The following is a 1,153,433-nucleotide window of genomic DNA, read 5'->3' as shown; positions in this document are numbered from 1 at the left end:
ACCTCCCGGGTTCAAGCGATTCTGGTGCCTCAGTCTCCCAAGTGGCTGGGATTACAGGCACCCGCCATCACCATGTCCAGCTAATTTTTGTAATTTTAGTAGAGACGGGATTTTACCATGTTGGCCAGGCTGGTCTCGAACTCCTGACCTCAAGTGATCCGCCCGCCTCGGCCTCCCAAAGTGTTGGGATTACAGGCGTGAGCCACGGCACCTGGCCAGAATGTAGAAGTTATTTTATTAAGCTTTTCTAGAAGTTGTGAAATTTTAATGCTAGGTCTTTAAAAAGTTCTTTTTCTTCTCTTTTTTTAAGGTGGAAGATTTGGTTATTTTTTATTTTTTTTTATTTTTTTTTGAGACGGAGTCTCACTCTGTTGCCCATGCTGGAGTGCAGTGGCGTGATCTCGGCTCACTGCAACCTCTGCCTCCCGGGTTCAAGCAATTCTCTGCCTCAGCTTCCCGAGTAGCTAGGATTATAGGCACCCACCACCATGCCCAACTAATTTTTTTGTATTTTTAGTAGAGACAGGGTTTCACCATCTTGGCCAGGCTGGTCTTGAACTCCCAACCTCGTGATCCACCCACCTCAGCCTCCTAAAGTGTTGGGATTATAGGCGTGAGCCACCACGCCTGGCTGCCGATTTGGTTATTAATTTGAGATCTTTCTTCCTTTTAAATATAGGCATTTATAGCCATACATTGCCCTCTGAGCATTGTTTTAGCTGCATCTTACAAGTTTTGGTGTACTGCATTTTTCCATCTTAAAGCATTTTCTAATTTTCCTTGTTATTTCTTCTCTGATCCACTGATTATTTAGGAGTTATTTTTGTTTTGTTTTGTTTTTTGTTTGTTTGTATTTTGTTGAGACAGAGTCTTGCTCTGTCACCCAGGTTGGAGTGCAGTGGCACAATCTTGGCTCACTGGAACCTCCACCTCCCGAGTTCAAGGTATTCTCCTGCCTCAGCCTCCCGAGTAGCTGGAATTATGGGTGCTCGCTACCACCCAGCTAATTTTTGTATTTTTAGTAGAGATGGGGTTTCACCATATTGGCCAGGCTGGTCTCGAACTCCTGAACTCAAGTGATCTGCCTGCCTCAGCCTCCAAAAGTGCTGGGATTATAGGCGTGAGCCACTGCACCTAGCCTAGGAGTAAGTTTTACATATTTGTGAATTTCTCAAATTTTCTTCTGTTATTGATTTCTAATTTAATTCCATTATAGTTAGAAAGCATACTCTATGATTTTGATTCCTTTATCTTGAGTCTTATTTTATAGCTTAGCGTATGGTCTATCCTGAAGAATGTTCCATTTGTGCTTGAGATGAATATGTACTTGGCTGCTGTTGGGATATTTTAAAATCAATTTTAGGCCAGGCGTGGTGGCTTACACCTGTAATTGTAGCACTTTGGGAGGTTGAGGTGGGTGGATCACCTTAGGTCAGGAGTTTGAGACTAGCCTGACCAACATGGCGAAACCCCATTTCTACTAAAAATACAAAAAATACAAAAATACAAAATTAGCCTGGCACGGTGGTGTGTACCTGTAATCCCAGCTATTCGAGAGGCTGAGGCAGGAGAATCGCTTGAATCTGGGAGGCAGAGGTTGCAGTGAGCTGAGATCGTGCCATTGCACTCCAGCTTGGGCAACAAGAAAAAACTCTGCCTCAAAAATAAACAAACAAACAAATAAACAAATTTTAAAGTACAGAGGTGCCTGGAATCAAACACATTCTCATCTCCCTCACCTTATCCATTGTTGAATTGGAAGAAGAACCGTTGCCATCATCTCTTTCTTTCCCTCAGTGTGTGTGTATATATATATGAGTATATATTATGTGTGTGTATGTGTATATATATGTGTGTATGTATACATACCATGTGTATATATATATACATACACACAGAAATAGATAAACAAATAGAAATAGATAAACACGGAAATTTTATATATATATACAGTGTGTGTATATATATATACACACACACCTCTTTGTATGTGTGTGTATATATATACACACACACATCTAATATACCCTATATATATATGATTTCTGTGTGTGCATGTGTATGTGCATGTATGTATAATTTCTGCAGCATGGAGATATTTTACGTGAGTTTGAGAATAAAGCAGCATGAAGTAACAGAAACAGCAGAGATTTAAAATTTCCAGTTCTAACTCTTTAACACAAGTATCATGGCAAATCCTAGAAAATCAGAAGAGTGGTTTTGGATTCCAAAGTTCCCTTCTAATGTTAAAATGGTAGGTAATTACTTACCTTCTCCACCTCTCACTTAGTCTCTATTAACCAAGGTCATGATATTACCAGCTTCTTAAGCGTCTTGTAAATTATGAATTTTTTGATCAAATAAGAAATAACATGAAAATTATTTAGCACAATGTTTGGTACATAATGATCATTTAGTGAATGTCAGTTGTTTTTAATATAGAACTACAGGTCGGGCGTGGTGGCTCATGCCTGTAATCTTAGCACCTTGGGAGGCCGAGGTGGGAGGATTTCTTGAGCCCACGAGTTCAGCCTGAGCAACATGGCAACATAGCAAGACCCCATCTCTACAAAAAATGCAAAAAAAAAAAAAAAAAAAACCAAACACCCAGGTGGGGTGGTGTGTTTCTGTAGTCCCAGCTACTTGGGGGAGGGAGGTGAAAAGAATGCTTCAGCCCGGGAGATTGAGGGTGTAGCGAGCCATGATCACAACACTGCACTCCAGCCTGGGCCACAGAGCAAGATCCTGTCCCCCACAAAAGAAAAAAGAAAAGAAAAGAAAAGAAAAGAAAAGAAAAGAAAAGAAAAAACCCCAGGTTGGGCACAGGGGCTCACGCCTGTAATCCCAGCACTTTGGGAGGCCAAGGCAGGTGAATCACCTGAGGTCAGGAGTTCGAGACCAGCCAGGCCAACATAGCGAAACCCTGTCTCTACCAAAAATACAAAAATTAGCCAGACATGGTGGTGGGTATCTGTAATCCCAGCTACTCGGGAAGCTGAGGCAGGAGAATTGCTTGAACCCAGGAGGTGGAGTTTTTTTTTTTTTTTGAGATGGAGTTTCACTCTTGTTGCCCAGACTGGAGTGCAATGGCATGATCTCGGCTCACTGCAACCTCCGCCTCCCAGGTTCAAGTGATTCTCCTGCCTCTGCCTCCTGAGTAGCTTGGATTACAGGCATGCACTACCACGCCCAGGTAATTTTGTATTTTTAGTAGAGACGGGGTTTCTCCATGTTGGTCAGACTGGTCTGGAACTCCCGACTGCAGGTGATCCACTGGCCTTGGCCTCCCAAAGTGCTAGGATTACAGGCATGAGCCACCGCGCCCGGCCGAGGCGGAGGTTTCAGTGAGCTGAGATCGTGCCACTGCACTCCAGCCTGGATGACAGAGCAAGACTCTGTCACAACAACAACAACAACAACAAACCCAAAAAACAAACAAAAACAAAGATATAGAACGGCAATTACCAGTCCTTTTCTTCTCTACGGTAAAAGAAATAGGGAATTCTTTTTCACAGTGCTGTAGGGTTTTTGAAACTGTGCCTTCATGTTGCTTCCTTGATCTAAATGAAAGGAACAGAGTGTCTTAATTCTGGCTGGGTGCAGTGGCTCACATTTGCAATCCCAGCATTTTGGGAGGCCAAGGCGGGGGGTATCACCTGAGGTCAGGAGTTCGAGACTAGCCCTGCCAATGTGGCAGATCACCTGAGGTCAGGAGTTTGAGACCAGCCTAGCCAACGTGGTGAAACCCCATCTCTACTAAAAATACAAAAAATTAGCCCGTAAAAATATAAATATAAAATTATAAAAAGTTAGCCAGGATTACTCGTTCCTGTAATCCCAACTACTGGGGAGGCTGAGGTGAGAGAATCATTGGAACCCGGGAGGCAGAGGCTGCAGTGAGCTCGCTACCACACTCCCGCCTGGGTGACACAGCAAGACCCCATCTCAAAAAAAAAACAAAAAACAAAAAAAAACCCATATCTTATTTCTGAGAGGTAAAGTTGTTGTTTGTTTGTTTGACCAGGCCCCTAAAGCTTATTCTAGTGCACCTAAAAAGATTGGACCACCTGGTGAGGATATTATGGAGGGGAAAGAGCATCTGATGGGCACAGGAAGGTCAGAGTCGATAACCTTTAACATCCTTCCAACCCTGAGATTACCAAGGCGGACAATAGAGGCTATGAAAATTAGTATTAGCATAAAATCATCTTGTGACTCTGATCATACTAATGAAAGGACACATTAATCAATTTATTTCTTGGTACTATACTCAGGTTTTTAGCCTGCCATATTCCGTTTACTAAATCACTTCTGACAGCATGTTATGGTAATGTAGTCATAGAAAAGAGTTAATTCATTTCTACCCAAAAGCAATTTACTGCCTCTCAAGTGTAGAATAGGAGCTGCAGTGTGTTGCTAAACTGATACCCAGGCATCAGTGGAAACAGGCCCTAGGCATTGAAGGTTTCTTTCCTCCCTAACATCTTGACAACATTATCTGCTCCTAAAAATCTCCACCAAATTATTTGTTGGTGGGGCAGGATGGGGGTGGCTAGTGCTCACAGGCACCCTGTAAATTTATTCTGATTTAAAAGTTGAGACCTTTTGACCCAAGATAGCATCCTGAATTAATGTTTGCTTCTCAGGCCCTCCTAATACAGGTTGACCTGATACTCAAAGGCTTCTTACGTTTGTATCATTTTCAGCCATAAAACCCCAGAGAACCCGGAAAGGCCTTTTTTTTTTTTTTTTTTGAGAAGGAGTCTCGCTCCTATCTTGCAGGCTGGATTGCAGTGGTGTGATCTTGGCTCACCGCAACCACCACCTCCCAGTTCAAGAGATTTTCCTTCCTCAGCCTCCCAAGTAGCTGGGATTACAGGCATACGCCACCATGCCCGGCTAATTTTTATATTTTTTAGTAGAGATGGGGTTTCACCATGTTGGCCAGGCTGGTCTCAAACTCCTGACCACAAGTGATCCACCCACCTCAACCTCCCAAAGTGCTGGGACTACAGGTGTGACCACCACACCGATGAAAGGCTTTTAATGATATCAGGATATCTACTTCTTGTAGCACCAATAAATGCTAAAAAAAAAAAAAAAAAAAAAAAAAAAAAATTCTCTAAAATAATTACAAAAAAAAATCTTTGTAATGTTAGAGTGTCCCCTCCCCTATTTTATTACATCTCCTGCAACTGGTTATAGTTTAAACTTCACCTTTCTCTATATTATAAGGTCTAACAGGACAGAGAAGTTCATTTTGTTCCCGCTGTTTCCCAAACACCTTTAACAGTGCTGGGCATAGAGTGAGTGCTCAGTAGGTATTTATTGAATGAATTCCCTCCTTTAACTCAGAAACATTTATACGAAGTTTAAAGTATTTTTAAATGCTTGCAAAACTGTCTGCATGCTTTTATTTGTGAATTACTTAATGATATTTTAACTCAAGAGAAAACATAACCTAATGGCTCTCTGCTAACAAACTTACAGACTCATTTAAAATGAGTATTTCTGTCCTTTCCCTTCCTTCCTTTCTTCCTTCCTTCCTTCCCTTCCCTTAACCCCCTCCTTCTCTCTCTTCTTTCTTTTCTTTCTTCTCTTCTCTTTCTTCTCTTCTCTCCTTCCTTCCTTCCTTCCTTCCTTCCTTCCTTCCTTCCTTCCTTCCTTCCTTCCTTCCTTCCTTCCTTCCTTCCTTCCTTCCTTCCTTCCTCGTTCTTTCTCTCCCTCTCCCCTCCCCTCCTCTCCCCTCCTCTCCTCTTTCATCCCTCTGGCTCTGTTCAGGCTGGAATGCAGTGGCATGATCATAGCTCACTGTAGCCTCTACCTCCCAGGCTCAAGTGATCCTCCCACCTTAGACTCCTGGGTAGCTGGGACCACAGATGCATGCTACCATGTCAGGCCACACTAATTTTTTTTTTTTTTTTTTGAGACGGAGTCTCACGCTGTTGCCCAGGCTGGAGTGCAGTGGCGCGATCTCGGCTCACTGCAAGCTCCGCCTCCCGGGTTCCCGCCATTCTCCTGCCTCAGCCTCCTGAGTAGCTGGGACTACAGGCGCCCGCCACCGCGCCCGGCTAATTTTTTGTATTTTTTTTTAGTAGAGACGGGGTTTCACTGTGGTCTCGATTTCCTGACCTTGTGATCCGCCCGCCTCGGCCTCCCAAAGTGCTGGGATTACAGGCTTGAGCCACCGCGCCCGGCCAGGCCACACTAATTTTTAAAAAACATTTTTTTTGTAGAGATAGGGTCTCGCCATGTTGCTCAGGCTGGTCTCCAACTCCTAGGCTCAAGCAATCCTCCTGCCTCAGCCTCCCAAAGTGCTGGTATTACGGGTGTGAGCTACTGTACCAAATTAAAGTGAGAAATTGCCATGCGATAAATTATAATAAGGCCAGGCACAGTAGCTCATGCCTATAATCCCAGAACTTTGGGAGACTGTGGTGGGCAGATCACCCAAGGTCAGGAGTTCAAGACCAGCCTGGCCACCATGGTGACACCCCATCTCCACTGAGAAAAAAAATACAAAAATTAGCTGGGCATAATGGTGGGTGCCTGTAATTCCAGCTACTAGGGAGGCTGAGGCAGGAGAATTGCTTGAACCCAGGAGGTAGAGGTTGCAGTGAGCCAAGATCACACCACTGGACTCCAGCCTGGGTAATAGAGCTAGACTCCATCTCAAAAAAAAAAAAATTATAATAAAATTAGTTGCAAATCAATAATTCATTCTATTCTATTTTAATGAATGCTATTTCCCTTAAAACTTGCAAATTATAGCCATGTACTAATTTTTACCAAGAGTGGTGGTATTTTGTTAACATCAATGCTTCGATAGGGTCCACCAGATAAAATATTAATATTTTTTTTTTTTTTTTAAGAGATGGAGTCTCGCTCTGTCACCCAGGCTGCAGTGCAGTGGCACGATCTCGGCTCACTGCAACCTCTGCCTCCCAGGTTCAAGCAATTCTCCTGCCTCAGCCTCCTGAGTAGCTGGGACCACAGGCGCACGCTGTTACACCGGGCTAATTTCTTTTGTATTTTAGTGGAGAGGGTGTTTCATCGTGTTGCCAGGCTGGTCTCGAACTCCTGAGCTCAGGCAATCCACCCGCCTTGGCTTCCCAAAGTGCTACAGGCGTGAGCCACCGCACCCTGCCAATAATTTTTTAGCATACATATATATCCCAAATATTGCATAGGATGTATGTATGTTAAAAATATTCATTATTTACATAAAACCAAATTTAACTAGATGTCCTATGTATTTTTCTTACAATCCTACCTAGCTTCAAAGTTAGTATCATTGTTCTCATCTTAAAGTGTTGCCACAGTCAAATAAAGGTTGCTTAATACATAAACCTGTCAATGTCTTTATATACAATGTCTTTAGTCTAAGCTATTTTACCATCCTCTTCCTTCAGGAAAATAAACAAACGAAAGAGGAAAATGACTTCCCCAGTGATGGCCCCGGTGTGAGCCTCTCCACAGGCCTCTGCTTTGTAGCTCTGGAAGGTCGGCTGCTCCCCGCGACAGCGTGCACCATGCCCAGAGTCCTGCTCTCTGCGCTGAATGAACCATAGTTCACATGACAGACTCTCTTCAGGGTGCTCTTCCAGAAGTTTTCTTCCCACTCCTGGAAGAGCAGCAGCCCTGTCCATATGGAAATACTAGAAATTTTAAGAATGCAACAGTAAAGAGATTCTCTTCCCCGAAGCCCTTTCTTTCCTTAGGTTAACCCCATGCCGAGGTAAAGCATCCACAGCTGCAGCCCTTTGTTCTTGGCCTTTGCTTTCACAAGCATGAAAATGTGTGCTTTCGATATTTTGCTAAATTCCCCAAATCCTTTAAACAAGGAGCAACAGTCAGGGCAGAGTAGTAAACTACATCGGACTTGTGTATCCTCCATGCCAGCTCCTTCTCGTTAAATGCTCTAGGAGGAGAAACCCTTGTCCTTGACCCCTTTCTCCAAACTGCCACACCAAAGGGATTTTGAACATGTGCCCACATATGTGTAACACTCTAGATAAACAAGTTTAGGGAGACTGCAGGTCCCAGCATGCTGCCTTTTGAGTCTGACACAGCAGCATTTAGAGCCAAGTGTTCTTGGGTCAATCACTCAATCCTATTGAGCCTCAGTCTTCTCATCTATAAAATGGAGCTATGAATACAATGAATCCCATAAAGTTACATGAGATATTGTTGTAATTATCTCCAGGAACATAGTAACTGCTAAGTGCTACTACTTTAAACATAAAAAATAAAATATATACTTAATAATAATACACAAGGGCCTGGTGCGGTGGCTCATGCCTGTAATCCCAGCACTTTGGGAGGTTGAGGCAGGTGAATCACTTGAGGTCAGGAGTTTGAGACCAGCCTGGCCAACACTGTGAAACCCCATCTCTACTAAAAATACAAAAATTAGCTGGGTGTGGTGGCATGCTCCTGTAATCCCAGCTGCTTGGGAGGCTGAGGCAAGAGAATCGCTTGAACCTGGGAGGGGGAGGTTGCAGTGAGCTGAGATAGCGCCATTGCACTGCAACCTGGGTGACAGAGTTAAACTCTGTCTCAAAACAATAACAACAAAAACAACAAAAACCAAAAACCACAAATATCCCATAGAAATTTACTTTTTAACAAGTATTCCCTCCTTTAAAATAACAATGATTTCCAACAGGTTTTGATGGTAACTAACAAAAGGCGTAATAAAAGTCAATACATATAAGAAGTGGTATTAGAATAATATGTAACTTTGCTTCATTGTTTGGAAAATGCTAACTCTCTATTGGACTAGTGCAAAGGATAGAATACAGACTATCAGAATATTGAAAATTAACAATTTCACTAAGGCGCAAGGTGTGGGCAATACAGCGGTTGTCCCCACCCACCAGGTGAAGTGCTGGATCCTGTCAACACACAGCCCTTCTTTGTGCTGGGGTCTGAAGGAGAGAGGCATGGCAGGAACAATTTTGCACTGTTCTTCAGCCCAACTGCACTTCCTCAGACAGGGGACAGTGCTTTTCTGCTGGAGCTGTGCTGCCATACGCCGCCGTCAGTTTAAACTGAATGTAACTCTGCCCTGTCGGATTGTCACCCGGTTGATCAGTAATCAAAAGAGAGCTGGAAGAGTTCTTATTAGTAATATCACTTGTTTCTGTTTTTCTCCATTACTCCCTCTCTCCAAGGGAGAAGAAGCTGAGTTAAGAACAGAAATCAGAATCTGGATTCTGCTCACCCAAAGAATAATGCATCCATTCTGTTCAGAAAATGCCTTGATTGTTGATTTGTTTACTTCAGCTCCTTCTCTGAAGGAGAGTATCAGAATTTTGGGGACAAAGCAAAAATTGGAAGAGAGAGAGATAAAGTATGCACGTGTGTGTGCAAACAGAGAACCCCTTTCTCTAAGTGTTGAAAATGCCTCTGTAATGAGCCTGCCCACCCAACTGTGGCATCAAGACTAGGGTTATTTTTCCCCCAAAGCTACATTTAAACCACCTAAAAGTGGGTAGCCAGGAATGCCGGTACTCATTTACTTCATTATCAGGGCCTCAGTTTACTCATCTATAAAATGAGGACATTGTATTAGACAGGTGTGTGTATGGGTGTGTGTGTGTGTGTGTGAGTGAGAGAGAAAGAGAGAGAGAGACAGAGAGAGAGAAAGAAAATAAGTCTTTTTTTTTTTTTTTCTGAGATGGAGTCTTGCTCTGTTGCCCAGGCTGGAGTGCAGTGGCGTGATCTCGGCTCACTGCATGCTCTGCCTCCCGGGTTCACGCCATTCTCTTGCCTCAGCCTCCCAAGTAGGCAGGACTACAGGCGCCCGCTACCACGCCTGACTAATTTTTTGTATTTTTAGTAGAGACAGGGTTTCACCATGTTAGCCAGGATGGTCTCGATCTCCTGACCTCGTGATCCACCCGCCTCGGCCTCCCAAAGTGCTGGGATTACAGGCATGAGCCACCGTGCCCAGCTGAATAAGTCTTACTAGTACAAAAGACTTACTAGGCATCCATTAATTTTTCTTTGCCTATTTCAAAAGTGGGAACTAGATTCGATTCTGTGCATTTTCACGAAATGGCTGTGCCAGTGGTTTTTAACTCCCATTCTTTGGAAAAGGCAGATGTCAATATAGAGCACAGGGAGTGCAGACTCGAATACCCTACTGAGCCGTTGAACCCCTTTAGAAAGAAACTCAGCACTTTTTCCAAGTTCTTTTTTCCATCCAATAAGATATAAGGGCAACTCAAAATTTTAAGACATTTTTGCTCCCCTCTCCTTTCTCCTTATGATTAAGACCTTGGGATCTGATCCACAGGTTGAGGGTCACAACCTCACACTGCCATTTATCAGGTGTTATTTAAAATGTGGGGCATTAGCAATTCCAGGCCTCACACAGGCTTTTCTGTGTAGGAAAAATAATAAATAGAACAGTAGCAACTATGTATCATGTACTTAGTTATGTTCTAGGCAGGGTGCTAAGCAAGTGTTTCACCAGTTGCTCCTTAATCTTCCTACCTCCTGGTGAGAAAGGGCCTATTACTATCATTGCTATTTGGACTTCATTCTGGTGAGAAAGGATCTATATCATCCATCCCTACTGAGAGGTTCAGTCGTTTGTTCAGAGTCTCAAAGCTAGTAAGGAAAGGGTCCAGGATTTGTACCACTCTGACCCTGAAGGCTGTGTTCTCAACCGTTCCTGGATTCTGCCACTGGTCTCCATTTCAACCGCTGATCCTGTGACAGTTTCTTGGCTGTGTAGCCTCATTTGAATTCTTGTCTGCCTTCTTTTGTGGCCAGTAACACATCTGCAAAGCCACTTGTGGCCATGGAATCGATTTTTTTTTTTGTGCAAAATCCAAGCATACTACTTTAGAGATGTGAAAATGACCAGTGCTACTTGAGCATCTGTGGGTGGCGGGGCCAGCCCAGGTGTGGCAGACACAGTCACATGGTGCTTTTTAGAGAATAGGTTCCCTTTGCCTCCCCAGATCCACGCCAAGGTCTCAATTGCAATTCACAGGCTTTTTCACAAAACAATTCAGCCATCCAAATTGGGCCAATGACTATTTCTCAGATTTCTCTTGCTCCCTTGAGAAATGTTAATGCTCAAAGAGTGTATTTGAAAAAGAAATATTTCCTAAGTTCCAGTGAGAGACTAGAACCTTTGCTTTTCCTCCTCCCGGTACAGCTGGCATAGTTATTCTAAGGTAAGGACTATAACAGCATCCTAGACAGAATCTGGAATACTGTTGTCCCTTGGGGAAAGCTCTAGCTAATGGCTTCTCCTAGGATTCCAACTCACAGCACCTCTTGAGCAGGCTTAAAGGGCGCTGGCGTGTGGGTTGTAGAAAATTTAGATCCTGGCATCAGTGGCATAAACAAGATTTCTCCAATTCCCCTCCCCCTCCCACTGCAGACTAGCTGAGTCTCTGGCTCCGGCTCTGCCCATGCTGCCTGGGAAAGTACAGCTGTCCAGAAGGCAGGTGGAAAGCCTCCACACACAGTGTTGCCCAGTGTCCAGGGCCAAGCAAGTGGCACCAATCCAGTGCCATCTCCGAAACCTGTGGGATGCAATCACTCCACTTCCATTCAGGAGGGAAGAATAAGCAAACAGTTCAAGGACACCTCCTCGCATTAGGCATGTATCTGACAGAACTGCAAACCAATTGGAGATGTTTCACTGGCTGCTGATTCCTGGCTGCATGCAAGGAGCTAGGCCTGAGGAGAAAAAGGGCAACATCTTTGCTCAGCGCTAGTCTGGAGTGTTCTGGTCCTGAGGACATCTAGAGGAGCATTCCCAGCACCACTGAGCACCTACATGGTTTGGATCATTTAGGGCGTGCAGGTTGCTCTGTGGCCACTATATCCAGGTGAAATGAGGCCTTTAAGATTATTACAGATCATGGTAGATCTTATACACCTTTCTGGGCTGCTGTTGATTCACATAGACCTTTTTTTTTTTTGAGATGGAGTATCACTCTGATGCCCAGGCTGGAGTGCAGTGGTGTGATCTCGGCTCATTGCAACCTTCAATTGCTGGGTTCAAGTGATTCTCCTGCCTCAGCCTCCTGAGTAGCTGGGATTACAGGGACATGCCACCACGCCTGGCTAATTTTGTAGAGACAGGGTTTCGTCATGTTGGCCAGGTTGGTCTCAAACTCCTGACCTCAGGTGATCTGCCCACCTCAGCCTCTCAAAGTACTGGGATTATAGGCGTGAGCCACCGTGCCTGGCCCTGATTCACATAGACCTTTTAAAGTCTGGCATTGAACCTATGATCAATGGAATTCACATGCCACTTCCCTTGCTCTGCCCTGATGCTAGTTTGCTGGAGTGGGGAACTGAGTTGCCAAGGTATAGCTCTGGCTCTAGCCACGTGTGGAGCATCTGAGTCCCCATGAAAGTCCGTGTTTGAGTAACATGCCCTTTACACCCCTCTTCCTAGGGCAGAGCCTTCTCAAGGCTATTTTTTGAGGTGTAGAGCCCCACAGGCCAGTGCATTTCTATAAGCGTGTAGAAGAGACTGAAGGCAGAGTGTTGCTAATATCTGTAATAATAGCCATATCCCAAAAACAACCCCATTTCTGTGGAAGGCTCCATTAGTCCATATCCCAGGATAAAGCAGGGAGGGCCTGGGATTGTCGGGAGCCCCTAGGCAAATGTGTCACCTTCTGCCCACGTGGATCGCCGGCAAGCTCAGAGCTCAGGGCAGATGGTGGTTTAAATGCTTAAAAAAATGAATTGGATGACCGTCAAAATGGGATGGTTTAGTTATATAGCTTCCTAAGGCGGGAAATAACACTAAACTATTTCTCCCAGCTGCATCATTCTATGAAAAGATCATCACAGAAGACAACGCTGTCTACTTTCTAATCTCAAGTAACCCTGAAAAACACTTCCTTAAGTACATTTGACAAAGTTAGTTCCTTTCTGTTCCATATTCAGGCGTTTTTTTCCTGAATTCCTTTGCCTGATTTTGCTACCAGTGTTAAAGATGCTAGCCACTCTTTCCCAGGAGGACCTTAAAATAACCAAATGCTTTTAAGTACTAGTATCTATTTTTCTTGGCTCTAAGCTCTTCCTTCTTCTTTTCCAAGTCTGGATTTCTGGGTTCTTTTTCTTTAACCTTATCCCCAGTACCCCCTGGGAAACCAGCAACAAAAAGAAAAACAATGACAATAAATACCTTATACCCCAAGCTATGGCTTTCTTATTCTTATTTTTTATTTTTGGTTTTCATTTGACTTAAAAGAGCATTTCTTGTTTTAAAAAAGTCCCTGAGTCATAAATACACTGTTTTTGTTTTGTTGTTGCTGTTGTTTGTTTATTTGTTTTTTGATACTCTGTCACCCAGGCTAGAGTGCAGTAGTGTGATCACAACTCAATGCAGCATTGACCTCCCAGGCTCAAATGATCCACCCACCTCAGTCTCCCAAGCTGCTGGGACTACAGGCGTTATGTCACCAGGTCCAGCTAATTTTTAAAATATTTTTTGTAGAGACAGAGTTTCGCCATGTTGGTCAGGCTGGTCTTGAACTCCTGACCTCAAGTGATCTGCTGACCTTGGCATCTCAAAGTGCTGGGATTACAGGCATGAGCCACTGTGCCTGGCCATCCCACACTTTTTAAAAGCTATTCTTTTAAAAATTTTAAATTGACACATAATAATTGAATATACTTATGGGGTACATGTGATATTTCAATATCTGCTTACTATGTGTAATGATCAAATCAGGGCAATTAGCATATCTGTCACCTCAAACCTTTATCATTTCAAAGTTTGATATTCCTTTTTAATGGATTTTGTCTGAAGCAAGAATGAGCAAATAATCAACTGCCTCATTTTTGCCATGTCCTAATTGCCCAATATGGCCGGGTGCAGTGGCTCACGCCTCTAATCCCAGCACTTTGGGAGGCTGGGGCGGGTGGATAACGAGGTCAGGAGTTCAAGACCAGCCTGGCCAATATGGTGAAACCCCATCTCTACTAAAAATACAAAAATTAGCTGGGCATGGTGGCATGCACCTGTAGTCCCAGCTACTCAGGAGGATGAGGAAGAAGAATCGCTTGAACCTAGGAGGCGGAGGTTGCAGTGAGCTGAGATCGTGCCACTGCACACCAGCCTGGGCGACAGAGCGAGACTCTACTTTGTCTCAAAAAAATTGCCTAAGATATGATGGTAATGCCTCCCTGTGGATAAAACAAACTGTAGGAACAATGCCCCTTATGTATCAGTCTGTGGCCCCTCATTTCCCTAAGTACAAGCGCTTTGACATTATAAACTTTTTAAAAAGTTGTAGGTAAATGGCCAATTCATATGTATTATGAATGAAGTGGGAAGCCAGGGCACACATGTGTTGTGTTTACAGATGCCATTAAATAAAATCTAAGAAATTAAATTCATCTGACATACACTTAACAAAGTACATAATCATTATCATGTTGCACGGTAATTAGGCATAAATGGGAAGCAGTCATCATAAACATAATTGGTATGACTTTACACAGTCAAATCGTGAGGTTTCCTCTGATCATGTTTAGTTTCTAAGATCTACAGTGGGTACCAATGTGGACGGTGTCTTCTGACTACATATGTCATCATCATTGTACATGCTGACTGGCACAAGGCTCCTCCACCCATTCCCTCAACAGTTAGAATTTCCTTATCCCCTCTTTCTCCCAGTCCCCAGTCTAGCATAGCCGCGTCTTGTATTCTGTCCATTGTATTTGCACCTTCCAACCCCAAACTGACACCCTAAAGTGGTCCTTGAGCAGCTGCTGAAGCTGTGCTTTTCCCTCTCCTTAGATGTCCTGGATGCTGAAGGCCTGAAGGGATTGATTTCTGGGCTCTGACATTCTGGATGGGAACTGTGCTGAGGTTCCATTAAAAAGGATGAAATGCACCTGTGGGATGGAGAAGGCAAGGCTTGGGCCTATGTTGCGCTGGTGAGTGTGGGATCTCTTTTAGCAAGTGACCCTAGTCATATTGGGAATCACTCCCTCCCTCCCTCCCTCCTTTCCTTCCTTCTTTCCTTCCTTCCTTCCTTCCTTCCTTCCTTCCTTCCTTCCTTCCTTCCTTCCTTCCTTCCTTCCTTCCTTCCTTCCTTCCTTCCCTCCCTCCCTCCCTCCCTCCCTCCCTCCCTTCTTTCCTCTCTCTCTCTCTCTTTCTCTCTCTCTTTCTTCCTCTCTTTCACCCTTTCTGAGTTTCGCTCTTGTTGCCCAGGCTGGAGTGCAATGGCGTGATCTGGGCTCACTGCAACCTCCAACCCCCAGGTTCAAGTGATTCTGCTGCCTCAGCCTCCTGAGTAGCTGAGATTATAGGCACCTGCCACCATACCCGGCTAATTTTTCTTATTTTTAGTAGAGATGGGGTTTTACCATGTTGGCCAGGTTGGCCTATAACTCCTGACCTCAGGTGATCCACCCGCCTCAGACTCCCACAGTGCTGGGATTACAGGTGTGAGCCATTGCACCCAGTCCTTGTGGGGAATTGATTGGTTCCCATCACTGAAGTATCAGGAGTGGGGCCAGGTGCTTGGACGGTCACTGGGGATCTGTGTCTCTCTTTACCTAAGCCCTGGTTTTCTCTGTGCTGATTTTATCTTAGGCAGCATTTTTTGTATGGCGGGGAGATGGCCATCAGCAGCTCTGGGCTTAAATCAATCATCTTAGAAATTATACAGTGAAGCACCTCTTTTCCAATAGTTTCAGCAGAAGTTTTTTTTTTTTTTTTTTTTTTTTCGCCTAATTGAAGTGAGCAAGAAGAATTCAAGATAAAATATACCATAGGAGAAATCTATTGGCTCTCAGCCATATCAAGAGCCTTGGCATTTCTTAATAAAGTTAAACATTTTTCTCTTGTGATGTAATCTGTGTTTTGCTAAATAGGAATTAAACTATCTTGAACTTTATTCCAAAAAAGTGACAGAAACCATCCAAGCAATGATATTACTTCATGGCTCTTAAGTTGCAGAAATTCGGGTTTATCCAATATCGAGGACACACCGAGACATGTCACATTGTGCTCGCCTCAGTGTGACAGCACCTGAGCTGCCTGTCAGGGAATGCAAGTGTGCTGGGGAGGCTGATACTCATGGCCTCCTGGCTCCCAGACCTGACCACATGGGTTGGACCACTAATTTCAAGGTACTCTGAAGATTTTCCAATGGGGGCCGGTAATGTGAGCATCAAAAAGCAACCGGTAGTCACAATGTACTCTTTATGAGATTCACCCTTCAATATGAAAAATATTCAAAAGGACATGGACATGGATCAACCAATATTCTAAAAACACCAATAAAGAGAATCAGCACCACAAAAATTCCTAATCACATTGCACCTTATTAAAATAGTGATATTGTGGTTATTTCTGGTTCATTTGGCTTGGATATCACAGGTAGAAAGGAAAACGTTGGAAACAGTGTGAGATGAAATAATGCGAAGAATAAAGTAAGTTAGGTAAGGTGGCTCACGCCTGTAATTCCAGTGCTTTGAGAGGCTGAGGAGGGAGGATTGGTGGATCCCAGGAATTCAGGACCAGCCAGGCAAATGGTGAAACCCTGTCTCTAAAAAACAAAACAAGTAGCCAGGCACGGGGGCACGTGTCTATAGTCCCAGCTACTCTGGAGGCTGAGGCAGGAGGATCACTTGAGCAGGGGCAGTTGAGGCTGCAGTGAGCCATGATTTGCACTACTGCACTCCAGCCTGGGCAACAGAGCAATATCTTCTCAAAAAAAAAAAAAAAAAAAAAAAAAAAAAAGATGACGTGGAAGAAGGCATAAAGAAAAGATGCCTTTTATCTCTTTCATAAAACATAATGAAATTTCTAAGGACCTTTTCATTTTTCTTTTTGAGACAGGATCTTTCTCTGTTGCCCAGGCTGGAGTACAGTGGCGCGATCTTGGCTCACTGCAAACTCTGCCTCCTGGGTTCACGCCCTTCTCCTGCCTCAGCCTCCCGAGTAGCTGGGACTACAGTTGATCGCCACCATGCCCGGCTAATTTTTTGTATTTTTAATAGAGACGGGGTTTCACCGTGTTAGTCAGGACGGTCTCGATCTCCTGACCTTGTGATCCTCCCACCTCAGCCTCCCATAGTACTGGGATTACAGGCGTGAGCCACCGTGCCCAGCCAAGAACCTTTTTATTAATTCCTAGTTCTCAACCAGGAGAGAAAAGAGAATTTTTCCTCATATATTTGGGAATCAAACATGTAAGGCTAAAGGGTGTTGGTTGTAATCACTGATAAGAACTAAATATGTAATTAACACTGAGATTTCCCTCACGGAAGGCCAGGCACAGTGGCTCACACCTGTAATCCCAGCACTTTATGAGGCCGAGGTGGGCAGATCAACTGAGGTCAGGAGTTTGAGACCAGCTTGGCCAACATCGTGAAACCCGGTCTCTACCAGAAATAAAAAAATTAACCGGGCGTGATGGCGCATGCCTGTAATCCCAGCTACTTAGGAGGCTGAGGCAGGAGTATCGCTTGAACCTGGGAGGCAGAGGTTGCAGTGAGCTGAGATTGTGCCACGGCACTCTAGCCTGGGCAACAGAGTGAGACTCTGTCTCAAAACAAAAACAAAAACAAAAACAAAAAAACAAAAAAACATTTTCCTCACAGAACTCATGGCTATCATTTGTGTTCACAGTGGCTATACAACATGTGTATGTTGTCAGGGTATAAATGCAATCACTCTCTGGTTATTTATCAAAGGGGACCGTGTCCCCTTCCCCTGTTCCACAACACACAAAGCTCACTGCACTTCTTTTTAGATTCCTGTGTTTCAGATATTCTCTAAGTCCAACAGCCTTATCAGTAACAATTGTCTATGTCTCTAAGGTTAATCAGGCTTAAAAAGAAACTTTTGCCTAAAAGCCAGCTCCAACTTACTTTTCCGTGGCAGAGGCATTGGTTACCGTGAAGATCTCTGTTGTTCCCTGACCAGACAAATCCACCAGAGATGCCTGAGGGGCAGACCCTTCCTCTGACCACTTCACCGCCTTTTACCCCAAAGTCAACAGGAAAGGAAAGTAGTGACAAAAATGAGGTTAGAGGCTGTAGGCTGGAGATCGTGAGGCATTTGAAGTTAGGTAGGCTCACACCTTTCCACAGGAAGGGACCAGTGGGGTGTTGGCAGCAAGTGTGCCATTCTCCCTGCCCTGAGTCAACACTGGCCATCCCTCCCTTCTCTTTTCTTGCCTTCCATCAACTCAAAGTATAAAATGCTTCTCAGTTATGGATTGTGAGGTGACCTGGGCTGGGAATGAAAACAAACAATCCCTTGAAACTGATGTTGTGTTTTAGCGCTTTGTTTTGTTTTGTTTTGCACAGTAAAAAAGAAAAAGGGATCCCAGCTACTCAGGAGGCTGAGGCAGGAGAATTGCTTGAACCTGGGAGGCAGAGGTTGTGGTGAGCCAAGATCATGCCATTGCACTCCAGCCCGGGCAACAAGAGCGAAACTCCGTAACAAAAAAAAAAAAAAAAAAAAGAAAGGAAAAAGGGCACAGGCATGCCCTAAATTGTGCACCGTGTGGGATTCAGCTGTCTCCACTTTACTGCCTCTCTAGTAACCTAAAGGGTAGGAGGTGAAATCTCTCTGGCTAGTCTTGTCTGGTAACGAGGGTTTGATGTCAATAATTTGGGTGACATGCGGTGTTCACATTTAGAAACACAGACACTGGGGCTAGCTGCTGAGAACCAGGTTGAAAGTGTCAATCTAATTACTATCAGGACATTTTTCTGATCTTAAAGTGGCCTCAGGCTGGAAAGTGTGTGTGTGTGTGTTTGTGTACACACACACGTGTGTATTCCGTGCGTGTCTGTGATGGCTCTAGTGATGGCGTGGTGTTGCTGACGTGTAGGAAATGATAGAAGTCACATATACTTGAAGTCAGGAATAGCTAGCAAGGACCATACATGTGGTAGATAAGAAGTAAAGCAGTGGCAGGATTGTTTATGTTGAGAGATGGCTTCCTGGTTCATGTACAGATGCATAGATAGTTCAACCCCTTCCTTTGGTTTATTTCTGCATTTTAAATTATATTGAATTTTAGATAATTGATTTTTGCAGACATCTGGGGGCTGTTTCTTTTCAAATCTACATCTTTGGAGACAGCCTGTGTTTCTGCCACTGTCACAGGGTTGGGCTGATTCCCGTGATGCCTCTACTGTAGGAGACGGTAATGAGGGCTCATCGCACGGGCGAATCCCAGGGCTGCTCTGTCATTTACTCTGATTTCTCTAAGTGATTGAAAAGCACACTTGACATACACTCCCTCTTCAGAGATCAAGTTATAATTAAATCCAAGGAAACTCTCTGACAGCTGGGGCCTGCGGGTTTTGAGCTTGGTGCTTGTTCTTGCAAAAGCCGACAGCTATAGCTTATGTCCCACTGCCACATGCACGGCCAGTTAGGGCGATAATGAAACGTCTTTTATGTCTGCAGTTTATTTTGTTTGGTGAGAACGAAAGCCCACCAGAAAAGTGGACTTGCTTTGAATACAGATGTAAGCATTTCTTACAAAACTCAAGCCCTACTTTTTCCAGAGAGGACTAAAGGTTAGTTCCATACTGTGCCAACAAACTAGAAACCATCACTAAGCAGCTAAGAAGAGGGAAGCACAAATGGCTTGGGAGACGGGAGATGTCTGGGAGGATGCCAGTGTGCACTCAGATTTAACAGCTTCATCAAAGGGAATGTGTTAAATGCTCATTAACTAAATTTACAAACGATCCCCAACTGGGAGGTGTTGCAAACAACAGAGGAATACCACACACACACACACACACACACACACACACACACACACAGATTACAGGCATGTACACACACATACACAGAGCAGAAAGTGAAGTGTGAAGTAACAATCTGCTCAGACCCAAAATAAAATAATCTTAAATACAGACGTTCAAAGGAGCCTTAGAATAGATTTAATGCAGAATTGAGGCAGCAGCTCAACAGCAGCAAGTTGTTATCTCTGATGGATGTTACCGGGGAGACAGACTGTGGCCATGGTGGCAGGGGGTGTGGCCATCCTCAAAGGATCCTGGAAAAGATGTGACACACACCTCGAAGGAGAGAGAGCAGGGGCCACTGGACACCAAGACTGAAGAACACTGAATGTTAACATGCTGACAGATTCTAAATATTTGTTACTAAAATCCTTAATTTTCCAAGGCGTAGGGACTATTGGCCCAGAGGACACTGAATCCTGATAGTAGAGGAAAGAGCACATTGCACATTGGCTCACATCAGCACCCAATAATTGTCCCACTGATCCTCAAGAAGCCATCATTAGGAACTGACTTCTTGGGGTATTGTCCTGGGTATTGCCCAAGCATCTGGAGGAAGGAGAGCATTCTGGAGCTGAAGTCTCCTCCTGAGGCCATCAGAGACCTGGGGCAAGAACAGCACCTCCACTCACATCTCATCCCTCAAATCTGACCCTTCGGACTCCACCCATAGGCTCCTGGAGCAGTACACTGTGGTCTGACAAAGTGCATGGAGAGGGTGCAGGGTGGTATGGAAGCCTGGGTGATGGGACCTCCAGGCTGTGGTTCTGCCTCTGCTGCTAAACATTCATGTGAGTGCATGGTTGAGTCTCTGGACCGCTCTGGGTTGCAGTTCCCTAAGTAGCTTAGGGATTTGTTATGGGCTGATTTGTGTCCCATCCCCCCAAATTTATATGCTGCAACCCTACTCCCCAGGACCTCAGAATATGACTGTAATTGGAGACAGAGTTTTAAAAGAGGTAATTAAGTTAAAATGAGTTACTAGGGTGGGCTCTAATCCAGTATGATTGGTGTCCTTCTAGAAGAGGGGGTTAGGACACAGACACACACAGAGACGGCTATGGGAAGACACTGGAAGCAGACAGCAAGCCTCAAGCCAAGGAGAGAGGCCTCCGGAGACACCAATCCTGTGGACACCTTCATCTCTGACACTTGGATCTCCAACTTCAAGCCTCTGGGACAGTGAAAAAACTAATTTCTGTTGTTTAAGCTCCCCACTCCGTCACCCCAGTTTGTGATTCTCTGTTATGGCAGCCCTAGGCAAACTAATGCAGAATTTTTTTTTTTTTTTTTTTTTTTAAGATGGAGTCAAGCTCTGTCACCCAGGCTGGAATGCAGTGGCACCATCTTGGCTCACTGCAACCTCCGCCTCCCAGGTTCAAGTGATTCTCCTGCCTCCACTGCCCGAGTAGCTGGGACTACAGGAATATGCCACCATGCCCAGCTAATGGAATTCTTTTAAAAATTATTTGATTTTATTTTTTTTGAGACAAAGTCTTCTGTGTTGCCCAGGTTGGAGTGCAGTGGCATGATCTAATACAGGACTCTTAATGGAGCATCCATGAATCAACTTCAGGGAAGTCTCAAATCGCTTGATGTTTGTAAAAATTTTATGTGGATGTGCATGTGGGCACTTTTTAGAGAAAGGTACATTCTTTAGAGGAGAATCATAATTTTAGAGACGCTCCTAATAAAAGAAAGTTAACATCCATTGACTATTACTAAATTATCGCTAAAGTTCCTTATAGAACTAAACTTCAATCTTTAATGTTTATAATTCCTTTAATTTCCAACCCATGCAAGCAACCAGAGACTTCAGTAATACAGAAAGAATCTGAGGCACCTGCTCATTGTAGATCACCAAATCTATAATTCAGACATCTTACTACCTTAATTATGTGTTTGCATTGAAAACTGTTGGCACTTCCCTTCTTATTTGGTGAGAACATAGTGAAATGAATCCAGGGTTGCAGGACTGATATATGCTCAGAGCATTACACTTTTCACTTGAAAAGTAAAGAAAGGGGAGAAACATCTTCTACAGGAATTACCTGTAAGAAACCCTACTCAAAGATCTGATCAATGTCTGTTTTAGAACCTAAGGAAAATTGTGGAAAAGAGAGAGAGGAGAAAAAACGAAACAGCCTGTCACTGCTTTGGGAAAAATAGCAAGGGCAGCATCAATACTGGATAAAACCTGTAAAGTGTTCTCTAGCTACTATCCTAGAAAGTGGCATTCCCTGGGCGCCCAATAGCCAGAGGCCACTCTGTAAAGTAATGTTCTATCCTTGGAGGATGCTAGATGCTTATCTTGGTTAACCCACACCGCAACCATAGCAAGGAGATAGGACCTCTTTTCCAGGGATACAAACAGGACCTCTTTTCCAGAGAAACAAGCAAGTATTGGAGGTTGGACTCCAGGGCAGGCAGCCCTACCTCAAAGCAGATTCTTTCTATGGGGCTCAACATTTCTATCGGAAGCCTCTCTCCCTTTCTGTTGTTCTCTCTTATTCTCTAACACGAAGACTATATATCCTTGAACTTCTGCTCCTTTAAATAATCCAAAGAACACAAATGCAGAATAATGGCTACCTTTGGAGTTGAGAGAGGGGGCGTGGATGTGGGAGAGGTCCAGAGTGGTGGTAGCTGTGGAGGTAAGATGTTATCTTAAGCCAGATAATGGGTAATGGGCACGTACTTGTTGGTTTGTTCATTTTGTTTGAAAAAGTATTAAATATTAAACAAAATTTTCAAAATCTGCCTTTAAAAAGATTTATTTGGCCTTAAAAATGTTCATACCCTTTGGCCGAGGAGTGCCATTTCTACTGGGTCTCTATTGGGAGAAAATTATCTGAAATGAGGACAAAGATTTATTTGCCATAAGTTCATTATAGCATTTAAATTTGAAAATGTTGAAATAACATTAAAAGTCCAAGAAGAAAAGAGAGAAGAATCAAATAGATGCAATAAAAATGAGAAAGGGGATATCACCACCGACTCCACAGAAATACAAACTACCATCAGAGAATACTATAAACACCTCTATGCAAATAAACTAGAAAACCTAGAAGAAATGGATAATTTCCTGGACACTTACACTCTCCCAACACTAAACCAGGAAGAAGTTGAATCCCTGAATAGACCAATAGCAGACTCTGAATTTGAGGCAATAATTAATAGCTTACCAACCAAAAAAAGTCCAGGACCAGATGGATTCACAGCCAAATTCTACCAGAGGTACAAGGAGGAGTTGGTACCATTCCTTCTGAAACTACTCCAATCAATAGGAAAAGAGGGAATCCTCCCTAACTCATTTTACAAGGCCAACATCATCCTGATACCAAGCCTGACAAAGATACAACAAAAAAAGAGATCAATATCCCTGATGAACATCGAGGCAAAAATCCTCAATAAAATACTGGCAAACCGAATCCAGGAGCACATCAAAAAGCTTATCCACCATGATCAAGTGGGCTTCATCCCTGGGATGCAAGGCTGGTTCAACATATGCAAATCAATAAATGTAATCCAGCATATAAACAGAACCAAAGACAAAAACCACATGATTATCTCAATAGATGCAGAAAAGGCCTTTGACAAAATTCAACAGCCCTTCATGCTAAAAACTCTCAATAAATTCGGTATTGGTGGAACGTATCTCAAAATAATAAGAGCTATTTATGACAAACCCACAGCCAGTATCATAATGAATGGGCAAAAACTGAAAGCATTCCCTTTGAAAACTGGCACAAGACAGGGATGCCCTCTCTCACCACTCCTATTCAACATAGTGTTGAAAGTTCTGGCTAGGGCAATCAGGCAAGAGAAAGAAATAAAGGGTATTCAGTTAGGAAAAGAAGAAGTCAAATTGTCCCTGTTTGCAGATGACATGATTGTATATTTAGAAAACCCCATTGTCTCAGCCCAAAATCTCCTTAAGCTGATAAGCAACTTCAGCAAAGTCTCAGGATACAAAATCAATGTGCAAAAATCACAAGCATTCTTATACACCAGTAACAGACAAAAAGAGAGCCAAATCATGAATGAAGTCCCATTCACAATAGCTTCAGAGAGAATAAAATACGTAGGAATCCAACTTACAGGGGATGTAAAGGACCTCTTCAAGGAGAACTACAAACCACTGCTCAGTGAAATAAAAGAAGACACAACAAATGGAAGAACATACCATGCTCATGGATAGGAAGAATCAATATTGTGCAAATGGCCATACTACCCAAGGTAATTTTTAGATTCAATGGCATCCCCATTAAGCTACCAATGACTTTCTTCACAGAACTGGAAAAAACTGCTTTAAAGTTCATATGGAACCAAAAAAGACTCCGCATTGCCAAGACAATCCTAAGCCAAAAGAACAAAGCTGGAGGCATCACGCTACCTGACTTCAAACTATACTACAAGGCTACAGTAACCAAAACAGCATGGTACTGGTACCAAAACAGAGATACAGATCAATGGAACAGAACAGAGCCCTCAGAAATAATACCACACATCTACAGCCATCTGATCTTTGACAAACCTGAGAGAAACAAGAAATGGGGAAAGGATTCCCTATTTAATAAATGGTGCTTGGAAAATTGGCTAGCCATAAGTAGAAAGCTGAAACTGGATCCTTTCCTTACTCCTTATATGAAAATTAATTCAAGATGGATTAGAGACTTAAATGTTAGATCTAAAACCATAAAAACCCTAGAAGAAAACCTAGGCAATACCATTCAGGACATAGGCATGGGTAAGGACTTCATGTCTAAAACACCAAAAGCAACAGCAACAAAAGCCACAATTGACAAATGGGATCTAATTAAACTAAAGAGCTTCTGCACAGCAAAAGAAACTACCATCAGAGTGAACAGGCAACCTACAGAATGGGAGAAAATTTTTGCAATCTACTCATCTGACAAAGGGCTAATATCCAGAACCTATAAAGAACTCAATCAAATTTACAAGAAAAAAACAAACAATCCCATCAAAAAGTAGGCAGAGGATATGAACAGACACTTCTCAAAAGAAGACATTCATACAGCCAACAGACACATGAAAAAATGTTCATCATCACTCGCTATCAGAGAAATGCAAATCAAAACCACAATGAGATACCATCTCACACCAGTTAGAATGGCAATCATTAAAAAATCAGGAAACAACAGGTGCTGGAGAGGATGTGGAGAAATAGGAACACTTTTACACTGTTGGTGGGACTGTAAACTAGTTCAACTATTGTGGAAAACAGTGTGGCAATTCCTCAAGGATCTAGAACTAGAAATACCATTTGACCCAGCCATTCCATTATTGGGGATATACCCAAAGGATTATAAGTCATGCTACCATAAAGACACATGCACATGTATGTTTATAGCAGCACTATTCACAATAGCAAAGACTTGGAATCAACCCAAATGTCCATCGGTGACAGACTGGATTAAGAAAATGTGGCACATATACACCATGGAATACTATGCAGCCATAAAAAAGGATGAGTTCATGTCCTTTGTAGGGACACGGATGCAGCTGGAAACCATCATTCTCAGCTAACAGAAAACCAAATACCGCATGTTCTCACTCACAGATGGGAATTGAACAATGAGATCACTTGGACACAGGAGGGGGATCATCACACTCTGGGTCCTATTGTGGGAGGGGGGAGGGATAGCATTAGGAGATATAGCTAATGTAAATGACTAGTTAATGGGTGCAGCACACCAACATGGCACATGTATACATATGTAACAAACCTGCACGTTGTGCACATGTACCTAGAACTTAAAGTATAAAAGAAAAAAAAAAAAAACCACCACCAACAAAAAAAACATTAAAAGTCCAACAAAGAAGAATGATTGGGCAAATTAAGCTACTTCTATGAGTTGGAATATTATACAGACTTCAAAACAAGATGCTCTCAAAGAGTTTGTAATGGTTCGAGGAAATTCATTTGATAAAATTTTAAGTGGAAAATTAGGATATGAAATTATGTATAAAATAAGACTTCAAAGCTCTGGAAAATACTCTGAAACAAGACTAACAGGAAACAAAGCAACGGGTGCCCCTGGATTAGATTATGCAATTATGGTTATTTTGTTTATAAATTTTAATTTTCATACAGTAGAGAATGTATTACTTTATTGTTTTGAGATGGAGTCTTACTCTGTCACCCACGCTGGAGTGCAATAGCACGATCTCCGCTCACTCCAACCTCTGCCTCCCGGGTTCAAGCGATTCTCATACCTGAGCCTCCTGAGTAGCTGGGACTACAGGCATGTGCCACCATGCCTGGCTAATTTTTGTATTTTCAGTAGAGACGGGGTTTCACTATGTTGGCCAGGCTGGTCTCGAACTCCTGACCTCAGATAGTCTGCCTGCCTCGGCATCCCAAATTGCTGGGATTACAGGTGTGAGCCACCATGCCTGGCCATGTATTACTTTCATATAATAAAAAAATTATAAAATTTACTCTGCCTATTAGTTCTTGTCATCGAAAATCTTCAGGTAGGTTCCTATAGTGGTCCTTGGAATGATTTTATCCTTAGCCTGAAGTGGATAATGTGCTATTCCTGCTAACGAACTATAGCTAACTCACAGGGTTAAGGGAAGGCATTTTGGAATTTCTGGTTCCTCCTGGTTATTGCACTTTAAAAAAATTACATAGACATGATATTTCCCCGTAAACAATTCAGTGTGTTCCTGTGTTGCTCCATGTACTGCAAGACCAGATGTAGATCAGGAAAGCTCTTCACTGGCTTAGTATGAGAGCCAGGTAGACAATACACACAAGTGGGGAATACTCATTTTTTTTTTTTTTTTTTTTTTTTTAGGTGGAGTCTCGCTCTTCACCCAGGCTGGAGTGCAGTGGTGCGATCTCAGGTCCCTGCAACTTCTGCCTCTCAGGTTCAAATGATTCTCCTGCCTCAGCCTCCCAAATAGCTAAGATTACAGGCGCATGCCACTGCGCCCGGTTAATTTTTTGTATTTTTAGTAGAGATGGGGGTTTCACCGTGTTAGCCAGGGTGGTCTCAATCTCTGACCTCAGGTGATCCGCCCGCCTCGGCCTCCCAAAGTGCTGGGATTACAGGCATGAGCCACCACGCCCAGCCAGAATACTCTTGTTCTTCCTATGACCATGTGCTGTGATGCTGTGTGGTTTCTGTCACGTATACACACACAAGCACACTCATGCACACACCCCCTACCTCCCTGCCTACATTCTACCCAGCCTGACTGCTCTGGAAGGAAAGTATGTAGCAGGGGTCTGGGGGCCTCTGGGGCAGCTGTCTCAAGACCGAAGTGGCTGCCGAGCAGTGGTCGTAGCTGCAGGGGAGGTGGGGGAGAGGAGGAGGAAGGAGCTGACTTGCAATCATCTCTTTCTGCTTTGTCCCTGTCCTCTTCATTCGGTGCACTCAGCTCTACGGGAGGACAGTGTGTAACTAGTTTGACCAGCTGCTGACATCTCCGAAGAAGGAAGAGGTCTAATACCCTCCGAAGAAGGAATCTTCTAATATTACTTCACTGCAAGCACATTCTAAGCTTTCCGGCAGGGAGTCCCCAGATGAAACTGGGAAGCAGTTAGCTTGGGATCGCTTCAGGTCTTCTCCTTGGGATATGTTGATGTATTCCTGACTCCAGGCGCTCTCTGGATACACCTTTAGGTGTGTCTTCTCTGGCAGACAAAGGAGTTGTGCTTAGAACCAGTGGCTGCAGCTCAGTTCTGACGACAGGGAGAAATGAGTCTGGGGAGAGGGACTAGGGTTGGGCTGTAGATTGGGGAAAGGATACCGCATCTAAAATAAAAGAACCTAACACTGTATGTATTCTGCCTCTAACCCCCAATTTTCCTTCTTCTCTCCTCCTAATATAGTGATTGTGTTAGTTAGGTTCCTCTGACAGTTTGATTCCCCAAGACAGAATTAGAAATGCATAAGATCTGAGGCTGGGCGTGGTGGCTCACATCTGTAACCCCAGCACTTTGGGAGGCCAAGGCGGGGGGATCACAAGGTCAGGAGTTCAAGACCAGCCTGGGCAACACAGTGAAATCCCGTCTCTACTAAAAATACAAAAATTAGCTGGGCGTGGTGGCAGGCGCCTGTAATCCCAGCTACTTGGGAGGCTGAGGCAGGAGAATTGCTTGAACCCGGGAGGCGGAGGTTGCAGTGAGCCAAGATCAGGCCACTGCACTGCAGCCTGGGCGACAGAGTGAGACTCCGTCTCAAAAAAAAAAAAAAAAAAAAAAAATCCGGGCGGGATGCCTGTGAAGGATGGAGCCTGAGAAGGAGAGCAGCAAGGGAGGAGGTTGAATGGAAAGAGCTTTAGACTTCAGTGTAGTCCCGAGAAATTCACTGCCAGGCCCATGGGAGACCCATAGTAAAGACTGCCTAATGGAGAAGTCCTGCACTTTGCAGGAATGGCCACGCCAGTTTCCTGCCCCGCTCAGCCATTGGCTGACAGTAGCCCAGGGGCGGGGACCTTTCTGTGAAGATAGCTTGGGTCCTGAAGTGGGGATACTTCCCTCAAGATGGTCCTTCGAGAGGAGGTCTTTGTGGTCCACCTCCACGGCCACCACAGTTATATTCTAATTTATGGTTTCATTTATACCAGTGCTGACGTGATTGTGTACTATAGTCACATTTCTTTTCTCATTATTTTTTCTTTCTTGGAGTTTTCTTTTTTCTTTCTTTTTAAAAAAGTTTTTTTGAGACAGAGTCTCGCTCTGTCGCCCAGGCTGGAGTACAGTGGCGCATCTCGGCTCACTGCAAGCTCTGCCTCCCGGGTTCACGGCATTCTCCTGCCTCAGCCTCCCGAGTAGCTGGGACTACAGGCGCCCGCCACCACGCCCGGCTAATTTTTTTTTGTATTTTTAGTAGAGACCGGGTTTCACCGTGTTAGCCAGGATGGTCTCGATCTCCTGACTTCATGACCCGCCTGCCTCGGCCTCCCAAAGTGCTGGGATTACAGGTGTGAGCCGCCATGCCTGGCCTGGAGTTTTCTTTTTAAAATTTGGTCACTTCTCTATGTCCCTATCTATTACTGTGCTCCAAGCGTTGACAGAACCATGACACACCTCATGGGACACTGAAGTCGTCGGGCTCATGAATCGGTTCCATTTCTGCCTTCTTTGAGACATGCCGCCTGGAGCCCCGTTTGACTTGGTTGTGCTTTGCACATCCCCTTGTTTTAGTAGAGCATGTCCTCCAGGAGCTTGCAGGTAAGGGGTGTAGGTGATATAAATGCTTTGACTCCTTCTATGTTTCCAGTCCATCTGACCCTTAATGGAGGGTTCTAGGTCGGAAATCGTTTGCCCTCAGAATCTCCAGTCTGTTGTTTCTTGGATGCTAGTGTTCCTGTTGAAAAGTCAATGCCAGCCAGGTGCGGTGGCTCACGCCTGTAATCCCAGCACTTTGGGAGGCCAAGGCAGGAGGATCACTTGAGGTCAGGAGATCCAGACCAGCCTGGCCAACATGGTGAAACCCTGTCTCTACTAAAAATGCAAAACAAAAACAAAAATAAAAACAAAAAATAGCCAGGCATGGTGGTACATGCCTGTAATTCCAGCTACTTGGGAGGCTGAGGCAGAAGAATTGCTTGAACCCGGGATGCGGAGGTGCAGTGAGCTGAGATCACGACACTGCATTCCAGCCTGGGTGACAGAGCAAGACTCTGTCTCAAAACAAAACAACAAAACAAAACAAAACAACACTCTCCTATTTAACCCTACTCTTCTGAAATTTCACAATGATGTGCCTTATTCTCTGTGCTAGTACTAGGTCTTTTTCTCTCTTTCTCTCTCTCTGCCTCTTTTGTTGTTGTTGTGAGACAAAGTCTTACCCTGTCACTCAGGCTGGAGTGCAGTGGTGCCATCATGGCTCACCATGGCCTCGACCACCCAGGCTCAAGCGAATCTCCTGCCGCAGCCTCCTGAGTAGCCAGGACTATAGGCATGTGCAACCACACTCAGCTAATTTTTTCTTTTTATAGACACGAGGTCTCTCTATTTCCCAGGCTGATCTCGAACTCCTGGGCTCAAACAATCCTAGGGATGGGTACAGTGGCTCACCCCTGTGAGGGTCCTTAGATCCTCTTTTGATCTATTTGTTCATCAAGGTAATAAAAGACTACCATGGATTGAACACCTAGTATGTGCCACATAAGGTACTTTCTACTCAGTATGTCTCATTTCACCTTCACAGAATCCCTGCAAGGTGAGTGTTATTATATCCATTTGTGGACCAGGACTGCGGCTCAGAAGCTTTTCCCAAGACCCTGAACTCTGACAGGTGAATAACTGCCAAGTGGTGGAGGTTGGCCTGCAGTGGGCATCAGTCTGAGTTCCAAGCTGACTGCTCTTTCCAGGGCAACCACCCAGAGGCGGGTCCTAGTGCTAGGTGATGGCAGGACTTGCATGTCAAGTGCTTCATGGGAGAATGTAAGTTCCATGGGGCTGAGATCTTGGCTGGTCTGTTCACCACCATCAACCAAGTACAAGAACAATCCTTGCCATGTTGAAAATACACAATCCTTTTTTTTTTTAATATCGGGGGGAATATTGAGGGGGAATGTTGGGGGGAGTGTTGCAGGGGGAGGATTTTTTTTTTAAATTTGAGACAGGGTCTCACTGTCACCCAGGCTGGAGTGCAGTGGCGTGATCTTGGCTCACTGCAGCCTCTGCCTCCCAGGTTCAAGCAATTCTCCTGTCTCAGCCTCCTGAGTAACTGGGACTACAGGCGTGAGCCACTATGCCCAGCTAATTTTTGTCTTTTTAGTAGAGATGGGGTTTCATCATGTTGGCCAAGCTGGCCTCAAACTCCTGGCCTCAAGTGATCTGCTTACCTCAGCCTCCCAAAGTGCTAGGATTACAGGTGTGAGCCACCACTCCTGACAATCAGTACTTTTTAAAAGGATGAATGGATGGATAGATGAACATAATTTCATTTAATTCCCAGAGCAACTCAGTCATAACTCTAATTTACCCTTTTGTAAAAGGTTAGAAAGCAAATCCCAGCATTCTGGGATTTTTGTTTCCCAGCGAATTGCTCTTTCTAGTAAGTGTTTTTGTATAATCTTAGAATTACCCTTGATGATAACCCATGCTACCCCATGGCAACCAGAACCTAATGGGATAGCTGAGTTGGCTTGGTCAAGTGATTGAACACTTATTCAACAAAATATTATTGAGTGAGTGTCCACTGCATGCTAGGCACTAGGCTGGGAGATTTACATTCATTAAATCTCATATTATCCTCACAATAGCCCTGCCAAGTAGCCAGGTGGCCTAAAACCAGTTTCTTAAAGATTCATTTGCTCGGTTGGGTGCAGTGCCTCACACCTGTAATCCTAGCACTTTGGGAGGCCAACGCGGGTGGATTGCCTGAGCTCAGGAGTTCAAGACCAGCCTGGGCAACGTGGTGAAACCCGTTTCTACTAAAATACAAAAAATTACACTGCACTCCAGCCTGGGCGACAGAGCGAGACTCCGTCTCAAAAAAAAAAAAAAAAAAAAAAAAAAAAAAAAAAAAAAAATTAGCCGGGCATGGCAGCGTGCTCCTGTAGCCCCAGCTACTTGGGAGGCTGAGGTAGGAGACTTGCTTGAACTCAGGAGACGGAGGTTGCAGTGAGCTGAGATTGCACCACTGCACTCCAGCCTGGGCAACAGAGTGAGACTCTGACTCCATTAAAAAAAAAAAAAAGTTCATTTGCTCAATGAAGACTTTGCTTAAAATTCAACCTCTAGACCTTTGAGAGTCTAGGTTTCATTTTAGTGTTCTATATTTTCTTGGCATTTGGGAGCAGTTTAACGATGAAAATAATTAGTTCCTCCAAGGGCATATCTAACTTAATTTAGTGTTTATATTATGTATTTATTGCACTTGCAGATTTTTTTTTAACTATTTAAAAAATATATGGAACATTTCACAAATTTGCACATCATCCTTGCACAGGGGCCATGCTAGTGTTTAGTATATGTGCTGCTGAAGTGGGCCCAGAATTTTCTTTTTTCTAATGATGGGATTGTTTTGTCTACTTGAACGTGCCTTGTTCTATTTAACCTACTTTTGCATGGTTAAGCTCTTTTTAGTCAGTTTATGTAAGGCCTTTTATTCAGAATTTAAATTAAATTTAAAAGTAAATTAAATTAAAATTAAAATTTAATTTAATTCAGTATTTATTTCGAGGACATGTGAAAAGACCTAAAAATGCTTCAAAGGAAATAGAGTTTTGCATGAATGAGTTTTTAGGTAAGATGTTCCGCAGCCAGGCTGTAATGAGAAAAAAATAATGGAGACCAAGATGTGGGCAGACATTTAATAAGCCTCTCCCGGCCGGGTGCGGTGGCTCACGGCTGTAATCCCAGCACTTTGGGAAGCCGAGGTTGGTGGATCACCTGAAGTCAGGAGTTTGAGACCAGCCTGGTCAACATGGTGAAACCCTGTCTCTATTAAAAATACAAAAAATTAGCCGGGCATGGTGGTGGGTGCCTATAATGCTACTCAAGAGGCTGAGGCAGGAGAATCGCTTGAACCCAGGAGGCAGAGGTTGCAGTGAGCCGAGATTATGCACTGCATTCCACCTGGGTGACAGAGCGAGACTCTGTCTCAAAAAACAAAACAAAAAAACAAACAAAAACAAAAACAAAACATGGCCAGGCGTGGTGGCTCATGCCTGTAATCCCAGCACTTCGGGAGGGTGAGGCAGGCGAATCACGAGGTCAGGAGTTTGAGACCACCCTGGCCACTATGGTGAAACCCCATCTCTACTAAAAATACAAAAATTAACTGCGTGTGGTGGTGCATGCCTATAGTCCCAGCTACTCAGAAGGCTGAGGCAGAAGAGTCGCTTGAACCTGGGAGGCGGAGCTTGCAGTGAGCTGAGATCACGCCACTGTACTACAGCCTGGGTGATAGAGTGAAACTCTGTCTCAAAAAACAAAACAAAACAAAACAAATCCCTGCATATTTTGTCTCTTTTAAAAGAAGGTCAAAATAGACGGTTCTTAAAAATAAAGCACAATTGTCTTTATTTTCATATTTGGAAAACTATTGGGATGTCAACATAATAATGTCTGCAAACTTTCAGAAAGAATTTTTGTAGAATTTCCTGGACATTACCTGGAAAAAGGATTATATGGGAGGCTGAGGTCAACTCACTTCTGCCCTATGTCTGTCCCCAGAGAGTCTGACCGGTGACCCTGGGTCCAGTTTTTCCTGGTGCACTCAGCAGAAGCAGCTGGCTGGTCTGAGCACAGTGAACCCAGTGTCTCTCCAGGCCATACAATTCTACCATTCTAACTTCTCAGGTGGTAGCGTGGTATTTTGGAACGTATATCTGTGGGAATGTCCACCAGGCTGGACTTTACTGTGCTGTTGACTGTAGTGGCCACATTGACCACCTGACCCATGCCAGGAGCCACCTCCATTGCAGGTGCATTTCTGCATGATGGTTGTCATTTTGATTAAGAGTGCAAGGCTCCGGAGGCAGACTCTATGGTTTCAAATATTGGCTCCCATATATCCTAGTTATAGGACTATTCGTGTGTCTCCTTTCTTTATCAGTAAAATAGGGATTTTTATGCGTCTACCACACAGTGTTGTTGTGAGGATTAAATGAGTTAATATTTCTACAGAGCTTAGAACAGTGCCTGGCACATAGTAAATGGTATGTAAGTTTTAGTAATGTATAATTATCATCATTATTATTTTTTTTTAGAGATGAGGGTCTTGCTATGTTGCCCAGGCTTATCTCTAACTCCTGGCTTCAAGTGATCCTCCTGCCTCAGCCTCCCAAGTAACTTGGATTACAGGTGCAAGACACCGTGTCAGGCTACCAAGATTTTTTGTGTGAAGTACTTGGCACAAGGCACTTCTTGGGTAAAAAATGCACAGGAGTGCACTCGCAGGTGTATATATTTAAATGAACAAGTGCTTCTTCTATGATCCTGGAAGTGTAATTTACCAGCAGTGCAGTTTCTCCTCTCCGTCTCCCTTTGCTACTACCTGCCCTCAGCTTTCTCATCGTCCTCTCCCTTTTTCCTTTGCATGTACTTTGTTCTCTCTTCCTCCATCCTAGCTTACTTTTTCTTTCTCATACTTACAAATCAACTGGGCGCTGTTTCTCTTTTCTCTTACTCTCCTAAGTTTTATTTTATTTTAATCACTGAAGTGATCTGAGAAGTGGCTGTAAAAAGGTAACACCAGCCTATTGACATGCTGCCTCAAACTGAAGGGGGTGAGTCACAAAAGGAGAGAGTCCAAGGTTGGACAGAAGAGACGCAAGTTCCTTCTGGCTTCGGAGTTCTATGTCCACCATTTCAAATTTAGATTCATATTTTATTAACATTTATCTTTCCCTTTGTATGGCTTAAGCACTAGGCTAGGGTTTTAGATGGATTATTATTTAATCCTTACAACTCCTTAAAGGCAGGTATTACTCCCATCTTACAAATGAAGAAGAAAAGCAAAAATGGAGAGATAATCAACTTATCCAAGGCCACACAACTGGAAATCAGAGAGCCAACGCTGGTGTGTATACACGCTAACTCTAAGCTCCAGTCTCTTCCCACTACTCATAATTCCTCCCACACAAAAAAGTAGAAGTAGGCTAGGCACAGTGGCTCATGCCTGAAATCCTAACACTTTGAGAGGCTGAGGCAGGAGGATTGCTTACGATCAGGAGTTTGAGATAAGCCTGGGCAACATGGTGAAACCCTGTCTCTACAAATAATAAAAAATCAGCTGGTTTGTGATCGTGCATGCCTGTAGTCCCTGCAACATGGGAGGCTATGGCAGGAAGATTGTTTTAGCCTAGGAGTTCAAGGCTACCGTGGGCCATGATCATGCCACCGCACTCCAGCTTGGGTGACAGAGTGAGACCACATGCCCCAAAATAATTGCAATATAATGTGATTAATGTAAATACGTAGCGGTACTTATAAGATCTTATGGAAATACAAGTGAGGTAGGGAGGGGAATTTCTAATATTTCCTAGGCAGATTTTTGAACTGGGGTCCTTGAAATTTTGGAAGGTCAGTGGAGGAATCACTTGAAGTTGTCTGCAAAATTTTCTTAGAGGGGTTTGTGGCCAAGGGAGTAGAGAGGTGGAAGTTTGACCGGGGGCATCAGAGAGTATTAACTGTGTGAATGTTTGAGCTGATCAAGAGTTTGCAAGGAATTAGAAGAGGAATAAGACAGTCTAGGCAAAAGAAACCACAAGTGGAAAAGTACATGCAAATAATTTTCTTGGACTTCAGCCTAGGGTACCATTCAAGGAAGCAGCAGGAGACAAAGCACCTAGAATAGGTGGTTAGGGTCCAGACCAAGAAACAAATGATGTTCAGGGCCAAGAATGAATTCTCAAGGATATTAAAAATGCTCTCGACAACATTATTACAGGTCATTGTAAAATGTATTCTCCAATGCCATTAAACAGTATGATGGAAGTTCCTTCTTCCCTTTTCCAGATGCTTGTAGCAAAGTCTCTGTATTTTAGGATGAATTTGCATTCAGGAGTAGAGCTGGGAGCCTAACCTTGTTTCTGGGTGATAATGTGTTCTGAATTCTAAACAATGGCTTACAAAACTTCTGAAGAGCCATGAATTCTGTGAATTGGCATGGTGGCACCACCCATTGGTGCCTTGGCGGTAGGTTATTGAATCCCTGGTGTCCAAATATGGGGCTGTAAATTAGAGGAGGGGCAGGGCAAGAGGATATTGCCCTAAATGAAGATATGCTGAGTTTGTTACTGGAAAAGAGGCAGAGAGATTTCGGATCTGGATTTTCGAGGTAACAGTAAATTTATAATGCAGGTATCACTGTGGAAGTCTCTGCCACGCTGATTTTATTTTCTCCCCAAACTTCTGAGGTTCATAACTTAATCAGGTAGATTAACTAGGTTAGTTAAAATAAGATATATATGCAATCATCTCCCACAAAGGAAGCTTGTCTGAACTGGAACTGTTTCTATAGATTTCAAGGCTCATTCGCTTGTCTCCTTAGGACAGGAACGATATTCCTAAGGCTGATAATTCTCCTTTCTATCTCAGTTGATCAATACATCATTTTGCATCCTCAGCACAAAAACCCAAATGTGCTTGCTTCCTTTTCTAAAAGAAAGCCTCTGTCTTGCTGGGATTAAGAGGGCATAGTCCCATGACACAGTTTGCAGTCAAATTTTGGCACCTGAAAAAACCTTCCCTCTTTAAAGAACTGCGGGCAACCAGTCAAAAGGGACCAGAGTTTTGGCATTTGGACTGAAAACATTACCTGCCAACTGGGCTGCTCTGAACGTATTGTTTCTGAAACCAGGGGAAGCACATGTAACAAGAGGAGGCTTTGTTCTGTTGGAACATTTTTGATGAGCCCATCTGCCCCAAGTTGAAGGGAGAAACTGCCAGCCATGTCTGTTCACTTTCACCCATTTACCAGCCTCCCTTGGACTCCTGAATACCCTCTAGGGCACGACTGTTACCTCTCACAACTCATATTTCAGATATTTTTTGCTTTGTTCATCCCATGACCGTGGAATTCTATGTTTCATACACAGTTGCTTTGACTGGCAGTCAAACACTTTTCTCTCAATGACCCAGTCTCTCCTTCTGGTTGCTATCCTACCAAGACCGCGAGGAGAAATTTGCCCAAGCAAAGGCTAAATGCCCGAACTGACGTTTCTTCTAGAGTTCCCTTCCCTAATTCTACTTTCATTCAACAAGTATTGATTGGGCACCGACAGTACCAGGCACTGTTCTCAGCTCCTCAGAGACAGTAGTGAGCAAAGCAGCCTTCCAGAAGCCCATCTGAGAAGCCTCAACTCACCAAAGCCCAGGCCAGAAGCAGAGAAGGGGCAGGAGGGGCCCTCAGGCCAGGCTGGGGCTCAGCACCCATGCATCAAGTGGTTGGGCTCTCAGACTCTACCTCGTGATCTCTGTACTCTTTAATTATTTGTCATGAACAAATCTATCTATCTATCCATCTATCTATATCTATCTATCTATCTATCCATCTATCTATATCTATCTATCTATCTCTATCTATCCATCTATCTATCTAGCTATTCGTCTATTTTTTTTCTTAAGAGACAGGGTCAGGCTGGGCACAGTGGCTCATGCCTGTAATCCCAGCAGTTTGGGAGGCCAAGGCAGGCGGATCACCTGGGGTCAGGAGTTCAAGACCAGCCTGGCCAACATGGTGAAACCCTGTCTCCATGAAAAATACAAAAATTAGCCGGGCATGGGGGGGGGGTGCCTGTAATCCCAGCTACTCAGGAGGCCAAGGCAGGAGAATCGCTTGAACCCGGGAGGCAGAGGTTGCAGTGAGCTGAGATCGCACCACAGCACTCCAGCCTGGACAACAGAGGGAGACTCCGTCTCAAAAAAAAAAAAAAAATTTTTAAAAAGGAAGAAGAAAGGAAGAGACAAGAGAGGCAAGATCTCACTCTGTCATCATGTCACCAAGGCTAGGATGCGGTGGTGTGATCATAGTTTACTGCAGCCCAGAACTCCTGGGCTCAAGAGATCCTCCTGCCTCAGCCTCCCAAGTAACTGAGACTACAGTTGCATGCCCAGCTAATTGTTGTAATTTTTGTAGAGACAGTGTTTTGCCATGTTGCCCAGGCTGGTCTCCAATTCCTGGGCTCAAAGAACCTTCCTATCCTGGCCTCCCAAAGTTCTGGGATTATAGGCATGAGCCCCCACATTCAGCCCAAATCTAAACCCCTTTTTTAATTAAAAAGGAAAATAACTTCACAATCTATAGAATACGATTTCTACAGAGAAGACGAAGACGGAAACAAAGTTGTTCAGCAACCCGAGAAGAAAACTCCTTCAGTAGAATATTAGATGCTAAATGGTTAATCGGATGGTCCCGATCCCCTGGGGGTTGCAATATGAAGTACATCATTACATCTTTCATTCTTAGCATGTGTGCAAATCTTTAAAAAAGTTTTCACAGATAAGCAGAGGCTGGAAAAGCTCTGGTCTTTAACAGGAAAAACTTTTCTTGGCTTAAAAAACCTTTTTTAGAGTCTTGGGGGAAAATAAATATTTACATAATTATATAAATATATCTTATATAATGAATGGTAAGTCACAAAAATGGCAAAGCCCGGTGAAGGAATTCTGAAGCAGTCGCTGCCTAGCCCCCTCGGAATTTTGATGGATTCATCAGTAGCACTGAAAATCCCTAGATACTGACAGTTACTTTATACCTGTTTCCCACAATAGTCCTTTCCTGAATATACCAGTCTAAATGTCAGAAGGACACCTAAAAACAGTCTTAAAATTTGAAAACAGACAGCCTACATACCCTGCAATCTTGTTCCTCCATGAAGTGAGCTGCTGGCCATACGTTCAAATGGTCTCTGACTTCCTCTCTGACTCAGATCGCATGAATCCGCAGCACTGATATAAGGCTCTAAATGGGAATCTGTTTTCAATTCAGGGCAGATGTGGGACACTCTCACAGCCCTAGGGATTATCAACTTTAAAACAAATCGCCTTCAGGACGATAAGAGAGGCAGTAACTGCTTCCTGAGGCCTCACTGGGGTCCCTTCCAAATGCTTAACATATAACACAATAACTATGACACAAAAGCAAGTTTCGTTCTTTGAGTTCTCAGACTTTAAAATGAAGCTTGCAAATGCCCCTCAGAAACAAAGCTTGAAAATATATCTCAGAACATTTAAATAGAAATCCAGATATTTTAGTAACTAACATACAACGGTGATCCAAATGCCCCTTTCTCCCCGCCCCTACAAAACTCTCAGCCAGGGTTTGTTTGGCTCATTGAGTATAGTTTTTCCACAAATTGAATTCGAATTGTTCTGGTTCAGAGTTTTCTTGGCTCAAGAAAAGGAAGGGAGGACTATTCCAAGACTTCCACAGAGAAACATCCAGAAATCCATTTAACACGGTAAGTTTAACGTTCTAGGATTAGCGTTCATGCATGGACTCTACGTCTCAGAATGTCCTCTGTTCTGAGAACACTTTGTAGAGTTGGCTGATCTGCTAGGCTTCTAACTCTGAAACACCTTCGCTGGGGCTTAATCTAGTTTAACCTGATTTGATAACCCTGAAAAAAAGTTACAAAAACATGAATTTTGAAGACGTCTAAAGGAAACATAAAAACATTTCCCTTTTAATAAAGTAAAACAAAAGTTGTATAGAGTCTTAAAAAATATTAAAAGTTAATGTGCATGGCATTTCCCTACACAAATAAGTTTAGGTGTTGGTAACATCAGTGCATAGTCAGAGGATAGTCACATTAAGTACATATTCTTGGAAAACACAGTCTATTCTTTAAAATTAATATTGTGAGTGTGACATAACAGAGTTACATGGTAAAGCATCAGGTCACTAAGGAACATTAGGGCTAGTATTTCTCCCATCTTCATGGGGAAAAATAAATTAAACTTCCTGTAGCTTAGGAATGTGCTAACATAACCATTAGGCAGCGGTAGAAGTGGTATTAGGAGTTGTGGATGAGCCGAGCATGGTGGCTCACACCTGTAATCCCAGCACTTTGGGAGGCCGAGGCAGGTGGATCACTTGAGGCCAGGAGTTCGAGACCAGCCTGACCAACACGTGAAACCCTGTCTCTACTAAAAATACAAAAATTAGACGGGCGTGGTGGCGGGTGCCTGTAATCCTGGCTACTTGGGAGGCTGAGACAGGAGAATCACTTGAACCCAGGAGCGGGAGGTTGCAGTGAGCCAAGGTCGTGCCACTGCACTCCAGCGCGGGCAACAAGAGTGACACTCTGTCTCAAAAAAAAAAAAAAAAAAAAAAAAAAGTTGTGAATGAGATGTCCAGAGTCCCAGAGACAGAGACCTGTCCCTAGATTTCTCTTTAACTGAGTGGCCTCGGACACGCCGTTGCCCAGGCTACCATTTCCTTATTTGTAAAGTGGCTGAATTAGGGAGAAGATATCTAAAATTCAAACCTCTAATATCAGTGATGGTGTATTAACCAAGAACTTGGTAAAACAGAAGGTAAGAGTCTTTTTGTTTCATTTTGTTTTCAAAAATAATCACTAACTGCCACTAGTTTGACATCTCAGACAATTTTTTTTTTCCACTTTGGAGCATATATCTACAATTCTGGCTGATAAGGCAAGTTTTAGCCAAGAAATGGGATCTGAAGGATCAAGAAACCCACTACCTTATGTAAATTAGATGCCTAGATTTTTAAGGAGGTTGACAGGTTTTTAGGGAAACAATTACCAAAGGCATAACTGCCCAATTTTAATTCGGCTCATGGGTGTCAGTAATGCACTTACTTAGCAATTAGGATCAGTTCAGTACAGAAAAACTTTAAAAATATTAAAGTGAGTAAGGAAAAGCATACATTGCTAGCGAGCAGTGGGTGGTTTTGATAGCTGGCAGGTAAGGTGAGGGATACCCGGGGTGGAGGATAGCGTGGTTTGGTAAACGAGCACCGGCTTATGAGTCAGGAGACCCAAGATCTAGTTCCAGGGCTGCCACTAACTAGCCCTGTGACCTTGGCCACCCTCTTCCCTGTTTCTAGTATGTTTCCTTCTCTATACCAGAAAGGTCTTGGTCTGTCCATCCTCTTTCTGTCCCAGCAACCAAAAGAGAAATTCTGCACCATTGAATACAGCTTTTGCTATAGAATACAGCTCCTACAGCTGTGCTATAGGAGCACAGAAGCCAAATCTATAACATCAGTGTATATCAGTCTATGGTGTGCAACAGAAAATAGTTGTACACTGGGAGATAGCTAACTGGGAGATGATCATTTTCACAGTTGTGGGAGGTAGCCACTCACCTGCCAAATGCCAGTAAAGTCCTGTTCCAAAGCACACCGTCACAATTAAGGTTTTCTTTCCACAAACCTATTTTCATTTATCAGCTATGATTTGAGGATATAGAAACAATGTTTAAAATAATCATATATAATACTACTGTTGAGGGTTGAATTGTGCTCCACCACACCCCTCAGATTCATATACTGAATATCTCAGAATGTGACCTTATTTGAAGATAGGATCTTTACAGAGGTAATTAAATTAAAATGAGGCCATCAGAGTGGGCCCTCATCCAAACATACAATCTAACAATGAAATGACTCAACAAAGCACAGGAAAGTACGAAAAATTACAAACCTAAAGAAACTAGGTTGGGGGTGGTGGCTCACCCCTATAATCCCAGCACTTTGGGAGGCTGAGGTGGGAGAATTGTGTGAGCCTGGGTAACATGGTGAGACCTTGTCTCTGTAAAATATTTGAAAAATTCGCTGGGCATAATGGTGTGTACCTGTGGTCTTAGCTACTTGAGAAGTTGTGGTGGGAGGATTGCTTGAGCCTAGGAGGTTTGTGTCACTGCACTCCAGCCTGGGCAACAAAGCAAGATCGTATCCCACAAAAAAAAAAAAGAAAAAAAGACAAAAACCAATTGAGAGGGAGGGCACACAACTGGGAGTGCCCATAGCTCTGTTCTTGCTCAAGGTATCATGTGCACTAGTTCCTCCTCACAAGTCAGATTTCAGCTATTAGCTGCCACACCTCCACGGGATATGGGACTCCAAGCATTTATAGTATACCCTCTTATTAATGATAAGACTTTTTCCAAATGTAAACAAACCTGGCAATAATGTATTGTTATTTCATACTATTAAATGTAGGCTACATTGATATTCTCTATTAAAACACTTTATCAAAAATAAAAAGAGATACTAAGAAATGGACATGGTGAATACACATTAAAACAAGCACCTATTACATGTAGCAAATGGCTATAATTTCCAAAGACATAATTCCAACTGGATCCAGCATTGTTATTCCCCAATGCCTTATCTGACAAAGTTTAAAACTGAGTAACTCATACGAAACCATTATAAAGGAAATGCAAATATCTGAAACTCATCTGTTTGTTAAAATCAATCTCCATTATCTTTCTTCTTAAAAAGCTTAGAAATAAATATAGTCTCTTAATGTTGACAGTATTTACGGCTCAAACAAAGCTGAGATGAAGGCTGAACTCAAACAATGCAGGAAACAGAAAGGAGAAAATACTTTAAGGTTAATTACTTAGGCCATGCAGGTAGATGTGACCCCAGGGGGAATGGAATTCCACAGGGCTTAACTTTTCAATGCCAACATTAGAATGTTCAGCAGAAGCTGATAGACCAACCGTTCTGGCAGTCTGATGCTTTCAAAATGGTAGATGAGGGAAATCACACAGAGTTGAGCAGAGTTTTACAACTTGCATATCAGCAGTTGATTACATTTTTTCCTTCATATTTTCCACTTTTCTGTGACATAGTAGCTTGTTTCTATGTTATTTACATTAAATGTGATCTGCCTATCTTTCCCATGTGAGCTTCAAGTAATAGGGTAAACTTTATATAACTGTGCAATATTTCCTTTTGAAAGAAAAATAATAAAAATTTAGTTGTGTCTGTACCATCTGGAGGTCAGTTCTCTTTGTGCACATCAAAAAGCTCAACTTATTTTATTTCACAATATTTGAATATTTCTTTTTAAATGAAAGATTCTTTCTATGCATTTCCTGGCATCCCAAATTGTTTGATTCAGAAAAGTTTCATATAGTTACAAATCTCTTCTGTCAGTCAAAATTTCCTGAACTAGAAAGTTCAGGAACTGAACGGAACTGAAAGGCTGGTGATGATTCCGGGACAGAGAAATAGCTAACAGTCGTATTATTTATTGTTCATGTAGTGGGTTAACACACATTGGCCTTTCCTTCATGGGATTCATAAAGTTTCACATGGTTTTGAGATGATTCAAGGGTGAAGACTTTAAACAAGATCCCTTCCAACTCTCAGACTATGATTCAACACATTGTTTCTCATAATTGCCTGCTGTTAAGAGTCAGCTAAGGATGCCTGTTGAAAATACGCCCCCTTCCCTTCGAAGGCTGATTCTGTAGGTATGGTGGGACTCTGGGGCTCCTTATCATTGGGAAGGTTTAAGAAACATTTTTTTCCCTGACTCTTAATGTTGGTTGGATATTGGAATCACTTGGGGAGCTTTACAAAAGTAGTACTGGGGCTGGGCGCGGTGACTCTCGCCTGTAATCCCAGCAGTATGGAAAGCCTAGACAGGCTGATCACGAGGTCAGGAGATTGAGACCATCCTGGCTAACACGGTGAAACCCGGTCTCTACTAAAAATACAAAAAATTAGCTGGGCATGGTGGCATGCACCTGTAGTCCCAGCTACTCAGGAGGCTGAGGCAGGAGAACTGCTTGAATCCCAGAGGCAGAGGTTGTAGCGAGCCAAGATTTCACCAGTGCACTCCAGCCTGGGCAACAGAGTGAGACTCCATCACACACACACACACACACACACACACACACACACACACACACACAAAGTAGTACTGGGCCTGGGTCCCACGGAAGAGGTTTTGGCTTAATTTATGGTGTGGCCTGGGTGTTTGGATTTTTTTGAAGCTTCCGGGTGCTTCTAATTTGCAGCCAAAGTTTAGAACCACTGACTTGATTGAAACAACAGCCAGTTATCTGTAACATATGTGAAAGCAATATCTAACATTTCCATTAAGAGATGCAAAGTGCATTTACAGATGTGTGTCTTATTTGAATCCTTGACAACCTGGTGAAATAGGTTAGAGTTGGTATTATATTTCCTTTTCAGGTAAGCAAACTAGGCTTCAGAGAGGTGAAGTAGTTTGATGGAGGGCCACTCGGAGCAGAATTCTGGAATTGCTGAGGTGTACCTTAGGCATGCTACTACCTCACTCTCTACGTGCCTTGGCTCCTACTAGCTCTCCGGCTTTCCTGGCCTCCCTTTAAAAGAAAAGAAAAGAGGTCAGGCATGGTGGCTCACACCTGTAATCCCAGCACTTTGGAGGCTGAGGTGGGAGGATCGCTTGAGCCTAGGAGTTCAAGACTAGCTGGGGCAACATAGTGAGACATCATCTCTACAAAAAAAAAAAAAAAAAATAGCTGGGCATGGTGGTGCACACCTGTAGTCCCAGCTACTTGGGAAGCTGAGGTGGGAGGATCACTTGAGCCCAGGAAGTTGAGGCTGCAGTGAGTCATGGTTATGCCACTGAACTCTAGCCTGGGCAATAGAGCAAGACCCTGTCCAAAAAGAAAAGAAAAGCCCTCTTGTTTCTAGAGCTTCTCTTACTTTGGAATTGTTCATATTAATACAACAGCAGTAGGAGCTAACATTGGGCCCTTTGTATACATTGTGCTAAGTGCTCTACATGCATTATCTTCATTGTCTTAAGGACTCTGTGAGGTAGGTCATACAGGTTATATCCCCATTTTATAGCTTAGGAAACCGAGTCTTAGAGACTAAGCAACTTGCTAAAGGTCTTATTCCTATGCAAACATTCTTCTTATTTTATCTAAGCCTTTTCTTATTTTCCTTTCAGTCAACCAAATTTTAGCTAGTGGCAGAGAAGAAAAGAATCAGGTAAAGTATTTTGGAGCTGTGCATGGTAGCTAACACCTGTAATCCCAGCACTTTGGGAGACTGGGTGGGTCACCTGAGGTCAGGAGTTTGAGACCAGCCTGACCTACATGGTGAAACCCCGTCTCTACTAAAAATATAAAAAATTAGCTGGGCATGGTGGTGGGCACCTGCAATCCCAGCTACTCAGGAGGCTGAGGCAGGAGAATCGCTTGAATCTGGGAGGCGGAGGCTGCAGTGAGCTGAGATTATGCCATTGCACTCCAGCCTAGACAATCAGAGCAAAGCTCCGTCTCAAAAAAAAAAAAAAAAAAAAAAAAAGAGAGAGAGAATTGCTGGATATGCGATGATTGACAATGACAGCTTCCTTGAATTGTATTACCACTTCTAATATGGGGCCTGGATTTTTAAAGAAACTTCCGGAGCCAGTCATGCAAAAGTATGAGGATCTAGTGCTTGAAGAGTTCAATGGGAGAATCATGGGTTGTTAATTCTTAACGAACCCTGCCTTTCCAGAGACAGCAGTAGTTCCCTGAATTAAGGCATAGATCCGGCATCAGAAGGCTTGGGCATAGGTCTCAGATGGCTTTTTTTAGCTGTGGGGTCTTGAGCCAGTTCTATCCAGGACAAAGTTTTATGTTCTGAGTGAATCAGGCCAAGTCGGAACATTCATCAATGTTCTTATATCTACTTTACTAAGGTTTGCAAAATACTGAGCGTATTTTTTGTGGTCTCAGTATTCAGAGCTCGAAGTACATCTAGTGAAGAACCTGGGATCTACAAGTTCAAGAAGCATGGAGAGCACCTTGGTTAGGTACACAAACTCTTTGCAGAAGTTCAGCACAATTTTTTGATGCTAAAAAGAGAATGAAAGATGTAAAATAACAGAATTTCTTTATCCATCCAATGTATTTTCCTTCCTTCCTTCCTTCCTTCCTTCCTTCCTTCCTTCCTTCCTTCCTTCCTTCCCTCCCTCCCTCCCTCTGTCCCTCTTCCTTCCTTCTTCCCTTCCTCCCTCTTTTTTCTTTCTTGGCAGGGTCTTGTTTTGTCACCTAGGCTGGAATGCAGTGGAACCTGCTTAGCTCACTGTAACCTTGAACTCCTTGGCTCAAGCAGTCCTCCTCTTTTGGCCTCTGAAGCAACTGGGACTGCAGATGTGTGCCATCATGTCTGCCTTATCCATCCAATTTCTAAGACTGTCATTTGGTGTGGGAATTCTAGTTCCTCTTTGCAAAGTGGAGGTTATATAAAAATCAAGGAGAAATTATTCTATTATATATACTTCAAAGAGAATAATGACTACTAAAGCTTAAACTTAAAATGCATTATGTAATACATAAATCTCAATTTATTCAGCAAATAGTGAGCACGTGGTCTGTACTAGACACTGGGACTACAATAATGGCCAAGGCCCCTACTTTTATGAAGCATGCTTTCTAGATGGCCATAGATAAAGGACAAGTACGAAAACAGATTAGTAAAACAATAGCTGTGCTCAATTTTTAAAAAGAAGCCAACAGGGGGCTGAGATGGAGATTGTTAAGAGAGGTGATGGAGCAGGCAGGTAGAGGTGACATTTAAGCTCAAAGGATATGAAGAGGCCAGCCGTTCTGAGTGTGGGAAGAGAAACATAACTGGCAAAGAGATTCATAAATGAAAAGCCCCTGAGGTGGGAGAAAAAAGGTTGATGTAGCTGAGAAACTGGAAAAAGTCAAGTATGACTGGGTGTGGACAGCACGACAAGAGGCCACAAGGCTCTTGAGAGGCCAGGTTGTACAGCCCTCATGGGCAATGGAGATGAATGTGAATTCTATTTGAAACCCAACAGGAAACCATTGAAGAATTTTAAGCAGAGAAACAGCATGATCTGATTCCAGTCTTCATGTAATTTTTGTGGTGTTTAGAGAAAGGACTGGAAGATACTGAAGACAATAATGACCTTTTTCTTCCCAAGCAATACTTGTTAGAAAAAGCAGAAGTAATAATCTGCTTATATTTTCAAAGAAGTCTTCTATGAACCTGATCCTTCATATTTCTGGAGGGGTAAGAGTTGTTCTACATTCCCAGCTGGGGCAGAGATACAGATATATAGACCATTGAGCTTTAACCTGCCCAACCATGACAGGAATGCATTTCACAAGATCTTTTTTTTTGGTCAAAATAAAAAAGAGTCCTTTCAAATTACCTCAGTGAAATGCATGCCTTCAGGTCTCCCTTTCATCAGAGAAAGGTGTTGAAAGTTACATCCAGCCCTATGTAACCTCCTTAAGCCTCAGGTTGAGCCCTAGGGGTTCTTTGCTTGCTGGTTTTGCACAGGTAACAATAAACAGAACAACACCTAGGATAAATGATTGTCATACAAGTGTTACTTCCATTATGACAGAGCTCTTAGCATCCCCAATATGCATAAAAGTTAAGACATTCAGATTTCCTCTGGACCAGCTCAGAAATGAGTCCTCCACCCTCATGTGGTCTTCCATTTCCACCATCCAGACAGGGGCAGGAAAACAGTAACATTCCTTCTAACATGGAGCTGGACGTGTACAGATGGTAATGGACAACTGACACATTTTACAGCCCTAAAAGTCTAACTCTCTTTACCCTGTGACAGTTTTCTTTTCAGGTTTCAGTTCAGTGCAAAGCATATTTCCATGGTTGAGTTATGAACTCCAAAAATGGGGGCTTGTAATGGAAATGTGGACAGACGCTTCACTGTAGCTTCGCTTCTGGGCACCGCTAGAGTCATCAGTTTTAATGAGAGCTGTTAATATCACCTCCATCAGAATGGTTGCCCTGGGCTGACTTTCCGGGCCGTGCACAGGTGCTCTCGGCCAAGAATGTAATGTAGGTTATTACATTATCAATGAGGCACAGATGTGCTTTCTGACTGAACTCAAGGTGGTGTTCCGGCCAAGTGCATAACTCTTTCAGTGGGCCCAGGTCTGTTTGTATCAAAACGCTGTTCGAGCTCAGTGAACCTCAGAACTGCCTTCTGCTTCCCCAGGACACGAGTTCAGAAAACCCGCTTAAGAATGCAAGAAGGATGGGCTCTCCACAGGCAGGCACAGGCTTTCTCAAGAATGTGAAACTCATCCTGCCACCTTCTGCTTCTTCGGGGAAGGCTTCAGTCACCGCATATTCATTCATTGACTCATCAGGTTTTTCTTGGGCACCTGTCCTGTGCCAGGTACCCTGGAGGAATCAAGGGTGATCCTGCCAAGGAGTCTGCCTGCAGTCTCTCTGCAGTGCTGTCTGCTGTTTCTGTCCTCTTCCAACTTCTTCAGAATCCTCTCTCAAAACCTGCGTCTCCATCGCCTCTCCCAGAGGCTCCAGTGCTAACATTATGGTGTTTTTCTAGTGTTGAGTGTTTGCCTGAATTTACAACCTCAGCAGCTCCGTTCCTCTAAGCTTAAAACCCCCAGTAATTTGGCTTTGGCTTTTGCTCTTTCTCTCTCTTTTTCTTCCTTTCTTTCTTTCTTTTCTTTTCTTCTTTCTCTCTTTCCTCCTTTCTCTTTCTTTCTTTCTTTCCTCCTTTCTCTTTCTTTCTTTCTTTCCTCCTTTCTCTTTCTTTCTTTTCTTTCTTTTTCTTTCTCTTTCTTTCTTTTTCTTTCTTTCTTTCTTTTTCTTCTTTCTCTCTCTCTCTCTCTCTCCCTCCCTTCCTTCCTTTCTTCCTTCTTTACTTTCTTTCTTTCTTTCCTTTTTTTTTTTTGAGACAGTCCTACTCTTGTCACCCAGGCTGGAGTGCACTTGGCTCACTGCAACCCCCACCTCCCAGGTTCAAACGATTCTCCTGCCTCAGCCTCCCGAGTAACTGGGATTCCAGGTGCCTGCCACCTGGCTGATTTCTGTATTTTTGCTAGAGACGGGGTTTCCCATGTTGGCCAGTCTGGTCTCAAACTCCTGACCTCAGGCCATCTGCCCGCCTCGGCCTCCCAAAGTGCTGGGATTACAGGTGTGAGCCATCTTGCCCGGCCTTCACTGAACTTTTTCTTATTCAACTTGCTCCCTGGGATCTATCTGAGTCTGATGTGAAGCCAGATTTTTCATAAAACTAGCAGCTGCGGGTCCTGCAGTTAGCCTAGTGGCCTGGCTTGATACTGTCAAGCCAACAGGGAGCTTGGGTGCTGAAAACTGGCTTGGAAATGCCACATTGGATGCAACACCACACCTGTCTGTGTCCCCAGTGAGAGGTCCTGGAAGTTTGTTAGGGAGAGCGTGATGACTCAGGAGAAAAAATGAGTTCTCCTTAGCACGAGGGAGATGTTTAGAATTGATCTTGACTTTGAGAGTGATATTGACGTGCTGTCCAGGAAAACTGATATCTTATACAGGAACTAAATACTGGGAAACGAGATCACCACCCTGTCCACAGCACAGCCTCCCTACTGTCATTTCAGTTTTAAGCACAGAGGTGAACAGACGCAAATAAGACACTGGGAAAAGCGTGCGAGCATAAGCGTGTGTGTGTGTGTGTGTGTGTGCAGTTTGTGTGTGGGCCTGGAGAAGAGTGCAGTGTTTTCATGGGCATCTGAGTGCACGAAGCTGGGGGAAAACATGAGAAAGGCACGGTCAAGATAGAGTGTGATTCAATTCTTCCATCCTTTTGCTTGTTGCATGCCCCTTGATCGTTAACCAAAGATGACAGAAAGATCCTGAAGACAAATGGATGTCTTTTTCCATTTCCTTTCTGCCTACCCAAGCCCATCCCCTACCATGCCTGATTTCAGATCACTTCCTCCTTCCTCTTATTCCCTCCTTTTCTACCCATTGTTTGGCTGATGGTTTGGCAGGGGCAGCATGAAGGTGCTGATGGCACTAACCCCATTGTCTGTCCCCCATACCCTGCAGGGATGTGGCTGTTGTGGCAGAATGCAGGACTGTCATTCCTGCAGCCTGCCTCGGAGCCCCAAAGATCTGGGCCAGTGGCGGCAGTCCCCTGGTGGTGCTGGGGCTGTTCTACATGGCTGGTCTCATTATGGAGTGAATCTCTGGACAGGCAATTTGTGTCCGCCACCTGTATCTAGAAATCCTTTGCTAAGGCTGAGAGGCGCTTCCAATCTCTCCTCCCAGGTTTAGCTTTCATGACGTGTTCCACTTCCACTTACCACATAAATTGCCCTGTTTGCATTTCATTTCAGTACTTGAAATATTCTGATCACCTCTCCTTTCTCATAGGGAGAGAGGCACATGTTTTATAAATAGGAGAAAGGCAAGGACATGGAGACCCAGCAGATAATAGAAAGTAAGAGTCAAACCTACACACTTCCAACTCAGGAAGCTCGGGTGGTGCAGCCACTCCCTCCAATGAGGGGAGGCTGTTTGGATACAATGCAGAGGTGTGAAGGTTGACTATTCTATCTAGGGATTTGTCATGGACTTGCTTTTGTCAAATACCAGGTGGAAATCTTCATGGTGATTAACTCAATGGTAGAAAATTTGGACAATATATTAGTATTTAAAAAGCCTTTATGCTGGGTACGGTGGCTCATGCCTGTCATCCCAGCACTTTGGGAGGCCAAGGCTGGCAGATCACCTGAGGTCAGGAGTACGAGACCAGCCTGGCCAACACAGTGAAACCCTGTCCCTACTAAAAATACAAAAATTAGCCGGGTGTGGTGGCACGCGCTGGTAGTTCCAGGTACTCGGGAGGCTGAGGCAGGAGAATCGCTTGAACCCAGGAGGCAGAAGTTGCAGTGAGCCAAGATCGTACCACTGCGCTCCAGCCTGGGCCACAGAGCAAGACCCTGTCTCAAAAAAAAAAAAAAAAAAGCCGTTATAGGAGGTTTACCAAACATTAAACATGATGCAGATTCTAAACAAGACACATGAGAAACTGATTAATGTTATTATATTTATATAACACATGCACAAACTGTATCATGAGATTTTTTTGGAGGAGCAACTTTAAGACGATTAACGTGATAATTTAAGCAATATTTTAAAATAAGCTTTTTTTTTTTAAAGACAGGGTCTTGCTTTGTTGTCCAGGTTGGAGTGTAGTGTCGTGATCATAGCTCACTGCAGTCCCAAACTCCTGGGTTTAAGTGATCCTCCTGCCTCGGCCTCCCAAGAGCTGGGACTACAGGCTGTTCTACCATACCTGGCTAACTTTTTGATTTTTTGTAGAGACACGTTCTTGCTATGTTGCCTAGGCTGATCTCAAACTCCTGGGATCAAATGAGCTTCCGTCCTTGGCCTCCAAAGCATTGAGATTACAGGCATGAGCCATGGCACCCAGCCTTAAAAACAATCTTGATTTAAAAAAGAAACATTTTCCAACAAATATTTCATAATATAAATATTAAGCTTCTTCAACTTTCATGAAAATTGAAAAAAACATTATGAAAATGGTATCCTTTGATCTCTGTTCTTTTAGTATTTTCAAAAGATTATATATTTCAAATATATATGCATATTATATTCAAACTTGTATGAAAGAAAAATGTTGGTTTTTAAATATGCCATTTTGTTCTGAAATAAAAACTGGGAAAGAATCATTTAAAAAGCCAAACTTGGCCGGGCACGGTGGCTCAAGCCTGTAATCCCAGCACTTTGGGAGGCCGAGACGGGCGGATCACGAGGTCAGGAGATCGAGACCATCCTGATGAACACGGTGAAACCCCATCTCTACTAAAAAAATACAAAAAAACTAGCCGGGCGAGGTGGCAGGCGCCTGTAGTCCCAGCTACTCGGGAGGCTGAGGCAGGAGAATGGCGTAAACCCGGGAGGCGGAGCTTGCAGTGAGCTGAGATCCGGCCACTGCACTCCAGCCCGGGCGACAGAGCGAGACTCCGTCTCAAAAAAAAAAAAAAAAAAAAAAAAAAAAAAAAAAAAAAAAAAAGCCAAACTTCGTCAGGTGCGGTGGTACATGCCTTGTAGTCCTAGCTACTAAGGAGGCTGAGGCAGGAGAATCACTTGAATCTAGGAGTTCAAGGCTGCAGTGAGCTGTGTTTCCACCCCTGCACTCCAGCCTGAGTGACAGAATGAGATCCTGTCTCTTAAAAAGTAAATAAATAAATAAGTAAAAAGCCAGGCTTTACAGTGCTTTCAAATGGTATTAAAATGACAAAAATCACCTTAGTTTTAAAAAGAGGTTATGATCCCAACAGAAGTACTCCCTTCTTAGTATAAGGAGTACCCTCTGTGGCATCCAAAAGTCTTCTCTATGAAAGCAGAGTCAGTTCCCAGCCATATATTTCCCAGGCATTTCTTCTCCATTGACCTTATATTTCATTTATGCAATGAATGAAAGCATATTGAGTTAGGCATGTGCTGGGTTCTGGAGGTGCAATGATGAGCAGGACAGACCTAGCCTTGCCTTCCCGGAGCACCTAGCAATAGGTGGCAATACAAGCACAGCCATAAACCAGGACCAGGATGGGCGAAGGACTGAATGTTCTCCATGGGGCCTTCAACAGCAGTGGCTCACCTACTTTTGCATATTGGTGAGGATGGTAGGGGAGTGGGGGCATTTTGCCCTTGCTTTGAAAATATTCAAGAGTGATATCTGGACTTCCTGTCTCTTTGGCCAGGCAGTTCAGTAGAACAAACTGGGAACAGTTTGGGAACAGTTTACACCATGGGCATTGGCAACCCTGTTCTTTCACAGAATTTTGGCTTAGTTCTAGACACGCTGAACGACTTGAGTGTGAGGATTAACTCTGATGCTTCTCTTTTAACTTTCCGAATCTGTAGGCATTGGCCTTGAGTGATTCCAAGCTCTCCTGGAGCAGGAGGTGCCCCCACTCTGGGCATAAACATCTCTTCCTAACCCCTCGCAGACAACAATCTTTGAGTACCGTCCAGTTATAACATAGACATGGCCAAGGTAACAGAGGTGAATAGAAAACAGGAAAAATACCAGGCTGTTTGTATTGGAACATGGTAACCATGAAATGAGCAAACATTTAATTTTGTTCATTGAGGTCAACATGAAAGCTGCTGAATCTCTTATAACAACTTTCAGGACATTTGGTGCATGCCATTTTGAAACACCTTCAAGCTGAGCCTGTTGTTCTGAAATGTCAGAATGTTCCATTCTGGTAAGCTTTCAACTTGTATTGAGTTTTCCCTTTGTGCAGAACTCTGTGAAGTGCAGCTAAAATGTATAAGGGGAAAGAAAGGATAAAATGAAAACCGTGAAAGCTGTGAGTCAGTAGGCAGTGAAAACAATCTGAGAAGGCTTTCTGCTTTTGGTTGATTACAGACTGAATCTATGACCCAGGGAAAGAAGCCCACCCATTCTATGTGTGCCTTATTTCTGTGGTTCCCTTTTCAATATAAGGGGCAGTTTAGACAGTAATTTTTACGTATGGAGTAAGGTAGTCTCAGAACATTCATGTGTGAGTTTGAGGCAGCTTTGAACCTCGGTTCCACTACTATTACCTCTGCAGCTCTGGGCAGGTTACTTAATCTCTGTGATCCTGAGTTTCACATCTGTAAAACAGGGGTAATAAAAATATCTATTCAGGGGTTTATTGTAAGGACTACAAAGGAATTTTAAATCTAAATTGCTTAGTGCAGCCTGGTCCAAAAATGTTCAATGAATGTTAAGCTATTATTATGGAAAATTATGTCAACTCTGGAAAAATCAATGATTTAGGATTCTTTAGTTTGCTAGTTTTGAAAATGGCTCAATCTAGCACAAACAAGATGGTATGAGCATTCTAACACATAATAAATGGAAAGCTGAGTATGGTGGTGTGCCTGTAATTCCAGCTACTCAGGAGCCTGAGGTAGGAGGATCTCTTGAGCCCAGGAGTTCAAGGCTAGCTTGGGCAACATAGTGAGATCCCCATCTCTTAAAAACAAGGGAAAGACAAGTACTCATCTATTCATTTACTCATCACACAACATGGAACATTTTTATGTGCTTGCCAGTGGGCAAAGCACTGGGAGTGCAGGTATAAAAGTGACAGTTCCCATCTTCCAGAATCTTAGACACTAGTGGAGCAGATCAATAAGTAAACTGACAGCTGGGCATGGTTCATGCCTGTAATCCCAGCACTTTGGGAGGCCAAGGTGGGTGGATCACAGGGTCAAGAGATCGAGACCATCCTGGACAACATGTTGAAACCCTGTCTTTACTAAAAATACAAAAATTAGAGGGGCATGGGGGCACGCATCTGTAGTCCCAGCTACTCGGGAGGCTGCGGCAGGAGAATTGCTTGAACGCAGGAGGCGGAGTTTGCAGTGAGCAGAGGTTGGGCCACTGCACTCTAGCCTGGTGACAGTGAGACTCCGTCTCAAAAAAAAAAAAAAAAAAAAAGGTAAACTGACAATGACAATATAGCATGTGTGCTTAATAAATGCAGTTTGGCAGACCTATGCTTTGAAAACCCAGAGCCTGTGGGAGAATCATACTGAAAGGATTACACGCTCACTGAAGTCTAATATTCAAATTCCAAAGGAATTGGCGACGGAAGTCAGGAACACATGAGAGATTACTTGAGGCCTGGCCTTGGGAACTCTCTTCTTCCCAGGCAGATGTCAACTTTGGTCTCTAAGATGAATGCCAGCCTTGGATAGGAATTAAAAAATTCCTTTGAAAAGCCCTAGGCCAACCCTAAGTGACTCAGGTTCAAGCCACATTTGCCACCAGGGAAGCCCTAACCACATGCCAGAGATATGATGCCTGCCCTTCTACCTGGGATTCCTTAATCCATAAGGTTTAAGATCTGAATTGGGCTCTTCCTTATACGTGGGTAAAGACTCTAGTCCTGGCTCTGAACTCCATGCTTCTAGGTAGAATCCTGCTACCTCTTAGAGACTTCGCCGATGACTTCTTTTGCCCTTAAGCTTGTATTTTTTGTTAACAACCGTATTGATATTTCATTCACATAGTATATGATTCACTCATTTAAAGTGTAAAATTCAATGGCTTTAATATAGTCCAGAGATGTGCACCTATTATCCCAGTTAACCTCAGAATATTATGCCAAAAAAGCCTCCGCACCCCTTACCTGTCACCCCCAAAGCTCTCATCACCCCAGATCGAATCTACTTTTCATTTCTATAGATTTGCCTATTTATTTATTTATTTTGTAAGTTTTTAAGGTCATGTTTATTGAAATCTGAATTTACATTCAGTAAAATTCACCCTGTTAAGTATAAGATTTGATTTGACAAATGCGTGGTCATACCATGATCAAGATGCAGAACAATTATAGAATAACTCTAACTATTCCCTTCTGCCTCTTTGCAGTCAACTCCTCTTGGATCCCAAGGAACTCACTGACCTGTTTTTCTATCAAAAGGGTCAAATTTTATCACTAAAATGATAGATGGTACTATGGAAAAATTTGTAAGCCTACAAAACACACAAACCAATTTTTAAAATGAGACACTTCGAAAAATTTCTTTAGCATAGCAACAAAATGAAGGTAGCTTAACATTGTACTACAGATGTGCATTCATCAAACTCTACCGTTTAAGAACATTTAAGAATATACTGTAAGAATACACATATTTAAGAAGATACTGTAAAATAACAATCTTTAGAAGAGTCAAAAGAATGTAATTTTAACACAAACTTTATAAATTAAAGCATTTTATAAAGTTGTCTTAGATAGTTGTGAAATAGTTAGTCCAGTTAGAATTAATGTGTTCTAAAACTGATCTACTTGAAAAACTAAGATGAGTCATATCTTCGTTGAGTATGTGAACCATGGTTAAGGTCTTGCTATTTGGTGTTAACACTGTCAAGTTACAGACCATGGCTGGTTCACAGAAAAACTACTTTAAATAATGGAATTGAATTCCATAGAAATTTTCTATGGGACCAACTCAGTTATAGGGCAGAGGCACAAAATTGTCAAGTAAATATTCCTGTAGATAATTGAGGCCATGTCAAAATTCACCCTTACTACCACTACAAAAGGGACAAAAGAAGCAAAAATCTCTATTCTGTAGATATTAAAGATTACATGTTTAAATACATCTTATCTACTTGAAAAGCATGGTGGCTCATGCCTGTAATCCCAGCAATTTAGGAGGCTGAGGTGGGTGGATTGCTTGAGTCCAGGAGTTCAAGATTAGCCTGGGCAGCATGGTGAAACCTCATCTTTATAAAAATGCAAAAATTAGCTGGGCATGATGGCACACACCTGTAGTCCTAGCTACTCAGGAGGCTGAGGTGGGAGAATCACCTGAGCCTAGGATATGGAGATTGTAGTGAGCAGAGATGGTATCATGCCATTGCACTCCAGCCTGGGTAATGGGGCAAGACATTGTCTCAAAAGAAAAAAACAAATAAAAAAAGCTTCAGTGATTCTTTTTTTGTTGTTGTTGTTTTTGTTTTTGTTTTTTGAGACGGAGTCTCGCTCTGTCGCCCAGGCTGGAGTGCAGTGGCGCGATCTCGGCTCACTGCAAGCTCCGCCTCCTGGGTTTACGCCATTCTCCTGCCTCAGCCTCCTGAGTAGCTGGGACTACAGGCGCCCGCCACCCCGCCCGGCTAATTTTTTGTATTTTTAGTAGAGACGGGGTTTCACCGTGGTCTCGATCTCCTGACCTTGTGATCCGCCCGCCTCGGCCTCCCAAAGTGCTGGGATTACAGGCGTGAGCCACCGCGCCCGGCTTCAGTGATTCTTTCAAGCCCCAGACCTTAAGCTCATCAGCATCTCAAAACTCAACCAAGTCCAGTCATGTGCCACAACTGAAAAGGAGATTTGCCTGTTTATAAGCGGATGTTATAGACTGACTTGTATTTCCCCCAAATTCATATTTTGAAGGCTGAAACCTCAATATGACTATATTTGGAGATAGGGCCTTTAAGGAGGTAATTAAGGCGAAACAAGCTTCCTAAGGGTGGAGCCCTAATCCCATAGGATTGGTGTCCATTACAAAGAGGAAGGGACACAAGGAATGTGTGCATACAGAGAAAAGGCCACGTGAGGACACAAGGAGAAGAAGCTGTCTGCAAGCCAAGGAGAGAGGCCTCAGGAGAAACGAAAGCTACCAACACCTTGGTCTTGGACTTCCAGCTTTCAGAACAGTGAGAAAATAAACCTCTGTTGCTAAAGCCACCCAGCCTGTGGTATTTTGTTATGGTGGCCCTCGCATGCTAACACAGTGGACTCATGCAATATGTGGCCCTTTGTGTCTGGTGTCTTTCACTTACAACATGTTTTTTCAAAGTTTAATCCATGTTGTAACTTGGATTAGTACTTCATTTCTTTTTATTGATAAATAATATTCCATTGTATAAATACATCTCATTTGGTCTATCCATTCATCATTTGATGGACATTTGGTTTATTTCCACATTTTGGCTATTATGAATAATTTACTATGAACATTCATGTACAAGTTTTTGTGCGGACATACGTTTTCATTCGTCTTGAGTATGTATCTAGAAGTAGAATTTCTAGATCACATGAAAACTCTGGGTATAACTTTGAGGAACTGCCATACTCTTTTCTGAAATGGCTGCACCATTTTACATTCTCACCAGCAAGGAATGAGGTTGCAATTTCTCCACACTCTTGCTAACACGTGTTACTGTCTTTTTTAAGAATTATTATTATTACGGCCATCCTAGTAAGTGTGGCATGGCAAATCACTGTGGTTTTGATTTTCGCTTCCCCAGTAACTAGTGATGTTAAGCATCTTTTCATGTGCTTATTGGCCATTCATATATCTTCTTTGGAGAAATATCTATTCAGATCTTTGGCTTATTTTTTAATCGGCAATTATTATTATTATTATTATTTTTTAAATGATGGAGTCTTGCTACATTGCCCAAGCTGGAGTATGGTGGCTATCCACGGGTATGATCATAATGTAGTACATCCCAATCCTTCTGCCTCAGCCTCCTCAGCAGCTGGGACTACAGGTGAGTGCCATTGTACCTGGTGGCAATTAATTTTTACTGTGTCTTATTGCTGAGTCATTATCATTCTTTGTATATTCTAGTTCCAGTTTCTTTATCAGATATATGACTTGCGAAAACTTTGTTGCATTTAATGGGTTATATTTTATTTCTTTTCTTTTGAGACAGAGTTTCGCTCTTGTAGCCCAGGTTGGAGTACAGTGTCATGATCTTGGCTCACTGCAACCTCCACTTCCCAGGTTCAAGCGATTCTCATGCCTTAGTTTTCCAAGTAGCTGGGATTACAGGTGCACACCACCATGCCCGGCTAATTTTTGTATTTTTAGTAGAGATGGGGTTTCACTATGTTGCCCAGGCTGGTCTTGAACTCCTGACCTCAGGTGATCTGCCCACCTCAACCTGCCAAAGTGCTAGGATTACAGGTGTAAGCCACCACGCCTGGCCTATATTTTATTTCTTGATGGTGTCTTTTTTTTTTTTTTTTTTTTGAGACAGAGACTCACTCTGTCGCCAGGCTGGAGTGCAATGGCGCCGTCTCGGCTCCCTGCAAGCTCTACCTCCTGGGTTCAAGTGATTCTCCTCCCTCAGCCTCTCAAGTAGCTGGGACTACAGGCACGCGCCACTATGCCCAGCTAATTTTTTATATTTTTAGTAGAGACGGGGTTTCACCATGTTGGTCAGGATGGTCTCGATCTCCTGACCTCATGATCCGCCCACCTCGGCCTCCCAAAGTGTTGGGATTACAGGCATGAGACACTGCGCCCGGCCGATGGGTCTTTTAAAGTACAAAAGTTTTAGTTTTGATGAAGTCAAATCACATTCTTTTGTTTCTTCTGCTTTTTGTGTCATCTCTAAAAAATCATTGCCAAATCTAAGGTAAGATCTACTCATATATCTTCTTTTAATAGTTCTACAGTTTTCTTATATTTAGGTCTTTAATTTTGAGTTAACTTTTTGTATATAGTGTAAGGTAGGGGTCCAGCTTTATTCTTTTGCACTCAGTTACTTAGCATTATTTGTTGAAAAGACTGTTCATTTCCCAGTTGAATTGTTTTGGCCCTCTAGGTGAAAATCAAATGACCATAAACACGAGTGTTTATTTATGGACTCCCAATTTGATTCCACTGATCTATATATCTGTTGTTATGCCAGCACCACACTGTAGTGTTGTAGTAAGTTTTGAAATAAGAAAATGCAAGTCCTCTAGCTTTGCTCTTCTTTTTTAGGCACGTTTTGGTTATTCTAGGTCCCATGAAGCTTGCAAGGCTTTTGAAGGACCAGCAGTCTTTGGTGCCTGGTCCCAGATTCTATCTGCAGGCTGAGCATCTGAGGCTGGCTTGCACGTGTGCCGAGGCTGCCCCATGGGCTAGTCCCCGTGTGCCACTGAATTATTCAGTCTACCTGAATAGACTTTTTCTAGGGCCTAGAGGGGGATCTTGTGAATCCAAATTCCTGATGGGTACTTTGTGAGGGAGGAGATGAAATTCTAAGTCCAGCTCTCATAGGGTTGATGTGTTAGGTCTGATGGCTTACTCCGGAATCCTAAGAGTTATTAATAATTAGCTTTGATGGTGTCAGTATAGCCATGATGTAGCTGTTCTTTTTGAATTATAAAAGTAATATAATCACATCCTAAAAAAATGGCGAACAGGGAAGAAAATTCACCGTAATCAGAATTTACTTGTTATAGGCTGTAATGTTATTTTCAATTATCTAATGCATTACTGTAGATATACGCTTTTTCCTCTGTAGAAAGAAGTTTTCGCATTATTTTTGGAATTTAATTTGAACTGAGAATTCCACTAGGGATTTTTGGGTATCTATCACTTCCCTTGTGGTTTGAGAGGCCAGACACATTTTTGGAGACATAATCAAGCAAAGTCATACTTCAAGCCTAGAGTTTACTTCATATGAGTGCATTCATAGGAATGTGTTTCCTGGATTTAAGTTAGGCTAAGACTTAACGTGTAGCTTTTCTCTCTATTGCACTTTTTCCTCTCTAAGAAAATATGTGCATTTCCAAATGCCTCATCTCATCGTAATGATTCTTTATACTAGCTGCAGATGTTTTGGCCACATCAGTTTGGCTTCCTACCTGTCTGAATAGAACTTGCCACTCTATTTATTGAAACCTGGGTTCTTGGAGTCATTATCCTCCAATTTTCTTCAGGTTGACCAGCAAGGGGCACTAAAGTATAGCATCTATTTTCTCCTAGCCACAGCAGAGGTTTCGGTAAGCAAGTAATTGAGCAAGAATCTAGAAACTCTGCATTCTTATAGTCAGATCAAAAAGCTGTTGGTGGTATATTTGATATTTTTCAGGGATATTGATATTTTTTAAATGAAAAAAAATTCTGATTGGACAAAAAGAGAGCAAAACAATTCCAATATAGAATCACTCTTTGTTTGGAAGCCATAATTCTCCTGTCTCGTCAATACTATTAGGTAAACTGGCAGAATCCTGTCATTGCTTTTCTGTGAATTACTGCCTGTTTTTTTTCTATCCGGAGAACATAATGGGCTAGCCACATAACGAGTTCCTAAAAGGATGAACTACTTGATGTTACACTGACAAGCAATTATTATAGGGCCTGTTGGTTGGTTTTTTTCTCTTCCCTTTAAATTTTGCCTGCCTATTTATTTCCATCAGCTACTAAGGATGACTCTTTTATTGTTTCAAATAAAGGATGCAATCTATATGCTAGGCACATATTATGAATAATTCCTTGTCATAACAAGGCACAAATGTCCTTCAGAGACTGGCACAAAGTTATTGAAGCTGTTTAGGATTTGGTAATGAGCTTTTCTTTCTTTTTAAAATTTTAGCTTTTATCCATGCTTAATCACACCAAGTTACTGAAACACTAGGGATGATAGAATTTAACAATTAGTCCATCAAGCTAGAAGCAAATACCCATGATGGTTTCTAATTCTAAATCAAAGCAATAGTTTTTGGAAGCTCTGTCCACCTATCAATACTATAGAAATAATGCATGTCAAAGTAATTAATTAAATAGGAATGTTCAATTACAGCCACTGTATCATATTTTCAGTGATGTTTCATTCTTTTTTAAAAAATACAGTTTTTTTTTTTTTTTAAAGACTTAGGCTTTTTTAGGCCTGGTTATTTGCAGCCTGTGAGAATCATGTATTCAAATGGATTGCATACTTCTTTACCCATCACAGCGCTCTTCTCTCAAATATAATCCTAAGCCCCAAATGGCTGATTACTTAAGAACCCTTAAGAAGTCTTAGCTGAATGATGGATAGCTTAGAGTACAATTTCTCATATTTTTCTCTCTGTTAGCCAGAATTAGAAACCGGAGGTTGCAGAGCAAAGATTTTTAGGAGCCGAGGCAGATATCCAGGGTGAGATGAAAAAGACAGAACAAGAGAAAGGAAAAGACGAATGCTTCCGTGTTTTCTAAACAACCCTGCAGACGGTCTGTCTTGGTTTCTTGAAATGATTCTGATATGCCCAGGTGTTATGCCCCTCCCCCATCTGCACCTTTCTTCTCTCTGATGCCAGGGGGATGAGGGCAGAGATTGTAAATGACTGGCAATGCTAAGAGCACAGGCCCTGGAGTTCATCTGCAGGGTTCACATTCAGGCTGTGTGGCTCTGGGCAAGTATTTAACCCTCAGTTAATTCTGCTGTAAAGTGAAGATTCATTCACTCACTTAACAAACATTTATCAAACACCTGCCTTATGCCAGGCACCATTCTAAGCACATATGTTTTCTTTGAGGATCAGGTGAGAGAATGAAGGTAAAGCATTTAGGACTGTGACCATAAATAATGACCATTACTGTCTATTGAGAATCCGCCATGAACAGGCCCTAGGCTATATATTTTAGGCAATTACTTAACCCCTGTTTGTCTCAGTTTTCCTCATTCGCAAAGACAGCATCTTGTCTCACATGGCTTTTGTGAGGTTTAAACGGGGTAATGTACATGAAGTGCTTAGAACTGTGCCTGGTATGTAGTAGTGTTTGCCATCATTACCTCTGTTTCTCAGACACGACCTGGAGAGGTAAATGTTATTATCACTGCTTTAAGATGAGTTAACTGTGGGAGGAAAGTTAAATTGGTCAAGGTCAAACGGCAGGTAAGTTGCAGATTGGTACCCCTATCTGTCTAGACCCAAAGCCTATGTTTTTCCCAGTGTACCTTGGTACCTTGCCTCCTAGAAGCATTGAACACCTGGCTTGATCACACAGACTGTTTACACATGAGCCTTTTTGTAGCTCTGAAATGCCACTTCCCAATTCCTCCAAGTCTCCCCTATCAGCCCACGTGTGCATGTGCATGTGCACACACACAAACACACACACGTGCACATGCACTCACATCTACAGTCTCTGCAGGAGTATTCATTCTGACAAGCAGCTTCTCTCCTCAGGGAAATTATGCTGCCATTCACTTGTTTAGCAAAGTTGTCATCCACTGCTCTAGGACCTGTATATTCTTTGCTAGACAATAAGTAAAAAATGTAAATTTATTTTTTTAATCTGTGAGCCTTCTCAGGGAGAAAGCCATTTGCTGGCCTGCTTCTTTAGTCCGTCCTTCCTTCCTTCCTTCCTTCCTTCCTTCCTTCCTTCCTTCCTTCCTTCCTTCCTTCCTTCCTTCCTTCCTTCCTTCATCAGTTATTCATCAAACATTCACTGTGGGCCAGGTTCTATACTATGTAAACTGTCACATTTCTAGGAACCATACACTGTGTTTTCTTAGTATGTAAAATATTGAATCCTAATTGTAGATTTTGTACGAATTAGTTTAAAAAGGACAGAATGCAAAAAAAAAAAAAAATACAATGTTTGCTTGTTTGCATTTCACATCCCCAGTGGTCGTCACTGACTGTCAGAAGACAGTTCCATCAACACTTCACAGTTTAAATAAGGAGCAGATTTTCTCAGTGTCCTTTGTATATCTTCCCCTTGGGAAACACAGCTACAAATCATATGGAGATGCTTTAGTGCCAAAGGAAGCTCCTTCTGAGGCTTGGGGGAGGAAGTGACTGCTTTCATAAACTGTTCTTTTTGACTTGATGAAGTTGAAAACGTTGCAAATGTTCCAAAGAGCAACTTTACGCCAAACTGATGGGAAATTTGCGGAAAATTAAGTACCACAGTCAAATATGGTAATTGCTTCTTCATAAAGATACAAGAAAAATGTTCCACCCACCCCCTGACAAATGTACCTATATCAGGGAGAGGGTAGATTTTGAGGACTCGTACTCTTACGGCAGAATTCTGCATGTTATGCTGCAAAGAGTTAGAATTATTAAGGATGTGTTTGCTGTTTGTTGTTCACTAAACACCCATTCTTCTTTTAATAATATACCAAATTTCCCCTGGGGAAAGCTTTGTACCGGCTCCTGGATTAAAATAAACAAACAGGAAAATGCCCTTACTGCCTTCTCTCCTAGTCTTTCGGGACCCTGGGCTACACTGTCACGGATTACCACCCTCACCAAGCTTCTTTCTTAGGAGCTCTTGTTGGGAATGTCCTAGAAACCAGTACTGCTTAAGAGATAAAGCTTCCACTCAACTCCACTATTTGGCAGTTTGGAGGATTGTGAAATAAATGTTAAATATTGCGGACTTGTATTAATTGTTAGCATTCAGGGGTGATTGTGAGGTTTCCAAGAACTTGAAATAAGGGCTTAGCATTGAGAATTAAATGGTAAAATCAATACATCATGCGTTACATCATAAATATATACCTATGTCTAAAAAAGAGATACTCATTAAACATATTTACCAATTTCCATGCTCAGAACAGATGGTATATACTCTCAGCCACTAATCCTTTAATTGCTGGAATCTGAGGAGGTCTAGGGTTTCCCAGGGAGGGGCCAGAGTGGCCAGGGTGGCAGCGCTTTATCAACTACAGAGCATGAAGATATTTCCATAACTTAACAATTGGTTTGCAGAGGTGGATTTTCTGTGAAATAAATGAGTCCCCACTTGCATGGGAACTTTCCAAGTAAATATTTACTTTCATAATTAATTTTTACTCATAAAGGTTTATTGTTTCTTTAAGAGGCCTCACAAACTTGTATAAGGTTTAGGTCCCCACAAAACCAGATTTTAGACCCCTGATATGACCATAACTGCATTCCAGCTGAGTATCAACCCAGCCAATAAAGGTGGATGGCAACTATTAAAGGCATCTCCTAAGGGGTTCAGGATGGGCCAACTCCGGCTGTGGCCTGAAGGTGCTAACTGTCCACTAGAGAAGGTGCTCTTGTCTCCAGCTTTGACTTCTGCCATCACAGTGTCAGGTCTCCCCATTTTAGGAGATGGATGTACCAGGCTATCTTAGCTTGGTGTCATTATAATTTCTCAGGAGCTTTTATCAAACCTTAATTTCTTCTATTTCAAGCTTACCAAGAAGCCTTCTTACTGTAATTGAGCTGCACTGTGGTTGCCTATGGTGTGCTGGACCTTGAACTTAAGGATCTCGTCTCTTGGGCAGTTCCATTTCTCAGGGCAAATTAATAAATTAGCATTCTAGTTTATTATTAGTTATTCTAATTACTTGGCCAATGGGAATTCACTTCTGAGAGACGATCTTCATCTATGCTAAGGTTTCTGAGTCTGTGAAGCTAGTCCATGGACCATGGCAAATTCACTAAAATAAACATTGTGTCCTCAGGGATAGATGCTCCATTGCATCGCCCTTGGCCTTCTTCCCTTATTTTTAGCAGCACTTCATTGGAACTGTTTATTTGTCTCCCCACTAGATTGTAAACTCTTTGAGAGTAGGGACATCTGCGTTCCAAACAGTTAGTGCAAGTACATAGCATAGGTTAAGGACTCAATAAATATTGAATGAATCAGTAAATGGAAAAAAGGAGTGTGTGATATTCTTTGGATACCAGTAAACTAGTAGCGACACAAACTTTTAGTTAAATTTACAAATCATTTTGTTTTTGAATACATTTACTTTTTCACGGCAAAAGTATTCATAATACTTTGGAGGCTGAAGATCTTTTAGCTGTTTGTTTACAAGCATGTCAGATAAATTATGAACCCGATCATGGTTGATACAAAGTAATCCTTTCCTTAAAATATTTTATTTTTCACTATAGAATAGTCCTTTATTATTTTATGTCTATCTGATCTGCAAATATTTAAGAGGATTAGAACTCTTTTTGTACTTGCACCAAAAGCTAGTGATGAGAATCGAGTTGAATCAAGAATAAATGAGTCCTGAGATGAATCCCTTTATGGAAGAATGTGTGAAATGACACAAATGAATGGTATTGATGCTGTCACAAATCATTTTCAACACCCAAAAAAGTCTACTGTTTGTTTTAAAGCACACACACATAAACTTTACCCCACTACCTTAACATTTTCAGGCTGAAGTTGAGAGAAAGAAACAATTCTAATGGAAATATTCTGTTTAAAAAGAATTGCCAGAGGAAAATACATTAACTGAATGAGGGTAAGATAAATGATAATGGAAAGACTTCTAACTTATTCCTGTTAGCTCTTGTTTCTGAATCTACTGTTCTGTCAGCTCTCAAGGATATGGGTAATCTATGAGAGAGAGGAGAGAGAGAGAGAGAAAAAAAAAAAAGAGAAGAGAAGAGAAAAACATAAAGTCCGAGCATGCATGTATATGTACACGTGTGTGTTTGTGTATGTGTTAGGGATAAGCAGATGTTTCTCAGCTTAATTCCTGTTTTTTTTTTTTTGTTTTTTTTTAAGATAGAGTCTCACTCTGTCATCCAGGCTGGAGTGCAGTGGCGCGATCTTGGCTCACTGCAACCTCCGCCTCCTGGGTTCACACCATTCTCCTGCCTCAGCCTCCTGAGTAGCTGCGACTACAGGCACCCGCGACCACACCTGGCTAATTTTTTTGTATTTTTTAGTAGAGATGGGGTTTCACCGTGTTAGCCAGGATGGTCTCGATCTCCTGACCTTGTGATGTACCCGCCTCGGCCTCCCAAAGTGCTGGGATTACAGGCGTGAGCCGCCGCACCTGGTCCCCAGCTTAATTCTTGTTTTCTCAAACTTGACAACCACCTTAGCCAAACCAAACCAAACCAAACCAAACCAAAACACTATCCCCTTCTCACTAACATGTATTCTGAAAGAAAAAAGTCCCTTCAGTTATTAAGAGCTACATTGCCAGTTCTATAACTCACCTTACTAAAGAACCCCAGCAGAGACAACCAGCAATGCATTTACTACGGGATAATTAATTGTTCTAACGTAATGTTCCCAAATCAGTAATCACTTGTGTTAGATTGACTCTTTGTATCTCAAAGGCAAGAAACTGTCTAGCCTCAAGCAGAAGTTCTCTGGTCTCTATCTTTGTATCACTTTTCAATTGCAGCATAATGATGAACAGTATCCATGCTATAATACCAAGAACCGATTTTATTATTAGCATCTACAACTTAATTGCAGGCCACCTGGTGTCATCTGCTCTTCCTTCATAGAACTGTATTTGAGAGAGGAAAACAATCGTTTGGGAACCGTGTTTGTGTTGAGAAAGAGGAGTTAGTGCTGTTTGTTTTCATAAGCAGAGAGGAAGTTATCAACCCTGCAGATTCTAAAATTCTAAATCTCAAGAGCTTTTAACATTTCCTCTTTAAGGCATCAAGCAGCTGTTTCTCTTGGGAGGGCTCCTGGAAACCAACTGAGTTGAACATGGGGTAATGGAATGTGGATTTGAAAAAGTAATACCAAGATACAGCTTGTAATCTCACACACACACACACACACACACACGCGCGCCCCAGGGCTCAAGCCCCAGGTCCCAGAACCTGTGAACAGCTTAGGGCAACTGAAGTTCTTTCTTCCTTACAGTCAGGCAAAGCAAGAATCCACTCTGTCAGGTGGCCTTCCTCATGTCGTCTTTGGGGTCTCTGCTTAGAGAAGCCCTGTGGCCGGCAGCACAGCTGTGACCCAGTTGCCCTGAAATAGCAGCAGTCAGACACGTGGCCCCAGGAGAAACAACAGCAGCAACAACAACAGCATCATCCTCTTTAAGAGGGTCTTCCCTATTAAAGAAACTGGAGGCCTACAATGTGTACCTTCCTCTGCCTCCCACTAGAGCTGCAAACAACGCCTTAGCACCCAGGAATAGTGGCCCACTCTCTAAATGTCTGTGACATTTGTATTACCATAATAACCCTTTATAATAAAACAACGTCCTACCGCTGGGTGTGTTCATCCACCAATATGTGAATGTAGTATTCTGATGTGGTTGTCTTGTTGAGGCCATGGGAAAGACCATGGCCTGTTAAAGCCAGTCTCCTCTGCATGATAGGGATATATTGTCCAGTGTAAACATGCAGGGAAAATAAGTGTTTGAAGGCAGGATATACCAAAACTTAGTAGGCGGTAAGGTCTAGGCTTCCAGGAGTCTAAGCATGTTTTTGGGTCCTGCTGGGTAGAGGGGAATAATGGCCTTGCCACATGGATGCAGGCTTACAACTGGGAAAGGGGGAAGATGGTCAAGTGCTGTGTTGGGAGCACAGAACAAAATAGTGTGTTATTTTATTCTTTTTGTTATTCCTAGTCATTTAATAGGGTTTTCTTTATATGTTCCAGCCTAGTCTCAGAGTGCTTTCGGGAATTCAGAAACCAATCTCAAGTCAGCGGTTGCCAACAGAGTTGAGGCAGGCAGTGTCCCCTGAGGCTGGGGTAGTTGTCAGAGGAGACACTCCAAATCCTGGCCAGGTGGGCCAGGGGCTTCCCACATGGCAAGTCTCCCTGCATAGCCTAATGTGGAGGATCAGATCTGATTTAATGAAAGAGTGGTCTTCCTGGCATCATTTCTCTAAAACATAAAACTGGTCATTCCTCATTTCCATAGTCTCCCAATTACTAACATGTTTGTAAAGCTCAATAATGGTTGGCACGATTGCTTAGGGAGCTAAATGTGAAAGTCCAGCGCTTTAAAGCAGGATTTCAAGTTTCCTGATCACACTGAATTCTTTTTTTTTTTTTTTTTTTTTGCGACACAGTTTCACAGTTTTACCCTGTTGCCTAGACTGGAGCACAGTGGCGTGATCTTGGCTCTCTGCAACCTCCACCTCCTGGGTTCGAGCGATTCTCCTGCCTTAGCCTCTTGAGTAGCTGGGATTACAGGCACAAGCCACTACGACTGGCTAATTTTTGTTTTACTATTATTATTATCATTATTATTTTTGAGACAGAATTTTGCTATTGTTGCCCAGGCTGGGGTGCAATGGCACTATCTTGGCTCACCGCAACCTCCACTTCCCAGGTTCAAGCAATTCTTCTGCCTCAGCCTCCCGAGTAGCTGGGATTACAGGCATGAGCCACCATACCTGGTTAATTTTGTATTTTTAGTAGAGACAGAGTTTCTCCATGTTAGTCAGGCTGGTCTCGAACTCCCAACATCAGGAGATCTGTCCACCTTGGCCTCACAAAGTGCTGGGATTACAGGCGTGAGCCACCGTACTCAGCCAATTTTTGTATTATTAGTAGAGATGGGGTTTCTCCGTATTGGTGAGGCTGGTTTCAAACTCCTGACCTCAAGTGACCCACCCGCCTTGGCCTCCCAAAATGCTGGGATTACAGGTGTGAGCCACTGTACCTATCCAACATGGAATTCCAATTCTCCCATACAATCAGCCAGCCAAAACATACTGTTTTTAGAGGTAGCCAACCTATAGGATTTATACCATTAGTAAGAGTTTAAAAAAAAAAATCACATATTGAGTGCCAACAAACTGGAGAACACAGATTTACCCAGCATAGAGTCAGAGCCCATGGTCCTTAAGGAAGAAATGATTTTCCCTCTTTTGGCTTGGGCTAGTTCATACAGAAAACGAATCCTAGAAAAATTGTGTCTATCTGTAGATGAACCAATGGCATAAGGGATCCCGAGGCCCTCATAGTATATTCCACCAGAGAAGAGATCCAAATAAATTGCAGTATGTATTTGTTATAGTGGCAGCTACTCTTTTTGAAAGAAATACAATGGAATATTGAGGTTCTCTCTTAACTTGTAAATAACCTTGTGAATGACAAACGTGCTTTCTTTGAAAGTTATGATAAACATTGGGGTGTGAAAAGCAAGTGAAAGGGGACTTGAAATAGATGCAAATGGACACTTTACTTGGCCTTGAGAAAGACTGAACACTAGAAATTGGAGTCTCTGTTATTAAGGGAGAGATTCTGAAATCACTTGGGCATGAAAGTGTTCCCAGGCTAATTCCAAGCTACCAAAATACAGAGTCCAAAGACACTGAGACTCGTAAAGTGCCTTGCCAAGAAAAAATGGAACTTTGCCTTCTTGGCTTCCAAAAAGAGGGTTTCCATCCAGGTTCCCACTGGAATGGAGAAGTCGTTCACATATTTTCCCATCCTTTCTGTTTCTCTGAATCACAATGACTTTATTTTAGTTTGTTACTTACACAAGGAAAATAGTCCCTTAGCACTACTAGTCAAGTCCTCACCATTTGCTTGTTAGCTGCATGTAAATAGCAAGAGACTGGTTGACCACAGTTAATCCTGAATAGTCCTACATTATCTTACAATGTCTATGTGTGGAAACAACTAAGGCACCAAGAAACTAACAAAAATCAAAGATCATTCAGGACCATTTTGTTTAACTCTATCAGATATGAAATCATAAGAAGATGAAAGTAATAATTCATGGATGAGGGTTTCAGGTCTCAGGCTCTTCATTTTTGACCCAATTCTCAGGTTATAAAAATAACATTTAACATTTAGTGAATGCTTGCTGTTGTGCCAGTAATAGAGGTAATTGATACAAATGTATGATCTACTTGAATCCTTACAACAGTCATACGAATTACGGAATTAGCCCCATGTCCAGATAAGAAGGTTGAGGCATGAAGGAGTTAAGTCAGCTTCCCAAGGTCACAGAGCTAATAAATGTCAGAACAGAGATTTGAACCCCAATTGCATGGCTCCAGAACCTACCCTCTGAACCATGAAGTTTTACTGCTTTATGCAGCTATATGATATTGTAGCTCGCTTCGTTTCTGATGACTATCTGTGTTCAAATTCTCTGTTTAAATATTTATACAGAATATAAATGTGTACCCTGAGACTTTACAATGGGCATATCGCTATGAATTTCTTAGACACAATTCAAGGGGTCTATAAATCTCAAGTTTTAAAAGCAAGAGGAGATGCCATTTGCCTAGTAGTTCTCATCTCAAAGCATGTATTTTAAGAAAATTCTAGATGTGCAACTGCAAAATGTATGACTTCAGCACTTGAATGTGTCCACTTGCTTGGAGGCATTTGGGTTGTTAGAGCTCTTAATACGTGTGTAATCCAGCTGTTCAGGTAGGTTGAGTGACTTGCTCAGGGCCTGACAACTAGTTAACCACATAGCCCAGACGAGAAGGCAGGTCTCAGTTCCTATTTCCAGACTCTTCCAACTATTTCTTCATCTCAAACCCACAAACAAATAAAAACAAACTTTAATGGGGCAGCAGAATTTGAAATTGTACTTATTTCAATGAGTACCTAGAATCTGATGGTTCTAATTCCAGTGGATATTTTTTTTTCCCCTTGATGGTCTTTAAATATTTTACAGATTTTTCAGAGTTTGCCAAAAATAGGTCTGTGAAGACTTTGACATGTTTTGTTTGTAAGAGAGGAAAATAGATAAAAACATAACTTTAAAAAAATGGTGACTATGCAGGCAAAAATAATGATGTGGGAAATTAAATCCTGCCTAGAGGTCTGAAGCTGATAACTTTTCCTGACCCCAGCAAGAAGATATTTTTCTTTCACGGGGAGCACAAAATCATTGGCTATGCTTTTTCTCTTTCTTTAAAGAATAGCTCTTCCCTTTATTAGCCCAGGACAGATCAAATGACAATAATGCCAAACGGGAATTTAATTTAAAATATCTTCCTCTTTATCATGTTGAAAAGCCTTCAGCTCCAAGTTGGCGAATACTGTGAGCCGCCTTGGCCTGCAGAGCCCTGACGCATAGAGAAATGCATGTGGTATGAGGGACAGCCACCCACCAGCAGCCTCGGGTGTGGGAAAATATTCCTTCAACTAAGGGAAGGCAGCCCAAACTCTGAAAATTTGATCTCCTTCTTTTGCCAAAGAGCCAGCAACAAGATTCTGGGTTCCATCACTGTTATTATAACTGTAGGGGGAAAAATGACTTAATTGTAAACCAATGACCTCACCCTAATAACCATGTTCTAATCATTTCTAAAGAAAGCTGCCTTCATTCCTGCCAACTTTCAAATGAAACAGATGACATTGGAAGATGATTATATTCATTAGCAATTATTCCATGAAAACAGTGAGAATTTGAATTTACCCTACACTTAACCCAGACAACTAAAACTGCAGTGCAACCTTGGGCCAAGTGTTGATGAACACTGTGTTGGGACAATGTTTAGACCTAGTCTTTGAACACTTCAGTGTTTCCTTTCCCCAGTGAGGCACTGGTTCAGGTTAAAAAACAAACAAACAAACAAAACAACAGAAATGTTCATCCTCTTAGGCATAGGAATTGTTTTCGTTTAGAACCTTTGAATGATAGATCTCTGATATAACTGCATTTTTTTATGGGACAGAATGACACATGGTACAGGCTTTCTGTCTTACTGCCACACGTCAGCGTCCTGGGAGATGAACCAGATACAGGTGATGCCGAAGGGGTGACAAGGCCAGGGCTGGGGCATGAGCACCGGTCAACACTGACACTCATCAGCTCCCATCTGGCTTGTGTGTGAGCACTCGAGTGTAGCTCAAGGCAGGGACAATATTTGCTGGAAGTTTAGGCGTGCCCTGGGCATCCTAGCTAGGCAGAGGAGGGAACGAAGATAGGTTTTGCAAGTAGAAATAAAAAAAAGAAGCACTATTATAGAATGACTACATTTCCTAAAGTCATTTTTTATGAACCATTTTTAAGCCAATCTTTATGTCATGGCTGAGAGATTGATTAGCAAGGTGCTGCTTTTACAGATGAAAGAACTAAAAACAAGAGAGACAATGATTCCGGCACAGTGATTTGCTGGAGATTGATTGGCAAGCGTGAGCCGGACCTGGAGTAGAATTCAACATGTCTGGTGCCTGCTCCAGAGCTCTGACAATGAAAAGGAGTCCAGATTTTGAGAACAAAGAAGGTTTCAAAAGCTAAGCCAGATTCCCTTTCACAGGGGTTCAGCTAGTCAGGCTTCTTTCAAATCCACGCCCTGTTAGGGGAGAGCATGGTGCTAGGAACATGTGGGAGGGGCAGCCCTGAGCCAACACTCCCTCTAGAAAAACATCCTAAGGCCATATCATGGTGACAATGGGACAGGATTATTATATTCCTATTGGAAGGATCACACTGTTATGTTATCATTTCCTTTAGGAAATGCCCACATCCCCAAACTACTTAGTCATTATGAGTCCCTACAGAACAAACAACCCTCACCTTAGACCAAAGAAACATGTCTCTCAGTCAAACAAACCTACTTAGAATCAGTGAGCGCAAAGCCTACCACAAATAAGTTCAGAAGCCCCTCAAAAGGAGGTCCCGTGGTAGAGTTTCAGTAAGTCTAATGTCCCTAGCTGAGCTAACCATCTGGCATGGCAAATTCATGGGCCAGTGAATACTCGGTACTTTGCAGATTCACACAGTTTTTGTCTCTGCTTCTATCCGACCCTACCCCTGCCCAGCTCCCTGCAATCTGCCTGCTCTTTTGGTCACAGAAGGACAGCGTTATCCCAGAGTGACTTTTGGGAGCTATTTTTTTTTTTTTTTTTTGAGACGGAGTCTCCCTCTGTCGCCCAGGCTGGAGTGCAGTGGCGGATCTCAGCTCACTGCAAGCTCCGCCTCCCAGGTTCACGCCATTCTCCTGCCTCAGCCTCCCCAGTAGCTGGGACTACAGGTGCCCGCCACTTCGCCTGGCTAGTTTTTTGTATTTTTTAGTAGAGACGGGGTTTCACTGTGTTAGCCAGGATGGTCTGGATCTCCTGACCTCCTGATCCGCCCGTCTCGGCCCCCCAAAGTGCTGGGATTACAGGCTTGAGCCACCACTCCCGGCCTGGGAGCTATTTTTGAGCTTACTCATATTTGTAGTTCCCCAACTCACCTGGAATGGAGGTTGGGTAAGTAGCAGAGGAACGTGCCTAGATGTGACAAAAGAGTGATGTCTATGTATTAAATGAATATTCAATGAGAACCCATTGTACGCCAAGCACTTTTCTAGTCCAGGAAACTCAGCAATGAGCAAAGTCATAAAAATCCCTTCTCTCATAGAATTTACAATTTGGGGTGTGTGTGTGTGTGTGTGTGTGTGTATATGTATACTACACACATTAGGGACAGGGTGGGTAAGATATAATGACCAAAATATGTGGAAGACTTCATATGGTGTATTCAAAGAAAATAAAAGGCCGGGCACTGTGGCTCACACCTGTAATCCCAGCACTTTGGGAGGCTGAGGCAGGTGGATCACCTGAGGCCAGGAGTTGGAGACCAGCATGGTCAACATGATGAAACTCTGTCTCTACTAAAAATACAAAAATTAGTCAGGCATGGTGGCACATGCCTGTAATTCCAGCTACTCAGGAGACTGAGGCAGGAGTATCGCTTGAACCTGGGAGGCGGAGGTTGTGGTGAGCTGAGATTGCGCCACTGCACTCTAGCCTGAGCAATAGAGAGAGAGAGACTCCATCTCAAAAATAAATAAATAAACAAATAAAATAAAATTATACTATGGGGTGAAACTAGGAAAAGGGATAGGAGGCTTTGAGGTGGAAGGTGATAGCTGTAATTTAAGTAAAGTGATAAAACTCAGTGAGAAGGTTACATATGCACAAAAACTTGAAGAAAAAGTAACTAGCTGTAAGGTCATATGGGGAAGACAATTCCAGGCCCCAAAACAGCAAATGCAGAGACTCTGAGCTGGGGCCACCCTGATGCCCATTTTTAGGGTGTGCTATTCTCATGGTACCCTATGTAAGTGGTGTCCACTGGAGTTGTGTTATGAACAATGTGCACTGGAAAACGTGGCAGACCTATCATAAAGCAGGAACAGCAAGGAGGCCTGGAAGGGTAGGGGGAGGCCAGGGAGAAAATGGAGGGCCAGGTATTTTCAGGCTCTTTCAACTAGCTCTGCGGGAAAGCTAGTTGACTGTCCAAGGAATGTTTAGACAGTCCCTTTGCCCATGTCTGCTGATACCACATGCCCTAAAAGCAGGTAGGCTGTGTCTAGACTACTTGGGTTTGATAGTTAATAAGTGAGCTCTATGAGGGAGATGTATAAGTGACGTGTCTTTGGATGGCAGTTTTTTCAATTCTCCAGATCCCTGATGAATGTGGGAACAAAAAGTTCTATCAGAATCGACACTGGTTATAATGTGAATTTACAACATTACTTAAGAATATTCAATTTTGCTGTAGAGGACAAAAAAAAATGGAATAATGAAATCCACCATAAACCCTGGGCATAGGTGGTAAGTAAGCAGGTACCTTATGGGATATAGGAAAACTTATAAGATGTATTCAGTATAGAGAGTAATATAGCATATACTGAGGCATGTTAAAGATAAACATAATACCTGAAATATATGATGGAACAAAGAAGAATATTATAGATAGAAATGTCAAGTCATATGTCTTGATCATTCTATCTCTAGGCTGACAGCTCAGTCATCTCTAGATTAGCCATTCATTGGTAACTCAATATGGTCTCATTCTGAGTTTTACATGAACTGTGCTAAAAAAAAAAAAAATGCCGAAAAAACCTTTCACTGTTCAGTAAGCAAATTGGCCAGGGGGTCCTTGTTTCTCATCTTAGGTCATTTTCCGTCGCTATAACAGAATAACCTCAGACGGGATAATTGATAAAGAATAGAAATGTATTTCTCACAGTTCCACAGGTTGGGAAGTACAAGGTCAAGGGGTCCAGATCTGGTGAGGGTCTTGTTGCCGTCATCGCATGGTGGAAGGGCCAGAGAGCAAGTTGGAGAGAGAAAATGGAACTCACAGCCCCCAGCCCTTCTTTAAGCCACATTAATCCATTCATGAGGATGGGACCCTCATGATCTAAACACCTCCCATGAGGCCCCACCTCCTAACACTGTGGCATCAGGGATTGCATTTCCAGCACATGGTTTTTGGGGAGCACATTCAAACCATAGCATCCCTGCATCTCTCTGACATAGCAAATGTGTGTCATTGGCACAGCAGGCCTTGTGTCTGTGGGCCCCCTTGCTCAAACCTCAACTCCGGTCCCCTGACCACACTGTTAGTGCAGAGAAAGACAGGACGTTTGGAGCTTGCATAGGTCAGAAGTCAAGTAGGGTTTGCTGTGCATCCTTATGAACTGACCATATCTTCTTCCCCTTGCTTGTCCCTGTGTGTTTTAAATTCATAAACTGTATGAGGCTGGGTGCGGTGGCTCATGCCTATAATCCAAGCACTTTGGGAGGCCGAGGCAGGAGGATCACCTGAGATCAGGAATTCAAGACCAGCTTGGCCACCCTGTCTCTACAAAATTACAAAAATTAGCCAGGCATGATGTGGGTGCCTGTAATCCCATCTACTCAGGAGGCTGAGGCAGAAGAATCACTGGAACTCGGAGTCAGAGGATGCAGTGAGCCCAGATCGTGCCATTGCACTCTAGCCTGGGTGACAGAGCAAGACTCCGTCTCAAAAAAAAAAAAAAAAATTAATTTAATGAACTGTGTGATTTAAGCAGTCCAATTTAGTCTGTGTTCCTTCCTGTTCCCTGACCTCTGGAATAGCTTGGGATAGTTTCCTGCATGCCACCATTTTCTACCCACACCCCTCCTTGCCACGCAAATGCAACGCCTAAGGTGCTATGAAGTCTCCAAGAGTCCTTGTATTAGACCATTATTTTCTGAATCCTAATATTCATAATGAATGAACAGCGTCCTTCAGAGTCCTTGAACAGAAAGAAGGAATTTTAAAATATAAGAAGAAAACTAGCCTACAGTGTCTCTGCCTGTATCTTTTACAATTTCATTAATAATGAGAGACATCATAAGGTTTGATTGACTTTGTCCACCAGTAAACTTTAGAGGTTCTAGAAATAACATGTAACTAGTCAAGGGGAAAATTCGAGGCCATTTTGGAAAAGTAGGAGTTCTTGTGGGAGTCAAGTTCTTAACTCATAAGTCTTCTCTGACTCTTTGCGTCTACTATTATTTACTGAATAGCATTGCTACAAACATGTTTGTACTGGTCCCTGTGAATAAGTGGGCTGAAATACAAGGAGTTGTGGGTTTGACTCATCAAAATATATGTGTAAGAGTCAACCATAGGGCTCCTGGACATGTTATTATAGCCTGGAAACTGCTGAGTTCATGTATAATTTAGACATGTAAAACCATGCACAAATACATATTTTAAAAATTATACAGTTTCTAATCAGTTTAACATATACTGTGGAAAATAATCATGCTGAAAAAATAATAGTGTTAGCTATCCCTCCATGATTGAGTAGGTTAAAAAGGACAATAAGGAGTTATAGTAACAGAAAGTATCTTTTTGATTAGAGATATTTTATTTTTCTGATTTTGTCTTTTCTTTCAATGAGTTAAATACATTTGACCAGATTAATGCCAAATGATTAAGGTCACACGATAATATAAGGTTAGCAATCAGGGGCTGTTAATTTACCTACAACCCCCATCCACCTCCACCGTACACATACACCAATTATCTTTTAAAACTTACGTTCTTTGCAGAACTGGGTTTAGTTATGTGATTACCATTGACACGTTATGACGCAAGTGCCCCTGGGGTGTAGACCATTGTTTTCATCAAACTTCTGAGCCAAAATCACAGAACGGCAGTATTGAGCGAGGAGGAAGGAGAATCCATGTATTGTCTGTGCTTGTTATCAGATTATCCCCAAATGGATACTATTCTACTTCACCTGGGACCAAAGACAGCCCACAGACCCATTACGGGTACATTTTAGACAATATTTCTGATGTTAGAGAATAAGCATTTTCAGACCCCACCAGGTTCTCCAGCTTCTTGGCCTGAGCTTCAGTTCCTTCTTCTTGTTCTTTTTTTTTTTTTTTTTCCTGAAACGGAGTTTCGCTCTGTTGCCCAGGCTGGAGTGCAATGGCGCAATCTTGGCTCACTGCAACCTCCGCCTCCAGGGTTCAAGCGATTCTCCGGTCTCAGCCTCCTGAGTCACTGGGATTACAGGTGCCTGCCACCATGCCTGGTTACTTTTTGGTATTTTTAGTAGAGATGGGGTTTCATCGTGTTGGCCAGGCTGGTCTCGAACTCCTGACCTCAGGTGATCGGCCTGCCTCGGCCTCTCAAAGTGCTGGCATTACAGGTGTGAGCCACCGTGCCTGGCCAGTTCCTCCTTCTTTTTATACTCACCTCCCCACTCGAAGTTAACTCAGTCTAGCCCAGATACGCGCTGAGTGAGGGAAGGGATCCTGCCAAGCCTGAGATGCTTTGCAGAAACCTCAGTGATAGAAGCCAAATACAGATATTAAGTATAAACACACACATGCACACGCATACAATGAAATTCAAACTTACCCCTTGAACCAATTAAAAAAATAAGCTTTGCTAAGTTTGCTAGCTATTTAAAGAGATGGCTTAAAGGGACTGCAACTCAGAATGCACTTTTCAATAGAAACAGTAATTCTAAGGCAAGCTTAGGATACTGCAATTAACCTAAGTGGTAGGCCGGGCATGGTGGGGCGAGTGCCTGTGGCCCAGCTACACTGGAGGCTGAGGTGAGAGGATTCCTTGGGCCCAGGAGTTTGAAGCTTCAGTGATCTATGAGGGCACCACTGCACTCCAGCCTGGGCTACAGAGTGAGACCCTGTCTCAAATTGTACCCCTGCCCCCGCCCAAGAAAAGCCTAAGTGGTACTCATTTCACAGCAAATGCTAACTTTATCTTTTTTTCTAGTATTTTTTTTTTCTTTTTCTCTGTGGATTAAACAAAGGGAGGAACATTTAGATTTTTTTTTTTTTTTGAAACAGAGTCTCACTCTATCACCCAGTCTGGAGTGCGGTCGTGCCATCATCGCTCACTGCAGCCTCAAACTCCTGGGCTTAAGAGATTCTCTCATCTGTCTCCCATGTAGCTAAGAACGCAGGTGTGGGCCACCATGTCCAGCTAATTTTTTTTCGTATTTATTTTTTGTAGAGAGAAAACTGCCATGATAGCTCCCTGTGTTGCCCAAGCTGGTCTCAAACTCATGACCTCAAGCAATCCTCCCTCTTTGGCCTCCCAAAGTGCTGAGATTACAGGCGTGAGCCCCTATGCCTGGCTGATTTAGATAGTTTTAATTAATGTGTAATTCGTTGTTTAATGTCTTTAATTCTCTCTTGTCTGTAAGCACCACGAAAGCAGGAATTGATTCTTGTTCCTACCTGTATCACCAATGATTGGCACATGGTGCATGCACAATACACAGTTTTCAATGATATGAATGTATGAAAGAATAAAAAGAGAGAAAGAAGAAAGCAAAAATGGTGGGCACTGGGTGGGTGAAGGTTCCAGTCTGCTTGAAAGCTTCCCCCTCTTTCTCTGGCAGAGGAGAGGGCAAAGAAGCCGAGCGCTACAGCATGGTGCCTTGCAGTACTGAAAGGAGCATGGACTTTGGTGTCAGATGGACTGGGTCTCAATCTTTGCTCTACCCTTGGCTCTGCTTCACTATTTTTTGTTTGTTTGTTTGTTTTAAGACAGAGAGTTTTGCTCGTTGTTCAGGCTGGAGTGCAATGGCGTGATCTCGGCTCACTGCAACCTCTGCCTTCTGGGTTCAAGCAATTCTCTTGCCTCAGCCTCCCGAGTAGCTGGGACTGCAGGCATGTACCACCACGCCGGCTAATTGTGTATTTTTAGTAGAGACGGGGTTTCTCCATGTTGGTCAGGCTAGTCTTGAACTCCTGACTTCAGGTGATCTACCCTCCTCGGCCTCCTTCACTATTTAACTTCTCTGATTCAGTTTCCTCATCTGTTAACTGGAGAGAATACCAACTGCATCCAATCTTTGTTACATATACCAGATAATGTACTATACATGAAAGCTCTCTGCTAGGTGCCAGGCTCAGAGTTCTGAATAAAGAAACACTAAAAGCTAATTTCGCATGGGCACTGACTTTAGGAAATCTTTGACGTACAAGTTGCAAGTTTTAGGTGATGCACAGTGGGACTGTAGGATGAAAAGCTAAGTGCCAAGTCCTCTGATTTTCCTTCCTCACAATCTTTGGTTTAGAGATTTAATACGTTGTCTTCAGCCACCTCTTGAGGGCCAATCCCATCTGCTCATCTAAGGTTCTGTCCCACATCTTAGTTGTCTTCTGCATAGTTGCATGTTTTATTGTCAGCTCAAATTTATCATACCTGACAACACCAAGTATCAGTTTCTTCCCCAAAGAGTGCTTCCTTTCAGATTATCTTTCTGTTAATCTTACTTCTGTTCCCTAGAACTCCAGGTTCAGAGTCTCAGAATCAGTTATCCTGGACTCACCTAGAAGAAGGATCAAACCATGGCTTCTTGAGCCAGTAGGCGTGAGCCCAAGTCTGAATATCAACAGTTGCCTGTTGAATGGATGAGCTTGTTTTTCACATCCACCAAAACCTGTTTTTCCTATTGCCTTCATATTCCTATTAATAAATCCTCCCTTCTCTGCTGGTTGTTAAAGCTGGAAACCTCAAACTCATCTTTGGCAATGTACTCTTAGTCAATGACCACATTCAGCCAATTCAATGGCTCCTGTCCCTTTTCCTTGATGTGATCTTTCATATTAATTTCTTTTCCTATATCTGCCACTACAACTCTTGTCCAGATCATACCAGGTAAGAGCATGGACTTTGGTGTCAAACAGAACTGGGTTCAAGGACAAGCTTTGTCACTTTTTAACTGTGTGCTGCTAGACAATTTGCTAAATCTCCCTTAGCCTTTTTCCTTATCTAGCAAAATGGATAATAATAGTATCCATCTCATATGGTTGCATGATTAATTAGTTAATAGCCACTGACAGCATGCATTTCTCACTGGTATCCATGCTCACATATCAAAGAGTTACATCTTTTTCCTTCCAATGTTGACATTTCTTCTACAACATTCCTGATGAACAGGTCATCTTGCCTAGACTTGAATCTCTTCAAGGATGGGTGGGCCAGTGTGTAAGAAAATTAAGTTATTTATGAATGAGTTTAGTGTATTAAAGGTCATCCTTATACTGAGCTGATGTTCACTTTTCTATCATTTTAACTATCTGGGGCAATAAAGAATTCACTGAAATCATTTTCTATATTACAGCAACATTTTAAGCCTGTGAAGTCATCTCTTGCATTCCACTTTTATATTTCATCTTGCAGATTAAACACTACCAGTTGTTGTAATCTTTCTCCCAGTATCCTCTGGATCCACTCCACTTTATGAGTATTCTTTTAAAATATGTTGTCCTAAGCTGATCATGAAAATACAATGGACTAAGATTAGGAAAAACCATCTTGAAAATGAAGAACGAAGTTGGAGGAGTCACACTTCCCAATTTCAAAACTTTGTACACAGCTTCAATAATCAAGACAGCATGGAACTGACATAAGAAGAGACATAGATCAATGGAACAGAGTTGAGGGTCCAGAAATAAACCTTAACATGTATGGTCTACTGATTGCTAACAAGGGTGTCAGAACAATTAAGTGAGTAAAAAATAGACATTTCAACAAATAATGCTGGAATTAACTGAATATCCACATGCAAAAGAATAAAGTTGAGCCCTTTTCTCACACCACACAGAAAAGTTAACTCCGTGTAGATAATAGACACAAAAATATGAGCTAAAGCCATAAAGCTCCTAGAAGAAAACATAGAAGTAAACCTTCATGATCTTAGGTTAGGCAGCGGTTTCTTAGATATGGCACCAAAACACAAGCAACAAAAGAAAAAATAGGTAAGTTAGATCTTATACAATTAAAAACTTTTGTGTAGCAAACAGTACAAAATAGAATGCGAAAAGACAACTTACAGAATGGGAGAAAATATTTGCAAATCATATATTTGATAGAGGATATGTATTCAGAATACAGAACTCCTAAAAATCAATAATAATAAGATAAATAACTCAATTTAAAATGCGCAAAAGATCCAAACAGATATTTTTTTCAAAGAAGACAAATGGACAAAATGCATTCGGGAAATTCAAATCAAAACCACAATGAGATACCACTTGACACCCACTAGAGTGGCTATAATAAAAAAGATGAAATTGACAGGTGTTCACAAGAATGTGGAAAAATTCAAAACCTGTTTACATAGTACTGGTGAGGATGTAAAAGGGTGCTGCAAGGGTGCACTTTGGAAAACTGCCAGTTTTTGACAATGTCTAACAATGTTAAACATAGAGTTACTATATGGCCTAGGTGTATACCTAAGAGAAATAAAACCTATATTGGCATAAAAACTTATAGGTAGGAGCAGTGGCACCCACCTCTAGTCCCAGATACTTGGGAGACTGAAGCAGCAGGATCATCTGAGCCCAGGAGATAGAGACTAGCCTGGTCTATACTGTGAAACTCCATTTTCAAAAAAAGAAAAAGAAAAAGAAACAAAAATATCCTATATTGATCAATATTCAAATGTTCGTATTAAGTGTGGTATATCCATACAATGAGGTATTATTCAGCAATAAAAATGAATGAAACACTGATACACGATAGAAAATGGATGAGCCTCAAAGCATTGTGGTACGTGAAAGAATCCAGTCACAAAAGACCACATATAGTATAATTTCATTTATACAAAACATTCAGAATAGGCAAATCTATAGAGATGGAAAGTAGATTAGTGGTTGCTTAGGGGCTGGGTTAGGAGTGAACAGGAAATGACTACTGATGGTTACTGTGTCTTTTTTATAGATGATGAAAGTGCTGGCCAGGCGTGGTGGCTCATGCCTGTATTCACAGCACTTTGGGAGGCCGAGGCGGGTGGATGACCTGAGGTCAGGAGTTCAAGACCAGCCAGGCTAACATGGTGAAACCCCATCTCTGCTAAAAATACAAAAATTAGCTGGGCGTGGCGGCATGCACCTGTAATCCCAGCTACCCAGGAGACTGAGACAGGAGAATCACTTGAACCTGGAGGCAGTAAGCTGAGATCGCACCACTGTACTCTAGCCTAGGCTACAGAGCAACACTCTGTCTCCCCCTGCCAAAAAAACTTCTCAAAAGTTGTTTTATGGTGTTGGTTGCACAACTTCATGAATATATGAGAAATCATGAAATTGTATACTTTCAATGAATAAATTATAAGGCATACAAGTTATATCTCAATAAAGCTGTTTGCTAAATTTGGACATCACTTTTTTTTTTTTTTAAACAGCTTTATTGAGGTATAACTCTGGTGTTATCTGAACAGTATTTGTACTGGGAAATTATTTGTTATTTTGGGGGCCTATATTTTATTCATACATTTAGTATTTGTTTGTTCACCTCTATCATAAGCTATATAAGCTATGTGTCTCTAAGGACTGGGATCATTTTTATCAATTGTTAAACCTCCATTTCCTTGTATAGTAATTTTTGCCGATTGTTAATTTAAAAATGTTTGTTGAATGACGCATTTTAGGCTAAATGAATACAGTTTGCATCAGCTTTAGGGTAGACATGTCACATGTAGTCAACTAACCCTCCCCAGGTATTTTATGTGAGTTGTTGTTAAGCCAGGGCAATTCTATCCTGTACATGGGCAGAAAATTCTTGAAAAAAAAATCAAAGAGTTTACATTTATATCATGTTAGACCCAATCAGTCATTTTAGCCAGTTAAGTTTTTTTTTTTTTTTTTTTTTGAGACGGAGTCTTGCTGTTTTTATTTTATTTTATTTTTTTGAGACGGAGTCTTGCTGTTTTGCCCAGGCTGGAGTGCAGTAGTGTGATCTTGGCTCACTGTAACTTCCACCTCCCAGGTTCAAGTGATTCTCCTGCCTTAGCCTCTTCAGTAGCTGGGGCGACAGGTATGCACCATGATGCCCAACAAGTTTTTGCATTATTTAGTAGAGATGGGGTTTCACCACATTGCCCAGGCTGGTCTTGAACTCCTGACCTCAAGTGATCCGCTGCCTCAGTCTCCCAAGGTGCTGGGATTACAGGCATGAACCACTGCGCCCAGCCAAGATTTTCTTGGAGTTTTTCTGTCATTTAGTGTAGTCTCTATTTCTACCTGCTTTGTATTACATTTAATTTAATAAGCATGCTGTCTTTCTCCATAAAAACATTCAACTGTAGAACAATGTTTTTATGGAGAAAACACAGCTAAAGTCAAATGCTGGTGGAGCATAAAATGCTTGCTTGAAGAACGCCTTGGTAATGGCTCCAGCTAACTGTACCATGATCTAATCCTGTGGCTGGGACTTCTGGGGGAGTCTTTCTATCCACCTCCCCAAATCCATCTGACATACTCAGGCCCAATACCACTTCTTTTATGGGCCATTCTCTGATCTTCTCAGAATATCTATCTTCTATTGAATTTGCCACAATATTTTGTTTGTACTACTCTTGAGACATCCCATACAACCTTGAATTATAATTGCTCACCTGGATGTCTCAACATTTATTCTAGACCATAAGATACTTAAAAGGAGGAATTGTGATTTCTTTGATAGTTTTGCTTCTTAAAATTTAAGGGTGAGGGTACTTAATAAGTATTAGAAATAACAGATAAGTAAAATATTCAGTGCTGTTAAAATACTATTAAATCTCAACACTTTCAGGGGTTACATATCTGAAAAAATTGTATCCTATATATGTATATAAATTCTAAAATAAATTGAAATAGTCCATATCAAAAACCCTGCTAGAGTAGGTAACTCTTCCCAATCGACTTCAATCATTCATGACATAATTTTTGCAGGCAAATCAAAAATTACATGTTTAGAGATTAGCAGATGAATCCTCTTACAGTTTTCAAACCAGTCTGTACTAGCTTGAAATGTAATGTTTCTGGTGCTTGAATTTTCCCTGCTTTGTCTCTGTCAGTCTTGGCCCGATGCATGGGTAATTTTAAATATGTTATTGTGGTGCTTACAGGTGTTTTTCCAGCTGTGTTTTTCTATCCTGAGGTTGTATTGGAGTATGACACGATCAAATCTCTTCTCTGCACCATGTCACAGAACCACCTTAATGGAAGAGTGGACAATAACTATTGTGGTTTTCTCCCATTTCAGGTGATGGAATGGAACCACGTGTGTACAAAAAGATACAGGAATGTACACGTTCAGTTTGCAATATAAAAACATATACTGTGATTGGAGAGGGATTATAACATTCTAATGGCAATTTTTGTCATTTATTCAATAAACATTTCCTGGCTGGGCATGATGGCTCATGCCTGTCATCCCAGCACTTTGGGAGGCAGAGGCAGGCAAATCACCTGAGGTCAGGAGTTTGAGACCAGCATGGCCACCATGGTGAAACCCCATCTCTACTAAAAATACACACATTAGCTGGGTGTGGTGGTGCATGCTTCTAATCCCAATTACTCAGGAGGCTGAGGCAGGAGAATCGCTTGAACCCAGGAGGTTGCAGTGAGCTGAGATTGCGCCACTGCACTCTAGCCTGGGCAACAGAGTGAGATTCTGTCTCAAAAAAAAAAAAAAAAAAAAAAAAAAAAATCCTGAGTGCCTACCATGTGCTGATTAAACTGTTCTAGATGTTGGAGATGCAGCTATGGACAAGGCCAATACAGTCTCTTCTCTCCAGGAATTTACCTTCTAGTGGAGGAGAGAGACAAAAACAACTTTGTACATAAATCTTTTCCGATAGTCATTAAGAAAATAAAGCAACATGGTGTCCGAATTCTAGGTTGCTCATATTAAAGGCTAGGATGCCTAAAACCACAAGGAACATTTCAGAATTAATAACATTCATACTTCATAGAGCTATACTTATGCTAATAAATGTTTGGTATTGTTGCCTCCCCAACAGCCACCTCAGACCACCTCCCGACTCCAAGTGTCCCTGCTCATCAATCCAAAATTTTGTCGAATATACTACTTCCCCACCCCCAACGGAGCTTAAGGGTTAATCTGAACTCTCTAAACCAATCAGGGCATTCCTACTGTCTTTGATTGTGAGTGTTGTAGGCAGAGACATATAACCCAATTCTTGCTAATGAGACTTGAGGTAGGATTCGAGCTTCTGGAGAGGTTGCCCGGCTCCTAAAAAGAGAAAGACACTGGAAAAGAGATGGACTCCTCTACCACTGGAAATCAGATGGTGTCCTAAGTGACATAAGTGTACTTACAACAGCCATTTTGCAATCATAAAGAAGCCAGTGGGGCCCGGCGCGGTGGCTCAAGCCTGTAATCCCAGCACTTTGGGAGGCCGAGACGGGCGGATCACGAGGTCAGGAGATCGAGACCATCCTGGTTAACACGGTGAGACCCCGTCTCTACTAAAAAATACAAAAAACTAGCCGGGCGAGGTGGCGGGCGCCTGTAGTCCCAGCTACTCGGGAGGCTGAGGCAGGAGAATGGCGTGAACCCGGGAGGCGGAGCTTGCAGTGAGCTGAGATCCGGCCACTGCACTCCAGCCCGGGCGACAGAGCGAGACTCTGTCTCAAAAAAAAAACCAAAAACAAAAAAAGAAGCCAGTGGGAGTACACAGCCTACATGTCCACGAAGGCACAGAAGAAAGAAGAGAGAAAACTATATTCTTGATGACATAGTTGAGCCACAGAATTGCCCAACCCCGGGGGTGTCCCACTTCGAGTTGGGGGAGATAATGCATTTTCCTTGCTTTTTAAACCACTTTGAGCTGAGTCTTCTATTACCAGCAGCCTAAAGCATTTTGACAGATAAAAGTGGATACAAATGCACATATATAATGAGTATCCTGACTGATTGATTAAATGTGTTTGTAGGCATGAATTACCTCCCCACTCCATTTATGATTGTCACATTTATTTTTACTTCAGGGAAAAGCAACTATAGAATTTAAAACAATCAGGATTGAAAACAAATACCTGAATTTCCTACAATTAAAAAATCAATTCATTAAGTAGTGGTATTATGCTAAAATAAAATGAATGCTTACAAATTTGTTAAGGGTTTATGATGTAATAAGACATCAAATAAACCATTTTTATTTAAGTTCTTTAATTTAAAAAAATCTCATATTGAGTCCAGTCTTTCATTTTTATCACTGGAATAAATAGAGAATAGTCATTGCAATCAATTGCCTGTTTGTTTCCCCAGAGAGCTCTCCCACAAGCATACATTATGTATGGAGATGAGAGGGGGAAGTGGCTTCCTTTTCATACTGTCTTTTCTTCTAAACTACAGTTTCTCCATTGGGTCTACGTTCAAATAAAATGCGAGCAAAAATGCTAAACTATTGTTGTTAGAAAACAGCTTTCTCTAAGAATGAAATGCCAATTGTCTTGCAAATATTTTCTCTTTCTTATTTGCAAAGTTCTGTTAGTCACTTTGATGTAGTCAAAGCTTTTGAATATTTATAGATTTCTTATTTTTTGGAGAAAGACCAGAAAGGCAGTAACAACCTCACTGGGTTGTTATCTAGCAATTCAACCTTTATTTTTATTTTATTTTTAAAATTTCAATAGTTTTTGGGGTACAGGTAGTTTTTGGTTACATGGATAAGTTCTTTAGTGGTGATTTCTGGTATTCTGGAGCACCTGTCACCTGAGCAGTGTACGCTGTACCCAGTGTGTAGTCTTGTATCCCTCACTCCCCTCCCACCCTTTCCCCTTCAGTCTCCAAAGTCCATTATATCATTCTTATGCCTTTGCATCCTCATAGCTTAGCTCCCACTTATAAATAAGAACATATGATATTTGGGTTCGCATTCCTGAGTTACTTCACTTAGAATAATGACCTCCAGCTCCATCCAAGTTGCTGCAAAAAACATTATTTCATTTCTTTTTATGGTTGAGTAGTATTCCATGGTGTACATATACCACGTTTTTAAATCTTTATTTGTAAAGCACAGATGATAAAGAACTGGATTTATTAAAAAACTAAATATATATTCTTTATACATTACTTCTGTAAGTGTAACTCTATCCATAACCTTTGGTAAATTGCAATTAGGAACACAGTTATAACTGGTATCTGAAGTGTGCAGGGTGAAGGAAGTGATGGAGTCCTGTTAACAATAGCCATTCCAATGCTTAAGACAATCACAGGACTTCTTTCCACCCATAACCAGGGGCTCCTTTTGCTCTGTTTGCCTTCCAGTTTGTTCTATCTTCACCCGTAATAGGAAACCATAATAGTTCTTCCTACTCACTTCCGATAACCACCCCAGCGGTCCTTGGGAACCACTTCTCCCTCATCTGTCTGCAAGAAGGAAGCTGTGGAGCCACGATGGGTCACCTATACAAAGGCCCAGATTTTTTGGGAAGGAATCAGTTTCGATATTCTCAACTTCCATAAATGCTTTTCCCTAAGATGATCTACTTTCAGGAAAAGTTGTTCATAATTGCTTAGAAAACATTTAGGCAAAATTGTTTCTACCGATTTATAAAAAATAAAAACATATCCATCTCCCATCTCATTACTCACTCCCAATATTACTATGGTGCATTGCTTCGGGGTGTACAAACTGTTAGAGAGCTAAATAAAGGTATAAATAAAAACAATGGAGGCCGGGTGCAGTGGCTCACTCCTGCAATCTCAGCACTTTGGGAGGCCCAGGGGGGTGGATCGCTTGAGCCTAGGAGTTTAAGACCAGCTGGCCACCATGGTGAAACCCCGTTTCTACTAAAAATACAAAAATTAGCCAAGTGTGGTGGCAGGCACCTGTAATCCCAGCTATTTGGGATGCTGAGGCAGGAGAATTGCTTAAACCCCTGAGGCAGAGGTTGCAGTGAGCCAAGATCGCACCACTGCACTCCAGCCTGGGCAACAGAGCAAGAATCTGTCTCAGAAAAAAGGGTGGGGGGAAGCCTCTTTAATGATTCATCAAGGCATCAAGGCAACTTAAACACATAAGGCTTTCTTCTACTTTTTTTTTTTTGTGGTGGTTGTGAGGGGCAGGCTGTAGTGTAGTTGCATGATCATAGCTCACTGTAGCCTTGACCTCTTAGGCTCTAGTGATCCTCCCGCCTCAGCCTCCCAAAGTGTTGGGATTATAGGTGTGTGCCACCAAACCCAGCTAATTTTTAAAAATTTTTGATAGAAACAAGCTATCACCATGCTGCCCAGGCTAGGTTCAAACTCCTGGTCTCAAGCAATCCTTCTGCCTTGGCCTCCCAAAATGTTGGGATTACAGGCATAAACCACTGTGCCTGGCGCATGTAAGACTTTTTATTTTTCTCTGTTATATACAAAATTCTGTAAAATCTTGGTGCTGCTAAAGTGATATTTCAGATGATACATATATAGAGAGATGCATATTCTCAATTCCAAAGAGCCAAAGCAGTATAGATTATTGAGGCTGATCTTTTCAAATGCAACAAGAATGTTTTGTGGCTCTACCAAAGTTTTTGGTGATATAATTGATAAATTTACACATTCGCATTTTCTGTCATTTCTTTGAGTTTGGTCATGCTTTACTGAATAAAGTAGGTAAAGTCTATTTTTTTCAAATTGAGTCATGAGATATGTTCTGCAATTAGTCGCTCTTTGTTTTTTTGTTTTTTTCTCCATTGCACTTTTATTTGAATGTAATATTAGGGACAATTATTCAAAAGGGCCAACATTTCCCAATTTGATCTGAGTCACTCCTTGTCTTATCTCATTGCCTATATTCTACCTCCTAGTTAAAAAAATAAACTTACGTGAAGTTATAATAGAATCTGAGACATCATATTTAAAATGGGTGGGTCACATGAGCGAACATTGTTAGGAGGCAGAGAAGCAACATAGTTTAAAGATCAACAGTTAATGGATTGCTGTGTCCTCTGTCATGTGGTCACTTCTTACCCACATCAGCGGAAGCCTCTTAGTTAAACTCAGTCTTGCTTATGAGTGACAACAATCATGACTGCGTTTTTTCAGACAAAGTGGGGACTTGATTCCAGCATAATCTGAAATGTGTAAGTTTTATTTACACAGCACTTTGATATTCAAAGCACTGTTCTAAGAACTTTATAAATATTAACTCGTGTAATTCTAATTACAGGCCTCTGAGGGGGTCACAGATATACCTATATTTCACATTTGGGGAAACTGCGATTGGAGGCCCACCTAGTTAGTTAGAAGGAGGACTGGCATTCAAATCCAGACAGCTCGGTTCTCTGTGTAGGCTCTTATCCACCATGCTCTGCTGCCCAATTCTTGAGTCTTTTTTAAGGGAGTTCTCAGCATCATCCCTTGTTCACCTTGGCCATGCCCAGAATGTTTCAGGATGATGATCATATTTAATAACATTTAGTTACTGTTCATCTGAGACTCAGTTTGCATGCGAAGTACTACTATCCTTATTATACAAGTAAGGAGAGGAGGAACCAAGAGGCCCGGGAGGTGTAACCAAGACAAAGTCAGAAACAGAAGCCTCCAGCCCTGTGATGTAATGATAAGAGAAGTTTCCATTCCCTTGTTTACTAGGAGTTGCTTAGTAAACAGATTTGGAGGGATTGACAGAGAGAAAGCGAGAGAGAGAGAGAGAGAGAGAGAGAGAGAGAGAGAGAGAGAGATTGAAGGGGAAGTGTGGGGAAAAAACCTAAAACACAAAACCCTTTGTCTGCAATAATCAAATTTATAAGATAATGGTAGCAAAATGATTCCATGTAATTATTCAACATTTCCTTACGTGGGGAATTATTATGTAATTATTCAACATTTCCTTATGTGTATTATGTATGTAGTCATAACTGTAATGTTTTCAGTACTAACTTGACAAACAAGTTGTAAATCTTTCTGGAAGTCAGAGGCTTATGTAGTTCACTTCTTGGTGCAAAATCTCAGCAACTCTATGGGGCAGAAGCGGTTTGAAGTGCACAGGACATTGAGCGACCTTGGTGTCTCTTCCTGAGACTGCGGCCCCAATCTCCTTTCCAGCTTAGGAGCCTGCAGGCAGAGGAGTACCTCCAGCCTCTGTGCTAGCACCTTCCCCACCTCAGGTATCGCTTCATCCACTTGCCTAAGTAGTTTTAATTAAGGCAAGGAGGAAAATGTGTGAAATATTTTTATGTGGCTATGGTATTAAAGATACAGATATGGATTGTGTCTGGGAAAAATCCTAATTGTTGATTTATCTGCCCCCCAAAATTCACACTATTCCTCAGCTGCCTAAGGGATTCCATTGCATATGGGAATACATTTGATATTGTGACCCCGTAATGTGAAGGAGGAAAAGCAAACTCAATGAGCCCCACACGGAGACCAGGCAGACCATAGGTTAGAAGGGGAGAAGAAATTCACCTTGCTTTTGAATTTAAGAAGAGGGAAAATAAAACTTTATAAAGCAAGAGAGGAATGTTTTTCAGTTTTATTTTACGGGTAGTGAAAAAAGATGCAAAGGAAGAGGTTGAAGAAAGGAGATAAAGAGAAACACAAAGAAGGCTAGTACGAGGAAGAGTGAGAAGTAAAGAAGAGGCTAACAGACCCGCAGGGAAAGGAATCTTGCAGAATGGGAGAAAGACTCAGTCACTGCAAAGTGTTTTAATGGACTTGAACTTCTCCTGTCACTTCCTTCTGTTCACCACTGTTATCACTGCCCTTTGAAATTCTAATTAGCCAATTAATCACTGTTCACAACCACCGCAGCTCACCAAAGGGAAAATTATGCTCTGGGCTGTAGCCAAAGCAATATCACCCCTTGTCTAGATGAACTCAAATCAAATCAGCCTTGGAAGTTACAGGCGCCTTCCTCCTGCCTTAAAGTGGCCACTGTAAATTCTATGGGATCCAGGTCATTTTCAAAATGAAACGTTCCTGGGGAAATGTTGTGTAAAAATCAGAATATCGTATGTTTCCCAAACCCTTTAAATACAGAGGACTTCTGCCTATTGACTGTGTTTTTAGTCTCACTCCGTTCGGTTTCAGATCTATTCACTTCCTTGCATACAGCTATGCAAAAGATATTTGTGCAAATGGTGGACATAAATTCAGTACTAAGCAAGCTTTGTTGAGGCTTTGTCATGTTAATACCAGTCACAAATGAAAGTAAAATTTTATTTTGAGGTTTAACCTTGTAAATTGCCCAAAAGCAATTTTTTATTTCCAGCTGATTTATTTGAAGAAAATAGGCTCAGATTTATTGGGCCTGTTAATAAAATAAATAAATAAATAAATGACCTCCTGTAGTTTCTGCTACTATTTATTGATCTCTTTCAAATTTAGTGAGCAATTCAATCTGCAGTAAGACGTGTTGAATGGAGTGGATTGTGAATGTCAAAGTGGAATGAACACTTAGAAAGCATTTTCAAGTCCCAGCAAGTAGCTTTAATAAATGGGAATAAATTAAATTTACATAAGTGGAGGGCAAAAAGAGGGATTTTGTTTTAACTATGAACTATGCAGAAATCATTTGTTAGATATGGGGTTTATTGGCTACATTTTATTTTATTTTATTTTTTGAGACACAGTCTCGCTCTGTTGCCCAGATTGGAGTGCAGTGGCACGACCTAGGCTCACTGCAACCTCTGCCTCCTAGGTTCAAGTGATTCTCATGCCTCAGCCTACCGAGTAGCCGGGACTACAGGCATGTGCCACCATGCCTGGTAATTTTCGTATTTTTACTAGAGACGGGGTTTCGCCATGTTGGCCAGGCTGGTCTGAAACTCCTGGCCTCAAGCAATCTGCCTGCCTCAGCCTTCCAAAGCCCTGGGATTATAGGCATGAGCCACCATGTCCAGTCTGAGCATTTTTTCATGTATCTGTCGGTATTGGCCACTTTTAAAAAATCAGCTCATAGAGTGGATTGCTGTAGCTCTGATGAGTAAAGGGTCCATCAAAGTCTTTCATGCTAACTCTACCTTCAGAGACTTTCCTTAGAATAATCCCTTCTAACATCATTAGGGTAACTCACTCCTGTTTTCCCCATCCAATCATTGCTATTACCACAACTACTAGTACAACTAGTAGTGTTGTAGTTGTAATAATAAGAGTACTGCTATGGTTTGAATATGTCCCTCTAGAATTAATGTTGCAACTTACTTCTCATTGTGGTGATATTAAGAGGTAGGGTCTTGGCCCGGTACGGTGGCTCACGCCTGTAATCCCAGCACTCTGGGAGGCTGAGGCAGGTGGATCACGAGGTCAGGAGATCGAGACTATCCTGGCTAACACAGTGAAACCCTGTTTCTACTAAAAATACAAAAAGTTAGTCGGGCATGGTGGCAGGCGCCTGTAGTCCCAGCTACTCCAGAGGCTGAGGCAGGAGAATGGTGTGAACCCGGTAGGTGGAGCTTGCAGTGAGCTGAGATCCTGCTATTGCATTCCAGCCTGGGCGACAGAGTGAGACTCCATCTCAAAAAAAACAAAAAACAAAAAACAAAAAACAAAAAAAAGAGGTCGGGTCTTTTGGGAAGCGATTGTCATGGGTGATTAAGTCCACCCTCATGAATGGATTAGTGCCTTACAAGAGGGCTGGAGGGAACAAGTTCAGACCTCTTTGCTCTTCTGCACTTCCACCATGTGAGCACATAGCGTTCATCCCCCTTTTGCTGTTCTATCCCTTCTGCCATATGAGGATACAGAGTCGAAGGTGCCATTCTGGAAGCAGAGACGGGGCCCTCACCAGACACTCAACCTGTGTGTGCCTTGATCTTGCATTTTCCAGCCTCCAGAGCTGTGAGAAGTAAATTTCTATCCTCTATAAATTACTGATTCTGTGGTATTTTGTTATAGTGGTACATACAGACTAAGAAAAATAGATTTGACTTCAAAATGAGAAGAATTATTGGAGGTGCTTTCCCAGGCTTAGATGAAGAGACCTCCAAATTGCCAAACCCACATGTATGTTTCAGTGCATGTCCTATTTCACCTTTGCTATGGTTGCCACTGTCTACCATTCCATTCTTCTTGAAACTCCTTTGGCTTCCTCAATACCATGCACCATTTTGTACACCACACTCCCATCCTGAATCCTCCCCTCAGGCTCCACCTGTGCTGTAAAGAGCCTCCTATGCACACGGGGAAACACCCAGGCCTGCAAGTTTAAACTCAGTCTATTTCCTCATCATTTGCACAGGCCATGAAAGTTGCCGTTGAACCATTGTACCGGGGTCTCAGGCGTCCCAAGCATGGACCAGATAGCAGGATGTGGGCTCAGAGTGGGTACATTCCCTTAGCTCTGCCAATTTTTTGCCCTAGAAGGAGGAGTAAGGCCAGAGGAGGGTCCCCTTAAGTGTGGGGCCAGAGTGAGGGCCCATCTCACCTGTATCTGTGTTGTTTGGGAGGATAAAGGTGACAGGTAACAGGTGAGAATCATGAGGCGTGTTGAGGGACTAGGGAAAAACAAGTTTGGAGGAGATAATGCACGCTGCTGAGTGGGAATCATCATAGCATCAGAAGAATTTGAGGATAAAGACTTTGAACTTTGATCACAGGAGGAATGGGGAGGTCTGAATTCTTTTGCATAAGGGAAGGGATAATCAGACATTTCTGCAGGGTGGATGAGAAAATAGGAGAGAAAACAAGGAGATTGGCAAGGTTACTGCAAAGTTCAAGGTATGAAGTAAAAATAAGTGAAAGCAGAAAGGGGCTCACGGAATTTTTACAATGAAGAGGGAATCAATTAGATGTAGGAGGTGAGGGAGACGGAGAATTTAGGCCAAATAGTTTCACAAGATAAAATGTGGCCGGGCTGTTTGATTCCTGGGAAGGCTCTTCTCTTTCTGAGAAGTGAGGATGCTGTGTGGGCGTGTTTTGAACCCTGTTCCTAAAACCAAGGCCAATCCTGGCTCCCAGGAGCCTGTGGTCCTCCTTAAGGTCTTTCCAAGGAAGCCCTGTCCTTACCTGAGCACCCCCATCCACTTTCAGGCTGAGCATGAGCATGCAATTTCAGCTCTGAGTTCTAAGTTATGTTCGTTTTGGGTTGGAAGAGGGATATTTCAGAGTTTATAAAAATGCAAGATCCTTTTTGTTAAGGATAAACAAATTCTTTCTGAGGCAGGCACACTAGCCAAGGTCAGATAAGGTTAAATTATCATCACAGAGAAGCAGAAGGGTTCACAAGGTGGTGTGGACTCTGAACTGTCTGGATTTAAATCCCTCTGACTGCGTGACCTAGAAAGTCCAGAGCAGAACTTCTTCCAAAGTACTGCTAGCAGGAGTTAGTTTTCTGTCCTGATGTGGGAGCTGGGAGGGAGGAGGAGCTGGGAGGGAGGAGGAAGCTCTCCCTCCAAGGTCCCAGCACCAGCTCTCCTTCTGCCACCAGAGCAGTGAGGACAAAGGCCAGGGAGCTTTTTTCCTGCAAAAGTCAGATACCCACCAGCTTAGTTGCACTGGGGCAGCCGTGCTGTGTTAGAACCAACAAATGAGAGGAAGGTCCCACTAAAGAAAATGAGCCCTGTAGATTTGTGCCATTCAACAGAAAAAGAACAGTTTTCTATTCCCCTTACTGAAGTGTCAAATAACTTTTGGCAAAAACCTCTGCCATCTTTATATGTTAGGTTATGTTTTTGGGTTGGGTTCTTATTGTGTGACCATCTGTGGCTATGTGTTAACTAGCTGTTTGTCACTGGTTCTTTTCTCCTCTTCCTCTTTCCATGGTTGCTTGGCAGCTAAGGTTTTTTTTTTTTTTTTTTTCATTTCAATCAGTGGCTCCCAATTCCAAGCAGATGTTTTCAAAAGTGCTTGACTTTTAAGCAGAGTGTATGCAGTGCCCTCTTGGCAGTGTTGCTACACTCAGCCGTGAATCTGGTTTGCAAATGAGGGTGCTGGGGTGCCTGGGAACGGGAGCTTCTTGAACTACAAGTGCTCAAGATTCATTTTCTTTCTTTTATTTTTTTTTCTTGAGACAGAGTCTCATTCTTTCACCCTGGCTGGTGTGCAGTGGTGCCATCATAGCACACTGCAGCCTCAAACTCCAGAGCTCAAGTGATCCTCCTGCCTCAGCCTCTCCAGTAGCTGGGACTACAGACACACACCACCACATCTGGCTAATTTTTTTTTTTTTTTTTTTTTTTTTTTTAGAGATGGGAGCTCACCATGTCACCCAGGCTGGTCTCAAGCTCCTGGCCTCAAACGACCCTCCCACCTCCCACTTTAGCTTCCTAAAGTGCTGGGATTATAGGCAAGAGCCAGTGCATCTGGCCTGAGTGTTCTAGATCCTTGACATCCTTCCTCAAGATATTGGTGCCTGGGCCTGTGCTGGAAGCATCTCAGCAGTTTAGATTGCCCTGGCTGTTTCCTGAGGGATACAGGCCCAGCACAGACTGTAAGGCTGACAGGCTTTAGATGAGGAGGACCTGCATTTGAACCCTGCCTCCACCACATGCTGGCCGTGTGATCTGGATGATGATGCTCTCAGTTTTCCTGTCTGTAAAATGGGGATAAGGACAAAACAGTACCTCATAAGCAACTGTGAGGATGGAAAGTGATAACATGGTAAAGCACTTTGCTTCAATAACTGCCACTGGGTTATGGAGTGTCACTCAGCAGGCATGCAGCACGTGCCAAACAGTAAGCAATACTCCTATTAAGATTTTTAAAGTCCTTACAATAATCCTATGCTATGCATATTATTATCACTGTGTTAAGGACAAGGCTCAGAGAGGTTAAGTAACTTGCCCAAGGTGGCACAGCCAGTCTGGCTCCAGAGTCTGTCTAGGTTGCTGTTCAGGGACCATGTGGTCCATAATAAGCAGTGTGTACTCAGGGACTCAGCGTCAGGGACTGGAGGTAAGCGCTTTATAGCCCCCAGGATTTCATTTAACTCCCTAACCTAAGTCTCTAGTGGCGCTTGGAGGGATGCTGTTACTATCTTCCTGACAGAGATGAGAGACATTAGGCCAGGCACGGTGGTTCATGCCTATAATCCCAGCACTTTGGGAGGCCGATGCAGGACGATCATTTGAGGTCAGGAGTTCGAGACCAGCCTGGTCAACGTGGTGAAACCCATCTCTACTAAAAACACAAAAATTAGCCGGGCATGGTGAGCACCTGTAATTCCAGCTACTCAGGAGGCTGAGGCACGAGAATTGCTTGAACCCGGGAGGTAGAAGTTGCAGTGAGCCGAGATCGCACCATTGTAATTCAGCCTGGGAGAGACAGCGTGACTCTGTCTCAAAAAAAAAAAAAAAAAAGAAAGAAAAGAAAAGAAAAGAAAAGAAAAAAGAGATGAGGTCAGAGAGGAAATGTGCTGTTGAGAGAGGCTGGCTTCAGCACTGGCTCCTCAGCCTCTTTCCCTGCACTCTGGGACACTGTCCCCACCATTCAGGGCTGGACGGACCTAAGTGGTTGTCTCGCACACATTTCCCCAAATGCCAGCGGTCTTCCCGGAGGCACAGGAGTTAGAACCCACATGTCTTGACTCCAGCCCATTGTTTTTTGTTTTTATTCATGGTATTAGAATAACAATATCATTTGCCACTATAAGTAATTCAGTATGCTTCAGGTTTTTCTCCCTCCTGCCAGTCTTATCATAATAAAAAGTTACCGGAATAGATAAATATTAAGAACCCAATTTGCGCAAGCACAAGGAAGTACAGAAGGCCAAGTAAGCAAGAAATCTGAGCATTTGTCTTTAGACAGTCAAAGTAGTAGGAAAAAGAACTGAAGCTAAAAAGTGATACAAGCAGATGTGGAAAAGTAATACTGTAAATTTCTTCATGTTATCTATATTCTAGAAACTTAAGGTCTACTGTTACGTATTAGAAGGTATTGCTGGTATAGTTCTGCCAGGGAAAAGGTATAGTTCTGCCAGGGAAAAGGTTTTCTTTTATAAAAAGAAGTTAGGACACTTTGGGAGGCCGAGGCGGGCGGATCACTTGAGGTCAGGAGTTCAAGACAAGCCTGGCCAACATGGTGAAACCTCGTCTCTACTAAAAATACAAAAATTAGCTGGGTGTGATGGGTGCCTGTAATCCCGGCTACTCAGGAGGCTGAGGCAGGATAATCACTTGAACCCAGGAGGTGGAGGTTGCAGTGAGCCAAGATCGCACCACTGCACTCTAGCCTGGGCGACAGAGCAAGGCTCTGTCTCAGCAATAAATAAATAAATAAATAAAATAAAATAAATAAAAAAGTAGATATTTCTGCCAGCTCTGCCCACTATACACCATTGCAAAATTTTAGTGCCGTGGAAAAGTTCCAGCAAGCACAGCAAGTTGACTCTAACTGATTTTATAGTTGAACCTGAGGTCTGGGGATGCGATGAAACGACACCACAATTTATCATCAGAAATAAAATAGTCATTATGATGTTGCTTTCTATGATACCTCGTACAGGGCTGTTTATTACTGAGAATCTCATTTTTAAAGGTTTAAATATTCCAAGTTCCCTCATTAGCAGTCTGGCAAAATGTCTGCATCTGTCCTCATGAGGACAACCTTTTTCCCTCCAGAGCACCCAGCCCAAACAGAAGAAACCCAGAGCGTTAGCTTTTGCTGAGCCAAGCTGTGGAAGACTTATTTAGCAGGATTTAAACATATTAGGTCTCTTCAACCTTTCCTTTTCTAGAATGACTGCCTCAGTGGGACACAGATTTTGAAATTTTATAAGTTTCCCAAGAAACTAGGATATGCACACTTTGGCCAAACTAAGAAAGGTATTGACTGGGTTTCCTACTGGTTTCCTAATTGGGTTGTTTTTTTTCCAGATGCTTATTGAATTTCAACTAGAATAAGACAGGTGGTTTTAGGCCGAAAGCAATTTAAAGCTGACAAAAACATAAAGCAAGATGAGTGGCCCTTGTCACAGGGAGCCTGTCCAGGTGCTGGCAGAACCCCTCACAGTCTTCTGTCCAACTCTCTGCAGGGCCAAGTGACAGCATGGCAGAATTCCCATGATGATTCCAGAGGAACCAGGCATCTCCGGGCTCCTGGGCACTGGGGTGATAGGAACGAGCCCGCCAGACTCCTCAGAATGTTTTGTTCTGGAAGAGCTCTTCTACAACCATCTACCAGTGATGACTACAGGGCCAGGGCAGGGATAGCCCCAGAGTGCAAGCAGGTGCAAGGGGAACGGTCATTTTCTTTGTCTTCTGTTTCAGCTCAGTTCAGCAGAAACACATTGAGCCCCTACAGACTGCTATACAATATAAAAAAGCTATTTGTAATAAAGGCATGAAATCTCACGTCATGCAAAGCACTATGGCAACATGAGAATTGCCTCCCCGCTCCCTCATCCATGCACGAATTCTCTAATCTATCACAGCTGGGAGAAATACCAAATATACCGCTTGGCACATTTTGGGGCTCAGTTGTATTTAGGCCCAAACAATGCTGGAGAGGAATCTGGTGGGAGAATAGAGCTGGGAAATCATTATTATTCTGAGAGGTAATATTGATGATAGCAAACACATACTGAACTAGACACTGTCCTAAGTGCTTTATCTGTATTATCTCAATTAATCCTTAAAACTCCTCTATGGGGTAATACTAATTTTAATGACAGAGAATGAAGTATAGAGATATAGAGTAACTTACTTATAGTTATATAGCAGAAAAGTGGTTCAATATCCAAATCCAGGTTAAATTAACTACAGAGTTCAAGAACCTAACCATTTTCACTCAACTGCATTTATCATTTAATCTTATATTATTAACAGGTGCGAAATGAGGGGCATACAAGCATTCTGTACGAACATGCCTAGTTTTTTAACTTCACGTCAACATGCACGCACCATTGGTTTCTATCAATTACCAAATGCACAAATCAGAATTAGACCTCAGTCCAGTGTCATGAGCGATGGATACTCCTGTCAGAAGAAAGCCATCCTGAATATATTGCACTTGGTGTGGAGTGACAGAACTGTCATAAAGGTAATCATGTAAAAACCCCAATCTGCCATTATCAACTTTTTGAATTTCTGAGAATAAGCTGTTTTCTGTGTTGGCTAATGGTGAACACGCTTCTTCTATTCATCATTTCTAGTTTTATACTCTTGGGAGCAGGTTATCATAACTATCAAGCAGAGATATAAAAGACTAGGAAACATTTAGTTTTAGAAAATAATGGCTTAGAACCCTAGTAAATCAAAAGAGCAAGGGGAAAATAAACTAGACAGTTAAGATGCCAGCTGGAGATTTTTTACAGTGGGGCCCTGACAGTGGTTTGTAAGTTAGTATTGCAGATGATGAAAAGGAACCTGCCTAGGAGATCCGAAGTCTCCAAGCACATACAGACCAGAGGTAATGACAAGATCCTGAACTGAAAACGACCTCTAATCTAGTGCCTGCTTTCAGGACTGACCTGTTGGTTGTCTATAAGAGCAGAAAGGTCAAAAGAACTGTAAGGATTTAATAATACCGGTATGGGTAATTTTCTTGAGAAATGAGAATATTCACCTGAACCTCCCTGCCCCCTGCTTTTCTCAACACTTTAAACACACACACAGACACAGACACAGACACAGACACACACGCACACACACAGACACAGACACACGCTCACACACACACACACACACACATGCACACACACCCTTTGGCTAGGGAATATTCCAGGTTTCTACAGCAATTACATCTCCACAGAATCATTGACATATTAATTGAAATAATCTTGACTCTTTCCAGTTGAATTTTTTTTTTGCTATTAATTTTGTCATGGAAAACTTACTGATCCCATAAAAGCAGAGAACAGAGATTTTTAATCTGGGATTCGTGGGTGGAGGTGTCTGTGCAATATCCCATGGAGAGGGTTCTTCATGCTCATCAAGTTTGCAATGGAATTGGAGACTGCTTAACGTTTTAAAACTATGGTCTTAGGGGTCTTCTCATGTATCTGAAAGACACTAGATTTTAAAAAAATATTCGATTTCACTCTAACTCAGCATTGCTAGAACTCCATGCTGACAGGAGGCTCTAGTCCAGCAGTTGTTTCTTTTTAAATAAAACCCAAAACAACTGTGGGAGACGTCACAGGCAGGGGCAGGAGAATGTAAAAGGAGGATCACAAGCTATCCTGTTCTTATCAGGAGAAGCTTAGCGATGTCCCTGAGTCCCCTCCCCTGAAGCCATTATTTGCTGCTCTACCGTCCCCATCAGTGGAATGCACGGCTCAGGCACAGAAACTGTGTTCAAGCCTCGCTCTGTTACTTTCCACTGATTGTGGGACCTGGGTCAAATAAATGCCTCCCTATCTTACTTTTTTCATCTACAAAATGAGGGAAATAATACCTTCCTCTCAAGATTCTTGTGGGGATTAAATGAGATAATGAGGAAGTGAGTGCATGACACAGAGTCCCCTGCCAGAAACCCTTGAGAATAGATGTGTTTAGAAATTCAAGCTTTGGAGTTTCATACATGTAATTCTATTCTTATCTTCACTACTATATAATACCACCCGCATCATCCATAATCAGATATATGCATATTTCTGTAGCAAAACAGTATGAATAGTCACATTAAGAGAGAGGAATGAAGATTACAGACAGCCTTATGTCAATTCGGGACTGGTTTTGCCACTAAAAATGTTCAACTTTCACAGCATCTTGGACTTTGAGAAGAAGCAATTATAGATGTCTTTTCTCAACAATTGTTGGTTGAATCCTACTTTCTTCAGCCCCCAAGGTCCCAATTCTTAATCACTGTTGAGTCACCAACCTTGGCCTGTCCCCATATTGCCCATCTCTTGGCATCAGCGCTGCCCCATGGCTGTACCTGCTTCCTGGGTATATTTCTCCTACCTTCATGCTCATTTTGCACAGTGTCCTGCTTAATCTGGTGGCTCATCTTTCCTGTCGATGCTCTGGGTGAAGACGATTTCCCTCTTCTCCCAGCTGTCCTAAACTCCCAATTCCCTGGGCAACCCTTCTGGCGACAGCTCCACTATTCCAGGGCGGTCTGCTGCCCAGTATATCCTCGGGGAGCTATCGAAGTGTCTCCCAGTGACGCTGGTTGGTTCACTGGCTCGAAGAACACTCTTTTCCTGAAGCTGAGAGGGGACATTCCTCAGTCCCACCCATGTATGCCTGAGAGCGGCTTTCAGGTGGCTTGACAATGACGCAGCAGATCCTCTTGAGGCCAGCACTCCTGGCTTCTCTTCCCCAGTCTACAGTGTCCTGAAAGAAGGAACGTGGGGGTTCCAGCAGCCATATGACAGCTGCTTCCAGTGCATGGAGGCAGTCACGACAGGCAGCACCGTCACAGGCCACCCACATCATAGCACATGGCTGTGGGGATCATGCAGTGTATCACTGGTGTAGTGGAAAGAGCATGATGAGACACATGGGGGTATCATTTCTAGCTCTCTCATACTGTGTGAACTTGGGCACGTTACTTTAAATTTTCTGGGCCTCAGATATGAAATAGGGACTAACCTATATAAATGCCCCAATAAATATCTGGTACCTTCCTTTAGTGCTTTTTCCCCCCCTTTGAGATAGCATCTTGCTCTATAGCCCAGGCTGGAGTACAGTGATGCAATCTTGGCTCACTGCAACCTCCACCTCCCACGTTCCAGCAATTCTCCTGTCTCAGCCTCCTGAGTAGCTGGGGTTATAGGCACGTGCCACCACACCTGGCTATTTTTTGTATTATTAGTAGAGATGGGGTTTCATATGTTGGCCAGGCTGGTCTTGAACTCCTGACCTCAGGTGATCCACCCGCCTTGGCCTCCCAAAGTGCTGGGATTACAGCCGTGAGCCACCGTGCCCGACCTCCTTTAGTGCCCTTCAAAAGGCTTTTCTTTGCCAGTCTGGGAGACCCACAAACGGTAGGAACCTGTCTTCTCTTTGTATTTATTCCTAGCACAGGGTCTAGTCCACAGCAGACAGGTAATAAACTGCTGAATGAATCAGTGGATGAATGTAATTGTTTCTGAGGTAGGTAGCACATCTTTAGTTGCTCCTAAATCTGATATCCACAATTTGATAAGAGGCCACTAGGGTGAAGATGGCTGGGCCATAGTTTCATAATCCAAGTAACCATATTTCCCTTGGATATGGATAACAGAGTTAGACTGTTACAAGCTCTTCCACTCAACAATGTTTTCTTTTATAACAGAACTTTAAATTTTATACACTGAACAACATATCCCAATAACCAACATGAAAAGTGTTCCACTTCAGAAAAAATATGTCTATTTAGAGCAATATTTGAAGATCTACTACAATTCTATACCTTCGTCACAAATCTTCAACTACTAGTAATTAGAGCTCAATTAATCCTAACATTCCCTTGGGTTCAAACAGATTATAATGACCAAACTAACTCTGAAAGGTTTTGTAGACCTCAAGATTCATCCAGGGTGTCACATAGGTTTTGGGAATTAAGACATCTTGGATTTAAAAGCCATTCAAGCAGCTCTATATTTAATTATTCCCCAACTCTCTTGGAATAGAGAAAAAACCAAATGACTTTTAACTCATTAATGTAGACAGCAATGATATTCGTTTTGCAGCATTTATTTATTTATTTATTTATTTATTTGAGACTGAGTCTTGCTCTGTTGCCCAGCTGGAGTGCAATGGCGTGATCTCGGCTCTCTGCAACTTCTACCTCCTGGGTTCAAGCAATTCTCCTGCCTCAGCCTCCCAAGTAGCTGGGATTATAGCCATGTGCCACCATGTCCGGCTAGTTTTTGTAATTTTTTTTAGTAGAGACAGGGTTTCCCCAGGTTGTTAGTCAGGCTGGTCTTGAACTCCTGACCTCAGGTAATCTGCCTACCTCGGCCTCCCAAAGTGCTGGAATTACAGGTGTGGGCCACCGTGCCTGGCCTGATTTTGCAGCATTTTCAATTAGCCTCAGTTCCTTTAAAAGGCGCATCAACAGTCTTTACCACGCTTGTGTGAAACGTCCTGGTGACACAGTTGGCCTGGCTACTGCGAAAAGTCATAGCTCTTGGGTGGAACATTACCATAATATACTCTGCCAAAGGCCTTTTTCAGCGCTAATGTTTCATAATTTCAACATGTGGTCAAGGCATAAATGAAGATTATGTAGGGCTTTTGCTTACAATCTACATTTTCCTTTCTGTCTGATGTTTACTTTCATTATCTCTGGAAGACACGTTGGGGAAAAAATATGCTGTGTGTATGTGTTTCATTTTTCTTAGAGCACACTCTTTCTTTTTTGCCTATAGTAGAGTAAAACCAAAGATAGTCTCCAAGAGTGATCACTATGACTAGAATCCAAGTAAGAGAGGGGGAAAATCAGAGAGGAAAAGAGGCTGAAGTTAGATGCAACCGGAACAGCCGAGCTTGAAAGAGGGAGGTGTATAGGTTGAGGAGCCCTTCACCATTCTGAGAGGTGTTAAAATGCATTTCTCCCAGAGAGTACATGGATGCTGGATGCAAAATCTGCTATTCCAGAGGCTTGAGATATAGAGAGGTAAGATGCTTGGCACAGCTGACAATGGGTGAGGACAAAGAGGGGAATAAAACCACACTTGGCCTGTGTGGCCCAGCACCCCTTCCAGGATTCAAGAACACATGTACACTTGATTTAACCAAGCCCCGCATACTTCTTCCCAAAAAAAGAAAAACCCCTATGAATTTCTCTTCTCTGTTCATTCCCTCTTTATTTTATTCAATAGAACGTTAAATTTTGCCTGAGCAGAGGTATGCAGTCACATAGATGAGTCTACTTCATCTCTTCTGATGGCAAGAGGCAGTATGTGGGAGATGAGAGCCAGAAGAAACAGCTTTTGATTAATATTTCAGTCACAGGACAGGAATTCAGTTATGAGATGAAGGTGTATTATGGAATAGCTCCCAGACAAATATATTTTGTCAGTTCATCTTGAATCATCTGGCATCCGATTCACACTGAATCAAAATTCAGGTGATTTATAAAGGCACATTAAGTTCTATTAGTATTAATGGGAAATATGCATGTGTATCAATACATGCATTAGTGGAGACAGATTCCCTGAAGGGTTTTTGCTTTGGGGTGAAAGCTACTATTTGTGCCTTTTGCACAATGGAAGTAGAATTGTGCCTATTAAATCAGTGTTCAATATCTATGCCCAGTAGAAAAGGGCCTTCTTTTTAAAGATGCAAATAAAATGGTATTTTATATTTTATAATTACAAATATTTTATATTTGTAATTAAAAGCATTATAACAAACAGCCACATCTTATTACTGCTATTTAGAATTTGTCATTTCGGATTTGTTGTTATTAGTAACTGTATTCAGTCAGTTTCTATACAGTTGAAAGAGCAGTTGTTTAGTCCTTTATTCCCATGTCAAAGATGAAGAAATAGGCAAAGTTTGGTAGCGATTTATATAGAAAGGCATTCCAGAAGTAAAATAACAAACAGTGTCAGAAAAGACAATTTATCCAATTCACAAAGCAAGGAAAAGCTAAACCTATCCCCTGTTCATTTTCTGGGGCAGGCAGGGAAGCAAAAGTTTAAGTCAAATTAGAGGCAACAGAAATGCCATGATTTATTACACTTTTATCAATAATAATGATGTCGGCTGCTAAGGGAAGAAAAATCCAAAATGGCTTCACCTCCTACGAGGTTTATTATTTCACAATAACAGTTCTACTCTGCTGTTAAGGACCCTGTCCCCTCTTCCTGTTCACCATCCAGAGGTCATCCCTGTACTTCAAGTGTGACAAATGGCTGCTGTAGCTTCTGACTTCATTGTGAACCCAACAATGCCAATGGAGGGAGAATGATCATGTCCTATGCATCTCTTTTTATCAGTAGGACTGTTTTCCGAATAGTCCTTTAGTAGGCTTCCCTTAGCATCACACTGGCCAGCATTAGGTCATACTCCTCTTCCAAAATCATTAAGCAGCTAGAGAAGAGGAATTCCATGATTGGCTTAATCAGTTTTACCATCCCATCCTGTGAGCTACATATTGTGTTGCCGTCCTGAGCTATGGTCTCCCAGAAGAGGCTGGGCACCACACCAAACGGGGTCTCAGCTGTTGAGGAAGCAGGAAGAGGTGGGGCAGGAATGGATGGGTGGTCATCCACGTGTGTGCTCCACAAATATGTGCCATCACTGTGATCCTTAAAGGTCTACTTAAATGCAGTCATGGGTCTCTGGGGCCTCACTGGACTGATGAGAGAGCGCCAGGTTTTGTCATGAATCTAATTCAATACCATCAGGTTCACAGACTTGAACACTAAAGTCTGGAGACTCAAGCCAGGTCAAGCACCGTTTCTGAGCTCAGCAGGTGAATGACAAAGAACTGAGCAGACAGCTTACACTGAACCTGAATCTTGACTCTGACTCACAAATGTTTTAAAAGGGACAAAGAGGAGAATGTTCAGGAAATAAAATATTAATACAGCTTAGATGTTGGATATTCTTGCATAACTGAAAAGCAGGGGCAAATGAATCCATCTCTTCATTCTGTCTGTACCTCTGCCCCACCAACATCCCTAGATCTCGAGGCAGCACACGGGGCTCCCGTATTCTCTTTGTGTCCTTCTGTCATACCTCCTCCCAGAGCCTTCTTTCACACTAAGGTGTAAACAACTAATAACAGCTTAAGTATCATCATTTCACTAATAAGCTTGGCTGTGTGGCATAACAGACCTGAGGGAAAGGGAAATACTTTTAGAACTGATCAGGATGGAGATCTAGAACCTAAGAGGACAGTCATCAGTCTAACTCACAGCATCCAGAGCTGCCCTGTTCAATGTGGTAGCCAGTGGCCATATGAGTCTATAGAGTTTACATTTAAATGATTTAAAATGAAAGGAAGAATTGAGTTCCTAAGTCACACTGGCACATTACAAATGCTCAGTAGTTACTGCACCTATTGGGTATACTGTGCTGGCAAATGCAGAGACAGGATACTTCCATCAGCATGGGAGGGGCCAGGGGACAGTGCTGCTCTGGAGGGCGTGGAAAATCAGGGTGGGACAGATAGTGCTGTTACCAGGATCCCAATGGAATGGCGTGCTCTGCCAATGCTTAATTTGGTTGGGAAGGTCTGGTTGGCTCATCCATTTTGGAGCAGGAGCCTGGAGAGGGGCCGAGTGTCAGTGGGTGGACGGTGAGCAAACAAAAAACTCTGAACAGAGGGGTCACATTTGTGCTAGGGATTGACCGAATTATTAACTCCACAGGGAACACTAGAGGACAAGAGGTGCTGAGGACGGCAAAATGCCTGGAGTTGGATGGAACATGAACGAGCTGATTATTTCTTTTTTAAATGCATAATGTATTTATGTTAATTAGTTTTTTTTTTTTTTTTGAGATGAGTCTCACTCTGTTACATAGGCTGGAGTGCAGTGGCAAGGTCTTGGCTCACTGCAACCTCCATCTCCCGGGTTCAAGCGATTCTCCTGCCTCAGCCTCCCAAGTAGCTGGTATTACAGGCGTCTACCACCAGGCCTGGCTAATTTTTGTATTTTTAGTAGAGATGGGATTTCACCATGTTGGCCAGGTTGGTCTCAAACTCCTGACCTCAGGTGATCCGCCTGCCTTGGCCTCCCAAAGTGCTGGGATTATAGGCGTGAGCCACTGCACCTGGCCTGTTAATTTGTATTAATGTAAATTTTCTATTTGTGGCAAGTTATATTGGCTTTGTGCTAGTGACATTAAATTTCTTAAATATACAGCTATCAAAATTTCAAAGGAAGCAAATTTCAAGAAAAATATTAGATGAAAACTAGTACTGGTGAAATGCAATATGGGATAAAGTTTCATAAGGTTTGCAAAAGACTGAGCTTTGAGAAACCCTGATTTAAGGCAACAGGATCCGTTACGAAGGTATGTTTCTAGGTAGGGCTGACTTCTCCATCAGGTGCTCTAGGCATAGCACTGACAGCTGTCATGTTTCTGGGCTTAGCAGGTTAATGACAATACAGGAAGGGCCCATGAAAATGTATTAAAATAACTTTCTCTTAAAGAGATTAATTCAGGAAAAAAATAAATGTCAAAGAAGATGTTTTAATTATTTATCTTTATGCTGACATTTGTAAAATGCAACTTTCCATATATATTTTTTTACGGAGGAAGGGGTTCCTGAAGGCAAAAGTGCCTAGAGCCCATGAAAATCAGAATGAGGCCTGTTCCTAGGCAAACCGCGAAGGAACTTCCGAGGCAATGGAATACAGAAGGATAGAGCTTGCTCAGCTGCACCCACAGTGGGTAGGGGTGGAGACGCTGGATTTGAGCAGGAGGGCATCAGTATAATCAGAGAGCAATGCTCCAGCTGTGCTTACCTGCTAAGTATGGCACAGACTCAGGGCAGGTCAGCAGACAGGGTACCCAGGGCTCAGTCCAGGCCCACCAGACATCAGGCTTAGGATAGTTGGATTAGTCACTGCTTTTGTGATGATTACCTGCTGGTCAGAATTGGTTGGGTGAGTGGTGGTCAGAGCTGAGTCTTCAGGGTGAAGTTCTTCTGGGGACTAGGGAAAGGCAAGGATGGGAAAGGCAGGATTTAGGGCATCCTCTATTAGGAAGACCTATTAGGACTACTTAGCCCTGACATTATAGGGGCATAGAGACAAACACCTACTTGGCCTGAGTCAGGCCAATTATGATTATAAGAAACACAGAAGCGAGAACCAAAGACACACACATAATGCAAGCCTTAAACACAAAGAGGGACTTGGGAATGCTGGCAGATATTGCTTTTGGAAAAAAGAAGTTTATGAAACAATTATCTAACGCACCCTGAAGGCAAAGGCTGACGGGCAACTAAGTGCGAGGCCCAGCTAAGGCTGACCCGAGACCTCTTGACAAGTTCTGGGACGACAGAGGTATAAGAGCCATTTCAAGTGGCAGGAGAGTGGCTAAAGGCCAGGTATGTGGACCACTTCTATAACATCTCACAGTTGCTCTCTTGTTGCCGAGTGAGGTGAATGACATTGATAAATCGCCCTATTATAACTTGTGATAAAAGCAGCAGGTACTTAAAGCACTGACCAATAGACATCTGAAAAGACAAATGACTGCTTGAAGACAACGGATACAAGTTGGAAATTAGCGATACCCATTGTGAGGAGAACAGGACAAAGCACACTGGACAGAGATAATACCCCAATCTCCTGAATGCCCATTGATGTGGGTCACCTGACAGCCTGCTCGGAAAAAAGTCTTAATTGCTAATAACATATGTGAAAACACCCTGAGGACCATGATAGCTCATGCAAATTCAAGGTATTATTATGACTCAACCAACTGAAGTGTTGAAAATTAAAGCAATTTTATATACTTTCATTTGGGGCACAAGTTTTGGGGCATTTGGTTAGGATTTTTTTTTTCTTACTAAATGGTCTGGATACTTACTATAGTGATGTGCAGAATCAGCATAAACAGTTTTTGTTATAGTTGTTTGTTTTTTTTTTTCCGAGATGGAGTTTCACTCTTGTTGCCCAGGCTGGAGTGCAATGGCACCATCTCGGCTCACTGCAACCTCCATCTCCTGGGTTCAAGCAATTCTCCTGCCTCAGTCTCTTGAGTAGCTGGGATTACAGGTGCCTACAGGCGCCCGCCACCATGCCTGGTTAATTTTTGTATTTTTAGTAGAGATGGGGTTTCACCACATTGGCTAGGCTGGTCTTGAACTCCTGACCTCACGTGATCCGCCCTCCTTGGCCTCCCAAAGTGCTCATTACAGACATGAGCCACCACACCTGGCCCAGAGTTTTATTTTTCTAAAACCTCCAACTTTTAGTGGGGATTCAGAATGCCTACGTAATGGAAAAAACAAAAACAAAAACAAAAACAAAAAACAAGTCTTGCAGATAATTCTCGCCTGTGAAATTTGTCTCTTTTGTACTGTTGATTGTGGTGGTTTCTACAGTAGCATCCAGCACCTATTCTGCAAACCACTTCCTTCTTAAACCTCAAGGGTTTCTGCAAACCGCATTCAAATGATCTGTAGAAAGTGTTACCCTACACTTTCCATTACATCAGAGCCTTGCCAAGTGGCCCAAGAGGGATTCATTAACTGCTGCCGTGTCCCCATGTGTCTGATTAGCCACAAATATATAATGAAGGTGGTTCAGCAGTGTAGGCAGCCGCAGTGGAGAACTGCGGCAAAAATTCCCTGCAATTTTTCTGGCAGCTGTCATCAGTCAACAAAACCCAAACTGACACCTTCAGTTGCCAACAGTTTTGGGTAAAACACATGCATGTTCCCAAGGTACAAGGGCCACAGGTTGAGGGTAAGGTTAAATGATAGAGTTTCTCTACTGGATGGAATGGAAGAAGATAGCAAAGTGAGATTTTGTGATATTAATAAAGAACCTAATGGATTAATGGAAGGGACTGCTATGTAGGTTTCTGGTGAGTAACTGGTGATGCTGTGAAAGCTACGTGTGGCATCCAATAGCCCATTTTTACTTCAAGAAAACTCATTCTCGTGCTCTGCAGCAGCTGCTACTGTTTGGATTATGAATAGTTATAAGCCAGATGGTGTGGCAGAAAGGACTCACACATATTTTCACATGGACAAATATTATTATTCCAAAACATAAACACGTCAATATAAGTGTTTTTTCTCCTGGGAGAAATCCAGCCCCTGATCTCAGTTATAAGAAAATGACTCACTTTGTATGTGCAAAAATTACCTGCCAAGGTTATTATTGGAAGAAACCCACACCACAGCATTCCCCAAGTTTTCCTCTCCTGATTTGTAGTCAGCTGCATTTAATGTGATAAAGGAGAAACAGACAGGAAGGGAGGGAGAGAAGACGGGAGGGAGGGAGAGAAGACGGGAGGGAGGGAGAGAAGACGGGAGGGAGGGAGAGAAGACGGGAGGAAGGAAAAGAAGGAAAAGGAAGAGAGAGAATGAAGAGATGAGGTAAGGAAGGGGAAAATCACTTTCCCTCCACCCCAGAATTCTCATAATGGTGACAGCAGTGTGTTGGCCTGGGAATTCTAATGCCAAATACCTGGTGATCAAAACGGGAAGGCAAAGATGGAAAAGACAGAATCAGGCCATTTGGACACATCAGTGAAGGATTCTTTTGAAGCTCTTCTGGAAGAAAGAGATTTTTCCAGCTCTTTCTCTGATTTTATTTGGAATGTTTCAAGGACAAATAATCCATCACAGTCAATATAGTTCTCATAATCATGTATCCAGATTTCCCATTTCTTAATTTGGTCTGGTTACCTCTTGCTGTCATTTCCATTTTTCTATAGTCTTTCTTTCTTTTCTGTTTTTTTTTTTTTTTTTTTTTTTTTTTTTTTTAAGACAGAGCCTTGCTCTGTTGCACAGGCTGGAGTGCAATGGCACGATCTCTGCTCACTGCAACTTCTGCTTACCGGGTTCAAGCGATTCTTGTGCCTCAGCCTTCCTGAGTAGCTGGGATTACAGGCACATGCCACCATGCCTGCCTAGTTCTTATATTTTTAGTAAAGACAGAATTTCGCCATGTTGGTCAGGCTGGTCTGGAACTCCTGACCTCAGGTGATCTGCCTGCCTTGGCCTCTCAAAGTGCTGGGATTATAGGCATGAACCACTGTTCCTCGCTTTATATTCTTTCTTTCCCCAGAAATTCCTATAATAAGCTTTTCTTCACAAGAATCTTCCACTCTTGGTGCCAGGTATTTTGTAATCAATCCTAAACTCGCCTCCTTTGTCTCTCTTCCTGCTAAGGCTTGGTCATTGCCTTCCAAGACTTCCTGCCTAGTTTTCCAGCCTCCTGGGAGCCCACCTGTCTCCTAGCAGGGTGGACCAGCCCACCACGGCTCAGGGAGGGCAGACCTGGGGTGATGTGTGCAGGAAGAGATGGAAAGGGTGAGTCCAGCGGCAGTCCTTGGATGTCTTTTCGCTCTGTGGGCCCTGTGGGTCAGCTCTTCTAATGTGGAACCAGCGCTGTGCCCTACTGAGAAAGGCACACTAGGAAATTCTGTCCTGGCTGGCAATGTTAGAGTTGGCTTCCATTGTAGAGTAGTTTTTAGTGGGTCCTCTCTTTTGGTGTACAATGCAAGTTTACCACCTACAAGTGAACAATTCACCTAGTGCCCTGACTCTCATTCTTTGGAAATAACAGACAATTAAAAAAAATTTTGAATCCAGCATTTGCTTGTTGCTTGACCACCCTCCTGCATGTACACCCTTCAGCTCCAGGACCACATGTGGTCAGGCTGGTAAGTATAAGTGGGTGACTCCGTGGGAGCTAAGAGATAATATGGACTGGGTGAACTGCAGTATACACCTTCAATAGCATTCAAGCTAAAACGCCTCATAGCCTTGTGCATTCCCATTGGAGAACATCTGCAGGCTGTGTTCAGCCCCAAGGCCACCAGTGCACAATCCCTGCTCAGCAACCCGCCACGCTTTATGTTCAAGCACATCCCCATTTCTTTTATTTTTGTGGCCTCCCCTGGCAGCCCCCACTCCATCTGTTTTCCTTTATTCTCAGCCTGTTTGTCTCAATGTCACTTTCACTGGCCCTGGTTCAGATCCTTGGTATCACGAACACCCTCCAGGCCTTCGACGGAGCCTTCTAAGTACCCCAGAGCAGTCTCTTCTCTAAGGAAAGCATTCTGGATCACTGCACCTGTTCCATGGGTGATATGGTTTTGAGCTCTAGGACAGCAATTCTCAAAGTGTGCCCCTGAGATCAGCATTACTGGCATTGCCTGGCAACTTAGAAAAATGCAAATTGGGGGTCCCACCCTAGGCCACTCAATCAGAAACTCTAGGGGGAGATGCACAGTGGTGGGCCCAACAATCTGGGTTTTAATCGGCCTTCCAGGAGATTCCACTGCAGGGACAAGTTTGAGAATCACTGCTCTATCCAACTGGTCCCACCCCGGATGGCGATGTGCTTTGGTTTGCCTGTATCCCTCTTAAATTTCAGTTCCTAAAGCTAAACCTTAACCCCCTTATTCATTTTAGAGGAACATAGGGGCATTATGCAGATAAAATTAGATAATTCCTAGCACAGTTTCTAGCACATGCTAAATTTGTCATACATGTAAATTATTATGATTGTGTCATCATTAATATTATTACATCAGTGTGGTCCAAGGTCAAATGACCTTTTTATGTACAGTAACCTTCTACTATCAATCTAAGAGTCAAATATCTCTACTGTGTATTTATCTGTCATTCACAGCTCACATATTTACGTGGTAGATGGAAATGTAGAATCTATATTGAATGCAACAGCATAAGTGGTAGGGCTGAAACTTCTCACCAGTGAATCTTGTTACATCAGCCAAAAGTTCTAAGAGCTTGAGGAGGAGGAAGTAAGTTTCCCCAGAATAAAAGAAAGCAGTCACAGAAGTATAATTTCTTTGAGGAGGACACGGGTGGAGTAGTGAAAGGACAGATCAAACATTAATTTTAAAGCTTCCCTATATTTCAAAGAACACAGAGAATCTCTCTTCTATGCCTGTCCTCCAATTGTAAATGCCCTGTAAAATCTCCATTCTTCTTCCACTTTAGACAAAAGACTATTTTGAGTGTTACTATGTAAAAAGTAGAAATGCCAGCCTGTGCGAGGTCTGTTAAAATTCACTCAGTAAAGAATTCTGACTTTCATTAAAATAACTACTAAACGAGAGCCAAGAGGTTGACCTTCACATTGTTCAAGAGCCACACCAATCACCTCGCCTTGGCACGCAGTTGGATCTCTTGCCAGGATTTCAGCAGGTGTTTTCTGAATTGCATCCAGAATCACACTGGACAGAAACACAGCAGAGGTTGCTGAAGCCACATCAATAATGATAAGCAGATGATCACGGCGCCCTCCCGCTCACCCTGTGAGCTGCAGAGATCACAGCACCGCTGAGTCTGTGGGAGGCAGCGCAGCCTCGAGCTTCTAGCCAACAGCCAATGTCATTTTAACATATTCAAGACAGACTAGCTGAACCAATGTTTCAGGCTAGAGTTCTAAAGACACAAAATGAGGTTAGGAGAGGAACAGGAAAATATACACAAATATTTTTGATTAGTAACTTTCATTTAGAAATTGGGGACATCTTCAATACAAATGCTTAAAATGCTATAATCACAACTGCCATATTTGCAAGTCTACTTTTTAAAATTTTTTAACCTAACAAAGTATAATCCAAGGAAAAAGCTAATTCTGAAGTATGTTCCTTCTTGTCATTGTAAGTAGCAAGTGCAATCACTTAAAATACAATTCCATCAAGGGTCGCAGATGAGAAATACGATTCTGAGTTTTCTTAGATTCCGGCTTTCAGGGTGACTTATTCAATATCCCTCAGTTGATATTCAGAATATCAATTTTGACTGATGAGCATCTTCACACATCCTGGTCTTTGCCTTTCTCCACGTTGCCAGTCCTTCTTTCCTTCCCTCTCTCCCTCCCTCCCTTCCTCCCTCGCTCCTCCCTTCCCTTCTCTTCCTTCCTCTTTCTGTTCTTTCTTTTCTTTTTTCTTTCTCCTTTCCTTTCCTTTCCCTTTTTCTTTCTCCTTCTCTCTCTCTCCTCTCTCTCTCTCTTTCCCTTCCTTTCTTTCTCTTTTCTTTTTCCCAAGACAAAGTGTTGCTCTGTCACACAGGCTGAAGTACAGTGGTAGATGCTCAGAGCTCATCACAGCTTAAACTCCCAGGCTCAAGCAGTCCTCCTGCCTCCGCCTGCTGAATAGCTGGAACTACAGGTGTGCACCATCACATCTAGTTAATTTTTAAACTTTTTGTAGAGATGGGGTCTCACTATGTTGCTCAGGCTGGTTTCAAATTTCTGGCCCCAATTACCAACCTTTTGGATCCTGTATTCAAGAAACAACTACAGTTCTTGAAAGGAGAGAAAAGGCAGCAAGGCCTTACAGCAATGCTCAGTTCTTCTTTTCTTTTTTTTTTTGAGATGGAGTCTTGCACTGTTGCTCAGGTTGGAGTGCAATGGCGTGATCTCAACTCACCGCAACCTCTGCCTCTCAGGTTCAAGTGATTCCCCTGCTCAGCCTCCTGAGCAGCTGGGCACCCACCACCATCCCTAGCTAATTTTTGTATTTTCAGTAGAGACAGGGTTTTTCCATGTTGGCCAAGCTGGTTTCGCACTCCTGACCTCAGGTGATCTGCCTGCCGCGGCCTCCCAAAATGCTAGGATTACAGGTGTGAGCCACCATGACTGGCCTGCAGAGCTCAGCCCTGTACTGATACCAGCCTCTTGGGAAATACTGAAAAAGTTACTTAACTTCTCTGTGCCTCAGTCTCCCTTCTTTGTAAAATGAGGGATTGGTTAAATCAGTGGTCATAGCTGAAATATTCACAGGCCCCAATAAGTACTCAATATGTAGGTAAAGAGGAGAATGCTTGCCCTGTCTACAGGGGATAGCTATACTCAGCATCAGCTGATAACTGTCATCTTTTGCTTCTTTTTCAAAAAAACAAAACAAAACAAAACAAAAAAACTGTCCCTGGATTGTTATGTGAAAATGTCTTAATTTTAAATATTTGCTAAAAATGTAAATAAAACAACTACAATTATAAAAACCATATGTAGGTCAAACAGAACATGTTGATGATGCTTTAGAGTTCTTGCCTTCTATGATTCAAAATTTCTCCTGAAACCTAAGACCTGTCAGTCTAAACATACAACACCTTGATTTTCATCATTTGTGTATCTGATGTGGTGGCTTGCTTCTCCTTTCACAACATCGAGTGGACTGTGTACCTCTTTTTCCTGTAAGTAGCATACACTTTATTTATGTCAAATACAACTATGTACATGCCTAGAAAAGTTAATTATCTTGACCTGAAGTATGCTGCCAAGTAGCCAAATATCAGTGGGTGGATGCCTTAATGTCAATAAAGACAGAAGGGAGAGATGGGAGAAGCCCACAAACTAGAAATAAAACTAAGTCAGGGTATTAGATGGTTTTCATACTGCTAGAAAGAAATATCCAAGACTGGGTAATTTATAAAGGAAAGAAGTTTAATTGACAGTTCCACATGGCTGGGGAGACCTCAGGAAACTTACAGTCATGGTGGAAGGCAAAGGAGAGGCAAGGACCTTCTTCACATGGCAACAGGATAGAGGAGTGAGTGAAGGGTGAAGAACCCCTTATAAAACCATCAGACAGGCACAGCAGCTCATGCCTGTAATCGCAGCATTTTGAGAGGCTGAGGTGGGCCAATCGCTTGAGGTTAGGAGTACGAGACCAGTTTGGCTAACTTGGTGAAACCCTATTTCTACTAAAAATACAAAAATGAGCCAGGTGTGGTGTTGGGCAGCTGTAATTCCAGCTACTCTGGAGGTTGAGGTAGGAGAATCACTAGAACACGGGAGGCGGAGGTTGCAGTGAGCTGAGATCGCACCACTGCACTCCTGCCTGGGTGACAGAGCGAGACTCCATCTCAAAACAAAACAAAGACAAAACCCATCAGTTCTTGTGAGAACTCACTCATTATTAGGGGAACAGCATGGGAGAACCACCCTATGATGCAATCACCTACCTCCCTCGACACATGGGGATTACAATTAAGAGATGAGATTCAGGTGGGGACACATAACCACACCACATGGTGTGGAAGAAAGAGGAAAAATGTTTCCTGTTCATCAAACAGTAGCTGAGGAGCAGATCGCAGGAAAATGACCCTCAGGAGCATGAATCCAGCTGTGAGGAAGGAGGGGCTTTGAGGGAGCAGAATGCTCCAGGTGGCAGGACGGTTGCCTGCAAGAGAAATTTTGGCCTGAACTCTCAAGATGGGGACTGATGCCTGGAGAATTTTCCAGGAAGGGGTTGGTTAACTCAAGGTACAGGGAGGGAAGTATGAGACAGGTTTACTGGTCTTAGGAGTAAATCTATGGAAAATAATTCAACTTCTCTCTCATCCTGAGCATAAATAGACTGCTGTCTGCAGAAGATATCCATAAGGTGCTAACTTGATGTAGTTTGCATCCTACACAATCCCATCAGCTGACTAGTGTTTCAGTGTTTCATGTTTTTCCTTAAAGATATGTTTTTCTCCTTACTCCACTTGTACCACACTGGTCTCGGACAACTGTCATCTCATGTGTAGGTCCTGTAACAACAGCTTTCTTACTGGCCTCTAGAATCTTCAGAATCCAAGCTACCTTGCCAGACTCATTTTCCCTAAATGCTGCCTTTATCAAGCCACTCTACTGTTCTGACTCCTTCCATGGCTCTCATGTCCTACCCAGTCTAAGATCCTCTGCTTGGCCCTCAAGACTCTCCAGAATCTGCTCCATGCTCCATTCTCTATCTTTCCCCAGTCCCTCACACGCATTTCCTGTTCAATCACTCAGTAGTATCCTATCAGCAGAGGCATTTCTGCCTCCCAGCATTTACTCGACACCATCCCCTTCACCTGGGTGCCTATCCCTCTCCTTTTCAAATTCTATCCTCAATTCCATCATGAAACCTTCTTTAACTCTTCTGGGCCTCACAGACTTCCCTGACTTCAGACTTGCTATTCCACTTAATTTCTGAACCATGCCCTCTGCCACTCAATTATATATTATTCTGTTCTCTAATTGTTTCATGGTCTTATCTCACAATCATATTTTGACCTTCCTGAGTCAAGATCATGTCTTCTTCCTCTGTATTCTCCATAGAAACAGTGGATTTAGTCATAGAGGCTGGGTTCAATGAGCACTTGCCTGATGCTTCAATGAGGCAGGTATTCAGATAAGCTCACTGGGAGAAAGAGGATGATGGCAAAGAAAGATGGCTGGGGTCTCTTGGGAGGAGATGATCAGACAGGACTATGTAGAGAGCTACCATTGCCCACTTTCCCCAAATAATCATGCATGGCCATCATGCCCTCTGTTGCCTGCACTTTCATATATGGTTCATGCTTGTTGAAGTTGTGCTAGGTTGAATTGTTGCACTGGGTTGTATGCAACGGCAGACCTGATCCACCAACTGTCCTGGACCAGCACATAGCCTTGGAGACTTAAAGCTGCACTTGGTGGCAAGCTTCTGAATTTGAGCTCCTGGGGGTCACTATTATCCTCTTTGAGAGAAGCATGGTCCAGTTATGTCCAACATGGAAGTGAACTTCTAAGTGACTCCAGTATTCTGCAAGAGTGAAGACATTCAAGAACTCAGATGCACTAAGAGCAAAAAATGATGAGAGAACTCTGGATGGAAGAACCACTCCGATCATTCCGGTGGAGAGGGCTGAGAGACAATGTCCAAAATTCTGTAGGAAATCACTTTAGATTTCTCACTCCCAGCCCACTCCAGAGAGTGCCAAGCCTGTTACTAAATCTCTGTGTCTCACAATCTACACAGTTCAGATAACAACCTGCTGACCACAGGAGAGGTTGGTTGCATTAATTATGATAGAAAGACACTGTGGAAATATACCAGGCCCTCCAAAATCCATTTCTGTTGGTTCATACAGGCTGAGTAGCCATTGGCTCATAGTAAATTGCAGTCCCTCCTGCCCTGCGCCGTGCCTGTACTGGGTGTCTGTGCTGGCAGGTGTTCTGTCCATGACACAGCCTGGAAGGAGCCTAAGACAGGCGAATGAGCTGCCACCAGCTCCCTGAGGCAGTTTCTGGGGCTGCTGACTTAGCTCTCTCACGGGAAGCCACCACCCACCTGCCAGGGGAACTGGTGACAACATGTAGTGGCAGTGGTGGAGCCAGAGGTGAAAGAGAGGTTCAAAATGAGGGGAGAATTTTCAAAATGGCAGTTTGGACAACCATGATTTAACAAAACAACAGGCTATCTTGAATTTGCATGGTAGCTGCTTATAAATCCAATAGTTCTGTTATGTGACTATCTTATCTGGAAAACTCCTTGAGCAGTTCTGGGTGGACAGGACCAATGCCTACATCTCAGTCCTTTGTGTATTTCCTGAGCATCAGCCTCTACCCAGTCCCCACAGGTTTAGGACTCTGGAGCCAGTCAGAGCCTGCTGCTACATCAGCTCCCAGCTCCTTGGAGCATAGATGCTCCTCTCTGCCTAGAGGATATGCAGAAAAAAACTTTTTAAATTTTTCTATAGGTCATCAAAACAAACTCTTAATAAAAATAAAGACATTAAAAAACCCAAGTATTATAAGAGCATAGAAATAATTGAGTTTCCAGAATACAATGTATTAATATGTTTGCTAAGTAAATGAGTGAAAGAATTGGATAAACAAAAGTAAAGGTATTAAATGTTTGAATACTGACCTAAAAATTGTGCTTTTTAATTATGTTTAGGAATAATAATTTTTTTTAACCCTCCCTTCTCCAAAGACATCACACAGAATGGCTTACCAGCTCAGATACAGCATTATAATTTAAGACATCAGAGATACTGAACATTCTTTAATGAATACAAGTGACTACTCTAGAAACCAAGGTTTCAGTATGCTCACAGAATAAACTTAGTGTAATAAAAGATGGTAGTATAGGTTATACTGCCAGGGAAAAAAGAGATGAATCACATCGTTGCCACCAAAAGATAATTTGTTATACCATCCAACCTAAAAATCACCTGTTTGTAACAGAATTTTCTATTTCCAATGAAGCTGAAACTTACATTAGAAAGGAGAAAACAAAATGAAATTTTATGCTATGAGACAGTGAAATATAACTAAAAACAAAAAAACAAAAAAACAAAAACAACAACAACAACAAAAACCCACTGGAATGAGGAGTGGGGCTATGATCTTTTAGCCAGACTCTGGGTTGTTTGGATAGAGGGACTTCAGTTTACTCAACTATAAAATGACATGATCAGCTAGAACCACCGAAGTCAGGGAATCTCTGCATTCTTTGATGCATTCAAGACTGTCCCAAGTCATCTACAGTAAACTCAGCAGTTCTTGGTCACATAAAGAGAAAATGGCAGGTACGAATACGTTCAGTTCAGAAATCACAAAGGTTAATCTTAGACATTAGAGTCCTCTTTTATTATGCCCCTCTGATCAGGTGTGTATATATACACACCTTAGAGAAAATCTTAAAAGAGGTACAGTTAAAGAAAACCAAAAGCAAAAATCCAACACAGAGTTCCAAGAAATGCTTCATTTATATTAAAAATCTAGCTTAGAATTCCTTTCCCCCAGCGAACTATATTGCTGCCACAAAGTCATAAAGCCTTATATGCCACAGCTGTTAGTATTCTTCATCAATAGAATTAGAAAAAGTTCCTCCCAAACAATTCATTCAAAGCCTTTTATCAGTAACAAAATTTGGTATGTAGAAGGCATGTTTCACTTAAAGTAATGAGCAAGAATACAATCCTTTGATTATAAATTCCCCTTTCATCTTATTTTCCAAAAAGCCACAAGGAAAATGTCCAGCATGATGTCCTTGATATTTAAACACTTTATTCAACTTACCATTAGTTTACTCCAAAACTCAGCTTCCCTTGTAAAATGCTCCATAGTGAAGGGATAAAGTTCTTGTTCTGCCTTGTCAAATGTGTCACTTGTGCTGCTCAAGTGACTGAGCACAGGGAAGCAAACATTTCAGACGAGCCACTTTCATAATATTGACTGTTGCAGTCTCTCATAGCTGGGAGTCTTGGGAGAAATGGAATTTACATATGTGGAGGTGAGATGGGTGTGGGCATTTCTCACAGTTATGATTCAAAATCGAGATATGTCTCATTCGAGAAGGTAATAATATAAGTCAAAGAAGAAAAGTATCCCTTAGCATTACTGCCATTCATGACAAGGCAACTGACACTGCCATGTGCACAGGCGCCACACCTCAGTCATCATGCCAACAACAATCCTTCAGTGGGTGGTGAAGTTTCCTTCTGGCATTTTTTTTTTTTTGACTCTAGTAATTATAAATCTCTCAGCTCACTTTAAGGTGTGTTCGGTACACAAGAATGGACACCTGGAATGCAAGTAGAAGTGCAAGCTCAGGAAGAAAACTTTTGGCAATCCTGTGGGCAAAATTAACCAAAGTTGGCTACCAAATCATTCATCCTCCGTGCTACTTTGTTAGAACAGGTCAATTAGGATTTTAAACATCCATATAAAAATATAAGTGCTTACAATATTCTCACTTTTTCTGAAGAGTCAGAAGATAGAACTTCCTCAAAATATCCTTGAGAACTGGATCTATGGTTATTATCTTAGGCACAACTCATCTTCATCCGTGCTGATTAATGATACTCAAAAGAAACATTCTTATAAACAGAGAAGTCTCACACTCCTACCCACCATTCCTGAAAGTGGAACAAAAAAGCAAAGGTAGAACCCAGATGAAGCCTGATGGGAGAGACCTGGAAGAATTCTGGTCCTTTCTTTCTGTGGACTTTATATGTTCAATGAACATTTCTGGGACATTTGGATACAATGAAGTGAAAGGTTATGATGAAAACCAAAACTCAAATGCACAAACTGCTTTTACCCTTTAATAACCCTTCTCCTGAGTGTTCTAACCACATTTCCCTTCCTTTGCCAGTTCCTAATTCCACAGGACTTACTGTGTAGTGGCCCTTTACAGCACAACATAACTGTGGTCAAACTCTGAGCTTTACCTCCAAAGCCTGGAGTGGAAAATCAGAAGCCAACATCATGTTGTTCCAGTGTGGAATTCACCACTTGGACAGTTTTTCTCCTGCAGAGAGAGTCCATCCTCCCTCCCACATCTACACATGAGTAGGGCTTTCTAAAATGCTTAGTTTTATAAAATTTTACCCAGGAAAACAGTTATGTCTGGTACATTTTCTCTATTTCCTGGCTATGTCAAATTAGTATGAGCTTTGCCAGATTAACTGCTTAAATGCACGAAAACAATCATTTACAAACCAAGAGACCCAGGAGAATGGAAAGCTGGTCAAAAAATAGTAACTTTTCAAAAGGAAAAAATATGATTTTGCTGGGGAGATATCTAAAAGTCCTTGTTGACTTTCCTTCCCCAGGAGCCTGGGGAGGGCCACCCTTAGCTTAACCACTTCATTAACCACTGGGCCTTCAGAACCTGTTGTACGAGTCCTCCCTCATAACCGAGTCCACCTCTGTGCTGGTGTCTGTGAGTTGGTGAGTCACTTTTGCATACTCTGCAACTCTTCCAAATATGTGAAACAACTATTTAGGCCTGGCAGGGAGTTTTCTTCTTTCCTATTGGTGAAATCTCATGTTCTCTGTGGTTTAACATTCATTTCACTGAGTACAGGTACATGTACTTTTACAAAGGATACACTTTTGAAAAGCTACAGTAAACCCATGATTCTAAATTGAGTCATATTTTTTGAAAACTCAAGGATATCTTGATACTTAAAGGAATCCCTGGCATATCCACTTGTAAGGTTTTACAACTTTTGCAAAACCACTTGCCAAATGAATGTTTTACAAGTGTGGAATTTCAAAGACCATGTTTTACTAAATTGAAGGACACAAGCTCAGCCCATTTGGCCTATGACAAACTCAATTAAGGTTAATGGAGCACAAAAATGGCTCTACAGGTAAATACTGATTCTTTTCCAGAGAGAGTTATCGAAGTTTTTTTAGGCCAGGCACTGTGGCTCATGCTTGTAATCCCAGCACTTTGGGAGGCTGAGGCGGGTGGATCACTTGAGGTCAGGAGTTCGAAACCAGCCTGGCCAACATGGTGAAACCCCATCTCTACAAAAATACAAAAAAAAAAAAAAAAAAAAAAAAAAAAAAAGAGCCAGGCACGGTGGTGCATGCCTATAATCCCAGCTACTCGGGAGGTTGAGACAGGAGAATTGCTTGAACCCAGGAGACAGAGGTTGCCGTGAGCTGAGATTGTGCCATTGCACTCCAGCCTGGGCAACAGAGCGAGATTTCATCTCAAAAAAAAAAAAAAAAGTATTTTTGAGTATTAGTGACTTTTACTTATGTGCAGACAATTTACAGGAAAAAGAGTATGCAAAATCAATTTACATTTTCTAACAAATTAAAATGATTTTAAGAGCAATCTATAAAAGGTGAGTCAGTGGTGCCTTGAAAATAAACCTTTAACTTTCCTGCCCCTTTTTTACAAAACCGAGGCATTGAAAACCCAAAGTTTGGCTGGGTGTGGTGGCTCATGCCTGTAATCCCAGCACTTTGGGAGGCTGAGGCAGGTGGATCACAAGGTCAGGAGATTGAGACCATCCTGGCCAACGTGGTGAAACCCCGTCTCTACTAAAATACAAAAAAAATTAGCCGGGCATGGTGGCCCGTGCCTGTAGTCCCAGCTACTTGGGAGGCTGAGGCAGGGGAATTGCTTGAATCAGGAGGCAGAGGTGGCAGTGAGCCGAGATTGCGCCACTGCACTCCAGCCTGGCAACAGAGCGAGACTACATCTCAAAAAAAAGAAACCCAAAGTTACTTTTCTTTGCAAAATGTTGATTCAATTTCTTGAAGAGTAGGCTAGATGCTCCTGAGGAATGCAAAGTGCTATGTTTATCGCTACCATACATATTGGCAACAGGGTTCAGAGGTTTTAATTTAGAATTTTTCCCCCTTTTTCTCCTTCTGTGTATTTTTCTCCTTTTCCTATGTCTCTCCATGCCTCCGTGCCTTAGTATGGTACAAAACAGACTTAGCGTGCAAGGCTTCCCGGTTTGTGTTTTCTAAAAGCCTGATATCCAAAGGGGAGATGGAATTTGAGGAACGAATATCTCTGTGAAACAAGTCATGGTGGGGTGTGGTGGTGCTTTCATGTAGGAAAATGCTTCCCCTGGTCTAGGAGGAGGGCAAGGTCCAAAGGGTGAGAAGCATGGCTCCCCGGCTTTCCTCTGGGAGGCAGAAGACCCTAGGAAGGAAGACTTGAGGGACGTCGCAGGAAGACAAGGGATAGGACTGGGATTCACAGCCTCCACAAAGATTCTCCTACTTGCAGAGGGCATGGAGGAAGCAGAGAGCTGCTGGACATCAAAAGGGCCACTGTGGTCTGGGACAGTGGGGTGTGCTGGTGAGACCATAGTCAAGGCCATTTGCCTTACTGGGTATTGTATAAGCTTCCTGAAATCTGGTGCAGCTCTGGGAAGGAAAGAAGAGCTCAACAATGACAAAAATGAAGAACAGCTAGGGGCTCACAGTGGCTTTAAAACAAATATAAATGTTTGAGGACAAAGATTTATACCGAGTACTCATTCTGGTGCCAAACACTGGGGTGAGGCCAATTTTTTGCTCAGCTTTTGAGGAGTAAGCAGGCGAGTCATGTCCCTAGCATTGTAACTAGAGAACGAGACTGTCCTACCAGAGAGCGCTGTGTGTAACTTTACCCCCAGATTCAAGGTCATCCAGAAGTCTTTATGGAGCACCTTGACTCTACCACAGGGATCCAAGGTGTGGAGTTTACTGCTGTTGTTTCCTGACCCTGAAGAGTTAAGAGGCAGAGGATGAAACAACAGATTGTGAAATGTCTGAATTAGAAGAGTATCATGTTCATTTTGATTTTGGCTTTTGAACTGTAAATGACAGAGAGCACATCCTTACCAAATAAAATTCTATGGCAGACAAAAAAGATCCATTTAGTCCATATGTGGTGGCTCATGCCTGTAATCCCAGCACTTGGGGAGGCCGAGACGGGTGGATCGCCTGAGGTCAGGAGTTCGAGACCAGCCTGGCCAACATGGCGAAACCTCATCTCTACAAAAAATACAAAAATTAGCCAGTCATGGTGGTGGACGCCTGGGGGGCCGAGGCAGGAGAGTCACTAGAACCAGGGAGGCGAAGGTTGCAGTGAGCCAAGATCGTGCCACTGTACTCCAGCCTGGGTGACAGAGTGAGACTCCATCTCAAAAAATAAATAAATAATAAATAAAGAGATCCATTTAGGATCTCAATGACCAAGTACCCCACAGGACCATAAGCATGGAACTGTCACCCCAGAAGTCAACCTGGCCTTGTTCTTCCAGTGTTAAGCACAGTGGTTTCTGAAAATGTATTGCACATATTGCCTATGTCCATTGCCAAGTAGTTTCCAGGACCACTGACAGATGCAAATAGAAAATAAAACTAAACAGAAGCCCCGCCATGAGGGTTTGAGGTCTATCAAACAGAAAATGGATCTTCTTCAGCCTTCTGTCAATGATCCATAGAAGTGTAACAGATGAAACTTACAAAACCTTACATGAGTACCAAAAGCTAGAAGAAAATCTTAACTCCCTCCTGTAGGAAGCCACGCAAGCACAGACAAGGGGAGCCAGCCTTCTTCCTTCATGGAAGGAAGGTATTAATACACAGAGCACAAGAGCAAAAGAGGAGGGGAATGGATGGCCTATGTGTGGGTGCAAGATAAAGTATATGCCAAGGCTCTGTCTTCATTTTCATAGACTGTTTCCATAAAAAGTGTAAGAATCTGGCAATGGTCAAGTTGCTGTGGTCAGCTACATGTTGTCCTGCATTCGGTTGCTGTTGGTGGACACTACGGGATCCCGGTATGCATGCAAAGGTGGTCTATTTTCTTGCCTCTGTCAGTAGAAGGTGGTGAGTAAGGCCAGGAAACATCCAGAGGAGGACAGACTCTCTTACCACTGAGCAGAGGCAGGGGCCTGGGAAAAGGTGTAGATATACTCTCTGCCTATTCTCCAGGTATTGGACATTGGTTATGCAGAGTCCCTGAAGGAAAAGGAGAAAGATCTGCTCAGAGGAATATTCATATGCTATACACATTTCTTGCTTTCTCTGTAGCCTAAAGATTGATTCAGACCTAGTAAGCCTGGTAGTAGTGTGTGACTCTTTTCTGGACATGAATCAGGTCTAATTTAGAGTGCATTTAAGATGCCCCTCCAGGCTGTAATCTAATCTCAAGATCAGAATGAACTACCAGCCTGGGAATATCAACAGTATCTGAAGAGTCCTTGCTATTTTTAAGGAGAGGGGAAAGGAGGAAAATATTTTGAACTAAAATTTATTGAGTACATGCCATGTTCCTAGCACTTTTTAGGTGTCAGCATTTCATTGTCTTCATAACCCTGTGAAATAGATATTATCTTTCTTTTACTGAAGAGGAAACTGAGGTTCAGAGTTACCTGGATTTCTCATAGTCAGTCAGCTGGCAGTAGTTGTAATAGTGAACTTATTGGAGGTGGTTGAGCTGCTGGTAGTAAGGAAGACCATAACTTCTCTATGTGCTGGGAGCTTTACATACTTATTTCATTTAATTGTTCAATAAATTATTTCATTTAATTAGTTCAATAAATTTAATATCTAAATGTGGTCATTTAGATATTAAACCAGGATTCACACCCAGGCTGATTTGCTTCAAAGTTCATGCTCTTTCCATTATCTCATGATGCTACTTTCCCTCTAAGTTGTAAATAACGATATTGTTCTTTTAAAGAAAAGGTAAAAGTCTAAACAGAGGATGTCTAAGAAGGCCTTGGATAAAAAGTTAGTAAAAGTTGCTGTGTGCTAGAGTCACTGAAAAGATGCAGGAAAGACCTACCTCTAGGTTAAGAAAGTCTAATTGATTTATTTCATATAAGCACAGAAATTGTGCCAAGGTTAAATTAAATAGTGATTGACAATGGTTTAAGACCACAGGAGAACAGATATCCAATACTATCTGGCTGATATTGCTTTACTTATTCATAGTTCTTTATATTTTACTCTGAATTATATTTCACAGCTTAAAATATAAATATTAGAGATAGGTTTATTAAAAATTGGAAAGAGGAGAGGTGCCCAAGATGGCCAAATAGGAACAGCTCCAGCCTCCAGCTCCCAGCCTGAGTGACACAGAAGACGGGTGATTTCTGCATTTTCAACTGAGGTACCGGGTTCATCTCACTGAGGAGTGCCAGACAATTAGTGCTGGTCAGCTGATGCAGCCCGACCAGCAAGAGTTAAAGGAGGGTGAGGCATCACCTCACCTGGGAAGCACAAGGGGGAAGGGAATCCCTTCTCCTAGCCAAGGGAAACTGAGACCCACAACATCTGGAAAATAGGGTAACTCCCACCCTAATACTGCACTTTACCGCGGGTCTTAGCAAACGACACACCAGGAGATTATATCCCACACCTGGCCCGGAGGGTCCTGCACCCACGGAGCCTCCCTCATTGCTAGCACAGCAGTCTGAGATCTAACTGCAAGGTGGCAGCGAGGCTGGGGGAGGGGCGGCTGCCATTGCTGAGGCTTAAGTGGGTAAACAAAGCCACCGGGAAGCTCGAATTGGGTGGAGCCTACCGCAGCTCAAGGAGGCCAGCCTGCCTCTGTAGACTCCTCCCCTGGGGACAGGGCATAGCTAAACAAAAAGCAGAAGAAACCTCGGCAGAGGTAAATGCCCCTGTCTGATAGCTTTGAAGAGAGCAGTGGATCTCCCAGCATGGAGATTGAGATCTGAGAATGGACAGACTGTCTGCTCAAGTGGGTCCCTGACCCCTGAGTAGCCTAACTGGGAGACATCCCCCACTAGGTGCAGACCGACACCTCACACCTCACATGGCAGGGTACACCCCTGAGATGAAGCTTCCAGAGCAAGAATTAGACAGCAACACTCGCTGTTCAGCAATATTCTATCTTCTGCAGCCTCCGCTGCTGATACCCCGGCAAACAGGGTCTGGAGTGGACTTCAAGCAAACTCCAACAGACCTACAGCTGAGGGTCCTGACTGTTAGAAGGAAAACTAACACACAGAAAGGACACCCACACCAAAACCCCATCAGTACGTCACCATCATCAAAGACCAAAGGCAGATAAAACCACAAAGATGGGGAAAAAGCAGGACAGAAAAGCTGGAAATTCAAAAAATCAGAGCGCATCTCCCCCTCCAAAGGAACACAGCTCCTCGCCAGCTACAGATCAAAGCTGGACAGAGAATGACTTTGATGAGTTGAGAGAAGGCTTCAGTCGATCAAACTTCTCAGAGCTAAAGGAGGAACTACGTAACCAGCGCAAAGAAAGAAAAAACATTGAAAAAAGAATGGATGAATGGATAACTAGAATAATCAATGCAGAGAAGACCTTAAAAGAACTGATAGAGATGAAAACCATAACACAAGAAATACGTGACAAATGCACAAGCTTCAGTAACCGACTCGATCAACTGGAAGAAAGAGTATCAGCGATTGAAGATCAAATGAATGAAATGAAGCGAGAAGAGAAGTGTGGAGAAAAAACACTAAAAAGAAATGAATAAAACCTCCAAGAAGTATGGGATTATGTGAAAAGACCAAATCTACATCTGATTGGTGTGCCTGAAAGTGACAGGGGAAATGGAACCAAGTTGGAAAACACTCTGCAGGATATCATCCAGGAGAACTTCCCCAACCTAGTAAGGCAGGCCAACATCCAAATTCAGGAAATACAGAGAATACCACAAAGATACTCCTCGAGAAGAGCAATTCCAAGACACATAATTGTCAGATTCACCAAAGTTGAAATGAAGGAAAAAATCTTAAGGGCAGCCAGAGTGAAAGGTCGGGTTACACACAAAGAGAAGCCCATCAGACTAACAGCAGATCTCTTGGCAGAAACTCTCCAAGTCAGAAGAGAGTGGGGGCCAATATTCAACATTATTAAAGAAAAGAATTTTCAACCCAGAATTTCATATCCAGCCAAACTAAGTTTCATAAGTGAAGGAGAAATAAAATCCTTTACAGACAAGTAAATGCTTAGAGATTTTGTCACCAACAGGCCTGCCCTACAAGAGATCCTGAAGGAAGCACTAAACATGGAAAGGAAAAACAGGCACCAGCCATTGCAAAAACATGTCAAAATGTAAAGTCCATCGATGCTAGGAAGAAATTGCATCAACTAGCGAGCAAAATAACCAGCTAATATGTTCACACATAACAATATTAACCTTAAATGTAAATGGACTAAATGGTCCAATTAAAAGACATAGACTGGCAAATTGGATAAAGAGTCAAGATCCATCAGTTTGCTGTATTCAGAAGGCCCATCTCACATGCAGAGACACACATAGGCTCACAATAAAGGGATGGAGGAAGATCTACCAAGCAAATGGAAAACAAAAAAAAAAAAAAAAAAAGAAAGCAGGGATTGCAATCCTAGTCTCTGATAAAACAGACTTTAAACCATCAAAGATCAAAAGAGACAAAGAAGGCCATTACATAATGGTAAAGGGATCAATTCAACAGGAAGAGCTAACTATCCTAAATATATATGCACCCAATACAGGAGCACCCAGATTCATAAAGCAAGTCCTTAGAGACTTACAAAGAGACTTAGACTCCCATACAATATTAATGGGAGACTTTAACACCCCACTGTCAACATTAGACAGATCAATGAGTCAATGAGACATAAAGTTAACAAGGATATACAGGAATTTGAACTCAACTCTGCACCAAGCAGACCTAATAGACATCTACAGAACTCTCCACCCCAAATCACAGAATATACATTCTTCTCAGCACCACATCGCACTTATTCCAAAATTGACCACACAGTTGGAAGTAAAGCACTCCTCAGCAAATGTAAAAGAGCAGAAATTATAACAAACTGTCTCTCAGACCACAGTGCAATTAAACTAGAACTCAGGACTAAGAAACTCAATCAAAACTGCTCAACTACATGGAAACTGAACAACCTGCTACTGAATGACTACTGGGTACATAACGAAATGAAGGCAGAAATAAAGATGTTCTTTGAAACCAATGAGAACAAAGATACAACATACCAGAATCTCTGGGACACATTTAAAGCAGTGTGTAGAGGGAAATTTATAGTACTAAATGCCCACAAGAGAAAGCTGGAAAGATCTAAAATTGACACCCTAGCATCACAATTAAAAGAACTAGAGAAGCAAGAGCAAACACATTCGAAAGCTAGCAGAAGGCAAGAAATAACTAAGATCAGAGCAGAACTGAAGGAGATAGAGACACAAAAACCCTCCAAAAAAATCAATGAATCCAGGAGCTGGATTTTTGAAAAGATCAACAAAATTGATAGACTGCTAGCAAGACTAGTGAAGAAGAAAAGAGAGAAGAATGAAATAGACGCAATAAAAAATGATAAAGGGGATATCACCACCGACCCCACAGAAATACAAACTACCATCAGAGAATACTATAAACACCTCTATGCAAATAAACTAGAAAACCTAGAAGAAATGGATAATTTCCTGGACACTTACACTCTCCCAAGACTAAACCAGGAAGAAGTTGAATCCCTGAATAGACCAATAGCAGGCTCTGAAATTGAGGCAATAATTAATAGCCTACCAACCAAAAAAAGTCCAGGACCAGATGGATTCACAGCCAAATTCTACCAGAGGTACAAGGAGGAGTTGGTACCATTCCTTCTGAAACTATTCCAATCAATAGAAAAAGAGGGAATCCTCCCTAACTATTTTACAAGGCCAACCTCATCCTGATACCAAAGCCAGACAGAGATACAACAAAGAAAGAGAATTTTAGACCAATATCCCTGATGGAACATTGATGCAAAAATCCTCAATAAAATACTAGCAAACCAAATCCAGCAACACATCAAAAAGCTTATCCACCATGATCAAGTGGGCTTCATCCCTGGGATGCAAGGTTGGTTCAACATACGCAACACAAATGAATAAACATAATGCAGAATATAAACAGAACCAAAGACAAAAACCACATGATTATCTCAATAGATGCAGGAAAGGCCTTTGACAAAATTCAACAGCCCTTCATGCTAAAATCTCTCAATAAATTCAGTATTGATGGAACATATCTCAAAATAATAAGAGCTATTTATGACAAACCTACAGCCAATATCATGCTGAATGGGCAAAAACTGGAAGCATTCCCTTTGAAAACTGGCACAAGACAGGGATGCCCTCTCTTACCACTCATATTCAACATAGTGTTGGAAGTTCTGGCTAGGGCAATCAGGCAAGAGAAAGAAATAAAGGGTATTCAGTTAGGAAAAGAAGAAGTCAAACTGTCCCTGTTTGCAGAGGACATGATTGTATATTTAGAAAACCCCATCGTCTCAGCCCAAAATCTCCTTAAACTGATAAGCAACTTCAGCAAAGTCTCAGGATACAAAATTGATGTGCAAAAATCACATTCTTATACACCAGTAACAGACAAACAGAGAGCCAAATCATTAATGAACTCCCATTCACAATAGCTTCAAAGAGAATAAAATACCTAGGAATCCAACTTACAAGGAATGTAAAGGACCTCTTCAAGGAGAACTACAAACCACTGCTCAGTGAAATAAAAGAGGACACAAACAAATGGAAGAACATACCATGTTCATGGATAGGAAGAATCAATATTGTGAAAATGGCCATACTGCCCAAGGTAATTTATAGATTCAATGCCATCCCCATTAAGCTACCAATGACTTTCTTCACAGAATTGGAAAAAACTGCTTTAAAGTTGATATGGAACCAAAAAAGAGCCCGCATCTCCAAGACAATCCTAAGCCAAAAGAACAAAGCTGGAGGCATCACGATACCTGACTTCAAACTATACTACAAGTCTACAGTAACCAAAACAGGATGGTACTGGTACCAAAACAGAGATATAGACCAATGGAACAGAACAGAGTCCTCAGAAATAATACCACACATCTACAGCCATCTGATCTTTGACAAACCTGAGAGAAACAAGAAATGGGGAAAGGATTCCCTATTTAATAAATGGTGCTGGGAAAATTGGCTAGCCATAAGTAGAAAGCTGAAACTGGATCCTTTCCTTACTCCTTATATGAAAATTAATTCAAGATGGATTAGAGACTTAAATGTTAGACCTAAAACCATAAAAACCCTAGCAGAAAACCTAGGTAATATGATTCAGGACATAGGCATGGGCAAGGACTTCATGTCTAAAACACCAAAAGCAATGGCAACAAAAGCCAAAATTGACAAATGGTGTCTAATTAAACTAAAGAGCTTCTGCACAGCAAAAGAAACTACCATCAGAGTGAACGGGCAACCTACAGAATGGGAGAAAATTTTTGCAATCTACTCATCTGACAAAGGGCTAATATCCAGAACCTATAAAGAACTCAATCAAATTTACAAGAAAAAAACAAACAACCCCATCAAAAAGTGGGCAAAGGATATGAACAGACATTTCTCAAAAGAAGACATTCATACAGCCAACAGACACATGAAAAAATGCTCATCATCACTGGCCATCAGAGAAATGCAAATCAAAACCACAATGAGATACCATGAGGAATCAACAGGTGTTGTTCTGTGAGAAGTTTCTCACAGAAACAACAGGTGCTGGAGAGGATGTGGAGAAATAGGAACACTTTTACACTGTTGGTGGGACTGTAAACTAGTTCAACCATTGTGGAAAACAGTGTGGCGATTCCTCAAGGATCTAGAACTAGAAATACCATTTGATCCAGCCATCCCATTACTGGGGATATACCCAAAGGATTATAAATCATGCTGCTATAAAGATACATGCATACGTATGTTTATTGCAGCACTATTCACAATAGCAAAGACTTGGAATCAACCCAAATGTCCATCAGTGACAGACTGGATTAAGAAAATGTGACACATATACCCCATGGAATACTATGCAGCCATAAAAAAGGATGAGTTCATGTCCTTTGTAGGTGGATGCAGGTGGAAACCATCATTCTCGGCAAACTATTGCAACAGAAAACCAAATACTGTATGTTCTCACTCATAGGTGGGAATTGAACAATGAGATCACTTGGACACAGGAAGAGGAGCATCACACACTGGGTCCTATTGTGGGGAGGAGGTAGGGGGGAGGGATAGCATTAGGAGATATACCTAATGTAAATGATGAGTTAATGGGTGCAGCACACCAACATGGCACATGTATACATATGTAACAAACCTGCACGTTGTGCACATGTACCTTAGAACTTAAAGTATAATAAAAAAAAATTAGAAAGGGATAATTGAGTAGAAAATGTCTCAGTTATTCATGCCTCTCCAAGAATCACAGTGTCAGGATCTTGGAGCCTAACTACAGACATAGTGCTGGGTACAGAATAAGTCTCTGGAACATCACAACCTAGCTCTTGATGCCAAGGGTGCTCTCTGTCAGAAACAGAAGCCCTGAGCTGGCCTCCTGGGCCCCTCCTGCCAGGTGTGAATATGTCAGGGCACAATTGTTTGGCAATATCTCTTTGCTGTTTTATTCTCTCTGCTCATTCCTTTCCTTGAAGAAAGAGAAATTAATCATTAAAACAAGTCACCTATTATTTAAAAAGCTTCTTTGTTTCTGATGATCTTAAAATATATTTTTGGAATCAAATCTACCCACACAGAAAGTCAAGCAAAATGTAGTCTAAAATGTGCTGTAGGGACAGGGTCTAAATTTCTTGGCAATAGCTGATAAGTTGATTAAAACCAAATTTGTGACCCACTGTTAGCCATAATAGAGAATCCTAAAGGGTACAGTTTGGTCCCATTTTGTACTGAGGCAATCTTCTTGCTTTTGCATTATATTCTAGCAAGAATATAATGTTTCTGATGGACAAAGATGGGGGTGCCAGGATATGGAATCCTTAATTCTTATTGTAGCTCTTTGCAACGTATATATCATCTTTCATGGAAACTTCTCACAGGATATTTAAGGCAGAAGAACGTTCCATCAGTTTCGTCCCAATTCCTGGTGTATTTTCTTAGGCTATTACATGAAGTTTCAATGTTTTTGAGCCACAGTGACATCATTTATCCCTCTAGTTAGGTCTACAATAAAATCAGGATTCTGAGTTCCTTTTTTTTTTTTTTTTTTTTCTCTGTTGCCCAGGCTGGAGTGCAGCTGCAGGAACTCAGCTCACTGCAACCTCTGCCTCCTGGGTTCAAGCGATTCTCCTGCCTCAGTCTCCCGAGTGGCTGGGATTACAGGCATGTGCCACCACATCTGGCTGATTTTTGTGTTTTTAGTAGAGACGGATTTCTCCGTGTTGGTCAGGCTGATCTCAAACTCCTGGCCTCAAGTGATCCATCTGCTTCAGCCTCCCAAAGTGTTGAGCTTACAGGCATGAGCCACTGTGCCCAGTCAGGTTTCTACATTCTGACAAATGCATCCTTTCCTTTGAGCTCTACTCTGATTCCTGTTTGGCCTTCTACAGACTTGTTTGTGCTGAAGGACAATGTGCACAGAAGAACTTATTGCAGAAGCAATTAAAACAGGGAGTGGAGTTCAGCCTTCAAAAACAGAATCCCCTAACCTGGTTATCTGGCATCACCAAAGGGCATTCTCTAAGGGGAATACGCTGCTTTTCTTATAAGGCAATGTTCATTGTTGGGAAATTCTAGTTAGTATAAACTTCTTAAACATGTTGATAAAAAACATAAACCAACTGCCAGTAATATCCGAGGGGAAAAATGGCTTTTTGGCAGTTGAAATAAAAGTCTAGCAAGCCAGTCGGAGGACCGGCAGTCTTCAACCTTGTTAAGCCCAGTTTAGTAAACTCAGTTGTTGTCCATGGAAGCATGAGTTTGTGGGTATTAAAATAATGAGCTATCTTAAAAAAAAGATCCACATCTCTTTCCATAAAAGGTGCAAGAGGACCATTTAAAAAGGTGTGCTGAGTTCAGTGCTATTTGGACCAAGAGAAGAATGGGAATGGCTTACTGGAAGTAGGCATGTAAAGTCCTTGTAAGACCAGGAGGGAGTTCCATGATTCTGGGGTTAATGCTGCCTTTAGTTGCTGTCTCTGCTTCTCGTGTCAGGCTGGGAGTTAATTTGGAAATGTGACAGCAGCCCCTGCAGCCACCGACAGGGAGATGCCCGACATTCCTTAGCTTGGTATATCAACAGTGGAATACCAGGTCTGGCCCTGATCATTTAAACTCCCACGAAGAGAAATCACAGTCTTCTTTCAAACCTATATTAATCAATATCCACCAAGGCTTATCCTCTGTCACCTTAAGAGTAGTCCCTAGTTGGCCGGAATCGGTGGCTCATACCTCTAATCCTAGCAATTTGGGAGGCTGAGGCGGGCAGATCACGAGGTCAGGAGTTCAAGCCCAGCCTGGCCAATACAGTGAAACTCCATCTCTACTAAAAAACACAAAACTTAGCCGGGGGTGGTGGCGCATGCCTGTAGTCCCAGCTACTTGGGAGGCTGAGGCAGGAGAACCTGGGAGGCGGAGGTTGCAGTGAGCCAAGATGGCGCCACTGCACTCCAGCCTGGCAACAGAGTGAGACTTCGTCTCAAAAAAAAAGAAAAGAATAAAGAGTGGCCTCCAATTTTAGAGAACATCAAGACGTTCGAGTACATTGTTTTCTTGTACCCTAGAAAAGGCCCCAAAAGTAAGCAATTCCTATGTACTCGGTCTAAAGTACCTTTATATCTCCCAGAAAACCAGGGCTTTGAGCTGAGGTGTGGACCAATGCATGTTCTTTTAAGATTCAGGTTCTTAAGAACCTGATCAAATAGTTGATAGTCTTTTTAATTCTTAGTAACTTCGAAGGGCACATTTTGGTTGAAGAAGTACAAACATTCACTGACTATGTTATAAGTCAAAGGTTGACTGTGACCTTACTTTTGAGAACAATTGAAACACAAGGAAACCAAACTGAATTAGTTAGAAAGGAAAAAGAATCTGATGTGTAGCATATCAAGCCATTTCTACTAGGCACACAATATTTGTGAAGGGAAGCAAATAAAATAGGTTTTTCTGATGGAACACATACGTGGAGCCACGCATAAGAAGTTTTTAAAAGGCCAGGCACAGCCTTTTATAGGCTCATGCCTATAATCCCTGCACTTTGAGAAGTCGAGGTGGGCAGGTTGCCTGAGCTCTGGAGTTTGAGACCAGCTTGGGTAACATTGCGAAACCCCATCTCTACCAAAAATACAAAAAGTAGCGGGGTATGGTGGTCTGTGCCTGTAGTCTCAGCTATCAGGAGGCTGAGGTGGGAGGATCACTTGAGCCCTAGAGGTGGAGGCTGCAGTGAGCAGAGATTGTGCCACTACACTCCAGCCTGGGTGACAGAGCCAGACCCTGTCTGGAAAAAAAAAAAAAAAAAAAGAATCAAAAGAAAAAATACAGATTATCTTCATGTACTATATTTTCTCCTGTATCCTCTAACTATGCAGGTATAAATTCTAAAAATTAGTGTAATTTATTATATTTGAGTCCATTTTGTTGTAAGCATCCTGTGAACATTCTTAGATGGTCTTGTTAGATTTCAAAATAAAGATTTCTCCTACACACATCAACCCTTTGTGTCACCCAGCAAATGACTGACAGCAACACACAGACTTGATCCTTTCAGGTCTTTAAACTGTGTACAGTGATGGTTTTCCCAGCTGATGGACCAAGTATGAAGCTCCTTCAGCAGGGGACTGGCCTCCAGTGGACATCCATCAATGATGTCTGCCTTCTTGTGGCTTCCATAAGCAGCTCTCCTGCCAGGTATGCTGCAGAAGGTCCCTGACCCTTGCCACCAAACAGGTGTAGGAAGATTCTGCTGATTCTCTGGCAGAAGGGTACTGGCTTGATTTGTGCCTGTGGCCATCAGCTTCTCACAAACCAAGCAGCCTCTGCAGATCTACCACGTGGGATGTGGACATGCAGCTTTGTGACCTAGCACGTGGCTTCCGTCCTCCTCTTGCTGTATCCGACCACGCATGGGGCCAGCCTGGCTCCAGCTGCTCCAAGAAGGTGGCCGTCACTTGCTGGCTAAGGTGGACACAGATATCTGTGAAATTTGGATGTTTACTTCACAAGGCCCCGGCGCAGAGCAATTTATAAGAAATGCAATCTCACAGAGAGGAGGAGAAAAAAGGACATATTTGTAATTGATGATGTGGAGGTAAAACTCCATGTGCCTGTTCTTTGCAGTCAGTGTGAGGAGATGCCTACGGGATAAGTGGCACCAAAGGGGCATTAGTTGCAGATTAGTTTTCCTGACTTACAAAACCTCCCCAAATAATTTAGTAATGAAGACCTCTTCTGTGAACTGTCAGCTTTATTTATCTGCTCAACCTCCGTTCTGAATCAGAGCCATTTATATACGCTTTGTGGAAGGTGTCACATTCAGCCGACAGACTACAGCACGCTGTACGGATTTACAGAGAGAAGTGTCCTTTAAAGTCAACTGAAATGACGGTTTTTATCACATAGAATGTGACCCACAAAAATAGCTTTTTGAATTATTTCGGTGATAGACATGCTCTATTTTGGTCCAGCAATCAGAATCATTATTTCTAACAGAAAGTAATATGCCATTTCTCAAAACGGCTTTAAAGAGCAGCCTGGTCGCATTATTTTGTGCTGTAAACAAGGTCATTGGAGACATTGGTGGGCCCTGAACAAAATAAAATCCAGAGAGGGTGGAGCAGTTTGGTGTGAGTTTGACCCACAGGGCAGAAGACCTGGGTCTGGGCTGTCTACTGACTAGTCAGGTGGCCAGTGGGTGGGCCACACCCCTACTTTCAGTTTTCTATTGTCCCTGTTTCACAGGATTCAGAGCAATTGCAGTAAAAATAAAGATCCTCTGAAAATGCCCATAGCATCATGTACCTATGGTGATGCACCATCCTCACACTATGAGGCTCCTCTTAGCATGAATAAGTGTCCCCTCCATTCCAATTCCCTTAGAGTTTTTAGCTCAGGGGAATGTGTGGGTCACCCTACACACTTCCAACCCCTAGGGACTGAAGCTTCTCAGCTCACTCTCTCCCCTTCTTCCTGTCTCCAGACCATACTGAATTCCCCACAGAGGGGAATTTTGGTCTGTTATGGCCCTGACGGGCTCTGATGATGCTGAACTTTGTGCCTCTTGTAATTCTGTGTTCATTCCATATGTTGGGCACTTACTCATATTGAGTACTAATCCCCATGATAAAGTCTTTCTTATTGGTTCCCAAACATCTCCTCAGAACACCCTCCCTCCTTCCCTCCCTCCCCTCCTCCCTCCCTCCTTTCCTCCCTCCCTTTCTCTTTTTCTTTCTTTTAGTAGAGATGGGATCTTGCTATGTTGCCCAGACTCTTGAATTTCTGGTGTCAAGTGATCCTCTGCCTCAGCCTTCCAAAGTGTTGGGATTGCAGATGTGAGCCACCACATTCAGCCTCCAGAGTACTCCCTCTGTCATCTCACCTAGTCTTCTGGATGTGGGGAGATCCATATCGCAGAAAAGGTGTTTCCTAGCTCTAGCAATCTGAGTGCATTTTTTCATCCCCAATCCATCTTCTCTCTGTAACTCCCACCAAACAAATCTGCACACCATCTATCTATCTATCTATCTATCTATCTATCTATCTATCTATCTATCTAATCTATCATCTATCTATCTATCTATCTATCTATCTGTCTGTCTGTCTGTCTATCATCTATCTATCTATCTATCAATCAATCAATCAATCAATCAATCATCTATCTATCATCTATCTATCCATCTATATTGAGACAGGGTCTCACTCTGTTTCCCAGGCTAAAGTGCAGTGGTGTGATCACGGCTCACTGCAGCCTCTACCTCCCTAGGCTCAAGTGATCCTACCCGCTCAACCTCCTGAGTAGCTGGGACTACAGGCATGTTACACCACACCCAACTAATTTTTGTATTTTTTGTAGAGAGAGGGTTTGCCCATATTGCCCAGGCTGATCTTGACTTCCTGGGCTCAAGCAATCAGCCCTCTTAGCCTCCCAAAGTGCTGGGATTACAGGCGTGAGCCACCAAGCCTGGACACGTCATTATTTTGAACGTCTTTTTAATTGATATTTATAAGACTTAAACTTCTTTGGGATAGGGTTATATTCCAAAATAGCCTATAAATAATCAATTCTTAAGGAAATTTTTCATTGATTGTTGGTCATTAGACACTTTCTACTAGAGGACTAAAGTCATAGGAAACATTCATACATTGGCTCATTTTCTTAGTCATCCAACCAACATTTGTTCAACTCCACTATGTCCCTTCAAAATCTAATTGAACTTATCTGGAAGTTTTGAAACAATGACTAGAGAGGCAAAATGATGAAATACAGATAAATGCTTATAGTAAGACCGCCTCCCTCTCAGGTGTTTCTTTGGTTTTTTTTTTCTATTTGCTCTTTAAAATAGAAAATTGCCCTGTAGCTTTCTCTGATGATCTATCTATCTATGAAACACACACCCCAAAATTCAGTTGCTTAACATAACAGTTTATGCTCGTCTCTTGTAGCCCAGAGGATTGACTGGGCTCAGTGGGTAGTCTTTGTCCAAGATCTGTCATATGGCTGGAGCTTGAAGGGTCTAAAGGCCCAAGTGGGATACATGCCCAAGATGGCTCCCTTGTGTGGCCTGTGTTGACACTAGCTGCTGACTGGGAGCTCAGCTTGGTTGCCAACTGGAATATCTATACATGGCCTCTCCATGTGCTTTGGGCTTTTCACAGCCTGGTGGCTGGGTTGTGAAAGATTGTAACATTATAAGAGCAGGTGCATTCAAGAGACACAGGTGGAAGCTGTAAGACTTCTATGGGCCAGCCTTATAAGTCCCAGAATGTCACTGCCATCGGTTCTATCAGTCAAACTAGTCACTCAGGCCAGTCCATATACGGAAGAGGAGAATTAGCCTCTGTTTCTCTATATGTGTATATGGAGAAGAGGAATGATGCCTCCCTTAAGCCTTCCTGTCTTCCCTTAAGACAGGAAGTCGGCAATAGCCATCTTGCTGACTTCCTGTCTTAAGGGAAGTCCCCCAGCTACCATCATCCAGTGGTTGATAGGAACTCTTTGTTTTCTCAGTCAATTCTCACAAAAAGCCTGGTGAGATAGGTCTTATTATTTCTCCTACATTGGAGATGGCAAAAATAAGCTCAAAATACTTGTGTGGCCAGTTCAAGGTCAAACAAACTGTAAAGGGCAGAGTAGGGTGTTACACCCTGGATCCCTAGCTCAAAGCACAGGGTTTTTTTGTTTTTGTTTTTTTCCACTATGCAACTCTCCCTGGAATTATGACAGCATGTGAACAGCGCCCAAAGAAAAGGAAGATGGAAGGAAAAGAAAGAGGTGGATAGAGGTGCTTTCATTTAAGTTGCTGTAATTATCAGATGATGGCATTTTCTATACCACAACTCCTGTTACTCTTTAGGTAACATTTTTGGATGTTCAAGCCCTCAAACACTCTTGTGTGATGGGAAAATGGTCTCAATTTTAGACAAAGCATTTCAAGAGCACATACTTCAGCCAAATGGAAGCTCAATGTATAATCTGAATTGCAATTTACTGTAGGGTAATACGTTTTTATTAAATGAAACAAATGTTCTCTAGTAATTTTTAAATTGTCTTGAAAATAAGGCTAAGATTAATCCTGCTATCAAATCTGAGCTTTAAAAATTAATTAGAAGATGGAATTTAGTATTCTCCTATAATGCAAGTTGGATTTTTAAATAAGCACTTAATCCTGCAAAGAAAACACAATTCACAGAACAAGCAAGCTCAATTATTTCAGCCTCTTTCCTCGTTTCCTTTCAGCTGCAGGGGGCAGCACTGCTCAGCTAATGGCTTTTTTCTTTTTCTTTTTTCCTTTCCTAGCAAAAGGAAGAGTCATTTCCTTCCACACAATGGTTTCATCCCTGCTCTCCATTGTACAGTGTGTGGCTTTCTTGAGGCACTGCCTCTGGAGTCCCGACCTCAAACTCCACTTCAAATAGGAGACTTTATGTTGGGGAAAGAAGGACTGGTAAAGAATTCTTACTTAAAAAAAAAAAAAAATCCTATTTCTGTATAAAGCTATCCTTCCTCCGACTAGAAACAACTAGGAAATAAAGAGAAGACAAAGATAAAAAGAAAAGTCAACACTAAGTCACACCATCATTGAAGGTGTCCGTGGGGAATGTGATTGATGGTGCACCTATTGGGTATTTGTGCCTTGAAAACTCAAACCCTTTGGAGACAAGGGCAGTCCTTGGCTTTGGTCCATTATATGTTACAGGACTACTGAAGGCTGAGGGGTAGATCCCTATTTTCCATAGGTTTTTCCTAAATGAGGAAGGGCAAGAAATAGTAATTATCTGAGCCGTGCTGCCTCCTGCTGGTAGCAGTTATGCAACCCTGCAAACAGATGTTCCCTAAACCCGTTTCCAACATTTGTTCAGAACTCCAAAGCTCTCATCGATCATCCAGGTCATACTCTCCCTGCCCCACTTCATCCCTTCTGCAGAGTGGAAGCTGCAGCCAGCCCTTGGAGGGGAAATGACTTATATCACAGGTTTTAGTTCAGGTCTCTTTCTACACTACCCAACATCATGGAACACCCAATACATGAAATTCACAAAATAGTGTTTAACATGATAGTGCTATTTGGACATTCTTTTTAAAGACATATATTGAAGTCCAGAGCTCTATGGTGAATCTTATCCTTCAGATCTGACCTATTTAATCAGAACTGTCAGAATTTTCTTTAAACACTGAAACATGATTCCTAGGATAAGTGTGGTATTTATGATTTCTCATACCTCTTTCATGGAATAAAATAATAGAAAACTTTACTTACTATTCTGTAGTCTAGTTTCTGGAGAAAGTAATCTTTCATAACTGGAGCTAGTGATTTGAGGCTGCAATTAAGATAAAGGAATTTGATATTTACAGAGCCAGGATGTTCCAATAGTCTTTCTAAATTTTCATGTATTTAATTAAGTTTTATTTAGGCTTTATTCATACTTGAGCTTTATATATAAATCAAATGATCAGAGAAAATTTTGTCTAAAATTTTAATCGTCAATGCTTATTGGAAAGTTCAGAATTTCACAGTGACCCAGCAAGGTAATTAATGTGAATCAACTGGCTTGTCTATTCTTTTGGTACCTATCCACTCACTTTGGTTAACTAGTTTGATTACCAGTTCCAAGATAGTGTCTGTCTTAGTCAGTTTGAGCTGCTATAATAAAGTACCATAGACTGAGTGGTTTATGAACAACAGAAATTTATTTCTTCCAGTTCGGAAGGCTGGAAATCTAAGATCTCGGTGGTAGCATGGGTGGGTTCTGGTGAGGACCCTCTCCTGGGTTGCAGACGTCTGTCTTCTTATTGTTGCTTCACAGGGTAGAAGGAGACTGGAGAGCTCTCTGCAGTTCCTTTTATAAGGGCACTAATCCCATTTGTGGGAGTTTCACCCTCAAGACCTAATCACCTCCCAAAGGCCCCATCTCCCAATACCATTGCATTGAGAGTTAGGATTTCAACACATGGACTTTGCGGTGACACAAACTTTCAGTTCATTGCAGTATCCATGTCACATTCATGGACCTGGTAAATGACAGCTTTTAAACTTCCACATCTAATAAGGTGTTTTTCACAACTGTAATACAATGACAACTGGGAAGCTTCTGTGTCAGAGATTCTTAACTTTCTTTACCAACAACAAAAATCTCTTGCCTTGAGACGCTTTCATCCAGTCTCTAGTCAAAGTCCTGTCCCAAACATGGTACCTACAGACCACTTGACTTTGGTCCCTTCTCATTTTGCTAGTACTCTAGTATTTATGTTCTCAGTTCTCTCTTTTTAAAATCTTTTAACGTGGAGTCTTACTCTGTTGCCCAGGCCGCAGTGCAGTGGTACAATCAGAGCTCACTGCAGCCTCAACTCCTGCGTTCAAGTGATCCTCCTGCCTCTGCCTCCCTGGTAGCTGGGACTACAGGTGTGCATCACCAAGCCCAGCTAATCTAATTTTTTTTTAAACAGACAGTCTTACTACATTGGTCAGCCTGGTCTTGAACTCCTGGCCTCAAGTGATCCTCCCACCCCAGCATCCCCAAGTAGTTGGGATTATAGGCATGAGTCACCATGTCTGCCAGATTCTCAGTTCTTGACAATTTTTTATACAGTAAAAATGTCTTTCAATTTGTGTGTGTGTGTGTGCATGTGCGTGCACGTGCTTGGGCATGCCTGTAGAATGAACTAAGTTATAAGCTCCCAGAAGGCAGGTGTTGAGTCTTTCTCTCTCTCTCTCTCTCTCTCTCTCTCTCCCTCTTTCTTTCCTTGATATTGTTCTGCAGTGCCTGGTACAATCTTCTACTGCGGGAAGAACTCAGTTGGCTGATGCGTGTGGTGTTTCCTAGAAAACTGATTATAGGAAAAGTCTCACGAAGGGTACCAGACCTTGCCCTTCTTAACAAATGTGTCTGTTTCTCCCGAGACACTGTCTGCTTATCCTGCAGCCTGCGTGTTTTCTAGTCACTACCAATTAGCATAATTACTATCTCAAGGCCTTGCCCTTTATTGATCCTGGTAGTTAAAGCAGTTTACAGTCACAAGACATGCTGACAGAAGGTACAAATATATTCACCAGGATCTCCAATGGAGTTCTGTCCCTTTCCTTGCTTTTCAGAATTGCTTTTGTCTGCTTTTGTTTCAGAGTGTGCCTTCCTTTTTCTCATTTCCCCCAAGTTTGCTGTGGCAGAAGTTCAGTAGATCACTTAACACAGCGCCAGAGAGCCGTAGGAAGACATTTACAACAAGAGCTTGGTTTCAATACAGACTAACGTGCTCAACCTGTCAAAATAAATAATCGGCAAGGTATTTATCAAATGCCATGGCAGCACTATATGCAGGGTTATTCAGGGATTTTTAGTTAATAGAAGGGGTGGAGGCTGCAGTCCCTGGGTTCTGAAAAGACACTCACCAAGATGCTATTAAAGAAATGAACTAACAGTGAGAAGGCTGGCAGAATACCAGCCTAGATCCTGAACCGTTGTCAAGAAAAGGCATTCTTGAGCCTGTAGAAACTAGAAGTAGTTGACAGAAGTGATGACATTCACTGACATAAAGAATACTGTTTCTAATCTATGTAAGAGTGCACCAAGCCAAGGATTTATTACACCAAGGATTTATTACATACAATAAAACTACTATTTGGTGATACTGAATATATGTCTTGTGCATATGTGGATGCATATAAAATAAGCATCCAGGAATAAGATGGGCCTAAGAGAGATCAGGAGAGGTAGCACTCTTAGGGCAGAAATATCAGAAGGGATACTCCCACTTCAGCCTCCTGAGTCACTGCGAGTACAGGTGCATGCCACCATGCCTGGCTAATTAATTTTTTTTTTTTTTTAGGGATCTCACTATGTTGCGCAGGTTAGTCTTGAACTCCTGGGCTCAAGTGATCCTCTCGCCTTGGCCTCCTAAAGTGCTGGGATTACAGGCGTGAGCCACTGCGCCTGGCTGTGATCATGCCACTGCACGCCAGCCTGAGTAACAAAGCAAAACCTTGTCTCCCCACCCCGCTCCCTGCTCCAAATAAAAGAAATCTCAGAAGGCCCTGTGGAGGCTTTAAGGCCCAGAAGGCAAGTGGCTTAAATTTCTTGAGCCAATTCTGATTGGGTAGTAAAGATTACCTGGAGCCTGGCTTGAAGAAACTGGCACTTGGCTGCCAGGTGTGGGCATGAAGAGGTGCGCTGCATGACTCCTGGGTGTGCCAGACACTGAGACCACACACCTGCTTGGTTCTGAGCTCTACAGAGGCTCAGTGGAAACAAATACCTTGCTTGATGTGTAACACTGACTGTGACGTGAGAGGGATAGGAAGACCCCCTGCTGTAAATTCAACGTCCCTGCCTGACAGATGCTCCTTCCTGCTTTCATCCATGACCAGACAGACACCAGCCAAAGGTGATGCCATGCCAATCCCTCAGCTCCTCAACCATCGATGCTTTGTTCTCTGGTAACCGATGGAAGTAGGCTATCAATATTGTCTTCTTGTTCTTGTTAGATTTACTCTCCCCATTGTTGGCATCTAAGTAGCCCAATGCAATTTCACCTTGTTAAAATGATGCTCAAATGCAAGACTTCTCTTAATCAGTGGAGTAGTAGAGAGAAATGTGAATGCTACGATTCTATTTAAATATTACAGTTTATGCACTCAGTAATTTATTTGGCTACTCATACGTAGGTCATACGTAGGTATGTGCATAAGATTTAGGCCTTTATTTTGATGTAAATATTTACTGTAATTAATATTGCTTTTGCCTGCTCAGCATCTGGTCCTCCTTCTTTTGGTAGATTAGTCTGATGTTTCCTGGGAGAACCAATCCTTTTTCACTCTTACCCCTTATATTTAAGGAGGTGACACCACCGTCAGCTCTGGGGTTGCTCAAGTGATCTGGAACTGGCCAATAAGTGCTTTTTGTTCCTCTTGCATAGTGTTTGGTTTAGGGGTTGTTATGGGGACTTGTGTCTTCCTTAAAAAGGATGGGTTGGAGTCTTAACCCTTAGTACTTCACACTGTGGCCTTATTTGGATATACATTTTTTCCTCCTCCTCCTCCTCCTCCTCCTCCTCCCCCTCCTCCTCCTCCTCCTCAAAGGGGAAACTTGGACACACATAGAGGAGGATAATGTGAAGACAGAGAGAAAGCCAGCCACAGGCCAGGGCTACCAGAAGCTGGAAGAGAGGCAGGGGGCAGAGGCTCACAGCCTCCGAAGGAACCAACTCAGATCAACTTCAGATCTCTAGATCTGTGAGACAATATATCTCTGTTGTTTAAGCCACACAGTGTGGGGTACTTTGTTACGTGGCCCTAGCAAACTAATATGGGGATGATCAAGTTCAGCAAATCAGAATGAATCCCAGAACTTGTGTTGAAGCACTGGGAAAGAGAAGATGCCTCTTCTCTCATAACTGTAAGGAAGTAAGAATGGAGCTTCTGGGGCTGCCAAGGAGCCAGGATGTGTTTGAGGCTGAAGCCAGCACAGGCAGGCAGAGCTACAGGTTCTGAGAGAGGAAGATGGGATCCTGGTGACATTGTTTGAGCCATGAGATTAAAATATTTTGAAGTAGCTTCCAGGCCTTGAGTTTTCCATTACATTGGCCAATAAATTCCCCATTTTTTGCTTAATCTAGGTTGAGTTGGAGGTCCTATCACTCTTGTTCATGAGGTCCCAACCAAGGGCATGGGGCATGACTGAGCTGCCTCTGGGGGTGACAGCTGCCTCCGCTGGTTCCTATTATTGCATGAATATGACTCTAAACAGTAAAGGGAGGCATGGTGGGAAATCCTCATCACTGTGTGCTCCGTATTACATATCATGAGACAATGTTGTACCCACATGAATCATGGACTCCTTCAGAGCTGTCATCCTGTAGCACAGAGTGGTTTGAAAAGAATATGTGTTCAATAGCAAAGTGTGAGATTAAACTGAATCATTCAAATATTACTGACACAGGTCAAATCGATTTTTGCAATGACCTACAACACTTGTTTTTGGTGCTATTTCCAAGTGATACTCTTTGAGACAGATGCTTTTTAAAAAGGATAAGTTTTGAAGCATCACTTACTTACACTAAGTGTAATAACACTAAGAAATAAAAATACTGGATATTTCAGTTTCACTGATGGTGAAATCTTTCTACAATCTCTACCTTGGGACTCTTGTGTGGGCACATACAGGAAAGTATTTTTTCCTGTAAGGAGAGTATTCACAGACTGTCACAGTGGGATGGTGCTGAGTGGGTATGCAGACAATGGGGAGATACTGCTAGGCCAGATTGGGACTATAAGTCTGAATATAATTGGAAGTCACTAGTGAAAATGTGGCCCAGAATAGTCATGACCCTGAGTGATTGCCATCTGTTGATTATTGGTCTCAGTCCAATTTTTCAGTCTGGTATCCACATTGGAAAATATATACACATATATTAGCATCAAAATAATTATCCACAACAGCATCTGTGCCAAGGACAGAATGAATGGGCCATTTGAAATGCATTGTCCATTCACGCCTAAAGGTGACCTCTGTAGTAATTCTGGGGCATTCTCTTAGATGATTTTGCTGGCTTGAAGCAAGATTCTGACTTGCTGAGTTCTGAGATAAATAATGAATTACTCCAAACTAGAACCCAAAGGGAAAAATATGGCTATCCATTATTTATTTTTTATCAAGGTTATCCTTATCCAAAAAGCGATTTAGAGCAGCTTACATGGTTGCACATAATATAGCTATCTCATATAGATCTAAAATAAAAACAAAAAGTAAGGCAAGGAAAAAATGTGCACGAAAATCAGATAGTGCCAGAAGTGAGATTAGTATCAAAAAAGAGTTTTGCTTGTGGTTGGCTTTCTAGCATAAAATATGAAGAGGAAAACACGATCAGTGGCAAGAGTCACAGTATTTATACAGTAAAAACAAAGAAAGAAAGAAAGAAAGAAAGAAAGAAAGAAAGAAAGAAAGAAAGAAAGAAAGAAAGAAAGAAAAAGAAAGAAAAAAATTTCAATAGTCCACGTAAAAAAAGTGCCTGACACAAGACTTTTTACACACAGGAATTTTTCCTTGTTATAGTAGCCCGTAAGGGATCTAGTAGAACAAGACCTAGGCGCTTTCCTTTTGCAGGACCTGTATTCTACTTTCTCCTCCACTTTGTCTTCCCTCAGTAAAAGTCCGCAAGGATCTAGAACCAGAAATACCATTTGACCCAGCAATCCCATTACTGGGTATATACCCAAAGGATTATAAATCATTATATTATAAAGATACTCACACACATATGTTTATTGTAGCACTATTTACAATTGTAGCAAATACTTGGAACCAACCCAAATCCTCATCAATGATAGACTGGATGAAGAAAATGTGGCCCAAATACACCATGGAATACTACGTAGCCATAAGAAAGAATAAGATCATGTCCTTTGCAGGGACATGGATGAAGTTGGAAGCCATCATTCTTAGCAAACTAACACAGGAACAGAAAACCAAACACCGCATATTCTCACTCCTAAGTGGGAATTGAACATGAGAACACATGGACACAGGGAGGGGAACACCACACACCGGGGCCTGTTGTGGAGTGGGGGGCAAGGGAAGGAGGGCATTAGGACAAATACCTAATGCATGTGGAGCTTAAAACCTAGACGGCGGGTTGATGGGTGCAGCTAACCACCACCACGGCACATGTACACCTGTGTAACAAACCTGCACATTCGGCACATGTATCCCGGAACTTGAAGTAAAAAAAAAAAAAAGAGAAAAAAAGAAAAATGTCTATCCTCACTGTGAGGCAGGCACTGTGTTAGTTACTTTCCTTACAGGGTTTCAGTACATGATGATAACACAGTTGTGACAGGGTGGCAAATGCTATTGGCCTTCTGATAAATGAAGACAGGCTTAGGACAGGAGTGACATATCTGAGTGGGTCAGTAGGTCTGTCTGATTCCAAAGTTTCTGTGCTTATCAGTAGCAATATGCAGCTTTTAAAGAAGGGGCTGAAGGAACTAACGAAACACCTCTAGACAGTTCCAATTAGGGTTCTATGTTTCTAAAGCACTCCGCAAAGGAACAGATTGTGTTTGATGATTCTAGCAGGAAAATGAGGCGATGATCCTGTTAACAGATCGATGTGCGGGGTCATCAAAGTTTATTGTGGATCATGTTTTTTTCATGAAATGAAAGCCTAAAATAGACCTTGTCAAGAGTAAGTTTCAACACCTTGACGTGCAAAAAGCTTCACTTTGCTGTCATTTGAACTTCTCAATTTCAGATTTAACAGGACAGAAACAATCAGAGATGGTTCTGTGTGTGGAAATCTGGCCAATAAAGACAGTTTGTGAGGAGGCTAGGATGCTGTTTCTCCAAAGGTTCTAGAGCGGTTGGTTATGCCTATTAAACTGACTTCACGTGCATTGCATAGCTTGGCTGTACTGCTCAGAAAGGTGACAGTGACTGAGACAGCATTGTATCTGTCTCCTACATTTGTAGCAGAGGGAGCCAGAAAAATCTTCACAGTAGGGGATGTTAGCAGAACAATATAAAGGCAGCCTGAAGAATAACCACAGCGCTACTGGTTTCCAGGCAATACTAGCAGCCGACACATCAGAGTTCGGTGCCTTAAAAGGAGCTGTAATTGGTGTGTGTGAGCAAAACTGTCCTGGGATGAAAAGGCAGAGCCAATTACAGCACTGAGCTTTGCAAATGGAGGCAATGATTACCCCGCCCCTCCCCAAATTTACGTATAGACACACATATGCGCACGCACACGCGCGCGCGCGCACACACACACATACAGAATTGAGATAGTCATCAATGGCGCTGTCATATGTTTAATATTTAGCTCCACCATCTAGATCACTGCTCTCCGTCAAATCACCAACGTACAGAAGGCAGGATGCAGCCTCCATGGCTTCTCGCAAAACCTAACATGGACGCATTCTCATGAAAATGTGTACTGATGAAGGTGATGAAGAAGACAAAATAGTAATGGATGTAGAAAAAGAACACTTCCTCTCTTGGCACGATCCACTGTGAGTTGAAAATAGGTTAGCCCTGGGGTGGGGTGAGAATTAGGGAAGTAAAGGCAAAGCAGAAACCGGGAGGAATCTGAGCATCTATCTACCCATCCTTCCTGCAAGGAGTCTCCTGAGATGTTTTCGTAACAAGTTTGTTTATTCACAGTAGGAGGCATTTCAAACTGATCTGTTTGAGGATGCATTTAATTACTGTCATGTTGATAATGAAGAGTCTTCTCACCCTCCCACCCACAAACTTAATTGTATGTACACCCATCTTTTCTTGTAACCTCACTTCCAGAGATCTTTCCTTCCATTCAAAGCTAATTTCAAATACTCCCCTGTTCCTCCCACTTCCTCTTAGAGCTTTCACCATTAATTATTCCCTTTCCTGTCCTGTACTTGGGGGGAAATGCTGTCACACAGAGGTGCCCAGAAGAATCTGAACAAACAGGCCTTGCTCTGCTTCCCCCAGTTTATTATTATTAGATCATACCGGTGTGTCCTCCAATCAGACTTCTGCAGGACTGTCCATAAAAATACTCAGATATCCTCATTTCTTTGGGTCTTCATTTTTGAAGGCTCCTATGTCAGGTAAAAGTTAGGTTAAATAAATCTCTATGCTTTCCTCTTGTTAATTTGTGTTTTGTGATAGGTGTCTCAGCCATGAACTGTGATGGGTGAGAAAAAGATATTACTTTTTCTCCCTCCTAGCGCCACACTTCACATAGTCACCCAAGACAGAAACCAGAGCATCATTGTCAACACTTTGCAGTCGGATTCCATATTCAACCTGTCACTAAACCTTGCTGTTTCTACCTCTTTAAGAGCTGAGTATCCATCTTCTCCATTTCCACTGCCTGCCTTAGGGTATGACCAGTAGCCAGGATTAATGGAAGACTTTCATAACAACTCTCTTTATTTTCTTTTTCCTTCTTTCTTTTCTTTTCTTTTTTTTTTCTTCTTTTTTTGAGACAGAGTCTCACTCTGTCGCCCGACTGGAGTGCAGTGGCACAATCTCAGCTCCCTGCAATTTCTGCCTCCAGGGTTCAAGTGATTCTCCTGCCTCAGCCTCCCCAGTAGCTGGGATTACAGGTGCCCATCACCATGCCTGCCTACGTCACCATGCCTGCCTAATTTTTTAATTTTAGTAGAGATGTGGTTTCACCATGTTGGCCAGGCTGGTCTCAAACTCCTGACCTCAGGTGATCCACCTGCCTCGGCCTCCCAAAGTGCTGGGATTACAGGTGTGAGCCACTGCGCCCAGCCGACTCTTCTTGATTCCGGTCTTGATCTCTTTGTATGTATCCTCTCCCTTCTATTGCTCCCAAAGAAGTGAATTGAAACTCTGGCCATGTCACTTACCATCAACCACCACTCTCCGGGAGCATAACAGTCAAGCTCCCTAACATGGAGCAAAGGTACTTTAGCATGACGCTTTCCCTGACCTCTTCAGGACAGCCACCCATGATTTCCTCCCCATGCACCTTGCATCTAGTACAGCAAGCTGCCACCAACCCCGTGCACAGACCTCTGGCATTGCACCTACCAGGCCATTCTGTTCCTGTCTTCTATTTGATGCCCCTCAGTCTGAGCAGATGCAAATGAGTGATTCTGCACCTTTAGATCATTATGTCTACAGAGAAACTGGTACCTAGTAAGTGGTCAATACATGAATAAATAAGTGAATATTCGATTCTCTTCTGACTGCTGGGGATGGCCTTATCTGACAGCTAAGGTCCAAACAAGTTTCCTAGAATGATTAACAGAAGCAGGCAAGGATGAAAGAAAGAAATGCAAAACACAGTGATCCTGAGGCCCAGAGAGCCAAAGCAGGGAACAGCAGAGGGGTGGGGACACCGCAGGGAAAGTGCCTGCTACATGGATCAGCTTTGCTCTACACACCTTGGTTGGTTCTCTTTCAGGTCTAGTTTTATTCATATAGGAAATCATTTCTTTGAGATAAACTCAGTGCCACGTATGAGTTTCATTATAGGCCAACAGAAGGCAATAAAGTATCCTGGAGACAAAGTAATAGCATGAAAATGTGTGGAGCTATGGTCCAGTTTTGTATTTGAATAAGGACTATATGTAATACAGAAAGAAAACCTTCCAGGACGGATGTGGGGGCTCATGCCTATAATCCCAGCACTTTGGGAAGCCGAGGCGGGCGGATCACTTGAGGTCAGGAGTTCCAGACAAGCCTGACTAACATGGTAAAACCTGGTCTCTACTAAAAATACAAAAATTAGCCAGGTTCGGTGGCGCTTGCCTGCAGTCCCAGTTACTCAGGAGGCTGAGTAATATTTTATTTTGTTATCCCTATTTCATGCCCATTTCTTATGGATTAATTTAAATTCCAATATGCAAGTGGTAATAATATGGCCATTGGTAGTTCCTTCTGTGAAATATGGATTTTATAGTAACATGGAGAAACAGGCATTTCTTCATCTTCGATGTCTACTTGTTTGGGAGCAGTTCAGCAAGGAGACTGTTGAAACATCAAGAGTAAATTGTGTACTTTGGGGTGCAAACTGCTAATTGCTAATACATTAATTAAAAGATTTCTTGTGCTTTTTTGTTCCAGGAAGCAAAGCCTATACAAATCTACCCAGTCACCTTTTCCTGACCTACCCCCGCTCCCACCCCTTCTTGGATATTCGGAATGAGAACGCGAAGATAATTTGTATGCACATTTCTGACAGCCATTTTAGGGTTCTGTTATGATAAAGAACAATTAACAAAGGCTTCCCTGGCATTGACTAACCACTTTCTGGGCAAATGGTTTAATTAACGAAGAGGCTGCTTCCTTTGGTTTAATCATACAACATTTAAGCAGAGGCTGCTTAGGCAAATAAAAGGCTGTTATTTCATTTGGGTATTTTGCTAACATCTGTCTGTCCACAAGATGGCAGTAAACGTTTGATGAGTCTCTATGATAACTAGTCTTTTGTGTGTAAATGTGTGTGTTGGGGGGTGGGGGTGAGACTTCCTTTAGAAGAAAAATTTTATTTATTTGATGTTTTACATTGTTTTACACTTTATGTCAAATAAGTCTACTAGTATATAATTAATTTAAAATGCCTTCAAGTGTGTGACAGTTACAGTGTTTATCCTAACAGTTCAGCTGTGTATCCTAACAAAAATAATATAATTAGTCTCCATCTCAACTGCATATAACAAAAAGGATGAACAAAAAGTTAACATTTGATTATGAGAAACTAGAGAGTTCTAACTTTACTGATTAATAACTTGAAAATATATGAACAAACTGGTTCATTTCTGAATCCCAGGTGAGTGGGTGCTATCAGCAAGAGTTGTGGGTGCTATAAGCAAGAGTTGTGGGTGCTATATGCAAAAGTCAAACACGCTAGGATCCTCTCTGTAAGAAACTTTAGACCTACAGAGACTATCCAAGTGAGTGTGTTCACAAAATTGTTATACAAGCTAATGGGTGACATAAGGGAGATATGAATGAGAAACTGTGTCACAGTGGAGGAGAGATGATTTTTAATTGGCGGGAACCAGGAAGGCATTCTTGGAGAGTGGGGCACTCAACATTTGCTCTGACCTAGGAGTGGGACCCAGACTTGTGAGTTGCCTGCACATAGGTATGAGAGTAAAAGCTCACCTGGCCAGGTGAAGAATACCTGGGGATGAACAGGTCAGTTTACTTGGTTGCAAAGTGTATCTAAAGGGTAGGATTGCGAAGAGAGTGAGATTGATGGTTGAATGCGAGGTTTAGAAATTTGGCTTTTTTTCTGGAGGCAATGGAGGATCACTAAAGGTTTTGAGCCGAGAAGGAGCCTAGTGGCAGTGGCTCAGAAAGAACAGCCTGGAATCTGTGCAGGATGTATTGAGGTGGAGAGAGACTGGCTGTGTGATGGTGTGTATAGGTCTAGAGAGAGGTGGTGTTATGGTCATAGTCAAGCTACAGTCCTGAAGCAAGGACCATTAACTTCATTTCTGTAGGTTATTTTCCTCATTTGAAAGCAAAGGCTTGGACCAGGTGGTTCTTTTCAGCTCTAAAAATTACAGGCCTGGCTAGGATAATAGCAGGGGTATAGAGACTGGTGAATGGACACAGGAAAGATTAGCAAGGAAGGCAGAGAAGCAACGTTATGTTGCTGGTCCTGACTGGTCTCTGACTGGAAAGGGAATGGAGGGACATTGGAATGGAAGCTTGGCAGGAAGCGGAGAAGACAGATAAAGGCAGTAGAACATTTTATGCAGAAGAACATTTTATGCCTAGAATGACAGTGGGATTGTAAGTAGATAATGGCAATGCCAGCTATGTGAAGAATACATGTTCAGATTTGAACACTGGCATTATTTGTAACATTTAAATCATGGACAAAAGAATTGTTTAAACGTATCTGAAAGATGTGGATAAATTATCTGAAGAGGTAGCCTAATACCACCATGGAGGTTTCCACTCTTTTCCTCTTAGTAAATGTAGTATTCAGTACACATAACGTTGCCAGAGAAGGCAGAAAGGCTCTTAAATGCAGTATTGGAATGAACACAAAACAGGCAGATCTTTGTATACAAAGATGGCTCCTATGGGCCTCAGAGGAGCTGGGCTCCCAGCTGCCTTCCTGCTGGTGGTGACCTATGAGGCCCAGGCCACCACATGTACTCCCAGAGCCACAGCCACTGAGAGGAGAGTGTGGAGGTAGCACTGGCTTCATGAGTCATCATTGAAGACCCAGTTTTCAGTCCCAATGTTATCTCAGCAACGAAAGCAACCCAGTGATGGGGGTTTCTCTCCACTCACTTCTGACTAGATCGTTATGCATAAAGGAAAAATGTGAAGTGAACAAATCGTTACTGGGGAGTGGATTCAAAAGTGCAATTTCCAGAGCAGTCACAGGTAAGATCAGGCAGTTTTAGGTTAATCTCCAGGACCACAACACTGGACAATGACAGCTGATGCCCAGATGGGTGACTAGGGTTGGAGGGTGGACCTTGATGTGTCTTCAGATTGCCAGAGATTAAAGTCTTTGTGATACTGCTCAGTGTTCTGCATTGAACGTGGAAATTTTCATTTCATGTGTTGCATGTAGTGAATTCATTTCTAGAATGCTCAGTTTATCAGCATATCACATCCTCAACCTTTCTGCATCAACAGGCATTTGCCATATAATGAACATATACGTGTATTTGTTAAGACAGGAATTTATGGCCTTTAATACAGGAAGCTAAAATATTCCTAAGTAGGTTAATTTTACAGTAAAATCTCTGGCCATCTTCACTTCCATGGTTGCATTTGGAACTGTGTATGAATCTGCATTTGGTCTCCAAACTTTCTAACATCTAAAATCCTTTTCCTGAGAGTCTGAAGTGAGTCAAACATCAGGGATTGGGGAAAAGTAGGGAGTTTGAAGACAAATATAAAAGGTAAGATCACAGCTTTGGGAAACCACCAGTAACTTCAATTTTCTAATAATAAAAATATTAACTATTCTTTTACTACAAACTTTATAGAAGTACTATACAACTTTTTTTTCTTCTTCTTCTTCTTTTTTTTTTTTTTTTTGCCAAATCTAGTTTTCTTATTTTAAAAACATTAACATAATGGTTAAAAGCAATGTTTTCTACAATGTGCTGGGAAGTTAACAGAAGATATGGCTATGAGGTTACTGAAGGTACAGGACATAAGAAAAAGAAATTCCTCAAGGAAGCAAGGACTAAAAGTGATATGGTTTTGCTGTGTCCCCACCCAAATCTCATCTTGAATTGTAATTCCCATTGTCCCCATGTGTCATGGGAGGGACCCGGTGGGAGGTAATTGAATCATGGGGACAGTTACCTTGATAGTGAGTGTGTTCTAATGAGATCTGCTGGTTTTATAAGGGTCTTTCTCCCCTTTTGCTCACAATTATCCTTGCAGCCATGTAAAGAAAGACATGTTCGTTTTCCCTTCTGCCACAATTGTAAGTTTCCTGAGGCCTCCCCAGTCATGCTGAACTGTGAGTCAATTAAACCTTTTTCCTTTATAAATCACCCAGTCTTGGGTATGTCTTTATTAGCAGTGTGAGAACGAACCAATACAAAAAGGAATTTTTGGAAAAGTCAGAAGAGGAAAATGAATCTAGAATTACTGAATTTTATTTTCTGCTTTTAGATTAGCCATCGCACCTTTCTGAGCTCAGCCCTTTTCTTAATTCTCATCCACTTGCGGCCTCCCTCTTTAGAGAGCTGTCTGCGTGGACGCGTCTCAGACAGGCCTAAGCCTCAGTGTCTTGCTCTTTTTTGCATCCCCAGCACCTACTTTGCCAATGCCTGGCTCCAGAGGCATCTCTGCATATGTTGCATAAATCAATAAATCACCCCTTTGCTTCTCCCAATCATAATTTACATGTGCTCACAGATGCGTATTTATTATAAAAAGTAACACTGTATAAACTCAACAGATAGTAGGAAGGTGAGCTTGACGTTACATAATGAATACCAATGAAAACCAAATAATCATGACATCAATACTTTTTGGATGATTCACACTGTCCCTTCTTCCTTTCTTCTGTCCCTCCCCTTCTCTTCTTCTTTACTTTGTATATTGAGTATCTATTAAATGTAAGGTACTAAAATTACAGAATGTCAGAAGAAACCTTAAGGTAATCTAAGGTAACCCTTGTCTTATGGTCAAGTTCCTCTATCATATCCTTGACAAGAATCCTATGCCCCTTGCCTGAACAAGAGCAGTGAGGGAACCCATGATCCCTATAGGCGGTGCATTCTGTGTATGGACCTGTGATTGTCAGGATGATTTTCCTTATTCTTTGGTATAAATCTGAGCTCCTGTAACTTCTATCTATTGGTCCTGCTTCTAACTTATAAATACAGAAAAATTCAAAGTCTTCTACATAATGGTCCTTAAAATATCCAAAGTCACGCATCATGGTCTTAATCTTCTCCTTTCTTAGACTAAACTTCAGTTTTTCTCATATTCTTTACATATCCGGACCTCTCTCCCAGACAACTGGGAGCTTAGGGCCCTGACACTGGTGGTGATGGGGGTTACCATAGTCCAGAAACCTGAGCCAGGAAGGGGGTGGGAGGTACCAGCTGTTCTCAGGTTGCACTTTGGGGAATACCTGATGAGGTGAGAGGCAGTCAGAAGATTTACAGTGAGAAAACTGGACAGGCTGCTTTTTATTTTCTTTCTTTTTTTTTTTTTAGAGACGGGGTTTTGCTCTGTCGCCAGGTTGAATTGCAGTGGCTTTATCATAGCTCACTGTAACCTCAGATTCCTGGCCTCAAGGCATCCTTGGTTCTCAGCCTCCCGAAGCACTGGAATGACAGGCAGGAGCCACCATGCCAGGCCCCAATCGATTTCAACAATCAATACCCACCTCCCCACTCTCTAGACCCGTGGCTTTGAAACTCAAGCTTGCATCAAAATCACCCAGAGGGAAGTACAGATAGCTGGGCTCCACCCTCAGAATTTCTGATTCAGCAAGTCTGAGCTGAGACCTGAGAATCTGCATTTCTAACGAGTCCCCAGGCGATGCTGACCACTGCGCTAGATGACGCAATGAGGGTGAGACTGCATAAGATGATGATAGAGGGCTCAAAGTTAACATAGGATCAGGGCTGAGGCTAGCATGAGACAAGTGACGGGCCTGCCTGGGGTGCAAACTCTAAGGAGTCTCTCACCCACTGGGCCATGCATGTGAGAGCCAGTGGCAAGGACTCCTGTGCCCAGCAAGCTGCTAGATGGAATAGTTTTCCATGCAGCAAAAGCTGCAGTGTGGCCCGGTGGTAGGTAGAATGTCGATCCTCAAAGATTCAGCCCACTTATGGACATATAAGAGAGTCCCTAGTTCCCTCCCCATCCTGGTGACTGCTAGAAGTTGCTGCTACTGGTATGAAAGAGTTAAGTTGTCACAATAAGGCTCTTCCAGTAATAAATGTCACAAACCACCTGCCAAAAAATTCTGTGTAATTTTGGGCAGTGTTAAACAGCAGGGTTGCATTCTAACAAATATTTAAAATCTAAGAGTAGATTTTAAATATAATAAGAGTAGATTTTAAAATTTCATTCAAATCCTTCACATAGTAGAACTGAATTTCTGTTTTAAGAGGAAGTAAAATTACACAAAGCATGGCAGGCTATAATAAGTAACAGGTGCGATCGGTGAACTATTATCATATCATTTCTATCCTCAAAGGCTTTCCTGTCTCCTAGGAGACAAGCATGTAAATAAGCGATTCTACATCACAGAGTGAAATAAGCAGAGGTCCAGAAACAGGGCTACTCACTGACCGTGTGGTGACAGAGGAGAGAGGGTCCTAAGGACAGATGTGGATGTTCTTGATTTTGTACTCCAAGTAAATGTATTTAAGAATGCTTACCCCAACCTCTGAGAAATCTGAAAGTGGCAGCTGAAGTGCCAGGTAAACCGGGGAGGCAGGGAGACCCAGAGCTGGCATTGCGGTCCACTAGCCCCAGTGGCCTGACCTTTTGCCTTCTTTTCCAGCTGCAGAGGCCCTCAGGAAGTCACTGCACTCCTAATAATCTCTCTCTTTAACATAAAAGAAGTTTAGTCTTAAGTTTCTCAGGAACTTAATAGTGTCATCCATCTATTCCACTCTCCAACTCCAGGCAGAGCTTTAATAATCAAGACAAGTAAGTGTTAGTGATACTAGTTTTTTGTTTTGTTTTGTTCTGTTCTGTTTTGTTTTGGTGAGATGTAGTCTCGCTGTGTTGCCCAGGCTGGAGTGCAGTGGCACAATCTTGGCTCACTGCAGCCTCCACCTCCTGGCTTCAAGCCATTCTTCTGCCTCAGCCTGCCGAGTAGCTGGGATTACGGGTGTGCACCACCGCGCCTGGTTAATTTTTGTATTTTCAGTAAAGACGAGGTTTCGCCTTGTTGACCAGGTTGGTCTCGAACTCCTGGCCTCAGGTGATCCGCCCACCTCGGCCTCCCAAAGTGCTGGGATTACAGGCATAAGCCACTGTGCCTGGCCGTGATGGTGGCCTTTCTGAAGGCCCTTAGGGAAGAAGGATCACAGTGTCACCTGTAAGCTGCTCATCAGCAGAGTGTGTCCACTGCCTTGCCTGACTTAATCATTGGTCACCTTTCTTTCTGGCCATTTCAGCCCACCACATGTTATTACATGAGAGAAACAACCACCAGCTGTTTTCTGGGAGTCTAAAATGTGCCCCTTCACGATGTGTTAGGTGCTGGGGATGTCGTATAGCCCAGATGCTAGCAGATGAGGACAGAACCTGAAGTCCTTCTGTAAGGGAGGAAAGAACTTCCCAGCTCTTCAGTACTGGAAGTGCCCTGTTACAGAAGAGGAAAGGGAGAAACAAAGACAGGGCCCTGACCTGCTCTGTTAAGTCTGTGCCTCCTGTGGCAAGGAGGGCCTCTATCGCTGGGCAAGTAGACGGATAACTTGCTTACAAGGCAACATGAGAATCTAGACATGCTGTGCTTGGAATGAACTCTTTCATATACTGATAACCTGGATCAATTTCCTTAGTAAAGAAGGAGGAGAGTGGGGTTTTAGACCTGTGTGACCTTGTACATGGTAACTTCCCAGGGTTGACTTCAGTTTATTCATCTATAAAATAAGTATCATAGATAAGATATGCGTAAGGTCCCATCTAGCTCTTCAGTTGTCTAAGTTCTTCTGGTTTTGCAGTGCTAAATGTAAAAGCTATCCTAGCTGTATTTTATTTAATTCGTTAAGCAGCTCTGATTGCATTTTGTCTCTGTACAAGACAAATGGATGCTTTATATCCACAGCTCTGCTGTAGCCCCTTCTGCTCAAGGGTGTTCTGTCCACCCAATTGTGCATTCCAGGCTTGTCCCTCAACCTGAGCCTGTCCCTGCACATCACAGGCTAATTTGTTCTAATTCCATTGAGTTCACAGCCCCGTGGATGCATTTTCCCATTGGCAAGCCCAGGGCTGATTGATGGGCAGTTACAGCAGGGGACATAGGGGTAGAGAGGGTCGGCAGAAGGGGGTGGATGGATATTACCTAGAGTATTTCACTAGGTTCAAACGAGAAAGTATTAACCTCTTTTCAGGAAAACACATGGCAATGCTGAACTGACAGAGTTCAAACACCAAAGGGGCATTTGAGAACTGCAGCTGCCCGATGGCAAGAGGGCACTTGTATCAGAAGCTTCACTGCCCAGCCCTATAATAAGTGGTGCCTTGACATCAAATGAGTTGGTTGGCTAGTTCCTTCCCCATGAAATCGTTGTTTTAAACCCCAAACTACCTCGGCATAATTTCTAGTCTGCTGACTGGAAATCAGAATGGAGCATAACTATTTTCCTTGCAGAAAAGGGCTGCCCAGGGATGTACTGGAGATGATCAGGAGACACGTGCTTTTCTCCTTCAAACCTTTTGCCTACTTTGTATTTCCAGTTCTCACAACCCACCTTTTTCAGAGACCACACACAGAGACTACACTGATTGGAATCAAGTTTAAAGGCATGGCTTACATTTAGGCGAGCAAAAGAAAACCTGCCTTGAAGCTAAGGAGCCCCTGCTGTGCAGTCTCCATTCTCCAAAACTTTCTCTCTCCATCGCCTTTTCTTGAACAGGGTCTAGTTTATTTTAATTTGTCCTTCAGAATGAGAAGTTTTTTTGACTGAAGAGTCACTTGGATGAACTTTAACAGAGGCTGAATCAAAGCCAAATGTATGCTGTACTCTTGGGCTTCAGTTCACAATCTAGGTATATACTGTGGTTAAGAAAAGAAGGAAGAAAAGAAAAAGGGACATGTTAGGAGCAACTTCAGTGATTCTTCTAGGCTTCACCATGGTCATCCCCATTTAGATACCAGTACATGGATCTCCTAGTCCAGAATTGCCAAAGTAATTTGTGCCCGAATGCAGAACAATTGCATCCAACACTGAGACAAATATGAAAATTGTAGCTACCATTTATTGAATATTATTATTGAGTATATTACCAGGCATATGGCTGATCACTTGACCAATATTATCTCACTTAATCCTCAGATGAGTTCTGTGAGGGACCTACAATCCTCCCCATTTTCCAGGTAGTCAAACAGAATCTTAGAGGGTTAAATGACTTGATTAAGGTCACATAAGTAGGAGGTACTACAAGTGGAACAGAACCTAGCTCCATCTGACTCCAAAACTTGTGATCTTTCACTTCCCTCCCATGAATCTCGAGAATAAAAAAGAGTTATTTCATTGTCAATTTCACCTTCCAGTATTGTTGGTATTTCACATTCAATTCTGATTGTAGCTATGCAGGGGCAAAATATATGGGTTCCTCCTCTTTATGAATAGAAAACCGGTCTAAGATTATTTTTGAACATTTGCCTTTAGTACCTTTTAAACACATGCATCAGTTTAACGTCAAAGCAGAAGCTTTATGTATTGGGCCCTTGGCACCAATATGTTTAGATTATATGCAGGTCTAAGTCTGTTTTACTAGAACAGGGCCTCATTCTCTTAAATATATCCATCAACCATCCATCAGTGTAATGTACATCACTCATAGGAAAGAACATGTTTCCATCAGACCTTTTTCACTCCATTTCTATTACTACAAATGGCAATTACAATTTTAGCAATCAGAAGGCTATAAAGTGGATAATCTAAGAATGATTAATTTTGTTCTGTTAGAAAGCTGTCATTTCTGCTCTTATGAATGGATAATAATAACCTCACCCTTCCCCTCCTCCTTCTTTAGGATATAGGCTAAATGTTGGTTTGCTAGGGCTCCCCTAACAAAATACCATAAATTGGGTGGCTTAAATAATAGAAAGCTATTGTCTCAAGTCTGAAATGCAGGTGTTGGCAAGGCAGATTTGTGCTGAGAGATGTGAGAGATAATCTGTTCCATGCTTCTCTCCTAAGCTCCCTGTGGTTGGCTTGCAATCTTTGGCCTCTCTTGGCCGGTATATGCATTACCGCATCTCTGCCTGTGCTCACGGGCATTTTCCCTGCCTTCCTGGCTGTGTCCAAATTTCCCTTTTTATAATGACACCAGCTATATTGGATTAGATGTCCACCTTACTTCCTCATATGACCTCACCTTAAGTAGCTGCATCTGCAACAACCTATTTTCTATTTCCTAGTAAGATTACATGCTAAGTACTGAGGGCTACTTCAACTTGGGCATTTGGGGAGGGGGATGCAGTTCAATCCAGATCAGGCTAGGCCTTTGTAAAATTAAATGCACAAGGGCGATCAATAGAAATCTTTGTTAATAGCCCAGGATTTAGCTAAACAAACCCCTTTGCCTTCATGCACTCCATGTGCTTTTTCTCGTCCCAATATCACTCTCTCCATGATGAGTTCAGGGTCCCCAAAGGTCCTCTAAAGCATGCTGGTAAAGCATCTGTAGGAGACGAAGGGCTAGGTACACATGTAAATACCACCTCTCTTCTTATCACTGTGGAGGAGCCTCTAAGTGTTGAGGAATTGATACTCAACTCTTTCCACGGTAGCACCTCTTTCATTACTAAGTCCCTAGAACTTCATTGAGCTGGTCCCCCCTTTCTCCCCAACCTCCCCATAAAAAGCAGAGTAAGGTATTGTCCTATATATGTCTCAAAGCTGAAAATGCACAAAGCGTGAACACTCTAAAACCCAGAGTACATTCATCTGGAAAACCTGTCCTTAATAGTTGTGGGATATGGACAAAGAGTTTAGTATATTTGAGGATCCAGGTTATTCCAAATGGCCTAATGAGAGGGCACTGGAGATTTAGACTTGGATGGTAGATAACTCTTCCGCTCTAAACCTAGGCCTCCAACTGCCTACCTATCTCTCCATTCACATGCCTTGATCAAACTGGAAGTCATGGATTGTCCCTTGTCTCTGCCAAACACCTTGTGGTATTCCTTCTGCACAGTATCTGTTGCTTCCAAAGGTCAGTGAGTCCCCATCCATGTAGTTACCCAAGCTAGTAACTATTGTCATTTACTCTACCCATTCCCTTACATCTAACAACAACTGTCACCATGCCCTGTTCTATTTCCCTTCTAATGTCTTCTGACCTGTTGTTACGTCTCTCCATTCTCTTCACTCCTGCATGAGCTCAGACCTCAGCATCTCTCCCATGGAGAATGCAGCAGCCTCCAAACTGGGCTTCCCATACATAATGCCCTCCCCAGGCCCTGCTTATTTCTGCTTTTACATCATCAAATACAGGACAAGAGGGTCATTGCCTTTCGACTGCAAATCCTCTGTGCCTACTTCTGTCTTCAGTGTAAAGTTCAAACATCTCAGCGGAGCAGACAAGGCCCACCCCTGTCTGGCCATAACTTCCTTTCTAACCTGATCCCCTTTGCGTGATCCTTTGTTAGGAAACAGATCATGCACTTTCATACCTCCATGGAGCTTCCCCTGCCTGGAATTCCTTTCCCTTTCTCTCCTATAAAATGCCAGTTTATGTCTTCAGACCAAGTTGAAACTACTACTTATTGGAAAGTAAGTCAAGGCTTTCCTAATGATCCCTGGGCATAATTATTTCCGTTCTCTCTGTGCAGTTTCTTATGTATCCTTTATTCTTGCTCATAATAGAATTAAAGTGTAATTCTTTATCAGCCCGCCCTCCTAGGTTGTTTATTCCTTTGGGGCAGGGATTTTTTTCTTATTGATTTTTCAATTCTTAGACCTTGTCTGAAATATGGTAGGTACTTAATACATTCTTAATGAATGAATGAAGTTAAGCTCATCATTTCTTTCACATTAGGAGATTTTTCTCCCCTTTATTTTCAGAATTCTATTCTAGGTGAGGAATAAGGTGGGGGAATCTGTCCTTATTAAATATCAAGTCTTATACAACTATATAAAGGTGTTACAGAAATTGTCAATTAGAATGATGAAATAGAATAGATATCCCAGAAACAGACACAACTACAAACTTGAGTTGTGACATTTTTGCCACTGAAACCAGTAGAGGAAAGAATGGACTTTTCAGTAAACAGTGCAGGGGCAGCTGGTTATCCATACGAGAAAAGGATGAAATTGGATGCCTATCTCTTACCATATACAATATTTAATTCCAGGTGAATTAAAGAATCACAACTATTAGTATGAGACTTTTAAAAGACCATACAGGAAAACATCTTTGTGATCACAAGATCAAGAGAGATTTATTAAACAAGAAGTAAAAGGCAAAAAACCTAAAGGGAAAAAAATAAAATATGCTATATTAAAATTAAGAAAGTCTGTTCATGGAATGACAGAATAAAGAAAGCAAAAAGACAAACCATAAATTTGGGAAATATATTATTAAGACATTCAACTAGAATTCTAATTGTAATTCTATTTATCACACCACTTTCAAAGATGAGCAGGCAGAAAAAGATCTTTAGGCTTTGAGGAAAGCATTAGATGTGAAAGACAAAGATCAATGCCACACACACACACAAAAATGAAACAACTTAGAGCATGCAGAGAATATGCTAGAAAAAAACTTAAAAAATATAATTAATATCCTTAAATATATGTAGAGCTGCATCTGTTAAATAAAAACAGGATGCTATAACAAACAAATACTCCAAGAAAAGAAGGAACTCTTGGAAAAAGTAAAGGCTTTTATGGCACAAATGAAAAGCTCAACTGAAGGATAAGAAGATTAAGTTGAAAAAGTTTCCCAGAAAATAGAAAAAAAATGACAAAGGGACGGAAAATAGGAAAGAAAAAAACTAAGAAAATGCAGGAATTATACCAGGAGGCCCAACATAAGCAGATCAGAGAAACCAAACAGAAGAAAAATATTTATGTGAAATAGTTGAAGGAAAATTCTTCAGAACTGAACAACATGATTTTTCAGGTTGAACAGCTCGCCAAATACCCAGTGGAATGGGTGAAAACAGCCCCTTTTTGAAAGGCACATTGTCATAAATTTCAGATCATTTGCAACAAAGATCTACAGACTTACAGAGAAGAAAATATAGCTTTCATACAGAGAATCAAAACACAGAAATACGGACTTTTCAGTAGCAAGACTGTAAGTGGATGTTTTCTAAATTCCCAAGGGAAAGAATTTTCGACCTACAATTCTACAACCAGCCAATAAAGTCACATTTAGACATTCACATATCAAAAACTTAACCATCTATCATTCTTTCCTACAAAGTTACTGGCACATGCGTTTCACAAAGACAAGGTTGTAAAACAAGAGAAAGAAAAACCTGGAACCCAGGAAACAGGACATCCAATGCAGCAAAAACACAAAGGGAGTCCCTAGAGTGACTGTGAAGGGAGATCCCTAATGACAGCTGTTGACCGTTGATAGGGTTTGGCTGTGTCTCCATGCAAATCTCATCTTGAATTGTAGCTGCCATAATTCCCAGTGTTTTGAACAGGACCCCATGGGAGACAATTGAATCACGGGAGCAGTTTCCCCCATACTGTTCTCGTGGTAGTAAATGAGTCTCACAAGAGCTGATGGTTTTATACGGGGAAATCCCTTTCACTTGGCTCTCATTCTCTCTTGACTGTTGCCATGTAAGATGTACCTTTCACCTTCTGCCATGATTGTGAGGCCTCCCCAGCCACGTGGAAGTGTGAGCCCATTAAGCCTGTTTTCCTTTATAAATTACCCAGTTTTGGGTGTATCTTTATTAGCAGCGTGAAAACGGACTAATACAGCCATCCAGATTGGAACAGGTCAGAAGATTTCTTCAAGATGGTAAAGATAATAGACTACTTAATAGGCTTGAACATTGTGAAAGGAGATTTACACAATTGGGGACATTTGGGAATTAAATTCATGATGGTAATATAGAAAAATAAATGAATCAAACAAAATTAATTGTTAATTTTAGGGAAAGCCCAACATTGCACAGAACAAAAAGTAATTGTAGTATCATGGTGTACCACATTGTTAGGCTGTGAATAGTGTTCATACAGTCATAACTATGTAAACTCCAGCTAGTGATCTACCCAAAATATGATCTGACCCTACTGAGAGGAAGCGGGGGTGGGAAATGTATGAAAGAGTGAAATTCTCATACTCCAAAGAGAAAAGAAAATAGGTATTTTCTAAATCTGAAAAAAAAAACAATTAGTAACAAAATAAGCACACTATTTAGGTAAGTATTTTAAAAATCCATTGAGAAAGTTGAATGCAATTGCTTCCAGGGAGCAGGAAATTATAGTGAGTGTTGGGTAGAAACTGATGTTTTGTATATCAAGACTTGAGATGCTATTAGCTACTTTATGTGTTTGTGAAACTTGGATAAAATAACAATTAAGTTAAAAAATAAGTAACAAAAGAATATACACAGTATTACATATTTCATAAAGTATAAAGCCAAACAGTATTTTGTTTAGGGACACATACATATGTACATGGTAAACCATAAAGGTAACGATAAAATGAATGACAAAGTGGGTGGAAATTTTTTAAAAAACACACAAACCAACAACATCATAATAAGTGGGGCAGAGGGATAAGAATGGAGAGGGAACTCTCAGAAAATTGCAACAGTATTGGTAATATTCTGTTTCTTAAGTGGAGTAATGGGTTCATGGTTTTTTTTTTTAAATAACTCCGCTTTGTAACTTGAGCATATATAAATTTATATATATTATATATAAAATGTATATGCATTGAACATTTTATGTAAACAAAAGAAGTTGCCTTTATAAAATGCATTAATGAAAACCTATAGAATATTGATTGTCTTTTAATCCATAGCTTGATTTCAACTTTTAGCAGTAAATTTAGAAAGTTCACAGAGATGATCATTATGTGCAATGAGCATCAGGATGTAGACTTATTATCCTATGTCAATTGACATCAAGAACTTAACTATATGGGGATTTTCCATATTGCAGTTAAAAGTATTTAACAAAAAAAGAATTCTCAACTTTTCTTACTTTGAACTACTAGAGAATTATTGATGTTTATGGTCTTTGTCTTTATTTGGGTTCTACTTGAGATTAATTGTGGCCTGCCCCACACTTTACCTAACTGCTTTTTATGTTAACCTAAGCTACCCTAATACCCATTAGCACTGAGTGCCATTAGCAGTGATATTACCTCCTTGACTACTCATGCTGAACTCACGTGCAATAACAATGAGGTAGGCTATTAGGAAGAATTCATCTTACACAGCACGACTGAAAAACACTTCTAAGTCTTCCCCAAGTGATATAAAATGCACCAAAAGTTATAACAAGAGAACATCCAATCTCCACAAATGGCTCTATTTGTCAGTAGCTTTATTTTCAATACCAATTGTTGGAAAGTAATGTACTTCTATCCAAGTTTCAAACTGCACTTACTGGTAACTAATTTGCACAGCCTGAGAGATATTTATTTGGGATGACATTGAACTGAGTTTTCAATATTTCTGATCTCCATCTTTTCTTTGGATAGGCCATTCCTGACATAGCAAGAGTCAAAACATATGTATTTGAACTCTGCTGATTGTCATTTGGTTTCAGTGCTTTGTTTGGAAAAACTGCTTCCAGGAACTGTGTTGGGATGCCAAAGCTGACTAGACTGCACCTTTGCCTGTAACATCAGAGATTAAAGAAAAAGTTAAAAAAAACAAAACAAAACAAAAAAACCCTCATTTTTTTCAAGCAATATCCCATACACTTATAGTCCAGCTGATATTTATTGACTATCTCTGACATGAATAGCTCTAATAAGTTATTTTCCTATTCGATGACACAAAGGGACGAAACAACCAAAACAGCTGTCAGATTAAGAATGCTGTTGTCACCATCAATTATATCCCTTTGCTAGACAGCTCTGACCATGCACCTGTTTCCTTTCCTTTTCCTTTTTTTTTTTTTTTTTTTTTAAATGGAGAGCTACTCTCCTCCCTTTCCCCTTCTCCTTGTATTGAAAGAAAGGCAGGAGGGGAAAGGGATGATAATTTAGCTGAAGGTCAACTAGGGCATCTGCTAATGGCTCCCTCTCCTCCCATCACTGATTGCCTGAAAAAAGGAAATCAGCCCAAATCTATTGTTGTGATCAGGGAGCAAAAGCTGTAATGCTGGTGAGTGAGCACGTGCTTCTTCCTGCCTCTTTTTCCTTCGAAGAAAAATGATTACTACATTTAACTGACACACTGTAGAGCAAATCCCCTCTTTACTGCTCATCAGTCTGAAGGGTGGTGGGGATGCGGCCCAGCAGAACTGGTCTTCCCTGATGAAAACACCTGCTGCCATTGCCGCCCACCACCTCTTTCCTCTCGCTTCGTTCTCATTTCCGTGGTTCAAGGGGATCCTTAAAACTATGGATGAAGTGTGAGGCTTGCAGTGTGTCAGCACATAAAAGTGGGTATGCTAGGGTATCCTGGATTTTCCTGTGTTTGGGAGAATAATCAGCGATGACTCAGTTCTAAGAACAGGCCAGACCCATGATCGGGAGGGAAAAGCAACCATGAGAAGCTGATGGTGTCCCAGCCTGCATCCAGTCTGACTCTTGTCTGTCCTTCCAGACAGGATATGAGCAAAGTTACCCAGCAGCACCAGCAGGAACTGAGCCAATGAAAACCCCCTGCCCTGCTGCATTCTAATTTCACAGGTGCCCCCGCCTTCCGGGCACAACAGGAAATGAGTCAAGGCAATGATGATAATGAGAGGAAGAAAAAAAGTGCTTCCTCTGTACAAAATGCTTACACACAGGTAATCTCATCTTTTAATTGACCCCTTCCTCAATGCAAAGTAGATTATTGTCCTTACTTTAAGAATGAAGAAATAGATTTTCTGAGAGAGGTGAAGGTGATGTATGAGGTCACATGAAGGTCAGAGCCGGGAGCTGACTCAGCTCATGGCACCTCTTGGAAGATGGGGAAATTTCCAACTGAACTTTTTGTAGTTAATACTTGAAAACTTTTGCCTCTCATGAGACTAGTGTTTTTTTGAATACTATTTTAAAATATTTTATTTCCTGACAGTATACAATCTTTATGCTAGGTAATATATTCTTAGAGATGCCAAGAAAGAAATTATTATCACCATCTACAAACCACTGTGAATTTTTGTGCTTCCATGGGATACTAAGAGTCAAAGACTTTTTGTATTTTTAAATCTTTCATTTACCTTTTAGCAAGTATCTGGTTAGTAACTTAGCGTAATGTTTTACTCTCTTCACTTTTTTTTTTTTTTTTAAAGAGACAGTCTTGCTCTGCCACTCTGATTGGAGTTCAGTGGCACCATCATAGCTCACTGCAGCCTCGAACTCCTGGGCTCAAGCAATCCTCCTTCAGCCTCCTGAGTAGCTGGGACTACAGTAGTGCACCACCAGGCTAATTGTTTTATTTTTTGGAGATATATAATCTATGTTGCCCAGGCTGGTCTTGAACTCCTGGCCTCAAGCAATCTTCCTGCCTCAGCCTCTCAAAGTGTTGGGATTACAGGTGTGAGCCACTGTACCCAATCTCTTCTTCATTTATTACATGAAATTAATCAAATTTACCTGATTTGAAAATTTAAAAACAGTAAACTGCTAAGCATACCTGTACTTTGGCTTTTGTTTAAAAAGTGAAAGATGGCAAATGTTTCTTCACTTAAAAATGCAGGCACAATATAAGCATAAAAGAACTCATATAACATATTACAACTACCCAGGAAACAACGTATTCAATAAAACAAATAGTGACAAATATGGAAATACTGAATTTGTAAGGTCATTCAACTTTTTGTACTCCAGCAGCGACAGATTATGAAATGGTTTAATTAAACCCTGTAGCCCCAATAATTAATTTAAAGGTTGTAGCTAGCACAGTGTCTGGCTCAAATAAAGTATTCAATGTTCCCTGATTAGCTTGCTTCAACTACTTCACAATGTATACTTACATTAAAAAATCATGATGTACATAATAAATACATAGAATTTTTATTTGTCAACTATACCTTTAAAAATATTATACATATATAGTCTCTAAATAATAACTAAATGAGCTGGTGTTATAATGAATCTGTTTCATGATTATGAATTATTTTACAATAACGGTAACGGAATTCTTGAAGGCTTTAGCAAAATAAGTAATGTTCATTCTGTACTTATTTTTGGATCTATAGATTATGAAGTAAAAAGTATTCAGACAACTCAAATGACATATAATTGGACATAAAGCCTGTGGTAGCGTGATTTTAATTTTAGGAGAAATCAGTGTCTCTGCAGACTTTATTCTTATGAAACACTCTCCTATTTCGTTTTTCCTTTTCTTCTATTCCTCCCAGTCGCTGCTCTGCTCTTAGACATCATCAATGTGCTTGTGTGTATAAAAAGCAATGGCTCCATTGCGCCCCCTGGTGTGAAGTGTTTGTTCCACCAGAGAACTCCGAATGTCCAGAATTCTGTCTTCATTTGGCTTTGAAACATTGAGTTGACTATTAATATGACCTTATTAATGTGATCAAAATAAAAAAGCAACAAAACAAAATTGAGAGAGGACCTTAACCTCTGAGCTCCATCTTCCACCACCAAGTCAATCTCAGTCCATTCACAAGGCTTCAAAAGATTTTAAAAAATACACCATATAATGATTCAGGCTTCTACATAGGTGGTAAATGGCACAGTGCCCATCATCATTTTTTTCTGGACTCATAACTAAGTTATACTATCTCAGGCCCTAGCGCAGAATCAAACATAATCTCATTAGACCCACTCAGTACGATTTTATGAGACATTCTTTCTTGCAGACACCAAGCCAGCTCACAAATATCACAAACTGTGTAAAATATGTTCATTTTTATTCTGATGTGATATTCCATATTATGGACTATTTTGTTACTTTAGATTTGTTGCTCCCAGTGGTGATATTATCCAGTTGATGATTTGATTTTCTTTTTGTTCTCATAGCCCCAGATGGACTACAAATACAATATAATCAGTCCCCAACATATGAATGAGCCGTGTTCCTAAAGTGTGTATATAACTTAGTCATTTGGAACTCAAAATACATTTTCCCACAGAAAAAAATTTAAGATATGATAATTACTTTCCAAGGGTAACCCCTAAAATCAATTTAACTCAGATTGAATTGGAAATACTTTACTAACAGTACCATTTCTACTAAAATTGGCCGACCATTTATAAAATTATTTGTCCAGGAAAATGAATTCTGGGTTTACCTTAGGACTACCAGAAACACTCCTCTCTTTCAGAGAAGTAGAAAGACCATCTAGCTTCTGACTGGGGGGCTGCGAGGGGTCTGGCTGGAGTGACCAGGCAGATACTCTTTAAAGGCTGGCATGTGCATGGGGTGAGGAGACAAAGGCAGAATTCATATCTTTCCCCAAATCACTACCCTGCCCTTGTGCTACTGTATGGGAAGAATGCTCAGTATTAGATGATTTTGCTTTTAGGAGCACGTAAATACTTCAGCTGAAAGATGCCATGGCATCTACTATGCTTTCAGGGACTCTCCGCAGACACGCGGTGAGAAAGGGATTATGGAATGTAGGAGAAAGCTTGCACCCACTCACTCATCAGCAGACACTCAGTGATCCCTGTGATATTACAGCTACTCTGACAGGTGCTGGGGATACAGAGGATAGAGATGGATAAGGAACTGTCCCTGTCCAACGGGCTCACATTCTAAGCAGGAGTGACAGATATCTATGTAAAGGGTGTTCTGTCTATAATACAACAAGCATAATAGAAAACACAAGAAAGCATGGCATTGTAACTTCAGGGGTTTACATGATAGCTGGGGATATATAATCAACAACCCCAAATTAAATTGGAATAAAGAACATAATATTTCAGACGTCACAAGGAAACTAGAAGCAAGAAGTGAGGGAATAGCGTACCCTGTTCCTTGACCATAGAACCCCCCTTTTTCCCATGGAATATCTCACATAACTCAGAACACAACTGTGACATGCAAGAAAACGTGAGGGTATTTGAGTGTGAGAAATAAGTAGTATAAATCCAAGAGAGGGAGAAACTTTTAATTAAGCCGTGCTAGGTTAACCCCTGTGCTTATCTTTGCTTCTGTCCAAATTTCTCTAAAAAGGTAATAAAGATAACAAAAATAATACAAGCACACAAGGGATAAGAGAGAACGAGAGAGCAGACAAGATGATTAAATTCTGAAACATGGACAGCTGAACGCAGGAAGTAACAGACAGAGAAGACAGAAGAAACCCAAAACTCAAGGCTGGTAGTGGAGTGCCAACCAGAAACTATGTGTTTTGCACCACAGAATTCCAGAATGTCCCAGGAATTGGAAGCCACAGGTACCTGGAGCTGAAATGGAACTCGCTGAATTGATGCAGTTGGACCCTCCATCCTCCTCCCCGAGCCAGTCCCTTCAGCTCCCAGAGAAGCAGGTTTACTTGCTGGAGAGGAGGAATCCAGAGGCTGTGGAAATGGGAAGAAGACAGGTCATGCAAACACAGGAGCTGGAAGAAGGTATGTCCTCCCCACCTCTGTGTCCCATTTGCATCTCAGAACATTGTCTGATAACTAATGATCTGAGTTTATAACCTCTATTCGGGAGAGATTAGAGTATTTTACTCAGGGGCAATGGATCAGCAAAGAGATGGGAGGGGGGACCTTGATTAATACTTGGGTCTTCCAAAGCAATGTCTAGGTCCACTGGTAAGACATGAAGTTCATTTGTGCACAAAGAGCATCTCATCAGAATTTTAACACTTCTCTCTTAGACACTAACGGGCTATTAAGGATCATGGAACTTGTGAGAAAACCCCAAAACATTAGATGGAACTCAGAGGAAACAGATTAATTCAGACAGTAGAAAAAAACATCTTAAAGGATTATCATTAGTGTCCTTATGAAGTTATAAGAGGAAAGCATTCATTAACAAAAAGGAGAAAGAAACAAAAAGCACCCCAACAATAAGAAAGAGCTCTTAGGAATCTCAAAAGAAGGGAAGAAACTAGAAGAGTTGTAATGTTTCCAATACACAAAAAAAGACAAATATTTAAGGTATTGGATAACCTGGTTATCCTGATTTGATCATTATACATTGTACCCAGGTATCAAAATATCACAAACACCCACAAAATATGTACAATGGTAACATCAATTAAGTTTTTAAAAAAGAAATGAAAACACTAATAATAATAAAAAAAAATTAAAACTTTAATAGAAAAGTTGGATGACAAAGTTTAGTATATGTTCTATAAAGTAAAACAAAAAAGCCACACTGGGCGCTTTGGCTCACGCCTGTAATCCCAGCACTTAAGAAGGCCAAGGCGGGTGGATCACCTGAGGTCAGGAGTTCAAGACCAGCCTGGCCAACATGGTGAAACCCCATCTCTACTAAAAATACAGAAATTAGCCAGGCGTGGTGGCAGGCGCTTGTAATCCCAGCTACTCGGGAGGCTGAAGCAGGGGAATAGCTTGAACCTGGGAGGCGGAGGTTTGCAGTGAACCAAGATTGCACCATTGCACTCCAGCCTGAGTGACAGAGCAAGACTCAAAAAAAGAAAAAAAAAAAAAAAAAAAAAGCCAAAAAGAAGAGAAATAGGGGAGAATAGAAGAGATGAGAAACCTAGAATACCATAGATGAGATGTGATTGTATATCTAACTAACAGGAGTTTCAAAAAGCCAGATAAAGAAGAGAGAAGAAACTTACGAAGAACAGGAATTTATAGATTGAGTAAGCCCATGTATGCATAGCACAATAAATAAGAAAGATTCTATTCTTTAAAAAATAAGAAAGATTCTATTCTAGATGGCATCTAGAATATAATATTGATCTAACTAACTAATGTAGGACTCAAAACAAATCATATTCAGGCACAATAGTAACAGTAACACGAAAATTTGCCCCTGTTGTATTTATTCTCAGTACGTTGCTGGTGAGTGTGCACCACCAAAATGAAAGAGCAGGTCACATGACAGAAAGAGATGGAATCAGGGAAACAGGAAATCCCATGTGGGAGCAAAGGGAAGGGAGTTCCCTGAATGATGGTGATGGTAGCTTCCAGAACATACATTGTTTGTAGGGTGCAGCAAAAGAGCAAGGGATTTAGAAGGAATGCTTCCAACAACAAAAAGGGAAGTCATTTTATTATTTGATAGTTTGACAACATTAGGAAAAATTTTTATAGTTCTTTTAGAAAAGTTAGGGCTGAATTCCTAAAAGAAAAGGAAGCAAACAAATATGCAAAGAGACCAAGGAAATGATTAACTCCAGAGAAAACAAAACCTTGAGCAAGAAAAAAAAAAAAGAAAATGATAGTAAACTATATGACTTAGCTGTGAACAGTACTTACATAATTATAAGCAATATAGCATTGATATAAATAAAAACTGTAAGTTTCATTTGAAGTATGGTAGAAAGTAGTGTGTGTGTGAGGACGGGGCAAGAAGGGTGAGACTGGGTAAGAAGGAAGTCAATAATGCATATAATTTAAAAATAAATATACATTGGCCGGGCGTGGTGGCTCACGCCTGTAATCCCAGCATTTTGGGAGGCCAAGGTGGGTGAATCACTTGAGATCAGGAGTTCAAGACCAGCCTGGCCAACATGGTGAAATCCCATCTCGACTAAAAATACAAAAAAAAAATTAGCTGGGCATGGTGGCACATGCCTGTAATCCCAGCTACTTGGGAGGCTGAGGCAGGAGAATCACTGGAACCTGGAAGGTGGAGGTTGCAGTGAGCCAAGATCGCGACACTACACTTCAACCTGGGTGACAAGAGTGAGACTCCGTCCCAAAAAAAAAAAAAAAAAAAAAAAAAACAAAAAACCAAAAAAAAATTAAATAAATATACATCCAGTTAAGCATGTAATGTACTGATATGGGGGTAAATACTAAAGGACTTGAAAGTGATTGTCTCTGTAGAGTGGGAAATTAGGAGCAAGGAGATGGGAGAGAATATTTGTTTTTCTTTATCAAGCTTGCTGTACTATTAACCAGTTAAAACTATCTATATGCATTGCTTTGTTAAATACAAAAACTAAGTGAAAAACAATGTTAGCAATGTGGAAAAGGCATATGGTATAAAATTGTATCCATTTTATGAATATTCACTAAATAAAAAGGAACATTTAAATATAAAAATAGTTGGTTATAAACTATAGTGGCATTTAAAATGGGCATTTTGGTGCCTTTGGTAAGGATCTGCCACTTCGAACTACTGCAAATTAACAAGCCTTTTTTTTTTTTTTTTTTTTTTTTGAGATGCAGTCTCACTCTGTTGCCTAGGCTAGAGTGCAGTGGTGCAATCTTGGCTCACTGCAACCTCTGTCTCCTGGGTTCCAGTGATTCTCGAGCCTCAGCCTCCCAAGTAGCTGGGATTACAGGTGTGCCCCACCACACCTGGCTAATTTTTGTATTTTTAGTAGAAATGGGGTTTCACCATGTTGGCCAGGCTGGTCTCGAATGCCTGCCTCAGCCTCCCAAAGTGCTGGGATTACAGACATGAACCACTGCACTGGGCCAACAAGCCACTTTGAAGAATGGTTTACCACATCACAATTTGATTATTAAATGTCGGCAACAGAATCACATCGTGTTTGTATTTGATTTAATAGTTCATGAAATAAAAGCTGAATGTTATGAATTTTTAAAAGCAGGATAATATAATTTGTCTTTTTGTCAATTTTGAGTAAAGTAAAATCTGAAAAATTCTCCACTACACATGAATTAATTTAATAATAGAAGAAAATAAAATAATTAAAATAAAGTAAAATAGATATTTTTACTGCTTTTATTTCAAATGTTTTGATGCCATTGCTTTTCTTATTGTATTTTCAGAAGTGTGAGAAGCTCAATTTAGCACTTGGCTGATGCATACTATATATTTTATTTCAAAGACTAGAAAAAGGAGGCCTAGAGAAGTTGATGGTCAAAGGTCCCCCAGTGGCATGGATGAGACGTAGAGTAACATGGCTTACTGGACAAGAACAGAACATTTCTAAACTTTAAACTCAATGAGAAAAACATAGTTGTCTCTGTCCAAACATGGATTAACTGCACTTTCAGGCAAAAACTCAGTTGAGCCACTTCAATTGCACTTGACAAAAGGCTCAGTTTTCCAAAAATGAAATAGCAATATTTTTTTTTTTCCCGTTATGAAACTACAATTTTCATGACAGCAGAGAAGTTTATTTTGGATAAGAAAGAAAAAAGGAAAAAAACAGCCATGAAATTTCTAAGAAGGTGAGAAAACTTCAGAGGCCACAGTTTCAAATAATTACAGTGGAAACTACTTTAGTAGTTAAAGAAAATATTTATGTAGGAGACTAAAGCATTACACCATGGAAAACTCTCCTAACCCCTTCTATATGGACATTTTGTCTCATGTCCATGTACTAAACCTAAAAGACCCTTTTTGGAATGTTCTTCATCCCCAGCCAGGCCTGTCTAGTCTGCTTGCCCTTTAGAGCTCAGCTTCAGACCACCCTTCTCATCAAATCCTCCCTACTTTCTGTCTTTATCTGTTTCTCATCTTTCTAGTTCCTTTTTACTGGTGATACATGCAAAGGGTAGCACTTAATTTTTCAAGACTAGTTTCCTTTGTGCTAGTTTGGGCTCCACTGTCAGAAAATAAAACCTTCGAAGGCAGGAATTTTTTCTTATACCTCTTTGTATCTTCAGAGGACTGGCCCCACAGGAAGTTCTGAGAGCCCTGACTGCCTAGCTATCTTTATCACCAGCTCTTCTTGGAGACTTTAGAAGGCTTCCACATCTTCCTTTACTTATTTAAGCAAAGCACTCTGATGAGCTTTCCTTCTTAGGTGCTTAGTATAGAAAGAGGTATATTTTCCCCTCTCTTTCTCCCACAATAGCATAATGATGCAACATGGATTAAAACCACTTGGGTTCAAATACCAGACTCACCGAACTTCTTAGCTGAGTGATCACTGACAAATTATTTAATCTCTCCCAGTCTCAGTTTCACCATTTATAAATTGGAAATAGTAGTATCTATTTCAAAGTTTTATTGTGAGGAATAAGTGAGAAAATATCTTTAAATACTTCTTATGATGGCTGGCATGCAGTAAGAATTCATTACATCCTACTTGTTCAAATTCTGTGAAAAAAAGTCTGGGCCTGTTATATCTAAGATGCTTCTTTATGAGCATGGTGCGTAGTGCACTGTACCAGGCCAAGCAGTGGGGCAGCAATTCTGCTCTGTGATGGAGCCCCTGCTTGGTAACCCCACTCAACACCAGCAGAGATATCTTCAGTGAAACTGGCCCCTGTAGAATCTGCTCATAGCTGCTGGCAAGGGTGGAAATACACATGAATCCTGAATGGAAGTGACCTTCAGATGGGGAGATGAGCACATGGAGCTCAGTTTGATGGTAAGAGACTGTATATGCAAATGGACAATGTCTGACTGTGTGTAAAAATATAGCTCTGACCCACATTCTGCAGCAACCAGCCCAGGAAACCCATCTATTATTTAGAGCAGCCAGGCCAGAAAGCCAGCCTGCTATCTGCAGGTCAGACTCATGGGAAATCAGACCACTATCTCTAGTAACAATTCAGAAACCCAAACAATAACTCTTCTAACAATCTGCCCCAAATGGCCTGGATTTCATTAGTAACTGACAGCTTCCTTAAATTTGGTCTCTGCCTGCAACTTAGGAGTAACTAGAGAAAGCCTTGACCAGCCACATAGGATGTTCTGCTTCTAGGAATAGAATCTACCTCCAGATTCCCCATGCCAAAACTCTCCAATCACAGCATACTTGAAACCTTCTCTTTTGTTCCACTGTAAAGCTCTCCCACTCCTCTGCCTGCCTATGAGCCTTGCCAACTGCAAGTGACACAGTGCTTGACTCCCTTGCTATAGCAAGCTATGAATAAATAGCTTTTGTTTGTTCTCATTTGGTTGGTCTTCTTTTATTTCCACGATGGGCTTATTTAAAACAAAGGCTCAAATGTTGTCCTGTCACCAGGTCTCAATCTGAACCGATTTCCAGATTATAGACGAACATAGTCTTCACTGTGCTGCCTACTCTGAATATATCCATGCAGATTCATTCAATTTTTCTGGAGGAGACCCATCAGCAATTTTCATAAGATGAGTAACACTATCTGTCTCAGTTGTAAGACCTCAAAAGTGCTGTGTCTGTTGGATCATTCACCAACCACTTTACATTTCTGAATCAGAAAGTATGATACTGATAGTTCATTTTCCATGTAATTCTAATGCAGGCTTAAATACCAATTTCTTGACAAAAGCTGTCTGATTTTAGAATTGATGAAAAATTGTTTCTTCTTTTTAACATTTGCAAATAGTCATATTTCCATAATAAAAAGTCGTCTAGTTAGCTCGTGCCCCTTTCCTTGTATTTCTAACCTATTAGCAAAGGGACTCCAGCCTTCTGCAACATGTTTCTTTGTTATAAAGCCAGAAAGCCTTGCAAGTAAACAAAACAAATAATCCCTCAAATTTATAATTGGACAGGAAAATCACAGGGACAGAGTGACTAATCACCAAATCAAGAAAGACCTGACGGATGAGACTCTCAATAACCATTTGCCGAGGGAATGGTAAAATGAGCCAGCTGTGAACCGAGGGCTGTGCAGCTTGTGTGTGTGTGTGCTCATGGGACACAGCCAAGTCGAGGGACTCAGATGGACCGTTTACACCACTCGCCACCCTAGCCATTAAGCTCAGGGGAAAAGGTTTTGTTTTTGTTTTTTTGTGAAGCCACAGTTTGGGGACCCCACAGGTGAAGAGGGGTTGTGGCTGGACTGCAGGAGGGGCCCTTAGGGCAGTCAGAACTTGTCAGCAGCTCCCTTAAGCCACTTGGACATGTCCTCCTCTGAAATCTTTTTTAAAAAACTAAAATGTCTACTTTCTCTTAAAATCCGTTTTATTATAAGTTTCAATCAATTCATTTTTAAAACTTTTTGTATCATTTATGATGCAGGAGATATATTTTAGTGTGACCAACATATTCTGGAGCTAGATAGAGGTGGTGGTTACCCATTGCTGTGAATGCCACTGAATGGTTCATTTTAAAATGGCTTAACACGAGTTATATGAATTTACCTCAGTTTGAAAAAGTGAGAGGATGAGGAGAGAAAAAAAAAAACATTCTTTCTCAATAGCTGTCGTCAAATAGAGACCTCCAATCTCTTTAGTCATTCATTCACTTAATAAATGTTTATTGAGCATTTTATCTGAGCTCAGCAAATCGTCATTGCTGTATCTCTAACTGTCATCTCAGAAAACATGTGAATTCATCTCATAGTTGTCACTGTCCTTCCTCCCCTCCTCCTCTCTACCCCTGTTTGCTTTTGAGACAGGGTCTCACTCTGTCCCCAGGCTGGAGTGCAGTGGCTGGATCTCACTGCAGCCTCACCTCCAAGGCTCAAGCAATCCTCCCACCTCAGCCTCCCAAGTAGCTGGGACCATAGGTGTGCACCACTTTGCCCAGTTAACATTTTTATTATTATTTTTTTTTTGTAGAGATGGGGTTTCACCATGTTTCCTAGGCTGATCTCAAACTCCAGAGCTCAAGCAAACCACCTGCCTCCCAAAGTGCTGGGATTACAGACGTAAGCCACTGTGCTCGGCCTGTCCTTCCCCTTTGACAACCCAGTTCTCTCTGATCACTCCCTCAAATATATACACACAAATCCTTCTGACACAAAAACATTCTCTCCATTCCCATTCTTTTATAAAAGTATCAAGTGTTGAGACCTCCAGTTACAACTGTTTCACGAAGCTTCCCAACACCTGTCCTGTAACTCTAATGCAGCACCTCGAGGGCCCAGCCTGCCAGGATCTAGAGCTCTGGTCTTCACCCCCAAGACTCTGGAATCTGGGAATATGTCCTTCCCTAGAACATGTGTCTCACTGGCTTTAGGCAAATAAGAACCGCCTGGTACTTATTTTTTCAAACCTCCTTAAAAGCAAACTTCCAAAATGCCACATTCCATTATCCTGAAACTCACCTTTAAAGGTAATGGGACATTAATAGATACCAATTGTACGACAAAAAGACAGAAATGCATATGTAAAGAGTAGACTAGATAAGTGTAAGCCATTCATTGCTACGCCAAGTAAAAATTACGTTTGAGTGAAAAGGTATATTTTTATATCATTGCATTCGGTAATGAAGTGACAGGCACGTAAAAATCGTGCCTTTTCTTTATTTCTATTGTACTTACATGGAGATAAATGTCTGTGTGTTCTGTTTTATTTGTGGTTCCCATTCTAAGATCTCATAAATTATTTATTTTTATTTGGGTTGTGTTGTCTCCCAGGATTTTACTTCAATGTGTTCGCCAGTGATCTGCTAATTTTTATTTTAAAGGGGAAACATGAACAGAATCTCATTTACATCTAAAGCATGAGCTAACTCCAAATACTATTGCTTCTCCCTGGAACTGGTTTTTAAAATCGCAGACTGGGCTCTTACTTCAAGCCTGACTGTTTTTCCCATCTCAACTTTATGTCTGTGCGATTTGTGAATTGTAAACAACAATCATTTTTTAATGTTCTTAGGGAAATACTTTGGCTGCATTTCAAGCCTTTTATGTATTCTCCTCATGATGTTATCTGTAATTAAGCTTTAGATAATTAACATTTCCCTCAAAATCGGTATCTCTATATCTTTCCCCCTTGTTTGTTACAGAACATTAAATTAAATTCATGTCCTCATCCCGGATCCCGAAGGTCAGCCAAGTTTTAGTTTAGTTTTTTTTTTTTTTTTTTTTGCATGTAAATAATAAAAGAAGTATGGATCAAAAAGTAGCATTTGATGTAGTAGTAAAAACCGGGGTTGGAGACTAGGAAAGAAACTGTCTTTATGCAGCTATACTATTCCTTTTTCACTCAAACTACTCTCAAAAGCCTTCTCAGCCAATTAATGGACTAAGGCAGCAGGTGACGGGATGACTGGAGTCGAGAAGCTGATTCAGCCACACCTCTTAATGCATCCCAGCTACTTTTAGGAGCAACTTGGCTCATAGGTGGTTCTCTAGACTGAAGAGGAGGCATTTTACTGTTCAGGGGTAGTGATAATACACTGGGAAATAGCTCACACAAACCATTTCACCATTATTTTGTTATTTCAGCTATTAGGAAAATAGATGCTACATTTTACATCTAGATGGCACATATCTCTGTAGGAATTCCAACTCTTACAGAATCCATTTTCCTTTATATTCTTGTAGATGGGGGAGAGTAGTAGTGTGAATGAAGCTTGTCTAAAGCATGCGGAAGATGAGGAGAAACCCAAAGCCCTTGACATTGAAGCTATACGACAAACCTGCTGTATACTTTCCCTGGAGATAAAAGTAACCTGTAATGCCCCCAGAAACATGGCTCTTGTTTAACCTCTGCTTAAACATCGACTAAAGACACAATAGCCTCATCTAGCAATGTGATTCTGGAGACAGTGCTGTGGTCTGCAACTGGAGATGAATGGCCAAGCTAAGCATGCAAAGATGGGATGCTGTGTGTGGGGACAGATCTACAGAGTCTCACTCTGTTACTCAGGCTGGAGTGCAGTGGTGCAATCTTGGCTCACTGCAACCTCCCAGGGTCGAGCAATTCTCCTGCCTCAGCCTCCCGGGTAGCTGGGATTACGGGTGCCCACCACCACACCCAGCTAATTTTTGTATTTTTAGTAGAGACAGGGTTTCACCATGTTGGCCAGGCTGGTCTCCAACTCCTGACCTCAGGTGATCCACCTGTCTTGGCCTCCCAAAGTGCTGGGATTACAGGTGTGAGCCACCGTGCCCGGCCCAGATCATTTTTTAATGAAAGTGGAGTCTACCACAAAAATTCAACACATATCTTCAAAAGGGAAAAGGTTATCTTTCACAGAGGGTTTGAATGTAGTTATTAAAAGGTAACAAGCTTAGTATAACAGGAAATGAATTAGGGATGTTTTAGTCACACAAAATAAATAATGATTCATGTTTACTAAGGAAGAAGCTGAAAACCTTTAGTATTTAAGACTGCAGGTGGGGTACTAAGTGCCTCATTACAATTATCAGTGGTTGACGCTGGGAAACCATCCTTCTAAAGAGGGTCAAGACCACTTTCTGCCTCTCTGGACACAGATAACCATGAAGGTTGTAAAGACTGCTCTTTGCAGAGAAATAGCAAAGCCAGCAATCTATTCTTACCGATGTTCTTTAAGAGCTCAGGCCTCTCATACTCAATCATCTAGTACACATTTCCACTGCATATGGTGACAGAATAATGTGTATAATATATGTAGCAGGGAGCCATGGACTGAACGTGTGTGTACCCCAAAAACTCATGTTGAAACTTAATCCCCAGTGTGATGGTATTTGGAGATGAGGCCTTTGAAAGGTGACTGGGTCGCAAGGGCTCATGCATGGGATTAGTATCTTATAAAAGAGACAAGGAACCGCCCTCTCCCTTCCTATGTAAGGATACAACAAGAAGGCACCATCTCTGAACCAGGAAGCTGCACCAGACACTGATTCAGTTGGTGCCTGACCTTGGACTTCCCAGCCTCCAGAACTGTAAGAAATAAATTTCTGTTGTTTATATGCGGCCCAGTCTATAGTATTTCTGTTATAGTAGCCATAATGGACTAAGATACAGGATTTCCATTTGAACCATAGTTGTGTTCAAACTAGTATTCTGATGTGCCTGTGCAATGCTGGGAAAGGGTCCCCTTTTGAGAGTGACCAAGAGGCCCCCTGGACAAAAATACTGAAGGAAAAAGGAGATGCACAAGAAGAGGCCCTTGGGGAGGGACACTGCTTCCGTGGATAGCAAAGTGCCTGTCACACCAGGTAAGATCTGCCTATGGTCATAACTTTGTCTATGGTACTTACATGTTGTACAGCAAATTTGTCGATGGCAATCTACACAATGCTGTCACCTTCACATGCGATAGGAGGGCTATGCAAAAGCCTATATTTTGTTTTTCAAAAATTATCTTGCTTTAAAACTAGTGAAACCTACACTAGAAAAAATCCATGAAATTTATTTATTAGAGCCACAAACTCAGAGGTTATTAATGAAACAGAAATGTTTTCTACCCAGGCATTTCATACTGAAGTTGAAACAGCATGAAAATAAATGTAGGGCGTGGTGGCTCACACCTGTAATGCCAACACTTTGGGAGGCTGAGGTGGGTGGATCACCTGAGGTTGGGAGTTCAAGACCAGCCTGGCCAATATGGAGAAATCCTGTCTCTACTAAAAATACAAAATCAGCTGGGCATGGTGGCACATGCTTGTAATCCCAGCTACTTGGGAGGCTGAGGCAGGAGAATTCCTTGAATCTAGGAGGCAGAAGTTGCAGTGAGCCAAGATCGTGCCACTGCACTCCAGCCTGGGCAACAAGAGCAAAACTCCACCTCAAAAAAAAAAAAAAAAAAAAAAAAAAAGAATGTAACATATTTAGAGCAGTAGATTTTTTTTTTTCTTGAAATGTTGTCTTCTTAGGGATATGAACATGTCCAGGCCAGTTATTCTCTCACAAACAGGATTTAGAGGGAGCTGTGTTTTCCATGGTGAAAATATCCAGATTCATCAAAAGAAAAAAAAAACACTCACAACTAGCTAAACTCAAACCTTCAAGGGAATGACATGTGGAATCCCTCAAATGTTTACATTCAGAGTTCCAAAGATAGATATACTGTCTGCATACTTTGGTAAATACTTCTTTTGTAAAGTAAATATAATTTTTATTCGGAAAAACTTAATGACGGAGTTTTCCTCAAGGAAATTTTGGATTTAAAAATCCTGATTTAAGATAGCCAGTTTTATTTTTTCCTCTTTTTTTTTTTTTTCATAAAGTTGCAGGGCCAGGTGTGGTGAATCACGCCTGTAATCCCAGCACTTTGGGAGGCTGAGGCTGGTGGATCACCTGAGGTCAGGAGTTCAAGACAAGCCTGGCTAACATGGTGAAACCCCATCTCTACTACTAGTGGCACATGCCTGCAATCCCAGCTACTCGGGAGGCTGAGGCAGAAGAATTGCTTGAACCTGGGAGGCAGAGGTTGCAGTGAGCTGAGATTGCACCACTGCACTCCAGCCTGGGTGACAGAGGGAGATTTCATCTCAAAAAAAAAAAAAAAAAAAAGGTTGCAAAGTAGTCCTTAACTCAGATTACTACTGGGAGATTTGATAAACAGGTGAGCACAGCACTATGGTTAATACCATTTGAATTGTACATGTATGAAATAAAAATATTACTCATTCCTCACAATTACGGGTCAACTGGCTGGTATATGAAACTAGTGTGGATGTAGGGCTGGGCTGATCAGTTTCTTAGTTGGGCAGTGGTGGGCTACACAGAACTGTGTCCTCCATGACTTATAATGAGTCCCGCATTCTTGTGTTTGGGTGGCAACCATCCTAAGGACACTCATGCATACTGCATGAACTTCTGTTATAATAAGACAATGAAGATAAAGGATATGCTTCGCAGGCTGATGATACAGTTCTCAGACTGATATGTTCTCAATTTAAGTCTCAAACAAAGGAACTACTGTACTGTCCACTTCAAATCGGATGCCAAGAAACTACAGATTCAACTCCCCCAGGACTCATGCATGAATTTAAGGTAATGGAGCTTAAATAAAACAGCAAGTAAACATTAAATGGTTGTTTTTTAAAAACGTTGGCAAGACCAATGTTTTGGAGTTTTGTGGCTTCTCCATTATAGAAGGTAGTCTTGTTTGTTATGGGAAGAAGAGTATGTGGGAGATCAAATGTTTTCAGGTGATTGTTGCAATTGGTTTGCACACGCGGCAGACACAGCCTGTAGCTGAGCAGGCAGGAAGGATGAATGCCTCGACCAAGGTGTGGGCAGGCTCTTCGGCTGACACGAAGACGGTGCCCACGGCATAGCCGAGGAGGTGGCAGCCAGAGCTCCAGCAATGGCTGAGGTGGTTTTCCAGACCTGAGAGCATCTCATACACACCTTCAGGGCTATGAGGGTGCTCAGCAGCAGGCGGAGAGGAAGAAAGCAAAAGGAAATGAACTAATGTAGCAGAGAAGTCTGTGTGTACAGGTACATGTGCGTCCCACATGGGCACTCCAGATATGGAACACACACACAGACACACACACGCATAAACTAAGAAGACCTGTAGCTCTGGGGTTGCTTCTATTTCTGGTGGTGACAAAGAGAGAGGCCCAGCCCCTGTTACTCAAATTGTGACCTAGATTTTACTCCATTGCTGGAAACCAGAGAATGGCTGTGTGTGGCTGGTACCAGCTCTTGCTGAAATATTACTGGTCAGAAATTATTTTAATTAAACAGTTGAAATAACATATGCAAAAATACTCTCTAGAGCACTATACATTTATGTCATAGAAATATTTTAAAACTAAACATTCATATCATAGCTGGATATTTGCTAAACCTTTCTCAAATAGAATGAACATATATGAGATATATGTATATGTTTACAATATGTATGTGTATAATGAGTTTTATGACAAGTAAACCTTTAAATAAAGAGCATAGAGAATGTTTCTTTTTACAGATTTATTTTATTTTATTTTTTTGAGACAGAGTCTCACTCTGTTGCCCCAGCTGGAATGCAATAGCGTGATCTCGGCTCACTGCAACCTCTGCCTCCCGGGTTCAAGCAATTTTCCTACCTCAGCCTCTCAAGTAGCTGGGATTATGGGAGCCCACCACCATGCCCGGCTAATTTTTGTATTTTTTTTTAGTAGAGATGGGGTTTCACCATCGTTGGTCAGGCTGGTCTTGAACTCCTGACCTCCAGTGGTCTACCTGCCTGGGCCTCCCAAAGTACTGGGATTACAGCTGTGAGCTACCGCTCCCTGTCTACAGATTCCTATTATTAATGTTTCCATGGGAAAAATGTAACAATGAACTTTCCTGACACAGGGTTTCTTTGGGAAGTAGCAGTGTTAGACCTATCCTCAAAGTAGAGCATTGTTGGCACTATTTTCCTCTGGAATAACAGTTTGAAATCTGCTTGTAAAGTAAATTACAGGAAAGGAGAATATTTAATAAGTTAAAGGAAAGCCAAAAATATTTTACCTTAGCTAATAGTCTAAATATTCACGGGGCATTTATCACGATGAAATGCATGGCTGTAAGTCTCTAATTAAATTGCTATTTCCAGGCCTTGAGCTACAATGAAAATTCTATAAAGAAGGCTATAAACCAGTTATCAACCTATTTTAATCACTGTTTAAATTAATACAAGAAAATAGTATTCAAGGAGAGGGAGTAATTTTAAGTCACACTAGATAGGCTGAACATTCTAAACGAGATGGCAAGTACTCCACAGAAAAGGACTGCTTCTCTGATTTCTTTGCATGCACTCAGGGCATTGAACAGGACTCCGCAGAGTGAGTATTCCATAAATCCTGCAGACTGACTTGCAAGAGTCTCTTAAAAAATAATAAAAATGCCATTTAACTCAAGTTTCAGGTTAGAACATCCTATGAGGCTTTCCCTGGCCAGTAATAATAAACTCATCAAATAATGATGCCAACAATTGGACATGCTCACCAACCTAGTATAAAGGGATCAATGCTGCTAAATTTGCACAGAGGAAATCTTGCTTGCTGTTGAAAATCAAACACGAGGCCATTGTAATTCAGCGTCCATCCAAGAGCCAGAAAGGGAAAAGGTATGATGAAAAACAGATTAATTTGTGGTTAGATGCAAGGCATGCTTTAGTCCAAAGAGAACAGCTACCGTGGCACATTCCCTAGGAGTACCTGTATACCGGCACTACCCACATGGTTTCCAGAATTCCACGTACAGATGTTAATAAAGTCACTGGCTCAGACTCCTCTCAGGGAAAAATGACAAGAACTTTTAAGTAGGGACATTCAAAACATTTATTCTACAACTATTTTTAAATATAGCAGTCCCCACTTATCTGCAGTTTTGATTTCTGAGGTTTCAGTTAGTTACCAGTCAACCAAGGTCCAAAAATATCAAATGGAAAATTCCAGAAATAAGCAATGCGTAAGTTTTAAATTGCACCAAGTTTTGAGTAACGTGATGAAATCTTGGGCCATCCCACTATATCCTGCCCAGGATGTGAATCATCCGTTTGTTTAGCAGATCCACAGTTTACACGGATCACCTGCTTGTTGCTTACATGGTGATCAGACTGACTGTCACAGTATTGCAGTGTTCAAATAGCCCATATTATAATAAAGCCCCCAGAGCTCAAGAGTGGTGATGCTGGCATATTATTACAGTCCTATTTTATTATTAGTTATTGCTGTTAATCTCTTACTGTGCCTAAGTTATAAATTAAGCTTTATCATAGGTATGTATGCACAGGAAAAAACATAGTGTGTATATATAAATGTGTATATATACATATATATATGGCTCAGTACTTTCTGTGGTTTCAGACATTTACTGGGGGTCTTAGAATGTTTTCCCTCCAATAAGGGGGGACTACTGTATCTAGTATGTGCCAATTACTGATCTAATTATTGAGGCTCAAATCGTAAGCAAAATACAGTTTCTGACCTCTAGGAGATTAAAAAAGGCCCGAGGAAAAGAAGTATTGTATACTTTGAAGAGAACTAGATATAAATTACAGAGGAGTTACCCTGCTTACAAATATGCACCAAGCACTAGAAATTATATCCAGCCACAGCTTTAGCCTGGTTCTGCTTCAAGCTACCAGCTTGACCCCAGCACGATGCTGCATAACCCTAGTGAGAATCCTCTCATTTCTGTGTGGGCTCTGAACCTTGAACCTTTTTCCTCCTTTTTCTTACTTTGATCTGAGTCTTTCCTCTTAAGTCTCATTGTTTTGTTTTGTTTTTCTGGTCTTGACACCAGAGTTTTTACCTTTGGTATAGAGCTCTTACCTACCCATATTTCACCAAGCTTATATATTTTTAAATTCTTTATTTAGGAAGTTTTAAAATGTGCATAAAGGAAAATACTCATTACACAGTGAATGATTCATTAAACAATAAATTTCCATGAACCCATCACTGAGCTTCAACAATCATCAATTTCGCCAATCTTGTTTCATCTATCCATAACCCCTTTTTATTATAAAGTTAATATTATTTTCATTGCTTAAGTTATTTTGATTTCTAATTGTTACTGAGAAATAAAATAGTTTCCAGGCACAGGGCTAATACCTAGCAAAGAGCAGATCTTAAAAATATGTGTTCAACGATTGTATTCAATAAAACTGTCTGCTTTTAACGTGGGAGTTTTGAAACTGTCTGAAGAAAAAACGATATTCTGAATTCAGTGTTAGAAGGTGAGACTCAGGAGATTTCCTTTTTAGAACAGGCAAACCTTTTCCAGCTTTTCCTGTTCTGTTTCCCACCCACTACCCAGTAAAAGGTGGTACCCAAACAGGAAGAGGGGACAGAAAGCATCCCATAGTAGCAGAACTCAAAGTAAGGTTTATTTTTCTCTGCTCTCTGGAAACATTTAACTAAAGCAATCATTATTCTAAAATATGTAGTTACTTTGCAGGGTGATGGGGTCTTTTTTCTGGAAATACATTTACTCAAGCATATTTGGTTCATTGTATAGGTTTACATACATTAACCTGCATACAATATCAAACGTACCTGTTCCAGAACCAGGGACAAAGCAATACACGTCTCAGAGAATGCTGAACGAAACAAAACAGGCACAGGCTCTGCTGAACTTCAGCAAGAAGTGCCATCAGAGCAATTTCCCGGATCCGAGTTCAGCCCAAATCTACTTAAAAAATTGCCAGTGGAGAGGAAATAACACTTCACTTATGAGTAATTAATACAGAACTAGTAAAAGTGCTTAAAATCACATTAATTGAAAAAAAAAGATAGTGTCATCCAAGGATGACAAATGAGGAGACCACATCCTACCCTGGCTTTCCGTCCATATCCCAAAAGATCATAGTAAAGTTAAAATCTCAACCTTTACTTTTACCAGTCCAGCAAAATCACGGTAAAATCTCATTTGTATGGATAGCATAAGAATTAATCAAACAGGCTGGGTGCAGTGGCTCATGCCTGTAATCACAGCACTTTGGGAAGCCAAGGCAGGTGGCCAACATGGTGAAATCCCATCTCTATAAGAATACAAAAATTAGCCAGGCATGGTGGCTGGTGCCTTCTATTCCAGAGGCTGAGGCAGGAGAATCACTTGAACCTGGGAAGTGGAGGTCACAGTAAGCCTAGGTCACACCACTGCATTCCAGCCTGTCTCAAAAAAAAAAAAAAAAAAAAAAAAAAAAAAGAATCAAACAGTATTTAAGTAATCTGGTATAGTCAGGGGAAGACAGATTGATCTGAGATTCAAAGAACCCAATTGTGTAAGCCTGGGCAGATCATTTAGCTTGCCTGAGCCTCAGTTTCCTGGCTGTGCCATGCAAATACACTAAGTCAGAGGTTTTCTTTCATGTCTTAAAGCAGCAGAAACTGATTTCACAAGAAATGTTGCATGACTTTTCAATACATAATATACATAAGCGTGGAGCTACTCTGGTTGAAGTAAAGGCAAGAGCCCCAAGTGCTCAGCATCCCTCCCTCCCCCAGGCCTCTCAGGCCTTTTATGGAGGAAGAGGGTTTTAGGATCCCTTCTCTGGAATTCCTGAAGATTTGTCAACCCTAAAATCCTAAGACGGTATCATGGCTAAAGAAATCTAAGGTTAAACTGATTTATAAAACTACTGAGAAATGCAATTTTTCACGTATGAAACATTATTAATATTTCTTTTCTTTTCTTTTTTTTTTTTGAGACAGAGTCTCGCTCTGTTGCCCAGGCTGGAGTGCAGTGGCATGATCTCGGCTCACTGCAAGCTCCGCCTCTCAGGTTCAAGCGATTTTCCTGCCTCAGCCTCCCGAGTAGCTGGGACCACAGGCGCCTGCCACCACACTCGGCTAATTTGTTTGTATTTTTAGTAGAGACGGGGTTTCACCGTGTTAGCCAGGATGGTCTCAACTTCCTGACCTTGTGATCTGCCTGCCTTGGCCTCCCAAAGTGCTGGGATTATAGGTGTGAGCCACTGTGCCTGGCCGAAACATTATTAATGTTTCTATGTGATATTCTGGCTTCTAAAAAGGGTCTGCCACAAACGAAAAGCTATATAGTCGTCCCCTCTTATCCACGGGCAATAAGTTGCAGACCTCCAGTGGATATCTGAAATATTGACTAGTACCAGACTCTATATAAACTCTGTTTTTGCCTATACATACACACCTATGATGAAGTCTAAGATACAACAGAGAAATTAGCATGAAATTCTTTTTCCTTTGTCATAAGTTCAAGGACAGAAGACTGGTTCTTATGGTAGATCTTGGCACCCTCAGCATATGACTTTTTTTTCCTTTTAAAATTGAGAACTTTTACATTTTCATTTAAAGGAAGTACTTTATGGTGTCTCTCTGGCATATCCGAATTGCCAGTATCACTACTTTTGCACTTTAGAACCATTATGAAGTAAAGTAAGGGTGATTTGAGCACAGCACTGTGATAACCCTGCAGTCAATCTGACAACCAAAATGGCTAAATGACCCACAGGTGGGTAGTGTAGACAGTGTGGATTCACTGGACAAGGGGATGATTCACATTCCTGGCAGGATGGACTGGGATGGCGTGAGGTCTCATTATGCTACTCAGAACAGTGCGCAACTGAAAACTTTTAAATTGTTTATTTCTGGAACTTTCCATTTAATTTTTTTGGACTGAAGTTGACCTTGAATAACTGAAACTGTGAAAAGTGAAACCATGGATAATGGAGGAACTGCTGAAATACTATTCCAAAGCTAAATCAATATACTTATTAGAATTTCTTCTCATGTACTCCATCTGAAGTCAACATTTCCTTTGAAATCATATTTCTGCATTTTCCCCCATTTTCTAACTAACCATGTATGGATGCAAATTATTTTATAGTTATTTAAATAAGAAAGAATACAAAAGGCTTCCTGGAGTAATAGTTTTAAGTAAACTGTTTAGACTAAAGTTTTCTTTATGAACTATTGATCATCACTTAATTTTAGGAAGAAAATTTTTACACTGGCATCTCACTTGAGCAGTCTAAATGATGGCACACACGGAGGAAAAATATTAACAGTGGTGACAATACTTACGATTTTCCTTCCAATTATGCATTTCTATATATACTATGTGCTATGGGCTAAGTTGTTGTATCCCCCCAATTCCTAGGTTGAAGCCCCTGGTACCTCAGTGACTGTATTTGAGACAAGGCCTTTGAAGAGGTGCTTAATTTAAAACGAGACTCTTAGGGTGGGTCTTAATCCAGTCATACTGGTTATCCTTATAAGAAAAGAAACCTTGGATGGAAAATCGAGGCACCAGGGGTTGGTGCACAGAGGAAAGGCCATGTGAGGACACAGGAAGAAGAGAACTCAGAAGGGATCAAACAGGCCAACACCTTGATCTTGGACTTCCAAACTCCAGAATAAGTAGAAAATAAATTTCTGTTGTTTAAGCCACCCAGTCTGTGTATTTGGTTAATGTAGCCCTAGCAAACGGTATTTACACATACATATACACATACACAAACACTCTAGCAAAGGATGCTTTCATCTACACATCCACACGCACACTCCTCATGGATGATTACCTTCTTCAGTTGAAAGCTTCTTCATATGTTTAATAGCATTGCCAGACACCGAAAATAGCCCTTCACCAAACTATTTTGGAATTTGGTGCACTGTTATTATGTATGATAGATGTTTTCATCTCATAGTAAAATGTGTAGGTTAAGCCTGGAAAATACTACATTACAAAAAAAATTGAGCTGGGAGTTGTGGCTCATACCTGTAATCCCAGCACTTTGGGAGGCTGAGACAGAAGGATCACTTGAGCTCAGGAGTTCAAGACCAGCCAAGGCAACACAGTGAGACCTCATTACTACTAAAAAAAAAAAAAAAAAAAAAAATCAGGTGTGGTGGCATGCACCTGTAGCCTCAGCTACTCAGGAAGCTGAGACGGGAGGATCGCTTGAGGCTGACAGATCGAGATTGCAGTGAGCTGTGATCATACCACTGCATTCCAGCCTGGGTGACAGAGGAGACCCTGTCTCAAAAAAAAAAAACAACAAAAAAAAATGCATCGAAAGATACAAACTTCTTCATGTTTGTTCAGTTTGCTAAAAAAGTTCAGATAATATTTTATACTATGCAGGGTTATACAGAGATGATGAGATTGGCTAACAGAATTTGGGGAGCAAAAATGAATTCTATAATTAGTCAACTTTTCCTTTTAGGTGAGTATTGCTGGATTGTTCCTCTGTTAAAGGCAATCACTAACATAACATTGAGTTTTGTTTTTTTTTTTTTCCCCCAAGGATTTGGTAGCTCTGCTTTGTAATATGTGATGATAGTAATAAATAAATAATTTCTCTGGCATTAATGATATTAACATTTTATGTAACTGATTCATTAAGGTCTCAAGTGAATGTTCAAAGCTGTTACAATTCAGTACAAGTCACTTAGTATGAAACACACGCCTCCTACAGCACTATATTGGTTTTAAAATTGATAGCACCATCAGGTCTACAAGATCTTGAGAAGAATTTCATTTTCTCACTAGTCTAAAGTGATTGTGCTATGTTCCCTGACCTTCAAAAGCTTTTTGTCATTTTTCTGCCGTGTAGTGCAGAGGTTCTTTCCTCTATCCATTTCATTTAAATATGTGCTATGTGGGTAAATCCAATAAACTAAGTAGTCATTTAGTTAAAACCCTTGTGGGGGTCAGAGCTCTAGGGAACATTTCAAGGCACTGATGTTCCTTCTTCAACTCTGATTTCCTAGATCATTGATCATCTTCTACCAGCTCTTTGAAATGGATCCTCTTACCACATGCCCCTTAATCCCCTGTGTTGAGAGGAATGCTAGGTCTGGTACCCATTGGTATCCATTCCCTGGGGGAATGAATGAAAGGAGAGGGAACTCCTTTTCATGATTAATAGTCTAAAATTCTCCCAAGGAGACACAAGCCCTGGACATTGCCAGACAAAAGTCCTTGAAGGTGAGTGGGGAAGAATCTCTTTACTGGCCTCGGTCCCTAGAGCACCACCTTTGCTCATAAACAAATCTCCTGTCGCTTTCCCAAAGATAAGTCACACGGTCAAAGGTGCCTGTAAGGTTGTTACCACGTTTTTCTTCCAGGGAGTGCTCTTCCGACTGGAGCGCACGTCAAGGTTGAGATTGTGAAAGAAGGTCAAGTGCATCCCAGGGCCTTGTAAACAATAAGTGCTTAATACTGTGGAATACAAATGAAGGAATGAGGGGAATGTGCCATTTCAAAAATGTGTAATTCAAAATAATGGCTTTGCACTACGTACGCTTTTCGTGGTAGGTTTTAGGTACACTATAAGTTAAAAAATGGGTTTTAACTTGAAAACAGGATTCCATGGTGAAATAAATCTGCTAAGCAGTGGGTTAAACCAGGTGAGAGGTATTTTTGAACTGCAAGACCCCTCATAACTTGAATTTTTGAAAGATGGCTGGAGCATTCAGGGATTCTGAAACTTGTTTAGCCACAGGACTTGTTTCTTCTGCAAGATATTTGGAAAAGGTTGTGCTAAATAGTCTTTAACTTGCAGAAGGGATTAACTATTTATCACCTTAGCTGACCAGAGCAGAAATTTTAGATCTTCCACATATTTGTGGGACTGACCTGGCAACAGTGCCCCAGGAAGGAAAGCTTAGTTACCTTGTTGAAATAGGTGCACCATTTCTAATTTTCTTTTCTCATTCTGTGTTCTTTTTTTTGAGATGGAGTCTCGCCCTGTCACCCAGACTGGAGTGCAGTGGTGCGATCTTGGCTCACTGCAACTTCCACCTCCTGGGTTCAAGTCATTCTCCTGCCTCAGCCGCCTGAGAAGCTGGGACTACAGGTGCATGCCACCATGCCCAGCTAATTTTTTTTTGTAGTTTTAGTAGAGACGGGATTTCACCATGTTGACCAGGATGGTCTCCATCTGTGGTGGCTCACACCTGTCATCCCAGCACTTTGTGAGTCGGAGGTCGACAGATCACGAGGTCAGGAGATTGAGACCATCCCAATTTTCTGTAAGATGAATGCATGTGTGTGGCAGACGTATCACCGCCAAGTTTACCTTCAACTTTTTCCCCATTAAAAAGACAGGTTTTTGGATGAGAGGCATTTATTATACTGTTTCATAGTAGAGTAAGATGATAGGGCACTATAATAAAGTTTCAAAAAGGGAAGAGAAGCAAAAATAAAATTTGAAGATGTGTAGCTATAGAAGATGCTTCCCTCTTTACTCCTAGGCTGATAATGGAGTCTGATAGAAGAAAATGCAATTCAAATCAAACCAACAAGAATACTAGGTGCCCTGGGGAAGCAGAGCAAGATGCTTGCTTGTGGTGACCCACCTGGCCGGGGACCAGCCTTGTCTTGGTAACTCAGCTGCTGTATATTCATTTTGTTACTTAGTAAATACAATACATTTTCCAATGATGATCGAGTCTCATTTAAATATGTATATTAAGAGGTTTGGTCATATTTACCTATAAGTTCAACAACAAAGAAATGATTATTTCAATGTATTAATCCACCCAGGGTAGCCAGTAAACACACGGTTATGAACACTATACTGCAACACAGAAAAGCTTAAGTTTTAGTGTTAAGTTAAAAATATGTAACTAAGCATATTATTTAATTGTATCTATAAAAAATAAATATAGTAAAAATTAAACTATGAATAGCAATTATCTTTGAGAGATGTCATTATAGAGCTTCTTTCTTTTCCTTTCAAAAATTTCTTAATGTGGGATCTACAACTTACAGTGTTTAAAACTTTATATGTTTTTAATAACCTAGTTTCATTCTCAAGTGTGATTTTGTTATCGAGGGGCCATTGTTTTTGACTTGAGTTACTCATTTCAAGTTTTGTTATGAATACAAATTGGAAAAAAATAGAGATTGATATACACGATTTTTAAAAATTACAGTTAAATTTCCAGGAAATCTTGGTCCTGTTGATTAGTAGATGATTGAAAAGACAATAAAGTCTGCCTCACTCTGAGTTAGAGCAGATGGCTTTCATTATAACCAAGGTATTCATTTTAGATTAACTTCCAATAACAGTTTTCCTCCCTCTTCAAAGGGGATGTGCTACTTTCACTTTCTGAAATCGGTGCCCAGTTTTGCACAAGATTTGTTGTTGTATTTGTTGTTGTTGTTGTTTTCCAATGAAGGTGTCAATCAAATTTTCAACAACCATAGAAGAAATCTTAAATAATATTTTCCTTACATCTATATTCAACTGTAGATATAACAAAACAAACCTGCCACCAGACAATAAGGGATATTTTTCCTTTTGTTGTCAATAATAGAAATCACATGCAATGTTGAACTCAGAATATACGACAAAAGTTTACAGAATCTCCTAAAATGTAAACCTAACATTACCCTTACTATGATCCCACTCAAACTTACTATGATACCACTTGAAGAAGAGAGATGACAAATGGCCAGCAACCCCCAGCCCCGACCACCAAATAGAAGTTATCCAGGTTTAACTTCAAGAATTACCCCCAAGAAATCGATGACCTGCTTTTTCCAAAGAGCCCAGATTTAACACTTGGGTGGTCTATATTGTGCCTTCGACATATAACCTACTTTGCCAAACAATTAAAAGATAAACATGTGCTATAATATATACTGTAAGGAAATGATGATACAAAATAACCAGGTAGCAAATCTTCCAGCTTAATACCATGACCAGGTATCTCTGACTGACTCAGTGTTATCCTCAGTCTGACTAGCTCACCTGTGGCCCCATCGCATAGAGGTATAACCCTGAGCAACTTTATAAATTACGCTTTATGAATTACTTATGTGATACTGTACCTCAATTCATAACACAGACCACATCTCTTTTTCTTAGAAAAAAACGAAGGAGGAGATGTGGCTAAAAATCTACAACTAAAACTACTGATTTACTTGTTTATGCTACATGGAAGGAGAAATCTGTTAGCAAATCTGAGAAGGATCAAAATTCCATTCCCCACTTTCTTCAGTTACACTGTTACTGGAATGTGAATTTCATCTCCTGGCGTTCATTTCTCCTTCCAAAGCCTATGGACGATCCCATTGTTGAAGTATTGAAAGATCCTTTGCTGAAATCTTTGTAAACATGTCACATTTTCTTAATGCATATCAGATCACAAATTTCATGTAATTTCTCTAATATTTTCCCATTAATAGTATACTTTGGTGATCTTCACCCAGAGAAGCAAATATATTAGTGCCAGGTGCTCTGTGCTCACAAGCAAAGCTGAATGCATTTACATTTGTAAATATCCACTCCAGGAATATCATTGCTCTCTCTCTCTCTCTCTTTTTTTTTTTAACATCAATGTTTGCAGAGCCATCAACCATTCCAGAGCAATCTGTCTTGCTTGTCTGTGCTCAACTGTGAAAATGCATCTTGATCTCCTACTTATTCCCCAAAGCCATGACTCAAGCATAAAAGCAGATCTTTATTACTAATTGATCTGGTCTTTTCCTGTCCCCAAAGCACGTGCTGCTCTGACCACAATTCTGAAGAAAGAAAAATAGTAATTGAATATTTCAGTTAAATGCAAAATTGCACTTTCCATTCTTCTTCCAACTAAGGTTGGCCTAGGATTTATAGAAGTCTTCTAATAAATCAAAGCAGACAAAACATGGTGTTCTATTTTCTGTGCTCTAACTAAAGGAGGCATTCAAATATATATTTTCCATTTCCATTTTTATATTTTCCAGGTTTTCTTCTCCATGGGATACTGCTACTGCCTTGGACTTAGAATCTATTTTTTCTTGGAGTTCACAATTTGTAATTGATGAAATAATACCCTCTGGCCAGCTTATGTTATGAGCTAGATGTTTTAATTTTCGCTCTAAACTTTGTGAACTGTGTATAATTGCTCAGTAGTTTAAGATCACTTTTTCTTGTCCCATTAAAATGTTGGAAAACAAATAAATCTAACTGAATGGTTTTCCCTAAACTGTTTAAACTAACTTAATAATCTATTAATAATGTGCAATGGGATTTAACACTAAAATGGAAAAACACACATTATTTTGACAAATTACCCTTGGGGTCTGATAAGACTTAACTAATTATTTATGTACAGTGAAGAGCAATCTGGTAAACAAGCAAATCAAGCCCTGCTAAACCATGTGGAAATTTGGTTCCAATTCATCTCACACCTTCCAGGAATGACCAGCAAAACTACACAGTGGCTTATGAGAAAATCCACCATGTGCTGATTTACTTGAGGGTTGGAAAAGATGCTTACATTTAATTAAACAATCAGTAGGACAAAAAACCACCACCATAAAAGTAAAACTAAAAACATTGAAATGTCGTAGGTTTGCTGCATGATTTCTTTCAGTTCAGGATCATTTATTTTGAGACAAAAGCCAGTTTGTTTCAACTCTTAAAAAAAATCAAGGCATTGATTTAGGTAACTTAGAATAATCCCATCTAAATCTTTTATTATACCCATGAGGAAACTGAGGCCCCGAAAGTTCGGTTGCCTTGTACAAAGTGACAGAGGTATTAACATTGACTTTTGGCTCATAAGCCAGGCCTCTTTCCACCACAGTGTGTCGCCAGCGGAATCTCATTCACAGGAGTGGCCAGCTCTAATGGAAGGACAATGACCCAACTATTTCCCAGATTTCTTTTGATGGCTCAAAAAATCTTTACACTTTTTTTTTAAATGATTTTTAAAGACGTAGTGCTATAGTTTGGTTCGTCTTCTCCAAATCTTATGTTGAAATTTTATCCTAAGTGTTGGATGTGGGGTCTAATGGGAGGTATTTGGGCAGTGGGGGTGGATCCCTAATGAATAGCTTAATCTCCTTCCTCGGTGGGGGCAGGGGAAATGTTCTCACTCTATTAGAGAGAGCTGGTTGTTAACAAGAGCCTGGCGCCTCGCTGCCTCCTTGCTTCCTCTCTCACCATGTGATCTCTGCACATGCTGGCTCTCCTTCCCCTGTTGCTGTGAGTGGAAGCAGCTTGAGGCCTTCACCAGATGCACATGCTGGCGCCATACTCCTTGTACAGCCTTCAGAGCTGTGAGCCAAATAAACCTCTTTTTTATTATAAATTACCCAGCCTCAGATATTCCATTATAGCAACACAAACAGACTGAGACACTTAGTCTACTTCAAGTTGGATTTCGGGATCTGTAAGCACTTTATTGATAATATATATTGCTATCCTTGTTTTTTTCCTGTATTTCTGTAAAACATCAGTGTTTTCTCCAAAGAAAAATGAATACTTAAAAAATAAAAAGAACTATGTTGGCCACGTTTAGCCAGAAAACTTGGGGAATCATTTTATGCTATATACCTGTTTTAGAAATAAAAATTTTTCTTTAAAGAAAAGTTTTAGAAAATGCATTTGGCCACAGAAATTTTGTGTGTGTGTGCGGCGGTTGTTTTAATAACAACTATTCACATGCTCTAGAACACCTAGCATCCTGTCTTGCATTCACATGGTGCTTGTGATGGTTAATTTTCATCTGCAAACTTGACTGGGCCAAGGGATGCCCAAGTAGCATTATTTCCGCATGTTTCTGTGAGGGCAGTTCTGGAAGATTAGCATTTGAATTGATAGGCTGAGTAAAGAATAGAGCCCTCATCAGTGTGGGTGCGCCTCCTCCAATCCATTAAGGTCCCGATGGAACAAAATGTTGAAAGAGGGATGAATTCGCCCTTTCTTTTTGAGCTGGGACATCCATCTTCTCCTGCCCTGTGGCATCAGTGCTCCTGGTTCTCAGGCCTTCAGGCTTGGACTTAATCACACACCCCTGATTTTCCCAGTCCTCTAGCTTGCAGACAGCAGATTGTGGGACTTCTTGGCCCACATAACTGTGTGAGCCAATTCCCATAATAAATCTCCTCTTAAATGTATGTACCTCCTATTGATTCTGTTTCTCTGGAGAACCCTAATACAGTGCTCAATAGTTGCCTAAGAATTTGAATTGGTACACACTGGCTGTATGAATTCCTTTAAAATACTTCTGCACATGTACCTTACCCAGATTTTTCCATGGTCTCTCAATGATTTGCTCCCAAAGACTACTTCTAAAGGGATTAATTTTCAGTAAGTCTTTGAATGTTTGCCATTCAGGGAAGAATACGTTGTTTTTATTTTTAGTCAATCATGACCCTTTTATACAAGATGTCTAGGTCAGCAAAAACTTTTAGTGGGAGTATGATTTGAAAGAGCAGAGAAAGTCAATATTCCACTTGAGCTTCTAGAAAATATTTGTAGTTTGGACTCCGTTGGGACCTAAATTGGATGGAGGAGGTACACGCAGATTGGCATGATTCTGCTTCTTGAATAGGTGGCAGCCACACAAGTGTTTGCTTTAAAATTATTCTTAAAATTTGGCAGATATATTTTACACACTTTTTATGTGCACCTTTTTTGATTTTTAAAGAGAACAGAAAACATCACCTAACTATATGCCTAACGATAGCCCTGCCTACCCACCAAAAGGTGAGAGTGAGACCATCATCTGCGTGGCTCTTCTTGAAGTCAGCTCCACCATTCTGGCCTTCTCTAGCAGACACCGGAGCGAAAGGGCAGAATTGGGAAGCTGTGTTCTATTTCTAGCTGCTAAATTCATTCTTCAGAATATGGTATCTGAAGCGATGGTGAATTTCTGTCACATTCTGACTCACATGTAAGCATTAAAATATATTTCTGGCCAGGCACAGTGGCTCACGCATATATCCTATAATCCCAGCACTTTGGGAGGCAGAGGTGGCAGATTACTTGAGGCCAGGAGTTCAAGACCAGCCTAGCCAATATGGTGAAATCCCCATCTCTACAATACATACCAAAATTAGCTGGGTGTGGTGGCACATGCCTGTAGTCCCAGCTACCCTGGAGGCTGGGGCAGGAGAAGAGCTTGAACCTGGGAGGCAGAGCTTGCAGTAAACTGAGATGGTGCTACTGCACTCCAGCCCTAGCAACAGAGCAAGACTCTGTCTCAAAAACAAACAAATAAAATAAAATAAAATAAAATTCTAAAGTCACCTTACAGGAATTTGGAAATTCACTTACATTATCCAAACCTCTGTTCCCTGCTCTGGAAAAGGTTGACAATCAATGTATTCTCATATTTATTCCCTATGGGATTCTATATTTCAATTTGTATTTATTAGAGATCATAAGGTTATTAACCATTCTCTTTGTCAGGAAAGCCTTTATTAGTATTATTGTTCAAGTATTCCAAGGTACTCTATTGTCAAAACCTGATCTATATCAGTTTTGTTTTGTTTTTGTTGCCAGGCTGGAGTGCAGTGGCACCATCTCAGCTCACTGCAACCTCCGACTCCCGGGTTCAAGCAATTCTCCTGCCTCAGTTTCCTGAGTAGCTGGGACTACAGGCACGCGCCATCACGCCCAGCTAATTTTTGTATTTTTAGTAGAGACAGGGTTTCACCATGTTGACCAGGATGGTCTCGATCCCTTGACCTCATAGTCTGCCCTCCTCAGCCTCCTAAAGTGCTGGAATTACAAGTGTGAGCCACTGTGCCTGGCCTATATCAGTTTTAAGAAATAAAAGACATTATAGTCTTTGCATTTTAGCCTTCCTGAAGAGAATTATCCTTGTTCTTATCCACAGGTAGTTAAAACAATAACCTTCTTAAACATTTTAACAAGCTGATGGTAAAAAATGACTGAATATTTCCAAGTTCTTTTCTCAGCCCACAGGCTCTGGAATATGAATTAGGTGCACTGATAAAAATGTTGAATCTTTAATATTTCACACCAAAAGAAATGCCTCCAGGTAGCTTTTAGCATACTGCTGTAATCTTGGGTAATGAATTAATCATACCCATCCTTAACATAGAATGTTAAGGTGGAATCCACACAGAAGAGTATGGATCGGATAAGCAAGCACTTTTGCTCCTGAAAACTATTTCAACCACTGCATTAGAGTTCATAGAATTGACTAATCTCCACAGACTAGGATCTAAAATTAATATAGGCCCCAAAGCCCCAGTCTCAGAACAGTGCCAGATAAAAATCCCAAATCAGACTGCCAGAAGTGCTTCCAAGTAGAAGAAGGGCACCCAGGGAACCAGTCATATTAATTCAGTAAATAGGAATTTATGCCACTTACCTTTGTCCTGAGGCCTTTCTGATTAGCAACCCATTTACAGCTAAATCGGGAGAGATTACTTCATGGAAGCCTGGCCCCCTTAACTAGGGAGGGGCTGTTTGTATGTCTACCAACATTTCTGCCTATCTGGGTGGCACATAATTAATATTGAGGTTCATTAGACGTTTAAATGCCAATAGTGGTCATAACAAAAGAACACAGTCAGCCAGGCGCAGTGGCTCATGTCTATAATCCCAGCACTTTGGGAAGCTGAGGCAGGAGGATTGCTTGAGCCCAGTAGTTCAAGACCAGCCTAAGCAATGTAGTGAGACCTGGTCTCTATAAAATATTTAAAAATTTTTAGCTGGGCGTGGTGGTGTGTTCCTGTCGTCCTAGCTACATAGGAGGATCCATTGAGCCCAGGAGGTTGAGGTTGTAATGAACCATGATTGTGTCACCGTGCTCCAGCCTGGGTGACAGAGCAAGACCCTGTCTCAAAAAAAAAATAAAAAATAAAAAAAAGCACAGGCTGACTCACCAGTCACTCTGTCACTCTTTCACATTGTGGCAGAGGCTTTGGCTTACATGTAATTTTGATTATATGGAATTATTTTATTCATTGAATATGAAAGGTGATTTTATGTTTCCTTATCCACACCTCCAGTGAACTCCTCCACTCTCTGTTATCTATGGCTTTAGTCATTTCTTACAAGTAATATTTGGAGCCTAGGGTGAGTAGCATGAAACTCATGAATAAAGGTTGGTTACATATGTGTGGTTGGACCTGGGAAAAAAGGGGCCCTAAGCTGGCAGGCTCCTTGCTTATAACTCTGGGCTGCTGAGGGGCAAGGCAGAGGTGCCCATACCGACTCACTAGTAGTCAGTAGGGAGGAATCTTCAGAGGCGGGAGAACATTTACAAACATGTATTAATATGGTCCTGTATCAACACATCACATATTATTTGTAGATGACCATTGCTTCCCTCCCTTTCTCCCTCCCTCCCTCCTTCCTTCCTTCCTTCCTTCCTTCCTTCCTTCCTTCCTTCCTTCCTTCCTTCCTTCCTTCCTTCCGCCCGCAAATATGTGTTCAGGTTCTATTGCATCTAAGGTACCGTTCTGGTAATGCAGATTAGACAAAAGTGTATGATGTAGATTCTGTCCTTTAGTTTGAGCACGGAAAGCAGAGTCAGGGAGGAGAGGGAGCGATAGAGAGAATCCATGCCATGGTCAAAAGCCGATCATGAATTTCACCTGCATTATTAACAGTTTTATTAATTCTGTAAGATCAGTTTATCCCATACTCATTCTACAGGTTTCCTACTTCTAAATATCAGCTTTGTTTAGAAAGTATCATTCTTTTTAGAAATTTTACAAACAAGATACAGAATATAAATATAGAATGAGAAATTGGCACGTATAAATAACTGCCATACAAGGTCAAGTGAGATAAGTTCTGTCAGAAAAGTACAAAGTGTTATGAGAATTTAGATAAATAGAGATTGATTTGGGAGGAACAAAAAGGAAAGTGCTAGAAAGAAGCTACCTTTTAAATTGGCCACAAAGAACACGCGAGATTTCAAGGGACAAAAGAATTCAAGAGTTCAAATGCCATCTACAAGAATGGGGCAGGGGAGACAGGGACAGGTTGAAGTTTGGCAGCAAAAAGGCTGTATTAAAAGTGATCACTTTGGTGTATACATGCTAAGTTATAGGACTGCGGCAAAATCCTAGTGGAAAAGTCCAAGAAGTAGATTAAAACACAGCTTCCAGCCTTTTGAACCTTTTTCAGTCCCTACATATTGAAGATAGCTGACATAGAATGTGCATAAGTTTAAAGGAAAGAGGGCTGAGAAGAAAAAATGATTGAGACATATGGAATGTTCACATTTAGGAGCAGAAAGAAAGGAGAAAAAATAAAATCCTAGAAAATTGTAGCATGTGCATGCCAACGAAGCGAACGTATTAAAGGTTGTGAGGACACTGACTCATGTTTAAAAATTAAAACTGCTTTGACTTTTAATTTACAACATGTGCTCAAATACATCCCATATGGACCAAAGACTTTTAAAGAGAAACAGAAATTTTAAAAATGAAAAGAAGCTACAGATAAGTATTTATCTGATGTTAGAATGGAAAAAACTTCCTAAGAGTAAAAGCAAAGTGTACTAGTCAGGGTTCTCCAGAGAAACAGAGCAAATAACAGATATATGTGCACACAGATATACATGTATCCTGAGACTTTCATACCTGCATAATCTCATATCAATTTCTTATAAATCTCTCTATATTTATATATATACATATATAAACATATATATACACATTATACATACATATACACATATATAAAGATATTTATATATGTATACACACATAATGAAGTTTATTATAAATAAGTGACTTATGAGATTATGGAGGCATGCAAGTCTCAAGGTCTGTAGGGAGAGCTGGCAAGCTGGAGACCCAGGCGAGTTGATGGTGCAGTTCCAGTCTGAGTTCAAAGGCTTGAGAACTAGAATGGATGATGTAGTCCCTGTCTCAAGACTCATGAAGAGCTGATGCTTCAGTATGACTCAGAAGGTAGTCAGGCAGGAAGAATCCTCTTTTACTTGGAGAAGGGTCTTTTAGTTCTATTCAGGTCTTCAACTGATTGGGTGAGGCCCACCCACATTAGAGTAGGTGATCTGCTTTACTAAGTCTACTGGTTTAAATATTAATCTTATCTGGAAAAAATCCTCAAATGAAACACCCTGAATAATGTCTGACCAAATATCTGTGTACCCCATAGCTAAGTCAAGTTGACACATGAAATTAATCATCACACAATGTGAGATATGGCTACATAAAAGTTAAAAAATCTATATAACCAGGAAAATATTTTGCAAAGATTAAATAGGTACATCCTGATATCCCCCCCCCCCCACCTTATTTGTGTTCTATTTGTAGCCTCACCCCTTCGAGGCCAAGCTGCAAGAATGACTTCCCAGAGCAGGGGAGGATGTTCATTTGTTCTCTTGAGCAATGCTGGAAAGTCAGGAGGAAGAGGATTGCTAAATGCTGAAATCTGTTTCATCACAGTTGAACTTATCAGAGGATGGGCATGGGGCCCATCAGATCCTTTGCTTCTCCCAGGGTGTGAAGAAGATGTACTTCTGTCCATGGGGCCGGGAGGCCTATTGTTCTGTGCTAGAAAGATGATCCAGCAAAGGGGAAGTTAAACAGCCAGAAGGATCGTATGAGGAAAAGGGAAGCAAGGAGTAGGAGAAGAGAAATGGTTAGAAGTGGGTATCTTGCTTTGGACAATTCAGGAGGAGGAGGGATCTCTGTCTTGACTTCCAGTTAGTGCTTTAGAAAGAGATGGACCCTTGGCTGCTCCTTTACCTACTCAGGTGCAGCCACTTCAAGGTATGGCTTCGTGGTATGGCCTCATGATATGCTAAGTGGTAGGGCTGCTTAGGCACAGGGAGGCCTGGACATGTAGCTTCTCTGGGCACCTTTTGGTTCCCATATGATGTGTTGGTTCCCATATGATGTGTTGGGGACCTGCCCACTGGAGGGTCTTGGTCCTGAATTAAGAGCCCATGGGCCTGGCACAGGCTTACCATGGTGAGGTGAGGAGACCTCTCCACAGGGAATGGGGGTGGACAGCTTCATCCCCAGAAGAATGAGGCAGAGAGGCAGAGGGTGCTATAGCAGCCATTCAAGAAGAATCCAGTCAGCTGGGAAAGTAGGGGGAGGGAGAGAAAGGGAGGAAGATGGGGAGAGACAGAGAGGAAGGAAGGGAGGGAGAGATGTTAGGTGGAAAGGCTGGCAGCACGCCCAGCGATCATGTGAATCCAAGTTGCTCTTCACTGCACTCAGAGGTTACCTGAGTCCCTTCCACTTGAGATGCTTAACTCCACCTTGGAACAGAGCCAGGAAGAAGTTGGGAACAAGAGAGACAGCAATTACCTCAAAAAACCAAACGTTACTATAAAGGGCTGTTTAAAGGATAAGTTCAGACTAAATTAAAAAAATAAAAAAGGCCTAACATCCATTTCTGCCTCTCTACCAAGTGACTGTGAGCTTATAAGGAAGACCAGGATAATTACAGATAAAATAAACATACCACATATCTGCACGTTGAAAGATTATATTGCCTGAATTTGTAAACCTGGTATGTTTCCATTTATTTATTACAACATTAATAAAAAATGTCCAATAACAAATAAAGGAATAATGCCAGAGATAAAAGGTTAATTGCTTTTACTTACACAGAACTCTTTCAAATAAATAAGAAAAATGCTAAGACCTCTGAGGAGGAATGGGCAAAAACTAAAACAAAATATCCTGGTAATTTATAAACTAGGATATAAGAGTAGCTAATAAGCATATAAATACTTAACAAGTTAACCAAGAAATAAAAGATAAAATAATAATTAGTACCATTTTCACTTATCAGAAGAGAAAATACTGACAACTTATCAATATATATCAAGGACATTCAAAGTGTTTATATCTTTTGATATATTCTACTTCTAGGAAATTATCCTATAGAAACCATAAAAAATGTGGACACATTTAACAATGAAATTCAATGTTGTTCAAGATATATGGAAAGATTTGAAATTGTAAAATATAATACCTTTCCCAAGGTCACAAACAGATAAACATTTACCTAGTCTCATTTTAAAGAGAGACTAGAAGAGAATCTTACACCATAACTTTTCTTGCTAGTTTATTTCAGTCTTTTATCAACTTTGCAGTAAAGCCATCTTTCACATGTCTGATTGAAATACACCCAGCTTTAATTTAAGCCCATGTTTGGGCTCAAGTGGACACAATGAATAACTCCGTGGCATTGTTTCATTAAATTAAAAGACAACAATTCTCTCTTGGACCAAATTTTTCTTCCTTCTTTCAATGAACACACACTTCTGGCACTAAAGATATTTCTGACTGCCTAGGATCGATATCTTTCTTCTTATCTGGCCCTTGGCACCCCACCTGGCCAGGTCCTAGATGCCTGTTTGCTCCCTTAGCCTATGAATGGGAAATGGGCCACAGGGAGACAAGCACACGACCGCAACATGGTGTGGAAAGAGCTCAGGCTGAGGTCTACACATCTACACGGGGTCTACAGGTGCACAGAAGATGCACCCAAATCAGTCTGGTAGAGTCACGTATCAAAGAGGAGGAGAATGTCTTAGTTCATTTTGTGCTGCTATAACAGCATACCCAAGGCTGGGTAGTTTATAAAGAACAGAGTTTTATTTCTCATAGTTCTGGAGTCTGGAAGTCTAAGATCAAGGCATTGGCATTTGGTATCTGGTGCCCCCTCTGGAGGGGGCAATGCTGTGTCCTCATGCAGTGGAAGGCAGAAAGTCAAGAGAGGGGGAACTCCCCCTACACCTGATCCCATTCACGAGGGAGGAGCCCTTATAGTGTAATCACATCTTAAAGACCCACCTTGTAATACCGTCACATTGGCAACACCTGAATTTGGGAGGGGGATCCATTCAAACCATAGCAGAAACTGTAGAGCTGAATGGAATTTCCCCAAGTGGACAAGGGCAGTGGAGAGGTGGGAGGGTAAGTATAGTTATTTCTGGTGTGAAAACATATATGAAGGTATCTAGGTGAGAGAGAGTGTGTCTTCAGAAACTGAAAGACTATGCAGTGTGGTTATGCAGAGAGGGTGCCAAGCAGGATCATATGAGCATGAGTGGGAGCTTGGGGGCAGGTGACAAAGCCTTGCAATAACATGAAGGAGTTTGAGTTTCAACCTGTGAACACTGGAGTTAGTGAGTATTCTAAGCAGGTGAAACACGATCAGACTTCAGTGTTAACCAAAACCACACAGATACTGTGGATGTAGGTTGGAGGGATAATCTGGAGGCACATGTACCAGATGGAATGAATGATGGATCCAAAAAGAGCAAAACTGGGGATGGAACAGAGAATCAAGAAGGCTTCGAGACTTACTGGATGTGGGATTGGGTTGAGAAAAAATGAGGAGGTGGTGATGACAACCTAAAAATGTTACCTTATAAAAACATTTGGCCTCTCAGTAGATCTCATACTTGAGTATGCATGAGAATCATTGGAATCCTTGTGAAAAATCTTGATTCCTGGGACATGCCCCAGATTAATAAAGTTGGGGAGAAGGACCAGAAACACATTAATTAGCACTCCAGGTGATTCTGATGTAAGTCTACCTTGAAAACTATAGCACGGCTGGGCACGGTGTATTACATGCCTGTCATCCCAGCACTTTGGGAGGCCAAGGCGGGTGGATCACGAGGTCAGGAGATCAAGACCATCCTGGCTAACACGGTGAAACCTCGTCTCTACTAAAAATATAAAAAATTAGCACATGCCTGTAGTCCCAGCTACTCGGGAGGCTGAGGCAGGAGAACTGCTTGAACCCAGGAGGCGGAGGTGGCAGTGAGCTGAGATCATGCCACTGTACTCCAGCCTGGGTGACAGAGCAAGACTCTGTCTCAAAAAAAAAAAAAAAAAAAAAAAAAAAAAAAAAGGAAACTACAGCAAAGGTTTTTTTCTTTTAATTTTTCCTTGTAAATAATTTGCAAATTACTACTCCCAATGAATAACTGGTAGGTAACTATGCACAATGAAATGAACAAAAATATTTGACGGTAGACATGGTAGACTATCTCTATGGTCTACCATCTGCCAATCTAGAAAGTGAGTGGTGGAGGAGGCGGACCATGGGGTGATTTCTATGAAAGAGCAGCAGCATTTAGGGGGTCGACATGGGAAGAGAAATTAGTGAAGATGGGAAGGAGAGAGCAGCAAGAGAGGAAAGGCAAGGAAGGAGAGGTAGTAACCGTGGGGACTAACTCAGGAAGCTCTGCCCCAAAAAATACAGAACAGCCACCATGGCACTGATTATAAGTTCTCAGGGCCATCCTTTCAGACTGCAACATTCTCTCCATCTATTTAACTTTTTAAAAATTAAAAATACATAATTCCTGAATAATACAAAGAAACAAAATTCAAATTCCCTAATACCATGAAATTTTTTCACAGGTTTAGCCATGAAATCTAATTCGTACAAAGACTAAAGACATGAATTCTGGGGATGCTACTGATAAGCATATTTAAAGATTATTATTTCTAGTAGTTCAAACCATCAAAGCATTTTAAAAGGCCTCTAGAAATACTTTTATGAAAAGTATATGCACCTCTATTTACAAATAAACATTTTTTTAAAGATTAAAAACTTGCTCCCAGCTGCATCAATAAACCTGTCATAGTCACATAAGTCTAAGGCAGTAGGCAATTTGGAAATAGCTCACAAATTTCCTTCTTGAGCAATTTCTGATTAGCAAAAGTCTAAAGAGAGCTAGTGAATCAGCCTGCACAAAGCATTTGGAAGTGTGTAATCACATTTACTGACATCAAATGCATTATCCTGGAGGCAAGCTAGTGAAAATATCAGTGGGATTGAAGTGGGTAAAAAAAAAACTTTCAGAGATAAAAGCATCTTTAAAGTTTTCTGGAAAATTTAGTTACTGTCTATCGTACTTGAAACAAAATGAGAGTTAAAAATATTTCTGCCCCTAATCCCTATGGGACACCCATTACATTTTACTGCAAAGTTCTATTGAATGAACTCCCAAGTGAATGTGGGTGGACCCAGACAATGACATCTCTTCATAGGTCACAAGGAGGTGAGAAACAATTCTTGAATTTCAGAACTTCAGCAAAGTGTAGTCTAAATTGGAGTGGCCCAAGACAGCAGATTTGAGAGTAAGTCTAAACAGGTCACCTCCAACAGCAGTCTTTAGTTTAAAAATCCCACTGGGGCAGATGAAGTCAATTGCTTGAAACTTCTCATGTGGCTAGTGGTGTTTTGGGCTTTGCTGGAAGGTCTCTGAGTTTTACCTGCCTGATCTCTTTCAGCAGACCTAGAATCTTGCTTTCCCCTCAACTTCCTCCTCCTCCTCCATGTATCACATCTTGGTGTTGTGACCTGAGTCTACTCTGCTCTCCAGCCAAGGCCCAAACTCCAGGACCTTGACTCTGGGTTCTATTCCTGAGACTGATGTACTTGCCACTACCAAGAGATTGGATAGGAGTTTGGATAGAGTTTCATATGTATTTGCAATTAGATGTCACAATGACATGTATTAATAAAACATGCTCTATATAGAAATAAAATGAAGACATATACATTTTATTATTAGATATTACATAAGACAGTTAAAAATAATGAGATCCCACAGAAAACATGCTGGCTGAGGTGACTTACTCTTATAATCCCAGCACTTTGGGAGACAAAGGTGGGAGGATTGCTTGAGCCCAGGAGTTTGAGACCCACCTGGGTAACATAGTGAAATCCCATCTCTACAAAAAATAAAAAATTAGGCAGGTGTGGTGGTGCCTGCCTGTAGTCCCGGTTACTTGGGAGGCTGAGGTTGGAGGATCACTTGAGCCCAGGAGGTCGAGGCTGTAGTGAGCTGTGATTGTACCACTTCATTCCAGCCTGGGTGACAGAATGAGACCCTATCTCAAAAAATAAAAAATAAAATAAATAAATACATTTGGCCTATGAGTGGCTCTCATACTTGTTAAAAAAATAGATTCTTGTGCCTGTAATCTCAGCACTTTGGGAGGCTGAGGTGAGAGGATTGCTTGAAGCCAGGAGTTCGAGGCTGCAGTAAGTCACGATTGCAACATTGCACTCCAGCCTAGGCTATAGAGCAAGACCCTGTCTTCCTCTGAAAAACAAAAAATAGATTTCTGAACCCTGCCCCCAGATTTGCGACATCAGGCAGGAGAACCAAGAAAGTGTTTTTAAGGAGCAAAAAGTGTTTCTTTAATTTTTAATTTTAATTTTTTAATTTTTTTAATTTTTCCATTTCAATGTTATGTAAATTGCTATCCCCCTCTAGTCATCAGTAGATACCATGCACAAGTGAAGAGAACAAAAAAGTGATGCAGTATAGACGGGCTATGTATTTTGCCTTTGTGCCTTGTAAATAACCTCCTTTAGCTACTACATGAGCACAAGTAATGGACAAAGCTTTTTAGGTCATCTGAGGAAAATCAGGAGTTTTCAACAGATATATATTATTATAGCAAGGAACGAGAAAACACAGTATTTTTTTCTACCCTGGCATTTATGCTTGACCAGGTACTAGCTAAAATAAGCAGGTTTTTTTGGGAGGGTAGAATATAGCTTTTTGATTACCTAGAGTTTGTTCTTTTAGAGATAGACTGCTGGGGAGGTAAGATCTTATCTGTGGTGAAGAATGTATCTGAACAAACAGCAAAATGAAATTCTAAGTTGTCTCCTAGCTACTGATCTTAGCTGGCATCTGAGAAATTCTGTAAATGACACCGGCCCCCACGCGCTGACCCTGATATGCTAGCATGCCGAACATCAAAGGCGTGCGTGCACACAGACTAAAGGGGAAAAAACTCCTAAACCTTAAGGGGCTGAGTTCTATTTTTGAAAAACAGCTTTGATGAAAAGCCCATAAAATTACGTAAAACTGGGGTCATTTAAAAATTGGGAAGAACTCTCCCAGGTTGTTCTAATTTCAAATAATGACTTTTTTTTTTTTTTTTTTCATATTAAACATACAGCCTATGGGATTCTGGGTTTCTGTCCCCCTCCAAGTAAAGTAGAAAACAGATTCTCTTACCTTTTTTTTTTTACTTCTTGTTCTTGGCTTCTAAAGCTCTGCTTGTTAAGTGAACTTCTGAGCTTATGAGAAAGATAAAGGCCTTTTTCATGTGAGGTAGAGGGGGAAAGTGGTAGGGAGGGACCAGGAAAATGTTCTTACTAATAACCTGCCCAAATTAGGTAAGCACAGTGGGTGAACCAAACGATTTGATAATTATTTTTTTCTAAGTAAAAATTTAATGGCTGAAAAGGGAAAGGCCAATTAATTCAATGGGCAGTGAGTCTAGCTCCTAACTCGCATTTAAGACGTGTTTCATAATGATGGCGGTTGCCCACGTGAACGCCCGCCCACTGCAAGAATGAAAGTGAATGAAATCCCTTAGAAGACCTTTGATCAGGCGCTATCCCCTGACAGAAGTCAGCTTGCACCGAGAAAGAAGCAATCCATCCTGTTGAGGGTGGGGTGATGGCTACCACTACTCAATTAGACAAAAGGTGACACCAGGGGTTTATAATTCTCGAGGTGCCCCAATTAATTTATGTAGCTGCTAGTGTGTGTCAAGCTGAGTTGGGAGTTTAAAAATTTTTTTAATGTATTTCTTCTCAATAGTATTCATATTTATTAATGTTCATTTGGTAATGTTATTCCCCTGCAGAGAAAAGGAAACGTGTTCATCTCAGCATTTTTGCCTACTTCCTCTTTTTTCTCCTTGTTTTAATTAACAATTGCTCAGTGCCCTGAGGGCTGTCATTAATTAAAAGATTTTTTTTAAAAAAAATCCTTCAGGAATAAGAAGAACTGATATTTTTTTCTTTTTAAACATGAAAGTGGTTTTAAGATTTATTTTGTAGTGGGTTTCTCTCTTTTAACGTTCCTCTCCTTGTGATTACATGTATTTCCAAAAGATTCAGTTGTTTTTATGTAACTATAGGAGTTCTCAATATAGGAAATAAAATCTCTTGATGTTTTATTAATTCATGCTTTCCTTAGAGTTTGGTAAAAGAGCTTTTACACCATGAGAATGATGCTTTAATAGAAAAGAATATAAACATTAGTAACTCTTATAATAGGGAAAATGCACGGTTTGGTAGTTTCTTTTCTCTGTTGTTCAAGAAAAAGGTAAAGATGTGCTTGGGAGTAAAAGAATTCACTGATGAAGGCAGATGGAGGAGATAAGTAGTAAGTACATATGCCTTGAAGCCATTGAGCTGTGACTTACCCTATCTAATTACTATTTTGACCACTTATAGAATTTTTTCTCCCTTTAGTCTATGAAAAAACAGATTAAATAAGAGACTATAAAGGGACCAAAATGATTCCAAAGGTGGCTTAATGAAAAAAGAATAAAATGTTCTGCAGTTTTATGGAAGGTTATAAACCTTATGAAGTGAGCCGTTTTCTGATGATAAAATGCTGCTGGAAAGGCGGTCCAGAACCTTCTCCGACACAGGAGAACAGTCTCTTTCAGTACCAAGGTCATCAGGAGAGGCTTACAAATATTTTATCACTGCTCATATCCCTTTTGTTGCAGTTTCTGAACTCCACTCCTCATGTTAAAATATCAATGCAAACCCTAGGAATTAATTTAAAAAATAATTTGTGTTTGAGTTGAATTGTAAAAGCCAGTTTGTCTTTATTGAGGCCTCTTGTGGGAAATCCTTAGTGAATCAGTAGGTCCTTTCTTCAGTTCCTCTTCTCCCTATCCTTTTTCAGGATGTGATAAACCCACACTCCAACCTTTTTCAGCAACACCAGCAGACGCACACTTCTCAGTGCGGTCATTTCAGTTAATAATCCATCAACTCCGCTCAGCACATTCCTCTCCTTTTCCAAATTGGGTCACTGCATGGCTCCCTATTGGCCCACTCTGATCTCCTCTCTCTATAGTCTATTCTTCAAAGGCTTTGGCCACAAAGGATTATTTGGCCAACTCTGTGGCAAATAATCCTAAATACAAATCATTAATCCTGAGTTTGTGCACTTCTTGACCTTTTGATTTAAAATACCTTTAAAATCATGAAAGCAAGGCTGGGCGTGGTGGCTCACACCTGTAATCCCAGCACCTTGGGAGGTCGAGGTGGGCAGATCACTTGAGGTCAGGAGTTTGAGACCAGCCTGACCAACATGGTGAAACCCCATCTCTACTAAAAATACAAAAAAAAAAAAAAAAAAAAAAATTAGCCAGGCATGGTAATGTGCACCTGTGATCCCAGTTACTCAGGAGGCTGAGACAGGAGATTCACTTGAACTTGGGAGGTGGAGGCTGCAGTGAGCTGAGATCGTGCCACTGCACTCCAGCCTGGGTGACAGAGAGCCAGACTCTGTCTCAAAAAAAAAAAAAAGTTATGTTTACACTATACTGTAGTCTAAAAGTGTGCAATAGCATTATATCTAAAAATATATATATATACAGACCTTAATTAAAATGTATTATTGCTAAAAATGCTAATGATCATCTGTGCCTTCAGTGAGTCATAATCTTTTAGCTGGTGGAGATCTTGCCTCGATATTGATGGCTGCTGACTGATCGGGGTGATTGTTGCTGATTAGGGTGATTGTGGCAATTTTTTTTATTTTTGAGATGGGGTCTCTGTCACCCAGGCTAGAGTGCAGTGGTGTGATCTCGGCTCACTGCAACCTCCTTCTCCTGGGCTCAAGCGATTCTTCTGCCTCAATCTCCTGAATAGCTGGGACTACAGGCATGCGCCACCACGCCCAGCTAATTTTTCTGTTTTTGTAGAGATGAGGTTTCATCATGTTGGCCAGGCTGGTCTTGAACTCCTGACTTCAAGTGATCCACCGGCCTTGGCCTCCCAAAGTGCTGGGATTACAGGTGTGAGCCACCACGCCCGGCCGGCAATTTCTTAAAGTAAGACAGCAATGAAGTTTGCTGCTTCCTTTCACAGAAGATCTCTCTGTAGCATCTGATGCTGTTTGATAGCATTTTACCCACGATAGAACTTCTCTTAAAATTGGAGTCAATCTTCTGAAACCTTGCTCCTGCTTTTAAACTAAGTTTATGGAATGTTCTAAATCCTTTATTGTCATCTCAACAATGTTCACAGCATCTTCACCTTGGAGTAGATTCCATCTCAAGAAAACACTTTCTGGCCAGGCATGGTAGCTCACACCTGTTTTCCCAGCACTTTGGGAGGCTGAGGTGGGAGGATCACTTGAGCCCAGGAGTTCAAGTCCAGCCTGGGCAACAAGGTGAAACCCCCATCTCTACAAAAAATACAAAAATTAGCTGGGTGTGGTGGCACGTGCCTGCAGCCCCAGCTACTCAGGAGGTTGAGGTGGAAGGATCACCTGAACCTGGGGAAGCTGAGGCTGCAGTGAGCTGTGATCACACTATTGCACTCCAGCCTGGGCAACAGAGAGAGGCACTGTCTCAAAAAAACAAAACAAAACCAAAAACACTTTCTTTGCTCTTCCATAAGAAACAACTTATCCATTTAAGTTTGATTGTGAGATTGCAGCAATTCAGTCTCATCTTTAGACTCCACTTCTTTTTTTTTTTTTTTTTTTTTTGAGACAGAGTCTGGCTCCGTCGCCCAGGCTGGAGTGCAGTGGCCGGATCTCAGCTCACTGCAAGCCCCGCCTCCCGGGTTTGCGCCATTCTCCTGCCTCAGCCTCCCGAGTAGCTGGGACTACAGGTGCCCGCCACCTCGCCCAGCTATTTTTTTGTATTTTTTAGTAGAAACGGGGTTTCACTGTGTTAGCCAGGATGGTCTCGATCTCCTGACCTCGTGATCCGCCCGTCTCGGCCTCCCAAAGTGCTGGGATTACAGGCTTGAGCCACCGCGCCCGGCCTAGACTCCACTTCTAATTCTAGTTCTCTTGCTGTTTCCACATCTGCAGTTACTTCCTCCACTGAAGTCTTGACCCTCAAAGTCATCCAGGAGGGTTGGTATCAACTTCTTCCAAACTCCTATCAATTTTGATATTTTGACCTTCTTTCATAAATCACAAATGGTCTTAATAGCATCTGGAATGATAAATCCTTTCCAGAAGGTTTTCAATGTACTTTGCCCCGATCCATCAGAGGAATCACTATCTATGGTAGGTTAGCCTTACAAAATGTATTTCTTAAATAATAGGGCTTGAAAGTTAAAATTATTCCTCGATCCATGGGCTGTAGAATGGATGTTGTGTTAGCAGGCATGAAAACAACATTCATCTCCTTGTACATCTCCATCAGAGCTCTTGGGTGACCAGGTGCATTGTCAATAAGGAGTAACCTTTGAAAGGAATAATTTTTTTTTTCCCTCAGAAATGGTCTCAATGTTTAAGCTCAATGATGAGCTTAAAATATTCAGTAAGCCATGATGAAAACAGATGTGCTGTCATCCAGGCTTTGTTGCTCTTTTTGTGGAGCAGAGGCAGAGTAGATTTGGCATCATCCTGAAAGGTTCTAGGATTTTTGGAATGGTCAATGGGCATTGGCTTCAACTTCAAGTCACCAACTGCGTTAGCCCCTAACAAGACAGGCAGCCTGTCCTTCAGAGCTTTGAAGCCAGGCATTGCCTTCTTCTCTCTAGCTATGCAAGTCTTACATGATATCTTTTCCCAAGAGAAGCCTGTTGCATTACGGGCACTTATGGTCCCAGCTACTCGGGAGGCTGAGGCAGGAGAATGGCATGAACCCAGGAGGCGGAGCTTGCAGTGAGCTGAGATTGTGCCACTGCACTCCAGCCTGGGCAACAGAGTGAGACCCTGTCTCAAAAAAAAAAAAAAGAAAAGAAAAGAAAAGAAGAAGAAAGAAGAAGAAGAAGAAAAGAAGAAGAAGAAGAGGAAGGAGAAGGAGAAGGAGAAGGAGAAGAAGGAGAAGGAGAAGGAGGAGGAGGAGAAGAAGAAGAAGAAGAAGAAGAAGAAGAAGAAGAAGAAGAAGAAGAAGAAGAAGAAGAAGAAGAAGAAGAAGAAGAAGAATGTTTCATTATAGGGAAAATCTATTGTTTTGCATAGCCACCTTTATCAATGATCTTAGCTAGATTTTCTGGAGAATGTGCTGCAGCTTCTACATCAGCATTAGCTGGTTCACCTTGCACTTTTATGTTACGAAGATGGCTTCTTTCCTTAAACCTCATGAACCAACCTCTTCTAGCCTCAAACTATTCTTCTACAGCTTCCTTACCTCTCTCAGCTTTACAGAGCTAAAGAGAGTTAAGGTCTTGCTCTGGATTAGGCTTTGGCTTAAGGGAATGTTGTGGCTGGTTTGATCTTCTACCCAGACAACTAAAACTTCTTCTATATCCGCAAAAAGGCTGTTCCACTTTTTAATCATTTCTGTGTTCACTGGAGTAGTACTTTTAACTTTCTTCAAAAACTCTTCCTTTTGCATTCACAATTTGGTTGTTTGGTACAAGAGGCCTAGCTTTTTTTTTTTTTTTTTAATTATACTTTAAGTTCTAGGGTACATGTGCATAACGTGCAGGTTTGTTACATATGTATACTTGTGCCATGTTGGTGTGCTGCACCCATCAACTCGTCAGCATCCATCAACTCATCATTTACATCAGGTATAACTCCCAATGCAATCCCTCCCCCCTGCCCCCTCCCCGTGATAGGCCCCGGTGTATGATGTTCCCCTTCCCGAGTCCAAATGATCTCATTGTTCAGTTCCCACCTATGAGTGAGAACATGCGGTGTTTGGTTTTCTGTTCTTGTGATAGTTTGCTAAGAATGATGGTTTCCAGCTGCATCCATGTCCCTACAAAGGACACAAACTCATCCTTTTTTATGGCTGCATAGTATTCCATGGTGCATATGTGCCACATTTTCTTAATCCAGTCTGTCACTGATGGACATTGGGTTGATTCCAAGTCTTTGCTATTGTGAATAGTGCCGCAATAAACATACGTGCGCATGTGTCTTTATAGCAGCATGATTTATAATCCTTTGGGTATATACCCAGTAATGGGATGGCTGGGTCATATGGTACTTCTAGTTCTAGATCCTTGAGGAATCGCCATACTGTTTTCCATAATGGTTGAACTAGTTTACAATCTCACCAACAGTGTAACAGTGTTCCTATTTCTCCACATCCTCTCCAGCACCTGTTGTTTCCTGACTTTTTAATGATTGCCATTCTAACTGGTGTGAGATGGTATCTCATTGTGGTTTTGATTTGCATTTCTCTGATGGCCAGTGATGATGAGCATTTTTTCATGTGTCTGTTGGCTGTATGAATGTCTTCTTTTGAGAAATGTCTGTTCATATCCTTTGCCCACTTTTTGATGGGGTTGTTTGTTTTTTTCTTGTAAATTTGTTTGAGTTCTTTGTAGGTTCTGGATATTAGCCCTTTGTCTGATGAGTAGATTGCAAAAATTTTCTCCCATTCTGTAGGTTGCATGTTCACTCTGATGGTAGTTTCTTTTGCTGTGCAAAAGCTCTTTAGTTTAATTAGATCCCATTTGTCAATTTTGGCTTTTGTTGCCATTGCTTTTGGTGTTTTAGACATGAAGTCCTTGCCCATGCCTATGTCCTGAATGGTATTACCGAGGTTTTCTTCTAGGGTTTTTATGGTATTAGGTCTAACATTTAAGTCTCTAATCCATCTTGAATTAATTTTCGTATAGGGAGTAAGGAAAAGATCCAGTTTCAGCTTTCTACTTATGGCTAGCCAATTTTCCCAGCACCATTTATTAAATAGGGAATCCTTTCCCAGAACAGAAATTATAACAAACTGTCTCAGACCACAGTGCAATCAAACTAGAACTCAGGACTAACAAACTCAATCAAAACCGCTCAACTACATGGAAACTGAATAACCTGCTCCTGAATGACTACTGGGTACATAACGAAATGAAGGCAGAAATAAAGATATTCTTTGAAATCAATGAGAACAAAGATACAACATACCAGAATCTCTGGGACACATTTAAAGCAGTGTGTAGAGGGAAATTTATAGCGCTAAATGCCCGCAAGAGAAAGCTGGAAAGATCTAAAATTGACACCCTAGCATCACAATTAAAAGAACTAGAGAAGCAAGAGCAAACACATTCAAAAGCTAGCAGAAGGCAAGAAATAACTAAGATCAGAGCAGAACTGAAGGAGATAGAGACACAAAAACCCTCCAAAAAATCAATGAGACCAGGAGTTGGTTTTTTGAAAAGATCAACAAAATTGATAGACCGCTAGCAAGACTAATAAAGAAGAAAAGAGAGAAGAATCAAATAGACACAATAAAAAATGATAAAGGGGATATCACCACCGACCCCACAGAAATACAAACTACCATCAGAGAATACTATAAACACCTCTACACAAATAAACTAGAAAATCTAGAAGAAATGGATAATTTCCGGGACACTTACACTCTCCCAAGACTAAACCAAGAAGAAGCTGAATCCCTGAATAGACCAATAGCAGGCTCTGAAATTGAGGCAATAATTAATAGCCTACCAACCAAAAAAAGTCCAGGACCAGATGGATTCACAGCTGAGTTCTACCAGAGGTACAAGGAGGAGTTGGTACCATTCCTTCTGAAACTATTCCAATCAATAGAAAAAGAGGGAATCCTCCCTAACTCATTTTATTAGGCCAACATCATCCTGATACCAAAGCCTGGCAGAGACACAACAACAAAAAAGAGAATTTTAGACCAATATCCCTGATGAACATCGATGCAAAAATCCTCAATAAAATACTGGCAAACCAGATCCAGCAGCACATCAAAAAGCTTATCCACCATGATCAAGTGGGCTTCATCCCTGGGATGCAAGGCTGGTTCAACATATGCAAATCAATAAACGTAATCCAGCATATAAACAGAACCAAAGACAAAAATCACCTGATTATCTCAATAGATGCAGAAAAGGCCTTTGACAAAATTCAACAGCCCTTCATGCTAAAAACTCTCAATAAATTCGGTATTGGTGGAATGTATCTCAAAATAATAAGAACTATTTATGACAAACCCACAGCCAATATCATACGGAATGGGCAAAAACTGGAAAAATTCCCTTTGAAAACTGGCACGATACAGGGATGCCCTCTCTCACCACTCCTATTCAACATAGTGTTGGAAGTTCTGGCTAGGGTAATCAGGCAAGAGAAAGAAATCAAGGGTATTCAGTTAGGAAAAGAAGAAGCCAAATTGTCCCTGTTTGCAGATGACATGATTGTATATTTAGAAAACCCCATTGTCTCAGCCCAAAATCTCCTTAAGCTGATAAGCAACTTCAGCAAAGTCTCAGGATACAAAATCAATGTGCAAAAATCACAAGCATTCTTATACACCAGTAACAGACAAACGGAGAGCCAAATCATGAATGAACTCCCATTCACAATTGCTTCAAAGAGAATAAAATACCTAGGAATCCAACTTACAAAGGATGTAAAGGACCTCTTCAAGGAGAACTACAAACCACTGCTCAGAGAAATAAAAGAGAACACAAACAAATGGAAGAACATACCATGCTCATGGATAGGAAGAATCAATATCGTGAAAATGGCCATACTGCCCAAGGTAAGTTATAGATTCAATGCCATCCCCATCAAGCTACCAATGACTTTCTTCACAGAATTGGAAAAAACTGCTTTAAAGTTCATATGGAACCAAAAAAGAGCCCGCATTTCCAAGACAATCCTAAGTCAAAATACAAAGCTGGAGGCATCCCGATACCTGACTTCAAACTATACTACAAAGCTACAGTAACCAAAACAGCATGGTACTGGTACCAAAACAGAGATATAGACCAATGGAACAGAACAGAGTCCTCAGAAATAATACCACACATCTACAGCCATCTGATCTTTGATAAACCTGAGAAGAGGCCTAGCTTTTAGCCTATCTTGGCTTTTAAGATGCCTTCCTCACTAAACTTAATCATCTCTAGCTTTTAGATTTAAAGTGAGAGACATGCTACTCTTTCTTTCACTTGAACACTTAGAGGCCATTGTAGGGTTATTAACTGGCCTAATTTCAATGTTGTTGTGTCTCAGGGAATAAGAAGGCCTGGAGAAAGGGAGAGAGACAGGAGAATAGCTAGTTACTGGAGAAGTCAGAGATTCTGACTTCATGGATTAAGTTTGTTGTCTTATATGGGCATGGTTTGTGGTACTCCAAAAACAATTACAATAGTAATATCAAAGATTACTGATCATAGATCACAGATATAAACAAAAAGTTTTAAATATTGGAAGAATTCCCAAAATGTGACACAGAGACATGAAGTGAGCACATACTGTTGGAAAAACGGTACCAAAAGACGGTACCAAAAGACCGGTGCCCAATGCAGGATTGCCACAAACCATCAATTTGTAAACAAACAAACAAACAAACAAAAAAAACTCAATATCTGCTAAGCACGGCAAAGTGAAGCACAATAAAATGAAGTATGCCTATAAATTATTGGTTCTTCATGATAGCATCTCAAAGTAGAATTACTAGGTTAAAGTTTGTGAACACATACATCTAGATTAAGATACAGACATCTTGCATATCTAACATAGATCTTAAGATATATTGACAATGCCAACTTTTTGTTGCCAAAGTGATGACTTTTGTTTTTTCCTGCTTTTTATTTTAAAATGATTTCAAACTTACAGAAAAATTATAAGAATGTACAATGGATACTATTTAATCATATCTGATTAAAAAAACCTGGATACCCTTTGCTCAAAGATGAAATCAAGTTTTGCCAATTGGCTCAATCCCGTCCTTCATAGCAAAAGCACCATTCCCGGATCCTGGGTTGCACCCAATTCCAGGTCTCTCTAGTCTCCTTCAATCTAAATCAGTTCCTCAGTCTCTACTTTATTTTCATCCTGAAGAGGACATTATGAATATCAGTTTTAATGTCTCATCATCTTCTGAAGTGCAACAAATCTAAAACTGATTTCATCATCTTTCTCTGCAAATCAACTTTCCCACTAAATTCCTACTTTTTTTTTTTATCATCCTTCTTCCAACATCCTAGGCTTAAAACTTTCCTTCTCCCTTAATCCACACATAGTTCTCAAATTGTTAAACATTATTATTCAATTGTCCCATTTGATACATTTACCTGCACTTTCCCATGGACTCAACATGTCCGTCACTCAACTCATGAGCTTCTTTCTAAAACCTCCTCCTCAGCTTCCTGCATGAATAACCTCTGCATGGCACCAACATTGGCCAAGTGGGCCAAGGTAGCATGAGGAAAGACAGGCAGCTGGAAAGGACGTGGACCTGTGTGCTAGAAGAATAGGTAGGAACAGAAGAGGGAGGGCATAAAGTGTGAATAAGCCTTTAAATGCTGTGCTACATATTCCAATTTTAATTCATGTCTTCTTTCTGGACTATTCTGTGGGCATTTTAAGACTCTAGCCATTTAAAAAGCTGCTTTAGAATGTGATCGCTAGTAAGCTTTTTGTATACAGAGGGACTAAAGAAAGGTTTGTTGATAAATAAAGTTGATAAATTACATTGAGGCTTAAAGTCTTTGAGAGTTCATACTCCACTATGAATTGCTTTCTTCTCTAAATGTGGCATGAACATATTGAACCATCTGATTTTAAAAACATGGGAAATCATCTCACCTTCCCTCTAAACAACAGTAGAAAGACTGTGTATACTAATTTAGCAAACACTGATTTTGCAGAAAAGAAACATTCAGCAAATACTTATTGAGGGCCCAGTACACACACACACATGTATATATACACATACATATTTATAGACAAATATAATTGATGCATTACTAAGGAAGTGATAACCATTTGCAAATAAAAGTATGAAAACATCTATCCTCAATTAAATAGTGTACCTTTTAAAATGATAAACACATTGGCTTAAATTTTTTCACAGTCTTTTAGAAATTGGGTTTCTAGTTTTCATAAGCCAATAAGGAAAGCTAGTGCTTGTGCTCTTGGAGAGGAAAAGCGTGTTTTGGCTGGCAATGTGTGTGGTGGCAAATGCATAAATTCTGGATCTAATATCTGGCTTTCCATTCCTGTTCTGCCACTTGCTAACTGTGTGATGGGGTGAGATGGGTCCTCCAGACCCCAGCTTCTTCATTTGTAAAGTGGGGGAATGATGATAGTTCCCACCTCATAGTGTTATTGCATTAAATGAATTAATACACATGAAGAGTTCATAACAAATGGTGAAAATGGATGATGCCCTCCTAAGGATTCTTTCAGTTGCAATAATCTTATTTAAATCCAATCAATCCTCATTATTAATACATTTACTGATTCAATTAACATTCACTGTAGTTCAGTAAGCTAGGTGCAGTGATGGGTAAGACATAGTTCCCGTCATCAAAGGCTATCATATTATAAAAACTGAAGAAGCAAAATAATACTGTAGGGTAAGGACGAGACACTTCCCCTCTCTTCCCAGCTTTCTATCTTGGCTCATAAGAGAAAACATCCATCCTTGCATGGCTCAGTGGATTCTTGGATGAATCCCTCACAGCTAGCTCTTTACTTTAGTTCTGAACTAGTTCTCACGGGAGAGGAGCTGCTTATCTGAATAAATCTGTTATTTGTGGGGCCATGTTTCCCCTAGTGATCAGTAATGCTGCACAGAAATATAATGGGTATCTCTGGGCTCAGTTCAACCTGATATTGGACAAGTGAGCATGCCCACATACTCAGGATCCTTTTCTTTCTCTCTGCTGTCCTTGGCCTCTCCTTTTCCCTCTCCCTCCACCCACCAGGTCTCTGAATATGAGCGTGCATGTGCATATACACCTTCTCCCACACATGAGCATAGGATCCCAAGGTCTAGATTTTGGATGGGACATAAGAGACTCCATTCCTTCTTTTCCCCAAATTACACCTGCCATCCAGCTTTCCTTTGGATTTTCAGGAAGTGGTTCAGATATTGATAAAATTTACATTGGATTTCTTATTTGATTATTGATCCTTTTGTAGGTGTTCTTTGGCAGAGAACCCTATAGGTAAGAAGAACAAGTGCCAGGATTTGGATATCCTGAACACCTAAAAATGTGTTATTAAACTTTTTCCACAAGACATTTTATCTCCTAAGAACAAAACTCTCTTAAATTATAATCTTCCAATTGCTCTGTTTCTTTAGTCATCTTTATCTTGGATGATATCTACATAAATTGTCTCAATTTCTCTTCTCCTTCTCCTCTTCCTCTTTCTTTTCATTTTGTATTTTAGTTATGGAAGCGGTTCTTTGAGATAATCTTCTCAGCCTCTCTGTAGCTGAGGAAACAAACAGAGTGGTTAAGTATTTAATTAACCTGTAATCCCAGCAGTTTGGGAAGCTGAGGGCAGGTGGATCACCGGAGGTCAGGAGCTCAAAACCACCCCGGCCAACATGGTGAAACCCTGTACCTACCAAAAATACAAAAAAAAATTAGCTGGGCATGGTGTTATGTGTCTGTAGTCCCAGCTACTCGGGAGGCTGAGGCAGCAGAATCACTTGAACCTGGGAGGCAGAGGTTGTAGTGAGCCGAGATGGGGCCACTGCACTCCAGCCTGGGTGACAGAGTGAGACTCCATCTCAATAAAAATAAAAATAAAAATAAAAATAAAATAAAATAAAATAAATATTTAATTAACGACATGCAGCTAGTTAACAGCTAAGCTGGACTTCAGTCCAGATTTGCAGACTTCATGTACTGTTCTTCCCATCAAACTATGTTATCTTCTAATTTCTAACTCCATCTTTGACACACTTCAGTTTTCATCCCAGCTACCTCAACAATATTGTCTCAGGTTTACCCCTTCTTCTTTGAGCCCTGCTGCCATTGTCTTAACTCAGGCCTTCACCATCTCCTGTTTCCATCTCTTTCCTCCAATCTTTCCCACATGGGGCTGCTAGAGTCAGTTCCCTAAAACAAAATACGAATGTACTAGTCTTCTGGTGTATAGACCTTCAGTGCTCTTCATTGCCTCCTGGATTGGCTCCAAATTCCTTGGGATGGCATTCTAGCTGGAAGCTATCGTTTTAGACTAATTTCTTGCCACTCTTTCTCCACCCCTCCAACTTCCCTACCCCCATAGTGCCTGTGCCTTGGTAACAGACTGGTCCCCAATTACAGTATGCCAATGTCTATTTATCACATTCTTAAAAATTGAACTAAACTCTAATCAATGCCAACATTATCTCTTCTAACTATCTGAGTCAGACCAATCACTCTCTTACCAGTAATTTTATCGCACCTGGTCATACCATTGATGGCATTTCTTGCATGATATGGTTTTCATTTGGATCCATGCTTTCTACACTAGGCCATGAGCACCTAGAGAACAGGGACTAGTGTTCTCTTCCTCTTTATGTTTCCAGGGCTTAGCCCTGGTTTGTTAGCTCTAACAACATCTAACCCTGGACATCTTTAGGGTTTTCTATATGTAAGATCATGTCATCTGCAAACAGATAATTTTACCTCTTCATTTCCAATCTGAATGCCTTTTATTTCTTTCTTATCTAATTGCTCTGGCTAGGACTTTCAGTGCTCTGTTGAATATACATGATGAGAGTGGCCATCCTTGTTTTGTTCCTGGTGTTAGGAAAAAAGGTTTCAACTTTTCACCATTGAGGATGATGGTAGCTGTGGGTTTAACATACATGGCCTTTATTATGTTGAGGTCTATTCCTTTTATACCTAGTTTGTTGAGAGTTTTTATCATGAAAGAACATTAAATTTTGTCAAATGATTTTTCTGTGGCTATTGAGATGGACATATGATTTTTATTCTTCACGCTGTTAATGTTGTGTATCACATTTATTGACATGTCTATGTTGAATCATGCTTGCATCCCAGGGACAAATCTCAATTGATTATGGTGTATGATTCTTTAACATACTGTTGAATTTGGCTTGCTATTATTTTGTTGAGGATTTTTGCATCCATGTTCATCAGGGATACTGGCCTGCAGTTTTCTTTTTTGGTAGTGTTCTTGTCTGTCTTTGGTAATGCTGACCTTGTAAAATGCATTTGGAAGTATTCCCATTCCCTTCATTTTTTTTTAAGAGTTTGAGAAGACTTGGTATTAATTATTCTTTAAATGTTTGATAGAATTCAGTAGCAAAGTCATCTGGTCCTCACTTTTTCTTTCTTGAGAGATTTTTGATTAGTGATTTAACCTCCTTAATTATTAGTAGTAACTTCAGATTTTCTATTTCTTCATGATTCAGTCTTGTTAAGATATATGTGTCTAAGAATTCACTCATTTCTTCTAGGTTATCCAATTTGCTTACACATAGTTGTTCATAGTATTTGAACTTAGTATTTTTATTTCTGTGGTATCAGTTGTAATCTCTCCTCTTTTATTTCTTACTTTATGTATTTGAGACTTTTCTTATTTTTTTCTTAGTCTAGCTAAAGGCTTGTCAATTCTGTTTTTCAAAACACCAACTGTTAGTTTTGTTTACCTTTTCTATTGTTTTTCTAGTCTTTATTTCTGCTCCAATCTTTGTTATTTTCTTATTTCTGCTAAATTTGGGCTTAGTTTATTCTTCTTTTTCTGGTTTCTTAAAGTTTAAAGTTAGGTTGTTTATTTGAGATCTTTCTTTTTGTTTAATGTAGGTGTTTATTACAATAATCTTCCCTCATAGAACTGCTTTTGCCTCATCTCATAAGTTTGTTAAGTTTCTATTTTCATTTGGCTCAATTTTTTAAAAAAATTCTTTCCATTTCTTCTTTGACTCATTGGTTGTTCAGAAGTATGTTGTTTACTTTCCATATATTTGTGAATTTTCCAGTTTTCCTCTTGTTATTGATTTCTAGTTTGTTACTTTTGTGGTTGGAAGAGATAATTATTATGATTTCAATCTTTTTGAGTTTGTTAAGGCTTCTTTTGTAGACTAACATATTGCTATAATCTGAAAGTTTATGCTTCCCTACATTTCACATGTTAAAACATAATAATCAATGTCATGATACGATATTAGGAGCCAGGGCCTTTGGGAGGTGACCAGATCATGAGGGTGAAGCTCTTATGTAAGAAGCTCTTGCCCCTTTCATCAGTGAGGACAGCTGTCCATGAGCCAGTAAGTGGACCCTCACTAGACAGTAAATCTTCTGCCACCTTTATCTTGAAATTTCCAGCCTCCAGAAGTGTGAGAAATACATTTCTGTTGTTTAAAAGCCATTTAGTTTATGGCATTTTGTTATAGCAGCCCAAAAGGGCTAAGACACATATGAGGATCCTGGAGAATGTTCTAGGTGTGCTCGACGTGCATGTGTACTCTGTTGCTGTTAGATGAAATGTTCTGTATATATATGTTAGGTCCATTTGGTCTAAAGTATAGTTGAAGTCCAATGCTTCCTTATTAATTTTTTTGACTGCATGATCTTCCCATTGTTGAAAGTGGGGTATTGAAATCCCATACTATTATTGTATTGCTTTCTATTTCTCCCTTCAGATACACTAAAACTGCTTTATATATTAAGATGCTCTGATGTTAGATGTATAGAAATTTATAATTATTATATTCTCTTGGTGAAATTATCCCTTTATTATTATATATCGACCTTCTTGGTTTCTTGTTTCAATTTTTGACTTAAGCTCTTTTTTGTGTGATTTTAGTATAGTTACCCCTGTTCTCTTTTGGTTTCCATTTGCATGGAATATCTTTTCCTACCCCTTCACATAAACTTAGGTATAACTTGAAGTTAGAGTGAGTCTCTTCTAGGCAGCAGATTAAAAAAAAAATCCATTTAGCCATTCTTTGTCTTTCAAATGGAGAATTTAGCTCATTTACATTTAAAGTAATTATTGATATGAAAGGACTTACTATTGACATTTTAGTAATTCTTTTCTGACTGTTTTGTAGTTCTTACTTATATTCCTTTCTTCTCCTACTATTTTCCTTTGTGATTTTGTGATTTTTTAAAAAACAGTAGTATGTTTTGATTACTTTATCTTTATATTTTGTGGTCTACTATAGGTTTTTGTTTTGTGGTTACCATGAGGCTTGCATATAACATATTATAGTTATAACAGTATATTTAAGCTTATAACAACTTAACTTCAATTACTTACAACAACTCTCCACTTTTACTTTCTCATTTTATGTTTTTAATGTCAGAATTTACTTCTTTTTATATTGTGTATCCATTAACAAATTATTGTAGCTATAGTTATTTTTAATACTTTTGTATTTTAACTGTTATACTAGAGCTAAAAGTGATTTATACATAATCATTATAGTATTAGATTATTCTGAATTTGACTGTACTTACTTACTCTTACTTATCTTGACCAATGATATTACTAATTAGTGTCTTTTCATTTCAGATTGAAGAACTCCTTTATCATTTTTTGTAAGTCAAGTCTAGTGGAGATGAACTCGTTCAGCTTTTGTCTGTCTGGAAAAATGCTTATTTTCCTTCATTTCTGAAAGACAGTTTTGCCAGATAAAGTATTTCTGGTTGATCTTTTTTTTTCTTTTAGCACTTTGACTATATCATCCCACTCTTTCCTGGTCTGCTGGGGTTTCTGGTTAGAAATCTTCTGACAGTCGATTGAAGGTATCCTTGCATGTGACAGGCCTCTTTTCATACTACTTTCAAAATCCATCACCTTTGCTTTTTGACATTTGATTATAATGTGTCTTGGTGAAGTTGTCTTTGGCTTGAACCTGTGTGGGAACCTTTGGGCCTCATGTATCTGGATATCCATATTTCACTCAAGACTTGGAAAAATTTTAGCTATGATTTCTTTAAATAAATTTATTTTCCTTCCTCTTTTTATTCTCATTTGGAGACTCCTATAATTCATACAATCTTTTGTTTGGTGGTGACTTATAAATCCCATAGGCTTTCTTTGTTCAATTCTTTTTTCTTCTTTTCTCCTTTGACTGGATAATTTCAAATGACCTGTCTTTGAGTCCGCAAATTCTTTCTTCTGCTTGATCAAGTCTGTGGTTGAAATTCTCTGTTGCATTTTTTAGTTCATTCATTGTATCTAAGAGTTTGTTTTTTTAATTATTTCTGTTTCTTTGTTAAACTTCTTGGCTGGTTGTGGTGGCTCATGCCTGTAATCCCAGCACTTTGGGAGGCTGAGGCGGGTGTATCACTTGAGGTCAGGTGTTCGTGACCAGACTGACCAACATGGTGGTATTTCTCTACTAAAAATACAAAAATTAGCCGAGTGTGGTGGTGGGCACCTGTAATCCCAGCTACTCAGGAGGTTGAGGCCAAAGAATCATTTGAATGTGGGAGGAGGAGGTTGCAGTAAGCTGAGATCACACTACTGCACTCCAGTCTGGGTTACAGAGTGAAACTCTGTCTCCACAAAAACAAAACAAAACTTCTCATTTTGCTTATGAACTTTTTTCCTGATTTTTGTTTAGTTGTCTGTGCTTCTCTTATAGGTCACTGAGATTTCTTTAAACAATGGTTTTGAATACTATTGTCAAGCAATTCATAAATCTTCCTTTCTTTGGGGTTAGTTATGGGAAATTTATTGTGTTCCATTGGTGATGTCATGTTTCCTTAGTTTTTCATGTTCCTTGAAGTTTTGCACTGCTGTCTTTGCATTTAAATAAGCAGTCGCTTCCTCTAATTCTTACTGACTGGCTTAGGGAGAGAAATAACGTGGCCAGTCAGCCCAGTTAGGTATTCTCTGGATTTCTCCCCTCCTCCCTCCATCCCTCCCTCCCTTCCTTCCCTCTTTCTTCCTTCCTTTCTCTCTCTTTCTTCCTTTCTCTCTCCTTCTTCCTCTCTCTCTCTTTCTTGTGAAAAGGCCTTGCACTGTTGCCCAGGCTGGAGTGCAGTGGTATAATCATGGTTCACTGCAGCCTTGACCTCCTGGGCTCAAGCAGTCCTAATGCCTCAGCCTCTGGAGTAGCTGGAACTACAGGCACACACCACCACACACAGTTAATTTAAAAAAAAAAATTTTTTTTTTTTTGTAGATACAGGGTCTCAGTAGGTTGTCCAGGCTGGTCTCGAACTCTTGGGCTCAAGCGATCCTCCTGCCTTGGCTTTCCAAAGTACTGAGATTATAGGCATGAGCCACTGTACATAGTCTCACACCTTTGCTATGCATGCATCCATACCACTCTCTGCTTCTCTTTTGAAGGGGAATTCTTAAGATTGTATGGCTTCTCACAGTCTCACTGAGTCACAGTGCATGCTCAGTGCCTCTGCTTTGTTCCTAAGGGTGATACCCTAGGGAAAAAAATGCTCAAGTTTATGTGTCTTCTCCCAATCTTGCAGAGGCAAGCTGGCTGACTGTGCAGGCTCCCAAGCCATCTGCAAAGGCTCACACTCACTGTGCACTGGGAGGAAGACTGTAGGGGTGAGAGGGAAATGCACAGGGATCCAGTCACAGAGTGTTTGTGAAGGTGAGCCATGACAAACATTGTAAGTCCTCATGGGGCCATTTGGAGTGGGCATGCTGTTGAGGCATTCCAACTGACTTGTAAGTGGACTACCTGATGGAATCTGAGAAGATGGTTAGTAGGTTACATGCCCCTTTGTTGGGTTTCTTGGTTAGTTGCTGTGAATCCCTTCCTCTCTTCCCTGCTCCCAGGCTCCCCCAGCTACTCAGTTATGCTGATTTTTTTTTCAGTATTCTGGGTGGGGCAAGAAGGAGTTAGGCCTCTTGAGCAGCATTCTGCACAACTGGGAAGGCCAGGGCTCATTCACTATGCTTTTTACTTCCCTTAATGGGAGAAACTTGTGGACCACGTGGGTGTCTTTTGTCACTGACCTATGCCAAATTGGGGGAGGAGTAATGTGGGTAAAATGAAACTGTTCTTCTTACCCTCTTCAATGCATCAATTCTTAGATTTTTGCTTCAACAGCATGCTGAAGCTTCTCTGGACTCCCAGACTCCCACAAAGCTAATCTCTTCCATGGGTGGCTGTCTAAATTGGTGCACTATAGGGAGATGAGGACAGAAAGCTCCTATATTCCTCCATTTTGCTGATATTACTCTTCTGGAAGACTTAACATTACAAAGATGGCAATATGCTCTAAATTCCTCTACAGATTCAATGCAATCCTTATAAAAATACTGACTGCCTTTTTTTGCATAAAATAATAATCTGATCCTAAGATTTGTATAGAAATGCCAGGGACCCAAATAACCAAAATAATCTTGAAAAAGAAAAAAGATGAAGCACTCACACTTCCAAATTTTAAAACTTATTATAAAACTACAGTAATTAAGACTTGGTGATACTGACATAAGGATAGGCATATAAATCAATAAAATACAATTGAGAGTCCAGAAATAAGCCCACACATTTGTGGTTTATTGATTTCAACAAAGTGGTTATAATAACCAAAAATTGAAAAAATCAAAATATTCATCAACTGATTAAATAAAATACGACATAGCCACACAATGGAATTTTTTGACAACAAAAAGAAACGCAGTACTGATACATGCTGCAACATAGATGAAACTCAAAGACATTATGCCAAGAAAAGAAGCCAGTCACAAAAGATCACATATTATACGACCCCACTTATATGACAAATCTAGAATAGGCAAATGTACAGAGAAAAGTAGGTTAGTGGTTACCTAGAATTTGGGAGTAAGTGAGGGGAGAATGGGCAGTGATTATTTTAGGTGGAGGATGACGAAATTGTTCTAAAATTAGGTTACAGTGACAGGTGTGCAACTTTGCCAATATCTAAAAACCTTTGAACTGTACACTTTAAACAGGTGAACTTTATGGTATGTAGATTATAGTTCAATAAATCTGTTAAAAAGTTGAAAGACAGAAGCATTGCCTTATCTCCGATGTGCCCTAGGTACGCATGGTTACTTTACTGCCATTTATGGTTACTTTACTGCCATTTTAGGTTAATATGGGCAACTTGGATAGTTAACTGTTCCCTGTTCATACCTAACCCTCCATAACTATAAGGAAGTCATGACTACCTAGAGACGAAAACTCTACACCACACAGGATTCTCAACTTAGTCCACTAAAAAAAAGTTTAAGCTGCTCTTTGTGTTATCTTCATTTTCTGTAATGAAACACTTGTTTTAGTCCAGCCAAACAACTCCTAGGTACTCATGAACTCCATTCACTTTCTTCTTTTCTCACTCTTGCTGTCACTCTCTTCTCACCTTCAAAGTAATATCCATTTCCAAAGTATTAAAATCAGGTCTTTAAGAAAGGTTACTCTTATTTATTACTATGATGATATCATCTCTACCCTCCTTGAATCTACTCTCCTTAGAAATACACTGAACATAAACTACATGCCAGACTCTGATTACCACTGAGGATCCAAAGATGAATGACCCAAATTTCTGTCTGGAAGAAGCTTTCAATCTAAGTGAAGTGACAGATATTTGTACATGCACTCAACGAGTATATGACAACATAAAACAATGCAACAGGTGCAGAAGGGGAGTATAATTACTTTCAATCAGAAGAGATGGGAAGGCCTCCAAATTCAAACAGATCTTTGTAAATCTGTCATATTGTCAGTTGACTTCAAAGCTTTACAAGATATCATGAATCAAATTCCAAAGTTAAAGAACAAAGTATAGGACCTAACAGTTGGTCCCTTTTCACAAATGGAAACTACTAGTTAATTTCATATTCATGTGGACCCTATAAATATTAATAAGATTAGGTTATAAGATGGGATTCTAATAAAAGGAACCAAAAGAATGTGAGGACGCTAAAAATGAAACCAACATTTTAAAGAGTGAATATTTCTGAATCACAAAATGAAACTCTTTTATAGCCAAAACCTGCAAACCAAATAAAAACCAAATCCAACCAAAACAAACAATATTCTACCTCCAAATAGATAAATACCGTGTTTCCTAAGGCTTGATCTTCTCACTGTCTACAGGATTCCTGTACAATTCATGGTCACTGTGAGAGTGACCCTTCGAGTTACCCTTGAAGACACTGAGAACCAAGAGGGAAGCTTGGCTCTATGGTGCCACGCTCATAGGAACTTTGACTAGTTCATTAGTTGATGTTGTCACTCCCCACTCTCTCTTGCACATTTTGCTGTGTATTTTGGCATTGCATGAATGACTCTTGTCCAAAACCTGGAATCTTGAATCAGTTTTTGAGCTTTTTCATGTACAAGGATCATCCTAACACAATAGGCAAAACAAAGTGAGATGGAAAGCAAAGAGCTTCTTTTGTGGGATCTGAGGTCACAAATCCCCACTTCCTCATATGGTAACTGATGATACATCTCCCGGATTTTGTTCCCCACAGACCTTGACCTTAATTAGTCTCCTGGCCCTTGAGGATTTTCCTGAATTGCCCATCACTCTTTCCACTTGAATCTATATGACACAAGATGCCTATTCTATTGATCTTTGCATCCACACAGGGTGCCCATCATCATCTTCATTCTTAGTTAGATTCTTGGTCCCGTTTCTTCTTGCACAGCCTTGTTCAGCCCAGAATGACATCTCCCTCATAGGAATTTAACTTTCCAGTGTTCTGTTATGCGCTTGGTTCATGGTTGTTTAGTGAATGAATAAACCAATTCTATCATTTTTTAAAGAATTTATGTAAAGACAAACAGAATAGTTGTTCTCCAGTTCACTTACTAGTCAGTTGTCTGTAAGTCATATAACTATTCCTAGACCCAAATAGAATGCGTAAAATTCCAACTTTAAAAACCTGCAGGATGAGAGAAAATGAAATCTGCTACTATCTTTTAATGTCTTTAAGGTGATAGGCAATAAGAAAGCTGCCAAAATCAGAATCAATCTCAAATATATATTTTTTTCTCTGGGAGTGATTGAAAGGGAGCATAAAAAGATGTCAGGCTGACAGATGGATTACTACTATTTCAGATTTGCAACTAGAAAACAAGGCCAGGCTGTGGATCTCAGTGTGAAATTGCAAGTCCTCTATCTATTTCAGGAGATCATACGGGAACAACTGATTTTATTTCCCAGTCATCCCCACTTCTCTTACATACACAGCAGCTGTCATACTTGATGCGAGCTGCTCAAGGACAGTGCTAGAGTTGGATTCCTCCAGACTTTCCTTTACCCAACCGTTTTAAAAAAGTGTAACAATTTACAAAAGCTGAGAGGCTTGTAAATATATGTTTCTCTATGGTAAAGAGGTAATCCCTAAGATTGGATTATATCGTTGAAAGTTACAATATTGAATACTGTCTTTAGCACCATCCAGCATCTCCTAGGATCATCTTTCCTCTGGGTGACCTCACTTCCTACATTCCTTTCTTCTGGGATAAATTGCTGCCTGTACTTAGACTGCCTGCCCCAGGCATTCTTTCATTTTCTGACCATTTCCATATGAGCTTCCTCCCATCAAAATTTATCTTTTATATTTCCTGACACCAAAGAAAGAGATATGCCAAGCCCAAGCTCAGAGAGAGTTTAATATTTGAGAAACTGCTTTACGTATTTCTGCTCCAGAGTTATTTTCATTTAAACAGATGGCTACTGAAACATATTGCTTTAATGTAATATAATGCATGTAAGAGTAGAAATTTAGACTGTGCAGCAACATAATAATGCCCCATCTCATTTCACACTACAGAGGTGACTATTACCCCTATAAATAAAACTGAGGTTATGCTTTGATCTTCAAGAAAAAAAGCCTATATTCTACTTCAGTTAAGTCATTTGTTATTCAAATGCTATTGTTTGATATTACTTTTCCTGGACACTATATTTTCTCACTCACCTTCACACTCACATGATTTTAAATATTTTAAATAATCTTTTATTTATAGTCTGTTTTTTGGTATGGAACATTTCCAATGTTTCATCATGAAACAATGAACTTAATAGCAAATTCCTATAATCTACTAACAAAACAGATCTAAACTTTAAAAAGCAATATTATCTTGCTTCATTTTCTGAAGTCAACTTATTAAAAAGTCATCAAGAGTGATGTAGCATCTTATTATCAAAGGGCAGTCAAAAAGAGTACGGTTCCGGCTCCTTTCTGTTCATCAATTAGTGGTGTATCATTAGAAAATGACTCCACTGTGCTGGGTCTCTAAACACTGAGAACTGGATTTAATAATTCCTGAAATTTTTTAGGTCCACCTTTCTCTGGATCTAAAAAGTTGTGGTCCAGTTTTCTCTCACAGACATAAACACATAATTTTTATTATTTTATCTAGACTATTTGTTATAGTATCATGGTTATCAGTTCTGGCCTAAGTTTGGATTCTACCTTCACCACTTTCTACTTCTGCAAACTTGCGAAAATCACCAGGCTTCTCTAAGCTTCAGTCCCTAATTCATTAAAATGGTAAAATAGCACCCACTTCATGGGGCTATTACAATTTTAATATGTGTATAAGTACTTAGCTCAGTGTCTGGCGCATAGCAGACTTTCAATAAAGGAGAAGTCCAAGAAATTTATGATGCTAAGAAAACAACTGAATTTAATTATTTATAATTATTAGTGTTTAATTTTAAGTCCACATGTACTAAGCAAACATCCCAAAAGGTTGTTTTTCAAAATATTCTTCAGGGAAAAAAATCAGAGGGTGGGATGTTCCATTACGTTGGGGAAGCTAGGTCTCCCTTTTTGAGATTTATAATGTTCATGGCATGGTAAAAGGTCTGATGAGCCCTAAAATATAGAAAAAAATGCTAACCTGGCTTATCTCAGCATTTCTCAAACTTATTTCACTGAGTTACCCACTTCCCCCCAACTCAAATCTTATTAACTTCTCCAATAAGTAGTGTTCTCCGACACACTTCAGGAAATGCTCTTTTGGGTTGTGATTCTTTTCCCTTCTTTTAATCTCATCTTCCTTTAGGATTGCTTCCTTAATTGATCAGTGGAAATTAGTGTTGCTGGAATATTCAAGTACATATAAAAATAGCTAAGCAAGACGGATGAACTCGATGTTATGTTTCGTTCATGTTGACAAGGCCTAAAACACAGCCCAATCAATCAAAGTTCCTTGCACACTGAACACCAATTGCTAATTATGCTTGCAGTCAAATGTAGTGAGGAACTCCTTGACAGGATCACAGACTTAAGACTCACCTCCTACAAATATTGAATACGATAGTATTTCACATAGCTCTTCATCCACAGAGATGCCCAAGATGGCTGGCATCTATTTAGTTATTTCATTAAAGTATTCAACTGAGAACTATAGAAAGCAACTAGGAAACCACAGCCATGGAATTGATGCATGTGAGGTCATCATTCTGGCATTGGCTCTGGATGATTGGTGTGGAAATTTGGCTAATCACATCAGATTTGGGACACCCACTTGATACCAAAGAGCCAGTAACTGGACTCACCAAATACTCAGAAAATTTCAAATTCCTTGACTTTTAGGTATCCAGACCATCCAAGAATCTTGCTAGTTTATTTTTGTCCCTTTTTCTAGACATACATTGTATTTCTGTACTAGTGATCCTAATTGTCACCAGAAAGTTGGACTACAGAGACAAAAAATAATTTTTTTTAAAGTGAGAAAGAAACCTCATTTTTAAAAAACCATGAAAAATGAAAGTATAAAAACCAAAAACGACTCAGTGAGGGAAAGAAGATTAGTTCTGGGACTAAAAGCATTGAGTATTTCCTCCAAAAATAAATGTTTCAATGTTCATATGAATTATTATACATCTTTTATGGGGAAAAAACTTGACCTAAAGGAGAGAAGAAAGTCCAAAATTCTGTCATATATAAACAATATACCCTGGAAACAAATAACTGTAACCCACAACTTAGCAAAATAACGGTAAAAATTCTTCTTTTCCAAGAATTCCAAGTAACCCACAAGGATTATTGGTTTTGGCATATGCTTATATTTTACAGGGAATCTCAGGAGAGGACTTCCAATAAATGCTTTCCATGGGTAAAATTTTTACATTAAAAATGTACATTAAAGTAAAACCTTGTTTCTAATCACTCTTCAGCCTCGATATTCTACAGACACCAGTTTAAATTACTATTATGTTTTTACTAGTTGCTTAACAGAATTTTGTTCCATCAGAAAGGCACACAAATAAAAAAAATTGCGGTGACTCACACTACATCATAGCTGGAAACAACAAAACATTTTAAAGGTCTTTTGTATAACATATTGCAAGTCACCAGCTGTTTTTCTGATCCATAGAGCAAATCCTGCACTGAAAGACTGCTGCCCAGAAGGCATGAGCTGACATTGATTTGAATCCACCAGCTCTCCCAGTGGATCAGATGGCATCTCAGCACTGGAATCAGTATTGCTATCACATACTCATCTGTCGCCTCATGGGACAAGAGCTGCAAGAAATATGAAGGGAAATTGCTCCTCTTAAGGGATAGCTACATTTATTTCTGTTACAAAAAGGCCACCACCTATACTGTACATGTTAAAATGATGCCTAACTATGTAAAAGGAATCCATCCTTTCTGCCCAAATGTTAATAAACTCCACAAAATAATACATTATTTCTGCTTCCCAGCCCTATTCATAGCCTTTCTTGAGGTTGAGCTAACCAAGTGATTGTCAAGGCTGCATGAAAGTGATTTGTTCTCTTAGAAACTCACACTCAGTGATAATTCAGAGACACTGCCACTTTTTGTGCCTATTTCCATCCTTGTGAGCTTACTCACCAAAGCAAGGATCCTTGCATTTTTATTTATTCACCAGTTTCCAGGAGAGTTCTGTAATTTGAAAGTCTGCAACCATTTTGGAGAAAGCAATTTCAAATTTGAACTCATTTTCTAAGCCAAAAATAAACTGACTTTGCTTAATGGAAAGCAGTGCCATCCTCCTAAGAGTTCATTAGCCCTCTGCACTTTTGTTTCTTCACATGAACAGCAGGACACTGACTTCCAGTAAATGTTTGTGAAGCTCAGTGATGCAAAACAGCCTGACTTAAGCCTGGACTCACAGAAAAAGCACAGCCTTCAACCCCAAATCACACACATATCTACTTCCTCCATCCATTCATCTGTTAATCCATCTATCTATCCAACAAATATTTATTGAATACCTATTATGTACAGCGTCTTCTCTTATAGAGCTTACCAGGTAGAAGGGAGGTGGGATTATTCATATGAAGCACACAAGGACCATAGGCCATGTTACCCTAAAAACACTGTGATTTGGTGATAATCACTGTTGCTGTTTTGAAAAGGCATACTTTAATTCTAAGTTTTGTGCATACATTCTATGCCATGAAAATGCGCACAAACAACATCTTCAGTTTAAGACTATAAAACATATTTACAAAAGCAAAGATGACACTTGGCCTTTAAGATGCACACTGTCAAACATTCTTAAACAGAAAAGTAATATAACAGAAGAATTCATAAATACATTTAATAATACTAAATATAGTATTACTAAAAACAGTCATGGAAGCATAAAGAAAGATGATTGCATGATAAACTGTTGACCAAGTATTTTATTCAGAAAATAGTAAAATACATTCTTGTGGGTCTCAGACCATAAAAAAAGATGGCATTAAATGCAAAGCTTGTTTAGTACAAAATAAATTCAATCGTCACAGTAGCAAGCGCCCTTGGGGAATAACAGGTCATTAGAAGCTTTTAAGATTCTCATAACAGATGACATTCCCTTAGGTCCCTTTCAATCCCAACTCGGCCCTAATCATTTTCTTTCTTTGGCTACTTTTTTATAAAGTCAGTAGGCTGCAGTATAATATATCTTGACATCATAACCTAAAATATCAGATCAGCTCAATTGTTATGCAAGTAATGTTGCTCTGCAAATGACTGCTGGGAGACGAGATGCTACCAAGTGAAGAGGAAAATGCATGCCACGTCCACTCCCCGCTGTCTGTGGCTTAATCTGAAATAACATCTGTGAGGGAACATGTGACACTCTGATCCAACAATGCATTTGATGTGCAAAAGTATCTGTAATGAAATTTCTAGTACAAGGGAATGAGGACATAGAAGCTTCTACCTCCAGCATACTGTCACCACCCCACCTCTGCCCAGCTCCCTCAGAAAAGGGAGCCTGGGAAGTCAGCTCCTTGCTGAAAGCAGCATTTCACATGGTTCACCCACATTAGGATTCCAACATCAGGAAAATTTGTCTCCTATGGCGCAAAATTATTTAAACCTGCCATAGCCTCAAGAAGTCTGCTAACAAAATGTTCATCTCTGTGCAACCTTCATTGAAACAAGGATTTAATTCAAAAAAGTACATTTGGTAATTAGTATCCATGAATAGTGATATTCATTATCTTTTGTTTCGTCCTTCTTTATACATTACCCTGAGACACTGAAAACGGTAAAGAGGCTTGCAGATGATCACAGGAGTTGTTGGGCAACTGATTCATGCTGAGAGATGAAATGATGATGAAAGGATGTCAAAAAAACAGACTCTGGGAAATAATATCTCTCAATGCACATACCCAGAGCCTGCCTGTGTCAACTTATAAATTTCTTCTATGATAAAACTCATATGTGTATACAGATGCAAAGATATCAGGAGTATTCGTTGGAAGTTTCCTATTTCCCCCAATCCTCAGCATGCACTGTCAAGATGCCTTTGGGCTTGAAAATGTGCCTATTATCAGCAACCACTCCCTGTATATTAATAAGAAGATTGAAGCTGCCTAACTGCTGAGCGAGGCTCAAATTAATCACAGCATTATGTAAGCCCCCATTTTCATATTTAAAACACCATATTTCATAAGGTTTCAGAAGCACCTGGTGCAGGGTGGGCACTCAATGAAATGATCATTTTTGAAGGGAAAAAGGATAGAAGATGGAGACTAATGCAGTGTTTTATGCTCTGGCCATCACAGGATTCACACCCGAAGTACCACAAGAATGCTGGCCAACTCGGCTGTGTCTCAACAGGTTTTTGCAATGGTCAACCACATCTCCATTCGTATTAAGCCAGCATAATCAAAGGGCATGCGAGTCAGCTCCTAGAGAGGCTGTACCGTCGGCTCTTGTTTCAGGGAATGAATGAAAGAAATTAATGAATGAATAAGTAAATAATAGATGTTATTGTGACTCTTCATTAGAGCTGACAAGAGGTGGGAGTGAGTAAGGAAGGTTTAGGGGCTAGCATATCCCTTCTGCCCACATTCCATTGGCCAGAACTCAAGCACACGAGGACCATAGTCCATGTGCCCAGGAGGAAATAAAAATGGGTTCGATGAATAGCCGGTCAGTCTCTGCCACTAGAGGCAAGGATTCAAACACCCAGCCACTCTGCTTAGTTCATGCCTCTAGCTCTCCTTAGACTCTGTACCCTATTGAGCTCCTGCTGCCTTCCTTGCTCCACCAATTTGCAGCATCTGTGAATAGCCTTGTCCCCTGGAAGACCAGAAGAGCCCTTCTTGCGGAGTCCTGGCCCATCAGTCTCAAGTCAGATTTCTTCCCAGTCCCACCCCATTCTGGTCCCTCGTTCACTAGGGCATGCTTGGCCCTGTCTCCCTTGTTCTAGGTCATTGTAATTTCAATTCCATTTGCAGGGTCTGTGCCTTGCTCATGTGCCTTAATCCAGACATTAGATTCTGGTACCCTGGTCCTCTGGGGTCAGGTCTGATCAGCCAGGAGCCCATCAGGAAACAGAAAGCACACTCAAACTGGGTAATGTGAGGAGTCCAACAAGAAGACCATCAAGAAAGGTATGGAAAAGGTATAAGAGAAGATAAGTAATATAGTGCTGTACCTGGGGCTAGGTCAGAAGGGGCAAGAGGAAGAGTAGGAAAAGGACCCTGTGGGGAAGGCTGTCTTACAGGAGACTGGGGGGTGCAGGGTTCTCATGGCAACCTCAAGGCAACTTTCCTTTTGCCAGTGGAAGCAGTAGGTGGCAGTGGAAGCAGCAACAGAGGATCAGAGGTGGAAGGAGAGTGAAGAGGGATAAACTCTCCTTCCTCATTCCCCTTCTACCTCTGATCTGATCCTCTGTCACTGCTTCCATTGGCAAAAGGCAACCACAAGCCAGAGAGCAAGGGGGTCCTTTGATCCCGTCCCAAAGAGAGAGTAGGATGAAGGCTTGTAGAGAATAGATCTGGAGAAACAAACAGGAGCCACACAGACCTCTGCCCTGGGTCTGAGCACTGAGATCTCCTCCTGCAGCCCCTTTGCCATGGCTAAGTTACCACTGCCAGCTGCCAGATCTATGGACACAGCACCGCCAGCCTGCTGGGACTCCAAACAGGTGCTTCCAGACATCTCTCCCTAAGGTCACCTGCCTATTTACTTGAGACTCCTCTAGATCCCTAGTTCGAAGAAGAACAGTTCTGCAAGACAGGTCCATTTAATTTCTCAGGAAGCATGATGTAGGACAAAGATCACGGGCTCTGGGGTCAGGAAGACTTGGGTTCAAAATCCCCATTTGTCATTTTTAACTGCATGATGTTGTCTAATTGAGACTCTCTGAATCTCCTTAGTAATGTAGGGCTAATGAAACCCATATTCCCAATTGGATAGGGTCATTCTGAGAATCAGATGAAGAAGACTGAGTGAAAGCAATTTATAAACTTTACAACATTATACAACACTAGGGTGGTATCACGTCTTAAGGAAGTGACCCTTACAGTCAAATCATGCACTGATGCAACACATTTTTAAAAGTACATAGTAATTGATTTCCTTCATTTTATAAAGAGAATTTACTGATTTATTCTCATTACTATACCAGCATCCATACTGACAAACCTTGGCAGAATGTACAGTATATTTTCCAGCGTTCTTTGATTTGTCATTCCTAAAATTTCCTGTCTAAACCTATTCTGTTAATCCCAAACAGCTTAATCAGAGCATTATGGAAACAAGTCTTTCAAGGAAATATCCTGAACCATCAGGCAGCAACATACATCATAATTACCAGTTGGGACTCCAGGCTCAAAGATGCTATATGACTTTTCCTAAGTCCAAAGCTCTGTGTGACACCCCTGGGGTCAGAAGCTACTGATAGAGAATCCAGTGTTCTAGGATACTGTTTGTCCCCAGCAAGGAGAGTTTTCTTTCCTTAGTCTCCCTGAGATCCAGCTCACATATTTTCTTCTAAGGGAAGGGGAGTGTTCATAATGGCATGGCTTCCTCAAGTTAGGACATCAAATTGTAAAAGCTGAGTTGGTGTTCTTGAATGACAAGCAAAGGAAGAGGGAGATCAGAAATTCCTACCGCAGGGTGCTTTCCCCTGCATTCAGTATGTGTTCAGAGATGACAAGAACATTAAGGTTTTTGATTTAAATTCTTTCTGAAATGGAAAGCAGGATTATGAAGAGAGATTTTTTTTCAGAAAGTGGAGCCCCTTCAAACTCTCACCTTGCTGTGCTGCAAAGTGCTTCCACCAGCATCTCTGCATCCCAGGAACTGAGGTGGAGGAGGTCTGGCCAATTATTCTGCCCATCACTTGCCAACCCAGAATGGATAGATTCTTAAAATCTTACCCAGTCTTGCTTTGCTGAGATGGCTAATTTGTTTAGCAGTTCTTTTGCGAATACATGACTATAGTAGGGGCTCATGCACTTTTTCCCCGGGGTGTCAACTGTCTTAGTTTCTTTCTCTTTTGTTCTTTTCAAGTTTACACTATCATTGCTTATCTATAAGTAAAGTTCCTTTTTGTGAGCCTCTTGGGGATACTCAAATACTCCATCCCTGTTACTCTGGACTCTCCTCTTCGGACTGTAACACAAATGACTTTGCTTTCCTTTCTTCCCTTGGAGGCCAACACATTCTCTCTTCCTTTTGCTTCTACCTGGTTGCTCTTGAACAATGCTCTTACCTTTGCTCCCTCCTTTCCCTACATGGAATGAATCCGAAGAGCCTCAATTTTTGCCCATCTTCATTTTCCTTCCACATGTTCTGCCACAGCAATATCAACCTCCATCACCACCACCTTCTCCTCTTTTTCTGTCTCCAGTGGTCATGTATCACCTGCCCTCCAGCGGCATTTGCAGCCCCCGTTGGGGTCCTGTTCTTAGAACATTCCCTGAAGTGGAGGTGTGCTGGGACACCCACTGGGATGCCTCTATTGCTATTTCTTTATCTAGAAAAGGAAAGAATTGAAAACTCACAAATATTTAAAGTATGGTTTGATAGTACTACCTGTTAATGATTTGTAAGTACGTTTAACTCATTTATTGAACAAGACAGACCTAATATAGGTAAAATTAAACAAGAACTTCATGGCTTCATCATACCACTGCCTTCCAGCAAGTTCTTTAAATTATTCTCTGTACCCAGATGAAATCTCAGCCAGGTCCCATACTTTTTCCAGGCACCTTTCTGACATTGGTCAAAGGTCTTGTTTAACCTACTGGTCATCTAACACTTTCCCTCCCCTGGCTCAGGCTGTCAGAGGCTTAGCAGATTACAGTGGGGATGAGAGTGCAGTAGTAATGATGCTCGCTGTTTCCCTTCTGTGCTCTTCCATTCAACTCCTGGAGCTTCTTCTGCCTCTTCAGGCTTGGATGGGGGAGAAAGGGGAAAAAGTGTTCTCAAGACTCCCTTTCTTTATGAAAATGAGCATATATTCATGAAGCACATATTAGGTACTACTGAAAATAATGGCTTAATGATTTTGTTTAATTTTCTCAACAGTCCCAGGACATAAGTATTACTATTCTCATAGAGTATTCATTGTGCCTAAGTAACTTGCCCAAGGTCCTATGGCTGTCAGTGGTGGGATCCCACCGCAGTGGCATTTGCAGCCTCAATGCCACACTCATCCCGTATCATCGAGATGCTTTCAGACCTACTCTTACCCACACTCTCCATCTGCTCTTCCTCTGAACCACAGTTCCTGTCATGTGTTCTCTTGAGTACATTCGTCTTGTTGTTTAACTTTGTATGTATACATGTCTTGCAGAATTCATGAATATACTCCCTCGTGTTTCCATGGAACTAGCACAGCTCTATTCTTTCACATGTTTGACACAGGCAGAGGCCATACAGGAAACAGAAGGAGAGTGGGTAGTGAGCTGTAAGGAGAATGTGAAGCTTTGAACTCTGAAGAAATAGAGAGCTCTACAATGGAGGAAATAATTCAGAAGTTCAAACAATGTGGAGGAGAACAATAAGATAAGAACTCAAAACTGTCTACTGGATTTCCTAATTAGGAGCAGTACCATTTGTGATTTTAGCAGGAGAAGCTTTAGCAAATTGTTGGGAATAGAACCCAGATTCTTGTGGATTCAAGAGTGAATAGGAGGTGGGAAAATGAAAACAGCAGGAATAGAACACTCTGACCAGAAATTTATCCTTGAGAAGTGGAGATAACAAATTGCATAGTGCCTGAATGGAGACATTTTTAAGGACAGGGGGCATTAGAAGGAAGAGAAACTGAAGGGAAGAAGAAAGGAAGGAAGGAAGGAAGGAAGGAAGGAAGGAAGGAAGGAAAGAAGGAAGGAAGGGAGGGAGGGAAAGGAAAGAAAAATAAGGGAGGGAGGGAGAAATGCATAGTATGTGTTGATATTTATAACAGATTTTGACATTTATAACAGACTTTTTTGCTTATGTTTCTGAAATCTCATGAGATATTTGCCCTGGGGCTATGATGACTTAGAGTAGAATTGAACATAGGCTCTTTCTGCAGTTAATGTGTTCTCCCAACCCTCTTTGTCCCAATCTCTCTAATTAAAATGACTTGAATTATTTAAATTTTCCTAAAAACACTGTATACAAAAGCACTTTAGGGAGGCTGAGGCTGGTGGATCACGAGGTCAGGAGACTGAGACCATCCTGGCCAACATGGTGAAACCCCGTCTCTACTAGAAATACAAAAAAAAAAAAAAAAAAAAAAAAAATTAGCTGAGTATGGTGGCACACACCTGTAATTCCCAGCGACTCAGGAGGTTGAGGCAGGAGAATTGCTTGAAACCCGGAAGGTGGAGATTACAGTGACCCGAGACCGCGGCACTGCACTCCAGCCTGGCAACAGAGTGAGACTCCATTTAAAAAAAAAAAGGAGTTTCTTTTTCTCTTTCCCTTTCGTAAACCTTGAAAAGGGAAACTCTGACGCGGTGAAGCAGTTGAATGGCACTCAATACTTTCTGAGAACTCAGAACATACCTCCAGCCCACAGGCCATGTTGGGGAAGAAGGTCGATATCTCAGGCGGTGCTGAGCAGTGTCAGACGAGCATAGTGGCAGCTATCCTTCCTTTGAATGCCAAACACTGTCAGAGGAACCTGAAGAGATGCGGTGCAGAAGTGGATTGTCCATGATGTGGTGTAATTTACCAGTTGTCTTGTTTTAAAAGTAATAGAGGTACAGAAACCAGGAGAACTGTACATATTACAAGTCTGTGATCTATCACCTGGCCTCCACACAGTGCGTTTATGGGTCCTTGAGGGATGGAAGCTAAATTCTGATACCATTACCTCTTCAATATGGCAAAGGTTAAAGTGCTACACCTAATGTAACTTTGCAGTTTTATACGACAAGATGCTGGTGGCAGGGGGTGTGACTTAATGATCACACTTTGATTTAAAGGTACAAGAGTTTGCTTAGGGCCCTGACTTGGTCTCTAGCAGTACCGGCTGCATCCGTGAAACATGGGCAGTGACAGATGGTTATTAGCACAAGGAAGCCTCCTAAAGGTCTCAAGCAAGCTCAGAAGGTCCACAAATTGAACCAGAATTGGTGAATTCCCCAAGTTTAAAGGTTTTAATACCAGAGAGCAAAGGGATTAGTGGGAGACAATCAGGGAGCAAAGGTAAAAAGCTGCAGGCAGCACACAGTCCCAATTTATTAAACAGCCTCTAATTGGAGTGGTCTGGTGAAAATGCACAGAGGCATTGGTCAGTCACTATCTAACACTGGAATCCTATAACCAAAAAAGTTTACAAAAAATAAGAACGAAGAAAGGAACCCCTTCACACCAAACTCTACCCCCAGAGACCTGCAAGATCTTGGGTTTGGGAAATAGTTTATGGAGGGAGGATGTCTTTGTGGTCAGTTTAGGCCAGTGGTTTTACTGAAATTAAAATACTTCTCAGTCTTTCAGCTTTTTGGACATTTTCTAAACAAATAATATTGACAAGGTCTAATTTTTAAAGTTAACTCTAATTAAGACTTCCAAAAGGGTCATGAGGGAGTTGCCAGCACTTCCCTTAGTGGTTGTTATCCTAAAGCAAGATAGAGTAGAGCATCAGGGACCATATTCTTATCCCAAAATGCTTCCCAGTGCATTCGGTTTAATGTGTGTGAGTGTGCGTATTTATACATATGCATAAGCACAAACTATTTCCTCTAATCGCAGCTTAGGAAGAATAAGTTCTAAGCAGAAAACTACAGGAGAAATTAGAAATGGACATAAATCATTATTGAAATAAAACACTAACACAGGAATCAAATAAATACCCAGAAAAGCAAGCCTTTCCTCATTAATCTACTTTCTCACCACAGGAAGGCAGGTAGCGTCTTTTAATACCAAGCCAGGTGCCAGGTGATTAATTAGGAAAGACCTCAGAGAAATGTGTGGAAAAATGTCTAATGAAAATACTTTATATCTGCAAAGAACTAAAAGTGAGGGTAGCAATACGTTCATGCTATGATCCCTTGGGTGGGGCAGCTAGTGGAGAGAAGCCAGAGGTGTTATTAATGGAGGCATTCCAAGAAATAGGTAAGAAGAAACATGGGAAGTCTACTCTTGTTACTTCCTTTGCTTCTCAGGGGATGGGAAGAAGGCTGAGTTGAATCACAAAGGAAAACATTATAGCACAAAGTTCTATCTTCCAACTTTAAACAGGTAGAGTAGAAACACCAAAGGAATGGAGAGAAACATTAAGAATGTATAGCAAGAATTGCTGTTGAATAATTAAGGCCAAGGATAAATGGAATAAATAAACAAATGTTAATCATTTTCAAGGGAAATATAATGATATATTAAGTTAATACATGTGTGCAATGCTGTTTAGAAGGAACTGTTAAGAAATATAACTTTAAAACATTTAATTTATACTGGCTATACTGCCCAAAGTAATTTATAGATTCAATGCTATTCTCATTGAACTATCATTAACATTCTTCACAGAATTAGAAAAAACTACTTTAAACTTCATATGGAACCAAAAAAGACTAAATATAGCCAAGACAATCTTAACCAAAAAGAACAAAGCTGGAGGCATCACGCTACCTGACTTCAAACTATACTATAAGGCTATAGTAACCAAAACAGCATGGTATTGGTACCAAAACAGACATATAGACCAATGGAACAGAAAAGAGACCTCAGAAATTACACCACACATCTACAACCATCTCATCTTCAACAACCTGGCAAAAACAAGTAATGGGGAAAGGATGCCCTATTTAATAAATGGTGCTGGAAAAACTGGCTAGCCATATGCAGAAAACTGAAACTAGACCCCTTCCTTGTACCTTATACAAAAACTAACTCAAGATGGATTAAAGACTTAAATGTAAAACCCCAAACCATAAAAACCCTAGGAGAAAACCTAAACAATACCATTCAGGACATAGGCATGGACAAAGACTTCATGACTAAAACACCAAAAGAAATTGCAACAAAAGCAAAAATTGACAAATGGGATCTAATTACATTAAAGAGCTTCTGCACAGCAAAAGGGACTATCATCAGAGTGAACAGGCAACCTACGGAATGGGAGAAAATTTCTGCAATCTATTCATCTGACAAAAGGCTAATATGCAGAGTCTAGAAGGAACTTAAACAAATTTACAAGAAAAAAGCCAACAACCCCATCAAAAAGTGGGAAAAGGATATAAACAGACGCTTCTCAAAAGAAGACATTTATGTGGCCAAAAAACATGAAAAAAACTTCAACATCACTTATCATTACAGAAATGCAAATCAAAACCACCATGAGATACCATTTCACACCAGTCAGAATGGTGATTATTAAAAACTCAAGAAACAACATACGCTGGTGAGGCTATGGAGAAATAGGAACACTTTTACACTGTTCGTGGGAATGTAAATTAGTTCAACTAGTGTGGAGGACAGTGTGGTTATTCTTAAGGATCTGGAACCAGAAATACCACTTGACCTAGCAATCCTATTACTGGGTATATATCCAAAGGAATATAAATCATTCTGTTATAAAGACACATGCACACATATGTTTATTGCATCACTATTTACAACAGCAAAGACATGGAACCAACCAAAATGCCCATCAATGATAGCCTGGATAAAGAAAATGTGGTACATATACACCATGGAATACTATGCAGCCATAAAAAGGAATGAGATCATGTCCTTTGCAGGGACATGGATGCAGCTGGAACCCTTCATCCTCAGCAAACTAACACAGGAACAGAAAATCAAACACCACATGTTCTCACTCATAAGTGGGAGCTGAAAAACAAGAACACATGGACACAGGGAGGGGAACATCACACACCAGAGCCTGTTAGGGGATGTGGGGATGAGGGGAGGGAGAGCATCAGGACAAATAGCTAATGCATGTGGGGCTTAAAACCTAGATGATGGGTTGATAGGTACAACAAACCACCATGGCACACGTATACCTATGTAACAAACCTGCAAGTTCTGCACATGTATCCCAGAACTTAAAGTAAAATTAAAACAAAAAAGGAAAACAGAAAAAAATTAATTTCAACAATACTGTAAGAGGGAATGGAGGGAATTTAAAAAAATATATAATTCATAAGAGGCAACATTTTCAGAGGAAATCTCACAACCGAACACATTCCTGAATGGCCTGAATTCCAGTTAGCCAAGTTTGCCCAGTTATCAGCCAGAGCCCTGGAGACAAAGGTGTCTGTCTATTCAAGGAACTCAAACAGTTTAAAGTTCCAGAGATCTAGAGCTTTCTGGTCCCATTTCCAAGGCATGCTTGTGAGGGTAGATCTACCAACTGCTCTGATCACTGTACATTTGGGAACCGCACCTGGCTCAAGCTTCCCTGCTCCATGTGTTCTCGAGGTGCCAGAGAGGGGGTTATCATGATAGGCCCTGGGCTCCAGTGGCAACAGTAACAGCGACACAGCCCAACTTAGATCTAATAGACCTGCTTTCTGACCACCTTTTCCAGGGTATTTCAGAGCATGTCAAGGACAGTTGGCTGGTAAGTATTAAAAAGAAACTAAGTGGATAGTTGTATGGAGTTATAAAAACATCATGGCACTTCTGTTCTTTGCTATACTTTTCTTTAAAACCATCCCCCCAAAGAGGAATAAATATACATAGGCCAGAATTTGAGCACTCTGCAAACTCCCAGTAACGGTTGCTTGAACTAAAAAATGAATCTTACTTGATAAAGCAAAGATTAGTTCTTTGAAGTCTATGGGAAAGTCACTTTCATGCAATGGAATACACAGAGCCGGTCACAGCAGTACTGAATTCCAGTTGCAGAGTTAAATTACTAAAATATCACATTGGCAATTGGTTAAAAAAATCCATATGAAGGGTTTGAAGACCTGGGGACACGTAAACATAATTTTAGTTCTCCCTGATTTACAGGCCTTTTCTTTTTTTCTTTTACTTTTTTTTTTTTTTTTTTTTGAGATGGAGTCTCATTCTGCTGCCAGGCTGGAGTCCAGTGGCACGATCTCAGCTCACTGCAACCTCCATCTCCTGGGTTCAAGTGATTCTCCTGCCTCAGCCTCCCGAATAGCTGGGACTACAGGCATACGCCCCCACACCCAGTTGATTTTTGCATTTTTAGTTGAGATGGGGTTTCACCATGTTGGCCAGGATTGTCTAGATCTCTTGGCCTCGTGATCTACCCTCCTCGGCCTCCCAAAGTCCTGGGATTACAGGTGTGAGGCATGTGCCCGGCTACAGGCCTTTTTTAACAACATATCCCTCTGTGAGGGCTCTGGCCTGAGCAGTGGCCATTGCAGAATCTTGGGGTGGTGAGAGATTTGGAGACAGTAGTGACCAGCCTGTCCACTGAGAGGTTTGCCCTCTGATCTGACCACAGCATTGTTCAGCTCACAGTGCAGATATGCTAGTTCTTCCTGGCAGCCAAATAAGAGGGCTCCCTGGCTAAGAAGAATCATTAGGGGGAAATAATTGCCACTGGGAAAACTAGCAACTGAGATTATAATTATTCTCTTATCTTACCCTTCTTTTGGGGGCTGGTCAGGAAACATAATCCAAATATCACCTTTCTCTTCAACTTAACTGAATTATATACTTTATCACCCCAGCAGCTTAGGCAATAAATGTTACTGAAAGGACTAATTTAAGATCTAAATTTATTTTAATGAGTCTTTGTAATATTGCAGCAGATGTGAGTCTGCTTAAATGCAACCTGTACTTGCTAAGAATCTCAATGAAGTCCCAAACCTTTTAGATTGCTAGACAAGACAATTTTTAAATAATATGAAGGGGAAAATGAAGCCAAAAGAAGAGGGAAAGAAGGAAGCAGGCTTATTTTGTTTTGGATGTGTTCTCTGCACACACACAGCCATGGAAGGCAGGGTCACGGCACAGGATTAATAACTGACAGCTGTTGTTAACTCCTATGGAAGAGTAGATAACCTTATGTGGAATCCATACCCAGATACTGGGCAGCAGAGTAATGAGTCCCCTTGGAATGAAAGCTCTGGCCCTCTTTGTTGTAACTATCGATCTACTGTAGAGTCCTGATGTGATTTAGATGAGGGAGGAAGAGATAATGGCATTGATTATTCTATTTAGGAAGCAGACTAAGACAGAACTCAGGTACAATACATGAACAGAAAAAAATCCCATTCAATCATTCCTTGTCTTTTCTTTGCAGTCCAAAGCAACATGAGGTGGCCATGGTGACAGGGGAATACATCTTGATAAACATGTAGCTCTGTATTTCAGGGACACTCGTGTAACACAACCGTAATATTACATTTCCTGCTCTTACGTTTCAATGATCATCTATCCCAGTCCTAAGACAAGGCCTTAGATGGTTGTATTCCAGTGAGGGTGAGCTTAAGGGACAGAGGACTCACCCAGGGAGAAAAAGAGTCTTTCACAATTGACATATTACTTTCTAACTTCATTAGGTAAACATTTCTTTGATTCAAAACTGGATTCTGTAAAGTAATTGTCTTAGCTCAGGCTGCTATAACAAATTATCATAGACTGGATGGCTTAAACAACAGGCATTTATTTCTCATGGTTCTGGAGGCTGGAAGTCCAAGATCAAAGTGCCAACAGATCTGTGTTGGATGAGGGCTCACTTACGCTTCCTGGCTTGCACACAGCTGGTTGTATCCCCACATGGTGGAGAGCAAAGAGAGAGAGAGGGACCTTCTGGAAATAACTAGGTCATGAGGCTGATGCCTTTATGAAGAGGATTTGTGCTGTTCATAAGGGCACCACCCTCATGACCTAGTTGTTTCCAGAAGGTCCCTAATACCATCATTAGGGGGATTAGAATTTGAATATATAAATTTTGGGGGGCATGGGTGGGGCAAGGATGCAAACATTCAGTCCATAATAATAATGAAGTTCAGTCCACGTACTATTTAGTTTAGTTCAGTGATTTCCAAATGGGAATGGGGAAACTGGGAGGTGAGGGGACTTTTCCCCCAGGGGACATTTGGCAATATCTGGAGACATTTTGGATTGTCATGACTGAGAGCGTGATGCTACTTGTATCTAGTAGGCAGAGACCATGGATGCTGCTACACATCCTACAATGTGCAGGATGGCCTGCTGCCAGAAAGGACTATCCAAATCATCCAGTCTGAAATGTCAGTAATGACAAGGTAGTATTTGGGAGAGCTGGAAGGTGAGCAGAGAATGATAGGTTTCAATAAGATGTTACATATTCTGCCTTTTTAAAATGGAAATATTTATGTTGATACGACTTCACAGTTTACAAAGTATTTTCAAGTACTCCTATCATCACCACTACTACTACACCATGATGAAATTAACAATTACTGAGTACATTTTGTGTATCAGGAACTGTGCTAAGCATTTTACATGAGTCAATTCAGGTATTTTTAACAAAAAAATCTATGAGGAAGGTATTATAACTGTGTTAATAATTAGTATTTATTAATTATGAAGCAACTGAGGGTACAAGGGACGTAGGGACTTGCCTTAAGTTATATACTACTTAATGGCAGACCTAAACAGTGGCTAAAACAGGGTTCTTCTGACTTTGTGTCCAACGCTCTCTTAATGGTCATGTGTGCGTCTTACATCTTCCCTGTTCCTCCTTGCACCTACTTCCCTTTTTAGATTATAAATTCTCTCGGGGCAAGGTCTATCTGTCATTTGTGCCCACTGCAGCTTGGGTGGGGTTAGGGGGTGGAATGCAGATTTAAGTGCCTGGAGCACAATCAAGATTGAAGAAATGTTGGTGGAATTTAATAAAGACAGTTTTAACATTGGAACTTAGTTCAAACAAGTTCTCTTTTTTAAGAGGTATTGATAGAAATGGAATGATATTGAACATGAAAGAACTAGTTCAATTAGAAAAAGAATGATGGCTGTAGTCTCACTATTTGGGAGAATTAATGGAGAGTGCTGAATATTCCCTTCTCTGCCCAACTAGACTCTTTTCTTGGTTCAGGCTACAAGTGTAAGATTCCAAGGGGTTTTCATCAGCACATGTGCCCCAGGGAGGCTTCAAAATGAATGAAACCTTTTTGAAAGACTAAGCTTTGCTTGCTTGGAAGTGGGAGAAGTTATTTCAGTAATGATGCCAGCGGCTTAGTAAGAATTGAACCTGAAGACACTGGAGACTTCAAGCCTCCCCCAGCCTGGTGCCCATGGAGCTCTGTGGGACTGTAGATGTGTCTGAGTGTCTGGTAAATCACAGAACAGGTACCTGTAACAGTGGTTTTCTCTCTTATAACTGGTTCTTCTGGACTAGGCTTCAAATAAATAAAATTTTCATACTTGAAAATTATGAACACTTAAAGCACACATATTGACTGTGATATTGTGATCCACATTTCCACTTCAAGGACTTGCATCAGTATTTAAATGCAAGAGATTGGAGTGCTTTCTCTGATGCAGACTGAGTTCATCACGGGTGACTTGGGGAAGGTATAGAGAATACAACTGTATTAAGGAAGCTTCTATCCCGCCTGTCTTATCAAGTTAACTACATGGTAAGGTTTCACTGGATTTATCCACTGTGATGTGTCTTTCAAACCTTAAACCACAATAAGAAAAATAAATTTCTTCCATTTCATACATCTCTTTGTTAATTTTGATATTTGGGCATAACCTCTTCAGTCTAGACCTTGGTATTATAGATTGAGAACAGGAAAAATATGAATTTTATTTTGGATTCCACTGACAAACTGCAATATGATTATAGATAAACACCAGCTTCTCAGAGTGATTTGGTAATTTCAGCTCAAAGAATTATTATGGCCAGGTTTGTGGATACTAGCAGTTTGGCAGACTGGATTTTTCAAGATGGCTGCAACAAGATCACCCATCCTGCATGCTTTTCTCACAATGTTGAATTGCCACTTTTCTCAATAAGAAGTAACTTCTGTGTTCCTGCTCATTGATTCTGGGTGGGCTTGTGACTACAGGGGAAGAAATGTCAGGTGATTTCTAAGACAGATTTTAAAAGGCGATGCATCTTGCACCTGGTCTCTCTCTGGGGACACTTGCTGTTAGAACCCAGCTGTCATGTTGTGAGGAAGCCCAGGCCACGTGGAGACACCACATGTAGGTGTACTGGCCAACAGCTTCCTCTAAGGTTCCAGTAGACAATCAGCATTAAATGTCAGATACCTGAGGAAGAAGATTCAGGCAAAATATTAAAATTGCCATCTGACTTTTTCTTGTGGCCTGTGATTAAATGTGAAAGGAAAGAGATAAGCCAAAGAAAGAATTATTAAATTTAAAGGGGCAAAAATTTGGTGGGTTTGAAATAATACCCTTTCTCATGGCCTTTATAGAAGGCAAATGATTCTAACATTAAGAAATGTCTTTTAAGAGTTCTAATTGGTGGGGACTGACTGGGCAGTTGCACCACCCATAGAGAGCGAGCAAAGGCAGGGTGGGGTGATGGCCCACCCCTGAGTAGTGTGGAAACAGGGGGGGAGGCTGTGAGTGATTGTGGGACCCCACCCAGGAAACCACGCTTTTCCCATGGATCTCTGCAAACCATGGATCAGGAGATCCCCTCGTAAGCCCACACCACCAGCGCCTTGGGTCCAAAGCACAGAGCTTTGTGGACTCTTGGCAGCCACTCAGGCATGCCTAGAGACCCAGGAGTTTTTTGTGTACTCTGGCCCCAGGAATTCCGATGAGACAGGAGATCGTCTGTGCATTCCCGTAGGAAGGGGACTGAAGCCAGGGAGCCAAGTGGTGTTCTGCAGGCTGCACTCATGGCAGCTCACAAGATAACATCTACTGACTTGGAATTCCAGCCAGCCAGCGGCAGCTGACTGGAGACTGCCTGAGATGACTAAGTTCCTGGAGGGAGGGGCAGCCACCATCTCTGTGGCTGGAGTCTGCCATTTTGGCCTGCCAGCTCGTGGGAGTCAGGGTGGTCTGGACTGGGGAAAATTCCCCACAGCGCAGCATAGTTGCTATGGCAGATCATGGTCAGACTGCTTCTTTACATGGGACCCTGATCTATCCCTCCTCATCTGGCAGGGCCTCCCTATGGCAATTTCAGCAACTCCAGCCAGGGTTTTATGGAGAGAATTCTGATCTCTCCCTGGGATGGAGCCATTGTGGGAGGGGCAGCCACTGTATCTGCAGTTCAGCCTGCTGGCTCCAAAAAGTCTAGGCGGTCTGGATGAGGGGGGTTTCCCCCAGTGCGGCACAGCCACTCTGCCAAGGGGCAGTCAGATTGCTTCTTTAAGCGAGTCCCTGATCCTGTTCCTCCTGACTGGGTGAGACCACCCAAAAGAAGTCTCCAGACACTTCCTATAGGAGCATTTGGGTTGGAGCTCCCAGAGGAAGGAGCAGGCTGTTTTGTAGCCTTCACTGGTGATACCTCCAGGTGTGGGAGGATCTGAAGTGACTAGGGTCTGGAGTAAATCCCCAGCAAACTGTAGCATCTCTGGGGAAGGGAGGCCTGACTGTTAAAAGAAAAATAAACAAACAGAAAACAACAACAACAACATCAAAAAAGACCTCGCAAAAATCCCATTCAAAGGTCAGCAACCTCAAAGATCAAAGGTAGATAAGCCCACAGAGACGAGAAAGAATCAATGAAAAAATGGCTGAAAACTCAAAAAGCCAGAGACCCTCTTCTCCTCCAAATGATCGCAACATCTCTCCAGCAAAGGCAGAGAACTGGGCTAAGGCTGAGATGGATAAATTGACAGAAGTAGCTTCAGAAGGTGGGTAATAACAAAATTCACTGAGCTAAAGGAGTATGCTCTAGCCCAATGCAAGTAAGCTAAGAATCATGATAAAATATTACAGAAGTTAAATATTACAGGAGCTGATAACCAGAATAGCCATTTTATAGAGGAACATAAATGACCTGATGGATCTGAAAAACAGAACATGAGAACTTTACAATGCACTTACAAGTATCAATAGCCAAAAGACCAAACAGAGGAACAAGTCTCAGAGCTTGAAGGCTATATTTTTGAAATAATACAGGAAGACAAGAATAGATGAAAAAAATGAAAAGGAATGAAAAAAACCTCTGAGAAATATGAGATTTTATGAATAAACCAAACCTACGACTGATCAGGGTACCTGAAAGAGATGAGGAGAATGGAACCTGTTGGAAAACATACTTCAAGATATCATCCAGGAGAACTTTCCCAACCTAGTGAGACAAGAAAACATTCAAATTCAGGAAATGCAGATAACTCCATGAGAAGATCAACGCCAAGATATATAATCATCAGATTCTCCAAGGTTGAAATGAAAGAAAAACTATTAAGGCCAGAGAGAAGAGCCAGGTCATCTACAAAGGGAAGCCCATCAGACAAACAGCAGACCTCTCATTGGAAACCCTACAAGCCGGAAGACATTGGCAGCCAATATTCAACATTCTTAAAGAAAAGAATTTCCAACCAAGAATTTAATATCCTGCCAAACTACGCTTCATAAGCAAAGGAGAAATAAGATCCTTTTCAGACAAGCAAATGCTGAAGGAATTCTTTACAACCAGGCCTGCCTTGCAAGAGCTCCTGAAGGAAGCACCAAATATGGAAGAAAAAAAAAAAACCCAAAAACCCATTACCAGCCACTAAAAAATAACACTGAAGTACACATACCAGTGACACCTTGAAGCAAGTACATAAACAAGTCTGCAAAATAACAAGCTAAATCATGATGACAGGATCAAATTCACACATAACAATATTAATCTTAAATGTAAATGGGCTAAATGTCCCAATTAAAAGACACAGACTGGCAAGTGGATAAAGAGTCAAGTTCCACTGGTGTGCTGTCTTCAAGAGACACATCTCATGTGCAAAGACACACATGGCTTCAAAATAAAGGGATGGAGGAAAATGTACCAAGCCAATAAAAAACAGAAAAAAGCAGGGGTTGGAATCTTAGTTTCTGACAACACAGACCTTAAATCAACAAAGATAAAAGACAAAGAAGGGCATTACATAATGGTAAAGGGTTCAATTCACCCAGAGGAGCTAACTATCCTACATATACACGCATACCCAACACAGGAGAACCCAGATTCATAAAGCAAGTTCTTACAGACCTACAAAGAGACTTAGACTCCCACACAATAATAGTGGGGGACTTTAACACCCCACTGACAATATTAGATGGATCATTGAGACAGAACATTAACAAAGATATTCAGGACCTATATGCAGCTCTGGATCAAGTAGACCTGATAGATATCTACAGAACTCTCCACCCCTGAACAGCAGAATATACATTCTTCTCATCACTAAATGGCACTTACTCTAAAATTGATAACATAATTGGAAGTAAAACACTCCTCAGCAAATGCAAAAGAACTGAAAGAATAACAAACAGTCTCTCAGATCACAGTGCAATCAAATTAGAACTCAAGATTGAGAAACTTACTCAAAACCACACAACTACATGGAAATTGAGCAACCTGCTCCTGAATGACTCTTGGGTAAATAATGAAATTAAGGCAGAAATCAAGAAGTTCTTTGAAAATCATGAAAATAAAGAGACAACATACCAGAATCCCTGGAACACAGCTAAAGCAGTTTTAAGAGAGACACTTGGCCAGGTGCAGTGGCTCATGCCTGTAATTCCAGCACTTTGGGAGGCCAAGGTGGGCAGATCATGAGGTCAGGAGTTGGAGATCAGCCTGACCAACATGGTGAAACCCTGTCTCTACTAAAAAAATACAAAAATTAGCCAGGCATGGTGGCAGGCACCTGTAATCCCAGCTACTCAGGAAGCTGAGGCAGGAGAATCACTTGAAACCGGAAGGTGGAAGTTGCAGTGAGCCGAGATGGTGCAACCTGGGCAACAAGAGCAAAGCTCTGTCTCAAAAAAAAAAAAAGAACATTTATAGCACTAAATGTCCATATGAAAAAGATAGAAAGATCTCAAATTGACAACCTAACATCACAACTAAAAGAACTAGAGAAGCAAGAGCAAACAAACCCCAAAGCTATGAGAAGATATGAAATAACCAAGATCAGAGTAGAACTGAAGGAGATAGAGACACAAAACATCCTTCAAAAACTCATTAAATCCAGGAGCTGTTTTTTCGAAAAAATTAATAAAATAGATAGACTTCTAGCTAAACTAATAAAAAAGAAAAGAGAGAAGAATCAAGTAGGTATGATCAGAAATGATAAGGGGGATATAACCACTGATCCCACAGAAATACAAACAACCATCTGAGAATATTATAAACACTTCTATGCACATAAACTAGAAAATCTAGAAGAAATGGATAAATTCCTAGATGCATACATCCTCCCAAGAGTAAACCAGGAAGAAACTGAGTCCCTAAATAGACCAATAATGAGTTCTGAAACTGAGGCAGTAATAAATAGCCTACTGATATGGTTGGGCTGTGTCCCCACCCAAATCTCATCTTGACTTACAGTTCCCATAATCCCCACATGTAGTGGGAGGGACTCAGTGGGAGGTAATTGAATCATGGGAGCGGTTTCCCCCATGCTATTCTTGTGATAGTAAGTTCTCACAAGATCTGATGGTTTATAAGGGGCTTTCCCCTTCACTCGGCTCTCATTCTCTCTCTTGCTACCCTGTGAAGAGGTGCCTTCTGCCATGATTATAAGTTTCCTGAGATCTCCCCAGCCATGTGAAACTGTGAGTTAATTAAACATCTTTTCTTTATAAATTGCCCAGTCTCCAGTATTTCCTCATAGAAGCATGAGAACAATGAATACAGCAAATTGGTACTGCAGACAGTGGGGTGTTGCTATAAAGATACCCCAAAATGTGGCAGCAACTTTGGAACTGGGTAACAGGCAGAGGTTGGAACAGTGTGGAGGGCTCAGAAGAAGACAGAAACATGTAGGACTGTTTGGAACTCCCTAAAGACTTGGAGGGCTCAGAAGACAGGAAGATGTGGGGAAGTTTGGAATTTCCTAGAGACTTGTTGAATGGCTTTGACCAAAATGTTGATAGTGATATGGACAGTGAGTCCAGGCTGTGGTGGTCTCAAATGGAGGTGTGGAACTTGTTGGGAACTGAAGTAAAGGTTACTCTTGCTATGCAAAGAGACTGGTGGCATTTTACCCCTCCCCCAGAGATCTGTGGAACTTTAATCTTGAGAGAAATGATTTAGGGTATATGGCAGAAGACATTTCTAAGCAGTAAAGTGTCCAAGAAGAAGCAGAGCATAAAAATTTTGAAACTTTGCAGCCTGATGATACAACAGAAAAGAAAACTCCACTTTCTGGGGAGAAATTCAAGCTGGCTGCAGACATTTGCATAAGAAACAAGGAGCCAAATGTTAATCACCAAGACAATGGTGAAAATGTCTCTATGGCACGTCAGATACCTTCATGGCAGCCCCTCTCATCACAGGCCTGAAGGCCTAAGAGGGAAAAATGGTTTCTTGGACCAGGTCCAGGGCCACACCTGCTGTGTGCAGTCTTAGGACTTGGTGCCCTGCATTGCAGCCACTCCAGCCATGGCTAAAAGTGGCCAACATACAGCTCAGGCTGTTGTTTCAGAGTATGAATGCCCCAAGCCTTGGTAGCTCCCATGTGGTGTTGGGCCTGAAGGTGCACAGAAGTCAAGAATTGAGGTTTGGGAACCTCTGCTTAGATTTCAAAAGATGTATGGAAGCTCCTAGATGTCCAGGTGGAAGTTTGCTGTAGGGGTGTAGCCCTCATGGAGAACCTCTTTGAGGGCAGTGTGAAAGGGATATGTGGGGTTGGAGCCCCTACACAGAGTCCACACTGGGGCACTACCTAATGGAGCTATGAGAAGAAGGTCACAGTTCTCCAGACCCCAGAATGGTAGATCCACCAACAGCTCACACCATGCACCTGGAAAAGCCACAGACACTCAACACCAGCCTGTGAAAGCAGCCAGGAGGGGGGCTGCAAAGCCACAGGGGTAGATTGCCTAAGGCCATGGAAGCCCACCTCTTGCATCAACATGAGCTAGATATGAGACATGGAGTCAAAGGAGGTCATTTTGGAACTTTAAGGTTTAATGACTGCTCTATTGGATTTTGGACTTGCATGTGGCATGTAGCAGGCCACATGCAAGTTTTGGCCAATTTCTCTCACTTGGAACAGGTATATTTACTCAATGCCTGTACCCCCATTTTATTTAGGAAGTAACTAACTTGCTTTTGATTTTATGCGCTCATGGGCAGAAGGGACTTGCCTTGTCACAGATGTGACTTTGGACTTGGACTTTTGAGTTAATGCTGCAATGAGTTAAGACTTTAAGGGACTCTTGGAAGGGCATGATTGTGTTTTGCAATGTGAGGACATGAGATTTGGGAGGGGCTAGGGGCAGAATGATATGGTTCTGTGTGTGTCCCCACCCAAATCTCATCTTGAATTGTAGTTCCCATAATCCCCAGTGAGAGGTAATTGAATCCTTGAGGTGGTTTAGTCCATGCTATTCTTGTGATAGTAAGTAAGTTCTCATGAGATCTTATAGCTTTATAAGGGGCTTCCCCTTTCACTCAGCTCTCATTCTCTCCCCCGCCACCCTGTGAAGAGTTGCCTTTTGCCACAGTTATAAGTTTTCTGAGGCCTCCCCAGCCATGCACAACAGTGAGTCAATTAAACCTCTTTCCTTTATAAATTACCCAGTCTCAGGTATTTCTTCATAGTAGCATGAGAACGAACTAATACACCTATCCAAAAAACAAAACAAAACAAAAGCCCAGGATCTGATGGATTTACAGCGGAATTCTACCCAAGGTCAAAAAGAGGCTGGTACCATTTCTACTGAAACTATTTCAAACAATTGTAAAGGAGAGACTTCTCCCCAACTCGTTTTTTGAGGCCAGCATCATGCTGATACCAAAACCTGGCAGAGATACAATAAAAAACTTCATCCAGTATCCCTGATGAACATCAATGCAAAAAATCCTCAATAAAATACTGGCAAACCGAATCCACCAGCACATTAAAAAAGTTATCCACCATGATCAAGTTGGCTTCATACCTGGGATTCAAGGTTGGTTCAACATACATGAATCAATAAATGTAATTCATCACATAAACAGAACTAAAGACAAAAAACACATGATTATCACAATACATGCAGAAAAAGGCTTTGATAAAATTCAACATCACTTCATGCTAAATTCTCAATAAACTAAGTATTGAAGGAACATATTTCAAATTAATAAGAGCCATATATGACAAACTCATAGCCAATATCACACTGAATGGCAAAAGCTGGAAGGATTTCCCTTGAAAATCCACACAAGACAAGGATGTCCTCTCTCACCACTCCTGTTCAACATGGTATTGGAACCTCTGGCCAGTACAATCAGACAAGAGATAGAAATAAAGGGTATTCAAATAGGAAGAGAGAAAATCAAATTGTCTCTGTTTTCAGATGATATGGTCCTGTATCTAGAACCCCATCATCTCAGCCCAAAAGCTTAAGCTGATAAGCAACTTCAGCAAAGTCTCAGAATACAAAATAAATGTGCAAAAATTGTTAGTATTCCTACACACAAACAATAGGCATGCAGAGAGCCAAATCATGAATGAACTCCCATTCACAACTGCTACAAAGAGCATAAAATACCTAGGAATACAGTTAACAAAAGAAGTGAAGGATCTATTCAAAGAAAACTATAAACCACTGCTCAAGAAAATCAGAGAGGACACAAACAAATGAAAAAATATTCCATGCTCATGGATAGGCAGATTCAATATCGTGAAAATGGCCATACTGCCCAAAGTAATTTATGGATTCAGTGCTATTCTATACCAATGACATTCTTCGCAGAATGAGAAAAAACTATTATAAAATTCATATGGAATCAAAAAAGAGCCTGAATAGCAAAAACAATCCTAAGCAAAAAGCACAAAGCTGAAGGCATCATGCTACCTAACTTCAAACTATACTACAAGGCTATAATAACCAAACAGCATGGTACTGGTGCAAAAACAGACACACAGACCGATGAAACAGAACAGAGAACTCAGAAATAAGTCTACATACCTACAACCATGTGATCTTTGACAAACCTGACAAAAACAAGCAATAGGGAATGGATTCCCTATTTAATAAATGGTGCTGGAAGAAATGGAAGAAAATCGAAACTGGACCCCTTCCTTACACCTTATACAAAAACTAACTCAAGATGGATTAAAGACTTAAATGTAAAACCCAAAACAATAAAAATACTAAATAAAATCTAGGCAATATCATTCAGGACACAGGCACAGGCAAAGATTTCATGAGGAAAACACCAAAACCAATTGCAACAAAATAAAATATTGATAAATGGGATCTAATTAAACTAAAGAGCTTCTGCACAGCAAAAGAAACTATCATCAGAGTGAACAGACAACCTACAGAATGGGGAAAAATTTCTGCATTCTACCCATCTGACAAAGGTCTAATATCCAGAATCTACAAGGTACGTGTATGTGTATGTTCATTGTAGCAGTATTCACAATATGAAAGACATAAAATAAGCCCAAATGCCCATCCATGACAGACTTGATAAAGAAAATGTGGTACCTATACACCATGAAATATTATGCAGCCATAAAAAATAATGAGATCATGTCCTTTTCAGGGACATAGATGGAGTTGGAAGCCATTATCCTCAGCAAACTAACACAGGAACAGAAAACCAAACACTGCATGTTCTCACTTTTACGTTGGAATTGAACAATGAGAACACATGGACACATTGGGGGGAGCAACACACACTGGGGCCTGTTGCGGGGGTTGGGGAGGGAGAACATCAGGAAGAATAGCTAATGGATGCTGGGCTTAATACTTAGGTGATGGGTTGATCTGTGCAGCAAACCACCATAGCACACATTTACCTACGTAACAAACTTACACATCCTCCACCTGTACCCCGAAACTTAAACGTCAATGAAAAAAACCAATCAAATCCTGCTATCAGAAAACTTCACTAAATTAAAAAAAAAAAGGAACTACCTGAGACTAGGTAATTTGTAAGGAAAAGAGGTTTAATTGAATCACAGTTCCACATGACTGGAGGGTCCTCAGGAAACTTACAATCATGGTGGAAGGGGAAAGGATGCGTGTCTTACATGGTGGCAGGAGAGAGAGGGAATGAAGGGGAAAGTGCTGAAACACTTTCAAACAACCAGATCTGGCAAGAACTCACTCATGAGTCATCACTAGGGGGATGGTGTTAAGCCATGAGAAACCACCCCATGATCCAACCACCTCCCACCCTGCGCATCCTTCAACACGTGGGGATTACAGGGATTACAATTCAACATGAGATTTGGGTGGTGACACACACACACACATACACACACACACAGATCAAATCCAGGGTGAAAGTGATAAAAGTGTCAGGAAAATGCCGTCTAAAGATGAAGCCATAGGTGTGACTGTAGCACGCTTTGTTATGATCTTAAGGAAGATCTAAGGCTGTGCTTTTTGAACAGAAAAACCCCTCTCCCCTCCAGCATATTAAGGACATTGTCCTACAGGAGTCTCACCAGGATCTCTAGATGGAGAAGGATTTATCTCCAAGAGATTTGTAGATATGACCCTTTCTAATAGAGTGGATCATAAATGTATACACGAAATACAAAGTTTTGGGGGAAATTCTTTTGCCAGAAGCATCACCAACTTGCATTAAAAGGGACAGAGATTTTACAAAATGAAAAGAAGCTTTGGGGCCCAAATCTTTTATGGACAGAAAGCAGGATGAGAAAGCTACTCAATTACAAATTCAGTTTTCTTTCGGGAAAGAAAGTATGACTTAGAAAGCAGAACTAAGAGACAAGAGTCACAGTGAAGAACAAGACAGTAGGACTGAGCCTGACTCATGGAACTGGCAATATGTGCTCAGCAGGATTTCAGAATTGCTATGTGGCAGTGACTTGCTGTTTGCCTCCAGTTCTTCACTTTTTTGAACGAGAGTAAACAAGGAGGTGATCTTAGTTTGCCTCATTATTGTATGTTGGGTGAACTAGGAGGGAGGAGGGAAGACAGCTTGACTCTCTAGTTCACAGGTTTTCAGACAGGAAGGAATGGTACTTAAGGGGCCGTACACAAAGAGGCACACCCAAGGATCCTAATTAGCATGCAGATGTGATTTAGATGATGATTCCTACACCTGGTGCCATAATGGTTTGAGTCTTGGGAGCTTGAGGGAAGGGAATGAATATGCTTTATATGTGGAGGAAGTGAATTATCTTGGCCAGAGAGAGGGCTGTAGCAGATTCTGTCTTCCAAGATGACCACAAGAAGGTCTTTCATCCTGGCCATAAGAAGGTCTTTCAAAGGAGGAATGTAGCCACTACATTGTGAGAGGTGGCATTATGTTCCCTTTGAATTTGGGCAGGCATGTGACTGCAAAGGAAGTGATGCAACTTCCCAGGCATGGTCATACAAGAAGACAGAGCTTCAATCTGGTTTCTTTTGAGATGTTTGTTCTCAGAACCCAGGTGATATGTGATGAGGAAGCAGAGGCCATTTACAGGTGTTCTACAGAAAGCCCCAGCTAAGATTCCAGTTGATGTTAATTGTCAGACATGTGAGAGAGAAATCTTTTGAATGGACTCCAGACTTAGCCATTGTCTGACTGCAGCTGCATGACAGACCACAGGTGAAAACCACCCAGCTGAGCCCAATCAACCCCAGATCCTTAAGAGTTAATATTGCCTGTTTATAGTCACTTAGTTTTGGGATGATTTGCTATACAACAATAGAGAAGTGGAGCAATTAGTTCTCTCACATTCTGTACCCTATTCACTTTTATTGTTTTGATATGTTTTAAAGTTACATAAGTAACCTTATATACATATAGCACATATGATAAAAGGCCAGTGATGCATAAAGCCTTAAAAAGGTTGTTAAATTGTTTAGGTTTCTCCCTCTCTAATGAAAGTTTTATGTACAATATATATGTATAAAGAAAGAGAGAGAGAGAACATCTGAAAGTACACTTCAGACAGTCCCAAATCTTGCATAATAATTTCTCAAATTTAATTTAGAACTTTGCATTTCTGCTGACATTCTAGTTTCTGTTTTTTTGCTGAAGTTGGTTTTTAATGATAATCTTACTGCTTGTGGACACTGAAACTATGAATTTTGAGATTTACCCAAGTGAGCTAAGGATCTCATCAGATTCAGTAGCTGTATAGCCAAGCAAATCACTCTGTGAACTGTTGTCCTTGCCTCTGATAAATATCTTTAATCCCATTCAAATATATTCCACTTCCAAGGCTATTTATAATAAGGTTTTCCCTCCATCATCAATTCTATTCATCCAGGTTGCCAAAGCTCCCCAAGTTATTCTCCTTCCTTTCAATAAATTATAAGAATATAATTAGTAATACATCAAAGGTGTACTCGACCAAGGTATCCCTCGACCACCTTTCAGCAGAAGTAGGTTTTTAAAAAATGCCTCCAATTTATTGGGTATGAAGAAGCAGGCAGTCAGCTATGGGGTCAATACAAGTCCCGTGGATTGGATCCAAAGGAAAGATCTATGTTGGTGTAAATTGGGCTCAAACCTAAACAGTTGAGCAAATGAGAGAGAAATAGCAAGTAGGATGTTTTGATGTCAGCATAATGCTAAAGGCAGGTAGTTGAACTTTGGTCTATGGTACTGGGTCCAGCTTTTAAAGGCAGTGGCATAGCCATAATCCAATTCCTGAAAATAACTTTCAAGATTCCTCTGATCATTTAACACTGCAAACTAACTCCTTAAATGTTGCCACTGGTTCCTTCTTTAATGGCTTTACAATTAACAAGTAAAACTCAAATAAAAAAATATACCCACACAAGAGATAAATAGCAGTTAAATCTGAGTGAGAGTAAGGTGTGCATGGTGCTGTGAGGCCGTGGAAATGCAGATAAAATTTAGTTCCTCCTCTCAAGAAGAATTATTGTTTCTCTCATATAGAATCATATGTAATATTAATAACCTCCTAGGCCTGCTGTAACACTGTACCACAAAATGGATGGCTTAAACAACAGGAATTTATTGTCTCATTGTTCCAGAGGCTGGACATCCCAAATCAAGCTGTTGACAGTGTTGGTTTCCTCGGAGGCTGTGAGAGAAGGATCTGTTTCAGGCCTCTCTGCTTGGCTTGTAGGTGGCCAACTTGATGTCCACGCAGCATTCTCCCTGTATGTGTCTCTTTGTGTCCATAGTTTCTTTTCTTAAAGTAAGGATACCAGTTATGTTGGATTAGGGCCCACCCACATGACCTCACTTTAACTTGATTATCCTCTCTCCAAGTAAGGTGAAAACCCTATCTTCAAATAAGGTCACATTGTGAGGTACTGAGGATTAAGGCATGTGAGGTACTGAGGATTAAGGCATATGAATTTGGGGAGTGGAGACAGTTCAACCCATAACAAGTATGACAGTCACATAGAGCAAGAAAGTACAATGCAAAAAACACAATGATACAGCGATAGGATACCTCACAGTCTTTCTGGAAAATCAAGGCACACACAAGTAGGTAACAATTCAGCTGTGCATAATACAGATGCAGAGATTTCTAGCATGATACTGCATTATCAGGGGCCAAAGAAATCCTCAGAATTTTTGCCGACTTCTGGCAAGACCACTGTCTGATCTGCCTAACATTATTCAAAGAATTCTTACCATTTTCTGCCTAGAAGCACTCAGGACTAATGTCATTATGACTGTTACCCCTGAGAATGTCAGCCACCATATGAAACCCTGGGCTCCCTTCCTCTCCTGCACAGTAATTCCCATAAGGTTGTGGGAAACCTGCTGTGCCTTCTGGAAATCACAGTCATTGGCAAAAATCCCCACACCCTGACCTCTTTTCTGAATGTTTCCTTTGCATCTTGTCCTTGGCTCCCACTAAGAAAACTGTTTCCTCTGATGCCCTTTCAAGTAGTAACCATTTTTCTCCCATAATCCTCCCCTCATTGGGCTCAGAGGTGAGGTATGAGTTTTCCTTGTCCCTCATTCCTCCTTCCGGATCATTCTTCCTCCCTTCTTCCTTAACAATAAACACTGTTGAGTTTCAAGTCTTCAAGCTGTAACATCTTGTTGCAGTTATCTACCAAGCCCCAGGACATTCGCTCTACTTGAAGATTTTAGCTCCTGGCTCACTCTGCAAAATTACTCCTGTTAAAATTGTTAGTGATTTTTATATCCTTGTAAGAAATTAATCCAATTTCTTGGCCTCTCAGTTTCTTGACCCCCTCTCTTCAAAGTGTCTTGTCCTCCACCTACCTCAGCCACTTATTCCCATGGTCATCAGACCTAGACCTTCTCAGAACCAATAACCAGTACACAACTTTGACTTTCAGCATCTGGCTCTATGACCAACACCTCAAATTTCAGACAAATTCTAAGATCCCTCTTCCAATTCTCAGTCCCATCAGCTCTAAAGTTCATCAATCTTCTCATCCTCTCTCCCTCTTTCCTCAAGACCTCACTTGTCCCCATGTCCTTACTTCCTTCTCTATTCAGCTAAAATATCATAGGCAACCATTAGAATAACCCCCTTGCACATATCTTCAACATTCTCGTCTTTCATTTTGATTTACCAGCATGACAAAGCCTGAACCCTTTTACATTCTGCTGTCCTCCTATTCCTCAACTGTGTGTGGATGGAGAAAAACACTGGCTGGGTTCATTGGGGTCACTTCAAATTCACACCCCTGTACCTCTTTCCTGCCTATCCTCATCTGGCCATCTGGTGACCTCACTCAGCTTCCCAGCTCAGTATTTCTTGAAAGCTGAGCATTATTTTACATAATCCCTTTTTCCAATGATATAAAATTCATTTTATTCATGAAGAGTACAGTTTATCTTAAAGGGTAAAAGTTATTCTTCCTTTTAAGACTAAATTCTCCCTAAGAAGTTTTTTATTAGTTACTTTTATGATTGCAGTTTAAGAAGTAGTTCATCAAAATCTAGAAACCGCTGGGTGCATGGCACGTGCCTGTAGTCCCAGCTACTCAGGAGGGTGAGGTGGGGGAGTCCCTTGAGCCCAGGAATTCAAGGCCGCTGTGAGCTATGATGGTGCCACTGCACTCTAGCCTAGAAGACAGGAGAGACTTTGTCTCTTAAAATAAAGAAATAAAGAATAAAAATCCAGACTTAGGCAACTCAAGTTTCTCTCCAACTGACGAATCTGAAAGATCCTGTACTTGATAGATTAATTGGACATCCAGGACAGGAATCTTTATGATTTAAAGGAAAAGGGTTTTTTTCAAGAAAAGTCTCTCTCTCTCTCTCTCTCTCTCTCTCTCTCTCTTTCTTTCTTTCTTTCTTTCTTTTCTTGACACGGAGTCTCGCTCCATCGCCCAGGGTGGAGTGCAGTGGCCGGATCTCGGCTCACTGCAAGCTCCGCCTCCCAGGTTCAGGCCATTCTCCTGCCTCAGCCTCCCGAGTAACTGGGACTACGGGCGCCCACCACCACGCCCGGCTAGTTTTTTGTATGTTTTAGTGGACATGGGGTTTCACCAGGTTAGCCAGGATGGTCTCGATCTCCTGACCTCGTGATCCGCCCGTCTCGGGCTCCCAAAGTGCTGGGATTACAGGCTTGAACCACCGCACCCGGCCTCTATCTTTCTTTAAAAGAGGACATCATCACTTTCATCCCCGACCTTCTTTCAGGCAAACTGCTAGTCTGCTTCAGAAATACTTAATGGACCAGTCATAGTTACCACAAAGGTACAAACGCAAAACGAACTGATGATAATGCCATCCACTTAGCATTATCTTCTCTCTTTTCAATCACTGCATGTAAATTTGAGACTCGAGAGAAACACATTGTCATATACCTATGTTTTTGCTTTTTGAGAAAGTGATTTCCAGTTGTAGTTTGACTTGCATTACTTGCTTTCGGTAGGGAAATTTTAAAACCTGGCTCTACTTTAAACTCCCCATTTGTGTACAAAAAAAAAAAAAAAAAAATTGACTGAAATGAAACTGTGGGCATCTTTCTTAATCTCGAAACAGCTAACTGCCTACTCATAGGTACTATCCTCCCCTTTGTTGGTCTGTTTCATGGATTTCCCAATGTAGAATACTGTCTATTTAAATCAGATGCCTTCCTTAATGGTACTTGTATCATTGGTCAGGGTTCTCCGGGAGGACAGAACTAATAGGATATACGCATACATGAAAGGGAGTTTATTAGGGAGAATTGGTTCACATGATCACAAGGCAAAGTCCCATGATAGGCCATCTGCAAGCTGGGGAAGAGAGAAGCTGGTAGTAGCTCAGTCGGAGTCTGAACCTCAAAACCAGGGAGGCTGACAGTGCAGCCTTCAGTCTCTGGTGGAAGGCTCCAGAGACCCTGGGAAATCATTGGTGTAAGTCCAAAAGTTCAAAGGCTGAAGAACCTGGAGTCTGATGTCCAAGGGCCAGAGGAGTGGGAGGAAGCATCTAGCATGGGAAAAAGAAGGAAGCCAGAAGATTCATCAAGCAAAGTTATCCCACCTTCTTCCGCAGGCTTTGTTCTAGCCTGGCTGGCAACCCAAGGTATGGTGCCCACTCACACTGAGGGTGGGTCTTCCTCTCCCAGTCCACCAACTCAAATGTCAATCTCTTCCAGCAACACCCTCACAGACACACTTAGAAACAATACTTCACCAGCCATCAAAGCATCCTTCAATCCAATCAAATTGATACCTAATGTTAACCATCACAGTACTGAAAAATGTTTCCTCGGACCTGCCTGCCATTTTGTAAAGACACTGTTGATGAAGTGTGTGATCCTCTTGAATTTATTTATAAATGTAACACAGCACATTTTACCAGTCTTGCTAATTTTAAAATAATTGGCTTTTAAATATATTTTATAACTATTTCAAGCTAAATAAATATGGGGAGAAAAATATTTTTAATTCTAGAAAAGCATATTTTCATTTCCTTAAATTCTCAACTCCCTCTACAAACAAATGAAATCATAAGATTCTTAGCAGTCATCAAAAGTACCTGAGATTGGGTCTACCAGGTGTATGCAGAGCCTCTGAGTCCTAATGGTTCCACTGCATCTCTAAGTTTTTCATCTAAGATGCTTTATATCTCATTCTTAAGTAGGAAGGAGGTTTAAAAAGTTAAACAAGTATTAGTTTAAGTTAAACAGGTAATAGTGGGATTTACAATTTCGTCTTAAAGAAAATTTTATGTTTGACTTAGATTCCTAGAAACTGTACATGGCTTTTTCTACATCCATTGAACTGATCATATAATTTTTAATTGTATTATCATTTAAAATCATTAGTGTAGTGAATTGTATTAATAGATTTTCTAGTGTGAAACAAACCATGTTTGACTAGGACAAAACAGTCTTATCATTTTTTTTTATGCATTGCTGGATTAAGATTGTTAATATTTTGTTTGGGTTTTTGTGTCTATAATGTGAAAGAGATGAGTTTATAACTATTCCCTTCTCACAGCCACTTTTGTCAGGATTTTGATAGCAATGTTATCAAAGCTTCATAAAATGACTGGGGAATACATTTCTTTTTATATATTGTTTGTTTATGATTGAAATTATTTCTAGAATGGTAGAATTTCCTCTTGAAATCATTTGAGTTAGAATTTTCTTTCTTGGAGACTTTTAATTATTTCCATTCTTTACTAATTATAGAAATGATCAGTTTTTCTATCTCCTTGATTCAAATTTGGCTTACTTTTCTAATTTATTGATGCAAAAGTCTTAATATATTCATTATTATTTTTAAAATTTTACATAGTTTGATATAATTTCCTTTTCACTCTCAATTTTATGGTTCATTTGTCATTTTTCTTAATCAATATGTCATAAGTTTGCTAATAGTATTAATTCTAGAATATTCTATATAACTTATTAGATCAACGTATTGTTTCTAAATCTATAGCTTGATTTTTTTTTGTCTGTTGGATCTATCAGTTATAAATAGGGGTGTGTCAACTAAATCTTCCACCATACTCTAGTGAATATTTTAATCTCTAGAAATGTATTTTGTCTTAAAGATAGATTAATCTCATATTAATATAGCTACATTGATTTTATTTTGGTTAGTATATTTCTGCTTCATCTTTCCCATCTATTGACTTGTAACTATTTGATTCCTTATGCTTTAGTTATCTCTTCTAAACAGTACTGATATACAGTCTGACCACCCTTGTCTTATAACTGAAAATTTAATTGATTTGCAGTTTTTAAAATTAATCAATATATTTCTATTTATTTCTATCATCTTAGTTTTGTCTATTTTCCTTTCCTTTTCTATTTGTTTATTGCTTTCATTTCTTGCTCTTTTCTAAAGATTATTTTTCTCATTCTATTTTTTTTCCTTCAATTAGTTTGGCAGTTGTGCAAACTTGGACATGTGACTATTTTCTTTGCCACTGTTTATTCTAGGCATTTTTTACATGCACACTTAACTGATTATTCAAATATAATATATCTTCTATCCTTCAATTAATACAAGACCTTCCACTTTCTCTGGTGATACTGTTTTCAATTTATATGTCATGATTGTGTATTTTAGCCTATCTTTAGTCTACCCTTACCACATAAGAGATGATTGTTTCTTTTACATAGTCATTTTAAAAAGGTTTATCACCTTCCTTGTTCATTATTCCTTCTTGCATCCCAGGTCTTCCATTTGGAATCAACTTCCTCTGTCTGAAGTGCATCCTTCTAATTTCTTTAGTGATAGTACATAGGTAAAAAATCTCTCTCAGCTCTTGTTTGTCCAAAAATATCTTCATTTTCACTTCTAGCTGGAAGTATTTTCATGGAGTAGGCAACTGTTGATTGGCTTATTCTCTTTCAGCACATGGAAGATATTATTCTGCTGTGTCTGGATTCTCTTGTTTCTATCCAGAGATCAGCTATCAGTATAACTGCCATTCCTTTGTCATAATAGTTGTTTTTCTCCCTGTCTGTCAATCTCTTTGTCTTTGGTGTTTTTCAGCTTCACTGTGACCTTTCTTAGTGTGGATTCCTTTGTATTTATTTGAATGTGGATTTGCAGAATTTATTGATTCTGAGGATTAATATCTTCTCCATTCTTTACATTTTCTCTCCCTTGCACTCTGATTATATGAATGTTAGTCCTTCTTATACTATCCTACATGTCTCTCAACTTTTTCTTTGTATTTTCTATATTCTCACCTCTCTGTAATCTGAAAATTTTCATTTAATCTATTTTTCAGCTTTTCAGTTCCCTCTTCAGCTGTATCTAATTCTTGTTAATTTAGGTTTTATTTATTATATTTTTTGTATCTAGAAGTTCAGTTTTCTTGCTTTCAAAACTCCTTGATCATTTAAAAAAGTCTCTTTTTTCTGACATATTTTTAATTTCATATTTTTATTTCTCAAAACATAATAAACATACTCGTTTTACATTGTTTCTGATGATCCCGGTATCAAAATCTTGCATATAGAGCTTTGTTTGCTTATGTGTTCTGTGTTTTCCACTAGAAGCTCATTATTTCAGTGTATATCATTACACTGTATCCATGACATTTCTTTGAGGCCTGGACAGCAGGTGAGTTTCTGCAGAGGATTTGCATTTGCCTCTGTTAATTTACTGATAAAATCTTTAACCTGGGACTACAGAAAGGGCATTCTCAACTTGAAACTTTTGAGTGTGAATTTGGTTTGATGTCTGACATCATTACAGAATTTAAGGGGAAATATTTTTCTGTCAGTGCCAATTTTCCATCTGAACTTGATGGGTGATTTTCTTTGCTTACCTTAGGATAAAGATGAATGTTGAAGATTTGGGTTATTTCCAGTTTAACTTTATGCTAGTAGGTATTCCTATGAGGCTCACCATCCTGGGAGAGATCCCTTCATTTGTGACTCCTATTGAGGTCTCCTTGAGACCAGAAAGCTCAATATCAACTTGAGCAAATGCCCTCAGGTTAAATGTTAGTTTCAGTAGTCATCCCACACCTCTGGTTCCTACTTCCAGATATTTTTGGTCTCTGAATTTTTAACATTTTTACCATCTCATATAAGCATTTAAAGTTGTTAGGAAGTCCATAATTTTCAGTTCTTTTTAGAGGGAGGATCTATTCAAAGTGTATAGTCTATGATAATCTATCATATATTCAAAAACAAAACTTGGAGTCCTTTTGAAGACTGGAAAAATCATATTGAGATTAATGATTTTGTTCAGCTGAGTTGTCATATTAAAATATTACAACTTTCAGAAACAGTACAGTGAAGAATATATTTGCTCCTAACCTTGTTCTGTGCCTTGGATCCTAATTATATAAGAATGCCAAGTTTCACTGTATAAGAAGGAGAAATAATATTGTTTTACCCTTTTCATTTTTTGGATTTTTAATAAATGAGAATTTATTGTGTAACTTTGTCTTCAGAAGCCAAAACAAAGAAATGTTTTAAACACATTATTTACATTTTAATCTGGAACCTGTAGAAATTAAAAAAATAATTAGTAGACAAAATGCTACAAATTTAAAAAGTGGTTTATATATTTTAAAATAAAGTCTTTTTTCTTTCTTGGTACAAGGAAAATTAAGAGTTTCTATTCTTTAAATTTACTAATTCTCACAAACATTTCTTTTCTACATGTTAACATAGGAATAAAATAACCAAAGAACAACAATAATCTTCCCTAACGTATCACAACTCCAGCATGAAAATGGGAAGCAAAACTTTCAGTCTAATATCTAAAAGGCTCAGGTTCCATATAAATGACCTGAGTCTTTGGAGAGTTTTTCTCTGAGATGATGCATGTCTCAAGTGGGGGCTTTGGTGTGAAAGATCACAAGACATCATTTCTTCAGTTTAATAATCCATTTAATACCATCTTTCAATCCCATTTCATGCTCAGTAAAGCAAGAATAAGTGAACCTTTTGCTGACATTGGTTTTGTTGAAGAGCTTTTGTTTATAAAGCAGTGGCAACATGATCTTATCAGGGTCCATCATCGCTGGTTTGCTCTGTCCCCCATCTGGGTAATGTGTTCCTGTGATGTGTGCAGTCTTTTCATAGCGATGACTCCTGTTCTATGCTAAAGTGATTTGACAGCACTTGCTTGCTTCTAAAAGAGAGACATGTTTCGACTTTCTGCCTCAAAAATCTATTTAAGTCATCACTTTTATTCTACTGTCTCTGAGTTTTGCAGAGGAAGTGTAAATTCAATTGCTTGAATATTAACAAAAGTGAAGGAAGGCCTGGACACTTGAACTAACTTCTGGGGCTGCACAGTGGACAGCTGATAACTTGATGCTGAAATTACATTCTTGCATGAGCTGTGCTTACCGATGAAACATGAGCTCATAGTCAAGTTAGAGAGAAAAGGAATTGGGTAGAGATGAACAAAAAATACTCAACTCTCGGTATTATGTCTACCTAAGATCTGTGAATGTTAGGTATAGTGCCATGTTTCTCTATTTTCAGTGTTTGAGAATGAGAATAGTAATCAAAGGGAACGATGCAAGTCTGTGTTAAAATATGTTCTTATGGGGGTATTTTAAGAGACTGATTCAGCATTTGCAAAAGAAATACATTATTATGGTTTTTGTAAAATTGGTATACTTTGGCAATTTTATCTTAAATTTCTATAGTGTTTTGTGGGATGCTTTCACATAGAGTCATTAACTTGAATCCTTCTTTTTTAGCAGAAAGAATTGACATTTAGAGAGTGAATGAATGATCTCATTGAGGTCCCCTAGTATAGTATTAACAAAGCACATCTGGAACTAGTCTTCTGACTCATATACCATCGCTCTCTCTATAACAGCAACCATGCTTCTTGGAGTCGCAGGAGTTCCCTGGATGTCCCTCTGACCCTCTCCTGACTCTCTCTCTCTTGAAAGGGTACACAAAAGGAAATACAAATTGACAGTAGATTTAGGCTTACACCTCAAATCTAATCTCTGGTGTGGTGGATTCTTCTTACCCTACCACTAGGCAAACATTCATTTCCCAGTATAGTAATATCCTAGTATGAGTTTATTAAAACTGGGAGGGAGATAAACATACCACAACATGACTAAAGGGAAAGTTTAAAAAATGTCAACAAGACCTCCCACAAGGATTTTATATGATCACCATGAAGAAGTATTAAATGGCCACTGTGTGTGTTATGCTTGCAATAAAAATCGTCTCCCAGAAGGGCCTAAAAGTGGGTAGAAAGAGAGGATTTGTGTCTGAGAGAGTATTGGTTTCTAGCCACCATCATTCTAAAGGAAGACAGACGGGTGCAGAATGTCTTAATGGCTTTGGTGTATACAGAAATATTTGGAAACTAAATAGAGAACATCTTATACAGAAAAATAGTGAGCTGCATTCTAGGGACAAGATAACTGGAAACTTCAGTCAATGGGCCAGGGTCATCCCCTGGCACTGCCATGAGAAGTAGGACTCCTGGAGCAAGTTACTAGCCCTCTCTGAGCCTTGGTGACCTCTATAAAGTTGGGATGATGACTTACATTAAAAAGTGGCTGAGAGAAGTAAAATCACTAGAGTACAAAAGCATTTTGTCAATCATAAAGCAATGCACAAAGTAAAGAAGAGTCAAGGACAGATTGTCATATATGGCTGTAAACCTTGGCTGTGGATTTTGTCCTGATGATGCCAACCACTCTAGTAGTAAAGCCGTCCTCCTAAAATGCCTTGGACTCTTTACAGAACCATTCATGGCTGCCAGTCAACCCAATGCACCAGTTCATGAAGCCACGTGGCAAAGGGCAGATGCAGCATTTGAGGAACAGTGAAGTATGGTTGGTGCCTCTCTGTAGCATTAGAGATTGCGTTTGCTTTGGGAAATCAAACAGCAACCCACTGCTAAGGGCTGTGTTCCTGTGAGAGTCACCATCCATATTTGAGGGGCTATCCTTTGATTTCTAAACATCACAGAAAGAATATTTTTACTAAAAAATTTTTAAGGAAGCGTGTAGTTCATTTTTCTCTCTTGGTTTTTCTTTTCTTTTCTGAATTCCTAGAACTGGAGATTACACTTAATGAGATGATCATAACCAATACTATGTATATATAATTTGAAGCCAATCGTAGTTAGGTTATGATCATCTCATTAGGTGTAATCTCCAGTTCTAGGAATTCAGAAAAGAAAAGAAAAACCAAGAGAGAAAAATAAACTGCATGCTTCCTTAAAATTGTTTTTTTAGTAAAAATATTCTTTCTACGATGTTTAGAAATCAAAGCATAGCACCTCTGCTTAGATCATGGGCAAAAACATTATAAAAGACAGACGTCCACAACACGTAGCTCTTCCAATCTCCATATTTTATCCTGGCACCACAAACGTTGGTTAATTTTAAAGTTATCTGTCAGGTCAACCTGAGATAAAAGGCACTAACAACAATGTCAGTTTGAACTTGACTTGGGGACAATAGAAAAAAGACTAAAGATTTCCTGTATCTAAAAATTTAGAGTTGTATTCCTGATGTTAATCACACTACCATGTAATTAATATTGTGCTTGTGTTTTGACAGGCAGCTTGGTGCTCACTAGAAATCACCTTGAACCTATTCAAAATTCTTTTTTTTAATGTCAGCATTGCATTTTATAAAGCCTAAAATTAGAACATGTATATAAGACAGAGAGACAGGCTGGAAGCATCAGGTTTTAAACAGCTATGTAAAAAAGTATGGGTCTGGGGGTACCCTAAGACTCTCTGGCACATACTTTCCAACTTCTATCAGTACTTGGTATTGAGATAGAGAAGGCAGCTGATTAAATGACAAAGGAAACAAAGCAGTAATGAACAAGCAAGACAGAATCAAAACACAAAAGGATTTAGTGGCTTAAATGCCAGACCAAAATCAAGCTGAAACTCAACAGGAAAAAAATCTAGCACTGAGAGCAGATTTACAGTAGGTCATAAGCAAAGACCTACTACTTATCTTGGCCAAAGGTCATGTAATGAAGAGCTGTAGGTTTTCATCAAAGGTGATGTGGTTGCTTTAAACAAAAGTGACATAAAATTATTCTATGCTGATAGAAGGAAATTTTGAAATTTTTTTTTTTTTTTTTTTTTTGCTTCTAACAAAGGGGTAAGTCATTCCCTGAAGGCTGCAAATTAGAATCACTGAATAAGGTTTAAAATAATTCAAATTTCCTGGGTTTTATACAACTTTTCTGTCTTTCCTTTCTGAGACCTTGCTAAGCTACCTGTTCTAGCATATCGATATGGCTTGGGTCTGTGTCCCCACCCAAACCTCATGTTGAATTATAATCGCCAGTGTTGGAAGAGGGGTCTTGTGGGAGGTGATTGGATAATGGAGGCAGATGTTCTTATGAGATCTGGTGATTTATAAAAGTGTATAGCACCTCCTCCTTTGCTTTCTCTTCCTCCTTCTCTGGCCATGGAAGACGTGCCTGCTTCCCCCTTGCCCATGATTGTAAGTTTCCTGAGGCATCCCCAGTCATGCTTCCTGAATAACCTGTGGAACTGTGAGACAATTAAGCCTCTTTTCTTCATAAATTACCCTGTCTCAGGTAGTTCTTTATAGCAATACGAGAATGGACTAGGACACATATCATATGATATTGTTTCTAATTCTAAAAGTTTTTTATTCTCTTCTATGATGTTTTTGTATATCTGAGTTAGTATCTTTAAAAATTAATTTCTCCATTTTGCTTAGATTACCTCAATTCTGTCAGCAAAAGCTGGCGTTGGCACTGCTGCAAAACACGAACGTTCTTGGCATAATTCCTTACAACTGCCTCCCTAAGTAGTTTCTCTCATATTTCATGATTTGGCTGAAAACCCAATATGGTTAGGAAGAAGATGTGCATAAGTGAAGCATAATTATATTGATTCATGTTCAGCTGATAAAGATTTATTTGTCCTCAAGGCATAATAATGGCCAAGATTTGCCCATGATCAATAACTCTTGAACCAATAAATCTTGGTATTGGCAACAAAAGCCAATATCTACTTAAACTTTTTTTCAAAGTGTTGCTATTATATGCTGATGGCATAAAACATGGGAGCACATCAAACACAGTCTCTTGAGCTTTATGTTGACACTAAATTTGTATTCTCCAACAGTTAATATTCTAGATTTCAATGACATAGGAGAAACTGACTGATCAAGGAGAAAGTTAACACCAAGGATTGATAGTTAATAACATATTTTAGAAGAGCAAATACCATTAGTGTATGTGGAAGCACTTTGTTAATATCCAAACCATTAAAGTAATGTAAAGTAGAATAGAGTTTGTCTACAGATTTAAGCTCTGCATAACATACCTGAAAAACAAAAACAACTTTTTGTAAAAGAGCAGGAATAGAAGCAAGATAGGAGAAGAAATGAGGCAAAAATATACAGATAAGCAAGAAAGGGAAGGAACAGTGGCTTAACATTGTAGTGGAAACCAGCCTGTGCCAGCAGTTGTTGTCCAGGCTGCAGTGCTGTGTCGCGATCTCAGCTGACCACCACCCCAACTTTCAGTGCTCAGGCAATCCTCCCACCTCAGCCTCCCAAGTAGCTGGGAGTACAGGCATATGCCAGCATACCCAGCTAATTTTCGCATTTTTTTTTTGTAGAGATGGGGTGTCATCATGTTTCCCAGGCTGGTCTCATACTCCCGAGCTTAAGCAATCTGCCTACCTTGGCCTCCCAAAGTGTTGGGATTACAGGCTTGAGCCACCATACCTTGCCTTGATGTCCATTGTTACTTTAATTTTTACAACAATTCTGTTAGGTACGAGCCAAAACACAGGTTCCCACATAACTGAGGCTGGGGCTAAGGAACTATTCTAGAGTTTTAAGTAGCAGAGGTAGAATTTGAATCCAGGTCTATCTGACTCCAAAGACCATGATCTTTCTAGGATTCCAGAAACAAAAAGCCCAATAGTTAAATTTACGGGGTCATTTAGGATTTGTGAAAGGTATGGTAAGGCATTTTCTCAGATTGGCTAATAGACCTATGCTGTTCTTCCCTTTTCACTCCAGCATTATTTTTCCTGCTATACTAATATGCCTCAGACTACTAGACAACAAATGTTGGTGGTTGATAATCATAAAAAGGCAGATGGATACTCTAATGCAGTTTGTTCCTTGGTAGAGTAAAAATATTTTGGGGGATGAAAGGATGCTGGACTGTCTTTGAGCTTCAGGAAGACACGGGCCTTTCCATCAGTGAGGCACACTGGACCTGCAACCAAAGATCCCCTCATGGGTTCATGTTCAGTTCTATGACATATGAACTTGGGCAAATTCCTTCTAAACCTTCTTGAGCCTCAGTAGCATCACCTGACTGATAGCAAAGAAATCACTCTGCTTGTCCAGTAGACATCATGGGGGTGTGGGGAGGATCCAATTTTAGCATGTGCAGGTACAGTGTTTTTGTGCATGAAGCTTAGAAAATGTGGGCAAGACCAATGTCCCAAAGATGGACTGGAGTGTTACAAGGAGCTTCTATTTTCTGATCTATACAAATAATTCTAACATCTTTAATTAAACATCACTTTTTAGACGGAAACTTGGCCAACATAATAATATACAAACATATATACCCAAATAATATACAAACATATATTGCAAAACCACGGACAATACTGAAGTAAAAAGCAAAAGTCTCTCTACCATCTTTTTACAAATTCCACTTTCATTCCCAGAGGCAACCACTGTTATCAGTCTGGTATTTTCCATCCTATGCATTTAGAAGAATGCACATATATTTCTATACATGTATATATAAATATATACAAACATAAAATTTTGTGGAAGATTTTTTGTAATATGAAAATATGTTTCAATATTTGTTCTTTTCTTTCTTGTTAAATACATATTTGTCTTGCTCAAGTTCAATAATTCTGTTGTTGATCTAAAGATTTGCAACTTTCAGCACGTGTCAAGATTTCTTTCCTTATCTAGGTTTAAAAGACTACGCTTTTTGCAGTATCAAACCAATCATTTTCTCCAATTTTCTGCTAATTTTTAGAAAACAATGAAGCAAACCATGCAATTATTTCGATTTCTTGGTGCAAACAAATACTTCTCTGCAGACAAAGAGAAAAACACGACTGAAGCAGAACCATCAGCTACCAGGCAGCACTAATATGAAATTGTTTAAAATATTGTTCGTCAGCGACATCTAACTCTAGCAGATAAAGACTGTTTGAGGATATGTGAATAATGCACAGAAGTTCAAGTTGTTTTAAATTCAACCTTATAAAGCCTGAGTTTACACATGAAAGTAATTTAGTCTTGTTTGATAAAGGCACTTTTTCAAAAAGTACGAATTTTCCCACATTCACTGTGTGTGTGTGTGTGTGTGTGTGTGTGTGTGTGTGTGTGTGTGTGTGTGTGTGTGAGGTTTTGTCATCTGCCTGAAAATCTTTTGTCTTTCATGCATTTAACGAACAGGTCTTATTTTACAACGAGTTACAACTTCTCTCAGTCTCCATGCACTACATATTCTTCTTCTTAAAGCAACTTGTGCATTTACTCTTAGAAAAGACAATAGAGTTGAGAATGAATTTTATTTTTAAAAGTCACAAGACACTGAAGATCACCCAGCTAACAATTGAATTTGGTCCTACTAACCCTGAGCAATACCATCTAGTAAAAGGCACTGTCTTGATGGATCATTTATGGAAAACTAAAGTAATTACCATCATTCTAATATTTCTATTTAAATGCATGAAAAACTGATTAGCTGAAGGCAGCCCTATATATAGTAGAAATGGCATCTTCTTAATATTTATGCTAATGTAAAAGACATTTTACACAAAGGTTAGAGGTGACGTATGGGTAAGAAATGATCTTAACATTCACAGTTATTTACTTACAATAATGCATGACAGGAATATTACTCCTTGGGAGAAGTTTAACAGGCAAAGAAGAGTAGGTGTGGAGATACTAATCGATATTAAAATACATAGACACTTACGGACACAAATGTATCTATTTATAAGACATAGTCATATAGAATGACCAATGACCAACAGAGAAATGGAGCATCCACACCTCCAAGCTCTAGTTTTACAAGTACATTTCAGTTCACTTTCAGCCGAGGTAGTCACGTTTTTTTTCTTTTTTAGTGCAAAGAGAATTTGGATAGAAATTAGAAAAGGTTTAATGATTTAGTTGACTTTGAGCATTCTCTACCTCATATGTAAAGAAACTAAAAAATGTCAAAATGATGCCATTTGGAATTGCAGTTACTATCTTGAGCAAGAAATGAAGGACTTGGCTTATGAATTCAATTTGGTTTTTACACTGTCATTTCCACATGGCTAGCCCACAGACCGAATACTGTTTTCTGCCAGCTTTCTAAGCACGCTCCAAGGTGAGACTCCCCAGAAATGGTGCATAACAATGAGCACATCACGGAAGCAGTGCATGAAGAACAAATAAAACATGAAATTACACACGAACTCGAGAATCACATAAGCTGGCTAAGAGTGGGTTACTGCCAATAACAGATTTCAAATAAGCCTCTGATTTAATGACAACCGCAAGCCAGCGCCTGATTGAGGGCAATCAAATTCTTCTCTTTTTATCTGCTTCTAACTCACTTTTTATATGAAAAGAAAAACAGTGTTATTACAACAGCAGCAATAGAAGGCTACACAAAAATCTGAAAATAGAAAGGCCATTTCCACAAGCAATTATAACACAATGCACATCCACACTTAAAGTATGTTCAAGTGAACAAGTAACCAATAGCAACTTCTCACTCAGCGCATCAGTAGACACTCTCTGGAAAGAGTATTTTGCTTTTCACTTAAGCATTTTAATTGAGATTGTCCACAGTGCAACTGTGACTCAAAAAGGCATGAATTATTTCAGATTTAAAAACTGGATAACCAACCAGATGAGTCAACCAGGGGAAATGGGGCTGCGCTGAAAATGACCGGAAGGCCCTAAGACAGACATCTTTTTTCAGTTTACAAGAGAGAACCTGCAGCTCACTCTGATTGATCACTTCCTAATCATACCTCTGAATCCTAGCCCCCAGGACACACTGGCTGAACCTTGTTTTATTTAATTTTTTGCATCTGAGTGTATTCCATTTATCATTTCATTATCCGTTATTTAGTACTGTTTTCTTTGTTTTCATGAATAATAGTTTTGGGGGTGCTTTTAGTCTTTTTAGGGAGGTTCTGGTATGATAGATTCTTGTGGAATTAATATCGTATTAAAATGGGAAGAGAAGTTATTGTTGAGAGTTTCTCTAGTTTTTTGATGAAAGACTATTTGCTGAGAGGGAGTTGGGACAAAACTTTTTCTTTCACAGGGATTTGGATGTATGCGCTCTGTACCATACTGTAGAAACTGTAGGTATTTGTGTTTTTGAAAATCCTCAGAGTCAGATAAATATGAGCTGTGCATGGAGAAAATGAAACTATACTGTTGAAGTGTGTGTGTGTGCGTGTGTGTGTGTGTGCGTGTGCGTGCATGTGCACGTGTGCGTGTGTGTGCTGTGCATGTGCGCATGCGTGTGTATGCATTTTATGGGACTGGATGCCAGAGGTAGGCTTCAGAGGACTGATCCATGCTGATCGATTTCCAACTTGCTTGGAAAGAGCCAGCTCAGTCAAGTCTGCTTCATAACTGGGAGAGAAAATCAAAGTGGAGAAATGCACCCATCTTTTGTGTATTTCAGTTCTCACAAGGAAAGGGAACAAAACGGCCTTGTTCCTTTGGATCCATAAAATCTCCCTGAAGTCAGACCCAAGTTGCTGGACTAACTCCAGGGGCAGTGGTTTTTGTCATTTGACCATGCCCTTCTCCTGCCAGCCCTTGGAGTCTCCCCATAGTACCAACCCCTCCCCCAACGTAAGACTCCTGCTTCAAGGTAAAAATACTTATTTTCAAGTGAAACATCAAGAACTTGGTTTCCTTGGTAACTCGGGCAGGGAAAGAGAATTTAAAATGATCAGAAATATTCATTCTGACCAGCTAGATCCATTCTCCTCCTTACTCCTAAGGCTTTATCTGCGAGACAAGGCAGGGTCTCAAGCCTCTCCAAGTCGCTATACATTTAAAGTTAAATGAAAAGTGAAGTCTGCCACTAAGTTTAGCTCTCCTGCTGAAATCCTTGGGAGATTATTACTTCCTTCTGGCTATATCAGCCCCCCTTTTCCCATACCTATCAGACGGCTTTGAAGTTTTACTTCATTTGAAATATTGTACAGTAAGTGCACACAGTGTGCTAATGGGTTGCATGGATTAATGGAGCAAATAGTTGCTTAAATTTAATTTAAAAGTAGTTCAGATAAAGACCTAGAGAATTAGTACTGGGGTTAAGGATGGAACCTACTGAGCTATGCCTGGCTGGAGGGGAAAATACAGAGAGGAGGGGCTGATTCTCCCTTCCCACTCTGCCTCCAACAGGAAAGGGTTTTGTTTAGCACCTTTGTGCAGACAAAGGGGATCCTGGTTTAAGGATGAATATGTATGAGTTATTTTTAGATGAATCAGGTGTCACCCTAATATGCCCTGCTGCAACAGGTGTGTGGAGACAGACACGGTTACCCCCCTACTCTCTATTCTATGTTGTAAAGTAGTTATCAGCTGCTTACACAATGAATACACTTTTATTACACTTGATGAAAAGCACTTTGTCAAAGCTATACCATGAGTCTAGGGAAAAGTGTCAGATCCTTTGCTACACACAGATTTATCTATTGACTGTCCTTTACTTAGCCCTGTCAACGGGTTTCATGACTCAACTGCACCTCATTACCCTTTTTACAACACTCCGCAAATTCTTATTCATAATCAGACATCTCATCCAATTCTAGGTCGCAAAAATCACTTACGCAGTCTTAATGAATACAGCATCCCTGGGATTTACATTTAGTAAAACTAAAGTAAAATATTCACAAAAAGAAAAGACAGCCAACATAACATTCCAATCCACAACGCAAGTCTACAAAATCATAGCTGAGATGACGCAGCCCTGCTTAGACTTCTCAATGCTTTTCCTGTTGAGAAACTGGAATCTAAACTCTAAAAAAAGGATGGGATTTATGCATGAACAATGACACATGCTAAAGAGAAAGCAGAATTACAAGAAAATTTGATATTTGTCCCTTTATATGACATGGTTTGGCTGTGTTCCCACCCCAATCTCACCTTGAATTGTAGCTCCTATAATTCCCTCATGTTGTGGGAGGGACCTGGTGGGAGATAACAGAATCATGGGGGCAGTCTCCCCCATACTGTTCTTGTGGTAGTGAATAAGTCTCATGAGATTTGGTGGTTTTATAATGGGAAACTCCTTTCCCTTGGCTCTTTTCTCTCCTGTCTGGTGGCATGTAAGATGTGCCTTTCACCTTCTGCCATGATTATGAAGCCTCTCCAGCCATGTGGAATAGAGTCCATTAAACTCTTTTCCTTTATAAATTACCACGTCTTGGGTATGTCTTCATCCGCAGCATGAAGACAGACTAATACATCGTATATATGTATATAAAGGAAGGAGGAGGACATACTAGTAATTAATTTTCATAAGAAATGAGATGAAACTGTAGAATGATAAGCTCTTTCCTCTGTTCTTAGAGAACCCATTGTTGCTTTGCCACCACTCAAAGGGTGAAGCAACACAAGAGCTTGCAGAATAGTTAGAGAGGTAAGCCTGTGAACAGCCACGGGCTAGAGAAGGGAAGAACATACTCCCCCTGCACTCTCTTTTTATCTAGATGAACTGGAGGCTTTATTTGGTTTGCTTCTGGAAATCCCACATCTAGAGCAGTGCCTGTCACATAGTAGGTACTCCCTAAATGTTTGACTGGAGGCATGAGTGACAGAATAACAAATTTAATTGAATACATGTCATCAGCTTGTGTTCTATAAAACACATTCTATAAGACATCCATTTCAACCAGACAATTCTCTTATAGAGAACTGGATGATTCCCTATGGCAGCAAGAACCACAGGATAACCTATAACCTCTATTTTATTTGATTAAGGAAAACTACAACTATTAAAGAAAAAGAAAACAAATTGGGACCCTGTTCATTTTGATTTTCTGCTATTTCTGTGGCTTACTAATAAGCCAATCAATAATATGAAAGAAATCCCTGCAGTCATTAGCAAACCTCTTTGGCTAATTTACCATTTTATTTTTAAAGAAGGCAATTACAGATTTTAAAACATGTTCAGTCTTCCATACAATTCACCTTTATAGTACTGACAATCTAAATGGTGAATGCAAGTAGATGAGGCTGTATTTCAAGTGGAGTTAGTGGAATTTTTTAAATTAAAATTTTATTTTCAGGTAATTGTAGATTCACAGATATATGAAATAATACAGATAAATCTTGCATATCCTTTACCCGGTTCTTCCCAGTGGTAACGTCTTACAATACTACATGTACCACAGTATCACAACCCAGATGTTGCCATTGATAAAGTCAACATACAGAACTTTTTGTCACCACAAGGATCCCTCATGTGGCCCTTTTACAGCTACACCTACTTCCCTCCCACCCCCACCCCACCTTAACCTCTGGAAATCACTAATACATTCTCCATTTCTGTAATTTTGTCATTCTAATAATGTTACAGAAATAGAGTCGTAAGTAGGTAACCTTCTAGGATTGACATTTCTTTTTCACTTAGTATAATTCTTCGGAGATTCCTCTATGTCGTTTGTATCAATAGCTTGTTTATTTTTATTTCTAAGAAATACTTCATGGTATGGATGTACCACAATTTGTCTAACCATTCATCTGTTGATGGACATCTGGGTTGCTTTTAATTTTTGGTTATTATGAATGAAGTTGTCATAATCATTTATGTACAAATGTATGTGAATGAGTGTTTTCACTTCTCTAGAATAAATGCCCAGGAGGGCAATTACTGGATGGAATGGTAGTTGTAGGTATAAATTTAAGACACTGCCAAACTGTTTTCCAAAGTGACTGTGCCATTGTGTGCATTTCCACCTGCAGTTTATGAGAGATTCAGTTTCTCCGCATCCTTGCCAGCATTTGCTGTTTTCTCTGATGGGCATGTAGTGACATCTCGACGTGGGTTTAGTTTGCATTTCCCTAACGATGTTGAACCTTTTTATGTGCTTATTCATCTTTGGTGAAATATCTTTTCATGTCTTTGTCTATTTTCTAATTTAATTGTCAGTTTTTAAATATTTAGTTTTAAGAGTTCTTATATATTCTAAGTACTAATTATTTGTTGGATATGTGGTTTGTAAATATTTTATCTTTTCATCTTAACAAATTTTTGTTACAGAAAAAAGTTTTTGATTTTGATGAAGTCCAGTTTGTCAATTTTTCTTTTATTGGATTATATTACTGCTGTCAAAACTAAGGACTCTTTGCCTAGCTCTATATGCCAAAGATCTTCTGTTTTTAAAAATACAGTTTTTCATTTTACATTTAAGTTCATGATGCATTTTGAGTTAACTTTTTGTAAGGTGTGAGACCTAAGTCTGGGTTCATTTTGTTGCCTATGGATGTTGAATTGCTTCAGCACCATCTGTTGGAAAGAATATACTTCTACTGAATTGCTTTTGTACCTTTGTCAAAAGTCAACTGGGCATTTTTGTGTAAGTTTCTTTCTGGATTTTCTGTTCTGATCCATTGGTCAGTGTAAGCAGACATTGTTGCCTTTTTCCTGTTTTCGGAGGGAAAATATTGTCTTTCACCATGATGTATAATTTTAGCTGTAGGTTTTTTGTAGGCACTCTATCAAGTTGAGGAGATTCCTCTCTATTCATAGTTTTCCTGAGAGATTTTTTTAAAAATCAAGAATGGATATTGAATTTTGTCAAATGCCTTTTCTGTATCAATTGTAGTTTTTGTTTTCATGTAATTTTTCTTCTTTAGCCCATTATAATATGGCGGATTATACTGAACCAGCCTCATATCTCTGGAATAACCTCTACTTGTTCATAGAGTAGAATTACTTTTATATAGCTAAATTCTATTTGTTAATATTTTGTTAAGGATTTTTGCATCTATATTCATAAAAAATATTGATCTGTAGTTTTCTTTTTTGTAATATCTTAGTTTGGTTTTGGTACAAGGGTAATACTAGTAGCTTCATAGAATAAATGGACATTTTCTCATTTTTCTTTCTTTTACAATTTCTGAAAGATGTGTAGAATTTATGTGAATTCCTTAAATGTTGGATATAATTCTCCAGTAAAACCACCTATAACTGCAGAGTTGGTTTTTCTTTTCTCTTCTGGAGCTCTAAAATAATGGACTCAATTTTCTTAATAGTTATGGGGCTATTCAAATGATCTATTTCTTTTCCTTCCTACCTTCCTTCCTTCCTTCCCTCCCTCCCTCCCTCCTTCTTCCTTCCTTCCTTCCTTCTTTCCTTCCTTCCTTCTCTCTTTCTCTCTCTCTTTCTTTCTTGAGATGGAGTTTCACTCTGTTGCACAGGCTGGAGTGCAATGGCCAATCTTGGCTCACTGCAACCTCCACCTCCCAGGTTCAAGCAATTCTCCCTGCCTCAGCCTCCTAAGTAGCTGGGACTACAGGCGCCTGCCACCACACCCAGTTAATTTTTGTATTTTTAGTAGAGACGGGATTTTGTCATGTTGGCCAGGCTGGTCTCAAACTCCTGACCTCAGGTGATCCATCCGCCTCAGCCTCCCAAAGTACTGGGATTACAGGCATGACCCACTGCACCCAGCCCAAATAATCTATTTCATATTGAATAAATTGTGGGACATTGTGTTTTTAAGAAGTTGGACATATAAATCACAAAATTTATGTGTGCAGAGTTTTTCCTACAGCATTTCCTTTTTATCCTTTTGTTGTTCGCAAAGTGTTATGGGTTAAATTTTACTCCCCAAAATTCATCTTTAAGTCCTACTCCCAGCGCCTCAGAATGTGACCCTATTTGGAGACAGGGCCCTTACAAAGGCAATCAAGTCAAAGTGAGGTCATTAGGATAGGCCCTATTCCATTAGTATGACTAATGTCTTTATAAAAGAGGGAAATTTGAATACAGAGAGATGCATAGATGGAAGACAATATGAAGAGACATAGTAAGAAAATGACCATTTACAAGCCAAGGAGAAAGGCCTGGAACAGATTCTCCCCTCACAGCCCTCAGAAGGAACCAACCCTGCTGACACCTTGATTTTGGATTTCCAGCCTCCAGAACTGTGAGACAATACATTTCTGTGATTACTGACATAAAGTCTATAGTACTTTGTTATGGCAGCCCTAGGAAGTTAACATACAGGATCTGGTGATATCCACAGTTTCACTCCTGATATGGGTCATTTGTGTCTTTTCTCTTTGTCAGTCTTCATCAATTTTATCTTTTCAAAGAATTACATCTTTATTTTATTTCTCTACTAATTTTCTGCTTTCGGTGATCTTATTTCCTTCCTTCTGCTTGCTTTGAGTTTCTTTTGCTCTTCTTTTCCTAGGTTCTTGACGTGGGAGCTAAGAATATATACACATGAGGAGACTTCAAAAAGTTTATGGAAAAATGAAATGAAGAGATTTAATAAATATATTAATTTTAACAGATAAAAATAAAAACATTAACTTTCTTTCTCAACACAAGCTTCATAAGTTCAAGACAATTTTGTAAGCAATGACACCAACATTAAGCTCATCCCTAAATAACTGAGAGTCCTGGGAATTTAACCATGTCAGTGTAGTCTTTTGACATTATTAATTGAAGAAAAATGAGTGCCCTTTAAAGGTTTTTTTAAGATTAGGAAATGAAAAGGAGTAAGGAGGAGCCAAATCAGGACTGTAAAGTAGATGCCTAATGATTCCCATGGAAACTCCTGCAAAATTACCCTTGTTTGATGAAAAGAATGAAAAGAAGCACTGTTGTGGAGAAGGGCTCTCCGGCAAAGCTTTCCCAGGTGTTTTCCTGCTAAAGCTTTAGCTAACTTTCTCAAAATACTCTCATAATAATCAGATGTTATTGTTCTTTGGCCTTGCAGAAAGTTAACAAACAAAATGCCTCAAGCATCCCAAAAAACTGATGCCATGACCTTTGCTCTTGACCAGTCCATTTTGCTTTGACTTGCCCCCTTCCACCTCTTGGTAGCCATTGCTTTGATTGTGCTTTGTCTTAAGGATCATATTGGTAAAGTTATCTTTCATCTTTTGTTACAATTCTTCTAAGAAATACTCCGGGATCTTGATCCCATTTGTTTAAATTTTCCATTGAAAGCTCTCCTCTTGTCTGCAGCTGAGCTGGGTGCAACAGTCTTGGCACCTATACAGTGGAAAACTAGATCAACATTAATTTTTCAATCAAAATTGTGTAAGCTGAACCATTTGAGATGTCTATGGTGTTGATTATTGTTTCTGCTGTTAGTTGTCAGTCCTCTTCAGATAGGGCACAGACAAGATGAATTTTTTCCTTGCAAATTGATATGTATGGTCTGTTGCTGTGGACTTCATCTTCAACATGATCTCATACCTTCTTAAAATGAGTTATCCATTTGTAAACTGCCAGTTTCTTTGGGGCATTGTCCCCATAAACTTTTTGTAAATAATCAGCGATTTCACCCGTCTTCCACCCAAGCTTCACGACAAGTGTGATGTTTGTTATTGCTTCAATTTTAGCAGAATTCATGTTGCTCTGATAGGGCCTCTTTTCAAACTGATATCTTAGTATTATTATTATTATTATTATACTTTAAGTTCTAGGGCACATGTGCATAACGTGCAGGTTTGTTACATATGTATACTTGTGCCATGTTGGTGTGCTGCACCCATCAACTCGTCAGCACCCATCAACTCGTCATTTACATCAGGTATAACTCCCAATGCAATCCCTCCCCGCTACCCCTCCCCATCATAGGCCCCAGTGTGTGATGTCCCCCTTCCCGAGTCCAAGTGATCTCATTGTTCAGTTCCCACCTATGAGTGAGAACATGCGGTGTTTGGTTTTCTGTTCTTGTGATAGTTTGCTAAGAATGATGGTTTCCAGCTGCATCCATGTCCCTACAAAGGACACAAACTCATCCTTTTTGATGGCTGCATAGTATTCCATGGTGTATATGTGCCACATTTTCTTAATCCAGTCTGTCACTGATGGACATTTGGGTTGATTCCAAGTCTTTGCTATTGTGAATAGTGCTGCAATAAACATACGTGTGCATGTGTCTTTATAGCAGCATGATTTATAATCCTTTGGGTATATACCCAGTAATGGGATGGCTGGGTCATATGGTACATCTAGTTCTAGATCCTTGAGGAATCGCCATACTGTTTTCCATAATGGTTGAACTAGTTTACAATCCCACCAACAGTGTAAAAGTGTTCCTATTTCTCCACATCCTCTCCAGCACCTGTTGTTTCCTGACTTTTTAATGATTGCCATTCTAACTGGTGTGAGATGGTATCTCATTGTGGTTTTGATGTGCATTTCTCTGATGGCCAGTGATGATGAGCATTTTTTCATGTGTCTGTTGGCTGTATGAATGTCTTCTTTTGAGAAATGTCTGTTCATATCCTTTGCCCACTTTTTGATGGGGTTGTTTGTTTTTTTCTTGTAAATTTGTTTGAGTTCTTTGTAGGTTCTGGATATTAGCCCTTTGTCAGATGAGTAGATTGCAAAAATTTTTTCCCATTCTGTAGGTTGCCCGTTCACTCTGATGGTAGTTTCTTTTGCTGTGCAGAAGCTCTTTAGTTTAATGAGATCCCATTTGTCAATTTTGGCTTTTGTTGCCGTTGCTTTTGGTGTCAAATTGATATCTTATTATTCGTAGTGCTTTAAACTAGATCCTGTTCAGATATGACTTAACATGCTAGTATGAGTTTATTTTGGTGCCAAGAAACTCTGAAATCCATGCATAATTTTTCATAATACACATTTTCCATAAACTTTTTGAAGACCTCTTGCAGATTTGAAACTCTTCCTCCTTTGTAATATATCTATTTAGTGCTAGAAATTTGTCTTTCAGCCCTGCTTTGTGTTCCACAAATTTTGATATATTTTAATATTAATTCATTTCAGTGTATTTTTGTGATTTTCCTTGACATTTATTCTTTGACCTATAGATTATTTAGAAGTGTATTCTCTAGCTCCAAGTGTCTGAAAACTTTCCTGTTTCCTTTACATTATTGATTTCTAGTTTTAGTGTATTGCCATCAGAGAAAATATCATGTATAGTTTCAATTCTTTTAAGTTTGTTGAAGTTTGTTTTATGGCCCATGGTATAGTCTATTTTGGTATATGTTCTGAGGGCACGTGAAAAGAATGATTATTCTGCTGTTGGGTGGAGTGTCCTACAAATATTGATTCAATCCTGTTGGTTAATGGTGTTGTTGATTCCTTCTATATCCTTGCTGATTTTCTTTCTAGTTGTTCTAATGATTGTTGGGAGAGTAGTGTTGAAGTCTCCAACTATAACTGTAGATTTGTCCATATTTCCTTTCTGTTCTAACAGTTTTATTCTGATTTATTTTGTGTCTTGTAGATCATTTGGCTGAAATCCACTGTTATTATACTGAAGTCCTGTCGGGGTGGTGTTAACATATGGGAAAAGAGAAGCTTTTCATAATATTATTATTAAATCTCAGGCTTTTAGTGAGCTGTGACTTTGACACGTGTTTCTCAGCTTTCCTACCTCAGCCTCACCATCCAGGCTTAGGTGAGACATAAAGACTATCAAGGCAGGAATTCTCTGATGGGCCCCAGACTAAAGCAGAAGAGTTACCATCTAGAAGTCTCTGTTCATTTCTTGGTCCTTTGGTTAGAGAGACAAAGCTTTTGTTGGGGCTGTTTGTGTTTGCACACATTGGTATTTCCAGATTAATATTTTTGCACACATTGGTTTCTTCAGCAGTACATTTAGGATATATGTGAGGAAAAGACAAAGTGCCACTCACTGCTGTGTCATTCCTTGGGTCCCAAGGTCCCTAATTAGTTTCCCTTCTTCTGTCTACCTTTCAGAGTCTTCTTCTGTTTGTTTCATATATAATGTCCAGAGTTTTTAGTTACATTTAGCAGAAGAGATGTGAAAAAGTATGTCTACTCCATCTTTAGAGAAGTAAAAGTCCTCATAGCTATGAAGTTTGTGAAGATTCCAAATATGCATACCCTGGCTGAAAATAGATTTGATATCTCTTTGACATTGTAATAAAATAATGAAGAGTCTATTTAGAAAACTGAAAATTTTGAAACTTGTTTTATCACTTATTAATATCACTGTCCTCTTAATTGACCTGTTGTTTATCTAAATAACTTGTTCTTTTAAAGTTAGGTATACTTACATTGTATAGTGATTTTCCGTCCTTTAAAGTAACACTTAATTTAAACTTGAACATTTTCCCACCTGAAGTTGATAGTACTGCACAATTTATAACTCATTATAGTTTATAATGTATTAATAAACACAAAATTTGAAAAAGCATTTGTCTGATGAACGTCTAATCATCTAATTATACCAAACTTTGATTCTTTTTTTTTTTTCAAGATGGAATTTTGCTCTTGTTGCCCAGGTTGGAGTGCAATGGCACAACCTTTGCTCACTGCAACCTCCGCCCCCGAGGTTCAAGCAATTCTCCATGTCTCAGCCTCCCAAGTAGCTGGGATTACAGGTGCATGCCAAGATGTCCGGCTATTTTTTGTAGTTTTAGTAGAGACAGGGTTTTGCCACGTGGCCCAGGCTGGTCTTGAACTCCTGACCTCAGGTGATCCACCCGCCTTGGCCTCCCAAAGTGCTAGGATTACAGGTGTGAGCCACCATGCCCAGCCAAGAGTTTGATCTTAAGAAATAAGGAAATATACAAACTATAGAAAAGGTAGTTCTAGAACTCATTGTATAGGCTGCCAGTAAGGTACCTAACATGCAATATACATGAAGTAAATATTTGTAAATGAATGGATGAATAAATGAAGGTAGAATTAGGAATTTGATAAAGACATTCTTCCTTTTGAAACAATATAATTTTTGTAACTAAGACACATACATGAAATCTATAAGAATCTAAGGGCAATGTAGACTTATTTGTAAAGTTTACGCATCCATACATAGAAGTACTTTTGGCTGACAAGTCTCACATTTATTCCTGTCTATGGCACACATGCAGAGATTCCTGATTATTTTTTTAAATAATAGAAAATGTTCTTCTTTTAACATCATACAGAGCATGAGAAAATTAATCACAAAGTTAACTCTCCTCTACCCACAGTAAAAGTTAGTTAATGGTTAAATCTCTTGAGCACTTTTGAGAAGTGGTTTCTTCAAAAGTCCTTAAAGATATGGGCATTGTCAGAAAACTGCTTCCTTTTCAACGACACAAGTGACTTTTCTCCTGTTCTCTGCTTTCCAGGTCTCAGCGTAAAGTGGTTCCAAGTGGTAGAGACCTCTCGAGCTGTGATTCACCTGAGCCCTGCAGACTAAGTGTAATTGATGAGCAGAGAGTAAACCAAAAAGCAGGCCCAGGCCCAGCTGACGGAAACCCAGTTCTCCCTGCCCAGCAATCAAATGCCAGCTAAATCCACTTGCATTATTCATAGGCAGGATTACAGTTGCTATAATTAGTGATGTCTAGATATGAAACATAAAAGAAACCCTTCTGATCGCTGCAAATATTTTGGGTAAAAGAAAAAACTCTTCCCATCAGAATGTTCATTCAGTAGAGTTGATACTTGTAGAAGGTGAAGAAAAAAGTCTGAAAAAAATCTTGACTTTCTTCCCTGTGGAGGAAGCTAAGATCTCCCACGGTCATGAAGGAAATGGGTTGCATGGCTCTCTACCTTCTTAGGTCTTTCCTGAAATGTCACCTTTTCTGTGACATCTTTTCCGGCTTTTCTACTTAAAATTTTACTCATCCTTTCCCACCCTTCCTCTCCCACACAAAATATAAATGTATTCCCTATCTCCTTTCTCTGCCTTATTTTTCTTCAAAGCACTTATCACCATCTTGCACACTATACGTTTCCCTCATTTGTGCTGTTTGTCATCTGTTTCACTCCACTGCAACGCCACCTCCAGGAAGGCAGAGTTCTGTCTTCTTTGCTGCTATAACCTTAACAGTGCCTGGCACATGGTAGTTGCTCAATCAATAGTCATAGAATAATGGTCGAATAAATTCTCAAGGAAAAAGACAATTGCCACGAATAATGCAGCCTTGGAGATGATGACTACCTTCAATTACTCAGTTCCTTTAATCACAAAGAAAACTAAGGCAGAGGGGAGAATGCACGAATCTGGGAAAAAGGCAAGTTTGGGGCTGTTCCTGTCTGGAGGTGTCATCTGAGCAGGTTGCTTGGCCTCTCTGGATTTCAGTTTCTCATCTTTACCATGGGGACTAGAGTATAAGATCTCCCCAACTCCAGTATCTGGCAATGCATTTGTTTTTCACTTCATGATCTGTGAGGGACTCAAAGCCCAGAGTCTTGGTGCAGGTACAGATAGTTTTATTTATTATGGCACTTTGTTTCTATCATACATTTTATGGTATTGGTGACACAAGTTAGATTACAAAAGACAGACCAATAAAAAGTTTAAGATAGAGTAATAGTTTAAACAGAGTAAATAGTTTAAAATAGAGCAAAACACAAAATATAGAAAAATAATATAATGAAATAGAACAAGCAAAGAAAAAGAAATAAATGTGGGGTGTGGACTATTAGACTGTATAAAGAAACTGTATGGAAAGGACTATATAGTCAAGATAGATGAATTTCTAACACTGTGTGCCGATCACAATTGCATAATGAATCATGATTTACCACACAATTTTTCCAAATAGACTTGGTGCACTGAATTGTTCTAACAGGTCATGTTTTTAAATGACTTCTGAATCTTCAATAATAATAAAAAAAACTTAACATGTGGACCTTGAGATTACTGCCTAGCCATAAAACAAGGTGATTTCACTTACTAAAAATGAGTTATTTTTTTTGCGAGCCACTGCAAGGCACATGAAACACTATTCTCATTGCTTCTCTTTCTTTATACACTTTTTTGCTCTTCTCCAATCATAAGTCATTGCACCGATGGAATTTCCACTTGCATATAAAGTAACTGGGCCATAGACATATTTACTGTCACTTTTTATAAAAAAACTATATATTTCCAGCCATGACAAGAGACCAGCTGGCTAATTTAGAGTGTCTGCTGAACATTTGAGGAAAAGTAATCATTTTATTTTTCACTGGCATACTTAGAAGACACATACTGAATATGAATGATTATAAATATGAGAATTGTACAGATGTGTGTGGTGGGGGTATCCAAACATTTTCATAAGAAATGCACAGCAACTCTTTTCACAACTCTGTGGCGGTTTTGAGTAAAGCAGTGTATAAATGCTTATTTTTTTTTTTTTTTTTTTTTGAGACGGAGTCTCGCTCTGTCACCCAGGCTGGAGTGCAGTGGCCGGATCTCAGCTCACTGCAAGCTCCGCCTCCCGGGTTCATGCCATTCTCCTGCCTCAGCCTCCCGAGTAGCTGGGACTACAGGCGCCTGCCACCTCGCCCGGCTAAATTTTTGTATTTTTAGTAGAGACGGGGTTTCACTGTGTTAGCCAGGATGGTCTCGATCTCCTGACCTCGTGATCCGCCCGTCTCGGCCTCCCAAAGTGCTGGGATTACAGGCTTGAGCCACCGCGCCTGGCCTATAAATGCTTATTTTTTAAGCAACAAATAAAGTTTGGCCAAAATTGAGTACGTGATGTTTGAAATTTTTAAAGGACAGTTTCATTGTTAATCCATTGTATTGTTACAAAATAAATTTTTATTTATTATGACATATGGTTTCTAAATATAATAATTAATAAACACAGTTCCTCTATTATTCTGAAATCCAATGCATGAAATTTCATTATTGTAACACTCACACATGAGTGCTTAATTCCAGAATCCAATTTAAAATTTAAGAATCCTGGATTGTATCTCTGAGTAAGAAATCATAGAATGATTCATTAATTAAAAAAGGAAAATATTAAAAGTTTAATTTAGATTTATTTCATTATTTTCAATTTCTATTTTTAAAAATTATAAATAAATGCAATTTCAATGATATGTGTGTATAATATGCAAATAAAGACGTACATACACATTGGAGAATCTATGATCAAGAACATACAACAACAGGCCGGGTGTGGTGGCTCATGCCTGTAATCCTAGCACTTTGGGAGGTTGAGGTAGGTGGCCTCCTGAGTCACTTGAGGTCAGGAGTTCAAGACCAGCCTGATCACCCTGATGAAACTCCATCTCTACTAAAAGAAAAAAAAAAAAAATTAGCCAGGCATGGTGGCAGGTGCCTGTAATCCCAGCTGCTCAGGAGGCTCAGGCAGGGGAATCCCTGGAACCCAGGAGGTGGAGGTTGTAGTGAGCTGAGATTGTGCCACTGCACTCCAGCCTGGGCAGCAGAGCAAGACTTCTTCTAAAAAAAATTTGAACAAAAATTTATTTTCAAATAAAAGATATACACATAGCCAATAAGCACATGAAAATATGCTTAATATCATTAATCATCAAGGAAGTACAAATTAAAATCATAATGATATACTAATGTACATCCTTAAAATAGCTAGAATTTTTAAAAAGGCCAGTCATACTAAGTGTTGGTGTAAATACATATGTATGTCCACAAAAAGACATGTACACAAATATTCACAGCAATTTCATTCACAATAGCCCCAAAACTGAAAATAACCCAAATATCCAACAGGTAAATTGATAAATAAATTGTGATACACACATACAATTCTATTCAACAACAAAACATTACATTGATATTACTGACACACGCCACAGCATGGGTGAATCTCAAAAGCATGATGTGAGAGAAAGAAGCCAGGTACGAAAAGCATAAAAGAGATTCATTCTTTCTGTTCCTGCCTGTCTCTGTCTTTGTCCCCCTCTGTCTCTGTCTCTCTGTTTCTCTCTCTCTGTGTCTCTTTCTCTCCCTCAGTGGTTGCTAAAATCTTAGAGAGATGAGGAACGAACTGAGAAGGCACATGAAGAAACTTCTGGGGATGCTGGTAAGTTTGATATCTTGTCTGCATGGTGATATCATGAATGTATGCAACAGTCAAAATGATCAAACTGTACACTCTAAAGGGATACAATGGATGGTGTTAAATTGTAGCTCAAGAAGGATGAATAAAAACATAAAAGAGGAAACAACAAAACTTTAAAAAACATACACAAACTTTAATTAGGAAGTATGAGTGAATCCTAGGGCCTTTATAATGGTCATAAAATAGCTCATATGGTAATGGAAATGTGCTCAAGTTTGGCTGCCTGCAGTATGACTTTGGTTGGGCAATGTTCTCCTTTTCTCTGTATCTCAGTTGGTATCTTTAAAAAAGGAGTATGCTACCAGTACTTACTTCATAAAGGTGTTGTGAGAATTAATGAGAAAATGCATGTGAAGTATTTCTCAGTAATTAAATACTATTATCTTCAGTAACTGCTGAGAGAATCAAAACACATATTCAATGCTAAGGAAAACTTACAGTTATAAAGATATCAAATAAAATTCAGCTTACCGTGGTTAAGAAAATATGGTATAATCAAACATACTTGATTTAGATTTAAAATGGTTAAAATGTCCCTGTAAAAATCATTTCATCCCTGTCGTTCTTTTTTTTTTTTTTTTTTTTTTTTTTTAATACTTTAAGTTCTAGGGTACATGTGCATAACATGCAGCTTTGTTACATATGTATACTTGTGCCATGTGGGCGTGCTGCACCCTTTAACTCGTCATTTACATCAGGTATAACTCCCAATGCAATCCCTCCCCCCTACCCCCTCCCCATCATAGGCCCCGGTGTATGATGTTCCCCTTCCCGAGTCCAAGTGATCTCGTTGTTCAGTTCCCACCTATGAGTGAGAACATGTGGTGTTTGGTTTTCTGTTCTTCCGATAGTTTGCTGAGAATGATGGTTTCCAGCTGCATCCATGTCCCTACAAAGGACACAAACTCATCCTTTTTTATGGCTGCATAGTATTCCATGGTGTATATGTGCCACATTTTCTTAATCCAGTCTGTCACTGATGGACATTTGGGTTTCTCAAAAGAAGACATTCATACAGCCAACAGACACATGAAAAAATGCTCATCATCACTGGCCATCAGAGAAATGCAAATCAAAACCACAATGAGATACCATCTCACACCAGTTAGAATGGCAATCATTAAAAAGTCAGGAAACAACAGGTGCTGGAGAGGATGTGGAGAAATAGGAACAATTTTACACTGTTGGTGGGATTGTAAACTAGTTCAACCATTATGGCAAACAGTATGGCGATTCCTCAAGGATCTAGAACTAGAAGTACCATATGACCCAGCCATCCCATTACTGGGTATATACCCAAAGGATTATAAATCATGCTGCTATAAAGACACATGCACACGTATGTTTATTGCAGCACTATTCACAATAGCAAAGACTTGGAATCCCTGTCGTTCTTATAACATCCTTACTCTTTCATCAATTTCTAATTTGGTCTTTGCAAAACTTACTTAATTTCTTTCTCTCCAACTCAGAAGTTTCATGAAACAAAATATACCAGAAGTAGTAATTGGATCACACAGTACCAGACACCTAGAAGACACTCAGTAAATAGGCATTAATCAGATGAACGGAGGATGGTTAATTAATGGGGCACCTAGAAGATGCTTAGTAAATAGGCACTAATTGAATGGATGGGGGATGGTTAATTCATGGGCTGCGGTATGACTGAGCATGGAAGTGTGTGGTATATTGCAGTGACTTACATTTTTATTTTCATTTCTAAGCTGTGAACCCCATTCATCACTAGAAAGCTTACAAAAAATCCTGATAGGTAAAACAGGCAGACCAAGCTCTGCGCTGCATGCCACTGTTAGGGAAGCAGGAGCCTACGGGAACCAGAGTGCTGCCATTTTTAAAATCAACTCCATTTTCAAACTGGCAAACTACATTTCTTACCAGTCACAATCCATGGACCTAAGATGCTTATAGTTGAGGAAGCAGCCTAAAGATACTTACAAGTACACGCTCTTACATTAATGGAGAATCCAGATGTCCCAATACGCATAAAGATATAAGCTTTCAAGATAATAACAGTTGTGTTTTGATATACTACCACAGTAAAATGTCAAGGATAGACCAGTACCAGGCACGGTGGCTGACGCCTGTAATCCCAGCACTTTGGGAGGCCGAGGTGGGTGGATCACCTGACGTCAGGAGTTCAGGACCAGCCTGGTCAACATGGTGAAACCCCATCTCTACTGAAAATACAAAAAAATCAGCCAGGCATGGTGGTGTGCCTCTCTAGTCCCAGCTACTTGGGAGGCTGAGGCACGAGAATTACTTGAACCCAGGAGGCGGAGGTTCCAGTGAGCCCATATCGCACCACTGCACTCCAGCCTGGACAACAGAGCTAGACACTGTCTCAAATGAATGAATAAATAATAAATGAAATAAAATAAAATGTCAACGATAGTTTTCTTTAAATCAGTAGAATAATATATTTTGTCATGTCATCTTCTCACTCTTACATAGTCACAGCTTAGTTTAGTTTTTACATAGAGAAGACACCTATATAAGAAAAACTTAAAGATGGTGCATTCCTCTGCTTGTTTTCTCAGGACGCCCTACTCTGTAATGCAGTAGTTTTCAATAAACTGTCTCTTCCCACTACCAGGCATTCCTCCTCTTCCTTTCTGAGGGCATTCTACTCCATAGAGCAGTTTTTAATAAACTTGCCTCTTTCACTGCCCTTTGTGACTCACTTTGAATGCCCTCCTGCGTGAGATCCAAGAATACTCTCTGGGGGTCTGGATTGAGAGTTAACACTGCCTCCCTCCTCCACCCCAGTGGCAGCCATGAAAAATCTTCTCAATACTCGGTGGACAGGACCTGCAAGGAGTCATGAAGGACTGACGGGAATTTCACAAGGGAAAGTGGAAAGACTGATTGGAGTGGGAAATACACATACCGGATGCTGGGCAAAGCCTGGGGGGAAGTGGCGGAGCTTCGTTTAAAGTGCTTTTCAAACATATTCCTTGACTTCCTGTTTCTCTCTGCAGTCTGTTTTCTACCTTCCAAAGCCTAGAGCTTCCCAGAACCATTTCTCCTCTGGGTCCTTTCGTAACTATCCCAGGAAAAGGAAATTTCTCCTGACCTCGCACCTTCATGGTACCTACTGCACTTCATCAAAGCTAGAAATGCTATAAATTGTAAGACACACCATTATTTTATGCACCATTAAGAGAAAATGTTGCCAGTTAAAGTATGACAGTATTTTGTTTTTAATCACTTGGAATTCCTATTCTAACTTACTGAGTGAGCTGCTCTAGGATTATTTAGACATGGAAGATGTGTAACTGGTGATCATGAATTTGACTTCTTTAATACCTTTAGCATTGACAATGTATTTCAAGAGCACCAAGGTTTAATTAACATAACCTGGTAATTTCATTTGTTTTTCCCTGACTGAATCACACGTGGCTGGAAGTTAGATGGCTTTGTTCAGTCAGCAGGAAGTTCAGTGGAATTTCAGTGCTTTAATGTTATATCCTGCACAATCAATGAACTGGTAACACCAGCTTCCTGGCACTTTGATATTTCCTTTATCTAGTGGCAGATTGTATTTTACAAATACAGCTGCAACAACATCTCCTAGACCATATGTTCTAGAAACTTGCTACTTTCCAATCAAGAGGTGAAGTTAATTCCCCTCCTCCAGAATCTGGACGGCTTCTGAATCTCTTGGAAACCAACAGAATGTAGAAGTGACTATGCGACACTGGAAGCTGGGTGATAAAAGATTTGGCTTCCACGTTGCTCATGGGTCACCAGCTCTAGCTCTTGAAGTCTTTGGCTTCCATGTAAACAGTTCAGCTAATCTGGGTCTGCCAAGTTATTTCAAAGCCCAAAGTTGCCCATGCAGAGAGATCACAGGAAGAGGCTTTGTGGTTATGGAAAGATGCCTGACCTGCTTCCAGCTGCTTCAGCTCCCCACTGTCCCATCTCCAGACACATCAGACTGCAACTGGATGACAGACATGAAGCTGGAACTTTGCAGGCAAGCCCTTTCTTAGTTCCTGACCCATGGAGAATGTGAGAGATGATAAAATTATTAGGATTGTTTTCGAGTGATTTGTTGTGTAGCAAGAGATGACTGGAATACACCTATTTCCAGGAATTTGGCAATTTCTCCTCCCTTTAGGTGCACTGTTTGATCTGTGCTAGGCAATCCTTTCCAGTTGTCTCAGGAACAGACATAACTGGCTGCATCTACTTGTTGGCACAGGTTATGCAAAGCACTTGGGTTGCTGCTTCACAAACACATATGGACTTGTGATCACATTTACTTCATTGATATAAATATTTCCTCTATTAATAATGCCTCACAGCACTATTTCCATTCCTTTATGTATGTAATAACTTTTTTCAATGAGAAACTGTAGAGTACTTAGAAGATATTTTAAATGGCACTATAACTCACGGTATCCACAGTGAGCATAACTCATATGCAGAGAGGACGATTGAGTCAAGGCCAAATTCTAGAATATCCAGTCACAACTACATTATGATGACTACCTCGCCATCAGTGGAAAAAGATGCCACCCATTTAAAGACACATCCCAAATTTGAGGCATTAAAATATGAGACTTTAGAATTAGAGTGAAGGAAGTATGACCCTCTCTGTTCCTCTCTCATGGCAGGTATCATACAGGATTTTTGCCTCCTACTCTAGGTATTTGTGTATACCAATGTCAAAAGTGTGACTTGAAACACTCTGTTTATCTCCCAGTTTCAACTTCATGCTTTGAGCACTGCCTTCTATGGGGAATCCTTCCATCATCCAGAGAGGTTCCATGTTAATATCACACTTTGTGACCTCAAATCCTAAGATCTGGTGTTTAGACTTTTTGGAGGCAATTCTTCACTCACTTCTAACTGGCTGTGAGTTTCATTCCCTACAGTGACTGTTCCAAACCTTCCTTGCTCTTCTTTATTTCCCAAGATCATTCCTACCAACTAGAGAATTGAATAGTAAGATGCCAGAGGGGTAAGAACCAAGATTTGATGGAAAACAATGTTGAATTTGTAGACTTTTACTAAGCAACTTAATATCTTTCTGGAAGGGCTGTAGTAAGGAGTAGGTAAAAGTTATATGCAAAATGTTTGACATCAGAGTGCCTAAGGATAGTAACGTTAGTCTTAGTTTTAGTTATATTACCTCCTATTTTGCAGAAAGGATAAAGATAATTTCTTTCAATTGCTCCACATTTCATCTAAAAAGTTTATCTGTATCTAAATTTACCCCACCTATCTTCATTGCCTCTTGTCTTATAAAGAATATCCCTGTTCTCCTGAGAGTGTGACCTTAACACCATAGTGGCTTAGTTTCTTCATAGACAGATTAGAGATAATGGAACTACCCACTTCCAGCGTTGTTCATTAGAATTTAATGAGTAGATACATCTTAAAACTTTAGGTCATTTCCTGGCACAGGTTAAGTACTAAATGTTAACAAGTAGTCTTAGCATCTTGAATTTCGCATACTGTCCTATAGTGGTCAACAGGCCCTACTTAGATAAATATAAGTTGTTTGAGGTGGAGAGTGAGAGTGGATATGGTGTGTTCAGGTTTGAGTGTGTGCAGTACTAGAAAGAAGAACACGAAAGAGTTGGAAATGAAACCAAAAAGAATTCCGTCATTAAACTGGGACAGATCATTTCTTCAGGTTATTGGTTTCATCATTGTTTTTCCTTAGTCTTCATTTTTGGAAAACCTCATGGAAACTGTACCTTGAATAAACAAGGTAACAAACATTTATCAATTAACTGAATATAATTTGCTTTCACATGAGAGTCGACGGAAAAGTAGAGTTCATACATAGAATTTCACTTTAGTCAACTTTCAAAGGGATATTTTTTCAATTTGCAGAACAAATTCCATGAATAATAGGATTTGGTCCAGGCTCTTAACCATTTTTCATCCTTGGGTGTATCCATCAGCCTAGGAACACCTAACACCACGTAGTGGTTAATCCTACAGCAAACCATTGACACTTTCAGCTTGAATGTTCGTGTTATCACTTAGTTTTCAAGGTACCATGTTCACTTCTAAGGATAAAACAAAATCCAAATGTTAGATTTATTTTTTTCCAAATATTGATAAACTTTATAAAAAGGTTTAAAAGATCTTTATTAATTCATTAAGCTTACTTCATTCATTTTTCCTGTTCCTTTGGACTTGACTAATGTGGGTTTAAACCCATTGTTGCTCTCTTATGGAAGTTATTTTACCTTACTAGGTAAATGTTTTCTTCACATATCAGATACTGTTTAAGAGGCAGTTTTGAAGATTAAATGAGATAAGGTTGAAAGCAGGTAAAAGGATACCTGGAACATAACAAGTGATTTAATAAAGCTTAATTTAATGGCAAACTCCCCTGATTCCTCTTGACATTTTTTCTTTTCATATGGAGGCTGGCCTATAAGGAGAATTTAATTTTGTCAGCTGGGCATTTTATCTTCTTAGTATCCCAGCTTTAAGAGATTAAAAGGGTTTTTAAACATTGATGTTGCTGGAATTTTATTTACAGTTCATATCTGTTTAATCTTTAATACTCCAAGGATGTGTGGAAATATTTTTTTCCTCTCTTTCTTTTTAGAACAGAATTTCCCTCAAGTTATCCTCCATTAAAAGATACACTTTAGATAATCTTTTCTGGAGACAGGACAGAAACCATATCCATGCAGATATTAACTAGATTGACAAACTCATTGAGATTGCTGTAAAGTACATTCTAAATTTATATACTAAACTCCTGGAGTATCTAAGTCATTGTTAGTCATTGTTCATATTTATTTTAAATAAAAAATCGTTCTGGATTTGTGTATGAAAAATCAGTAACTGTATTAACAAAATACAATTGAAGGCCTCCGAGATGACAGTGGAGAGATCATCTCCACGTAGTGAAGACCAAGCGTGTTGTGGACCATGGTCCCAATTGTTATCTCCACAATTCACCAGTGCCCTGACCATCTCTCCTTAATCACACTTGACATCTTTCTGCTGACTTCCATGGCGTGAGGCTCTATAATCAAAATGCTAGCTCAGAATAGCTAGGTAGTCCTTTCCTTAATAACTTGTGACCTAGCTCAGACATTTACATAAGACCTTGTTAGAGGCCTTGTTAGGGTGATAGAAAAACATAAGGCGATAAAATCACACACACATACACACACACCCCCACACCCACCCCAGGGTAAGTGCTCAGCTCTTTCATCTCTTTCACACAAGGCCCATTTTCTCTGTTTCAGTTTAATTCATGTGCATCTACCTCTTCTCTACTGTTGACACCAGAAAACTGCCTTCCATATGCTCTTGTGGAACTCACTATATTTTGTTCAACAAACGTTCAGTGACTACCTACTATGGTGTCCAGAATAAATTAAGAATACAATTTATGCCCTTTATCTTCTTGAGTCACATTCTTCTCCTGTCTTACACTATTCTTTGTTTCAGAAATTCGCTAATCCCGTGGTTCATATGTTTCAGAACATTAATTTACATTTATTACATTCATATAGACAATATTTAGCATTAACAATTCAGCTATTAGTACATGCTTCTGTATACAACAAAGACAAATAACTTGTCTCTAAATAGAAAAAGTGTTATTTGACTAAGGTGTTTTGAATCCACAGTTGGGCACAGCACTAGATAGGTGGCCTAAGGCACACAAAAAGCACTGATTTCAAACCCTGGCCTTGCCATTAAGCAGCCAAGGAGATTGGAGTAAGTTATGTAGTTTCACTGGACTTCAGTTTCTTTACATGTAACATGACTGGTTTGCCAGATGATCTTTCTGGACTTTAGCTCTAAAAAATTAGATTCTACTATTCATCTTATGTTTTGGTATTGCGCTGAAAATATAAGATAAGAGACTGATATGGTTTGGCTCTGTCCCCACCAAAATCTCATCTTGAATTGTAGCTCCTGTAATTTCCATGTGTCATGGGAGGGACCTGGTGGGAGGTAATTGAATCATGGGGCCACGTCTTTCCCATGCTGTTCTCATGATAGCGAATAAGTCTTATGAGAGCTGATGGTTTTATAAAGGGGAGTTCCCTTACACAAGCTCTTTCTGCCTGCCACCATGTAAGATGTGATCTTGTTCTTCCTTTGCCTTCTGCCATGACTGTGAGGCCTCCCCAACCTTGCGGAACTGCGAGTCAATTAAACCTCTTTTCTCTATAAATTACCCAGTCTCGGGTATGTCTTTATTAGCAGCGTGAGAACAGGCTAATACAGAGACACTTCATGAGTCAAAGTTTTCAGAAAGGTGATTGGCTGCTGAGCTAGTCAGTTACATTCATTAGTCCCATCCCACGTGCTTTAAATAGGACTCAGCACCCAGTGGGGATTAGCATGTGTCTTAGTTTGAGGATTTGAACTCAAGGCATTTGTTAAGAAAGTGCTCTCAAGAGAAACTGGGAAGCAAGTCTGACATTGAATAAAGAATGGAAGACGCCAACCCAAGGTGCAGATCTCACAGGTGAGCTCTATGGTGTAAAATGTAGCTCAGGATTTGTCTTGCTTGCCAGGGAAGCAGAGCTTCATACTCATGTACCAGAAGGTGGTTAGCTAAGGCCTGCCCTGGGGAGAATGTAAATCCAAGGCACTTCTGGCTCTTTGAGCAAACAAGCAGGTCCCTGAGGAGTGTCATGGGTAGAGCCATTGGAAGCAAAATGGGTATAAGGAATGAGGAACAAAAATAGACAAATGAATCTAGGTATCTGAGCAGAGATTTGACCATGTCCACTGCAGGCCCTATGAGTTAGAATGCTTTCAGATACATATAACAGAAAACCTACTTCAAACTGTTCTAATCAAGAAAAGGAATCGGCTGTCTCCATTCAGAGATAGTGTACGTTTCAGACATGGTATATTCATGACTTTAGCATCCTTTTTCTGCTGCCCTCCAGGGTCTGGTCTCCTCTCAATATTGCGTCTAGTGACAATCAGCATTATATATCTTTTTTCGTATTTTCTTTCCCAACTGCTAAAAAAAATCAAAGTTTTACTTTAATTGGAATCTATTAGGTCAAATACCCTCTCCTGAATCAATACCTGTGGCAAGATATGTGTATTCCTATGACTGACAGAAGCTAGGATGGAGCCAATGAAGAGTGTACCCAAAGGGAAAGAGGTGAAATGATTTGAGGAACAAGAAAAAAGATGACTGCAATCTTTTGCTAATCACTTTCCATCCATATCCTCCTCCCTATATCAAGCTCTCCATATCCCAACCTCTAAATAAAAGCTGTGGTTCACCACTAGGCTGCATGCTGGGATCACCTGCTGCCTGAGCTCAGCTCCCAGGGATTCTTATTTAATTAACCTGGGATGCAGCCTGGCCATAGAAATTTTTTAAATTTCCCAGGTGGTTCAGTTGTGCAATCCAAGTTGAGAAACACTGTCTAACGGGAGACAACCAAATCATTTTCCAGTTATCTCAAGTGCAGGATTTCTGAGTGAAATTCTTTCTTAAAAACCAAATTCTGATATAACTCCTTATGGCCAATAACAAGTCAATAAATGGTACATTACCCATCATTTGCACTCTCCAACTTACATACAATGGTGGAGAGAGAATGACAAGCTACAATACAAATTTCCATTTTAAAAAACAATAAGAAACAACACAGAGTGGCCTTTGGGCCATAGCACATTTCATATCCTGCTGGACAGGAACATGGAGTGATCCTTGTTTTGCAGGAGGAGTGAATGACTTAGCTGGCTGGACTTGTAGACCTTAGTCCTACTCTCTGGGAGGATCTTCTTTATCCTTTGTAGTGTAGGGTTACATCAAAGATGGACATTGGGCAGAACTCTTTTTCTGGGTCTTCATCACCCTGGGGGTCAACATATGTGATTTTAAGAGCTTGGAGATTGCCCTAGGGATGAACAATAGCCGAACTTTGGCTTGGGGAGTCTTTAGGAATTTTAGTTGCTGGGAGAGAACGAAGGATTAGGTTCTTCTCAGATATCAGTTTTATCTCCTGTGATGGCTCCTACCTCCCTGCTTTGGCTCCAATTTACCTCACCTTGGGGCAGAGAATATGATTTTTTTTCAACCTGTCTGTTTACAGATAACCCAGCTTTTACCCATTTAGGAAGAAAAACCATTTGTTGAGAGTGTCTGTCTCAGAAAACTTATATTGTCTTTCTTCTTTTCTTTGTTTGGTTAGTTTCAGGCCAAATTTGTCTTTCTGTTGAAGGACTTCAGTGAAAGCTATATTTATTTTCTTATGAAATCACCAAATGCTACAATCTTGTCGGCACTTGAACTTCCTTCTAAGGTACAACAGGAAATCATAATTAGCCAGTTATTTTGTGACTTCATAAAAAAATTTACCAAATTCTGATCATAGAGAATTTTTCCCTATTGCTCTGCTGACCTAGATGCAGTTTATTTCAACATTTTAGGATCTGTTATGTGCAGAACACCATTCCTCTTAGTACCAAATTCTGTATCTGATAGGGTGCTTTTGTTTGTAAGTAATACAACACCACTGCTATCAGGCTAAGTCATGAAGGACCTTAAATGGCTCATGTAACTGAAACTAAAAAGTTAGGGAGGTGGGTGCACTTCAGCTAGAGGCCTGGTTCTTCCATGCCCCTACATTTCTCTCTTCTCCTTCATCCTTTATGGATCAGCCTCATCTTCAAGCTGGCCTTCTCTTGGAATCATCAAATTGCTGCAGCTAGAACCCGAAATACACACCTCTCTCCAGAACACACGTGGTGTGATTAGAGGGGTAGGGGTCGCATTTCTGTCTTTAACATTGAACAAGAATTCAGAGTTTCATTCTAATTAAATAAAATTACGTCACACAATCACCTCCGGGCAGTCACTATGGCAAGAAGTGGGAGACTACCTTGATCATTGACTCAGGCTTGCTACCCAATAGCCTAAGTTGGGTCACCCCAAGAAACACTTATCAATGCCTGGGATGGCCACCAAGGATATATTAGAGAAACAGAAAAAAAAGCCATTTGCTCATGTTTCAGGTGTGGATATAAAGACACGGAACATCAATGAAGAACTTTTCTATTTTCAAGTGAAAAGTGTATGAATGTGATGAGGTAATCATTTGATGAATTTAGTGAATTTTTTTATTTGTTTGCTTTAAGCAAGTATTGGTATTAAAATCTGTAAATCTCTTTTTTTTTTCTTTGAGTTCTTCTGATCCCAATAGGTAAACAAATAATACTTTAAACTTAAAAGCAATGAATGCACATAATTGCTGAGCTCCTAAGTGCTTAATCAGCTCATTGTTATTTCATTATTGCATTCACGTTAATGTTATAAAAATATCACATGGCAAAATTCTGGAAATGAAACGGTTAACTCTGGGGAACACAAGTGTGTTAGCAACTCTGGTTCACAGGAGCAATTCTGTGTTACTGTTTCCAGCATTCCTCCTCTTGGTGTTTTTTCTTATTACTTAATGCTAATAGCCTCAACATGATAATCTACATAAAGCACTCCTATAATCATATTAAAATTAAGGAAAACATGTATAAAACATCTTATTTCTGCTTAGTGACAGTGAGCAGGGGAAAATAGGCAGAAGAACTTTTGTGACAGTTTATATTCCAACAAATAATCACATTTTATCCTCTTAATAGGTTTAAAGTGTACTCCCAAAGCCGATTATACATTTTATGCATTTAATGATAATCACACTTTCCTCTTATCTGATGTGAATATCTTCAATTTAAATATAAGTTTAATTGATGCCTATCATTTAATAATCATACTATGATCCAGGCCAATTATAACAATTCTTTCATATAAAACTACAGTTGTTAGAGGAATGTCGAGTAGGAAAATGTTTAAATCCTGACATAAAAATGTCTGTGATAAAAAAGGGAGCATTGAATTTCATGGCCCTTTAATATTGCCTCTGAAGTAATGAAAAAGTCATTTTCCACCACTTGCTTCAAGGACTTCACTAATAACATCTCCCACAAAGGACTGATCTTTTTTTAAGCAGGATATTGTGACGTTATTCTAAACCATTTAAAATTATATAACAAACTTTTACTAGAATCTCTCAGTCTTCCTTTTTTATTCACTCTAATGAAATACTTGTTAAACAGGTTACTTCATCTTAACCTTATGGAAATGCCTATGACAGAGAATCTGTTATTTATGTCAGTTTCAGAATTAAAGGATAAGAATTTGGGGGTGGTGAGGAGGAAGGAGGTCATAAATAATCTAAAGAATTAGGAAAAAGGCTTTTCTTTTGGTCTTGATTCAACTCATCTAGGTTGCAAAAAATACTGTGCTTTGATAGCCTGATACTAATCCCTGGAGGACAGTGCTTCCCATGCAAACCTCCTCTTGGGTACAAGTGACTGTTCACTTAGAAAGAACCTGGCTGGTAAGGAAATCACTAGGTCTTGAATGGGTCAATGGAGTCAGCAGGGAATCTTTGCTGAAGTCTATGTGTCAAGCTCTGCAGTCCGCTCTGAGGGCCCTGAATAATGTCAGTCACACCAAAAAGGAGAATTTTGTAAACTCCTAGAATAAGGTTGTCTAATTTAAAAATGGCTCAAGGTGAAGTTCCCCTGGAGCACAGAAATCCAAGGAGAAAATGAGTTTCTACTTTCACTTCATATGGGACCTCTGGCTAGGAAACCGCAAAGGGTAATTATGCAAAATGCACATCAGAATGTCACAGACAATCTGCACAGAGGGAAAGGTGATGCAGTAAGAACCCCAGGCATTGGCTTTGTGCAGCTCAATTTTCCTGGGAGGACTAGTATGGGGGTGGCGAGTTAGGAAGTGACCAGTGAGGAATCAGAGGGCAGCTCCACCAGTTAGTGCTATAAATAAAACGAATGAATGAACTAAGTAAAAATTTGTCTCTAAAGAAAGATCTTCCTATCACAATGTCAGAGGGTGCAGATGCTTTTACCTGCATCACGCTTTTCCACTTTCCTTTCCTTTCCATGGGAATGACATGAGTACTGAGGTAAGAACCATTATCAGAATTTCAGAGTAGTGCCTGGCACATTTTTAAGTTAGCTATTTGTATTAGTCAATTTTCACACTGCTATGAAGAATGACTTGAGACTGGGTAATTTACAAAGGAAGAGGTTTACCTGACTCACAGTTCCACATGGCTAGGAAGGCCTCAGGAAACTTATAATCATGGTGGAAGGTGAATCGGAAGGCAAGGCATGTCTTACATGGTGGCAGGAGAGAGAGAGATAGTACAGGGGAAATTGCCACTTTTAAACCATCAGATCTCATGAGACTTCCCTCACTATCACAAGAACAGCAGTGGGGGCAACCGCCCCCATGATCCAATCACTTCCTACCAGGTGCCTCCCTCAACACATGGGGATTACAATTTCAGATGAGATTTGGTTGGGGACACAGAGCCATACCATGCCATTCCACCCCTGGCCCCTCTCAAATCTCATGTCTTTTTTATATTTAAAAACCAATCATTCCTTCCAAACAGTCCCCCGAAGTCTCAACTCATTCCAGCATTAACTCAAAAGTGCAAGTCCAAAGTCTCATCTAAGACAAGGCAAATCCCTTCTGCCTATGAGCCTGGTAAAATCAAAAACAAGTTAGTTACATCCAGGATACAATGGGGCTATAGGCATTGGGTAAATATTCCCATTCCAAATGTGAGAAATTGGCCAAAACAAAGGGGCCACAAGCCCTGTGCAAGTTCAAAACTTGGCAAGGCACTCATTAAATCTTAAAGCTTCTTTAAATCCCACTTCTGACTTAAAAGAAAAATTAATAAAAATTTTAAAAAAACCCTTAAAGCTCCAAAACAATCTCCTTTGACTCCATGTCTCACATCCAGGGCATGCTGATGCAAAGGGTGAGCTCCCAAGGCCTTGGGAAGCTCTGCCCCTGTGGCTCTGCAGGGTACAGACACTGCGGCTACTTTCATAGGGTGGTATTGAGTGCCTGCAGCTTTTCCAGGCACACAGTGCAAGCTGTTGGTGGATCTACCATTCTGGGTTCTGGAGGATGGTGGCTCTCCTGTCACAGCTCCACTAGACAGTGCCCCAGTGGGGACTCTGTGTGGGGGTTCCAACCCCACATTTCCCCTCTGCATTGTCCTAGTGGAGGTTCTTCACGAGGGCTCCACCCCTGCAGCAGACTTCTGCCTGGACAGTCAGGCATTTTCATACATCTTCTGACATCTAGGTGGAGGTTTCCAAACCTCAACTCTTATCTTCTGCACACCCACAGGCCCAACACCAAGTGGAAGCCACCAAGGCTTGAGGCTTGCACCCTCTGAAGCAATAGTCCAAGTTGTACCTTGGCCCCTTTTAGCCACAGCTGGAGCTACAGTGGCTTGGACACAGGGCACCAAGTACCAAAACTGCACAGAGGTTAGTTCCCAGTAAGTTCCTCATATCCATCTGAGACAACCTCAGCCTGGACTTCATTGTCCATATTACTATCAGCATTTTGATCAAAACCATTCAAAAAGGCTCTAGGAAGTTCCAAACTTTCCCACATCTTCTTGTCTTCTTCTGAGCCCACCAAACTGTTCCAACCTCTGCCCATTACCCAATTCCAAAGTTGCATCCACATTTTCAGGTTATCTTTATAGCAGTGCCCTCCTTCCAGTACCAATCTTTATATACTTGTCCATTTTCACACTGCTATAAAAAAACGACCTGAGGCTGGGAAATTTTAAAAGGAAAGCGGCTTAATTGACTCACAGTTTTTCATGGCTGGGGAGGTCTCAGGAAACTTATAATCATGACAAAGGGTGAAAGGGAAGCAAGGTACGTTATACATGGCAGCAGGAGAGAGAGAGAGCAGGGGAAACTGCCATGTTTAAATCATCAGATCTCATGAGAACTCCCTTAATATCATAAGAACAGCATGAGGGAAACCACCCCCATGATCCTATCACCTCCTGCCAGTTCCCTCCCTTGACATGTGGGGATTTCAATTTGAGATGAGATTTGGGTGGGGACACAGAGCCAAACTATATCACTATATCACTATATCTTCTATATCACTATATCTTCTATATCACTATATAAACTATATCTTCTATATCACCATAGAAGAAGAACTATGTATTCTATTTCTTATAACTTGATTCTGTCCCCTTAGAAATGCTCATGGTGTCTTAGAAAGAATGCCCAAATGGAGGAGAGGAGCATAATATTTATATCAATGAAAGTGTTAAAGAACAGCTGCCTTACATATTTCATGGCATCATTTCATTGGAATCATTATATTCCACATGACTGCTTGGGTCAGACCATGAGATATAATATAATATGGATACTTGTGTTCTAGAAATAACCATAACTACATCATTCTAGGAGCAAAATATCAGAGATGATTCAAATTTCTTCTAAGTTAGAAGTTTATTTTAAATGTTATTCTCTTCTGCTTAAATTTCAGTTGATTCCTTCTTATCTTCATTTCACTAGATTTAAAAAAAAACTATCCCATCTATAAAATAATTTGATGTTTTCTATTGGAAACGAGGGAAAGGACTACATATGAGTTACCAGGTGGGATCATACAAAAGACAAGATGGCTTATCTCACAGAACACAAGATCATAAAATTTTAGGGCTGAAATGGACATCAGAGAGCATCTAACCTAAGTACTTCATTTAAAAATGTGAAAAAAGAAGCCATATAGGTTATTTGCTTAGTGAATTAGAAATGTGGTACCAATATAACACAATTGCTAAAATGATGGACACTGTTTCAGAAACTATTATGCATAAAAGACATTAAATTGGTAATATTGGATGATGACTTCCTGTTAAATTATAACTAGAATTAGAATCATAATGTTTCTATAATTGTAGGTACTCTACTCACAAAAATATGAAGGATCTAATCTTAGTAGTAATTACCACATTTCATTTAAAAAGGGAGATTCTTAATATATTTTCCAAATTGGAGAATTTATTTGATGTAAGTTGTATTCAAGATATAGTTTTTTAAAATCAAGACTAGGTATAGCCCTAAGGCTAATATTGTTATCCCCAAACTTTTCACATATTGGAACTAAAAAAATACATTTAGCTGTCTTGCTTTATCTAAGACCAAGGAGAATATAAATGGTATAGGAAACCTAAATTTACTTCTGTAATATATGAGGCTCTGTAATTAAAAATGCTCTATATGTTGTTATTGGCTAAATTTTCATTACTGGGCTCTGAGGTGGTGGGTGGGGAACTTACAAAGGACTCTGTATATATTTTAATCAAGACACATGATGCACAATTTAAGAAGCACAGTTTCCTTTCTTTATACTATAATGGTACCTTCCATATTCTGAAAGAGAAAAAAAAAAGGACATTCTGCTTCCTTTCAAACTTGTTTGGACACAGAGTTTTGAATGAAGGAGATAACTGATTAAAGCCGTTTGGCAATCAATGTAGCTGAGGACAACAAGGAAATAAAAGACTAGACAAAATAACATCATAAAGTATGTAGAAAAAGAATCATAGCCTTGACTGGCATTCTATATAATAAATGTAGTATTTCACACTATCTAGCTCTGACTTCTCCACAGTGGTGAATTGGAAGTTATGTTTGTTAAAGCAAATAGGAATTGTCTGGCAAAAATCCTTAAACAACAATGAAATATTTAGAGGTAATGTTTTGATGTGACATCCTGGAAGCTGGCTCTGTATTTGTAGGTGATATATAACTCTTGCTTTCATAAATTTTCCACTTTCTTTTCTGGCACATTCTGCAGAATTTTTTTTTTTTTTTTTTTTTTTTGAGATGGAGTCTCACTCTGTTACCAGGCTGGCACGATCTTGGCTCACTGGGACTACAGGCATGCACCAGCACTCCTGGCTTATGTTTTGTATTTTAGTAGAGATGGAGTTTCACCATGTTGGCCATGTTGGCCAGGATGGTCTCAGTCTCCTGACCTTGTGATCCACCGGCCTCAGCCTCTCAAAGTGCTGGGATTACAGGCATGAGCCACTGTGCCTGTTCGAGAATATTCTAATAAATAGATTACTAGGGGAAAAATTTATACCTTGACTAAATAATAATACAGTCTTTTTAAGTGTGTGTATATAACCCCAAACCTAAAATCCTCATTGCATTGGAATAACCCTCTACAGGCCGAGCAGGAAGTGGCATATTGCTGAGATTGGCAGACATTCCCGTCCATGCAATCTTCAGCTCTCCTGCCGTCCCTGACAAGGGCTTCCACTGTGACAGGAAGAGCACATAAATTAGAAGCTACTTTTCTATATCCTGCAACAGGGAATTGCAATCTGGGTATCTTTTTAAATCCATGGGAACATCAAAGAGGTTTAAATCAAGATGCATTCTTCAAAGGCTACACCGAGAACTCCACACGCATAGCCTCCAATAAAGTCCCCAGGTTTCTCCACTGAGAGAGATGGAACAGTGATAAAGAAAAACATCTTACCAGACTACTAATGCAAGCAATTAAGGCTATGAAATTTGAATCTGTAAATGAAAATGAATGCTGAATAAAGGAACATCCAAAGAAACAGCCATCAAATATTTCAGGAGAAACTAGGAGAGTGAGTGAGGTCCCAAAACCATGAGGAGCCTGGGAAACTTGGATTCAATGCACCATATTTTATTAGCCCCTCAGGCAAAGAGTACACCTGGCACCACAAACAAGGTAAGTTTAATTTTTAACTGTGCATCTGGGGTATCTACTCCTTGCTGTTATTTCTGGCTATATTTTCCCTCCCTCCCTCCCTCATTCCCTCCCTCCCTTCCTTTCTTCCTTCCTTCCTTCCCTCCCTCCCTCCCTCCCTCCCTCCCTCCCTCTTTCTCTCTTTCTCTCTTTCGTTCCTTTTTCTTTTTTGAGATGGAGTCTCACTTTGTCACCAGGCTGGAGTGCAGTGGCACAGTCTCAGCTCACTGCAACCTCCGCCTCCCAGATTCAAACGATTCTCCTGCCTCAGCCTCCCAAGTACCTGGGACTACAGGCACGTGCCACCACGCCCAGCTAATTTTTTGTATTTTTATTAGAGATGGGGTTTCACCATATTAGCCAGGATGGTCTTGATCTCTTGACCTCGTGATCCATCTGCCTTGGCCTCCCAAAGTGTTGGAGTTACAGGCATGAGCCACCATGCCAGGCCTTCTTTCCTTCTTTGTATTCCTCCCCTCTCTATTTCTCATTCTATTCCTTCCCAACAGGTGTTACCAACCCCCCAGCTATGGACTGGTACCAGTCCATGGTCTGTTAGGAACCAGGCCACACAGCAGGAGGTGAGTGGTGGACAAGTGAATGAAACTTCATATGTATTTACAGCTGTTCCCCATCGCTTGCATTACTACCTGAGCTCTGCCTCCTGTCAGATCAGCTGTGGGATTAGATTCTCCTAGGAGTGTGAACCCTATTGTGAACTGCCCACATGAGGGATCTAGGGTGCATGCTCCTTATGATAATCTAATGCCTGATGATATGTCACTGTCTCGCATCACCCCCAGATGGGACTGTCTAGTTGCAGGAAAACAAGCTCAGGGTTCCTACATTATGGTTAGTTGTATAATTATTTCATTATATGTTACAATGTAATAATAACAGAAATAAAGTACACAATAAATGTAATATGCTTGAGTCATCCTGAAACCATCCCCCTCACTCTTGGTCCATGGAAAAACTGTTTTCCACAAAACCGGTCCCTCGTGCCAAAAAGGTTGGGGATCACTGCTTTCCATTCTACTCTCCCTCCCTCCCACTCTCCTTTGCTCTCTTCCTTCTTTCCACTCCTCCTCTTGCCTTTCCTTGACAAAAGTGCATCATCAGAAGAGAATATCTGATGTTAGAAAAAACAAAAAGGGAGAGGAACCAATGACGATTATTTTTTTTAAAAAAAGAGTCCTTCATTGCCACAGAATTACTCTGGGTTAAGCCCATCCGATTTCTACAGTAAATAATTTCAGGAGCATGTAAAGAACAAAATCAGCAGCATCTAGCTCAAGTCCCTTATTTGATGGACACTGAGGACCAGGGAGATGAAACTGGTCTGCCAGAGTTACACTGTAAAACTAATGAGGAAATTTCCTGACAAATTTTTAGTAGGCTTTATAAAGGTGTGCAAGAACATTTACTTGACAATCGAAGCAGAGTTTAGAGAAATATTTCACAAGTAACAGCCACTGTCACCATCAAATTACATCTTAATGCCTAGAATGAAAAAAGCAAGGAACAAAATACATACACATGGCATATTTCTTGAGGCCTTATGTGAGAAGGCCAGAGGAACTGGCTTTATATTTGGCATTAAAACAACAACAAGAACAAGAGAAAGTTTAACACTTTTCAGTCTATGCAAGGATAGTGTGAGTTGTGGTGAGCAGTTTTTGTCTTTCTCTCAAGCATAGGCTATAGAATGTGGCTTAGACAGCTTGGATTAGGAACGCTGAATTCTGCTGCACGATTTCAAGCCCTAAAGCACACAACTGCCAAGTGAAGCTGTGACATTTCTTTTTCTAACAGGCTTTAAGATGATATATTTCAGGGTTACTTTACATGTAACGTGACTGTGAGCTAGCATTACCCTTCAAGACTTCTAAGAGGCTACAATTATCTAGTTTAGGGTCTGACTTTAAAGCCTGCACACTTGTGATTATGGTGTATTAAATTTGACGATTTGGAGAGAACTAAGCATTCTCCGAGTGTTGAATCTAATGACACCAATTTAGATTTACAAAGCAACTTCATGATTGTTTTGCCTTATATTCAGTGTCTCTAGATGGTAGAAAGGTTTTGCTATTTTTGATTTTCCCATTTAGAGGGGAAGGCAAAGAGTTACAAGACAGGATGATGACAGTCAAGTGACCATTGAGTCCCAGGCAGGAGTGGTCTTTAAAGAAACTCTGGCCCTGGAACATATATACTTTTCACAGTGTTATCTGCTTTGCTGCTTAAGGAATCAGCACTCTGACAACGTCCCTTAATTATAAAAATAAATTATATAGTAAAACAAGACTCTTCATTTGTATATTCCACGAAATGGCTTCTCTTTTCCTTAATTTTAATCTTTGTAAGATTGTATTTTTATAGTGTTTTTCTGTTACAGGGACCACCCAACTCAGAATTTTGGGGGGTGCTTGCTGGAAAGGTAGATTCTTTGGCTCTACTCATGGTATATCAGATTAGAATTATGAGAGATGGCACCCCAAAATCTGCAATTTAAACAAATCTCACAGGTGATTCTTCTGCATCCTTCTAATTTTTGAGTATTACCTAAATCAATTCTATAAGCTTACTCTGAAAATTACAACTATTCCATTTCTTCCAAAGAACAACAAAAGTATAGACTTCAATTCTACAATAAAAACATATAATTGCACAAATACTATGGCAAGATAACAATCCTGCACACATACTCCTTGAATCTAAGCTAAAAGTTGAAAGTATTTAAAAAATGCAGAAGCACTTTATCTAAACTCTTGTTATCAGTGGGTAGACTCTCTCTTTGCTTCTTCTTTTAAAAAATTTCAATAGTTTCGGGGAACAGTTGGTGTTTGTTTGCATTGACAAGTTCTTTAGTGGTGAGTTCTGACATTTTGGTTCACCTGTCACCCAGTGTACACTGTACCCCATGTGTACTCTTTTATCCCTCACCCCCTTCCCACTCTTCCTCCCAAGCCCCCAAAGTTTATTATATCGTTCTTATGCCTTTGTGTCCTTATAGCTTGGCTCCACTTATAAGTGAGAACATGATTTTTAGGTTTCCATTCCTGAGTTACTTCGCTTAGAACAATGGTCTCTGGCCTGGTGCGGTGGCTCATGCCTGTAATCCCAGCACTTTGGGAGGCCGAGGCAGGTGGATCACGAGGTCAGGAGTTCGAGACCAGCCTGGCCAATATGGTGAAACCCTGTCTTTACTAAAAATACAAAAATTAGCCAGCTGTGGCGGTGCTTGCCTGTAGTCCCAGCTACTTGGGAGGCTGAGGCAGAAGAATCACTTGAATCCAGGAGGCAGAGGTTGCAATGAGCCAAGATCATGCCACTACACTCCAGCCTGGGCGACAAAGCGAGACTCCATCTCAGGGGAAAAAAAAAAAAAAAAAAAAAAGAACAATGGTCTCCAACTTCAGGTTGCTGCAAATGCCATTATTTTGTTCCTTTTTATGCTGCTTTTTTATAGGTCACACAGGTATTTATGAGTCTGGTTACAATTTCATACCAAATTAAGAGTAATCATTGCCCTCCTTTTTCGGACTCAGTTTTTATGAGATTGATCTCTAAATTTAATATTTTCGATATTGTTAGGCTGAAATCCACAAGGAAAGTCAACATAAAATCTTTTTGAAAGGTCCTCATTGTAACCAAATAAACAACATAAACCACTGGAAAAATCCGTACAATATTTAAGAAAAGATAAGCTTTGATAAGATCAGGAATGATTCAAGGGGCTGCACATCCAAGTTTCCCAACTTCTACTCAGAAAACTAGCTTTCATGCAATTGCCACCCCCATGCAATTTTCAACTATTAACTTCAAAATTTGAGGCTCTCTTCAGCATACTAGCCCTTTCTTCTTTTGCAGTAGAATATACAACCTCAATAGCCTCAAAGACAGAAGTTTGCAAACAGGAGTATTATGAATGGGTTTTAATTCCCAGCTGATGAAGTTGTACATGGTGCAACTGACAGATGTTAGCTTGTGAAGGAGTTACATATGCTTAAAATGTCTTTCCATTCATGGTGAGAAAGAAATAGCCATTTCAAATCTATACTAGCTGGTATGTTCCCCCCGGCCAAAAGCTCTTTATGTAGAAATGTCATTTTACACAGCATAATCACAACAGCAGGAAGAGCCAGGCAGTGAGGTCTAACCCTAGGACAGCAAGAGATCTAATGAACAAAAATCCTGTCTCCTATTAAGGGGAAACAAATTTAAAACCATGCTGTGTGGCCAGCCTCCAGTTTACTTTATAAGATCAATATTTCAATGTTATCTGCTAGAAATCATATCCCTGGATTCTCATGTGACCAGATCCAAGCAGAATTAGTGTCAGAAAAGCTATAGTCTTGCTACAGCACATTAGTGACAGAGGTCTCACTATGAATTACCACCAGTGGATCTGTGGACAAACGATCAGTCGAGGAGCTAACAATAGGAAAATAGTCTGTTTATTTACTGTGACACGGCTATTTAGTTCAAATTAATGATGAAACTACCAAAGACTGCTAGTCAGCGTGTGATGGTTAGGGTTTTGTCAAAGCAAAGATGTATCTGTAATTTGAGAAACTGCAGTAACTCTCAGATACTAAATTTTTATAAAGTGGAAGGAACAGGGAAGCCTGGATATTTTGTAAGATCTTTAAGCAGGCATAATACTGAGAGTGCTATAGCATACCTTTCATAAATTTAAACCAGGGAAAGAGCCAGACAAAAAAAAAATCTCATGAAAAATTTTTTATTAGAAATTAATCAAAGGATCAGCTCTGAGTATGTCACCTTTAAAAAGCCAGCCTCCGTCACTACATTTCTGTGGGCCACCGTCAAAGGTAAACTCACACAACTCCTCAGGGAGCCATGTGGGCAGGAACTATCAAGCCTCAAAAGCACGCATGCCCTATGAACTTACAATTTAAATTCTGAGAATTTATTCTGAGCAAATAATTAAATACATTAAGTAAAGATGAAGTATAGAGGCATTCACAGAGGCTCAGTTTGTGAGAGAAAAGAGTTGGAAGCAACATGAATGTACTAAAAACAAAATGCTGGTCAAACTCTGATACAACCATTCAATGGGTAATACATGTTTGTTAAAGACAATGGTGCACACAGACTCATCAGAAAATATTATTTAATTATGAATACATTGTCTCATGCTAGAGATATATATATTTAACAAAAAAGTGAGTCTAACCAAATATTATCATTGGTGGAGATCAAGTGTATGTCTGTATGTGAAACTGAGTTGTGGTGAATTTCCCAGACTGAGGGTTTGTCTTAAGAAAACACCTAGAATGAAAATTGGGTCTGAGAGTTTCAAGGCAGTAGAAGTTGCACAGGGACAGAAGGTATGCCACATGCCCAGGAGCATTATGTTCACAAACTCCACTTACAATGGCATTAAATCGCAGGCCCTGGATTAACACCTCCCTCCTAACCCCTTCTTATTGCCAACTTCTTGGTTGTAGAAGACACTAAAGCAGGGGTGGGGAGAAGTGAGACTTGGCCCTGGTATTGCTACTATTTTTTCAACGTGACATGAACATGTTAGGTAAGGTGGCATTTTAGCTGTACATTTTAAGTTCTTTTTAAATGAAATAATGTATAAACCATAAATATATAAGATTGACTAAAATATATATAGGCAACTTGTAAAAGTTTCTTTCCAACAGTATGGTGGGCCAGATATCTTGACTAACCCCCTGTTGAAAATAACTAAAAATTCAAAATAAAATGCTAAAAATAGTTTATGACTGAAAGGTCAAAACCAAGTTAAAGCAAGAATCTAGAAAGGTAAGCCAAGCACTGAAGATGACCTTGGTTTCAATGGCATTTACCATCAGAATGTAACTTAGCATCCATTTTCACAAACTAATGAAACGTACAGAGCAGAACACAAAGAAAGCCAGAGTTCATCCAAGATCTCTCATATGAGATCTTGCAATAGGAGGCATCTGAATTGTCTACCTGCATAGTGTAGGGTGAACCAGCAATTACACTCCCCTTGTGATACTGAATGAAAAAACAATCACAAAACAGCAGCAAGAGCACAAGTATTAGGAAAGAAAAGAGGGTAAAATAAGATCTGCAAGTTTTCAGATATTAGAATTGTCAAGAACAGAATATAAAATAATTATGTTTAATAGGTAAAAAAACTCCCAGCAAGTTTGACGACATGAATAAAAAGAACAAGAGACTTTTTTTTTTAAAAAAAGAGCAAATATTTGAAAAAGAAACAAACAAATAGAACTTTGAGACACTGTATAAAGTGTCTTTGGGATTAAAAATTCAGTTAATGAGAGTTTTTATACATAACTTGGAGATAATTAATGAATTTGAAACTAGAACTGTAGAAATTCTCCAGAATAAAATGGAGACAAAGAGATGAGAAATCTAAAAAACAAGTAACATAGATAACAGAGTGAGAAGGTAAAAAGCATATCATACTGGAAATCCAGAAAGAGAAGAAAAAATGGGGCAGAAGCAACATTTGAAGAATTAATGACTAATTTCCTTATTTTTATACTGAATATATATTTGTAATATTTATATACCATTTTGTGCCATTTATACTAGGTAGTATAAATAAACAAAGTTAAAAGTAAATACACGATAGAAAATTGCACAATACCAAAGACAAATATAACGTTCTAAAGACAATGGAGTCGGGGAGTGACGAATCAAATAACCTGCAAATAAAAACATGATTGAGAGTGGCTAAATAAGCAGGAGGCCATTGGCCCAAGACTGTCTCTGTACTTTACGTTTCTGTATAAGAAACTGCAACCTAAGGCAGTACTGAAACAAACTGAAATCTAACTTAGGAGTCTAACTTATGTAACAAAAAAGCAGATCTCAGCCAATCATAAGCAGCTGTGCTTCAGCCAATCACAGTCAGCCAACTCATCAGACCATGTCCAAGTAAGACAAACGTCTTGCTTAACCAGTCAGATGGCTTCTCTGCTTGGCTTCCATGTTCAGCCTATGGAAGCTCACTGCTTATGCTCCTGGGTGGAGCTCTTTGAACCTCTTCTGGTTCTGAGTGCTACCTGATTCATGAATCATTTTTTTGGTCAAATAAATTCTGTTAAGTTTAATTCATCAAAAGTTTTTCTTTTCCCAGAATTTATTTCTTAAAGTAATGTCGTGAGCCCTTGTTCAACAGAGCCATGGTTTCTTTTAGTGAGGCACGGCATTAGAATCTAAGATCAGAGTGCTAGGTGTGTTCATAGTTACTAGGATGTCTTTGTTTCTAGGCCTTTTTATTGAATAGAGCTAGAAAATATCTGCATATATATACACACACAGGCAAATATATACCTATGTGGACACATACATGTATGCATATGCTCATATTACATGCATTACCTACACAAGTATGCTTATTGTAGAAATTATGAATTTACACTGATTGCTACAATTCCAATCCATCCCACAGGGTTCTTTCTTTTTTTGAGACAGGGTCCCACTCTGTCATGCAGGCTGGAGTGCAGTGGTGTGATCTTAGCTCACTGCAGCCTTGACCTCCTGGGTTCAAGCAATCCTCCTGTCTCAGCCCCACAAATTACTGGCACTACAGGTGCACATCACTATGCCTGGCTAGTTTTTGTATTTTTAGTAGAGATGGGTTTTCACTGTGTTGCTGGGGCTAGTCTTGAACACCTGAGCTCAAGAAATCTGCCCTCTTTGGCCTCCCCAGATCCTAGGATTACAGGCATGAACCACCGTGTCTGGCCTCACAGGGTTCTTTGTTCACCCTCATTACATATTTGTATGTCCCTTCTTTCATAATGACAAACCTGGCTGCCCACAAAATTGGCACACTTACTTGCCGGTTGGATCCCATAATATAAATTGTTTCAGAATTGCTTTATCTATGCCATCATAGAAAATAAAATAAACTAAACAGAATGACAGATTTGTTTGAAGCTCTTGTGCCACAACTTTTCCTATGCGGAGAATATACAATCATATACTGTTTTAACGAGTTACTCAGTTCTTTTAAATTTTCTTTCAGTGTAGTTATGGTATTCATTTGAAATAAATTAGGTTCATTTTTTGTTTCTATTTTTTTTTTTTTTTTTGAGATGGAGTCTTGCTCTGTCACCCAGGCTGGAGTGCAGTGGTGCAATCTCAACTCACTGCAAACTCCACCTCCCAGGTTCATACCATTCTCCTGCCTCAGCCTCCCGAGTAGCTGGGACTACAGGCACCCACCACCATGCTGGCTAATGTTTTGTATTTTTTAAGTAGAGACGGAGTTTCACTGTGTTAGCCAGGATGGTCTTGATCTCCTGACCTCGTGATCCACCTGCCTCGGCCTCCCAAAGTGCTGGGATTACAGGCATGAGCTGCCACGCCCGGCCTCTATTTGCTTTTAACTTTATTTTTCCCTCTCTTCCCAACCTAGTTGATTTTATTCTTTTGAGTATATAAAGCATTACATGCCTCCAAAAGTAAAAACTGTACAAAAAAGGTATATTAAGAGAAATGTCCCTTCTCTCCAAATTTTTTCCACTCCAATTCTCACTACCACTTGTAGACAAACTTTTTTGAAATAAAACATTGATGATTTATCTTTCCTGTGTTGTTTTTGAAATTAAAAGCAGATATCTGTTTTTTTTTCTAATTTCCTCTTCTTATATAAGAGGTAGCATACGATAGATGGTATTTTGAATTTTGCATTTATGGAAATGTTCCTCTTCTAAAAAGAACCTCACAGGTTATAGAAGAAATTGTGATAAAATTTAGAGAAAGTTTAGAACAAAATTATAATGATGATGTTGAATATCAGAACATATCCAATATCCCCCAAAACTGACTTGAGAATAAATAGAAAGGCCACATCTAGTGAGCATTCAGGATCATTAAATAAAGAAAACACCAGGTAGTACTTATTACCCATAAGTCCTACCAAGTTTGTTTTAAAGTTACAAAGTCACCCACCTTATACTAAAGAGTAGGAAGAGATGGAATATTTATCAAACTAATTTTTTTCCTGGCAGGGGGTGGGGTGGAAGCTAACATGATCTTCATGTCAAAACCCAAATTGAGGATAGTACAACAAGCAAATTACAGTGCAGTCTTTCTCATGACCGTATGTGTTGGAAACTGTTAACTATCTCCCGCCTTTAAGTTGCCCTTTGTTTCTGTTAGTGATGGGCATTCACACAGAACTTCATACAACCTGGGTTCATGGACACCTGGCCACAGAAAATATTTTTCTGTTTGGCTTTCAGGTATCTGCAGCCATGAAGTTAGCTTTGGGTGAATGAGATATGAATGGGTGTGGGGAGGGCAATTTCCTGGTCGTCTTTTTATAAAGACTGTTCAGGACTCTCTGCCCTTCTCTGAACTGGCCGAGAAATAATGATGACTTGGAAGCCAAATACTGAATACACAAAGCAGCTCTGCCAGCCACAAACCACTCCCCTACTCCAGACTCTTACCTGTACCAGAGAGAAAAGTAAATGTCTGTCGTATGTGTGCTACATATGTTGGTTCTCTTTGTTATAGTAGCTTAGTTTCTAGCCTAATTAATACATAATAGATGTAAAAATCTTAAATATATTAGCAAACTGAATCCAGCAAAGAATATAAATGATGACCATGTTAGGTTTATCACAGACGTGCAAAGGTAGTTTAACATAGGACAATCTATTAATATATTTTATCATATTAGCAGATCACGACAGAAAAATAACATGATGATCCCAACAATTTCATTAAAAAGTGTTGGGTAACATTCAAATTTTAGCAAAATGAGGTTAGAGAAGATGGGAAAAAGTATGACTATCAGAATAAATTAAATATTATACTCAATGTGATATATTAGAAATAGTCCCTTTAAGATGAAGAACATCAAAAAGTACCCACATTAACTTCCATTTAGTGTGGAACTGGAAGTGGATACAACACAGTAAGATAAGAAAGAAGTAAAATAATTAGCAGGGAAGAAATAAAATTATCATTATTAGCTGATTATAAGATCATCTATATCAAAATATCCCAGAATTTACAGAAAAAGTATTACAATTATTAAGAAAGTGAATGGCCTGGATAATTTGGGTTCCTTAGAGTTGTTTGGATGTAAATATAAATTGCATTTCTTCTACACATTGTGAAATTTAGTTTTAAAAGATACTATTATAATAGTATCAAAATAAAAATTTCCTAAGAATAAATCCAGCTACTTTTGTACTTTATGGAAAAATCTTAAAACTTTATTTGAAAATGTTAAAGACTCCCCTCTCCCCCAAAATTGATATGTTCCGAAATAGTGTAATGCAAAATTATAATAAGGCTAATTTTTAACAAATGGATCTATCTATCAATTCCAATCCAAATCCTGGCAGATTTTGTCCATTTGATTGATTGTGGAACAAAATAAACTGATTCTAAAATGTATATGGAGAAACAAAAGGACAAGAAAAAACATATATCTTAAAAAGAGAAAACGAAGAGTGGGGAACTCAATTTACCAGAAATTGGGGATTATGATGAAACATATAGATTAAGATTGTGTGGTTTGGGAGCATAAACCGGGGAGACATGACTTATTGCTGCTGACCAATGGGCACAGCATGACTTTTTCTTTTTTCATTTTTAGAAAAATTTAATTTATAGTTTAGATTAAGGGGGTATATGTGCAGGTTGGTTACGTGCATATATTGCTTGTTGTTGAGGTTTGGGGTACAATTGATCTCGTCATCCAGGTACTAAGCATAGCACCCAATGGATACTTTTCAAACCTGGCCTTTCTCCCTCCTTCCTTGCTGTAGTAGTCCTGAGGGTCTACTGTCCCCATCTTTACGTCCAGGTGTACCCAATATTTAGCTCCCACTTATAAGTGAGAACATGCACTATTTGGTTTTCTGTTCCTGCATTAATTTGCTTAGGATTATGGCCTCCAGCTGCATCCATGTTGCTGGGAAGGACAAGATTTCACTCTTTTTATGGCTGCATAGTATTCCATGGTGCATGTGTACCACATTTTCTTTATCCAGTTCACTTTTGATGAGCACCTAGGCTGATTCCATGTCTTTGCTGTTGTGAATAGCACTGCAATGAACATATGAGCATATGTGTCTTTTTGGCAGAATGATTTATTTTCCTCTGGGTATACACTCAGTAATGGGATTGCTGTGTCAAATGGTAGCACTATTTTTAGTACTTCAAGAGATGTTCAAACTGCTTTCCACGCTGGCTGAACCAATTTACATTCCCACTAACAGTGTATGTGTTTCCTTTTCTTTATGGCCTCACCAACATCTGTTATTCTTTGACTTTTTAATAATAGCCATTCCTACTGGTGTGAGGTGGTATCCCATTGTGGTTTTGATTTGCATTTCACTCATTATTTGTGATGGTGAGCATTTGTTCATATGTTTGTTGGATGCTTGTGTGTCTTCTTTTGAGAAATATCTGTTCATGGCTTTGCCCACTTTTTAACGGGGTTATTTGGTTTTTGCTTGTTAATTTGTTTAAGTTCTTTGCAGATCCTAGATAGTAGACTATTGTTGGATGTATATTCTGCAAATATTTCTCCAATTCTGTAGATTATCTGTTTACTCTGTTGATAGTTTCTTTTTCTGTGCAGAAGCTCTTTAGTTTAATTAGGCCCCACTTGTCAATTTTCCCTTTTTTTTTTTTTTTTTTTTGAGGAGGAGTCTCACTCTGTCACCCATGCTGGAGTATAATGGTACCATCTCAGCTCACTGCAACCTCTGCCTCCCAGGTTCAAGTGATTGTCCCACCTCAGCCTCCCGAGTAGCTGGGATTACAGGCATGCACCACCACCCCCAGGTGATTTTTGTATTTTTAGTAGAGATAGGGTTTCACTATGTTGGCCAGGCTGGTCTTGAACTCCTGACCTCAGGTGATCTGCCCACCTTGGCCTCCCAAAATGCTGGGATTACAGGCGTGAGCCACCGGCCTCAGTGTTCATTTTTGTTGCAATTGCTTTTGGGTACTTAGTCATACATTCTTTGTTAAGGCCAAGGTCCTGAAGGGGCATTTCCTAGGTTTTATTCTAGGATTTTTATACTGTTAGGTCTTAAGTTTAAGTCTTTAATCCGTCTTGAGTTAATTTTTGTGTATGGTGATAGGTAGTCATCTAGTTTCATTCTTCAGCATATGGCTAGCCAGTAATCCCAGCACCCACTTACTGAATAGGGAGTCCTTTCTCATTGCTTATTTTTGTTAACTTCATCAAAGATCAGATACTGGTGGATGTGTGGCTTTATTTCTGGGTTTGCAACTTTTCAATAAATAATCTGGGACTAACTTTGAAATGGGTCATTTGAAAAATGGAATTAGATGTTTACTTTACATAATAAATAAGAATCAATTTCAGGTATATTAAAGACTTAGAGTAAAATGCAAAATTATAAAACTCTTAGGAGATGACATAAGAAATGATCCTTCTGATCTGGATTGAAAACTTTTTGTTCAATACATAAAAACCTCTGAAGAAACATTGGGAGACATTGAAAGTATAACAGTTTAGAATTCCGTTCCAGCAAGTAACCAAAAAAAAAGGAGATACTTCACATGGGGCAAAAAATATGTTCAAAATCTAATTTGGGTGAATTATAGTGCTTGGAGAAAGCATTAAAGATAAATCAGCTAACACGGGCTTCTCATGCAGAGGCCTCCTTCTCACACCCCAGTACAAATGGCTACCCTTTGTGACAAGAGCCAGATAGGAAGGCAAAGCAAGAAAAAGTACAATCCACACTCATCAACAGAAAATATGGGTCATTGAATTATCTTGCATAAGTAATAAAATAAATATTAAAGGTTAATATTGAGTCACAGAGGGCTTACCCTCCTATCAATATTAATGAATGTAGTACATTAGCACCTGAAAGCTACACTTAACATTTTCATCTGTAAGACAGATAAAAAGAAGTGATTCCTAGAGCATATAAAAATGATTTATAGCCAGGGACATCTGCCATGAACTACCCCCAAAATTATTTGGTTATAGGACAATGAATCATGGAAGCACCATTAAAAGCTGAGGCTAGAGAATGTAAGAATTTTCCCTCCAGGCCAGTGCTCACTAGCTGGTGACTCCACAGTCATTGCCATAAATATTTTAACCCCTGTGCTTCCTCATACGAACCACCTGCTCATAGGAGAACTATAAAATCCAGATAACTATAAATAATTTCTTCTCCTTTTTCTTTTCCCTTCTTTATCTCTTTCTCTCCTTGTATCTTTCCCTCCTCCCTTTCTTTACTCCCTCTCCCTTCTCTTTACTCCCCTCTTCTCCCTTTTTCTCCTTTTCCTCTTCCTTCACTTTCCCCTGTCTTTCTTTCTCCTTATTTTGTAGAAACAAAAATGACTCATAACTGAAGGTATAACTTTTTTTCTTAATGAGGGAAGTAGTAAAATCTTTCAATATGAGGCATATATGAAACTGATCTTGATAAATACAAAATATAACTCCGATGTGTTTCTAATATCAGATGTTTATAATATTCTCAGGAGTCTAGGACAATTTTTCTCTGCATGCTGGAAAGAGAAGAAAGTCTTATTTCCCCTATCTAAATAATTTCAGGTACATAGTAGATCAATAAAGCAGAGCTGGCATAAAACAATGATTATTTTATAAGGACAAGTCCGTGTGAAATAAACATAAAAGTCTAGACTTGTAGCTGTGACTTCTTTTATAATGACAGCAGATATGAAACATGAATTGCTTTCTTTCCTACAAAAACAGCTTTGCAATACTGGATGGGAGAAGACGGAGAATATAATTCTAATAACTGCCTGAGAGCACACTGACCTCTACTTTTAAGCTTCTAGTTTCTATACTCAATTCAAGTTAAAGAACGTGGATATTACTCCAAGATTTCTGTCTATCATCCCCTCTTCTCTTTCAGCTCCACTGTCTCCTACCACTTTGCCACAGCAACTTCATGGCATTATAGTGAGGACAACCTGTCTGACTAGGTGAGTGATTTCTGAAGATTCAGGCCAAGGTCACCAGCTGGTATTAAGGTTAAAGTGGCTTCTCAGTGCTAGAGAGTCACCAAGGTTAGTTGGGATGTCATATATGCTCATATTCACTCTCACTCTGTGCATTTAAATTTATACATCACCAAAAAAAAAAAAAAAAAAAAAAAAAAAAAAAGAAAGAAAGAAAACACATCGAAAACTCGGCAAACATCATTCCCAATCCGGCAGCACTTCTCTCCTATGTCTTGCTGGTTTCTGATTCATTCCTCTGCTCCATCTTCCCGTTCTCTTCCTAGGCTGATCCTTTAAGAATGAGGACTGTGTTTTTTGCTCCTGGCTGTTCTTTATAACATCTGTGACTGCCATGGGGCTGCAGTGGCCTCCCCTGAGAAGGGATTATGCGAACATTAGACAAGGGCCGTAGGGACGTGGCTGTACACCACCTGTTTTGTATGCAAAGTTACAACACTCTCCGCTGAACTCTTCAACCATCCTAATTTGATCCTCACCTTAGCATGTGCTTTGGGTGTTTTCCGTTTTATATTTCTTCACTTGTTTCTTCAGGGTTTCCCCTTTGGCTGGGGTTGAACAAGGAACTACAAGAAGGGTAGTGTAGCTGGCTACTCTTGAGATACTAAGTTTGCAGGTAATCAGAATCTTGGCTCCTGTGACCTACCCTCTGTTGATACACCTTGGTTATGCTATACGATATAGTGGAAGAGACTTTGCAGATGAAATTAAGACTTTGGGCTTTAAAATAGGGAGATTATTGGGAGGAACCCATCTAATCACATAAGGCCTTAAAAGCGAGAACTTTCTCCATTTGTAAGCGAAGAAAGATTCATCAGAAAAGGAAGTGAAAGAGATTCAACATGTGAGAGGGACACAGCCCATTGTTGCTGGCTTTGAAGATGAAGAGAGATTTATTATAAGAAATCAGCTCAAATAATTATGGAGGCTGACAAGTCCCAAGACTTGCAGAGTGAGTTGGCAAGCTAAAGACGCAGGAAGAGTCAGCATTTTAGTTTGAGTCTGCACGCAAAACAAAACAAAAAACAAAACAAAACAAAACAAAACAAAACAAAAAAATCCATGTCTCTTTTCTTTCTTTCTTTGAAGTTCTGGGATACATGTGGAGAACGTGTAGGTTTGTTACATAGGCATACATGTGCCATGGTGGTTTGCTGCACCTATCAACCCATCATCTAGGTTTTAAGCCCTGAATGCATTAGGTATTTATCCTAATGCTCTCCCTCCCCTTGCCTCCAACCTCCCGACAGGCCCCGGTGTGTGATGTTCCCCTCTCCGTATCCCTGTGTTCTCATTGTTCAACTCCCACTTATGAGTGAGAACATGCAGTGTTTGGTTTTCTGTTCCTGTGTTAGTTTACTGAGAATGATGGTTTCCAGCTTCATCCATGTCCCTGCAAAGGACATGAACCCATTCTTCTTTATGGCTCCATAGCATTCCATGGTGTATATGTGCCACATTTTCTTTATCCAGTCTATCATTGATGGACATTTGGGTTGGTTCCAAGTCTTTGCTATTGTAAATAGTGCTGCAATAAACATAGGATTTATAATCCTTTGGGTATATACCCAGTAATGGGATTGCTGGGTCAAGTGGTATGTCTGGTTCTAGATCCTGGAAGAATCACCACACTGTCTTCCACAATGGTTGAACTAATTTACACTCCCACCAACAGTGTAAAAGTGTTCCTATTTCTCCACAACCTCACCAGCATCTGTTGTTTCCTGACTTTTTAATAATCGCCATTCTCACTGGTGTGAGGTGGTATTTCATTGTGGTTTTGATTTGCATTTCCCTCATGACCAGTGATGGTGAGCTTTTTTTCATACGTTCGTTGGGGGCATAAATGCCTTATTTTGAGAAGTGTCTGTTCATATCCTTCACCCACTTTTTGATGGGGTTGTTTTTTCTTATAAATTTGTTTAAGTTCTTTGTAGATTCTAGATATTAGACCTTTGTCAGACGGATAGATTGCAAAAATTTTCTCCTATTCTTTAGGTTGCCTGTTCACTCTGATGATAGTTTCTTTTGCTGTGCAGACGCTCTTCAGTTTAACTAGATCCCATTTGTCAGTTTTGGCTTTTGTTGCAATTGCTTTTGGTGTTTTAGTCATGTAGTCTTTACCCATGTCCTATTTCTAAGGCAGTTAGGCAGGAGGAATTCTTTCTTACTTAGGAGAAGGTCAGTCTTCTGTTCTCTTTAGTCCTTCTACTGATTGGATGAGGCCCACCCTCATTAGGGAGGGCCATCTGTTTTACTAAGTCTGCTGATTCAAATGCTAAGCTCATCCATACCATTCTCATAGAAACACCTGGAACGATGTCTGGCCATATATTTGGGTGTCCTGTTGCTCGGTCAAGAAGATACATAAAATTAACTATTACAGGGGCTATGAGCTGGGGAACCAACAACCTTTAAAGGCAGATGATGACATCCAGCTGACAGCCAGGATGGAAAGGCGGACCTATGGCCACATTGAACTGATTTGTGCCAATAGCCTGAATGAACCTAGAAGCAGATCCTCCCCTGCCACACACACAAGCTTCCATGTAAGAGCCCAGGGTGGCCAACACCTTGATTCTGGACTCATGAGACCCAGAGCAGAGGACCCATCCGCACCCACCCAGACTTCTGACCTGCAAAACTGTAAAATAATAAATTTGTGTTGTTTTAAGTCACTTTGTTTCTGGTAATTTGTTATGGGAAATCAATGTACTATTTTTCTCCTTATAATTTTCCATCTCTCTTTCTTCCATTTAAAAAGGAAGTTGGCTCTGTGTTTTAGGGAGCTATGAGGGTAGGTGGAGAGTATGTCCAGAATTTGTCTGCACATTTTAAATAAATTTATATTTCAATATAAATATTAATAAAGTATAAGATATATTTAAATATATTTAAATATATAATACAATAAAAAGCATAAAATATTACGATTTGATATGTATATTTTGATGAAATATAAGGCCATAGGGAAAAGGAATTTTTGAGTTTAGACAGAGTGTCTAGATGAGAAGAAATCAGAGGCAGGAAAGGGAGACTGTTTTCTGTAACCCTGAGATCTCACTGGAGTTGTGGGCAGGAGACTGGGAGAGAGAAGCAAAGGGACCACCAGAAGGTCCTGAGGAACTGACCGACAGAAAGGACACGTTGCCTAGAATGAGCTTGGGGACTGGGCCTGATGAAAGATCTCCACTGGGAGCATCGCTGGAAAGTCCAAGAGTGCTGTGAAGCCTGTGCCGCTGTTCCTATGCTCTTCCTACACTGCACACACCTACACGTTCACCTGGGGGGCATGAACGGATGAGCTTGACAGTACTCTAGGCTGGGAAAGATGTGGTCAACAACCCCACCACTTTCCAATAGCAAAGCCATGGTTCTCTGCCTCCTCTCAGTTTCCCCTTACATTCGAGGGTTTGTGGGGTGTCTTATACATGTTCTCCCATGCACAGGCCTTTCGGTCATCCCTCGCATGGCCAATCTCCTGGGCTCCACTCTGTGGGTTGTGATGATGCTTCTGGTGCTACCAACCGACAGTTCTGCTCTGCATCCCCAGTTGTAACAATCCAAGTTCTCCACTCAGCACTCTGCATCTGTTTCGGGCACCTCAGCAGACAAGAGTTCCTCAGTTCTACCCTGGGAGCTACACGGTGACACATTCTACAAAGTGGCACCACCTCCTGGCTTTCTTCAACTCACAGAAATATCTCCAAAAAGCAGGTGGCCACATACTTTAACACCTAAATCCGAGCACTTTTGATAATGAAGGGAAGGAGCTATTGATAATGATGCCAGGACAATAGGCATCTAAGTCAAGGTTATCCCAGGCAAATCAGGTGATATGGTTTAGTCTGTGTCCCTACCCAAATCTCATCTCAAACTGTAATCCCCATGTCAGGGGAGGGATCTGATGTGAGGTGACTATATCATGGGGGCCATTTCCCATGCTGTTCTTGTGTTAGTGAGTAAGCTCTCACTAGATCTGATGATTTAAAAGTGTGTGGCAGTTCCCCGCTCGCTCACACTCTCTCCTGCAACCATGAGAAGAAGGCCCTGGCTTTCCCTTTGCCTTCTGCCATGATTGTAAGTTTCCTGATGTCTCCTAGTCATGCTTTCTGTTAAGTCTGCAGAACTGTGATTCAATTAAGCCTCTTTTCCTTATAAATTACCCAGTCTCAGGTAGCTCTTGATAGCAGTGTGAATACGGACTAATACCTCACGGGTGTTGTCACTCTAGGAAAAAGGCTCTTTTCTTGGTTTAACATTGTTGGCCACAGCCTCTGCTGTCTGGTGCACTATGGTAGGGGTCCTATGATGCCTTGGATGGGTGTCGGGAAGCGGGGAGGAAGATGCACTCACTGATTTGCTGGATTCAAGATCTCCCCTCCGCTTTCTGCTCACTCTTGCTGACAACCCATGCTGGGTTGCCTTGTTTTCCCTTGTTTCAGGTTGGGGCCTTCCCTGAAGGTTTCTTGTCCCTCAAGCAGATATGTTTATGCCAGACTCTCTTTATGTCCTCCAGGCAGACCAGGCAGGCATGGATTCAAAGGTACACAGAGCTCATATTGCCAAACCGTGCATTTGCACAATGCTGAGTTACGGTCACACAACTAGAAAGGAATTGAGCCAGAACTAGAATCCAAGTCTTTTGAATTCCATTCCTTTGCTTTTACTTCAATACCATGAAGTTTCAGGTAGCTACAGGATAGACTTCTGGGCATAATACCTACCACGCTTGGCTGAGCAGAACTAGGTTCTTCAAGTTTCCTCACCAGACACTTTACTACTCTCACATCCCATGGGATCTCATGACTGCGCCCATGTATCTTTCCAAAAGTCACGCTTCCTCTATTTAGAAGAACAAAATGCAGCCACTATAGAAATTACTGTGAAGAAGTAAAGGAGAAAACCCACCTGAGCTAAAATGTTTTTAATGAGAAACTAATTTAGTAGCCCTCTAGTTTGAATATTCATGCCTTTGGTCACAGGGGAGGCAGAATTTTCTCGATGGCAGGTGGAAGGCAAAGGTTTAGAACCTGGGCCTTAAGACCCTTTTGTGTCTGCCATTGTACCTCCATGGAGCCTTGCTTGATTCTCACTACACAGTCTGAAGACACTGTCTGTGCACTCTCCAGAAGTGTCATACATTTAGATTTTACTGTTATAAAATGATCAGGTGTAATTTTGTAAGGTGAGGTCAGAAAATATTGCAGCCTCTCCCACTCCTCCCACCCCCTTTTAAAGCTAGTTTATCAAGTTAAAAAAAGGAAGAAATGTGCCTTCAAACAAACAGACTAAATCAGACTTTTCACAACCCTTGTCATTTAAAAGATGGTTTGTTGAAACTTCAGAGAGGTTAAACGTATGCCACAATTTGAGGGGGAAAAAAAAAAAACCACCACAGGCTTTCCAGGGTTGCAATTACAACCCTACTTAGTTGCCATGGTGACCACACAGCATATGGATTTTGTCAGATAAAGACATCAGGGGTGGTGAGAAGGGACAGTGTATTTTTTGAATCACCGCATGCCAAGTGTCAACTCCTTGGCAGTTCTCTTTCAAAAAAATTTTTGAAAGAAAATTTTTTTTTTTTAAGAAAAATATGTATCTGGATTGGGAGAGTGGGCTGGGGAGAAGAGCCAGGGTTTGGAAGAATAAAAAGGGGACAATTCCTAGAAGTGTTTAAAGAAAATCTGAATTTAAAATAAATTGAACATTAATGCCAAACTGTGTCATAAAGAGTCCTTAGGGTTTTAGTGTTAGAAGTACCTACTATCTAACAAATATGTTCAGATAAAAGGTGGCTGATCTGTTCCAGTTTCTCCTCTCTTATTTTTATATACCGTGTCATTTTAATGCTCCTCCCCCTGTTTTAACTGTATGTTATTTTTATTAATGAATTGTCAATCTCCTGGGCCAGTGATAAAAACTATACTGTAGAATAAGAATGTCTCTGTGCTGAAGACACAGGCCACTAAGATGGAAAATGATCCTATATATTTCTACCTGTAACAAAAAGCAAAAGCAAAAAACAACAACAAAACCACTTAATATCGTATCGACTCTAATAAAACTTAGAATCCTCAATTTACAGTTATCATTCAGAATGTATCTAGTCATAATGATTCCATCTGCTCCGCCAGCGGGCAAATGAAATGAAAGGATTGTGCTCCATCTCTGTCCTCCACCTTGGAGGGTATGTGAGCCTTGGAGTTGCTTAGCCTGGGTCCATACTAGCTGTGTGAGACTGAGAGATGGCAGAAACTCATCACAGCAACCGCGAGCTTCTGAGATTATGGACGTTACACTTTAGTGCAGGAAGAGGAACAATCAACACTGAACAAATAATAGAGAAGATATTTTCAGAGTGTTTTAAGGACTTGGAAAGAAAGAAACACGATCTTGTAATGGAGGGTCACTTGTAGGGGAGGACGGAAGCGGAATGGCGGGTAAGGTACCTATACGGAGATGGAGCATCCGAGGAGACCACTCGAGGAGGCGATATGTAAGTTAGAATCTGAGAAATGGAACACAGACAGCCAAGCCATGATCTGGGGAAAGACCAAGGCAAAAACAACACGAATACCCTAAGCAGACAGGAGTTTGGCTGAAGCAGAATAAGGATCATCAGCAGAGGGTAGGAGAAGAGGTTGCAGAAAGGAGTAGGTCATGAAGGGCCTGGTGGTCCAGGACACTGAGTTTTGGTTTTACTCTATTTCCTCAGGAGAAATTACAGAATTATATCAAAATGCTCCAGAATTTGTGAAAATCTGAAGGATGAGATGCCCTGGGAGGACTGCCTGTGGAAAAGAACAGATGGGGTTGGATACACGCAGGATATTATGCAGCAGTCCCAGCCAGCGCCTGGGGCTGACTTCACTGGTGATCCCCATTCCTGGCCCTCCACATCCCTGCAGGTAAAGTGAGTGGGCAAAGATTCGGCAACGGTTTGCAAGCCTTGATGATCGTCATGATACCTTGGCGAGTTTATTAAAAATGCAGGTTCCCAAACTCCATCCAAGGCTTCCTGAATCAGTATCACAATTATGAGGGCCAGAGAACCTCTCTTTCTGTTATATCCTCCTGGATGAGTCAGATCATCGGTCATGTTGGGACTCCTGGTGCAGGCTCTAGGAGCAGGCAAAGTCGATTGATGCCACTGAGGCTTGGGACACAAGATTAACAATTGCTTTCTATCTTCACAAATAGGGAGTCAGGAGGGTCTACAGGTACTCCCGAACAATGCATTCAACAATGGAGGCAAGACTGGGGCTCTAAATTCCACTCTGTTCCTTCTCCTCCCTTTGTGTGTACAATAGCACCCCCCTGGTGAGGGCTTTATGAGGCTTGGTTCTCCTTAGAATCCCAAATTGCCAATCTTAACTTGCTTAGTGCTTCTTACTCCTAAAATGAAGATGATTTGTAGGAATTACAAAGTTGTCTGTGTATGAAAATAGTGTGTCTGTCTCTTTAAACAAAAGGCATTAGGGAATATTAGCCAAGGCTAATTATGCAGATCACTTATAGCTAATAATAAAAATTTGCCTTAGGCTTTGTGGGAGTGTCACTTTTCGGGACTAAGGGTTGGTTTTCCTTCCCTTGTTGTTTTACATATTTCCAAATTTGTTTAAATGTGATAATCTGCAACACCGATAATTATAAAATGCTTAACTAAATAGAAATGTGTCAATCTTGAGACAGGCTCCTTATAAGACAAGTACGACAAAACCACTGACCCAAGCAATCTCCTTACACTGTACCCACCCGTTAGCTGTGGAGCGCTTATTTACAGAAGTGAAAAAAACAAAAAATCCTCCCAATCTCATTCAGCCTTCTGCCTCTTTCTTGAAGCCAGTGTGGGCATCAGAAAATGTCCACTGTATAGACATCTATTTGAAGCTGGACCCCGATCAACATCCAATTTAATACAGGTCAGTGAACGAGCGTTAAAAAGCAAGGTCTCTCGTCTGCTTCCAATCTATACTGGATTAAAAACAATGATTTAAAGGTGAAAGGCTCTGTGCCCGGGCCACAAGCTCAGTGCCACGCAGCGCTTTGGCCATTCTTCAGAGCTGAAATCCTTGGCACCATGTTTTCCTGAGGTCATCTTCATCAGACAGGCCGTTGCTCGGTCTCATCCTGCCAGAGAATTTATTATATCGATTTGGGGAATAAGGTTAATTGAAATGAACTTTTGGTTTGAAAGGTAGCTTTCGTGCAAGCCTCAACAATTAAAATGGAATTCTTCTCCTTTAAATGACTTGGGCTCATTTGACTGCCTGGACAGCGGCTGTTTAGAACAGAGGCAGGCATAATTTTACAATATGAAATGCTCATTTACTTTTCTCCTGTTGCTATAACAACTCACTTTTGAACCAGACGTGGTGATAGAAAGCCTTGGCTTTGCAATGAATTTCACATTGGTTTTGTTTAGATTTTTCAATCCCTTCGCTTGGAACTGCAGCTGGAAGTGCAGGAATAGATTTTACTCTTTCCTTTTTTAGAAACCTTGCTTAGGACTGAAGCTTTGTGTTTCCAGCTTGTCTCAAGGGTTGAAAAAAAAAATTACAACCCATGTGCAGTTTATGATTTTTCTGACATAAATCATATTTCAAACTCAGATTGTGCTCTTCTTTCCCTTAAAGGTAACACCAGGGTTTTTGGCGCTTCTGGCGGAGAAATATGACTGTCAATTCATTCTGCTTTTGAATCTTCTTCTGTCCAAATGTTACCAGCAAGACCTGTGTCTCTGCAGGATTTGGGGATCTGTAAACCTCAAAATCCTGTTAAGCCTCACACTGCATAGCAACATGCTTTGTTTCTTAATGACTCCAAGGGAAAGGCAAGTAGATATGGCAAACATAAAACAGACAAATATTTTCAGAAAAACACAAAAGACTAATCACATCGAACAAGACTCCAATTCTGCTTCCTTCCCCTTCTTAAAATCCTCCACCAATAACAGGAGCTCATGCGGGCCTAACATGTACTCCCGTGCTTTTGGGAGCACCAGGTGATTTGAACACAGGCAGAATTAAGAACTGAACTGAAAAACAGGCTCAAATGAAACCAATGCTTTCCAGTCAATATCTATATTTTCCTTTTTGGGAAGATAAACCAAAGAATCATTTTCACGGCTTGATAAAATTGTTTAAAATCATGGAATTCTGGAGGCTAAGAAATAAGATGTGAAAAATAATGCCAAGAAATATAAGCCTCTCCTTCCCACACCCCATCTCTAGTAAGATAGGAAGTGGCCATCTGCCAGTTCTGGCCCTGTGGACCTGGTCACCTGCTTTTGTCCATAGGTCTTTTTTTTTTTTTTTTTTGAGACGGAGTCTCGCTCTGTCACCCAGGCTGGAGTGCAGTGGCCGGATCTCAGCTCACTGCAAGCTCCGCCTCCCGGGTTCACGGCATTCTCCTGCCTCAGCCTCCCGAGTAGCTGGGACTACAGGCGCCTGCCACCTCGCCCGGCTAAGTTTTTTTTTGTATTTTTAGTAGAGACGGGGTTTCACTGTGTTAGCCAGGATGGTCTCGATCTCCTGACCTCGTGATCCGCCCGTCTCGGCCTCCCAAAGTGCTGGGATTACAGGCTTGAGCCACCGCGCCCGGCCTTGTCCATAGGTCTTATGAGGAGGAAGAGCCAAATTGTTCATCAGTAGCTTCTGTTCTTTAAATATTAAGATGAAATTCACAGACATTGACAAGGTAAATACATTTAAGATCCTAAGGCGTCCTGTGAGTGTCAACGAGATGGTGCAACACGTATAAGCGTCAGCATTTTCATCCTCTTTGGATACGTTGTTTTTCTCTTGAATTACCCACACGATTCTGTGAGGCATACACACAAACATGGTTAGAAGGTATGCTCTGTGGCAGAAACATACACAACACATTTGTTTCTGGTGGCAATACAAAAAATATGACCTATTTTGGAACATAATTACGATGACCTTTAAGTAGAGATATTCATTTTCAATGCTGGTGAATCCATTAAAATTAATCTCCAAGCACAGAATCAAAAGAAAAAAAATGTAGTAATGAGCCTGATTCTTCTCCCTCTTTCTCTCTCTCTCTTTCTCAATAGAGAGAGAAGAATATCAAACATTATCCAAGAAGCTCAGGCAACTGTGAAAATTCACATTTCTGCTAGAGCAGAGGAGAGCCTGGTACAACTCAGCCTCTTCGCCAGGCAGCCTGTTTGGAGTCTTTGCTGGATAATCAGCCATTCATAAGTGTAAATTTGGAGTCCTCCAAACTCACAATTTCTATTAGGTTGGTGCAAAAGTAATTGCAGTCTTTGCCATTAAAAGTTAACTTTGTAAATGAAGTATGGAAGAAGGAGAATCAATACTCGAGGACCTCTAGGTGCTAGGTGCTGATTTCATTTAAAATAAAACACATCCTAAGCAGTTTTATAACCATAAGTGTGAAAAATAGATCAAATAAACTCAGGGAGGCCTACAAACTTGTTATTTGGCAAACTTTTGGAGCTCATATCAGTTCACATATTCACTAGTCCTAATTTTCATATCTGGCTTGATAAGCAATTTAAAAACTATTTTTATATTTTAGAGTTATGGAGGGGTAGATAAGATATACTTTTATGACATCAGCAAAAATTTTCACTTTTTTCTCAATAACTTCTTTGTAATTTATGACTTATATCTTAACTGCTTCCAAAAAGGGCTGAAGAAGCCATTTTTTCCCCTCTTCATGACACACATGTTGCTTTCTCATTAAAATCATCTGGACACATTCAAAGTTAAAGGGTGACACAGTTCGTGGGAGAATACTATTCAATAATCTTATTAATATTTCAATAGCAACCGAAGAGAACACAGTAGGAGCTGGCACTGAGCTCTCAAGGCCTTCTTTAATGACTGGGATGAATGAGGCGAGCATGGCCTCTTCTGCATGACTTGGGCAAACTTTCATATCCCACTGACAACTGGAGAAGTGGTCACAAGCAACTTGTCTGTATCACAGAGCCATGAGTGGTGGGCCTAGATCATGACCCTAGACACATGGATCTAACCACTAGGAAACACTGCCTCATAAATATCTTTGTTCAGAGAGAAGCCAGTAAAAACAGAACATTTTGAGAGGGAAAATAGCAAGAACAAATAACAGATGTAAAAGAAGTACACCTATCAAAGTGCAGAAATTCTGAAAATGACCTTGAGTTAATCACATAATGTTACAAATATTCCAAAAGATTATACACAGATAACAGCAAGAAAAGTGATAGACTGAAGTGAGACCATAACAGAACTTCATCCATTCACTCAATGATAAAGAAAAACAAGGCCGGGCGCGGTGGCTCAAGCCTGTAATCCCAGCACTTTGGGAGGCCGAGACAGGCGGATCACGAGGTCAGGAGATCGAGACCATCCTGGCTAACATGGTGAAACCCCGTCTCTACTAAAAAATACAAAAAACTAGCCGGGCGAGGTGGCGGCGCCTGTGGTCTCAGCTACTCGGGAGGCTGAGGCAGGAGAATGGCGTGAACCCGGGGGTGGAGCTTGCAGTGAGCTGAGATCTGGCCACTGCACTCCAGCCTGGGCAACAGAGCGAGACTCCATCACAAAAAAAAAAAAAAAAAAAAAGAAAAACAAAAATAAAAAAATATTTTGAGTGGTCATTACATGCCGGGAACCGTGCTATTTTGGGAACAAAGACTAGTAAACTGCAGTCTTTGCTCTCAGGTAGAAGTCTCATTAGCAGGGGTATATATTAATAGAAACAAAGCCATCCTGCTTTAGTAAGGGCTAAAATAAAGCACATTGGCAGAGGAGTTAGGGAGGGCACCTCAAGAGGTGATGTGTGAACCAGGTCTTGTATGAAAGAGAGGAGTGTTCCAGATATAGATATGAAGAGGGACTAGAGACAGAATAGAATCAGAGTTAGAAGTATGTCTATTACATGTGTTGTTATTTGGTAGTGAAATATTAATATCTCAATAGTGACCAAAGGGAACAGTAAGAGCTAGCACCGAGCTCTTTGAGGCCTTCTTTAATGACCTATAATGTCATGCTCAAGATATGAGGCTATGTTACCTCATTGCAGGATTTTTTTAGCAGGAGGGCAGTGACATGATGGGGTTTGTGTTTTAGCAAGTGTTCCTGTGCTAGTGTGGAAAATGGAGTAGGGATGGGGAGAGAAAGAGGCGCGTCAGGAGATAATGGCATCAACCCCAGGAGCAGCTTTTGAGGCCTCAGTTTAGGCAGGTGACCGTTCTGAAAGCCTATTCAAGCATACTAGTTTGCATTACAATTTGCCAACTGAGTAGACATCTATATGACTGTATGGCAGAAAGATAAAGTTGCCAAAGCAACTTTATTTAAGCTGCAATGCTTGTGAGTTTTCCGATCGTATGCACAGTTTAGGTGCAGAGAGGAGAACCATGCATTCTTTCCTTCCTTTCTACTGTATTCTCTGAGCCTGCTCCTTCATCTGTAAAATGATGGTAACCATAGCACCTCTCTCATGGTGTGGTTATGAGAAAAGAACAGGATAATTCCTGTGACATGCTTAGCCAGTGGAAGGCAAACCTTAGTCACTCAATAAATGCTAGCTCTGATTATGTTATCTGCACATTTATCTCACTTGGTTTGTGCGTGTGTTGGCTAGGAGGGGTCTGTGTGAATGTCTTGCGTGATGGGTGTGCATGTGTGTTCATCTGTCTGTGAGTGTGTTTAATGGGTATGTGTGTGTGTGCACACTGTGTGTGTGCTGGACCTCCACAATGCCCCTTTCTAAGCTCTGCTGCATTTTTTTGTTTTCAAAATTTCCCTAGAGGACCCTTTATTGGCTTATTTCAGAGAGTGAAAAGAGCATGAGATCTTTACTGTAAGACCAAGTTTATTTATTTATTGACGTGAAAATTATATTTCAGTGCTCATAAATGAAGTTTTATTAGAATGGAGCCAGAGACACTCATTTACATATGGCTACTTTAGAGCTTCAACAACACAGTTGAGTAGTTGTGACAGAGACCATATGGCTTGGATAGCCTAAAATATTTACTATTTGATATGAACTCTTGGCCACTTTCAGGAAAAGTTTGCCAATTCCTGATACAATTGGCGAGTGGTGACACAAATTTGCAAATTGATGCAAAACTGGTCAAAATCCACCTTGCCATAAAATGTAATGTTGAAATCATACCTTCCACAGAAGGAAAATCAATGGCATCTCCATCAGAAAAAATTCACGCAAGACTAAAGCTTTAAAAAATAAAATAAAGAACTAGAAAAAGTTAAGAATACCATATGTATTAGTCTGTTTTCATGCTGCTGATAAAGACATACCCAAGACTGGGAAGAAAAGGGGGTTTAATTGGACTTACAGTTCCACATGACTGGGGAGGCCTCAGAATCATGGGGAGAGGCAAAAGGCAATACTTACATGGTGGCAGCAAGAGAAAATGAGGAAGATGCAAAAGCGGAAACCCCTGATACAACCATCCGATCTCATGAGACTTACTCACTACCATGAGAACAGCATGGGGGAAACCACCCCCATGATTGAAATTATCTCCCATCAGGTCCCTCCCACAACACATGGGAATTATGGGAGTACAATTCAAGATGAGATTTGGGTGGGGACACAGAGCCAAACCATATCACCAGACCCTTGGGGTGCTGAAGAACCATTTTGTCTTTCACTTGGATCCTCTTTTGTTCTCCATAGTCCTGATTACAAAAGTTTGATGCACATTCTTGCCATCATCCTTGAAAACGACTACTACAGGCATACTTTCTATATTTAAGAAAAATAATCTCAGTCAACCACCCACAAAGAAAAAGAATGTAACACTCAAAGGATGCTGTGAAAGAAAATAAAACTTTAAGTCCTTTATAGGGAAGTTTCATGACAATGCTAAACTTCCTAGGACTTTTGAAAGGTATTTCTAGAAGTAGTAGTGAAATTACTCTGTTATTCAATTCATTTATCACAATATCTCTCCCTCCTGTTTGAAATGTAGGAGAGTGGACTCCCCTGAGCATCTTATTCCATTAAAAGGATTTATTTAGCTGTGATAAGTCAGTAGTTATATAGGTAGATTGAGTGTGCCATTACACAACCCCACACCAGAGTGGCATTTCTGCATACTTATGGTATGCCACTTTCTGTCTCTTGCTCAGTTTCCAAGAATGGCTGCATTGACTCATGGAGAGAGATGGAATGGTGTCAGAGATCCAAGTTCATGAGCAGCTTTGCCACTTACTAGGTGTTTGATCCTGGACAATGACTTTATCCTTATTCACTACCTAGCTTTGAAGCTACTTTAGAAGATTCAAATATGAATATGTAAAACATTTATCACATGATCTGGCATTTTAGAGGCTCAGTAATAGTAGTTATTATCAACCCACTACTATCCTGTTAACAAATCATGTTAGAAAGTATTGCCTATTCAGTTCACGTAGCTTATAGATTATACAAGTGGTGAGAGGAAGTTTATGAACAATTCTTTATTGTGAATGCAACTCACAAGATGCCATCCAACAACTTTGATTCACTGGGATTTAAAATTTCGTATCAAACAAGAAGTGAAAAATATTCCTTATCAAGGCATCACATAAGTAGGGCATACAATAGTAACCTCGGATGTACCTCTTGAATACTTCAGGGTGTTATGCAGAAATGAGAAATAGAGACACACACAGGAATGTATTCAGCAGAAGACTTAATAGAAGAATTGGAAAACAATAGCCATCTTCAAAGTTCTAACAAAATAAAAATAAGCAACAGGATTCAGTGCTACCAACACACAACTAAGGCAGCACCAGGGGGAAGCACTCTAGCGCATGCAGTTGGACATTTACGAAGAAGCCCAAAGCCCTTGATCAGAGTGCTGACATTTCTTTTGTGAAAGGCACTTGGCTTTGGAAATGATTCTCCCAGGCAGAAAGGACAATCCGTGTTTGATTGGAACCAGCATGCAGAAAGGCCAGTGTTTCACCACAAGCCGGTCTCTCTGTGTCGGTTTATGCTAGGATCTAACAGCTGCTGAAGTTCAGGGACGCCTTCTGAGCAGTACCTGGGGTGGTATTCGGTACAGTCAGCATGCCTCCTACAAATCACTGCTGAACAAAACTAGAAATCACAGACAAAAAAGAAATCCCAAAAAACAAAACACACAGAGACCAAAGAATAAACACAATCATCAGTCTAGTTCAAGGTAGAGTACAGGAGAGAGAAAAAGAGAAATTTTAATGAAGCCCGTTAGTTCAGGGCAAGGCATCAGGTTTCCCCTTTACCTGCCCAGTGGCTGGAGGAGGCTGAGGGCCCTGGATGTTCTGAATGCTTGCTCCAAACGCACAAGAGAGGTCTAATCTTCCCTTGGACCCAGAATGCTCAGCAAGTGACCAAAGCAAACTCAGATGAAGACATTCTGCCAGCTACCTCTCCGGCCATCATTTCCAAATCAAACACTTCTTTCTTGTGTGTGCTTCTCCAGAGAGCAGAGCAGCCAGCAGACAGAGACCAGGATTCCTTTCACAGCCACTGCTGGATACTGGGAGAAGTCGGCCTCACAGAGAATCTAAGTTATCCTGTGCTGACTGTGTCAATGTGCTTTTCTTAGTCTGTATCCCTTAAATAACCTCTACTGACATCAAGATGTCTAATTTGTAGTCAATCAGCCACTTCCCTGGTTGTAGATGAAATGGGTATACACATTCCCACTTGCTACAGGTTGGCATCACATAGAAATAAGCATCCTCCTCTCATCTATGGGTCAGGGACAGAGCAAAAAGTTCTCATCATTCAATCCATTGCCTAAAGACTCAAACACCATTCTTTGCTCTCAGCTTCTGCCATTTGAGCACGAAGGCCAGATCTACCCCAAGGCTCTTCTGTTGACTTCCAAGCAGTCACTTGAAAGAAGCCTCATCTTAATTAAGTCAAAACCCCTAGTTGTCGCTGACCATGCTATGCCTAAAGCATACTGTTAGGCTAGCTTGTCCTTTAGTGTAAATTGCCTTGAAAGGGGAAGCTGTTTAGAGGTCCAGAGAATACCCTTTATTGTCTCTAAGACTGACTCAAGATTGTTTTGGAATTGATCAGAATGAGAACATAAAGCTGTAGGAATCATACTATGTTCCATTTGGAGAGAGCTGGAAAGCTTTCAAAAGTGTTGATCTGAAGAAGAAAACAACTTTGGGCCCAAATATTTAAATATAACACTTTTTTTCTAAGTGATCTATAGTTCTTAGCCATTCCATGAATTATTATTTCCATTTTATAAATAAAGAACTTGAGGCCAACTAAACTTTTTTCTATATGGGCACTACTAGGTTGGGAATGTGTCTGTCACCACTGTGGGGAAGACTGGCAGCTGCCACTTCAATCTGGTGGCAGGCTCTGAAAGACCCAGCCTTTAGGCCTCCAGTTCCACTCTTGGTTGGCTAAAGAATTATTCAACGAATCTTCTTCTTTCTCTGTCCTGAACATTCCCTTCTAACAGCATAGGTTTTCAGGGAAATCTGATACTCAGTCCAAAAGAGCACCCTTTTGGGGGAGAATCAAGGCGTTAGACACCACGATTTGAGCCACCGGAACGGCAGCCAATTGACAATTTCTAGAGATTTTGTGAGCTGCTTGACATCAGATTGGTAGTTGAAAATTGGCTACCTTGAAAATATTTACACCACAGATATCAGCAAATGCTAAAAATTGGATCTTCTTTCCTATCCCAGGATCCAGCTGTTCAACAGTTAATAGCACACCACTGAACAGGGATAGAGCAAATGAGATAAGAAAGGCCAAAAATGGAGAGTCTCCATCTCTAGATACTCAGAAGCACGTCTATCTGAGGAAAAACCAGAAGATTCCTTTACAAACCAAGATTGGTCCATTTTTAATTCTTGGTATCATTGTGCATTTTAGGATTATTTTTTAAAAATTTATAAAAGTAGTAAATGAATATATTCTCATTGCAAAAATCATCGAAATAATATAGACGTATATGGAGGAAAAAAAATCCCTTTCCATTACCTTCCTATTTACACAGCACTTCCCAGAGAGTTCCTTATCAGTTGTGTGTACCCTTTCAGTTTTTATTCTATGCACCCTACACATGCATGCACATACACACATCCACATATTTATATGCACTTCTCTGCACTTTGTACTCTTATAAAATCTAGTCTGGTGAAGGTATTCCAAGATGCTGTTGCAATCTACAATCACCAAACCTCTTTCCATTAAATGAAGCTCATTCTCATTTGAGCAGAGATGATTTCTGCTCACTGTACATTTACTCTATTACCATTAATGCTTGAGGACATGCTTGAAAAATTCTGAAATATGTGACAAACGGATATATTTTTGGTTCCACCATAAAATGCCCACTTCAATGCTATCTATAGACCTCCCCATCATTCCAAACATAAATTAGCAACAAATAACTTGAAGAAAATATAATGATAGAGATAATAGGCTTCATATGTAAAAATCAATTATTCTGAAACATTTGGGGCCTACTTTATATAAATAGCTCATAAAATTGGTTTTGTTTATTGATGTTTCAGGAAAACAACTATGTATTTGAAATGCCAATGATATTGTTGAAAAATATTATTAATTACCTGGTATAAAATAGGATCATTATCTCACATGATATAATTCATGGAAAGTATTTTCAAAACTGTAAAGTGCTACACAAATAGTAGCTATTGATGGCCTGCATAAAAGAGATAGTTGTTCTCTCTTTTTTTGCATATGTTATTAAATGGGCTGTATATCAAGCCTGCATTCCTTATGCTTTGCCATGTTTCACACGATTTTATCCATGTAAGTGTTTATTTCTAACTCAGCGAGCAATTGTTATGCATTATGCATAAGCCTTCAACTTTCAATATTCAGATAACTTAGAATTTCTATATATAATTTAAATTCCCTTCATATAAATGACTCTCCATATATTTCAGTTAAATACGCTAATTCTCAGGTTATTCAGGATAGGAAGGGTGGGCTTGGCAAGAACAATCCAAAAGAGCTGATAATGCCCAGCACATCGACATTTTTCAGGATGTGCCACATCTGTCCGGTGTGGATCTGAATAATCAAGCATTATGTTAAGACTGACTATTTCCCCTGTGGCCATGTGAAGTCCCCTGGCAGACACACATCTTCCATTTCCTCCTCGGCATTCTGTGTTTGGCTTAGCAGAATCCACTAAACACTATTAAATGAATAACTGTGAAGGTAATAAAAACAATAACCAAACCATTAAATGCACCGAAGTCCATTCAAACATGTAGGGTCACTTGACATTTCTTTTATTCAAAGGCCATTTCCTAAATGTCCCAGTGACTGCTGAGCATTTGTTTCACATCCTCATGCTGCTAGTGGCATCTACATTTAATGTCAAAATAGCCACCTACTCTTGAAATAGAGTGACCACTGTAGCTCCAAATCTTACAGCCTTAGGAGATAGATGCAAGCATTGATTTGATAGACTGAAGTTTATGCTTTACCTCTTTTTAAATAAGCTCACTCTTTGGGAGCAAGCACTTAAAGGGATTCCCAAAATACTTGCACACATTTCTGTCAGATAGTATCACCGTCACTATATGATTTAAACAAGCATGTATTCATCACACTTAAACCAGATGTCATCTGAGTAGATGAGAAATGAATCATGTGCTCCTGACAGCTTGTTTATTTCTGGCAACACTTTCCAGCAGGGATTGTATAAATGTACAAAACAATTTTCTCATATCTAGATATGAGGATGAAAGTCCAAATACTACAGGAATAAGCTTTCCTCCAAGGAGGTGTTCCTTCAAAACAGACTTTCTTTCCCCTATGACAAAGGGATGTGTGACTTCCAGTCTTGGGGATGGAATCTCTTTGTGGCCACCTCCAACATAAAGAACCACTTCCATTAATTAAAGAGTAGCTTCCACCAACCAAAATGTGCTAAGAGTGGTGGGCTCAGCATTTTGTTAACTTATCTCATTTAATCCTCCTAACAACTTTAGAAGAGGTATCTCCTCTCCATTTTACAGCTGAGGACACAACGCTATAGAGAGAAGCTGAGTAAATTGCTGACGGATTTCCAAGGATTAAGTATGAGACAAATCAGTGGTTCACACCAGGCCTTTTGACTTCAAAGCCTGTGCTACACTGCTGGGAGCCTCAGATTCTGGGCTGATAACCTTTTGGAGCCTCCTGTTCCTTATTTGTCGGATTAGGGAGTTGGGCAATGGAATAACTAGAGTCTTTCCAGTTTTAGAATTCTAAAAAAATGTGAGCACTTCCCATCATATAAAACACTTTATATCACATTTTTGGTCAGTTTGCACACTTTCGTAACTTACATATTGCAAATATGCAGGAGGTTAGCCTGTCGATAAATAAAATATATCCTGGTGGTTTTCCAGTTTGATTACAATTCTTTTGTATTACAAGATTACCATTCGTTGATTACAAGAACATGGATGGTGAGAGCCTTTGTAGCACAAAGCCTTGGGAATCAAAAAAATTTGTAAATTTCATTTTCTAGGCAAGTTAGGCCAAATGATCAGGGGAACACTATGTGGTTCTAAGTGCCACAGAGAATTATCACTAGGATTACTTTACAGTTCCTGAGGCAACTCAATGGCTTAAAATAATGACCCTTCAAATAATGAGGATAAAACATGAAAAGAGAGATGGTGAACAAATGATTGGTGAGGACTGCCATTCTGCAATATTAAGGTCTTCTTGATAAATCCTATAGATTCAGGCTAGCTCCCAGGTCAGAAGGTCATGATTCAGTGGCCAGAGGAACTGCGGTGTCAACTTTAAATGATGTCCCTCCCTGCTACAGACCTGGGAAGAGGTGGCATTTAAAGAAAAATATAAAATATCACCAATGCCCTATATGCTTATATCATCACCTGCTTCTTTCCTTTGAGGGTGAGGATATAAAGATCAGAGCACCTAATCCATATAGAGTTGGCTTGCAAATGAAAGGCCTTCCAAGAGCCACACTAAAGATAAGGAAAATATGTGTCCCTTTCGGAAGCTGTTGCAATCGAATTTATTTCATCCCCATGATGTGCCATAGATTTTAGAGCGCTCTTCTTTTTTCTTATTCAACTAAGAATGCACTCCTCCTCAATTCTGAAGATATCGCCTTATGGGATAAGCTGCTGTTGATCAGAAAAAGTTTTCAAAAAGTTAATATAACGTTATAGGGTGCATATGAACAGAGGCTGTGAAAGTAGCATTTCTGTCAGGGTGGTAAGATTATAGGAGAATGTATTTCATGTTTTGTATTTCCATTGATATTGCAATAATATTGTTTTAATCATATATGCAGATACTGAGGCAGGAAAAGCTAATTTGATAAATATAAGTTGATTGTAACAACATAACTCCCACACATGGCTCGCCACAAGCAAAAACTAAGTCCCTATTCTGTGTGCTCTCTGGGATCACCCATGGGAAGGATCTGAATTTCTGACAGTCTTAAATGTGACAGCAGTCTTTTAGCATGTAGACGAGTACAGTAATTTGGCAGCAAACTCAAAACTCATGCTCACCAGACTGGTAGATCGGAAATAAATCACAGATGTCACACATGTTCTTCTAGAAGGGAGAGAATTGATAAGGTGCCAAATCCCATCACACCCACGCCGTTCTTGTTCCAATTGATAGAACCTCTCACCCTTGAAATTCTGACAAGTACTATTAGGGAAAGAGACTCTAACTCATATCTCTTCCTGACTCTTTATCCATCTTTCCAAAGAGTGTCTATCTGAGCTCAGTCTCAGACTCATTTAATTATGACATCTGAATCAATACTCCATGCTAGCCCCAGACTGCACTGGCTTGCTTGGCAGTTTCCAATATCTGTGACAGCCCGTCTAAAAATGTTCACCTTCTCATTTGAAAAGAAGGTACCTGACTTGCCATTGGGTTTCTTATTTTTAATTTTGAAATCAGTCATTACTTATAGGCCTTGCAAGATTTAACATATGTTTTCAAAAGCATATATGGCATTTTCTGAACTCAGATTCTCTTTCGGCCTCTGAAATGCTAAGCCAGAGACCACAGAAATGGAAATGAAACCAACAACAATTTAAATAAATTACAAGCTGACAACAATCTGCCTCAGAGATGTTTTAAATGAAATGTATTAACTGCAAAAATACCAGAATGCCTTAGACTATCTTAAGAGACTCCATTTTGATACTGTGGTAGATTTTTAGATATCTACATGTAAAGGAACATAACATGAGTGAGGTTTAGAAAAAAAAAGGGTTCCTCAAAAATGGTTTGTTCTTAGTCTGTTCTGTCTGCTATAAAAAATACCATAAACTATGTAGCTCATAAACAGTAGATTTATTTTTCATAGTTCTGGAGGCTGGGAAGTCCAAAATCAAGGCAGATTCAGTATCTGGTGAGCTCTCGCTTACTGGTTCATAAACAGTCATCGTTTTCACTATGTCTTTACATGGCAGAAGGGGCAAGGAGGTCTCCTTTATAAAAGCATTAATCCCATGAATAAGGGCTCTATCTTCATGATCTAAACACCTTCCAAAGATCCCATCTCCCAATACCATCACTTTGGGGGTTAGGATTTCAATATATGAATTTCAAATTATGAATAAGATCAATTTATCTACTCATATTTATTGCGACAATTAGGTTCCAAATCTAGCATATTATGCTGAGGTCAGAATGTCTGTACATTCTATGTTCAAAGAACAGCTATGGTTATGCACTTAGAGCATAGGGACTGGCCTAGAATCAGAACACTTAAGAGTTGTCCTTGATCATCAAATCTGCAAGCTTAATGCAAATCACCTGGAGTCTCAATTTCCTTGGCAATCAGATATTCAGAGGGAGAGACAGCCTAGGATGTTGAACCTTTAAGTTGGAAAAGTCTGTGAATATAAGAACATCTCAACTGTGCATGCTTAGCCCTTAAAATGTTCATCAAGGAATTTTGGTCCTTTCTATATGTCTAGGCCTCTATGTGGCTCCAAGTTACAGGCCTATATGTGCATATGAGGTAAAGTCCTATGTGTGTCTCTAAGGCATAGGCCCCTAGAAGTCTATGTACATGGTTATAGGTCTATACATATCTATCAAGGATCAGCTTCTAAGGGCCTAAAAGCTGCAAGTCAATATGTGCCCATAAAGTGTAGGCCTATGTATATCTATAATGTTTAGCTTTTTATAGCTTTTAGTAACTAGGTTCTAACAGTGCAGGGCGTGTCACTAAATAAACATTTATGAATGACCACAGAACAGAACTTCATCTCATTTACTATATGAGCACATAATAATCTTTTATGAATCCTAACAATATCTTTCAAAACACATCTTTCTACTATAAAGACACATGCACACGTATATTTATTGCAGTACTGTTCACAATAGCAAAGACTTGGAACCAACCCAAATATCCATCAGTGATAGACTAGGTGTGTCTATAAGTTATGAAGCAATGCTTGTCTATAAGGTTTAGGTTCATATAAGTCTCAAATGTCTAGATAATGTCCCAAAGGGAGTCAAGGAATTAGTTAAATTACGCTGATAAGATTTTATCTAGTTTTTGGACTAAAGATAAACTCTACAATTATACTATGGGGAATAAAAAAGACAGGAACAAACAATCATGTACATACTCACATATACATATATAAAATTATTTCTTGGAAATATAAGGAAGAAGTCTGTATAAAATACAGATTTCATCATACGTAAGTTCTTTTCATTGTTGGGAATTGAAAAGGAGAACATATAAAATCTTTTTAATGAAGCTTTGTAAGCTGTTAAAATGAATGGTTTGGTGACTGTTTTTAATGCTCCTACCAAAAAGAAAAAAAAGACTCTTTATATCTTTCCCCTGTTAGCACTTAGTCTTATGGCCACTGGCAGGACTTAAATTCTTTAAGCTTAGCCTTGTCCTAAAGGAGAAATAGCCATTATGATTTGTTGCCTTTGGGAATGATACGTGATTGATGAGGGCTCAAATGTTCCAATAAGGGAAATATGAGGCCAAATACAGTTTGACAGATGTCCCAAACAATAATATTAATAGTTTACATTTATTATTGTCACTATCTTTTCAAGTGCTTTGATTAGATTCCCAGTGTACATTATGTACAAAATATTGTTGCTTGTTCATATTACTATAGTCATCTCAATGAGGCAATCAAAACCCACATAAAAAATTCTTCACAAAACACACAAAATATCCCAAAAGCGTTTTTGTGGATTGCTGCTTTTTATAGCTTTTAGTAACTAGGTTCTAAAAGTGCAGGGCGTGTCACTAAATAAACATTTATGAATGACCACAGAATAGAACTTCATCTCATTTACTATATGAGCACATAATAATCTTTTATGAATCCTAACAATATCTTTCAAAACATATCTTGAAAAACCTACACTTTTTTTGGCTTACAGAAATTGCTGAGAAAAGATGAGAGAAGAACTCTATTTTTCTGCTTTTAAACTAATTTCCCATCATTTGCAGATCACCCAGCTTTCAAATTTTCACATAGGAAAGAACTACAGTTATCCAGCTCTGGCTTCTTAAACCCATGGTTTAGACTTTGCTTTATCCTAACTGCAGATATGTTCTAGGACCGTAAAATATATTGGTAGATCCTCTTTTCATAGCCTGATTGCTTAGAAATAGTTTGTCTACCACTTCTCAAAAGAAGACATTTATGTGGCTAACACATGAAAAAAAAGCTCATCATCACTGGTCATTAGAGAAATGCAAATCAAAACCACAATGAGATACCATCTCACGCCACTTAGAATGCAATCATTAAAAAGTCAGGAAACAACAGATGCTGAAGAGGATGTGGAGAAATAGGAACACTTTTATGCTGCTGGTGGGAGTGTAAATTAGTTCCACCATGGTGGAAAACAGTGTGGCGATTCCTCAAGGATCTAGAATCAGAAATACCATTTGACCCAGCAATTCCAATACTGGGTATATACGCAAGGGATTATAAATCTTTCTACTATAAAGACACATGCACACGTATATTTATTGCAGTACTGTTCACAATAGCAAAGACTTGGAACCAACCCAAATATCCATCAGTGATAGACTGGATAAAGAAAATGTGGCACATATACACCATGGAATACTATGCAGCCATAAAAAAGGATGAGTTCATGTCCTTTGCAGGGACATGGATGAAGCTGGAAACCATCATCAGCAAACTAACACAAGAACAGAAAACCAAACATTGCATGTTCTCACTCATAAGTGGGAGCTGAACAATGAGAACACATGGACACGGGGAGGGGAACATCACACACCAGGGCCGGTCGGGGGCTGGGGGGCGCTGAGGGGGATAGCATTAGGAGAAATACCTAATGTAGATGATGGGTTGATGGGTGTAGCAAACCACCATAGCATGTGTATATCTACGTAACAAGCCTGCACGTTCTGCCCATGTATCCCAGAACTTAAAGTATAATACAAAAATGAAATAAAATTTTTAAAAAAGAAATAGTTTGTCTACTCAAACCTCCATATGGAGGGATGTTTTTGATCAGACATGTCAGCAGTGGAAGTCATTTAAGACAAATTTCCCCTGGGTTGAGACCGTTTTCTGATGCCAAAGACTATGAAGAAAATGTAATCTGAGTTCTCTGAATGAACTTTTTACCACTAGCACGTGTGGATGCAAGACAGCGCAGAGCAGAGAGAAGAGGCGGTGCAGTTCGGCATAAGTCCTTACTTAAGAGCATCATTCTAATTATTGTCCAAATCGAGATAGCTAGTTTTTTCCAAAAAAAGTTCGCCGACCAGGTCAACCTGTATAAACTGGCACTGTTGGAGGCAAACTGGGATGTACAGTCACACTCTCATCCCTGGCTGGGCAACCTTGTATGCATTATGCACTGTCTCTGGGCCTCAGTTGTCTTACATGAAAAAGGAGATTAACTGTATCTGCCTGACCTATCTTGGAGGATTATGGGAAACTTAATGTAGTAATGTTTATCAAAGCACTTTGGTAACCTAGAAAAACTATATAATAAAAAGATAAGCATCATTACTATTGATACTAACATGTGATTAGAGAAGTCATAAGAGCCTGAAAAATCCAAAAGAATGGAAAAAAAGGGATTTGTACTATCCCATTAGGCTTTCTGGGATATGTTTATTTATATATGATGTGTTATTTATTAAGGATTTTATGTAAATATCCTTTATATAGTTGTTGTATGGAAAAAATCTGCCACTTCTCAATTTCTTTTATTCTCATAGGATGGCCAAACCATGGATAATCCTCAATAGTAAATAATTGGAAAAGACATTTACATTCTAAACACATTATGGTGTGTTTAGGTAATTATTTTCCAGATTGAATATTCTACAGATTCACTTCCAAACATAACCTTTTAGAGGTTTAAGTTAACTGGATAATCATCTGTTCAGGTGGAAAAGATCTGGCTTCTCTTGATTGCAAACTTAATTCATGCTAATAGTGAACCTAGGCTGCCAAAAAACATCCAGGCTTCAGGTTCTTTGGTGGAAGTCCAGGCAGGGAAGGCCAGACATGGTGGCTCACACCTGTAATCTCAGCACTTTGGGAGGCTGACGCGGGCAGATCACCTGAAGCTGGGAGTTTGAGACCAACCTGACCAACATGACAAACCCTGTATCTACTAAAAATACAAAAATTAGCATGGTGGCGCATGCCTGTAATCCCAGCTACTCGGAAGTCTGAGGCAGGAGAATTGCTTGAACCCAGGAGGCAGAGATTGCAGTGAGCCGAGATCACACCACCACACTCCAGCCTGGGTGACAAAGCAAGACTCTGTCTTAAAAAAAAAAAAAAAAAAAAAAAAATGCAGGGGAAAGAAGGTCCTCTGTATTCAACACTGGTCAGTTCACACTTGGAATAAATGGTCCAGGACATTTGGAGCCATTCCAGACAAGAGTGATGAAGGCAGCAAGAGTCTGGAAACTATGTCATGTCTGCAGAGGTGGAAATAATTGGGGATATGTCAACTACAAAAGGAGACAACACACCTGAAGTGCTGTCATGTGGAAAAGAGATTTAGAGTTCCAAAAGGTGAGATAAGAACTAACAGATTGAAGTTATAGGGACAAAGGTTTGCCTCAACGTATCCAACTTCTTTCTAACATTTGGACTTGTTCACAAATGGAATAGGATACATCCAAAGCTCCTTGTCACTTACATTGTTCAAGCAGCAGCTGGAATCTTCCATAGCAGACAGAGGGCAATTGACTAGATCAGAGCTTTCTAAATTGTGTTCTGCAGAATCTGAGAAGGAACGACAAATACCTCGGGGGTCACATAGATTAGGACGGTCGGATGCTGCTCAATACTATAAGGGCTCCAAGCCCCCACCCCTGACTAACCAGAGCAGTTCCACTTCTGTTTGTCGAGGTTTTTGTTGCTGTTTTGTTTCTGCTTCTTTGTCTAATGTATTGTCTTATGTCTGCATAGTATTTATTTTGGAAAAAAATAGTAGGAGAGAGGTTCTTCTGAAAGATCTGTTTTAAAATAGCTGACATCAAAGCTTCTTTACAGGCCCAGCATGGTGGCTCATGCCTGCAATCCCAGAACTTTGGGAAGACGAGGCAGGTAGATCACCTGAGGTCAGGAGTTTGAGACCAGCCTAGCCTACATGGCGAAACCCTGTCTCTACTAAAAATACAAAAAAAGTACCCGGGAGTGGTGGTGGGCACCTGTAATCCCAGCTACTCGGGAGGCTGAGGCAGGAGAATCGCTTCAGCCCGGGAGGTGGAGGTTGCAGTGAGCTGAGATCACGCCACTGCACTCCAGGCTGGGCGACAGAGCGAGACTGTCTAAAACAAAACAAAAACCAAAAAAAAGCCTAAAACTTCTTTACAAGTCCAAAGTTCTGTAAGTTTATAAAAGTAAGTCAAGGGAGGGGTCCACTGTGCACATCCTCACCTTCTTTTTCAGAGTTTCCTGTAGTCCAGCTCTCAGATTAGTAGCCTCTCAAACACCGACTCCAAAAAAGAATGCAACTGGAATGTCTGATCTTCAAATGTTACCTTCTACATGTGAAAAACAGAAGTAAGTCAAAGGGTGTAGGATACCTAAATATTTGATTAAGAAAATTAGCCAATAACAATAAAGTAAATTTTGCTGAGGATAAAATGTAATTCAGATAATCAACATGTGGTTGTGTTTGTTTTTTAATCTACTTCTAGAAATCTACTTTTCAGAGAAGTCTAAAAATATGAAGACTAAATTAAATAACTGAAATGAAATTTACCTGTAAGTTTTCATTTTTGCTGTGTACAATTTTGAAATTTCTTTAACATTTACTTTCAGGGAGCTTGACTAGCTGAGCATCCTTCTTTATTTGACTGATCACTATCTCCTGATGCTCCATCCTGAGAATATTTCATTTATAGACAATGTTATATGGTCTTAGTGATTCTTAGCAAAATTTTTTTTATTATTATTATTATACTTTAAGTTCTGTGACACATGTGCAGAACGTGCAGGTTTGTTACATAAGTATACACGTGCCATGGTGGTTAGCTGCACCCATCAACCCATCATCTACATTAGGTATTTCTCCTAATGCTATCCCCCTCAGCCCCTCAGCCCCCAGCAGGCCCTGGTGTGTGATGATCCCCTCCCTGTGTCTGTGTGTTCTCACTGTTCAACTACCACTTATGAGTGAGAACATGCAGTCTTTGGTTTTCTGTTCCTGTGTTAGTTTGCTGAGAATGATGGTTTCCAGCTTCATTCATGTCCCTGCAAAGGACATGAACTCATCCTTTGTGATGGCTGCATAGTATTCCATGGTGTATATGTGCCACATTTTCTTTATCCAGTCTATCATTGATGGATATTTGGGTTGGTTCCAAGTCTTTGCTATTGTGAACAGTGCTGCAATAAATATACATGTGCATGTGTCTTTATAGTAGAAAGATTTATAATCCCTTGGTTATATACCCAGTAATGGGATTGTTGGGTCAAATGGTATTTCTGGTTGTAGATCCTTAAGGAATCACCACACTTAGCAAATGTTTTCAAACAACCAGGTTCTGAGACTCTGGGACTCAAATTAAAAAGTGGAAATGGAATATGAATCAACCTGTAGGACTATTGAATATATTTAGAAAAATGAGGGTAATAATTTGAACATAAAATTTACCTCCATTTCAGTAGAGTGTCTACAATATTAATTTAAAAAAGAAAATAATAAGTATTGGATATGGAGAAATTGGAGCCCTCGTACATTGTTGGTGGGAATGTAAAATGGTACAGCTGCCGTGGAAAATAGTGTAGCAGTTCCTCAAAAAATTAAACATGGAATTACCATATGATCCAGAAATTCCACTCTTAGATCTATACCCCAAAGAACTGAAAACAGAGACTCAAACAAATTCATCATACATGTATGATCATATTAGCCAAATATGATCACATAGCCAAATAAGAGATATATCATATTCACATAGCCAAAATAAGGGAACAACCCAAGTGTCCGCTAGTGGATGAACTGATCAACACAGTCTACTGGTCTATCACAGTGGAATATTACTCAACCATAAAAGGAATGAAGTAATGATACATACTCTAACCTGGATGAGCCTTGAAAACATTATGCCAAGTGAAAGAAGTTAAACACCATAGGTCATATGTTGATTTCATTGATATAAAATATCCAGAATAAGTAATTCCATACAGATAGAAATCAGATTAATGGTTGCCAGGGACTCGGGGGAGGAAGAAATTGATAGTGATTGCTTAACAGGTATAGGGTTCCTTTTGGGGTTATGAAAATATTTTGGAACAAGATAGAGGGGGTTGTTGTATAACATTATGAATGTACTTAATGCTACCAAATTTTTCACTTTAAAATGATTAATTTTATGTTTTATGAATTTTACCTCAATTAAAAATATGTATAGAGGAAATTAATTTTGTGAATCCCCTTTTGGGATAAAACATCAAATGTACCTACTTCTCAAGAGCACACTAAAACGTAGCATTATAATTTTTTTTAAAGTTTTACCGCCGGGCACGGTGGCTCACGCCTGTAATCCCAGCACTTTGGGAGGCTGAGTTGGGTGGATCACGAGGTCAGGAATTTGAGACCAGACTGGCCAATATGGTGAAACCCTGTCTCTACTAAAAATACAAAAGTTAGCTGGGCATGGTGGTGGGCGCCTGTAATCTCAGCTACTCTGGAGGCTAAGGCAGAATTGCTTGAACCTGGGTATGTGGAGGTTGCAGTAAGCCGAGATTGTGCCTTTGCACTCCAAGAGGGAAACTGCATCTCAAAAAAAATAAAATAAAATAAAAAAATAAGAATTACCACAGCTTCCACGCTCAGTGATGACTTCTGCTGACTGGCTTTTAGATGACATCGTTCAGAAAGACTGCCATCCTCCATTGACATCCACCCATCAGTGGTTCAGCCATTCACTCAGTCAGAAAGTTATTGAGTGCCCACCCCATAAAGCCCATGGAAACAGGCAGACTACCCACTTTCAAGGAGGTTTCAGTCTAGATGGGAAGATCAGGCTGAACGGACTGCTCAAGTTGTTATATGTTCCTTCAGTATAGATCCAAAGTGTCTCATCACTTTAGAGGAGACTATTGAGAGACAGAGAAGTATGGGAAGGCTTCACTGAGATGGCAGAGTCAGAGGCCAATCTCTAAAAACAGATGGGACCACTGGAACACTTTATGCACTCTTGTCTGACAGCATTTATCACACTGGATGATAGCTGTTAACATGTCTGTCTACCCTTATAGAATGTGAGACACTTGAGGCCAATAATCATGTCCTTGTATTCCAAGTGCCTCACAAGAGAGATTTTTCTGAGAAAAATCTATCTTGCAAGCTTTCTTGCACATAGAATTTAGTGGGAAATTGCTATAAGAAGATGAACCAAGACTTAGGTCAAAATATTATGTGTTTAAATGAACCAGTGGGTTATCTCCCTGACTCCACAGTGGGTGTTTCTAAGGAAGTACCACTCTGAAGCTGGAGGCCAAGGCAGAATGAAGAGAAAAGGGCAGGGTTTACCATGAAACCAAAGCAGCTTAAGCTTTGGGACCCTGTGCTTGCACTGAGCTCTCTCCAAGGCCCTGCTGAGAATTGCATATGCCTGATTTTGTATTCTTTTTCTTAAAGAGGGTCTCTCAAATTGTATCAACTTGAGACCCCATAAAATCTAGAACCCGACAAAATCTAGTACCACCTTGGATGGTTTGAGATTTAGGCCCCGCAAAATCTAGAACCACCCTAGATAAAAAGAATCTAGTTGGTTTGATTCAGAGAAAATCAAGGTCTTTTGGGACTAGTAGAGTCTATCCTGCTTAAGAAGATGCATTCTGAAGTCACGTTGCTTGGGTGTGACTTTGGGTATGTTACTTCACCTCTTTAGTTCAAGGAACAATAGCACCCACTTCATCAACATGTATTCTTCTATTCAACTTTATTTACTGAGCACAAATTAGGTGTCTGACCCCGCACAGTAACCCAACAAATGACATCTCCACCACAGCTGGAGAAACTGTTGGTTGAGAAGCATCCTTTTTATTTACATTTTGAGATGATGGTGTGAAACATAAAAACTGGATTTTAATTAGCTAGACTTTTATATTATTAAGGAGAAGAAAATGCGGATCACAAGTCCGCATATGTTTGAGACATGGCAGTGCACAGCCTTGCACAGCTTGACTTCTCAGTAGGAGACCCCAAGCTGGAGCTTTAAAAGCCTCACATATTTCTCGTGGCCTTCATATTAGGAGCATATTTCAGGTGAAATTCCAGAAGGGGGTCTTGATACACGAGGCAGAAGTTTTTCAGTAGGTAATTCATAAGAAGACAACCTTTCCCTCCTTGGTTTCTTGTTATGGCCAAGAATGTCTATTGCTGGCAGCCAGGCATTTTTCACAGATGAGGCCCAGCACCTGCAGAATTCATTGCTTCTGGTGGCTCAGCAGAACCAGAGCTTAGCAAGTTGTAAGGCTTCGTACATGGTGCTTTTGTTTCCATAACCTTTTAATTAAGTTTTTATCTAGAGCTTCTAAATGAATTTTTATATTGCAGCGAGGCAACTTCTCGGGCACTAAACAGCCTCACTGCTGTGTGGAAGCAGCACAGGAACCTGCAGATGCCAATAATATTGGCCTTGAATGTACATATTTTCAGACCGTATGAGGAAGAAGTCAAGTTCAATGGCAAGAGGAATTCTGTAGCTCTGTACAATTAAGAGATGGGTTGCATTTGTGAACTGGTATGCCTACCTGTGTGAATGGAAATTATTTTCTCAGTTCTGTTCAAAATATTTGTTGAATATTTCCTGCTTTCCTTTATTCGTTTTTTTTTTAATCTGATATTTAATCCATAACACAGACTGCAACAGAAAATCAACTAATTCAGGCTAAAAATTCTACCAGTAGCACTGAATTCTTTATATTGGCAGCCTACATTACACAAATTAATGTGATGACATAATCAGTATTTCATTCCACTTGATGTGAATACCTTCCAAGTTTCTCTTCCATTTTTCTATTTTTGGTAATATAGCAAAAAGAGTCTTTTCTACTTTATTTCAAATTCAACAAACCACTCATCTAAAAAAAGGGAAAGTGAATCTTCTTTCTTTCTCAAAGCCTGGGTAACCTTGGCAGCACATAAGCCTCCATCAAAAGCAAATAAGGCTGTAAATAACAATCATTCCCCATTCATAAAAGCTGCCTTTGACAGTCCAAGAAATAACAAATTACAAGTCAATAGTCCCCAAGAGATTATAAAGCACTTTAATCATTCTGAATCTGTTTTGATGTGCGTGGTATTTTTTAGAGTGGAATTAGTTACTCCTTTGAGAAACTGCAACCAAGTTTGTGATTTCTGAGTGTTTCACTTAAGCAGAGTTAGAGGCACAAAAATCCACCATCAATGATTTTTTTGAAAAACAAAGACAACCAAGATACTTGAGTGCCTCCTATTTAGGACTATGCTCTACTTCTTTCCTTCATATTTGTACTATTAAAGGGTGTTTAAAAAATATAGTGCCTGTTCTTAGGAAGTTTACCTAATGGGGAGCTGCAATACATTCATTCTTTTGATTCATTTGCTCTTTATTTACTATATCTCATAAATTCTTATAGTGTTGATATAAGAATAGAAATATAGTGTTGGTGTAGGTATTCCTATAGAGTTGGTGACTGAAGAATGCAACTAAATTTACATGCAAAGTGTTCATTAAGACATTGAAACTCTTGGAGCTGAAGTTGTCTTCACTGTAAGAGACCCTGCCCAGTTATAAAATTCTCTGCTTATAGTCCTAGTAACACGATGTTATACAACTGGAATTGTTGCAGTCACTTCCAGGCAGGTGCTGTTCAGGATGCTAAAATAAGACTAGGTGATAAAGATGAATCAAAGATTAGTAAGATGAGCTGTTCACACTATGCACAATCAAAGAGTACCCAATTGTGAAGACTCTTGAACTATATAACTAGATTTTTATTCTATTTTGATATAATAACAGGGCCCCTAAATGGAATTATATTTAAGACTGAGAAGAGGCAGCTGGTGGTAATGTAGATATAATTCTATCAAGAAATTCAGCCGGAGCCGTAATACAAAAGTGAGATGCTCAGGTGATTCGATTTGTACACATTTCTACTATTTCCAGAAAATGATGTTTTCTTACAATTATTTAAAAACTAATCCTGACAGTTTCTTTCTATGAATATATTTATTTACTCCATATGGCTGTATGACCTCAATTTTATTTTCTTATGCAAACTTTATCACAGAAATGGAAAGTAAGCTACTTGGTATACTCCAAAACCACTTTTGCTTTCAAATGCTCCGGTTCTAATGACAGATTTAAAGCCAGTGAGTCTTCACTATAGCACTGCATTCTGACAATAAATCAGGAGTTTCACCTGCTCAAAAACCACAGCTGCTTCTGCCCCAGGCACTGAGGAGAAATTCAATGACTTCACAATTAGGGGGACTTCATCCTTATCCTTCAACATAGGCAACTATTTAAGTTTTAAATTTTGGGGTCACGTTTTTATGTTACATTATATTCAAAGAAATACCTCTATGTATACATTCTAGAGAATGTATTACATTCTCTAGAAGGGCTCAGCAGCAGATTTCAGGTGGCCAAAGAAATAATCAGCAAACTTGATGATAGGACCATTAAAATACCTAAACTTCAGAAGGCCTTTAGTTTTCTCTTAGATTTTTCCAAAATAGCCAACTAAAACTCTGGGATTTGGGAATATGGGGCTGAGGCATAATTAGAAGGAAGCCTAGCCATTGAAAGCCATGTTCTGATGCCATTTTTTTTCCCAAGAAGAAAATATAAAGGATATATTTAGTCACTATTAATCAAATCACAGCGTGGCAATCGTTACTCTTCAAGATTCAAACAGTAGTTACCACAGTAAATTAAAATTCAACTAGAAGAGTAGGGCTCAATATTACTACTGGTTATTAGGTTAAACTGTGTAAAATCTCCTTTTTTTTTTTAACAGATCAGAAACAGTTGAATATTGGCGTTTTTATATAATTCAACTAACTAATTGGATTTAGATAAACTTTTTCACATTTAATATAGATTTCATAACTTTGCAAGTTACAACTGCAGCCACTCTTATTTAATTTCTAATTGAATGGTTAACTTATCTGGTATGTTATGGACTTTTTCCCTAAAGAACATGGTTTAGCACCAAATTCTTCAATAGGAAAGTTGATGTGAATCATGGATAGTTTTTGCATGACTGAACATGAGTTTTTGTCCTGGGGTAGAGGAAAGCTCACAAATTTTAATGTCAATTAGCTGTTTTTGAAATGTCTTTTAAAACTGAGGCAGCCACCCATCAGGGTAAAGTCTCAGCTACAGAGAGTTTTATTTTTTGATGAACAAAACTCCCCAAACATAGTATATAATTTTAGGACTCTTGACATTTAATATATCTAAATACGAATAACAATTACTGAATACCCATAGCATACACATTTTATGTATTTCTGTCCTTAGCAGTAATACAATTCAAACACCAAGCTTAAGCAGTGGGAATATTTCTCAGGAAAAACATAAATGAACCACTGCAGTGGAATTCAATTAGATTAAATTTACCATTCCTTGGTTCAGTAGAAGACAGGCAGTGCCTGAAAGCACAATCACATAGTCCCTGAGTTGGAACAAGTCCACCAAGCTCTGCCCTTGGAAATGAAGAAAGGGTAGGGCATGCTTTGTGAATGAGTTGTATTGTAGCAGGAAGAAGAAAAGAAAAACTTGGACTTCTCCCCTCAACACTTTCACAAAGACACAAAATATGCTTTGAAGGTTGCGGACAGGAGAAATCTCTCCAGGTTAAGCTCCAGGGAAAGGCCTGTATTTTTTCTTCCTTGGAACCTTACAAAGAGATTGGTGTGGCATTCAAGGATCATCAAATCTCCCTTCAGTCCAGAACATGCCAAGTGGCCTAGCCTTCCCTAGACATTCATGGGTCATGGGAGAAGAAAAGCTGTGCTGGAGAGTCAATGCCAAGGACTTGGCCATTGTCCAATCCAGGAGTGCTCCTGATCAAGAGGCAGATGAAAGAAGAAGGGGGCCAGGGGAGGCTGAGCTACAAGTCGTCTAGCATTTGAGTCGGTTTCAGCTTTTCTCTAAAACTCTGAAAACGAATCTCACTTCTGAATTTTACATTGTAAAAAACCACCAAACTTATTAAAATCTTATTAAAAATCAAGCAAGCAAAAATGCAAATACAAAAAGACAATAACTTGTGGTTCTTTCAGTTTTATTTGAACTGTTTCTACAGGCATTTTTCACTAAAATTTTCTTTCTTTGTGATGGAGGAAAGCACATATTTCCTTTTTTATTAAAATACACATATTCAAACAATGTTATCTATGAACTCCTTGATGGCAGCACTCAATAATTGATTAAATGACAGAGTGATGATATGTTTAATTTGACTTGGTCATTAAAGTTCTCTGCACTTTGCATATCAAATGCAGTTGAATCCTCTTGTGCTGTGGGTTAAAAAGGAGGCAGCTCAGGAATAGGTGAAGATAAACTCCCTGGTCACCCACAGTGGACTTGGATAGGTGACAAAAACTGGATTATGGGAACTGAAGGAACTGATGCATTTGGTTACCAAATTAAATAAGTTTGACTGTAGAATTGAAACGGTGCTTTGACACTTGTGTGATCAGTGTAGCTGCAGGATATCTATGTCTAGAACCTTCTTTCTGATGCAGAGGCATCCAGAATAAAACCTTCAGAGATAATTGTGCAAATGTTGTAAAAATATATATAAAAATGACTTTTTAATATCTCCTAAGAGGGATATAGTAAGAAAAAGATATTTGCTTTTCAAGAACACACATCAAATAAGGTAAATGACTCAGTATATAAGAAAAAAATTTCCATTAATATTTTTCATAAAATAGTTTCATAAAAAACCTTACATAGGAAAATAATGTTTCACTTAAATAGATTTACTCTTTGGTGTTAATAGACTTAGCTGCTCAAATTAATTTTACATTTTATAAAAAACAATATAAAACATTGGCTTTATTATGATCTATGAAATTATTTTTTAATACTTTTTTATACCCTTGAGCAATTTAAAATCTGAGAAATAATACATTCTTTCATAGGAAACAATCACTATGGTGATTCTGAAGCCTTAATTTTTATATTAAACAAAAGCATTAGGCTTTAGAGCTTATCAAGACAACAAAATGAAATACACAATTGCCTTGGAATAGTATCAGCAAGAAATAAAATGTTTAAAAATTAACTATTTTTAAAATGTAGACTTTTAATCTATTATAGTTGGGGTATGTATTGTGTAAATTAATGCAGGTAAATACTTCAGCTAAGTGCTCTCGGGTGAATTGCATTCAAAATTAACACCTATAATTTAACAAGATAAAGTCACCTCTAACTCTTTGTTCACTTCAAACAAGGGGAATTAAATGTTGTTTCTAAAATAAGGCATTATGGAGTTACAACAGTCTGCAATATTTTTTCAGTCTCTATCAGTTTAGTTGGTGTTATACAAAGTTATAGAATTTACCACTAATAGTTCTATTAAATAATTGTAGAATTTCTTAAATTGTCTCCACAAGTGGAAAAACTCATAGCTAACCCTCCAAACTGTGAATATATTTGAAATGAAGAGGCGGAGGTTGCAGTGAGCAAAGATCGCATCATTGCACTCCAGCCTGGGCAACAAGAGCGAAACTCTGACTCAAAAAACAAAAGAAGATAGTATCAAATACAGTATCACATCACTTAATGATAGGGACATGTTCTAAGAAATGCATTGTTAGGCAATTTAGTCAAGCAAGCATCATACAGATTACTTACACAAACCTAGATGGTATGATCTAGTCATAACCCACCTAGCCTATTAAGCTGTATAGCATATTACCATACAGAATACTGTAGGCAACTGTAACACAATGGTAAGTATTTGTATATCTAAATATAGAAAAGGGACAGTAAAAATGTGGCATAAAAGGTTAAAAATGGTAAACATGTACAGGACACTCACCACAAATGGAACTAGCAGGACTGGAAGTCACTTTGGCTGAGTCAGTGAGTGATGAGTGAATGTGAAGACCTAGGACATTAGTGTACACTCCTGTAGGTTTTATAAACACCTTACACTTAGGCCACAATAAATTTATAAAAATAAAGTAATTATGCTATAATGTTACAATGGCTACTCTGTCACTAGGAGATAAGAATTTTTCAGCTCCATTATAATCTTATGGGACCACCGCTATCCTATATGTGGTCCATTGCTGACCAAAATATCACTGTGCACCCCATGACTGTATCTCAACATGAAGTTGCTGTTTTTCAGTCTGCTATTCTAAAAGGGATTTGAATCACTTTCAGACTTCTCTTTTTAAATATCATTGCAGGAGTATAGATTATTTTACTTATTGAATATGATTCAATATAATTCGAGCTTAAAACATGAAGGTGATAAAATAATGACTCTATTTACTGAATAAAAATACTCCAGTGAAAACAAAGGAAACATATTTGATCACATATACACTTTTAAATTACAGTGTAAGTTACATTGGTAAGAAGTTATGTTATGGCCCATTCTGCTGTGCCTTTTTGGTAGCTTAATTCTGTCAACAAGCTGGTGTTGTTTTACCTGTGAAATTTCCTAAATGGTTTATCTATAAAAATACACTTAGAATTTCTTTTAGTTTTTTCTATGATAAAAATTTAAATGACTTAATTTTTTTTCTAGGAAATGATGATTATTTTTTGCAATATGAAGTTCAAATTTCATCACAATTATAAGTCATTCCTTGGTACATCAACCAGCAAAATGTACTGCACTTAAAATTGGGTGCCCAAAGATGTATTAGTAGCATAGACAAATAAACCATTGGATATATTTGAAAACTTTTATACCTTACACATACAAATATTTATATTTCAAATAATAACAAGCTTACCCACAACATATGTTAACTGAAGGCATATTATGATGTTGGGCATAAGTATAACTCTATGTTCTATATTTTGGCTGATTTTAACATAATCAAAAATAGGCAGGATTGGAGATTAACATAATTGCCAAATAGTCTTTAAATGCATAGTTTCAAACTTCTTTAAAACTCAGTTTGATGCAATAGGAAGAGAATCGGATTGGGAGACAAACAGGGCTGGTGTGAATAGAACACTAGGCTGGTAGATAAACAGGGCTGGTGTGAATAGAACACTAGGCTGGATGCTCTCTAAGATATTTTTCAGCACTGACATTTCATGATCCTTTTATTCTTTCCCTACAAACCTTTATCTTCAAATTTCATATCCATTTGTTTTTCCTGAAAGAATTTCTGATAGTTGAATGGCTGAAATGGCCAAAGGAAGAAAGAGAAAAATAAAACCAAACTGAGAGAAGCTGTAGCTGAATAAACCACCTTTGGTAAAGCAAAGATATACAGTGGACTCTCCCGTTTTACACAGGTTTAAAAATATCTAATTATTTTCGAAAATATGCCACACTTTAAAAAGAGGACAAAGGATTATTCACAAAGTAAACTGGAATTAGATGAATTTGGAGATCTTGACACTTAGTATTACTGACATCAACTGTAAGAGGTTTTGAACATGTCAGGGTATTCAGTGAGGATAAAGGCACATTAAAAAAGAAGAATACTATATGAAGACAGGAGAAAAAATGAAAAATTAAAACATAAAATTGGTCATGCTGTATAAAACATAAAAAGTCCTCTGAGGCATTTTATCATGATTAACATAGAAAGTTGTAATATTTTCAATTAAAAAAGGAGATATTTCATTATAAAATGAAATGTAGGTCTCTCCAAGTTTTATTTTATATAGGTTCTCTCAAAGATCACCAAAAAAGGGCCGGGCACGGTGGCTCATGCTTGTAATCCCAGCACTTTGGGAGGCCAAGGCAGGCGGATCACTTGAGGTCAGGAGTTCAAGACTAGCCTGGCCAACATGGCAAAACCCCCTCTCTACAAAAAGTACAAAAAAATTAGCCAGGTGTGGTGGTGCATGCCTGTGATCCCAGCTACTAGAGAGGCTGAGGCAGGAAAATCGCTTGAACCTGGGAGGCAGTGTTTGTAGTGAGCTGAGGTCACGTCACTGCACTCCAGCCTGGGGCGACAGAGCGAGACTCTGTATCAAAAACAAAACAAAACAAAAAACAAAACAAACAAAAAAACCCCAAAAACAAAGATCACCAAAAAAGGCTTAGTTTCAGCAATATCACCATAAAAATATTTTGGAATACCTTGATGGTATATTTAAAGTGTTGATATTCATTCATTGTCATTGATACATAACTGATATCCATCACCATTAATATATCATGCCTACCCAGCAAAAGAAATAAAGTAACTGTTCACTAAAAACAATTATTCTGGGGGAAGGTTGGTAATTTCTTCAATAATCTTGATATATCAAATACAAGTAGAGTATTTTACTTGTACTATATAGCAAAGTGACTGTAAACAGCTGATATTTTATACTTCTTATACATAAAGATGGCAATTTTGGGAAATTCTGAGTCCTCAAGCATTGAATTGGCATTCATCTTTTTGGACTGATTAATCAGCGTGGCTTGGACAGAGTAAGTCCTCAATAAAAACTGAAAGAGCTTCCTAAAGCTCTACTTTTCTCCTGTTGGTTCTCACCAAAACCAATTTCTAGCTTCATGATTACACTAGCAGCAGTTCTCAAGGGAAAGATTGCTGGATTGTTAATAGGTGTTACATGAATATGGCCCCCCTGTGTTAAATGGTGTTCTATGTATTCCTATGTGGCAGGAATTATCTGAAACATTACTGTGCTAATACACATTAAGAGTCTTACGAGGGGCCATATGGTATGTAGCAATCCTAAATACATTTATTCTCTGTCTGTCAGAATATCTTAGGGAACGACTGCTTTGCCAAAATCACTTTCGGAGTGTGGCTCTATATGACTGAACCCTTTGGCCAATCAAGCAAATTCCCCTTAAGTCTAGCCCCAGCCTTTCTCTATGCCCCTGACATAAGCCATCAAATAAAATAAACATCATTTTTATTTTTTTTGCTGATCAAACACACAATCCTCCGGAACCCACACCAATCTCCTTGAAGGACACGCAGTGTGGTAGACACATTTCGATGTACTTCTCTTGATTGTATTTCTGTGTACTTGAGTTGCTCATTTGTGAGCCCAATGCACTGGCCTGTCTAGTATAGAAAAGGCATTAGGACTGTGAGGGTAGAAATGCACTGACCTCTCTGGTATAGAAAGGGCATTAGGACTGTGATGGTAGAAATGAAAGAAAAGAAACAAGGAAAGGAGAAAAGAAGGGGTCAATATTCAGTCTTTGATGACCAAATAGAATCCTGGAGTTGGGTTAACAGTCATAAAGGTCAGAATTGAGGGAGAAAACAATTTTTTAGGTCTTATTTGCTCTCACTTAGCACATGGAGAGCCAAATCTGGCTACCAGATCTTAGAATTTATTACTTGCCCTGAGTAGAGAGGTCTATGAGGTAAAGAAAGCAGAACTCTCTTCCAGAACGACGGTGGAAAGAGAAAGATGCGGAGGCGAGGGAAACAGAGAAAGATAACTTGACCTCCCCTCTCTATTTCAAAATCCTGGCAGGGAGGATCGTTAAATTTGGCTGAGACCTCTATTGAGGGTGAGGATTTTAGCCTGCTTCCTGTTTGGGTTTTCGGGAACAGACTGTTTCAAAGAGTGCCTGGAAGAACCTGGGAGGTCCAAACAGTTGCATTCAGTGAGGGAACTTAAGGTCCCTAACACCTGAGCTTACTGTGCTGCTTTTGGGGAGATAGCCCAGGTTTCCACTGTGCCCATTCGGAGGTAGGAGAAGGTTGTACTGGCTGTGAACTTCCCAGCATGAACTGTCCCTGATAGCGTGGGTATAGGGTGAGGGTGGTCATGCCAGGTCGGGGCCAAATGTGAGTTAGCTAGACCTCAGGAAGACATACCAATCCAGGAGAGGCAGCAGTTCACAGCAGCAGTCTGAATGCCACGCATAAACCCTGATGCAGCTGAGTGGGTCCCAGCTAGCGGAGACATGTGAACCAGCCCAGTACCAGGAGGCCATACTGAGGCTAGGGGCTGCAGATAGGCAGAGCAGATACTCTTCAGCCAGAACCTACAGGAAGTTAAGCTTTGCCTACTTTTTTAGGATGGCGGAAGATGGTTTAAATTAGAAGAGATTGAGATACATTAAAAAGCAAATCCCAATTTCTCCCACCTGGTATGGTAAGAATGCGAAAGATCATATTAGTCATAGAAAAATCAACTGTGTTTTCTCTGCATGGCTACCTGTATGCAAATTTCAATGCCTTCCCTTCTCTTAAAATGCTTGTTTTCTATTCCATGCTTCATATTCCATCTTGGTTTTCTCTCTGGTTTCTGAAGTGTCATGGCTTATACCTTCTACTCTAACATTGTATCTTCATGAGGTCCAGGATAGATCATATTTCTTATTATCAGCAAAGTACTAACACAAGTCACTAGAGCAAAGAAAGTAATTACAGCACATTTCATAATTCAGTCCAATTCTACAATATATTTTATATTTGAACAATGTAAGAAATGGAATATAACAAAATGAAACTAATAGAATTAAAAATTTAATGTTGAGGAAGTATAGTATCTTTTAGTTATCCATATCACTTAAGAATTCTCAAACAATATAGAAATGAGCATTGTACAACTGTCACTTATATAATCATATAGTTGCTTTTATCCAGCAGTGGAAATCCAGTGTGGTCACTGTATGTCAGATAGTAGATTGACGTTTTTTAATAAGAAAAATAATGATATTTTAGATAAGTTTGCTGGCAGAAACTCTAGTGCATCTGATTTTAGAGTGGTAGTAGTAGCATGTAGAAGCATTAGAAGTAGCATAATAGAAATCATGAAACCTAAGTTAAAAATAGACTTTATCTCAAAGAAAATGTTTTCAAGTTCTCTTTACAGTGAAAATAAAATTCAGCCCCCTCTCCAGCTTTGACTTTTCTGTGTGGCTTACCTGAATATAGTGAAAAGAATTTAAAAATAACAAAAGATTTCTTACCAAACTGGGGTTACGGATTGGAACATTTATATTACTGTGGTCTGAGTTAAGGGGATAGAGTTAAATATACTGTATTTGTTCACTCTCGGGTTTTTTCTCCCACCATAGGAGTGGTACAACTAAGTAGCCCCTGGCCTTTTCAAACCTGCACCACCATATTTCATTTACAGTATCCAATAAGGTCAAAGGCAAAGAATAAAAAACTCTCAGCAGGGGCTAACTTTGTCAGTTTAAAATGTGGTTCTCCATTCAGCCCGTTGTTAAGCAGGCTGTTCAAATAACGGCTTGGTTCACATGTCTGTGGGTCTCTGATAGGCTTCAAAGTCTGGGGAAAAGCCTATGCAAGTCTGAAATCTAACCTTCTTCACTCCTCCATCTTTCTGTCTCCTGTTTGCTGATCCTTTTAATCCAGAATCTTTAATAGAAAAATTCTGTTGCAGGACTGAAAACAGCATGGGGTCCAAATCCCATGTGGGTTATTTAAAGCAATGTCTGCAGTCTTTTGAATGTTTCAAGAGCAATTTAGTTGACCTCTGGGGACTCTTCTTCAAACATGTTTTATTAAACACACATAAACACAAGTAAAACATTTTAAGGTCAGATTATCAAAAGCAAAAAAAACCAAACCAAAACAAAACAAAAAAGAACCCTTCCTCCAAAAGCCAAACAGATCTAATGCATATTTAAAATAAAAGCCTCTTGAAGCAACTAACTATATATACATATCAGCTACATTTATTAATGCAATGGCAAAATTTTGGGGGATAGTGAATGTGAAGGAGAGGACAGCAGAATATAGCTAAACCAAATTCAATGCTTTTAAAGAACAATTACTTGTAATGGAACCAATAATCTGAGCCTATAATGTAAGATAACCAAGTTCTATAGATATTCCACACAGGGAAATAGAATTTGCTATATTTTGTTCAAAGGACAATGTGTTCTGGCATTTTCTGTGTCAGCTCAAAAAAGTGGGAGAGTCAACTATTATAAGAAATAAAATAAAATCATCTGATGTTGGGTATATTTGACTACGAAATTCACAGATCAAACGATTCGTGTTGTTTTTTTTTTTTTTTTCTCCTTGCAATTCATCTTCATCCTGGATAGCTCCTTGGTCATTCTTTTAAAGGAAAAATCTTGGTATCAACAACATATCTAGAAAAACAGCAACTCTCAGTCACTAATTTATAGAAGGAATCAGTAAAATAATGTCTGTGCCAGTATAGCTAGAAATTTAGGGACATATTTGTTTCAGTAGCTTAATAAAAATGTTATTAGGAAGTAGGACTTAATCGCCACATTGTGCTGAGTACCAATGGAACATTAATACTGTACAGATGGAACCACCATGACACAGGAGGGGAGAACAGGAAAGCAAAGGAGGTTCTGGGTAACAATTTAGTCAAAATACTGGAGTAACACAATATACGTAAGTAGCAAAAACTTCAGCAAAATGCCTCTATCTGGAGTTTTATGGTTTTATCAAATCTGAATGGAGAGCATTTTAAAAATTCCAATAAAGGCAGAAAGAAGTAAAAGAAAAAAAGAAAAGAAAATTCACATAAAAAGAATTTATGGAAGGCAAGTTTTCATCAACACTTAATCAGTCCCTGGGCTCCTTTCCAGACTGAAGAACAAAGTGTGTTGTAACTCCAAAGTAAGCTCTCAGAAAAAAAAAAAAAAATCTGAAAAAGATTTAACACACACCAGCCTTCTCAATATAAAGTATTTCCAAAGTTCGCTTATGCTTTCTGGTTTGCCTTTTGGTTCTCACAAGCAATTCACATGCATCTTTGAAGGAGTACCATGTACCACAGCAAAATGAACACTTACCAGACAAATCAACACTCCCTGAAGCAACGAAGATAAAACACCACTTACCTAGGGAAAGAAAAAGGTAATACAGAGATTAAGATGCTGTCATTTAAAAGCAATTGCAGCCGTTCTTAGATTATCCTAGCTCCTGTATTGCCAGTATTCTCTCAATGAACACCATTAGCTTTTTAGTAGAAAATCAAGTTTTAACTTATTTATGGCATAAAGGGAGTTTTGTGAGGAGCAAGCAAGTCTTTGACGAGACAGCACCATGTTGTTGCAAAAACTCCTGTGAGCTAATTCCAACCTAAATTACTGCAACATATAACCACAGGCAAGCAAAAGGGGGAAAGTATTAGCGGGAATCTCAAGGGAGTAAAAACACACTCTTGTTTTTTATTCTATGCAGAGCAAAAGATGGTCAGAGGATCAGGAATTAAGTGCTTTGCAAGGAATCTACATCGGGTTTCCAAAGGAAGGATCTGCCCCCTAAACCAGAGCCCAACCATTCCCAGTTTGCAAACTTAGATTTGGCCAGGTGCTTTGCGGAATAACACTCAATTTTCTAGAAAGAAGCAATAACAATAGCTTATTGGCCCTCAGATCTCAGATAAATAATCATGAAATTAGGTATTTATGATTTTAGGTTAACAGTGATCCAAAATATTCATAATTGTCAAGTTATTCAAAATGTTGAATGTTGATAATTGGTATAAACTTTCTAATTTCAGTCACTAATTAATTATAAAGTAAAACTTTCTAATTTCAGTTGCTAATTGGTTATAAAATATAACTGTGGCTCTGTTACCTCAGCTACAGATCATAAAACACAGAAGAAAAAATAGCACAGAAACTGTGCACTAGAAATTAAATTGTATTTAAAATTCATTGCAGTTACAGTCTCCAGTACATAAATAATTACTTCTAATTGCAGTATTCTTAAATTAAAAATGCAAACTAGTCTATTCTTTTACTTAAGTCTTGTGAAGATCAAGAAGGAATCCAAAAAGATATAGAACATGAAACACAGCTGGAAGTGACTAGGAAACAAAATGAGGAAAGGGTTTCCAGGCAAAAGTCACCTCTACTGCTCCATGAAAAAGTTCTTAGATGCTCCATTCATTAATTTATTCCAGAGATGTGTATTGAATGCCTACTATGTATAAAAGATTATCTCAGGCTTTGTATGAAAATCAGATACTTACAAAAACAACATTCATGTCCCTAAGTAGCTTACAGTCTAGAAGAAAAAGGATGCCTACCCACACATCAAGATGGTAGAGGGATACAGTGGTCAAAAGAGAAGTACAAACTAAATTGTGCTGACTAGTGTTAGGGTGGCCAGAGAGGATTCATGGAGAAAAGTTAGAACATACTCAAGGGCTGGGGGAGAGAAGGCTGTGACATATCAGGTTGTATATGATATAAGTATAGGCAAAGTGAGATCTGCTAAATAATCTACACACAGTCCAGTTGGTAGCCAAGTTTAATTTAGGAGTCTCTTATAAGAAAGTTGTGGGAAGAAAAGCTGAAAAGCAGCCTAGGGCCATGGTTTAGTAGTCCTTGAATGCTGGGCTGACCTCTTCCTGTTCTCACCTCCCAGTAACGAGCTGGTCATTAAGAGACCAAAATGCATTTCTTCACATACACAAGCTACAACAACAGCTGTGACCGTGTCTTGCTCTCTTTTTTGCATAATCCTAGTGCCTGGCACAAGGTAGGAACTCTAGAAACACAGTCACATTTATATGAGGCGACATGATAGATTGGCACATATTTGCTCACTTCCTCCAACACACAGCCAGGAGGAAGGTGGGGCTAACGTTCCTCCTGCTGTTTACTTCACCACCATTGTTCAGTCACCACCTCCCTTCACATCCACAACATCCACCGCATATAAATCCCTCTCCAATAGCGTCACTTTTATTCATCACCCTCTAGGAAGTTTCTCTACTTTTCCGAAGGATTTTCTACTATATCCCTGACATCACCTCCAATGAATTCACCATCCTTAAAAACCAGTATTTTATTTTCTATTACTTGGCCAAAATTTTAAATGAGCATCTGACATGTATTTATACATGGATAAATAATGTTTGGGGGTTAAAAATCTGAAAATATAGTTCTGTTCTTTAAGAAGTGTACAATTTGGAGGTAAAGCATACACAAATAACAAAATATAAGGCAGCATGTGGTAAAATGATAGTACCATAGAAATCCCAAGAAGATAAAGGTCAGTTCTGGCTGCGGGTATCTTGAGCAAGGCAGCACTTGGCATGTGGGGAAGATGGATTGGGGTCTGATGGATAGAGCCACAGGGAGAGAAGTGGGATCAGGAGGATGAAATAGTTGGGGGATAAGGTGGGAAAGTTCAGGGAACATTCTAGAAATGGAGAATAGGCAGGCAGGACTAGAGATTCGGAGCTGTGGGACATTTGGACAATAAGAGAGATTGGAACTCAGTCTCTAAAGGCTTCCAATGGACCACTATGAAGTTTAGATAGAATTGGCAGGCAACAATGGGGACTATATCTCAGTTGTTGAAAAAGTCTTAGGATGTATAAGACACATGCAGGGAGAAATCTATGTGAAGACAGAGGCAGAGGCTGGAACAATGGATCAACAAACCAAGGAATGCCAAGGCCTGCTGGCTGTCACCAGAAGCCAGTAAGAGGCATGAACACATTCTCCCTCAGAGTGCTTGGAAGGAGTCAACCCTGCTGACACCTTAATCGTGGACTTCCAGCCTGCAGAACTGTGAGACAAAAAATTTCTGTTGTTGAAGACAGCCATTTGGTGGTACTTTGTTACAGCAGCCCTAGGAAATGAATAGAGATTTGTGGACAGGAAAGGAGGAGTTATCTCTAAGAATCTTTGCTAGGATAGTCAATAGTTTTTCAGGATGGGAATTTGCAATCATCTGAGTCCTCTGAGAATCAGATGCCGATATGGTTTGGCTGTGTCCCCACCCAAATCTCATCTTGAATTCCCATGTGTTAGGGGAGGAAACCAGTGGGAGGTAACTGAATCACGGGGGTGGGTCTTTCCCATGCTGTTCTCATAATAGTGAGTAAGTCTCACGAGATCTGATCATTTTAAAAACAGGAGTTTCCCTGCACAAGCTCTCTCTCTTTGCCTGCTGCCATCCACGTAAGAGGTGACTTGCTCCTCCTTGCCTTCGCCACGATTGTAAGGCCTCCCCAGCCATGTGGATCTGTAAGTCCATTAAACCTCTTTCTTTTGCAAATTGCCCAGTCTCAGGTATGTATCAGCAGCATGAAAAAGGACTAATACAGATGCTAAGACAGGATTAAACATGCAAGGGTTTTCTTAGGGGAGATGTGTGTGTGAATGGGTGTAGCCAAGAGAGACGGAGTGAGAGACAGGGAGGGAAAATTGGACAGAAGCTGCCTTAATCACAGTCTATGGAAGATCTGGCAAAGCCTCTGGGGAGTCCTTTACCTTCTCCAGAAGTAGCTTCCTTGGTATCCCTACGTGGAGCTGGGCTTGGGTGATGATCCCAAAGGGCATCCCTGGTGCCCTTGGTCCATCAGCAGTCAGCACATTCGCACAGCCTCCCAGCAATGAGAGAACCAGGGAAAGGGGTCAGGAGGATAATGTGCATTGAGATGAGTTCAGTTTTTACATATGCAGAATTTTAGGCACCATCTGTAGATTCAGGGGACTGGAAAGGAGGTTTGGTTGGGGTGCAGGTGAGAGGGCAGGAGTGAGATTTCTGAGTCCTCTGAAAAAAGGCTGGTTGAGATTACGAAGGGTAAGAATATAGCAGAGAACAGGAGAGACCCTTATGAACATGATACTTTTGAGGAGAGGAGTTAGGGAGAGGAGCAGAAGGAGGACCCCAAACTATTGAAGTTTGCAGAGGTGAGTGATGGAGGCAGGGGACTAGCCAGGTGGGGCTGCAGCTTGCTGGGAGCCTAGGGAGGAGGTTCGCTAGGAGGAGGAGCCCTCAGAATGAAATATGCAGAGCAAACCAGAAGGAGGAGGATGGAAGGATGCATGGGTTTTGGAGATTAGGGGGACTTTCAAGAAGCAGATTGAAGTGGGAGTCTGGTTTCATGGGAGAAGAAATGAGTTGTGCAAGGTTGAAGCATAGAGCAGCAAAGGCAGACACTGTATTTTCTATTTTCCTTGTAATAAGATACAGTAGTTAAGGGGGAAAAAAAACCAACCAACTTTCCAAGGAACAATATTTGGCATTCAAAGATGACATCTAAAAACATAGATAAAATGATGTTTGTGCACATACAGTTTTTCTCAACTCCTGATCTGTCTATAAAACAGGGGCATCTGTTCTGGGATTCATACTCTCAAGCAAGATGAAGCAATAGAACGGGCCAGGAGTGGTGGCTCACGCCTGTAATCCCAACACTTTGGGAGGCCGAGGCGGGTGGATCACCTGAGGTCAGGAGTTCAAGACCAGCCTGGCCAATATAGTGAAACTCCATCAATACTAAAAATAAAATTAAAAAAAATTTAGCCAGGCATGGTGGCGTGCACCTGTAATCCCAGCTACTTGGGAGGCTGAGGCGGGAGAATCACTTGAACCTGGGAGGTGGCGGCTGCAGTGAGCCAAGATTGTGCCACTGCACTCGAGCCTGGGTGACAGAGCAAAACTCCATCTCAAAAAAAAAAAAAAAAAAAAAAAAGAAGCATTGAGAACAATATAAGCATTGTATACATGTTTTCGATGTTTTCAGTTGTGCTATTCCCAGTTACAGTATTTAGATTGTAAACAGAAAGAAAGAGAAATTCACCATCTCTTCATTCCTCTGTCTAATTGGGGATTCTCGTGGCAAGCCCCTCAGGGGTCTACAGCTGGAGCTGCAGCTTTTCCACAGGAGCCTCTTAGCCAACAACGAACAGATGAGTATCTGCATATTGTAGTAGACATGGTGCTCCCACCGCCACCGCTCTGACCTCTTCAGTAGTTCACAGCTTGAAGGGCTTCTCTGCTCTCACAATGCCCTTCTCTACTCTTTGCTGACTGTGAAAAGGTTACTGAGAAGTTAAGCAAAGCATTTAGACACACAGATGTTCTAATGTCTAAAGTTCAAGTTGAACAGAACATTTGATCGCATCTTACTTATATTTGCTTTTATTTTGCATCTTTTCAGGGAGTCCAATTGTTAGAGCTAAACTGAGACCCAGGAAATGCTAATTCTCCCCAAATCTGAAAGCTTGGAATGCCAGATCTGGAGGTGATTTCTTCCTGGTTCTCATTTCTGTGCCCTTCCCATTGCACTGCCTCAAATGGAATTCAATACCATCTATTAGTAAATGTGCCCATTTAAAAAACTTCACACGACCAGGCGCAGCAGCTCATGCCTGTAATCCCGGCACTTTGGGAGGCCGAGGTGGGTGGATCACGAGGTCAGGAGTTTGAGACCAGCCCTGATCAACATGGTAAAACCCCGTTTCTACTAAAAATACAAAAATTAGCCAGGTGTGGTGGTGGGTGCCTATAATCCCAGCTACTCAGGAAGCTGAGGCAGGAGAATGCTTGAATCAGAGAGGCGGAGGTTGCAGTGAGCTGAGATTGTGCCACTGCACTCAAGCCTGGGCAACAGAGCAAGACTCTATCTCAAAACAAACAAACAAACAAACAAAAAGACCAACTTCACACACACACACACACACACACACACAATTTTAGTTTGAAATATTCTAAATTAACTTCCCAAGTACTATCATTTTGTCACTATATTTTAGAAAAATAAAGTGTATTTTGTTTATGTAGGTTTCTGTTTTAAAACACCATTCTCATTGGGTTGCTCTGTAATACAAAGCAATATATCTGAAGAACAATTACTGAAAGGATCAAACCTCACACACAGGTTGTTTTGATACTATTACGTTGTGGTATTCACATTTTTTGTTTATAAATGTTAATTTTGCATGAAGTAAACAGATACAGTACCCCTAAAAAACCATATTCTATTTCAGTATGAGTTATTACGGTGCTTTGGCTATAGACTGAAATGTAAGCAGATAAAAGCCTCCATGATGTTCAACCACTCTTTATTGTTACAAACGCAGGCGCGTTTGGAATTCCATTGCCAGGGAGGGTTCCAGCTCCACACAGCCAAGTCCTCCAGAGGGGAAATCTGCCAAAGCCCCTTTAACCACATGCCTGTAGGAATTTGTGCACTTAATTAAATGCACATACCAAGTAGGTAATCAACAGAGTCACTGTTTATTCACACACGTGGCCCTGAATCACCAGATGGCATGCATTAGAGACCTACACTCCCTGATGGTGTGCTGCATCATAGAGAACACGCTAAACACAGACAGGTATTGCCTCCAATATTGTGTATTGAAAATAAACAATACAGATACAGTATAAAGAAGAGGATAATCCTATACATAATAGTAACTTGGAGAAAAAAGTCTTTAAGATGTTTCAATCAGTAAACATTCAAGAAAGATGTTGGAGAAGTTGACTGAGCATCTGTTTTCATGAACCCTGAAAACATGTTATGGCATAATTGAATTAACCATACACCTTTTTTCTTTTGGAGATGGAGTCTCACTCTGTTGCATAGGCTGAAGTGCAATGGCACGATCTCGGCTCACTGCAACCTCCACCTCCCCAGTTCAGGTGATTCTCCTGCCTCAGCCTCCCAAGTAACTGGGACTACAGGCATGCACCACCATGCCCAGCTAACTTTTGTATTTTTAGTAGAGATGGGGTTTCACCATATCGGCCAGGCTGGTCTTCAACTCCTGACCTCAAGTGATCCACCTGCCTTGGACTCTCAAAGTACTGGGATTACAGGTGTGAGCTACTGGGCCTGGCCTGGCATACACTTTTGAATCATAATGTTGCCTTCGATCACAAGATGTTTGGCCGATACAGTTTTTGTGGTAAAGCAGAATACATGATATTTGCTGACACTGCAGAAATATTTCCTAATAGACTTTTCAGATGGTAGAATTTTCCCAAGATTAAAGTTCCTTCATAATAGAATAGTGGATTATGCCAGAGAAGCTGCAATGCAGCCCACCTTTTCATTCACAAGTGGACTAAGTAAAAGCATATAGCAGGGTGCTGTGATGAACACGCTTTAAGGTTGCTTCAACTTCTGGTGCTCATGCCCTTTTAGAATGGTCTCCCCATGTGTGTGATTTGCTTCTAACTAATAGAATATGGAAAAGGTGATGCCACTCCCTTGATTGCATTATGTTATATAAAATCCCATCCTGCTGACTCTGTCTCTCTTTCCCTCTCAGCTGCTGGCTTTGAAGAAGCAAGCTGCCATAATCCCTACTGTTGCAAAAAAAAAAAAAAAAAGAAAAAAGAAAAAAAAAACAAATTCTGCCAATGACCTGGTAGAGTTATCTCTTGACACTGACATTCTCCTCCCACAAACATATGTGCTGCTCCTAGCTATATACTTGACCCACAGAGAATCTTTGTAGCTCCCAAAATGGGCCATACTATCTAACCTCTGGGCTTTGCAGGTGCTGTTCCCTTTGCCTAAGACACCTGCTGGCTGATTTCTATTCTCTAGAACACAGCTCCGATAGTACTTCGCTAGGAAATCCTTCCGTGTTGCTACAAGACTGAGCTAGTTTCCTCCTAAGTGATCCCATAACATCATATTCTTACCCCTACAGGAATATGTCTTGGTCCAGACACTTTTGGTAATAACAGAATTCTATTTTAAGCAAGTCAAGGCTAAAAAAATGTTTTCTTAGGCAGGGCACAGTGGCTCACGCCTGTAATCCCAGCACTTTGGGAGGCCAAGACGGGCGGATCACGAGGTCAGGAGATCGAGACCATCCTGGCTAACACGGTGAAACCCATCTTTACTAAAAATACAAAAAATTGGCTGGGTGCAGTGGCAGGTGCCTGTAGTCCCAGCTACTCAGGAGGCTGAGGCAGGAGAATGGTGTGAACGCGGGAGGTGGAGCTTGCAGTGAGCCAAGATCCGGCCACTGCACTCCAGTCTGGGCAACAGAGCAAGATTCCGTCTCAAAAAAAAAAAAAAAAAAAGTTTTTTAAAAATGCTGGGGTATCTCAGAACCTGAGGCAAAGTTGAACAACTGTGCCTCTAGAAAGGTGGGAACCACTTTTTCATCTGGGAAGCCATTGGAAAATGGAACTACCGATTGCTTGGTCTCTTTCTCTTGCTGTGTTGAGTCCTGCAGTCTCTTGCTACTATTTCTCTTCTACATCTCTTACAAGCCTTCTCTCTGTGAAGGCCAGATTGCACTGTTAGGCATCTCCATGGCTGGTGTGATAAATACATATTTTGTCTTTGTCCCTAGGTTTCTGGCATACAGCTTCCTAATCCCTTGGAATTTCGTGGGTGATAGGAATATCTTTTGTTTTAAGGAGGCAACTAACTCTTGGTTGGTCCCTACATAAAATGAGGATGGGTGCTGGCTGCCAGAAAGGCCAAGGCATGATTAAAGGTTTGGAAGTTTTACCCAACCTTCCCTTCCACACCCACCCTCAACCTCCAGGGAGGGGAGAGGGCTAGAGACTGAGTCAATCACCAGTGGCCAGTGATGTAATCAATCATGCCTACATAACAAAACCTCCACAAAATCCCTCAACAATGGGTTCAGAGAGCTTCAGGGCCGGTGAACACATGGAGGTGATGGGTAGGGGCTCAGAGAGCCCAGGGAAGCATCTTGGCCTTTGCCATGTGCCCTGGGCATCTCTTCCAATTGGCTGCTTCCGGGTTGTATCCTTTATGATAAACTGGCAATGGTAAGTAAAGCGTCTACCTGAGATCTGTGAGTGATTCAAATCTTAGGAGGGAGCTGTGGGAACCCCAGACTTTGCAACCAAGTCAGACAGAGTGTGGGTGCCTTAGTTTCTTGATCCTAGTGATTGGCAGCCACAGTGAGGGCAGTCTTGTAGAACTGAGCCCTTAACTTGTGGGGTTCATGTGAGAACTGAATTATAAAACAATCAGTTGGAGTCCAGAGAGTTGGAGAATTGGTTGGTGTGAAGAAAAACATCCATGTATTTGGTTTCCAAAGGCTGAGAGTAAAAACAGTACATACCATGTCAACCATCCTCTTCCACTGGCCCCATCTGCTATTCACCCAGTTCAAGCAACCCACTCTGATATGCTAGCACTTTCTTTCTCAATTCTAATCCTAAAAGAAAGAGATTCTGCCTCACCAGTTGGAATATAGTGCCATCCTTGGAATAATCACTACAGCTTGGAAACAGTCCTATATCTTAAAATGGCTGTCAAGGCCTACCCCTGTGGGTAGTGGGCTGTTCTCAGCCCAGGGAAGATAGCATGTCAGTTTATCACATCACATGACAATTGTCTATTAGTCCATCTCTCCTACTAGTCTATAAACTCCATGACTGTAGAGTTTGTACCATAATTTCCATTGAGCATCCCTTATCTGATAGATTAGTAGCACAAAAGAGGTACTCACTAAATATCAGTTGAATAAATGAGGAGTATTATCTTTTTCCTTTGATTAACACACTTTTAGTACTGTTGTCAGTAATAAAAGTTCTTTGATCTTTTAATGAAAGTATTAAACAAAAAAAATGTTTCCTTCCATTGTCATCAAAACAGCTGGCTAGGGAACTGAGAAACTGAAGCTCTGCTTAGCATAGATTAGTGATGAATATAACCGATTCACTTCTCCCCATTACATACTCTCTGACAGAGATTAATCTCCTACTTTAAGCCAGTATCTCCTAGAAGTTGAACACAAGGCATAGGTTCATTGAAGACTCAATCACCTTTTGAATTACAAAGAAGTTTTACTTCATTGGAAGGTCTACTATTATTCGTAAATGACTCAACTTAATCAACCATGAATTTTCTCACTGAAAAATTCCCAATTGTTAAAGTGTCTTAAAGAGCTTCAAGTACTAGACTCTAGAAAAGCTGTGTATGTTTGTATATACATATGTGATTTTTAAATCTTGATTTTTAAACCAAGCACCTGAGATAAGTCTTAGGCAATTTGAACTTAAAAAAACAGATATATGACATTATCAAACTTTCTTAAATCTATGGTGTGAATTAAAATTCTTATATAGGTATCTGACACTTGCAATCTTGCACTGAGGATAGTTTTAACCCTCTGGTTATTAAGAATATCCCTTGATACTTTCCCAGGGGAAATTCCAAAGGCTATGTTGTCTGCAGTCTGAACCATTCCCCTGAAGTGTAATTCTTTTTCCTAGCGAGTCCTGCCTCATTGTTGCAAAACAGCAATCAACAACTCTTGCTCCCAAGTCTAAGGAAATAACATCTCTGTAAACCTTTTCCTGACAGATGAAGCTGGACTGCTAGGCCATCCTCAGCCTAGGAGGATTCTAAAGAGAGTACCTATCTAAGTTAGTGACTTACTGGTCAACCAACTCCAATAAGCCTAGCCTAGGAAACCTGCAGAGAGCCCTACTTTAAGGAATGGTTAGGCTTGTGCTGCCACAGATGACGTAAGCATGCCTTGCTAGAGGATCCAAATTTCCTTAGCTTTGGATGATTCCTGGACTATATCTCTTAGAACAAGATTCCTCTTCTGGAATCTGGCCAATTAAATTTCAAAACAAAAAGAACCTAGAGACTTTTTAAAAGGCTTTAACTATTATAGCCTTCAATAACTCTTTACTATTCTTAGTCTAATAAAGTAAATGGCAGAGACAAAGGTGGGTTGGTGGTGAGGTTGTTGAGGATTAGCTGTTGATTTCCAGGATTGTATGACTAGTATTTCTATCATCCAGGCATTATTCAGGTCTGTGGCAAGCAGGATCCAATTTTTGTTAATACCATATATCTTTCTTTCTGCCCTCGTCCTGCCCGCAACACACACACACTTACACTTACACAGTCCCTGTTCATGCCCATGTCATCTGCTCTGAAGACCTGAATACCAAGATTGATGACATGTCACATAAAGGTACTTTCCTAAGGCCCCAGAAATGTATTTTCCTCAATGAAAAATTTCCTGCAAACTTATTTTGGCATGAAAGCTGGCAATGCTACATGGAAGATGAAGGGATAAATCAGAGGGCAATGAATTGCCTTTCTACCTTGGAGGCCATTGGCACTTTCTTCTCTTTGCTTGTGATTCTGTTAGAAAATCATCTCATTCTCTTAATTTTAACCTTATGATAGTTGATGTAGTTTGGATATTTGTCCCCATCCAAATCTCATGTTGAATTGTAATCCCCAGTATTGGAGGTAGGATCTGATGGGAGGCAATTGGATCACAGGGGTGAATTTCTCATGAATGGTTTAGCACTATCTTCTTGGTGCTGTCCTCATGATAGTGAGTTTTCATAAGATCTGGTCATTTAAAAGTATGTGATCCCTCCCCCTCCCCCACCACTGCCCCTCGCCACTCCTGCTCTCACTATGTGATGTGCCCGCTCCCCCTTCACCTTCTGCCATGATTGTAAGCTTCCTGAGGCCTCCCCAGAAGCAGATGCTAGTGCTATGCTTCCTATACAATCTGCAAAACCACCATGAGCCAATTAAACTCCTTTTCTTATAATATACCCAGTCTCAGGTATTTATTTATGGCAATGCAAGAATGACCTACTAATACAAGGGTAATGGTCAGACCAAGGAGATTAATGGGCTGAGAAGAGTACAACATCCTAAGGGCCATTAAAATGCTGTCTATCATACCTCTAGGAAAGTTTTCTCTTCTCCATCTGTATTGAGAAACTACTGGTGACTGTGTCTTTACTCTCTCTTGAACTCTCCCAGCATCAGTAGGGCTGACTTCCTGGTGCCTGATTTTACAAGAACTGCTGGTTAGCAAGTTTGTGCGGCAATATAGGAAAGAAATCTGGCTAAGGCTACCAAGGGATTTCTAAATTTAAACCTTATAAACTTATTGGCTGTCCCTCTCCACTCCTTCTAAATTCCTCAACTTTGTGGGAAAACTTGAATTTAGCCCCAGAATTAATAATGTGGTCAACTGTGAGACATAATTGCACAGGGTGTAACTCTGGCATAGAACCCAGTAGATAACTTAGCAGTTTGCTTTTCCCTGGCTTATACAGCATAGTAAGTGACACAGATCTAGGGAGACCTTGTCAAGCTCACGCAGTTGACGTCGCAGTTCATTCTAGAACCACATCTTTTTGGTTTCTCCCTTTTAAAATACAGTTTCACAAAAGGAGACTAGTTTTACATGCACTTTTTTTCCTTAAAAAACTTACCATGATATTGAAATACTTAAAAATTCTGCTTTAATAGACATAGTACTAAGAGGCCAAATCGTATGATGTTAAGTGTGAATTATATTCTGTAGGACATCACCTTAACTGTGAAATATGTTGGCTTATGTTATTCCTTCTCTACTTTTGTTTCGTATTACTTGTAATAGCTACAGTGTCAGAGGTAAAGTTGCCCATTAGTCATCTTTAAAACAGTTATCCATAAGGACTAGCCTATAATTTGGGTAGTGATGTAGCATCACATCTATTAAAGGGATAATTTGGCATATGTATTATGTTTATTTTATAGAAGAATGAAGCAGTGTAGACCCAAGAGCTCAGCATGTGGGTGTATATGGCTTATGTCCTAAAATCTGACTTTTGCAGAGAAGTGGATCTCAGGTTATTTCCTCTCATGGATGGAGAATAAAAATGAGAAGAGCCTCTCTTTGGCCCATATTCTTATTACACATAATTGGCAAATGTCTTGTTAGATACTAACCTCAACATAGTGACTTGAATAGTGTCTCCCAAAAAGACATGTCCAAGTCTTAACCACTGGTACTTGTGAATGTGACCTTATTTGGTAATGTAGATTTTACAGATATAGTTAAGGATCTTGGGATGACATCATCCTGGATTTAGGGTGGGCCTAAACTCCAATGACTGCTGTCCATATAAGAGAAAGAAAAAAGAGCTTTCAGACACACAGACACAGAAATACAGGAGGAAACCATGTGAAGATGCAGGTTGAGATTAGGGGGATGTGTCTATAAGCCAAGGAAAGCCGGAGACACCAGAAGCTAGGATAGAGGCATGAAATGGATTTTCCCTCAGACCTTCCAGAAGGATTTTGGACTTCTGCCATCCTAAACTGTGAGAGGATAAATTTATTTTGGTTTGAGACATCAAGTTTGTCGGAATTTACCCTAAGAAATTAGCCTTAGGAAACAAATACACTCAGATGTTATTTGTCATCTCTGTTTCTGTTGGTTTTCAGTTCTACTTTTCATTTCCTACCACCACTTTCTTGAAGAAAGCTCTTTCCTTCATCTTTTAAGAAGTATTTACTAAGGACATCTTTTATGTCTTCATAATGACCTGACCACCTCTGCTCCCCTCTCTCTATGGTCCAGGACTCCTACCCGGGGCCCTTCAGGAGCTCCAATCTAGCAGCTTGGCTTTAGCTAGGCCTAGCTGGGCACCTGGTTCTGTCTGTCCTCTTTTTTCCCAGTCTGCTGCTAGGCCGGCTGTGGACACCCCACACCCTAATGAGTGTTTCCAGTCACAGAGAGCTGGCCTATTTTATCAGGGAACCAGAACCCACTATGACTTGGCCTTTTCAAGACTATGTTGGACCAGAAAAGCTTGAAGTGGAGGTCTAAGCATAGCTGAGTTACTTTATAGTCGCTGAAAAAATATTTACAGAGGATGGAACAAGGTTTCCTTGCAACACCAGTAGAGGAGAGGCTCAGGGTGCCTGCACACTAAAGTCTGCGTTTGACTCCCCTAACCACCAGGAGACTGATTTTCAGCACCACCCAGCATATTGCTGTCTGAAAATCATCCAGGACCTTCCTACGCCTGCTGAGGTCCTATGAAGTATTCAGATCCTTAGACTCTCTCATCAATTTATCCTTGATGGGTCTAAGGTGGGTCTCATCACAGACCCACCTATGATGCAGAAACAGACCCTTGATCCCCAGCTCAAGTTGAAAAGGTTGGTGCTCACCCAAGGGCATTGGATGGGCCTTGACTAAAGCCATTTCCCAGAGGGGGGCAGGGCTCTTTCTACTTCAGCAACATTTTGGATTTATGAATCCCCAATCTCTGGTACAAAGAATCCCAGCACAAAACTTCCTTTGAGACCAAGACACAATCCCTGAACACTTATCAGAGCAAATACATTCAGTTCAAACTGAGGCCTGTCATAGCAGGTTTATCAAACAGTAAATGTTCAAAATTGCAATCTACCCCCTCCCCTAACTCAGCACACTCTATCTCTCTTTCTGTTTTACTTGGAACTATAGCATTATCATCATAGGACAGACTACATAGAGTGATTATTTGTTTATTGTCTGTGTTCTCTAGATCCACACATGAATTCCACGTAGGTGAAGAGTTTTGTTTGCTTTGTTAATTGCTGTTACACCAATACCCAGAAAAATCCCTGGCATGTAGACAGCAATGAAGAAATATCTATTAAATTAATCATATGGATGATGAGGTCATAATATCTATTCAAGGACAACCTTCTTCTGTAGGAGATGAAAAGCCCAGGAAATATAAAAGACCTGCAGAGGAACTGCAGGGAGGAGGGAGAGGAATGGAATGGTGGCTATTTGCAAGTAGTGGGCTCAAAAGGTGGACTAGACTGTGATGAAGGGGCACACAATCTCTCAGGACAACAAGCAAAAAGGCAGAGTTCTCTGGGGTGGGCTGAAGTCTCTTAACCCCTTTAAGCTTCATCTTCCTTCAAGGTCATGTGATATCACTATGGAGATGTGCCCACCAGTACTGCCGTTTGAGTGATCTTGAGAGGCAGGAAGAAGACATGCATACCTAGGATGTAGTAGCATTGAGCCAAGCTCAACTGCCAATACCTGGATGACAACACAAACCTACACAGAGCAAGGTGTGAGTCTATCTATTCCAACCTTTGCACAGGCCAGTCACACTGGAAACACTTGCTATATGTTTGCTAAATCACATTGCACATTACAAAGTTGCAATAGTAAGGAGCAATATCATAAATTTGTTTAATGTAGCTGCTGCCTTGGCATCCATGTTTAGGCCTACACAAGTTGTCTGAAACCTGAATGAGCTCTATGACCTTTGGCTCACAAGGAGGGAAGTTTAAACGTCCCCCATTGTATGGGTGTTTGCAATTTGGCCCACTTGTTCCTCACTGACTCAAAAGCTGACATATCCCACAGCTACTGACCACAATAAAACCTAATGGTCAACACCAGAATCATGTAAATATGTTCCCCCTTCATGCATATTTTCTTTAAACTAGCTAATCCACAATCCCCATAAGAGCCTAAGGGATAACGCCCATAGACCTTAGCATAGGCAGAGTCCCACAGGTCCATAAGTTCTGTTTTGCTCCCTCTCTCTCTCAATCCTCTCTCACTTTGCCACCCACTGGTTATGCTCCCTGCTGCCTCTGGACTTCCCATCAGTCCTCCCCTGCACCCACCCCCGCCACCTGTCATTACCCCTCACCTCTCTGGGACTTGTGAGTAACAAATTTCTTCCATTTCATGCATTTTCGTTTCACCTTCTCATTGTGTCTCTCCTGATACACACACCCAACTCGGTCAGGGGTCTCCTACAGAATGATGATTTTTTGCTTATGGCGACTCTCAAAAGAGACCTTGAAACCAAGTAAAATAAATGAAATTGACAACATACAGTCAAATGTTGCCGAGTGCTTTCTGCTGCCAGAGGCATACAGTTACCAGTTATACCACATTTGGCACTGTACATAAAGATTCTAATTTTTTTCAAAGTTGTAATGTTATGTCATATAAACAGTTAAACACTTCTAGCTCTCTGGAAATATTCTCCTATTATAGAATGACTTCTTCCCTAATCAGTGAAGGTAACAAAGGTTTGCAATGAAGTATCTTACCTTTTGTCCTCCCCCATCAATATCTTTAAATGTAAAATGCTTATAATACAAGGATAAAATGTTTCCCACCAGACTAGGAGTGCGTGGGGGAACCATGCCTCATTATAGGGTGTATTTTATGTGGGGGGGAAGTAAATTAGAGGCTTATATTAGGACGTGCCCCGGGGGCACACCCATGTCAATGAACTTTAAAGGGCAGTATTAAGTTACGTGACAGCATAACCAGCAAGTGAAGGATCTCACTATGAAAGGTCACCTGCAACTCGAACAATATTTCCTATTTTGGCACATAATCTGGTACCTTTTGACACATTTCTCTTCCTCAGGATATGATTTTTGTGAAATAGACCCAACGCATTTTCTCTGCTTTGGTTGTAATGAATGTGTCCAATTTGTGCTCATGGTAATACAGATGCCTGTAAGCAGCCCTTGCTATTTTTGTTGTTTTTAATGCTAGATATTAAAAAGTGGCATTTGCATTACTCTAGGTTATTTTGAGATGTCATAGAATTTTAGATTGTTTGGAATCGAAAGGAACCTCTAAAACAACACCTCAGTCTAATTCAGTCCTTTTACAAATGAAGACACCACGCTGGGTAGGAATGAAGATACTTTGCCTGAGGTTACATAGCAAAGAAAGAGTAGAATTCCAGCTCCCTATTCCCTAGCCTGCTCCAATTTCCATCCTAATACAAGCTTTACACGTTTGTCAGAAAACATTTAGAAGAGGGGATTAGCAGTACCCTATGCTGAAATTCCTGTGAAATTCTTTAATTGGGTGTCTCTCTTCCATAGTCCCACTATCTCATATCTTCTTCCTACACTGTCACATTCTCAATGAATTCCCAAGAACCTAACTTTGTTCCCCATGCAGATACCATGAGCCATGTCTGGCAGGTCACTACTTTTGTGTCTAATCTGATTGCATGACTTTATGCTCAGAGTCTTTACTCATTGTTCTTATGTGTTGGACCATGACCATAGCTTATCAAATCTCCTATCTCTGATGATCATTGATGCTTCTCAATATTCTGTTTTGTGATGGAATTTTATCCACACTATTGGAAAGGAGGAAGAAAATGTGCAAGCTGTCCAGTGGTTCTGTTCTTGGGCAAAGATCCTCAGTTAAACAGAAAGGCTATTATCAAGCTGGTTTAGGTCTTGCTTGTCATTTTCCTCATCGAATTTGCAAAAATTGATGAATCTTATGCCCCTTTAATGTGTAGTTTAAAATACTGTTTTTGCATAATCATCATGATTTTGCTACAGAAATCAATTTACCGAAGTTCAAGAAAAGCACATCAGTCACCGAACGGTTATTCAGATAATGTTCAAGAGCAAACCTATTCTCTTTCCATCAGTCAGCAGACTCTGCCTGAGTGTTTACCATGAACACCAAAGTAAAGGGAAAATACTCTCTGTGGCTACTCAGCCATTTGTAAGTTCAGCTGGTGCAGGTGTGGTGTGCCTCATTTCCCCTAAGATTGAGCAGCACCTTATTTTCATTCCTTTACCCCAACACACACATACACACACACACACACACACACACACACACACACATACAATTCTTTAAGACCTGATACAGCTCGATTTTCAGTTCAAGAAGAGAGGGGAAGGTTGGGAAGACAATAATTTTAGTATTTGCCTGAGTTAAAGTATTACCATTCACAGTGTTTGCTAGGAAAAGTACAATACCCTTTGAAGACGGTTAATGACATACCTGCACACCACTTTGTGGGGTATCTGAGTACATTTAAGTCAGCTGACACTCCTGGGTCCTCCAAGCCATACTTGAGCTTATTTGTGAGTCAGGTTCAAGGTGATCAGCTGGAATCCCCTGGCTTTCCCTCTCAGGATACCCTAGAAACCAGCTCTCTGAAAAGTCCCCTCTACCCTGACGTATTTTGTTGCCGGTCTTTGCTCTTGTCTATTTAATGCCTTTGTACTTCAGTTTGTTTACTCACAAAATAGGAATAATGCTTGTCTTATCTGGTTCCACAAATATGCTATATATAACGATAAAACGAGGAAACAGAAAAGTGCTTAGCATTCCAGAAGAAAGGGACTAATTTAATGTTATTATACAAGAAAATATGACATCATGACATTTCTCTACCTCTTTATTTAAAATAGAAATGAAAGATAGATGTGGAGGATTTCTGTGAAAAACATTTAGAACTCAGGCAAAGTACTGCTTGAAGTATTTCATTCAAAAGTGCCAAGAAAAATACTATGCTTATTGAACTGTATATTTCTATGCAATATATCACTACAGCATTGCATATTTTTGATATGCAAATTTCTATGGAACCAAAGATGCAAACATCCTCCTCTGATTGCCATAGGCTTTTGTATAATACAGATAAACACATAGTAAAATTGCAATTCAAAGAAGAATGTTCTTATCAGAAAGAACAGACTGGCAGCACGTTTCCTTGCTCTGCAGCACAACAAAAATTTTTATGACATTCTGTAAGTTAAGCATGAATTTATTGATTTTTGCCACTTCTTGTTCAGAAATACATGGCATCAAAGAGAGAAATGCATATGTCAATGTGACTTAAACAGCCCAATTATTAATTTCTAGAATGTCCATCTTGATACAGGAGGTAACCTTAGGGACAGGATTGTCAGGCAAAGCCTGAGTTTGGACCTGAGTCCTACTGGACTTAGGTTCTGCAAAAGAGAAGACAGAGATTATACTTCTAGTAAACAATTTTCAAAAATGAGGGCATTTTAATATAAATGCAAGATATATGTGCTGAAATATGTTTGAAGTTTAGAGCTGAATAAGGAGGGGATATTATTTTATTTGACAAATAAGATAATTATCACATCCTATTTTTATCATAACCAACCCAGATTTACATCCTCTGCATCATTTTCACCCCCACACATCATATTTTTAAAGGGTAGGAAAAAATAGATGATTTACGATTATTATACTTTATCTCACAAAGAAAACTCTTTTGCACTGGGAAAGTCAAAACTTTTCTCCAAAAGTCTCTATTTAGAATGTTCTTCTGTCATTCTTGTAGCAATGAGAGGCAATATGGCCTTAGTTCAGAGATTCTTTAAGAAAACTGATACCTCCTGTGATGGTTAATAATTAGCTGTCAACTTGACTGGATTGAGGATGCCTAGAGGGCTGGAATTGTTTCTGGGTGTGTCTGTGAGGGTGGAAGGACACTGATGTGTGAGTCAGTGGACTGAGAGAGGAAGACCTGCCCCCAGCATGGTGAGGACCATCCAATCAGCTGTAGGCACAGCTAGAACAAAGCAGGTGGAAGAAGGAGGACATTCAGCTTTCTTTTCTTTTGTTGCTCACATTCTCTTTCTCTCTTTTGTAGCAGTACACCCTTTCCTCTTCCTGCTTTTGCATATCAGACTCCAGGGTCTTTGGCCTTTGGACTCTGGGACTTGCACCAGTGGCTTTTCAGGGGCTGTCAGGTCTCTGGCCTGCATTGTCAGCTTCTCTAGTTTTGAGGCTTTCAGAACTGGACCAAGCCATGCTACTGCCTTCCCTAGGAGCCATACTACAAACTTCTCTAAAAGCCATGCTTCTGTCATTCTCCAGCTTATAAATGGACTATTGTAGAATTTTTAATCCTCTGAGCCAATTCTCCCTAACAAATTCCCTTTATTTATATATTATAGAAACATGTGTGTCAGGAAACCAATATGTTTCCTATTGGTTCTGTCTCTCTGGAGAGACTGACTGAAAATTGGTATGAGGAGTGGCTATAAACACACTTGAAAATGTGGAAGTGGCTTTGGAACCGGGTAACAGGCAAAGGTTGGAAGAGTTTCAAGACTCAGAAGGAGAGAGAAAGATGAAGGAAAGTTTGGAACTACCTAGAGACTAGTTAAGTGGTTGTAACCAAAATGCTGATAGAAATACAGATAAGAAAGGCCACACTGAGGAGGTATCAGATGGAAATGAGGAACTTATTGGGAACTGGAGCAAAGGTCGTTTTACTAGGCATAGCAAAGTACTTGGCTGCCTTGTGTCCATGCACTAGAGTTTTGTGGATGGCTGAACTTAAGAGGGGGCAATCTAGGGTATCTGATAGGAGAAACTTCTAAGCAGCAAAAGGTCTATGACATTTAGTGGGTAGATGCCAGGGATGCTGCACAATCTACAGTGTGTAGGAGAGTGCCATACAATAAAGGACTTTTCCTCACATACATTTTAAATGCTCTACTGGACATTTATGTAGGTGAAAACTGGTTTGTAATTACCTTAACCCAGAATCAAACTATTTCAAACATAAATCATTTCTGGTTAATTTTTCAGCTACACTAAATTTTCTAGGAATTCAAGTACTATGTATATCAAAGGAGAGTTATACTTTTTTCCCCCAATGTTTTACCAAGATTTGTTCGCCAGTTCAGAAAATCCCATCAACAGTGATAATCCAGTAGCAGAATATAAGTTGCCAACATAACCCAACTACATCAGTCTGCATTTGTAGATGTCACTTCTATAGTCATTCTACATACAAGTGTGACCATCTGACATAAGTATGCCCAACAGCGATGCAATGTCTGAGCATTACAGATTGCGATGCATATTATTGTATTATAATTTTTTCTTTTATTTCTTAATTTTGGTAAGTTTTAGGTTGTATTTTTAAAATATATGTATATTAGTTATATCATTTATGAATTACAGTTCAAGATGGGCAAGATAAAATTAGAAAATATTTACATTAAAAAGGAGTGTTAGATGTGATAGGGTTGAGACCCACTGGTGTAAATAAAATAATGCATCAGGAGATTTGGTTTCCTGCTGTCTTGGTCAACCATTATGTGGTCTTAGAGAAGTGATGTTATTTCCCTGTGTCCACTCAGTGGAAAATGATTGGCTAAACTATGTCTCTATAGCACCTTCTAATTTTAAACCTCGACTACCTGACTTTGACACTAGTTTAGGTTTGAGAATATTTAAATCCATTAAAAAAGCAAAGACAGCTGAACTTACTTATTGGGCAAAATAAGTATTTTGGAACTGGGACAGTGTGGTTCTTTGTGACACATATGTTGAATGCATTTGAGTGACTGCTGTAGTTAAACACTACCATGAAAAACAATCCTCAGCAAATGCAAAAGAACCAAAATCATCCCAAACGTACTCTTGGACCACGACACAATTTTATAAAAGTCAAGACTAAAAAACACTCAAAACCACGTAATTATATGGAAATTAAACAACATGCTCCTGAATGACTTTTGGGTAAATAATGAAATTAAGGCAAAAATCAAGTAGTTATTTGAAGCCAATGAGAACAAAGATACAACATACCAGAATTTCTGGGACACTGCTAAGGCAGTGTTAAGAGGGAAATTCATAGCACTAAATGCCCACATCAAAAAGTTAGAAAGATCTAAAATTAACAACCTAACATCACAACTGAAAGAATTAGAGAAGCTAGAGGAAACCAACCCTAATGCAGAAAACAAGAAATAACCAAAATCAGAGCTGAACTGAAGGAAAATAAGATATGAAAAACCATTCAACATATCAATGAATCCAGGAGTTGGTAGTTCAAAAAAATAATAAGATAGGCCACCAGCTAGACTAATAAAGAAGAAAAGAGGGAAGATCCAAATAAATATGAATAGAAATGATAAAGAAGATGTTACCACTGATGCCACAGAAATAAAAATAATCATCAGAAACTACTGCAAACAACTGCATGTGAAAAAACTAGAAAACTCAGAAAAGGTGGATAAATCCCTGCAGACATTCACCCTCCCAAGACTGAACCAGGAAGAAACTGATTCCCTGAACAGACCAATAATGAGTTCTGTAATTGAATCAGTAATAACTAGCCTACCAACCAAAAACCAAAAAAGCCCAAGATCAGATGGATTCACAGTGGAATTCTACCAGATGTACAAAGAAGTGCTGGTACCATTAATACTGAAACTATTTCCCAAAACTAGGGACTCCTCCCCAACTCATTCTATGCGGCCAGCATCATTCTGATACCAAAACCTGGTGGAGACACAACCAAAAAAAGAAAACATCCGGCCAATATCCTTGATGAACATTGATGCAATACTCCTCAACAAAATACTTGTAAATTGAATCCAGCAGCACATAAAAAGTTTCTCCACCATGATCAAGTAGGTTTCATCCCTGGGATGCAAGTTTGGTTTAACATGCACAAATTAATAAACGTGATTCATCACATAAAGAGAACTAAAGATAAAAACCACACAATTATGTCAATAGATACAGAAAAGGCTTTAGATAAAATCCAACATTTCTTCATGTTAAAAATTCTCAGTAAACTAGATATTGAAGGAACATACCTCAAAATAATAAGAGTCATCTATGACAGACCTACCACCAACATCATACTGAATGAGGAAAAGCTGTAAGCATTCCCCTTGCAAACTCGTACAAGACAAGAATACCCTCTCTCATCACTCCCATTCTACATCACATTGGAAATCCTAGCCAGAGCAATCAGGAAAGAGAAAGAAATGCATCCAAGTAGGAAGAAAGGAAGTCAAACTATCCCTGTTTGCAGATGTCTATATGATTTAATATCTAGAAAACCCCATAGTCTCAGCTCTAAAGTTCCTTCAGCTAATAAACAGTTTCAGCAGAGTTTCAGTATACAAACTCATTGTGCAAAAATCATGAACGTTTCTATACACCAACAACAGCCAAGCCAAGAGCCAAATCAGGAACACAATCTCATTTACAATTGCCTCAGAAAGAATAAAATATCTAGGAATACAGCTAACCAGGAAAGTGAAAGATCTCTACAATGAGAATTACTAAACGCTGCTCAAAGAAATCAGAGTTGATACAAACAAATGGAAAAACATTCCATGCCTATGGGTAGGAAGAATTAATATCATTAAAATGGCAATACTGCCCAAAGCAATTTACAGATTCAGTTGCTATTCCTATCAAACTACCAATGACATTCTTCACAGAACTAGAAAAAACTATTTTAAAATTCATATGGAACAACAACAACAAAAGCCTGAATAATCAAGGCAATATTAAACAAAAAGAACAAAGCTTGAAGCATTACTTTACCCAACTTCAAACTATACTACAGGGATGCAGTAACCAAAACAGCGTGGTATTGGTACAAAAACAAACACATAGAACAATCTAACAGAATAGAGGGCCCAGAAATAAGATCACCTACGACCATCTGATCTTCGACAAAGCTGACAAAAATAAGCAATGGCTAAAGCACTATTGAATAAATGGTGCTGAAACAACTGGCTAGCCATATGCAGCAGATTGAAACTGGACCCCTTCCTTACACCATATAAAAAAATCAACTCAAGATGGATTAAAGACTTAAATGTAAAATCCAAACTATAAAAACCTGGAAGACAACCTAGGCAATACTATCTTGGACATAGGAATGGGCAAAGATTTCATGAAGAAGACACCAAAAGCAATTGCAACAAAAGCAAAAATTGACAAATGGGATCTAATTAAACTTAAGTGCTTCTGCACAGCAAAAGAAACTATCAACAGAATAAATAGACAATCCAAAGAATGGAAGAAAATATTTTCAAACCATACATCTGACAAAAGTCTAATATCCAGCATCTATGAGGAACTTAAACATTTACAAGAAAAAAAAAAAACTTAAAAAGTGAGCCAAGGACATGAACAGATACTTTTCCAAAGAAGACATACATGTGCCCAACAAGCATATGAGAAAAAACTCAGTATTATAGATCATTAGAAAAATGCAAATCAAAACCACAAGGAGATACCAGTCAGAATGGCTATTAGCAAAAAATTAAAAAAAAAAAAACAAAAAAAAAAACCACACAGATGCTGGTGAGGTTGCAGAGAAAAGAGAATGCTTATACACCATCAATAAGAGTGTAAATTAGCTCAACCATGGTGGAAAGCAGTGTGACGATTCCTCAATGAACTAAAAACAGAGCTACCATTTGAACCAGTAATCCCATTACTGGGTATAAAGTCAGAGGCATATAAATAATTGTACTATAAAGATACATGCACATGAATGTTGACTGCAGCATTATTCACAATAGCAAAGACATGGAATCAACCTAAATGCCTATCGATGACACACTGGATGAAGACAATGTGGTACATATATACCATGGAATACTATGCAGCCATAAAAAAGAACAAGATCATGTTTTTTGCAGGAACATGGATGGGCTGGAGACCATTATCCTTAGCAAACTAATGCAGGAACAAAACCCAAATGCTGTATTTTCTTACTTTATAAGTGGGAGCTAAATGATGAGATGTTTCTAGTGGACACAAAGAAGGGAACAACAAACACTGGGGCTTGAGGGTGGAGGCTAGGAGGAGGAAGAGAGCAGAAAAAAACAACCATTGGGTACTAGGCTTAGTACTCAGGTGATGAAATAATCTGTAGAACAAATCCCGACAACACAAGTTTACATATATAACAAACCTGCATGTGTACTCATGAATCTTAAATAAAAGTAAAAAAAAAAAAAAGAATTCTCAGAATCCTATGGAGGAATAGTTAAACATATAAATTCTTTGAATATCTTTCAAACGTTGACTGTCCCTTAATATTATGTAACTATTAACATTTCAGAAGAAAATTTCAAAAACATAGGGAATACTAATAGGTTAGACAACAATCAGGATACTAGAACTCCCTTTGAAAAAAAATTCTATTCTTAATTTTCCATAGTTCCTATAACAAATACTTATTACTTATTTAGGAGAAGCCAACTTAGTTTGGGCTGCTATAACAGAATGCTATAGACTGGTGGCTTAAACAACAGAAATGTATTTCTCACAGTTCTGGAGGCTGGAAGTCCAAGATCAAAGTGCTGGCTGACTCAGTTCCTGGGAAGGACCCTCTTTTTAACTTGCAGTTGGATTTCTTTTTGGTGTATCCTCACATGGTGAAGACACAGAGAGACAGAGAGAGCGAGCAAGTTCTCTTATGTCTTTTTATAAGGGCGCTAATCCTATTCACAAGGGCTCCACCCTCATGACCTAATTACCTACCAAAGGCCCCATCTCCTAATACCATCACATTGGGGGTTAGAATTTCAAGGTATGAATTTTGCAGGAACATAAGCATTCAGTCCATAATACTAACTTTATTCCCTGCCAAGTGGTATTTAATTGTAAAGTTTTATTTCAAAAATTTTTTGTTTAGAAATGTTCCATGCCTGAGTAAATACAAGACATTAAACTTAGCCTCTCTTAGTGGTTAGTCAATCACAATGCCTCAAGGTCACAATTTTAAATTTTACATATCATCAAGAATTAAAGATCTGAAAGAAATAGGAGATGGGGTTGAAAGTATTTACTCCAGCTCTAGCTTCTGAAGTTGATTTTATTTATTTATTTATTTATTTATTTATTTATTTTTAACAAAATTAAAACATCTATCCTCACGAGATCTATTTTAGTTTTGCTTGGTTATCTATATATATAATTTATGAATTTGGTTTTATTTTATTTTAGTTTATTTATATATTAGTTTTGTGGATTTGTTTTGGTTTTGTTTGGTTTATTTGTATATTGAACTTTCCTACTTCCTATGAATAGTAAACGCTAGAAAAAAATAAGCTAGTTCAAGTTAATAAAGGATTTAGTTGACTGTCTTCATATGCCAACTTAGATTTAAAATGTAAAATTTTCAGATCAGGTTTATGTTCTGAAAAGCACACGGCACATACATTCACAGGCCATAAATGTCAAATAATAGTAACATGAAGACTCTTTATAACTTGGTTAAATTACATTAAATTAAAATTTTATCATCAGTGTACCCTATAAGCCTACTCATTACTGATGAATTGAAAATGTAGTTCAGTTACACTGTAGATTCTCTTACACTGTAGATTCGCTTAGGCGTAAACCAAAGAGGCTACAGTGTTCCCCCTGCTAAACTAGTGTTTGTTATGATCAGTTTTAGTGAGAATGAGCGCCCTAAGGTTCACCTCTCAGCCTAAGGCTGAGTGAGCAAACTCTTTTCTCCCCATCTGCAAGGTCCCACTTCCCCACACCATCCCCATATATACCAAAATTGCCATAAGGCAGGAAGTAACCAAATAACACAGGTATATGGGGAAGAGAAGCAGGCAGTCATTGAACCTTTGACTCACTCCACTGGCAAGGACCACAGATACCTCTTCTGCATCTCTGTTTTAGGTACCTAGCCGGTTCCTTAACCATTGAATAGAGAAGATTCGGTCAAACCTGACCATCTTCCAGGTTCCTGTAAGCTAAAAGAAAGACTTGTGCAAGATGGGGTGTCTAGGCCGATATATGCCCAGCAGCTTTGCTGGTGACAGCTGCCCCTTCCTGGGATGTGCATCCTTGAGGATTCTCCAGCCTCTCCTATCAGCTGGCCCAGGCACCATCTATACAGTATAAACCTAGAGCTTTACTTTGAGCTGTCAGAGTTCAAGTACAATTCTGCAGCCATATCGTGTACTGAAATAGAATACTACTATATAACTGGTTCTGAGAAAGCATCCTGACTAGTAATTAGCTCTAGATCCAGGGTAGGTTTCTGAACCTCCCTCAACCAGTTTTCTCACCTGTAGAACATAATTAACATCTGCCTTAATTTCCTGTTTTGAGACCAAAATCTACATGGAAAGCACTTTGTAAACTGTGAAGTGCTAAATTAATGTCAAATTATAGCATTAAAAAATTCATCTAAGTGCACAGGACAGCAGGACCTTGGCACATTCTCATTGATTAATTCAACGTAATGGTGATAATTATTGGTCTTTTTATTGACAAGTCCATCATTGCCTAAAATTGATTGGCAATGATGTGGCATATATACAGAGAAATAACTAAGCTCACGCTAAAATTCATGGACACACAAGTACAATACTAAAGATTATTCGTTCAGCATATCAAATATAGAATTAGAAATGCATGGGATTCAGATTTGCACTTGTTATAAACCTGCATTCTGGAGCTCCCTATTCGATCCAGTTTGTTTAACTTCACATGTTGTTTTCTTAGTTTCAACACCGGTGGGCCCCATAAAAAATGTTTGAGACAGACGGTAACCCCAGTTGCTTCTCTATTGGTTTGTTTGCATGCTGGAATTTTTTTTATCATCGTTACTCTGCGATTTAACAGTAGGTGGCTAATGGAAATGTTATTCGCGGCAGTGGCAGACTAAATCAGTGGGAAGTGAGGGGGCGGAGGGGGAGAGTTGGGGGAAGGAAAGGAATGTGTTTACACTTGAAGATGTCACATGAAACAGCTGGAGCCCTGAGCCCTTGCTACTGGAACTGGCATTTTCTTTAAAGAACTCATCTCCATTATTACACACTCCTTCACACTTAGAAATCTATTAATTTACAATTAGTTGTATTGATTTTTTAGTAGATTTGTAATTTCTGTAATAATTTACAGAGTAGTACTGAAGAAATTAACTATGCCCCTTGGAAAGATAAGCCTTACTGAAAAAATAGATCCCAGCACGAGTTATTGAACACATCATCGAACGTCTGGAATTTTAGCTTTAAATTCTAAATTAATTACAGCAGAACTGATTGGGGAATGCCACTTTGCTATCCAAGAAATATCCTTCCTCATCTTATCTGCACTCATAATATTTTAGTAAGGATTCTAACCAGCAGATACATATAAGAATACATTCTTTTTTATTTTTAGGGTAGAGGGGTAGATCCATCTTAAGATTTAAAACAAGAGAAATTTTTCCTAACAACCTACATATACCCATAACTGTATTTTTCCCACATTACAAGATGTTAACAATAATATTAGTTAGAAGAGCATGCAAATGCTTGTAACTGCTTTAAATTATTAAGTTCCCTTCAAAGTTCTAGTGAGTACTAGAATGTACCGGATACTGTCAGATCTGCTAATAAGCAGTGGAAATCAGTTTGCTCAGGGCATGGAGAAGGTTAAGTCTAGTGAGGGGAGCAGCAAGATGAAGAGACAATGTTGGCACAGTGTCCCAAGTGCCACGACAGAGACACACACGGGACCTGGGGACTCAGAGCAGGACCTCAATCAAGTCAGGAGAATGGGTATACTGGGGAAGTAATCTAGGAGAACATGATTCTGTATCTAAAGCAAAAAAGAACTGAGTTGTTATGATGCTTGTAAGATGAAATGCAACTGAGTTTTTAAATTGTGTTTTCCATCATGTGTTCCAGTATCATTTCAGGATAATTTCTGACCATTATATAAAATACTTCTATCCTTTGCTTGTGTTGTTTAACTTTGTATTGTTTTTCTCATAACGAAGTATTTTTCAAAATGATTCTCCCTTTAACAGTAAATGGTTATACGGAAACACTATTCTCTGTTCAGAGTTGAATACATCTGAGGTCTCAGCTCACTTTGGGTCAAAATATGACAGCACCATGGGCAACAGGCCAGGGGGTGCTGGGCTCTGGCTTAAGAAATGTCAGCTGGGTGGTTGCCCTCCAAAACAGAATCATCTTGATCCAACACTACCACCTCCCAATGCATGGAGGTTTGGGATAAAGCAGGACTAACATCTGCAGCTTAAACACAATTATTGCGTGGTCTTGGAAAAGTCCCCTGAGTCCATTCAATGGAAAATGATGGACTTAACTAGACAGACCTCTATTAGTACCTTCCAGTTTTAAACCTTAACTCTATGAGTTGACATTAATGTAGTCATGAGACTAAACCTTTTAAGAAGTGAGAACTGCTGCACTAGCTGTGAGGGCTGTGGTGGCAGCACTAACGTCTCATAGACTCCTACACAACAACTATCCTAATACGAACATGTTTCCTTGGCTCTTCTTTGGTAAAACTTACCTGTTTCTTCTTCTTCTGTTTTTGGTGTGTGTGTGTGTGTGTGTGTGTGCGTGTGTGTGTGTGTGTTAGACTCTTTCGTTTTAAGAAAGTGTTATCTGGTATGGTGATTGAATCATTGATTTTATAAAGAATCACAGTCAGTGTTTTTTCCATTTGATTGTAATTTCTTGCTAGCCTGACTTTTTTCAACTCTCAGTTCCGTAAGGACACTGGCTATTCAGCAGTATCTTATTCTAGACCAATGTCTGGTTCAGAATAGTTGCTTCAATAATAATGTGGCTAAGGAATGAATTAAAGAAATGTTGAAATGTCTAAAGGCCTGAATTCAGGCAAGTTAGGTTTGAGATTTTTAAGAATGTTTTGTGTTTTCCTCTATTTCTAAAATAATTGTAACAGATGAAAGCACGGTAGATATCATAGCTATGGATAATCAAAGGAGCATTTTAGTTCGAGAATTTTGTCCTATTTTATGTCATTATCTAACATGTTACTCACCACCTACAGTGTTTTCGTATTGTTCCTGAAAAATAATTCTATTCAGAAACTCAAACTGAACACCATTGCCTGAACAGTAATGCCATGAAGCTAACTAGCTTCTGAATCAAGTGTTCTTTGCTTATCGTCCTTATTATTACCTGCATCAGCTCTTTGGATAGATGGCTCCAAATCATTATTTTTTAAAAACTGAAGAAAAAAGATTGAGGTTTACAGTCTACAATTATTTGGTGTTAAATAGTGTATTAGTCAGTGTTCTGTAGAGGGGCAGAACTAATAGGATAGATGTATATATGAAGGGGAGTTTATTAAGGAATACTGACTTACACAATCACAAAATGAAGTCCTATAATAGGCCGTCTGCAAGCTGAGGAGCAAGGAAGCCAGTCCAAGTCCCAAAACTTCAAAAGTAGAGAAGCTGACAGTGCAGCCTTCTGTCTGTGGCCAAAGGTCCAAGAGTCCCTGGCAAACCACTGGTGTAAGTCTAAGGAGTTCAAACGCTGCAGAACTTGGAGTCTGATGTTCGAGAGCAGGAAGCATCCAGCAAGGGAAAAAGATGAAGGCCAGAAGACTCAGCAAGTCAAGTCCTTCCACGCTCTTCTGCCTACTTCATTCTAGCAGTGCTGGCAGCAGATGAGATGGTGCCCACCCAGACTGAGGGTGGGTCTGCCTTTTCCAGTCCACTGACTCAAATGTTAATCTCCTTTGGCAACACCCTCACAGACACAATACTTTTCATCCTTCAATCCAATCAAGTTGACGCTCAACAGTAACCATCACAAATAGTTTGGCTAAAATGATTTCTAAGTTCAGTCAAAGGGATGTTGAAAATCAAATTGAATGACAAGCACAGTGGTTGGTGTAAAAGGGATTTAGTAAAATCCATGTATAATATTAAAATAAGCACTGGACAGGAGGCACTGAATTCTCAGTGTCTTTATGACGTTCACTAACTCTGAGTCCTTATGAGGTCACGTTGCTTCCCTAGCCTCAAAGGAGGACAGATGTGATAATCTCTTAAATTTTCTCTAGCTGTAAAGTTTTACGATTTTACATCCCTTGAATGATACTCATGAAGACAAGGAAGAAGAGAAGAGAAACATGAACCAACTTTAAAAGTCAAGACAAAACTCAAGTTCAAAAACGGGAATTGGTATTCCACATGTATTCAGACAATCAGCCAATATGGTCAGGCCGTCCAAAGGGAAAGTATTGTGGTTTTTTTCCTCCCCAAAGAGCTTAAAGCAGGTATTTAACATGAAAGAGTGGCAACACATGAATATTCTGAATGCTAATGCCAATGAATATTTGCCATGTTTCAGGGTCATAAATCTCATTCTCCTTGCTCACCATAAATCAGTGGGGCCTGCTGATGCTTACTGTCTTCTGGTGTTTGTTTCTGCCAGGCCCTGAAGAATTTAACTGCTGGAGCATGGTTTCTCATTTCAAACATGATAGCCCACAAGTTATAACTCACTTTCTATGAGAACAAGTGAAACTCGCCATGACAAAAAGATTTCTGTGATGAACATGGTGGTAGCCTGGTTCTTCCATGTGAAGTCTCCAGATTTTTGATGGGGCAGAGGCTTGGCTCATGCATTACCAATCAGTAACACGTGGCTTCTTAAAGTGCTGTGCCTTTTTTCAACCATCTCCTTGACCAATGAGACAATATAGTGACAAGTGTGTAAACTATGCCATTTGCCAAGGGACAGATAAGGCACCCAAACTAAGTTACTCCCTATCCCTAGATTGGATTGTCCTCCTTATTTTAACTCAATTCTGGGCCCATGATATGTTAGTCATCTGGTGTTAGAAAGTGCAATTCTTGTGGCTCATGCCTGTAATTCCAGCACTTTGGGAGGCCAAGGCAGGCAGATCATGAGGTCAGGAGATTGAGACCATCCTGACTAAATTCATTTAGACGGTGAAACTCTGTCTCTACCAAAAATACAAAAAATTAGCTGGGTGTGGTGGCACGCACCTATAGTCCCAGCTACTCAGGACTTGGGAGGCTGAGGCAGGAGAATTGCTTGAACCTGGGAGGGGGAGGTTGCAGTGAGCCGAGATCATGCCACTGCACTTCAGCCTGGGCAACATAGCAAGACTCCATCTCAAAAAAAAAAAATAAAAAGAAGAAAAAAGGAAAATGCAGAAAATGCAAATCTTTCCTCTTGGAGCTTTCAGACTACTTTGAAAAAGAGAATCTTCACCAATAAAGCAGTTGAGGTAAAGATAAGCTAAGTATGTTAAGATGTGAATGGAAAAGCTGTCATTTATTGAATGCATACACTGTAGGGCCAGGCACTTTGCTAGTCACTTGATGTGCAATGTCTTATCCTCTACAGAAGACAAGAAAGGTGATATTCTTGTTTCTCTAATGAGGAAACCAAAGATCAGAAATATCAAGTAGAGTCCTCGGTTACACAACTAGTAGATGGTGGACCAGTATTCAAACTCATTTGTCTTTTTTAAAAAATGTTTTAAATGTTTTAATTGGACATAAGTTCAAATTTACAGAAAAATGGCAAAAACAAAGTCCACCTAACACTGACTTCATTTGCTTTATTATTGCAGACTGTTTTTCTATAAATACAGAAACTATATGTCATTATGTACTCAGAACTATTGGAGGGTGTAACATACATCTTAGCCATTTCTCCTAAGTACTTCAGCATGTACTTCATGAGAATAGAGATGTTTTATTACCTAACTACAGAAAAGCTATTAACTTCTGTATACTTAACATTGATACAATACTGTTATCTAATCTACTGTCTATATTCCAATTTCATCAATTACAGGACCTAGTCTAGGGTCAGATATTGAGATTAGTTCTCATGTCTCTTTAGTCTCCTTTGATCTGGAACAGATTCTCAGTATTTATTTTTTGCCTTTTATGATATGTAAATTTCTGAAAATGAAGACTTCCTGCTCCAATATATTATTTTAAAAAGTCCATGATTTTGCATTTGTCTGATGTTTCATCATGATTATCATTCTCTCCTGAATATTACAGGTGACATTATGCCTTTCTTACAATATTGCACCTGAAGGCACAGGTCTCATTGATGGCAATAATTCTGATCACCTAGTCAAGGTGTGAACTGATTACTCCACTATATAATTACTGTTTTTCCCCTTGCAACTAAAAAGCAGTCACTGGAGAGATATTGTAGGTCAATGCAAATATATTCCGCACCAAAATTTTTCCCTACATTTAGCAATGCTTGATGATTTTTGCCTTATTCAACCTTTACTTCGATGGCTGCAAAAGGCTGACTCTCCAATTCAGTACTTCTTCCAGTCAGAGTTCACCGCAAGCAATAACCCTCCCTTTTCTGCCATTAAATTATCAATTTATTATTGATACGGAGGCATGAATTACTACTTTTTTCCAATTCTGTGTGATTAGTTACTATAATTCTTTTGCTACTCAAATTGTCCTAGCTGTGGTCAAAACAAACTCCTTAGTAGCTGACTTCAATGCCTTGTGGCTATCTTTTTGTTGTTGTTGTTGTTGTTGTCTGTTTTCTTTTAGCACCTCCTTCCTTCCTAACATGACATAATGCTCTAGCACTAGGGGTGTGCAATCTTTTGGCTTCCCTGGGCCACATTAGAAGAGGAAGAACTGTCTCAGGCCATGCATAAAATATACTAACACTAACAATAACTGATGAGCCAAAAAAAAAAGTCGCAAAAACAATCTCATAATGTTTTAAGGAAGTTTATCAATTTGTGTTGGGCCTCATTCTAAGCCATCCTGGGCTGTCTGTGGCCTGTAGGTCGCAGGTTGGACAAGTTTGCTCTAGCTTCATCTTAACCAGGACCCCACTGCAATCACCCATTTCTCCAAGGAGCCCTGGTTCCTTTGAGCAAGGAATTGAATGAAAGACCAAGATCTGGATGCTGTGTGTGCTCACTGCTCATGGGTGTCTTTCAGTGGTGAGTGAATTAGGAAGCATGCACATGAACCCACACACTTGCTTACACATACATACGTGCACACACATATGTAGGTGAATGCATATATACACACGCATGTGTGTGCATGTTTTTAAAGAGATAGTTCACATAAATACATCTAATTCAAGTCCATCCCACACAACATTTCTTATTTTCCCCACTTCATCTTTTTTGTTGTTGTTTTTTTGAGACAGAGTCTCGCTCTGTCACCTAGGCTGGAGTGCAATGGCGGGATCTCAGCTCACTGCAACCTCCGCCTCCTGGGTTCAAGAAATTCTCCTGCCTCAGCCTCCGAAGTAGCTGGGATTACAGGCATGTGCCACCACACCCAGCTTATTTTTATACTTTTAGTAGAGAAGAGTTTCTTCATGTTGGCCAGGCTGGTCTCGAACTCCTGACCTCAGGTGATCCATCCACCTCAGCCTCCCACAGTGCTGGGACTACAGGTGTGAGCCACTGCCCCCAGCTCCCATTTCATATTTGTATGTATATTTCATCAATCCTATGATACATTTAAAATTGTTTCGAAACTGCTTCACTCATACCAATATTTACGTGAAATTTTGCCCCTACTCCTATCTGCCCGATACTGAGGACAGGTAGTCAGATACTGTGTTTCCAAATTACATGGATTAATTCTTCCTTTCTTTTTTTTCACATTTATTGTGGCTGGGATATTCATTTAAAATATAATTAGGTTGACTTGCTTCAATTTGCTTTCATTTTTAGGTTTTTAAAATCCTTCTCCTCTCTAAAGATTTAATTATATTTTTCCAATATGTACTTCCTTAGTTAACCTGAGGATTGAAAGGATAGAGAGTAATGCTTCCTAATGTGAAAACTGTACAAAAAGGTATACTTAGAAAAAAATTTCTCTTTACTGTATATTTTCCATCCTGTTCTCTCCCACTCCTTGAGGATAACCAACTTCATTGCGTTCTGGATTATTTTTCTTGTTTTTGTTTTTTTTAGTTTTGTTTAGTTTTGTTTTGTAAAATAAGCAAAGGTACATATATTTTAATAATTTTCCTTATTTCTTATATAAAATATAGCCTATGTTCTTTTGTATGTCACTGTTTTCCTTTAACACCTTATCCTGAAAATCACTCTATATCAGTTCCTGGAGATCATTCTCATACCATTTTTTCCAGCTGCATAGTAATCCTGTGTATATATGTACTATAGGCCATTCAATCACTCTCTATGCTTGGACATTTAGATAGTTTCCAAAATTGCAAAATTACGAATATTGCTGTAATGAATAACCTGTGCATATGTACTTTCGTATTGTTGGAGGTGTATGCTCGGGTGAACTCCTAAAAGTTGAATTGCTAGATTGAAGGATAATACCTAGATAGCTAGAAATGGACCTAAGATGATTTTTACCCTTTTATGCTCTATCTAATAGCTATTTAAGGTTAAGCAGCTTGTCCACTGGATTGGCCTTGGCTCAAAGCAGACAATCAGGAACTGTGTGTTGGAGAGGGCCTCAGTTTCCTCATTTATAAATTGAGGGGGCTGGACTGGATGATATTGAACATATCTTCCAATTTTAAATGATTCACATGTTAGGGCTCCAGGCCTAGGTTCGTATCTACATAAACTGACTGCAAGAAATAGCTCCAATTCTCCACTCCTTCCTCTACTCACACTTTGCAGTTTTTCTCACTAAGAAGTGGAATCTTTACCCCACCCTTTGTATTGAACTGGCTTTGACCAACAGAATCTAGGAGAAGTAATGGTGCATCAGGTTCGAGTCTGGGCCTCATGGGCCTTGCATGCTTCCACACACTCTTTTGAGATTCTGTCCTTGTTTTGTGAAAGAAAAAACCTGTCCTAGCATGATGAATGGCTAGAGACATATGGTCTAGTTACAGCCATCACTCTTAGCCAGGCAATCACCGGACAGGTGAGTGAGGCCCTTCTAGATCTGCCAGGCCCCAGTTGACCTAGCAGCTGAGAGCTGGTGCATGGCTAGTCTGTCTGCGATCAGCTGCATCTGGCCCAGACCAGCTACTCAGTTGACCCACAGATTCAAAAATAATAACACATGGTCGTAATATTAGGACACTAAGTTTTTGGGTAGTTTCTTAAACAGCAATAGATAACTGGTACAGCAAAGGCATGGCATTGTCGTGAAGGTAACTCTGTCCAGATCTCCTAGAATGTGCAAAAGGGTCATCTTGGTCAAAGGGAAAGGTATTTCTAAGAAAGACACTATTGGACTGAACAGGGAAAGGGCTGGTCAGAGATTGCTAACATATTTTGCCCCACAGATCTCAGCAGTGTGGAGCAGGGGCCCTAAATTTGGATCACAGTTTTGGCTTTGTAGCTCACAGTCCCTGAGCTATGACATCTTCATGTATAAAGGAGGAAGAGGAGCCGAATCTTCAGTTCCATTTCCCTCTAACTTGTCAGCTGATGTGTTAACGTCGTATGGTGGGGATCTAAAGTTTTGGTGAGTTAACCTAGGAATCCTGACTTTTGAAGGTAACGGAAGGCAGTAAGATAAGGAGGCAGGCAGGCAGTGTTTACCTCTGCTAAACAACCATGTTGCTGCAGCACTGATGTAGCCATCCAGCTAAGGTAGGGTCCAAAGGGAGCTTCCTTCTCATTCGCTATGGGCACTTTCAGGAAAATAGATCATAGAAAAACATTCCACAATTTTATCCCTTTGTAAGCATTTCTGTTCAGTTACATGCACGCTTTTAAAAAATAATTTTGCCCAGAGGTAACAGGCTAAGTCAGGGATGAATAATATTCACCCACCTCAAAGGATCTCATATAGTATTTGACAGAACATTCAATTCTTGAGAAAACACCACAAAGAGATGTATTCTATCTCTGAAAATGTGACTAGCATCAACAATTAGTCCTGTCTGTCAAGCGATCAAACAAATCCAGGTTTGATTTGGATGCACTAGGGTGCTGAGCATCCTGATCACTGAAAACATCATTACAAAATATATTTGTAAAACTGCTCTTTCTCCAAATAAAATATAACTAGTCATTAATTACACGTCATTTGTTGTATAGGTGGAAAAAAATCTTTCTTTTTTTCTCTATTTTTTGAAAATAACATATAGACTGGCCAGAACAAATTATCTGGCATGACACAGCTCCACTGTATTGTGTAAAAGTCTGAAATATCCCAGATAATGTGCTCTTCTCATTCGCAGCCTGGACACATATGGATCTGAGGTTTTTTGGGTCACTTTATAATAGTTCTCTTTAGATCAAACAACATGAGCCTTTCGACTTGTTGCAGGGAGCTTTCCATGAGCCCTGAGTCCTTTTGAGTGGCATTTTCTACCCAGCAAGAGCAGGGTCACTAAGGAAATGGCTGGGAAGTAAGGAGGGCACTGCTGCGCCCGGAGAGGGAGACAGGCAGCAGCAGAGATACAGTCTCACTTCTCTCTTGCTCATTCTCTCCCTTCTCACTTCTCTTGCCAACCCCTTTGCAAGTGAAAGCGGTGTGACCTCAGGAGGCACCTTCTCCCCCAGATACACCACTTGCCAGGAGCCCTAGCACCTGGGTGGCCTGGGGGTGGGCAGGCAATGAGAACTGAGGTCCACCAGGATACCATTCGCTTTGGTGAATAAGCGATCCCTTCTATTTGAGGGGAGTGTCTGTCACTAAAATGGGCCAAGTGTGGTCATTGAGAATATTAAAAACCCCTACCGATCACATTCTCTTAGCAGACTGGGAAATGGTTCTTGAGGGATTAGATGATAATTTCCAGAAGTTCTATGAATGAAAACTAAATTCTCTAAAACATCCTTTGCTTTCCCCCTCAAACTGTCACCACACATCAAGACACTGCAGTGCTGAATGAGTTCAGGTGGGGATAATGAAAGCCTCGTAACATCGTGCTCCGGGTCCACACGAATACCTGACAAATTCCTCGGGTGTAACATGAACAGGCCTCGTCACCGTAGACTGAATGGGCATTCCTGGGAGGCCTGTGATTCGGCTCAGTGGTTAGCAAACTTTTTCTCTAAAGAGCCGGATAGTAAATATTTTAGGCATAAGTTTTCTGTCACAGCGACTCAGCCCTACCACTGCAGTGTGAAAGTGGCATGGACAACACGCAAACAAATGAGGACAGCTGTTCCACCCTAAAGCTCCAATCAAACTTTATTTACGAGGACAGATGGCACAAAAGAAAAGAAAAGAAAGACAAAAGATGGATGGTCATAGCTTGCCAGTACCTTTTCCCCATTTGAGCTCTTTTCCCATTTAATAATTATGTTTTATTTAATTTTCTTGAATCTCTCTTCTCCTGTGTCAAGTGGAGACATTAGCAGTTTCTTTACCCTACAGATTTTCAGTCTACCACGTAAACATTTTCAAAGGTGTGTAATACCATACAAATATAATGAGCTTTCATTATCAGTGAGATCAACATGACTGACATGAATTTAGTGTAGATTCTTCTAGGACTTTACTGTACAAAAGCAGCCTCGAAGATTGAAATAAACACATCCACAGATGGATGGTTCCTGCCCCTCCACATCAAGGTCCAGTTTCTTTTTGTTTGTTTTTTTTTATTTTTTTGTTGCAGGGTCTCCAGCCTAGGCTGGCATGTGGTGGCACAAGCAAAGCTCACTGCAGCCTCAACCTCCCAGGCCCAAGTGATCCTCCTGCCTCAGCCTCCCAAGTAGCTAGGACTGCAGGCGCACACCACTATGCCGGCTAATTTTTAAAATTTTTGTAGAGATAGGGTCTCACTATGTTGCCGAGGTTGGTCTTGAACTCCTGGGCTCAAGTGATCCTCCCACCTTGGCCTCCCAAAGTACTGGGATTATAGGCATGAGTCACTGTGCCCAGCCCAAGGCCTAGTTTAGATGGATGCCTATCTCAGGCTTAGCCTGCATCTGGTATTGAAATATACATTCATTCTTGGGTCAGCTTCAGTCACATGAGGCAGTCAGTATGGAAACCTATTTCTCATCCTTAGCACTAGGGTTTGAATTGGGTAAACAAATACCAAGATCCCTTTGTTAAGCTTTCCTGTCAATGATCTATTTCCTAAAATTTTTTCCTATTGTTTCAGTGTCTCTCTCTCTTGGTTTCTTTCAAGTTGTATGCACATATGTGTATCTATATAAATCCATAGGAATATATATGCAACATATAGTTGTTCTCTTTCCCTGTTGCAAAGTGGTAAAAGCCCACACAGAGACCCAATGATACAGCTCATGACAGACTCACTTAATGGACAATGAATCGGAAGAGGATAACAAAATCATACGCAGGCACCATGTTAGGTTCACTACTTGAGTCTTGCCAGTGGAAGAGAAGGCAATAAAAAGAATCCCATTTACTTCCATTGTCATAAAACCAGAGTTCACAAGCAGCATTTTGTGTAGCATGAGATGTCCACAGGCCCTGCCTCCACACACACCCATCTTTGCATTCCTGTTCCGTTGGATTCTGGCCTTTGCCAGCCTCAGCACAGGACACGGAGCCCACCCTAGGACAAAATTGATTATCAGAAACTTTGAAACAAGTAGCTGCTAAATAGAGGTTCCATAATAGAGTCAAACTCAGCTGTCACCTGCTGCTCTGTTTTGCACTGCAAATGTAGGAATATAGAAACATTTTAAGCAGCTTAGGGGCAGAAATAATGGAAAACTAGTGATTTGGGTAATTTACATATTTATAGAGGCTGTGGAGATTTTAGTCAGGAAACAATGAAGAAAACAGAGTTGTCAATGATCAAATGCTGCCTGCCATGAAGAGCTAAACCCAGCAATTTACAGCTAAGCTCAGTTACACCTTTGAAATTACTGCAAAAAAGGAAGGGAAAATAAAACGCCAATAATATGCATTTTGGTTGAGGTTATCAGCTTTAAAACTCTATAAAATGAATGCACCTGAGCATGTGAGATTTCATACAGGTAAAAAAATATCATTACAGAGAATAGCAGCACAACTGAAAAATGAACTGTGCACGTGGATGATAAGGTTTCATGTGCTGCTCTCTTGGGAATATCTGCATTTTTATGGGAACAAAGGCCTCAGTCAAAGGAATAACCCTCTAAGAGTACAATCCAAGATATCACGGGCGGAGGAAAAGATCCCTCCCAGCCCTGTGGTGTCCTGGCTGATGTCCTCACTGTGTCTCAGAGCCAGTGGTCATCTGCTGTTTGTAGGGGTCTGCATTCCCCACACTATTTGCTCCAAAAGATGAGTTAAATTTCCCTATCACCTACCAAGCGCAGTGCCCACGTGAACACAGAGATATTCCCAGGGTAGATATTAGGTTGGTGCAAAAGCAATTGCATCTTTGCCATCAAAAGTAATGGCAAATTAAAAGTAATGGCAAAACTGCAATTGCTGTTGTGCCAACCTAATAATATGGGTAACACTTTTCTTTCTTATCCTGTAACCTATGTGCAGATTTGGTGTCCATTGCCCAGCATGGAAAAAGCAAGAAGGGAGGAGAGAATATTTACTGAGCTCTTGCTGTGTGACTTTATTTGTCATAGTAGCATTATGGGGTAGGTGTTATCATCTCCATTTTATATGAAAAGAAACTAGTTCAGAGAGTTCGCGGAACTCACCCATGAAACCGCAAGGGGCAAGGGGTAACACTGGTAGGTGGTATCCAGATCCCATTATCAACGTCACATTCATGGTGCTCTACAGGATGTTGCCCTTCAAACCTACAGACTAAGGCTCTGCTTTTTAGCAATGCATAGGTTACCATCAAGTTGTCCTGCAAATCGATTTGCTAACCACCAGGATTTGACTTTTATTTCTCTACATAATAGCATGAATTGAAGGTTTGTAAGAGGATAAAAAATGGTGATTAGAAAATCAGGAGAAGTAACTGTATCATACCAGCATTCTATCCTTTCAGGCCATTTGTACCAGGTTCCATATAGCTCCCAACTTTGTCTTCCTGGACTCTGTGTAAATTAGTCATAGCTTTACAAGTTGGCATGCTAGTGCATGGATAAATAAATACCTGAAGTAGGTTTTAATTGACTGATTGGCTGAACAACTAAATCATGATCATGTTTTTCCTCTTGTTGTGAGACTGGGGGAGAGGTTAACAGCATCCAGACTGGGAAAGAAGGAAAAAGATGTAAGTAAAAGGCAAAGGGAAAGAAAAACGAACAGTGGAGAGGTGGGTAGAGTTGGGTAGCGGGTGGGACACCACAGGTGAACACAGCCTATCGATGCTGTGGGTGATGCTCACCCATTTCCCTGGTACAACAGCAGCATGCACCAAGGTTTGGGGGCAGAATGAGCCTGGGACTGAGGACAGGTGCTGTGGGTAGGGCACTGCCCAAGTTCTGAGCCTCATTTCTAGCTAGTTCACTTTAATTGAATCAATTTTTCTCCTCTGTTCAATTTTCTGTCTTTCTAAACACAAGAAGGAAATAAAAGCCTGCTTCTCACAGTGCTGTTGAGTATCCTCCTTGGGGGATACTGGCCTACAGTATCCTTCATAGGCCCATGTAAGTCTGCATCTCTTAATGAGAGGGCTGGCTAACTCTGAAGACTGGAAAAATTCATGGAGACATCCAAGCAGAATTTTTCAAACCTCTCTGAATCATAAAGCATCCTGTCCCACTGATTACCTACTTCCTACAAATTCCAGCAACATTTAAAAATAATTTTCAATGGAAAACCTAAAAAGGTACAATCAGGGGATTAGCTGCAAGCCCAGAGGTGCCAAGCAGATTGAATTCATGAGGCTCTAGAGCTTCAATTTCCTCAAGGGTGGACTAAAGTAGTTGGTTGGACCCAGGATCTTTCTTTTTTCTCTTTTTTATTTTTTTATTTTTTTATTTTTGTTAGAAGGAGTCTCACTCTGTCGCCCAGGCTGGAGTGCAGTGGCACAATCTCAGTTCACTGCAACCTCCGCCTCCTGGGTTCAAGCAATTCTCCGGCCTCAGCCTCCCGAGTACCTGGGACTACAGGCGTGGACCACCACACCTGGTTAATTTTTGTATTTTTAGTAGAGACGGGGTTTCACCATCTTGGCTAGGCCAGACTCAAACTCCTGACTTCAGGTGATCTGCCCGCATCTGCCTCCCAAAGTGCTGGAATTACAGGCGTGAGCCACCGCACGAGCCACTGTACCCTGCCAGACCCAGGATCTTAAATGGGAAACCACCTCAATTGCAAGAGTGAAGATTACTTTAGACTACTGGGTTCTTCCAGACTGAAAGAGATTTGGAGACAAACTGAAGCTTCAGAGGAGGCCCTCTTCATGTATCCTCTGACTTTCTGTGAAGTCAGTACCCAGTGTTGAGGCAAAAGGAAGATTAATCAGACTTAGGCAGACGTCAAGCATCAAAATGTTCTATAAAAGCAGAGTGAGGCAGCTACTGCACTGGCTATTACAAGAAAGTACCTTTGAAAAAACTATTCGTCAGGATAAAGCCACCTAAATCCTTAAGCTGCAGCTCTCAGCCTAAAATAGTAAACTTAAAAACTATTTCAGCTGAGGTTAAGGTCACTCTCCTATGGAATGTCAGAAGAAATGTGTTATACAGACATTAGGAGAAAGACTTAAAACGCTACCTGCCGCAAGACTTTTCTGGAAGTGTGCATTGCATGTCGTTTGATCTATTCTTAAGGTAGTTTATGATTTTATATAAGTATGTAGACTTCTCCCACCTCATTGAGCACTGATTCCTGATATTCCACCAAAAATGACTTACAAACTATCCTACCCATGCCTCTTCCAGCAGCTGTCCCTGCTGACTAAGCATCAACAGGGAAAGGGCATTCTTCAAGAATAAATCACTGCTCCAGGCACTTGTCAATGGCCATCACCAAATGGATTCTTTTCAGTCTTGGTCCTCTCTTCCCTGAGTAATTCTAGGGGTATTCTGTTGGCCAGAAACAGGATCTGTAGAATCTGGGGTGTAAAAGCCAGAAGGCAGGCATGACAGAGGCCACTGAGTCCAACCTTCTACTTTCACCCATGAAGAATGTAAGCCCAGTGGCAGAGAAGAAAGTTGGTATATCTTCAAAAGTGCAAGGTAAAAATTCACTGTAGTCTAATTTTCTGTCCGTGGCTAAGCTCCAGGCCCTGCCAATGTCACCAAAAGGCAGAAAAGAAGATAAAGGCAATCAAAATAGAGAAAAAAAGTATTAGCAAAAATTCAAGTAAAAATATGGTGGAAAATCTTCAGAAATTATTTTTCCTTTTTTCTTCATTAAAAGTGTTCTCAAATCTCAAACAATTTGGCATTGGGATGCTGTGTTACTATTTCCATAAGAAATACTTGAGGACACAATTTATAATTTATAAACTGTCCAGGGCCACTAATTCCAAAAGCATTTTCTGAGATCTCGCTGTGGGACAGGTGCTGGGACAGCAGGAAAAAAGGCCCCACACAACCCTCAAATTGCTCACTGTCTAGTGGGTTTCAGAGCATGGAGCTTTGCAACGTATCAAAACAACTACAAATCCCTTTGGCCCAATAAAAGGCAAGCCTCAGAGGATAGGAGTCTTTGGCATTTGATTGAGCATAGTGGAAATTTATAAGAAAATTATCTTGTGGACCCACACATTTTTAGAACTCATCTGAAAGTTGATATTTACCCTTCTTTGAAACCAATTAATTTTCTGGAGCTCCCTGGTGTATTTTATTCATGTGAAAATTAGATCCGTGGTTTTAAGTAGATCTAAGTTTTCATGTTCAACTTCACGATTTTATATACGCTCAGTAAGCCATGAATTATATACCAACACATTGACAGTGATTATATCTAGGTGGTGAGATTAGAGGTGATTTTGTTTTTATTTTTGCCTATCTATATTTTCTAAAATTTCTAAACATTTGGAATAAAAAATAGGCACAGGCCGGGTGCAGTGGCTCATGCCTGTAATTCCAGCACTTTGGGAGGCCAAAGTGGGCAGGTCACCTGAGCTCAGGAGTTCGAGACCAGCCTGGCCAACATGGCAAACCCTGTTTCTGCTATAAATACAAAAATTAACCGGGCATGGTGGCATGCACCTGTAATCCCAGCTACTCCAGAGGCTGAGGCAGGAGAATCACTTGAACCCGGAGGGAGGCGGAAGCTGAGCAGAGATTGTGCCACTACACTCCAGCCTGGGTGACAGAGTGAGACTCTGTCTCAAAAGAAAAAAAAAAGGCCAGGCATGGTGGCTCATGCCTGTAATCCCAGCACTGTGAGAGGCCAAGGCGGGCGGATCACCTGAGGTTGGGAGTTCTAGACTGGCCTGACCAACGTGGAGAAACCCCATCTCTACTAAAAATACAAAATTAGTCAGACGTGGTGATGCATGCCTATAATCCTAGCTACTCAGGAGGCTGAGGCAGGAAAATTGCTTGAATCCAGGAGGCAGAGGTTGCAGTGAGCCGAGATCGCACCATCGCACTCCAGCCTGGGCAACAAGAGCGAAAATGCATCTCAAAAAAAAAGGCATAAACTCTATTTTAAAACCATTATGTTAGTTTTGAGTTATGTTCTAATGAAGAATATACACATATAGGTAATGTAAAAAATTGCACAAAACAGTAGAATTTCTTCCAAATTCAGAGTATCTGATGGGGGAAAGAGATACCTCTGGTAAAGCTGGCAACCAGAAGTGGGAAAAGCAGTCAAGAGTCCCAAGCTCCTTAGCTTAGCTTGCAGGGGCTACAGGAAGATCAGCCCAGGCAACCATGTGTGAGGGGAGCCACTGACTTTTGTGACAAAGGAGTCTGGCTTGGGGAAGAGAAATCATGAGTATATGTGTATGAGGGCAGGGCAAATGACTGTAACAAACAGACCCACACTGCAATGGTTCAAACACATTAGAATATTTTTCTTTCTCACATAGTCCAATCTGGGTGACAAGAGTAGCAGAGGCTCTGTTCCATGCACTTCTTCCGAGACCCAGGCTAGGCACTAGCTCTGCCATCTTAAACATGCGGCTTCCTCTGGTAGCTCTGGTCTAGCCATAGGACTAGAGCTGGAGTCCATGGAAGAGGATATTGGAGCACTTTTGGAAGCTTTTTGGGGCCAGGCTTGTAAGTTATACATATCACTTTCTTTCTTTTTTTTTTTTTTTTTGAGACGGAGTCTCGCTCTGTCGCCCAGGCTGAAGTGCAGTGGCCGGATCTCAGCTCACTGCAAGCTCCGCCTCCCGGGTTCACGCCATTTTCCTGCCTCAGCCTCCCGAGTAGCTGGGACTACAGGCGCCCGCCACCTCGCCCGGCTTTACATATCACTTTCATGCATATGCCAACGGGGAAAACTAGTCCCCTGGCTACATAGGAGGCTGTTATATGCATCCGGGCAGTCATAGATCCAGCTGCTATTAAAGAAGAGAGGAACCAATGTTAGTGAATAGCTGGCAGTGCCACAGAAGGATGAACCACAGGAATGAGACAGCTAGTAGAGACTGGTTAAGAGGCATTTCTTGGAAGCAGAGTGATAAAACACAATGTGGAGAACGTATAGCAACATTTTGTACAGTCTGCTTCATAGACAAAGAAATCTGGAGACTCCATACTCTAGGACCACCTTGGAAATTCACAATGCCTGTTAGAATATTAAGTGATCTTTGAAGCTTTTTTTTTTTTTTTCAAGATGGAGTCTCGCTCTGTCGCCCAGGATGGTGACAGTGCATTGGCATGATCTCAGCTCACTGCAACCTCCACCTCCCAGGTTCAAGCAATTCTCCTGCCTCAGCCTCTTAAGTAGCTGGGACTACAGGCATGTGCCATTAAGCCAGGCTAATTTTTATATTTTTAGTAGAAACGGGGTTTCACCATGTTGGCCAGGCTCCTCTCAAACTCCTGACCTTGTGGTCCACCCACCTCTGCCTCCTAAAGTGCTGGGATTATAGGCATGAGCCACCGCACCTGGCTGATCTTAGAAGTTTTATAAAAAATAAATCTAATGTTTATAGAAATATCTGCTTAACCTTCCTAGCATTATCCACACATACTTGACAGTGAATCAGCTTCCATTTGTGGTCAGTCCACCATCTTGAAATGACTGCTGTTAGATGATGCCATTGGCCATGCTTCACTTCTGAATCTGTACTGAACAGATGCACATTTAGCAAAAACATGCATTTCCTTAGTCCTAGTGTTACAATAAGAAGATATTCAGGATGTTAGAAATGGATTCGGATGAGTTTTTATTTTGTTCTATCTTTACCATAAAGAATAACCTTGAAGTAATCAATCAGATCAGCGTTTTATGTCTTCTTTCCCCATCCATATAATGAGGACCAGGATATTGACCTAACTTGTAATGCATTTTACAAAATCAACATAAAGGTTTATATTAATGTGATTAATTAAATTAGCAATGAAATGACTAATAAGTAATTAGCCATGGAACAGTGACTCGACCATAATTGCATGTGCAAGGATTTGCTACCTCTCTTGAAGGCCTGACCTCATAGAAGAAATAATTAACACTACTCCTTACCTTTTGATATTATAGATGACCAAGGCTGTGGCTTTAAAAGATCTTTTCTGGCAAATGAATTCTTGGAAAGTGTACAAAAACTGATGCCTTACAATGTAGCCAAAAAAAGTTTATTAAACACTTATTTTAAACTAGGTTTTATAGGAAATCAAAAAAGGAATTTTGCACCGTTTCTGACTTCAGAATATACAGGTGCGCACATAATTATGACAAAAATCAGAATGTGATAAGAGGGCTGCAGGAAATTGCTTTTTAGGGTAAACTGGAAAAGGAACAGGAAAAGTTTCAAGAAGATCATAGTAGTTAAGCCACTCTTTGAAGAATGATTAGAAACTCAGTGCAAAAGGTCAGGATGGTGAGTAAGAAACACAGGATCACAGGATATTTCTCACAATTAGAATCAATTAGAATTAAGAGAAGAATTAAATCTTTTATTGGTATTAATCATACAGGTAGCTAGGAGGACATAGTCAACTCTTTAGAATGGCTTTCTGAAAGTGTGGGCAGATGATTTGTTTGGTGACAGGTTCATGTAGATTCTGAGAAAAAGTAAGGCTCCCATGGTCAAAAAATTAGTTGGAGAAATACTAGGTTAAATAAGGTTAACTCTATTTCATTACCATGTGTTACTGGGAGCACAAGGGTATGCAAATGAGCTCTGTGAATCCCTAAGAAGAAGATGCAGAACAAAGAATTTTTCAAAACTAAATCAAGGTCCAAACCTTCTCAGTGTAGTTTCATTCACATTATACCTTACAGACAGTTAAAACCCAAACTGGATTTTATAATGTGGCTTTGATACATAGCATTTTTGAATGCAACAAATGTGACAAATGTCAAATGAACACAGTTTTAACAAGGGTTTAGAGCCATGTCTGAGAGATGTGCAGGGTCATTTGGACCAGGAATGATTGATTTTTTTTCCCTTCCATACTATTCAAGGCTTAAATTGGAAAGCCACAATTACAAAAGCAATGTAATATCAGAAAATATTCAGGCCCTATGTCTTAAGAGGAGACTATTGATTTCTGAACTAGAAACAGTATCTAAGCCAATGAAGAATGAGGAGAGAAGGCCATTTTGGAAATAAAGAATATCATTAAGTATCACGTTAGGGCTGAGGCGCCGAGAATCTTTAATAATTCAGAAGTTAATTTACCTGGTGGAAACTGAGGAAATGGAACAGGGATACTGGTAGGGGATTCCTAATGAAGTGTAAGGAAATCAACACGAATACATGAATGTGAAGGGTTGCTTAATAATATTCTACCTATAAAAAGTGTAACATGAAGACTTAGCAATGCCTCCTAGTGCTGCCTATGGAATAAATGCTAAATAAGTGATTATATCAAAGCTTCCATTATTGTGGTCAAGTTTCTGATTCTTTCCCACTCTTTCAGATACAGATGCCTATCCTCATACTTTTAGTTCCAGAAAACTGGCAGATTTCTGACTACCCTGAGTATAATAGAAATGGTCACAACCAAATGTGAAAATGATCTACAAAGAAGTTATTTAATCCAGCATGAAAAAAAACTACTTTAGAAAGGGCACATAGTCTTTTAACATATTACGACAAATGAATACAGGATGAACTTTAGGAAAGGTGAAGGTAAGATTAGTTCTTATGTGACCATACCAAATTGTCATTTTGCAGTCTTCAAGAATGACACCTGATGAACTCTCTTATTTGTATAAAATTACTTTCCACTTACATAATTGAGATAAATATGCTTTAAATAACCCTGTTTCAATTAACTATCCTACTTCTGTATAAACACATAGATGTGTATGGATGTATAAACCATAAATTAGGTAATATTTACCAAGTACGTACTGTGGGCTAGGCATTATTCCCAATTCTTTATGTATTTTAACCTATTTAATCCTCATAATATCTCTATAATACTGGTACTATCATTATCCCATTTTACAGATGAAAAAATTGAGGCACAGAGATGTTAACTGACTTGCTCAGAGTGATACAGCTGGTAATTGATGAAGGTGTGATGTGAACCCTTACCAACACACTCTTAAGCTTCTAATGCTACTTCTTCTATGTGCATTGCTTCCTTTAGAAAAATAAGGTTCTCAGCCCTTAAACCCTACCTAAGTATTCAAATAAATTTTGTCGTGATTCTAAAAAAAATCCCTATCTTTTTGTTTTATAATAGAAAAAATGAGGTAAGGCAAAACATTTATAATAACTTCCCAAAGGACAGGATAAAAGTTTATGCTTTTGAAAATCGTAATAAAAACATGACAGGTGGCATTACATCTAATCTGGGGAGTCACCTGGCCTCCTCCTTCCTTAACTCTTCCAGCAATAGGTTGACCTGCTGTGTTTGAGTAGGCGAGCTGCTTATATTCAAAGCAACATAGATAACTGGCACAATTAGTGACAGTGAGAAAACAGAGAGGGTTTCTGTTTTCCCAGAATTATCTAGGTAACTCTCCTGCAATTCTTCATTCCTCCTTGGCAGGTGAGCTGCCGACCAAGCACCCATTAGCCTCCTGTTTCCTATCTCACTTGCGTCAGCATCACGGGCTGGGGCAACCCTGTTCATTATGGGGCTGGTCTTACTACTGCAGCACTGCTCATTATACGAATGACCTGTGTGTAGACTTTTGCGTCTCCAGCAAAATGATGAAAGACAAAATAGGAGAACTGGCTCACTTCCCAGTGAGCTCTTGCAAATTCATTGCATATTTCAGAGTGTATCATGGCTTTATCAACTCAGCATTGAGGAAATGATCATAATCTCTGCTTCATGTGAGCCATTTTGGTGTATGGAAGTGACATGTCACAGCCTTCCCCCTCCCTTGACCCATCCTCCATGGGGCCTGACAAGTTGGGAACGATCCTTGCTCTACAGCTGTTACAATCATTCCCTAGTACAGAACTGCACTAGTTCAAAACCAACAGGACATCCAGGGGCTGTAGATTGGGACTTAGTCTTCAAGACTTCATGGAGACTGGGTCTATCCTAAAAGAAATAAAGTCCAGTGAAACTATCAGATAGATTCACATTTGCTTTTAGCATCACCAGTTTACCTTCTTGCTTCCCTTCTTCCTTCTCTCTCTGGGACTCCTTCACTGGCCTGCCTCCCTGGAGCTGGACAGTCTCTCCCTCAACTCATCCAAAACTTATACCAGGGAAAGGGCCCAGATCAAAAATTTTACAACTTGGTGTGAATAATTTACCTCTACCTAGAGTGTGAGCTCTTCTAACTAATTGTGGAATACAAGCCTTTGGTCTGTGTAAATTAATTTCAACTATCAGGGAGGAAACAGTAGAGGCTTTTGTAAGGGAGAGCTTTCCCAGAAACCCTGAAATTATTCCACACACAAAGGTCACAGCTCAAATGCCTACAGATGCCATTCTGGTAATGTGAATGAATAGAATAGGCTGGAGTAAGACAAGAGGGAGCGGCGATGTCTACTGCATGCTGGAGAGCTCATGCCTTCTCTAAGGATGCTACCACTGTAGTCATGCAAGAATACTAGCCTAGCTCTGCTAGACAGATAGTCGATTTTTTTCCATAGAAGGAGAAAAATATTTCCTTTTCTGTGATTTCTTCTCGTTTTTAAATTTTGGCAATTAATTGAAAATCTAAAAACACTCTGTAGGCCTTACAAAAACACACTGTGGGCCTGAGCTGTTCCCAGGACATGCAGTTTGAGACCTTGACAATTATCTTCTCTCCAGCTGGTCCTTAGCCCCAAGCCCCACAACTCTTATATATTTAGGTTAGGTATAGTGATAGTCCCAAATTGGATCTGGGTCCCAAGGCTGCTCATTAATATCTTGCATGAGGAAAATGCTTTCCAGTTTTCAATGCACTGTTAACACACATTATCTTTTTTTCTTTTTTTGAGACACAGTCTCGTTCTGTCACCCAGGCTAGAGCGCTGTGGTGCAATCTTGACTCACTGCAACTTCCGCCTCCCAGGTTCACACCAGTCTCCTCCCAAATAGCTGGGACTACAGGCACCCGCCACCACGCCCAGCTAATTTTTTTGTATTTTTAGTAGAAAGAGGGGGTTTCACTGTGTTAGCCAGGATGGTCTCGATCTCCTGACCTCGTGATCCGCCCGCCTCAGCCTCCCAAAGTGCTGGAATTACATACGTGAGCCACTATGCCCGGCCAACACACATTATCTTATTTGATTTTCACAATCATCAATCAAGCATACTCTTATTATTGGTTATAGGGTGATATATTATTATCTGCTTGATCATGATTATATATGTGTATATATATAAGCACATGTATGTATACATATGAATACATAAGTTACATATGATATTACTATATTATTATATGCTATAATATGATATAGCAAGGCTCTCCCCAAATTCTTAAAGGTAAACTACAGAAATTATATGCAATGAATAAGACCAAATTGTTAAAAAGGAGACCTTGGAGATAATATTTTCTGAGTCAGAAATTTAAAAAGCAAACCATTAGCTATATTCTAACAGGACAAAGAACTGAACATAACAGGATACTGATCTTTTGGTAGTGAGGGTGTTGGTGAGTTTGGTAAAGATGCTTGTGCAGGGAGGAAGTGCCCATCCTGGCACTCAGGGAAAACCAGTTCTGACCTAAGCACACAACTCAGCTTGTTCTGTCCTAGAGGGAGATAAATGACCACCGTAAATTGAACCCACTGGCTTACCAGAGCCCAGAACCTGCTCTTGCAGCCCAGAACTCGTTGCTCACTGAGTAACCTTCTGATCATAATTTGGCATTTGATCTAGATTTTTTTAAAGGGAGTAGATGCATTGGCTGGGAGAAGTGAGTATTGAGTCTTCTTGGCAGTCATCTATCATGCTGTAAATTTATACATTGGTAAGCTGACATATAAGTCCAAGTCCCGTGGGCATGCTTAGCATCGGCCACTGAGGGAAGGGTCAGCTTCAAAGTCATAGAAATTAAGATTTGGAGCTTGACAAGCCAAATACTAGGCCCTCAGCTGTGATCCACTTGCCACGGTCAATGTCATCTTCTGAAGGATCCTGACAGCCTGCAGCTGGCATCCTACATGCTCCTCACCTGGCTACTTTTTTTTTCTTTTTTTTTTTAAGAAAAATCTCACTCTGTTGCCCAGGCTGGAGTGCAGTTGCCCGATCTCTGCTCACTGCAACCTCTTCCTCCTGGCTTCAAGTGATTCTCCTGCCTCAGCCTCCCAAGTAGCTGTGATTATAGGTGTATGACACCATGCTGGGCTATTTTTTTGTATTTTTAGTAGAGACAGGGTTGCATCATGTTGGCCAGGCTGGTCTCAAACTCCTGACCTCAAGTGATCCACCCGCCTGGGCTTCCCAAAGTGCTGGGATTACAGGCGTGAGCCACTGCACCTGGTCTGACTACTTTTTTGTAATCCAAATTCCCATTTGCTAGAGAAGAATTGAAGGCCCTCAGGAATGAGGCGATTTGCCCCAAGCCTCACAACTAGTAAGCACATCGCTGAGCTGGGTCATGACCTTGATTGCTCCTATGAGGCCACTTCTCTTTCCACCACATCATGCTTTCCAGTCTTGCCCTGCTGTTACTGATAGAAATGACCTTCACGCTCCGATCATTTTCCACAAATGTCTAAGTACAGGAGCTGACCTGGCCCCCCTCCTCCAAGAGTGCTCTCCTTTGGGCAGTCCAGAGTAGCCCAGAGCTAAGGCTGGTGATGCAGTTCAAGAAGGGTCGCCTGCTGCCACCCAGGATGCATTTCAACACACGCACAGTACAGCCTAGCAGGTTCTCTTTCCCCCTCTCTAGTTTGTGTCTAAACCTGCAAGTGAAGCTCGTGGCTAAGCATGTAAAGCTGGGGCCATAAGATTTTTTAAACAGCTTTATTGTACCATAATTCATATAGCATAAACTTCACCCATTTAAAATATAAATTTCAGTCATTTTTAGTATATTTAGAGTACAATCTCATCATCATCCTTTGATTTTAGAACATTTTCTTTTAACCTCAAAAAGAAACCTCATTCCCATTAGCAGTCACTTCCCCCCCAACCCACCTCCAGACAACCATGGATCTACTTTTTGCCTCTACATATTTGCTTCTTTTGGATATTTCATATAAACGGAATCATGCAATACATTGTCTTTTGTGACTGGCCTCGACTGCTGAGTGCAGTTCTTTTGAGGTCCGTCCATGCTCTGCATGGGTCAGTACTTCAATATTGGTGCTGTGAAGACTTGGGAATAATGATTGTGGCCAAATCCCCAAACTGCACGCTTTGCTGGTGATGCGCTTTTTTTTTTTTCTTTTTTTTTTTTTTTTTTTGGTTAATGTTCTTTTCTATATTCCAGTGAATTAAAAAAACAAACAAACAAAAAACTCCCACAGTATAATATTTCCACTTGGAGAATTTTTACTACCATCATTTTAATTTAAATAATATTACTTTAAAAATTACAATCTGTTGCTCTGTTATTGGGTTAATTTTTGCACATCCTGTCCCCACATCCACCTTTCCTCCCCGCTGGCCAGATCATGTGGCAAACCATCCTACAGAGACTCTGGCGCCCGAACTGGACCATGCACCTCCTCTCCTTCCAGAGCTCTGAGATCAGCCCAGTTAGCACCAAGGAAGCTTCCTTCAAGTCCACAGGCAGAATGAATTGTCCTGTCTCTGAGCTCCCCCAACCCCAGCCCCAGGTCAGAGTCCAGCCCTTATCTCAGGGATTTCCAGTTGTTTATTCTGAATGTCTCTGCAGTGATGCTGAGCTCCATGAGGGCAGGAATCAGGCTTTGGCCATCTTATCCCTCACACACCCCCACCCACCACACAATGTACTCAACATATGTGTTACAGATCAAATTGAATTAAAAGACAAGGACAGTAATGGGACCTTTCTGGAGAATGTAGAAAGTAACAGGAAAATAACAAAGTTCCCCAAAGGCCTCAGGTGCACTATCAGGACTACCAGAACAATTTAATCGCAGAGAGGTTCCATAAAACCTGAACAAAACCTTTGAAGACAAAATAAATTTGTGGAAGCTATGCCACATGCAACACACTCCCTCTTGCCTTCACTAATCAAATATTAGTGCTTAAGACCAGCTGTCTCTTTCAATTTCCCTGACTTTGGAGTCCTACATTCCAAAAATTGTTTTTGAAGACAACATTTCCAGGTCCAGTTTCTTGGGAACAGCATGGCTTATTTGGTACGGTGTCTCTGTCCACAGGGGAAGGCTTTACCCACAACAAAATCTGATTGCTATAGGGATCTTAGAGGCCACTTGATTTTCTAATGTGGCCGAGGTCAAACCAGTCAGCCTCTTTCTTCGATCTTCTATCCCTGTGTTGAACTGTCATGTGCTTTTATTAGGATTTGGAGGTATATGATTGGCAGCAAAGTCAAGGCAGTGTAACGGAATCAAGCCTTTCATTACTCTCATTTGCTCGGCTTTAGAGGATCTGAACAATGGCAGGAATAGGAAGGGAACAGTGGATGCCACCTGCAATGCTCTATCTTGGGCTCACCTCCTCGCCTTGGACAGTCTCCCTCACTCTGAATCCCTCTGGCAAATGTGTCAGCGTCTGATGCTGCTTCCATTTTCATTCTCATATTTCACTCTGGGAGCAGATACATGGCTAGACCTGACAAGAATAAATTTATAAGGATGCAAGCTACAGAAAGCCTTGAATATATTCCAGTTAAAGGTCTATGGGGGCAACAAGGAAATCATCTCTAACTCATTTTTGGAGCACTGTAACAAGCGCATTTTCCAGGGGAGAAAAATCATGTTTTATTGTTGCACTTGTAATGTTCATGGCTGTTAAGGACTTTGCCACCTCTAAATGACAATACATTAAAGAGAGCATTTCAGCATCTGCAAGAAAAGGCAGGGTCAGTGCGTACAGCTAGCCTGGGCTCCTCCAAAGCTGCACTTTTCACCAAATAAAATCGATGCCTATGTATCTTGATGTTAGAGTTAGGCTATTGGTTTTTAACTAATCAAGCTTTGTAGCAATTCTTGCCTGCAGAATAATTTTTATTAATGAGAGGTGAGATGAGAAAACTCCACTTTGCCTTGAGCAAATCTGATATGCTAATACTTCCTATTACTGAAACGCTAATGAATCAAAATTTAATCCTCAAATAGACAGAAAGGAGCACAGAGTTTAGAATCATGATTTCGATGTGAATTCCTTTTCTGCCACTTGCTGAAGAGGTAGTTTCCAAAAAAATGAGCCTCAGTTACTTAATTGGTAAAATGGGCTTTTCTTGAGTATCAAATGAGATCGTGTATGTATCTTGTATATAGTAAAGCACACTAAAAATATAAATTCTATGCAAATAGAACAACTGCCTGCACGAGTGCATATGAATATTCATGTCCTCAGAGATAAATGGGGTCTGTTTCTGCTGTGTTTAATATGGGATTTCCTAAAGAATTGCTTAAGAGGGGGTATAAATACTGCTTAGCAAAATGTTTCCCCCCAGTAGGTCTCATGGATGCACTGCTGGCATCACTGAACAGCAGCATCAGGACAAGTCTCAGAACTGTATCATTAGGAACTGGGCAGATGGGGAGCTTATTTTTCTGGGTGACCTACAGAGTCAGTATTAAAAATGTGGCATTAGGCTGGGTGTGGTGGCTCACACCTGTAATCCCAGCACTTTGGGAGGCTGACACAGGCAGATCACAAGGTCAGGAGATGGAAACCATCCTGGCCAACATAGTGAAACCTTGTATCTACTAAAAATACAAAAATTAGCTGGGTGTGGTGACATGTGCCTGTTGTCCCAGCTACTTGGGAGGCTGAGGCAGGAGAATCACTTGAACCCGGGGGGGTGGAGGTTTTAGTGAGCGGAGATCATGCCACTGCACTCCAGCCTGGTGAGAATGAGACTCCATCTCAAAAAAAAAAAAAAAAAAAGATGGCATTAGACATTGGAAAAGAGCATAGAAATCCCCTAAAAGATGATAAATTAAACAAAGTACATCTGTATCATGGAATACTATGCAGCCTTTGAAATGATGTTCTGAAAGAATCTTGCATGACATGGAGAAATAGTCATGATACATATTATGAAAAATAAGTAGGCTATTAAACAAAAATGTATATATTCATTTTTATCTAAACCTGCCTATGCAAACTTACTTCTAGAGAAAAGACCAGAAAGAAATACATCCAAATTACCCCCATATGAGTACAAAAATGGGATAAGGTCTACTTAAGAACTGTTCATCTTTTAAAGATAAATTTTAGATGACTATAAAATTAATATGAACAGCAATTTTACCTTGAATGCTAAAAGAAAATGTACTCATAAGCTGCTGAAAGACAAAGCATTAGTACAGAACATATCAAGCAACAGTGTCAATAGATCCTGTGCTGCTTAGAACTAACCTGGGGGAAGCTACCACATTTTGAGAAAAAGGCTGAAAAAAAATGGAGTTTATGCAGCGAAGGAAGATCAACAGCCATCCTCTTGCTAAGTGTTTTCCATCTAGCGGGCCATTTAATCCTTACGACAATCCTGTGCATTACATTCTTATGTTTTACTATGGTTTTTGTATTTCTATATAATAATAACCAAGAAGTGGTGGAATGCAGAGTGCTTCATGAGCTCTGGAGTCAGATTCTCACTTCAAATTCTGGGTCCATAACTTGCTAAATGACTTTGGGCAAGTGATGTAACTCTTCTAATCCTCCATTTCCATGTAAGTAAAATGGGGATAGTAATACCCACAAGTATAAGAATGTCAAATACTAATCACAGTTCCTGACACACACTGAGTACTTTTTTTTTTTTTTTTTTTTTTTTTTTGAGCAGAGTTTCGCTCTTGTTGCCCAGGCTGGAGTGCAATAACGCGATCTCCACTCACTAAAATCGCCTCCCAGGTTCAAGTGATCCTCCTGCTTCAGCTGGGACTACAGGCATGTGCCACCATGCCCGGCTAAGTTTTTGTATTTTTAGTAGAGAGAGGGTTTCATCATGTTGGTCAGGCTGGTCTTGAACTCTTGACCTCAGGCAATCTACCCACCTCAGCCTCCCAAAATGCTGGGATTACAGGCATGAGCCACCGCACCTGGTCCATACTGATTACTTTTAAAATGTTAGTTTTTATTATTCAAAAAGTGCCAGTAATTGAAGAGACCTACAGTTATTATATATATATATTTTTAATGGAGAGATGAGTATTATGGTTGTGGCAATAGATTCTGGGCAGAACCTAAATTAATCTGAAGGAATTTCAAAATGCAGGAGCAGATGGTAGGTGTCTCTAGGAGTAACCCTCTGCTGTGTATTAAGGAGCTGTCTTTCCCATCCCATCTCTTAGTCCAAGTTCTCTGAATATTTCCTTTTTAGTTAATTAGCAACTGGAGCCATTCACTAAGGATTAAGTATTACATCTGAGAGGTGGGGAAAAGAGGTAATTCAAGGAGGGAACCAAGGCGGGGCCTTCAGGGCAGCAGAAGTGGAGATGTAACACTTAGGTGTACAGGTCCCTAAATGGAATTTTGTCAGTACACACAGAATTACCCAGGGAGTTTAATTCATATCAAATAAAATAATAAGGGATTGGTTTATCAATCAAAATGGTAATTCATTTGCAATGCATACTACAATTACCCGTAGAAAGTACAGCAAGAAATTCACAATCAGTAAATAATATCTCTGATAGGGCAGTCAACTTTTACATTTAGAAGTTTGAATTCTGAAAACAGATCAAGAATGAAGGAGGTATAGCCACGAAGGCATTTTCTCTGTCGAGGTCACTGCTGTATTTCCAGAATCTCCACTAGAGCAATGCCTGACACAGTAACTGCTCAATAAATTGTTGATGGATAAAAGGATGAAAGAAGAAAGGAAGGAAGGAGGCAAGAAAGGAGACAGTAAGACAGGGAGAGAGGAAGGACAGTTTCAGGAACTAGTATTTGCAACCCAGGAGAGCCTGACTGATCTAGCACTGTCAGCCTAAGGCTAGCCATGCAATGTGACTGAACTCGGCATCAGGAGCCCAATGCACCCTCCTCACTGGAGAGGGCTATTGGACCACTGACAAATTCTTGCTTAAACAAACCATTCCATAGAAACCTAGAATCTGCAAGAGGGCTACAGCTAGGAGAAGCAAGACCTGATGGAAACTCAGCCTCTGCTCTTTTCTTCCAGGCACGTCTGGCCACAGGCTCATACCATGGACCTCTGCTTTCCTGCCGAGCTCTGGGTTTTTTTTTTTTTTTTTTTTTTTTAATTTAAACTCTGTCACGGTGGAAAGCACTGAGTATTTACAGCTGATGAGCTTTCATCTTAGATCTGGGGAGAAAACTTAAATGAGTTCAGAAATGGATTTCTCATTTTTTAAACTACATTTTCTTACATTAGATTTTTTATAACATTACCTGTCTGTCCTTAACAATCAGCTGGAAATGTGAAAGCCTCTGCCTTCCCTTATCCTCAAATGGAATTGCTTCTCTTACACATTTAATCCCATCACAGGGCCCCAAATCCACATTTTACCAATGAATAATGAGTACTTACCACCCCCTAAAATTCTATTATGTTCCTCTATGTCCTATGATCCCCCTCAAAACAGACCGTGAGTGAATAAAGCAACTTAAGTATGCCACATGATATCCACCAGTCTGCCATAAACCTCAAAATAGAATTTTTTTCCTTCTTTTCATTTTCCCTTTGATCTTCTTTTTCTCTTTCATTTTGGCATGAGTTTTCCCCATGTTTTAATTTTATAATGACAGAAATAATACATAGACATTTTATTCTAAGAATTCGAGTGATACAGAAGTTATGTAGAGTATGCAATTCTCCCTCTAACTGGCTCCCCTTTTCCCTTCCTCCCCAAGAGGTAATCCTGGCTGACATTGAATTCATAGCCTTCCAATATTTTTTAATGCTTTTATATCTTCATAAGAATATATTCTCTTATGTAAGGTTATTCTGAAGACATTTGTGGGACCTTACTAGATGTATTCATTTGTAATATTTTTCACTTAACAATATATTTTAGAAATATCCATATGCAATCATAAAGGGCTACCACATTTTTTTAGTAGCTCTTTTATTTTCTGCAATACAGATGTAACACAGCGCACTGTGCCATTCTCAGTTGATGGTCATTTAGGTTGTTTCCAATTTTATTTCAGTGAATACCTTCTTTGAAAATTTGTACGCACATGTGCAATTAGTAATATAGGACTGCCAGAACTGATATTGTTGAGTTGAAGAGGATGTACATCTAATCTTTAATATAAATTATTTAACTTCGCTTAAAAAAAAAAAAACTATCCAAATATCTGTAGCCTTCATGAGTCTCTATTTTCCTGCATCTGTATCAACACTGAAATTTATTGACCTTTTTATCATTTAAGATAACTGAGGCCAGGCACAGTGGCTCACATCTGTAATCCCAGCACTTTGAGAGACCAAGGCGGCTGGATTACCTGAGGTCAGGAGTTTGAGACCAGCCTGAGCAATATGGTGAAACCCTGTCTCTACTAAAAATACAAAAATTAGCTGGGCGTGGTGGCGTGTGCCTATAGTCCCAGCTACTTGGGAAGCTGAGACAGAAGAATTGCTTGAATCCAGGCAGTGGAGGTTGCAGTAAGCTGAGATCACGCCTCTGCACTCCAACCTGGGCAACAGAGCAAGACACCATCTCAAAAAAAAAAAAAAAAAAGATAACTGAAAAAATTATACCTCATTTACATTACCTTGGTGATTAATTAGGTCAAGGATAAGTTAATATGCATTTTAGCTATGTATGTTTCTTCTTCTGTGAATTTGACTTATTATCTCGGGTTTTTTTTTTTTCTTAATGATTTATGTTTTGTTTATTTTTAATAGTAGTATTTTTTTCTGCTACACATGTAAAAAATATTTTTCCTCAATCTCACATTTGTTTTTATATTTGCTTATAGTATTGTGTTTCTTCCTGGTTCAAAATATTTAAAATTTTTCCTATTATTAAAAGTAAGCACATGATGATAGCCCCAGTCTACTGTCTCGAGAGAGTTTCTAAGCCATGGTGCAGAGAGTGGATTCCTAGGCAGAGCCTGGCAGCCCTCCTGAGTTAAGATGACAGAGTTGGGAGTTTAGGGACACCAATGCTAGAGGCAGCATATCAGAGAGGAAGGAGCTGCACAGAGAGAAAACTCCAGAGACCTGCAGAGAGTTTCCTATCGGAACGCAGCAGAGGCCTGATCAATGCATATGTCTGAGGAAACTATCTGAGGCCCATGAAAGAATGTTCGCCCCGAAGATCAGACTAAACAAATGCCTGGAGTCCACACAGAGCCAGGAGTAGTGTGTGTTCTCAACAGCCAGGTTACCCGTGGCTCATAATCCCGTCATTGTTGGGGAGCATATTTAGGATACTAGGAATTGTCTTACCTCAGTAATGGGAAAGAATCCTTTGACCCAAATTATGTGACAGAACAAAGCTCAAGAATATTTATAGGAATAAAAAAATCCAGCAACCAATAAGGTAAAATTCAAAATGTCTAGCATCTAATAACAAATTATACAGCATAAAAAGAAGCAGGAAACTGCAAAATCCATCAGTTAAAACAGACCCAGAAATAACACAGATTATAGAATTAGTGGACAAGGAAATTGAGGCAGTTGTTCCAACTGCCTTCTGTGTGTTCAGGAAGCTAGAGCAAAGAGTGAACACATTAAATAGAGGCATGGGAGGAGATTAAAAAGACCCAAATAAAACTTCTAATGATTAAAAATACATATGTGAGTTTAAAAAAACAGTGGATAGGTTTAGTGGAAGATTAGACATGACAGAAAAAAAAAATAGTGAACACGAAGACACAGCAACGGAAACTGTTGAAAATGAAACAAAGAGTGAAAATAACAGAAAACAATGAACACAACATCCATGAGCTACGGACACCTTCGAATGACCAAATACACACATATGTAATTGGAATATACAAAGGTGAGAAGAGGATGAGGAAACTAAAAGTATTTGAAGAAAAAATGGCCAAAACCTTTCCAAATTGGATTTGTAGTTGTAGACTACAGGTCCAAGAAGGTCAACAAATTAGAAGCACAAGAAATATATGAAGAAAACTATACCAAGGCATATCATAATCAAATTGCTTGAAAGCAGAGAGAAAAAGAAAAAAAAATTTTTTTTTTGAGATGGAGTTTTGTTCTTGTCGCCCAGGCTGGAGTGCAGTGGCACAGTCTTGGCTCACTGCAACCACTGCCTCCCAGCTTCAAGCAATTCTCCTGCCTCAGCCTCCCAAGCAGCTGGGATTACAGGCACTTGCCACCATGCCCAGCTAACTTTTTTGTATTTGTAGTAGAGATGGGGTTTCACCATATTGGTCAGGCTGGTCTTGAACTCCTGGTCTCAGGTGATACACCTGCCTCAGCCTCCCAAAAGTGCTAGGATTACAGGCATGAGCCACAGTGGCCAGCCAAAGAAAATCTTAAAAGCAGCCAGAGAAAAAAGACATTATGTACAAATGAACAAAAATAAGTATGATAACAGATTTCTCATAGGAAACAATGCAAACTAAAAAACAATGCCCCAACAATATGAAAAGTACTGAAATAATAACGTGCAAATGCAACTAATAACACTGCAAATGCAGTCCTTTACCCAGTGAAAATACCTTTCAAAATTAAGGCTCAGTGAAAATGTTTTCAGATAGCAAAAGCTAGAAGAACTCATCACTATCAGGCCTGCACTCCAAAAAATGTTAAAGTATATCAAGCAGAAGAAAATAATAACAGGTGAAAACTTGATTTACACAAATTTATAAAGATTACTGGAGAAAATATTTGTGACCTATGGTTAGGCAACGTTTTCCTAGATAAAATTCCAAAAGCATGATCTATAAAAGAAAAATAATAAATTGAACTTCATCAAAATTAAATGATGCTCTTCAGAATACACTGGTAAGAGAATAAAAAGACAACCCACAGAAAGAAAACGGGATTTGCAAATCCCATGTTGAATACAGGAGTTTCATCTAGACTACATAAAAAACTCTCAAAATTTGGTAATAAAAAACAATCCAATATAAAATAGGCTAAAGATTTTGAACAGACACTTTACTAAGTGTGGTAAAATAAGAACATGAAAAGATGTTTAACATCATTAGTCATCAAGGATATACAAATTAAAATCACAATGAGATATCACTACCCACATAGTATAATGGCTACAACTAAAAAGACACATCATACCAAGTGCTGGCTGTGGAGGAACTGAAACTCTCACACATTTTTTGTGAGATGTAAAACGGTACAACAATTTTGAAAAGCAGTTTGACATTTTCTTAAAATTTAAACATAGGTACTATATGACCCACTTGCTTGGCTCCTAGGTGTCTACCCAAGAGAAATGAAAGCACATGTCTATACAAAGACTTGTACATGAATGTTCAAAGAGTTCTATTTTTTATGGTAAAAAACTGGAATCAACCCAAATGTCCATCGGCAGGGTGAAAGACAAACTGTGGTGTAGCTGTATAATGAAATGCTATTCAATAACAACAAAATAAACTATTAATTCATGTTCTCACATGGATGAATCTCAATGTGAGAGAGATTTCACTCAATGGATGAGTGAAAGAAGCTAGACAAAACAAGAGTACATTCTAGAATTCTTGAAGATGCAAATTAATCTATTGCAATAGAAAGCAAATCAGAGGTTGGCTGGTAATGGGGGTCAAGACAGGGATGAGATTACAAAGGGACCCAAGGAATCTTTTAGGTGTGATGGTTGTGTTCTTTATCTTAATCATTTTGGTGCCTTCACAGTTGTGTGTATCTGTAGTCAGAATTTATCAAATTGCACACTTTGAACAGTTAGTTCATTGTATGTCAATGTTCTATATCACGTCATTAAATAAAAACCTTAAATGTTATAAAAAGTAGCGGTGAGAATAGACTGTATTTGTTATCTATTGCTGCAATTTTTTTTGAAACTTAGCAGTTTAAAACAGCATACATTTGTTTTCTCACAGTTTATGTGGGTTAGGAGCATGAGCACTGCTTTGCTGGGCTCTCTGCATCAAGATCTCACTAGTTGCAATCAAGATGTCAGCTGGGCTGTATTCTCATCTGGTGGCTCAACTGGAAAAGAATCCATTTCCAAACTCAGTAAAGTTATTGGCAGAATTCATCTCCTCATAGCTTGTAGCTGTAGGGCTGGGAGCTTTAACATTTTTTGCTGTCTGTTGGCCAGAGCCTTCCCTCAGCTCCTCAATTCCATTCACAGCCTACAGTCATGTGGCCCTTTCCAATTACCAGTAATCACCTTCAGATAAACCTTATTGGCTGCGATACTGCCACTGTGCAAGCTATGTGGCTCTTTCCATTGGCAGTTCATAATATGGCCGTTTGCTTCCTTAAGGCCAGTAGGAGAATGAGAAAGAGAATAAGTCTGCTAGTAAGATGGAGTCTTATACAACATAAAGTAATCTAGGAGTCACCTCCTATCACCTTTGCCATATTCTGTTGGTTGGAAGCAAGTCACAGGTCCCACCCACACTCAAGGGGGAGAGGATAACAGAAAGGCAGGACCACCAAGACGCAGAGGTCACTTCAGAATCTGGGTGTTACACAGATATTCCTCTCTCCTCTTCTCCTTAGTAACTTCAATGGGAAATTCTTCAAAAACTTTGGTTTCATTTTTGTTGGATGCCCTTTATCAAGTTTTCTTTGTATTCTGAGTGTGGTTTGAGAGGTATTTTGTTTTGTTTTGGGTTTATGTTTCTCTTTTTTGTTTTATTGTTGTGGTCTGGATTTGGTATTCAATTACATCGAATGCAGTTTTGGCATCAATAGAGCTGAGTATATAGATTGAATTTTTAGAATCTGTTAATATGGTGATACTAATTTTCAATAAATTCTAGTGAAGTATCAATAATGAGTCATGATTGTACTCCTAGGAAATGCTCTTTTTAATACACAGTTGGATTTCATTTGTGACTATTTTATTTAAGACTTTTGCATCTAAGTTCAGAAACAAGCTTAGACTATAGCTTTCTTTCTATTTTATGGTACTTTATTATGTTAGCCCTAAAGAATGAGTTGGAAAACTTTTTTATGTTTTCTCCTTGAAACTATTTATATAATATAGAAATTATATGTTCTTTAGAGATATGGTAGAATTTTCCCATGAAATCATCTTGGCTGTTTTGCTGCCCACAGAGCAAAAAAGCCAAGGATGGAAAAGGGCTGACTGGCTGGGCAGCCCCAAATACAGTTGCTGTACAATCACCATGATCATTGCTCCAAGGATTTCTCCCATTACTTGTGTTCATTGGTCATGAGCTTGGAGTACCCCTAGAAAATTCTCAGCAGTAGTCTTCTCTCATATTTAATCTGGGTAGTGTTTTTGTTTGTTTTGTTATGTTTGCTTTGCTTTTTTACAGTCTCTTTTCCTTTGTGGATCTAATCCTGCTTGCTTTTAAATTTTTGCATTTCCTTAAAATTTCTTATTTCTTCATGGTACATGTTCTTGTTTACCAGAAGTATTAATTATTAAAAATTTTACTTTTTTTTAATTTGAGGGAACTTGGGGTAAGAGAGGAAACAAAATATTTTGTTATAACTGCCATCTTGACCCAAACTTATTTTGTTTTTAAAGAAAAACAGGTTGTGTCAAACTTAGATAATAAAATATGTTATTAAGTGAAAGTCCTAAAACTTTGGATATACATCTGAACGTGTTTCACACTTACAACACTATAAATGTAAAAAAAATTGTTGTAGATATGAGGTCTTACTATTGCTATGTTGCCCATGCTGGTCACCAACTCCTGGCCTCAGATGATTCCCCCTCCTTGGCCTCCCTAAGTGCTGGGATTACAGGGGTTAGTGATCACAACTGGCCTATAGACAAGACTATAAGAGCTGCCTTAGAATCCATCTGAGAGACAAAAGCAATACTGGCAGTTCATGAACTTTTAGGAAGCAATATATTGATAATTAGACTTATAAAACTAATTGGCACAGCATATGATTTTAAAAACATTTTTTAAAAGGTTATTCAAAGTTTTCTAAATCTTAAGGATGCTATCCTGGCTCTAAACCAAGATTAGAAGCTACATTGTCTGAGACAGCAATATCTCCTGTTGTATTATTAAGTAAACCTATGGTAAATAAACAGTTCATGATTTTTATTTCTTTACAAGATGACAACTCCCTAACTAATAATGCAAATATTGCACCAGACAGTTAAGTCATGCAGTTTTATTTAGGTGTTGTCATTCAATTCAGTATTTGTCAAGTAACCATGAATGCCACAGAATTAAATGGATTCAGGTAATTAGTGTTTATATAATTAGCACATCTAATATAAAATAATTAAATTAAAATAAGATTAGCCAAACAAAGCCACCTATATTAATAAGAAAATAAACATAAGGTTGAAAGTTTTAAAAAATCTATCTTACACCCTTTCTTTCTATCTTAAAGTGATTAATTCATTGCAACATCCCATAAGTACCTTCAAAATTACCTGTGCTTTAGAGAATTTGAAAGTAGCTCAAAATTAATTTGTAATCAATTATATTCATTAGGGGAGGTATTACGGTTCTGTAGGCAGGTAACTGACCAGCATATCTGAGACTGGGGCACTTAGCTTTCAGAATTTGAAAACACAAGTCCTTCCCAAAGATTCTGCAACTGTAGTTGTCCTGGGAAATCAACCTGGGGCTGCCTTAGCTCTCTACCTGTCCACCCAGGAGGCGTCTTGGTGGATGCAAAGGAAACGTATTAATGCTCATTAACCTCCATTCCACCTTGGACCATGCCTGTTTAAATGTGCTGGCCCTCCCTAGAGAATGGGACCCTATCAGTTCTCTTTGCCAACTGTACATCTCAGGTAAGATGTCTGTACTCTTCCAGAGTCTCAGTACTCTCTATTGTAAGGAGAAATTTCACCAGTTTATTTCCCAAGATGGCCAAGGGGAAAAATGACAGCATGAAAAAAACACAAACACAAACAAAAAACCCAAAAACGACTATAGAAGAAAAATGCTAAAAATGTAGTTGTGCCTAACAAAGAAGCTGTAAAGAGGAAGGAGCGGCTCGGAGACTAAAAGCTTCGAAATGGCTGTTTTATATAAATTTGAATTCTTAAGCAATAACCTTTCATTAATTTAGGGCATTTAATAACGTGGATTTAATAAGATAAAAAGAAGTCTTGTAGTTCTCAGTTAGGAAGAGGCAAATATTCACACCCATTTCCACATTTCAGTGGCCTTTATTATTACATTTGCAGTGATATTAGAACATCAAAACCTATACATTTGTCTCCAGCCTAGCAACTGATTAATGTCAAAATGTCACATCCTTTTCACTGTCAATAAACAATGACTAGAAGCTGGTTATTTCTCTGAAAGATTTTAATGGTGCAAAGAGATGAAGCTGAATTAGCTGAAGCCTTTATAATCCTTTGGATTTTCAAACACCCGATTCTTATAAAGGCTACATAATCTTAGAGATTAAGGAAAAAGAAATAGAAATGATTTATAGAACAGTTTTCTATATAGGAAAAATACACTGAACTCTAAAATGTATAGTTGTGAGGGAAAGGGGAGACGGTTTGATGTTTTTAGTCAATCACATCTCTGAGTTTCTCATCTGCTTTGTTCCTAGGAGGAAGTCTTTATGGTCTGTATCTTTAGAGCATCATAATGCCAAATTACAAGACTCAGATCTGCTCCAACCCACTCCAAGGGGCAGCTCTGAAATAAAATTAGAAGTGGCACACTAATCCTTAGCTTTTTATTAGAATTTTATTTTATTTTTAAGTAGCACTTACATTATAACAAAATGCCCCTTGTGTCTGCTAGACTTTGGTATAAATGAAGTGGAAATTAGATACACAAGCGTGCATACTACATTCAATCACGGAAAACCTTCATTCTTGTGTAAATTAAAATGATCCTCTGCACAGATGCAAAAGAACTCATCCAAGTAAAAACATTTACATGTAATTTACAGAATGTTTTCTCCCTCGGAAGCAATTGCTTCTTCCAGAATAATAAAAACCTACATTTTAAATGTTGACTAATGCTCAAAGACACTGAACCAAGCTAATAAACTGCAGAAATTGAAAGAGATCCAAATGGGAAAATGTAAAATAACCATATATTTTGATCTTCTCAAGAAATGTTTATCTGACAGTAATTTCAGGTATTGTATTAAACAAATTACTTAAATTATAATTACTTGTCTTCTAAATTTTGCTTCCTAAAAACAGGGCAAAACATATGTACACGAGATAGATCTATATCTTTTCATGTGGAGCTTTAAATGTTATGGTAAGTTTTTGTTTTAAACATTTTTCTTGGCCCTCACACCGGCATGGCTTACCTGACATTAGAAGGGCTGGTTTCCTGAACAAGTGCCATATCAACACAGGCAGTGGCTTCGCCAGGGTTATACAATGATAACAACCACAAGAACATTTTTCTTTTTAGAGGCAGAGTCTTGTTTTGTTGCCCAGGTTAGAGTGCTTGGCTATTCATAGTGGCAAACGTAGTGCACTGCAGCCTAGAATTCTTGGGCTCGAGTGATCATTCTGCCTCAGCCTCCTAAGTAGTTGGGAGTACGGGTGTGCATCACCACATCTGGCTAAAAACATTTTACATAGACTCAGAGCATGCACTATGACTACACACTGTGACTTTTCCATTCCTTTGTTTACTGTTTATAACTAACAAAGTTCCTAACGGGACTTTGTCAACTGGGGCAAATCATTTCATATCTCTCTCCTTATTTTCCTGCTCTATAAAATAATGATAATAAGTAGATATTCTTGGGTGTGGTTGTGAGAATCAACAAGATAATGTCTAACTCTATGTCTACCAAAATGTCAAGTAATAAGAGGACAAAGAGTAGGAATAATTCTATCCTAAGCTTAAGTAAAAGAAAGCTGCTACGACTGAGAAGAAAATTTAGCCCTAGGTTGTTGCAGCTCAGGTAAGGAGAGACACGTGATAGGTTAAAGAGCCCTCATTATCTTATAAATGGATGCACACCTTTTCATCAGAAGAAAAACCTTTTTAGGTGAGCCCGGAAGTCTAAGTCTCACGCAATCATATGGGGCACTGGACAATGTAATGGATGGGGCCTGCCAGAGCCACTCTGCAAAATGCCAGGGCATTCTTCCTGTGGTAGTTTCTCACATCGACCCCCCAGATCAAAGCCAAGGGCATCATGTTAAATTCATAGCTCAGTTGAGGGCACAGCTAAGGTCACACATTCCAAGTACCTATGTAACTTCTTGAAGTGAGGGATTCTCCCAAAGTGAGGAATTCGCAAGAAGCCGATTTTGGCAGGCCTGGTGGGCTGTTTCTCTCAACCAGGATTTGATGGGAGCAAACACTGCCGAATTGAGATGCAGAACACAGCCGGCAGCCATTGTGTGCTGTTGTAAGGAAGAGAGCTCAGGGGGCCTCCGTCTCTGACAAGCAGGAGTCAAGCTGGTGCTTTGTTTTGGAAATCCACTGCTGGAGGAACACCTCTACTGTGTGGAGGCTGCAGGAAGATGACAGGCAAGCAGCGGTTTTGGACTTGTGATGCTCCAATGCTGTATTATGTCCCTACGGAGGATGTGACGAGGCCAGTGAAGAATGTGAGGGTCTGATGTACCACTTATCCACCGCTGCCGCGGGGAACCTTGACGTGGGGCTTGGAGAAAGTTTCATTTTGACTCGGGTGGCATCTAAATGATCCTGTTAGAATGATTTTGTTGCCCAAGTTAGCCCTAAATAATGAAATGCCCCACCCTGTTGTGTTGCTGGGTCTCACTCTCCCTTGGAATGTTAAGAGTTCCTGTCAAAAACAAAGATCCTAGTTTTTCCATAATTGCTACAGAGCTGTCATTTCTGAAAATAACTAGCCAAGGGGTTCTATTGCTTGTTAGGGCCACTGCTGGGTTGAGAGAGTAGAATTGGGTCATCCATATGGAAGAGAGTGCTTGTCTTCCTATTTGCTATGGCAGGTGGACGTGCTTCTCAGCTTATCTAAAACCTGTGTCAAACTGCTCAAGTAAAAGTTAAAAAGGAAGAATGAATCTAGCCCAGTGTCTAGGGTATTCAGGCCTGCAGATTAACATCCTTGCCCAAAGAGAAGGCCCTTGACAATGAGAAGGATACCAAGTTAAGGTTAATTCCAAAATCAGATGTTTTTTTCAGGATCTAGTACCATTTTACCAAGAATCTAACCAACATTTTGATTTGTACCTTCAAAAAGTATCTGTTGAGTTGTTGGGATGATGGACAGTCTGCATGATGTAAAGTCTGAAAGACAAGGAGGAGCTGCCCAGGAGACAGAGAGCAGCAGCTGGACAAGAAACTGGGACATTAAAAGCACCCACGAGTTGGGGGAGAGGACAAAGTTCCCAAGTGGGATTGTCTGAGGGGTTCTGAGAAAGCATTCAGTCCAAAGCCACATTCTTTACAGATTTTGAGAATCCATTCACAAAGCAATTCTTTCTACTAAGCTTCACCCTCTCCCTGACCTCTTCTATTAAAATGCTCAGGGAAGGCACAGTATATTAAGTCTCTACCAATTGAGTGTGAAGGAGTTTATCCAATGTTTTCACCCAGTACAACAGAGGTCTGGAAGTACAGAAGAGGGCAGAGGTTATCTGTGTGTGTGTGTGTGTACATGTGTCTGTGTGTGTGCGCGAGAGAGAGAGACCCAGAGAGAAAAAAAGAGGAGAGAGAGAAAGAGCAACAGAGAGACAAAGAGACAGACACAGTGAGAGAGAGTGTGTGTGTGTGTATGTGTGTGTGAGAAAGAGAGAGAGAGAGAGAGGAACTGACTTGTACTTACATGAGAAGAAATAAATGCAAAGAGACAAAGTCGTTGGAACTTTACCTATCTAGACAACTTTGGACTGATTACTTGATACCCTTAGAATCTGTTTCTTCTAGAGAAAATGGAAACAAAAATGCTTCTTCTCTCATATTTCACAGGATTTTTATGAAGATTAAGTAAAACGACATATGTAAAACACTTGACCCATAGTAGATGTTCCATAAACATGCACTGATGACCATGTTGGTTTCTGGCTTCATTATTTTGCCTAAGAGTTATCCTAAAAAGAAGCAAAATAACAAAGGGGTAAGGGTTGTCTGGACAGAGCAGGAACAAGGTAAGCTCTGTTTTCCTTCTCCTCAGGTCCGTGTTGTGCAAAAGGAAAGAAGCCGCGTCTAGGTGTCCAATGCCACGGGTTAGAACAAGCTAATTTATATTTACATACAATGTTCCATCAGGGAATCAGAATCCAGTTGGTTTCTAGGTGAACATGCTTATTTGCACACCATTATTCTTTAAACATTTGCTGAGCACTAGCTGGTAAATGGTCCTTTAGGACATGCTTTTAAAAAAACCAATCCCCCATTGCTTTTCATGCACTGTTTTCAAAAGCCTCCATTAATAACTGCATTTCGATCAGATCTCTTAGTACAAATGAATGTCCCATCAAAACTATAAGGGCAATCCATGATATTATCTTTGCCAATTGAAATTCTCAAGGTGAAATACATATGTGCTGTAATTGGCACCTTTGAAACATCATTTTCCCATGGAAGGCTTTCAGAGTTGCTGCCAGCAAATGCAGCCTGGCAGGTCCAGAAAGGTGAGGTCTGAGTATGAATGCTTCATTACCAGCAGGGTTTTACCCAGGTGACAGAGTTTCAGCTATCTGTCAATCACGCCCATCTCTGCTCTCGGAGGAGTTCACAGGCACTAAGCTTAAGGCATCAGCCTGCACAGATAAATAATTACCCTGGCTGAGCCATTTCATGGAAAGGCAAAATTCTTTATCCATATTGCTTGTGCAGAAGCAGTTGTGAAATCGCAGCTTCTTCAGCGCAGCCTGGAGGGCAGAGCAATGCATATGAGGTAAGCACAAAACGGGGCAGTAACAGTCCTGACTCTACACACATTCTTTGTTGATCTGCAACATCTTGTCTTTAATTTCCATTACCGGAAAGTGTTTTCATTGGATATCACAGTGAGGATTCAATATCCAAGTCCTTCCTTAAAATAACTGCATTCCAAAATATCTATTTTTGTGAGCCAAATGCTGAATGGAATATCACATCAATACTGTGTGATAATAAAAAAGTAAAAAGTACTAAAAATACAAAAAATTTGCTGGTCGTGGTGGCAGATGCCTGTAGTCCCAGATACTCAGGAGGATGAGGCAGGAGAACAGCATGAATCCAGGAGACGGAGCTAGCAGTGAGCCCAGATCGCGCCACTGCACTCCAGCCTGGGCAAAAAAGCTTGTGTTATATTAGTCATTGTGTTGTATTGACTCTCTAGAAAAGTAGGACCTATATATAGATATATTGAGATATACACTAGATATACCTATATACTAGATAATACATCTATATATAGATATATAGATATATGTATAAACCTCTGTAAATATAAAGAGATATATGTGTATATATATCTATCTAGAGATATATCATGTGTATATATATCTAGAGATATATCATGTGTGTATATATATCTATCTAGAGATATATCATGTGTGTATATATATCTATCTAGAGATATATCATGTGTGTATATATATCTATCTAGAGATATATCATGTGTGTATATATATCTATCTAGAGATATATCATGTGTATATATATCTATCTAGAGATATATCATGTGTATATATATCTATATATAGTTCCTGTTGCTCTGGAGAACTGTGATTACTAATAATAATCTATATGTAATTAATATTATATACTAATCTATATGTAGATATGTAGTATGTTGAAATTCTAACCCCAAAAGTGAAGGTATTAGAATGTAGAGCCGTTGGGAGGTGATTAGGCCATGATAGTAAAACCTTATGAATGGGATTAGAGGGGTAAGGGTAGATAGATAGATAGATAGAACAGGAACAGAGTCCTTATAAAAAAGACTCCAGAGAGCCCTGTCATTCCTTTCCACCATGTGAGGAAACAGCAGTGAGAACATGGCTATCTATGAATCAGTAAGAGGGTCCTCACCAGGCACTGAACCTACCAGCATCTTGATCTTGGACTTCCCAGCTCCTGGAACTGTGAAAACATTTGTTTTTCAAGCCACCCAGACTATGGTATTGTTGCTATAGCAGCCCAAATTAATATATATATGATAAATACATCATACATAGGCTGGGCCATGGTGGCTCATGCATGTAATCCCAGCACTTTGGGAGGCTGTGGTAAGAGGATCACTTGAGCCCAGGAGTTTGAGGTTACAGTGAGATAATGATCTTATCACTGATGTCCACCCTGAGTGACAGAGTGAGACTCTGTCTCTAAAAGAAAAAAAAACAATCTATCCATCCATCCATCTATCTATCTATCTATCTATCTATCTATCTATCTATCTATCTATCTATCTATCTATTGTGTGTGTGTGTGTGTGTGTGTGTGTGTGTGTGTGTTTATACAAAGGGAGAGAGGGAAAGGGACTTTAAGGAACTCATTCAGTGACTATAGGGGCTTACAAGCCCAAAATCTGCAAGGCAGGTCTTGAGTTGGAGGCAGAATTCCTTTCTTCTTGTATAAACCTCAGTCTTTTCTCTTAAGGCCTTCAACTGATTGGATAAGGACTATCCACATGATGGAGAGTAATCTGTCTTACTCAAAGTCTACTGACTTAAATACTAAACACATCAAAAAATACCTTTACAGAAACACCTAGACTGTCCTGTAACCAAATAACTGGGCAAGGAATCAGCCAAGCCAAATTGACACAGAAAATTAATCATTGCACTTGTCAAAACAAATGTGTCAAACACATTTTGACATTGTATTTCTGTCTTCCTATGCATAACCATTTGTACCTCCATGCTTGCTTGCCTGCTAATTTGAAGTCAGTTTCTCTGTTGTAAGGTTGAATTAATGAGTTTATCCTGTACACAATTTGGAAAAATATACAAGGATTAGCTATTACACCTGGAATTTATTTGAATACAGGATTTCAGTTTGGCTTCAGTTCTTAACTTTTCATAGATCTTAATTTTTAAATCTTTCTTGGCAGTTAAAAATAATATTTTATTTAATATTTAATATTTAACACTATGTACCAGGTACTGTGCACTAGGATTTCACTTGGACTGTCTTGCTTTATTCTCAAAACAACCTTATAAAGTACAGTCTATTAATATCCTTATCAATGATTTTTTTAAATGAAAACCTAGGATTTGTTGGGAAAAAAGAATTGCGTTAGGTCCCGCTATTAAATGATAGGTCTGGTTTCCACTGGGGCCTGTCTGCCTCCAAAATGCAGCCTCTCAACCACTAAACTCTGCTACCTGCAAAAACGCTATTTTAAATAATGATTGATGCCTTGGTTAGCTGACTTTAATACAACAATCCTTGTCATTGCAATTGATCTTTGCAAAGTCCCTGACAGGGCCAGTGACTGGCTGAAATAGCTGTTTGATCACCCATAATTGCCTAACTAAAATATTCCATTTTCTAATGGTGGTAGCAGAAATAAGTGAAAATAGGAACTCCCCAAAAAAGTGGTTTAAAATAACTTGGCCTCAAATGAAGACATCACAATTCTCTGCCAAATCAAACAGAGTTCTTTTTCTGGTACAAACCAGTATTTTTGTCCTCTGACAATGTATCATAAAGTGTACTGGAGCTAACAGAATTCATTTTCTTTTGTTTCCTCTCCTTTAGTTGTGAACCCACCAATATGGAGTCACAGAATTAGAGATATGTCAACTCAGAGGTGCAATTCACCAGCCAAAGGTTCTCAGCCTTTAGTGAACTGAGAATCATGGGAAGTCTACGAAAAAACAAACTTCTTGGCCCCATCCCTCAAGACTGTGATTCATTTGTCCGGGCTGAGGAATCTACCATTTTTAGTAAGTGCTTCTTGCATCAATGTTCACTGACATATTCTTTGAAACAGTGCACTAGAGGCTAGTGACCAGGTATTCCAAAATGAAACTCACAATGATGAAGAGAGACTCTGCAGAGCTCAGGGCCTTCCCAGTTCCTCACATCTTCTTCTCTCTCAGAACCAGCAGGGAAGAAAGTGAGGCTCAATGTAAGATTAAAATGCAGGACCCCTTGTTTAAAAATTACTAATATTTTTAAGATGGCAACAGCAGAGCTTTCGGCCAGGCTGAGGGATCTTCTGAGTGTGTAAGTTGCACACCCATGAAAGTGACCCTCTTCTTCCTCTAGTGTTCTAGGGCAAACAAAGGAGGTCCCCAACTTTTTTGGCACCCAGGGACTGGTTTCATGGAAGACAATTTTTCCACGGACCAGGGGACAAGGGGATGTTTTGGGATGATTCAAGTGCCTTATATTTATTGTGCACTTTATTTCTATTATTATTACATTGTAATATATGAGGAAATAATTACACAACTCACTGTAGCGTAGAATCAGTGGGAGCCTGAGTTTGTTTTCCTGCAACTAGATGGTCCCATCTGGGGTTGATGGGAGACGGTGACAGATCATCAGGCATTAGATTCTCATAAGGAGCATGCAACCCAGATCCCTCTCCTGCACAGTTCACAATAGGGTTCACACTCCTGTGAAAATCTAATGCGGCCACTGATGTGACAGGAGGTGGAGCTCAGGCGGTGATGTGAGTGATGGGGAGTGGCTGTGAGGACAGATGAAGCTTCCTGGCTTGCCCACGACTCACCTCCTGCTGTGTGGCCTGGTTCCTAACAGGCCACACACCAGGGGCTGGGGACCCCTGTTCTAGGGGATAGAACACTCAGCTGACAAGAGACTAGAAGAGAAGAAGGATGAGATAGTCAAATGGAAAATATAAGTTATAGCTGCTTAATAGATCTGGGCAGGCTGGACTTTAATGTATACTAGAGGTATGTGGGTGTGTAAAGAAGGTCGCAACTCACAGACAGTAAAAGAGTTAAGAGGGGGCCACTACTTGGTCATTGCCGTAAGTGGTGCAGGCCACTGGTGTATGGTCAGTAGCTAGAACTCTGCTGGGTTTAGTAAAACTGGGCATTCTAATCACATAATTCACATTTCTCAAATAAGGTTGCTTTTAAGGTCTCGGGGAAAAAAACAGTGCATATAATGTAAACCAAAATAAACTTGGCAAGAATAAAATTAGTGTTAAAATTTGAGAAATTGTCTTTCTAATCAGGAGAGAATTTTAAAATCACTATTATTATTATTTTAAAAGAAGAGGTTTTAAAATTCAACTTGGAAGTGCAAACACAAACTTAAAAGGTAAGTAAATGAACAATCTTTGCTTAAAAAAACAGTAGCATGCGGGAAATAGGCAATTAAGAGAGTTCCTCTCTTACCATTTGGGCATTTTCTCTGAGTGAAGTCATGTGAGCCTCCCAGAAAACTCTTAACGCAGCTTAACATCATAATCAGGCCATTTTCAAAGTCCTGCCCGAATCCCACAGATGTAATTTGTCACTATAAACATGTACAATCATAAAGGATCACTAAAATTAAAGTAAAACCAATGCTGATTATCAAATTTATTTTTGTGAAAAGTCCAAATCTCCATTCTGCCCCTCCCAAAATTCTTGTTCAACATCTTCAAAGGTACTGATGCTGTGAGTTCCGATTATGAAAGCACAGAGATCCTCTTCACAGATGAACTTTTTCTTTGCATAGCACTTGTCCATCTTTCTTTATAGTCCAAATTCAGACCCAATGCCCTGTCTTTGCTGTGGACTTTCAAAAAGCAACAATGAATACTTGGCCAAATGCTCTGGCTCCTGCCACCAGCTGGCTGGAGGGCCGGCTGTCCTGAGCAAACATCCTAAGAGTGTCATTGCACACGCAACAATGGGCTTCTCAGTCCTCATACAAAAGCTTCAATTTAATGTGGGCTGCGAAGCTAGCCTGACGATAAATACAAGAAAAGGTCATTTTAGATTGAACACAGCTTTTCAATAATAGGAATTACCCAGTGCAACACATGGGCATGTTCTTCCTTTACCTGAGAGAGCTAGAGACATTTTAGATCAACAATGGGATGAAGAAATCTAAGGTCTAATATAAAATGGGTAAAGACTTTAAGAGTCAGATATGTAATATTTCTGTAATGCCTAAACTGTAAAGCCATAATTAAGGAAGTAAAGCCAATCAGCATATTTCTCCACCCTAGGAAAAAGCCTTCTATTCTTTCTTAGCATTGCCTCAAGTTTTTTGAGCAATTAAATAAGCATAATATCATGTTCACTAAAGGCAGACAGCAGCTGAGACAGATTTCTACTGTATACATGGTACATTTTCTAAAATGCTGTAACTTTTGATGACTTGTTCTCAAGAGACATACAATATAAAACAATTCACTGACTCATTCTATTTTTCCTATGTGTAAGTTTGCTGCTAATTTGGGGTTTTTGAAATAACGTTGGTGATGCATCATAAAATACTTTCTAACTTTCCAGAAGGTATATAGGACATTAAAAGAATCTACGCATGGAAACCACTGTAGCTAGCTCAATGAATAAAGAAGTGAAGAGAAATCTGATAAAAAGAAAGTACTGAATTTTTAATTACAAGGAAAGGAAGCCAAATTAAATAACAAGTCATTATTTTAACTCAGGTACTTTAAAATTTCTCTAATTATAAAATTAGAACCACTTAATAAAAATTTATACTTTTAATGAATAATCCATATAACTAATAAGTACCATTAGTATTAGTATAATATATACACAGAAAACCTTCCTTCATCATATGAATACTTCAACATAATTTTATTTTCAAGTCTTGGGTTACTCTTTTTCTTCTTTCTATGAAACTCACATTACAATTAATAGCAACATGCATTTTTTTAAACCCTAGAATATTGAAAAATCAACTAACAACATAGTTAGAACAGATACCAGACAAATATACTTAGTTGTTAAATTACATTTTTTTTTTTTTTTTTTTTTTTTGATACGGAGTCTCGCTGTTGCCAGGCTGGAGTGCAACGGCACGATCTTGGCTCATTACAACCTCTGCCTCCTTGGTTCAAGCAATTCTCCTGCCTCAGCCTCCTGAATAGCTGGGACTACAGGCATGCACCACCACGCCCAGCTAATTTTTGTATTTTTAGTAGAGACAGAGTTTCACCATGTTGGTCAGGATGGTCTCAATCTCTTGACCTCGTGATCCACCCGTCTCAGCCTTGCAAAGTGCTGGGATTACAGGCGTGAGCCACCGCACCCACTTTCAATATACAGCTAGTTTTTCATCATATTTAAGAGTGCAATTTTTAAGGGCAATGCTACCAAGGCATAGATCAATTCAGTTAGCACTTGTTGATTATGTACCTGTAGAAGGCACTATAATGGCCCTGAAGTTGATTAAAAAGAAAGCACCAAGGAAAATTTTTAAAAATTGGACACACTTCCTTTCTTCATGGAGCTATGGGACTTGTCAGGGAGCAGAATTTCCAATTTGAGTTAGTTTTTGTCAATATGGCATCAGGTTGTACTGCTTTGTACAGGTTTGTACAATTTGTTCTCACTGATTAGCCATCATGAGTGTGGCCTAAACCCAGTGCCATCAGACTGAGTGTAGGTGATGGGAATGGGATTTTCCTCATGCCTGTTCCATCAGGGACCATGAAGTGAGCAAGTCCATGAGCACCAGGTCAGTCCCCACGAATCCTCGTTCCATACTCCACTAGGGAAAAGCAGCGTAGAGGAGTGATGTAAACATGAGTTCAAATCCAGCTTCTGCCTCCTCCTAGCAATGTTGTCTTCAGCAAGGAACCGAACCCACTGATGTGTTTCCTCATTTGTAAAATGAGGATAATAACCCACCCTTACTGGGATACTATGAGGATCAAATTAGTTAATTCAGGCAAAGCACTTAACAATAGTGCTTGGCACAGAGCACGTTTAGCATGATTACATAATAAACCAGGCACAGGTAGCTCATGCCTATAATCCCACCTCTTTGGGAGGCTGACATGGGAAGATCTCTTGAGGCTAGGAGATTTAGATCAGCCTGGACACCACAGCAAGACCCCATCTCTAAAAAACAAATAGCCAGCCATGGTGGTGCACACCTGTAATCCTACCTGCTTGGGAGGCTGAGGTGTGAGGATTCCTTGAGCCCAGGAATTTAAGGTTGCAGTGAGCTATGATTGTGCCACTGCACTCCAGCCTGGGTGACAGAGAAAGACCAGGTCTTAATAATACTACTGCTAATACTAATAATAATATAGTGTGTTTATTAATCAGAATAAAGTTGTCATAAACTAGAGAAATGCTCGTGATTCTTCTCAGTAGGTAAGACTATTCTCCTTTTCTTAATTAGAAGCATTGGATTCCTGTTAAATTTACATATATATATTTATTATTTTTCTGAATGCTAATTTTCTCTTTCTTTAATCACTTTGAAGAAAGAGAGTTACAGATTTAATTCTCTGTATTAGAAACAAATGGTTGGCCTCATGAAAATAAAATTTGGAATGTAGGAGGAATTACAGTAGGGGAAGAAAGTCTAAAAGAAAACTGGAAAGAACTGACAGATTTTTGAATGGTGTAATCAAACATGCCTTTTCCTAATATTGCTGTCTTGCCTGATGTCTCTAATAGGACAAAGGGGAGGACAAAGTGAATTGCTTAAGGTTCCAGATAGTACTAGAGATAAGCAGTAAGATGTTGCTGGTGCCCAAGGAGTACACTGGAATGATATTGTTAATTTTGCTATTCTGATAAACTGAAAGAGAAGGACAAATAAAATTTCCTAACTTTTCTCACCTTTGTATCTCTCCTTCCTTCACTTCTTTTATTTTGAGGCTCTGCCTGGTCATCTTGAAAATGAGGTTACATTTTAGAGATTTGTCTCGTCCTTTTTTTTTTTTTTTTTTGATTTCAGTGGGAAAATTAGCCTCAAACAGCTGTCTAATAACATCAAAGCTAGAGAGGTGCCATGGTAAATTTGTATAGTTTTTATAGTTCCATTTTTAAGCCTAAATGTATCCCTTCTGATAGTAGTAATTAAAGAAAAAAATTTAAGTCATATGTAACTCTAAAATATTAGTTTATTTGTGTATGCTTTTCATTCTGTTAAAGTAAAAAATAATTGATCCTGTTAAGAAATAGATTTCTAATTAAATTATCTTAATTTAACACTGCTGAAAATATTTAGATGAGGTTTGTATTAACGGTGACTTGATCTAGGGAGAACATTCCAGAGTGTGTACAAGGGTCTTATTGTTTTGTTTTCTAATGGAGCAAGTAATTACACCAAACAACAGAATCAAAGCCTTCCTTTACAAACTTCACTATGGCTGGCAAGCAAGCATACGCACAAGTATTTCCAGTGCTACCCCTAATCCCAAACTAGATATCGTCCCTGTTTTACAAATGTGGACTTTGTCCTCAAAAGCAGAGTAATTCAGTGGAACAATTCTGGGAAATGCTAGTTCATAAGTCTGGATAAGCTGTGTCCCTCAAAGTTTTCCTTCTTTCCTCCCTTCCTTCCCCTCTCCCTCCCTTACCTTCCCTCTTCCCTTTTTTCTTTTCTTTTCTTCTCTCTCTTTCTCTTTCTCCCTTCCCCACTTCCGGCCCGCCCCCTCTCACCTCCAGATTTCCTCTCCCTCATTTCTGCCCTGTCTTGATATGTGCAGTTTGGCATTCTTCCCTCATCTGAATTGCTGATTGAATTTTTTTATTCAAGTTAACAAATATTTATGGAACATCCCCTTGTGTGTCAGGAAATTGACATGGATAAGGCACCAACTCTGTCCTCAAGATGCTTAAAATTTGCTTAAGAGAATATTGTAAAGACATAATTATGATGCCGTATTAATAGCTATATATATATATACCAAAGGGGATGTAGGGAAAATAGAGTGCTTCTGTGGCATAGAAAAGGGCCACCTTCTGTCTTGGAGGCAGGGAATGGGGATGGAGGAAAATAAGGGAAGGCCTCTGAGAATACTAAGCTCATGCTTGGCAGGTGGGAAGGATTCTTCCGGCCTTTATAATGAGTACCTATTTAGTTTCTTCCCAGCACCATGCTAGATGTATACCCTGGAGGTTCATATGTGCTACCTTGCTATCCCATTCATTACCTAAAGCTGCACTGTCCAATATGGTAGTCACTAGCCACAGTGAGCTATGGAGCTCCTTGAAAGGTGGCTCATTAGTGTGGAGATGTACTACGCGTGTGAAATATACATGGGATTTTGCCGACTTAGTATTTTAAAAAAGAATGTAAAAATTCCCATTAATAATTCTTATATTGGCTGGGCGTGGTGGCTCACATCTAAAATCCCAACACTTGGGAGGCTGAGGTGGGAGGATCACTTGAGCCCAGGAGTTCAAGACCAGCTTGCGCAATACAAGTAGACCCCATCTCTAAAAAAAAAAAAAAAAAAAAAAAAAAGAGAGAGAGAGAGAGAAAGCTAGTTGGTTGTAGTGGTGAGCACCTGTGGTCCAAACTACTCAGGAGTCTGAAGTGGGAGGATCCCTTGAGCCTGGGAGGTCAAGGCTGCAGTGAGCCTTGATCGCACCACTACACTCCAGCTTGGGAAAAAGAGTGAGACCCTGTCTCAAAATAATAAAAATAATAATTCTTATATTGATTACAAGTGGAGATGATAAAATACATGTTATTGAAGTTAATTACATTCTGTTTCTTTTTACTTTTTAAATTGTGACTCCAAGAAAACTTTAAATCCCATATGTGGTTTGCACTGGATTTCTGCTAGAGAGAGTTCGTCTACATTCTCTAAGGGATTTGGCCCCAAAGCCCTGTCCACTCACTGAGCATGTTGGTAGTCAATTCCATTTTCCCCCATTCCATTCAGGAGCTACTCAAGTAGGAAACAATTCTGCCTCCATGTGATCCCACATGTTGACCCAGCATAACTGCTTTGGAGGCAGGACCTGAAATCTATGCCCATTTGAAGAAAACATCTCCCAAGCCCTCTGGGGAAACTGTACAACCTTGAGAGAAATGCCCTTCAGAAAGCTGCAGATATCTGGGCTCCAAGGGCCACAGCATCAGCTGACTATCACAATCAGAGGCGATCCCTTCATCTGCAAACTCATGCCTCATTTCGAGCTTTCAGAATGCGTTTAGATCCTCTGTAACTGATTCATGTATTATTCTTAATCACAGACCCTTATAACATCTTTCTCAGAGAAATTTCTAGGACGAAAAATGAAATGAACATCCCTTTTCCTTTTGTTTACTTAAATGGTCACATCCTCCTACCCAGTGCAAAGCCATCACCATCTGTTTTCTGTGATCTAATTACAAATAGAATAAGCTCTTAATTCCCCTTTCCATCATTTATGATCTATGACATGAAAATGCCTCTGCAAATACTTCTAGAGTACTTATTTTTTGTCACGTCTTTCGTACAACTTACAGGGGCAAAGTTATTTGTTTGTGCAGGAATAAATTTCACTCAGAGGTGTTTACATGACAGAGATTGATATGTGTTTTACATCCGCACTCTGCCTGGTTTCCCAGTTTGTTTACTGCAGCCTATCAAAGGAAACCAGGGAGGAAGTGTATTTAATGGCAAGTTAAATGCTTTTTAAAACCATGAAAATTTCTCATTCTTTTAAAAATAATTGTCACACACTTGAGAGCCTTCTAAGCCAAATGTTACTGGATATGTAATTTGGTTTCATATTTCCAGTACACCACAGAGTGGCTTTTTCTTTTCTGTCATAGTTGATCTTCACCCTTTGCCATCTGGGAATTTGAACTCTATTTTTAACATTTCACGAGTTGCCAATTTAATGCATTTAAAAGAGTGCAGAGCAGATGTCTAAAACATTGAAGGTAATTAATTAAGTCCCACAATTTCCAGACTACACAAAAACAATTTGCCATTGCCTGTAAAATGGTATAATTGAGTATTATAAATGTTTCCAGGCCAAGTCTTGCTATGAATTATTTAGTGCATCTGTCCTAATTAAAGACCTATTGGAAGATTAATGTCTCGTAACCTGACAAACTACTTTACTTAGTAACAAATTATCCATATAATGACCTCAAACTAAATTTATATAACCCAAGAAGCCATCTAAAAGAACTCACAAGCATGCTTTGGTAAAAGGAATTTTCCCTGCACATTTACCTGCATCTGCTCAATATTCTTTCGGCTTTGAATAGTTGTAAAGGGAAATCAGTCTGTTCCAAAGTAAGTTTTCTAATGACATTTCTAGCTTTAGTCAACATCTTATAAAAAGTATGTAATTCACATTCCCTCTACCCTCTTGCAACATAAAGAATTATGCAATAAGGATAAGCAAATTTCTAATATTAAACACATTGGTAATAGTGGAGAATCTTTTAAAAACATTCTTATTCTAGCCTTCTGTTGGGAACACCCCAGAAGCAATACAATTTTTTGTTGTTTTTTTCCAGCAATAAGGGAGACACAAAATATTCAGCCACCAATTTTTTAAGCCAACTATTGGGACATTGGCCTGCTGGAAGTACAATACTGAGGTCATTTAAACCTAAACTTAAAAGCCAACTAGAAGGACCAATCCTCCCTTGGCCTTAGCCACTTAATGTGCATACTACAGCCGTAATCTCTATGACACTATTAAAATAAATCAATAGGCAGTAGAAAGGAGGCCCTTCGGCCTGTGCTGATTGCATCACATGATATAAAGTGGTTGGGAGAGGGGAGACGCAGGGTCAGCCAGGCGAAGACTTCATTTTTTTCTTTTCAAAAATGGAAATCATTCCCTCCCATCACAAATGAATTGCCCTTATCATGAACTTCTTTAAAAGGCATTTTACATATTATTTCTACAGCTTAAGAAAAAAATCTTTCCACCCAGGTTTCACAGGAAATTTTCTGATTTTTCAGCAAGTCCGAAGATACCTTTCTCTCTCCATATATTCACAGGTGGCTATATTTTAGAGTATAAAATATAAAAACATTATCAGTGTTAAGTTAAAAAAAACAAAACCTTTTTGACTAAGTATGCTACAGTATGGTTAACTGTCCCACAATTGCGAGAAGGTAAATAAGAGTGAATTAGATATATTACAGTAGGATGGGCCAGACATATCATTTATATAGGGAAGAAATATTTGGCAAAGTGTTTTTACCATCATCAGGCCAACAGCAGTGTGTCTGTAAATTACAGTTCACTCTTATCTGGATAGAGAAATTAATATTCAGAAAATCTTCCTTTTCCTAGCTTGGATCTTAGCATTCATAAAATAGTTGCTATTTAGCATTTTGTCCATGTAACTTTCTTTCTCATATAGACTTTTTCACACCGGAAAATAACTCAATTTCTTCTTTAACAGCTCTGTATGAACAATATATATTAACAAAATTTCAAGTCATATGTTTTTATAGAAAATAAGCCCAACAGAATCACATGGATATAATGCTACTGTGCCCTTCTCTCTTTCTTTTTTTGCATCTGTGATGTATTTGGTGTTCTTTTAAAATGATTTTAGCCAGAATCTACATTATGCAGAAGTATAAAAGTGCCTCTAGTTATATGGCTTACTGACTATTTTACCAGGTTGCAGGAAGAGGGTAGTGAAATTGAGTGGGGAAAAGAGAGAGTTAAGTATTTTTTCATAACATTTGTTTTCTGAGTAACCATAGCTCATTGTCGAAATTTGGAACATAAGGAAAAGTATACAGAGGATAGTTAAAACTGCCCATAAGTCCAACGACCAATGATAATCTTATTGGAATTTTGGTGTACTTTCATTTTTTTCCTATGCACTATTATATAATAGGATCTTTCCTGCCAGAGTTTAGTATCTTTACCGTCTCACTTTTCATTACATTGTGAGCACTTTCTAGTAGTCTTGGCGTCTTCCTTGAGGGAATGCTTATTACTCATCAAAACCACATGTATTGTTGGTGTAACACAAAGGAAATGTATCCTTCCCGTGTAATTAAGCTTCAAACTCCTCAGCAATGGCAATTCAAGAAACTAGCTCTAATTTACTCCCTAAGATTTTTGCTTAGCAGTGGATGAGTTATAAATTGATCAACAGAAGATAAATGTGTCCATGTGTATGTCTGGTTGCAGGTGTATGATACACACCCTGGTATTTCTGCATTCTTGAAAGTAGTTTATCGGGAAAAAAAATTCCAGCTCACTAAGGTACAATGATTATTTTTAAAATTAATGTTAAAAATAATTGTATAAATGAAAACCTGATTCTTTTAATTTAGTGCTATTAAAAACATAACAGTTTCAAGTGTGTATTTTAATCAAAAACCAGAAGTAGAAACCAGTTGGAAAAAACTTTAAAATATATTATATTGTGCTTATTATTCAAATATGCTTTGGAAAATATATTTTCTACCTAAATTAATAGGCTATCAATTGGCATAAATACATTTTCTGCTCCAAATAAGCAGTTATTTGCCTGTGTAAAATGGATTTTTACTTAAAACATATTAGGTGTCAGCAAAACAAAATGAAAGAGAGTTTTCTTTTTCCTTTTGCCTTAAAATACCCCTGAAGTGAACACTGTAGGCTCAGCTTTTCAAATATTCATAGTAATTGTCCTCAGTTGGCATCCACGGGTCCCCAAGAAAAACCCTCATTCAAAGCCATTTCAGAAAATGTCAGGAAAGCACGCACAAAAACAGGGACCTGCGAGGCATTCATTCATGCATTTATTAATTCACACAAAATTTATTACATGTCAATACTTATAATTGTGAAGCTGCTAAATTAATGTTGTAATAAAGAGGCAAAAACCTGCAAACGTGTTACATCTATGCAGCTGTTAAATAAATCCTAGGTTCAAACAATCAGGTGGCCTGATCCCGGGCCAATTCATCTTTCCTCTTTTTCCCTTTTCTTTGCCCTCTCTATCTCTCTCCCTTTTTCTGTGACACACACACACACACACACACACACACACACTTATATACCAAATGTACATACACACACAGGTATATACTTACATGTACATACACACATACACACACATGTCAGAGTCTGTGTCTATCATATATGGTGAAACCCAACACTCTGTATGAATAAGTCTTGACATACCTGCCACTGATTCTCATCAGTTCACTCTAAAGTAAGAAGGAACATGATTCACGCAACACTGGCCCCAATAGATGCCCAGCAGAGAAGAGTTCCCTGGTGAAGTAAGTTTGGGAAGCAATGTATTTTACTCCCCTAATGGAGGTTTTTGATACACATTAGCATAGTAAGGCTCCGGAAGAATTTTTGCAGAATTTTGCAAATCTTGCAGGTTTCACTCACATAGGTGAAGCCTGCTTTCAACTTTTTGGCTCCAGAATGTTTTAAACTGGAAGTGTGTGTTTATTTACTATACACTACCAGCTACAGGGCACAGAAAATGATACAGCACAGAGGACCTTATGATTAGGAAGCATCAAATATCATGACTAGACATATGTGGAATATCACAAGGTTCATAAAGTAACCATCTTTCTCTCTAGGACCCTTTGAGCTTGTTTTATAAAAATGATATAACCTGAAAAACTGAAACATGAAGGCTCATATTCACATACCAAAACAAATAAGTTAATTAAATAAAGGTGACTGTAGGTTCTCGTCTGTCACAAGATTCCTTTGCAGATCTCTGATTTAATAGGTTTTGTAAAAGGTCTGGCATTGCTCCTTTCCTTCCTGGCATCTATAAAGCTAACATGGTATTCTGTGATCTCCCCCAAACGCTGCCTGTGAAGGACATCTCATTTCTAACACCTTTCTGGGCTGTTACTGTGTAGGGCACCATTCAGAGATGTAGCACAAGATGGTCAGTTCAACAACCGCATTTATTTATTGACCAAATCATTTCTTTATGTTCAGAATATTCTTAAAGGAAAACAGGGAAAGATTTGTGAAACCTAATGGTATCTACTTTAAGTACAACTTAGAGGCTGACGCTTTCTCTTAAGAATTCTCAAACAGTGAAACTGACATTTTTGGCCAAGTCCCTCAGCATAAAACACAAACAGAACATTTCCTAGGGCGGGAAAATTCAAGTTATTCCACACACATAGGTGAAGATGATGTTTACGCTGCTTGGTGGCAAACCTCTCTGGCCGGACACAGTGGCTCATGCGTGTAATCCCAGCACTTTGGGAGACCAAGGTGGATTGATCATGAGGTCAGGAGTTCGAGACCAGCCTGGCCAACATGGTGAAACCCTGTCTCTACTAAAAATACAAAAATTAGCCAGGTGTGGTGGTGTGCCCCTATAATCCCAGCTACTCAGGAGGCTGAGGCAGGAGATTCACTTGAACCTGGGAGGTGGAGGTTGCAGTGAGCCGAGCTTGTGCTACTGGACTCCAGCCTGGGCAACAGAGCAAGACTCTGTTTCAAACAAACAAACAAAAAAAAAGTGGAAAGAAATCAAAGTGAAATGATGAAAAGAAACAACTGGCTACTTTCCCACCTTCCAAAGGCAAGTGTTTGAGTGACAGACAAAATCTAAAGACTGGTGGCGGATGGACACCAAGATACTATGACAGGTTCATGGTGAAAGCTCATACCTTGGGTCCTATTTGGAACGATGACATGGATGTTACCTATAAATGTCTGCCTGAAAAAAATGCCATAAAAGAGACAAAAGGGGAGAAAATGGGTTTGGGGGAGATGTTACCCAGCTTAATCCTTAACTCCATTTCACAACTATCTGATAAACAACCTTCTACTTAAGTTTTTGCTTCAGCGGCTTTTATAGTAGGTAACAAAATCTTTTAACTTCACATGATAATGAGAGGCAGGAAGGTGTTTTGAAACTTCTGTTATGATTTCTAGTTGGTGAAGAGTTATGTCTTATATTATAAATCAGGGCACAGTTAGAAATACACCAGAGAGGGTTTTCCTTTAGGATAGCACAGTCTCCCCTGCCAGTTTTCTTTACCAATGTGACTCAGTTCTAAAAAGATATTCCTGAGGGCCTGGGTCCACAGCGTGAGTTTGGAGAATGCAGTGAAACTGTAAAGATGCCCAGTCTCTGAATTTACTTTCCAGTATGTCAACAAATATTGCTTCTGAAACTATGACCCTTTACCTATGACAAAGATCCTGCCAAGTGAATGATTTCTTCCTCCAAATCCTTATAAATAAGATCAATTTGTAAGGGGAAATCATTTAAAAATATGTTGGAATCTGCTGTGACCTCTCATTCTCTCCTCTGTACCCCTTGCTGTGATTCCCCAGCCTACATTTATCGTGCTTTTGGAAATACTCTTGGAAGCTAAGACTAACAGTCAAGCACATTCAGTACAATGGGCAGTTTCTATATTGATAATTTTCTTTAGACTCAGACTAAAAGCTGATCACAAAAAATCTCCTTTCTATAGAACATATACCTCATTTAGGTTAAAATGCAAAATCAGACAATTTCACATTTGAGACCTTAAAGAGGCTATCCTTAGAAGTCACAAGAAGAGTGAGCTATGAATTTTGCTGACCACAAAATTCTGTTTAATAGTAATGTGCTATCACATGTGAGCTCTATTTGATAACACAAAAATGCTATACTTATTGTAGGGTAAATTTGTTACACTATTTGATACCAGTAAATAAGTTGTAAATAACAAGAAACTGCTCTTCCCTCACATCTTGCCTTTCAAAATCCCTCCCAGCTCCCGAGGTGCAAGTGAAATATCTGGAGGCTGCCCGGGTCCATCCTAGAGAGTAGAGGGGGGCATGGAGCTCCACATCCCCTACAGCGTCTTTTCATCTTGGTAGTAGGCATGCATTTTTAGAAGCCTGAAGAAATAAAATGTAAGAAGGAGAACCAGCCTCAATCAAGAGAACTGATAAATTCTAGAGAGCTTTGGCTTAGAAACTGTCAAAGGACAGGATTTCCAGGCAGTACTGAAGTCCAGTAAGGGAACAGCAGCATGAGTTAAGTTTTCCACCACACATGACAGGCATTAGAAACATATTCTCAAGGGAGAGAGGCAACAAGAGCCTCCTTGCAACACTCAACCTGATTTCCAGAGCATTTAGATAACCATAAAAATAATTCTCTTTTTTTTAAAAAAAAAAAAAAACTATACAATAAACAAATCCCATCTCTTATCTGATTTGTCAATCATATGTGGTGGCTTTGAATGGACTTATTTGTGCAATTTTTATATAAAGGAAGGTAAAAACTCAGGAGGTCAAAGGACAACCTCAGAACATTCTTAGTGAGGATGTTTTCTGGCGCAAAACTGGACCTCCCCCTTTCTGAGCTGTCATCTCCATCAGGAAGCATGGAAATATATCTATTTATGTGCAAGGCGATATGCTCAGCTGGGCTGCTCTCAGCTCAGTGTCAGGGAATAACAGCTGCTGTCACAGAGCCAGAAAGGAATATCTGTCCCAAGTTCACATGAGGGGCATCCCCTCAGGGATTCTACTTGTTGGGCTTTCTTTTGGCATATTCTCCCTTGGGCTTTAAGGGTGGGTCCTGGAAAGGAGAGTCACGGTATGGAAGTAGACCCGAGGGAGGGACCTGCAGAGATCCTTCCCAGTCCTACAGAAACCGACATTTCCTTTTGATGGTTTTAAAGAAATCTGGTCATAGCAAAAGTGTTCCTAGGCCCTGAGCATCAGGTTCAAACTGAGAGCTAATGAAAATGAGTTTGTCTTTTCTACATGGAAACCTAGACTGTAAGTGCAGGCAGGCATCTTGGGCTGTGACGGAGGGAAAGCTGAGGTTCTCACTGGCCAAGCAACTTTTAGAAATAATCACAGTGCACATTGATTTTGTATCCTGAGGCTTTGCTGAAGTTGCTTATCAGCTGAAGGAGATTTTGGGCTGAGACGATGGGGTTGTCTAGATATACAATCATGTCATCTGCAAATAGGGACTTCCTCTTTTCCTAATTGAATACCCTTGATTTCTTTCTCCTGCCTGATTGCCCTGGCCAGAACTTCCAACACTATGCGGAACAGGAGTGTGAAAGAGGGCATCCCTGTCTTGTGCCAGTTTTTAAGGGGAATGCTTCCAGTTTTTGCCCATTCAGTATGATATTGGCTGTGGGTTGGTCATAAATAGCTCTTATTATTTTGGGATATGTTCCATCAATACCGAATTTATTAAGAGTTTTTAGCATGAAGGGCTGTTGAATTTTGTCAAAGGCCTTTTCTGCATCTATTGAGATAATCATGTGGTTGTTGTCTTTGGTTCTGTTTATATGCTGGATTACGTTTATTGATTTGCATATGTTGAACCAGCCTTGCATCCCAGGGATGAAGCCCACTTGATCATGGTGGATAAGCTTTTTGATGTGCTGCTGGATTCGGTTTGCCAGTATTTTATTGAGGATTTTTGCATCGATGTTCATCAGGGATATTGGTCTAAAATTCTCTTTTTTTGTTGTGTCTCTGCCAGGCTTTGGTATCAGGATGATGTTGGCCTCGTAAAATGAGTTAGGGAGGATTCCCTCTTTTTCTATTGATTGGAATAGTTTCAGAAGGAATGGTACTAGCTCCTCCTTGTACCTCTGGTAGAATTTGGCTGTGAATCCATCTGGTCCTGGACTGTTTTTGATTGGTAGGCTATTAATTATTGCCTCAATTTCAGAGCCTGCTATTGGTCTATTCAGGGATTCAACTTCTTCCTGCTAAAATCTTGAGAGAGTGTATGTATCCAGGAATTTATCCATTTCTTCTAGGTTTTCTAGTTTATTTGCGTAGAGGTGTTTATAGTATTCTCTGATGGTAGTTTGTATTTCTGTGGGGTCAGTGGTGATATCCCCTTCATCATTTTTTATTGCGTCTATTTGATTCTTCTCTCTTTTTTTCTTAATTAGTCTTGCTAGCGGTCTATCAATTTGGTTGATCTCTTCAAAAAACCAGCTCCTGGATTCATTGATTTTTTTGAAGGCTTTTTTGTGTCTCTATCTCCTTCAGTTCTGCTCTGATCTTAGTTATATCTTGCCTTCTGCTAGCTTTTGAATGTTTGTTCTTGCTTCTCTAGTTCTTTTAATTGTGATGTTAGGGTGCCAATTTTAGATCTCTCCTGCTTTCTCTTGTAGGCATTTAGTGCTATAAATTTCCCTCTACACACTGCTTTAAATGTGTCCCAGAGATTCTGGTATGTTGTATCTTTCTTTGTTCTCATTGGTTTCAAAGAATATCTTTATTCCTGCCTTCATTTCGTTATGTACCCAGTAGTCATTCAGGAGCAGGTTGATCAGTTTCCATGTAGTTGAGCGGTTTTGATTGAGTTTCTTAGTCCTGAGTTCTAGTTTGATTGCACTGTGGTCTGAGAGACAGTTTGTTATAATTTCTGCTCTTTTACATTTGCTGAGGAGTGCTTTACTTCCAACTATGTGGTCAATTTTGGAATAAGTGTGATGTGGTGCTGAGAAGAATGTATATTCTATTGATTTGGGGTGGAGAGTTCTGTAGATGTCTATTAGGTCTGCTTGGTGGAGAGTTGAGTTCAATTCCTGGATATCCCTGTTAACTTTCTGTCTCGTTGATCTAATATTGACAGTGGGGTTTTAAAGTCTCCCATTATTATTGTGTGTGAGTCTAAGTCTCCTTATACACCAATAACAGGACAAACAGAGAGCAAAATCATGAATGAACTTCCATTCAAAATTGCTTCAAAGAGAATAAAATACCCAGGAATCCAACTTACAAGGGATGTAAAGGACCTCTTCAAGGAGAACTACAAACCACTGCTCAGTGAAATAAAAGAGGACACAAACAAATGGAAGAACATTCCATGCTCATGGATAGGAAGAATCAATATCATGAAAATGACCACACTGCCCAAGGTAATTTATAGATTCAATGCCATCCCCATTAAGCTACCAATGACTTTCTTCACAGAATTGGAAAAAACTGCTTTAAAGTTCATATGGAACCAAAAAAGAGCCCGCATTGCCAAGACAATCATAAGCAAAAAGAACAAAGCTGGAGGCATCATGCTACCTGACTTCAAACTACACTACAAGGCTACAGTAACCAAAACAGCATGGTACTGGTACCAAAACAGAGATATATAGATCAATGGAACAGAACAGAGCCCTCAGAAATAATACCACACATCTACAACCATCTGATCTTTGACAAACCTGACAAAAACAAGAAATGGGGAAAGGATTCCCTATTTAATAAATGGTGCTGGGAAAATTGGCTAGCCATAAGTAGAAAGCTGAAACTGGATCCCTTACTTTCTCCTAATACAAAAATTAATTCAAGATGGATTAGAGACTTAAATGTTAGACCTAAAACCATAAAAACCCTAGAAGAAAACCTAGGCAATACCATTCAGGGCATAGGCATGGGCAAGGACTTCATGTCTAAAACACTAAAAGCAACGGCAACAAAAGCCAAAATTGACAAATGGGATCTAATTAAACTAAAGAGCTTCTGCACAGCAAAAGAAACTACCATCAGAGTGAAGAGGCAACCTACAGAATGGGAGAAAATTTTTGCAATCTACTTATCTGACAAAGGGCTAATATCCAGAACCTACAAAGAACTCAAAAAATTTACAAGAAAAAAACAAACAACCCCATCAAAAAGTGCGCAAAGGAATTGAATAGACACTTCTCAAAAGAAGACATTTATACAGCCAACAGACACATGAAAAAATGCTCATCATCACTGGCCATCAGAGAAATGCAAATCAAAACCACAATGAGATACCATCTCACACCAGTTAGAATGGTGGTCATTAAAAAGTCAGGAAACAACAGGTGCTGGAGAGGATGTGGAGAAATAGGAACACTTTTGCACTGTTGGTGGGGGAGCTATAAACTCGTTCAACCATTGTGGAAGACAGTGTGGCAATTCCTCAAGGATCTAAAACTAGAAATACGATTTGACCCCAGCCATCCCGTTACTGGGTATATACCCAAAGGACTGTAAATCATGCTGCTATAAAGACACATGCACACATATGTTTATTGCGGTACTATTCACAATAGCAAAGACTTGGAACCAACCCAAATGTCCATCAATGACACACTGGATTAAGAAAATGTGGCACATATACACCATGGAATACTATGCAGCCATAAAAAAGGATGAGTTCATGTCGTTTGTAGGGACATGGATACAGCTGGAAACCATCATTCTCAGCAAACTATTGCAAGAACAAAAAACCAAACACTGCATGTTCTCCCTCATAGGTGGGAACTGAACCATGAGAACACTTGGACACAGGAAGTGGAACATTACACACTGGGGTCTGTTGCGGGATGAGGGGAGGGGAGAGGGATAGCATTACGAGATCTACCTAATGTAAATGACGAGTTAATGGGTGCAGCACACCAACATGACACATGTACACATATGTAACAAAGCTGCATGTTGTGCACATGTACCCTAGAACATAAAGTATATATATATATTAAAAAAAAGAAATAGTCACAGTGGACCAGGTGCGGTGGCTCACACCTATAATCCCAGCAGTGGCTCACGCCTGTAATCCCAGCACTTTGGGAGGCCAAGGCAGATGGATCACGTGAGGTCAAGAGTTCAAGACTAGCCTGGTGAACATGGTGAAACCCCATCTCTACCAAAAATACAAAAAATGAGCTGGGCATGGTGGCAGGCACCTGTAATCCCAGCTACTGAGGAGGCTGAGGCAGAAGAATTGCTTGAATCTGGAAGGCAGAGGTTGCAATGAGCCGAGATCGCATCATTGTACTCCAGCCTGGGTGACAGAGCGAGACTCCATCTCAAAAAAAGAAGAAAAAAAAAAAAAAAGAAATAATCACAGTGAGCTGCAGAAATGGAGAAACGGCTTTCTGTGTGCATCACCAACTGCCAACCATTGGAGCTGAAAAGACCCACTACAGATGTGATTCATTCTGTCAGCGGGGAAGGCCAGTGACTTAATTTCTGCTTTACTTTTGCAACTGTTGAGCTTACTATGGCAAGGGAAATCTTAGCTTTTACATCACTATACATACGTTTTCTACAGTTCAACTATCTACGTATTCCTATTATCTCTTAATTATTGTTGTATACGGAGAAGAAAAAATATGACTCAGTTGATTCAAATAATTCATTTTCTTTCCATTTTGAAATTACATATTCCTGTGGAACCCATTCATAGAAAAAAAGTCATAAGTAAGGTTTTGACAAAACAAGCTAACAAAATACAGAACACAGTTTTATGGAAGAAAGCTATCTTACCATCCTCTTAATTCTTGTGTTCCTATTAGAAGTGGATACTAGGTCAAGCTTCTCGTATCTAGCCCGCTGACTTCTTTTCCAGTTCATCCAAAGTACATGTGGGGATGTGATCAGCCTGAGGAATGATAGCTCCTAAGGCTCTTGCTGGCAACTAGTGAAATCTTTACTGTTCAAAGATGCACAGGCAGATTTTATTCAAATTCCAAGGATTTCAAAGTAAAGAATCATCTTCATGAATATCAATAAATGAGTGGCTTAAAATATTTGACCTGTTTAAAAACGTGCAATGGAGTCACTAAGATATTAGTTGTTACGGGTTGAATTATGTTCCCAGAAAAGATATGTCAAAGTCCTGACCACCACTCCCATCTGTGAACGTGATCTTATTTGGAAATGGGGTCTCAGCAGATGTAATCAAGTTCAAATGAAGTTTTATGGCATTAGGGCGGACCTTAGTCCAATATCACTGGTGTCTTTATAAAAGAGAAGACAAACGGAATACGTAGGGAGAATGCCATGTGACAGTGGACGTGGAGATTAGTGATGCATCTGTAAGCCAAAGAATGCCAAGGGTTTCCAGCAACGAAGAAAGCAAGAAGGGATCCTCCTCTGGAGCCTTCAGAGAGAGAGAGCGAGCAAGGCCCTGTTGGCAACTTGATTTCAGACTTCTAGAATCCTAAACTGTGGGATGATAAATTTCAGCTGTCTTAAGCCACCCAATCTGTGGCACTTTGTTATGATAGCCCTAGTATATTAAATGTACTAGGTTAAATATTTTAAAACAAGTTTGATAGTTAATTTGCATAATAGAAAACTGACTTTCTTATTTGGTGCCTGATAAGTAACATCTATTGTATTTAAATATGGACAGACACAAGTTATTATCCGACCTATGCTCATGTAATTGCCCTAAATTCCAGTAAGTGAATGCCAGAGATAAATTTTCAGCAGTTCGGTGAGGAAACTAAAAAAAAAGAAAAGAAAAAAAAAAAAAAACAGAATAAGAATTGCACACTGGGATTTACATGCAACCAATGAAGAAAATGCTTTTAAGTGTGTTGTATTATTGACTACTTATCACCCTGGGTTCTCTCGTTGGACAGCAATTAGTGAAACCCAAAGGTAAATGAATATTTACAAAGTTTATCTCAAAACTGGATAATTGTTTTATCTCTTAGCCACTAATGTTTTGCCTACTCATGTGTAACTCATAAAGGAAAGCCAACAAAGTCTCATCATCTCTATTTTATCTTTCCTTACAAGGAGCTTTTCCTAAATCAGCAGACATCAGTATTTAACAGGGCTATGCGGGACATACTTTTATCCCTCTGTAAGCCATGTGATATCATTTGAAAAGAATTTGTTTTGTTTGCCTTTCTTCTTTCAATTGTTTCCTATGGTAGGCATGGCCAGATGCTTCAGATCTAGGTAGAGAGTAAGCCAGAAAATTCAGCCCTAACCAGGACAAGAGTGTTGACAAGCTATATAGTAAATCACGTCCCCCTATGCTGTTGGCTCAGGCAGTAGATTAGTGCACAAAGGGAGGCTCCACTCAGGGACATGGAAGCACACCTGGGGGAATGCCCATCTCTGAGGGTAGTAAACATTGCTTTACTGGACAATTCCCAAAACACAAAGGTCTTTGCTCCCGTCGTCTTCATAGTGAGGTCCTCCCTGGCCCCTAGTGAAAAACAGAAACTCCCTTTTTGAGGTTTCAGTCTTCCCTGCTTTTCTTTTTCCTTCTTAACATATATCTACATACTAATATTGTACTTATTTATAGTGTTGTCTTTTTTCCAACTAGAATGCAAATTCCAAGGAAGACTTTTGACTCCATGGTTCACGGCTGTATTCCCAAAGAATAGTGCGTGGCACATGGTAGGCACTGAATATTTACTTATTGAATAAATAAACTACAGAGGAAAGACTTGTGCTTGCTTTCCTTGTTAAGCATGAGAGGTGAATTCACCATGCCACAGCTTCTGACCAATTTACAAGATAGAATGAGTACAGTTCTCACTTACGCTTAAATATTTCTAAAGCCTGATGGGGCGATTTAGTGAGTGAGCAGAAGAGTTGATGGGTGATTGTTACTCTAGGCCACCCAATCAAGCATCTATCATCAACTGTACGTTATAAACACTTTATCATTTTTGAGAATTGATAATCTCCAACTGCCAAAGCCACATTTTGCTTAATTACTTCTGAAGCATTATCCAAGTGTATAATATCTAAAGACCTCATAAATCAACTAGGGGAGGATCAGGTGTCTCCAGTGGCCCTAAACTAATTCAATAAATTGCTCAGAGGACAGAATAATAAAGCTCAAATTAAACAATTCTTAAGAAAAGCATCAAACAGAGCAACCTAAAAAGATGCATGAAAACAGAAAGCAATATTTGAAGAAGGCCCAAGAACTATACTAGCACTTATGGGAGTGGACTGCAAATTCTAATCTGGTCTATTAACAAAGTGTTGCTAACTGACCAACGGCAATATGAGCAGTCAACACTGATAGGGTTCATTTAGGAAATATGCTAAACCACCATGATCAGAGGCAAATAGGGGGCTACAGATCCCCTCCACAACTTGATTACAATTGGTTCTGACTAAGGCAAGCTTACTTCCATATTCTGACAAAAAGTACCATGTTTCATTAGCCAGCAGCCACAAAAATGCCTCTGAGAGCACCCTGAATGAAAAGTTTGCCCTGGGCATATATGATGATATTCTGACAGGGGATGAGGCAACAATCAGACCAGGGATGGAAATTGAGGAAGGGATAGATAAGAATAAGCTATCTCTAGACTTCAAAGGTGACAGTATAGGTATTTGGTTTTGGGGCTTGCCTGTAAGGGCAGTGGTATCCATAAAGTTCTTTGCGGCAAACTTCATGGAAAAATATTATTTTACCTATTTTATGCCAATTAATTAGCCCTTTGTACATATTTTGATAACTATACAAAGTATAAGCTGTCCCCTCTGTAGTGTTGATTCCTAATAAAGATATTTTAAATGAAAGAAAAAAGAAAAAACTCTAAGGTGAGGTTTACAGCCCATTTACAGGCACACATACATGACACAATTTATGCTGAGGTACAGTAAACCTACCCATATTGGCAGAAATGGGACCCAAGAAATTTAATGCATAAAATACACAGTACATCGTCATTATTATAATTATGTAATTTTTTTTTTTAGAGATAAGGTCTCGCTGTCACTCAGCCTGGAGTACAGAGTGCAGTGGCACGGTCACAGCTCACTGCAGTCTCAACATCCTGAGCTTCAGCAATCCTCCCACCGCGGCCTCTGGAATAGCTGAGACTACAGGCACATGCCACCATGACTGGCTAATAATTTTTTAATTTTTGGTACAGACAAGGGTCTCACTTTGTTGCTCAGGCTGGTCTTGAACCCCCAGACTCAAGCTATCCTTCCACCTTGGCCTCCCAAAGTGCTGGGATTACAGGCATAAGCCACTGTGCCTGGCCCATAGTTGCATTATTATTAGGCGAACAGTGACCAAAATGAGCCTGAGTGGCGGGTGACTGGGAATTCTGGGGTTCTGGCTTAATGTTCCAACTGTGTCTTGTTCCCTACGGTGGTTGGTACCATCTGGTAGTATTTGTCTGCTCTGCCTTAAATATTGATGGCAGGAATCTCTTGATTAGATGGCTTCCATTGGCACCCATTTTCTTAGCTCCCTTTGTGCTACTTCTCTTCACCCTGCAGAAGTGAGAGCAGAACTCAATGGAAAAGGGAAGTTAATCACCCTCTGCCAATTAACATTAACATAAGATGCATTGTTGCACACATTTTTTTGCTACTAAAAAAATCCTTACAGAATTCCAGAAAGCTTAAAGCTTAACAAAAGCTTTTTTTTTTTTTTTTCCCCAAAATACTAAGTCATTAAGCCACATGGGTGGATTTGGAAAATGTCAATGAAAAAGCACTAGATTCTTGGACTGCTGATGGTTAAAAGGAGGAAGATGGGTTATACCTATTAAGCCAGCTTTGGATCCTTTGGCTCAGTGAGCATATCTAGCACAGTGTCTGTTGATCATGAAGAGAGTTTCTGGTGGTAGTCCTAGTAACCTTTATCCAAGAATCATTTTTGAGAGTCTCCTATCAAGTGTGAAGTCACTATTCTACTCTACACATCCTGTCCTATCTTACATCTCTTGAAAGAAAAAATTTATGTATCAATTCTGAAATTACATTCTTATATGGCTACTTTGTAACTTTTTGACTTTTTAATCATAATGGTGTGCCAAACTGCACATATTAAAGCATACAATTTGATATATATACTTACATGTCCATGAAATTAGTGCCACAATTAAGATAACGAACATATGCATCCCCCCAAGTTTCATCATTCTCCTTTGTCATTTCTCCCTCCTGCCCATTCCCATCTGCATTCACTACACCACACCCACCCGTTGACAACTACTGACTTTCTTTCACTAAAGTCTAGTTTGCATTTTCTAGAATTTTATATAAAATTTTACAATATGTTCACTTCTTTGTGTTATAGACTTTTTCCACATACCATAATTATTTTGAGTTCATCCCTTATCACACGTATCAACAGTTTATTCCTTTTTATTACTGAGCAATATTCCATAGTATCGCTATACCATAGTTTACTCATGTATTCATCTCTTGATGGATATTGGCTTGTTTCCAGGTTTTGGTTATTACAAATACAATTTTCATGTACATTCATGCACAAGTTTTTGTACAGACATATGCTTTCAATTTTTCTTGGATAAATATCTTGTAGTGGAATGACTGGATCATATGGTCGGTGTATTTTTAAGTTTTTAAAGAAACTGCCAGACGATTTTCCAAAGTGGTGGTATTGCATTGAATCTATTTGTGTCTTTCTCTTTCAAATTTGTTTTTTATGGGCAGCCTTTAGTTGTGTTGTGCTTTTTAATCCAATGTGAGAAACTCTGCTTTTTAATTATTAATATGCTAGGCAGAAATCTCCTGGGTTCTTTTGTTTTGTTTTGGTCCAAACTTAGTCACGTGAACCCAAACAAATTCTAATGTTTGCTACTTAAACTATAAGAGTTGGAACAAACTTTGAAGATCTCCTAGTGCAATGCCTTATTTTTTGCTTGAAAGTCTTCTGTAACATTCTTACCAAGTTAATCCTTTGAGTAAAAACCAAAAGTGATGAAAAAAATTTACTGGCAAGGGGTATAATTTCAGTTTGCATGAAAGTGTAGCGTTGGCATCTGCTCTTGGGACATAATTTTGCTTTCTGGAAAGTCATAGAGTTTCTAGTGAAAGCCTCCCTCGCTTTCGGATATTTGAAGACACATAATTTCTCATTTTAAATTTTATCTTCTGCAAGCAAAATATTCCTCCAGTGGTCCTGACAGCATTAAAACTAAAATTCTTGATATGGTTATTATAACCTCTATGTTGTATCAGTGTCTTCATTTATCTCCTTATCTCAAAAGCCCTATTTTATGTCATCAATCCAAAATCTTGCCCATCTTCAGAGCAAATTTGAAGACTGATTTCACTTATTCAATGAGCAGTAACTAAACAAATATTTATACCATACAATGCAGTATTAGCAAAATACTTATTGAGCATCGACTAGGAGTAAAATAAAATGGATCCTTATTCTCCCTGAAGCCTCCAAAACTTTTTGTATTTTCTTCTGAATGCCACCTGTACTTGTGATCTGCATCACAGCATTAGTACAAAACTGTGCACTATTATTTCAGTTGGGCTAACTTTGTTCCTCCAACCCATTGGTGCTCCCTGTACGTTCTCTATAGTGTCTACTATAGGACTAATAACTGAGTAGGTACAACTACTGATTAGTTCATTTATTCAAATCTGTTGAGTAAATACTGGATTTTTTTAAAAGAACACTTGCTATTAATTATTTTTGCTTCTTTAGTACCAAGGAATTAGTTGTTGAACTCCTTGTGGATCAAGAATATTATTAGGTTGGTGCAAAAGTAATTGTGGTTTTTGCCAAATATTTTTATCTTCTGGGCATAGAATTAACATATTTACAGCAATTGTTGATAACATTTAAAAATTGAGTACAGGAAGCTATGATGTTTATTTGGTGATCCAAGGTACAATAGAGCAAGTCAGTCTGGAACAATCATAATCTATCATCATCTCTCACCTGAATGATGCAAACCTCTGCTAATTTCAAAGTTCTCATGCTCTAATGCATCCTCTACTTCACAGGATTTTCATCTTAAACAGAGATCAGCTCAGGCCATATTTGCTTCTTAAAAATGTGAAGATATAGTGATTCCCTGTCAACTGGTCAGCATGGCTATGAAGGCTCTTTTCAGTGTGGCCCTGACCAATCCTTCTGGTTTCCTCTGGTCACTTCCTTTCTTACCTCCCCAAGAACAGATGGTCCAGTCCCACCAAGGTTGTGTCAAGCCTCTTTGTTTCTTCTCCATTCTTCAACCTCTGGGAAACTCCTACTTTCTCTTTAGGTCTCTCTCAAATGTCACCTATCCTGTGAAAGCCTCCTGTCCTCCTTCCAGACTCAGGCCTCCTGAGCAATGATTTTCAACCTAGGCTACATACTAAAAACCCAGAGAGATTTTTAGAAATGCCAATGTCTAGACCAGTTAAATCAGAATAATATGTGGTGCATAATAGTTTCTTTTTTTAATTTATTTTATTTTTATTTTTTTTAAATTATTATTATTATACTTTAAGTTCTAGGGTACATGTGCATAATGTGCAGATTTGTTACATATGTATACTTGTGCCATGTTGCTGTGCTGCACCCATCAACTTATCAGCACCCATCAACTCGTCATTTACATCAGGTATAACTCCCAATGCAATCCCTCCCCGCTACCCCTCCCCATGATAGGCCCCAGTGTGTGATGTTCCCCTTCCCGAGTCCAAGTGATCTCATTGTTCAGTTCCCACCTATGAGTGAGAACATTCGGTGTTTGGTTTTCTGTTCTTCTGATAGTTTGCTAAGAATGATGGTTTCCAGCTTCATCCATGTCCCTACAAAGGACACAAACTCATCCTTTTTTATGGCTGCATAGTATTCCATGGTGTATATGTGCCACATTTTCTTAATCCAGTCTGTCACTGATGGACATTTGGGTTGATTCCAAGCCTTTGCTATTGTGAATAGTCCCACAATAAACATACGTGTGCATGTGTCTTTATAGCAGCATGATTTATAATCCTTTGGGTATATCCCCAGTAATGGGATGGCTGGGTCATATGGTACATCTAGTCCTAGATCCTTGAGGAATCGCCATACTGTTTTCCATAATGGTTGAACTAGTTTACAATCCCACCAACAGTGCAAAAGTGTTCCTATTTCTCCACATCCTCTCCAGCACCTGTTGTTTCCTGACTTTTTAATGATCGCCATTCTAACTGGTGTGAGATGGTATCTCATTGTGGTTTTGATTTGCATTTCTCTGATGGCCAGTGATGATGAGCATTTTTTCATGTGTCTGTTGGCTGTATGAATGTTTTCTTTTGAGAAATGTCTGTTCATATCCTTTGCGCACTTTTTGATGGGGTTGTTTGTTTTTTTCTTGTAAATTTGTTTGAGTTCTTTGTAGGTTCTGGATATTAGCCCTTTGTCAGATGAGTAGATTGCAAAAATTTTCTCCCATTCTGTAGGTTGCTTGTTCACTCTGATGGTAGTTTCTTTTGCTGTGCAGAAGCTCTTTAGTTTAATGAGATCCCATTTGTCAATTTTGGCTTTTGTTGCTGTTGCTTTTGGTGTTTTAGACATGAAGTCTTTGCCCATGCCTATGTCCTGAATGGTACTACCTAGGATTTCCTCTAGGGTTTTTATGGTATTAGGTCTAACATTTAAGTCTCTAATCCATCTTGAATTAATTTTCGTATAAGGAGTAAGGAAAGGATCCAGTTTCAGCTTTCTACTTATGGCTAGCCAATTATCCCAGCACCATTTATTAAATAGGGAATCCTTTCCCCATTTCTTGTTTCTCTCAGGTTTGTCAAAAATCAGATGGCTGTAGATGTGTGGTATTATTTCTGAGGACTCTGTTCTGTTCCATTGGTCTATATCTCTGTTTTGGTACCAGTACCATGCTGTTTTGGTTACTGTAGCCTTGTAGTAGTATAGTTTGAAGTCAGGTAGCGTGATGCCTCCAGCTTTGTTCTTTTGACTTAGGATTGTCTTGGAGATGCGGGCTCTTTTTTGGTTCCATATGAACTTTAAAGCAGTTTTTTCCAATTCTGTGAAGAAACTCGTTGGTAGCTTGATGGGGATGGCATTGAATCTATAAATAACCTTGGGCAGTGTGGCCATTTTCACGATATTGATTCTTCCTATCCATGAGCATGGTATGTTCTTCCATTTGTTTGTGTCCTCTTTTATTTCACTGAGCAGTGGTTTGTAGTTCTCCTTGAAGAGGTCCTTTACATCCCTTGTAAGTTGGATTCCTAGGTATTTTATTCTCTTTGAAGCAATTGTGAATGGAAGTTCATTCATGATTTGGCTCTCTGTTTGTCTGTTACTGGTGTATACGAATGCTTGTGATTTTTGCACATTAATTTTGTATCCTGAGACTTTGCTGAAGTTGCTTATCAGCTTAAGGAGATTTTGGGCTGAGACAATGGGATTTTCTAAATATACAATCATGTCATCTGCAAAGAGGGACAATTTGACTTCTTCTTTTCCTAACTGAATACCCTTGATTTCTTTCTCTTGCCTGATTGCCCTAGCCAGAACTTCCAACACTATGTTGAATAGGAGTGGTGAGAGAGGGCATCCCTGTCTTGTGCCAGTTTTCAAAGGGAATTTTTCCAGTTTTTGCCCATTCAGTATGATATTGGCTGTGGGTTTGTCATATCATACTGAATGGGCATAATAGTTTCTTAACAAGTATTTTTAAGCAATCAACCTATTCAATAGAAACAGGAATTGACTTTTTAAAAAAAGCAATAATAGAATGTAACTTAAGAACATTTAGAATAGTTTTGATATTACTTGTACTGTTTGTTTCTAACAGTAAGGACTATTAATGATAATGAATAATATTATTTATTCAACATAAAGGGATTGTTAACACGAAAAAATTCATTAACCATGATAAAGCATTTTATCCATATGCAGTGTTAACTAAAAGGTCAGAGTCATTAAGAAACATATCCAACAGAGCAAAGTTTTTCTTTTGCAGGAAATTAATGAATGAAACTTTTGGAAGGAAACATTAATTGATACTTAAAAAAAATTCTCATGCTTTTCAAAAGGTAATTTACCTAAAGAAAAAGGAAGTATTATTTGGGCACAATTGATACATTTTGGATCTTTGCTACTTCTATTACTTTGACACGCCTTTGAAAGTATAATTCGTTACCCTTTTCTGCTTGATCTGATCAGGAATATAACCTAACAGGTCTACTCATTGGTAGTGGTTGAGAATTAACCCTAAGTTAGCTCATGCTTGATATTAATTTAGCTTCCTGCTACAGTTCACAGGCTCACATTCTGGAATTTGAGTTTCAAAGGATCCCAAAGCAACTCACATGGGAAGTGTTATCACCCTAATTGTTCACAGGGCTTTCTCTTCCCTTCCTTGAGAAGCCATCTTTTCTTAGAGTTCCTGTGTCAGGGACCCAAGTGACAATCCAATTACTGAGACTTAGGGGAAAGAGGCCATGAGAGAAATCTGTGGCACCAGGGCATCTATATATCTCCTTGGCTTAGGCAGATTTGACCCGTCAGAGAGCATTGCTTCAAACTTTTCCATTCTTTAGAAGGAAACTGAAGGAGACATCAGAATCTGTACAATCTAACAAACCTTGAATTAAACTTTGGAATATAGGTTTGTTTTCTGTCTTACCCATTCTTGACCAGTGAACTGGAAGTGAGTCATCTCTTCTAATGTAGAAGAGATGACAAATCAAATGTTGTAAGGGCCTATGAGAAACAAATGTAAAAATTGTATATGGCGCTTATGCTTTAAAACATTCTTAACAAATTAGTTAAGTTGGCTGTAATTTAAGTCAAATGAATGGATGGGAGGCGTGGCCTAGAGGCAACAGAAAAGAGCAATGTGTTGGTTCAGGAGGAAAAGTGTAGTTCTTTGCTATCTCCTTAGTATTTGTTAATTTAAGAAATTGGTTATCTTCATTGCTCATCATGGCTATTGCTCTTCTGTTATGTAGCATACTGATAAAATCACTGGGAGATTTAGCATGGAATATGAAGGCAGTTCTTTGTGAGTATTTTTCAATTAAAATGCAGGTCTGTACTTATTTTAAAGCACTATTACTTGCATCTTGCATTAATTTGCATTTAATCAATTCAGTCTTAATGGTAACACTCCCAGCTAATCACCTTCTTTAAGATAGAAAATTTTATTATTAGAAATATGGGTACCAAGAGTTTATTGAAAAAATTAAACACATGTTCATAACACAATGTGTAAACACTCAGGAAATACCATGTAATTATTCTCAGGTCTTCAAGTATGTCTGAATAAAAATATACCAATATTATTAATTGGTTGCACTTTAAAAGCTTGTTGACATTATTTATTTTACTGAGTTTAAATATAAAGATCCATATGGACCATAAGTTGAGGTATCCATATGTGGTATATATGGATAGGGTATTTATATAAATACAGCTGTATTTATGGAAACATTCTATATGCCAGATAAATACTTGTATATCAAGTAATGTTAAGAATAGTCGGCCGGGCGCGGTGGCTCAAGCCTGTAATCCCAGCACTTTGGGAGGCCGAGGCGGGTGGATCACGAGGTCAGGAGATCGAGACTATCCTGGCTAACATGGTGAAACCCCGTCTCTACTAAAAATACAAAAAACTAGCCGGGCGTGGTGGCAGGCGCCTGTAGTCTCAGCTACTTGGGAGGCTGAGGCGGGAGAATGGCGTGAACCTGGGAGGCGGAGCTTGCAATGAGCCGAGATCACGCCACTGCACTCCAGCCTGGGAGACACAGCGAGACTCCGTCTCAAAAAAAAAAAAAAAAAAAAAAAAAGAATAGTTATGAACTGTAAAAGTGATTTACATTTTCTATAAATTTTAGGGCCTTGCAAAACAAATGCTAGTAAGTATAAAAGTACAGTACTCATAGATCTATTTTAGGACTTTTATGATACTGAAAAATATATTTGACTAGTAATTGTATTTTGGACTGTAAGCAATTGTGTTGGTTTTTGTCCTGAAGAGTATAACGTATATAAGTAAAACTACATCATGAGGTAGAAAAGCACCTGTGTATTGGCATGCAATATTTTATTTCCTAATACAATTTAAATTAAATTTGGGGGACAAAAAATTCTGGATATTCTTTTTCATTATACAGTTTATTAGAATACCCAAACTAATGTGGCCTGTGGGATGGCCATCTGCTCCCAGATTTAAGGCTGGCTGGAGGGGACAGTTGATCTTATTTAATTATCTATCAGTACTCTCTGGATAGTAAATATATTCTCAAAATTTTTTTTAAAAGTCTAAGTCAAAAGTATTCCTTGATTTTCAGGAGCACTAAATCAAGAACAGATGGGAAATAATTACCTGGAGCTTGGTCATAAAAAAATTAAGAGGTGGTACAAGTTGAGCTAAGGAGGCAGAATATGATCGTTTCTCATTCTCTGTGATATACACTCAGATTCCATTCACAAGCCTTCACCTTGAAGTTTTGCTTTCTAACTAATACTTACCTTTCAAAATTGATTTTGTGAAATAGTTTAAGATTCAGAATTCGGTATAACCTTATAATACAGTAGTCTCCCCTTATTTAAGGGGGTTATGTTCTAAGATTGCCAGTGGATGCCTGAAACTAAGGATAGTACCAACCCCCATATAGACTATGTTTTCTTCTTATCTATACATACCTATAATAAAGCTTAATTTATAGATTAGGCACAGTAAAAAATTAACAGCAAGTCATTATAAAAAATAGAACAATTGGCTGGGCGCAGTGGCTCACACCTGTAATCCCAGTACTTTGGGAGGCTGAGGCAGGTCGATCACTTGGGGTCAGGAGTTTGAGACCAGCCTGGCCAATACGGCGAAACCCCGTCTCTACTAAAAATACAAAAATTAGCCTGGCATGATGGGTGCCTGTAATCCCAGCTACTTGGGAGGCTGAAGCAGGAGAATCCCTTGAACCTGGGAGGCGGAGGTTTCAGTGAGCCAAGATCACACCACTGCACTCAAGACTGGGCAACAGGGAGAGACTCTGTCTCCGAAAAAAAAGAGACAATTATAACCATATGCCAGCATCACTACTCTTGCACTTTGGGGCCCATTAAGTAAAAGAAGGGTGGTTTGAACACAAGCACAGCGATACTGCCACAGTTGATCTGAAATCACCGAGTCCGCTACTAAGTGACTAAATGGGCAGTAGCACAAACAGGACTGAGGTACTGGACAAAGGAATGATTCCTGGATTCCTATCTTGGGCAGGACAGGGCGGGATGGCATGAGATCTGAATGTTGGAAACTTATTGTTTATTTCTGGAATTTTTCATTTTACATGTTCAGACCATTGTTGACTTTGGGTAACTGAATCCTAGGAAAGCAAAACCAAGGATAATAGGGGACTATTGTAATCAAAATCAAAACAACACAAAATTTAGGATTGTATAACTGACAAGTTATTTTTATTTGTTTTAAGGCGAAACCTGCCTACTTGCTGAAAATGTATTACTGTTGTGTTTCTCATGGCATTATGAAATATTAACTTCCTACAAGTAAAGGATTCGTTTAGAAAAGCTCTTGCATGGTATTTCCTCTAGTGAAAGTAATATAAGTTTAATTTCAGATATAGCCCTCTACCGGTTAATTTCAAAACCAGTTAATTTTCATCTCTAGCAAGTCCTAGATTTTCTAACTTTATCATAGTTTTATTTTTTATTTATTTATTTTTTTAAAAACTAGGTTAAATATGTCCATAGTAAATTGTCTTGGTATGTCATCATTTAATTAACTCAATAAGCACTTTCTATTTCACGTTGTCTTTGCAAAGCCAAAGACCGTAACACTTGCTAGGTTTGTATCCATGTGTTTTCTCTAGATTCCAGATTCATTTAAGCAGCATTCATGACACTGTTAGTCACTATGAATTTTTATATAAAGGAATGCAAGTCAAGTTTAAACAAATTTATTAAAGCATACATTGTAAAGAAGCCAAAAAGATCAGACTGCTCTTAAATCATACTATTTGCTTTCTCTCATGTTCATCACAACACATCTTAGGTTACCAAAAGTATGTCACTCTTATCTTCAGACGAATGCCTTTGTCACTGTGTGCCAGAATCCAACTAAAAAACTGAATACAGCTGCATGCAGACGTTGTCTTTAATGCTATGCAGCATACCAAATATTTAACTCTTTGTCTAGATTGACCCCTCGCCTCCAGCCCGGGTTCTGTCTGCCCTAGTCTGAACAAAAGCCTCAGGTGATAGGCTGTTCCTTTATAGGAGACGGTGATTGTGAACGTGCCCTCGGCACTCTGGTAACATACAGAGTTATGAACGTTTTTTTCACACAGAGGCTTGCCTTGACCTAATTTGGACAATTAATCGTAAAGCTGCATAGATCAGCAATAATCCAACATTAGTGCTAAATCAGGATACAAAAAATAATGCTGAGCGTCCATTAAGCACTTTAGTACCAACATAATGCAATACTAATAGTACTTAAATATGACCTTGAGCGTTACTCTTAAGTAAATCAAAACCCTTGTATATGAGCCTTCCTTAAGGGAAAAAAGGGCGTATTTCTTTCAGAAGCAGAAGAAAAAAACTGGAATATTTACTAGTATACTGTAACAACCAGAGGAAATTAAAAAAATAATTTTTAAAGCAATGTCTTCAAAATTAGATTGCACTTTGCCTCGTTTTGATTATATGAGACACATAACTGCACTTGTGAATTTTTTTCTCAAAATTAAAAAATTACTTTTGATATAAATGGGAACTTCTTCAAAAAATTAAGGGATCATCTGCTTAGGGTAGGCTCTAAAATCCAGAATTGTTAAAAAAAAATTCATCGTATAGAACAGGGAAATTTATCTTCAACTATTACACCTTTGGCTTATCCAAAGAAACCATTACAGAGAATGCCAAGTTCTCTAAAGGAGGAGTTGGCAAACTACAGCCCGGTTCTGAGCCACAACAGCAGAGTTGAGTAGCTGTGACAGCCTTTACTGCCTGCAACGCTTGAAATATTTCCTATCTGTCTCTTTACAGAAAACGTTTGCCAATCCCTGAACTAAAGAATTCATATATAGGCAAGATTTCTGAATTTGTATGAAGGAAATGATTCAAATGCCTAAGGGAATTTATGCCTGATATAGAAAAATGAAATGGCTGAAAGTCCGAAAATATAGTCAGGACAAGTTAGTGCTGTGGCTGATCTGAATTGTGGACCAAATTGCTTGGTTGAGGTCTGCATCGTGTCTCGCGATGTGTGGCAATTTATGTCTATAGCTACTTGAAGTTAGGGGCTTTGCCCAGAAATGTTGTGATAAAGCAACCTTTATCACAACATTTCTGGACAAAGCCCCTAACTTCACAAGCAAATAGGGTTTAGTGGTTAAGAACTTGAGTTCTACAGGTAGATGGTTTGAGTTCCATCTCTACCACTTATTAGCAGTATCTATTAGGTGAGTTTGTTGACCTTCTGAGTCACAGTAGTCTCATTTTTAAATTGAGGATATTGAAAACAAGAGCACCTTCTTCGATGAACTGCTTTGGGATTAAATAAATTAAGACATATGAAGTACTTAAAAGAGTGTCTGGCGTGTAATCCATGGACAGTAAACATTCACCATCACTGTCTTCTTAACTAAAAACTTTGAGAGACTCAAGATTTAAGGCTTCAGGATGTGGGGCTCTGAATTATCACAGAATTCAGAATCCTGAGAAATTAAGCAACGGGAATAACTTTAGAGCTCATCCAGACCGCCCCTTCACTTTCCAGGTGAGGAAACTGAGGCAAATGCACAGCCATTTGTCAAGTTTTTGATCTACTGCTATGGGGTTTATTGTGTAAATGCTCTTTAATGTAAGACAAGTCTAACAGAATTTTCTTATTTCCCTCTAGGCCCATCTGTAGTGAGATTTCAAGCACATTTTCTATTCTGGAAACAATATTTTAGACATCAAAAGTTACATCATGGAAAATAATTTTATGGAGAAAAAGGGAACAATGGATACTAAGGGATCAAGCGAAATCTGCCTGCTTCCTCTCTCTCATATTCTGCAAAAACGGACAATGCCATATCCTGCCAGTGGTCAAAAGACTGAAGACCATGACATTGTTGTCCAGGTAATACTCTTTGTTTTTCCTCTGTTGCTGGTTTTTGTTTCTGTTTTGGAGACGGAGTCTCGCTCTGTTGCCCAGGCTGGAGTGCCGTGGTGCGATCTCAGCTCACTGAAACCTCCGCCTCCCAGGTTCAAGCAACTTTCCTGCCTCAGCCTCCCGAGAAGTTGGGATTTCAGGCATGCACCACCATGCCTGGCTGGTTTTTGTATTTTTTTTAAAATTATTATACTTTATGTTCCAGGGTACATGTGCACAATGTGCAGGTTTGCTACATATGCATACATGTGCCATGTTGGTGTGCTGCACCCATTAACTCGTCATTTACATTAGGTATATCTCCTAATGCTATCCCTTCCCCCTACCCACTCCCCACAATAGGACCTGGTGTGTGATGCTCCCCTTCCTGTGTCCAAGTGATCTCATTGTTCAATTCCCACCTATGAGTGAGAACATGCGGTATTTGGTTTTCTGTTCTTGTGATAGTTTGCTGGTTTTTGTATTTTTAGTGGAGGGGGTTTCACCACCTTGGCTGGGCTGGTCTGGAACTCCTGACTTCAAGTGATCCACCCATCTCAGCCTCCCAAAGTGCTAGGATTACAGGCGTGAGGCACCGCACCTGGCTACAGGTAATATTCTTTGGATCTCATATTTTTGTTGCAAAAAGGAGAGTTTTAAAATTGATTTCTTGTATTTAGGAGTCTGTTTTAGCCACCAAATGCTGAACCTTGACATCAGTTATCTACTTCGCTAGAAACTAATACTGAGGTGGTTTTTTTTTTTTTAAGTTTTTGTAAGAAATGCTTTTCATTGACGGTTTAAAAATCTTAGAATAAATCTGCTTTGTTGTGAGGAACAATGTGCATGGTGTACTTCAAGCAGAAGCAGTTTCTGCTTAGAGTTTACTGACTCTTATCAACGAGAACACTTGAATTAGACTGCTCTGGAGCTAGTCTAACCTAGAAATTATACACAAACCTGCTTAATAAACTGGGAGATTTTTCCTTAAAGAAAGGAAGGAAGGGAGGAAGGAGACAGAGAAGAAGAGAGGAAGGAGGCAAGCTGTCTTTGGTCTTCACTGGTTTGAACCCCAGTGGGCAAGTCAGGACCCAATAAATGAGCTTGCATCTGCTTGTTTGTATGTGGTTAGCAAGAGGACTATTTTTCTTTGAACAAAAGCAGTTATTTAACTTCTTGATATCTACCAACCAAGTAGTTCATGATTTATAAGAGTTCATTTATAATAGGGACTTTTAACAATAGTGTTTAACCTTTATTTTTCTATCACTTAGGACACGTTGGTAGTCTGGCAACATCCATAATGAGAATCATGTTTGGGTTTTTTGACTTTTTAGAAAGCTCTTAACTGCTTTGTTTTGTTTTTCTTGGAGATAGTCTCACTCTGTCACCCAGGCTGGAGTGCAGTGGCACGATCTCAGCTCGCTGCAACCTCCGTCTCCCAGGTTTAAGCAATTCTTATGCCTCAGCCTACCTAGAGTAGCTGGGATAGCAGGCGTGTGCCACCACACCAGGCTAACTTTTGTATTTTCAGTAGAGACTGGGTTTCCCCACATTGGCCAGGCTTGTATCGAACTCCTTTCCTCAAGTGATCTCCCTGCCTTGGTCTCCCAAAGTGCTGGGATTATAGGCCTGATCCACCGCACCTGGCCTAAAAAGCTCTTTACTTTGAAATAATACTAGGTTCATAGTAAGTTGCAAAAATATATACAGGGAGGTCAGTGTACCCTTTACTGGCTCTTCCCCCATTGCTAACATCTATGTATGCAAACCAGGATATTGACATTGGCACAATTCACAAAGCTTATACAGATTTCAGTAGTTATACATGTACTCATGTGATTATGTCTGTGCATAATTCTGTGCAATTTAATTAAATACATGGCTTTGTGTCATGACTACTACAGCCAAGATACAGAACCATTCCTTCAGTTCAAGCTTCCTTGTGTTACCCCATTATAGCACATATCCCCTAAATCCCTAACCTTTGGAAACCACGAATCTATTTTTCATTTCTGTAATGTTTTTAAAGTATTATATAAATCGTATCATACATTATATGACACTTTTAAAATAGCTTTTTTTTTTTTTTCCACTCAGCATAATTCCTTTTAGGTTCATCCAGGTCGTGGTATGTATCGATCATTCACTCCTGTTAACTGCTGAATAGCATCTCACAGTATGGATGAACGGCAGGTTGTTTAATCATATGCCTCTTGATGGAAACCTGGGTTGTTTCTAACTTGTAACTATTGCAAATAAAGCTGCTATGAACATCCATGCTTTGTTTTTGTGTGAACACAGTTTCTCATTCCTGCAAGATAAATACCTAAAAGGGTAATTGCTAAGTATAGTAAGTGCATGTTGAATTTTAGAAGAAACTGCTGAATTGTGTTCCAGAGTGACTGACACATTTTCTTCCTATCAACAATGTATGAGTAATCTGGTTTCCCCTCATCCTCACCAACAGTTAGTATTATCATTTTTTTTTTTTTTGGCATTTTGATAGGTGCATAGTGAAATCTCATCGTAATTTTAATTTGCATTTCCTTGGTGGCTAATGATGTTGATCTTTTCAGGTTCTTATTTGCCATCTGTATTTATTTTTCAGTGAAACTGTTCCTCATGGATTTTGTTCATTTTTATTTTTTTTTAATTGTTGAGTTTTGAGACTTCTTTATGTAGCCTAGATGCAAGTCTTTTGTCAGATGAGAAATTCATAAAAGTTTTCACCCAGTCTGATTGCCTTTTCATCCTGTTGACCTTTCACAGAGCAAAGATTTTTAATTTTGATGAGACCCAGTTTATCAATTTTCCTTGTATAGACTACACTTTGGGGATCAATTCTGAGAACTCTTCACCTAGCCCAAGGTTCTGAATAGTTTTTTTTCCCCAAATACTTTATAGTTTTATGTTTTACATTTAAGTCTGCCATCCAGTTTGAATTAATTTTGTATAAGGTATGAGGTTTATGGCAAGGTTCAATTTTTTTTTTTAGCTATGAATGTCAATTGCTCCAAGATCATTCTTGAAAAGCCTATCGGAAAAACATAGCTTTAAAATTTTATTTTATTTTTAATTGATACATAACAATTGTATATTTACGGGGTACAATGTGATGTCTTGATACATGTATACATTGCAGAATAATCAAATCAGGATACTTAGCATATCCATCATCTCAAATATTTACCATTTATTTGTGGTAAGAACATTTGAAAGCTTCTCTTTTAGCTATTTGAAATATGCAACACATTATTATTAAGTATAGTCACCCCACTGTGCAATAGAACTTATTCCTCCTGTCTAACTGAAACTTTGTACCTATCGACCAACATCTTCCCTTTCCCCATCCACCCCATTCCACCCTAGTCTCTGGTAACCATTGTTCTACTCTTTACGAGTTTTATCTTTTATAGATTCACATAAGTGAGATCATACAGTATTTGTCTTCCCATACCTGGCTTATTTCACTTAACATAATATCCTCTAGGCTCATCCATGTTGCCACAAATGACAGAATTTCCTGTTTTTTTGTTTGTTTGTTTGTTTTTAGGCTGAATCGTATTCTGTTGTGTTTATATACTACATTTTAAAAATCCACTTATCCATTGATGAGCACGTAGGTTATTCCCATATCTTGGCTATTGTAAATAATGCTGCAGTGAACATGGGAGTGCAGAGATCTCTTTGACACACTGGTATCAATTCCCTTGGGTATATACCAGAAGTGGAATTGCTGGATCATAAGGTAGTTCTATTTTTAGTTTTCTGAGGAATTTCCTTACAGTTTTCCAGAATGGCTATACTAATTTACAATGTCCCTAAACAGTGCACAAAGATTCCCTTCTCTCCACATCCTCCCCAACATTTATCTTTCATCTTTTTGATAATAGCCAATCTAGTAGATGTTAGATGGTATTTCACTGTAGTTTGAATGTGCATTTCTATGATGATTAGAGAAGTTGAGCAGTTTTTCATATACTTGTTGACCATTCGTATGTCTTCTTTTGAGAAATGTCTATTCAAGCCCTTTGCCCAATTTGTAATAGGATTATTTGTTTTCTTGTTATTTAGTAGTCTGAGTTCCTTATGTATTTTGGATATTAGCCCCTTATCTGATGTATAATTTGCAAATATTTTCTCCCAATCTGTGGGTTGTCTCTTCACTCTATTAATTGTTTCCTTTCCTGTACAGAAGCTTTTTAGTTTGTTGCAATCCCATTTGTCTATTTTTGCTTTTGTTGCTTGTGCTTTTGGGGTCATACTCAAGAAATCACTGTCCAGACCAATGTAACGCAGATTTTCCCCTATGTTTCTTGTAGTAGTATTATAGTTTCATGTCTTACATGAAACTTTTACATGTTTGGAGTTGATTCATACATAAGGGTCAGATAAGGGATCATTTTCATTCTTCTGCATGTGAATTTCTAGTTTTCCCAATACTATTGAAGAGACTGTCATTTCCTCATTTTGTTTTCTTGGCACCTTTGTAAAAAATCAATTGACTGTAAATTTGTGAATTTATTTCTAGATTCTTTATCTTATTTCATTGGTTGACATGTCTGTTTTTATGCCAGTATCACGCTGTTTTGATTACCATAGCTTTGTAATATGTTTAGAAATCTCATGGTGTGATGCCCCCAGCTTTGTCCCTTTTGGTCAAGACGGCTTTGACTATTTGAAATCTTCTGTGGTTCTATATAAATTGTAGGAGTTTTAAAAATTTTTGTGAAGAGTGACATTGGAATTTTGACAGGAATTACACTGAATTTGTAGATCACTTTGGGCCATACAGACATTTTAACAATATTAGCTCTTCCAATATGTGAACACAGGATATCCTTCTATTTATTTGTGTCATCTTCAATTTCTTTAATCGATATTTTATAATTTCTAGTGTATAGATCACTTCTTTGGTGAAATTTACTCCTAAGTATTCAGAAAAATATTTTGAAAGCATAAAATACATAGGAGTATAATTGAAATCAACTTCATTTAAATACAGTTATCATATGTTTTAAAAATAAACATTTTCTGGCCAGGTGCAGTGGCTCACGCCTGTAATCCCAGCACTTTGGGAGGTTGAGGTAGGCAGATTACCTGAGGTCAAGAGTTCGAGACCAGCCTGGCCAACCAACATGGTGAAACCCCATTTCTACTAAAAATACAAAAATTAGCTGGGCGTGGTGACAGGTGCCTGTAATCCCAGCTACTCAGAAGGCTGAGGTGGGAGAATCACTTGAACCTGGGAGGCAGAGGTTGCAGTGAGTCAAGATCATGCCACTGCATTCCAGCCTGGGCAACAAAGTGAGACTCCTTCTAAAAAAAAATTGTGATATTTTTGACATGTTGAATAACATCTAACAATATGATGGGCAACTATCATCAATTCAAAGGGTGATGGTCACAAAAACCTATTTCAAGATATGTGCCACAACTAAGATTTCATGAAAATGTGTGTGATTTCTACTGAACTTAAAGCCATAGGTACCACATATACCACTGGCTTATTTGCCTACATTTACAATCCAAATAAATTCTATGGCTGAGTCAGATGTTATTGAAAATAAAGATGCATTTTTTTTCATTCAATTTCAAGCATCCCAGGTCTTCTAATTCACTGATTTAGAAGAAAAAATTGACTTATTTCATATGGTTCTAGAAATGGTAAAGCTAGGATCAGTTGGTAGATAGTATACTATTTATCACTAATAAATGATTTCTATTTCAGCTTAAATCATGAAAGAGCATTACAACAATTAGCTGTTTCTAAATGCACCTCTGTTGCCTGGTAAATAAATACATTTCTTGTCCAGAAAATTCTCCAACAACCTGGGAGAGCATTCACCAGGTACACAAGGCTGAGGGTTGTGATGGACAATGGCTGAGACTTCCCATGAATCACTGAGGTTTTTTCACTTTGGAGAGAAAGCGTGTTAGGTCCTTATGCTTCCAGATTAGTTCTATGGACCAACAATTTTAACCAGACCAATGGGAAAATAACTGAGTCACCCAAGCCAAAGGTGTTTGAAAGAGTTAATTTTTTCTCCCTGTTTTTAAAACCATTTAATAGATTGCTGACTGATCAGTATCAGAGAACTGTGCTGTTTTCATTATTACATGTAAATTAATCTACTGAAAGAAGAAAGCACAAGCATTTAGGAGCACAAGGTTGTCCTATTTTGACAGCATTTTAGTTATGGGTTCAAGAGTAATTACTGAAATAAATCATCAATAGGTGGTGGCAGTATTGATTTTTTGTCAACACCTGAGTAAACTATAACCCAGCCTCCGTCTGGAGCCATGTTCATTGTCTTTTGTGCTTTATTTTTGAACTGATGTCCAAAAAAGGCTTTTTAACTTCCACATGAAATTGCCTACTGAGGTGCTTTTCCCAGGAAACCTCACTGCCCAAATCACCTCTCCCTCCCCAGCTCTCACCCTGAACAGTCTCCTTGGACCATTTTACCACACTCTCTTAACTAGTGTGAAATGCTAATATGGATGGCTGTGATTTTCCAACAAAGAGAAAGGAAAATGTGATTACTGGTCAGAGGGTTTCATATTAGCACTTGCTTCTGCTAATTTAAAAATAGGTTAGACGGCAGGAAAACCAATTTCCTCCTTTAGCATTAGTTTGTTCTGCTGTTCTTTGTTTAATAAATATCCTCTGGGCCCAAACTAATGTGAATAGAAGAGAACTGAGCTCTCATTCTATTAAATGCAAACTCGAAATCTAGATGGCTTTAATCATTTTGAAGATCCCTTTAAACTTGATCTTCAAACCCAAATAAAACAACCTGCATGGTTTTATTTTATTTATTATTTTTGCTGGCTGGCTCTGACAGAAAACCTTCTTTGTTGTTCCCAGTTTATTAAAGGTGAGTCAGGTAACTCTGAATGGCAGGGCACTGCATCAGGAGAATCTAACCTTAAATAAAGTCTCATTAAATAGTTTTTGCTTCAGACCAAGAAATGCTCCTCTGGATGATATCAAAAGGCAGATAATGAAGCAGAACATATAACCAAAGCTTCTACACTTGCAGAATCACAAATCTGCATCTCCAAAGTTGTCTCTTAAATTCTGATGAGGACTAGCATATGTACACCCTAGAAAAATAACTCTTCTCATTCCTCTTTAACAGTGCTGTGTATTTTGAATGACTATTTCTGACTTTTGTAGTTCAAAATCCAGACTCCTTTCAAATTTCCAATTATTATTTGACCTCTGTTGATATATATGTATAAACAAAACTCTTCTTCCTCCCAGCTCCATGCTGGAATCCCTGGTCAACCATGGAGCATGCATTTGACCATGTGTCTGCTTCTGTTCATCTCCAAGATTTCCAGAGCATTAAACAAAACGTAAATACTGATTATTATATCATCTTGGCATTCATATATCCCTTTATATTTTACTAAAATGTTATTACTTCATTTGAAAGAAGTATCATTACCTCTCTTACCAATAAAGAAACTGAGTTAGAAGGAATTAAGTTATATGCTCAACAGCAAATATTCCTTAACCAGACGAGATAATTCTTGAATTCTTGCTTTCCACTCATACCCTTTGCTCTTCCAGTACTACAGGTAAAGTGCCTTTTGACTATAAATGCTTTCTAGGTTACTTCAGCCCTTTTATCCTTCCTGTTGAGTTCTTCTTTCTTCTGCTGAGAGCAGGTGCCCTTTCTCCCAAGTCTAATTGTCTATGTTTGGGTTGCCAGGAATACACCTGTTTCTCACAGATAAATCCCCATACAATGTACATGTACATGCATTTTTGAACCCCTGCCCAGAATAGATCTTGAAGAATGGTTGCTCTTGCAATAGATGTTATATGCAACTGCACCTAAAAGATTGTATATGCTTCACCCCATGTACAGTGCATTGTACACAGTAAACATTCGATAAGCGTTTGTAGAATGAGTCAGTGAATATACATTTGGAAATCTCTGACATGCCATCAAAACATTTCCCAGCCTTCTCTAGAGGGTGTGAAGCTAATGTAAATGTGAGCAGAAAACTCAGCAAATGTCAACAGGCTATAAATAATCACTTGGTCTATCAGTGCAGGGAATTTACATATACAGACATTTCCTTTGATGAATGCTACAGCTCATCATGAAAAGGAACATGAATTTAGAAAAATTAAACAACAGAACTAATACAGTGAAAAAACATGGGTTTTGGATCAAAAGCCTGGCTTCCCATCTCAGCTCTGCCAGTTTCCTCAGACACACTATGAATATTTCTGAGCGTCTGTTTCCTCATTTTGAAACAGGCTTAATAACACCTCCCTCACACAATTATTGTGTGGGGCAAATGAGATAATGTCTGCACAGTGTCTTTGGACACATAATAGGCACTTATACTGTCACTTCTATCATTTTCTTTTGTAATTCATGAGAGTACTATTAAGGTTTTTGCTTTTTTTTTTCTTTGAGATGGAGTTTTGCTCTTGTTGCCCAGGCTGGAGTGCAGTAGTGCCATCTCAGCTCACTACAACCTCTGCCTCCCCGGTTCAAGTGATTCTCCTGCCTCAGCCTCCCGAGTAGCTTAGATTACAGGTGCATGCCACCATGCCCAGCTAATTTTTGTATTTTTAGTGTAGAGACTGGGTTTTGCCATATTGGCCAGAGTGGTCTCAAACTCCTGACTTCATGTGATCCACCCGCCTTGGCCCCCCAAAGTGCTGGGAGTACAAGTGTGAGCCACTGCGCCCAGCCCAAGTTTTACTTTTTTTTTTTTTTGAGACAGAGTCTTGCTCAGTTGCCCAGCGTGGAGTGCAGTGGCACGATCTCGGCTCACTGCAAGCTCCGCCTCCCGGGTTTACGCCATTCTCCTGCCTCAGCCTCCTGAGTAGCTGGGACTACAGGCGCCCGTCACCTCGCCCGGCTAGTTTTTTTTTTTTTTTTTTTTTTGTATTTTTTAGTAGAGACGGGGTTTCACCGTGTTAGCCAGGATGGTCTTGATCTCCTGACCTCGTGCTCCGCCCGTCTTGACCTCCCAAAGTGCTGAGATTACAGGCTTGAGCCACCGCACCCGGCCAGTTTTACTTTTTAAGAATCGACAAGTCTCTGAATTGATCCAAATATAAGATTCTCGATATGCGGATTACAAATCTAGAAACTTTAAAAAAAATTATATTAAATTTATTTTGGATAGCTGATAGCTCTTAAACTCTGATCTAAACAGTAACAGGACTCTGCCCAGGTGGAATCCTTTGACGATGATCTCAAGACGATGAGAAAAGAATAAGATGCGGTCCCTTTTATCAGGAATCCAATTTGGTGCAGGATGAGGGACACACATGTGAGAATTTGAATACAACAGGGTAGGTGAGTGTAGCACAGAACTATGGGCAGCGTGAGAAAGGGTTCGTAGGTGGAGGTCAGTAAGGTTGGGAGAACTGTGGATGGTATCTCAGAGACTGTAACATTTGAACTACTTTAGAAATGTATTTCGACTTTGTTCTACCTGTATAGAAATGTTGGATGTGAATACCAAAAAATGTGATTTATTCCAGGCCCCGGTTGGCCTTGCCTTTGACCCCAAAATGCTCAGTTGTTGCCCTGATTTCTTGCACATGCTTCAGGCCTCCTTCCGTAGCCGTGTTGGCCTGTGCTTTACCTTTAGTGTGTCACAGCCCTTACTGATGATATGTGGAGGGCTGCTGCCTTGCTTCTCTTACTCCCAACAAGTGAGTATGCCTCACAAAATCTAGTTTAATAAGGTTTCTTCTTCAAAACTGACCCTAGATAAATCTCATTTATCTGTCATCTGTCCCTGGGATGTGTCAACTCAGATATTAGCACAAATCTGTGGCCAAGGTGGTCTCACTCCTGCAAAGTAAGGTTGACTAAACTAACTCAGAAAAATTGCATCAAGGAACAAAAAGTCCAGGGCTAACAGTTATTGCTTATTGATAATATATAAACAATAACTATGGTGGGGGGGGGGGCGCAGGCTATTCTTAGTTCCTAGTGTGTTTTAGGCAATATTATGTGGACATTTAAATATATATACATTTCATTTGATTCTTACAACACCATTAAACAGTATTATTACCCATTTTACAGGTGACAAAGGTTGTGCAGAGGTAGAATCAGGAACTGAACAGAAAGGTCTTTCTGATTCCAAGGTTCATGCACTTAGTTCTTAACCATGATACCTGCCTTCAGGATCTTATTCAGTCTCCTACCTCTCATATCATATTTTATAGAATTTGTCAGAACTTTTTGATGGCCAATTTATGCCTCTCTCAACAGTTCCATAGTTTTGAGACTCTTCTGTTCCATACTTGCTGAAATTTATGAGTGTAGGGCTTCTTGTCACTCAAATTTCTCCTTCAAGTTCCTCTGTATTTGAGGATCTTAAATTCTTTCCTAGTCTCTTGAGTAAAACCAGCACTGCCTATATACGCACACTTAATAATATACATATTTTGATAATTGAATACTCCATATAGAGAGTGGACCATTATACTCTGAGCATCTTGAGGGCAGTGACTGGAAGAAGGGCAAGAAAGAAAGAAGGAGGGCTAAATCACTGTGGAGGCATGGGAGTTCCATCCCTGTGGTTAATTCACTGCTAGGCTAATTTTGCCTCTCATGTTTAGATACTTCATTGACTCACCATTTGAGTCAAGTATTTTAGTTCTCAGAGTGGCATTACAGTTTAAATGCTTTAAAATGCTTTGAAAGAAAACCCTATTCAAAGAGTTTGACTCATAATACAGGGAAGCCTAGAAGTAGGAGTAGTACTCATCAAAATATAAGAGACAGATACTCCATGGTATTTAAGTGAGTCAGACACTCCAAGGTATTTCCAAGGACCCAGTTAACTTCTGTCTCTCTGCTCTGACTTCCACAAAATCAGCTCTATCCTAACGTCAGCTGCCATTGTGGAAGCAAAGATGGTTGCTGCAGGTCTAACCTTCATATCTGCAAACCACACAGTGCAGAAGGGGACAGAACATTTTGTTCCAACAGTTTCCTCAGAAGCCTTTAGATTTCTCCTCTTATGTGTCACTGATCTAAATGAGGTCATATGCCCTTTCTTAAGCTACTTTCTGTCCAGCTTGGCCAGAGGAGTGCCATGAGTGGATTGGCTTATGTCTGAGTTATCTGAACCATTTAGACAACCTAGACGTAAGGAGAACAGGACTTTCCCGATTGGTCTGGACTAGCATGTGCCCAGTCCTTAGCTGAGGAGAATGTCATCTTATCCCAGATTCTTCTGGGTTAAGAAGAAGCTTTGAGAAGGAGGAACTTAGGAAGGAGGAAGAGGGGAGCAGACACTGAGTGGACCACCAACAACCAACAGTATCCTCTTAAATAATAATAAACAAATTCACCACCACAATACAAGAAAATAATTATCGAGTCAATACTCTCGATAACTCAAATGTGAGTCTATCTCTAGGAAGAGCATATTGAAATTCTCAACATGTCTACCAGCATTTTGTTCGTGGTATATGCTTTTTATACATGTAGTCCAATTCTCTCAAGTTTTTTAGAGGAACAAATCCCTTCTGTTCTCCTTTTGGATTCTTCCCAGCAATGAGCAAAATATCTATCATTATTGACAAAGGAGAATTTTTATATAAACTTCATTTTTAGTTTGAATTGCCATTCATTCATTTGTCAAATATTTTTGAGCACTTAAAATGTACCTGAAGTTGGGCTAGAGTCATGAGGGAGATAGACAGAGAAGATACAGTGACTGAGTTTGAAGAGCTTATAATTTAGTAAGGTTGAGAAGACGTGTTTTTAAATGCAGGTGGTCCCTAATTTACACTGGTTCAGACTTAATGCTTTTTCAACTTTACTGTGGTACAAAAGTAATTTGCATTCAGTAGAAACTAAAAGTGCCCATACAACCATTATTTTTGTCACTTTCAGTATAGTATTCAATCAGTTATATGACATATTCAATACTTTATTATAAAATAGGTTTTGTATTAGATGATTTTTCACAACTGTAGGCTAATGGGTTCTGAGCATCTTTAAGGTAGGCCAGGATAAGCTGTAATGTTTGTAGGTTAAGCATATTAAGTGCATTTTCAACTTATATTTTCAACTTATGATGAGTTAATTGGGACATAACTCCTTCACGAGTCAAGGAGCATCTATAATGGATTTAAAGCAGAATTGGCATATGTCTTAATGTAAGTACAAAGTACTCTAAAAGTCCATAAGCAGACAGGTAATTTCTGGCCATCTGCACTAAACAGAATTTGGAAGAGTAATCTTTCTGAATCTGCATGCTAACCAACGAAAAAGGAGGCATAGACTCATTGATGAGCCTATGTGGCTAAAGGAATCAGCTTAATGAGAAATTCTGGGTTCAGTCTGCCTTGAGAATAGTGGGATTGGGAGGTGGGATGTACATGGAAGTAGTTACAGTGAATGGATATATTAGGCTCTAACTAGGGAAATAGAAACCACTCTTTGTATTTAAAAAGCGTAAAGCTGGTGCCAAGCCTTGTTCATACAGTAATCAAGAGGTGAGATGCCTAATGTGAACAGTAATTGAACGTGCATGTAAGCATAGCTTAGAAGTGAGGGGCAGAAGGTAGGTGTGGGGTGATGGGGACCAAAGGCCTCAGTCATGAAGGAAAATCTGGTATCTTAGAGGACCTATCTAGAGAGAGCTGGAGACAAGGAGGTGATGCAGCTTCTTCTGGAGGTGCTGCCCAAGACAAGGGGAGGGGAAGAAATACCTCAGTTTCTCCTTCCTTCTCCCCAGTCTCCCTCCTGTGTTCATTGGTCCAACCTGCCCGAATCCAAGTAATGTGGGGGCTGTCGGCTCAGCTGCTTGTGGTATGGGGCAGAAGAGGGGAAAGTTGGGAAGTCGAGGAGTGGCCCTCAGGGTAAACAGAAATGGCATGGCAGGAAAGTGCAAAGCCAAGCCACTAAGCCTCTGCCAATAGTGACCTCTGTAATAGATGACTGAGGCCATTTCACTGCTCTAAAGAGGGTAAAGGCATAGATCATCATGACTGGAGGCTGCATTCATGGAGCAAAGTAAGATGAGCTGGAGAGAAAGGCTCCTCCGTAATTGTTTAAATTAAACAGCAGCTGAGGAAAACTGATGCCCCCTTTGAGGAGGCAGATGTCACTATGGAAGAGCCTGGAACTGGAGCCAGAGGCTCACAACTTCTCAAAGAAACCAGTTGATGGAACTGGTCCAAACACAACAGCCACTGCACAATCTCATATACAGCCTTTTTTTTTTTTTTTTTTTTTTTTTAAGGTGGAGTCTCTCTTTGTTACCCAGGCTCGAGTGCAGTGGTGTGATCTCAGCTCACTGCAACCTCCACCTCCCAGGTTCAAGTGATTCTCCTGCCTCAGCTTCCCAAGCAGCTGGGATTACAGGTACCTGCCACCATACCCGGCTAATTTTTATATTTTTTAGTAGAGACAGGGTTTCACCATGTTGGCCAGGCTCGTCTCGAACTCCTGACCTGAAGTGATCCACCTACCTCGGCCTCCCAAAGTGCTGGGATTACAGCTGTGAGCCACCATACCCAGCCTCATTTCTGTGTCAAAAGATAAAAGCATATTGTACTATTTACATTTAATCACATACTTATGGAGTCCAGATTAGGTGGAGTTTCCATGTCACAGTTTCCCATTTCCCATTGAATCAAGCCAATGACTACATTTCTCATTTAGGGCATAATCTAAGGTCTCAAAAGCAGCTCTCCTACCATGACGAGATAGGGCAAGTGTTCAAATACAGCTAGAATATCAAGCACAATCCGAAAGGCCAAACCGTATTGTCTAAGTCTGGCCATATTTCATAAGAATGGTTGCTATAAATACAGTGGTAAGACTGGACTAGGGCAAGAACAGATGATGCAATGGCTATAAAACAACCCAAGGGAATACAAATGAGTGCACATATCAGTGTCCGAACCCCAACAATTGAACAGCTGTGTGCCTTCTCATCTTTGTCCTCGCCTAATCATTCAGGCTCTTCCTGTGTTTCTTATCACTCCGGTGCTTTTAAGCCTCATCCAAAGATTAGTCTATTTCAACAGATTCTTTCAAATGGCTACACTTGGTATAATGTCTTCAGAGAAGATGAATGCTTCTTCAAAACAATAACACTGCTTTTGGGGATGATTGTAACTACCTAATGACAGATCAGTCATATGACTGACTACATACCCCAACTCCCCTCTTACGTTGGCAACGCAAAGAGAAATAAAGGAGGCTTTTCAGCGTATACTTCATAAGCTATAACTCATATGAGATGAAACCCCTATTTATTCATCTCTTTTAGTAGCATGCATTTGTAAGTTGCCTGCTCTGTGGTTTATAAATTATTTTAAACTCTTATGCCACTGCTAAAAAATATAAATGTGTGTGTTAATGTTGTAGACTAGAACTATGCTGCTGATAATACAAGGGAAATTTAACTAGCTTATAAATGTTAAAATGTAAACGCAAAGGAAGTCTTGCTATTCATCTTCTCCGCAATATTCAGACATTCATGAAATTGAAAGTTAATGTACCAGGGACTTTCATTATCTGACCCATTCCATCCTATCTATTAGATTCACAAAGCACTGGAGACAGAGGACCAATATGTCACCAACACAGGACTGGAAAGGTCACAAAAACGAAGCATCAATAAAGCACTACTTCTGAATTAAATTTCACAGTGCTCAGCAGAAAATATGTTCCATGGACTAAGAATATTTGTAAGAATGGTACTGATAGCTAGACACAAATTGAAGAAAATAGAAAAGTATTTCTTGATTGAAAAAATTATGCTAAAACTATGTTTACATATACAGGAAAAAAAGTACTATTTTATACACCTAATAAGGAATAAAAAGAACTCTGCATTGGAACCACAACAACGTTTTACAGTCACAGAATTCACCAGAAAATGATACTGTCCTGCAAAAATACTCTTCTCTGTTTCCTTAAGCATTTATAGAAGGATATTACAAAGGGCTTGTCAAATCAATGTGTTTTTTGATACCTTTCCATAAACACAGTCTAACGTATGATTTAGAGTTTATCATAATTTGGCTATTTTTACTGTCTGAAATACACAATTCTAGTTCCCTTAATATAAACTAATCCATCCAAATCCATGATTTCTTTTAGCTCCCCAAATTTGGAATAATTCTGAATACTCAATTTTTCAACAAGCATATTTTTGAGATTTGCTGTCAACATTGTAATCATAAATAGGTGCCACAAAGAAGAAGAAATAAGTATAAAATGGGGCTCTAAATTAGCTGCAGGTACAGGCAAATATGTAAGAGCATAAAGAGCCACACAGCCTCACTGAATGGTCAATGAGTTCTACAAAGTTACAGGAGGTCTCCAGAGGGGACGGTTATCATGGCCTGCTGGGGATGAATTGTCAACCAGTGGTTCGCAGGCACTGGGATTTCAGTTTCAGAACATTTGAGGGACTGGTATTGAGTTGCTACTTTATTAAGAAAAGTAAAAACAACAAATCTGCTATTTAAAACCACTGTATTTTATTTCCATAAAGGAAATTCTAGCACCAAAAATTAAAGAGAACATTATCTGAGAACAAAAATTATCAGACAAGTTGAGCTTAGTGACTAGCTCACAACATTCTTATCATTTTTTCTTTTATTCTGGGGAAAATTCTTTTACAAAATAGGATTTGGGAGCCTTGGGTTTAATGCTTAGTGTGTATCATAGTACAGAAGTGATAGAAGACAGTATTCCTGGCCATAGGAACTTACACTCTAGAGGAGGAAGCAGCAAATATTGATGTGATAAAGTAATTAGGTAGTGAAAAGGTTTTTTCTGTTTTGTTTTTTTTTTGTTTTTTTTTTTTTTTGAGACGGAGTCTCGCTCTGTGGCCCAGGCTGGAGTGCAGTGGCGCGATCTCTGCTCAATGCAAGCTCCGCCTCCCAGGTTCACGCCATTCTCCTGCCTCAGCCTCCCCAGTAGCTGGGACTACAGGCGCCTGCCACCACGCCCAGCTAATTTTTTGTACTTTTAGTAGAGACGGGGTTTCACCGTGGTCTCAATCTCCAGACCTCATGATCCGCCCACCTCGGCCTCCCAAAGTGCTGGGATTACAGGCGTGAGCCACCGCGCCCGGACGGTAGTGAAAAGCATTAACGATGCAATAGATGAAATACAAAAGTAAGTAGAGTCATCAGAGAGCCTAGTGATCGAGGTCTGGAATGAGGTGTGACTTCTCTAGAGAGGAGGAAGGAAGGGACATTTAAGCAGAGGGGGGATGCACAGTCGATGGTAGTCTAGAAAGAATCAAGCTAATGAATGGGGTGGACCATCAGGAGACTAGACAGATTGCAGGGATAGTTTTGTGGGTAGAATATTCCGAGAATTCTCCTAAATGCACTCTTGTCAGTAAAATCAATTGGAGTTAAGTACACATAAAAAGACAAGGACATTCACATCGTTTTTATTTTTTATAGCTCTGTCAATAAAAGGAAACAAATATCAGTTTAGATAACAATATGAGTAAAATTAAATATGAACACTCATGCCTGTCCATAATAATATTAAAAGATAACTTGGGTAGCATTAAATTAAAAAAAGAAATACGCACACTCTTAAGAAAGGGCAAAAATTCTTACAATTGAAAGTAATCTTTATACCTAATTTTTTTTATAAGTCCCACAGGCATTTATTAACAACGATTGCTTTCATCCTATGTATTATGTTTTTCTTCCTTTTTTCATGCCTGAATTATTTTCTCTTCCTTGCTTTTTCTACCATATCACACAATTTAAAATATTTTAATATTAGCCTACTGATTTGGCAATTGAGATGCCACTATAACTAAAAAAAAAAAAAAAAAGGAGTAACTTCTTGAAAAATGTGGTGTAAGATCATTTCTTTTAGATTTTAACAAAAAGAGATTAAAATCATAGTTCTTTGAAATAAAGGAAGACACAGCCAGATATTCTACCAAATCAAGAGTCTTGCTCCGACAGTCAAAATGTCATTGAGCTACATAATGCATGATGCCTTAAATGACTTGGTCCATTAAATTAAAAAAAAAAAAATTCAGCTGAGAAATTCGTGTACACATTCAATAATTGCTGTCCTAAGTGATCACGTCCTTTCTGGATCTTCAACATGTAGTTAGTTGATAACAAACACTCTGAAACATCCACCAGTTTTCCCCTAACTTGCCTTGGGAATGAAGATCTTGTAAGATATTTTAAAAATAACTCTTTCTCTGTTTCCCTGAACACAGGGCTGCCACGTTTCCCAAGCCTACGGGTCTGTTTTAAATTCAAATGGAATCCGAGGATCTTGACAGAAAGGACCCCAGAGAGGACTTGTCCAATTGACAACAGAGAATCCAATAAGTCTTTTCATCTTAAGCTGTGAGACGTTATGTTGGGAGAAAAAGAGAAAAGCAGGAGCAGAGGGAATGCTAATAACTTGAGCAGGTTTGGGGTGGAAAGTCTTTTTTCTATTCCTCGCCATTCACATATGCTCCAATATACCACGAAAATTTTTCAGTTAATAAATGTGGTGGTACAAACAGGAAGAGAAGTTTTAGCTTCCCAATGCGACCTTTTTAATGGATTTGGAGCTTTGATAGTTTTATTCCATAATAAATATCTTTTTTTGTTTTATTCTTAAGATAAAAACAATTTGCATTCACCTTTGACTTTTGTGACTTATGGTTTATTTCAAGACTAGGTATGCAATCAGATCTAGATATTTTTAACTTTATCTTCACACCAGACCAAAAGTGAACATTTTCTACATTTCGACAGGAACCTCTGTTCCTCTTACATGTGCCAGGGGCTGAAGCTTTTATGTTTGTAAGATGTATGTAACTTCATACTTGAATAATTCCTTGGTACGTAGACTGTATATTCCATTGGGAAAGTGCTTTGTAAAGGTTAGAAGAAGTAACAATAGCGTGGAAAAATTGCCTAGCAAGAATCTATTTAACATGTTTCTTGTTATTATTCCCAGTGACTGTTAGTCTGGTTTAATTAGATCTTCCTGACAAAATTCATTGCAGAAAATCCTGTATTAGTGAAGAAAAAATAAATGCAGCTCATTCATAACCTATTAGTTATTTTGCTATTAAGCAAATAGAATAATTTTTTCCTTTGTTTCTTTTCCCTTATCTAGAAGACTAATGTTACAAGTAGTAAAAGGGGAACATATGAAAGCAGGTAGAAAACAAATAAACAAAGTTCCCCAATCTGCCTGTCTCTTATTAGCAACATCCTCTGCTTATGACAAAAGAAGTGCAAATTAAAAGAGCTTATTTGGGGGGCTGGGCATGGTGGCTTATGCCTGTAATCCCAGCACTTTGGGACGCTGAGGCAGGCGGATCACTTGAGGTCGGGAGTTCGAGACCAGCCTAACATGGTGAAACCCCATCTCTACTAAAAATGCAAAAATGAGCTGGGCCTAGTGGCACACACCTGTAATCCCAGCTACCAAGGAGGCTGAGGCATGAAAATTGCTTGAACCCGGGAAGTGGAGGTTGCAGTGAGCCAAGATTGCACCACTGCACTCCAAACTGGGCAACAGAGTAAGATTCACTTCAAAAAAAAAAAAAAAGGAAAAAAGAAAGAAAGAGCTTATTGGGAGGGAGTAGAAGATAAAAATAGTCCAAGGCATCTCCTATCCTTTCTCTCCAATTCTATTGCCACTGTTGTAAATTCAGGCCCTAATTTTTTTTTTCTTTCCAATATTAACAAATCACTTCTAACCCCAGAGATCTCTTTGGCCTCACTCTTGCAACGAATCCACTTTCCACCCAGCATCTGGAGTGAGCATCCTCACACACAGATTTATCATGCTTTTCTCACGCTTGAAAGTCTTCAATCGTGTCCCATTACCTATGAAATAATGAACACAGGTATAATAGAGCATCCCAGGACCCCCATTTATCTGGCATCTATTTAGATCACCAACCTTATTATGTTTCAACTCCCCTTCCTGGCACAGCCCATCTTCACCCAAAGTTCCAGCTGCCTGTGTAGAACCATCTGCAGTTCCTCAGAATGGAAACCACACAGGCAGTTTTGCAGCTGTGAGTATGAATTCACATGGCTGCCTTGACCTGAAGTGTTGCCATCTCCATGTCTATCCACCTGGAGAACACCTGGAAATCATAGGGCTCTTGGTAGACCACTGGGAAATGCTGCCCTATTGATCTAAATGTGCATGCATGCACACATGCACATACTACATAAACACATGTAATATTCATGTATATGCATATATATTCATGTATACGTGCACACAAACTTTGGTGCCAAATGATTATCTACCAGATTTTAGCAAAAATAAGCAGTCATTTCAGAAAAAAATCCTGAGAAAATTTGCCTCTCCCCTTAGTAGGTTGAATTGTAAAGTCAGGTACTGAAACTGAGACTACGCCATGCATGAAGCTCATTGTTTGTGAATTAGGAGAGGACCACTGGTCTAACTTAGCGTAGAACAACCCTCTATCCAGGAGGCAGAGCCTATGAGCCCCAGAGCTTCTCCTCGCATTCTCAGGCACAGTTGCCAGGTCACACACAGAAAACAGCTGGAGGCAGGGGCCCTATCACCGGACTACATTTGCTGCACTGGCTTGAGTTTTAAATATCCAGTTTATTCAAACACTGAGAGTAATTAACCATATTAGCAACTACTTCCTATGTTAAACAGGACTTCCATTTGACCTAAACTTACCTCTCTGAAGTTGCAAGTAGAGTTGGTTCCCTTGTAATAACATTCCAGGATTAGATGAACAAATGTGTGTTCACTATATTCATGTTCCTTGTTGGTTTTAGACTTTGATCGTAGCTCCTTGAGACTCCATATTGAAGGGGTAAAGCCCTAATGGTTTCATCTCTCCTCTTCTGGGATGCCTGGCCGGCTCCTATTCACTTGAGCATTCTGGCTCCTTTTATAGTGCCTTTCTGTTTTCAGCTTCCCTGGGCTTTAAGGCTGTTATCTTCCTTTGAACTTCAGTGGCCCAAATTGCACAAAATCTCCCAGGTGTGGCCAAACTCTGCCGCGTTAGTCAGTGTTCTCCAGAGGGACAGAACTAATAGGACAGATGTATATATAAAAGGGAGTTTATTAAGGAGTATTAACTCACACCATCACAAGGTGAGGTCCTATAATAGGCTGTTTGCAAGCTGAGAGCAAGGAAGCCAGTTTGAGTCCGAAAGCTGAAGAACTTGGAGTTCAATGTTTGAGGGCAGGAAGCATCCAGCACGGGAGGACGATGTAGTAGGTTCAGGAGTTAAACCAGTCTAGTCTCTCCACGTTCTTCTGTCTGCTTTTATTCTGGCTGCACTGGCAGCTGATTAGATTGTGCCCACCCAGATTGAGGGTGGGTCTGCCCTTCCCAGCCCACTGACTCAAATGTTAATTAATCTCCTTTGACAACACCCTCACAGACACACCCAGGAACAATACTTTGCATCCTTCAATCCAATCCAGTTGACATTCAGTATTAACCATCACACCTGCTTTTTTTGCAAGAGCAGGGCCAAGGTTTATTTTGGGTTACCAGCCTTCCCGATTATTCACATGGAGCATTTCTTTGCCATTTTAGGAAAAGAATTCGTATGGTCCATTTTAATTCAGTTCAACACAAGAAATATTAATTGAGCAATGATCATGAGTTTAACACCCTCATAACTATACTTAAACAATGGTTAAAATCCATCATTTTATAAGGTTAGCAGAGACAGGGGTATAGAATGTCATGTTAGGTCAGGCAGAATTTAGGAAATCAGCAATTCTGTTAGTTTCAAAACTTCCTATAATTCGGGAAGCATTTTCTTCTAATACAAGCTCATTAGAGCACTCATAATATAAAAGCAGAGTTGTTCTAGTAGAAATAGCTGTTCCAGAGACAAGAACCCTTCCCGAGAGCCTTCGCCACTGCATAGACAGATGCATTCACAGAACACTGAGTTTCAAAATCTTGGCTCGGGCTCCACTATTTAATTTAGAAAAGCAACTGAGGTTAGATGAGGTGGAAGACCAAGATTGTCTGACTCCTGGTCCAGTACAGGTTCCGCTCTATTGCTTGTACTTTCCCCTCATTGAAATTCACCTGTGATTTTTTTTTTTTTTTGCCCATCCCTTGTAGTAACATTTTTCTCAGTTAACTTACTGAGTTTATCATTTCACTATGCCTATATTTATTATTCCTTCCTTGTTCCCTTCCGTTTTCCCTTCCTTCCTTCCTTCCTTCCTTCCTTCCTTCCTTCCTTCCTTCCTTCCTTCCTTCCTTCCTTTCCTTCCTTCCTTCCTTCCTCTTTCTGTGTATATGTGTGTGCAAGGCACAAGATTTTCGCACCTTCCTGTATTTAACTTTCCAAGGCCTTAAGCTGGCAGAAGCCTGACCTCACAGGCTTCTAACTTATGCTTCTACTCAATCAGACAAAGCAATCTCTATTTGCACTCTGAGCTAATTTGTCATAAATGTATTCTGAATGCATTTACTTGTTCTAATTCCTTTAACCTAACTAATTTACCTATATTCCCTTCCCTGATCAAGGAAGATGATCTGATTAGGGTTTCTGTGAAAGCAGCCCTGGTGGTCTCTAAAAGTCCCTTTGATATCCTTGCGGGTGTAGGATGATTGGCATTCATAATAGTGCCCATTCAGCTCCTCTGTAGGACGTGAGCAGCCTCTGAGGCTGCTGCAAAACCCACTGCTGCATGTTTTGAGACCTGCCAGGAACAGCAACATGCCAGCATACCTGCAACAACAAGAGCACGGTCCTGATGGATGAGGATACATATAACAGTGGATAGGACCATAATAACACCACAGTGGTGACCCTAGATGATCTCTTGCAGGGCAACAGCACACTCATCCCACATGGCCTTACTTACAAATGTAGTATGACACACATGAATGATGATCAAAGGAAGAACCTGGGCCACTTTCATTTAAGAATTGTCAACTTTTTAATGCTGAAAGTTAATATAATAGAGAGACTAGACACCAGATCAGAAATATGAAAACGAATTCTCACTTCATCCTCGTCATGCTTTGTTATTGGATCTGGTGCTCTTCCGAGGAGTAAAGTATACAGGAGGAGGTTGAAGAAGCATTAGTAGAATATTCTGTAGCGTTAGAGGCTCCCAGGATTGATGCTGCCCTTTTAAAGAGAACCTGCTGAGCTTGGCCAGACATTGTGACACGTCTTTTTCTCACAGTTTTGCATGATCACAAATGGTTATTCTGGAAATGCTGACCATTGAGGGTTACTTCACCACACTCTAGGGTCAAATGAGGAGAGCACGGAGAGAAGGAAAAGAGGCTAAAAATTGCTCTAATTTCCTGATTCAATGCATTGTGACTACCAAACTCAATAGAAAGCTCTTCACTGCAAGGCCCAAGGGGCCACCTGTCTTTCTAAAATGCCCATTAACTATAGTAATACCACAACTCTCAACACACATATTTAAAAGAGACTCGTAGCATATTCTTCAAGTTCTATGTTCCTTGAACAAAAATGTTGCCATGGAAACCTCTACCATAAGGCAGGTGTAGTTCTGCAAAGGACTATGGGCTGTGAAATCAGGTTCCCATGGCAACATTTTTGTTCAAAGCCTGAAGAATCTTAAATACATGTGCCAATACATATTATTACCCAGCAGGAAGCACAGGTGGGATTAATAAAGTCTAATATTTGCTCACCTAAAAGTTATAATCGTGGTAAAAGTAAATGAATTAAAATCAGTTCCTATGGATAGCTTATATAAACAGAGTTTGGAGTTGTAACACTTTCACATGAGTGAGTAAATCTATGTGAAGTACTAGTAGATGACTTTCTTTCATTAAATTCACAAGGGAGAGAAATCTTCACAAAAATTATGGGATTTTAAAATTCTGAAATATATCTCCAGCTCATAATTCATTGATGAGATTAAATCACTCAAGCTTACCAAAGGAAATTAAGATCATAATACCAACCTGTAATAGAACCAATTCTTATGGTGACCAAACAGTAAAAGAAAAAATGCCAGGTTGATTCATCTACGTTATATGAGCTCGTGCTGATAAAATGTGCCAGCTGGAATATTTATGATAATTGCCATTTCTGTAGCCTCAAAACATCCATATAAATATGCCAAGAACCAAACTAAGGAAAGCTTTTCCCTTTATCTTTTACAAATAATCCAGAAAATAATAATCATTCATTATAATAATGTATTTTAGAAAGTGTGTAGAGAAGATACACTACAAAATGCAAAGATATGACTACACGGAACTAAGTTTTTTTGTTGTCATTGTTGTTTGTTTGTTTGTTTTTGAGACGGAGTCTCACTCTGTCCTCCAGGCTGGAGTGCAGTGGTGCAATCTCGGCTGACTGCAACATCTACCTCCCAGGTTCAAGCGATTCTCCTGCCTCAGCCTCCCTAGTACTGGGACTACAGGTATGCAATCACGCCTGGCTAATTTTTTGTATTTTTAGTAGAGTCACGGTTTCATTATCTTGGCCAGGCTGGTCTCGAACTTCTGTGACCTCAGATGATTCACCTACCTCGGCCTCCTAAAGTGCTGGGACTACAGGCTTGAGCCACCACACCCAGTCCTGAGTAAGTTTTTAAAAAGAGAACTTTCTTATTCATTGCCACTTTACATCTACTAGTCCCATAAAACTTCAAAACAAAATTAATAAACACTACAGCGCACAATCTAAGAGGTCAGAGACTGCACTCACCATTGCTTTGCATGATGCCTGGAACACACTAGGCACTCAGTAAATATGCACTGAATGAATGAATGAATAAATGAAGCACATTAGTAATTTAAGTAACAAATAATCTTAGGTTACTAAAGGTGTCTTTCACAAAATTATTGTATATAAGTAAAACTGGGGTGATTTAAATGAACTTTCTCCATTAAATTTTAAATTTACACTTAAAATTCAGAAACACTTTATCAACCTTTTTGATTGTTTTGTAATTAGTATTGATTCCCAAACCTTTGGCAATTTTTCCTCTTTTTTTTTTCCCCAGCCATTTAACCAAGTGGTTAATGATCCGCAATCAAACATTTAAATGCACTGGGAGAGCTGAGCACATCAAGGGGCCCTGAGGACCTTTTTATAAAGTAAAAAATCCACTTTTTAAAATGCAATTAAACAATTCCTAGTTTACTTGTTTTGTGTCATTTTCTCTCCGTTAGGTTTTTAGAGTGGCATGCCTGTAAACATTTGCATATTGAACTCATCGTTTAAAAACATTTAAGCCAAACTTCATGGAATTGATCATAGTTCCCCTAAGATGCTAAAAATATAGTCTTTAGAATGTGACCACAGTTATCAAATTTATGCCCACAATTTCATGCATTAGAATTAGGTTCTTAAGAGAGATCAGTTTATCACAACTTTCCAAAGCAATATGCCAGCTGCAACTTAAAGATAGAATTTAAAAGCTGGCAGACTACTCCGAGTTGCTAAAGACTTCCAGGTACCCAAGTGTTGAAGATGGCCAGGCTCTGAGCACTGAGGAAATCCATTTGGCTCAGGGGATGGTCTGCATTCCCCTCCATCTCTGCTTCACTGAGAGGTCTTGGGTAAGTCAGAGTCCTTTCTGAGCCTCAACTCTTCACAATTTCATAATTCCATAATTCAAATGGAAATTCATGATTTCAAATGGAAATTCATGATTTCAAATGGAAATAGTAAGTCTCAATGAAGACAGGTTTGATGAGAATCAAATGAGATGAGGTACGTAAAAAGTATACCCTGGAACTGTATTTACCTCTAAATATATAAATGTAAGTTAATGTTGTTGGCATTACTGTTTTATTAAAAGCTCCTAAAAATTAAATAAGCTAAGAAATAATTAAATGCTTATGGTGGAAAAAGAAGAGATAAAATAGCATTTAGCGTTAGCTTACATCTGTTTCTCCTTAGCCTCACATTCAGTTCTTGTAGTGCCTAATTCTCTTCTTTATTTTTTGGTACTTTTTAAATTTAATTATTTTATTTGATTTTACTTTAAGTTCCGGCATTCATGTGCAGCATGTGCAGGTTTGTTACATAGGTATACGTACGCCATGGTGGTTTGCTGTCATTATTTTCTAAAAGGTAGGTATCCAGGTACGAGACTGCAGGTTCTGTTCCTGGTATTTAAACCCTGAAGAGTTACAATTATATTTTTAGATTTTGTGTTTTTTTATGCCACTGGAGTTAAAATGCAGTATTACTAAAGAGTTAAAGCAATTCCAATAGTTCTTAATTTTAGGAATCTCTTAAGTCCTGGGAGAATTTTGTTGGGGGTGACATGATACCCTTGGAGGAGTAGTTAGGAAACTTAAAGTTCTCCCAAAGCTTACTACAGGCAAATACTTGTAGTATTTTTCAGAAATCTGCCAAAGAAATATTAAGTTGTTAAAGAAATCCAACTTTATTATTTCCATCAAATCAAAAAAAATAGCAAAACATAAATAAGTCAAGCACACAAGGATATATGCTGGCTTGTATTTAAATAATATTCTAGGCCGGGCTTGGTGGCTCATGCCTGTAATCCCGGCACTTTGGGAGACCGAGGCAGGTGGATCACTTGAGGTCAGGAGTTCGAGACCAGCCTGGCCAACATGGTGAAACCCCGTCTCTACCAAAAATATAAAAAATTAGCCGGGTGCGGTGGTGGGCACCTGTAATCCCAGCTACTAGGGAGACTGAGGCAGAAGAATTGCTTGAACCCGGGCGGCGGAGGTTACGGTGAGCTGAGATCATGCCACTGCACTCCAGCCTTGTTGACAGAGTGAGACTCTGTCTCAATAAATAAATAAATAAAATAAATAATATTCTAGATCAGGCCACATTAATGGCTTTGCATTCAGTCACTCACTTGGAGTACATTCACTGCAGTGTTTCTTAAACCTGGGGGCACGAAGGATGAGAGGGATAATTGCTGGTTTTGCAAATCCTGGGAAATATTTAAAATTCTGCATCACCCGAATGACTTCTTATAACCAAGGGTTGACACATAAATAAAATTATCCAAAGTTTTTAGAGAGAAAACTCCCAAGAGTGTTGAAGTCTGACAGGGTGGCATAGCATTGAGAAATTCAGAACACCCTGCAATGGTCATGAGCACCATATTTATGTTGTGACTCGGATAGACCAACTTTATATACGTAATTTATACCAGGTATAGAAGTAAACATGCAATTGAGAATTTTCCACATCTGGTATTTTAAAATAAATACTATATTTTGAGGTGATCTATTAAACTAGCATATCAAAACAAATAGTGATTTAAATTCCCATTCACCATTAAAGAAATAATAACCAAGACAACGATGATGGTTCAAATAATTGAGAATAATTGTCAAATAATAATATACTCAAAATTGGAAGACCCAAATTGGCAAGTGGAAACAGATTGTTAAACATTGTAAGAATTACACCAGTTTGGACAAAACATCACCTGTCATGTTACAATAATGTCAGTGCCAACTGGATTGATCATATAAACTGGTATGCACTTAACATGTATATTTGGTCTGGTCTCACTGTAGAAGAGTTTGTCTATAGGTGTTCATACCTAGTTAGTTTAAGGTTATGGACATGGTGCAAACCAATAATATTAGATAATGCATTTTTGAGTTAACAGTAAAGATGCTCAATTTTTTTCTTCTTTAACTTTAAAAAATATGTTTCTATTACTTCATTCTGAAAAAAATATCTAGACATTGCACTAGGCCCTAGGGATATAAAGACATCTAATACCTGAACAGACTCTTCTCTGGAGGAACATGTGGTCTGGGGCTGGAAATGGGGACATACTTATAAAATACAATGTGGTAGGAAAAAGTCAGAGTCTCACAGAGCCTTTTTCAGTTTTGTAGCAACCAAATGAACAAAAGTTAATGCCGTTTTTAAAGCCACTAACAAGTATACTGCAGGGTAACTTGCCCAATCATCTTCTGTTTTACTAGAAAACTAAAGTGAAAATTGCAATCCGTCTGCTGTAGAACACACCAGAGCATAATCTCAAACTGATTACAGACTTGTAGAATTGTATCAGCATCGATTTACAAGGCAGAACCCCGCAGCATGTCAGTGTGGTGCTGCTTCTTAAAAGTAGCACTTGGCTCTCCTATTTGATTCTGGGGCAAAACCGTGAGAGCTTTTGTTTGCTGCCTTTGTGACAATCAGGTTGCTGCTTGGAGCCTTCAGAGGTTTCACTGCAGAACCACGTGGAGGGGTCTTGCAGGACACTGGGGTTCTTCACTGAGCTAAAATGCCGTTAAGGGTGTAACATCATCTAATGGCTGCCTACATTGCAAAATGGTATTTCCAGTCTTACAAAGATATCTACTCAAAAACAAAAAGCAACTTTATATCACATCCACGGAAGAAGACTATGTGTTAATTTTTACATTACTAGAAAATTATAGAGGCCGGGCGCGGTGGCTCACGCCTGTAATCCCAGCACTTTGGGAGGCCGAGGCGGGCGGATCACAAGGTCAGGAGATCGAGACCACGGTGAAACCCCGTCTCTACTAAAAATACAAAAAATTAGCCGGGCGCAGTTGTGGGCTACTCGGGAGGCTGAGGCAGGAGAATGGCGTGAACCCGGGAGGCGGAGCTTGCAGTGAGCCGAGATCGCGCCACTGCACTCCAGCCTGGGCTGGGCAACAGAGCGAGACTCCGTCTCAAAAAAAAAAAAAAAAAAAAAAAAAAAAAAAAAAAAAAATTATAGAATATAAATGTTTTTAGATCAAAATATGTCAAGCTTCCTAGACTGGTATGATTAAGTCATACAATATTGCATCTGTTGCTTAAGAGACATTTGGTTCATTTGTTACTCATTCATTCTTTAATAAAAATGCCTATTTACTGAGTCCCTACTGTGTACCTGGCACTGCAGTTAGATGCACAAGGAAAAATGCATTAACTGATAACTAGAACTTTAATAAAACTTCACACATTAAGAAAAAGAAGAGTCCTAATTCCAAATGAGATACTTTTTTAGTTACAGAAATCTCTTGCTGTTTCCTAACCAAATCAGTTAAAAGATGCCCATGCTTTGCCAGATTTTAGTTGACAAAAGTAATAATTGAGGTGGCCACAGAGCGAGCCCATTGTGAAGCTTCACAATTTCAGCTCCGACACTCAGGAGACATTCCTTTCCTTTGACCTTCCACCCGGCAAAGTGATAGAACTCCCGGGCACAGAGCACAGGTCAGACATCTCTAACACTGCACAAATATCATTCAAGAGCAAACACTCTGTCGCCCAACTTGATTACATGGAAATTGGTTTTGTACAATAGAAGCCCTTTTGTTCAGACTACTATGGTCTCCTACGGTGTAGCTTTCTTTACAGAGTTAATAGAGTAGGGATGGATTTTGAATTTCACACACATACACAAAAGCCTCATTACCATTTGCATTTGTGCATGGCTAACAAAAATTAGCAGGAGCTACCTCAAATCATTAAGACTGAAAAATGAAATTGAACTGAGGTGAGAAAAGCCTGTTTTCTTAAAGCTCATTTAGTATGGATTAAAGTTAATTATAATAGGATATTCCAACAATAAAGAATAATTGGGCTTTCTTTTTCAGATGTTCAGAAAAATAGATATCATCATTTAATTTTTAAGTTCTTTTTAACGTTTGGATATCAGGGTGTTGGTTTGTCAAACATTCACCTCTAAAACCTAAGTCTGAACTTAAAAAGTTGATTCCAACTTGAAATGAAGCAGAAACACGTTTAAAGCAGGTGAATAAAAAATAATGGAGATAAAGGAAGGGATATAGAAAAACTCCAGGAGTACCTAATTCCTCCAACTCAAAGTATAAAATCAAATAAATTCTGATCCACTCTCAGTAGGCACAGAGGCCACCTTAATCCCCCACACCCGACCTCCCACAGACTTTGGAAATGCTGCTGCCATACCTTGTCTCTTCTGTCCTCTCCATTCAAATCCCATGTTTCTGACCCACTCAGCCTCCTGGTTCCTCCTTTCTCTCCTGCTCATGTGCCAAGATGTGTGGTGCTGCCCCATGACCATGGGAATTATGTGTATACCTGCTGACACCCTACCTCTCCTTAGCTGCCTGTTTCTCAGGCCCTCTCTTTTCCCACATTCTTTTCAACTCTAGCAATTTTTATTGTCACCTCCTTGAGCCCCAATCCCTGCCTCGGCTCTCAGGCTTGGACCTACCAGGTACAGATCTGGGGAGTCCCTATCCACGGTCCAGGGCTGGGTAACTTGGAGACACATTCCAGTCTCCATGTGGGGAAAGATGGGACTGGAATTTGTCTTTTTCTACTGCTAAGAGGCTTCTCCACACACAAGTCATTGACCTTTGTTAAAACTCACTTGGAATTTGCAAACTCTTTCTTTTTTACTCTATTTCTACAATTTTGTCTATATTTCTTGCAGTGAGTAGCAAGGAAAGAATATATTCAGGAAGCAGCCAAAAGTAAATTAATCTGATATTTTTGTGTGTTTTTTAACTTTTATTTTAGGTTCACAGGTATATATGCAGCTTTGTTATATAGGTAAATTTGTGTCACAACCTAGTACTCAACAGTTGTTTTTTTTTTTCCTGCTCCTCTCCCTCCTCTCACCCTCCACCCTCAAGTAGGCCCCTGTGTCTGTTGTTCCCCTCTTTGTGTCCCTGTGTTCTCATCATTTAGCTCGTACTTATAAGTGAGAACATGCAGTATTTAGTTTTCTTTTCCTGTGTTAGTTTGCTAAGGATGGCCTCCAGCTCCATCCATGTCCCTGAGAAGGACGTGATCTCATTCTTTTTTATGGCTGCATAGCATTCCATGGTGCATATGTACCATATTTTCTTTATCCAGTCTACCATTGATTGGCATTTACGGTGATTTCATGTCTTTGCTATTGTGAATTGTGCTGTGATGAACATATGCATGCATGTGTCTTTATGGTAGAATAATTTATATTTTGAGGGGTATATACCTAGTAATGAGACTGCTGGGTTGGATGGTACTTCTGTTATTAGCTCTTCGAGGAATTGCCACACTGCTTTCCACGTTTAAATGTAATGGTTGAATCTGACAATTAAACGCATTAAGACATAAAATTAACCATGTAGGATTGAAGGGTCACAAGGGATAACTGTAACTTGCTGGTGTCACAGTCATTATTGTGCATTCTGGATTATAATTATTTCCTAACTTCACCAGTGATGAGACAACTTGCTATCTCTTTCCAGACCAGAGACAGGTCCAGGCCATGGGTATTCTAGACACTGAATGGATACACACGTGTTTAGCACAAAACTCACCTACTATTAGCCATTTTCCTATATCCTGGAAGGAGTGTTGGATGATTACAGAAATAATGCATGTGGGAATTCGCCAGGTTAACTAACACATTGGCATTTGTGTTAGTTCACTACCAAACCTCTTCCTGTGAGGTATGTGGAGGGGCCTTCCAGTCCTGCACATTAAAATTGTGTTTTTTATTATTTAAGTAATAAGTACATACAATAACTGCATATATTTATATTTAAAGTATACAATTTGCTAAGTTTTGACACATGTATGTCCCTGCGAAACCATCACCACAATCAAGACAGTAAGCGTATGTGTCTTTCCCAAACGTTTCCTCATGCTCCTTTGATCAGCACACTAAAATTTTGAGTGTTCTTGCAATGGAAGAAACTGTCAGCCTCATTTTCCAAAAGAGACCACAAGTAATACCATCAGTTCAATTCTATATGGCATAACCATCCACTGGAAGTCCCTAGAACTCAAGTTCCCAATTGTCCAAGGCTCAAAATGGTTTAGTTTATTCCACTGAAGAAGGTGTATGACAGCATGCATGTGTGTGGATGTGAATGTGTTCACATGTGTACATGCCTTCACAATATACCTTAATGTGATATGCACTAGAAGTAGTGATTTCTTCCAAAAAAAATAAGCTACCCTTTTAACTAAAGTAAATTTTCAGAAAGATTTCTTTTCACTGAAATGTGTCTTCTTTTCACCATATGGAACCAACCTTTCTGGCACAGTCTATATACAAGCTTAGACACTCTATTATTAGAACTCCAACTGGCCATTCAGATGAGGATAAAGTACTCAACTGCATGGGGTTAGAAGGACACAAACAGGATCCAAAGAATTAGCTCCTGTCACTCTTGCTGTGTGAAAATTGAATGATAACACTCACGATGGGGGCATGGGGATCTGTGAACCAAGAGTGTGGACGCTGCCACCCATGCAGTTCCTGGATCCCACATAAAACTCAGGCTCCCATGGAGATTGTAATAATTCAGCCAAACCCTCCACAAACAACTGTTTTCTGTGTTGCATCTTTTTTTTTTTTTTTTTGCAAACCATAGAGCTGTGGTTTAATAAAGGGAAGTGTCTGTCTTTCCATATTTCTAAGAGTGATACTATTTTCCTGCCTAACAGGTGCATGACCTCATGATAGAAAGGACTGTTTGTTAAGGAAAAAAGACACTGTGATGCATGTCAGAGGCTACTAACTTTATGAAGAAACCTCTTCCTTTGCCACATGGCATTGGGAAGAAGCATCAATCAATCAGTACTTGCTGAAATCAGATGTAGTCATTTCCTTTCACTATCAGGAAGTTGTCAGATTTATAAAACAGTTTGCTTGAGCCTGAAATGAACTATTTATATTACAATACTGCTGTATGCATAGCTGGACCATTCACTTTCCCATGAATATGTACTGAATTTCTACTACATGCAAGGTATTGTGAGGTACATAAATATGAATATGACATAATGTGACCCTCGGGGAATCTACATCATGGCAGAAATGCATATGGCACTCAAGAGAACATTTAAGTCTGATGATGATGAAAAAAGGGAAGCCTGGCAGGAATAGAGCAAAGGCTTTCAGAGCAAAGGCTTTCAGACCCAAGAAAATTCATGATGAACCAGGTAAGGTCTCCATTTTAATTAACCACTTTCTCTTAGTAACCTGATCAGATACCTTTTATTATACTTGTAATGTGTCTTTGCCTGTTTTTTTCTACATGTCTCTTACCTGAACTAGACTACAGGACCTTCGAGGCCATGGATAAACTTATCTTTTATAGCTTGGTATCAGCACATACGAGGCTGTCTTGTTGGTGAATGAATGAACAGAGTAGAGATTGTATCATTTTCTGTGCAACAGTTTGAGGCCAGCCTCATCTTAGAAGATGGTCCTCTAGGGATGGCTAACAGTATCCCTATTGTCCTTTCCTGAAGGAGGACTTTTTTCAATTCGTTACCTCCAAAATTTATTATAGAAAAAAAGAATATTTTCTGTTTATATAATGAATGCAGCTTCATTGTATAGTTTTGCAAACACAGAGAAAATCATAAAAAATAAATAATTATCTTTTTGTAATACAGTATCCAAAATAACTATCACTAAGATACTGGCCTATCTGCCTGCCTTTTGTATGTGATAATATTACATAAGTACTCTGTAGATACTTAATAGTCTACACTCAAGATATAGTCTGTACATGTTTAATATTTAATACCACTTCTAAAGATGTATATTTAACCAATACTCTGATTCAGTAATTTTTCTTTCTAAATATATACATATATTATATATATAATATATATATATAATATAATAAAATATATATATATATATTTTTTTTCGAGATGGAGTTTCACTCTTGTTGCCCAAGCTGGAATTCAATGGCACGATCTCGACTCACTGCAACCTTCACCTCCTAGGGTCAAGCGATTCTCCTGCCTCAGCCTCCTGAGTAGCTGAGATTACAGGTGTGTGCCACATGCCTGGCTAATTTTTTGTATTTTTAGTAGAAACGGGGTTTCACCATGTTAGCCAGGCTGGTCTCAAACTCCTGACCTCAGGTGATCCACCCGCTCGGCCTCCCAGAGTGCTGGGATTATAGGCATGAGCCACTGTGCCCAGCCTTCTTTCTGATATATTTTTATTAGAATAGTCCCATAAACAAGAGAAGCATAGTAAGCTTAAATTCCAAAAGGGGCTCATTTTGTTTTAATCCGCTATCAAGTATACTCATTTTTGGAATCATCTATTTCAAAATGAAATTGAAGCAAGATTGAATACTCTGTTACAGGTTCCATTTGGAGGATAACGCATAGGACACTGACCCATCTGACTCCTGGGAGGGGACTCATTCCACCAAGATGGCAATATTTCCATCTGGGACATTTTCTGTAAATACCAAATACCAAGCTCCTGATCCCTAATAGACACAGATAACTCAGAAGAAATGAGAACGCTTAGAAAAGCTCCAAAGGGCTCTGTTGAAAGACAAAGTTATTAAACAAAGAAAGCATTAGAGCATGTCAAGTGGCCCCCAGGCCTGTCATGCCTCCAGACCCTTTCTAGAACACTTGTCCCTGCTGTGTCTGCCTCAGGAATCACTTCCACAGTAAAATCCTTCCTGACCTCTAATGCTACATAAGGTAGAACACAGCACTTCCTCCTTGGTGCCCTCTATTCCTATATTTGCTTTTACTACCATGCCACAGACACCTGGGCACACTGATTGGGTTTTACGCCTTTCTGCTCTTCGACAACAGAGTCTCTAAAGGGTTATACTATCACATTTATTTTCCTATTCCCATTGTCCAGCATAGCGCCTGGCACATAGAATGTGCAACTCATGTTTGTCGAATGAATGACTGAGCAAAGTTCTAAAGGGTGGATAAGATTTGGAAACAGGGCAGTGAACGAGGCTGGTAAGGGGAGACCCTCTGTGTGATCAGAGTCACTGAGCTCCAAGAATGATCTCTTTAACAACCCTTGGCATGAGATCTTGCTTTACTGCCTTATTTTGGGATTGAACTCAAACAAATTTACGAGAAAAAAACAAACAACCCCATCAAAAAGTGGGCAAAGGATATGAACAGACATTTCTCAAAAGAAGACATGCATACAGCCAACAGACACATGAAAAAATGCTCATCATCACTCGCCATCAGAGAAATGCAAATCAAAACCACAATGAGACACCATCTCACACCAGTTAGAATGGCAATCATTAAAAAGCCAAACCATTTTCTTAATGTTCTTCTAAATCAGTAACTGTCCCCAAAACCGGTCTGTTGGATGGCACTCAGCCCCTCATTGTCCCTTTCAATGCAAAGCCTGGCCCCTGTCCTAGAGCCTCTCCTTAGATCTGGTACCTGTCTTCAGCCCTTCCTTTCTCCATGATTTCTCCCATTTCCCCTTGAATACCCAAAATTTGGGGGAAACATTTAAAACCTCCATTCTTGCCAATTACATTTCCCTCTGGCCTATTTACTACTAAACATTGATATTTTCAGAGCAAGGTTTAAAAGAAAAAAGAGGCTAAAGGAAATTTGCATGGCAAAGGTACACAAATCATTTTAGGCATGCAAATGATTGTTTTTGGAAGAATAAAAGGCTGTAAATATTTTGAGAAGTGGGCCCCTAGTGCCTCTTAAGTATTCTAAACTACACGGTGTGCTTCATAATTATGTAATATATAGAATACCAGCTGCTTTCAATGGTGCTCTGGAGGTTTGGATGGTAGCGGAAAGCTCTCCTCCCCCAGTGAGAGCCATAATGAAGGAAGCATACCGTAAAGCCAGATCCAATTGACATTGAGTTGCAGGATTTTAACACACTTTAAAACAGATGTTAAGTCTGTGTGGTATGGTTGCAGAGGAACATATTTTTTGCCTAAAAAATAGAGAATCTTACGAAGTTGTATACCTGTAACATATATTAATATTTATCATCTCATTAACATCTGTCTAAAGGGAAACATCGATTGCATTTGAATATGCGTGAATATAATTATATAATATATATTTAAATATTTATGTCTTTTCATTCAAATACACACATACATTTACTTAAAAAACAAAACCCTAGATGCTTATTTTAAACTGTGACAAAGAATAGAGACACATCTGAGTTTCTGGAAGCAAAAAATGAAGCATACCAATGTTTTCCATTGGATCCTATGCCTATGTAGGCATCTTTCTGAAGTCTTCCTATAAGGATAGATGAACTATACATAGTCTTAAAAATCTCCCTCCCAGTTGCATAGACCCTGAAAAACATGAGCCATGTGACAGCTTTAACTACAAAGAAAATTGATGGAGCAAAGAATAGAGTAAACACAACTTCTCTTTCTAGGAATTCACACATGGCCAACCCCAATAAGGAAATGGTAATTTAACAAAATTGTCTTATAAAGAAAGAAAGAGGTAAAACATTGAAAGTCCCATAGCCTTCACAATTAAAATATAGACATGGATCGGCAACCATAAGCTTCCCCTTGGAAATCACAGGTACTCAGTTCAAAGAGTTACTCCTGCCATTACTTTTAGAAGAACAGAAATCTAGCTGTCCCCACAGGCTAGAGCAAAGGAAGGTATATTGTTACTTTAGGAAGCTTTATTCCTGAAAGTCAATGGAGCAAGTTACTCAGGCTTTAATTTGGCTAAAGCTGCCTCAAGACACAGGCATTGGGGTCAGACTCTATCACATTCCAGCTGTATAACTAAGTAAACATCTGACGTTTAGTAGGCTGTGTGACCTTTCTGAGCCTCAGTTTTCTCATCTGTCAAAGGGCAACATTACCTTTCTTAAAGATATATATACTTATATAGCTCTTGCATTTGAAGAGGGAATGAAAACACAGACAAATCCATGGATAGGTTTTACTACAATTTCCCAACTTGGTAGTCACAAAATACTTTCAGCAATCAACCAGTCTGTGTATCTAGAATTAAACTATTTGTGGTCTCAATTCTCTTTGAGTTTGAGCAGAACAAAGGTACTTTGGAGAAGTCGGAATCTGATAAGTAAACAACCTGCAGAAAGTTAAAGAAATTACAGAGAACCGTGAACTGGAACATCTCCGATGCACCTACTCACGTGCATCTCTACCTCCCTCCTTTCCTATCGACCTGCGTCTTGTGGAAAGTCCATGGCCTGGTTTTAATTTAACACAAGCAGAGAAATTTGACAATTTTAAAATGACATTACAAAGAACAGATAAGGAGTACTTGTCTCCTGATTTAGTGGAGTTACTCTTGAAGTTCTAATCACTACTAATTTTCATCCGTGCTGACACAATAACAATACTGCAAATGGATCTGCATTCTGTCACCATTATCAGTGGTGTGAAGCCAATCATTTTAATAGGTGATGAGAGGCCAATATTGACAAAGGAATTAAAAATAATACTCTTGAATGGAAATGTTTCATAGTTTAATTTACCAGCATTTTAAATTGTCATTTATATCCACAACATATACTATCATAGCTACATCAAATTAAAGACCTGTGTTTCTGCCTGTCTAAAAATAATCTCCCCACAGTCTTGTTCCTCATTCAACAAAGAGTTATCTAATGCCTGTGGTAAGCCTGGCACCTTACTAGAGCTGCTGTCTCTCTTGAATCCATTATCTGTTCCAGAGAAGCAGGATGCAACTTCACGGGCTGTGTCTCACCTGCAGACAGGCTTTATGTGGCTTGGACAGGGGTTTTAAAAATTTGGGCCAAGATTTTTAAATATACAGATCCCACTTAAAAAAAAACAAAAACAAACAAACAAAAAAAACAGACTGCCTACTTCATTTGAAAAATCAAAACTGCTGGTATGACTGGGCTCACATTTCCATATGGCAACAATTAATTGGGGCTGAAAGAATGCCCGAGCCCTGCCGCTCCCCATACCCTTCCTCTATGCACATACTACACACAGACACACCCACTCACACACAAACAAACACACTCTTTTTTTTCAAAAACTGACACGACCCTGGAAATTTCCAAGGTGGGCATGTGAATTTGCCGAGCCTTTTCCATATAAGCACTGGAGACTTTTCCTCCAACATTCATTCCTTACCACAGTATTTCCTACTCCATCACAGAACAAAACATCTTCTCTTAACAAAAAAATACTCTGATTGTCAAGTCCCATGACTAGCCCAATTGGTCGTCCTCAGCCTCTCTGAAATAGCTGAATCCATTCATCAGCGCTGCTTCCTGGAGTCACTCTGTCCTGGGCTTCTGAGACTCTTCTTGGTTCTCGGCTACCTCCCTTCTGCCCTCCTCTGCCCCTTCAGGCAGGGCTGCTTGTTGATCCACTCCCCTCTCCCCCGCAAAGTGAAGTCCTTTATCCTTTCTCCAGTTCCTTCTACCACATCAACCTAAACACCTTTTGGTTTTTTGTCTCTAGCTCAGATTTCTGTTCTGGAAAGGAGATGTTTGTTGCACGCCCCAAACAGATGGCACCTCTAACTCAAGATGTCAAAAGTGAACTCATTAGCCACCCCTGCAGCTTATATTTGAGTTTTCTGGATCTTCATTGTTGCTACACAATCCTTCCAGGGACTCATTCTCAGTATCTAAAGTTCATTTGTTGATATTTTTTTGTCTTGAAACAACTCCCTCCTCTACCGCCACTGGATCAGTCAATTCCATCATCAATATGACCCCCCCTCCCCTCTTCTCTGGCACTCTGGTGGTCATCAGCACCATCAGCCCTGCCTGTGTTCTCCAATGCAATTGCCTCCTGGTTATGCCCTGGAAGCCTCTCTCCTCCAATCAAATCCATCCTGCATCTATGAATGGAAGACAAATCTCCCTAAAGCACTGCTACTCTTCAAAAGCTATCCATGGGTCCACATTGCCTAATGAAAAGCTCCAAATTCCTTAACCTGAGGCTAATGTCATGATGTGACCTCAGAACTTACCTTTTTACCTTTTCTTCTGCTATACTCTTTCTTGCCATAAATAAACCTTAGGATTTTCCTATTTTATGAGCTCCCCTGTACTACACTTTTATTTACATTATTTCCTTGAGAATGGATTTCCTGTTATCAGATGTTTAAGTGTTGCCAGTCCTTCAAGCTTCAGTTAAAATCATATCTCCAAGAACTCTCTGGTACACCCAAGTAAAGAAACGTCTCATTCTGCTCTTACTCTACTACTCTATGACATTAGTTAAGTACTTACTATACCCGAACATTGTACTCACAGCAACCCCACAGGTGGGTGTTATTATTTTTGAGAAAACACGTTTAGGTAAGTTAAATACCTTGCCCAATGTGGCACAGCAAGCAACGCATAGCACCTTGTCTTTCTTCTTCTATGGCATTTAACATGTTTCCACTTGCTACTTTGTGTGTTAATTATCTCTTCTACCAGTTATATATCAGCTTCTTGAGGTCAGGGAGAATGTCATGTATGAATACACTATATTCTATACACAACACCCAGGGCAGGGAGTGCACTCCAATGATGTCTATTGAATTTATCGATGAACCTCTCTGTGCCACTATTTTCTGTAAAATGGGGACGATAATAGTGCATTCTTTGTACCATTAGAATTAAATGAGTAAATCCAATAGAGTTCTCAGAACAGTGCCTGGCCCTGTTGCCAGTGCTACCTAAATGCTAATTACATTAAGAGCTGACACGATGATGGCTGCCTATTTGCTCCTCTTAAAAGGCCAAGGGTGAACCATGTTGATGGCTGCCTATTTGCTCCTCTTAAAAGGCCAAGGGTGAAAGTGTCAGCCTTAAAAGAAACACTTCAGCACTATGTTTCATTCCTTTCCTGGCTTTTCCACTGTCTCTATTTGCTGCCTCTATTTCCTCCACAGGTGACTCAGAACTGTCACATTCTCCAGGAGGTACCAGGACCAGCCCACTATTGTGCTGCCTCACTGGGGCAGGGTCAAGCCCGCACCACACACAGCCAAAGTGATCCTGGGTCACAGGCTCCTGAGGGCCAGTTGGAACCAAAAGGACCAATGTCCTTTCACCAGCCTTTCTGGAAGACACATGACATCCCTTTAATAGAACCAGACTTTATTAGGACCATGGCATCCCCAGAACACTATGCCATGAGGAAAGAATAATAAAGAAACTGATACTAATCTCTCCGAAATTCACAGGAATATACCTGTGCAGTATAAATGTATTATGTGATTATAACTAATGAAGAAAAGGGAATTAATAATTATATGAAACTTATCATCATCATAATAAAAGGTCTCCTAGAAAAACAAACCAAAATACCTATCATTTTAAAATAAACTACATACATATTGACATATTCAGATACCAAAAAAAAAAAATGGTTACATACATAGATGTACCAGTTTCATCTTTTCAGTCATTCAATTGACATTTACTAAGTAAATGCTAGAGCTAGACATGGCTAGGGACCAGAGTTACTCCTGATAATCTGAATCCAAAACTGAAGGTGAAATCAACATCTACAAGGCCATTGCCAATAGAAGAAACGATGAACACTGCTCCACATTTAACTTTCTGTTATTCCACCCAATCATTGATAAATTCTCTGAATCTTTTACCTTTATGTTTGTATTAACTGCATTTGTTCTTTAAAAAGAAAATAATTTGAAACATTATTTTCCCTGAGGTTTTTTTTTTCTTTTAATTTTCCAAGTGACAATAGCTTCAGAAAGCTTGTTTCATGGAGTGTCCATGGCTGAAAGGTACAGCTGTGTGGTCCGTTCTCCACAGTGCCACTCTGTGCTCTCTTCTTTTAAGCTGGGGAGGAGGTGGAGTCACCACGCCCAGGCTACAGCAGCTAGAAATCTGTACTCTGTCTCAGAACTGTCTTTCTGGATAAGATCTAAATTTTCACATAAAGGAAAAGCACTGATATTTTTAAACTGTGGAAATACCATCTACTGTAGAGAAACGAACACAGAGAAAATATGTAGAAGGAAAAAAAAAGAGGCTCCTTTTGACAAATGGCAAAAAAGATAAGCACAGGTCTCCAGGTTCTACTTTTTCCCATAACTCACTATACATGCAATTCCAAATCCATTAAATTAAGCCCTAACGTCATAAACTTCACTTCTGTCTGTTTATAAATATACAGCATAATTATTAGATGGAATTATCATCTTCTTTCAAAAGGATTGCTTAATATGAGGAAATTGGGCTTCAGTTTAGGCCACAAACATTCTAAAAGGAAATGGATTATTGTGCCTCGCTGCCCTTGTATGTCTGTAAATCCACAGCTCTGCTTTTAAACTGCTGACACAAGCAGAGCTGCCTCAAACTCAGAGATGAATGGGTTTCATATACAGCTGATGAAATAACATTAACAGAACTACGAGGATTCAATATATTATACATTCAATTCATTTTTTTAAACTGGGAAAATAAAATAGCTGAACTTTTGCCTAGAACAAAACTTTAAACAAGATATTTTTCCTAAAACAGATCCAATCCTAAAGATACAAAGTTAATTCTTATAATTCCTTGGAAATATAATACCCTCTTACTTCTAGTGTCACGACAAGCTAAGACCGAGTCACCTAGAGGCCATAGAAAGTGCTGAACCAGGCTGGGTGCAGTGGCTCACATATGCAATCCCACCACTTTGGGAGGCCAAGGTGGAAGGATCACTTGTGGCCAGGAGTTCCAGAACAGCCTGGGCAACATAGTGAGATTCTGTCTCTACAAAAAAAAAAAAAAAAAAAAAAAAAAAAAAACCACTTAAAAAAATTAGCTAGGCATGGCAGCATGTATCTGTAGTCCTAGCTACTCAAGAGGCTGAACTAGGAGGATCACCTGATCCCAGAAATTCAAGGCTGCAGTGAGCTATGATTGCATCACTCCAGCCTGGGTGACAGAGCGAGACCCAGTCTCCAAAAAAATAATAATAAATGCAAAAATGCAAGACCAAATTTATAGCCACAAGTTGTTCAGTAGTTGGCCTCCCAAAGGTTGCCTTTCATGAAATTGACCCTAGACCTCAACAGGTTTCTCCTAAGGATGATGCTAACAGCCTGTCTAGACTCTCATTTTGAGGCCTCTCAAAAGTAGTGTCTCTTCTTTCAGAAAACATTCAATATGGCTGAGGAGCAAATGAGGATCAGATTTTTATTTATATTTTTCTGCTTACCTTTATATACATCACTAAAATATGATAAAAATGTATTACAATTAGATACTATCTAACAATAGCCACGTGTCTGGTGTTTAGCTAAGTGCTATATTATTGAAGTCAACAGACTAAGTTCTACAGTCTAATGATATAGAAGCAACTTGGATACACATGCCCTTATGCAAATACATTGAAAAAAGATAAGTCCTGGGTAGAAATGCAAGTAAGACCCACAAACGGTTCTAAATATGGGATGTTTAACCATTGTCTAAGCTTGTGGTCCTCAACATCTTACTCATAAGGATGATGGATAATTTAAACCTTAGCTCTATTTTAGTAATGATATGTTTAGTATGAGGGTGGGGCAAACTATCCAATTTTTAATGCAATACTGTGTGGTGAAAAGAGCAAAGTTGTTTTTTTTTTTTTTTTTTTTTTTTTCAGTAAAATGGAGTACTTAATAACTTCTAAGAGTGCTTCATTTCTCTGAGTCTTGTTTTTCTCATTTGAAAGTTCCTCTCTGTATTCATCTGCTTGGGTTGCCCTTAAAAATTACTACAAACTGTGTGGCTTAAACAACAGAAATTTATTTCTTGCAGTTCTGGATGCTGTGAAGTACAAGATCAAATGTTGGCTGGTTTGGTTTCTGATGGGGACTCTTTTATTCCCCTGCAGATGGATACCTTCTCACTGTGTCCTCTCATGGTGGAAAGAGAGAGCGAGCAAGTGCTTTGGTGTCTCTTACAAGGCCACTAATCCCATTATGAGGGCCCCACCCTCATGACCTCATCTAAGCCTAGTTAACCAAATACAATCTTCAAATATGATCCTATTAGATTTGAGGGCTTTAACATATGAATTTGGGGGGATATAATTCAATTCATAGCACTTTCAAAGTTGCTGAGAGGATTTCATGGTGCTTGGCAGGGAAGGATCTCAAAAATTAGTGCAGGCAAGAGGTGCAAAAAACATTAAGAGCAAGAAATGTGGCAAAAGAAAAATTTGGCCAGAAGCCGACAATCAAGAGGGTTCTAGTTCAGTGGTATAGGCAGGCAAATGTTTAGAAATGATGAACCATGCATGTGCTAGAGGTCAGAGCATGCCGGGAGGCTCAATCCCAGCAGGTACGCGGGAGTTGGTTCCAAAAACCATAGCAATGAGTCAAAACAGGTACATGGCTCTGCCAGAAAGATGTTGTGACTCACGCAATTGACACATCTATTGTGTTTTTACTCTGACAGGACCAAAGATAAGGTGTGAGGGAGGTGACTGGAAGTAGCAGAAAATGAATCACAATGAGTGTATGTGTGTGTGTGCGCACGCGTGCACTCATTTCTGAAGTGGATTTCCCTTAGTGTCTCTGTTGATCTAGCTGCACAGATTATCACTCTTGCCAAAGGATGTCTCATTAGCACAAACATATCCCACGGATTCATCCACCAGCCGACTAAGTAGCCCTGGAAGATACCATGCGTCAGCCCCATTTCTGTAGCTGAATTTCTCACAGATACGGCTCCAGGCCATACACTTCTTGTGAGTCTTCCTGGTTTCTCCCCTTGGCTGCTGTCAAATCTCTAGCACACAAATGGTTTCCTGCTTGCTGTGGTCCCCAGGTGAACTCTGAAACTGTTCTGATGCAGTTGATCATAATAACGAAACCTAGAGTGAAGGGTATGCTACCCAACAGCATTGCAAGCTCATTGTTTTCCTTGCAAATTTCAGAACTTTAAGTGGATCTGTTACCTTATATCTCTTACTTCCTCCAATTGATGAAGTTGATCAATCTCAGGTCAGTGAATTGTGAATGCCTCTTCAATATTTTTAATTTTGTTCCATTTGCACTGTACCTGGTGAGAAATTCCTAAACATTTTTAGATCTCGGCCAATACTCTTCCTTAATTTCTGATGCGTTGCAGCTTTTACTCTATCTTGCTGAGATTATTGAAAGGAAGACCCTATATTTTAATCTGTGAATTTGTGTCTTCAGGATGGAATCTTCAGGATCTAGCATAGAGCAGGACACACAATTCAGTGTTCAATAAATGCTTGCTAGCTTGAAACAATACATTTATTTCTTTTTTTTTTTTTTTTTTTTTTTTTTTTTTTTTTTTTTGAGACGGAGTCTTGCTCTGTCGCCCAGGCTGGAGTGCAGTGGCCGGATCTCAGCTCACTGCAAGCTCCGCCTCCCGGGTTCACGCCATTCTCCTGCCTCAGCCTCCAGAGTAGCTGGGACTACAGGCGCCCGCCACCTCGCCCGGCTAGTTTTTTGTATTTTTTAGTAGAGACGGGGTTTCACCGGGTTAGCCAGGATGGTCTCGATCTCCTGACCTTGTGATCCGCCCGTCTCGGCCTCCCAAAGTGCTGGGATTACAGGCTTGAGCCACCGCGCCCAGCAACAATACATTTATTTCAAGGTTGTTTTTTCTTTTCTCTTTTTCTTCTCACACGTCCATTATTATTGGCCAATTTCCCCATACTAACTCTTTTCAAATCAGTTGTCATCACTTCAATAAAGGAAATTGGATTTCCATTACTATGATGTAACATAATGAATAGAACTGAGTAACATCCTGTATGTAAACATAGCTGAGATCAGATGGGGCAATGGGTGACACTGAAAAAGACACCCACTGTCAATATTTACAATGAAAATGGAAGACTCATGCTGCACTTGGGCATTTCCAAGCTGCTGCTATTCACATCTGATGCATCTGGTCCGTAATTAATATTAACAGAAGCAAAAGAAAATTCTTAATAAATATCACATAAGCAGACACTAAAGGTGTTAGACTTAGGTAACTGGGCTAGAAATTGTTAAACTACATACAACTGATTCTCCTTTGCAATAAACCCCATTTGAAGAGGATAAAAGAAAGAGATTGTCATGGGTATGATTAAACTTCACTAAGGTCTATGTTTCAGTTCCCTCAAGATTGCAAGTATTTAATTTTCTATGTTCACTCATGGAAAGATGATTTTAACTCACCATAGGTAGTTACTGAATACACCTTTTTAATCTCAGCTTCTTGTTTGTAACAATTCTTTCTTTTTCATTTCACTCTAATCAAATACGCCATTCAAGGTCTAGAATTTTATAGAGACATAACAGTAGTTATTTATATGCTAGGAGCAATCCATTTTTGAACAGCTGGCAAAGCAGCTTAATATCTCAGCCAATCATTTTAAGCTCTAAAAAATTAAACATTCTCTAGTGCTCTTAAAGAGTAACCTCATAATGTTACTCAGCCTAAGAAACAAGATACTACCCCTCCCTCTTTTCCTCTTTTTGATTTGTTTGCACTTTTCAGTTGAGCTTTAAACTGTTTTATAACTGTCTGATAAATAAGTTACAATGGCAGGTCAAAATTAGGCAAAAGAAACTTTGATGCTAGATTATCTGGCGGTAAAACATTCATTAAACAAGCAGTTGTTATGAGCCTTCTTCTCTGTACGTTAAAGGCTGGGAACAGCAAAGATGGGGAGGTCTTCGTTCTGGAGGTGCTCCAGTGAGGGGAGAAAAACACATAAAGGTATCTTCAGGCTGGGCACGGTGGTTCACGCCTGTAATCCCAGCACTTTGGGAGGCCGAGGCAGGCAGATCACGAGGTCAGGAGATTGAGACCAGCCTGGCCAACATGGTGAAACCGCATCTCTACTAAAAATAGAAAAAAAAAGAAAAATTAACTGGGCGTGGTGGCGTGCACCTGTAGTCCCAGCTACTCGGGAGGCTGAGGCAGGAGAATCGCTTGAACTCGAGAGGTGGAAGTTGCAGTGAGCCAAGATTGTGCCGCTGCACTCCAGCCTGGCCGACAGCAAGACTTTCTCAAAAAAGAAAAAAAAAAAGATATATTCAAAATAAGAAAAAATAACAAAGACAAGAATGGGCCCATGGCCAACATGCTGTGGCTGAACAGACCTATGGGTGACCTGGAGGAGTCTGGAAAAAGCTTTCCCAAGGAAGTAGCACCTAAATGGGAACTTGAACAATGGAGAGTCTGCAAGGCGAGAAGGAGCAGGAGCTTCAGAGAAAGCCATGGGAGCCAAAGGATGGAAGTGTCAAAGACCACAGAGGAGCCGGCTGTGGATGGAGGGTAGATGCCCAGGGCTGGAGGAGACAAGTTTGGGTAACAAAGTCTGGAGGCAGACCCTAAAAAGAGGCAATGTACATAGCACATGTGTATCTGGGCTCTGGAATCAGAGAGCATAGCTTCAAATCCTGACTTTACTACTTGCCAGTCACGTGTCTTTGGGCAAGCTGCTTAACAGATAGGTCTAATGTCTTGTCTATAAGCTGGAGGTGAATGCACTCACTGCACGAGGCTGTTACACAGATAATATGGGATTATAAACATAAGACATGCTGTCTACCACATTCTACGATTACCTTCATTTTAAGTGTAATTATGTGCTATAACACATGGGCATGTGGACAGTGGTAACTACCGAAGGTTTCTAATCAAGTGAATATTATCATCATATTAGGATTTTAGAATAAGTCTTCAGCATGAAGGAAGAGAGATGAAAGAACTGACTAGAAGCAGGAACATTGTGTAGGAGACCAATGTGATGTCCAGGCAAGAGATGACGATAGCTGAACAGAGGGCAAAGGTGAGGGAGTGAATTGCAGACATGTTTTACAAGTGGAACGATCAGGATCTTTTAAACAACTGAATTTGGTAGAAAAAAAAATTCAAAGGTCTGTGTGAGAATCAATGAAGAAACATATACGATCTACATAATTTATATAGTAGCTTACTCAACATCATCTATGTAAAACACACACACACACACACACAGAAAGGAAGGTCAAAAGTCTTAGATCTTATAGAGAAAATAAGTATTTAGTGTAGGTCCATTTGTCAACATTTACTGATTTTCGAATTGAAATATGATTTATATACAGTGAAATGTACAGATCTGAAGTGCACAGTTTGAGGAATTTCAGCAAATGCTACATTTGTGTGATACACAACCAGTCAACATACAAACACCCTCAGAAAATTCCTTCATGCCCTTTCCTGGTCAAATGGTGCCCCTTGCCCACAAAAGGCAATTATCCATGTAAAGTCCATTAAAAACTGTGTCATATTGCTCACCGTAGAACTTTGTATCAATGGAGTCTTATGGTCTATACACTTGTATCTGATTTCTTCCACTCAGCATGTGTTTGAGTTGTCTTTGTGTTGCATGTGCTGGTAGTTTAATTTCTTTTTATTGTTAAGTACTTTATTATATGACTATACTGCAATTTGCTTATACATTCTCTGATGGACATTTGGCTTGTTTTTAGTTTTAGGCTTATGAATAACGGTGCTACAAAGATTCTTTTACAAATCTTCTGTGAACATAGGTTCTCCTTTCTTCTCTTTCTACCCGGGGGTGGAACTGCTGAGTCATAGGGTAAATGCGTGTCTAACTTTGTAAGAAACTACTATACTACTTTCCAAATTGGCTGTACCATTTTCACTCCTACAGGCAATTTATGAGAGCTCCAGTTGTTCCACATCCTTGCAAAAATTTGGTGCTATTAGTCTTTTTAATTTTAGCCATTCTAGTGTTTCCACAGTGATATTCATTTGGCTCTTTCTTGCATTTCTTTAATGAACAACAATACGGAGCACTCTTCTGTGCAATTACTGGCAATTTGTATATTTTCCTATTGTTAAGTTTTTGTGTAAATATTTTCCTATTTTTGAAAAAATCAGGTATTTTGTCTTTGTACAAGTAAATTATAGCAGTTATTTATATATTCTAGATACACATCTCTTGAAAAATATGTGTATTGTAAACCTTTTCTCTCAGTGTGTGATTTACCTGCTCATTTCTTAATTGTGTCTGCTAGTGAACAGGACATTTAATTTTGATAAAATGTAGTTTATCAATTTTTTCCTGTAATGTTAGAAATCCTATGCCCTAGGAAATCTCTGCATGTCCCAAGGTCATGAACATAGTCTATTCTGTTTGCTTCTAGAGGCTTTATAGTTATAGCTTTTATGTTTAGGTTTATGATTAATCTCAAATTAATTGTGTCATACAGTGTGAAATAGGGGTCAAGGTTCTTTTTTTCCCTATGGATATTTAGTTATGCCAACACCATTGATTAAAAAGATTTTCCTTTCTTCATTGGGTTTGTCACCTTGCCAAAAATTAATTGACCATATGTGTGTGGGTCTAACTCTGTACTCTCTATTCTGTTCTATTGATGTGTTTATCTACTTTAATGCCAATACCACAGGCTCCTCTGTCTTTGGGCCCCATTTTCCTGTGATGCAGTTTGGGAAGTCCAGGCAGAAGCCAGGGTGAATGTGGAGTTTTCCTTATCTCAAGGACTACAGCCCTGTGCTACCTGTTGCCCAATGTCTGAAAACAGTTGTTTCATTGAGAATGCCTGGCAACAACTTCTACACTGGGCCAATGTCTTGTCCTTCCAAAGAACAGCCTAGGGAGAAAAGAAGGCTTTGGGGAAGGCTTCCCTTTCTTTCCCCTTTTTCCTTCTTGGTGGTTCCTAAGTTGGTTCCTGTGTTTACCTCTGTCATTCTAATACAGGGTTTTCAATCTCTGTTTTTATCTTCATCTCTACCACTGAACATGAACTCCTTGAAGTATTTGTTTTCGTGTGCCCAGGACCAAGCAGACTGACAGGCACAAGTGGAAGCAAACTAAAAAAAATACACCTGTTAAATGAGTGGGTACAGTCACTTAATGCTTTAATAGTAATAAAATTAGGATTCCATAAAATAAAAACATTTCTTTGCCCTGCAATGTCTGGTTTGTCAGAATTTTTAATAATAGTGTGATGTGTGAACCATATTAATCCTTGTGCTATGTCAAGCTTCAATTGTAGGTGTTTTAGATGTTATCTAAAGGAGCACTGTATATGGAGAACAAACTTCTTTCTACTAATTACATTAAAAGCAAGAATGTTTTCTCAATTTTAATTGATATAATAAAATACACGTATTCTAATAAAATTTAATATTCAAATTGAATAATAAAAATATTTATACATATTTTTACATGCCCTTATCAATAAAATATATTTTTATTTCAACAAGGTAAAAGCTTGGTTAGAATAGTTTCCTTTCATTTTACAAAAATGAAGGTATTTGTTACAGAAATGCACATATTTTACTTAAATAATGTAATTTTTCATTAATAGGTTCTAAACATTATGGATTTGATTCATCATGAAAACTATTATTATTAGTGCTATTTTAAAAACAGTAATAATTCATTAGGCTTTTGGAACTAACCATTAAACCACTAACAATCTTATTTCAAATAATCAGACAAAAATCTTTTGAGATCCCTCTTTAAAAATAGAAGGATGGGATACATAGTATGTACTCATTCTTTTTTCTTTCCTTCTTTCTTTTTGAGACGGAGTCTTGCTCTGTTGCCCAGGCTGGAGTGCAGCGGCGCTATCTCGGCTCACTGCAAGCTCCGCCTCCCAGGTTCAAGCCATTCTCCTGCCTCAGCCTCCCAAGTAGCTGGAACTAAAGGCGCCCGCCACCAAGCCTGGCTGATTTTTTGGTATTTTTTTAGTAGAGACGGGGTTTCACAGTGTTAGCCAGGATGGTCTCGATCTCCTGACCTCGTGATCTTCCCATCTCGGCCTCCCAAAGTGCTGGGATTGCAGGCGTGAGCCACCGCGCCCGGCCCATTCATTTTTTTAATGAGTCCTGTTAACAGATTTCTGGTGTATAGTACATACTCTTTGATTAAATAGATTTTATCCCTTATCTAGTGGTCCCTGTCTGTGTAGGGTCTTCACTCACCAGAAAGGATCTCTCACTGTTCATCTTCCCTCTTCATCACCATCAATGCTTTTGGTATTAGCATTACCAGGAAAGTCAAATAACAGGCGAGCCCTACAATGACCTATTAAAAGGGTAAGTCTTTGCAGGCTACTGTACCTAGGGGCATTGGCAGACATACTGTACATCTGTTCTTTATGTATTATTCTGTGCCTCAAGGGCATTCAGTTTTTATGCTTCCTATGCGTTACCCCATATGATCATATCATATGAACTCGAATAATCAAATATTGAATGGAGAAATCGGTAAAAGTTCTTAATATTCATAACTTTACCATCTTTTTAAAGTATATATTTACATAGTCTCAAAGTTATGCTTTTTACAAAAATGTAATACTTCTAAATCCATTAGCTTTAACATTACAAATGTTTAATGTATCCTGGGGTGAAATTAAATGCATTTATATGGAAGTCTTTTTATATAATGCAATATTGTGCTTTAAATGAGTATGATGTTAAACAATAATTAAAGAAATAATAAGTCTTATAGTAGACAATTATGTGAGTTTATATCCTGCATAAGGCTTTTTGTAATGAGAAAATGGGTTAACTATAAGAAAAGAAATATTTATTGAATACTTTTGAAGCTCTAAACATATTTAAATCTTACTGGCTCACCAATTTAACTCTGCCAACAATCCGGAGGGTAGGTGTTGCAACCATTGTATAGTGTGATATTTATCAAATAAACATAATAGGATTTGAATATCTTAAATATTCAAATTTATTCATTCAAATAAGTGCTATTTATTAACAAAAATGCCTTGGGAAGACAGATGCATTTTTTCCCACTTGTGTTGCAATTGCTCAAATATTTTGAGGATGAATATCCTCATATTGGAGGCAAGTTTTTAAGAGTGAAATTGAATTACTGGAGCAGTAAACAATTATTTAGAGTCTGGTATGATTGAAGAAAAGAATCATGACCAGTAAGCTGTGTTGTAGGTATCAGCAAACTGACTCTAAAATTTATATGGAAAGGCAAAGGGATTAGAATAGCCAACATAATACTGAAGAAGTTGGAAGACTCACACTATCCGATTTCAAGATTTACTGTAAAGTGGCATTGGTGAAAAAGTAAACGACAGAACAGAACTTAGAGGCTGAATGCAGATTCACAGAAATACAGTGAACTCTTTCTTTTTGTAAAAGTGTATGTATTCACCATTGTCAAAAAGGGTAAGAAATAAAATGGAAACAACCTAAATAGGTACCAATAAATGTATGTTTCCTTATGCATTCCACTACTTCCATCCATACAATGAAATAATACCTAGTTGTTTAAAAAAGACATAGATCTATGAACACTGGCATGATACTAGCTATATGTGTATTTAAATATATATGTATATACACTTGTTCTAATTAACTGAAGTCTATACTTTATTCATATCTCCTTGATTTTTATTTAATGTCCTTTTGATGTTCCAGGATTCCATCCAATACAACATAATAGTTAGTCACCATGTCTTAAGAAGCTCCTCTTGGCTGGGACAGTTTCTTAGACTTTCCTTGCTTATACTGACCTTGACAGTTTTGAGAAGTACTAGTTAGGCATTTTGTAGAATGTCCCTCAACTGGGATTTATCTGATGTTTTTCTCATGGTTAGAGTGGGATTATGGATTTGGGGGGATAAGGTGCCATAGAAGTAAAGCTCATCTTCACCACATCTTGTCAACTGTACCTGCTGGCAACATGACTCACTGTTGTTGATGTTGACCTTGATCGCCTGGCTCCGATAGTGTTTGTCAGGTTTCTCTCTGCAAAGTTATTCTTCTTCCCTTTCCCATACTGCACTTTTTGGAAGGAAGTCACTATGTGCAGTCCACACTTAAAAGAATGGGGATATATGCTCTACTTTGAGGGTAAATTATCTCCATAAATTATATGAAGTTTTTTGCATGGGAGATGTATCTATTCGTCTCCCATTTATTTATTTAATCATTTATTTATGTCAGTATGGACTCATAAATTTTATAATTTGAGTTACAATCCACTACTACTTTATTTTCTTATTCAAATTGTCCCAGTGTCAGCCGTCGGGAGCACTTTCAGATGGCCCCTGTGTTCCTTTGACACACGTCATCATTGTTGTTGGTTTTTGTGGCTGTTGATTATGTTTCTTGAGTACTTCCTTACTTTCTAGTCCTACAAAATGCTACTGGCTCATCTTGTGTATTTCCTGCCCCAGTCATAGAATCATCCATTTCTTCAGGGATCCTTGATTCCTTTTATTAAAGGATGAAATTGGAAACTAAGATCTGGGCACTAGGTGTGCTTATTACTAGTAAGGTGTTGTTGCTTCTGGATTCTCTCAGCTGACAAAGCAAGGAAATAGTATATGAATCTGTATATGCACACATATGTATATATATTTCTATATATACATCCATATGCAACTATATTAGCTAAACATTAGTTCACAAACAGTGTGTGCATTCCTAATCTGTTACCAAACGGAGCATTCTAGCTTTCTCCCTTTACTTATTTGTAACCTCCTACTCCAGCAAGGAAAACATCTGACTTCCGCCACTCACTATTCATTTGCTTAATTGTTCAATTTTAGTATATTATTATAGTTGTTTCAGAACTGGCAACCTTTTATCAACCAGAATATTATGCTTATGTACAGTTACTTTTGCATTTAGCAATACAGTCTCTACTCATTTCCAAAGTTACTTATGTTTGCAACTTTTCTCCCCACTCCGTTCAATAAGATCATTTCATAAATTTATAATAAATTCCTTTCTCATTCTGCATTCCATCCTGAGATTTCCCCAATCTCCTTAATACTTTTTAATTTGCTATAGTATGAGGCACTCTTTGTGCTATAAAGTTCTATAGGTTTTCACAAATGCATGTCATATATATTACTATACAGAATAGTTTTACTGCTCTAGTAATTCCCTGTGTTTCACCTATGCAATTCTATCTCCTCAAGTCCTTGACAACCACCACTCTGCTTACTGTCTATAGTTTTGCCTTTTCCCGGAAGTCATATAATTGGCATTATAAAATATACAGCCTTCTCAGACTGGCTTCTCTCACCTAGTAATATGCATTTGAGGGCAACTGATCATAATCTGGAAAGACATAATCTTAATCCCAAGTATTGAAATCTGGAAAGATCAAAATCCCAAAAATATAATTCTGTGGAAAAAATTTTTAAAAATTTAAGGATATTTATTTACACTTTTAAGGGGGATTTATTTGAGAAATACAAAAATATAATGGAACACTTCACAGGCAACTTTACACAATAAAACAGGCAATAACAACATATTTTTGCAGGCATAAATATTCAGGTATACTAACGACGGTCACATAGGTCTAACAGTTATGAGTAGACCAGCTGTATTCATAAAGAAATAGGTCAAAAAGTGAAAGGTATGAACGTATATCACTATGGTCAGTACATACGTGCACCCAGCTTTATAACTGTAGTCATCTGAAATACCATGACAAACAACCTAAATCTTTGATGAGATCTATCAAAAATCAAGATGGGTCACTACTGCGTAGACAGTCACCTAAAGAGCCGAGATCTTTAGAAACTTTATCTTCCGTTTATTTATTTATTTATTTGAGATGGAGTCTTGCTCTATTGCCCAGGCTAGAGTGCACAGTGGCACAATCTTGGCTCACTGCAACCTCCGCCTCCCAGGTTCAAGTGATTCTCCTGCCTCAGCCTCTCAAGTAGCTGGGATTACAAGTGCGCACCACCATACCCAGCTACTTTTTGTATTTTCAGTAGAGGTGAGGTTTCACCATGTTGGCCAAGCTGGTCTCGAACTCCTGACCTCAAGTGATCCGCCCACCCCAGCCTCCCTAAGTGCTGGGATTACAAGCGTGAGTCACCACACCCAGCCTATCTTTCACAGATGCAGATGTGCAGAAAGGACATCTCGGATGTTTTTACAAACACACACAATACTTAACACAAAGTCAACATGATAATGCACTTTCATAGAGTCAAATTTCTGATGTCCAATCTGACGTCCAAGGAAGCAGATGGAAAGTTTGCCTCAGCTTTCAGAGAGAGAGGAGATAGAGAAAAGAGAGAGAGAGAGTGAGCGAGAGCGAGAGAGAGAGAGAGAGAGAGAGAGAGAGAGAGAGAGACTGACCAATTCATCTTTTGCATTTATTCTCTCTGGGCTGCTGATTGAATGGTGCCCTCTAACACCAAAGGCAGATCTTCCCCAGCTAGTCCACCCATACTCACACACAAATCTCTGGAAATGCCCTCACAGACACACCTGAAGTGATGCTTTACTAAGTATTTGTTAATCCAGTTAAATTGACACCTAAAATTAAATCCACAAGTCACCACTTGTCAACTTGGCATCCATACACATCTTTTTAAACCACACTTAATTTCCAAACAAAGATAATAGCAAGGTAATAGTTCTACCTAATATGATGCAATTATCCTGTGACTGTGATTTTTCCGGGTTTTAGATATCAAGGACTTAGACATGAGAGGTTTTAATCATTAGGAATTTTGATGTTTTGGGATTTCAACATTTAGCATATGGAATTTGTGATCATCTTTTGGGATTACAATTCTAACCTCCATTTGAGATTCATCTCTGTGGATGGATGGATAGCCCATTTATTTTTATCACTGTATAATGTTCCATTGTATAGATATACCACAGTTTGTTTATATATTCATCTACTGAAGGACATCTTGCAATTTTTGCTGATTATGAACAAAGCTGCTAGATATATTTGCATGCCATTTTCTTTGGATTTAAGTTTTCAGATCAATCAGGTAAAGACTCAGGAGCACAATTGCTGGATCATATGGCTACTCTATGTTCATTTTGTAAGAAACTGTCATACTGTATTTTAAAGTGGCTGCATCATTTTACACTCCCACCAGCAATGAATGAGAATTCCTATGGTTCTGTATTCTTGGCAATGATTGGTATCATCAGGTTTTTGGATTTTAGCCAAAAAATCTAATAGGTGCATAGTGGTACCCTGCTGTAGCTTTAATTTATATTTATATTTATATTTATATTTATATTTCCTTAATGAGCAAACGACCACACATCCCAATTGAAGGACATTTTGTTTACAAAACACCTAAACACTACTCCTCAAAACCGTCACAGTCATCAAAAACAAGGAGATCCTGACAAACTGTCATAGCTAAGAGGAGCCTAAGTAGACCTGATGACTAAATGCGATATGGTGTCCAGGGTGAGATCCTGGAACAGAAAAAAATTAACAAAATCTGATAAAGTATGGACTGTAATGCTAATAATAATGTATCAGCATTTGTTCATTAATTATAATTAATGTGTCAAAACATGTAAGATAGTATTAATAGTGTCACTAGCCATCAGAGAAAAGGAAATCAAAACCACAATGACATACCATCTCACACCAGTTAGAATGGCAATCATTAAAAAGTCAGGAAACAACAGGTGCTGGAGAGGATGTGGAGAAATAGGAACACTTTTACACTATTGGGATTGTAAACTAGTTCAACCATTGTGGAAGACAGTGTGGCGATTCCTCAAAGATCTACAACTAGAAATACCATTTGATCCAGCCATCCCATTACTGAGTATATATCCCAAGGATTATAAATCATGCCGCTATAAAGACACATGCACACGTATGTTTATTGTGGCACTATTCACAATAGCAAAGACTTGGAACCAACCCAAATGTCCATCAATGACACAATGGATTAAGAAAATGTGGTACATATACACCATGGAATACTATGCAGTCATAAAAAAGGATGAGTTCATGTCCTTTGTAGGGACATGAATGCAGCTGGAAACCATCATTCTCAGCAAACTATTGCAAGAACAGAAAACCAAACACCGCATGTTCTCACTCATAGGTGGGAATTGAACAATGAGATCACTTGGACACAGGAAGGGGAACATCACACACTGGGGCCTGTTGTGGGGTTGGGGGAGGGGAGAGGGATAGCATTAGGAGATATACCTAACGTAAATGACAACTTAATGGGTGCAGCACACCAACATGGCACATGTATACATATGTAACAAACCTGCGCATTGTGCACATGTACCCGAGAACATAAAGTATAATAAAAAAATAAAATAAAATAGGGGAAATCCATGTGGACCATATAGAATAGCACTCTTTTTGCAACTTTTCAATAAATCTAAAAGTATTTTTAAATAAAATGCTTACTTTACATATCATCCTCCTAAAAAATAACTCTCAAAAATTAAAAAAAAAAAAAATCTCTGGGCTGGGAGGTGGCAGAAGCATGAATATAAAGTGCTGTTATAAAGTTATAGCACTTACTTGTATGTATGTGTTTATGGTAGTGTTTTGGGTTTTGGCTGTGTTTGTGTGTGTGTGTGTGTGTGTGTGTGTGTGTGTGTGTGTGTGTTTCTTTTCTAGAGAAAGGGTCTTACGCTGTCATCCAGACTGGAGTTCAGTGCATGGCATCATCATTGCTCACAGTAAGTTTGAACTCCTTGGGCTTAAGCAATCCTTCTGCCTTAGCCTCCCAAAGAGCTGGGATTATGGGCATGACCCACTGTGCCTGGCTGGTGGTGGTTTGTTTTTTTGTTTTTTGTTTGTTTGTTTGTTTTGATACGGAGTCTTGCTCTGTCGCCCAGGCTGGAGTGCAGTGGCGTGATCTCTGCTCACTGCAAACTCCACCTCCCGGGTTCACACCATTCTCCTGCCTCAGCCTCCCGAGTAGCTGGGACTATAGGCACCCGCCACCACACCCGGCTAATTTTTTTGTATTTTTAGTAGAGATGGGGCTTCACCGTGTTAGCCAGGATGGTCTCGATCTCCTGACCTCGTAATCCACCTGCCTCGGACTCTCAGAGTGCTGGGATTACAGGCATGAGCCACTGTGCCCAGCCTGGTGTTGGTTTTTAATGGGCCTCAAATCAAAATTTATAAAATAAATTACTTTTGCCATTCAGTGGAAAGCATCATTACACCTCCATTAGCTAAGAGCTAATATTCACATAGTACTTAATATTTTCTGGAGCTATTCTAAAAACTTCACTCATATTCTTAACCACTATGCTATATCAACTATTGGAAGTGACTACATTGACTGGGAAAATCTTATTTTGAAAGTATATATAGATTTTTATACATAAAAGGATCAACTCCTGTAGGTATAAGCACAGGTGTGTTTCTATATTTAAAAAGAAAAATCTTTGTATTTTTATAGCCACACTTAAAAACATCTATAATCCTCATGGGAAAAAAATGCAAATACTTCATTATTAATTTTGTAGCCAACTTTCAATTTTCTCTCAATATTCAAGTTCATGTATATGATGTTTTATTCAAGAAAGTAATATGCCAAATTCTTCAGTAATTTCTGTTTACATTTATTAGTGGTATAAACTCTATGTAGCTGTCACTGGCTTTCAAAATAATGTAGGCAACCTTAATTATACAGGCAATATGTATACTGAAATATCCATAGGATTCTGTTTCAATGTAAACATTTTACCTTAAATATTTTGAAAACAAAAGATTTAGAATTGTAAACCTTCAGGGCAGACATCTGTCAGTTCAGTGTCTGCCATTTCCAATAAACCCACCCATGCAACTCCAATTCCTTAATCAAATAGCAAGCTCAGCTGTTTGGGTTGACATCCAAGCAGACTTTTTCAAATTACTGTCTCACATTAAAAGAAAAGCCTTATTAACCATTCATTGAATACTTATGCAACCCTTGATGTAAGCCAAATATGTTCCCCGTTGACAGCTGACAAGCCCAAAAGATATCTTTCAATGGCCAAGTGAGCCTTGGTGCTATCGAGCTACTGGTAGTACATGTAACTCATTCTGCCTTTACTGTAAAAATGTTGTGTTGGAAAAGGATACGATGACACTTTGCAGTTCAGTGCCAATGCATCTTTTCCAAATCTTTTTTTGGTACTCTGTGCTTGACCAAGCGGAGAAAAAAAAAATTTGCATCACACAGAAGCAAGAACAAGGCTTTCATGTATTTGTCTCATGATAACATTTCATCTTAATACAAATTGTCCACAACAGTCACTGCAGAAAATTGTTCTCTGTTTGCTGCCACCACCAGGATGCCATCATTACTGACAAGATTGAGAAACCTGTCAACGACAATTCAGGACTGAGTCCAATTGTGGTATCCATGTGAAATGTAAGCGGATTTTTTTAGGGTTCTATTTGTGGATCTCTTTAATTCTTATTCATGTCCACTGGTCTTTGACTTACATGGAAATTCAATGCAATAAAGGCTTCAGCTCAACTTATTTCAATTTCAGAAATTATCAAAAAGATGTATAATTTTTAAAACTCTCCGTGACTACCCCAGGTGAGAGAAATGAACTTTGAGGACTTCGCATCTGCGCTATCTAGAGGCACTGTCCTGCTCCGTCATGGAGGACAGTCATTCTATTTCAAGTTAACGAGGCTTAATTCCATTTCCATGGATAATTGGAAAGAAAAAAATTAGCCATTTCATTGAGAGCTTTCTGTAACAAAACTCTTTATGATTGGAGCCCACCCCACAGATTGTGACATGCAAATGTATTTTTCAGGATAACTTTTGAAGGTTATTTGTTTAACATTACATCACAACTTCTGGCTAAATTCCTTATACTTATAGACTTCCTGTTGTAAATTATTTTTCTCCTCCAATGCACTTTAATGAAATTACTTAATTCTGTATGCAAAGAATTTAATCAAGGTGAAAGGCAAATATCCTTGCAAATCTTTTAAATGTTGGGAACTCAAAATTCTAAGAAATCAATGTGACTACACAGTGTAGTTGGTCACGCCTCGTAGTTAAACTATCAAGTCAAACATACTAGAATATTCCAGTCCAGCTGATGCTCAAGGCAATAATCCCTCACCCCCACCTCTCGCTTTGGAAAAGCTTAGGAAAGAGTGAATGATTTCAAAATAAATTAGAAAACCTGGCAGCAATATGGATAGCATCAAAATGAGCCCAACTCCTGTAATTTAGGACAATCAAATGAAACCATGTCAACCATATGTTAATAGTCTGCTGTTCTCTGCACCTGAGAAAATTTTCCACATCAGCCCCTGTCCTTTAAGTAAGTATAAAGCCAAGGCAAATACATACTTTGCCTGATGAAATTCAGAAATGACAAGTTTGCTTCAAGGTCCCTTAACTAGGTATGCACAATATATTCTGAAGCAATGAGAATATTCATCTAAATTTACCACAAGGGAGTATATGAGCTTATATTCGCCTCACAAAATGAAGTTTTGACTTTCCAGATGAATAAATTAGACTGCAGATCACTGTGTTCATCCATATGGAAATAACATCACTATAGTACAAGCTTCCGGTGGAAAAAAACAGTGTTTTCCAAGGATAATAAATTATTATAGAATGTTTACAATTAAATAAACAGAAGCACAGGCAATAATTGTACATCAAAACTAGGTATTTCACATTTTAGTTGATATAAATGTCATAAGGCTATATAAATCTGCAAAAACAATAGTCAGGCACTTGGAGAATATGTTAAAAACAAGAACGCTAGAGATGAATAGGCTTAGGAGACATTTTGCGGAACTCAGAAGTCTTAGTTTCCTAAAATATACACTCCAAAGTAAACAGAAAATGTGAAAAAGTGAGCATGCCTTCCTGCTGTAATTACAGAGGGGGATTAACCAGAGTTGAGAAGCAGCTAAGATATTCATATCACCATCACTGCAAGAACCAACAGGAGAATTTCATGTAGCGTGGACTACATTTGTGTGGCTAATTCAAGAAGCGATTGTTATATTTGATTCTCAACTCAGAAATCAGGAATTTTCAAAAGTCATTGTCTGGCATGGATAAAATTAATAATCTCTTCAGACCTTCCTGTAGTAACACTGTTAATAACCAATGCTTTGTTATTTTCTTCATCATTTGCCTCAGTATTCGGAGAAGTATTTCTTTTGAACCTTAGCATTTATACTTTTTGTCCCTTGTACTCATTAAGCATTCCCTCAAATGTCACCACACTATTTATATAGTTAACTTTATGTAAGAGTATGGACATAACTGTAAGACATATGTGCACACTTCTAAAAATCATCTTTCCCATCTAATTCTCACTATCAAAGGGAAGTCTGGGCTTGGGTGTTGACCCAGAAGATTCATGCCTGGAGAATGTCAGAACTAGGGCTGACTGGCGATTTGGCTGGTGTGGCCAGGACTTTCAGAGATTAGACAGAACTAGGAGGGTTTAGGAAGGAAAATCAGGTGAATGTCAAAAACCCAGTAAGATGTGGTCCCTACCAAAGGTGATCTAAGCCAAGGGGATCTGGCTGGGGGCAGTGGTGGGTAAAGCACAGTGTCTGGGACATCAAGAGCTGGGAAATGGAGCTTATGACAATAAGGAGGAGTCCTAGGACAGGATTCCAGTTCTGGAAGAAGTGAACCAGGTAAGGAAGGAAGGCACTCTGACACGGGGAGCCTAACAAGTACTTTTCATTTTCTAACTGGAAGCCAGCATGATTCCATAACTGGAGAATAAGAGGTATGTGGGGAGCTTAAAGATTTTTGGATATTTGGGTGGAAGGAATGACGGTCAATATGTTCATACCCCTTTTTGAGAAATAAGCAGATATAATTAGAGCATATGGATACAGCAAGAGATGCTTAATTCTCACAATAATCTGGGGCCATAACTTTATAATTTACTTAGAGAATTCATTGAAAATAACAAATACATTATCATTTGATAATATATTTGCTAGTTTATCATTTGAATGAAATTAACAAGTTAAAAAGGAAGCTTTCCCTATCTTTATCACCCTCATTTTAGAAGAGATTTGTAATTACAGATACAACGCAGTTTGTTTTAGCTAGTGCTATTGATTTTAAATACCAGACTGTGATTCATTTGATTTAATAAAATTCAGGGGAAAAAAAATCTAAGTTTTCATTACCAATTTCCTTCAGTCTATAAAAAGAAAGCCACCATCTCATTATGAACTTTGTATTTATTGGAAAGGACTTGGCTTGTGGCTAGTTATCACTGGCATTAGACGGCACCATTTGTATTGTCTTGAAGGAAAAATTCAGGACATTATCTCTAAAATTCAATTCACTGCAGTAATTGCTGCATTTGCAAATTTACCAGGCAGTTTCATGTAAACTCTATCAATAAACTTAGTAGGGTCTGGCAGTAAACAAAACATATATCGAGATGTCATGGAGGTTAATAAGAAAATTTTCAGCTTATACGGGAAACAAATGATAAGATGGTATTATTTGGGCAGATAACCCAGTAAAGCCATAAATGGGTCAGAACAACCTTTCACATGTGTTTTAGAAAATGATCAGGAAAGCAGAGAGATAATATTTTTAGAATGGTAAAGTGATTACATGTGTGTGTCATTTAACTAGTCACAGTTGACTATTATGTACAAAAATACCATCCATCTGTGCTTCCTATGGGTAAGAAAAGAAACTAAACATCTTTCAGCTTAAAAAAAAAAAATCCCCTTAATTTAAGAAAGTTATTTCTGTTTCAAATGGAAATACCTTTAAAATAATTTTTCTCTTCTACCACCGTTTGCAGGGGTAGGTGGTGGCTCTGAAAGGATTCAGAGACAATCGAGGCAAAATAAATGAAAGCAGTAGGACAGAAATGAGTGCTTTTTCATCCATGCCACTGGGCCTGTGTAATCTCCCCGTCCTGAACCTGCCATTGCCAGGACAGACCACTCCCTGCCCTGAGGACTCTAATGGCAGGCACAGGTACAGCCCAGAAGACTCAAAGGAGAATTTTATTTCAGATTCCACCTCTTAATCCACTAAGATGCTATCAATAGCATCGATTCAGTAGCTCAACAGAGAAAATTTGGCAAATCCTAATTCCTAATTTTTCCTAGGAAGAAATGAAGAAAAAGATCTCAGTGGAAACACATTTCTGGTAATTAAATCTCATTACAAGCTAGCCAGAAAGTGAAATGGAGAAATATTATAAAATGTATTTTCTGGTGAGGCACGGTGGCTCACACCTGTAGTCCCAGCACTTTGGGAGGCCAAGACGGGCAGATCACTTGAGGTCAGGAGTTAAGAGAGCAGCCTGGTCAGTACAGTGAAACCCCGTCTCTACTAAAAATACAACAACAAAATTAGCCAGGCGTGGTGGTGGGCATCTGTAGTCCCAGCTTGGGAGGCTGAGACAGGAGAATCATTTAAACCCAGGAGGTGGAGGTTGCAGTGAACGGAGACTGCACCACTGCACGCCAGCCTGGGCCACAGAGCGAGACTCCATGTCCACCCACCCCCACCCTCCCCACAAAAAAATGTATTTTCAACATAGAAAATTTCACAACGGAGTAGAGTTTAGATCAGGTCTGATGTATTTTGAGGTCCAATGTTGGTTGATGTTTTTGTATACTACTATCATTGATATTTTTAAATACTAACAGTGGTTGTAATGGCCAGATCCTGAGAATTTTTCAAATTTGAGATCTTATATAGAGAGTATAAGACTTAATAACTGCCATCAAGTAATATTTGGGTCACACAAAACACTGCAATTTCTGTTATGCTTATTGTTTTAAACGAAGAAAACAAAAAATAATATGAAGATTTGTATTATTTGTAAAGGGAAATCTTAAAGATACACTAAAATGAGAAATCTCCAGTCATCACAAGAATTAAACGCTCTTTTAATCTTGTTGATTTATTTTAGTATATGATTAAGTTCCATATTTTAGACTTCAATTACAGACACAAAAAATAATCTCCCTAAATAACCAGCTAGAATAAAACAGTTCCAGCAGACCCTGGATTAAAGAAATGCCAAAACACAATGGGAGCGCATTACTAGAAAATGATTATTTAATGCTAGCTCAGAATTCATCAGTAAGGGACCATTTTCTGGATCAATATTTTAATTTTTGAATAAAATGCTTCTTCATAAAATGGTATAATACCTTTTAGACTCTTTTCTTTAAGCTCCAGGAAGTCAGGGCACATGATTTTTAAACAAAGCTTTTGCTCTCTGCCATTAATCCTTCCTGAGTAAGCAAATAAGTAATCCTTTTAATCGCCAGTGCCGATAGTACCCTATTGGTGAATCATCAGATAGTCCCCTGCCGACTGCAGGAGAATAATTTCCACAGTCAGGGAGAAGTGCAGGATAAACATCTCCATATAGGATGTCATGGCTGAATTAAAAAGCACTGCACTAGGAGCAGAGACGGATTATGATTTTATTGCATTATAATCCATGGCATCATTAACTTGGATGGCATGTTCATATAGTCATATCCTTTTGTCAAGTTGCCGTTGTGTGCAGATAACTGGCACTCATTTATACGGGATAGATGAGAGTGAAGAAAAAATGTATCTGAACGCAACTTTAAGCATGAAATACTGTGCCTGCCATGAAGTGTTGGAGCTTTGTCATATTCTCTAAGTGGAGCCATTTAAATTAATCTTTTTCAACCTTTAGGCCTAGTCCTGAACATATTTATTTTCTTTGACCTCCAGCAAAGTATGACTTCTGGTCATTTATTCTTTTTAGTTTTTTTGTTTTCTTTTTATGATCTCAAAGAGCTCAGAAAGATTTTATGAAATCGAATCGTTAAACTGGAATGCACTGCACCACCAGCTCCTGAAATGACTTTTTTAAAGAACACACATATGCTTTGGCAATAAAATTAAAACTCACTTCCACTGCATATTATCTACCACTGTACATGGTCCCTTTACACATCATGATACATTCTTAAAAATGACAAAACATTCCTTTAGTTCCTTTTTGATATCCTGGGAGGCTGAGGACCACCACTACCACAACCACCATCAATTTTATAGTTAATGTTTACAGAGCACATATTAAATGGTGGCACTATTTCCAAGCTGTGTGAGCTGTGTGTGTGTGCACGCACACAAATTATATACATTATATATGCAAATTATAATACTATAGTAGTATAGTATTATAGTATAATACTATAATACAATATTATACATTGCATATATAATACAATATATGTGCAAATTATCATACTAATGCAAATTATAATACTATAATAATATATGCTAATATTTTAAATGTATACATCCATTTAATCCTAATGTGAATTCTGTGAGGGTGCTTCTGTTATTATCTCTATTTACAGAAGAAGAAACTGAGGCTCTGAGCAACTAGGCTCTTGCCCAAGGTCACAGCACTAGAAAGTGGCAGAACTGGACTGGAACTCTGTCAACATTTGGTGGAATAAGGAAGGCTCTGTGAGTTTGCTTCTCAGTAAGATGAACATCATTAAGCTAAATAACTCACCAGGAGCTTCCAAATGGGTTTCAATTGTCATGATGTACCTAGATTTAAGTAAAACAGGGAAGTCTGCTCTTCAGGTCTCGGAGGCAACATTAAATGTAAGGCACATCACCAGCCTGGAAAACATATCATGACACCCTGTCTCTACAATTTTTTTTTTTAATTAGCCAGGAATGGTGGCATGTCCCTGTAGTTCCAGCTACTCAGGAGGCTGAGGTAGGAGGATCACTTGAATCTGAGAGGTCAAGACTGCAGTGAGCTGTGATCAAGCCATTGCACTCCAGCTTGGATGCCAAAATGAGACCCTGTCTAAAAAAAAACAAATCCAAAACCAAACCAACCATTGGAACAAAAATTTAAGGCAGATGACAAAATTATTTTTCATTGCCTAAAATTAGGAAAATTAAAAAACCAGAAAACTAAGAAAACGTTGAGTCTGTATACTGTATGTATCCCTCCTTTGCTCTTTGCTGCTCAGCAACACTTAAATTATATTTTTTCTTTTCCTGAACTTAAATAATGTGAATTATTTTATTACATGTAACAAAGGCTAAACATATTTTATGAATAACAATGAAGTATCTAAAGGATATTTGAATAAATCAAAGAATTAGCATGTCAGGCTCAGCAAAATCTCAAGTCCCATTAAAACAGGTCATCAAGTTTTAAAAAGTTCAAAAAACAAATTGTTATATTGTTCCATAAGTAGCTTCCACTTTTTAAAAGACATTTATTATATGAAAAAGTTAAATTATTTTTAAATTTTAGTAGCAAATATGTCACTCTAGAAAAATATTAATTAAACCTATCTGAACGTAAGATTTCCCATTTCATTAATTTATTGAATTCAATAATTCCTCAAAAATTACTGAGTCAAACACTTTGGTTTTAAAACATTGGTCCATATTTCACTCATGGAATATTTCCTTAAGAAGTTTTAAACTTTAAAATATAATTCAAGAATTAAGTTTATAGGCCCAGCACAAAGGCTCATGCCTATAATCCCAATACTTTGGGAGGCCAAGACTGGCAGATCACCTGAGGTCAGGAGTTCGAGACCAGCCTGGCCAACATGGTGAAATCCCGTCCCTACTAAAAATACAAAAATTAGCCAGGTGTGGTGGTGGGCACCTATAATCCAGGCTACTCGGGAGGCTGAGGCAAGAGAATTGCTTGAACTTAGGAGGCAGACATTGCAGCGAGCTGAGATCTACCACTGTGCTCCAGCCTGGGGGACAAGTGACAGAGCAAGACTCTGTCTTGAAAAAAAAAAAAAAAAAAAAAAAAGAATTAAGTTATAAATTGATGGCAATTCTGAGAGAATCTTTACGTGAGGATACTGTGATCTAACAAAAATAAAGTTGAATGAGACAAAACATGCAGACATGCCTGGCTGAATGTTCAGCTCAGTGGCCGGAAAAGGAGGAGCTCAAAAGCTTATTTAATTTGACCTGAATCAGGCTTAAAGTATGTGTTTATATTTTCTATTACTCTTTTATTCTATGAAAATGAAACATTATAAGAACAGATGTAACAACAAGAACAACTAATATCTATCACAATTTATAATTTACTGACTATAGGACTATAGGTCTCCTCTATGGAAACAGGAAATGCTGAGAGCCTTATGTTCCTTTTGTTACCAACAGAGAAGTACTTCACAGTGTCAAAAATTGTCAAAAATGATTTCCTCAAAGCCACACAGCTGGCAAATGCCAGACCCTGAGCCCACATCTGTCTTCCCTTCAGTATACATATAGAGCTATCTCTCCAGGAGGGACAAAGAGATAGTGTAATTGTATTGTGCTGAAAATATTTGAAACCTTCAGCAATTATTTAGTGAGCATCTATCCCTGTAATCCCAGCTACCCGGAAGGCTTAGGCAGGAGAATCGCTTGAACCCAGAAGGCAGAGGTTGCAGTGAGCTAAGATTGTGCCATTGCACTCCAGCCTGGGTGACAGAGTGAGACTCTGTCTCAAAAAAAAAAAAAAAAAAAAGGATGACTTCAGGCATTGAGAAGAATGCGGAGCTGCTGAAGGCATTGTTTTGCCTTCAAGGAACTTTCAATAGAATCTCTAATGCTAAGAACATTTTAAAAGTTCTCTGGTCATACTAATACAATTATTTATTATTTATATGTGATCAATTTTTAACTCATAAAATGCATTTCGTATTATAGCATTTCACCCTCTCTTAGGACAAAATTCTTAGCAAACTAGCAGCAGTTTCAAGGAAAAATAACTGCATATGAGGAGGGCCTCAACAAAAATGGATTCTATACAATTAAAAGTAGCCACAGCAGGCCGGGCGCGGTGGCTCAAGCCTGTAATCCCAGCACTTTGGGAGGCCGAGACGGGCGGATCACGAGGTCAGGAGATCGAGACCATCCTGGCTAACACAGTGAAACCCCGTCTCTACTAAAAATACAAAAACTTAGCCGGGCGAGGTGGCAGGCGCCTGTAGTCCCAGCTACTCGGGAGGCTGAGGCAGGAGAATGGCGTGAACCCGGGAGGCGGAGCTTGCAGTGAGCTGAGATCCGGCCACTGCACTCCAGCCTGGGTGACAGAGCGAGACTCCGTCTCAAAAAAAAAAAAAAAAAAAAAAAAAAAAAAAAAAATAGCCACAGCAAAATAATGTGTGTAATCTGTGTGTCTCTATATACATATATAAATAAAATAGCAACACTAACTTACTAAGAAGTTTGCTCAATAGCCTGTCTCAGCAGGAAAGTGTCTAACATGGCAAAAACACTTTCAACTCAAGCAGACATGTTTTGGTCACATGATGAGGTAGGATTTATTTGAAAAAAAAAAAAAATCCATTTTCCCTGAAAAAAATCCAAGGGGGCTTCCTGTTTTTAGTTGCTTCATATATAGAGTCTTGATTTCATTGCTTCCTCAGGGGCAGACACCATATCTTCCACTTATCCTTTAATCATCCATTCGACAAATTTTTTTTTTATTGCAATCAGGCAAAGGAGACAAACCAGAAAACATACCGAATAAGTTCCTGCCCTCACATGATGGTGCAGGAGATGAAACTTAAATATATATGATGCCAAGTACTCTGAAGAACAGAGCAGATAAGGGAATGGAGAGGGAGGGAGCAGGGGCTGTTTGGCTTGGAGAGGTCGTCCCTCTGCAGGTAACATTTGAACCGAGACCCACTCAAAGCTCTGAGTTTATTTTGCAAGTAGAACAAACTTAATTTGCTGCTGTATGTAGAAAGGAAAAGAGAAAAGGAAGGGATGAATCCAAGGTTTGGAGCCTGAGAACCAGGCAGAATGGAGATGCCATTGACAGGGACAGTTTGTGGGAGAACCAGGTTCATGGTGGGCAAGGGATGAGGGACTTGGAATTTGCCTTCAGTTTTGGACATTTTAAGGTTGAGATGCCTATTGAACATTCAAGTAGAAATGCCCACCAGGCAACAGCATTGACGAGCCTAGAGCTTGGCAGGAGGTAGGCGCTAGCAATACACATCAGCATGTCCATGGTATTGTTTAAAGCCAGGGGGCTGGAGATCACCAAAGGGATAGAAATAGATGGGAAAGGGAAGACAGGGAGACTAAGTTCTCAGGTGCTTCAGTCATGACAAGTTTGGAAGACAAGATAGAACAAACGAGGAGAACCCCATACCCTCTAGGTTGGCTACTATAAAAAAATAACAATCGTTAGGATGTACAGAAGTTGGAACTCTAGTGCATTGCTGGTGAGAATGTAAAATTGTGAAAAAGTAAACTGTGGAAAGCAGTTTCGCAGTTCCTTTAAAAACGTTAAAAATATCATTATCATACGACTGAGCAGCTCTACTCCATTTATACACCCATGTTCATATCAGCATTAGTAACAGTGGCCAAAACGTGGAAACAACCAAATGTCCATCAAGAGATAAATGGATAAATACGATGGGCTATATACATACAATGAAATACTATTCAGCCATAAAAAGAAATGAAATTCTGGTGCATGCTACAACATGATGAATCTTGAATACATTATACTAGGTGAAATAATCCAGAATTAAACACGCAAATATTGTATGATTCCACATATATGAGGTATCTAGTATAGGCAAATTTCATAAAGACAGAAAGAGAGGTTACCAAGGGCTGGAAGAAGGAGGAATGGGAAATTATTGCTTAAAGGTTACCGTTTCTATTTTGGGTGATTAAAAAGTTTTGAAAGTAGACAGTGAGGATTGTTACACAACATTGTGAATGTACTTAATGCCACTGAATGGCACACTTAAAAGGTTAAAATGGTAAACTTCACGTTGTGTATATTTTACAACTTTTTAAAAAAAGAGAGCTAAAAGAAGAGACTGAGAAGGAGTGGCAAATGAGGCAGGAAGAAAACCGGGAGAGAGTGGAGGCCAAGTAAATAGTTTCGTGGAAGGAAATAATCAGATGGGTTAGGAACTTCTGAGAGGGCAAGCGAAATGACAGAGAAATGACAGTGGAGTGGGTGGACGGATCAGGAACCCTTATATTATTAACATAATTAAAATAATCCTTGCCCTTGAAAGACTCATTCAGTTTCCATTAACCAATGTCATCGGCACAAATCTTGGTATTATTGGGGCATGATGTGAGTTATAACTAATTGCTGCAGAGTAGCAGAAAGTGCAAGAGAAAAATGAGAGAGAGAGAGAGAGAGAAATGTCAAATACTTAGCACAGACACCATTTTTTACTAGGCCTAACATTCATGCTTTTATTCTCTGACCTCACAAGTATGAAACTAATCTATTTTAAAAGAAAATAGGGGACAGGGTGCTGATTGAAACTAATCAATCAAGTTGGGGAGGTGATTAATAGAAGGCAGTCTTGTATGTGCTGCAGGCATATCTACAATGCAGGTTGAAAAGTGGTCATTTTATAGTTCATTACATATCTGTGTGATGTTATTTATTGTTTACTTAAGCAATAGCAATTGAGGCACAGGCCAATTCCTGGGAATTAATGACCCACTGGGAGAGACCATTACCTTTGGACATTAACCCCAGTCAGTTCACAGCTTTTCCAGGAAAATTCCTCTGAAAAACTATTTGTTCTCCATCCCTCGTCACCACATTTAAAAACAATACTTTAAGTATTCTTGTGATGTAAGGTCATCGAACTATACTAACAGTTCTACACTTTGGAAAGCAAAAGTTTCTTTAAGATGGTAGGGGAGAAAAATCTACAAAGACCACCTCTTCATGGCCTTTCTCAGTTTATCCCGCTGTGGATAGCAACCCACAGAATAAAAACGGAAAAGAAACACATTTCCATGTTTCAATGGGCCTATTTTTGAAACCAACATTTTAATTTAAGTATTTTCAGGGCTTGCAGACTCCCAAACATCTCCAAACCAGAGTGCGAAGGAGCTCATAATTCTAGTAATTTTTTTTTTTGATGAGAGTACAAAGGAAAAACTATAGAAGTTGTTAACAAGAAGAATTAATGCAGTTAAAATACTGGCCCATGAGCTGTAATCTGTAAGTAGCTAGAAAATGGGCTCAGAGGTTGAAATAATTCCTAGGGTTATGCTTGTAAAACTTAAATTCTAGCTTCCTGTTACATTTTCCAAAGCAACTAAATAACCAATATTTCCTGAGCAAGGCTTGATCCTGATCATTACCAAGACAATGATTCAGAGCATGTTAAAGCTGGAGAGAGCTCCGTGGTCCCCAAGGCTAGGAAAAGTAGTATCACTTCCCTCAGGACACAGAACTCATGTCTTCTCAATGTCTAGCCTATAGTTACTTTGACTTCAGCTTTGCAGATACTACTATGGTTTCCAGCACCTGTTCTGGACATTAAAAAAATTAAACAACATTTATATTCTGTTTATACACAGTACTGATGTAAATGTCTTCTAAATATTAACTAATCAAGTCCTGCTAATAACACTATAAAATATCATTATCGCCATCCCTTCTCTGTAAGAAGGCAATTGAGGCCGAGAGAGGTTAGGTAACTTGACTTGTATCACACAGCTGGGAAACTGGAGAAGGGATTTACATTCAGTCTGGCTCCAGAGAAGGTAAACTGGTCAGTATACTCAGTTGCCTCTCTTCCTCAAAGTCCTAAACACTCAAACCAATGATCCTTCTACCACAATCCTCTGTCTCTTTCTTATTCCATTTCCCAACTGACTCCTGATACTCCTTGGGTATCTGATCACCCATACATAAAAGGACAAAAGAGAACAGAAGCATTTCCAGACCATTTGAATATGTTGAAACAACTTCCACTGATTAATATACATTTATTTGATATGCATGTTGGGTAGAGGTAAGACAAGGAGAGAGTGATCAGAGAGAAGGAATACTGATGGTGTGAGTACTAACTCCAGTGATGACATTAATAGTTAACATTACTTTATTAAAAGCTTACCTTAATAAGCTTAGCCTGGTGCTATATAAACACTCTATACTCATGTAGATTATTGCAGGTAATCTTCATTACAACCTTTTGGGTAGATGCTATTTGTATTCTCATTTAACTGATGAGAAAATTGAGGCTGACAGGGGTTAACTAACTTGCCCAGTGCCTGCAGCTAGAAAATGGCAAGAGTCAGGATTTGACTCCAGTCTGTGATCTACACACCTGGCCTCGTGGGGACCCAGTCAAGGTTCAAGCCTGCCCAGTGAGCCTAGGGGACTGAGAAGCACTCACATAAGCCCGATATAATCAAATGTCAGGAAGGACAACACCCCATCCCCTCCAATTTTACTCCTGAGATATGCCAGGACTATTTAGGCCAGGAGGTCACCCCTCCTGGCTTTGTTCAGGAACTTCATTTTGGGCCTTCTTCCATAATCTCAAGGCTTTAAGTAAATGAAAGGAATTGTGTATGTTGGTTGTTTCTATGTCTTTGCGTGTTATTTTTAATCATGTGTGTGTGAAGGGGAGGTGGGTGTGAAGGGAAGGAGTAGTTTGGTTCAAATTCAACCGTAAAATTGCAAGAAACATCATTGAAATTTATAGTCAGGTCTCCACATCTATGGGTTCCACATCCACAGATTTGACCAACTGTAGATTGAAAGTATTATCTTAAAATCCATAAAAAATAACAATACAACAATAAAAATAATATAAGTAAAAAAGACCAACACAGTATAAAACTAATTATATAGCATTTACATTGTATTGGGTATTATAAGTAATCTAGAGATGACTTAAAATATATGTGAGGATATGCATAGTTTATATGAAAATACCAGGCCATTTTATATAAGGGACTTGAAAATTTATAAATTTTGGTACCCAAGGGGACGCTTAGAACCAATCCCCTATGGATATCAAGGGACAACTGTACTTTAATTGAGCCTTATTGCATAATTGCACTTCATCCATATTACCTCATTCAGTACCCCTGCAATGAACCGAATGTTTATGTCCCTCCTCAAATTCATATGTTGAAATCCTAACCCTACCAGGTCACGGTACAAGGAGGTGGGACATTTGGGAGGTGATTAAATTATGAGAGTGGAACCCTCATGAATGGGTTAGTGCACTTATAAGAGAGACACTCAGCCAGGAGCAGTGGCTCACACTTATAATCTCAGCACTTTGGGAGGCCAAGCTGGGAGGATCCCTTGAGCCCAGGAGTTTGAGATCAGTCTGGGCCACATGGTAAAACCCCATCTCTACAAAAATACAAACATTAACTGGGCGTGTTGGTACATGTCTGTAGTCCCAGCTACTTGGGAGGCTGAGATGGGAGGATAACCTGAGCTCGGGAGGTCAAGGCTGCAATGAGTCGTGATCATGCCACTGCACTACAGCCTGGGCAACAGAGTGAAACCCAGTCTCTTAAAAACAAAAAGGCCCCAGAGGGCTTCCTTGTCCCTTTCACCACCTGAGAACACGTTGGGAAGACAGCATCTATGAACCAGGAAACTAGATCATTCATATGTTGACATCTATTCCCCCATATGATACCACTGGGTGGTGGGGCCTTTGAGAGGTAATTAGGCCATGAAGGTGGAGATTTCCTAAATGGGATCAGTGCTGACCTAAAAAGAGGCACTAAAGAGCTTGCTTTCTGTCTCTCTGCTCTGCACCAGGTGAGGACACAAAACGAAGACAGCTAACTGCATATCAGGAAGCAGGCCCTAACCAGATACCAGATCTGCCAGCACCTTGAGCTTGGATTTTTTTTTTTTTGAGACAGAGTCTCGCTCTGTTGCCCAGGCTAGAGTGCAGTGGCCGGATCTCAGCTCACTGCAAGCTCCGCCTCCCGGGTTCACGCCATTCTCCTGCCTCAGCCTCCTGAGTAGCTGGGACTACAGGCGCCCGCCACCTCGCGCAGCTAGTTTTTTGTATTTTTTAGTAGAGACGGGGTTTCACCGTGTTAGCCAGGATGGTCTCAATCTCCTGACCTCGTGATCCACCTGTCTCGGCCTCCCAAAGTGCTGGGATTACAGGCTTGAGCCACCGCGCCCGGCCTGAGCTTGGATTTTCCAGCCCCCAGAACTGTGAGAAATAAATATCTGTTGTTTATAACCCATCTATGACATTTTGTGACAGCAGCCTGGATGGACTATGATACTTCCCCACACTACTTGGCCATCCTCTTTTCTCCTCTTACAGATGAGAGAACTGTGATTTCAGAGATAACTAGTGCCTTGCTCAAGCTGCAGCATCTGTATCTGATGGGGCTGGTTTTCAAACCTAGTTCTTCTGCCTGGACATCCGGATATCGGCTATAACATGAACTGGCCTGTTGAGAACTGAGATATGAATCATTGTAAAAACAAGTTACTAACATTTAAAGAATGTGTACCCCAAGATTTCCACATGCAGCATCAGGCAGAGCCAGCAAAACAGAAGCTGAAGGGTATTGAAAATTCATAGGAGGGGAGAGCCCCAAGGGTAATGCTGGAAATGGCCAGTGGTTGAGAGTACTGGGTTTGTGAATATCCCTGTCCATTTCATCTAAGACAATGGCCATGTGACTCTATGGACCTCCCTATGAGAGACATGCTATATGTGAGTATCATTCCACCCTCAGTGGATCAAAACAGCATAGTGGGCACTCAGTGCTTACTTACTGCCTATATCATCAGTTTGCAAGTCAACTTCTCACTTCGACATTGTTATGGGCCATTCTCTTGTTTCTCCCCCAAACTCATATGTTGAAGCCCTAATCCCCAGGTACCTCAGAATGTGACTATATTTGGAGATATGGCCTTTAATGAGGTGATTAAGTTAAAATGACATCCTGATAGTGGGCCTTAATCCAGTCTGACCAGTGTCCATGTAAGAAGAGAAAATTTGGACACTCAAGAGACATAGGTACCCAGAAGAAAGACCCCATGAGGACCCAGAGAGAAGGTGGCTCTCTGTAAGCCAAGCACTGAGGCCTGGAACAGATCCTTCCCTTGTAGTCCTCAGAAGAAACCAATGCTGTAACACCTTGATCTTGGACATCTAGTCTCTAAAACAGTGAGGAAATAGATTTATCTGACTTAAGCTACCCAGTCTGTGGTATTTTGTTATGACAGCCTGAGCAAACTAATACAGACATAAAATTTAATAGCCTCAAAATTTGATTTTAATGTTTAGCCAGAGCTCGGGCATTTAAATGTGAAATATTTTAAAATGCTTCAACATTTCCCCATCTAGGATGGAGATTCTTCCCTGCCCTTTCTTGAAGTTCTGAGCATTCCATTTGCCCAGCTGACTTCTAAAAGTTCTACAAGTGCTCCCTGTTTTATTTGAGACAGACTACTTTTCCCCTCAGGCAGGTTTTTAAATTAAACACTTTCCTAAGTTATCTGGCATATTCCCAAATAATGTATTTGACATTTCAATGCAAATTGCAAGCGAATATTTAGTAGCAATCCCACATCCTGAAACTCAATTACTGTCTTGTGAAGGAGAAGAAAAGGAGAACTATGACAACTGAGGCTCATCACGAAATAAGATTGGATTTTCGAGTCTCTATGACAACAGAATATGTGGACTCTCTTTTTCAGCAAAAAACTTTCAAGTGTCTAAATCAAATTTATTTTCTTTCAGTAAATGTTTATTGAGCACTTAGTAGGTGCTAGGGGCAAGCATATAATATTTTAATGTAGCTGTTATGGCAATGGAGGGATTGGGATTAGGCAAATTTGATTTGATCTTGGTGTCATTTAAGTTAGAAATAAAATATTGCATTTAAAAACTCCAATAATGTTTGCAGTAGACACTCCATTCCTTATCTTTCCTTTTTGATGAACACAGGATGAAGAGAAAGACACCAGTGACCCAGGGAGAGAGTGGAGTTGAGGGGTGCAGGAACAATTTCTAGAATGTTTGGTGATGAGGAACTTCACATTTTGACTGAAGCCTGTCAAAACAGCCACCATGTTATACTGGAGATAAGACAATGCATAATATTGACCTCCCATATGGCCCTTAGAATCTGAAAGATATTGTCACCCTGTGAATCCACTCATTTGAGAGGCACGAATTCAATTTTAATTAAAATAGGAGAAATGAAGAGACGGAGGAAGAATGTGACATGCTTTATGAGTTACGATTACCAGGGCCTTCATTCCTTTTTATAACCAGGGTGGAGTACTACTGCTTCCGGAAAGAGGATGGGTGTGAGGGAAAGGATAGAGAGCAGGAACCACAACTGCAACCATTTCATGTTTTAGCAGTCAGTAGGGACATGCCATCCTAGGCATACCCACTGCTTATCCTAAAGTCAGAAAAAGGTACAAGAGCAATTAGATAACACAGAGCATCCTTGAGTGCTACTGCTGACATGTTCAGAGACATGTTTCTTACGGAGTTGCCACAAATGGTAGGTTGAGGCTTGGAATCTACCATTTTTCATCCTGTTTTAGGTGAGCAAGCATTATTCAGAAGCCCTGATTTATCCTCAAGGCATTTACCTGATAAAAGATCATGAAAAAAAGGTAGCAAGATTTTCCCCCCAAAAAGAGCTGCTACTTATAAATAGTTGTAGGATTTTAGAAAGGACATTCTTCCCATTCTACAAGTATATGATGACCTTCAAGTATGCCTGAGGATTTATAGTCCAGGTTTTTATCATCTCTGTAGAATGAACTTAGTTTCACTAGCAATTACTAATGAATTATTGGCATTGTTTCCTTCACTTGAATTGCACAGTAGCTAGTTCCTAAAGTTTAAATAACTTCTCCCAGCCCATTAAGTTAGTTGTCTAAGGTCTGGAATTTATTTTTTAAAAGAGGTTCATTTATGAAGAAATACTGCAAAATAAACATTCAAATGCCTATGATAATTATGAAAAAATAAAAAGCAAATCATCTTAGAATCAATATTGAAAGTCTTTTAACTTCTCTTACAATCTACACCATTTGAATCTACTCTGCTGGTAAAAAAAAAAAACGAAATGAAAAGCAAAATCCCTCAAAGTACTCAAATAGTTATATTTCACAACAATTGTAATGGCAGCCCCATTTCATATCAGATTTAGGATTGACATTGCCAAAAAGAAAGGTCCATAAAATCATTTCAGTTTTATGCTCAACTCAATCAGTCAATGAATGGCAAAAGAGTCCGATTTCCCAAGTCAGCAGTCTCATTACTTATGCTGATAGTCATAAGTTCATGTGGATTTAGGCAGAAACCATCCCTTTTAATAAATAGCTCTATGATCCAGATGCTTAATCTCTTTCCCTACTTGGAAAGGTGATCCTTTTTTACTGCACAGACCTCAATCTAAATCGACACTAGATTTTTTTTTTTTTTTAAATTAAAGTACAGTCAATACTAATGGAAGGCAGCAGGGACCAAGATAACCTCAAAAGGCAACTAATCCAAAATGTGTTTAGCTTTGGCTAAATGGAGATTTAAAATGGATAAGCTGGGAGCTGATCTGATCACAATCCCCAGCTACATACCCAAGCATTTCTTTTTCAGTCTTAAAATCATCCATTGATTCCAACTAAGAAACTAAAGCCAAGCCAGTAAGCAGTTAGCCTATTCCCAAAGAGTGCATCAATTCTACAGCTTATGGGAAGGACGCTAATCAACAACAGCAGGTGTCAGTTACTCTAACAGCTTCTGTTCCTCAAGTACCACCGGATTCATGCACACTCTGCGCCATTTCAAACTCACAGTACAATTTGTTCTTCTGTGACACTTTAAGTAGACCAAAGGCAGGGAAAGTGTAATTTCCATTTCTTGAGACAGACCGAGAAAACAGACACATCTGGCCAAATATGACAAACCCATTCTAACTCCCTAATCTCCTTAGGCAGAAAATGTAGGGTTAAGCATGGCAACAGAGATTTTGTAATGGTAAGTGAAAGCCTATTAATAGACCAAACTGTGTAAACATCATCATTTAGACCTTGGGAACACATTACTGACATAAACCTGAAAAGGTTATGAAGACGCTGCCATTTAGCAAAATAAAATAAACATGTACAAATGATTATAATTTATTAATCTTGCTTTCTCTTCCAAAAGTAAGGCAGCAGAGGAAACTGACATGATACCCAATCCCATTATCGCTGTGTAAGGAAGTTGTTCGATGTGTGCGTTTGGGAGGAATTGGGAGTGGAAGAAGCCAAGCACAGAGAAAATACATAATTGAATGAAATGCCTGATAAAAGTGTAAGGTGCGTACACAAAAAGAAAGGAAAATGAAAGTGAAAAGATGAATTGAAGTGTAGGAAATTAATGGCATTTAAATGAAATAATGGAGCTTCACTCTCTAGAAGCAGCTGGGGAGCACTTGATTTGTTGCAATCTGCTTTTTCAGACTAATATATAATAATGGCTAATACGTACTAGGCACCTACAAAGGGCCAGGCACAGTCTCTTTGCTTTATGTGTCTGAACTTACTTCCTCTGCCCAAGGACTCAGTGAGGCAGGTTAACATTATGACACTCACCTTACAGTGCCAGAGGCAGCAGGTGTGGTGGCTCACGCCTAGAATCCTAGCACTCTGGGAGGCAGAGACAGGTGGATAACCTAAGATCAGGAGTTCGAGACCAACCTGGGCAAAATGGTGAAACCCCATCACTACTAAAAATACAAAAATTAGCTGGGCATAGTGGCACGCACCTGTAGTCCTAGCTACTTGGGAGGCCGAGGCAGAAGAACTGCTTAAACCCGGGAGGTGGAGGTTGCAGTGAGCTGAGATGATGCTACTGCACTCCAGCCTGGCAATAGAGCAAGACTCTGTCTCAAAAAAATAATAATAATAAATTTTAAATGTTCTCACCACAAAAAATAAGTATGTGAGGTGATGGATAAGTTCCTTAGTTTGACTGAATTATTCCACAATTTAAATACGCATCAAAACATCACACTGTACCCCATCTAGATATACATTATTTGTTGATTAAAAATAAAATAGGTATAAGTATTAAAAATCATTTGGCACAGTGTTTGGCACATAGTAAGAATTCAATTTATTACCATTATTGTTATTTTTGTAATTATTCTTTGTTTTTTCTGTTGTTTTTTTTGTTGTTGTTGTTGTTTTGGTTTTTTTTGAGACAGAGTCTTATTCTGTCGCCCAGGCTGAAGTGTAGCAGTGCGATCTCTACTCACTGCAACCTCCGCTTCCCGGGTTCAAATGATTCTCCTGCCTCAGCCTCCCAAGTAGCTGGGATTACAGGCACGTGCTACTACACCGCACTAATTTTTGTATTTTTAGTAGAGACAGCATTTCACCATGTTGGCCAGGCTGGTCTCGAACTCCTGACCTCAGGTGGTTCACCTGCCTTAGCCTCCCAAAGTGCTGGGATTACACGTGTAAGCCACCATGCCCAGCCTGAACCACTGAGCCTGGCCTCTTCTTTGAACATTTGTCAGTGTTAAGATTGGTACACCTAGTTGTGTATGCCATCGCCAAAAATGGCATTATATTTAACACTTTGCTTCCATAACTGGATGCAGTTGAATTGTTAATTTTAAAGTAACAGTTAATTCTATCAACGTTATGGGTGCACATAGCTAAAATCAAGTAATGGTGAATGGCTCATAACAAAAAGAACCTGTTCTTGTTCACTACGCCCACCTTCCTCTGCCAGTTCTAAATATGTTTGCTGTTTCCTGTGCCACGTACCTCCATGTTTCTAAATAATATGCTTTTATTTCTATTTTTGATTTATCAGTTTAGTTAAAATAGCCTTCAATTGTAAAGGGCAACCTTGTCTAAGATCATGATCCTTCCGGTCTTAGTTATGACCCCTCATGCATTAGCACACACCATGACAAAATACAATAAACTGGGTAGTTTTGACAACAGATATTTGTTTCTCACTGTCCAAGATCAAGGTGATGGCAGATTGGAGATTCAGCCCCTGGTGAGGGCTTTCTCCTTGGCTTGCAGATGGTCACCTTCCTGCTGTGTCCTCACATGATGGACAGAGAGAGCTCTCATGTCTGTTTTTTATAAGGGCTTCAATCCCATCATAAGAAACCCCACCCCGATAAACTCATCTAACCCTAATTATCTCCCAAAGTCCCCACCTCCAAATACCATATTGGGGATTAAGGACTTCAACATCAGAGTTTTGGGGAGGAGGGGCGGAGCAAGATGGCCAAATAGGAACAGCTCCAGTCTCCAACTCCCAGCGCGAGCAACACAGAAGACCGGTGATTTCTGCATTTTCAACTGAGGTACTGGGTTCATCTCACTGGGGAGTGCCGGACCATCGGTGCTGGTCAGCTGCTGCAGCCCAACCAGCGAGAGCTGAAGCAGGGCGAGGCATTGCCTCACCTGGGAAGCGCAAGGGGGAAGGGAATCCCTTTTCCTAGCCAGGGGAACTGAGACACACAACACCTGGAAAATCGGGTAACTCCCATCCCAATACTGCGCTTTAAGCAAACAGGCACACCAGGAGATCATATCCCACACCTGGCCGGGAGGGTCCCACACCCACGGAGCCTCCCTCATTGCTAGTGCAGCAGTCTGTGATCTACCGGCAAGGCAGCAGCGAGGCTGGGGGAGGGACGCCCGCCATTGCTGAGGCTTAAGTAGGTAAACAAAGCTGCTGGGAAGCTCGAACTGGGTGGAGCTCATAGCAGCTCAAGGAAACCTGCCTGTCTCTGTAGACTCCACCTCTGGGGACAGGGCAATAACAAACACAGCCCAAACCTCTGCAGACGCAAACGACTCTGTCTGACAGCTTTGAAGAGAGCAGTGGATCTCCCAACACGGAGGTTGAGATCTGAGAAGGGACAGACTGCCTGCTCAAGTGGGTCCCTGACCCCTGAGTAGCCTAACTGGGAGACATCCCCCACTAGGGGCAGTCTGACACCCCACACCTCACAGGGTGGAGTACACCCCTGAGAGGAAGCTTAAAGCAAGAATCAGACAGGTACACTCGCTGTTCAGAAATATTCTATCTTCTGCAGCCTCTGCTGCTGATACCCAGGCAAACAGGGTCTGGAGTGGACCTCAAGCAATCTCCAACAGACCTACAGCTGAGGGTCCTGACTGTTAGAAGGAAAACTATCAAACAGGAAGGACACCTACACCAAAACCCCATCAGTACATCACCATCATCAAAGACCAGAGGCAGATAAAACCACAAAGATGGGGAAAAAGCAGGGCAGAAAAGCTGGAAATTCAAAAAATAAGAGCGCATCTCCCCCGGCAAAGGAGCGCAGCTCATCGCCAGCAACGGATCAAAGCTGGACGGAGAATGACTTGGACGAGATGAGAGAAGAAGGCTTCAGTCCATCAAATTTCTCAGAGCTAAAGGAGGAATTACGTACCCAGCGCAAAGAAACTAAAAATCTTGAAAAAAAAGTGGAAGAATTGATGGCTAGAGTAATTAATGCAGAGAAGGTCATAAATGAAATGAAAGAGATGAAAACCATGACACGAGAAATACGTGACAAATGCACAAGCTTCAGTAACCGACTCGATCAACTGGAAGAAAGAGTATCTGCGATTGAGGATCAAATGAATGAAATGAAGTGAGAAGAGAAACCAAAAGAAAAAAGAAGAAAAAGAAATGAACAAAGCCTGCAAGAAGTATGGGATTATGTAAAAAGACCAAATCTACGTCTGATTGGGGTGCCTGAAAGTGAGAGGGAAAATGGAACCAAGCTGGAAAACACTCTTCAGGATATCATCCAGGAGAACTTCCCCAACCTAGTAGGGCAGGCCAACATTCAAATCCAGGAAATACAGAGAACGCCACAAAGATACTCCTCGAGAAGAGCAACTCCAAGACACATAATTGCCAGATTCACCAAAGTTGAAATGAAGGAAAAAATCTTAAGGGCAGCCAGAGAGAAAGGTCGGGTTACCCACAAAGGGAAGCCCATCAGACTAACAGCAGATCTCTCGGCAGAAACTCTCCAAGCCAGAAGAGAGTGGGGGCCAATATTCAACATTCTTAAAGAAAAGAATTTTAAACCCAGAATTTCATATCCAGCCAAACTAAGTTTCATAAGTGAAGGAGAAATAAAATCCTTTACAGATAAGCAAATGCTTAGAGATTTTGTCACCACTAGGCCTGCCTTACAAGAGACCCTGAAGGAAGCACTAAACATGGAAAGGAACAACCGGTACCAGCCATTGCAAAAACATGCCAAAATGGAAAGACCATCGAGGCTAGGAAGAAACTGCATCAACTAACGAGCAAAATAACCAGTTAATATCATAATGGCAGGATCAAGTTCACACATAACAATCTTAACCTTAAATGTAAATGGACTAAATGCTCCAATTAAAAGACACAGACTGGCAAACTGGATAAAGAGTCAAGACCCATCAGTCTGCTATATTCAGGAGACCCATCTCACACACAGAGACATACATAGGCTCAAAATAAAGGGATGGAGGAAGATTTACCAAGCAAATGGAGAACAAAAAAAAGTGGGGGTTGCAATACTAGTCTCTGATAAAACAGACTTTAAACCATCAAAGATCAAAAGAGACAAAGAAGGCCATTACATAATGGTAAAGGGATCAATTCAACAGGAAGAGCTAACTATCCTAAATATATATGCACCCAATACAGGAGCACCCAGATTCATAAAGCAAGTCCTTAGAGACTTACAAAGAGACTTAGACTCCCATACAATAATAATGGGAGACTTCAACACTCCACTGTCAACATTAGACAGATCAACGAGACAGAAAGTTAACAAGGATATCCAGGAATTGAACTCATCTCTGCAGCAAGCAGACCTAATAGACATCTATAGAACTCTCCACCCCAAATCAACAGAATATACATTCTTCTCAGCACCACATCGTACTTACTCCAAAATCGACCACGTAATTGGAAGTAAAGCACTCCTCAGCAAATGTACAAGAACAGAAATTATAACAAACTGTCTCTCAGACCACAGTACAATCAAACTAGAACTCAAGACTAAGAAACTCAATCAAAACCGCTCAACTACATGGAAACTGAACAACCTGCTCCTGAATGACTACTGGGTACATAACGAAATGAAGGCAGAAATAAAGATGTTCTTTGAAACCAATGAGAACAAAGATACAACATACCAGAATCTCTGGGACACATTTAAAGCAGTGTGTAGAGGGAAATTTATAGTACTAAATGCCCACAAGAGAAAGCAGGAAAGATCTAAAATTGACACTCTAACATCACAATTAAAAGAACTAGAGAAGCAAGAGCAAACACATTCAAAAGCTAGCAGAAGGCTAGAAATAACTAAGATCAGAGCAGAACTGAAGGAGATAGAGACACAAAAAACTCTCCAAAAAATCAATGAATCCAGGAGTTGGTTTTTTGAAAAGATCAACAAAATTGGCAGACCACTAGCAAGACTAATAAAGAAGAAAAGAGAGAAGAATCAAATCGACGCAATTAAAAATGATAAAGGGGATATCACCACCGACCCCACAGAAATACAAACTACCATCAGAGAATACTATAAACACCTCTACTCAAATAAACTGGAAAATCTAGAAGAAATGGATAATTTCCTGGACACTTACACTCTTCCAAGACTAAACCAGGAAGAAGTTGAATTCCTGAATAGACCAATAGCAGGCTCTGAAATTGAGGCAATAATAGCCTACCAACCAAAAAAAGTCCAGGACCAGATGGATTCACAGCTGAATTCTACCAGAGGTACAAGGAGGAGTTGGTACCATTCCTTCTGAAACTATTCCAATCAATAGAAAAAGAGGGAATCCTCCCTAACTCATTTTATGAGGCCAACATCATCCTGATACCAAAGCCTGGCAGAGACACAACAAAAAAAGAGAATTTTAGACCAATATCCCTGATGAACATCGATGCAAAAATCCTCAATAAAATACTGGCAAACCGGATTCAGCAACACATCAAAAAGCTTATCCACCATGATCAAGTGGGCTTCATCCCTGGGATGCAAGGCTGGTTCAACATTCGCAAATCAATAAACATAATCCAGCATATAAACAGAACCAAAGACAAGAACCACATGATTATCTCAATTGATGCAGAAAAGGCTTTTGACAAAATTCAACAGCCCTTCATGCTAAAAACGCTCAATAAATTTGGTATTGATGGAACGTACCTCAAAATAATAAGAGCTATTTATGACAAACCCACAGCCAATATCATACTGAATGGGCAAAAACTGGAAAAATTCCCTTTGAAAACTGGCACAAGACAGGGATGCCCTCTCTCACCACTCCTATTCAACATAGTGTTGGAAGTTCTGGCTAGGGCAATTAGGCAAGAGAAAGAAATCAAAGGTATTCAGTTAGGAAAAGAAGAAGTCAAACTGTCCCTGTTTGCAGATGACATGATTGTATATTTAGAAAACCCCATTGTCTCAGCCCAAAATCTCCTTAAGCTGATAAGCAACTTCAGCAAAGTCTCAGGATACAAAATTAATGTGCAAAAATCACAAGCATTCTTATACACCAGTAACAGACAAACAGAGAGCCAAATCAGGAATGAACTTCCATTCACAATTGCTTCAAAGAGAATAAAATACCTAGGAATCCAACTTACAACGGATGTAAAGGACCTCTTCAAGGAGAACTACAAACCACTGCTCAGCGAAATAAAAGAGGACACAAACAAATGGAAGAACATACCATGCTCATGGATAGGAAGAATCAATATCGTGAAAATGGCCATACTGCCCAAGGTTATTTATAGATTCAATGCCATCCCCATCAAGCTACCAATGAGTTTCTTCACAGAATTGGAAAAAACTGCTTTAAAGTTCATATGGAACCAAAAAAGAGCCCGCATCTCCAAGACAATCCTAAGTCAAAAGAACAAAGCTGGAGGCATCATGCTACCTGACTTCAAACTATACTACAAGGCTACAGTAACCAAAACAGCATGGTACTGGTACCAAAACAGAGATATAGACCAATGGAACAGAACAGAGTCCTCAGAAATAATACCACACATCTACAGCCATCTGATCTTTGACAATCCTGAGAGGAACAAGAAATGGGGAAAGGATTCCCTATTTAATAAATGGTGCTAGGAAAATTGGCTAGCCATAAGTAGAAAGCTGAAACTGGATCCTTTCCTTACTCCTCATACGAAAATTAATTCCAGATGGATTAGAGACTTAAATGTTAGACCTAATACCATAAAAATCCTAGAGGAAAACCTAGGTAGTACCATTCAGGACATAGGCATGGGCAAAGACTTCATGTCTAAAACACCAAAAGCAACGGCAGCAAAAGCCAAAATTGACAAATGGGATCTCATTAAACTAAAGAGCTTCTGCACAGCAAAAGAAACTACCATCAGAGTGAACAGGCAACCTACAGAATGGGAGAAAATTTTTGCAATCTACTCATCTGACAAAGGGCTAATATCCAGAACCTACAAAGAACTCAAACAAATTTACAAGAAAAAAACAAACAACCCCATCAAAAAGTGGGCACAGGATATGAACAGACATTTCTCAAAAGAAGACATTCATACAGCCAACAGACACATGAAAAAATGCTCATCATCACTGGCCATCAGAGAAATGCAAATCAAAACCACAATGAGATACCATCTCACACCAGTTAGAATGGCGATCATTAAAAAGTCAGGAAACAATAGGTGCTGGAGAGGATGTGGAGAAATAGGAACACTTTTACACTGTTGGTGGGATTGTAAACTAGTTCAACCATTATGGCAAACAGTATGGCGATTCCTCAAGGATCTAGAACTAGATGTACCATATGACCCAGCCATCCCATTACTGGGTATATACCCAAAGGATTATAAATTATGCTGCTATAAAGACACGTGCACACGTATGTTTATTGCAGCACTATTCACAATAGCAAAGACTTGGAATCAACCCAAATGTCCATCAGTGACAGATTGGATTAAGAAAATGTGGCACATATACACCATGGAATACTATGCAGCCATCAAAAAGGATGAGTTTGTGTCCTTTGTAGGGACATGGATGCAGCTGGAAACCATCATTCTTAGCAAACTATCACAAGAACAGAAAACCAAACACCGCATGTTCTCACTCATAGGTGGGAACTGAACAATGAGATCACTTGGACTCAGGAAGGGGAACATCACACACAGGGGCCTGTCATGGGGAGGGGGCAGGGGGGAGGGATTGCATTGGGAGTTATACCTGATGTAAATGATGAGTTGATGGGTGCAGCACACCAACATGGCACAAGTATACATATGTAACAAACCTGCACGTTATGCACATGTACCCTACAACTTAAAGTATAATAATAATAAATAAATTTAAAAAAAAAAAAAAGAGTTCTGGGGAAATACAAACATCCAGTCTATAACATGTCCCTTGCTCAGCTCCAGTGACTGTTAGATTCTGGGGGTATAAAGGCCCAAACACTTTGATTTCAGGCAGTACCACTCTAGGGGGGCCATCCAGCTCTAGAGGGAGATTTTTGTTGTAACTGCATCAACATCACAATTCAGCTCCTCCCTCTGCCCTATCCTGTGCCCTTCTTCCTCCACAGGTGTTGATCTTTAAGACAGGTACTTCTCAGTAAACTTCCTGCACAGTGTTTCTTACAGGGAACCCAATCTCAGATATTGTTGTAGACTTTCTGTCATGGTAGTGAATCTAGCATACATGCACACTTCCCTTCTAATCCTCTCAGTATAGTTATGTAACAACTTTTGGTTACACGGTCACCATTATATCACTATAACAATGAAATACTGCTCACTGCTGAGCTAAATAGCGTCCTATTATTACCATTCCTTTCTCATGTATATTTTGTTTTGTCTTACAATTAATAAAGCTACTGTTTGTTCATCTGCTTAGTTTCTACAAACTTTACTTTCTCCCAGTAAGTCAATGGATCTGTCAAATGACTCAATAAATTTTGCAGATCTCGTACATCATAACTATTCTAGCAACTCTATTTGGCTATTCGATAATTCTCTCCTGCAGCTCTTTACCCTCCTGCTCTCATAGATACTTATTGCTCTACACAAGTGTCATTCTGTCAACTCTCTTTATCATTTTTCTGTCAGGACTTTGATTTCACAAATCCCATATATGTATCTTTCTTGGCTTATTCCTTTGTTTTGCTGGAGCCTATTCTTTAATAACGTTCTCTAAGACGTGGGCGGTTTATTTTGGAAGTACTTCCACATTTGTTTTTCTTTAATTACATGTTATTGATACTATGCCTGGGCATAAAACTGTTGGCTAAAAACCACTTTTTCTCCAAGTTTTTAAATTTTCTTTTATCCAATGTTAGCAAAAAGTCAAAAGTCATTCTGATACTCTTTTCTTTGGGTATGAATGGCTCATTTTCTCTTGAAGTTTAAGAAAATTATGTTTTATTCCTGGTGTTTTGAAATGTGATGTATTGGGTTAGTCTATTTTTTATTCGTTGGGCTAGGTGCTTGGTGGGCCCATTTAATTGGGTTTGTTGTGTTCTTTTCTGATCTAGAGAGAATTTTTCTTCATTATACCTGATAATTTTCTCATTGTTTCCTTACTTCCCAGGAATTCCTTAAATTGGAGACAATGTACTTCTCATATTGGTCTTATAATTCTGCTTTCTATTTATGTTCTCTTTTTTCCTACTTACTAGAAGATTTCATACATTATTTATGTCCCAATCCTTTTTTCCTGTTTTTTTTTTCTTCCATTTCTTACCGCATTTTAAATTTTCAAGCATTGTCTTAGTCTCTGTTTCTTTTTTAGAGATTCCTGCTTTCATGGGCATATTCCTCATATATTTGTATATATTAGAGATTTTTTTTCTTACGTTTTCTTCTGCTCCATGAAAAATCCTGTTTCCTCCAGGTGTCAATTTGAGGCTTTCCTAAAATGCTGCGTGATTCTTGACTTTTTATTCTTAACATTTACAACTTAACATTTACAACTTTTTATTCTTAACATTATCCTTGGATCTCACTTTAGCCTTCAACTGGTGTCTCTGCATTTCTCTGGAGAAAAGAGTTCCAGTACCCTCCAGGGAGGATGAGTTGGGGAGAAGACCTGATGTACATCTGTTGTGCAGCCTTCCTGGCAAAGCCTCTCTCTTCAGCCCGTGCCTCACCACAGCCTGTAGCAGTTCCAGTGTCCCTAGGTAAAGTTCCAAGGAGCATGCTGACTCATTTCTTGGTGATAATGTCCTCTGCAGGCTAGGTGGAAATTTCTTCTGCTCTGATAAATTAATTACCATCTGCTTCCTTGCTTCAGTAATGTTTGTTAAAAGATTTTTCCACTGTTGCCTTCTCTCTGGCTCTCTTTGTCCTTGTGAATTAACATATTTTGGCTTTTCTTAATGCACATTAGGTGGCTTTGAAGAGGGAGGAAATACAAGTATGAGCATACTGTCATTTTTAAGTAGAAGCCCTATAAGATGTTTTATTTCCAAATATGCATTTATCATTTCACATGTCTATGATCAAGAATTCTTTCTAACACAAGAATTTAGCCTCTCTATGAGTCTTCATTCATAGAACTTTGAGAAAATGGTTCATTCCTCATACAGAGCTAACAAAGGACAGTTCATACTTTGAAAAACAGAAGAAAAAGAAAAGAAAAAAAACCAAGATTTCCAAGGTAGGGAGTCATAGCTTTTTTGTAAAACTCAGTACAATTTTTAAAATGTGTTCTTAAATATACCTTTCTTTACAGAGCCATTTATTAGCGTAAAAATATGCAAGCAAAATATACATTGTACATTTTGCACAGAGCAGACAAGCTTGGGCAAAGAATCTTGACATGTATTGTTCTATTAAGCAAATCTCTCCAGAGATCTATAGATTATAAACTGTAAATGTTACTATTCTGTGAAAACTTAGTGCCAGCAGAGAGATGATATCAAACCACCACGCATACAAAGAGAAAGCAAAAGTCCAATCTTAACATCAAACGCAATCAGCTAATAATTTAATGGACATGGTTACATGATTAAATTGTATCCATGTACAAGATATGCAAACAGAAAAAAAGAAATGGGGCCGTGTGATGAAATAGAGCCTTTCTTTTAAAATCTTGTTCAAAATATTGCTCTGTTTTTATATATAAGAAAAATGGGTATAAGAGAAACTCAGATGGGAGGACTGAAGAATATGGGATGTATTTGGGACATTTAACTCATCTCTTTGGCAGAGTTACTACCTTTCCAGACGTAATGACTTTTGTAAATTATTGAAACTTCCAGCCTTGTAGTAATGATTTGGTAATAAGTCCAAATGTATCAGGGCATGAGAGGACATCAAAACATTACACTGAGTGTTAAATGTTATCGTCTGGTCCAGAAATTATGTCAGTAAATAACATCTGTTGGAAATAATTATCTTGCATTTCAGTTGCAAAATGATGAAATATTCTGGGGAAGATTAAATACAAACTTTACATTTATTTGTTGTGAGAATTGAATAATAATCTTAAAAGTAAGAGTAGAATGCTACTAGATGTGGTATGATTAAGGGCAGACCCATCTCTGGCTTCTGGCTTGTCAGGTTTATGTGTTCATTTTATTGCACTGGTATGAAGCCTGATCTGAGAGCTCAGATAATATGTACACTATGGAACTTTGGATATTTACAATCGAAAATTCGTGGCTTCATCCATAAATACTAGTTAACATACCTGAGTTATTTATGAAAACTGCTCCTACTTTGCATTGTATACCAGAATCACTTTTCTTCCCCCTACATTTTAGCAATTTGCCCATTGGGACTTAAGGGCTTTTCTGTTTTTGAGTAAGAGCACTTACAGAAATCTCTCTCAAAAATAAACTACTCCGTCTCTGCATGCATGTGTGCACCCAAGTCAGGGCTAGAGGAAGTCAAGTTACACATTCATTTCAGGTGCAAATCTCAGTAATCAAGATAAATAATATTTTAATATAATGCTTTAAAATCAATATTGTGGCTCATGCCTGTAATCCCAGCACTTTGGGAGGCCGAGGCGGGCGGATCACGAGGTCAGGATATCGAGACCATCCTGGCTAACACAGTGAAACCCCATCTCTATTAAAAATACAAAAAATTAGCTGGGCATGGTGGCGGGTGCCTGTAGTCCCAGCTACTGGGGAGGCTGAGGCAGGAGAATGGCTTGAACCCAGGGGAGGCAGAGCTTGCAGTGAGCCAAAATTGCGCCACTGCACTCCAACCTGGGCAACAGAGCAAGACTCTGTCTAAAAAAAAAAAGAAAATCAAGATTAATGCAAAAAACACTATGTGGCATAACAACTAAAGGTAAGGTAGTCTGGAACAGAAAAGGACATTATGTAAAAACCAAGTAAATATGAATAGAGCATGGACTCTGGTTAATTAAAATAATCCACGATGGGCCAGGTGTGGCGTGGTGGCTCACACCTGTAATCCCAGCACTTTGGGAGGCCGAGGTGGGCAGATCATGAGGTAGGAGTTTGAGACCAGCCTGGTCAACAAGGTGAAACCCTGTCTCTACTAAAAATACAAAAGCAATTAGCTGGGCATGGTGGCGCATGCTTGTAGTCCCAGCTACTCAGGAGGATGAGGCCGAAGAATAGCTTGAACCCAGGAGGTGGAGGTTGCAGTGGGCCGAGATTGTGCCACTGTACTCCAACCTGTGTGACAGAGTCAGACTGTCTCAAAAAAAAAAAAAAAAAAACACGATGAAAAAAATACCAAAATTTTAAATAAAGACAGTCTGTATCCATCTTTATTTTCACTTTTGCATCAGACTCCAATATAGCTTGGCATGGGGCATTGGTATGTATTTATTTCTCAAGCTTTTTTTGTTTTGTTGTAGGTCCAAAAATAAACAAAATCGTAGCTATAATTTCCAATTTCTGCATTGTACAAAAGTTATTAAATCCTACCAATGAATACTATTATTTGTCTAAATAGTTTATAAACTGCTCAGCTACAGATCAAACTCCCTGAACACAGGAAATAGCTTATGTTTTACTGTACCCATTGTATCACCGAAAACTTCAATATTTTACATGAACTACTAAATACATATTTCGACTGATATGGGAGTAGAGTGAAAGGACTAAACCGGAAATAAGGAGCCCTAAGCTCTACTTCGGGTTCTGTTATTATTTCAGGCACGGCATTCAATATCACTGAGGCTCAGGGCTATCATTTGTTAAATTGGTTGAGTTACACAACGATCTCTAAAGCTCCACTACTTTTAAGAGTTTATAGATTTGTAAATTTTTTTAATTTACTTTTTTACTAACAGCAATTAATTAAGGAAATCATATTAAAGAAAACATGACAACATAAAAGAATGTAATAATTGGTTTTGGGCCAGGCATGGTGGCTCATGCCTGTAATCCCAGCACTTTGGGAGGCTGAGGCGGGTGGATCGCCTGAGGTCAGGGGTTCGAGACCAGCCTGGCCAACATGGTGACACCCCATCTCTCCTAAAAATACAAAAATTAGCTGGGTGTGGTGGTGCACACCTTTAATCCCAGCTGCTCAGGAGGCTGAGGCATGAGAATCGCTTGAACCCAAGAGACAGAGGTTGCAGGGAGCCAAGATTGCACCACTGCACTCCAGCCTGGATGACAGCGAGACTGTGTCTCAAAAATAAATAAATAAATAAAATAATCGCTTTTGCCACTGTTATTCATTTGATATCATAAAAAATGGGACTAAAAATACATTATCATAGAACCCATGAGTTCTTAGTGAGGAAAAAGCTGAATATTGAATTTTAGCTACAGTTGAGATGGACAAATATACTTCTGGCACCCAAAATTCATACTGTAAAACGAATTTCCTATTAAAAATGTAAAAAAAGCCCAGGCACGGTAGCTCACATCTGTAATCCCATCACTTTGGAAGGCTGAGGCTAGTGTGTCACCTGAGGTCAGGAGTTCAAGACCAGCCTGACCAGTATGGTGAAACCCCGTCTCTACTAAAAATACAAAAGTTAACCAGGCATAGTGGCGAGTGCCTGTAATCCCAGCTACACGGGAGGCTGAGACAGGAGAATCACTTGAACATGGAGGTGGAGCTTGCAGTGAGCCGAGAACTTGCCACTGCACTCTAGCCTGGGCTACAGAGCAAGACTCCATCTCAAAATAGTAAAAAACAAAAAAAGTTGTTTTGTTACCAGGCGTTCTACAAAAGCTTACTTTTTAACCCATGATTGATCTGATATAAATAATCTTTTAGAATCCAGCACATTTGTAAAAATTATTCTACGGAGAGAAATAAAGTTCTAAAGTTAGCATATATGTTTTGAAATATAACCTTTATTATATAATAATTACATTATAATTAATTTTAGGTTTTTTTAAGAGAGAATTCTATACAGCACTGAAAAATATTACAAAAATTATATTTATTTGTCCTATCAAAGCCCATACCTTGGTGTATATACCTTAGTCTCTTTTATTTAAATTTCTCTAGTAATGCCATATTTGGGCCATGAAATCCTAATTTCTGGACTTCACAATGAAACAGAATAATGACAATTACCATTCATTTCCAATAAGCAAGTTCACAACACCGAAAAAAGTTAATGTAATATTCAGTAGTATGTTGTAGGCCTTGTAGGGTATATATTATCATTCAGTCTTGTGGAAATGAAAAATATTAAAGTTGAAATTAAGTTAAAAGTTTGAGTCAAAAATTATTTTTTAATGAAGTTTACTTCCCCACAAAGATACAAAGTAAAAGCTCTAAAGGATTTTAATTAGAGAATTGTTACGAAGTTATTTATAAATAGAATAAAATGCTAAAGAAGCTTTAAATGAATTTTACATGTATGAAAACTGATAAAAGAATTTTAAAGGGGTTTTAAATGTATTTTACATTATTTCCTGCAGGTAGGATGAATGTTATTTTTGTGCTTTATTTGAATTCAAAGTAATTTATTTGTCAAATTGTCTCTTCCTCACTCCTCAAAACAGAAAGATAAATGTATCTGTACCTATTTTTAAAAATTTTGTTTCCACAAATTCTAATTGAGAAGAGGTCAATAGAAGACTAGAAATCATGAAGGAGGTAGATTAACACAGAAATTTAATCAAATTGAATGTAGAAGTTTAGGCAAAGCCAAACCATCTCAGATAATTTCTAGATATTAACACGGCTGCCTACACTGTCTCATTTACCTACATTCATGTGACCTTGTAAAGAGTGAAAAACAATCACTTAAATTCAACATCAGTGTTCTCAATATCATAAAAATGAACATCCCTCTTTGCGTGTGTTCTCACTGGCAATTCAAGATGCCTCAAAAATGAGAAACCATAGCAAGTAACTTGTAAAGTGCTTAAAATGGCAGCTAGTTTTATGATCTAGTGAGCCAAAACCCATAGCTCTGGCTCAAGTTGGTTTGCTGAATTTGTTACTTCCTTTTATGCTACAGATTTTAAAAGTTACTACCTTACCAAAAAATGGGTCATTTTCCATGACAGTCAAAAAAAAAATAATCAGACATAAGCTTTTGGATGGTCATGGCAATTTTAGTTATGCTGTGCTTTCATACAAAATTATTGTTAGGAGACATCCAAACATATACCTCAATTGTCCATTGCGGCTAGGCAGATGGTGGTAGAAGGGAGACCTGTCATTTAAATGAGGCACCATTTTCATCAATATGCTCACTGGTTATGAAGCAAAGATAAGCTACATCTGAGTCACTACTTTCTGGCCTAGGACATAAAAAATGATGCATTAATCTATGTAGCTCCAAACTAGATCCTTTTTATAATTCTGTATGTTTACATGAAAAAGCTGCATTGTGTCATTTATAATTGAGCCATGCAGAAAGATCAGACACAATCCTATTTATTTTCTTCAATTCTGAGCTCCATTTTACACAATGAATTCATAGGGAAGAGTGTAGATATGGAATTTTCATGAGGTTGTACTTAATTCAGGAAGCATGTGCTTTAAGAATTTACATATTCTGTATAATATTGTAAAAAAATGAAATTGCATTTGAGTCTATTTTTTCCCAACTCTATTTGTGCTTTGTTCCTAAAGAAAGACCACACAGAAGGCTTAGACATAATTCATATAGGATACACTGATTATTCCATTTTGAAATCATGCTGCCAAATAATGACCTCACTTCATTGACTGCAGATAATTTTCCCATTACTCCTGCCTTGGGAACCTAGACTTTAAGAAATAATTGTTTGTTCTGAAGTTGGCAGTTTTTATTTTTGGTTAAAAATTATTATGTATATGTATATATAATTAATAAATATATAAAAATAATATATGTATGTTATACATATTAGATATATACACATATATATTTATCTTATCTTACCAATAAGGACAACAAATTCTTCTTTTGAGATATTAATGCTATCAGACCATTATCAAAATCAAACAAGAGTTATTGGCCAAAAGGAGTGTGCCCTGGCCTGTACTAGACACAGCTGTAGTTCAGTTGGCCCAGCATCTAGGCCCCATCTGTAAGGCTTGGATGCTTGGTGACACTGGCCAGTCTGAAGCCTATTTAAAGAAGCCTGAGAAAGCTAGGCTGACAGATGGTGAAGCAATACAGTAATGAGGAAAATTTAGCTTATGTTGATTTCTTCTGCCTTCCAAGAGGGTGTTGCAACTACCAAGTAACACTCCATAATGGGCATCTATCACTCAGAGGCATGCAAACATTTGTGCTCATCCACAAAATATCAGTTAAGGTGTACATACATTTCACCATATGTAAACAGAACACAACATACGGCTAATATGACAATTAGCAATATGCATTGCCTACCGCAGTTACTAAGTGATTTTAATTCCATTGCTTAGCTCCTACCCCATTCCTCTCTCAAGGAGGTTTTGTTGTTTTTTTAAGTTTTGTGTTTTGGTTTTTGTGACTCAGCTTAAGTGAAACTAAAAGTATTAGAAATAATGGATTACATCCAATGCAGAATAAATATTAAGATGACCTTCTTTTAGAGTATCCCCCATTCTTACAGAGTACTCTTCTTTCAGAGTAGCCCAAAGTACTTCTTTCAGAGTACCCCCAACAGGAGGAGGGAAGGAACCAAAGCAGGCCGGTATGCTGGACCCCAGGAAGTGAGGTCAGATCACTTCAAGGAGTTGGATTTAATCCCAACTGCTAGTAAAAGATGCTGATGATTTTGACTTCGGGGAAGGTATACCCTGACTCGATTTCCATTTTAAGGCTCTCCTTCTTCCACTTGCTGGGTAGAGGATCGGTTAAAGAAGATTAGAAAGCCAATGGCAAGAAAACAGATTAGGAGACTGCTGCATCTTACTGCGAAATGAAAACTCCAGCTCAGCGCTGAAATATATCAAAACATCTGCAACATCACTGATAGGATGGGCAGACAGGACGGCACCAGCCACGGTTGCTGGCTCTCCCTGGCATGCCTCATTTCTTTATGAAGTTGCTTTTTGTGCCTTAAATCTCAGTGCCATTATGATTTATGACCACATGCAATCTTTTAAATTAAGATTTGTTTGATTGTCTGTTTCTATTAAGGTGACCATAATAGCAATTTTCCTTTTCCAAACAAATATTTTGCAGAGCGCTGCAACTCAGAGTCTGTGTATGGATCATGACAGTGATTAATTTCTGTCGCTAAATTCTTTAGTTTCTATAACTAATTTAAGATAGCTGCCACTTTTTAATAACCAAAGGATATAAATCCAGTGGGGTATTTTTTTCCTAGGTAATTGATATAACATCTTCATATTAGTGACTATAAATTATGGCTCTGTTACCCCATTCTGTCACCCAGTAAGGCTTCTCAAAGTATGCACAACCCAGGCTGTGGCTGTGCTGTGGTGCATACAATTTTTCCTAAACAACAAATCGTAGAAGCAAACACTGTCTAAACCAATAATTTAAGTATGATTTCATTCAGTTGAATGAAAAACTCACTAGGCTTGCAATGCTACTTTGTTTACCGATTTGTTTTAAAGGTTAGTGTTAAACAAGTTAAAGAATTCACTCTCTTAGGTAGAACCAATATTAAGATTGGAAAGGGGAAATACCGTTTACTTATTTACTTATTATTACTTATTTACTTATTTACTTATTATTTATTTATTTATGTATTTATTTATTTATGTATTTATTTATTTTAGACAGAGTCTCGCTCTGTCGCCCAGGCTGGAGTGCAGTGGCCGGATCTCAGCTCACTGCAAACTCCGCCTCCTGGGTTTACGCCATTCTCCTGCCTCAGCCTCCCGAGTAGCTGGGACTACAGGCGCCCGCCACCTTGCCCGGCTAGTTTTTTGTATTTTTTAGTAGAGACGGGGTTTCACCGTGTTAGCCAGGATGGTCTCGATCTCCTGACCTCGTGATCCACCCGTCTCCGCCTCCCAAAGTCCTGGGATTACAGGCGTGAGCCACCGCGCCCAGCCTACTTATTTTATTTGACCAAAATAATTAAGTTTCCAAAATATCCTTAATTAGTAAGTAGAAAAATAAAATCCCTTAAAATTTCCAAGGATTAAAAAATTCCCAACTTTGATGACTAATTTCTTCTAAGTGAGCGCAATTCCTCTCAGTGCATTTAAACATTGCTTCCCTAAACACATCCACAGACACCTATGACTCTTCAAGGGAATCAATCTATTGCTATGATACAAACACCAGCAGAAAGCTGAAGTACCAGAACTGATGCCAAATGTATAAATGACTTTTGGATTAAACCAGTGTTGGCTTATATCTGACATAATTCTGTCTCTTAACCAAATAGAGTGGGAAAGGGTTCTAACTGGCCTCAAAATGGCATCCAAACTGCTCAGAAAGAATAGAAAGAATGAGGACATCTGTGAGTATTTATACTCATAAAAACATGGCAGTCCATTCTTAGATCAAGGAATCCCAGCTGCAAATGAATGAGGGTCCCTGAAATGATGTTGTCAACCCCTCTCAGCCACTGGCAGCACAGACACCCCTATAGTAGCACCCTGAATACTTATATATAACTGTAATTGATTACATTTAACTTTATATGATTTGTAGATCAATGATGACTGCATGTTTATGCAAAGTGTCTCTGTAAAGAAATGAGACTAATTTTCTTCTTGAATAACTTGTGAAGACAGACAGAAGAGCAATCACATTGCAGCAAGAATCTATGGCAGCGTGTTTCAACGAGCAGCAGCAGTATTTCCAAGTTCAGCCAGTCAACTGTCATATGCTAACAGCTGCAGTGAATATTGCTTTATGTCGGAACAAAAATGGGTGATCACTTAAAGTAAAAAATTAATGTGGAGTTCTATGTGATAAATCTTCAACATATACACCTGACATGCTAAAATAAGCCTCTGGGAATGAAAGGATGTTGAAAGCCACAATTCTAATGCCAACAAACTTTTTTAAAAGGTTGTAGAAGATGTTTATATTGCTACATGACATGACTATCTGATCAGTCTCTGAGATTCATTCATAAAAATGGTGAAAACATTAAAGATTTAGTTCATTTAATTAAGACACAAATGGTGGCTACAGACTTATACTAAAGGAAGGAACAAATAACAGCGTGAGTGCAGGGCTGATAAGGACATGAATGTCCATTCAGTCCAGCCTTCTCTATTTACAGATAAGGAATCTAAGACCGAAATCAAATGACTCCTGAATGGTAAAATTAAAATTGACTTGTTCTGAAAGTAACTATGTTGCTAGAAAAATTTCTACAAAACTTATGCTGTGCATTTTAGGTGACAAAAGAAAACATTCAGATGGATCATTTTCTTTCATCTTCCAAAAAAAGTAGCTTAAAAATCACTTTTTAAACATTTTTAATATTTCTTGTAACATAATCTAGATGCAAAATGCTTAATGTACTTACTGGAAAACTCCAACATCCCCAGGATCCAAATCAAATTATAATTTGATTTGAACACCAAGATTTCTTTTTTGCTATCTGGTTTTGTTGAAGTAGCAAATCTTGATTTCTGTGTATGCTGCATATTGTATTAATAGCCCAAATCAGTTTTAATATATCTCAAATACTCAAGGAATCTTATATGACACAAATACATTGACTAAGATTAATGCTGGTCTTCTTTATTACAGCAACTCTTTGACTGTAAACATTGTTTTTTTTTTTTTTTTTTTTTTTTTTTTAAACCTGATGTTTAGCTTTCTGATTGTAGATCTCACTCATCAGACATGGCTACAAATGATTTTTGGTTATTTCCAAAATTCTGGCAAATGACATGCATTATCCTCCTTTGATAATACTAAAAAATGCAATATAGGCTCTAAAATGCTCTTGAGAAATGGCCTTGTTATTAGATAAGTTTATATTTTCTGTGCAAGGAATCTATTTTGAAATGAAAAGCATTCATTTTTGAGATTAAAAATGTTAGTTTTAGAAGTCAGTAACATAACATATATTTTATAATTAAACATCTTTATTATATTAGCCCCCTTTTTACAGTTTAATTATGAACTCTGAAGAAGCACTGTATTTCCTCTTACGGCTCTCCATGGTCCCTGGCAAAATGAGATGTTCTGTATACAGCCTGCATTCAGTAAGAGTTGTTACAATGATCTTGAACTCCTCTAGGTTAAGTTCTGTTCCCCAAATCTGGAACTGCATGAAATTAGTATCAGTAGTGGGAAAGTCTTGGCTTAAATACCACTGACCCAAGCAAGCCTTTTCCATAATGGAGGAAGTGAGGATAATAATGGAGGAAGTGAGGATAATATATCTGAATTGCACAGTTAGAAGATAATGGTTTGACTTTCATATATGTACAGAAAATTCATTTTAGACAAGCAGTTTTACATTTTCCCACTTTCTAGAAAAAAAGAGACACATCAATATGAGTACCATTGACAGTGGTTGCCATATATGAGTACTTTTATGCTGAAGATTGCTTTTGTACTCCTTAACCATATTCTTGAACACTAAAAATACTGCACTAAAAAAGAAATTAAAAAGTAATACCATTACAATAGCCACACATAAAATTAAATACCTAGAAATTAACTTAGCCAAAGAAGTGGAAGATCTCTATAACGAAAACTATAAAACACCGATGAAAGAAATTGAAGAGAACACCTAAAAATAAAAAATACTCCATGTTCATGAATTGGAAGAATCAATATTGTTAAAATGTCCATACTACCCAAAGCAATCTACAGATTCAATGCAATCCCTATCAAAATACTAAGGACATTCTTCAGAAATAGAAAAAAAAATTCCTAAAATTTATGTGGAACCACAAAAGACCCAGGATAGCCAAAGTTATCCTAAGCAAAAAGAACGAAACTGGAGGAATCACAGTACCTGATTTCAAATTATACTACAGAGCTATAGTAATCAAAACAGCATGGTACTGGCATATAAATAGACCCATAGACCAATGGAACAGGATAGAGAACCCAGAAACAAACCCATACACTGACAATAAACTCATTTTTGATAAAGGTGCCCAGGACATATACCAGGGCAAAGACTGTCTCTTCAATAAATGGTGCTGGGAAAACTGAATATCCATATGCAGAAGAATGAAACTAGACCCCTATCTCTTGCCATATACAAAAATCAAATCAAAATGGATTAAAGACTTAAATATAAGACCTCACACTATGAAACTAATACAAGAAATCATTGGTGAAAATCTCCAGGACACTGGTCTGGTCAAAGATTTCTTGAGGAATACTCCACAAGCACAGGCAACCAAAGCAAAAATGGACAAATGGGATCCCATCAAGTTAAAAAGCTTCTGCACAGCAAAGGATACAATCAAGAAAGTGAATAGATAACTCACAGAATGGGAGAAAATATTTTCAAACTACCCATTTGACAAGGGATTAATATCCAGAATACATAAGGAGCTCAAAAAAACTCTATAGGAAAAAATCTAATAATCTGATCCAAAAATGGGCAAAAGATTTGAGTAGACATTTCTAAAAAAAAGAAAAAAAAAAAAAAAAGACATACAAATGGCAAACAGGCACATAAAAAGTGCTCAACATCAATGAGAAATGCAAATCAAAACTACAATGAGGTATCATCTCACCCCAGTTAAAATGGCTTATATTCAAAAGACAAGCAATAATAAATGCTGGTGAGGATGTGGAGGAAAGGGAACCCTCGAACACTGTTGGTGGGAATATAAATGAGTACAGCCACTATGGAGAATAGTTTGGAGTTTCCTCAGAAACCTAAACACTGAGCTACCATATGACCCAGTAATCCCACTGCTGGGTATATACCCCAAAGAAAATAAATCAGTATATCGGAGAGATACCTATATTTTCATGTTTGTTGAAGCACTGTTTACAATACCTAATATCAGGAAGCATCCTGAGTGTCCATCAGCAGATGAGTAAAGAAAATGTGGTACATATACACAATGGAGTACTATTCAGCCATAAAAAGAAATAGATCCTGTCATTTGCAACAACATGGATGGAACTGGAGATCATGATGTTAAGTGAAATTAGCCAGGCACAAAAAGACAAATATATGTTCTCACTTATTTGTGCGATCTAGAAATTAAAACTGTTGAACTCATGGACATAGAGAGTAGAAAGATGGTTAACCAGAGGCTGGGAAGGGTGGTGAGGGGCTGGGGGGAAGGTGGGGATGGTTAAGAGGTAACAAAATAGTAGTTAGAATGAATAAGACCTATTATTTGATAGCACAACAGAGTGACTACAGTCAATCATAAATTAATTGTACATCTTAAAATGACTTAAAGAGTGTAATTGGATTGTTTGTAACTCAAAGGATAAATACTTGAGGGAATGGATACCTACTCCATTCTCCATGATATGCTTATTTTACACTGCATGCCTGTATCAAGACACCTCATGTACCCCATAAAATATATACACCTACTATGTACCCACAAATGTTAATGTTGTACTAATGAGAATGAAATGAAATAAAATGAAAATATTGTACTAATGAGAGCAAAACAGTTACAACTATGAGTAGGAGCGTGTGTGTGTGTGGAGTTTTCCCATTCAATGTACGCCTGTGACATGATAAACATTGTATTAAGTCCAACAAATTCCTCTACTCCTGGACAGGGCCTGCCTCCCATGAACTCTGCACTTCCCAGTGAATGCATGTTTAAATCATGGCTGCAGCAAAGGAAAGCAGGATTGGCTTTCTGAATGTCAGAATCAACACTGATAACAGTGTTAATATTTAAGCAAATGCATTGACTGTTATGTTTCTTTGTCAAAGTGAAATCGGTCATACTCCTTGTAAAATCATATGAAACAAGCATCACATTCCAATTCTGTTGTAGTCTGACAGTTTACTGCTCTAGGGCAGTAAGGCAAAAATAAATGCAGTCACCCACAAATTGCTTCCAATTGTATGAGAACTCCTTAAGTATACAGTAAGTAGCTCTAAAAGCAGAAATCTGGATTCCAGACAAATTCCAACATGCTTCAGATTGCTTCTAACATATTTCTTTTCGGAAATGCTTAAGTGCAGACTGCTGAAATCTCTAGTTAGCATAGCTTTCTGTGTTCATTCCTGCCTTAACTGAGCCACCATGAGGTCAGATTCCATAAGTATGCTATAGGAGGACCCTCTATGGTGTCATCCTCAGTTCCAGAATATGTAAATATAATACAATTTCAGGGAAATATGACATAATTAGAGGCTATTATTATGCAGCCCTCCATGAGCCCTAATTTGCATGTTTCCAGTAAAAGTACATAGCTCACAGTGAGTAGACACAAACTGTCAGTTTTTCAATACTATAATTATTACTTACAAGCTTTGAAAAATATCTCTATAAATTCCAGAAAAGGGTTTATAGGAGATTACTGCAAATGACGATGGAATAATTAACAGTTCTTTCTGCTTTCCAAAAATTTCCATTGTGGCAATATGTATATTGAAAATTTCGTAAGTATATAAAACATGGATAAAAATTCATATTATTAGGTTTAAACTTCAAAAGTTAGAAAAATACCTAAGGGAGACTGAGAACTAGTATCACAGTGAAAGCTGATTGCATTATTTGAGAGCTGGTGTTTCTCTGTTGTTTTTGATAAAGACAATAGTTTATTTTTAAAGGCAGAGGTGACACGAGTAAGATTTTGCACTTGTCAGAGGAACATACCAAGATTATAAATTCGGACTTCAAGAATAAGATGCTTATATCTTCCATTTTACCATAGAGATAATGAGGAATAATACTGACATATACATGTGCACAAAGATTCTCTGCTCTACAAATATATTCAATTTTATCAAAGAATTAAAAGCATTGGCTTTCTGAATGTCAGAATCAACACTGATAACAGTGTTAATATTTAAGCAAATGCTTAATATTATTAGCCAGGGATGTAATATCAGCCAGGGATGCACCTGTTTTCAAGGTTCTGATAGAATGCTACGATGAGATATAATCAATTGATATTCAATATGTAACGAGAGTTTCTATTACTAGTTATTACTACCATATTACCAGATTTTTATATAATTATTTATGTACCATCTTCTATTTATTATATACATTTGTATTTCCTGTAAGTCAGTTCAGATCTCTTCTGAAAAAAGAAGAATATTTCTACAAGTATTATCCTTCAATCCAATAAAAAGAGTAAACAAAAGTCCTAGGAAGAAGAAAGCTAGCATCTTACCAGCAGAAACTCAACTCTTTTGCACCCAGTACAAGAACAGGCCTCAATCGTGTGATTAGTGTCATCTGGTTTGATCCATTATTTTTATGGGGGTTAGTAATTTCATGTCTTTCGGGATATAAATTCCTGAAAAGTAAACATTTTCTCCAAACCCCTAGAGAGCTATGAGCCTTTGGCGTGCATTAACTATAACCATCACTGACCGAACCCTATTTTGTGGTTGCAATAATTCTTTGGGATCCCTGTTGTAAACTCTTAGTGAATCTCTGTCATCCACTCCTTCACCAAGTGTTTGCTGAGGCTTACTATGTACCAGGAACTGTTCAAGGTGCTGAGGATACAAGAAAGCAACCAAATAGAGACACTTTCATTGCTTATGTTTTACTAGGGAGACAGATGGGGGGAAATAAATAAACTATATAACGTGTTAAATGGGTGAAAGATAAATGGCAACAAAAAGAAAAAAAAAAAAAAGAGCAGGGAAAGAGGGTAGGAAGTATTGTAGAGCAAAGGAGAGTTGCAATTCCAACTCAGCAACCAAAGAAGCCCTCACGAGAAAATAACATTTAAGAAAACACCTGAAGGGTCTCAACACGAGAGCTTTCCAAGAAGAAGAAATGGCCAGTGGAAAGGCCCTGAGATGGGACAAGTCTGGTGTGTTCCAGGAGCAGAAAGGAGGTGTGTCGCTGGAACCATGATGTGGTTATCTGCCCAGCAGCAGCTGCACCCAGAACTCTGTCAGCAACGCAACTTCTCAGATCTACTTTGTCATAATCTAGGGCCGGGTGTGGAGTCCTGCCATCCATAGTGTTTTGTTTATTTGTTAGTTCGTTTTGAGATGGAGTCTTGCAATGTCACCCAGGCTGCAGTGTAGTGGCCCGATCTCAGCTCACTGCAACCTTTGCCTCCCGGGTTCAAGCTATTCTCTTGCCTCAGCCTCTGAAGTAGCTGGGACTACATGCATGCGCCACCATGCCTGGCTAATTTTTGTATGTTTAGTGGAGATGGGGTTTCACCAGGTTGGCCAAGCTGGTCTCAAACTCCTGGCCTCTAGTGATCCACCACCTTGGCCTCCCAAAGTGCTGGGATTACAGGCGTGAGCCACTGTGCCGGGTCCAGCCATCTGTGTTTGAACAGCTGCCTTCCTTCTCCCATTATCCTGAGCCTCATCAAACTGTGAGAAGCCTGGTCTAAAGCAATGTGTGCAAGGGAGAGAGGTCACAGGAGAGGAAGAGAGAGAAGCAACGGATGCTTGCCTTTTTACTCTGAGGAAGAGAAGTCAGGAGACATGTGGCACTGGAACAAAAATAGATGACTATATAACGATACAAAAAAATACATTAAATAATTAATTGAAAAAAAGAGTTACTAGGATAAACTGATAACATAATAACCCAGATTGGGAATATGGAGCCAACTAAGTGAAATACATTATTTTCAGGAAATTTTGTCCTATATTTGCATTCATCTAAAAAGATGCACATTTTCAATGACCTCACCTGTGATTTAAAGCAGATTTCATATGCTATTTATGCATGTTGATATTTTGAGTCAAGCAATGGTTTTGCTTAAGACAATACCTACCTCTCAATATGTTCAAATGTAAATTCTAACCAGGTAGAGACTGTGTTTTCTAGAAGTTCTGTAAAACACATAATTATATGTCTCCTACAGGAAAGTTCCCACATGTGCCAATAACCTTGATGTATTTTATTTTATATCATATAATAAACCAGTTTCTGGCTCATGAGGGGTGTGATATGCATTCAGCAGATAAGGAATAAGAAAGAGGAAAGAAAATAATAAATTTATCAGAAGTCTGAATGACAACAATTTGTACAGTGATGAAAATAAGCGGGTTTTATTTAAGAAAAATCTAATTTCATTGCTTTTTATGTATATATACATGTAGAACCACACACATGTGTGCACAGACACACTACTTTAGTAATAGAACAGAATCGCTATTCTATTTTTGGAGGTTACAATTTTCTTTACACTAATCTCGCCAAATGAATACCAAGATGCCCTCTTAACTCTTTTCTACCCTTTATCTTCAGAGTCAATATATCCTTTGAATGCAACTCAAGGTTCCTCTGGCTTTTTTGCCATTCACATCTGTCATACACTCTAACCCGGTCATATTCCATCAAATGGTTTGATATAAACTGCTTGAAATGATTCATATTCCTTTATTCATTCAACCTATGTTTACTGAAAACTTAAAATATGACATCATCCCCAAAAAGAGTCCTCCACGCATTTATAGAATGGGTTCTCTCCCAACAAATTATTCACTAACAGGCTGGGTGCAGCGGCTCGTGCCTGTAATCCCAGCACTTTGGGAGGCCAAGGCAGGTGGATCACAAGGTCAGGAGTTCAAGACCAGCTTTGCCAACATGGTGAAACCCCATCTCTACTAAAAATACAAAAATTAGCCAGGTGTGGTGTTGGGCACCTGTAATCCCAGCTACTTGGGAGGCTGAGGCAGGAGAATTACTTGAAACCAGGAGGTGAAGGTTGCAGTGAGCCGAGATCGCACCACTGTACTTCAGCCTGGGCAACAAGCAAGACTCTGTCTCAAAAAACAAAAAAACAAAAATATTCAGTAACAGACAACATTTCCTATCAAAAACTGGGTAGCCAAAGAAAGTTACAATATAGAAGCCAAAGAAATACATCTCAAGATGTCAGCAAGTAGAGGTTATTAGCATGAAAATATCATTAAATGTCATTAACCAAAATGCAACTTAGAGAGAAGGCCCTTAGCCTTTAAATCAACAAGAGTCAATAAATGGAGAGTACCTTAGTAGGCATTCATTTACTTAATTGTACTGCCAGATCAAATTACTGATTATCAGGGCCATTCAGGTTGGTTCAACCCATATATAGGGTTGGTTCTATCCCTGGCTGAATGCTTCAGAAGTGAAATTTATAATAATGACCCAATGGCTGTTTGTATTAACTCTGGAATTTGCTTTTTTAGGGAATTACTGTCCATCAATGCAATGAACTTCAACAATATCAGCTGTCAACTTCCCCTTCCTTTCTTTCTCTTTTTCTCTCCCTTTTCCATACCTCCCTTTTTTCTCCCCAAGTGAAACTGTGGCCACACCGTCAAACCAGAAGAGGAACCAAAGAGGTGAAGAAGAACAATTAGTCTTTCTTTATTCTTTTCCCAAGGAAGTTTTCTCCATTGGATTGGCCTTATGAATAATAATGATGATAAAAATCACTTATGTAATACTTACTACCCATGTACTGCTCTAAGTATTTATATACAATAAGTCATTCAAACATTACAACCACCATATGGGGTGGGCATTATTACTATTTCCTTGGCACAGGTGAGGAAACTAAGGCACACAGAGTTTAAGTAACTTGCCCAAGGTCAGATAACTAGTTAGAGGTAGAATCTGATTCTAATCCCAATGACCTGTGCTCCTGAACAGTGAATGTGCCACAGTCTGTCCCTTCCACCACACACATACCGAGACTGGTCTCCTTGAGTAAGTGACATCTTTTCCCCCATTACATGGTGGACTCCATTTCAAAGGCTCTTCGCAACCAGACTTGATAATTGGGATAAATCTGCAATTTTTGAACACTTCCCATGGTGACAATATAATACTCTTAAGTAATTACATATTGTATTCAACAGAGTTGGTGAGAAACTTTGGCTTGATGAGTGAGGTGTTATAAGATAAAACACTATTGCCCTCTAGATGAGAAGAACAACTTGTCTATGGTGACTAAGCCAGAAGGGGCAGAATTGTTCCCACCAACATGTAGGGAGAGATATATTTTCCAGAATCCAAGCATGATTCCTTTGATGTGTGTCTTCTCGGAAAAACAATTACTTTTGTAAACTTAATAGCTATTTGAAAATGATAGAAAATGGTATTAAAATTAATGGAAAATACTAAAGACAACCAATGCAGCAGCTACAGTAATTCAAGAAGGAATAGAACAGAGTTCCTACCTTCAAATGGCTGATAAATAAAAATAATAAAACAGGTTTATCAGCCTAGGGAAGATGGTGAAACCCCATATCTTCTAAAAAAAAAAAAAAAAAAAAAATTAGCCGGGCATGGTAGTGTGTGCCTGTGGTCCTAGCAACACGGGAAGCTGAGGTGGAAGGATTGCTTGAGCCAGGGAGGCAGAGGTTGCAGTGAACTGAGATTGTGCCACTGCACTCCAGCCTCAGTGACAGAGTGCGACCCCCTTCTCAAAAAACAAAAAGACACGTTTAAAAAAAACATGGCATGGCAAAATTACTACAAGAATGGTATAAGTCAAAATTTAGAAGAGATCATATTCAATTGAGTGAAGTGAAAAGAGAGTTTGCCCCCATCTTCACCAACCCCATTTAATTCAGCATCAATCTTGTTGCCTTCATGCCCTGAACAACATCCTGCCCCTCCATTTGCAGCGCCAGTCCCTCAGGGCCTAGACCACTCACTTCAGCCTCACAGAACTTCCAGCCATGTTTTTCACTGTTGTCCTAGCAATCCCAGCGGGAGCATTTCCCAAAAAAGATAGATAAGGTGGGGCGGAGCAAGATGGCCGAATAGGAACAGCTCCAGTCTCCAACTCCCAGCGCGAGCAACACAGAAGACCGGTGATTTCTGCATTTTCAATTGAGGTACTGGGTTCATCTCAGTACTGGTGCTGGTCAGATCGGTGCTGGTCAGCTGCTGCAGCCAGACCAGTGAGAGCTGAAGCAGGGCGAGGCATTGCCTCACCTGGGAAGCGCAAGGGGGAAGGGAATCCCTTTTCCTAGCCAGGGTAACTGAGACACACAACACCTGGAAAATCGGGTAACTCCTACCCCAATACTGCACTTTAAGCAAACAGGCACACCAGGAGATCATATCCCACACCTGGCCGGGAGGGTCCCACACCCACGGAGCCTCCCTCATTGCTAGCACAGCAGTCTGTGATCTACTGGCAAGGCAGCAGAAAGGCTGGGGGAGGGGCGCCCGCCATTGCTGAGGCTTAAGTAGGTAAACAAAGATGCTGGGAAGCTCGAACTGGGTGGAGCTCACAGCAGCTCAAGGAAACCTGCCTGTCTCTGTAGACTCCACCTCTGGGGACAGGGCACAGATAACAACAAAAGCAGCCGAAACCTCTGCAGACGCAAACGACTCTGTCTGACAGCTTTGAAGAGAGCAGTGGATCTCCCAATACGGAGGCTGAGATCTGAGAAGGGACAGACTGCCTACTCAAGTGGGTCCCTGACCCCTGAGTAGCCTAACTGGGAGACATCCCCCACTAGGGGCAGTATGACACCCCACACCTCACAGGGTGGAGTACACCCCTGAGAGGAAGCTTCCAAAGCAAGAATCAGACAGGTACACTCGCTGTTCAGAAATATTCTATCTTCTTCAGCCTCTGCTGCTGATACCCAGGCAAACAGGGTCTGGAGTGGACCTCAAGCAATCTCCAACAGACCTACAGCTGAGGGTCCTGACTGTTAGAAGGAAAACTATCAAACAGGAAGGACACCTACACCAAAACCCCATCAGTACATCACCATCATCAAAGACCAGAGGCAGATAAAACCACAAAGATGGGGAAAAAGCAGGGCAGAAAAGCTGGAAATTCAAAAAATAAGAGCGCATCTCCCCCGGCAAAGGAGCGCAGCTCATCGCCAGCAACGGATCAAAGCTTGACGGAGAATGACTTTGACGAGATGAGAGAAGAAGGCTTCAGTCCATCAAATTTCTCAGAGCTAAAGGAGGAATTACGTACCCAGCGCAAAGAAACTAAAAATCTTGAAAAAAAAGTGGAAGAATTGATGGCTAAAGTAATTAATGCAGAGAAGGTCATAAATGAAATGAAAGAGATGAAAACCATGACACGAGAAATACGTGACAAATGCACAAGCTTCAGTAACCGACTCGATCAACTGGAAGAAAGAGTATCTGCGATTGAGGATCAAATGAATGAAATGAAGCGAGAAGAGAAACCAAAAGAAAAAAGAAGAAAAAGAAATGAACAAAGCCTGCAAGAACTATGGGATTATGTAAAAAGACCAAATCTACGTCTGATTGGGGTGCCTGAAAGTGAGAGGGAAAATGGAACCAAGCTGGAAAACACTCTTCAGGATATCATCCAGGAGAACTTCCCCAACCTAGTAGGGCAGGCCAACATTCAAATCCAGGAAATACAGAGAACGCCACAAAGATACTCCTCGAGAAGAGCAACTCCAAGACACATAATTGCCAGATTCACCAAAGTTGAAATGAAGGAAAAAATCTTAAGGGCAGCCAGAGATAAAGGTCGGGTTACCCACAAAGGGAAGCCCATCAGACTAACAGCAGATCTCTCGGCAGAAACTCTCCAAGCCAGAAGAGAGTGGGGGCCAATATTCAACATTCTTAAAGAAAAGAATTTTCAACCCAGAATTTCATATCCAGCCAAACTAAGTTTCATAAGTGAAGGAGAAATAAAATCCTTTACAGATAAGCAAATGCTTAGAGATTTTGTCACCACTAGGCCTGCCTTACAAGAGACCCTGAAGGAAGCACTAAACATGGAAAGGAACAACCGGTACCAGCCATTGCAAAAACATGCCAAAATGGAAAGACCATCGAGGCTAGGAAGAAACTGCATCAACTAACGAGCAAAATAACCAGTTAATATCATAATGGCAGGATCAAGTTCACACATAACAATCTTAACCTTAAATGTAAATGGACTAAATGCTCCAATTAAAAGACACAGACTGGCAAACTGGATAAAGAGTCAAGACCCATCAGTCTGCTGTATTCAGGAGACCCATCTCACATGCAGAGACATACATAGGCTCAAAATAAAGGGATGGAGGAAGATTTACCAAGCAAATGGAGAACAAAAAAAAGCGGGGGTTGCAATACTAGTCTCTGATAAAACAGACTTTAAACCATCAAAGATCAAAAGAGACAAAGAAGGCCATTACATAATGGTAAAGGGATCAATTCAACAGGAAGAGCTAACTATCCTAAATATATATGCACCCAATACAGGAGCACCCAGATTCATCAAGCAAGTCCTTAGAGACTTACAAAGAGACTTAGACTCCCATACAATAATAATGGGAGACTTCAACACTCCACTGTCAACATTAGACAGATCAACGAGACAGAAAGTTAACAAGGATATCCAGGAATTGAACTCATCTCTGCAGCAAGCAGACCTAATAGACATCTATAGAACTCTCCACCCCAAATCAACAGAATATACATTCTTCTCAGCACCACATCGTACTTACTCCAAAATTGACCACGTAATTGGAAGTAAAGCACTCCTCAGCAAATGTACAAGAACAGGAATTATAATAAGCTGTCTCTCAGACCACAGTATAATCAAACTAGAACTCAGGACTAAGAAACTCAATCAAAACCGCTCAACTACATGGAAACTGAACAACCTGCTCCTGAATGACTACTGGGTACATAACGAAATGAAGGCAGAAATAAAGATGTTCTTTGAAACCAATGAGAACAAAGATACAACATACCAGAATCTCTGGGACACATTTAAAGCAGTGTGTAGAGGGAAATTTATAGCACTAAATGCCCACAAGAGAAAGCTGGAAAGATCTCAAATTGACACTCTAACATCACAATTAAAAGAACTAGAGAAGCAAGAGCAAACACATTCGAAAGCTAGCAGAAGGCAAGAAATAACTAAGATCAGAGCAGAACTGAAGGAGATAGAGACACAAAAAACTCTCCAAAAAATCAATGAATCCAGAAGTTGGTTTTTTGAAAAGATCAACAAAATTGACAGACCAATAGCAAGACTAATAAAGAAGAAAAGAGAGAGGAATCAAATCGACGCAATTAAAAATGATAAAGGGGATATCACCACCGACCCCACAGAAATACAAACTACCATCAGAGAATACTATAAACACCTCTACGCAAATAAACTGGAAAATCTAGAAGAAATGGATAATTTCCTGGACACTTACACTCTTCCAAGACTAAACCAGGAAGAAGTTGAATCCCTGAATAGACCAATAGCAGGCTCTGAAATTGAGGCAATAATTAATAGCCTACCAACCAAAAAAAGTCCAGGACCAGATGGATTCACAGCTGAATTCTACCAGAGGTAAAAGGAGGAGTTGGTACCATTCCTTCTGAAACTATTCCAATCAATAGAAAAAGAGGGAATCCTCCCTAACTCATTTTATGAGGCCAACATCATCCTGATACCAAAGCCTGGCAGAGACACAACAAAAAAAGAGAATTTTAGACCAATATCCCTGATGAACATCGATGCAAAAATCCTCAATAAAATACTGGCAAACCGCATTCAGCAACACATCAAAAAGCTTATCCACCATGATCAAGTGGGCTTCATCCCTGGGATGCAAGGCTGGTTCAACATTCGCAAATCAATAAACATAATCCAGCATATAAACAGAACCAAAGACAAGAACCACATGATTATCTCAATTGATGCAGAAAAGGCTTTTGACAAAATTCAACAGCCCTTCATGCTAAAAACGCTCAATAAATTCGGTATTGATGGAACGTACCTCAAAATCATAAGAGCTATTTATGACAAACCCACAGCCAATATCATACTGAATGGGCAAAAACTGGAAAAATTCCCTTTGAAAACAGGCACAAGACAGGGATGCCCTCTCTCACCACTCCTATTCAACATAGTGGTGGAAGTTCTGGCTAGGGCAATCAGGCAAGAGAAAGAAATCAAGGGTATTCAGTTAGGAAAAGAAGAAGTCAAATTGTCCCTGTTTGCAGATGACATGATTGTATATTTAGAAAACCCCATTGTCTCAGCCCAAAATCTCCTTAAGCTGATAAGCAACTTCAGCAAAGTCTCAGGATACAAAATTAATGTGCAAAAATCACAAGCATTCTTATACACCAGTAACAGACAAACAGAGAGCCAAATCAGGAATGAACTTCCATTCACAATTGCTTCAAAGAGAATAAAATACCTAGGAATCCAACTTACAAGGGATGTAAAGGACCTCTTCAAGGAGAACTACAAACCACTGCTCAGTGAAATAAAAGAGGACACAAACAAATGGAAGAACATACCATGCTCATGGATAGGAAGAATCAATATCGTGAAAATGGCCATACTGCCCAAGGTAATTTATAGATTCAATGCCATCCCCATCAAGCTACCAATGAGTTTCTTCACAGAATTGGAAAAAACTGCTTAAAAGTTCATATGGAACCAAAAAGAGCCCGCATCTCCAAGACAATCCTAAGTCAAAAGAACAAAACTGGAGGCATCACGCTACCTGACTTCAAACTATACTACAAGGCTACAGTAACCAAAACAGCATGGTACTGGTACCAAAACAGAGATATAGACCAATGGAACAGAACAGAGTCCTCAGAAATAATTCCACACATCTACAGCCATCTGATCTTTGACAAACCTGAGAGAAACAAGAAATGGGGAAAGGATTCCCTATTTAATAAATGGTGCTGGGAAAATTGGCTAGCCATAAGTAGAAAGCTGAAACTGGATCCTTTCCTTACTCCTTATACGAAAATTAATTCAAGATGGATTAGAGACTTAAATGTTAGACCTAATACCATAAAAATCCTAGAGGAAAACCTAGGTAGTACCATTCAGGACATAGGCATGGGCAAAGACTTCATGTCTAAAACACCAAAAGCAATGGCAGCAAAAGCCAAAATTGACAAATGGGATCTCATTAAACTAAAGAGCTTCTGCACAGCAAAAGAAACTACCATCAGAGTGAACAGGCAACCTACAGAATGGGAGAAAATTTTTGCAATCTACTCATCTGACAAAGGGCTAATATCCAGAACCTACAAAGAATTCAAACAAATTTACAAGAAAAAAACAAACAACCCCATCAAAAAGTGGGCAAAGGATATGAACAGACATTTCTCAAAAGAAGACATTCATACAGCCAACAGACACATGGAAAAAATGCTCATCATCACTGGCCATCAGAGAAATGCAAATCAAAACCACAATGAGATACCATCTCACACCAGTTAGAATGGCGATCATTAAAAAGTCAGGAAACAACAGGTGCTGGAGAGGATGTGGAGAAATAGGAACACTTTTACACTGTTGGTGGGATTGTAAACTAGTTCAACCATTATGGAAAACAGTATGGCGATTCCTCAAGGATCTAGAACTAGATGTACCATATGACCCAGCCATCCCATTACTGGGTATATACCCAAAGGATTATAAATTATGCTGCTATAAAGACACATGCACACGTATATTTATTGCAGCACTATTCACAATAGCAAAGACTTGGAATCAACCCAAATGTCCATCAGTGACAGATTGGATTAAGAAAATGTGGCACATATACACCATGGAATACTATGCAGCCATCAAAAAGGATGAGTTTGTGTCCTTTGTAGGGACATGGATGCAGCTGGAAACCATCATTCTTAGCAAACTATCACAAGAACAGAAAACCAAACACCGCATGTTCTCACTCATAGGTGGGAACTGAACAATGAGATCACTCGGACTCAGGAAGGGGAACATCACACACCGGGGCCTGTCATGGGGAGTGGGGGGAGAGGGATTGCATTGGGAGTTATACCTGATGTAAATGACGAGTTGATGGGTGCAGCACACCAACATGGCACAAGTATACATATGTAACAAACCTGCACGTTATGCACATGTACCCTACAACTTAAAGTATAATAATAATAAATAAATTAAAAAAAAAAAAGATAGATAAGGTAACACCTCTTTTTCCTCATATTCAAATGTTGTAAGACAATGCTCACATGTGCCACAGGGATTCTTTTCTTCCCGCAGACATCCCTGACCCATTCAACTACTTCCTAATTTCCAGACTTGATGTCATCTTCAGTGTCAGCATCCCTCTAAAACATTGGTACCCAGAGAAGAGCAGGCCTTTCTTCTGACATGATATTTAACAGGCTGTGACTGTTACTGAACATGGTCCTTATGGGTAGATTGAGGGGGTGTGTTACTTGAACCTTTGAAATTCTGATAGAGTCACATGTGTTGCAGCCCATGACCTAGTCTCAACCCCATCATAAAGAAAATGAACCTATTTTTGGATGCCTTATTTTTGGCAAATCCAGGCTGCTGTCTAGTGACCCCTGCTTTACATTCTAGATGTAAATGTACATTAGATGTAAATGTACATTAGTAAAATGTACTAGTCCTTGATTCCAGGCTACCACTATGCACACTGAGTACCAACCCATAGTTTTTGAAATCCACCTCCGCCTACTTTTGGTTCATCAGACGTCTTCTAAGATCTTCCATGATAGTTTCTTGAAGACATCGGACTGACTATGAAGACATATCTGTAAGCCTTTTCAGTATCCTTTGACCTCATTTAACTAAATTCGTGTGCTCTCTCACACTGCTTTCTCATCTTGGACTTCCACTTTAACTCTAATTATTTTGGTATTTCTAGTCTACAGATTATTCTCCTTGACTAAGTATCTGAAAGTGAAATGGAAAGTAAGTACCATAAAATCTGTAAACTTGAACCACTAAGGCCTTAGAAATAATCCAGCATGGGTGTGTGCAATCAACACACCACAGAGGAAGTCCCAGGTCAAGGAAGTCCCAGGTCACTTCACCTACACTGTTTTACTCATTCACAGCCATCCCTGAATACAGAACACCAAGGCCTCAGGGAGTCTGAGCAGCCTAGGAGACAGCTTCAAATTTTTCACTCCACTCAAAAGAGGAGGAAGGGAGGGAGGCAATCATGAAAGACACAGTTCTAAACATTTATTCTGTGCCCAGCACTGAGGATCCAGAGGAGTCACCTTCTTTGTCTGATCCCTTCGAGGGTCTCTGTCTTCAAATTACTCATCATCACAACCATCCAGTGAAATAGGGACAGAAATAGTAATTTTTACAGGCGAATTGAAGCTCAGAAAAAGAAAGTAACTTGCTGGCTGGATATGGCGTGTCATGCCTGTAATCCCAGCACTCTGGGAGGCCGAAGTGGGCAGATGACTTGAGGCCAGGAGTTTGAACCCAGCCTGGCCAACATAATGAAACCCCGTCTCTACTAAAAATACCAAAATTAGCCGGGTGTGGTGGCGCATGCCTGTAATAAGCCTGTGAGGTGGAGGCTGCGGTAAGCCTTGTTCCCATCACCATACTCCAGCCTAGGTGATAGAGGGAAATCCTGGAAAGAAAAGAAAAGAAAAGAAAAGAAAAGAAAAGAAAAGAAAAGAAAAGAAAAGAAAAGAAAAGAAAAGAAAAGAAAAGAAAAGAAAAGAAGGAAAGAGGGAAAGAGGGAAAGAGGGAAAGAAAGAAAAAGAAAGAGAAAGAGTAAGAAAGAGTAAGAAAGAGAAAGAAAGAGAAAGAAAGAGAAAGAGAGAAAGAAAGAGAGAAAGAAAGAGAGAAAGAGAGAGGAAGGAAGGAAGGAAGGAAGGAAGGAAGGAAGGAAGGAAGGAAGGAAGGAAGGAAGGAAGGAGGGAGGGAGGGAGGGAGGGAGGGAGGGAGGGAGGGAGGGAGGGAGGGAAGGAAGGAAGGAAGGAAGGAAGGAAGGAAGGAAGGAAGGAAGGAAGGAAGGAAAGAAGGAAAGAAGGAAAGAAGGAAAGAAGGAAAGAAGGAAAGAAGGAAAGAAGGAAAGAAGGAAAGAAGGAAAGAAAGAAAGAAACTTTCCCAGAGGCACACAGCTAGTACAGGAGCTTTTCACAATGCCTGGCCTACTCTCCTAAATCACTAGTGAGACACAAGGTGGGTGTAATTAACATGTAATGCACTTGGACAGTGTGCACTTTGTAAAAACACTGTTTGTGAGAATGGCACTCTCCTGGTTTACCCACTCTGCATGGACAGCAGTTCTCAGGAGCGGATTTGTCTGATGCAGACATCTATCCCCTCTGGAAGACAGACTGCTGAAGAGCAAAGATCGGGCCCATATTATCATCTGTTAACCTACCTCATCAAGTTGTTGTAAAGATTGAGACAATTCATCTAAAGCACTCTGTAAATATCAGATATCATTATCAAGAACTCTGATAATAGTTTTTCCAGTACGGATATTTTTTCTTTTTCTCCATTAAATTTATTTTACTATGGAAATTTTCAAACATATAGAAAAGTATTATAGAAAGAATGGCAGACTAAATCTTCACATACCCATCTCCCAGCTTCAATATTTCACATATTTCATCTGTAGTCACACACACACGCGCACACAGTTATTTTGATCAAATTCTAGGCATAATTTCACTTGTAAATATTTGTGTATATCTCTCTAAAATAGAGGAATTTTGTTTTTAAAAATCGCAAGAATACTATTATCACACTTAAAAATTTTAATTGTAACTGCTTGATATTATCAAATATACAATTGATGCCTCTATTTCTCTACCATCTTATAATTGTTTTTGTTACAGTTTAGTTACAGTAGGATCCAAGTAAGCCTCACACCCAGTGATTGTTGGGTCTCTTTTATTTATTTTACTTACTTATTTATTTATTGTGAGACAGAGTCTCACTCTGTTGCCCAGGCTGGAGTGCAGTGGTGCCATCTCAGCTCACAGAAACCTCCTCTTTCCAGGTTCAAGTGATTCTCCTGCCTCAGCCTCCCAAGTAGCAGGGATTACAGGCACATGCCACCACACCCAGCTAAATTTTGTATTCTTAGTAGAGATCGGGTTTCACCATGTTGGCCAAGCTGGTCTCAAACTCCTGACCTCAGGTGTTTTGCCCGCCTTGGTCTCCCAAAGTGCTGGGATTACAGGCATGAGCCACTGCACCCAGCCTGGGTCTCTTTTAATCCACAGCCTTCCCCTTTTCCTTCCTTGTTTCTCCCTTACAGATTTTTTGGTTGAAGAAACGAGGTCATTTGTTTTCATTGATATAATTTCCCACAGAATACTGTGAGCTATATAAAAATCATTTCTCTTTCAGTATAAGCAATTCTACTTTCCTCTCTTTAGCTCAAGAGTAATTTTCTGCTTGTTATCATTTGTTACACTTTTATCCTCGTATAAAAAATTTACTCGAGAAATAGTTATATTTATTTTACTTAGATAAGTATGTATTTAGTATTTACTATGTCTCAGGAACTATTCTCATTTCTTCACAAATATTAGTTCATTTAATTACCATAATAATATCTTCTTTTTATAGATGTGATGTCTGAGACTCAGAGAGGTTAAGTAACTTACCTAAGGTCACACAGCTAGTAAATAGGCAGACAGCTCTATTGAGAAATTAAGATTGAAAGAATATTAAATGTTCACTTGATCTAACCATTTTTTGCAGTCAGTGCTATACAGCTGAAAAGGCACTAGACTTGGGTTTTGAGTCTGACTATTCCACATATGGACTACTCATGTGACTAGTTATGTGACTCTGAGCAGGGTACTAAGCCTCTGTTTTCTTGATATACAGTGAGCATTTAATAAACACTAAACATGAACCCCACCCAGAGGGCCATTTCAAGGGCTAACTGTGAAATCCCTTTTTATAAATTTCACCTTATAATAAACCACACCAGTTAAGAATGCAGTCGACAGACTCTATTAAGTCCCAAATCTTTGGGCAGTTTTTCTCCAGCATTCAGTCATGAAAATTACTTATGAATTAACAAACATTTACTAAGCGGGGACTCTGAGTCACAACTAAAATGCCTATTGTGAATTAATTGCAGGATGGGTTAACTGGATTAATTAAAGAGATAACAATTGTCATCTGATAAAAATACATAAAACATTGTGTTAAAACAGTCGAGAGATGAAAGAGCAGACAATCAATATCAGTTAAAATTATGTGCATTTGCTTCAAATAAAATGATTGAACTTTAGAAGATATATTTCCTATTTAATATATTTAATACAAACAATTTATAGTATGCAAATAGTTGAGGAGTAGTTAAATAGACTGGATTAAGGTTAAACCACAACCCCAAATTCAGGTACAAACTTATTATTGATCTTATTGAGCTTGGGTGTTAGCATTCCCAGAACAATTATCTCTAATAAATTGAAGTATGTGCTCAGATTACTTTCATAAATTGATGGGCTGTCAAAATAATGGAATATATGGTGTTCTTTTAAAATCCCCTTCAAATTTATACAGTAATACAGCAACTTAAAGAACAGTCACCTTCTTCTACCTCCACATTTTAAGATTTATTTCAAATACACTTTTACATATAAAGAGAGCACCACACAGTGATAGCCTCTATGTACAACAAGTAAAATTAATCATTTATTATTTTTCTACTTGTACTTTTTCTTTAGGAAAATAATAAATAAGAAGTTAATTCCTTCCTGAAGAGGGAAAATCATTTTTAGTTGCTCATTTGTCCTTTAAAAAACCCTGCAAAGGTGATCAAGGAGAAACCTCATTATCTTGATCTTCTGGAAGCCTCTGTTACATTCCAATGTCCAACTGTCCAACTTCATTAGTTCTTAACCGGATAGAGTACTGCCCCCATCAGCCCATGGAGAAAGGCAAACACCTCCTTCAGGGTCCACCTAATGCTTTCTCAGATAAAGTCAAAGTCCAATCTAGCTCTAAAATAAGGAATGAAATGCTTTCCTGATATGATTTTTTTGTTTTCATCTGATAAAAATTTTACATATCATAGAAACTGCATGGTACATATATCCTACCAGGATAGCCCCAGGATAATTTTCTTAAAACATGCAGGTCACGTGAAGATTATTACTAGTTATTTCTGCAGTACAAGGCAAAGAATCATTTCAATTCAACAATCAAACACCCAAAGTGACCCAGAGGCCCACAACAGGCAACTTCCACTGCACACAAAGGAAAAAAAGCACTCACGCATATACACACACACACACACACACACACATACACACACACACGCTAGTGAACGTGCTCAGGGCAAAAGACCACTTAGGCCAGACAAAACCAGCCCGCAACTGTTTTATAATACTATCACAATTTTGTTATTACATTTTTGCATATATAAAACTCATATTTTTTTAAAAGGACATTCATGACACAAACAGGCCACGGTCACTGACTAAAATAATTTCTTAGGTTTTAGATATTTCAACAATATTGTCAGTCTTTGCATGTTGAATATGGGTTGCAAACTAGAGATCGTGAAACTTTTTTATTTATTTCTTATATAAACACACAGAGGGGAAACAGACATGGATGGGACCTAGTTTTGAGGTGCCTAATAAGAACACTTCTAAACCTCTTCAAAGAAATGGCAGCATTATGAGCTTTGAAAATGTGAAAGAAAAGAGCAGAGAAGGAAGGCCCCATGCACACATACCCACAGAAGAATTGTGTTTCATGGCAACGCACTACCCTCAGGTTCAGACCACACTCCACCTGTTTTTCCATATATGCAAGGTTCTTCACCACTTTCCCTTCTGTAGGGTTGTGATCAGAAGCCCTGTACTGTTCCTACCCTTGGAAATGGCGCACGGGATACCTGCCAACAACACATATGAGCTTCATCATGGACAGAAAACACACTCGTCATTCAAAACCAACATTCACAGGAAAGCACCATTTCTGTTTGCCTTTTTATGTTAATCCTCATGCAATGTATTTTGAAAACAGATACACTTCAACAGTTCAGAATACGCTAGTACTAATAAAACCAACATGTTACATGCTGAAGTAATTGCTCAATTGAGTAAAACCCTTAGACCCCCAGCAAACAAATGTGAAATTCAAGAAAATTTTGAATGATTAGTCAAAGACCCCCAGGGCAACAAAGAACCCTGGGAGAGGGTGGCTGGTCCAAGGGTTATTGTATGTCCAAGGCGTCAGGGACTTGGCACGGTCTGGAGACTCCCAGCAAAGAAAAACGTCTCCCCTGGGGAGCTCATTCTTGGGTTTCTCAAACCCCTGGTTTGAAAAGCAAGGTTTCATCTCTTTACCTCTAGTAGATCTAATATCCATATGTCTTACTGTAAAGCCAGGACTTTGACTTGCCTTTCAAGAAGTATCTGAGACACAATACCAGAGACACCATTCCACGGTGAATACTTGAATGTATACCTCAAGAAAAACGTCTCTTGTTTTTAAAATTAAACAGCACATTTAACACAGTCAATTTTGAAACCCAGCCTGTGCATTAAGGTCATGTCAGATTTCTCCTAGTAATGCCAACTGCTTTGGCAGTTAACTAGGACACAACAACACAGAGGATTGGTCAGAAGTTAAGGAAGCCTCATGTGTATGTTTAGCCTTGATACTAAAAATTCCCATACAGACAGGCAGGGTCAAACAGTACATTACGCGATTCATTTGATCTTGTTTACTTATTTATACATTCATATTTCTTTTATTTAAAAAATTCAACTAGGTGTTTAGGGAAAAAGGAGCATTTTAAGAATGGCCTAGTTTTTCTTGCTTTCATTTGTACATCTGATAATACATTCTGAAGCAAGAGTTGAATTCCAGAAAGGTGAAGGAATAGTATGGCAAGGTTAGGCCTGTGTGATCTGTGATCCAAAAATGTCAGCCCATTGTGCCACAAAGAGGGAGTGGAGGCACACGTCTTCACTGAAAGGAAGTTCTGTTTTAGCTAAAATGAAGCATCTGTTCACATTGGAATCCTATGCGTAGGTAACTTGTAGTGAAATTCAGGTTTAAGATAAAGAAAGAAATGTAGTGGGAAATCAATTCAAACACAGCTGAAAGCTCATCTGGCCTAGTGTTATCTTCAGAAAGGCACTTTTATATTTCATAGGAACGTTTTTCAAAATACTCATGTGTAGCTCTCACCTCTAGATATCTGAGCAGTAGAGAACCATCCCATTGTTTCTGATGCATATCTCGGGGTAGCTTACTTATTTTAAAGAGGCAGCATTGCATGACAAAGGAAAAGTTTAAAATGAAGCAAGTCATAATGTAATAAATCTGAATACTTTAATATAATAATGGATAATGTGAATAATTTAAAATAGTATAAATTGGTCAGGTGTGATGGCTCATGCCTGTAATCCCAGCACTTTGGGTGGCTGAGACAGGCAGATCACGAGGTCAGGAGTTGGAGAGCAGCCTGGTCAACATGGTGAAACTCCATCTCTACTAAAAATACAAAAATTGGCCAGGCATGGTGGCATGAGCCTGTAGTCTCAGCTATTTGGGAGGCTGAGACAGGAGAATTGCTTGAACCTGGGAGGCGGAGGTTGCAGTGAACTGATATTGTGCCACTGCACTCTAGCCTGGGTGACAGAGAAAGACTCCATCTCAGAAAAATAAAATAAAATAAAAAATAAAAATAAAATAAAAAAGTATACATAATTTAAAATAATGTATTTAATTAATGTGAATAACTAATATAAATAACTGCCTATTCAAAAATGACTCTGCATCTATTTGACTAGTAAATCACCAATTTTCTCTTTTTCCAGAAAAAAGAGTGACAGTACTAAAAATCTCTGCCCATTGATCTAAAAAATTGGTACTATTTTTGTTTTTGTTTTGAGACAGGGTCTCACTCTGTGACCCAGGCTGGAGTGCAGTGGTGAGATCTCTGATCATTGCAGCCTTGAACTCCTGGCTTAGGCAATCTTCCCACCTCAGCTTCCCAAGTAGCTGGGACTACAGGCGCCACTATGCCTGGCTAATTTTGTTTTTATTTTCGGTAGAAATGAAGTCTCACTATGTTACCCGGCTGATCTCAAACTCCTGGGCTCAAATGGTCCTCCTGCCTGGGCCTCCCAAGGTGCTAGGATTACAGGTGTGAGCCACTGTGCTTGGCCAAAAATTGATACTATTTATAGTGTATTAAGTCAGTTTCTATTCAAATATTCTTTGGCAAAAAATAAAACTAGGATCCAGGGCTTTAGTAGCGCAGAGCCACTCAAGTTTTGGATTCATGCATGTTTGACTAGGTTCAAGGAAAACAGAACCAGAAACACTGCCCTGCTCTGTCTGAAGGGAAACCTGCCTTGATTACTGTGATGCTTTTTCCTAAACACCATCCTAGACAGGCAGAGCTTTTAAATGGTCAGGTGATCTCCCGAGGAAACCACTGATGAAACCACCGAGGATCTCAGTTTGCCCCTCCGGGTTTTCTCACGGGCTCCAGGCTGACTTTGTAAGTCTCTTAAACCGGCAGGTGGCCCACAGGATGAGGCCTGCTCGTGGGCGGGGGTGTGTGGTGTGCTTTTCAAAATATGTCAAGGAAAAGGTTTTGAATTATTTCCCAGAAATTCAAAATCAAGAGACTTCACATATAAATATCCAGATTAATGGCTTCTCTTTAAAACTTGGAAGTTGTACCAACTGTGGGCAGTCAGCCACAGTCAGGGGTGGCCGGACAGGTCTCTGTGCTCAGTTTATGGTTTTTCATCCCAGGCATTACCTTGTTTGAGCCTTGTGAACTCTTAGTCTGTAAAACTTGCAGATAGACATCTGGGTGCATTTTTCAGGCCCCTATGTCAATTACTCCACCCTCTGCTATGAAAATATTCAAAACTACAATCACTAATTTATATAAAATATTTAGAATAACAAGCTCATAATGAAGCCAAGTATTCCAGCCTCAACATGCATTTGAAAACATTTTTCTCCTTTCTTGCTTTCAACCTTGAAACATACTTTGAAACTCTTAATTTCTCCCTTTCACACCAGGAACTTCTGCGCACAGTGCTTGCTTATCTAATTATGTGCCTGCTTAGAAATTCCAGAGACCAATTTTGAAGCGAAACAGGTAAAGAGACCAAGCTGCAGAATCCTCCCACTTAGGAGGAGTATGAATAGTTAGCCCACCACTATCCAGCCCCAGTCAGGATGACACCAACCCAACAGGCAATTACTCAAGATAAACATTGGAACTAGACATGCAGACCTGCACCTTCCTGCATCACTACCATATATTTCCCATACCTTCTCCTGCCAAAACCCCTTCACTCATCCCAAAAGGCAGAGATGGTTTCTTTGAGGCAGAAGCCCGACCATCTCCCATCTGCTGGCATTTGATCAATAAAGTTGCCTTCCTTTCCTTTCATCATGCCTTGCTTCTTGTGTTTTCGGTCTCTGAGTGGTGAGCAGCTGAACTGTAGCTGGTTACAATAATAAAATCTCAAAAGATCTTAGCTATTATTATTTTGATCATATCATAACCCCTCTCTCTTTATCCTCCTTAACATATACATTCCTTTCTGTATGTTTTTCTTTTTTCTCTTCTGGAGACTAGATTAGGAAATAACCAATGTCCTGGCTTGTTCAGAGAACGTAAGTATACACATTTATATGCACTGTAAGACTGAAATTTGAAAGGTGTGCATGTGTATGTAATATATATATATAAAACATAGGAGAGGCTGGCTGGGAGACTTGGGATGTTTAATACTCCATTCTATTCCAGCCCAGGGGCAAAAAAAGCCCTCAATCTTTGTTTCCTTTCCAAGCCTATCCTTTGTGGTACTTTAAACATGTTTTCCAGGATTACTCTTATTTTAAAACTTCAGCTCTAAGGACATGCACTGAAACAAATAACTTAAATGGATCACTATCCCAAAAGGAGGACATGCTTTTTATTTGGATGTGCCATCATACAAACATTGCCTTCAGTATTCTGGCAAAACAACACACAATGGAGGCAAAATAATGTGTCCAAAGAAATGTCAATACATCTTCTTATAGTCATCCTGCAATAGCGTGGGATTGAGATGATTAAATTCAAAGCTCCAATAAACAGCACGCAAATTACTTCTTGAAGGGAGCGGTATAATAATACCTGGAGCGTAAAAAGAGGAAATGAAGTTTAATTAAGTGTTGCCCAGTGAAATCATACTGAAAAAGCACAGTGAAGGGGGAACTGAAAACTCACCCTTCCCGAGGATGGGAGGGACATGCTGTCAAGTATAAAAGACCTTGATAAAAAAAAATACATTACTATATATGTATGTATAGTATAACACATATGTAACATATAATACACTATAATGTATATAATATACATAATATGCATGTATATAATATACATGCATTGCAAAGTTAACCCAATCATAAATCAATCTCCTCATTTTCATTTGTACTGAAATGTTGATTTATCTTTGTTTTTTAATAACACTACTATATTCATAAAGAAGTCAAAGCCCAAATAAGACTGGTCATTCTGTAGTTAATATGAATAAATATAAATACCTCCAAACACATCTTGTATTTATCTGTTAGCAATATAAAATCAAAGTTTAAGAATAGGCCCCAGATTAAAATTTGCATCTTCAAGGGATATCATGGCCCCTTGAAGAATGAAAAACTAAGTCATAGAAGAGAAATTCAGTTTTGAGACTAAATGTTAAGACACATGCTTAAAGATTCATTTTTGCACATAACATACTTAGGTTTTCCTTGGTCAAAATACAAAAATTTCAGCCTCTCTGAAATGCCCTTGTGAGCTATCATCCCCAATGCCCAAGCCCATCAGAACATGCTCTCAAGAAAGTCTACGTAAATAGTTGGCACATGAATATAGTAATCTCTTGCTTCCCTGTGCCCATCTAAGTCCATATGTTCACTCTCCTGAGTTACACTGCATTTAGTAGCTATTCAATGAATGTGGGCTGTGTAAATAATCTGTATAAGTTATATATAATTGTACAAATTATCATTATGGAAAGCAAGACTTTTCTCGATTTATGATATTTCAAACATTACATATCAAACTAAGGAGAAAGCTTTAGATAGTATTTTAAAGAAAAGAAAGGATGTAAAATGGTTATCATTTCTTGAGAACTTATTATTGTTACACTAATAATTACAGTGAACGCTTCACACATAACACATACTATGTGCCAGGCATCGTTCTTTGCACCTTACATTATCAACTCATTTAGTCTGTGCAACAACACTGAATGAGATTGATAATACTACTGTCTTTGCTTCACTGATGAGGAAACAGAGACACACAAACGTTGCATAACCTGCCTGATGTCACACTGCTAGCAGGCGGCACAGCCTAGATTTGGAGATAGCCAATCTGGCTCCAGTCTCTTAACTGTGCCAAGTATTATGGTAGGATCTTAATACGTATGATCTCATTAATCATCACAGCTACCCACCTAGACATATAATATTAGTCACATTTTACAGATGAGAAAAGAGCCTTTAAAATGATGCTCAAGGTTGCACTGCTAAGGAGCAGGTTTTGAAGCTAGGATTTGAAGCCAAACCTGTCTAAATCCAGAGCTGACACACTTTCCACTTAATTGTAGTACTCCTTGAACATATGAAAACAGATAAGGAAGTTTCAAGCTTGAAAAATACATCAACTATCTGGTTTTTCTAGAAAATACATCAAGTCTACAATGGTGACTCTGGATTTACAGATAACTGCCTGTCTTAAAATCCCAGTGAAACTTCCTCCTTGAATGGAAAAGAATAGACTGATGTAAAAAAAAAAAAAAAATGTAAAGTAGATGATACAATCTCTGAAACTTTAAAAACTTCATACTATTCCTTAAATTTTGATTAAATCAGAGATATATCAGTCAATTACATTTAGCACATTTAGTTCCTATTCAGAAATCTCACCATCTCCACCCTTGATTACAGATCCTTTCCCTCTTTCTCTTGAAGCTGAGAGGTCACAGTTACAATTCATTAGCAATACTTAAGGCTTTTAGATGAGTTCTCAGACTACTGTAGTTATATTACAGTGAGCAGTAACAGGAATCAGGCATCTCTTCACACAAAAAAAGTCATTTCCGATAACAATCAAAGCCATAATAAAAAGCCCTTTTCTAACATCCTATGCCATTATAATAGCTGTCTTTGACAACTGAATACCAAGTAATCAAAACAAATGTTAATTAGCACCCAGCATTTACCATTCATAGAGACAGGCCATCATCCATTAATTATCAGACCAATAACAGAGTATTGATCACAATTTGTCAACTTGGAAATAACTGAAATCGTAAAAGAAGAAGAGAATCTTTCCATAAACAATAGGCTTTCATTTCAGAAGCACTTAACCAGCTCTTCTATTATATATTACTCCTCTCACCAATAAATGCTTTTCATATAATTGTCTCTCTCTTGATTGTGCTGGCTTTTTAAAACAAAAATTATGTGGTTTAGTGAGAAGATATGAGGCACATATATCACTTTGGCAGCCAATATCAAGTCATGATGGAATTAAGAGTCAATACCTTGCAGAATTCATAAAATTAGCGCTTCTAGCCTAGGTGCCTTACCTTAAAACACCATTAGTTCACTTGCATTTCTCAACCATTTAAACAACATTGACTGAGTATCTATGTGTGCCTTCTAAATACGGATTTAATTATCCAGATATTTGATTTGTGTTCACATTGACTGAGTATCTATGTGTGCCTTCTAAATACGGATTTAATTATCCAGATATTTGATTTGTGTTCTAAATCTTTTTTTTTAGACAGAGTCTCACTCTGTCGCCCGGGCTAGAGTGTAGTGGCGCAATCTCGGCTCACTGCAAACTCCCCCTTCTGAGTTCACGTCATTCTCCTGGCTCAGCCTCCTGAGTAGCTGGGACTATAGGCACCCACCACCATGCCTGGCTTATTTTTTGTATTTTTAGTAGAGATGGGGTTTCACTGTGTTAGCCGTGATAGTCTGGATCTCCTGACCTCGTGATCCGCCGGCCTCAGTCTCCCAAAGTGGTGGGATTACAGGCGTGAGCCACCGCGCCCCACCTGGGTCTCTAAATCTTAACAGTCAATGCAAAGATACATAAAGCAGACATCTTCACAGAAAGAGGCAAAAACACACTGTCCGCTTTGTCTTAGATCCCTGAGTCAATGTAAAGTCAAGTTTCAATCTAAAGAAAAAACAACAGGCTTTACAGGAATCGGAAACAGAGACCTTAAAATGTGATCCTTCCTCACTAATCATTTCTTCCGAAACCTTCATAATAATTTTACAAAGAAATGCAACACATAAAAACTAAAACCACTTAAGGGACGGAATTATGACCAAATCCACTCTTACATAAATAAGCTATCATGATGCTTAACAGAGTTCTCCAATTATCCCAACATAAACATTTTATGTCATAAGGAAAAACTTATGTTATAGGGAAAAATAACAAAGTTTTAGTTGTGAATAGGAGTTAAGATAAAATGGAAAGGCCTAATTTTTCCTTATTTCAGATCCTGTCCATTTTGGACAGAGAAAACAGGGCAGCATTCATTCCAATTTTGAGGAACTGAAAATTGACTCAACTCATACTTAACATTGTGCGAGGGAATGGCGCTTTTCCAGCTGCAGGCACAGGCCAAGTGTTTTAACTGCAAAAATCTCAGCGGCTCACCTTAATACTGGCTTTAAAACAGCTTTTCTGTGATAACCATATGTGCCCATTTTCTACCTGAAGAATTTCCATAATTTTAAATCCCAGAAAAACATGAATCATAGTGGGGATTCAAATATAACATTTAGTATAGCAACTCTTGGATAAGGGAGGAGAGAATAAAGTAATTGAAATGGTTATCAAAGTTCTACCTGGAGAATTGGATGGCTAAATGGATTACCCCTTGACTTTTCACCCCTGAGACTATAGTTGGATTCAAGTCCTGACTGCAGTGACTAAAAAATCATTCTGACCACTGATGTGAGAAAGGCCTGAAGTGAAATTAGAATGGTGGCCTCAGTCCAGTTGTTTCAGTGCCGTATTTCCAAATCCCCAAACCACAGCAAACCTGTACTCCCTGCAGAAAAAGCACACAAAACCCACACTTCCAGGAAAGAACAGGGTAAAAGAACCAAAAACTGCTATTAATAAACTATAAATCAAACAAATACACTACCCAAGTAAAATCCTGCTACTAAACAAACATTACATTGGAAAAAAAAAGAAACCTGGCTATTTAATCATTGGCATCCCTTCAAACTTGATGCTGTTCAATTATTGCTTTTGTTATGACCTACTTTATGCTAATCCAGGAAAAAGGTAAATTTGCTCAGGTATGTAAACAAAAATATTTTCATTTTCAAGTGAATTCAAGTATAAAAGAAATAAAAGCTAGAAATGTCAAAATGTAGGCAGCATGATAGACCTAACTAGGAATGAAATGGAATCAGTTGACAACCAAAGAAATACACAAAAGCTTCCAGTGGTGCTCAGTCCCTTCTTAAATGAAGGAGTTAACAGACCTAGCATGTTTCAAGAAAAACAATCTGTTAAATTACAATTTACAACCAGCTCTGTGTATCATTTAGAGTGAATAATTCATTTGTGCCTTAAATTTTTTCTCTGTGTCTGATTTAAAACACTGCTTCTAACAACAGGTGCTTATCCCTGTAAATTACTCTTCTAATTCTGTTGGATAATGGCTGATTACAAGCACAGGAGAAGAGAAAGATGTTGGGGTGTTTATGTCAGAGCCAGCTATCCTTTAACAAGATTCCAAAAACAAATACCCTTGAAAAAATGGTATTACACCAGGGAAAACAAGACCCATGCCATCAAAAACAAATCTGAAACCCAGCCAAATAACATCATATTCATTTTTCATAGTAGATTACATGCATTGTTCCTGCCTCTTCATTTCTAGATGTATGAGCAGACCAAGCTCTCACCTTGATACAATTCTTGTGTTTCCCATAGACTTACGTAAGAATTCAAGCTTTATATAAAGTGACAGCAATTAAACCAATAACTCCTATTTTCTGCAGATGATATTATTGGCTTCCCTATTTCAACTTCCATATTTGATTTAATTAAATTAGAGAATTATTAGGAAACCTCAAACAGTAAATCATAGCAGTAATATAAGAGAGAAATTGCAAAACTAGTTGGCATGCCCTGTATATGAGGAAGATTTTCAAGTATTGCTCCTTTCAAGACGCTTGATTAGGAGGCTATGATTGCAATCACTAATTCTTTTCTCAAGGGTCACGCAATTGTTCAGAAGGCCTAGAAATTGTAATTACAAAGCAAAAAGAGAGATGCTGCCTGGCTGGCTGATGGTCCTTTTTCTGAAATCCAATCCTCTTTTAAAGTACACTGCATTCCAGTAATTGCTTTTCATCAGTCCTCCATTTAATAGTAATATTTTACGATTTTGCATTTTCATTGAAAAATCCCATTAGTCCACAAATCATTTAGTTGTGTGAGTTTTCCAATCATCAAAAGTCTTGTTTTCTACTTCCAAACCTCGGAATTTTTACAATTTTAGAAATAGTGTAGTCAATCTGTTTCCTTGGCAGCCACATGTTTACTTATAAGTGCACAGGTCTTGCCTCTTAACATGCTGCTGACACAATTCCTCACCTTTGACAGACCTTTGCTCCACAAATACGGAAAGTGAATGAATGACAAGCCACTCTAAATTCTGTTGGTCGCTTTACTATTGGAGATAAAAAGTGATGACTACAATAATGGAAGGGAAGGAGGGAGGGAGGGAGGTTGCATTCAGGATTTATTTATTTTTTTTTTGTAGTGGCTAGAGGAGAAAAGAGAGGGTAAAGTGTTAACAGTAATTCTAAACAGATTATTCACTGGGAAACTAAATAATGGAGAGTTTAGGGAGACAGACGGTACAGAGTACAGAGAATATACAATAAAAGAAATAGATTTTCAAAGGTTATGGCTGTGCATTGTTTTCCTCAGCTACTAAAAGGAAATTAGGTTGGTTTTTTCCATCACAGCAGCCCATGAGCATTCCTCTCTGAGTTAATAGGTTATAATGAACCCAGAAGCATTTCTATATGTATTAACCTTTCAAGAATTTCTCTGCATTCTATATTCTTCTGACCGATGTATGTTTCAGCCCTGGATACGGGCTATGCTGTTAAGCAGGAGCACTCACCTGTGACACTGTCATCATAAAAACATCACTTTAAACCTAGACTTAAAACGGGGAGCTAGTGGAGCTTGGGCACTGGTGTGCAATGTCTGGGCTCAGACCTGGGTCCATTGCTTGTCAGCTGGATGATGGAGAACAAATCACTTGTCCTTTCTTGTGTCTCAGTTTCTTCATCTATAAAATGGGAATAATAATAACATCTCGATCGGGGGGCGGAGCAAGATGGCCGAATAGGAACAGCTCCAGTCTCCAGCTCCCAGCGCGAGCGACACAGAAGACAAGTGATTTCTGCATTATCCACTGAGGTACTGGGTTCATCTCACTGGGGAGTGCTGGACAATCGATGCTGGTCAGCTGTTGCAGCCTGACCAGCAAGAGCTGAAACAGGGCGAGGCATTGCCTCACCTGGGAAGCGCAAGGGGGAAGGGAATCCCTTTTCCTAGCCAGGGGAACAGAGACACACAATACCTGGAAAATCGGGTAACTCCCACCCCAGTACTGCGCTTTAAGCAAACGGGCACACCAGGAGATTATATCCCACACCTGGCCGGGAGGGTACCATGCCCACGGAGCCTTCCTCATTGCTAGCACAGCAGTCTGCGATCTAAACACAAGGCAGCAGCCAGGCTGGGGGAGGGGCGTCTGCCATTGCTGAGGCTTAAGTAGGTAAATAAAGCCCTGGGAAGATCGAACTGGGTGGAGCTCACAGCAGCTCAAGGAGGCCTGCCAGTCTCTGTAGACTCCACCTCCGGGGACAGGGCACAGCTAAAAAACAACAACAACAACAACAACAAAAAAGGCAGCAGAAACCTCTGCAGACGCAAGCAACTCTGTCTGATAGCTTTGAAGAGAGCAGTGGATCTCCCAACACGGAGGTTGAGATCTGAGAACAGACAGACTGCCTTCTCAAGTGGGTCCCTGACCCCTGAGTAGCCTAACTGGGAGACATCCTCCACTAAGGGCAGACCGACACCCCACACCTTACACGGTGGAGTACACCTCTGAGAGGAAGCCTCCAAAGCAAGAATCAGACAGGTACACTCGCTGTTCAGCAGTATTCTATCTTCTGCAGCCTCTGCTGCTGACACCCAGGCAAACAGGGTCTGGAGTGGACCTCAAGCAATCTCCAACAGACCTACAGCTGAGGGTCCTGACTGTTAGAAGGAAAACTAACAAACAGGAAGGACACCCACACCAAAACCCCATCAGTACGTCACCATTATCAAAGACCAGAGGCAGATAAAACCACAAAGATGGGGAAAAAGCAGGGCAGAAAAGCTGGAAATTCAAAAAATAAGAGCACATCTCCCCCTCCAAAGGAACGCAGCTCATCGCCAGCAACGGATCAAAGCTGGACAGAGAATGACTGACGAGATGAGAGAAGAAGGCTTCAGTCCATCAAACTTCTCAGAGCTAAAGGAGGAATTACGTACCCAGTGCAAAGAAACTAAAAAGCTTGAAAAAAGAGTGGAAGAATTGATAACCAGAATAATTAATGCAGAGAAGGCCATAAACGAATGGACAGAGATAAAAACCATGACACGAGAAATACGTGACAAATGCACAAGCTTCAGTAACCGACTCGATCAACTGGAAGAAAGAGTATCAGCGACTGAGGATCAAATGAATGAAATGAAGTGACAAGAGAAATCTAAAGAAAAAAGAAGAAAAAGAAATGAACAAAGCCTGCAAGAAGAATGGGATTATGTAAAAAGGCCAAATCTACGTCTGATTGGGGTGCCTGAAAGTGAGGGGGAAAATGGAACCAAGTTGGAAAACACTCTTCAGGATATCATCCAGGAGAACTTCCCCAACCTAGTAGGGCAGGCCAACATTCAAATTCAGGAAATACAGAGAACGCCACAAAGATAATCCTCGAGAAGAGCAACTCCAAGACACATAATTGCCAGATTCACCAAAGTTGAAATGAAGGAAAAAATCTTAAGGGCAGCCAGAGAGAAAGGTCGGGTTACCCACAAAGGGAAGCCCATCATACTAACAGCAGATCTCTCGGCAGAAACTCTACAAGCCAGAAGAGAGTGGGGGCCAATATTCAACATTCTTAAAGAAAAGAATTTTCAACCCAGAATTTCATATCCAGCCAAATTAAGTTTCATAAGTGAAGGAAAAATAAAATCCTTTACAGATAAGCAAATGCTTAGAGATTTTGTCACCACCAGGCCTGCCTTACAAGAGACCCTGAAGGAAGCACTAAACATGGAAAGGAACAACCGGTACCAGCCATTGCAAAAACATGCCAAAATGGAAAGACCAGCGAGACTAGGAAGAAACTGCATCAACTAAAGAGCAAAATAACCAGTTAATATCGTAATGGCAGGATCAAGTTCACACATAACAATCTTAACCTTAAATGTAAATGGACTAAATGGTCCAATTAAAAGACACAGACTGGCAAACTGGATAAAGAGTCAAGACCCATCAGTCTGCTGTATTCAGGAGACCCATCTCACATGCAGAGACATACATAGGCTCAAAATAAAGGGATGGAGGAAGATCTACCAAGCAAATGGAGAACGAAAAAAAGCAGGGGTTGCAATACTAGTCTCTGATAAAACAGACTTTAAACCATCAAAGATCAAAAGAGACAAAGAAGGCCATTACATGATGGTAAAGGGATCAATTCAACAGGAAGAGCTAACTATCCTAAATATATATGCACCCAATACAGGAGCACCCAGATTCATAAAGCAAATCCTTAGAGACTTACAAAGAGACTTAGACTCCCATACAATAATAATGGGAGACTTCAACACTCCACTGTCAACATTAGACAGATCAACGAGACAGAAAGTTAACAAGGATATCCAGGAATTGAACTCATCTCTGCAGCAAGCAGACCTAATAGACATCTACAGAACTCTCCACCCCAAATCAACAGAATATACATTCTTCTCAGCACCACATCACACTTATTCCAAAATTGACCACATAATTGGAAGTAAAGCACTCCTCAGCAAATGGACAAGAACAGAAATTGTAACAAACAGTCTCTCAGACCACAGTGCAATCAAACTAGAACTCAGGACTAAGAAACTCAATCAAAACCACTCAACTACATGGAAACTGAATAACCTGCTCCTGAATGACTACTGGGTACACAACGAAATGAAGGCAGAAATAAAGATTTTCTTTGAAACCAATGAGAACAAAGATACAACATACCAGAATCTCTGGGACACATTTAAAGCAGTGTGTAGAGGGAAATGCCCACAAGAGAAAGCAGGAAAGATCTAAAATTGACACTCTAACATCACAATTAAAAGAACTAGAGAAGCAAGAGCAAACACATTCAAAACCTAACAGAAGGCAAGAAATAACTAAGATCAGAGCAGCACTGAAGGAGACAGAGACACAAAAAACCCTCCAAAAAATCAATGAATCCAGGAGTTGGTTTTTTGAAAAGATCAACAAAATTGACAGACCACTAGCAAGACTAATAAAGAAGAAAAGAGAGAAGAATCAAATAGACGCAATAAAAAATGATAAAGGGGATATCGCCACCGACCCCACAGAAATACAAACTACCATCAGAGAATACTATAAACACCTCTACACAAATAAACTAGAAAATCTAGAAGAAATGGATAATTTCCTGGACACGTACACTCTCCCAAGACTAAACCAGGAAGAAGCTGAATCCCTGAATAGACCAATAGCAGGCTCTGAAATTGAGGCAATAATTAATAGCCTACCAACCAAAAAAAGTCCAGGACCAGATGGATTCACAGCTGAATTCTACCAGAGGTACAAGGAGGAGCTGGTACCATTCCTTCTGAAAGTCTTCCAATCAATAGAAAAAGAAGGAATCCTCCCTAACTCATTTTATGAGGCCAATATCATCCTGATACCAAAGCCTAGCAGAGACACAACAAAAAAAGAGAATTTTAGACCAATATCCCTGATGAACATCGATGCAAAAATCCTCAATAAAATACTGGCAAACCAGATCCAGCAGCACATCAAAAAGCTTATCCACCATGACCAAGTTGGCTTCATCCCTGGGATGCAAGGCTGGTTCAACATACGCAAATCAATAAACGTAATCCAGCATATAAACAGAACCAAAGACAAAAACCACATGATTACCTCAATAGATGCAGAAAAGGCCTTTGACAAAATTCAACAGCCCTTCATGCTAAAAACTCTCAATAAATTCGGTATTGGTGGAACATATCTCAAAATCATAAGAGCTATTTACGACAAACCCACAGCCAATATCATACGGAATGGGCAAAAACTGGAAAAATTCCCTTTGAAAACTGACACAAGACAGGGATGCCCTCTCTCACCACTCCTATTCAACATAGTGTTGGAAGTTCTGGCTAGGGAAATCAGGCAAGAGAAAGAAATCAAGGGTATTCAGTTAGGAAAAGAAGTCAAATTGTCCCTGTTTGCAGATGACATGATTGTATATTTAGAAAACCCCATAGTCTCAGCCCAAAATCTCCTTAAGCTGATAAGAAACTTCAGCAAAGTCTCAGGATACAAAATTAATGTGCAAAAATCACAAGCATTCTTATACACCAGTAACAGACAAACAGAGAGCCAAATCATGAATGAACTTCCATTCACAATTGCTTCAAAGAGAATCAAATACCTAGGAATCCAACTTACAAGGGATGTAAAGGACCTCTTCCAGGAGAACTACAAACCACTGCTCAGTGAAATAAAAGGGGACACAAACAAATGGAAGAACATACCATGCTCATGGATAGGAAGAATCAATATCGTGAAAATGGCCATACTGCTCAAGGTTATTTATAGATTCAATGCCATTCCCATCAAGCTACCAATGAGTTTCTTCACAGAATTGGAAAAAACTGCTTTAAAGTTCATATGGAACCAAAAAAGAGCCCGCATCTCCAAGACAATCCTAAGTCAAAAGAACAAAGCTGGAGGCATCACGCTACCTGACTTCAAAACTATACTACAAGGCTACAGTAACCAAAACAGCATGGTACTGATACCAAAACAGAGATATAGACCAATGGAACAGAACAGAGTCCTCAGAAATAATACCACACATCTACAGCCATCTGATCTTTGACAAACCTGAGAAAAACAAGAAATGGGGAAAGGATTCCCTATTTAATAAATGGTGCTGGGAAAATTGGCTAGCCATAAGTAGAAAGCTGAAACTGGATCATTTCCTTACTCCTTATACGAAAATTAATTCAAGATGGATTAGAGACTTAAATGTTAGACCTAATACCATAAAAACCCTAGAAGAAAACCTAGGTATTACCATTCAGGACATAGGCATGGGCAAGGACTTCATGTCTAAAATGCCAAAAGCAACAGCAACAAAAGCCAAAATTGACAAATGGGATCTAATTAAACTAAAGAGCTTCTGCACAGCAAAAGAAACTACCATCAGAGTGAACAGGCAACCTACAGAATGGGAGAAAATTTTTGCAATCTACTCATCAGACAAAGGGCTAATATCCAGAACCTACAAAGAACTCAAACAAATTTACAAGAAAAAAACAAATAACCCCATCAAAAAGTGGGCAAAAGATATGAATAGACATTTCTCAAAGGAGGACATTCATACAGCCAACAGACACATGAAAAAATGCTCATCATCACTGGCCATCAGAGAAATGCAAATCAAAACCACAATGAGATATCATCTCACACCAGTTAGAATGGCAATCATTAAAAACTCAGGAAACAACAGGTGCTGGAGAGGATGTAGAGAAATAGGAACACTTTTACACTGTTGGTGGGATTGTAAACTAGTTCAACCATTATGGAAAACAGTATGGCGATTCTTCAAGGATCTAGAACTAGAAGTACCATATGACCCAGCCATCCCATTACTGGCTATATACCCAAAGGATTATAAATCATGCTGCTATAAAGACACATGCACACATATGTTTATTGCGGCACTATTCACAATAGCAAAGACTTGGAATCAACCCAAATGTCCATCAGTGACAGACTGGATTAAGAAAATGTGGCACATATACACCATGGGATACTATGCAGCCATAAAAAAGGATGAGTTTGTGTCCTTTGTAGGGACATGGATGCAGCTGGAAACCATCATTCTTAGCAAACTATCGCAAGAACAGAAAACCAAACACTGCATGTTCTCACTCATAGGTGGGAACTGAACAATGAGATCACCTGGACTCGGGAAGGGGAACATCATACACCGGGGCCTATCATGGGCAGGGGAGGGGGGAGGGATTGCATTGGGAGTTATACCTGATGTAAATGATGAGTTGATGGGTGCTGACGAGTTGATGGGTGCAGCACACCAACATGGCACAAGTATACATATGTAACAAACCTGCACATTATGCACATGTACCCTAGAACTTAAAGTATAATAAAAAATAAAAATAAAAAATAATAATAATAATAATAACATCTCCCTCATAAGGTGATGGTGAAGATTGAAAGAGTTATTTAAGTGCTTAGAAGAGCCATGCCTGCTACTTAGCAGAGGCTCAATATTTACTCAAAATTTACTATTATTGTCATTGTTACTATTCCTCTAAACAGACAATTTTTTTGCTCCTCTCATTTTCTCTTGAGTCTACTCTGACCAGGCTTCCAACACCACCTCCATTAAAACTGCTCTTATCAAAGTCACCAGTGGTCCACACACTGCCAGCACCAATGGTCAATTCAGAGTTCTCATTTATGTGCCAAAACACAGAACACTGTGGTCACTCCCCTTCCTTAAAACTCCTGGTTGTCTCTGCTTTCTCCTTTCTCTGTCCCCTCTTTTTGGTTCTCTCCCGTCTAACATTGGAATGTCTTAGGGCTCAGTTCTTGGACCTTGTCTATTTTCTATATATGCTTATCCTAGGTAATCTTGTCTCATTGCTTTAAATATCATCAACATGCCCACATCTCCCAGATTGTTCTCCTGAAGTCCAAAGCTAGACATCCCAAATGCAAGATACCCCAAACTGAACTCCTGATAATCTTCCCCAAACCTCCTCCTCTGGAAATGGCATCTCTTTGTCCTTGCAGTTTCAGGACAAAAACCTTGGCATATCTTGATTTCTCCTATTTAGCTCAACCTTCAAACATATCCAGAATCCAAGCACTTATAGCTTATCTACTGGACCAAGCCTCTTCTGTTTCTTGGTGAGGTTATTGTAGGCACCCCATACTGTTCTCCCCACTTTTATCCTTGTCTCTCTTTAGTCTGTGTTTAGTTCCTAAACACATCAGCCAAAGTGATCCCATTAATGTAAGTCAGGGAATTTCATGTCTTTGCTCAAAACCCTCTGATGTCTCCCAATTTCAACAAGAGTGAAAACCAAAGTCATGCTTCCAAGGCTCTTTCCCGAAATCATCTTCTTTCTCTCCCTTTCACTCTGCTGTAGCCCTACCCATTTCCTTGCTGTTTTTCTTTTTTTTTTTTTTTCTTTTGAGACAGAGTCACCCAGGCTGGAGTACAATGGCATGATCTTGGCTCACTGCAACCTCCACCTCCCAGGTTCAAGCAATTCTCCTGCCTCAGCCTCCCGAGTAGCTGGGATTACAGGCACACACCATTACACCTAGCTAATTTCTGTATTTTTAGTAGAGACAGGGTTTCACCATGTTGGCCAGACGGGTCTCAAACTCCTGACCTCAGGTCATCCACCCACCTCAGCCTCCCAAAGTGCTGGGATTACAGGCATGAGTCGCCACACCTGGCCTCCTTGCTGTTTCTTGAACACATCAGGCACACCACCTCTCAGAACCTTTGCCACTGCCTAAAATGTTCTCCCAGCTTTCCACATGGTTCACAATTTCACTTCCTTTAGCTCTTTACTCACGCTCACCTTCGCTTTGAGTCCTCCCTTGGCGGCTCCATCTAAAATCAGAGCCCTTTCTTGTCATTGCTTTCTTCTTTTCCTACTTTTCATTCCTTAGCACCTATTACCACCTAAAACACATTGCATTGATCTTGTTTATTCTTTGTTTCTTGACCAGTTTTCAAGATTCATAAAGAGAGAAATTTTGCCTGTTTTGTTCATCATTGAATCTCCAGCACCTAGAACAATTCTTGGCATACAGTGGGTAGCCAATGAAGGTGTTGGAAAGAAATTCTTCCACTGGGGCACTTTTTAATATTTTGCAAGGTCAATCTTGTAGAAGACAGTAGTGAAAATAGTTAAGGGAAACACTGGCTTTTGTTAGGGGCTCAATTTTATCACCTTGAAATTCATATGTTGAGTCCCAGACCCAAATGTGACTTTATTTGGAAATGGGACCTTTACAGAGGTAATTAATGCTAAGTGAGGCCCTATGGGTGAGGCCCTAATCCAATATGACTGGTGCCCTTATAAGAAGAGGAAAATATACAAGGGAAGTTTGCACACAGAGCAAACGCCATGTGAGGACACAGCAAGAGGGCTGCCGTCAGCAAGCCAAGGAGAAAGGCCTCAGGAGAAACCAACCCTGCTGGCACCATCATCTGACTTCCCAACTCCAGAACTGTGAGCAAATAAACTTCTGCGTTTTAGTCCACCAAGTTTGTAGCATATTGTGATTGCAACCCAGCAGAAGAATATAGCCTTGCACAATCATTTTTCGAAAGAACACTTTTTTTTTTTTTTTGAGACGGAGTCTTGCTCTGTCGCCCAGGCTGGAGTGCAGTGGTCGGATCTCAGCTCACCTCAAGCTCTGCCTCCCGGATTTACACCATCCTCCTGCCTCAGCCTCCCGAGTAGCTGGGACTACAGGCGCCCGCCACCTCGCCTGGCTAGTTTTTTGTATTTTTTAGTAGAGACGGGGTTTCACCGTGTTAGCCAGGATGGTCTCGATCTCCTGACCTTGTGATCCACCCATCTCGGCCTCCCAAAGTCCTGGGATTACAGGCTTGAGCCACCGCGCCCAGCCTGAAAGAACACTTTTATTGTATTTATTTCAAAATGAAACAGATACAGAAAGCTACACAAAACAACTACATAGCTTAAAGAGTTTATTATAAAGCTAATACTCTGTAACCATCATGCAGATAAATAGAACTTTTGCTACAATCCTGAATTTTACAGAAATCACTTGTGTTTTAGAATTTTATATAGAAAAATTCCTAGACACTTCAGTTTAGACTCGTCTAGTTTTAAAGTTTGATGTGCTAAGTCTCCTTTTATCTATAACTCCTTCTACTGCTTTCTTTTCTTTCGTTTGTCTACTGAAGAACCTGGGTCATTTGTCCTGTAAAGTGCTCCCCAGTATGCACCCTCAGTCTGCAGTTCTATGTTCCTCTGTATTTTCTGCAAATTGGTAATGGGATCCAGAGGCTTGATCAGACTCAGGTCCAATCCCTTTGGCCAGAATGTAGGTTTTTGCTGTGCTTCATTCATCAGGAGACAAATGATAACTGGTTATTATTTTTTTTTTTTTTTATTTTTGAGAGGGAGTCTCACTCTGTCACCCAGGCTGGCATGCAGTGATGTGATCTCAGCTCACTGAAACCTCCACCTACTAGGCTCAAGCAATTCTCATGCCTCAGCCTCCCGAAGAACTGGGATTACAGGCATGCAACACCATGCCTGGCTGATTTTTTGTATTTTTTGTAGAGACAAGGTTTCACCATATTGGCCACGCTGGTCTCAAACTCCTGACCTGAAGCAATTTGCCCACCTCATTCTCCCAAAGTGCTGGGATTACAGGTGTGAGCCACTGTGCCCAGCCTGGTTATCTCTGTTTTTGTGATGTCAGCACTCTGGATACTCAGTACTAGATCTATTAACTCATTAGGGGTACAAAACGGTGCTACTCAAATTTTATCATTTAATTTTCATTTACTGATTGGAATACTTTCATAAAGAGGCAATCACCCTCCTCTACTAGGTGATTACCCCTGGTGCAGTCTGTATAGAAAAGTTAAGAAAAATGCTAGATTCTGTACCTCTTTTTACCAGTTTTCAAAATAATGCGTTGATTCCCTATTATACTTTGAATGTGGTCAATTAGTTTGTTTTGTAATCATTGACTGCTGTGGGGAAAAAAGGTAGTATCATTTTAAGTTTATTGCTGTGTGACACTTTTAGGCATCCAACATACATGACTCCCTGCATTAGCTGAGGTAACCAAAAGAGGATAATTGTTGTTTTCACCTTGGGACTCTGGTGAGTCTTCAGACCAATCTGGGGGGGAAAAAAAAAAAAAGCCAGGTGCCTAAGTCTCCAGTGGTCCTGCTGTTGAAAATCATCCAGAAAGAAATGACTTTCTCTAATGAGGTTCTAAAGATGTACCAGGAAACCATGTTTATGCTCCACAATCATTGACTAGTAACTTAAGTGCCTCCCCTGTGCTGGACCCTGAAAGGAAGAATACGGCAGTAAGATTGCTCCTAGGAACCTACCAATTTAGTGGGAAAACACAACCAGACAGACAATTAGCTTCAATGCCGTGTGGTAAGGGCTATGCTATGACACAGGTACATTCAAAACATTATACAAGCAAGTAGAAAGGGCACCCTTCTTAGAGCATATAGAGATGTAGGAAAGACTCCTTGGAGGAGAAAACGTTGCTGCTCCTGGCTTTGAGGAATGCATAGGAGTTTGTCAAGCAAATTGGGCCAGGAAAGGCATTCTGGACAGAGGGAACAGTTTGTGCAACGGCATGATCTGTTCAGGAAATGGAAATGATCCCCTGTGGTTGGAACACAGTGTGTGTAAGGGCAAGTAGAGAGAAATAAAACTTAATTGGCAGGCAGGGGACAGGTGATGGGGGACACAGGATACTACAATAAGGACTTTGTGTTTGGACCTGAAAGTTAAAAGGCTTTGAGCAGGCGCATGACATGATCCATTCTGAATTTTAGAAATGCTAGTTTTTAGTTGTGTCAAGGAAAGTCTGCAGAGAGGTGAGGCTGGAGTTATGGAGGCCAATTGAGAGGCTACTAGCAAAGTCTTAAGTGAAAGGAAATGACAGAAGAAGTAAGGCAGATCTGAAAATTAACTGTAAATATGAAATAATAGCATGGAGCTCTTATACAGTGATTGTAATGAGCCAGGTGCTGCCGTAAACCCTCCGCCCACCTCTTTCTTGGAATCCTTATGATGACTTCATGTCACATGTACTGCTACTATCTCATTTGATAGGTGAAGGTTCTTGGGAAGGAGAGGTTAGGTCCTGTGCCAAGGATAAAGCTCTAGCCACAGGAGAGTTAACATTCAAATCCAGAGTATGGAGCCACAAAGTCCTTGCTCTTAACCCCCATGCCCTATAAAAGTAGGAGGAGATGACTGCAGTCAAACAGCAGCTTTGTGAAATGCGGGGGCCTGGGCCTGGGCACCAGGCAGGCCTGGCATACAGACTGGCTCTGAAACCTCATCTGAAATGGAGTGTGGCTTGATCTTCCTGGGTCTCCGTTGAAGCAACTATAAAATCTTTACAAGTCTGAAAATTGTTTTGCAGGATTATCATGAGGAATAAAATAATATATGTAAATTGCATGTACAATGTCTGGTGCAAAGAAAGCATTTATTATTACTGTGGTTATTCAAAAATATTCCCCATATTCTCCATGTAAGTGATATTTACCAAGGTAAGAAAAAATGGGTGCAGAAGTAAGGAGGAATGGGGGTGGGTGGTAGTTAGGGGACAGAAGATAATTTCAGATAATTTTCCATTTGTGAGTGGCCTCATTGAAGCAGAAACCAAATTCTCTTTTATTTCTTGCAGTTTATAGCAAATAGTAGTTTCTCAAATACGTGTAGTAGGGTTGTAAATTTAACTCATAATGCCATACTAATATTCAGAGGAAAAGAAGTAATTTCGTTATTTTATCTATAGCTAATCTGTTTGCCTCACGAGCTCTGCTCCATGGGTTAATGGTGGAAAACATTTTATATTCCCATCGAGTTTAAAGTTTAGTCTGATCTAACAGTGTTAATAACCCCTTCAGGTAATGCTGAATCTCCTTTTAAAAAATAGTAATCTCAGTCTCTCCCATCATTTCTCCTTTTGTCCTGACGCTCTTTTTACTCTTCATAAAATAGTATCCAGATGTATGCCTCAAGTCAGGGTAAACCCACTTCAACATAACATTCCCAGGAAGCGGGCGATGAGACAACAGTCACTTCAATATCCTATAAAGTCCTCCTTTTAAAGACAGGTATGTCTGGGTGCAGTGGCTCATGCCTGTAATCCCAGAACTTTGGGAAGCCAAGGCGGTGGATCACCTGAGGTCAGGAGTTCGAGACCAGCCTGGCCAACACGGTGAAATCCTGTCTCTACTAAAAATGCAAAAATTAGCTGGGCATGGTGGTGGGTGCCTGCAATCCCAGCTACTTGGGAGGCTGAGGCAGGAGAATCGCTTGACCCCAGGAGGCATAGGTTGCAGTGAGCCGAGATCGAGCCACTGTACTATAACCTAGGTGACAGAGCTAGACTCGGTCTCAAAAAAAAAAAAAAAAAAAAAGCCAGGTCAGTCCAGGCCCTGCTGAGGCTGGTCCACCCCCACAAGATTTGCGGATGAATTCACTCCCCCTGCACTGCCTGCTTGGTCCATGTCTACTTTGTGTGTTGGGATAACAACAATCTATCAGCAAGTCTTCACTGGGCCTTCAAGGCCAGACAAGAACTAGATCTCCCCCAACTGATTAAAAACGTACTCCTTATTAAAGTCCAGATGGTACGGATATTATATATTGCAAAAGCTGCATTTGAAAGTATATCAAACCTAGTTATACAAAATTTGTCATAAAAACTTGGGAATAATTTACGTATGAGACAAAGAAGAATAAAAGCTTGGGATGGAAAATAAATAGAAAGGGATCAAGTTTATGTCTATCAACAAAAAATATGACTGGTTTTGAAGGTTCTGACACTAGCAGATGCAACAAAATCTGCAATAAACTCATACATTAACTAGTTCTTTTTTTTTTTTTTTTTTTTTGAGGCAGAGCTATATGCATGTTTGCCTGAAATTAGCAGTAAACTTTAAATCACCAAACCCTTAGGTTTTGGTATGACATTTATAGGATATGAGAAGTCTTTAAGAAACACTTTATTTCTAAGTCAATATCTTGCTTGGTAGTTTCATCTTTTGAAGATGAAAATTGATTTTTTTTCAACACTGCAAATAGGCTGTTCCCTTCCCCCATCTCCATGATGAGCCAGAAACACCAGCAGGACAATATGCAAAGCCCCGTGAGCAGCCTCATGGCTCACTACTCCAGCAGGATCTCCACAGGGGCCAGGAGAAGGTGACTTTTTCAGTTGCACATTTTAAAAGAATTTTCTTCTTTTTATTATTGGCAAGAAAGATAGTTCAATAGTACTTCTGTCACAGGCTGTCATAGTTATTTTATCTGAATTTTTGTTTCAGGCAACAAGTAAAAAGAATCAGCTCAGATCTGCCTTAAAAATGACCCAGCATGTTTATTTGTGACAGGTTCCTTTCTTAGGATGACTGAAGGATTAAAAATAATTGGATAAAGCTCAAAATTTGTTGGCATTTAATTTCTGAGCTCTGAAAAAAAATAAAGTTAAGCCAAGAGAATAAAAAGTATTTTTCTAGCCAGGTGTGGTGGCACGCGCCTATAGTCCCAGCTACTCGGGAGGCTGAGGGAGGAGAATCGCTTGAACCTGGGAGGCAAAGGTTGCAGTGAGCCGAGATTGTGCCACTGTACTCCAGCCTGGGCAACAGAGTGAGACTCTGTCTCAAAAAATATATATATTTTTCAAGTACAATTTTACTCTCATTGGAGTAAAATTGATGAGAAATGTTAACGAAAAATGTTGAGTTATTTCCCTGCAATGTGATTGTGGATTTTTTGCATGAGGGGAAACGTGGCTCAATACAATTTAAGAAGTATCTCCTATATCCCAGTCTTCTGCTGGGCCCTGGGGCACTTACTGATTATACCTAAGGAGTTCTACTTCCACTTGATATGTAGAAAGCCACAAAAGAATATTACTTTCACCTTAACAATAAAACGAGGCAGATAACCTACAAAATTACACATTTTCTGGAGTCCATAAGAGAGCCGAAGTCCCAAGGCAACCCAGTGAGTTGAATTCCAAAGACGGCAGTTCCCTCCAAGGACAGATGGGCTACATAAACCGTTCTGCTGTTGGCAAGATATGGGGAAACCTGGTAATAAGAAAGTGGCTTATGTTTTATAAGTTCTTAAAGACTGAGTGTGTGTTACCATCACAGTTTAAAAAAATCAGGAGCCCCAGACATGAGGAGGACTCACACACACCTGCAACTCTCTACTGTACGATTATGAACAAGATTGAGGGCCAGAGAGAAGTCTGGGGGCAATAGAACAATCATGTAGGAGGTAACTGGCTGCCACTTGGGGCAACACAACAGCTCCTCCTCTTCCCCAGATGCTTCTTGTATGTGAAGCAAAAGCCTTAAGCTGCTAGGGGAAGGGTAGGCAATCCTCTCGTTCCATGGCAGAGCCAAAGGCCCAATGCTTTAGGGGGAAGAATAAAAGCAAAATTCCTGTCTTGTGTGGAGGAGTATAGGAAGTGCTCATGGGCCTAAAATCCTGCACTGATACCAAAAAGACATCTGCTACTGCAAGACCAGAAAACTCCTACTTGAGTTTTGGCTACCATGGTAAAGGGAAGGGGGAAAAGGAACAGAAATGGTGAGAAAGCCTTACCCTCAAGGCCCAGGCTCACAGGACCTTCCTGAGACTGAGGATGGATCATGAGAACTGAGAAACTCCTCACTCCACAGGCCCTAACATGGGCTGAGTACTTAGTAACAAGCAATAGCAATCTACTGCTGGAGGAAGGGTAAGAATGGCCACAGTGTGTAAGGGCTGCTGAAATCTAAGGATAGAGTAGAAACACTAGGAAATTGCCTTCAGAATCCCAGACCCACACTGAGCACAAGGTAAGAGCAGCCCACTGTTGGAAGAATTTGAAGTCCAAGAAATACAAAGATTAATTATAATAACAACAAAACCCAGGCCCAATCACAATAACGGCCTCACAGAACAAGAAGTGTCTTCATTTCTAGGTGTTAATACTATTGAGTTCAGTCTCTTCTGTTATTTTATACACAGTGTCTGACACTCAATCAAAAATAATGAGGCACATAAAAAAAGCAAGAAAAAATATGACCAAACAAGTCTTTGTCTTCATTAAGTTCCTGCTTAGGGGAGAGGCCTATTAGCCAATAACTGAAATGGACTATAATAAAGAGCTGTATTAGGAATATTTCAAAGTGTATTAGAAATATTACATATATAGGGAAATGAACAATCATTTCTGCCTAGGAAGAGGGGCCAGGGAAAGCAAATAAGAGATGTTAATGACAGTTTTCTATGAGGACAACTGGAAAAAGCATTTCAGTAGAAGAAATTGCTTGTGCAAAGTGTGGATGGATGAAGAGGGCATAAAATATTGGCAAATATTAGGCCAATACAGCCTTAGGGGAAAAAACAGTTCTCTCAATTGTTTGGTGCTTTCTTCATGGTGTCTGTGAATGCACATCTATATACAATGCCAATTGTTCTCTGGGGAAAAAAAAAACACAAATTGACTATATACTGGAATGAAGTGACCCCACTTACCTCTTGTGTATCATTGAGCTCATTCATAAACTGGTATTGGCAAGGTTGGGTTTTCTTGATACTGTGATGGCCGTCATTTAATCAAAAAGACACTCTTAAATGAAAATACCTGTAATAACTGAAGCTTACTGGGTATCCCAAGACACAATATTTTAAAAATAGGTATACTGGTATAAATTTAAATAAGTTTTCTGCATTTCTCTATTCACAGGAAATAATACCAAGCATATTTTTTCTTTATTAAAAAGTTGAATGAAGTGAACTACATGACTTGTAACACTTCTCGTTAATCATAATTGGCTTCGGTATTTGAACATCATAAACATTCATATGTTTTTTAATGGGATATAAAAATTATAACTTTATGGAAATAACCCAAAACAACATTAAACTATGAAAGCTTTGGATAGAAACTATATTAAGGAAATGGTGCAACTGTATAAGACTTGCAATACAATTGGCTTAAATTGATTTTCATTATGAAATTTAAAGTTTTATATATATACAGTTAGTGTAGATTATTTATAGGCTGCCACTGAGAAGTTCAGGAAGCTGCAAAAACACTATACAATCAATCTTTACTCCTCTCCTCATTTTTTCTGTGAGAAAGTTCTCCTTTGGTATTGTTTCTACCCAAGGTAGAATAGAATATATGGGTTCTACTGGGGGTGGGGGAGACCGTGGAATCTCCATTGGTGTCATTGATCCTCTTTCCTCCTCTTACCTAGATTGGGAGGGACTAGACACTCCAGACACTGTACATGCCTGGTGTTTATACAGTCATTGCAACTTTGCATTCCTTTATGTAGACCTGTGAAAGACTAGATGGGATAAAACACAGCCAGAGCAACGAAGACTATAAGCATATTCATGCTTCTTAGATAGGCACGTGTGCCCCAGAGGGTTTGCAAGTGTCAAGAGTTCAGGCATTAGGGATAAGCATGGAGCATCTTCCTGGATTATTCATTTTTCTCAAACTTTCTGGAGAAAACATTATTTTTTTGATAATTAAACATAGTTATATCAAGGATTAGAATGCAAATTAGCATTAGAATATTTTCAAGCTAAAATCGTATTTTTTAGGTTTTTTAGCAAAAATCTGTTCACTTTTGTCCCAAGATAATTTCCCAGATCCTCCCAGTTTTTCTGCTTATGCTCTCCCACAATTTACTGAGTATATTTGTACCTCTAATGAGATGTACCACAGTGGATATTGTATGAAATTCTGATACTCGCTGAGGTAATATGCGAAGTGTAGAAATCTGAAGGGACAGGAGTAGCCAATAGGAGGCAGTTCAATGATAGTCATAATATACTTCCTCAAGAGGCCACAAGGGTTAAGAAATGGGCTCAACAAAGACAGAGTTACCAGGAACTACTCATCAAAGGAGATGACGAGGCTAGAATTTCTGCTGCGCCTTTGGTTTCTCTTGAGCCTAAGAGCCGTAGGCCCTCAACAGAATGAATCAGATATCCCTTTCTCAATTTTCTAGGCTCAGCACCTCCATCTTTAAGATGGGCACTCCAGGGAAAAGCCCCAAGCCCGTTAAAACAGTAGCAAGAAAAAAAAAAAAAAAAACGCTCATAAAATCTGCTTGAGATACCTTGGAGCTCAGATATTCTGGTACCTGTTTCCTTGCTCTGGGTCCTGATGTGACTTTGTCCAGAGAAGTCAGCTTTCTGATTCTCTAGAATAGCTCTGGGCGCATCCCTTTGACATCAGAGCACCGACTACTCACTTCAACTGATACATGAAGCTGACACTCAGCAGCGTGGGATCCACCACAGCATCTGCTAAGCAGTAAAAGTCTTTGGAATCTGGCTGTTTGTTTCCACAAGAGAATGTACATTGTGAAAAGAGACACTTCTGGCTCCACAAACTGTCTCCCTCCCCATTTTTATAACAATTATTTCTACTAATCTCACTAAAGTTGCTCTGTTTTTTAAGAGCTAACTGCCCTCTAGATGACTTTGGTGTTGGAACATATGAAAGACAAAGACACAGAGGTCAGAATCAGAGAGATGCCACACTTACTATCATCTTTCCTTTGTAAATGAACAGACCTCTCAAGTGTCCTCTGCATTACAGGTAACGGATGATTGGCCCTTTTTTTGTAATTAAAAGAAGAGAAAGGCCAGGCATGGTGGCTCACGCCTGTAATCCCAGCACTTTGGAAGGCCAAGGCAGGTGGATCACCAGAGGTCAGGAGTTCAAGACCAGCCTGAGCAACATGGTGAAACCCCATAAAAATACAAAAATTAGCCAGGGGTGATGGCACACACCTGTAGTCTCAGCTACTCAGGAGGCTGAGGCATGAGAATCACTTGAACCTGGGAGGTGGAGGCTGCAGTGAGCCAAGATTGCACCACTGTACTCTAGCCTGGGCAACAGAGCAAGATTCTGCTTTCAAAAAAAAAAAGGAGAGAAAGAGCCACATAAAGGCCACACTGTCCAGCACCATTGCTGCTTCGGAACCTGGTTAAACTGTCACTTCCTTGAAGTTTCTATATATCTTTCGGTTTACTTTGCTTAACCCAATAGAGCCCTATTCTTTTTCTACTTTAGTAAATTGTGGAAATTTTTAGACCTTGAAATAAAAATTCATGAGGTGGTAAAGATAAATAACCATTCATTCTGCTAAGGACACACTTTGGCAGCCTTCCTGTTCTTCCTCCTAACTTGCTTCCTTCTAGTTCAGCAGACTAGAAAACCATGGAAAGAACTCCTTCTACTGTAAAGGAGCTTTTGGAGACATCCACATTCTCCATTGCAATGTCTGATTTAGGCGGTTTTTCCATGCACACTTGGTGGGGGATGTGCACCAGTCACTGCATCTGCTCCTCAATGCTCAGCTTAGTAGACAATAAATAAACCACTCTTCAGAAAATTACCTCTTCCAATGTACTAAATGATACCCTGGTGCCCTGTAAGAGTGATTTCCATCACTGTAAAAATTAATTCACCTCATATAGTAAGCAATCTACTTCTTGAAAGTAATTTTGTTATAGGATCAAAGCCAATACTTTTCAAAAAGGGGAAATTTCTCTTGTGAATGATACCACAAATGGAAATCTTGAAGCAAGAACACTTTTTACTTTTACTCCAGATACTGCTTAGAAAATCCCAGTTTTAATTTCATATCTTCCAACATTCTACGAAAATGAAACAATGTGAATATCTTCTTGGTGGCATATCAGAGGGCAGTTTTTTTGTTTTGTTTTGTTTTTTGAGACAGAGTCTTCCTCTGTCACCCAGGCTGGAGTGCAGTGATGCAATCTTGGCTCACTGCATCACTGCAACCTCCACCTCCCGGGTTGAAGTAATTCTTCCTGCCTCAGCCTCCCGTGTAGCTGGGACTACAGGTGCCCACCACCACACCCAGATAGTTTTTGTATTTTTTAGTAGAAACAGGGTTTTGCCATGTTGGCCAAGCTGGTCTTGTGGAAGACAGTTTTAAAATTCATTGTAGATACATATATTTTTTCATGTACAAACCAGCACAGGTGGAAGGTGAAGGAGAATGGACACATGGCGTCCTTCCCTTGTTCTGACACAGTGATTCCTGAGCAAAAATATCTGGAAAACCATTGAGCCAGTTAGAAAGGCAGATAACCTGAGACCTGGGCAGAGTCCATTCCTCACTGCACTGCCTAATAGAAATTAAGCCGCTTCACCTCAGTGTCAGAGAAGAGCTTAGCTGGATTTTAAGGATCCGTGAAAAATCAGAACTGTCCAACTAGGAGAGCATACAATCTGGGAAATGAATATGCCCCTTGGAGTCTCATGAGCGCCAGCAGAAAAGACCAGTTGTCTATTTTGGAAGGAAATTCAACAACGCATACATTTCAAGCTCTGAAAGGGACATTCATTCACTCATTCATTCTTTAATTCACCAGTACTTGTTGAGCATCTACTTTAGCCTAGGTACTGTATAGGCTATGAGGACATAGAGGTGAGTGAGACAGAGACATTTAGCAAGCTGGATCATGCAAAACCTTGAGATGGAACATTTGGATTTTAGCTAAGTGCAATGGAAGTCACTGGAGGTTTTAGACAAAGGAGTAATGTAATATGGTTTACATTTTAAATTATGGAGAGATGTATCTCCAGAGAATAGGCTGGAAGGAGGTGGAGCCGAGTAAGAACGTGTCATAAGTCAATCGGTTCAGCTGTATGAAGACACATCCTAGTCACAGGTGGTGTCAAGATTCAAGTAAAGTTTAATGGGAAGAGATAATTTCCCCTTTTTCCTTAAAAACTCAGAACTTGACTTTCTCTTTCTCCTTCCTTTCCTCTTTTCTGCCTGTTTTCAAAATAAAAGTATCTTTACTTTAATGCAATAAAAACTGCAAAAATGTACCAGCGATGGCAGCAGTGGCCCATCTAGAGTGGCTGCTGCCATGATGCTGGCTGCACTGGGGGAGGTGCAGCTGGGGTTGGATGCTCCACAGAGCCAACAGGAATAGGTGGAAGCCCCGTCCCCTTATCAGTTGGCAGGGCAGGAGCTTCACACTCCCTGGGTGCAGCTGTGGCTGCCCAGCTGCGTCTGCAGACCTGGGCATCCCTGTGCCCTTGGGAGCCAGGAATAGGCAGAAGTCCTGCCTTCCCCAGGCACAGCTGCAGTTGCCAAGCCACAGCTGTGGACCCAGGCATCTCTGCCCTCTCAGGGGCCTGGGAAGGAACCCCTGCCCTTGCAGGCTCAGAAGCATCTGCTCCCACTGTCTGGCCTCTCCCTGCTCCTAGCACCCACTCTGATCTTGCACAAGGTTGGGGCTGAGCCAGGCACTGTTGTGGTACAGCCAGGTGTGTGCACACCCAGAGCAGCGCTGACACACCAGTCCCTTGCCACCTCAGCCTGCTCTGGACTTTAGGGGGTGACGAGCACAGGAAGGAGGCCAAGGGGGTGCTGAGGGCAACCCGTGCTGGCCTGCAGGCACCCTTTGACAGGAACAGCATAGGTGCCATGAATGGTGGCAGGAGGAAGACAGGCTCCTGGGAGTGGAAGGGGGCGGGTCCTTGATGAAGCTCTGCCTTCAAGCCCTGGAAAGTCTGAAAGCTTTAGGGGGTGGGATGCCAGTCCCATGGACCAGCATGGGAACTTATGGTGATTTTTCCAGGCCTACTCATGGCCACCCATGGACCAATCAGCCTGCACTTCTTCCCCTCTGAGGCCAATAAAAGCCCTGAACTCAGCCAGACTCCAGGAGAGGAGGAGAGATGGATGACCAGCTGCAGAGAGGAGCTACCCACTCCAGGGTCTCCTCTCTGCTGAAAGCTGGATATTCATCAGGACACCTCACCTGCAGAAAGGACCCACCCACTGTGGGTCTCCTCTGAGCTGTTCTGTTGCTCAGTAAAGCTCCTCATCATCTTACTCTCCATTTATCCACATACTTCATTCTTCCTGGATGCAGGACAAGAACTTGGGACCTGCCGAACAGCGGGGCTAAAAGAGCTGTAACACAAACAGGACTGAAACATGCCCCTTGCTTGCCACAATGTAGGTGACAAGAAGGAGAGGGGAGAAGAGCTGTGGCCCTTTGGGGAACCCAGACCTAGGAGCTCCCTGAACCAGGTCTGTGACAACCTCTCTGGGGCTCTGTGGTTCCTGGCATCTCCAAGCTTCCGGGCACCACCACATTCCCCAGTGCCAGCTGTGGAAGCTGCTTACAGTACACCTGGTCCAGCCTCAGCCTCAGAGGGAGCCGGCACCCATGCTGGTGCCTGGAGCTGCCTGCCCTGCTGCAGTCACCAGTGTGCCTTGCTGTGCACAGTGTCTGGAGCCCATGTTCACTCTCAAACTCCTCACTGCCCTGCGCCTGGCTCACCCTTGGCGGGCACGAGATTTGGGCCTGTAGCACGAGCTGAGAGCAGCCTGCCAGGCCAGGAGGGTGGAACAAGCCCAGCAGGCCTGAGTAAAAACTTGGGCAAAGGCACTACCAGCCACAGAACTTTCCGGCGAGAAAAGAAACACCCCAAAGATCCTGTGACACCAGTGCAGGAAAAAGAATGTAAAACTCTACCCTTTCCTGTAACGTCATGCCAAGAAGATAACCATCATTTACAGTTTCATGTATATATACCCATATTTTCCCTGTGAACATATAAACAAAGAAATAAATGTATTAATAATAGTGATTTGGTAAACAATCATCAACATTAATAACTAAATTTGAAATGGCTAAGTAATGACCCACAATACAAAAAGAATTCAGAAATGGATGGATGAGGAGGAAGACATTCACAGATGGTCCCAGGACCACCTAAGTCATTCGTTTTTTTGGCATTCCTACTAAGTGTCCAAGAATAGAGTCCAGGAATCTGTATTATAACAAGCTGTCCAGATGATACCAATGCACACTAAATCTGAAAATCACTGATTCAAAGTATGTAATTTTTGTCTTAACTAAACAGCGAATAACAATTACACATAGACAAAACCAAAACACCTTTAACTTATCTTTCAATCATAAGAAAATTGGATTATCTTTTCCTAACCATTTAGCCTCTAATATATGTTTAGAAACAGAAAAGCAATTGTCCCCCTCCCCTCCTCCAGGTAGAAGGACCTCAATAAGTCAACACTATGCTCCTCACTCACTCCTCCATGGAAGGAGGAGAAACTTAGCTGACTGACAACTGGGGAGAAGAAGCAGGAGTGCTTCTCCAGCCCCTTCTGGCACTCTCTTGGGATGCCTTCCCAAAGAGTGCATGATTTTCTTCCAATTTTTGCCAGGCCATAGGCTTAAGACATATAGCTCATGACTAAGTCAGAAAGTCTATTTGGAAGCCCAGTGTTGCCAGCCAGGTAGTTCACATCCTCCAGTTTAGTCTTCAGTAATAAAAAACAGACCAAAATACCTCACTCTGTCTGACTTCCGTATCTGTCAATTGGTTCCCAGTGAGGTGCAAGAGGGCCTATTTAGTATCTTCACTGAACCTCACTCAACACGATCTCAGTGGGCCAAGGTGACCCATTATTTTCATAACCATTTAACATAAACTTTATATTCTTTTAGTGCTGTCTTATTTTACTGTTAAGTGGAGTCAGTTAATTCCACAAATGCACAGAAGTAAAACTACAGACCTTTTTTGAGAAGAAGTTCTAAAAACACATCTCAATACATATTTCTTCATTTCTTCATAATGTATAGGAAGGGAGGGGTGAGGAAGGAACAAGAGGAGAGGAAAGAACAGAAGAGGAAGGAGATGAAAGGGGAAGCAAGGGAAGAGTAAGGGAGGAGAGAAGAGGGGAAAACTATAACTTACCCTTGTCTCACCCTTTTGTCATACATACTACTTTTGCTTGGAAAGATAAAGAAATAGTATTGAATGTAGGTGATAGTTCTGTTCAGCTTCTACCTCACACTCTGTGTACAAGTCACCAAATATATCACCCTTGGGCCCTAGTTTTCCCCAAACACTCTTGGATAGACACTATGATCTCTTCTACCATTTAACTTTTTCCTGTTCCTACAGCTTATGCATGAGATTTCATGATATGGGGTCATTCCCTTTGCAGAAGAATAGGTCCCCAGATGACCTTGGCTGACCCAGCTCTTCTGCTGCTCGTTTGCAATTCTCAGGCAGAATTTACCAAGAATGCAACATCCCAAGATAATGAGGAGATATCCAGAACAACCCAGGTTATGTCCTCATTCTTCTTAGAACAAGACGTAGATGTTCTACAGCACTCGACTCACAAACCAAGTGGAACCCAGGGTATATAAATTCAGGGTCCCAGAGCTGCAGTGTGAGTGTTGTCTCAGTGAACTCGTGCAGCTGTTAGAGAACCTTTGCATCCTTTGTTTTCTTCAAACATAGCAGAACAATTTTTAAATGTCAAAGTTGTATATCAAGAAAGTTTGTGAGTTCTCTAAAAGACCAAAGATAGCAAATAGAGTTTGCAAAATGCAGTCAACAAACAGGTATTGCTTTAAAAAGAGATGGGATTATCAAACACAAACATTCTTTCCTTTAAGTAGCAACATGCTTGACATCACAAGCTCTGGACCATGAATCAGGAGGTCTGATCTTTTGTTTCATTTTTGCTGTCAATTTACTGCTTGACTTTAAGAAAAAAATGCTTTGCATTCCCGATGGTTTGAATAATCATTTATAAAAATGGATCGTAATCATTTATAGGAACCAATAAACTGCTCCAATCCTTTCTGTATGAGTAGGATTATTCTAGTTTGCTATAACAAAATATTGTAGACTGGACAACAGACTTTTTTTTTTTTTTTTTGGTTCTAGAGGCTGGGAAGTCTAAGCCAGAAGATTTGGTGTTTGGTGAGGGCCCGCTTCTTGGTTTGTAGACAGCCACCTTGCCTTTTCACTGTGTGCTCCCATAGCCTTTCCATGGCACATGCATCCGGAGAGAGAGCTCTCCCTCCCTTTCTGTTCTTAAAAGGGCACTAATTCCATCAAAAGAGTGCCACCTCCAAGACTCTATCTCAACTTAATTGCCTCCCAAAGGCCCCACCTTCAAATACAAGAACATTGCGGGTCAGGCCTTCAACATGAATTTAGGGAAGAGGGAGAAGCAAACATCCAGCCCATAACAAGAGTGGAGCAGAAAAAACATGGAGCTAGGTGACCTTAAGTGAATTACTGTAAATCTCTGGGGATTAATTTCTCACCTGTAAAATGAGGAAAACTGGATGACAATTTTAACATCCATGTCTGTTTTAAAAATCTAGGACACAAGGCCGGGCGCGGTGGCTCAAGCCTGTAATCCCAGCACTTTGGGAGGCCGAGGCGGGTGGATCACGAGGTCAGATCGAGACTATCCTGGCTAACATGGTGAAACCCCGTCTCTACTAAAAATACAAAAAACTAGCCGGGCGTGGTGGCGGGCGCCTGTAGTCTCAGCTACTTGGGAGGCTGAGGCGGGAGAATGGCGTGAACCCGGGAGGCGGAGCTTGCAGTGAGCCGAGATCACGCCACTGCACTCCAGCCTGGGAGACACAGTGAGACTCCGTCTCAAAAAAAAAAAAAAAAAAAAAAAAAATCTAGGACACAAGTAATATTCCTGGAAAAATTTAACTTGTTGTTTTTCTATATACACTTGATGCTAGTATGTGTGAGTGGTGGCACAGAAGTGGGAAGTTAACTTTGTAAAGCTAAAACTCCAGAATGGCTTTCAAAATATAATTAAGTTGCTTGGCTGAAACTCTCCATTCAGAATCAAAGTACACTTAGAAAATATAAAATATAGAAGATAGTATTCTGCTTTAGCTAGATATAAAGGCCACAAAATATTATGCATTTTAATAACTATTATTTTAAAAAATTCTTACAGTTTCCAATCTCTAACTGATCAGATGAGAGACATTTTCTTCAAAACATTTCTTTACGTCCCCTGTAGTGTCTCTTGGATTTCTGTATGAAAATGCTCATTTCTTTGTCCCAAGGTACTAAAGATACATCCTAGCTTAAAAGATAGTTGGTGCAGACCTCTGAGTGGGCCCCTGGTGTTTATGTAAATAGGGCTTTCGATTGGCAAGCAATTAGCCATTCATGACATTCGACACTGTTACTAATGTCATCAGAGTATCTAATTAAGTGTACTTACGCACATGACACTCCATGATGTAAGGAACACACAATACAAACATATTTCCTGGTTTCTGGATACCACAAACTTAATACTTTGGCTGATATTCATTACAGTCTGATTACGAATTCAGCAATGACCCCTTTGAAGAATGCAAACCACTATTTTCCAAGAAATTTAATTTGGGATTCCTAGCCTTTTCTTTACTCTCTGCAATATTTTCTACATCCTCAATTAAACGAATCAGCTCTGCTACAGCCACCGTTCATAGTGATTAACAAAAATAGGCCAGTGGGTTTGTTTTGAGCTTCTTTATATTTCAGCCTTATGTGCAGGAATCTTGGCTAATGAGAAGCAGCTGAGAATTAGAGCGGCCTGGCTTGATCAAGACTATGGTGAATACACCAGGTGATTATATGACATCCTATCTGTCCCACGATATGGCTAGAAATGGGACAAGGAGCACAGGGTCAGGTTTGGGGATCAGGCAGATCTGCATTCAAATCCCAGTCCCACAACCTACGAGCTGTGAAATCCCTGACAATGGGCTGAACTCTCTGAGGCCCACTTTCCTCATCTGTAATTAGAGATAATAATTCCTGCTTCAAAGAGCTGTCATGAAGATTTAATGAAAGAGACTGGTAGGATAAATAGTAAGTTCTCTGTTAACACCAATTCCTTCTCTCCACAACCCCCTCCCACTTCTGATACTTTCCATTGCCCCTCCCTCCTTTTCTTCCTTCCTTCCTTTCCTTCCTTCTTTCATTTTCCTTCCCATTTTCCTTCCCTCCTTCCTTCCTTCAATTTTCTTTCCCTCCTTCCTTCCTTCCCTGCTTCTCTCCCTCCTCCCCTCCTTCTTTCCTTCCTTCATCACACATATTCTTTTATATTTGACACTAGCTAGGTACTGTATATAAAACTGGCACAAGACACTGTTTCTTCCTTCAAAGTACTTACTATCCAGTGCAGGAGACAAGTAACAAGTATAGTAGTCCCCCTTATCCCCGGGGGATACATTTCAAGACCCTCAGTGGATGCCTGAAACCAGGGATAGTACTGAACCCGATATATGCTGTCTTTTCCTATATAAAACATACCTATGATAAAGTTTAATTCATAATTTAGGCACAGCAAGGGGTTAACAATAAAACAGAACAATTAACAATTATAGCAATATGCCAGCATCATTACTCCTGCACTTTGGGGCCATTATTAAACAAAATAAGGGTTCTTTGGGCACCAGCACTGTGATGCTCCCACAGTCAATCTGATAACCATAACAGGGTGAGCAACCAAGTAACTCACAAGCAGGGAATGTCTACAGTGTGGCCATGCTGGATAAAGGCACAATTCACATCATGGGTGAGATGGGGCCGGACAGAGTTAGATTTCACTGCATTTCTTAAAATGGCATGCAACTGAACACTTATGAACTATTTATTTCCAAAATTTTCCATTTAATATTTTTGGACCACAGTTAACCATAGGCAACTAAAACCTCAAAGAGTGAGCCCAAGAATAAGGGCAGGGTAACTGTACTTTCAATACAATAACACGTAGGGGGCAGGTAGGAGGAGCACATGGAAATAACATTCAACTCAATCTCACAGCAGGGAAAGTCTAGATTGAGCTGATGGAGAGCAGTAGGTGGCTAGATCAAGAAATCTAGATGTCAGAGAGCTTGTTGTTCACAACAGGAACATCACATGCAAAGGCCCAGAGGTATGAGAAAGCCTGCAACTGCAGGTATTTCTGACTGACTGACAACGAGGCACCACAAAAGGTAGTTGCAGGAAATGAATTTGGAGGTAGACAGAGGCCTGATGGTAAAGTACTTTGTAGACCTCATTGAGGGATTGAAACTTTATCTGGAGGGTAATTAGGGGTGACTGCACAGTTTTAGGCAGAGAAGTGGCAAGACACAATTGTGCTTTAGAAGTATGGTGGAGGAGGTACAGCAGTTAAGACAGTGAGGCCACATATGAGGCCTTTGAAGTCCTCCAGAGAAAAGATGATGGGTACCAGAAGGGGAGTAGTTAGAATTTTTATTATCTCCTCTTCAAACTGAGAACAGCCCCAGGAACTTCTGAGAACTTTTGAGCTAATCAAATAAGCTTACCACTTTTTCCACTGTGCTGGGTGTTGACAGTTTATAAGCACAAGTAAGTACCTGCTATTATCACTTATATATTTCCTTTGTGACTCATGGTATTGAAGCTAGAGTTAGGTCCAGCTAATGACTGCTGTGGAGTCACCTCTCTGGGTGGTGACCCATGTCTTGTTTCTGTGCCAGGAGAGCACTCTTCACAGAATTATCTTCAAACCAAACCAAAACAAAACAAAACAAAACCCTGATTAGCCTTCTAAAGAATCAATTTGATTATGGCTTAATTTTATGTTTATGTGGAGAGGGAGAATAGTTCACAAAATAAAACGTCCCCACCTACATGACCTTCCCTAACTGCTGCTATGACTTCGGAAGACCTATTAGTGTTTGACAAAACACGTTGCATCAAAGTAGTTGAAGGGCGAAGTAGCTGAAGAATCCTAATATCTTAAGAGGTTTGCCAATCCTGTTATTTTTATAAGAAATCCAGGCACTTAAGAAGAAATTACTCAAAATTATAATTTTACCAAACTTCAAATTAGAAGGAATTATTCTTTGAAGGTACAAAATAAGAAAATAATACTTATTTATCTTGAAGAATAGCTTGCAAATAAAAGAACTTTCTTTAAGTTAAAAAGGGTAACTTGGCATGTAAAGCTGATATTTTTAAATGTTCCCTAGATCCATATAAATATAGTCACCGCTGATTATTCAGAGAGGAGTATGAGTGAATAGCAGGAGGCATTATTTTAACACTGGCAATTTTTAAAATTATTTGGGCTTGCACTATTTCTTTGCCAGAAAGCAATGATGTGTGAAACCAATCCAACAAATCCAGATACACTGGGCCACCACTACTTACATATTTTTACCAAGCATTCGACTTGCAGACACCATCTGAACCCTATGGTTCACGATCATAAATCCTTCTGTGAGGCTCATTTGTTACCATTTGGGCTCATTTGTCATCCGCAAAAGACAACCACAAAGGAAAACACAATTGGATACAGTTGGTCCATACATGCTCTCATGTTTGCAGGGGGCCTAATTTAAGCAAAAAGAAACTTCTCTGAATTTCCTTCCAAACCTAACTTCCATGTCTACCAGGCTTTAAGAATTCAAATATATTTCTAGAAATATTTCCACTTCTGTTTCCTTCTCTAGCTCTTATCATTTTATCAAGCTCCCATTTGCTGAGTGTCTTTACACATCATAAGCTCTTCACAGTGTCTGATCTATTTACAACTGGAGTGTAAGGTAGGTTGTATTTGTTTGCAAGGGCTGCCATAACACAGTACCACAGACTGGGTGGCTTAAACAACAGAGATTTCTCATAGTTAAATGAGAGGCTGAAGTACAGAATCAAGGTGTCAGCAGGGTTGGTTCCTTCTGAGGGTTGTGAGAGAAGAAACAGTTCCAGGCCTCACTCCTTGGCTCATGGATGGCCATCTTTTTCCTGTATCTTTATGATGTCTTCCCTCGTACAAGTTTGTGTCTAAATTTCCTCTTCTTCTAAGGACATGAGTCATATTGTATTAGGGCCCACCTGGCTGACCTGATTTTAATGTAGGTACCCTCCATAAAGACCGTATCTGCAAATACAGTCACATTCTGAGGTTCTGGGGTTAGGATTTCAATGTATGAATTTGGGAAGGGAGATCTGGCACAATTCAGCCCGTAACACAGGTATAATAGCCTCACTTTACAGGTGAGGAAATTTGGGCTTGGAAAGTTGGAGGCCAGAAAGATGGTAAGTTGTGAAGTGAATATTCTGGATCTGTTTGATTGCAAAGAGCTCCTACTCCCCACCCTAAATTGCTCCCTAGCTTTAACCCCATATCATATCTCAACCCCCTCACCCGCAGCCTCACCAGTGGTATTACTGATGAAGCAATCCAGAAAAATATTTTTCCACCAGAGGCAAGGAGAAAGGTAAACAAAAGCATACTGAATGCTTTTATTCAGTATCTGTTTAGTATGGGATGGTAATAAGCATCTTAGTCACAGAGTATAAGAAAACTTGACCCTACAATCTAGGAGCTTTTAATTAACGACAGACCACACCAATGCAAACAAGTTCAAAGGACAGATGCTAAACTCTGAATGAATGTCTCTATTCTCTAAATAATGACAATTTTACATTAAACCCAAGCAAAGAGATAAGCAGAACTGGGAGGAAGTTGAGGGTGTTTCCTATTTAGATCAGGCTGGTCTGAAGGAAATCTTCATCTCTCTTCCTGTGGGAGGGGTTTCAGGAGCCTCAGAAATCTACTCAGTTTTTCATTACTTTTTCATTAATTCATTACTTTAACACTATTACAGCTTTCCAACATTTTGTTCACCTTTGCTGTCTGCAACGTGTTACTATTACAAATTCTGTAAGCGTGCTTCTAAACAAAATGATGCATTCACAAAAATGTTTAATTACTTAAGTCATAAAAAATCAGTCTAGCATCAACTCTTCTGAAAGTTTGGCTCTATATTAAAACATAAAACTTAGCTGAGGAGACATCTTGCTAAGCTTCTCAGTCACTGAAGAGCAAGTCAAGAAGTCCACAATACTCTTACCAATATATAAACACGGGAAAATGTTCCTTCTAAGCATGCTAAGGATGTGAACAACAGCACCCCTCTAATGACTAAAACCTCTGTTCCTCAAAAATACATCATTAGCCAACAACTTCCCTGTAGAAGTTGCCTTTAATTGGCATTTGTACATAACCAAGTGTTAGTCTGTATTTATACCATAAGTTAATTTGGACAAAATTAAAAGCTAATTGATCACAATCTCAACCTCAGTCATGAGTAGTGTGGGCCCAAAATATCAGTCTCCCCATGGATTTATGCAGACAATTTATGGGGAACCAGAGGAAGGCCATTTTTCAGCATTGTCCCAAAGAGTGAATTAATTAGAGAAACATTAACTTTAGCTTCTATTTTAGGGACAATGAATTTAAATACAGTCACACCTTGGTATAGACAGGAGATGGGTTGCAAGACTCCCTGCATATAGCAAAATCCACGCATACTCAAGTCCTGCAGTTAGCCCTGCAGAGCCGAGTACCAGAAAAGTCAGGCTTCACATCCCCAAGAATACTGTATTTTCAATCTGTGTTTAGAGTAAGTGGGCTCTCACAGTTCAAACCTGTGTTGTACAAAAGTCAACTGTACTGTTTTTCCCCTTTACTTCATAAAGAGTTGTCATGGTTGGGCATGGTGGCTCATGCCTGTAATCCCAACACTTTGGCAGGCTGAGGTGGGCAGATCATCTGAGGTCAGGAGTTCGAGAGCCGTCTGGTTAACATGGTGAAACCCCATCTTTACTAAAAAACTACAAAAATTAACCAGGCATGGTTGGTGGCAGGCACCTGTAATCCCAACTACTCGGAGGCTGAGGCAGGAGAATTGCTTGAACCTGGGAGGCAGAGGTTGCAGTGAGCCAAGATCGTGCCACTGCACTCCAGCCTGGGTGACAGAGACTCCATCTCAAAGACAAACAAAACAAAAACAAGAAAAACAGATTTGTCACAAGGCAAGCATTATTGGTCCAAGACAAAATCATAACCAAATAGTTAAAATTTCTGCCATCAGAGAAATGCAAATCAAAACCACAATGAGATGGTGAGATGTCATTGAGGTGGTATCTACCATCTCACACCAGTTAGAATGGCGATCATTAAAAAGTCAGGAAATAACAGGTGCTGGAGAGGATGTGGAGAAATAGGAACACTTCTACACTGTTGGTGGGATTGTAAACTAGTTCAACCATTGTGGAAGACAGTATGGCAATTCCTCAAGGATCTAGAACTAAAAATACTATTTGACCTAGCCATCCCATTACTGGGTATATACCCAAAGGATTATAAATCACTCTGCTATAAAGACACATGCACACGTATGTTTACTGCAGCACTATTCACAATAGCAAAGACTTGGAATCAACCCAAATGTCCATCAGTGACAGACTGGATTAAGAAAATGTGTCACACATACACCATGGAATACTACACAGTCATAAAAAAGGATGAGTTCATGTCCTTTGTAGGGACATGGATACAGCTGGAAACCATCATTCTCAGCAAACTATCTCCAGAACAGAAAACCAAACACTGCATGTTCTTACTCATAGGTGGGAATTGAATAATGAGAACACTTGGACACAGGAAGGGGAACATCACACACCAGCGCCTATTGTGGGGAGGAGAGAGAGGGATAGCATTAGGAGATATACCTAATGTAAATGACGAGTTAATGGGTGTAGCACACCAACATGGCACATGTATACATATGTAACAAACCTGCATGTTGTGCACATGTACCCTAGAACTTAAAGTACAATAAAAATAAATAAATAAATAAATAAATAAATAAATAAATAAATAATAAAATTTCTTATAATGCAAAACTTGTCAAGGAAACACACATACACACACAACACACAACACAGACATTTTAATCCACTTAAATCTAGGAAATGGCTTCAAGCTCAGGTATGTAAATGAATATAACAGCTAATTATGGATTGTTAAAAAATAAAACATATAAACAAACATACAAAAATTCTGGTTTCTCTGGATGGGATTATATCCAGTGGAAAACTTCAACCCACTAAAAGGCCTAACAATAGATCCTTATTGTTGGAAACCACAATGTTGCCCTCAAACAGTAATATATTTTCACCACTTCTCCTAATCCCACTGAAGAGCCCAGTGACACAATTCCAATGCATATGTAAATAATTACTAAGCAGCAGATGATTATGCCCAAATCAATAGCTGGGCAGCTGGGTTACTCTATGTCAAAACCGAGACAATTCAATGAAAGCTCCCCTAAGGAATATTCTCAGTTGTTATGGTGAATTTTGCTGTTACTTTTGCATTTTGATTGATTAATACACAATGCACCTTGGCATGTTTTCTATTTGGAATGCAAAATGCTGGTAACACATGAGAGGATACAGTAGAATTCTCCTACTATTTCCTAATGGAATTTTGCTTTAATCTTTCAGAAACACAGCAGAAATTTGAAGTTTCTTTTGTATCTTAAAAAAACACTCAATAATCTAAAAATAATATGATAGCATAAAATGAATATTTAAATGGATAGATGCATCAATAAATTACTCCAGGAAAATTATTATTTTTATAATTTCAGGAAATTATTCTTTTTATAATATCAAAGCAAGGAGTTGATGGTAATTCTTAGAGATTTATAAATCTGACACTATAAAGTATACAGTTAACTTTTAGATATCCACATTAGTTCTATGCACTCGTGGAAAACACATATCCTCTACTCAGACAATACATATAATATTAACTTTCCGAGGGAATAGTTTTTATACAGGAGAAGAAAAGTGAGAAGGACATTCAGAATATTAAAACATATTTCATTAGACAGTAGCAAAATGTATTCCTTCTCCAGTTTTCTTACTGTCTTACAAGGCTCTCTTCTACCTTACTGGTCTAGTGGGGAGAATTCTAACATCTTTTATACACAAGTGTTTCAATCTTCTTCTCCTAAATCACTGCTCACAATTCCCAGCTCACTTTCTCAGTGCCAACAGCCATAGTTACTGGTGACAAAATGTGGCGTTTCATACCAGATGTCTCATGGGGATGACAAGTTCGAGTTTAAGGGATGTGCTATCTCAACCAGACTGGTAACATGATTCGGGGAGATGGCCTGAGCTCTCTCAGCTAATCCCCAAGGAGGAACAGAACAGCTTCAACCAAGTGCTTTTGGCACCACTGCACATTTCATCTTTTATTTTTTAAAAAACACAGTCTCCTTTTCCTCTTTGTTGGCCACCCTTTGAAAGAATGGACCTCATGTCTTTCCATCCTTATTTTTGTCAACCTTAAAGGGATCTGGTTATCTTTCTTCCAAGGCCATCATCACACAGGAAAACAATATATTCTTCTTCCAATCTTTCCCACTCCACACTCCCACTACCTGTCACAGCCCCCTTTTTTTTTTCTGATTTGCATCAGAAATATAATTTGTAATTGACTACAAATTAACTATAGAATTTAAATTTCTCTTCCGGGATTACTAGAGTAGTTCAATCTATTTTGTATCAGTTTCTATTTGACGTGAGTATTTAAATGTAATTTTTTCATTAGAGAGATGATGAGTGAAGAACAAAATTTAATGAAATTGTGGCTAATACAATGAGAAGGGTTTGGACAATAATTACAAGTAGGGATTTTTTCTTTTTCTAGAAAATTAAATGTTCAGGGTGCCTGTATGCCTCTTTTTGTAGGCAAGGTCTTCTCCTATCTTATGATTCCTCCTGTAAAATATTAAAACTAAGGTGTTTCAACTAAAGAGTTGAAAATAATGACTGGGTGTGGTGGCTCACGCCTGTATTCCCAGCACCTTGGGAGGCTGAGGCAGGCGGATCATGAGGTCAGGAGATCGAGACCATCCTGGCTAACATGGTGAAACCCCATCTCTACTAAAAATACAAAAAATTAGCTGGGCATAGTGGCACACGCCTGTAGTCCCAGCTACTCAGGAGGTTGAGGCAGGAGAATGGCGTCAAACCAGGAGGCAGAGCTTGCAGTGAGCCAAGATCGTGCCACTGCACTCCAGCCTGGGCGTCAGAGCAAGAACCCGTCTCTAAATAAATAAATAAATAATGTAGAATTTCCATGTATAAATAAGTATGTTTCTATATATTAGATTTGCAAAGGAAATTTTTTTACATCTTTTTACATCAGCACTGCCCATGGATGCTTCCTACTTCAACCTCATCATGATAAAGACAGGTGTGCTCACATGGAATGTACTTACTCTTCTACAGTATCTCTAAATTGTACCACTTAAAACATTGTCTTGGATATTTCGGGCCATCTCTAGCTTAGAGTAAAGAGACTGTGATTTGGACTTTGTAGCTCAAATATCTTGCCCACCCACTTCTCCCAAATAAAACAAATACAGCAAGGTCAGAATAACCTGGCAATATGTAAACCAGGGTCTTCCCATTCTCTGAGGTTTTGCATGATAAAAGTGCTTGTGTGTGGAAATGCGTTTCATCATCAACAAACCTGTTTAATGGTAGGATACTGTTTGGGCTCTGCAAACAATAGGGAACAAATGAAATGCAGACCATCAAAATCAAGTCTAAGATTAACTATTCAAAGTACAAGTGAGCAGCCAGGCATGGTGGCTCACACCTGTAATCCCAGCATTCTGGGACGCTGAGGTAGGCAGATCACCTGAGATCAGGAGTTTGAGACCAGCATGGCCAACCAATATGGTGAAACCCCATCTCTACGAAAAATACAAAAATTAGTCGGGTGTGGTGGCAGGCGCCTGTAATCGTAGCTACTCAGGAGGCTGAGGTGGGAGAATCACTTGAACCTGAGAGGCAGAGGTTGCAGTGAGCCAAGATTGTGCCACTGCACTCCAGCCTGGGTGACAGAGCAAGACTCCTCAAAAAACAAAACAAAACAAAAATGAAGTGTAAGTGAGTGAACAGACAAGGTATTGTAACACATGGAGAGCAGAAATGCAAAACTCAAAGGGCAAAATTTATCTTAAGGTCCTTCCTGAATTCCCCACCTTCAATTTCTGGACACTTGGCCCAAGAGAACAGGCTTCTTAAGGCCTAGTTATCAAATACAATTCAAGGTAGAAAAAATTTGTATGTAAGCTTTCTGGGAAACAGGCAGGCAGACAGACAGACAGACAGACAGACAGACACACACACACACATATACAAATAGACTAAACACTATTTCTAATCCTTAAAATATCAGAGGCCAGTAGCTCCATTTGTCCATTATTAACAAGGCCACTTAATGGAACAGTATTAAGAGCACTCAGTAAAATTCACAGCAAGACAGCTTGCACCTAACTGAACTCGTGATATTAAACATCTGACCACAAAATGGTGAATTTTTCCCTGTCACTTGTACATGAACTCCTAAATTCTCTAGCTTCCCAAATTATTTTTATTAAGCAATAATCTTCACATGCCATAATTTTCATTAGCATATCCCTAGCTCTGTAGAAAATCTTTTATCACCAAATATACCTAGTATTTCTCCTCTGTAAATCAGTTCAAATATATGTCACCCCTTATCTATTATTCTGATGTTGCTCAAATGCTCAACCTCCCAAATGTTGTATTGCCTCTCATCTAGAGTTTCAAAATTTTGCATATTGAATTTTACCTGTGGGGTCTGAAATAGTTAGGCCATGTCCCCACCCAAATCTTGAATTGTAGCTCCCATAATTCCCACATGTCCTAGGAGGAACCCAGTGGGAGGTAACTGAATCATGGGGGCGGGTCTTTCCCATGCTGTTCTTATGATAGTGAATAAGTCTCACAAGATCTAATGATTTTTCCCCGCACGTGCTTTCTCTCTTGCCTGCTGCCGTGTAAGATGTCCCTTTGCTCTTCTTTTGTCTTCTGCCATAATTGTGAGGCTTCCTCAGCCATGTGGAAATGTAAGTCCATTAAACCTCTTTCCTTTATAAATTACGCAGTTTCAGGTACGTCTTTTTTAGAAGCATGAGAACAGACTAATACAAGGTCCCTTCCCATTTCCAATTTTTTATTCAGGTTCCTCAAGTTGAGTCATAATTTAAAAACATATAAACGTATCTAAGGATTTCTCCCATTTAGTCCTAGATGAATTTTCTCCCCAGTTATCTTTTAAGTAAGTTTCTACGTTCTCTCTCTCAAGCTCTATTTACCCAAAGCCAATATGGATGATCAACTTGTGTTTGGCAAGCATATTAAGGGACACCTTAATTTGATTAACTAAAAATATACAATTGTGGCAAGTGTTCATAATCAAAATAAAATGAACCCTCCAATTTAATACATATCATTCAGTTTTTATTTTTATTTTTTTTATTTTTTTTTTTTTTTGAGACAGACTAGCTCTGCTACCCAGACTGGAGTGCAATGGCACAACCTTGGCTCACTACAACCTCCACCTCCCAGGTTCAAGTGATTCTCATGCCTCAGCCTCCTGAGTAGCAGGGATTACAAGCAAGTGTCACCCCGCCTGGCTAATTTTTGTATTTTTAGTACAGATGGGATTTCGCCATGTTGGCCAGGCTGGTCTCCAACTCCTGGCCACAGGTGGTCCACCTGCCTGGGTCTCCCAAAGTGCTGGGATTATAGGTATGACCCTCATGCCCAGTCCAGTTTTAAAAATATTTATATCTTGTTTAAATTTGTGTTTTATCTAATGTGTATCTGCATGCTTATATATAATTTTTTGTATTTATCATATATTATGCTTATATCAGTACTTACAAAAATGTACAGTGCTTGCAAATATCTAATTACTTTTCTTTAATCTTACCCTTTAGTGAGGATGTTGAGATCAGTGTCCAGAACCCCTCGAATAATGGCTGTTTATTATAATAATGATTGTCATTACAATCTAAATCCTAACTTCCCATGCAGAGGCCCCGGAAGCCAGTTTCAGTGTAGTTTACAGGAAGGAACTAGCTCATTTGTTTAGCTGAACATGTAAGATTCAAGGATCCTTTTCTACCAGCTAGAAGCAATTATAACCAGGCACATTCACAAGACTCTTGCTTCTCCCCTGATTTATCTTCCTCTTCAATCAGATAATTTTTATTTATTATCTTAGGGCTGTGTTCTGCTGGCACTTGCTCTGGTCTCTTCTCCTAGTGAATTTTCTAGCCAAGAACGTAATTTAATCTGTGACTTCGGTTTCCCACCAGCCGATCACATTTGCCATTATCCTTCCTAATACTGTTTTTAAAATATGCCAGTTGTTGTTTACTCTGTAAAATACAGCTAAGGCCAAGTCCTTTTGATAAAAGAATGTGGTACATACTTCTAATGTAGACTTGCTGTTACTTCCAGAGACCACCACATGTAGCAGAACGATCATTCCGGGCAAGACACTTGCTGCTATACAAATAAAACATGTGCACAGGGCCTGAGACGCGGAGGGAAATGCAGACCTGTTATACCAGCTCACATGGGGCGACCTACCAACACAGTAGTTTGGAATGTTACAGGGTTAGGTGAAATAGAACTGAATATCTCGGGGGAAAACCCCTGAATTCAGATTTCCAAACTCCTGTGGGACTTATATAAGATAAATAGGGGTGAAATCTAAACCATGCACCTGCTTTTAATTAAAACAGCTCTATGACCAAGATTTATCTCAGGACCTAATAACACAAAGCCTCAGTTTTCTGATCTCTAAAGAGGGGGATTAGATTAGAACAGTGATTCCCAATTAGGATCACGCAAGGCAGGATGGAGCAGAGGTGTGGCTTGAAAATTAGATCTATCATTCTAATAAAATTTTACACTGTATTTAAAAAAAAAATCTCACTAGTTTAATAATACAAACTAAAGAAAGGTTGAAGAAAATAAAGGCAAGGGATCTTTTTTTAATCAAAAGGAAGCATGGGTTTAAAACATAAAAAACTGGACTAAATTCTCTTTCAGATCTGAGGCCTTTGATTTCCCCCCAGAGAATAGACTACCACACTATCAGCATTTGGCACTGAACTTGGAAGGGCTGGTTATTTCCTGTAATTAGTACTGCATATCAGCAGTAATAATGAATTTCAATCTTGCTTTGATTAAATATAAAACATTTAATTCAAATATTAGTCAAACACAGATAATACAAACATTCATTCACATCCTTGTATGACTCGCTTCTCCTAACCTCAAACAGCAGCTTCATAGTACCCTGAGTCTTGCTAATCTTGAGTCATGTAAATACATCCTGAACTGTTTTGAAGAACTTACAACGTGCTGGTTAATAACTAGCTAACAATATGCATCCTGTTTATTTTAAAATCACCCTAGATAGAGGAATGGGCTTCAGATTCATTCATATGGACTATCTCCCCTGTGAATAAAACGTTTCACACTCCAACATTTAATGTTTAAAGATCAGGACTCTTAGTTAAATGAATTAATCTGGTGTGAAAACTATTTGCATTTTTAACATCATCAGAATTTCTTTCACCCCCAGCTGTTTAGTTCACTGCTTGTATGATTATAATTAGTAGGAGGGGGAAAAACTCATTTTATTCAATGTTAAATTATATTCAAGAATTCTTAAAAGAAACAACTTGTAAAACCTCTCTAATACTACAGTACAAGTAGGTGGGGCAAGGGAAACCTCAGGGTTCTTTTTAGATAAAAGTCATCATTTCTGCAAGAAGGCAGTGTCTTCTTAAAGCAATAATTCGTTTTCCCATATGTATCCATTATTCAGTTCATTCATGTGCAAATGCAGGGAACATTTACTGAGCCTCTGCTTTGAGCCAGGCATCAGTCTAGGTGCTGAAGGATACCAAGTCAAGGAGCCTATGGTCCAAGAACTGGGGTGTTGGTGGGGGAGGGTCCTCCAAACAAGATTCCACTGGGAGTTGTTAGAAATCAGGCACATGGTTTCCAGCACCCAGTGGGTGTCGAGAACCAGGAAATCCTTGCCATGGATCGGCCTGAGCCTCCAACCTCCTCTAATACCACTATCCCTACCCCACCACTCCCAACTCAAGCTCACCACATACGGCCAGCCACACCAGCCTCTTTTCTGTTGCCCAAACATGCCAAATTGACTTCTGCCATGGAGCCTTTTCATTTGAGACTCCTCCACTGAAAGTCCCTGCCTGGCTCCTCCCCATTCTTCCACTGTCAGGCTCCAAGTTCCTCCAACTCTGCCCAGGAATTCCATAGAGCCATCTGTTTAATCTTCATGATATCACAATTCTCAAGTCTTATTTATTTGTTTACCTGTCGACTGCTTGCCTGTTTCCATTAGAATATAAACTGGGCAAGTACAAGGGGCCTTATCTGCCTCGGCCACTACTACCAGAACTTCCAGCCTGTCTGCTGGGGACATGGTAGATCCTTTGTGTAAATGTATTTTTGAAGTGAATTGATGGATGAATGAATGAATGAAATGACTACTCTACAGCAATTCATGCTATGACAGAAGTGTGCTCAGAGTACTAGAGGGATACTGAGGAAACTTGCCTTTTGAGTCTGAATATTATTTTTTTCCACAGGACATCACATCTGGGCTAAGTTGAAAAACAAGGAGGAGTTAGCTGGACAATAAAAGGGAAAGGAGGAAAAGTGTTTTCCAAGTGTAGAAAATTCCATTATTATGGGCTGAATGTTTATGGCTTGGTGAAATTCATATACTGGAATCCCCAAGGTGATGGCATTAGGAGGTGGGGCCTCTGGGAGATAATTAGGTCCTGAGGTGGAACCTTCATAATGAAACCCATCCGATAGTCCACAGATATGGGGTCCCCAACCCCAGGGCTACAGACAGGTACTGGTCTGTGGCCTGTTAGGAACCAGGCCACACAGCAGAAGGTGAGTAGCTGGCAAGCAAGCATTACAGCCTGAGCTCTGCCTCCTGTTGGATCAGTGGCAGCATTAGGTTCTCATAGGAGCACAAACCCTACTGTGAACTGTGTGTGCAGGGGATCTAGGTTGTGAGCTCCTTATGAGAATTTAATGCCTGATGATCTGCGATGGAACAGTTTCATCCTGAAACCATCTTCCACCCCAGGACTCTGGAAAAATTGTCTTCCATGAAACGGGTCCCTGGTGCCAAAAAGCTTGGGGACAGCTGCCCTCGTTATTTTTAGCTAAATATAGAAATTGACCCTTCTGGTCTGATGAACCTTACATTTGTTTTATCTGAGTTCCATCTTCAGGAACTGATCTTCAGGTCTCTCAAGAAAAATACAGAAGAACTGAAACTCACCATACCCCCACATCCAGACAATGAGATGCTGGATCCCTCATGCATCATGATTGTTTCCTTGCTCCTCCCTAGTTCCTGCCTTCTTACACATTGTTACATTTCTTCCTTGCAATATAAACCCCTAGTTTTAGTTTAGTTTTTTTATAGATTTTATTGCTAAGCTGCAACATACATGATTTAATACAACAAAAATAATTAATCAAGTGATAAGTAATAAACTGAACAATAAACACTTAAACATTTTCCTTTGGAAACATGCTAAGATGAATCTGAGGTTTCATTACCATCTTGCTGTAATTTTGCTATGTGTTACTAGCCTATGTACCCCATGTTTTCTATAATCATGCAGATGTGAGCGGAAGTTTGAATGATTAAATAAACGAAAGTCCATTTACTGCAGGGAATCATTTCACAAGGCAACCAAACTGGGTTTAAAGAACAAAACTATTCAAGAAATTCTGCACGTATTTAGGTTCATTTTAGAACCCATGAATCTAGATGGACTGAGCTCCCACCTCCTTGGCTGCAGCACCCGATTAAACCCTTCTTCTTTGGCAATACGGGTTGTTGTCTCAGTCATTGGCTATCTCTGCGGGGAGCAGCAGGACCCAGATGGAAACCCTGATGTTTCGGTAACAATACATGGGATTAGTGCCCTCCCAAAAGGGACCTCAGAAAGTGCTCTGCTCTTTCCACCACTGGAAAGACACATCTGCACACAAGGAAGTGGGCCTCACCAGATAAGGGATCTGTCCACACCTTGATCTTGAACTCTCCAGCCTCCAGAACTGTGAGAAATAAATGTCTGTAGCTCACAGGCTATTTGCTTTGAGATAAGAGACTTATGCTAAATATTTTTTTTTCTCTTAATATCTGCCCCAGTGGCCTTGCTACAGCCTAAAATATCCATAAACAGTGGCAGGGCAGGTTAATGGAATGCACCCTATATGGAAATTCCATGTTGACTGTTTTATGTATATTAACTCATAAAATCCAGTCCACATTTTAATCCCATGAAGTGGGCACCGAGATGCAAAAGAGTTAAATAAACTGCCCAAAGTCACTCAGCTAACAGAAACGAGCCAGATATCCAACACAGCTTAGGAAAAATCTAACATAGCTTAGGAAAACTCCAACACTAGATATCTCCTCCTTTTGTATTAGGGCTTTGAAGGTTCCTAATCAAATGCCAGGAATCCACAGGAAGGGAAGAAGGCCAGAACTCCCAGTGTACATGCTGGGCTCGGGCAGAGTGCACGGGTAACAGGGGTGCCAGACCCATTGGTCCCATCAGGCTTGTGGTGGGCAGGGAGGCCTGGGTAGCAGAAGCCCAAGATGACTGCCTGAGGCCTTAGTGACCTATGTGTTACCCCAGGATGCCAGAACAAATACTGTCATTTTCTACATCTGCTGTCTTGTGGAGAATGGTGACACAGGCTGGTTAAGCCATCATCAGACATTAAGAATTTAGTATACATTAACTTGTCTAATTAGGTAATCCCCCACCCAACCCCACTAAGCAGTTCAGGAGAGAATGAGTAAAAGGATAAGGAGAAGGCAAGTTCAGAGGGTGGAAGGGGCAGATTGAAGTGCGGTACCATGGATCATGGAGTGGGGGGAGGGGATTGAGATAAACAGCACAGAAGAAGTAGGGTTGCTCAGTGAACACCCTACACTGACTTAAGCCCAACCTGCTCTGCCACTACACACATCAACCATCCACTGCACACATCAACCGTCCACTGCACACATCAACCGTCCACTACCCACATCAACCGTCCACTACCCACATCAACCGTCCACTACACACATCAACCGTCCACTACCCACATCAACCGTCCATTACACACATCAACCGTCCACTACACACATCAACCGTCCACTATACACATCAACCGTCCACTACCCACATCAACCGTCCACTACCCACATCAACCGTCCACTACACACATCAACCGTCCACTACACACATCAACCGTCCACTACACACATCAACCGTCCACTATACACATCAACCGTCCACTACCCACATCAACCGTCCACTACCCACATCAACCGTCCACTACACACATCAACCGTCCACTACACACATCAACCGTCCACTATACACATCAACCGTCCACTATACACATCAACCGTCCACTACCCATATCAACTGTCCACTACCCACATCAACTATCCACTACCCACATCAACCGCCCACTATATACATCAACCATCCACTACACACATCAACCGTCCACTATACACATCAACTGTCCACTACACACATGAATCAGCTAGTCATCCTTATCTGAAACCCAGGGTTGTGCAAGACATGGTTTCTCTTAACTAGAAGGTGTTAATTTGATAATTCCCAGAAGATCTGAAAGATAAAGAAGAGGTAAATTAAGGGGAAGAAGTTTTCTCTGTTCTGCTAATACTTTTGGATTGCTTATACATGCAGAGGAGAATTATAAGAAGCATATATATATAAAGTATATATATGGTACAAAGTCTTAGTAATGTCTCTGCTGTGCCCTTTACTCATTTCTCACCTGGCCCTTACTTCTGCCTGGAGCGTTTGTTAGCTTTAAATTTCCTGGGTTCAGGACCCTGTCCCATCCCAATATCTTTGTAGACGTTGGTAGCTAGCACAGTATCTGGCACATAGAAGACTCTAAGTAAATACTGGATGAACAAGTGAATGGAATAACACTGATAGTTTCTTAAAGAGATAATGCAAGTTGAAAGAAAAAGTTATCATATTCTTTATTTCTACTGACAAGCACTTTAAAGAGCAGTATAAGATCATTTAGTTATTTAATGTCCTGATCCACTTACTATTTTAGGCCTGCATTCTCTAGCTGTCAAAAAGCAAAAGCTATGATATCACCTAAATTATCACCCCAAAAAAGGAATAATTTAAACACATATGCACAGTTGGCCCAAGCATAATGAAGGCTTTTGATTTTTAGAGGGTTTTATGGAAAAAAAATCATACAAACTCAAAGCAGATCTCATTAATTAAAAACACATTCCCACTGGGGAAATTTATCTCTGACAATATTTAACTAAACAATGAGAAAATGATATTTCAACATGTCAGAGAAATTTCTGTTCATTGTCCAAGAAAGAGAAATGCAGTATCTTTATTTTAAATGCCTAGATATCATGTATTTGTTTCATGGGACAGATACGCTGTGACTTTCATGGAGTAACCTGAAGGAGAGAAAATACCTGAGATAGAAGAGAGATGGGATGAGCCTTCGAAATCCAGCCAATGACAGAGCTTTGAAGTGGGTATGAGACTTTCATATTATGGGCTGTTATTTACTCATGCTAGTTTCTGCCTTTCAAAATCAGTTTCCAGATTATCAAACATGAAGTCTTATAATCAAAAGACCTTTTATTGACGGCTTATTGACATAAGAGTTCAGAATTCCCAGGATATCACTGCAGAAAAAGTCTTATTTCATAGTTCTGATCCTACATGATTTTTTTAACAGCGTTTAGCTCTGTCACCAGGCTGGAGTGCAGTGGCTCAATCACAGCTCACTGCAGCCTTGACCTGTGGGGTTCCAGCAATCCTCCCACCTCAGCCTCCTGATTAGCTGGGACTATAGGTTTGAGCTACCATGACTGGCTAATTTTTTTTTTGTTTTTTGCAGAGACTAGGTCTCCCTATGTTGCCCAGGCTGGTCTCAAACTCCTGGGCTCAAGCGATCTGCCCACCTTGACTTCCCAAAGTTGAATTTTTATCTTATATTTAATAATAGCATATGCTGACTGGCTAAATCAACATTATTATTTTCACCAGTAGAATTTTATGTTTGATGAAGAATTCTGCCCTTTCATATGTGAGGAAGGCAAACTCACCACCAACCTATCACATCACATGAGCAAAATCATAATTATTTGGGAAAATAAATCCCAATAAGTTTGTAACAGATTATGCCAGTCATGAGGGGCTACTTCACAAGGAAATCACTTGAAAGATTTTGTCTTCATCACCTTTGATGATAAATCTATCTAATAAAATTGAAAAGAGAGAATATGAGAAAAAGGAGAGATAGGTTAATTGTTATCACATTACACTTTTAAAATGTTATCCCACCTGGCACCCCTTACCAGATGTTTCCTAAGCAAATGGCCACAAGTGAACAAAGAACTTTAATTTGCAGAGGAACCAACTCCACACTATCATAATAAAGTCACCTCTTGTTGTCTCTTCATAATGAGCTGTCAGATGGCTTGCTTTGATTAAAAACAACAAAAACAACAAATACAACATCCTGGTATAAAAAGAACTGCTCCATTTGACACTCCTTCCTCTTGGACGGGATCTTCCCAATTTTTTTGAGATGAAGTCTCACTCTGTCACCCAGGTTGGAGTGCAGTGGTGTGATCTTGGCTCACTGCAACCTCCGCCTCCTGGGTTTAAGAGATTCTCCTGCCTCAGCCTCCCAGGTAGCTGGGATTACAGATGCTCACCACCATTGCCTGGCTAATTTTTGTATTTTTAGTAGAGATGAGGTTTCACCACATTGGCCAGGCTGGTCTCAAACTCCTGACCTCAGGTGATCCCCCCCACCTTGGCCTCCCAAAGTGCTGGGATTACAGGCATGAGCCACCATGCCCGGCCCCAATCTTTCTGATTCTCTCACTAATCTAGCTGTGGTTCACCTTGCGTGGAATTCAGTCTTGAAATCTTTAAACATCATTCCTCCAGTTGCAGGAACTGTGTCCTTATTGTGAACCAAAGTCTTCATCATTCCCTGTTATAAATAGATTATTATTTATCAAGGCTAGGTTTCTAGCCTCCATCGGAGTCTTGTCTTTCTCTCCTCCCCTCTCTGCCCCTTATTGCCCCAGGGCAGGACGTGGGGCTCTGCAGCATACAGCCTTATGAATCTTCCTCAAGTAACCAATTATCCGGCTGTGCAGCCCTGTCAGTGTCCTGACAGCTGCATGCAGGATGCAGGCCCTGCTGTCAGAGGCGAAAGACTCCAAGCAACCTCCCATTCCTCACCGCACCTCCATTACAATGTGGGGAAGAAGGGCGCACACACCGAAAGGACTTCGTTAGGGATGCCACGGAGGTCAAAGACTGCTTAGAAGAAAAGGCTGAGGTGAAAATTAAAAAATGGAAAGGTGCCAGCGTAGTCCAGACAGGTGCTCGTGCTCTCGTACGGGAAGAATTGAAAGACTCCTCGCCCAGGCCTTGTGTAGCTATTGTCGGAGACAGCGCACACTCAGGCTGATTTTAATTGAGATCAATTTAACAAGTACCATCTTCTGCAAAGTCCTTCAACTGATTAAAAGCCAAATGAAGCTCTTGTAAGTGGTGACAGGTTTTTCTGTCATCTTTCCCGACTCCCTCCCCAATACGATGATTTTCTGAACTTTTGGAGATTGTGTGCTAAAGAGACAGCACTTAATCTGGGCTGATTTCTGCAGGTATATTTTAACATAATTATTTTTTGAGTTGTACTTTTGTGAACCTAACCAGTGATCTCAATTATTTGTCAACAGCAAACACGTATTAGTGGATCAGAATTGCAAAAGGCCCCAACATTCTGGCTGTTGCTTAGAGAGCAGCCTCTCTAAAACTTCACTGACTGCATTGTAGGGACCACAGGAACACACTTGTGTCACTGGCCAATTGCATCTTAAAAGGTGTTTGCTACAAGTAGTTATGATTTAGAGAATGGACTTGGGGCCACACTTCGCCAACTGAGTGTAACGATCACCTGTGTCCTATGGTGATACCAACTAATAGCCAGGGACATTTCATAGTAATGCTGATGTAAGATCTTCTTCGTGTTTATCTAGACTTATCAAAGACTGCACATGCAGGACAGACCCCTTTCTATTTAACAAAGCTGCTAAATAAATGATGGCTCCAATGACAGAAAAAAATGAGGCCCTGCAAAAAAAGAAAATACATTCTATTGGGAATTCTATGTGTAACAGGAAACACTTCCTTATATCAAGACCAGGATTAGATGAACATTTCTATTTAATTGCATCATGAGGGATTTAAGATTTACAACACAAAAGAGGTACTTAATGTAAGAGTTGTGCAGGGTTGAAATACACCATACTAAAGACAGTCATAGATGCTCTCCTCTAGAGAATTTCATGAACAATGAAGAAACATATGAGATGTGGCTCTACAGGACGGAAAGTTCCCTTTTAAACATCTACACTAGAATTTTCACATTTCAATAAGTTATCATCCACTTCAAATAATCACTCAAATAGTTATTGGAAGAATCAAGTGAGATACTGTGGACAAATCATGTTTAGTACCTGGCACTCAATCAGGGGTGTGTGTGTGTGTGTGTGTGTGTGTGACATACATCCTACTTATATCTGAAGGCCAATGAGGCTGTAACTGTTTAAATTGCAAGTGTTCTGAATTCCCTCTGAATTATTTTCAGAATCTTCAGTCCATTCTCTTTAGCAAGATTTATGTAGTACTTAGTATCTGCAAAGAACAATCTTAGACTGGAAAAACTTCCTGTGACATTGGCCTTGATTTCTGGACAGTGTTGTCATTCAGAAATGAGAACAATAAGAGTCTCAAATAAGCAAGTCAAGAAAATATCATTTGGGGTCCAGATTGAGATATACACTACCAAAGCAAGGAGATAGTTGCTTCGGTGGCTTTCTGACTAAACTCACAGACAACTCCAAAACAGGAGTTGCAAGATTGTTTGAGTAATGAAGGCTTCAGCAGAGTAGATATGTAGCTTCCCAAGCTGCCACATTAAACCAGAGTTTGTTAAATACACATTTTTATCACTTTATAAGTCAAGCATTACTCTTTTAGGTAACAAACAATCTCTTGGTATATCTGAATGTCACAGTTGAAAAAAATTATAAATGTTTAGTATATATATCTATAATTTGGAGAAAAGAAGATATTTTTGTATTAATGAATGACTGAATAAAATCAAAATACACTGAGAAAAAGAGTGGTTGCCGTCTGCTAGGGAATAGAGTTAAATATGTCTTTAAATAATAGATACTTAAGGCTGGGCACAGTGGCTTATGCCTCTAACCCCAGCACTTTGAGAGGCCGAGGCAAGCGGATCACCTGAGGTCAGGAGTTTGAGACCAGCCTGACCAACATGGCAAAACTACGTCTCTACTAAAAATACAAAATTAGCCGGGTGTGGTGGCGCCTGCCTGTAATCCCAGCTACTCAGGAGGCTGAGGCAGGAGAATTGCTTGAACCCAGGAGGGGGGTGTTGCAGTAAGCCAAAGTTGTGCCATTGCACTCCATCCTGGGCAACAGTGTGTGAAACTCTATCCCGCCCCTCCAACCCCGCTAAAAAAAAAAAAAAAAAAAAAAAAAAATACCTGAGAGCTGGAAGGAAACAAAGGGACCATCTGGAGATTCCGTGCTAAAAGAAATCACACTTCTTCTGGGTTAAACCCTGTATGTGTGTTTTTAAATTATTATTATTTGAGTCAGATGGTGAATGCCAACATCTGGAGTTCTAGACCAATTCTCTTATTTCCAGAGAGGAAACCTAAAAATCAGAGAAGTTAAGCTTTGCTCAACCACATAGATGAAACAAGAAGAATGAAAAAAACTGAATCAAAGTCTTCTCATTCTAAATTTCCACTGCACTTTGTTGTTCTAGAAATGGGATTTACTTATTTATTTGTTTTTTTTAAGACAGAGTCTCACTCTGTCACCCAGGATGGAGTGCAGTGGTGCAATCTCGGCTCATTATAACCTCTGCCTTCTGGGCTCCAGTGATTCTCGTGCCTCAGCCTCTCAAGTAGCTGGGACTACAGGCGCCCACCACCAGGCCCAGCTAATTTTTGCATTCTTAGTAGACACGAGTTTCACCATGTTGGCCAGGCTTTTCTTGAACTCCTGACCTAAAGGGATCTGCCTGCCTCAGCTTCCCACAGTGTTGGGATTATAGGCGTGAGCCACCACTCCCAGCCTGGAAATGGGATTTAAAGAGACATATTAAAAAAAACTTTAAACTCTTTATGACATAGGTCAGCATTAGCTTACAAGTAGCTAAATAAATAGCTAAAGTTTTCTATTTTTAAAAAAGTAATACATGTATCAAGTGAGGTGCCACAGAGTATAATATAGTTACTGGTTTGTATGGCTGAAGAATTATAATTTAGATTTCAAAACAGATATCCTAATTTTCCTTGTAATCAAACCATTTCACTCATTGTTATATGTGATTATATTTACTTATAACATGTCGCCAACAACAGTTTGATTCAAAATTGCACGGTTTTTTACTGTGGGGTGGAACTTTTTAAATCAAGAGAGATTTTTTAATGTCTTCAAATAGGTCCCACTGTGCAGATCTCAGCCAAACTATTAACTATCAAGGAAACAGAAGTCTCTTTGAATTTTTTTTCCGAAACAGCACTCTAACACTCTTTATACATTGATTTCCAGACAGAATTACTTTTTAAGAGATGAAAGAAATTAAAAGATTTTGAATTCAATTTCACAAGCATCACCCTGTGAATTTGCCATATCCCACCCCGCACACAGTTAAATTTCAGCAGAGAGTGAAATCATTCACCATATGTATTTCCTAGAAAGGCCTGCAGCATCAAGAAACAGAATTGTTTTTTACAATATGTGATTGTTTTCCTAAAGCACCAACATAGCTTCTCTCTTTCCAAAATCGCATTGCTGCCATTTTTAATGAGTTACTATATAGATGCACTCGCAAAGACATCTGACTACCTAGAAAAAAATACCTCTTTGGTCACTCCCCTTTCAGTTCCTTTGACTGGGAAAAGGAAAGAGAGTTAGCAGAGATAAGTACATAATAACTTCTATGTTTTATATCACTGTCTTTTTAATCCTCCTTCTGGCAAAGTAAGGTATTGTCACCGTTTTACATATAAAGATAATGATACTCAGAGAGGTTCGTTAGGTTTTCCAAGGTAATGAGTCGGTTTATTTTCGAAGTATGGCTGAAGTCCATTCTTTCTGAGCTGACTCTTTCCATTTTAGTACTAAACTAACTTAGAGTAACTGTAATGGTAAATAGAGTTTGCATTCACATTTCAACCTTCCGAGCCAAACCCCTGGCCTTGAATACCTTGGCTGCACTCTCTTGCCTGTCACCTTTATGCTGGGTCTTACTGGCCCATGAATGGATTTTGTCTTGCCCCTCTTTCCTGCTGACTTCCATCTTATTAAAACTTTCCAGGACTTTCAATAAACTCTACTCCTACGATTCAAAGGCTAACCAAAGAAAGCAAACCAAGAAAACATGTCAAAAAAAAGAGCCTACTTCAAAGAATTCAAGAGAAACACACACTTCTACTACTTAATACATTGAAAACTCTAAAAAGGATCTCCAGTGAGCTACAGTGACATCTTAAACAAGAGAGCTTTTTGGTGCCTCACAAACTATATCGAGTAGGTTTCTGACTAGTTTGCTCATTAAAGAATGAAGCCAGGATTTTGACCTTTGGTGATGATGGACTAATTTGTTACAAACAAAAAGTATCCCACCTGGAACACCTTGAAAATCTGGACCCCAAAAATTTCCATTTTAAGTGTTGGGGAGTTAATGAAGCAGCAAAGACTTGACAAGCAAAATCCTCAAGACGAGAGAAGCTTGGAAGAGTCTGATAGCTAGCACAGGGTTTCCCTTGAGGTACCTGAGTGGAAACTAAGAAGCTGCAGAGAACTTCTAGTAGTTTTAAAAACCAAGAATAACAAAAACTGGCCTTCAAGGTCCACTGGTATTCAGGTGAGAACCTCTCCCAGTAAAGGCTCTATGCTAAAACTAAGAATGAATTAGAACTAGACAAGCATTCACAAAGCTAAAACCAAATTTCAAATCAACTCAATCCCTCTTTGTATTAAAGCAATCTCCTTTATCCTAAGTGCTGCCTGAAATAAAAGTATGCCTATTTTGGATAAAGGTAACTATCACTGAGAATCTCAAATTATCTCTACATTTTAGTGCACTACATTTGGCAATAAATAAAAAATTACCAAGAATAGTAGGTGACAAAAGCAAATTAAAACACAAAAAGTGAACACAAGAGACAGAGATGATATAAAGTGACAGATTTTAGATATCAGATACAAAATTTTAAAAACCAAGATTAATAAAATTGAAATTCATAAAATGCAGAATTTTAGCAGGAACCCAAAACTAAACCAAAAAAGAAAGAAAGAAGGAAAACAGAAACAAAGAAAATAGAGTCAAATTGATGTAAAAAAAAGAGAAAAAGAATATGGGACCCTGTGAAAAGTTCTGACATATATGTAATCGAAGTCCCAGATGGAAAGGAAAGAAAATGGCCCAGAAGAAACATATACAATATATGAAGAGGTGAAGTTGAAATTTTCATCTAAAACTGATGAAAGACTTAAACTACAGTTCAAAGTTCAGTGAATTTCGAGCAGGAAAACTAGACTTATACATGTCACATTACTATTTCATGTTGCCACTAGAAGGGATAAAAAAATGTTACCCTCAAATAAGCTACAATAAAACTTACAGCTGACTTCTCAGCGGAAACTATGCAAGCCAGGTGACAACTGAATTACATCTTCAAACTGCTAAAAGTGACAGCCAACAACACTCTACATGTGTAACAACATCCTTCGTAAATAAAATATCCTTTATAAATGAAGATAAAATAAAAACATTTTAATACAAATAAAAGCTAATAGACTTGCCCAGAAGTCTGCATTAACGAAGATTAATGGTTATTCCTCAGTCAGGGGTAAATGATTCCAGATAGAAGTATGAAGAAGGAATGAAGTGCACTGTGGGAGGCCAAGGTGGGCAGACTGCTTGAGCCCAGGAGTTCAAGACCAGCCTGGGCAAAATGGTAAAATCCTATCTCTTCAAAAAATACAAAAAGTAGCTGGGTATGGTGGCGCATGTCTGTGGTCCCAGCTACTCAGGAGGCTGAGGTACGAGGATCACTTGAACCCGGGAGGTCAGGGTTGCAGTGAGCCAAGATCACATCACTGTACTCCAGCCTGGGTAACCGAGTGAGACTATCACACTCCAGCCTGGGTAACGGAGTGGGACTATCACATATTAAAAAAGAAAAAAAAGAAGGAGGAGGAAAGGAAGGGAAGGAGGGAGAGAGGGAGAGAGGATAAATGAAGCAAAACAGAAATAATAAATATGAGAATATATCTAAATGAATACTGATTATATAAATGAACAGTAATTATGGCTTGTAGGGTTTTAAAAATGTGTGTATGTGTGCACATATATACGTACATAAAGATGTCATTTGTCCCAGAATTTATCTATAAATTCAATATAAACTCATAAAAATTCCAATGTTATTTTTATCAAATCAACACTTTGATTCTGAATTTCCATGGAATCACAAGAAGCCAAAAATATCATAAAGAATATACCTATGTAACAAAACTGCATGTTTGGCACATGTATCCCATACCTTAGAGTATAATAATACTAATAAAAAGATTGAAAAATCCACAGTGAAGAAGGTTGTTTTGTTTTGAGAAGCCAAATATTTAGCTTAGAAAGTTTCTGGTTTAATGGCCATGATTATGGAATACAGTTTTGGAAATGCTGCCTTAGAGTTACCAAGCTTTTTCCTTTAAATAAATACGTTGACTGAGGCAAAAAAAAAAAAAAAAAAAAAAAAAAAAAAAAAAAAAAAAGAGTTGTTATGATGGATACCAAAACTTCTTAAAAAGCTATAGGAATTAAAATAGCACAGTATTGGAGAGCATAGAAAAATATACCAATAAACAGTATAGAGGAACCAGAAACAGACTCATGCTTATATGGACATATGACTTGTAGTATGTACTGCTATGACATGGCACAGCAGTAGTGATCGGATGATCTTTTTAACACATGAGACTAGGTCAACTGGATATCCATATGGGGAAAAGTGCATCTTGTCCCCTACCTTATATCAATACAAAAACCAATTCCACATGATAATTCTAAATATAAAAGGCATGACAATACAGCATTTAGAAGGTAATAGAAGAGAATGCCTTTGTGACCTTGGAACTGGGAAAGGTTTCTGAAACACAGCATAAAAACCACTAACTATAAGTGAAGCATTTTATAAATCAGACTAAATAATATTGAAAGATACTACAGAGTACTGAAGAGACATGTCACAGAGTCAGAGAAGGTGCCTGCAATATATTACCAAAGAAATCCTAATTCCAACAATATACAAAAATTCCTTATATATCTATAAAAAATGAAAACTTGCTGTTTTAAAAAGGACAAAATATATGAATAGATACTTTACAAAAGAGTATATCAATATGATCAATAAATACAGGTAGTCCACATTTTGCATGGCTTTGATATACGCAAATTTTGTCAGTCACCAAACACAATGCAAGAATCAGTTGCCACAGTATATTAACTATAATTGTATGAAACAAAAACTTTGCTGGCAGCTTTTCCGCCTACAAATCACTAGTTAAATAATAATTGTGCATCAGGATCAGTGACCTATCACATCGCTTCTTTCAAAGTCTGTCAATGATTAGTCACTGTGTGTCTTTTATTTAGTGCACGCACAGACAGCAAAGCATGTAGTTGTGTTGCCTTCCTGTATCCCAGTGATAAACCCACATGATGTTCTACAAAAATGGAAAAATCAACAGAGGAAATTGGTCAACAAAAAAGAAGAGAGAAAAAAGCAATACTAATGTAAGTATAATTAAAATCTAACATAAATAGAATTAGAGAAGAAAGAATTGACCTCAGGTATGTTGACACTACTGCCATTGTAAAGACTCCAGATACGCAGCCAGAAGAACTCCATGAAGGCAAAGTTATCCATGTAAATGAAGGAAGTGGCTGTGATGAAAAGGATTAACACGTCCCAGAGGAAGTGACTCCAGCAAAAGACTTCAAATTAAAGGAACTGACTGGGCACAGTGGCTCATGCATGTAATCCCACACTTTGGGAGGCGGAGGTGGGTGGATTACCTGAGGTCAGGAGTTCAAGACCAGTCTGGCAACATGGTGAAACCCCGTCTCTACTAAAAATACAAACACCTGTAATCCCAGCTACTCAGGAGTCTGAGGCATGAGAATCACTTGAACCCAGGAGGCGGAGGTTGCAGTGAGCCAAGATCACACCATTGCACTCCGGCCTGAGTGACAGAGTGAGACTCCATCTCAAAACAGAAAAACAAAACAAAACAAAAAACTAAAGGAACTCTCAGAGATATTTCACAACATTGGAAGTGTGGAGGGATAAGCCACATAAATCTGATCCAAACTTAGAAAGAAGTATGACAATTTGCCAAGGCATAGAAAGGAGGCTTGCTCCATACCATAAGTTATACAATGAGAAGGCAAGCCCTATCCAAACTATTATTCAATTTTTTTACAAAGAAAGAGAAAACACTTTAATTCTCAAATTCCCACTGCTTTAAATTATAGTGAACTAAATAAGATTTAGTTTTACTAATTTTTTCATTTCCCTACATATTTATAACCAATGGTATGAGAAGTTTTTTTTAAAAATGTATTTTGACAAAAAATTTTAAAGGACCCAGAACAATTGTAATTTTTTCAATTGATTATTAAGTTAGCTTTGGTCAATTTCATTTTACATGATAATTTTTACAGACCTGCAATCCTGTGCAAAGTGAAGACTGCCTGTATAGGAAAACGATGTTCAATTTTATTAGTCATCTGGAAAATGAAAAGTTAAACACCACAGCATGCATTCCAGGATGCTCAAATCAAAAAAAAGGATGGCAATGCTAAATGTCAGCCAGGATGCAAAGAAACTTGAATTCTCAGGCATTGTTGGTGGGAGTGTAAGTTGAGTTAAAATACTTTGGAAGTATTTAGCAGCATCCACTAACACTGCACAAATGTACAACTTAGGACTCTATGACCCAGCCTAACTACCCCTAGTATAAGCCCAACAGAAAGGCATATGCAGATGTGTATCCCAAAAATTATATACAACACTGTGCATAGTAGCCTTTCTCAAAATAATCTAAAAGACACATAAATGACTATCAACAGTAAAATGGATATAAAAACCATAGGATATTCATATCCTTAATATAATTATTTATATAGAGAAGTAAGATTAATAGATTTCAACAAGCAATAACATGGAGGAATCTTACAAGCACAATGTGGAGTGTGGAAGCCCAACACAATGAATACAGACCATTTAAATCCACTTTTATAAAGCTCAATCATAGGAAGAACTAATCATAAGGAAACACTTAGCTCTGGGAAAGAGGTAGTGGTGGGAAGGGGACAGAGCAGGGGCTTCTGGGATGCTGATTTGTTTTATTTTTTGATCTGGATGGTGGCGACATGGGTGCATTCACCTTGTGATAACTGATCAAGATGTATGTTCATGATATGTGTGGTATTTCTGAATGACTATTATGCTTTAATAAAATTTGTGTGAAAAACTAAAGCAAAGAATGGTGTTTTAAATATGTAATATAAATATCTGTAATTATTTCATAAAGCATTAGCCTAGGACTAATTCTGAAATGGTCTGAGAAACCCTGAAGATACCTGAAGTGCTTTCTGATGACCCATGAGGTCAGAATTATTTCAAAAACATCATGTGCATTTTCTACTATGTTGTCATCTGTAATAATTCTATAAAAGCAATGACTAGAAAACTGCAGATTCCTTAGCATGAATCAAGCAGTGCTACCAAACTGTACTACTTGTCATCATATGCTTCTCTGCCATGCACTCACTCACTGCCATGCACTTCCACGCACCTTGCAAGGAAGGTGATCCATGCAAAATAGGAAACCATCTTTTCCTCACTGTAGGAGAAAAAGATGAAGAAAAAGAAGAGGAGGAAGAGGAGGAAGAACCAGTTTCACTTAAGAATAACTGACAAAGTGGTAAAAAAAAAAAAAAAAAAAAAAAAAAAAAAAAACCATGTAATATATTTGCTATTTTCAAATGAATACATACATATTTTAAATACATCTGAGTTTTAATTTCTAATACAATAAACACCAATAGACAGAGATCTCTTTAGAGTCCTCAATAATTTTTAAAAGTAGGAAAGGGTCCTGAGACCAAAAAGTTTAAAAATCACTCTTAGGAAATACAGGGTCTGTGATTATTTTGCAACTCTCTCGCCTACGTGTAAATAAACCTCTTTTCAAGTATTTAAAAACTTCTGAAGTAGTTAAAACATTCATCATACAATCAATTCTGTTTGTTTGTTTGTTTGTTTGTTTGAGACGGAGTCTCGCGCTGTGTCACCTAGGCTGGAGTGCAGTGGCGCGATCTCGGCTCACTGCAAGCTCCGCCTCCCAGGTTCACGCCATTCTCCTGCCTCAGCCTCCGAGTAGCTGGGACTACAGGCGCCCGCCACCACGCCCGGCTAGTTTTTTGTATTTTTAGTAGAGACGGGGTTTCACCATGTTAGCCAGGATGGTCTCGATCTCCTGACCTCGTGATCCACCCGCCTCGGCCTCCCAAAGTGCTGGGATTACAGGCTTGAGCCACCGCGTGTTTGTAAGTTTTATTTACATAGGCAAGCATTTCAAATGGCACGCAGTGTTAACGTTCATCCTAATCTCTGCCCCAGTGATCAGAATTTCCCTGTCATGAGGCAGAGTTGGGGATATGGATGAAGTCGCCTTCTGTCTATTTATTCAATGAAAGAAAATATGGTTCTATATAACACAGAGAAAAAGACATGGTTACTTGTCATCTGAAAATAAATACCTTTGATTGCCACAGAATTTCACTGAAGAAGAAACATCGAAAATCTAGTTTTCTTTTACAGGCCAGGCGCAGTGGCTCATACCTGTAATCCCAGCACTTTGGGAGGCCGAGGTGGGTGGATCACGAGGTCAGGAGTTCGAGACCAGCCTGGACAACACGGTGAAACCCTGTCTCTACTAAAAATAGAAAAATTAGCCGGGTATGGTGGCAGGCACCTCTAATCGGGAGGCTGAGGCAGCAAATCACTTGAAACCAGAAGGTGGAGGCTGCAGTGAGCAGAGATTGTGCCACTGTACTCCAGCCTAGGCAAAAGAGTGAGACTCCATTTCAAAAAAAAAAAAAAGCCGGGCGCGGTGGCTCAAGCCTGTAATCCCAGCACTTTGGGAGGCCGAGACGGGCGGATCACGAGGTCAGGAGATCGAGACCATCCTGGCTAACACGGTGAAACCCCATCTCTACTAAAAAATACAAAAAACTAGCCGGGCGAAGTGGCGGGCGCCTGTGGTCCCAGCTACTTGGGAGGCTGAGGCAGGAGAATGGCGTAAACCCGGGAGGCGGAGCTTGCAGTGAGCTGAGATCCGGCCACTGCACTCCAGCCTGGGGGACAGAGCCAGACTCAGTCTCAAAAAAAAAAAAAAAAAAATTCACTCTTAGGAAATACAGGGTCCGTGATTATTTTGCAACTCTCTCACCTATGTGTAAATAAGCCCCTTTTCAAGTATTTAAAAACTTCTGAAGTAGATAAAACATTCATCACACAACCAATTCTGTGTGTAAGCTTCATTTACATAGGCAAGCATTTCAAATGGCACGCAGTGTTAACGTTCATCCTAATTTCTGCCCCAATGATCAGAATTTCCCTGTCGTGAGGCAGAGTTGGGGATATGGATGAAGTTGCCTCTATTTATTCAATGAAAGAAAATATGGTTCTATATAGCACAGAGAAAAGGACATGGTTACTTGTCATCTGAAGATAAATACCTTTGATTACCATAGAATTTCACTGAAGAACAAAACCAAAAATCTATTTTTCATTAGATTTTTACATACAGTTTTAGAACACAAGTATTATGTAAAGTAAGGTATTTCTACAAGTATGATTTAATAAGAGTTACTCAATGTCTCAAAATATATAAGCAACAAAGACATCAACTATACATCAACTCCAAGAACTGATGAGAAAAATATATCCTACAAAGGTAAGATTTAAAAATGTAAAGACCAGTAAGGATAATTAATTGCTATTCTCAGCAGCTAATTCAAAACCTACAACTTGATTAATTCTCAAACTGTTGAAGACTAAATATTAAGCCAACCTATGATTTTGATTTTAAAACACATGTACATTCATTAAAAAGAAAGTTGCATGGCTGGGGTTTCCTCAGGTGTAAATCTAAAAATGAAGGCACAGCCCTCCATACCACACATACAGCTAAATTTAGCCAAGTATGGCAACTTTTGTGAGGGCCCTAAATCCTCTAGGGTGCACCTTGGAGTAATCAGAGATTAGTAGTGACCAGAAGACGGTCTCTGGACCAACTGTGGACCAATCAAAACTCTCACAGACTTCTACTCCTGATCAAACAAACAGACTTCCAACTCTGGTCAAGATACAGTAACAGGTACCACATTTATCCTCCCACTTGAAATGACTACAAACTAGACAAAATCTGTGAAACAAGTTTTTAACATTGGACATTACACAATGCAGGAAGGTGATCCATGCAAAATAGGAAACACACAAGATGAGCCCTACCATCGCTCCAGCTTACTGTGTAGTAAGAATTTCCAGGCCATTAGGAAGGGGGGATCCCAGGCAGAGCCTGATGGCCACTGTAAATGGAGGAGACAGAGATAAGAGTCCACGGAGGCAGGGGCAGGTAAGGTGGCAGGAGAGTGCCACAGTGGGAAGACATGCACAGAATGAGAGATTCCAAGATTTGCAGAGGGTCCCCATGCACTGTCAGCTAAGTACTGATTAGCACATGCATGTAACTAGCCCAACTACCCAGCACCTGGGAAAGAAACTCACAAAAGGGGCAGCTGGAGAGGAGCTGATTCCTGCCTCACACAGGATTGGAAGCAGCCTCTTTTCCCACCAGCCAGAGTGGAACACCTCATAGTTCATTGGGTGATTAGGTTCAGTGCTCAGAAGAGTTTTGCCTAAGTGATGGGGTAAAATTAGCCCTAGAATAAACACTGTTTGGGTTCTAACTAGGGCTAACAAATCTGAGAAACAAGAACCGAAATCTTCAGGCTGTTTCCAGTAATTTAATTGCATGCCAGAACAAAACTCAAGAATATTTATAGAACTAGAAAAAATTCCTGCATGCAGCAAGGTAAAATTCATAATGGCTGGCATTCAATAAAATATTTACCAGGCACGTAAAGAAGCAAGAAAACAACAGCCATAAAAAGGAGCAAAAATAATCAATCGAAACCAACACAGAAATGATGCTGATGATAGAATTAGTAGACAAAGACATTAAAAAGAGTTACTATAACTATATTCAATATAAACAATATGACAGGGAACAACTGAGCAGATTAGAGACATAGAAGATATAAAAAGACCCAAATTTAAAACAGTTTATGATGAAAAACATGGAGCCTGAGATGAAAAACGTACTAGATGCAACTAAAAGCAGATTAGTTACTACAGAAGAAAAGAGTAAACTTGAAGACGTAGCAATAGGAACTATCTAAAGTAAAACAGAGACAAAAATTGATGTTTTAAAAAATGGAAAATGCATCAGTTGCCTGTGTGATAATGTTAAACAGACTAATTTTAAACATAAATTTGTAGTTAAAAGCTTTCCTACAAAAATAAATAAATAAAATTGCATGCCCAAATTGCTTCACTGGTAAACTGTACTAAACACTTAAGGAAGAAGTAATGCCAATTTTATACAGATGTTCCAGAAAATTAGAGACAGGAATATTTCCAAATTCATTCTATAAGGCAGCATAACCCTGATGCCAAAATCATAAAAAATGACTACAGGAAAAGAAAACTAAAGATCAATATCATTCAGGAACACAGACGCAAAACTACATAACAACACTTTAGCTAATCAAATCCAGTTATACATAAAAATGAAAATATAGCCTGACCATGTGGGGTTTACCCAGGAATGCAAGGTTGCTTTAACATCCACATTTTAATCATGTTAAAGGACCAGGAAAGAAAAACCACATGACCATCACAGTAGATTCAGAAAAAATATTTGACAGAATCCAGTATCCGTTCCTAATAAAAACTCTAAGCAAACTAGGAATAGAAGAAAACCTTCTCAACCCGATGAAGGGCATCTGTAAAAACCTACAGCTAATATCTTACTTAATGATGAAACAGTGAATGCATTCCACCTAAGATTAAGTACAAAGCAACCATGTCTGCTCACCACATCTATTAAACATGGTAATGGAGGTTCTACCCAGTTTAATAAGCAAAAGAAATAAAGGGCATCCAGACTGAAAGGAAGACTAAGACCATCATTATTTGCAGTCCACATGTCCATGGGTATGTAAAAGCTTACAGAATAATAATGAGTTTACCAGAACTAATACGAGAGTTTAGCAAGTTTGTAGGATACAAGATCAAGATACAAAAATTATTTGTATTTCCATACGCTATCAAGTACGAACAATTGGAAATTGAAATAACAATATTATGATAACATCAAAATATGTAATTCTAAGAGACGATTCTGACAAAAAATGAGCAAGACCTGCATATTTATATCTACAAGGTATAGCTGAGAAAAGTTATGAAGACTGAAATAAAGTTATGAAATAACTTTATGAAATAAAGTTATGAAATAACTTTATGAAATAAAGTTATGAAGACTGAGAGACAGTTGTGGGTCAGAAGACTCATCATTGTCATCAATTCTTTCCAAATTATAAGTTATTTGCCATCTTAATTCAAATTTATATGAAAATGCAAAGGACCTAGAAAATCCAAAGCAACTTTTTAAAGGAGAACAATATGGGAGTTATATCACCTGATTTCAAGACTTATTATAAATCTGCAGTAATCAAAATAGTAAGGTACTAACATCAGACAGACAAATAAATTAATGGAACAAAGTAGAGTCTAGAAATAAAACCGCAGCATATGGTCAATTGATTTTTGAAAAGGGTTTAAATATAATTCAGGGGGAAAGTATATTTTTTCAACAAATGGTGCTGAAACAATTGGATATCCACATGAAAAAATGTTTTCATCCATCCCTTACATTATACACAATAATTCAAAATAAAACTTCCAGGAGGAAATATAGGAAAATATATATTGGGTTAGGCAAAGATTTCTTAGATATGACATCAAAATGATGATCAATCAAAGAAAAGAAAGAGACATTGGACTTTATCAACATTTAAAAACTCTGTTCTTAGAGATCATTATTCTCCAAATGAAAAAATAAGCCACAGACTGGGAAAAATAATTGCAAATCACCTATTTGATAAAGTAATTTAATCTAGAATACACAAATTCATTGTGGAATTCTCAAGACTCAATAATATGAAAACAAACCCAAGTTTAAAAATGGACAAAATATTTGAACTGACACTTCCCCAAAGTATACGAATGCACATAAACACATAAAGATGTCATTCATCATTAGGGAAATAAAAATTAAAACTATAATGACATTCTACTACAAACTTATTTGAGTGTCTGAAATGAAAAAGTCTGGCCATCCCAAGTATTGTCTACGATATGAAGCTACTGAATTCTCATACTCTGCAGTCTGAATACAAAATGATACAACTGCTTTGGAAAATAGTCCAGAAGTTTCTTTAAAAGTGATACATAAACCCCCTATTTGATTCAGCCACTCTACTCCTAGCAAAAGATGAACATGTGATCGTATAAAAATGTGTACATAAATATTCATAGATTTCTTTGTAATAATCAAAAACCGGAAACAACCCAAACGCCCATCAACAGGTGAATGGGTAAGCAAATTGTGGTATATCTATCCATTAAATTGTGGTATATATAGCCATATATTAGTATACAATTATATTACTGAACATCACTCGGCCATAAAAAGCAATGAACTATTGAGACATACAACAATAAACTTTTGGAGATGATAGATATGTTCATTATCTTGATTGTGGTGATGGTTTCATGGGTACACACCTGTGTCAAACTTAACACAATTGTACTCTTGGAATATGTGCAGTTTATTGTATGACAAGTATACCTCATTAAAGGTGTTTTAAAAAAAGAGAGCTCACTTATGCCAAGTAACACGGTGAGAAAACCCTTCCCTCTTCCACAAACTCCCATTTCCCGAAGCGTTCTTTTACGGCCTCTTTCTCTACACTGGGACATCCTTCCATCCATCTCATCTAAGTGTTTGGTTTTGAATAAGACTGTTGATGAGGAGAAGGAACACGTACAGATGAGGTCCCCCATCTTTCTGCCTATCAGAAAAGAGAGTTTTGGTAGACTTAAAAAAAGCCCTAAAAAGGAAGAAAATTATCCTGATTTATTACTCATGTTACAGCGAGTGATCTGGCAGGAAACAAAACCAGCAGTTAATCTGCCAAGCAGAAAAAAATGCAACTCCTTTGTTGGTTGTTATGAAGCATTCAGCTGTTTTATAGTGAAGTCTATCAAATACATTTTACATGATTGCAAATTCCTTAAAATATGAAGATGCTATAACAGCATAACAATGAGAGACTGTGCTAGTTTACAATAACAAATTTTGTTATTCTTTATAAATTCTACTGTTTTATTTTTAATAGTGACAAGACAGAAAATGCTATCAATGTTATTTTAATATAAGTGAGTACATGTGCTTTAATGTGCAAACGAGAAGATAAGAGTTGCCTTTGCCTTCTTTCAGAAGTGTAAGTCAGGCGTGTAAAATAACAATAAGACAATCTTATGGGAAAATGCATCTATAAATATCTATGATAATTTACCCTAAATTACACATTATCCTGCTCCCACCTCCACCCCGCAGTGGAGTAAATGCCCTTAACCAAAGAGGTAGGATGAGAACCAATTGCACCATTCTTTATCTTTTCTACATAAGCTCTGTTAATGCAACCCTAAATGGAACAGCTATTTTCAGGGTAATATAAGATGACACTTGGGATATTGCCAGGATTGTTTCAATTACTCAAAAGTGCCTGAGTGTGGAAGGGGCTGGCTTGCTCACTTTTTGGTTGGGTCTCTAAGGTGACAATTCACAAGACTCCCTACTATGATGCAACCACTACACACCTTCTAATCTCCCCATCCCCCTACAGTGCCTATGTCCCATGGCCTTGCTCCCAAGCCCCCGCCCACCATCCCTGGGCACCCTTCCTGCTTCCTCCACAGTGGTGAGTTGGCCCAGAGCTCTTCTGCTGACCAGCACCTTTATGCTACTCTGAGGCTTCATCCTCCTGGGGTTTTTAAATCCCATTCTCTGTGCTAGACACTCAACTCAATCCCATTCTCTCTGTTAGATACAGATCACATTTTTCCTCCGTTTACTCACATTAAATGTAACTTAATTTTCCTCAAGCTCAAAGCTTGTCCTCTAAACCTTCCCAATGGCAGCCACTCCTTTTCCAACACCAACTCATTGCTGCTTTCAAGTCATTGCTTTCCCAGTTCTCTGGGCTGCTTCTCCACTGAAGTTCCTTACCATAGCACTTTCTCCCCCTCCTCCACCTTATTCAGAAACTTCAGAGTGGCTCTGCCATTGTTCTTAGAACCTCTCTCACTATTCAAGATGATAACTCCTTTAATATGCAGTTCTTCTTAAAGTTGTTCCCCAGCCTTGTCCAATACAGGGAGGTCCAGGTTTGTAGACTCTGAGACATCCCTTGCTGATGACATGACTATGCGCAGCCCACCACATTCCTCAGTCACCCTCCACTCCTAAACATCAGCAGGCTGCCATTGTCAGTAGCTCTGAAGATTTGATTTATGAGCTGAAGTCATAAAAATCAGGAAAAGAGCCACTGTCTTTAAGAAAGAAAATCCTCCTTTGATTGAGCAAAGCCAGTCCATTTATATGCTAATTTTATTTTTATCTGGCCCCTCACCATCTGGCCCCAGCGTGTGTCATTTCCTACTCCCACGTCCCCTCCCTCAATCCTGTATTTCATCCAGCCCCCTCTGCCCTGATTTTCTAGCCCCCCCACCCCCACCCCCAGGCCACTCTTTCCTCCTTAGACATGTGCTTTGCTCATAGCAGTCTCTCTACTGGAAAGCTGCATCTCTCCTGGACATTTCTATTGCTTCGTCAAGGTCTGGTTTAAATGTTACTTTCTCTTTGATTCCTTTCTCAGCCGTCTTAGGGTGATTCATCCCTACTCATGTATATATTGACTGCCTACGACGTGCCAGGCATGTTCCAGGATCTAGGGATCCATCAATGAGCAAAACAGATGAAAATCCCTACCCTCATTGAATTCACCTTCCAATAGGAGGAAATGGATAATACACAAGAGGGACAGACTTTAAAAACAGTACACCATTTACTAATAGCATACTCTAACAATAGGTGCTATAAACCAGGATAGAAGAAAGAGTGCTGAGAGTTGGGAGGGAAACTGCAACATTAAAATTGGGTGGTCTAAGAAAGCCCCACTGAGTAGATGATCTTTCAGCAAACACCTGAAGGAGGTGAGGAATTGAGCTTGCATTTGAAGAATGGTGAGATCAGTGTGCACTGCTAATATCTCAGTGTCCAGAGTTGGAATGTGAATTCCGTGAGGTGAGAGACTTCTCACAGGTTTGTACTGCCAGTTTCCAAAATGGTCCCCAGCATTTTGCTGGGGTTGAATAAAAACGATGTTTGAATTGAACTTAATACCTACAGCATGTTCTGCTTATTCCTGTCCAGGTCCATTTCCCATTTTCGATGACTTTTCTCACGGGTAACGTTACAAGCAGGCAACTGAGTGAAAGATGACAAACTTCAATTACCATAAAAGCAACATACTCCACGCTTTCACCAGGCAGTGTAAAATAGACAGTTAAAAAGTAACTGTCCTTGGTGTTGACATATTGAAACTCAAGCTAAATTCTTGGTATTCTCCAACATATTTACAAGTGAGTAATAAAATGCAAAGGAAGTTTATTTCCTTTGCGTGGCATTAATGTAAATGGCCAGCAGTTTCATTACCCTTGAACTTCAGTGACTCGCTGCAGCTCTGCATTAACAGAAAACCACTGTCAATTCATTTTAAACGGATTCTATGAAGGTGTTATAATTTTCCCCTTACACAAAAAACATCCTAAAATCTACATTTAAGTTACATTACTGGACCAATCAATGGCCACAATACTGTATCAAATACAGCAAATTTAAGAGTGAGGCCTTAATGACATATACCATATATAAGTTTCAATTAAAATAAATCAGAAGCTAACAACCACTGGCAAAAACTTCTTATACATACAAAACCCTCGTAGAATGAGTTAAAATGATTCATAAAAAACAACAAAGAAAGATTCATCCCTAATGAGATGACATCACTGAAGAGTAAAACTATATCTAGAACATCTGCTTCAATTACGTTGTTGGGGAGTCAGTCATGTTTTATAGTACGGATGTATATGAGGTATTCACTTGGCAAGATAACCTCAACAGGAAAGCAGAGGGAACATGTTCAGGATGGGTTCTTCACATTTCAGAGCTTACTTGTGGTTACAATTCTAAAGGAAGCCCAGGAACATAGGCTGAAACTCTGCTTGAGTTATAATTAAAGCATTTAGTCTCCCTGTTAGAATGATAGGCTATCCATAAAACCTAAGAGAAAAGCGGTGTTTGATGTATGATTCTCCTGATACTCTCTGAAAGTAACTGTTTCTGTATGAACATTATGGTTTTTACATCTTTGAGGGTTTTTTGTCCAAGCTTTGGGGCAATAGATGAGGTTCTTTATACATGCCAATTTCAATAGATTAATAGTAGCCGGCCAGATCACCATACTGAGAAGAATGTAAGCCAAATAGGTGATCAGCAGGCAAGACTGCTGTGCTCAATTATTGATGTCTGTCATGGGCAAGGGTTAGTGTTTTCTCATATGCTGTTCTTGGCTTCAAAGAATGATAATACCTTAGTTTGTGAATCAGGCATGCTGGTGGAAGAAAAATCTAGCTTGAGAACTGAAAATAAAGGGGAAACAGCAGAAAGAGAGTGGGCAGTTTCTTTGTTCAGCTGTCTCTCCTCACTTGTAGATTTTTGGATTTATATCTTTTTTAATAGTGCAGGTAACTCATTCACAGAGTACAAGCTATCTACCTCTCAGGACACAAAAAATAACAAGAGAATGATACTGCATCTGTCAGGGTTTGGACAGAAAAGCAGAATCCACTCCAATCCACTCCAATTTCAGGCAGGAAGAGATTTTATCCAGGGTTCCTCCATAGCTGAACCAAATATTGAAAGGAAGTCCTACACAAACAGTGCTGTAGTGCCTCTGTGCTACCCCAAAACCCTGGCTGGAGTGCACTGAGAAGGACTCAGATTAGAGAATGCCTGCCAGATTCTAACGAGGAAAAACTGAGCTGGGTGTGTGCAAAGGGTGTAGTGTTTTGTGCTACGAATCGAAGCTTTGAGATTGGTGTTACTGGGAGGGAAAGGGAGGGTGGAATCAGGTGAATTTAAAGCCTGGGAGAGAATTGGTGAGCACCACATAAGCATGGGCTGCACATGCCAGTGGCCAAGAGGCACATGTTTCTGTGACCAGCAGCCCCCTCCACCCTCCAGGGTTCTCCATCTCCATTACCTAGGAGAAGCTTTGATTTTCTTATTTTTCCTACCAAACTCTGTACAAGGAACTCCAGGGACATGTAGTAGCACTTAGGAAATGACAACTAATGACAGCCCCTATCCCCCTTTTCTCTCTTACCCCAAACACGTATAAAAGTAAAAAAAAATAAGAGAACACTTTTCAATTTACATTTACAGCACAACATTGTGCCATTAGCATAACCACTGAACAACTGTGATTAAATACCAAGTCATACTTACTGTTAATCCTTCCTAATAATCACAGAGCTTAAAACTGCCTTGTACATTGTATTTTTATTAATTACCCAAATACTTGAAGACCTCTAACCCATTATCCTCTTTTTTCTGACAAATTGACCTCCACTTTCTTTTAAAACCCTATTCCTGCATAGATTAAGCCCTCCTTTTCCCTCTGTCTTTCATTCATGTTGCTCTTATTGACAACACCCTAGATATAGATGAGCTTCACCACAGTCTCAACTCTAGGAATTGATGTTTAAGGTCCTTAATTTTTTCTTTTAATTATATTTTTCATGGATTTGATACATCTGATTTAAAAAAATGAAATCAGCATTTAACAATAGTTATGTTACTGTATCTTGCTTTTATTAAGCCAGGAAAAAAACCTGAGACCATCAATAAATAGAGGAAGTGTCCTCACAAGTGCCATCTTCCAAAAGAAAAAGCTAAAAATCTTATTTTAAAAAATGGTTTTTGCTTTTTGGTATCAAAAATTATCTGAGCTGAGACATTTAAATGTTTATTTCTAAACAATTAATCAGCATTCAAGGTATTTCTGTAAGAGCCAAGGACAAGATAAGAAAAATCATTATTATTGTTACTATTCAACATTATTCTAGAAGTTCTAGCCAACAAAATAACATGAGAAAAAGATAAGAGTAGCATAATTGTAGAAAGAGAAGAATTAAAGCTATCACTTACCTAGAAAATGCAAGATGAAAGCAAGTCATGCTATAATGTTTGGTCTAACAATAAACTATGTTAAACAGTTATAATAATGGAAACAGTGGCTTTTGATTTACAAAAATAAATTGTGAGTTGTATTATTTGGGAGGAACTGAAGGAGCAAAGGAGAGGGATTTGAAAAAAGCAAATCTTCACCTAGAAAATCAATGAATGTTGAAATACCAAGAAAGAGCAGTATAATCAGAATGTTTAGAAATATGAAGATAAATGCAACAAAAAATAAAAAATTGCTTAAAGTGGACTCTGTGGAAGGTGTATGTGGGGGGTAGGAGTGGGGGGCTATCATAAGGAGACTGATTTTCTTCAATATAAACCTTTTAGTGTTATTTGCTATTGATTTATTTAACTATGTTAAACATTTCTTGGATAAAAATATACCATGATTATCCATACAAAGAATATGCAGTTTCTCAAAAGAATAGAGTACATCCCCACGCACTAATATGAAAATGTCTAACACATTGTAAGTGAAAAAATATTCATGTCACAGAATTGTTCAAAGTGATGGAGAAGCATTTTCCCTTTATACTTTATAAATTTAGACTTTGGAAAATTTACTACAATATGTACTATTAACATTTTGTAATTAAAGAATTTCTTAATCCAAGAACATCCACTGAACATATGCTAAAATTAATGAAAGTATACCATAAAGTATCTAGAACAAGGTAAACAAAAATTAGTTTCCTTGTGTGTCTTTAATAATCATTACAACACATAATGGAAAATTTTCCATTTACAATAGTGGCAAAAAGTAGAAAACACTAGTATTAAGACAAATAACAAAAGTACACATGCTATGATATTTTATACAAAGCTACAAATAAAAACCTGTAAAGAGAGAGGTTAACCATGTTCCTGGTTGGAAAACTCAGTATTGTAAACATGTAAACGCCCCTAAAATTTATTTATATATTCAATGCAGACTGCAACAAAATCCCCGAGAGAATTTTCTATGGAATTTGTCAAGTTGATTTTAAAATCCATCTGGAAGGGTAAATGTGCGAGATGAGCTAAAAGAAAAAAAATCTTGAAAAAGAAAAATGAGAAGAAACATGTCCTACTAAATATAAAGCATATTTTAAATTTCCAGTAATTTTCAAAATGTGGCATTAGAGCAATAATGAACAAGAAGATAAATGAAAATGGGAGAAAAGTAATGAGTGGCTCTGTTGCTCAATTTTTTGAAGATATTAAGCAAAAAATTAATAACACCCAATGACCAAAGACCCATTAGGAAACAATGTTCTCTTATGCTATTGGTGTTAGCAACTTGTTTCAGTCATTCTGGGAACAATTTGGTAGAAACTCTACGTGTTAAAAGTGCTTAAACCTTGACTCAGTAAGTCGACTTCTGAAACTCTGTCCTGCAGATACACTAATCTGTATGTCAAAAATACAAGCATACTTCATTTTATTGTGCTTTGCTTTATTGTAGTTTTCAGATACTGCACTCTTCACAGATGGAAAGTCAGTGGCAAGCCTGCATCAAGTAAGTCTTATGGCGCCAGTTTTCCAACAGCATGTACTCACTTTGTGTCTCTGTGTCTTATTTTGGCAATGTTTCAAACTTTTCATTCTATCTGCTATGGTGATCTGTGATCAGAGACCTTTGATGCTACCCTTGTAGTTGTTTCAGGGTGCCACAAACTGCTCCCACGTGATGATGAACTCAATCAATGAAAGTGTGTTCTGACTGCCATTCTTCTGTCCCTCTTGCCCTTCTTGAGCCTAGTTCACTGAGACCCAACAACATTGAAATTGGGCCAACTAATAAGCTTACAATGATCTCGAAGTGTTCAAGTGAAAGGAAAAACTGCATTTCTCTCACTTCAAGTCAAAAGGTAGAAATTACTACGCTTAGGGAGGCAGTCATGTCAAAAGCCAGGATGGGCCAAAAGCTAGGCCTCTGATGCCAAACAGGAAAGATGCAAAGGCAAAGGCAAAGTTTTTAAAGGAAATGTAAAGTACTACTACAGTGAACACATGGACGGTAGAAAAGCCAAACAGCCTTATTGCTGATACGGGAAAAACTGTTAATAGTCTAGATAAAAGATCCTAACAGCCGCAACATTCCCTTAACTCAAAGCCTAATTCGAAGCAGGGCTCTAACTCTCTTCAATTCTAAGAAGACTGACGGAGGTAAGGAAGCTGCAGAAGAAAAGTCTAATGCTAGGAAATGTTGGTTCATGAAGTTTAAGAAAAGAAGCCATCACCAACACATAAAAGTGCAAGGTGAAGCAGGAAGTGCTGACAGAAAAGCTGTAGCAAGTTATTCAGAAGATTTAAGATCATGGGTGAAGGCAGCTAAATGAAACCACAGAGTTTCAATGTAGATGAAGCAGCCTTCTATTGAAAGAAGTTGCCATCTAGGACTTTCATAGCTTTAAAGGAGAAGTCAATGCCTGAGTTCAAAGCTTCAACAGAAAGGCTGACTCTCTTGTTAGGGGCTAATGCTGCTGACTTGAAGTTGAAGCTAATGCTCATTCAATCATTCTGGAAATCTTAGGGCCCTTAAGAGTTATACTAAATGTACTGTTTGTGTTATATAACTGGAAAAACAAAGTCTGCATAACAACACATCTCTTTACAACATGGCTTATTGAATATTTTAAGCCCATTGTTGAGATCTACTTCTCAGAAAAAAGAAAAAATCCTTTCAAAATATTACCACTCATTGACAATGCACCTGGTTATCCAAGAGCTCTGATGGAGATGTGCAAACAGATGAATGCTGTTTTCATGCTTGGTAACAGCATCCTTCCTGCAGCCCATGGATCAAGGAGTAATTTTGACTTTCAAGTCTTATTTAAGAAACACATTTCGTAAGGTGGTAGCTTCCAAAGATGGTGATTCCTCTGATGGATCTGGGCAAAGTAAACTGAAACCTTTGGGAAGGAATTCACCATTCTAGATGTCGTTAAGATCCATGATTCATGGAAGAAGGTCAAAATATCAACATAAACAAGAGTTTGGAAGAAATGGATTCCAATTCTCATAAATGACTTTGAGGGGTTCAAGACTTCAGTGGAGAAAGTAATTGCAGATGTGGTGGAAACAGCAAGATAACTAGAATTAGAAGTGGAGCTAGGCCGGGTGTGGTGGCTCATGCCTGTAATCCCGGCACTTTGGGACGCTGAGGCGAGGGGATCACCCGAGGTTTGGTGTTCGAGACAAGCGTGGCCAACATGGTGACACCCCATCTCTACTAAAAATACAAAAATTAGTCGCTGGGTGTGGTGGCGCACACCTGCAGTCCCAGCTACCCCAGAGGCTGAGGCAGGAGTGTCGCTTTAACCTGGGAAGCACAGGCTGCAGTGAGCCGAGACCATGCCACTGCACTCCAGCCTGGGTGACAGCATGAAACTCTGTCTCAAAAAAAAAAAAAAAAAAAAAAAAGAAGTGGAGCTTGAAGATGTAACTGAATGGCTACAAGCTCATTATTACATTTGAATGGATAAGGAGTTGCTTCTTATGAATGAGTCAAGGAAGCGGTCTTTTAGGATGGAATCTACTCCTGGTGAAGACGGTGTGAACATTGTTGAAATGACAACAAAGGATTTAGAATATTCCATAAACTTAGTTGATAAATAGTGGCATGGTTTACAAGATTGGTTCCAATTCTGAAATAAGTCCTACTGTGAGTAAAATACTATCACATAGCATCACATGCTACAGAGAAGTCTCTCATGAAAGGCAGAGTCCGTTGATGTGGCAAATTTCATTGTTGTCTTATTTTAATAAATTGCCACAGCCAGCCCAACGTTCAGCAACCACCACCTTGATCAGTCAGCAGCCATCAAGATCAGGCAAGACCCTCCTCCAGCAAAAAGATTATTACTCACCGAAGGCTCAGATGATTGTTAGCATTTTTTGACAAAAAAGTATTTTTAATTAAGTTATGTACATTGTTTTTTAGACAAAATGCTATTGAACACTTACTAGACTACAGTCCAGTATAAACATAACTTTGTTGTTTTTTTTTTTGAGACAAAGTCTTGCTCCATCTCCCAGGCAATCTCAGCTCACTGCAACCTCCACCTCCCAAGTTCAAGCTGTTCTCCTGCCTCAGCCTCCCAAGTAGCTGGGATTACAGGCCTGTGCCACCACGCCCAGCTAATTTTTGTATTTTTAGTAGAGACAGGTTTTTGCCATGTTGGCCAGGCTGGTCTTGAACTCCTGACCTCAAGTGATCCGCCTGCCTCAGCCTCCCAAAGTGTTGAGATTACAGGCGTGAGCCACCGTGCCCAGCCAAACATAACTTTTACATGCACTAGGAAACCAAAAATCATGTGACTTGCCTTATTGCCATGGTTACTTTATTATGGTGGTCTGTAACCAAACCCACAATATCTCCAAGCTACACCTGCGTATGTACATTAAAATTTACTTACAAAAAAAACCCTGAAAATTGCTTGTCAATCATTATGGGATAAATAATAAACTATGTAGCCATAAAATCAATGTGGTAGAGTCTTATGTATTGATGTGGAAAGATCTCCAAAGTAATTTTGAAAATGAAAAAAGCATATTGTAGATAAATGTCTAGTATGATACAAGCTATTTCTGGTCTACATATGTATGTGCATATGTATATAGATGCACAGGAGAAGGTTTGCCAAAATATACATAGAATGTTTAACAAAGTTTCCTTCTGAAAAGGAAAATGAGATTGGGCAGAAGAATAAAAGCAGAAATTCACATTTTATTTTATACATTCTAGTATGAATTTGAGATTTTTGCTTGGGGCAGAAATTCTTGTATCCCATTTTTAGTTGGACATAATTTTTATAATGCAATTTTTAAAATATTTTAAACCAACCTACCAAAAAACAAAAGCCTGTGGCAAGTATATTTTTATCATTTCATGTTTAACTTGGAATGTTAATTTTATCACCTGGACTTTTTATAGGAAAGAGAAATAATAAGCAGTACGAAATCTGAAATTATATGTTCAATTTTCAGTTTCACATTATTTCATTATCTTTTACTTCTCTTATTTGCTCTGATATTTAAACTGGTTGTGAAGAAAGAGAATGGGAAAAGGAGACAGAAGAAGAAATTAAGGAAACTTTGAGTAATTCTAGAAGATATGTGGAAAGCCTAGCTGTATTCTGCAGGACGTTGCTAGTCATCTACCTCAGTGTGATGGAAAACATCAACGTCCTTGAAAGCAACCATTTTATTATCGTAATAAAAATAATCAGGAATTTAAGTTGGTGCAGGAATTTAAGTTGGTGAATGCAGAGAACCTAATAGCCTTCCTTGCACACAGAAAATGCAAACAGGACAAGGGGAATCTGTTCTGCCCTTGGCTTTTTCTTGGCCCCTTTTAGATTTTGTCGCAAAGCTGTTCCAGACCAGGCTTTGCCATTAAGTCTTCCTTATTATATGCCAACGCCTTTTTGTAAAACTGCAAATAGCTACACAAGTTGTTAGATATGATTATTACCAATTCCTGCAAATTACTTTTTAATGTCTTTCTTTCTTTTTCTAATCAACACCTCACTATTAAAAAAAGATGCTGAGGATTCAAATTAAACAACAACAATAACACCTTACCTAATGCCTAATACATGCAAAATTCCATACAATAAACTGTGGGAAGACAAGAGATAACACACAGGCCTTATGCTTATCTCTGTAAAACCTAACAATGTAACAGTGAGGACCTGGATACGTAAGCAACCACTTTCATACCAGGCTGAATTTAATAAGGACTTTAAGGACAGCGTAGCGCATGAAGAGCAGGGCAATTTCCAACCAGAAGGGCTCTAGAAGGCTTCATGAGGGAGGTGACGCATCATCCAGGCCTCGAAAAAATGGGGGAAAGGGTTATTGCAAGAAAGATGCATATGACAAAAGACTTCAGGGCAAGCATTGCCGGTAAGTTGGTGAGAAAGCTTGATGGATTGGGAAAGGGCCAGGGGAAAGGGTGGTAGATATAATTTACGGGAATAAACAACCTGAAAAAGCAAGCTGGGACAAAACTTATCAAGAGCATCCCAGTAAATGTCCCACTCTTATTTGAGGATGCTATGGATTTTTACTCCTTGTCTCTGGGGGCTACATAATATGACGACTTCCCTGTATATCTCTGTATTTACAAAATTTGGCATTTTGAATCAAATACAAAAGCTTTGTTATTCCCAAATCACCTCATTTTAAATCTGATCACAAAAAGAAAGGAGATCTCCCTTCAGATACAGAGGAAGAGTGTGGCTTGCTGAGGCCACCAGGGGAGACTCTTTCAGTTCTCATCTGCTTTCTAAAGCAGTTTAAGAAACTAGAGAGGGAAAGCAAGCTCTCTGGCAGGGAGCTGAGGAGGAAGGGCCTGAAGCTTTAACAGCCAGCACAAAAGCAGAAACAGGTTGCAGGATGCACACTGTTCCCATGCACAGCATGTGAATGAAGTCATTTGGGGAATGTCTGGAAAATATTCTTATTTAAGGCCCTCTTCTCAAAATACACATTGCAATAAACTGGTACAAATATATCCTATACACATCTTTTAAGTCAGAGTAAGACAAATTTACCAAATCACTTCATAATAAAAGTAAAAATTTAAAAACATGGACAGGCATGATGGCTCGTAATCCCAGCACTTTGGGAGGCTGAGGTGGGCGGATCACAAGGTCAGGAGTTCGAGACCAGCCTGGCCAACATAATGAAACCCCTTCTCTACTAAAAATACAAAAATTAACCAGGCGTGGTGGCGGGCGCCTGTAGTCCCAGCTACTTGGGAGGCCAAGGTGGGAGAATCACTTGAACCCGGGAGGCAGAGGTTGCAGTGAGCCAAGACTGCACAACTGCACTCCAACTGGGGTGACACAGTGAGAACCTATCTCAAAACACACACACACACACACACACACACACACACACACACACACACACTCATTGAGAGCAATAAGAAACTTCTCAAATGGGGAAAACAAACTTTTTCATAGTATTTGCTTACATAGGCAGCCTAGGAGAAAAAAACAGAGAGAAGGTTAAAAACACTGTTGAATTAATTTCTAAGACTTTCACAGAAAGAAAAAAAAAAAAAGACCTAACAACTATCTTACTCAATTTAGCAAAGACTGTCACCCCAGAGACATCTCCTTCATTGAAAGATGGTATCACATTAAGGATTATCTTGGCAGAAATTATGTCTGTTGATGTTTCAGGGGCTCCAGTTGTGGAAATGGTTTTGTGGCTGGCTGAAGGGGCAGTTTCCTAAAGCAGTGGGAAGTCACCCTCTCATTACATTAGGCATAAATCTTGACCATGGAGTTGATTAGTGAAATGTGCACAGTAGGAATTCCATAAGCACCTGTGGGCAGCCTGGTCTTCACTCATCTCCTGTCCCTTCTTTCTAAAACACAGTTCTTTTTCTCTTCTGATTATAATAATACTTAATTCACAATCTCAATTTTTACAAGGTACAGAAAATATTCAATGAAAGAAATAAAACTCATCTACCATCATACCATGTAGATATAATAAGTTTTCATTAGATATTTCTCCCTGTTTTCCCCGTATTATTGCAACACTTTCAAATCATTCATTGACAGGATACCTCATAGGATTCATTTGACCAATGTATATGAAAAGGAAAGTCACCTGTCTATACAAAATGAAAAAAGAAGCACCCTGTAGAATTATATGAACTACATTAAACTATGTTTGTAGAATCAGTTGCTTAAATTTTAAGTCTAAATACAATAAAGGCAATGGCAATACAGTAAAAAAATACAATGAAAACATTATTTCAAGGGAAAAATCTTCATTATCAGGAACATGTTCCACTGTAACAGAGCAAATGCCCATTCTAGTTAAACAAGGTTGAGTGATTCCTCACTTGTTTCTCTACAATCTTGGGACATGCTAAAGAAATTGCTACCTAGGTAAATTTTATAAAGGTTACAGCAGGCCAAACACAGAGAACAAAGGAAAAAAAAATAACAACAGTATTCAAAGCAGCAGCAAAAAGCAATACAATATAATTTCACCAGCAAATGCTTGCTTGGTGCTGTTTTACCATTTGTAGGATTTAGATTTTTTTTTCTAGTTCCAAAAAACCTCCAAAAACCTAGATACTTTATGCTTCTGAATTTGATAAACATTATAAATATATACTCAATTTTCAACGAATTCTGCAAATATCCAATTTAATCTCAAGAGATTAGAAAGAAATCCAAGTTAAAGTTACATATGGTGTTCAGTGTTTCCAGATTTGTGTTTTTATTTATTTTCATTATATGGAGATTGTTATTTGCTGAATATTAGCATGATTTTCCACTTAAAAAAGAGTCCTTCAATCAACACTACAGGCATACTTTGGTGTGTAACATATTAACATTTTTCCATGACAGGATCAGAAACACAGCTTTGGGTATCGCTGAGAAACTAGTCTGATGGAAGAAATCTCTCTGCAAAGTACCCGGACCTTAAAAGTATCAGGACAAGTTTGACCCACTCAGAAGATGGCTTATAGTATATTTATCTCTGCTAGTCTCCTGGAGTTATAATGATTACTGTCAGCAGGGATGCCCTTTCCTCTGACAGAGCTGACACTGCTGAGTACAAATTAAAGCAAAATCAGATTTTTTAGTCTCTGAAAGGGTAGTGGAAATGGGGGAGGGGCAGAATCTTTCCTTCCTTATCTGTCTTCTCACTGTTTCAAGTTTGTCAAGGAAATCCAGCACCAGAAAATTTAAATAGAGATGATACAGGCTGAATGCGGAAGGTTTTATTGTTGAGTGAAGATGGAATGAGACAATACTGCTGAGAAATTGCCAGTGGTCCTTGAGATTTCTCTAACCATTTCAAAAACAAAGAACTCCTCTAGTCCTTCTAAGCTTACATGTGTTCTTGAAGCTTAATCTGTTAGAACTTAAAATGTGACGTTACAAATTTTCAAAAGACTAAAAAGCAAATTTCTTTAAAAAAAAAAAAGGAATTTTACATGTAAAAAACTCAGATAAATGGATTACTGTCATAATCATAGAATTTTTTTTAATCAGATGATAAGCCTTTTTCTTTCTCTCTTTTTTTTTTTTTTTTTTTTTTGAGACAGACTTTCGCTCTTTCACCCAGGCTGGAGTAAAGTGGCACGATCTTGGTTCACTGCAACCTCTGGCCCCGGGGTTCAAGTGGTTCTCCTGCCTCAGCCTCCCGAGTAGCCAGGATTACAGGCATGTGCCACCACACCTGGCTAATTTTTGTAATTTTTTTTTTTTTTTTTTCAGTAGAGACAGGGTTTCTGCCATGTGGCCAGTCTGGTCTTGAACTCCTGACTTGAGGTGATCCACCCACCTCCTCGGCCTCCCAAAGTGCTAGGATTACAAGTTTGAACCACCGCACCTGGCCCCCTCGTTTTCTTTTTTCATTAACTTTTATTTTAACTTCAAGGGTACAAGCGCAGGTTTGTTACATAGGTAAGCTCGGTTCACGGGGATTTGTTGTACAGATTATTTCAACACCCACGTATTAAGACTAGTACCCATTAGTTCTTTCTCCTGATCCACTCCCTCCTCCCACCTTTCCCCCTCCAAAAGTCCTCAGTGTGTGTTAGTCCCTCTATGTGTCCATGTGTTCTCAGTTGAAATAATTTTACATCAAGTATTGGAGATTCTTGTATTAAGGTTTCAGTGTTTGACACTGGCAGAAACAATAAAATGTTTTCAAGCTGCCGATGAACAGTGTAACATAAATGCAATACTATTATTAATTCTAATATTCACATTTTTCTCCAGCTTCATGGTAATTCACACTAGAAATGAAAGCCAACCCTTCTTCTGACTAAAGCCTTAATTGCATAGAGGTATGCTAATGTGGTAATGACACATTATCAGATGTCACTGCTTTTACAAAATATTCTACAAGACAGTTACTAGTATACTGTGAAATATTAATAATTAAAAACAAATCACACTTGTCAAAATAACTACATTTGTCTATTATAATATTCTTGTTTCTTTACTTGCACTTGTTTTTTGAAGTGGCAGATGTCAAAGTGGATCTTTTTGTTGTAGTGCATGTAGCCAATTATGCACATGGTGTAGAGGGCACCTGACAGCAGATTGAAATGATTACGTGCATGCAGAAGACTGATGTAGCAGAAGAGGAGAATTCTCTGGAATTACTGATCTGGACACTCTCGCCCATGATAGAGAATCTGAGTGAGAGGTCCTGATACACCAATGTGCATTCATCAACAAGGTGAAGGCTATCGATATTTCCAGGGGTATTTCATTTATTCAACAATTTACGGCACAATTTTTGACCAGGTTCCTTGGTTTCATATTTAACTTTTAAATCTCTCCCTAACTCACGTAATTGTCTTACATATTGAAATGGAAATCAGCCATCTTTCCTCATTTCTAAGATTTGGCTTCCTCATTCATTTCCATTTTTAAAATAAACCAGAGTGAGTTTACAAATTTAGAATGAAGCTGTTAATTGCCAAGAGCACTACAGAGTCCCAGAGGTCTGCTTGGAGCATCCATCTCTGAAAGGAGATACTTACAATCTCATTTGTTGTCTGTTCCCGAAGTTTGATAAATAAAAAATGGGATGGACTTCAGCTGTGTGATTGAAGAGTATGAAGTAAGAAGAGTATCTGCTTACTTCAGATCATGACACCAAAGAAACATGCTCACCAGTAAGCATGGGAAACCCTGCTAGTCCTAGTCTCTTCCCCATCAAACAGCATGTGGGTCATCAGCCCTTTGCTGCTGTTCTTCCTATTTTTGTGAAGATGTGAAACATAAGGAGAGGAGGAAATGAGTCAAGGAAGAACTTCAAGGACTACAGAATGGGCAACCATGAATTTAAATGAGTGGCAAGCATCCTATTTAAAAGAATGGTTTTAATTGGGCCGGGTGTGGTGGCTCACACCTGTAATCCCAGAACTTTGGGAGGCTGAGGCGGGCAAATCACGAGGTCAGAAGTTTGAGATCACCCTGGCCAACATAGTGAAACCCCATTTCTACAAAAAATACAAAAAATTAGCTGGGCGTGGTGGCGGGCACCTGTAATCTCAGCTACTCAGGAGGCTGAGGCAGGAGAATCGCTCGAACCCAGGAGGCAGAGTTTGCAGTGAGCGGAGATCGCACCACTGCACTCCAGCCCAGGCGACAGTGAGAGACTCCATCTCAAATAAATAAACAAACAAACACAAAGAATGGTTTTAACGATCAAGGTCCTCCTAACAAATAGAATGCTGTGGTTAATGTTAAGCATTGCTCCTTCTAAAAAGTCAGTTTCCTACACGATGGATATTCATTTGAGAGTGACTAATAATTTGGGAGCTGGCAATTTCTTCAGAGATCATATGATGCTCCTGCACTTCAAAGATATTAATGAGAACTTTTAGAGAAAACTCTTGCCTTAAAATTTAACAGATTGTTCTCCCATCACGACAATGTCTGATTTCATTCTGCAATGAGAGAAGATGTGTTTTCCCAGATATTTTATGCATTTACTTCCATGTGAAAAGCAGTACTTTCTTTTTTTATTTTATATTTTTAAATTACATTCTTTCATAAAAAATCTGAAGGTTGTCTCAGGTGTAAATGCCCTTTAAGGATGACAATTATTAGGAATCTCCAGATTCTAGTTTGTTTTTCATGTTCTCTTTCCAGGAAAAGAAAACAAAGTTGGTAGATTTTGCTTCTAAAGGGAATATGTATACATATAATTGCCTTTTGTCATCCAGAACTTTCACACCGGTAGCCAATCTGGATATCCATATACTCCTGATCCCACACTTAAGGGACAAATCTACGCACAACCTCATTGAGCACCTTGGCAGAAAAAGGGTGTTGTAAAAAGGAAACTTGCAAGATTTGTCTTAAAACACTGTCCCAAAGAAACCTGTGCCTGACTTCCCAGTTCCTACCTGTATTAGTTGGTTCTTGCACTGTTATAAAGAACCATCTGAGACTGGCTAATTTATAAAGAAAAGAGGTTTAACTGACTCACGGTTCCACGGCTGCACAGGAAGCATGGCTACGTAGGCCTCAGAAAATTTTCAATCGAGGTGGAAGGCGAAGCGAAGTAGCCGCAACTTACACGGCCAGAGCAGGAGGAAAAGAGAGAAGGACTGGGGAGGAGCCACACACAAACAACCAGATCTTCTGAGAACTCACTCACTATCGCGAGAACAGTGAGAGCGGAGCTGCGCCCTTGTGATCCAATTACCTCCTACCGGGTCCCTCCTCCAATATGGGGGGTTACAATTCAAGATGAAGTTTTGGTGGGGACACAGAGCCAAACCATATCACTACCAGATCATGAACTCTAACAAGCCTAAAGGACCATGATGGGGTGACAAACCCTGGAAATGTCTGTTTTGCCCGACACTGGCTCAGCATGGTAGGGAAGCAGAGTGGCTGCAGGGCAAGGTCTAGGAAAGGAAGGGGTTCTGCACGTCACTCTGACCATCTCCCAGGGCATGGTGAACTTCAAGGTTCAATACAAGCCATTACCATACAGACAACGTCCATGACTTACTGCACTTCCAAGTAATAAATCATAGAATATGAAGAGATATAGGAGATGAAATAATTTAGACATTCACATATGTACAGTTCCAATTCTTGCCTGAACATCCTTCTGCAGAAGGAGCTGAGGCATTTCGGCATGTCATAAGGACAGGCCGACTTCTAATTCAAGGCTCTCAAGACCCATCAGCTGTGCAGCAACCTCAACGCTTCCTGTCAATGTTGTTAATGGCAGGGCTAAGCATCTGAGTGTCTTCGGTCAGGGTGCTCCTAATAGCATCGTGATTGCCAAGTGATTGAGAACAATCATGGGGAGAAGACAGAAAATGGCCTATTAGGACGTCCTGGCCATCTTCCCTCCCTCCCAGCAGAGCTGGTTTCTTTCCACAGTCACAAAAGGGCAGTGACCTACAGGAGATTTACCATAGCTTTTCCCGGTCCTGTTTCCAGCTACTACAAGTTATGAAAATCTATCACTGGTGATGGGGAGGGGTGGAATGGGAAATACACCCTAATGCTATAAATATACACCCTATTGCTAGATATTTCCAATAAATTATTTGATATAGCTTATTACTTTAGCCACTACTTCTCTCATTTTGGTTTAATGAAAGCAATTTAACAGAAATTCCTAAACGGAATACAGTCATTCTTGTATACTTTGGGAAAGCTTCAGATAAAATTATGCTTTCTTCTTTTCCTAATCACTCCTAAGAATCTGTTATCTTTCTAATGAAAACCTCTCCATCATCCAAACCATCCCATTTATCAGCCAGAAGTTGAGCTAGTATAGAAGACTCAAGTTAGTGATAAAAAAATGCTAGTATACAAATACCAATACAAATCCTGTTGTTTTGCTCTCTTGTCATTATGTATTCTTTTGGGGAATCTTGTAGGTCACATTGATAAGCTTTGTTGATAGCAAAACAATTGATGATAAAGAAATTCACAGAACCAGGGACATGAAAAAAAAATTTCCCAGCCACGTTCAATAATGTTAAAGTTTTTTTTTCAATGTACTGAGAACATGCCCTGTTTACCAATTTCACTTGATTAGGAAACTCATTTCCCCAAAGAATACCTATTAACCTATTAACAACTCACAGCACACCAACTGCCATCTGCCAATTATAAAGCAGTTAAGAACACACTGGTCTAAATGTTTCAGTCCATTCTGTTACAAAGCCATAATCTACAGTGTTTGCTATAAGGAAGTTTGCCTTTGAGAGGATGTCTTCTAAACTCATTATTTTATTCTGTATTAAATTCCCTTAATCTCAGAGTCAATCTGCTTTAGTAGTTCAGGCTCTGGAATAATTACCACTCATTAACTGAGTAAATTATATCTCTGTGCCTGTTTCCTCATCTCTAAAACGAACACAGATCAAATTAGCTGATCCATACAAGGGTTTAGCACAATGTGTCCCCAGAACACTCAATAACTATTAGCTAGTACTTGCATCATTAGTACATAGCCAAAGAAGATTGAGATCAATTCTTACAAAATAAACATGATCCCCATTCATGTTTAGCCCAATTCTTACCTTAATTCCATGTGCTCAAAGAATGCTCTCTTCCACCCACGTTCTGACTTGAAAGTAGGAAAAAAAAAAAACCAGTAGGAGATGACAATCTCACCCGTAATGCCTTTAATGCCTCTCATATTATTCCAATTAGTAAATCATTTTTAAGTACATAGGTGAGCAGAAATCTGTGCTAAGTCCTTTAATAACCACTGTTTTCTCTTTCTCACTAAGGTTTGCTACACTTTGAGATGAATAGTATCAATTATCTCAGTTGCTAAATCAATCATCATCTTGTACTCATAAAAATATATATATATGAATAAATAAATAAACCATCCTCTTGTGGGAAAAGATTCAGAGGGCGAAGAGACACAATTCCACATCTAACTGTGAACTTGCACTTTGGGCACTACTGGTTTTGGTGGCTTTAAGCAGCAACAGCTGCCTCTGTGGTTCCAAAAAGGAGCTATGAAATAATACTGATTCCCAGACTATCCTCTTAGCATCCTCTGGATAAAATGTGCCCAGCCTCACTGGACTGGGCTGGGACACTGGAGAGGGTTCTGAAGAGATCCTTGAACTGACCCCAGAGGTCATAGGACTGGCCTGAAAGGTTTATACTATTCCTTTGAACAAAGTGACAAGAATCATCTTTTACCACCTGTGTAAGTCCCCTTTGGATGCATGTGAGAAGTCTATTTTATCCCCATTTTTAAAGATATTTTATTTGGAAATAATTTCAAACTTTAAAAAAATGCAAAGATCAATACAAAGAATCTATACAAAAATAGAACAAAGAATCTTCACTTACCTTCTCACCAATTTACAGACTGAATCTTTGTGTCCCTCCAAAATTCATATGTTTATATCCTAACCACCAAGGGGATGATATTAGGAGGTGAAACTTTTGGGTGGTGCCTAAGGCATAAGAGTGGAGTTCTCATGAATGGGACTGATGCCCTTATAAAAGAAACTTCAGAGAGCTTCCATGCCCCTTCTACCATGTGAGGGCAGAGCGAGAAGGCGCCATCTATGAACCAGCAAGCAGGCACTCACCAGACACTGAATCTGCCAATGGCTTGACCTTGCCTTGGACTTCCGAGCCTCCAGAACTGTGAAAAATAAATTTCTGTAGTTTATAAGCCACTTGATTCATGGTATTTTGTTATAGCAGCCTCAGCTGACAAAGACAACCAGCTTCACCTAGTTTCAACATTTTACCTCATTACCTTATCTGTGCTCTCTTTCACTTCTCTCTCTCTCTCTCTCTCTTTCTCTCTCTCTCTCATGTTTGTCCTGGAGTATTTGAAAGTAGGTTACATACCCCTTTATTAAAATAAATTACATAAGACCAAGCTCTCTATCCTCCAAGAATAGGGCTATTATCTTACATGGCCACAGTGCAGTTATCAACTTCAGGACATTTAACATTAATGTAATAATTGTATCTAACCTACAATTAGTATTCCGAGTTTTATCAGTTGTCCCAAATGTGTCTTTTATACCATTTTCTACCCTCTAGCACAAGATCAGTATGTTTTCTAATTTTTCCTTATTTCATACCTATAAGAAAGTACATAGCTTTCTTATACTCTTGCACATAGCTTTTTTCACTTAAGTATATATCCTGGAAATCACTTTATTATAGAAGTGAAAATTCCTCATATTTTTACAGCTGCATAATACACAGTGCATATAAATACTATGTACAATCAGTCTCTATGCTTGGACATTCAAGTAGTTTCCAACATTTTGCAACTACAACACATGCTTCAATGAACAATGAATACCTTATGCATACACACAGACATATACATGTACTGTATTGTTGGAGGTTTGTCTTCAGAGTAAATTCTTACAAGTGGGATTGCTAGGATCGAAACTAAATGCATATACAATTTTGTTACATATTGCCAATCCTCCTTCATAGGAATGGTACCATTTGCTATTCCCACCAGCAATGTAGGAGAGCTCCTATTTCCCTACATCCTCTCCAACAGAATGCATTGTCAAACTTTTAAGTTTGCCAATCTAATGAATTAGAAATAGCATTGGTGTTGTTCCAATTTCATTTCTCTTATAATGAGAAGATTTGAATATCTTTTCACATGTTGTCTTTTTGTGCATTCTTGCTTCACATATTTGCTCATTTGTTCATAAAGTTTTTGTTCTTTTTTTTTAATTTTTAAAAGATGTTTACAACTTAGGGTATTTGCCTTTTATGAAAAAGAACACTGAAAATATTTTCTCCCAATGGTCATTTGTCTTTTAACTTCTTTGCTTATGGTGTTTACCATTTTGAGTAGATAGTTTGTGTACTTGTTTGTTTTCAATTACTTGATTTTGACTTGCAAAGTTTTATTTTTATGTAGCCACATTTATATTTTGCTTTGTTGTATAGGGATTTTTAAAGATTAGAAAGTCTCTCTGTGTTCAAGTTATAGAGGGATTCGGTCATGTTTTCTCTTAGTGTGTGTATAATGTTATTTCTTTTCACTTTCAGATCTCTGATGCACTTGGAGTTTATTTTTGTGTGTGGTATGAGAAACAGATCTAATTTTACCTTTTTCAAAATTGCTTTCCAGTTGTCTCGACACCATTTATTATAAAAAGACTGTCTCTATCTCATGGTCTTAAATACTACCTTTATTTTATACTGGATTTTAATCCGTAATTAGATGACTCTGGTATTTGTGTACATTCTATTCCATTGGTTTCTATTTTATGCAGGCAGTTGCTATGTTATTTGGTCCATAGATATCCATAACTGCTATAACCTTGTTGTAGACTGTGGCTTCTAATGTTAGAAAATGTTATTCTTTCTTTTATCTAATGCTTTTGTACTTGAGTTCATTCTTTCTGTAAACCCATATGATTTTTGCATTTATGTTAATTATCACATTCATTGTATTGTATGATTAACACATTTTTTCACAATGAAAAACAGCTTTGTAACTAGCAAACTACAATGAAAAATCAGTCAGACATAAGATGTAAAGAGTTTGCAACCTCTCTGTTTACTTGACATGGAAATTCTAGAGAACCAAGTAGATATTGTAATTTATAAATTATATAAATATTCTTTAGCACTTGTCGTGCTGCCTATAATGATGTGTTGCAAGAGCCAATTTTGTTACACAGATTCTGATTAATAAAGTCACTCTGAATGTCTTTGTGTACAGATATGTTTTTCTGTCCATTCAGTAATATTCTTGTTTTAAGATCCTTAAAGTTATTTTAAGAAAACTAGAGCAACGTGGATATGCATGCATAAATATTGTTTCAGAAGAGAAAATTTATAAAAATAAAAATAATTGAATTTTTTAGTTGGGAAAGGCATACATATGACAAAAATGAGGACCAGTAAAGTGACTTACCTAAAGTCACATAGCAAGATAGTACAAAATCTCTCCTGTCATGCAGGTTGCTTAGTAGCTAGTCAAGTGTGTTCTTTTTGCACTTACATGTTAAGCCTGTTTCTGTGTGTACATCAGAGTTCCTTCCTCACTTTGAGAATATCTTGGGAAAAGGAAAAATTGTGTGCCCGAACTAGCCTGAAATGAAACATCAAAAGGAACCAACATATTCCTCTGGAAAAAATGTGGGAAAAGCAAGGAAAATACAGAGGGAAAGAGTGAAAATGGGTTTCAGTATTCAGAAGTAAAATTGCTAGGTGCCTTGATGATGATAACTAAACACATGTGGTGAATGGTCACTCATGGTCCTGATCACTTGGGTTCATTGTGCTTGTCAATCAAAAGGACCCCAGATGTGTCTGCCACCAATCCCCAGGCTGACCCAGATGCTTCTAGTGACTCAGGTAGGAGGATGGAGGGCAAACTGACCACAAGCAAATTTCTAATTGTTGGGAAGGTGTTTTAGGTTTCCTGCACTTTCATGGTTTTTTTTGGTTGAGAAAAAGATAGTCAAACCATCCAGGCATAAAATCATTCTAATAGAAAAGCTGTTAAGAACCGAAGGAAAAAAAAAAAACCCTGTACACTGGAGCTCACTGCTTACTCACAGGCACTAACATCAAAATAGCAGCAGCAGCAGCAGCAGGAGCAGAAAAACAGGCTAATCAGAAGGAAGCAAAAAACATTCTCTGAAAATGCTAAAATGGAGCAATAGTAGTGGCCTAGAAAGGGGTATCATATGTTTTGGTAAAAATAATAATAATAATAATAATAATAATAATAAGCCATGTAGCAATGGAGAATTGAAATTCCTAGGAGTCACTGAAACTGTTCAGGGGCTCCTTTCATACTCTTCTTCACTTCCAAACCCTGTAAATCCCCCAAGGAGCTCTTTGTAGAGAGATAATTTCTCAGACTACTTAGCGGGGAAATTCATACTTTTATAGAAAGGTATGTGATGATGGTGTGTTTACGTGTGAAAGAGAAAAGAGGAATTTAGTGGTCTCTCCATCTTCAAGAAAGAAAATTCTAAGAATTTTTACATCACCACCTATGGACCATGACAATGTCTTCCAGAAAAATAAACATTATACCTTTTATGGCTTTTAGAACTAGAATGCAGAATTCAATTATTTATTTTAAAATCCCTAACAGGATTTTATCCTGGCATAGAAAGCGTGCACAAGTAAAAGGAACTGTAAATGCTAACAAAATAAAGAAAAAAAGACAAAAAGGCTCATTATAGAATTTTCAGTATCAGGGGATTCTAATTCTAAACTGTGGATTAAATTCTTGTCATTGTTGATTACATCTTCCGGGCTGTGACCAGTGTTGTAAAAGAATAGGAGAAGCACGAAGTCTGAAAGGCAACTTCTCTTCTCCATGCCCATGGGAATATCTTAGAGCTCACAATGAGTTAATAAAAAGCCCCCGATTCTTGATCTCATGGATAAAGAGCTCACCAATTAACAGGCCCACAGCAAAGAACAAAGCAGCTTCATATCAAAACAGAAAAAAAAAAAAGCCCTGCAATTTGCAAATTTCCAAGAAGTGCGTGGAATATCAGTAAATAATGGAAAGGAATACAATTTTAAAATAGGCTCTGTGCACATTTGAAAGTGTCTGTTTTTCCAAATAAATAATTCTAGATGAACAATTTCATACACACAGAGAATTTGAATAATTCCATAGAATCTATTTTACCAGATCTTTCTGCCTAATTACAAGTCTTTGAACCAGACACCGGTACTTGAAAGATCAATGCCTGGCTGCACAAAGCGTATATAAAGCATAATTAAGAGGACTGCTGGATGGAGCCATGGATAACATGCATATGGATGTGTGAAGTCTTCACATGTACACATTTTATAGCTGTGATATGCACATCAGACACATACTCTCACTGTCCAAAATGTCTTTGGTTGCCATTTTGTAAATGAGGCAATCAAAGGAAAATGGAATTAAAAACAAAAAATAATGTAGCCAAACTTTAGATCATCTTTCTTGAATCTCTGAGTATAAAGCAAGTCTATTTAACTCCATTTTGAAGTATTTATCTCTGAAAGTACCTTACTTCCTATTTAGATCAAAATTTGGTACATTTCTAGGAAATATGTGGATTTTAAATGTGAAATGATTTGTTCAACTTGCTTCTAATTTTTTAAATTCCTAATCAAGACAATCAAACATTCACACCTTGGACTACTCAGAAGATAGATTTATACTTTCAGGAAGGAATATGGTAGAGTATGTACTTAAGTGGGAGCATTTTGTGTGTACACTAGGAAGGTCGGCTTAGTCTCTGGGAGGCAAACAAATCGAAGTCACTGAATTCTGGGGGTTCTCAGTGTTCAGAGGAGGAAGCCACAATGAATGGAAAAAATGACAGGCAAAAAGACATCTAAGACAGTTGCTGGCACCAAGTAAATAAATAATAAATGGTACATTAATGCTGACTGAACAAAGTGACGGGATTCACCAACACATCACGTGGGATAAGAAAAAGTGTGAAGAATCAGAGATTGTGATAAAATGAAAATATGTGTCTTAACTGTAGGATAATAAATTGTTAGAGTTACCAGGAACCTTTAAAAACAATCTAGCCCAATACCTGTGACATACTCAGGAGTGAATACATTGGGATCTGAGATGAGGAGCCCCAGAGGGCCACTTGCCCAGCCAGTCCAGTCTCCTGCCTCCCCTACTACTGCTGCTGAACCAGGGTGCCTCCTCCATGATTGCTACTGATCCATGGTGTCTCGATGTCCTTGAGCTTTTGTTCAATAGCATTACAGAAAATTAATAAAACCTCAGAATCTCTACTTGATTGACCTTTTATCTATATGTTTTTGCTAGGTTGAGAAGAGAAAGGCAATTGTTATAAAACACTTATAAAATGGTTTCAAAAGCCACTTTCCAAAAAAAAAAAAAAAAAAACCTTTGGCTATTAAACCAAAGACAATATTTGGAATCTCTGATGAAACCAAATAGCTTTTAGTGCAATTAAGTAAAGGACATATAATCAGAAAGATGACACACTTTGCATATTTGCAATTACAGGGGAAAATTCTAGCCTAAGTCAATAGTGTAAGAAACGCACCTTTGTCTCCTTTCATTTTCTGTCCCTACATTTTGCTCAATTAAGATACATTATTCAGTACTTCTATTTATCAGTATTCTGAAAGAGCAAACGACTTTTAAATGGCAAAAATCATCCACAGGGTCCTGGCTGAGGGAAGAGGCTGGATGGGGGTGGTTGAGCTGCAGGACTCTGACCTCCACTCTGTGTGGACCTGGGTGTGGTCTTGGAGGAAAGCACTGAATCACTCTGGTCTTCCGCTGCCTTGTCTAGAAAAATGACACAGTTGGTAAAAGAATCTCTAATGTGACTCAGAGTTCCCATATTCTCTGATAATTCTCGCTCTAATTTAACTTTGTTCCTTATGTAAAAGTTGAATACTAGTCTTCATCTGTTTGGGCCGCTATAATAAAATACCTTAAACTGAGTGGCTTATAAACAACAGAAATATATTTCTCATGGATCTGAAGGCTGAGGAATCAGAGATCAGGCTGCCAGCATGCTTGGGTTCTGGTGAGGGCCTGCTGTCTGCCTGCAGATGGCCACCTTCTCACCGTGTCCTCACAGGGTGGAAAGGGCCAGGAGTTTCCCTGTGCTTATTTTGTAACGGCACTAATTCCATTCCATCCGAGCACTTCCCTCATGACCTAATCAACCGCCCCAAAGACCCCACCTCTTAATACCATCACCTTGGGGGTCAGGATTTCCACATGTGAATTTGTAAGGGACACAAACATTCAGACCATAGCAACTAGCAAGACCAGTAACTCTCAGAGGGAAAATCGTATGTTAAAGAGTTAGCAATGGAGAAAGTTACGGTGGCTACAATGTGTGGGGATTGTTTGTGGAGTTCAATGAACCAAAGGCTTCCTGTTCCTACAATGCGAGCTGGGCCATAATCATTTGCTATTTTTAGCCAAAGAGCTTTAATCACTTTTCTCTATTATGAAAGGGAAAGAATGGGAAATGTTCTAAGTTTGATTTTTGGCTAAGAATCTCTTTGCCAATTCCTTTGGACAATACATTCGGAATAGTGGCGTTTTATATCTTCCAGACAAATGTTTCTTTCATGAATATGGGTGGGGATGAATACATTTCAAAATGTCATAATTTTAGCTACCATTTATTCAACACTATTACAAATTCAATAACCTTGAACCAGAGTTAATAGAAATTCATGATAAGTAATAAAAATCCAACTAGCCTCAAATTCCCATGGCTTTAAATAAGCCTAAAAGCCACCAACTCCCAAAATCTCTCTCTGTGACCTAGATCTGTCTTCTGAGTTACAACTAAAATCACACAGGTAGGTATTTCCACCTGGATGCCCTACTGGAGCCTGGAACTGAATACATGGAAACCACATTACCCTCTTCCCTTTCACTCAAACCATCTCCTCCCTGAAAGTTCTGTTTCTGTGAATGTTTCTACCATTCAGCCTGGTGCCTGAATTTGACTCCACAACTCTCCTCTGTCCCTTGCACATTGATGCAACCACCTTAATCACATCAGATACACCTCAATCATTTCCATGAGGAATACCTTCATCCAGAATTCTAAAATGCAAGTCTGATGACTTCTCTGTTTAAAACATGCCAGTGTCCTTAGGGTGAAACCCAATCTCTACAGCATTGCATATCAAGCAGTTCATGTCCAGCCTCATGTTCAGCTACGCCTCTTCTTTCCACCAAAGGTTCGAACCATCCTGAGCCTTTTGCAGTTTCCCCAGTTCCCATATGCTTTGTTGTTTCCAGTCTTTGCATAAATCACTTACTGTAGGGAGAATGTCCCTTGTCTCCTCCTTTGCCACCCTAACTCCACTGATCCTTTGAAAGTCACCTCCACCTTCCCTGAGAGTCCATATGGCTTACAATATGACAGGTGTCCTTCACCACAGTCCCTACTGAGTGAGACTTTATCTTCTGCTGAACTGTAGACCTTTGTGTGTTTTATTAACTTTATTAATTAATGTCTGGCATTGAATAAATGTTCAATGAATGTGTAATAAATGAATAGCTTCGTGTATGGTAAAGGGTCTATGTGGAGGGCAATACTAGGCCAAAGTGCCTGGGACAGTTCAGGTACACATCTGTTGTCCCAGTCTGATTGTTAATAGCACTCCCTTTCACTCTCCAAAGTGTCCAGGTGTAGACAATAAATTATTTCATCAGTCTCTGTAAGTCGACATATAAGGTATACTTATACCCTTATTAATAAACAATACCGTTTAAAAGACATGGTAATATATTCACAGAGCAAGAGATCTGGGGAGAGCGGTCACTGAACTATGTTCTTGCCCAGGTGGTAAAGTTTTAGGTGGCTTTTTTCCACTTGTTGGTACTTCTTTTTCTTTTTTTTCTTTTCTTTTTTTTTCTTTTGAGATGTTTTCTCATTCTATTGCCAAGGCTGGAGCGCAGTGGCATGATCTCAGCTCACTATAACCTCTGCCTCCTGGGTTCAGGCGATTGTTCTGCCTCAGCCTCCCGAGTAGGTAGGACTACAGGCATGTGCCACCATGCCTGGCTAATTTTTGTATTTTTGTAGAAACGGAGTTTTGTCATGTTGGCCAGGCTGCTCTTGAACTCCTGACCTCAGGTGATCTACCTGCCTTGGCTTCCCAAAGTGCTGGGATTAGAGGTGTGAACCACTATGCCTGGCCTGTTCATACTTTACTTTCTTTTCATTCATTGAGCATACATCCCTTTTATAAAAATAATGAAGCTATTGTGAAAAAGTCACAGGATAATTCATTTCATGTGAATTATCTAGAATATTTGGTTTTATCTTTAGAACTATGAAACATGCCAATATTCTGCAAATTGGAAGTCATCTAAGTATATGACAAGGTGGCTCCATCATAAAGATAAAAGACATCTGAAGTTTGTGATTATATTCACAAATATGCGACCCAAACCCTCATTCCATGAAAAACAAAACTAAACTGAACTAAAATAAAATAAATAGTTCTGGTGGCCAGAATGCCAGAATATGCAGACATGTGGGTAGAAGCTGCTGCCTAGGGTCTAGACTTCCACAGCTGGCAAGGAGAATAAATGCAAGACTGAACTTTCAAACAGTAACAGCATATGGAAAACATTACATGGAACATAAACATTGCTAATAAGAATCCAACAGAGGTCATCTAAAAAATGTTCTCTTGTTTGAATGCACTTCCACGATTAGTTCTTCTTTGCAGGGTGATGGCTTTTATCAGTTCAAATGGCTAAAGTTTAATGCAATGTTAGTGTGGAAGAAAAATAATGTTTCCTATCAAGTTTTTATAGTAATTAAATGTATATAGTGAAGCATCATTGGCCAGTGCCTTTTAACTGATACATAAATGCAGAAGTTAAAAGTAAATTTTTGATTGAACTACAGTTCCAAATAAAGTTTTGGACCAGTTACTTTCTTTATGTTTCTTGATGACTTGCAGATGCAGCCAAAAGAGTACCAAGCACATTTGTCCCACCTGAACAGAGATATTTAAGATACATCATCTCCAATTCTGAGGATCTACAGTTGAGACTACGGTTTATATCTCTTTCAGAGTTTTCTATTTCTAGCAGAAGAATGGTTGTAAGGTCTTGTACGTCAGCTAAAAGGAAGATGATGGTGGGGGTGCATCCTTGTCAGCCAGAGGCTTTGAGCTCCTTTATTGGAAGTGGACTAGTTTATACACTGATGTTGTTTGGCTGTGTTTCCACCCCAAATCTCATCTTGAATTGTAGTCCCCATAATCCCCACATAGCCAGGGAGAGACCAGGTGGAGGTAATTGAATCCTGGAAGTAGTTTCCCACATGCTGTTCTCATGATAATTAGTGAGTTCTCACGAGATCTGATGGTTTTATAAGTGTTTGGTAGTTCTTTCTGTGTTCATTCTCCTTCCTGCCGCCCTGTGAAGAAGGTGCCTCACTTCCCTTTGCCTTCTGCCATGACTGTAAGTTTCCTGAGGCCTCCCTAGCCATGCTGAACACTGAGTCAATTAAATCTCTTTCCTTTATAAATTACCCAGTCTCAGGAGGTTTTTATAGCAGTGTGAAAATGGACTAATACATGCACTGATGCATTCCACAAATCTACTTCTATAAAACAGACAGCTGGCCTTGGAGGGAAGTCACCCCAATAACAGGAGGAACCTAACTGATCATGGGTTGAAGTCAAGACCGACAGACCTGGGTTCAAATTCTGTCATGTAATCTTGATCAATTTACTTAATCTCTTGTAGTGGTCCAACAGAAGAATGGACCTGAATGAACACCAACACTCTGTTACCTAAATTGTAGAGGCATCTTTTATCGAGATAAGCTCAAAGGCTACATTTTCAGAGGAGGGTGTGAGTTATTCGTGAGTGATGCCTCTCAAATTGCCTAAATTTTCTCTTGGATGGTGAATTCTGAATGGTGCTGATATTCTCTCTCTTCAGAGTGACATCTTGCCAGGGTATCAAGAAGCCTGATGAAGGCTGCTTTTAGGAACTCACAATGTCTGGAACTAATACTCTTCAAAGTGTTTGTGCTGCTTCTTAATACACACCCTACTGTGGCCAACTCATCCTTTTCCATATTTTCCATCACTATCTACCACTTACAATCATCTATCCAGCCTAAGTTGCTCCCTAGAGCATCAAACGTCTCCAAATGACTTCTGCAAATTTCCACTTGAATGTCCCACTGGCACCTGAAACTCAGACTCGACCCATCCAAACCTGATTGCTTCATCAGCCACCCGATTCAAAACCCCCTCTTTCAAACTCCAAATCTTGGTGAATGGTTTCACCAACTGCACAATTAATTAAACCAGAAACCTTAACCTCATTTTGATCATCCCCTGCATCTATTCAGTCACCGTTTCTGGCCTGTTCTATGTTTTAAATATTTCTTCCTCATCCTCCTCAGCCTACTCAACATGAAGGTGACAGAATAAAGAACCTTATGATGATCTATTTTTACTTAATGAGTAATACATGTGTTTTCTATGTGATTTTCTTTTTTTGAGGTGGAATTTCGCTATTGTCACCCAGGCTGCGGTGCAATGGCATGATCTTAGCTCACTGCAACCTCCACCTTCTGGGTTCAAGCAATTCTCTTGCCTCAGCCTCCCAAGTAGCTGAGATTACAGGTGCCTTCCACCATGGCCAGCTGTTTTTTTTAGTATTATTTTTTAATAGAGATGAGGTTTCACCATGTTGGTCAGGCTGATCTTGAACTCCTGACCTCAGGTGATACCTCCCAAAGTTCTGGGATTACAGGCATGAGTCACTGCACCTGGCCTTTATGATTTTCTTAATAACATTTTCTTTTCTCTGGCTTGCTTTGTTTTAAGAGCACAGTGTGTAATACATATAACACAAAATATGTATGATTGACTATTTTTTATGGTAACCCAAAGTGGAATTTCAAGTTTATTTTATACACATGAAGAGATAAGAAATGCAGTGTTTTCTAAAGCATAATTAATTCTAAAAGAAATAATTCTAAATATGGTTTTATTTCTGCATACATTTATACAACACTACAGGTCCCACCTCAAGTTTTCAAATTACAAAGTTTTCTACAGATGATTGTACAGTGATAATGATAAGCTCTCTAGTTTATCATACCACAGGACACAAATGCTATATCAAGCGGGATATTATTAAGCATGAGACATAAACAGGCCAACCAAAATCCTTGGAGATTGAGAAGTGATAGGTACCAATAAAAATAAGTAGAAACCAAACAGGTCAAGAGGCATTGAATATTAAATGAATCCATGAAGCATAAACAATTAATGCAAATGTATCTGTCATTTTATTTTTTTGCAATAGGGCCTCACTCTGTCGCCCAGGCTGGAGCGCAGTGGCATGATCATGGCTCACTGCACATGCCACCATGCTAGTCTACGAATCGACTATTCATGTTATCGGTAAGGCTTCCTTCCAGTCAACAGTAGAGTAGTGGTACTTCAAGTTTTGGGGGAGTCAAAGCTATACTTGAATTTTTGACTGCACAGGGGGTTGGCACCTCTAACCCCCATATTGTTCAAGGGTCAACTGTGAATAGGTAAGACTAGATAGATAGAAGATAGATAGGTAGATAGATAGATAGAGAAATAGAGACAAAGACAATAGTTGACACAGAACTTGACATATACTAAGCCACTGATGATGATAGTCTATCACAAACTGATGACCCAAGAGCCAGTTCTGGCCCATGGATACATTTCATTAGATGGCAAAATTTCACCTAAAAACCTGGAGTGTTAATTTATTGTGAAAGCAAGTCTTAAGATCTGATAGCACTGGGTCTGTATTTCTCACACAGTCAGCAGCTAGAGCTGCATAGGATCAACTCAACTCAGATGATACTGAGGTGCCATGATTTATCACAGACCTCATCAATTCTTAGGCTTTTCTCCTTGGCCTGCTTCACCATCATCCGAGCTTATACCCTGCTCCTATATAAAACTAGGGGAAACCCTTTGAGATGAAAAGTATTCACACACCTGTGCAAGATCATATGCAACACATTAGAATTCAGTGTAACTTGCTCTTTTTTTCCCAGGATGGCCTCTGTGCTGTATCTGCAGTAAGTGTATAAATACATAAGGTCTAGAAAAATTCTATAATTCTAACATGGGAATCAACATTATCACCTCAAGCAGAGGAAGGGTCAATGTTCTTTTTGCTTTAAAAATATATTGCGTGAGCTTAGAGAAACGAACTTGGACGGTATTTCTTGAGAATGATTTCCAAATCAGCTTCCATGGGTGATGCTGATTGGAATGTTTACCTTACATAGCCCGAGGGAGCTGGCCTTTGTTCAATTTCTTGAAAGAAATATGTCAGTCCCAGTGACCCCCAAGTGGCGATTGTCATCCCTCCTTGCACATGCTGTCAGCTGCTAGTGGCATTTCTTCAAATCAGTAAGATGTCCTGTTGTGTGGGGTTGCCTCAGCCTGGAAGTCCCACGGAGCCTCTGATTGTGGCATCTCCTTGTTAAAGTCCGGGGATTCTGGCATTCCACATCTTAAGAAGCTGGCATCCCGCATGCTCTCTGATGTTTGGTTTTGTAGTGTCTTTTCACAGAGCACAAAAACCTATCTGTGAGCATCCTGACCTCTGATTCTATGCAGATCAAACCACAACCAGCATGCTTCAAAAACAAACTCAAAATTCAGGGTCCCTAGTGAACTCTAATTCTGACCCTGATCCTAATTTATTGTTTGACCCTGGGCTAATCCAAGGGTTTCCATGAATCCCATTTCTCTTGTGATTATTTGGAGAATTACTAAGTTAAAATGTACAATACACATATACTGCAAGTTGTCACGGCACAATAGTGGGGAAAGTTTTCCATCATTCAATCACTATAATCCAACTGAAGGAAAAGATTAACAAGAAAAGTGACCTTGGAAAATCAATGTTTTCAATCAATGGAAGTAGTTGATAATATTTCTCCAAAAAATTAAGAAACACTTTTTGATCAAGTTCTAAGACTAATTATAAGTCTTGAATACATACTGATGCTTTGTCTACAAAAAACTTTTTCCTTAAGAGTCTCACAGCTGAGATTGTGTTTATTCCTGCAAAAGTATTAGCTTTATAAATTAAAAAGCCCATTAGATCAATATATAGAGAAACATTACTAACATAAAACAGTATAAGAATAATAAGTCGAATTTATTTTAGAGACTTCAAAAATATTTTGCAAAGAATGTGAGTAAACTATCTTTGTCCATTTATCTCTAATGCATCTTCGAATTATATTTCCCAGATCCACTCCCAACTCTCCTAAACCTAAAGCAATACATGAAGGGAAGTCCTTCCTCAAAAGTGTAAAATTCCAAGATTCCTCACCTCCTCTAATTGGGTTTTGTTTTAAAAACAGTTTTCTAATTGGAGCAGCATTTCAGGAGCAGACATTTCTAGGCTTGGTGTCTACATTTTACAGTCAGTAAGAAATATTGTTTATAATTTCATGGAAGGTAAAACATTTAACCAAGGGCAAACATTCATCATGCAATGAATCAACATCCAGTCACCTCTATCCCCATTCACATGCAAATAACGTTCCAATTTTCCTACTTGTCATCATGTGTGACATTTAAACCCAGTTACTTTGGACCTGCAACAACACTAGTTAACTCCAGGCAAGTTGAGATCCCAGACAAACCCTTGCTCATGTATTAGGAACTTATCATTTCTTTCTTTCCTGCCTCCCTTCCTTCCATCCTTTTTAGTAAAGACTCTCTTCTTTACCTTAGGACATTCTTTCTTTCTCTCTCTCTCCCTCCCTTCCTCCCTCCCTCCCTCCCTCACTCACTCCCTTCCTTTCCTCTTTCTCTTTCCCTCTTTTCTGTCTCTTTCCTTTTAGTAAAGCCTTCCATAAAATACACCAAATTCTGGGTAACAAAATACTTCAGACTATACACTTTACTGGAGCAGAAAGCCGCAACTTAAAATAACTTCTTATTGGTAAATAAGTGGCAAGTCTAATGAATTTGGGAGATTTTCCAGTTGGAGATTGTATTCCTCTTCCCTCTAAATGTTGCCACGGGGTAAAAGAAGTAAAGTTGAAGTCAGACCAGAGGACCACTTTTTGACTACATCAAAGTCAAGTGAAGGAATAGAAATACCACACAGTTGGAAAAAATCACATTCTTCACTGTGTGTTTTAGTCGTTTTTTCCCCTTTTTAACATAGACAACTAAGGGAAAACATCTACCGACATGATTGAAAGAACTGTGGAAGGCACATCTAAGCAAATATTTCATTCCTTTAAAAATTAATGGAACAGGCCGGGCGCGGTGGCTCAAGTCTGTAATCCCAGCACTTTGGGAGGCCGAGGCGGGCAGATCACGAGGTCAGGAGATCGAGACCATCCTGGCTAACACGGTGAAACCCCATCTCTAATAAAAAAAAAAAAATACAAAAAACTAGCCGGGCGTGGTGGCGATGCCTGTAGTCCCAGCTACTCGGGAGGTTGAGGCAGGAGAATGGCGTAAACCCAGGAGGCGGAGCTTGCAGTGAGCTGAGATCCAGCCACTGCACTCCAGCCTGGGCGACAGAGCGAGACTCCATCTCAAAAAAAACAAAACAAAACAAACAAACAAACAAAATTAATGGAACACTGACGCCCACAAAAAAGCATATTTGAGTTAACTACAAACAAAAATAAATTCTTTATTTACAAAAGAAGCATTAACATATGGAATGAAACACCACCTTTTTGATTCACCAATAATCTCACATGCCCTTCAACAAAAGGACTTGCAGTATCAAAGACAGGGGTCAAAGTGGAGGGTATAAAATAGATATGAAGCAGCTGAAGTTTTCTTCACCAGGATTAATAATGAATAAAATTGTTATTACAGTGTGATGAGTTTGCTAAATTTCTTGGATCTGGGGAAGTAACAATTATTTTCGCAGAATTAGGCACACCTAAGTGGCATATGCTTCTCAATTATTTATTCTGGGGTGACAATAGTGCAGATGGCAGCCAACTAACCACTGGGACCCTGTTCATATTAGCACTGAGGCCCTGCACCCCAGGCAGGAGAGAAGGGCTCCCCTAGAGGCAATGGGTAGGTCGTAGTCTTAGAATGTTTACAGAATTAGTTTTGTGGTTTTGCAGCCTTGGTTTGGGATTATTTATAGTAAGACTGGGATTGCATAGCTATTAGAAAGAAAACAAAAAGTCAGTTTATATGCTTTCCTATTGATGCTTCAATAAAACACTGTTTTATTTTTCTTATCTGGAAAATGAAAGGGTTGGGCTAAATGGTCGCTGGCAGGCATCTCTAAGAATGAATGCCTTTCAGGGAATCCAGAGATGACGAACTTGCAGTTTGAATGTAAAGGTCACATCTCAAGAATGTGGAACATGAGCAGGGTAATTCAGCCACTGAAATGACTTGTTCATCTTGCTCACTGGTATCATTAAAGTGTCACTTAACTTAGAGCTTTGTGAAACCTCTGGGATCATCTCATACGAGTCTCTCATTTTACAGATGAGGAAACTGAGGCTGAGAGGCAGCACATCTACCAATGAGGACATTATTCGAGTTCTTTTTCACAGCCCTTGTCATACAGAATTAAAAGCACTAAGACAATAGGTGGAATGAGAAGAACAAAAAAAATAAAAACTTTTATCCAATTTTTAAAGTAAGAAAGAGGAAATGGACTTTTTAAAACAGAGAAATCATCACAAATGCCACAAACGTTCTTACAGCGTGGTTGCAGCCTAGCTCATTATTTTCTCACAAAGAAAAAGAAAAAAAAACATTGTATAATGTGTGCATAATAACTCTGTTGTGCACTTTTCCATTAAACAAAAGAGAAAGTTTTAACAAAAGGTATAATTCATTACTTCTGGATCTGCATGAATTAAAGCAGAACAATCAAATGGGAAAATAAATCAAACATCTTCATGTTAGACTGTCATTGTTATAAGAAAAAATCATTGTTATAGAAAAAGTAAGTATTCTAAGAATAAGATTTCCTTCTAAGCATTTTATAAATAAATTGAGGGGAAAATGATTTTAGGTAAGCATGAATTCAAATGCCAAAGAAACAAACAAGATTACTTCAAAACGTTAAAAGTTAAGTTATTTAAAGTTTATAGGTAAAGTTAAAAGATTCCGTAACCACAAAGACTTGGCAACAGTAAAGAAAAGTGCACAGTGGAGTTTTGAGACCGCTGGATATTAGTCACGTACGTAACTCTTCAAAAGCTAAGATCTGAATCATCATTTAAAAGCACACACACTCATTATAGGCATTTTGAAAATTTATGAGAATATAGGCATACAACCATTAAACTTTTGAGCCAAAAATAAAAAAATAAAAAATTGAAGACAGAGAAAGAGAGTGAGTGTGTTTTACAAGGCAAAATCCAAGTTGAAAAGGTTGTCTTGAAATGCAAAATGTCTGCTATGTACCCCTGCTTTCTGTGGCTCTCTCCTGAGCACTTCCCTTTACCAGGTACAAAAGGTCCATCTTCCAAATAAAGGTCAGTTGCTCCATCACATACATTGTGATGAGGGTCTTTTGACTTCACTGTAGTCAATGAAGCCCCAAAATTGAGCTCCCCAGTAAGAGGGCAGAAAATTTCATCATGAGCTGTCAAAGCCCATTATAATGAAGAAATGTGAGAAAGGAAATTCTTGGAGGAAACCTTCCAATGTTGGACCTCCATATTTGAATCAGGTATCTTAATTGCTGGAGCTGAGCATTTCAGGAAGCTCTCATATGAGGAAGAATTTAGAGATTGGGTTAAAAAGCAGAGCTTCTGAGATCCTGTGTCCTACGCCATTCAACAAAGCAATCACTATCCATCAGTGTCCAACCATTATTAACGTCTACCGGATGTTAAAGCAGGTTTACAGCGGATTAAGGAATCAAGCTTACTATTATGCAATTTTAACGTTTCTATAAGAGTCCAGTGAATTTTCAAAGGGATTTTTGAGGAGGTGAAGAAACAGGACAAGAGAAGCTAACATTAAATTAAAAAATACTTAATTGCTAAGCAACAAGATAAGCCTCTAAGTGATCTTAAAGACAAAGTCCTCAGGTCTAACTTTGTAGGTCATAGCATGATGCACAATCTTGCAAAGCCTGTGGCTGTCTGGCTTGGCAACTTTTCTAGGTGCTTTTCCACTTGGGTATTAAGGAAATAGCAACATCATACAATTTTATTTATTTTAATAATGACGCTTCCCATTGAACCTGTTTTAAATGGGACGGGACACAGTAATACTGATTTATTTGGGTAAACGTTGAAGTTAATAGTATGTCCTTCTTCAATATGTGAGAAAAACTTTAGCATTAACCATGCTTAAGGCTTCGTCCTTGAATCTTGACTAGATTTTACAGACTTCTGCTTAATTTTATGTCCTTTTTTTTTCCCCCCGACAGTTTTGCTTTTGTCACCCAGGCTGGAAGGCAGTGGCATGATCTCAGCTCACTACAACCTCCACCTCCCAGGTTCAAACGATTCTCCTATCTCAGCCTCTGCAGTAGCTGGGATTACAGGTGTATACCACCACACCCGGCTAATTTTTTTTTTTTTTTAGATGAAGTCTCGCTTTGTCACCAGGCTAGAGTGCAGTGGTACGATCTCAGCTCACTGAAACCTCTGCCTCCTGGGTTCAAGTGATTCTCCTGCCTCAGTCTCTTGAGTAACTGGGACCACAGGCACGTGCCACCACACCCAGCTAATATTTGTATTTTTAGTAGAGTCAGGGTTTCATCTTGTTGGCCAGGATGGTCGTGATCTCTTTACCTGAGGCTGATCTGCCTGCCTCAGCCTCCCAAAGTGTTGGGATTACAGGCGTGAGCCACCGCGCCCAGCCGTCAGTCTTTATCATGAAGTTTTTTAGCTATAATGTGTGTGACTGCAGCTGAACAATTCAGATTTCAAATTATTCTTTTCTCCCATCTCCACCTTTACAAACAACTTCCAATAGTCTTGCCCTGTACAGTCAGTGGCAACCTGTCCTAATAGAAAAAAAAAAATCTCAATTAGAAATTGCCCCTGTTTCTACCTGGTTATTAAAACTGATCTATGCTGGGCCGGGCGCGATGGCTCACGCCTGTAATCCCAGCACTTTGGGAGGCCTAGGCGGGTGGACCACGAGGTCAGGAGATCGAGACCATCCTGCCTAACATGGTGAAATCCTGTCTCTACTAAAAATACAAAAAATTAGCCAGGTGTGGTGGCAGGCGCCTGTAGCCCCAGCTACTTGGGAGGCTGAGGCAGGAGAATGGCATGATCCCAGGAGGCGGAGCTTGCAGTGAGCAGAGATCGAGCCACTGCACTCCAGCCTGGGCAACAGAGCGAGACTCCATCGCAAGAAATAAAAAAAAAAAAAAATCTACACTGAAGTGTTTAGGGCATGACTGCCAACCAAAACGGAATGGATGTTCAAACTGATCAATCTGAATAACTCTTATCTCATGATTTACATGAAAAATTCTTCCAAAGTAAGATGCAGAGGAGACACTTACAAGTACGTTTCTCAATGCTTCCTAATCAGAAAGGCAGCAGTTAGGAAGGAACACAAGTCTTATGCAACCCTCTGCTCTTGCTATTCCTCCAGGATTCCTGGCTAACAAAAGAGGAGAACGTTGCTGGGACAAGGGAGGATGGAGATGTAGCACCCACCTCTTGGGATTGAAGCCCACCGAGATGGGGATGAGCCATAGCTCCTCGAGGACCCCAGAGCTGTAGCTACAGTCTTTCTGACTCATCACGGGCTGCGCTTTGAGGGATCTGAACACAGCTATGCATGAAGTGTATTGAAAATACCATCCACATGCATATATATATGCATGGGCTACATAGAATAAAATGTTAATATCCTATCTTGGACATATATATATATATATTTTTTTTTTCATAGACGAAATAATGAATAATCTTCAGCATTTTAAAAATAATCAACTTCATTCATTGTTCTTTTATATTTTCTTGATTCATATACTTACCGTATTTTGCTTAGATTATGTCAAATTGAAACCACATCAAAGCTAGAAATTCTGGCTTCCTGTCATGGATTCCAAGACTAGAAAATTCAAAAAAGGTCAGAAAATGAATAACTTTCATTTGCCAAGTACTCACAATATGCAGCTTAAATAATTAACCCTGCCTTGTCTATCTTTAGAATCACAATAGATAGCACAATGCCTGGCACAGAACTCACCCAGGTCAGCCAAAGTCTATGTATCTGTCCTAATTTTTCCATCTCACTGGGAAAAATAAGCCAGTATTTGATCTGATGCAAACAAATGAATATACATATTAGAAAACACTAGCTTACTAGTAAAGCAATGTATTGTTAAATTTTTTGTCAAAATGCATATTACAGGTAACACAAAATCAATTTAATAGCACTGAATTCCAGAAGTTCATCATGTAAAACAGAAAATATTGAAATTGACACATTTATGAAGAATAAATCTGCATTTAATTTATACCATAATAGGCTATAAAAGTGTTTGACATCAAGGATTGAGGTCCCCCACACTTATTTGCCAGAAGATGAGTTGGCCAACCTGCTGGCCACACACACACAGTTACTGGAGCCCACACATCTCAAAATAATGCCTCAAAACTGAGGGCAAGCCCTGCTAGGCACAGCTGAATTTCAAACCAGGCTCAGGAGACGAGAAAACATCAACACGATCACACACCAGTCACTCACATCTTCTATTCCTAATCAGGGTTTTCAAAGGAATTCGCAAGGGAACTGTGATTCACAGAATGGATGGAGAAAATGTAATTACCCTACTTTAAAACAAAATCAAATTGCCGAAGTATATATTTAGGCAGAAAAAAATACCTTTATTAAATTTCTTTGAAGCCTTTGGTGAGCAGAAGGAAAATTTTCAGTAGTTTAGATAAATGGACTAATGCTAATGCTCCGAACTGACAAATAAGAAGTAAGTTACGTGTGCCACCACTATCCTATCCTGTTTCTTATCAAGAAGCAATGCATTTTCAGAAATAGACACGTTTAAAAATAGCATCAAAAATGACTTCCTTTGCATTATGCTATATTTCTTCCAAATAGTTGGTGGGGAGAGAGAGGGAGCGAGAGAGAGAGAGAGAGAGAGAAAGCGAGAGAATGCTCAGGCAAGCAGGTATAAATGGCAAGGCTTTTCTCTGTAGTCTCCATTACCATTACTAAGTATAATTGAATGTATTAGCAGGTCTCTGTAGGAATGTGATATGCTAACACACTCTAATTTTCATTAGTTTCTCAAAACTGTCATGTGAGGAATTTGAAATATGTGCATGAGAGAAATTAATAATGGCTGGTACTGAACAAAGGTATTAAATTGGTTTAAAATGAAAAAAAAAGCAGAACTTGCTTTTGAAAAGGAAGATGCTTAAATCATACTCAGAAGAGCACTCTGGTGACAGCCTACCATTCATTTTCCTGAGACAGCTGCTGTGCACAAGAGTGAGAATGAACCTGTAAGTCCTCTTGTCACCATCACGGTGAATACCACTGCACTGTATGAGGGTGGATTTAGAAAAGCTAAAAAGTGTTCCTGAGGCGAACGGTTTCTTTTTCCTTTCTCAGAATGAAAAGGTGTACAATCCTTCGCCTATGTCTTACCACTTAGACTGCAGGTTTGCTTAGCTCTGCTGAGATGTAAATACCTTAGCACATCTGGGGAGTCACAAAATGGCAATAGCCTTATAGCCCTTCATCCCTCCCACCAAATAAGCACATTACAGAAGCCTGTTTATAGACGGTATTTCATTCCATCCTTAACCCTGAGTGTGACGAATAGGTATTATCATCTCCACTTTTATTTAGGAAAGCTGAGGTTCAGAGAGATAAAGTCACACCTGCCTGTAAGTTCACTAGGGATATGGAGCTGAAATGAGCTTATTCCATTAAGTGTGAGGTTTATGGAGAGCCTGGTATGTCCCACTGAGCTGAATATGATGAGGCACTCTGCTCACCCAACCAGGACTCCCTCAGTTATGGCCTGGGATCTCTTCTTTGCTAACGTGGGGAGGGCTTGGCAGAGGGAGCCCTGATAGCTACAATGATGTGGCTGGTGCTAGAGAATGGTGGCCATCTAACACTTGGGCTATTCTGCGCTGTGTGAACTCCATGTGAGCTCCATGGGTTTCTGGCACCCAGATCTCAGCCTGCTGGGGGCTGCTGTCACTCCTGCAGACTTGTCACTTCTCCCTCTTCATTGTTCTCACTTGGCTAGAGCGTTATTACCCTGGATGAGTGATTCTAAGACCCAATACAATGTCTTTTTAAAAAAAATTTCCTTAAGTCTATTGTGTGGTCTGAAGCGAAAAGAATTTGAAATCAGTCTGTGGACCATAATACAATAGTAGGTAGCAGTAGTTGACAGCTAGCTGGGTCTCAAGGGTTGTTCATCAAGGGTTTAGACCAAACTGAGTAAAATGTAACATTTGGTAACCACATGACTGACCCTTTATAAGGATTATTAGGTGTAGAAAAGTTAAGTAATTTGAAAGGCTTGGATCTTCATCAAGGTCTGTCTGACCCCAGAACCCAAATGCCTAACCATTAGGCAGCCTCTACCCACCATGCCAGGCAGTGGCCACAAAAAAATTGGTAAAAAGTGACAGATGCACCAATCCAACAACAGATAACTTATTTTTATAATCCAGGCCAGGAGATACGGAAAAGAACAAAATGAGAAGATTTTGTAGTTTCATTCTTATAGTTTCATGCATGTGTCTTGATTACATGCTCATACCAATGAATTACTGGGAGAGATTCTAATTTCTCAATTTTTGATAATGGATATTTAATTTTTAAATTTTTGATGAGAGCATAATCTCTATTTGCTAAAAATAGGATAGAAAAACTTACAAAAATGGCATTTCTTGGTGTTCAGAGGAATTAAATTCTAGTTATTACAGAATTACCTTGCGTGTTCATAGTCCCTCAGCCTTTCTGAATACTTCCACTGTCATAATATCCTCTCCTCAGATCTCCCAGAGCATAGATACAGTGGCCTGCTAGGGTACTTAGCAGATTTTATCCTGCCTTCTAATAATGTATAGACACATTGTTTTTCCTAACTTAAAACTAGACATCCAGACAATAAAGGCTTTCCCATGGGTGTCTTTATATGTCCAATACCTACAATATTAACTTGCACGTGGTACACAATCAAATCAGTCATGGTTGAATCAACTGCTAAATGAATGACAGAAAAAAGAGATCCTATTGTAATAGATACTATTGCCAGATAAGTCTGTGTAACAAACTACCTCAACCCAGCAGCTTGTAATATCAAACATTGATTATCATGCTCATGGATTGGCATAGCTGAGCTGATCGGAGTGACCTTCAGGTTGAAAATCAGCTGTGTTGGCCCCAGAGGGGTTGTCTCAAATTGGCTCCATATGTATTCATTCTAAGGTCACAACTAAAGGGGCAGTGGCTATTTGGGCATCCTCTTCTCATGGATCACCAGTGCCTGAAAGGCAAGCCAAAGGTTGCAAGCACGTTTAAGGCCTCTGCTTACATGATGTCTCCTACTATTCCACTGGCTGTGGTCAGTCACGTGAGCCCAAGTTAGTGGGGTAGAAAGCACCCACAATGGGAGTGGAAGGGGTATGAATATTTGTTGACAATGATACAAACCATCATAAAAATGAAATCAGCATGAAGTCGAAATAGACTGAAGGCGAAATAAAACTAAAAGTTTGAGAGCTTCAACTAAAAACTACTTTAGAAAATATATAGGCAACAGAGTCAATCCAATGCAGTTCAAATTCCAACCTCATTTTTCCCATATGTAAAACTGGTGATATTAATAGGTCCTGCTTCACAGGATTATTAAGAAGACTAATGAAATAACTCATGTAAAATGTTGTCACACAGTGCCCTGGGCACCAGGAAATGGCTATTTTTCATGAAATTTTAATAGGTGTTTGATAAATGTTCATGATGATGACGGTGGTGGTGGTGGTGACAACAGTGATGATGGTGATGAGGGCAGTGACAAGTTACAGAAAGTTTCAGTTATGAACTAGTTTTACAGTCAAACCCAGTAATTTCAGGATATCCCTACAGTACAAACTAAAGGAACAAAACTATGTACACAGTTATCTCTGCCAAAATTTTCTATGTAATCTGTGATGGGTACTCTAACACTTTGGCTCTTACTCAAACTGCCTGTGTTGGTCTATGAGTGTCTCCTTTTGGCTGTTCCCACTCTATCTATGAGCCTTCTTCTCGCCAAAGATCCTCTGCGCACTATTAAGGGGCTTCATGTCTCTTCTTTATTTTGTCCTTTTAAGTTCATACTCATTCAATCTAGTACATGAAACCACTTCTCTCACTTTCCCTTTCCTCTCTTCCCTAAACAACCTTCACTCTATCAAAATCACAAACATGCTGAACTCATTTTTTCCACATTGACTTCTGTAGCATCAGTTCAACAATATTGAATGTCTATTATGTTGCAGGTGCTGCATTCTATGGGGTGAAAAATAAAAGCTTAGTAAGGGGTAAAATCCCTCTCTTTAAAATAGTTATACTCTAGTAGAAAAGATAAAACTTCGGTGCTTCAAGAAAATGAAAGAACCAAAATGTGGTATATCTATACAATGAAATCTTACTCAGCCATAAAAAGGAATAAACTTCTGATACATGTTATAATGTGGATGAATCTTGATATGGTTGGATTTTTGTCCCTACCCAAATCTCATGTCAAATTATGATCCCCAATGTTGGAGGAGGGGCCTAATGGGAGATAATTGGATCATGGGGTCAGATTTCCCCCTTGCTCTTCTCGTGATAGTGAGTGAGTTCTCATGCGATCTGATTGTTTAAAAGTGTGTGTAGCGCCTCCCCCTCCTTTCTTCCTTCTGCTCCGGCCATGTAAGAGGGGCCTCCTTCCTCTTTACTTTCCACCATGACTGTAAGTTTCCTGAGGCTTGCCCAGCTATGCTTCCTGTACAGCCTGCAGAACTGTGAGTCAATTAAACATCTTTTCTTTATAAGTTACCCAGTCTCAGGTAATTCTTTATAGCAATGTGAGAATGGACTAATACAGACCTTAAACATATTATGCTAAGTGAAAAAAAGCAGACACAAAAAACTACCCATTGTATGATTTCATTTATATTAAATGTCCACAGTAGACAAATTTATAGAAGCAGAAAGGAGATTAGTAGGTTTGGAGGGTTGGGAGTGGGGGTGGGAATGAAGCCAGAGAAAAATGAAGAGTAACTGCTAAAGTATACAAGTGACTGAAATGTTCTAAAATTGATTTTGGTGATGGTTATGCAACTCTGTGAATATAGTAAAACCATGAAAGTATACACTTTAAAACAGGTGAATTGTATGGTATGTGAATTCTATCTCAATAAAACAAATGAAAAAAATGAATACAGTCCTTTGAACACACACACACAGAATGCAAGATGAAGGAAAAGAAGAGGAAGGAGAATAGGCATCATAGCTTGCTCTATGACTGTAGGAAAAAAAAGTATTATCTGAAATTTTAAATGTATATAGAAATTACCAGATTGGGATCAACACTTTGCATGGAAGCTGTTGTATGTTGGTCTCCAGAGGAAATTACTTCCACGCTAATATCAGTACTTTCCTTTATTTGGAAAAATAGCCATTGTCAGCCTATGGTGGTGTAAGCTTCCTCCCTCAGGCTATCTCCACGAAATGCTATACTGTGCTAGTGTGAGCAGAAGATGTCCCTAGTCACTCCCAATCATTCAACAACCAGCAAAGCTAATAATGTCATTGGCTATTTCCCCTGCTGGTGACAGAAGGAATAAGAAACCGCAGCCCGAAAGAGCCCTCGGGTCAGGAAACTTCACAAAGAGAAGACATAGCAGGCAGTGCCCGCTGGAATTTTTCATCTTTTCAAAGCACACGGCTTATAATTCTGGTGAAAGATTATCTAAAGTAATTACTACAGTTTTAAGACAAAAGATCTGGGCACTTTGCCTCTAGAATGCTGTATTTGGTATATTTGGGAACAAAATTCATCATGCCTTTGCCATCGAATAAGGTGGTCTATTTTTTCGATGTTTCCCCTTAAGAAGGCATCCAAAAAACTGAAACTGCCTGTATTTCTGTCATTTGATTCAATTTACCTCTTCAGGGTTACATCTGAACACTGACTGAGCAAGTTTCACTCTATTTTTGTTCTACAGAACCTGTGGCATCAAAGGTGATTAATAAGGAAGGAAGAAAGGAGGAGGTTAAGAAGCTGAAAAGGCATGACTGTGGAAAGGGGAGTGGGAAAGAAGGACTTACATTAATTTTAAGATGTTTGAATTCAAATTCTTATGTAGAAATTCTGCCCAATAGCCTGTTAAAATTTAAGTTGTAAGTGGTACTAATCTAACATCTGCCACGGAAAAACAATATTATTTTTAAGGCTTATTATTATTTTAAGAAGAACATTAGCCATTTGCACAAACTTTTAAGTTTATGACTCAGTAGGCTAGAAGCAAACAGTTAACACCACAGTCTGTTGTCACAAGTCTCTCTCATATCAATCCAGTAGTATGAATCACCCATGACCCTTTGATCCATTCTTTGTCATGAATAGATGAAAAACTAGAATTATTTCCTCTTAAGAAAACCTGGCTGTGTGCGGTGGCTCATGCCTGTAATCCCAGCACTTTGGGAGGCTGAGGCGGGCAGATCACCTAAGGTCGGGAGTTCGAGACCAGCCCGACCAACATGGAGAAACCTCATCTCTACTAAAAATACAAAATTAGCCGGGCATGGTGGCGCATGCCTGTAATCCTAGCTACTTGGGAGGCTGAGGAAGGAGAATCACTTGAACTCGGGTGGTGGAGGTTGCGGTGTGTGGAGGTCATGCCATTGTATTCCAGCCTGGACAACAAGAGTGAAACTCCGTCTCAAAACAACAACAAAAAAGAAAACCTACGGGGTGTGACTCTTTGAAAACTCTTTAATGGGTCAGTGTTAGACTTGGATCCTCCAGAGCACATAACTGCTGAAGGTTCAAAGGGTAGTCATTATACCTTCCCTTATCCCCTCCAAGCTGGAAGGAAGAGGTGCTATAGCAGGAGATTCTTGACACAGCCCCACAAGAGGAAACCACATGGTCAGGACATGTTATCTAGGGATAACAGTCCATGTAAAATGAAAGAAAAAGCACTATGTCTGACAGAGTAAGTGTTTCAGAATTGTTATTAGCAGGCTGAACACAATAGTTAGGTTACTTTTGACCATCAAATAATATAAGGTCCTCTGTCATCTGTCCTAGATAGTATCCTTTTACTACTCTCCACTAGTCTTCCCTTTAAAATCAACTGAAAATGTCAAACCTTTCTCATACTTGTTGCTGAATTATATCCTGCATGTCTTATATGTATTGGTTTTATGAATCTAAATGTGGGCTTTTCATCTGTCCCCACTGAATTTCATCCTATTGGATTTTTTTGTCATTCTACCCTTTTGAGACCTCTTTAAAGTCTGAATTTGCCTTCCAATACGTTAATATTTCCCCTAGATTCACATTCAGATTTTTTTTTCTTTTTTAGATGGAGCTTTGCTCTTGTCGCCTAGGCTGGAGTGCAATGACACAATCTCAGCTCACTACAAACCTCCACCTCCCGGGTTCAAGGAATTCTCCTGCCCCGACCTCCTGAGTAGCTGAGATTACAAGTGCTCACCACCATGCCTGGCTAATGTTTTTTGTTTGGTTGGTTTTTGTACTTTTAGTAGAGATGGGGTTTCATCATGTTGGCCATGCTAGTCTCAAACTCCTGACCTCAGGTGATCCTCCCGCCTTGGCCTCCCAAAATGCTGGGTTTACACGCATGAGCCACTGCACCCAGCCCATGTTCAGAAATTTGATCACCAATTTTAAAATTTTACCCAAGAAATTTTAAAAATAGGAAACATGAGAACTAGAGATAAAGATCTGTGACATTCCACTGGAGAATGCATTCCAGATTGTCATGAAATATGATAATGAGCACTCTTTGGGTATGGCTATTCAATCAATTATGAACCCAACCAAAGACGTCATCATATAGGCCAGTGATTTGCCACCTGTTCTTCACAGAGAATGATGAGTTCCATGGGTCAGCAGAGTGAGGTGGCCTCTCCCCTATTCCTATGGCCAGATCTTTTTCTTCCTTTTTTGGAGGGGAGGATGGGTATTGTATTTCCTCATAATCTTTTGTTTGAACAAAATCCTTTGTGTTCAACAGATTGTTGAAAAGCATTGATTTAGGCCAAATTTCTCTATTTTCTATGAGAATATCAAGATAACCTCTGATAAATGCCTTTAAGATTCAGATAGACTGTCCTGACCTTTCCCTCCCTATCACTCCAGTAATCCCATCACCAAAGCAAATAATCTTAGGCGATCCATGTGGCTCCTGGGTGATCTGTTGCTTTTTCATTTCTTTCATTCTCAAAATATGTTTAAGAGTCTGTCTTATGCTAGGTTGGAACAGGCATAAAGTTTATCATTTTTGAAAATCAGGACTACATTTTGCCAAACCATAGAAACTTAAAAATTATATTTCATGTTAACCACAGATCCTTTAAAAATGAACAATAATGATCTAGAAATATGGTTTTCACTTTCTTTAGTATGTTAGATGGTAATTCATTTATCTCAAGTTGCTTAGAGGAACTAGAAGTTCTCTTGTTCCCTGTCTATTTGGGTCCTTACCAAAAGCCTGTGACTAGATTACAGAAACTTCATCAACATTAGGGAAAACAAACAAGCAAACCTACCAACAATATCTGTTGGATCACAGATATAATATTTCATTTGTGAGGAACTATATGTTTTCATAGGCTGAAAATATTTATCAGGACTTTCATTCAGTAGTCAATAAGTATTTTGAACAAATCCTGGGCAGGGGAATTCAACAGCCTTTATTATTAACCCTTTTACACACAGAGATATGGAACAATAGTTGACTGGCAGGAAACATCTGTACAAAGAAGAAGTAAAACATCCATGAACTGTAAATAGTATTTTTAAAACTCTAATAAAATTTCATTTTTTTCCACTGGCTTCCTTTATTTCAGACAAATGTATCCAGGTATATGGCAAGCGATACTTTAGGCTGTCATCCAGATACAGAGGAATTTTCACTGCAGATTTACTAGAGAGCACTGCAAAATCTAGACTGGGCATCATAAAAAAACACAGGGAAAAGGAAGGATAATTATGTAAAGCCAACATTTGAATGCATTGTGTGTGGCTGGCAGACTTCTCCTGACTCGCATTAATATTCACACCGGGCACTGTTTAATGATGCCATTCAGAATGGGAATGTGGAGCAGGAAGAGGTATAGAGGCAATCAAAAAATAATGTATTGCAATAGAAATATTCCTCCTTTTGAAGCATCATTTGAAAAAAGAGACACTATTTTTTCCCAGTTCCTAATTTTACTAAATAGATTCGCTTTCCTGTCAAACCCCCAAGGGTTCTTTATGATTAATATAAATTAGTATGATAAAAATTCCTACACAAAAAATGTATATCTCTCAGATGTCACACCACCCCGGTCCTCTAAAGCCATCACTGTGTGGTAAACCTAAGCAAGGGCCTTCAGTTGGTCATGAGATGCTCTCTTAAATATTTTTATTCAGTTTACCAGGTAACTTTTGACACAAGGAAAGAGGGGGAAAAAAAAGTGCTTCCTCTGCTGTCTTCTGTACTCCAAATCTGTCCATATCAATATTCAAATGAAAATTCCACCCAGGAATGAGAGCGCTTCAGGTTATTTCCAATATCAAACTTAAAAGTTAAAGCTTCTCCTCTTTACGTACATATTTTTTGAGTAGTTCTAAGGCCATTGCCTTCATGCCATTAGCAAAGGGATGGGTTTCCCATATGACCTAAAGTACTTTTTCCTTTAGTAAAGACCTAGAGAAATAAAGAAGAAGAGGAAGAGGAATAGCATAACAACAAAGCAACAGCAACAACACCAAATATTTTTGAGTGCTATTTATGTGCCAGGCAGCATGCTAAGTACTTCAGATGCCTTCATTTTTTTTTCTTTCTTTCTTTTTTTGTTCATACAAACAGTGTCTCGCTATGTTGCCCTGGTTGGTCTTGAGCTCCTGGCTTCAAGCGACCCTGCTATCTTGGCCTTCCAAAGTGCTGAGATTACAGAGATGAGCCACCACAATTAGCCAATGCCTTTTTTTTTTTTATATATATTAAGGCATTGGTTCTTCTTAATATTCAAAAGGACCTTACAAGGTAGGTACTAGTATTATTTCCATTTTAGAAATCTGAAAACTGAAAAGGTAAGTAATTTTTCAAGACTATACAGCTGATCTAAATGGCATAAAAATCACACTAGTTACAAAAGCTAAATCTATGTTCGACTACATAATGAGGGGATGGGGGCAATTGTTTACAAAAACATAGATCAGAAAATGTCCAGTAACTCTTGGTTGACCCAAAATTATTTCCTTGGAAAAAAAAAAAAAAAAAGGAAAGCAATTGGGATTTTTGAGGTTAAATGTTGCCTCTATCAGTAAGAAAATATTAGACTGTAATTGCTTTAACAGCTAAAACCATTACAGTGGCTTAAGAAAACATGAGTTTAATGTCCTCACACATAGCAAGACATCTTGAGATGGGGGTTGCTGGCACTGGTTCAGGAACGTAAGGGCCAATGACACTGTGACCCTTTTGGCCATTTTCTCATGTCAACAAGAGAGCTGCTGCAACTCCAGCCATCATATCACACTCAAAGAGGTGAGGCCAGCACTGTCAAATACATACAACAGAAAGCAAAAGCTTTCCCTATACCCTGCCTCAACTCCCCACCCCGTCAATCAGAACACTTCTGCTTAGGTGTCGTAGGTCAGAACTACATCGCACGGCTACCCTTAACAGCAAACAAGCTGAGAAGCATGAACTGGATTGTCACGACTGGCTCTGACCCACTCTCTGGAGCTAGGCACCCTGGGGCCTGGAACAAAAGTGGGGTTCTGTTGCAAGGGTGGGACGGGATGTGGAGTTACCACAGTTTGCCACAATGCCGTAGGAGCCAGCAAACTCTCTAAAGAACCAGATAGTAAATGTTTTAAGTTTGAAGGCCAGAGAAAGTCTTTGCCACAGATTCATCTTTGTTTTTGTGGTGTGTGTGTGTATGTGTGTGTTCTTCTAACGATCCTCTAAAAGTGCTGAGTTTGTGAGTTATCTACAAATAGGCTATGGGTGGGGGTGTAGTTTGCTGACTGGGGATAAGGCTGCAGGTATTAAGGGTGGCACTGAGGAAAGCTGGATTAGCTAATGCTGTTTAGGAGCCTAACATATCCTCATATCTACACTTTTATTTTCTCAAAAGAATTGCAGCTCCAAGTTAGAAAAAAGCAGACTCCTAGCCAATTCTCCCAATAAACAATTGACTGACTTAATAACTTCAGTAATTTCAGAAGCTCACCTAATAATATGACTTCTTCCAGTGCCAGTGCTGACTTTATTTGGTGGCATGAGAGTTTGACTAAATGAACCATGAGTCCCTCCTGGCACTAATACTGAGTGATCCTAACATTATGAAAGCATCAGAAATGGAAGCAGCAGCATTTACCATGACGACTAAAAGCCTAAACAGTGGAAACACCATGTCTACATGAAGCACTAAATATGAGCAGACTGATTCCATTATCCCTGGGAGACCCTGGGCCCTTCTCAGGCCTGGGATATTCATGCGGGTAATCATCAGGATTCATGTAAACCCTCCAGGAACCCCACATATAAACCACACCAATGGAATAACTGGTCTGGAACAAAAGGCACCTGTTTTGCCCAGTCTTTTCAAGTGTCACACCTGCTTCCACCCTCAGTTCTGCATGCAGAGCTAGAGAAGAACTGCCCTAAACAGGCAGTTTTTATTTTATTATTTGTTTTCATTTTAAAAACTCAAGCACTTCTTGCATTCTCTCCATAATCTAACCATGTTTTATTTTTTTAATAATTTTTTTTTTAATTTTTTATTTCCATAGGTTTTTGGAGAACAGGTAGTGTTTGGTCACATGAGTAAGTTATTTAGTGGTGATTTGTGAGATTTTGGTGCACCTATCATCTGAGCAGTATACGCTGAACCCAATGTGTAGTCTTTTATCCCTCACCCCCTTCCCACCCTTTCCCCCGAATCCCAAAAGTCCATTGTATCATGTTTATAGCAGCACAATTCACAATTGCAAAAATGTGGGACCAACCCAAAGGCGCATCAATCAACCAGTGGATAAAGAAACTGTGGTATATATATACAATGGAATACTACGCAGCCATAAAAAGGAATGGATTAATGGCATTCGCAGCAACCTGGATGGGATATGAGACTATTCTTCTAAGAGAAGTAACTCAGGAATGGAAAACCAAACATCACATGTTCTCATTCAACAGTGGGAGCTAAACTATGAAAAGTAATATTTTTAATTATTTTAATTCTGGAGCAGCAAAACGTACACTCCAGGTGGCTGAGCCTTTGTTCCTGTGGCCTGTGTCCTTTGGGGCACTTCCACATCCCCTGGGGGGTGGGCTAGGGGTGGGGGTGGGGTGGGGGAAGCCAGCATGCCCTAATCAGGACCCTCAACTGGGCTTGGCCTTCTGAGCACACTCCACTGTTAAGTTAGTTACAAGCCTAACTGTGGTTTTAGATCATTTACTCTCCTTTGATTTCAGAATTTAAAAATTTTGGTGAGGCATGGTGGCTCACGCCTGTAATCCCAGCACTTTGAGAGGCCGAGGCGGGTGGATCGCTTGGGGTCAGAAGGTTGCGACCAGCCTGGCCAACATGGCAAAACCCCGATTCTACTAAAAATACAAAAATTAGCTGGGCATGGTGGCACACACCTGTAATCCCAGCTACTTGGGAGGCTGAGGCAGGAGAATCGCTTGAACCCAGGAGGCAGAGGCTGCAGTGAGCAGAGATCGCACCATGGAACTCCAACCTGGGCGATAGAGCAAGATTCTCTCTCAATTAAAAAAAAAAAAAAAAAATTAGGCGGGGCGTAGTCGCTCACGCCTGTAATCCCAGCACTTTGGGAGGCCGAAGCGGACGGATCACGAGGTCAGGAGATTGAGACCATCCTGGCTAACATGGTGAAACCCCGTCTCTACTAAAAATACAAAAAATTAGCCAGGCGTGGTGGTGGGCGCCTGTAGTCCCAGCTACTCTGGGAGGTTGAGGTAGGAGAATGGCGTGAACCCGGGAGGCGGAGCTTGCACTGAGCCGAGATCACGCCACTGCACTCCAGCCTGGGTGACAGAGTGAGCCTCCATCTCAAAAAAAAAAAAAAAAAAAAAAGAAAAGAAAAAGAAAAATTTTTTTTAAAAAGACTGTAAAATAAACTTATCCAGGAAATAAGTCCCACTTAAATTTCAGCCTAATTGAAACATTCTAACTACCATCTACCACTTACCAATTCTTCATTTTTCTAATGTGCTCAATCTTACTTAAATGTAATGGCTTTTTGAAATCTTAAGTTTTTTCAGATACACCAGGCATAATAGAGTCAGTTATGATGAGCAAAAGCTTATTTTTCTGCAATATACTTTGTTTTTAGAAAGAACTGCTGCAAGTATCTGCTGAGTTATATTATTTCCTTCAATGAATGTGTTCTAACAAGAAAATAAATTATGAAAATGGCAAAGATAATATCAGATTACTCAGTCTAGTCCTTCCTGTGTATGTCAGTGGGGTGGGAGGCAGAACAAACTCCTCTTACAATGTTAGTGTAATATGTGTTACAATTCAAAGCACATGTCCTAAAATATGGAAATACAATTTTTGTGTCAAAGTCCTTTGATAGTCAAGTAATGACTTGACTACTAATATTATTAACATTATTTGTCATATGGGGCTAGTTATTTATTAAGAATCCCATGGTGTGGGAGAAATTACTGGAAGAGAATAGCTAAATGACTGATAAGAACAGCAGACAGGCTCTGGGGTGTCTGGGAGGCTCATGAGGACCCCTCTTGATCCCCTCTTTCCTCCCCTACAACACACAGCTGACAGGCTTATAAACTGTAATTTCACAGTCTTAGTGAATTAAGCCAGGCGAGATTGTCTGTCCAAGAATGTGGGATTAGAACTGATATGGTTTGGCTGTGTCCCCACCCAAATCTCATCTTGAATTGTAGCTTCCATAATTCCCACTGTTGTGGGAGGGACCTGGTGGGAGGTAATTTAATCATGGGGGCTGTTTCCCCCATATTGTTCCCATGATAGTGAATAAGTCTCACTAGGTCTGATGGTTTTATAAGGGGTTTCCCCTTTTGCTTCACTCTCATTCTCTCTTGCTTGCCACCATGTAAGATGTGCCTTTCACCTTCCACCATGATTGTGAGGCCTCCCCATCCATGTGGAACTGTGAGTTCATTAAACCTCTTTTTCTTTATAAATTACCCAGTCTTGGGTATGTCTTTATCAGCAGCATGAAAACGGACTAATTCAAGAACCAAGTGACATTTTGAGTCAGTCTCCTGAACCAGAGGTGCTGCTGGGCAGGCATCTTCCTGCTGCATGGCCTGAGAAAGGGAGAAAGCCCATTTTCACCAGGGATGAGTGACGGGAAAAAGTTCCTGGTGGGTTTGACAGTCCCAGACTCCATTCCTTCCTGAGTCTCAGCTTCCTACACTTGGCTTCTAGAAGATATTCCTTGAGACTTAGCATAAATTCTGCTTTGGAGTATAAGTCAGTTCAAGATACTTTCTGCTGTTGTGTTGAAAAGAACAGTACTAACTACAGTTGACTCTCCATACCCGTGGGTTTCACATCCCAGGATTCAACCTGCCATGGAAAGAAAATACTTTTTCAATAAAACCACAATAGAACGATAAAAAGATACATATAAAAACAGAGTATCATGACTTTACATAGCATTTGCATTGTATTAAGTAGCATAAGTAATCTAGAGATGACAAAGTATACAGAAGGATGTGTGTGGATTTATGAAAATATGATTCCATTTTGTATCACAGACTTGAGCACCCATCTGAGGATTTTGGCATACACAGTGGGGGTCCTGGAACCAATTCCTCACAGATAGTGAGGGATGGCTATACACTGCCTATCTTTGGGAATATCAGGCTCCAGCTGGTGAGAGAGAATCAGAAGACAACCTAGGAAAACAAGAAGGCACAGCCCGGGCAAAACTCTTCATTTTCTCTCTTCATCTACTGGCACCAGCACAATTATGTGTTCCTCCTCCGTTTTCACATTCCTGAGAATCATTTTATCCGTTCAGATATGTCTGGCTACAGGTAACAAAATACTAACAGTCCAGACGCATCTGATCTCACTTAGCAGACAGGCTGAAGACACATGGTTCTCCAGTTGGTTCCGAGCTCAATAATGTCAGAACTCTAGTTGGTTTGTCCATGATTCTCTTGGCCTCCCCTTTGTGGTCCAGAAATGCCTGCCATGGCCCCGGGTATCATAATAGTACAAAACAGCACCCACAGAAGGGAGGGAGAGCAGGGAACAAAAGGCTGCTCCTCGGCAGCTCTCCTTTGGCAGAGAACCCCTAGCTGACTTCTCCTTTCATCTGGCTTGTTGACCTGACCTGGGTCATACGTCTACTCCCAAACCATCACTAGCAAAGAAAAATGAATGGCCTTGACAGGCTCAGGCCAATAACAAGTCATTCTCTAGAATGAGGGATAGCTCTGTGTCAGCAAGAGAGAAGGAGGGATGGCTGTTGTATGGATTCCTGACAGTGGCTGCAGCTGTAAGCATCACCCAGTTACCAGGCTGAAGGCTCTGGCATCATCCCCGACTCTCCCTTTCTCCTTCCCCCATCTCCAATCTTGATTCATACACTGGATTTCCTCCAATCAGAAGTCAAGCGCCATCGACTATCTTTCCAAAACACCTCCAGCATCCGTCCAACCTCATGATCTCACTGTCACTGTTTTATTTCACGTTTCATTATTTCATACTTCTGAAATTTCAAAACCCTTCTCCAAGGTCTTCTCATCTCCAGCCTCACTCCCCCTATTAATCCGAGAAGTATGTAAAAGCGTACAAGAAGCTTGGCTCAGATTACATCATTCTGCTCTAACTTCAGAGTAAAATTCAAGCGATTAGCCTGACATGTGAGACCCTCTGTGATGATGCTCCAACCCACCTTTATGATTGCTTGTTTGCAATTTGCTGTGTTCTGTATTGCTCCATACATGCACATGTGCACGCGTGCGTGCACACACACACACACACACAGGCACATACACAGTCATACACACACAAACATACACTCACATACACAAACACACTGGAGTCATGGTTCCTTCTTCTAACTTTGTCTCCCTTCTAACTCTTCCTCATACATAGTCCCAACATCTAAATTGACCCCAACTTTAAGAAGGTGTTCTGACCAGTTCCACTTGGGGACACACAGAGGACATGAAGCTCTTTGTACAGCCCCTGAGGTAAGCCTCCAAGTCAGCTAGGTCCTTCCAGCAGAGGTGATGGCTACTTAATTCGCCTGCATTCAACTCCCAGCACATCAATGAGAAAGCTCTGCTTTGGGGAACACAGTCTCCTTCATGAAATCACTCTGGGTCCTTCTAGAAGTGTTTTCTCCCTCTGTAATGTATCTTATGGCTCTTATGGCATTTACTACTTCTACCTTGAAGTAGAATTAGGTATACTTGTGGCTTATCTCCTTCACTGCTGTAAATTCTTTGAAGGTGGAATTTCTGCCCAGGCTTTGCACATAACTGGTGCACAATAAATACAGGTTACAGGCATAGAAATGCGAATCAAATGCTGTGAACTGTGCGCTTCATTGTGAGAGCAGCGCTAAATAGACAAGTGATCAAAGCTGGCTGGGTAAGGGGTCATACGGGAGTAAGCCTGGGGCCAGAATCTGTGAGCAGAAGAGACAAGAATCATCCCATGGATGGGGAGAAGGACAAGAAGAAAATGAGCAAGGGAGCTGTGCAGGACAGTGCTCAGAGTTGCAGAAGTGGGATGGAGAGCGGGTGATGGATAGAGGAAGAGAGGCTCGAGGAAAGGAAGGATGGAACCCATGGGGCTTCCCTAAGCAGGGGAAGGGCACTGTGATGCCACGAACATTGTCACTGCTCATTCCCACAAGGGCTATACGTGGCTTCGAGGACCAAACACCAACATTCAACTTATTTTTATTAAAAACATTATATTTCACATAGAAGCCTTAACAATTCAAATGGTAGGCAGCTGAAGATTCCTGCTGTCTCCTAGGACCCCACCAGACCCTCTGCAGTGACTCAATCAGGGACAGCCAGCAGGGCCTTGGAGAACTCTCAGGACTGGGTATCAGCCTTTGAGGAGCTATCATCAGTAGGTGGCCTCCCGCTTGTCAGGCAGTAGGCTCCATTTTGTGATGGCCTCTCCAGACACAGGGTAACCATGATGATGGTCCAGCCTCTCTTGCAGCCAACAGTTATCTCTAGGCCCTGATACTGCCAACAGCTTTCCCCTGACTGGTCTGTTTCCAAAGAATTTCTGAGGGGGCCGGCTCTTCCTCACTCTTAGAAATAACAGAAAAGCAGAAATAGCACAATTTTCCTTCTTCAATTCTATTTATTTAGAGACAGATAACAAGGATCTCTTCCTGGATTAATTTGTGACCTTAGGAATATCAAGGAATATCTTTACTTAAAAGTGTCCTCACGAGTATCCACATATCTGCCTCATGAGTATCTGCGTATCTAACTCATGAGTATTTGTGTATCTGCCGTTGGATCTTATACAAAACTCGGGAAGTTTCTCTCGAGATCAAGGTGTGTGCTTCTTTTCTGCTGGAATATGAAAACTAAATAACCCAATGCATTTCTCTGTTTTTATCTTGGCTACTAGAAGGTTCAGCTATAAATGCAGAATTCATGTCAATAATTCATTTCAAATACAAGGTGATTTCTATTTTTTCTCATTTTAGATGTCCTGCTTCATACTTAAAAAAAAAAAAAAGGTTGTAGAAGATGCCGTTTTTAAATGATCTGGAAGGATAGCTCCCATTTTGCTATGTTTTTGCAAAGAATTCCAACTTCCTAGTAAGATACATCCTCTTTAAAAGATTAAATAACTTAGAAATGTTGACAAACCATTGATACAGGAATACAGTACTTTGAAGAGATGAATCTCCTAAGGAGAAGGGTGTTGTTCAGATGACTTAGTAAAAAGGGGAAAGCTCACGGGAACAAGCTTGGGTGGCTTCTTTAAATATCCTCACTGAGCTCATGGGGCAGTCAGGTGCCCTGAGGGGCAGGCTTCATATTGGTCTGGGGAGGGACTGACACTCTCTAGACTGACTAGATATTGGGCTCCCACCAAGGACTGGGTATTAGTGGTACTCTCCGTCTCCTCACAACATGGTTACACAGAGGGGACAGTCACCCTGAGTTTCTGATCATACCTTGCTCTGTCTGTTCTGTTTCTCATCACCTGCTTTATTTTGACCTCCAATATCTTCACCACTGGCTGCAAAGTACTCTCGTAGGCAGCCTGCTTCCCAGCGAAGCCCCAGGCTCCAATGAGTCCCACCTTCCTCCCAATCGCTGGGAATCTGCTCCCCCTCCTGGTACCCCCACTACTCATTCTCAAGTGCTACTAATTATCCCTAATTTACGAGATTCCCCTCCACACTGAGCTGCCTGTCCACCCTTTGGTTTAAACACAGGCTGGTCAATTTCTCTGTTCTTATCCTTCCTCCAAACCTACACACTAATGCCGGTGAGCATGGCACTGTATCTTATTGCTCTGTGTATTCCTAGCATCCATCCCAGTGCCGAGCACATTCAAAGCACTCAACCAACGTTTGAAGAACTCATTTCACCTCTTTGCCTTAGTTATATCAGTTTCCTCACCTACAAAATAGAGATTCTAAAGTTACTATGAGGATTCAATGAGTCAAAACATAGAAAGCAGCCTGTTTGAGTATATTCTAAGTTGAACTTCATTGAATATAAAGTTTGCATTATTATTAGGCACTCAGTAAATATTTGTTGAACAAAAGACTAAATGAATATTGATATAATGACAGAATCAATATTAAAAAATTAAATTACTCACTTGCCCAGTAAGTTTTATCTTTGAAACACTTTCACATTGAATCAATATCCACAAACCTGGGTGGTAGTTATGGGAAACGGGCATTATTATTGTATACAAGGCATCTGTCAGTCACAGACAGAGCTGGATGCCATTGGAAGTACATGCTGTATGGAGGGCAATGGCCAAATTCCCTTTCTCCTAGCCCTAGCCCTGTGCGCATTCCCAGAATGCAGGACAGTGTGATGAGTTCTGCATGTGACACAGTGGAGAAAGTGACCCCCATAAGCTAATGTAACCCAGCATTTGTTTCCGGCATCTGCCAGAGCAATTTCAATTAGCTTCCAGAATAGATACTGCCATGTAGCTGATGCAGCAATTTCCATTTAAAGCACTATGGAGCAATTTCGTTTCATAAAGCTATCCCTGCAGCTTAGATTCAAGAGTATGCCACATTTATGAAGATGGAAATGGCATAATCATGTTCTAAGTAGAGTCTATAAGTCACAAACCAATTCCAAAGGCCAATGAATCAGAAAAGTTGCTTTTTCCAGATACTTTTCCATAATTTGAGGCCCAAGGGCATGGCGGCCGGGGCTGAACACACGACCACCATAAAAGGTCCTCATTTTCTTAAAGTTCCTGAGTGTCTCTCACCTGCTTGTCAAGCTATACTCTCCCTGAAGAATAATTTTGCCTAATAACCCTTTGAGTTAGCATAATTCTGCAAATCTCGCATTCAGAGGACAGTGTCTCTTCATATCAGGTATAAATAAGACTCACCTAAACAAAGACTATCCACGATATGATACCCCTCACATAACAAAGGAAGAGAGATCCTCAAGAAGAGAAGAGCCTCAACTAGATCTCAATAATTAAATTACCAAGGAGAAACTTTTATCCCATAATTTCAACTTGCTCTCTCCAACTCGGATAGGGTTTGGCTCTGTGTCCCCACCCAAATCTCGTCTGAAACTGTAATCCCCACATGTCAAGGGAGGGACCTGCATTCCTCAAGTATCAAGAAAGGGAGTGATTAAATCATGGGGGTGATTTTCCCCTTGCTCGTCTAGTGATAGTGAGTGGGTTCTCACAAAATCTGACGGTTTGAAAGTGTGACACTTCTTTAGCTCTCTCTCCTGCTGCCTTGTGAAGAAGGTACTTGCTTCTCCTTCACCTTCTGCCATGATCGTAAGTTTCCTGAGGCTTCCCCAGCCATGCATAACTGAGTCAATTAAACCTCTTTCCTTTATAAATTACTCAGTCTCAGTTATTTCTTTATTGCAGTGTGAAAATGGACTAATACAAACTAGAATTTATTTATTAACACTCCAAACAAAGGAACAAATGTTATCTGAACCAAATAACACTCCCTCTCTGTTTACTAATTAATATTCTGAAAATATCATATGGCTAGTGAATAGAACCATTAAAGCCAAAGAGCAACAGTATGAGTGCAGCCACTGCTGCTGACTAATGGCGGGATCATAGTGACCAAGGAATCCCCAGGAAAAGAGAGAAGGAGGGGAACATTTATTGAGCACCTATTATATGCCAGACTGTGTGTTTTCAGCTTGTCCTATCACTCAGTCCTCACAGGGACTGCACAAGCAGTTGCAGATGAGGACATTGAGCCTCAGAAAGGTTAAGGCCAAAGCCCAATGTCACACCACCTATGAGGTTGTGGACCCTAAATGTAACCACACATGTGACCCACTCCTCATTCCCCAGAGCCTCTGCAACATTTTGTTTTATCAACTTAGAAGCCAAGATGAAAGTCAGGACCTCTCATCTAGAACAGCAGAATCATAGTGAAGGACTTTATGTTTTTGGTATATTTCAAACTGTGGTTAATATAATTTATTTATTTAAAAAATACTCAACTGCAAACATTTCAGTTAAATCATTCTAGCCAATATTTTCATACCACTCTGTTGAGGAAGATATGTTTATGCCGACACACATTTGAGGCGTATTTCAAAGAAGTAAGTATTTATTAATATTTGGATTTCACTAATATATGCATGGCAAATTCTTCAGCTATTTCTGGAGGGCTTTTATAAATGAGTTCACAACCATGGATGAAATAATTTTCATTCATTTATTTCATTCATCTGCTCCTCAAAATAAGTAATATCTTCATTTTTCTCAATTTTATTAATTTTGATGTAAATAAAAATGAATGCTTTTCCCCAAATCATAGAAAATAGGTGCCCAAAAGGCATGAGACAAATATTATCAGTGATCTATTTTTAAGTTAATAACTATTTAAAGGTTCACACATTTATTGAATCTAAGCTTAAAATCAGAGATATAATTTATTCACATGGCATTAATATAGCCTAATTTAAAATTTCAATGAGCTTTTAAAAACCAGAAATACAAATTATAAAATCAGGGCTAGTGTCTAATATGCTTTGTTTGACTGTGTTGGTATTTTGAATGTACTGTTCTACATGTATACTTTTATTCTGCTTAGCTTTTTTAAAAACTGCAGTATAATTTATATACAGTCATCCTTCAATATCTGTGGGGGATTGGTTCCAAGATGCTCAAGTCCCTTATATAAAGTGGTGTATATTTGCATATAACCTACACACATCCTCCCATATACTTCAAATCATCTCTGGATTACTTATAATACCTAATACAATGCAAATGGTATGCAAATAATTGTCATATGATATTATTCGGATTCTCTAAATAATCTAAACATAGATATAAATTTGTTTATAACATAATAATGACAAGAAAGATGTTTGTAGATGTTCAGTATAGATACATTTTTTTTCCAAATATTTTCAGTCTGTGGTTGGTTGAATCCATAGACACAGAAACCTCGAATACAGAGGCCAACTCTATAGTAAAATGCAAAAATCTTAAGTGAAGTAAGTATGCAGCTTGATGAATTTTAATGTATGTACGTACTCGTGTACTCACTATTCATAGCAAACTGACAACATTCCAGAAAGTTCTCTTGGGTCTCTTCCCAGGCAGTATTATCCCCAACCCTCTCCCACCCCAAATCTCAGGTAACCATTTTCCAGCTTCCTACACCACAGATTAGTTTAGACTGAGTTTCATCTTCATAGACATGGGATCTTATGAGTGTCTCTTTTGTGTCTGGCTTCTTTTACTCAACACTGTAGTTCTGAGATTCTTCCACATTGTTGCATGTATCACTCTTTTGCTGGTTTTTATCAGCTTATCTTTTTTTTTTTTTTTTGGAGACAGAGTCTAGCTCTGTCACCCAGGCTGGAGTACAATGGCACAATCTTGGCTCACTGTAACCTCCGCCTCCCAGGTTCAAGTGATTCTCCTCCCTCAGCCTCCCAGGTAGCTGAGATTACAGACACCCACCACCGCGCTCAGCTCATTTTTTTTGTATTTTTAGTAGAGACGGTGTTTCACCATGTTGATTAGGCTGGTCTCGAACTCCTGAGCTCAGGTGGTCTGCCTGCCTCTGCCTCCCAAATGCTAGGATTACAGGCGTGAGCCACCGCGCCCGGCCTATCGGCTTATCTTTCTACAGGCTGTTCACTCTGTGTCAGATGCCACCTTCGCTGCCTCACAAATCTTGCTGATCTTACTGAACTCACCCAACACCATGTTCTCCATCAGGCTTTTCTCGATCTCCCCAGACAAAATTAGCAGCTCCTTTTCTGCTCATGTTGTCTTCTTTAAAAGGCATTTCATTTTGCCACATGTGGTGTGTTGGTACTCCCTGGGGGACAGGAAGTGCTGGTTCCCTCATTCTATAGAGCACTCACCAGAAGGATAGGAGAGGACACAGACCAATAGTCACTTGGTGGATGAATGTAGCTGGGAGGTGGAGCCGTGGAGGACAGAGGGAGGAAAATGTTTAATTAAGGCCCAGATGTATTCTCACCATTTTCCTTCCCTTTTTCCTCTCCTGCCACCTCTTTTCTTCTTTCTCCATCCTTCCCCCTTCTGCTCTTCCTCTTCCTCCTCCTCTACCCTTTCTTCTGCATCTCTCTGTTTCTCTCAATCTCATTCTTTGTTTTCTTTGCCTTATATGTTCATTTATTCCTCTTCTTGTGTTAGTGAATTCACTTGACAAACATTTAATGGAATATTAGCTACTACGTTCCTGGAGTTTTCATTATACCTCTTCCCAAACAGCAGGCAGCAGGCCTGGTGGTCACTGTTCAGGGTATCAGGGGAAGAAAAAGAATGGTCTCAAGGTGGCAGTGGAAGAGAACTATTAGGAGTAGAGAATAATCCCTGTCTCCAAGCCTGAGTGAGTGCCGAGTCTCGACTAGCCAGAAGAGGAGCCAGAAGTTTGACAATGGGTCAGACTATCTCTTAGTGGGTGGGGCTCTCGGAAGACATATAAGAGGATCAGGGGCTCAATAAGGAAGAAACCCACAGATTCACAGGACAAAAACCCATTGACTAGACACACTCCTCCTGTACTACACAGCTGCTCTAGGGGATGCAGGAAGGTGGAGGAGCAGATGATAGGACAAATGCTTCTATGAGATATAATCATAATGAATTTTTATTTATTTTTTATTTTTGAAATGGAGTCTTGCTCTGTCACCCTGGCTGGAGTGCAGTGGTGTGATCTCGGCTCACTGCAGCTGGGACTACAGGCGCAGGCCACTACACACGGCTAATTTTTTTGTATTTTTAACAGAGACAGGGTTTCACCATATTAGTCAGGCTGGTCTTGAACTCCTGACCTCAGGTGATCCACCCGCCTAGGCCTCCCAAAGTGCTGGGATTACAGGCATGAGCCACCACGCCAGGCCAAATTTTTCCATAAAAGCTGAGACTTTAACTGTGACAACTTCAGGAAGGAGAAAACAGAGTCAGAGGGAAGACTGAGTTGTGTCACTGCTCAGACCTACAGCAAGTATAAAATGAAGAAAGGCGCTTACATAACGTGATAGAACTCAATAGATTTTATAAATGAAGACGATGATTCAGGGAGAACCAGTGATTCATCCAATTTTACACAGCAGGTTCCTCTGTGCTTCCGTGGGTTTCTGAGGCCAAATCTAGCATTGTTCCTACCATATTTCTCAAAAATAAAAAGTTCACGAGCAGGATGTGAATAGGTAAAGGAATTTAGAGAGAGCAATTTGAGATGGTAGAAAAAGAATAGAACACTAATGGAGGCGGAGGTTAGGAAAGTAGTTTGGGCCAGATGACTAAGGATTTCAATGCCAAGTAATGAAGTGTAGACTTGATCCTTCAGAAGCAGTACTGGAATTAAGTTTTGGTTTTTAAATCAGAGGTAATATAAAATACAAAGAATGATTTAAAAGGCTTATTGAAAAAATAGGAATACAAAAGTCTTATTTAAAAAAAAGAATGATTTAGGCCATTAGGTTAGTATAAAAGTTGCGCACATTGTGACTTTTTGGGCTGGTTATGCTTTAGGCTAAACAGGTTTCAGAATGGTACCAAACTCACAGTCTCTGCCAACCAACAGTGTTCCTCTGTGTCACCATATGGAAACCACGTGACCTCCCCATCATGACAAGAGATGGGTTAGGCTTAGGGTTAGAGTTAAGGGTTAGGAATTGACCCAAGATACATCCAACCTATTCACTGGACAGCAACTAGGCCATAATACAATCAACTAAACCTATACTACCCTTGCTTTCGGAGAGTTTGAACTTGAGACGCACGATGATAGATAAACAATTGGTAATAGCCATAGATGCCTAAAGGCATATATAGGAAAGCAGAATCAGAGGGAGATGAGCTTCATCGATGGCCCAGCATTCTAGCAGGTATCTACAGCTGTTGTGCTCAGGTGTTGGGAAGATAATTAGAAGTTCCAGTTGTCTTAGAGCCCAATGACAATTGTCCTTTTCCCAGATTACACTTTCATCTCCATGAAGCTAATGTATGACTGTAACCAGGGTTCTAGGCAACCTCCCTGAGTGAGATTCTGGCCACAGATCCTTGTAACCAGGCTGTAGTACTTCAGGTGACTTTGAGGAGTCTCTGTTCCTCCCAGCTAAAGAATTTTACCAGCAGCAAAGCTCAAGATTGGCTCAACTCCAAATCTTCAGAGGAGTTCAATGTGCCCTTCACCTTTCACATTATGAAAACCCCCACGGCAGGTCACAGTGGTTGTCCCTCACTCTCCGCGGTGATTTCTTTCTTTCCTTCTTTCTTTCTTTCTTTCTTTTTTTTTTTTTTATTATTTTTGTTTTGTTTTGTTTTAAGAGACAGAGTCTCATTCTGTCACCCAGGCTGGAGTGCAGTGGCGTGATCTCGGCTGACTGCAACCTCCGCATCCTGGGCTCGAGCGATTCTCCTGCCTCAGCCTCCTGAGTAGCTGGGATTACAGGTGCGCACCACCATGCCTGGCTAATTTTTCTATTTTTAGTAGAGGTGAGGTTTTACCATGTTGGTCTCAAACTCCTGGTCTCAGGTGATCCTCTCGCCTCAGCCTCCCAAAGTCCTGGGATTACAGGCATGAGCCAGTGCACCCAGCTCTATGTGGCTTCCAAACAAGCTTCCACTTGCATATGATTCTCGGTCTCTTATTTCAAATTCCTCTCTTGCATTTTCCGTCTAAGCGTTTGTATGTAGTTCCGGAGCCAGGCTTCTTAACTTCTTACGATGAACTCTGGCCTTGGCTGGGTGCGGCGGCTCACGCCTGTAATCCCAGCACTTTGGGAGGCCGAGGCGGGTGGATCACCCGAGGTCAGGAGTTCAAGACCAGCCTGGCCAACATGGTGAAAAACCCCACCTCTAATAAAAATACAAAAATTAGCTGGGCATGGCGGTAGGCGCCTGTAGTCCCAGCTACTCGGGAGGCTGAGGCAGGAGAATAGCTTCAACTCAGGAGGTGGAGGTTGTAGCAAGCTGAGATTGCATCACTGTACTCCAGCCTGGGCAACAGAGTGAGACTCCGTTTCAAAAAAAAAAAAAAAATTCTGGCTTTTATTCATCCTATTGATTGTCTCCACATCCATCTCTCTCTAATTGGTCGCCTATCCCAGGCCACCCTCCTGGGCCCAACCCCAAATCCTGATCAAACCTCCTGCAACCATAAGAGAAATGAGGGCCAGAAACTCACCAGAGCAACTGATTCAGGACTTGTCAATCTTGCGAGACTGAGGCCAATCAGGATGCTCCTGGGACAGTCAGTATGTGTGGGTCTGATTAAAAGGACTAGTGGGCAATTTGAATTTCAGAGACATTCTGGTGTTACTTTGCCATGTCCAGCAAGTGCCTTACTTTAGAAAACTACTGGTAATGATAAACATTTCAATTCCATGCTTGCATACAATTTTAGAGGAAATATATTGTATAACAGATGGCAGTGGGGAGACACCGCTCCGGAATCACCTCCCTGGAGCACCGCTTACATACAGCGTCGCCTGGCATTGAGATTGCTCCCAGGAGTGTCATCCTTGCACCAACGCCGGTCATGTCTTGAATACAGACTCTTGTTTAGAGGGGACTTTTTTTTTTCTCCTATTTTTACATCAGTGGGGTAGATCAGTTAGGAATAATAGGAACTGCAACAGACTAAATGCTCCAGGTAAATGATCCATTTCCTTCCTTTCACTGTGTGTTTATCAGCCAGCCCAAATACTTTTCACATATAAATGTAAATGGAAACCTGAACACGCACAGTGTAAGATGTGTAACAAGAGATTTGTGCCCGGCATGGAAAGTATCTCATAAGTGAGAAAATTATGTTCATTGTTTACAGAGCGCAGCACACAGCATAATGTGCGATCTTCATACTCGGTTCGTGGCTATTTTCCCAACTGTTTGATGAAAACAACAAAGAGACAACAAGCTGTGGTCTTTTGAACTAGACTGTTAAAAAAAATCAAATCCAGGTGTATCTAAAAAATAAAAAAATAGAAATGCTTACATGGGACAAGTGTTTTTCTCTGATCCACTAAATATGTTCTCCCTGACCGGGTACGGTGGCTCATGCCTGTAATCCCAGCACTTTGGGAGGCCGAGACTGGCGGATCACGAGGTCAGGAGTTCAAGACCAGTCTGGACAACATGGTGAAACCCCATCTCTACCAAAGATACAAAAAATTAGCCAGGCGTGGTGGCGGGCGCCTGTAATCCCAGCTACTCAGGAAGCTGAGGCAGGAGAATCGCTTGAACCAGGGAGGCGGAGGTTGCAGGTTGCAGTGAACCAACATCACACCAATGCACTCCAGCCTGGGCGACAGGGTGAGACTCCGTCTCAAAAAGAAAAAAAAAAAGAAGGTAAATATGTTCTCCCTTCAGCAATCCAGTAGTGATGGGAAGTAATGTCTTTCAGGGAGTGCAGTAGTTTGCTGGGGCTGCCATAACTAACAACTGCAGACTGGGTGGCTTAAACAACAGACATTTATCGTCTTGCAGCTCTGGAGGTGGGAAGTCCTACACTGAGGTTGGCAGAGTTGGTTCCTTCTAAGGCCTGAGAGGCAAGGTTCTGTTCCAGGCCTCTTTCTTTGGCTTGTAGGTGGCCATCTTCATGTTCCCAAGGTGCTCCCCCTGTGTGTGTGTGTGTGTCTGGCCCCAGATTTCCTTTCTATGAGGACACAAGTCATATTGGAAAAGGGCCCACTCTAATGACCTTGTTTTAACTTGATTATTTCATAAAGGTCCTATCTTTAAATAAGATCATATTCGGAGGTACTGAGGGTTAGGACTTTGGCATATGAATTTGGGGTGGGGGAACGCAGTTAAGCTCAGAACAAGAAACTTGAAAAATAATAGCTTTTAAAAGGGAGCTCTTACCCATTTGATACAAGAAAACAAGTATCCTTTAAAAAGTGATCACTTTCTATTTTATTTAATTTTATTTTTTTAAATTTTTGTGAGTACATAGTAGGTATATATATATTTATGGGGTACATGAGCTGTTTTGATGCAGGCGTGCAATCACAGAGAATGGGGTCTCCATTCCCTCAAGAATTTGTCCTTTGAGTTGCAAACAATCCAATTTACACTGTTTACATTATTTTAAAATATATAATTATGATTGACTATTATAACAATTTGATTGTGCTATCAAATGGTAGGTCTTATTTATCCTTTCTATTTTTTTTAACCCATTAACCATCCCATCTTCCCCTGCAACCCCCCACTACCCTTCTCAGCCTCCGGTAAGCATCCTTCTATTCTCTATAACCATGAATTCAACTGTTTTAATTTTTAGATCCCACAAATAAGCAAGAAGATGTGGTGTTTGTCTTTCTGTGCCTGGCTTATTTCACTTAACAAAATGACCTCCAGTTCCATCCATTTTGTTGCAAATGACAGAATCTTATTATTTTCAATGGCTGAATGATACTCCATTGTGTATATGTACCACATTTTCTAATCTATTCATCTGCTGATGAACACTTAGGTTGCTCCCAAATCTTAGCTGTTGTAAAAAGTGCTGTAACAAATGTAGGAATGCAGAGATCTCTCTGATATACTGATTTTCTTTCTTTTGTGTATATACACAGCAGGGGGATTGCTGGATCACATGGTAGCTCAATTTTTAATATTTTAAGGAACCTCCAAACTGCTCTCCATAGTGGTTGTGCTAATTTACATTCCCACCAACAGTGTACAAGGGTTCCCTTTCCTCCACATCCTCACCAGCATTTGTTATTGCCTGTCTTTTGGATAAAAGCCATTTTAACTGGGGTGAGATGATATCTCATTATAGTTTTGATTTGCATTTCTCAGATGATCAGTGATGGTAGGCACCTTTTTATATGCTTGCTTGCCATCTTGTCTTCTTTTGAGAAATATCTATTCAAATCTTCTGCTCAGGTTTGAATCAGATTATTAGATTTTTTTTCTTGCAGAGTTGTTTGAGCTCCTTATATATTCTGGTTATTAATCCCTTGTCAGACGGGTAGTTTGCCAAGATTTTCTCCCATTCTGTGGGTTGTCTTTTCACTTCGTTGACTGCATCATTTGCTGTGCAGAAGCTTTTTAACTTGATGTGATCCCATTTGTCTGTATTTGCTTTGGTTGCCTGTGCTTGTGGAGTATGGTTCAAGAAATCTTTGCCCCGACCAGTGTTCCGGAGAGTTTCCTCAATGTTTTCTTGCAGTGGTTTCACAGTTTGAAGTCTTATATTTAAGTCTTTAATCTATTTTGATTTGATTTTTGTATACGGTGAGAGACAGGGGTCTAGTTTCATTCTTCTGCATATGGATATCCTCCAGTCTCTTCCCCAGTGTATATTCTTGGCACCTTTATCAAAAATGAGTTCACTGTCGGTGAATGGACTTGTTTCTGGGTTCTCCATTCTGTTCCATTGATCTATGTGTCTGTTTTTAATGCCAGTACCATGCTGTTTTGGTTACTATAGCTCTATAGTATAAATTGAAGTCAGGTACTGTGATTCCTCCAGTTTTGTTCTCCTTGCTTAGGATAGCTTTGGTCCTAGGTCTTTTGTGGTTCCACACACATTTTAGGATTTTTTACTATTTCTATGAATGATGTTATTGGTATTTTGTAGGGATGGCATGGAATCTGTAGATTGTGTTGGGTAGTATGGATATTTGAACAATATTGATTCTTCCAATCCATGAACATGGAATATTTTTCCATTATTTTGGTGTCCTCCACTTTCTGTTTAAAAAAATTCAAAATTCTATGAGAGTTAATAAAAACAATTATAAAAGTGAAAGAATTTTTTTAAAGCTCATCAGATGACATAATGTCCAGCCATGGTTGCAAGTCACTGCTTTAAAATGTGCTGTAAGCCTGGAGTTAGACTTGCTACTTGAAAAGCAGAATACAAGGACTTCATATACTTCTTTTTTTTTTTTTTTTTTGAATAAAGCTGCTACAGATTTGAATGACTTTGGATAATACATTTCTCTCTGTTCCTCCTTTAACTACGTATAATAATCATTGAAAGTACATTCTCTGGAATATTCTGCCTGGATTTGTCTGACTTTACTACTGTGTGACCTTGTGAAAAAGCTGTGCTTAATCTCACTATTTCTCAGTTTCCACATCTGTAAAGTGAACTATATATATGTTGTGAGGATTAATTGAGAGTATATATGTGTGTGTGTATATATATACACACACATTTATTTATATATATAAATATGTATATATATTTTATATATATACATATATATATATATATTTCTTAGAATAGTGCCTGGCACGGTTAGTGGTTTGAAAGTATTTACTATTGCAGTTGTCACTGTGATTCCTCTGTCTGTTACCCACTACCTACACTCATTTTAAAAAGTATTTTTCTTAAGTTAGCTGTCATTTTCTTAGATAATAAATAAATAAATAAAAATTTAAAAAATGCAGTGGTAACAGATGTTCCTTGTGCCATGCAGACATAAAGATTATTGCCATGAAAGACCTACGTTGGGTCATCGGGCCTGCCTAATCTCGCCCATGGCTTATCTTTGTTCTGTTTAGTTTTATTTAATAAATCCAGGAGCACTATTAAAGCCTCAACATTTGCCAAGAAGGAAATCAAGTGAGAATCCAAGAAAAACAACCTAACAACAACAAAAGATCACTTTACAGTACATCAGACACAAAGGGGGCCACCAAAGTCACCGAAGGCCACCAAAGCCACCTGTGCCCACCTTCCGCACATTTCTTGGGTCCTCTCTACTGCACCCATGCCAAAGGGTCATCTAGTCTGTCCTGGGCAGGAATCCCCCTGAGAGAATGCCCAACCTCCTGTAAACAGCCGGAAGGTAAAAGTTTTTCCTTTTATTGAGCAGAATAGAGCCTAATTCTGTCTGTGGGATCAAACAGAACCTATCTAATTCCTCCCTCACATGATAATCCCAGAGTTTTTGAATGCTGTTATTCATGCGTTCATCAAATATCCGCTATATCTTGTGTGCCAACCCTGCTCTAGGCCCACTAGTCTTCTCTGTGATAAGCACTATGTGCCTCAAACATACCCCATGGGAAACAGTTTTATTCCCTTTGCCATTTTGGCTTCCCAGCTTAAAAAAAGGAATTTTTCTCCGTTTAAGGTACACTGCCCATCATCAGATACAGTCCTGACGGTAATTGTTTTTATCTTTCAGCTCAATTCATCACTCCATCTTGGATTTCTGTGTGATAAATTTGCATACATGGCAATTAAATTAATGTGAATTCTGTTGAATTTAGGCAAGCATAAAGGGGTTAAGTCTCTGATTTTAATGGAATTTCAATAGGTTTTAAAAATGGGTTAATATTTTTTTAAAAATCCCTCCCATTCACTCCTTTTTCTGTACATTGCTTTGTTTATAGAAAAACCTGGAAAAGTATTTCTTTTCCAAGCATATTACATGGTACTATGGTTTCCAGAATAGGTTTAAGACTACAAAGATTACTTACAGATTCTTTACCATCCATTCTTATCAATACATTTTATGAAATTAAAATGCTAAAAACAAAGCCAAGTATGGAGGTTCATACTTATAACCCCAGTGTTTTGGGAGGCCAAGGTGAGAGGATAACTTGAGGCCAGAAGTTTAAGATCAGCTTGGCCAACATAGTGAGATCCCCATCTCTGCAAAAAAATGTAAAAATTAATCAGGTGTGGTGGTGCATGCCTGTAGTCCCAGTTACCCAGGAGGATGAGGCAGGAAGTTTGCTTTGAGTCCAGGAGTTCAAGGCTGCAGTGAGAAATGATCATGCACTCCAGCCTGGAACAGTCCTTGTCTGTTAAAAAATAATAATGAAATAAAATGCTAAAAACAACAACATGAGCATGACATTGAACTAGTACTGAAAGTGACAGAAGACAGTGTCAGAGAAATCTTAGATGTGGAAATGTAACCAAACCATAAATTCCTTATTTTAGTGGTCAAGGCTCCGATTATCCTTCATATATAAATCAATGGTCACACTTTAGAGCTTTAGAAATTCTTCCTCAAAACATTTTTAGTTCCCCACTATCTTTTTTATTAAATTTTTAAAAGTCATTATGTTATTCTCCATGCTCCAGTAATCCAATAAGATATAACCTGGAGTTTTTGTAACATCAACACATGTGGACTGCAGGTATTCTAGAAGACATACATAGAAAACTATCATTAAGGCAATTACGTAGTAGGTAAATTTATTCAATAAATTTGCCAGCTTTGGTTCACATATTCCATGATGCTGAAGCTTAATTAAGTCAATGTGCCGGAGAATCAAAAGAATTCTTCCAACCAAGTTGAGCAAAAGCGCCTTGGCACTTCAATGAAAGATGCGCCAAAACTAGTTGCATTCTTGAAAACCAGAACTGAAATTGGATCCCCACCTACTGCTGCTGGCATGGGCTCACGTGTTTCAAAACTCCCCAATTCTGCCAACTATATTTTTCCCTCTCTTGAAAGTGATTTTGTAATTACATAGCACTTAACCTAACAGGGAAACTATCTCTTGGCTGGAACTTACGTGCTAGGGGGAAAGGGGCATAATTTCCTCACAATCTCATTCCAACTGCAGAACATGTTTGCTGTCCTCTTTTTTTCATCAAGAACTGCCAGGTCTTTATAGGAGAAATAATTAAGGACAATGTTAAAAATGAGACTTTTCATTGATCTAAGCATAACTCAAGTCATAAGTCCTGATATTTAAGCATCATTTAGTAAAAAAACAAAAAAAAGTTAGTATATTTATGTAAAAAATAATCTTGTCAGTCTGGCGTAACTCACTTTGGCTGTTGTGTTAAATTTGCAATTTTTCTAGTCGTCTGTCTTCGTGTTAGAAACAAAACATTATTTTCTCATAATATTAAGCCTATATTCCAGATTAAACACCAGGGTTATTAAATTTAAAAATGTGCATTTTTAAACCAACCACTATGGGAAATTAAGGCCTAAAAACATACATGCAGCCTCATAGGGTAAGATAGAATGTCTTCTAGAAAGATTATTAGAGAGTAGTATCAGCGAAAGCTAGAAGCATACCGAGACTAACTCCATCCTGCCCAGATTTCAATTTCTGCATAAACATGGACAAATCAAACCCTCCAGCTCCCAGCAAGGAAGGTGGCTTGTTTTTTTGTTTGTTTGTTTTTGTTTTTTGTTCTGTTTTGTTTTTTAATGCAATGAATGTACTCTGTTCGTAAGTATGCCAAATGTCAATTTACATGAACTCTTTGTGAACAGCTTAGTGAAAAGGTATTGGTTAGGAAATTGGGAAACCTATGCTCCAGACCTGGCTTTACACATCACTAGTTCTGTGACACTGAGCTGCCCTCACTGGTCCTCAGAAGAACTGAAGAGCAGCCAGGCCCTGGTGCTGGGAGATGCAGCCACTGAGAGGCTGCCACATTCTTGTCGCTCCTCCAACTCAACTTACTATTGTCAGTTGCTAACTAGAGCAAATTTGAAGCACTGATCCCTGTAGTTTTGAAGTAAGGATTGCCTCTGGGGAATGTCTGACTCTAATAATAATAATTTTTAAAAGGTCCAACCTAGAAATCTAATGAAAAAGGATCTCTCTCTTCATCAGTATAAACCCATCAATATAACATCTACATACACCTCCATGCTGAGAAAAATTATTGTATAGGACACTGAAAATATTCTACTGCATAATGTACCTGTGGGCCTGAAATCGTGCTGCCAATAGACTGTTTTATTAATATCCCCCCTAAACCTCAATTTAATTTCTGTTGTAATTTACCCAGAAATAACTTCAGTTAATATATTTGATGCAATTCCCCAAGAAGAAACATAAGATCTGTTTCTTTTTAAAGAATGAGAATCTTGAACTTGGGCAGTCTTATCTTTTCAGTTTCATCTTTACTTTTACATGGCCTTAAAATTATAGCACAGTAATTTGTGTATACTTAGGAAATGTATTTCCATTCCATCCATTCCTTCCATTTCAGTTGATTCTTATCAACTTCAAATAACGTAGCCCCTCTTCCACTAGATCCAGACACAGTTGGGCTTTCAGCATCCCTCATCCTCCACACCCACACATTTCATTTTAGCATTATTGGCCTGAATATTTCTTTCTTCTATGTTCAATTACCTATTAACTCTTCTTATTCTAGAACTACTCTATTTTATTGGGCGAGTTTTTTTGTTGTTTTTCTTTTCTTTTTTTTTTTTTTTTTTTTTTTTGAGACAGAGTCTCACACTGTCTTCCAGGCTAGAGTGCAGGGGTGCAATCTCGGCTCACTGCAACCCCCGCCTCCCAGGTTCAAGTGATTCTCCTGCCTCAGCCTCCCGAGTAGCTGGGATTACAGGCTACCACCACCACGCCTGGCTAATTTTTGTATTTTTAGTAGAGACAGGGTTTCACCATGTTGGCCAGGATGGTCTTGAACTCCTGACCTCAGATGATTCACCCACCTCAGCCTCCCAAAATGCTGGGATTACAGGCATGAGCCACTACGCCTGCCCTACTGGGTGAGAATTTTTGTGACAATGTTTGTTTCCACAAGGATCACTTCAAACATAGCAAAGGAACACTTCTGAAATATGACCTGATATACTATCCCTATAGGTAATTTGGAAAAATACATTAGTATAATTTTTAATGCAGAATTAATGGCATTAACTCAGCACTGTTACCCTTTCCAGTCCAATTGTTTGGTTTAGAATTGAAAATGTTATGTTGAAAATGATGCACTTTCAGTCTTTAGCCTGTCCAACCCAAATGGGAATGAAAGATATCTAAGAAGTGAAAGGTTTGACCAGTTCTCAAGCTGTTACGTAGTTCTCAATCTGTGTGAGAATATTTTAAAAATGTGAAATGCATTTGTATCTCTTACAAGGTAAGACAGCAAAACCAGAATGAAACAAGTTGCTGCAATTTGATGTGAGCAAATTCAGGCAGCTGCTGTTATACTAATGAGATTGGAGGTCTCTTACAACTCTGCTGAGTCTTCAGCCCCTTCCTTTAGGACAATTGAGTGCTAATTCAAGTGAAGGAAGCAATGCACTAAGATAGCTTTCATGAAATATGAACACTCCCTAGTACCCATTCCTTCTGGCAGCTGCTTCTTCATGAAAACCCCAAAATGCATAATTGCATTCACGGTGAAGTAAACTGTGTCAAATCTATGGGTCGACGGGCAACATACCGTGATTAATCCTTTAATACCACATAAGACATGAAGAACGGTAACATGAGGCGAAAATAATGCTTTAACTTAATTATTTAATTTTGTTTCTTATTTTCTATCTTTCTAACAAGTGTTTCAATTCATGACCAGGACAGAGCATTATAATCTACGGTATGTTTACTTTCAAACAACGTGTACATGGACATGTGTTCCGTTGGGAAGATCTGATCAAAGTGTGAGCTCAGGACGCACCGAAGTTCCTACTCTCTAAAACAATATTAAATTGACACGTGTACGATGTTTTTTTTTTTTTTTAAACCACAAGGTACAGTCAGATACAAATCATACAGTAAAATAAGTCCTTACATGAGTTAGAGAGGTTGTTCTAGAAATAAAAATAAACTGATTATCCAAATATCTGAATGAAATAGTTGCCCGCAGTCTAGCAAAAAAAAAAAAAAAAGTCTGATTTATGGTGTTTAGGGGACGGACAAATAATGTGCATTTACAATCTATAAACTCATATGGGAGAAACCTGATGGATTTTGTGATTTGCTTATTTTTGGCTACCCATTTCCTAATGAACTGCTGCCAAGTTGCTGGACACACCACACTGATGGAGAATAGAAGACGGATCTCAAACACGCTCCACTGAAGAAGTGTGTAAACTCAGTCTCACCTGTCCGCGGTCAGCCTGTGCATTCTAAATGGAACCCATGGAAAGCTAAGAAATCTGTCAGCCTTTCATGTTATGTTTGTCACCCAAATAAGATAATCAGAGTTCGGTCCCAATCACAGCAAGAACAGCCCGCCCATGATTTTTAAGACTGTACGATTGTGACGATCTAGTTTTAAGTTTTAGCATTCGTTCCATATTGCCTGGTGCACTGTTCACACACAGTCAAGGGTAGAACTGCTATAGCAGCATTCCATTTCCTTAAGGAATCAGATTTGAGGTAGCCTCATCTCACCTCTGCCCTTATCCACGAGAATCCATAATTTGTTCTCACACTTTCTGCTTTCTCAAAGTCTCTTGAAGATGTCCTATTACCATCTGACAGAACGTAGAGACCCTGTGATCAAGTCTTGACAAGCCTCATCTCATTAGTGCCATTTTTAATCATCAAGGGTGACAATCCATGATAAATTATGTCAAAACATAGGATTCTAAATGAGGAGAGGGAGGGTGGAGAAAAGTGATGTACTCCAAGAATAGATATGTTTCTTTACCTAATTTTGAAAGTGAAGAGAAAGACAAATCGGAGATCAGGGAACCCTGTGAACTAGACAGGAGGTTGGGAGGAGGCTCCATACGAAACTCCCAAGAATGGGAGGCTGGTCGTCGCTCAGTGCTATTTCTTTACCTCTTTTATCTATCAAGGAATAGAAAACCTACCTGAAGCCAAGAAGAAAAATCAAAGAAAAGTTTACCATCTCAAAGTATGGACTTTTCCTTAGTCTCTATGCAGGCACAGGCTGCCTCCCAGGCGAACTCCCTAGAGCGGGGCTGGAGTGACAGCAGAGATACCTGGAAGAGGACGGGTCAGGGAAAACTGCTGCAGAAGTCATTAGAGCTCCTGACTAAATAGAATATCCATGAGGAACCACTCCTACGACCTTTCCATTGAGAAGGAGCTCCTCACGGACCCAGAGGCTCAATATCTAGCATCTGTTCTGACCACACTGCAAAGAGGATCCATGTTCCCTGGTCATTTTTCCTCCAAGTAGAGTGGCTCTCACTCCCCAAACCAGAATGCTCCAGGAGAAACAGGCAGCAGGAGAGGGATGGGGTGACCACGACTGGTCCGACACACACCTCCTGGTCCCATATACACCTCCTGGTCCCATACACACCTCCTGGTCCCATACATACCTGCTGGGACCTCTTGGAGCCCCAGCAGTACACTAAGTTCAGCATTTGTTTCCTTACTGCCGCAGAAGTCGGGCTGTTACAATAAAATACATGCAAATAACACTTTTACATGAATAACTGAGAGAAACAGCCAATGACCAGTCTGGTAGTGAGGTCTTTGGCTTTACCAAGCAGTGAAGCAAAACTGTATTCGTTTTCACAAATCTCTTGTGACAAGAAATGGAACGGAAGTATGAACTGACAATGGTTCTGGTTCTCTTCACTTCTAATTCTAACTCAGGAAAGAAACATTTCAAGTTTAATGCTGAGGCCTCAAAGGAGGTCACAGAAAAGTATGTGGACATGTCCTTTTCCCCCCAAAGGATTTCACTAGTCAAAATCTCAGATTTTATCTGGAAGAAAAGAATTTTTAAAAATGTCAAAAATACATTTTCCCTACAATTCCAACAACTTCTATGGCTAGATTAGATTAGAATTTATACTTTAATAATTAACATTGTGCTCACAGATTCATTAACATTTTACAATTTTAGAAACCTTATCTCACTGCAAAGTTTAAATTGTTGTGGCAAGCAAAATTATCTGAAACTCATCACAACATTGTGCAGTCTGAAAATACAAACCTCTTAGCCCTGTTTGTCTCTTTTACTGCCTTCTTGCCTTTAGAGTCAGGCTTCTTTCAAGAAACCTATACATTCTCCTTACTCACTTCTGAACCCACAGCAATTTGGCATTCTTTGCCATCACTCCATCAAGGTCATAGAAGTCCTAGCCTTGTCCAACCAAAGGGACACTTGGAACCATTTGCTATGCTTCCACGTGCCCCTTGGAACTCTCCCTCATCTTCTGCAAACTCCCCCACTGTGGTTCTCAGTTCTCCCCCTCCACTGACCAGATGTCCTCAGTGTTCTATGACACAGTGTCAGCATTCATTATTGAACAGTTCTCCTGCCCTCCCTTGAAATGTCTGTGTTCCCCAGAAGTACATCCTCAGCCTTTGTCCCTTTAATTTGTGCATATTCAGTTCCAATTAATCTGCAACCTCAACCTCTACCCAGGCTTTTTCTTCTCTCCTGTCTTCTTCCCCAACTTTATGCACTTGGGACACACCTTCAGGACATACATCAACACAGTCCTAAATATTAATGATAGATACACAGTAGGTGCAGATTGACGAATGAATGAATGCATGCACATGTCAGATGTACAGAAGAAGATGGTCTTAACTCTGCAGGGGATCCAAGGGTTGGATTCCAGAAAGAGCAGAATGAGATGCCTGGATTCTATTCAGTTTTCCCAGTGCAGTTTCTCACAGCTACCTGTGAAGTCAGCATCATCATGATTATCCTCTTTTTAATCTATGTAGACATTGGGTAGATGAATGCCTCAAACCCAGGGCTTTCTGATTCAAAATCTATATTGTTTTCTGCTGTACTATATTGCTGCCAAAAAAGCAGGGGAAAGAGAACCATGCTTTTTCATTTTAAAAAGAATATGCTAGCCGCGGTGGCTCATGCCCGTAATCCCAACATTTCGAGAGGTTGAAGCAGGTGGTTCACTTGAGCTCAGGAGTTGGAGACCAGCTGGGAACCATGGCGAAACTCCTTCTCTAGAAAAAATACAAAAATTAGTCAGGTGTAGTGGTGCATGCATGTAGTCCCAGCTACTTGGGGGACTGTGGTGGGAAGATTGCTTGAACCCAGGAGGCGGAGGTTGCAGGGAGCCATGATCACACCATTGAAATCCAGTTCAGGCGATAGAGCCAGACCTTGTCTCAAAAATAAAACAAAATAAAATAATTGGTAAAAGAAAAGAAAAAAGAATACCTGGCAACTTTGTCACCTCCAGACTCCACTGCATCAATGGTGTGGTGACTCTGCCTGGAGGGCCTGGCATAATCCAGCCAAAGTAGCATGGCACCTGGAAGGAGGGAGCCATCCCAAGGAGCAGCTATGCAGGCCTGGGGTGCTCTGAGTGTCCTGGCCAGCAGGGTGGTTCTTATCTGGGCAGTATCTAGGTGACCAGAAGACAGGGTGGGTCAGTCATGCCCAGAGGGAGAAGTCACTCTATAAGCTACCAGATCATGACTCCCTGGTGATTCCTAGTTACAGCCACAGAAGGACTGTTGAGGGAACCTGGAGCTCATGTGAGTTTGAAGCAAGAGTCAGGAAAAAACTGGTTGCAGCATAAAGTTTTGCCTTGGAAAACAGTGGCTCTTGAAGAGATCATGAAATTTATATGACTAGAATTACTGGTATAATTTTCTTGCTTTATTGAAATAAATAAATCATGTTTTAGAACGTGATGACTCTTCTCTGTTCAACTGCAATGTTTAATTTTGTAAGTACACTTTCTGGTAGGGTGAGAGGAAATACATCTAAAAAGCTATTAAGATTTTATCAAACGTTATCAATTCACAACACAGAAGTATGTCACATACGTGAGTGAGAAGGATAACCTGAAATAATTACAAATAGATTTTTGTTCACAGCAAACCCACAACTGGGCTCTCTTAATAAATAGTCTCCTTTTACTGTAGAGTTGAATAAGTGAAACGGATTAATTCATGGTCTGAAAACACATCTCAGCAGTGCTCAAAGGACAGTATCTCAATAGACATCTGGAGGAGCCACTGATTAATTAATAGATTAATTAATCAGACAGCTGTACTCTTAGGAGAGAATTTAATTGTTTGGATTAATAACCTTACTAATTAATCCTAAAAATCATCAACCTTACAGTTGAGAAAATGGTGATTTTCTAAAGATCCATCTGTATGATAAATATCCTTCCAAAATACTTGCTGGCTAACTAGACAATGGCATCCCAGGATGCCCATGCTATCACGAATCCAGGTGATTCCTCAGCTGGGCGTCCACTCCCCACATTTCCACCATGACCCAGAACCATAAGCACTTAAGGCATGAAAGAAAAGTCCTCAAATGACATTTATCTGAAACTTAAAGCACATGGCCCTCAAAAGTAACCCATTTCCTCTGAAATGGAAGGTTCTGAATAAATGTAAAGAAACATTACCATCAGCTCATGCAACTAGTTCACGTGACATTTTTCTAAATAAAATCAAACCAGACATAGACCCTTCTTCCATAACACCTATCTAACCAATGAAGCAGATGTGTACAAATGTTAGTGGATGGGCAGTTTTGTTAAGTAAATTTTAAAAATACTTGTAAAAGAAGTATTGTTTACGAAGTGTGGCTAGAGCAAATCTAAGTGATGCTTATCATTCCTATAGTTTTATAGAGTTTTTGGTAATAACTCATTAATAATTGGGGAAAGAGAAATACTGGAGTGCTTAATAGCTCATTATTCAAATTGAATTATTAACATGACAATCTCACAGCAAATGATAATCCCATTTTCTCTGAAAAATATATTTGTAGAGAATGAACATTAGTTTCCATTAGAATTCATATATACATACAAACCAAAATTTTGCCAGAGTGGCAATTATGGCCATAACCACAGACTAGTAGGTCTAATAAATATGCAACTGAAAATATACTTTTTAATCAATGTTTAAAAATCATGCTAAGTTTAAAACTTGAGAATATTTTATAAGAAAGTTTACAGTACTGAAGGCACCGAGGCAAAGACAGTCATTAGCCAATAACTCATCTATACTATGACATATTGCTTGACAAATCACAGGAATCATTAAAAAAATGGAGGAAGAATCCAGCCTATCATTGATGGGCATTTGGGTTAGTTCCAAGTCTTTGCTATTGTGAATAGTGCTGCAATAAACATACGTGTGCATGTGTCTTTATAGCAGCATGATATATAATCCTTTGGGTATATACCCAGTAATGGGATGGCTGGGCCAAATGGTATTTCTAGTTCTAGATCCTTGAGGAATCGCCACACTGTCTTCCACAATGATTGAACTAGTTTATAGTCCCACTAACAGTGTAAAAGTGTTCCTATTTCTCCACATCCTCTCCAGCACCTGTTGTTTCCTGACTTTTTTTTTTATTACATTGTCTTTATTAGAGTTATGCAAACTTCATCTTACTCCTCATTACTATCATGTTTTTAGATTTCTGAAATATGCTTTTGTAGTACATTTTGCAGTATTGCTACACACATTGAAGTTTCATGGTGAAGTTAAATTGCACTGAAAAAACATGAATTAACTTTCAACTCTCCTACTGACATTGTAGAGAACTTTATATTCTTTTTTTTATGTACTTTATGTTCTAGGGTACATGTGCACAACGTGCAGGTTTGTTATATATGTATACATGTACCATGTTGGTGTGCTGCACCCATTAACTCGTCATTTACATTAGGTATATCACCTACTGCTATCCCTTCCCCCTTCCCCAACCCCACAACAGGTCCCGGGTGTGTGATATTCCCCTTCCTGTGTCCAGCTGATCTCATTGTTCAATTCCCACCTATGAATGAGAACATGCGGTGTTTGGTTTTCTGTTCTCGCAATAGTTTGCTGAGAATGATGGTTTCCAGCTGCATCCGTGTCCCTACAAAGGACATGAACTCATCCATTTTTTATGGCTACATAGTATTCCATGGTGTATATGTACCACATTTTCTTAATCCAGTGTGTCATTGATGGACATTTGGGTTGGTTCCAATTCTTTGCTATTGTGAATAGTGCCACAATAAACATACGTGTGCATGTGTCTTTATAGCAGCATGACTTATAATCCTTTGTGTATATACCCAGTAATGGGATGGCTGGGTCAAATGGTATTTCTAGTTCTAGATCCTTGAGGAATCGCCACACTGTCTTCCACAATGGTTGAACTAGTTTACAGTCCCACCAACAGTGTAAAAGTGTTCCTATTTCTCCACATCCTCTCCAGAACCTGTTGTTTCCTGACTTTTTAATGATCGCCATTCTAACTAGTGTGAGATGGTATCTCATTGTGGTTTTGATTTGCATTTCTCTGATGGCCAGTGATGATGAGCATTTTTTCATGTGTCTGTTGGCTGCATAAATGTCTTCTTTTGAGAAGTGTCTGCTCATATCCTTTGCCTACTTTTTGATGGGGTTGTTTTTTTTCTTGTAAATTTGTTTGAGTTCTTTGTAGGTTCTGGATATTAGCCCTTTGTCTGATGAGTAGATTGCAAAAATTTTCTCCCATTCTGTAGGTTGCCTGTTCACTCTGATGGTAGTTTCTTTTGCTGTGCAGAAGCTCTTTAGTTTAATTAGATCCCATTTGTCAATTTTGGCTTTTGTTGTCATTGCTTTTGGTGTTTTAGACATGAAGTCCTTGCCCATGCCTATGTCCTTAATGGTATTGCCTAGGTTTTCTTCTAGGGTTTTTATGGTTTTAGGTCTAACATTTAAGTCTCTAATCCATCTTGAATTAATTTTTGTATAAGGTATAAGGAAGGGATCCAGTTTCAGCTTTCTACTTATGGCTAGCACCATTTATTAAATAGGGAATCCTTTCCCCATTTCTTGTTTTTCTGAGGTTTGTCAAAGATCAGATGGCTGTAGATGTGTGGTATTATTTCTGAGGACTCTGTTCTGTTCCATTGGTCTATATCTCTGTTTTGGTGCCAGTACCATGCTGTTTTGGTTACTGTAGCCTTGTAGTATAGTTTGAAGTCAGGTAGCATGATGCCTCCAGCTTTGTTCTTTTTGCTTAGGATTGTCTTGGCAATGTGGGCTCTTTTTTGGTTCCATATGAACTTTAAAGCAGTTTTTTCCAATTCTGTGAAGAAACTCATTGGTAGCTTGATGGGGATGGCATTGAATCTATAAATTACCTTGGGCAGTATGGCCATTTTCACAATATTGATTCTTCCTATCCATGAGCATGGAATGTTCTTCCATTTGTTTGTGTCCTCTTTTATTTCATTGAACAGTGCTTTGTAGTTCTCCTTGAAGAGGTCCTTCATATCCCTTGTAAGTTGGATTCCTAGGTATTTTATTCTCTTTGAAGAAATTGTGAATGGGAGTTCACTCATGATTTGGCTCTCTGTTTGTTATTTGTGTATAAGAATGCTTGTGACTTTTGCACATTGATTTTGTATCCTGAGACTTTGCTGAAGTTGCTTATCAGCTTAAGGAGATTTTGGGCTGAGACGATGGGGTTTTCTAAATATACAATCATGTCATCTGCAAACAGGGACAATTTGACTTCCTCTTTTCCTAATTGAATACCCTTTCTTTCTTTCTCCTGCCTGATTGCCCTGGCCAGAACTTTCAACACTATGTTGAATAGGAGTGGTGAGAGAGGGCATCCCTGTCTTGTGCCGGTTTTTAAGGGGAATACTTCCAGTTTTTGCCCATTTGTATGATACTGGCTGTGGGTTTGTCATTGCTCTTATTATTTTGAGACACGTTCTATCAATACCGAATGTATTGAGAGTTTTTAAAATGAAGGGCTGTTGAATTTTTTCAAAGGCTTTTTCTGCACCTATTGAGATAATCAGGTGGTTTTTGTCTTTGGTTCTGTTTATACGCTGGATTATGTTTATTGATTTGCATATGTTGAAGCAGCCTTGCATCCCAGGGATGAAGCCCACTTGATCATCGTGGATAAGCTTTTTGATGTGCTTTCCTGACTTTTTAATCATCGTCATTCTAACTGGTGTAAGATGATGGTATCTCACTGTGGTTTTGGTTAGCATTTCTCTGATGGCCAGTGATGATGAAAATGTGGTACATATAGGTACATATACACCATGGAATACTATGCAGCCATAAAAAAGGATGAGTTCATGTCCTTTGTAGGGACATGGATGCAGCTGGAAACCATCATTCTCAGCAAACTATCGCAAGGACAGAAAACCAAACACCGCATGTTCTTACTCATAGGTGGGAAGTGAACAATGAGAACACTTGGACACAGGAAGGGGATCATCACACACCAGGGCCTGTTGTGGGGTGTGGGGAGCAGGGAGGGATAGTGTTAGGAGAATATACCTAATGTAAATGATGGCTTAATGGGTGTAGCACACCAACATGGCACATGTATACATATGTAACAAACCTGCATGTTGTGCACATGTACCCTGGAACTTAAAGTATAATAATAATTTTAAAAAATGGAGACAGAATCAGCAAACATAATCCTGGCAAAGAGGAGAAAGCAAATGAGGAAAAAAGAAATAGTTAAGTAATCTGGTTTTCCAGCCAATTTTCAGTTACTTTTCCATGGCCTTGAGTTCCTTACTTAACTGGGAAACTGACAAACACAGAAGGGATTACAGCCAAACTCATCATGTAATCAGCATGTGTTCCAAACATATTTTACATTATATCCCTGGCTAGCACAATCTATGCTGCTAAAAGTCTATCCCACATGCATGTGCTTCCTAATAATAAGAGTAATATGGAGCTGTATAGAGGGCCCCTGCTATCACTATTTTCCAGGTAAGAAAATTGAAACATGAGGAATATGGATGGCTTGCCTACTAATTAAAAAAATAGTAGTTTAGACTGGGCACAGTGGCTCATGCCTGTAATCCCAGCACTTTGGGAGGCCAAGGCATGTGGATCATGAGGTCAGGAGATCGAGACCATCCTGGCCAACATGGTGAAACCCTGTCTCTACTAAAAACACGAAAATTAGCTGGGTGTGGTGGCAGGCACCTGTAGTCCCAGCTACTCAGGAGGCTGAGGCAGGAGAATCTCTTGAGCCTAGGAGGCGGAGGTTGCAGTGAACCAAGATGGGACCACTGCACTCCAGCCTCAGTGACAGAGCAAGACTCTGTCTCAAAAAAAAAAAAAAAAAAAAAGTAGTTTAGTCGCTACTAAAAATACAGTAGGGGGGTGGGGATAGTTTGGGGCACATTTATTCTAGAGGCCTAATAATAGCAGTTCGCCAAAGACTGGGTTGAAGAGCCAAGTTAAAATTAAAATCTGGGTTAACTATTGGGAAAGTTATTCTAAGTTTCAAACTAATGGGGGAAATAAGAGTACTCTCATAACTTGATGTGACTACTAAGTTATATGTTGCATATAAAGCTTTTTGCATGGTGTTAATAATATCAATGCTTATTATTGTCATTATTCTGAGAAATAGATCTCATAATTTGTGCAAACATTCCAAATATATTAGGCATTTTTTAAGGAGCTGCTCAAGGCTGCGTGAATCTCTGAGCTAGAGCAACTCTCAAGACGTTATATTATGCAGTGGTCTTAACAGGTACAGCAAGTACTAAGATAGCATATGAAACTTATTCTAACACATAAAATTAATAGCTTCAGCAAGTTTTTCATCTGTAGTTTTAGTCAAGTAGGATAAGTTATATTTTCCACCTGGGGTTAGAGAAGGGATGTACTAGATGAATAAAAATTCTGGTAAGCAGAACTATCATCTTTCAAGATGCAGGCATCACCAACTTCTGAGGAAAGAATATACGAATAGTTAACAAAATGATACTGAAGTTACTTCAGTTTTCCTAAGAGACTTCACAGGCTACTTCAACCTCTTGAATTACCTGAAGACCTTCAGGTTGGACTCCAATTTTCTTCATATGGCAAAATTTCTGAGAGATGCCTGGTTGGTGACCACTTCTGATTGACTGTTAGTGAAGCGTGTTTACAGTTATCTTCCCCAAGTAAAGCTGGAGTTTGGATGGGCTCTGAACGTCCCCCCGCTCCATCCCCCTGTCTTTCCCCTTTGAATACTAAAAGGAATCTGCTGTCATAATAACTCTATTAGATCTGTTTAATAATAGACCTTAAAGTGGAGACAACAATTTGCCAATACCTACCTTTGTAATATAATGGATTAGATAAAAACTTGTAGAATAAACTGTGTCTCAGTCTGCTACTCAGAACTTGGCATAATTAAAATCAATGACATTATCTGTGAACTTAGTTATAGTCTCATTTTACCTTCAATCTTCTCTGCTCTCAAAACCTTTTACAACAGCTGTTAACAAAAAGGAACAGAGACTATTGCATTCTCCACATTCTGCTATTACCTAACTCTGATCACATCTTAGCAAGCAAATGAGCGAGAGATGAGCAAAGGATAGGGAAAAAGGGATCCAAGTACTCAGCTATTGATAATTCACAAATGGTCTAATTCAGACTAGGAAATGGAAGTGCTCATTGTTGCATTTTATTCTTTTGCTTCCATTGCTTTTTTTTTTTTCCTGAGACTGAGTCTCACTCTGTCACCCAGGCTGGAGTGCAGTGACACGATCTCAGCTGACTGCAACCTCTGCCTCCCAGATTCCAGCGATTCTCCTGCCTCAGCCCCCTGAGTATCTGGGATTACAGGCACCCACACACCAAGCCAGGCTAAGTTTTGTATTTTTAGTACAGATGGGGTTTCACCACGTTGGCCAGGCTGGTCTCAAACTCCTGACCTCAGGTGATCTGCCCACCTTGGCCTCCCAAAGTGCTGTGATTACAGGTGTGAGCCACCGGACCCGGCTGCCTATTGCTTTTTTATTTTACTTTCATGGGGATGAGTCTTCAAAAGAGTCTTAGAGCTCCTACAATGGATGTGTCCTCTAAGCCTTCAGACATGGAGAAGGAAAGTAAGCCCAAGATATGACTGTGGAGAAGCGAGCAGAGCAGAGTCTAACTTTGATGCATGCTTTTGCAGTTTTAATCATTTTGAAATCTGTGTTCAAGTTATGTCACTCTCTGAAAAACCTTCAGATAAAGGCAGCTTGAAAAACGCTGCCTTCAGGCAATTGCAAGTGACTAATACTAATGCTTCAATACACAGCTGGGGCATTGGTTACTATTTCCAACACATTCGCTATAAAGAATATACCAGATTTATTGATCAAACATTTTATGGCACTTCTATAAGCTTTGTTAAATCAGTGACTTTTTGCACAGATGGCCTTTCTTGGTTCCTTAATCTAAATAGGTTTCTCACCCCTTCCCCTTAGCCTCCCTTCCTTTTGCTTCAGTGTATTGATCATACATTTATCATACATTTACTTGGATATTTATTTGTATGTTTTCTGTCTCCCTACTGGACTCTCAGCTCTGTTAGGATAGGGACACAGGTCTAATTTTGCTTAGGACTATAAAGCCTTTTATTTTCCTAGTGCATGATACAGAGTAAGATCTCAATGTTCAGTAAAATGAATGAATGAGTGAATAAATGAGCAAATGCATGAGTGCTGGACTCCAGTCCCAGCCACTAACTTCTGGTGTGATCTAATAAAGCCACTTCCCTCTACCACACCATTTCCCTGACACATGAACCCAAACCCAATCCCTTACAACCTTAATTACCTCTGCAGTATCCCAGGACTCCACCACATAGCTGTTAAAAAAATCAAACACCTAGACTACATGATCCTGAAGTCTCTTGTAGCTCCAAAAGTCTAGGAGCTACCTCTGGCTCAAGGAGGTTCAAGATCTCAATGGTGGATGAATGTTACGGATCCTGAATACAGTGTAAGAAAAAAGAATGACGGTAACAGCTGTGCTAACCATCTATAAATTCTACTCCATGTCAGATCCCAGGCTGGACACTTAACATATGTTCTCTCACACATTCTTCATGCATCCTTTCAATATGGGTGTTATTATCTGTTTTGCAGAAGAGCAGACTGATGCACCGAAATGTTAAGCATCTTGCCCAATCCTTCAGAGCGAACATGTTCATAATCAAGACCATCATCTAGTTGCTGGGTATTATTAACACATGAACCCAGGCTTTTAGGAGAATAGAGTCTATCTGAATTGAGTAGAGCTTTACATATTTGGATGTCATTCTTTAAATTATGTTCACTCTTTAAATCCATAGGAGCCAATTTCTTGTGTTGGGATGTGCTGGCTGCTTAACTAAGATGCCCGCCTCTTCCTCTGGGAGCCATCCCTGAAGGTCTGCGACCATGTGAGGTGCCTCTCCCGCACTCCCATGGCAGCCCGCACCCACCTCTTTCCTTGCACTGATCCTACTTCATTCTAGCTGCCTCTTCATTTCTATGGTGGGAGAGAAACCTTCTGCAGCCACTAGGGGAGTGGAACAATTCATATGAGAAAAGGTGGGGCTTTGTTTAGGAAAATACCTCTTTAGGCAGGAGGATTGCTGGAGCCTAGCAGTTCGAGACCAACCTGGGCAAAACAGTGAGATCCTGTCTCTACAAAAAACTAAAAAATAAAAACATTGGCTGGGTGTGGTGGTACGTGTCTGTAGTCCCATCTATTTAGGAAGCTGAGGCTGGAGGATCGCTTGAGCCCATCTCCTTGAACATAAAGGGTGAGGCACATCAGGGCCCCAGGAGAGAGTAAAATTCTCTACTACTTTCCGGCACTAATTCTGATCTGTTTTTCCCAATGCTCCTGTGGCTATCTTACCCACCAGGCTAGAAAAACTGGAGAGACTTCTAGAGACAGAAGAGCTGCTTGCTGAGGGATACTGCCTCCTGAGCCCTTCTCAGAGGTGGCACAGGAACTCTAAAAGGCTCCGAGGGAGCACCTGAAGGAGGTGCTGTCCTGGGGGTCAGGGTGACCTGTAAATGTAGATGCTATATGCTCGTCACAGCTTCATTCTCCAAAAATGCCACAGACATCTTTATATCCTTAGTTTTTTCAAATTAGTGAAAATCCCCTATTTCTAAATGAATACAATCCCCATTTCAATAGAAAACTGAACAGCCTGTTATCCAGATGTATGACTGATTTGGTTTTGTGCTAGAATGTCCATCCTTGTAGTGCAAGCCATAAGATGTAAGCTGGTCATAAGGAAACGTTCAAAACTATGCATAAAGTGTCACATACTCCAGCAGGTCAAGCAGATTTCACATTAGTGAACTCTGTTCTTAGTACATAAGTGAGAAGAAAGAAAGAAAACTGACACATCCAGCAGTGGCTGACCCCTCCCGTGTGTGGCGACCCCCTTCAATTCAGCAAACACTCCCTGAGTGGCAGCAGGTGCAGGGCCCCGCGCTGGGCACGTGAGGGATACAAGGACAATCAGGTAGTGCACACTCTGAAGCAGCTTTATATGCCACTGGAGTTACACCTTCTTTGAGTTATACACTTAAACCATCATGGTTGAAGAGTGAAGTGTTTTTCTTATCAGTATGAGCATTCTGTGAAATGGTTGATTTTGAGAGACGTAGTTGCTCTGTTGACCTTTTCCCCATCTTGTTTTTACTGTTGTTGTTGTTGTTGTTCATAAATTGATGCTGTTATGGAAACAATACAGGTAAGAGTCTGTCTTAGATAAGCAATTTTTTCCATCTATTGTCTCCATGGTTTTACATTGTTTAACAGCTTTTTAAAAGACCTCAAAGAATAGCACTAATACACCCAGGAGAAAAAGTCATATAAAGGTATAAAGTTCATTTCATTTTAACCTTGAATACATTTAAACAAAGATAAATAACACACAACGTCAAAATAATCTTAAGTCCTTGACCACATCTTAAAAACAAGACAATTTACTACCATTTAGTTACTTCTTACAGGAAAACAGATACCAGTAGGTAACCATTAGATTTTTCTAGGTGAAAATCATTTCTGAGAAAGCATTCTCTTTACCAAAGCAGCATTATTTCCAAGAAAGAAGCCAATCATTCATCTAGTATTGGTTTATTAAGCAGTTACTGAGGCCAGGCGCAGTGGCTCACACTTGTAATCCCAGCACTGGGAGGCTGAGGTGGGTAGATAACTTGAGCTCAGGAGTTCAAGATCAGCCTAGGCAACATGATGAAACCCTGTCTCTACAAAAAGTACAAAAATTAACCAGGCATGGCAGTGCATGCCTGTAATCCCAGCTACTCAGGAGGCCAAGGTGGGAGGATTGCTTGAGCCCAGGAGGCGGAGGTTGCAGTGAGCTGAGATCATGCCACTGCACTCCAGTCTGGGCAATAGAGCAAGACTCTGTTTCAAAAAACAAACAACCAACAGTTAATGAGGGCATACAATGAGCTAAACACTATGCTATGTAGGTGGATTTTTAAATGAGAAAAACACAGACCCAGCTATCGTGGATTTCTTTGAGAAACATTAAATAAATAAAATTACTCCCAGTTCCTTTGTGGAAATAGGTGTGGGCCTTTAAGAGATAAATACAATCTCTCTCTCCTGGAAAAACCCAAGGAAATATTTAGGACTGTTAAACCATCATGATTCTGGCTCTCACTTCAAATAAACAGGATAAATAAACCTCCCTTCTCTGCCTTTCTAATTTAGCAAAGCCTTTATATACCCTTTAAGAGTAAGTGAATTTCATATTTGCATCTTATTTGAAATGTGCTGGCATTGTGCTAGATTTTTAACTGCAATTTGGCAGCCCTGAGCAGTCTATTTGGAGAGATAAAGCAATATCTGCTCAGAGTTTCTAATTCTGGGCCTATGCACATACAAATGTATGCGCATATTTAGAATATCTGTGAAGAATACATTAGTGCTGGGATTAGGCAGGGGGATAAGCCAGAGACATTCCAGGTAAGTATCCAGTGACACTATTGGATTTCATTAATTAAGTGCTGACTATGTGTTACGCATCACTCTTATACTATATTTAATCTTCAGAGCACTAATAACAATTGCTAACATATACTAAGCATTTTTTATGTGCCAAGCTTTATTTTAAGAATATATATATCAATGTGTTTAATGCTGTCACAGCCTTAAGTTATGGTGGATTCATACCCATGCAGTTGGATATGAAAGTCTAGGTTGGTAACTGCTATATTTTACTGCCTTTCTAAGAAGTGCTACTACCATTCCCCCATGCTCAGATGAGGACGCCGGGGCCTGGAGAGGCTGGCTAGCCTGCTCGAGATCACACAGACAGAAAATGGCAGAGCTGGGATTTGGACCCAGGTAGTCTGGTTCCAACTCCTAATCCTTTATGTTTCATAACGACCAAGCTAGATTTGTCTCTGTGGCACATATCAGAAAGACAGGCTTGGTCTGTGAGAATCAGAGGTGGAGAGAAGTGGGGAAAAATATGTGGAAGGTGTTTTAAAAGTCCCTACAGATGGACTAACATATAAATTACTGTCTAAACTTTTGAAAGTGAAAACAGGCATTGTTAAAATAATAATGCCAGGTAGGACATGGTGGCTCACACCTGTAATCCCAGCATTTTGGGATGCCAAGGCAGGAGGATTGCTGAGCCTAGGAGTTTGAGACCAGCCCGGGCAACATAGTGAGATTCTGTCTCTACAAAAAAAAAATTTATAACCTCATTATAACTATGTTATAACCTGTACTGATATAAAGGCTATGTAGATGTTGGTGTGGATGTGGTGAAAAGGGAACACTTTGATACTGTGGGTGGAAATGTAAACTAGTACAACAACTATGGTGGTACGTGGTAGTCCCAGCTACTGGGGAGGCTGAGGCAGGAGGATCACTTGAGCCCAGAAGGTGAAGGCTACAGTGAGCTCCAATTGTGCCACTGCACGCCAACCTAGGCAACAGAGCGAGACCTCATCTCATAATAATAATAACAATGCCAGGACCACAGGCATAAATCAGAAGGTATAATCCCCCAGCAAGGCTGTCTGTAACATGGAATCATGCCCATATTTCGTGAACTGAAGTACTGAGTACTTGAGTACTTAGTACATGAATTGAAAATTAGTAAAAAGATGGATGGGGTAAACAACCAAATGCCAGTTTCTGTAAGCTAAGTGATCCTTATAATAAGTAAGCCTGGTATAATGTCTTGATAAGCAAACTGTTATAGTAGTGATCTTCCAAAAGCTATTTCAAAATTGCATCACAGGGTAACAAAAAACACATTTTATTTGGAGAACTGAAATGATTCATTGAAACTGGGCAGGCTGTGCATGGTGGCTCACGCCTGTAATCTCAGCACTTTGGGAGGCCGAGGCAGGCAGATCACCTGAGGCCAAGAGTTTGAGACCAGCCTGGCCAACATGATGAGACCCTGTCTCTACTAAAAATGCAAAAATTAGCTGGGCACGGTGGTGTGCATCTGTAGTCCCTACTTGGGACTACTACTCAGGAGGCTGAGGCAGGAGAATTGCTTGAACCTGGGAGGCGGAGGTTGCAGTGAGCTGAGATCATGCCACTGCACTCCGACCTGGGCGACAGAGTGAGACTCTGTCTCAAAAAAAAAAAACAAAACAAAATAGTAAGGAGGAAAAAAAACTGGTCAATATTATTTATATTGTGCATTTATCTAAACTATTTGAAAACAAATTAAGATCTGTATCTATGTTTCAAGTTCTCACTAAGATTTGTTAATTTGCTTATAATGATTCCTTTTCAGAATGAATGAGGGAGATTTAAGTGACCGTACCCTGGACTTTGTTCCTTAGCCTTCAATTGCCTCACATTATTGCTTGTTTCACCTTAACTTATTTGCTTTCACTTATAAACCATAGAAGCACACATATCTCCTTTGAAGAAATCTATGTATAGAGAGCTAAATTTAAAAAGTTGAAACAGTAGATCCATGACATATTTTGAAAAATGCAATGCTTCAAACACTGAAAGTTTCCCAGTTGTAGAACATACCTCAGAAAAATAAATCCTCACAGTTTAGCTTTATTTGTTATTATAAACTTAGACATGAAATAGAAAAAGGAGGTTAAGTTCTATGAACTTAACAAAATAAGTGATTGCTCTGGTAGATTGGGAAGAACAAACTATGTCAGATAGTCAAAGGGAGAGCCCAGAAAAGGGAAAGTCCTACCAAGTCTTGAAACTGCTGCAGGAGAAAAAGTAACTCTATAGTAAATTCACCAGTCAGAAAAGCATATCCCTGTTGGCATATTAATATAGCCATTATAACATGGGAGTAGATGATCTCTCAACTGAAATTATTTTACAAAATTTCCAATTTTTTATACCAGATACTTTTCTAGAACAGCATCAATAGTCATTGAAAAGGGCCGGGAGTGGTGGTTCACGCCTGTAATCCCAGCACATTGGGAAGTCAAGGCAGGCGGATCACTTGAGGTCAGGAGTTTGAGACCAGCCTGGCCATGATGATGAAATCCCATCTCTACTAAAAATACAAAAATTAGCTGGCGTGGTGGCACATGCCTATAATCCCAGCTACTCGGGAGGCTGAGATAGGAGAATCATTTGCACCTGGGAGGCAGAGGTTGCAGTGAGCAGAGATCACGTCACTGTACTCCAGCCTGGGCAACAGCGTGAGACTCCATCTCAAAAAACAAGAAACAAAAAACAAACAAAAATAGTCATTGAAAAAGTATTTTTAGCAGGAATTACAATTGCCCTAGGCGCTGAGAATATAGTGATGAAAAAGACATAGTCCTTACCCTCTGGAACCTTACAATCAAGCAGAAAAGATATGAATTAAACAAATAAACAAATAAATAAATACTCAAACCCCAAAACTAAATCTAACAGGAAAATAACATTCATTTTGTTGATATTCACTGTACAATCAATTCTGCAAGCAAGCAGATATTTTTCAAAGCTTAAAATATCATATATAAAACTGTAGATGAGGAATGAAATTAGTGTTAACATAATTTATGCACAAATAATTATTAGTTCTCATAATTCTGAAATTTTATTTTATAACATATCAGAGAAAGAGAAAGGTGAGAAGCAAGAAAACTGGAAGAATGCTAATGTATTTCCTCATTTGGGGTTTTACTTCATTAATTGTCTTTTCCTTTATTTTACTTTGGCTACCATAGGCGCTTTTCCACATTCCATGTATCATTTATTTATCTTTATATCATTTATATCTTTTTGTTATTTATAATATAAATTATTATAATTAATACTTTAACTCCCACAATTATCACAGAGTACTGAAGAAATAGTGATTAAAAATATCTAGATAATATGGACTTATTTAAAGAAAAACCATGGTAATGTTGATTAGTTTAAATGTGGAGTTCAGGTGGAGAGATTTTAGCCTCTCCATTCCACAATTTCTCTGTAAACATCCATAGAGCTGTTTCACATGAACATCAATATAGATATTTCTACTTTTTTCCCTTATGGAGGGCACAAACATATTTGTCTAAGGGTAAAATTTTGTAAGACTTGGTATTTTTTGAATGTATGTGTACTAGGGTTTCTCCCCACTCTCTTAAAATAAGTAAAACATTTCTGTTTCCAGAGCTTTCCAAATACACACACCCTGACAAATTGGTTTGTGATGATATGAGACTAGGCAGTTTGCCCATAATTGAAGACATTTTGCCAGCAAGTCACAGGCTGCCAAGAGAAGCAGCAGCACCACTGTGAATATGAGCGTATGATCCCTATGTAAATATTGGGGCTTTCTGTCCTTTCCAAAGCAATGATTGAAGCCCAGATGACTGGCAGATACCTTAATTAATCATGGCGCCCTACAGTGGCCATCCTTAAGGAAGGCTGATATCTCAGCTTCTAAAACTCACCTCATTTTTTGATGTGACCCATTTTTTTCTGTCATGACCATGTTGTTCTGAACGGCGACATGAAGAAACTTTGATTTAAATTACAACCTTTATCTTTTTTGAGATGCTTTCAACAGGATTTATGTCAACACTGAATTTTTACTTTTTCACCAGCTGTTTTTAGCCTTCATAGTGTGAATGTATGTATATATTCTCTCTCTCAAAAGTGAAATGGCATGAGGTCTTAAGAAAATCAAATTCTTTAGAAATTCATCAAATATAATTTATATGCAAGTAATTTAAGACCAAAACTCAGAATCCTTTTTTAAATGATGAAGAAATGGATGGTTTTTAATATTGTATATGGGGCTTGTTCCTCCTGCCAAGAAGGGAGTGAATTGCTGCTCCATGGAACACTTTTTTCTCAGGCCATGAAGGGGTGATTTCCTATGCCAGAATAGCAATTTATTAAATAAATTCCTAGTGGCCTAAGATAGTTAATGCACCTTCTAAACAGGAGCCCTCTGGCGCCTTCCCGTTAGTAGTTCTTGCCCATTACATAGAGTTCATAAGAGTCAGTACTGAGCCCATCACAGCTCTTAAGAGCAAACTCTTATTCTGTTTGGTGAGATCAGTTATTGACTTTGGGGAAATGTTTTCTGACTAAACCTATTGGAAGGGGTTCATGCTGTTCATCCTTTCCTGTCTCCATTCCAACTGATAACAGTTACAGTGGCATTTGGAGTTACCTCTATAACTTTTCACTTGAACTTGCAATGTTTAAAAATCCTCCACTCCTTTCCATCCCTCTCAAGAACAGATCCTCCATATAAGTGCCATGATATTCTCCACATTCTTATGTCACTATTAATGGGTCTCAATCTTTTGTCTGCCCCGACACACCTCTCACAAGGAAGAGTGGCTCATGGAAGCGGGTGAGACATTGAGTGGAGGGTGGGGACAAGGCACATAGAGTCAACATGAATGGGTACGATTTATAGAAGAGCTCTCTCCCATTCTCCAAATGCTTCTAGTGCACTCATACATTTAGACATCCTGAAGTATTAAGAACCACTGGTTTGGCCGGGCGCGGTGGCTCAAGCCTGTAATCCCAGCACTTTGGGAGGCCGAGACGGGCGGATCACGAGGTCAGGAGATCGAGACCATCCTGGCTAACACGGTGAAACCCCATCTCTACTAAAAAAATACAAAAAAACTAGCCGGGCGCGGTGGCGGGCGCCTGTAGTCCCAACTACTCGGGAGGCTGAGGCAGGAGAATGGCGTGAACCCGGGAGGCGGAGCTTGCAGTGAGCTGAGATCCGGCCATTGCACTCCAGCCTGGGCGGCAGAGCGAGACTCCGTCTCAAAAAAAAAAAAAAAAAGAACCACTGGTTTGTAACAGCTGTTTTTACCAGCAGCTACTTTTGCAAAATCAACAGATTTTTCTCTCATGTGCCTTCTTTCCTTTCTGTCACATTTTCTAATAAAGGTTTTATAGCTGGTAACATATCTGCCATGGATAACACACAAGTTATATTTTGCTAATTACAGAGCTAATCTAATTAGTGGTCTGAAACTCTCTAAAGGGAAATACATACCCTCATTTATTTACTCTAAGAAGGCATATTATACTAAAAAAAAGTATATAATTATAATGCACCTATTAATTCATCATTGATAAAATGCTGTGTGAATCAGATGAACAAACGCCACCTACAGCTGGCACTGTCTCAGATCCCCATTAGCTGATAATAAGGACTGTGGGCTAGGACTGGCCAAGGCAATGGTGGTGAGGCCAGAGCAGCCCTGGCCAGTCCAGGTTTCTGGGAAGCGGGGGGAGGACATGGGCTGAGCCAGCTGCAGGCTAAGTGGCCACTGTTCAGTACTCCGATGCTGTGGTCTTTGGCATGAGGATAAGAAGCATACGTGGCAAAGAGTGACAGAAGCAGTGGATCAAATCACAAAGATTAAAGAATTTCCTCATCAATATAATATAAGATAAAGGCAAAAGATAGTTCTTTGACAAACAAAAGCAAGTGCTTGGTTAACATCATCTGAATGATGTTTATGAACTTCCCATCACAGCGTACGAAATGCTTAGGGTGTTACTTGTTTAGTGGGTTATATTAATAATATATTAATGTATGGAAGTAATACATGCTCAATGCTGATATCCACTAATAAAGGAAAAATAATAAAAATTCCTATAGTCACAGCAATCAGAGATAGGAATTGTTAACATACTGCCGTTTGACTTGCCAGTATTTTTCCTAGATGTGTAGATTATATATATATATTTTTTTCTAAAATCATATGCTCTGAAGTACTTCAGAGTATTTTAAAGTCTTTCTTAAACTTGGCAATATAAATGAACATTTTTATTTATACATGTTTTAGAAATGGAAAGATACTCAAGAAATTCATCATTTATTTGTCAAAGAGGATTGACTAGTTGTTTTTACTAATAAATTTCTTCAAAGTAAATAGCCCTTTTGTGTGTGTGTGTGTGTGTGTGTGTGTGTGTGTGTGTGTGTTTGAAAATTCCACTTTTTCACCTTTTATCAGGTCACTTATTCTAGACCAATAGACCTAGAGCATAAATTTCTCCCGCTGTTCATTTTACCACTCTATGGGGTAGAATGGCAATAAGTTATAAAGTAGTTGATGAGTATTTTTCTCATTTCAGTACAGGGCTGATGGTTCCTGCATTAAAAATTACCTGTAACCTTCTAGATCTATCTTTCAGGTAGTTATCTATGTAATTTAATATGCTGGTCCAGGCATATTAGAGTCAGCTAAATATATGGATTGTGTGTGTCAGCTCTTTCTCATAAATAATAATGTTGTACTTTCTCTCTCAAAACAATTGGCTGCCACGATGACAACTTATTGTAGAAAAAACAAAGAGGATCCTTAATACTTTTTAAATAATAAAAATTAGAATGTGGTAAGCTCAAAGGCCTAGCAATTACGTTCCACTTGTTTAGAATGTAATCCAAATTCTCACATTAATTCCATGCTGTGTGTTTAAATTTTAGTTCACTGAGGCTTACTGATTAGATCAGATACATCTAGTAGCATTTCTTTCCACATCTAGCTAACTATGGTATTGGATTTAGCAACAATTCCCTTCAGAGCCCTGATGTGGCATCTGGAGAAACAGCTGTTCAGTTTCATGTTAAAGAGATATTCATGGAATGAAATGTCTATGTGTAAAACTAGATATGGATTTTATATGTCCTGTTTTTATTTAATGAAAGGGTATATTGCTTTAAGAAATCATTAAGTCTTTTAATGTTTATTTATATTTTCATTTTGCATAACAAGGTTTTCTCAGACGCTGATGCCACCCAGATCCCAACACACTCCACGTGCCTGAAATACATGTGTTTTCTAGGACCTGCAAAGGTCATGTCTGAGCTGTACACTGTGGCAGGCACACGTTACAGACCCCACTGTCCTCACAAACAAGTGCTGCTGACCATGAACACGGGGTCTCTGAACACAGTGCTAACCCAACCCCAAGTCTCACTCTCTGCTTAGGGCTCTGCACCTTAGGCATTCCAGGACACACTTCTATAGAGTTTTCAAAATTAGAATCATGCACTTCCAATAGAAACGGCAGAGGGAAAAAGCCAAAACAAGTATTGTGCTTGATTCTGGCTTTTACTTTAGTCAATGGCAAATACCTAAAGCTCCTCTTCACTTTACAGCCCCAAAACTGACTGCTGCTAAGAAGTCCTTCTGCAGATAAGACTGGACAGATTGGCTTTCCTAAAGCCCAATGCCAACTTCAAATGCACAACTCACTTGCACCGGGATGCTTTTTATGAGAATCTTAGATATAAAACTAGTTTTAGGCCGGGCGCGGTGGCTCACGCCTGTAATCCCAGCACTTTGGGAGGCCGAGGCGGGCGGACCACAAGGTCAGGAGATCGAGACCACGGTGAAACCCCGTCTCTACTAAAAATACAAAAAATTAGCCGGGCGCGGTAGTGGGCGCCTGTAGTCCCAGCTACTCGGGAGGCTGAGGCAGGAGAATGGCGTGAACCCGGGAGGCGGAGCTTGCAGTGAGCCGAGATCGCGCCACTGCACTCCAGCCTGGGCGACAGAGCGAGACTCCCTCTCAAAATAAATAAATAAATAAATAAATAAATAAATAAATAAATAAATAAAACAAACTAGTTTTGGCAAAGCCAGCACACAGACAGGACCTCTCTCAACCATCACCTCCTGAGCCTATTAACTTACCTGCAGCCACACCCATCCTTTCCTTTTATTGGGGGTGGGGGGGTGGCAGATCTCAGCTCGCTGCAACCTCCGCCTCCTGGGTTCAAGCGATTCTCCTTCCTCAGCCTCCCAAGTAGCCAAGTAGCTGGGATTACAGGTGCGCGCCACCATGCCCAGTTAATTTTTGTATTTTTAGTAGAGATGGGGATTTACCATGTTGGTCAGACTGGTCTCGAATTTCTGACCTCAGGTGATCCACCCACCTCGGCCTCCCAAAGTGCTGGGATTATAGGGGTGAGCCACCATGTCTAGCCCCTCCTTTCCATCTTAAACCGAAAATCATCCCTCTCTCTGCCTAGGTCAATGTGTCTTTCACCACTTGTTCTCTAGACCCCAACCCTCCTCCTTTTTCAAGGGCTGGTTCCTTAATGATCTCATTTCCTTCTGTGTCTTTATCCGTTTTGCCACCAGTATTTAAACATACTCTAATCTACTTTCAAAACAAACTCTCCACCCACCTCTCACCCTCCTGCCCCACCAGGTATAGCTATTCCAGCTCCCTCTCTTCACAACCAAATATCTGAGCTCTCTCTATTTTTTATCTTTGTTTCCTCACCTCCCACCCATCCTTTGAACCCTTGTCACCTGTTCTGACACTGTTCTCACTGAGGTCTCTGACTTCTATGTCATAGGGCTCAACCTAATGGATACTTTGCAGTCCTTCCATTACCTTGACAGTCCCACAGCAGGTGGCATTGTTGAACATTCCTTATCTTGGACTTGTCTCCCCTTTCATCCTCGGTGACTGCCTTCTCTTGGTTTTTGCCCTCCTACCTGGTTCAAAGCTCCTTCCTATTCCTCCATCCATCATATCAATGTTGGTGCTCTGGCTATATTTCATCGCTCATCCTCTCCTCTTCTCACTCTTCCCGCTGTCCCTGGGCCATCTTATCCTTTCCTGTGGTTTAATTAGCATATACCAATGATCCACCCCCCCACACCAACATTCATCTCCAGGACAGATCTTTCTCCAGAGGTGCACACATATGGATAACTTCCAAGGACATATCTCAACATAAAGACCTCAAACTCAACATGTCCAAAAGGGAGCCCATTATCCCCCTTGCCCTACAAATGTATACTTTCTCTTGCACATGATTTATGAATGAATGGTGCCATGCATGCAGTCACCTGTCAAGTCATACGTGTCTGTTCTGTCTCCTTCACCCCACATCCATTAGCAACAGGAACCAGTGAGGAGGAATCACATCACTGTTTAAAGTACACTGTTACCTAAGCAGAGCTACCTCTTTCCTCTTGCAGTTCTTACCTTAGGCAGCCTCTCTGGAGAAAAGAGAAAAAAAAGACAAAAATAGAGAAAAATTGCTCTTTTCCTTGGCTAGAGAATGTCAAGAGGTAGATTAAAATAAAAAGCCACAGCAGAGCTTTACCCCCAACATAGCGTCTCTTTCCCGGCTGCTGCTATGACTCTAAGGTCAAGTGTAGACAAAGAGTGAAATTCTCTACCACTTTCCTGCTCCTAGAATTAGGTGAGCAGTTTTTTAAAAAATCATAGTTTAGCTGCAAAAAAGAAATTTATGTCTTTAAAAGCTAGATAAACTGAATGTAAGAATTCACCAGATATATATTGTCAAGGAAATAGAATACGGAATTGGACATTTTCATGAACATCTAGACCTGTGCGAATATGCTACCACAGGCCGTACATGACTATTTAATTAAAATTAAACAACATTTTAAAGTCTAGTCCTCAGTCACACTAGCTACATTGCACCTACTCAGCATCCACACATGGCTAGCTAGTGGCTACCCCAGTGACCAGTGTAGAATAAAACATTTCCATCATTACAGAAAGTCCTATTTGACAGTGCTAGTCTAGACAAATACAATTACAGAAATGAGGATGGAAAATAAAACAAAGAGGGGTAGGATATAATGAGAGAGGAAAATCCCAGTGGTGAATTTACAATGGAAAGAGCTATGTCTTTGGCATAAATGTAAGAGGAGGTCTGACAAATAAGTAGGAGGCCTGAGGGGATGTTTAGGGAAAGGTCGTCCCTGACCTGGTGGAATGGTAGCGTTCAGAAGAACTTGAGACTGGCCTTGATATTAACATTCTCTGGTTCTTTCTCAAGTTACACTACTGCCTTCCTGGAAGACCTGAGCAGCAGTTGTCAGTGCTGGGGTCCAGACACTCAGAAGAGTTGGCATTGATTTTCAGTACACTAACAATCTACTAACAACTATATTTAAAGCAACATTTTGTGCGTGGTGGGCATCATTACGAGTTAGGCTCTTCCTATAATAACCAAATCACGAGGGACTTGCGTTTTGATATTCCCTCCTGAGTGAAGGAGAAAGTAGTAGCCAGCATTCAATTGCCCACACTCTATTTCTCTAGAAAGAGAATCTCCATGATGTTAGGAGTTAAATCTAGTTTGTTCTAACATTTACAACAGTGCCTGGCACAGAGTAAGGATTCCACACATATTTGTTGCATGAAAATATGTTGGGCATCATTCATAAGCCTAAAGAAAGTTGGAAAACACCCAGCCTATAAAATAAAATATGCCTTCCAAGTATAACATTTAAGAATTCAGGGCCGAGCGCAGTGGCTCACGCCTGTAATCCTAGCACTTTTGGAGGCCGAAGCAGGTGCATCACCTGAGGCCAGGAATTCAAGACCAGCCTGACCAACATGGTGAAACCCTGTCTCTACTAAAAATATGAAAATTAACCAGGCACATGCCTGTAGTCCCAGCTACTCGGGAAACTGAGGCAGCAGAATTGCTTGAACCTGGGAGGGAGAGGTTACAGTGACCTGAGATCACGCCACTGCACTTTAGCCTGCACTACAGAGTGAGACTCCGTCTCAAAAAATAAATAAATAAATAAATAAAGGCCTACTTCCAAACGATTGCAGGCATATCTTCGCTTTTATTCTTCCCCTCAGCCTAGACTCCAAAGCCACTGGCCAATTGCTTTTCTTCCATAAAACGCCTTGCACTCTTGTCCCTTTATGCCTATCAAATCCTACCAATCTTTTAAGACTGTTCATCTCAGTTATATACATCTTCTCTTTACTTTCCCAGCATGTAAGCATGTATCAGGAATTTATTTGACACTGGTGCCACTCTGTTTTGATAGAGATTAAGTTCTCTGCCTGGCTATCTCCTCCTACTTATGGTAAATCCTTTATTCATTCCTCCTTGTGTTCCCTCAGAGACAAGTGCAGTACCTGCAGGGCACACTGCTCAGTCAATTGTTCTCAAACTGGATTGTTTAGGAATTTATCAGGGTTTGGTTCATCATACAGTCTTAATATTTGTCAAACATGTAAATGAATTATGATGATGATAACTAACACTTACTGAGCACTTACTATGCACAGAACTAGGCAAATTATTTATATTATCCTGAGACAGGCAAGGTAACTCACCCAAGACCACATGGACTTAGGTGGCAGAAAGAAATTCAGACCCGTGTCTGACTCTTCTTTCCTTTGATGCAGTGTGTTTTATCATCTGTAACAAATGTGGATTGGGTTTTTTTTTTTCTACTTTACAGATATTACTTTTGATGTTCTGTATAAAATATAAATGATTATTACCCACAAACAACTTTTAACACCTGCCATATATTTTCCTATGATTATGAACACCAAATTGTTTTGGTGGCATTTTAGTACCTAACATGAGCTACAACCTACTGACGTTTATCATCCTCCATGTCTACTATAATCAACTTAACCATTAAAGGGAAAATTAATTTTTTTCTGCAATTAGATAATCCTTCAGAATTATTTATGCATAACAAAAAGAACAAATTCATCCTAATGTATTCTCATGGAATTTCATGTGAATTTTAAAGCTCCTTTGCTATCTACAAAGGTGAACAGAGAGAAGCATTAGTCAGAGCATGTTTTTATTGTAACTTAGGATCACTCTTCTTCAAGGAGGTGGGAATGGAAATGGGTATGACACTTTAGTTGTGCAACATTGTTTCCTGTTTATGAAGCCAGGTAAATTATATGAGAGAGAGAAACAAAACATTCTACTAACAACACAACTAAATGGCATGGTATCAAAATAAATTTTAAGCAACTAATAATTAGAGTCAAAAAATTCAAAGACAAGATTAAAAAAATTTATAAAGTAGAGAGAAACCTCTTCTGATGGACAGTAAATGAAATGCATGGCTTTTTCTTATCCTTCTTGATTCTCTCTACTGTATATAACTTTGAGAAGTGGGCTTTGAAAATGCATTTCAGCTTCTCTCCATTGTATGGCAGAATAAGAAGCTTTGCCTTGTTCCTAAAATTGCATTTAACAGATCTGTTATTTTGGTAGACTGAACTTTTGTAATATTGTACTTGATTCTAGAATATAGCTTTCATTGGTTTGTTCTTTTCCAATTATTGGTTTAGGTTATGCTACGGTTTGTGATGTAGAAATACTATACACTAGATTTACATATATATTCAGTTGCTACATGCTTTTTTAAAACACTGTATCATCAAAAGCACATAAAATCTAGCTATTTTCTTTATGAAAATGGCTATTTTGGTTTATATCAATGATGTTTCTGGGGATTTTAAGTGTAAGTATAGACTTATTTTCATTCAAAAATCACTTTTTTGCCAACTCTCTCCTCACGCCTTCAAAACCAGGAAATGTGCCAAGGTTTTTAGAAAATATATTTACTTATTCTTCAAATGTACTTGGAAGGAGATTAAAGCATAGAAAAATAAAAGCAGATGAATAGGATTTGTGGGCTAAAAGAGATATATTCAATTCATTTAGTTGTCAGTTCCAAGAAGGAAAGAGAGAAAGAAAGAAAGAAAGAAAGAAAGAAAGAAAGAAAGGAAGGAAGGAAGGAAGGAAGGAAGGAAGGAAGGAAGGAAGGAAGGAAGGAAGGAAGGAAGGAAGGAAGGAGGGAAAGAAGAAAGGAAGACAGACAGGCTCAAAAATTTGAGGCAATTATTGCAATGTTTCTCCAAAACTACGCCTTAATTAATTATACCTATCACATTATTGAATTAACTTCTGTTTTAAACATGTGTATAAATATTACCCTTCTTTGTACTTGGTAGGGGCAATGACAAATGTTTTCTAAAAGGAATATATCTAATGTGGACATTGAAGTTTTATAAAGATAAAAACTACTAGAAGTTATGTATCCAGCTGGATGGTTATTGATTCACAAAAGTATAGATGATGTTAGCTTGCCTCACCCAAAGATCCACTGAAAAAAAGAATTTCATCACTGCGAAGTACAAATTCCTTCAATTTAGGCATCAAGGAGAAGATGTGCAGGCAGTAGGAAATCCTGGGCTTAGATATGGACCTGCCTACTGGTTTTCCCAATTTTAAGAAATGAGGATTATCAATCACATAAGACAAAACAGGTAGAATCAAATTGCATAATAGAAAGTTATTTTTATTCCAGTTTTAAAATTCTAAAAACTTTACTTTCCTTTTAGAATCTATAAGGCTATTTCAAAGGGCAATGTAATACTCCTTGGGGAATGGAGGAGAAAAGCAATTAAAAACCAGTGTAATAAAATTAGATTCCATTTCAGTCACCAAATATGTGCAGTGTGCTTTATGCATGTTACGGCTAATACAGCAAGTCTTTGTTTTATAAATCTAAGGACATCACAGATAACAGAAGTTAATTTTCTGAGGTACTTAAACTGTGCCTTAGCTTCTTCACCTGTAAAATGGATCAGTAACAACAATTATTTGTTGGGTTACTACAAGGATTGAATGAAATGTGTACACAACTTGCCCTGACTAGTGAAAGCACTTAATGAAGGCCACCTGGTAGTGAAGAGTGTGAAGTCACTTTCTCCCTGGTCCCAAGGCCCCACCCCTTTTCCACTATACCACACAGAGCATAAAGGAATGGAAGTCTAAAAGCTCCTGAAGACATCTTCAAACTTTAAAATATTTGGTCAGGTGCAGAGGCTCACGCCTGTAATTCTAGCACTCTGGGAGGCCAAGGCGGGTAGATCACCTGAGGTCAGGAGTTCGAGACCAGTCTGGCCAACATGGCGAAACCCCATCTCTACTAAAAATACAAAAATTAGCCCAGCATGGTGGTGCACACCTGTAATCCCAGCTACTCAGGAGGCTGGGGAAGGAGAATTGCTTGAACCCGGGAGGTGGAGGTTGCAGTGAGCCAAGATCATGCCATTGCATTCCAGCCTGTGCAATAGGAGCAAGACTCCATCTCAAAGAAAAAAAAAAGTTTAAAGTATTTTCACAGAATTATAATATTTAAAGGCCAAATAGTAAATTTTGAGCTGCCACTTAGAATTCCAATGAAAACATATAGTATTTCTTGCCCTGAACCAGCAGTGAGAAAAAAACTCCTGTTCTGCTTCCAGTAGTGGGCGTGGTATTGGTAGTACAAGGGGTAACCCTATAATCAGGCATTATTATTAAAAATTAAAATAATAAAATAAAACATTGATATTGTTCCATGGGGGAACATGCTAAATTCTATAAAATAATATTTAAATAATGATTTAAAGACTTTCCATGAGCCAGGCAGTTCCATGAGATACAGAATAACGGCAGTAAGCCAAACACAACCAGTATGTAATGTGTATCCATGGGGTAAATCATGTCAGACACCCACTGGAGAATAATATTAGCAGAGTCAACTACAAAAAATATCAAAAGATATTCTTATTCTGAGTCTCAGGCAGTTACATGCAAAATGACTAATATATCATTATGAATGTCAAGGGACAGTTGGTAAAATGAAATCGATGGTCCAAATTTCCTTGTAATTTCATTGATTTGAATGCACATGTTTTCGCATTTAACATGTGTGAAACCAGAGTTGAAAAGAGGAGATAGAAAATTACAGTCAATTTTGACTGGCAGCTATTGATACAGTTGCCACAATGCGCAAACACACAGACATGGCTGCCATTCCTGGTGGCACAACTGCTGCAGAGCTGCAACCCGTGACATTTGAGCCAAGAAACCATTTAATGATTATTTGAGAAAAGAATGAGTTGCTGTCTGAAAACTTTCTGCAGACAACTTCCGGGAAGATCAAGAAAGTTCCAGCATATAAATGCATAGAAAGGTTTAGATGAAATCCAGATATGACAGAGGGGCCCTCAGAAGTGCTACTTCAGCAATGCCTCTGTGGGCCAGAGAACCTGTGAGGACAACAGGGCCATAGATGGACATGAATTGAAAAGATTCAGAAGCGACTGCTTACAAAAGTACTATAGCATTTCCTTACATTTACTTAGCTTTGCTTTTATTGTTATGTATGTTTAACTGCTAAATCATCAATATCTATGTAAAAATAAGCCTAAGATAGCTCTATCAATAAGTTGAAAAGAAAAATCTAAATGGGAAAAATATTGTAAACTTTTAATATAGTTAAACTGGCAGCATTCTCCTTTCTTAATGGTACTTACTGGTGGTGCTTTTCATCTTAGATTTGATGAGATACAATATATTTGATACAGAATGCTACAGTTTGAATATATTCCCTTCAAAATTCAGGTGTTGTCAATGTGATAGTATTAAGTGGTGGGGCCTTTAAAATATGATTAGGCCATGAGGGGTGCTCCCTCAGTAATGGGATTAAGGTCCTTACAAAAGAGGCTTCGAAAAACATTCAGTCTCTTACCCTTCTGCCTTCTGCTATGTGATGACACAGCCAACATTCTCCGGAGAATGCAACTCTCACCGGACAACCCAACCTGCTGGCATCTTGATCTAGGACTTCCCAGCCTCCAGAAGTGTGAGAAAAAACATCTTTACCCAGTCTCAGGCATTCTGTTATAGCAGCACCAATCAGACTAAGACACCACTTTCATCTGGTCTCCTCATCCCTCAAGCACCCCCTCTTTTATCAGAACTTTGTCAATCTTCTTCTTCTACTGTCCTGCTTCTTGATATGTAGTCCTTACATTTTGATTCTGTATTAAGTTTAGTCCCCACAGAAGATAAATAAAGGTTAAGAGGACAGACCTAAAGTCACACTGCTGAGATTCCAATTCTAACTTTCTTGGTTACTGGCTGTGTGACGTTGGGTAAATTATGAAAAACCCATCTTTACCTCAGATTCCTCATCTGTAGAATGAGAATAATCTCATAGGATTGTTGTAAAGATTAAATGGGATAATACACGGGGAGTGCTTTGAATTATCCTGGGCACATATTAAATTTTTTTTTTTACTGTTGGCAACCATATTTTTTGATGTTTTTGTTTTGTAATTGAGTAATGAATGTAACTTTTTTTTTTTTTTTTGACAGAGTCTCACTCTATTGCCCAGGCTGGAGTGCAGTGGCGTGACTGTGGCTCACTACAAGCTCTGCCTCCCAGGTTCATGCCATTCTTCCATCTCAGCCTCCTGAGTAGCTAGATGCCCGCTACCACACCCTGCTAATTTTGTTTTTGTTTTTTTTAGTAGAGATGGGGTTTCACCATGTTGGCCAGGACGGTCTCTATCTCCTGACCTCGTGATTCAGCCGCCTAGGCCTCCCAAAGTGCTAGGATTACAGGTGTGAGCCACCGTGCTTTCATTCATAGAATGAAAGCTTTTATTCTATCATATATTGAAAACAATTTTCATTAATGAGTCACAAACTTCTTTTCTGTTCCCACCCTCCACATTCTATTGCCCAGCTGCTATGTAGTAAGGACTTGTGTTCCTCCAATACAAAATCTTCTATCATTATCTTACATGTCATTTTGTTAAGTTTTCCCAGAAACCCTCTGATGGGGTATTAGTAACCTCACTTTTCAGATAACAGAACAGACTGGAAAGGATTTAGTAACTTACGTAAGGTCGCATAGTGATATAGTCTGGCTCTGTGTCCCCACCTAAATCTCTTCTCGAATTGTAATCCCCATAATTCCCATGTGTCAAGGAAGGGACCTCATGGGAGGTGGCTGGATCATGGAGGTGGTTTCCCCCATGCTGTTCTCATTATAGTGAGTTAGTTCTCATGAGATCTGATGATTTTATAAGCATCTGGCATTTGTTCTGCTTGCACTTCTCTCTCCTGCCACCAGGTGAAGAAGTCCTTGCTTCCCCTTCACCTTCTGCCATGATTGTAAGTTTCCCGAGGCCTCCCAGCCATGCAGAACTGTGAATCAATTAAACCTCTTTCCTTTATAAATTACCCAGTCTTGGGTAGTATCTTTGTAGCTGTGTGAGAATGGACTAATACACACAGCCAGGTGTGAAGAGCTGGGATTTGTATCCAGGCCTTTGTGACTTCAAAGCTCTCATGTCCATTTCTGGCTCCCAGGTAATCCATATATATCAGAGGAAGAAAAGGAAAACAAGACACATAATGACTGCAGAGTTGCAAGCTCATTCTTAAGGCAAGCAATTGTAATTCTCAGCAGCTTTGTGGGGTTCAAAGTCAGGTCTGAATGATCCTGGACTGTTCTTAACTACTTCACTCTCTTTTGCCTTTATTTTGGTAGAGGGTAGAAGTACCCTTTAGGGAAGAAATAATTCTCTCCAGGGACAAAATTATGGGTCACAAATTCATATCAAATATATCTAAAAGGGGATGTGTCAAAAATGTAATCTAAGAGGTAAATTAGGGTTTGTGCCGAACACATCAAAATGTCTTGGTGTTTTGTCTAGCAGTATACCATATACTAACATGTATGTGATTAAGTATATTAACCATAGTTTGATTAGCTATAATTGCAGAAATCAATTGATTCTTACTAGTTTTAATTGCAGACATATATCCCTCTCATAATTCATAGTAGGACTATATGACCTAAAGAAAATCTTAATTCAAATAGTGCCTCATTGGGAGTCTGAGGTGGGAGGAGCCCAGAAGTTTGAGGTTTCAGTGAGCCACAATCACACCACGGCACTCTAGCCAGGGTGACAGGGTGAGACCCTGTTTTCCTGTGTCATTTTAGTATTTTTTGTGTGGTTTCACAAATTAAAATGTTTAGTACATTTCTGCAACAGCAAACCTAATTGAGTTTATAAAATATTATTTTATGAATTTTATTTGCATTTATGGTTTTATAGACAAGTAAACAGGAAAGTCAGAAAATCTGAATAATAACAAAATCACACCATAAAGTGCACTTCCAAAAAAGGGAAACTTGGTTTCCCAGGTATAGGGGAGAAAGCCACTATCCTTCCAACACAAAGCCAGTGTTCCTTCAGGTTCCCTGAAAATAGGAAATGCCCTGTCTAACCATCTCATATAACCTAAGCATTCAGTTTCTTTAGGCTTATGAGAAAGCTTACTTAGTCCTTCATTCTTTCTACAATATTACTGAGCACTGCACCATGCCAGATAATACACTAGGAATGAGGGAAACACCAAGCGGGGAACAACCCCAGTGGGACAAACCAGATGGACTGATGGCCTGGTGGAGGTCATCAAGAAAAAAAAACAAAAACTTGAGGTTATTCACAGATCCCATCTGTGTCTCAAACCTTTCACAGGGTGTGTTTACCAATGCTGTCCACTGAGCACTTTTACAGATGGGAGACTGAAGGTGTAAAAGGAAGTGACTTAGATAGCTCCGCTCACCAGCAAAACCAAGAGACTGGATTTAAGAACTTCTGATTTACAGGCAAGGATTTTTTTTAATTAAATGTATATTCTTCACTCAAAATGGATATTTTTGTAAATGCTATTATGTAGATTAATTAACTTCCAAAATGAAGTTGAAGTTAAATTGATTGAGCTAAAGGGATCTAAAACAATGTACACTGAATACACAGTGTTCACAATTGGTGCTCATTATTCAGCCAAGAAACAAATGAGATTCCACAGACATCCTGTTATTGGTACATGAATGTACTTCAAAGTAGACGAGTTAGTCAAAAAAGTGTCCATAATTACATGAATGTACTCTGTCCTCAGGGTAACTCTGGGAGGTGGGCGGGGGGTGGGGGGGCGGGTGGAGTAAGTTTTTCATTTAAAATTATTCAAGATTCCTCTTTTAAATTAAAAAAAATTCTCAGTGGGACAGCAAATGGCCTGGAATGAAACTAGAAGATATTCATTATCTAGATTCAGATGAAAGATGTTTTAAAAGCTGCCTTATGTGATGTGATTTCATTAATGATATAAACCATCCTCTTCTTTGACAAACACTTATTTGTGAACTTTACTGCAGGCGTACATTTCCCTATTTTTAAAAAGTACTTTTTAGGGCTGCCCACCAGTGTCATGAACTTTTCTAAATATGCTTATCAGATCAAGGAGGACTTGAAGTATAAGGTTTTAAGGCTGAAAGATCAGGTTTTCAAGCCACAATTCTGGCCCCTGCAGAGCCCTGGGGCAGTTTGGAGCTTTAGTTTATGAACAAAAGGGTTATGTCTATGCCTTAAAAACCAGGGATCTAAGTTCAAACTAAGTCCATTCTAGAAAAATGAGTCTTTTTGGAAGGAGCCACAGAACGCTTTAGGTATACTTCCCAGGATTTGACATCAGACAAAAGCCAGGATTCAAGGAGATGGAAGAATGCCAATCGTCTGCCACCAACCTGGGGTGTTATCACGGACAGGCCACAAATTCCTGGCACGTTAGTCTCTTAACTACACAATTTATGAATCAGACTAGGTTATCCCCAAGGTCCTTTTCATTTCTAAAATTCAAATTCGTACATATTCCTCCTAATATTTACCATACATTTTTTTTCTTTATATTTACTTTCTTCTCATCTTGTATCCAGTGGGAAAAACAATGAGCACCATCATGAAATCATCGCACATGATGACATTTCTATAAAACCCAAAACACTGTGATAAAATGTCTTCAATTTAATGTCTGGGGACTGGTGACTGTGTTAAGCATGCACAGTAGTTAGTCCACTTGCCAAAGGTCCTGAAGCCAGAAAGTAGTAAGGCTGGGATTCAAATCCAGTACTCTGTGTCTAATGACCACTGAAATACTGCTTATCTGGAGTTGACTCACAACACATTCCAGGTGATGGAGATTCAGGGGCTGCGGGAACCACAGCAGAAACACAGGTACAGAAACTCCACACATGGCCCCTCTTACCACCCGACAGCCCCCACCATCCCATCTCCCACCGTGGTGAGCCGCCATGACTGGCACAGAATCACACAAGAGAAGCCTACAACATACTCCTATGTAACAACCATACCAAAGAATCCCAGCTCATAAAATGGATTTATTTCACTTTGGTGTGCAGTGTGGGAAGAGCCACTTTTTTCTTTCCAGTTAGAACTCTGATTTCCCATGCTGACCATAATGCTATAGCACCATAAACATTTACATATTGTCAATTTAAACAATGCACAAACTCCACCACATTCATCAAAATGTGGAAGATGACAAAAGAGGCCAAGGCGGAACCGCTGTGAAAGCTGTAACATTTATTGAAGAGCGGACATATGTTTGCAAATCACAGTGTGCATGGGCATACATTACATGGTTCATAATGTTGTTCCAATTAGGCTTTTCATAGTGCCTTCTCATAACATCCTTTTTAAAAATAATAATAACTGAAAGGAAAAAGAAAGTGTCAGTTGCAATTACATTTACAAAACCAAACTGCTGCTTTCAATTAGAGTGAATCTGTGCTTGGCTACTCAGATATACACGTGTAGATTTTCCAAGGCCCATGCACACACTTCTGTAGGGGCAGAAATTTTCTATGAACGATGGCTTTAACAACCCAAATAGTATCTCTAAACACTGACAAGCTGGAGCAACAGGGCAACAACTGCAATGAACAATACAATTTCTAACATTTGTCCCAGTCAACATACCACTTTGCCCCGGAGATACTTAACACAGCATTTCATTTTTGGAATGATAAGGGATAATTCATCTAATTAAGGGTATTATACAGAATATACCTACAAAAGACATTTCCCATCTTAAATAATACTTAGACAGTAGATTTATTATAGATTTACTTCCTTTTGGTCTGGTGGAAGAAATTTTGGCAAAATTGTTAAAAAAAAAAATACTGCTTAGCTCTTAACATGGAATTTAGCCTCTCGTTTTCCTCTGTTAAAAGGTATCTCTCAACTGCAGTAATAAAAAATAACACTTAATTTCCAGGAATTTAAACAATTTTTTAAAATTATCTATTTGATAAGTAGAAAAGTTATGTTCTTCATTTTTTCTTTTCTTTTTTTTTTTTAGACAGAGTCTCACTCTGTTGCCCAGGTTGGAGTGCAGTGGCACGTCCCGAGCTCACTGTAACCTCCACCTCCTGGGTTCAAGCCATTCTCCTGCCTTAGTAGCTGGGATTACAGCGCACGCCACCACACCCAGCTAATTTTGTTGTATTTTTAGTAGACACAGGGTTTCACCATGTTGGCCAGGCTGGTCTCAAACTCCTCACCTCAAATGATCTGCCCACCCCGGCCTCCCAAAGTGCTGGGATTACAGGCGTGAGCCACCCCGCCCCACCATTTTTTTCTGACGTACCTACCATTATTTTTTCCCTTTAAGCCTTTTATGGAAATATCTAAAATACTAGTGATTAATGATCAAGGACTAGAAAGTTATTTATCTCCTCAGAGATTAATAATGTAAAGCTGAAGATGATTTTTTAATCAAAGAATCTGATAGTGTAAAATATCTGATGTAGGAATATGTAATTGATGACAACTGAGGGAGTTAATAAGAGTAAAATTAGAAAACTCTAAAAGAGAAAGCCTAATGGATTTGCTCTGCTCTGCACAATTTGTTTGATTTAATAAAGTAACTATGTGTGCATCGATATGGCTTTACTCTAAGCACAAGATGTCAGTTGATATAAAAAATTCCCAACACTTTGTACTCGGTCTGAGAATTGGCAGTGTAGGGTCAGACTTTCACTTATTTCACTATTCATCCCTAGATGCAATGTTCCACCCTTTATGCCTCATTTGCCTTGAAAATTCAGAACTCTTCCACCTGCCTGAACCTATTTTGATACCTAATTGAATATTACATATAAGAATCTATATAAAGCAAATGTTTTGTCCAAGCATTTTAATTATGTTAACTTGTTTTTTTGTTATTTTTCAACCCCCCGTGCAAGTGAGCTGTTAACAATACTCAGGCTCTTATAAAAGAAAAATTCAGATATGCTCATATCAATTTTCAAGCAGGTGCTTTCCAGTCCTTGGTACATCTGGTTTTTCTTTTCATAGAAAAGAGTTTGCCGATCCACCATCATCTGCTTTGTATCTTGGCTGGATTCTTCCCAGAAGATGCTATCAGGGAATAGCCCATTTGCACTCCTAATTTGTAAATCAGTCATAAAATCAGAGGAAAATGTACATATGCCACTCACTCATTTGTACATCAAATTTGTCAATCTGAAGCTGCCATAAAAAGAAGAAAGCTAATAAAATGCCTTCATATCTGTCTATGTGCCTATTTCCCCAGACTTGAAACTGCCGTCCATTAAGAATTTGCTGTTTTGTTTTGTTTCCAGATGGGGTCTTGCTCTTTTGCCCAGGATGGAGTGTTATTGTTTCCTTAAATCAAATTTCTTTTCATTCAATCAATAAACATTTACTGAACTGCTATGATGAGCCAGTACTGTAGCCATTTTTATCCTTCCTTAGAGAAATCAAAGGGGACTTACTCAGTGGGTTTCAGGCAATGATAAGGAAATGTCAATTTATGTCTGAGTTTTCTAGTCAGCTTTAAGGTAATCTCTTCTACATAAGAAGAAATAAGACAACTGAGAGTAAAGAAGGGAAGGGAGAGAGGCAGTCAGCACCTGCTACATGCCTAGCACTGAGCCAAGGACTGTATGTGGGTGTAAAACTCTTAAGCCTCTTAAGAACTATAGAGGTATTTATTTTTCCCATTTTACAGACAAGGGAAAAGAAGCTTTAATGAGTTTCATAACTGCTCGAGATGATTCCCCAAGCTACAGTATAGTTTACATCCTTAACAGATTCACCACAGGAAAATACTACTGGAATAATTTTAGAATTTAAACTAAGACTTGAGTAACTCCAAAGTGCAGACTCAATGCTTACTGTTGTCATTGTTTATTGCATAACAAGAAGATGCTATAAATACCTCTGAACTGAGAAACTGCTTGAACGCTCCAGGTTGAGAAACTACTATCCTTTGTTGCTATAAATTCAGTTTTTCCCACAATTACTGGTTCGGCTCCCACACGGGTAAGGAAAGAGCCCTTAACGTTATGCCTTCGCTATGCCAAGAAATCTTTCATGTGAATAAAATCTTTTTTTACCTCCCTAAATTTTAAGATGAACTAAAGAAAATTTTGCTATGACCCTCCAAACTCCTCAATATTATCAAGTAAAAGTCTGTAATTAGTCTCTTTTAATGCTCTAGGAAATGCAAATCAAGACAATACTCTAGTTTTTATAACATATTTATTCTTAGTCAATTGCTACTTCTTTTATATTCAAAAGTTAAATATATTATTGGTGTTTAGATAAAAACACTGAAAAAAATACTCCTCCTAAGACTAATTGTCTCCAGATACAATTCACTGTAAAAGTAATTCCTTTCCTTATATTCTACCTCTTACCTCATCTTGATTTTAATGCAAAGGAGTTCATGGGCATCCTTCAATACTTCTTGCTTATTTGAAAGTTTTCTTCCTCTAGCTTTAACTAAGATGTCTTTTAAAAATCCACTGGCTTTTTTTGCTGACTGTGACTCTTACTTTAAGTAGAGCATTGTTATTTTCAAATTCTAACAGCAGACACAGAAAGGTTTAAACTTGGCAAAATAATTGAAGTTAGGTATTACTCAAATAGAAAATAAAACTTGAAATGACCAAGGAACCCTTTTTCCATTGCAGTAGATTGCCTCGTAACGCCCACAGTGAAAGTAATAGATTTTTCAAAACTTGCGTTCTTTCTAGCAAAGTTCAACAAGTGCATGCAAATGTACATCTGTGAAATAAATCGGCCACAGACGCAACACCTGGAAATGAGGTCAAACAGGAAGCCATTTGTTACCACAATAAATTATATCTGTAATTTATACAGACTCCCCTACCACTTAAAAGAATCTATCTTAGGAATTTTAAAGATCCTAGTTCATTTGGAAAAAAAAAAAAGATGAAAGGTTGACTGGAATATAATCCTTATGAAACTACAAGCTTTTATATAGTTTAAGGACAACCTATACATGCTTTTAAAATTTAATTTCCTTACATTTGTATATAATAAGGAGACTGATTTTACTCATGCCTGAATTAACCTACAGAAATAGCTAAACTATTTAAACTTCAGATTTTTAAAGCAGTATTGTGTTAAAATTGCCCTTAGAAACCTAATATCCCTCTTAATTGCCTATCTATTCTTAGGAACCAAAATGGACCAGGAAAAAGTGAATGTAAGTTTCTTTTCCTTTGAGAGTTTCTTATTCTTCTTACCATGACAATGCTGATAGGAACTTACATCTTGTACGTACTTCTAAGTAGTAGATTCTGTAATGCAGTACTACTTGGGAGCTCTCAAAAATTGACAGCCTCAGAAGCCTGTTGCATGTCAACATCTTTTACCATGGCTTCTTTCAACTAAGTTTTTGGTCCCATCAACATGGTTGCATTTTCTAAGCAGAAAATAAAACTACCAGCATCCAGGTCGGGTGTGGTGGCTCACGCCTGTAATCCCAGCATTACTGGAGGCCAAGGTGGGTGGATCACTTGAGGCCAGGAATTTGAGTCCAGCCTGGCCAACATGGTGAAACCCCATCTCTACTAAAAATACAAAAAAATTAGCTGAGGTGTGGTGGTACGTGCCTATAATCCCAGCTACCAGGAGGCTGAGGCAGGAGAATTCCTTAAATCTGAGAGGCAAATGTTGCAGTGAGCCAAGATCATGCCACTGCACTCCAGCCTGGGTGACAGAGCAACTCTGTCTCAAAAAAATAAAAAAATAAAACACAAAAAAACTACGAGCATCCAAACACAAGAACAATAAGAATTAGAAAAATTCTAGATTCATCTTAATTTCCTCCCCCCACCTCAATCTACTCTCTTTTTCGGCCGTAGTTCTACAGGGCTCCTCAGGCCACTGCCACTGCCCACCTCCTGGCCTCCACAGGCCTGAAGTCAGAAGCCCGAAGAGCAAGGTGGGATAAAGCACTGCAGCTCAGAACGGGCTGTGGTCTGTGGCCCTGGCAGTCTCCATAGACTGCAAGAAACTAGCTATGAAGTAAAATAGCTGGCTCTTGCTTGATACATGTCAGAGCAAGACACTTTTATTAGTCCTAATACTAAACCTCAGCCAGATTAAATTTAAAAAAAGAAGTTAGAAGAAATTGTCTTCCTTTGGTAATGTTCCTTAATTCATCAGCTTTATCATTGTACCAATATACAAAATAACTATATAAAAGCACCTTAAAATAAGAATTCCTTCACCAAACTATTCTACATAGAATTATATATCTTATCTTATGAAAACATGGTCCTATATGAAATGAAGTAGAATGTATGCTAGAATATAAAAATTAAAGCTACTGTTCTCAAATTAAAAGCAAAATTGGAAATAATATAATTACTACTTAATATCAGAAATCTATCTTTTTGTTATATTATACTTAAAGTAAGTTATGACTCAAATGCCTTAGCCAACCTCATCTGTTTTCATTAAGAATGGAAGGGAGAATGCCAAGAAATGCATAGGACTTTATCTCATAATGGTATCTTCTTAAAAAATGAACTCAGTACTTCTTTATGTGTGATAGTTCACTGCCTTATTTCTAGCTGCTATAAGCCAGTTACCCAGTTTACTAAGTTGATTATTCCAGAAATTGTCCAAGCAAAAAGTTAAGCTGATGAGTATTTCCAGGGTCATCATCCATTTCCCTTTTTGAAAGAAGGTTCTAAATATGCCCTTTTCCAGTCTTCAGGCACCTCATCAGTCCTCCACGAGGTCTCAAAAATGATATCTAGCGGTTCTGTGATGACTTCGGCCAATTCATTAAGTACTCTAGGATGCCAGCCATTGGGACCTGTGGATTTGAACATATCTGGGTTATTGAAGTTCTCCTTTACCCATTCTTCCCCTAGTCCATCATGGATTTCTGCTCCTATTTTTAAGTCATACTTATCTCTTTCTGCTTACCACATGGACTTTTGAAGAACAGCCCTAAGAGTTTTTGCTTGTTATCTATCAATTTTCTCTTTCAAGCTAATTAACAAAGAATGTATTTTATCCTTGTCAAGCCTATATTTTGTTTAAAAAGGTCTACTTTATTTTCCTTTTATGTTCCTTCTAAGAGGTGGAAACTTAAAAAAAAAAAAGGTTAGATAAAAATATACCTTATAATAGTTCATCCTAAGTCACACTAAGTACTACACGTTAGTAACGTTAGTACCACAGCAACAGTCAATACATTGTGAGACATTCCCAAGGCAACCTATCTCATGCTGGAAGAGCACTTATCTATTCAGCTTGTAGCTGCAAGTGCTAATTCGAAATGCATCTTCCAAAGTAAAAATGATTCACAATCCTATTTAATCATTGTCATCTGTATGTATAAACAGTAACTTTTTCACATAGGCATATAAAAACCATAGTTGTATGTGAGCTGGAAAGAGGTTAATTAAGTATTTCTTACAAAGCAGCAACCTAGTCGAATTCATTTGCTGGGTGGTCTTTGCCATCAAAGTTCTTGGGTTTATATTACAGTAATTATCTCCAAGCTCTGATAGTTGTTGACAGTTTTAACCCCTTCATTGTCACAATTATCCCTCTGAAATTGAAAGGCAGCAGTAGATTACATTGCACTGCCCATCTGTCAGGGCTCTGCTGTGTGCCCACAATCCCTTGACAGATCTAGATGGACAAACAAGAGGAAGAAAAGGAAAGTTGGAAGGAAGAAGAAGGATGCCTGAGTCTTTCCTGGGAATTTTGTGCTGCTTAGATCTAACCACTTGCTTATTGAATTGGAAAACTACTGGAAAAGGTTAAATCAATTTTGTTCTCCTTTCTTTAGTTTTGTTTTTCTAGTCTCTATCTCTCCAACCTCTCCAAGCCTTGTAAGTGCCCAAAAAATAAAAATCATATTGCAGACATCATCAAGACTCTTTAAAAGAAGAATTCTGTACATTTCTCTAGGGTATAGCAATTTGTTGTAGCACCTGCCATTTTCACCCCTGCTCAAACAGCCACCTGCTGACGGCAATATGTTAGCTAATATGTCATTATTAATTAGTTTGGGTGGCACCATCAGGCAATCACATCTAAGTAGATGGAAAGTATTACTATCCAGGCTCACGAAGTTTCTTTCTCCAGAGAATCAAGCTATTTTGCTGTAATACTAAGTAATGATATGTTACTACTAATTAATATATTCAAATAGTCGCCAAAATAAACCCATACGCAACCCAACACCTCTATTAAACATCAGCTCTTGTTATAAACTGCAAAAAAAGTAATCTTCAACCTATCTGAACAAACCAAGTTGTTGGGCTTTTGTGGGGAGGGAGGAGGAGTGAGGGAAAATTCTGTAGAGAAGGGAAGTTACCTGAATATAAAGAAGGTAACACTTTGGTTTTTTTTTTTTTTGTTTTTTTTTTTTTTGAGATGGAGTCTCGCTTTGTCACCCAGGCTGGAGTACAGTGGTGTGATCTCGGCTCACTGCAAGCTCCGCCTCCTGGGTTCACGCCATTCTCCTGCCTCAGCCTCCCAAGTAGCTGGGACTACAGGCGCCCGCCACCACGCCTGGCTAATTTTTTGTATTTTTAGTAAAGACAGTGTTTCACCGTATTAGCCAGGATGGTCTCGATCTCCTGACCTTGTGATCCGCCCGCCTTGGCCTCCCAAAGTGCTGGGATTACAGGCGTGAGCCATTGTGCCTGGCCAACACTTTGGTTTTTAATGCTCTAATAAATGAATACATAAAAAGGCATTAACACCAAAAATTGCATTTCCTATAGAGTACAAGAAAACTAGCTATTTGTGTCAGAAAAAAATCCAGGAAAAGCCTTAGGTTACAGTGTTAGGGCACTCAGATGGCAGCAAGACTACTTCCAGGAAAAGAAAAGGCCACAGAGGGAGTCCGCTGTATCTTCAGGACATTCTCATTATAATGCAAGATTCCATGTCTGCCCCATGTTCAATAGACTTCTGCCTGAAGTCAGAGACATGATCCTGCCTACTTTCAAAGGTCACTTTGCTCTAGAAACATAGAAAAATAAAGAAAATGCCTTTGGACAGATTATCATCTAGCAAGCAAAGACACCTTGCCTATTAAACTCATCGAACGGTGTGAACCATGAAGTCATTTCACAAATCTAGTGTCAAACTAACAGCCTCCAAAACCTCTCATGCCTTTGATTCCACAAAAACAAATCACATTCATTAGACAAGTCCAGCCTTGCAATCTGCTATTTTTCATTCTTTGGGGGAGAGGGTGGGGGGCAGATGAACAGGATTTCCGCAATGGGTCATGGAGAGTTTCAAGATGTGAGAGCAGTCAGAGAGAACAATAATTAGTGGAGCACATGTTGCTTCACGACCATAGGACACGTCGGTGATTTCCCTGTGCCGAATGCTCCTTCATTCTTTTCTGGCTAATCACATCGTGGCACTCCAGAGGCCGGTCTTGATAGATCTCACTCTTCGAGTGGAACAGAAATGAACAGTTTTAAAATTCTGACAAGCTTGAAGGAGGTAACTGCTGAAGATAACTCTTACAGACAAACATTCACAGAGCTGTTCCCATACGTATCACACATTTCTCATATTTCATTTTCCCCCTAAATTCTCAGGCACACCCCTATGAAGAAAATAAAAGCTCTTTCTTCACTCCACCAAGAAAAATAATCTATTCACATGTGTTCACAGTCTTCTTTCTCAGTTATCATACTAGGTTGACTTAAAAATCACGAAAGGCATTGATCCCTTCTTAAAATTCTTGAAAGCTGGCCAGGCACGGTGGCTCACACCTGTAATCCCAGCACTTTGGGAGGCCGAGGCGGGCAGATCACAAGGTAGGACAGGAGACTGAGACCATCCTGGCCAAAATGGCGAAACCCTGTGTCTACTAAAAATACAAAAATTAGCTGGGCGTGGTGGTGTGTGCCTGTAGTCCCAGCTACTCAGGAAGCTGAGGCAGGAGAATCGCTTGAACCTGGGAGCCGGAGGTTGCAGTGTACTGATCATGCCACTGTACTCCAGCCTGGCGACAAAGTAAGACTCCATCTCAAAAATAAATAAATAAATAAATAAATAAATAAATAAATAAATAAATTCATGAAAGCCAACCACTGCAGGAATAAATACCAAGTTATATTTTGGTGTCTTAACACCCCTAACGTTTTTCGTTTTTAAAGACAAGGTTTTGTTACTGTTGTTTTTTAAAGTGATTGCCAGAAGTTTCTTTGTAGTGTGCCAAATTATTATCTCCCTATTTCTAGGAGAACATTGCTAAAATGTTTACATCACAGTTGGTCTATTCTCCCCCTTTGACTTTGAGATCACTCTCAATCAGGGAGTTTTTACATTCAAGCCACCCAAACCTAATTCTTGGGGTGTGACTTTCTCAGTTTCATTTTTTCTAGGCTTTTACAGGGTTTGAGGGGCCCTTCATTTCAGAGGCTAGGCAGTTCTATGCCAAATCTCCTATCAGTGTTAGAATTCTAATCTGAGAAGCAGGGAGAGGCAGTAAAAGTTATTCAATGAATAAAGAAACTATTATCCTATGGTTAAAAATTAAGATTTATGAGATTGCATTTTTTTCTCAGTTGATTACTCTGATTTTTAACTGACTTCAAGTCTGTTACTCTTTTTAGCTTGTGATTTTCCCCCTAATTAAAGGCAATCAGAGTGATATGCAGGCTAAACACCATTCAGAAGTCATTTCTCTATTGTGACATTATTCTAAAGGATGTAGCTCAATTGCAGCTGTAGAACCAGTTGACACACATTTTCCATATTTGGTTGCTGAAGAAATATAACCAGTGACTGTATATTAATAGTATGTGAAATTTGCATACAATTTGGGAGACAACTGTGTAACAAAAAAATTGATGATGGTAGGATTGCTGCTTTCCATCCTTCTGGGTAACACAGGGGCACTAAGCAGAGTCTTTGGGTGGTTGGTGACAAGACACAAGATTTTTTGACCTCATGACAGAACTCAACTTCAGTTTTCCAACATTCAGCTACGTCACACTGGCTGTTACTATAGGACCAAGAAAGGTGGGAATTTGTGTGGAGAGAGGACAGTTAAATACAGACTCACCGTAACTGTAAATTTCTCCAAGGACAAAACCCCCACATTTCACATTTGTTCATATCTCCTATAGGAGCATTATATGTAATGTCAGCCACCACTACTGCTGATCAATTGAATCATCCCTACTATAATTTTCACAAAAATTTTTCACTAAACTAAATTCCTTTTAGAAAAGTTTAGTCTAGAAAGTCAGATAGTCTTTATTGCCTATACAATAAAGAAAACATGATCAACATATGGTCACTGAGCCCATATATGTCTTAACGATCATCTTTCCTCTAAGCATCTCCTCTTCGGCTTCTACACTGGGGAAGGCTCAGGCGGGCTCCCGAACCCAGAGGACTGAAGGATGCAATGTTAGGTTATACAAATGGCTGGCCTACACATGTGTCCCAATATGCTCTTTTTCTGTTTAAAGAGTCTTCTAGGGTACATTTTCTAAGATTCTATAGAAGAGAAAATGATCCACATTATGATCTACATGTATTTTCTTTCTTTCTTTCTTTTTTTTAATTTTAGAAGCAAATATCCAAATGCCATCCTAATTATAAACTCTTCTCACTGTCCTGTCTTCATCAGAGGTGTGTCCTTGGTAAGTGAAATAATTTTCTCTACTTCCCAGAGAAAAATTCAGGGCTTCTCGCTGCCTCTTCAGGGCCACACAAGTTCTAACCTTCATTCAGGACTTTTCTGCAGCTTCGACACAGGTTCTAACCTTCATTCAGGACTTTTCTGCAGCTTTCAGCAAATGGAAAGTATAGTAGAGAGGCTGGCTGGACATTTTCCTATGGCTTTTTCTTCAGGAAGAAAGTATCAGAAACAAATTCAGAGTTTAAAAAACAAAAGCCTCTTTGTTTATGCTATCCTGGGGCATTAACCGATTTTATAATTTTTCCAACTGCATAGCTATGCAAATTCCCTACTTTCTTAAAAGTACTTTGCTGTACCCATCACTGACACTTCTGAGAATGCCAACTTCCTACACAAAAGAACAACCCACAGGGCTGTGGTCTGCAGGCGGCAGCTCCCAGAGACAGCTGCTTCTGAGGCTAGTGCCGCCTTACCGCCTGGAGTCAGGGACATGCCTTATCTCAGTCAGGAAGAAAGGACTGGGACTCTAACTGTTGGGAATTTTGTACTGTACTTTCAACCATTGTTTAATAATTAACAGCTGATCACAACAAGAAGCGGGGGCAAGGTCACCACTCTTTCAAGAAGTTCAATAGAACGATTAAGGAGGTATTTGGTCGTTGGAAAGGACAGTGATTTTAAGAACAAAGAGGGAGCTTGGGCATATTTACACACGGAGCAGAAGGATTCCATGGAGACAGACTAAATGCAGAAAACAAAGGGATAATTATGAACCATAATTATCACTTGGGTCGGAGTGGACAAGGGGGGAGTTAGTCTTAAAGGGGAGAGGGGTAATTTCTCATCAAAATCTGAAGGAATGAAGACAGATGGGTCAGTGGGCCCACACATTTGGAGGTCAGTGGGAGAAGCAGTGGGGTCGAGAGTGTGCTGTGGACCACTTCTCAGTTCTCATGAGCCAAGGCTACCTGCAGAAGAGCCCATGAGAGGGGTAAGGGCAGAGTTTCTAGGAGGACGAGGGAGAGATTCAAAAATAGCCACCAAGAGAACTCTGACAGAGCTGAGGGCAGGTTTAGATTGGATTGACTGGAATCACAGTGATAGGTGCCTTTAGATTTTTCCTCTGCCTTGTGATTCAGGTTCTCCAAATACCATCCAAAATGTGATCAAGACACAGGCCTTATAACTACGCAACACAAGCCCAGAACAGAAATAGCCATAAATACTGGAGTGTGCTGAACGCCAGTGTCTGGCCTCTACTGCAGTTCTTTAAAATATGGTGGGTCTTTGGATACAACACTTCTGTTGCCTGGCTCTCACCAGGCTCCTGGGCTGCTCACTTAAGGTTCTCATTCTCTCTCTCCTTCTGCCTCTCTCTCTCATCAACCTACTCCACAGGAAAATCATCTATTATTGTATACTAGTTGTCTTTGAAATCACCATTAACATTAATCTGCTAACTCATACTTCAGTTATCACCAATATAATTGCCATGACAGTGTGCTTATAGAACATACTATGATTATTATTACCTGCCGGCCCCAGCAATAGCAGCAAACGGCTGGTAACATTTACTGTGTGAACTCTCTCTGTGCCTACCTCCCAGGGACTGTGATGAGAATGTACACTTTTACATAATCACCTTTACTTCTTTTTTTTTTCTTTTTTTCTTTTTTCTTATTATACTTTAAGTTCTAGGGTACATGTGCATAACGTGCAGGTTTGTTACATATGTATACTTGTGCCATGTTGCTGTGCTGCACCCATCAACTCGTCAGCACCCATCAACTCGTCATTTACATCCGGTATAACTCCCCATGCAATCCCTCCCCCCTCCCCCCTCCCCATGATAGGCCCCGGTGTGTGATGTTCCCCTTCCCAAGTCCAAGTGATCTCATTGTTCAGTTCCCACCTATGAGTGAGAACATGCGGTGTTTGTTTTTCTGTTCTTGTGATAGTTTGCTAAGAATGATGGTTTCCAGCTGCATCCGTGTCCCTACAAAGGACACAAACTCATCCGTTTTTATGGCTGCATAGTATTCCATGGTGTATATGTGCCACATTTTCTTAATCCAGTCTGTCACTGATGGGCATTTGGGTTGATTCCAAGTCTTTGCTATTGTGAATAGTGCCGCAATAAACATACGTGTGCATGTGTCTTTATAGCACCATGATTTATAATCCTTTGGGTATATACCCAGTAATGGGATGGCTGGGTCATATGGTACATCTAGTTCTAGATCCTTGAGGAATCGCCATACTGTTTTCCATAATGGTTGAACTAGTTTACAATCCCACCAACAGTGTAAAAGTGTTCCTATTTCTCCACATCCTCTCCAGCACCTGTTGTTTCCTGACTTTTTAATGATTGCCATTCTAACTGGTGTGAGATGGTATCTCATTGTGGTTTTGATTTGCATTTCTCTGATGGCCAGTGATGATGAGCATTTTTTCATGTGTCTGTTGGCTGTATGAATGTCTTCTTTTGAGAAATGTCTGTTCATATCCTTTGCCCACTTTTTGATGGGGTTGTTTGTTTTTTCTTGTAAATTTGTTTGAGTTCTTTGTAGGTTCTGGATATTAGCCCTTTGTCAGATGAGTAGATTGCAAAAATTTTCTCCCATTCTGTAGGTTGCCTGTTCACTCTGATGGTAGTTTCTTTTGCTGTGCAGAAGCTCTTTAGTTTAATTAGATCCCATTTGTCAATTTTGGCTTTTGCTGCCATTGCTTTTGGTGTTTTAGACATGAAGTCTTTGCCCATGCCTATGTCCTGAATGGTACTACCTAGGTTTTCCTCTAGGGTTTTTATGGTATTAGGTCTAACATTTAAGTCTCTAATCCATCTTGAATTAATTTTTGTATAAGGAGTAAGGAAAGGATCCAGTTTCAGCTTTCTACTTATGGCTAGCCAATTTTCCCAGCACCATTTATTAAATAGGGAATCCTTTCCCCATTTCTTGTTTCTCTCAGGTTTGTCAAAGATCAGATGGCTGTAGATGTGTGGTATTATTTCTGAGGACTCTGTTCTGTTCCATTGGTCTATATCTCTATTTTGGTACCAGTACCATGCTGTTTTGGTTACTGTAGCCTTGCAGTATAGTTTGAAGTCAGGTAGCGTGATGCCTCCAGCTTTGTTCTTTTGACTTAGGATTGTCTTGGAGATGCGGGCTCTTTTTTGGTTCCATATGAACTTTAAAGCAGTTTTTTCCAATTCTGTGAAGAAACTCGTTGGTAGCTTGATGGGGATGGCATTGAATCTATAAATTACCTTGGGCAGTATGGCCATTTTCACGATATTGATTCTTCCTATCCATGAGCATGGTATGTTCTTCCATTTGTTTGTGTCCTCTTTGATTTCACTGAGCAGTGGTTTGTAGTTCTCCTTGAAGAGGTCCTTTACATCCCTTGTAAGTTGGATTCCTAGGTATTTTATTCTCTTTGAAGCAATTGTGAATGGAAGTTCATTCCTGATTTGGCTCTCTGTTTGTCTGTTACTGGTGTATATGAATGCTTGTGATTTTTGCACATTAATTTTGTATCCTGAGACTTTGCTGAAGTTGCTTATCAGCTTAAGGAGATTTTGGGCTGAGACAATGGGATTTTCTAAATATACAATCATGTCATCTGCAAACAGGGACAATTTCATTTCTTCTTTTCCTAACTGAATACCCTTGATTTCTTTCTCTTGCCTGATTGCCCTAGCCAGATTTCCACCACTATGTTGAATAGGAGTGGTGAGAGAGGGCATCCCTGTCTTGTGCCAGTTTTCAAAGGGAATGCTTCCAGTTTTTGCCCATTCAGTATGATATTGGCTGTGGGTTTGTCATAAATAGCTCTTATTATTTTGAGGTACGTTCCATCAATACCAAATTTATTGAGAGTTTTTAGCATGAAGGGCTGTTGAATTTTGTCAAAAGCCTTTTGTACATCTATTGAGATAATCATGTGGTTCTCGTCTTTGGTTCTGTTTATATGCTGGATTATGTTTATTGATTTGCGAATGTTGACCCAGCCTTGCATCCCAGGGATGAGGCCCACTTGATCATGGTGGATAAGCTTTTTGATGTGCTGCTGAATCCGGTTTGCCAGTATTTTATTGAGGATTTTTGCATCGATGTTCATCAGGGATATTGGTCTAAAATTCTCTTTTTTTGTTGTGTCTCTGCCAGGCTTTGGTATCAGGATGATGTTGGCCACATAAAATGAGTTAGGGAGGAGTCCCTCATTTTCTATTGATTGGAATAGTTTCAGAAGGAATGGTACCAACTCCTCCTTGTACCACTGGTAGAATTCAGCTGTGAATCCATCTGGTCCTGGACTTTTTTTGGTTGGTAGGCTATTAATTATTGCCTCAATTTCAGAGCCTGCTATTGGTCTATGCAGGGATTCAACTTCTTCCTGGTTTAGTCTTGGAAGAGTGTAAGTGTCCAGGAAATTATCCATTTCTTCTAGATTTTCTAGTTTATTTGCGTAGAGGTGTTATAGTATTCTCTGATGGTAGTTTGTATTTCTGTGGGGTCGGTGGTGACATCCCCTTTATCATTTTTTATTGCATCTATTTGATTCTTCTCTCTTTTCTTCTTTATTAGTCTTGCTAGCGGTCTGTCAATTTTGTTGATCTTTTCAAAAAACCAACTCCTGGATTCATTGATTTTTTGGAGGGTTTTTTGTGTCTCTATCTCCTTCAGTTCTGCTCTGATCTTTGTTATTTCTTGCCTTCTGCTAGCTTTTCAATGTGTTTGCTCTTGCTTCTCTAGTTCTTTTAATTGCGATCTTAGAGTGTCAATTTTAGATCTTTCCTGCTTTCTCTTGTGGGCATTTAGTGCTATAAATTTCCCTCTACACACTGCTTTCAATGTGTCCCAGAGATTCTGGTATGTTGTATCTTTGTTCTCATTGGTTTCAAAGAACATCTTTATTTCTGCCTTCATTTCGTTATGTACCCAGTAGTCATTCAGAAGCAGGTTGTTCAGTTTCCATGTAGTTGAGCGGTTTTGATTGAGTTTCTTAGTCCTAAGTTCTAGTTTGATTGCACTGTGGTCTGAGAGACAGTTTGTTACAATTTCTGTTCTTGTACATTTGCTGAGGAGTGCTTTACTTCCAATTATGTGGTCAATTTTGGAATAAGTGCGATGTGGTGCTGAGAAGAATGTATATTCTGTTGATTTGGGGTGGAGAGTTCTGTAGATGTCTATTAGGTCTGCTTGCTGCAGAGATGAGTTCAATTCCTGGATATCCTTGTTAACTTTCTGTCTCGTTGATCTGTCTAATGTTGACAGTGGAGTGTTGAAGTCTCCCATTATTATTGTATGGGAGTCTAAGTCTCTTTGTAAGTCTCTAAGGACTTGCTTGATGAATCTGGGTGCTCCTGTATTGGGTGCATATATATTTAGGATAGTTAGCTCTTCCTGTTGAATTGATCCTTTTAAGATTATGTAATGGCCTTCTTTGTCTCTTTTGATCTTTGATGGTTTAAAGTCTGTTTTATCAGAGACTAGTATTGCAACCCCTGCTTTTTTTTGTTCTCCATTTGCTTGGTAAATCTTCCTCCATCCCTTTATTTTGAGCCTATGTATGTCTCTGCATGTGAGATGGGTCTCCTGAATACAGCAGACTGATGGGTCTTGACTCTTTATCCAGTTTGCCAGTCTGTGTCTTTTAATTGGAGCATTTAGTCCATTTACATTTAAGGTTAAGATTGTTATGTGTGAACTTGATCCTGCCATTATTATATTAACTGGTTATTTTGCTCGTTAGTTGATGCAGTTTCTTCCTAGCCTTGCTGGTCTTTCCATTTTGGCATGTTTTTGCAATGGCTGGTACCGGTTGTTCCTTTCCATGTTTAGTGCTTCCTTCAGGGTCTCTTGTAAGGCAGGCCTAGTGGTGACAAAATCTCTAAGCATTTGCTTATCTGTAAAGGATTTTATTTCTCCTTCACTTATGAAACTTAGTTTGGCTGGATATGAAATTCTGGGTTGAAAATTCTTTTCTTTAAGAATGTTGAATATTGGCCCCCACTCTCTTCTGGCTTGGAGAGTTTCTGCCGAGAGATCTGCTGTTAGTCTGATGGGCTTCCCTTTGTGGGTAACCCGACCTTTCTCTCTGGCTGCCCTTAAGATTTTTTCCTTCATTTCAACTTTGGTGAATCTGGCAATTATGTGTCTTGGAGTTGCTCCTCTCGAGGAGTATCTTTGTGGCGTTCTCTGTATTTCCTGGATTTGAATGTTGGCCTGCCCTACTAGGTTGGGGAAGTTCTCCTGGATGATATCCTGAAGAGTGTTTTCCAGCTTGGTTCCATTTTCCCCCTCACTTTCAGGCACCCCAATCAGACGTAGATTTGGTCTTTTTACATAATCCCATACTTCTTGCAGGCTTTGTTCATTTCTTTTTCTTCTTTTTTCTTTTGGTTTCTCTTCTCGCTTCATTTTGTTCATTTGATCCTCAATTGCTGATACTCTTTCTTCCAGTTGATCGAGTCGGTTACTGAAGCTTGTGCATTTGTCACGTATTTCTCGTGTCATGGTTTTCATCTCTTTCATTTCGTTTATGACCTTCTCTGCAATAATTACTCTAGCCATCAATTCTTCCACTTTTTTTTCAAGATTTTTAGTTTCTTTGCGCTGGGTACGTAATTCCTCCTTTAGCTCTGAGAAGTTTGATGGACTGAAGCCTTCTTCTCTCATCTCGTCAAAGTCATTCTCCGTCAAGCTTTGATCCGTTGCTGGCGATGAGCTGCACTCCTTTGCCGGGGGAGATGCGCTCTTATTTTTTGAATTTCCAGCTTTTCTGCCCTGCTTTTTCCCCATCTTTGTGGTTTTATCTGCCTCTGGTCTTTGATGATGGTGATGTACTGATGGGGTTTTGGTGTAGGTGTCCTTCCTGTTTGATAGTTTTCCTTCTAACAGTCAGGACCCTCAGCTATAGGTCTGTTGGAGATTGCTTGAGGTCCACTCCAGACCCTGTTTGTCTGGGTGTCAGCAGCAGAGGCTGCAGAAGATAGAATATTGCTGAACAGCGAGTGTACCTGTCTGATTCTTTCTTTGGAGGCTTCCTCTCAGGGGTGTACTCCACCCTGTGAGGTGTGGGGTGTCAGACTGCCCCTAGTGGGGGATGTCTCCCAGTTAGGCTACTCAGGGGTCAGGGACCCACTTGAGCAGGCAGTCTGTCCGTTCTCAGATCTCAACCTCCGTGTTGGGAGATCCACTGCTCTCTTCAAAGCTGTCAGACAGAGTCGTTTGCGTCTGCAGAGGTTTCTGCTGCTTTTGGCTTTTGTTGTTGTTTACTGTGCCCTGTCCCCAGAGGTGGAGTCTACAGAGACAGGCAGGTTTCCTTGAGCTGCTGTGAGCTCCACCCAGTTCGAGCTTCCCAGCGGCTTTGTTTACCTACTTAAGCCTCAGCAATGGCGGGCGCCCCTCCCCCAGCCTTGCTGCTGCCTTGCCGCGAGATCACAGACTGTTGTGCTAGCAATGAGGGGGGCTCCGTGGGCGTGGGACCCTCCCGGCCAGGTATGGGATATAATCTCCTGGTGTGCCTGTTTGCTTAAAGCGCAGTATTGGGGTGGGAGTTACCCGATTTTCCAGGTGTTGTGTGTCTCAGTTCCCCTGGCTAGGAAAAGGGATTCCCTTTCCCCTTGCGCTTCCCAGGTGAGGCGGTGCCTCGCCCTGCTTCAGCTCACGCTGGTTGGGCTGCAGCAGCTGATCAGCACCGATTGTCCGGCACTCCCTAGTGAGATGAACCCAGTACCTCAGTTGAAAATGCAGAAATCACCGGTCTTCTGTGTCGCTCGCACTGGGAGTTGGAGTCTGGAGCTGTTCCTATTCGGCCATCTTGCTCCCAATCACCTTTACTTCTTACCACATGCCAATGCGATGGTAAACCATAGATTCAACTTTATAAATGAAGAATCTGAGGCTTTAAAGTGTAGACAACCTGCCAGGGTCAAACTGCTAATCAGTGGCAGGGTGGTTCTGTGCAACAGCAAAGCCCACTTTATTAAAACTACTTCTATGCTCTCCAATCATTTTTTATTGGGAAACTGTAATGGTTGAATACATCCCCTTGCCAAAATTCACATCCACCTGGAACCTCAGAATGTGATCTTATTTGGAAATAGAGTCTTTGCAGATGTTCTTAGTTAAGGATCTTGAGATGAAATCATCCTGGATTTAGGGTGGACTCTGAATCCAATCCCTGGTGTTCTCATAAGGAAAGGAGAGGAGAGGACACAGGGACACACCAACAAGGGGCCAGGTGAAAGTGGAAGCAGAGTGGAGTGGTGCAGCCACGAGCCAAGGAATGCCAGAAGCCACCGGAAGCTGGAAAAGACAAGGAAAGTCTCCCCTAGAGGCTCTGGAGGCAGCATGGCCTTGCTGACACCTTGATTTCAGACTTCTGGCTGTGACCTGTGAGAAAACAAACTTCTGTTGTTTGTTGGTGTTATTTTGTTACAGAAGCCCTAGAAAACATGGGCTCCTTTGCAGCGAACACAGAATTTTAAATGCCATTAGAAATATTTTTTAATCCCTTAATTGCTTTTGGTGATAGATACAAAGGTGATTTTAGACAAAAGTTATTTTATTTTTATTCAGAATATAAAATATTATGCATGATGCTTATTTAGTTATATTTAATGTCATAATGAAAAAGTTTGATTTCTTCCTATTCAATAAATGATGCAAACTGTTTAAATTATGTATGAAAAATATGATTTGTTAAAATATGTAAAAAAACTATGTTTATATGTTGACTCCATGTGTATTAATATGCAGACTGAGATTTAACTATTGGTTACAGTATCAAAAATAGAAAATAGTCAACATACAGAACTACTATTTTTCTTTTGCTCAAAATATCCACGGGTTTATTTATTATTTACTTGAATATTTGTGACTTATTTTAAATTGCAAGACAAGAGAGAAGGTTTTAGTGGCCACTTCCAAGCATTGCTCTAAAAATAACATGCCATCGTTGTAGATATAATTTATTTCTGATAAATTAAAATTGAAAATAATTGCCAGTATTTTTGTTTTTATATCAGTTATTGAAGAATGAGAGTTTAATGTGTGATATAAGCATACACATGCTCTACAAATGAAAGCTCTACAAAGTTTTCATTTTAAAGATAAAAATATTTAAGTAATTGTCTCTGTTTGTGACTTTAATAATGAAATAGTGACTTTAATAATGAAAAGTCACTATTCCCAACCTGGGAAACTTTTTGTAGTTTCATGACAGCTCAGAAACCTCCATAACAATACTATGTTTCTCAGAAACTTGAGAAACACTGCAATGTTGTATCCCAGCCATTCTCTGGTTTTGGTTCTAAGAGTCATTTGAATTCTTAAAAATTACTGAAGATTCCAAAGAGCTTTTGTTTTATGGGTTATAACTATTGATATGTACTGTATTTTAAATTATAACTGTGAAATATTTAAAAAATATATTTCACTCATTTTAAAATAACACTAGTAAATGCATTACATGTGAACACAAATATTTTTATGAAAAATAAACATATATTCTCCCCAAAATTAAGAAGAATGGCATTGTTTTACTTTTGTGCATACCTGTGTATGTCTCTTTATATCTCTTTATGTTTGATCTGTGGCAATATGTTTTTAATTGAAGTATATGAAGCAAATCTGGCCTCACACAGACGTGGCACTGAAAAAGTAGGGAGTATCTGAACAGACTTTTCAGATAAATAATTGTAGATATTCATTTTAATACCATGGCAAAACTTGACAAGAGATGGTTTCTTAAAAGTCACTTGCCATTTGAAATTTGAAACCATATCAGTCAACTTTTCTTACTGTTTATTACATTAAAGTCTTAGTCAATCTTCTACTTTTAATTGACTTTTTCCATCATACATGATTTTATGGTATCATGTTTGGTCATTTGGGAAATATTCAGTTTCTGAATTATGCAGATCTTCCAAATGTCAACACATATCATTATTCAATATATTTTTAAAATCCCATGTGTTAATATCACCACCCGAGGTTGCCTAATCAAAAAAATCTTTAGGCAGTATGAAACTATCAAAGTCACTGGGACAAAGATAAGTTTTCTGAAATTCTTGTTCTCACTTGAACATTCACATGTTATCATTAACAACAAATACTGTCAATCATGTTTTTTGAAATATTAGGTTCACTTTAGTTATTTTTAAGAAATCTGCCAAATACCCAAGTCGAAATAAGCATGGCTTGTTTCTCAGCTGCTCTTTCAAGTGAAAATGGTGTTACATGGAAGAAGCAGTCAGTTGAGCCAGCAACTCAAACAAGAGTACAAGTGGTTTGCAAGGGGACTAGATTTACATACATGTCCATTTGCAACAGAAGCACTGTATGAGTAGTTCTCATTTTGTCACACAGAATATTCAAAATCATGTACACAAAGGTTGAGATTTAATAAACATTAATTTCTACTGCTTCATCAAGGCTATTTTAAGGAAAAATTGCTTCTTTTGGCAGGTGTATGTGGGTGTGCATATGGGTGAAGAATCCAGTAAGTGCTAACACCGTTTGACACTAACATTTTTATCCGCTGTTGCTTTTGTGCTGCCAGTACAAATGCCCTCCCAGTGAAAAAGGCAAATAACATCACATTATAGTATTGTTATGAAATAATTATTACCTTGCAGATCCCCTGAAAGGGCCTTGGGGACAACACTTTGAGAACTATTGGTCTATACCACGTCTGGATACAAGAAGTCAAGGTAGGTATCACAAAATCAGCATCAAGTGTCAAACCAAGTCGTCAGTCTGAAATAGAATTCTGCCCATTCAAATGATAGCTCCATCCTAGCAATCACTCCACATTCACCCTGCTGGCTCTCATCTGACTTAGCCCGTTCAGGAACTGGGAAGTCTGGAACCTTCCTGCCATTGAGGAAGTCTGGTGAGGGGGTTGCAAAGACGGCTGCTCTGCCTGGAAAAAAACATGGTTCTCTGAAGGACTGTGCTTGCCAGCCTTTCCAATAACAAGAGCTTTTGAAGTGACCCAGCAATTCTGAGTGCAGCCAGTCTGCCATATCAAAATAGCCTGTGGCCTCCTGGCAACGAAGCTCAATTCCCCAAACACTGAAGCCTGGCCTCCACTGGCCATGACCTCACTTGATGAATCGGAAGGGGCAAGGAAGCAAGACAACAGGCGTCATCCTCTTTAGCAATTCTTTCCCAGGCACATTTGCATGTTGATATGGTTTGGCTGTGTCCCCACCCAAAACTTATCTTAAATTCTAGTTCCCAAAATTCCCCGTGTGTCATGGGAGGGACTCGGCGGAAGGTAATTGAATCATGGAGGCGGTTACCCCCATACTGCTGTTCTCACGATAGCGAATTCCTGCAAAATCTGAAGGTTTTATAAGGGGCTTTTCCCCCTTTTGCTCAGCACTTCTCCTTACTGCCACCATGTTAAAAAGTACATGTTTGCTTTGCTTTCTGCCATAATTGTAAGTTTCCTGAGGCCTCCCCAGCCCTGAAGATCGGTGAGTCAATTAAAGCTCTTTCACTTTTGAATCGCCCAGTCTTGAGCAGTTCTTTAAAGCAGTGTGAGAATGGACTAACACACATGTTTAGTGACAGCCAGAATGAAGGAAGTCCAGGGTACCCGTGCTGTTTTCCATCCCATTACCTCATCTCCAATTTTGGCAGGGCTGAAAAAGAACACTTTCAGAAAAAAAAAAAAAATGTTGTGATGTGGCTTTCAAGTTAGACCATTGCTAACTGCTTTAAAAGAACGGGCTTATAAAGTCATCTGAATAACACTCAAGATGTTGACCTTGTCCAAATGAACTCGGAAGAAACGTAAATGGGTGACCTAAAGCAGGAAAATATGTAAATAGGACTGAGTTCTATCATGCATTGGAGACCTTACCCATTCATGCTGGGTGTTATACAGTGACAATTCCTAGGAGAAGGTTTAACAGCAAAGCCCAGATAAAAGGACCTCTCAGCCAAACTTATGGCATGGTGTCCAGAGTGGGTCCAGAGTGGTTGTAGGTATGTGAGTCTGTATATGAGAGAGAGAAAGAAACAGAAAGAGAGAAAACAATTTGGAAGTTGGGGGTAGGGAGTGCAGAACACATGAGGCATACTGCTTCAAACCAAACCAGCCAGCCTCTAGGTTTCCCCCAGCAGTCATCCCATCCCTTCCTGCAGGACAGACATGAGTTCCCTGGGGGAAGCAGGACAGGGCAAAGGATCTGCTCAGACTCCGGATTCAAAGTCCAGCTCTGCTATTTCCTGGATGAATGGCCTTGGACATATTACCCAACTTAACCACTCCCTGCTTCAGTTCCACATCTACAAAATGGGAACCACAGCAGTACCTACATTCCAGAGGGTTATCCTGAAGATTAAATGGGCTAATATCTGTAAGATTGTTTAGAACAGGATCTGGCACAGTGGAAGCCTATATACCTGTCTGGATGATTTTTCCAGTACCTGTCCTATATAGAGACATGGAATTACACATTAGTTCAATCACTGAGTGATGTAAACCCACCCCTAAGGGGGCATAGATACTTAGGCACATGTTTAGAACAAAAACATAATGGATGTTCAGCACCATTATTAAGTTAGTCATCCACAAATGTTATTAGAATAAATCATGAATAATGTGTATGCTTTAAGCACTGTTTAGCCATTAACTTTAAAATTTTTCATTTAGCTTTGTGACGCATGCTGTATAGAACATAACTACCATAGTAGATCTCAGCTTGTTAAAGCATAAAGGCCTTTTTAATTGTTTTTAGAAACACAGACGGCCCCTCCACACCCCCGCCCCACACAGGCATACGTATGCATGTGCACAAACACATACAGAGTCACCTTACTGTTAGGCTTTTCTTATATTCCTGCCACCCTTTGATTGAGAAAAAGTATTGCTTTAAAAAGTGACCAAAAATGTAAGAGTACCTTCAAATGTATTTATATAAAACACTATTTATGTAGATGTTCACTGACAATTGTTGGTGTCCAAATAGGTTCCAAGAGTTTTGTATTAATTCCTCAAGGGTCTGTGTTCTTTGGATTGGGAGCCACTTTCCCAGGGGAATGGTATCTTCTGAAGTGGAAATTGGGTTCTTAAAGAAAATTCAATTACATTAAAATAAAAATTCATTAACTGAGAAAAAGTTGAACCCCAGAATCCCAACTTCAAGTATAATATGCTTGCAGTGGTTAATGTACAACAGGCAAGGGGTCTTTACAGTATTATTTCAAGAAGCAAAAGGCCAACATTTTATATGTCTTCTCTCAGAATAGCTGTATTTCCTCTCCACATACTCTCCCACAGTTAGCCTTAAAACATTTCATTGTTTACTTCTTCAGGAATCTGACTCATTGCAGCAAAGACATTAAACAGCAAAGAACACAGATAATCCCTTGTAGTTTCTGCAGGAACCTCAATTCCAGAGACAAAATAGAAAGGACCCAAATTTCCTGGAACTAATACAGACCCACGGAGACATCCCTGAGCAAGAACATAGAAGCTCAATGGGTGGGATATTTTTCGGAAAATTTAAACTCGGATAACAAGGATTTTAGACCCTCTCTCCTGCTGATAGGAGCTTCCTCTGTGTGACATAGAACACAAACCCAAACACTGACTTTTGTTTTTCAGGTTTAAAAGTATTAAATATATATAAATTAAAATGTTAAAATATATATATATGTAATACATATATATAAGAATCACATTCAAGAATAAGGTATCCAATTCTTTTCTTCTGTGCTTTTCATTTGTTTGAGATCAAATAAAAAATAACTTTTCACACTACTGCATTTTACAATCACTTTAAGGGAATTGTTTTTATTTTAGGACATAATGGGCAAAATCATGCTATTTAACATTACATTATATTCACACATCATGGAAGTTAAATAAAGACACCTTGCTGATTTCTTAATATAGATTCAGCTAAGATTAGTTATGCATCTGCCACCTTAACATTCAGATTGGGGATAGAAAAAAAAGGCTTAGTTAAAAATCACACTTGCATGGTAAGTGCTTAGAATTTCATGGTTCATTTAAGAGCATCACAATCAAGAACTTAATTATGTTAAAAGAGAATGGTATTTCCTTAACAGCCAAAATTACATTCCCCCTTAATTTCTCTCCTTCACCCCACAAAGTAGATCATTTTCCTTAACCTCTTGTTTTTTGACCTATGAAATAAGGGAGTTAGCTAGATGATTTTAAGATTTGGTTCTATCATGCTGTAATTTTATGATTTCTAGGGAATAGACTGATGAGGAGAAAAAGGGAATAGAGACCAGAAGCAAACGAGAATTTGGCCAATTCAGTTCCTAAACAAAACAATATTTCCCTTGGCACCTAACAACTGAACTGTGCCCCCAGGGCACTGTGAGTGGTCTGAGAACTTGGAGTGGAAGGGCAACAGGTATTATAGAATGACAGCTCTCCTAACCCCTCTACTGTGTTTTCACATTGAAACTTGTGTCTAACAACATGTTACTCAACAAATCACTGAACGCCAAAAAATAGGGATGCCTCCCAACCAAAATCTGTGTGTTATGGCACCAGGATGGACTGAGAACTAATAATGGGAGTGTGTGTGTGTGTGTGTGTGTGTGTATATATATTTACATATATATATATATATAAATCTAAGAGGCATAAGTGCAGTTTTGTTACATGGATATATTGAGTAGTAGTCAAGTCTGGGCTGTTTTAGTCTAACAGTGACCCCAATAATGTACATTTTTCCCATTAAGTAATTTCTCATCCCTCACCCCTTCCCACCTCACACCCTTCTGAGTCTCCAATGTCTGTTATTTCACATTCTATGTCTATTCGTACACATTCTTTAGCCCCCACCTTAAAAGTGAGAACATGCTGTTTTTGACTTTCTGTTTCTGAATAGTTTAACTTAACATAATGGCCTCCAGTTCCATCTGTATTGCTACAAAGGCATAATTTCATTCTTTTATATGGCTGAATGGTATTCCATTGTGTACATATACCACATTTTTTAATCTAGTCATCCATTGATGGATACTTAGGTTGATTCCATATCTTTGCTATTGTGAATAGTGTTGTGATAAACATACGAGTTCAGGTATCTTTTAATATAATAATTTCTTTTCCTTTGAGTAAATATCTAGTAGCAGCATCGCTGGATCAAATGGTAGTTCTGTTTTTAATTATTTAAGAAATTTCTGTACTGTTTTCCATAGAGATTGTACTAATTTAGATTCCCACCAAAAGAGTATAAATGTTCCCTTTCCCTTCAGCATGTTATTTTTTGACTTTTTTATTTTAAGAGAGACAGAGTCTCATTTGTTGCCCTGGCTAGAGTGTAGTGATCACAGCTCACTATAACTTCAAACTCCCAGGCTCAAGTGATCCTCCTGCCTTAGCCTCCCCCAGTATGGGGATTACAGGCATGAGCCATTATGTATGGCCTATTTTTGACTTTTTAATAATACCAGTTGATAGAGGATTAATGGGGGAAGGGAGAACTTATTTTTAAATCAGCAAATCTAACAATAACTTCCAGTCTAAGTAGCAAACTGTTTGTGTTTTGCAAGTTTCTATAAATGTACAGTATAATCCTCCATGCTATAGAAGTACATAATTCGCTATGGTGGGGGATAATGTTCAAGTTGGTTCAATTCAAAGAGAGTCTAACTGGTGATGAATCATGTTCTCCCAGTAAACAAAACATGAGGCAAAGCCTCATATGTAGACAGTTTATTCAGGAATGTGATCCCAGAGAATAAAAGGAAGGAGAGAGTGAAACAAAGGAAGGAAAGCCCAAAACCATGCAATGCGTGAAGGGGTTGGCCACTTGGAGATGTGTTGCTCTATTATGCAAAATCTTTCCAGGAGCCTTAGGAAATGCATCTCAGAGCTGTGCATGAAAAAAAGAACAAAGAGAGAAACATTTATCCGTCACCTTCCATTATCCATTTGTCAAGTTTTGTCTCATGGGCATTAACATCCTTGCACTTTCTGTTCATACATGTATGAGTGCCCACTCAGCTCCCACGGGAGTACATGACAAAGTTACAGGAACCTCTGGACCGAAAGCAAGAAGCACAGGCCTAAATCAATGAGCTGCTAGGGTGAACCTATGTGATGCTGGTTGAAACTTGTGCAGAGCTGTTTGCTCAGCAGTGGCCGCAATACGAATTCAGGCCAAGATGATTTGAATTGGTGCACGCAAGTATCAGGCCACTTGTATCAGTCAGGATGGGCCAGTTCTGCTGCAGTAACAAATGACCTCACAATTTCAATGGCTTTCAACAACAAAGGTTTATTTTTCACTCATGCTACAAATCCAGTGTGGGTCAGCTATGGTTCTGTGCCATTTTCTTCACTCCAGGATCACTGCTAGTCATTGTGACTAAGGGAAAATATTTAATTTGGGGACCATGCACAGTTTTGTAAAGCTTCTGCCTGGAAGACAGACACATCACTTCTACTCACCTTTCGTTAACCAAAGCACGTCAGAGATCAAAGGGTGAAGACACATAATACTCCTGCAGGGTGGGGCAATGCAAGAAAGGTGATTTCAAGAAGAGAAATACAATCTGTCATACTCTGCCTTCATTTTCATAGGGAGAAAGCCAAGGGTAAGAGAAACAATTGACTTCAGGGAATCCTGTGCAAATTCCTTCACAGCACCATCTTTTCTTTCAGCACATGATCACCCAATATTTTTAGAAATATTAAGTACTAATCAAGAAAGCAGATCATTTTAAGTAGATCATTTTCCAAAGGGAAAAAAAGGTATAGGAGATACCTTTGGGAGAAGCATTTGAAATCATCTAATTCTTCTACTATACATTTCTTCATTTTATAGATGTTGAGATGAGTTCAGTTCTCAGAATCACAAATTAATTGACTTCTAAGCAAGTTAATGACAGACCTGGGACTAGGACTTGGTTCTCTGTATTTCCCATTCTGGGATAAAGTTAACAGGGAACACATAATTCTGTATTCAAATTGGGAAGCAGAGAATAAATGATTAGACATGTAACATAGACAATTTCAAATTCTGCCACGTTCTAGAAAGACAGTAAGAGAGTGATATGATAATGAGTGTTCGGGTACTGAAATGATGGTCTCTCTGAGGAAGCAACATGTACAAAAACTATTAAACCACTCATGTAAAATCACAACCTGATTTTTAATAATAGTTAGCAACATTATCCTCCAAGAGATACTGTTCATCTATAAAGATCTCTGAATGGATTTTGCTCTCTGTGCTGTCTCTCTGCTTCCCACTCCCTGCTAAATCTCTCTCTCTCTCTTAATTGGCTATTATTATATTTTTTCTTGCTGAACTTATTAAATGAGATTTTATGAGTACTGTTCTTAATTTGAAAATCAAGCAAGTAAACTATTTTATATGCCCATTACCTAAATTAAGTTGCTTTTTAAGTATTTTCTGTATATCAAGAAGCCTTTAAAAGAAAATTCATCTTCTCTCCCTACCAGCTTCAGCCACCTCCTCTTCCCCTATCAGTATCTAATTCTTGTTGAAGAAAGATTTCTTGCCTTTCAATTCTGCATTTGGGCAAAACTACAGGTTCCATGAAAAAACTTTCTTCCTAAGCTATCTTGGGCAGAAATATATGCAGTCAACAGATTTCTAAGAATGACCCCAATGATTCCTCTTCTTGTGTAATCCCCTCCCTTTCGAGTGTGGGTGGAGCCTGTGAATATATGATAGATGGCACTCCCACAATGAGCTTACAGTACATGACAAAAGGGAGATTATTCTCTCGGGTTGGCCTAATCTAATACCCTTAAAAGGCATAGTGTTTCTCTGGCTGGAAAATAATAAGTCAGAGAAATTAAAAGCTTGCAAAGAACCAACCCACCATTGCTGGTTTGAAGATGGAAGGCGCCACAAGAAAAGGAGTGAGAGCAGCCTCCAGCTCAGAGAGTGGACCATGGCTAACAGCCAGCAAAGCATATGGGAACCTCCTATCTGTAGCTGCAAGGAATTCTCCCAACAAACTAAATGAGCTTGGAAGTGTATCCCCCACTCCCAGAACCTCCAGATAGGAGCCCGGGCTGGCTGACACCTTAATTTTGGCTTTCTGCGACTCTGAGCAGAGAATCCAGTCAAGCTTGGGGCTTGCCCAGAATTCTCACCCACAGAACTATGAGATAATAAATGGATGTTATTTTTAGCAGCTAAGTTAGTGGCCATTTATTATGCAGCAATAGAAAACTAATGCAACATGTAACTAGATTTATCAACCGAGGTGTTCTGTTAAACAGCTAAATAATGACTCTTTCCCACCTTCAGAATGTGCACCATTAATTCTCACAAAAGGAAGAGAATTCAACAGGGGAAAGAGGGAGGAGGTCAGTGATGGAAAGGCAGGACCCAAAGTGGGACAGAGTAATGGGAAACGCCAACCCTGCCCAGGTGTATAGTGTTATTCTCAGGTGAGGCCATCAACAACTCTAAAGAAAGAAAGAGGCAGAATAACTAGAATAAATTACAGTGTACCAAACCACTAGTGATAGGAATCTAGATACAACCAACTATTTTTCTTTCCAATTCTTAGCACATAGGGCAGAAGGGAATGGGGAGATCATGAAAGTTTTTAAAAGATGCCATGCATTTTTGGCATTTTTCTGATTGTAAATTCACATGATTATATTCAGAGAGTTCAGAAGCATTTACATACTGCAGCGGACAAAACACTGTGTTCATCTAATGCCATTTTGTTTTCCTCTTTCTTAGCGCACACACACAAAAGGCTTTAGTTCCCAGGCTCTCTTACAGATAGGTTGGGGCCACCTGATGGAGAGCTGGTCAATGGGGTGTAAGCAGAAATAACAGAAGTCACTTGCAGGCCTCACTCTTTTTTTTTTTTTTTTTTGAGACAGAGTCTCACTCTTATTGCCCAGGCTGGAGTGCAATGGCATGACCCTGGCTCACTGCAACCTCCGCCTCCAGTGTTCAAGCAATTCTCCTGCCTCAGCCTTCTGAGTAGCTGGGATTACAGGCATGTGCCACCACGCCCAGTAAATTTTTGTATTTTTAGTAGAGATAGGGTTTCTCCACGTTGATCAGGCTGGTCGAGAACTCCTGACTTCAGGCGATCCACCCACCTTGGCCTCCCAAAGTACTGGGATTACAGGTGTGAACCACCACGCCCAGCCCAGGCCTCACTCTTAAAAATCATCCTAAGCCAGTCTTCACTTGTCCCTGAAGAGGTCAGGTCATATTTTGAGATGATAGGCCACCAGATGGAGGGAGCTTGGATCACTGAGTCACTGAATGGAACAAAGCCTCCACAGACCCTAAGGACTTTGCAAGAGCCAGAAATAAGCATTTATTATGCTAAGGTTGCAAATTAGGGGGTTGGAGGAGGGGTAGATATTTTCTTATTAAACCATATCCTGAAACCAAACCTTATCCTGAATAATATCCACATATCTTCTCATTTGATTTAACAGCTTTATAAGCAGTGTCTTTCCCTTAGATATTTATCTTGTTTTAGCGTGTAACACCCAAGCATCACACAGGAATTTGAATATCAAATTTAATTAATGTTACAAGAAATTCCTATCCTAATACACTTTGATGTTTATATATTAGATGATTTCCGTCTTATACAAACTATAAAGAAGGGTATATAAATTCTGATTTATGTATGTATATATGTGTGTGTCTGTGTTTTTTATATATATACACACACACACACGCACACATTTGTGCTTGTGTGCACCTGAGTATAAATATATACACATACATATGTAAATTTATACATAATTACTAGTAATAGGAATAATGACAAACTCCCTTCTGCAATGCCAAATTAAAGTCCGCTTATCCTTAACTACATTTCCATCCTCCACAACCCCCACCTGATTTGACAAATCAGGCAAAAAGCCTCCCTCTCGGATCTTTTCAGCTACTTTAAGGAATGTCAACATGGAACAAAGACAGGTTATTGAGAGAACTTGCATTTGTTTAGCGTGGAGAAGGCGCCACGATGAGAAGTTAAAATTCTCTTCAAGAACATTCAGAAAAGGTGTTAACTATTTACAAACCAGGAAGCGAAAGTAAATTCACTGAACTCTCTAACTCAATCAACCATTTTTCCATTTACTTGAATTTCAAAAGACCTAAAAAGAGACAAAGGACTAATCTGTATTCGTTAATGTACAAGATTATAATTAACCTAACGTCTGCTTCAAATTTACTATTATCTATTAAAGAATAAATAATTTTACAGCCCTCTAATGTAGGTCTTAAGCTTTAAATCACTGACCATAACTAATAAGCAGCTTAATAGCAAGAATGCCCTAAATAGAGCCACAGACCACAATTTCACCAAGCATAAATCATCATCATTTTTAATGCAAACGCAACAGCAAATCTCTGTAATTACTGGGTGCATTTTGAATCATTTTTATTATTACTGCACTGGCCCCATTAAAAACCCAAAACTCTGAACTGCATGGAATATAAAACTGGAATTATGACACACTACAAACTCTAATTGAAATCCATAAATTTTCTAGTAGTATCCAGAATTTATTTTGTTGCCAAAGAATTTCAGCTATGCAGAATTAACTTTGAAAGTGTTCATTTTTGTCTACAGCAATAAGTAACAGCATTTTAGGCTGCCAAATTTGGTGGTCTGTTCTGGAACAAAATTATGTGAATTATTTCTTATTCACTCAGGATTTTACATTTCTACAGCAAAAATGATATGCAAAAAATAGAGTAAAAAATCAAATAGAATATACCAGCCACAAAAGGATATAAAGTAGTACATCACTTCCCATCCCACTGCAAAACCTCCACCCATCGGAGCTGACTACAACAGACACTGCAATGTCAGCATAAATGAGTCTCCTTTCTAAAGATGGCAAAGGTATGTCGCTAAATTTGCAAAAAGGTAACAAGGACACTATGACAACAGTTTTATTTGTATGAATATAAGAAATGAATACAGGATAATCCACCAAGCCATTCTGAGAGATGGCCATACTCTGAATATAACTTTCTATAGAAGTTTAAGTGCTTATAACTTAATAACCACTTCTTAAAAACCCTTAATACTCCTCTGATGAATACTTTAGATAACTATAAGTCAAGTTGTTTTGCTACACATATAAATTTATATAAAAGTTACTCTGGGAAGAATGATTGGTTATGTGGGAAAATCTAAGATAGTGCATCTTTCAGAATTTCAGATTAATATTCCATAAATACTAGAATTCACATGGATATATCTAAATATACTATTTACTATTAACATCATACAACTGATCATGCAATGCAAGTCAGCTCATTAAAATCAAATTTTCTATATTTTGACAATAACGTATCTGTTGTCCACAATGGGGGTTACAGCCCTGCAGACCCAACAATTGTCTTATAAAAATGTTGTACCACCTTAGGAAGTATTTTATAAATTATGTGCATTATAATTTTCTATTCACAGTATACTGTTAAGGGCCTTAATCTCTTGTGAGTATCTTGATTTTAAACATACCTTTCTTATTATCTTTAAAAGAGAGGAGCTTGCTCTCCCTTAAACATTCCTTTCCCATGTATGCTTGCATTTTACACTCTCCTGCAATGCCTCCAAACCTTCTCCCAACTCATATCTAGACCTGACTGCATACCCAGATCACCTCATCCTGAAGAAATCATTTTCCCTATTCTGAACCCTTAGTTCATTTAATAACCACCCTGATTTCCCATATTTGCTGCCTCAAACTGTCACTTAACTTATGCATTTAATATCTCACAGATTTGTCTTTGTCAACTGTAAGTTCATCATTAGAGACCATATCTTAGTGCTGCAGTAGTAAAGAAAATTGTCCATAATTCTCAATACCTAGCCCTTGCATAAGTTCAGAACAAGGTGTCCTTTCTCAAGTACACATACCTAAATATTATAAATTATGGTAATTATAACCAATTCGGTATATCCTGCATAATGTGGGTAGGTGTCAAGCAAATAAATCAAACACACAAACACCAATATGAAGACTCTGATAGTAAATCTTTTTAATTAAAATTTTCTCACTTTTATGCAGGTTCAACTAAGTTCTATAATTCTGCCCTCACTCTCAGAACTTTCTCTAGCAATAGGAGAAATGAGAGATCTACCAAAATGCTCTATTTTTAAATTACAAAGTTGTTTCTAGGTATCAGAACATGTGTGTTTAGGCAAATTAATGTAAACAGGGATAAAACTAAACAGCTTTCAATCAATAAAAAGAATTTTGCAGTTAGAAGGAACATGACTTCAACTCTTAATTTTGTCATTCTGTGATCCTGGGACAGACGAAGGTTCAGTGGTTTAAAAAAACTAGGATGGGGGAGTATGGTTAGAATGATGCCAATCGATGGTTTTCAAATCACATTCCTCACAGTTGTCCGGCCTGCCCAGGGTTGCTGGTGACCAATCCTGAAACTAACTTTGCAAAATTATAACTGAGACAGTGAAAGAGATTTAACTTAAGTGATTTCATCTTGCTTTTAATCTTTAAGCTGTCCTTGTTTATTCCTGGGCGTAGGCTGAACTAACTTTTGGAGAAATTTAGTTTACAGTTTATAGTTTAAACAAAGACAGTAACAGCCCTTGCTCAAAGCAGACCTCCTTTATGCCTGGGGACTAGATTGCTTCTGTAGGACTAATATTAGCCACGAAATTAAAATTATGGTTTAGGAGTTATGCAGGTGGAGGCCACACAATTTTAACCCTCTCTAAACTGCCTCTAAGATCAGTGCTTGAGACATTTTGCAGCCCCCGCCCTTGATGGTCAGCTGGCACCAACCAGATCAATAAACTGGCTCATCTGATCTTGTGTCCCCCACCCAGGAACTGACTCAGCACAAAAAGGCAGCTTCGACTCCCTGTGATTTCATCCCTGACCAGTCAGGACTCCTGGCTCGCTGGCTTCCCCCAACTCATCAAATTATCCTCAAAAACTGCTTCCCAAATGCTCAGGGAGACGGATTTGAGTAATAATAAAACTCCAGTCTCCCACACAGCTGGCTCTACATGTACTCTTTCTCCATTGCAATTCCCCTGTCTTGATGAATCGGCTCTGTCTAGGCAGTGGGCAAGGTGAACCCCTTGGGTGGTTACAAATTTGGGGGCTTATCCGGGATTGTCCTTGTGGCTACCTGCCCCTGGTTCAGTGGCACTCCTCCAGCAATGGATCCAGAAGCCAGCCCAAGCAGCCACCTAGTTCTCTTGGACTGGGGACTGACTCTGGTACTCTCTCTACTGGCAGGGTGCTGCCGACACAATATGCATGGATTTAATTGCAATGGAGAAATAGTCCTGGGAAGATGTACCTTAACTGTAGCCCTATGACAGGGTGTCTGTCTGTAGCCCCATGGTGGGGTGTCTGTCTGTAGCCCCATTGTGGGGTGTCTGGATTGGTGAGTATCCTAGGCACTGCCAACACCTTCTTCCTTCTCCAGACTGGTTCTGCAGCCCCACTGCATGGTGTCTCTCTGTAGCTCCATTATGGGGTATCTGTGTCTATAGCCCCATTGTGGGGTGTCTGTTTAGCTCCTGGGGGATCTTGGTTGGCTCTTTCTAAGTAGTAGGAAGAGTCCTGGTATGGGAGACTTCTCAATCAGGAAGATTTTGAGGAGGTTTCTCAAATGGAGAATAGGACTATCGTTTGGAAGGGACACTCTTGGAGTTCTTGGTTAGGGATCTGATTTGGAAGGTCTTCTGTCTGTCTTGTCTTTGTGTGTGTTTGTATATGTGGAAGGGATCTCAGAAGGGGTTGCTGATGGAAGTCCAGCATGCTTAACTCAGAGAACCCTCCTTATTTGTCTGGTCACATTCAATGAGTCCTAAAGAAGGCTCAACAGGCCTGTTTCTCAGAGTGACTAGCTGCTCTTTGCCTTGCCCAGAGACTCCATTGTGAATTACCATTTGGAGGTCGTCCCTTCCCACCTGGAATGAATCAAAGACAACAGGGACCAACAGGAAAAAGTTTGAGCTTTGCCAGGTTAATACTTGGTGCCAAACAAGGTGACTAATGTTTGTTTTGTTATGTGTGTTTTGCTGGGGTGGAAAATGTTAATTTTATCCCCGCTGCAGCCTGCTGGGCAGCATCTTGCAAATTAAGAATCTTGCATATGGTTCCATAAAACAGGAAGAGGTGATTTTCTCTTGTAAAGTGGCTTGAAGGGCCCGGTGTCGTGGCTCACGCCTGTAATCCCAGCTCTTTAGGAGACTGAGGCTGGCAGATCACTTGAGGTCAGTAGTTGGAGACCAGCCTGGTCAACATGGTGAAACCCCATCTCTACTAAAAATACAAATATTATCCAGGCGTGGTGGTGGACACCTGTAATCCCAGCTACTCGGGAGGCTGAGGCAACAGAATTGCTCTAACCCAGGAGGCAGAGGTTGCAGTGCGCTGAGATTGCGCCAACATACTCCAGCCTGGGTGACAGAGCGAGACTACATCTCAAAAAAAAAAAAAAAAAAATGTGGCTTGACCCCCACAGCTATGGTGCAGTGAGCAGGGTCATCAGAAGCCACTCCATTCTTCAGGAAGCTGCAGTGAAAGGGATCCCAGAAACCTGGTATGCTGGCAAAAAAACGGATAAGAAATTCTTACCAGCCAAGTTTCTGGTCCCCCTCTCTCTGTCTTTCTCTGTCTGGGTAAACGGTAAATGTCACTTCTTGTCTCTCTGCAAGGGTTTGATTAACAGAAAAAGGATTTGTGAGACTAGTCTTAGGTGGTAGCAAATCTGGTGTACTTTGTGCTAAGAATTTGCTTTTCTGTTTTCTGTAATGGAGAAAGGAGTATTACAGGATAGAATGTGGGTTTAAGACCCCTGCAAGCTTGCAGCAGGCTGGTCAGTTACAAACTTTGCTACAGGTCTCTGAAACCAATAAATACTGTATGAAATTTCTCTGTCTTGTTTTGTGTCCTTAAGAGCTTAACCTTGTGACCATGTGGGGATACTTCCTCTTGGTTTCCACCATCCAGAGGACAGGAATTTTGAGGTTCATGTCATAGACCTAAAAATTATCTTAAGCAGTTAAAAGCCACTGCAAGCTTGAAACTGGCTTCTCTAGGTTCCTTCTGGGAAGAGCAATAGAAACTGCTCACTGCTCTCCAACTCAGTAACTACGGCTTTGTTTTTTGACAATGACAGCCTGGGTTCTATTCTTGGCTTCTGGAATGACTCCTTTCTGGTTTTATATTTATGTAACTTTGCCATTTATTAAGGTTTTTCCCCCTATTAGCTTCTGATTTGCAGTCTTAAATTTACCTTTCTCTAAACTACCCTGAAGGAGATTCTAAATCTTGTTAAAAAAAAAAAAGAAAAAAAGAAAAAAAAGAAACTGCTTATCATCTCTTTAAGACACCTACGTGTCCATGGTTAAGTTATAATCTTAGTTAAAACTGATTAATTTCATGTGGGACATTACCTGTGGTAAAATTCAAAAGCCAAAATCATTAGCTGCTTGGCATGGCTAAAGTCGGATAATAAAAAATTTTAAAGGATTTTTAAAAAAAACTTTGATTAACAGCTAGCTCAATTAAAAGTAGATAAACAAGCTATAAATATCTTTAAAAGGCCTTTATGTTTTTCTCCTCTTGGAACTTCTTTTTCTAGAGAAAAGTTTTTTCTTCTCAGTCAACCAAATTATTTTTCTCCTTTTTTTTTTTTTTTTGTCTTGCCACTGTTAATGCACCCATAAGTGGTCCTAAAATAACTTCTGGTAGCCTGGAACTCATTGGGAAAAACAGAGAAGGCACCACAGACCCTGTTTTGGGGGGCAGAAAAAAAGAAACCACTGTTTTCCTCATGATACCCCAGGAATTAAAAGCAGATAAATCCCTCTCAAAATCAAAGGTTATGTTCTGTTTCGCATTGTGTTATCTGACGGTTTTGAGTTTTGGGGGCATCAGAAATTACTTCGCATTATGAAAGAACTTTGGTGTGTAGTAACTAGGTAGGAAATATACTTTAAGGGATGGCTAATAATAGTTATGGAGGGATACTTGACTCTTCGAACACCTGGATCAGAGAAGCATGCTCTTGGCCACCTGGAGGACAAGAAAACATCCTCACCCCCGACTGGGAGATGAGACTCCTGTGAAGGATAGGCTGATTACAAAACGGGCTGATTGGCTTTGGGTTGCCTTGCAATGAAATGCAGAGTAGATGTACTGCACTGTCTTCTCCTGGAGATATTTCCCTCCTCTTGGGGATCCAGGATCCAGTATAAAAGGGCACCTTTAATTTTGGGGATCTGTCTTTGCTTTCAGCTGCTTTTTTGCTGCTTATTTGACCCGAGAAATGCATGCTTTCCTAGCCCTGTTCCTCCAAGCGATCCACCCTTAGGCCAGTAATCCAATCACAAAACTGGCAAATGAAAAATCTTATAAATGCTGAATCTTCTGTCTGTCTGTATGTATATGTGTTGTGTGTGTGTGTGATGTTTATATATAAAAAAGCTCTGATTAACTGATTTTTAAAAAGCGCTTAAATCAAGTATTTTGTCAGAAAAATAAAAACTTTAATGCCTTTTTGTTCACGTGACCTCAGTAATCTTTTGGAAATAAAGACAGTTTTAAAAATTATTAGTAAAATAAAATGTCTTCAAAGTGTAAACATTTGGTCTAAATTAAGGTCAGATATCTGATTTGCTAAATGCTTCAAGGTCAAAGTGCTTCCTTAACTTTTGAAAACTGTTTGATTTACCTACTTTGGAGCATTAGATTATGAATAAGGCCTGGGGACATATGAAGAGCTATGCCCACTAACTATCCTAAAAACAGTCAAACCTTATCTTCATTTCTGTCTGACATCCTAGGATCCACCCCGGTACATAATTAACATTGCTTATTTATCAAGTTTTTCACTAAAAATAAAAGTAACATTGTAACATATAATTAAGACAATGGGAGAAACAGCTTTACATGCAAGGTGTGTAAAAAATGTGTTTTTGTTAAAAGATTATAAAAAGGCACGGGAATATGGCTTTTGTTAAAGGGAATATAATTTTGTCTAGTTCAGAGGGTCTTAAAGATGGTCTTAACCTAAAAGAGTAACGGAACAAAACTAAAAGTTTAAGCAAAGTGAAAGGGTTTGTAAAGAGTTTATCGCATTAAAAAATTGGCCGGGCGCGGTGGCTCAAACCTGTAATCCCAGCACTGTGGGAGGCCGAGGCGGGCAGACCACGAGGTCAGGAGATCGAGACTATCCTGGCTAACACGGTGAAACCCCGTCTCTACTAAAAACGCAAAAAGAAATTAGCCGGGCGTGGTGGGGGGGCGCCTGTAGTCCCAGCTACTTGGGAGGCTGAGGCAGGAGAATGGCGTGAACTCGGGAGGTGGAGCTTGCGGTGAGCCGAGATATGCCACTGCACTATATAGCCTGGGCAACAGAGCAAGACTCCGTCTCAAATCTGTGGGTATAAACAAGTTGGCTAAGATTAAAAAAAAAAATTACTTAGCTTTTTTTCCATAGGTTAAAACATTAAAACGATACTGTTGTGGGGCCAGAATCTGGGCCCATGTGTCCAAATAACAGGGTTTTCTTAAAAAAATTAATCTGCTATTTGATGGAAAATTGTGAAGGGTTCTAAAAAGTTTATAAAAATCTTACTTTATGGTCAAATTAAAACTGAACAGATATAAAATTTTATTTAAAAAACCCTGTCTCTACTAAAAATACAATAAAAACAGTCAGGCCTGGTGGCAGGCGCCTGTAGTCCCAGCTACTCGGGAGGCTGAGGCAGGAGAATAGCATAAACCCAGGAGGCAGAGCTTGCAGTGAGCCAAGATCGCGCCACTGCACTCCAGCCTGGATGACAGATCGAGACTCCACCCCAAAAAACAAACAAATAAATAAATAAGTAAATAAACAAATAAAGTAAAAATAAAAAACTAGCTGTAACATTAAAAATTCACTAATGCAAACATGAAATTTACTTTTCTCTTTCAAAGATGATTTTTATGCAATGTTAAAAAATTACAAACGGGTTTTATTATCTCCTTTGGGTAAATGGCCAGGGAAAAAGGGAGAAAAGAAAAGAGACTAATTTAGTTAGCTTCATGCTATCTTTATTGGGTCTTGTTTGGCAAGCTGAGTCTCCTCTATCAGAGTAAAGGTTTTCTCTTTTAAAAATTTTTTTGGAGTTACCATTTTGGCCAAATGAATAACTTATGGTGACCTGGAATTCTATTTCGTGATATCCAGTGTTTTAAACCTTTAATATTTAACAAACTTTCCAAAATCAAATTATAAATCATGTCTCTTTCTAACCTAATATTTTAGATATTAGGTTCTCTAAAGTCCAAAAATGGCATTTGGCTTATTTGATACAAAAATCAAACAGAAAGCATTGTCAAATATAAAATGGTGTTTAGCATTCTTTGGTCTATACTTGTGTAAATGTGTTATTGATATATATTCCAAAATTATGTTAAACTGCTATACGTTATCAGTAATAATTACAATTATTATGTTAAATGACTATGTGCCACAGAAGTAAATTTCCTCATCAATTATGACTTTAACTGTGGCTGCTCTAAAATGTTTGTCATCCACAGACAGTTATTATCTCACATTGGTCCTCTTTAAAAAATGATTTTATAATCAGCTATAAAACTTAACAGGTGCTCTTAAATGCAGGTTTCTGATTAATAACTTTGGAAAATTGTAACATTAGAATAAAAAACTATTCAAATATAAGAGTGAATGGTGTTTGGTTTTCTTTGGACTGTATTTGTATAAATATGTTATTAAGATGTATTCCAAAATTATGGAAAACTTCTACAATGTTACTATAATTTAGTGTACATTATCAATAATTATAAATATGTAAAATTATTGTACACCACAGAAGTAACCAAAATTCCTAGTCAATTATAGATTTAATAATGGCTACAGACTTGTCATCCACAGATATTTTGTCTTACTTTGGTCCTTTGCAAAAGGCAGTTTATAATCAAATATAAGGCTCCAAGTGCAGGTCTCAAATAACTTTAAAAATTGTGCTACTGGAATTTAAAAAAAAAAACAAATTTCTTGGACTGTCATAAAAAGCTAATGCATTTTATTTGCAAAGCCAAAAAACTTACATCTTTAAAGCTATTTGCAACTTTTAACAAGTATGCTCCTATAAACAAAACTTAAAGCATATTTGTTCTTCTCTACCTTATTTCTCCAGAATTTAAAAACTATTTGTAAGTATTCCCAATTTATGGCAGTATAGTTAATTGCATATTACAATAAAAATCTGTTGTCTTGGCCAGGCACAGTGGCTCACGCCTATAATCCCAGAACTTTGGGAGGTCGAGGAGGGCAGATCACAAGTTCAGGAGATGGAGACTATCCTAGCTAACATGGTGAAACCCCATCTCTACTAAAAATACAAAAAATTAGCTGGGCGTGGCAGCAGGCACCTGTAGTCCCAGCTACTCGGGAGGCTGAGGCAGGAGAATGGCATGAACCTGTGAGGTGGGGCTTGCAGTGAGCCAAGATTGCACCACTGCACTCCAGCCTGGGTAAAAGAGCAAGACTCTGTCTTAAAAAAAAAAAAAAAAAAAAAAATCTGTTTTCTTTTGTAACAGAACGCAATTTAAAAACTTGGTTATTTTCAGCCAGGCACGGTGGCTCACGCCTGTAATCCCAGAACTTTGGGAGGCCGAGGCAGGCAGATCACGAGGTCAGGAGATCGAGACCATCCTGGCTAACAGGGTGAAACCCCGTCTCTACTAAAAATACAAAAGGAAATTAGCCAGGCGTGGTAGTGGGTGCCTGTAGTCCCAGCTACTCGGGAGGCTGAGGCAGGAGAATCGCTTGAACTCGGGAGGCAGAGCTTGCAATGAGCTGAGATCACGCCACTGCACTCCAGCCTGGGCCACAGAGAGAAGAGTCCGTCTCAAAAAACCAACCAACCAACCAACCAACCAAACAAAACTTGGTTATTTTATTAAGGCTTTGACTGAAATGGCATGGTTCCTTTAAAGAATCCAAGTTGATTTACAGAGCCAATTAAAGCACGTTGGGGCACCTGGCCTCATACCTTGTCCACACAGATTCCCTGTACAAGGTTCCTGACCTGTGGTAAATAAAAAATGTCACCTTCTAACAGGCCCAGGAACCCCACATTATCTTAGGACCTCCAGAGAAAAGGAATTTGCCCAACTCATATATATTTAAGGATATAAACCATGGCTAGCCTTGGCTTTTAAAAAGTCTTAGGTAAAATTATTCATAGAATAAAGTTTTATCAAAGCCAATTAAAAAAGTCTAAGTAAAAAATAATTATTCTTGCTACACTGTATGCAAATAATCAGGCCAAGTGCAGAAAGACTAAAGTTTATTTTGTAAACAAATCAGTTCTATCATGATTTGTTTTTAATAAAAATAGGGACTAAAGAAAAAAATTATGCTTCAAAAGAAGAACTATAGTACACTGTTGTTAGCTGTTCTTAAGGTTTTTTCTGCAGTTTAAACTAAACTCTAAATTATGTGTTTGTTGAAAGTCCCCAAACTAATGTTTTCAAATCTTTGCTTTTAAAATTGAAAATTGTACTCCTCATCCTAGGACTCGTTGTTTACCTTATAGTAGGCTGTTCACTTAAACACTGTAGTAAAACTATAAATGAAAATACTAATGTTTTTGCCCTGAAAGCCTTGGAAGCTCAACCAGGTCTGCATGAGTACGCTCAGACAATTACAAAGCGGTTCCACACTTCTCACCTCGGGGTTCACTCCCATTCCCACTCTGTGTCCTGTCAGCGGGAAGAAGCCAAAGCAATCAACGGCCTTTTCCTGTCTTCATAGCCTATGCCTTGAAATTAAGGTGTTATAAAACCCAAAGGAAGGGGCTGAAACTGCCTTTGCAAAATTGTAACTGAGACAGTGAAAGAGATCTAACTTAACTGACTTCATCTCGCTTCTAACCTCCAAGCTGTCCTTGTTCATTCCTGGGCGCAGGCTGAACTAACTTTGGGAGAAACTTAGTTTATAGTTTAAACGAAGACAGTAACAGCCCTTTCCCAAAGCAGATCTCTCCTTCTTGCCTGGAGACTAGATTGCTTTTATAGGACTAACGTTCACCACAAAATTAAAAATTATGGTTTAGGAGTCATGCAGCTAGAGGTGACAAGATTTTAACCTTCCCTAAACTGCTCCTAAGATCAGTGCTTGAGATATTTTGCAGACCCTGTACTTGATGGATCAGCTGGCACCAACCAGATCAACCAACTGGCTCATCTGATCTCGCGGCCCCCACCCAGGAACTGATTCAGCACAAAAAGACAGCTACAACTTCCTGTGATTTTATCTGTAACTCCTGGCTCACTGGCTTCCCCCCACCCCCCAAGTTATCTTTAAAAACTCTGCTCCCTGAATGCTCGGGGAGACTGACTTGAGTAATAATAAAACTCTGGTCTCCCGCACAGCCGGCTCTGCATGAATTACACTTTCTCCTTTGCAATTCCCCTGTCTTGATGAATTGGCTCTGTCTAGGCAGCAGGCAAGGTAAACCCCTTGGGTAGTTACAATCCGTGCCCTAACCATTCATTTAGACAAGATACTTTGAACTCTGTTTGGGGAGGTTTGGATTTCACACGAGATTTTGCTTTAAAAAGGGTGCCATGAGAAAAAAGAACTCAGTCCTTTCGCCTGTGACTCGTCATGTCTCTACAAGTGCTCTTACTTCACACAGCAGAAAACTCAGACTGCAAAGGTAAAAGGGTTCACCGCCCTTGGGCCCAAAACAAAACTAGCTAATGGCATCACAGGGCTCTGCATTCCACATTCCTCTTGCAGTCCTTCACCTCTATTCTAGGTACCTCGGGTCATGTCCACACTGTGGGAAGAGATGGCCTGCCCTCTTGGCCCTCCTTATCTCCTGGGCTAGGCTGAGAATCTACACTGGGGCTTCTGCTGGTTAATTTTAAGTGTCGACTTGGTTTGACTGTGGTGCCCAGTTTATTTTTGTAAGATATCAGTCTAGACATTGTTGTGAAGTAATTTTTAGATGTTGATTAACATTTAAATCAGTAGATTCTGAATAAAGCAGATTAGCCTGCATAATGTGGATAGGCATCATCCAATCAGTTGGTGGCCTTAAGAGAAAAAGACTAAAGTCCCCCAAGAAAAAAGGAATTCTGCTTCCAGACTGCCCTCAATCTCAAGACTGCAACATCAGCTTTCTTGGATCCCTGGATCTGCAGCTGCCAGTCTGCCCCACAGTGGTGTTACCAATTCCTTAAAATAAGAGAGGAGGCGGGGTGGGGGGAGAAAGGGGGAGAGGGAAGAAACACATCCTCTTGGTTTTGTTTCTCTAATACAGATCTCTTCATTCTGCTGGACTCCTGGTGACTCTCTTCTTGCTGTCTTCTGTCACCACTGATGCTCTTGCAAATCCTGTCCTCTACCTTCCTGCTGTCAGTTTTTCTTCCTATTTTTTTTTTTTTTTAAGACAGAGTTTCACTCTTGTTGCCCAGGCTAGAGTGCAATGGTGCGATCTCAGCTCACAGCAACCTCCGCCTCCCGGGTTCAAGCCATTCTCCTGCCTCAGCCTCTGGAGTAGCTGGGATTACAGGTGGGAGCCACCGCGCCCGGCCTTGGTTTCCTAAATGCTCTCTCTTCTTGATCAGTAGGTCTACTATGAAGTTGAGGCCTCAGGCCCTCTTGCCCTGGTTTTCCCAGGCCCTTTACCTAATTTTGTATTCTTTTCCTTTAAAGAAGACCTTGACATTTCATACACTTCATGCCCCGCAAGCCCTGTACCCGCTCCAGGGCTTGGTGGATTGGTCTGGACCCCTGTGCCGGGTCTGGGCTCCAGGCATGCTGGCCTCTGCTGGCACTGCCAGCCCCCTTCCCAACTAAGGCCTGACCCCTGGCTGCACTGCTTTCATTCTGCTGTACAGGGAGGATGACACAGGAAGTAAAACACCACCACTCCCCCAAATCTCACTTTAAAAGAACTTTAGTTGACATTTATTAGTCAAAATCTGAACTACAAGTAACCATAATAAAAATGCCTTCTCGGTGGTGCAGGCTAAATGTTTAACAACTGGCTCTCCGGGAGGAAAAATGTATGCATGTGGACACATTCATAACCTCATTATAACTATGTTATAAACTGTACTGATACAAAGGCTACGTAGATGTTGGTGTGGATATGGTGAAAAGGGAACACTTTGATACTGTGGGTGGAAATGTAAACTAGTACAACAACTATGAAAAACAGTCTGGAGATTCCTTAAAGAACTAAAAGTAGAACTACCATTTGATCCAGTAATCTCACTGCTGGGTATCTACCCAAAGGAAAAGAAGTCTTTATATGAAAAAGACACATGCACACACATGTTTATAGCAGCACAATTTGCAATTGTAAATATATGGAACTAACCTAAGTGCTCATGACTAATGAGTAGATAAAGATAATGTGGTGTATATATATATACATACACACACACACACACACACACACACACACATATATACACACACCATGGAATACTACTCAGTCATAAAAAGGAATGAAATAATGTGTTTTGCAGCAACCTGGATGGAGCTGGAGGTCATGATTCTAAGTGAAGTAACTCAGGAATGGAAACCCAAATATCATATGTTCTCACTTATAAGTGGAGGCTAAGCTATGAGGATGCAAAGGCCTAAGAATGATATAATGGACTTTGGGGACTCAAGGAGGTGGGGGAAGGTGGGAGGGAGTGAGGGATAAAAGACTACCTATTGGGTACAGTGTACACTGCTTAGGTGACAGGGGCACCAAATCTCAGAAATCACCACTTAAGAACTTACCTATGTAACCAAAAACCACCTGTACCTCCAAAACTGAAATAAAAATAATTATTAAAAAAAATATATATATATATGAAACAGTATGTGCCAGCCACTGTTCTAGGGGATAGTAATAGAGTAATGAAAAAAGAGACGAACATTTGTTTTCTGGTAGTCTCTACATAATAGTTGGTTTTAGTATCTCTTTTGTGATCCTATTCTACAGAAATGATTACTTCACTGAATTTCTACAAAATTTTTCAATATTTTTATCTTGTCCATGACAAATTATTATATTGAATATAATTCTCCTATTTCCTCCTTTCTAAAACTTTTTGATGATATAATCTCATACAAATTTCTATTATGGGTCATTTTATTGCTCATCTTTAAATAAAATATTTTTTTCTAGACCAAAAATAAAAGGCTATGTAGCACACAATTTACAAAATAAATAGACTCTATAATATCCCTCATTATGAACTTCATATATCCAATTGGCTCTCACAGAATGTCTTTTGTTGATTTTGGCCGAGCTCTTATATGGGAAGCCATCCTACAGTTGCAATAATGAGCAATAAGTTCTGACATGAATGTTGGTTGATACATTTGTTTGCACCGATGGGCAAAATGAAAATGGAGGAACGTGTCCTAGTGAGCATTCCATTCCCAGCAACACTCACTGGGTGCCCGCCAGGTACCAGGCATTATGCCGGGCCTGGGGCCGAGGAGATGAGTAAGGCATGGGCCTGCCTTCCCATCATATGGAAATAAGAAGATTTAAAACAGCAATTATCCTGGTAATAATCTAAGATTACAATTAAATACTGTAATTTTGGGCAGGATTTTGAAATGCTTAGCCAAAATCAGTTCTACAATTTACATAATCATAACTGATTATTATGGCTTCAGTGTAATTTCACGTGTGGACTGGACTTTATTCACATAAACAGGATTAAAATATTTTTCTAAAAATCAGAACCGAAATTAAGAATCTCTATCATCTGTAAAATGAGAAAAAAAAAAAAAGAAAAACTTTTAAGACTATCATTTTTAAATCCTCAAAAGTTTAAATGTCCTGGGATAACTGAAAAATACATTCTGGTTTTCTTATATAGACCTCTTCAGCCAGAAGGGATCTACAGGAGAGGGAAAAAGGTTTATGTTTTATAACAGAACACTATTTAGTGTGTTTCAGTCATGATTGTAGTTTACAACTTTAAATAAGACTAATTCTAAATGAAAGTAGGGCAAGTTCGGAGGTTAACTTGGAGTAACTTGTATCTGTGTTCCACAATTTTATAGGTCCCAGAATAATAGATTAAGACATCAAATAGTAGAAACAGCAAAGAAGGCTGATTATGCAAAATGCCTGGGGCTCAGAACCCTGAATGTGCTTTTTCTCTCTGTGTTTGGGAACCATGGCCTGGTCGGGCAATTCCTCAACTCCACCCCAAGCCATTTGCACCTTCGCTCTCTTCAGTCCGTGATTCTTAGCTTTTGCAGGAATTCCCCTGTCCACAAGGTTTGCCTCTCACTGGTGGTTCTGCTTATTAATTACACAAACCTCGACAAGGACCACAAAGACAAAAAGCAAACCCATAAGCCAGTTGTGGCTCAGGAGGCAGGGACTGGGACAGGATGGCATATCTCCAAGATGCAAGGGGAAGGAAGGAGCTGGTTGGCCCCAGAGGGCAACGCCGGCTGCTTCGCTTTGTGCTCCTCAGTATATAGGAAATAAGAACTGACGTGCTCTATCACTGAGAAAAAAGCCATCCGCACCTGCCGCCTTTGTGCTGTGCACAGACCATGCTCTTGCGAGGTAAATCTTGACAAGTAAAACGTCCCTGCACATGGGCAGTGCCTGTGTGCACAAGGTAGTAAGTTACTGTATTGCGAAAAATAATTTCTTCTCCAGTATCAGTGTGTTTCCTGTCCACATCACCTCCAATGATAGTTCAAAATCTAAGGTTAATTATTACTGCAAAGAAATCTTGAACACGAAAAATAAATATTGTCCTTTCTGCAGCAAAACCTCTAATATGTTTGTTTGATAGTTCTGTTTGGAGTTTACACAGAGCCTAAATATCAGAGGGAAAAAAAAGTCGTCCCCATATATGGTAAAAACATACTTTAAGAAAAAAAAAAAAAACACCATAAGAAAAAATGCTGAAGAATCCCAAACGCACATGACATTTTTAAATGTCTTCTCAACCGATTTCTAGAACTAATAAATCTTTTTCACTAACTTTATTCTAATAAACACATAATACAGATCATAAGTATCTCAGTTGCCATATGCATTGTATAAACTGGGAAATCCTGAAATAACTGTTTTAATGACAATATTCAAAAAAAATTCTTATAGTACAAAATATTTGTAAGTGTCCAATTCATTTTTATTAGATATTAAAAAATGTTCTAAAATGAGTATAATACTAGCAAAATAAGTGGTATGAAAAGCATTAATAAAACCAAATGCTTTGCTTAGAGGTGGAGATGAAGTAGGCAGAAAGTAAAAATGACCCAAGGAAATCATTACTGATGAGTTTATTCAGCATTTTCTAGGTGTGCTACATTCCTTTATGCAAACCTTCTGGAAGGCTTCCTATGAGGTTGTCTATAATGAAACAATAAGTGTCCAATCATTCTGTATATCTTAGCAACACAACGAGAGAGCTCATCTGCGTGTATACCTTATAAGACAATTAAAGTTTATACTATTAGCAGAAGAGAATGTTCAATTCTAGAAGATAAATACACCTAAATTACATTAAATTGGTATTCATCAAATTGTTGGATTAAGACCAATTGAAGTTATTCTTGAGTAACATTGGGGTATAGATAAGAATAACATTTATATCTTATTTGATAAGGTTAGAAGAACAATATTTATATTTTAAAAACATGATTGCCAATGTATAAAAACTTATTTGATTTACATAAATATAACTGCAAATATTTCACTAGTAGTTTTATTTCACTAGTAGTAATATTTCACTAGTAGTTTTATTGCTAACATGCCTGTGAATAGATCTGCCATTTTCACCTTTAATAAAAGCTAACACTGAATACATAATAGTTTACTAAGTGCTTACTATGTACCAACCACTAAGCTAAGTGCTTTACATACATTTTCTGACTTAATCCTCAGAACATTTCTAGGCAGGAGGAAACACTGTTATGTTAGATTTATCTATAAGGAAACAGTGGCAGGGAAAGCTGAAGCAATTTGGCTGAGGTCACACAGATCAAAAGTGGTGGAGTCAGGACCATGTGAATTGGGAGTCTGAGATTTATTTCATCAATGGTACTGTTTGGCCCTTGTTTAGGGGGTTATTCTCTAACAAATGCCATGCAAATATGCAGTGGATTTATGTTCATCTTTTCCAAGCCTACTTAAAGCTATTGTAATAGTGACTGCTCCTGCATGTGGTAGAAACTGAACTATTTAGGGGAGACCACTTTCACTAGGCAACAATCTAGTTTGATCAGCTGTTAGAGTCAAGCTCCAATTCCAACCACACGTGACTGGGATTAACTTAACCACTGGCAACATAACTTTCTAAGTCAGGTGGTACAGCACGGATGTAACTCCTTAGGTCAGTCTTATGGGGTGAACTGCGTTCCCCTAAAATTAATATGTTGAAGTCCTAACCCCCAGTACCTCGGAATGTGACTGTATTTGGAGACAGGGCCTTTAAAGAGGTGATTAGAGTAAAATAAGGTCACAGGATGGGTCCCAATACAGTATAACTGGTGTCCTTATAAGAAGAGGAGATTAGGACACAGGCAAGATACAGAGGGGTGACCACATGAGGACACAGTAAGAAGGCGGCCATTTGCAAGCTGGGGCACCTGGCCTCAGAAGAAACCACACCTGTCCACACCTTGATCTTGGACTTCAAGCCTCCAGAACTGTAAGAAAATAAAATTCTGTTGCTGAAGCCACTCAGTCTGTGGTATTTTATTATGGCAGTCATAGCAAACGAATACAGTCAGCAGTTAAATCCATGCTTAACCCTTGCTGGTTTATCCGGTTCCTGAGTGATATGGTTTGGATCTGTGTCCCCAGCGAATCTCATGTGAAATTGTCATCTCCAGTGTTAGAGGTGGGGCCTGGTGGGAGATGATTGGGTCATGGGGTTGGAGTCATCATGAATGGTTTAGCAGCCTCCTGCCTTGTATAGTGAGTGAGTTCTCACAAGATCTGGTTGTTTAAAAGTGTATGGCACCTCCCTCTGCGCACTCTCTTGCTCCTGTTCCTGCCATGTAAGACGCCTGCCTTCCACCATGAGTACAAGCCCCCTGAGGCCTCCCTAGAAGCAGATGCTGTTATGCTTCATGCACAGCCTGCAGAACTGTGAGCCAATGAAACCTCTTTTCTTTATAAATTACCCAGTGTCTTGGAAGTAACTCAGCAGTTTTTGATTTTATAGGCTCACAGGTGAAAGGGACTAGCCTTGTCTGAGATGAGACTTTGGACTTTTCAGTTAATGCTGGAATGAGTTAAGACTTTGAGGAACTGTTGGAAAGGCATGATAGTATTTTGAAATGTGAGAAAGACATGAGATTTGGGAGGGGCCAGGGGCCACATGATATGGTTTGGATACGTGTACCCACCCAAATCTCATGTTGAATTGTAATCCCCAGTGCTGGAGGTGGGGCCTGGTGGGAGGTGACTGAATCATGGCAGTGGACTTCTCATGAATGGTTTGGCTCCATACCCCCTTGGAAATGTATAGTGAGTTCTCAAAAAATCTGGTTGTTTAAAAGTCTATGGCACCTCTGCCCTTGCTCTCTCTTCCTCCTGCTCTGGCCATACTCAGTGCTGGATCACCACTTTGCCTTCCACCGAAAGTAAAAGCTCCCTAAGCCTCCCTGGAAGCAGATGTTGCCATGCTTCCTGTACAACCTGTAGAATCCAGAGCTGTTAAACCTATTTTCTTTATAAATTGCCCAGTCTCTGGTATTTCTTTATAACAATGTGAGAATGGACTAGTACACTGAGTTATGTGCCTTTGATCAATGAAAATAGGAAAATGAACTGATTATCACTGGAGCAATGTAACAAAGCTTTTCAATGCAAAGCTTGAAAGCTGGAGGATAAGGTGGGATACAGTAAAAGGGGTGCCTAGGGATAAAGAGATGAGGAACTCCTGAAGACAGAATGGGAAAGAAATCCAAAAATGGTAAAAATGTGAAGGAGCTTCATTAAATAAACAGGGTTAGGTAATTCTTCAGATCAAATATATCTGACAGGTCCCAGTTTCTGGAATAAATTCTAAACTCATTAGTACCACAGGGAAGTTCCTCAACAGTTCGGCCCAACCTTATGCTTCATTTATACCACATAACTACTGTCCCCTATCCTATCGCCGCCCAAAGTGGACCACTCACCAATCCATACCTTGCACTTTTGCCACTCTGAGATTTTGCTAATGCTGTTTCATGCATGCATTCATTCAATAAATATTTATAGCAAGGTGCTGAATATACAAAAGCTTATAAATGGACAGTATCCCTGTGGAGTTCACAGTCCAGTTCCCTTAGCTTCCAGTATACAGTCTACACTGTGGCTCTGCCTGGTAGAATCCTACCTATCCTCCACATTCAGTTATTGCTGAAAGACACTCCAAAACCTCAGTCAAAATGAATAGTTCTCTCCTTGGTGCTCCCACAGGTTTGTATTTCATTTTGGCATTCATATCACACTGAAATGTTCTGTTTACTTACATATATTTCTATGAATGGATGGATCTGTGGATGTGTGAGTGTTTATCTTTCTCCAGACTATAATTTCCATTAGGGCACATTCATACTATTGTCACCTTTGAATTTCCCCCATCACACCTAACAGTGCTTTGCACATTCTTGATGCTCAATTAATATTTGCTGAATGTAAGTAATAGTATTAATTAATAATCACATAATAGGCTAAAATGCACTACTAAACACAAATATGAGACTCACCAAATCTAAGCCTATAAAACTCCAGTTTTAAAGGGTTTTCCCTGCAAAACACTGCTCCCATTCCCTCTGCACATATTCATGCTTTTTACTTGAATTGCAACAAGCCCAGTTCATCATGTCTGAGCTCTGCCCTAGGAATTCATTTCTAGCAAGCTATTTGAAGAGTGTGGTTGTAGGTGACACTGATGAAGTCTCAAAAGGCAGCCAGGTGTGGTCTCTGTGGTATATGCAAAGATAATGGCCAGAAGGCTGGGCCTATACCTGCTGCTTGTTGAAATTGAAGATTAGTTTGGAGATTGATGTCACCACCATGAAACCATCTAGCTTTCCAGAAGGCATGCTGGCTCTCTTGGTTGTGCTTTTCTTCTTGTATGTGACCACATCAACAGACTGATCCTGCTAAAGAAGCAGAACTGGTCAAGAACATTCAGGGACATTGGCAGTAACCAGTGCCTCCCTAATGCTGACTGGCAAAGGCTTCTCTCTTCATCAGACTTTGCGACATAGGTGTTGATTTTGCTCACATAGTAAGCAACCCCCGTAGCTCACACCTTGATTAAATTCTGAACTACTCTCCTTAGAAGGTTGATGACTGTGATTTAAATTCGGCCTTTCCATTGCCAGTAACAACAATGCCAAGTCACAAGTGGGAAAACTTAGAGTCATTACCCTTGTAACCTCTAGCTACTAATACTTTGGATATCAATTAATAGAGTTTACTAAAAGATTAAATACCATTTCCACAGATTCCAGTCTATTCTTATTTCCCCATGTATTAATTAGTGTTCTATGGACTTTTAAAAATGTATTCCCACTCCAGGCTGGCCAAATTGATGACACACTTGTCTCCAACACACATCTTCAGGGGTCAGCCACACCATCACCACCTCCATGAAAATCTTCCTTCCTGTCATACTAGATGCCCAGTCTATGAACCACGCAGACAGGTCCTCACAGCTACTCATCCTACTTACCACAGTCAATGTAAACCCTACTGATTGAGCGGTTATTGCCACAAGTTCCTGAGGGCACAGGCTGCTAAGTCTTACTTTTTTTTTTTTAATAAAAATCTCTAAGACATACCCACTCCCTATACCATACCTACTTTTCACCAACAGAGAAACAGGCAGTTGCCAAATCTTATAAAGCAATGTTTCTTGGAGAAATTGCACAGTGATGAGAACCATGGGCTCTGAGGTCAGTACATGTGGCCTTCAAATGAAATTTTCTAATTATGTGACTTTGTGTAAGTTACTTAAGCTCTTTAAGCCTCGTTTTCCTTGTGTATAAAACAGGAATGGGAAAAACAATCTCTACCTTAAGAGCTTGCTGTGAGGATTGAATGAAAGACTGGTAAAGCGCTCTTCACAAATGATAATGAATATAAACTCACTACTGTTTCTGTGATTTGACATATTTCAAGGCTTTTTCCTTATGTTATTAATGCAGCAGACGAGACCACCAACAGCACGAAGCTTCTCCCAACTTCTGCAAGTCTTATTTAAGAAGTGAATCTAGGTGTGAATGGAAAACAATATTTTACTTTTCTAAACTCCACAGAGAGAAGGAGGGAGGTGGTTCAAGCAAGGAGAGAAGTCCGCTCCAGATGTGAAAAGGAATGGCAGACATATCTGTGACTAATTAACATATAGCCAAATGAAGAAGTCGTCTAATTATTACAATCAATGAAATCAAAGCACGATGAAAAGGTTTTCAGAATAAAGCTTCAGTTCACTATTATAGGAGCTCTTGCTTTTACAATTTGCCTGCTTTCAAAAAACAAACAAACAAACAAAAACAAAAAAAACCATTACTCTTCCCCTTTCCCCCCAAATCACTGTTACTATAATTTGTCATGTTCATCCAAAACCAGCTATGTTGGGGATGATCAAGAATATCACACTGGTTGTCAGAGAGCAGGTCAAGTGGGTCATGCCACAGTGTTTGGAGAAGTGATCAGAAGAGAGCAGAGGAATCAATTCGCCACCTTTTTCAAGGTAAGTATATCAATATGAAGGATCACATTAACACAGAGAGAAATACACTAGCCCAAACTGCTATGCCAAAAAGTGGCAGTAAAATCCCTGACTTAAAATGACACTGCAATAAAACTGAAAAGTTAATGTCACCAACCTAACTCCGACTCTCTACCACCTCTCTGTAATGAAGTAGGTCTCAAAGAGTAAATTCCTCGCATACTCTCTGGCTCAACTCTAATCTATAATGGGTTCAATATGAATATCCTGATTTTTGCTCCTACTGTACAAGCCTAAGCAAGCCAGAGATAGAGTGAGTTTGTGTGATCCCAGGCAGCAACTATCCCATCCTTTCTTCAGATGCCTGTAAATGACAGTGACTGTAAGACCAGTTGTGTGGGTAATTAACAAATTAGCAAATTATCAGTTTCTACTTTCACATTTTGCCCCCTAACCTGATCCTGAAGGAAGCAAGTCCTAAGGATTGCTCCATGGATTTTTATGTGAAATATTTTCTCTTCATAAAGCTCATCTTTAGTTTTATTACTTTCTGGCCATGAAAATACTGCTGCTGCTTAACACAGTACTATTTTTGTCAATCAAGAACTTCCCAGAGGAGCGTGTCTTAATATAGCAGTGTTCCATTCTGTATTGATACATGATTGTTTAAAGTGGCTATATCTTTATTGCATGATTGATGGTTACCTTGGAAAGTGTTGGGTGCATCCATTTCTGCAAACTCGCTGAGTTTAGCACCCAGTTGAGGTATGTTCTCCAGAAAATACGATTCCGGTACCCTGTTCTTTTTTCTTTTTTTTTTTTTTTTTTTGAGACGGAGTCTCGCTCTGTCGCCCAGGCTGGAGTGCAGTGGCCGGATCTCAGCTCACTGCAAGCTCCGCCTCCCGGGTTTACGCCATTCTCCTGCCTCAGCCTCCCGAGTAGCTGGAACTACAGGCGCCCGCCACCGCGCCCGGCTAGTTTTTTTTTGTATTTTTTAGTGGAGACGGGGTTTCACCATGTTAGCCAGGATAGTCTCGATCTCCTGACCTCGCGATCCGCCCGTCTCGGCCTCTCAAAGTGCAGGGATTACAGGCTTGAGCCACCGCGCCCGGCCTGTACCCTGTTCTTAATCCTTGCTTCAATGACCTTTTAAAAAAATCCACCTATTTGATGTTTCAATAAATGTTTAAATGTAAATCAAGGATTTGTTATAGTAATATTTCTTGTAGAATTTTCAATTTTCTTTGTTACACATTGGGTTGTTGTTTCTATGCAAAGCCCATGATTCAAATTAGAATGACTGTCATTTCAATTTCTTTTATGAGGATTTTCACTTTGACATGGCATCTGGCAAGCAGCTCCTAAGTGTATATTTCACTAAAATGTCTGGGGTGGGGTGGGAGCAGGAAGGGAGTCGACTATGGGGGATTGAGGGGGAGGCGAGTAGAAAGAGTGGAGGATGAAGAAGAAGAACAGAATTCCAGATCCTGGGAGGAATTTCCTGAACTACACTGAGAAAAAAAAAAAACCCTCTTTACTGTGAAAACAGTAAAATCAGTAGAGATTCAAGTTAACTCCTTGCCCCCTCACAGTCTCTGTCCCCTGGTTCAAAAACAGAATGTCTGCAAAAGCTAGAAAAGGAAACCTTTGCCCACAACTATGTGGCTGTTGCCTTTTGAGCAACGGGGCTGCTGGTCCCCACGCCCCACTGCTATCGCTGCCTCATGTACCTGTCTAGACAGAGCCCGAAACTTCCAAAAAGTTATTGGCAGGAAATCAACTGTAATGATATCATGACAACAATCATCGAAGTGGTTACACAACTGAAGGTAAATGTCAAACATTTATCATGATAGAAAAGATATATAATAGTGTAAAAGAATGCATAATGGTCTTGGAGTAAGATTATTATAAATTTCTCATCTCACACTCAGCTTTCTTTAAAAGCTATCGTTTCATTTTTTACTTCTTCTCAGTTATGTAAAAATAGTTTAGGACTAGGAAATCTGTTAATGTAATATTAATACATCACAATATTGGGCCCAGTTTTAAAAGCTCCTCATTATTTTTAAGTTGTCTAAAAGATGTTTCATAGGATTACATATTCAATCCCAATAAAAACTCCTACAAAATTAGGAAAAGAAGGATGTTTTCCTTAATGCTTTTCCTTAATATAGTCATGGAAACTATGTTAAACTGATAGCCAGCAGCAGGATAATTGCAACAATACTTTCAGTATTTCCATTAAAATTGGGAAAATACAAGAATACCTAGTTGTCATTATTATTTAACATGGCTATGTAAATTCTAGCCAATGCAATAACACTAGAAGAAAGAAATAAGAGCTATAATTCCTGCAAAGGAGGAGATGAGAGTATCATGTGTGTGCAATTTTATAACAATAGAGCTTTACCTTATATCACATACTAAAATAAATTTAGACAGATTAGAAAGTTACATGTAAAAGTGAAACCAAAATATTAATGGGAGATATGGGTGAAAATTAATGGATTTTGCACTAGAGAAAAGATTTGTAAAGATAAAAGCAAACACAAAAGAAGATCTGTTTTCTCTAATTAAATAAAGAAAACTAAAAGGCTAATGACAAATTGAGCAAATTTTGTTTAATGGCTGTGACAGTAAAAAAAAGTTGTAGTTCTTGTTATTTAAAGAAGTTTTTTAAATTATGACAAGAACAACGACGTCTCTACAGAATGGCAAGGAAATGAAGTAATAATTTAACATAAGGTCTTCACATTGAGAATGACTTCACAATCATAAAGTTATGTATAACATCATAAATATTAGTCAGATGTTCTGTGTGATTACTGTGTGGCAGGCATTATATCAGGCCCTTTACATACTGCTTCATTGATTCCTCACAATAGCCTTAATAAGTAATATTACACCCATTTTATAGATGAGGCAATTCAGGTTTACAAAAACTAAACTTATTCAAGTAAACAGTAAAGAAAGAATTGACAATTCTGTCTGAGACTGCACCCTCTCTATTTCTCCAGTTTGAAAGAAATAGCTAAAACATTACTGAAAAGGTGGAAAATACAAGAATTTTAAACTTCTGGACATCTAAAAATACTCATAAAATTCTCTCGTAAGTTACATTCTTATGCTTGGGAAAATATTTGCAACGTGTATGAAATAATAATTGTTTTCTTTAATCCATTGAGAGCTCTTGCAAAGCAACATGATGTGGTCTAAGACCAGTAGAAAAAAGAAGCAAGTACCATGAACAGGCAATACATAAAAAGCCACAAATATAAAACTATGTGAACTGGTAATCTAAGAAATATAATTCAAAGAATGATGAAATGCCACTTCTCAAACATGACATTTTCAAATGATAAAAAAATAATTATTAGTAACATGGGTAAGATTTCAGGCCAATAAGGATATGCTTAAATTAATTATGGTATTCACTTGAGACTAAATATGTATTAGTATTAAAATCATTTTTCGGAAGGGAAGGAGAATGGGAAAATGTTGGTTAAAGGGTATAAAATTTCAATTAGACAGGATGAATAAGTTCTGGGATCTATTATACAGCATGGGAACTACAGTTAATAATAATGTGTTGTATACTTGAAAATTGCCAAGAGATTGTATCTCAAATGTTCTCATCATTACAATGTAAGTATGTGAGGTAATGGATAAGCTAGCTTGATTTAATCATCTCGCAATGTATACAAATATCAAAACATCACACTGTACACCAAAAATATATAGTTTTTATTTGTCAATTATATCTTAATAAAGCTAGGAGAAAATCATTTTTCAAATGACATCTGCTGACAAAAAAATAGCCTGACTCTTAACCATTTAGACTGTGATACTAGTTTTGTGTATTCTGACACATGAATGATTTTTAAAGAAATATAGCATAATCTCATAAATTGTAATATAGGCCACTTAAAATTATCAATCTGTTTCACTGTTCTCCAAATTTTCTCAATACAATGTGTTTGCTTTTTAACAGAAACAGTTTTCAAATTTTGTTATAAACATAATGGTTTACTCACTATCAGTAAAGACACTTAAAATCTATAAAGTTCTTGGCCAGGCACAGTGGCTCACACCTGTAATCCCAGCGCTTTGGGAGGCCCAGGCAGGTGGATCACCTGAGGTCAGAAGTTTGAGACCAGCCTGACAAACATGGTGAAACCGTCTCTACTAAAAATACAAAAATTAGCCAGGTGTGGTGGTGGCACCTGTAGTCCCAGCTACTTGGGAGGCTGAGGCAGGAGAATCGCTTGAACCTTGGAGGTAAAAGTTGCAGTGAGCCGAGATCACGCCAGTGCACTCCAGCCTGGGCAACAGAGTGAGACTCTATCTCAAAAAAAAAAAAAATCTATAAAGTTATCTAGAATTTTACAAAGTAACTTCATAAGTATTATCCCATTTAATTCATACCACAGCTCTGTGAGGTAGATATTGGCACCACTATACAGAAACTTTTCTTAAAGTGATCACATTTCTCTATATCTTGCAAGGACCAGGCAGAGGGAAGGGTCACTCTAGTTATAAGAATAAAGGAATCCTTAAAAACAAAACTTTTTATTATGAACATGTCCAAAATGGTCAGTGATAAAACACTTCACCTTGAAAAATCTTTTGTTGGCCTAAATGCTAATTGCTGCATGTTAAGTTTTCATGGTTTGTATAGGCTTCAAATTAGCATCTTACTTGTCCTTTAATAAGCATTGTATTCTACATGGAAGTTAATTCAGAGGCCCCCAACCCACATACTTGGAAAAAAAGTACTTTTCAAGAGTAAGTTTTGTAAAGCTGCCCTGTCTCCCCCATGAGACTACGTATTCTTGAGTTAAACAGTCAATTTGAAATAAACAATAACACCATGATCTGTAAAAATGAACAAACAAAATTTGTGATACGTTAATTCTTTTATTCTTATGTGACCACTTGAAGTTTTTATTTGTGTTGAAAAATTAAAACAGTGAAACAATACAAACTGCAAGGTGCAATACTTGAGTTTGGTAAATGCAAATTCTATTTTGCAGATGAAATATTTTTACTAAATTTTAATAATTTAAAATGTATTTCTTTAATTATTAATTGCTTTAAAACTAAAGAAGGAATGAGGACAATAATAATTACTGTGTATTATTACATGACTATTACTTAAAGTAAATTTTCATATAAAAGTGAAGGTATTAAAAAATGATGCATTTTAGGTATCAAATGCAGTAGGTATATCTCTAGTCTTATTATAGAGTTACGTTATACCCTAGGGGAAAAACATCTTTAAATTTGTCCAATCTGTGCATTACAACTTTGCTAAATAAAGAATACGTGCCAATCGTTTTCCTTATCTTTCTGACACGTTCCAAATCAAGGAGGTCTTATTTGTTTGCATTTTTAACTTTATGGAAATGTAACAGTAAGATTTTAGACAGCATCAGACCATTTATTTCAATTAGAAGCAGTAATGAAATCTCTTTAAACTATTAGATGTCACTTAGTCTTTATGTAAGACAGATTGTATGTTTAATTCTTTTTGGCGTGATCCACAGTTATTGGCCCTTAATAGTTTTTATATTGACTGAAAATGGGGACTCCCTCACTACTCCTCTCAGGCTTCCCCAAGTCCAAACCAGTGGCTGATCTGAAAGAACATTTTTTCATAAACTTAGAAAATCACTGATAAAAACCTTTCAACTCAATGCTAGCAGTATTAATAGTAATAACAAGCTTTTCCCATAGCCAGAAATGCTATGTTGTTTCTAGTTTTGCACACGCTATAACCTTGAGAAGCTGTGTGCCATCAATTATGGTTCCCAGTGTACTTTATTCCACCCTGGACAGTGTTCTTTCAGCTTCAGGGTGTCTTCACCTCAGGATAGGCCTTCTTTATTTCTGGGACCGACCCTGATCAAGTCCATGTCATCTGACTCACCTTACTTCAGGAAAATTAGTTTCAGAACATATTTCTGATGAATCTGAGCACTTGAACAGAATCTGAAGAGAATTGCATGTTTATCCATTTATAGAGTTCTGATTTCTATCTTATTTTTCATGGGTATGCCTTAGATAACTACTGAAGAGCAGACAAAGTTCATGAGGGCAGCCTTAATATTGCCACCCCTGCCTTTAGCACCTTTTTTTCACTCAAGAGTGGGGAGGAAAGAATGAGCACAGCTATGATTACATTATGATTTGATAAGGTGGTAGACAGTAGAGGGCTTTCTAAGAACAGAAGGACCAGCAAATGAAGAGCCCTAAAAACACCATTACACTCTCCAAATCCTGATTATTCCATCGAGTGCCGCACAGTTTACTGACATCCATGCACGATTTACCTAATTCTTCCCTTTTTGGGTCACAGACACCTTTACACTAAAATTCCATCTAGAGAGACCATGACAGGTACCTTGCTCTTTGCAAATACATGGGGAATTGACTTTTGTGTTTTGAAAAGCCTTTTGGAGGAATTTGCATATTTACAAACATGGATACCCACTAAGAGCATTTTTTAAGTGTTTTAAATTAGGGAAAAGGAGTATAAATATCATAAAATCTGAAAACCATTCTATAAGTCATACCAAAAAAAACTCATTATTTTGTTGCCAGGATTACATTTTCCATTTCATACTTTACTGAATGTCATCACTCTTAACTGCCTGATTTGACTCCAAATTACTTTAGGTGTTTACCCCAAACCAGATCTATCTGATAAGAATGAAGGCTTGCCACCACTGAAGATACTCCAAAGAATGTTCTGAGACACAGAGCTCTAGAAATGTTCTGAGAAACAGCAACACAGAAACAGCAACACTGTGATCTTCCAAGTGACTGTTTTCAAGATTACTACCTAATTTTGAATATCTAAATTTTGAAACGTTTATATTTTTAAAAATCATTTTTGTTATTCCATCCTCCAGTACATAGGAATAACTGGGTATCATTTCCACCAAAAATCTACCACCGATTTATCATCAAACACCCCTATCATTAGGAATAAGACCTGGGTCAGCAGACCCTTCTGTACACAGCTGACACATGGCCACTATGACGGAGACTGAGATGTCCAAGCAAACCCACGTACAGAGGAGCTACCACAGGTGAGTGCTTACAGCCAGGCTGTTCATCTGGCAAATGTTTCTTTTTCGCTCAACACCTGTTAGTAAAGAACACCAGAAGCAGGTTACTTTCAATTGGAAGGCCAGCAACAGCTTCACTGTCCCACCTCAGGTACCTCACCTCTCCAAGGGGCCTTGATTGCCCTTCTCTTCCACAAGACATCATTGCTGTCTATTACATTGATGACATTATGCTGTTTGGATCTAGTGACTGAAATGAAGCAGTTACTTTAGACTTACTTTGCATGTCAGAAGGTGGAAAATAAATCTGACAAAAAATCAGGGACTTTCTACCTCAGTGAAAACTGCAGGGGTCCAGTGACGTGGGGCAAATCAAGATATCCCTTCTAAGATGAAGAATAAGGTGTTACATATGGCTTTTCCTACAACCAAGAAGGATGCACAATATCCAGTGAGCCTCTTTGAATTTTGAAAGCAACATATTCCTCATTTGGGTGTGCTACAAAAACCTATTTGCTGAGTGACCCCAAAGCTGCTAATTTTGACTGGAGCCAGAAAAAAAGAAGGTTCTGCAGCAGGTCCAGGCTGTCGTGCAAGCTGCTCTGCCACTTGGGCCATATGATCCAGCAGATCCAAAGGTACTTGAAGTAACAGTGGCAGACATGGATGCTGTTTAAAGCCTTTGCTGGGCCTTAGAGCTGACTCACAGTGCAGGCCTCTAGGGTTTTTGTGCAAGACCCTGACAGCACCTTAATCTTGGACTTAAAGCCTCCAGAACTGTAAAGAATACATTTCTATTGTTTTAAACACCTAGTTTGTGGAACTTTTTATGGCAGTTCTAGGATACATAGAAATGTCGATCTAATAAGTTCATGAGTGTTAGCTCATCTCATCTCCATAACAACCCTATGTGGCAGTCACTAGTTTTGCCCATATTTCACAGAGGAGCAAACAGTGACCTAGTGTGGAGCAGAGCTGGGACTTGAACTGTGATATCTGGTTCTGAGCCTGTTGCGCTGAACCACTACACTACAGTGTCAGCGGAAAGCAGTACCATTCTTACTTAAATGAATTCCATGGGCTCCCATAGCTCACAGAAGCCATGTTTTCTTAGTCTGGGAGATAGATGGGCACTGATATGGTTCTCAGCACATTGTTCTTGAGGACAGGTATTAAGCATAGAAGAGTAGGTGACTTGGTGTATGATTTGAGGAAGGCCTATAATACCTCTTAATAACTAATATTTCACAGTAACTTATTTATTTTGTTAATGGTGGTCAGCCATCTAGTCCGGCCTGGGCTTGCATGAGCCTGAGAATCAGCACCTCCTTCAATTTTGTGTCCTTGGTGTCATCTCACTTGCTTCACCCCAGTCCTGGCCATGCTGCAGAAAGAGGTCTTCTTCTAAAATGTCCTACAGGAGTAGCATTTTCATTCCCAGCTCTTCTTCACTAACCCTTGAGGAACAAACATTTTGATTTGAAATTTCATCATTCATTACCTTTACTTGAGTTTTAATCAGAGTTGATTTCTTTAACATTTGAAATAAACACAAGTGCAATATTCTCCAATCCTTCAGGTTTGCAGAAATAACATTCAACTTTGATATGGTGCAACTACTACATGTCAGGCATTGGATTAGGCCTCCACATACAAGCAGAGACCATGTCTGTCTAGTTCCTTGCAATCCTGATCTTAAAGCCCAGCACATGGCATGTGCTCAGTATTTGTTAAGTGGAAGGACGGATGGATAGATGGATAAAAGGAGGAATAGATGGATGGATAAAAGGAAGGATAGATGAATGGAGAGATGGATGGGTAAATGAAAGGATGGATGGATGAATGGATGGATGGATAAATGGAAGGAAGAATGGATGGATGAATAAATGGATGGATGGATGGATGAATGGATGGATGGATGGGAGACAAATGGATAAATGGAAGAACGGATGGATAGATTAATAAATCGATGGATGGATGAGTGGACAGGCAGTTGGTTGATGGTCCACTTATATAGAAACTCCACAGGCAGTAAACAGTGAGGAGAACACAAAGGCAGATGTTCCCACACCATCAAAGCTCTTGTCTCCTTCCGGCCCCCACTTTTTTCCACAGTGTTCCAATCAGCCACTGAAAACAAAACAAAACAAAACAAAAAAACCTAGAAGGATATAGGTTGAGGACATTTGAGGACACTGATTGAGTCGGAGACAGTTGAAGTTTTTCAGCTTCCAATCTGTCCCTAGTAATGTCATGAAGGCAGAAGGAATTCTTGGGAGGAAGAATATTTATTGTCATTTCAGCTTCTGCCAACACGCAAGGCAAAACTCCAAAGGACACAAGCACATCTTTGCCAATCTCTCTCTCTCTCTCCTTTCTAAATATTTTACCCTGGCCCCAGTGACAGAAACCTTCCTACTACCTCTGTCTCTCCAAATCCCTTCATTCCAGGCCATCTCTCCAGAATATCCATAAATAGCCTTAGTATGTGATTCTTGTTACTTCATAAAAGTCACACTAAGGGTATGAATGAAGATGAACACTCCTACAAAACTATTAAATAATGCCATACTAACTCAAACAATTTTAATTGGTAGATGTGGCAAGGAGCAACTTTTCAGTGAAAAAACGTAGACGCCTCCCCCACACGATTTACCCTAGAGCCTGCCTTTTGCTTTGACAGATATATTTACAGCCCCATACCCTTCACATCTGCCACAGTCCCATAAGCACTGCCAGACATGATGGAATTCAACAAAATGTCATGCACAAATATGTGAATGGTGAGCGTTCCTTCTGTGTGTGCGTACTTAGAATCCTATACATTCCATCATGTAATGTTTATGACCATATCTAAACATGACATGATGGAATGATAGGATTCCACTAGATCACAACATCGAACATTTCTATATTAATACAATGTTCTCCTTAAACCTCTAATCCTTCCATCTCCTCCCTCACTGGTACCACTCAGTCAGAAAGAGAAATGAGAGCTCTTTGGTGTAATGACTCCAAAGGTCCCAGTCTCCTGACCCCTTCTTCTTCCCTCCCCTTGACCTGGAAGAGAAGCTCCCCGCCCACTGGAAGCAGAAGTGAATGCTCCCTTCACTTATGTGCCCTGGGCACAATTCCCTTGCACCTCCTCCAGGACCCTGGTCTCCTGGGATGTCCCCCAACATCTCCTTTTCTCTGGCTACTTACCATTAACACTCAGACATACTCCATTCCATTGTTCATTCTCTCATCCTAAACACAAACAAACCCACAAAACCCTTCCCTTGACACAAAGTCTCCCTTCTTCCTCTAGCTGTAACCTTAGTTCTGTCTTCTCATCAAACTTGGTTTCAAAGTTGTGGGTCATCCCTGTCTGTACCCACTGGCCCATCATCCAAATCTGCCGTGGCAAAGGTAACCGATGGCATGGTTACCACTTCCCATGAAGTGATTCTGTTCTTGTCCTACCTGACCATTATCTGACTTCCTGACCTGTCCCTCCTCCTTGAAACATCACTGCTTCCAGTGGCTTCCAGAACACCACTTCCTCTTGCTTTCCACCTACCCTCTGCTTACCCTTGTCAGTCTCTCCACACTATTTACCCTAGAGCTTCCCTTTTGCTTTGACAAGTCTGCTAGAAAATAAAATATACTTACAGCCTCCCTTAGAGCTTCCTCTTTCTCTACACGTGTCTGAAATTCTGTTGTTCCCCAGGGCTCCTCCCTCTACTGCTCATCTGTAGTCACAGCTGCAGTGTGCTGTGTGTGATGTAGGGACATTCCACAGGTATCTCACACTCCATATGTTTCAACCTGAAGGCAATATCTTTCTCGCCCAAACTCGCTGTTCTCCTGGGTCTCCTACATCACAGCACAATCCTAAACCAGGAATCTGCATGTCATTCCAACCCCTCTCCCCTCCAACCCTGTCATCCAAACAATCACTTAAGTTGTGTCAAGTCTACTTCCATTGCTCCTGCCCTACTGTCATAAGTGGCCCATGCCACCAGCATCTCTCTCCTGACACTACAAAGATCTCCTAAGTGTTCGGCTTGCCTCTGGTCAGGATGTGTCAATAGCTCCCTTCTGCTCACAAGATATACTCCAAATTCTTTAACGTGACTTCTAGGCCACCCAAGACTAGCCGCGGCCTGCCTCTCCATCTCCTGCCACTTTCTCCAGGCATTCAGTGCTCTGACCAGACAGAATTCCTTGCCATTCTTGTTGATGCTAAACTTCTTCCCCTTCCTGGCCTTTGCACACACTGTTCTCTGCTGAGAACACTCTTCCCCTTAAGACCCTGCTCCTCCTCAGGCTAAATCTGCTCAACCGTCAGTACTCAGGCCATGGGTCAGTTCTGGAAAAACTGCGATGGTGCCCAATCCCTGCAAACTGGGTTGGATACACCTGTTCATGGTATCATATACTTCTCATCAAATCAATCATCACACATTATCATCATTGTTCATTCCATTTTAAGTCTTCCCTACTGGATGCTAAGTTCCCAGAGGGCAGAGCTTTCACATCCTGCCAACCACAGCAACCTAGAGTCCAGCAGAAGGCCTGACATAGAGAAGCTTGGTAAAAAATTATTTTATCTCCATTTCACAAAGGTAGAAATCACAGCAGTCAGAGAAGCTACATACAGGGCAGAAGAGGAAATCTTCCAATGATGTTTAATTTCAAGCCTGGTGCTCTCTCTAAGCTCCTGTTTTTCCAAAGCTATAGACTTCCCTTTGGAAAACACAAGAAAATTTACTTTTTATTTACGTTTTAACTCACTGATCCCTAAATCGCATAACCTTGACCATTACTGGATCAAATCCTACAATCCTTTCAGGTGATTCTTGGGAAGACCCCTCAACTTACTTTCCTCTGTAAGAGACTCACTCTCCCTATCTCAATAATCTTTGGCATAAGTCACTTTCAAGCCATCTAAAAATCTCAGCAAAATACAAAATCACAGGCATCATCGATGCAAATGACTGCAAAGGAGATTGAAGCCCACTCCACCAAGCAGAATTCCAAATGCACATCAAAAATGCTACATATTCTGGCCAGTGTGGTGGCTCACTCTTGTAATCCCAGCACTCTGGGAAGCCAAGGCGGCTGGATCACCTGAGGCCAGGAGTTCAAGATGAGCCTGGTCAACATGGCGAAACCTAGTCTCTACTAAAAATACGAAAATTAGCTGGGCGTGGTGGCGGGTACCTGTAATCCCAGGTATTACTTGGGAGGCTGAGGCAGGAGAATCGCTTGAACCCAGGAGGCAGAAGTTGTAGTGAGCCGAGACCTAGCACTGCACTCCATCCTGGGCAACAGAGTGAGACTCCATCTCAAACAAACAAACAAAATGCTACACATTTTGATCATGACAAAGCCAAGAAAAGTGGAGAAATTAGAATGTGGATCACATAAGAAAAGAAAAAGTCCTAGCACTGTTCATGAAGAAACTAGCTACATCAGAAAACAAATTCTTCAATAATTTAAAATCCAAAACTTAAGAGGCAATGCACACATAAGCAACAAATCCAGAATGATCAACATGATCTGGTACTAAACATGTGTAGGCTCAGCTTGCTATATATGTATATTAATTATATGGGTGCATTAATTATATGTTAATGCCTATTTCAGTGTGTGTTACTCTTTCTTACAATAAAGTTTGTCAGCGCCAGTTTTTTTGTGGTCCCCAACTCAAGGATCAGTGAAGGAGATAATGAAAACACTTCTGTTTCTATTTTATTCTTCCATCGGTTTGAGGAGAATTAAATATGTATAGAAAGTGAATAGGAGCATATCTTTGTTATCAAGCATTATTGCTATGGGATTTATTTTAAAGCAAAGTTGACTGAAGTAATTATTTACATGGAAAGTAAATAGTATCGCAATGCAACTTGGCATTTTCTTATGTAAACTGCACTTATGCAAATGCACTACCATATTACCCACTGATCAAGGCAGGAGTCCACATTTCAAAGCCTATGCGCTGACGTTTCATCCCCTCAACATCCTTTCCAGCCTCTAAGTTTGATATGTAGGTCTGTCTTTGGCTCTTTAAGAATCAGAACTAAACTGTCAATTCAAGCTTACCCTTCTCACCTCCAGCCCACAGTGTCCCTGCTCTCCCCACCCCATTACACAGAACTTTTCCTGAAGAATAAGTAAGCTCTAGTGACACACACTTTGCTTTCTGCATTCTTTTCTTGCCAGGACTTGAACTATGCCCTCACCAAGTGCCCAGGTACTCACAGTCTCTCAGACTAAGCCCACCTTACTTCCTGGGATGCTAATAACAAACATCTAACTGGGCTTTGATCTCCTTTGACCTGCTGTGTCCACGACCAAGCCTTCATACTCATGACCAGATCTCTCTGTTCACACTAGACACACACAGAACTCCTACATACAGGCAACTGCCTGGGAAAAGTGTTCTCTCCTTTCCTGTTTTGCGCACACATCAGTGGCACAGTCAGAGTGGTTAACCAGAACACGTGTTTAATTTGAAGCACTCTGTCCTCCTAACCTGCCTTCTTTGTATCCTTCTTTAAAAAAACCAATTGACATGGTCAAGCAGGTTATCTGAATTGCCTATGGTACCTGCAAGGTAGTAGATAATATTAAACCCCTTATTCCCATCTACCTTAGGTATTGTTATATACTCTTTACAAAGCTTTCCCTTGAACTTCCTTAAGTCCAGGCATTACGGCCTTTACTTAAGATTCTACAGCAATACTACCAGGGCCCAAGATGCCCACACAACACTGAGATTAACCACATTTCCTGTTAGGGAGTTGGGTTTATGTGGCCCACCAGCTGAGTATCTTTGCCATCATTTTCTCTCTGGGCTCTTCTAAGTCTTGATTTTTAAGGTGAGGTGCTCATATTCCTGTGCACCTTCCGCAACCCTGAGGGTTACCGGTGCTATCTAGTTCTCTATCAAGTCGGGACCCTCTACTCTGACAGCCGCCCAAACTAGAAACCTAAACGGAACAGATTCGCAGCCAGAAGCAGAGCTCTGGTGTGAAGTACAATTTTCTGTTAATTACCCAGCTCCCACTCCACATTTCCGAACTTCCAGGTTCCTTTCCTGAGGCCCCCTGTGCAGAGGATTCCCCTTTAGTTCACTTGTGCTCGATTCTCCTCTCCCAAATGCAGGTTCACTCACACTTACTGGAAGTCACAGTTGTACCTGCTTCATCTTATCTGGCTTAATAAACCAAACTGGTGACAGCACAGACCTCTGAAGCACATCTTGTGACCCGATTATCTCCCATGTCCTTAGCACCTTATTGCCTCCAGTATACCTGAGTTTAGGAAATCGTCTCAGGTGGACTGACACGTGCTTCCTTCACTTTTCCCCTTAAAATGCTCATGTGAATGGTAACGCTTCTCAAATTTGCAGCAGCGCTGGAATTTTTTGTGGAATTGAGAAGGGCAGGGCCTGACTTCCCACTCTCTGAAGAGTTCACCGATCTCCCTTGGGAGTTTCTCAAGACTCAAAACAGGAAAAGAAAGAGAGAAAGGAAGGTAGAAAGCAATGTAGGTATTAACCATTTGTCTGGTACTCTTCAAACCCAGAACTATTACAGAGGGCATTAGGAATTCCCCTTGGCTACCAGGAGAAGCAGCGCGAGTCGGATTCCTGACAGGCAAGCACCAGAGACGATGTGGAGTTTTGGTCGTTAGTTTAGAGATAACAACTGGATGCGTGGGCTTGTCTTACCAACCACTGGAGACACCAGGAAGGAAGAAATAATGGGCTAATACAGAAAGAACATAGAAGAGGGTCCCAGATACCCAAAGCCTCCTGGCCTCTCCGTCGTCACCTGGAATGGGGTGCAAAGCCTTGGCACAGGCAGCTGGGTCCTGTCCCCTCCCGCCGCGCGCCCCAGGCCGCCCGGACGGCACCTCCTTACCTTGCGGGAGTACGGGGGCTTGCTCAGGTGGATGCCGTCACGGACGAGCTTATCCCTGATCATGATCTTCAGCTTCAGTTTGGGGTAGCTCACCAGCTCCCTGCTGCGGGGGGCGATCGTGTGGCCGCGAGAGTCCCCGCGGGTGCCCTGGGCCGGGCCGCCGTACGGCTCCCCCCGGCGGCCGGTGGGGACGGTGTCGGCGGGCTGCCCGGGGGGCGCCGGCTGCGGCTCGAGCGTGAAGTAGAGGCCGGCGGCGTCCGCGTCCTGCTCCCGCAGCCGGCGCACGGCATCCAGGATACGGCGGCGGTGCGCGGGCGCCAGCACCCCGATGGCATCCAGGTCCGGGTCCCCAATCTGCTTGCACACCTCCAGGTCATCGTAGCCGTTATCCACGAAGGACTCCGCGTACTGCGGAAGCTTCAGCGCTTTCAGCCACTCGTAAACTATATTGGTGCACATGGTGGGACCGGGAACCCAGCCGCCGAGCACCTTCCCTGCGCCCAAATGGCACAGGCGTCACCAGTTCTTGGAACTTTTAATCCTCTCCTCCAAGGGGAAAAAGGTATCGCAGTAAAGTTTTCCTTTTAAAGGAAAGGCTCGGGCCGGAGGCGGAAAGACATCTGAAGAAGCCTGAGGAAGGGAGAAGCGAACAAGCAGCAAAGTGAATTCCCCAAGCAGCCGCGGAGCTCACAGGCACTGGCTGCTGGGCTGGGCTAGCCGCTCCGCGCCGCCCCGCGCCGCCCCTGGATGCGCCGCCGCCGCTGCTGCCGCGGGGAGGAGCGCGCGACGGGCGCGGGAGGGGGTGGAGACGGGAGGGGCAGGGGCAAACCCCTCGGACCCGCGCCGGGTCAGCGCAGCGCAGGGCCGCCCGCGGGTTTTCCCAGCCGGGACGGTCCGGAGGCTGCGCGCCGCATCTCGCGCTCTGGCAGCTGCTGGCGCGCTCCGCGCCGCGAGGCGACTCCTCCGCCCAGACCAGCGGCTGCTGGAAGCGCCTCGTCTTCGCGAGTGTCAGTCACTGTAGTCCTCCCAGCGAGAACCCGGTGGCTTCTACGCTGCCGAGCTCCGCTGGCTGCCCTGGGTTGCTTTTCACATTTTTCTTTAATTTGACTCTTCTAGCCCGTGGAAGTCTCTGCGCTCACTTCTTCCCGACCCTGCCGGACTCCAGCTTGCGCGCCCGCTGGGAGCCCAAGGACAGTCCCGCCGCCCCACGGCGCTGGAGACGCTGCGGGGTTCAGTGTCCCTTCCTTCCGGATCCGCGTTTGAATCCCCCTTCCTCGGATCCCTTACGCAGCCCAGAGCCCGGCGATCTGGCTTCTTCCGTGGGCGGCCACTCTGTGACCCGAGCGGCGGCGCTTTGGCCCGAGGGTGGGCGCGACTTAGGGACGGCCAGCGTCCAGCCGGCGTGAGCGCAGCCCCTCCTCGCTGCAGCTGGGCACTTTGGGCGGCAGGAGAGGCTGCTGTGCTGCCTGGCTCTCCCTTTCTAAGCTCCCGGGTCTGCGAAAGTTTGGGGTGGGTTGTACTTTCTCTAGGTCGGTCTGTCCCACCTGGTACCCCACCCTACTTTCTGCCCGGCCCCTCACCCTTGTCGGCGCTATGCTTTCTCTCCGGGCCCCCCACCTTGTATATTGCACGGGCTCCCTGGGTGGTTTTGCTCCCAGGGACACTGCCATGCGTTCAGTCCTGGAGCCCGTGAATCCAAGCCCGTGCTCTCGCTCCCGCCCGTGGATTGCGTGAAAATCAATAGAGCACCACCCAGCTCGTGTTGGAAGGGACGCTCAGACATCTCCGCCCACGGCATTTTCCCTCTAGGAGGTAACAAAATCAACCGAGTTTCCCCATCATGCCAATGTCTGAGCAACCGCTTGGGAGTGGGGACTCGAGTGGCAGGTGGAATAGACCAAGTGCCTGGGCCCCATTTTCCGGTGTCTGACCTCTTCTTGAGACTAAGGGAAGTGAGGGACCGCGGGGGCAGGTACTGTCTCCTCTCTTTTCGCAGAAGGGCGATTCAGCTTCGCACCTGAGCTGTTTAAGGACTGGATCTGACCCTTTTCCTGAAGATTGCCGGTGGGGCGTGCCAGTCTCTCGCCCGACCTTGGGAGGTGGACAAGGAGTGATTTCAGAGTCGTTTCCCGACCTGCTGTGTGTTTGGCCTTTGGGTGGGAGGTAGGGTGGGCCCTCTTACCCTAAACCAAGAGAGCTTAACCCCCTCTTGGGACACGAACCCTTTAAACAATCAGATGACAACTTCTGTCCTTTTGCCCAGGAAAATACCCGACCTAGGCGCACCCAAAACGTTCCCTACAGTTGCAGGGGGGTTCTGGTTTCCCAAACCCCGGGACTCACGAATCTCAAGAACAGCTGGCAGAAAGGACTGTCTGCTTGGGGGAAGGGGAGAGACCAACGCGGAGAGCCGTGGAGCTGCTTGTGGCCCCAGCCTTGGGTCACCCAGGACGCCCTTTCCGGAGCCGAGTTAAGGTCGCGGACCCTGGTAGGTGGCGAAGCTCCTGGGCGCTGGGATGCTAGAAGCGCGCAGCCCTCCCCGCCCCGCGCAGGCCGCCGCCTCTTCCTCTCCAAAGCGGACTCACAGTGCCCCCTGGCGTCCGCGCGGCCCCGTTTTAAGGCGTTGTCCCTGTCCCCAAACTCATTCTATTCACCGGAAGGAAGTGGACTTTGTGACTTTATACCGATTCCCCTTTTAAGTACAGACGTTTTTGTCACGTTTATCTTTATATTCCAATACTAACTCACAAGGATCTTTGATTTTTTTTAAAGAAAATATTTCAGCAGTTTGAATGATGCTGCTAAGAAACACAAATTATCAGCAAATATTTTTTGGAAAGTTACTCTATGCCAGGCATCTATTCACAGATCTATACACATGTGGTAAATAGTAATATGCCATATCTTACAGAAGAAGAAATTGAGACCTCAAAACTAATTCGCCCACGATCTCACTGTTCCCGATGGAGCAAGGGGTTCGAATTGTGGGGGGATAAATTTAGTATCAGCCTTCAGCCGTCCAACTACTCACCTTCGAATCACAGTCCCCCGCCTGTGCTGTGCTGTGCAACATGTGAGGGTAAAAAATGCGCAGGTTGTAAGAGGTGAGGTTTTTTGTTTGTTTGTTTTTGTTTGTTTGTGGGTTTTTGTTTGGTTTTGGACTGGAAAACTTAAAGCTCAAGAGTTTTTTTGTCTTTTTTCTCTTTCTTTCTTTCTTTCTTTCTCTCTCTCTCTCTCTCTCTCTCTCTTTTTCTTTAACAGAGTCTCTCTTTGTCGCCCAGGCTGGAGTGCAGTGGCGTGATCTCGGCTCACTGCAACCTTCGCCTCCTGGGTTCAAGTGATTCTCCTGCCTCAGCCACCTGAGTAGCTGGGACTACAGGCGCCTGCCACCACGCCCGGCTAATTTTTGTAATTTTAGTAGAAACGGGGTTTCGTCATGTTATCCAGGCTGGTCTGGATCTCCTGACCTCAGGTGATCCGCCCACCTCGGCCTCCCAAAGTGCTGGGATAACAGGCAAGAACCACCGCGGCCGGCCTAAAGCTCAGGAGTTTTATTGTGTTTTCTTTCCCAAGCTGTATGAAAAGTCCAACAGCACTGTTCTGTCGTTCTTTGCCTTCTTATATGTGACCTTTTCCCCTCTGGGGGCTTAAAAATATTCATCTTGTCTTATAAATCCTCAGTGAAGGCAATGAGTATTTTTATTTCCGTTTTACCATTAGGGATACTGGTTGGGGGAAGATGAATGACTTGCCCAAGGTCATATAGTAAATCAGGACACAGACAAGATCAAGCTTGCCCTGTCAAAGTGCTTCCCTGACAGGCAGCAGTGATCCTCCTTTATTTATGTGCAAAGTACTCTCCAATTAGGAAATTAAGCATCCTGGTGCTCTCTTTGGAAGGGAAGCCTTTTATAAATTCATCACTTGTTAATCAGTCATAAATAAAACCTACTCACTTTTGACCTCTAGAGGAAACCTGCTATCTGGAGATTTCACTAATCCGAGCTATGGAGACTTTTTTTCCTCCAGGTTTCCCTTCTATTTCTCTTGTACATTTCTATACTTACTCGAGTCCTCTTTGGGTGAACCATTGACGCACTGTATCTTTCCATTGCTTGCCTTAGCATATTGAACCTCTTAATAGATTTCATTCTAGAGGCTACTATGCTAAAATGTGTCTATCTCTGTGGAGACTAAAGGCTAAAGTTCAAAGTGACACTGGCAAGAATGATTGGCTAATTTTAAGATTTAGAACTGTAGCCTTTTAGAGCTAGAGGCCACTGGAGATCATACCCAGCATCTAGATCTGCATGGAGGAAGCCAAGGCCCAGAGAGGTCAAGTTCCTTACCTAAAGTTACACAGCTAGTTTGTGACACAACTGGGACAAGAACCCAGATCTGCTTCCTCACATTGCTCTTTGCAATGTACTGCATTACCTCATTTTTGCTGCAAGCCCTTGGCCACTGTCAAAATCATTCATTTACTCATCAAATGTTTATTAAGTAGGCACTTCAGTGCCAGGCACTGAAGCAAAAAAAGAAGAGTTTTCCTTCATTAATTGGAACAGGAGACTTCAGCATTTTAAATATGTAGAGAATAAACTGACAGCTTTTTAAAATATGTTAGCTCATGAATGGTAAAGGTTACAAAGATACAAAGCAGTGTTTTCTTCTATCTGTAATATTATCCAAATTCTGTGATCATAATATTAGCCAACATTTAAAATGAAACTGTATTTGAAATCCAGACAAAAATGTACTTTGAAAATGCAAGTGGCTACTCTGTTCCTAGTCACATCCTTAGAACACACAATTGATTCAGAAAACGTTGTCAACTACCTCTAATTTTGTGTTACTTTTGATTATCATTGCTTTGTTCGAGCTTTTTTCTGTATATAAAAATTTTCCAAATATTTGTCATGCTGATTATTATTTAATATGTTTGGGGTCACACTTACTTTTGCAGAGGGGATGTCTTGCCTAATGAAAATCAATGGGAAAATAGGTTATGGAGAAAGTTCCTTTTTAGGCACCATTTTAGAACTGTTGTGCAATGGTAATCACTATGGCAAAATGCCTGTTGATCCTCTCCATGTAATTAATTAATGATAATTCTATTCAGGTTTTCAACTCTAAATATCAGAAAACAGCTTTTCTACTTGCTCAGTAACTTGATTTAAGGATATAGAGTGAAAAATAATTTGTTATGGAATTTTCTTGGTGCCATTTAAGGTTTCAGACTATTTTAGAAGATAAATGTTCACACCTAGTGCATGTAAAAATTAAATTCCATTAACATCTATTAAATGTCAGTCCCCAGGGTGTCTAGCCTTGTAAAAGTCAAAGATATATAATATTAATCTTAAAATGCAAAAATGTCTTGCCTCTGCTTAAACCATGAGCTAAAAAGCATCTAGAAGGAGTGGATGCCATAGGGAGAAAAGAGAATAATGGGCTTGAGTGATGTAACAGGCAATCTCTCCTTCGGTGGCTGGGAGTGAGGTGCTGGGTTGGCAACTTAATTGGGGGCAGGCAGGGTGGGGGTGTCTGTTAATATGTCTGAGCTGTATACATTAGACTTGTGTGTGACAACACACATATGAAAGAAGGAAAGACAAGGAGCAGTGGGGAGTGCCAGCAGGATCCCATTAGATTATTCATTGCTGTTATAACAGGCCTTTCTTTCTTTAAAGAAGGAACAAAGGAGAGGAAATGCATGTTCAAGAAGTCATTCACTTAGAGGTCACTAACAAAAAGAGAACCAAGCTACAGACTATGTTTGTGATAGGAAATAAAATATGATACATTTTTCAAAAATTTTATTCTCTCATCTTTGGTAATCCCCAAAAGTTCTGTGTTTTAAAGCACACTCCAGAGGAGGAGGAAAGGGTTAATCTAGTGTCTCCCGAGGTAAAAATGATAGGTGCAGTATTTTGTTAGATGACAATGGGCAGCTCTTAGAAGTACCTTTATTTTCACATTCTAAATCAGCAAAGCTATTATAATTTAGCACCTAAATGTTAGGTTATATAACCCCATACAAGTGAAATTATATTGGTCAGTGCTATTTCAGACAAGTGCAAGTCATGTATATAATCACAAAGATGAAATCACTCAATTTATGACCAGTGCAAATTGACTAAACAACAGTTTTTCCCATCTGACAGTTTCTTCCCATTCTGGAGTTAGGACAAGCAATCCCATAGAGCCTACTTCCTGAGACCTGCATGGCTACTGATGACTGAGAGGTGGCTGGTTTTCTGTCTTTAGGCAATGTAATTTTATGTATTTGTTTTAAAATCTTTAGTGCTTCTTGTCTGGTTTAAACTTGCTATTAGAATATATACTTTATAACTCTTCAATTCTTAAATTATAAGAACCCAGCATAATTAGAGCTCTTAGTAATGCCTGAGATCTTGCCTCTTTGCAGCTTTGGAGCAAGGCAGTGTGGAGTGCATCCCGGTTTTGAAACTATCTCTGACCCTGGAGGCTACACATATATATATATATATATATGGTGTCTTAGACCCTATTTATAAACGTGCAAATACAAGACCTAGGTGTACATCAGAAAAGCCTACATCCGAAAAGCCCCGTTCCTAGAAATAAGGCTGACAACCTGAAAGTAGGAGATGTTTTGAATATTCCTTCAAAACTTTTGTGCTTAACAGTTTCACAAAAGCCAAATTTCAAACCCTTTTTTGGAGCTGTTCAGCTGTCTTGTCTTAGTGAGCCCAGATGCCCACAGCTTGGACCAGGGCCGTGGCTTGGGGCAGTATGCTCTCAACCAGCATTCTGTGGCCTTAGAGGACTTGCTGGGCTCATAAGCAAGGAGAGAGGGTCTTCAGGGAACTGCCCAGAAAAGTAACATAGATGACATTTTCTTTATGCTTTACAACAGGAAAAATTTCCCATGTTTCAGAAGTGTAAAAATTAAGATGAAACAATATACTTAATTAAAAGGTAACATGGGTTTATTCCTCTATAATCCGAGTGGGGAAAACGTTCCTAATTTTGATTCGACTTCTTGAAGCAATGGGGAAAATCCTTAATACTTTTGATCATATAAATATGATAAATCTTTGCATGGGAACAAAAACCTCTATTAGCAAAGTAAATAGACAAATAACAGCTTGTCCTTGTGGGAAAATATTTAGAATGTATACGGTAACCATAGATTGGTATAGCTAATACAGAAAAAGCATTTAAAAATAGAGAAAATAAAAGGCCAACAGGGCTATGGAAAGATGGGTCAGAGAGTTCTCAGAAAAAAATAGACAAGCAAACAAATAGACCCTGGAAAATGTAGTTTAGGAGGAAAAATGTAGTTTAGGAGGCCAAGGTGGGAGGATCACTTGAGGCCAGGAGTTCGAGACCAACCTGAGCAACATAGCAAGACCCCATTTATATTGAAAAAAAATGGCAAGCATGGTGGTGCATGCCTGTAGTCCCAACTCCTGGGGAGTCTGAGGCAGGAGATTGCTTGAGCCCAGGAATTTGAGCTTGCAGTGAGCTATGATCACGCTATTGCACTCCAGCCTGGGTGACAGAGCAAGACCCTATTTCAAAAAATAAAAAGAAAAAAAGAAAAGAAAAAAAATCACATTCAAACTACACTGAAAGACTATTCTTACCTATTAGATTAGCACAAATCATAAGGTTTAGCAGGCAAGGTTGAGAAAACAAGCATTCTCATAAACTGTGGGTAAAAATAAATATAAAACGGTACAATCCCTCTGAGAGTCAAATACCACTCCTATGATTTCATTTAATAGAAACAGAATTGTTAATCAGGTATTGAAGAGTCTGAAAGACAAAGTAAACTCTGAAGTATCCCAGATGTAGTAACTTTAGGAAGCATTATGTTGATGCAAAAGTCATTGCAGTTTTTGCCATCGAAAGCAATGGATTATTAATTATCCTTAAAGGTTGGGGAAACAAAGGAAGAAGATTGGGATTATTAGAATATAGAAACTTGGAAGAGGGGCCCTGCTGAGCTGGGACCCAGAATTCTGAAAAGGGAGTGCTTGGTTAGGAGAAAGAACCCCATGAGGCTGGGCCCAGACCTCCAAGGAAGGGACACCATCTGGACGTACAGGAGCCCCAGGGGCCCCCGCAGAGCAGAGTCTCAGACTTCTGAGCCGGGCTGCTGACTGGCTCGTGTGGATACTGAGAGGGTTCTAGGAATGTAGAAAATTGGAAACTGTGACCTACCCCTACTGGGTGAAAAACTGTGGCTTGGGTGACGCTGGCAGGAAGAGGAAACAAAGCAGAAAGCAGCCAGTCTCCTGGTCATTGTTTTTCCTGTTGTTCAGTCTATCTTTTGTGTGCTTTTGGAAGAACTCTATAGGGAGCCAACTAGTAAAGCAGAAATGTGTGCAGAGTCCTAGCCCCAGCTTCTCAAAGTGGAGGGTATGGAGACAAAAGTAACTCCATCTTTGATGCTGATCTGCCATGTTAACTTCTGATTAATCCCAGTCCCGTGAATTCCTCCTGGTTTCCACTTTATGTACTGTCCCTAGTGAAAGAACAAGCCAACCTTGGTGTTATTGCACAAATTATAGCTCTGATGCACATAGCATTCTTGCCTGTTCTGGAAGGTGCCTTTAATTATCTTGCTGGTGTGCATATGCCCTTCCCCTATGGTATAGAAGCCCTGGGTCTGGGGAGTAACATTGTAGAGATCTACCTCTCTTGCAGCTGCCCAAGACCATACTTCTATCTGTAAGCTCCCCCAGTAAAACACCCCAGACTGATAAACTGGATTTGTTGTATTTGTCTTGGTCTTTGCTTGCTTGACTTCTTTAGCATTTGGAGGTCATTTTGCACATACGGCCCTTTCACAGAATAGAGGATAAAATGGAAAGTATAGACATGAGAAAAAAATAACTAAATACTCAGCACAATGCCTATGGAGTGGGATTTGTCAATATCCAGCAAATTTCATATGTATTTTCCCTTGGATTTAGCAATTCTGCTTTTGGGACTCTATCCCAAAGATACACTAGCAAAAATTTTTAAAATAAGGTAATAGTTTGCCTAAGACTATTCATCACAGCACTCTGTAATAACTAAATATTAGAACCAACCCGAATATCCATCAATAAAGGACTGATGGAATACACCATGGTACATCAACATAATAAAGTACTTGGCAACTGTTGAAAGAATCGAAGACTATTTCTATACACTAGAATGCCATGATTTCCAGGATATATCACTACAATTGCCTCTTGAACAACACCAGTTTGTACTGCGCCAGTCTGCTTATACAAGGACTTTTTTCCACCTCTGCCACCCCTGAAACAGCCAGACCAAACCTCTTTTTCAGACTAATCAACATGAAGATGACAAAGGTGAAAACCTTTATGACATTTCACTTCCATTTAAGAAACAGTAAATGTATTTTCTCTTCCTTTTGATTTTCTTAATAACAGTTTCTTTTCTCCAGCTTGCTATTGTAAGAATATAGTATATAATACATATAACCCATAAAATATGTGTTAATCTACTATTTATGTTGTCAGTAAGGCTTCCAGGCAACAGTAGGCTATTAGTAATTACATTTCTGCAGACTAAAAAGTTTTACTTGGATTTTTGCATGAAGGTTGGCCTCATAGCCCCTGCATTCTTCAAGGTTTGGGGGGGAAAAGCAAGATGGAGAAAAGTATATATAGCATGCCACTCTTTATTTAAGGAGGAGGTAGGACTATATAATTAAAATAAAACAATGGAAGAATAAACATTTAAGAAATAATTACCTAAAAAGGGATGGGCAGAATAGAGTTGAGGGTTGAGTACGGGACCTAGACTTCTTTGAATACATATTTTGTGGATTTGACTGTGGAGCCATGGAAACACTTTACATAATCATAAAACAAAGTGAAATTTTAAAAAGCAACCTCTCAAAATTAGAACTAAAATAAAACAAATGAACCTCTGTCATAGAGTAGCATGACCAAACTGAGAGGAGCTATTCCAAGAGACTTTCAAAAATAATAATTTGATTGTACATGCCTGATTGAGTTACTGATATGGATTGGCTCTTTGTCCCCATCCAAATCTCAACTTGAATTATAATCCAAACTGTAATTCCCAGGTGTTGGGGGAGGGATGTGGTGGGAGGTGATTGGATTATAGGGGCAGTTTCCCCCATGCTGTTCTCCTGATCGTGAGTGAGTTCTCACAAGATTTGGTTGTTTGATAAGTGTCTAGCGCTTCCCCCCTCTCATTTGCTCTCCTGCGGCCTTGTGAAGAAGGTGCCTGCTTCCCCTTCTGTCATGATTGTAAGTTTCCTGAGGCCTCCCCAGCCACGAAGAACTGTGAGCCAATTAAACCTCTTTCGTTCGTAAATTATCCAGTCTCAGGTAGTATCCTCATAGCAGTGTGAAAATGGACTAATACAGTTACCCTGTGGAAAAAAGAACAGCAATAAGTCATAAACTATTTTCAGTAATGTGACTGTTGGCAGGAGTATGAGAATTATACTGAGATTGTTCTGTGTATAATACAGTATAAAAAAAGAATCATTGTTAGTGTTGTGGAGATCCAAGATTTTTGGCATAATTGAAAGGAGATAGAGTTGTAAGATCAATGAGTTTAAATAAATACTCTATAATCCTAAATTTTAACTTGAAATATCAGTATGAGCTCATAATGTTTTTTTCTCTTTTTAAAAAACCCTTATTTTTTAGCTCTATGAAAAGATTTAGAGCAATGATTGACCCAATTGTAATGAGATCTCTAGCATCCAAATTTGGTCTCTAATACCATTTCTCAGTAAAAGGAACTAGGGCTCCTTGAAGAAAAGCCTGATTCTAGGTTTAAAATCCTGTCTGTCAACAACAGCAGTAAATGAACAAAATAGACCTGGAAATTTTTTTCATATCAGAAAGCAAGGAATTTATCAAAGATGATTAAGATCATGCCAAAAAAAATCAGTGGCCAACCTGAATAAGTTCTCATCAGGCAAAGATGGAATAATTTGAGCATCACCAATAAGGGTGATAACTGAATTGAGTTCAAACCCATCACATATGTTTAAACTCATAAGCTCATCTAATATTTTAATAAAACCTTAATTGGTAACCTTTACAGAATGTTAGAGAACCACTTCCTTATTCTGAAAACTGGCACATAAAGGGAGTGTATCAAACACTTTTTATGTTTTTCTGTATGATCTATACCTTAGGAAATAAAATCATTCGGAAGGAGGGGTTTTTTTATAGACATATTCCAGTTAAGTGAATTATAGTATCACTAATGCAACTTTTAATAAAATAAAGCATCTGAACCAGCAGATTTCTAGGTATGGGCTGCTGAACATCCCTAGGAGCCTTCTAGGGAGATCACAAGTTCAATATTATTTTCATGGCAATGCTAAGACATTATTGACCTTTTTCCCTTTGTTCACATTTATACTGGTGATACAAAAGCAATGGTGAACAAAAAAGCTGGTGCCTCAGCACAAATCAAGGCAGTGGCACCAACTGTGCTACTGGCAGTTATATTTTCTACCACCACATGCTGCAGGAGGAAAGGCCAGTTTAATGTAAGAATTTCGTTCATGGAGTAGTAAAAATTATTACTTGTATTGAATCTTGAAATTCAAGTACTTAAAAAAATCCATGTAATAAAATAGGAAAAACACATGAGGCACTTGTGCTACATTCTGACCCATGCTGGTCATCTCCTTGAAAACCACTCATGTGATTGTTAGAGTTGCCAGCTAAACTAGCCACATTTTTCATGGTACATGATTTTCACTTTAAGAAGTGACCAACAGAAAATTTATGGTTATACAGATTTGGACCTGGAAGATATATTTTTGAAAATGAGTAGAATAAATCAGACACTTCAAATAAACAACTGATAGTACTTACTGCTCAAGGTAAGGTTCAAGCTTTAAAATAAAAATTTGAATTTTGGAAAATTTCCACTTGCTACCATTATTTGGATAGCTTCCCAATATTGATAGGCTTTTCTATCTAATAACATTGATAGTTTCTAATACATGTGGTGTTTCTTTGACATCGAATGATGACATTTTTCCACATTTGTAAGATCACATGTATCAGTGACTCAATATTTTGCAAATAATGTCACAAAATAAGACAAGGATAAGATATCTATTAAAATAGTAAGATAAACCAAGGGACTTTAATGTAACAGAGTGAAAGTTTGTTGACATGATTTCAGATTATACACTGCAACTAACCTTTAATAAATTACCATTTCTCAAGTTTAGGTAAAGAAGAACATGTGCAATTAACCGAAAAATATGTGCACCTTTTTCTTTGTAGAAAAAGGTGCTAAAATAATTTTGACACTTTCAATTGTACATCCTTGTGAGGTTGAAGTTCTTTTGATACTTTAACTAAAGCAACAGATTGAATGGAGAAGCAGAAGGGAGAATACAAATGTCTACTATTAAATTGACAGAAAGTAAAAAGACTTGTAAAAAATCTAAAACTGTGTCCCTTTTCTTAAACATTTTTTATTTTGGAAAATAATTATTTTCAATAAAAATATTTCTGTCATCTTATAAGGGCTTGTTGTTAGTTTAAATTAATAAATATTTTAAAGCCCCTTTCTCTTTGATTTCTAATATAATAAATATCAATAGATAAAACCCACATTAAAAAAAAAAGCTCTGCAGGACACTCAGTAATTTTTAAGAATGTAATACACTTATAAGAAAAAGTTTGATAACTGCTAATCTAAGTAATATCATCAATGGCAGACAACATCAAAAAAGAGAGAAATTCAGACATTATTATTACCTTCTACTGAAAGCAGGCAATACCACCTATGAAGTAGTCTTGCCAGAAGTTATATTGAGCCTGAATCTGATCAAAGCCATGAATGTAACTACCAATTTATAGGAAATACAAAAGATGAACACATGGGAGATGAAATCAGCAAAATCCAGACTGAGGGAGACTGTGGAGAAAAGAATGACCTGGTTTCTTCAAAAAAAAATGGGAGCAGAAAAGAAAGGGAGAAACTGAGAGAGGGAGAGAATTCCACAAGAGACATAAAAGGCAGATCAGCCCATTTTTAAAATGTGGAACTTTTCTGGAACCTGATTCAAACAAGCACTGTTAAAAATTATTATAAAAAACAAAATAATGTGTACACTGACCAGAAATGTGTTGATATTTAAAAAATAATTGTTAATGTTTAGCTGTGATCATGGTTTCATAGTTATGCACATTTTCCTTTCTTGGTAAATATAGAGATTCGTTATACATTAAAGATGAAACTTGTACAGATGAAGTCCATATAATGCTTAGGGTTTGCTGTAAAATAATCCCAGAAGGGAGTAAGTGATAACATAATACATAAAGATTAGCCATGGGTTCATTGTTGAAGCTGAGTGACACTGCATTGGGTTCATTATACTACTCTGTTTACTAGTTTATGTGTTTGCAAATTTCCATAATGTGTTAAAAAAGTCTACAGGTTATGAAAACTCTACATTGCCTTATGGGATGACCTGCAACCCTGTAGACAGGCACAATATAGCCTATTGTAGTGAAAACAGAAAACTTACCCTCTCTCAGGGCATGAAACTGATGATAACAAACATCAGAGATGTCACGTACAGGTCAGCATTGAGGAGGCCTAGAAGTAAAACTACAAAAGGAGCTGTCATGGGCTGAATGTGTGTGTGCCCTCCTCCCAAAATTCATACATTGAAGCCCTAACCCCTGTGTGATATACTATGAGGTAGGGCCTTTGGGAGGTTATTAGGCTTAGGTGAGGGCATGGAGCCCCACCATGGGATTACTACCACTATAAGGAGACCAGAGAGTGCACTTGTTTGAGTTCTCTCTCTTTCTCCCTGTCTATGCCCCTGACCTCCACCATGTGAGGACACAGCAAGAAGTCAGCCATCTGCAAGCCAGGAAGAAGCCTCTCCCCAAGACTCTTGTTGGCACCTTGATCTTTGATTTCCCAGCCTCCAGAATTGTGAAAATACATTTCTGTTGTTTAAGCCACCCAGTCACTGCCACAGAAAAACATAGCTTTGTGTAATATCAGCCTGATATGGTTTGGCTGTGTCTCCACCCAAATCTCATCTTGAATTGTGGTTCCCATAATCCCCATGTGTCATGGGAGGGACCCAGGGGGAGGTAATTGAATCATGGGGGCAGTTTCCCCTATGCTCAAGATAGAGAGTGAGTTCTCACAAGATCTAATGGTTTTATAAGGGGCTTCCCCCTTCACTCAGTTTTCATTCTTCTCTCTCCTGCCCCCATGTAAATAAGGACGTGTTTGCTTCCCCTTCTGCAATGATTGCAAGTTTTCTGAGGCTTCCGCAGCCTTGCGAAACTGTGAGTCAATTAAACCTCTTTCCTTTATAAATTACCCAGTCTCAGGTATGTCTTTATTAGCAGTGTGAGAATGGTCTGATACATAGCCCAAGCAGATAAATACAAGAGCTCTATATAAAAGAATATGGCCCATATCCAGTGTACCAGAGGGGTGGAACCAGAATTGAAAATTTGGAAAATACCTTATACCACTGATTAATTGTCTTGTCACTTAATATCTACTGAGCATCTATGATTATTTCAAGCACTTCTCTCAGCACAGAGATGTAGCAGTGCTCAAGTGAGACAACGTTTCTTTCCTCGTGGAGCTTAAATAAATATATTATTTCAGGTGAAGATAAAAAAGATGAAAAAAAAATAAAGTGGAGAAAGGAATAAAACATGTCATGAAGTACCCGGAGGAAGGAGTGTTCTGGATAGAAGGAACAGCAAATGCAAGGGTACTGAGGCAGCACCCAGCACTGTGTGTTTGGGGAGCAGCAAGAAGGCCTATGTGCTGGAGCAAAGTGACAGTGGCAGCAATCGGTATTGGGGAGACAGGGCCAAATCACTGTAAGGGCGTTGGAGCTTGTTCCAAATGTGTTGGGAGCCACTATAGAGTTTTAAGCAGGGGAGCAATAAGAGCTGATTCATGATTTAGCAGGACTACCCTGGCTGCCCCATGGAATAGAGACCACAGGGGCGGAGAACAGAATAAGCGAGGCCACTTAGGAAGCTGCTTCATAGGGCCAGGCAAGAGATGAGAGTGACGTGGACTCAGGCATGATGATAGTGGTACAGTTAGTAAGAAGCAAACATAATTTATGATACACTGTGATATGCACTGAAAGCAGACTGAGAAAAAGAGAAACCGAAGTTGACTTCTAAATTTTTGGCATCAGCAAGTGAGTGAATGGATTGCCACATCCTAAGATAGAGAAGTTAGAAGATGAGTGGTTTTGGTAGTGGGGGTGGGGAGGAACAAGCGATTTCTTTCTAATGCAGACCCTCAAATGGAGTTGCCCAGATGAGTCTGTAGCTAAGGGAGACAGGTCGCAGAGATATAAACTTGGGCCATTTCACCACATAATTGGTATTTAAAGTCACAGGACAAAATGACTAGATTGAACAAGGCCAAGACTAAAACTTGGGGCACTCCAACATGCAGAACCTAAAAGGGACTCTGAGGAGCGGGAGAGAGGGGGAGGGAAGGAAAAAGAGCTGTCAGTGAGGTCGAGATCTAGAATCTGTGAATAAAGCTGTTTCAAAAACGGAATGGGCCACTGTGTCCAGTGCTGCTCACGGTTCCTGAGAGGCGAGAACTGAAATTGATTTTAAATCGGATACCACAGGAGTCAGTTTCTGGCTTTGTCAGGAGCAGTTTCAGCTGGAGCAGGCTCAAGAGAGACTCGGAGGAGGAAGTGGAGGTGGTAGTATGAGCAATTGTTCTAAGGAGTCATATTGCGAGGGATATGAGAAATGGGGCAAGGGCTGGAGAAGGGTGAGCAGCAAAGGAAGAGTCTCTTCTAATGGTAGGAGATGACCTATTCAAGCCATAGTTATCAAAGGCTAATTTTTCAGTGTTAGATAAATGGAGTATTCTTCATTATCCCAAAAGGATGAGTAAACTCAAATGTGTGTTATGTGTGCTACATATCTTAAGACATGTTTCCAAGAGCATCTGAAATTTTGTTTGTACATGTATCTTGATCATTTATAAAGCCACTTTGATCTATAAATCAAGAAAATCTATCGTCATGACCATTTTTAAAAGCCAAAAATTAAGACATCATTAATTTGAAAGCTTCAAATCTAGATATTAAATGTGTGTGAATGTACAAAGAAAACCATTTCTAATGCTGTTATATACTAGAGAAATTTTGTTCTGCTTGCTGTTTTAACTTGACAGGTGAAAGATTTAGTTGAACTTCATATTGTAAGAACTGTTAATAAAAGTTGTTAAGTAAAAAGCCCTATATCTAAAAAGACCTTATAAACAGTTATTCTATCAACTTTTAAAGGTTTTTAAACCTCCCCAGAAATTACCTCGGTATCTGAAGTTTCTCTCTGTCTCCTCCTCTAATTATGCTTGTTATTTGTTATGCACCAGTATTGCAGATAATACAGTTTCTTGTTCTTTGTAAAAATCAAAAACAAACAAACAAAATTACCCCAGGTGGATCTACAGAAAGGAACAATGAAGGAGAGAGGAAGAAGCTGGTGGTGCAGGAATAAAGTCTTTAGGTGGCTGGGAGGGGATGGAATCCAAGGCATGAGGGGAGGACCTGGCCTTGGGTAGGAGCCCAGATGGTCCATGCATCTGTAACGACTTGGAAGGTAGAGTCTGCAATTACAGACGCAAAGTGGGTTTGTAGATTTGTTGATGGGAGGATGTGGAAGTTCTATTTTGATTGGTGACCACAGGCAAGGTCATCTGCTGAGAGAGCAGGAGGGCAAGGGAGCTGGAGATGGTGCAGAAATAGTCATCCCAAGGAGAGTGAAGGGCTAGATAAATGGAGCAGGGGTGCCAGGAATCCCGGAGTCACACTTGAGGCTGATGGTCATTAGCTCCAGTGAGACCAGTCAGCAGGATTGTGTGTTCTCCTTCAGTTACATTAAGATGCTCAGGTGCAGGTGCAGAACTAGTGGAGGGTTTACTCTAACCAAACCTGTATTCGGAAGAAAACACAGAGTGAAATGCAAGAGGGGATTTTCACATAGGAAATGAAAACTTGGAGCTGTCACAACAACCAGCTTAGAAATAGAACCGTCTTTCTGTTATTCAGCAGAGAGCAAAGGAAGAGTTATCTAGTTCACCAAATAATATAATGAATAAAAACTTCATAATACAGGATCATAACTTCTATTTTTCCTTGAGACATAGTCTCACTCTGTCGCCCAGGCTGGAGTGCAGTGGCATGATCTCAGCTCACTGCAACCACTGATTCCCAGGTTCAAGTGATTCTCCTGCCTCAGCCTCCCAAGTAGCTGAGACTACAGGTGTGTGCCACCATGCCCAGATAATTTTTGTATTTTTAGTAGAGATGAGGTTTCACTATGTTGTCCAGGCTGGTCTTGAACTCCTGACCTCAAGTGATCCACCTGCCTCAGTTTCCTAAAGTACTGGGATTACAAGGGTGAACCACTGTGCCCAGCTGAGGATCATAAACTTCTTTAAGTTTGAAAGATTTAGTATGATGAAGCACCTACTTAAAGCATACTGGCAACCTTCTTGATCATTCTGAAGACCACAGGTACCTTGGGGTTATGAGCACCAATTAGTGCACTGGTGAAAGAAGTACCTGTCCTGATATTAGAGAGATGAAGGGTTGACTATACTTAACGGAATTCCAGAGAACCCAACATACATTCTAATCAAAATCACCTTGATATAACCTATCACCCTGAAAATGCTTTAGGAAAGAAAATCACAGGCCTCAGGAAATCTTTTTCCAGGGCCTAAGATCAATGGTGTAGATGAGCAAAGACGATTTACAAGTCACTGACTGCAGGCACAGAGAGACATAAATTTCAGGTACAAAAGAAATAAAAGAAATGAGCACAAAACTACAGGAAAGGATGAATTTCTTCCTTAAGTTTTATTGCATTAATTTAATTCTATTCCTGGAAATAATGGGAAATGACTGAAGGTATTTTTTTTTCTTTCCAGAAAATTCTGAAATGTTGTGCTTTTGATTGGTAAAAGGAAAGTGGGAATAACTTATAAAAATCACCATGAAAGATTTATAAAATATAAAAGCTGTAAAGTAGATTTTTTCTGAAGAGGTAGAAATTTAAGATCTTTGAAAAAAAGCTATGTTCTCCAAGAAGTTCTATGAGATTAATAGAGAAAAGGTTTAAATTTTTTTTGACAAAAAACTTAAGGTCCACATGAAAATGGAAATTTGCTAAGGAAGATACCAGATGATAAATAAGACTACAGCAATAAATTATGTAACCTTGAAAGAACCTAACGTGCACATATCTTGCAGTTCCTTATGGAATTGCTAGGTAAGGGCAGGTTTCTTTGAAGCAAATGGTGTTAATGTTAGTGTGTGGTAGAAAGATACAGGATTGTGCCTTTCTTTAAAATACATACAGCTCCTTTAAAAAAATACACATACCTCCTATACTTTCAAAGAAACTCTTAAGTGATAAGATGAACTAAGGGAATTAGCTAATTTTTTAAAAAGGCTTACACAGTACAGAGTAATCTATAAGCAAAATATTTTAACCTGACTGTATTTCAGTAAGATTCCATTTTTTCCCTAAATATATTACATTCAGAATTTCTTCTTCATATAGGCATGTCACATTTCCTACAATCAAGCTAAGACAAGAAGGATGAATGAAATATTTTCTACAGACAAAAGAAAAACCGAGGTTGTGCATTTCCTACTACCAATATAAACTAAAAGCCTCTGTTGAAGACACTGATAAAATATAAATTTTCAGACCCAGCAGCCTCTGCTTGGTTTTGTCTGACCCTAACACCCTGCAGTCTACGACACTGATCTTTTCTGTCATCCACCCTTCCCTTGGCCTTGGTGACCCTCCACTGATTTCCCTCTTGCAGCTACACTTTCTGAGCCTCCTCTTCCAGCCCCTCTTGAGAAGAGGACACTTCTTCACTTACTGATAAATCAACTTATTTGCTGTAGTGCTCTCAATATACTTCCTCCCCATGTAATTCACTGATTTACTAGTAACATCTCAAAAGCTACAACTGAACCTTAGTCCCTAAGCTATCTCTTCCGCTTTTAAATCCAAGGGTTTTGGTTTCCAGAAGAAAAAATATACATGACTCTCTCACTATCAATTAAATTGATAATTTAATTCCATTTGCCCAAAATATAATCATCTTACTTCCCAAACTGATTCTTCAACCCTCTGTTCACTTTCTTTTTTTTTTTCTTTTCTTTTCTTTTTTTTGTTTTTGTTTTGTTTTGTTTGTGTTTTTGAGTCAGGGTCTTACTCTGTTGCCCAGGCTGGAGAGCAGTGGCATGATCTCAGCTCACTGTAGCCTCAACCTCCCTAGGCTCAGGTGATCCTCCCACCTCAGCCTCCCAAGCAGCTGGGACCATAGACATGTGCCACTACACCTGGCTAATTTTTGTATTTTTTTGTAGAGATAGGGTTTTAGCACATTGTCCAGGCTGGTCTCCAACTCCTGGCCTCAAGTGATCCTTCTGCCTTGGCCTTCCAAAGTGCTAAGATTACAGGTATAAGCCACCACATCAGGCCTGTTCTCTCTTTAGTAGAGTCAACAACCATGTAATGAGTGCACTGTGAGAGGCCCTCTTGCTTTAAAGGTGAGTAATACCCCTCACTGCCCTTGAGGACTTGCTGTACAATGGGAAGCACAGATACTAAACCCTGATGATAACACAATGAATACATGCTTGGTTGGTTATGAGAATGAAGGGCTGTGGTTTCCTAGCCAGTTGCATGCCAACCAGCTTGGCCTTCATCCTGTATGTAGAGAGGAACTATCTGACATGTGGTTTTAGATGCTGCCATGACTATGTGAAGAATATTCTGGAAAATGCCAGCTATTACCTTGCCAGGTATAATAAAATGCCAAGCATACTATATAGATAGATGATAGGTAGGTAGGTAGATTAGATAGAAGATAGATAGATAGATAGATAGATAGATAGATAGATAGATAGATAGACTTCATGTATTGCTGGGAGGTGGAGTAAAGACCCATTTAAAGATTCAGCAATTCCACTCCAGCATGTGTGTATGTGTGTGTGTGTGTGTGTGTGTGTGTGTGTGTGTGTATCCCAAATACATTCTTGCAAAGGTCTATAACAATATTCACTGCAATGTTACTTACAAGATGCCTCGGAGGCAACCTGCTGTTCATCATGGGAGGATGGATAGGTAAAGACGTGGGGGTTTGTGCAGCATGTGGTAGCATCCAGTAGTTAGACTGTATGATGGGAAGAACATACTCTTTCGTCACTCAGAATAGAAGGCACCGATAAGGAGATGGGGGTGGAGAAAGAAAAACTTAAGCATAGCATCTCTAATATGGACATAAGACAGAAGAAACGGAGAGATGGAGGCTGCGATGCTCTTAATTTATCCTCCACCTTGAAGAGGATTTGTTAAGAGATTAGATCAAGCTAAGCCTGTGTCTTAGGCTGTGGCTGAGAACTTGGAAGGGTAAAATGTATCCTCCCACCACGACCCTCAAGTCTTATTTACCATTCCAGAGCTGGGAAGGTCTCTCTGGTAACCCCACCCTCCCTAGAGAGTTTTACAATGGATCCCCCTGTTGGAGCACCTACAACACAGGGCTGGAATATTTGGGGAGATGGCAGAGACAATGGTGAAGTATCTGAACTTTTAGTGACACTGCCTGGTTTAGTGTCCTGACTAAATCCGTATAGTCACGTGGCCCTGGGCAAGTTATTGAACCTCTCTGAGCTTCAGGATTTCCTCTTTCAAATGGTGCTTATGGTACCCGCTTCACAGGCTGCCCACAGAACTAATTAGATAATCCAGGGAAAGTACTCAGAATGGAGTCTGGCCCATAGTAAAAGCTCCATAAATGTTGATGAATATTATACTTATTATTAAGCTTCTTAAGACACAAACTAGACTTTTATAGCTTTGTATACACAGCAGCAACCCAAGTTAACATCTGTTGATGAAGATGAAACTTATTTGTGTATTGACCCAGGGGTATATGAGTTTTCTACCTATATTTTTCACAATATAGTTAAGTTGTAGGAACAAATGAGGTCTTAAGAAAACGTTATACAACAGGCCACAGGACTTCTTTATTTCTTTTCTTTTCGAGAAGGAGTTTTGTTCTTGTTGCCCAGGCTGGAGTGCAGTGGCGCGATCTTGGCTCACTGCAACCTCTGCCTCCTGGGTTCAAGTGATTCTCCTGCCTCAGCCTCCCAGCAGCTGAGATTACAGGCGCCTGCCAGGACACCCGGCTAATTTTTTGTACTTTTAGTAGAAACGGGGTTTCACCATGTTGGCCAGGCTGTTCTCGAACTCCTGATCTCAGGTGATTGACCCTCCTCAGCCTCCCAAAGTCCTGGGATTACGGGCGTGAGCCACCGCGCCCAGCCTACATGCCTTCTTTCAAAGTCATTTGCTCTGTTTGTGTGTGTGTGTGTGTGTGTGTGTGTGTGTGTGCATGATTCCAATGTCTGTCCCTGCATGATATCCCCAATTGCCAGATACTTTTTTGATAATGGGTATAACCTCATTATTTTACATCAGTAACTAGCAACAATTTACTTTTTAATTAATTCAAGTGCTTACAGTGCCATGTGCACTATCAACTTTTAATAAACTGTGACATAAATAAACAATTCTCTATGTGAACATGGGCAACTGGGTCAGGGATTGTGAAGCTTTTTCTATAAAAGACCAGATAGTAAATATTTCAGGCTTTGTGTTCTGCACAAAGATCTGAACGTACTCAAGCTGATGATTCCACAAAGTAAAGGATCCAAAATGCATTTCCCCCTTTAAAAAGAAATGTCCATCTGCATTCATTTATATTGATTATTTCACCTGATGCAAATGCAGTGGAAATATGTTCACATGATTCCATGATCCAAAGTCGGCCTTCCTTTGATGAGTCAGGAGAGGATTTACTGGGGACCACCTTGAAAACCAAGGTCTTTCAAGGTCCTTGGACATTGGAGACTTTCTTTGCAACACCCACAACAGTGACTACCTTTCCCTTACGATAGACCTAACTTCATTCATTTTATAGTGGAACTATGTGAGTTGATATTTACCATATAGAGTACAATGAAACAGATATGAGCAAGGAAGACTAGGAAACAGGCAAGACAGGATAGATAATTCCTTTTCTTCTTTTCTCCTGAATGGTGGTAATAAAAAGTCATTTGAGACATGCCAGTAAGGAGTTTTGAAAAGGCGAGAATTATAGGGATAAATAAATCCCACTCTATCAGTCTTTAAAGCATCATTGTTAAACCTCCTTGGAAATTTTTAAACAGGAAAGTTTGTGATTCTTTCTGAATTTCACAAGTTCTTCAAGCACCTGAAACATAGAAGGGGGAAAAGAATGTGGATTTCCAAATGTACATTGTATTCTTTGCAGAGTGAGGTAGAACTGTTGCTCCCTTGGTGATTCTTGGTTCTACAGACACACTGAACCAGGTCAAGTTGGAATTCCAGCAGTTTCTTGACAGCAAAGTGAAAATAGATGTGGTAAAAATAACATTTCTCTAACAAAGAAATATAGAGTTGCAAGATTTTACAAAGCGTAGTAGTTTCAGTTCTGTTAAAAAAAAAAAAACAAAAAAAACAAAAAATAAAAACAGAATAGGCTTAAAGCATCACCATTGATGGAAGGGAAAATTGAATAGGAATGTTGACTTTTCTATATAAAAACTTTAAAAAGAATGATTGTAGCAAGATTTCATGGACAAAAAGGTACATGTAAAGTAACTGAAGTTACTAAAATGCACACCAGAAAAAAAATCATTTTTTAAATACTTTTTTCCTTTCTTTTTTTTCTCTCTCTCTCTTTTTTTTTTTTTTAATTTGAGACAGAGCCTCACTCTGTTGCCCAGGCTGGAGTTCAGTGGCGTGATCTCAGCTCACTGCAACTTCCGTCTCCCAGGTTCAAGTGATTCTCCTGCCTCAGCCTCCTGAGTAACTGAGATTACAGGCACCCGCCACCACACCCAGCTAATTTTTGTATTTTTATTAGAAATGGGGTTTTGCCATGTTGGCCAGGGTGGTCTCAAACTCCTGACTTTAGGTGATCCACCTGCCTCGACCTCCCAAAGTGCTGGGATTATATGCGTGAGCCACCATGCCTGGCCATATTTTTTTTTTCTAATTATCCAGACAGGAAGGAACAAAAATATTAACAATGATTGCCTTAGAATGGTGAGGCCATGAGTGAATTTCAATTTCTGTGTTATACTTAGCTGTATTTTTAATTTTTTGCTATTACCATGGGTCTGTAAGCAAATATAAACAATAATAAAGCAAGAAATATTCTTTCCTTACGATTCATATTTCTCCGGCATAATTTTCTCCAGGAAAGCTTCCTAATCACACCCTACTCCTCTGAAAGGGATTAGAGACTATTAGAGAGTCTGGCTCCAGTTTTGATGATTGACTACTGACAGTTTGATGCCTCACCCATTCCTTTCCCCTTGTGTGTCACAACTAGCCAAGCTGACATGAAAGCCCAAGTTCCCCCTCCTTAGGATCTAGTGGGAGATTCAAACTCAGCCCCTAACCACAATAAAAACCCAGAGCCAGGCTTCTTTCCTTGCCTCGTCAAGCCATTTTGGCCCTGCTTGAGGGGGCTGCCTTGCTCTCACCAGAGACCTGTGTCATGCAAGTAATAAAGCTTCCCATTCCCTCTTGGGGTGTGTGTTTTTAAATTTTTGTATATATATATATAAATTTAAATATATATAAAACATTCCCATCACCCCAAAAACTTCATCTTTCCCCTTTGTTATCAATTCCCACTCATACCCTAGCCCCAGGCAACCACTGTTGTGCTTTCCTAACATGGTTCTGCCATTTCTAGGATTTCATATAAATGCAATCACAAAATATGTGGTCTTTAGTGTCTGGCTTTTTTGTGTAACAAAATGTATTTAAGATTTGCTACATTTTGTGTAGCAAAATGAATGTAAGATTCATCCTTTTTGTTGTGTGAATCTGTAATTAGTACCCTTAGATTGAGTAGTATTCCAGTGTAAGAATAGGCCACAGTTCACACTGCAGAAAGTAATTTATAGATTCAATGCTATCCCCATTAAACTATTATTGACTTTCTTCACACAACTGAAAAAAACTACTTTAAATTTCATGTGGAACCAAAAAAGAGTCCGCATAGCCAAGACCATCCTAAGCAAAAAGAACAAAGCTGGAGGCATCATGCTACTTGATTTCAAACCATACTACAAGGCTACAGTAACCAAAACAGCGTGGTACTGGTACAAAAACAGATATATAGACCAAGGGAACAGAACAGAGCCCTCAGAAATGATGCCACATCTACAACAATCTGATCTTTAACAAACCTGACAAAAACAAGAAATGTGGAAATGATTCCCTATTTAATAAATGGTATATGACTGGATAGTCATATGCTGAAAGCTGAAACTGGATCCCTTCCATACATCTTATACAAAAATTAACTCAAGATGGATTAAAGACTTAAACGTAAGACCTAAAACCATAAAAACCCTAGAAGAAAACCTAGGCAATACTATTCAGGACATAGGCATGGGCAAGGACTTCATGACCAAAACACCAAAAGCAATGGCAACAAAAGCCAAAATTGACACATGGGATCTAATTAAACTAAAGAGCTTCTGCACAGCAAAAGAAACTATCATAAGAGTGAACAGGCAACCTACAGAATGGGAGAAAATTTTTGCAATCTATCCATCTGACAAAGGGCTAATACCCAGAACCTACAAAGAACTTAAATTTACAAGAGAAAAGCAACCCCATCAAAAAGTGGGTGAAGGATATGAACAGACACTTCTCAAAAGAAGACATTTATTTAGCCAACACACAATGAAAAAAAGTTCATCACTGGTCATTAGAGATATGCAAATCAAAACCACAATGAGATACCACCTCACGCCAGTGAGAATGGCAGTCTTTAAAAAATCAGGAGACAGCAGATGCTGGTGAGGCTGTGGAGAAATAGGAACACTTTTACACTGTTGGTGGGAGTGTAAATTAGTTCAACCATTGTGGAAGATAGTGTGGCGATTCCTCAAGGATCTAGAACTAGAAATACCATTTGACCCAGCAATTCCATTACTGGGTATATACCCAAAGGATTATAAATCATTCGACTATAAGGATACATGCACACATATGTTTATTGTGGGACTATTCACAATAGCAAAGTCTTGGAACCAACTCAAACGCCCATCAATGATAGACTGGATAAAGAAAATGTGGCACATATACACCATGGAATACTATGGAACCATAAAAAAGGATGAGTTCATGTCCTTTGCAGGGATATGGATGAAGCTGGAAACCATCATTCTCAGCAAACTAACACAAGAACAGAAAACCAAACACCACATGTTCTCACTCATAAATGGGAGTTGAACAATAAGAACACATGGACACAGGGAGAGGAACATCATACCTCGGGGCCTGTCGGGGGTTGGGGGGTGGGGGGAAGAATAGCATTAGGAGAAATACCTAATGTAGATGACGGGTTGATGGGTGCAGCAAATCACCATGGCACATGTATAACTATATAACAAACCTGCACGTTCTGCACATGTACCCCAGAACTTAAAGTATAAATTAAAAAAAAAATAGGCCACTGTTTATCCATGTAACAGCTGATGGACATTTGTGTCAACCCCAAAGGAAAAAATTGATGTTCGGTCTAGTTCCTGGCTTTTATGAATACAGGTGCTAGGAACATTTGAGCACTAATCTTTCTGTGAATTGTTGCTACTATGCTTTCATTTATCTTGAGTAAACACCTAGGTGTGAAATTGCTGAGTCATATGATAAGAATAAGAAACTGTCAAAATGTTTTCCAAAGTGACTGAATGACTTTGCATTCCGACCAGTGATGTGGGAGAGTTTGATTTGCTACACATCGTCCACAGCGCTCGTCATTGTCAGCCCTTTTAACTTTGACTGAATGTATTTAATTTCAACTGGATGTGTAGTTGCATTTCTGTCATGATTAATGATATTGACCATACTTTCCTGTGCTTATATATTTTTTGGTGAAGTGTCCAATTTTTGCCCATTTTATTGTATCAAGTTGTTTTAATATGAAGTAACAAGACTTCTTATAAAATCTGGATACATGATTTTTATCAGATATTTATACTTCACAAATAATTTTTCTCAGTATGTGGCTTGTCTTTTCACTTTCCTTACATAGTTTTTTTAGGACAAAATTCTTAAATTTTGTCTAATTTATCAATGTTTTTCCTTTGGGGTTCACACTTTGTGTGTGTGGTGGTTACTTTTTTTTCTTTTTTTTTTTTTTTTTGAGGTGGAGTCCTGCTCTGTCACCCAGGCTGGAGTGCAATGACGCAATCTCAGCTCACTGCAACTTCTGCCTCCAGCGTTCAAGGGACTCCCATGCTTCGGCCTCCTGAGCAGCTGGGATTACAGGCGTGCACCACCATGACTGGCTAATTTTTGTATTTTTAGTAGAGACAGGATTTCACCATGTTGCCCAGGCTGGTCTTGAACTCTTGACCTCAGGTGATCCACCCACCTCGGCCTCCCAAAGTGCTGGGATTACAGGCATGAGCTACCGTGCCCAGCTGTGATGGTTAATTTTATGCATCAACTGGACTGGGCTAAGGGATGCCCAGATAGCTGGGAAAACATTATTTCTCGTATGTCTGTGAGGGTGTTTCTGGGAGAGATTAGCATTTACATCAATAAACTGAGTAAAGAATATACACCTCACTAATGTGGGCAGGTGGGCATGATCCAATCTGTTGAGGGCCTAAATAGAACACACTCTGTGTTTAAACATCATAGCTCCTGGTTCTCATAGACTAAAAACCTCAATTGTTAAAATTCAATTTCCCCCAACTTGATCTATAGATTCAGGCTTTATTACTATTGTTATTATTATATGTAGAGACTGACAAGCTCATTCTAACATGTGCATAAAATTGCAAAAAATTTAGAATAGCCATAACAACTTAGAAAAAGAAGAATAAACCAGAAGTATATCTGATTTCAAGACTTTCCATATAGCAACAGTAACAAAAAAAAAAGTTTAGTATTGGCCTAGATATAGACATATAGCTCAATGGGATAGAATAGATCGTTCAGAAATGAACCCACATGTATATGACCAATTGCTTTTCAACAAAAATATCACGACATTTTAATGGAGAAAGAACAATCTTTTCAATAAATGTAGTCTTCAATGTACAGTTTCTGTAAACTTTAGTAAAAGTTTATTCTTAAGTATTTCATATTTAGCTATTGTAAACATTGCTTTAAAAAATTCCAACTTCTGATAATTTATTGGCCTTATAAAGAAATACAATTTATTTTTTTCACATTAACCTGGTATCCTGTGACCTTGCTAAATTCACTTCTTAGTTTGAGTAGGGATTTTTGTTTGTTTGTTTGCAGGTTTCCTAGAATTTTTACTTAAATAATCATGTTATCTGAGAATAAATGAAGCTTTACTTCCTCTACGAATTATGTCATTTATTCTGGTTTTATTGCTCTGGGTAGGACATCTAGTACAAGGTTGAACACAAGGAGTGAAAGCAAACATCCTTGCCTTGTTGCCTCAAGATAAGACAACAGTTTCTTGGTTCCTCTTCCTAAGTCCAGCAAAGGCCTAGTTCTCCTACAACTTTGAAGCTAGGTTTGGTTTGCTCTGAGGATTCCTGTTCCTCCTCCTACCTGAAGGCTTTCTGATTTGCATAAAGGCTTTCTGATTTGCATGCTCAACTACCACTCCTTTGGATGATTGTCATTTAACACTTCTGGGTGACCTCAGAATCACTGTTCTGGCCCAACCTTTCATCATCTCCTGCCAAGATGACGACAGTAGCTCTTCATTGGTCTCCTTGCTTCTGCCGTTGCTACCTTAACATATGTTCCCATCTAGCAGCCATGGTGATCCTCGTAAGATGGAAGTCAGGCCGTATCTATCCTCTGCTCAATGCCCACCATTTTTGCTTTTCTTTCAGAGTAGAAGCCAATGGTCTCACAAAGTCCTACAAAGCCATAAAAATGCTACCACATCTAGCTCCACCAACTTTCTCACGTCCTTATTCCACACAGGGACACTTGTCTCACTGCTGATCCTCAAATGCACACATGCTGCCGCCTCAGAACCTTTACTCTTGCTGCTTCCACTGCCTGGAATGTTCTTCCCCCAGGTATCTGCAGCGCCCACTCCTTCACGTCCTTCTTCAAGTCTTTTCTTAAATGGGCTTTCCCTAGCCACTGTAATTAAATTACCAAACAAACAAATAAATAAACAAAAACCCTAGCCCCACCACCTCATACACTTTGCCCCTTCTTGGCTTTTATTTTTCTTACTGGAATTTACTATCATCTAACATAATATGTACCGTAGGTTCAATGACAGCAGAGATTTTTTGGGGGTGAGAGGAAAGTGAGTGTTTTGTGTACTGCTATATACTCACGGCTTAGAACACTAGCACGTGGTAAGTGTTCAATGACAATTTTTGGAGTGAATGAGCGGTGATAAGCCATGTAGATGTTCTTCAATAGATCAGAAGAGACGTGTTTGGTGGAGAAATCCACAAGGCACATCTAGACCTAACAGGCTAGTGTGAAAGAGTTTGTACAATTTCTGCAAATTCTTGTTAAAGAAAATACGTTCATTGAGTGCATAATAAGCAACATTACTGCAATTATTTGGAAACCCAAACATAAGCAGAAGTCAAAGACACTTATTTATTATGATTTTAAAAGGCCTCTGTTTAAGTTATCTGGCTCTCTTATTCTATTCCTCTAAATTAATTTATTTTGGTACATGCGGTGCCTAATGTGTTTATGGATTTACAGCAGTGTGATTATAGCAGCTTCGAAGAACTTTGTAATACAATGAAAATGGGTCTCTTTCTTTCTAACTCTTTGTAACACTTTTCCAATTTATCTCCGTTGCTTCACTGTTCAGAGTTCAGTGTGCCACGTTGCATGCTCCTCTGCCTAGAACCGTACCTGTACCCCACAGATAAACTGGAATAGAATGAGGTACTAATGTGTGGGCTCCAGAGCATGGTTGAATCTGGGTTTTAGCATAAACTCAGAATATTAACAAAGACAAAATAGCAGATTCAATTATAGATGTGCAAAGCCTCAGAGACACTAGGAGGAAGGGAAGACAAAGAAACATCCAGTTTTAAAATAACAATAGTGTTAGTATTTCACTGTACAAAGCACTTTTGAGAACTTTATCTTTTGTGAGCCTCACTTGCGCTCTTTGAAATAAGCATTTTTATCCCTTTAAAAATGACAGAACCAAAGCTCACAGAGCCTGAGGGTCTTTCATAGCCACATAACTATTAAGTGACAAAGGATTACCAACTCCACGTCCAATAGCTCTAAATTATATGCCTCTTTCACGGCATTAGGTTCACGTACTAATTGATCCTTGATCAAAAATTATTAAAGTGTCTGAAATAAACTGATTTTTAAAAAGCAGCGCAAAAGCAGTAAAAAAGCACAAAACCTCGCAAACAGGAGGGCTTCTATAATAATTTTAAGTAAAGGGAAGAAGTTGAGATATAGGAAGGAAACAAATGGTCAGTGTCAAAATGAAAAGAAATGTCAAAATAAAGTAAAAAGCAAAGGCACAACAGAAACAATGATAGTAATAGCAGAGATAAATGGCTTCTCATGTGCTTTCTGCATTTCTGTGGATCCACTGTGAAGAGAGTTCTATTGAGCTGAAGAACTTCCTGAGCACTCAAACAACGATTGCCATTACTATTAAAGGCAGGAAGGAGCTTAAAGTTAAATGAGCCCCTCTGTGTTAAGCAGTCTTAATAATGCCACAATCTAGTATGTTATTTCCTTATAGCAGTCTCATAAAATATTGCCTAATGTATTTTTTACTTTATAAAGATTTTGGCCTGGTTTTCTGCTATCACACTAGAGGTCAATACTCAAAAAAATAATAGACAAATGTTATAAATTTTGATATAATCAGAATTTCAGAAACAAAGCCAGTGCTTTGATGATGTGGAAAATATTTCATTAATGAATCGAATGTCTTGTGAATTTTTTAAAATACAAGAAAATAAATATCTTATAAAAATAAAGTAGCAGATCCTGCTGTTGGAGTAAGTTACATAGTCAATATAGTATCTTTCTTCTTTAATATTTCCAGGTAAAAACAGTTGTTCTAGAAGACAATGATGAAAATTAAATTAACTATAAAAAACAATTGTGTCATTTGCAAAACCATTTATAATATAAATGAGTTTATGAGATATATGTGAAAGAAAGACTGAGCTTATTTCAAAATTTTCAAAGCAGAGTGTATAATAAATTAATTATCTACAAGGATAAATTACACTTTTGTATTCTAGGCATTTATTTTGTCACCAACTTGATAGATTCTAGTTATAAGTTTTAAGTGGGACAACCTGTAAGATGGTAGAGTTATTACATTTAATATTTCTTAAACATTTAGTTCACACACTTTTAGTTTACCACAAGGCATTTCATTTTATCATAATTTATATACCTAATGTAATTTTTGTGAATATGCATAAATCAGTTGATTGAGTTGTATATTCATATGCAATGCTTGCAGTTTCAGTAATAAGGCAAGCTATTCCCTTTAAAAAAAACATGGCCTATAATCTTATTTTTTAATCTTCAAAATTACAAACAAGGTTTTGGAATAAACATTGTCTTAAAACGGTGAATATAGAAAGTCAAAACTCTTATAGACATATGTCTTTTCTGGCTCTACTGCACTTTCATCCATGAATAAGAATTCTCTTTTTCTTTATCAAACTATATTTAGGAGATAATTATCATGAGGAGTAATATCTGCACATGTTTGATGAAGCTTTTGATATATTCACCTGTTTAAAAAGAACATACTTATCTTAAACTTGCTTTTTAAAAATTTCAATAGTTTTGGGGTTACAGGTGGTTTTTGGTTACATTGATCAGCTCTTTAGCAGTGATTTCTGAGATTTTGATGCACCCATCACCCAAGCAGTATACACTGTACCCAAGAGGCAGTCTTTTATCCCTCACTCTCTCACCGTCCTTCCTGCTTGAGTCCCAGTGTCCATTATAGCATTCTTATGTCTTTGGATCTTCTTAGCTTTCACTTACAAGTGAGAACATAGCATACTTGGTTTTCCATTCCTGAATTACTTCACTTAGAATAATGGTCTCCAGCTCCATTCAAATTGCTGCAAAAGACATTATTTCATTCCTTTCTATGGCTGAGTAGTATTCCATGTTGTACATATACCACATTTTATTCATCTGCTCATTGGTTGATGAACATTTAGGTTGGTTTAATATTTTTGCAATTGTGAATTGTCCTGCTATAAACACGTGTGTGCATGTGTCTTTTTCATATAACTTCTTTCCCTTTGGGTAGATACCCAGCAGTGGGATTACTGGATCACATGGTACTTTTTACTTTTTGTTCTTCAAGGAATCTCTACACAGTTTCCCACAGTGGTTGTACTAGTTTACGTTCCCACCAGCAGCGTAAAAGTGTTCCCTTTTCATCCCATTCACACCAACTTCTATTATTTTTTGACTTTTTGATTATGACCATTTTGCAGGAGTAAGATGGTATCTCATTGTGGTTTTAATTTTTATTTACCTGATAATTAGTGATGTTGAACATGTTTTCATATGTCTGCCAGCTGTTTGTATATTCTCTTTTGAGAATTGTCTATTCATGTCCTTTGTCCCCTTTGTAATGGGATTATTTATTTTGTTTTTGTTTCTCACTGATTTGAGTTCCTTGTATATTCTATATATTAGTTCTCTGTGGGATGCATAGTTTGTAAATATTTCCTCCCAATCTGTGGTTTGTCTGTTTACTCTGCTGATTATCTCTTTTGCTGTGCAGAGGCTTTTTAGTTTAATTAGGTCCCATTTATTTATTTTTTGTTTTATTGCATTTGCTTTTAGGGTCTTCGTCATGAATTCTTTGCCTAAGCCAATGTCTAAAAGAGTTTTTCTGATGTCATCTTCTAGAATTTTTGTGGTTTCAGGTTTTAGATTTAAGTCTTTGATCCATCTTGAGTTGACTTTTGTATAAGGTGAGAGACAAGCATCCAGTGTCATTCTTCTATATGTAGCTTGCCAGTTTTCCCAGCACCATTTATTGAATAGGGTATCCTTTCTACACTTTATATTTTTGTATGCTTTCTCAAATATCATTTGGCTGTAAGTATTTGGCTTTACTTCTGGGTTGTCTATTCTGATACATTGGTCTACATGCCTATTTTTATACCAGTACCATGCTGTTTTGATAATGATAGCTATGTACTATAATTTGAAGTCAGGTAATGCTATGCCTTCAGATTTGTTATTTTTGCTTAGTATTGTTTTGGCTATGAAGGTGCCTTTTTGGTTCCATATAAATTTTAGGATTGCTTTTTCTAGTTCTTTGAAGAATGATAATGGTATTTTGAGGGGAATTGCATTGAATCTGTAGATTTGCTTGGGCAGCATGGTCATTTTTGCAATATTGATTCTACCCATCCATGAGCATGGGATGTATTTCTATTTGTTTGTGTCATCTATGATTTCTTTAAACAGTGTTTGGTAGTTTTCCTTGTAGAGATCTTTCACCTCCTTGATTAAGTATATTCCTAAGTATTTTATTTTATTTTATTTTATTTTATTTTATTTTGTTTTATTTTTTGAAGCTCTTGTAAAAGGGATTGAGTCTTTTATTGATTCTCAGCTTAGTCATTGTTAGTGTACAGCACATTTCTCAGCAGAAACCTTACAAGCCAGAAAAGACTGGGGCCCCATCTTTAGCCTCCTTAAACATAATAATTGTCAGCTAAGAATTTTGTATCAATCAAAACTAAGCTTCATAAATGAAGCAGAGATAAAAGTCTTTTTCAGACAAACAAACGCTGAGGAAATTTGCCACTACCAAACCAGCACTACAAGAAATGCTAAAAGGAAGTTAGTTGCGGAGCAAGATGGCCGAATAGGAACAGCTCCAGTCTCCAACTCCCAGCGCGAGCCACACAGAAGACCGGTGATTTCTGCATTTTCAACTGAGGTACTGGGTTCATCTCACTGGGGAGTGCCGGACGATCGGTGCTGGTCAGCTGCTGCAGCCCGACCAGCGAGAGCTGAAGCAGGGCGAGGCATTGCCTCACCTGGGAAGCGCAAGGGGGAAGGGAATCCCTTTTCCTAGCCAGGGGAACTGAGACACACAACACCTGGAAAAGCGGGTGACTCCCACCCCAATACTGCACTTTAAGCAAACAGGCACACCAGGAGATCATATCCCACACCTGGCCGGGAGGGTCCCACGCCCACGGAGCCTCCCTCATTGCTAGCACAGCAGTCTGTGATCTACCGGCAAGGCAGCAGCGAGGCTGGGGGAGGGGCGCCCGCCATTGCTGAGGCTTAAGTAGGTAAACAAAGCTGCTGGGAAGCTCGAACTGGGTGGAGCTCACAGCAGCTCAAGGAAACCTGCCTGTCTCTGTAGACTCCACCTCTGGGGACAGGGCACAGTAAACAATAACAAACACAGCAGAAGCCTCTGCAGACGCAAACGACTCTGTCTGACAGCTTTGAAGAGAGCAGTGGATCTCCCAACACGGAGGTTGAGATCTGAGAAGGGACAGACTCCCTGCTCAAGTGGGTCCCTGACCCCTGAGTAGCCTAACTGGGAGACATCCCCTACTAGGGGCAGTCTGACACCCCACACCTCACAGGGTGGAGTACACCCCTGAGGGGAAGCTTCCAAAGCAAGAATCAGACAGGTACACTCGCTGTTCAGAAATATTCTATCTTCTGCAGCCTCTGCTGCTGATACCCAGGCAAACAGGGTCTGGAGTGGACCTCAAGCAATCTCCAGCAGACCTACAGCTGAGGGTCCTGACTGTTAGAATGAAAACTATCAAACAGGAAGGACACCTATACCAAAACCCCATCAGTACATCACCATCATCAAAGACCAGAGGCAGATAAAACCACAAAGATGGGGAAAAAGCAGGGCAGAAAAGCTGGAAATTCAAAAAATAAGAGTGCATCTCCCCCGGCAAAGGAGCGCAGCTCATCGCCAGCAACGGATCAAAGCTGGACGGAGAATGACTTGGACGAGATGAGAGAAGAAGGCTTCAGTCCATCAAATTTCTCAGAGCTAAAGGAGGCATTACGTACCCAGCGTAAAGAAACTAAAAATCTTGAAAAAAAAGTGGAAGAATTGATGGCTAGAGTAATTAATGCAGAGAAGGTCCTAAACGAAATGAAAGAGATGAAAACCATGACACGAGAAATACGTGACAAATGCACAAGCTTCAGTAACCGACTCGATCAACTAGAAGAAAGAGTATCAGCGATTGAGGATCAAATGAATGAAATGAAGCGAGAAGAGAAACCAAAAGAAAAAAGAAGAAAAAGAAATGAACAAAGCCTGCAAGAAGTATGGGATTATGTAAAAAGACCAAATCTACGTCTGATTGGGGTGCCTGAAAGTGAGGGGGAAAATGGAACCAAGTTGGAAAACACTCTTCAGGATATCATCCAGGAGAACTTCCCCAACCTAGTAGGGCAGGCCAACATTCAAATCCAGGAAATACAGAGAACGCCACAAAGATACTCCTCGAGAAGAGGAACTCCAAGACACATAATTGCCAGATTCACCAAAGTTGAAATGAAGGAAAAAATATTAAGGGCAGCCAGAGAGAAAGGTCGGGTTACCCACAAAGGGAAGCCCATCAGACTAACAGCAGATTTCTCAGCAGAAACTCTACAAGCCAGAAGAGAGTGGGGGCCAATATTCAACATTCTTAAAGAAAAGAATTTTCAACCCAGAATTTCATATCCAGCCAAACTAAGTTTCATAAGTGAAGGAGAAATAAAATCCTTTACAGATAAGCAAATGCTTAGAGATTTTGTCACCACTAGGCCTGCCTTACAAGAGACCCTGAAGGAAGCACTAAACATGGAAAGGAACAACCGGTACCAGCCATTGCAAAAACATGCCAAAATGGAAAGACCATCGAAGCTAGGAAGAAACTGCATCAACTAACGAGCAAAATAACCAGTTAATATAATGGCAGGATCAAGTTCACACATAACAATCTTAACCTTAAATGTAAATGGACTAAATGCTCCAATTAAAAGACACAGACTGGCAAACTGGATAAAGAGTCAAGACCCATCAGTCTGCTGTATTCAGGAGACCCATCTCACACGCAGAGACATACATAGGCTCAAAATAAAGGGATGGAGGAAGATTTACCAAGCAAATGGAGAACAAAAAAAAGCGGGGGTTGCAATACTAGTCTCTGATAAAACAGACTTTAAACCATCAAAGATCAAAAGAGACAAAGAAGGCCATTACATAATGGTAAAGGGATCAATTCAACAGGAAGAGCTAACTATCCTAAATATATATGCACCCAATACAGGAGCACCCAGATTCATAAAGCAAGTCCTTAGAGACTTACAAAGAGACTTAGACTCCCATACAATAATAATGGGAGACTTCAACACTCCACTGTCAACATTAGACAGATCAACGAGACAGAAAGTTAACAAGGATATCCAGGAATTGAACTCATCTCTGCAGCAAGCAGACCTAATAGACATCTATAGAACTCTCCACCCCAAATCAACAGAATATACATTCTTCTCAGCACCACATCGTACTTACTCCAAAATTGACCACGTAATTGGAAGTAAAGCACTCCTCAGCAAATGTACAAGAACAGAAATTATAACAAACTGTCTCTCAGACCACAGTGCAATCAAACTAGAACTCAGGACTAAGAAACTCAATCAAAACCGCTCAACTACATGGAAACTGAACAACCTGCTCCTGAATGACTACTGGGTACATAACGAAACGAAGGCAGAAATAAAGATGTTCTTTGAAACCAATGAGAACAAAGATACAACATACCAGAATCTCTGGGACACATTTATAGCAGTGTGTAGAGGGAAATTTATAGCACTAAATGCCCACAAGAGAAAGCAGGAAAGATCTAAAATTGACACTCTTAACATCGCAATTAAAAGAACTAGAGAAGCAAGAGCAAACACATTCGAAAGCTAGCAGAAGGCAAGAAATAACTAAGATCAGAGCAGAACTGAAGGAGATAGAGACACAAAAAACCCTCCAAAAAATCAATGAATCTAGGAGTTGGTTTTTTGAAAAGATCAACAAAATTGACAGACCACTAGCAAGACTAATAAAGAAGAAAAGAGAGAAGAATCAAATCGACGCAATTAAAAATGATAAAGGGGATATCACCACCGACCCCACAGAAATACAAACTACCATCAGAGAATACTATAAACACCTCTACGCAAATAAACTGGAAAATCTAGAAGAAATGGATAATTTCCTGGACACTTACACTCTTCCAAGACTAAACCAGGAAGAAGTTGAATCCCTGAATAGACCAATAGCAGGCTCTGAAATTGAGGCAACAATTAATAGCCTACCAACCAAAAAAAGTCCAGGACCAGATGGATTCACAGCTGAATTCTACCAGAGGTACAAGGAGGAGTTGGTACCATTCCTTCTGAAACTATTCCAATCAATAGAAAATGAGGGAATCCTCCCTAACTCATTTTATGAGGCCAACATCATCCTGATACCAAAGCCTGGCAGAGACACAACAAAAAAAGAGAATTTTAGACCAATATCCCTGATGAACATCGATGCAAAAATCCTCAATAAAATACTGGCAAACCGGATTCAGCAACACATCAAAAAGCTTATCCACCATGATCAAGTGGGCTTCATCCCTGGGATGCAAGGCTGGTTCAACATTCGCAAATCAATAAACATAATCCAGCATATAAACAGAACCAAAGACAAGAACCACATAATTATCTCAATAGATGCAGAAAAGGCTTTTGACAAAATTCAACAGCCCTTCATGCTAAAAACGCTCAATAAATTCGGTATTGATGGAACGTACCTCAAAATAATAAGAGCTATTTATGACAAACCCACAGCCAATATCATACTGAATGGGCAAAAACTGGAAGCATTCCCTTTGAAAACTGGCACAAGACAGGGATGCCCTCTCTCACCACTCCTATTCAACATAGTGGTGGAAGTTCTGGCTAGGGCAATTAGGCAAGAGAAAGAAATCAAGGGTATTCAGTTAGGAAAAGAAGAAGTCAAATTGTCCCTGTTGGCAGATGACATGATTGTCTATTTAGAAAACCCCATTGTCTCAGCCCAAAATCTCCTTAAGCTGATAAGCAACTTCAGCAAAGTCTCAGGATACAAAATTAATGTGCAAAAATCACAAGCATTCTTATATACCAGTAACAGACAAACAGAGAGCCAAATCAGGAATGAACTTCCATTCACAATTGCTTCAAAGAGAATAAAATACCTAGGAATCCAACTTACAAGGGATGTAAAGGACCTCTTCAAGGAGAACTACAAACCACTGCTCAGTGAAATAAAAGAGGACACAAACAAATGGAAGAACATACCATGCTCATGGATAGGAAGAATCAATATCGTGAAAATGGCCATACTGCCCAAGGTAATTTATAGATTCAATGCCATCCCCATCAAGCTACCAATGAGTTTCTTCACAGAATTGGAAAAACCTGCTTTTAAGTTCATATGGAACCAAAAAAGAGCCCGCATCTCCAAGACAATCCTAAGTCAAAAGAACAAAGCTGGAGGCATCACGCTACCTGACTTCAAACTATACTACAAGGCTACAGTAACCAAAACAGCATGGTACTGGTACCAAAAAAGAGATATAGACCAATGGAACAGAACAGAGTCCTCAGAAATAATACCACACATCTACAGCCATCTGATCTTTGACAAACCTGAGAGAAACAAGAAATGGGGAAAGGATTCCCTATTTAATAAATGGTGCTGGGAAAATTGGCTAGCCATAAGTAGAAAGCTGAAACTGGATCCTTTCCTTACTCCTTATACGAAAATTAATTCAAGATGGATTAGAGACTTAAATGTTAGACCTAATACCATAAAAATCCTAGAGGAAAATCTAGGTAGTACCATTCAGGACATAGGCATGGGCAAAGACTTCATGTCTAAAACACCAAAAGCAACAGCAGCAAAAGCCAAAATTGACAAATGGGATCTCATTAAACTAAAGAGCTTCTGCACAGCAAAAGAAACTACCATCAGAGTGAACAGGCAACCTACAGAATGGGAGAAAATTTTTGCAATCTACTCATCTGACAAAGGGCTAATATCCAGAACCTACAAAGAACTCAAACAAATTTACAAGAAAAAAACAAACAACCCCATCAAAAAGTGGGCAAAGGATATGAACAGACATTTCTCAAAAGAAGACATTCATACAGCCAACAGACACATGAAAAAATGCTCATCATCACTGGCCATCAGAGAAATGCAAATCAAAACCACAATGAGATACCATCTCACACCAGTTAGAATGGCGATCATTAAAAAGTCAGGAAACAACAGGTGCTGGAGAGGATGTGGAGAAATAGGAATGCTTTTACACTGTTGGTGGGATTGTAAACTAGTTCAACCATTATGGAAAACAGTATGGCAATTCCTCAAGGATCTAGAACTAGATGTACCATATGACCCAGCCATCCCATTACTGGGTATATACCCAAGGGATTATAAATCATGGTGCTATAAAGACACTTGCACACGTATGTTTATTGCGGCACTATTCACAATAGCAAAGACTTGGAATCAACCCAAATGTCCATCAGTGACAGACTGGATTAAGAAAATGTGGCACATATACACCATGGAATACTATGCAGCCATAAAAAAGGATGAGTTTGTGTCCTTTGTAGGGACATGGATGAAGCTGGAAACCATCATTCTTAGCAAACTATCACAAGAACAGAAAACCAAACACCGCATGTTCTCACTCATAGGTGGGAACTGAACAATAAGATCACTTGGACTCAGGAAGGGGAACATCACACACCGGGGCCTATCATGGGGAGGGGGGAGGGGGGAGGGATTGCATTGGGAGTTATACCTGATGTAAATGACGAGTTGATGGGTGCAGCACACCAACATGGCACAAGTATACATACGTAACAAACCTGCACATTATGCACATGTACCCTACAACTTAAAGTATAATAATAATAAATAAATTAAAAAAAAAAAAAAAGGATTAGTTCATGTCCTTTGTAGGGACATGGATGAAGTTGTAAACTATCATTCTCAGCAAAAAAAAAAAAAAAAAAAAAAAGAAATGCTAAAAGGAATTCTAAACTTTGAAACAAAACCTTGATATACACCAAAATAGAACCTCCTTAAAGCACAAATTTCACAAGGCCTATAAAACAATAACACAATGAAAAAAAAACAAAGTATCTAGACAACAATTGACATGATGAATGGAACAGTACCTCACATTTCAATATTAGTATTGACTGTAAATGGCCTAAATGTTCCACTTAAACGATACAGAATGGCAGAATGGCAAAAAAAAAAAAAAAAAAAAAAAAAGCAAACACACACACACCAACAAATGTCTATCTTCAAGAGACTCACCTAACACATAAGAAATCACATAAACCTAAGGTAAATGGGTGAAAATTCCATGCAGGACTGGGCACGATAGCTCACACCTATAATCCCAGCACTTTGGGAGGCTGAGGTGGGTGGATCACCTGAAGTCAGGAGTTCAAGACCAGCCTGGACAACATGCTGAAACCCCGTTCCTACTAAAAATACAAAAATTAGCTGAGCATGGTGGCAGGTGCCTGTAATCTCAGCTACTTGGGAGACTGAGGCAGGAGAATCGCTTGAACCCGGGAGGTGGAGGCTGCAGGGAGCTGAAACTGTGCCATTGCACTCCAGCCTGGGAGACAAGAGTGAAACTCCATCTCAAAATAAAATAAATAAATAAAATAAAGGATACTCCATGCAAATGGAAACCAAAAGCAAGCAGGAGTAGCTATCGTTATATCAGACAAAACAGTTTTTAAAGCAATAACAGTTTAAAAAAGACAAAGAAGGACATTATATAATGATAAAAGGATTAGTCCAACATGAAGATATTACAATCCTAAATTTATATGCACCTAACACTGGAGCTCCCAAATTTATAAAGCAATTACTACTAGACCTAAGAAACAAGATAGGCAGCAACACAGTAATAGTGAGGGGCTTCAGTACTCCACTGACAGCGCTAGACAGATCATCAAGACAGAATGTCAACAAAGAAACAATGGACTTAAAATATACCCTAGAACAAACAGACTTAACAGATATTTACAGAACATTCTTCCTAACAACTACAGAATATACATTATTCTCATTGGCACACAAAGCATTCTCCAAGATAGACAATACGATAGGCCACAAAACAAATCTCAATACATTTAAAGAATCAAAGCCATATCAAGTGTCTTCTCAGATCACAGTGAAATAAAACTGGAAGTCAATTCCAAAAGGAATCCTCAAAACTATACAAATACATGGAAAGTAAATGATCTGCTCTTGAATGATTTTGGGGTCAACAATGAACTCAAGATGGAAATTTTAAAATTCTTTGAAATGAATAATAATAGTGACACAACTTATCAAACTTCTGAAATACAGCAAGAGTGGTGCTAAGAGGAAAGTTTAAACTTACATTAAAAGAAATACATACTTTTGTTGAAAATCTAGATAGTAGATGACAAAGAAGAAAATAGGACTTATTTATAATCTCATCAACCATGGATAAACACTGTTAACATTTTGGTACATTTTCTTCCCACTTTTATATGTACATATAACATGTAAATTTTCTTCCACTAGTATAGACATATAATTATTATCTTTATACATTCTCCTTTGTTCACATTTCTGATTATTTTCTTAGGTTAAGTTCCTAAAAAAGGGAATTATACTGTTAAAGTGTCTGATACATATTGCTAAAATTACTTTCCATAAAGATTCTACCAATTTCCCCTCCACCAAAGGTGCATATGTCTTACTCAGTTCTAGGCAATATAAGTAATTAAAAATTTTTTTTCAACAACCAAAATTAACATAACAATATTGTTTATATCTTTATCTCTTTGATTACTAGAGAAGTTACATTTTTCAAAATGTTTAGTAATAATTTGCATTTGTTCTTGGTAAACTAGTTGTTCATATACTTGGTCTATTTTTACCAGTCTGTCTTTTAACTTTACCTATAGTTTTTTTGAAACAAAAACTTAATATTTTATGTAGTCAAATCAATTATTCTCTATTTTTGCTTTAAGAAGTCATTTCCCAGTCAAAGATGAGCTGACTAGGTAAAGAATCTCTTTAGCTTTTATATCATTTGATTTTTTCTACTTAACCCTTTAATTCATCTTAAATTTGGTTACAGTATATTGTTAAGTGAGAGCAGATCATTTAATTTCCATGCATTTGTATAGTTTTGAGGATTCCTTTTGGAATTGACTTCCAGTTTTATTTCACTGTGATCTGAGAAGACACTTGATATGACTTTGATTTTTTAAATGTATTGAGACTTGTTTTGTGGCCTATCATATCATCTATCTTGGAGAATGCTTTATGTGCCAATGAGAATAATGTATATTCTGTAGTTGTTAGGAAGAATGTTATGTAAATATCTGTTTAAGTTTATAATTAAAAAAATAATAACTAGTTATTCTATTAGTTTATCTATTTGACAATCCTTCTTTCTCCACTAGTTTGTGATGTCAACGTTTTCTAATTTGGGGTCTGCTTCTACACTGTTTTCTGCTCTGTTCATTAGCTTATCTGTTCTTGTGCCAATACTATACAAACTTAATTCTTATAATCTTTTAATCTGTTTAGAATCTGTCTTAAATAAAAAATTTTAACCAAGTCTATGTATTCTTCCCAGTACATTTTACAATCATTTTGTTACGTTCCTTTTATAATGTAATATTTTTGAATACAATAGACTTAAATCAGTCTTCTACCTCTGGAATAGAGTATAGAGTGTATCTTACTTTTTCTTTAGGTCACCTTCAGTAACATTTTTGTATTTTTCTTCAAATGGTTTCCCAAACTTTCTGGAATGGGCTTACCTTGATTGACCACCCTGAAGAATTAAACCCAAAACCCTATTTATCTTACTATTTTTAATGCAAATTCCTTCAGTTCTTTGATTCTCCCAATCATTTGCATATGCAAATGTTCCCTTCCATTTTAGTAACATATTATTTAATAATTAAAATCCTTCTCGTTTATACTGTTGTTTCACTGCACTCATCTTTAGTAGAATTTGCTTTTGTATTTTATAAGCCTCAAGTACTAAGGCTCAGAAATAATGTAGGTATCCACCTTGCTTCCCTTAATTCCTTGCAAAAATGGATACAATTAGCTGAGACCCTCCCCATCTACCAAAATTTGCCAACCTACCTGCCTCCTCTTCTTGATTTTGGCTTATTGCAAACTCCACCTCCCAGGTTCAAACGATTCTCCTGCCTCAGCCTCCTGAGTAGCTGGGATTACAGGTGCGTGCCACCACACCCAGCTAATTTTTGTATTTTTAGTAGAGATGGGGTTTTGCCATGTTGGTCAGGCTGGTCTTGAACTTCTGACCTCGTGATCCACCCTCCTTGGCCTCCTGAAGTCCTGGGATTGCAGGCATGAGCCCCCGTGCCCAGCCACCTGCCTCCCCTTCTATTGTAGTGGGAGAAGCATTCATGTCCTGAACTCCACCAACCTTTCCACCAGAGTGACAGCAGTCCATTCCTCCATTGTCTACAAGACTCTGCTTCTGCAATTTTACCTTCTCTTTCCTATACCAGTTTCTCTATCTCAACTGAATTATTCTCATCTGCATACAAACCTGTCTAACATTTCCTTTCTTAAATACTTCCTGGACTCTATGACCTGCTCTGGGTACATCACTATTTCCTGTTATTCTTTTAGTAGAACTCTCAAAATTTTTAATCTAGTCCCCATTTTTTCCTCTCTTCTTAACTTCTCACAGTCAAATACCTTTTCTCTACACTCTCTTGAAAGGTTACCAATGATTTCTGTGTTGTCCAATCCAAAGGGCTCCTCTCTGTTCTCTCAGCAGGATGGAATTAACCACTCTTTCTTCTGGAAATACTTCTTTTGTTGGTTTGGGTATCACTAAACCATCCCGGAAAACACATATATCATGCTTTCTAAATCTAGGCGAAGAGGGATGGAATTTCAGGAGCTTAAGCCCTCGGCTTTCCCCCAAGTGACCACAAGGTGTAGGACTAGAGAACATCAGCCTTACTCCTGTGTCTCAGTCTGCAGTGCCAGGCTTGTTGGAGGCAGGTTAGAAAAGTAGATAAGCCACTTTCCTCCCAGAGCTCCTCATGTTTGTTGAGAATAAATAGGTTCTACTAAAACCACCTTGGAAAAATAAACTATCAAACTTTTACTTTTGTCAAATCCTCATTAACCAAACATGGCAAAGTGGGTTTTCAAGGTTTTACAGACAGATGAAAATGTTACGAGTGTTGGATACAGTCATAGACTTGGTCCAGGATGTCCTTGGAACATTGACCATAATTCAGGTTCAAAATCGTTTGTTGAACCCACATAGTCTTAGACCCTATCATTACATACTGTTTATATTAGATCCTGTTATTGCTGTAATATATCCTAGAAGCAAACTAATTAAGTGCCTTTTGATTTGAGTGAAGTGAGAACAGTTAGAGAGGATAGATTCTAATTTGCTTTTGAAGTTAATGGAGTAATGGACTGGTGGGAAGTAAAGGTGTTGAAGGAGAAACTCAGCAGGGAGAGAGAGCAGAAAGACCCCCATCCTCCTCCCAAATTAGGCTACTTTCTTTGTCACAGAGGAACACTTGTTAATTATGAAACACTCATAAATCTGCCTCAACTTAAGTGCCCAAGAGCCGAGGATAATGGAATGAAAAACAATTTAAATCACATTATATAGCAAGCAACTGAATAATGTATTTTTGTACCGTCTCAGTGCATTTCATTACTTCAAGGCCACAGATTTGCTCCTGCAGCTTCAAATAGCAGAAGGAAACACACTTGGGTTATATTGTTCTTTATGATTCATGGGTTCTCAGCAGTAAACAGAGCGTTTGCTGCCAGAGGCTTTTTCCTTTTCAATGCCTGCTACCAATTTATGGGTTGTTTTTTGAAGGGCTTTGAAAGTGTTGAATCTGTTGAAAATATAGTTATCTTGGAATGTTAACAGAAATTTTAGAATTTCTTTTTTTTTTTTTTTTTTGAGACGGAGTCTCACTCTGTAGCCCAGGCTGGAGTGCAGTGGCCGGATCTCAGCTCACTGCAAGCTCCGCCTCCCGGGTTCACGCCATTCTCCGGCCTCAGCCTCCCAGGTAGCTGGGACTACAGGCGCCCGCCACCTCGCCCGGCTAGTTTTTTGTATTTCTTAGTAGAGACGGGGTTTCACCGTGTTAGCCAGGATGGTCTCGATCTCCTGACCTCGTGATCCACCCGTCTCGGCAAATTTTAGAATTTCTATGACTAACAACTCTTTTAAGAAATCTAAACTATTTCTTAAAAAGAAAAAAGTAGTAGTTATGAATTATTTTCAAGGACATACATTGTTATTTTACCTCTTCGGGGTACTATTGAAATCCATGAGAAGAAAAAAATCTTTTACTTTGGTATGTTTTGTTTTACTCATAATATTTTAAAATGGAGTTACAGTAGTCATTAATCAGATGTACAGGCCCCAATATAAGAACTCCCACTAGCTAAGGGAAAATGAATGAGCCACTCAGGTCACAGAAAAGCTATACATTTGAGTAGAACTATCTCATACTTACTGATAGAATTCTCTGAATGCGATTAATAACAATCAAAGATCCCATGCAATTAAAACTTATTGCACCTGAGAGTCGTGGACATTTATTGCCGGAAAGGTCCATAGAGGTCGTTTGGTCTAACCTCCTCATTTTTCACAGATTAAGTTACTAAGACACAGAGAGAATTAAAGACTTATTAAAGGGAATACTGCTAGAACCAGGAACAAATTCAATACTTTTTAACTTCAATTGGAGGGAAATTAAAGAGATATTAATTAGGTTCCATTGCAGACCACCTTGTAGACTAAATGTCCAGAAGAAAGAAAATTGCTGTAAAAAGTGTTAAAGTATTTTACAATGCATGATTGAGCTGGCAGAGAAGTACAAATAATAAGAAGGGCCCAAATGATAAGAAAGTACAAATTTAGAGTTGCATATAAATGCTGGAGTTGTGTTTGTTCATGGTATTTGCCAATCCCTGGGATCCCCAGTCCTAGAATTTAAGGGGCCACATGCAAAATCTGGAGCTTGAGCTGGATGGGGTTGGGGCAACTGACCGCCACATAAAGCAGCAACTTTAAAGATGATAACCTCTGCAATAGGGTGAAGTAGAAAGATATCACCTCATGGAGGAAGAGAGTTAATAAATTTACCTTTTGTCAAATTTGGCTCTGAATGTCAGGCGAACATTCAGATTTGCTCCTGCAGCTTCAAATAGCAGAAGGAAACACAGTTGAGTTTTCCCAAAAACACAAGTTTTCCTGGAAGATTCCTTTCAAGAAACTGGCACTCAGTGGGGTTTGGAACAGGAATGCATGCACCTCCACTGTGGTAAATCTTCACCTACAAATTTAGCTTCAAGTGACCATGCTTGGCAGCATTTCCAAGGATCTGGCAGAAGCAAATCCACATACTCTCTGAGCACCTTCAAATAAGCTTCACATCGGACCTGCAATTAAAGTTCCAAGAAACCAAACAAAAGCTGAGCCTTACCCTTTTGAGGTTATGCCTCTATGATACATAAAAAGAGAAAACACAAGAAAAATATACCCGTGAAGACTTCAGATATTCAAATGATCAGATACTGAATAAGTTCTGTGCCTATGAGTCTGAATCTGCTTTTTTAGAATAATAGAATGTATTTTTAGAGCAGTTTCAGGTTCGCAGCAAAATTGAGACGAAGATACAGACATGTCCTGTGTACTCCTGCACCCACACATGTCCAGCCTCCCTCACTATCAACACCCAACTACCACCAGAATCGTACACTTGTTACAATTGATGAACCTCCATCAACACATCACTATCATCCAGTCTATAGTTTACGTTAGGATTCATCCTTGGTGTTGTACATTCTATGGGTTTAAACAAATGTATAACTATACATATCCACCATTATAGTATCATACAGAGTATCTTCACTGCCCCCAAAGATCCTCTTTACTCCTCCTCTTCATCTCTCCCTCCCCGCTAACTCTTGGCAACCACTGATCTTTTTACTGTCTCCATTGTTCTGCCTTTTCCAGAAGGCCATATGGTTGGAATAATACAGTATGTAGACTTTTCTTATTTGCTTCTTTCACTTAGTGATATGCATTTAGGTTTCCTCGATGTCTTTTCATAGTTTGAGAGCTCATTTCTTTCTTGCACTGAATAATATTCCATTGTCTAGATGTGCTACAGTTTTCTTATTTACCAACTGTAGGACATCTTGGTTGCTTCCAAGTTTTGGCAATTGTGAGTAAAACTGCTATAAACTTTGTGTGGGCATAAGTTTTTAGCTCCTTTGGGTAAACACTGACAAGTACAATGGCTAGATTCTATGGTAAGAGTGTGTTTAGTTTTATAAGAAACTTCCAAACTGTTTTCTAAAGTAGCTGTACCATTTTGCATTCTCACCAGCAATGTTGCTCCATGTCCTTGTAAGCATTTAGTGCCTTCAGTATTCTGGATTTTGGCCATTTTAATAGATGTGTACCAGTATCTTTTGTTGTTTTAATTTGCATTTCCCTGATGATATATGATGTGGATCATCTCTTCATACGCTTATTTGTCAGCTGTACATATTCTTTGGTAAGGTATCTGTTAAAGTCTTTGGCCAATTTTTTAGTTGTGTTATTTGCTTTCTTATTGTTGAGTTTTAAATGTTCTTTGTATATTTTGGATAATAGTCTTATCAGATATGTGTTTTAAAAATATTTTCTCCCTGTCTGTGGCTTGTCTTTTTATTCTCTTAACAGTGTGTTTTGCAGAGCAGAAAATTTAATTTCAATGAAGTCCAGTTTATCAATCTCTCTTTTATACATTGCGCCTTCAGTGCTGTATCTAAAGAGTCATTGCCAAATCCAAGGTCATTTATACTTTATGCTATCTTCTAGGAGTTTTATAGTTTTGCGTTTCACATTTAGGTCTGTGATCTTATCATGTTTCATATTAAGAAAAAGTATTAAAGCATGAACAACTAAGCCAGTGTGGAAAAAAATACTAACAGGACTTTAAGTAATTAAAAAAAAAAATACAGCAATTGAAGTTAAAATTTAATTGATGGAATGAACAGTGCAAAATGAAATTACAAAAAATTCCTATTTACAATAGCATAAAAATAATAAAATGCTTATAAATAAATGTAATAAAAGCACAAAAATTTATATTCTGAAAATTGTAAAACATTGCTTAAGGAAATTAAGGAAGACTTAATTAACTGGAAAGCATCATATGTTTGTGAATAAGAAGACTTAGTGTTGTTAAGATGACAATACTCCCCAAATTGATATCCAGATTCAACATAGTCTTTATCGGAATTCCAGAGGACTTCTTGCAGAAATTGGTAAGATGATTATAAAATTCATATGTAAATTCAAAGAATAGGGAGAGGAAGGAAGGGAGAAAGGAAAGAAGAAAAAAAGAGACAGAAAGCAAAGAAAAAGAACAATGTTGGAAGACTCTCATTTCCTGATTTCAAAAGTTACTACAAAGTTACAATGAAGTGTGGCAAAAAGATAGACATGAAGATTCATGGTCTAGAATTGAGCATGAAAGAAAAACCCTCACATTTATGGTCTATTGATTTTTGACAAGGATGCCAAGACCATTCAACGGAGGAAAGAATGGTCTTTTCAACAAATGGTACTGGAACAACTGCATATTCGCATGCAAAGGAATGAAACTGAACCCCTACTTTACACTGTACATAAAAATTTAGTCAAAATCAATCAAATACCTCAGAGAAGAAGAGCTGAAACTATAGAAGTCTTAACATAAAACATAGACACAAACTTTTCATTACCTTGGTTTAGGTAACAGTTTCTTAAATATGACGTTAAACATAAAAACAACCAAATAAAAAATAGATAAGTTGGATTTCATCAAAATTAAAAAAAAAAGTGTCAACCTCACAAAAATAAAAAAGACAACAGAATGGAAAAAACATTTGTGAATCATTTTCTGATAAAAGACTAGTATCTAGAATATATAAAGAACACTTACAATTCAACAGTAAAAGGACAAATAATCCAGTTTTTTTTTTTTTTGAGATGGAGTCTCGCTCTGTCGCCCAAATAATCCAGTTTTTAAAAGGCAAGATATTTGAATAGACAGTTCTCCAAACAAGATATATGATAATTACCTGGAAAGATGCTCAACAAACAAATTAACCATCAGAACAACTGAAATGACAGAAATTATCATGATATACAACTGATAGGATGGTTATAATGAAAAGACAGATAATAACAACTATTGGCAAGAATGTGGAGACATTGGAACATTTATACAGTGCTGGTGACATTGCAAAATGATGTACCTGCTTTGAAAAAAAAGTTTGGTAGTTTCTTAAAATGTTAATGTAGAGTTACTACATTACATGACCAGCAATTCCACTTGTAGGTATATACATATCAAAACACATATTCAAACAAAAACTGATACAGGAATGTTTATAGGAGCATTATTTATAATAATCAAAATGTGAAAACAATCTAAACATCCATTAAGTGATGAATGGATAAATGCAATGTGGAGGCCAGTTGCAGTGGCTCACGCTTGTAATCTCAGCACTTGGGAGGCCAAGGCAGGTGGATCATGAAGCCAAGAGATCGACACCATCCTGGCCAACATGGTGAAATCCCGTCTCTATTAAAAATACAAAAATCAGCTAGGTGTGGTGGCACACGCCTGTAGTCCCAGCTTCTTAGGAGACTGAGGCAGGAGAATCACTTGAACCCAGGAGGCAGAGGTTGCAGTGAGCCAAGATGGCACCACTACACTCCAGCCTGGTGACAGGGCAAGACTCCATGTCAAAAAAAAAAAATGCAATGTGGAATATCCACACAGTAGAATATTATTCAGCAATAAAAGGATGAAGCACAGATATATGCAATAACATAGATGACCCTTGAAGATATTATGATAACTGAAAGAAGCTAGTTACAAAATACTATATTGTAGTTTCAATTTATATGAAATGTGCAGAACAGGCAAATCTGTAGAAACAGAAAGTAGATTAGTAGTTGACTACGGCTGGGATACACAGGTTAGGAGAAATGGGAAATGACTGCTTATGACTATGGAATTTCTTCTTGGGGTGATGAAAATGTGCTATAATTCATGTTGGTGGTGGTTGCATAACTTTTTGAATATATTAAAAGCCATTTAATTGTATACCTTAAACAGGTGAATTTTATGTTATGCAAATTATATCTCAATAAAGCTGTTTTAAAAAAAATCAACGCAAGATTTTTGTTCTCGGAAAAATGGAATGAGCACATGCCACTTTCTTCAACTAGTAATTGTGAACATTCTGGAAACAAATTTAAAAAAAGAAGATATAAATAAAGAACCAAGCTGAAATTCTAAAATTAAAAAAGAAAATAAACAAGATCAGGAACAAGGCAAGGATGTTCACCCTTATCATTCCTATTGACCATAGCACAGAAAGTCTTAGCCAGTGCAATTAGGCAAGGTGATAGATAGATGAATGGATGAATGGATAGATGGATAGATAGATAGATAGATAGATAGATAGATAGGTAGATAGATAGATGGCTATCTTTGTCAAAAATTCGCGTGCTTGTCAAAAATTAACAGACCATAAATGTGAGGGTTTTTTAGATACTCAACTCTAGACCATGAATCTCCATATCTATCTTTATGCCATACTGTCATTGTAGCTTTGTGGTAACTTTTGAAATCAGGAAATGAGAGATAGAGATAGTTAGCTAGCTAGGTAGATAAAATACTGATAGAAAGGGAGAAATAAAAGTGTCATTGTTTGCAGAAGATATGATTGTCAACACAAATTATCCCAAGAAATGTACATGAAACTCTTCTCTTTTTTTTAAAATTATGCTTTCAGTTCTGGGATAAATGTGCAGAACATGCAGGTTTGTTACATAAGTATACACGTGCCATGGTGGTTTATTGCACCCATCAACCCATCACCTACATTAGGTATTTCTACTAATGCTCTCCCTCTCCTAGGCCCCCACCCCCCAACAGGCCCGGTGTGTGATGTTCCCCTCCCTGTGTCCATGTGTTCTCATTGTTCAACTCCCACTTATGAGTGAGAACATGTGGTGCTTGGTTTTCTGTCCTTGGTTAGTTTGCTGAGAATAATAGTTTCCAGCTTCATCCATGTCCCTGCAAATGACATGAACTCATCCTTTTTTTTGGCTACATAGTATTCCATGTTGTATATGTGCCACATTTCCTTTATCCAGTCTATCATTGATGGGCATTTGAGTTGGTTCCAAGTCTTTGCTATTGTGAATAGTCCCACAATAAACATATGTGTGCATGTGTCTTTATAGTCAAATGATTTATAATCCTTTGGGTATATACCCAGTAATGGAATTGCTGGGTCAAATGGTATTTCTGGTTGTAGATCCTTGAGGAATTGCCACACTGTCTTCCACAATAGTTGAACTAATTTACACTCCCACCAACAGTGTAAAAGTATTCCTATTTCTCCACAGCCTCACCAGCATCTGTTGCTTTCTGACTTTTTAAAGATTGCCATTCTAACTGGTGTGAGGTGGTATCTCATTGTGGTTTTGATTTGCATTTCTCTAATAACCAGTGATGATGAGCTTTTTTTCACACGTTTGTTGGCCACATAAGTGTCTTCTTTTGGGAAGTGTCTGTTCATGTTCTTCACCCACTTTTTGATGGGGTTATTTGCTTTTTTCTTGTAAATTTGTTTAAGTTCTTTGTAGATTCTGGGTATTAGCCCTTTGTCAGATGGATAGATTGCAAAAATTTTCTCCTATTCTGTAGGTTGCCTATTCACTCTTATGATAGTTTCTTTTGCTGTGCAGAAGCTCTTTAGTTTAATTAGATCCCATTTGTCAGTTTTGGCTTTTGTTACCATTGCTTTTGGTGTTTTAGTCATGAAGTCTTTGCCCATGCCTATGCCCTGAATGGTGTTGCCTAGGTTTTCTTCTAGGTTTTTATGGTTTTGGGTTTTACATTTAAGTCTTTAATCCATCTTGAGTTAATTTTTGTATAGGGTGTAAGGAAGAGGTCCAGTTTCAGTTTTCTGCATATGACTATCCAGTTTTCCCAACACCATTTATTAAACAGGGAATCCTTTCCCCATTGCTTGTTTTCGTCAGGTTTGTCAAAGACCAGATGGTTGGAGATGTGTGGCATTATTTCTGAGGCCTCTGTTCTGTTCCATTGGTCTGTATATCTGTTTTTGTATCAGTACCATGCTGTTTTGGTTACTGTAGCCTTGTAGTATAGATTGAAGTCAAGTAGCGTGATGCCTCCAGCTTTGTTCTGTTTGCTTAGGATTGTCTTGGCTATACGAGCTCTTTTTTTTTTTTTTTTTTTTTGTTCCATGTGAAATGTAAAATAGTTTTTTTTCTAATTCTGTGAAGAAAGTCAATGGTAGCTTGATGGGGATAGCCTTGAATCTATAAATTATTTTGGGCAGTATGGCCATTTTCATGATATTGATTCTCCCTATCCATAAGCATGAAATATTTTTCCATTTGTTTGTGTCCTATCTGATTTCCTTGAGTAGCAGTTTGTAGTTCTACTTGAAGAGATCCTTAACGTCCTTGTAAATCGCATTTCTAGGTATTTTATTCTCTTTGTAGCAATTCTGAGTGAGAGTTCACTCATTATTTGGCTCTCCGTTTGTCTATTATTGGTGTATAGGAATGGTTTTGATTTTTGCACATTGATTTTATATCCTGAGACTTTGCTGAAGTTGCTTATCAGCTTAAGGAGATTTTGGGCTGAGATGATAGGGTTTCCTAAATATAAAGTCATGTCACCTGCAAACAGAAACAATTTGACTTCCTCTCTTCCTATGTGAATACCCTTTATTTCTTTCTCTTGCCTGATTGCCTTGTCCAGAACTTCCAATACTACATTGAATAGGAAGTAGTGAGAGAGGTCCACGATGAAGGTACTGGCAGATTCAGTGTCTCCTTAGGTCCTGCTTCCTGATTTGCAGACAGCTGTCTTATCTTTGTATCCTCATGTGGTGCAGAATAGAGAGAGAAAGGAAGCAAGCTCTCTAGCATCTCTTCTTATAACAGCACTAATTCCACTTACAAAAGCTTCACCCTCATAACCTAATCACCTCCCAAAGGGCCCACCTCCAAATACCAACACATGGGGGATCAGACTTCAATGTATGAATTTTGGGGAGATGCAAATTTTATTAGTCCAAATTCTCCAGAGACACAGGCCACAGTCAAGTTGACACATAAATTAACCATCGAAAAAACATTCAGCCCATAGCAACAGGTTTTTACAAAATTGAAAACACTATTATACAACCCAGCAATCCCATCAAATATTAGAAAACCCTGTCCTGGATTACAAATGCAAATATCCAGTCAAAACAGCCAGACACTCCCTGGCAAGGAAATATCCAAAGAAGAAATCCTTTTCATTTTCAGATGTGTAATCACTAGGCTGACTTCCCAACTTAATTTAATTAAGTCATTTTCTCTCCAGAGATGATTATGTGCTACACTGATGACATAAATATTGGGAATTATTGACTATTGTGTTTTTTCATTGCAAATGATCTACTATGTTTCCACGTTACCACTGTCTTTGTCAGTGTGCTTGCCTGATGACTTTTGGGTCAATGAATTCAGCCATTTCTGAAACTGAAAATTTGAGAACTGAAAATTGAGATTTGAGATCTGTAAGACACTGCCTGACAACCAGTTATTCTGTACTAAATCACTGTTCTCCAAGGTCACATTAGATGCCAGGAATCTTTAATCCATGGGACACATAAGACAGACTTCATATTTGGAAGGACAACTGCTAAATCAAATTAATCAATGTTAACAAATGTTTGAATAAGTATCTAGAAGATATAAAATTGTGTCAACTAATCACCTGCATCTAAACTCGGCACTTGTAAAGACAAAAGTTAGGAATAATAATAACAGACATGGTGTCATTCCTCCTTGGAGGACTGCCTACGCCTCACGGAAAGTGTTTTGTTTGGTACTGTGAATAATATTAGAAATAAATTTTCCCTAATTTATTATGTTCCCTGGGCTTCAGTTTTCTCATCTGCAGATTGGATTTGAACTATAATCCCACTGAGGTCCCTCCAGTCATAATGAGTTTAATGGACTGGGAAGGCAACTGGGATGTTGGACTGTCCATTAAACTCATGAAAGTACCATGAATTCCAAGCTCTGGGAGAACTCTGCAGTGGTAGCACTGTGTATGCTGGTGGCCTTGGCTTCCTAGACTGCGTTTCTCAGACTTTGACCTGAGAATAACCTTTCTTTAAAGTGCAGATTTTATAGCTCCTCTCCTAGATATTTGGATTCGGTAAATCTTGAATTGAGCCCAAGAATTGCACTTTAAGCAAACACTCCAGGTAATTCTGATGCAGGTCTGTTTGAAATCACTAAGATACCAAGGTTAACAATACCATAAATTGGTTTCACTAATGTAGGTTAATAATACAAATTGACTACATTGATGTAAGTTAAGGTTTGCTAACACTAAGACATCAAGGTTAATAGTACTATAAATTGGCTGCATTAATGTAGATGGCTGAAGATCACTATATCACTATACTGTGTCCTTTATTTTGGAGAAAAATAATCAAAACAAACCTTTATGCAAGGAATTTTGAGTCTGTTAGATTTCTTTAGAAAAGGAGTTTTAGACGAAGGGGTTAGACAGAAGAAAGAACAAAGAGTTTTCTCTTTAAACAGATTTTCTGAGATTGTTTAATTTTCTATAAGTGCTTCCCAAAACTAGAAAATGTGCATTCTAGGCTGAAACTTCTTAAAATAAGTCCATTGCTCTACTTGATGAGATCCAGAGGCAACTCCCTTTTATTACTGTGAAGATGGGATGGAAAGCAGAAATAGCCATGAGGGTGCAAGAGAAAATTATATAATTCAAAGGAAAGAAGAGACAGAAGGAATTTGGGAGAAGATAATGGGTTGTAGTTTGAGTACAATTCAGAGGTCAGAAGAGATTCCCATGTGTGAGTCAAAGTAGATCTGCTCATTCAGAATTCAGGTGTTGTAATTTATTATGAGATGAAGTGTGAGGAGTGAACGGCGATGTCTTGAGAAATGGAATGGATCCAAGTCCACTGTGTGCAAGTTCAGCTCGGACATTTCCAGACTGTGTGATCTGGGGAAAGCTGTTCAAACTGTCTGACCTTTGTTTTTTCAGCCTTAAGACAGCATAATACCAACCCATATCATGGGTTTGTTGCAAAAATTAAGTAAATTGACACATGCAAAAATCCACTGTGAAATGTAAGGTTTATTAAAAGGAGCTAATAATTACTTGCATGAAATAATTTTCAATTTACCCTAGATAAAATAATTAAATTGTATTTTCTTATAATCATAGCAAAAAGAGCACCGAAACTTGAAATTTTAAATCCTGCAAACCAATAGTGGTTTTGCTCTACCTAAATCTGAGATTTTAGGCAGCAAATAATAGAGAAAGTAAAATGAGAGCTCTCAATAAATGGGCTTTTGTTGCTCATTTGGAAAAAGAATTGAAAATGTTTCTTGGAAGCAATATCAAAAACAGTTTAAAAAGAAATCACACTTATTCTATAACTAAATACGTGTCAAAAGTTTCTGAAAAGCAATCAAACAAAGCCATGCATTTCAGAGACCACTGAGCCAAAGAAGCCTGGGTATAATTGTACGAGTTTAACAGATGGGCCAACATCCCAGTCACCTTTCTCAAAAAGTCTGAATCTCAGTGCAGAGATTTCCAAGGATTTATTCTAAAGAACAAAATTTCCATTTGACCTCAGAGTGTCTTCATTCTCTGAAGCATTTTATAGCTATCATTGAGTGCATTGTCTGATCAGCATTTTTGTTGCTAAGAGAAAGCCTTTTGGTCTGTGATTCATTTAGAAAGTCTTGACAACTCACCATAGTGTTACCTATAAGAAGATATGAACATTTTAGCAGTACAGAGCCCAATTTCAATATTGATATAAGAGGATGCAAAGTTGTTCAGACCAAGTGAAAAAATCAGCGGAGTCATGAATGGGATATGTGGGTGTGCAGGAGGGTGTGCTTGGAGTAGGGGGTGATAATGGACAGGAATCCACAAGCTACACTGTTTCCCGGCATAATTGGTAATTAAACTTCTTTCAATCTCTAAAGCATCCTCAGTTGTGCAGTCAATTATAGGTCACTTTAGTGATAGCCCAAATTGGAACTGTGAGTTTACTCCGCCTGATGTGATCAATTCGGGTGCTGAATTTTCCTTATCCCAACTGTGGTCTTTTCACTCCTGGTCTCTGTCCCTTTATGACTCTTTAAAGGAGATCTCTGGTTCCTGAAACATCAGCCTTCAACACTGCACTTAAGTAAACTGATAATGGTTTAGACCTTCATAAGAACCTACAGCCCACTCTTGGTAGCATTCAGATTCCAAGCACACAGCAAGAATCAGCAGGGCCAGTGTAGCAAAGACACAACAGAGTACTCGCTGCCATCCACAAGATACAACTCCAAACCTTAATAAAAGAATCTGTGCATTTGGGTTAGGATTCTCTGCATTGTATTTGCTTGTTTGCTTCCTTGTGTTTAAGATTAGAGCCACTTCTCCAGCTCTGTGCAGGATTAGGGGAGTTAGAAGAATGCTGGGATCTTCCGCTCCCCACTTTACCAGAGAAACCTCATTCATATTTGTTTCATGTGTGGAGCATTGTATGTAGGGTTTTATATTGGAAATAAAGTGTTTCCCTGCTTTAAAAAAGTTGCCACTGTGCAATTGAAAGGTGCCTCTATTAGATGGAGCTGAGACACTTGGTATTCTTCTGACAACTCCTTCTCCCTTACTACCAACCATGGTAGGAATGCAGCTAGACACGGAGGCAGTTCCCAAGTAAAGACATCACGGACTAACACTGAGGTCATTTCTCTGGTAGTTCCCTGTTTGGGAGACTGTCATAATAAGGTTCTTGGTAATTATATCACTTTTGTAATGATGCCTTTAGGGTTCTGCTCATGGGATTAGCCCTTTCTAATCATAAAAACTCATAAAATGACTGAATAGGGAAATGGGTTTACTTGGACTTAAATATTTCTTCAAGAAATTAAATAGTAATTCTTTTGGTAATCACTGGAGGACATAAGAATTTCCAGGTGTTCATTTTTTTGAGAACATGATTACATTTGAACTTTATATCCGAGGAGACAATTGCTTATTATGTGTTAATTCCTGTTCTAAATACTTTACATATAATAACTGATTCAGTCCTCCAACGATCTTATTAGGTAAGCAGTATTATTAATTTTAATTCCCCCTCCCACACAAACAAATCAGAAAAGGAGCTATACAGAGCTTAAGTAGCTTGCCAGAGGTCTCATCGCTAATAAGGGGAAGAGTTGAGTTTTAAATTCAGCCAGTATAGCTCCAAGGGTTGAGTTCTCACCGCTGCCCTGTGCCACCCCTATGGAGAAATGATCTGGTGTGGTGCAAAGAAACTTGCCAACCCTGTCACATTCCCCTCCTTCCTCCTCCGTAACAGAGCCTCGATTGTCTTAGACTTTCACTATATCTCATCTTAAGCTTCCTCAGAGAAGGCTCACTTCATCCTCTGGAAAGAACTTAATCTAAGAGTAATCCATTTCCCATTATAGTCTTCAGATCAGGGATGTGCCTTACACGTCGAAATGTGATGTGATATTTGTCATGACTAGAAAAGTTTTTTTTTTAATTAAAACTTATAAAAAGTTGTAAAAATAAAAATAGTACACTTGTATATTCTTTACTTAAATGTGCCTATTGTTAACATTTACCCCATTTTTTTAACTTTTAATTTAGGGGTACATGTGCAGGTTTGCTATATAGGTAAACTTGTGTCATGGGGGGTTGTTGTACAGATTATTTCATCACCCAGGAATTCAGCATAGTACCCTTTAGTTATTTTTTCTGATCCTCTCCCTCCTCCCACCCTCTACCCTCTGATAGGCCCCAGTGTGTGTTGTTCCCTTCTATGTGTCCATGTGTTCTCGTCATTTAGCTCCCACTTATAAGTGAGAATGTGTGGTATTTGGTTTTCTGTATCTGTGTTAGTTTGCTAAGGATAATGGCCTCCAGCCCCATTCATGTTCCTGCACAGGACATAATCTCATTCTTTTTTATGGCTGCATAGTATTCCAGGGTGTATATGCAGCACATTTGCTTTATTCATTCTACCACTGATGGACATTTAGCTCTTTCTCACTCTTCCACAGAGAGCCCATTGAAGCCCTTGTGTGGCTGTGAACAGCCGTGAATTCTGGAAATGCTGCAGTCATCTGGCTTCTCTCTCCAGAAGAACATCTGTACGTGGACTTGCACAAAGTCAGAGAAACTATGGAGAAATAGAGCCACTAAGTTATGTTCATCCTGTCGAATATCCTAATCCTGGATGTCTAATTATGTGAATCAACCAATTTCCTTCATCAGGACATCAAGTCAATCCCTGGTTGTTTTATACCTCACTGTATAGTGATATATTTTCTTTCAATGATGTAATTCATATTTGAACATTTTCATTGTAGCAAAACGAATCTATTCTGAATTGTTTTAAGAGGGAGATGCTACTTGTGATAAGGTATGAATTATTGGAACAAGAAATTATAATTTGATAAATAAAAGTTTTCAACAAATAACATGTTCCATATTTATGAATATGTTGAATCATCTATTTTAAGTCACATGTTAAATGCTGATGGAGAGAAACCTTTTATAGAAACCTTTTATAGGTCTATGGACCACTGAGCTCTGATAGTGATGAAAGTTAATGTAGTAAGAGTTGAAATAGTGTCCCTAAAATTTACTTGTTTCTTGATTGGTGTGTTCATTTGCTAGGGCTGCCATAACAAAGTGCCACTGAATGGGTGGCTTAAAAAACAGAAATATATTGTCTCAAGTTCTGGAGGCAAGAAGTTTGAGATCAAAATGTCAGCAGGTTTGGTTTTTCTGAGGACTCTCTCCTTGGTTTGTTGGTGGTCTTCTCCTTACGTGGTCTTCCCTCTATGCTTGTCTGTGTCATAACGTCCTCTTCTTATAAGGACACCAGTCATATCGGATTAGGGCCCACTCCAGTGATCTTATTTAACTTTAGTTTCCTCTTTAAGGAGCATATCCCCAAGTACAGTCATTCTGAGATAATGGGAGTTACGACTTCAACACATGCATTTTGGAGGGGATAAAATTCAGGGTGCAACAATTGGCAGCAAGGAAAGCTTTAATAAATTTTTTAAAACTAAGCACACTAATACTACCTAAGTTAAGCATAAGCTCTGAGTGAAGTCATTTGTCAGTAATAAACAGTCTTCAGGAAGTGAGGCTTTTTAATTTTTTTCTACTTTTTAAAATGTTTGCTATGGGTTGACAAATTCTATGAAATGTTTTTATTTTGTTAAAACTAAGTGATAAATAGAGATCACACTGGGGAAAAATAAGATACCATTTTAATTAACAATATTTAGGGCATCAGTGTCATTTTAATTTAAATCCACAATCCCTCCTCGCTAGTAATTTAACAGTCCTGAGACCATGAGGCTGTGCCAATGCTTTCAAGCTGCTTCTGCTCCTCAGAGCCTCATCCACTGTGCACAGGATGCATCTGAGTGGTGTGCTAGTGGGGGGGTGGGGGGGTCACGTGGAAGGCCTGGGAACCCCAAAGTGCAGGAGTCTTACAGCAGAAACAAGTTGAATGTGGTCAGGTTTTTGAAGTTGCAAGTGCAACTTACGAATCGGAATGGCTTTAGAGTCAGTAGTGCTTATCCTTTTTATCATTCACCTTTGATAAATAGTTTTAAGGGAGGAGACCACCCCTCATATTGCCTTATGCCCAATATCTGCCTCCAAAGAAAGAAGTAGTAAAAACTAAAAGGCAGAAATGAAATCCACAAGCAGACAGCCCAGCGCCACACCCTGGGCCTGGTAAAGATCGACCCCTGACCTAACCGGCTATGTTATCTATAGATTACAGACATTGTATAGAAAAGCACTGTGAAAATCCCTGTCCTGTTCTGTTCCGTTTTAATTACCACAGCATGCAGCCCCCAGTCACGTACCCCCTGCTTGCTCAATTGATCACTACCCTCTCACGTGGACCCCCTTAGAGTTGTGAGCCCTTAAAAGGGACAGGAATTGCTCACTCAGGGAGTTCAGCCATTGGAGACATGAGTCTTGCTGAAGCTCCTGGCCGAATAAAGCCCTTCCTTCTTTAACTTGGTGTCTGAGGAGTTTTGCCTGCAGCTTGTCCTGCTACAGTTTTGGAGTGCCTGACCCCATGCAAAAAAAAAATTTTATTTATACATGTATAAATGTCACAGAAACAGTACATTTAAAAAACAAATAGTTAATCTATTATTTTCTTGCTGCCCCTCTTTGTTCTGTCACGCACATTTCCTGTGGAGTTGAAGCCCCATTTTGGAGACCATTGACTTAGATACCTTTTGTTATTGGCAAGCACCTGTGGGTACACACTTGGAAGAGACATATAAGTCGTTTTGGGGGAAGGTGGAATGAATGTGCAGGTTTTCTCACAGCCCATCTGGCTTTCTCCAGATGCAAAGATTGCACAGATTGATGGGACCAAATGATATCTGGTTGCCAATAGTCTTCCCCCATTTTTTACCTTTGAACTAACATCCTTAAAACAAAGTGAAATTTTTATTTGTTTAATGCTAACACCATTAAGAGCCACCTCCTAAAACTGTGTGACTGTATTTCCTGGCTGTTGCCTCCTGCAAAACCTGCTGCACCTGCCATTTCTCTTGAGACTACCGCTATGCAGCCTCCTATATGGACGGGCTTGGAAAGAGCTTTCTCCAAAGTCTGCAAGGTAGGAGGCATGATTTTTATGGTCCTTCCAACTTGGGAAAATATCCCATTGGAACTTTATGTTTGCTCAGAGGCCAAGAAAACAGATATTAACAGAGGGGGCCCTGGCTCTCCTGCTCACTCCAGCTTTACAGAACCAGGTAAATTCTCATCAGAAGCTGCATGGTGACAGACCAAGCAGATAGATAGCCTCTCCGTAATAACTTACCTTGTGTGTGTGTGTGTGTGTGTGTGTGTGTGTGTGCGTGTGTGTGTGTCGTTGTTGTTGTTGTTTTTCTTATCAGTAGAGGAAATGGCTGGCCTTCTCTTTGGCCATATGGGTTTTGATAATTTGAAGACAAGTCAAAGAACTTGTACACATTCATTGCAATATGTATTTGTGTGCATAGGTACACACATATAGTTGACCCTTGAACAATAGGGATTGAACTGGGTGAGTCCACTTATATGTACATTTATTTTCACCTGTGCTACTCCTGAGAAAACAAGGCTAGTCCCTCCCTTACTCCTCCTCATGCTACTCAATATGAAGATGATTAGGATGAAGATCTTTATGATGATCCACTTCAAACTCAATAAATAGTCAATATATTTTCTTTTCTTTATGATTTTCTAAATAACATTTTCTTTTCTGTACCTTAATTTATTGTAAGAATACAGCATATAATACATATAACATACAAAACGTGTTAATTGACTATTTATGTTGTTGGTAAGCCTTCCAGTCAACAGTAGGCTATTAGTAGTTAAGTTTTGGGGGAATCAAAAGTTATACGCGAATCTTCAGCTGTGTTTGGGGTTAGCAACCCTACCTCTGCATTGTTCAAGGTTCAACTGCACATATTTGTTATACATAGGATGTCATATATGTACAATAGGGGGTTATACATTCTCTCTGCATTTATTTGCTTTCTAGTCATTTTATCTTTTTTTTTTTTTGAGATGGGGTTCCCCTCTGTTGCCCAGGCTGGAGTGCAGTGGTGCAATCTTGGCTCACTGCAACCTCCACCTCCCAGGTTCAAGCAATTCTCCTGCCTCAGCCTCCTGAGTAGCTGGGATTACAGGCATGCACCACCACACCCGGCTAATTTTTGTATTTTTAGTAGAGATGGGGTTTCGCCATGTTGGTCAGGCTGGTCTAGAACTCCTGACCTCAGGTGATCCACCCTCCTCAGTCTCTGAAAGTGCTGGGATTACAGGCATGAGCCACCATGCCCGACCTAGTCATTTTACTTCTGTGGCTTTTCTATTGTAAACTGCAGATGTTTTCTTTTGCCAAAGAGGTAAGTAGCTCATAGAGCTGTAGTTTTAGGATAATTAGTATTTCTTATGTCTCACGATGAGTAACTTTTCACTATGCTGCCCTCTGGTAGGTTCAGTTTTTCTGGTGCTCACTTTCCACTGCTGCCAGAAGTAGAGAATTAGGAGCTGGCTCCCAAGTCTGGATGCCCAGGGTGATTGGCCTTGTTGGTTACATAATCTCTTCTTTGTTGTCACACAAAGCTACCCCAGTTGTCTGATGAGACAACTGGAGATATTGTCACATCTCCACATATTGACCATCACTGCCATTACAATGTAAAGGCAATGGGTTTGGGGGTTTTTTGTTCATTATGTTTTTGCTTGATTTGTTTTGGTTTTGTTTTTACAAAGAACTCACAGTTATCATACTTCTGGAACTCTTTCATGTTTGCGAAAGTCTATTGTCTTTTGGTTTAATGAAAGGTTCACTGTCTATAATGATCTTGGATCACCCTTCCTTTCTCTTAGGACTTTAAAATTTCCACCAAATATTGCTGTGAAGTCTAAGTCCAGCCTGATGTTTCTACTTATGTTAGTAAATTATTTTTTCTTCCTATATGTCTAACGCCTGTTTACTTTATCCTTGATTTTTAATAATTTAATCTGGCTACTGTTTTTCTCAAAATACAGTGTACAGTGTTTTTTTCAATCTGTATATTCAGTTGTGTGTGTGTGTGTGTGTGTGTGTCTGTTTTGATTTCAGGAAAATATCCCCAGATTACTTTTTAAAAAATCTTTTCTTTGTTCTATTTGTTTCTCTGCTTCAGATATAACTATTTTCTTTATATTGACTCTCTAGTCCCAGAACTATCATTTTTTACTAATCGCTTTCATAATTTTCCTTGACTCTGATTATAATCATGATGTGCTTTTCTCTCATGGCTTTTGTTCACACTGGGAATTCAATTTTTTGTGGTTTCTATCTGTTCTCTATTTTTAATACATTTATTACTTCTGTAAAACTGTGTTCAATTTGTTTCCTATGACCTGCAAAGTTTTTCTTCTCAAATATATTATCATCCTATTTTTCAGCTCTAGTTTTATAAACGTTGTGTTTTAAGCTGTATATAAAATCTTATAAACATATATAATATTTGTAGTGTTACTAGCATGCTGTGTTTCCTTTTCTCCTTATTCATTTCTGTGGCGTGTTTTTGTACTGCTGAAGAGGTTCTTCCTGCCCACTGCATAAAGAGCATAGCGTCAGAGGTGTTTGAACCAGAGTGCCTCCATCTTGAATGGGGGCTGGGTACAATGAGGCTGAGACTTACCGGCTGCATTCCCAAGAAGTTAGGCATTCTAAGTCACAGGACAAGATAGAAAGTCAGCTCAAGATACAGGTCATAAAGACCTTGCTGATAAAACAGGTTGCAGTAAAGAAGCTGGCTAAAACCCTCCAAAACCAAGATGGCAACGAGAGTAACCTCTGGTTGTCCTCCCTGCTACACTCCCACCAGCACCATGACAGTTTATAAATGCCATGGCAACGTCAGGAAGTTACCCAATACGGTCCAAAAAGGGGAAGCATGAGTAACCCACCTTTTGTTTAGCATATAATCACGAGATAACCATAAAAATGGGCAACCAGCAGCCCTCGGGGCTGCTCTAACTATGGAATTCTTTATTCCTTTACTTCCTTAAGAAACTTATTTTCACTTTACTGTATTGGCTCACCTTGAATTCTTTCTTGTGTGAGATGCAAGAACCCTCTATTGGGGTCTGAATCCGGACTCCTTTCCGGCTGTAGTAGAAAAAGTTTAGTAGACATAAGTCTGGCCACACCACATGGGAGATGGAGTTTCTACTCAAATCGTCTTGTTCAAAGCTCATAGGTTAGGGGTTTTTCAAAGGCAATTCGGGGGAAGGGGTGGGGGTGGCCAGGTAACAGGCGCTTGCTGCTGATTGGTTGGGGCAGAGAGGAAATCATAGGGGGTTGATGCTCTCCTCCTGCCAGCTGAATGGCTTCAGGGTGGGGCCACAGGAGCAGGGTTGTCTCTCCAGGTGGAGTCATCGGTGCCAGGTGGAGCCATGGGTGTCAGGCATGCAGAAAACCTGGAAAGATATCTCCAAAGTCCAATCTACAGCAGTGGTGTTATTTGCAGGAGTAATTGGGGCAGTTGCATATCTCATAACCTCCGGAATGATATCTGCACCTTAGCAGGACGCAGGCTCCTCTCCTCCCCTCAGCCTGATGGCCTCCTATTAGCTTTATAAAAGCGATTGAGTTTTGGGCAAGGCCTATCATTGATATGGCACCAATGAGTGGAGCACACTAGGTTCTTCGTCTCGAGTCAAATTAGAAAAAATGACACGGACATACGTGGAGTAGTTTTAAGGAACAGGGAGTTTAATAAGCAAGAAGGAAGGGGGAAGAAAGAAAGAAGAACCTCCTTTGTACAGAGACTGAGAGAGGGGGCTCCAAACCCGAGAGAGGAAAACACACCTGCCACAGATCCCAGCCAGGTACAAACACAGAGGCTGGAGGGGGCGGTGTCTGATTTTTACAGGACTCAGGGGATTGCTTTGACTCGGCATGTCATTCATGTAGCCCGTGAAAAAGCTCGCCATCCCACCCTAGCCTTTTAATATGCAAATGCAGGGTGCCTTGATGTTCTACACACTGGAAATATGTGGGGGCGGCCATGTAGGGCGAGGACAAGAAGGCAGCAGTAATCGCCATGTTTGGGTGGAGCCAGTTTCTAACGGCCTGTATTTGCATATCAAAGGTTGCCAGCCTGGCTGTAAGAGCCAGGGCTTTACAGAAACGTTTCTGGAGCAGCTTTTAAAACGAAAACTTCCCAAGGACCCCTTTTCCTCTCTATCTGCCTAAAATAATTTCTTAACAACACCTACAACATTATCATTTAAACTGTACCCTAAATGTCTTCCGAAGTGAGCTTGGCCCAGTGGCCCAGGAATAATTAAGGCAAAGGCAAGATGGGGGTTGGGTTAGCTTAGCTTACTGTTCTAAGTTTCTCACTGATACAACTTTTGCAAGGGTGGTTTCATTCGCATAGCTGCCATGCCATTTCTTGTCAGTTTGCTCCTGCTTAACCTGAGCAGCTGTATTCAGACCTTTGCTTTGCTCTTGCATAATGTGGTGAATTCTCCCCGATGTCCTTCCCCACTTTGTTGTGGAGACTTCATCTCTCCCCACCCCACCTTACATATAACCTGAGCTACTTACGAAGAACTGACTTGTACATACTTGTTTGTGGGCTGAGGGTATAAGAGATGGCAGGGAAGGCTCTTTGGGGGCTGGATGTGCTCCTTGTTAAATGCCTTGGGCTGTGCTGTTAGATGTCCTGGGCCAGTGCCTACCCATCCAGGCAGGAGGTTTAAGGGTCCCCAGTTGAGCAAGAACCGCAGGAACTGGAAAGAATGGGTAGTACTTCCTACCTTTGTGGAGATTCTAGAAGTTTTTTTAATTGACTTTTCTCCAGTCTGCTTACTTACCCCTTTAGATTACTTCTCTACAAATTAGGATACTGCAGGGAGTGTGTGGAAGTGGGAGCATGCTAGGGGAACAGATAGAATTGGAAAGGTATTTTGACAATTATTTAAGGGTTTATAAAGAAATCTTTCCTCATTGCCACTTCGGAGTTCTAAAATGCCCCGCTGTGCCAGAACGTTTCTTTTTCTCTGCTTGTCAGACTTTGAAATTTGAAGGGTGAGTCTCTCCTTCTATCTTATGAATGCTCTACTGATAATTGGGGGCTGGGGGCAAGATAGAGGAGCCCTTCTCTTTTTCACTTCTACAGGTATTCAGGATGGGAGATGCTGTGATCTGTTTCTTCTGCCACCTTTATCTGAGATCCGGCATGGAGATTATCTTTCCACTTTAGTTATTGTGATGCCCTGGGACGATTAACACATCTATTCTGATAACATCCTAGGGAAACTGGGTAAAATTGTCCGCATCAAAAATGTTTAATACCTATATTCTTCAGTATTCTAGATAAGTGAATTTTAATTGTTCTAACATATCAAATTGGAAACAAAATGGAAAAAATAACGTAATTCCTTTAGTTCTATGACTGCGTCATGTTTATTTAATTCACTAGAAATTGAGTTTTCTTGTTTACTTATTTTGCCAAAGCTTGACAGCTCTTGGTCAGCCTCACTGTTAGGCACTTTACATGTAGTGGAATCTTTAAGCTTTTGTTCAATTTTATAACTTTGAAATTTCTAGTAATTTCAAACTTATAGCAAAGTTGCAAGAATAGTACATCGTTTCCAATTGTTCACATTTTGCCCCACCTGCGTTCTCATTCTCTTTTCACCTAAAAATGTCATTATGTATTTCTTAAGAACAAGGACATTCTCTTCTGTGACAGTATAATTATCAAAATTACAGAATGAATATTGATGTCACCATCTAAACAAGATACCGTATTCAAATTTTGCCAATGGTCCTAATAATGCTCTGTACAGAAAAACGAAAAGAAGAAAGAAATTAAAATAATTTTATTTTCCTGATCCAGAATCCAAACTGAAATTATATATTACATTTAGTTGTCACGTCTCTTTCATCTTTTATAATCAGGAACAGTTACTTATCTTTTAAAAATATGGTTCTGTCTTTTATGACCTTGATTTTTTTGAAAAGTAAAGACTAGTTACTTTGTAGAAAGTTCCTCATTTGGGGTTTGTCTTATGTTTTCTCTTGATTTTACATTTTTGGCAGGGATACCTCAGGAATGATGATTTGATCACTTTGCTAAGGTGGTGTCGGCCAGCCAGGTTTCCCCACTGTTATTATTTTCTCTTTCTAACTATTAAGTAATTTATAGAAGATGCTTTGGTACTATGTAAATGTTCTCTTCCTCGTCAAACTTTCACCTACTGGTTTTAATATCCATTGATACGTCTTAAGCTGTCATGTTTACTATGATGGGTGTCAAATAGCAAAATTGTAATTCCATCATTCTTTCTATGTTTATTAGTTGGCATCTAAGAGCTTCAATAACAAAGGGTTTTCTTTCTCCCCTACTTACGTGTTTATTCATTTATTTATATCAGGATGAACTCATGAGTTATTTTATTCAGTGGTATATTATCTGTTACTATCGTTATTTTTTTGTGTGTCCATGTGTCCATGGTGTCATGGTGTGCAGATGTGGCCTTTGATTTATCACCTGTATCTTTTTGACTGGTCTCCAATCATCCTCTAAGCACACGTTTACTTTTCAGTGTCACAAGATATTCCAGATTCATCTTATACTCTCCCAGTCACAGTCCTGGATTCAGTCATTTTGCTGAGAAGTCTTGTCCCTGTCAGTGGAAAAGGGTATTTAAAACCAAGATGTGAGCATTAGATCTGCTAATTGCTGTCAGAGTATTGCTGCTTCTAGGGCCTCCAAAAGGACAGAAATAAGAAATACATGTATGTGTTTATCATGCACACACACTATACGTACATATATACATGTATATAAGGTTGGTGCAAAATAATTGCTGTATTTGCCATTAAAAGTAATGGGAAAAACTACAATTACTTTTGTACCAACCTAATATATGTATTTCTGTTTCTATCTATCCATGTATGTATCTAGCAATCTATCTATCCATCTATTGAAAGCCATAGGTTTATTTGGATATTGACAATTCCAATCCTACAACACAGTGTTCATTCTACTCTTCGTTCTTCCTATATTGGTAACTCCCTTCCTTCTTTCACTATTTTGCTACTTAGAGTAGAATTTCTTTTTCTCGGAATGATTTCAGCACAACCCTCTCTTCACTCTTCTGTCTAGTTTTTCCAGACCCTCCCCTCTCCTTTGCTTTCTGCAGGGGTTTTTGGCGTGGGCTTCAGAGAAGGCACTACTGATAGCTCAGTGCGCAGTTTTCTACTTGTGTGTAATTTGAAGTTTGAAGAGTTTTGCGTCTTCTAGTTAGGCTGAGGATTTGCTTCTTTTTTTTTGGTTTGTTTGTTTGTTTTGTTTTAAGGTAAGAAGTTCCAGGTCTTTGTATTGCTTCTTGAATATAGACTAAATTATGAGGTACGTTGGGTTATTAAAGGTATGGGCTTATAGAGAGGATGATAAGGCTAGAAATTGCCAGAACCAAGGCTTGAAGGTTTAATTCAGTTGTTCTACAACAAGTCTCCATGAGTGTAGGAGCAGATGGGCAGGCAGGAATCATATATCCAGTAGTGTGAAGGATACACCTGACACTTCACACAGGCTGAAAGTTCAGCATAGAGCCTGGATGCTCTGCACAGTCACCCACAGGGTAGACGACACCCTCAGCACCATTCTACACCACCATCACGCACCCAACCAGGACCTCTCCCGAGCAGGAACTCCTCCATTAAACCATCTAGCTTCTCCACTCTCTACTGTCCCACTCTTCCAAGGATACCCTCAATCATCCTCTTAAATATTAGACACATTCTACAAACCGCTTGGGCTGTAGAGGGTTCTACCCACATTCTTTTTGAAGATTCAGTAAGAAAAAAGTTGTCCTTGAGTAAATGTACTATTTCATTTCATTCAAATGGTGCACAGACATTATCATGACAGATCAAATCACCTGGTATCTGGCGATGCCAATTACTCACACAAGGGTCAGTTCAGAGCCACCTGCCTCTGCTTACTACAGTATTTATAAAAGCACTCACCAACAGCCAGGAGGGCAAGATGAAAAGACTCTGGATATGGTATATCCATAATTGATCAAAATAACTGATACAGTCGTTTTCTATAGGTCCATTAACAAGCTTAAGACCAACCTGATTTGAACAGCCTATCTGAAGTTGCTAGAAGCTGCTTATGAATATGTAAGATGCTCCCTTTTGTGTCACTTCCTTTAACATTATCCTGTCACTGTGCAGAAACCTCCCAGGAAAGGATTGGTCTGTACTGTTGGGGAGAAATAGTCTAAAGCCTAACTTCAGAAACAAGTCTCAAGATTTCCCAAGGCATTCTTTAAGGATCCATTGTTATTTCAGATGGATTCAGTAACTGCACCCATTTAATTGGCACCGGAAATGAAAGTTTATTTTATATTTTTATTTTTCTTTGAGATGGAGTTTCACTCTTATTGCCCAGGCTGGAGTGCAATGGTGTGATCTCAGCTCACTGCCACCTCCGCCTCTTGAGTTCAAGCGATTCTTCTACCTCAGCCTCCTGAGTAGCTGGGATTACAGGCATGCACCACCACGCCATGCTAGTTTTGCATTATTAGTAGAGCCGAGGTTTCACCATGTTGGTCAGGCTGGTCTCGAACTCCTGTCCTCAGGTGATCTACCCGCCTTGGCCTCCCAAAGTGCTGGGATTACCGGTGTGAGCCACTGCGCCCAGAGGGAAGTTTACTTTAGGGAGAAATATGAAGCAATCTTGAAGATCTAATTACACAAGGAGTCTTCAGCAGTCACCTGCTCTAGCTGGTCTATGCTGGTGACAGCAGAAAGTACATGGATTCCAGTTTTCCTCTGCTATTTATGTTGGCAATGCCATGAAAAACTTTGTTCACTACTCTGAACTTTAATTCCATCATTACAACTGATGAGGAATCCAGTTATATAAAAACACCAGGAGTCTCACTTTTGGGCCTGAGATACTCTCTGAGTAAGGTCAGGCTGCCATAACAGAATACCATAGACTGGGGGGCTTAAACAGTACACATTTATTTCTCACAATCCTTGGAATTCCAAGGGGCCTACAACTCTAGGGTCTGGTAAGGGTTCCCTTCTTGGTTTACAGACAGCCATCATCTAGTATTCTCACATGGTAGAGAGAGGAAAGACTCTGATCTCTTTTCCTTTTCTTATAAGGGCATTGATACCATCATGGGTCACCCCACCCTCATGACCTCATCTAAACCTAATTCCTCCCAAGGACATCATCTTTGTCAATATCATTTTGGGGGTTAAAGTTTCAACATTTGAATATTGGAGAGGGGGACACAAGCATGCAGTTCATGACAAATTCCTGGGCTCAAGGGATCATGTAAGGAATCCCCTTCAAGTGTCACCAAACTACTAAATTAGTAAAAGCCTATAGACTTGGCCAGGTGCAATGGCTCACGCCTGTAATCCCAGCACTTTTGGAGGCTGAGGTGGGTGGATCACCTGAGGTCAGGAGTTCGAGACCAGCCTGACCAACATAGCGAACCCCTTCTCTACTAAAAATACAGCTACTCAGGAGGCTGAGACAGGAGAATTGCTTGAACCCAGGAAGTGGAGGTTGCAGTGAGCCGAGATGGCACCATTGCACTCCAGCCTGGGCAACAGAGCAAGACTCTGTCAAAAAACAAAAACAAAAACAAAAACCTATAGACTTAAAATTATAAGCATATTTTCGATGAATATCTAAATATTGGTCTGAATTTTGGGTGACCATGTTTCACTAGGAGAGGGTAAAGACACATCTGGGTGGTAATCAATAAGGCTTCTAAAATGCCAACCCTGGGCCTCCTCCCTGAGTGCCGTATAGTAGGAAGACAGAGGCATGACCTTCCCAGCTTTGCTTCTGTCCTGTGGCACACAGCTGAGAGCAGGTGTCCCCCACTTAGAAAAGGGAGACTTGAGAATCTCCGGGATTTGAAGGCCTTCAAGAAATGTTCTCCTGCCTTTCTTTCTACTAGCATTTGCCAAGTCCCACCTAGTAGAGGACTGCAGAGTGTGTCCTTTACCTTCAGGGCCTCCTTCTGCCTCTTGTTTGCCCTGTTTTGTTCAAGCTAAGCACATCTTTAATCAGCTAAGCACATCTGTAATCGGGTTGTGACCTGAGTGGCTGACTTTGGCCATTTCTAAGAATAATAAGCTCCTACTTTCTGTGATTATTGAGAGGTTTACATTACATAATATATGAAAAATGCCATGCACAGTGCCAGGTAACTGACAGGCAGCTGCTCTTATTATTGACCTTTAGAATAATAATTCTAAAATGTCAAAAATAAAAACCCAAGAGAAAAATCCATCTTGATTCATGTAAAACTATGCTTGCTCTTTTGCAGATCCTGTTCAGCTGGAGGACTGGCACTAGCAAACTTGCCTGGCATAGTTCCTGACCTAATCCTCATGAAGAATGAAATGCAGTTAAAGGCTCACAGGGTCATACATGCTGACTTGTGCCATCTGGTATTAGACTTGCTGCTGCAGTTCCCAGCATCCATTGTGCCTGAATGAGTTCTGGTGACATGGAGAGCATATTTTGTAAATTGAAAAAGCTCTAATATGGCCTTCTTTGGGAAACACTCCTTTAGCCTCAGATAGGCTGTCTTAGAGTAGGAAATCCATAGGTGAAAGCTAGACTCATTTGCAGTATACCCTATAGAGTTGAGATCACCCAAATCAAACCAAGAAAAAATCAGTTCACTCAGTCATTGAACAGATATTTACAGACATCACAAAAAATTATCATGGAAGAGGTGCTAGATTGCATGGCTGTGCTAAAGCCTTCAAGGGCTGAAAACTTCGATGGAGAGACAATGACAAAAACAAAAGAGAAAAGTATTTGGTGGTAGAGTCTATAACATGTGAGAATGAAAGTGCGGGCTTTTAAGGAAGACAGAGCAAGAATAATCTGGAAACAGCAAAGAGAAACAAGAGGAACACCTCAAGGAGCAGAGGAACAAAGGTGGTAAAAGAGGAAGCAGTCTCCACTTGAGAGTGTTGGCAGAAGCATGATGTCTTCAAAGGAGAGCCAGGCTCAGGTGCGATGAAAGTGAAGAGAAGCCACTGATACAGGTATGTTTTTGCTGATAATGGACTTCTTTCATCATGAGGACAATGGTTTTCCAACTGCACGTTGCCACATATTAGCATTTTGTGGAATCAACTTAGCACATTGTGATTAGTAGTTTTAAAAAATAAAACAGGATTACATGAACAATATGAGCAGATTATAGATAGTAGAATTAAGTCCAGTTTTATGAATCTTTTGTTTCAAGTATATGTGTGCATGTGGTGTGTACTTGTAGACATGTTATATGTGATGGTATATAGGATGTGTTTGGGTGTTGTCATCTGTGAATGGTGTGGTGTGTGTGGTTTGGGGTATGTGTGGTGCACCTATGTGTGCATAGTGTATGTGTGTATGTGTACATGATACATTTGTATGTGCTATGGTCTGAATGTTCATATTCTACTGAGATTCATATGTTGAAATCTTTATCCTCAAGGTAATAGTATTAGGAGGTGGAACCTTTGGGAAATAATTAGGTCATGGAGACAGAGACTCCATGAATGGCAGCAGTGGTCTTATAAAAGAGGCCGGAGAGAGACCCCTTGCCCTTCCACTATGTGAGATTAGAGCAAGAAAATGGTCATCCACGATAAAACATCCCCCCTCACCCAGACACCAAATCTGCTGGTGTCTTAATCTTGAACTTCCCAGCCTCCATAACTGTGAGAAATAGATTTCTGTTGTTTATAAGCCATCCAGACTATGGTATTTTGTTATAGCAGCCCGAACAGACTAAGACAGTGAGAGTAAGTATGTCTATATAGGATGTCCTGGTTGGCATATGATTCATATCCTTTGTGTGGGTCACGGTTTGGTTAAGGGGACATACAGACTCATGTGGTGATGCATGGTGACCTAGTAGTAGTCTTGGGCTTCTCGTGAACTTACGAAAACAGGAATAATGGACAAAGGCAAGATGAGGGCCATCGTTTTTTTTATCTTCAAGACAGCCTGTAGCAAGAATGAGGCAAGCCTAATCTCCAATCCTGACAATTATACAACCAAGAGAGGTAGGGCCAGAGGGGATTTTACTGGGTGTGCCAAGGCCAGTGGAAAGAAGGCCAAACGATATGGTTTGGCTGTGTCCCCACCCAAATCTCATCTTGAATTGTAGTTCCCATACTCCTCACTTATCATGGGAGGGACCTGTTGGGAGGTAATTGAATCATGGGAGCAGTTACCTCCATGCTGTTCTCGTGATAGTGAGTGAGTTCTCACGAGATCTCACGAGGTTTTATAAGGGGCTTTTGCCTCGCCTTCGTTCTGCACTTTCTCTCCTGCTGCTGTGTGAAGAAGAATGTGTTTGCTTCCCCTTTTGCCATGATCATTAGTTTTCTAAAGCCTCCCCAGCCCTGCATAACTGTGAGTCAATTTAAACCTCTTTCCTTTATAAATTACCCAGTCTCGGGTATGTCCTTATAGTAGCAAGAGAATGGACTAATAAAAATAACAAGGCTCAGGCTGGAATTTAGGACAAAAGATTGTCAGTTACAAAGAGTTCTTACTTCAGCAAACATTGTTTGATGTCTTGGGCCTGGCCTGTGTGAGCTCAGTACAGTTGCATTCTGAATTTCCGGGAAGTTACTGCCAGGCCTAGAACCATCCTAACTATAGTCTTAGACTCATAGATGTCCAGGGAACTTGGTAGAGTCAGAGACCAATTGGTTTCTGGCAATTTAGGAGATTTTATTCACTCATAGTTGGAAGACCTTGAAGTCCAGAGAGAGAAAGGTATTCAGGTCTAAGTTCCCTCCAAATCCTCTAACTCCTTTTCTCTTGATGTGAACCAGAAAGATCTAAAGGGATTCATCTAGCCTTCTCCTCCGGGATGTGGTTCTCCCTTGCTCCACAGACCAGGCCAGGCTTCCTTTTTTACACTGTGCCTTTAAGGATCCCATTGTCCATATCAAAGGACTGGGCTCTATCAAGATGACAAAGGGCAAAATAAAAGAGGTATTTGAAAGCAATTAGTTGAGAACAAACAAAGGAACAAAAAGCAAGTCATTATGCAAATATATGGCCATCCAAGGGACTTAGCCTTTAAGGAGTGTTGTCATTTCAAGAAGATTCAAGGTTTTTAGTTTAGTTTAGTTTTCCTTTTTGGTTTAGTTCAATTTTGTATGAAAATGTGACCTCCTTGTGATTGGTCTTAGTAAACCTTTATAGCATAAGACTTTATACCTATATATTTTGCGTAACTAAAAATTAATTAAGTTTCTTTTCCTGGTCTAGGAAGGCCCAGCAAGTCCTCCACTGGCTCCTAGTAGCAGCTGCAAGGTGGACGGTGCTGGTCCTGTTCCCCAGGCTGCCTACAGAGAGTGAATAAGCCACAGGGCCCTCCCTTTTATGAAACTCCCTAGGTGCCTAATTATTCTCACTGAGAGCAGCCCCACACCGGAAACTGTGCTATCTCCAAGTAACTGGTAAACCAACAGTCCTTTAAAAAAAGTTTTGCTAGGCCAGGCACTCTTGCGTGTAATGCCTGCACTTTGCGAGGCTGAGGCGGGCAGATCACTTGAGGCCAGGAGTTCAAAACCAACCTGGCCAACATGGTGAAACCCCATGTCTACTAAAAATACAAAAATTAGTCAGGCATGGTGGCACATGCCTCTAATCCCAGCTAGTAGGGTGGCAGAGGAAGGAGAATTGCTTAAACTCGGGAGGCGGTGGCTGAAGTGTACTGAGATCACACCACTGCATTTCAGCCTGGGTGACAGAGTGAGACTTAGTCTCAAAAAAAAAAAAAAAAAGTTTTGCTAAATGCCAACCCATGCTTACATTTCAAATGTAATGAGGTAGGTTGGTCAATTCTACAAGGCAATTTTTCTGAGGGTCTGTGCACCCTTTGTTGGTTGTGCTGTCTCATTGATGAGTGATTTTGGCATTAGAATTGTGAGGAAGGGTTTACATTTAATGTAGGGCAATGATTTTTAAGATTTTTAAGTAAGGAAGTCTCAATAAATGGGGTCAGCTTGACTGAGAACGATGTTAAATTTGGTTTCCCCAAAAGATGTGTCATTGGGATGGCTCTGCATACAAAGTGACACTACTATGTTTCCATCAACAAAGAGTCCCCAAGTGTACACTGCTGAAATGCTTGACATAGGTTTGAAGATGAAAGCAGAAATGCTCTTGCTATATCTTACCATCTGTGAGACTCTAATCTGATCACGATGAGTGGCAGTATTTTTGTGAAATAATTTCATTGTGTGCTTTAGTACAGATGAGAACATGTATTGTGACATGTGGCCATCAGGATCATAGCACAAATCTATTTAGGTTCCCGTGTTCTGTTTTTTGTTTTAATATAGAAGGAAAGACTCTCAGTTCATAGACGCAAAGGAAGGAGACGATGACATCAACTTTCAATGTGCCCATAGCTCACAGCTTTAGGCTGCAGTTTGGAGTTGATTACTCTTCCAGAATAAATTTAAATGGCTCTTTAGTGCCTGCTGCTGACCTGCTTTCCATTCTTTTCAGAAACATGCAGTCATTTCCAGATGTTGTATCTGGGTGGCCTGGACAAAGGGAGAGGCCGAGTCTACTCTAGCATGGTAGTTTGTTTTAGCTCAAACACAGAATTAGCCAGGCCTAGCTTCTGGTACTATTCAAATACAGATGCCTGACAGACATACTAAATAAGAAACCAAAAAGAGTAAGAAGTACCCAGGGCCGGGCGAAGTGGCTCACGCCTGTAATTCCAGCACTTTGGGAGGCCGAGGTGGGCACATCACTTGAGGTGGAGAGTTCCAGACCAGCCTGGCCAACATGGAGAAACCCCATCTCTACTAAAAATACAAAAATTAGCTGGGCGTGGTGATGGACACCTGTAATTCCAGCTACTTGGGAGGCTGACGCAGGAGAATCACTTGAAACCGGGAGGCGGAGGTTGCAGTCTCTACTAAAAATACAAAAATTAGCTGGATGTCGTGGCAGGCGCCTGTAATCCCAGCTACTTGGGAGGCTGAGGCAGGAGAATTGCTTGAAACCAGGAGGCGGAGGTTGCAGTGAGCCAAGATCGCACCATTGCACTCCAACCTGGGCAACAAGAGTGAAACTCCATCTCAGAAAAAAAAAAAAAAAAAAGAAGTACCCACTTTCCAGACTAAACAACTGCTCCCCTAAAAACATCCAAGCAACTAGGTAACCTCCATTCCTCCGAGAAGTTGTTGGTAACTTTAAGCTATTTATTTATTGAGATACAGGGTTTCATTCCTGTCGCCTGGGCTGGAGTGCAGTGGCGTGCGCTTGGCTTACTACAACCTCCATCTCCCTGACTCAAGCAATCCTCCTACCTCAGCCTCCCAAGCAACTGGGACTACAGGTGTGCACAACCACACCTGGCTAATTTTTGTATTTTTAGCAGAGTCGGGGTTTCACCATGTTGGTCAGGCTGGTCTTGAACTCCTGACCTCAAATGATCCACCCACCTCAGCCTCCAAAGTGCTGGGATTACAGGTGTGAGCCACTGCGCTTGGCCACTTTAAGCTATTTAAATCAGCTTAAGGATATTGCTTGACATGATCTCTTATTATTTTTAATCTATTTTATCCTTTTTCTCTTTCACTGTATTTGTTTTATTTTAGTTTTTCATTTTAGCATTTTATCTCATTTTTAAATCTTTTGTTTTAATGGAAAGTTGGTGTAAAGAAAACAGTCTCCAAATAAAGTCCATATGTCCTTCTTCCCAGTCCTCCACAGTCCTCCACAGTTAGCTCCACCAAGACCTTGTCCCAGTCTCAAAATAAATCTTCCAATTTCATCCTGAATTATTCTGTTGACATTAAAGAATCCCATGGGAAAGATTCCCAGTCTCAAACACAACTCATTGTTCCCTGGAAAAACCCAATATAGCAGCAAACGCAGCCCCTACAACCCAAAAGCTATTAGAAATGAGTGGCTAAATCAGTCTCACGGAGGACAAGAAAGGACGAATGTGCTTAGTATCTTTCATATTGCTATGACAGAATACCAGAGACTGGGAACTTTATAACAGACAAATGCATTGGCTTACGGTTCTGGAGGCTGAGAATTCCAAGATCAAGGTGGAAGCATCTGTCTCGGGCATTGCTGCATTATCACATGGTAGAGGACATCACACGGCAGAAGGACAAAAAGAAGGGGAGAGAGCATGAGCAAGAGAGGGTGAACCCAACTCCCTCAGTAAGGAACCTAATCCTGCTTTAATGACATTAGCTCATTCATAAAGGAGGAACCCTCATTACCTAAGTAATTCTAAAACTCTCAACTCCCAACCCTGTCACTATGGCAATTAATTTCAAAATGAGTTTTGGAGGGGACAATCATCCAAACCGTAGTATGAGAACGAGCACAAGCCCATGAACAGCTTGGAGACTGTGCTCTATTCTGTTGACCACAGAGCCACCATTGTTAGCAGTAATGGTTTTCCTTAGATGTGTTTCTTCATGATTTTTGTTAGATATGTTGGAACATAAAACATGTTAAAAGTCTTTGCTATGGAGGTTGGGGAGTTTTTGAGAAGATTTTAAGGAAAGATTAGCCCAGTCAGATGTGTATAGAAGAGACCAGATTACTTTGGCTGTAGCATACAGGGTGGCCTGGAAAGAAAAGTGAGAATTTAGAAGGCTGTTGTAAATAGCCAGGTGGGGTGTCTCTAGCAAAGCAGAAGCTTCGGGAAAGGAGGCGAGGAGGCAAATGTTAGAGATATTTGGGAAGTAAAGTGTAAGATAGAAATCAGGGAACTCAACACTACAATTAAGAGTCCTATGACTCTAAGAAAATGTTTTGCTCCTAAGCCAAGACATAGATTATAGTCCCAGTCTGAACTGACTTGAGTTATTAGAGGAACACAGATTTCAAAATAAACTCTTGATTTGGGAAGGGGGATTTCAAGGACTGGGCAACTTGACCCAGGAAAATTTGCCAATTACAAATATTCTTTAGAACTCATGATTCTATTGCATTAGAAGAGATTAAAATCCTGGTGCCCTTTAAGCCACTAGCTCAAAGTATTATTTTGAGGAGGAAGAAAAAAAGAGTATACAAAAGGGCAGATGGAGGGTAGGAGTGGGCACAGCTGGAAAAACATTTTTAAAATATATCCTTTTGGGGAAGTCTGCTTTCATCTGTAATTTTTATTTTTTTCTGGCGGAAACTTATCTAAGAAGTGGTGAATTTGCTGAGAAATATCATTATAACCTGGTACGCAAAGGCACACATCTACGTCTGAGATCTTTTTCTTTTAAGAGAGTCTTCTTTTGGGGGGTGTAATAAGTTTGTGAAATTGCACTGCATCCAAAACTTTTGAGGTCTTGAAATATACAACAGAAAGCTATACAATAGAAAACACTGACTCTGTCTTCCTCATTTTATAGTTTTGTTTTAAACAAAGCATACTCATGAACTGGTTTAAGTCAAACCCTCATGTCTGATTCCACGAGAATGTGCATGAGCAGCTGACAGCCTAGATCTTACTGTGAACTGCAAGGGCTCAAAACTTGGCATGTCTGTGATGATTCAAACATGGTCATCTTTCAGTAGTTACTGACAAATTAGGCAGGAGAACAAAAGTTTGAACTAATGTCTTTTAAAGATGAATGGTCGGTCTCCATTGTAGAAGCAGTTTTCAAGCCTGTTCTGCAATTCCAAGCTTCCTCAAACCTGGTTATGCATCAGGAGACCTACTTAAAAATCAAATGCAGCAGGTTTGGTTGGGATTCAGATATCTGCAATTTTGAGGGAAGCTACTGCTCTAATAAATGAATGTGCTAATTATTTTATCCTGCTAAGAAGATAAGCCCATGTTTAGTTTTCAGCGTCTAGCATAGATCACATATGACATTTATCATAAATCCTACATGACTTGACAAGTATGTCACGGACCAGAGAAAGAGCTTAAATAATTTCCCTGGGGTTATAAATATGCGAATGTCAAAGCCACAACCAGAATTCACAGTCCCTGAATTTCTAGCCTGTGTTATGAGATCTGCTGTCATCCTTCAGCCCATCCTGATATAGTCCAGTGGAATGAGGGTAAAAGAAAAAGAAAGCGCTTCTGAGGTGTTTGTATTTTTAAGTTTCCTTTGGTAAGTTTTAGGATGCAGGGTCAGAGTCCTGAGTATGATGAGAGGGATTTTTAATATGGAGTCATATTTCAAGTAACAAAATTGCGAATTAAAAATAATTGCACTGGAGGCTGAGGTGAGAGGATCACTTGGGTCCAGGAGCCAGAGGTTGCTGTGAGCCAAGGTCACGTCACTGCACTCCAGCCTATGTGACAGAATGATACTTCATCTCAAATAATAGTAATAATAAGAATTGCAGAACAAATAGAGACCTAAAACCTGAAGAGACTTCAAAGCTTGTTGATAGAGGCGGAAAGACACAGACAAGTACACAGCATAAGTCTAAGGACTGGACACAGTTACTAGCCCAGGAACAAAAGGGCAACAGTTGTGTCAAGAATGATGTAAAGGAAGAGGGTTCCCAAGTTATGCAAACCCAATTCAATTTAAAAGAAAGACTATATTCTATCTAGTGCTGATATGAATAACCCAAACACTAAACTCTTGGCTGTTGGACATGCATTGACATAGCCATACACATGTATGTTGTATGTTTATATAAGCAGAAAGAATATGGATTGAGCTGTGTTGGTAAGATCCATGCAAAACCAATTTTAAATGTCTTTAATTATGAAACTAAATTGAAGTCAGTGGTGAGGGGCACAGGGACGACCTTCGGTTTGGGGATTTGGAGGTTTGGATTCCTGATCAATGAAGTCTCAGTCATGGGACCTAAGAAGGGTCTGAAAGGCAGTGGAGAGCAAAACATCTGATCCAAATGAAGGCTCTGCCTCTAGGGGCTAGCAACTGGCAAAGGGAGCCCAAGAGTTCTCTTGAGGCAATGGCCTCAAGTAGGAGAGTGGAGATTCTCCCTGACTTGGGACAATCCCCTGCCTGCACCCTCAAGTCTCTGAGCTATAGGCTCATTCTCAGGATCCCAGAGAGGAGGAGGATGGAGCCCGGCCTGAGAGTCAGAGACCAGTCTCTATAGCCTCCTTTGTGTGGCAGGCATGGTCTGCTGGGGTTGGGGGTGGGTTGGGAGAGGAAGGGTACAAAGAGGTTGGGCTCCAGATGATACAGGGGGCTCCCAAACTGATGACCAAGGGCAAGGAAATCTGCTGGGGGTGGGATGGGGAGCCAGTTTCATAAAGGTAAAGGCATTTGAGCTGGCCTTGGAAGAGAAGGATTGGAAAAGTGTAGTGATTTTTGGAAGTGGAGGAGGGAAAGCGATGGAAGGCGTTGAAGGGCTGGGGTGTAAATTGGTGACAGATTATGAGATGACTGCACACCTTTTAATGCTATTCTTGGCATTGTAGGCCAAATGTAAGGAGCAAAAAGTTTACACTATAAAGAATAATCCCTAACTTCAAGGAATTTTATTTTCTTTGGAAAGAGTCACTCTGAAGCGTTATGTGTGGTTTGAGTCCCATCAAGAGCCTAAGCTGGCCAGGGGCGGTGTCACACCTATAATCCCAGCAATTTGGGAGGCCGAGGTGGGTGGATCACCTGAGGTCAGGAGTTCGAGACCAGCCTGACCAACATGAAGAATTCCCATCTCTACTAAAACTACAAAATTAGCTGGGCATGGTGGCACACGCTTGTAGTCGTAGCTATTCGGGAGGCTGAGGCAGGAGAATTGCTTGAACCCGGGAGGCAGAAGTTGCAGTGAGCTGACATGATGCCATTGCACTCCAGCCTGGGCAACAAAAGTGAAACTCCATCTCAAAAAAAAAAAAAAGCCTAAGCTGTATTCGTCCTCTGATTCAGGCATGCGTAGCTGGGTTTGGAGGATGAGTGGGGTGTTCCTTTCAGGGATTCTACCAGCAAGAGGGACCAACGTGGCTTGTAAGAAAGAACACACCCTAAGTGAAGTATCAGTCACAGCCTAAAAGTTTCAGGATTGAGGATCAGGACACACAATATTCTGTCACATGGAGCATACCTGGGGTTCACCCCTCGCTCCCAGGGAGAGGAACCTGGTTCAGAGTGTGGAAATTAGCCACTGGGGACGTTGACTGAGGGCTGTCTTACCCAAGCTCCCGCAAAGTGCTGAGTCCCTAGTGCCAGCAGCAGGTGGGCCAGGCCTGGCACAGGCAGCGCTGGGGACTTGGCCATCCTGTGGCTCCTGCGGTCTTCATAATGGCTTTCTGAGCCATGTCCAGACAGCCTTCATAGCATCCTCAGAGAGACTGGGGCAGATAAGTGGTACAAGAGGAAGGAGGTGTTCCGCTGTGGCTGAGAGCATGTACACACACGGACATACCAGGCAGCTCCTAAACAGATTTATTGGGCTTTTTAAGTGCAAAGTTAGACACTCTGCAATCACAGGGAAGAACAAAAACAGCCAGAATGCATTTTCTCATCTTGATGTTCACCTGGTCTGCCAGAACCTGCCAGCTTGGATGACATGGGTTAGATAGAGGCCTCAGGAAGCGCAAGAGGAAGGAGGGGAAGTTCTGAGGTGGGCTGGCCTTATGGAGAAGTTGGCTTTAAGGATAAGCAGAAATTTGGATTTGAGGAAGGTATAAAGAACGTATTTAAAGCAAGAAGAAGAGCTTTACCCAGTGGTTTTCAAAGTGTGTTCCCTGGACTAGCAGTAGTAGGATTACATGGAAATTTATCACAATGCAGATTATTGGACTGTACCCCAAATCTACTGAACTAGAAACTTTGAGAGGCAGGGCGCAGCAGCCTGTGTTTTAACAGGACCTCCAGGTGATTCTGATACAGGTTAAAGATTGAGAACCACGGGCCTAACCTAAGGCCCTTATTCCCAATATTGACTTGCAGTCTGGCCTACTAGAATCACCTGGGAACTTTAAAAGGCTGATTCCTGAACCACAGCACAGAACAACGGTGGCTCTGAATGTTACAGCTGAGCACCTTAGACATTAAAAAAAAAAAAAAAAAAAATCCCCCAGGTCATTCTGTTATGCATCAAAGTTTAGAAATAATTACCTTTCTAAGACATGGAGACCAAAATGAACTGAAAGTTTCAACCTGATTATAGAAGGGCTCATTTGTTAGCTTGCGGAGATAGCATAGGCTCGGACTCATAATACAGTTTTAGGAGTCAGGCGGGCTTGGGCTAAATTCCCAGAATTATTCAGAGTCTAAGTGTTCTTATCTCTTAAGGGAAGTAAAAATAGGCCTACCTCAGGGTATTGTCATACAGATTAATTGAGATCATGCATATAAAGCCCTTAGCACAGTGCTTGGCATGCTGTAAACTGTTAATATAGTAATATTAATCTTTTGAAATGGGACTGGATGGGGTTGAATTAGGAAGACCTTGAAACCTGGGTAGAGGTTGTCTTAGGATTCTCCATAAAAACAGAAATAATAGGAGATTATATATATGTATTATAAGGATTGACCACACAATTATGGAGAGTAGGAAGACCCAGGATCTGCAGTCTATAAACTGAATTCCCAGGAAAGCTGGTCTTACAGTTGCAGCTTGAATCCAAAGTCCTGGGAACCAGAATAGCTGATGGGGTAAGTTCCAGTTCCAGGGCAGGAGAAGACCAATGTCTCAGCTCAAGTGGCGAGGCTTGAAGTTCTCTCCTTCTTAGCCTTTTTGTTCTATTCAGGTCTTCAGTTGATTAGATTAGACCCAATCTGCTTTACTCAGTCTACCAATTCAAATATATATCTTATCCAAGAAACACCTTCACAGACACACTCAGAATAATGTTTGGCCAAATATCTAGGCAGCCTGTCACTCAGTGAAATTGACATACAAAACTAACCATCGCAGAGGTGTCTGGCCTGAGCCATTGGATGTATTAGACAGATCAGTGATATACACTGTGTCTGAAAGATATTGTGGCTGTGATATAAAGATATAAAGGCTGTGTCAAGAAAGATATTGAATTAGTTACAAACAAAACAAAATGAAAAAACTCAGAAGTTAGCACAAATGCAATATTCTACATTCATATAAAAACATGTTATTTATTATAAAATAAAACCTGCATTTCAGTGGGCAGAGGCAGATGTGAATTAAAGTATTTGACAAGAGTCCTATTGGACCACAGTCCTAATAGGGGCAAAGTACAATTTGTGCATTTTGCCCATTTGGCAGCTCCATTAGGAAGAAGCCCATCAATCAGCAACAGGAATGTGGGAAGTCAGCAGAACCGCGTCTCAGCTGAGAGATTTGAGGGCTCGGCAGTTTATAATAGATGTAAGAATCACGAAGAGGCACAGACGGACACTAAAATGCATCTAATAAAGGAAATATTTTTAAAGGAATAGATGTCATCCCTGAAGACAAATGAAGGTTGTGTACTTTCAAGGAAAGAGGATTATAGAAACATTTGTCTTCATTTGTTATTTGGACCTTGTGAAATACTTTTCATTATCATTTAGTAATCAAGATATAGTTCTGGTGTCGTTAATGTGCATAAAGTACATTCAACTAAAGTAATATTTAGGTTTACGGGCATGGTTAAAGAATTTCAGAATTCTTTTCTTCCCAAAAGGAAATACAAATGTTCAAATCGTAAACATTTTCTAAACTTACAGACTTGAGAATTGAATTTTTTTCTATTAGGTTGGTGCAAAAGTAGTCATGGTTTTTGCCATTCCTTTTAATGGCACCAACCTAATATAAATATTAGAAGTAAAGTACTAGAAAAGATCATCAGAACAACCCCTTATTTTATAGCTGAAGAAATCAAGTCCACAAAAGGTGACCTGAGATGGCCACAGTCACCCACTGAGACAGTGGCTGAGAAAACACTTTGGTCTCTGATTCTCACTCCTTTCCTCTTCCCACTATATGCTTAATAAGACTCTTGGAAGCTGGGCGCGGTGGCTCATGCCTGTTATCCCAGCACTTTGGGAGACCGAGGTGGGTGGATCACAAGGTCAGGAGTTTGAGACCAGCCTTACCAACATGGTGAAACCCCATCTCTACCAAAAATACAAAAATTAGCCAGGCGTGGTGGCGCGCACCTGTAATCTCAGCTACTCAGGAGGCTGAGGCAGGAGAATCGCTTGAACCCAGGAGGCAGAGGTTGCAATGAGCCAAGATCGTGCCATTGCACTCCAGCCTGGGTAACAGAGCTAGACTCCGTCTCAAAAAAATAAAAAATAAAATAAAAAAGACTCTTGGAATCTAGCAAGTACTCTCAGGTGCCAGACATATTAAAGCTGTTTTCACCCACATTTTCACAGGATTCACATTTAGTCTTCATAATGATCCCTGAAGGGCGTGGCTAGGATTTTCATGGTCCTTTAATGAAGGGGCCTACTGAGCTTCTCAGAGAGCAATGATTTGCCCATGGCACACACAGCAGGAAAGCTAGACAACCGAGAATCAGCCTCAACTCTTGACTCTGGTTTTAGCGACCTTTTAGTGACCTCCCAATGCAGGAAACAAAGTATTAAGTTACAACTGGGGCAGATTTACTTCCATGTTAGTCTCTTCTTACTATTTTTTTTTCTATAAGATCTGAGTAAAGCCTTTAATTTTTGCATGATCAATAGCAGTTTTTAAAAAAGTTTGAACTGAGTAATTAGGATGACAAGAATGTTAACAATACATTAAGATATATAAACCATGGGGACTGCCTCATTGAATATTGTCATTGATCACTGAGGAATTAGCAGATCTCTTATTCCTTTATTATGGTCCTGAGATGATAATAATGGTTATTGGCAGAGACAACTGTGATACAAATGAAAAAATCAAATGTATTTTAGCTATATGGCAAGATGTCCAAGATGCCTCAATTTTTGTCTATTTTTATTTTATTTAGTTTCATAAAATCACAAAGTAATAATGCTTATCAATACTGGGACTATATAAAAAATAATTATGCCCAATCTAGACTATAATCTTCCACAACCTTCTTCATGCCCATAACAATACGAGCATATGCAGGTGTTTTGTTTGTTTTTATCCGCATAGAATCATACTGTGTTCATCACCCTATAATTTGCTTTATTTTGGAGAATTTCTCATGGACATTCATACAAGTTAACTCAGACATAGATCTCTTTTTCAGTCTAATTTTTTGTAAACACGTGTATTTCATAGAAATGAAATATTATATTGTGTGTGTGTGTTTTAAGTTCAGCCTTTATTTTTTATTTATTTTTTTCTTTTCTGTTAGTCTCCCTATGGACTTTCTCATCCTTTAAACACGAGGCTTCTCAAGCTATGTTAATAAACTGCTGTGTCTCTTTCTGCTTTTATTTGGTCGATGTACTATGCATACAGACTGTATTACATCAAATCTGAGATGTCATTTTTTTTCACATTTTAACATCTCTGAATCTACAATTTCTTACCATCTGAGATTTAATGAAATAGGGTAGCCGTATGTATGTTTGGGGGTTTTTTCCTTCATTCTTTGTTTTACATAAACAAGATTCTGTTTCCCATGCTTTTATGCATTTTGCTTTCTCTTTTACTTTGTGGAAATCTCTCCAAGACAACTAGCCTCACTCTGTTCCTTTTGAAAAACATGATTGTAATATACTCAATATTCCTTTAATGATGGACTACATCTTTTTCCTAGATTATGCTTTTCCCTGCAACAAAAGTGCTGCAATAAGCATCCTATGTACTGATGCTTTTATTTCTTTGAGATAGATTTCAAGGAGGAGTATTTCTCGTATGATGGAGGTTATACTTTTAATTTTAAAGTGTTCCAGGTTACTTTACATAATGGTTGTAGCAAGTCAATCTTGTTTTGGTTATTCATTGCTACATAAAAAACTACCCTAAAACAGCATCTAAAAACAACAACCAATTAAGGACTTTCCTCATGAGTCTGCAATTGGAGCAGAATTAAGTGGGGGATGGTTTGTTTTTGGCTCTACATAGTGTCTGGGCCCAGAGGGGGATGGCATGGATGGCTGGGGGTAAAACAGCGATGGCTGCGGGTAAAACAGCTGAGGGCTGGCCAGACAGCTCTCTCTGTCCATGTGTTCTCAGGACCTCCATGTCACCTCCAAAACAGAGGCCTCTCCAATGTGGCAGTCCCAGAGCTCAGATGGAGCCAGGCTGTATGGAGCCTAACCTTGAAACCCCCATACAGTCACTTCCTCCATTTTCTGTTTGTCAAGCAAGTCACTTAAGGCTGGCACGGATTCGAGGGGTGGAGAGCACATATACCCCAAATTCCCATTATCAATGACACAAAGAGAACTTGTTTCCTGAATCTTTCCCAGCCTGGATCTCTCTGTAAAACTTTTTGAAAATATTGTTCATTTGACAGGTAAAAACAGGCCATTCATTGTTACTTTTTGTATTTCCATGAGTGCAGAGGAAGATGAACATCTTTCTAGGTTATTTGCCACTGGAATCAACTTTTCTATGAAGTGGTTATTCATATTTTGCTTATTTTGAGTTGTATATCATTTTCTTGATAATTAGTAGGGGCTTCTTTTTCTTCCTTTTAAAATAACTTTATTGAGATGTAATTAACATATAATACCATTAAACCACTTAAAGTGTACAATTCAATGGCTTTTAGTATATTTACTGAGTTATATATCTATCACCACTATCAATTTTGGAACATTTTAATTACTCCCAAAAGAAATCCTATTCCACTTAGCCATCATCTCCCAACCCCCATTTCTCTAGCTCTAGGCAATGACTTGGAAGACATCATAAAAATTTCCTTTAAATTTCATATGGAGCCAAGAAAGAGCCCATATAAACAAGACAATCCTAAGCAAAAAACAAAGGTGGAGGCATCACGCTACCTGACTTCAAACTATACTGCAAGGCTACAATAACAAAACAGCATGGTACTGGCATGAAAACAGATATATAGACCAATGGAACAGAACAGGGGCCTCAGAAATACCATCACACATCTTCAGCCATTTGATCTTTGACAAATCTGATAAAAATAAGCAGTGGGGAAAGGATTCCCTATTTAATAAACAGTGCTGGGAAAACCAGTTAGCCATATGCAGAAAACAGAAACTAGACCCATTTCTTACACCTTATACAAAAATTAACTCAAGATGAATTAAAGACTTAAATGCAAAACCTAAAACCATAAAAACCCTAGAAGAAAACCTAGGCGATACCATTCAGGACATAGGCATGGGCAAAGACTTCATGACTAAAACACCAAAAGCAATAGCACCAAAAGCCAAAATTGACACATGGGATCTAATTAAACTAAAGAGCTTCTGCACAGAAAAAGAAACTATCATAAGAGTGAACAGGTAACCTACAGAATGGGAGAAAATTTTGGCAATCTGTCCATCTGACAAAGGACTAATATTCAGAATCTACAAAGAACTTAAACAAATTTACAAGAGAAAAGCAACCCCATCAAAAAGTGGGTGAAGGATATGAACAGACACTTCTCAAAAGAAGACATTTATGCAGCCAACACACTATGAAAAAAAGCTTATTATCACTGGTCATTAGAGAAATGCAAATCAAAACCACAATGAGATACCATCTCATGCCAGTTAGAATGGTGACCATTAAAAAGTCTGGAAACAACAGATGCTGGCGACGATGTGGAGAAGTAGGAATGCTTTTAGACTCTTGGTGGGAGTGTAAATTAATTCAACCATTGTGGAAGACAGTGTGGTGATTCCTCAAGGATCTACATCCAGAAATACTATTTGACCCAGCAATCCCATTACTGAGTATATACCCAAAGGATTATAAGTCATTCTACTGTAAAGACACATGCACACAATGTTTATTGCAGCACTATTTACAATAGCAAAGACTTGGAACCAATCCAAATGCCCATCAATGAAAAACTGGATAAAGAAAATGTGGCACATATACCATGGGATACTATGCAGCCATAAAAAAGAATGAGTTCATGTCCTTTGCAGGAACATGGATGAAGCTGGAAACTATCATCCTCAGCAAACTAACACAGGAACAGAAAACCAAATACCACATGTCCTCGCTCATAAGTGGGAGTTGAACAATGAGAACACATGGACGCAGGGAGGGGAACATCACACACTGGGTCCTGTTGAAGGGTGGGGGACAAGGCAAGGGAGAGTATTAGAACAAATACCTAATGCATGTGGGGCTTAGGGACTTTAAACCTAGAAGATGAGTTGATAGGTGCAGTAAACTACCATGGCACATGTATACTTATGTAACAAACCTGCACATTCTGCACATGTATCCTGGAATTTAAAGTAAAATAAAAATAAAAATAAAAATAAAAATTTTCTAAGGCCATCATCTCAATGTAAAATACCTTCTTGTTCTTATTCTGTTTTCTTTTTTTACATAAATTTCAAACATGTATCAAAGTAGAAATAAAGTGGTGAACTTACACGTATATAACACCAATAGTAGAAACTTCTTATACATTAGAAATGTTACTGTGTTTTTTTTGAGACAGAGTCACACTCTGTCACTCAGGCTGGAGTGCAGTGGCATGATCTTGGCTCACTGCAACCTCTACCGCCCATATTCAAGCAATTCTACTGCCTCAGCCTCCCAAGTAGCCGGGACTACAGGTGCCCACCACCATACCCAGATAATTTTTTTGAATTTTTAATAGACATGGGGTTTCACCATGTTGGCCCAGCTGGTCTCAAACTCCTGACCTCAAGTGATCCACGCACTTCGGCCTCCTAAAGTGCTAGAATTACAGGTATGAACCATCATGCCTGGCCAGAAATGTTACCTTTAATCTTATCATACATGCTGTGAATATTTTTCCCAATATAATTTTAAAAATTTAACTGTGTTTTATGCTGCATAATACAATTTTCTGTGTATTAGATATAAATATGCTTGTCTATTCTTTCGTGACTTTAATTTCCTTGGTTGCTAAGGAAAATTTCAACCATTAGATAATTGTACATATATTAGCATTTTCTTCTAATATATTTATTTATGTTTGTCTGTATTACTTTTGATTTAACCCGAATCCATCTGGAAATTACACTTTTGTTTTAGTTTCTATAGCTTTTTTTTTTTTTTTTTAATAATAGTGCTTTGAACAATATCTTTGAAGCTATTGTGAAAAAACAAAACCAGAAAGAGTGTGGACCTAATTTGTTTATTTAACACTTATTTATTTCGCACCTATTATGTGTCTAGGACTTTTTAGTTACTGGAGACACAAGGCTAAACCAGACTAGTAAAGTCCCTGTTTCTATAGCTTACCTTCAGCAGGAGAAAGAAAGACACACAAGTTAATGAAAGAAGCAGAAATGAACTGGCATTTTTCAAGGAAAAGAAAGATGAGCAGTGTGATTGAGGTGTAGTGGGGTGAAGAGAAAAGGGCCAAGAGTTCAGATCAGAGAAGTAGCATGCAGGGGTCAAATCACAGAGTTTTGTAGGCCATGGTCAGGAGTTGGCTTTTATTTTAAGTATTATGGGAACCCCAGGAAGTAAGGTGGTTTGATTTACATTTTTTAAATGTCATGTTGACTGCTACAGAGAACATACTACAGAAAGACAAGAGAGGAAGCAGAGCATCTGTCAGAGTTGTAGGGGTAGATGGTAGAGGCCTCCATGGCAAAGGAGAGGAGCAGATGCTTGTAGAGGAGCTATGGAGATGAAGGTGACAGCACATGTGCGCAATTTGAAATTAAGGGGATTTGGGAGGTTGAGGAAGGTGGCTGTGCTTGTGCCATTTATTGAGATGGGGAATACCAGGAAAGTGATGCAAGATTTTTCTTGGCAACTTTTCCAGTCTTGCTTGAGCCCACGCTCACCACAGGAGATGCCCTGAATGCTCAGCCCTCCAGGCCGCACCTGGCTCGCAGTCTGGTGCAGATCCTGTGGCCAGCACGACTGTGCACTCAGCCCCTGGTGGGAGGGGGTGTCTGAGTGAGCAAGTGTGGGGTCCAGCTGGCCATTCCAGCAATGGCACAGGAGCTGGGTCCACGCAGGGCTTGTGGCTGGACCAGGCATGTTGCAAGCAACTCCCACAGTGGACTCTAGAGTCCAGACAAGGGGAATGTCGTGGTGCCCAGACAGGGGTGCCTGTGACCCTGAAGCGCCAGAGGGGATGTTACATTATGCTAATTAGCTCTTTTCGTCCCACTGTCTGCAGCCAGATGGATGGTGGCATGTTAACATCTCAGTCAGTCCTGTCGCCCCACTCTGGCCCAGGGCTCCAGGGCTGGTTTGGTCATGCTACTGCTTCCCGTCACATAGGGTGGTTGCCCTTCGCCAGTCAGAGGGCAGGGGCTACAGTATTATAACCTTTTTTGCACCTGTGTTTGGTGGATCCTGAGTTCATATCTCACATCCAAGAAAAATGAGGCTACACTGACAGTTGAAGGGTGGAAAAGAATTTTATTGAGCAATGAAACAGCTCTCAGCAGAGAGGGAATGTGAAGTCAGACCATCTGAAGTCAGGTGGTGTCTCTCCCTGTGTGTCTGAGTCCAGGGCTTTTATGGGCTCAGGATAGGTGAGTTCATGCTGATTGGTTTGTAAGTATGCAAAAAAGGTTAAAACAAAGGTACCACTCAAAGGTGGGCATGACAGTGTAAAAAAAACAATTAGGGAAGGTAGGTATATGTAAAATGGAAGGTGAGGATTGATCAGAGGAAAGCATGCCAAAGGGTAAGGCAGTTTCTTAATCTGGTTCGTAGATTTGCCTGGGACTGGTAACTAGGTTTTAAATTGTCTTTGGACTGAAGGTTGGGTTTCACCGGGGACCGATCCCATCTGCCTAGGATTTGTCTGCCTCCTGCTGCTACCAAGAGGACCAGGTTTAGGTGAAGAAGGAAATCACAAGTTCTGTTTTTTTTTTGTTGTTGTTGTTCTTTTTCTTATTGAAGTAAAATTTACATAACGTAAAATTTACATAACATAAAATAAACTATTTTAAAGTGAACATTTAGTGACATTTAGTACATCTACAATGTTGTGCAACCTCCACCTCTAACTAGTTCCAAAGCATAGAAGTTCTGTTTTGAATGAGCTAACTTTGTGACGTCAAATGCATTTCTTCATTTGAAATCTTGTCATTCAGAGATCTTCGCTGAAGAGGCAAATTTTGAAGTCATGGAGTTCAAAGGATTAAATGAGATTACCAAGGGTTTTAGTGTAAATAGAGAATGTGTCATACAATTGGTATAGGAGGAGTTAATAACAAAGACAGGGAAAAAAAATCCAGTGTAGAAGGAAGAAAATTAGAAGGTAGTGTTTTAGAAGCCAAGAGAAGAAAGTACCTTGAAGGCTACTGAAAGTGGGGAAGACCTCATTGGATTTGACAAACTGGAAGTCATCAGTAACCTTGACTAGGGCAGTTTTAAGAGAATGGAAGTGAGATGTGTGAGAGTAAAGAGAAATAAATTATAGAGACAATGAGACCAGATAACGCAAATAATTTTGCTGTGAAATGGTGAAACTGTGGAGGTTTGGCCCAGGATCAAGGGAGTATCTGTTTAAATATAGGAGACATTAGAGCCTATTTGTGTGCTGATGACAAGGGAGCAGAAGAGAGGGGTGACATGATATAGAAGGAGAGGGAAAGATTGGAGGCAAAGTCCTTGAGGAGGCACAAAAAACAGAATCCCATGCAGAAGCAGGGAGGGTGTCCCCATCAGAGCCAGAACATTCCTGCTGAGACAGAAGCACGGCAGAAGAGACCAGTCCAATGCAGGTGGGCTGGCACATTGTATGGTGGGAAGATGAGGGAGTTCCCATCTAATTGTTATTTTGATCAAGAAAATAAGGAGAGTTAAGCAGAATGCCTACTCTTTTACTAGGCCCTTCGGGAGTTGGGATATGAGAAACAAAAGCAGCTTCTACTTTGAGGGTTGCAGCAGAAGTGCTGTCAGGACAAAGAGTAGCTAAGTGAAGGAAGTGAACCATTCGAGGAGTAGGGAAATATGCTAATGATGGTTCTTTTAGGAGGCACAGAGGAATTCGGAAGGCGTGTATGCATGGGCTGGGGGTACCTACGAAAGGAATGGGAGAATAAGTGTGGGAATGGAATCGTGGTGGTGATGGAGACCTGGCTCTGTCATCATGTAGTGACAGAGTGAAAACGGATGGCTGGGGTGATGGAAGAGACCCGAGGGCGTCTTGGAAAATGGACCATTGGTTCAGCTCCTTCCAGGGGCTTTAGCTCAAGATGTGGGACCACTGAGTGAGATTCTCTTCAGCCAGAGGAGACACCTCCCTGGACTCACAAAGCCGTGATACACTTTTAAAAATTATTTTATTTATTTACTTTAAGCTCTGGGATACATGTGCAGAATGTGCAGTTTTGTTACATAGGTATACATGTGCCATGGTGGTTTGCTGCACCCATCAACCCGTCATCTAGGTTTTGTTTTTTAAGTTTTAAATTTTTTTTTTATTTTAAAACAGAGTATCACTCTTGTTACCCAGGCTGGAGTGCAATGGCACAATCTCGGCTCACTGCAACCTCTACCTCCCAGGTTCAAGTGATTCTCCTGCCTCAACCTCCCAAGGATCTGGGATTACAGGCATGAGCCACTACACCTGGCTAATTTTGTATTTTCAGTAGAGGAGGGGTTGGTCATGCTGGTCTCAAATTCCTGACCTCAGGTGATCCGCCTACCTCAGCCTCCCAAAGTGCTGGCATGAGTCACCATGCCCAGCCTGTCATCTAGGTTTTAAACCCTGCATGCGTTAGGTATTTCTCCTAATGCTCTGCCTCCCCTTACCCCTGCAACCCCCGACAGGCCCTGAGGTGTGATGTTCCCCTCCCTGTGTCCATGTGTTCTCATTGTTCAACTGCCACTTATGAGTGAGAACATGTGGTGTTTAGTTTCCTGTTCCTGTATTAGTTTGCTGAGGATGATGGTTTCCAGCTTCCATCCCTATCTCTGCAAATGACATGAACTCATCCTTTTTTATGGCTGCATAGTATTCCATGGTGTATATGTGCCACATTTTCTTTATCCAGTCTATCATTGATGCACATTTGGGTTGGTTCCAAGCCTTTACTATTGTAAATAGTGGCAATAAACATGCATGTGCATGTGTCTTTATAGTCGAATGATTTATGATCCTTTGGGGAAATACCCATTAATGGGATTGCTGGGTCAAATGGTATTTCTGGTTTTAGATCCTTGAGGAATTGCCATGATGTCTTCCACAATGGTCAGACTAATTTATACTCCCACCAACAGTGTAAAGGCATTCCTATTTCTCCACATCATCACCAGCATCTGTTGTTTCCTGACTTTTTAATGATCGCCTTTCTAACTGGTGTGAGATGGTAAAAACTGTGATTCACTTTCTAAGGACACCTGACTTTTTGGAGCTCAGCACTGCAACCTATGCAATCTCCCAGGGTTCCTAAGTTCCTCAACTAAGACATAGAATAGTCTCTCAGGTCCTTTCCATGCCTAAGACCTTGGATTTTAAGAAATTGTTTGCTAAGCGATCACTTTTGTGCAGTTTGAAATACTGCACTGGACTATGAATAGAACTCAAATATATGAATGTCTCTGGCTACTTTTGGTTAAAATTCAATTTTGTTAATATAAATAACGTTTTGAAGGCAGTGTTGTGTGAGGAAAAGACAACAGGAGTTTGGGAATCATATACATCTGATTAAATCTAAATTCCACCCCTTACCAGCTATGCAACCCTGGACATGTTTGTTAAACCTCTTTCCATAAACCTCAAGCCTCCTCATCCGCTCAATCATTGCTCTCTTATAAAATAGTTAAGAATATTAAATGAGAACTTTGGAAAGCCCCTGGCACATAATGAAGGTGAGTTTGCTTGCCTCTTCTGTTTTAAACGTGAAAGTCTAAAGACACATTTGTTAAAAACAGGATGGAAATAAAGAACAAGTGGTACAGAAGGAATAACTAGAAAAAAGGTGATGGGATATTCTCAAATGAGTTTGAAAGGGGGTGAAAGTGGAGCAAGTGGAGCTATCAGGGCGGCTGCCAGAACAGAGGTAGGAGGATGAGTAATAGACCCAGGGAAGCATGAAGGAAGAGGCATTGAAGAGGCAATTGTGCAGAGGAAGCTAAACATACACATATATTTCAAACCATGGCAATTCATTTGGGAAAGTGAAATTGAAGCAGGGTCTATACAAAACATTAAGGCTGGAGTGACCCATGCGAGAAAGGGAGGTCTGATCAGGATACACACTTGAGTTCAAAGTCAGAGTGACCTCTGGAAGCGGGGAGAATTAGGAGTGAGCTGAGAGCAAAACTTCATAGCAGGCCTGAAGATAGAGGACTTGGCAGTCAGATGACAGAAAGGCAAGGGGCCTTCAGGTGGGCTCCCGTGGAGCTGCTGAAATGAATTATATTTATGTTGTTGGATAATCCTAAGTAAATATGTTCATAATTGCTCTGAATATGAGAATTAGAGCATGGTTTCTAGGTTGTCTTCTAAAAAATGAGAAATTATCTTGATCGTTGTTGCTCTTGCATTTTACCTATCAGAACCCCGTGATAGGCTGTCGTCGTAGTTTTGGAGTTCAAAAGAAGAGCGCAAACCCTGTTAAGCCTCTACTTCCACCCTACAGTCATAAAGCCTGAAGTAGAGCAGATCTAAAAAGCGCCATGACTCACAGGCTCTGCACCCTAGAGGGTGCACAGGATGTGCAGTGGCAGTAGTCACCTAGAGGGAAGAGCGTGTTCCATTAGGGACTTCTTGGTGGGATGGTGCATGCTCTAATCATGTGCTTTTAATAGAAGACCCTCTGAGAAGATAGCTGACCTACACAAACAGCCTATCACTTGCACACAGTAGAGGCAACTAGGATCCCCACTCTCCACTCTGGGTTTCAGAACCCAGTGAAAACATCAGAACGTTTGCACTTATGCAGTGATGGCTTCCAAATGAAGCCCAGGTCTCAAGTTAAAAGGTGGGTTATGAAACCCGGGGCGGGGAGGTGGATAACAGGAAAGAAAAACAGTAAGGTTTCAGTGAAGGAAGGCAAATATGTGCTAATAGGAGAAGGTGAGAAAGGCTAATGAGATGTCTAATGCAAAGAATGACCTCATTCAAGCCCTAAGATCTGTGCCTAAACCTGCACTTTAGGGCTACAAATAGAAAGGAAGGGAGCCACTGGTACCAAATATTCTGTAAGGCTTTGGGGCACAGGCAGTACTTGGCCCCCATCTCAGCATGTTGAGAAACAGAGGCAGCAAGAGAAGCAGCTGCAAACTCTGCCCAGATCCCAGGGTGGCAGCAGCATCCAGGAGACCTCAGAGGTCCCTGCCTAGCTCTAGCCTTAGGAAGAGGCCTAGGGGGCATATATTGGACACTTGCATTTTCCACCACGTTGATCTAAGTTGGAAAGAAAAACATGATTGGTGCTTTAAGGAGGTTGTGTGACTTGTTTTTGAGTTACCACTGAGTGCTTCAAAAATTATTGGGGAGAGGAAGCACGGATTTTACAGAGGTCTCAAAGTCCCAAAATAATAATTGGAGTTAAGTTTCAGTGAACAATTTTATGCATTTTTAAAAATTTGCTTTTTCTACTTTGCTTTTAAGCTGTAAGTTATTTTAAAACCCCAGTGTATGTGGCACCAATGACCTCACAATGCTTGAAATATTTTTTTAACTGACCAAAATTTTTATTCAAAAGAAACTTTAATCCTCATGCAAAGTACTTGGGGCTTTGCTTGCTGCCGGTGAACAGACGTGTGCACACTTCTGAGAGAAGAACTGCAACACAAAGTTCCATTTTACTCTCTGGCCTAGACAATAGCTCTAAGCGATTTTAGAACAGCAGGACTATTGTTTTTGTTAACCAAGATTTGTAAGGACAGTCAGAATTAAAAACCATTGTAAAAGATATAATTTAATTCTTTTGGGTGGTATGAGGTGAGTGGATAACAGTGTTAGTAGCTATTCAGGGATGAGCCTCTGGAGGTTTTAGAGTCAAAAGATTTTCCTACTTAAATATTCTGAGCCTCAGTTTCCTTATCAGTGAAATGGGAATAGTAATATTACTCAGCCTTGTAAAGTTATTGTGAATACTTAAGTGAAATTGTATTTTTAAAGTGCTGACACGGGCTTGACACAAGTAAGTGGTGTGTAAGTATTAACTGTCGTGGCATAAATCCAAAGCCTTTGGAACTGTCCTCGATTAAAGCTGTGCAGAAATTGATGAACTCTTTGGCCTGTAGTGATCAAATGTATAGACAGTTCATTCATTATCCCTCAAGTTGGTGATTTCCACACTAAATATGCCTGCAGTTCTTAAACATAATCTACTCTGTATCCGTCCATCTTCTCTGGTTTTTGGGTTTAGTGTCAATCTTCTGTGGTCCCCTTGGAAATTCCTCTGATTGAGATAAAGGGAGATAATGTATATGAAAGAATGGAGATCTGGTTCAGTTCTTTTGCTTCTCTCAGTGGCAACAGCAGACTGCTCAGAGAAATCCCCTCTTCTTCAGTGTGGTCCTGTCCCTTCAGGGAACTATGGGGACACTGACTTGTTTTCTCTTACTCTCCATCTGTCTTCACAAGAGGTATTAGTCTATAGTTTTCCTTTCTTTGAATGTCATTGTCTCACTTTATAATCAGAATGATGCTGACCACATTAAGTACATGGCAAAGTGTTCCTCTAGATACTACCTTAATGACATCCCACAAATTGTGGTATGATGTATTTTCATTTATGTTCAGTTAAAAATATTTGCTAATTTTCCTAGAAGTTTCCTCTTGGGATTGTTGTAGGAAGTCAGGGACCCCGAATGGAGGGATCTGCTGAAGCCATGACAGTGAGGAAAGAAAAAGACCCTGTCACATTGTTTTATATTGTTTTATACTCAGTATCTGTTTTAAGGAAAAAACAAGGAAGTAAAATCAAAGACAGGCAGCCCGGCACCAGGCCCAAAACCAGGCCTGGGCCTTCCTGGCCTAAACCCAGTAGTTAGAAATCAATTCATAACTTAGAAACTAATGTTATTCATAGATTCCAGACATTGTATAAAAGAACATTGTGAAACTCCCTGCCCTGTTCTGTTTTTCTCTATCAGTGCATGAAACCCTGTCACGTATCCCCTAGATTGCTCAATCAATCACGACCCTTTCATATGAAATCTTTAGTGTTGTGAGCCCTTAAAAGGGACAGAAATTGTGCACTCAGGGAGCTCGGATTTTGAGACGGTAGCTTGCCGGTGCTCCCAGCTGAATAAAGCCCTTCCTTCTACAACTTGGTGTCTGAGAGGTTTCATCTGCGGCCCGTCCTGCTACAACAGAAGAACATAAATTGTGAAGATTTCATGGACATTTGTTAGTTCTCCAAATTAATATGTTTATAATTTCTTAAGCCTGTCTTTACTGCAGTCTCTGAACATAAATTGTGAAGATTTCATGGACATTTATCACTTCCCCAATCAATACTCTTGTAATTTCCTATGCCTGTCTTTACTTGAATCTCTTAATCCCGTCATCTTCATAAGTAGAGGATGTATGTCACCTCAGGACCCTGTGATGATTGTGTTAACTGCACAAATTGTTCACAAAGCATGTGTGTTTGAGCAATATGAAATCTGGGCACTTTAAGAACAGGATAACAGCAATTTTCAGGGAACAAGGGAGATAACCTTAAAGTCTGGCTGCCTGGGAGCCAGGTGGAACAGAGTCATATTTTTCTTATTACCGAAAATGGGTAGGAGAAATATCACTGAATTCTTTCCCCAGAAAGGAATATTAATAATTAACAGCCCTGGGAAAAGAATGCATTCCCAGGGGAGTCCTCTAAAATGGCCGCTCTGGGGATGTCTGCCTTATGCAGTTGCAGATAAGGGATGAAACATGCCCTGGCCTCCTGCAGCACCCCCAGGCTTGCTAGGATTAGGAAATTCCAGCCTGGAGAATTCTAGTCAGACCTGCTCTTGAGCCCTGTTAAGATGTTTATCAATGACAATGTGTGCACAGCGGGACATGGAAGTTCATTAGTGATTCTAGTTTCACCCTGACATTGTGCTCTCGCCCTGACCTTCTGCCTTGTGATCTTTTGTTGCCCTTGAAGCGTGTGATCTCTGTGACCCACACCCTATTCGTACACTCCCTCCCCTTTGAAAACTGCTAATAAAAACTTGCTGGTTTTGCGGCTCAGGGGGTATCAAGGAACCTGCCAACATGTGATGTCTCCTCTGGACACCCAGCTTTAAAATTCCTCCCTTTTGTACTCTTTCCTTTTATTTCTCAGTCCAGCCAACACTTAGGGAAATAGAAAAGAACCTACATTGAATTATCAGGGGTAGTTCCCCCGATAGGATCATGGATAATTTAGAAGTGTGCTGTTTCATTTCCAAAGGTTTGGAATTTTCTGTTGTCTTGCTATTATTGGTTTGTAGTCTAGTTATATTAGGATCTGAGAGCACACTCTGTGTGAGTTCTGTTCTTTTAAATTTGTTAAGGTTCATTTTAAAATCAAGGATGGGGTCTACCTTGGTGAATGTTCCTTGTGCTCTTGAGAAAAATGTGCATTTTGCTGTTACGGAGTGAAGTGTTCTATGAGTGTCAATATTGTCCAGGTTTTTGATGATGGTGTTCAGTTTTTCTGTATTATTGCTGATTTTTCCATTAGTTCTATTTGTTACTGAGATAACAGTGTCTAAATATGCAATGATAATTGTAGATTTGTCTATTGCTCCTTCAAGTTTTGTCAGTTTTCTTTTTGTATTGTGAAGCTGTGTTATTAGGTGTATACCCATTTGGGATTATAATGTCTTCTTGCGGCATTGAACTTTTTATGATTCTGAAATGTCTTTCTCGATCCTTGTTGATCTTTGCTCTGAAAGTTGTTTTGTCTGATATTAATATCTGCACTCCAGTTTTCTTTTTGTGTTCTTCTATTTATTCTATTCAATGAGTTTTCTGCTGTCACATTTTTTGTCATTTTAAAATTTAAATTTTATTGTCATTTTGTAATTCTTCATAGCATATTTTTTGTTGAGTTGTTTTTAGCTTTCTACTGATTTTAATTGTGTTCATGATTGTTTGTTGGAGTATCTGTAATAATAATAACAATAATAATAATAAATAATTGCTTTCAAGCTCTTTCTTCTTTTAAAGAGATGGGTCTCGCTCTGTTGTCCAGGCTGTAGTACAGTGGTGCAATCATAGGACACTGCAGCCTTGAACTCCTGGGCTCAAGTGATCCTCCCACCTCAGCCTCCTGAGCAGCTGGGATCACAGATGTGCATCACCACGCTCAGCTAATTTTTAATTTTTTTGTAGAGATGGGGTCTTGTCATGCTGCCCAGGCCTCAAACTCCTGGGCTCAAGTGGTCCTCCTGCCTTGGCCTCACAAAGTCCTGGGATTACAGGTGTAAGCTACCACATCTTGCTGCTTTCAAGTCTATATTAGATAATTCTAAATCTTTGTTACCTTAATGTTCATATATGTTGATTTTCCTTTTGATATTTTTGCAGATCTTTAGATGCCATGTAATTTTGGTTTGTATTTTAGGCATTTTGAATATTATGAGATCTGAGGGCCTTTTAAAAATATTATGAATATGTGGATATTTTTGTTTTAGGAGGCAATTGACCAGGTCTGAGTTCAGGCTGCAAATTCTAACCCACCTTCTATGACTTGCAATTCCAATGCTAGCTAAACTTTGAGATTATTTCCATGTATTCCATGTGTACACCAATCATTGTTCTCTCTGGGACCCCAGGTTAACTCCACTTTTAAAGTGTTGTGTATGCTGATTATGATCAGATTCATGTATGTACAACTTAGGGGTGAGCCCAGGTATTTATAAGCAAATTTCTAGGATTGCTTTGCTGAGCTTCTCCATGTCTGGAGAAGCTTTTTTATTCTCTAGGGCTCCTCTATTTTGTCCTACAGTCAGAAAGCTGGGGCTTTATTTAACCTACATGCTCACAAAATTTTGCAATTGCATCCACATCTGGGGTCAAGTGGTGCAAGGACTGAGACAGAGGGGAAAAAAGGCACTGGAGTTCTCTGATTGGAGGGGAAAATTTCCTGTCTTAGAGATTTGGTTCAAACCATCTTCTGTGGTGGCTTCTGCCATTGTCCCCACAGGATTGCTTCAAGGCTGTAATATAAGAGATCACATGGCAGAATAAAAACTAATTGGTATCTGCATTCTCTGGGCATTGTGAGTTTCTTTTTTCTACTCTGTGTGCTAGTATTAAGGGGCCACTCCTAGATTTCTTTCTTTATCTAAGTGCCCAGTTCCAGGTTTCATGCTACATTTTTGTATTCAGATCAGGGAGAAATGGTGCCAGATTGATAGCAGTTAAAATTCTATGCTTCTTCCATGATCTCACTGCTCTTATTAACTTTTCAGAGTTCTCATATAGTTGTTCCAACTTTATGATTTCCATACTGAACACACCTGCATTGTCAAACATTCCTTGCATTCTGTCCATCTCTTATATTTGCATTTAGCTGGAAAGACAAAGTGGAGCAGGCATACTCCATTTTACCCAGCAACAGAGCACACAATTATCTCTTAGAGCAATTAAGAATAAGTTTAAAAAATTTTATATTTACCTTTTTTTTTTTTTTTGAGATGGAGTCTTGCTCTGATCCCTAGGCTGGAGTGCAATGGCACGATCTCAGCTCACTGCAACTTCCACCTCCTGGGTTCAAGTAATTCTCCAGTCTCAGCCTCCCAGGTAGCTGGGACTACAGGCATAAGCCACCACACCTGGCTAATTTTTGTATTTTTAGTAGAGATGGGGTTTCGCCATGTTGGCCAGGCTGGTCTTAAACTCCTGACCTCAGGTGATCCACCCACCTTGGCCTCCCAAAGTGCTGGGATTACAGGCGTGAGCCACCATGCTTTCAAGTGCTCTTTAATTTTTGTGTAGGCACAAGTTTATGTCAGATAACATATTTCTTCTGCATAACTTTAACATTTCATTTAGTGCAATTCTACAGAAAATGATGTTCAGTTTCTGTTAGTCTAAACAATTCTTTCTTTTCTCTGCAGTTTTGAAATAAATTTTTATTCTTTTTGTTTATTTTTCAGTTCGGGTAATTTTTATTTACTATATTCAAGTTCATTGATTGTTTTCCTCAGCTGTATTGAGTCTCCTAATGAGCCCATTGAAGGTAGTCTGCATCTGTGTTACTGTGTTTTATTTCTAGTATATATTTTTTCAGCCATACTGAGGTATAATTGACAAATAAAAATTCGATAAACTTAAAGTATACAATGTGATGTTTTGATACACACGTAGACATTGCAAAATGATTATCATAATTAAGTTAATTAACATATCCATCCTGTCACATAGTTATGAGCATGTAGTGAGAACATTTAAGGTCTATTCTCTTAGCAGATTTCAAGTACATAATACAATATTATTAACTATAGCCATCATGCTGTATATCAAATCTCCAGAACATGTTCATCTGGCATAACTAAAGCTTTGTACCCTTTGACCTACATCACCCCATTTTCCCCACCTCAGTCCCTGGCAATAACCCTACTCTCTGCTTCAGCTTTTTAGATTCTACATATAAGTGACATCATGCAGTATTTTTATTCTGTGCCTGGCTTATTTAGCATAATGTCCTCCAGGTTCATCTATGTTGTCACAAATGGTAGGATTTCCTTTTAAGGCTGAATAATATTCCATCATATAGACACACCTATATATGTGTGCTTATCTATTTATCTTTCTATATATGTTCCCTTCTTTTACCTATCCATTTATTGATATATACTTAGGTTGGTACCATATTTTGGCTATTGTGAATTATGCTGCAATGAACATGGTAGTGCAGATATCTCTTTGAGATGGTGATTTCATTTTCTTTGGGTGTACACCCAGAAGTGGAAGTGGAATTGCTGGACCATACAGTAGTTCTCGTTTTAATTTTTTGAGGAACTTCCATACTGTTTTCTATAACGGCTATACCAATCTACACTCCCACGAACAGTGTATGAGAGTTCTCCTTTCTCTACATCTTCTCCAACACTTGTTGCCTTTGTCCTTCTAGTAACAGCCAGTCTAACAGGTATGAGGTGATATTTCATTGTGATTTTCATGTGTGTTTCCCTGATGATTAGTAATGTTGAATATTTTTATATAACTTGGCTATTGGTATGTTTTCTTTTGAGAAATGTCTATTTAGGTCCTTTGCCAATTTTTACATCAAGTTTTTGGTTTTTTGCTACTCAGTTGTGTTTAATTTGGGGTATTAGCCACTTATACATGGTTTGCAGATAGTTTCTCCTTTATGTAGATTGCCTTTTCATTTCATTGATTGTTTCCTTTGCAGAAGATTTTAGTTTGGTACAGTTTTATTTGTCTACTTTTGCTTTTGTTGCCTGTGCTTTTGGTGCCATATCCAAAAGTTATTGTCCTTTAGATATTGACATTTGTCTAGACAAATGTCAAGAAGCATTTTTCATGTGTTTTCTTCTGTCAGTTTTATAGTTTCAGGCTTATGTTTAAGCATTTAACCCATTTTGGGTTTATTTTGTATATGATGTAAGATAATGATTTAATTTTATTCTTCTGCATGTGGATATTTAGTTTTTACAAAACCATTTATTGAAGAGACTATCCTTTCCCTATTGTGTGTATGTGACAACTTTGACAAAGATAAATTAACTGTAAATGTGTGAATTTATTTCTGGGTTCTCTATTCTGTTCCATTAGTCTATATGTCTGTTTTTATGCCAGTACCATGCTGTTTTTGTTACTATAACTCTGTAGTATATTTTGAAGTCGGATAGTATGAGTCCTCCAGATTTGTTCTTTTTGTTCAAGGTTGCTTTGACTATTTGGGGTCTTTTGTGGTTCAATAATTTTCCTTGATTTTTTTGGTAAATATTTCACATTATATAAATTGTATTCTTTTCAGTGATTTTTAGTTATATTTACATATTCTTAAATCATTACCACTATCTAATTTTAAAACATTTTCATCAGCCCAAAAGGAAACCTTGAACCCATTAGCAATCACTTCTTTTTTTAAAAAAAAAGAGTTTAAGGAAAGAATATATTTGAACCACATAAACAAACAAAAAGGTATTATATAAGAAAAAATAATGTAACAATTTATGTGAGTACCTAACATATGAGCATGCTCTTACATCTAAAACAAAAAATAAAAAGGTAACATTGGTACTATCTATCTATCTATCTATCTATCTATCTATCTATCTGACAAATGCGCATTAAATAATTCTCTAATATAAAACATTTAAAATGTGGAGAATATTTTTTCAAGATACAGAAAACAATTGTTATGATAGGCACAACTGCAAGTCTTATAAAAACATGCTTGCAAGGATAAAATTCACCTGACCACTCATTTCTCACATACACCAACGCTATAAAATTGTTAAGCACTGAATATTGCCACCCATTTTTGCAATGTTTGAGTTTCAACACTGATTGGTATGAATTCCGAATTACACAATTAATTACTGTTATTTTTCAGTCTTTCTGCCATGTTCCATACAGAAGGCATCTATTTAATATGAATACTTAAAACAGCTACATTATTTATAGCAAAGTCACTTCCCTATGTTCATTTTTCCTTTAAAGGCATTATATTTAGAAAATAGTTATTACAACAAATACTGCTTTAGAAGATCTGAAACTCCAAATCAATGTGCTCCATCAACCATAGGTAGATCTAAGAAGCCCTGAGTGAAAAGAACACAAATGTAAAAAGCTGATAAATTTAAAGATTATAAAATTGGTTTATTATAAAAACAATTCAAGAACACCCACTTAAAATCTTATCCCAATGCTACCCAATACAACCAAGAAGCAGTTAATCACTTTTACATCAGGAACAAGGACACAAAACCGGACACCACATCAAGGCAGTGATTCAAACTCAAAAAGAGAAAGGACTCTTAGGTCTCCTTCAGGTCAGTACAGAGAGTATCATAATATCAAAGCACTGTGCCAGGTATCACAGTACTGCTACAACACCGAGGTATAACTGGGCAAATTAAAGTCGAGGAGAAATGAAGATCTCCATATTCTTGTTTTGTGGGTGTACTTAAGTGATTGAAATTCTAGGAACAGCTGCCTTTAATGACAGCAAGATGTAAGACAAGTCTTTATTAAAGAGAAAGAAGTTTATAAGGTTCTCTATCATGGTCCCCCTAAATCTTCACAACCCCCCAAACCTTCCCACCCTCCCCTTAAGCTAAAGTTACTCTGCTGATACATAAGATATAATCTGAATTTGTGGCTACTGGCAAATTACAGGCACTCCTTCCAAGAAGCTTTGATCTTCTGCACATTAAAAAAAATTCCCAACCACATACTATATAATTCATATACCCAATTTTGCATTCTGGGTAGAATTTCATTATTACTCTAAAATTCCATCCGCACAGTGGCCATTTCCTCCCAGACTTAATTCAAGATTTAATCTTTCTGCTGTTTTCTTAGTAAAAGCCTTAGAGTCAATTATTGTGAGTGATCGGCCTATGAACTATTATATACAACATAGTGATTGCATTTTTTTGAGCACTGAAAGTATTTAAAATAAAACTTCTTACTTCCAACTTCTGCACTCCCCCAAAATGAAGGGCCAAAATACATAGATTTTGTAACTGGGGGAAAAAAATCTATCTTCCCAAGCTGAGGCTTTTCATAGCAGCTTTTGCCAGGAGAAGAGATTTTATGTCTGTTATAAACCCTTGAAAATAAGGGCTTATTCTAGATATATTGGAAGACCGTTAAAACATAGAGGTGCTAGCCCGTGCAACTTTAATTCACAACCAACTTTTACTTCATAGCTTATACTGAAGAGTTAATTCATGCTCATTTTGTTCCTTTAAAAAATATTCTTTGGGGCTGGATGCGGTGGCTCATGCCTGTAATTCCAGCACTTTGGGAGGCCGAGGCGGGTGGATCAGGAGCTCAGGAGATCCAGACCATCCTGGCTAACACAGTGAAGCCCCGTCTCTATTAAAAATACAAAAATCAGCTGGATGTGGTAGCATGTACCTGTAATCCCAGCTACTCGGGAGGCTGAGGCACAAGAACAGCTTGAACTCAGGGGGCAGAGGTTGCAGTGAGCTGAGATCGCACCACTGCACTCCAGCCTGATGACAGAGCGAGACTCCATCTGGGAAAAAAAAAAAAAAAACTCTTTGGAAACCATTATCATCCCTGTAGACACATACTCTAGTTACATAATCTCTTCCTATAAAAATAAAGGTATAATCATGATGATCTGTATTTCTTTGCTAAATTCAACTGTCAATATACATTTATTAATCTGATCACTTTTCCAGCTAACTCATGACCTTATAGTATTCTATCCAAGGTCACTTTTCACCACAGAAGTAGGAGCAAGTCTTATAAGTAAGAACAATCTTGAAGGCAATATTTTAATCTAGTCTTTAATGTGTTCATTACAAATGAGAACTACAAACTAGAATTTACTTCCAAAACTAAGGCAAAGGCAAACTTCCAAAGCTAAATAAAGGTAAACCACTATAAAGCTTATTTCTGTCATGGACATTATGAACCTACTCAGTGATTTCCAACCAAGACATAAAAATTAGTCCAAGGGAGAAAATAAAAGCTATTTCTGGTTTGCTCCTTTCCAATTCATCAGATAATACCTATCATATGCCCAGAGGGCGTGGAGCACTTCCCTAGGTACTATCCATAGTAATAGCTCCTTCTAGAACACTGAACTACTTCAAACGTCTGTGGATTTCCCCAACCAGATTTAAACTACCAGTGAAATATAAACTACTCGTCATGTATTCTAAATGCATACAAAGCGCTACTATTTTAAAAATTAACTGGAAAGCAGGGAAACCTAAAAAAAGGATACATTCTGCTACCACATTCTTATAGAAGTTATGTTTGTGTGTGTGTATGTATATAAAATAGAGAGCAGATAATCAAGATTTAAATAAGGTGATAAAATATTGGAAATGAAGATTTTACCAAAACAACTACAATAACTGTCCCAAGCTACAACTATGAACAGATTCACTAATATGGTCATTTGCCTAGGTTCCAACAAAACCACGTCATTAAGGACATCAGAACTCAAAGCTTCCTGCAGACTTGGCATCATCTCCTCTCCTTCTATGTTCACTCCATCTCCTTCCAGTGTTTCTTGGTCCACTTTTGTCCCAGGAATGGCTTCCAGGTAGTCGGGGAAACAGTCCTGCTGTGAGGGCAAGGTGCTTTGGTTGATAGTATCACCTGTATCCATCTCATGAACGCTGTTCAGGATGTCATCTGTGGTGCGAGGGACACTAGCTGCCCATGCTTAGTCCACTGTCTGTACACTCATCTCGAGAGTGATAAGTGCCACTGTTAAGGAAAGGATGTGAGCTATTGGTCATCATTTTTCTCATCCTGAGACATCTCTGGTGAAGACACTGGATTTTGAGGCCCACCGTCCTGCTCCAGTGTTGGTAACTGGCTACGCAGTGCTAACTTCTGCCAAAGCAGTTCCTGCTGTTTCAGCCAAAGCCTCTCCTCCATCTGCAGTTGCTGCATCTGTTGCTGCTGGTTGGAGTTGCTGCCACCATGACACCTCCCTGTGGGCTCTGGGGAACCAGGGGTGGTGGCTGTTTTGCTGGAGCACTCTGATTCTCCGGTTCCTAGCAAAATGAGGGTCAAGCCTTGGGTGGTCTTGTTCTTGTGGTTTATACAGTAAATTTCTCCATCCTGAGTCATGACTTTTTCCTCCCCGTTTTGTTGATCTTTTGTATTTTTTTGTTTCAATTTCATTCATTTCTGATCTGATCTCTATTATTTCTTTATTTCTACTAACTTTAGGTTTTGTTTTCTCTTGCTTTTCCAGTTCTTTAAGATGTATCATTAGGTTGTTTATTTGAAGTTTTTCTTCTTTTTTGATTTAGGCACATGCCACCATGCATGGCTAATTTTTTTGTATTTTTTAGTAGAGACAGGGTTTCACTATGGTTCAGGTTAGTCTCGAACTCCTGGCCTCAAGTGATCTGCCCACCTCGCCCTCCCAAATTGCTAGGATTACAGGCATGAACCACCATGTCTGGCCTACATTTATTTTTTAAATCCATTCTCCTGATCTCTGCCTTTTGAATGCAGTGTTTAGTTCATTTTTATTCACATAATTACTGATATTTAGCTGAAATTCCCTATTTGTTCATGCATACCTTCTGTTTTTTTCCCAAAGCCTTTACAATATCAATAATAGTATTTTAAATTCCTTGTCGGATAGTTTTAACATGTGGATCCCATTGTAGTCTGGTTCTATTGATATTTTTTTTCTTGAGAAAGGGCTTTTTTTTAAGGAAGCAGATTTAACAATTGTAAACATAGATCCATCCAACAGTGGAGCACCCACATAAATAAAGCAAATATTATTGGAGGTAAAGAGACAGATGGGCCTTAGTACAATAATAGCTGGGAACTTCAACATCCCACTTTTAGCATTGGACAGATCACACAGACAGAACGTCAACAAAGAAACATTGGACTTAATCTGCACCAGAGAGCAAATGGATCTAATGGATATTTACAGAACATGTCATACAAAAGCTACAGAATATACATTCTTCTGAGCACATGGATCATTCTCAAGGATAGATCATATATTAAGACACAAAACCGGCCTTAAAACATTTAAAAAATTGAAATAATATCAGACATCTTCTCTGACCACAATGGAATAAAACTAGAAATTAATAACAAGACGAATTTTGGAGACTATACAAACACATGGAAATTAAACAATATGCTCCTGAATGACTACTGAGTCAATAAAGAGATTAAGAAGAAAATTGAAAAATGTCATGAAACAAATTATAATGGAAACACAACATACCAAAACCTATGGGATTCAGTAAAAGCAGTATGAAGAGGGTAGTTTATAGCTATAAGTGCCTAAATAAAAAAAGAAGAAAAACTTCAAATAAACAACCTAATGATACATCTTAAAGAACTGGAAAAGCAAGAGAAAACAAAACCTAAAGTTAGCAGAAATAAAGAAATAATAGAGATCAGATCAGAAATGAATGAAATTGAAACAAAAAAATACAAAAGATCAACAAAACAGTCGTTTATTGAAAAGATACACTAAAATGGACAAATCTTTAGCCAGAGTAACAAAGAAAAAAAGAGAGGAGACCCAAATAAATAAAACTAGAGACGAAAAAAAGGAGTCATTACAATGGATGATGCAGAAATTCAAAGGGTCATTAGAGTCTACCATGAGCAAGTACATGCTAATAAATTGGAAAACCTAGAAGGCATACATAAATTCCTAGATACACACAGTCTACAAAGATTGAACCATGAAGAAATTGAAAACCTGAACATACCAATAACAAGCAACAAGATCAAAACTGTAATAAAAAGACTCCCATCAAAGAAAAGCCCTGGACCCAATGGCTTCACTGCTGAATTTTACCAAGCATTTAAAGAAGTACTAATACCAATCCTATTTAAGGTATTCTGAAAAATAGAGGAGGAGGCAATACTTCCAAACACATTCTACGAGGCTAGTATTACCCTTATGCCATAACCAGACAAAGACACATCCAAAATAAATAAATAAGCTACAGGCCAATATCTCTGATGAATATTGATATAAAAATTCTCAATGAAATACTAGGAAACCCAATTCAACAATATGTTAGACAAATTATTTATCATGACAAAGTGAGATTTACCTCTGGTATGCAAGGATATTCAAAATATGTAAATCAATCAACATGATACAACATATCATCATAATGAAGGATAAAAATCATATGATCATTTTAATTGATGCTGAAAAACTATTTGATAAAATTCAACATCCCTTCATGTTAAAAGAAAACTGAAGATAGAAAGAACATAACTCAATACAATAAAAGCCATATATGACAGGCCCACAGCTAGTATCGAACTGAATGGGGTCTGTAAGATTCAGTAAAAAACAAGGATGCCCACTTTCACCACTGTCATTCAACATAGTACTAGAAATCCTAGCTAGGGCAATCAGACAAGTGAAAGAAATAAGAAGTATCCAAATTGGAAAGGAAGAAGTCAAATTATCCTTGGTTGCAGATGATATTATCTTGTATTTGGAAAATCCTAAAAACTCCACCAAAACACTATTGTAACTGATAAATTCAGTAAAGTTGCAGAATACAAGATCAATGTACAAAAATTAGTAGCATTTGTACATGCCAAGGTAAGCAATTTGAAAAAGAAATCAAGAAAGTAATCCCATTTACAATTGTAACAAATAATAGTAAATACCTGAGAATGAACCAAGGAAGTGAAAGAGCTCTACAAACTATAAAACACTGATGAAAGAAATTGATGAGGACACCAAAAATGGAAAGATATTCCATGTTCATGGATTTGAAGAATCAATATGTTAAAATGTCCATACTACCCCAAAGTAATCTCTATTCAATGCAACCCCGATCAAAATCCCTATTATATTCTTCACAAAAATAGAGAAATACAGTCCTAAAATTTGTATGGAACCACAAAAGATCCAGAATAGACAAGCTATCTTAAGCAAAAAGAAAAAAACTGGAGGCGTCATATTACTTGACTTCAAATTATACTATAGAGATATAGTCATCAAAATAGCAAGGTACTGGCATGAAAGCAGACACATAGAACAGTGGAACAGAAGAGAGAATCCAGACACAAATATATATATATATATATATATATATATATATGGAGAGAACAGTCCCTTCAATAAATGGTACTGGGAAAACTGGATATCCATAGGCAGAAGAGTGAAACTATACCCCTGATTCTTGCTGTATATAAAAATAAAAATGGATTGAAGACTTAAATATGTGTCCACATACTATGACACTACTAAAATAAAACATCGAGGAAACTCTTTAGTTTCTCTTTTTGTTTTAGTTTTTGTGCTTTTTTCCCGCAAAAAGCACAGGCAGCCAAAGCAAAAATGAACCAATAGGATCTCATCAAGTTAAAAAGCTTCTGCACAGCAAAGGAAACAAACAACAAAGTGGAGACAGAATGGGAGAAAATGTTTGCAAACCACCCATCTGACAAGGGATTAATAACCAGAATATATAAAGAGCTCAAACAATTCTCTAGGAAAAAATATCTAATAATCTGATAAAAGCATGGGCAAAATATCTGAATAGACATTTCTCAAAAGAAGACATACAAATAGCTAATAGGTATATGAAAACATGCTCAACATCACTGATAATCAGATAAATACAAATAAAAACTACAATAAGATATCATCACATCCCAGTTAAAATGGCTGTTATCCTAAAAAAGAGCTACCATACAATCCAGCAATTCCACTGCCAAATAAATAACTAAAAAAAAAAAAAAAAGGAAATCAGTATATCAAAGAGATATCTGCACTTCCATATTTATTGCAGTACTACTCACAATAACCAAGATTTGGGAGCAACCTAAATGTTCATCAATAGATGAATGGATAAAGTAACTGTGGTACATATATACAATGGAGTGCTAGTCAGCCATAAAAAAGAATGAGATCGTGTCACATGTAATGAAACAGATGGAACTGGAGGACATTACGTTAAGTGAAATAAGCTGAGGACAGAAAGATAAATTTCACATGTTTTTACTAATTTATGGGGGCTAAATTTTAAAACAATTGAACTCATGGAGACAGATAGTATGATGACAGAATGATGCTTACCAGAGGCTGGGACGTTGTATTAGTTCATTCTCACACTGCTGTAAAGATACTACCTGAAACTGGGTAATTTATAAACAAAAGAGGTGATATGGTTTGGTAGTGTCCTCACCCAAAATCTCATCTTAAATTGTAGTCCCCATAATCCCCATGTGTCACGGTAGAGACCAGGTGAAGGTAATTGGATGATGGGGGCGGTTTCCCCCATGCTGCTCTTTTGGTAGTGAGTTATCATGAAATCTGATGGTTTCATAAGTGTTTGGTAGTTTCCTCTGCATTCATTCTCCTTCCTGCCATCTAGTGAAGAAGGTGCCTTGCTTCCCCTTTGCCTCCTGCCATAACCTGAAGCTTTTTGAGGCCTCCACAAGCATGCAAAACTGTGGGTCAATTACACCTCTTCCCTTTATAAATTTTCCAGTCTCAGTGTGAGAACTAACTAATATAGTAAATTGGTACCACGGTAGTGGGGCACTGTATAAGGATACCCAAAATGTGGAAGTGATTTTGGAACTGGGTAAAAGGCAGACATTAACACAGTATTGAGGGCTCAGAAGAAGACAGGGAGATGTAGGAAAGTTTGAAACTTCCTAGAGACTTGTTGAATGGTTTTGACCAAAATGCTGAGAGTGATATGGACAATGAAGTCCAGGCTGAGCTGATCTCAGATGGAGATGAGGAACTTCTTGGGAACTGGAGCAAAGATGACTCTTGCTGCGCTTCAACAAAGAGACTGGTGACATTTTGCCCCTGTGCTAGAGATCTGTGGAACTTTGAATTTGAGAGAGATGATTTAGGGTATCTGGAAGAAGAAATTTCTAAGAAGCAAAGCCTTTGAGAGGTGACCTGGGTGATCTTAAAAGCATTCAGTTTTATGGATTCACAAAGAGATAGCTTGGAATTGGAACTTATGTATAACAGAGAAGCAGAGCATAAAAGTTTCAAACATTTCAGCCTAATGATTTAAAAGTAAAACCCATTTTCTGGGGAGAAATTCAAGACAGCTGCAGAAATTTGCATCAGTAACGAGGAGCCAAAATGTTAGTCACCAAGACAATGGGGAAAATGTCTCCAGGGCATGTCAGAGGTCTTCATAGCAGCCTGTCTCATCACAGGCCCAGAGGCCTAGGAGGAATAAATGGTTTCCTGGGCTGAGCCCAGGGCCTTTCTACTTTGTGCAGTCTTGGAACTTGGTGCCCTACTACTCAGCTGTGATTAAAAGGGGCCAACATACAGCTCAGGCCATTGCTTCAGTGGATGCAAGTGCTCCAAGCCTTGGCAGCTCACATGTGGTGTTGAACCTGCATGTGCACACGGTCAAGAATTGAGGTTTGGGAACCTCTGCCTAGATTTCAGAGGATGTATGGAAATGCCTGGGCATCCAGGCATATGTCTGCTGCAGGGGCAGCAGAATGCCCCCACACAGAGTTCCCACTGGGGCACTGCCTAGTGGAGCTAGAGGGCCATCATTCTCCAGACCCTAGAATGGTAGATCAACAGACAACTTGCACTGTGCACCTGGAAAAGCTGCAGGTACTCAGTGCCAGTCTGTGAAAGCAGCTGGAAGGAGAAGGTACCCTGCAAAGCAACAGGGCCAGAGCTGCCCAAGACCATGGGAATCCACCTCTTACATCAGTGTGCCTTGGATGTGAGATATGGAGTCAAAGGAGACTATTTCGGGACTTTAAGATTTAATGAATACCCTGCCTGGGTTTGGACTTGCATGGAGCCTGTGGCCCCTTTGTTTTGTCCAGTTTCTTTCATTTGGAATGGGAGCATTTACCCAATGCCTGTACCCCATTGTATCTTGGAAGTAACTAACTTGTTTTGATTTTAAAGACTCAGAGGTGGAAGGGACTTGCCTTGTCTCAGATAAGACTTTGGACTTGGACTTTTGAGTTAATGCTGGAATGAGTTAAGACTTTGAAGGACTGTTGAGAAGATATGATTGGTTTTAAAATGTGAAAAGGACATGAGATTCGGGAAGGGCCAGGGTGGGATGATATGGTTTGGCTCTGTGTCCCCACCCAAATCTCATCTTGACCTGTAATCCCCATGTGTTGAGGGAGAGACCTGGTGTAAGTTGATTGGATCATGCAGCAGTTTCCTGCATGCTGTTCTCATGATAGTGAGTTTTCACAAGATCTGATGGCTTAAAATTGGCACTTCCTTCTTCACTTGCTCTCTCCTGCTGCCATATAAGACATGCCTTGCTTCACCTTTGCCTTCCATAATGATTCTAAGTTTCCTGAGGCCTCTCCAGCCATGTAGAATTGCGAGTCAATTAAACCTCTTTTGTTTATAAATTACCCAGTCTCAGGTAGTTTTTTGTTTTTTTTTTTTTTTTTTTGGTCTGAGATAGAATCTCGCTTTGTCATCCAGGCTGGAGTGCAGTGGCAAGATATTGGTTCACTGCAAACTTTGCCTCCTGGGTTCAAGCAATTCTCCTGCCTCAGCCTCCTGAGTAGCTGGGATTACAGGCATACACCACCATGCCTAGCTAATTTTTGTATTTTTAGTAGAGACAAGGTTTCACCACATTGGCCAGGCTGGTCTCGAACTCCTGACCTCAGGTGATTTGCCTGCCTCGGCCCCCCAAAATGCTGGGATTACAGGCATGAGCCGCCATGCCCAGCCTCAGGTAGTATCTTTATAACAGTGTGAAAATGGACTGATACAGAGAGTTTTAAAGGTTTTTTTTAATCAAATGAGAGAATTAAAAATTTATAACTAGAAGACCAATTAGAGTTGTTAATCTAAGCATTTAATTTTATAGATAAAGAAATAAACAGATGCCAGTTTGCCCTGGCTCACTGATTTGCATAGGAATAGGCTTCTATTTATAAAGCACTTTTACATATATTATTTACTTTTTTCTCTCAACAGCCCTATATGAGACATTGTGATTCCTATTCCAAAAATGAGAAAATTAAGGATCATATATCATTTGTGACTTGCCTAAAACTCTAAGCTTGTAAGTCTTATGCTCTTTTCCCCTAACCCTGTTAAACCAGATCAAGTCTCTGGAGATCTGAGTTCATTCAGTAACCAATGATTACCTGTGTGCCTGGCCATCTTCTGAGTTTAGGAATATAGCAGAGCACAATGTAGGCAAAACACTTGCTGTCATGGGACTTCTGTTCTATTGAAAGGGACAGATTAAAAATATAACAGGTGTGTGAAAAAGATAATTTTGATTATGATAAGTGTTTGAAGAAATTGAATAAGGTTCTCTAATAGAAGATGGCCTGATATGGGTAGGCAGAGGGTAAGGTTATTTTACAATCTTAAGTTTAGACACAGAAATCAGAAAAGGCTTCTTTGAGATGATATTTAAACTGAGACCTGAAAGATGCAAAAGAGCCAGCCACGTGAAGTCAGGAAAGTGTTCCTGGTGAAAGAGGACAGCAAATGCAAAATTACTGACAAGGCAATGAGGTCAGCATGGTTGAGGAGTGAGGGGATACTGGGATAAGTAGAGGCCAGGTGTGTAGTCTTGTAGGTCATGGGAATTTTGGATTTTACTCTAAGTAATTCTGATCTTACGTCTGCTACTACGTGCCTCTGTGAATCTGGGCACATTGCTCTCGGGCTTCTTTGACATCAATTTTTTTTTTTTCAAATTTGAATCTTGAAATTGTATGCTTACATGATTGTTGAGTGAATTTGTTCCTCTTCCCTCTGTTGTAATGATACCTGACCTACATTTTAAGATTTTAGTTTAGTACCAATTACGATAATAAATAAAGGGCTCAATCTTACATGTGCAAAGCATAACTTTGTTAGGAAGCTAACTAGATTTTTAGACACTGAAGATTACGAAAAATTCTTCTACTCAGCCAAAGTTACCTTATATTATGAGCTCCACCCTCACCCCAACCCAACAAACATAAATGTTTAGTCCCTTGGAAATTTTTGGCTTGTTAAAGACAAGATAGAGCTATTTATTATATAGCTTTAACCCAGGACATAGTACCCAATTCTTATTAGTTTACTCTACTGCAGTTTCTACTTTTCTTTACATCATAATTTCAAACCAGGATCCCAGGTCTTTCCTGGTGATACTAGTTCATGGACTAATGAGGAAAAAAGACAACGAGAGAAAAAAAGACTAAAATGATTATCTTCTGGATTTTATTATTGTTGTTTCTCATCTTAAAGCTGAATTTAAATATTCCCCTTTGAGAAATTAAATAATAATCATGAAACAGAATGAGAACCTGATAGCTTATTTCAAACCATCCTATCGCTTGACTTGGCAATGTCAAGTTCTTGCCTTTGACTCCTGTTTTTGACTGTGTCTTCTTAACTATCTGAGGAACCTTATTTAAACAGCATATTAAATGTAGATACAGAGTACAGAATATCAAGTGTTACAGATTAACAATAAACTTTCAGATACAGTCAAGCTGTCAAAACTGTCAGAACTATGAAAGCCTTCAAATAGAATATTAGTCCATTTAAAATAAAAGGCAATTTTGTATTTATAGATGCATTCCAAAAGAAACGTCAGCAGCTACTGAACATTTAGGACAGAAATACAGATATATTAATGTGTGTGTAGGTACATATGGCTTATGCACGTGTGCAAATATGTAAAAATATTATCAACCAATATTAATGAACACCTTCGAATTGACAGGTATTAGGCCAGATACTGGAGCTACAAAGATGGACAAACAGCCTTTCTCAAAGAACTCATAATCTAGAGAGGAGATGTATTCATGAACAACAAGCTAGACCACATTGTGATAAGGACTTATCTAATGGTGTGGAGAAGTGGGGTAGCAGAGAGGAGAGAGCAATTAATCCTGGGGCATGGGAGATCTTCAAGAGAACAAAGTGACATTGCAGCTTGATCATAAAGGGTTACTGGAATTTTTCCAGGCTAAGAAGGAAATGAAGGATATTCCAGGCATGAACAAAAGCACAGAGAATTGACAGCACATATTGTTTAGGGGAAGAGCAAATTGTGGGAAATTAGCTTAGAATGGGGGTATGATACCCAAATAACGGAGTATGGAAGGTAGAATGTTAAGGAGACATCTCGCCAGATTAAAGCACTGAACTTCACTAGAGTCATTGGAGGAGCCTTTGAAAAGTGTTGATAGGAAACGGCCTAATTGGAGCTGGGGTAGAACATATTGGAGAAGGAGGAGACTGAACAGGCAGACGCATCAGGAGTATGATCAGTAATTCAGGCTGAAGATGCAGCAGCAGAGGCAGGCCCTGAGCAGCAGGGAAAAAAAGGGAAAGTTGAGAGCCACAAATGAGGTAAAAAGGACCCACTGGTGACTGATTAGATGTGCATATGGAGGAAGGGAGAATGTGTGCTGAATAAATATTTATGGTGGGATAATATTTTATGTTTTAAATGATTTATTTCCTCATCCCACATACAAAATACCTTGTTTTCCCTTGCTCAGTTAGCTAGGGCACTGCCTCCTCTTTGTCCTGAGTTAGAGCTATTGATGAAGAACCAAACAGAAAGAAAAATGTCACTGTCACTGATATAAGTTCCAGAACAGGGTCTCAGTCACTTTTCTATTTCCAATATTTAAAATAGAGTCTGACACATCCTGGGGTCCAATAAATGTTTGTTGAATAAAAAAAAAAAAAAAAAAAAAAAGCTGGAAATTGAATTTCAAAAGAGAGTTTTGGAGATTATGGTATAGACAATAGCTTTCAGGCAAAAAGAGTTTTTGAGTAAATGGCAGCCTGGTTTAAACATCAAGAGCTGAGGTTCTGGCCTAAACCAGAGGCATACAGATAATTATATCATGCTATGCAGATGATAATAATCTCACAGGCTTGGGTAGAGTGTGGACAGAGTTCTGAGCTGGACCCCTGGGGTTTAGCTCTAAGGAGGGGAGAGGAACGATGGAACTCTTTGAAGAATTTGAGGATAAGTGGGAGGACTGAGGTTCTACATCCCTCTGGAATACAGAGGCGGTCCCCACAAGAGAGTAGATACCTGGATGGCATGGTTCAGCCCAGGACTGGAGAGGGCTCCCCCAGTGTCTAGTGACCCAGAGGGACACGGAAGAGCATCTTACCTGAGACGCAAGAGACAGCTTAGATCATTAATACATATCTGGGAGCCAGAGTCTAAGGGGAGAGAAGGATGGAACATTTGACATTTGAAAGTCTTCAGGGAGTATTGGGCAATTAAAAATTCAAAAGGAAAAGGGCTATGAGAAGTGTTTTGGGGGCTTCGAGTTGGGTTCCTTTTAGAATCTTTTGAGAGTCAATAAAGAATGGAATTCCTTTATAAGTACTTTTCATCTTTTGTATTCTGCTCCCTGAAACAACAAGACCTAACAATAGGACCTACAAACCATCTTGACCAAAGATGCAGCCATGTGAATCCCAGCTTCAGTAGCACAGCATTCAAAAGACCTGTGCCTAGGGAAGCACTTGAGAGGAATTTTTGGAAGTTCTTTCCTCCTCTTCATGGTGGTTGCTCTTGGAATGCATGTGATTACGAGTAGACAGAGGGAGGGAGTCTTATTTTCTAGTACTCCTAATAACAGTAAACATTCATTGAGTGCTGACTACCAGATCACCAATTCCTAGATAGCCATCTTCATAGTTAAAAATCTTAAAAAAATCAGGATATGTCCTTCAAACACAAATTACCAGTGTTTTTGTTTGTTAGTAGTACCAGTAATGGCACATATTACTCTCAGTGGCATCTTAGTTTAATGAAATGCTGTATGCATCAGATACTATCCTGAGCATTTGACATGTACTATATTAACTTCATAATCACTGCCATTTAACAGATAGGAAACTGAGGCATGGAGAATTTTCATAGCCTGCTCAAGGCCATGCATATCAGGCAGTAGGCAGTTAAAGAAATCTTGCTTCAGAGCCCATGCTCACGTTCCTATACTCCGCTGTCTCAGGCTGGAGAGCCCAGGGTGCCCTGACAGAGAGGCCTCTCTGCTGATTTACGTGACTCACATTCTTACATGGAGTCTGTCAAACAATCTCAAAGTTGGCACTGTTTCTATTATTTAATATTTGAGGGAAATATATATATATATATTTTTTAAAAAAAGCTTAAGTAACTTAAAGTCACACTATTGGTAAGCAGCATTGGCCTGACTGCAAAGTCTCTTTTTTACTTGCTTAATAAAAACAGTCTTTGAGAGGCAATCTGCTCTATAAAAGAACAGGAAGGTAACACTCTAAGATAATTTTTATATTTAGATATTTTACAAAGAACCTGTGAAAATGTTAACTATGCTATGACTAAACCTCCAAAAGTATTTACTGTCTATATGAGATAGAAAAAAATGAGCATTTATGAATTTAAATATTGACATGGTTAGGCTTTGTGTCCCCATCCAAATCTCATCTTGAATTGTAATCCCCCTAATCCTCATAGTCCCCAGGTGCCAAGGGAGAGATCAGGTGGAGGTAACTGAATCATGGGGACAGTTTCCCCCATGCTTTTCTCATGATAGTGAGTTGTCACAAGATCTGATGGTTTTATAAGGAGCTCTTCCCCCACCGTTCACTCTGCACTTCTCCTTCCTACCATCTTGTGAAGAAAGTGCCTTGCTTCCTTTTCACCTTCCACCATGATTGTAAGTTTCCTGAGGCCTCCCTAGCCATGCTGAACTTGAGTCAATTAAACTTGTTTCCTTTCTAAATTACCCAGTCTCGGGCAGTTCTTTATAGTATGAAAACAGACAAATATAAATATATTTGTTTAAAAAGCACATTTCCAGGTAGTGGGATTTGGTTACAGTTCTGTTTTGAAAGGTAACCAGAGTAATTTCAGTAAGATCTTGTATCCTGATGATAGTTGGCAATAAATGCATCCTGAGTTGGTTCCCTGGAGTAAACACACAACAAAGCAAAAATTCAGTTGAAACCAAAGGTGCCTATGAAATTCACATTTTGATCTTTATTTTATTAAAGATAATGTATCAATTTTTATCCTGATTATAGCAGTAATAATATTGATTTGCTGATCCTGTTATAAGACTTGCTATTTGTTCTTCTTTATTCAAATATATCTGATTCACAGAGCTTCTAAAGGACTAAGTTTTGGTGTGTTTTTTTTTTTTTTTTTTGAGACGGAGTCTCCCTCTGTCGCCCAGACTGGAGTGCAGTGGCCGGATCTCGGCTCACTGCAAGCTCCGCCTCCCAGATTCACGCCATTCTCCTGCCTCAGCCTCCCGAGTAGCTGGGACTACAGGTGCCCGCCACCGCGCCCGGTTAATTTTTTAGTAGAGACGGGGTTTCACCGTGTTCGCCAGGATAGTCTCCATCTCCTGACCTCGTGATCTGCCCGTCTCGGCCTCCCAAAGTGCTGGGATTACAGGCTTGAGCCACCGTGCCCAGCCAGGACTAAGATTTTTAAGGTCATAAAGCTTTGAGTATTTTAATTCTGTTTTTCTAATAATTTTCAGACGTTATTACATTCCCTCCAGTGGCTGAGGTAGGTAAGGCTAATATTTAGATCACGGTTTTATAAATAACAAAACTCAGGCAAATAGAGGTTAACTTGGAAAAGGTCATTAGTATTGCTGGTAAACTTAGGGACAGATTTCTGGTCTTCATACTCAGACAGATGTGCTTGGCATTTGAAATGAGCTCTATATAAATGCCCACTTTTAATGTACTTAAATAAAATACTAGGCAAGTGGACTTGTTTAATAATTAACCAATCATCACAGATTGAGTTTTGGTTATCAGAAAAAGTGAAAGTTTCTAATACTAACGTTACATAATAGATGTTTATAATCTGTAAGAATCTATATAATCTTCATAGAATGAATTCATTGCTCTATTTGTCAAGATAAGTTTTTGTTAGGAGAAACATACCATATATTGATTAGTATGTTTCAGGCACAAATTTATAAAGATATGTCTTGGCTAATTCACTCTGACTGGTTCAAAAACAGCTTAAATGAGAAAGTGAATATAGATTTATAAGAGGAATTAATGTAAACTGCTCTAAAATTCCAAACTAGAATTTCAGTAGTCTATACTTCTATACTTTCATGTATATATTATGGCATAACATTTATAAACATATTTGTGACAGTCCCACTGCATGGGAACACATTTGAAAACGGATGGGTCCTAGTGCAGGTCCTACTCTCTGGCCCAAGCGTTCAAATGTCAGAGGGTGTGAGGGGCAAAATGAGGCTACAATAGGAGTGAGGTTAGGAGGGGATACCCACTTGGGAATGTTTTAGAAATATGTGGGACTTGTCTTTGTTTTCTCATGTGTAACCTCGGCATTTGCATATTGAAATTCGTTTTTAAAAATTATAAATTGCTTTCATTTTATTATCTCTGGCACATTAGTTCAGACACTATGTTGATTTTTAAAAATTGAATGTATAGGCAAGCATATTATCTATAATTTCATTACCAGATAGTAACGCAGACATCTAAACCATCTTGGATACAGAAAAGACACTGCTTCTAGGGCATTGCTCTACATCAGGGTTCTCAGTAAGTGTGGCTTGCAGACTGGCACCTTCGGCATCAGCTGGGAACTTGTTAAGATACCAATCCTCGGGCCCCACTCCAGGCTTACTGAATCAGAAACTCTGGGGGTGTGATCCAGCAATGTGTTTTCACAAAAGTTGTGTATCCAGGAGATTCAGATGCTCGAGTTGGAGAACCACTGCTTAGACTAATGGTATCTGCAGTCACATTGTTATTAAAGGAACATGGAGGTTTTCACTTTCTGAAATGTGGTCTTCTAACTTTTGTACTCATGCAATGCTGTAATTTCTGGGCATCTTTGATCTTGAAAGCTAAAACACCTGGCTGCATGTGGTGGTCTATGCCTGTGATTCCAGCACTCTGGGAAGTCAAGGGAGGAGGATCGCTTGACCCCAGGGGTTCAAGACCAGACTGGAAAACATAGTGAGACCCTGTCACTACAAAAAAATAAAGATAAAGAACTTAACTGGACGTGGTGAGGCACACTTGTAGTCCAAACTACTTGGGAGGTTGAGGCTGGAGGATTGCTTGAACCCAGGAGTTCAAGGCTGCAGTGAGCCACGATTGTGCCACTGCACACCTGCCTGGGTGAGAGTGAGACAATGTCTCAAAAAATAAAAAAGCAAGCTGGATAAACACCCTAGTGAGGCAGCAGTGTGTTCTATCCCAACACACTCCTCCAGTGCTCTTATGAGTTACAATTCTCAGCCTCAGCACAGTATTTCTTCTACATACTAATGTGTTTTGCTTTATCTGCTGATATTTTGAGTGTCTGGAGGTAACAAAGAGTAGGGATGGCATTATTGTATCTATAAACATTATTCACAAATCTACCCAGTATTTAGGAGGGGCAATGGGAAACAGAGGGATTGTATTATTTCCCTGTTAAACGGGCAAAGAAAAGTGCTCAGCTAAAATAAAACATACTAAAGAGTAAAGAGAATTGGGGTGAGAGGCATGGGGGGCAGGAACAGAACTGAAATGGAAGCAGCAGAGAGAAGTGTAAAGAAAGGTTGAGAGTTGAACTCAGCCAGGGAGAGATGAACAAAGAGGTCTCTTGTTTGGTGGGACACACACACACACACACACACACACACACACACACACACACACACACTCTCCTTAACTTTAAGTGAAGTCCTCAGACTTCTTTCCTTTCCTACTAACAGAATATTCTATTTTGTTGGAACCTTGTGAAATGCGTATCTTACTTTTATGCTGTTTTTGAAAGCAGTTACTTAAAAAAAGAAGCTATGGGGTTTTTAAAAAATAGTATAAAATCATATAAAATGACTAAAACTCAATGTTAGAATATTTCCATAAGTTTAAAGTTAACAGAATATACATTATTGATATTAAAAAGACAAATTGAATTTGAAAAAAATAGAATGACAGGTAAGTATTTTCTTATTTAAAAGATGTTTTAGTCTAAAAAAAAGCATTTTGAAAGCTTTCCTTAAGGTACCTAACAAAACACTTTTGTACAAAAACTGAAAAAAGCATAAAAACAGGGCAAACATACAATTTTTGAACTAATGGAAGAAAATCAGAATCTTCCTGTAAACTCCTATGAAGGGTTACAATGACACATCAATTTTTATCTAAAGCAGTTGATAGCACTGTACCATTTACACAGGACATACCCAATATAATGTTCTTTAAAAAGGCATGACCAGAGACATGAAGACAATCTTCAGTTTTTAAAATTTTATCACTTTATGCCTCTATTTCCTAGAAAAACACTGAAAAAATTATTATTATTCCATAATAAACCAGATCACTCTACCAAATTATTTACATAACTTTGTAATAACTTAGGAACATATTATCTGTTCCATATCTAAGAATGTTTAATAACTTTCTAGATAAAAAAAGTATCATGAAAATTATCCTTTGGAAACTGTTTTTTTTCCCCTGTAAAATTGTACTGCAAGCACTTCTTGCTAAAGGCTCACACAGTGAGACGAGACTGCCACCATGTGGGATAAGCATGCATCACAATAAAAAATATATATTTCAAAATCAAATAATCCTTCAGTGTAATAAGAGAACTACCACATCTTTTATTCTAAAACACAATAGAAACAGTGGTAAGTACTGTTTGGTCTTCTTTACATTTTTCAAGATTCATTAATGTGATACTCATTTTTGGTACAAGTAGCTGGACACTGACACTCTGTGGAAACCATCCACATCCTTGCTACCCAAAGTATGTTCGAAGACCAGCAGCATCTATATTAGCTTGAAGCTTGTTAGAGATGCAAAATCAGGCCCCACCTCAAATGCACTGAATCAGAATCTGTATTTTAATATGATCCCCAGGTGATTCGTGTACACACTAAAGGCCAAGAAGCATGCAATTAGATTTCATTCCTATTTCTTACTCTCACCCTGTCTCCTTTACTCTCCATCCACCCAACACAGGGGTAGGTGTTTTTCACCAAAAACTCCAGATAGTCAAGAAAAATATAGTTGGTGTTACCTGAGTTATATGATTAGCGTCACTTTCAGTAAATGTGGAAATCTATTTTTTTATCAATTATTTTCTTGGGTTATTAATAGATTAATTCCATAATTCAGAAAAAATTAGAACAAATTTTCCAGGAAAAAGGGCTTGTTTAGTTTCAGGAGAGATTAGAGTATTTTATTTTGCCCAATCAGAGCCCTTCAGCATAAAGAGACATTCATATACATATATATGAACATTTTCCAGAAACATTAATTTATAATACATTTTTTAAAATACCAGCTTAACGGTATTTATTTACAAAAATATTTCATTACCTAATTTTAAACTTTTTGCTGTGATGACAGTTTGTAAAGTACAGGAATGCAAAATAACTACAAAGTGTAACACGTTTTTAGTGTTTGCAATACTGCTTTTCTTTTTAGATGAAACAATACACAGATTTTTTAAACCGTATTTCAAAATGCATATTCCAGCAATTACCTTTGAGATAGTTACTGGGACTGAGCAAGATTAAATAAAAAGTGCAGCAACTGAAAAACACCTGCAAGTTACAGTTTAAGGTATACACAAGCTAGAGCTCTATACCAAGCATGCTTGCCCCTGAAGTGGACAATGTTAGAAAAACTTAATCTTGCTCTTTTTCATATTGTCTTTTGGTAATGCATTTACAATGAACCAATAGTATAACTAGAAAGCAAAAGTGTTTTTCTGGTTCTAACTATCATGTGGAACAGAGGTCACACCTAACGTATCACGGTACTATTTATTTACAAAAAAAAAAAAAGTTAAAAAAATTAAAACATGATTTACCCTCTTTGCATTGCTTTCCATTGCTATGTTGATTCTATTTTCAACTCCTTACAATGTCTTCAGTTGAAGCAAAGTTTAGACAACACAAAACAAATTGCAAAAGTTAAAAAAAAACCTACCAAATAAACAGGATTCCATTGCCATTAACCTATATCCATTTGAAATGCCTGAGTCAAACAACCTACAATAAATACTGGTTTATTTACATGACATACACTATAAAATTTTAAACGATAAGTCTCATTGTAAAATACTGGCAAAACTGACATTCATGATTTTCCTGATGTAAAGAATAAAATAAAGAGACCACTTACATGTAGCCCTGGACTACTGTACTGAATTTGTAAATGAATTGTGCCTATATTGTTAAAATTAATTTGTATTAGTAACTGAAGAAAGCAATGTTATAACCCTGGTAATTGGGAAGTTATTAAAATCATTTAATTCATCTGAGAAAGGTAAGCCAGTTTCCCCTTTTTTTCTTTTTTTTTTTTTGGTTATTTTTGATTGCAACAACTGTTTTCTGTCTACAGAACCTTTTTTAAAACTTCGGAGGCAGTAGTAAAATCATTAATATTCACAAGAAAAATAATCCCCATAGCACTTTACAAGAAATTGATCAGAGTGATGAAAAGTGCAATTAACAAAAGCTGTAAACAGTATCTTCACATTCATTTTCAAATGAAAAGAAAAATCTGTGGGCATACATTTCAATCCAAGAGAACAAATACCCTAAAAGGGAAAAGAAAAAAAAAAAAGGACATTTAAGATATAGGAGTGCTTTTTTATCCCCCAAAGTAAATACAGATTAAAAAGTCTAAGAATGTTGATCAAGTATCAAACTGATAAGGAACAAATTCTATAAACTACAAAATAAAAACCTTCATTGACAAAAATACATAAACTCTGTTTTCATTTTTGGAAATTTATTTTTAAAAAAGGTAGAAGAAAATACCTGGAAAACTATTTTAAATATATATATATATATATCTCTATATTTTAAAACAATAGTTAAGGTAGGCATCCAACAGCAAGCTGAAGCTATTGAGAGAGATCTTGCAATTATTGTTGTGGGCATTTTCCCCCAAAATAAAATTAATATTTGAAAATGCTCAATAGAGGGTTTTTTAAAGCACAGAAATGATATCTTTCCTGTTCATGTGTGAAGATTTTTAAATGATGTATGATTTTTTTTAAATTAATTGTATCTCGATATGAGATACCAGTATTTCTTATTATAAGCGTAAAACATAACTTTTTGTATGGATAATATACATACTTTTTAAGTACTTTGACTTAAACTTAACAAGTTCACCATTTTTAAAATTAAAGTACATTTATAAAAATTCCATTTTAAAACTAAAAGTATATTTTCTAGCAGTATGTATAAATATAACATGTTACTGTGTGATCTTAAAACAAATCTGAAAGTGTTGCAATAATTTAAGACCAAGAACACTGAAACATACAGCAGATTATTTTACTATTTTTTAAATCTATATAAAACCCTATTAAAGGTTTTAAAACTGATCAGTTTATTTAAGGTACAGCTAGCAGCATATTCATGATTTTGGTATGTTTTATACACATGTATCACTTGGTTTAAACTGAGCAATGTGGATTAAATGATAATAAAAAGTTTTCATTACCTAAAAAAGTGCAGAAAAAATTCAAGTTTAAAGTTCAGTGCTCTTTATTTTGCTGAAACAAACAAAATCCCAAAAGTTAAAGTGTAAAATAAACCTTTGCCACAAAAAATTTACCTTTGGATATAGCTTTTCTAATGTCACATGAGAAATGCCTTAAGCAAAACATATATGGAAGATAGAACTCAGGGTAAAACTTTGAACTCCGTGGTGTCTTCCACAAATTCTTCCTTTCCTCAGCTGTCTCCCCAGCACCCCTGAACCTAAAAGTATGTAACACTTTCAGACTTGTTTAAAACACTCACATATCTACATGAAATAGCTTCAGAGGAACCTACAATTAAGAAGTTCTAAGCCAAAAAAAAAAATTGCTTCGTTCTTTAAACTACTGTACTTAATTAAATTGTAATATACTTACACATAATAACACAGACAAGTAGCAGCATTTTTCACATCCATAAAAAATCAAATGGAGAAGTTAGTAATAGCTCAGTCGAATCTATAACCATTTTTTGGGAAACACTTTGTACAATTGAAATGCAAAGCAAAAGTGTTAAGATGATGCAAAACTTTAAATGGATGTAATGTACAGAATTTGTCAGAATATAAGATTTCAAATAACTTTCTCAGCAAATATATATGGTTTTTAGTTTGAAAACTGAAATGACTGGATATATGGTACATACAGAAAAACCACTTCCTACTTACAAACTACTAATCATGAATACTTCAAGGATTTTACAGTCAAGGACAAATGCAACAAAACAATGAGGATATGGAGAGGGCACATAAACATCTTTCATTTCTCTGATATTTTCTATTTTGACTTTATTTTTTTTTTTGGTCAGTTTTCCTGAAATCGTGGCTTGCTGGTGACTATTACTTTCTTAGTATTTAGAAAGAAAAAAAAATAGAGATGTTACCTCTCAAATTACAATAAATTCCCTGGGTTAGTTATTACTGCAGACTGTCTCTTATCTACAGACGGAATCAAGTATAACTCTAAGAAGCTTATTTCCTACACTCAAACATACTTTAAGCTTTCTAATCCTAACTGAGTCTCCCGTTTGTTGTGCGTAATTTGTAGATTAATTTAAAAATTAAATAACTCAAAACACTGACTTAAGATTTTCTTACAAAATCTTGGAAATCTATGTAAGGTAAATGTATATACTTTTATATTTGAAAATAATTACAAGATTAGTTCATTTTGTATACAACAGGAAAAATGACAGTAAAAATGAAGTTAATATACAAATACATTTGTGTTATATAACACAAAATAACACAGCGAATTAAATAACTGCAGCTAATATGACCTTCCACAGAGATAGGGAACCAATCAGTATATTAATCTACATAATGTTTTTCAACTTCTTCAAATCCATAATTGTTGATTTTATTGATGACATTCACAAAACTGTACCTTTAAAATAGGACCTAACACTTCCTGTGACATGTCATGGAACTATGGCTTTATTGGATGATAACACAAATTAAGCAATTTATAAGCTGCTGAATGTTCAGAGAGCTGACATTAACTAAACAAATATGTTATTCATTGGTACTTTCTATAAATTCAAAAACTTTTGAATAGGGCTTATTTAAAAAATATTTCTTTTGGCTTGATCAATTATCTGTATCACACACATTTAGTCCCTACCAAATGATATTTAAAGTAAACTTTGATGTAAACTTTTGTATCTAGTAGTGTATGGTATAAAATGTAAACATAAAAGCTTTATTAATGAAGAGTAGAGGAAAATATGCATAACAGACTGTATGAAAAAGATGTCTGACATATTCCTTTAATGATCATATGGAGTAGAAAAACAACCATCTTGTTTACTATCAATTTGTGTTCTGATTATCTCTTAATGAAAAAACAAAATAAAGGAATTTTTTATAGAAGACAATATTTAAATTTCATTAACATTAATTTTAATGCTTCCATTTCGCTTCTGCTGGGTTGCTTTAACAACAATCAATAATCATCTTAGATTAGTCTGTATTCTGAGATTGCTTACTTCTAGATCTACTAGGTGGTTTCTTTCCTGTCCATAATGCTAGTCTATGAAACAATCATTCATTGTCCATTGCTGGTCTCGAATTGTATTATATTCCAATACAGAAATAATTTAGTTATCACAGTGTACATATTTTCCTTTCTTTTTGGCTTTTTGAAACCTTGAAAGGATATGTACAGATTTATAGAATATTTATACAGAAAATATTTTGTAGGTCATCAGACTAAACTCTTATATAATTATTGACAACAGATGCTTGTAATTTTCCATGCGATAGCATGTGCACTAAGATTTAATTGGCTCATCACCTGAGTGTATTGGAACAGTTAGCAAATAAAGGGCATTTTAAAAAGGGAGCTGAGCATTTTACTGAAATAATGAAAGGTTTTTTTTTTAAGCAATTTTAATTAAAGAATGCAAAGGTACATTTGGTTAAACATTTTATAAAAATTCAAGCAAAATTAAAAACATAGCCAATTTCAACATTTCTACAAATTTAACCAGTGTTATTTTGGTCAAATCCACCTTTAGCTGAATTAATGAGAACAAGGACAAGGGACATTGAAGTATTCTCCTCACCACAATGGAGGTTTTTCTCACTTTCCACACTGCATAGCCACTACATGGAAACTCCCAGAATGATGAGCAATTCGGTCATGCTCTACACTTTTCTTTTCAATGAAAAGTGATGTATCTTCTTGTTTTGCTTTTGACAAAATATGAACTAAATACAAGTCTATAATAACAAGAATCCAAGAGTAGCTCATACACAAGTCAACTATGTGTATGTTTTTACTATTTAAAGCCCACCATTCAGCTTACTTGTCTAAAGAGATGGTAACAGTTTGTTTCTTTTTCATTAATGATACTGATGACCAGTCAGTGTTAAGAGAGGGAAAGTCCAAGACAGCTGCTTATAATCCAGTCCAATGACACATATATAACTATTTCAGCTTCAAGACTTCTGACTTATTGCCTCTGCCCCAAACAGGTCAAACACTGACGGCAGATAAAATGGCACAAACCCTTTTGGCATATGAAAGTTTAATACAGGAATGATCCAGGATTAGTCCCTGCACCAGGTCTCCTCAGAATCCCCCTTGGTTTCTTCATCTGTCACGTGTGACCTGTTTAATTCCCAAATTGTCAACTCATAACTGGCACACATCATATACTCCATTTCGAGTGCGTGTGAACACTCCTCAGTTAAAGCCACATGACTGAGGTAAAACAGTGCATGATTGTGCTAGGAAAGAACAGTATTCAGTGATGAACATCCCTTTAAAGTTAACTTTTTTAAATAATGTAATAAAAATGAAAACTTTTTTCCTTCTGGCTGAAGTTGGACTTATTGGATTCTGGTTGTCAGAACTGGTACCACTTCTTATCTTTGTATTTCAACATAATCTAAAGGGGAAAAAAAATAAGAAAAACATGTTTTTAAAGTGCCAGAACAATAACCTTTGTAAGTTATAAGTGATTTCTGTATTTTTCCAAAACATTATGTCATTCTGCAATATTCTGTAGTGCTACTATATTGCTTACTTGAAATCAACTTACTGAAAGCAGTAAGAACTATTCTGTTTAGAGGAAAAAATACGATATCCGTTAAGAACTAGCCTAGAATTCCTCAGATTGCTTAGAAATGTGACATAATTTGGTGACCTAAGCTAGTAATATAAAAGTAAGATAATTTTTATTTTGTACTATGAATTAAAAATAATGCTTGAAGAACTGGGGAATTAAAGGTTGAAAATGCTACTCCTACTGCCATCTCAAATTTACTGAGCATCTACTCTGAGCCAGACACTGCATGACACAAGTTCCCTACTTGATTTCAGTCACAACCATTCTTGGGCTAGGCATTGTTTTTCTCTCCATTTAATACATGACACTGAAGCTTCTAGGGGTTGCCCAAGGTAATGCAGTGGTGAAAATGGAATTTGTGCCCAGGTAGTCTAATTAAAGAACCTGTGATTGTAACTACCTCAATGTACTGTCTTCCTTAGACTCTGAAATACAGCTCAAGAACAATTGGTAGAAGGGAAAGCTATCAGTGTAAGATTAAGTTCTTTCCTAAATATTCAGAGTGTGAATATATTCCAAAATAGACTGAAGTGCTACATGCTGTGGAGATCATACAATCGGGTGTAGGGTTATGACAACAAAAATCCTGACCTAGATTGACCATCACTAGCCTGTATGTGAGGTGCCTGTGGGTATAGTACAAGTAATCATAAAGGATTTCTGAACCTCTCTGAAGCCCTAGACAAATATCTTCCACGTCAAGTTACCTCTTCATGCATTCTAGGTTTCTGGATTTTTGAGCAAGGAGAAAATGACTTTTGATTGAAAAATTTAAAAAAGAGTTATCACTACTAATTGGGTGCTCAAATATAAAAACAACCTTAAAATTGTTTCTTCAGACAAATTCAAAATGTCCTCAAGGGCCCGCCTAGGAACTAGATGTGTGAAGTAACCTAGTGTAAAGCATCAAGGAAAGGCAGGCCTGTGTGTCAAAAAGAAAAATGTGAATTTCCTGTAAAGACTTTTAAATTCAGCTTTTTAAGAGCACAGTGTGGTGTAAGGGGACCAATTGGGGATCCCTACTTTACAGCATATGTCTCTGAGCTCTATCATGACTTCCTAGGTCCCCCATTGCAAAATGCACCTCTTTACTCCTCCATATGAATTGGTCCACAAGGCGGACTTAGTATTATTTATTTAAATAAAAAGGTTTGTCAATTTTAGTTATGTATATCTACCTGGAAGACTCAAGGAGGCAAATTATATCTTTCTCTAGGACAAAGTGGTAGTAGACTCTGAGGCATTAAGAAAAATTAACATTGGGACAGGCGCGGTGGTTCACGTTTGTAATCTCAGCACTTTGGGAGGCCAAGGCTAACACGGAGACTACCCTGGCTAACACGGTGAAACCCCATCTCTACTAAAAATAAAAAAAATTAACTGGGCATGGTGGCGGGCGCCTGGAGTCCCAGCTACTCGGGAGGCTCAGGGAGAATGAGGTGAACCCAGAAGGTGGAGTTTGCAGTGAGCCGAGATCGCACCACTGCACTCAAGCCTGGGCAACAGAGTGAGACTCCGTCTCAAAATAAATAAATAAATAAATAAATAAATAAAAATAAATAAAAATTAATATTGGTATTGCATTCCTTAAGGAATAGTTGTAGTTGCAAAGCTGCTAGCTTTCTTACCAAAACCCTGAAGGTGGGCAGGTTCCTTCAAAATTTATAATCTTATAGTAAGAAACCAAAGGCTATTGGAGCTACATTCCTGTATGGTTCCCTCTGGTGGCAAAAATTAGGAATTTGCCATTGTACAATGAATATATGCAAATTCATGTGTGTAGAATAGCTATAAAAATAAAATAACATTCACACTTGCTTTATCTAGGGCTTTTTGTTCAAATATCTGTTTGAGAGTCATACCTCATGAGCATGTTTAGAAAATGACTCTGCACTTGATAACATGGCCGCAGTTCTTTCTTCCAGATCGCCAAGTTTCTGTCCTCTTTCATCTAGTGCCAACCTGGCTCGTGCTAATTCACCGACAACTCCAGAGGCTGCCCCTTTCACACCTTCAATGCCACCAGGGCCAGGAATATGCTGTGCAAGGCTCCTTGAAGCCTTTCCTGAGGACGATTCTCCAACTGAACACATTTGATAAATGAAAGTGTAACTTAAAACATGAAAATTTTACTAATATAAAATCCTACTACATGATAGCATTAAAATACAATTTTTGGATTGAGTGGTAATATAATTGAAATAAAATTATAAAGTGAAATACGCTTAATACATGCTTTCTTTTGTTGGTTTAATATTGGTTTAATAATTTTTAGATACTTTTTCAAACATGAAAAAACACAATGTACATTAAATACTCTATACTAGTTCATACAGCAGGACTTATGCAAAAAAGGAGCTGGTAAATATTTAATGAAACACATAATAGGTATATTGATACCAATTTATATAATGGCAAAAACTGCTCTTTTGTATGCAAAAAATGAAAGATAAAGATATTTAGCTTCAAATATACAGATTTAAATTTAAATACACAGATTTGATTATGTTTATTTACTCCACACTTCCTCTTACTTAAAAATATACTATGCTTAGGCTCAGAAGTAAAGATAATTAAATAATTTATTTAGTAGTCTATTTCAGTCTCCAAAAATTATAGGCATGCTATATTCTTTTCTTTTTCTCCATTTATCTTGTCACTTACCAAATGGATCACATTATTCCTTCAAAAGATCTTGGGATTCACTCTTTTCTTTCCTTTTGCTATCCAGATTTTTTTTAACCTAACACTTAGATCACTGTAAAAGTCTTAAATTCTTTAAAGGCTAACCCCAAGTTTCCTGGTTCCTCAGCTTACATTTCTTTCTTTCCTTTTTCTTTAAATATAACTCATATACCACATTTGCTCCTTTAAAGTGAATACATTGGTGATTTTTACTTTATTCGCAAGGCTGTGAATCACCATCACCACTAATGAATTCCAGAGCATCTCATCACTGCAAAAGAAGCTCCAGGCCTGTTAGCAGCCACTTTCCATTCCCACTCTTTGCAGTTCTTGGCAATCACTAATCTACTCTCTGTCTCTATAAATTTGCCTATTCTGAGTATTTCATTTAAATGGATTCATACAATAGGTGGCCTTTTGAGCTGGCTTCTTTCACTGAGAGTAATGTCAAAGGTTATTGATGCTGTATCATGCATCAGTACTTCATCCCTTATTATGGCTGAATAACATATCATTTTATGGATAAAGTATATTTTGCTTATTCATTCATCAGCTGATGGACATCTGGGTTGTTTCTACTTTTTGGCTATTATGAATAAAGCTACTATGAACAGTTATACAAATATTTGGGTAAATGCATGTTTTCAATTTTCTTGGGTATATGCCTAGGCATAGGATAGCTGGGTGATGTGATAACTGTTATGTTTAGTTTTTTAAGGAACCATCAGAGTTTACCAAAGAGGGTGCATCATTTTACATTTTGACCAATAATATATGAGGGTTCCAATATCTCCACATTCTTGCCAACATTTGTTATTGTGAATCTTTTTGATGACATCCATCCTAGTAAGTGTGAAGTGGTATCACATTGTGGATTTGACTTGCATTTCCCTAATGACAAATGATGTTGAAGATCTTTTCATGCATTCATTTGTCATTTGTATATTTTCTTTGGATAAATATCTATTGAGGTTGATATGGTTTGGCTGTGTCCCCACCCAAATCTCATTTTGAATTGTAGCTCCCATAATCCCCATGTGTCATGGGAAAGACCCAGTGGGAGGTAACTGAATCATGGGGGCAGGTTTTCCCATGCTGTTCTCATGAGAGTAAGTCTCACAAGATCAGGTCTTATGCTTTTATAAAGGGCAGCTCCCCTGCACATGCTCTCTTGCCTGCTGCCATGTAAGATGTGCCTTTGCTCCTCCTTGGCCTTCCACCATGTTTGTGAGGCCTCACCAGCCATATGGAACTGTGAGTTTATTAAATGTCTTTTTCTTTATAAATTACTTAGTCTTGGGTATGTCTTTATTAGTAGCATCAGAATAGACTATTACACAGATCCACCTAAAAATTGATCTATTTGTCTTCTTATCATTGAGTTTTAAGAGTTCTTAATATATTCTGGACACTAGACCTAATCTGATAACAGGTATGTGATTTGCAGATAATTCATCGCATTCTTTGGATCATCTTTTCACTTTCTTGATAGTATTCTTTGAAGCACAAAGTTTTAAATTTTGATAAATTCCAATCAATATTTTTTTTTCCTTTGGTTGCTTGTGATTTAGGTGTCATATCTTAGAAACCACTGCCTAATCCATGGTTATGCAAATTTATACCTGTTTTCTTCTAAGACTTACAGTTTTAGCTCTTATATTGAGATCTTTGAGCCATTTTGAGTTAATTTTTGTGTGTGGCGTGAAGCTGGGGCCCAACATCGTTTTTTTTTTTTTTTTTTTTTTTTGCAGGTGACTATGTAGTTATTCCAACATTACTTATTGAAAAGACCATTCTTTGGCCACATAATTTTCTTGGCATCCTTTTAAAAAATCAATTGACCATAAATGTATGAGCTTATTTCTGGACTCTCAACTTTATTTATCTTTATGGCAGTACCACACTGTCTTGATGACTATAGCTTTGTAGTAACTTTTGAAAATAGAATGTTTTAGTCCCTCCAGCATTTTTCTTTTTCAATATTTGTATGTGTGTGTGTGTGTGTGTGTGGCTATTTTGAATTCTTTGAATTTTCATTTGAATTTTAAGAACAGCTTATTGCTTTCTGAAAAAAAAAGTTATGATTTTTATAGGAATTGTGCTAAATGTGTAGATCAATTTGTGGATACTGCCATCTTAACAATGTTAAGTCTTCTAATTCATGAACGTGAGATGTTGGTCCACTGACTTACATCTTGGTTTCTCAAAATGATATTTTGAAGTTTTTACTGCATATGTCTTATACTTCTTTGGTTAAATTATTTCTAACTGGTTTATCTTTTTGATACTACTATAAATGAAACTGTTAATTTCATTTATGAATTAGTCATTGCTTGTGTATAGAAATGCAATTCATTTTCTATATTGATCTTGTATCCTGCAACCTTGCTGAAACTGTTTATTAGCTATAATTATTTTTGTGTAGATTCCTTAGGATTTTCTATAGATAAGATTACATCTGCAAATAGAGACAGTTTTACTTCTTCCATTCCAATTTGCATGCCTCTTACTTGCTTTTCTTGCCCAATTTCCCTGGGTAGAGCCTCCTTTCCTATGTAAAATAGAAGTGGTAAGAGCTCTTTGAATATGCATATAAAACTTATAATTAGCTATACATTTTTGGAAGGATTTTGATTAGAACTGCATTAACTGTATATGTGTATATATACATACACACATCAGTTTTGAGATAATTAGATATACATTTTTGGAAGGATTTTGATTAGAACTGCATTAACTGTATATGTGTATATATACATACACACACCAGTTTTGAGAGCATTGGTATCTTTTATTGAATCTTCCATTCCATGAACATGGTATACTCATTCATTTGTTTGAATCTTTAACTTCTCTCAACAAAGTTAAACATTTTCTAATTTTCTATTTTTCCCATGGAGATTCTGAACATGTTCTGTTAAGATTTATTTCTAAGTACTGAATTAAAAGAAACACTATGGGTGATAGGCAGAGTAATGTCTCCCTTCCCCCACAGATGGCTACATTCTAATCCCTGGAACCTGTGATTATGCCATGCAGATATGACTAAGGACCCAGACATAGAGTTCATCTTGCATTATCTAGGTGAGCCTAACCTAATCACATGGGTCCTTAAAAGCAAAGAGGTTTTTTTTTTTTTTTCTGTTGTGGGCAGAAAGAGATGTGGCTTTCAGAAAAATAGAGATATGCAAGGTTGTTGGCCTTGAATACTGACAATGGGACCAGAAGCCAAGGAAAGTGGATGGTCTCTAGAAGCTAAAAAAGGCAAGGAAATGCATTCTCCCCTGAAACCTCAAACAAGAAACACAGCCCTGGGAACACCCATAAGACCTGTGTTGATTTCTAACCTATGGAATTGTAAGATAATACATTTGGGTTCTTTTAAGCTAGTAATTTTGTGGTAATTTGTTATAGCAGCAACAGAAAACTAATACAAAGAGTAATTTTAAACATTTCATCTTTTATGATTGTTAATATAAATTAAATTTTATTTTTGTATATGATTACATCTAGTAAGTTTGGTAACCTCTGTTATTTCTAACAATTTAGCTATAGATTCTTTTGGTTCTTCTAAATATGTCATCATATCAATCATTTGCAAATGACTGTTTTGTTTTCTGTTTTCTATTATAGTACTTCATTTTTTCTTCCCTTTCCACACCCTCTAGGGACTTGAAAAGAATGCTGAATGTATGTGTTAATAGTGGGCATTATGTGTCATTCCTAATTTCAAAGGGAAAGTTTTTAATATTTAATATTCCTACATTAAGAGTGACATTTGCAATTTAGTTTCTAGGAGTCTCTATCAGGAATTGCTACTGAAATTTTAAATGACAAATCAACTTTGAATTCCTGGTATAAACCAAACTTGGTCTTGGTATATTATCTTCATTACATATTATTTGCTATCTTAATATTTTATTTCAAATTTTCTATCTATAAATGATTTTTGCCTTTGTTTTTTCCTTTCTAATACTATTCTGGTTTTTGGTATCAAGGTTGTGTTAGCCTCATAAAATGAGCTGATGAGTGTACCTATTTTTTCCTATCTTTTGGAAGTTTGTGTGAGAGTTAAGTTATTTTTTCCCTAAATATTTGGGAGAAGTATTAGTGAAGTCCAATTTGTACCAGAAGTTTACTTGTAGAAAGGTTTAAAATGATGGTTTCAATGTCTGATAGTTATAGTACTATTAGGGTTTTTATCTTTTTGTCCATTTTCATTGTTGTAATTTATACAATTCCATTAAAAATAAAGTTACACGTTACATTCTCTTATTTTTAACTTCAGTGTCATTCCTTTTTTTTTTTTTTTTTTTTCCTAATAGCATCTTCTTATGCATTTCTTTTTTTGTGCTCGGTTTCACAAGAGGTTTATCATTTTTATTAGACTCTCAGAGAATCAACTTCGGCTTTTGTTATGCACTGAACAGTTGTGCCCCCTCCCCACCCAGTCATATGTTGAAATCCTTCCCTAACGTAATGTCAGAATGGGACCTCTGGGAGGTAATAAGGGTACTGTCATCATCAATGGGATTAAAGCCCTTAAAAAGAGGCCAGAGAGGTAGCTTGCTCTCTTTCCCCCAGGTGAGAATGCAGCCAGAAGGCTGTCTGCAAGCCAGGAATAGGGCCCCCAAACAACTCAATCCTGCTGGCACCTTGGTCTCAAACTTCCAACCTCCAGAGCTGTAAGAAATAAGCTTCTGTTGTTCAAAAGCCATCCAGTCTATGGTATGTTGACATAGCAGCCTTAACTAAGACAGCTTTGCTAATTTTTGTATTGCATTTTACTATTTCATTAATACCATAATCTTTTTTATTTGGTTTATTTTGCTGTTTTTCTAACTTTTTGAGATGAATGCTGAGTTCACTCATTTTCACGTTTTCTTTTTCAAATACTAATATGTATTTAAGATTAAAATTTTCACTCTTAATTATTACTTCAGTTACATACCAATGGTCATAAATTCATTGACACAAGGGTTATCCAAAGTATATTTCTTTGTTTTCAAACATGAGGATTTAAACTTTGTTATTGATTACAAGCATAATTGCACTGTGATCAAACTGTATACACTGAAGTTATTTTAATTCTGAGATTTATTAATTGTTTGTTATTAAATCTATATTTAGAACTTCTTACGATGATTGAGAAACTGTTTCTTCTATTAGTTATGTCAATATTTGTTTTTATATATTTTGAAGTCAAAATAGTAGGTGTATTCAAATGCCTTAATGTCTAATTTTTCTTATATTAATACAGTTATACCAGCTGATTCTTCATTTGTGTTTATGCTTTTCCATCTTTTAAAATTTCAACCTTTTTGTGACCTTATGTTTTATATGTGTCCCCATAAACAATGTACATTTCTTTCTATTTAATTAATTAATTAATGTATTTTTAGAGACAGGCTCTTGCCCTGTCACTCAGGCTGGGACAACAGTAGTGTGATCACGGCTCACTATAGCCTCAAACTCCTGGGCTCAAGTGATCCTCCTGCCTCAGCTTCATGAGTAAGTGGGTCTACAGGTGCATACCACCACTAAATTTTTAAATTTTTTGTAGAGACAGGGGCTTGTTATGTTGTCCAGGCTGGTCTCAAACTCCTGGTCTCAAGCAACCCTCCCGGCTAAGCTTTCCAAAGTGCCAGGATTGCAGGTATGAGCCTCGGCACCAGCTTTCTTTTCTTTTCAAATTTAGTCTAAAAATTTTTGTCTTTTAGCTGAAACATTTATTCTGCCTACATTTACTACCATTATTTATATTTAAGTTAAACCTACCATGCTTTAGGTACTATGTTTATCCCACCTGTTTTGTATTCTCTCTTTTTTTGCTTTGTTTTAGAATGACTGGATTTATCTGCTATTCATCTGGAAGTTATGTTCTATTTTTCTAAGTTTTACAGGTTATCCTATAAATTACATGCATCCTTAACTTATCAATACCAATGAACACTTTTTACAAGTTTCCCAAAAAATTCAAGAATCTCAGATCACCTTAAATCCATTTACTCTTTCTAAACTCCTTAATGTTATGACATATTTTTGGGCCATGTTGTTGTTTGTGTATGTGTGTATACATACATATGCCATACACCTTTATTTTGCAGTTTATAAAGATTATATTAATTATATTTATGCACATATCACTTTCATTCCAAATCACTGTGTGTCTCTGACATCCCATCCAAGATTATTTTCCTTTTATCTGATGTGTACCCTTTAGAACTCCCTTTAGTGTGACGGCGAGGTTTACTTAGGTTTACTTATTTGTCTAAAAATGTCTCATTCTTAAAGAATTTTTGTGTATAGAATTATGGATTAAATAGAATCAATATAATTTTCTGTCAATATACAGAGGATTATCTTACTATCTTTGGCTGTTGAGAAGTCATGTATCAGTCTCTATTTGTTAAAAAATATCTATAATTTTTCTCTAGCTACATTAAAGATTTTCTCTTGGTCTCTGGTGTACTATATTTTAATGAGATTAGCTAATTGAAAATTTTTAACAACATCACTGGAATTAGGCTTCTCGAATTTGTGGATCCCTATCATGTATCAATTCTAAAAAGTTTTCTGACTTATTTCATTCATATATATATATATATTCTTCTTTGCAGTCCTATTTCCTTCTTGAGAAGGTCTAAACATATGTTAGATCTTCTCATAGCAACTTCATTTTTTAATCCTCTCCTACATGTTTTATTTTGTTTGTTTCTTTGTCCTGTATTTTGGATGATTTCTCCTAACCTATCTTTAAGTTACGTAATTCTTTCTTCACTTTTGTCTAATTTGTAGTTAAGCCTATCTATTGGATTTTTAATTTTAGTTTTTGAATATTTCAGGTCTAGAATTTCATTCTGGGTTTTTTCACATCTACTGCTATTGACTTTTACAGTTTTCAGTTACCTGAAACAATGTTCAGGCATGATATTTATCCTCTTAAACACAATAACTACGAATAATTATTTTATAGTCTGTGTCTGAAAATTCCAACATGTGAAGTGCCTATCCTTCTGCCTTTTCTGTTTTATTAATCATGCTGTTGACTCCTAGTGTTCCTGGTTATCTGTGACTGGTTTCTGGTCATCTATGTTCCTGGTTATCTATGACTACATATTTGAAAAATTATTTGCAGAGATAATTCGAGGACTCGGAATACACTATATTCTTTTTGAGATCATTTTTTTCATTTGCTTCTGCCAGGAGCTAGGGACTCTAGCAGTCTGGAAAAATCTTAATTAACAATTAACACTGAAGATGTCACAGGCCACCCAGATATTTGAAGCTGAGCTTAAAGTCATGTGTGTGTACGTGGCAGGTGGACGTGGGCAGTTTATTCGCAGTTCACCCTTACTCTCATAGTCCTTTGGTGTCTTTGCAAATAGCAGGAGTTATTTCAGGGTCCCCACTCTTGCCAGGCTGGGGAGCCCATCTTGCTAGCCCTAGCACAGCTTAGTACCTCAGCCTCATTAGCAAAGCACTGCAGAGTCAAAGTGCCCCAAGTTGCCAGGCTCTCTGCTCTGGGCTTCTTTCCCCATGGATACTGTTCTTGAAAATTCCTTACTGTACGATTACTTCCTTGATGTTTTTAACAAATTTTAGAAATACGTTTTCTAAGTCTTATATAACTTTATAAATTTTCCTCAGTAAGAATTTTATTCCAAATTATCAGTCCCCACTGACTTAAGCAGTCTTCATTTTTAAAGCTGAAATAAAACTATAGAGCAATCTTCTGGGTAAGTTAAAAAAAAATTCATTGCACTGCTACTTACTGCTATTTAATGTTACAGTTTTTCTAATTAGTCAAACAAACATGAAACAACAATTCTAAATATTTTAGCAAAAAAGAAAAAAACTCAAAGGATAGATAATAGCTGCCGTTTATAAGAAAGGTCAAGCATTCACTGATTCATTAGTTCATTCAAGGACAAACTGTTTACTTGTATCAACTACGTGGAAGGTACTAAATGAACCAGAAGGTTTCTTTTATTACGAAGGTTAAATGAACTAGAATAGTTTTTAGAGGTTTTGAAAGATAGATTAAATGTTAAAGTAAAAACTTTTCAAAGTTAAGGTTATCAGTTAAAGAAAATCATAGCATTAAAACAACATCGCATTTAATGAAAATAAAGTAAGTACTTTCTAAATTATTTACTTAAAGTTGTGAATATTACTTTTTAGTATCGGAAGTTGTTCTGATTTTGGTTCCTTGAGTAAAATATTTCCCTGATTTGGGATAGAATAACAGAAAATAATTTTATGTATTTTGTTAAAACGTGGAAATAGTAATTGTGACAAAGAGAAAAAAGTGCACATAATTTACAGGTATAAAAAATTCGTATGGCTTGTTTCTGTTTTATAGATATATTATCTGAATTAAATAAATCAACTTACATAATTCTTCTCTGTCAAGAGACTGTGCACCACCTCCAAATAAGCCTTTAAAGAATCCCCTGTTTGGTGCTTCAGGTGTTTCTACAGGAGTGAAGAGTTCACCCAACATTTCCTTTAAAATTAAAACAAATTGTAACTGTTAAAATTTCAGGGAATCTGAACTATAATTAACAAAAGTATCACTGTAAACTCTTTTAACTTAAGCTTAGAACATTACCTGTTGAGATTCACTATTAATAAGCACACGTCCTATGATCGGATACAGAACATGCTGATTTATTCCAACACCAAGTTTCTAAAACTAAAATATGACTTATTTGCTGCTTGCCCCTTTCACTAGATCACTTTCTTTGTTTGCATTTGAGGCAAACAGTATTTTTGCTTAAGAGTGTCAGGAGATTCTAGTCTTTAAGATGACATTTTCATATAACTCGTATGAATTGATAATAGGATTAATAATTACATTAGAAAGACTTTTTTTTTTTTTTTGAGACAGTCTCACTCTGTCACTCAGGCTGGAGTGCAGTGGAACGATCTTGGCTCACTTGCAGCTTCTGCCTCTGGGGTTCAAGTGATTCTTGTGCCTCAGCCATTGAGTAGCTGGGATTGCAGGCACACGCCACCATGCCTGGGTAATTATTGTATTTTGTAGAGTCAGGTTTTGCGCCATGTTGGCCAGGCTGGTCTTGAACTCCTGGCCTCAAGTGATCCACTCGCCTTGGCCTCCCAAAGTGCTGTACAAGCATGAGCCAACATGCCCCGCCAGAAAGACTTTTTAATAGCAAGTATAAAAGTCCAGTGTAATAATGATGATATATAGTTTTGGAATTATAACCTTGAGCTGAGTCAGAAAATTTGTAATTTAGACACCAACTTTTTCTCTCATAAACACATGCTAGGAAGAGAATTATGCCAACATACACCTGAAATTTCAGAAATCTGGCAGAGAGATGGGAACTCTTCCTTGTACGTCATCAGATTTTTCTGAAATTACTGTCACTATTTTTCAGAGCACAGAAATGGTAAAAGTCAGAAGAAAAATAAGATTGCTGACATGTTACCGGTTTTGTTGACAATACATAAAGAGGAAAGAAGATTTTTCTAAGAAAAGGATGGTAGCGGCAGGGTGCGGTGGCTCACACATGTAATCCCAGCACGTTGGGAGGCCGAGGTGGGCGGATCACAAGGTCAGGAGTTCGAGACCAGCCTGACCAACATGGTGAAAGACTGTCTCTACTAAGCATACAAAAATAAGTAGGGCGTGGCAGCATGTGTCTGTAATCCCAGCTACTTAGGAGGCTGAGGCAGGAGAATCGCTTGAACCTGGGAGGCGGAGGTTGCAGTGTGCCAAGATTGCGCCACTGCACTCCAGCATGGGCAGAAAAGGATGGTAGCAACATTTATATAGGAGTTCTGCTATACTCTGGTATTATTACATCATTATAGTTGGAATAAAAGTATGTATTTTTCATGGTTTTTTCCTTAGGGCTGGGCTAAGAAGGCTGGTAAAGGATGTTTAGGTTTTCTTTTAGACATATCCATATTAATGTTATCCCTCCACCCAGATTGCAAATGGGAGGAGATAACTATTAACACTACACAACAGTTTTATTTATAAGGCTGAAGTGGACTGAAGTCCTCACGTTTTTATTTTCTTTCCTCTGGATTTCTATAAAGTGTAGTAAACCTAGAATAAAACACTTTCTGAATTCAATAAATCAAACTTGTTAAAACCCACTATAGAATATACTGATATCTATTATTATATTGAAATTTATATTAAACTCTATAACAAAGGAAATTTTAGGCATATTTTAAATCTTTTAAAAACTGTATTTCACAGATGCTAATTTAAACTATATGTATTAAATCGTTATAATGCAAAAAAAATCAATAACAGCAACATAGCTATCATTTGGGTGTCTCATGCTTAATCAAAAGAAGAATATGACATAAAAACAGTGATAGTTTAAAGGCATGCTTTTAAAAAAATTTTACCTCATTTTAGAATTATGGTTTGTACTTCTTATTTGGTGTTTAATGAGCTTACAATTTTACAAAGGTAAAGTAAGAAATATAAAAACACTAGATTAAACTCATTATATTCTCTGAAGTAGAATGATTACAAACTTTGGAACCAGATGGATCTGGATTTGATTCTCAATTTCTGCCTTTTACTAGCAGAAGACTCTTAGTCAAATTAGTCTGTCAAAGAAATGGCTTCTTCAACTTTAAAAGGGGGAGATAATGATAACTGCCTCTCAGGAATATTATTAGCATTAAAGATAATGAGCATATAAAGTGCCAGGAGTAGACATCAATAGTATATGTACAGAAGTAGAAAGATCACATAGAGATGAAACCAATTAGAAAATACCCAAGTCATTTATCCACAGGTTAATATTATGAACAGACATCTTTAAAGGGAGTTGAAAATTCAGTGTTTCTTAGAGTCTAGATTATCTGCAGTCTTAGTATAAAGGTTTTGGGAAGTACATAAAATAATATGTATAGGTATTTTTTTCACTTCTATTTAAATAAGGATTTTGATTATAAGTAAATCTACTATTCAGAATGATTCATGTTAATGCTAGTAAATGTTGGTGAAATCTAAAACAGATTTGTAATTTCTGTGATCTTGCTACATCTATTCATAGTAGACAGGATTTCTGAAACAAGACATTGGACTTAATTACTCTTCTAAAATATAAATATTCAGAAATAAATATACTTGTCCGATTTTAGACTCTTGCATATCATTTGTTTTGCATGTGAGCTAACAAGGTTAGAATGGTATTATTTAGGACTAATTTCATGAATGGGTCAATGTATGGGCTTTCGTTATCCACACATTGAATGCCACTACAAAGTCCTGTATAGTGCATCAAATAATCACTGATTTTAATCATTTTAAGAAAACTTTATATTGTAAGAGTATTGAGTCTGAAAAAATAAATATCTCCAGGATAAGCACACAGCAATAAACTTCATACTGAACCTACACAATATATATGAGAAGCTAAGCAGTTCAACTGACATCAGTTGTTTACAGTGATTACTTGGGGTTTTGTTAATAAATTATAATCCTGAGGTGCTTACCAAAGTAAAGTTACTTACTTAGTTGCTTTAAACTGAATTAATTGGTATGTTCCAACTCTATGATTACAGTAAATTTTGGTTAGGGTTCACAAATGAATATAAATAGTCCATTTGAAAAAAATAGTTTATTGTAAATTATCTTTGTGTTTTTCACTATGGTATAGTTAAAAATAATGCTGTAAAAAGAAATTTAAGTATTTCAATCTATAAACATACCATTGACTAATTGCCCGTCAAAGACAATTAAAAGTCCTGAATCCATAATCTTTTAAACAGCTTTACTGAAGTATAATTGACATACAAAAACTGGCAGATATTGGACATGTACAATTTGGTGAGTTTCGATATATGCATATATGCATGAAACCACCACCACAATCAACACTGTGAATATATCCATCACTCCCAGGTTTTCTTCTGCTCCTTTGTAAGACCTTCTCTAATTCCTTCTTTACCCCCCATATCCAAGTTACTGCTGATCTGCTTTCTATCACTATTATTTCTTGAGTTTTTATATAAATAGAACAACATGTACTCTTTTTCTTGGCTCCTTTCATTAAGCATAATTATTCTGAGATTCATTGACGCTGCTGATTGTATCGTTCACTCCTTTGTATTGCTGACTAGAATTCTACTGTATGATAAAATGCAATTTGTTTTTCCATTCATCTGTTGAGGACATTTGGGTGGTTTCCAGTTTTTGGCTATTACAAATAAAGCGGTTATGAATATACATTTCCTTTTAATAATAACAAAAAAACTATGAATAAAATGGCTGGGTCCTTGGCTCATGAATGTTAACTTTAAAAAAAAACCTCCTAAACTGTTTTCCAAAGTGGTTACACTTTTTTACGTTCCCATCAGCATTGTATGGAGTTCTAGATCGTCTATATCCTTGCCAAAACTTGGCATGGTATTCTTTTTAATTTCAACCACTCTCATAGGTGTTTAATGGTATCTCACTGTGGTTTTAATGTGCAGTTCTCTAATGATAAATAATGTTGAGCATATTTTCATGGTGAGCTTTCTTTTTGAATATTCTGGCTATGTTTTTATTGAGTTGTTTCTCATCCTTCTTCTGAGTTTTAAGGGTCATTCACATATTTTAAAGACAAGTCCTTTATTAGATATATGTTTTGCCCAGATTTTCTTCCCATCTATAAGCTGTCTTTTCATTTTCTTTTTTTTTTTTTTTTTTTTTTTTTGAGACGGAGTCTTGCTGTGCCCCAGGCTGGAGTGCAGTGGCGCGATCTCGGCTCACTGCAAGCTCCGCCCTGCCGGTTTCACGCCATTCTCCTGCCTCAGCCTCCCAAGTAGCTGGGACTACAGGCGCCCGCCACCTCACCCGGCTAATTTTCTTGTATTTTTAGTAGAGACGGGGTTTCACCGGGTTAGCCAGGATGGTCTCGATCTCCTGACCTCGTGATCCGCCCATCTCGGCCTCCCAAAGTGCTGGGATTACAGGCTTGAGCCACCGCGCCCGGCCTGTCTTTTCATTTTCAAAAGCGTCTTTTGAAGAGCAGAAAGTTTAAGTTTTGTTGAAGTTATCAATTTGTTCTTTTATGGATGGTGCTTTTGGTGTCATAGCTAAGAAATCTTTTCCTAAAATAAGGTAAGAGATGTTTTCTTACATCTCTTTCTAGAAGTCTTGTAATTTTGGGGTTTCCATGTAGGTCCATAATACATTTTCAATAAATTTTGGTTTATGGTGTGAAGAGTGGATCAAAGCTTATTTTTTTTGCATTTTAATATCCAATAGTTCCAGCATTACTCGTTGAAAGGGCAATTCTTTCTCCACTGCATTGCCTTGTGCCTTCTTTAAAAAAATCAGTTGTCCATGTATATGTTTATTTCTGGATATTCTATTCTGATCCATTCATCTTGATGCCAAAAATACCATTCTCTACTGATTACTGCAGCTTTATAATAATTCTTGAAATAAGGTTGTGTTAGGCCTTCCATTTTTTTCAGAGCTGTTTGGTGTATTTTAGTTCTCTTGCATTTATGTATGAATTTTAGGATAAACTTGTCAATTCCTACAAAAATTTCTAAAAAAATTTTTTAATTTTTAAAAATTTCTTTTATTAATATTTTATAGTTTTTCAGTGTAGAGATCTTTCATTTTCTGTTAGATTTATCCCAAAGTATTTCATAGTTTTGTTATTATAGATGGTATGGTTTTTAAAATATCAATTTCCAAATGTTCACTACTAACATATAGAAATAAAATTATTTTTATATATTTATCTCATATCCTACACCCTTGCTAAACATACTGAGTAATTCTAGTAACCTTTATGGTAGATTTTATTAGATTTCCTATACTGATGATCATGTCATTGTGAATAAAGACAGTCCTTTTCCTTTTCTTTTCCTTGCCTGAGTGCACCGGTTAAAACCTTAATTACAATACTGAATGTAAGTGGTGAGAGTGAACATTCTTCTGTAATTGCTGATTTCAGGAAGAAAGAATTAGTATTTCATTCACTAATATTATCTGAGATGTGGGTTTTTCTTACATGTTAAGTTTTCTTCTATTCCTTGTTTGTAGAGATTTTTAAAAATCAGGAATATTTGTTAGATTTTGCCACCTGCTCTTTTTCTTTTTTTAAGCTTTTTAATAAGATGGATCACAGTGACTGATTTTCAAATGTTAGGTCAATCCTACTTTCCCGGGATAGGTCTCACCTGGTCATAATGTATTATCCCTTTGATATATTGCTAAATTCAATTTGCAAAACTTTTTTTTTTTTTTACAAATTTTGCTTTTATATTTGTGAGAGATATTGGTTTATACGTAGTTTTCTTTTCTTATAATGACTTGGTCTAATTTTGGTATCAGGTTAATGCTTCCTTTATAGAATAAGCTGGGAAGCATTTCAAAAATTCCATTTTTGAAAAAGTTTGTGAACTGATATTATTTCTTCCTGAAATGTTGATAGAGCTCATCATTGAAGCCATCTAGGCCTGGTAATTTCTTGGTCCAAGGTTTCTAACCTCAATTTCAATTTATTTAATAGATACAGGACTATTTAGGTTATCTATTTTTTCTTCAGTGAGGCTTGGTAATTTGTCTTTCAAGAAATTTCATCTAAGGTTTTGAATATTTTTGGCATAAACTTGTTAATAATATTTCCTTTTTATCTATTTCATATCTACAGAATATATAGTAATGAGACTTCTCTTATTACTGATATTAATAATTTGTAACTTCTTTCTTCCTATGGCTTGAGATTAATTTTATTGGTTTTGGTTTCATTGATGTTTTTGGTTTCATCGATATTTTTCTATTGTTTCTTTGTTTTCCACTTGAATGTTTATTTTTTGTTTTCTTGTGTTTACTTTGTGTTTAATTTGCTTTTCTCAGTTTTTTAAAGTGAAAGTTGACATCATTGCATTGAGACTTCCTTCTTTTCTAATATAGGTGTTTTAGTGCTGTAAGTTTGCCAAGTTCAAACACTGTTATTTTTCTGTCATTAGGCTTTCAAGTTCACGTCTTTTCTTCTGCAATGTGAAATCTGCTGTTAATGCCATTTAGCATATTTTTCACCTCAAATACTATAGTTTCTCATCTTTAGAAGTTGATTTTATTTTTGAATCTTTCATGTTTCTAACTTTTTGAACATACGGAACGCAGTTATAACTGTTTTAATCTCCTTCTGTGTGCCAATTCTGGTATGCATGTCAGTTCTGGTTTGGTTTCTGTTGATTGTTCTCCTCGTGATGGGTCATGGTTTTCTGTCTCTTTGCATGCCTGGTAACTCACTGGATACCAGACGTTGCGATTTTTACCTCATTGTGTGCTAAATAGTTTTTACTTCCTTTAAGTTTTCTTGAATTTCATTCTGACAGAAAACATTTTCATCCTTTTGAGTGTAGCTTTTGCGATTTGTTAGGCATGTCTGGAGTAGTGGCTGATAATGGACCATCCAAGGATATAAGGTCCGAATTTCTGGACTGACAAATATTACCTGGCAAGGAAAAGGAGTCTATGCAGATGTGATTAAGTATCTTGCTCTGGGGAAATTATTCTGGACTACTGAATGGGTTATAATCCAATTACAAGTGTCTTTTTAAGAGACAGAGGGAGAGAAAGATTTGAAACACAGAAGAGGAGGTAATGCAGCCATAAAGGCAGAGATTCCAGTGATGTGGCCCAATGTCAAGGAACACCAGCAGCTGCTAGAAACAAGGAGGGGCAATAAAAAATTATCTTCTAGAGCCTCTGGAGGGAGTAAGACCCTGCTAGCACATTGATTTTGCCTCAGTAAAACTGATTTTGGAGTTCTGGCTTCTACAAGTATGAGCAAGTAATTTTCTACTGGTTTTAGCCACCAAGTTTGTGGCCTCAGGAAACTAATATCCACACAAATTGTGGGTTTCTCCAGTCTGGTTGTTGGGAACAAGCACGTTCCTGGAACGGTTTCTACAAATCCTCTATTCCTTTCAGATGGTTCTTTTTCTGCTCTGAAAGCTTAGTCACATGTACATGCTGAATAGCACATATGGTATATTCAGGGGGACTCTGCACATCTCCAGGGTTCTTTCTCTTTGTAGCTCTTTTCTCTCGAATTTACCTGGTGTCCCCAAACTCTTATTCCTGACTCTTCAACTTGGGAAGTCTGCCAGGCTTTAACTCAGTACCTTCGCCCTGTGCCATGCTCTGAAAACTCTATTAAAGCATTAAAGCTGGGACACCTTCTTTGTTTCCTATGTCAGAAATTACTTTCCTTCATTGCCTGATGCCCAGTAATTTGAAAACCATTGTTTCATGAGTTCTGTCTGGTTTTTTTTAGGTTGTTTCAGGAAGGAGGGTTAATCTGGTTCCTATTATTCCATCTTGGCTGGAAACTCCATAAATGTTTGTAGCCATCTTCTTTATTTTTGGCTAAAGTTAAAGGAATGCACAATGTAAAAGGGTACTCAGGGAACCAAGGTATAGTGTTTATCAAGTTCATCATAGTCTTCAACAGGTTTTTACCAAGGCATTATTTCTGGCTACTAAAAATACAGAGGTAAACAACATGTCAATATTGCCCAAAGAAAACATTTTATCACAAATCCCTTTAAGATAGTCCATTTTTTGTTTATCTCTGTATCATGAAGGCACACAGCAGATAGTTTAAAATACAGTTTACTACTAAAAAACTATTTCATTTAAACATAAATAAGTAAACTATGGCTGCTATTAATTTAAGAATAATTAAAGAAAACACCAACTAAAGGATAGAATAAATTGATCCCAGAAAAGTGATGAAGTTTAGATTTTTGAGTACTTGAATTAGGACCACATTTCAGATGGAAATGAATTAATATTCAATTGTCCATATTATTTCTTAACATAACATTTTGCTAGTGAAAGGAAATGCTAAAAGGAAAATTTTAAGGTTTATCCTTCCAACAGAAAACAAAATTTTACTTCAGAAACTTAGGAATCTTTGAAAAATAACTTTCACTCAAACATAAATGGGAATTTAAATCTAAAATGTCAGATATATAATTTTGTTTTACTCTCAAAGTTTACAATATTACTCAGGACTAGGTTTCCAGTACAGTATAGCTTACTGAAATAATAACACAATGAGGACAACACCTGACATTATTAAGCACCGTCTGTACCGGGGCACTATGCTAAGCACAGTACATGCACTGCCTCCTTTAATCCCTGTAATATCCCCACAGACACCACTTCTCTGCTAATTTTAAAGATGATGCTTAGAGTCATTAAGTAACTTTTCTATGATTACAAAATTGTATAGTTAGCATGATGGACTTGAATTCAGCCTTCTTGACTCTAAAGCCCATGTTCTAAAAATAATAAGCCACAAATTCAAATTTGCAAATGTGTAAAATAGGGCTAACTGCAAAAACTTTCATTATAAAGTTCCTCTAGATAGTACTTTCCTCTAAATATTAAATATCAATCAATATTTCAGCTCAATATTTCCAGAGCTCTTTTACTTTAGAAGGTAAAGCTAAATTGATCATTTCGAATATACACAGAAGCATATACAGCACTCAAATACTTTAAAAACGACACAATTCTGTATATAAAGAATTTGTATATAGTCTCTCAAAAACAGATCAACCAAAATACTAGAGGAAAACTACCAAATAACAATTTTTTCTTCTGTGTAAATATCCTTGTGAATAGAGAGTATAGGAGATGAGATTACAAAATTTGCCCTAAAATAGACTCATTTATTTTCACATTAACACACTTCTTTAAAAAGGGCTGTGTGTGTGTATAATAGATATTTATTCTATGTAGAGAGTAGGTATAAAATGTATGCAGCAGTTCATATTTCTCTGCCATCACTGGAAAGACAGATATGGAATAGTAAGATGAAGCTGCTTATAGCAGATGTCTGAAGAAGACACTTTTAATCATGGGAGTCTCAAAGCATGTGCTCTGCAAGTCTAATTCAACAGTCTGGATTTTCCCAAGCAGGCTCACTTGTATACTTCCATGAGAATAAGGAGCAGACAGTACACGGGCCCTCAGAGAATACTTTACCTCTGAAGAAATTATAGTTAATATTTTTATTAATTACCTGAAGATTTTCACAGGTCTCTTGACTATAAGTCAGTCTCTGGATTTCTGTAGGTGAAACAAGGTATAATGCCTGTCCATTGTTGGTAAAGCAGAACGTTCTGGCTATCCGCATATTGGTAAGGGGCAAGTAATACACATCCAATAGAGGTCTTAAACTTGGCAAACTTGAGAAAAAAATTAAAAACTTGTTAATAATAAGGTAGATTTTAGTCTTGAACACACTATCCTTGTTAAAAATGGCAGAGACTTCATAATTCTTATGATTTAGTTTGTATACTTGAGTGGGAGATAAAAAAATGGCTTATACTCCTCATATACTTGTTCACTATTAACAGAATAAAAATAAATTCTCAGAGTATAAGACTATACACACAAAAAAAGCACTTCTTTTAAACAATTCTGTAGTATAGTTTGAGGGAGGAAATGCTATATCTGCATTTAAAAAAATATCTAACTCTTACCTAAAAGTCATTATATGTCCATTGGCACAGAAACAAGCAAGGCAGATACTGTTACTCAATGCTACAATATCTCCACGAAGCACAAATGAGGTCTCTGTAATATTTTGCTTATAAGCACAGTTCTGGGTTGGCAGTGAGATTACTTTTGCTTGCTTTTCAGAACATATCACTGCATACTGGTTTTCACTAATTTCCTGAGAAGAGGAGGGGGATACTGAGACAGGCCGCCGTTTTTTCAATTTCTCCTTTTCATCTTTTTCTTCAGGAACATTGTGTTCTCTCCAGGGTTCATATGCAGGTGGTATTAAGCAGCCTGTGGTATCCAGAAATGCCATTCTCAAGATTGCACCTTTTAACCTCAATATAGTACCTAAAATACAGAAGTCTAGTAAATAACTGAAATATTTTAATCAACAGAGTAAACACATTTATTCTAACTTTGACATATATAGTAGATACTCAAATATATGCTGAATGCATATTGAACTGAACACTGACTCATCGACAGAATTCAGACTTTAAGCATGATGTTTATGAGTCTGGAAAAAGATGTCAACTTACATGCTCCAAACAGATAAATGCCACTAATGATCACTCACAATTTAATTACATATGATAAATTTGGCAAATACGTATCTGATCTTTAAATGAATAAACAAACGACATGCTGGAGTATTTGGAACTATTTTCTCTTATACCCAGCAAGTGCACTACCAGTCAGCAAGAGAGCAAGTGGACAGCACCTGGAGCAGTCAGCGTGGGGCCACATGTGGCTGCAGAGCACTGCGAATGCGCCTTGTCCAAAGTGTGCGAACAACTGCAGTGCACGGTGAGAGTCAAGCACATGCCCCATCTGAAGACTTTAGCACTCCAAAAAGTTCAACATAAAATACCTCAATCACTTTTAATAATTACAGGCTAAAATGATAATATTTGGGACACAGTGGGCTAAATAAAATGTTATTAAAATTAATTTCACCCGGTTTTTACTTTTTTAATGTGACTGCTAGAACATTTAAAATTATGTGGCTTTGCATTGCTTTTCTAATAGACAGTACTGATCTAGATGAACAATGAAAAAAAAACTACACATTTCTAACCATTACCTCTAAAATAATAATTCCTCTTAAATGATTTACAACAACTGTCAGATATACTTAAGGCATTATTTTGGTCAGTTTATCATCTTAATGTAGGGGCTACATTTTTTGACTTGCTTCTATTAATGGTACCCTTTCCCCCTATATCCTTGATAATGTACAAATATGCTTTATGCTCACTTCTGAGTAAACTAAGTGATAACATTAATAGAATGGAAGGGAGGGTAGATAACTGAGCATTCAGTTCTTAAAGATTTTTCATATTTTGTTTTAAATTTATATAAGGTTTTATAGTTTGCAATATTTTTTCCATATATTATTTTCTTTTATTTCTAAGCAAAAGAGTTCCTGATGTTCTCTCAAAACTTTTTAGAAGAAAAAATATTCTTTCCTTTCCTCTTTGCATTTACGATTTATCAATAGTAAGGATGCAGAATACAATGGAGCACATATTTCAGTTTGAATTTCAGATAAACAATGAATACTTTTTAGTATAAGTATGTCCCAAATGTCATATATCTGTCCAATTCTAAATGCGACACACTTATATTAAAGTATTTGTTATATAAATTAAAATTTGACTGGGCATCCTATAATTTTTATTTGCTAAATCTAGTAACCCTACTCTACATCCAAGTTTGGCGAGCAGATAATTTAATTATTTTAAGCAGCTTGGTAGAAAACTTCGAAACACAAGACAGTTATAATCTTATAGTTCCAATTATTATTTATCTCAAAACATATTTAAAGCTAGTTTTTCTTTCAAGATCTCTTATTTTTTATTCTGGTCCACCCAAAGAGTCCTTCAGCCTCTCAAGTTTTGATGAAGTCGGCTGAATTATCCATTCTAATTTGAGAACTGTTTATAGCACATATATTGTTCTAATATGTGGATTTTTTTTAAAAAAACTGGCCTAAAATACCGTTAAATGTATGCTTATCCTACAGTTGATGGGACTTTAGCATGTTTCCCAGTAGAGTAGTGGTTAACTGTTGACTCTTCCTCTTGAAGAAAAGAAAAAATAATAGTCAAAGTGGACCACTTTAGGCTCTTAAGCACAGAAATCCATCAGCTTGAAAACATCTCTCTCTTCTCACAGCCCCAATACAGATGACATCAGTGTCACTGGTCTATCTTTAAATAGGCATCTTATTAAAAACAAACCTCAAAGATTCCATCATCGAGAAGAAACTAAGTTGCCTTCTTACATATGAAAGTTATTTTTGAATTCACTTTATAGCTAATTTGATTTATTGCAAGTTGGAAAGTATATTAAATACTTTTTGTGTAGTTAACAGTAAATTATCTATAATCCTGCTCACTCATTTTCATTTATTGGAAACATTTTCTTCTTATTACAAATTGGTGTATGTTTGCTGTAGAAAATTTAGAAACTACAAATCAGTAAAAAAGTGAAAATAAAAACGACCCCAAATCCTACTTACCAGTGATAACTCCTGTTAACATTTTGATTTTCAACTTTCCAGTTTATTTTATTCCTATACGCATATTTGTTTACTAATAAGAACTGAGATTAGTAAGAATATCATTATGTAACTTGTCTTCTTTAATCTAACAACTTGATATGCAGTATATACTCAAGCATTTATAGAGCAAAATGAATAAATCAAACTGATTATTTAATGTAAAGATGGCTCAGAAATATAATCATAAATGCAGTTTAACTTCTAAATTCCAAAAACTGTAAAAGTCAGCACCAACAAGAGACAGATTTATTAGCAAAATCATGGTTGTTTCCATCTGGATGAGCATAAATGAGTAGTAACAGAAATCAGAATTCTCAGTTATCTCCTGACCTAACAGACTCCACAAACATTTGACAAAATCCAATCTCATTTTCAATATATGAAGTCTAGTACTATTTTTTAAAATTTGCTCTCACGTCACCTTTTCCTAACACTTCAAAGTAGAAAAATAATCTCAGGTTTCACACTTGGAGATGAAAAATAACCATGTGTAGAATGTTTAAAAATGTACTTTTCTGTTTTTCTCCTAAATTTACAGTATTCTTTTGATTGTGGTATTTGCTTGAGGTATTAGGAATGCATTACTGTAACCTTTAAAACAATTTTCTTCCATAGTAATTATTTTACACATGATCTTAAAGTTTAAAAAAATGGCAAAACTTGAATGGCTGTATAAACAAACAACATTCTGAAATCTTGTTCTATGTATTCTTTCATTAAAACATAAGGCCATCACTGATTTACTTTACATTTTATAATTCTTAGATCAATTCAAGAATGAAAAACAAAGGCTTCTATCATAGTAAATCACACCTGTAATGTAACTGTAAGTGTAGCAGCAATACATACCACTTGGAGACACAATTACTGGCTGAAGAAGTCTTTGTTCTCCCCCTGGGGGAAGGTTCAGTGCAATGACAAGCACTGTTCCTAGCGTTGTTCCAACCCATAGACAAGGGGAAGGGGACGAGTCCGTCTTTCGAGTAAATGTTTCACAGAAATGAAGAGCAGAGATCGCCTCTCGGGATTCTTTGTCAATGCTTGTTACACTTGAACTCCGTGATCGGCTAAAGGAGTTATCCTTTACATCTGAAATGGTTAAAAATGTTGTGAGATTGCTCAAGATATAAAATACATAAAATAAGTTGTTTGTGTTTTTTTAATATAAATTTGGTCAAATAGTTAATCTGCAAGAAGACAAAATCTACAGCATATTTAATTTTAACTTCATTTTAGTTGATCCTTGAACATGGGTTTGAACTGCACAAGTCCACTTATACAGGGATTTACCTCTACCTCTGCTACCCCTGAGACAGCAAGATCAACCCCTCACTCTTTCTCTTATTCTTCAGTCTACTCTATGGAAACACAACCGTTGTGATGATCCACTTCCACTTAAGGAAAAGTAGATACATTTTCTCTTCCTTATGATTTTCTTAATAACATTCTTTTCTGTAGCCTGCTTTATCATATGAATACATTACATAACACATCTAACATACAAAATATATGTTAATCTACTGTTTCTGTTACTGGTAAGGCTTCTAGTCAACAGCAGGCTTTTAGAAGTTAAGTTTTTGGAGACTCAAAAAGTTATATGCAGAGGAGTTGGTGCCCAACCCACATTGTTTGAAGGTCAAGTATAATTGAAAACAAAATTTACTTATATGCTAATAAATTTTTTTTTCTTAAATATACAAACAAACAACTCCACACTCCTCAGAACCAAACCGGGTGCCTCCCGATGAATATGTGAATGAGCAATCCTCGGGGTCCTGGCTGCTTAGCTCTTGGCACCTTCTTTCTCATGGTACTTTGTCTTCCTTTGGTAATATAATCCATGACTGGTAGAGCGCCACAAGTGTGGGTCTTTTCCACTTTCTACCTTTAAAAAACGCATTTAGAAGTACTCTGATTCGACTTTCTAATTTACTGTATGATGGATCTTTTATTTTTTTTCAGATCTAATTTACTGTATGATGGATCTTTTATTTTTTTTAATCAAAAAAAGTTTAGCTTTTTTCCCATTTTTCTTCAATCCACATTCACTTAAGGCGTTTTCACCAAAATGTGTAACTGCCATCTGGCTCACACTTGATACCAGGCAAATTCCCTTACCCAGCTCTGTCTGTAACGACAGGGACATTTTAAAAATTATACTAATAAAACTTTTCTCATCTTCAGCTACCTTCCCTTGTTGCTAATCCCAAGCTTGTCTCAAGCCCTAGCCTTTTCCTTTTTCTCTTGGAACATCATTTCCAAATACTTCTTGAACATTTTTCCATTTATGTCTCACTATGCAAAACCAAAGCATATAAATTTCCCCAAACCAGTAAATTCTTTGAATGGCACTATTTATATTAATGACACTCCTGTTCTCATAGGCAGAAACACTTAAGATGATCCATAGTTTGGGTTTCTCCCTTTCATTTGACTCATACATCTGATGGGATGCCAAGCCCTAAGGTATTTTATTGGACATTTTTGCTTCCTTCTTTCCATTGGTAATCTACTTCCATTACCCTAAGTTCGGGCTCTCATCACCATTTACTTAGACAATTCCCAACTGATCTCTTCACCCACAGCATCTCACTACTAACACAACTCAACTAAATTTTATAAGGCATAGTTATAATTCTGTGGCCTCAATCTAAAAAATCCTTAGTAGTTCCTCTTTATTTAATCATACTTATAATCTTACTCAAGTTTTTAAGACTCTTCACAAAATATCTTTAATCTACCCTCCTAGCCTTATCTCCCAATGCTACCCTATTTCAGTTCATTGTGGGAAATAAATAGAGCCACTCAATTTTCTCCAAACATAACCTGCACTTACCTACTTTTAGGCTTTTGCTTGAGGTATTCTGATAGGTGCCTTTTCTCCTACCTATCAAGATTCTGCTTATTTTCCACCTCAGTTACTGTCATTTTCCTGAAGTTTCTCCTGATTCCCACAACCTATATAGTTTCTCTCCCTCTTGAATACCTATAGCTATGTATCTCTCCCATGACACTTAGAGTACATTTGTTCTGTAGTTACTTCTGACTTTTCTCATGCCTCACTCTAAAGTGACTGGAAGTATCTTGTAAGCAAGGACTGTGTCATTTTGATACCCTGTGGAATTTAGCACAGTGTCTTGCATGTGAAAGGAATTCAATAAACACTTGCTGAAGGCAGATTTATAGTTAAGAATGTCTAAACCAATGCTTCTGCTATACCATTAGGATTTATTAAAATTCCCAGTAGCTTCTACTACTTACATCTAATAACTCCTTAAATCACATGCTTCAATGCTATTGTCAAAGAAAGGACTCTTCAAAATGTGAAAACTATAAAACATGTTAAAGTCTTCTAAGTTGTCCTTTACTAAATAAAAAAGGTATAGCCAAATCCTAGTTACACCCTACAAAAAGTTTTTTGCAATCAAATTTAGATTCATAGATTAAAAATATCCCCTTAAAATAACTATATGTAACATAATTATGATTATAGGTAGCCTCTGAAAACAATGTTATTAATTATGATAATGCTATGGATCTTTTTTTAAACTGTAGTCTCTAAAAATATCTTTCTTTTGCTTGAGATTGCATTCCCATTATTTACAAATTATGATATGGTAGAAAAGAACTACTTACTATAAATAAAACAACTTTCCGTAATCAACACCTCAATACAGAAAGTCTGTAATATGATACTGATTACAAATATTTATTAACTCTTTATAGTTTCCAAAGTTATTTTAGCAAAATACATTTTTAAAATTTTACAATGATAAATACACTTAATTTGGTACTTGTAAAGCATACATATACAAAGCAAATGAACATTTTCAGCTGCGATGTAGTGATAGTAATAGAAAACAATGATACGAGAAAAGTTGATAATAGAGATTCCACTGTAAATTAACCTGTAGAAAAACTCTTACTGATAACTATTAAAATTACAACAGGTGATTCACAACAACCTATACTTTAAATGTTAACTCATAAGTCAAATGAGCAATGTTCAAATTTAATAGACTAATTTAACTATATAAAATTCATAACCTAAAATTACATTTTTATTACATGATTTATCTATAAAAATTAAGATTACCAAAGCAACTTCTAAAGCTAGATCAAAACGGAAAAATCGACTGAATAAGAGTCAAGTTTGAAACTGACAGAGATAGGTTGCTTATTTTATTATCTGCCTAGACTTTTGAAAAAAAGTCAGAATTTTCAGCAATTCATGAATTACAACTTCCACTTACTCCTTTTAAGTTAAACATTATGGGTCTCTGTGGGCTCATTTATACAAGTTTGGCAAACTAAATAAATGGAATAAAAGTTTAATTCTAGTAGCTTTAGTAATAAGAACAGAAGTGAAAATAACTACCACTAAGCAAGGCTGACCATGTGCCAGGCACTAATAACTTTACATTTATCATTTTATTGAATCTATATAACCACCTTGAAAAGTATTATCATCACAATTTAACAAATAGTTAAATAGAGGCTCAGAGAAGTTAAGTGACTGGCCCAGAATGACCAAGCTAGTATATGGTAGAGTCAGAATTTGTGTCTATCTCCAAGTCTAAACCTTTCTCTTAGGCAACTCCAGACAGCCATATCATCACTATCATACAGCTGGAACACTATGGTTATTATTGAGAATTAAAATTCTAGTTTAGATGTCAGAAATGTGCTTGAATATGTGATCTTTTTAGCTGATCTAAACTCAGACAAAATTTGTCATGAATGCTTCCATCCAGCTCTACCTGATACAATCATGCCATAAAATCACTGTTTTCATGCTACTGTCTGCAAACTTACAACATGCTACTTGTATATATCACTTTCTCCTCCCCATAGACAGCCTTATTCAACAAACTTTTATATTCCCAAATCAAAACATAATGCCAAGAGATGAATCTGTTCAGGTAAAAATCAGGGCAAGAAACTAATTCATATCAAAGTATATAATGGTTCTGATGTTTGCTTCCTATGGCTGACATTTGAAATGTGACAATCAGAAGTGTAACAAAATCACCCATGGTTTCTGACTTCTGGGTTACAGAATCCAGGATGGTGAAGCTATAGTGAAAGTACAGTGCTGCACAACTTCCCCATAAGCAAAAATGAATTCTATTCCCAGAAGCTTCTGGAGCGGCACAACAGCTCACTGGCTTCAGTGCTTATCAACATCTGGCAGTTTGAACCTATCAATATAGTTGGAGTTACTCCCCATTGCCTCCCTGACCAATGTAAAATAATTAGCAGGCAAGAATCTCCACCAAATAACAGTTCAACAATAAAATGACTTGAGGGACACAGGAATGTTACAGACATATATTAGTCAAAGTTATAATTGGCTTATGGCATACATGGGCATGCTAGCTAAACCATAAACTGAATAGTCTATAAAAGCATGGAGTACATACTTCGATTAAATTACTTACATCATTTGTAAATGTGAGTATGCTTTAAAAAACAATTGGCTGGCCGGGTGCGGTGGCTCAAGCCTGTAATCCCAGCACTTTGGGAGGCCGAGACGGGCGGATCACGAGGTCAGGAGATCGAGACCATCCTGGCTAACCTGGTGAAACCCTGTCTCTACTAAAAAATACAAAAAACTAGCCGGGTGAGGTGGCGGGCGTCTGTAGTCCCAGCTACTCGGGAGGCTGAGGCAGGAGAATGGCATAAACCCGGATGGCGGAGCTTGCAGTGAGCTGAGATCCGGCCACTGCACTCCAGCCTGGGCGACAGAGCGAGACTCTGTCTCAAACAAAACAAACAAAAAAAAAATGGCTATGGTATTTTCATAGTTTTAAAAGTATGTTTACATGTGTTTACCCAGATTTTTAAGAAACTAAAATACACAAAGCCACTTTAACTAGCAATATTTAATGCTATTGAAATCCTGGGCCTCTGAGACAATCTGATGAAAACTCTAGATTCTGCTATAGGGGAAAAATGCACATTGTATGCCTCAGATATATTTGGTTTCAAATTATATGTTTTTTTAGTGGAGAAAACTATGACCTCAAAATGTCTACTATCCTATATTCTATGATTAACTCTTGTTCCCTTATACTAGTGATATCACAGGGTTCTACTAAGTTGTTTTTCCTATGAATGAAACTTTCTACAAATGACAGTGGAATATATTGTATGCCTACTCACTCATAATCACATGCTTTCTGTCAGCATAACTGGGGTAAGATAATGATTTGGAAATGCTAAAATTAGTATGTTTAAATGGACCAACACCTAAGTTTGTATGATGTATAAGAAACATAGTCAAGAAATCCAGAGAACAAATGGTGGTGAGGGGTGTGGGCTAATGCAACAGAGAAAATCCAGTTATCTCTAAGACAGAGTTGGGTGAAATCATCCTTACACAATCACACCTATTTAGTTAAAGGCAACAGAAATTTCTTAAATAAAAAATGAGTGTAAAAAGATACCATGTTTTATATGTATTACATGAAATCTTACTTTTATCTTTGGTGAAATGTCATCTGTCCCTACATGATATCAAGGAGCTGTTTGTGGGTTGGATATAAAACAAAACAAATGTGTGAATATATTCATTCTGCTTTCATAATAAATGAATTGCACAGAAAGTGCTGTGGAAGAAATATAATATCAAAAAGTTAGTAATGATGACTCTTGCTATGATTCACTGTAACACAGAAAAACAATCTATTTTAAATATTAAATATTTCATTATATACAAATAATTTTATAGAGTTCAAAGTAGGTTTTCAGATGGTTAAATGGGACATAACCACTTTTAATACAAATTAAAATTGCACAAATTCAATCTTATGCTAAGTTCTGTTTAGACATAAAGCATGAGAGGGCTAAGAAAATATATTCTTTTGGTTTGCTTGAATTTGTATTATAATTGTCTTTTTAAATTTACAGATGCATTCTAAAGACTATTCCAAAGAATGTTTAAACCTTAAGCATCTTAGTCATTTTAAATTTGCTTTCCAATGACTATCTTATAGTAATTATAAATCTTCTGATTTCCCCGTCTTCCCATTATAGGGAGTTAAATTATTTTGAATATTTATTTTACTTACCTAAATCGGGCTTTAGGTCAGTAGGTAAGCTTAACTTCCTTGACATCTTTGCTGAAAAATAAAAGACAATTTTAAAATTCTGAAGAACATTTGATTCATACTAATATCAACTGATTTTCAAGATAGAAGTGAATACTTTTATTACTAAAACTAGATACTGAGATAATTAAAAAATGAGTAATATTAGGAGTGGAAAGTAAATCTTATTTTCAACTTTTTATTTTCTAATTTTTTGAGACAGGGTCTCATTCTATTGCCTAGACTGAGTGCAGTGGTGCGATCACAGCTCACTGTGGTCTCAATCATCTGGGCTCAAGTGATCCTCCCACCTCAGCCTCCCAAGTAGCTGGAACTACAGGAATGTAACCACTGTGCCTGGCTATTTAGGATATTTTTGTATAGATGGGGTCTCACTTTGTTACCTAGGCTGGTCTCAAACTCCTGCCTTGGCCTCCCAAAGTCCTGGGATTACAGGCGTGAGCCACCATGCCTGGCCAACTTTTAAAAAATTTGTACTTACTTGATGTAATATATTTTTGTACTTAACATTTTTACTTTAAGGAAGCCTTTTAAACTGTAACTTATAATTATTTCTTAGGCTCACAGGAAAGGGTTAGGCTTTTCTGAGTGAGTAAAAGTAACTTCTCAGAAGAAAGGTGTTGCAGACAAGGAGAATAGAAGCCGAAGACTAAGTTGGGGTATGTGATATAAAATCTTTCCAGCTCATCATCGTTATAGCTATTGGGTTCATTCCTTTTTTTTTTTAATTGAGGTGAATTCTTACTCTGTTGCCCAGGCTGAAATGCAGTGGTGTGATCTCGGCTCACTGCAACCTCTGCCTCTCAGGGTGAAGGGATTCTCCCGCCTCAGCTCCTGAGTAGTTGGGATTCCAGGTGCAAGCCACCATTGCCAGCTAATTTTTGTATTCTTAATGGAGACGGGGTTTCACCATGTTGGCCAGGCTGGCCTCGAACTCCTGACCTCAAGTGATCCACCCACTTAGGCCTCCCAAAATGCTGGGATTACAGGAGTGAGTCACCATGCCTGGCTGGGTTTGTTACTTTTTAAGTTAATTTCTAGTTTATAGGCCAAACCTATATCTAATCAAATTTAAGTATTTGATTACATCATACAATATCTGACTCAACCACTCCTTGATATAAGTTCTCTCTTCTATTTATATTTTAGTGAAAAGCAAAAACTGAGTAAGATCATGCATAATCTAAAACTACGGTATTTACATAAGATGCAAACCACAGGTATCTTTCTGTAACATTGGAAAAAGAGTGAATGTATAAACTTACTGGAATCCACTTTCCATCCTCAAAATCAGTTATTGTCTTAATCTAGAAAGTGACTTAAAGTTAGGGGTTGTTCAACTATATCTATTATGTTAGTGGTAGTGCATGCGTAAAAGAAAAGTGCTTCCTATGTGAAATTTTCAAAAAGCATTTGTTTGTTAATACAGGAATGCATATATTAGGTTAAATTTTGGACTGTTAGGAGATATTTAAAGCACAGACCCTGCTAGTCCATAAGGGCGCCATGTAAACAAAGAGAAATCCAGTCATAGTACATGACTTCCACATCTAAAAAAATGACAAATCCAGTGTTAGGAAAGAGGCATTAGGCAGACTGGGAAGGAATGGGGGTTCGAAGGGACATCAAGTTTTCACTTCTCAGCTTCATTAACTTAATTAGTATCCTTTAGCAAACAACAATGGGTTAAATTTATAAAACAGTCACCCTATTTTCACTGACGTAAAAAATTTCAGTTAAAAGAGAAAATGCAATACAAAATTAAAATGGCCAAATAACATCTGTATGTAGTTGATATCACATACATGGTTGTTCTTGTGCTTGAAATCCAATACCCTTAAAATTAGAAAACATTATATCTCTAAAACAGTCCTCCAAAAGGCAATATTAAACACTGAAAAATCCAGAGATTTTTATCAAATATCATAGATGCAATACACCCTGACTGATAAGTAATATCTATACAATGTGCATGATGTCAGATGTAGAAAATAAATTTGGCACAGTCTAAAGATAACTCTTTTAGAATCATATGATATGGACGCCACCTCTCTAGACATCACTACTCTGATTTGATCAAGTTATTTTAAATCCTGTGATTCTCAAACTTGAATGTGCACACCAGTCACATAGAGATCTTGTTAAAATCCACACCTTGATTCTGTCCTCTGGGACTAGGGCTTAAGAGACATTTCAAACGAGCTCCCAGGAGCTGCTGATGCTGTTGGTCTGTGGATCACACTTTTGAGTAGCAAGGTCCTTAGACACTAAGCAACTTCATGGTAGTAACCAAGACAAAATTATTAATCCCAGTATGTATACATAATTAGGCCCACCAAAAACATTTTGTGAACAAGCCTTAATAAATGTGGAAGAGTAAGTATAGTGGTTAGGACTGGGTTTGGAATCAGCTCAAACCTAGGTTCAAATCCACTTTAACTAACTACTACATGTGTAACCTTAGTAATCACTTTGCCTCTCTAAACTTCAAGTTTCCTCATTTGTAATATGAGGACAGGCAGTTGTGAGGATTATGTAAGATGACATAAGCAAAGAACTGAGCATAATACCTGGCACTTAGTATGATTTAATAAATATTATTATTTGTTGTTAACAACAAGATGAGATACAAACTTTTTATAAAATGTAGAACACTATACAGATGAGCTATTACTACACTTGCAAATAACCTAATGTTCCTTCATTCTAATTCTATGGCAAAATTCTAAGTAACTAAAACAAAACCATAAAAAAAAATTAGGACAAAAGTATAGAATGCAACGTACCACTATAATAAGCTCAACCTTTTAAGTTCATTTCAAAAACTAAACTCAATATATATGGCTAACCGAAGGAGAGTAATAACTTCAGTGATTTATAAGATAAAAGTAACAAATTCATCTCTAAATACATTAAACGTTACATACATATTTTCATCAATTAGGAATGTTTATTTATCATATTTATGCTTTCATTCACTATCTATACATACATTGCTGCCAAAAAATATACCAGCAGAAACTTTCCTTCTGAATTTTCTAGGTGCATGCTTTGGATCCTCCTTAGGATTTCTACTAAAAGTAATTTTATATAACCTCAAATATTCTTAAAAATTTAAGTTAGCCTCTCCCATAGAATAAAAGTTTTTTTTTCTAGTACTATTTTTAATTTCGTTATTATGTAAAAAATACTAAATATAACTAACCAGCTTTCCAAATAATTCTGTTATTCTAGTTTCAACATTTTTTTGAGAGTTTAAAATCACACACAAAATGACTGGGAAGATTTTTGAATAATTTTACTATAAACGTAATGTAAATTTTAATATAGTCAATTTATTATTTTCTCCTGAAACACTTTGCAAGTGGATATCCACAACCTGGACACCAACTTTGACAGATATTTAAGCCATATTGCTATTATATTTGGATAAAATTATAAGCAATCTCCTTGAATGCAGAACTGGAAATGACATTAGAAGATTAACTTTTGTTATTTTGTGTTAATTCTAGATATCAAGTAATATTTAAAAATATAGAGCTAAGAGCTTCCACGAGTAGAGAAAAACTTGTTACATGTGAAGGTGTGAATATTCATTTATTAAATATCTACTGGGCATATGCCCGTAATGTGCCAGAGGGCAGGGATATACTTCCGGCCTCTCAGGAGCTCACATTAGATGAAACAACTCAAAAATGTAGTATGTACTACTCACAGAGGTAGGCATAAAGTGTCAACTGGAGTACACGGGATTTATACCTATCTCAGTCTGCAACACTTATCTCAGACCGTGGGTGGTGGAGACAAAACCGGCAAGAGACTTTGTACATTTTCACAAAACAAGATGTTCCCCAAACATTTCTTTTTTGGTTAACAGTGTATTTTCTTTTGATGTAAAACTTACATACAAATGCAGAAATTTTAAAGGTATATTCACTGGGTTTTGATAATATATACATCTCTGCAACTCAAACTGTTGCAACTCAAACTGTTGCAGAGAACATTACCATTCACCCCAAAAAGGACATGCATGCTTCTTCCTAATCAAACCCTGTCCCATTTCCAGGATAACCACTGCTCTGATGCTTTTTAAGCACAGATCAGTTTTGCCTGTTCTACAACATCATACTGATGAAATCACAGTATTGACTCTTGTGTAAGGCATCTTAAATTCAGGATAATGTTTTTCACCTTCTTCCTGAAAATATTTTAAGACTTGTATTTTTCTTCAATGCACAGAATGAATGTAAATACACATCCTCTTAATTAACAGATTCAGAGGGCCATATCAGATTATATTCTCTTACTGTATTTTATGTTATACATGCATTTTTATCTTTGAGTTATTTTGAGTTATGTGTTTTCATAGCAAATTTGGACAAAAAAGAATAAAGAAACAGAAAAAAGGTCGCTATTAATGCCCATAGTCAGAAGCAACATTTTTGCATATTTCCTACCAGTCACTTTTAAAAATCCACTTTTCTTTACATAGTTGAGATCAACTATATAAAGAAATCTGTATCCTGCTGCCTTTCACTATTAAAATAAGCATTTCTTAATGTCATTAACTGTCAGTATATTTTAATGGCTGCATATTTATATGAACACTTATGAATCAGGCATTTTCCAATTTTTCAGTATACACAGGAATAAAAATGTTGTACATAAATATTTGCATATAGTTTGGATTTCCTTAGGATAGTGTTTTACAGGGAGAAATTAATGCCAGTACTACTCCCCCAAATCTCAAGGAGCTCTAAAATGTGCCTTTAATATTTTTTCAAAGGTATATTAAGTATACTACTACAAAAACTTCTGTTTAGATGAAAACAAAGAAAAACATATGTAACTTTGTTAAGTGTCAAAGTTTTGCTTACAACTATATCCCCTCAAAACTTAAGAAGTTGGTCCATTTTGTTACTGTATTAAGTGCAGCTGAGAAATCTGAATGTTAACTAGTTATTACCTATCTACCTCTGAATCTTGTCTAGTTTGCATGCATGCCTTTCACAGGGTGGGGGTAGGGAGTAGGAGGAAGGAGGTGAGGGAGAGGGAGGAAGGGAGGGAAAGGATTTAAATCCTAGGATGTCTGTAATGGGTTTCTTTCCCTTGCATGAAGAGGCATCTATCTAAATGCTTCTAAGTGGCAGGCAGGAGAACTGTGCAGTATCTACCAAGGCTTTGTCTTGAGTGGCAATGTTGACTTTGGGTTGTGATCACATATCCTTACCTAATTCCGGCTGAAACTGAATGGCCATGTTTTTCTTTGATTTCATAAGTACTTTAGTGTAAAGCTGAGAAAACCTCAGAGAGCAGTTGTTAACCAGATATAATGTCATGACTAACATTTAAAATTTTAAACTGCTTTTGTAAAAATAATTCATTCTTACTATAATTCAAATAATGCAGAAAAGCACACATTAAAAAAAATCACCCAACATCCTAACCAGAAATAACCATTAAAATTATTTGAACATCCATTTAATATCTTTGTATAAATACAGATAGCCACTAATATTTGCAGAAACATGTGATACTATATGCTTAAATACAATAAACATTTGCTTTTCCTTACATCTAACTAAAGTGAAACTAAAGTAACTACTATATTTCAAACTTCTTTTTTACTACAAGATATATCATTTCTTAAAAGCTCCAAGGATAGGAAAATACATTGAGGAAAACATTCAGAGGTTGAAATATTTCCATAACTATTAAACAGTAAACATCGGCTCTCAGCTATGAAAGATCAGGAAAGTAGCCCTCTTTTCCTGTTATGATCAAACATTCCTTCTTCTTGATTTTTATTAGTTATATTATTTTCACATTTATAAGTATTAAAACATATTGTATATTATAATCACAACTTGTACAAAGGTTTAGTGTAGGTTTTAAGTTTAAATGGATTTAAAGATCAACATCAATCTTCCTGCCATGGCTTTCCATCTCTTGGGTTATTTTGCTGTAGTACTTAATTGTGAAACTTTCACCATGAGGTAGTTTTTAAAAACTACTGCTATATTCCTTCATGGTTAGAAATGTCTGCCTATTGTCTTCATACTTGAAAACTGTTCACCTTCATCCTTGAAAACTCTTTACCTCTATTATTTAGGTATTCTTTCACTGATACCTACTTTTTGCTATTTCATTCCTTCTATTAACTTGGCGTTTAATCTGTCCTTCTTTTTCTAACTTAAGACAAAGACTTGAGATCATTGCTTTAAAACAGTTCCAATGCAAGCATTCAAAATATATAGTTCTCAAGACCTAGCTTCAATCTACGGAGATTTCTAGGACTCTTGTTGGAGCAGTTCCTCTTCTCTAGCAAGTATTTCAGTCACGCCAGCAATCCAGAACTCCATTGTCTGCCTCCTTAGCTTCTGACATCGCAGCTCCACTTGTGCTGCAACGGGAACATGCTGTCGCAGAAAGCTGAGCAGAAAGGTGGGAGAAACGTGGGGCTCACCTCATGTATATTCATTTTCTCAAGGATGACAGTCCTGGAAAGCCTGTTGTTCAATGCCTGGAAATACTAAGCTTGTATCTTTTGACCAATTTTTACAGTTGTTTTTAGTGGGTGGCTAAGTCCTAAACCTAAGGCCTAAAGTTGAGCTTTTGGCTAAAAGTTTTTTTTTTTTTTTTTTTTTTTTTTTTTTTTTTTTTTTGAGGAGACTCACCCTGCCACCCCACGCTAAGTGAAGTGGTGTAATCTCGGCTCACTGAAACCTCCGCCTCCTGGGTTCAAGTGATTCTCCTGCCTCAGCCTCCTCAGTAGCTGGCATTACAGGCGCTCGCCACCATGCCCAGATAATTTTTTTGTACTTTTATTAGGGACGGGGTTCACCATGTTGGCCCAGCTGTTCTCGAACTATTGACCTCAAGTGATCCACCCACCTTGGCCTCCCAAAGTGCTAGGATTAAAGGCATGAGTCACTGCGCCTGGCCATATATCTTTCAATTTTTGCGACTTGTGGGGAATATACTTGCTTCAGGTCTGTTTAGTGAAGCTCCTTGATGGCAAGACCACAAGAAGCAGACCCATCTCTGGAGAACCTCTAGTCAGTCGGTCCTCCTGGCTTGTACCCTGTACTCTGCTATAACTTTGTGACGATGGGGTTGTAGACTTTGTCCAACAATTTTGTGATGTTCATATTTCTAATTCCCAGGAGTCCCACAATCACTTATGAAACTCATTTACCCAGCTAGCTTGTTTCACTGTACTTATCAAGAAACTTCTGTTCATGTCTTGAAGTTACTCATCTTCTATTGTGACCTTCAAACTGAAAGCATGCCATCTGGGTAAGTTCTTGGAAGACACATTGTTTCTGTTTTCTTCTTCCACTGTGTATTCTTCAACCCTTGCCCCTGACAGAAGGTTTCTTCAATCTGAGAAAAACTCGTCTCAGACAGTGTAGCCAGGTGGTTAAGGCGGGTCATTGCTCTCTTCTTATAAACCTGAATAAGGACATCAAACTGTCTGGTTGCATAAACAGTAAAGAGCTGCATTTGCTTAGTAGGAATAATGAAGTTATACCTGATCACAATGATTATGTCTGCAATGCACATTTCAATACCAAGGAAAGATGTATGATGTCCAAGAGAAGCAAATTAAACAGATGTTTTGTAATTTTCCTTTACTGCTTCTACCCATTGTGTCCACATCTTTTTTCTAAAGTGTTCTTGAAAGAAAAACAGAACTATAACTTCACTTTTTGGAATTTGAAATTTATAGTAAAAAATAAAGCAAAGGTAAAAAGTAAAAAGAATTATTATGACTGATGAAGCTGTCATAAAAGTAAGTTGATTTTTGTTTATACTGAGAGTTTCAACAATTAGAATAAAATGACAATATTACTTTTGTCACCACAGGCAGAGATCCAACACGACTCTCTTGAAAGGGATAATGTTGGAATGTATTTGTGTTAAATAAAACAACTGAGATAGTAAAGGAATTTAAAAAACTCAGTTTGCAGGATATAGCAGGGAATCCAAGAGGAAAAGTGGAACCAAGAAGTAGAAACTCTCTTGTCAAGTATCACATGTATTTTAGTAGCCATTAGAACTAATAATACCAATGTCTATCTCCCGTGCTAAAATATTCCAGGAGTTCAGAAACAGAATTTACCTTGCAAAACACTTTATATATGTATGTTTCCAGCATTTAATGTGTGCTTAATAAACACAATGAATAAATAATTGCAATGAATAAAGGAACCAAAACTGTCATTGGAATTTTACTTCTATAGAATGATAAATTTCTTCACAAATGAAAAGAAATAAAGTGAAAAAGAGGGCAAATTAAATACAGACTGTAAATCAAAAAGATGACTTTTGGAAATACCCATAGAATCTATACCCATTACCTGAAATGGAGGTAAATCTTTAAATAGATATCAGTACTTGTCTAGTAAAGATTTGACTATGCCAAGTTTTTTTCATTCTTGAACTCGCAGAGCTTTTTTCTTCAATTTTTTTTTCCTGACCCATCTGCTTTCCAAGCATTCATAAAACTCAATGTCTAAATAACATCATAATTAAACTCTTTGCAACATCTCAAAGAGAATTCTGTACAGAATACAAGGTATTACATAAACCTAACACAGTAAGTGTTATGGAATGAATTGTATCCTTGCAAAATTCATATATAAAAGCCCTAAGCCCCAGTTCCTCTCCTATATTTGGTGACAGGCCTTTAAAGAAGTGATTAAGTTAAAATGATGCCCTTAGGCTGGGCCCTAATCCAATTTGATTGGTTCTTATAAGAAGAAGAAATGTGGATACACAGACACCAGGGTCGTGCTCTGCATAGAAACCTATGTGGGGATACAATGAGAATGCAGCTGTCTGCAAGCCAAGGAGAGAGGCATCAGAAGAAATCAAACTCACTGACACCCTGATCTTGGACTTCTAACCTCCTGAATTGTTTAAGCCTCTTAATCTGTGGTATTTTGTGGTGACTGTCCTAACAAACTAATAAAATAGGTAATGACAGAACATAAATTGCCACATTTCTAGTTTTGTTCAAATAATAGTTGACAAAGTTTAATTTCAGTAATGTAACTTTAACTCAGACTAATTTTCTTTATGCTAGGAAGCAAACTACAGGTTATTTCTAGAAAGGTCACTGCATAACCTTTTAATGTAAAAAAAAGGCAGTTCAACAGAGAGGTAAGTACACATACAGTAAGTACAGGAATATGAAACACAGACTTTCCAGCATATTTTATTAAGAAATCTGACATTCAAAAGTAAAATTCAAATTTAAATATAAAATATGCCAATACTTTTCAATTTTTATTCATTCTAAAAAAGAAAAATAATTTGTTAGTACTCAGACTCATATAATAATTTTGAAGTATCTGCCTATCAAATTCAGTTCTTGACCAATTAAGGTCAAGTAATAATTTTCCTTCAAAACAGAAAATATTAAAAACACCTGTAAAAAATGGTATCATTGTACACTACTAATCATCCCTTTCAAACTGAGCGTGTCTTCTTTCAACAGCCATCTTGTGGATTGAATATAAAAGCTAAATTCTACAAATTCAATGGCCACGTTTTAGGTTGAATACTGGGGAATGTAAAGTAGAAATACCAGCACTACTTTGAGTTTTACAATGAATAAAAATAATTTGATAACACACTACTTAATTTAATACACACTTTTTCATTCATATGGCAACGAATCTAAATGAACCTTTGTGAATTTATTTTTTAACTTGTAAATACATTGAGAAGACGCACAAGCAAAAGCAATAACATAAGAAAGAAAAAGTGAATACTTGAGTATGAAGCATGAAACATGCTACACATAGTAAAACAAGACTCAAAAAGCCTGGATTCCGGTCCTGAGTCATTACCATGGAGCATTACTTTGGATGTGTAACCTAACTTCTCTGACATTCAATTTCTTTTCTTGAAAAATAAAGGTGTTAGAACTGCTTTAAAATTGTGTGAGTTAATGAGTTAGTGATGTAGAATAAAACAACAAAGATAAGATTTTAGTTATGTTGTAACACTTTAAAAAAGGAATCATTGAGATTCATGTTTAACAGAACTAATAAAAACAGCACTTGAACAGTATTGTCATTTAAACTGAATTCAAAAATTACTCCAGTTTTTGCTAAGTTAACGCTTACCTAAATAATTATGCTAACTCAGAATAGGAGAGATAAAAGTGACCTTGGAAGTATAATTTTCCCTCTTATTAATAAATACCACATCAAAAAAATAGCTGGTATAGTGTCCAGAATTTAGGAGGTGCCCAATAAATGAAGTTATTATTTCTATTTGTTTTTGGCAAAGCACTCATTTAAGTAACCATAATTTTGAGTCGTTATTTTTTTATCCTTAGTATTATTTTCCCCTCACAACTTCATGTAACCAGAAGGAATTTGGTAATCATTCCTTCTCTAAGAAAATTAGTAATAAAACTGGATATAGACCAGGTCACAGACTATGGGTTCCAGCTAGAAATCTACTTTTAGCATGAAACAAAACCATAATGAAATAGAATAATCTTTAGAAAAGGTTTATCATGTAGTTTCAAATTTATCGAACAATGCTAGCATGTAGGCTGTATTTTTTCATAAGTATATCATGAAAAATTTGATTAATACATTGTTAACAAAGATATGCATTGTAGGACTATTTTTATATGAATTAAAAATAAAAAGCTTTGTGAAACTCTATACTTTCAATTTTTTATAAAACAAATAACAAGTAAATTAAAAAACTGATACCCTATCTTATTTTCTAAGTGATTTATAGTAGTACAGGAAAAACTATGGATTCTGAAAATGTTGGTAATTAAGATTTTACTAATAAAAATTTATAAGGTATACACAGGCAAAACAAATTACCATATGCATATATATTACATGCATGAAGCTTTCTTTGTGGATGCTGCAATTACATTATATTGTTATGTTTTTCCTGTCAAACTCACAAGACTAAAGCTATTTCTTTATAGGCTGCTTTTCTTATGCAAGATCAAAGTCACTGTCAGGATCATTCATCTGATTTAGTTTTCAATCAGGAAATAAACTATGAAGCTAGGCTTTGGGTAGATGGGCTAGGGTACTCCAGAGTTTGCTCTAGTTATCCTTCCTTTGAGTCTAGTCTTTGAGGAAGGTAGACTTTCAGATACTATATTATGCTTGAGTGATGGGTACCAAGATGGCATCCATGATCTGGTTCTAATACAGAACTTAATCTTTTTTTTTTTCCCCCAGATTATTGTATAGATAGAACAGGGCCATAACCAAATTATCTGGTTATTAATCACACCATGAATTTGCTTTGGAATCCATTAGTTTTCTGTAAATTGTATTAAGAGATAAAATAGCATAGTGTTTAAGAGGACAGACCACGGAGTGGGGCTACCTGGGTATAAATCCTGCTCTCATTTATTAGCTGTGCACCAACAAATACATTACTTATATTCAGTTTCCTTATCTGTGAAACAGGGAAACAGTAGTAACTAACCCACTGAGATTATTGTGTGGATTGAGAAAAAATATTTATAAAAAGCTGGCACATGCCAGAAAAATTATAAGATAAAGGCTAAATACATTCAAAAAGCTTATTATAGTCTCAGCTATCTCAGCTGTCCTGTCAGGCAGTTTAAAAAAAATGGTAGGGTGGTTGATTTCCCATGCTTGGGTTAACCATTAAATTGTGACTGCCATTCTGTACCACCCACCCACAACACATACACACAAACCCACACACACAAACTGACACCAGCAGCAGTTACTCTCAAAGAACAGGTAAAACTCAGGGGCAAACTTTCAGGGCCAAGCTATTTACTCACCTTCCACACAAGGTGGCTCTTTTACTAGTGCAACCCTGGAGGTACTAATTCTTACGTTTTGGCCACTGCATAACTACCTAAAATTAAAGCTATAAATGCTTGTATATTGAGGAAGAAGAGGTGGTAAGTTCATGAGATTCAGGATACTTCATAGCAGGTACGAGATCGGATGATAAGGTGAGTTCAGAATGCTCAAGAAGTCCTAATACTTTTGACATCACAGCTTCACGCACATAATATCAGTCTTGACAGAGAGGTCCTCAGAAGATCTACGAGTTTTTTTCCAACGTTTCATTGACATTTTATGTTTTTTGATAGCATATTTTACATTAATTCTTATAACAAAACTAGATACTAATGTAGGGAGATAAACTAATGTATTAGTTTTTCAAATGCAAAAACTTTACAGTCTAAAATGGGGCAGTCTTCCTTTGAAAGAAGAAAAAAATTGTGACACTAACTTTCCTTATATATACCCAAATCTTGTGATTAAGAAAAACCACACACACACTGAAAGGTTCCAAACAAAGCCAAAGGATATAACAATGGTTCCTGAGCTTTAAAAATAATTATGTGTAACTGTTCTACAACAATTTTGAAAAGCTGAATGAAGCTAACACAACATGCTTTCCCCAAAATATATGGCTACAGAAACTGGCATGACAAAAAGTAAAACTCACCAATAAGATAAAAATAAATCAAGAATGTCATCAAAGAACTATCCTTCCAATAACATTATCAACACTGATAAATTTGCTAATGTAGTCTTTCAAATAGTCAAGCTCAAGTATTCCATGTTACATATTCTATTTAAAACACAGAAAAAAATGGGAAAGTAGTCAGTACATTTAATAAATAGAACCCCAGCACAAAATATAAGACAAAAAATTGTTTTTGAAAATTTAATTACGTACAAAGTCCCTTTCATGCAAGATAAAGTCCCTAGGTAATTAAAAAAGTTGTTTAGTAAAATATAAGTAGGAAATCTTTTCTTTTTGCATAATAAGACAACAAAAGAACCTCTAACGTACTATTAAGATAGAATACACAATAACTGAAATTGGTTATTAAAGACTATTGTGCCATAGTGCTAGTACATGATTACAGTGATTTAACTATTACCAAAAGAGTCACTAAAAACCCACAAATACAAAGATAAATAATTGATTTTCCATAAATGAAGAGCCCTTTGCCCAAGAATAAACCACCTTATTTTAAAAATGACAAGGGGCTAACAGTCAGTCACCGTTAATACGACTAAACAGGGTTCAATTTACAAAATACGCACAACATGGACTTTACTTCTAAGAATTTTTGAAAATTTAAGCATATCTAAAACATTATCAGTTGAGAAAAAGTAAAACTATTCCACCTGCCTAGAAATTCCTCTAATTTGACTGACCTCAAAGAGTATGTGCTAGAGGTTTTGGGAGGAAATAATACAATAACTGTATAATAAAAATTTGGAATTTAAATCAAAGATCAAATTTATCCTCTTTTTCTAAAAGTGTTTTTCAAGACTTTAAAAATCTTTGGAGAATATCTGAACTTTCGTGACCTTAAAACCCTAATTTGATTATGTCCTCAAAGTTTGATTATATATTTTGTTCCCTAATTTTAAACTTTGAGAACTTTGGACTGAGTAATTCATCTCAACATATATTCACAAAAACAATCACAAGAAGTAATGCATTTTTTACTTGCAGTGAGGGAGTGGGGGCAGTCCTAGAAAATTCCTATTTAATCTTGCCAAAGGCGGTACGGATTATAGACTAAAAGGGTCAATCTTTTGGAAAACCATTTCCTTGAAATACGGGGTCTTGAAAATATGAGAGAGATGGAATAAAGGTAGAAAAAACACAAATAAAACTATAAGCAACTGCTTCAAAACCTGGGAGTATAAAATTGTGCTACTTATGGCATAAATTGAACCCTGCTTTATTTTAAAGTAAAGCAAAAATAAAATTAACAGAGAAATTCACACTGTAAGTCAGAGAAAGAACTGCAACCCAATTGAACTGATTTTTAATAATTATTGCCCCAGTGAGTTTAAAAGAGACACAGCCCAAGAGATTATTTTTTAGCATAGGAACAACAAATTTACACAAAAATGCAATGCAATGGATAATTTTCCAGTGTTGGGTTAGCACTGCATATAGCAAGGATTAGAAACAAAATAGAAATTTCTATTTCCTACCTATATCATTGGCTACCATCTTGGAAAACTTTCTGCTTTTGGTCTTCACTGAAAATAATATTTTGATATAAAATGTCAAAATCTATTCAAAGTAAACTAAATAAATGAAACATAAAAGAAAATACTTTAAAATCAAGATACTATACCCTTTTCTATAAAATTATTCATTTTTTGTTCATCATCTGAATTGTGTGGTGATGAAGAACCTACACAAATGAAGACAATGGAAGGAACAGGTACATGGTCAGTCATAAACACTGAGTTGTAACAAGAAAAATGTACAAATAAAAAATCTGGTAACTTTAAAAACAAGTTATCACCTAAGTGACCACAAGAAGAGACCATGTATATAGTAAATAACAGTTCTTATACTATTACTGTATAGTAATAAGTAGTGCAGTATCTCTCATGGTAGACCCTGGTATATATAAATATTAACTCTGTAACAATTTGGCAAAATCTCGGTATATTAGATGTTAGAAAATATATAAGGAAAACTATAAATAGTATTTAACTGTTTCTTTGAAAAAATCTGCAATTCTTGATAGTATTAACTGAATACAGCTTCTCTAGCAGAACCAAGATCTTGTACTATAACTTTGCTGATAAAATTTGTTATTTTACAGTTAGACTGACAGTTTAAAACTATATATTCATTCTACTACATACCATAGAAATCTTTAAAATGTACAATAAGGGATCTTTAAAATAGTGAAGATAATATTTATATTTGCAGGTATGTTCAAATGTCTACTTAAATTTATGGAGGTAAGAAATATTTAATTTTATTTTGGCTGTGATTCCCAATATTATTATATAAAGTTACCTAATATTTCTTTAAGATTTTTTGGGTTAAAAATATTTTTAATTTCTCATAGTATTCCTTTTAATTTATAACACACATCTTTTATTATAAATGTGATCGATCCTAAGTAGTATTTTCATTGATCACTTTTGGACAACTATTCTTTAAAGGCACATCTCAATACCTCATCCATTCAATTTTTCACAGTCTCCTCAGCTGTAAATCACTTCTCCTCCTTTGAGTTACCTTAATGTTTTATCTATGTATTTCTCATATGATGCTAACCACTTAATACCTTATTATTTTAGATTTATGCACACATGACCTGCCTCACTGGAATGAACTTCCAAAAGGCAGGGCCTACATTTGATTCATTTTTGTATTCCTTTTGTAATTAGTGGAGTGTGTTACATGTAGAATTCTCTAAGTAAGTATTTGCTGAATTCATAATGCTTTTCTGCTAGAGGGAAATACCTAGAATGTAACTGGAAGCAGATAAAAAGGTTTCTTTCTCTGCTTTAAAAATATCCCAGTAAAGCACTGAATCTTAATGAATCAGGTCAAAATTTGACACCACATATAACACTCCCCAATAAAATTGTACCTCCTTCCCTTGGTCAAGTGGTGAATGTCCTTGACAGCTTTTCTCTGACTGACTAAAACCTGCCAGCATTGGCAGAACCACTACTTTTATAGTGGTTTTAGAAGGTTACTTTTTTAAAGTCCCATTTTTTGCTAAATGTCATTTACAGATCCTCATAAATCCCACTTCAAAAAATATCACACAGGTAACACTGAGCTCATAACATTTCCAGGAACAGAAATAGGTATAGTTGTTTTTAGTATACTTCTGAATTTAATTCTAAATAATATAATGGTTATATGTTATAAATATTTGAAAATATCACTATTATCTCTACAAAATAGTCACATGAATGCACAAAAATGTATTATTGATACTAGTTTTGATATATTTCATATCAAAGCAATAGCAGGATAACATATCTATACATAATAAAATTAGAAAAATATTTGATATTTTCAAATATAAGGCAACATAGGCTGTAATGTAAATAAAACAAGGAGGTTTATTTTTCTTCTAACTAAAAATACTTACTACTGATTGCTATAACTTCTGTGACAGCTCATGCAAAAGCTCCAAAATAGTTTTCTACTTATCCTATTTGAATATACTTACTAAATTTCTACAATGAAACACAGATAATATCCACAGCTTATTGTTTTTCTAGGACACACAGCATTTAAATCATGAATGCACTTGAAGGCACCATTTATATTATGGTATGGGTGGCCCTGAGTTTTCTTCAGCTTGAAATAACCTAACAGTTAAAAAAATTATTTTAACATGATTTGTTATGCGTGTGTGTGTGTGTGTGTGTATTTGCATGCAGTACTAAACAAATTCCAGTATTACTAAAGTGCTCACTGAAGCAACATGAGTTCTTTGACGTAAAGATCAAATGAAGGTCTTTCCCTTCATTTGTTCAGGATGCATATGTTCAGTAGGCAGAATTAACTTTCTGTTAGGGGGACCACTGGTTTATTTAAAAATAAATGAAAAGGTTAACTATATGCATTACATGGATTTTCTCATGATGATTTCTGAAGACAGCTTTGATTTTAATTAACTAAACAGTTGAGATCACAAATCTTAATTACGAGATTTAAAAGGTTTTCAAAAAAGTTTCCCTTCATATACGAATTATTTTAAATGAACTTACTGGTTTTGATAAAGGCATATGGCTATTTTATATTTCTGTATTTGTCTGCCTCTTAGTATTTATGAGAGACTCATTTTAACTCCCAATCCACTTTTATACATTTCTTCTTTTCCCATAAATACCAACTTATTTTATATTTGCTATATCAGTTTTAATAATCTATAATGCATCAATTAACTATTTTACCTTTTTATATTACTCTCATTGTGGAAACTATTTGAGGCTTGTAATTTAATTACTAATTTTTATGTTTTTAAAAACATGATCCCCTTGTGGCTCTTCTGATTCACTTCAAATTCATCCCATCTGTTATTCTTTTTTGACCATCTCAAATTAGTAGAATTTGCATGTGTTGGCCAGAGGGGTAATAATAAATTATTTCTTTATTTACCTATTAGAATGTTAACAGGAATGAAGGTTCAAAAAAGTTACAAATATACAGAGTAAGATAATTAACCCATGAGAGATGGCAAAAATTACTATTAAGAATTCTTACATGGACAAGTTGAGAAAGACACACACAAGCTACAAAAATGCAGTGTCAAAATTATTTACATTAAAATAGTTTTCCAGAATCTCACTCTAGTTTCTATGGTAATACTCTTACTAGTTGTGCATAACCGGTATCTCCTGCGATCTGAAACAACTATTCCCTCTTAAAGTTTTTATTAAAAAAACAGTATTTCCTGATATGTAGAAACCAATATAAGTCTCAGAGAATTCTTATGTTTTTCAGAGCATAATCAAAGACTAAACTAAATAAAGGTTTCTATACCTAATGATAAGAATACATGATTTATCAATGATTTTTTGAAGTCACAATTTTTACTTTGCATTTCAAACATGCTGAGATAGAAACAATGAAATATCTAGGTCATCTGAATTTCTGCATGTTAAAACCATTACTTTCCTTTTCACATGGACCAAAGAGCAAAAATGTATTTGAAAATGCTGAACCATGTTTGAGTTTCTCTGTTTTGAGAAACAGAATTTACAGGGGTTTTAACCTTGATTTACTTTTTATATTTATATACTTAGATTTAAATATACACCTATCTTCAAATATCACTTGTTCGTTTATTTCAAAGGGCTAGATGTATCCACTTTTTGAAAGTCTGGCCCAGAATAAAAAGGACTACTAATTTATTTGGGCTGAATCTTATTAAAACACATCCTATGGGATTTAACATATTTAAGCATAACATATTACATGTTCCATGTCCAAATTGTCCACCCTGGCTTATATACTTAACATACTGACAAATGCATTTACATGGATTTTGGAGAAGATGAGAAGGTCAGAATATTATTTTATGTAGTTAGAAGAAGAGTAAGAACTAAAAGATATTACAATTCTAAATTCCAAATTCAGAAATAAATAATCCTAGGAGACAGAAAACAGTTCCTGCTTCATATTATTCATTCAAACTTAATTCTACCAATGTTAAAACTTATCAGGTACTAATTATGTGAGCAATTCCTCCATATGTTTTATTAGTTTAATGAATAAATTTAAATATGAAGTTTAAAGAACAAGAAAGTCAGAAAATGCATAGATACATTTTAACTTTAAGAAATAATCAACTAGTTTAACATCAGGAAAATGCAATTGTAAAAGGAAAACATCATAAAAGCTTTTGCAGTCTTAGATATAATAAAATATTACACTAAAATGTGAGGGAGTAAAACAAAATACTCTTGTCAATATTTCCCATTCTGACAATTGTTTCTGATGTAGTATACCAGCTACGGAAGGAACAAAAACTGTCTTAACAACAGTGTTACTTATGCTATGAATGATCTTTTCACTAGAAAACTGGTGAATAATATTAACTTTATGAAGGATTAGAAAAGGATCAATCCACCAAAATAAAATAAATTCAAAATCTTAAGAGGTCTCCAAAAATAATAAAAATAACATTCTTTGAAATATTAATATATGCATAAGTCACATAAAGACCCATCTATAGATAAGAAATGAGAACTGCTTTAATACAGCTATAAATATATAAGAAATTATTTTCATCATAAATAAAAATACATGCAACTAGTCTATAATTATTCTAATTGACCATACTCATGACTTGATTAAAGTGTTAAACATTTTTTCATAACATTTAAAGATTGTAGATAACTAAGACATTTGATCCAATGGTAAGGAGTAAGATATATTTTCTATAAAAAAGGTGTAAATATAAGAAAGTTAAATAAACAATTACAGGATTCTCAGCAGGTGAAGTTTTGGATTTTTATTTAGCACAGCTACATTTCTTTCCGCTTAATCAGAAGTCAAAGAAAGCAGTTAAGATTTTAAGGATAAATATACAACACAAAAGTTTTTGTAGATGTATTTTAAATGCATCTCTATCAAAATGTACACTGGTATGCTATCTTAGATTTCATAGAATCGTAATTATTAATGAAATTTAAAAAAAACAAATTACCAGAAGTTGGAGACTTGCAGCGATCCTCTGGAACAACAGTCCCTTCACTAATATCACACAGACCGGCTACAAAACAAAAACAAAAAACAAATCAACCCATAAATTTATATAAGTGCGGTTTTGTCTTTTATTTATAGTACATATTTAACTACCGTCCATTTAAAAGAACCCAATAAATTAACAGACTGTTGGTATTGATACCATGCTCACTGGGTTTGAGACAGAAATATTTTATATTAAAATACCTCAAACTAATACAGCATTCATCAGTTAAAAATATAATCTATGATAAAATACAAAGTAAACAATATGATTATAAATTTCCCTGGTGACTGAAGTTATAAAAACCCCTGCAAATTGTCTAAACACTATAAATAAAGACACATCAAGAATTTGGACTAGCTGGGCAAGGAGTCACATGTCCGAGCCTTAGAAGTCAGGTGTCACATCGACGAACAGAATGTGTATGTATCACCAGTATCTGCTTTTCTATTACTTTGGTAAACACATTTCCAACAGTCACTGAGAAAGCTTTCAAAGTAACATTTTCTGAGAACATGAGTACTGAACTGGGCTTCTAAGAAAAGTTTTCTATTTTGAGGCACACATTAGTTTTTTTTATTAGATAGGAAGTTCTTGAATGAGAATTAGTCGTTTTTTTGTTTGTTTTTTAAGACAGTGTTTCCCTCCGTCGCCCAGGCTGGAGTGCAGTGGTGCGATCTCGGCTCACTGCAACCTCCACATCCTTGGGTTCAAGCGATTCTCCTGTCTTGGCCTCACGAGTAGCTGGGACTACAGGAGTGCCCCACCAAGCCCGGCTAATTTTTTTGTATTTTTAGTAGGGACGGGTTTCACCATGTTGGCCAGGCTGGTCTCGAACTCCTGACTTCCAATGATCCGCCCACCTAGGCCTCCCAAAGGGCTGGGATTACAGATGTGAGCCACCAACCCAGCCTGATAATTAGTAGTTTAAAAAAAAATCTTCATCAAACTAATGGTCCTGGAAGAAAACCTGGTTTTTATGGTTCTAAGATGATAGATGTAATTATAGGTATGCATTTAATCTTTGATAAAATATTTGTTTATATACATGTACTCTTTCTTGATAGCACACTCAGAGGATGTCTAAACAGTAGTGATAACATACTTCAGTTTTATGATGTGCCTAGCACTGAATAAAAATGATCAAATTTGAAATTTTACCCCCTTGGTATTTTGTCAACTGCTACTAAAAATTATACTTAGGGGAAATCACTTTGAGGTTTCAGTTGAGGGTCCTCATGATATAATAATTACTGAACTTATTGACTAAAAAAGTTATTAGACTTATATGATATAGTTATCATTCTTAAAAAGGCCAAGGAAGAAACATTTAGGAGTTGAATTACGGAATGTGGATAGAGAGGATTTCGTTTAGATATTAAACAACTGTTAAATAAGCTAAAAATCCATTCAGTGCCTTCTATCTCACTCAGGGTAAAAGTCAAAGTCCAACCCTACTTGGTGGGGTGATGTATGCGATCCTATAGTATATTGTATCCTGTTACCTCTCAGACTATCTGCTGTTTTCACTGACTTGCCCACCACTGGTACTCTCTCTTCTCCAGCCACACTGACTCCTCATTGTTCCTTGAACTCACCAGGTATACTGCTTCAGAGCAAATTGTGCTTATTCTCTTGCATGAAATATTTTTTGTTTGATTGTTTTCCCAGACATCCTCATGGATAATAGCTCTCTCATTTCCTTTAAACTTGAAGTCATCCAGACACTCTATTTTATTTTAAATTTAACACTCCATCATTGATATTTCAAATCCTCCTTCAATTACTTTTCCCCTCGGCACTATTAATGTAATCTACTGTATATTACTTATTTTTTTAAGTGTGTGTCTCTTCCAGTAGAACATGAGTTCCGTGAGGGTAGAGAATTTTGTCTGTTTTGCTGCCTATAATGGTGCATAGCACATGGTAGTCTCAATATTTGTTGAATGTTTGAGTGAATACATGTGAAAGAATTTCATAGCATGTAACCTAATCTATCCCCTCTATTGCTGCCAGAATCCCTTCAACAAATATTCCTAGCAATACATCTACCTAGGCTCTGCTCAAACGTATCTCACTCAACCCAATTAGTTAAGTGGTCTTAAGTGACATTTACTGAGTACTTACAATGTGCCAGATATGGTTTTAAGTGCTTCATTCATTTAACCCTAACGGCAGCAAATGAAATAGACAGTATTATTCTCATTTTACAGAAGAAGAAACTGAGGCACTGAGTGTTTTAGGCATTTTATATAGGAACAAAAACCTAATTACTTATAGAAATGGTCCACTTAATTGCCACTCTTAGAGTTTTTTTTTTTTTTTTTTACTGGTAGAAAAGCTCTGCATGCTTTAGGACAAAATCTGCTTTTTATAATGCCCTGATTTAAAAATAAGGAGAAAATAACATAACATAGACATAGACATAGAACTATAATTTTAACTGTTCTAAACTTCTCACATTAGTATATTCAGCAGTTCTGCCACATTACTGGCACACACGAAGTTGTGGTCAACAGTAACAAAACAACCTCCTGAATGCCAACAACGTTCACTCACATGATTAGGTATGCCACATGTGTCCTCTCACTTAATAATCACACCAACTTTATGAGGGAGTCACCATCTGCATTTTATAAATGAGGACACTGAGCCTCAGAGAAATATCCTTTCTAGTATCACAAACTTATACAAAGAGTGGAGATTTAAACTTAGATGTGCTTAAACAAAATCTCCAATTATGTTTCACACGAACTACTCTTAAGCCAGTGTTTTCTGTTCTATATGTAAACAATCAATCTTTATAACCTAAACTCAGGACTCAACATGTATTGTTGATAAATCTCATTTCTTTGGTTTAAATTTACTGTTTCTACCGATAAATTATCTTTTTGAGTTGTTACTCTGCCATCAAATGTAATACCTACCTTGCCCTGAAATAGTGACCATTCTGATAAGCCTATCTTATCTTTCAAAAGTCCAGATAGGAAGCTACATTTACTATTTGAAATATTCAACAAAACATAATCCTATGTTATTCAACACAATATATGCATTAACTGAGGCACACTACATCAAGGTAATTAGACCACACATTAATCCAGTACCATTAACTGAGAGGGCTCACAAATGTTTTCTGTAAAGATCTAAGTAATAAATAGTTCAGGCTTTTTCAGCCAAAATCTCTGTCACCAAATATTCAGCTGTTATGTTGCAGCACAAAAGCTGCAACACATAACAAATAAACATGGTATTTCTCCAATAAACCTGTATGTACAAAATCAGGCACTAGGCTAGGTTTTGGCCTACAGACAATAGTTTGCTGACTCTTGGTTTAATCAAACTTTCCATCATTAAACTGAAATAGGTATTGAGGTCACTTCTACCTGTCTGGTTCACAGAAATATCCTAAAATTAATTTTCAAATACCTCATTAACTTCAGGCAACATTAGGTCAACAGGCTGCCATAAGTCATCAATGTAGTTACCAGATTAAAAAAGTAAAATTGATTTTGCTACAACTTACTTTTAGTGAACTTCTGCTGACTTCTATCGATCATTTCTATTTTCTATATGCACATAGCAACTCATTCTAGAATTCTGACTAATTTGTGCCTCAAATAAACTGAAATGTAAAATGTTTGACCTTCACCAGCTGGGGATACCTTTTAAATTCACCAATTATCTTGATATTCTTTTTATTATTGCTTGGTCTGCCTCATTTACATAAAGGACCTTAGGCTTCAATTTCTCTTATAGCTTTCATACTTTCCAGAGAAGAAAATGATTCTTCTTAATGTAGCACTCAGAATCAAAGTTACTTAATTCTACTTTCTACTAATATACACGCAATCATTAGTAGATTTAATATACACACAATTATTAGTATTTTATCATTCTACTGAATCATAAAACGTGACCAGCAAAACAAGATACATATTATCCAACAGTTCATTTTTAGTAGAATCAGATTTTTAGCAGATATGAGTAGCTGAAATACTTCATTACTGCTTGTCCTTGTGACAGTTTTAGAATTTTTATTATGAAAACATGGCCTATATTTTACTAAATAATACAACTACATTGTAGTACAGCTATGACACATTTAAACTTAGCCGAAACAGTTTTATGTTAAAATTCATATGAACTACATTCTTTATAAAATATATCAGCATCTATTTGTAGCAAAACAAAAAATTTCTCTAAACTGTTCTTCTAAAACAGCCTGAAGAACAATTTGATGATATTTGGTCTACACCTAAGAACATGTTATAAAATACACGTTAGGAAGAATATCATTTTTTACCTCACGACAAAGAACTTTTATACCAATCATTCTATATTTATTTCAAATATTTATAAATTTGGGGGGGATTAGTGTCAGAAATATTCTTAAGACGTTATTTTAAAACATATTTCAACATAATTTTAATTTTTATTTAAAATATAACCCTAAATATTGACAAAGTGAGGCATAATAACAATGGGTGAATATCTTAAACTAATAAAGAAAAACTCAAATAGTTCTCCTGTGCCTACATAGCTAATTCTTCAATAATAAAATAAAGCAAACAATAATATAAATAATATGTATTATGGGGTTTACTGGAGAATAATGTAGGATGCAGTGAAATTTTAAAAAGTATTTTTAAAATTAAATGCTAAAAATCAGTCTCTATCCTTAGATAAATCTAGGCATTTAATTTCTAGCAATTTTATATAAGCTAGTATAAGGTATAAAGGAGAAAAGAGGTTAATTTTATGGATAGTGAAATTTTTACCACATTTGTAAAATAAACTAAAGGTTTTATCTTCAAAAAATATTTCTTCTCTATCATGATAACTTTCTAACATTCTAGCATTAAATATTAGTATCTTTGCTTTATAAAGAGATAGAATTGGGGCACAAGTATTTAAATAGCTGTTTTCATATACATGTCATGAGATGAATCTAAGTAATGAGTACAGTGTTTTAGACATAGAATGTTTTAATAAGCTCTTTTAAAAATGAACAAAAAAACTCCCAATGATTTTACAAAGAACAAACAAGCCAAAGCATAAATGACTTACTTAAAAAAGAAGAACGAAGTTTTTTCATAGATTCAGAATATAAGCTAGAAAGGCCGCACATGCAAGAAGTCACAATCAGCACACCTTAGTGAAGCAATGAAAAGCGGAAGGAAAAAAAAAGGAGACAAAAATACTAGAATGGTATGGTTGGGACAACAATCTCTGCTGAAGATATTACATGACAAAATGATCACATTCAAACAAAAATGGAAAAACAAAACTTTGAAAAGAAAAATTCAATCATCAAGCCAAAGTAATAGAAAGGTCTATATCCCCTCATATTTCTTTCCCATGAACTGTAAAATTTGCAGTATTAGTTAATAATGTACTGAACACAACTGAAAAATGAATTGCAGAATGACTTTTAATTCAGAGCAGACTGAGTTAGGAAGTACAGACCAGAGCTTCTCGAATGGTGTTTCAATACACACTGGTATTCTGCAAATGAGTTAAGTATGCCCCAAATAGGGTTGCCCTCAATCTCTGGTCCAGCTGGGCAGGCCCTGGGGAAACTGGGTATCACCAGGCCAGTTATAACTGGAAGCCTCATTAGTGTACCCTGTGTGCCATATATCAAACGCCATTTTTTTGTGTGTGTCATGAAATAAAAAAAGGGCAAGAAGTACTGGTATATATAGCTAAGTATACATGTATACCTTGAGGTATTATGGTAGAACATTTAAAATTACGACTAATTACCTAGCAAACATAAAAGAACTCTATAAAGAGAATTCTCAATGACTGTAGGCTTACATTTAATCAAAGCTATCTGAGAATGCTATATTTTCAAAGAACTAAAATTTACTTTTGCATTTTCCTTTTTTTCCCACATGGGAATGATTCCTTTGAATTAAATAGTTTAAATAATAAATCATTGGTCTTACAAAAACCAAACAATGAAAAGGAACAAAATCTCTGAAAGTAACTTTTTTATATAATAATGATACAAATATTCCTTTCGTTATATTTCAGCTGAGAAGTTTGATCCTGTGGTTCTTTCTCAATGTGCAATAAAATCCTATAATATGAAAAAGAAAAGCAGGCCGGGTGTGGTGCCTCACACCTGTAATCCCAGCACTTTGGGAGGCTGAGGCAGGTGATCGCTTGAGCCCAGGAGTTTGAGATCAGCCTGGGCAACATGACAAAATCCCATCTCTACAAAAAATACAAAAAATCAGCTGGGCTTGGTGGCATGTGCCTGTGGTCCCAGCTACTCAGAGGGCTGAGGTGGGAGGATCACCTGGGCCCAGGAGGTCAAGGCTGCGATGAAGGCACTACTGCACACCAGTCTGGGTGACAGAGTGAGACCCTGTCTCAAAAAAAAAAAAAAAAGCAAAAACCACAACTATAGAAAACAAAAATAAAAAATAAGACTCATGCCTTTTGCTAGTTTTTGGAAGTTTATATATACAGACTAAATCAGGCAAGCTATTTACCTAACTGAAATACTTATATTCACAGAAGTAAGTCAGCATTTATAGAAATCCTAAAGCTCAGGATTTTCTTCTTTTTACCTCCTGAAGGTTGTCGAGATTTACGAGGAGATCGGGGTTCTCTCCGGTAGGGATCATTAGAGCCATATAATTCAATAGTGCCCAGGTTGAGCAGCACTGCTTTCTGGAGGTAGTCAACCATAGCAATGCCATTGCAGTTGCCAAAAACCACCCTGCAAATAGGAAAATAACAAACATTTTAGCACAATCAAATAATTCCAAGAAAATGTACTACAGTCTACAAGGCTGAAGAAAGCAGCATGGTGGGTCCTTCAGAAATTCTTTGAAACAAAAGATAACTATAGGAACTGAAATATAGGTTACATGTGCCTTCTCATGGAACTGTTTAGATCTTCTGCAGACATTAATTATTTAATATCACTAAATCAATCAACTGTATTATTTATAAAAATATTTGGCATAGGAGTTGAAACTTGATCAGAGATAGAAATCTCTCACACCTCGCAATGCAACATCTATTTTTCTACCTTGGGGGCATTTTGAGCTCTTCACGGGTGGGAGACATTCCCTTGTACTAGGCAAGTAGGAGATTAGACATTAGGGTAAGTTTTGGTAATCATTCAAGTCAAGAATAAAAAGTAGAAAGTATACATCTTGGAGGCCTCCCTTTGGGGTGTTCTAAATATCTTCTCAATTATGAGTCAGGAACTATGAATAAAGGAAATTTATTCTTTTAAGATATTTTAAGCCAGGAATGGAAAACTGACATGTATAGAGGGCTATATAAGTAAGTAAAAGAGGACATGTAAGCACACGGTTACTTAAGAGTGTACAGCACATCTAATGAAAAGCTTCAACTCTGTTCCAGCTGAAGCTGCCATGCAGAAACATGGACACGGCCACATAATCAGATTTTTAAGTTGGAGCTCTAAGTATGGATTTATATAGTCTTGGTAACTAATTAAAATTCTAAAGATACACAGAAATTGCCAAACAAAATACAACTGTAAGCCTAGTGAGGCCTGTAATTCATTGATTTGCACCTTCCTTTGAAACTTCCTATTGGTTCTTTTTCTCATTTCCTATGTTTTTTAATGGTTGTGGACAATAAAATATTTAAAATAGGAAAGTTTGTGCTCTTACATTGTATGGCAGCAAATAAAATATATGAAAGAAGACTATCTCAGACTGTAGCCAGTGTTAGTTTGATGTATAGTTGTCCCTTGGTTTCTTCAGAAGCTTGGTTCCAGGACCCCCACAGATACTAAAATCTGCGGATGTTCAAGTCCTCAATACAAAATGGCAAAGAGTTTGCATGTAACTAACATACAGTCTCCTATATACTTTAAATCATCTTGAGATTATTTACATATACCTAATACAATGGAAATGCTATATAAATAATTTTTATACTGTATTTTAAAATTTATTTTTTTAATTGTTGTATTTTTTTGTTATATTTTCTGAATATTTTTCATCTGCAGTTGGTTGAATCCATGGAAGAAACAGGTGGATTCAGAGGGCTAACTGTACAGCTGCAAGAGACAGAGTAGGTGGTGGGAGCTACTGGCAAGAAAAAAAATGAATGAGTCCCTAGGGCTAGCATCAAGCAAGGAGATAATGAGCTACACATGATAAATAGCTCCGGGACTGAACAGTCAGGAAGCAGTTGCTTACACTGCAGTGTTGACTTCTGAAACAAGAAAATAACAAATGTTTTACAAGTCTATCATATTGTAATAAAAGTATGTATAACTAACACTATATGGCTGAAGGCATGAATTGATAAATAAAACAAGTATACTGTAGTATAGGTGAATATTAATTATCAGGCCTTTACAATTTACACAAGTTAATTGAAAGTAGAAAGAAAAATTACACAACTACAGTTCAACAGTTACAAAAATCAGTTTTATAACACAGTCTTCTGGGTTCATGTTGTTAGATTTCCATTACAGTAACTATTAATAAGAAAATTATTTCTGGGGGTATATCTAGGAGAGGATATACTGACTTTAAAACTTCATCACAAATAATTTATTGGTCCATGAGGCATTTAACTTTACATCAGGAAGTACTGCATGCATACCCGAAGTAAGTTATTCAGAATGAAATTATGTTCCAAATAAACAGTGAATTTGGTCTGAAATTAAAGTTACAGAATGCCATTTTAGGTGACGATATAACAAAGACCATCCTTTCTATTTTTAAAAACAAAATGATGTATGGAATACTATGAAGAGACTTAGAAAAAAAATAACTTATACTTACAGTCCATAGGAAGAGTTGACTGCCAGGCTGGTTATTTGTTGTGGTGGTTCTCCACCCACCCAAACCAACTGAATAACCAGTTCTGTCTGATAACCTGGAGACTGTTTCAGTGGTGAGTTTTTAACTCTAAAATAAAAGAAAACATGTTATCTTTCAACCCATTTTCAACTATTGTCCTATATAATTATAAACATCTTTTTATATGAAACGATACTAGATATTTAAATATACAAAAATCAGAATCCTGTTATCTAGAAGCATTTAATCTATGCTTGGAGGGACTAAGTATGTAATTAACAAAAATAATATGCAAACTCTGCATATAAAGTGGGGGAGGACAGTAGGGGTGAAGGAAAAGAAAAGAAGTGAGGAGGAAGAAGAGGGCTTGGAAAGAAGGCAGGAAGGGCTGGGGAGAAAGATGAAGAGAAGCGGCAGCCCAAGGATTAAGAAGAGAAAAAAAAATCAAGTTAGAAAAAATGTAAGTTAGAAAAGCAGTTTTGAAAACAGCTGGGCGCAGTGGCTCACACCTGTAATCCCAACACTTTGGGAAGCCTAGAAGGGCAGATCACCTGAGGTCAGGAGTTTAAGACCATCCTGGCCAACATGGTGAGACTCTGTCTCTACTAAAAATACAAAAATTAGCCTGGCGTGGTGGCGTGCGCCTGTAGTCCCAGCTACTCTGGAGGCTGAGGCAGGAGAATCACTTGAACCCAGGAGGCGGAAGTTGCAGTGAGCCGAGATCGTGCCATGGCACTCCAGCCTGAGCAACAAGAGCAAAACTCTTGTCTCAAAAAACAAAACAAAACAAAAACACAAAACTTAAAAACATGATGTAACAAAATGAAAATTGTCCAAAAACAAGTTAAAAAATGAGTTAAAACAAATATGAGCAATTTATCTGTGTGTGTGCCTACTTTCACCATAAATCTACCTTGACTTTGAGGTGACAGTATTTTTGATCACAGAGACTCTTTTTAAATAATTACTGAATAATACTACAAAAAATGCTCTTGCAGAATATTCGCAGACAGAAAACCCAAGTTCAAGGATTGGTAAGTGTTAAGTTTGGCTACAGTGGTAGGAGTGTGTAGTAAAAATGAGAAGATAGCAATACAGGCCAGGGCCAGACTTTAGAGGGTCTTCAAGTCCTGTCCACAAAGGTTTGATGTTGGTAGAAAGAACTCTCAGCAAGCTGGACTTTGAGTACTGATTCTGTTACTCACCAGCTGTCTTTTCACCTAGAAAGCGGGACTATTACTACCTAGTCACAATATGAGGAAACTCTGAACGCCTATGAAAAGTGCTTTGTAGATGGTCACATTAGACAAAGGTAATATATTTTCGTTATTAAAGAATTAAAAGACAGGCCAGGTGTAGTGAGTGGCTCACACCTATAATCAGAGCACTTTGGGAGGCTGAGGTGGGCGGATCACTTAAAGTCAAGAGTTTGAGACCAGCCTGGCCAACATGGCAAAACCCCATCTCTACTAAAAATACAAAAATTACCCAGGTGTGGTGGCGAGCGCCTGTAGTCCTAGCTACTCAGAAGGCTGAGGCAGAAGAATCGCCTGAACCTGGGAGGCGGAGGTTGCAGTGGGCTGAGATCGCACCACTGTACTCCAGCCTGGGCAACAGAGCGAGATCTCCGTCTCAAAAAAAAAAAAAAAAGAAAAAGAAAAAAAAAGAATTAAAAGCCAATGAAGGTTGATAAGAAATATTTGGGGAAGATTAATTTGGTGAATATAGGTAAGATGAAGTAGAATAGGGACACCAATTGGGAAGTTCCTGTGATACTGATGTGAAACAAGAAAAAGGCAGATTGAAACACATTAATGGAGTAAGAATAAACTAGGCTTTACATTTCAGGAAGGCAGAAACCTTGCAGCTATTAATACTTATAACACTGGCACAAAGGAGGTACTCAATATTTACTGAATGAATGAATGAGTTGGAGGTTGAGTAGAGGTAGGGTAGAGGAAGAAAAGAAGACACAGAGAATCTACAATCAGACAGAAGGGAGGGAGGGAGGAATAAAGAGGTAGTTTTAGAAGACTATGGGGTTAAGTTTGAGATGATGGTAGAGAACTACTAGTGAAACTAATCAGCAGGTAGTCAAATCTATTCCCAAACCTCATGAATAGTTAAGTCCATGCTGAACTACACTTGTCATTAGGATTTTAGAAATGAAGAGTTAAAGAGGGGCTTAAAAGAGTCTGAGAGCTTCTGAAACAATACCTGCTATACTTGTTCCAGAAAACTTCAACTGTACTTGAAAGACACATTTTTTAAAAACGTGAACAATTTTATTTTTGTGTGACTGCTTTTATTGTAAAAAAACTCTACTAGGACTTTAAGTTAAAAACATTTTTGATTGCACAAACTCTTTGCCTAGTAATTCCTACAGCAAAACACATGCAAAGCCTGGTTACTTCAGCAATTCTTAAGGCTTCTGCCTTGAAATGACAGTGTGTGAAAGCAGGAAGACTACTCAATGTTGAATTTCCTGCCACCAAACTCAGAGGTAAGAACCCTTCTGAATCATTCAGTTGGTATTTCTAATGAGGAAGACCATGGCACCTGATGTTTTGATGACATACATGCTAGGAAACAGCAAAAGTTGTTCAGACTTGAGGGTAAATGTGAATCACTCAGGGCACTGCTTACACGAATTGAGCTATAGTTCACTTCTGGCTGGTCAAGGTTTGCAAGGCAATGCATTCAGAACTGTAGACTGGCTGAGGCAAAATTTCTAAATTATTCTCAGGGAAATACCCACTAATCAGCTATAGCTCTCCATCTCAAGTGACAGAATAACAACTGAGGCATTTCATTTCTTCCCAGAGTCAGCCTTAACACAGGAGTAGACTGAAGGGTCTGAGTGGTCTATCTTCTCTTTCTATGAATTAGGTATAGAAGGTAAGGGTCAAGGAAGTGTCCTCCCTCCCTCTGGCATATTAAATGTGCATAACAAATTCTCAAGAGCAGAACCAGGCATCCCAGGGATAATTCTAGAAGTGCATATATGGGCACATTGAAGATTTAAGTGACTAGGACACACAGAACTCATAGAATTCTTACTTTAATTAGTATAAGGAAACAAAAAATGTTCTTAAGTAGAAATAAAAAGGCAGCCAAACATGATGCAAAATGGTAAAGGATGAAAAACCTAAGCCAAGAAATGAAAGCAGGTAAGTTACATTTTAAAAATATGAAATGGGAAGACGGTACTATGTTTTATTCTAAATGGTTATGTTATCATTTTAATGTTTTTAATATATTCAAGTTAATTTGTTTGCTTTTTAAGGAAAAAGTTTTATAAAAAGCTGCATATTTTGTACAAATGTATTTTAAATGTTAAAGTGATGGTAGAGGCTCACAGTTTCAAAATGATGGTTTGAGCAAGTATCTTGCAAAGGGACAATAAAAACGCTTCAAAAACATAAAATTTAATTGCTAAAAGAAACAAGTCAAACAGTTGCCTTTTCTTTTTTACCTTTCTTTTTTTTAAGAGGCAGAATCTCACTCTGTCACCCTGGCTTGAGTGCAGTGGCATGATCATAGCTCACTGTGGCCTTGAACTCCTGGGCTCAGGCAATCCTCCCACCTCAGCCTACAGGTGATGGCGCCATGATGGCTAATTTTTAAAAAACTTTGTTGTAGAGATAGTGTCTTACTATGTTATCCAGACTGGTCTTGAACTCCTGGTCTCAATGAATCCCCCTCCTTGGTCTTAAACAGCTGCTTTTAAAATGTTTCTTCAAATAAACCAATTTTGTACAAAGGCATTTTGTATAAAAAAAGCCTCAATATTAATTATATTTTAACATCAATTTTTGTTATACTTCTCACTTTAAGAAACTGGCCTTCAGGACCGTGGACTAAAACAATGTGAAATTAATACATACCCACATTTATTTGAAGACAATTAAAAGAAAAAAATGAGGTATAACTTGTTTGTGATTTTTAAAAAATCACTTATACAGATTTTAGACAAAAATGTCCAAAACTTGTACTTTGTATCTTTCACTACCTTATACAATATTCTACTAAAAGACTAATTTTCCCTCTCATGACTCTGTCTCCAAAAATTGGTCCTTTAGTAATGTAATACTAGAGAATTATTACTACCAATGAATTAATTTTAAGATAACGGCTGAAGAAAAGGAAATAGTTATCACACAATCCCTACGTTTACAATCTTCCCACGCGTTCCTGTTCTTGAGTTTTCTCTAAAATCCAGAAAAAGGATCAAAATAACCGTAACTGTATCAATAGAGCCATTATTTTATGATTTTTCTAGTATGATTTGTTTATATTTCTAATTTTAAAAATCAATATTTAAAATTTTAAGTAATGTTGTAATTTAAACGTATAACTTGATGTAACAATATATAACATTATCTATTAAAGTTAGTAATGATTTGTATTCGTGTGACCAGCAAAACCGCCCCCTACCGCCGCCAAAAACAAAAATCAGGCACATGTGCACACATGCACACACACACACACACATATACACACACACACTCAAATTATCAGGACTGCTTCTCCACATCTTGTGTATCTTCTTGAGTGTCAGCGGAACTCCTGGGCTTCTCTCTACCCTCTTTCTAACTGTATCCCAGGAATGGTAGAGTCCCTATGTAGCTGGTAAATATGGAAATAATTAATGAAGCCCTCTCATTTCCCCCTCAATCTGTGTTCATTTGGGAGCAAGTCTGCCCAGGGGGTGCATTTTCTTTTCTGCTCCTGCAAAAGCAGTGTTCTTAATACTGCCATGGCGGGGAGGATAAGGCTATCTTTGTATACAGGTCAGTCGGTACCAGGAAAACTACCTGGCTCTTGTGCTAGTTGGCATCTTTTACCTTTATCAATAATTAAGGTGATATTTTTAGTCACCATCTGAAATTATTTTATTTCTTAATGTGTTAAGAATACAGATGGGGGCCAGACACAGTGGCTAACATCTATAATCCCAGCACTTTGGGAGGCCGAGGCAGGCAGATTACCTCCAAGGCTGAGGCAGGCAGATTACACTTTGGGAGGCCAAGGCAGGCAGCCTGGGTAACATGCTGAAACCCCATCTCTACAAAAAAAACACAAACTTAGTTGGGCATGGTGGTGTGTGCTTGTAGTCCCAGCTACATGGGAGGCTGAGTTGGGAGGACCGATTGAGCCCAGGAGGTCGTGGCTGAAGTGAGCTGTGATCACACTACTGTACTCCAGCGTGGGCAACAGAGTGACACCCTGTCTCTTAAAAAAAAAAAAAAAAAAAAAGATGAATCCAGATAGGTAAAGAGAAGTATAATTACTGAGCTCCTTCGTAGACTCTAATAAGCAATTACAGGTGACAGGACTCTGGCTGAATCTCCTATGTGTGTCTTTAAAGTCTGAACTGCTTCAAAGTTCCATCCATTTCACAAAACATACTGACAGGGCAGTTTACCTCTATCTGATAACAAATGCTACTTCCAAAAAGAACTGTCCCTTAAAACATTAACAGTCTCAAGATAAAATGAATTTATAAAGTTTTATTATACATGAGGTTAGTTGTTATAAAGTTTTATTTGTGCACAAAAAACCAAAATAGAAGAAAAATTATTAAAGTAACTCAAAACAATGTAATTGCCTTTTACATCACTTGTCATATGCTCAAAGGTCTAAAGGCAGCTGTCATGTTATATTTTACTATTCATCTAGTGTTTTAATATTAGCGGTAATTTCAATACTGCAATTTTGGACTTACTTTTGTTAACAGATAAATAATATTAAATGGAATAATTCCAGGCTAATCAAATTATAGGAGAAGAGTGATTTGGGTAAGAGATTTAAAGTTGTTTATTTACATTATATAGTAATGTAAAAACTCAATGAAAAATAAAAGAGTTTTAATGACTGTTTTTAAAAAACAATCCCCCACCCCCCCGCTTTTTTTTAGCTCTCGTCACTGGGTGGTCTACTGTAACAATACAGTGCTTATTAAAAATAATGTTACAAACATTTCTAAAGATCACATTTTGGTCTGTTATCCTGTGAGGGCAAGAAGTATTTAAAGCAAGTCTAGAACATCTTGACAGAAATTAAGGATGGTCACAAAAGTTCTGAGGTGGTGTTAAGAAGACACAAACACCAACAAAGAAGCTCCCTCTAGAAAACTGTGAAAAAATTGTGTTAAGTTGATAAAATTCAGTAAGTTAAAACAAATTGCCTATAAAAAATACCTAGAGTTCCACAATAATATTCAAAAGGAAAAAAAAAATCATCAAATCACAGTCATTAGTTATTTTAGGATTCAGAACAAACTGTTAAGATGTTATTGTGGTATATCCTAGGATTGGCAAAGTGTATCCATACACAAAAGATAACACTTAATGCCAACAACAGAAAGGACTCTCCTCACATAAATCATTAATGGATTAGCTAATGAGCCTCTCTGGCTGCTGGGACTAACCATCAGCTTAAAACGAATTCCTATATGAAGTGATATTCTATTAAATAATTACAAAAGATTAATAGTGTGCCATGACATTCCAGCACAAGTATGAAAAGTCCTCCCAAACAAGAAAGATGGCCATAGCATAATCTCAGGTCCATGAACAATAAAGAAAACTCATAATTGCAGAACTAAGTCACTATTACCTTTAAAATGGATTTGGGTACTACTGAACTCTGCATTTTGGTTTGCTGGTTTTCACAGTTGCTGCTGGTTGCTGCCTTAACTATTATCCTTGCTCCTTCAGACAGTAAAAAAACTAGAAAAAAGGCCTTTCTAAGAACAGAGGACAAAGACTTGACTCGCCTATTATGCCTGCCTTTAACTTTAACCTAGAAAGCCAAGGTAAGAGGTCTTGTCACTCTGGTCCAAACAGTACTGCTTCTCCTGTCAGTAGTACTTCCTCTGACCTATCTTGTCATGAGAAAGCAGTGCATTGATGGTGTTTTTTCTTCAGGTAGGAAAAGAATTTAATGTTTTATAGTGCTGGATCTCTGGCCACAAGCCTAAGAACACTTGCAGGCCTAAGAAATTATGAAGTACAAATTAAATAAATTATTCGAATTCTGTTGAAGATAACGTATATTTAGATGTAATTGTTATTTTGTTAAAATGTCACTTCAGTAGTTGAAAACACTGCTTCAGAAGTATAGAAATGTTGCAAAAAAATGCCCCAAAGACAAATTGTACTATGTATGTTATAAAAATTAAATTTAACAAAGGGCTTGGAAAAAAACATTAAAATCAGAAACAAGGGCATTAACGGAACATTTACAATTTTAAGTGTAAAGTAGTACTGAAGAAGTAATAGAGGGGAAAAGTGTAGAATTCTGTATTCTCAAGTCTCATTCTAGTTAAACATGTGCTAGAACTACAGTTATAAGTGTGTATATTTTAGTACATGTATGAGACAGAGAGGGAGGAGAGAAAGAAAAAGTTGATACCTTTCTGAGAAATCTAGCTGCTTAACCTCAATGGGTATATACTGTTTGGATCAGAGGTTCTTATCCTTGGCACTACTGATGTTTGGAGCTGGGTAATTCTTTGTTGTGTGCACTGCCTTGTCCATTGTAGAACATCATCCCTCACCTCTACCCACTAAATGTCAATAGCATCTCCCTTCCTCCTGTTGTGTCTACTAAAAATGTCTCCAAATGTCCCCTAGGGAGCAAAATCATACACAAATGAGAGCCACTGGCTTAGAATACATAACCTTAAATTTTCGTAAACATATAAATAATTTTCTAAAAATCTGTAGTTTTAAAATGACTGCAATATAAGAAAATCTATCCATTTTATCTTTGGTGTGAGTGCATTATTCATTACACAGACATTCTTCCCAGCAATTATTCAACTATCCACCAGTAGAAGAGACTCAAGTAGATTAAAGTAAAACAGTGCAAAGCCTGGTCCTTTGAATAAATGCAAATTATTTCTCTTACTTACCACCCTCTCTACCTTGAACCTAGTACACTCTGGCTTTTGTCCTCCACCAATCTACTGAATCTCTCTGAGTGCTACCTGAACCACCTTTCTGTCATTATCCTAATTGAATTCTTCGTAAATACACTATTAATCACATAGTCTTCGTGTAAGTTTTCAATGATTTTAATTCCTTACTCATTGTTTTATTTCTCTGCCTATATCATTTAAACATTTTAACCACTCAGTAACAAAAATTGGACAGAAAAAATAAAACTTTATCCAATTTATCCCTGTATAAAGTAAGATGTATTTAAATTTAGGATGCAATAATAAAAGGTTTTAAAAAAGATACAGTGGTGCTAGTGAAGATTCAGAAAAAGGTAAGACAATGATTAGAAAACAACTGAGTCTTTAAAGACTTAAAAAAACAATTTTCAGTCATAGAAAGCAGTCAGAACATAAATCCAAGCTACATATAAATCAAGACTAAAAACACTGATGGGTTTAGAAGACTGAGTGATAAATAGAAGTTAGATCCTTGCTGCTTTACGAGACTGTTTGGAGATTAAACGTTAATAATTTAAGGATGCAATCATATTCCTCTTGATGTCATAGAAAAATGAGTTGGACTAACCATAGCAAAACACAGGAAGAACTATTCTTATGCCATTTTGCTCCATCAAAAGAAAATGTTACCATAGCTCTACTAATGCTTACAATTTATATAAATTAAAAGATAATATCCAAAACTCCTCTGTAGTTTTTAATAACTCACTTTAAACAAGGTACATTATCACGAAGCCCATCAGATGAACTGCTACTGGTAGACGGATGAGATTGAGGAGGAATGGGCTGAGGGTTGGACCCTCCCACGGGTGTTGGCAAAGGTGGGGGCTGCTCACCCTCTGGAGTTTCCACATCATTTATCTCATACAATAATCGAACTTCGAGCATCTGTTGTAAAAGTAAGGTAGTTTACTTACTCCTAATAATTATTGCTCTTTTATTACAATTTATATGCACACACATAAACTTCAGTGGCAAGAAGATTTTTAAAGGCAAAAATTTAGCAAGATTTCAAAAAGTAAGGATTTAGCAAGAAAGAAAATGTTCTTGACTCGGAGTACACACACAAACGTGCATTATGATTTTAGAATTTATGGTACTTGTGTTAATATCAAATTAGAGTATACTCATATTCGTATTAGCTTTCCTTAAAGGAAACATACACTATACCTAAGGATTTAAATAATCAGTGAAAATATATGCAATAATGCTATTTTTTACAAAAGAGAGATAATAATGTAAATACTAAGGTGTTTTCAAAAGTTCTGTACAAAACTGACTGCAAAAAGTCTTCCAAATCGGCCGGGCGCGGTGGCTCAAGCCTGTAATCCCAGCACTTTGGGAGGCCGAGACGGGCGGATCACGAGGTCAGGAGATCCAGACCATCCTGGCTAACAGGGTGAAACCCTGTCTCTACTAAAAATACAAAAAAACTAGCCGGGTGAGGTGGTGGGCGCCTGTAGTCCCAGCTACTCGGGAGGCTGAGGCAGGAGAATGGCATGAACCCGGGAGGCGGAGGTTGCAGTGAGCTGAGATCGCGCCACTGCACTCCAGTCTGGGCGACAGAGCGAGACTCTGTCTCAAAAAAAAAAAAAAAAAAAAAAAAGTCTTCCAAATCATCTACAAACTAAAAAATGTCAGACACTTGACCATGAAAATAACAAAGACATTATTACCGGAATGACTTCTGTGATTACTTCCTGCTTGCTGAATCTATAAATAATGACATGAGCTGAAACTCCAGCTATGCACAGCATTCTACTTTCTGGACACCAGGAGATGATCTGAATGGCATATGGATCTTCATCTACAATGTCTGTGTTTGGCCTGTCATCTTTATTTCTTGACTTTTCAAATACTTTAGATGTCTTTAGTTTATATAATACTTGTAGGGTTACTGGAAAAAAGATAATATATGTTAAACATTTTAACACAAAAAGATCAAACATAAGGTAACATTTAATCACTCATACTATGTATGGAAAATGGTCTATATTTATCTACACCATATTTTCATTTCCCAATCTACGTTAGTCTATTTTACATTTAGATAATATATTCTTTGTACTCATTGACCAAACAAGGGTATGCTCATTGTATTCATGAAGAAAAATCTATTATCACAATGGATTTTAGGTAACCTTAAAAAAATGAGTAATAAAAACATTTTGGAAAAACAGTGTGTAAATACTTGAAAATAATAAACAATATGGTTTGCTTCCTAAAATGATTTTCTATATATATTCTCTAAAAAAGATACAGTACCAATATAATTAAACATTCTTACATGAGGAAACACAACACATCCTGAGTTAACTGGATTCCACCTGAAGGCTTGCCATGTGTGTTTTGCAAACATTAATCATTAAAGGCATTATTTCCTTTTTTGCTACTATGTAACCACCAGATTTATTTCACAAACACAACATGAACCCTGGTGATACAAGTATAGAGTCAGGCATTAAAAGTGTTCCAGAAATTTCTGTTGATTTGGAACACATTCCCACTTCCCCTAACTCTGACTTAGGAAGAGAGTTTGAAGAAATTTTGAAAAAAGAAAAAAAAAATTGAATACTTGTGTTGCACATTATTCTTGATTTACTAAGACTATCTTTATTAAAAATTTTAAACTCATGTATTTAATAAATCAAGCATTAAATTTATAACCTCTAAATTTCAAATTATTGGTTATGCAATTATTATAAAACAGGATGTATAAAAGCAGTGATTGTGTAACATGTAACAAATAATGAATATTAAAAATACTTACTTGCAGAAGCATCCCAGAATTTAACTGAACCATCAGCATGCCTAAGAAAAGCAATGTTAAGAATGTGATGAATAAAATTAGTTTTTCCTTCTTTAAATGGATACTGCTATTAAAAAGTCACCAAAATGAGTAAAAGGTAAAAAAAAAAAAAAAAAAAAAAATCAGGGTAAACTGGCAGGTTCTTAAGAATAACTTATTTCTTACTATATTACAACATAAAGGAAAACTCTACCTGCCCAATAAGTTAAATTTCATGCAGTCTTAATTATATTTAGCTATTAAAGATTTACTTGGTGAAGACAGACTTTTACTTACCCTGTAATAATTATTTCTGGGTAACTTTGAGCACCCAAGCCCCAATTACCTCCATTGATGGGCCATTCCTATAAAAAAAGATCACTGTATAAAGCAACTTGCAAGCATACTATATACCTTCATACGTGTGTGTGTGTGTGTGCAGGTGTGTATAAATAATCCAGTGAAAAACATATTTTGCTCACAAAAATAATTTTTAATATATTTTTTATAGAAAAGGTATCAATGTTATCAAATACTACAAGGTGATAAATATAGAATAAATATGAAATATAACACTACATACTGAAGCTCATGTTCAATACCTTTTTGCTGTAACCTTGACGTTTCTGTCTAGCTCCAACAGAATAAAGTGCAGGAATAAGGTCCACAGGACAATCAGCAAAATATTCGCAACATGTAACAGGGGACTCATGTATACTCAAAGGGTAGGGATTTTCAAATATAGGATATCTTTAACAACAGGAAAAAGAAAAGTATTTATTAATTTAATGAATTATACCATACGATTAATACAACAATAAAAACTTTTAAAAATGTACATACTATCAGAGATTAAATTGATTTAATTTTTGTAAATATATTTAAAAATGGAAGTCTTTTATAATGAAAGTTGCTCAATTAGAATAGTAAACAAAGAGTCTAGTTGCAACTACATACCATATGCCATACACTACACTAAGTGCTTTAAATATCTACATCTCATTTACTTCTCGCAACAGACTTATGATGTAGGCATTTTACTGAAGAACAAAGGCTTACAGAGAATAATGTGTCAAAGGCATGCCTGCTAGCAAATGGTGGAATAACACATACCTCATCCTTATGTCAGCAGAGCTAACAAATTTTCAATTATTTTTCTCTCCATAAATATGATACCTAGTCCAATATTTAATTCAGAATATTTTGTTTTGTTAATAATCTATATTAAAATTCTACCTTAAATGTTTTCTAGAGATGAAGTTTTTTTATTAAATGAAGCAAAATATGCTTTTGAAAATCATGAAGGTAAAGTAGAATCCTATCTAAATATAAAATGATGTTTCTTTTCTCATTTAAAGTCCTTAGAATGAGAATAGTCTGGAAAACCAGCAACTGGCTAAAAAATTTAAAAAGGGCAAAGTGGTTAATTTGCAGAAATCAGATCAGTCTACTACTGACAATTTTTTAAAACAGAAGAGAGAAATTTCCAAAAAGTCTTTTATAGACTGCAAAATGAACCCAACTATCACCACTCCCACCTCCAGGACCAAACACAAACAACATGCATTCATAAAAGGACAAAATGGCAAGCAACTTTCTTCTCTTTATAACACAGATTATTTCCTTAGCTCAGTGATTCCATTATTACCACACATTTAACCGATACTTTTGCTAAATAAAATGCCTAGTCACAGGTTACTTGCATAGTATTTTCTTTGACTTAAATGTATCTCAGTACAGACCACATGTGAAAAGTCTCAATTATTTGAAAAACTTGCCTAAGGGAAAAAAATAAAAGAAAATCATATTAAGAATAAGTTATTCTAGGACTATTATATAGAAATAATATTTTCAAATTATCTTGTTATTTTGAAAAGACCCCTCACAATTGATTAGTACAAGTAGCAGGTACAAAACTAAAGTAAATTTAGAACTGCCTAAACATCAGGTAAATGATACTGTTCACCTACTTCAGGGTCGTCCAACCTCAGTACTATTCACATTTTGGACCAGATAATGTTTTACTGTGGGGAACTGTCCTTTGCACTGTGGATATTTTGCAGTATCTCTGTCTTCTACCCACTAGATGCCAGTAGCAACACCCTCGAACACACTGAAAAGGTTTCCACAGACATCACCATGTATTCTCTGAGCGGGAGGAGGGCAGGGCCGGGGGCGGGGGATGCAAATATCACCCATGATTGAGAAACACTGAAATACTGAATGGGTAAACTCAATTAAAACCATACTTAATGATTATTTCTCCACAGATAAAAAAATATATATAATGTGTTTCCATTCAAATAATTTGTAAGTAAACATTATCATCTACGATCTAAAAAGCAGAATATGGCAAATACCATGAAAAGTTACAAAGAACCTATGGTGGGAAGTTACGGACCAGATATAATACATCTGGTAAACAGAGCATAGGAAAAGGCTGATAAGAAGGTTGACTCTGAAAGTTATGTAGATTTTTAATGGCAGTGAAACAACTAGAGGGTTTCAGGTATTGGGAATTACACAGAAGACATGGAAATGTGATGTCTGTTGAACACATAGTTCTGTCTTCGTAAGGAATAAGACACTTGTGAGAAGACAGTGGGAGATCAGGTTGGAAAGAAACCCTGAATTCATAACGTTTGCAGTAGCAAGGTGTTTTTAAATCAAAAAACAATACTGAACCATGGTTTAAAGAGGACACTACAAGATTGGAGCTGTGTGTAAAATCAATCTGGCAAAAGCATGCAAAAACATTGCAATTGAGAGTGAGTAGAGTGAGAGAGGTAGAAAGACTAAAATAGCTTATTTTGGAGGTAAATAGCGATGGGATTAATTTTCACAGGCTGATTTTGTGTGGCCCTAGGATATCTTAAGTGTCAGGATGAATCACATGAAATTTCAGAAATACAACAAATTTTTACCTAAAAATGAAAATTTTATGAGATTCAACAAAATAGAGAAATTTGAGTAAGTACACATATGAGTTTGGAGCTCTCAAGAGGTCAAGGTTATGGATATAAATGTAGAGTTTTCAAAGAAATGAAATAGCTAATGCTATGATAAAAAGCGTCTTTTTTCAACCACATACTGATAGAATCGCTCACCAAATTTTATTTCTTACCCATTTTGTGCAAGGTCTATAAGTACTAAATCCTTTTCTAGAAGAACAACCACAGCATATGGTTCTTGAAAATCTGGAATTGGACAACAATGCATGAATTATAGTTTTAAAAATGCCAGTGGACAGCAAATTAGATAAATATTTCTTGCTTGATTTTATTTAGTTTCATTCTCTTGAGTATTTAACATTCTGATCCTATGATACTTCATGTATGTTATTTAAGACTAGTAAGTTTTATGAGATAATCTATTTAATGACCCTTTCAAAATTATTTTACTTTTGTAAAAATGAGTAAGAAAGAAATTTCTATGGCATTGCAAATTTCAAAGCTGGACATGGACAACAAAACTAAAATGTAAATCTGAATACACATAAGAACAAATATCATTATTTAATCTCATAGGAACCCAAAAGAGTTCTACTATAATGCTATAATATCTTTCTTAGACGTTTCATATGTGCCTGTGAACTGTAAAATACATTACATCTTTACACCTCAATGACTTTCAACTGAAGTAAAAAAAAAGGTCCAGATTTAAATTCTTCTTGAATTATATGCGCTAGCTGTGATGGTTAATTTTATGTGTCAACTTGTCTATAATATGGTGCCCCCAGCTGTTTAGTCAAATACCAGTCTAGATATTGCTGTGAAAAAAAAAATATATATATATTTATATATTTAGCTGTGATTAGCATTTAAATCAGTAGATTCTGAGTCAAGCAAATTATCCTCTGAACGAACAGGCCTCATCCAGTCAGATTAAGGTCTTAAAAGCACAAATTGAGGTTTCCTGAAAAAAAGGCAGTTGTGCCTCAAGATTGCAACATAGAAACCATGTCTCAAATTTCAATCTATAGATTTCAGACTCAAGACTGCAACATGAAAACTTTCCTGAATTTCCAGCCTGCTAGCCTGCTCTACAGGTTTCAGACTAGCCAGTCCCCACAATAGTGTGAGCCAATTTCTTAAAATCAATCAATCAATCAATCAATCAATCAATCAATCAATCAGTCTCTCGCCTATTAGTGTCTGCTTCTATGGAGAATCCTTACTAATGCATTACTATCTTAACAGAATTTTAAAATGTTTTTTTAATATGAATAGCGTTTTTTTATTCTCCAAAACAGATTAAGTTTATTAAACAAACTTCTGAAATAAAATTTGTACATTATGAATGCAGTAGCTCTTCTCCAGAAGAATTAGCACAATAGGATGAGTAGTTTTATCTAAACAACATAGGTTTTTTTTTTTTTTTTTAAAATATCAGCTCTCTATAGAGAATGAGCTCTAAAGTTGCAAAGCTTACCATTTGGGTATGGTGTTTCACATAACGTTAGAAAATCCACAATTGAATAGTCCATTTCTAGCACAGCAGTGCTTTTCCCATGCATCACTGTTAAGCAAGGTCTTCTTCCTACAGTATCATATGACAAACCTCCTGATAAAATAATAAAAGGCTCCCTGGAAATAAAATACATATTAAGATTATTAATGGCATAGTAAAGGTAATTTTCTTGCTACATCGTAATTTTTCAATTTAGTGAAATAAGAAAATCTTAAATTCTAACATTTTTACACATCCTATAATTGAATTATCTCGTGGAATTTTTAATGGGATTAGGTAAGACTCAAGTGAATTACTAAAAATTAACCTACAATAAAAATAAACATTGACTACATTTAACTTTTATACCTCCCTAAAACTTTGTTTTATCTCCTAAGTAAAATTTTCATAAAATTCTCTCTGGGTTTCTGCTGATTAAAGTCTCTTAAATGTACTGCTTTGACTTCCAATCCTAACCAGGCCTTCTCAATAGAAGTTCCAACAGAGAATCTTAATACCTTGAGGCATCCATTGTATGTAATAGATTAAATTCTCAAGAACGCATCAAGAATTGTACTCAATACAAATCACTTTTGAGAGAACTGTGAAGTCACTCAAATCATTTCCTGTATGCCTTAATTTCTTCCAGAACCTTGGCTGATGCATTCTCAAACCATAGCTCCCATACACACATTCATCAGTTGCCAGCCTGATAACTGTAATTAGCCCAATAACTGTTATAACTAATTTTCCCATTCTCCTTATTAGTCATTATTAAACCTAAATTATTTCTCTAGACTCATTTTTAAAAACTATTAATATATGCTTTTTTTTCATATATTATGGTCTGAGTGTATTTCCACGCATTTGACTTGTCTTTCCATTTATTGGTGAAGTTATTTATGGTACATTATACAGATGAATTAAATTTTCTGTATATTATTTTCTTACGTATCTCCATTTATGATTTCTTAGTTTTTAAATGCTTAATCTAAGGCCAGTGTATCTATCTTCCTCCTCACCCATTATTCATTATGTTACTTCCTTCTTTTCCATCTATAGAATTTTTAGTCTTCACATCTTCTATAAGCCGTATGTAGTGCTAGTTCTGGAACTAAATCACCTGCATTTAAATCTTAGCTCTGGCTCAATTTCTGTATGATCTTAGGCACGTTGCTCACGCTATCTGTTCCTAGCTTCTACATGTATAAAATGGATATGTAGTGATAAGTATCTAATCTCAGATAATTCTTAAATTGGGCAGTGCCTGGCTCAGCACATCCTTAGTTTATATCATCAAATTGTCACTATCATCCATTGTGAAAATTTCCCTTCATGGTGTGTGGGAAAAACACCCATTAAAACCACTAAATTATATTCATTTTTATCTAAAACAAGAGTAAATCAGCTTCACTAAAATTTAATTAGACTGGTAATCATATGGGTATGTAAATTATAAGTAAATATAAATATCAATGCAATATATGTGCTTGTGTACATAATACTTTTATAAAACTACACTCTTATATATCCTTCCTTGCTTTATTTTTTCCATAGCAATTATCACTACACAAATTTATTTATTTTGCTGTTTTTCTCATTAAAACGTATGCTTCACGAGGGCAGTGGTTTTGTGTGTTTTGTTCATTGCTGTATCCACAACACTGCCTGGAACAGTACCTGCCATATAGTGGGTAGTAATTAAATATTGTTTCAAAGGAATGAATGAGTAGAAATGTGTGTTGCACCACTCATTTGCTACCTTACTATCGTTTATTTTTTAGCACTAATTGATTTGGGTAATGTTTCTCTAGCTAAATTGCAGTTAGGGAGCTTAAAATGCTATCCTAAATACAACCATATTCATACATTCAGTGTTTCAACCTCTCAGCATACTGTGATTATTATGACCACGCTCAGGAAAGTATATTTAATTTTCTTTCACTTTTTATCACATGTAACAAATAAACAGAATACATCTCCTCTCTTGTACACTTGAGATGCAACATACAACTGAATTAAAATAATCCAAGGACAGGGATGAAGGGATCGATGGGGAACTTATACGCGTTAAATTTTTAGAGTGCAAGACTTGAGCCAGGTATTCTAAATGTAATATTTCAAGAATGGCTGGTATGTGTACTTTCAAATATAACCTATTTTTTAAACTGTGTTATTAATGTCAGAACAATGAAGAGAGATTATAGCGTACATTACATAATAAAATGTCCACAAAGCACCCAGGGAGATCAACCTGGGTAGGTGACCAGTTTATACAATCTTCACACTATGGTAGCTAGGTAGATTTATCCTCAGAAGGCAAGTAAGTCTTTCTTCCGTGGCTTTGTAAGCTGCCTGTACTTATTTTCTAAACTTATATTTACAAAAAGAGAAACAGTGTGAAAGAAACGCCAAGTGACCTGTCACCAAGGTAATTTTCTTTTTCATAATAATAAACATTTGCCAAATCTATTTTACTTGTGCTATTTTATGTGCTGTCTCTTTAAAATTGTCTGATTGCCAGGCAAGAACCATCCAAACCGTGAACCTTCATAGGTTATATGTTTTTTCATGGTAATGCCTCACACTTGAAGAGTAAATATTAATAACCATCTTAAAAAAATTAGTCATAAATACAGTGATAAAATAAAGTTCAATATTTTAGCACTACATAGCAAAAGTTATGAAAATTCAAAGTTTTTGTAAGCATTTGGAATTTTATTAAAAGTTCTAGGGATTTAACTATTTCTAGGTAACATGAATTACAAAGGTGAAGAATATTTTATTTTCTTTTAAAATAAAAAGGTAAGCCTTATGATAAGAAGGTCTAGAGATAATAGTTTTTATTCTATTACTTTAGGTAGAATTTGGTAGAATCCCTTCTAATGATATTGGGTGTTAACCAAGACTCTTCTCACTTTGGAAGACAGCCAGGTTAGAAAGACATCAGTTTGGAAGCCTAACAGTTTGATTAGATTTTTTAAGAACCTAGACACTTGATGGAGTATACATGCTTTCTGCCAATGATTATCTTCCCAGGCCTGCCTTAACAATAGGTTCTGCTGAAGCTATGTTTCCATATGACGCCTTCTTCACTTAAAAGTGCCACTTCTATCCAAAAAGCCATTTGTATAACTAACTTGTTAAACTCAGTTCCATAATACTACATATTCATTCACTGAAGTATTTTTGAGCACCTGTGTTCCAGGGAATAAAGCAGTGCTCCTACGTCTAGTCTAGGCAGACAACACACTGTGATAGGTATTATAATACTATGAAGACCAACACAAGGCTCAGTGGTGGGCTGACTGTGAGGGCAGGGCCACAGGAGTGACAGTGAGATAGCACGATGAGGACAGACCCCAGAAGGGATGGCAACTGGGCCGGGACCTACATCAAAAAGAGCCAGCCATTCAAAGAACTGAGTTTGTGGAAGAAGGAGGTCCACTCTAGTCAGCAGGAATTGCCACCGCAAAGACCAGAGGTCAGAAACGAGCTGGGTGTACCTGAGGAACTAACAGGCCAGTGAGGCTGCAGGACAGTGAGCAAGCCAGGACATGATAATGGGTGAAAGGACTCCAAATCATGCAGACACATCCTGTTTACTCCATCAGGATCTCTAGAATCTGTCTCCTCCTTTTCATCTCCACAATTACTTTTGTGTGATAGCATTCAGTTGAGTTGTTCATTGACAGATGTACTTTCCCTCATTTTCTGTTTAGTCAGTTCCTGTTCCTCCTTCAAAACTCATTCCAATCATCATCTCCTCACAGAAACTTTTCCCAGCCCACTCACCCTGACAGAGTTGGGGGCCCCCTCCATGTTCCTAGCTACCTTCTGCATACCTCTACTCAGCATTACCACACTTCACCGTCACTGTTTATCTGCTTTCCCTCTGCATGTTTTAGCTCTACATCCCCAAAACTGCAGCTAGGTTCTTTGACAAGGTGTTTGTCAAAGAAATATTTAAAACACCACTAACCCTACAGCTGAGCTGATCACTGCCTCACCAGAGTTAATGGATTGGAAATGCTGGAGCATGGGGCCCAGCATTTCAGATGCTTCCCATACATGGCCAGATTTGGGGAACACACCTACAGGAGGGTGAAATTTAATTGCTGTGCTATTTTAGTAATTGTTCTGCATAATTAGTACCTATATTATTCAATATCTCCATGTATTTAAAAAATTGGGATTTAAGCTCTAAATAGTCAATCTCATATGACATTGTCTACATTACTAATTGTCTGCATTACTGATTTAACCAAACCCTCAACAATTTTTTTCAAATGGATATGTACAATTCCATTTTAGAGGGAACACTTAATAACTATATATTTGGTAAGCAGAATTGTACCTTAGCTCTTGAGAGCTACCTGGTAACTAATACCTAAACTTTACCACTCTATTCCTAGTGCTTAGCAGAAAGTCCAGAGACATATGTATTTACTGAATGAGTAAATAATTATTGACTTTATACGACCCTATATCAAATTCCTAAAATTCTTAACTCAAATTTCAAATATAAACTATTAATACCTAATTTGAAAAGTCTAATAGAAATTCACACTCTCCTATTTGGTATTATTTTTCACACAAAATAAAAATTAAAAGTTCAGATTTATTTTGCAGATTATATGTCAATTAAAATAGGCTCATATGCATAAACTGTTAAGACTAAAAACCAAACTTGTGAAGGACACTAAAAAAAATTAATAATTTTTTTCTACTAAGTTTTTAAATCTATCAAGTCAAAGTGAAATAATCCAAAATAAAATTTTCAAAAATCTCTTTAATAGAAGGGCTGGAAGGAAAAAAGAAAGAAAATTGAAAATATCAGAAGATGAATTTGAAACACTTGCCTAAATACATGTTGTCTCAAACACTGCTTTCCAAACTGTGGTCAAGAAGTATTTAAATTTTTTTTTTTTTTAATTTGTTGAAAAGCTATGCTTTTGTAAAACAAACACCAACTGTGAATGTGCATGTAAATGCTGCAACAATGTCAAGTGCAATTCAAGTTTCTATATTCAGTCTTGATTTCTGTACTTATCTTATCTCAGATAATTTAGCACACAGAAACTCTTTACAGCCATAATTTGAGCAACACTAGCCTAGCACACAAGTTGAGACTTCTAATACTACTACTCGACTTATTCTATCACTGTGGGTTTGTCAGCGGAACGTGAGGATGTTACAGAGGATCTCAACCCAAGCCTCATACCCCCTCAAACTCTGGATTCAATATGAAACCATGTAACTCTAGCTACATACAATGGGGATACAGGCATTGGGTAAATAACACTCATTCCAAATGGGAGAAATTGGCTAAAATTAAGGGGTTACAGGCCCCATGCAAATCCAAAATCCAAAAAGGCCATCATTAAACCTTAAATTTCCAAAATGATCTCCTTTGACTTCATGTCTCACATCCAGGTCACACTGATGCAAGAGGTGGGTTCCAATGGTCTTGACAGCTCTGCCCCTGTGGCTCTGCAGGGTACAGACCCCTCCTGGTTGCTTTCATGGGTTGGCATTGAGTGTCTGCAGCTTGTCCAGGCACATGGTGCAAGCTGTCAGTGGATCTACCATTCTGGGGTCTGGAGGATGGTGGCCCTCTTCTCACAGCTCTACTAGGTAGTGTTCCAGTGGGGACTCTGTGTGGGGGCTCTGATTCCATATTTCCCTCCACACTGCCCTAGTAGAGATTCTCCACAAGGCTTCCACCCCTGCAGCAAACTTTTGCATGGACATCCAGGCATTTCCAAACACCCTCTGAAATCTAGGTGAAGCTTCCCAAACCTCAATTCTTGACTTTTGAGTATATGCAGACCCAACACCACACGTAAGCTGCCAAGGCTTGGGGCTTGCACCCTCTGAAGCAATGGCCTGAGCTCTACGTTGGCCCCTTTTAGCCATGGCTGGGACACAGGGCACCAAGTCCAGAGACTGCACAAAGCAGCAAGACTCTGGACCTGGCCCTCAAAAACATTTTTTTCTCCTAGGCCTCTGGGACTGTGATGGAAGGGACTGCTGTGAAGGTTTCTGCCATGCCCCGGAGGCATTTACCCCATTGTCTTGTTGATTAACATTCAGCTCCTCGTTACTTATGCAAATTTCTGCAACAGGCTTGAATTTCTTCCCAGAAAATATGCTTTTCTTTTCTAGTGCATCATCAGGCTGCAAAGTTTCCGAACTTTTATGCTCTGCTTCCTCTTGAACACTTTGCCACTTAGAAATTTCTTCCACCAGATACCCCAAATAATTTCTCTCAAGTTCAAAGTTCCAAAGATTTCTAGGATAGGGGCAAAAAGCCACCAGTCTCTTTGCTAAAGCACAGTAAGACTCACCATAGATCCAGTTTCCAACAAGTGCCTCAGCTCCATCTGAGACCACCTCAGTGTGGACTTCATTGTCTGTATCATTATCAGTATTTTGGTCAAACCCATTCAGCAAGTCTCCAGGAAGTTCGAAACTTTCCCATATATTTCAGTCTTCTGAGTCCTTCAAGTATCTAGGAAGTTGCAAACTCTCCCACAATTCTGTCTTCTTCTGAGCCCTCCAAACTGTTCCAACTTCTGTGTGTTACCCAGTTCCATAGTCACTTCCACATTTTTGGATATCTTTTCAGCAGCGCCCCACTTCTGGTGCCAATTTACTGTATTAGTTAGTTCTTATGCTGCTAATAAAGACATATCTGAGACTAAGTAATTTACAAAGAAAAGAGGTTTAATTGATTCGCAGTTCAGCATGGCTGGGGAGGCCTCAGGGAACTTACCATCATGGTGGAAGGAGCAGCAAATATGTCCTTCTTCGCATGGCAGAGAGCCGAGCAAAGAGGGAAGCCTCTTATAAAACTATCAGATCTCGTGAGAACTTACTCACTATCAAAGAATAGCAGGGGGAAGCCACCCTCATGATTCAATTACCTCCCACCAGATCCCTCCCACTACACATGGGGATTAAGGGAACTACAACTCAAGATGAGATGCGGGTAAGGACACAGTCAAACTATACCAGTATTAAATTGACAAAATAAAACAAAAATCATCCTATACTGATCAGGTTATTTATGAAATTGGTATATTTTATACTCACTTCTTTAAAGTATACACAGATACTACTGAAAAGCAATACAGCAATTTGTCAAAAGCCATAGAAAACCTCTTTCCTTCAAAATTTCACCATGGGAAATTCATTATAATGAAATAATTCAACAAAAGAGTCTCACTACTGTATTATCTATGACATCAAAAAAGAAAGCATACTCACTCCTATATTTTTATTTACTATATAAAAAACCTGACTATAAAAATCAATATACGTAATTGATACCTGTATCTCACCAAATACATGTTATACGCCAATATGCATTTTCCCTTGTGAATCCACCAATTTGTCTTTTTTTTTGTTTTTGAGACTCACTCTGTCACCGAGGCTGGAGTGCAATGGTGCCATCTTGGCTCACTGCAACCTCTGCCTCCAGGGTTCAAGCAATTCTCCTGCCTCAGCCTCCTGTGTAGCTGGGATTACAGGTACATGCCACCATGCCTGGCTAATTTCTATATTTTTAGTAGAGATGGGGTTTCACCATACTGGCCAGGCTGGTCACGAACTCCTGACCTCGTGATCTACCCATCTAGGCCTCCCAAAGTGCAGGGATTACAGGCATGAGGCACCATGCCTGGCCTTGTTTTTCTTTCTTTTAATGTCCCTAAATCCTGGTTTGTGTTTGAAATGATGCTAATAAGGTATTCTCACAAATTAATCCTTCCTACAATATATCTCCTGGCCTTCCTGTTATCATTCTCATCAATCATTCTGTGGCCCCAAACTATCAAACCAAACTATCTTAGCCTCAGGGGGTATTACGCTGGCTTTCTTTTTGTATGAGTGTGTCTGTTCAGAATCTCCTAGTCCTCTTTTCTACTTGTTTATTTTAATGTGTTTCAAGATAAAATACCAGTGTTGGGAGTTTTGACTCTAAAGGGTTCGGAGCTGGCAGGAAACCATTCTGTAGGTGCTCACAGTAGGCATATAACAGTAGGCTTCGTTATATATGTAATATCAATTTAAATTCAACAGTGATGAATTAAAAAACAAATATAGGGAAGAGCTTAAAAATAAAGGGGTAAGGATTTTAGAACTTCAAATTGAGTCATGGATAAGCTCAATCTTGGGCATATACTCACACAGCTACTAAAAGAGGTGTTCTAATGTCAAAAGGCAGAGTTATCAATCTAGTAGATGTAATTTCCTGAATATGGGATTATAACACAAAGCTATAATAGTCACCTTTCCCCAGAAAAGTGATTAAAAATACAGCAGTAGCAGGTCTGAAGTCACAAGAACAAAAAGTAGTGTGGTAATCTCACCATGTGAGCTGGCTTGATTGCTCCCTGTATTTGACTACTTACTACAGGTAGAATTATCCATTAGTTTATTATACAGTGTAGGGAGAAGACATCAGAATTGTGCTAAGCAAATGTAAGTCAAAATGTTATCTTAGCACCGAGTGTGGTGGCTCACACCCTGTAATCCCAGCACTGTGGGAGGATGAGGCAGGCAGATCGATCATGAGGTCAGGAGATCAAGACCATCCCGGCTAACATGGTGAAACCCAGTCTCTACAAAAAATACAAAAAATTAGCTGGGCGAGGTGGGGGGCACCTGTAATCCTAGCTACTCGGGAGGCTGAGGCAGGAGAATGGCATGAACCCAGGAGACGGAGCTTGCAGTGAGCCGAGATCGTGCCACTGCACTCCAGCTTGGGCGACAGAGCGAGACTCCGTCTCAAAAAAAAAAAAAACAAAAAAACAAAAAAACAAAAAAACAAAAGTTATCTTAAAAACAAGAAAGTGAATGGCAATTTATCATAGTTCGGTGAGAGATTTGGGGATTAAGAATGAGAGAAAATATTCTAGTTTTGAGAGAATAAAGATTATATAGACAAATCTGGGGTGGGTTGTAGAATGACTATTTCTGAAGACAATGATGAAGTAAAACTCAACGATTTAAGGTTAACACTTTTTGACTGACATACCAAAAGTAACATGAAAAAGGGTAAGGTTAACTGATGAGGCACTTCAAATTGTAAAAGTCTATAGACTCAAAGAGATCTTCACTCATTAGATGAAATTACATACAAATATGCCTGTGGACTTTTTCTTAACAGATGTAAGACCAAGTGCCAAGATCACAAAGGGAACACGGGAGTGCAGATATTGCTTCAACATACTGATTTCATTTCCTTCAGATATGTATCAAGTAATGAGATTGCTGGATCATATGGTAATTCTATTTTTAATTTTTTGGGGAACCGCCTATGATTTTCCATAATGGCTGCACTAATTTACATTCCATCAACTATATGTAAGGGTTACCTTTTCTTCACATACTAACACTTTCATCTTTTGTCTTCTTTGATAACTGCCATTCTAACCAGAGTGAGAATTGTGGTATTATTTGTATTTCCCTGATGTTCAGTGACGTCAAACATTTTTTCATATGCCTGGTTGGTTGTTCATATTTCTTCTTTTGGGGAATGTCTATTAAAGGTTTTCTGCCCATATTTTAATCAGATCTTTTTTTTGCTTTTGGCTATTGAACTGAGTTCTTTATATATTCTGTATATTAATCTTTAGTTAGATGTACAGTTTACAAATATTTTCTCCCATTCTGTAGACGGTCTCCTCACTTGGTTGACTGTTTCCTTTGCTCTGAAGAATCTTTTTAATTGGATGTAATTCCATTTTTCTATTTTGGCTTTTGTTGCCTACACTTTTGAGGTTCTACCCAAGAAAATGTTTGCCCAGTCCCATATCATGAAGCATTTCCCATGTATTCTTCCAGTAGTTTCATACTTTCAGGTCTTACATTTAAGTTGTTAACACATTTTTTAGCAGATTTTTGTATATAGTGAAAGATAGGGGTGTGGTTTTAGTCTTATGCATGTGGATATCCTATTTTCCCAGCAACATTTATTGAAAAGAATGCCCTTCCAAATTTTGTTCTTCGTATCTTTGTTGGAAATCAGCTGGCTATAGATACACAGATTTATTTCTGAGCTCTCTATTCTACTCCATTGGTCTATGCATCTCTTTTCATGCCAATATCATGCTGTTTTGATTACTACAGTTTTGTAGTATATTTTGAAGTCTGGTAATGTGATGTCTTCAGCACTGGGTTTTGTGTTTACTTGTTTGGATAAATACTACTTTCACTATTTAAATTTATTTGCGGTTTCATATATATTTTAGAAAATTTTCTATTTTTGCCAACAATGTCATTGGTTTTTGAAAGGAAATACATGGAATCTGTAGCTCACTTTAGGTAGTATGGACATTTTAACAATATTAATTCTTCCAATCCATGAAAAAGAGGTGTACTTCCATTTGTGCTCTTCAATTTCTTTCCTCAATGTTTTATAGTTTTCAGGGCAGAGATCTTTTACCTCCTTTGTTAAATTCAATCCTAGCTATCTTTTTTTTTCAGTAGCTATTGTAAATGAGATTGTTTTCTTGACTTTTCAGTTAGTTCACTATTAGAATATAGAAATGTTACTGACTATTGTACGTTTTCTATCCTGCAACTTTACTAAATTCATTTATTAGTTTTAAGTTTTTCAGTTGAGTCTTTAGGATTTTCTATACATACAAAATGTCATTCTGTTTGCAGAGACGGATAATTTGACTGTCTCCTTTCCAATCTGGATGTGTTTGTCTTGCTTAATTGCTCTGGATAAGACTTCCAGTACTATGTTGGATAGAACTGGTGAAAGTGCACAAGAAATTCCCTAGGATGAATCTCACTTGATTGTGGTATATGATCTTTTTAATGTACTGTTTAATTCAGTTTGCTAATACTTTGTTAAAAACTTTTGCATCTATGTTCAGCAGAGGAGGTACTGTTGATAGTTTTATTTTCTTGTTGTGTGTTACTGGGTTTTGGTATCAGGGTGATGCTGGCCTCACAGAATGAGTTGGGGTGAATTCTCTTCAATTTTCTAGAATAGTTTCAGGAATTATTATTGGTATGGGAATAATGCTGGTTTCATATAATGAGTTTGGAAGAATTCCCGTCTCTTCAAGTTTTTGAAACAGTTTTAGGTGGACTGATATTCTTCTTTGTATGTTTAGTAAAACTCAGCACTGAAACTGTCCGGGTCTGGGCTTCTCTTTACTGGGAGACTACTTTTATTACTGATTCAATTCCCTCGTTATTGGTCTGTTGAAATTTTCCATTTCTCCCTAAGTCAATCTTGGTAGGCTCTATGTGCCCAGAACTTTATACACTTTTGTTTAGATTACTCAATTTGTTGGCATATAATTATTCATCATAGTCTCTTGTGATTGTTTCTATTGTACTGGTTGTAATACTTCCTTTTTCATCTCTGAATTTATTAATTTGAGTAATCTCTCTTTTTTCTTAATCTTACTAAAGGCTTGATTTTGTTTAACTTTTAAAAAAACAAACTGTTTCATTGACATTTGGTATTTTTATTTAGTCTCTATTTTGTACACACTGTTTTCATTGCTACTTTGTATTTTTATTTAGTCTCTATTTTGTACTGGTTGTAATATTTCCTTTTTCATCTCTGTATTTATTAATTTGAGTCATCTCTCTTTTTTTCTTAATCTTACTAAAGGCTTGATTTTGTTTAACTTTTCAAAAAACTAACTGTTTCATTGATATTTGGTATTTTTATTTAGTCTCTATTTTGTACAAACTGTTTCATTGCTACTTTGTATTTTTATTTAGTCTCTATTTTGTATATTTCTGCTCTGATCATTATTATTTCTTTCTTCCTACCAATTTTGAGTTTGTTCACTTTTTTCTCATTCCTTGAGGTGCAATGTTAGGTTGTCTATTTGAGATTATTCTACTTTTCTGATATTTATTGCCATAAATTTTCCTCTTAAGACTGCTTTTGCTGTATTCCACAGGCCTCAGTATATTGTTTTCCCATTTTGTCTCAAGAATCATTTATTTTCCATTTTCAACATCTTTATTGACTCATTGGCTATTCAGATCATGATGTGTAATGTCCATGTATTTTTATAGTTTCCAAAGTTTCTCTTGTAATTCATTTCTAGTTTTATACCACTGTGGCCAAAAAAGCCACGATCTTTATCTTCTCACATGTGTTAATACTTGCTCTTGGCCTAATATATGATCTCTCCTCAAGAATGTTCCATGCACAGTTGAGAAGAATGTGCATTCTGCAGCTATTGGATGGAATATTCTGTAAATGTAAGTTAGATCCACTTGGTCTACACTGCAATTTAAATCCATTGTTTCTTTGTTGAATTTCTCCCTGGATGATGTGTCTATTGCAGAAAGTAGGGTGTTGAATTCCTCTACTGCTTATGTATTGCAGTTTATCTCTCCTTTTAGATGTAGTAATAATTTGTGTGCTTTAGTGTTCAATGCATATATATTTATAATACTTATATCCTCATGCTAAATTGATGTCTTCATTGTTACATAATGACTTTTTTTGGTCATTTTTTACAGTTTTTGATTTAACGTCTATTTTATCTGATATTTTATAAACCTGATCACTTTCGGTTTCTGTTTGCATGAAATATCTTTTTCCATACTTTCACTTTCAGTCTATGTGTATCTGTACAAGTGACGTGAGTCTATAGTAGGTAGCATACAGTTTTTTTTTTTTTTTCATTCACACTGTCTCTTTTACAATTGGGAAATTTAATCCATTTATATTCAAGGTAATTACTGACAGGTAAAACTTACTCTTGCCATTTCGTTAACTGCTTTCTGGTTTTTCTGTATTCCTTGTTACATTCTTCCTTTCTTGTTGTTTGGCTTTGTGGTTTGGTGGTTTTTCTACGGTACTAAGCTTTGATTCCTTTCTCTTTTTTGTTTGTGCATCTGTTGTGATTTCTTTCTTGATGGTTATCATAAGTGTAACACAAATAATCACGTGGTTGTAACAGAGTATTTTATGCTGCTAAATTGTAACAGAGTATTTTATGCTGCTAAATTATAACAACTTAATTTTAGCTGCATAATAATATTCTAGACTTTTACCCTTCTCTCAACATTTCTCAACCCTTCTCTCAACAAAAATAACATTTTTGTATATATATATCCTTATTTATTGCATGCTCCTTAACAACTACTTGTGGCTGTAGTTATTACTGACTGTTTTGACTTTTAAATTTCATAGGTGAGGTATGAAAGATTTACATAGCATCATCATAGTATTGGAGTATTACAAGTTTGCTTACACATTTATCTCTACCTGTGAGTTTTATAACTTCTCATGTTTTCATGACAGTAATTACCTGCCTTTCACTTCTTGTCATAGGACTCTGCGTAATCATTTCTTGTTAAGTCAATCTAGTGGTGATGAATTATCTCAGCTTTTGCTTGTCTGGGGAAAAGTTTATTTCACATTCATTTCTGAAGGATAGTTTTGCTGAGTATAGTATTCTCAGCTGACAGGTTTTTTTTGCTCTTTCAGCATTTTGAATATATTATCCATTCTCTACTGACCTGCAAGGTTTCTGCTGAGAAATCGGTTGATAATCTAATAAAGATACCCTTACATGTGACAAGACACTTTTCTCTTTCTGCTTTTAGAATTCTCTTTGACTTTTGACAGTTTGATTATAATGTGTCTTGGAGAGGACCTTTTGAATTTAATCTACTTGAAACTCCTAAGCTTCCTGGATCTGAATATACATATCTCTCCCAACTTGAGCAATTTTCAGCTACTATTTCATTAAATATGTTTTCTGTGCCTTTCCTCCATCTCTTCTCTCCCTCTATAAATATTATGTGAATATTTGTATATTTAAATGCAACTCTTCAGTTCCATGGGTTTGCTTCATTCTTTTTATTCTTATTTTTTTTCCACCCTCTGGCTGGATTATTTCAAAAGATCTATCTTCAAATTCAGAAAGTCTTTCTTTTGCTTGATGTAGTCTGTTGCTGAAACTCTCAATTGTATTTTTCATTTAAGTTCTTCAGTTCCAAGATTTCTGTTTGCACTTTTCAAAAATGCTAACTATGTTGCATTTCCTATTTTTTTCTCATTTTGTTGAATTGTTTATCTGTATTCTCTTGTATCTTGCTGAGTTTTGTTTTTAAGAAACCATTATTTTGAATTTCTTTATGGGCATATGGTGAATTTCCTCTTCTTTGGATTCTGTTACTGGAGAATTATTGTGTTCCTCTGGGGATGTCATGCATCCTTGCTTTTTCATATTTGTGTTCCCACACTGAATCTGCACATTTGGTTGAACAGTCACCTATTCCAGTTTTATGGAGTAGCTCTTTAGGGAAAGATTTATTCCTGTATATGGGTCTTATGTTAGTTGGGTAGGGTGTGTGTTGGCTTTGGTTCTGGGTGGAGGCACCATGCAGTCTCCATGCAATTTCTTCAGCTATAAACCATCTCAGCAATGTCTGTGAGTGCCTCAGTGACTTAGGCTATAGACGTCTGTGGCAAGAGTGGTACAGCTTAGCCAGGTTTGGGATTGATTGGCTGATTTTCAGGTTGACTTGGGGGGTGAACCTACTACAGGCAGGTTTGCTGAGCTTTTTTTTCCTACTGAAGGCACAGGTTCATGCCAGTTCAACTGGTTCAGGTGCTGATCTGCCAGGTGAGGGTCTGCTGGGCTGTTTTTCCTGTAAGGAGCAAGGACATGTAGTACTGTAGCCAGCCCAGGGCTGTCTCCCTCATTGTACAGGACCATCTGTTTTTTGGGGGGCAGTATGCTGCATGGGTGTGGGCACCAGAGCCACAACTGTTCCTGGCCACAGGCTCTGAGCAACTGGGATCATGGCATTGTAGTCACCCATGTGAGCACGGTGGAATGACAGTGGAGTCTCAAGAGTGGACAAACAAAGTGGCTACTGGTCCCTGAGCAGAGCACTCAAGCACTGACTCCAATTTCAAGATGGCACCATACTATATAGCAGCTTGGGTTATGGGGTGGTGAGGATACACACATTGTTCATTCTCTGGAGCAGTGCAACTTCATGGAAGTTACTTGAAGCTCTACAAACTGGGCTCCGGGCCTATGAGTACTGTAGAATTCTATCAGAGAAGGACTGCATGTGCCGGCAGTGGTAATGGGGACTGTTGTGGGCCTATGGCTTATGTTTTCTCCAAAAGGGGAAGTGCCTCCCGGCTCAAAGTAGGAGACAGGGCAGCAGGGTCAGGGTGTTTTGCTCCCCCCTATGCTGTCATCCTGGGTTGCCATACTCCACGGGGAACTGGCCACTCCCTTTCTGTACTCCATCACTTTCCTTCAGAGGCTCTAGTCTGTTCTTTTTGGTCCTTTTGTGTGTGTGTGTGTGTGTGTGTGTGTGTCGGGAGGATGGTGATGAACACCAGGCACCTCTAGTCAGCTGTCTTGCTCAAGGATCCAATATTCGCTTTTAGGTTCCATAATAAAGAGATGCTTTTCCCAAAGCTGGTAATTATTTGAATGGTGATCATTTCTGAAGTAAACTAACTCTTCTAATGCTCTGTAGCTCGAAACTCTAGAGTTAATCTGAGTACCTGTTTGAACCCATCCAAAGTTGTTTCTTGTTGAAAATCTGGCCCCACGGACACCTTCTTATATAGTCTACTAGTGAAAAGAAAAGTGTAAAAGTAGAAATGAAAAGAAACTACAGTTTATCAAATACTTATAATGTGACAGATACATATTATTTCATTTAGTCCTTCATGAATAATTTCATAAAGTGGGAATTACTGTCTCTGTTTTACTAAGGTAAGGAAAACAGGTCAGTGAGGTTAGGTAAGTCACCAAAGATAATACAGTTAGTAAGTGGCAGAACTGGGATTTGGACCCAAGTCTAATAATCCAAATGGTCAATTATTTCTACTAAATCAGGGACTTTCAAATATTTTAATCATGACCCATAGGAAGAAGTGCATTTTACTTCATGATCCAGTATACAGACAAATATATGCCACTGAATAAAAGTTTCATGAATCAATACTTACCTTTAAATTATGCAGCGCTATTTCCTATTCTATTTTATAATTTAGAAATTGATGGTCACAACTGGCAAAATTATTTTCACAACCCACTAATGAACCATCATATTTGATATCTAAAAATTTTTTTTTACATCAAAAAGGACTAAAATTTTTTTTAAATCACAGCCTTTCTCTCTCAGATAAATACGATTCTCAATTTAGGAAGGAATACTAGATTCTTCAGTTATAAAATTTGGTTAACCTTGCCACTTGTACACTTGCTTTGTGGAAGCACGATAAGTGAACAACTGCATTTTAGGTGTTTGTCAGAGGTAATCAAACATCTGAAACAACCAGTATGTGTGAGACATATACTAGTGATGTGTGTGAGACATATACTAGTGATGCATGTGAGACAACTGGTATAAAGAGCATGTTACAAGTGCTTTATATATTTATCTAATTTTTGTAACAACTCAATGAGGTAGATAATATTATTATTATTCCCATTTTACAGATAAAGCAACAAGCAGAGAAGGCTTATTTGGTTTGCCTTAGATTACACAATGAGTAAACACCTGAGGTGGGATTCAGACCCAGGTAGTCTGACACCAGAGTTCACACAACACTGTGCTGACTGCCATTCACCACGAGACTTCATACCTGATTCACATTAGTTTCTCAAAGAAACAACTTCAATGGAATTGACTTAACATTTAACTTCCGACTTCTTATTAAGAAAGAACTGGTTCCATGTCTATTAAAATACTTTCTTTCCCTATGCAAGAGAACATCTGGTTTCTCCAGATCTAAGTTTTATTTGCTTTATTTCATCAGAAAATAAAAGCTATGTAACCTCAATTTCATTTTTTTGGTCAGAATTCGCCTTTGCCTCAGAATTAAACTAAGCATTTTTAACAGTTAGCTCTTTATTACTATCTTTTCAATATATCTGCCTATCTTCTTCTTCACATTTAGCACCACCGTGCTTTCATTGAGCTGAATGTTTAATAGGGGTGACATACATTCAATAAATAATTTCATTACTAATGACATGTATAGGGTGTAGAAAGAAAAAGTACTACATGCTTTGAGAGTATATTATTAGAGGACGTAATCTGGCCAATGAGGCTAGAGTATCTTTAAGGTTGCATAGTTTTGCTGAGCCACAAAGGATGATAGGGAATCCACCTCAAATTATTTCTTGGTAAAGAGAAGAAAACGTAGAAGACCCTGAGAATAAAAGGATGGCTTTTTATACAATTTGGTAACTTGCCAACAGGAACTGTACAATACATTCTGTTGGCATCTGCTTATGATACCTGATAGGAACAGAAAAAAGATGAGCGCTGCCCAGCTTAATGAATAGAGGCTGATTCTGCTCTAGGTGGGAATGGGTAGCACAGTTCTCAATTTCGGTTGCATATTGTAACGTGGAAAGCTATTTCAAGGAAAGAGGCCAGGGACTGAGAGAAAAGAAAAATATGTTTAAGTTACTGAATTTCCCATCTTAGGTGACAAAAGAAATTGAGAAAGTAGAGAACACTGTAACAAAATGGTGATCCTATTGATCCACTTAACAGTATAACAATGTCATTCAACGACAAAGGATACCTTCTGAGGAATACATCATTGGACAATTCTGTCATTGTATGAACATCATAGAGTGTAACTTACACAAATCTCGATGATATACTACATATCTAGGCTATATTGTATAGCCTATTACTCCTAGGTTACAAACCTATATAGCATATTACTGCACTAATTATTGTAGGCAACTGTAACACAATGGTATTTGTGTATATAAACACAGAAAAGGTACAGTAAAATACAGTATTATAATTTATTGGGACCGTCATTGTATATATTGTCTACCATTGATCATGACACTGTTAGGCAGTGGATGACTATATTTACAAATGTTTTCAAAAGAGCAGAACACTTTAAATTTTCATTTCTAATTCTATGAAAGAAAAAGTATTACTGCCATCTTGAAGAAACCTGAACTCATAAATATTAACATTTTTTAGGAATAAATACTGGAACAGGTGAAACACAGAGGAAAAAATCTTCCCTGAACTGTTGCCTTTGTTGCCAGTCAATACTTGTTAAAATGCCTAGATAAGAATAGAACCTAGTCACTATTCATTTAAATATTTAGCCAATTCATTTCATTTTGTATTATAATTATAGATTTTTTTTTCTGGTTTTCTTCCTGTTTTTCTTTCTTTGCTACCATGCTTTTCCTATTTTAATTCCTTTGCCATAGGACAAATGTAACAAATAAAAATCAATTGGTGGCAGGGGATTTCCTAAAAAAATGGTTTCTCAATCATTTATAGAGTTTATTATATACCAGGAACTGCTTGAAATGTTTTATATACATTATCATCTCAATTAATCACAACTAATGTCTGATATTTTATCCATCTACGTCATAAGTGAGGAAAATGAACCACAAAGAAGTCAGATAACTGCTACAGGTCACATAATGAAGGATGCAACAGTCAAACAGATGCTACACCTCTTGGAGTTCATTTAATCTATTGTTGGAATTTAGTGTGTCTGTTAGATCTCAACAAAGGCTAACAAGAATGAAGGAAAAGACAACAACATTCTTATATATATATTTTAGCCTGGTACCTTTACTCGAATGAGTTTAATTGAAATAGAAGGGGAGATTAAAAAGTGAGTGGGCCAGTTGTAATAACCAGTGGTTATAAACTGGCATACAAAAAATACACCAGTGTTTCTAAATGTTAGAGTGCATCAGAATTTCCTGTAGGTCTAGTTAAAACACAGATTGCTGGGTCCCGACCCCAGAGTTTCTGATTCAGTAGGTATACGGTGGAATCTGAGAATTTGCATTTCAAACAGGTTCTCAGCTAACGCTGTTGGCCAAGGGACCACAATTTGAGAACCTCTGCACTATACTATATATATTCACTGTCCAACATAGCTGTAGCAAATAAAAGCCATAGTAAATAAAACCACATACTTTTCCTGGGGAGCTAGAACATAAATAAAAGGCTTTCTTTTGGAAGTTAAAGAGATGTGGAATTTTCACAGACATTTTATGTTTTTTTCTTTATTATATTTTTTAATCTAACATTTGACACATACAAAAATATATGTAAAATATATAAATGTTTAAGCAATCTAATTTTCATACCTAATTCATATAGTGACAATCAATATCTTCAAATACAACCAACAAACTCTCAATATTAAACAGTAATTATTTTCATAATTGGCAGATACTCTTATATGAGATTTAATTTCTGAAGAATACATATAACTTTAATATCATATATAGTAAAAATAGTTCAATCTTAAATCTTTTTTCTTCACTGATTATTCCACAATGACCACTAGTGAATAAACACTATTGCTACTAAAGACTGATCTAGAGAAGGTATGAAGTTTAACAGGAAAAATAATTCAAACTTTCCAAGATAATGTGTAAAACTACTAAAGACAAGAGCACAAAAAGTATTTTATCCTAAATTTACCAACTTTACTTCTTTTGTTAAATAAAAAAAAGCATAAAATTTAAGAATGGTGGAGACCATGCTAAAATAGGCCTTCAAAATTAATGATAAAATAGCCTTCCATGCTATTTGAGGAATTATATACAATGAACATTGGCAATGAAGTAAAATCTTACCCAGATCTAGTCGTTTTGAATTCCACCTTGAGGATAGGTTTGCATGGTTCTGGCTTCTTCCCATCCTTTAACTGTTTTCCTAAAATATATTTTCCTGCATTAAATTCTAAAATTCTAATTTACTCTACATTCTTACATTGATAGTTTACAAAATGAAAGTGAAATATAATGAAATCCACCATGAAACACTTTAAAGTGATTTTGAAAGAGGCATTTAATACACGATAAGATATTTTTTAAATGATCAAGCAAAGTTACTCTTTGAAATTTGGTGCTAAAAAGCAAATATAATTAATAACTTAGTAAGAACATTTATGTAACAAAATTCTAGCAGGAGAAATCGACAGTTTTTCCAATGTTCTTAATTGCAGATAAGCAAAATAAAATTTCAACTTGTTAAATGAATTCATTTTAAAATAGCAAGATTTGAGAAAAACAAATCTATATCACATTTTCACCCCAGTGTGACAGGCTGCAATATTAAGCCCTATGCTAATAAAATCATTTATATTTATTCTCAAGTAAATACATCCACTGTAATACCCAAAAGACTGCTAAAATACACCAACCTCTATAAAATGTGTTAGAGACTCATTTTGTCAAAGAATTCTAAATATTTTTTAAAATGTTGATTTCAGTTATCTATTTCTACATATTCACTGCAGAAACTATAGAAAACTAAAAAAAAAAAAAAAGAAAGAAAGAAAATACAGCATTTATTTCCCATATTTCAGAGATTAACCACTGTCTTGGAGTTCATTTAATCTTTTGTTGGAATACAGTGTATCTGTTAGATCTCAACAAAGGCTAACAAGAATGAAGGAAAAGATAACAACATTCTTACATATATATTTTAGCCTGGTACCTTTACTCAAATGAGTTCAATTGAAATAGAAGTGGAGATTAAAAAGTGAGTGGGCCAGTTGTAATAACCAGTGGTTATAAACTGGCATACAAAAAATACTCTAAATGTTAGAGTGCATCAGAATTTCTGTCCACATTATTACATTTCTTCTGACAAATCACCTAACTTGGGAATGGTCTGAGGAATTCCTGACACTCACCCCTAACCCAACACCTCTTACCTCTTTCACAGCTTTATTTTTTCTCCATAGCACTTGTCACATTCTAGTATTCTTTATATTTAACTTCTTTGTTTACTGTTTGCCTAACTGGCATGTATGTAAATTCTAGGCAAGTAAATTTTTTTTTCTTTTTTTGAGACAGGGTCTCACTCCTGCAGCCCAGGTTGGAGTACGGTGGCATGATCATGGCTCACCACAGCCTCAACTTCCTGGGCTTAAGTGAGCCTCCCATCACAGCTTCTCAAGTAATTGGACCACAGGTGCATACCACCATGTCTGGATACATTGCTTTAAATTTTTTGTAGAGATGACAGATGGGGTTTTACCATGTTACCCAGGCTAGTCTCCAACTCTGGGCTCAAGGGATCTGCCTGCCTCCGTCTCCTGAAGTGCTGGGATTACAGGCATGAGTCACCGCACGTGGCCAGGAAAGTGAACTTTTTTAGTGTATTTGTTTTCCGTTGTGGTATCCCGGTGACAAACATTGTTTGGCATATAGTATATCTGGGTAAAGTTGTATTCCAGAGAGGTTGTGCCAATTCACAGTTCTATCAGCAGCGTAAGACATGTATTTTGCCATACCTTCCCGTAGCAATTTTTTTTCTTTTTGCTGATTGTTAAATAAAAAGGATAACTTATTTTAATCTGATTTGTTTGGATCCCTAACTGGTCATGTATACTTCTTTTAAAAAATAGTTTGCTGTCCTTTATCAATGCTTCTATGTCATCTTCCTTGTATTAGAAAATAAATTTTATATTCCAGGCTTATTAACATTCTGTCAATCATGTATGTTGCAAATATTTTCCCTAGTGAATTCTTACAAATTAAAAAAAATTGTACAGAAGTACACATCTAAATAATCAAGTCTATCAGCCTCAATAAGTTGCAATTTAAGAAAATATGAAATCCTAAAATATCTATTCTTCCAAAATTAATTTATAAATTTAATGTAATTAGAGTTTCAACAGCTTTTCTTGAATTTGGACAAAATGATCTTAAAGTACAGCTGGTAGACTAACTGCCTATGAACGGCTAAGGAAACTACCAAAAAGATCGACTTCCAAGATGATACAGTGAATATTACAGGTAGGAAGACAGGCATGAGCGGGGCAGGAGAGGGCTCTAGAAATGTTGGGTGATGGTTCGACAGTGGTTTGACAATTATCACACTGCCTCACTAAAAGCGATAAATTGGCAGCTGGTGCCAGGGAGAACCCATTTCCTGATGGAACCCAACACCTGCTACACTGAAGTGTTAACTGAATGCTAGTGCCAGGGAGAGGCAACTTCCCAGGCATGGGCGGTAAGTAACAACATGGTGGAGTATGACCTTCGCGGGGGGGGGGGCACTCCACTGGAAAATGGAGAAAAGCCTCAGATGGACAAGTGTACGAATTCCTAAACACACTGCACGTGTCCACCTCCCAAGGGTAAGAAGGGCACCACACATACGGGCAGCCCACCCTAAGGGAAGAATCGTGGGAAGGGGCACGCCTATGAAGTCCTAGGGTCAGAGTTAAACACTGCACTCATTCTCCAAATTGCCCACCTGGGTCTCTTTCAAGTGTTTCCTTCCCTGTTCTAAAGCCTTTCTAATAAACTTCCACTCCTGCTCTGAAACTTGCCTTGGTCTCTTTTTCTGTTTTGCCCCTCAGTTGAATTCTTTCTTCTGAAGAGGCAAGAATGAAGGTTACTGCAGACCCATACTGATACACTACTGGCAACTCAGATATATGCCACCAATAACAGGAGGACCTCGGTGAACTTGCTCTCCCACAAAAATGAAACTACTAGTAAAACAACTAAAGTTAACCATTTCAGAACTCTGGAGAATGACCAAGCCGCTAACAAGATGAAAAATCCTCTACCCAATAGAAACTACTGAACTTCAGTAACATGAGGGGTCCGGGGACAGGGAACTGTGATATTTTTAAGGAAGGTCTATTTCTATCCCCTGGCTACCCAGCTCAGTGGTAGGCCAGCCATGAAAATGCAGTAGTATTAGCCAACAGAGAGGACTGAAGTTTTCTTGGAGCTCTGTTAAAAACATTTTTGCTACAGCACAATCGACATTTTGTATGAACTTGCAGCTCTCTGGAAAACACTATTCCCAAAGTGCTGTGGCTATCTCACTTGACACCTCAAATATGGGAGACAAAAGTCCCTACCTCCAGGGCATTCCAGAATAACAGCAATCTGTTGGAAGTATTACAGCTATCTAAGGCTGTAGTTTCAGCTGAAGCAAATGGAACTCAGGCAGAAATTTAAAAAAAAAAGCTCAGAAAACTAGACACATTCCTGGGGGTCTAAAATGCTGCCTGCCCAGGAAAGAGTGAGGAACGGAGAAGGACCCAGTCACTCATTTCTGGCCGACTTTGAGATCCTGAGCAAACAGGAAGTTAAAAAAAAAAAAGTAAAATGAGTCATAACACCTATTACTGGCAAGTACATTGGGAAACGGATACTCATACATGGCTGGTAGAAATCTGAAGGATATAGTTTTTTTGAAAAATGGTTTGAGAACATTTATTAGAAATAATAAAACGTCAATATTTAGGGGTAGAAATTGTACTCTGAAGCATTTATTCCATATAAACAAAAGGACCAATTTCTATGGCATATGTACAAAGATGGTAGCTGCAGCATAGTTTGCAATGTTTAAGAAATAAAAACAAAGGGAATGCCCACTAATTTGAAATAGCTGAATAAGTTGTGATAGAAACAACTGGCTCTTACACAGCCATTAACATAAATGAAATGCCAGAACATTTGGAGGAATCTTCCTAAAGTACAGTGATTCAGATGCAAAAAAGGGTTAAAAACAATCCAATTCTGCTCTTTAAAAGTTATTTTAAAATGTACCATTATTATTGAACTATAGTCACCCTACTGTAACTCAAAGGATAAATGTTTGAGGGGATTAATACCCCATTCTCTATGATGTGCTTATTTCACATTGTATGCCTGTATCAAAATATCTCATGTACCTCACAAATATATATACCTATTATGTACTCACAAAAATTTAAAAAAATTTTAAAGATGCAAAAAGATAGCTAACATAATCCTACTTTTTGTAAAACAATGATCAGAAAAATAATCTCATGTTTATTTGTGTGTATAGGTGTTAATATACAAAATTTCAGAAATATCTATATTTTAGAAGAACATCTGTAAGATTTTTGACACAGCTTACCTTGTGGGATAAGAAATGAGAATGGGCTGCTAACACGGGAAAAGGCTGAGGGAGAAGGAACTGGTAGGATGGGATTGTATATGTGTAATGAGATATGTGTATGAAAAAAAACTATTAGTGTTTTTGGTCACTCCCCTCTTTGGTTTTATGCTTGGAAAGTTCTTCCCCACACCAAAATCATATAAATCTGCTTTTTCTTATAGTTTTGAATAGATTCATCTATTACATTAATTATTTTCTGATGTGTATTTTGATACAGGGAAGACATTTTCCTCTTAATAATTAATAAGCTATCAATCATCTGAGTGCTAGGCTAGTTTTATAGCTCTAATGAGCTATAACTGCTAAACAAAAGTACACATATTTAAAGTGTATAATCAGATGGGTTTTGACATAAATATTTACTTGCCAGGCCATTTATTGAACCATCATTCTCTCCTCACTAGTACAAAATATCACCCATATTAAACTTTTATAAATATATACCTGTATACTGACTGGTAATGGAACATTTAATCCTGTCTTAATTTAAGATCCTACAGAATCATCGCTTTCCCCTCCTTATGAAGAAATGATTGTACATGGAATCTTTAATCTCTAGCAGCCCAATTTATAAGAACCAAGAAGTGACAGAAGTAACCAAGGAACTGGAAAGAACTGCCAGGAGAAAGGAAAGGACTGCTGAGGTGGGAGAGAGAATTGCAAGGAAAATACAAGGTATTGAAAAAAGGAGGCTTAAATCTGAAAAGTAGTCCCTTGTGTCATACAAGGAATAAATTAAGAACTTCAACCTCTATTCCAAACTATATAGAGATGTATATGACCTTTCAGTAAAAAATTTAAATGTTTGCTCTGAAGAAGGTCAGCTGGTTTATATCCTCTTTCTACCATGCAGAGTTCTAGCGGGAGAATCAGGCTGACAGAATTTAGGATTATAGACACAAATTTTATATGTAGGTTCAAACATGATTTTGTTTTATGAAGTGAAACAATTATTTAGAAATAAACTCCTTTAACTTATTTCAATATTCAACATCAATCTTTCGGAGGTTGGAACAAATTCTAAAGGACATTAGATGGTATTTGCTAAATCCTTCCAAGTCTGAGCTTCTATAATCTTGCAAAAAACCTGGCTAGGTACAAAACTCTTAACTTTCTTCCTGTTCAATAGTCCTTTGATACTGCTCTATTGTGTTCTAACATTCAGACTTACAAGTCTAAGTCAGTCTGATTATTATTCCTTTATAAGTTAACTTTTATTTCGGTCCCTCTGAGAGGATGCTAATAGAGTCGTTTCATTTTCTTTGCAAATGAAAAATGTTGCAGTGTTTAGAGTGATCATCCTGTATTATTTTTGGTTGGAAAAAAACAAATCTTTGATATGCATAGAAGATATTTTAAATAATGTCTCTGATTACTGCTTATGGTCTAGATAGGTTTATTTATTCATCTATAATTCTAGGCTAAGCATTTTCTAAATCAAATCAAATAATAAGGCACTACCCATGATTTTAAGCACATACAAATGAAAAGACATTTAAAGGATTTCACCACTAGGTGTCATTTTACTTCTTAAATGCTATGCCACTGGAGGAACAAAAATATGTGCTTGTTCTTTTAACTACCTATGAACTACCGTGACTAGTCAGTTAAAAGGTCTGATTAATTATAAAACCTGACTTAATAACTCACATAAACTTCCATGCCACATCTGATTTCTCCTTCTTACTATGCCCTATTTCCCCACCCCTCAAACCACCAAACCACAAATAATTGGTTTAAGTCCTATTGATTCTAATTCCAGAATTTCATTCCTACATGTCCATTTCTTCCCATTTCCTCTAATGAAATCTCCATTATTTGTTTATTAATGCAATAGCTTCCTAATTAGCCACCCTCTTCTGCCTCCAGCCCACCAGATGTACTATCATTAAACTGATATTTTTAAGATGTAAACTTGATGCTTCTCACTATAAACTCAATTACTAGGTCTCCATTATGAAGTTCAAACTTTTTATCATACTTTGATATATAATCTTGCCTCTCTACATGGTTCTGTTTTCATTTCCTGCTACTTGCCCAAAGGTGTTTTAAACTCTGGTCATATTAAACTATTAGTAGTTTTCCAAGAACACCCCACTTTTGTTTATGTCTTTGTGCCTTCTAAGATAACTTTGCCCTGCTCTTTGCTGTCTTATACCACCACTATCATCCTTTAAGACCAAGTTCATATACCCTGAATTGGTGAAATAGTTCAACACCTTTTACCCAAAACCAGTCACCACTTATTTGCTTCCACGTCATGTTATACATGCCTTTATCGGCATTAATCACGATGTATTATATTTATCAGTTTATAGATCATTTTCATTCACTTGACAATGAGCTCTTCAGCCCAGTATATTTTCAGTAATTAGTCTCTGGTACATAGGAGGTGCTCAATAAATGTTTATTCAATGAATAAAGATTTATTAAAAATGAATAAAGATTACTGACAAAAACAGTTGCTTTCTAAAGTTTTAATTTTGCCAGTTAGGATGAGGAACGTATTTTCAGTGTTACACTTGTTACACTGAAGTTCTCAGTATAGCGTGGCTATCCAATAGGGTACCCATAAGTCTACTGTGCACTTAAAATGCATGGACAGCAGGGCACTTAAAATGTAGCTAGTCCAAGTTAAGACATGCTAAATACACACTAGATTTCAAATATTTAGTACAAAAAAAGAATAAAATATCTCAATTTTATACATTGATTACATGATGAACTAATTTTGCATATTTGGGATTAAAGAACATGTTATTAAAATTAGTTTTACCTGTTTCTTATTACTGTTTTTAATACGGTTACTAGTAAATTTAGAATTACACACACAGCTCACATTACCTTTCTATTGGACAGTGATGTTCTAGAAAATAAAAAGACAAACTGAAGAATCACATTGCTAATAATACTAATCTGAAAAGGGGAGGAGGGTTGTTCCCTCCTAAATGAGTGTATAGAGTTGATTTACGGCTGGACTTGGACCCCTGAATATCTGTTTTTTTACTTTTGGCAAAGAAAAGGACAGTGGGATTTATGACGTGTTGTTTAAGGCCCAAAACGTCCCTGGTAACCACCAGAGTATAGTTTTGCTGAAGGTTGGCAACCGGCCTAGCTGATTTATTAGCAAGACTGGCTTGATCATTACAAGGGCCTTCCTGAGAGTTTCTGTGGAGCTCTTCAGAAGCCAGATCTTGGTGACTCGAGGTGCACTCAGTACAATCCTCGTGTGTAAGTAAGTGCTCACTGGGAGCTCACATAGGGGAGGGATGTTTCAGAGCACCTGCCTGCATTCTCTTTCTCCTGCTGTATCATATCCTTTGCCTTTAAATCATGGTCTTATTTGAGTATGCTCTGTGGAGTCTGGTAAGTCTTTTCAAATACATAAACTGGGGAAAGGTTTGTAATGAATCATGTAAGGAACTGAGTAGTATAGTTTTATTATTTACTGAATGTTTTAGGTTTCAGGTGAATCTTAAAAGCAGATTAATGGAATTCTTTGCACATCTCATCCTTAACATATTAAGCTGATGCACTTAGGTGAAACTGAATTTTATTTTTCCCTCAGTGACCTTCAACAGATTAAAAGTTCCCCAATCTTGGTTTACTTTTTGATAAACAGATTGATTGCATTGATGAATAAGCTTCAGAAACTAAATTTAAAACACCATTTCCTACAGTAAAAATCTACAGGTTTTGACTGTCTAGCACAAGCTTGTCCAAACACAGACTGCAGGCCACATGTAGTCCAGGACAGCTTTCAATGTGGCCCAACACAAATTAGTAAACTTACTTAAAACATTATGAGATTTTTTTTTTTTTTTTTTTTAGCTCATCAGCTATCATTAGTGTTAGTGTATTTTATGCGTGGCCCGAGACAATTCCTCCCCTTCCAATGTGGTCCAGGAAAGGCACCCTGGTCTATAATCTCCATTTCCTTAGGAAACCATCTGATTCTGGTAAAGCTGACAATCACAGAAAATCTTACTCTGCAACACATCACCCCCATCCCTGCGCCAGAGGTGAGGTCCTGTGAGGCCCTGGCCCAGCAAATTACAAAACCAAGATGAGTGCTTCAAGGTAAGAATGTGAGCCATGCCGATACCTCCTAAGTAATAATGAAACCCTATCTGCCATGGGAGAGAAACAAGCCAAAAGAGAAACAGTTTACTCCTCAACGTACTGTACAGAGATACAGAATCTATGGCCCGCTGAAAGGAAAAAACTGCAGAGTCATCATATGGAACCAAATCCTGCTTAATTTTCATATATTCACTAAACTTTATAGCTTAAAAATCCTGTTCAATCTTGACATTTTACAAATAATAAAGCTCAAGTCTCAGAGAAAAGAAATGATCTCCACAAGGTATTTCACACATAGCACTTGCAAGTAGATTACAGATTGTCTGATTGCCAGGGAAATGTTTGAGATGCATAAAAATCAGATTAAAGGGAACTATCACTGTTGGTTTGTTTTTGGTAGTCAAAAATAACCTGCTGAGTGTTAAAGTGAAGAAAAATGCTCATCTTTAATCCAGCATTTGTAAAACTTCTTTCACTATGGCGTACCTTTTCCACCAAACAAATCATCAATATAAGAAAAACTGGTCTTTGTGGAATATATTTTGGGGGTTCACTAATCTATTCTACCAAGTACATAACCATTTCCATACCGACATTTCCTAGAGCCATATATGAATAGCACCTCATAATTTCTGGGTAATTTCACTTACATTTTGATTATCTGAACCACAGCTAAGAAAAGTGCCTATCACATAGTAGAACCAACAAATATTTGTAGAATGAGTAAATATAATCTTCACAACAACTATATGAGACTAGGTAAAGTTTCATTATTATTTGCATTCATGGGTGAGAACATTAAGACTCAAAAATGTTAAATGACTTCCTCAAGGTCACAGAGCCAGAAACTATGGAATTAGTGCTTAACTACAACTCTTCTGGCTTCAAAATCCCATGTTATATAAATGTAACATAATATCTTCTGAACAGATTCTTCAAGGATATCTTAACCTATTTTTAACACTAAATACCCTAACACTACAACTCGTAGTAAAGTACTGGTAGGAGTCTTAAATTATAATCAGTTCTTGGCAATCAAGGTAATACTGTAAATGCTTTTTAAGACTCAGATACTTGAACAACCATTAGATGAACGTAAATAAGAAAAAGTGAAAAAGCACTCAATTGTAAAAGGTTAGTATATTTAAACTAATTTACCGTAACTGTTTGGTTAGAAATTAAGAGCAAGAAACCACAATAGAAAATAATAATGAGAAAGTAGAACAAAATTTCCATCCTTTGCAACAGTTAATATAATGAAAATGATATACCACAAATGTGATCTCTGTGGAAGAGCTGATACCTTGTTATGGTATGCCGAATGTAGTTTTGTACTTTAATGTATAAAAATGTACTCAGTTGGCCAGGCATGGTGGCGCATGCCTGTAATGACAGCACTTTGGGAGGCTGAGGCGGGTGGATCACCTGAGGTCAGGAGTTTGACACCAGCCTGGCCAATATGGCGAAACCCCATCTCTACTAAAAACACAAAAAAATAGCCGGGCGTGGTGGCGGGCGCCTGTAATCCCAGCTACTCAGGAGGCTGGGGCAGGAGAATTGCTTGAACCTGGGAAGCAGAGGTTGCGGTGTGTCAACATCGCGCCATTGCACTCCAGCTTGGGCGACAAGAGCAAGACTCTGTCTCAAACAAACAAACAAAAAAAAAGTACTCAGCTTTGCCATGAATTCAGTTGTAGTCAACATGAATTTAGCTTTGGTAGGTTACCTGTCACTCGGTAGTTTTTACTGCCAAAAAGAAAGGTGGAAACCTTATTACACTTGAATTCAGATTTTCTACATATAGTTTATATAAAATAAATAAATATGCCTTACTTTATATAAAATTCTGGCCATCTACTACTAGACTGCTACACTGTACACAAATACCACGCTAATTTTTAACACCAGCCACAGAAAAAAATCCACTTCATTTATATTTCATTTGGATTCTCATTTTGAGAAAACATTTAAGTCACATATTGTCTTTTTCATTTAAAAATAATTTTAGCTTTTCTGGCCGGGCGCGGTGGCTCAAGCCTGTAATCCCAGCACTTTGGGAGGCCGAGACGGGCGGATCACGAGGTCAGGAGATGGAGACCATCCTGGCTAACACGGTGAAACCCCGTCTCTACTAAAAATACAAGAAAATTAGCCGGGCGAGGTGGCGGGCGCCTGTAGTCCCAGCTACTCGGGAGGCTGAGGCAGGAGAATGGCGTGAACCCGGGGGGGCGGAGCTTGCAGTGAGCCGAGATCGCGCCACTGCACTTTTCTGCTAAGACAATATAATCACTGTAGAAACTGATTTATACCACTTCCTAAAGTCTGCTCTCAATAAACTAAGCTTTCAATATAAAAAAAGATTAAGACCAGACAGACAATCAATATTCGGCAACCATCATAGTAATAGTTAATTCAGCTAAGAAACATCCACAGATGCTAAAACTAGAGGGGAAAAGTTTGATGAAGTATAATATGTTCACAGAGTCTTGGGGAACTTCCTTCAAATCAAAATATGTAACAATTATAAATACACATAAAATTTATTTCTCAATTTCAAAGGTAAAAAGAAAACCTGTTTAATAATGGACAGAACTAGCAGAAGACAGAACTTTAACCAAAGGATCAGGATGTGAGATACCACCAATATGGGACAAATAAAAAACGAGTTCCACTTGAGAGGATGCAAAAAGAACACCTCAATCCTTTTGGGATACTCCTGTCAAAAGCGTGCAACCTAAATCTCATCATGAATAAACATGAGACAAAACCATACTGAGGCACGTTCTATAAAAGAACTGACCTACAATCTTTGTAATTTATCAGATATCAAAGTCAAAACGTTCAGGAACTGTTTCAGTTTCGAGACGAAACATGACAACCAAATCTAATCCATATAAAACTCTTTTGAATAAAGGCAAAACTTGGTTATATAGAAAAACGTCCTTATTTAAAAAAAAAAAAAAAAAAAAAAAAAGACCATGGAATATTTGGGAGTGAATCAGCACCATATTGACAACTTACTTGCAAACAGATCAAAAGAAAAAAAGATTCTTTGTACTATTCTTACAAAACAAGATAAAAACAGATAAACTTCAAGCTGCAAGACTAGCACTATGTATTTCTATCATCTTTGACATGAGTTTCATTTTCTTCTGGGTTTCAAATGAAAGATTTTTGAACTAACCACACCTTATTGGTACTTTTTTGTTTATCTGGATTCATAGGTTCCAGTGGGGTTGGGAGATTCTAAGATTCATAGGAATTTTTAGGAGTGTCGAGATGAGGAACCTAGATACTAATAGAAGGAAGGAACAAAATATATTAAGAAAAACTTGAACCTACTATCACAAGAAATATCCTCTAGATGCACTCATAAATAGATGTGTAGGGAACTTAAAGTCAGTGCTTTCCCAGAAGATGATTGCTGTCACAAGCAGTGGTAAAGTATTTCACAATATGTGGTTTCAAGAACTGTTATTTTTCCCAGAAAATAAGCCTAAAAATCCCATATGCCACAGATAGATAAAACTTGTTTTTAATTTTACTGTTTCTTTCACTTCTATATAATAATAAGTCAAAATATATCAACTTTTTTAAAAAGTAGGTATTCAAATTTTAAAGCAAACGATGAAATACCAGCAATAGCTACAAGGACACTCTTGAATATACTATCAATTTATAGAAGAGTTCCTTTAATATGAGTTCCCTAAATTTGCCAGGAAGGATTCTCTTGGGGTGAGGGTGGAGAATGCAGATTAATAAAGAAATACAAATTCTAAAACAAAAAAGGTGGCCTTCATAATCTGTTTTAAATAAATATTCTAATAAAAATTTCTCGTAAGTTTTGTAAGTACTACTTATGCAGAAAATAGTTAACACAGCAGGTCTGCTACAGCTATCCCTACAAAGATCTGCTTACAAGGTTGGCCCTTGGCTGATGTCCAAGAAACGCTCATTATTCCCTGAGAAGGGTGATTTACTCTGCCTAATTGGTTTGTACAAAGAATATAGTTTATGCTGAACCCCTGCCTTCCTTTTGGGAGTTTAGAATTTTGGTACTTGCTAAAGCAGAGGATGCCTGCATAACTGATCCCAATAAAAACTCTGGACTCCAAGGCTCAGGTGAGTTTCTCTGGTAGACAATATTTCACACATGTGGTAACAACTCCTTAATAGTGGGATTAAGCATATCCTGTGTGACTCCGTAAGGAAATAACTCAAAGAAGCTTGAGCCTGGTTTCCTCTAGACTTCATTTGTCTTTTCCCCTTGCAGATTCTGCTTTATGCTTTTTTGTTGTAATAAATCAGAGCAATGAATATGACTTTAGGCTGAGTCCTGTGAGTCTTCCTAGTGAATCATTAAACCCTTGGTGATTCTGAGGTCTCCTGACACCATATTTTAATATATAAAATTACCTTCTACAGGGTTCCAAGTATTTCAAGTTCACTGTTATTTATATATTAACAACCTGCAACTGATAGCTTTGAGATGGAAAAGCTTAATGTAAATCCTGCATCATTTTCATTCACAAAACTATTTGTTTTTTGGACTGTTGGAGACATGATATTCAGAAAATAATGTAACATTTTCTAAAATTTCAAATTTGTAATTTCAACTGTAAATATGCTTAACTTGAAATTCTATTAACTGGTTGTTAGATACTATTTCTGTAAGTGTAAATTTTTTAATTCCCTAAAAATGAAAGGAAACCCCTCCTTATCCTAAAAATCAAATAAACAAATCCAAAGGCAAACTGAAACGAAACAGTTTACTGTGCATTACAATTAGGTGGTATTTAAGACTGATGCATTCTTACCATGTGGAGTGATTGTTTGTACAGGTTTAGCAGGGGACCTCACATTCCATATAGTCAAGGTGCCATCTGAATGACTGCAAATAAACTGTTTTCCTTCATGATGCCAAGCAACAGAGTGGATAGCCTATAGAAGGATGAAAAATACCATTTTAAAATCTATTTAAGTAGCAAACTATTTGTAAATGATCTGATAATCAATTAATTTTCATTTTTAACTTTTCTTTATTTTCTAAAGTTAATATGTGAACTTAACATTTCCATAATAATATGGCCCTCTTGTAATACAAATGAGATTTTATTTCTTCATATTAACACTGTTTTAATTCTCTGTACTTACTTTACTCCTTAAACCAGCATAAAGAAGGCATAATAGTGACATCTACAGACAAGTTCAGTAAAACAAAATGTTTTCTTACATTATTTTTAGCATAAACAATACCTAAACATTAATTACCCAATTATTACAACCAATGTCCCAATGGAAAAACTCGTTGCATTGACAAGATTAGAATAAAACGTGTTAATTGACCACAATCCTCAGAGCCAAAATGTAGATTTGGATTAGAGATCAATAAAAAATGCTCCAGGTTGAGCTACAAGACATGCTCCTCATCTTTCACAGTAATTACTGAGGCAATTTTTAATCTCAGGGACCCTCTTCTGATAAGAAATTTATTTTGTACTTCTGGGTCACTTAAAAACTATCTGGAAAATACTTTTATATCACCGAAGTATTATGATACCCCTCATTTTTTTGCTCTAATATTATTTAAATTTTGGTATGCAAAAAAAAAAACTTTAAATCACTCTCCCATGCATCCTTTGAATTACTTCTTTTAAACTCAAGTTGATAAAATTTTAGTTCTTAATGGTCAATTGACTTAAAGTTACCCTACTGGAATGCAAGAATTGCAGAGTACAGAGCAAAAATCATATAACTGAAACTCAAAACTTCGGTCACATATAAAGTCAACATTTTCTATCACGTCATCTACTTATTTGGGTTCTTTCTATACTTATAAATTTAAACTAAATATTATAAAATATCTTAGTATAAATCAGACAGATACAGATAATCAGCTAACTTCTAATGCCAATATTTAATACAATGTTTTTTATTCAAAGTACAGATGTTCTTCAATTTATGATGAAGTTATACCCTGATAAACTCATCATAAGTCAAAAATATCGTAAGTCAAAAATGCATTTAATGGTACCAACACAACAGACGATCCCTTACTTACAATGGCTCAATATGCAAGTTTTCAGCTTTAAGACGGTACACAAGCAATAGACATTCAGTAGAAACCATAATCGCATTCTAATTCCTAAGGAGCTCCTTTACTTAGGATGGGGTTATGTCTTGATAAACCAATTGTAAAGTCAAAAAAATCTTAAGTCGAAATACTGTAAGTCAGGGACCATCTGCATCTCTTACAAAATTCTAAATAAAATCTTAATAATAAACTGAAATACACATATGACATTTTGAAAACTCATTTTTAAAATAAGCAATCCCTTAGTAGCCTTTACAAGTAAAATTATTTCTGCAAAAACATGAGCAGTGCTAAAAAGCTATTTAATGTTTTAAAAAAAATTGATAAGGGAAAATACAAAAGAGGTCTACAGTGCTATCTGGAACCTATAGACAAAAACATCTTAATAGTATCATGTATAAATGTATATCATATATAAAAATACGTATCATATGTAGAGAAATATTTCTACTTTGCTAAAGAAAACAATGTCTATCTTTGTTTAAAAGTGCCTTCTATTTATGAAATGTTATTAAATTATTAGGCATTCCAAAAGCAAATACTATCGAATTACTGGAACCAGTGGTTCACAATTATCTTGGACAACAGAAACAAGTAACAGAAAACACCCCACAAAAAAGCAAAGAAATAAAGAAATATGGACATGCAACAAACATGCACTATTTATTTATACAATTTTCTATATGCAAATCCAACTTGATATAAGATGTGTTTTCTTTCTAAGTACATATGTAGAACATATGTAGTATTACAAGTATTTAAAACTATGTATACAATACCTACCATATATAAATTATACATATATAATTTATATTTCACATATAAATTATACATGTATAAAATATGCAATTTACACTTTTTCTTTAGTCTTAAGAAAATGACGTAGAAATTTACATAAACAAAGTGAGAAAATCCAATCTCACCAGCAAATCTGACACATGCTCAAAATCAGAAGCAAGGTGGTTTAGGAGCAAATCTGAACAATTCATGGGAGAAGATATGAGATATAACGTAGGAAACATAAATTGGGGTTGATAAATTTTGTGTGTAAATTGGCTTATCTGTTTTTCCAAGGAAAAGATATACAATTTCCAGGTGATTAAGAATATTTACTTGTTTATGGCCGGGCACGGTGGCTCATGCCTGTAATACCAGCACTTTGGGAGGCAAAGACGGGCGGATCATGAGGTCAGGAGATCGAGACTATCCTGGCTAACACGGTGAAACCCTGTCTCTACTAAAAAATACAAAAAATTAGCCAGGTGTGGTGGCAAGCACCTGTAGTCCCAGCTACTCGGGAGGCTGAGGCAGAAGAATGGCATGAACCCAGGAGGTGGAGCTTGCAGTGAGCTGAGATCGTGCCACTGCACTCCAGCCTGGGTGACACAGCAAGACTCCATCTCAAAAAAAAAAAAAAAGAATACTTGTTTTAAAAACCTGAAAATTATACATACATATGAATAACAGGATTATCTTAGAAAGAGGAATAAAGGACAGATGAATGGAAAATAGAACACAATACATAAAAGACATACAAAAGTCATGGAGGACAAGATGAATCCAGGGCAGAGAAAAAAGACTGAAGACAGAATGAACGCAGATGATATAGCTGTTCGCATAAACCACAAAGCAACGGTACATGCAATTCTAAAAGCTCTTTAAAAGATGTAGTATCTGAAAAAAATCATAAGTGTAAAAAGGTTCATAAAGGTAATTAAGAGTCTGACATCAGTATTTTCATTTTTGATAAAATCAGAGAAAAAACAAAAGCACTGCCTACTGTGACACATTTTTCAAAAGGAGTAATATTTAATTATTAGGCTTTGGCAAAAGTAGTACCTATGATGCTTCTGCTATTCTTATCGGACAAGACAGCATCTTGTCTAGGAAGACAAAACAGGCTAACTGCTTACCTATCAAATTTTACATTCACTAACTCAAAATTGTATGGAAATTGAATAAATTCTCTACTTACTGGTTTTGCAAACTAATCAGTATTATTAGAATCATGTCACAGTAAATGTATATATTAATAAATCCTAATCTAGCTGCTCTTAACGTTACATACACTAATTAATATTTTAAATTTTAATTATTTTAAAATAATTTTTCTCATAGATGTTATTTAACATTCCATTCAAAAGCTGCATTAATTCCCAATGTAACTATCTATTATTGTCGCAGCCCTTAGAAAAATGCCAAAAAATGACAAAAGAACATGTATAATGTAAACTTTCATTTAAAATTACAACATTTGCAATTACATGAAAATATTGAAAATACTGTTGTTTTATTATTCTTATATAATCAAATAAAGTACATGCTTACAGCATGAATGATTTCTTACATATATAAATAATACATTAAATTGTATAGCTTTTGTCCTAGTATTTTAAACTTGTGAAATGTTCAATATTAGTTACACCATAGAAGGGAGACAACTATAATACTATATAATTAAATGAGACAATTATTGAATCATACATTTTGTAAGGTAGTTGATAAAAGTTATTATACATTGGACATTAAATTGTTTAAAGCTTTTTTCCTTTCTCTCTAAAGATTATAAACAGTTATAAACTGAAACCACTGCCCTTTTCATTAAAAATAACCTCCCCCAACTCCACTGTACTCCAGCCTGGGCAACAGAGTAAGACAGCCTCTAAAGAATGAATGAATGAATGAATGAATGAATACATAATGCAACTGGAACTTTCTTCTGTTATTTTGAAAATGTGACCAAATTATTCATTGTTTTAAGTACTGTTTTACCTTTGGGAAAGTGTATTTGTGTGTGTGCATGTGTATGTTTGTAAAAATAAGCAGAAAATAAGCTGACTTAAAAGCACCAATCTAAATATAGGAGAAAAAAACCCTTAAGGGAATAAATGCTTCCATGAATATATATAATACCAAAAAAAAATTCATTTAAAGCTGTTACGATTCCTGTGCTGTGAGTTGCAAACATATTATTTCAAAGTTCTTTTTTTTTTTTTGAGACAGAGTCTTGCTCTGTCACCCAGGCTGGAGTGCAGTGGCACCATGTCAACTCACTGCAAGCTGCGCCTCCCGGGTTCACGCCATTCTCCTGCCTCAGCCTTCCCAGTAGCTGCGACTACAGGCGCCTGCCACCATGCCCAGCTAATTTTTTTGTATTTTTAGTAGAGACAGGGTTTCACTGTGTTAGCCAGAATGGTTTCGATCTCCTGACCTCGTGATCTGCCAGCCTCGGCCTCCCAAAGGGCTGGAATTACAGGCATGAGCCACGGTGCCCGGCCTCAACGTTTTTTTTTTTTTTTTTTTTTAAAGTTTTCTGATGGTCTTGAGACTTAAATGTACCGAGAGAGCTAGAAAAGCACAAATTATTTTTTCATCATATTTTACTACCAATATTTCTGATGCTTCTCAATCTACCAGGAAAAACCAACATGAAACCAAAATACAAAAGACACTAATAGATGACCCTAGACATATGACAAAGAATAATCATAAAATAAAGAAGTTCATAAGTATTATTGTCTTAAAATATCAGTAATACTGCATTTCTTTCCTGCCACACTGATTACTACAAAAGGAATATTGATACTTTATTTTTAGAAACAGGGTCTTGCTCTGTCACCAGGGCTGGAATGTGGTGTCATGATCATAGCTCACTGCAGCCTTGAACTCCGGGGCTTAACCCATCCTCCCACTTCAGCCTCTTAAGTAGATAAGACTACAGGTACACGCCACCAGGCCTAGCTAATTTTTTTTTTTTTTTTTAACTTTTTGTAGAGGCAGGGTCTTGCTATGTTACCCACGCCAATCTCAATCTCCTGGCCTCAAGTAATCCTCCTGCCTCTGCCTCTCAAAGTGCTGGGATTACAGACATGTGCCATTGCACCTGGCCAATACTTGATATTTTAATACATTATAGCCTAAAAAAAATGGGATGTCCATTAAAGAGATAAAATTTTATATAGATGAAGTATCATCTGTAGAAAATATCTGTAAAATACTGAGAATACTATCCAACCACACTCAAAATCTATCATTGAGACACAACCAGGGTACAGTAGAGTTTGTCAATTAAAAAAAATAACAATGGTTACAAAGCAACAAAAGCTCAAGGGCGCAAAGATACACTTCTGTTCCCACTACTCCCACGCATCTGAATCACCCCCAAGAGACCAAATGAACAATTAAAGCTATACTAAGAACTTAAATTATATTAGAAATGTTCAAAATTGTTACGTCATTTAATACATTTGTGCCTGTGTAATAAAAATAAATTTGAATACAGTAATATACCATTGAATAGAACATAAATATTAGGGGAGGGGAAAGGTAGTGCTTTGTCAAAATCTTAAATTTTTAACTCTCACTAGTGAGAAAAAATTATGACTATAAAAATTTCTTGAATATCTGAAACTGTACACCTGGCAAAAACAGCACTGAAAATCAAATTTGATGACAGAATAGCATAAATTCATGGAAACAAAGCCAGAAATTTTTACTCAGTTTACAACAAGTTAATTTAGAAGTTAGAATTTATACCTAACACCACTGTTATTTAAAACACATGATTTTCATTTTGTATATTAATATGTGTGAAGAATAAGTTTTATGACTTAGGCATTTGTGTGCACCAAGGATACTGGTCTGTAGTCTCCTTATAATTTTTTTTCTTGTTTTGTTAAAAGGGTAATGCTTGCCTCATGAAGTGAGTTGCAAAGTATGTCCTTCTCTTCTATTTTTAAGAAGAGTCTAAGTACAACAGGTATTATTTGGTAAAACTCACCAGCAAGATTTCTGAGCCTGGTCTTTTCTTTGCGGGACATTTTCATTACAACTTTGATTCTTAAATTACAGAGCTACTTAAGTATTTCATTCACAGTGAGCTTTGGTACTTCCAAGAAATATGGGATCTTTCAAGGAAATTCCCCATTTCATCTAAATTGCTGGATTTATTGGCATTAAGGACATATTTCCTTATCAGTCCCTCTGTATTTCTGCAGAAACTGAAATGATATCCTTTTTCACCTCTACAATGGGTAATCTGTGTCTTTCTTTCCTCACCACTCTGACTATATGTTTATTAATTTTATTGATCTTCACAAAAATCCAGCTTTTAATTTTATCGGTTTTCTCTATTTTTCTGTTATCTATTTCACTGATTTCTGCTCTTTATTATTTCAGTTCTTCAGCTTACTATAGATTTAATCCACTCTTTTTCTTCTGGTTTCTTGTGGTGAAAGCTGAGGCCACTGGCTTGAAACCTTTCTTGTTTTCTAATACAAAGCATTTAATGCTATAATGGATAATTCAGCTGCATCCCACAGGACATGGTAAATCTTTCTTTTCAGTTCAAAATACTTTAATTTTCTTTGTTTTCTTCTTTAACTCGTGGGTTATTTAGAAGTATGTTGTTTCCCTTTTCAATATTTATAGATTTTCCGTCTATCTTTATATAACTGATTTCTAATTTAATTGTATAGTAAAATAACATTTTGTATGAGTTTAATCCTTTAAAATTTATTGAGATTGATTTTATGACACTAAATACAGTCTGTCTTGGTGATGTTCTGTGTATAGCTGAAAAGAAAGTGTACTCAGCTGGTGGGTGAAACACTCTGATACCTACTTTGTTGATATTAATATAGTCGTTTCAGCTTTCTTTTGATTACTGCTAATATTACTTTTTCCATCTATCTTTTTTTCCAACATATCTGTATCTTTAAAAGTGGGTTTCTTACAGACAGTATGTGGTTAGATCTTGCTTTTTTATACAATATGATAATCGCTATCTTTTAATGGGGTGTTTAAACTATTAATCTGATTATTGACATAGCTGCATTTAAATCTACCATCTTGCTGTTTGTTCACTGTTGCTTCCATTTATTCTTTGTTCCCTTCAACCTTCCTCTGGATTGAATATTTTTAAATTCTCATTTTATTTCATATTTAGCTTAACTTTCTGAGTTGCTGCTGTCATTGCTTTGGTATTTCCTTTAGGATTTATAATACATATCTTTATCATAGTCTACTGTCACATAATATTCTGCTACTTTATGTATAAAATAATAATCTATTAACGGTCCTCTGTCTTCTGACCATTGTGCTATTATTGTCTGTTTGTTACCTCTATGTATGTCAAAAATCCTACAATACACTTTTATTATTGGTTTGGATAATTAATGATCTCTTAGATTTAAAAAATGAGAAAGTTTATATCTACCACATATTTGCCATGTCTGGAGTCTTTCATTCTTTTGAATAGATCCAAATTTCCATCTCATAACTTTTTCTTCTGCATGCAGGACTTCTTTTAACGTATCTTATAGTTGAGGTCTGAAAGTGATTAATTCTTTCAGTTTTTATGTCTATAAAAGTCTTTATTTTGCCTTTATTTTTGAAAAAAAAAATTTCACCAGGTATAAAATTCTAGGTTGACAAATTTTTCTTTCAGTACTGTGAAGGTGGTGTTCCACTGTGTTCTGGCTTACATTCTACCTAAAAAACCAAAATTTGCTGATTTTTTTTTTTTTAATGGAGTCTCACTCTATCGCCCAGGCTGGAGTGCAGCGGCACAATCTCAGTTCATTGCGAGCTCCACCTCCCAGGTTACGACATTCTCCTGCCTCAGCCTCCCAAGTAGCTGGGGCTACAGGGGTCCGCCACCACACCCGGCTAATTTTTTGTATTTTTCAGTAGAGACAGAGTTTCACCGTGTTACCCAGGATGGTCTCAATCTCCCGACCTCGTGATCCGCCCGCCTTGGCCTCCCAAAGTGCTGGGATTACAGGTGGGGGCCACTGCGCCTGGCCTCTGCTGTCATTTTTATCTTTTTGCTCCCCTGTATTTAATTTAGCTTTTAAAGTTCCTCTAATTGTTCCTACGATTTTCTCTATTACTAGTTTCCAAGAATTGAAAATTGTGCTTTTATGTAGTTTGTTTTGTGTTTCTTCTGCCTACAGTTCATTGAACTCTTAGAATCTCTGAGTATATAGTTTTCATCAACTTTGAAACTTTTGGTCACTGCTTCCTCAAACATACTTTCTCTCCACTCTCCTCCTAGGATTCAAAATACACATATTAGTCTGCTTGAAGTCGTACCACAGTTCACTAACGATCTGTTCTTTTTTCCTCCATTCTTTCACATCAAGTAGTTTCTACTGCTATTTCCTCAAGCTTATTAATCCTTTGGTAGTACTATTCATTGTATTTTTCACCTTATTTTATTTTTCATCTGTAAAAAATCCACTTGTGTGATTTTTGCCTTCCATGTCTTTTTTCAACATGTTCATGCTTTCATCTACTTTCTTAAGCATATGGAGTCCATTTAATAATACTTGTTTTAATATCCTTGAGGTCAATTGTATCATCTTTGTCATTTCTGTTTCTATTTTCATTTTCTTCTCATTATGGGTCATATATTCTGGCTTTTTGCATACTTCATATATCTCTATTTGGATGCTAGACATTGTACAATTTATATTGGGCTACTATTCATATTCTTCTAAATGTTTTTGGGTGTTTTTCCTAGGATGTAGTTATGTACTTAAAAACAGTTTAGTCCTTCCAGTCCTTTCAAAGTTTGCATTAAAGATTTGTTAGGATGAACTAAGCCAGCCTTTATTAGTATAGGCCTAGTTTAGTTCTACCACTGAAACAACAGCTTTCTGAATACCCTTTCTCATACCCTGTATATCACAAAGTTTCTCTATTCTGTTGGGAATGTGAACTATTCCCAGTACTGTTTGTGCTACAGAGATGGTTCTACTTTTCCTTTCTGGTGGATCTCATCCAAGCCTTATACTCATGCAATAGTCAGTATTCAACTGAAGACTCAGGACACGGGTCCTCTTGTAGACTTCTATAACTCTCTTTCTAAGCTCTTTGCTCTCTAATTCCTTGCCTTCTAAGCTGCAGATGTCTTAGTTTCCCCAATTTCCCAACTCTGACTTTTCAACTTAGGGAGACTTCTCAGCTTCCACCTAGGTTCCCTCTTCATGTTCTAAGAACTGGAAAATCTCTTCAGGCCATTAGCTGAAGCAATGGAGGGGTTTACCTTCTTTGTTTCTCCTCTCTAAATAATCCTTTTCTGCATGACCTGCTGTCTAACTGCTGAAAACTGTTGTTTCATATATCCTGCCCAGTTTCTTTGTTTAAAGCAAGAAGGTAAACTAGTCCCTGTGACTCCATAATGGCTCAAGCCAAGATCACTATTTAAAATAATAAGCAAAACCAAAATATTCAATTTTTAAAATCTGCTTTCATCTATGGACCACAATTACAGATCACAACTACACAGAAATGTAGGAACTCTTTATTCAAAACATGCTTGTTTAATTTGAAGATTCTGACTAGTGAGCAGCAAAAAGTATACAGTCATAAAAACAAAGGGAATTCCCTTTCAGTCATGCCTACAAAGATAATGTACAAACATGTGCAAAGTATTCAAATGTTGCTATAATTACTCAGTGTGCTCTGATGTTTCAGTAACTGAACATATCAATATGATTACTATTAAGATTATGATGTATTTTATCTTAACCACTTATACATTTCCTAGATATAGCTGTATACACTGAATTGGAAACCATGAACACTCTTGATGTCTAAATTATGGCCACCAGACATGGCACTGAAATAAGTTATAGTTCCATAGAAAAATACCTTATTCTAAATTTGATTCAGAAATATACAGATCAGTAGGGAGGAGGTACACTGACCAAAGTTAGGATAATGTGAAAAGCAACTATAACTTCAGTGGACTGAAGTACATCAAATATGTTTAAGTTGTTGAGCACATAGTGAAACTAAAAGTAAGAATAAATTGGTTATCATGGAAACTATTATAGAACAACCCCTTAAGATGAATATTAAAATAAAGGGAAAGAATCACATATTTACCCTGTCTTTGCTATATGAACTATCCTATTATATAAACGAATAGCAGATAAAAGAAAGGTTCTCTTTACTGAAGCGACCTACATAATAAGTAGAGAAGGAAAGACAGAATTCGAAAGTCTCCTATTTTGCAACTACTATACAGTAACAGATCTCGGCCTTAACCACCACTGGCTTCCAACATCTGAAACAGACACTAAAGTTCCACCAGCTAAATGAGTATCAGTATCATCTATGAAGTAGTCTTGCCAAAAAAGAAAAATAAACCTGCATTTGATCAAGCCTCAGTAAATTATCCAATTTATAGGAAATCTGAGGGCAAAAAAAAAAAAAAAAAAGAAAAAAATGTCAAAGACAATGGGGATGCAGCCAGAAAAAGCCAGCATCTGGAAGATTCTATCTTCAATAAATAAATGCCAAAAAAGGAGAGGTAAGGTAAGGAAGGGAAGTGAGGAGCAAGAGGAGAGAAAAGACATATCTATCAATCACAATCCTTACTGGTTCTTAAAGTTAGCGGATTATAAATGTCTATAGTATACTATCATTCGTACAAAAGAAAAAATAGAATATATTTATGAATTTGCTTGTAAATGCACACAGTCTCTCTGGAAAAGCATGAGAGAAACTGGTAACACGGTACCTGTATGGAAACTAGATAACCAAATGGCAAGTGGGAAAAAGATTTTTGTATCTTTTGAATTGTGTGAACATATTATCTATTGTAAAAAGTAAATTGTGTGCTATTGCAATTACAAAGCTTGCCTAAACTAAAATAACCAGTTAAGTTTTTAGAGAAACTGCTTTATATTAGAGAAATGACCATAGCTTTTACTAGCAAAAATAGTATTACCTCATCATATGTGTATCTGTAGTCAGCTTTCTTTGATTTGAGGTCCCATAAAACTACTGTTCCAGATTCAAAGCCAATCAAAAGCTGTGATAAAAGAAAAAGGCATATTACCTAGGAATGATATCAATTATAAAACATTTATTTGCTGACAATGAAAATAACTACAATCATTCACATGCGTTGAGTATAAATGTATGATATAAACAAATATCTGTACTGCTAATTAGTAATCACACAAATGACAAATGAGAACACTGCATATTTATATGTCTTTGATGATTAGGGACTCAACATACAACTGACTTTTGAAAACAAAAACAGTACCATTTTGAAGTCTTTTCAAAACTTTTGTATGTATTTTCAAGTTTACAAACTTTTCAAATTCTACACACTATGAGGCAATCTCATCTATTCCATCTATATATCGATTAGTTTCAAATCATATCCAGCTTACATCCCTCTGGTGAGATTCAGACACATAATTCCAATGGCCACATCTCCACTTATCTACATAAAAGCCTCAAAGTAAATGCGCCCCAAATAGAATTAATTATATTCTTCTCTACTCTGCTTCTCTGGAATTCCCTGTTGCAGTGTCTCTCACCATTCCTTATCATGTCTATTCAGTGGCACTGGCTAGAAATCTAGAGGTCATTCATAACTCTGGTCTCTCCTCCAACAGGTAAAATCACCATGTAAATTTAAATTACATTCTATTATCTAATTTACTTCTCTTCATTTCTAGTGCCTCTTCCCTGGTTCAAGACACAAAGATTCCTTTTCGGGTATCCTTGACTCCACTCTTGCTCCTATTTTAATCCATTTCATATTGTAGCTAGAGTAACGGTTCTAGAATACAAACCTAATGGGATAATGTATGCTTCTGTTTAAAACTTTTAAATGCCACACCATTATTTTTAGGATAAACTGCAAATTCAGTAATATGATCTACAAGATCCAGCATGGCTTAACCTCTGTTTACCTCTCCAGTTCCATCCCTTACCACACCACGGCCACTCAATACATTATAGTATATTCTTAAGTTCATACTCTCTTTTACCTTTGAGCCTTTGTACATGCTGCCTCACTACCTGGGCCACTCCATTTGAATGTCATCCGTTTTGCCTGACTAGTCCTACTCATCTTTCAGGTGTTACTTTAGTGATCATCTCCTCTGGGAAGCCTTCCATGACCTACCAAATGTAAGTCAATACCCTTTCTATGTGCTCCAATAACACTTATCTTTTTTAAATCTGAAGGATCACCACACAATAATGGACTTTTCCTTATCTGAATTATTGTGCAGTCTGTAAAACTGGTGTATCTGGGCAAAGATTAGTTTTTATCTTGTTTACCGCAATACCTCTAACATAACACATAGGGCCAGATATGCTATAAATACTTATTATGAATGCATCTATTTCAGAATGGAATGCATATTCCTGCCTCACAAACAATGTACACTGCCCATAGAACCTGTGCTGCCCCCAGACCCCACCTCAGTTTTTTCCAAATCTCAGTATGAGATTTCCTCTGCTTAAAACCTCCTCCCCTTTCATTCAACAAGCAATCCTCTACTAATATTTTAAGTCTAAATTCAGTGTTGCTGCCTGGTTAAGTCTACCCAGTTCCTGTAGAGAAATTAAGATGCTCCTTTTCTTAACCTAGTACCATGCATTTTCATCTATATGTCTCTAATATCTAATACACTTCCTAAGACATAGTAGACACACAATAAATATTTGTTTAATAATTAGAAAAATGATTAGTCTATATCTGTTTGGGTAATCTGGGGATATAAACAAAATTTGGGCAGAACCAGTAATTTTAATAAGACAAATTTAGAAGATTTCAGAGTAGAGGGGCAGCTGGAAGGGCTAGCTATCAAAACTAACAAAATAAGTTTTCCTACTTTAGTACAGAATACAGTCAATTTTTCTGATCTTATCTCTTCTTTCCTAGGCAATCTGAGATACACCTTTTGGAAAAAAAATGGTATTTGTTTCCTTTTTCTTTTCCCACTCTTTTCAAATATCTTGGACATGTGATACAGCATTTGAGAAAAGATAAACTTCAGGAATAAGGAAAGAGAAGAAAAGAATAAAATGTAAGGGTTGATGTAAACAGCACTGCACTGCTTAGGACCTTATAAGTAACCTGAGTTCTAGTATTAAATCTGCCACTTAATAGCCATATAACTTTAGGGAAATAATTTTATCTATCCAGACCTTAATAACTTAAGAGGGTTAAACTTTAATCTCTCTAGCCAGCTCTAGTATTCTAAGGATATTAGAAATATATGACAACAGGTTAGAGTTTTATGCCCATAATCTTCTAGCTTTTCAATTCCTTTCTCTACAAAAGCAAGATAATAATAAATATTTAAAAATAGAAAACTAAAGATAGAGCACTTAATTAAAATTGGAAAATTCTTCAATGCTTATTCCTACTGGAATCTTTTATAACCCAGAAATGTTAATGAGCTTATATACTAGTGAGTAATTCCTGTCTAATTTTTCTCTTTGAAAGAGCATTAGTGTGTATGTGGAATATGAATACATTTCTCTACAACATATATAACCAATCAATATCTAGAAAGAAAGCTTAGCATAACAGAGAGTACTCCTGGGCTGAAATTAAAGAAACTGGTCTTCAAATCTCAGATCCGCCAAAGTCTAGCTCTGGAGCTATGGAACACATAATGTCACCAAGTCTCTGCTTTATCATTTGTAAAGTAAGGGAAATTTCTAATTTACAATTTGTTGAAAAAATAAAATGAAATAGTGTATATAAAGTGGCCTGCACAGTGCCTGACACATAGAATTAAATAAATGGTGGCTATTCCTATTGTAAGTCTAACCTATCTAATGTCTAACCTTCCTTGGCCAAGACCTTCACTTAATGTGGCAGTATCCACCTGTAAAGTTAGCACTGAAGGAACCTGCCCTATCACCTTACATCATTGTTCAATGACAAATGTCTAGGAGTTCTTTGCAAACAGGAAAGAGTCTACAAGAAATCAAAGTTTAGATAATACAGTTTATTCTAGCATCCTAATATTTTTAAAATTTTACATATATATATAACTTATTTACTCCATCCTCATTATTTATAGAATGAATTATATATATAATTCATATAATTGTATATTGAGTAGTTGGTATTTTTATTGTAAGTTAGTTGCTAGGGAAAACAGAAACCTGTATAAATATTACCTTTGTGCTCAAGGAGACTTTCAAATTCAGGGGAGCTAAGATATGCACATATTTCTAATAAAAGCATTACGTCATAAATAACACAAAATTTCATAACTAAAGTACTAATAAATGTGAAAGAAAGAAAAAGCATTTTCTGTCAGGATTATCAGGGAAGAAATTATAAAAGAAAAATATTTAATCTGGGCCTTAAAGTATGGGTAGGAATTCAGCAGAGAGATGGAAAGAGAATTCCAAACAGAAGGACTCACATAAACAAAGGTATGGAAACATTAAAGAGCAGTTCATAACTGAAAATATAACTATTTGCTTCAGCACAACATTCAGGTAAAGACATCCTGAAAAATAAGGAAATGCAGGGCTATATTTCACGAAACACTGATTTTACTTGTTAGATACTACAGACCCACTGAAAGTTCTGAAACAGTAGAACATTAAGATTAAAATGGCACTCTAAGCCAGGCACAGTGGCTTCTGCTTGTAATCCCAGCAGTTTGGGAGGTCAAGGCAGGAGGATCACTTGAGCCCACGTGTTCAAGACCGCCTTGGGCAACATAGTAAAACTTTTAGGAAATGAAAAAAAAAAAAAAAAAAGAAAGCAAAGGAAAAGCAAAAGACACAGGAAGAATTACAATGACTTGATGTCCAATTCAAGGAGGAAAGGAAGTTTTGAATTTTCCTACCACGCCTCCCATTCAAAAGCTTGGCTTTTAAATAAGTATCTTGTATAAAAAGAAAATTAAGTAAGGATCTAAGTTACTTCATACTTGCTTTATGTAAAGTTTCTTTCAAAGCATACAATGCTATAATTATGACCTAACTCCAAACAGTCTAATTATCCTTTTGTTTACCCAATGGCAAACTAAGAGAACAGTGTTAAACAGTATATCAGCTCAACCTCTCTCACAATTGAGGAAATGAAAAACCTGATTAAACTCCTGCACAAAATTCAGAAGTTTCACTTCACTGATTTCTGATAGCAATAAACTTCCTGGTATTTACTTAGCTTAAGATCATAAAATTATATAGGTAGAAAAATATCATTATTAAATAGAACTACCTGAAAGACTGGTTTGAAATAGAAAATAAATATTCATCCAAAAATATTTATTATTTTAAATGACTTAAATAACCTAAATTAACAATAGCTAGATACTGATTATATGAAACTGGTTTCAGAGTATTAAACATTAAATAACATTATAAAAACTCTACATTATTAATTGGAACTATTTATGACAAAAAAATTTTAGGGGGGATGAGATATCAAGACAACTATAACATAAGGCAATCTGTGATTAGTGCTACAAAAATTGTATAACCAAAGTGCTCAAAAGAATCCAAAACCAAAAGAAAACTTTTTATCAGGATTAACAGAAAATCAGGGAAAACAGTCTGAAGAAGCCAAATATAAACAAATAACCTGTAATTATAAGCATTAAGTTTGACTTATGTTTTAAGGTTTTTTTGTCCTTTAAAATTGTAAATGATTCTAATTCTTTCATTTGTTCTTCATTACTAATAAGCATTAAATGTTTATGATATGCAATCTTCAATGGCAATCTCAATTTGTAACAAATGTGATCCTGAAATAGTATGCTTATTGAAAAATACAAAAATTTGTGCATTTAAATAATACATAATTTTTTACAAAAAATTCTACCTTTCCCTCGTCCATTGGATTATCACTTATATGGACCACAGGTCCTGGATGAGATTTAGATGACCTAAAAAAGAAAAAGTTAGTAAGATTTTCCCTTCAATTAAAAACTTTAATATGGCTACATATTTCATTCCAATAAAAATAAATAGAAAATAAGTTATATTTATAAGGAAAGAAAGGATTTCAACAAGTGATAAGTAATAGGCATATAGTTCTTAATATGGATCAAAACAGGGATCAGGGAAGAAGTAGTGACTCATATAAATAAGCAAAATTCACAACTAAGTACACTTCCTGCATAGGAAAGAATCTTCAATTTAGTCAATGATTTGAGTACAGGAAATTTACTGTCAAGGTAGAATTCTCAAAATTACTATTTTTGAATAATGCAGCACCTATTTTATTTTACTCAATTCTAGCCTCCAATTTAGGCATCCCATTTAGTTCCAATAGAAATAGAAAAACATTCTATTAAAAAAAAAAAAAGTAATGCCACCTCTATCTGCTCAGAGAAAAAGAAGTTCTACAAATAAGAACATGGTTGAACTGATGCCTATAGAGTAAAAATAAGCATACCTCTAATTCAGAAACTCCCTAGTTTGACAGATCACTCCATTTCATGAGAGCCATCTGTCAAACTATACAGATACCTGCACTAGGCCTATCCACTAGATGGCATGATCAATTCAAAGAACAGACCATGAAAACCCACACTACCAAAGAACTGATATGTGAAAATAACATTCTTGCTACAGGAAGAAAAATCAGGATTAATACACTATTACAGCTATGCTAACACATGACTTACGAGCTATGTCATAGAATTATTCTTATCTCAAAAAGATGTAAATACTGTGGAATGCAACAATACAAGACTATTTGCTTAAAAACAAAAAGAAACATTGAAAAGGGACTTGCCAATATCCTTAAACTTTGATGTTGATATCCCAGAAATATAAACTTGTAGAAAGACACAAGATACAAAAAATTTAAGACTGAAGGGTTAGCACTAAAGATCCTTAGGGCCCTATGGTTTAACCTAGTTTTTGTTACCAATATTAGTAAATGAAAACAAGTATCATTTATCAAATTTATCAAAAATTAAGTAAAAATTTAACAAAATTAAGTAAAATCAAACAAAATTAATTTCTACTATATTAACTTTAGCAAACATTTGATGATTTTAAAACGTATCAAGCAGTAGTTTAAACCGGTGTTTTCCAAACATTGGTGGCAACTCATTTGTGGGTCATGACCATCATTTGAAAGAAAAATCATTAGAAGACAAAAGAACAGAAAAAATTAGAGTGATTTTCATTAGTAGGAATGACTGTTTATATTTAGTGTTACAGTGTACACAAATGTAAATATATGCATATGTAATGTGCATATATCTCTATATACATATGCATAATTTAAATTTACAAACTGCCACATCAAAAGAATACTCACAAAAAACTAATAAATCTGTACTTAATATTAAGAACATCTGTCACATATTTAATTCCATACAGATTTACTGATTGGCTATCATACAATGCTATTGTCATACATAGAACTGATGCTTTCGGATACAAAATATTCGCTCAAACTCACAGTTCAATGGCTTTATTCCACATAATGACGTAGCCTGAGAGTGTGAAGGACTCCACATTGACAATATGTATATTACCTCGTTCAGTGCCCACATAGAGCCACTTACTCTGGAAAGGCAGATGGCAAAATGTAACCCTGCAAGAGAAAAATATATTCAAAAAAGAAATTTCAAAAATGGTAAATTTTACTGATTGCATTAGAGTGTTGATTATGATATATAATTCAGGAAGAGCAAAACTGGTATATAACCATCAGATGTATCTATTCATTGTGACTAATATTTAATTACGCTAATTCAGCTTATACCTCAAACATAAGGCCCCACAGTAAATAAACAGCATGGCATGATAGAAGGTGAGTTTTGAAGTTAGAATGTATTTCAAAGCTGGCTGTCCTCCACTAACTGTGTAACCCTGGGCATACCACAAATTTAACCTTTAGACCATAAGCTATGATTTCAACATCCACATTACCCTTGAGTACTACTGTGTTTCTCAGGCGTTACTAAGCACACTCATCCATCTCAGTACCTGTGCTTACTACTCCTTCCAGGCAAGATGCACCTCCCTGATTCTTTCCTTCTCTTCAAAGATTCAATTCAAATACCACTTGCATTTAAACTGATGAGATACTTTTATATCTCTATCTGGCTTGCCTTATATGATTGTCAAGGTCCATCTTTCTCATTAATTTGTGGGCCTCTTGAAGGACAGAGATCCCCTGTACTCAGCCTTAGACAATGTTTCTGAAATATATTTGAGCTATTTCTTCCTATGTTCTGATGATATGGCAGGCCTTCATTAACAAATTACAATAATTTGCATGCATTTGCTAAACTTTATCATTCTGACAACTGCAGATCCCCCCATTTCGAATCTTAGAATAGACTTTACAATTTAAAGGAATAGCACTTAAAACAACACAAATGATAATAATGACTGCCAGATTGCCAATACTAACACTAGGCACTCGGCAAAGCATACAGACTATTTTCTATTTCCATTAACACACAATTTTATTACAGAGAATTTTGAAGACAATAACACTTATCAAATAAATATACACGCAACTCATTCTCATTCTTTCTTAGAGGTAACGTCCAGTTAGATAATTACTTAAGCTTCATCTACTTGTAATTTCTGTTGAGTGTTTTATAACGTTCTCTTTCTAAAGAATTCATGTAAATTTAACCAAGTATAGACATGTCTAGTGAATAAACAAAATCATTTGATAGTACTTTGTTACTTCACAGGGCTCACTTTCTCAATATTAACTACCGTCCTAAGACTTTTTTTCTCAGTCAACTATAAAACTAACTTACATTACTGAGATATTTTAAGCATCATTATGTTTTCCAGAACTGAGAAGAACAAAATATTTAGTATTTAATATGTTAACAAGAAACTTAAACATTCACTTAACTAGTTTGGCACCAATACTTTAATAAGATCTCTAGAATGACTCATTTTAAAGAAAAATATATAAATCATGGGAGTATTTTTGTACAAAGCACCACCAAACTTAAAAATTACTCTGCTCTATAACTACCATCATCATTTAAGTAAAATAAGAAGAAAAATTTAATGTTTTTTAAATCACAATGAACTCAAGAATTTCTTAACTGGCAAACTGTCATGGCTCTGAACATGTAGGAACAGGAAGAGTGAAAAAACTAAACTTCCAGTTGCAACGAAACAATATAATACCATGCCAGTGATATTAGAATCTTTACCTTATGGAGGGTTTAAATGACAAATTAAAGAGTATGAAAGATTTTATATAATTATAAATTACATTGATTACTTAAAAGGAGCAATGTGTTAGAGCACTTAAAACTATGTGTTATGTGTGTGCATGTTTGTACACAGAGACAGACAGACAGCTATTGTTATTTAATAGTTTTAAGAAAGTTATCCACAATAGAAGTTTTTTTTTTTTAGGGAAACGTGTGAGTCACATGCAGTAGAAATCTAACATTTTTTAGTAAAAGTAAACAATGAAACAAATGGCATTGAAGAGCTTTGGGACAAACAGATTTCAAATGTAGAAGATTTCAGATTACATCCCCCTCCCACACTGACTCTAGGATTGATCGTGTGGCTTGCATTGGCCAATGAATTATTAGCAGTTGTGCCACAGGCACAGTTTGAAAAGTACTTGCAAGGAAGAGGGGCTTGGTAACTTTTTTAATGCTTTCAGAACCCAAGTGCCATGTGATAAAGCCCAGACTAGCCTGTTGGAGACCTTGGCCTGGCCCACAGCCAGAACCAACCACCAGACATACAAGTAAGGCAAGCTAGCTCATCCGACCTAGTCGTGCAGCTGGATGACTCCAGTTGCGTAAGTGACTCCAGGGGAAGACCACTCCTGCTGAGCCAGACCCTGGTTGCTGACCCACAGAACTATGAGCAAACAAAGTGGCTGTTATTTTAGCCTCTAAGTTTGGGGATGTTCTCTTATGCAGAAATAGAAAATTGGCCTATTACTAACAAAATAAACTCAACTAAAGTAAAGAAAAGCTATAAAAACATACAGGAAAACAAATTCTTATAGTTCTAGAGTTAAGAGGACCCCAGAAAAACTTTTCAGGAATGCAAACAGTGTACGTTTTATGAAGCTGAAATACTGCCTTGGATCAAAATCAACTCTTCACTTTTCTCAAAGATTAATTTTTATGGTGATATAGATCATTAATGATAATAAACAAATAACAATGACTCATATTTTTACTTGTATCTTTTACTAATATCAGGAGACCAAGTTAAGGTTTTTAGTGCTGGTGTCTATTAGTAAAACATAAAGTTATACTGAAAATAGTAACATTTAACAATATATATACAGTTGAAATCCACATGAAAATCATTAAAACTGAGGAAACACCAATTAGGTTATTTATTTTAATATTATAAGAAACAGCATATTAAATTGAGACTGAAAAGTTACCTTAAAATGGGTAAGCTGAACCAAGAGAAAAGAAAATGATTGAAACAATGTAACAGAAACATACCGATAATGAAGTTGAATTCCCTCAGTATGCCACTAAATACAACTTGTAGTCTAAATCCCTATACTGCACTTGACTTAAATATATCTTACACATAGTGTTACTGGGAACATGATAGTTCTGTATTTGCTTAAAGAATTTAAAATATGTATAAATGTTAAGTACTAGGGAGTAACACATACATCCTATTTGCTATAATATTTAGCCGTGGCAGGTGCCTGTCAAATATTATGCAGCCAAGCACCATTGGAAGATTTTATTATTACCAATTTTGACAGAAGAATATGTACAGCTTCCTAAGTAATGCCGAAATTAACCATTAGATTAACCCAACATAATAGAAAATGGCATCACATTTATAGTCTCATCAAATATCACAATATTTTGCTGAATACTCAAAATACCCTAATGAGTATTCAGTAAGTCTTTATTAAATGAGCAAGTGAACTATAAAAATATGGGAACCTATATTAATAAAACAATCGGATATTCCCAGTGTACTCCCTCTCCATCCTCATGGCCTGAGCCTAATTTAAACCATTATCATTGATCATCAAATCCATTCTAAGCTGCCACAAGAGTTATCTTTTTGAAGCAAAGAAAGTTCACATTATCTACTTGAAAGACTCTAATAGCTTCCTCCCTTCTACCATAATGCTTCTTAAACCATATTTAGTGAAACCATATTTAGTGACATTTTGTGGTACCTACATCTGGGAAAAAAGAGTAGAGATACACAGTGTGCAGGATTTGGTCACCCGGTACTCAGCATCCATGGGCACTTCCTCCCATATGCCCTTTTGTACCGCAGATGCTGGAAAACTAAAACATACTTCACCTTACAGCTAAGGTTCTAGATGATACTACATTTCTACTAATTGGATGTGCTTGAAATTTGTAGGCAGAAATGAGGCAGAGACCGTCTTTCTGTTGCTATCTCTGCTGACAAGGATGTTTATGGAGATCTGAATGGTAGAAGACACTTAAGGAGCAGCAGCAGTGGGGACCAAACACAGTGTTTCACGTCTGCTCATGAGCTTCATGTGGTGAGAGGTGGTAATCATAAAAGCAGCCCTGTTTCCTATTCCCCGCATTGCAGCTATGGCAATATGTTCTAAAATTCAGTAAGTCTGCACCCTTGTAAATTTTATTTTAAACAGCTAGGTTGTTGTGTTAAATCCTCTTATGTGTAAAATATCTGCAGTGGTTTCTGTTCCTGCATTGAAACACAGCAAGGAAATAATCTGCAATTTATATGACAGTCTATAGTCCAAAAAATACCTGCTCATAATGTATCTTAAGACGATGTTATTCGATTATTTAAAGTTGAAAAAGGTTGAGAATCTTTCTTATAATTGTACAGAATTATAGGTGGGCACAGTGGCTCACACCTGCAATTCCAGCACTGTGGGAGGCCAAGGCTGGAAGATCATTTGAGCTTAGGAGTTCAAGATGAGCCCGGGCAATACAGTGAGAACTTGTCTCTACAAGAAATGTATAGCCTGATTTGGAGATTTGCGCCTGTAGTCCCAGCTACTCAGGAGGCTGAGGCAGGAGGATTGCTTGAGCCTGGGAAATTGAAGCTGTAGTGAGCCATGACTGCACCACTTCTCCGTCCTTTAAAAAAAACAAAACAAAACAAAACAAAACAAAACACCCTTTCATGAAGTAGACCTTTCTTGCCTTTCTGCTCTTGACTATCCACCTAGCAATGTCTAACTACAGTTCCTTAAATATGGGAGATTGCTTCATAACTTTGTGACTTTGAACATAAGGTTAAGTTCCTTTGCTCTTTGTCATCTGGGAATTTCCTAGTAATCCTGAAAATCTGCTCATATTGGCTCTTTTGTAACCTTTTACCTAAAATTCACAAAACAGGATGATGCATCTTTCTTCCAGTTACCCTTTAACATTTCACATAGAAAATTTCATTACATTCATATTATGCTCACCACTGCATTGGAATCTTCCATTTCATCTCCCTTAGTTAAAACAACTTCCATGTCTCTCCACAATTTATCACAGTATTTGCAATGGCCAGAAACTTAAACAGGAAATAGGAAAGCAGCAGATATTATTTGGTAATTTTTTCTTTTTTTCTTTTTGAGATGGAGTCTCACTCTGTTGCCCAGGCTGGAGTGCAGTGGCGCGATTTCGACTCACTGCAAGCTCTGCCTCCCAGTTCACACCATTCTCCTGCCTCAGCCTCCCGAGTAACTGGGACTACAAGTGCCCGCCACTACACCCAGCTAATTTTTTGTATTTTTTAGTAGAGACGGTGTTTCACTGTGTTAACCAGGATGGTCTTGATCTCCTGACCTCGTGATCCGCCCGCCTTGGCCTCCCAGAGCGCTGGGATTATAGGCGTAAGCCACTGCACCCAGCCTGGTAATTTTCTGAATTGTACCTTATACTCTCCTGCTATGAAATAAAAATTTAAATATGCATTAATAAATGTATATTTTTAAAAAACATTTTAAAAATTTTATTAAAATGTTTTTTCAAATATATTTTTAAAAACAGCAGTCAAGAGAAAGCAATTTATAAATCTCTTCCTAGGATTTATCTGTAGTCCCATATATCTTTTCTGAGACATTGTCATAGCTACTTTATAAAAATACTGATATCTATGTTATCCAGAAGTATAATATTAATGTTTTACAATATAAGCTTTAGAGATCTTTGAATGTTGTTTTACATTTGTACTGATTTACTATATTCCTTATTAGTTATATCTGAATTTTTATAAAATAATTTAAAACTTCTAGAAATATATCCAAATAAATCACAATATTAACATTTCTTGTGAAATGAGGCCTTAGCATAACAATATTAATAACTATCAAAATAACTATCAACTTAATATGAAGTGAAACAGTGAATATCAAACAGGAAAATCGTATGTATCAACTAAAGAAATAATAACAAATGAAATAACTGTTCCCTGCTGTATAAGCGATTTCTTAAAGATCTGTTTGTAATTATCTTGGGGAATGTAAGATGCCAGGGCATTTTTATATAACAAATGCTAGGAAAAACTGAAGTAAACTGGTATTCATCAGTGCACTGTTAAACTGCTCTTTTCAACGAAAAAAATCGCATTATCTTTCTTTTTTCACTTACATATGAAATTATCCCTCGATTGTACTTTACTAGATAGGAGTACTCAAAATGTCTTACAATCTATGGCTTATGTTTTATTATTTAAAGTTTCTCTCTCCACACACATACATATATACACACATTACCCTGTTTGTACATATATGTAAACTTAATATCTTAAATAATTTTTGTCTTATTTTATTGTTTGCCTCTCCCTCCCCCAAAATTTACTCTCTCCATAAGTTTTATTAACAACCTGGACATACATTTCCACATTTTCATTTTCATAAAAAACACAAACATGATGAGAAATTTTGAGTGGGAAGAAAGCTATTTTTATAAAGGAAGATGCATAAATTTTTCTGAATCTTGTGATCCTCCAGCGTTGGCCTCCCACAGTGCTGGGATTGCAGGTGTGAGCCACTGTTATGTTTTATCTTGTTCTTGTTCTTATCCATCAGTACCTGGTAGGTGAGGTTCATCTTCTAACTGTTGTAAGCATACTGCACAGAAGTTTCATATTTTAATACAAAAATTACATCTCCCTCATTACATAGCTCATGCTTTGCATATACTGCTAAGCACTCCTTGCCAAGGTCTTACACATACTCCTTACATCATTTTCTTCTATGTTTTAATTTCAGCTTTTCTGTAGATGATTCAGTTAAGTCTTTAACTGGCCTGGAATTTATTTAAATTATGAGGTGGAGGACACTTTTCCCCATTTAGCTAAGAATTGTCACAGTGTCTTTTATTTACTGTATCCTTTCCTTGTCTGCAATCCACTTCTATCATATATTAAATGTGTCCTCTCTTGATATACACGTTCCTGAACAATGTATACCGTGTTTTGGCCTATTTGCCTTCCACTTGTAATTAGTAAATTATTTTAATTTCTAGAGCTCTATAAAAATTTGCGATATCAAATAAAGTAAGTCCCACCATCCCTTCTTTTTCAAAATTGTCTTGACTATTCTGGGTCTTTTTTTTTTCCATATGAATTTTAAAATCAGTTTATTAAATCCCATCAACAATTAAAAAATTTTGATTGGAACACTACTAAATACTAAAAATGATAAATGTATAATTTGGACAGAAGTGATCATTTAAAATTTGATTATTCCGTCCTATGAAGTCATTCATCTATATTAGGTATTTTTCCTAATGCTATTTGATTTTATTTTTCAAAATAATTTTAATATTTTCACCATATAGACATTATACATTTTTTGTATAGTCTGTACATTTTTTTCTATTTCCTTCCATTTACTTTCAGGCTTTGTATAATTATGCTTTAAGTATATCTATTATAAGCAGTTTAACAGCTATATTTTGTGGAGTATCTTTTAAGTCCAATCTGCAAATCTCAAAATTTTAAACAAATTTCATACATTTGCAATGATTTTGATTAAGTTAACCTTTCTTTCATCTTGTTTAACTGTCCTTTTTATTTCTGTCATTTTATGTCTTTTTCTGACCATTGCTGATTTATTTTTTTTTTTCGTCCTCTAATGCTCCTAATATTTTCAATCTTTTTAATGGTTACCCTTACACTTTTAAGACACATGTTTAACTTTATAGCCAATAATGTCTAAAAGGATGAGGAGGAAAGGGAGTGTCAGGTAAGTGCGTTATTTTTTTAGTTCTATCAGAGATGATAATGTCATCAGAATATAATTTACAAATGTGTTTTTAAACCTAACAATTTTGCCAGGAGTTACCCCTTTCAATGTAAAGATATTTTAGTTTCACGAAATGTTCTTCAGTTATGCCTTTGATCATTACTTCTCCTTCCACTGTTAGGTTTTCTCTTGCCTTCTCCCCAAAAAAATCCCCCGAAAACCCTGTAATTCTGAGGTTGAAATCTCTATCCTTTGTCCTTTGTGTCTATCACTGTCTCTCTCATTATGTTTATTATATCACTGTAAAGCGTTTATTCTTTATTTTTTATTATACTTTAAGTTCTGGGACACATGTGCAAAATGTGCAGGTTTGTTACATAGGTACACACACGCCATGGTGGTTTGCCGCACCCATCAAACCATTATCTACATTAGGTATTTTTCTTAATGCTATCCTTCCCCTAGCCTCCCACCCACCGACAGGCCTCAGTGTGTGATGTTCCCTTCCCTGTGCCCATGTGTTCTCATTGTTTAACTCCCACTTATGAGTGAGAACATGCAGTGTTTGGTTTTCTGTTCCTGTGTTAGTTTGCTGAGAATGATGGCTTCCAGCTTCATCCATGTCCCTGCAAAGGACATAAACTCATCCTTTTTTATGGCTGCATCGCATTCTATGGTGTATATGTGCCACATTTTCTTTATCCAGTCTATCACTGATGGACATTTGGGTTGGTTCCAAGTCTTTATATTGTGAATAGTGCTGCAATAAACATACGTGTGCATGTGTCTTTATAGTAGAATGATTTATAATCCTTTGGGAATATACCCAGCAATAGCATTGCTGGGTCAAATGGTATTTCTGGTTGTAGATTCTTGAGGAATCCCCACACCGTTTTCCACAATGGTTGAACTAATTTACACTCCCAACAACAGCGTAAAAGCATTCCTATTTCTCCACAGTCTCACCAGCATCTGTTCTTTCCTGACTTTTTAATGGTCGCCATTCTAACTGGCATGAGATGATATCTCATTGTGGTTTTGATTTGTATTTCTCTAATGACCAGTGATGATGAGCTTTTTTTCATATGTTTGTTGGCCACATAAATGTCTTCTTTTGAGACGTCTCAATTCATATCCTTCGCCCACTTTTTGATGGGGCTGTTTGCTTTTTTCTTGTAAATTTAAGTTCTTTGTAGATTCCGGATATTAGCCCTTTGTCAGATAGGTAGATTGCAAAAGTTTTCTCCCATTCTGTAGGTTGCCTGTTCACTCTGATGCTAGCTTCCTTTGCTCTGCAGAAGCTCTTTAGTGTAATTAGATCCCATTTGTCAATTTTAGCTTTTGTTGCCATTGCTTTTGGTGTTTTAGGCATGAAGTCTTTGCCCATGCCTATGTCCTGAATGGTTCTGAATAGGTTTTCTTCTAGGGTTTTTATGGTTTTAGGTCTTACATTAAAGTCTTTAATCCATCTTTACTTAATTTTTGCATAAGGTAAGGAAGGGGTCCAGTTTCAGTTTTCTGCATATGGCTATCCAGTTTTCTCAACACCATTTATTAAATAGCGAATCCTTTCCCCATTGCTTGTTTTTGTCAGGTTTGTCAAAGATTAGATAGTTGTAGATGTGTGGGGTTGCTTCTGAGGCTTCTGTTCTGTTCCATTGGTCTATATATCTGTTTTGGTACTGGTACCATGCTATTTTGGTTACTATAGCCTTGTAGAATAGTTTGAAGTCAGGTAGCGTGATACCTCCAACTTTGTTATTTTTGCTTAGGATTGTCTTGGCTATACAGGCTTCTTGGTTCCATATAAAATGTAAAGTATTTTCTAATTCTGTGGAGAAAATCAGTGGTAGCTTGATGGGGATAGCCCTGAATCTATAAATTACTTTGGGCAGTATGGCCATTTTCACGATGTTGATTCTTCCTATCCACAAGGATGGAATGTTTTACATTTGTTTGTGTCCTCTCTTATTTCCTTGAGCAGTGGTTTGTAGTTCTCCTTGAAGAGGTCCTTCACATCTCTTGTAAGCTGTATTCCTAGGTATTTCATTCTCTTTGTAGCTACTGTGAATGGGAGTTCACTCATGATTTGGCTCTCTGTTTGTCTCTATTTGTGTAGGAATGCTTGTGATTGTTGCACAATGATTTTGTATCCTGAGACTTTGTTGAAGTTGCTTATCAGCTTGAGATTTTGGGCTGCGATGATGGGGTTTTCCAAATATACAATCATGTTATCTGCAGAGACAATTTGACTTCTTCTCTTTCTATTTGAATACCCTTTATTTCTTTCTCTTGCCTGATTGCCCCGGCCAGAACTTCTAACACTATGTTGAACAGGAGTCAGGAGAGAGGGCATCCTTGTCTTGTGCCGGTTTTCAAAGGGAATGCTTTCAGCTTTTGCCCATTCAGTATGATATTGGCTGTAGGTTTGTCATAAATAGCCACTATTTTGAGATGCGTTCCATCAATACCTAGTATATTGAGAGTTTTTAGCATGAAGGATGGTGAATTTTATAGAGGGCCTTCTCTGCATCTATTGAGATAATCATGTGTTTTTTGTCATAGGTTCTGTTTATGTGATGGATTACTTTTATTGATTTGTGTATGTTGAACCAGCCTTGCATCCCAGGGATGAAGCCAATTTGATCGTGGTGGATATGCTTTTTGATGTGCTGCTGGATTCGGTTTGCCAGTATTTTATTGAGGATTTTCACATCAATGTTCATCAGGAATACTGTACTGAAACTTTCTTTTTTTGTTGTGTCTCTGCAAGGTTTTGGTATCAGGGTGATGGCTGGCCTCATGAAATAAGTTAGGAAGGAGTCCCTCTTTTTCTATTGCTTGGAAAAAGCAATAGAAAAAATAGTTTTTGGAATAGTTTCAGAAGGAAAGGTACCAGCTCCTCTTTGTGCCTCTGGTACGATTCGGCTGTGAATCTGTCTGGTCCTGGGCTTTTCTTTGGTTGGTAGGCTATTAATTACTGCCTCAATTTCAGAACTTGTTATTGGTCTACTCGGGGATTCGACTGCTTCCTGGTTTAGTCTTCGGAGAGTGTATGTGTCCAGGAATTTATCCATTTCTTCTAGATTTTCTACTTTATTTCCATAGAGGTGTTTATAGTATTCTCTGATAGTAGTTTATATTTCTGTGGGATCAGGGGTGATATCCCCTTTACCATTTTTTACTGTGTCCATTTGATTCTTCTCCCTTTTCTTCTTTATTAGTGGTATATTTTGTTAATCTTTTCAAAAAACCAGCTCCTGGATTCATTGATTTTTTGAAGGCTTTTTCATGTCTCTATCTCCTTCAGTTCTACTCTGATCTTAGTTATTTCTTGTCTTCTGCTAGCTTTTGAATTTATTTGCTCTCGCTTTTCTAGTTTTTAAAAGTGTGATGTCAGGGTGTCAATTTTAGACCTTTCCTGCTTTCTCCTTTGGGCATTTAGTGCTACAAATTTCCCTCTAAACACTGATTTAGCTGTGTCCTAGAGATTCTGGTATGTTGTGTCTTTGTTCTCATTGGCTTCAAATAACTTATTTCTGCTTTAATTTCGTTATTTACTCAGTAGTCATTCAGGAGCAGGTTGTTCAGTTTCCATGTAGTTTTGAAGTTTTGAGTGAGTTTCTTAATCCTGAGTTCTACTTTGATTGCACTGTGGTCTTGGTCTGAGAGACTGTTGTGATTTCCATTTTTTGCATTTGCTGATGAGTGTTTTACTTCCAATTATGTGGTCAATTTTACAATAAGTGAGACGTGGTGCTGAGAGGAATGGACATTCTGTTGATTTGGGGTGGAGAGTTCTGTAGATGTCTATTACATCTGCTTGATCCAGAGCTGAGTTCAAGTCCTGAATATCCTTGTTAATTTTCTGTCTAATATTGACATCGGGGTGTTAAAGTCTCCCACCATTATTGTGTGGGAGTCTAAGTCTCTTTGCAGGTCTCTAAGAACTTGCTTTATGAATCTGGGTGCTTCTGTATTGGGTGCATATATATTTAGGATAGTTAGATATTTGTGTTGATCCCTTTACCATTACGTATGTAATGCTCTTCTTTACATTTTCTGATAGTTTTTGGCTTAAAGTCTGTTTTATAAGAGACCAGGACTGCAATCCCTGCTTTTTTTATTTTTATTCTTTTACTTTCCATTTGCTTGACAAATATTCCTCCATCCCTTTATTTTGAGCCTATGTGTATCTTTGCACGTGAAATGGGTCTCCTGTTGGGTCTTGACTCTTTATCCAATTTTCTAGTCTGTGTCTTTTAATTGGGGCATTTAGCCCATTTATATTTAAGGTTAGTATTGTTATTTGTGAATCTGATCCTGTCATTATGATGCCAGCTGGTTATTTTGCCCATTAGTTAATGCAGTTTCTTCATAGTGTTGATGGTCTTTTAATATTTATTATGTTTTTGCAGTGGCTGGTACTGGTTTCTCCTTTCCATATTTAGTGCTTCCTTCAGGAGCTCTTGTAAGGCAGGCCTGGTGGTAACAAAATCTTTCAGCATTTGCTTGTCTGTAAAGGATTTTATTTCTCTTTCACTTATGAATCTTAGTTTGGCTGGATATGAAATTCTGGGTTGAAAATTCTTTTAAGAATGTTGAATATTGCCCCCACTGTCATCTGGTTGGTAGGGTTTCTGCAGAGAGATCCACTGTTAGTATTTTGGGCTTCCCTTTGTGGGTAACCCCATCTTTCTCTCTGGTTGCCCTTAACATTTTTTCTTCATTTCAACCTTGGTGAATCTGATGATTATGTGTCTTGGGGTTGCTCTTCTTGAGGAGTATCTTTGTGGTGTTCTTTGAATTTCCTGAATTTGAATGTTGGCCTGTCTTGCTAAGTTGGGGAAGTTCTTCTGGATAATATCCTGAACAGTGTTTTTCCACATGGTTCCACTCTCCCCATCACTTTCAGGTACACCGACCCAACACAGGTTTGGTCTTTTCACACAGTTCCACATTTCTTAGAGGCTTTGTGCATTCCTTTTCATTCTTTTTTTCTAATCTTGTTGTCATACTTTATTTCTTATAAGTTGATCTTCAATCCCTGATATCCTTTCTTCTGCTTGATCAATTTGGCTATTGATACTTGTGTATGCTTCATGAAGTCTTCATGCTGTGTTTTTCAGCTTCATCAGGTCATTTATGTTCTTCTCTAAACTGGTTATTCTAGTGAGCAATTCCTCTAACCTTTTTTCAAGGTTCTTAGCTTCCCTGCATTGGGTTAGAACATGTTCCTTTAGCTTGGAGGAGTTTGTTATTATCCACCTTCTGAACCCTACTTCTGTCAATTCCTCAAACTCATTCTCCATCCAGTTTTGTTCCCTTGCTGGCGAGGAGTTGTGATCCTTTGGAGAAGAGGCATTTTGGTTTTTGGAATTTTCAGCCTTTTTACGCTGGAGTTTCCTCATCTTTGTTGATTTATCTATCTTTGGTCTTTGATGTTGGTAACCTTAAGGTGAGGTTTCTGTGTGGATGCCTTTTTTCTTGATGTTGATGCTATTCCTTTCTGTTTGTTAGTTTTCCTTCTAACAGTCAGGCTGCAGGTCTGCTGGAGTTTGCTGGAGGTGTACTCCAGACCCTGTTTGACTGGGTATCACCAACAGAGGCCGTAGAACAGCAAAGATCACTGCCTGTTCCTTCCTCTGGATGCTTCGTCCCAGAAGGGGTACCCGCCAGACGCCAGCTGAAACTCTCCTGTATGAGGTGTCTCCCAGTCAGGTTACATGGGGGTCAGGGATCCATTTGAGGAGACAGTCTGTCCCTTAGCAGAACTTGAGTGCTGTGCTGGGAGATCTGATGCTCTTTTCAGAGCCGGCAGGCTTAAGTCTGCTGAAGCTGTGCCCACAGCTGCCCCTCTCCCCAGGTGTTCTGTCGCAGGGAGATGGGAGTTTTATCTATAAGACCCTGACTGGGGCTGTGGCCTTTCTTTCAGAGATGCCCTGCCCAGAGAGGAGAAATCTAGAGAGGCAGTCTGGCTAGGCTCCACGGGGGTGGGATCTGCTGAGACAGACCACCTGGCTCCCTGGCTTCAGCCCCCTGTGGAGTGAACAATTCTGTCTTGCTGGCATTCCAGGCACCACTGGGGTATAAAAAAAAAAAAAAAAAACTCCTACAGCTAGCTCAGTATCTGCCCAAATGGCTGGCCAGTTTTGTGCTGGAAACCCAAGGCCCTGGTGGCGTAGGCACCTGAGGGAATCTCCTGGTCTGTGGGTTGTGAACACTTTGGGAAAAACATAGTATCTGGACCATTTGAAATGCACCATTCCTCATGGCTTCCCCTGGCTATGGCAGGGAGTTTCCCAACCGCTTCTGCTTCCTGGGTGCGGCAACGCCCCACACTGCTCCGGCTTGCTTTCTGTGGGCTTCACCCACTGCCTAACCAGTCCCAATGAGATGAGCTGGGTACCTCTGTTGGAAATGCAGAAATCACCTCCCTTCTGTGTCGATCTCACTGGGAGCTGCAGATTGGAGCTGTTCCTATTCAGTCTTCTTTTTTTTTTTTTTTTTTTTTTAAGACAGGATTTCACTCTTGTTGCCGAGGTTAGTGTGTAATGGTGCGATCTTGGCTCGCTGCAACCTCTGACTCCCAGGTTCAAGCGATTCTCCTAAAGCATTTATTCTTAAGCAAATAAATGAATTTTGATTTTAAACTCAAGAAGTTAAAAATAAAGTAGGGAGAATAGATATAAAAATTGATATTAATAAGTTACATATCAATTAAACAGTAGAACTATCATGATACATCCAACAATGGGATATAATTTTTCTTTGAATTTCTCTGTCCTAGAGTAACCAAAGAAACAAATTATCTGCCCCCAAACCCACCCAGCATTCAGAGGTGGGATGGATATAGGTTACTGTTCTTCCTTGGCATCCATGGGGAATTGGTTCCAGGAGCCCCTTGAATACCAAAATCCAAAGATATTCAGTCCCTCATATAATCTACACAAATCTTCCCATATATTTAAATCATCTCCAGATTACTTATAATGCCAATACGATGTAAGTGCAATGCAAATATACTATGTTTTTTAATTTGTATTTTCCCCAAATATTTTCAAGCCATAGTCGGTTGAGTCCAGGGATATACAACCTACAGATACGAAAGGCTGACTGTATAGAAATTCTCATTGGAACTGAGAGAAAGTGGAAGGTAAAAAAGAGTTTATTAGTCCATAACAGTCTTGAAATTAGTTTTGGCAAATGGTGGATTTTTCTTAGTTAGGATTCAAGGCCAGGGAGTAATTCTCTGTGGGTCTAAGCTCTACTCTCTTAATCATTGTTCCTTTTCCATGTAAGTTACCACTTACTTGCCAGCTGAGTTCTTTTATCAGCCTGCTTCTGGCTACAGCTTCCTTTTATTTTGCACTCTCTCTGTCCCTTTCAGTCCAAGCTGGCAATGTGTCTACTGATGCAATTTTCTCAAGAAACTTACAGGTCTTAAATAAATTTTATTGGGTTTTACTCCATTAGACAAAAGTCACACTCACGAATCTTTTTTCAGAGAACCTTTTCTCTATTTTGGCTCCTGCTGAAATGCCTGTGGGATGGTACTTTTAAACTTTCTAGATTCTCTGGTTTCTTGAAAAGATCTGTGGGGTACACCATTAATCTCTTAATCTCTTAAAAGGGGCCCTTTGTGTGACTGAATGTTCTGACCTTTTGATCTTTAAGGGGTTTTTAGTAAGAAATTATACAGTCACACTCTCACATTTTTCTCTGTGCCACACTTTCGGAAACAATCTCTCTTTTGCCAGCTGCATCACAGTAGGAATTCCCCAAATTGTCAAGTCCTGGTTCCCTTAAAAGTTCTTCACTCAATTTCTCTCTCTCCGTTTGCATTTTACTATGAAGCAGAAAGAAAAAGAATCAGCTCGCACTCTCAACACTTTCCTTAGAAATCTCTTCAGCTAAATATCCAAGTTAATCACTTACATATTGTATAGGGGACAATTCTGTTCTCCCACTATACAACAAGGAACCACCTTCTCCAGCCTCTTCCTAGCAAGAGAATCAAGTACTGAGTCCTACAAACAGCTTGTTCTGGGCAATATATGCTTTTCTATTCTATTCTTCAAAATTCTTCTAGCTTCTACTCACTGCCAAGTTCCAAAGTGACTTCCACATTTTTAGATATTTGTTACAGTAGTATTCCACTTCCAGGTACCAAACTAATACCAGGTATAATGTTTTTTACCGATTTGTAACAAAGTATCACAAATGTAATGGCTTAAAAGAATACCCATTTATTATTTCTGTAGGTTAGAGGTCCAGACACTTAATAGGTTCTCTGCTCAAGGACTTACAAGGCTAAAATCCACATTTCAGCCATGCTGCATTCCTGCATCCCTTTCTGGAAATGTTGGGAAAGAATGTGCTTCCAAGCTCATTCAGGTTGCTAGCTGAATTCAGCATCTGTGGATGTGGGACTAAATCCCTGTCTCCCTGCTGTCTGTCAGCGGGTACGCTCCTAGAGGCCACTGGTATTCCTACATGGCCCCCTCCATCTTCGAGGCCGGCAAGGAAGAATTCCTGTCCACTGTATCCTTCTCACACTCTGAGCCTTTTGACAGGAAAAACCCAGTCTCTTAAGTGCTCACCTGCTTGTCAGGCCTACGGAGGATCAACTTTGTATTTTAAGGTCAACTGATTTGGGAACTGAAATACATCTGGAAAAATGTCTTCACCGAGATAAGTGTTTGATTAATTAACAAGCAGTAGGTATGTGTACATCAAGGGGTAGATACCTTGGGGCCCATCTTATAATTCTGCCTACCACAGGCATATGTTTAGGAGTAAAATTGTTGGGTCATGAAGGATGTGAATACTGCCCAAGAAACTTCTGAAATGACTACAACACTTAAAACTCACATCAGTAAGTTATAAGAAGCTCCAGTTGCATCACAATCTAACTAACATTTTAGCCATTCTAATGAGTAGTTGTTGTTTTAGTCTCCATTTTCCTGATGACTGACTTTTGTCTTCTTTAAAAAAAAAAAGAAACTCAATTATTTCATCATATGTTCTCATATAAACCTCTAAAATGATATTCACTCATATTGTAATATATATTTGCATCTCTCTAATGTAAGCTATTCATGCATTAATAAATAGCTCATTCTGTTCATTGGTTCACTGGCAGAGCTAATTTTTTTTTTTTTTTTTTTTTTTTTTGAGATGGAGTCTCACTTTGTCGCCCAGGCTGGAGTGCAGTGGCATGATCTCACCTCACTGCAACCTCCACTTCCCGGGCTCAAGCAATTCTCCCTGCCTCAGCCTCCCAAGTAGCTGGGATTACATGTGTCCAGTACCATGCCCGGCTAATTTTTGTATATTTAGTAGAGACGGGGTCTTGCCATGTTGGCCAGGCTGGTCTTGAACTCCTGACCTCAGGTGATCTGCCCAACTTGGCCTCCCAAAGTGCTGGGATTATAGGTTTGAGCCACCGCACCCAGCCGAGCTAAGTACTCTTTTATTTGCCTTTGGTTATAAACCTTCTCCTTCCACATAATCTTTTAATGTCTTTTTATATAATCTTTTTACACCTTAAGTACCTTGTAAGGCCCTTTTGGAAAGAGAACAGTCTCTTTAAATATATCTCCCCTTTTCCTTGACAGAAGAAATTCCTTGTCAGGAAGTTGTAAAAGAGTGTTTTGCTGAGTACCAGCCCCCTAAAAATCTATCTAAGTGTAATGAAGATTTTAAATTAACTAATTGCACATGTTAAACGAGGACAAAATTAATCACAATACTGAAACAAATTAAAAGATGCAGAATTGTAGAAGAAATTCTGACAAGGAAAAGGGTAGAGGTATTCAAAGAGACTCCTTACTATGGATAATTTTATTCTAGGAAGTGATCCAATACTGCCTGAATGTCTTTCCTTTAACAGTTTCAAAGTTATCAAATCGTAACTGTCTTTCCTCTGAATATTAATTTTTCTTTTATTTTAAAATTTTGCTTGAATACGTGATACTCTATACCTAGAATTTCCAAGATGACTCTTCATTTCCATATCACCAACCAATTCTCTTTGTAGATCAGAATTATGTCCAGAGTAGTAGATCCCACATTTTCCCAACAGAATTGGGCACCATTTCATGCCTACGTTCTACTCCTTAATTTCATCCCATCAAATCACTCTCATATCTAATGTCTGTACACTTTTCATTAAGCTGCTTTCAAAGAAAAGTATTTTGATAATATTATGTGATTACCAGAGAAACTATAATTCTAGGTCTTTGTTTCAATATTGTGATTAATTTTTTCCTTGTTTAACATGTGCAATTAGTTAATTCAAAATTGTATTAAGACCTGTATAGATACTTTGGCAGCTGGTAGTCAGCCAAACACTCTTTTACAACTGTCTAAGGTTATACCCTATTTATGTGGATACCGAGCAAATTACAAGCTTTATAAATATGCAAAGCGCAGTATTGTAATAAAATAATGAAATAAGAGTGTAATGTAATAAATGAGTTTTTGTTTCTATATAAATGTATTTATGATACTGGGAAAATCTGATGCTAGGGTGGCAACTCATTGCTACCGTACATTATAAGCACAAAATCTCCTTTTGCTGTGCTGGAATCTGAACAGATTAACTTCATTTGTCATACGGTTGTGTTTTTCCATGAGAGGACTTTGAACATGAATTCTCCATTGATATTTAAGTTATAAAATCTTGATTATTAATGTATTTCATATGATAATTTTCCTTCCCTTTCATTACTTTAGAATGAAAGCATACTTATGTTATTCTCTAAACAATGATGCATCTATCATCAAATAATAAGTCATATAGAAACTGTAAATCAGAGTATCAGAATAAAGAAAAAACGTATGTCTTTAGAAATATATTAACTTTAATATTAAGATTCAGCTTTTCGGGTGTTTAACATACTTACAGGGGAAAATATTCTATAAAATTTCACTAAGGGAAATTTTCTTAACCCCTGAGAATAAATATTTATGTGAAAAGGTTTTACAAACAATAAAGCATTATATTAAATCAAGATGTATAAATATTAGACGATAATACTAGGTTCTAAATAGGAAAGTCCACATATAATTTAGTTTTCAGTCTTAAAATGTTTCACATATCGTTAGTTATAAACTTATGCAAAAACTTAACATGGTTGAGAATACTGGTCATACTAACTCATGGTGATGAAAAAAGACTAGAAGATAGTTGTAGCTGCTTATCAACCCAAGACTTGCTCCTATTTAAACTTCTTTAAAGGAAAAAACAAGATATAAGCTAAATGGAGCATATTCTGTTTTACTTATCAAATTCTCAGTTTCTATGGGAGCAAAGAACCCCTCTTCTACATGTATAAACCCAATGGCACATATTAACGAGGCTCACCAATATCAAGGAAAAGAAACAAAGGTGATATGTGTTTCCCAGAGCTGCCAAAACAAATCACCACAGCATGGGTGGCTTAAAACAACAGAAATTTATTATCTCACAGTTATGGAGGCAAGAAGTCTGAGATCAAGGTGTCAGCAAGGTGCTGCCCTCTCTGAGGGCTCTAGGGGAGAATCTGTTACATGCTTCTCCCCTAGTTGCTGGTATTGGCAGCTATCCTTTGCATTCCTTGGCTTACAGTTGCATCACTCAGCTTCTACCTCCTCCATCACGTGGTATTCTCTGAGTTTCTGTGTCTGTGTCTCTTCACCTCTTCTTATGTGGACACCAGATTAGTCTTCACCTTCACCTTCATAATCTCATATTAACTTGACTACATCTGCAAAGACCCCATTTCTAACTAAGGTCACATTCATAGGCACCAGGAGTTAGGACTTCAAAATTATCTTTTTTTGGGAAAACAATTCAATCTGTAACAGAGGATGGGTAAGTAAAGTCCACACCCCCAGTATTCTACTATGACATACTGCTGCTACCAATTCCTTTCAGGCTACAGAAGATTGAGATGCTATAGCCACTACTATTGGCAAATTAGTCCCTGTGATAAAAATTATACAGCAGACAAATCCCTGAGCTGAGCCTGGCAATTGGCACGACAAGCTACATGCTAATTAAGGAGGATATTTAAAATTGTATGTTTTTACTCAACTTTCAAAATATATTTACTTTTTCTTTTGTTTGCTGGTTTAAAAAAAATTACATCTTGCATCCTAGTTGGTTTTAGCCTACTTTTCTTTTACAGCTGAATTGTGTGCTGCCCTCCTCAATTATATGGTGAAGTCCTAACCCCCAGTACCCAAGACTGTGACAGTATTTGGAGCTAGCGCCTTCAATTCAAACAAAAATTAGCCAGGCATGGTGGTGGGCACCTGTAATCCCAGCTACTTGTGAGGCTCAGGAGAATCACCTGAACCCAGGAGGTGGAGGTTGCAGTGAGCCAAGATCATGCCACTGAACTCCCAACAGACCAAGATTCCCTCTCTCAAAAAAAAAAAAAAAAAAAAAAAAGGCAAGCAGCAGCTCAGCAAACCTCAAGCAGTATAAATATGAAGAAAATAATAGCTACACATATCATTGTCAAAGTGCTAAAAACCAAAGATAAAGTGATAATTTTGAAAGCAGCCAGAGAATAGGACTCATCAAATAACCACTAATTTCTCATAAAAACAAAAAGGAGGGCAGAAAATCGTGGAATAACAACTTCAAAGTGTTGAAGGAAAACCACTGGTAGGTCATAAAACTATCAGAAAGTCAACTACAAATGCTTCAAATTAATTACAAACTGTCATTTCATGTAATTTCAAAATCATCAAATACTATATTTTACTGACTCTAAATGCTATTGACTCTAGGGCATGCCATTATTTTTATTTAGCATTAATAAAATTCACAAAACATTTTCAATTAATTATAAGACACCATTCATTAACAAAAACATTATAATTTCAGAGAAGTAAAAACGTTAAAAATACCAAATAAGTAAATGCTAAAGTCAATAGTCCTCTTTCAAACAGCCAAATCAAAATCCCAGCAAGCTACTGTGTGGCTACTGACAAACTGATTTTTAAAGTTCATATGAAAAGGCATAAAACCCACAATAGCCAACATAATACTGAAGAAGAAGACCAAAGTCGGAGGGCTAACACTACCCATCTTCAAGATTTGCTATAAAACTACAGTAATCAAGTCAATGTATACAGTCATCCCTCCATATCTGTGGGGGATTGGTTACAGAACCCCCTCAGATACCAAAATGCAATAACGCTCAAGTCTCTTATATAAAACTGTACAGTATCTGCATGTAGCCTATGCACATTAAATAATCTCTTAATTACTTCTAATACTTAATACAATTTAAATGCTAAGTAAATCATTGTTATCTTGTATTTTTATTTGTATTATCTTTTTATTTTTCCCCCAAATATTTTCAGTCTGCTTATGGTTGAATCCAGATGTGGATCCCATAGATACAAAAAGCTGATTGTATTAGAAAAATAACAAATAGATCAACTGATCTATCTTAAACAGAATAGAGAACCAGAAATAGATCTACTTAAATACAGTAAATTGCTCTCTGATAAAGGAGCAAACACAATTCAATGGGAAACAGATAATCTTTTCAACAAATGGTGCTGGAAGAACTGGACAATCATACGCAAAAAGAAAAAAAAAAAGGAAAAAAAAAATTCTAGACCCAGAACTTACGTATTTCAAAAAATTTAAATCAACATGGATCGTAGATCTAAATGTAAAATGCAAAACTCTAAAACTTCTACAACATAACACAGGAGGAAATCTAGGTAGTGATCTTGAGTTTGGTGATGAATGTTTAGAGACAAACAACCGAAGTGTAATCTCTGAAAGAAAAATTAATACGCTAAACTTAATACGAAATATCTGCTCTACAAAGACACTGTGCAGTGAATAAAAGTAAAAGTCACAGACTAGGACAAAGTATTTGTAAAACAGCTATCTGATAAAGGTACCCAAAACATACGAAGAATTATTAAAACTTATCAATAAGAAACAAACAGCCCAATTTAAAAATGGGCAAAAAATCTGGACAACTCACCAAAGCAGCATATGAAACAAAGAAGAATATGAAAAGATAACCCATATCATGTGTCACTACGGAACTGCAAATTGAAGTAACAATGAGGTAACACTACACACATATTAAAATGGCTAACAACCATAAACTGGCAATACTAAATGTTAGTAAGGATATGGAGCAAAAGGATCTCTTACTCAATGCTAGTGAGAATGCAAAATAGTATAGCCATTAAGGAAGACAGCTTGGCAGTTTTTCACAAAGCCAAAGATAGCCCAGCATATGATCCAGCAATAGCACTCCCAGGTATCCAATTGTGTTGAAAATGTACATCCACAAAAAGTCTGCATGTGAATATTTATAACAGCTTTATTCATAATGGCCAACAAAAGCAAAAACCAAGATATCCTTCAATCGGTGAATGGAAGTACGAACTGTCACATCTGTAAAAGAGATTTCCTGATAAAAAGAAATGATTTAGCAAGCCACAAGACTAGTCAAGACCAGTAACATTAAATGCATATTGCTCAGTGAAAGAAGACAGTCTAAAAAAGCTACATGCTGTACGTAGGATTCCAACTACAGTCATGTGTCACGTACAGATGGCTATGTTCTAAGAAACCCATCAGCAGGTGAATTCAACATTGTGTGAACATCATGGAACGTACTTACACAAACCTAGATAGGCTGTATAGTACAGCCTCTTGCTCCTAAGCTAGAAACCTGGAAAGCATGTTACTATGTACTACATATTGAATACTGTAGCCAACTGTAACACAAAGGTTAAGCATCTGTGTATCTAAACATAAAAAGGTACAGTAAAAATGTAGTATAATAGATTAAAAAATAGTACACCTCTAGAGGGCAGTTATCATGAATGGAGCTTGCAGGAATGGAAGTTGCTCTGGGTGAGTTCAGTGAGTGGTAAGTGACTGTGAAGGCCTAGGACATTACTGCACCCTAGTGTAGACTTTATAAACACTGGACACTTAGCCCAGACTAAATTTATTTTTAAAAATTTATTTCTTCAATAATAAATCAACCTTAGCTTACTGTAAACTTTTTACTTCATAAACATTTTAAATGTTTTAACTTTTTGACTCTTTTATAATAACCCTTCACTTACACGTTGTAAAACTATTAAAAATATTTTTCTTTATCTCTTTATTCCATAAGCTTTTTAAAATTTTTTTTTTACTTTTACTTTTTAAACTTTAAAAAAAAAAAAAAACTAAGACACAAACACACACATTAGCCTAGGCCTACACAGGATCAGGATCATCAATCTCATTGTCTTCCACCTCTAGATCTTGTCCCGCTGGAAGGTCTGCAGTATGATAACAATGCCTTCTGGAATATTTCCTGAAGGACCTGCCTGAGGCTGTTTTTCTTAAATAAGTGGAAGAAATAAACTCTAAAACAGTAATAAAATGTATATTCTAATATATAAGACAGTAACATAGTAATTGATTATCATTATCAAATATGTACTGTACACAATTATATGTGCTACACTTTTAGAGAATTGGTAGCACAATAGGTTAGTTTATACTGGTATTACTACAAACACGTGAATAATGTATTGCACTAAGATGTTATGATGTTATGACAGCTATAACATCCCTAAGCTATAGGAGTATTTCAGCTCCATTATAATCTTTTGGGACCATCATCATATATGCAATCGTCACTGAGGGTAACATCATTATGCAACACATGGCTACATATGACATTTTGGAAAAAGCAAAAACTACAGAGACAGGAAACAGATCAGATCAGTGGCTGACAGGGGTTCAGGATTAGAGAAAGAGTATGAATAAACAGGTGACACACACTGGTTTTTAGGTCAGTGAAACTATTCCATGTGACACTGTAATGGTAGATACATGACATTACACATTTATCAAAATACATACAATTGTTCAACACAAATAGTGAACCTTAATATATTATGAACATTAGTTAACAACAATGTATCAATTTTGGTTCTTTAATTGTAACAAACCACATTAATGCATGTTAATATCAGAGAACACCATGGGGGGGATGAGTTAGGGGAATGAGGGTGGTATACGAGGTATATGGAAATTCTCTGTAGTATCTGCTCAATTATTCTATAAATCTAAAACTGTTCTAAAAATAAAGTCTATTAATTTAAAAACTGTGCATGTTAAAATCAAAGAAATGTGATATAGTTCCCTGTTTTGGGTATCATAATACAGTAAGAGTTAGAAATAGAGAGACAGACCTAAGACTACTACTACAAACTTTAAGATATCTCATTTTCTGTTTAACAATCAAATACTTACTCAGTACTTACTATGTCAAAAAAGTCACCAGTTACCTCGTCATGACTTAGCTGTGATTATACCTATTTTTCCTTACATCTCCCAACTCTCTAGTCTCTATGCTGCTTTTTACCCTTTGCCTTATTCCAAGTATCGTTTCTCCCAAATCATGTTTCTCACTAATTCCATAAGATGTCATGAGAATCAAATAAGAGAGTCTAAGATAAAGCCCTAGAACTCACAGGTTTCCTTCCTCTACTTTAAGTTCACACTTCTTACCTCTACTGTTATTACAGTTGTTATAACTATATTGTTCTCACATTCTCTTCTTCCGCCTTTATTGTCAACAGGTTTTAATCAAAATTTTAGACATTAAAAACTAAAACTTGACTGGAAAAAAGTAGCTGCTTAAGAAAATCAACTTTTCCTTAGAAATTAAAATAAAAGAATCAAGTATTTCCCTTTTGGTATTCCTATAAGATTCAAAATTTTAAAAATTTCCTCAAAATACATAAAAAAAGATTGTGCTTTTAATGTTAACTACATATTATATACATATATACAACCACACGTGTATATAAAATAACAATGTATGTCTCTCAAATTATTGAGGGGACTATATCCTTACTCATATTTCATACCAAAATAAATTCTATATAAATCAAAGATTAAGTATAAAAAGTAAAACTTTAAGAGTACTAGAAAGGCCAGGCATGGTGGCTCATGCCTGTAATCCTGGCTCTTTGGGAGGCTGAGGAGGGCAGATCACTTGAGGTCAGAGTTCAAGACCAGCCTGGCCAACATGGCAAAACCCTGTCTCTACTAAAAATACAAAAATTAGCCGGGTGTTGTGGTACACGCTCTAGTCTCAGCCACTCAGGAGGCTGAGGCATGAGAATTGCTTGAACCAGGCGGGTAGAGGCTGCAGTGAGCCCAGATCATGGCAGAGCAAGACTATGCCTCAAAAAAAAAAAAAAAAAAGAGTACTACAAAAACATATAGAGGACAATGGCTAATAAAATAAGGGTGAAAAAGTTTTTCCAATCAAAGCCCCAAATTCATAAGTCATATTAGAAGAAATTTCTATGACCAAGCTAATCTACTTCTACAAATTTATCTTATGGATAGACCTGTATATGTAGACAAAGACATATATGTAACATAACATCACAACAGAGTAAAATGAATACTATGCAGTTATGAAAATGATTCAGGAAGATTTAAATGTGCTGATATGAGCCAATCTATGGGATATGTTAAGTAAAAACAAGTTACAGGAAGAGTATGTAACAGTTTCCCTTTTATGCAAAAAAAAAAAAAAAAAAAGCAGAGGAGATATACAGAGATTTTTTTCTTTTATATATACCCTGTAAATCCTTCCACAAGGACACAAAAGAAACTTATGTGGTTGCCTGAAGAAAGTAAGATGGATCTAAAAGGAATCTTGCTTTTCAGTATATCCTCTGAAGTTTTTGAATTAGTTTTTAGATTGTGCATAAGGTCCATCACACACAAAAAAATCAAAGACTGAAATTCAAGAAAATATCATAATAGTAAATATCCTATACATAGGATAACTGGGAGAATTCTTACCTTTCTCGGCAAAATTTAAGCGAATGTAGTATGGCAGGCCTCTTCTGACGCAAATTCCATAAGTGTAAGGTGTCATCAGCCAAGGCACTCACAAGAGCTCCCTTAAAATCAAAAATAATACATTTCATATATAATACATTTTATAAACATGAAGCCTACTCAATAGCTGCCAGAAATATCTCCTTCCCAAATTTCAAAACTTTCTGCCAGCAGATTTAGATCTAAGAAACATTTGCCTCAAATTCAAAACAGCAGATGTAAAAAGTGCATGTGTATTACATGTACGTAAATAAATTAACTTCTTCAATAATTTAAAGTATAATTTAGTATCTCATAAGCCGAAAGTATACTAGGATCTAGTGGAATAGTATGGTTAACATCCAGTTATTTAACATTAGAGATCAGACTGTAAGTTACTTTGTTAACTATTATACATACCTCCTTGATTAGCAGAGCAAAATATGATATGAAGTAACATCCTCATTTCATTTGGCTTAAGACAAATCCTTATGGAAGTACTATGCTCAGATCATAATTCTACCATTAGAATGGTATGGAAAATAAACATAGCATTTGGCACACTGTAATATCCATGTCTGAAGGTTTGAAATCTGACTAATTTAGAATGTTAAAATGTCTGATACAACTAAATATTATTATTTATAGGGAAGAAAAAGCCTGGCAGTATTTGAGAATCATTTAAGTGGCTCATTCTCACCCAAACCCAACAAATCAGAATTTCCAGAGTGCTATGGTTTAGATGTGGTTTGCAATGCCAAAACACATCATGTTGAAGTGTAATTGCCAGTGAAGTGGTGTTGAGAGGTGGTGAACCATCCCTCATTTGTGTCATAAAAGATCTGCCTCTGTGAAGGGTTTAATGCAGTCTCCAGGTAGGGAGGGAGTTCCTTCCCTCACAGGACTGGATTAGTTCTTTTGCTAGTGAGTTGTTATAAAGTGAGGGTGACCTCTTTGCTCTCCTGGCATGCACGAGCTTCCCTTTCTGCTTCTTTACCATGTTATGAGGCAGCATGAGGCCCTCACCAGAAGTCAGCCAGATGCAGCTGCTCAATCTTGGACTTCCCAGCCTCCAGAATCAAAAGTTAAATAAATAAACTTCTTTCTTTATAAATTACCCAGACTCAGGTGTTCAGTTATAGCAACAGAAAATGGCTGAAGACACAGACCAAAGATCTATGCAAGTATACTTTGAAAAACCTCTAGAGATGATACTGATATAAAATTGTAAATGCAATGTGACAATTGTGAATAAAATTAAGACTCTCTAGACTAGAGCTGATTTATTAAGACATCTGAATGCTTTTCTTCAAAGGAGTTAGAAATCTATCATCAAGAACTGAGAGAAGAGTAAGACAAGAGATGTAACATGCCGAATTTACATTAATTTCAAAAAAGATTTGCAAGACCAATCTTTTAGTTATTGTAAGAAATTGTAAAGTCTCCCTCTTTCAAAATAAGAGTTTCTCATCTACTCAGAAGAATTAAAACAGCTACCAAGACAAGATTTATATTCTCTCTCCAACTCCTTTCCGTCTTCAAAATTCTATGAGGGCTACCCTAGTGTGTAACTTCTGTTGATAGGACATGACAACTGGAAAGCAGAAATACATAAAGTCCACATTCTCTCCATTTCACTAAAAGCATTGTCTTATCTAGATCACTTTGAAGTAGAGAAACTCAAAATACTTAGGGTGTCAAAGATTTGTACTGCTCTTTCTTATTTTCATCAAATAAAAGGCCATGTCACCCTCTTTCTTAATATGTTTACCGCATCTCAAAATCTCCAGGAAGAAGAGAAGACATAGAGCCAAAATAGCAATAACAACTAACCTCCTCTTATGGTGGCTCCTTCACCTATATAGTATATAGTTTTCCAAATCTGAAGGCAAACAGGTCCACCTAATTGTCAGATTTCCACTTTTTAAAACAAACCAAAAAAAACTACCTTTATGTATTTATAATTTAACATTTAAGCAGGTCAAAAAAAAAAAATGGCCCTTCCAAAGAAGTCTATGATCAATCTTATTGAAGAGAAAAAGAATACTTAATATGAATAAAAACAGCACAAATTTAAGATTTCTAAAATTTAGGTCTACAGTAAATGATCTGCCGTATTTTATTAACATTGGCTCAAGTGTTGCTTAAAAAATAATCTTAACACAAGTATAAAAATGAAGAACAGGACAGGCATGGTGGCTCACGCCTATAATCCCAGTACTTTGGGAGACTGAGGCAGGCAGATCACAAGGTCAGGAGTTAAGAGACCAGCCTTGCCAACACAGTGAAACCCTGTCTCTACTAAAAATACAAAAATTAGCTGGGTGTGGTGGCATGCGCCTGTAGTCCCATCTACTTAGGAGGCTGAGGCGGGAGAATCATTTGAACCCGGGAGGCGGAGGCTGCAGTGAGTCAAGACCACACCATTGCACTCCAGCCTGGGTGACAGTGTGAGACTCCATCTTAAAAAAAAAAAAAAAAAAAGAGAGAGAGAGAGAGAGAAAACAGGTTAATAGTTGCCAGGGACTGAGGGTGAGCAGGAATTCAATTACAAAAGGATTCCCTTAGTATTGAAGGCACTTCTTTATTTCTGAGGGAATTCCTTCCCTTAGTGCTGAGGGAACTGACCTGTATCTTGATGTGATTCTTACATACATCTGTACATGTGATAAAATTGAACTACACACACAAACACACAAATGAGTCCATATATGAACTGGAGAATCTAAATAAAGGTCTATAGTCTAGTTAATAGTATTGTTTTGATGTCATTTTCCTGGTTTGCTATTGTATTATTGTTATATAAAATTTTACTACTGAGAGAAGCTAAAAGGGTACACAAGCTCTCTCTGAAACTATTTTTAAACTTAACCATGAGTATAATGATTCCATAATAAAACATTCTTTAAAAGAGGAAAAATAATCTGAGTCTTCATATATGGCTTCAACAACTTTCTACATTGTAATTTTTAAAAATTTAACATTTTAAAATGCCTGATATACACTTCTATACAGGATACTGAAGGTTTTAAAAACACATCCGCTGACCTTGAAAAATCTAGACAATTGCAAATTATTTGGATTACAGTTTTATGGAGGTTTTCATGTTGTCATAATTATCTTTTTATACCCAGGATGCCTTTCTTAAATCCTCTGGTATGAATAAAACATTTATCAAAAGCCATAGGTATTCAGGAATTTATTTTCTCTCACATACATTTAAGAAATTATTCCACGGAGCCTAAGGGTTTATGGACTAAACTAATGTCCACAATCTATCCTCATATTTAAGGAGATCAGAGCCTTTTCTGAAGCAATTTCTCTTTCTTCCTTCTACGACCAGTTTTCCCTATCAATACTTGCAGTAAACATCTATTCTCAGAGCTGCTCCTATGTTCTTAAAATATGCAAAAACCGTGTTTCCTATGCTGATAAAATGCTGTTTTCTCTAGCTCCTTCCATACTTTCAAAAGGAAAGGCAATGTCAATTACTTAAAGCAACTGACATATTTGTGTGTTAATTAAGAACTCTGGGCAGTAACTACTTTCTAATGAATGAATGTTGGTTTCTTGGTTGTATTTCAAAGCAATTCATTAAAGAAGCACATTCTTTGATTTGTAATAAGCTCAATCTTTTAAAAAATATTTTAATATAGATTTCTATGTTACCCAGCATTCAATATCCCTTAAAATTTAAATGCAGCATGTTTTACCAAAAACGTTTACCTTAGGCCATTTAGTTTACAACATTGTCTTGAGAAAACATTTTACATTATTTATGTAACTGTTCATGACGCTGCTTTAAAATGAATTACTATTTCTGATTATAAATTAATTTTTGTTCAAATATTTAAATAAATGTGAACGCATGTAAGACATCTGAGAGACTAGATGTGGCCCTACTTTAGATATAAGTAGAAATGATTAAAACAATTCACTAACCTCATTAATCAGGAACTGGAGCTGGATTACTGCAGCTCCACTGTCATGCTGGCAATAACATTCTACTCCTGGACGACCAAAGCTGTAATTAATTCCATTAAGGAGTTTATGGTATTTGTTTGGTTTTTTGAAACTGGTAAATTATATAATAGGCTGATAAATATTCCAATGACCTCATTTTCAATACAGGCTATTTACTGAAGTTGAGATTTAGAGCTAGGTTTGTTACACATCCATCTAATAGTTTCTGTTGAAAAGTCTCAGAGATTACAGGTTTAAACAAAATAAGCAAATTAGAAGAAAATGAATTATTAACATCAGCAACATATTAAAACAAGATAATATATAGGTAACACATTTTATGCTGGCCCAAATTATTTTCTTCATCTTAAAATAACAAAAAGACGACAAAGGTGATTGGATCTACAGAACGTCCAATTTTGCTGTAATCAGCAAACAAATCTGAAAAGTAGGCAAATGTCATTTTGGAATATTGCTTTTCGGAACAGTAACATTTTTACTGTCATTTTTCATTTCTGCCGTGTAATTTTTAAGTAAGGCTAAAAATATAATGAAGAACTACATAACTATGTTTCTAATTGACACATGATTTTGTTTCACCAAATGAATGTGTCCATCTTTTACAACAGGCATGGATACTGATTAAAATGAATTGGCATACAATAATAACAGCAAATATTTATATAACATTTTCCACGTGTTAGGCATTATGAAAATGTTATTTATATCAACTCATTTAATCCTCATAACTCATGAAGAATATGTTATCTTCCCCCATTTAAACAGATAAGGAAACTGAAGTACAAAGAAATTAAGTAACCTGCCTCAAGTCACACAACTAGAAGTAGCGAAAATAGAATATAAAGAAGCATTCTGGCTCCAGAGTCTACACTCTAAATTAGTAAAGCACGCTGAGTAAAAACATCAAAACAGAACAGAAAAAAAAAACTGTACATTTGTAGAACTCACTATGTGTCAGGCACTGTTATATGCATTTTACCTTCATAAACTTGAAATAAGAAGGCAGTCATTTTAATCAGCTGTAAACTAATCTCATTTTGCCAGTTATTAAATATTACCCTAAAGTAAAAAGCAAAATGTAAAAATAAAATTTGGTGGGATTTAATAAATTATAGTTGCCGGTATATAAATTCACATTCAGGTACAGTCTGTTTCTGTATTCTAGTAATGCATGCCACAAAGTTCTTAATGAAAACAATTGTGCCATAGGTTTAATTCCTATTTGCTATGATTTTTTCCTTTGGATTTCTAGAAATTTTCTAGACGGTACTCATTTTCAAGAGTTTTTTCTATTTATTACTAGCAATTAATTATAAATTTTATAAATTAACAGGTTGAGTATGTTTAGCTCATAGTACCCTCCTCTTTAAACACCTAGAATTATTGTTAGTAGTAATAATAGTAGTAGCAGTAGCAGCCAGTAGTAGTAGCAGTAGTAGTAGTAGTAACAGTAGTAGTAACAGTAGTAGTAGTATTTTTGCTATACCAGTTGCTCAAATACAACTGCAGGAAACCAGATTTCAAATTAATAGTATTGGCAATGTGCAAATCACACCATGACAGGCCATAAAAAAGAAAAATCTGTGTATCTGTTCACCCATTTCTTTCTTTAGAAAAAGAACCTGCCCTTCTACCCAGTATAGTGAGTCTAATTCTAATCTCTTCAGCTAAATTATTCTTTCTGGCATAAATTAGCATATTTTATAATTCCCATTTTACATGAATGTCAAACCTCTCTTTTGAGACCAGATCGGGATCAAAGAATAAGTTGATTTTTTTTGAAAGTGAGTTACTGCAGAAAATCATAATAATTATACTTACCTTACATATTATTTTATCACAAAACATACACAATACTGCTAATCTTTTGATATTAGGCAAAGATATTTTCTTTAAGTATGAATCTATTAACTAAAAATCAGAGTTGTTTTTCTTGAGTAAAACATAGCTATCACTACCCAAGTATAAGATTTCCAGTTTAACTTCTTAAATGGAACTTCAAAGATAATGTCAAACAATACAAGTACAGCATTCATATACAGTCTTACTATTCTTTTTCAGTCATTATAGGTATCCACACCAAATCGGGAGGGAAATTTTAAGTGACTGACTTTCATAAAGTCTTTTAAATGCATTTCATCTTAGATGTTTATTTAAAAATATCTCTTTTGACATTTGTACTTCATCATTTTATAGAATATTAAGGTGATTTACCTGATTAGAATATCTAATACAATAGACATAAAAACATTGGGAATACAGAAAAACTGATTCTTGGTAAGTAAAGAATAAGCAACAGGTCTATTAATTTGAGCTTTCTTAAGAAATAGCTTACTGGTTTTGAAATTTCAAATTGCCATGGGCGTCAATCAATGTTTTCTCCAAAGAGAATGAAAAATGTCTATAAATTTAGGAAGTCAGTTACACAGAGGTCAAGAGAGGTTTTACTCTTAGGCTATGTATGACACTACTCTAAACAAAACATGTACTTTAAAATTGATATAACATAGTTCCTTAACTTCTAGCTAATATGATAAAAATAACTTCTTAATAAACAATAAGAACCATTTACTGAGTAACTACTAAGTGGTTAGGCACTATGCCTTAAATACATAATGGCACCTAATCATCACACTAATTCTGAAAGGTAGTTATTATTCATGTTTTACAGGTGACATTTCTAAGGCTCAGAGAAATGATTTTTTCTTAAAATTACTTATTTCATTCCCTTTTTCCTGTAAATAAGGCAGTACTATACAGATGCAGCTAGCCCCAAGGGGTCCTACCACCAAAACTGCCCTATGGATTGGAAGAAAAATTCATACATTATTACTTCATAACAAAAAATTTTAAATTAAGTTCTAAGAATAGATAATGATACATGTAATCTTGAGAAACTAACATAGAAAGGACACAAAGTTCAGAGCAAGTAGTTCCCTATCCTGGTAGTTTATCAGAATTGTGGCCCCATTGCAAACTTGCTACACCCGAATTTTCAGAGGAGATGCCTGGGTAGGTTGTTTGTTCATTTATTTATTATTTATTTACTTATTGTGCCACAGGAACCATCTGAGGCACAATGAGACTTGAAGACCTCTACTTTCAAGTTAGTTCGTATGCCAGCTCTGCTATTTGATGCTGTGATCTGGAGAGAATTATTACAGGTCTTAACTATCTAATCTATAAAATGCATATAAGACCTATCTAGACTAGCTTGCAGAACTTCAGTGAGGATTAAACCACATAGAGTGCACTTACCAAATGGTATCCACTATCATTATTTAAGACAATGTATTATTCACCATGTTGGCTAGAACTAAATGTTCCCTGACAGTGGACATACCATTATAATACAAGAAAATGTCAACACTGAATTTATTAAATCACAAAACATTCATATCTTTTCACATCTATAATTATTATTCCTTGCACACGATTTTTCCTAATACTGACATTACCGAGTTAACATTTTTATTAAAAAAGTCAAACACTGTAATGAAGATCTGCTTAGTGATTTCCATTTACTGTGGCTATGTTCACAATTAAATGAAAAAAATTAAATGTCAGAAACTAAAATGAAGAAAAACCAAAAGATTATACACTGAACATTACCGCAAATTTATTAAGTGAGGAAATATTCACTTACTATTCTAATATTTGTTCTTTTATATACGTATAAATCAACGATAAGGGAAACGTAAGTATCTTTTTCTGTCACTGTATCTTAGCTTGTAACTCTAAACTTCAATGTATTCTTTTGAAGATAATACAATATTCCTATCTCAGGTACATTTCTGTCCTCAATTTTTCTATTGCTTGACTAACAAGAGCTATAATAACTACCTAATCCCACTAGTAATTCTTGTTTTTAAAGCAAACCAATTAATTTATCTGACCCACGATACATGTCAGATAATTCCTGCACAGCTAGACTCATGGTCCATGTTCAGACAAGCACCATTATCACTGGCGTATTTATGAAGAGATGTACGAGACAAAGTTAAAACAGATCAGGAGCACAGTCTCTGAACACAAGGCTCTGTAATTTAGTCACGACCCTCTATGTAAGCAATAGGAGAAAAAGAAATAATTACAGAAAAAAAATAACATGACAAAACTAGCAATTAATGAACAAGCAGGAAGAGGTGTACAGGACACACAAGCAGAAACAAATGCCAGAGCCAGTAAAACTTTTTTTTTTTTTACAGTAGTGTATATCAAATTCAAAACAAGCATTAATCTCACTGCTTAAATGGCTTTTTCTGGTTGATCGGTTGGGAAGGGAGGAATAAATGAGGAATTGGGAGGTCTTTAAGTACATCATCATCGTCAGCACCATCATCATCACCAGCATCATCACTGAAGCTGAGATTTGCTGAACACTTAAGATGTGTCAAGTAAAATACTACATATGTATTATCTCACAATAGTTCTCTATGATAAGCTCTGTTTTTACAAATAAGGAAACTCAGGCGCAAAGTTTAAGTAACTTGCTCAAGGCTACTCACCTAGTTAGTAAAGAAGCTGAGATTTGAACCAAGGCAGTCTAATTCCAGAACCCACAGTATAAATTACCAACCCTTATAGCACACACGCAAACACACACACAGAGCAAAATATATTAAGAGCCCATTTTCACATGTAAATGTTACTTCCTGATTTATTGTAAATCATCTTAAAACTGGAAAAGGAACATATATTTACAATCAACGTTTCACAACTGAGTACTTAATAAACCCAGATTGGTCTAACTCTATAAAACTTAATAAACCCAGATTGGTCTAATTCTATAAAACTAGACTAAATGTAACTTGTAGTAAGTGAACATCACACACCAATTAGATAGTAAACAATATGCTAATTTAAAGAATAATATACTAGAGTCATTTCTCATTGTTAACAATTGTTAGCTGAGGGTATCACGTTTAAAAATTAATTTTAATAATGAAGCAATATGGCCCAGCAAGATAAGCAAAAAGCTAGAATTCTGTATTCTAATTCTAGTTGTAATTTTGAGACAACCTCCTTACAAATATCTCCATGTGTAAAATGATAAGCCAAAAAACATTTTAGAGTCTATAGCTACTGAGAGGAACAATACTTGGCAAAATTAAATGAGAAATAGAAATAAACAATCATATCTTTAAAAAGTATACGGGATCAATGGAATACACGATGTTAGAATACAGCACACAACCACACATCTCAACGGGTGTAGAAAAAAAAATCTGACAAAAATCAACACCGTTTTATGATTAAACACTCAACTCAATAAAACTAGAAATAGAAGGGAATTTCCTCAACATGACAAAGAGCATCTATGAAAAACTCACAGCTAACATCCTTCTCACTGGTGAAGGACTGAATGCTTTCCCATTAAGATAGGGAAAAAGACAGCATGTCCATTCTCACCACTCATCTATTCAACATGGAATCAGCAAGGTTGCATAATACAAGACCAACATACATAAAAATCATACCCTGGCAATGAACGATCTGTAAATGCAATTAAGAAAAGAATTCCACTTACAATAACATCATAACGAATAGAATATTTAAAAATAAATTTATCCAAAGAAATTCAAGACCTATAACATCAAAAACTAAAAAGTACTGCTGAAAGAAACCCTAAATAAATGAAAAGATATCCTATATCCACGGAACAAAGACAATATTATTAAGATGGCAATAATCACCAAACTTATCGGAAAAACCTAAACAATCTCTATCAGAATCCCAGCTGTTTGCAGAAATTGACAAGCCAATACTTACGTATCATTACATATCATTATATGTAAGTATATCATTATATGCATCATTATATGTAAGTATAGCTCACTAAAGCTGTTAAAAACAAGAATTAGCTTGTATGAATGATAAATATTAACACCATATATGAATAGGTAATAAAAGGCAATGAATTTAAGGCAAGCAAACACTAGAATTCTTAATGAAAACAAATTAAAACATATGATAGTCTTAAATATATTTTTATCTGAAACATTTAAACATTTTTCATAAGCAGTGAATGAATTTAACTATTTAGCAACCTAAATGAAATACAGCACAGTAGGAGAAAAAAAAAACCTACGGTTTAGCATTTTTGCAAGTCAGCTACTTATTTCCTTCTGTCCTGCATTTGACTTTTTAAATTTATTTCATCCACGATTTACAAACAAGACATATTTAACAGATGAGAAGCAACAAAGAAAATTCAATATTCTTGTAAATAAATAAGAATGTTGATCATCTAAAGAATTAGTATGGTTTTAGAAATACATGTAAGTAAAAGTCCCAAGAAAAATATTTTACCCTTGTAAATTACAATCATTTGTATTTCTCACTAATAGTTTAAAATCTACATTAATTCCTAAAATATGCTGATGAAAATTGCTCAGAAAATCCCAATTTTGGATATTATAACGACTGAAAAGTAGTACACAGAGGTCTTTGGTTCAAGATACCAAGCTGAACAAATATGTATGCCATCATTTCATTCCAAGATCCCTTTAAAAAAGTAAAGCCAAAAAATAAAGGACCAGAAAATATAAAATAAAAAGTAAGCAATATAAGGATCATTTCAGAACATGTAACATCCAACAAGAGAAAACAAAGAAAAAGAAGAAAAGTATCAACGAAATAATAGAAGAAAAGAGATTTTACTCCGCTTCTAATGAACATGGGTCCTTAGATGGAAGTACACAGAATGATAAACGAAATTAGTCCCAACCTAAATACGCCACTCTAAAATGTTCCTTAAGGCTTAAAAAGAAGACCTATAGACTTCCAGGGAAAAAGAAACAAAACAACAAACAAGTGACCACCTGCAAAGAAATGATCAAATTGCTAGTTTGCTAGCAATGTTTACTAGTTGCTAGAAAATAGTAAAGTAATGTCCCCAGAGTTATAAAGACATTCAAGCAAACCCCTGACAAGATCTAAATATAGAACAAAGACTTCTAGATATTCATGGGCCTCAAATATCGTATCATTCTTTTTGGAAGTCATTTAAGACTATGCTCCAATAAATTGAAAGAGTAAACCCCGCCCCCCCACACCCACACACAAGGCAATGACGGGGAATCTAATAAACACTGAATTCAACCCAGAAAAAAAAGATGAAAAAAATCCAGGAGGAAAACAGTACAGTTGACATAAACAACACTGGTCCAGCTTAGAGAAGAACAAGGAGGTATTCACTGGAGGCAGGTTCCTGAGAACAAGAGGGCTCCAGAGATGTGACTCCATCCTTGAGAAGCCTCAGGCATTTAACCATGAGATGACAGCAGCCAATGCATAAGGGAAGTGGGGGAGAAGGAAGAAAAGCAGCTGTACAAGGAAGGAAATGTATTCACAGGATATCATTTGACTGTGGAATAAAAAAGTCATCAAAGGAAAAAGTCATAATACATACTGTTCACCCATTTTCAACTTTTAGAATCAAACTAAAAGTTTATATTAATTACACGTGACTACAGTTGGCAAAGGAAAGGAGGATGAAAAAGGAAACAGGGCCGGGCGCAGTGAATCACACCTGTAATCCCAGCACTTTGGGAGGCCGAGGTGGTCGGATCATGAGGTCAGGAGATCCAGACCATCCCAACTAACATGGTGAAACCTCATCTCTACAAAAAATACAAAAAATTTAGCCGGCCGTGGTGGCGGGCACCTGTAGTCGCAGCTACTCGGGAAGCTGAGGCAGGAGAATGGCGTGAACCCGGGAGGCAGAGCTTACAGTGAGCCAAGATCGCGCCACTGCACTGCAGCCTGGGTAACAGAGTGAGACTCTGTTTCAAAAAAAAAAAAAAGGAAGAGGAAACAAACATGGAAAAGTGATGGATTAACATTCTCATTTTACAGAGTGGGGAGCCAAGAGCTAGTATGCACAATTGACAGAGCAAGAAATACAGAATTAACTATAAGATACTTTTTGAAATTTACAAAGGTAACAAGGAAACAAAGTAAGAATAGGCACAAGACTACAGGGGAGGGGAGATATGAGGCAAATTTTAGTAAGGCAGGAAATCAACCAATAATTTATAAAGTTGAGGAATCAAAAAACATTGGCAAGAGATTTTATTCAGAGTGAGCAACATGACCAGTAACAATTAAATGGATCCCTCTCGGGAAGGGGTAGGCATGGGCAAGGTAGGACATGTACTTTTCATCACAGCCCCCATTATACTATACTACTTAATCTTTAAACTATGCACATACCTTTGGAAGGGTGGTTTCCTTTAGTGTGTTTCTAAAGTGGAGAAAAGTAGCAGTACAGAATCAGACATACGATTATTGGGTTCATTTCATTATGTTATTGTATCCCTCTAACTGACTTATACCATTAATACTAGAAAACCTGAACCAAGACCTCTCTCCAGATCCACACAACAGGAGAACCTTGTTTTCATACCTCACATTCTGGAATTCTGAATCACTTACCCAGTCTTTCTCTCTTCCCCATGACCACTGGTTTCTTTCCAACCCTACCTGCTTTCATTCACTACTATACAGAATTGTGTGGCAAGAAAAATGGGCATATTACGGGGAAACAAGCAGAGCTTCTTGTACTAATGATCCTAATTAGTCTCCATGTTCTCCCATTTTGTAGCTCCTAGGAGGTAAAGATGGCAAGTTACAGAGTGATATTCCTTAACCATGTTTGCTTAACCCATTCAATTTTTCTTATTTGAGAACTTTAATAAGCACTGAGGGTACAAATCATAGTCTTTATCCTCAAGGATCTCAAAAGTTTAGCAACAGAATTATAAAAGCAATATTAACAGTTGGGTCTTCAGTTACTCCAAACAGATAAGAATTTTGCAGGTAAGAATATTACTTGAAAAAAATACTTTTCAATTATTCTCACAAACATCAGTTCATTTGAAATTCGAGCATGTCCTACACTATTCTTATATGCTCATGCCATTCTTTGATTTCCCTCCTTGCTTATTATACAGTCATACTGAATTCTGTACCTACTTCCTTTTCCTTCAGTTGGGACCATCTTTGGCTGAATTACACAACTATGTTTGGCAGCCTATGCTATACTTCCATCCTAGAGTGTGGAAGGCTCTCAAACAGTCTCAGGTAATAAGAACACGTTTATCTGCTCTCTTCACTCCCAAAGCCTGGAAAACCATATGACACACAGTAGACACTCAATGAATGAATGAGTTTTCTTAAAACCTAAGAAACATGTTTTATGTCCAGTAATACCTTTTTTTCAGTAAGGGTCTCACTCTGTTACCCAGGGTAGAGTACAGAGGCATAATCATGGCTCACTGAAGCCTCAACCTTCTGGGCTCAAGGGACCCTCCTGCCTCAGCCTCCAGAGTAGCTGGGACTACAGGCACTTGCCACTATGCCTGGCTTTTTTTTTTTTTTTTTTTTTTGTGGTAAAGCCAAGGTCTCGCTTTGTTTCCTTGGCTGGTCTTGAACTTTCGGACTCAAGCCTCCCAAAATGCTGAGATTACATGCATAAGCCACCACGTCCACTCCAGTCATATCTTCTTAGGTAAGATTAGTTCACTTTTCAGAAAACCAATAAAAAGTACACAACAGTGGAAAAATGTTCGAATCCTGTCACTATCAGGAAATTGGACTCGATTTTCTCTAGGATCCATTATGGCCCTTAAAAATCCCATAAATTACATTTCTAGCCCATTCATTTTATCTTCAATGATTATTTTTTAGGTTATTACAATCACAACAATATTTCCTCTTATTGCTTATTCTTCTTTGTGGGATTTGTACTGTCAGCAAAGTAGAAACAAAAAATAGTAAAATAAACATGGCATGGGCCCCCAGTCTGTGATAAAGTCTGAGAGTAACGCTCCTGGGCAAGTTTTCACTACTGTCATTACCACTGTGTATTATGAAAACGTCTGACACACATATTCTGACAACCTCTACTTTTATGAAGAATGAGACAGTATCAAAACTGGTATATGTTATAAATTATTAATATTTTTAAGATTATATATCTTTTCAGAGACTCTGTTCATCAATTATTTTCAATGAGGAACAAGGCAAAGAAAAGTAATGATATCACTCTAATCTCTACAGAAGGGACATATTCAATCTTCCAACCTAGGAATGGAAGACATGGTACACATAAAATAGAAAGCAACTAGAGAACTGTGATATCCTGTGAGGTTTCTCGAAATACATTTATATCTTGCAAAGTTTAAAGAATAAGGATCATGATATTTTCTATGAACTGTATTTAGAAATGACAATAAATTATCCTACAATAGTATATGTTTAATTATATAATATTCTGTGAAAGTAAATTTCTTGGAGCAGATATTCTCCTAATAAACCAAGAAAAAAATTTAAGGGAAAACTGTTCCCTCCTACCATATACCACAGTAAAAAAGACAAACCCAAGAGCACAATTTTAATTCATCAGAAACACCTCTCTTACCATTTCTTTCAGTACATTCTTTTACTTTCAGCAAACAGGGTAATTTAAACCTTTTTAAGTATTTTGATATGCCTTCAAAATGTTGCTACTCTGAATTGCATTACTACTATGAATAAAAAGTCGGTAGATGATTTTTACTTTCAATGGCCTAAGTCTCAAAGAGATTTAACCATGATTATTTTTCAATAACAAAGTTAAAATCTAAATACCACTGTAATGGGATCAAAGAATATTGATGTAAGCATTTGTGAACTGAAAAGAGGATGAGCTTTAGATTAGGACCAATGCTGTCCTTTATTTTGTGTGAACATAAAAACAAAACAAACAAACATTGAGCATCATTAGAAACCTTTGATTTCTTCATCTACACTGTTACGGGGGATAAATGAAAGTCAATAAATAAACGCGGCAGTACATGATATATTTATCCTACTAATGATAAAAAAAAAACCTTCTGTAAGTAGCAGGTTACTAGGAATAAATGAAAATATACTAAATGATCTGTAATAACTAAATCTACCTGTGCTATAGTTTTCTCATCTGTGAAACGTCATTTGCATTCTTAACCTGATCAGTAAAATGTGAGGATCACCTGAAACTTAATTATTTTATTTTATTTTAATTTAGTTTAGTTTGGTTTATTTTATTTTATTTATCTGGAGACACAGTCTCACTCTGTCTCCCAGGCTGGAGTTCAGTGGTGCAATCACAGTTCACTACTACCTCTGCCTCCCAGGTGTGAAAGTGATTCTCGTGCCTCAGTCTCCCAGTAGCTGGGATTACAGGTATGCACCACCACGCCTAGCCAATTTCTGTATTTTTAGTAGAGATGGGGTTTCACCATATTGGCCAGGCTAGTCTTGAACTCCTGGCCTCAAATGATCTGCCTGCCTCAGCCTCCCAAAGTGCTGAGATTACAGGCATGTGCCACCGCACCTGACAAAGCCTTGCATGTTTAAGAATAGACTTTTCAACCATAATTAGACTTCATGGTCTTTTATATTGCTCGTTCTCTTGACCAGTGATAAACTCTAAGAAGGAAAAACACCATAACTCAAGACCTGGAACTCCAGTTCCTTTCCAAATATTTCACATAACAGTTTCACAGCCCTGTCTCCAAAGGCAGTGGCAGAACAAAAAGGCAGTGTATTTCCTCATGGTTACACCACAGATCTCAAGATGTTATGACTGCTTTAAAACGACATCCTCTCTATATACAGTAATTAACATGTTTCTTTTCTACCATCTGCCTAAGAATACTGCTACCCAGCCTGTCAAACACTTAAACCAATATTTCTCAATTCTGGCTCTATATCACAAGCATCCATGAAGATTTAAAAACAAAAAATTACAGATGTCATACCCCTTGCCAGACTCACTGAATCAGAATCTCTAGAGAAGAAATCCAAGCATGTTTGGGCATTGTTTGTACATTTTATTTTTTTCAGCTCCACAAATTAATGTACAGCCATAGTTGAGAAACACTGGGAAACCTTGTGGGCATAAGTATAATTAAGCATTACCTTCCCTAAATAATTTTTTTATATACATATAATCCATTAAATAACTTGTTAGATTTCCTTTTTTTCTAATTGAATAATCATGAATTCCCTATCTCCTTCCAGGTCTTATTTTCCAAATGTTTGATAATTTCCCACTCTCAGCTAAATTAGCTTCTGACTGACTTAATGGAAATATGCTCAAAACAAGTTTAATAAGTCTTTACCAAAGATTAACATAATGAAGAGCACTTCATTTTGCATATTATGGGCTATGAATGTGCTTGCAATACAAAGCCTTTGCCAACTGATTAATTACAGTTTTAGAGTACCCCTATTCTATAGTTGCACCTACTTGATAAACGTCAGTTTTAAAATCTCTTTTTGAGGCTGAGGCAGGAGAATGGTCTAAACCCGGGAGGCGGAGCTTGCAGTGAGCTGAGATCCGGCCACTGCACCCCAGCCTGGGCGACAGAGCAAGACTCTGTCTCAAAAAAAAAAAAAAAAAAAAAAAAAAAAAAAAATCTCTTTTTGAAGACCACGTATGTTTTCACCAATAAAAATTAACATCAACTTGTTTTCCACTGTAATGTGTAAGGAGCATGGAAATCATCATTTTATCTTAACAAGAAGTAAAAAGCTGAACAAACTGGAAAATGAACAACTCTTCTTAAAGATCTGTAAGAGAAGTGAGATCACAAGACAAGCCACTACCCCCAAACTGGAAAGACAGACAAGTGGATACAGAGAATCACAACTTGCTAAAAGCAGAAACCCATAAGCACAAACCTCTGTGAAAACCAGTGTCTGGGTAAGGAAGCAAGCACTGTAACGGAGGAATAGCTGGAGGCTCAAAATAAACAAGTCAGAAAGTCAAAAACTCCAGGGAAACCCAGTCATAGAGATGTCCCCACATCTTTGTAAATTTCACCTCTAAAGCTTGAGCAGGTTCCGCAATGAATACTGGAGAAAATTCCCTCACGCTACCAGCAGAGGGAAGAGAAAAGGCAATCATTTTTAAATATGCAAGAGCATATTCTGTTCTTAACAACAAGGTCTGCCTTCAGAAATAAGAGTTTTACCAGAGACTAACCTGCTGGGGTTTTATCAGAGACCAACTAACCTGAGAGAAGAAAAATCACTCACTCCAGTGGGCCCAAGTCTTCCAAGTAGAAGAAGAGAAGTACGCAACTCCAGCCCACTTTAGCCCTCCTATTCCACCTAAAAGGGAGCAGGAGGAAGTGTGGGAAGAAGAGATTAAGAAGCACTCCTAACACGGCGAAACCCCGTCTCTACTAAAAACACAAAAAATTAGCCGGGCGAGGTGGCGGCGCCTGTGGTCCCAGCTACTCGGGAGGCTGAGGCAGGAGAATGGCGTAAACCCGGGAGGCGGAGCTTGCAGTGAGCTGAGATCCGGCCACTGCACTCCAGCCTGGGCGACAGAGCGAGACTCCGCCTCAAAAAAAAAAAAAAAAAAAAAAAAGCACTCCTAAAGTTCACAGTGCAAGAGCACAGACTCACTAAAAAACTGACAGCTAATGACAGGACTATAGCACACTTCCCTTCCCCCCACACCATTACCAAAGGCCTATTTACAGCAGTTCCTTTTACTTAGTACATCATGTCCAGGTATCAGGAAAAAATTAAAAGGCAAAAAATACAGTTGGAAGAGAGAGAGCAAGCATCAGAATCAGACTTAGAAATGGCAGTAATGTGGTGTTATCAGACTGGGAATTTAAAACAACCATGATCTATATGCTAAGGGAGCTAATGGATAAAGGAGACAATACCAAACAACAGATGGGCAATATAAGCAGAAAGACAGAAATTCTAAGAACCGGTCAAAAAGAAATGCTAGAGTCCAAAAACACTAACAGAAGTAAAGAATGCCTTTGACAGACTCAATAGTAGTCTGGACACAGCTAAGGACAGAATCTCTTAATCTGAGGATACCTCAACAGAAATGTCCAAAATTGAAAAGCAAAGAGAAAAAAGACTGGAAAAAACAGAACAGAGTATCTGAGAACAGTGAGACAACGACAAAAGGTGTACATGTAACAGGAAAACCAGGAGAAGGAGGAACAGAAAGAAACATTTAAAGCAATAATGACTGCGAATTTCCCCTAAATCAATGTCAGATACCAACCACAAATTCAAGAAGCTAAGAAAATACCAAGCAGAATAAATGCTTTAAAAAAAAAAAAAAAAAAAAGGCTACACCTAGACATATTACATTCAAATTGCAGAAATGCAAAGATTAAAAAAAAATTCTAAGCCATTGGAAAAACACCTTACCAACAGAGGTGCAGAGATAAAAATTATTTCTGACCTCTCACAAGAAACCACGCAGGCAAGAAGAGAGGGAAATAAAACATTTCAAGTGCAGAAAGTTAAAAAAAAAAAAAAAAAAAAAAACCTGGAATTCTGTGCACTGCAAAATTAGCCTTCAAAACTGAAGGAGTAATAAAAACTTGCCCAAACAAAAACTGACTAAATTTACTGCCAGTTGACCTGCACTGCAAAAAATGTCAGAGTTGTTTTTTTCTTAAAGAAAATGACATAGGTCAGAAACTCAGCTCTACATAAAGGAAGACAGCATCAGAGAAATAAATAGAGGCAAAAATAAAAACTTTTCTATTTCTTAATTGATCTAGTAGTAATAGTTTGTTCAAAATAATGACAGCAACAATGTATTCAGTTTATGTATGCTTATATATATAAACACTTACATATGCTTTATACAGGCAAAATGAATGACAGCAATGACATAAGTGATGACAGTAAAGAATTACAGGCCGGGTGCGGTGGCTCACGCTTGTAATCTCGGCACTTTGGGAGCCCGAGGTGGGCGGATCACGAGGTCAGGAGATCGAGACCATCCTGGCTAACACGGTGAAACTCCATCTCTACTAAAAATACAAAAAATTAGCCGGTCGTGGTGGCAGGGGCCTATAGTCCCAGCTATACTCGGGAGGCTGAGGCAGGAGAATGGCATGAACCCGGGAGGCGGAGCTTGCAGTGAGCCGAGATCGTGCCACAGCACTCCAGCCTGGGCGACAGAGCGAGACACCGCCTCAAAAAAAAAAAAAAAAAGAATTACAATTTCTTCTTGTTATTATAAGGTACTCATATTACCTGTGAAGCAGTATAGTGTTCTTTCAAAGTAGACCCAGATTAATTCTAAATGTATACTGTATATTCTAGAGCAACTATTTTAAAAAATTTAAAAAGTATAACTGATACACTAAGAAACTGATATGCTAAGAAAGAAGAGAAAATGTGGAACCATATAAAATGCTCAATTAAAACCACAAGAGGCATAAAAAGAATGGGAAACAAAAATAGAAACAAAAACAAGGGCAACAAATAGAGAACAGTAACAAATATGGTAGGTATTATTCAAAGTATATCAACATTCACTTTAAACTTCAATGGCTTAAATACACCAATTAAAAGACAGATCATCAAAGTGGGTCTAAAACTAAGACCCAGCTATATACGCTGTCTGTAAGAAATTCACTTTAAATATAAAGACACATATAGGATAAAAATAAATAGATGAAGAAAGATATGCCATGCTATCACTAACAAAAGAAAGCAAAGTAGCTATATTAATTTCACACACAGACTTCAGACCAAGGAAAGTTATCAGAGATAAAGAGGGGCATTACAAAATGAAAAAAGAGTCAATTCTCCACGAAGGCACAACAATCCTTAAAGTGTTTGAGCCTAAGAACAGAGTGTCAAAATATATGAGACAAAAACTCATAAAACTGCAAGGAGAAATATATGAATCCACTATTACAGTTGTAAACCTTAATATCCCTCTATCAGAAATGGACAGATCCAGCAGGCAGAAAAAAAGTGCCAAAAGAGCTGAACTCAACACCACCCTCTACCAACTAGATATAATGGACATCTACAGTCTACGTTATCCAGTAACAGCAAAATACACATTCTTCTGAAACTCGCATGGAACATTAACCAAGATAGACTATATTCTGTGCCATAAAATATACCTCAAAAAATTTAAAAGAATACAAATTATACAATGGCAGCTCTTGGAACACAATGGAAGTAAACTAAAAATTGATAACAAAAAGAGCTGGAAAATCCCAAAATATGTGGAGATTAAACAAAACAATTCTAGTAACACTTGGGTCAAAAAAGATATTACGAGAAAAATTTTTAAATGTTTTGAACTAAATAAAAATGAAAACAACTTATCAAAATTTGTGGGAAACACAGAAAATAGTACTTAAAGGGAATGTATACCATTCAATTCATATATATTAAAGAAGAAACAGCTAAAATCAATCATTTCCACTTTAAGAAACTACAAAAAGAGGAGGAAACTGAATCCAAAGTAAGCAGAAGAAAATAAATAATGACAGTTAAGAAAGACATCAGTGAAACTGAATACAAGAGATCAAAGGAGAAAAATCAACAAAACTAAAAGCTGCTTCCTTCAAAAAAAAAATCAATAAGCTTCTAGCCAGGCTAAGGAAAAAGGAGAGGGGACACAAATTACTAACATCAGAAATGAAAGACGGACATCACTTTAATTTCCATGGACATTAAAAGGATAATAAAGGAATACTAAAAACAAATCTATGCCCACAATTTTGATGGCACAGATGAAATGGACCAACTCCTTGAAAGATACAACCTACCAAAAGTCACACAAGAAGAAAGAGACAATCTGAATAGGCCTGTATACATTAAAGAAACTGAATCAATTAATAGATTCCCAAAACAGAAAGTACCAGGACCAGATGGGTTAACTGGTGAATTATGCCAAATTTCTAGTCTCTTTCAGAAGACAAAAGCAGAGGAAATATATTCTAACTCATTTTATTAGCCCAGCATTACACTAATACAAATACCAAAGGCACTACGAGAAAAGAAAACTAAGATCAATCCCTCTCATGAAGATGCATGCAAAAATTCTCAATAAAATTTTACCAAACTGAATTCAATAATGTATAAAAAGAATCACACAGTATGACCAAATGAGATTTATACCAGGTATGCAAGTCTAGTTCAACATTTGAAAACCAATTAATGTAATCCATTACATTAACAGGTTAAAAAAGAAAAATCACATGATTATATCAACTGATGCAGAAAATCCAACACTCATTCCAGATAAACACTGTCAGTAAACTAGGAATACAGGGGAAGTTCCTCAACTTGATAAAGAACATCTACATAAAACCTACAGATAACACACTTAATAGCAAGACACTCGAAGTTTCTCCACTGCAATCAGAAACAAGGCAAGGATATCCCTCTTATCACACCTTTCAACACTGTAATGGGAGCACCAGCTAATGCAATGAGCAAAGGAAATAAAATGTATACAGATAGATTAGGAAGAAAGAAAGAAAACTGTCTTTGTTCACTGATAACATGATCAACTACGCAGCTATCAGAAAGAATCAACAGAAAAACTCCTGCAACCAATATGTGACTATAGCAAAGCGGCCAGGATATGCAAGCTTAACATATAAAACTCATTCACACTCAGGCGCAGTGGCTCATGCCTGTAAACCCCAGTACTTTGGGAGGTAAGATCACTGGAGTCCAGGAGTTCAAGACAAGCCTGGCTGACATGCCAAAACCCTGTCTCTACAACAAACGTAAAAATTAGTTGCGTGTGGTGGTGTGCACCTGTGGTCCCCATTACTCAGGAGGCTGAGGTAGAAAGATTGCTTGAACCCAGGAGGTTGAGGATGCAGTGAGCTGTGTTTGTGCCACCACACTCCAGCCTGGGAAACAGGGCAAGATCCTGTCTCTAAAAAAGAAAAAAAAAAAAAGGTCAGTGCCTTCCTTATATACCACAAAAGAACCAGTGGAATTTGAAATAATTAATCTGAAATTATTTGAAATTTATATTAGCACCCCAAAAAATGAAATACTTAAATATAAATCTAACAAATACGTACAAGATCTACATGAGGAACAGCACAAAACTCTGGACATGAGAATATTCTGCATGATATTATAATGATGAAAGACATGTAATTATATTTGTCTAAACTCATAAATTGTACAAAGAATGAACCCTATCATAAAGACTTTGGATGAAAGTGATGTGTCAATGTAGATTCAGTGTACCACTCTGCTGATAATGGAGAAGGTTACAAATGTTTTGGGACAGGCAGTATATAGAATATCTCTGTACCCTCCATTTATTTTTGCTATGAACCTAAAACTGCACTAAAAAATGAAGTCTGTTTAGAAAATATATTAAAAATGAAGATAGCCACATCATCAAGATAATAAGAGTAGGCAAAATTAATTTTTACTGCTTACTCAATGCTAATATTCTGCTAATCTCATTTAAGTAAAACTACAAAATGAACTATTTCTGCTGTAAAAATTTAACAAAATGCTAAGAATAACCATGAAAAAATGTGTACATCAACATTTAAAACTTTAAGTCAAGACAATTGTAACATTTTACAAATGTCCAACAGGATCTGAAAACTTAGGTCGGTCAACTGCTTTCTTTTAATGCGAATAAAACAAGCACTACAACAGAAAATTGCAGCATTCAGACTAATATGTAATTATAGTATTCACTGGGTTGGAATAGGCCTCTAGTTATCTCCTTCCACTATTATTTTTAGTAAGAAATTTATTATTATTTGTAAACAAATTAGAGTGGTTGAAAACAATCATTCTTAACATTCACTGTTTTGGAGTTAGGACTATTTTTGAAGAGGCAAAAATGAATTATATTTATTATCACAGGCAATTACTTAGAATGGTTTTTGATATACAAATATACTTTTAAAGGAATCACTTGCTCAAACTACTATTTACTATGTAGTCATAAACAAGAGTGGTCTGGGTTAAATGAACAAGAAAGAATGTAAATTCTCACATGTAAGTAAAAACAGCTTTTTATCCCAGCATCCATTCCCAGATGCCTAATGGCTAAGTTCTTTTCTCAACTATGTTCAGTTAATTTTAAAAGAAAAATACAACACATTATGAAAAATACAGTGCAAAAAAGCACAGATGGAAAAAATCTGTTTCAACTCTTCTCCTTTTCAAAAGACAAAAAGAGACAAACACACAAAAGGAAAAACATTTAGCAGAAAGTACTGCAATAGCTGATGCCGCCAGATTTATAGTCACCTCTGACAGAGTGCTGCTGTGAAAAAGCAGAGGTACTGCTATCACAAGAAAAGACTATGTACTTTCAAGAAAGAGCAGGATTAAGCACTCTTCAACAAACAACTTCACCAGGAAAAGCTTCAAAAGTTCCAGACTGCACTTATTTGGGGAAAAAAAAAAAAAAAAACAAGACCAAACACTATTATTAAAACACCTCCAACTGTTTAAAACTTGATGTTTAACAATAACTACCATGTAAGTTCTAGGACTCATCATATCTTTTACAAATAACAAGCTGTATAAAGCAAACCTTATTTTTCAAATGAAGATTAATATAAAACAAAAATTAACAGCTACTTTTTATTTAAAAATCTTGCTAGGTGAATGTTCACGTTAAAATCATAGCTCCAATAAATATAAAGAAATATGCTCAGCATGTTATTTCATTTGTCATATATATATTTACATATACTTCCAAAAGAATACTAGTTGGAGAAATGAAATCAAGTAAAAATTAGCCTCATTTACTAAATAAAATTATATTTTTATTTACTGCTACTGGAAAAATGCAAAAAGTGGTCAGTGGGCAACTATTAAATATTTTCAAAAAGTAGATATAATTTCAGTTTCCAATTAAATTACCATGTATGTTCTTTCCAACAAGAAGCATGTAATATATCTGATTCTAAAGAAAGTGGCCAAAAATCTGAATTTTCTTCTAGGAGCCTTGTGAATTTTTTGTCTGTTTGTTTTGTTTTTTGGTTTTGAAATGGAGTCTCACTCTATCACCCAGGCTGGAGTGCAGTGGCACGATCTCAGCTCACTGCAACCTCCGCCTCCCGGGTTCAAGTGATTCTCCTGCCACAGCCTCCCGAGTAGCTGGGATTACAGGCACCTGCCACCACGCTTGGCTAATTTTTGTATTTTTAGTAGAGACGGTGTTTCACCATGTTGGTCAGGCTGGTCTCGAACTCCCGACCTCAGGTGATCCGCCTGCCTCAGCCTCCCAAAGCTGGGATTACAGGCGTGAGCAACTGTTCCCAGCCATGAATTTTTTAAAAATACATTTTTCATTTTTCAGGTAGTTTTTTTCCCAGTTATTTTTGACAAACATCTGTAACATCAAAGAAGCCACAATATTTTAATAAAATGTTTACATTCACTTTTATCTTTAAAGGCATCTATCAAAATGTACTACACATATGTATATGATATTAAGAAAGATATTAAGAAAAAGCTACAAGGCAAGTATATTTTTAATTAAAATTAGGAAGTCAAGCTAAGCACTTCAATAATTGAGCTAATCATTAAACTACCCTCAAAGGATGCCTAATTAAGCTACTTTTTTTTTTTTTTTTTTGAGACAGAGTCTCCCTCTGTCACCCAGGCTGGAGTGCAGTGGCTGGATCTCAGCTCACTGCAAGCTCTGCCTCCCGGGTTCATGCCATTCTCCTGCCTCAGCCTCCCAAGTAGCTGAGACTCCAGGCACCTGCCACCACTCCCGGCTAAGTGTGTGTGTGTGTGTGTGTGTGTGTGTGTGTGTGTGTGTGTGTGTGTGTGTGTGTGTGTGTGTGTGTGTGTGTGTTTTTTAGTAGAGATGTGTGTGTGTGTGTGTGTGTGTGTGTGTGTGTGTGTGTGTGTTTTTTAGTAGAGACGGGGTTTCACCGTGCTAGCCAGTATCCTCTGGATCTCCTGACATCATGATCTGCCTGCCTCGGCCTCCCAAAGTGCTGGGATAACAGGCGTGAGCCACCGCACCCAGCCTAATTAAGCTACCTTTATTATTATACTAATCATAATTCAATAGAGATAACACCCCTCTCACAAGATTAAAAAAGAAACTATAAAAATAATCTACCTTGATATATAGAGTTACTGTGTATTATTAAAAATTACTGATTCTTGGCTAGGCGCAGTGGCTCACGCCTATAATGCAAGTACTCTAGGAGGCTGAGGTGGGTGGATGGCTTGAGCTCACGAGTTCAAGACCAGCCTGGGCAAAATGACAAAACCTCGTCTCTACAAAAAAAATACAAAAACTAGCCAGGCGTGGTGGCAGGCGCCTGGAGTCCCAGCTACTTGGGGGACTGAGGTGGGAGGATCCCTTGAGCCTGGGAGGCAGAGGCTGTAGTGAGCCCAGATAGCACCACTATACTCTACCTGGGCAACGGAGCCAGATCTTGTCTCAAAAAAAAAAAAAAAAAAAAATTACTGATTCTTTTTAGGACTCTTTTATTTGTGATGAAATTTCAACTAGCAGCAAGTGCTATTAATGAAATTTAAACATAAAAATGTATTTCTTACTGAACATTCTTCTCTGCATATCCTTTAAAAACAAGCCAGGCTGATAAACTAAGGCAGAGATTGGCAAACTTTGGCCTGTGGACCAAATCCAGCCAACTGCTTGATTTTATAAATAAAGTTTTATTGACGCACACTTATTCTTCAGATATTGTTTTTGGTTGCATTGTGCTACATATAAGCAGAGCTTAGCAGCTGTCACAGAGACCACAAAGCCTACCATAATTTGCTATCCAGCCTTATGTAGGAAATGTTCGCTGACTCCTAAAGACTTAGATCTTCTTTAAATGTCTGCGCACACACACATACTCATCCACCCTATGATCCTTACTGAAGGACATAAAGTTGATCATTTAGGAATCCGTATGTTCCCTCGTCTTGATTTTATAATTTATACACTCCTACTATCTAATTTCTGGACTCTTGATAAAGGAGACGATACTGGCTGATTTTGCTGATTTGCATTACTTTGGACTGCACTGTATCTTGTCATATCCTGTAACATTCTTCATAGGTTATTTTAAAAGAAAATGCCACTCCATATTACAGCTATAACTTCCAAAAGGTCTATTTTTAGACATTTAATGTCACATATTACTTATAAAGAAATGGCAATATAGAAATCAAAATCTTAAAGGCTCATCTAAGAAAAATATGGCTAAATAGGTTAGAAGCGGGGATGGAATCAAACCAAAACATATGTCACAAAGACAAAGACACTGGGTTTTAAACATAAGAATTATTTAAACACAGAAAAGTTTATTCTAGACTTCTAGACTTAAGGATCACTAAACACATGGCCATTGCGGAACACTGACTGTAGGCGGCCAACTGCGTCAACAATTCTTACCCCTACCGCCTTCACCTCAGCTTACCTTCCACTCATGGCCAAAAGAAAAAAGATAAGTTACATGGTAAACAGAGCTGGTGTACAAAATGTATTTAAAAGTAAATATGAGGAAAATAAGAGATTAAACCAATCAACTAGAATTGCTAAATCTGAAAGTAGATGATGGCATTACACTTAAATTATTTTAAAATGATAATACAGATACATAGAAGATCATGAAAAAGTCCTTATTTTTATGGCTGCTAATAAAGATCAGAAATGTGTTCAAATTAAAGTACAAAATAATTGTATAGAAACCTGAATGTCTCTACAGGAAGTCTGAGTAATTAAATCAGAAAGTACCATAACTTCTCCTTAGAATGTGTGCTGCATATGACTAAGGGAAGAGAAATGTATCAAGTACCTTTTGGCAGTTTTGTATGATTATAGTTTTATGAACTCTTAGTTTATTTCATAAAAATCAAGTCAGTAATCACTTTGTTTTGCTTCCCAAGAACTTTTGTAGAATTACAATATGTTTAAAATCGATCTTAATTCAAATGCAAATCTAAAAGGTATTAATAGTGAAATGCCCTTTTCTCTGTATCAATCTGTTATACTCTTAAACAGATAAACATCTGTTTAGGTCAAACCAAAAACTATTTCCTTAATCTGCCATCCCAAAATACCAAGTATACCTTTTGATGATGCTAATATAGCAAATCAGCTCAAGAAACTCTCATTTAAACATCGAAAACAAATACACATTCTGATTATTACTAATTATTACTGCCATATTACTGATATCCTAATTATTAATTTTCTTCTTGTAGCTGGGCACAGTAGCTCATAATCTTTAATCCCAGTTTGAGCCCAGGAGACCAGCCTCAGCAACATACTACGACCCCATCTTTGCAAAAAAGAAAAAAGAAAAAGAAAAAGAAAAAAAAATACACACACGCACACACACACACACACACACAAAATTATGTGAGCCAGGTAAGGAGGCTCACATCTGTGGTCCCAACTATTTGGCAAGCTGAGGCAGGAAGATCATTGAGCCTGGGAGGTCTAGGCTGCAGCGACCTGTGATTGTGCCACTGTATTCCAGAGCGAAACCTTATCTCAAAAAAAAAAAAGAAAAAAATTCTTCTTGTAAATAATTGCCTCTTCCAGGACATAAAAGTAAAGCCAAATTGATCCAACACTTAATCTTATCTTTTATTTAGTGATACTCAAGCCTATAGTCCAGTTACTTACATGTAAATGCCCAGCAAGTATTACTCTAAGTTATTATAGTATACAATTACCAAATTTAGTACTCAAATTACATACTAGCAATTCAAGGGAGATAGTCTCTATAATAAATCTCTAAAGATTAATGAGATCATATGATCAGGAATTCAATATTCTTAAGTTAATTTATTTTAATTTTACATCCTGACATTTAACAACCAAGAAAGAAGGTAAATTTTGTTAATAGTATTAAAAAAAAGTCCTGGTTTCCTATTTCATAATGAAACCTTATCTGTTATACACAGAAAATGCTACAACCCACCATCTTAGTATTCAATGTGAGCTACTGTTTCAAGAAAGACATTTGTATTAGTTCATTCACATGCTCTTTCCTGGTCCCTCCTGTAAACAAAGGTTTACACTTGTGCTTCTACTGACTTGGATTATGAATGTAGTCAATGGACACAAAGCTGAGGGAGCCACAATGGTATGGAGTCTAATACTTCATTCTCTTTAACAGGAACTCAGAACCACCAACCAGAAGATCCCTCTACAGGAACACAGTCCAAAGAATTCCTAAATCCCCCACAGAAAAAGAAATTCTAAGATCCAAAAGTTGGAAGGATTCTTGGAAATAACACATCCCAATTTCCTCATTTTACAAGAAAGGAAACTGAAGCACAGAGATTTTAGTTCACTTATACAAAGTAAGTCTGAAGATTATTAGAACAAGAATCTCCTAATAATAAGGTAATGGTAATTCTTCCAAAGTGCCTTTACTTTTTCCTTTAGGATGGCAAAATTAAATTGTAATTTAAAATGAATCATACTGAAAACCAAACAGAAAACAAAGAGAACATCCAACAGAGAAAAAAACTCATCTTACTTAAAGCAGAAAGGCTTACAAAACACAGACTTGATTCTCCAATAGTTAACATATTATTTTCAATTCCATGGCTTTTATCACATTTGTTTCCCTCCACAAGAAATCCACTGCAAAATAAACTGTTTCCAAGCAGATTCCATTTCTGGTTGTTCGGAAATAAATGTGCCTATTCCTCCTGCTGCAGTAGTCTATGCTAAGAATCACAACTTACAGCTGATACAGCACTCATTCTTCCTTTTATGCAATGTCCTCTTGAATGAGGAGCTAAGAGTTGAGATATGAGCTGAGTATTTCAAGCTCCTTGTGTCTCCTGCACAACTACAATTCCAAATGACCAAAACTCTTCCATGAACAAAAAGGATGGAGGAGGAGGAAAGCGGTTATGAACAAAAATGATGGGGAGGGAGAAGAGTGGACAAAAATCTGGCGTGGTGGCTCATGCCTGTAATCCCAGCACTTTGGCAAGTTGAGCTCAGGAGTTCAAGACCAGCCTGGACAATACAGTGAAACTCTGTCTCCGCCAAAAATAAAACAAAATAATGGTGGCACACACCTCTGGTCCCAAATACTTGGTAGGCCAAGATGGGAGGATTGCTTAAGCCCAGAAGGTGGAGGTTGAAGTGAGCTATAATCCTGCTACTGCACGCCAGGGTAACAGAGTGAGACCCTGACTCAAAAAAAAAAACAACAAATAAACAAACAAGAAAAAACACTGGCTAAATTCTAAACTAATTATTTTACTTTTAGCCTATTTCAAACGAAAATCATTTCCAATTTTTTTCATAGCATAATTATGTTTTATAGAATAAAGTAGCAAGTCAAAATATTCTAATGCTATCTTATAAGTACTGTACAGAAAGTCATTAATCAATTTAGCATTTACTATATGTGAGAAACTTTCACACACATTAATCTAAGTCGCAATTTTGAAAACTTGTGGTTGAGAAGAACATAACCTTTTTTTTTTGAGATGGAGTCCTGCTGTGTCGCCCAGGCTGCAGTGCAGTGGCACAATCTTGGCTCACTGTAACCTCCACCTCCCAGATTCAAGCGATTCTCCTGCCTCAGCCTCCTGAGCAGCTGGGATTATAGGCACACACCACCATGCCAGGGTAATTTTTGTGTCTTTAGTAGAGATGGGGTTTCACCATGTTGGTCAGGCTGTTCTCAAACACCTGACCTCGTGACCCACCTGCCTTGGCCTCCCAAAGTGCTGGGATTACAGGCGTGAGCCACCATGCCCGGCCGAACACAACCATTTTAAAAACAAACTCAAAGAAAAGAACAGTGCTTTTCAATATCTTTTCCTCAAAGTTTGTATTAGCTACAAAAATTAATGAAATGGAGGCCTTCCTACACAGTTGCCACTCAGTATTCACTGAGAGAAATGACGGACCTGAAAATTAAAGCCACAGAAAAACTCTCATATGAATAATAATCACGTATTATAATAAAATGTAATAATCATGTATCCACCAAAATATCCCTTCATGATCGGAAAAGCTACACACACACATTTTAGTAGATTTAACCGTGACAATAACCTCACAAGGCAGGTAGCATTATTATTCTTATTCAACTGGTGAAGAACTTGGGCTAAATGCCCAAACAGGGGCACCTGGAAGTGTTTTGGAGGGTCTGGGTTGCCACATTGACAGGGGAGGCAACATGGGCATTTAGTAGGTGGGAGACGAGGATATTAAATATCCTGCAACGCACTGGACAACCCCACAGAATTATCCTGCCCAAAAAGCTACGACTTTGAGAAACACTGACAGAAAATAAATGGACAATGCCAAACAGCTACTAATGACTTTAAACATAAATTCAATAACAAAATCCTGGAAATCACCAAGGACCAGCCAAAAAAACCAAAACCAAACAGTAAAAGTATATCAAATTCTCACATTAAAATAGGAAGTCTAGGCTCCTCTCTCAAAATGATAACACAATAAAAGTTAAAGATAACATAATTTCAACTCAACATTTCTCTGCCACTTCTTTGCCAAGTTTTTCACTTCGCTTGTAATTGCCTCATTACTTTACTTGCAAAACCTTATCATCTTTAGTTACTCCCTAAGATTTTATACAAACAAGTCATGCCCTTCTCCACTTCCCATTCTGCCACCCCTGTTTTGGATCCACTTTACTACCTATATGGATTAATAGTTTTCTGTGAGGTTCACTTGGTCCATTCTTTTCATCTATACCACTACACCACTAATCATGCTAAAAAATCACACTTTCTTCCTGTCAGCATCTCCTATTACATAACTATAATTCCTAACTGAACATCATGCAGATATCTCAGGTTAATATTCAAGACCCTCAACAGCCTCCTTATTTCTCCTGCTAACTCATTTATTCCAACCAGCCTCTTTTAGTATTCCTCCAAACTAGCATAATTCCCTTTTCCATGCTTTTGCCCATACTGTTTTCCTTGCCTAGAATAATTTTCCCACTCCTTCCTCTCTGTCATTCTGAATCCTTATTTACCCATGTATAGAAATGTTCATCAAATGCAACAAATTTACATGTAACCTGACTTTGTGTAATGTCAGTAGAGCCCCAAATAATTCTCTAATTTCGACTGCTTATTTAGTTCCAGTCCTTCGGTTAGAACTGGAAACTTTTTGAAGAGAAGGACCACATTTTCATTTCTTTTGTATTACTCCTCTAGAAGAATACATAGCTACTTGAAATCATAAAATTTTTCCTTGAAGAAATCATTTAATACTGCACCTTCATTTTTATAGTAAGGAAAAAAAACTAATTCAAGGACATGTAATTATTTAGTGGAAAGAGAGGAACCAGAATTCAGGCCACAATTTATAATCTAATGTTGTCTGACACTCAAGTGCTTGTTAAATCAACTCTAAGGTAAAAAAATCATTTTGTAAGCCTGTCTCCAGCAACATTACTCTGCATTATAAAAGACAATCCATGCCAGGTCAAAATAGAGATTGTCTATATCACTGTATTTTCCACCAGTCAAGAAGACAATGAATGAGGTTCTTCCATAATAATTTGACAATTCATTTTTAAACCTCAAATTTTTACACAAGTTCAGTAAACCTGAAATTCCATTTTTCTGCTCAGTCCTTGAAATATTCACATATAAAATGATCTCATTGTGTTTAGAAAAAAATTTATTTTAAAAATAATATCAGGGTAACCCATGATTACATTACAGTATGAAGCAATTTGAAATTTTAGTAGTAAATCAGAAGTCTAGATAAAGACAATAGCATTATTAAAAATACCTTCATTCTTCAATCTCATATTCTCTCCAGAAGCCAAGAAGGTTTAGCATTCAGCAGATTTATATCATCTGTCATTTGCTATACATTAATGTAGCAAATACATTTAATTTATTTTGCCTCATTATTTATCTTATTAAAGGATTCAGATTTTTCATTAATCCTTGTCTACAAACATTAGCTATCAGTTATACCTTTCTTGTCTGGTTTTTTGGTTTTAACCCAGAGTAAATAAATCAATTTAGTAAAGTCTTCTGACATTTAGGATGACATTCATCAGTTAAACTACATATACATTTGGAATTGTAATAGCCTAATCTTCTAAAAACATCGCCTACTTTTCAATCTGCAAGGAAAATACTTTATCTAGAAGTCCATTTTCTGCTGTAAAATGTGATAACTTTTTAGGATAATTGTGTTACAGATTACAAGAGTCTAATATAAGAAGAGAATAAAGGATCAAAAGAAACCAATTACAATAGGAAAATCTACGAAAGCTCCAAGTTAATATATACACACTTGTAGTAAATCTGCACGTTAAACCAATGTGGAGATTTGGAATTCAGGTGTCTAGTTTCAAAAATAACAAAGAAAAAGATACTAACATATATCTTAAAGCACATATATGGAAAATGAGATAAAATAAAAAGGGCTTAGTCACTTTCTATAAATCAGAACCATAATAAATAAAGCTCATGGCTCATCTGCTACTTAAACTCAACAGAAGGAATGACTAGGTGGTATTACTGGCAAGCAAGCCAATTTATCACTCTGGAATGTTCATAGAAATCTCATAAAAAGGCAAAGTAGAAAGTAATTTGGTAAATAGTTTTCCAGACTTCCTTCTTACTAAGGAGGTTCTAAAAACATTTTAGAGTATAATTGCAAACTGTAATTACAGGTTCACTTTTATTCACATATTTAACTATAAAAAGTATACCAAAAGTCATAGACAAGCGATATTTTTGGTCACCTGATCCTTGATTTTAATTGGCAATTAGCACTAGGCCTAACAATTTACACCTTTTGTGCCATATCAATTACTCAAAAGCATTAGGGTAAAAGTGTTGTCTAAGAATCTGGTTTTATAAAATCAGCCCTGCTGGTGGTACTCACTTATAATTACACTAAATTATAAAAGGGCTAGTTTGGCTGTTACAAGGAAAAAAGGTTATTTACCAAAAGAATGTCGAGACCACACTGGGAAAACAGTAAAACCTAAACTCATTTTAAAGAAAAGCAAAATAATGGAAAAATAGCTTATTTAATTCAACTTCACTTTCCTTCTTCTAGTCCAGTTATGCGATTCTTTTGCTGGGAAAAAAAAGAAACTGCTTTCAGTTCCAAAGAATGCATCTAGATCCAACGCTATACTAGTCTTGTCTACTATAGTTTTGCTGAACACTCAGGACCCACACTGACAAAATAACTTCATTCCCATCTTCACACAACAACCCTAAACTGGATGGTCTTGATCATTGAGTTCAGGAATAAATATACCTAAACAATTGAAGCCAAAAAATATTCTGGTCATAACCATCTAGATATTTGGGCAAGAGCACTTGAGACATACTGTCTCAGAAATTAACAGATTCAGATCTAGCCTGGTCAGATTTTATCGCTTATATAGGTATGACTGCATAGTATTTACTATATATAGTAGACTTCACTTAGTAACACAATTCAATAGTCCATCCTAAAACTTCTATTAGCATTTTGAAGACAGCACATTAAATCACAAATAAAACTTGAGGCATTATCTTTATATATATATGTGTATATATATCTGTATCACATAGTACTTCTTTGAAATAATGACTTTAAAATGTAAGTAAAATGCCTGGCACATGTTTAACTCAAATGCAGATTCCCTCGCTCCTTCTCAGGAACCAGAAAAATCTAAAATGCAAAGAGGTAAAGCTCCTCCCTTATCCCATATTTCTTTTCTTTCTTTTCTTCCTTTTTTTTTTTTGGACAATAATAATGTCTATTGAGATCATCTAGTGACTTTATTTTTCTATTTATCACCAACACATTACTCATTAATATGTAGGAAGTAGATATCCTGCAGATAGATGAATTCAAATCTTATTAAGTTTAAAAATAAGAATATATTTCGGTTAAGTATGTTTCAAAGTCACAGTAAAAGAAAACACATTTCAATATAAAAATAGAAAGTGAGCAGTCTGTACTGCTCTCACTAAAAAATTATCTTGAAAAAAATCTTTTGAAGTATTTGAAAAAAATGCTTGATAAAACTAATATAGTTCATACATAACCAGGAAAATTCTTTCTATACTAGTAGTTTAATGTATAATAACCTAACAGTTTTTACAAATACGTAACAAATGTAGACTATGAGAGAAAAAATATATCAAGAAAATAAATTTAACCCTATGCATTTTTCAAGAAAATGCTCTAAAAAATGGTAGAAGTATTAACCATTTATAACTTTATAGAAAATTAATTTGCTGCATTTATCTTCTGCTAATTATTTTTCTACACGGACATGTCAAAAACAACCAAATTCAGATTCAAATCCAATCTCCAATTTATTAGAATAGGTCATAAGTTCAATATCTACCATGCATAATATTTTTTAAATTGTCTTTAAATCTCATCCTTAACATACCCCATTCATCAGACCAATAGTATAAGCAGATATATTTTTCCTCATAAACTTCTATCTCCTTACAAATAAAATAGTTATTATAACAAAACTTTAGACCTCTCTTTGGATATATGTTTAGCTACTATAAACGAAGAGCTGAGAAACATCACAGCAGTATATAAGCTGAATTATAATCAAGGGAAAAGCCAACACATGATTTCTTATAGTATATATCTGATCACACCAACAGGAAAATAAAAATTTTCTTTTGGAACTAATCCTCAGAAGGACTGGGGAGAAGTTAAAAAAGTAGAAGTTAAAAAATAAAATTAAAAAAAGGATACAGCCTTAAAGCACCAGTCTGAGTTCCCACTGCCAGGATCTTCTGTACAGGATCAAAGGCCAGGGCTGAGGGTTGATAGGGAAATCCATGGCGAACAGTCTAGGGATGGGCAAGTGACATCACAGCAACCAAGGCAGCAAGCGAAATTTAAAAATAGAAAAGTCAACAGAGGCGTTAGAATTTAGAACCACTACCACTGATGCAAAACACATACACATGCACTTACTGCTTTTAAAAAAAATAAGTGAAACCTACACTCACAAAGTCACTCACATAGAACCTGAAACAAAAACCTAGTCCAGCGATATACTTTAATTTCGCTTTTCCATACTGGTATTCCATAGAAGAAAATATTTTATTAATATTCCATACTATTACCTCGACACCAAATGACTAAAGTTTGCAATAGTACAAAATTCTGTAAACCCATTAAATGCAATTCATACTTTATTTTGGCAGTATTCATTTCATCATTATTTTATTTGGATGCTAACGCAAGTACTTCTAAGGAAAAGCTGTCATATAATTACTTTAGTCAAGCATTCAGTAGAGCAATAATCAAACCTCTATCTCAACATTTTACACTTGTAACAGAACGAAGATGAGTACAACATATATTTTTGCAATTTACTATTAAGGCCATAATCATTTTAGGGCATTAGACATACACACACACACACACACACACACACACACACACACACACACACTTTTAAGAAACTCTGACATACAAATACATAGCTATTTAAGAGAAAGGCAGGTATTAATACCGAGACAAGTTTGTGTTTCTTATTAAGCAGCTGGTGAATTAATTCGCTGCATCATTCTTTCTGAATTACAGAACGCTATGGCAATCATCGTGCCAATAACAGGCAAAAATCTCAGTACTAACTTTTTAACAAACAATGACAAAAAGAACCCTACGATTTCATATCGTAAGCCACTCACCACATTTTAAGGGAAAAGTGATGAGCAAAGGTGTGGTAGAACAGGTTTGGCTTTTTGATAAACAACATTCATTAGACACCGTTTCCAAAGGAAACTTCGAAGTTGGTGAATCATATTAAAACGCTTGAATATAAAAACTTCCAGGTTATTACTGGCAGTGTCAGAATACAAATTAAGGGTCGGATAATAGTTTGAAGCAACCTTGAACTGACTGCTGCATGTGCAAAGGGAAGAGAGAAAAATCAACGAGGAGTAAAGGTATCAATCTCCAAAATAACCCACCGAAGAAAGGTTTGCCAGGGGAGGAGCGAGCATTTTATTAGAGTTATTATTATTACTGGCGTTCTCTTCCCTTGCATTCCCATGTAAAGCCCGAGTAGCCCCCTTAAAACAACCCCAATTTTTCAATGACGGCGTCGCGGGGCTGCGCGCTCCGTTCACCTTGCAGAGCTGAAAGTGCTCGGACTGGAGCGTTTCCTGGATCTCCGGCTCCCGGTTCCCAGGCGGATGCTGCTGCTGCTGCTGCTGCTGCGACGCCGAGGACGAGCTGGCGGTCAGGCCGTCCAGCACCTTCCTGATGTTGAATTTCCTCATGGTCTCGGAGGGGCTCCCCCGCAGCCCGGGAGGGGAGGCACGGGGGTCCCCAGACGGGGGAGACTACCCGGGGCCGAGGGCAGTTTCGACCGCGGAAACGAAGGAGTGGGAGTGTAAGGGCAAGGAGGCAGCTGGAGGGAAGCAAAAGATAATCCGAACAGGAAATACTGCGACGACAAGAGAGGCGGCCGCAAGAACCCCGGGCGGCGACCCCTCTTCCTCCGAGGCCGCCGCTGCTTGGCGCGGCTGCTGCGGCGCCGCTTCAGCCGCCGCCGCCGCCTCCTCGCTCCGCGGCCAGGCAGCAGCAGCAGTGGCGGCGGCGCCCGAGCCCGCTCAGCCCAGCCTCACCTGGCCGCGGGCGGACTCTGCGCCGCGCCGCCGCCCCGGCTCGCCCCCGCCGCCGCCACCGTCGCCGCCGCGTCCATGGCCCGCGGCCGCGCCGCTGCTCGCCTGCCCCGGCCCCGCAGTCCCTCGGGCGTCCTCCGGCTCCTTCTCCTCCTCCCGGGGGTCGCCGGCGCTCTGTCCGCGGCCGCCGCTCGGCCTCCCAGCCGCTGCCCGCCCGGCCTCGCACACTAGGCGCCTGGGGTGGGTCCCCGCGCCGCCTGCCTCGCTCTGCCTCGCTCCGCCTCGCTCCTCCGCCGCTGGACCGGCCCGCCCTCGCCGCTCCCGAGCCCGGCTGCGTTCCTCAGGCGCCGCCGCGGCAGTCGGCTCTCCCCGCCCAGCTGCTCCCCCTCGCCTGACAGGGCGCCTCGACACACGACACCAACGCCCGCCCCGAGCAGCAGCGGCAGCCGCGGTTACAGCGCGGGCCACGGCGGTGGCGGCAGCAGGGCCTCCCCAGAGCCGGGCTGCAGGACCTGCGCATGCGCGCCACAGCCCAGTTCCCCCACCCTGGCCCCGCAGGCCCCCAGCCCCCAGCGGGAGCGAAGCTGGGGCTTAAATTATCTGCGAAAATCCCAGACGCTGGCTAAATTTCTCCCACCCTAGTCGAGTTGCCAGAGTATGCAGCTGCTTCTCTTGCAGCTGGCATAGTAAAAATGTTGACGACTAA

General features: G+C 38.8%; 3 protein-coding genes, 4 long non-coding RNA genes and 2 pseudogenes across 14 annotated transcripts in view; 4 read left to right on the top strand and 5 right to left on the bottom strand.

The window, feature by feature from the left end:
• The window catches only part of LOC105488993 (SAM and SH3 domain containing 1), a 350,928-nt gene extending 250,970 nt beyond the window's left edge, over window positions 1–99,958 (bottom strand). Inside the window, exon 1 of one of the 4 annotated variants that reach the window (XM_071096570.1) lies at window positions 99,732–99,958. Coding sequence is in view for 2 of the 4 variants with exons in the window: in XM_024795158.2 (XP_024650926.2) it covers window positions 38,079–38,099 (21 nt within the window). In the remaining 2 variants the exon portion in view is untranslated. Of the gene's footprint in view, window positions 1–38,078; window positions 38,130–99,731 lie in introns of those variants that run through there. The other 3 variants (XM_024795158.2, XM_024795154.2, XM_024795157.2) reach the window with 3 other exon arrangements.
• LOC112427934 (U6 spliceosomal RNA) lies at window positions 31,680–31,813 on the bottom strand (annotated as a pseudogene).
• Window positions 99,959–353,193: 253,235 nt separating the features above from the next.
• On the bottom strand, window positions 353,194–839,542 carry LOC105488991 (sterile alpha motif domain containing 5). 2 transcript variants are annotated; one of them, XM_071096572.1, is made up of 2 exons: window positions 838,743–839,542; window positions 353,194–366,865 (listed from the first exon to the last, which is right to left on the bottom strand). In XM_071096572.1, exons 1-2 carry the CDS (start codon window positions 839,199–839,201, stop codon window positions 366,755–366,757), a joined length of 570 nt encoding a protein of 189 aa, XP_070952673.1. In that variant the 5' UTR covers window positions 839,202–839,542; the 3' UTR covers window positions 353,194–366,754. The 2 variants fall into 2 exon arrangements, with proteins under 2 accessions (XP_070952673.1, XP_011751841.1); XM_011753539.3 differs by lacking the exon at window positions 353,194–366,865 and adding an exon at window positions 771,590–777,190.
• LOC139363324 (uncharacterized) lies at window positions 375,446–403,846 on the top strand. Its single transcript, XR_011623435.1, has 3 exons — window positions 375,446–375,545; window positions 402,172–402,353; window positions 403,713–403,846. It is a non-coding gene; the product is annotated as an uncharacterized lncRNA (long non-coding RNA).
• On the top strand, window positions 473,574–475,995 carry LOC139363323 (uncharacterized). Its single transcript, XR_011623434.1, has 3 exons — window positions 473,574–473,705; window positions 474,209–474,328; window positions 475,818–475,995. It is a non-coding gene; the product is annotated as an uncharacterized lncRNA (long non-coding RNA).
• Window positions 496,313–497,861, top strand: LOC139363322 (uncharacterized). Of its 2 annotated transcripts, XR_011623432.1 has the most exons (4): window positions 496,320–496,366; window positions 497,041–497,090; window positions 497,176–497,299; window positions 497,723–497,861. It is a non-coding gene; the product is annotated as an uncharacterized lncRNA (long non-coding RNA). The 2 variants fall into 2 exon arrangements; XR_011623433.1 differs by lacking the exon at window positions 497,041–497,090 and having other exon boundaries at window positions 496,313–496,366; window positions 497,179–497,299.
• A 920-nt stretch (window positions 839,543–840,462) lies between the features above and the next one.
• LOC105488990 (uncharacterized) lies at window positions 840,463–844,503 on the top strand. The gene is made up of 4 exons (XR_011623436.1): window positions 840,463–840,554; window positions 840,739–841,230; window positions 841,654–841,846; window positions 842,004–844,503. It is a non-coding gene; the product is annotated as an uncharacterized lncRNA (long non-coding RNA).
• A 99,058-nt stretch (window positions 844,504–943,561) lies between these two features.
• LOC105489158 (transcriptional coactivator YAP1 pseudogene) lies at window positions 943,562–944,488 on the bottom strand (annotated as a pseudogene).
• An 11,969-nt stretch (window positions 944,489–956,457) lies between these two features.
• LOC105488989 (syntaxin binding protein 5) lies at window positions 956,458–1,152,624 on the bottom strand. Of its 3 annotated transcripts, XR_011623431.1 has the most exons (29): window positions 1,152,230–1,152,624; window positions 1,150,842–1,150,939; window positions 1,120,280–1,120,361; window positions 1,116,320–1,116,420; window positions 1,090,726–1,090,860; window positions 1,089,130–1,089,193; window positions 1,084,252–1,084,335; window positions 1,073,233–1,073,356; window positions 1,060,009–1,060,087; window positions 1,040,357–1,040,511; window positions 1,039,050–1,039,122; window positions 1,036,528–1,036,675; window positions 1,036,223–1,036,290; window positions 1,035,908–1,035,948; window positions 1,034,814–1,035,034; window positions 1,033,847–1,034,025; window positions 1,025,154–1,025,279; window positions 1,022,943–1,023,094; window positions 1,016,317–1,016,382; window positions 1,011,472–1,011,531; window positions 1,011,326–1,011,373; window positions 997,275–997,325; window positions 991,051–991,290; window positions 987,614–987,983; window positions 987,151–987,316; window positions 977,498–977,609; window positions 968,278–968,498; window positions 963,220–966,235; window positions 956,458–961,887 (listed from the first exon to the last, which is right to left on the bottom strand). XR_011623431.1 is itself a non-coding variant. In XM_011753536.3 (28 exons), exons 1-28 carry the CDS (start codon window positions 1,152,380–1,152,382, stop codon window positions 966,194–966,196), a joined length of 3,459 nt encoding a protein of 1,152 aa, XP_011751838.1. In that variant the 5' UTR covers window positions 1,152,383–1,152,624; the 3' UTR covers window positions 956,458–966,193. The 3 variants fall into 3 exon arrangements, 2 of the variants coding, with proteins under 2 accessions (XP_011751838.1, XP_011751840.1); XM_011753536.3 differs by having other exon boundaries at window positions 956,458–966,235; XM_011753538.3 differs by lacking the exons at window positions 1,011,326–1,011,373; window positions 1,011,472–1,011,531 and having other exon boundaries at window positions 956,458–966,235; window positions 1,152,230–1,152,623.
• Window positions 1,152,625–1,153,433: the final 809 nt, after the last annotated feature.

Source organism: Macaca nemestrina, chromosome 5, assembly GCF_043159975.1.
Source record: "Macaca nemestrina isolate mMacNem1 chromosome 5, mMacNem.hap1, whole genome shotgun sequence".
Lineage (NCBI taxonomy): Eukaryota > Metazoa > Chordata > Mammalia > Primates > Cercopithecidae > Macaca > Macaca nemestrina.
Note: the sequence above shows the minus strand (reverse complement) of the source record. Positions and strands in the feature narration are given on the sequence as shown.

Bases quoted from the DNA above. Each gene is read 5' to 3' on its own strand.
- LOC105488991 (XM_071096572.1), bottom strand. From the start codon at position 839,201: ATGTGCACCAATATAGTTTACGAGTGGCTGAAAGCGCTGAAGCTTCCG. The intron at 366,866-838,742 runs GTAAGGAGGTGC...TTCTTTCCCTAG, and splicing joins AGCCCCCGTACTCCCGCAAG to GTAAGTGGTGTTTTATCTTC.
- LOC105488989 (XM_011753536.3), bottom strand. From the start codon at position 1,152,382: ATGAGGAAATTCAACATCAGGAAGGTGCTGGACGGCCTGACCGCCAGC. The intron at 1,089,194-1,090,725 runs GTGAGTTTGAGC...TTTCTTTTTTAG, and splicing joins TGGAATAAAGCCATTGAACT to GTCATCTAAATCTCATCCAG. The intron at 987,984-991,050 runs GTATGTATTGCT...TCTGTATTTTAG, and splicing joins AGTAATTGTGTCTCCAAGTG to GTACTATATTGAGGTTAAAA.